The sequence below is a fragment of the Nomascus leucogenys genome, chromosome 5 (genome assembly GCF_006542625.1).
Source record: "Nomascus leucogenys isolate Asia chromosome 5, Asia_NLE_v1, whole genome shotgun sequence".
NCBI lineage: Eukaryota > Metazoa > Chordata > Mammalia > Primates > Hylobatidae > Nomascus > Nomascus leucogenys.
The window spans coordinates 44,162,074-45,107,298 of NC_044385.1; the positions used below are offsets into that span (position 1 = coordinate 44,162,074).

The window sequence follows — 945,225 nt, forward strand, 5'->3', positions numbered from 1 at the left end:
TCTTTGCAACAGCAGTCATCTCCTGATCTGTTGGCCTCACCATAGCTGAATAAAAACAAAACCATGAATACATTTTAAAGCAGTACCTGACTCATAAGTTATCACAGAATAATCAAAATAGAAAAAAAGTTATCAGGACAAACACTGATGAGAGAAATATTAGTAAATATACTACTAAAAAGGTTTTTAATACAAAACTGCAAAAAAGTTTCTTAGGAAAATGTCATGCATAAGAAAGAGTGGCGCTCATTCATTCAACATACATTTACTGAGCATGCTATGTGCCAGGGACTGAGCTAGGTACTTGGATGCCATAGTGAACAAAACAAAGATCCCAGTCCTTGTGGAGCTTATATTCTAGTGGGGGAAGACAGAAGACAGGTGGAACAAAAACCCATAAAATATATAAATACAAAAATACAGTGAGGGCTAAGGAAAAAGATTTGCAGGAACAAAGTGGTCAGCGTGGGCTTCATGGAGAAGGTGGCGTTTGATCAAAGACTTGAAGGAGATGAAGGCCATATGGGTATCTGAGGGAAGAGCCTTCCAGGCAGAAGATGCAGCTAATGAAAGGCCCTAAGATGGGATCGTGTGTGGCTGAGCTAGAACACTGTGGCTCAAACAAGGTGAAGGAGGTGGAGAGGGCTGACCAGATTAGAAAAGTGACAAGGTTGGGGAGGTAAGACTGGTTTTGGGGGAAGGGAAATTTGTGCTGGGCCTTTTGGTTCATTTTAAGCACTTTGGCTTTCACTCTGAATGAGATGGAGACCCACTGGAGGATTTTGAGCAGAGAAATGACCCAATCTTAGTGAGGTTTTTAAAGGATAATTTTGGATCCTGTGTTGAGAATATAAAATAGAGTACAAGGGTGGAAGAAAGCAGCCCTTTGGGACAACTACTGACTAATCCAGGCAAGAGGTGATGAGCTCTCAAACTGGAATGGTAGCAGTGAAGAGGGCAAGAAGTGAGCAGAGTTTAGATAATTTTGAAGGTTGAGTCAACAGAATTTCATGACACATTGGATGCAAAATGTGAAAGAGTCAAGAATAATGACAAGGTTTTGGTTAAACAAGTGGAAGGAGGAAGTGGCCATCAACAACGATGAAAATGACTGTTATGAAGAGACAATTAAATATAGATGTCTGGAGACAAGAGAGAGGTTCATGTTGATAATATAAATTTAGGAGTTGTCATCATATAGATATTTAAAGTCATGAGATGGGTGGAGAGTGACTGCAAATGGAGAAGAGAGCTGATACCTCTGCAGAACACTTTTCCTCTACCCTGCAATGTCAACTCCTCTTATCTCTTTCATGTCATTGCTCAAATGTCACCTCAGTGCAACCTGTCCCCTCTACCTGACCTCATAATTATCTGTATATCCTGCTCTTTTTAAAGCCAACCACTTATCATCTTCTAACATACTATTTAACTTACTTACCTACGTTTATTATTTATTTTCCACTTGCCCATGCTAGAATGTAAGCTCCATGAGGGCAGAGATTTGTATTTTTATTTTTGTTCACTGTTGTATTCCAGGTACCTAGAACAGTACCAGCTTATAGTAAATATTGCTGTCGAATTACCCCATTACCATAGGGTGCATTTTATTTTCTTTTCTTTTCTTTTCTTTTATTTTTTTTTTTTGAGACAGAGTCTCACTCTGTCACCCAGGCTGGTGTGCAGTGGTGCAATCTCGGCTCACTGCAACCTCAGCCCCCCGGGTTCAAGCGATTCTCCTGCCTCAGCCTCCTGATTAGCTGGGACTACAGGTGCCTGCCACCATGCCTAGCTAACTTTTGTATTTTTAGTAGAGACAGGGTTTCAGCATATTGGTCAGGGTGGTCTTGAACTCCTGACCTCAGGTGATCCACCCACCTCGGCTTCCCAAAGTGCTGGGATTACAGGCGCGACCATAGGGTGCATTTTCTATGGGCCTCTTAGCAGCCCATCAATTCAGTATTGATCCTAGTTCTTCCGGCAAACGAGAAAAGCGATGAAAACAGCTAAAGTTGATTGAGTGCTCACTCTGTGCCGGACACTGTTCTAAGGGCATCACATGTACGTATATCATTTAATTCTCACAATAACCCTCTGAGATGAGTGCTGTCATTTGCCTCATCATAGGGGAGGAAGCTGAGACACAGAAAGGTTAAGGTTTATGTCCAGCGTCACACAGCCTCGGAGAGGCAGAGTCGGCATATCAACCCAGACAGTCTGGAAGCAGTCTGTGTTCTTCCCCTCCACTCTCTATACCCCTTAGAAGCACAGGCATTCAGGGAGTAAAGCCTCAACATGACTCTAGTTGCTAGATATCATGACCAGTATTTGCTGAAGGTGCAAATGGCCTCCTCTTGGCATCATCCCCGATGACTTGAATGATTGTTGAGAATATTTTCTATTCATGGAATTTTGAAAGATCAAGTTAGTAAAGATTTGTTCCAATATTTTAACATTTCTTTGCTTTTTCTCACTGGTAGGAAAGAAAAAACTATTTTCCCCAGCATTCACCTGGAGAATATTCATATGTTTCCTTCAATAAATTACTTTCCCAAATAAAATCCTTGCTTTGATCATTTTTGCATTAATGGGAAAATACATTTTTAAGGGAAGCCCAATCCTGATATTAATGATAATACGAAATTGAATATATATTATAGGGTAACTAATTGAATATATATACCTTGGAAGTATTTTTTTGGCTATGAGAAATAAGTGGTGTAATGTGCTCAGCAGAACTTATTTCTAAAAAATGGAAATAGGTTAAATTGGTCTTTCCAGTGCTGTTTGGATGTTTTTATTGCTACACTAGTGGGAGATTTTATATAGTTCTTTCCTTCTGTGTTCATCTTCCATGATGATTAAAAATTTAAATAAGTTTGCCAGAAGGTCGATTTGGCAGCTGTCGTGCCTATTAAATAGAGTGCATCCTTAGAGCATTTCATTCACTGCTAAAAGGAAAGGATTTTAGAGAAAAATAACCTAAGTTCCTGGGGGTTGAGGAAGTTACACATGCTTCAAGTGATAGCTAAGATGCAATGGATTCGTCGTGAATAGATATCACCATAATCAGCAAGAACCTTGGGTCTAATTATAACTTTGTGATCCAAACTTCTTTGGTTGTGGTGAATCTAAGACAGCAGTTGACGTGTCTACCTTTCTCTGTGACTTCTTAAATTCTGAATTCAACAAGAGCAGGTTCAAAGTGAAAAACTCCATTACCTCAATATTTGGCACATGTGAAATATCTAGATATCACAGAGCTAGTTATTGCTTGATTGTTTTGAGAGCATGCAAGTACACTTTTTCTATTTATTTTATTTATTTATTTTTTGAGACTAGGTCTTGCTCTATTGCCCAGGCAGAGGTTGCAGTGAGCTGAGATTGTGCCACTACACTCCAGCCTGGGCAACAGAGAGAGACTCCGTCTCAAAAAAAAAAAAAAAGACATGCGATTGTGCAGTGGCACGATCACGGCTCACTGCAGGCTTTACCTCCCTGGCTCAAGCAATCCTCTTCCCCTAGCCTCCCAAGTAACTGGGATTCAGGCATGTGCCAGCACACACAGCTAATTTTTTAATTTTTTGTAGAGATGGGGGTCTCACTATGTTGCCCACCCTAGTCTCAAACTCTGGGGCTCAAGCAATCCTCCTGCCTTGGCCTCCCAAAGTGCTGAGATTATTGGCATGAGCGACCATGCCCAGCCTGCAAGTAGGATTACAAAGCCTCTTTGCAATCTATTGTCTTTTTTATTTTTTTATTTTTTATTTATTTATTTACTTTTTTTTGAGACAGAGTCTCGCTCTGTTGCCCAGGCTGGAGTGTGGTGGCACAATCTCAGCTCACTGCAACCTCTGCCTCCTAGGTTCGAGCGATTCTCCTGCCTCAGCCTCCCAAGTAGCTGGGATTACAGGTGCAAGTCACCACACCTGGCTAATTTTTTTTTTTTTTTTTTTGTGTTGTTGTGTGTGTGTGTGTGTGTGTATTTTTATTAGAGATGGGGTTTTACCATTTTGGCCAGGCTCATCTCAAACTCCTGGCCTCGGATGTAGTGCTGGGACTACAGGCGTGAGCCACCACGCCCAGACTATTGTCATATTTACCAGAGGAATAAGAAGTGCTATTCACTCTGCAGAAGGGCACTATAAGTGCACATAGGAATTGTCGAAATAGTTATCCTATATCTGAGCTCTTCAGGTATAAGTAGTATATAATTACTATTAAGAAAAATTATAACATTAGTATCATATATAACTAGTGTTTTTAATTATCACTAACATTGAAGGTATTTATACAAGGAAAGTATTTAAACTGAGGCTGAATTAGCTAGGTAAGAATTACCTAAAGAGCTTTTTTAAAATGCAGAGTACTGGGAAACATTCTCAAATATTCTGATTCAATTGGCTACAGTGGGGCCTAGGAATCTGGATTTCTAAAAGTATACCAAGCTGATTTTGATATGTACTCATGTATAAAAGCCAGAGTTCAAAGACATTCATACAGTCCTATCATAGATTCTTAGTCCCTAGCCACTGCTAAGATTGTAAGCAATTTGAGATAGATTGTCCTACATATCGTTATATCCCCCTCAATGCCCAGCACATAAAGATTTCTTGTTTGTTTGAAGTGCATTGCTTTGACATGGGAAAGTCATGCCTCGAAGTGAGTACATTGTCAATAGAAATCTTCATCCCCTTTGCACAAAGCGATCTGTTAGGTAGGTGAGTGAGTCAGTTATTTCCCACCACACTCACCCCATGGGAGAGAGTCTGGACTTGAGAGTCAGAGCTGGGTATAGGCATTGACTCTTGCCCTTGACTACTTGTAATACTTAACCTCTTTCATCCTTTTCTTCATCTGTTAAATGGGTATAATACCAACCATATAAGATCATTGTAAGGATTAAGTGAGAAAATGTGTGTTAGATTCTTGCTACAAATAATGTGCTAAATATATGTAAACTGTCTACATTATGTCTTTATATTCTTCTGTGTGGAGCTGAAAATCATGGTTCTATGATGAGAATAGGAGAACAGCCCTGGCAACATAGCAAGACCTTTTCTCTAAAAAATTTTTTTTAAAAATTAGCTGGGTGTGCTGGCACATGCCTATGGTCTCAGCTACTTGGAAGGCTGAGGTGGGAAGATTGCTTGAGCCTGGGAGGTTGAGGCTGCAGTGAGCTATGGTCATCCCATTACACTCCAATCTCTGATCATGCCATTGCACTCCAATCTGGGTGACAGAGCTGAGAACTTACACTAGAAAAAGAAAAAGAAGAAATTATCATCAGCAGTAACATTGTGACAAATGGCCACAAACTTGGTGACTTGAAATCATAGAAAGGTATTCTCTCACAGTTTTGCCGGCCAGAAGTCTGAAAGGGAGGTGTTGTCTAAGCAATGCTCCTTCTGAAGGCTCTAGCAAATAATCACTGCCTTTTCTAACTTCTGGTAGCTCTTGGTGGCTTACTGCCTTTTCTAGCTTCTGGTAGCTCCTGGTGGTCTTTGGCTTGTGGCAACATGCATTAGTCTGTTTTCATGCTGCTGATAAAAATATATCCCAGACTGTGTAGTTTATAAAGGAAAGAGGTTTAATGGACTCACAGTTCCACATAGCTGGGGAGGCCTCACAAGCATGGCAGAAGATGAAGGAAGAGCAAAGGAATGTCTTACATGGCAGCCAGCAAAGAGAGAGAACTTGTACAGGGAAACTCCCCTTTATAAAACCATCGCATCTTGTGAGACTTATTCACCAGAACAGCACAGGAAAGACCCCCCCATCCATGAAATAATTACCTCCCACTTGGTCCCTCCCACAACACGTGGGAATTGTGGGAGCTACAAGTCAAGATGAGATTTGGGTGGGACATAGCCAAACCATATCACAGCATAACTCCAATTTCTGCCTCTATCTTCACATGACCTTCTTCTCTGTATCTCTTTGTATCCTCTCCTCTTCTTACAAGGACATCAATTTTTGGATTTAGGGCCATTCGAAATCAGGGATGATTTCATCTCAAGATCTTTAACCAATTACATCTGCAAAGACCCTATTTCCAAATAAGGTCACAATCTGAGGTTTGGGGTGGACATAAATTTTGAGGAGACACTATTCAACCCACTACACTAACCATTTGTGATACAGATTGCTAAATATCCCCCCACTCCATTTATTCTTTCCTTCTTACTTAGTAATATAAACCTCAATTCTTAGTTAGACACAGGGCTATCCAAAGTAAAGATGTCATTTCCCAGCCTCACAACTAAGATTATGATCATGTGACTAAGTTCTGGCCAACAAGATGTAATCAGAAGTATAGTGTGAATCCCTAAAGAGAAGAAACATGCTCTTCTACCTTCTTACTCTTTCTTGTTTCCTGGAATGTAGATGTAGTGGCTTGACTTAAGCAGCTATTTTGGACTATAACAAACAAGGCACATGTTCAGGATGGTAGAGCCTGGGTTCCTGACAACTTTAAGAAGTTGCCCTGCCTGGCCATGGTGGCTCATGCCTGTAATCCCAACACTTTGGGAGGCCAAAGTGGGTAGAACTCTTGAGCCCAGGGGTTGGAGACCAGCCTGGGCAACATAACAAAACCCCATCTCTAGAAAAGAAAAGAAAGCCAGCAGGGCATGGTGGTCTGTGCCTGTGGTGCCAGCTACTCAGGAGGCTGTAGTGGGAGGATCGCTTGAGCCTGGTAAGGTCAAGGCTATAGTGAGCCATGATCACACCAGGCTGGGTGGCAGAGTGAGACCCTGTCTCAAAAAAAAAAAAAAAAAAAAGAAGCTGCCCTATTCTGGTCTGTCTTTTACAGAACTTTGTGTAACAAAGAAATAAATTTGCCTTATGTAAGTCTTGTTTGTATAAGTCACTGCTGTTTAGGACTTTTCTGCCACATTTCTGCTGGACCTAATCTCAACAAGTATACTGTCTTCTGTTACAAAATGGATCTCCTCAGAAGAAAACATTAGAATTGGATTGAGCTTTTTTTTTGTAGTGATCATTTTAATAAAAATCTTTGTGGTTCCAAATAATCAGCCCTCCATCTCAGGGTCCCATTTTCATTATAACCATATTAACTTAGTTAATAATTTAGTAAAACTTTATGTTATAGTTACTGGTTCTGTTTACTTTCTAACTTCCTTGTTATGAGACAAGCCAAATAAGATAATTTTCATGCTATGCCTCTAGCTCTCTACTTGGTTGGGCCGTGGCATTGCCAAAATCCAAGAATGCCATTCACAGTGTAGCATTCTCAGGGCACCATTGCAATGTGAAGAGTGTCCCTTGGAGGTGTGCAATATGGTAGCCCTGCTGCTAGGCTCCATGCATGATGGGGAAAATTTAAAAAGCAGAAGATGGGTATGATGCTATAAATTTAACCGCGTTTAGTTTTTAAACTGTATGTCAGTATCACATTCCTGAAAATAATCACTCAGGGCTCAATTGCAGACAACAAAATTCACTCCAGATAGTTTAAGAAGAAAGGAATGGCTTACTGGATTAACAGGATGGCCTGGGCTGTACTGCGGCAACCAACGGCCTCCAAATCTCATTCTATAAAAGAAATAAAGGTTTATTTCTCACATTATACTATGTGAACATTGTGGGTTGGTTGGAGATTCCATTTTGTAGCATCCTCATTCCAAGTTAAAGGAGCAACCACTTTCTGGTAAATTGCTGTTACCCATGGCAGAAAGAGAGGTGATGAATTGTGCATGTTTCTTGAAGCTTGCATCCAGAAAGCACACTTTTGTTCTCATTTCATTGGCTCAAGCAAGTCAGATAGCCAAAATCAATTCCAAAGGGGCAGATGGAGCAATCCTACCATGTGCCTAGAAAACAGAAAACCAGATATATATTTGATAAACAGCACTAATGACTTCTTTGCTTACCCAAGCCCTGGAAGGACTGGAGGAGGGACATCTAGGTTGAACTTCCACAAACAACTCTCAGAACAATACCGCAGAACTGACCCATCAAGGATGCTGCTGCCTCTGCTAAGACTGGGAAGCTACAGCCGTGACAACTGATTCTACCACCACACAGCCTCCGCCTCGTTGTTTCTGAAACATTCTCTTTCTTAGGGTTCTGAGGCACATTATCAACCTCCAAATACCCACAGGGGTAAGGACCAGATACTGGAAGCTTGGCTACCACTGCTACAGAAAAATAAATGACCTCTGGGGAAAATTGGTAGACATATGCTCTCCATTTTACAAGAGCCATTTTCATCTTCCAGTTTTTGTGTAATATACCTCTGTGGTAGAAGTGAGGCTACATATGGAAAATGAGATGTAAGGAAGTCTGAAACATGGAGCCTTGAGCTTTCCAGCCTTGACTGTTCAGTAAGGCATTGTACAGGGAGGTTGGAATGGAGACAGACATTCTTTATTACTTTTCGTGCATTCAATATTCCTTATCTTTCATAATTCTTTCATCCATCTTTTCGTTTGTTCTTTCATCTGAAACTGAATGAATTTTTACTATTTCTAGACACAGTACTAGATGGTTGGCTGGGGATGCTCAGTGAGGAGGCATGTCAGGGAAAGAGACAGAAATAATGACATGCTTTGAAATTATGTCTAAGAACATTTCCAGATCAAATTTAGCAATCCATGGACCTAAACTTGGAAACAAGTTTGAATTGGAGGTGTGGAAACACATCTTTTTTACACATACCACAGGGAGTTGTTTTTTTTTAAATCACCCAAAATTAAATACTTTAAAGTGCGTAGAAATCAAAAGGTTTACATATCCAGAGGGGAGTAATGGTTGTTGCCGCAGGAAAGTACTTGAGTGGGAGGGAGTTGGGAGACAAAAAGCACTTAGCAGATTAGTTCCTTGTAAATACTAACTGGTACCTTTAGGGTTTTTCCTATTATAAGCAATGAAATACATAACATTCAGTTTAATTAGCTGTATAAATAGCACCAGGAGAGCAAGTTAAGCTTCTTGTTCACGGCCAAGACGAGAGTAGTATTCACTTGAGAATGCAAAAATGCTTATAAAATTTTAGAACCCTATGAACATATCTACTCTGTTGAATGAAAAACCACAGCTGTCCAAGCACCATTATTCTTCACACTGAGAAAGTATTCCCGTTCTTCTTCTTCTCATCCCCCACCCCCACCCCTGTACACCTATACTAGCATCACACAGCCTACCAGCAGCTCTGCAGTGAATTGGGTTTTTTTTGTTGTTGTTTTGTTTGTTTTGAGATGGAGTCTGGCTCTATCGCCCAGGCTGGAGTGCAGTGGCGCGATCTCGGCTCACTGCAAACTCTGCCTCCTGGGTTCACGCCATTCTCCTGCCTCAGCCTCCTAAGCAGCTGGGACTACAGGCGCCCGCCACTGCACCTGGCTGATTTTTTGTATTTTTAGTAGAGACGGGGTTTCACTGTGTTAGGCAGGATGATCTTGATCTCCTGACCTCGTGATCCGCCCGCCTTGGCCTCCCAAAGTGCTGGGATTACAGGCGTGAGCCACCACGCCCGGCTGTGAATTGTAACATCAGTTATGTAAGTTAGTTTTCTTTTGAAGATGGAAAAATTACTGACTGAAAACCATTGCATCATCCATTTAAACTCTCATTCCCAACTAGCTCCTTTTTTGTTAGTACTAACACATGATCAAGGCTTTCACTGTTAAAAAAAAAAAAAAAAAAAAAAAACTTCCTCCCACTCCCACGTTCCCCTTGAGCCCCACCTTATCTCTCCCTTCCCATCACAGCCACACTGCTTGATGTGCGCTTGCAATGATGGCTGTCCGGACCCCCTCACCTCCCTCTCACTCCTCAGCCCACAGTTACATAACTCATTCCCCACCATTCTACTAAAACCATCCTTGGCAAGGCCATCACATTTTCCCTGGGATCCGGCGGACACTTTTCTGTTCTTATTTTTCTTGGGCTCTCAACAGATTTCAAACTGTTGGAATCCTTCTTTCTTTTAGAAACTCTCTCCTTGGTTCCCAAGAATCTATGTCCTCCTGATTTTCTTCCTACCTCTGGTAGTTCATCCTCAGTTCAATAAAATGCTAAATGAGACTCACCCTGATGTCTCAAATTTAAGCTGCAAACAAACGACATGGACTCCCACATTCAAAAGAGAAGCATAACTTGCTAAGAGTGGACAGATTTTGTCCTGTGCCCCTTTGCTCACTTAAGATTTCTTGAAAGAGAGCTGCTGGCCAAGTATGGAGTGCTGTGGCTTATTTCTGTTCAAAGAGAGGAGGTGAGGGGGTGTGCTACTCCACTTGAAGCCAAATGAGAGAGGCAAAAGTGAAGACTCAGAGAAGTTTAGGGTTGGTGTTTTCCACAAATAAACACTGGCCTCTTACTTTTAGTTAGATGATTGCTGAAATGCAAAAACTCCTTAGCCCACCTTCAGGCTCTTATTAGAGCCAAACATAAAATTTTGGAGACCTGGCATGGCCTTCAAAGAGTTTAGGAGTCAATGATAAAGACAGAAGCTGGCTGAAAAGGCTCTGTCAGTGGAGTGAGCAGGAAGATGAGGAGAGATGATGGGAGCAGCCCATGTTCCCAGGGTTTGGAATTTTCCCTCGAGGTCACCTGGACCATGTGGAGATATGATAGTCATCAGAGCTGTTTAAAAATATTCTAATACTTCTTTCTATCTGAGCCTGTGGATTGTACTTTCCTACCCTCCTTTCAAGTTAGCCTTGAATATGTGACCAGCTTTGGCTCATGAAATGTGAGCAGAAAAAGAGGTATCACTTCAGGGTAGGAGCTTGAAGACCCAGCGTAGGGTTCACTGTGGTTTTTTTCCACCTGCTATGGTTATCACAAAAGCATGAGTCAAGAGGCATTCTCTATCATCCTGGGGCCCTGAACGACTACAATAAGCAGAACCTTGCTGCTAACCTGAAATGTACAGGTAGCATGAATGAGAGTGAGTATCTACTGAAATTTAGGAGCAAGTGGCATAACCTAGCCCATCCTGACTAATAAAGGAAGGCAGCATGATCTTGCAAGGATCCTATCCAAGAAGTGGACCATGTAGGAGCTAGTGACTCCAGCAAGAAAAATAAAAAGGTGGAGATTGTGGGGAATGGTAAGAAGCCAGTTAGATAATGAATTTTTTGAGTCAAGGAAGAGTAGAGGTCCCCAAAAGTTTTGGGGGAAGATGAGTAACAAGCATCCTTAGAGAGCTCACAAGGTCCCCCACAAGAGGAAGGTCATTTTATCATTGGTCATGGCAGAGGGCATCTGACAGCCAACTGCAAAAGAAATGTTTTTTCCATGTTTTCTCTTATCACACCTTCCTATCTTTACCTGGAGGGAACCAAGAGCAAGAGAGGAATGGGGGAAAATACGGACCAAAAAAGAGAAAGAACAGAACATAACCCTTTCCACTCCATGATTGGGAGCCTGGATCGGGCTCAGGCTGGAGGAAGGAAGAAAGTTTGGACTGGATGTGAGACAAAAGTTTTAATTTAGATTGGTCTGAATGTTTTAGTATATGAAAATGGGACTATTTGCATACCAATACATTAACAAAAATTAATGGATTGTGCTCAAGTTATTTTCCCCAGGTATAATGGTTTTAATGCAATGATGGCAGAAAAAGAAAGCTATTTTCTAAGTATACCCTACCAAATGCAACAAATTCAATAAACAAGCTCTAATTCCTTTGAGAAAAACAGAACCTTAAATGTAGGTAATCCTCAGGGTTTTATCCTAGGCTCTCATCTCACAGGCTGCGTTCGTATATTTACATGCCTGCAAATTTCTGTGGCTATGCCTTTCCCCACACCTGTTTTTCAGGCACAGGCCACTGTCCTGCCTGAGTTACAGAGCTGATATACATAATTGCCTACAGGGCACTGATACTTGGATAGCTCATAGGAATTCATACCAACTGGACTCATTATCATCTACCTGTGGTCTCCTAAACCCGTTCCCCCTCAGAGTTCCCTTTCTCTTTTCATTACCCAAGGTGGAAATGTTGACTTTTTGCCCCTGCATGGCTCCCAATATTCAATCACCAAGTCCTAACTACCCTCCCTTCTAAGTATGTCTCAAAGCTGTTCATTTCTCCACATCCCCACTGTGACTACATTGGCCTGAGTCATCTTCATCTCTCATTTGAAGAACTGCAGTGCTCTCCATCTGGACTCTGCTTCTAGTCCCACTGAATTCCAATGTATACTTTTCATTGCAACTACCAGTGATCCTTATAAAATGAGCCATTCATTCAACAAATATGTATTTCGTACCCACTGTGTGTCAGGACCTGTGTTAAGCTTTGGGGATAGGTGCAGAGCACAAAACAGAGTCCTGGTCCTCATTTTTTTTTATTTATTTATTATTTATTTATTTATTTATTTATTTATTTATTTAATTTTCAGACCCTGTGTTCAGCAAAATGAGCAGAAGGCAACTATTAAACGAACAAAAGGACCCATAACAGGGGTCAACGAAGGATTTTAAAATCTGTAATTATGTAGTTAAGTATACTTGGAAATTTTCTGTGTATGATATGTGTGTCTGTGTTACATTAACAGAAATACTAATTAAGTTAGTGTGTTTAGAAGAATGCGTTTTGACTAATAAAGACTTAGACAAGATAAATAGATATAAAGTGTTTACATTTTACAACCACAAAATTGAGATAAACTAAGCATTTGGGAATTTGACAACATAGAGCCAGGTGTCCTCCTAAGACTCCATTGTGCCAGCAACATTCCCAGCTGCCTCGGTTACAGGCTCACATCCCCTTCCCCTCACGGGAATGATGGCACAGAGAGAAGAGCCACATGCAAGTGAAGTCAACTATCATAAGTGATGGAATGATCTCCAGAAATTTCTAGGGATTGAAGACCTGTTATAGCTCCCACAGATTTGATCATAACTAGTATAAACACACTAGATGGAGGGTTTTTTGTGGTTTTTTTTGCATGTTTGTTTGTTTTATTTTGTTTAGAGACAGAGTCTCATTCTGTCACCCAGGCTGGAGTCTAGTGGTGCAATCACAACTTATTGCAGCCTCAAACTCTTGGGCTCAAGTGAGTCTCCCTCCTCAACCTCCTGAGTAGCTGAAACTAAAGGTGTGTGCCACCACACCTGGCTAATTTTTTATTTTTGCAGAGATGGGGTCTTGCTATGTTGCCCAGGCTGGTCTTGAACTCCTGGCCTCAAGCGATCCTCCCACCTCCCAAAGTGTTGACATTACAGGCACAAGCCACCACACCTGGCCCAGATCAGATGTTTTTAAGTCTGTTTTGCCTGGCAACATCACTTCCTGGAAGGAACCTTGGATTAGGAGACAGAAAAATCTTACTTTCCTGGTGGCTTTTGTCATTAGCTTCGGTTGCGAATTGATATCTTGATGCCTGGCTGCTCTCCTACCATGCCAACCCAAGAGGGGTTAAGCTTACCCAAGGTGTAAGGAAAACAGGAGGTTGCATCAGTCATAATAGACTAGGTTTGCTACGACAATCAACAATCTACAAATTTCAGCAGCTCAGCACATAAAAGATGATTTCCTATTCATACGAAGGCTGATAAGGAAGTGCTCTGCTTCCTCTAGTCATTTAAGGGCCTACATGATAGAGGTCTGTTAACTGGGATGTTGCTGGCCACTTTGTCATGGGACGAGTGAGGGATTAGAGAACCACAGAGGGTCTTTCACTGCCTCAGCCAGGAAGTGACACACATCACTTCTGCTAACATTTTGTTAGCTAGCTACATGGCCTAGATTAATTACAAAGGAGCCAGGAAGTGTAGCTTTCCATATGCTCAGGAAGGGAAAGAGAACTGGGTATTGGTGAGCATCAGAAATGGCTACTACCTAAGCCAATAGTCACTTTGTTTAGACAGGCTTTCCTGACCAACACTCCTCAGTTTCCAAACTAGGTATGATGTTGCTTTGTCGTGCTTCCCTAGTCCCTTTACATCTGCTTCTATATTAGTTAGTATACATTATTTTACTGCTTATTTATATTCCTGCCTTATTACATCTCCTCTCTGCCCAAAACACCCTTGCTCCTATACTTCGCCTGGCTAACTTTGACTTACCCTATAGATCTCAGTTCAAATTACTTCCAATAGTCATGAGGAAAAATACAATCTGAATTCCTAGTCCCACAGTTCTTCTCTTAAAAAAAAATTATTCATTAAAGAACTAGGGCTCCTTGTAAGGCATATAGTACCAGATCTTAGGAGAGGACAAAGCAAGAAGCACCTGCTACATCTCATTGCTGTCTAACACTAAAGATGTTTTTGGAAATGCCTAATTAAGTGTTAAAAATAAGACAGTACAGCCTAGAGAGAATAGTCACTGGGCAAAAGGTAACAAATTCAGCATTAAAAATGATCACAATAATTGGAAGATATTCAATCTGTTTTTGTTTTTTTGGAGAGACAAGATCTTGCTATGTTGCCCAGACTGGTCTGAGACTCCTAGGCTCAAGCAATATTCGGTTTGTTAAAGAAGCTATGAGTTCATTGTAATTTTCAAAAGATAGAAGCTGTATAGTTTTTGTATAAATTTTGTATAAAATTGTTAAAAGGAGGGCTTGAGGTTAATAAATAGGTATTGAATAAATGAATGAATGAGTTGTATTTTGATACAAATAGAAAAATGGTAATTTACACAAAATTGTATATTATATGAAATAAATAGTTACAACTTGGGGAATATGTTTGCCCATTGTGTAAAAATACACATAATAAGAATTTTCGTCAGGGACAGTGGCTTACACCTGTAATCCCAGCACTTTGGGAGACCAAGGCAGGTGGATTACTTGAGGTCAGGAGTTCGAGACCAACCCGGCCAACATGGCGAAACCCCCTCTCTACTAAAAAAGTACAAAAATTAGCTGGCTGTGGTGGCACGTGCCTGTAATCCTAGCTACTTGGGAGGCTGAAACAGGAGAATCACTTGAACCCGGGAGGTGGAGGTTGCAGTGAGCCGAGATTCCACCACTGTACTCCAGCCTGAGCAACAGAGTGACAATCAGTCTCAAAAAAAAAAAAAAAAAAAGAAATTTAAATTTCTATATCAGACATAATAAAAATGGATTTGAGCTACAACAGAGACATTTTTATAATCAAAGAAGAAATTTCTCTCTGTACCCATAGTTAAACTCTAGGGTGAGCTTATTGACTAATTTTTCTGGGGAACCTTTTGTTCCACCTTGTTTGTGTATGCACAATTCTGCCTGAAAACAGGAGAATACAGTGGAACTGAAACTCCTTCAGGCATATGATTCTCCAAGATGGTTATTTTGAGGCAGTTATAGATATGCATATACTATGTTAGAATCAATTCAGTGGAAACCTGGGTGAGCTTTGTGAATGAACATTTTGTAGGTAAAATATAATTGCATCAATGTGCAGTTGCATCAGAGATAGGTTCTATAATCATGGGCACCTGGGAAAATTTCAACTGTATATATGGAATTAGCACTAACCTAGTTTACTGAGGTTTTCTTTATAATGCCCTATCTTGGAATCTTTTTCTGTGTTAGAAAAAAATCACCAGCTGAAAAGTATATTAAGAAAAAGATCTGTACTCATGTGAAAACTATTCTGTAACAGTACAACTTCAAAGGTTGGGTTTCTCTTACTGGGTGAATAAAAGCAAAATGCTGCCCGTAAATGGACAATTGAGTGCAAAAGCAGAAGGAGTAATGGAATATCACAACCAAAAAAGAAATGGAAGAGCTGGCAAGAGAACTGGGATACAGCAAAATGGAGAAATATAAAATTAGCTGAAAACAGAGGCAATTGTAGGAACATTCCTTTTGAGTGGGCAGCTCAAATGTTAATGATTCTACAATAAATTCATGCTTTAACTAGAGAATCCTAGGAATTTAGATCCAGCAATATATTTGGAAAGGTGTGGGGAAAATTAACTTGAAAACCCACACTTCGGTTGGCTCAGAGGGGATGTGTGAATGTAGAATCTGTGAAAAGAAGTTTAATATGTTTTTAAAAACTGTCTGCTAAATGAGACCAGATAATTTATGCATTGATGATGTGAAGCACCTGTTAGCTCAGTTTCAAAAGCAATAATTGTCCAAAGACTGTAATCTATTACTAATCAACTATAAGACTGTTGTCAGGACTGATCTAATTGGATATGGTTTTTAAAAGTATGCCTGAATGCCAGATTCCAGTGTAGATTCACAAAAACCACCTGGAAATGTGCCAGGGATGGAGCACCCAAGGGGCGAAACTGAAGGGGTAAAACTGAAGTGGATTTATCTAAGATGGCAGAAGAATAAAACAAGAATGAACACATATTGCTGTATTTTGAATGTTTGTGTTCCCACCAAATTCAAATGTTGGAATCTAAGACCCAATGCAATAGTATTAAGAGGTGAGCCTTTAGGAGGTGGTTAAGTTATGAGGACTGTGTCCTCATGAAAGGGATTAGTACCCTCATAAAAGGGCTTGAGGGAGCTAGCTAGCCCTTTGTTGCCCTTCCACCTTCTGCCATGTGAGGACACAGCAAGAAGGCGCCATCTTAGAAGCAAAGAGCAGCCCTCACCAGACACAGAATTTGCCAGCACCTTGATCTTGGGCTTCTCAGCCTCTAGAGCTGTGAGCAATAAATTTCTGTCTTTTATAAATTTCCCAGGCTCTGGTATTTTGTTATAATAGCACAAAAGAACTAATACATATATCAAAGTTTGTAGCGGATTCTACATATCAAAAGATAATTTGTCTCAGTTCAAGTCCTCCAAGAAGCAAGACACCAAGAAAGAATGAGATGGGTAGGAGATTTATTGGGGAAAATGCCTGTAAAGAATAAAGGGGAGAGGGAGCAAGAGTAGGGGGGTGTCACAAAACACAAGTCTGACTCTTGCACAAGGAGAGAAGAAAGGAAGGAGGATCTTGTAGAAAGAGCCCTAGACTGCAGTGCAGCCAGGCCAATGGCAAGTGTGCCCTAGCATGGAATGTTCATTGCAGCAGTCATGCACTGCAGAGCAATGACCCAGTGCTAGTGTCCTCACTGTGCTCTGTCATTAGCCAGGAGCACCCTGGGGACAGCATGGCTTTAGCATGAATGCTGTGCCAGGTCAGAACATGCAGCAGCTAGATGTTGTAAGCCAGCTGTGTTCTTCACAGCAGGTTCTTTGGAAGGGACATCAGAGTGGCATACCACATGGCTGCTATGGCTTAACCTTGTGTCATACAGATACATGTTCCCACACACGTTTATAGAGCAGTCCTCCATGGTTCCTTTGAGCCTCTCTTCCCGAGAGGAAACTTCCAAGAGGGAGGCTGGCAGCACAAACGACACCCCTAGAAGCTGCAGCTGATCTCAGAACTGTAACTGGTATTCATTGTCTCCCTCCTCCACTGTCCTTTCTAAATCCCTCTCACTCTCAATCACCTCTGCCTTTCCTGGTGGCTTACCTGGTGGTATGACCCAAACTCCCATGCCTGAAGGATCTGATTCCTTGGTCATCACACTTTGTCAGGCTAATATGTCCATTCATGTGTCTATTCATAATTATAATTGGGCAATGCAGCACCAAGAGGTGCCCAAGCAGATTGCACTGTGGAAATGCAGCCCTACTTCCTCCTGCTTTCCTGAGTCTATTGCCCTGGCTAAGATTATTACTTCTCTACTTTCCTGCTTGTCTCTGGACACAAGGAGTCCAAAATGCTCTGGAAGCAGCCATTGTTGTGGTTAAGTGGGACCTGTTCCATCCCTCTGGCAAGAGTGTGCTTCTTTGGGGATGAGAACCTCACCCCCTCTAAGCTCGGAGTTGTGGGGACAGGAAGCAAAAAGTTCTCCAGTAGGTCATTGAGAGTGATGATAAGTGGGTCACAACTGCTTCTACTCTCGGGTTCCTATACTCATGTATTCTTTCGTTTGCAGACTCAGTACCAAGATGGAGGTCTCTGGTTTAATGCAAATACTGCACCCTGAATAATGTCACCCCACCTGTCTTAGTCTGTTTTGTGTTTCTATAACAGAATACTTGAGGCTGGGTAATTTTTAAAGAAAAGAGGTTTATTTGACTCACGGTTCTGGTGCTGGGAGGTTGAAGATTGGGCAGCTGCATCTGGTGAGGGCCTCAGACTGCTGCAACTCATGGCAGAAAATGGAAGGGGAGTGGGCATGTTCAAAGAGATCACATGGTAAGACAGGAAGCAGGAGACAGAAACCCAGGAAGCCAGACTCCTTTAACAACCCACTCTCAGGAATTAATCCATTCCCTCAAGAGCAAGAACTCACTCACCATCAAGGGAGGGCATTAATCTATTCATAAGCTATCTGCCTCTATGTCCCAAACACCTTCTACAAGGCCCCAGCTCCCAATACTGCCACATTAGGGATCCAATTTCAACATGGGTTTTGATGGGGATCAACCACATCCAAACCACAGCACTATCCTTCAGATTATTGCCTGAGTTGGTTCTTCAGCTGTGCTTCTGTGAACTCTTCCAACACTTGATCTGGCTGGCTACTTTGAGATGGTGAAGGATCAGCGGATTCCATGGTCAAGGGCTCACTCTTGCACCTTCTTCACTTTAAAGCGGTTTCCCGGGTCAAATGGCGTGTTATGTGGAATTCTGTGCCTGTGAATCATGTATTCTATACAACATTGGATAATAATGCTGGCTGCAGCTCTTCAGGCAGAAAAGGCAAACCCAGATACAGTGTTTATCACTCTGAGCATGAACCACTGGCCCTTCTAGGACAGAAGAGCTCAATAGCACCAAATAGCTATTGGTCTTCTTGAGGAATAGTGTGATATCAGGTCTCAGTGTTGGTTTCTGTTGCTGATAGACTGCATATCCTGAGACAGAAGTAGTTAGACTGGCCTAAGTAAGCAGGGATTCATTGATAGGGCCCATCTTTGCTACTACAGCCATCCCATTAATGTGCCCATTGTTCCAAATCTGGAATGGCCATTGCTGGTGGCTAGCTAATGTCTGGCTGAGTCATTTTGACTATCTGGTTTTTCAGTGCCTTTTCCAAAATGAGTGCTTTCTAGGGGCATTCACATGTAATACAAAATAATCTTCTCATTTTATGTCCGCTCCCTATGTCTATCCACATGCTTCTGTGGCAGACTTCCTCATGTCTCATCTTCCAGTGGTAAGACTGCTTGAACTACAGCCTGAGCCTTCGGAGCTCCTTTTGGCTCCAATTTCTACCCAAAGCTGGCTGCCTTCCATATCACCCAGTTCACAGGCTGAAACTGTATTAGTTCCAATATTAAGTGTGGACAGGGTTGCCTCCAGAACTCCGAGAAGCCCAACAGGTGTTGTGTTTCCTTCTTCTTAGAAGGAGATATAAGATTCAGCAAGTTGTCTTTTACTTTGAAGGAGAAGTCTTGGGCCTGGCCCTGGTCACTTAATTCTTAAAAACTTTACTGAAGTGGCAGGTCCCGGGTTCTATAGAGGTCTTATCTCCTGCCTTCTGGATCTCATGTACCTTCTCAAGGCCTCCAGCATATAAGCCACCTCTTGCTAGTCCTGCATTGTATCACTGTTCAGCATTATATCACTGATGTATTGGATCAATGTGATGCTACAGACTCTTTAAACTAGATGATGACAGAATGCAGCATGAATATAGCCCAGAGGACAAAACTGTAAATTAATCTTGTCCAGTTCATGCCAATGTGAACTGTTTCGGATCCTCTTTTCTGATTGGAATAGATAAGAATACAATCACCAAATCAATGGCAGCATACTCTAGAGCTGAGGCCTGATAGATTTACCATCAACATCATGTCTCACACAGCAACTATGATTGGAGCTACTACTTGGTTGAGCATGTGGAAATCTATAGTCATTCTCTAGAATCCATGTGGTTTCTATAGATGTCAGATTGGAGACTTCAATGAAGTCAATGGAGGTATGATTGGGACCACCCCTATGCATCCTTTAAATCTTTAATGGTGGTTGGATTAGTCAGGGCTCTCCAGAGCAACAAAACCAATAAAGGGTGTGTGTGTGTGTGAGTGTGTGTGTGTGTGTGTATGTGTGTCTGTGGAGAGAGAAAGAAAGAGGGTTTTTTTTAACAAATTGGCCCATATGATTGTGGAAGCTTGATTAATCCAAAATCTGATGAGAGAGGCTGGCAGGCTAGTGATCCAGGAAAGAGTCCCAGTTCAAGTCTGAAGGCAGTCTGCTGGCAAGCTAGGAAGAGAAAATGTTGCAGATGAAGTCTGAACAAAGTCTATTGTCAGAATTTGCTCTTGCTCTGAAAAGGTCAGTTTTTTGTTCCACTAGGGCCTTCAACTGATTGAATGAAGCCCACTCACATTATGGATGGCAATGTGTTTTACTTAAAGTCCACTGACTTAAATATAAATCTCACCTAAAAACACTCTCACAAAGACATCTGGAATAATATTTGACCAAATATCTGTGCACTGTGGCCCAGACAATTTGACACATAAAGTTATCCACCACAGTGGTATTAATGTCTGTCATCATTTCTGGGATGCAACATTATTTTTGATTCCCTATCTTGGCTCAGGAAAGTGGTTGTTTCAAAGGCTTCCTCTTGGTCTTTCATGATATGATGGTTCTTACCCCACTGGCTAAGGATCTACATGATAAACCCCAAATCTAACAGGGGCCCCTGAGATACTTTAAGTCTTCAGGCATCAATGTCACCTCAGACAGCACGTCCAAAGCCCTCTATATGTGTTTATTCTTCTTTCTTCAGTGCATAGTCACATAAGTAAATGGGTGCAGGTCCCTTTGGGGCAAGACTGGGGAAATCACTACAGTTTATACTTACGGTGTTGCACTGTGCTTCCTTAGAAACAGTCACCTCTCCATCACTGCATTCTGGGTCTGAAAATCATCTCAGATGCAGGAACTGAAGGGTGAATTGTGAATTTTTATTGGCACAACCACCTTTGTCTTGCTGCCTTCTCTGTTCTTGCCTGTTTCTGATGATAGATGTTAAATGGGAATCTCTTTGGCTGCCCTACTATTTTTCCCCCGGAGATACCAGATTCTGTAAGTCACTTCCACAACTTCTTGTGGGTCATGCCCCTTGACAGCTATTCCAATATTGCTGGCAGTTACAACCATGGCAGCCCTCTGACTTCTGGCAGTTAAGCGCTGTTACCTGGCCTCTACCTTCTTGGGGTACTATTGTCCCTATTGCTATTAATGAACCCACCTCTGTGACAGCTTCAGCTCTGGCCCACAAGGAGAGCCACCACTAAACTTCTTACTGATGCTGGTGCCCCTCTCGCCAATGCATTCCTGATGGCCTTGGGGAATAATGTGTCATTCCGCAGCCGTGCTGCGGAACATAGTGTGGAATGCTGTGGTTTTCTGGCCTTGCATTATGAATCCACTTCCAGCAACCTTTATATTTTTCTTCCTCTACCATTTGCCATGGCAACTCCAGTATTTCCAGTTCACTCAAAATAGGCCATCACTGCCTCTAGGCTTCTGGAGAGCTACTATACAGTGAGTTTGCCCCAACTTGGGGGTAGAGATGGGGTTTTCCTTGCAGTGATGTTAAACTCCTTGACCCAAGAAAGAGCTCCAAGTTAAACAACCTCTCTGTCTCTCATACTTTGCCTTTTACTGTTTCATTATTTCTCAGTTTCTCATCCCTCTGCAGGAATCCATAGAACTTTGAGATAATCAGCCAATGATTCTTGTAGACATCATTCTCCCCATATCTCCCAAGTGCCTAAATATTTACATTAGCAAATCTGTTCCCCTCCACCAGGATGCATTCCCAAGCAGTGTTCATTTCTCACATTCCACTCGGGATCAGATCCTCCTTGCCAGCCAGACATGAGCGAGCAGTCCCCAACTCTAATTTTACTGCCTGCTTTCTCAGGCCGTTTTTTGCCAAGTGTGTCAATTGACAGCCTCTGAGTAGCAGACACCAAGCCAAAATAATATGTGAAAACAATTTTGGTGAAAACATCTGTGAACGATAAAGGGGAGAGGAGCAGGAGTAGGTGGGGAGAGATTTCAAACCACAAGGCAGGTGTGACACTTGTGAAAGAAAAGAGGCAAGGAGAAAAAATGGGGTAGGAAGAGCTCCAGGCTGCAGTGCAGCTCTGAGAAGTCTTGACCAGGTGATTGGGAAGGCCTCTCGCAAAGGCCATCCATTAGAAGAAGCTTCTGTCAGGCAGAAATGGCCCAGCAATAGTACTCCACTGTACTCAGGCATTGCCTGGGAGCAGTGTTGGGGAGAGGGGAGAGAGGCCTGAGTATGAATGCTGCAAATCTGTAGGTATAGCCATTAGCTGGAGGCTGCTGGCCAACTACACTCAGACGGCGTGTTCTCTAGAAGGAAGCTCTGAAGGGTACACCTACACAATCAAGTCTAAGTGGCAGGAGCAGTAAGAAATTAAGCCAAGGCCAGGAAGCCAGGTGGAAAATGGAATGGGAGCCTGCAAAGGGGCTCCCATTGTATGTAATAAGCAAAGGCAGGCGCAAATTCTACCTTTATTTACACGTGCATGGCTGTAGTGGGTGGGTTTAGTGTATGGGTGTATGGACTGGCTTAATGTTACAACAAGCATGAAGGAGTTCGTGTGAGTACATGGACAGCCATGAGAAATGTGCATTGATAAGGAAGGAGGCAAAAAAATCTACAGAAAGCAGACACAAGAATAAAGAAGGTATAGCTTTATGAAGCCATTTAATATAAGAAGAAATCATCCTATAATCCTCAATATACCCAGATGGCAATCACTCTATTACTGGAATCATCATGAAAGGGCAATTCAAGTTGAATGTCATCTATTTTAGGAGGTAAATATGTACACCTTAATATATGTTATTTTAAAAGAGTTTCAACAAAATGATTTTTAATGTCACATGCTTAAATGGTAAGTCCCTCCATCCTATACAAAATTTTTATAATTTAAAAAGACTTATTTCCCTGCTGGATAGCTGGGTTATACTTTATTACTTTTCAAACATTCATGCTGCCTGCTCCATGGTTTTCTGTATAATTTTATAGCTTCCATTCTGCCAGTTTTATAAATTACATTTCTGATAGTACACTACTCTCTTAGACTGCCACAATTCAGAAAGCAAGTGCCAAAAGAATCTAAACTTTAATGTCCAAGAGAACAATTCTTTTTGTGACATTTCATACAATTCAAGGTTCAAGGGAAATGTTTGTGGTTTGCATATTTATAATTTTTATAACATCTTCCATAACTGTACAAATAAAAATAAATATAAATCTGTATTAGAGTAAGGGCTTAAAATATTTTTAAGGTATGTTTAGATTATGACAAATGAAAAGTCTATGAGTGACACTCTGTGGCTAAATTTAAACTAAGAAAAGTCATTTGTATTAAGTAACATCATTTAGTTGTAAGTACTCACAGGCACTGTGTTTTATGGCATAAAGTTAGATATGAGGCCATGACTGCAGTTAAATTTTGAATAGCAGAAATTTAATTCCTCTGTTGTCATCAGCACCACCACCAATTCATCTTCCTCATCACTGTTACTATTACTATATACTTATATATAAATAATAATATTTATACTACTACTACTAGCATCACATCTATACTTTCACATTCCCTTGGTGGCTCTAAATCTGAAAGCAGTAAGAAAAGCAGAGAATGTAGGAACATACCTGGGTTTGAGTTCTAAATTCGCTTCATACTGGCTGTATGACTTCAGGCAGTTTTCTTAACTTCATTATGTCAGGAGACTTATTTGTAATGCAGGGATGATAATACCCACTCCAAACAGTGCTTGTGAGAATTAAGTATATGTAAATCACCTATGAAGACAACAAATTTTAATTTCCTGCTAAAATCTCCCCACTATCAGAGGATGATTCCTTCTGCTTCTGGAGAAAATTAGAATGTTTAAAGTTTATTGAACTATTTTTTTTAGTAGGTCACTCTCCCCTATTCTCTCCCCTTCAATAAACACGCCTGTTTATTGAAGTTGCTCTCATTCAAAGGCACCAGGAGCTTCCTAACGGCCAAATCCAGTTATAGTCATGCACTGCTTAATGACGTTTCAGTCAACAATGAACCACATGTAGGATGGTGGTCCCATAAGATTATAATGGAGCTGAAAAATTCCTACCACCTAGTGATGTCCCAGCTGTCCTACAGTCATAATACAATGCATTACGCATGTGTTTGTGGTGATGCTGGTGTAAATAAACATACTCCTCAAGAAGAGCCCCAGGCAGGTCCTTCGGGAGGTATTCCAGAAGAAGGCATTGCTGTCATAGGAGATGACAGCTCCACGCCTGTTATTGCCCTGAAGATCTTCCAATGGGACAAGATGTGGGGACAGAAGACAGTGGTATTGATAGTCCTGCTCCTGAGGAGGCCTAGGCTGTTGTGTGTGTTTGTGTTTTAAAAAACACTTAAAAAGTAGAATAAATAAATAAATTTTAAATAGAAAAAAGCTGACAGAATAAGGATAGAAAGAAATACTTTTTATACAGCTGTACCATGTGTTTGTTTTAAGCTAAGTGTGTTACAAAAGAGTAAAAAGGTTAAACAACTTTAAAGTTTATAAAGTAAAATAGTTATAGTAAGCTAAGTCTATATCAAAGAAAGAAAATTAAAAAAAATTACTGTAGCCTAAGTATACAGTAGTTATAAAGCTTACAGTGTACAGTCATGTCCTAGGCCTTCACATTCACTCACCTCCCATCACTCACTCACCCAGGGCTTCCAGTCTTGCAAGCTCTATTCATGGCAAGTGCCCTATACAGGTATGCCATTTTCTTATCCTTTTTTTCATATATTTGCTGTATTTTCTCCGTGTTTAAATATGTTTAGATACACAAATACTTACCATTGTGTTATAATAGCTTACGGTATTCAGTATGGCAACATGCTGTACAAGTTTGTAGCCTAGGAGCAATAGGCTATGCCATATAGCAGAGGTGTGGATTAGGTTACACCATCTAAGTTTGTGTATGTACGTTCTGTGACGTTTCCACAGCAATGAAATTGCCTGATGATGCATTTCTCCGAACATATCTCCCTCGTGAAGAGATGCATGATTGTATCTCCTTTATAGTCCTCATTCTATTTGTCCTCTCTGCTGCATGGATGTATTAACCACTCTCCTTGAAATCTTTTGCTTCCTTGGCTTCTCTGAAGCCACTCTTTCTTTGTTCGTTTCCTTTTTTGCCCTTTAATTTTGGGTTTTTTAAATAGTGGGTATGACAGGGATTGCAAGGTAAGTAGCAGAAAGCAGTGAATGGTAAGTTGGTTCTGCTTGTGATCCAAGAAGGAAGTCAAAGACATTCAAGGTCAATATTGTGAAGACACAGAAACCAAGGAGGTGATGTGCCAGAAGCGATCATGGGAAGCTGGGGCCAAGGATTAGGAGCTGAACACCAATAAGGTACCAGGAGACAGGAATACAGGGAACAATACCTAATGTAATCCAACTAGTTTTGCCTGACATCTCTTTCATTTTTACCTGGCTCTCATTTTGTGGGCTGGGCACATAAATAGTACAAGCAGAATCTTAACAAAAGTGCCAAATACTTTCTACTTCCTTTCCTCTCTGGCCTGTAAGTTGGTCCCTATAGTCCTATTTCTTGGACTTCTCTATCAATCTACAGACTTAGCTTGGATGATCTCATCCAGCCTCATTTTTTAACTACCATGTTCTCCTACAGTTTCTAAACTGTCTTCTGGGTCTGGCTTTTTTTTCTTTTTTTTTTTTTTTGAGATAGGGTCTCACTCTATCACCCAGGCTGGAGCACAGTGGTGTGATCATGGCTCACTGCAGCCTCGACCTCCCAGGTTCAAGCAATCCTCCTGCCTCAGCCTCCTGAGTAGCTGCGACTATACGTATGGGCCACCACACTAATCTTTTGGGGCTTTTTAATCTATATGCCCTGCAATATTTGAAGCTCAGATGCCTAAATCGAGTTTGGTAACATGACTTCCTAAATTGCTACCTCTTTCAGTTGCAGCATCACCACCCATGCAATCTCTTATATAAGAAAGCATATCATTTTCTTTGCTGACATCCGATAGGTCACCAAGAGTTTTTTTTTTTTTTTAATTTTTGTAGAGATAGAGTCTCCCTTTGTTCTAGGCTGGTCTCAAACACCTATCCTCAAGCCATCCTCCCACCTCGGCGTTCCAAAGTGCTGGGATTATAGGCATGAGCCACTGGGGCTGGCCTAAGATTTTTAAAAATACTTATTTCTTGTAATTATTAATATTTCAACATGACTGTCTTTTGTCTAGCCCTTGAGCTAAGCACTCTGCTATCCCTTTATAGATAGTACCTCATCTCAGCTGGGAGCAGTGGCTCACACCTGTAATCCTAGCATTTTGGGAGGCTGAGACAGGCAGATGGCTTGAGCTCAGGAGTTTGAGGCCAGCCTGGGCAACATGGCGAAACCCTAAGTCTACAAAAAATCAGCACATGCTTGTAGTGCCAGCTACTTAGGGAGCTGAAGCGGGAGGATCGCTTGCACCCAGGAGGTCAAGGATGCAGTGAGCTGTGATAGTGCTGCACTCCAGCCTGGGTAACAAAGTGAGACTGCCTCAAAAATAGATAGATAGATAGATAGATAGATGATAGATAGATAGATAGATAGATGATGATAGATAGATAGATAGATAGAATCTCATCTAATCTTCCTAACATCCTTTAATGATAGCCTTACAGGTTTTGTTATCATCTCTGTTTTAGAGAGAAAGAGTCTAAGGCTCAGCATATTTAAAATAGTCTTTCATGCTTTAAATATGAGGTTGGTGCACAAGTGATTGTGGTTTTTGCCATTACTTTAAATGGCAAAAACCACAATCACTTGTGCACCAACCTAATGGTTGTTCCAGTTACACAAAATTGAATTCAGGTAGTTTGACGCTAGATCCTGCTCTCTCGCCACTATATTCTGCTGCTTCTTTGCTCTCTGTGTTTTTCTCAGAAAAGTCTCACAGATCCAGCTGTTTCTCTGGCTACAGTTACAAAAGGTTACATACCTGGGCCCCAAAAGCAGATGGATTTGCATTGGAACCCTGGGGCCCCAAAAGCAGATGGATTTGCATTGGAACCCTGGGGCCCCTGCCTGCTGTGTGACTTTCAATAAGGCTCCTATCCTTCTCTGCCTTTGATTCCTCATTGGTAAATAGGTACATACTAGCAACATCACAGGTTGGTTATGAAATCACATCACAGGTTTTAAATGAAATAATATAAAGAAAAAGGGAATGAATGAAAGCTTAGCTAACCTACGTAATGCTCTATATACTTAATTGCTGTTATTATTATTCTATGCCAGTATAAGCCCTCAAATGTTTCCACTGTGTTTCAAAAGATTTTTAACTGGTCTCCCTAACATAAGAACTGACAAATTCATTGTCTTGATTGTCAGAATTACATTTTAAAAAGCTAAATCTGATCATGGCACTTCCCTGCCACAAAACCTCTACTGTTCCTATTCTCTATTTGACTGCCTTTTATGCCATACTGAAGTATTGACTTAAAATGGAATCAACTTCTTTAAACTGGAATGACATCTTCTGCCTTTCTCGTTTATTTCCTGCTACTCTCCCAAACGAAGTATAGTCTTCATAAATACCAAATTTATTCTTCCACAGACCTACCAGTCCCTTTGAGGCCTTTGGGCCTCTTTCTGTTTCCTGTTTCAGTACTTGCCCCATTTCATCTAGAAAACTCCTACTTGCCTTAAGCCCTAGCTCCTCAAAATGGCTTCCTCTAAGTCAAAATCCAACGCCTCTCTGTGCTACAAAGAGTACTTTATTCACAGCATTTATGACACGGAATTTACAATTACTGAGTTGCAATTACTTTCCCGAGGGAAAAGTCCATTTCTGAATAAAAATCAATCAAATCCGGTGTGTTGTACACCGGTGTACAGTGTCTGGTACATTATAGACATTCAATAAATACTGCTAAATGAATAATGTGTATTGCTTACAGTTTACAAGGTCTTTTCACGTACTTAACTTATTTTCATCATATTATCATAACACATAAGCATAAGAGTTTGGATACAAGAAGCTGTTGTTATTACTATTATTATTAAACTGGGACTTAGTAAACATTTCTAGCGTTTTCCCCACCTGCAGAACTTTAAAAATACACAAAAATTGCCAATATGGGACTGTAAACTAGTTCAACCATTGTGGAAGTCATTGTGGCGATTCCTCAGGGATCTAGAACTAGAAATACCATTTGACCCAGCAATCCCATTACTGGGTATATACCCAAAGGATTATAAATCATGCTGCTATAAAGACATGTGCACAGGTATGTTTATTGCGGCACTATTCACAATAGCAAAGAGTTGGAACCAATCCAAATGTCCATCAGCGGTAGACTGGATCAAGAAAATGTGGCACATATACACTATGGAATACTATGCAGCCATAAAAAATGATGAGTTCGTGTCCTTTGTAGGGACATGGATGAAGCTGGAAACCATCATTCTCAGCAAACTATCGCAAGGACAAAAAACCAAACACTGCATGTTCTCACTCATAGGTGGGAATTGAACAATGAGAACACATGGACACAGGAAGGGGAACATCACACACCGGGGCCTGTTGTGGGGTGGGGGGTGGGGGGAGGGATAGCATTAGGAGATATACCTAATGTTAAATGACGAGTTAATGGGTGCAGCACACCAACATGGCACATGTATACATATGTAACAAACCTGCACGTTGTGCACATGTACCCTAAAACTTAGAGTATAATAAAAATAAATAAATAAATAAATAAACTTAAAAAATTTACCACCAATATTTAAAAAAAAAGGCTAAAGCTAGCATAGGGCTCATATTTTAATAACACGGTCATTATATAGATCATGATAATTACCTGTGGGTATTGGTAAATACATTGCTGCTTGATAATTGTACTTCACTTCAAGTTCAGATTAGAGTGTTCCTTTAGTATGCCATGGAAGCAGCTATTTAAAGAGTCAGGCTAAACCTGGCAAGAGAGGAACTCTTTGGAATTACAGTAGCATTCCAAAGTCTTTGCAATTTCCATCCAGTTCTTTTATGTGGCAATAACAATTAATTCAGTTTAAAATTATTTTTAACCAGTAGATTCTGCCACTTCCCCTAATTCCTTGAAAACAGTTGAGCAAATGTAAAACATACTTGATTTGAAATCTAGGGCAGTGTTTATCAAAATGTGAGGGAGGACTCATTAGTGATATGCAAAATCAACTGTGTAATTTAAGCAATTTTAAAATGGAATAGAATAGAATAGGAAACACTAGAATGTGCTACATGATGAAGGGGCATGATGTTTTGTGAAATCTTCATTTTGATTGTGTATGTGTTTACTGAATTGTGATATAAAATATATTTCCCACTGTGGCATATATTTACCACTAGATTGGGTCAAAAAAGTTTGAAAGCCACTACCCTATACGACATAGCAATATTGCACAAGGAGTGGGATCAATTCCAAGTAGCCACTTAATAAAATTGGCTTAATAACTTGATAACATTGTAATCATGTCCCCACTGGGGCCAAAGCTGGAATTACACTATCATAACCCTCAAAACATAATCAACACCTGATTCATTCACCAGACTTAACCTCAAATAACATTTAATTATTTCCAAAAATTAAGCCCATCTCTAAGAGGTATTTGCTACCACAGAAACTATGCAGAATAATTTGCCATAGATTATAAAGTCAATTTCAAAAACGCACTTTGGGGCTGGGCGCGGTGGCTCACGCCTGTAATCCCAGCACTTTGGGAGGCCGAGGCGGGCAGATCATGAGGCCAGGAGATCAAGACCATCCTGGCTAACATGGTGAAAACCCATCTCTACTAAAAATGCAAAAAATTAGCTGGGCGTGGTGGCATATGCCTGTAGTCCCAGCTACTCAGGAGGCTAAGGCAGGAGAACCGCTTGAACCTGGGAGGCGGAGGTTGCAGTGAGCCAAGATCATGCCACTGCACTCCAGCCTGGGCGACAAAGCAAGACTCTGTCTTAAAAAAAAAAAAAAGCACTTTGGAAAATGTTTTGAGCAAAAGCAATCACTGAAGTTATATTCAGACCACTATCCGTTTGCATATTTATTATATTTAATTATAATCATTGCATAATTTTCTCTCAGTGAGACTTAGCCCCTATTGTACAGGAGCATTATTTTACTATTTCTGTCTTCTTAGTGCCTTTATATATATATATATATATATAATCTAGCACATAAGGGACATTTAATAAATGCTTGTCAAGGAGGTGGTACTCATTTGGATAAATATATGTTCTGAAACATAATGAATGATGCAAGGTTACAGCCTATGCTAAGGCTATTCATGCTTCTTCACTTCAAAGAATGTACTTTTCAAAGTCTCTCAGCTCTACAAAATAGGGCTTTACTGGAGTTTAAAATGTATACCTTTTAAAATCAAAGGAATACAATTTAAAAGCAAAATGATACATTCCTTTAATACTAGAATATCACGGATGCAAGCAGAGAAATAAGTGCTCTTATACAATGCTTGTGATAGGGAAAACTGAGGTAGTTTGTAAATACATACCAAAAATCTTTAAATATGCTTACTCTACATGCAGAAGGTTTGCTTCTAGTTCTTCATTCTGTGGAAAAGTAATGATCTTCAAATATGTATAGAGGGTTAAACTCAGTGCTGTTTACAATAGATAAAAATAGTAGGAAATACTAATACTAGGAAATAAGTGAATTTTCTACTTCAACAGAATAATACGTAGCCATAAAAACCATGGTATTCAAATACATTGGCATAGAAAGGGATTCAGCAGACATACTGTAAAAAGCAGAAAACAGAGCTGTAAACTACAGAATATCATTCAAAAACATTTTTATGCAGTAATAGTCACATAATAAAATTAACATTTTAAAAGTGAATAGTTCAGTGACTATTTAGTACATTCACATTATTGGGCTACTGCCCCTTCTGTCTAGTTCCAAAACTAGATTTTCATCATTCCATAAGGATGTTTGCACCCATTACCTTCTCCTCCAGCCCTTGGTAAACACCAGTCTCTGTTCCGCTCTATGAATCTACCCATTCTGATACTTTATACACATGGAATCATACAATATATGACCTTTTGTCTCGGGCTTCTTTCATTTAATGCTTTGGAGTTTCGTCCACCTTATAGGGGTCCTTAATTCCTTTTTGTGGCTAAAAATATTTCATTGCATATATATCCCACATTTTGCTTATCTGTTCATCAATAAATGGACATTTGGGTTGTTTCTACCCTCTGGTTATTAGGAATAGTGGTGGTATAAAAGGGTGTGTTGCCGAATATCATTTTAATGATACAAGTATTAGCAGCCATTATTTTTGGGTGGACGGATTACAGGTGAATTATTTTATGTTATTTAGAACACTGGGCTTTGGAATTAATCAGAACGGATCCCATTTCCTCACGTGTAAAGTGAGGAAAACAAAACCTATGTAACTGAATGATCATGAAGAGTAAATAAATATGTATGTGTAAAGCATTTAGAAATGCGTGGTTGGGGGGAGCACATAGTAAGGACTGAATTTGTAGTATTTTTAAAAAATCTTTAAAACATCTTGTTTTTATTTTTTTAAATTAGTGTTGAAGTCTTTTTTTTTCCTTTTGCTAGTGTACTTGTGTGCTACACAATTAAGATGCATGATCCCCTTCGCTGATGGTCATTTGGGCTAGTGCCAAAGGCTGCTGGATTGTTTGATCTGATGACATCCGTTTAACTAAGTATAGTTCTACACTGTAACTCTCCCTCCAAGTTTCAATTAAAATAATGTTCCAAGCAGCGTATTCTCCAGCCCCTCTGCCATAGCTCCTTTTCCATTCTAGTCTTTGTTTCAGCATCACTTTCCATGTTGCAGACCCCAACTACTCAGGTTTTACATTTTAGGAACTGCATGACAGGGACAGAGGGACAGGTGAAGGGCACAGGGGCTTTCTCATACACAGCTAGCAAAATACATTACGATCAGGTTTTACCAAATACATAAAATTGCTCCCACAATGTCCCTCTTTTCACTCCCCAGAAAATCTCATTGTAAACTCAAACTTTGCCAAATTCGCTCCTCTTGAACGCAGCAGAAGGGTTACCGTCGGGAGCCAGCCGGGCTGCAGGAGGCGCCCTCCTGCCACCACTCCAGCCCCACCCCGGGTATGGGAAGCCCGAGTTCGCGCCCGCAGCCCCCGGGCCGCCCCAGCGCGAGAGTTTCGAGGGGAGCCGAGGGAGAGCTGCGGCGTCACATGTGGAGCCACCCGGGGACAGGCGCCTGGGGCTGAGTCTCCCGGCGAAGCCACCGCGAAGGGGCCGCATCCCCCGGAGCCCGACCCTGGGCGTTCGCGAAGGCCTCGCAGAGAGGGGGAGCCCGCCCGCCCGTCCGCGCCCGCACAGGTGTCCGGGTGGTGGCGCCCGGCCCCGCCTGCGGACCCGCGAGAGGCGGGCGGAGGCGCGCCTGTGCGCCGGGGCCGGGGGCCGGCGGGGGAGGTTCCCGCGAGGTGGTTCTCGGGCTCCTCCTCGGCGCCTCAGGTTTCCTATCCCCGCCAGCAGGCTGCTGGCTGCGGCGCCGCCTCTCTCTACTCCCTCCTCTCTACTCCGTCCTCCCTCCTCCCGCTGCCCCTCTTCCCCGCGGTTGGGCCCACTCTGCGGCCTCTGCCCGCCTCGCCCTCGCCCGGGCCTCCTCCCGCTTTCTCTCTCCGCTTCCCCTGGAGCCTCCGAGGAGTCCGCAGCCGCGGGGCGCCCGGGAAGATGGCGGCGGCGGCGGGAGACGGCGGCGGCGAGGGGGACGCGGGCCTGGGCAGCGCGGCGGGGCTGGGGCCGGGGCCGGGGCCGGGACTGCGCGGGCAGGGCCCCTCAGCCGAAGCGCACGAGGGCGCCCCGGACTCGGCGCCCGCCGCGCTGCACCCTGAGGAGGTCGCCGCGCGGCTGCAGCGGATGCAGCGGGAGCTGAGCAACCGCAGGAAAATCCTGGTGAAAAACCTGCCCCAGGACAGCAACTGCCAGGTACTGGGACGGTGCTGGGGGCGACGCGTCCCGGGGGGCGGCGGGGCGGCGCTCCGTGTCCAGGCTGGGATCGGGGGCGCCTCAGAGCGGTCTTGGGGAGGGGGTCGGCGCCGAGTGGTGAGAGCGGCCCCTCGGTTTGACTGAGTTCTTGGGGTTTCCAGCCTGCAGACGCCCTGCCAGGGAGGGGGGCAGATTGGGAAACTGAGGCTCTGAGAGGCGAAGCGGCTTCTCCAAGGTGACGGGAATCAGGGGCTGCTGCCTCCAAGTTCGGCCCGCTCTTTCCTTCGCCTACGGCCGTAGAGGAGTAGGAGGTGAAGGAGAGTGGAGGTGAGTTGTGGAGCACACATTTTGCGGGGGGTAGAGGGGGCCGAAGCTTCGGGAGCACCTTGACAGGGGCGAGGGCTCCCGCGTATAGTCCCCCGTGCTCGGGAGTGCCACAGGGGGCAGGGGCACGAAGAGAGCTGGGAGTGAGTTTCGCTGCTGTTGCAGAAGCACTTGACCAAGTTTCTATGGAACAACTCTGTCTCCTCAGTTTGCTAAGGCCCCAGAATAGAGTTATTGCTGCGCCTCTTGGAGCCTTGCAGCCGCCTCCTGCTACGCCAAGTACAGTACTGGAGGATTTGTTCCTCAGTGACTTGGATGAGGTTTAAAGATAGCTACTCTGTGTCTTTAAGCCAGATTAACCGTTGCTTTTAAGATTAGAAACTCTGCACCTATTTAACTTTTTCTTTTTCCTGATTTCAAAAGCTGCATGCTCATTGTAGGAGAGCTAGGAAAGACAGAGAAGCACAAAGGGGAAACAGAAATTACCCATATTTCTGATACCTAAAGATAACCATTGTTATCCTGGGATGTTGTCCTTTTCTCTTTTCCTATGCATATATATTTTTGTTTTATCAAAAGCATGAAATCATTTCTTTGATTCTTCAGGATTTCTTAGCTGTCTGGATGTTCACACATGTTTCACATATAACCTGAATTTATATACTGCTCCGAGTGTGGTGGGCTGTCCTGGTAGTTGCGGATTTGTAGTTCCTCCTGTAACCGGTTGCATGAAATTGCAAGAGGGCTGGCTATTGACAATTGCATGGCAGTTCTTTCATGTGACTTATAAAATAATGAGACCAATGCCCCATTACTACGTAATGAGACCTTACATAGCCATTCACAATAAATATGAACATATAACCTTATAACCCGTAGGCATGAGGGGCTATTTTGTTTCAAAATGCAATGTCTGTCAATATTGTTTATCTCATCTGTCTTTCAACTCTTTCCATTCCGCCATGGTCCACTTCCCATCTGTCAGGTAATGTTTTGTGATACTACCTGTTAAGGACACCTGCAATGGACTGACTTCTTGGAAGCAGCCTCCCCTGCCCATACAAATAGAGGACTGTAAGGGAGCTCAGGAAGGAGGAGGCTTGGAAGAAGCAGATGGCATTTTAAAAAAAAACAAATTTAAAAAATAGCAGCTCTTTGTATAGACAGTCTAGGAGAAGAGAAATAGAGAAGTATCTCAGTGTCTTTGTAGAATGTCAGCTGTTTTTGTTATCACAATTCCTTGCATTAATTCTAAATATATTTGGACCCCAAATTCAAGACGTTCTGTCTATTCTTGCTTTGCTGTTGGTATCCTTCTCATTTCCCTTCGCAATAGACACGAAAAATATATCAAAGGGTCTAATAAAAGGAGCAGTTTTAATTAGTGTTAGAAGCTTTCTGAGAATTCCACTGGGATTTGTATTTCTGAGATTTCATCTACTTTTTCTTAAACTAATATTTTCATGAATATGTTCTGCATGAATTTTTTTGTATTTTTTGTTTTAACAATTTCTATTATAATGTCTGCTTTTTCTTAGTGACTATATTTTACTGTCAACTTACTGATGAAAGTTTATTTTATTTTGTGTCTTTTTGCCAGTAAGGCCTACACAAAATCACCTGTGCTAAAACTACGTATTTACCCTTATGAAATGGTTAATATGGCTTTTGTTCAATTATTAAGTAATCATATTTTTGAAATACTAAGTTCTTGTTCTTTTCTAGAAGAGTCTGTGTTTATTCATTTCTTTCTTTTTTTTTTTTTCTGAGACGGAGTCTCGCTCTGTCACCCAGGCTGGAGGGCAGTGGCGCGACCTAAGCTCACTGCAACTTCTGCCTCCCAGGTCCAAGTGATTCTCCCTGCCTCAGCCTCCCAAGTAGCTGGGATTACGTGAGCCTGCCACCACGCCTGGCTAATTTTTGTATTTTTTAGTAGAGATGCGGTTTCGCCATGTTGACCAGGTCGGTCTTGAACTCCTGACCTCAGGTGATCCGCCTGCCTCGGCCTCCCAAAGTGCTGAGATTACAGGTGTGAGCCACTGTGCCTGGCCTCATTTCTTTATTTTAGAATATCACTTTAAGGATCAAAGACATTCATAACTCTAGTTCTCAAACTGTGTATTTATGTCTCTAGAAAATACTGATTAATAACTGACTAGTAGAAACCCAATAATTTTTTCTTAACATTTGAAATATATGAATGTTTTCTTTTCTAAATGTAGTTTTCATAAATCTCAAATTTTGTTTTATTTTTGGTATAGCAGATTTATAATAGCATCGCACAACTTTATAGTTCCTATAATTAAAAGGCACACTGAAAGTATTTTTAACTGGAAGCTTTTAGAGGTATGTTTATCAAATACCTTATAGAAGTACCGGCTCTAAAAAAACTGAATACCTTTATATTAAGTTCTCAAAAGCTTTCTCACTGAATAATTACTGTGCATTCAGTCAAGCCCTGTCTGGTCTGCCTAAGCTTTCTGGAATCTTCCTGGCCCTCTTTGTTTTCACAGCCTCAGCTCTGGTTCACGTCCTTTTCATCTCTTGTTCACTGTTACAACTTTTCGGTTTGTCACCTACCTTCATTACTGTCCTGTTTCTTACATTTTAGCTCCTTCTGCTTGCTACTTCCCTTGAGGGATACTCCCGAAGCACAAATCTGATCATGTCACTCTCCTGCTCATAAAAAACCAGGCTTTGGCTGCACATCCTCTCAAACTTTTCCTCAAATTGTCCTTAACAGTAAAGAACAGTGAATCTGAATTAGACTATTGCAAGACTGAAATTGCTTTGAAGTTTTGTGTTCTGTCTGAAAATTTTATATTAATTTTATGTTCTATTAGTAACATTGGATTTAACACAAAAACAGCATTTAACTCCCAATTTTTTTTCATAAACTTGACACTTATGGAAAATGTACTATATTTAACCTTTGATTCTCCGTATTTCTGTATTACCATGGAGTACACAGATCTGAGTTTGAAAAGCATGAAATGATAGGACAGCAGTCTAAGATTCTTAGGCTTTTTGTGTGTTGGCCCCTGCCTATATTTCCAGTCTCATTCCTTTTTAATTTTTATTTATTGTTTTGAGACAGGGACTTGCTCTGTCACCTGGACTGGAGTGCAGTGGAACGATCACTACTCACTGCAGCCTTGACCTTCCAGGCTGAAGTGATTCTCTCACCTCAGCCCCTCAAGTAGCTGGGACTACAGGCATGTACCACCATGCCAGGCTAATTTTTTTTTTAAATTTTTTGTAGAGACATGGTCTCTCTATGTTGCCTAGGCTGGTCTTGACCTCCTGGACTCAAGCGATTCTCCTGCATTTGCCTCCCAAAGTGCTGGGACCACAGGTGTGAGCCACTGCACCCAGCCATCAGTCTCATTTCTGATTAGTCCCGCATTAGATTCTGTTCATTTCTGATTAGTCTTGCATTGGATTTTTTGTTTGTTTGTTTTTTGAGACGGATTCTCACTCTGTCACCCAGGCTGCAGTGCAGTGGTGTGACTTCGGCTCACTGCAACCTCCACCTCCTGGGTTCAAGCGATTCTTCTGCCTTAGCCTCCCGAGTAGCTGGGATTACGGGTGTGTACCACCACGCTTGGCTAATTTTTGTGTTTTTAGTAGAGACGGGGTTTCACCAGGTTGGCCAGGCTGGTCTCGAACGCCTTACCTCAGATGATCTGCCTGCCTCGGCCTCCCAAAGTGCTGGGATTACAGGCGTGAGCCACCGCGCCCGGCCAGTCCTGCATTGGAGTCTATTCCACCTTTATCAAACTACCTAGATCCCCAAGTACCTCATGCCACTGTGATTTGAATATTTATAGTTATATCTTTGTTAGTGTTTTGGAATGTATTTATAGTGAGTACTTTATAGTGAATAATATTTATAATTATTTTTAATGAATAATTAATAGTCAATAGTAATGTTGCGAATGCTGGTTCCTATTCATAGCCATTGTATATGTGTGTGTCTGGTCTTTTACAACTGAATTTAGAATTTTGATTGGTTAAGGTAATGTTTTAATATTTTTTCTAATATATGTGTTATTGTATTTCTATAAATTGTATTATGGTTAACCTGGCTCTGTTTCAATATTGTTGTCATTGGGGTTTCAAAATGGAGAAAACGGGCATTTGCTTCTCAGATTGTTTGTGTTCACTTAGGTTTTTTTTCTTACAGGTCTTATATGTGTGCATGTGTTTTGTTTTTGTCATATTGTTTACCCTAAAATCTTGAAGAGATTCTCTTGTGAAATTAGAAGACAATGTGAAGTGCTTAGGGCCAACATTCAGAATCAGCAGAGGAAACAAAACATTCTGTTGTCACTTTGGATATTATAAACTTACATTTCAAAGTACTCTAATATGATAGTTAATTTGAGAAGCTTGATGGTTAATTTACAGAGACCCATTTGAAACCATAATATTACCAAGTAAGCACTTTTTAGAATCACAAACAACCAAATGTAAGAAACTCTAGTTAACCTTTTGTCATAATTAAATTTTTTTCTGCTCTTTTTCTTTTCTTTTTTTTTTTTTTTAAGAGACAGTGCAAGATTGCTCTGTCTCCCAGGTTGGAGTGCAGTGGTGCGATCATAGCTCACTGCAGCCTTAACTCCTGGGCTCAAGTGATCCTCCCATCTCAGCCATCTGAGAAGTTGGGACCATAGGCATGCACCACTGTGTCCAGCTAATATTTTTTATTTTTTTGTAGAGACACGGTCTCTCTATGTTGCCCAGGCTGGTCATAATCTTATTTTTAAAAGCTACATATTCCTGTTTGTTTTTTACATCAGTATAAATACAATAGAATTATCTTACATATTTTATGTCCTTTAATTGTGGGATTTAAAAATGTACTTTGTTTTCTCTAACAATATATTCGGTAATTATTGCCTCTTTTTAAAATAGGGCTATTACTCTCTACTTTTTTCCGGACAATATTGGGGTGTTTTCTGTTTTTGAAATTATCCTTTCTTTAAAATCAAAATGCCATTGCTTACCTCCAAAAGTTACTTTTCTTAGTGTATGCTATGCAAAAATTATCTATTAAATTTTCTTTTCTAATGCAATTAAACAGAATTGAATTATGGGTTCTACTTCTTTTTCATGTGTTTTGTTATCCTATTCTCAATGTAACAAGAACACTGAAAGCTGCTAGGGAAATGTACTAATAGATTTCTGGGACACCACTGCCTCCTTAAGTTTCTAGTTTTGGAAGAAATTCTTGAAAAGTGTTTCAGAAATGCAGCTCTCTGCTATGAAAACACATTCAAGAAGAGGAGTAATACTTTGTGGTTAGCATCAAAATGCTGTGTTAACAGTGATTCCAAAGAAATCTCGTGTAATCTATAGCCCATTTCCCAGTTAATGACTGGGTTATGCTTAGAAATTCTTTTTTGAACTTGTGACATGTTTTCACATAGAAAGAATATAGTAGATGGTATTTAGTTTTCAGGTTAGCATTTTAGCCTCTATTTAAGTTATGATTGTTTATGAAGTGTAAGATTACACCAAGTAGTACAACAACATCTAACAAAGCTCCAGCTTTGTGCAGGAGCAGAAACTCTCCCAGCTTCAAATCGTCAGTAGGTACTCCTGCATCTTATGACAAAAGCTCAGGAAGAAGGGAATTTAAGGAAATTGCTCCTTGAATTAACAAGACTCAGATCAGGGAAGCATTAAATGAAGTCAACTCTGATCAAAGGCTGTTACTGCAAAAGGGGTTCCTACTACTAACTACCTGAGTTTCGTCTCTTGATTCTTCTATTTGTGCTTATTCTTCTTTCCTTGTGGACAAAAAGTTTTTGGTTTTTGTTTTTAGATACGGGATGTTGCTATGTTGCCCAGGCTGGAGTGCGGTGGCTATTCACATATTCACAGGCATAATCATAGTGCACTGCACTGTGGCCTCAAGCTCCTGGCCTCAGATCCTGTGCTACCAAGCCCAGCCTTGATTTTTTTGAAATCTTTACTTTATTTTGTAAATTTATTTTTAATTTTTAATTTAATTTAATTTTTTTTTTAAAAAAAGCCTTTTGCCTAGCTTTCCTTGCTCAGCTAAAACAGGCAAACCAAGGAATATTAAAATGTAAATAAAATTATTTGTATGTTTTTAAATCCTAAAATTGCTTATCATGTGTCTCGGCTGCTTGTATTTTGTTTGCCTAATTACACAATTGCCTGACTCTAAGGAGACAGTATGAACTGAGAGGGGTAATAAGTGAGAAGTCAGAAGATCAGATCACCTAGAACATTTGGCTATACAGTACTGTATATTTTGGCTGATGATTATGTGCAGGATAGCCCTTGGTGGTTGTGCTGAATAGCTTCCATTTGCTCTTCCAGATCTATTCTCGACCCTTCCACCCACTCCTTATTCAGGGAGGCTAATCTGTACTGTGGATTGCACCAACAAGGCTCTCTTATCCTCTGTTTTATGGTTGCACTTGGCCAGAGCCACTAGTGGGGGATCAGAGGGTTGAGGAGAGGAGCATTTATTCACCCAGCATTTATTCACAGGTGACTGTGGGTTGGTTGCTTCCTCTTTAAAAGTCAGTTTCTATCCAGTGGCTCCCTCCATACAGCCCAGCTCTCCTGATTATATAACCATTCTTCTTGTCTCCTTGGGCCCAGGAGGAGTACAGGAATGTTGCTAGCCTAGGATTTCTTCAAATCTTTGTAGATAGTCTCTTTTAAAAGTTCTCCCCAGTTAGTTTCCGAGTGTGCCTTCTGTTACTTGCTGGGGCCCTGATTCTGTTGCCTACCCAGTTGCCTTTCTTCCTCTTGAAGACCTACCTCTTTTTTAGCAACTGTATGATTTGGGTGGGTTTCATCTCTATCCCCATCTGTAGGGGTGACATAAACCAAAGAACACAGTTCTTCCCTTTTTCGAGAGGGATTGGTTAAAAGATGGGCAATAACCTGGACCGAAGCCCATCAGTACATGATAGTCCCTTGGTCATAGTGATTATTTCAGCCTGGCTTAGCAGAGAAACTTAGGACTTGTGTTTGGTTGTTAAAGTAAGTGAATCTCTTTCTCTCCACTGGATATGAATGCAGAGACATATGGCTCTGGCTGCAGCTGACAGTCATTAAGGGAGCAGACATGCAAAGGAGGACTGACGTTGTGGGGGAAATGTAGAGAAGCTGAGCTGGAGCCCTGATCGAACTATATCTGAAGCTTAACCTACCTCTGGACTTTATATATATGCAAGCCACTAAATCCCTTTTATTGTTTCACTTATTTCAAGTTGGATCTTTTGTTACTACCAACCAATAGTATCCCAAATTAACAGGCTGGAGTACAGTGGCACAATCATGCCTCACTGCAGCCTCAACCTTCCTCGCTCAAGCAATCCTTCTACCTCAGTCTCCTGAGTATCTGGGACCACAGATGCATATAACCATGCTGGCTAATATTTTGTGTTTTTTTCTAGAGAGGGGATTTTGCCATTTTGCTCAGGCTGGTCTCAAACTCCTAGGCTCAACCAGTCTGCCCTGCTTGGCCTCCCAAACTGTTGGGGTTATAGGTGTAAGCCACCATGTCTGGCTTTTTAAAAAAATATATTTTTGTTTCAAAGAAATCCCCACAAATAAGGTATCCTATTCCATCTTCAGACAGCTTTCTTTGTTATAAATGTCTTATTTATATGTAATATATACAATGTATTCACTTGAAGTCTTGATCCAATGTCTACCCTCTGGCAACGTATAGAATTTATTCTCCTTTTTTTTTTTTTTTTTTGAAACGGAGTCTCGCTCTGTTGCCCAGGCTGGGGTGATCTCGGCTCACTGCAACTGTAACCTCCGCCTCCCGGTTTCAAGTGATTCTCATGCCTCAGCCTCCTGAGTAGCTGGGATTACAGGCACCGGCCATCACGCCCGGCTAATTTTTGTATTTTTAGTAGACACGGGGTTTCACCATGTTGGTCAGGCTGGTCTCAATCTCCTAACCTTGTGATCTGCCCACCTTGGCCCCCCAAAGTGCTGGCATTACAGGCATGAGCCACCGTACCTGGCCTCTCATTTTTAACTTATAACTTAAATTACTTCAAATGACTAGTTTTTAGGACATGATTCCAAGTTTCCTCACCATCTCATTTATTTTTCCCTGAATACACATCATTACCACTTTGTCACTGTATCTTTTAAAATATGGTACCCAAAATTGAGTGTGGTAGTCTCCTTGAGATCTCCCTATAATCCCCAGCCAGAACAAATTTCTCTTTCCTCTGGATGTCTATAATAATAATAACCTTTGTTTTTTTGGGTGCCTACCATTGCCAGGCACCATACTTAAAGTTGTTTTAATATTATATTTAATCCTCATTTTAAGACTATAAGAGTGGAATTTCTTATTCCCATTTGATTGCTAGAGAAACAAAGATGCAAAATTAATGTCAAACAATTTGCCCAAGATCATTCAACTAATTGGTGGTAGAGTGGAGAACCAGTTCTGTTTGATTCCAAAGCTCATATCCTTATCTCCCATTGTATTATAATTCCTCTCTATGCAGCTATATTGTTAGTGTTTCAAAGGGCAAGGATCATTTGGTGTTTACCTTTGTATCCTCAACGTGTAACCTAGAAACTGACACATTGTTTGAAGAGAAATGTAAAAGAAGTGGACCAGCCACCTACCTTGTTCTAAAATGCTATATTTCCATTGAGACATCTGACCCCCGGCACACTCTCAGGATTGATTTGTTAATAAATTTTGCAATGTACCACTGTTAGCTTTTTTGGCAGGGAACTCTCTCCATTCACTTATAATTATTCAATCAGTCAACCGTTTATGGCTTGAGTCTGTTGAAAGCTGTAAACCCTCCAAGAAAGTGCTAATATTCATAAGCACACAAAATTTGCATATTATTTCAAGGGGGTATGGATCTCTTGTAACTTATCCCTGATTTCATTAGGGGATTGTAGACCCTAGATTGAAAAGTGCTGTTGCAGGCCAACAAAATTTTAGTCATGTCTTTGGGACTTTACCTGAGTAGGGACCATTTGGGCAGATCCAAAGCTGTTGCTTCAGGAGAGTTTTCATCAGAAACTTCTGTAGGCCACGTTTATGCATGGGGCTTTGGGTAGTGATCCTCTATCTGGGCAAGAATATAAATCAGGCTCAATAATTTTCTTTTTAAGCAAATCAGCCATGCTACTTCTTGTTTGATGCAAAAGCTTATTGCTCTCTAGTCACTCAGCAGCCCACAACTGACATTTTAGGTTCTGTGCCTGGCCCAGAGTGGATGCTCAACAAAGTAAATTTTTAAAGAGGTTTTCAAGAAGTTACAATGTAATATTTCCTCCTTAACATTTATTAAAAGTCAAACATTGATACAAAGAATGTTTCTCTTTAAAACAAATCGAGAATATTATCCATTCTGTTTAATGTTTTCACAATAAGTATTTCGTGATTTCTTAGTAAGAAAATAAGCTTCTCTTTTGTTAGATTTTAGGGATGCAACTCATTGTGAGCACCTAAACTTGTCTTCTAGGTATTTGGTGCTTAATTTTGTGTTTATTTATTACTGTTATCTTTAGGTTTGTAAACTTATTTTCCACTTCCCTATGTTAAGGCATTTTCTTTGTGTGTTTGAGGCTTACCGTTTTATTTCCATATGAATGCCAAAAATAGCATTAGATTCATTGAAATTTGTTTGACTCTGTATTTGTACATGCTTTCATTGTTTCTCTTCCTGCTACTCTCTCCTGCCCCTACCATACCCCACCCTATCTGCTCTACCCTTGGACAATTGGTTTTTATATCTTTCCTCAACCCACTGCAGTGATTATCTGCTCTTAGTTCCCGGCTTGCCTTTATTTCCTGGACTTTGGATATTCTATTACCCTACCAGTTTAACTACTTGCTTTCAATTCCAAAGTAATCTCCATTTCTCTGACTTTATGCTTCATAGTTTTTTTTTTTTTTTTTTTTTTTTTTTTTTTTTTTTGTAGCCAGAACTAGAGTAGAAAGTGATGGCAATAAGCAAGAACATGTGAATCTGGGAAGTTTTACATTTTGAAATAATCTCAGACTTACAGAAATGTTTTAAGTGTAGCGTAAAGAATGTTTTCCCCCTGAACTGTTTGAGAGTGCTGACCCAATGCCCAACCACCCTGAATACTTTATTATGTATGTCCTACAAACTAGGACAACTTCCAACATAACTACAATGCCACCCTCAAAGTCACACTGCTGCCTCCCAATCCTCAGATGCATTTAAGCTTTGGCAGTTGTCCCATCAATGTCCTTTACAGCGAAAGGATTCAGTTCAGATATATATTGCACTTAGTTTTTATAGAATGTCTTTCAATTTCGGTTTGTATGATGTTTCCTCATGATTAGAGTCAAGTTGTATGTCTTTAGCAGGAGCATCACAAGGTGGTACATGTTTTACATTTGTCCTATTGTTGATAAAGTTCACTTTGATCACTTTGATTCCCTTTGATTAAAGTGGTGTCTGCCAGGCAACTCCATGTAAAGTTTTCTGCTTGTAATCAATAAGGATTTTGAGGGGAAATGCTTTGAGACTGTTTAAATATCCTATCCCCCTTCAAGCATTCAGTTTATTCATTTATTTATAACAATATAGGCTCATGGTTTCCTATTCAGTTCAATGGGTTATGCTCCATTCCTACCACCATTACTTATTTTGATGCTTTGTTTTAGATTTGGCTTCAAGTTGGCCCCTGTGTCTTCTTATTGAATAAGCTTTTTATTTTGGGGTGATTTTAGATTAGCAGAAAAAGTTGCAAAGATAACACATGGAGTTCCCATGTATCCCTTACCCAGTTTCCCCTGATGTTACATCTTATACAACCAATGTACATCAGTCAAAACTTAGAAATCAACACTGGCATACTATTTTAACTAAATTACAGACTCTATTTTAGATTTCATTAGTTTTTTCACTTATGTTCCATGATTCGGTCCGAGATACACGATTGCATTTAGTTATGCTATCTCCTTAGTTTCCATTCTGTGACAGTTTCTCAATCTTTTCTTGTTTTCTATGACCCTGACGGTTTTGTTTGGGTATCTTTTAGAATGTCTCTTAATTTGGGTTTGTAGGAGGCTTTTCTCAAGATAAGATTGGGGTTATAGGTTTTGGGGAAGAATACCACAGAGGTGAAGTAGCTTCTGATGACATCATATCAGGGGGTACATGACATTAACATGACTTACCACTGGTGATGTTAACCTTGATCATTTGCTTAAGGGGATGTCTGCTAAGTCACTCCTCTGTAAAGATACTATTTTTCCCATTCACTATTCTTTGGAAATAATACATTAATTCCAGCATACACTTAAGGGAAGGGTCTTATGTCCTTTTGACGTGTCCCCAGCATTCACTGAGTATGTCCTTTGTTTTCAACACAACAGGACATTGCAGCTTATTTTGTAGTTTCTGTGCTCCAGCCCTAGAATCAGCCATTTCATGAAGGTGCCTATTTTAGACTGAATGTTTGTGTCTCTCTCCAAATTGATATGTTGAAGCCCCAACCCCCAGTGTTACTTATTTGGAGGTGGGGCCACTAAGGAAGTAATTAAGATGAAATGAGGTCATAAGGGTGGGTTCCTGATCTGATAGGATTAGTGTCCTTATAAGAAGAGATACCAGAGAACTTGGTCTCTCCACTCATACACCAAGGAAAGGCCATGTGAGGACATAGTGAGAACATGGCTGCCTGCAAGCCAGTCAGAAATTGAATCAGCTGGAACCTTGACTTGGACTTCTGGCTTCCAGAAATGTGAGGAAATAAATTTCTGTTGTTTAAGCCACTCAGTCTGCAGTAGTATGCTAGGGTAGCCTGAGCTGACTATTACAGTGCTTAGTTTCTTTTAGGGGGAAAACACTACCTAGAAACCAAGATCTGGAAACTAGCTATACTCATTGCCATTGGGTGCCAGTGCTCTCAGGTCCTCTTAGTAGACAAAGCTAGAGAATATATAAATGTATGTATATGTGTATATGCACACACACATACACTTATATCTCTATTGAAAGTAATGTGTTCCATTTTACGAAGCCAGCATCGTCCTGATACCAAAGTCTGGCAGAGACATAACCAAAAAAGAGAATTTCAGACCAATATCCTTGATGAACGTTGATGCAAAAATCCTCAATAAAATACTGGCAAACCGAATCCAGCAGCACATCAAAAAGCTTATCCACCATAATCAAGTGGGCTTCATCCCTGGGATGCAAGGCTGGTTCAACATATGCAAATCAATAAATGTAATCCAGCATATAAACAGAACCAAAGACAAAAACCACATGATTATCTCAATAGATGCAGAAAAGGCCTTTGACAAAATTCAACAACCCTTCATGCTAAAAACTCTCAATAAATTAGGTATTGATGGGACGTATCTCAAAATAATAAGAGCTATCTACGACAAACCCACAGCCAATATCATACTGAATGGGCAAAAACTGGAAGCATTCCCTCTGAAAACTGGCACAAGACAGGGATGCCCTCTCTCACCGCTCCTATTCAACATAGTGCTGGAAGTTCTGGCCAGAGCAATCAGGCAGGAGAAGGAAATAAAGGGTATTCAATTAGGAAAAGAGGAAGTCAAATTGTCCCTGTTTGCAGATGACATGATTGTATATCTAGAAAACCCCATTGTCTCAGCCCAAAACCTCCTTAAGGTGATTAGCAACTTCAGCAAAGTCTCAGGATACAAAATTAATGTACAAAAATCACAAGCATTCTTGTACACCAATCACAGACAAACAGAGAGCCAAATCATGAGTGAACTCCCATTCACAATTGCTTCAAAGAGAATAAAATACCTAGGAATCCAACTTACAAGGGATGTGAAGGACCTCTTCAAGGAGAAGTACAAACCACTGCTCAAGGAAATAAAAGAGGATACAAACAAATGGAAGGACATTCCATGCTCATGGGTTGGAAGAATCAATATCGTGAAAATGGCCATACTGCCCAAGGTAATTTATAGATTCAATGCCATCCCCATCAAGCTACCAATGACTTTCTTCACAGAATTGGAAAAAACTACTTTAAAGTTCATATGGAACCAAAAAAGAGCCCGCATCGCCAAGTCAATCCTAAGCCAAAAGAACAAAGCTGGAGGCATCATGCTACCTGACTTTAAACTATACTACAAGGCTACAGTAACCAAAACAGCATGGTACTGGTACCACAACAGAGACATAGATCAATGGAACAGAACAGAGCCCTCAGAAATGATGCCGCATATCTACAACTATCTGATCTTTGACAAACCTGACAAAAATAAGAAATGGGGAAAGGATTCCCTATTTAATAAATGGTGCTGAGAAAACTGGCTAGCCATATGTAGAAAGCTGAAACTGGATCCCTTCCTTACACCTTATACAAAAATTAATTCAAGATGGATTAAAGACTTATATGTTAGACCTAAAACCATTAAAATCCTACAAGAAAACCTAGGCAATACCATTCAGGACATAGGCGTGGGCAAGGACTTCATGTCTAAAACACCAAAAGCAATGGCAACAAAAGGCAAAATTGACAAATGGGATCTCATTAAACAAAGAGCTTCTGCACAGCAAAAGAAACTACCATCAGAGTGAACAGGCAACCTACAGAATGGGAGAAAATTTTTGCAACCTACTCATCTGACAAAGGGCTAATATCCAGAATCTACAATGAACTCAAACAAATTTACAAGAAAAAAGCAAACAACCCCATCAAAAAGTGGGCAAAGGACATGAACAGACATTTCTCAAAAGAAGACATTTATGCAGCCAAAAAACACATGAAGAAATGCTCATCATCACTGGCCATCAGAGAAATGCAAATGAAAACCACAGTGAGATACCATCTCACACCAGTTAGAATGGCCATCATTAAAAAATCAGGAAACAACAGGTGCTGGAGAGGATGTGGAGAAATAGGAACACTTTTACACTGTTGGTGGGACTGTAAACTAGTTCAACCATTGTGGAAGTCAGTGTGGCGATTCCTCAGGGATCTAGAACTAGAAATACCATTTGACCCAGCCATCCCATTACTGGGTATATACCCAAAGGACTATAAATCATGCTGCTATAAAGACACATGCACACGTATGTTTATTGCGGCACTATTCACAATAGCAAAGAGTTGGAACCAACCCAAATGTCCAACAACAATAGACTGGATTAAGAAAATGTGGCACATATACACCATAGAATACTATGCAGCCATAAAAAATGATGAGTTCGTGTCCTTTGTAGGGACATGGATGAAACTGGAAAACATCATTCTCAGTAAGCTATCGCAAGGACAAAAAACCAAACACCACATGTTCTCACTCATAGGTGGGAATTGAACAATGAGAACTCATGGACACAGGAAGGGGAACATCACACTCCGGGGACTGTTGTGGGGTGGGGGGAGGGGGGAGGGACAGCATTAGGAGATACACCTAATGCTAAATGACGAGTTAATGGGTGCAGGAAATCAACATGGCACATGGATACATATGTAACAAACCTGCACATTGTGCACATGTACCCTAAAACCCTAAAGTATAATAAAAAAATAAATAAAAAAAATAATAAAAAAAAGAAAGTAATGTGTTCATACCAATACATTAAATTTTAATCATTCCTGTTTTCTCCCATTCTGTATTTGTAACTCTTTTATCTGACAGTGAAAAGTTTGGTGTTCATTATCCTTATTTTATTTGCTTATTTGATCAACCCCATTTACATAGGCATCTCCCATCACCACTGCAGATGCTTGCCCCATTCCCCCCACAGATACCCACTTCACCCAATTCAGGCTCCATCCTCCTGTACTGGGTTTCTCTGGTAGCTGGAAGGCACCATCACCTTGCCTGGGTTCTGACACTCTGCTGGCTTCCTTCATGTAGAGTGCCCTCCTCACCATGTTTGAGCTTTGAAACCTAAGATACTAAGTTAAGATATTTTGTGTGAAGTACATGTAAGTTTACAGTAAATGCTATCTATTATTTGTGGAAATTGTGATAGCCACAGTTCTAAAAATGATCCCCCATATTTTCTGCCATAATCCGTGGGACTTTGACTATAATGAGGTATCACACTGTGATTATGTTAAATGGCAAAAAGGGACTTTTTTGCAGGTGTAATTAAGGTTACTAATCAGTTGACTTAGGGTTACACAAAATAGAGATTATCTAGGTGGGCCCTATCTAATCACATGTGCCCTTTAAAAGCAGAGCATTTTCTTGGGCTGGAAGCCTTAGGGGAAATTCGAGGATTGAAGCACAAGAAAGATGTGATTTGCTGTTTGTTGCTGGGTCTGAAGATGGAGTGGGCATGGGCAAGGATGTTAAGGCAGTTTCTAGGAGCTGAGAGGGTCTTCAGCTGATAGCCAGCAAGAAAATAGGGACTTCAGTCCTAATACCACAAAGAACTAAATTCTGCTAACTACCTTAGTGAGTGGAAATGGATTCTTCCTTAGGGTCTCCATATAAGAGCCTAGCTTGCCTGACACCTTGATTTGGCCTTGGGAGACCCTAAACAGAAATCCCAATGGGGCCTGCCTGGACTTATGATCTACAGAACTATGAGAGAATAATAGGTATTGTTTTAAGCAACTTAATTTGGAGTCATTTGTTGCACAATAATAGATAACTAATACAGTATATCCAGGTGATATTTGAAAGAAAAATATTTAAATATTTAATATTAAATATTTAAATATTGGAGAAGAGATTGTGATTTATGTATGGTTATTCTTTGGGATGGATGACTATCTAAATCTATCTCGGAGATTAAAGCCCTCTTTCTTGGGATGTCTGCAAGCAAAAACTGCTGAAGGAGAACCTTTTTTAGCTAGATATGTAATGTTAATTAATTTGAGCTATGTTAAGTATTTTCTTTTGAAGAAGTGAGTTATAAATTAGGTTAGTGTAAAGTAAGTATATTTTCAGGTTTTTTTATTTTTTATTTTTATTTATTTTATTTTATTTATTTATTTATTTATTTTTTAAGACGGAGTCTCGCTCTTTTGCCCAGGCTGGAGTGCAGTGGCCCGATCTTGGCTAACCGCAACCTCTGCCTCCTGGGTTCACAGCATTCTCCTGCCTCAGCCTCTGGAGTAGCTGGGACTACAGGCACCCGCCACCATGCCCAGCTAATTTTTGTATTTTTAGTAGAGATGGGGTTTCACCGTGTTAGCCAGGATGGTTTCAATCTCCTGACCTTGTAATCTGCCTGCCTCGGCCTCCCAAAGTGCTGGGATTACGGGCGTGAGCCACCGCGCCTGGCCTATTTATGTTTTTGAGACGGAGCTTCACTCTAACACCCAGGCTGGAGTGCAATGGCACGATTTCGGCTCACTGCAAGCTCCGCCTCCCGAGTTCACGCCATTTTCCTGCCTCAGCCTCCCGAGTAGCTGGGACTTCAGGCGCCCGCCACCACACCTGGCTAGTGTTTTATATTTTTAGTAGAGACGGGTTTCACTGTGTTAGCCAGGATAGTCTCGATCTCCTGACCGGGTGATCCGCCCGCCTTGGCCTCGAAAAGCGCTGGGATTAGAGGCATGAGCCACCGCGCCCGGCCTATTTTCAGGTTTTTTGAGCACTCTAAACATACTGGTTTATGTTAGTATCGTAAAATAATCTCAGAAAAAAAGATGCAGCGTTAGAGTTGATAAAGATAATCTATGGAAACAAAATGTCATGTATTTAACAAATATCAAAGGTCTACTTTCTGCTAGATATTGTGCTGGATGTTGGAGATCTGTTTATGCACAAGGCAGATATGAGATACTTGCCTACAATCTTGTGAAAATTATAAGTATATAAGCAGTTAAAATAGGGATGATAGCTGCTGTGATGTGGAAAAAAAAGATAGGCTATGGAAACATAGATATCTAATCCAGACTTGAAAGGTTCAGTGGCTGGAGTCACATGGCCACAGCCTAAGTCACATGCTGGGAGGCTACTTGCTGGGAAGGCTGAGAAATATAGTTGTTATTGGGCAGCCATGTGTTCAGCTATATGTTCTCTCACATTAGAAAGAGAGAGCAGTCTGTGCCTTTCTTTCCAAACCCTTCTCCCAAAGGAGACAACCCCAGATCAACTTCAGTGTCCAGAATCTCTGGGTGATGTATGTTTCAGGAACCTTTAGTTTAAGACAGAGAAAGTCACCTGAGTCCTGGGGAGAGAGATGGTAGCTAACGGAAAGAAGGGGAAGAAAGGGATGTAGAACATCCATGGCGTTAGTAACAAGAGGTACCAAGACCTAAAGACAAGGAAAAGCATGGCCAAAATTAGTTCGCTGTGGCGAGGCATAGAGTTTCATAGGGTTAGTGGTAGAATATAGGGCTGGCACATTTAGCATTACTAGATGATTGAAAGTGTGTAGGCCATGTTAGGGAATTTGGATTTTATTTAATGGGATATATTTAAACAAGGGAGTGATGCAATGAGATTTCTAGCTGTCAGAGAGTAAAATTATATTGTTTTTGCTTTTACCTCCAAAGAATTAGCATGGCAGACATCCCAAATGTTCTTGCCCCAATTCCCATTCTAAGATTAGGAGGCTGGTGATGCAGTGAGCTTTGGGAATGTGATGGGAATGAATATTTTATAGATTTTATTTTTGTAATGGCAATTCTTAAGGTACACCACTGTACAGTTGTGTTTGCTGTAGAGTCTGTCAACTGGGTTTGAATCACAGCTGTGTCACAAACTGTCTGTACAAGTCGCTTAGTTTTTCTAGGCCTCAATGTTCTCATCTTTAAAATCTGGACGATAAAATCCAGCTTTAAAATCCAATTCTTAAGGTTGTTAGGATTAAATGAGATAATGTTTATAAAGTGCCTGGGATAAAGTAAATAATCAGTAAATGATTGTTTTTATACTGCCGATAAAAAGCTGAAAGTTTATTAATTTATTTTAGGCCAAGTCAAAATGGCCTTCTGGCAAAACGTTGGTATTGAAATGAACTTTCCAGCTAAAACCCTGCATTGAAAGCAGTTAAAAATTTAGCCAAGTTAAAATTGATACCACGTCCACTTAGCCAACATCATATATGATAGGACTGTGTTGGGCCCCCTCAAAATGCATTATCTGGTGTGGGATATCCAAATGCAGTTTCAAAAGAGGGGGAAGGGAATATATAGGCTTGGAGCTTGGGAGAGAAGTTTGAAGTGGAAGTAAGAGTTTGGAGATTAACTGTCAGGAAGATGAGATTTAACTCATCTTAATGGGTGCAGAAAAAGCACTTTATAAAATTTAACACTCATACATCGTAATACTTACAGTAGGCAGGAATAGAAAAGAATTTCTTCAGACATGAAGATTATCTAGAAAAGCGAAAAGCAATCGTATTCAGTGGTGAAATATTGACAGCTTTCTTTCTTAGATTAGGAACAATACAGAGATCACTGCTATTCAAGACTGTATTGGAAATCCTAGCTAGCACAATACACCTAGATAAATAAAGTTTAAAGATATTAAAAAAAGATGTAAAACTGTCTATTTGCAGATAACGTGATTGTGTATATTGAAAATAAAAAAAATCTATAAATAAGCTATTAGAAATAAGCGGACCAGGCACGGTGGTTTACGCCTGTAATCCCCGGACTTGGGGAGGCCGAGGCAGGTGTATTGCTTGAGCCCAGGAGTTTGAGACCAGCCTGGGCAACATAACCAAAACCCTGTGTCTACAAAAAAGAAAAAAAAAAATTAGCCGGGCCTAGTGATGGCACACACCTGTAGTCCCAGCTACTCAGGAGGCTGAGGTGGGAAGATCACTTGAGCCTAGGAGGTTGATAATAATAATAATTAAATGAATTTACTAAGATTGATACCTGTAAGGTCAATGTACAAGTATAAATGATATTTCTGTATACTAGCAATTGCTAGAAAATTAAAAGTCAAATTTTAAAAATGGACTTCAAATAACATCAGAAATGTCAAATGCAATTTAAAAAATCTAATAAAAATATGCAAAATATCTATACTGAAGACTATAAATATTTCAGAGAAGAATTTAAGAAGACCTAAATAAATGGAAGAACATTCCACATTTGTGGATTGGAAGACTCAGTATCATTTAGATGTCAGTTGTTCCCAAACTGATCTAAAGTGTCAATGGAATCCACTCAAAATCCTAGTAGGTTTTTTTTTTTAATGGAAACTGGTTCTAAAATTTGTACAGAAATGCAAGTGACCTAGAATAGCCAAGATACTTTTGAAAAAAAAGAAAGTTGGAAGACTCACACTACTAGATTTCAAAGCTTACTATAAAGCTCAAATAATTTATTTAGTGTGATACTGGTACAGTGACTAGACAAGTACACTAGTGGAACAGAGTAGAGTCCAGAAATTAACCCACAGAATATAGCAACTCAGTAGTAGAAAGAATAGTCTTTTCAACAGATGATGCTGGGGCAGTTTGATATTCAAATAAAAAAAATTGAACCTTGACCCCTACCTAATACCACTTAGAAATATTCTATTAAGATGGCTTATAGTCTAAATGTTAAGACAATAAACATTCTGGAAGAAAAGATAGATCAGTGTCTTCATGACCTTGGGTAGGTAAAGATTTCTTAAAGTGGTCACAAAAGGCATTAACCAGAAAAGAAGATATTATATGATAGATGGGACTTCAGCAAAATTAATGTCTTCTTATCAAAAAGACATTACTAATAAGTCAGTAGGCAAACCACAGGCAAATGAGGATATTTGCAATACCAATATTTGACAAAGGAGATTGATATCCAGAACTTACAATTAAATTCTGCAAGTTGACCGGGCGCAATGGGTCACGCCTGTAATCCCAGCACTTTGGGAGGCCGAGGCAGGTGGATCATGAGGTCAGGCGATCGAGACCATCCTGGCTAACACGGTGAAACCCTGTCTCTACTAAATATATGGGCGAGGTGGCTGGCGCCTGTAGTCCCAGCTACTCAGGAGGCTGAGGCAGGAGAATGGTGTGAACCGGAGAGGTGGAGCTTGCAGTGAGCCGAGATCACGCCACTGCACTCCAGCCTGGGTGACAGAGCAAGACTCCATCTCAAAAAAAAAAAAAATTCTGCAAGTTAATAAAAAAGATAACCCATTTAAAAATAGATGAAAGATTACAACAGGCATTTCACAAAAAAGGAATATCCAAATGGCATATTAAAAGATCAGTAATATCATTATAAGTCAAAGAAATACAAATTAAGGCCATTGTTGGATACACCATTCCCACCAGAATGGCCAAAATTAAAAGACAGGCAAGACCAGGTGTTGGCTAGAAAGTAGAGCAATTGACACTCATATTCTGCCAATAAGTGCAAATTGGTTACAAATTTTTGGAAAAGTGGCAGTGTCTCTTAAGGATAAACATATACCAGCCGGACGTGGTGGCTCACACCTGTAATCCCAGCACTTTGGGCGGCTGAGACGGGCGGATCACCTGAGGTCAGGAGTTCAGGACCAGCGTGGCCAACATGGAGAAACCCTGTCTCTACTGAAAAAACAAAAATTAGCTGGGCGTGGTGATGGGCACCTGTAATCCCAGCTACTCCAGAGGCTGAGGCTGGAGAATCACTTGAGCCCAGGAGGTGGAGGTTGCAGTGAGCCGAGATCACACATTGCACTCCAGCCTGGATGACAAGAGTGAAAACTCCATCTCAAAAAGCCAAAAATACACACACACACACACACACATACACACACACACACACACACACACACACACACACACACACCCCTACCATGTAATTTAGCAGTTCTACTCTTTAGTATATGCTACTTAGCAATTATACGCCCAGCTTCATTCTTGATAGCCCCAAACTAGAAACAGTTCAAATTCCCATCAACAGGAGATGAGTTATATTGTTGTATATTCCAAAATGAATATTGTACAGCAATAAAAAAGAGGATTTGTTTTGTCAGATATCAATATTTTAAAGCTTTATTTAGGACAGTATAATATTAGCACAGAATAGGCAAAATGTCCAATAGAACCAGAAGCAGGAGACAAAAATATCCATGTATATCTTGGAACTTGATATGTGAGAGAGACGGCCCTGCAGATTGTTGAGGAAAAGATGGACAATACAATTATGGTGTCCTAATAGTTGATTACCCATATGGGAAAAAAAAAACTATTTTCCTCTATGGGAAAAGGGAAAAAAAAACTTACAGCACACAAAAATGAACTCCAAACTCACTAAAAACTGAAATGTAAATGGAAAAAATTTAGAATGATTGAAAGACAAAAGAAGATCCCTTTATGACCTTGTTTAAGAAAGGACTTCTTAAGCCACAAAAAGCCTACATTTTAAGGAAAAAGATTGATAAATTTGATATTATTAAAATGAAAAACTTCTCTTCACCCAAAATCCCACAAATAAACACAATGACTGATCACACTGTAGGAGAATACATTCATAATACAGTTAACAACAAAAGGTGAGAATCCAGAATATATTAAGGATTTGGTTCACAAGACTGTGGGGGCTGGCTAGTCCAAAATGTGTAGCGGATGCCAGCAGGCTGGAAACTCAGGCAGCTGTTGATGCTGTAGTCTTGAGGCAGAACTTCTACAGGAAACTTCACTTGTTGCTCATAAGGCCTTCAACTGATTGGATGATGTCCTCCTCTCCCCAACATTATATAAGGTAATCTCCATTACTCAAGTCAACTGATTATAGATATTAACCACATGTACAAAATACCTTCATAGCAACACCTATATTAGTGTTTGATTAAATAACTGGACACTGTAGCTGAATTGACACATAAAACTAATAATCACAATGCCCTACATTGTTTATTGATCATATAATGGAAATTAAGACCGCAATGAGACACAATTTTATATCCATTAAATTGACACAACTTAAGTCTGATAACACCAAGCATTGAAAGGAGTGGATCAGCAGGACTTTTATCTACTGTTGATGGGACTGTACACTGGTACATCATTCTGGCAAACAAGTTGGCACTTCCTTATAAAGTTGATCATTTGCATACGTACACCACAGGAATTTCTCTCCTTGAGGAGCTCTTGCACATGAATGCAAGGGGATAAGTGAAATTTACAGGAATGTTATGGTAGTTTTTAAAAAATACAAACAGTGAACAACAACCTGGAAACAAACCAAATAATCAGTCATAGTAAAATGGATACATAAATCATACTATAGTCACAGAATGGCATAGCAAACAGCAGTGAATAAATGAATGACGGCCACGTGGAATGAGTGAATTTTAGAAACATAATATTGAGTCTAAGAATCAAGGCACAGAAGTTTAAAAATAGCATAATACCAATTTTATAAAGCTCACAAATGAGTAATACAAAACAATATAATGTTTGGGACCACATGCCTACATACAGATATAGACCTGCGTGTAAGGAGGAAGGTGGAGGAATGGGATAGTGAAGGAATGCAGAGGTGGATGCAAATGTTGTCAGTGTTCCAGTCAAGTTTGGTAGTGAGTTTCTGGGTATTTATTTTGTTTATTACTACTCATAATATATGTTTGGTGTTTGGTGTTTCATCTTTTCATTTTATCAAGTTACATAAAATTTTAAAAGAAAATGAACAAAAACATGTGCTTCCATTTCCAGTCCAAAGCACTGAAATTTAAAAGTAGTGTGTTTTAATCTATGAAAACATTTCTTAAAACATTTTTCTTTTTTTTTTTTTTTTTTTTTTTTTTGAGACGGAGTCTCGCTCTGTCACCCAGGCTGGAGTGCAGTGGCGCGATCTCGGCTCACTGCAAGCTCCGCCTCCCGGGTTCATGCCATTCTCCTGCCTCAGCCTCTCCGAGTAGCTGGGACTACAGGCGCCCGCCACCACGCCCGGCTAATTTTTTGTATTTTTAGTAGAGACGGGGTTTCACCGTGGTCTCGATCTCCTGACCTCGCGATCCGCCCGCCTCAGCCTCCCAAAGTGCTGGGATTACAAGCGTGAGCCACCGCGCCCAGCCGTTCTTAAAACATTTTTTTAAAAAATGAAACTAAGTCTGTGAAGAGCTTAGAAGACAATGTAATTCAGGTTTATAACTAAGGCCATGCTTCATCGAGAAAGTATAGATCAGCTGGAACAATGGTTCACTTTTTTGTTGAGGGTGGGGTGATGAGGTCGTTGACTGACTGCTTTGCCATGGAAGCTATTGATCGTCTCTCTCCAGAAAGCATTTCGTATGTGCAAAACTTGTCACTTAACTTCAGCAGTTGATACTGAATCTGGTGTGGAAATAGGTTACTAAAGCTATCTAATACCAATTTTTATTAACTTAACTTGACATTGGTAGTCAGATGACAAAGTGTTTTCGTCAAAGGTGCTACTTTATTCCTTAAAATCAGTAAGTTAGTGGAAATGTTATAAAGCTAAGTTAGTATAGGGAGGCTCTAATTTTAGTCCTTTTAGTTCTGTGTGATGGAGCATAGAATTATTTTGGCAAATGGTTATTGGGACTCTCTTTCAGGTTTTAAGTTTTTAATTTGGCCAACTTACCAAGGCTCAAATTGAGGGATGACCCACTTTTGCCTGGGTCAAAGCAACCAGGGCATGGAGAAAAATAATTGGGTTTTTCTTTGTAGGAAGCTTTGTAAGGTTTCCCAGTTGGCAAACTCTGTATCCCATATCTGATACATAGAAGAGCTATGAGTAGAAATATAGGTGTTTTCAACATAACATTTCTAAGTTGCAAAATGCACCTTTGAATACTTAAGCTCTCTTAGGTAATTCTCTTAGCTGAATGAGTACCATAACATGTCATTTGTTTACAGATACTTGATAATGTGAAGAGCAGTATCATGTTTTCTTTATCTAGCATTTGACGGCTGTTAACCAGTGAAATGAAAGATTAGATTCTATGCAACTAAAAGCACACACTGGATCCCTTCAAAAAAAAACCGTGTCACCTTCTATATAAAGTATTAAATTCGTTAATTGGCAAGATGCGTATGTTATGCTATTGAGACAATGATGTTTTCTTAATGAAGAGTACAGTAGATGTTTTTGTAAGTTCAAGAAAATGTTGAAGCTTACAAGATAAAAATTACCATAGTAATATGTAAACTAATCTTTATAATTGAGCATAATACCATGTGATTCACCAAACGCTATTTTACAAAATTGGTAAGTGTATGTATTTTAAAAAATTTCTAATACTGGTTTGTAATAAAGAATACTAAATTATCAACTTTATCTTTAATATCATAGAGGATTATCTTTTTTCACTCAGCTTTGTTTTTATACTTTGCCTATTATATCACTCTTTTTTCCCTCTTGGGTTGGGTTAAAAGGGAGAATATTTTTCAACTTCTGTCTTCTTATTTATTATCCATTTCTATATTACTTATATGATTACTTGTTAGGGCACTTGTGGTATTGTTTTTATAACTGTTAATGATAGTGTACTGTTTTTAAAGTTAATGCTGGAACGAATAAGTCAATATGGCACAAAGGTTGAGTGTCATCCTTGGAGCCAGACAGATAGAGTGAATCTCCTCTCAGCAAGTGACTAGCTATATGTCCTGGGCAACTTTACTCTGTTTTTCCTGATTTTTAATAAAAGTGAATTCAGTGCCTGATACCTTGTGATAACTATAATAATAGCAATAATAAGATTATTATTGAATTAAGCATTTTAGGTTACATACTTAACATAGTAGCACCTGTGTATATTTAGCATATTCATTTGCAATATAGAACAGGTTGGCTGTAACTCTCCAATCTGGAGTCAAAATGTCTACCTGTGTGAGAGTCTAGTTGCTTTGAATATATTGTAACTGCATCTGTTGTGTATTATGAGTAAAATTTTTCAGGGCCACATATTGATTTAACAACGAAACAATTATAGTCACTCTAATGTATGTTTGAGTGCCTACCATATGCAAAGCAATGCAGGTAATATATAAATATGTAAAATGCAGTTTCTGTTCCTAAGTACTATCAGTTTAACAGAAAGGATTAGGGAAATAGAGGAAATCTACTCTTTTAGGCACCCAAGTGGATAGAGGTTGTGCTATCAGAAAAAAAAAGTTTAGGCTATGTTAGTAATAGAAGCAGAATGAACCATAAACCAGTTTAAGTACCTTGGGGAGCCAAGGGGAAATAAATGGAACTACATGCTATGCCTTAGTAGTTTTTTCATATCCAGGGATCTCTAAGTTCAGGTTTACAATCTATTTTATTTTTATTTTTTTACAATTTATTTTTTCTACATGTTTGTGCTCCAAGCATCTACAGGTGTATTACTTGTTAAAAGCTCTATATATAGCATGCAGAAATAGAAATAAGTATAATACTTATTTCCACAAGAGAGGCATAAATAAAGTTATGACCATTGTTAGCATAAAGGAAGGAGAGTTCACATTCTGTGGAAAATTATGAGAAGCAACTTCATGAAAGAACATTTGAGCTGAGATTTCATAAAGATGCATGTGATTTCAGGCAAAGTTTGGGAAATTTAGTGATATGTTTGCCTCCTGCTACGTCAAGGAGTAGAAAGAGAACAGTGCATGGTATACTCGTGAGATAGTGAATCTTCCATTTGAGCAGGAATGTGGGCTTTGTGTAGGATGTCTGGGGAACCTGGAAGACCTTTAATTTAAGTAAGTAATGGGGATCCATGAAATAATTTTTTTTTTTTTTTTACATGGGACATGGTGGTGGTAATGCTGGTGGTGGTGCTAGGCTAATAGAGGTAGATTTTCTAGTAACTGCATTTGTATGTTTATTGAATTCATGTTTTTTTCTCTTTCAGGAAGTTCATGATTTGTTAAAAGACTATGACTTAAAATATTGTTATGTGGACAGAAATAAACGAACAGGTAAGGTTTCTATTCTAAGTGTCTAGTTTCATTTTGATTCTCCCTGTACTCGTTATAGAGCAAAAAAGCTTAGTGTCTTTTCATGCTTAGGCTAATCATGGAATTTTTAAGCCTTAAATCATGTGAATGTACCCCACACTATCTATTTTCTGAAGGTAATATTGGTATCCTAAATATTAATTGCATAAATGAATATAGTGTTACTAGAGACTTATGAATTTTTATAATGAATGTTCTGTTACAGTGAATGTTCTTCATAGGCCCAGAGTTCCTCGATTTTAATTGTATGTTATTGGACTTAGTGAATAGACTGTATGACTTGACCTTTAGCTGGGGAAATTGAGAAACTCACTTAGGTTTTCTGGGTATTAGTTCTATATCTGTGAGATTAAAAAACTAGATTATTTCCTTTTTGTGCATGTAATATGCAGCTGTTAAAACCATCCTTTTGAGACTAAAAATAAATTATGGAGGATAATGTAATCACTATGCACACATCCACTCCCAAATTATCAAATGGTAATATTTTGTCTTTAGAAAGTATGTACGTAGCTAGAGCCCTCATGTAGACCTGTTGAATTTCTTCAGATTAAAAAAAAGTGGTAAAAAGGAACATTTACAGATAAAGATGAAATTCAGTTTCTACTACTCTGATTCCATTCCCTCCCAGCCTCCTTGTCTAGGGGCAGGCACTGATGAGTTTGGTGCATATTTTCCAATTTATGCAGTTACATTTTGATAGCCATTAAAGCTGTTCACAAATTCTTGTTCTTTTTCTTCTGAGCACAAGGTAAGATAGTACTTACCTGCGCCTCTTTGAAGTTGAGAGTGGACTTGTGATTTGCTTGTTGATGAATGAAGTGAGAGTGGAAATGACATGTATCCCTTCCAGGTGAAAGATTTCAGAGCCAGCATGTGATTTCCTGCTAAATCACATTCATTTACAGTGCTAAATGTAATTGCACTTCCCTGTGCTAAAGTAATTGGGGAAGGTAACAGAGTGACTATAATGAGCAAAACGTCCTTCCTTCCTTACCTTCAGCATGGGATATGCAGCATGAATCTGAAGAAAGCCTTTTGTTTTGTTATGCCGTCGAGATTGTGCGGAAGTTTGTTACCACAGTATCTTGACTAACCTGTAATTTTACCATATATACATATATATAATTAATGGTAGTCTCTGTTTTAAGCTTTTCATAAATGGTATTCTAATGTATATTTCATTTAGCAACTTGCTTTTTTTGGGTTAACTCAACTTTGTTTTTCAGATCTTTCCACATTGATATATATAACTCAGGTTCATTGATTTAAGCTACTACATATAATTATCATGTGAATTTATTATGATTAATGTATTTGTTACTGACTGGCATGCAGGAAGCTTTACCTTTCCCAGTAGTTCAAACAGTGATGCAATGAATAGCCTTTTAGTTGACTACTAATATGCATTTCAACTGTTTCTCCATAACTGAAGCTCTGAGTCATAGGTGTGCACAATTTCAATGATACAGATATTGACAACGGAATTAGAGGTAACAGCCTTCACAGCTCACACAGAGCCAGGAATAGTGCTATTCCCACTAGTCAGGATGATAAACCTCATAATTCATGGGGCATCAGAAGTAATAATCAGAAAGATTTTGCTCAGGAATGGGAAAAATTAACCTGAGACCAATGATGCTCTTGTCCTACCTAACAAAACTTAAAAACAAGACCAGAACGGATCAAAGTGCTTCCTCATCACTTAACCATATCCTGGAACAAAACTCAAGAATATTTGTATGCGTCCAAAACATCTGACACCCAACAAAGTGAAATTTATGATGTCAGACATCCAATGAAAAAGTAGCAGACATGATGAAGAAGCAGGAAAACCTAATGTATAACGAGGACAAAAATCAATCAAAACTGGTGTAGAATCGACACAGATGAATTAATAAAAATGGACATTAAACCAGTTTTTATAATAGTGTTCCATATGTATAATAAGTTATAGTAGAGATTGAGCATGGTAAATAGAGACTTGGAAGATATATTATCCAAATCAAACATCTGGAGATGAAAATTACAACATCTGACATGAAATACACTGGATAGGATTAATGGCAGAATAGACATTGTGGAAGAAAAAATTAGTGAACTTGAAAACAGTGATGTAAATGATCCAAAATGAAATACAGAAAAAAGACTGTAAAACATGAACAGAGTATCAGTGAACTGTGGGACAGCTTCAAGAGCAATTAGAGTCCCTGGGGGTAGGAATAGTTAAAAAAAATTAAAGAATTAGTAGCTGAAAAGTTTTAAAATTTTGATGAAAATGCTAATCCCAGAAATCCACAGAGCTCAACCAACTTCAAGTACAAAAGCATGAGGAAAACTACAGGGTACGTTGTAATCAAATTACTTACGGTTAGTGATAGAGTGTCTTAAAAGCAGCCAGAAAAAAAGTATACATCATTAATACATTTAGCAGGACAAAGATTAAGATGACCATAGATCTTGGAAACAACACAATTGAAAGGACTGTAGGGTAACATCTTTTCATTCTTTACCAAAAGAAACAAAAACACAACAGGTCCACATAGAATTCTTTACCTGTTGAAAATATCTTTCAAAAACAGTGATGAAATAGAGATGTTTTTCAGTCATACAAAAGTTAAAAGAATCATCATCATTAGACTTGCACTATAAGAAATACTTAAGGAAGTCCTACAAGCAGGAAGAAAATTATAGACGGAAATCTGGACCTAAGAAAATGATGAATACGTGATATGCTCATTATGTGGGTAAAGACTTTTTTCTTAATATTAAAATCTTTTAAAAGTATAATTGTTAAAAGCAAAAATAATAACATTACATTGTGATATTTGTAACACATATAGAAATAAAATGTGTAACAGCAATAATACAAAGGCTGGGAGAGGAGAAATGGGATTGTGCTGTTTTTTGTTTGTTTGTTTGTTTTTTTGTGCAAGACCTGAGTTTTATTATTACTCAAATCAGTCTCCATGTCTGGTGTCAGAAGTGATCTGTGTTGTGAGAGCATGGTAGGAGAAACTGCTTTCATTTTCTCCTCTATCTTGTCAGGGGCATAGGAATGGAGTACATTTTCTTTTTTTTTTTTTTTAATTTTTTTAATTTTTTTATTATTATACTTTAGGTTTTAGGGTACATGTGCACAATGTGCAGGTTTGTTACATATGTATCCATGTGCCATGTTGTTTTGCTGCACCCATTAACTGGTCATTTAGCATTACGTATATCTCCTAATGCTGTCCCTCCCCCATCCCCCCACCCCACAACAGTCCCCGGAGTGTGATGTTCCCCTTCCTATGTCCATGAGTTCTCATGGTTCAATTCCCACCTCTGAGTGAGAACTTGCAGTGTTTGGTTTTTTGTCCTTGCAATAGTTTACTGAGAACGATGTTTTCCAGTTTCATCCATGTCCCTACAAAGGACATGAACTCATCATTTTTTATGGCTGCATAGTATTCCATGGTGTATATGTGCCACATTTTCTTAATCCAGTCTGTCGTTGTTGGACATTTGGGTTGGTTCCAACTCTTTGCTATTGTGAATAGTGCCGCAATAAACATACGTGTGCATGTGTCTTTATAGCAGCATGATTTATAGTCCTTTGGGTATATACCCAGTAATGGGATGGCTGGGTCAAATGGTATTTCTAGTTCTAGATCCCTGAGGGCTAATATCCAGAATCTACAATGAACTCAAACAAATTTACAAGAAAAAAACAAACAACCCCATCAAAAAGTGGGCAAAGGACATGAACAGACACTTCTCAAAAGAAGACATTTATGCAGCCAAAAAACACATGAAAAAATGCTCATCATCACTGGCCATCAGAGAAATGCAAATCAAAACCACAGTGAGATACCATCTCACACCAGTTAGAATGGCCATCATTAAAAAGTCAGGAAACAACAGGTGCTGGAGAGGATGTGGAGAAATAGGAACACTTTTACACTGTTGGTGGGACTGTAAACTAGTTCAACCATTGTGGAAGTCAGTGTGGGATTGCACTGTTTGAAGTCTTTTATACAGTAAATGAAGTGGTGTGGTACCGTTTGACAACTGACTGTGATAAGTTAAAGATGTATACTGTAAAAGACCTTAAATCACCTGTTAAAATCACACACAGAGAAATCATTAATTGTATTAAATGATTTTGCCTTGGATTTTGGAACCTACAGTGGTATTTGTGGAAACAGATATAATTAATAACTCAATTGATAAAAGATGGTTACAATTCTAAACTATAACCTTGCAACCAGAGCTTTCTATGGTAGATATGAGGAAATTATTATCGTAAAATAGGATACATTAGGGGAAAAAGTTTTGGCACATGCTTGCCTTCAAATTAGACCCAATAATAAACTAAATAGTAGACCATGCAATGACTTTTAAAAGAATCGGGACCAATTTTGGGATATTTAAATTTCACAAGGAAAATAGTAATATAATTAATCCCAAATTCCCTTACAGCCTTTTCTCTGTAGAGTGACATCTACCATTTCCATGAGAACTAGTATGTGAATTTTTTATTTTTTATTATTTTAGAGAATTTGTGGTCTTGGAAAAACATGGAAGAAGCTATAGAACAGAAAATGTGACCTCCTTTCCCTACTGCCTGAACTTTTAAATTTGTTTCATTATGTTATTTAAATTCTTCCATAAAACCTAAGTTGATCAAATGCAGATACCTAAGAAAAGGAAAAAGAGATTTTCAGTTTTTAAATTATTAGTTGATTTATATATGCATTTATTTATTCATTCATCTGACACAAAGCTTCTACCATATATCATGCACCATGATAGTTGGTGGAATTAGGGAGCTCATGGTTTAGTAAGGTAGCAGGCATCTAAGCAAATAGATTACGATGTGATGTGATCTCTGCAATAATCCAAGCAATGTTCAAGATAGGTATAAAAAAATAAAGAATGGTTAACTCTAACTATAAGAGAGGATCAGGGAAGCTTCTTGGAGATCATGATGGAGTAATGCATGGACTGAATTTGAAAATCAGCTAAAAGGTTCTAGGTATCCTAAGGTATGGGGAGTGATCTTATAGGCAGGGGAATTAAATGTGTAATATATGGATACCTGAAATAACTGGCTCTCTACAGGGAACTACAAATATTTCAGTGTTCTTGGAGAATAAAGAGCTGTTGGGGAAGGGAGGAAGTATGGCAGTTAACGAGGCTGGAGTTAGATATAACGGGCATTGTAGAGCATGATTACCAATCTGGCACTTGGCTTTTTTTGTGAGTAATAGCAAACCTTTGCATTTAAGGCAGTAAATAGGCACAATTAAACTTCTGTTTTTTAGAGATCACTTTATTGTCACTATGGAGAAAGGATTAAAAAAAGCTAGAGGAGTGAAGAAAGGGGGATGGATTCAAGACCTATTAGACGGGTGGAATTTGAGGATTCCTTTTATATGGGAAATGAGGGAGACACAGTCTAGGTTAATTCCCAGGTTTCTGATTTGTGAGTGTTGTGTGACCAGCTAAAATAGGAAATAAAGGAAGATGAGAAGTATTAGGATTTTTTTTAAATATACTTAAAGTTCTGGGGTAAATGTGCAGAACGTGCAGGTTTGTTACATAGGTATACATGTGCCATGGTGGTTTGCTGTACCCATCAACCTGTCATCTACATTAGGTATTTCTCCTAATGCTATCCCTCCCCCACTACACTCCCCAACAGGCCCCAGTGTGTGATGTTCCCCTCCCTGTGTCCATTTGTTCTCATTGTTCAGCTCCCACTTATCAGTGAAAACATGTGGTGTTTGGTTTTCTGTTCTTTTTTTTTTTTTTTTTCATCTCCAGTGTTCCTATAGGTGGGATTTCTTTTTCTTTTTTTTTTTTTTTAATACTTTAGGTTTTAGGGTACATGTGCACAATGTGCAGGTTTGTTACATATGTATCCACGTGCCATGTTGATTTCCTGCACCCATTAACTCGTCATTTAGCATTAGGTATATCTCCTAATGCTGTCCCTCCCCCCTCCCCCAACCCCACAGCAGTCCCCGGAGTGTGATGTTCCCCTTCCTGTGTCCATGAGTTCTCATTGTTCAATTCCCACCTATGAGTGAGAACATGCAGTGTTTGGTTCTTTCTCCTTGCGATAGTTTACTGAGAATGATGTTTTCCAGTTTCATCCATGTCCCTACAAAGGACATGAACTCATCATTTTTTATGGCTGCATAGTATTCCATGGTGTATATGTGCCACATTTTCTTAATCCAGTCTATCGTTGTTGGACATTTGGGTTGGTTCCAACTCTTTGCTATTGTGAATAGTGCCGCAATAAACATACGTGTGCATGTGTCTTTATAGCAGCATGATTTATAGTCCTTTGGGTATATACCCAGTAATGGGATGGCTGGGTCAAATGGTATTTCTAGTTCTAGATCCCTGAGGAATCGCCACACTGACTTCCACAATGATTGAACTAGTTTACAGTCCCACCAACAGTGTAAAAGTGTTCCTATTTCTCCACATCCTCTCCAGCACCTGTCATTTCCTGATTTTTTAATGATGGCCATTCTAACTGGTGTGAGATGGTATCTCACTGTGGTTTTGATTTGCATTTCTCTGATGGCCAGTGATGATGAGCATTTCTTCATGTGTTTTTTGGCTGCATGAATGTCTTCTTTTGAGAAGTGTCTGTTCATGTCCTTTGCCCACTTTTTGATGGGGTTGTTTGTTTTTTTCTTGTAAATCTGTTTGAGTTCATTGTAGATTCTGGATATTAGCCCTTTGTCAGATGAGTAGGTTGCAAAAATTTTCTCCCATTCTGTAGGTTGCCTGTTCACTCTGATGGTAGTTTCATTTGCTCTGCAGAAGCTCTTTAGTTTAATTAGATCCCATTTGTCAATTTTGGCTTTCGTTGCCATTGCTTTTGGTGTTTTAGACATGAAGTCCTTGCCCACGCCTATGTCCTGAATGGTATTGCCTAGGTTTTCTTGTAGGATTTTAATGGTTTTAGGTCTAACATTTAAGTCTTTAATCCATCTTGAATTAATTTTGTATAAGGTGTAAGGAAGGGATCCAGTTTCAGCTTTCTACATATGGCTAGCCAGTTTTCCCATCACCATTTATTAAATAGGGAATCCTTTCTCCATTTCTTGTTTTTGTCAGGTTTGTCAAAGATCAGATAGTTGTAGATATGCGGCATCATTTCTGAGGGCTCTGTTCTGTTCCATTGATCTATGTCTCTGTTGTGGTACCAGTACCATGCTGTTTTGGTTACTGTAGCCTTGTAGTATAGTTTGAAGTCAGGTAGCGTGATGCCTCCAGCTTTGTTCTTTTGGCTTAGGATTGACTTGGTGATGCGGGCTCTTTTTTGGTTCCATATGAACTTTAAAGTAGTTTTTTCCAATTCTGTGAAGAAAGTCATTGGTAGCTTGATGGGGATGGCATTGAATCTATAAATTACCTTGGGCAGTATGGCCATTTTCACGATATTGATTCTTCCAACCCATGAGCATGGAATGTTCTTCCATTTGTTTGTATCCTCTTTTATTTCATTGAGCAGTGGTTTGTAGTTCTCCTTGAAGAGGTCCTTCACATCCCTTGTAAGTTGGATTCCTAGGTATTGGATTCTCTTTGAAGCAATTGTGAATGGGAGTTGACTCATGATTTGGCTCTCTGTTTGTCTGTGATTGGTGTACAAGAATGCTTGTGATTTTTGTACATTGATTTTGTATCCTGAGATTTTGCTGAAGTTGCTAATCAGCTTAAGGAGATTTTGGGCTGAGACAATGGGGTTTTCTAGATATACAATCATGTCATCTGCAAACAGGGACAATTTGACTTCCTCTTTTCCTAATTGAATACCCTTTATTTCCTTCTCCTGCCTGATTGCTCTGGCCAGAACTTCCAGCACTATGTTGAATAGGAGTGGTGAGAGAGGGCATCCCTGTCTTGTGCCGGTTTTCACAGGGAATGCTTCCAGTTTTTGCCCATTCAGTATGATATTGGCTGAGGGTTTGTCGTAGATAGCTCTTAATATTTTGAGATACGTCCCATCAATACCTAATTTATTGAGAGTTTTTAGCATGAAGGGTTGTTGAATTTTGTCAAAGGCCTTTTCTGCCTCTATTGAGATAATCATGTGGTTTTTGTCTTTGGTTCTGTTTATATGCTGGATTACATTTATTGATTTGCATATGTTGAACCAGCCTTGCATCCCAGGGATGAAGCCCACTTGATCATGGTGGATAAGCTTTTTGATGTGCTGCTGGATTCGGTTTTCCAGTATTTTATTGAGGATTTTTGCATCAATGTTCATCAAGGATATTGGTCTGAAATTCTCTTCTTTGGTTATGTCTCTGCCAGGCTTTGGTATCAGGACGATGCTGGCTTCATAAAATGTGTTAGGGAGGATTCCCTCTTTTTCTATTGATTGGAATAGTTTCAGAAGGAATGGTACCAGTTCCTCCTTGTACCTCTGGTAGAATTCAGCTGTGAATCCATCAGGCCCTGGACTCTTTTTGGTTGGTAAGCTATTGATTATTGCCACAATTTCAGAACCTGTTATTGGTCTATTCAGAGATTCAACTTCTTCCTGATTTAGTCTTGGGAGTGTGTATTTGTCGAGGAATTTATCCATTTCTTCTAGATTTTCTAGTTTATTTGCGTAGAGGTGTTTGTAGTATTCTCTGATGGTAGATTGTATTTCTGTGGGATCGGTGGTGATATCCCCTTTTTCATTTTTTATTGCGTCTATTTGATTCTTCTCTCTTTTCTTCTTTATTAGTCTTGCTAGCGGTCTATCGATTTTGTTGATCTTTTCAAAAAACCAGCTCCTGGATTCATTAATTTTTTGAAGGGTTTTTTGTGTCTCTATTTCCTTCAGTTCTGCTCTGATTTTAGTTATTTCTAGCCTTCTGCTAGCTTTTGAATGTGTTTGCTCTTGCTTTTCTAGTTCTTTTAATTGTGATGTTAGGGTGTCAATTTTGGATCTTTCCTGCTTTCTCTTGTGGGCATTTAGTGCTATAAATTTCCCTCTACACCCTGCTTTGAACGTGTCCCAGAGATTCTGGTATGTTGTGTCTTTGTTCTCGTTGGTTTCAAAGAACATCTTTATTTCTGCCTTCATTTCATTATGTACCCAATAGTCATTCAGGAGCAGGTTGTTCAGTTTCCATGTAGTTGAGCGGTTTTGAGTGAGTTTCTTAATCCTGAGTTCTAGTTTGATTGCACTGTGGTCTGAGAGACAGTTTGTTATAATTTCTGTTCTTTTACATTTGCTGAGGAGAGCTTTACTTCCAACTATGTGGTCAATTTTGGAATAGGTGTGGTGTGGTGCTGAAAAAAATGTATATTCTGTTGATTTGGGGTGGAGAGTTCTGTAGATGTCTATTAGGTCCACTTTGTGTAGAGCTGAGTTCAATTCCTGGATATCCTTGTTAACTTTCTGTCTTGTTGATCTGTCTAGTGTTGACAGTGGGGTGTTAAAATCTCCCATTATTATTGTGTGGGAGTCTAAGCCTCTTTGTAGGTCACTCAGGACTTGCTTTATGAATCTGGGTGCTCCTGTGTTGGGTGCATATATATTTAGGATAGTTAGCTCTTCTTGTTGAATTGATCCCTTTACCATTATGTAATGGCCTTCTTTGTCTCTTTTGATCTTTTTTGGTTTAAAGTCTATTTTATCAGAGACTAGGATTGCAACCCCTGCCTTTTTTTGTTTTCCATTTGCTTGATAGATCTTCCTCCATCCCTTTATTTTGAGTCTATGTGTGTCTCTGCACGTGAGATGGGTTTCCTGAATACAGCACACTGATGGGTCCTGACTCCTATCCAGTTTGCCAGTCTGTGTCTTTTAATTGGAGCATTTAGCCCATTTACATTTAACGTTAATATTGTTATGTGTGAATCTGATCCTGTCATTATGATGTTAGTTGGTTATTTTGCTCGTTAGTTGATGCAGTTTCTTCCTAGCCTCGATGGTCTTTACAATTTGGCATGTTTTTGCAGTGGCTGGTACCGGTTGTTCCTTTCCATGTTTAGTGCTTCCTTCAGGAGCTCTTTTAGGGCAGGCCTGGTGGTGACAAAATCACTCAGCATTTGCTTGTCTGTAAAGTATTTTATTTCTCCTTCACTTATGAAGCTTAGTTTGGCTGGATAGGAAATTCTGGGTTGAAAATTCTTTTCTTTAAGAATGTTGAATATCGGCCCCCACTCTCTTCTGGCTTGTAGAGTTTCTGCCAAGAGATCAGCTGTTAGTCTGATGGGCTTCCCTTTGTGGGTTACCCGACCTTTCTCTCTGGCTGCCCTTAACATTTTTTCCTTCATTTCAACTTTGGTGAATCTTGGAGTTGCTCTTCTTGAGGAGTATCTTTGCGGTGTTCTCTGTATTTCCTGAATCTGAATGTTGGCCCGCCTTGCTAGATTGGGGAAGTTCTCCTGGATAATATCTTGCAGAGTGTTTTCCAACTTGGATCCATTCTCCCCGTCATTTTCAGGTACACCAATCAGACGTAGGTTTGGTCTTTTCACATAGTCCCAAATTTCTTGGAGGCTTTGTTCATTTCTTTTTATTCTTTTTTCTCTAAATTTCCCTTCTCGCTTCATTTCATTCATTTCATCTTCCATCAGCGATACCCTTTCTTCCAGTTGATCGCATCTGCTACTGAGGCTTCTGCGATCTTCGCGTAGTTCTCGAAACTTGGCTTTCAGCTCCATCAGCTCCTTTAAGCCCTTCTCTCCATTGGTTATTCTAGTTATCCATTCTTCTAATTTTTTTTCAAAGTTTTTAACTTCTTTGCTGTTGTTTTGAATTTCCTCCCGTAGCTCAGAGTAGTTTGATCGTCTGAAGCCTTCTTCTCTCAACTCGTCAAAGTCATCCTCCACCCAGCTTTGTTCCGTTGCTGGTGAGGAACTGCGTTCCTTTGGAGGAGGAGAGGTGCTCTGCTTTTTAGAGTTTCCAGTTTTTCTGCTCTGTTTTTTCCCCATCTTTGTGGTTTTATCTACTTTTGGTCTTTGATGATGGTGATGTACAGATGGGTTTTTGGTGTGGCTGTCCTTTCTGTTTGTTAGTTTTCCTTCTACCAGACAGGACCCTCAGCTGCAGGTCTGTTGGAGTTTACCAAAGGTCCACTCCAGACCCTGTTTGGCTGGGTGTCAGCAGCGGTGGCTGCAGAACAGCGGATTTTCGTGAGACCACAAATTCAGCTGTCTGATAGTTCCTCTGGAAGTTTTGTCTCAGAGGAGTACCCGGCTGAGTGAGGTGTCAGTCTGTCCCTACTGGGGGGGTGCCTCCCAGTTAGGCTGCTCAGGGGTGAGGGACCCACTTTAGGAAGCAGTCTGTCCATTCTCAGATCTCCAGCTGCGTGCTGGGAGAACCACTACTCTCTTCAAAGCTGTCAGTCAGACAGGGACATTTAATTCTGAGGAGGTTCCTGCTGACTTTTTGTCTGTGCCCTGCCCCCAGAGGTGGAGCCTACAGAGGCAGGCAGGCCTCCTTGAGCTGTGGTGGGCTCCACCCAGTTCGAGCTTCCTGGCTGCTTTGTTTACCTAAGCAAGCCTGGGCAATGGCGGGCGCCCCTCCCCCACCCTCGCTGCTGCCTTGCAGCTTGATCTCAGACTGCTGTGCTAGCAATCAGCGAGACTCTGTGGGCATAGGACCCTCCGAGCCAGGTGCGGGACACAGTCTCCTAGTGTGCCGTTTTCCAGGCCTGTTGGAAAAGCGCAGTATTAGGATGGGACTGACCCGATATTCCAGGTGCCGTCTGTTACCCCTTTCTTTGACTAGGAAAGGGAACTCCCTGACCCCTTGCGCTTCCCGAGTGAGGCAATGCCTCGCCCTGCTTCGGCTCGCGCACAGTGCGCTTCACCGACTGTCCTGCACCCACTGTTTGGCACTCCCTAGTGAGATGAAACCGGTACCTCAAGCAGAAATGCAGAAATCACCCGTCTTCTGTGTCGCTCAGGCTGGGAGCTGGAGACCGGAGCTGTTCCTATTCGGCCATCTTGGCTCCACCCCTGGTTTTCTGTTCTTGTGTTAGTTTGCTGAGAATGATGGTTTCCAGCTTCATCCATGTCCCTGCAAAGGACATGAACTCATCCTTTTTTATGGCTGCATAGTATTCCATGGTGTATATGTGCCACATTTTCTTAATCCAGTCTATCATTGATGGACATTTGGGTTGGATCCAAGTCTTTGCTATTGTAAATAGTGCTGCAATAAACATACGTGCACATGTGTCTTTATAGTAGAATGATTTATAATCATTTGGGTATATACCCAGTAATGGGATTACTAGGTCAAATGATATTTCTAGTTCTAGATCCTTGAGGAATCACCAAACTGTCTTTCACAATGGTTGAACTAATTTACACTCCCACCAACAGTGTAAAAGCATTCTTATTTCTCCACATCCTCTCCAGCATCTGTTGTTTCCTGACTTTTTAATGATGGCCATTCTAACTGGTATGAGATGGTATCTCATTGTGGTTTTGATTTGCATTTCTCTGATGACCAGTGATGATGAGCATTTTTTCATGTGTCTGTTGGCTGCATAAATGTCTTCTTTTGAGAAGTGTCTGTTCATACCCTTTGCCCACTTTTTGATGGTGTTTTTTTTGTCTTGTAAATTTGTTTAAGTTTTTTGTAGATTCTGGATATATTAGCCCTTTGTCAGATGGATAGATTGCAAAAATTTTCTCCCATTCTGTAGGTTGACTATTCCCTCTGCTGATAATTTCTTTTGCTGTGCAGAAGCTCTTTAGTTTAATTAGATCCCATTTGTCAATTTTGGCTTTTGTTGCCATTGCTTTTGGTGTTTTAGTCATGAAGTCTTTGCCCATGCCTATGTCCTGAATGGTATTGCCTAGGTTTTCTTCTAGGGCTTTTATGGTTTTAGGTCTTATGTTTAAGTCTTTAATCCACCTTGAGTTAATTTTTGTATAAGGTGTAAGAAAGGGATCCAGTTTCAGCTTTCTGCTTATGGCTAGCCAGTTTTCCCAATCCCTTTCTTAAATAGGGAATCCTTTCCCCATCACTTGTTTTGGCAGGTTTGTCAAAGATCAGATGGTTGTAGATGTGTGGTGTTATGTCTGATGCCTCTGTTCTGTTCCATTGTTCTGTATATCTGTTTTGGTACCAGTACCATGCTGTTTTGGCTACTATGGCCTTGTAGTGTAGTTTGAAGTCAAGTAGCATGATGCCTCCAGCTTTGTTCTTTTTGCTTAGGATTATCTTGGCTATGTGGGCTCTTTTTTGGTTCCATATGAAATTTAAAGTAGTTTTTTCCAATTCTGTGAAGAAAGTCAATGGTAGTTTGATGGGGATAGCATTGAATCTATAAATTACTTTGGGCAGTATGGCCATTTTGATTCTTCCTATCCATGAGCATGGAATGTTTTTCCATTTGTTTGTGTCCTCTCTTATTTCGTTGAGCAGTGGTTTGTAGTTCTCTTTGAAGAGGTCCTTCACATCCCTTGTAAGTTGTATTCCTAGGTATTTTATTCTGTTTGTAGGAATTGTGAATGGGAGTTTCCTCATGATTTGGCTGTCTGTTTGTCTGTTATTGGTGTATAGGAATGCTTGTGATTTTCTCACATTGATTTTGTATCCTGAGACTTTGCTGAAGTTGCTTATCAGCTTAAGGAGATTGTGGGCTGAGATGATGGGATTTTCTAAATATACAATCATGTCATCTGCAAACAGAGACAGTTTGACTTCCTCTTTTCCTAATCGTTTTGTTTTTGTTTTTGTTTTTTTGGCAGAGATAGGATGAAAATTGTGAGTTATGTTTGGGAGTCATTATGAAGATATATGTGGCACTAAAGGTTAGAAAGATAGATTTGGGAGTATAATGGTATAGGAGGCCTTTTGCAAGTCCTCAGATGAGATTATTTTGCTCATTGCTTTCATAGCCCCTCATACTTCCCCTTTGGTGACACCACATTTGTAACTCTTTGTTAAATGTTTAGCTTCACCTGTTAGATTGTGAGCTCTGTGTTGAAAGGGATCTTACCTGTTCTGTCCACCAAAACATTTCCAGTGCCAAACTTGGAATCTGGCACATGATACAGAATACATGGGAATGAGCGTGATTGCCCCCAGAGGAAGAGGGTGTAGAGTGAGAAAAAAAGATATTCAGCGGCCACACATTGAGTAACACATGTGGCCACACAGCCGTTACTGTGTGTGACTCTGCCAGGAAGGTGCCCCAAGGAGTACTACCTTACAGGTGTGAGTGGAGGAGAAAGAGCTAGCAAAGGAAATAGAGGAAAGAGCTTGGACAGTTATGAAGCGAATCAAGAAAGAATACATCAAGAAAGTTAAGAAAGGCCTAGTGCAGTGGCTCAGGCCTATAATCCCAGCACTTTGGGAGGTTGAGGTTGGTGGATCACTTGAGGTCAGGAGTTCGAGACCAACATGGCACAACCCCGTCTCTACTAAAAATACAAAAATTAGCCAGGCATGGTGGCAGGCCCTGTAGTTCCAGCTACTTGAGAGGCTGAAGCAAGAGAATCACTTGAACCTGGGAGGCAGAGGTTGTGGTGAGCTGAGATTGGCACCACTGCACTCCAGCCTGGGCAACAGAGTCAGACTCTTGTCTCAAAAAAAAAAAAAAGAAAGAAAGAAAGTTAAGAAAGGGAATGATTAACAGGTTCAAATGCCCTGAGAATTCAAGTTAAATATGACCTGAGATTTTATGGGCTGATATGAGAATATAACCAGTATTTACAAACTGTTGTTGGCTCGTTTGTTTGTTTTAGGGAAACAGAATTAAATGGTATTTTATGTCAGCATAAGGAAAAAAGACATAGAATCAAAATCAAGCCTTTTAAAAAAGGTTGTTAGAAACTAAGAGATAGCCTCTTAATAAGGGCAGTAAAGCCATTTTTTCTCATTTTTTGGAAAAGAGATGTTGGAACAGTTAGCTGTTCCTTTGGCAATAGTTTTCTTGCATGTTAGCATCACACTTAGTGTGGTGAGATGCTCTTACTCTGAGAGCTGCATGGCACTAAGACCAATTGAGGGTAGGGAAGTTGAGTGAAATGACAGGCAGAATTGCCCATGCTACTTAAATTACTTCTCTGTCTCTTGCTATATCCATATTTGCTGTATACAACATATTGTCATGCAGTTCTAATTGAATTTGGGTAAATTAAATGTTCATATGGAGTAACTTCACTATATGTTTCAGAGGGAGAGGGAGAGGAACTTGTAGAGAGCAATTTATTTGTAATTTTTTTTTTTTTTTTTTTTTTTTTTTGAGATGGAGTCTCGCTCCGTCGCCCGGGCTGGAGTGCAGTGGCGCAATCTCGGCTCACTGCAAGCTCCATCTTCCGGGTTCACGCCATTCTCCTGCCTCAGCCTCTCCGAGTAGCTGGGACTACAGGCGCCCGCCACCACGCCCGGCTAATTTTTTGTATTTTTAGTAGAGACGGGGTTTCACCGTGGTCTCGATCTCCTTACCTCGTGATCCGTCCGCCTCGGCCTCCCAAAATGCTGGGATTACAAGCGTGAGCCACCGCAGTAATTTGTGGATTGCTGTGTATTTTTTTAATGGGGGCTTTAAACTTTTCCTATAAAATTGCTCAAAGCCTTTTATATTCTTTTATTACAAAAGGTAAACAAATTGATACGGTTAAAATGTAATTTTACCAGATATGAATGTACATAATATTTCATTGATTTAGAATGTTATATTTGTATTATGTTTCCAGTTATATAAACTGTCATATGCATTTGTTGCTTGATGCTGGAACAACTTCATTAGATAGACAGGACAGACTATTGTTTTATGAATATTCAACATCTTGTCTTAAGATCAGAATCCTGTAACCTTTTCATTTGATATTATTCATCAGAAGTGTACCAAATTATAAGTGTCTTTGTGTTATGTCAATCTAATCTGATATTAAGGAAATATATACATGAATTGGAGAAAGAAATGGCCTCCTTTATGCATTTTGATGTTTTTGTTGTACCTTCATTTTTTCAGGTCCTTGCTGTCAAATAGGATCTTTTAGAACTCTTTCTAGGAGGAAAGAAAGATTTTGTAACTTCATTTTTATTTTGGTGAAGTTTTATATAAAGGCTTCATAAAATTTTATATCACAGGTTTTTGGATGGGAGGAAATCAAATATGTGTCTGATTGGAAAAGATTACCAAAAACCCCCCAGAATACCGTAGGATTTTACAGTGAAACCCCTAATATAATCCCTGTGCTTTCTATTTTGGGTTACTGTTGATGACATTGTTTAATGGAGGTGTCAGCATTAAAAAACACACTGAAATAGAATAAAAAATGTCACAATGCATGCATATACTAGGGATATTAACTCATAATTTTGTTTCAGAAAAAAAGTGTATGTTTATGTGTACCAAGTCACAGAAGTAAGATGTATTTCTTACTGTGTTTTCAAACAATTTGAAAACACTGGCCTAGAAAACTCTTTAATTCATTTTGTTATCTTCCAGCTTTTGTTACCTTATTGAATGGGGAGCAAGCCCAGAATGCAATTCAGATGTTTCATCAATATTCTTTTAGAGGAAAAGACTTAATAGTCCAGCTTCAGCCAACAGATGCTTTGCTGTGTATTACCAACCTGCCCATTTCTTTTACATCAGAGGAGTTTGAAGAACTTGTTCGTGCTTATGGAAATATTGAGAGATGTTTTCTGGTCTATAGCGAAGTTACTGGCCATTCCAAAGGCTATGGATTTGTGGAATACATGAAAAAGGACTTTGCTGCAAAGGCTAGACTGGAGCTATTGGGTAAACAGTTGGGAGCATCAGCACTCTTTGCACAATGGATGGATGTTAATCTATTGGCTTCAGAGCTCATTCATTCTAAGTGCCTTTGTATTGATAAACTCCCCAGTGACTACAGGGATTCAGAAGAGCTGTTGCAAATTTTTTCCAGTGTCCATAAACCTGTGTTTTGCCAGGTATGTATTTTTAAGAGATTATTGGAAATATTTAAAAATATATACATATGTATCTAATCTACATACACTCACAAATTTATCATACCTGTGTGATTAACACAATGGAAATTTAATTCTGCATCATTCTGTAGGGAAGACTTTGATCTCGTGGGAAATTTTAAATCAGTTCCTTTGTTTATGGGCCAAAGTATATCGTTATGTAGTTAAGTATGCCTTAGCAAACCCATTGCTTACTCATTCACCTCATTCCATCCATTCGTCCCACAATTTTTCCATCGATCCATTTATCTATCCAACTTTTATTTACCATCTTCTGTGTGCCAGACACTATGCCAGGTGTCAGAAAGGCAGAGAATGGAAAGATACTCTATCTCAATACCTCACAATTTTGTAGAAGAGACGGACAAGTAAGCAAATAATTGCAAATCCTATATGAAGAGTGATATAATGGAGGATAGAAAAGTACTATGAAGTTTAAAAGGAATGTGTAGTTCTATCTTAATGTGGTCATGGTAGGTGAGACATCTAGAGAAGATCCTGAAAACTGATAACGCTGGCGAGACTTTTCAAGCACTTTATCATAGTAAAATTAAATACATTCTAATAAATATATATATACTATATATAACTCTTTTCCTTACAGAGTTTTGATAGCAACTGATCAATTATTTTTCTCATTTCTCTCCATTTCTTCCTTCTCCCTTTTCCCTTTTACCACACTCCCTTCCCATCCATGTTCCTTTTCCTCTTACCTCTATTGTTTCCTCTCACCTCTATTGTTTCCTCTCCTCCTTTGCATTTTTTCTTTAATCAGACATTTGTTGATTTCCTAGTATTGCAGTAGAAATTTTGGAGTTGGAGTACATATCTATATATGTATATAAATAAATATATTATTTAATATTATGTATATTAAAATATATATATTTATTATTTAAGTTGACAGTTAAAATTGTATTTATCATGTATAACATGTTTTGAAGTATATATACATTGTAGAATGGCTAAATCGAGCTATTTAACATATGTATTACCTCACATAGTTATCATTTTTGTGGTAAGAACACTAAACATCCACTCTCGTAGCATTTTTCAAGAGTACAATATGTTGTTATTAACTGTAGTCATCATGTTGTCCAAAAGATATTTTGAGCCTATTTCTCTTATCTAACTGAAATGTTACATCTTTTGACCAATATCTCCCCAAGCCCCCACACAAATCGCCCCAGCCCTTAGTATCCACTATTCTACACTATACTTCTATGAGATCAACTTTTTAAGCTTCCACATATGGGTGAAATTTTGCAGTAATATATATTTTTAACATTTCTTTTGAGATAGGGTCTTTCTCTATTGCCCAGGCTGGAATCATGGCCCACAGTAGTCCCACACTCCTAGGTTCAAGCAATCTTCTTGTCTCAGCCTCCCAAGTAGCTAGGACTACAAGTCCACATCACTATGCCCAACTACTTTTTATTTTTTATTTTTTGTAGAGACTGGGTCTCGCTATATTGCCAGGCTGGTCTCAAACTCCTGGGCTCAAGTGATCCTCCTGCCTTGGCCTCCCAAAGCTCTAGGATTGGCTTATTGATATGTTCTTCTTGAATACTAGGAATTATATAATGTTGTCATCCTATGGCCTTTATTTGAGGCCTTTGAAGCAGAAGTGAAGAGAAAAGCCGTTTATCATAAATTGTGTTTGAATTGTGAACCCCAGGGTTGGAAGAGCCCTTAGAGATTATCTAGTGTAGCTTTACATGTCATAGAGAATATTTGCTACCATATTTTTGAGTGACCATTTAGCTTCTGCTAAAATACTTCAAAAGAGTGGAAAATTAACTACATCACAAGTCAGACCATTGTGTCGGTGAATGGCTCTCATATTGAACTGAAATGGCCCTCTCTGAAACTACTGATGCTGTGGACTTAAAATGATTTTGTTTTTTGAAAGACTTAAAATATTATAATTTTTACAGGCATGAATATCATTATAATGAAATAGAATAGTAAAAAAACATTTTTAAAGTTTTCAAAAGATTAATAAAGCAGCTTTGGGATAGCTTTTTATCAGTGGGTCTGTTAACCTCAGGCTCTTTTGCATGGTAGGTTGGCATAGACTGTATTAAAGACACAGCCTCTTACCTTGCGGTCAAGAGACCAAAATGATTAATTAGTGGCTTTTACAAACCTGATTTTAAGACCTGGTTTGGATTATAAGAGGAATAGGGTTGTTGGAGAAATGTTTAGAAGAGGTAGATGTTCTTCCTTTTCCTGTGTGATTGGAAAAAGCCTTGTGGAGGAAAAGATATTTGTTGACAGTTTTTAAAGGAAGAAATAATGTGAAGGAAAAGATAGAAATTTGATCTAAATATACAATCTAAATATACAAGGAAGTAGAAGAAAGTTAAGCTTCAAAAACGAGAAAAGAAACTGAGAAGGACTAAGAAGTGATTTAGTTGTAATATCAGCTTATGAGATGCCAAACCCAAATAGAAGTATTGGAAATGTGTCTTCTCAAAGACATACTAAGCTGAATTTTGTGTCATTTATCACTTTATAGCATGAATGTATTTAAGATAATTCAGACGTGTTCAAAACCTAGAAACGTTTTAGTGTCTTCTCTTGTTCTTATTTTTGCTCTTTGTACCAGTCTTTTCAGATCCAGGGCTTTAGTATCTTCCTTTACACTCTTACAGGTGGGTGACTGGAAATAAATCGAGTTCTACATGGCAGGAGTTTATTTAGGGCACATTCAGAAATAAAAGTTGTGTGTTGCTTTTAATAAACCTGGGACACAGTTTTCCTAAATAAGGTTTGTGTTGGTATACTTGACTAAATTCCTGGGATCTGCCTAAAATAGTGAAAGAAAAATGAAATGTTCCTCCTACCTTCTCTTGATAATACTAACTTTATTTTCCACTGATGTGTGGTCAAATAATTTGTTCAGTATGTTTCACTGTCCATGTACCTGGTGATTTTCTTTTAAGGAAAGCTGTAATTATTGTGTCCTCCTATTTTCCTATAAATTACCAGTTTATATATTTCTTAATATGTAGAGACTATTACCATTTGGGCTTTTACTGTTAAAATAAATTAGAAAATCAAAGAATTGAATAGAAACTTGACAGACTCCTATCTTCCTGTCTTCAGGAAGAACTACATCTAAGCAATTAGTAAACATTTTCATAAAGAAAGAATATGTTATTTCCACCAGTATCATGCTCCAATGCACTTGTTCTTGAATTTGAAAATTATATATTGCAAATAAATGTTTCTAAGTAAAGATCAGAATTACTATTTAATAGAATGTATTGTATCAGCTTGCACAGGATGAAGGCAGTTACGTTGGTGGCTTTGCAGTGGTTGAATATAGCACTGCAGAGCGTGCTGAAGAGGTCCAGCAGGCAGCAGACAGTATGACCATCAAGGGCAGCAAAGTCCAGGTTTCCTTCTGTGCCCCTGGAGCGCCAGGGCGAAGTACATTAGCAGCATTGATAGCGGCTCAACGTGTGGTAAGTTTTTTCTTTCTTTCTCTTTTTTTATAGTGTAGAAAATTCTAATACTATTTTAATCTATCCAATCTAGCCAAAGTAATTGATTGTCAATTGCACCATCATTGCATTTCCATCACACTGAAGACTTTTCCTTTTTGTAAAAAAAAGTTAACTAAATGGTTTCTTTGTTAAGTCAAGCCAGAAGTCATTACCAAAAAAAGAAATTGTGTTTAGTAAAGTGTATTTATCTTGAGAAATTTTTGAAGGAATTTCATTTATTCAGCAAATATTGAGTTCCTCTTGTGTTATAAATTTTGAGTGTAACATGCCTCCTTTTTCTTTTTCTTTTCTTTTTTTTTTAAATTTTGAGATGGAGTTTCACTCTTTCACCCAGGCTGGAGTGCAGTGGTGCAATCTCAGCTCACTGCAGCCTCTGCCTGCTGGGTTCAAGCAATTCTCCCTCCTCAGTCTCCCGAGTAGCTGGGACTACAGGCACATGCCACCACGCCCTGTTAATTTTTGTATTTTTAGTAGAGACGATGTTGCCATGTTGGCCAGGCTGATCTCGAACTCCTGACCTCAGGTAATCTACCCGCCTCAGCCTCCCAAAGTGCTGGGATTACAGGCGTGAGCCACCACACCCAGCTGCCTCTTTTTTCAAGAAGTTTTCACGTGTAGAGGAAAATACATGCCTTCTTTTTGCTTATGTGGCACATCGTACTTACTTCTTTATAGTAACTGTCTACTCATTCTTCTCTACTTCTTTAACCTGGAGGATCATTGGAGATGGAGACTATACCTTCCTCACAGTTTTTACCCTAGTACTTAGCATAGTAAATATTTGTTAATTGAATGAAGGAAGGTATACATTTTTGAAGGAATTGGGAAAGACTTTATGCCGAAGGTGACATTTGAGTGTGACATTAACGAATGCTTGAGATATTGACTTGTGTTGATGAGAAGTGAATAGGATTGCCACAAAAATACAGATTTTTGCATGAGATACTTGTACTAAAACAATCATTCATTGTTTATCTGAACTTCAAATTTAACTGCACATTCTGTGTTTTTACTTGCTACATCTGGCAACCCTAAAGAGGGAGAGTGAGTAGTCACTCTAGGTGGAACAGAAACTACTCACATAGTGCTTGAGGAGTGGCAAGTGGTCTGGTTGCAGAGTGAATGTGAGGATGCTTGGATGTAGGCTAATGCCAAAGCAAGGAAGACTATTGAGTACTCAGCCAATTACATAGGTATACATGTGCCATGTTGGTTTGCTGCACCCATCAACTCGTCATTACACAGGGCATTTCTCCCAATGCTATCACTCCCCCAGCCCCCCACCCCCCGACAGGCCCTGGTGTGTGATGTTCCCCATCCTGTGTCCAAGTGTTCTCATTGTTCAGTTCCCACCTGTGAGTGAGAACATGCAGTGTTTGGTTTTCTGTCCTTGTAATAGTTTTCCGAGAATGATGGTTTCCAGCTTCATCCATGTCCCTGCAAAGGACGTGAATTCATCCTTTTTTATGGCTCCATAGTATTCCATGGTGTATATGTGCCACATTTTCTTAATCCAGTCTATCATTGATGGACATTTGGGTTGGTTCCAAGTCTTTGCTATTGTGAATAGTGCCACAATAAACATGTGTGCACGTGTCTTTATAATAGCATGATTTATAATCCTTTGGGTATATACCCAGTAATGGGATAGCTGGGTCAAATGGTATTTCTAGTTCTAGATCCTTGAGGAATCGCCACACTGTCTTCCACAATGGTTGAACTAATTTACACTCCCACCAACAGTGTAAAAGCATTCCTATTTCTCCACATCCTCTCCAGCATCTGTTGTTTCCTGACTTTTTAATGATCGCCATTCTAACTGGCATGAGATGATATCTCACTGTGGTTTTGATTTGCATTTCTCTAATGACCAGTGATGATGAGCATTTTTTCATGTGTCTGTTGGCTGCATAAATGTCTTCTTTTGAGAAGAAGACATTTGTTGTCTGTTCATACCCTTTGCCCACTTTTTGATGGGGTTGTTTTTTTCTTATAAATTTGTTTAAGTTCTTTGTAGATTCTGGGTATATTAGCCCTTTGTCAGATGGGTAGACTGCAGAAATTTTCTCCCATTCTGTAGGTTGCCTGTTCACTCTGATGGTAGTTTCTTTTAATGCCCTAGAAGAAAACCTAGGCAATACCATTCAGGACGTAGGCATGGGCAAAGACTTCATGACTAAAACACCAAAAGCAATGGCAACAAAAGCAAAATAGACAAATGGGATCTAATTAAACTAAAGAGCTTCTGCACAGCAAAAGATACTGGGCTTTATAACCATGCAACCAGAGTTGCCTGAAGAATTAGGCCTCACTTATTGTCACCATTTCTTAATTTTCCATTTCCCTCTCAAGTCTAATGCAATGTAGTTTCTGCCTCCACTATTCAAGTGAATCTGTTCTCATTAAATTAACAGGGGTTTTTAAATATTCAGATCTAGTGACTACATTTCAGTCTTTTACTGGTTGGTCCCTTTGCAACATTTAAAGCCTTCTACTGGCTGGGCACAGTGGCTCACGCCAGTAATCCAAGCACTTTGGGAGGCCAAGGTGGGAGGATTGTTTGAGCCCAGGAACTTGAGACTAGTCTGGGAAACATGGTGAAGCCCTGTCTCTACAAAAAGTTCACTAGACTTAGTGGTGTGCACCTGTTAGTCTCAGCTACTTGGGAGGCTGAGGTGGGAGAATAACCTGAGCCCAGGAGTTTGAGGCTGCAGTGAGCCGTGATTATACCACTGCACTCCAGCCTGGGTAACAAAGTAAGACCTTGTCTCAAAAACAAAGCAAAACAAAACAAAACTCCCTACTACCTTGAATTCTGCCACACCATTCATTTTCCTATCTGCCTGTGTGTTCTTTCCCTAACTTATTTTTTCCCCCTAAGAGCTGATACCAGTAGATTTCCGTATTTTGCCTTCTAATTTTCTTCCTGTTATATATGCCTATTAGTGATTACTTCCAAGCATATAATTTCAGACCAAACTGCTCTCAGTACTAAATTATGTTTCCAAGGGATTCTTAGACATTCCCACTTCATGCTATATAAATAGTTCAATTTCAGCATTTCAAAGAAGACTTTTTTTCTGGGACTGCTTTTCTATGTTCTATAATATCTATATATGGCATCAGTTCATCCAAACTAAAACTATGTGAATCAAAAGCTCAGTTAATCGTGATTGGTCTCCCTCACCCACTTTCTAATGTAAATGTCAGAAATACTATCACATCCTTTCAATTTCACCTCCTGAGATCTCTCAAATCCTTGGGACCTTGTCAGCATCTTGATTACTTCACTCAGGGTCTTATCTTGTCTCATCTCTCTGATTAGAATAATTCCCTGCGTGGTCCCATGTCATTAGTCTTTCCCCTTCTAATCCATCTTGCACAGTGCACAGGAGAGATCTTTCTCATCCTCAGATCAGCTTATGTCATTCTCTTGCTTAATATTCTTTAATGCCTGCATAAGTTCACCTTCCTTAGCATGGCATGCAGGCCCTTTACAGTCAGATAGTAGTGACAGTGAGAAATCTCAGTCTTAAAAATAAGATGTTCTAGATAATGTTTTCTATAGGTTTTTGGTACATATCCTTTGGTAGTATCAAGTTTTCTGAGTTTTTTTAATATCATAAATAGGTACTGAACTTTATCAGAATATTTCTACAACTATTGAAATAATCATGATTTCTCCTTAAGCTCTTTAGTGATGTTTGAGAGTTACACATTCTGTCTTTATCCTGCTGGTAGTTGTCCCTGTCCCTAACTTTTTTTTTTTTTTTTTTGAAATAGAATCTTGCTTTGTCGTTCAGGCTGGAGTGCAGTGGCACGATCTTGGCTCACTGCAACCTCCGCCTACCGGGTTCAAGCGATTCTCATGCCTCAGCCTCCTGAGTAGCAGAATTACAGGCATGCCCCACCACGTCCAGCTGGTTTTTGTATTTTTAGTAGAGACAGGGTTTCACCATGTTGGCCAGACTGGTCTTGAACTCCTGACCTCAAGTGATCTGCCTGCTTCAGCCTCCCAAAGTGCTGGGATTACAGGGCTGAGCCACCATGCCCGGCCAATTGTCCCTAACTTTTTAACATGCATAGGTTTATCAGAACTTCTGTCTACTCACTTAAATTCTCACCTCCATCTGCTTCCTCCTTCCTACCATACCTATCATCATATTGGTGTCTACATTTTTACATTAGGATAGTCTTAAATGTTTTTGGGGTGTTTTTATGGTTGTGGCTTTGTATACAAGATTAAAATTACAATATTGCATACCTCAATTTCGACATATTATATAATAACATCTTGCATTTATTTCTTTTCTCGCTGGATTACTTCCTCCTAGGGCATTTTGAAAGATAGTATTCTTGTGGTAAAAACTTTTGAGAACTTGTATAGTTGAGAATATTTTTATTTCTTTGTGATATTAAATAACTTAGATGAATCTAAAAATCTAGGCTCAGAGTTCTTTTCTTACAATACTTTGAAAATATTAATTCATTGTCTTCTTGAATCTAATGTTGACGCTTTGAGAAAGAAGATTATATTAATTTATTTCTTGTTCCTTTAGAGATACGTTCTTTTTAAATGGAAGTTTTTAGAAGGTTTTTTGTTGTTCTTATTGGCTTTGATGTTCTTAAATGTCACACAAATGTGACTAGGTGTGTTTTTTCTTTAGAAATCATATTTGGGAGACTGTGAACCCTTTCATTCTATGCTCTTCAATTGTTCTTTAGTAATGGGAAATTTCTCAGCCATTATTTCTTCAAAGATCTTGTTTTCTTCTCCTTCAGAGACTTCTAATATTACAAGTGTTGATGCTTCTACCTCCGTTTTCTTCGTCACCCTGCTTTTTCTTGTTTGTTGAAAGTTTCAGTTTCTTTAACTGGATCTTTAAGATCACTATTTTGGGCCAGGTGCGGTGGCTCTCGCCTGTAATCCCAGCACTTTGGGTGGCCAAGGCAGGTGGATCACCTGAGGTCAGGAGTTTGAGACCAGCCTGGCCAACATGGCAAAACCCAGTCTCTACTAAAAATACAAAAAAATTAGCCAGGCGTGGTGGCAAGCACCTGTAATCCCAACTACTTGGGAGGCTGAGACAGGAGAATTGCTTGAACCCGGGAAGCAGAGGTTGCAGTGAGCCGAGATCACACCATTGCACTCCAGCCTGGGTAACACAGCGAGACTGTCTCCAGAAAAAAAAAAATTACTATTTTGTTTTTTAGTCACATGTATTCTACTATTTAACCTATCTGTTAAAGCACAGGGTAAATGTTAATAATAATGCTTCATGAATTCCTTCAGTTTATCTATGGAATGGAGATAATACTAACCTTATAGAATTGGTTTTTTGAGGATTAAATGATCTAATTCATGTAAAGTGTTTAAAACAATGCCAAGTCTACAGTAAGTGAGGGCTGCTATTATTTTTTCTCAATACTTATGTTTTTCATAATCTAGCATTTCTCATTGGTTATTCTTTAAAAACTGCTTGTCTTTCCTTCATGCTATGAGTAAAAATCCATTTTATTTTTGTAATGTCTATTACATTTATTTGACATTCTTATTATTTTCTATTCATAATTCTGCTTTCCCTCTTATACGTGGTTCAGTTTGTTGCTTTTATTTTTTAGTGACTGCATTCTCCAAATGTCTAGCTATTTTTGTTTTGAATATATGAATATACATTTCCTGTGGGGGCTATCACCTTTCTGTATGTCACTGTTTAGAGGTTGTGGGGAAGGGAATGGACAGAGGGAAGCTAAAGCCTTGTCTTAGCTAGGGTTAAGGGAAGGCAGGCAAGGACCTCAGGGCAGAGAAGTTCTGCCTTCACCATCTAGGCTTGAGCCCAGCCCTTTTCCCACCCCAGCCAGGCAGTCCTGCACCTTAGAGAGCCTCTCTTCATTTCCACCCCTGCTCTTTTCCAAGTTCTGCCTTCCTCTGCTGTAACTCTTCTATCCTGCAGAGTGGGTGTGGGAGGACCTGAAAAGGTAGGTGAGGTGGGAAGGTTTTCAGTGACCAGCTGGTTTGCCCGCCTAGTGTTATCTTGTCCCCATTGTCTCTGCACTTGCGTGCCATCCTGCTGTTCGTTGGTCCTATGGCTGTCACTGGGGTGATGCTGCTGTTTTCCTACCTCGCTGTCCTGGCCAAGAAAGCCATGCTCTCTGAAGGCAAAGTAGTTACACAACTCAAAAGTCCTTCCCTGAATTATCCTGTGTGTGGACCCATGCACTCTCATGCTCTCTGCTGATGTTTACCTTCACATCTTCTATCTCCCGAGGGGTTTCTCACAGGCTTTATGTCAGTTTCTTGGAGGCACACCTTCTCCCTCTCAATTTCGCAGTATCTGGGTTGGGAGAAGGTTCCAGTTGTCCTTGTCAGCTCTCCATTTTCTCATAGCTAAAAGTTTTTAATTTATCTTTTATGTAATTATATATATTAATATCCTCATCCATCAAGCTGGTTTTTAAAACTGAAAATTATTTCGTATTTTTAGGAAGCTACTCAAGTGCATGTATGTAAGACCAGCTGATTTTAATCTCATATTAAGTTAATCAAGTAAAGACCTTTATAAAAAAGAAGATTTTGGGCTGGGCGTAGTGGCTCATGCCTGTAATCCCAGTACTTTGGGAGGCCGAGGTGGGTGGATCACGAGGTCAGGAGATCAAGACCATCCTGGTCAACATGGTGAAACCCTGTCTCTACTAAAAATACAAAAAATTAGCCAGGCGTGGTGGTGGGCGCCTGTAGTCCCAGCTACTTGGGAGGCTGAGGCAGGAAAATGGCGTGAACCCAGGAGGCAAAGCTTGCAGTGAGCTGAGATCGTGCCACTGCACTCCAGCCTGGGCAACAGAGTGAGACTCCATCTCAAAAAATAAAAATAAAAAACAATAATAAAGAAGATTTTGAGCTGGGCACGGTGGCTCACACCTGTAATCCCAGCAGTTTGGGAGGCTGAGGCAGTGGATCACAGGGTCAGGAGATTGAGACCATCCTGGCTAACATGGTGAAACCCTGTCTCCACTAAAAATACAAAAAAGTAGCCAGGCGAGGTAGCAGGCGCCTATAGTCCCAGCTGCTCGGGAGGGTGAGGCAGGAGAATGGTGTGAACCCGGGAGGCAGAGCTTGCAGTGAGTCGAGATCACGCCACTGCACTCCAGCCTGGGTGACAGAGCGAGACTCCGTCTCAAAAAAAAAAAAAAAAAAAAAAAAAGATTTTGAATTGTAAGGCAACCCACATTGTTAAGCTTCATTTTGTTTTTATTTGTAAAAATACAGAAACAGGGTTTCAATATGTCACCCAGGCTGATCTTGACCTCCAGGGCTCAAGTGATCCTCCTGCCTTAGCCTCCCAAAGTGCCACAATTACAGGTGTGAGCCACTTTGCCTGGCCAATTAAACTTTAAATCAACATTATAAGAAGGCTCTTCTGTAGTATCAAAGTATCCATATTGTGTCAACAAGTTATTAATAACTTCAGATTCCCTTGTCATCCTTCTATTTGTATGATATGATGAGACTCATTGTACTAAATTGTCAATCCTCTTAAAGCCAGTTGGTATTTACCTGAGACGTTCTATGAGGATTTTTTGCCATATGTATAATTGAGAACTGCGGTAGAGAGTATAAAATAGATATATAATATAAATCAAATTATGTTTATCATAAAATAGATCTTGTCAGATGAATGAGGATTTCTAGAAGAAAGACTTTGAAATTATGTCTTTGTACTTATGCTTGTTCTAATGTTTCTTATTTCTATATTCATTGCAGATGCACAGTAATCAAAAGGGCTTACTTCCAGAGCCAAATCCAGTACAAATTATGAAAAGTTTAAACAACCCTGCCATGTTGCAAGTTCTTCTACAGCCCCAGTTATGTGGACGAGCTGTTAAACCAGGTAGGGACCGTGTATGTATACTGATTAAAGAATGCTAGCATGAAGTTAATTTTTTCACATGTGAAATATGAAAAAATACATTGATTCATGAAAAATGTATTTAAATTAGTATAAAATATTTTATAGGACCTGTTAATGAATTTTAACAAGAATCTGAGGTGATATATTTTGACTATTTTTGATATATACAACCTGCTTATGTGGTATTCGTTTTACTATTAATAAATGCTAAATATCAAACCTTCTGTTTAGCTCTTAGTTGACATGAATTTATAGACCAAGGTAAAGGTTAACACACTACATTGTTATAACCTATATCAACAAAGAATTAATACTCTTCTATGTAATATTTTAGCAGAATTATTTTGTTGAAAAGTGCCAAGTGTTTGTTTCCTCTTTGTTCTCCCCCTTTTTGTTGTAAAATTCTTTTACTTTGTAGCAAATGATGAAAACATTATTTTCTAAGTATTATGCAAATCTTTATAATATCAGTATACATTAAATATCTACCTATTTAGTATTCTTTCTCTAGTAAGAGCTTACCTTCTGTGCATTCTGAAATGTACAACTTTTTATGTACAAAAATGTCTGTTTTAGCATTATGAGGAAATGAATGCCTATACAGTGGTCTCCCCTTATGTATGTTCTTGTGTTCCACAGTTTAGTTACCTGCAGTCTGAAAATATTAAGTGGAAAATTCCAAAAACAAACTACTTATAAGTTTTAAATTGCATGCTATCCTGAGTAGTGTGATGAAATGTTTTGCCATTCTGCTTCTCCTGCCTTGGCTATGAATTATCCCTCTGTCCAGTGTACCTACTCTGTATACGTTACCCACCCATTAATCACTTAGTAGCCTTCTTGGTTATCACATCACCTGTCATGATATCGTAGTGCTTATGTTCAAGTAACCCTTATTTTCCTTAATAATGGCCCCAAAGCACAAGAGTAGTGATGCTGGCAGTTTGGATATGCCAAAGAGAAGCTGTAAAGTGCATCCTTTCAGTGAAAAGGTTAAAACGTTTCCAACTTAATAGGGAAAAACAAACAGTGTGCTGAAATTGCTAAGATCTACAGTAAGAATGTATTTTCTATCCATGAAATTATGAAGAAGGAAAACGAAGTTTGAACATAGCATATATAAGTTTTGGTACTATTTATGGTTTCAGGCATCCACTGGGGGTCTTGGAACATATCGCTCGCAGATAAGGGGGAACTGATGTATTCAACATTTAAGTTTAGAGCAAATATGTGTAGGGCAAATATATTAAATACATTTATTATGTTTCAGTCCCAACTGGTCTAACACCAGCTCACCTACTGCAATTCAATTCTAGCACTAACTACCTGGAGTTAGCACGGACCCCTCAAGTTAAGAGCTCAATCTTCCATATGGCTGCCCCCACTTTAGACCTAGACACAAGTTCAGGGGATTCTCCAGGCCATGTGCACTTCTGACCAACTAACTACAAATTTGGGAGTTCCCACAATGCCCTCCGGTTCAATAGTTCAATAGAATGACTCAAAGAACTTAGGAAAGCACTATGCTTATGAGTACAGTTTTATTATAAAGGACACAGGCAAGGGAAGATGCACTTAGGGAAAAGTCTTGGAGGGTCTTGAATGCACAGCTTCTGTGTCCTCTACCCATCAAATCAGGCCACGTCACCCTCCCAACACATCAATATGTTTTCCAACTGGGGATCTCTACTGAACTTCGATGTCCAGAGTTTTTATTGGAGTTTCACTATGTTGGTGTGATTGATGGGCCCCATGATTGAACTCAGTCTCTAGTTTGCTTCCATTCCCTGAAAGTTAGAAGGTCAGGCTGATATCACATGGTACAAAGCTCCACCTCACCTTATAGAGTTGGTCTTTCTGCACAGCCAGCCCTCATCCTGAAGCTGTCTATGGGTCCATAATGAGTTACCTCAGTAGCATATCAAAGACACTCCTGTAACTCAGGAAAATCCAAGGATTTAAGAGTCTCCCTCTCAGGAACCAGGGACAAAGGCCAGTCAAATTCTTTATTATACAACAATATTCATATTCAGTACTTCATATAATTATTTGTGTGTAAGAAGCAGCTTTGGTAGTTTTCTGGCTCAGGCTATTATGCAATTAGATACCTCTTTTACAATTTTAATAATATAGAGATACTCTTTTTTGTCTTGACAACATGAAGGATTAGAAGCTCATTACTTCCCAAGGCAGCCTATTCCCTGGTTTGACAGTTTCAGTTACTGGAAAGTTTTTATATTACTAATATAAGTAATTTTTAGCCACTTATTCTGGTTCCACCTCTGAAGAAATACAGGATAAATATATTCCTTCTTGCATAATAAAAGCCTCCTAATATTTGAAGACAACTACCATGAAACCTCAGTCATTTTTTATTTTCCCTGTCTTCTTTTCTCCAGGCCAGTTCTTTTTTACACAATGCAACTTTATCAGTAAAATAAATTTTGAGCAGCACCCCAATATATACCATATATGTAAAAGATGTCAATTAAACAGATGGACCATTGTCAATCCATATATTTAGAAATGATCAAACCTAATGTTTTCCTTTTTTAAGATGCAAGTAAACATAAATAGAGATGGTATTTTTTTTGCAACTCTCTTTTTATACATCTTGTATCTCTTTGCAGATTACAGTTCTATATTTGACTTCCCATAACGTGTCACAGGACATGTGCTTTAAATCCCCCACAAGTTGTTCTCTTGTGGATATAGTCTAGGTCTTCTGGTTTGTCCCAGAATATGATCTGCACAGACACAAACATATTCTGTAGATTGGTTTTGATTAACACAGAATGCAGTGGGATTTCCTTCCTATTATCATTATATTTCTCTTAGTGCAGTCCAAGATTATGTATTAGTGTCTAAAGAAGTATACCACATTCTTAGGTCTTTTAGAAAGTATCATCTGCCTCTTTGGACTCTGGGCTATCTTTACTAATTCCTCTCAAGTATTATTTTTGTCTCTTCTTTTCATCTGAGACTAAATATTCTCCACTCTGCTGTTCTACTCAGATTAATGTATGGCCATATGGCAGTAGACTTCTTTATGCTTAACGCTTTCTCAATTTTAAGTAAGATGTTTGAATATTACACTGATGCAGAAGTTATTTCATAAGCATAGCTTTTTCTTGTGTGGGGTGGAAAGGGAAGAGGATTAAATCACTCCCTCACTTGAGCACATACATAGCTGGAAAATGTGTGGAAAGTTTCTTGATGTTGAGAAAAAAAGACAGTGTCTTGTTAATCAATAAATTCCGTTTATTTTTCTTTTACTATGTCCTTTACTATATCTTAACTATAGCCTTGCTATTTTCTGAACTCCTCACAGAGGCCTTCTCTGAGCCAACTAAATTAATGATAAAGAATTGTAATTCTTGGCTGGGCGCTGTAGTTCACGCCTGTAATCCCAGCACTTTGGGTCACTGAGGTGGGCAGATCACCTGAGGTCAGGAGTTCAAGACCAGCCTGGCCAACATGGTGAAACCCCATCTCTACTAAAAGTACAAAAATTAGCTGGGCATGGTGGCATGCCCTTGTAGTCCCAGCTACTCGGGAGCCTGAGGCAGGAGAATGACTTGAACCCTGGAGGCGGAGATTGCAGTGAGCCAAGATTGCACCACCGCATTCCGGCCTGGCAACAGGCGAGACTCTAGCTCAAAAAAAGAAAAAAAAAAAAAAAAAGAATTGTAATTCTTATACCCTTGCCCTGCTTCTTTATCATTGTATAATTTTAAAAACAACTGACATATATTATACAGGTACTTGTTTATTGTCTATTTCTACCACTAAAAGGGAAGCTCCAACTGCTATTTGATTAATTTCCCTCCCAGGTCCAATTTTGATTATGTTACTCTGACCAAGCTGATCTTTTCTCTTCAATCTAGACCTTTTAACTACCTTCAAAAATACAATAAATATAATTATTCTAGACTTCTTTCTTTATGTGTGTGGTGTTCCTAATTTAACTACTGTGTAATCACTTGATAGTATAAACTGTATTTTTTTAGGATACACTATTTTTAAACAGCTTTATTGAGGAATAGTTTATGTATATTAAACTGTAGGTATTTGAAGTGTACGAATTGATATGTTTTGATGTTATTTATATACTCATGAAATCATTACCACAATCAAATAATAGACATATAAGTTACCCCTTAGAGCTTCTTTTTGTCGATTTGTAAATCATCCCCTACCCTGTCCCCAGGAAACCACTGATCTGCTTTCTGTCACTACAGTTTGTATTTTCTAGAAATTGGTATAAGACGAATCACACAGTCTGTACTGTTTGGCTTCATTTACTTAGCTTACTGTTTTGAGATTCATTCATGTTGTTACATGGATTAGTAGTATTTTTTTCTTTTTATTACTGAGTAATATTTCATTCTATAATTTGCTTATTCATTGATTTGTTGATGGACATCTGGATTATTTCCAGTTGGAGGCCATTACAAATAAAATCTTTATGGACATTTGTGTACTAGTCTTTATGCTTTTATTTCTTATGCTTTTATTCTCTTTGATAAATAACTATCTGTGGAATGGCTGAGTCATATGGTAGATATATGTTGAAGTGGTAAGAAACTGCCCAGCTGTCTTCCAGTGTGGTTGAGCCATTTGACATACTCACCATCAGTTTCTAGGGCTCCAGTTTGCTTAGTATCCCCGCCAGTACTTGATCTGTTGGTCTTTTTAATTTTAGCCTTTCTATTGGATGTATAGTGCTCTCTTAACTGTGGTTTTAATTTGAATATTTCTTTTGACTAATGATTTTGAGCTTCTTTGATTGTGCTTATTTGTCATCTTTATATCTTCTTTGGTGATATGACTTTTCAAATATTTTGCACGTGTTAAAAACTGAGTTGTTTGTCTTCTTATCAAGTTGTGAGAGTGCTTTTTTGTTTTACATACAAGTACTCTGTTGGATATATGGTTTGCAAATATCCTTTTAACAGTGTCTTTTGAGGAGCAAAATTTTTTATTTTGCCAAAATCCAATTTATTATTTTTTCTTTTATAATTTGTACTTCCTGTGTCATATTTGAGAAATCTTTGCCAAATTCAGGTTTTCTAAGATTTCTTGTATGTTTTCTTGGAGAAAGTTTTATAATTTTATCCCTATACTTAGGTCTATGATCTATTTTGAGTTAATTTTAGTTTATAGTATGAGGTAAGAGTCCAGATTTTTTTTTACATATAGTTATACAATTATTCCAGCATCATTTGTTTAGAAAGATTATGTTTCATTGAATATTTTGACATTTGCCAAAAATCAGCTCACCATATATACACGAGCCTATAACTAAACTCTGTTCATTGATCTAAATGTCTGTCTTTTACCAGTACTGTCTTTATATCAATACTGTCTCTATACCAAAATATATGTGTTATAAATCCTGAAATCAGTTAGTGTAAGTTCTTCAACTTTATTCTTCTTTTTCAAAGTTGTTTTGGCTATTCCAGGTTCTTTGCATTGGCTTATAAATTTTAGAATCAGAGTGCCAATTTCTATGGAAAATGTCGGCTGGGATTTTGATTGAGATTGTGTTGATTTGTATGCTAATTTAGGCAGAATTCACAACAATTCTGAGGCTTCTGGTTCATAAGTATGGTATATCTTTTCAATTATTTTGAGGTCATATTCAATTTCTCCCAGCAGTGTTTTATTTTTTCAGAATACCAATCTTATACATCTTTGGTCAGATTTATTCACAGTATTTCGTATTTTTTGAAGTTATTTTAGATGGTACTGCTGTCTTAATTTCAATGTCCTGGTGCTTGTTGTTAGCATATAGAAGTATAACTGATTAAATACATATTTATCTTATATCCTACAGTCTTGCTAAACTCACTTATTATTTCTAGTAGGTTTTTGTTGGGATTTTCTATGTAGATGATTGTGTTATCTACAAATAAACACAATTTTACTTCTTCCTTTCCAACATGTATGGCTTCTATTTTTTTCCTTGCTTTTTTGCATTAGATAGAAATTCCAATGTAATTGTGCATAGAACTGGTGAGAGCAGACATGCTTGCCTCATTTCTGATCTCATGGAGAAAGCATTCATTCTTTGATTATTAAGTATTATCTTAGCTAGAGTTTTTTTCACAGATTTCTTTTATTAAGCTGGGGAATTTACCATCTATTTCTAATTGCCGAATTTTAGCATGATGATTGCTGGAACTTGTTGAATGCTTTTCTCCATCTATTGAGATGATCATATATTTTTCCTATCTGTTAACATGATACATTACATTGATGATTTTTGAATGTTATACCAACCTTTTATTCTTAGGGTAAACCTCACTTAGTCATGGTATATTATAATCTTTTTTTATATATTGTTGAATTTGATTTAATAAAAGTTAGTTTGAAATTTTTGCATCTATGTTTCTGAGGTATATTGGTCTGTAGTTTTCTTCCCTTGTAATTTATTTTCTGGTTTTGTTATGCTGCCCTCATGGAATGATTTGGAAAATATTCCCTCTCTTCAGTCATCAGGAGAGTTTATGTTCAGTGCTATTATTTCTTCTTCATATGTTTGATAGAATTTGCTAGTGAAATCAGCTGTGTTGAATTTTTTAAGGAAGATTTCTAACTACACATTTAATTTCTTTAATATATAAGAGCTATTTCAGGATCTTGTTCTTCTTAAGTGAGCTTTGCTAGTTTGTATCTTTCAAGGAAATTGTCTTTTGTGTAAGTTATCAAATTTATTGGCATAACATTGTTCATAGTATTCCCTTATTATTCTTTAATCTCTGCAGGATCTATAGTGATGGCCTCTTTCACATTCCTGATACTTTTGTCTTCTCTCTTTTTTCCTGATAAGTCTGGCAAAAGGTTTATCAGTATTACTGATTTTTCCAAAAAGCTAGCCTTTGTTTTCATTGACTTTTCTGGTTGTTGTCTGTTTTTTATTTCATTAATTTCCACTTTAATTATATCTTTCTGCTTACTTTGAGCATATTTTGTTCTTCCTTTTCTGGTTTTTTAAAGTAAAACTAGATTATTCACTTGAGACCTTTCTTCTTTTAATGTGTTTAGTATTACAAATTTCCTTCTAAGCACTGTATCTCACAAATTTTGATATGTTATATTATTTTCATTCTTTTCAAAATACTTTTTGGTTTCCATTTTGATTTATTTGGTCAATTGGTTATTTGTGTCACTTAAGTTCCAAAATTTGGAGATTTTTCTAGATTTTTTTGGTTATTGATACCTAATTTAATTCACTTGCAGTCAGAGATGATACTTTGTACAATTTAAATTTATAAATTAGAATTTAGATTTGTTTCATGGTTCAGAATACAGGCTATATTGGCAAATATTCCATGGACACTTGAGAAGAATATATATTCTGCTCTTACTGGATGTGGAGTGTTCTATACACATCAGTTAGATCAACATGGTTGATACTGTTCATGTCTCCTATATCCTTACTGATTTTTCGTCAACTTATTCTATCAGTTATACTGAGGAGACGGATGGGGCATAGTGGGAGTCCTAGCCATAGCTAAGGGTAAGAGCAGGTAGGCATGATGCCATGGACATTTTCAGACTGTTTTTATTCTGATTGTTGTTTCTGTTGTTGTTATAAACTGAAAGATACTGTATTCAGTAAAAGCTGTGAAGAAAAATTGTTTCAGTTTTTTATAATAAAATACAGTGATGATATGAAAAAGAGAAGAAGAGTTATTGAAATTTTTAATCATAATTTTGGGTTTGTCTATTTTTCCTTTTGGTTCTGTGAATTTTGCTTCATATATTTTGAAGCTTTGTTATTTGGTGCAAAAGCATTTAAGATTGTTGCATCCTCTTGATTAATTGGCCCATTTATCATTATAAAATGGTGATCTTTATCCCTGGTAATATCCTTCGATCTGGATTTTTTTATATTAAAATAGCCACCAGCTTTTAAAAATTAATATTACCATATCTATCTATATCTATATGTTTATATGTTTAATAAAATATATTTTAAGTTGCCAAGTGGGTTTGTATTTTCTATTATCTTGGAAAATCCTTTTCTGATATTTGCAGTATTACTACTGGCTACTCCATCAATAATGTGTGACTTTAAAGTAATGTAGTTTTAAAAGTGTTTTGATATCTGTTATTTGTGGTTTCCATAATAGCTTTTTTGAGGGAAGAGACTTCTATTAATCTTTCATAGATAATACATCTAGGGCTTCGTAATTTAGATGTATTGCCCCAGGTGGTCATTAATTTAACAAGAAGGGATGTGTCTTAAAAACTCTATTTTTTGTACTTCAACTACAGAATTTGAAAAACATTAACTCCTCCACTCAAGTTTTTTTCATTAAGAAAATTTTTAATTGACATGTAATAATTATACATATTTATGGGGTACAGATTGATGGTCCAATACATGTATATAATCTGTAATAATCAAATGAAGGTAATTAGCATATTAACCACCTCAAACATTCATCATATCATTGTGTTGGGAGCATTTAAAGTCCTCTCTTCTAGCTATTTGAAAATATACAATAAATGTTTGTTAACTTAGTCACCCTACAGTACTATAGAACATGAAAACTTAATTGCCCTATCTAGCTGTAATTTTGTATCCATTAACTAACCTCTCCCTATCATCCCCTTCTCCCTTCTCTTCCCAGACTCTAATAACCATGATTGTACCTTCAACTTCTATGAGCTCAACTTTTTTAGCTCCTGTATATGAGGGAGAACATGCAGTATTTATCTTTATGTGCCTGACTTGTTTCACTCAATATAATGTCCTCCAGGTTGCTGCAAATGACCAGCTTTCCTTTTTTCTTACGGCTGAATAGTATTCCATTGTGTATGTGTACCACATTTTCTTCATCCATTTATCTGTTGATGGACACTTAATCCATATCTTGGCTACTGTGAATAGTATTGCAATAAACATCAGGATGCAGATATCTCTTCAAGATATGGATTTCCTTTTCTTTGGTTTGTTGTTGTTTTTGTTGTTGTTGTTGTTGTTTGTGAGCTAGTCCCACCCTGTTGCTCAGGCTGGAATGCAGTGGCATGATCTCAGCTCACTGCAACCTCTGCCTCCTGGGTTCAAGCGATTCTCGTGCCTCAGCCTCCCGAGTAGCTAGGATTACTGGCATGCACCACTGCACCCTGCTATTTTTGTATTTTTTAGTAGAGATGGTTTCGCCATGTTGGCCAGGCTGGTCTCTAGCTCCTGACCTCCAGTGATCAACTAACCTCAGCCTCCCAAAGTGCTGGGATTATAGGTGTGAGCCACTGCACCTGGCCGTGATTTCCTTTTCTTTGGATAAATATTCATTAGTGGATTGCTGGATCCATATGGTAGTTCTATATTTGTTTTTTTTGAGAAACCATCATACTGTTTTCCATAATGGCTGTACTAATTTGCATTTCCTCCAGCAGTGTAAGAGAGTTCCCTTTTTTCTGCATCCTCACCAGCATTTATTATTTGTTTGTCTTTTTGATAATTAGAATTAGCTGTTCTAATTGGGGTGAGATGGTATCTTATTGTGGTTTTGACTTACATTCCCTTGATGATTACTGATGTTGGATATTTTTTCATATACTTGTTGGTCATTTATATGCCTTCTGAGAAATGTCTGTTCAGATCCTTTGCCCATTTTTAAATTGGATTATTTGGGGTGGTTTTTTTTGTTTGTTTGTTTTGTTTTTTGCCGTTGAAATTGCTAGAGTTCTGTGTATATTCTAGATATTAATCCTGTGTCACATGAATAATTTGCAGATATTTTCTCCCATTCTACAAGTTGTACATATTCACCCTATTGATTGTTTCCCTCATTGTGTAGAAGCTGTTTAGTTTGATAAAATCCCATTTGTCTATTTTTTATTTTGTTGCCTGTGCTTGTGAAGTGTGACCCATAACATCTTTGCCCAGATCAATGTCCTCAAGTGTTTCCCCCATGTTTTCTTCCAGTAGTTGTGCAATTTTTAGTCTTATATTTAAGTTTTTAATAGGTTTTGAGTTGGTTTTTATATATGGTAAGAGATAAGGGTCTAGTTTCATTCTTTTGCATGTGAATATTCCATTTTTCCAGCATAATTTATTGAAGGGGCTGTACTGAAGTTATTTGTCTAAGTCAAGTAATATTTTCCCTAATTTTCTACACTTAATTCCCTATTACTTGCAGAGGACTTCTTTTCCGTGTACCAGTTTTCCACTCAAAAATGCCTTTTTCCTCATTGAGGTAGATAATAGAATTCTAAATGAGTCATCTTCTATATATCCTCACATTATCATAACTTTCCTAAAATTATGCTAGAATTAAACATTCCCTCCAATCCTGTGTACTCTGGGCACTTCCTCCTTTGCTAGAGAGAATATTGAAAACTGTTTAATTAAATAGTTTCCTATTATTATCTCACTGATATCATTCTACTCTTGAAACCAAGAAGTTGGATCATTCTTGTCTTCTGAGGTGGTCCCAATGTAGACTTAGATGGATACTAAAAAATTTGGTTACAATGAGGATTTATTTCATTTATTTATTTATTTATTTATTTATTTCACCTTTCATAGTGCAGTGTTTTTTTATTTTGCTACATATATATTACAAGAAGATGTTACCAGAACCTTTTCTGGACACTAAGTTTGTATATTACATATATATATATATATATATATATATAATTTTGTATATTATTATTATTTTGAAATGGAGTCTCACTCTGTCAGCCAGGCTGGAGTGTAGTGGCGTGATCTCAGCTCACTGCAACCTCCGCCTCCCAGCCTCAAGCAGTTCTCCTGCCTCTGCCTCCCAAGTAGCTGGGATTACAGGCATGTGCCACCATGCCTGGCTAATTTTTGTATTTTTGGTAAAGATGCGGTTTCACCATGTTGACCAGGCTGGTCTCGAACTCCGGACCTGAAACAATCCGCCCACCTTGGCCTTCCAAAGTGCTGGGATTACAGGCGTGAGCCACTGCGCCCAGCCTAATTTTGTATATTATGATTATTCCGGTTATTTTACAATAATTAGATTAAATTTCTTCATATATTTTCTATCTCATGGTCCTCTTTGTGTCTCTATATTATCTATTCTAAAAGCATCCTCCTTTTTTTTTTTTTTTTTTTAAAGTCAGAGCAAGTTTATTAAGAAAGAGAATGGCTGCTCCAGGCCCGGTGCGGTGGCTCACGCCTGTAATCCCAGCACTTTGGGAGGCCGAGGCAGGTGGATCTCAAGATCAGGAGTTCAAGACCAGCCTGGCCAACATGGTGAAACCCCGTCTCTACTAAAATACAAAAATTAGCCGAGCATGGTGGTGAGCACCTGTAATCCCAACTACTTGGGAGGCTGAGGCAGGAGAATCACTTGAACCCAGGAGGCCGGAGGTTGCAGTGAGCTGAGATTGTGCCATTGCACTCCAGCCTGGGCAATAGAGTGTGACTCTGTCTCAAAAACAAACAAACAAAAAAGAATGGCTGCTCCATAGGCAGAACAGTGGCATGGGCCACTGGTTGCCCATTTTTATGGTTATTTCTTTATTATCTTGATTATATGCTAAACAAGAGGTGGATTATTCGTGAATTTTCCAGGAAAATGGTGGGCAATTCCCAGAACTGAGGGTTCCTTCCCTTTTTAGACCGTATAGGGTAACTTTCACACATTGCCGTGGCATTTGTAAACTGTCATGGTACTGGTGGGAGCGTAGCAATGAGGACCGCCAGAGGTCACTCTTGTCGCCATCTTGGTTTTGGTAGGTTTTAGCCAGCTTCTTTATTGCACCTTGTTTTATTAGCAAGGGCTTTATGACCTGTGTCTTGTGCTGACCTCCTGTCTCATCCTATGACTTAGAATGCCTAAATTACTGGGAATGCAGCTCAGCAGGTCTCAGCCTTATTTTACCTAACTTCTATTCAAGATGAGGCACTCTGGTTCAAACATCTGACACCCCCCACCCGCTCCCCTTTATAAGTTTTCCATTCTAAAAACATCCCTTTTGAAATGTACTCTGGTATTTAGACTCTTAGACTTGATTATGAGTATTGTTGCCACTTATTCTTTTTATGTCTGTGTACAGTTTTGCAGTTTCTTTTGATTTTATTATGTAAATATTTTTGTGTACATATATTGTCTTCTCAATTGGATTTTATGTAAGCTTTTCAAGGACAAGGATTTTATCCTGTCCCCTACTCCTACCCTCTGCCAAAATCCCTGAAATACCTAAAAATCACGGAATAAATAACATGGGTTCAGTGAATATTGTGCTTATTAAAGGTGGATGTGTTTTGTTCCACTAAATTCTAGAGAAGATTAAGCCTAGGTTTGGAGTTTTACAATTATGGCAGAAGGCTTTTGAATTTTAAAACAAATTCCAGGGTTGAATCTCAGGGAAAGGTACCTATCACTTTTGACCGATGACAAGGTCACTATATCATTGAACTTTCGGTGGATTTGTTAATAGTTAAAAGAAATATTCATTTACCCTTTTCGAAGCTTGGTTTTTAAAAATTTTTAATTCCGTATATAAATTAAAGTTTTTACTTTTATTTTCTCAAAGCCGTTCTTGGAACACCTCACAGCTTGCCACATCTGATGAATCCATCCATCTCTCCTGCATTTTTACATTTGAATAAAGCACATCAGGTACATAAATAACATTGAGTACTGAAGCATTAAATATTTGGAGTGAATATTTTGTTTGTTCTTAACACTTAAAGTTCTCAAGAAATTAAATGAGTATTTTGCTTTTAAACAAAATCTTTAATAGTAAGTATAGCTATGTAAAATCATAACTTAATGAGTACATCAGATTCAATTAAGCTAACCAAAGCAGTAGTTATGTACCACGATAAATATTATTGATTCCAATTTGTATGGCATTAAGAAGGAAAGTGGTATATTTTTTCTAGATAATAAATAAGTTGTTCAAACCAGGGATTCTTATGTGGTCTTAACTCAAAAAAGTATTTCTAGAAAGAAAATATAAATGAACAGTAACTTAATTCTTAAAATTGAATGAATATTATAAAAATAACTCATGTATATGGGAATAGAGTATGTTTCCTACCTTTTTTAGATAAATATTTTAAATGTGTGTTTATAGATTTAAATGTCTGTAATATTAGAGATAAGCATTACTCATTAGTTTCAGGTACTGTTTAAGAACATAGAATTCTAATTACAAATCAAACAATATATAATCGAATCTTAATATAAGTTGAATGAATGAATATCTGGTCCTAAATCCGGCTTTTATTTTTCATCCTTAGAATCTAACACAGGACTTGGTGATACATTACAGAGTTTTTATTCATTCATTTACTCAATGTATTTTATTGAGTATCTGACATATGTATTAGACATTGTGCTAATCATCGAGGCTACTGTGTGGAATGTAACATTTAAAGTCTATGTTATTATAGAATTTCAACCAGTAGAGAAAACACATTAAACAGTTAATTACAATAAGGAGTGAAGAGTAATATGAGAGGGGAAGTTCAGAGTATTGATAATATTCCCTGTGTTTTAAGAGAAAGACCAAAATGCTTTACTTTTAAGGCCCATACATTTGAGTTGGCCCCTCCTGCCTCTCAACTCACTGCACATCACTGTCCCACTACAACAGCCTGGTTTTGGTCCTCAAAGGACCTTGTTTTCTCGTCCTTCGGTCTTTTCTTCTGCTGGTCCTTCTTCCTGGAATGCTTCCCACCCCAACATCACCTAATTCCCTCCCAGACTTCAACTACAGCCTTCGGATTGCAGTACAAGAATTAGTTCCTCCAGGAATCCTTCCTTGAATCTTTCAGGCTAAATAACATTCCTCCACTATTTGTTCTCATAGCCCCCTGTATTTTTCCTTCATATGATTACCATGTGTAATCATGTTTTTTTTTTTTTATTAATTAATGGCTCCCTTCCTTAGGGGATTGTAAGGTCTATGAGGGCAGATCTTATTGTACTTCTCACTAAGTAGCACAGTGCCTAGAACATAGAAAGTGCTCAATAAATCTTTGTTGAATGATTAAACGAATAAATAAATGAATGAATAGAATGTTACTGTCATTGAAACCAAAAAGAGTTGAGAGGAGGGAATGAAGGATGAAAGAATGTAGAATTATTTCATGACTACATGGCCCCCTCTTGTGTATTATTAAAATAATTAATTAGCTTTGCCTGATAAGTTGGAGAGTGAAATATTATGTTTAGAAGCAATGACTTTTACTCAGATCGACTGGAGAATTGAACTTTAAAATGAATTGGGTTATACAACATGTAGCTTTTCAAAATTAAACTAACAACGTTTTGTCATTTTCACAGAGCTCAGTTATGGGTAATACTTCTAATTTATTCCTTCAGAATCTTTCTCATATACCACTGGCACAACAACAATTAATGAAGTTTGAGAATATTCATACTAATAATGTAAGTATGGTATCATTTTTTCTTTTAGAATCAGTTCATTTCTTTTCTAGAGTCAGGCTGTGGATCAGGTTGTTTATGAATTTTCACATGTGTAGCTTTTTTTAGGTCATATCTTATGGCCATGGATCTTACCTTTTTTTCTTCTTTTGTAGAAACCCGGCTTACTTGGAGAGCCCCCAGCTGTGGTACTTCAGACTGCACTAGGGATAGGGTCAGTGCTTCCATTGAAAAAGGAGTTGGGACATCATCATGGAGAAGCACATAAAAGTAAATGATGTGTATTTACTGAGAAGTCAGTAAACAGTCAGGTTTGAGATTTAAAGATAGCTTACCTATGTTCTAATTTTATTTACAGGGGGGTCAAATTTGAGTTTTATTTAGTCATTTAAAATTTTGAGAACCCTCTTGGCTTTTCTATTTTGGATACTGGTGAGTTACTGATGGACTTGCTTCCATGCCAAGATAAGACTTTCCCTATCGGATATGCTTTAATATTTTATGCAGGTTCACAGCAGTACAAGGTAAAGACACAGATCCATTTGAGACTGACATGCTGCCCACTGGGCTGACAGCACATATGGATCCATGTAATTGTTGCCAAGATAAGAAACCATTCACTTTTATTTTTTAAAATCTAGTATTTATAAATTTAAAGTTTGATTATTTATTTGTATTATTAAAAAAAATTTAACCTCTATATCAGTAGTCAAAGACAACTAATGTGTGTACTTTGTGCTTCTAAAAACATGGCAAACAAAATAGCTTTTTTGGCAGGAAAACAGAAGCATGGTGTTATACTAAGACTTCTTATTTGATGTGATTTTGAAGGGCATTTTCAGCTTGAAGCTTAATTGAAATTTGCTCAGAAGTGAGCATGCCGAGTAAAAACAGAAGGGCCACCAATAATTAAAAAAAAAAGTCAATTAAATATGGGTAGCTTACTTAACCTTTTGTCCAGTGATCAAATAACTTAGTTCTGACCGTTAAAATTGACTGGACAAAAGTTAAGCCAGTGAACAAATTTTGTGATATCATGGGGTCTGTCTTTCCAAAAAATTAAATTTTTTATGTCTAAAAGCTTATGCAAATATGTATTATTTGTGTTGGATTAACTAATAAATTATTTGCTTTAGTATATGCCGCTTTAAGAACACTGAAAAGTCAGTGTCCAAATAACTATATTCTAAACGTTAGGGGAACCAAAGTATCCATCTCTAAATGATTATTACTAAAAATAATTGAAGAAATTTGTTTAGTAAATTTATAAAATGGTAAATCTGACTTAGTTGTCAAAATTAGCTTTTTCCACTTAATTTTGACCTATAGATTTTTTAAAAAGTGGAACGGTTCAGAATTTTCCTATTAAAACTTTTATTTGCTAGCCTGGGCAACATGACAAAACCCTGACTTTACTAAAATACAAAAAATTAGCCAGGCATGTTGGCACACGCCTGTGGTCCCCGCTACTCAGGAGGCTGAGGTGGGAGAATCACCTAAGCCCAGGAAGTCGAGGCTGCAGTGAGCCATGATTGTGCCACTGCACTCCAGCCTTGGCGATGGGAATGAGACCCTGACTCAAAAAACAAACAAACAAAAAAGCCCTTTTATTTCTTCCAGAATTTCTTGTTATTTTCTATAAATAAAAACATAAAACTTTCATGTATTAAATTTAGTGCTTATCTATTAACAAATACTGATTTAAAAAAAGAAACCAGTGATATGCTGGTAAGTGTTTAATAACCAGCTCTCTAGGTTGAAAAAAAGGGCTTGATTTGTAGCATTTGTGCATTTCTGTTTGTGAATACTCCAGCTGTGACTGATTTCAAGTTACCAATATGAAGACACTTAACTTGATAGCTGGGAAGAGATGTGTATTAATAGCTCTCATGAGCTGATGGAAGCCAGCTAACCAAATTTATTATTGGATTCAATCAAACTTCATTAAATTTTAATTTCAGATAACTTTTTAAACTTAAAACTTAATTATTTCCTTCAGTTATGGAAACAGTCAAGTTGCAATGACTGGGCATAAAAAAAAGCACTAATACAGCTTAAATGCCAAAAAGTACATAAACTTTGCCCTCAACTTTAACAATATATAATTAACAATTATATATCAAATTTAAAAACTTAAAAATTTCTTATCATTGAGGTTACCCTGAAAGTTGCTGAAAATAAGAGCATTATTACTATTGTAGATTTTTGTTTTTTTCATAAAGGAACCGACTAATTAACCTCTAACCTTACCTTTTGCTGTTATCTAACAGGTACAAAATTGGTTTCTCTGCATTTTGCTCATAACTTAACAAAATTAAAAGGACTATTGTGAATAAATATTTTCTAACTAAAAGCTTTTTGCATTTATGGTTTGCTACAGCATCTAGCCTGATTCCAACTCAAACAACGATAACAGCTGGAATGAGCATGTTACCATTCTTTCCAAATCAGCACATTGCTGGACAGGCTGGGCCAGGGCACAGTAATACTCAGGAGAAACAGCCAGCCACGGTGGGAATGGCAGAAGGAAATTTCTCAGGGTCGCAGCCTTATCTTCAGAGCTTTCCAAACCTTGCTGCTGGAAGCTTGCTGGTGGGACACCATAAGCAGCAGCAAAGCCAGCCAAAAGGCACAGAGATAAGTTCAGGGGTAAGAAAACTGTGGGTGCACACAGATGTATATATACATGTATATGTATATATATTCCTTTTAAATTATATCTTAAATTGTCATGTCAATGAAATGACTTTTTCATAGTTTACATTTACTTTTAAAAATTGAAGAAAACATTGCACTCTTTTAAAAAATCTGTTATTATAAATAAGCAAACAAAAAATCCATTTTTTGATAAGTTATGCTAGCTAGCATTTGGGACTATCTTAATTATTTGCCAGTTTGTAAGTAAAGTAATTTTAATTTGTGTAAAATGAGTTATGTCTCTTTAAATGTGGATTCTTTATTCCTTATAAGAGAATAAGGAATTTCCAGAAAGTTTGTGATATACATGGTTTTCAAAAATACTTGCTATTTTAAATATAAGATATAAACTAGTTTAAGTTCAGAATTTTGTAGTTTGAAAAGCTTAGGAGTATCAATGCTTATTCGCTTATATAGTAATGTTATTTGTAAGGCTTTCTAAGTACATAGTAATGCTGTTCTTTCAAACATACTTTTTTCTATCTTAAATATATATTTGGTAGCTAATTAAAGTATTTTAATATTTAAAGGCAGAACCAATTTTATCTGCAAAATATCAAAACCAGCTGTTAAACTCTGGTGTGTTCAAACTAATCTGGTCTCTCTTTTAATTCTGGAAGTTTTTACCGAATCATTTTATTGGTTAAAATACCACTGATATTTATAAATATTGTAATAAGTAGGTAGACTAAAGTACATCTAATTTTTATTGTATTTGTACCCTAAAATACACTGTAGTTTGTAAGTGGTATAAAACTTAGGCTTAAGCAGTTTGTAAGGAAAAGAAATCTATGTAGATTCTTGTATTCAAATGTCAAAATAATAATACTGAATTTGTAAGAGGTTTTAGTGTTACCTAGCCATAGCAAGAGGTATGACTAGAATGCCCTACAATTGTATATTGGAAAGCTAATGCAATTCTTTTTTTTTTTTTGAGACCAAGTCTTGCTCTGTTGCCCAGGCTGGAATGCAGCAACACGATCTCAGCTCACTGCAACCTCTGCCTCCTGGGTTCAAGCGGTTCCCCTGCCTCAGCCTCCCGAGTAGCTGGGATTACATGCACGCACCACCATACCTGGCCAATTTTTGTATTTTTAGTAGAGATCGAGTTTCACCATGTTGGCCAGACTGGTCTCGAACTCCTGAGCTCAGGTGATCTTTCCGCCTCAGCCTCCCAATGTGCTGGTATTACAGGTTTGAGCCACTGCACCTGGCCATCAATTCTTTATAGAATGACTTTAAAAAATTTATCTGCAGTGTTCATTGCTTGAGTTATTGAGGGAAATTACACAAATAAAACTTGTATATGAATACTTCATATCTCCTTGCAATCTTTAATTCATTGAAAGCCTCAGAGTCTTTAGAAGAACTGTGGATTTTAGGTGATTCACATAATGGGCAAATGAGTCTATCTACAAGAGGACAGCCAAAATGGGGGCAGGTTCTGGAAAATAAGTCCTGTGAAGAAGAATTCAGGAGAAATGGATATATGGAACCTGGAAAGGGACAACCAAACATATACATTGTTAAACCTATTCAAAGAGTAGTCATACAGTATTGTGTGTACCTCCAGCGGGCAGAACTGGCTATTAAGTACAACATATAATAAAGCAGATTTAGGTTTAATATAAGGAAGAACAATTCAAGCTTTTAAGCAAAGAGAAAGTTTATTTCACAAAGATGTGAATGTCATATCACCAAAAGCAATTAAGCAGACCCCAGGCAAGCATCCATAAAGGATGTTGTGTTAATAGAAATGATCCCTCTTTCTGTCAATAGGGGTTGTACCAGGTAACCTCAGTGTTTTCTAATTGTGAAATTTTAGACTTGGCTGAAATGATTAGTTTAACTTTGCTTTAGATGTTTAGGCCTGCATCTTTAATATTGTGTTGGCCAGTAAGTCTTGAGTCTACGTTTTTGTTTCTAGAATCACCTCTAGTGCAAAAATAATAAATAATAAATAAAAGAGATTTGGACTCCAACTCCCAACCTTTGAGAATTTTATTCAGGGAGACAGGGATGATAACCAGTTTCTGTTTATTGTGGTAAAATATACATAACATACAATTTACCATTTTAACCATTTTAAGTGATGTGGCATTAAGTACATTCACATTGTTGTGCAGCATCGTTACTCTCCATCTCCAAAACTTTTTCATCATCTCATACTGAAACCTGTACCTGTTAAATAATAACTCTCCATTTTCCTCTCCCACTAGCCCAGGTAACCACTGTTTCTACTTTTGTCTTTGTGAATTTGACTATTCTAGGTACCTAGGTGACACAATATTTGCCCTTCTGTGTGTAGCTTATTTCACTTAGCATAATGTTTTCTAGGTTCATCCATGTTGTAGCATGTATCCAAATTTTCTTCTTTTCTAAGGCCGAATAATATTCCGTTGTACGTATATACCATATTTTAATTCAGCCATGTATGGACATGTGGGTTGTTTCTACCTTTTGTTTATTGTAAATAATGCTGATGTGAACATTGGTATCTGAGTCCCTGCTTTCAATTCTTTGAGGTATATACCCAGAAATGGAATTGCTGGATCATACCATAATGCATGTTTAATTTTTGTTGGAACTGTCATCCTTTTTTCCACAGCAGCTGCACCATTTTACATTCCTGCCAGCAGTGCCCAGGGATTCTAATTTTCCAACATCCTCGCCAACACTTGTTTTCTGTTTTAGCTGTCTGTAACAAAAATACCATAGACTGAGTGGTTTAAACAACAAACATTTATTTCTCACAGTTTGAGAGGCTGGGAGTTCTAAGAGAAGGTACAAGGTGCCAGCAAATCCAGTGTGTGATGAGGATACTGTTCCTGGTTTGCAGATGACCATCTTTTCATTCCATTTTCACATGGTAGAAGGCTGGAGCACGCCCTTTCATGTATCTTCTTATAAGAGCACTAATCCCACTCTTGAGGGCTCTACTTTAATGACCTGATTACCTCCCAAAGGCCCCACCTTCTAAGACCATCACATTGAGGCTTAGCATTTCAACATATGAATTATGGGGAGACTTAAACATTCAGTTCCTAGTGATAGCCATCCCAATGTGTGTGAAGTGGTATCTCATTGTGGTTTTGATTTGCATTTCCCTAATGATTAGTGATGTTGAGTATTTGTGTGTGCTTACTGGTCATCTGTATATTTTCTTTGGAGAAATGTCTATTAAAGTTTCTGCCCATTTTAAATCAGGTTCATTTTTGTTGTCATTGCTGAGTTTTTAGGAGTTTTCTACATACAGTTGACCCTAGAACAACGTGGGTTTTAACTGCACAGGTCCACTTATACTTGGATATTTTCAAAGAAATATAGTGGGAAATTTTTTGGAAGTTTGAAAAAGTTTGAAAAAACTCACAAATGAACCCCATAGCCTAGAAATATTGAAAAAATTAAGAAAAAGTTATATATGTCATGAATGCATAAAATATATGTAGATATTAGTCTAGTTTGTAATTTACTACCATAACATATACACAAACCTATTATTAAAAAGTTAAAATTTAGCAAAACTAACATACATACTTACAGACGGTACATGGCACCATTCACAGTCAAAAGAAACGTAAACCAAAATAAAGATGCAGTGTTAAGTCATAACTGCATAAAATTAACTGTAGTATATACTGTACTACTGTGATAATTTTGTAGCTACTTCCTGTTGCTATTGCGGTGAGCTCAAGTGTTGAGAGGATCCACTTAAAATGCTGTATGTTGCTAATCATCTCCATGTGAGCCATTCATCTCTCCAGTAAATTGCTTATTGCAGTAAAAAGTGATGTCTCATCATGCTTGCATATTTTTCATCATGTTTAGTGCAATACCATAAACCTTGAATAACATCCTACAATCCATAAAAATGCCACTAGTGATACTTGAAGTGCTCTCAAGAAGCAATGTCATAACATTGCAAGAAAAATTCGAATTGCTTGATGTGTACCAAAGATTGAGGTTTGTAGCTGCTGTTGTCCACCATTTCAGATAGATCCATATTGTAAACAAATGATGTAATTTATGGTATTGATAAATACTACAATACTGTAAATGTGTTTTCTCTTATGGTTTTCTTAATATTTTCTCCACTTTATTGTAAAAATACAGTATATAATACATGTAACATACAAAATATGTGTTAATTGTTGGCTGTTGGTAAGGCTTCTAGTTAACAGTAGGCTATTAGTTAAGTTTTTGGGTAGACAAGGGTTATACATAGATTTTCCACTGTGTAGGGAGTTGGCATCCCTAACCCCCATGTTGTTTCAAGGGTCAACTGTACCAGAATCCTTATACCTAATACATAAAAATATACTGATACACATTTTCAAGAAATGTGTATTTCTAGCATCATCTAAATGTGGAGTTGGAGTTTATTAAACTCATTTATTTTGTTTGACATTATTTTTAGTACCAGAGGTAAATAAGCTTTGCTTTTGTTATTTGGTCATAAAATATAAAAATCTCAATAAAAATATTGATAACAGGCCAGGCATGGTGGGTCACGCCTGTAATCTCAGCACTTTGGTGTTGAGTCAACACTTTGGCCAAGGCGGGGGGCATCATGAAGGTCAGGAGTTTGAGACCAGCCTGGCCAACATGGTGAAGCCCCATCTCTACTAAAAATGTTAAAAAATTAGCCAGGCATGGTGGTGCAGGCCTGTAATCCCAGCTACTCAGGAGGTGGAAGCAGGAGAATCGCTTGAACCCGGGAGGCAGAGGTTTCAGTGAGCCAAGATTGCACCATTGCACTCCAGCCTGGGCAATAGAGTGAGATTCCATCTCCAGAAAAAAAAAAAAAAATAGGTAAATAGATAGATAGACAGACAGACAGATAGATAACAGTATTTCTGGAAAAGATATGGAATTTGGTTTTTCTTGTGAAGATGAATTCTTTCCTGGTTCAAGTGAAAAGGTTGTATAAGATGTCCTTTCATTCTCTTTTAGTTCTAAAGTTCTATGGCTCTAGAATAGTTTTTTAAAAACCTGATTGAACAACTAATAGCAGGTGAAATGTGATAATTTTAGTCAACATCCATAAATATTTCATAAGTATACTAGATGTATTGAAAAATAAGTATTTCTGTATTCTTCATTTTTATTTTTGTGTACCTCTCATTAAGTACTCCCTCCTTTGTTTTTGTTAAATAGGTTGCCTCTAAGAATCAGACTTCACTCTTGGGAGAACCACCAAAAGAAATTCGGCTCAGTAAAAATCCATACTTGAATTTGGCAAGTGTGTTGCCCAGTGTGTGCTTATCATGTAAGTAAGGGCTCAGTATTCTCGTGGAGTTTTATTGAATACTTTTCATGATAAGTTTTACTTTAATTTTTGACATAACGGAAGCAAATAATACCTATTGACCAAATTAAGGCCTAAATTATTCTTTAAATTGAAAGAATAATTAAAACTAAGACACTCAAAATGCATGCTATTTTATTTAAGGAAAACATTACAACTCATAGAGGATCATTTTTCTTAACCGTAAGTTTAAACCTATAAGTAATCTTATATATCTTGAGTATTTGAATACTCCCAAAATGTACAAGCTACCAATAATTGGTGGAAGTGGAATTCTCATTTACTTTTTGGAGGAACCCCTCAAGCCTTCAGTTACTATAAGTCAACTATTCATTCAAGTATCGTTTTAAGAGAAAATCACAAATGTGATGTGCTCCAGGCACAAGGATGTTCACTGCAACATTGGTTGTAAATAGTGGGAAAACTGGAAAATACTTAATATTTGTCAATAGGGGAATGCTTAAATAGTTCATCATAAAATTGAATACTGTGCAACTTTTTTTTTATAATTGAGGGATATCTATGTATACTGATATGAGATGAACTCTAAAGCATATTTTGGCAAATATATGCATAAAATGATTCCATTTATGTTTATTTAAAGTTATATATCCTTACATGTATATACTTGAGTGTGCAAATGCATGAAGTAAAACCAAAAAAGTAAATTCTAAACTATTACCTCTGGGAAGAAGAATAGGATTAAATGAAAAGAGATGAAAGATGAATTTCATTTTTAATGTACAGCCTCTGTATTTTATGAAATATCCTTGAACCCAGACATTAATTTGTAATTTTTTTTGAGCTGGAAAAAAATGTAAAGGCACTTCTAGTATACCTGTTATATATTGATCTGGTCTAAAAATTGATGGTGACAATTATTACATTTATAAGAATGGTTAGTTTACATTTTGTATGCCTTGTTTTAGAGACTAGACACACACACACACACACACACATACACACATATGTTTTGTTTTTTTTGAGACATGGTCTCCCTCTGTCACCCAGGCTGGAGTGCTGTGGTGTGATCTTGGCTGCTGCAGCCTCCACATCCTGGGCTCAAGTGATATTCCTACCTCAGCCTCCCGAGTAGCTGGGACTACAGGCATGTGCCACCATGCCCAGCTAATGTGTGTGTGTGTGTGTGTGTGTGGGTGTGTGTGTGTGTGTGTGTGACAGAGTCTTGCTCTGTCACCCAGGCTGGAGTCCAGTGGCGTATCTCGGCTCACTGCAACCTCCACTTCCTGGGTTTAAGCAATTCTTATGTCTCAGCCTCCCACGTAGCTGGGATTACAGTCATGCACCACCATTCCTGGCAAATTTTTATATTTTTAGTATTTTTATAGAGATGGGGTTTCACCATGTCACCTAAGCCAGTCTCGAACTCCTGGGCTCAAGTGATCCTCCCACCTTAGCCTCTCAAAGTGCTGGAATTACAGGCATGAGCCACCATGCCCAGCCAGACATACATGTTTTTGAACCTTTCCACCAAAATTATTTACCCATGGGACAGGTGTCTATTTTGTTTCAAATGAATATGACAGTATTATATACTTCTCAGGGGAAAATTATTTAGTTGTATATTGGCAAACTAAAATTTTGTTCTATTTGATAATATGCTGAGTTACAATTTATAATTTATAATAAAATATTTGTTTATAATATAATTTATAATAAAATAATTTATTTAAAATAACCTAAATAAAATAAATTTATAATAAAATAACCTAAATAAAATAAACTTGTTGATTCTGCCTTTAGCCCCTGCAAGTAAAACCACTCTTCATAAGACTGGAATTGCAAGCAGCATTCTGGATGCAATCTCTCAGGGAAATGAATCACAACACACGTTGGAAAAGTGCATTGCTTATTCTCCACCTTTTGGTGATTATGCACAGGTAAATAATTCCCAGGTTCTGATGATACACAGAAAAATTGGTTCAACTATATATTGAGTTCACTGAATATGAAATTGCGATTCCTATGTTATTAACATAGGCAAATCAAATTGCACTGATCTATGTATTTCTTACTCATCATTTGAAATTTGGGAATGTGTTCAAGACATTATTTAGTATCATTTTGCACTAGATATTTACCTCTCATTGTTTACCTAGTGGTTGGCAAACTACAGCCCGTAGAACAAATCTAGCCCATCACCTGGTTTTGTAAATAAATTTGTATTGTAATTACAACCATGTCCATTCATTAACATATTGTCTATGGTGCTGTCATGCTATAATAGAAGAGTTGAGTGATGACAACCAAGACTATGTGGCCTGCAAGATTAAATATTTACTCTCTGGTTCTTTATAGAAAAATGCTGCTAACCTCTGGTTTGCACTAGCATAGACCTAAGAAACCCAAGGGAGTGCCTCTGTTCTTCTCCACTGTTTGTAGATGTAGAAAGATGATCATATTTACAGACACTACTGTGCTAACTTCTAAATGAGTCAATCAATAACATAAAAATATTATGTCCATAAGATGTCCTGTGTCATTACTTAAATATGTCAGTTTTGCTTTGGCCTTTCTTCAGCTTACTCTTAGCAGTATAAGCTGAATATATATCATGTTAGCCCTGTGTGAATTATGGAATCATAAGCGTCCACAAGAGTCTTATAATTATCAGTTCTGACTCTTACTTTCCTAGAACAGCCACCTTCTTCTCAGCTCTATCCTGTTTGTTGGAGCCTTGTCTCCACTTTGATTTCCTTGGAGCAGCTTTGTGTTTGCCTGACCCATCTCTAATAAACTTAGAAAAGAAAACCACTTAGAACAATTGATGCCTGATTATAAGAGTACTAGAAACAGCCCAAGTTCTGTAAAAATGGTACAGCTGGATATTGGTGAAATATTTGCCATCTCTTATATACCTGGGACAAGTCAGAAAAATATGGGTTGGGTAGATGATGTAATTAGGTGACAGTATATCTATATTTAGACAACAGTGATCACAAATTGCTGCAGTCTGAAGGCATTCTCTTATACTGATTCATAAGAGCCATCTTCAGTCCTTTATTAGATAACATTTGAAGTAATGACTTAAAGACATTAATTGTAAAATTTACAAGATATAGTCCTGTACAATTCCAATTTGTTTCTTTTCAAGAAACAAACTTTTTATAAACAGGAGAAGCACAATAAATTTTTAAAAAATTCATTAAATACATATTTAAGCTTTAAAAATTTTTTGAACTTAACTTTTATTTCTTTTTAAATTGGCCTTTTTCTTAGCAGTTTTGCTTATTAGATGACTGTGATTTATTGTGTACTTATATCCATAGAAAGACTTTCTCATTCACACATGGAGAAATTCTGTGATAATGATGCCTTTTGCATTGCCGTATGTCTTCTGCCTCCACACTTGCTTGCCCAGAGATATGGTGGGGAAATGAATCCTCCCTGCACTGTTCAGTGTCTCCTTTGACAGTCCCTGCTTCTAGCGCACGCTTGTTCATAAAATGGGATTTGTTCTCTCTCTCGTGTTCTTTCTTCCTTATAAACTTAATTAAATGTTACTAATGGAACATTAAAGTAAATGGAATTAAACTAATGGAATACTAAAGTAACTATTATAGAAAAAGGTGGTCGTGTATTAGGAATTCTTTCTACTATTTCCACTGCTGGGATGAAGGAAGAGGTCTAAGGGAAAGAAACCGAAAGTGTTTGTTTTCTTTTTAACACTTGCTATATGCTTTGTGACATAAGTGGTTACTATTTCTAAAAACCCTGTGAGATTTAGTAAACTGGCTAGCCATATGTAGAAAGCTGAAACTGGATCCCTTCCTTACACCTTATACAAAAATTAATTCAAGATGGATTAAAGACTTAAATGTTAGACCTAAAACCATAAAAACCCTAGAAGAAAACCTAGGCAATACCATTCAGGACATAGGCATGGGCAAGGACTTCATGACTAAAACACCAAAACCAATGGCAACAAAAGCCAAAATTGACAAATGGGATCTAATTAAACTAAAGAGCTTCTGCACAGCAAAAGAAACTACCATCAGAGTGAACAGGCAGCCTACAGAAGGGAGAAAATTTTTGCAATCTACTCATCTGACAAAGGGCTAATATCCAGAATCTACAAAGAACACAAACAAATTTACAAGCAGAAAACAAACAACCCCATCAGAAAGTGGGCAAAGGATATGAACAGACACTTCTCAAAAGAAGACATTTCTGTAGCCAACAGACACATGAAAAAATGCTCATCATCACTGGCCATCAGAGAAATGCAAATCAAAACCACAGTGAGATACCATCTCACACCAGTTAGAATGGCCATCATTAAAAAGTCAGGAAACAACAGGTGCTGGAGAGGATGTGGAGAAATAGGAACACTTTTACTCTGTTGGTGGGACTGTAAACTAGTTCAACCATTGTGGAAGACAGTGTGGCGATTCCTCAAGGATCTAGAACTAGAAATACCATTTGACCCAGCCATCCCATTACTGGGTATATACCCGAAGGATTATAAATCATGCTGCTATAAAGACACATGCACACTTATGTTGATTGTGGCACTATTCACAATAGCAAAGACTTGGAACCAACCCAAACGTCCATCAATGATGGACTGGATTAAGAAAATGTGGCACATATACACCATGAAATACTATGCAGCCATAAAAAAGGATGAGTTCATGTCCTTTATAGGAACATGGATGAAGCTGGAAACCATCATTCTGAGCAAACTATTGCAAGGACAGAAAACCAAACACCCCATGTTCTGACTCATAGGTGGGAATTGAACAATGAGAACACTTGGACACAGGAAGGGGAACATCACACACTGGGGCCTGTTGTGGGATGGGGGGAGGGGAAGGGATAGCATTAGGAGATATACCTAATGTAAATGATGAGATAATGGGTGCAGCACACCAGCATGGCACATGTATACCTATGTAACAAACCTGCACGTTGTGCACATGTACCCTAGAACTTAAACTATAATTAAAAAAAAACCCTGTGAGATTTAAATGACCACCTTCATAATACAAATGGAGAAGCACAAAGGGATAAATAATCTCTCCAAGTTCATACAGTTGGTAAGTGATTTCTTGATTCCAAAGGCCACATTATTTATACCATTGAGAAGTTTCTTCAGGCATGGAAGTAATATCTCAGAGAAACTATGTAGGCTGCTCTGCTTATGGATTAGGAGAGATGAATATGTCAAGGCATAGAGAGACAAAATAATCTTTATCTCCAGTAAAACGATCAGATTTAAAAACCTAATTGGCATTTCCAATATTGATGATGTTGCTTGTATCATACTATCTCCCTACAGATAACCATTATTAAAACTGGACTAGGCTGGGCGTGGTGGCTCACGCCTGTAATCCCAGCACTTTGGGAAGCCAAGATGAGCAGATCACGAGGTCAGGAGATCGAGACCATCTTGGCTAACACGGTGAAACCCCATCTCCACTAAAAATACAAAAAATTAGCTGGGCGTGGTGGTGGGCACCTGTAGTCCCAGCTACTTGGGAGGCTGAGGCAGGAGAATGGCGTGAACCCGGGAGGCGGAGGTTGCAGTGAGCCGAGATTGCGCCACTGCACTCCAGCCTGGGCGACAGAGCGAGACTCTGTCTCAAAAGAAAAACAAAACAAAACAAAACTGGACTAAATATGAATGAAAACCAACTACTTGAAAGCACTAGAGAATGAATGACCAAAAGCAGGCAGAAACAGGAGAATTATTCCTTGAAACAGGAAAACATCACTGTATGATATTTGTGTTTCTGTAGCTTTTTGCCTAATGCCACTCCCTAGATGGAGAAAGCTGCAGTCTCACTAGCTTGAGGAGTCAGAGGACAGAGTTCAGAACTGTTAGCAAGGCTGTTAAGTGAAGGGGGGAAATCATGGAAAAGAGGGGGTTGCATAGGAAGGAGTCTCAAAATCTATGTGTAAACTTAACCCAAATACAGTTGGCTGGCCCCTAAACTGTGTTTGTGTGAGGAAAACTCCAAGGGACCTGGTAGAAAACAGCTGAAAGGCTGAAAGAACTGAGAAGAGATTCAACTCCTCTCCGGCACAGAGGAGACAAAGTTTGGAATTTGAGTTCAGCAAAGTTAACTCCTTCTAGAACAAAAATCAACACTCATCAAAGGAAGATAATAGAATCTGTAGCCTCTACAATGTATTATAGTAATCAGTATGTCCAGTAGAACAAAATTACTAGATAGTTGAAGAAGCAAGAAAATGTGACCCACAATTAAGAGAAAAAGTAGAAACAACCCCAAGGTGACCCAGATGTTGGTCTTGTAGACAATAACCATAAAACAGCTATTATAAATATGTTTAGCAACTTAGAAAATAAAGTAATAATGAACAGGTATGGAATCTCTGCCAAGAGATATAAACTAAAAAATAACAATTTTGGAACTGAAAACTATAGTATCTGAAATAAATACACTAGATGGGCATAGCAGAAGATTGGAGAGGCCAGAAATAAAAAGGTTCGGTTAACATGAAGACAATTCAATCTGAAGAACACAAAGAAAAGAGATTTTTAAAAGCCCAATGAACATATCCTCAGGGACCTGAGGGAAAATATCAAGCAGTCTAAAATGCATGTAAATGGAGTCCTGGGAGAAGAAGAGAAAGATAATGGGGGCACACATTGTTTGAAAAAATAATGGTCAAACATTTTCCAAATTTGCTTCAAAAACATACAGATCTAACAGGCTCGGAGGCCCTCCTGCAAAGCAGGATAAATAAAAGGAAATTTTTACCTAGGCGCATTATAATGAGTATGCTGAAAACTATAGTTGTAAAGAGATAATCTTGAGAGCAACCAGATAAAAACAATGCACATTGTCTTAAGACAGGTTTCTCAATCTTGGTACTATTAACATGTGGGGCTGGATAATTCTCTCTTAAGTGGGAAGGGCTATTCTGTGATTGTAGGAGATTTGGCAACATCCTTGTCCTCTAACCCCTAGGTTGCCCCCACCAACACACACACCATTGAGAACCACTGTGTTAAGGCAACAGTAAACATGCAGGTGACTAAAAAGACTATATGTTTTCTCTTAATTTATTTAAAAGCAAAAATTGTAACATATAGGGTTTATAATGTGTATTGATATAGTATATTTGATAGCAATAGTGTAAAGGACAATAAGGTAAATGAAATTATGGTTTTGGGGTTATTATATTTTACATGAAGTACATCAAAAGTAACTCTAAGTAGGCTGTGATAAGTTGTGGAACGCATATTGTAATCCATACAGCAACCATTAAATTATACAAAGAGATATAGCTAAAACACGAACAGTTTAATTACAATGAAATTTTGAAAACATTTGATTAAGCCAAAATATGCCAGGAAAGACAAAAGCAACTAGGTCTAATAAAAAACAAATATCTGAGTGGTAAACCTAAATTGAACAGTAGTAATAATTATATCAAATGAAAATAGACTGTGTGCTCCATTTATAACAGATTTTCTTTTTTAATATTTAAAAATTTTTAATTTTAGGTTTGAGGGTACACGTGAAGGTTTATTACATAGGTAAACACATGTCACAGGGTTTTTTTGTGCATATTATTTCATCACCCAGGTATTAAGTGCAGTACCCAATAGTTATCTTTTCTGCTGCTCTCCCTCCTCCCACCCTCCACCCTCACGTAGACAGCAGAGTCTGTTGTTTCATTCTTTGTGTTGGTAAGTTCTTGTCATTTAGCTCCCACTTACGAGTGAGAACACACGGTATTTGGTTTTCTGTTCCTGCATTAGTTTCCTAAGGATAAAAGCTTCCAGCTCTATCCATGTTCCCACAAAAGACATGATCTCGTTCTTTTTTATGGCTGCATAGTGTTCCATAGTGTATATGTACCACATATCCAGTCTGTCATTGATGGGCATTTAGGTTGATTCTATGTCCTTGCTATTGTGGATAGTGCTGCATTGAACATTTGTGTGCATGTGTGTTTATGATAGAATAATTTATATTCCTCTGGGTATATACCCAGTAATGGGATTGCTAGGTCTAATGGTAATTCTGTTTTTAGCTCTTTGAGGTATTGCTACACTACTTGCCACAATGGTTGAACTAATTTACACTCTCACCAACAATGTATTAATGTTCCCTTTTCTCCACAACCTCACCAGCATCTGCTATTTTTTGACATTTTAATTATGGCCAATTCTGATTGGTGTGAGATGCTATCTCATTGTGGTTTTGATTTGCATTTCTCTAATATTCAGTGATATTGAGCTTTTTTTCATATACTTGTTAGCCACATAGTATGTCTTCTTTTGAGAAGTGTCTGTTCATGTCCTTTGCCCACTTTTTAATGGGGTTGTTTGTTTTTTTCTTGTAAATTTAAGTTCCTTATAAGTGCTGAATATTAGCCCTTTGTCAGATGCATAGTTTGCAAAAATTTTCTCCCATTCTGTAGATTGTCCATTTACTCTGCTGCTAGTTTCTTTTGCTTGCAGAGGCTCTTAATTAGACTCCACTTGTCAATTTTTGCTCTTCCTGAAATTGCTTCTGGTGTCTTGTCATGAAATCTTTGCCCGTTCCTGTGTCCAAGGAACCATATTGCACTAAAACCGCCAGTAAAATGTTGAATAGAAGCAGTAAAAATATATATTCACACCTTGTTGAAACTCTGTTGGAACAGGCACATAGACCAATGGAACAGAATAGAGAGCCCAGAAATAAGGCTGGACATCTGCAACCATCTGGTCTTTGACAAAGTTGACAAAAGCAATAGGGTAAAGACTCCCTATTCAATCAAAGGTGCGGGGATAACTGGCTAGCCATATGCAGAAGATTAAAGCCAGACCTCTTCCTTACACCATATACAAAAATCAACTCAAGATGGATTAAAGACTCAAATGTAAAACACAAAATTATAAAAACCCTGGAAGACAACCTAGGCAATACCATCCTGGACACAGGAACACACAAAGATTTTATGACAAAGTATGGCCCGTACACAAAGGGAAAAGTAATTAATAGAAATTGTCCATAAGGAAGTGCAAACACTTACTAGACAAAGATTTAAAATATTTTCAAAGAATTAAAGGGAGCCATGTCTCAGGAACTTTTAAAAAGTATGAGAGGCCAGGCACAGTGGCTCACGCCTGTAATCCCAGCACTTTGGGAGGCCGAGGCAGGCAGATCACGAGGTCAGGAGATCGAGACCATCCTGGCTAACATGGTGAAACCCCGTCTCTACTAAAAAAATACAAAAAATTAGCCAGGTGTGGTGGCGGGCCCCTGTAGTCCCAGCTACTCGGGAGGCTGAGGCAGGAGAATGGCGTGAACCCAGTAGGCGGAGCTTGCAGTGAGCCAAGATTGCGCCACTGCACTCCAGCCTGGGTGACAGAGCGAGACTCCGTCTCAAAAACAAACAAACAAAAAGTATGAGAACAACATCTCATCACATAGAGAATATCAATAAAGAGAGAGAAATTATTTTTAAAAATCAAATAGAAATTCTGGATTTGAAAAGTATGATAACAAATGAAAAATTTACTACAGTACAGCAGCAGATTTGTGCAGGCAGAAGAATCAACAAACTTGGAATGTAGGTCAATTGAAATTATCCAGTCTGAGAAACTGAAAGAAAAGAGAATGAAGAAAAATGAACCATAATAATGTAGGCAAGGATGTGGAGAAGTGGGAATCCTCATACAGAGCTGGGGGTTGGTGGGATGTAAAAGGGTGCAGCTGCTTTGGAAGAGTGTGGCAGTTCATCAGATGTTAAGCATAGAATTACCAGATGGCCCCAGGATTTGACTCCTAGGTATATCCAAGAGAATTGAAAACTTGTGTCTGTCCACAAATGTGTACATGCATTGGCACAGCAGCATTATTCATAATAGCCAAAAAGGAAAACAACCCAAATGTCCATCCAGCGATGAATGAATAAACAAAATGTGGTAATATTCATGTGATGGAATATTATTCACCCATAGAAAGGAATGGAGTACTGATCCATGCTACAACATTGGTGAACCTCGTGAACATTATGCTAAATGAAATAAGCCAGACAAAAAGTTCACATATGATATTCCATTTATATGAAATATCCAGAATAGGCAAATCCATAGAGAATGTAAGTAGATAGTGGTTATTGCGGGCTGGAGGAAGGAGGAGTTGGGGAGTATGAGTAACAGGATTTTTGGAGGGAGGGGAGAGTGATAAAAATACTCTAGAATTCAGTTGTGGTGATAGTTGTTCACAAGTTGGTGAACCTTGTGAATCAACAAATTTTGGACTCTTTAAAAAATAAGCTTCAACTGTACTAAACAGAGAATAGCATTTTCATTTAGTGTTTTAGAGATCCTAAAAGTAGTTAGTTATGAGCAAACGGATCAGATCAATTTTTCAAGATCTAGGTCTAATTAGAAATCAGTTTTAAATGGACTACCCCTTCCATTTCTCTAGTTAGTTGTAATAATTAACTAGAATTGCCATTGAGCTGTAGTTATGAATTTTCTCAAAAACTGCACGTCTTGAATATTTGAACTGTGATTGAGAAAACTTAAATCAGAAATAAATTATTTAAAAATTTGTAGTATACACTCTAGCAGTAATAATAGCATTATAGTCAGCTATGTAATCCTGTCAATATGAATGTACAAATTGAGTCTGAAATTTCAGATTCTGAGGTCCATCTATGTCAAATGGTTGGGAGAAGCCTACCTTAAAAGAGAAGTTTTTGAGCCAATTTATTAAATGTCTATTAAACACCTAAATCTAACATCTAATTATAATCAGTCAATTCTTCCCCCTTTAATTAAAATAGGTAAAAATGTATCTTAAGCACCTTTCCAGTTTGACATAGTCATTAGTCTCAGTAATGTAAAGAAAAATGTAAGAGGTTTTTCAGCTGTTTGATGTGACTGTGTAAGTTGTGATTTTTTGTTTTGTTTTGTTTTGAGACAGAGTCTTGCTCTGTCACCCAGGCTGGAGGGCAGTGACGCAATCTCGGCTCACTGCAACTTCCACCTCCTGGGTTCAAGTGATTCTCCTGCCTCAGCATCCCTAGTAGCTGGGATTACAGGTGCCCACCACCATGCCCATCTAATTTTTGTATATTTAGTAGAGACAGCGTTTCACCACATTGACCAGGCTGGTCTTGAACTCCTGACCTCAAGTGATCTGCCTGCCTTGGTCTCCCAAAGTGCTAGGATTATAGGTGTGTGCCACCGCGCCCAGCCTGATTTTTGTTTTTCATTTGACACTTGTCATACGTGGTAGTTGTCCAGCATGCAGCACAGCAGTGCTATCTGCTTGCACAGTGTGTTCTTGTGTTGCCCTGATTCCAGAGATCTCCCCTGCCAGGAGGCTGACTGCCTGTTCCAGGGAATCAACCACAGAATATATGATGAGATGATGTGATGAGGGGAAGAGGAAAGAAAAATGAACAAAAGACCTGGAAAATGAATGCTTGGTCCTTTCATACGGAGCCTAATGCTGCCACCCAGTGGTCAAATAATGCAGACAGACTTGCCAAAAAGTACATTATATTATGTAATGAATGCTGTGTGGATTTTTGTATGGACCGTGATAGATCCGAATCTTGTGACAAACACCCACCATACAAAATATGTTTTAAAACATAAGCCTACTTTAAACAACAATTATGGGAGCACAGGTTATCTGTATATTAACCCTAGACAATAACTTGGAAAGTACTCTTAAAAAGTGATTTTGGTTAAAAACTGGAATTAAGGAAAGCAAGCTATTGAAATGTATTTTGGCTGGGCGTGGTGGCTCATGCTTATAATCCTAGCACTTTGGGAGGCCGAGGTGGGTGGATCACCTGAGGTCAGGAGTTCGAGACCAGCTTGGCCAACAGGGCAAAACCCCGTCTCTACAGAAAATACAAAATATTAGCCGGGTGTGGTGGTGCACGCTTGTAATCCCAGATACTCAAGAGGCTGAGGCAGGGGAATCGCTTGAGCCCGGGAGGCAGAGATCCCGCCATTGCACTCCAGCCTGGGCAACAGAGCGAGACCCTGTCTCCAAAAAAAAAAAATTAGTGCTGTGCAATACCTTTTTGGGGATGAATCATTAAATCCAAAGTTAGGACTTAACCATTACTCATATGAAGAAAGACAAGTAGCTGAGAGGCAAAATATGAATATGAACATTGGAAACATTTGTTATGTATATATGAGACAGAGACATCTTATTAGTTATATCATTAATGTCACAGAATGAAACATATTGATTTTGAAACATTTTTAACAATGGGAGAAAGTTATATTTTTAAATAAAATTTAAAAAATGTTTAATGCAGAAATGATAATAAAATTAATTCATGTTTCTGTAGGTCTGAAATCTAAAAGCTGGACTTGAAGCTATAAGAAAGGGACATTAGGGGCTTGATTCAGATCTCAGGAGAACTAGTGCAATCCAATTTTGGTTCTCCATATACCTGACTCCACTGAAGAGACAAGACTTAGAAAAGGTGAAGTGGGGCTGAAGGTAAGGGTGAGACTGAGGAGTCCTTGAGGCAGAATTTTCTGAAAACAAATTTAATTTTGTATTTAAAGGGCTACCTGCTAGATGCTTATATTCTTTTCAGAAGAACAACAATAATATCTTTAATTGGACTGATAGCAGTTGAGCCTAATGGAATTCACTGTTGACATTAACATATCCCAAAGGAATCTTCTGAGGGATAGTCAAGATTCCCCTTTCCCCAATTCTTACTATAGCTTTGAAAACTAGCCACCAGTTCAGTTATTGACATGAGCTTAAAAATTGAGCTTAAGACACATTGTAAGTATTAAACTGGCAGTCAACAAATGATATTGTGACATTGTTTCTACATTCACTTGGAAATCAATGGGATAAAAGAAAGTCTACATTTACATGAAAATAAAAAGATTTGCTTTAATAAAAGAAAATTAATTTTTTAAAACCCAAGAACAAAATAGCGACTGCATAGAGAATGGGTTTCATAGTAGATGTGTGCGAAAGATTGGGATTGGTGAGCAACAGTTAAAAGAGCCAACTAATTTGAAATTCTAACGAGAGGGCAGGTGCCCAAAGCGAGAAGCACATTAATCTTTGCTTTGGTAGGCTCTGGTAGATTACGGTGTCCAGTTTTTCCATGTCAGAGTGTCAGAAACCATGGCCCATGACTATTTACTGAAGGAACTGGGAATGGATGCTTAGAAAATATTTTTTGAAAGGTAGTCATTTACTCATTCAACCAGTATATACTGAATGTCTACTATATGACAGGGCTGTTCTGGGCACTAGGGATATGGCAATGAACAAAACATCAAAATTCTTATAAGAATGGAACTTACATTTAGGGGGAAAATTAGTAAAAGAAATAGTGATCGCTGCAGAGAAAATCAGGTGGAGGCTAAAGAGTGTCTGGGAAGTCTTGGAGTTTAAATACGTGGTCAAGGAAGGGTTCATAGTAAAACTGATTCTTGGGCAAAGACCAGAACTTTAGGGAGTGTGCCACATGAATATCTATGTAAAGTACATTCCAGGGACAGGGAACAGCAAGTGCAAAGGTACTGAGGCAGAAACATGCTTGGTCTGTTAAAGGAACAGCAAGCAACCTTTAGGGCAGAAGAGGAGGAAGCAAAGTGGAGAATAGGAGATGATGTAACAGTGGGGTGGGGGAGGCAGAGGGCACAGACAATTTAGGAACTTTTAGGCCTTTGTAAGGACTTTGGCTTTTACTCTAAGATAGAAAGCCACTGGGATGCTTTGAGTAGAGGGATAATTGACTGTATTTATAGTTTAACATGTCTAGCTGCTGTGTCAAATAATGAATGTAGAACATAGCAGGGTGAGTTAGGGAGCTGCTGTGGTACAATCCAAGTAAAAATGCTGACTTGGACAAGCCTGGAAGCAGCAGAGGCAGTGATAAGTGGCTGGACTGGAGACATTTTTGGAAGGTGGAGTCAATGGGGTATACGAGGGTAAGAGAGGAGCCAAGTACCCGAGAGTTTTGGCCTAGAAAAATGAATTTGTTATTGATTGAGATAGGTAAGACTGTGTGGGTGGAGCAAGTTTTATGGGTACGTTTTAGACATAAGATCCCTAAGTGAAGATGTTCCCCTACTGGTGTTCATTATACAAGTCTGGAGGTAAGGGGAGAGTTAAGGGCAGAGGTACATATTTGAGAACCATCACATTCCTGTAAATCGCTATAATTGTGAATTGCATGAAATTGGATGAGATCACCAAGGAAGTAAGGGCAAGTAAAGAGACCAGGGGTCAGTCACTGTGCATCTTAAGATTTCTCTTTCGATTTTGTTTTCTTGGAGAAATAGAAAGCAAAGCATCAGCTGAGAGTGAAGATGAGGGTGTGTTGTTGGAGCTTCGAGAAAAGAGAAGGCTTGAAATAGTCACTTAGGGGAGTGGAGATCAGTGGGCAGGGTAGGGTGGGGATATAGTAGGATTGCCCGGGGACACGAGGGTGAGGGGCCTCCACTGAAGTTATGCCCATTCTGATAAGGAAGTATTAGACTTGGATTGTGGTTCCAAAGTACAGAATGGAACCACTGGATGCAAACTATTCATAGAGTGGTTTCAGCCAACCCTAAAAATGACCCTGCTAAAGATGAAGTCCCCTAAAATGACTATTGTGTTTGATTTCCACCTGAATATTAGACATGTAAAACTAGAATATTATAGCTTCTCTAACGGTCTTCCTTTTGTTTGGTATTCAAAGCATAAGTGCTCATCAAAATTGTTTTCAGATTTTCTAAGTATACCACTTTGTTCTGTCTCATCTGTAAGTTTCATGCTACATTTTAAATCAAGTCTTAAATCACATAATCTGTGTGTGTTTGCTCACGTGCATGTATCTAATAGGGACAAGTTCAATGGCCTCCTGGTGAGACCTAATAATGCCTGTCTCCTTCATTGCCATACTTTTTACAGAGCTGCTTATTAATCTTGCCATATTCCAAGATCAAGGGTATGGTCCTGTTTATAGTCCTTAGCCTGGTGTTCCAGCCCTCCATGACTGAGGCCAGCTTCATTTTTCAACCTCATTTGCCACTGCCCTCTTCTGCCTGCCAGCTGCTACCATCACAGGCCTGGCTTTTTTGCCATCTGCCTTTGACCCTGGAAGGGTCACCACCTATCTCTTTATGTCCATATCTGACCTCATCTCCAAATCCTAACTCAGATGCTATCTTATCCATGAAACCAGTGCCTGTACCTTTCAAACCCCCTCCCCCATTTTCCTTGTCTGGAAAAAGCTTTAGCACTTCACTTCTATTTCTCTTTTGTCAAAGTGACAGTCCCCTTTTAGAATTATGTTTTGCATTCCTCTTCCTTCCCCTCCTAGGATATGAGCTATGGGAGGGCGTAGTCCAAGTTTCATTCATCCAGGTACACCTCATAGCACACAAGCCAAGTGCCTGCAATAGACCACTTATGAAGCAATGGATGTCTAGATCCTACAAATACAAAATAGAAGGAAAAACATTTGCTAACTTTATGTTCTTTCCCTCTTTGGTGTTTTGTTGTTGTGGTGGTGGTGGTTCTTATGTAGGAATTTATATTATTTTTCCCTCTTTTGTGTTTTGTTGTTGTTGTGGTTGTGGTTCTTATGTAGGAATTTATTTCTCCCAGATCACTGAGCTTTCTTTCAAAATTTTAAATCATCATTCCCCATTCACCAGTCCTTAGACTAGAAGTTAGATATCTTTGATAGGGCGTATCAGAAGGATTGCCTTTCTCCCAGTATCACATGGGCTACAGTGAAACCCATTATCTTTTTTTTTTAAGGTTTAAATTTTTAATTGTGATGAAAACATAAAATTACTATTAAATATTTAAGTGTACAGTTTAGTAATGTTCAGTATATTTACATTATTTTGCAACAAATCTCTAGATTTTCATTTTACAAGAGTAAAATCTGATAATTAATAAACTGCACTTTTCCCCCTCTCTCCTCAGCTCCTGAAGAGAACATCATTTGACTTTCTGTTTTTATAACTGGGACTAACTTTTATATCTCACATTAGTGTAATCATACCATATCTGTCTCTTTTTGAATGTCTTATTTTACTCAACGTAATGTTTGCAGGCCTTGTCTTTATTGTAAGATGAGTGACACCCACTTTTATTTCCTGTTCTAATATTTTCCTGTGCTGCTCAGTGAAGTTTTTTGTTGATTTCATAGGTCTCAGTTGGTTCTCACTGTGAATGGTGTAGCACCATTGGGAAGCCCTTTGAATAAAAGAATGTAATAAATTTCCTATCGGGCTTCTGAAAGTGAAGATGGTATAGAAAGACAGAAACGCAGGCTGTTGCTTTGCTGCATGCCAAGACACGAAAGAATAGATAACTACATGGCAAGAAGAATTGGGGAAGGTGGGTGAGAAGAGCAGGAGCATCCCAGATCCCAGAGTGAGCCATCTGCTTCCCTCCCCCGGTCTTTGGAAAATCTCATTTGTAGAATGGACTGATGACTTATAAGAGGAGGAAAGCTGCTAAAAAGAGTTCTTTATACCTGAAGTAAGGTCTGACGGTATTAGTGGCTGGGGTCCAACGTTCAGAAAGATCACCTACCAGTGAAGGGGCCCTAATGAAGAAGGCAGCTGGAGAGAATAATGAAGAGGCTGGAGACTGGGAGGAAGGGTTTTTGGGGCAGAGGCTCCATCTAAGAGGTGAGCAAGCTGTTTGGTGCAGCAGCCCTTCTCTAGGGCTGAACCCCTTGTCACCATCAACTCAGCTTCAACAACTGTCAACTTACGGCCGGTCTCCTTTCATCTACCCTCTCACCTGCTTCCCTTCCAACATATTCCAGCACAAACCCCAGACATACTTTACTACCAGGAAAAAAACGTCGAGACGGAAATTCAAGCCAGATTCTTTGCCCATCAGCTTCACTCTGTGAAACATTCCTTTACACTGGGCTTGTGTGAAGACGCTTTGTATTGGTCTGTCCCCACAGTAAGCCACATTGAAATGAGATACCAGAGGACGCAGCGTTCTTTCAGGCTTGTCATCCCTCTTCCTAACATGGACCACTGAGAACTACTTTAGCAAAGAGTTGAAAGAGACCTATCATCTGTTCCCTCTGAGGCTGGCTCCACTTTTAAAAATTGTGATCGTTGTTGGTTCAAAAACAATTGCAGTTTTAATTGCAATGTGAGAAGGCTCCTGTGTGTTGCTGGAAGCTTTACTCATGAGTCATTTCTAAGTTCTTGCATATTAAGTCACATAATTCTGCTTTGATAAGCTTGCCGCACTTACTTTTGTCAAAGCTAAAACTAAGAGGCATTAAGCTGAGCAGTGCTACACCATCTGATTTACTGTGCTGATCACTGTGACCACTTGTGAGGACATTTGGCCCATTTTCAGGTCAGAATCTCTGGGATGGTGCCTGAAAACCTGCATTTTAATATGCTCGCCAGGCGATTATTGTGGAGACCAAAGCTCTGAGCTTCCCATTGCTCTCTAGAATGTATCATGTTGTTTTCCTTGATGTCATTTGTCAGTTTCTACACCTGCTGATTTATTCTCTCACCACTCCTCTTGTCACCAGGCACACTTAACATCTAATTCAATATGCAGCTTGATGTCTTAGCCACTCCTCCTTCAGAGGAACACTGACTTTCGGTGTCGATATTCTGATTCCGTGGGTTTAACTAGCTGAAGCAGCTGCATGCAGTACTCTAATTTTTTCTTTTCCCAAAATGTTGGGGTTGGGAGTGAAGGTGGTGAGACTGGTTTGTGTCTTGCAGAAGTTCCAAAGGTGATGTTGATACAGAAATTTAAAAGTCTTATTTAACAAAGGGGTTTGTGTATTTTTTGATAGTTTGGGTATTTATCCTGTTCTGTATTTACCAACTCAAAGTAGAATGCCTTTCTTATAAATATCTTTAATGAATAAGCCAACTTTAGATTTTAAAACTAGCTGCAATTTTATTTTCTCATAGGTGTCATCTTTAAGAAATGAAAAGCGAGGCTCATCATATCTCATCTCTGCCCCAGAAGGTGGTTCAGTGGAATGTGTTGACCAGCATTCTCAGGGCACAGGAGCATATTACATGGAAACTTACTTAAAAAAGAAGCGAGTGTACTGAGTTAAGCTCTCTCCTAATAACCCCCTAAGGTTCTCTGCAGTATCTCTGCTGTTCATCGCTGCCTTAACTTCATTCAAACTAGCCATATCCTTTAAATACGGGTTTATAATTTCCCAGAAGGAACTGTGTTGTGCAGCAGGCAGAAATGCCAAATAAAAAATAGCAATAAGAAGAGACATCAGTTGAGGACATTTTCCACTAGAGTCAGATGCATCTTAATCAGTGTGCTAACTTACAGTCCATTGGAGAAACTAACAATGTTCCAATATTCCTTGTTTTAGGACTGGGAATAATTTTGACACCATATATAAAAGTTTGAAGCAATAAATGGGAAACAGTGTTGTTTCCTGAGCCTTAGAAGAATGAGTTTCTTATAAGCCAATGTGCATTTCAATTTACTTTCCCTAGAAGTAATTGCATTTATAGATTTTTAGGACTTTTCCTAGAACTACAAGGGTGCAAGTACCAAATGTGCTGATGGTAATATTATAAAGATGCTCTACATGCACACTCAATTACGCCCACACCAGCCATGCAAAATTAAACCCGGTAAGAGAGAGTGATGTCCAAGGTATCCACTACTACCGATGCTTTAAGATGTTTACCATTTATACCTTCTGTGAAAAATAGAAGGTATTTTAAGAAAAGTAGCTTTGGTGATCTAATAAAGGGTTTGGCAAACTACACCCTGGGTCCACATTTGGTCTACCACCCACTTTTGTGGTGCCTGCAAGCTAAGACTAATGTTTACATTTTTAAATGGCTGGAGGAAAAAAGAAGAAAACTTATGAAATTTATATGAAATTCAGATTTCAGTGTCTATAAATAAAATTTTATTGGGACGTTGCCATGCTCATTCATTTACGTGTTGTCTATGGCACTCTTATGCTACAAGGGCAGAACCGATTAGCTTCAACAGAGACTGTATGGCCTGCAAAGACCATATGGCCTAAAATTTCAACTATCTGGCTGTTTATAGAGAGTTTGCCGATCCCTGATCTAATAGCAACTATCCCTTTCAATTAACCTAAAGACAGACCTTTAGCCTTTGAGACAGACTTGTAAGTGGAAAGGAACATGGGTTTCTGTGCTCATTTCATAGCATAGACTAGTAATGATCTAATGATTAGAATGGGGCCTATTTTGATCACTAAATGCCCTATTTCCACAATATAGTAAAGCAGTCAATACTGCACTTTCTGATGGAGTCTTAAGGAGTCACAGTATTTATAACCATTTTGAGCTAATAAGCTATACCTCACTCTCTGCTTTCTCTCTCACTCTTTTTGATAGTGTGTTAGGGTGAAAAATCAGTTGTTTAACCTAATTTACTTGTGAAAAGTTTTATCATCTTTATAGAATATGACTTTTGACATCACCATTTCTTGAAGACCTTGGTATTAAATGCATGAGAAACCTTTTGCCAGCCAGAAATTTCTAAGTTTGTTTATTGTTATAAGACTGTAATTAATTGATAGGGAATTTGGGATCTCGATCCGGGGCTTTTTGAAATCAGATCTTTAAATATCTCGTCACTTTGGGGACTTGTTATTTTTAACTATGATGTGGATATCCTGTTTTAATTAATTATGATGTCTAGAATTGGTACATATGTTGTATGCTTTGTAAAGAATTTCACTTGGTCTAATTTATTGCATATACTAGCTTCTGTTGGAAAATGACAACTAGAAAGTTTAAGGTAATTTCTAAGTATACTACCTATAAATAACTGATAAAAATTAGGCATCATTCAGTGATGCAGATGACTAATGGGTTTTTCACCCCCTGCACTTCTCTTTTTCTCATTTTCCTGTTGCATTCAGCCTCTTCAGTGCTTAGTCACACCTCCACTATAGTGCAAACAGAAGAAAGGAAAGATGATGGTGAATTTTGCATCAGAGCTTCAAAAAGTCAAAGCAGGAGGAGGTTGAAGGAACTAAAACAAAGGTGTCTGTCTGGACTGCAGCACAGTGGACATGCCATCCATACTGGCCTGTGCCCCGTTATCATCACTGGGCACAACAGTGAAGTGCAAATCAAGAGTTTGTTGTTTGTTAGTAGTAAGGACCATAACCCTCCCCTTCCTCCCCCGAAAACAACTATACTGTTTGTTATTATTTTTCTATGTAAGCAAATTGTTTGAAATGCTTTGAAAATGAAATCTTAATATTAAAAGGCACATGCATGTAAAGTCTTTCTTTAGTATATTTATTTGTATAAAGAGTAAACAAAGTGCATATAGAGTGGCCACAGGTTTGACACAGAGACCTTAGTGATGGTGTAGGCTATGAACAAATTTAAATGGCAACTTCACTGCTGCCACTGAACCAATCCTGAATTTGGGCTCAACAGGTGAAAAGTAACAATATCAAATGAATACTAAACAGCATAACAAAAAGATTTTCAGACTCTTGGTCGTGAAGACCTTAATTAATTAATTGTTCACATTGAATCAGTGACTAAACATTTTTGATTACCCAGCTACCTCCAAACAAACTGAAAACTGTCTAGTGGATCCTGAAGTCCATAGTGCCTCTAGCCGCGTCTTTCAAGTGTTGCACCATAGGGTGATGGTAAAAACAGGGATCAACCCTTGCAGATCGGTGGTAAGTATGGAAACACCCTAAGAACAGTGCAGCGTATGTGGTATTCAGACTGGTTGCATACAGCATTCAAAACCAATGCTGGAATAGCTTGCCCCAAAGTGGTAGAATTATAAAAGGATATACATTGACGTTTCTTAAAAGCATGTGTAATAGCATCCAGGCTCTGGGAATGAGTTCTGATTAAAGGTATACTGCTTAGGAAAGCACTGGCACAGGCTTAGTTCTCAAGAATTAACATGCAGCAAATTATCTATTCCACAGCTATCCCCCCGTGTAGAACCAGTTTTCTCAAAAATGGGTGCTAGTGGTCACCCAAAGGAGCAGGAGCTAAGCCACTGGAGAAACAAAGTTTAAGTCCTACTGGTGAGAGAATACAGTCATTTTTGTACAGAAACAATATATACTACCTGGTATCTAATATTTCAAGAATGCATGGTCTAGTACTATATAGATATTGAAATTTGAGGGCTAAGTCCATCAATCTTTATCTATGATTAATGTGCCAGCAAAACATTTCAGATCAGCTGGCAGCAGGGAAAAGCAGTCATCTTCAGGCATTATTTTGGTCAACTCCTCTTGTTTTCAAAAATCCCCTTTTGGTATGCAGTTGTGATGGTGAACTAGCCAGATGAAATGGTGGTATATTCTTTCCACAAGGAGGAGTGCTTAAGTGCTTTCAAATATTTTGGTTGTCATTATGTGTCACTAAGTTACTGGTACCAACTTTAAAGAGGAAGTCCTTACACATATTAAGCACTACAGTGTGCCTTATACATGTATATGTACTCAAGTATGAGTTCAGTGACTTTTTGGACAGAACACAAACTTCTTTCATTAGAAATTTTTAAAAAATGGCTTGGGCATTTGTTGCAGGAGGAGGACTTGATAATCTGTGGAATTTAAATGTTATTCATGCCTCTTATTTTAAAAGTGCTTCAAATCCTTCAATAAGGTTCTGAAAGGTTGTCCGACTGGATGGTTGGAATTCCCAGCATTTCCTCATAAGTTGATAAACCTGTAAAAAGAAAGAAATAACAACAGTAAAATGTTAGATTTGGGAACTTTAAAAAATAACAGAAACACCAAGAGTAAGAAAATAATTTTGGAAATGTAAATGACTTTTCCTTAAAGACCAGAAAAACAAGAGTATTTGAATAGTTTAAAACACAGAAAATGGGATACAACTCTAGTTCATAAATAGTATTTTAACATTTGAGAAGCTCAAGGGTTGACTGGCTGCAATAAAATCCAGGTCATTCCTGTAAACCAGTTAGAGGGTGAAGCAGAATCTCAGTTCAGACTTGAACTTTCCAGACTTGGCTGCCTCACTCTCTGACTCATACTGTTCAGTGTGTCTTACACAGTCTCAAGAGTTTAGTGTTAAAGGCTCAATTCACTTAGAAAACTGAATACATATTATAAATGCTACTAATAAGTGGGATAAACTTACTTACACACAAAAAATGCTATTATATGTATTTGTCACACTAAGGCTACACCAAAACCTGTCCCTCTGGGGCAAGCAAGTGGATAAAGAGGGGCTGGCTTTTGGAGGGAATCCTTGCTCTGAACCTAACTGGTGGCTATCATCTAGCTCCAAAGGCGATTTCTCAGTTATCTTATGTGAAATTCAGCTTCAGAAAACTATTTTACAAGGACTTCACTGCATCATTTCCTGGCTCTCCCCTCCACCCATTGCTGGATAACTCAAGCTGCGAAAACATAATAGAAATGGAGTGTTATTACTGTGACGTGGCCCATAGATACCTCATCTGGACAGTTAGGTGGGCATGGCAGGCGTTTTCCTTCTTTTAATGTATTCACAAGTCTTGTGACTGTCATCTGGCCATGGGTTGGGCCTATCATTTTCAGGAACAACTATATAAAAACCAAACAAAACGTTTAACTTTGCAAGTATTTACATAAATGGCAAACAGATTAAAGTGAAATTTCTATAATCAACTGGAAATTTAAGTAGCAATAAAAAGGCTTTTCTCCTTAGTAACTTTAAATAAAAATCCAAGATCCTTATTAGCTTTCAATGATCTGTCTCTAACCAATGTCTTAGACTCTACCAACCACTCCTTGTGCTTGTGCTGGTCAAGGAGTCTGTTCCCAAGAAAATGATCTGATTTAGGAATGAAGGAGGCACAGACAAGGCTGGTCCCTACCCAGTGCTACCCCACTTAACTTGCTCATTTTCCCATAAAACTGCCCTTCATCTCTACACAGATAAGATCCTTGAGAGTCAAGGTCATCCTATAGAACTCCAGGCTCGTGAAAGCAAGACTTGAGAGATTCACAAATAACTGTCAAGTAGCAAACCAAGTTAAGTGGGAAAGTGACACTTTCCATTATAATACATTGATTGGATTCCATTTAAAAACAAAAGTTAACCAAGCAGAGGGATGGACACATTTTAAATGGGTACTGGATTCAAATGAAGAGAAAAGTAGGACTTACAGCCATGGGACTAGAATCTGAATCACAGTAAGTCAGCAGCTCATGCAGAGTGACTCCAAAAGACCAGACGTCAGAGGCAATATAAAATTTAGATTGCATTAAACATTCTGGAGCATACCTTGAAAGGAAGCAGAACACAAAACTTCATTTCCTGGGAGACACACTCCAACCGACATTACAGGATAACTGAAAAATCACCTCTTCAGTTTTTCTTATAATTTAATAGAGCATCTGAGTGTGTATTATATGTTTTACACGTATCACGTATATGCTGCTGTGGTGCACATCGGACCTATAGTACGGTATCCTTTACAGGCTCTCGGTAGCACATATCTGCCCTAAAATAACACGGCAAGTCTGTGCTCTTCATTTCACTGAGAACGTGCTCTCGGTACGGGAGGAGGTGGCCATGTAATGATGAACCCCAGGTCTGATTTGCCTGCAGGCTCTAAATGAGACAGCAGTGGCCTCACTGCACAATGTGGTGTTGCTGCCAGTCCTCTTCCAGCGTTACCTATTTTGCTGAATGACACCCACTTGCCCAAGCCAAAAACGAAGGCATTCCACCGCACCCAATCTCCTTATATACTCCTTGAACCTACTCACTTCTCTCAAATCCTGTCACTATCCCAGTCACTGTCCTCGTTCATGCTGTCACTAGCTCTGGCCTGAGCTGTTGAAGCAGCCAAATCAGACTCCCTGGCTTCAGACTCCCTGGCTCCAATCTTGTTCCCTTCATTCAGTGGTGGTCTTTTTAAAACAAAGTCTCCATCCTTAAACCCTCCAGCAGCATCCCATTGTTCTTGAGATGAAGTCCCAGCTCCATGACTCAAGCTTCCTCCTGCAAACCTATTCCACGATCCGACCTCGCTGAGTTTCAGTTCCTGGGAAATCGACTGCTCGTCTCATTCTTCCTAGTCACGCATGCTGTCTTGCAACCATCTGTCTAAACCCGCATGAATCTTTCAGGTTTCATCTGAATACTCATGACTTCCAGAAAACCAAGCCCAAACCCTTCTGTATGTTTCCTGTTCCATGCCATTGGCTGCCTAGCCTGTTAAACTCTAAACTCGGCCTACTTGTTCACCATATCTCCAGTACTGGCACAAAGCAGGACCTTGATGCATTTTCTTAAATGAATGAATGAGTAAGTTTAGGCTCCATAAGTGGGAGAGGTCTATGTTTGTGTCCATGTAGGATGCACCTAGGGGAGTGCTGATTGGTCATGTGGTTATGTGGCAGGGTGTGGTAGAGATGTAAGCAGCCTCTCCCCTGGACAGTATTCCCGGCTGAGACATGGTTGTAGCCACTGTGTAGGCCTTCTAACCTGGGGGCCTCTGGTGATTCATGAGACAGCCAGGTCTCCCATAGGTTTTGCTCTGCTCTGTCCAGGAGTTCCCTGAATCTGCAATGCCCACTCTGTCCTACAGCCTCCCTCTGCACGGATGTGTTTAAGAAAGGAACTAGATCGTCTCCACCTGCTCACAGTTTTAAGAACTGCATCAGATGAATGCCCTCTCCTGGGAAGCTAGGAATGTTGAGCTGGTGGTTAGATTTCTTTCATTCCTTGGAAGACGGTATCATATGAAGCTCAGTCATTTATATAGGCTGCTTTCAATGAAACAGCCTGAAAGTTGTGTTTCTTGGAGATAAATATCAATCAATTCCAAATGTTCTAAACCTTCTCTAACCTTGAGTCAGGCCAGAGGAATGAGACACATTAATATAGCCAGAAAGGGCCTATTAAAACAGTGTAAACTCTATGAAGCACTGATAAAACCTAGTAGTTTGATTCGGTTACCAAAACACAGGGCTGTCCCGGTCATCCTTGACGGTGTAATACTCCTTATCGGTTTCAATTGCTTTGGTTAAACCGAAGTCTCCAATCTTCACTTGGTGTTCACTCTCAACAAGGACATTTCTTGCTGCCAAGTCCCGGTGAACGTATTGCCGAGAACCCAAATAGTCCATCCCCTGAGACAAGTAAAAGTCAAGCACATTGCTAAAGTCACTTTAGATTGTATTATCTATCACTTCATCAGAAAAAACAGAAATGTCATTTCATTCACATATCACTGACAATTTTTTTGGTTCTGACTTTTATGCAAGAATATTAAGAACAAACTGATTCAAAGAAATACACGTTAAAATAACCATATTTAAATCCATTTACTTTCTTAGTAGAAGCTAACTTTTCATCTAAATAATGCAGAGAAAAACAAACTTAGTATAATTATCATAAACTTACCCACTTAGAGTCAAATTACAAACCAGTTACCCAGAACAGAGTGCCTGATGTCTTAATCTGTAACATGCTGTCTTTATTTTTTACCTTACAAATCTGAACGGCATATTTTAGCTGCTGTTTGAGGTTAATTTTGTTCTTGTTCTTTGGAAGATATTCCTTAAGGCTTCCCGAAGGCAGAAATTCCATGATGAGCTTAATACCGTTTCCTCCTGTTTAGAAAAAACACCCATCAGGCTGAGGCTGCCAAATGAGGGAACCACGGGAGAGGCAAGGGCGCAGGATATGAGACAGAGGCCCTGAGGTGATGCCAGCTTCGCCCCTTCATTACAGGCATGTTACTTTGACCTCTTATGCCTCAAGATCCTCAGCAGTGAATGGAGATGGTAACAGTGGTGTACCTACCTCACAGGCATAAGCGCTCACTGAGAGAACAGTCAGAGTGCTCTGTAAACCACAGGCAAATGATCATTTTCAAAAATTACCATCAGCTCACTGTCAATTTCACTACCATGAGTAGATGCTGGCTTGCAAATAAGATACAATTATTAGTAAATAATACTTGCCACTTTGATTTAGACAACTAGAAAATGAAATACCCTGGCTAGTATTGTATCAGAACAGGGAAGTGGGTGGAGGTACAGTAGGAATCAGTTTCATAAGGCATAAGTGCAAGTGACATGGAGAGACAGTGCTGGAACCAGCCCCTGGATGGAGGGGGCCTGGGTGGCCTCCTCAGGAGCCCTGCAGCTGCTGAGGGATTTGACAGTACATATGACTTGGAAGCCTTGAGAGTGTGTGGGAACCACCAGCTAGCATGTCAGACGCCCAGATAAGGCCACGGGCTGCCTATTTTGCACTGGCCTTTATGACCCTAGACAGTCACCAAATCTTTAAACCAGACCCCAGCCTTGCACAACATACCGTCTTCTGTGCAGATTCCTTTGTACTTCACAATGTTCTCGTGATAGAGGTTCCTTAAGATCTCGATTTCCTTTTTCAGATCAGCTATGTGGTTACCTCCACTCTCAGGCTTCAGAGATTTAACAGCCACCTGCTCCCCTGTATTGTCCCCTTCGGGGTCATACCTGCAGAGCTCAACCTTCCCAAAGTGGCCCTGGAGGGAAAGATGCATGTGCTGTTGTCAGGGAAGCCCCAGCGTAGGCCACGGAACACACAGAAGTCTCGCTCCTCACAGCCGTTCCCCCGAGGGCCGGGGTTCTCGCTGTCTGGCCTTGTAGGCAGAAGCCTCTCACCCGGACTGTACCTGCTCATCACAGCCCCCTTGCTCTCTTGGCCTCACAAACTGTCCCCTCAGTTACTGAGCTAAGACAAAGTAGCAGGTGACGATGAACCAACTCATCAATCCCAATTTCTATGACCACAGGAAATGAAGGTTATTTCTGGGCCTGCAGGACAACTGCCGTTCTCTGAAAGCCCTGGGCTCACATTACAGGACAGGCCCCACAGCGTGGCTGAAAAGAGCAAATGCATGAGGAGTCTTTAGAAGACGTGAGATCAGGTTCCAGCCAAGCCACCTGACAGTGACACTGGTGGCCAAGTCCCCAAGGAGCTGGCTCCTGATGCACTCGCTGTATACAGAAACCGGCCAGGGGGATGGTGGGGGGAACTAAGGATGCCATGCTTCGGACAATGCCTGGCACAGAGACTGGCAAACAGCAGATCCTGGAGATGGATCAAGTCTGTTTCATTAACCAGACTACAGAAAATCTGTATAAAGATAGAATCTCAGTAGCTTCTCTAGTCACAATTAACTATTTGGAAACTCCCATTTAAGGTCCAAAGAAAAGCTGATATTCTATTTTGGGATTCTGTGCAATAAACCTATCCCTGCTTTAAAGAGCCTTACAGGGCTGGGTATGGTGGCTCATGCCTGTAACCCCAGCACGTTGGGAGGCCTCCTTGCTTGAGGCCAGGAGTCTGAGAGCAGCCTAGTCAACATAGCAAGACCCCATTTCTACAATAAAAAAATAAAAAATATTAGCCAGCATGGGGGCATGTGCCTGTAGTTCCAGCTACTCAGGAGGCTGAGGCAGGAAGATTGCTTGAGCCTGGGAAGTTGAGGCTGCAGTGAGCTATGATCACACCACTCACTCCAGCCTGGGACACAGAGCAAGACCCTGTCTCTCGGGGGCAAAAGAAAAAGAAAGAGAAGCTTACAGGATATATACGCCCAGGAAAGTGAGAGGCAAGGATTTTCCTATTCCACCATATCTATACCTACTCCCTCATCTCTCCCTCTTTCCATTCTCTTCTGTCCTGTAGAGAAAACTCCAAGTCTCTCAAGGGAGCTGCCCAGAGTCCCGTGTGCATACGCAGTCGTGCATGCAGGCAGGGACATGCATTCCGTCTGTGTCGCGTGTCACATGGAGAAAGACACAATCCCTTGTGATGAAAGTAGCCCCCAAATGCAGTAAGGTGCTTTTGCTCATGGACCTGGCCCCAGAATGAAAAAGAATGGAGAGCAGCTGTACGTGCAGAAAGTGGCGCTGTGGATGGCGGAGGGCTCTGCCATCAGCAGCAAGCAGCACGGGTGTAACTTACCTCTCCCAAGTCACGGATCCTCTTTAGGAAGCGCTTTTCAAAATGTGTGGGGTCCACCTCAGTTGCTGGTTTTTTTTCTGAAACAATATCTGGATCTAACAGAAGAGAAAAGAAAATAGAGTGAAAGGCAGGCGATTGCCAGGGATTGCCACCCAGGCTCCTGTTTCTCCCCAGGCTGGGTGAAAGCAGCACATGGCAGGTCTTACTCTGCTCTTCAAGCTTATTAATGTCTCTCATGATGGCTCGGAAGAAGGGCCTCTGATTGGGGTCGTAGTTCATGCAGCGGGTCATGAGGTCAGCCAGCTCCTTACATGATGGCGTCACCGGCCTGCACCGGCTTTCATAGAATCTCTCTTTCTGTAAACGAGAGGGGCACATGGAAGAAACCAAAGGAACCACCTACAAACTTCTCAGCCCCAGGTCAGGTGGAATCGCCAATGCCTCATTCGATTCTCAACATCTCCACTTACAGGTAGATTTCACAAATGTTTGTTACTGTGGCCTTATTCTTGCATGGGGAAATCACAGTCCTAACAGTGAATAGTCCAAATCCAAGGAGACTGGGCAGTATAGCCCAGTCCCAAAAAGCTTCATTCAAGTAAAGGCATTCAACCTTTCTGGAATACAATTGGGCAACATGTACAAAAATCTTCAGATTCTTCAAACCCTCTGATGCATTAACTTCAATGACTGAATGACTCAGAAATAAATCAGATATGAACAAATATTTATGTACAAGGATGTTTCCTGCAGAATTAGACAGAACACTGGAAATTTGAAAACTTAAATGCCAAATATAAAATTAGTCAAGTAAATTAAACAAAACAATTAACTCTTACATTAAATTTGTAAAAATTATGATTTAATCTCACAGGAAAGCACTCACAGTATTAAATGAAAAAACTCAGAATTTTATATAACTCTATCTAGCATGGCCCCAATTTTGTTTAAAAAAGAGAGATACAAACAGGTTGGAAGACAAAATGCCAAAGTGTTAACAGTGGTCAGGGATGACAAGAATGCAGTGATTGCTATTTTCTTTTTTTAATAGTTTCATTTTCAAAATTTTCCTCAACTGTTAATTACTTTAAATTTTAGAAACAAGAACTTATGCTACTTTTGGAAGATGAAGTGAAACCACTGCATTCCAGTTTCTACTTCGTAGCTGGACTCCAAGGGTACTAAGTTCCTCTCTGGTCCCCGTGGGCCCTCGGGTGGGGTGGGGTGGGCAGGCCCCAGAGGACAGGGAGGAGGGAGGACTGGAATTAAGGAGCTGAGAATTGCTCTTGTCCTTGAGTGTCACTCACACATCCCTGCGTCAGTGCAGCCTGCAGAAAAGCCATCTAACCCAAGGGGACTTAGGTGGAGAGAGACCCCTATCGTATTAAAGACAGGTCCTTCCTTACACCACCCTGTATGCTGTTCAGCCCAGGGTACGCAGCATGTGCTCGATAAATACTGACTGATGACAAAGGGTATGTTGTTTCATTTTCAAGGATCCAAGGAAGTTAAAAATAAAAATGAATTTCCCAAAAGCCTAGGCTGAAAATTGCAAATAGCAGATCTTCTGTAGATCTGATGGTTTCCCTGCGGGTTTAAGATCCTTTCCCAAGTGCTGCACCATCGTTAACTGGCAAGTCGTAAAGGTTCTACCTCTTCAATATCTCCCACCCTGCACTCTGGACTTCCGCTGCCATTTCCGGACATGGGGCTCCCATTGCTGAGAGCCTCGGGGCCCCTCTCTCCCTCCAGGTCTCTCCTCTGTCCATCCCAGCTACTGCATCCAGAAGAACATCTCAAGGCCAACCTCCAAGCCCCTCCCTCCTCCACCCAAATCCTTCCTTGTCCCATGCCACCCCCAGTAAAATGTAGGCTCTGCAGCCTGGAATCAGGGACTTTAAAAATCTGAACCCAAAAGGCCTTTCCCACCTGATCACTGTTATTCCTTTCCCCACTCCAGACACTCAAGGCCAGGCACACCAAACTACCCAGGCTCCCGGCACAGCACTGGAACCAGGCTCTCACAGCCAAAACTGATGCCTGCCCCCTCTAAACAACAGGAGCACATTCCAATTACAGTCACTGAGATGAAGGGACAGTGGTCTTTCATTGTGATTTTTACTACTTACCCCTTTTTCCACAGGTAGCTTTGGAGGAGGTCCACACCTCGCCTGTTTTGCATTCTAGCTGAGGAACCCAGGTGAGTGTTACCTGATCTGTCAAATGGGGGTAATGACACCATCCTACCTAATTTGCAGGGCTCTCAGGATGACACATTCAGGTATTCTTTCTGGAATTCTTACCATTGTTATTTTAGCCTAACTCCCTACCATACCCTAAGGGCCTCAAGGGAAGGCAAGGCCTGTATCTTATTTTATTGTGAACCTCCAACTTTTCCCAAGCTTGATGCCTGATACACAATAGGAACTCCATACATATTATATTTGTGTGGTAATTTTACTGAATAACATGCACTTAAAATCTCAAATAAATAATACTGTAACATCTATCAAGCTTGTACTGTATGCCTGTCACTCTATATGCATTATTTAATCTTCACAACAACCCTACAAGTAGTTACTGATTATCCCCATTTTACAGATGGTGAAACTGAGGCTCACGGAAGTTCAGTTACATTTGTGAGGTCACACACCCAGTAGGCCTGTGAAGAGATTCAAACCCACGCCCGTCTCTTCCCACAGTGCCAGGCTTCCAACAACTCCTGGGAAGCCCACGAGCACCTGAAAGCCCTCACTTGCCTCACGCCCTGGGAAACACCTGCTCACCTCAATCAGCGTCTTGTCTTTCAAGGGGATCTCGCCATTGTAGCAGATTTCCCAGAGCGTGGTTCCAAAGCTCCACTTGTCAGCAGCCACACTCAGGTTCTTGGAGTCTTCAACACACTCGGGGGCAATCCACGGGATTCGTTCAATGCACTCTGGAAGACAACAGACACGTTGACGGAGCAGTTTCTGGGATCTCCTGGGGATTCAATTACTGTCACTGCAGCCAGAACAGTGAGCCAATGAAGGAACTACTTCAAGCAGTGTGCCCAAACATGGCCCATGGCCACATGAGCCCCGTGGGGGGCCTGCAGGCGTGCAGCCCTCCAAGCCTTGCCCAGCGCCTCTGATACATCAGTCTGGGTCACAGCCAGCAGATGGGTCCCTGCCTCCAAGCTCCCCAGGAGGGTCGTGTGGAGCCAGGCTTCTGAAGCCCTGGCCTTAGGATCAGCAAAACATCCCAGGGTGGGGGCCATCACCCAGGGCAGGGGGACGAACGGGAGCTCGTTCAAGGACTTAAGAGAAGGCAGGAGATCAAGAACATCCTGGCCAACATGGTGAAACCCCGTCTCTACTAAAATACAAAAAAAAAAAATGACTCTCTAAAAGGAGACCAACCCCAGCCCAGCCCTTCTCTCTGCTGACTTGCCCCTGACTCGGGGTGGGGACACGGGGAAGAGAGGGGAGACACACCTTGCCTAGACAGCACCGTAATGGGGATGCCGGGGTCACTGAGCTTGATGAATGGGCCACACTCGCTGTCAATGCCCTCACGGGCCAGGAGGAGGTTTTTAGTACACACATTTCCATGGACCAGGTCTTTATCCTCCTGCAGAGTAAAAAGGTCAAGTTTAGCCAAGCTGCTCCTTCCCGCACTCTATTTCCAACCCTGGTCCCTCAGGTCATCTCTTCCTACCCCCAGCTACAGCCAGATCTGGACAGCCTGGCCCTGCCGACAATCATCTGTGTGACTTAGGCACATCACAGGTGCCCCTTGGCTCCAGCTCCCTCATCACTGAATGCAGCTAAATAGTGGGGCATATCTCATTGGGCTTCATGAGCATGACCCTGATTAGAATCTGTGAAACGCCTTAACAGCTGACCCATGGTGAGCATTCCACACATCAGCTACTACAGATGCTGGCAGTTCACTCATTCACTCAGCACGTACTGCACTGCTTTCAGCCTTGCCATCCATACGCTGCAGTATGCAGGCCGGCCCTCTGACGTGCTAACATCTCCCACCAAACAGAACTCATGTGAGCACAGGAACAGCCCCAAACAACCGTCTTCAGTAAGCACCAGGCACACCTTTGTTCAATCACAGAGCCCTGGCCCCATGGAACCCCAGGACAGGCCCCTCCAGCTGCTTGGCTAGCACCTCCTTCCTGCCACCCCTCCCAGGACACTCTGGTTTCTGGTGGGACCATTATGGACATCAGGACATTCTTACCAGGTAGCTCAGGGCACTGGCCAGCTGTTTGGCGACTTTGAATTTCCATGGTGTGGTGAGGACATCGCTTTTCCGGTGCATGAAGAGATCCAGAGGACCCCCTTCCACAAACTCTTCCACCATGATATCTATAGGCATAAAAAGAGCCATGTCTGGAACCTGTGGCGCACTCCTCTCCTTCATCCCCTTACAACAGCCCACTTCAGTGGACACTACTCGGCCTCAAAGTACACAGGTATCCTTGGGGGGTGCAAAGGTGCAGGGGCTTCAGAGCTGGAAAGACCAAGTTCAACCTCAAGCTCTTCTTCTAAACGGGTGGCACTGAGCAAGTGACACCTCTCTGAGCCTCAATTCCCTCATCTGTAATAACAGGTGGCGGCTAAATGTCACAAGGCCTGGAAAGCCTTGGTGGAGGGCCTGACACAGAGAACAAGGGCTCTTGGAACAACCGCCGCCACTGCTGCTGTTCTACAACGCACTGTGACGCAGAGGTCAGGCCGCCCACACGGCAAAACTTCCCTCTCAACAGGACGCCCGTGTGAGGACACGGAACAGCTCACATTGTCGGACTTCACAGGGAAGAAGGCACTTGGGGTTAAAAAAAAAAAATCACTCTTCTTCCAAACTTACATGCCAGGAACTCAGAGGCCAAGGCCACCCCTCCATCTCAGTGTGCAGCAGCAGCCCAAGGGCCCACCGGCTCAGTGGCCTGACAACTAAGAAAGGGCCAAGCCTGCCTGTGGTTAAAATGAAGGCCAGTCCATTAGAGGGGCCAGCGTCTTGCTGCTTGTGGGGTGCGCTCACCTCGCTCACCTGCCCAGAGCTCCTTGGGCCTGACTCTTGTGGCCTTGACCTCATTTCACTCACCTCAGCCTCCCAGGTCTAGCACAGTGTAGGGTTCTTGCCAGCGCTGGCAAGAAAACATTACACAAATGAATGAAAAGCAATCGGTTTTAGTTCCACCTCCACTATTAACTTAAGCAAATGACCTGCTCAGTCCCTCAATCTCCTCAACTGCAAAAAGAAAGGCAAGAAGCCTGGGCAACGTGAGGGTTGGAAGAGCCCCCACCGTCTCCACAGCACCCAGGCTCCCCAGCCAGGCCACCCACCCCTACGAAAGAGAACACACTTACTCTCCACGTCACGGACACAGACGCCGTAGAGGTACACGATGTGTTTGTGGGAGACCTGTCTCATCATGCTGGCTGCCTCGAAGAAGGCCTGTGGGCGAGCAGGACATAAGAATGTCTCAGGCCAGCCTCCAGGGGGCTGCTCCCCAGGGGCTCTGTTGAGGGGAAAGCCAGTGGACCCAGGAAAGCTCACCACTGTCGCCACCCCAGGCCCTGAACATCAATCCCCTGGCCTTGGCTGTCCAGAGGCACTGCCAAGCCTTGTTCTCTAGGACAGCCTGGCAGGGATGTGAGATTTATTTAGAAAACCTAACAGGATGCAGGGCAGGGCTGGTGGGAGAAGCTGGCTACGAATTTTCCCACTGGATACTCATGCCCACCTCTCTCTCTTCCTTTCCGCTCTGGGAAATGCTCATGTTTTGCACTATGCTGGAACAAAGGGGAAATGAAGGCAGCCGATCTCTGCTCAAGAATTGACTGTGTCACTCTAACAGTCTGTGGGACCCTGGGTGAGTCCTTTTACTCCTCTGGGCTTTCACTTTCCAGACTGTGTGGTGAGAGCCATGGACTGTATCAGGAACTTTGAACCATCTGGCCAGAGTCCTGGGGCTCCACAGCATGGCCACTTGGACCTGTGCATAGGAAAGGTGGGGGCTGCGGGTGGAAGGGAGGGCCCAGGCTGAGTGTGAGGAGCTGCTCAACCCACCTCACTTACTCTACATGCAGCGTCCACTAAGATCATATGTGGAGAAAAAAATTCTGAGTAAAAGGCAAGTTTGAAAACCACTGGGCCACAAGAAGGGCAAGAGTTCTTCTCAACCCATTGTGTTCCACTGGCTCCAGAAACGGGAGAGGGGAGGGGAGGAGTTCAGAGGAAGACACTTGCCAGGGAAATATCCCTGTGGCTGGGGTCTAAGACTTTGAGGATCACTTTTATCTTCTTCTCTTCAGAAGTTCCTTCGTCATCCTTGTAATCCATCAGGGTCCCAGAGTAGATGTGTGTTCTCGTGCCTCTCCCAAGGTGCTCACCCTGAGGGAAGAAGCAGAAGGCTGGGTGACCTGTGCCCTGAAGTGATGAACTGTCTGGGAATGGCTCCTCAATGGGAACATGGACTATCAATGGGATGGGGCAAAGGCAAGAGGGCTCCCTGCCCCAGCCCATGGTCCCCAGCGCCTTGTCCTTGTCAGGCCTCCAGAGAAAACAACAAACTATGTGGCCAAACACAGTGGTGACATTTGCTGGGCCCCAGGAGACAGTCCTCCTACTCCCTAAACGGCTCCTTGCTTTCTACCCCCAGGAACAGCCTTTGGCCAAAACACAGTCCTAACACGTCAGGACACTGCAAACAGGGCCATCAACAGCCAGCCACATGGGCCCCACCCCAGGCCTCCAGAGAAGACTCAAGAGAGGAGCCCCCAGGCAGCTCCTTTACTCACAGGCTGTGCTACCCTGTGAAGAGGCTTGCAAATCCCAGCTCTACTACCCGCTGGCCATGTGACATGGGGGCAATCTCTGCCCACTTTCTGCAAATGGAGGTAATAATGGTACTGACCTCACAGGGCTGTGGTAAGAATCAAACCAGGAAACTGGGATGGAGGCTCCTGGTACAGACTCAGGCACACGGGGGGTGGGGGTGCGTAGAAACCCATCTGGTGGGCCCATGTGTTATCTGAAGCCCTCTGGCACAGGTAGGCACAGTTTCTCACACTGGAACCATCTGTTTCCCATCCATCTATCCAGTGTGTGTGCTCAGGTGTGCGCATGCACGCTAGGATTTAAAGTTAGTGGTGCAAAGTACACCTGCATTTGCCCTGGCAACCTCACAGAGGAGATGGCAATGTGAAGATGAAGGTGGAGACTGGGGTGATGTGTCCTGGATTTCCTGACATGTGAAAGGGAACAATACCCCCAGATGAGTGGCAGGAGGACTGAATGAGATGATCCGTGCAAAGCCTGGCCATACCATGATCTATTTCTGAGGACCCTTCCAGTTCAAGTTGCAATAATTCTGATTTTAAAATTCTTAATATTTGGAAATCGAAATGGGATTCACGAAACTTAGGCAATGTCAAGTTGTTGATATTAGCCCCACAAAACTTGTAAACTGAAGGTCCATTATTCTATTATTTGAGGACCCCCTGGAAATGCAGAAAATGGACTGTGGCTGATACCTAGGGAATCAGTCTTATCCCCCATAGGAACATACACCATTGTTAATCAGGTATATTAATTTGCACAAATGCCACCATTTGTCATCTGTCAGAGCTGAATGGCGATGCATCCGCCCTGTCTGCTGTATCCTGGCAAGGTCTTTGGCTATTCATTAAAGCTGCATCTGTCATGAAGTGATCCATCAAGGTTATGGGAAGCTGTATTCCCAGAACATCCCGTAAAAGCCATATGCTTTCAGAATAATTGCTCTTCCAGTGGCCAAGTCATGACACCATGCTGTCAGGATTCTGCGGGGACCCACAAAGGCCCATATGGCCCACTTAGGCCTCCTCTGATGCTGTTCCCTCCGCTTTGCCTAACTAATTGAGCTCATCCTCCAGGAGGAGACCCTGATTTTTTTTTTTTCCCCCAGACAGGGTCTCGCTCTAACACTGGCTGGAGTGCAGTAGCACAATCATAGCTCACTGCAACCTCAAACTCCTGGCCTTATGCAATCCTTCCAACTCAGCCTCCTGAGTAGCTGGGACTACAACTGCATACCACTACACACAGCTAAATTTTTCTTTTTATTTTTAGTAGAGATGAGATCTCATTGTGTTGCCCGGGCTGGTCTTGAACTCCTGGGCTCAAGCGATCCTCCTGCCTTGGCCTCTCAAAGTGCTGGGATGACAGGTGTGAGCCACTGTGTGAGCCGCTGTGCCTGGTCCGGGACTCTGCTTTGATACTGCTTCCCCCAGGAAGCCATCTCTGTCTTCTCAAGATTAGGTCCACATCCTGCTGTACTTCCCTACCTTGGAACTTGACTCTTGCTAATGTGATTACCCCCTCAAAATAGACACGAGCCTGCTGAGGCAGCAATCGTGCCTGGCACGTGTAATGCTTGATCTCTGCTGGCTAAGTGGATGTGGAAGGCATGGAGGATGGTGGTTACCTGCTTGGAGGCTCCAGGGGAGGGAAAAGAGGCAGGTCCCACCGACTATGTCAAGTTCTACACAGAAAAGAGGCTATGAGACTGTGGCTCTGGTGACTGTAATCTCAGGACACAGCTCTGACACCACGAGAGGAACAGAGAACAATGATGGGCCTTTGGTGAAGAAATGTACCACGAGGGAAGTGAGGCAGTTTAGCTGTGGATTTCCACTCCCTCAAGCCCCACCCAATAATCTCAGGGACTCACTGAAAAAGGTAAAGTAACAAACCCCCAAGTGCCACTCTCCCCAGGCTCCTTCACAGCAGGCAGCTTCCGCCTCACCCTCTAACACCTCCAAGGCGCTGCCATCTCCCAGGTGGTGAGTGGCCCCGTGCTTGCTTCTCTCCAAGGCTGCCACACCATCTCCCTGATACCCCAACGCGTGGCTCTACGCAACAGGGCTGGGGAGCGGCAGCAGAACAGAAAGTGGGCTTTCCCTGGGCCTCACACCACCAGCAACAGCTCCAGGGCAGCCCCTGGGGAGATTCTGGGCCCCCCCCTCCGCCTGTAGATTCTGGGCAAAAAGGCCTCCAAAGGCTGGGATCTGTTTCTCAAGATAGTTCTCCTTCAGGCCCAGACTGTGCATGCCCTCTTGTTCCCTCCCTGTGTTCTCTCCTCCCCAGCTCTGCTCCTTCTGGAAGCATCATCAGAAAGTGCAGGACTGAACTCTGGAGGTACTCTGTCACACAGCCTGCTGCAGGCAGCGAGGGGTGAGGGCCATGCTCCCCCGAGGAGAGCCACCTTCTGCCCTGCCACCCCCTCAGCACTCCCTCACCACAGAAGGTCCCTGCAGTTCTAGGGAACCCCACAAAGCCTGACCAAACCACTTACCTCAAAACATGTCTCTGAGGAGCATCAGCAAGGGCGAAGAGGATGGAGGCAATGGTTGTACAGCTTTTGCCACCAAAGGAAAGTCTCCCTGTTCTTTTTCTACTAAGATTTCCCCAAACACAGCCTTCCTTCCCCCAGATCCCCAAGCTGCTCCACCGCGGGGAGGCAGGACCACAGCTGGCCCACACCCTGCAGCCTTGACTCACCTGCACCAGATCCTTCTTGAGGATCCGATCGAAACTCAGCTGGCTCATGGGGTAGACGGGCTGCCACTCCTGGGCTTTCTTAGTAGCCACCAGCAGGTTGGAGATTTCTGTGGAAGAGATTGGAGGAGTCTGAGCACAGCATCCAAGATCCGAGCTCTCAGACAGCCAACGTCTGCTGAGCCAGGGCCGTGGGACTGGTGTGCGGGTGCTTGCTGCTTCAGTCATTCGACAACTGTTTATGCAATAGGCACATGGCTCCTACCCTCCAGGAGCTCACAGGGTAACGACAGAGCCAAAACTCCCAAATAAACAACTAAATGGAAAGCTACAATTTGTTCAGCTCCTCTAAAGAACAGGTGTGTGGTGCTCCAAGGTTGGCACGGCAAGATCTGTTCTGTTAAGAAAGGTCAGAAACAGTTTCCCTAACGAAATTAAAATTCAAAATGTAAGACTGGAAACTGAAGAAGTCAGAGACTGTCTACCTTATTTTCTGCTCCACCTCCACAGCCCGGTACATAGTAGGCACTCAATTATTATTTGTTAAATGCATGAATGAATGACTGGCGTCTTTCTAAAGGATGAGCGCTGTGGAGGGAAGAAGCAGTACCCGGGCCCAGGGCATGATGGGAACCAGAGGAGGAGGTGAACAAACGCTGGTTTTGAGCCAGAATATCAGGGCAGGGACCCAGAACAGTGCCCTGTCTGAAGCTCGTGGTACCAGCAGTGCCTGACATGGAGGAGGCGCTTACCAAATGCCCCCTCAATGTGCAGGTTTAAGTAGACTATCCCCCAGAGTCTACTGATTCAAACAGCAAACCCAACACATTACAAAATCCTCGAGGCCAGGAAATCTACAGTCCACAGAAATCACCTTTCCCGCCATGGAGCTACAGCAAGGAAGGAGGTTAGCATAAGGCAAGAAGGGACCTTCCAGATTCTGACTAGCAGGGGAAAACGTCTTCCGGGAATCTCTGAAGACTTGTGTGTATTCATCAATTTTATTAACTGAAGCAGGAATATTAGCAAAATGACAACGAACATGCATTTCCCTTCACTTCCTCTTTCCTGCACTAGAAGACAATAACGAGTTAGGGGAGAAAATGTAGCCATTCAAGTCCTGATTCCTGGACTGTAACAGAAGGAAGTTCCTAAAAGAACCTCTGTAAGAACGGCCAGGCACAACCCATAGAGGCCACCACACACACCACTGGGAGGCAATGGCTGCTGAGTGCCGGGTCCCTGCACAGGGCCACGTCTCTAATCCCTGCTATCCCTCAGGACAGGGCATTCTTTTCCTTTCTAATTTTTTAAGCTCACATATTCCAACTGTTTTCTCCGTGCCAGCCGCTGTTCTATGAGCATTATACACATTAACTCCTTTGTCCTTATGACAATCCTATGGAATACACAGTATTCTTATCCCCATTTTATAGATGAGAAAACAGAGATTCTGAGAGATTAATTGGCCCAAGGCCAGGCAGTTCATAATCTTAGGATTCACACTGAAGTCAGAGATGCTGTGGTCTCTACCCTTCCCACAACATACCTGGCCCTAATCGGGAGAACAAATGTGGGTGCCAGAAACAGGGCTCAGGGAGAGGCTCCCCTTGTTCTCACATCCTGGGCACTCCTTTTTCCAGAGGCTGCTCCCCCCATACCATTTTCCTGACTCCACCCTGTTACCTGGGGAAAATCCAATTCAGAGGCAACTCAGGCTCAACTCAACTCAGGAGAAAAGGCATCAAGAAGGGGCCTCGTGGCTGGTGTCCACAGGCAAGAGGCCAGGCAGCAGAGTCACTTTGGAAATGAGAGGGGGATGGAACCGAAGCCATTTATGGACTATTCCTTGCATGGGCACTTCAGGGAACATGGCACCAGGGTCAACAATGTGAATGGGGGAAGCCACAGTGCCTCCATGAAGGTTTCCTCACTAGAAAAACGGGGGCCACAGCTGTGTTCCTCATAGGGTTACCGTGTGGATGAATGGGATGACGCAAGGGAAGGGCTGCCTTTGGTGCCTGGTATGGAGTAAAACACTCCCTGACTGGTTGCCGCCGTGATTATGACTGGCATTATATCTTAGTCACTGTCATCATCCTTCCTGTGTCATCAGGGTTCTGGAGTGGGAGATGGGCAGTGGAGCAGGACACAGGACACAGGACCAGAGACGTGGGGCCTGCTGAACCGTCACGCCCACTCTGAGTGGCCTCCTGCTTTTTCACTTTGCTTTTTATTTATCCCATGAAGAGTTTCTTAGTTGCATTTTCAAGTGAGAAACCCAGATCAGGGTCTGGCTATCAAAACCCTGTGGTTAGGAGGGCAGAGGAGCTGAAGAACCCAACACAACATTCTCATGTCTAATTTTCATGATTTCACCACTTCTCTAATTTGCACATGGCAGAGGGAAGAGAGAGAGCTTTGGGGGACCTGTGTAAGGAGGCCTCACACACAGGCCTTATTCTTACTCTCCCAAGGCCAGGAGAATCGGTCCTAGGCTGATGGATGTACCTTTCCAAAGACACTGTGACTGGGGCAGGGTGGGGGCGGTAGTACAGAAGGAATCACTGGACTTGGAGTCAGACAACGCGAGTTTAAATCCCCACTCATCCTCTACCTAAGTGATCTTGGGCATGTATAATTGGGATAACAACATATTCTGGGTTATTTTGAGGACTAAATGACTTAAAACATGAAAGATCTCCAAACAATGCCTGGCAAATTGTAAGCCCTGCTCACGTGATAGCAGCCGTTCTTATTAATTATTGCTACTGTTATACCTACTACCGATACTACTAGCTACATGGCCTTGAGCAAGTCACTTACCATCTCTTAAGTCTCAATTTCATCACCTTTGTAATATCTACGAAAAGCTACTGTGTAGATGAAATAAATGAGGTAGGTACATAAACTGCCTGGGCCACAGTAGGCACCCACCATCCAGCAGCTCCTGCTACCTGGTTCACTTGACAGGCATTATTCACACTGACTCCGTGCTGGGCACTGTCCTCCCCACGAGCCCACAGAGTGGCGAGTGAGACTCAGGTCCTGTCTTAAGAGTTCACAGTCAGGTGGGAAAGGCGACAGGAAACACATTCAGCACTGAGTTTCAGAAGCCTCACCTGGGGTTCATTCGAGTGTGTTGCTGTGAATAAATAGGGCTGTTGGGCTTTAAGGTTTTAACTCACTCTGAGGTCTCACAGCCAAATGGCAGATGTGTTTTTACCTTTGCGGAAAATCCTCAAGCATGAAAACAAAGGCTGCAGTTATTCTCTGAGCCTAGCAGGAAACCCTATCTGATCAAGAACACAAGTCCTTCCTCTTTCACCAAGTTCAGTGACAAGCCCCTTGCTGAGACCAAAAACTGATTCAAACATCAAGAACCCAGGTCCCCTTCTATCCTGGTGCCGCTTCCTCTGCCCACCCCTGGTGGTGTGAGGGTTCACGGACACGTTCGCTTGGATGAACAAGATGTGTCCCAGATAAAGACTCCTCAGAGGGTCCTCCTCTGACACTCGTGGGGCCTCAGTGGCAATCGCGCTGCTCCTTCTTTGAGGCCTTCCTCCTTCTAAGGGAAGAATCTGACGCATGCAGGGCAGCATCTTGAGGTGAGGAGCAGCAAAATAAACAGTTCTCAAGAGCTAGGGCACTCAGGTTAGGCCTGGCACTCAAGCCCCTCTTTGACGCTGACCTTTGATGAGACCCACTTCGCTCTTCTGGGCCTCAATTTTCTTATCTATAAAATGAGACAGTTGACTGTGTGATCTCTACGTGTCTTTCCAGTCCTCACATTCTAAGAGACAAATCCACCTGCAGAACATCAGTGACACTGTTCAAGAGGCTAACAAGAAACAGCTGAGTGGCTCACCCCTTGGATCCATTTCACTCCCTGATCCTCCCTGGCCCCCACGGCCTGCAGGATAAAGACCCAGCTCCATGGCACAGCACTCAAGGCCCCCACACCATAAGCTCAGCCTCACCTGTCCCTCCCTTCCACCTTCACCTTCATGGCAGCCCCCACCCGCGCCTCTGTTTGCACGTGCCGAGATGCCCTGACCGCACTGGCAACCTCCCACTCATCCTCCCACACTCAGTTCAAGAGCTGCCTCCTCCAGGCAGCCCCCTGGGCCACGGAACTCAGATTTTGAGCATCCCTTTCTGTTTGACTCCGGGGTATGATATCTATGTTGGTTAAAACACCCATCACAAACTGCAGTGGCCTCATTTACCTGTAACATCGGCATCAGACTGGAAACCCCCAGAGAGCAGGGACTGGACCTTATGCATTTCTGATTCTTGCATCTGATACAGTTCTTGGCCCACAAAAGATGTGCCAGGAATATCTCTCAGATAAATAAACAAGTGACAGGAGACCTCTCAAGGCATTTTATCTTAAGGAAGAAAGAAGTGATTTTCTGCTTCCTAATGCTGAGCATGCCTCTTTCTGCAGCCTAACGAGATGCTGAGAAAGGTATATGCCTCTTCTATAGAAAATGCTCACACTCAAGGGATTGGATGTGAGCTGGGCACAGAAGTGTAATTAAACTCAAGAAAAAACACCTAGAGGCCAGGCGCGGTGGCTCACGCTTGTAATCCCAGCACTTTGGGAGGCCGAGGTGGGCGGATCACGAGGTCAGGAGATTGAGACCACGGTGAAACCCCGTCTGTACTAAAAATACAAAAAATTAGCCGGGCGTGGTGGCGGGCGCCTGTAGTCCCAGCTACTCGGAGAGGCTGAGGCAGGAGAATGGCGTGAACCCGGGAGGCGGAGCTTGCAGTGAGCCGAGATCGCGCCACTGCACTCCAGCCTGGGTGACAGAAGCGAGACTCCGTCTCAAAAAAAAAAAAAAAACACCTAGAAACTGTGGGGAGGGTCCACTTTGTTTAAGCCAGCCAGCATGTTTTGGTCGATCTGGGTCTCAGCACATTACTGATGGGATACAGCCTGACTCTGGCACAGGGAGACGAACCTCGGGGCTTGGGCTGGCAGCAGCGTTTTAGCATGAAGCTGATGTTATCTGTGCGCAGGATCTGCTTCTTGAGGTGGCTCATGAGGTCTCCCAAGCTGGGGAAGCTGCGGTCCGAACCGTGCAGACTGTAGCGGCCCTTCTGCACCTCGATCTGAAAGTTCTTGAACTGCTTCTGGGCACCCTGCACCTGCTATTCAGGAAATGACCAGAAATTACACGTTTAAAATGGGGTCAGGCATGGGTATGTAAGGTATTAACATTAGGGGAAGCTGCATGAAGCATAAGAGAAATTTTGCAGCATCTCTGTAACATTTCTGTAAATCTAAAATTATTCAAAAATAAAGTTTATTATCAATAAATAATCCAACCAACAACTAACTAAGTAATAAAACAAGGTCCAGGAGAAGGCATTGATAAAAGGGAGTTAATACTACAGCAGACACAGTAGCTATTTCTACAAAAGCGTCACTTGGTTTTTCACCTGTAAGATCAAGTTCATGAAAATCCAACCTCATAGGATTGTTGCTACAATTATATAACATGGTGTACTGAAAAACTTAGTAAGCCCTTTATAAAGTCCAGCAAATATTATGTATGAGGTAATAATCATGATGGCAAAATTTCTCAAGAACAGCCTCCAACTGAGCCCTCCAGGCCATGTCTCTACTTGAGGAAAACCACACTGGGAGCTGGTGTTCAGCGTCTGACCCAGGTTTGGGACACTGTGGTGCCAGATAGGAGGTATAAGCAGTTTTCCCTCATGGGCTCTTTTTGTACAAACTAAACTATTTTAGTGGTAAAGAATGACGGCCAGAAAGACTTACATAAACTGTAAACTAGGAGATGATCTCAGTTACTTCATCTGTACAATGGGATAATATCACCTACCTAATATGGCTATTAAAGGCTTAAAAAAGCACAAGTAGGTACAATGCTTGGCACAGGGTCTAGTGGGCCACAGTGAGCAGTGGAAGTAATCATTTCTATGACTGCTGTTTTCCCCGGGTGATGTGACATTGTTAGGGAGTCACGGACACTCTTGGTACTGCACAGGCCAATTCCACTTCAGGAGGAGGCTGGGCTGTCTCATGCACCCCTCCATCGTAGGCTTCCTCCAATGACTGATGAATAGACGGCAAGCATTCTGGGAAGGCAATGAGCCTGACAGGCTCTGAGCCATGGAGCCCCGAGGCCCCGCTGTTCAGGAAGAGCCTGGGCAGGTGATGGTGTTCCTGCATTGCCTCACCCAAGACACTTGGCAGCGCTAGTTCCTTCTGCCGTTTCCTCCTCCCACTCTTGACTGAGTCCAGCCCCAGGGGTTCGCCAGTGAGCTTGTCCTTCCTGCATCTACCCTCCGTGCCAAAGGCCCCTCCGTGTCCCAGGTCTCCCCATGCATGTGGAGCCTAACCAGTACTGATTAAAGTGTATTGATGTAAAGTGTTTTATAAAACTCACTGTCTTTGAAAATATTCCACTTTGTAGTTTTTTTAATTACATGAATAACAAAGGCATTTGTGGTCTAGTGAGGCAAAGTCCGTAATTCTGGTGAATATCTTAGCCCTCAGACTCTATCTCACATCATCCCCAGCTTCAGCTACGCTTCAATCACTAAAAGACATCTCTATTCATTGTTCTAAGATGGGGTGGCAATTTGTTCAAGTGTCTGAAACTACCATTTGGAAAAAACTGTGTTAGGCCATGTGGATGAAGTGGCATTTGGGCGCTGGTTTGTACCAGTGAATGCTGTAGACAGGCATAGCTCTGGGTCTGAGATGATGTTGGCACTGAGTCTAAATAAACCACTCTAAATAATGACACTATACTTTCCAAGTGTTGGGTGTGAATTGGTTTTCTGGTCATGTTCTGTCTTCCAGAGCCATGGTGGACCTCCGACCATGGGTCTCATGAAGGAAGGAAAGGGCCCTACAGGGGAAGGATGTAGGGTCTGGCTGCTGGGGAGCAGTCTCCTTTTGAGAGCAGGGGCCCTTGCCTGACCTCCCAGGGATCTTCTCAGACACCCGGCTTTTCAATTCCACCCTGCCAAGGGTGGTTCTGTCTGCAGCAGCTCTTGAACCAGGCTACACTGGACACCTCATGGCTGTATGGCCTGGTCCAAGCCAGTGTCCCGACTGACCTCAGACTTCTCAAAGCAGGTGACGGTCATGAGGATGTTGTCAAAGTCGGTGCAGCTCCACCTCAGCACGTACATCCCCTCCTCGCTTCCTTCTTGCCGCAATTTATTGATGGCGTATTCTGTACTAGAGGGAGAAGTAGGCAAAGGGAGAAAGAGCTCACACCAAACAGGACATTGAACCTCTGGGCTATCCACTCTCCTGAGCTGCCTCAAGTCTTAACAGCCCCATCACACTATCTGCCCAGGATCCTAAAGTCCCCTCTGATGCCATCCATGAGCATAGCGGAAATACCTAGTGGCCTCAGGACCGATGGAGTCTCCAAGGTTGAGAAGAGGCTTCAGCCTCCTGCCCAAGGCAATGAGCCCTGCTTGTCCCCGCATTCCCCACAGACATCATCTCCAGCTCGAGACAGAAGAGCCTCTCTGGAGGCTGGTGATGAGGAGCTGCCATGCCTCCCCTCCACCCCCAGCCAGCCCAGTGGGAGCACAAACCTCATGGGGGTGGGAACTGGAGGCCATGTTGTTTATTGTTGTATCACCATGGGCTCACAGTGAGTGAATACATCAGTGAGGATTGGACAGATGTTAGTAGGAACAGGCCTGTCTTACACTTCTTTGTATCCCCAGAACCAGTGAGTCCTGGCACGTAGAGAGCAGTGAATACTGACTGAATACATCCCTGCATGAGGTGAGTGCTGCTTGCTTAGCAAAGTGCTGGTGAGAGAGGGCTGCCACGGTTCGTGTGTTTTAGAGAGACAGGGACATTACGTACTTTCTAACTGCGCCATGCCTTTGCATGTGCTGACCTCTCATCTGGGTACCCTTTCCCCACTTTAAGGCCTGGCAAGCCATCAATGATTCTTTGGTTTAATCAGATTTGAATGCCACCTACTCTGAGCAGGCTCCTTAGGCAAGGAATGTCAGCATCCCATCAAACATGAAATATCCATTCATTCAACAAATACTCACTGAGGGCCTACAATGTGTCAGACCCTGTGTGTGGTAAGAAAGCAGTAAGCAATGCAGCCCCAGGCTTTGGGAAGCTCATATTCTGGGAGGTGAGGGTAGTCAGACCAGGAACAAATGTTATGTTATGTAAATAAACAATAGTATCTCAGGAGGTAACAACTGCCACTGAAGGAAAATAAGGCAGAGTGCAGCGGCCAACATGTATGGGATGGAGAAGGGAAAGAGGTATGATTTTATATAAGTGGTCAAGGAAGACTTCACGGATAAGGTGCTATCTGACTAGCACCTGAAGGAGGTGGAGGCTGTGCAGATTCTGGAGGAAGAGCATCCTGGGCCAAGGGAACAGCGACTGCCTGGGCCCTGAAGCACAACCATGGCTGGGACATTGGCAGAAGACGCTTTTCAAATGCTCAACCCCTTGCTCTGCCATTCTTTGTGTGTCTGTTTCCCTATGAGTCTGTGAGCCTCTCAAGGCCAGGGCCATGTGACTACTAAGCTACTTGTCCACAAGATAGCTGGAAGAGGGAAGAAGGTGAGAAGCACATCGTGTGGAAGGTGGCAGAAGAGATGCTTCCCCAGATATTCTGTGGTCTGAAAAGAGAGGCTCAGAAGAAACACAGCAGCTGGCTATTTTCCTTTGCCTGAAGGGCTGTCATATGTAAGAGAAAGTCAACAGAATCCCTGTTGTCTCAAAAGGCAGATATCAAGTGAGTAGGCAGAAGTTACAGAGAAGCCAACTACAGCTCCATATCAGAAAGGTATGCACATCTCTCACAGTCAGAGCTTGAATCCATGGGCTGCCTCACACATTGCCCATCACCAGAGGTACTTCAGCACAGGCTGCCAGTTCTGAGATGCAGGTGGGACAAGGCATCCCACACAGCCCCTTCTGGCCTTAAGGCTGTATCACCCTCACGGTCCCCACTCTTCACCTGGCACCTTGGGACAAGCTGACTGACAATTCCATTTACTACACTGTCTGATGCTGAGATCTTCATCTGATCTTTTTCTTCTTTTATATATTTTAGAGATGGGATCTTGCTATGTTGCCCAGACTAGAATGGAACTCCTGGGCTCAAGTGATCCTCCCACTTCAGCCTCTCAAGGAGCTGAAACTACAGGCACATGGCAGCATGCTCAGCTGTGGTCAGTGTTTCTTGAATTGCCCACATTGTTTGACACAGCAAGAAATCAGAAAGTGTAGTACTTCTTGATCAGCTATGGAGAGGTGAGGGGGTTAAACTATGAGGGGAGATCCAAGTAAAGAAGTAGCATTGAGGGGCTGCTGCAAAGAGGATGGTAGGAGATTACAGGAAGGCCTGACAGCAGAGAGGAAAGGAGGACAGCCAACAAGTACCAGGCAGCATAGTCAACTGGCCTGACCTAAACATGCCCCATCACTAAAACATGGGCTCTCTGCACACCAAAGGCAACTGAAAAGGTTCTAGGACCAACCAGATTGGACCATGACAGCCATTCTGTATGTTGTGGACGATCAACGGGGGGGCCACGTCGGTGCAGAGGTAATGATGGGCATCTGCTGTGAGCCGGAAGTAGCCATCTACCAGGGACACAAAGGACAAGGCCTCCTCGTGGGAAGAGAGCTTCAGTTCCTGTTGAGAGAGAAGAAATTCCCATGGTTACATCATGTCTCTATCAGCTTAAGCGGCTAACTCTGTAGGGTGGTACACAGTGAGAAGATTTTTCTAATCCAGTGGGAACCCCAAAGGGAAAACCTTTTCATTGATACTAAATATACCCCTTGCATTTATTTATTTATTTATTTATTTATTTATTTATTTATTTGAGATGGAGTTTCACTCTGTCGCCCAGGCTGGAGTGCAGTGGCGAGATCTCGGCTCACTGCAACCTCTGCCTCCTGGGTCCAAGTGATTCTTCTGCCTCAGCCTCCCAAGTAGCTGGGATTACAGGCACCTGCCACCATGCCTGGCTAATTTTTGTATTTTTAGTAGATACAGGGTTTCACCATGTTGGCCAGGCTGGTCTTGAACTCCTGACCTCGAGTGATCTCCCACCTTGGTCTCCCAAAGTGCTGGGATTACAGCCGTGAGCCACTGCGCCCGATCCCCCTTGCATTTATATAGGACTTTCACTGTTCAACACATTTTCCCATCTATTAAACTATCGGATGAGGTTAGTGTGTGTGTGTGTGTGTGTGTGTGTGTGTGAAGCTGTGGCAGGCAGGGAGACATGCAGAGAAGCTGTCCCCTGGGTCTCAAACTATCAGATGAGGTTAGTGTGTGTGTGTGAAGCTGTGGCAGACAGGGAGACATGCAGAGAAGCTGTTCCCTGGGTCCAGACGGGAGAAGAGGAAGCCTGAATCAAGGTGGCAGAGGCACAAAAGTGGAGATGGGAAGGGGCAAAGCATGCACCGTGATCTTGGCACTCAACAGTGAATGGCTGAATCAGCACTATTCCTGCTTAGGAGAAAAGAAACGGAGGCAGTGGGGTTCATCTCATTGCAGACTTGCTCTGGAAGGTGAAACTCCTGGATTTTAATCTAGGAATAATCCCAGGCCCAGTGAAGAGGTTGCTAGATGAAGCCTAGGGAGCTCTGAGAGTTGGAGAGAGCAGAGCGTCTTCCTCAGAGTGGGAAGAGGCAAAGGCACCTGTGGAGAAGAGGAGGGAGGGGATTTTCATCAAGAGAGGTGTTCTGAAAGACACCTGTGTTGTAGATTTGGGGTACTTTTGTCCTGATCACTGATCCCTGAAGAGACTGCCCATTTGAAAGGAACATCAGGTCAATCAAGAACATTTCCTGGCAAGGGAAGGTATGCAAAAGCCATGATTTAGAGCTTTCACTCACAAAAAACATTAAAAAGCATCTGAGGCTTCAAAAGAGGACAAAATGACTCTTTCATAGCCCTGTAGAAAGGAGAGGCAGGTGGTAGAAACGAGAGGACAGTGAAGGGAAAAAGGAGCAGGGGAGACAAGCCACTTGGCAGGAGGGAGGTCAGGGGCCTACTGCAGCTGTAATGCTGAAGGAAGCATGCCAGAGGCTATGGGCAAGGAGGCCTGGAGAGGGCAGGGTCACCATAGGAATGGCGCCTCAGGAAAGAGAAACCAACTGAGCACACTGCCTTGCGGGTGTGACCAGGCACCCACCTGCGGATATCCCTGAAGAGCAAATTCAAGATGCTCTGGAACAAGGGGCAGGCTGGCCTGAGCAGCCCCTCACCCAGCCACGTGATAAGCAAGACCACATCTGCACTTACATTTCCTGAGAACAGGAGTCTAAACAGAAATGAAGGATGCCAAGGAGATGCAGAGAGAAGTGATACATCAAGGCCTGACTTGACAACATGCTGGTATCAGGGTTTCTTCAAAGTAGCGCCTCATTAAAGGGCTTGGAAATCCCAGGGCTGGGAGGGGACAACGAGGGCGTGAGATTCTAAACTGGCAGCATGGAGCAGTGGTCAACCCTCAGCTCAGGCTCTAGAGCCAGCTGCTCTGGGTTCAAATCGCAGCCTCTCCACCTGCTAGTAGGGTTATGCATATGGAATCATCATTTTTATAGGTCAAAATGGTCAAATATTGGCAATTTCAAATGCTTTAGCCTAACAGCTGCGTGGCCTTGGACAGGTTACTTAACTGCTTCGTGCCTCAGTTTCTCCTTATCATACCCACCCATAGGGTTGACATGAAAATTAAAAGAGGTGATATTTGTGAAGTGCTCAGTATAGCAAGTGCCTGACACATACTAAGGGCTAGCGTGGTAAAGAAAAACAAACTAATGGAGGAATCAAGTATTTCTTTCTTCCTGCCCTCCTCCTGCTCCCTCCACAGCACTGTAGCTTGGCATAGAGTCGCTGGCCCATGTGGCCAGGGTGAGCTCTGACTTAGATGATGGGTGCACCAACTTGTGTTGGTGCTAGACTTGACTGTGTCAACCAGGACAGGACAGGATGGGGCAGGCTCATAAAACGTGCACCAGGCATGCACCACGTTGAAGAGCCAGATCATGGACATGTCGGCCTCTCCCTCACTCCCTTCAGGGTCTCTGGGGGATGATAATGCCTTAGAAGCCAAAGCAACACAGGCAAAATGCACAGGCAGGAACCAGACGGAGCTGGGCAAGTGCCTGCCACTTTTTCACTGAGTGACCCTGTGCAAGATCCCATGCCTCTTGATTAGCCTCAGATTCCTCATTTCAAGTAGAGCTGATGCTCAGTCCTCTAAGGTCCTCATAAGGACTAAGACAGACCAAGATACAGGCATAGCATATCACACGGGGCCTAATATCCAGGATGCAGCATATAACACGGGCCTAATACCCAGGATGCAGCATATAACATGGGCCTAATATCCAGAATGCAGCATATAACACAGGGCCCAATATCCAGGATGCAGCATATAACACGGGGCCCAATATCCAGGATGCAGCATATAACACGGGGCCCAATATCCAGGATGCAGCATATAACACGGGGCCCAATATCCAGGATGCAGCATATAACATGGGGCCCAATATCCAGGATGCAGCATATAACACGGGGCCTAATATCCAGGATGCAGCATATAACACGGGGCCTAATATCCAGGATGCAGCATATAACACGGGGCCTAATATCCAGGATGCAGCATATAACACGGGGCCTAATATCCAGGATGCAGCATATAACACGGGCCTAATATCCAGGATGCAGCATATAACACGGGGCCCAATATCCAGGATGCAGCATATAACACGGGGCCCAATATCCAGGATGCAGCATATAACACGGGGCCCAATATCCAGGATGCAGCATATAACACGGGCCCAATATCCAGGATGCAGCATATAACACGAGGCCTAATATCCAGGATGCAGCATATAACACGAGGCCTAATATCCAGGATGCAGCATATAACACGGGCCTAATATCCAGGATGCAGCATATAACACGGGGCCCAATATCCAGGATGCAGCATATAACACGGGGCCCAATATTCAGGATGCAGCATATAACACGGGGCCCAATATCCAGGATGCAGCATATAACACGGGGCCAATATCCAGGATGCAGCATATAACACGGGGCCTAATATCCAGGATGCAGCATATAACACGGGCCTAATATCCAGGATGCAGCATATAACACGGGCCTAATATCCAGGATGCGGCATATAACACGGGGCCCAATATCCAGGATGCGGCATATAACACGGGGCCCAATATCCAGGATGCGGCATATAACAGGGGCCCAATATCCAGGATGCGGCATATAACAGGGGGCCCAATATCCAGGATGCGGCATATAACACGGGGCCTAATATCCAGGATGCAGCATATAACACGGGGCCTAATATCCAGGATGCAGCATATAACACGGGGCCTAATATCCAGGATGCAGCATATAACACGGGGCCTAATATCCAGGATGCAGCATATAACACGGGGCCTAATATCCAGGATGCAGCATATAACACGGGGCCTAATATCCAGGATGCAGCATATAACATGGGCCTAATATCCAGGATGCAGCATATAACACGGGGCCCAATATCCAGGATGCAGCATATAACACGGGGCCCAATATCCAGGATGCAGCATATAACACGGGGCCCAATATCCAGGATGCAGCATATAACACGGGGCCCAATATCCAGGATGCAGCATGTAACACGGGGCCCAATATCCAGGATGCAGCATATAACACGGGGCCTAATATCCAGGATGCAGCATATAACATGGGCCTAATATCCAGGATGCAGCATATAACACGGGGCCTAATATCCAGGATGCAGCATATAACACGGGGCCCAATATCCAGGATGCAGCATATAACACGGGGCCTAATATTCAGGATGCAGCATATAACACGGGACCCAATATCCAGGATGTGCTCCATCAACAGCACTTCTTTTCTCCCTCCATTTCGCATCTTTCCACTAACATCCATCTGAGCTCTTCTACTTCTCCCCCTTCACTTTGTTTTTACTGTATTTTTCTAATAAAATTAATGTATGTTTTTTGCTTAAAAAAAAGGAGGGGAGAATAAGAAAATTAAAACCACTCATAATGCCACCATAAATAAGTAGCTGTTAATATTTGATGATTTTTCTAAGAGCATGTGTATACACATGCATACCTATTGATATTTTGAACAAAACTGGTCCCATTCTATAGGTAAAGTTTTATATCCTGCTATTTTCCCTGACCTTTTTTCCAGGTCATTAAAAAATTCAGCAACCTGATTGTCTAATATTCTGCTACTCAGGCAAATTGTGATTTATTTTCCTATTCTCCTATTATTGTACATTTATTTTCAGAATTTTGACACTTTAAATACTACTGGAATGAACATTCTTATTTGTAAACCACAACCTGCCTCTCATATTGTTTCTGGAAGATAGATTCATTCTCTAGATTCCTGAACAGAGGGATATATAAATATTTTCAGGGCTTTTAACAGGCTGCCAAACTGTTTTCCAAAAGGTTATATATATCAGAAAGACAAGTTATTCTGAATACAAGAGAGTGACTGTCTGCCCTAAACCGTATCACCAGGCTCTTCCTCAGCACTGAGCGTTATCGTTGTGACATAGTATCTGCCACATTTTGGCAGAACGTGGCCTTTCCTGGTGTTGGCTCCACTCACCTGAAGAGTGCTAGCTGTCTCACCCGCCGCTCTCTCTGCATGTTGTTGGCTGTGACTTCCCGACACAAACAGGTTTATTTTGGCAGAGTTCCCACTTCCTGCTTGTTTAGATTATGTCCTCAAGTGATACCAAAAAAGAGGAAGTGAGATTAAACACTCCTTCCTCTGTCCGAGAGTCACTGGGGTGTGCCTGACACCACATTGATGACTGCCACTGTGGCTGAGGCTCGCCTGAGGGCAACGAGAGGCTTCCTGCTTTGCACTTCAGCTCAGCAGAGAGGCCGTGCCAGAGCCCTTGGGAGGAAACACTGACATTCGCTGGTTTTCTTTTCCTTCAAATCCACTAGCTTTGTGAATTAAATATTGACGCTGAGGTATATTTGGGAGGGAAACAAATCCTAAGGTGGATTCACATTTCTGAGACCAAAGAAAGGCACTGGAATGTATCAGTGTAACTTTAAAACACTGATAATGCCTTGGTAATAGGAACTTTTTGGCTTCAATAAGAAAATCCTATTTTCTCTTTAGGACAGGAACTCTGAAAATCATGTGCTGCAGAATGGAACTCAGCAATTCTCCCTCTCATCACCAGATCCAGACTTAGCTTCTGGGACAAACTTACCATTTTCCTGTTGTCCTGCTTGTTAATGCTGACCACAGACTCCTTTATTACAATGTGAGTGATTTCAGGGAAGTAAGAAAAATTGTTCCACTCTTCCCGGATCTTGTTTTTCTCCTCATCCTTCTTGTGTTTATTTTCCAGTTTTTTCCGCTTCAGTTTTTTTTCCTTCTCAACAGAAACAACCTGATAAGATACATAAAAGGGACAGGGTTAATTTGCTTTCTTCATGCTGCTGGCAAACCTACGCAGGGCCTAGGCCCAAGGAAGAGAAAGCCAGCTCATCAGGACCTGCAGAAGGATTGGGGGAGTTGGCACCTGCAGGGTTAGGACCAAAGAACTGGGTTATATCAGGGAATCCTGCGCTTTCCCATCTGGAGGAGACCTTAATGAGCACACTGTCTAAATGATACAATATGCAACGTGCACGGAAACTCAGAAAGGGAAATCGCTGCTCACTAGACATCCATCTACATTCAGGTCTCCTCACTTACAGACTACTACACAGGCTCTGACACAGACAGATAACATACTCTTCCCAGTTACCGCTGGGCTGAACATGACCTTTCTCCCTCTATCACCAGTCGTCTTGACTTTATAACAGTACTCAAGTCGGGATTTTCCAGAGAAGACATGAATCTCATGCTTGAAATAATCTACACACTGAATCATATACATTTGCACAAGTGAAAATATTTTGTGTCGCATGAGCCCTGGAGACCAGAGATCTAGGTTAAGTTCCTGCCTCTGCCAATTACTTAACTAGTTACATCATCTCTTTGAGCCTCATTTTCCTTATTCATGAAATAGAGAGCTTACATCTTCACAGGGTTCCCTGAGATTAGACAAGTGCTAACTAACACAGTATAATACCTACTATATAGAAAGCCTTCAGTAAGTATCAAACATTATTGTTTTAGCATGAGAATAAAACAGGAGGAGAAAATGAGTCTCATATTTTATTCATTTATTTAATTTTTTGAGACAGTGTCTTGCTGTCACCCAGGCTAGAGTGCAGTGGCAAGGTCACGGCTCACTGTAGCCTTGACCTCCCAGGCTCAGGCGATCCTCCCAACTCAGCCTCCCAAGTAGCTAGGACCACAGGCATGTGCCACCACATCCTGCTAATTTTTGTATATTTTGTAAAGACAGGGTTTCGCCATGTTGCCCAGGCTAGGCTCGAACTCGTAGGCTCAAGTGATCTGCCTGCCTCTGCCTCCCAAAGTGCTGGGGTTACAGGTGTGAGCCACTGCACCCACCCACATTTACTTTAATATTATTAATTACAGTAAATAATAATTGTAACAGCTATAATAATTTATTCAACATTTATTATATTGCCAGGCTTTGTGCTAAATGCCATTTAGTTTCTTCACAACCTTATGAGTTAGACAGTAGGTACCTCCATTTAACAGATGAGTAATTTTTAGCTGCTGATAAAGGTGAAATAACTCTCCTAAGGCCATATAAGTCATGAAACTAGGATCTGAACCATGTCTACGTGGGTCTAAAACCCCTGCTCTTAAGCCACTCTGCTCTATTTCTTCATCCAATAAATATCTCATAAAGAAGCTTCCATAAAGCAAAATCAATTAGTCAATTTCGCGGAGCCAGAGGCCTAAGTCCAATTCTTAGCACAAATGCCTATTAGTTATGACCTTTGGCAAATTTCTTAACTTCTCTGTGCCTCTTTGTATTCATCTGTAAAATGGAGATAATAGCAAGACTTCCCTCAAAGGTTTTTTTATTTTTAGAAATAAATGAGTTAATACTTGTAAAATACTTAGAAAAGTACTTGGTACATGGTAAACACTCAGGAGCTATCTGCTATTGTTATTATACTACTACGTATTATACATGTTGTTATATTTCTCTACATAACTCATTAAATACTTATTTAGACCTTGTGCTTCAGGGATGAAATAAAAGATGAATGATACATGGTCTCCTAAATAAACTCAGCCTATGGGAGTGATGGACATGCAGACAGATGACTCCAGAAGGATAAACAGCACACGCTATGTGACAAGGGAATGTTCTCTTTGATCGACTTCCAACAGCCACTTACATTTGGTTTATGCCTCCACTGGATTCCAAGATTCCCAGTCACCATCACTTCGTAGTAGAGAACGTTTCCACTGTCATTCGAATGAAACCAATTCATCTCATTTTCTGATGAAATCAGTAACATGGAAGTCTCAAATATTTCAGCACCGTAATGTTTTGTCAAAGTTTCCAAGGTAGCCAAGTATTTCACCTTCAGATCATGTGTGGACACGCTGCTGTCACAAATGGTCTTGTTGTTAAATTCCTTTAGGAAATCCTTGAAAACATTATTTATCCGCATCCTGGTGAGAAGGTTCCTCTGTCTGATGGACTTATTCAATGTTTCTGGAATATATCGCTTGTAGCTAAAAGAGAGTAGAAAAGTACATCTCTTTTTCATGTACAGGTTAGGAGAAAATGTTTAGAAACAAATCTAAGTCCATGAATCCACATGCTGCAAATGGGAAAGGGAGATCTATTCCCAGAGGACATTAGATGGAGTAAGCACTGAAGATGACCATCATAAGGAGATGCAGGTGAATAGAAACTGGGAAAGAAAAGAAAAGCACATGCTCCACAGATTTCACTGAAATGGGAATTGCTACAGGTAGTGCCCAATTTTCCGGGTCACCAAGGCAGGGCATCTACATTTTTGCTTGCTAGCTTCACCATTCTTGTGCATGTTAGTACTCACATCTACACACAGTTATTAGGATTGAGCATCAGTTAGAAAACGGTCTGCAAGGTGTTAGCAGCAATTATCTCTTCATATGATGAGAAATGCTTTGTATGTTCTATGTGCATGTCTGATTTATAACTTTTCTAAACAGATTACATTTTTTATTTTAAAAATGAGAAAGGCTGGGCGCGGTGGCTCATGCCTGTAATCCCAGCACTTTGGGAGGCCGAGGCAGGTGGGTCACCTGAGGTCGGGAGTGAGAGACCAGCTTGACCAACGTGGAGAAACCCGATCTCTACTAAAAATACAAAAGTAGCTGGGTACGGTGGCACATGCCTGTAATCCCAGCTACTCAGGAGGCTGAGGCAGGAGAATCGCTTGAACCTGGCAGGCAGAAGTTGCGGTGAGCCAAGATCACGCCATTGCACTTCAGCCTGGGCAACAAGAGCAAAACTCTGTCCCCCCACCGCCCCCGCAAAAAGAGAGAGAGAAAGGGAAAGACATACGAAAGCTAATTAATACCAAAGACTTAGTGTTTGCCATGTGAATATGAGTCAGATACATTATTTAAAAGATCAACAGGTAAGCTAAAAGATGTTACCTATCCAGGTGCTAGTGGGCGAGTATCTCTAACAAACAGAATCTAAACCAGCTGATATACTGCTAGAACAGGGGTCAATGTTAAGAAGAACGTGAGTAGCCATGAAACAAAGAACAAGTCCACCGGGGGCCAAACAAACGTGGAGACTGATTTGCTTGTTACTCCCAGGACTGAGACAGCACCTGACCCCGGGTCATCGCTGACGCATGGAGTGGCTTCAGAACAGTAGAAAATTGTTAAGTTTGGGATTTATCCTCAACAAATGTTATTTTTCTTTTAGATTAATGTAATAGAAGAACTGTCATTTTTCAATTTAGCTTATGAAAAAATAAAGAGGAAGTGCCCAAAGTGAAGGCCACAGAAAAAAGAGAAAGCAGCAGTTGAGCAGTATCGACTCGACCCCTGCATCACTGAGGAGTGAGCTGTGATCTGCTCTAGACTCTGGTCAAGCGCAAGGAGAAACAAGCAGCAACCTAATGAGAAGACGCACGCCGCCTATCACAAACAATGCAACTACGCTACGAAATCCCTTCTTCAAAATGAGACTGTCTTCATTTATGACCATCCTAATAGTCCACTGGTGAAAAAAAAACTACTGGATGTCATAGATGGACAGAACTTAAATATTCCTTCACAGAGACTTAATCTCAAACGATATTTTTAAGTAAATGCAGTTTTCTTGAGATATTTAATAGTTAGTTGATCAATTCTCACATTAGAATTAACAGCTCTGTAGTGAACTACTGTAACACGTTCAGAGTTCAGGCTTGGGATGGTAGTAGCTGCTTATAGAACTATACTGAGAAGGATTTTTAAGATGGGTCCAAAACAAAAGGAAAAAAAATGCAGTGATAGATGACAATGTCCACCATGGGCAAAGAGGGGATGGAGAAGGCCTGGGGGTCACTAATTTTATTGGCATCCTCAGCTCAGAAATTTCACCCAAGCACAAATTTCTGAGATTAGCAGTCAACATCCAAAATCAAGACACAATTATAATTATGCTACGTGTATGTAGTAAACATTCTAAATAAGATCTGGGTTTCATAGAGAGCAAAGGTCAGCCAAACCCTGGCAGTAATTAAGCTGAAACGTGTAAGAACATGTAGAAACACCACCATCCTCACAATCAATTCTTCAGCCAGTGGAAAGCTTTACCTGATGTCCTTGGGCAGTTCTGGCAACTGCATCTTCTTCATCATGGCATAGTGTGAGATGGCCAGGACAGCCATCCCCAGACACTCGTTCTCAATATCATGCCCATCCTGCTCAGTCTTGGGGTCGCGAATAGGAGCCAGGCATTTCACCAAATCATACTGTCCCTAGGAGCAAAGGGGAGAAACCATGAGAGTCCACCCGTTTTTGATCTTGAGAGGAAGGCTCACTGCACAGGGAGGTGCCGCCTAGAAATGCAGCACAGCAACGAGACGAATCAGATCGACAGTTTCTCTAGCATCAGAGCTCTTTTCAACACAGTTGGGTGTGAAGGCGCTCAGGAGATGTTCTCCCACGCTCATTCATTTAACAAACATTGACTGAGCACTATGCCAGGCGCTGGGGAACAGTACAGACATATGAAGTCCCTTCGCCATAGAAGTGATGCTGACAAACACTGTGTACTAGGCCTGGACTGTGCCAGAGCAAGGGAAGGTGATACTGGGCTGAGGTCTGATCATGCATTAATTCCACAAACGTGCTTAGATGGCCTTGTCTAGGAGCCGGGTGTACAGAGTTGATGGGGCTCTCCCTCCATTCTGGTGTAGCTCTAGAGAAAGGGGAACATTCCGCAGTGCATCATCACCAAATGTACATTTTCCCACATGTGCCGTTCGAGTTTCCCATGGTGAAATGTATCACCAAAACATACCCCCTCACTGATGGAGGTGCACAGCATTCTAAGAACTAATGGGAACTTTAAACACAAAAACTAAAACGGGGCTAACCAGCAGTGCCCAGCCTGGCTTTGTACAGAGTGAAAACGATAATTCCAGTGCCGGCTCCCACTGATTAGACCCAGCCTCAGTGCTGCCACACAGTGCTTGGTTCCTTTATTTAGTCCTCATAACACCTTACAAGGTGGATGTTAACATCATCATCTCCAACAGATGAGGAATCTAAGGCACAAAACGGTAAATAATCCCTATTCAGTCACTCCTTCATTTGGTAATTACTGAGAACTAATTATGGGCTAGATGTTATTCTAGGTGCTAGGGATACAGCAATAAACTAAACCACGTTCCTGATCTCCTGGAGATTCTACTCCAAGGAGAAAGAAAAGAATAAATGAATAAGAGTATCTAACGTCAGGTAGTTACAAAACCCCAAGTCAAGTAGAAGAACTGAGTACCCTGGGGGCCCAGGGCTTAGCAAGTGGTAGGCTGGGATTAAATCTAGACCTGACCAGGACCACTGTTCAATGCTGTGCTACAGCCACACTCGGTCTTCATCAACTGACTTAAAGTACACAGAACTCTAAAGTGTGAACTCTTTAGCCTTTCTCCAGCTTGGGGCAGGGCAGGCACAAAGCCTGGGAGAAGTGTTCCTGCATACGTGAGATGCTCTCCTTCCCTGAAGAACTTCAGATTAGTGATTTTTGGATGGAGGGCTCCCACTGCTCCCGTTTCTCTTCTTTTCACCATGGGATATCTTGTTTCTCTCAGGTGAGGAAAGGTCACTGACATTCCAAAAACTTCTGAGGAACAATGATCTATGCCAGTTACGTGTGAAGAGCAAAGCAAAATCTGAAACTGTCCTGTTGGGCTGTGGTTTTTTTGTAAACATTCACTGTACAGCTACCTCAAGTCACTTATTCCTGAGCCTCCAAAAGGTCAATCTAATGCCATGCTTATTCTTCAAATATGGCACACTCTTCCTTTACACCTCTGCTCCCGGGAAAGGTAAAGAATAAATCTCAGCGATGGATACACAAAACTGGGAAGCTGAATCCAAAAAGACCAATCTGAAAATGGCCAGTTCATTTTCTTTTTTTCCACACAGTATCTGCCTGGGGCTGTGCACCGTCCCCTTTGTCTGTTGTCTCTATGGCAGTTCTAAGGCATAGATGGAATGGAGATTATGGACAATTAGTAACTAAAGCCCTACAATGGGACGTAACTCTGACACAGATACAATGATACGTGTGTGATCTCACATATGATGGTATACTCTAAGGAAATTATAAACAGAACATGTACAGGAACATCTACGTATGCAGTTGTTCACAACAGACTATGAAGTAATAGCATAATAGGGAAAACGAGAAAAACAGAAAATGTCCAGGAACGGGTGACTAAGTTAAATAAATGGTAGCTTTTCCTCTGGACTCCAGCCTCATTACTCAATTTCCTACTTGAAATCTCCATTTGCATGCTTCACAGGCATCTCCGAAAAAGGACTCCTGATTTCTGCCCCTTCCCCACCCTCTTCCCCCAAAACCTTCCCTGTGTGGGGAATGACTCCATCATCCATCCGATATCACCCAAAACAGAAACCCAGCCATCATCTGATTCCTCAGATTCTCTCAGCTTCCACATCCAACTCAACAGCAAATCTTATCAATTCTATCTTCGAGATGAACGGCAGATCTACTCATTTTTCTCCACTGCCACTGTTGCTACACTAGGCCAAACCAGCATTTTCTCTCCCAGGATCATTGCTGCGGACTCTCAGCTTGTATGTTTGGAGTGTACTCTTGGACCCAGCACAATCTACTTTCCACATATAACAAGAATCATCATTGACTTGAAACATACATAAAATGAAGCCTTCCAAATGGCTTCCCACCACACTCAGGGTTAAAGCATAACCCCTTGCCAGCTCCTACAAGGCTCTGTGTATGCGATCTGCCCCCACCTGACTCTCCAGCCTCGTTCCCCATCACCCTCCTCTGGTCTGCAGCCACATGGCCTCTCCTCGCAGCTCTACTGGCCCTCAGGGCCTTCCCCCATTCTGTTCTCTCTACATCAGATCTTTTCAACTGAGGCTGAGGGGAGAGTCGGCAATATTGAAGACATTTTTGGTCATCATCGCTAAGGAGAGAGTGCTACTGGCATCTACTGGGTGGAGGGCAGGGATGCTGGTAAATACCCTACAACGCACAGGGCAGGCCATCACAGCAAAGAATCATCCAGCCCAAAAGTTCAGTAGTGCTGCTGCTGAGACACTCTACATGGAAGAAACACTCCCCCACCCCTCTCTTAGAATTGCAGATTCCTTTTTATTCTTCAGGATTCATTATACATGTTACCTCCTTAGAGAGACCTTCTCTGATCATATGATTTAAATTAGGTCTTCCCATTGAAACCCCCCTGTCCATATTCTCTATCGCAAGCTTCTGCTTTCACAGTAGTTTCCATAATTCCTTACGTATTATCTATGTATCATTTTATTTGCTTGTTTTCTAACTTGATGTACATCTGATGCATGCAGAGGCCATGTCTGTCTTGTTCACTCCAGCATCTCCAGCACCTTAGCAGGTACAAGTGCCTGAGGCAAATAGTACACAAACACCCAGTCAATATTTGCTGAATAAATGAATTGTTACAAAGTCATTAAAACAACGAAGATCAGTATTTTAATTGACATTTGAAGAACAAACAATTAAAAAAATCAGATGAGTAAAAAACCAGTTTATAAAACAAAATGAACCATAAAATATTTTCAAAATTTATACAGTATCTAAATTTTCGTGTTAAAATCAGGAAGCATACTACCAAAAATCTTAGCAATCTCAGAGTAAATGTAATTTCAGGTGATTCTAATTTCTCTTTTGGTTTTTTTCTAGCGTCTAATCTTTCTACCCTACCACCAGTGACAGAGTGGCCATCTCCTTCCTCCCCAAACATTACTGTGACTGCTGAGAAGTGTCTTCTTCAGCCCCATTGAATTACATCTTCTATCAAGTAGAGCTTCCCTCTGACCTCTGCACATAAGGCTATTAATACAGATGAAAAATAAAATGGTAGGAGGTGGGGGTAAAAGAAAGGAATAGGAAAGAAACGAAGCCCGAAAGCCCACAAGCTGGATAACCAGCCCCTTGGAATGCTGAAATGCTGCCTTTTTTCTCCCCACTTGGGGCAAGTCCAGGTGTGGCAAGAACTTACCCAGAACAGGCCTTAAAGCACTCTAGCACCACCAAGTTCAGCTGCACCAGGGGGTCTGAGCTCTACAATGCCTCTCCCACCCCACAGACTCCAGCTTCTCCTGGGCCCAAACTTCCTACCTGAGCAAACAGATACTCCAGTGAGCTGGCATCAAGGAGAGGGGTTGCATCTGGAACCTTTTTTTTCTCATAGCCATTTTTCTGCTTCTTTGGAGAATGACGCCACACTGACTGCTCATTGTCGTTGGTTCCATGCCAATTGGTGAAATAGAACCTGGAAGGCAGGAAAATGAATGCCAATTGTGGCAAAGGGGACCTAGATGTGGGCAGGGTGTCCTGGCTCACCAACAGTGGTCAGTGCCAGAGGCTGAAGTGCCCTGAGAAGCAGGCAGACGACCCTGCCCCTTGCAGCCCCTCACCATCTTTCCTTCTTACTAGCACTGTGTGAGAAGTGTCCCATCAGCACCTCCTCTATGACTCAGGGAGCTAAAGTGACTTCCCAAAGATCACAAAGACAGCTCCTCTGACTTCTCACTATGCTTCCAGAATAGGGAAACACCTGCTGACTGGAACTCCATGCTGACCACAGCTCCCTGCACGCTTACCATCAGCCACACTGCTAAGCCTCGAATCCAAGACTCGAATCCAAGACTGATTTGATTGACATTTTAACGTTCCTGCAATTTAGTTTCATCACGCAATCAAGATACACAGCTTATGTGGCAGTGTTTCCTACTTCCCAGATTGCTGCTATTAAACTGATGGTGTATCTTACATGCTGAATAGGATTTTAAAAGACAGCTACCCAAACACCACCACAAGCGTCATGAAACGAGTTAACAAGCACTTTATATATATTATGTTATTTAATCTTCACAGCAACTCTACAAAGTAGGTTTCATTCATTTTACAGATGAGGAAAACTGAGATTCCAAGAGGCTAGGTAACCTAAAACTACAAAAGCCTGTTCTCTTGACTACTACAGTTGACCCTTGAACAACATGGGTTTGAACCACAGAAGTCCATTCATACACAGATTTTTTTTCCAGTAAGTATATTGAAAAATTTTTTGGAGATTTGCAACAGTTTGAAAAAACTGATGAACTGTGTAGCACAGAAATATTTTTTTTAATTTCAGAAAAAGGTACATCACGAATACATAAGATATATACAGGTTACCAGTCTATTTATGTGTTAATTGTTTATGTTATTGGTAAGGCTTCCAGTCAACAGTGGGCTATTATTAGTAGCTATGCTTTGGAGGGTCAAAGTTATATATGGATTGTCAATTGCACAGGGGGTTGGTGCCCCTAACCCTACCTTGCATATGTAACTTCCTCTGTCACCTGTAAGAAAAACACAGTGAGTTCTGGAATGTGTGGAAGTGACTAAGAGAAGTGACTGAGCCAAGCCAGCCCAGGCCATCTGTAGGCTACAGACTCAGCTGGTACCTAGGTCTCTTTCCCTTGACTTGCCCATGAACTAATGAGAAAAGAACCATGTCATGGAGAAGCAATAAATACAACTCCCTCTTTCCCTGCAAAAAGCTGCTGCTACACTTCGACATCTGTCACTGTGCTATGTTTGCAGAGCCTAAGACAAGCCAGGCCCTGAGTTAGGGCCTGGGATGCGGAGGGCTCTCAGGCATGTTTCTCGCACTCTGTGAATTCCTGTCTCTGGGAGCAATCAGTCAGGTCCAGCAGCAACTATCCAGCAACATACAATGGGGCACGTATCATAAGCAGGACTACACTGTTGACTTTCATAGGCCCTAAACACTTTTCCCTTCCTCCATAAAAAATATTACACGTTATATTTCTCAACTATGTGTTCTGATTTTAAGTGAAATTATACATTTTATGGTCCCCTAACAAGTGTGTGCTCTAGGCACTGTGCTTAAAGGATAAGTTGTCCTTGGACATATGACAGTCTCTGGCGAGGTGCCAAGGAGAGAGACAGGTTGCCCTCCATTGCCAGGGGAGGTGGCAAGAGGGGAAAAAGCACCAAGGAAGGGAAGCTGGAACAGAATAATTAAATGCCAGGCTATAGAGCCTGGACCATACAAAGCAGGCAGAGCAAAGAACGAAAGCCAAGCACATATGAGGCACGCTCTCCCGGGAGGGAAGCCCCCATGGAAGATAGAAACGGAAGCAGCAGAGAGAAGCAGATGCCTGTGGCATTATTTGAGCAATGCCGTGAGCTGTGCGCGGAAGCAAAGGCTGCAGCTGTCCTGCTCACCACTGAATTCCAGTGCCTGGTCCCTAACAGCTACTGAACACATGCTTGATAGATAAACAAAAGATGAATAAACTCAGGGAGTAGCAATTAACATGAAAAGGATAAACAAAGAAGTTACTTTAAAGGTAAAAACCAACATTTTTATAATCTTCAATGATTCTATACAGCCCATCTTCCCTGTGATTTATGAAAGTGACTGAGAATTTGACTATGGGCTTTGGTGTCTCTCTCACACACAGAAAGAATCACACATCTACAGAGCCACGGGCAGCACGAGCCACGTCAGGCCCCTGAAGCTGCTGGACCATTCCCTTACCCTCCGCTGGTGACAGTGGAAAGCTACGGCTATCAGCTGGCAGGGAGGCTGCCACTCATGCTGTACCCAGGCCTGGCACTGCTCTTCAAGGGTAGAACAGAACACATGCCCAGGAGAACTTAGCCATGATCCTCTCCCTGGGACAAGCAGGAAGGAAGGAGTGAACCAGCTACAGAGGTTCAAAGAGGGGTTCTGACAGAATGGCCAACAGGAGGGGTAAATGCTGTTTGATGGCAGAGGAAGGCAGTGATAAGAGAATGTGAAGTAGGTACAATATGGAAAGTTTCCCGAGATAAGGAAAGAAAAGGGTCCCGAGGATGGAGGGTGTTGTCCAAGAGAGAAGAATCTCTGGTGAGGTGCCAAGGGGAGAGACAGCTCACCCTCCACTGCCAGGGGAGGTGGCAGGAGGGGAAAAGGCAGATGTTCCCTGAGCCAGCAGAGCCATGGCCTTCTTCTTCCACATCCTACTGAGTCTCTCTGAGAAACAGGCCTCGGACCTGGTAGAGATGAGGGCCCAACAAAATCCCTCTGGGCAGAACGCAATCTTCAATCTGGTCTGAACAAGGATATTCTTCCAGGCTGCTGAGAGCCCTGTGGGACCATCTTTGTCTTGGAAGCCTTTAGGTCAGATACTCAGACAGCACTAGGCTGAGGAGACCAAACATAATGTGTAGCTTCTCCACTGGAACAAAGGCTAAAGGTAAACAGAAGATCAGGGAGCCTAAAATAAGGCCAGCAGCTTCCTCCTTAATAAGATGTCAGAAATATTAAAAAAACTTTAAATCCGTGACTACCAGAATCAGTACCCTCCTTATCACCCATAAGACCAAGCTTCAAGACACACTGAAGACATTCCACACACCTTTTTAAAATTAATTATCAAGGTGCTCATCAAACCTAGTACACAAAAATTCCAGATACTATAGCATGCCAATGGAAAAAAAATTAAAAATGACATTAATAAATGATAGAATGATACCTGCCTATATTCCTTTTCAAAATGACGTGGAAGAACAAAGCAGGAAGAAAGGAGAAAGAAAAAAAAGATAAATAGACATCAATCAGAGCTACACATTGCAAGTTTTTGAGAAAATTATTTACAGATAACTGCATATTTTAAATTTATATGCAGATATTATACACAACAAATTCTCTTTAGGCTTCTACAAAATGTTTTAATGGACAGTGAAATTCAACTGTTTAAAAAAGCAAGAAAATATTTTTTGAAAAGGAATATGGAATATGGTTGTCTTATGCTAAGATATATTATAAAACAACAACTATCAAAAGCATTATCTAAAAACAGAAAACGATAATTGAAATACAAGAATATTTCCTAAAGTAGAGCTGGTATTCCACTGAAATAATCACCAATATTTATTTTCATTTACACCTCCTTTAGTGGTGAGAATATGAGGTTTCAAAATTTTTGTAGTTTGTCATCAGGTAAATGTTTTAGCTTAGGGTGGTATTTTTTTTTTTCCAAGTTCAAAGAGCCTGTGGTAACAAAGCAATATCCTGTTGAAGCACAGTATCGGGTACAGAGTCAAGGTGCTAAAAGTGAAGCAACCCTGCACTTCCAGGCAGCTAATAGAAAGAGGGAACAGGCAAAGACAGCCTTTAATAGCCAGGCATTCAGACAACCCAGACTAGTGCCTCAAAGAGAATTATAAAGCTAATAAGACAATTCACTAGATGTAATTTTTGGGTTAACTCTCTTCCCTTTTCTAGGTATTACTTTTTCCACTGAAAAAAATGAAAGAGTTGAATTCGGTAACTTAGGTCTTTCCCAAGTCCTAAAAGCTACCATTCTAGACTCTGAGCTGAGTACAGAAACCTAGAGGGAAAGAATTAGAACCCAGGGACATACCCCTTCCAGACTTCAAACTGCAACAACCCATTTCAATGCTGATCACACAGCCAATCCCCAGGCCACAAAAAGCAAGATTACATGTGGAAAAACAAAGCCAATAGCCAGAAGGTTCAGCTGGGACCTGAAATCTCCACGGCACACAGCTTTCCTCTCCAGGTGAGACTTTGGTTAAGCATAGAAAGAAGAGGAAAAAGTCAGCCCTAGGATGATTATCAAAGAAAGTTAGATCTGGTTCAGTGTCCACTGACAAAAACATGCCAGTCATTGTGTAATGGTGACAGGTCCATCAAATTCTCCCAAAAATAGTAGCTATGATACTGTGAAGAGTCTCTGAGATTTCAGACGGCTTTTCTAGCAAATCCTGTATTCTATTAGCATCTGAGCTAATCTACTGATTTAATACCTATGTAAGTTAACCTGCTTTTCAAAAAGGATCCACCCTATTTATAATCTCCACTGCTAAATACACATTAACTTCTGCTTAGCAAGTATGTAACTAACATATTTTCCATTCTAGTTACTGAACAAATATGTTGACAAACTCAGGAGACTGCGGCTATTGAAGTACTGACTGTCTGTGTCACCTGTGACATTTCACAAAGTCTGCAATATGGGAGAAACGGCAGGTGCCCATCAGAAGAAAAATTACAGCTCAAGGAGTAGTCAAAACATCCACTCCCAGAGAGCAAGGCCAACCTAGAATTTCTAGTTAACACTTCAGGCAATGTTTCTCAAGCTTTTTAGTTGCAACTTTTAGTAAGAAAAATATTTTATATCATGACCTTTATATATAGTGTATACATATATATATATCTCTCAAAAGTTTAAAAAATATATTCTTAGATTATATATATATGCTGATAGTATTGTCTCCTGTTTCTTTTTCTTAAATTCACTAAATTAAATTGAATTCATAACTGTGAATCCACTAAATTAAATTCATAACTATGATTACCCATTTGAAAAACTCTGCTGTAGGACACTAATTCTACTCAAAATATCCTCTGCATTACCAAGATTTCTTTTCTAAAATGTGGCAGAGGAAGGTGATCAAACTCATCTTGAATTGTATTCCAAATACTGAAGAAGTCCTTTCTCATATCAAGCAAATACAAAAGTTACCAATTACAAAAATGACTGCAATACTTCTTGGTAAGTGACTCAGGGCCCCAGGCTGACCACCGTCCCTCAGTGCAGAGGGAGCCAGGCAGGTACCAGGTCAGTACTTCCCATACCTCATCCGGTAGTGGAGCCGGAGGGACATCTTGTCATCAACGGTGATGGTGCGATTTGGAGCATACCAGAGCTTGGTGTTCTCGTCATACAGGGCAAAGAGGTTGTGACAAAGAGGAGAGATACCTGAGGAAAAGTAAAAAAACACACCAGAAAATTAAGGCAGATACATTTGGCCATCTGTTTCTAAACCCAATATATGCAAAGATAAGGAACTCTCTCATCCACAAAGAATCTGGGTCACTCATATCCTCTTAGGGCAAACAGACTTCCAACCAGGTTCGGTCAGGCTGTTTTGATCATAATCATCAAGAACTATGACTCCCCAGAAATGTGCAATGTAGCTCCTGGCAAACCAAATTTAGATCATTTAAAAATAAAACTCTGATGATATTTCTCATTACAGGTATCCGTGACAGAGTCTTATCAAATCCAGCTTTAAAAAAACCCCTATCTGAGAGGTTCACAGATCCTGCCTGATGTGCACTTTGCTAATCAGAAACACTCTGGGAGTTGGGGAAATCTTCCATCTGTTTCCTACAGAAAGCACTTAAACAATTCTAACACGCTTGTGATTACATATCAAACATGCAAACAAATTCCTGGCAGTAGTATGCAAAATGCATATTAGAATAAATAATAACCAAAGCGATTTTTGTCAGTGATTAAAATCTATTACCATTAATAATAAATATACTTCTTAAGTACTCTCTATGATTATCACAAATATTTTTTATTTAGTAGCCAACTAGCAAGAAGATATATGGCTTCACAAAGCTGGCCCAACAGTGCTCCCCTGCCTCTCCACTCCACCAGTTGCCTCCGTCAATAAGAGAATGATGGGAAAGACCAGGGAGATTATGAAGTCACTCACTTCTACGCCCATGATTAAAATTTTATGAACCTGTAACATAGGCAGGTTGGGGGGAGAATGACTGCCAATAATCAGCTATTACTGATATTTTCATAAGCAGCCAGGCCTCAAACTAAGATGAGGTAAACTTAAATGACAAAAAACCTGGGAGAATATGAGGTAATAGGCACTTGTTTCCCAAATCGGACATCTGCAGTGAGACTGACACTGACAGGGCCCCCTCCCTGGCCCAGCACACCCAGGCCGGGACTCTCTCCAACGCAGACACTGAGTTAAGAAGCTACAGATACCTTGGCAGCTATCTAGTGCTCTCCTGAACACCTCAACTTTTAGTAACACATGATTCTCAAGAAATGTGAACAGTTACCCTTCAGAAGTTACAGTCTTTCTTATTAAGCCGAGAATATGGAATTAAACTGTAAAGGGAAGTTTTCCTTGGGAACATAGGCAAATGGCTTTTGGATTCAGTATTATTAGGACAAATAATTCAAATATGCTACAGATTTTCATTCATAAAGTGGCTTTTGTGGACTGGGCTGGAAACCCAGCCTTTATGCAAATCCATATTTGAATGTGCACCAACACTTACATATCTGAAGTGCAACTTATTTTAATCATGGAACTGTCTGTAATTCTAACACAGGTCTGATTCTAACAGTATTACTACCCATAAACAGAAAGATGAAAGACATATCTCTTTACATAAAAGTATTGAGTAGTAAAACAATAATACTAACACTTACTGAGGGCTAAGTGTCAGGCATCAGGCTAACAGACTCTAAATTTATTATCTTGCCTGGGCGTGGTGGCTCAGGCCTATAATATTCTCAGCACTGTGGGAGGCCCAGGCGGGCAGATCGCTTGAAATCAGGAGTTCGAGACCAGCCTGGCCAACATGGTGAAGCCCTGTAGCCGGGCGTGGTGGTGTGCACCTGTAATCCCAGCTACTCCGGAGGCTGAGGCAGGAGAATCACTTGAACCTGGGAGGCGAAGGTAGCAGTGAGCCAAGATTGTGCCACTGCACTCCCGGGTGACAGAGAAAGACTCTGTCTCAAACAAACAAATAAATAAATAACTGAATTATTTTTTGGCTGAGTGTGGTGGCTCACACCTGTAATCCCAAAACTTCGGGAGGCTAAAGCAGGAGGATCACTTGAGGTCAAGAGTTCGACACCAGCCTGGGCAACATATCAAGACCTCCATAAATAATAAAAATGAGCCAGGCATGGTGGCACATGCCTGTAATCATAGTTACTTGGGAGGCTAAGACTGGAGGACCTTTTGAGCCCAGGAGGTCACAGTTATAGTGAGCTATGATGGAACCACTGCACTCCAGTCTAGGGGACAGAGCAAGACCCCATCTCTAAAAAATATTAAAATTTTAAAATAAAAAAAATGTATTACCCTTTAATCCTCCTGATATCTAATGAGGTAAATACTGTTTTGACCATTTTGCAGATGAAGAATCTGTGGTCTTCTGAGATTTAGTATGATTCAAGGTTACTCATCTAGTAAAATGCAGAGCTGAGAATCAAACCAAGACACAGCTACTGAGGGGGTGAAGCAATGAGAACTAAAAGAACAAAACTTTACCCCACAGAGGTGAAAAACACGAAAGAAAACAATACTGCCCTCAAACATCACTTTCTGTAGTAACAGTGAGAGCTACAAGAACCTGTGGCATTCAGTATGTATTTCTGAAATTGATGAGTTTCTGCAACATTCTGTTGAGCCAGTTACAGAAGAGACACCACTCATTTTCTATAAGGTAGGCCGGAAACCGACACCCCAAACTGGCTGACCCTAAGCCCAGAGTTATAGGAGGTCCAGCGACTGTGTCCATCCTCAGACTCACAGGCTCTCTCCTCTCATCTCTTCCCCAGCAGCTCCTTGGTCCCTCATTAACGGCAGCCCAATGACTCTGCAAAAATGACCCTTGCTTACAAACTGCGTGAGGTTTATACCTGCTGTGCTGATGGCAAGAAGCCTGACGAAGAGAATAAACAATATAAACCAAGTCTCAAGGGGAAAGGGAGAAAACAAAAAAACAAAGCCTTAAAAAAATACTTTAGAAGCACTGATTTACATCCAGGTGTTCTGATAATTACAAACACACTTGAAGCTGCTGTCTGAAGATGGTTATTTGTACACGTTGCAGCCTAGTCAAAATAACTTCATAATATTACTGGATTTTTCCCACTAATAATCTATACACCTCAGCCCATTTTATTCTGTGTCAGGTTTAGTCAGTAAGAGCCTACTACGCTCTTCCCTATACCATGAGCCTCTCCCCTTTTCCTGAAACTCTGGTGTGTGAAGATTTTAGGCAGAAAGACAAATATCAGAAAGAAGGTAGGTTTTCTAAACAAGCTGTATTACTAACAAGATAAGCAATTCTTAAAATAACCATCCTATCCCCTCAGAGTTGTTCTGAGGGTTAAAGGTGGGATGAGTAAAGTAGGGATCAGGCTGTATGGCATCATAAATGGCTACTTCATCATCATAAAACGAGTTGATCGAAACTTTTTAAAACAGCTTTGAGATACAATTTACATATTATAAAATTCACCAATTTTTAAGTATACAATTCAACAGAGTCTAGTGTATTTACTGAGTTGTACAACCATCACCACAATCCAAGTGGATTAGATCTGTGATTTAACTTTTAATTTCTATGATTTAACTTGTCATTTAAAATTAGGCAAGCAAAAACTGCCAATGCCCTCAAGTTCAAAGGATGAAAGGGACTTTGGTTTCCCACCTTCTGAGGGCAACAGGCTAACTTTAAGACAACTCTCCCTTGAAAGCAGAAAAAAAAGCTTGTGTTGTTGAGAGCCTCGTCCTTTTCACAACTTGGGAACTTGACTAAGCCACAAAGCAACACTCAGCTTCTCACTTCAATTCAGCACCATGCATGGGCGGGCAGTCATGGCAGCAGAAGGAGGGGTCAAACTTTTTAGGAGAAGTTTCGAATAATTATTAAGATATTGAGATATGCTACTTGCTGAGCAGGGACTTAGTCCCAGGTGCTTTACGTAGCACCTCATCTAGTGCTGATATTATTCCAATTGTACAGATGTGGGGAAATGAGAACTGAGCCTGGATCCACAGAAGTCTAGCGTCATCCCCTGGTATCTTATAGTTCATTAGTGACAGAGCAGAAAGAAGCCACTCTGCAGATGAAGAAAGTGAAAAGCGAAACCCTCAGAATTAGAATCGCTGGCCTAAGGTCACGTGCAAGTGGCAGTGGCAGAGGCAGGGAGGAACCTCTGACTCCAGAGTCCACAACTCTTTCTGCTCAGCAGCGCTACAAGGGGCAGAGACCCCCCAGATCTTCTTCTGAACTAGTGTGCTGGTGAAACCCCCAGCCCTGGGCAGCTGCCAGTACTCACGGCATGCCTGTGCAGCCTTGATGCACAGTTCCTCTGCTGTGTACTCTCCACTGCCCAGCTGGAGGGGCTCCCTGTCCGACAGATAGAAGATCACTTCCACCCCTGGCTCAGGGGCCTCCAGGTTCACCTCAGTCTTCTTGGAGCTCCTCATTTTAGCACAGAAAGCCATGGCATTGCAGTCCTCTTTTATATTTAGATACTGTTGTGGAAGGAAAACAAGACTATGTGGTCACTCTATGTGCTCAAAGTTCTTATGGCAAAAGGGAGTGTTCTGAAGGTAAAAAAGCAGAAACATTTGGTGTTGGTATTGGATACGTACCTCTCCCCTGCCCCTTCCCTTCCTGGAAACCAAACATGTGAGATCTTATAACAGATGAAACCATGGAAAATAATTAATTATGCATACAAATTAATGAATTGTAATTTATTAATTATGCATTTTTGAAAATATGGTCAGACCATATTTTCAAAAATCAGAATAATTTTAGACATGGCCTGAATTTATTTTCTCCATTTGCACCCAAGTTGTAATTGAAAAATGTAGCCCATTCTGGAACAAACGATGTTAAAGTACTGATTATTAGTTACTAATTCTGCTGCTGTTTCTATTGGAATCACATAAGCTTTGAACAGACTTACGGCAAGAATCAGCGTCTTAATTTCATGTCCATCTCCCGTGAAAAAGCAAGCATGCATGGTGAGGGCATGAACCATATCTTATCTCCACATCCCCACCTGAGACACTGAAAACAAAATGATGACCAACTCATGTTCATAAGTCACATGGAAGGGCCATAACAATTAATGAATGGAGCCTGGTTCCTGTCACCCCAGGAGGAGCAGCAGGACCTTGACGCAGCAGCAGGAGGGCAGGAGGAAGCCTTTCTTTGGAACAGTTAGAAAACCCTGGTGAGAAGCTTGTAAGTAAGTAATTCACATAAGCACCCTCCAAAGGGAGAGCAACTAGAGCCAAAGAACCAACCTCAGCAACTTAGCCCTGGGCAAAGCCAGAAAGGAGGAAAGACGAGGGAAAGCCCTACATATTCTTTCTTCTTCTTGCCCAGTATCAATGGGCTACAAACTAATTTGCTGACCCCACACTCCTACTACTTTCTTCCTGTCTGGCAAGCCAATCTTTACTTAAACCCCTAAAGTAATTTCTCCGTAACACATATCAGATCCTCCGAGGGCTTCCCATTAATCTACAGAGCAATTCTGAGACTCTGAAACAGAGCCCCGCACCATCATCTGGCCAGCCAGCCTTCCTCGCCTTATCTTCTGTCACTCTGAGCTTCTTGCTTCATGCTTGAAACCCACAAGGCTGTCAGTGTTACCGTATCCTCCCCTACCCAGTGCTGTTTCTCACCCTCCTGCCTTCACTCACACTGATTCCTCTACAGGAATATCTTTCTACCTTATCCCTTGCATGGCAAACTTCACCTTTCTTTAGAATTCAGCTCAGATATCGCCTCCTGCAGAAAGCCATCTCTGAACCTCCATCCCATTCCCTAAGGCCCTCGCTTCTTGCTCCTAAACTTATCCCACTGCACTAGCCACAGGAAATTTAAGCATCTTACGCACATGCTGTGAGTTCCTTAAGAACTGAGTCATTTTTCTCTATATCCGTAAGAAGCACAGAGGCTTACACATAACGGGTGCTTGCAGAATGACCCAAGGAGGCTCCTCCAAACAAGAAAAGTCATACAGGGCAGACAGCAGTCACAGTTCTCTTCACCAAATTCATTTGCTTGGTCTATTAGCTCCCCTGGTGAGGAGAGATTCTGAAAAAAGGGACATTAACCAGATATGCCCCAATGCTACAAACGGAGAGGTATTCAATTTTAACTGTTCAATTTCCAAATAAATCTGAAGACCAGAATCTTCTGGAAACCAGCCTGAAACAGTTAGTTCATAATGAACCTTGAAATTCAGATCAACAAGCAATACCACTTGAAAACCCAGCACTGAACCCCTAACCCCATTCCACATTGAAAAATTGTGATGGAAAACAGAGTAGCTAAAAGCCTGCTTCATAATGTAAGATAAACCTTTGTCCTTGAGAGTCTTTATAGACGTGACAGGGGAAGAATCCAAAGACAGTGTTGTACCCTTTAACTCTAAGGAAATAAACAGGCAAATGCATGTAATTATATATTCACAGGATGTCACATTGTTTGAAATAAGAAAAAATCGGCCAGGCGCAGCGGCTCACGCCTGTAATCCCAGCATTTTGGGAGGCTGAGGTGGGCAGATCACGAGGTCAAGAGATCGAGACCAGCCTGACCAACATGGTGAAACCCCGTCTCTACTAAAAATAGAAAAATTAGCTGGGCATGGTGGCATGCACCTGTAATCTCACCTACTCAGGAGGCTGAGGCAGGAGAATTGCTTGAACCTGGGAAAGCGGAGGTTGCAGTGTGCCGAGATCGCACCACTGCACTCCAACCTGGTGACGGAGCAAGACTCCGTCTCAAAAAAAAAAAAAGAAATAAGAAAAAATCCAAATGACAATGTCCAGTAGGAGAGGACTCACTAAACAAAACAGGCAGGACTACTATGTGGCTGTCAAAAGGATAACACAAAGCCGTATGTGAATCAACACAGAAAGATGCATAGGACATTCTGCAAAATGAAAAAAGCATAATATGGATAGTATGATCATGCATATGCACAACATGTATAATATGATTATGCACATGCATACTAAAATCTGGAAGAACATACAATAAATCCTTAACAGTGGCGAACATCTGGGAGAGATTATAAGGGAAGTTTAACTTTTACTCTGTACCTCCTATACTTTTGTACTTGAGATTTTTTTTTAACCAGCATACTCAACATTGGGAATGAATAAATACATCAATTTTAAAAAATTAAAGGCAATAGCACCAATAGCCCTACAGCCTCAAGAACACGGTCTCATCAATTTTTTTAAAGCCAGATATTTTCCTTTTTTAAAAATATGCAAATCTACATACCTGCATTTATTCAGCTGTCCAGTGTTCCCCAAGAAGCAGACTGGATTTTCTTCTCTACTTTCCAAAGATACTTCAGAGAAGCGCTAAAGACAAAAATACATAAATAAATCAGTGGCAGAGGTAATTGCATCTGAAAATAAGAGGGCATTTTCATTAAGGACGCAGCCCAAACCATAAGCAGGCAAGAAAAAGCATTTGGGAGGAAGAAGGAAAAAAAACAAAACAAACAAACAAAAATGGCCTAGGACATCAAGAGGACAGAGAGACATCTTAGGGTGCAAACATCAAAGAGGATACTAACTTCACTGCATCAAGAAAGGAAGCCAGGGATTTTTGCTTCCTGACATGGAGTGTCCTGTCCAATGTAAATGAAGACTGTGTGCTTTTTCCATCAACAGCCCCTCTCCTGATTCTGTGAACAATAGTTTAGGACATCCAAAAACGTGCACTTTAATTTCTCATTCCTTCTAGAATTACCCTCCCCCAACCTTGTCTACACACACACACACACACACACACACACACACACAGCTTTGTATTATTTTAACAGCTTTCCTTATTGCTCCTCACAAATTCCTTAACAGTAGAATCAAATTATTTTTGCAAATAATAAGCTACCAACCTTGGTGATTCAAAATTGGTTCTCAAGTTAATAGTGATTATCACCTCAGTTTTCTGTCTGGCCACTCAACACATTTTATCAGAATCCAGTTTTAGGAAGAGCACAGCCCCAGGCATTACAGGGTAGCAGCGAAGGGGGAGAGGGAGATGGGTTACCTCTCAGGCCATGAGGCCATCATCCCCACAGGGCCTTACTTACAATAGAAGGTTGGAGACAGCACAAATGGAAACACAAAAGCAACCTAAAATCGATAGTGTGAGTGCGTCAGGATGTTGTTAGCTCTGGTGACTAACACTGGCAAGGGCTGGCTTGGGAAGGCTTTCTGCAGTGGCTAAGACTTAAGTAAAAGTAATGATGGAAAGCCTGGCAGGGGAGACAAGTATGAATTTGATTGTGATGACTTTGATTTGGCTATTTTGGTATGGCCAATTTTAACAAGATTAAAATCATTGCACAAAAGTTTTTTAAAAATTAATATAATCAATTGTTTTAATTATGTGAATAAACACCCTGCCCTGCCTCAGAACAGCAATTAGAAACTAGCTACATGCTAATGCCTTGCTTCTGCTCAGAAGCAGGACTTCAGATGCTACACTTCAGAGATTCACTCTTCCAACAAGTATTTTCAAACAGCTCTGCAGAAACTAAGCTAATTCAAAGGACAAGAGCAATACGGTCCCTGCCTACATGGAGCTTACAGTCAATAGAAAGAATGGAATCAAACTAAGATGTACAGAAAGAGGTCATTACAAAGAGCTAAAATGCTATGAAGGAAAAGTAGAGAACATAAAATAGAGGGAATGTGATCTGGTCTGGGGCTCAGGAGGGAAGGGACATTGAGTTATGATGCAATGGATGTCCAGGGAGGTGGGGCATGAAGCCAACAGGGAGATAGCAGTCTCAGCAAAAGGATCAGCATGGGTGGGGAAAAGGTCCTATAGCAGAAAGGAGCTAGGCTTGTCTCTCCCGTTGCTTGAACAGGAAAACCTCACAATACTCCTTTTTACACTTGGGCACCCAACAGCACTTGCCAGTCCATAGGCAGTGCTTGCTAACTGCATGTCTGGAGCCTGTCTACCCCAGGTTTCCCCACAGCACACCGTTACCAGCTGCCAAGGATCAGTGAAAACTGACCAGAGGGGAGTACTGAAAAGCATGCCTCAAACCCGGAAAGGATCACAACTCAGAGCTTTAGGACAGGAAGAGACCTGTAAGTTCCACCAGGCCCAGGATCCATTCAGAAGGGCTACCATATAAACCTTTTTAGAACTTACGAAGGTGTTTTTCTGTTGTTGTTGTTGTTGTTTTTTGTTTGAGCCTAAGTCTCACTCTGTCACCAGGCTGGAGGGCAGTGGCATGATCTCGGCTCACTGCAACCTCTGCCTCTCAGGTTCAAGTGATTCTCATGCCTCAGCCTCCCGAGTAGCCGGGACTACAAGCATGCACCACTACGTCCAGCTAATTTTTGTATTTTTAGTAGAGATGGGGTTTCACCATGTTGGCCAGGATGGTCTCGATCTCTTGACCTCGTGATCCGCCCACCTCAGCCTCCCAAAGTGCTGGGATTACACGCGTGAGCCACTGCATCTGGCCAGAACTTAAAAAGTTTTTTAATATGCACCATCAGACCATGTGTTACTTCAACTTAGGAGTCATGGAACTTCTCTTAGCCTCATGTAAGATTCAAGGATCCGACTAAAATCACTAAGATTCTTCTAGAACTAGAATTCTACAAAAACCAATTATCAAGGAGAGTTTGGTTTTCCAATCATTCTGTCTCTTCTGCAAGCAATACTACATTGCAATCACATTATACCTAATCTTCAAACTGACCTCCAGTATTATTGAACAGGACAGTAAAATGGTATAGATTTGTGATGCTTAGCCTAGAGATTAAACTCTTTGAGAAAACAAGAGCAGCAACAGAATTTCAAGACAATATGCATTAACTATGATGCTTTTGAATGCCGATTCAATAACAACAAAATCTCTACTCTCAGGGAATTGCCATTCTGATGATAAAAATAGAAAACACCCACAAAGCACTTAGAAGACATGGGAGGCACTGTTCTAAGCACTTTAAACCTAAGGCTGCTGATCCACTTTATATGAAATGACAACTGTCCTCATTCAGGATGACAAGTGGTTTTTGTGTGTGTGTGCTACAGCATTTGTGTAATGGCTTCATCCAAATAATATTTCTTCTAAAATAAACCAGACAATGTGATCTAGCTGATTATTTTTAGAGCAGGTAGAAAAGGAGCAAGATCAGTTTATATTAATAAACACTTTGGATAATTCCAAGAAATAAATTCAAGTTTCTTGCTGCAATATACAAAAGGAAAAATCATCAATGCTACAAAGATTCACCAGGAGCAATCACAAAATACCCTTTAAAAAGAACATGATTCACTGGGTTCAATTCCCAACTCAAATGAATATAAAGACGTTTAGAAAACAGGAAGGACCAGGATGAGTAATCAGAAGGTTTTTGATGATAGCAGTGAATTCTTCCACCCTAATTTATTTATAAAATTGTCAAGGATTTGAAAGAAAATACCTTTCTTTTGGTGACAGAGGATTACTTTTGTAGCTCAAGTTTGTAGGTGCTGTTTTACATGAAAAAAAAAATCAGGGAAATTTTGTGGGTTACTCAAATTGCTTTAGTTTACCACAGTCTTATGAAAAAAGACAAGTATATCTGACACATTCTCAACGAGGGAAAAAATAAAAGAAACAAGACACAATTCTGTGGGTGGGAACAAAGCCTCACTGCAATAGATAAAATGTCACAAATTTTTCCAAGATGCAAAATTCCGGAAATCTGTCTGAAAAAATTGGAACTCTCTTAAATTTTTAAGGGCATCTTTTGAAAGACTGGTATCTGTGCAAGGGAAGAACATACATTTTGGCTAGTGGACAAAGAAATAAAAATAGACTATTTTAATGTTCATAAATATGATCATGAGAATGAGGCCGCTTTGGCCAAGGGCCACTGCCAGATTTTTTCCGTTAAAAACAGACTGGTTGACAGTGAAACTCAATGACAAGAATTAGAATACTATGGATATCTGATTATTTTCACCAAAGAAACCATCACACCTACAATGAATTACTTTGTGTTTGCCTTAAAGGAATCAAACCTTTTGATTTCTGAAGTAGAAAATGCAAATAAAATGTTTATGAATTAAGGTATGAACTCAGAAAAATTGAAAGAAAAATATGTAATTTAGAAAATGCCCTGAAATCAGCTTCTTAATATTTTACGAAATTTTAAGACTAAAAATCTTAAGCCGTAATAAACTATTTCAGCAGGCACCAGTCTTAACGTTGGTAAGGAAACCTAACACAACAATGAAAACTACAGGAAGTTTAGTGCTTTATCCTCAGCACAAATTAGGTAATCAAGAAGTATGTTCAGTAACAGCTGTAAATGAAAGATGAAGGTACAAAGTAAGCAACATTATGCAATGAAAAAAAGCGCAGTAATCCAAGGTGTGCAGGTTCCCACTGACTCTATACTAGCAAGTGTGACCATGAGCAAGTCATTTTCATCTGAGCCAGTTTCCCTACCCATTAACCTAAGAGGAAACATCCTGCCTAGATGGTTGGTGAAACGATTAAAAATATCTTTCAATGAGAAGTTGAGGCAGGAGGACTGCTTAAGCCCCAGGAGTTTGATTCCAGCCTGGGCAATATGGCAAGACATTGTCTCTTTTTAAAAACAAACAAACAAACAAAACTTACAAAAACTCTCCATCAAGTACCTACAATGCCCTTTTTGCAAGAGGCTATAGATGTCTAAGTGTACAAAAAGGTACTGACGCAATATAAAATAGTCTTTATGGCAGAGGACTAAAGTGGGCTATGAATCTGCTTCGAAGAGCAAAGTCTAAATAGGGATTCTGAGCAAAAGCCTAGTTACAAATCAAAGCCCCATTTCATAAAGCTCAGATGACACAGCAAAGCAGTTAAGAGCACGGGCTGGAGTCATTGCAACCTGGGTTTGAATTCTGACGTCTCCACCGACTAGCTGTTGTAATCTTAGGCAAGTTAGTTAATATCCCTAACCCTCAATGTTCTTGGTGTAAGTGGGGAGATAAAAATAGCATTTACCTCACTGGGCTATTAAGAGTTAAGTCAGTCAATGCATGTAAAATGCCTAACAGAGTTTAGCATGCAGTAAGCACTCATATTTTGACCATAATTTGTTAAATTGATTACAGCTTGATGAAATATACAGTTCCAGTCAAGGAAAAAAAAGAAACAATATCTACTAAGCATTTCAATATCTTGAGCCTGGAGTTAGGTACTTGCAGTTAATTCTCATAAAAAGCATGACAGGTTTTAGGCTAATCAGCAAGAGTGCCAGGAGTCAAACACGTGACTCCTGATTCTAAGGACTCTGCTCTTGCCACAGTGGGGAAGAACTGCTCTAAACTGTCCCCATCACCTACACCACTGTCTTCTCTGGTTTTTTGGTACTTTTCATAGTCTAACAACCACCCAGGAGACTGATCTTACTCCAACACTCTTCCTTCTGTAGACTGAAAGGACTGTCATTTAAAAAAATCACTGCAGGGCCCCAGCCTTCCCTGTGTTCCTGCCCACTACTAATGCTCTGCCCTGGCACCACTGCCGCAGTGTGAGAGGAAAGTCCTAGCAACACATGGACAGGAGCCTCCTAACAGCCTAACCTACACAACAGGCCAGGGAAACTGCCAGTGGCTTCACACCCATAGAGCCACGGAAAATGACTTGTATCTATTGCTACTGGGACCCCACTGCTATGCGGAGACGTGGAATAACAGTTCTGATGAAAGCATCACAAGATGCTGTAAAGCTGATGGATTCCAGCCAAAAGGACGACATCATATAAATAAAAAATCTGCTATTTTTCCTGTCAGGAAGTCAGAATTATGGCTTTTCTATATGCCACTCCTGCCACACAGAATAACTCACTTCTAACTATAGCAGCAATTCCAGGAATACCCCAGAACCGTAAGTGCTGCTTCATTTACAATAAACTAGGGATGATTAAATAATCAATGCCAGCTCAATGGTTCAGTGCTTCGCACTGCTCCCAAGGAGCCTGCATTCAGTGAGAGACAGTTTCTGATAAAAGTAAATACAGTACTTTGCTTAAAGTCAGTCAGTGTCTTCCTAAAAGCCACATTGTACCAAGAGACTTTGTTACTTTTCCTTTTCTAAAAAACTTTTTCTTCTTTTAAACTAATTACCACTAATACATCCATAACCTTATTAAAGAGCAATGAATATAAGATTTAGTGAAGCCATCCATATCCTTCCCCCAGGGTCAAAGACTTGCTGGCACAAATGGACACTCAGAACATGGCGGGGTGGGGAGAATGGCTTGTCTTCATAGTATGTGCTTTTTTTGGGGGGATGGAGGGGAATGGAGTCTCGCTCTGTCACCCAGGCTGGAATACAGTGGCACAATCATGGTTCACTGCAGCCTTGACCTCCTGGGTTCAAGTGAACCTCCTGCCTCAGCCTCCCAAGAAGGTGGGGTAACAGGTGCACACCACCACATTCAGTTAATTTTTGTTGTTGTTTTTGGAAAAGGGGTCTCACTATGGTGCCCAAGGTGGTCTCATAGTCCTGGGCTCAAGCAATCCTCCCATCTCAGCCTCCCAAATTGTTAAGATGACAGGCATGAACCACCTCACCCAGCCATAATATGTGCTTTTTAATCATTTATCCCAAAAATACTTCTGAAGCACTTGTGCCATCACAATAAACCTTGCATTTATATAGCACTTTATGGCTTAAAAAGGGCTTTCACATCTATAACCACATTCCAGTTTCACAGCCCCTTCAGATGAGAAGACTCAGCTAAGGCGTTCCCGCGGTCAACCGGCCAGTGAGAGGTGAGATAGGTCTCAAACACATTTCTCAGCTCTAGCCTCACTCCCCTTTCCGTTTACCACTCTGCCTTGGGCAAGGTGTGGGACTTCAGGGGAATCCAAAGAAGTAACACAAATACATCTGAGCATGCCAAAAATCTTACAGTCTACTGACAGCTGGCAAGACTAACATATACATGGGAACCCCAGGGAAGAGGCTGTGAGGGCATGCTGAGAGACAGACATTGAGAACCATGGGAGTCAAAAAGAGAGGGCACAAGGGCCATGCTTTGGGCTGAGAGGGAATCAAGGAGAGAGGAATCTGCTCTCAGTTTTCAGAAATGGAGAAGACTGAAAAAGAGAGAGGAAAGGTACAGCTGTTCTTTAAAAAAAAAAAAAAAAAGGCCAGGAAGAAGGAAAATCACAAGCACAATTGTGCAGGAAAGAGTATGCAGACAGGAAGAATCATGCAGGAAAAAGGCAGACAGCAAGGAAAGGAGGGGAGGGTGCAATAGGAACAGAGCTTGTGCGGGAGCTTCTTCCCACCAATCAGAAAAAGGCCCATGTTCCAGCCCAGATCCACTAGGACCTGCCTGGTCTTGAGCAAGCCTCTCAACCTCTCCAAGCTCAAACCCTGCATACTGAAAAAGTATTGGATGCCCTCCAAAGTTCCTTATAGAAGCAGTTAAAAGCCTGCTCTTGGAGTCACCCTAACCTGGGTCCAGATCCCAGCTCTAACACCCACTGTCTGAGACCTTAGGCCAGTTTCTTAACCTCTGTTGAGTTTGTTTCCTCAGAATAATAGAAGTATCTACTTTACAGGGTTGTTGTGATGATGATTCAAGATTTCCCTAAATCTCTTAATGCTAAAATAAAATGCTCACACCCATTAGGAAATCAGTTTTCTGTGAGTATACGCAAGGCTTTTTAAAAGCTTAAAACTGAAAAAAGAAACAAAACAAACCCTAACTTATAAGTTTGAAACCATTTTGTACTGCACCTAACACAGTTCATTTTTTATTAACATGTATTTCCAAAATGTCACAATGTAAAGACATAGAATCTCCTGCTGACAAGCCATCTGACAAAGCTTGAAGTTACCCATAATTTAAAGGAATACACAGGAAAACAACCCTGAATCCTTCCACCCCTTGCTAAATTTTACTATTTGTGTCTACCAAGCATTCACCTACTTCCTCTCACCTGTCACATACTAAGTTCATTTAGGGCAGACACCAATCTAACATGGTTCCTATATCCACTCAGTGTTCTTGGGTACAACCAACAGAAACCAGCTCTGCTTACCTAAGGGTAAAATGAGTTTAAGGGAAAGACAGAAGGACAGAGGAACAGGCTGATAAGGACACCACTGCTCGCACAGCCTCCCCCAGTCACCAGCCATCACCAGGACTGGACTCCCAACTCTGCTGCTTCCATGAATGATCTCAAGCCACCTCTGTATGTTTGCACCACTCCCTCCAGATTCAAAGTCCTGAGGAGGAGGAATCGAAGAGGTTGAACCTAGTTTGCCCTCAGTTATGTGTCTGCACCTCCTTCAGCTTCCATAGCAACAATGGGAGACCACTCTAGAAACAAAGGGGGTTCAGATGTTGGACAACCCCCCAAATGGCAAATGTCCATTCTAGTCTATGCACCAAAATTACTCAGCTATTGCCTCAAAATGTAAGTTAGGAGAGAAAATAAAATGAGGCCAGGCACAGTGGCTCACGCCTGTAATCTCAGCACTTTGGGACGCCAAGGCGGGCAGATCACTTGAGGTCAGGAGTTTGAAACCAGTCTGGCCAATATGGTGAAACCCTGTCTCTACTAAAAAAAACAAAAAACAAAAAACAAAAAAGTTAGCTGGGCGTGGTGGTGGGTGCCTGTAATCCCAGCTATTCAGGAGGCTGAGGCAGGGTAATCGCTTGAACCCGGGAGGCGGAGGTTGCAGAGAGCAGAGATCATGCCGCTGCACTCCAGCCTAGGCGTCAGAGCAAGACTACGTCTCAAAAAAAAAAAAAAAAAAACAGGAAATCTCAAGAAAAATCTTTCCCTATATGGCCCCCCTACACTTGGCCCCCTCAACCAAAACACCGTAACCAGTTTTTATGTTCAGCTTTGAAACTGCCCTGCCAACAAAGACTCCAATCTTAAACTGCTGGCAGAGCTCTCAGCGAACCCTACCCGCATAATGAGTAATGCACTTAGTTTTCACCAAGGCAGCAGCAGCATCAGCGCAGAGCAGGATCGGCAGGTCACCACGGCGCCTCCGGAGCCACTGTGCCACCTCTCACTCCTCCCCAGTCTGCCCCAGTTTCCCCTAGCATTCAGCCAAGAATCCAGTTAGGGTTACACATCACTGTCTGGTATCCTAGGAACCTATGCTGACAGCCATGCTTAAAACAGCTTTTCAGTCTTTTTTGACCATGATCCACCGTGAAAAATATATTTTATAGTATACATGTGTGTATATGACATACGAGTTTCACAAAAAGATATTGATCCTTACTATGTGCCACTCCCTCTACCTTCTATTCTATATTTTCTTATATTTAATACATTTTTAAATGCTAAACAAGACCCACAAAACAGATTTCACAGTCCAGTAGATTAACAGACTACAGTTTGAAAAACACTATTTTAAAGGACCCAACAAGGTTACTACTAATCAAATTTACCTTATATTTGTTTTTATTTCAGCAAATATAAGAAAGTGAATATAAAACAGTGAGACATTCCCCAGCTGAATATGAAACAGTGAGACATATTTCACCTCAACCTTCTTTGGTTACCGCGAGATTACTTCTCTTTTCTCACAATGTATAGCCTATGATGTTTCAATACAAACAGCTGGACTGAGACCCATACAATGCATATTCACAGTCTTCATTTCACAATAAGCTTCTGCTCCCAGAAAGCTCTTCAGTTGGTTACCTCCTACAGCCATATAATGGTACCACAAAGATCTAGAATATGTAGAAACTATACCCACAAAGCATGGAAGGTCTATTTTTAAAATTCTGCCAAACCACTCTTCTTATGCATGACTTATTCTCACAATCCCAGGTGTCTAAGTTCATGATCACATCTAGGGATGCTTCATACAACCTAAAGAATTCAAAATCCATTCTGTGTACCTTGCAACTGTGCAAAATTTTCAAAGTATTTCATGGAAACAATGGTTATTGTGAATGAAGAGTTCAGTGTATGCCTATCAATGGGAACTACTCAGAAACAGGGAAGCTATCCAGGTCTTGGAGATTTAGATGGTAGATGGGTATCCTGAAATAGGTTAGGAATCTTTAATTATATTTCCCTATCAATGAATTGAAAAGGGTGATCAGATGCAGTTATTCTTTCTCAAGATAAATGCTCCTTTTCCCACTCTGCACATAGGAAGGCAGTCTCAACGACACTTTTTTGCATCCTTGAAGCACAGTCCAGAGCATGCTTACATTCACAATTCTTTTACAAATAGCCCTTGTCTGACAGACAACACTTGAATTTAGCCAAACTGGCATCCATTTCAAAGTATCAAACTATTTAGTGGCAATGCCTGGTCTTTCATTCCACTTAATTTTTCTGTTGGTTTCTTTGCAGGGGATGGGATACACTACAGACGCCAGCCACGGAGCTTCTTTTGTCTTTCCTTCCCAGGAATAAAAGTGTAGAAAAAGAAGACTGAAGGATAATTTGCAAGACTACTTAGCAATTAGTGGAGGCAAATATTATGGTAGGATGTAAATGACTAATTGGGCTAAAATAACTAGGAGAAATAACTCACTTGTTCCAGGACATCATTAATTAAGTAAAATCAACAAAAATGCATTGTGTAAAGCCTGCAATGCACAGCTCAGTAAGAAGAAAAGAAAACAAGAAAAGATATATCACCAAAGAAGAATTAGCAACCCAAGCACATAGCAAGGTAATAATACATGACTGATTGCCAAACACAGGACACACCCGACCAAAGGAAAAGAGCACGTCTGGAGAAGGTCTGAGAGTGAGGCTGGTGTGGTGAGTTTGATAGGATCCAGAGGACGGCACAGAAAACCAGCATGGTGGGATTGAATATTCAGGCTCAGGAAAACCTCAGCCCTGCCACTTAGTAGCTGGCTTTGAATAATTTTTAACTTTCTATGACTGTTTTCTCATTTGCAAATAAGAATAATCGTAATTATTTTACAGGCTTATTTTAAACTCTTGGAAAAATATATACATAAACACAGTAGGAAAACTGGCTCACAGCAGGCATGCAATACTACTACTATCACTACGAAGAAGGTGGGATACAAACAGGATGAAAACAGGAGCTGAGTGAGGGCAACATTCCAAATAAGGGAAACATGAAGAAATAGCAAAAGAAGGAAGGTGGGGTAGGGCACGATGGCTCACGCCTGCAATCTCAGCACCTTGGAAGGCCGAGGCGGGTGGATCACTTGAGGTCAGGACTTTGAGACCAGCCTGGCCAACATGGTGAAACCCTGTCCCTACTAAAAATACAAAAATTAGCCAGGTGTGGTGGTGTGCACCTGTAGTCCCAGCTACTTGGGAGGCTGAGGCAGGAGAATCGCTTGAACCAGAAGGCGGAGGTTGCAGTGAGCTGCGCCACTGCACTCCAGCCTGGGCAACAGAGCAAGACTGCATCTCAAAAAAAAAAAAAAAAAAAAGAGGAGGAAGAGGAGCGGCGGAGGCGGAGGAGGAGGAGGAGGAGGAGGAGGAGGAGGAGGAGGAGGAGGAGGAGGAGGCGGAGGCGGAGGCGGAGGTGGAGGAGGCGGAGGAGGCGGAGGAGGAGGAGGAGGAGGAGGAGGAGGAAAGCCGGCGGGTAAGGCACTTGACTGAAGACTAAACAGGTTTGTGTAGAACTAAAAAAGATGAGGTAAGGAGGAAAACTGGGCCCAGGCTATAAACGCCCCCCTAAGGAGTCTGGATTTTCTTCTGAGGGGATACTACCCAAGGAGAACCCAAATCCCCAGATTCATGTGAATTCCTCAGAAAGTAGAAAGTCCCCAGTATGTGAAGGTGTGCTGCTACGTGGGGTGGAGGCTCTCGCACATAGGAAATGATGGGAAAGGCATGGGCATAGGACATCTGAAATTCAACTGTGTAAAAATAATATCCTTCTTTTTAAAGATTCTTAATGAATCAGCTATTCTTTGATGGATATATAGGCACTGTACATTGAGAAAGAACAATAAAATTTAACTGAGCCAACAGTTCAAATACTGCTACGGGTAAGAGCTAATTTGAATATTCATTTGAGGGATCCATACTTTCGTCCCACCTCGCTATACACACACACAAAAAGGAAACTTCTTTAAAAAATAAAATAAAATGAGAAGCTAGAGGTTTTCTTGTGTAAATCATGATGTTAATGAGTCAGAAAGAACTTTCCCAAAGCTTGTCTTCCTGGTTGTCGCGTCTGGCTGGGACATCCACTAATAGCACCGGGGGAGTCAACATTTTGCTGGTGATTCATCCTCCTCTGCTAGCACAGTCAGAGGGACGAGCAAGTTCATGGGGCTGCCCTTGGGAGTCACTCTGAATTATTTTTGTAACATCTTGTCCTTGGATAAAAGGGAATACAGAGTCAGAAACCAGAGGCCAGGAGGCCATCTATTACTCAGTAGAGTTGTTTACACAGCCCTGTTCCTCTATTATCTAGAATTCAGTGTTCTGGATAACTGATAAACTTAAGGCACCTATGTTTCCAGGGAGCTGAATACAGCAAATGCACAAAAGTCATGTTGGATGAAATTCTGCCTTCCCTTGATTGATTCAGAAGACCATATCAGACCTTCTCAGGCATGACTGCAGATGACAAAGAGATTATTAGAACCTGATTTTGACCAGTTTTCATCTCACAAGCCTGTGAAATGTGGACTCAAGGGTGTGGGAGAACTTCAGTTAGCAAAATTTGCATAAATAGTTTCCTTCTACTGCCATCCAGTTAAACAGTCTCCAGGAGCTTGCATGAATGCTTTATCAGCTCACAAAGCTCTCTGATGTATGTCCAGCCAGGTGTCCCCTGAACATTTCTGGGCCTGGCCAAAACTGTGCTTGTTCAGTGCATTTCAGCTGTATATATAGCTAATAATTAGCAGCAGAAATGTGGCACAAACCCAAATCTCATGGATCCCACATTGCACCAAAATAAATATTAATGAAGGCACCTCTGCCTTTTTAGTCTTTCTCCAAATGAATTTTTTAAAAAGCAAAGTTGGCTTGACTACTCATGACCATTGACTAATATAAAAATCAATAAAAAATCAATATTTATATACTTCTTACAATTTACAAAGCACTTTCAATACTTGATCTCAATCCTCACAATAATTTGAAGTATCAGTCCTCTTATTTCACTCATAAGCAAACTAAAGCTTAGAAACACTAAGTGACTTGTGAAAGATCACATGTATTTATTACCTAGAACTCAAATCCAAGTCATTAGACAGCAAAGGAAATGGAAACAACTAAAGGGAAAAGGACCTATAATCATGGTGAAAAGGTGAAATTTCAGTAAATTAAAATTGTTTATCTACCTAGTCAGTAAAGTTGGTGTTATACTTCTTTGTAAATGTAAATATAAGCCTGGATTAGGTAGAAGTATAAATTACTGTCACCTATAAACTACAGGTGACAACTCTAAAAATCATTTAGGCTCATCATAAATGCGTACATTCAACATTATAGAAAGATATCACTGAAAAGCCAAAGTTCCCTCCCTCCTCCCAGAGATAGTCACTATTCAGTTTTTGGTAAGGCTTAGCAATCCAAATCAAAAACTCTGAAGTCTGAAATGCTCCAAAATATGACTTTTTGACCACCAACATTTCTTGAAGGAAATGCTCATTGGAGGATTTTGAATTTTCAGATTTGGGATGCTCAATGGGTAAGCATAGTGCTAATATTATAAAATCCCAAAAATCTGAAATCTGAAAATTGTCTGGTCTCAAGCATTTCAGATAAGGGATACTCATCTGTAAAACTTTCCCTGAGGACAATTTAGCTCCACTTTCAATTTGGACTTGAAGATTCTCCTATGTTTTGACACACCTTACAATATGGTAATGAAAAAAATCAAATTGAAAAACAGCACGTATAGGATGATCCTAGCTATGATGCATAGACACACACAGGTAATCCTAAAGAAACGGTGACAAAATGGATGGGGAGGACATTACAAGAATAATTACCTGTGAGTATTCCAAGGTGCTTGTGACAGTGGTTACTTCATTTTGCACACTTTTAAAGATTTTCTAAGTGTTCTGCAACAAATATGTGTTACTACACTAATGAGGGGAGAAAAGTCATTCCCCCGGGTTATACAGGAAATTGGGGCTGGGAGTAGGAATTCAGGAGAGCCAATTCACCTCTCTACCTGCTGCAATGGCTCAAGATTGACTAGCAATTCAAAGCAATTAAGAGATGTGACAAGGCAAAATGTAATTATTTGTCATTGACTGATAGAGATATTAAGTGCTATGACTTCAGAGGACAAAGAGATCATTCTAGCATGGAATTATTCCAAAGGATTCATAAGTCAGAGATCTAAGAAGGTAAAGGGAACAGATGAGCTCCATTCTAGGTGAAGATAAAGGTGTAATCAAAGGTAACAGACATTAAATCACCAAGCCAGTTCTGAGGACAGTAAGCACAAGACTTAAGCATTTCATGAAGAGAAAACAAGACTTAGAAGGCAGGCTGGGGTCAGACTGACATGAAGTGAGACAGTGAAGTGGACAGAGATCTTGGAGTCCTAGGAACTGCGACCATATCCACTTGGGGAGCAAGCCCTAATCATTCTAACTCTGTTGTCTCTGTTCTAACTCTGTTGTCTCTATCCACTTATCTCTCAAATTACCGCAACAATCTCCTGAAAGTTTCTGCCTTCATTCTTATCCACTTCTATTCCAAGTCTCTACAATGCAGCCAGTCTTATTTCTAGACTGCAAATCTGGAAGGTATCATGCTCTAAAACTCTTTTATTTCTTTCTTAGGTGACATGGCTTACAAGGCTACTTGTAATCAACCTCTCATGGCTCATCCCCATTTGTGCCCTGAATTCCAAACGTACTGAGTTACCTGCAGTTCCTGTAATCCAGCACGACTTTGTCCTCCAAGTCTTTGCTGTCCCCACTCATCCTTCAGTTCCTAGCTCAGGAATCATCTCCATCAAGGTTTCCCTGACTTCTCCCATTTCCCAAGTGAGGCATTCAGAGAGTCCTGTGCTTACCTTTGGAGTAGCACTTACATCCTGCTCCCTAACAGTCTGTAGAATCATCTGTCTTCGTTGTCTTTGAGCACCCTGAGGACAGGGACTGCAGCTGTTATCTGGGTACATACAGCACCAAATAACAATGCCTAAGGCATGACAGATATTCAATAAATGCCTGTGTAAGGGGCAAATGCTTAAACATTTCCTTCTCCAGCATGCCTTCTCTGACTATCCCCACCTCCTTCTGGAAGTACTCACCTAATCCATGCAGACACCATAGACCAGGTGCATTTCTAAAACTCTTTTATAATATTAAATGTGTAGTTTACATGCCTAACTGAATTGTGAGGAATTATTTAAATTCTTATTTTGTATTCTCTCCCATCGTGGTACCCATGAATGAGCCCACATGCTTACTCTTCTTTCTAATGGAACACCATGCCCTGAGATTTCCCAGTGTGCTGAGAGTTGCGTAGGCCTGGAATGATAAAGAAAGTCTAATACAGTATGTCAAGTCAGGTCAGCCAGCAGGTGAAAAAACTCAAAAAACCAACCAGATGTTGGTTTCTGTTACAGAAGAATCATTGACAAATTGTGAACCAAAACTTAGACACAGTTTTAAAAGTATTCTCTTACTTATAATGCCCTATAATGGCATTTAAATTTTTTAATTTATTTTTTAGGTGCACAGTTCAGTGGTTTTTAGTGTAATCTCAAAAGTGTGCAACCATTATCACTATCTACTTCCAGAACATTTCATCACCCCAAAAAGAAACCCCATGTCACTCTCCATTCTCCCCTATCGCATCCCCTAGCAACTGGTCTATTAGCCTAGTCTAGACATTTCATAGAAATTGAAGCATATAATGTGTGTGTCTGGCTTCTTTCACCTACACAATGTCCTCAGGGGATCCATGCTGTAGCATGCACCAGTGCTTCATTCTTTTTGTGACCAAATAATACTCTATTGTATAGTGCATTTACATTTTTTAAAATATTATTTTAGGGAAATAAAATAGGGATGATGATACTCCTTAATCTTAAAAATCACCATAAGAAGCCAAAATATTATTATCAGGGGTGTATTCTTTACCACAGTTTTCTAATTTAATTATTGTGAGGTCAATGGAGTCTTCACTTCCTCAAATGAGGAAACTGAGGCTCACAGACATTACATAATTTGCCAAATGTCATTGTAGCTAGTAAGCAACAAAACCAGAACTGATGTGTATTTTACTCCCTTTAGTGCTCTTCTCAGCACCATCCATTTCTAGAACTACTTCATGGTCCCAAACAGCCTCCTCAGCACTAAAGGGAGTAAAATCATCAGTCCTGTCACTTTTGCCATAGATGTAAGACAGAAAGCAGCATCTCTCTGTCAATCTGAAGACAAAGGATAGAGGGAAATGTTTCAACCCCTCACTCATCCATTTGCTCTCTCAACAAAGAGTTGTTGAAAAACCCCTATGTACTATGCCCTGCACAAGGATCTGAGGATATAACATGAGCACTGGGGACACGGTGCCTTTACTCATGAATTTGTGATTGCGTGTGTGTGTGTGTGTGTGTGTGTGTGTGTGTGTTATAGCATGTTAAGATGGAAGAGACTTGAGAACATTTAAATAATAGGAGGAATGGAGTTAAAGGATGAAGGTAAGGACAGGGAAAAGGATTAGCTACTAGCCAAAAGTCACAAGAGGGGAGTGAATGGGCACCAGACCCCAATACGCAGGGGTGGAAGAGACAGCTGATTGTATGCCATTGTCCTTCCTCTCCTTCAACAGTAATTTTTAGCTGTGCACAAGAATGCTCACAATAGTGACTACAATTGCCAGCTTCCTTTGCAGCAAGATAACGATCATGTGAGTAAGTTTGGCCAACAGGATATAAGCAAAAGTATTGTGTGGCAGCTTCTATCCTGGAGACTACTGTAAGGTCTTTGCCCCATTTTCTTAATTCCTTCTCCTATCTGCAGCCTGGAATATGGATGCTGCCAACACAGTTGGTGAGGACAAAGAGAGAGAGTTTTGCTCTTATCACCCAGGCTGGAGTGCAATGGTGCAATCTCAGCTCACTGCAATCTCCACCTCCCAGGTTCAAGCGATTCTCCCACCCCAGCCTCCCAAGTAGCTGGGATTACAGGCATGCGCCACCACACCTGGCTAATTTTTGCATTTTTAGTAGAGATGGGGTTTCACCATGTTGGCCATGCTGGTCTCGAACTCCTGACCTCAGGTGATCTGCCCACCTCAGCCTCCCAAAGTGCCGGGATTACAGGTGTGAGCCACCACACCTGGCCCAAAATCTGTAAACTTTTTATTACCTGCTCCAAAACTCACCCTAGCTAGCACATCAGCTGTAAAGAAAGCAGCCCTCATGGCATGGGGACAGAGGGAGCAGAGCAGGGACACAATGAAGCCTGGAAATGTGTAATTCTTTGAGCCTGTTCAAGGTGAGCTTCTAATACAAATGAAACAATGAAAGATACTAGTATTGATGAGAGGACAGGAAGCCTAGTGGGCAAGTGCACAAGGTTTAGAATCACATACCAGGGTCCTAATTCTGGCTTTTCAGTCAGGAGGTATGTCAACTTAGACATGTGTCTAAATCTCTGAGCCTTAGCTCTTTTATCTATAAAAGTGGGAATAATACTAGCTCCAATCTCTTAGTGCTGATAACATCATAAAGTCTTTGCCAGGGATAAAATGACTATGTGGCTGCTGCAGTGACTATTACTGAAAGACACTTCTTGTCATGAAAGTTATGTTAACGTAACTCAGCTGTGTTGTAATCCACACATCTGACACAGGGTCAGAAATAATGTCCAATATATCTTTGTCCTATAGATTATCACAATCAAGCTCTAATTTGGGACCTCTCCATGGCACATTCCATGCTCTTAGGAAAGTTAATGACTTGACTACAAGTTCCTTGAGAGCAAAAACAAGATCATTCTTCTCTGCAGCCTCAAGACATAGCTAGTTCAGTGCTCTGAATCTAACAGGTATATATTCGCTCAGTAACATTTACTGAGACACTACTATGTGTCAGGCACTGTATTAGGCACTATGGTCTAGTAAGGAACAAAAAAGACAAGGTTCTTTAATATAGAAACAGATATAATTTTTAAATATTGATTTAACGAATCAGAACCAGAAAATGTCACAGTCAGGAGTGACATAGTAATTGATTAATTCATTCAACCTGCTCATACTACATATGGGAACACAAACCAACAGAAATGAAGTATCGAGCTCAATTTAAAGGTAAGAATTAAATTAGCATTCCCAAATTATGTTTTTTGGAACCTTGTACTTCTGTGCAATGATAGTAACTGTTCTACATACATATCCTTCTAAAAAGAGAGAGAAGGAAAATGAGGGTCCATAGTGAAAAAATTGGATAAACACTGGTTAAACACAGTTAAATAATATTTTTAACAGCAAGAGCTCTTAAGCCTTTCATAGTTAATAAACGCAGTGAGTGTCCAACTCCCAAAAAATCATCAGACCAAGGCACTTCTTTTTTAATGGAATACGCACTTGGAAAAGTCTGGATCAGATGTTCCCTATGCTCTCTTTCATTTCTCAAATTCGATAGATTTATCTGACAGCATCAATCTCAGAAGACCTTTCTTCCTGGGTAGATGACTTAATATACCAGATTCTCTAGAAAAGGCATTCATTCACATATATTCACATTCCCCATACACACACACACACACACACAGACACACATACACCCTATAAAATTGGATAAACACAAGCATGGGATAAAATCTAAGATTTCAATATAATAAGATTAGACTAAAACGGTGTTCATAAAAGTAGGGGAGAATGAGCCATTTTTGCAATTTTACCTTCAAGCAGATATTCTAGAAGGTAATGCCTGGAAAAAGTTATACTTACCTACTACTCAATAACCCAAACACCTGGGAATAATCCTTGCAATTCTGATAAAACAGGTAGGCACAAAGAAAATAACCCAAAGTGGGAGAGAAAATATGGTCACCTAGGGAACAGTGGAGGCCTCTTTCCTCAACTCCCTCCCAAATGATCCTCTGCCTTTATTTGCCTCGGCCTTCTTGTTTTTTCCCCTTCAACCCACTTGATCTTCCTGTTCTCATCCCACATCTTTCTGCAAGTCTTCTCTAGAAGCTGGCCACAGGGTCTTCCCAGAACACAGCCCACAGTTCAGGAAACCCTGCCTCATCTCCAGTGCGAGGACGGTGACAGAGAAGAGGCAGAGCAGAGTGAGATGAGACAAGTTCAAACAGCTTACTAAAACCTGGGAACCCAAGCAGATATCTGTTCACAAAAGCAGACAACGTCAACTGTATCCAATTCACATTTAGTATGTATACATGTTTTTATAAATGTACATAGCTCTACATATGTCAAATATCAGTGTTAAATTTTTTTAGTATGAGAATCCTGTTAAAGGTAATAGCTCCTGGATCCCACTGCTATATATATTTTTGGACTAATAAAGAAAGAAATAATCGTATTGAAAGCAGATATTGTACGGTAGGCCCCCTGTAAAATTTCCCAAATACCCTCCCTGTCTTCACTCCCTTGAATCCCAGATTTACACATCTACACATCGGGAACCTCTGCCATATAACAAATTTGCACCCACCTCACCCAATCCCATAAAACAGACTTTCAGAAGAAAAATCAAGTGAAAAAGTGATTTATCCATGTAATCTCCCTTACTCCTATATTTAGTCATGCAATTAAGCACTAAGTCGTTTTTGATGTGTGTTTACGTGTACCTATTTCACATGATCCCTACAAACAACCTAAACGAGGAAAAGAGGTCAGGTTCCAGCATTCTCATTCTCAGAGGCCAGAGGGAGCTCCCCCACTTCTCAGTCTCCGAATGTCGGTGGCCCAAGGACTCAGGCCTCAATCTTCACCTTTTCTCTATCTACTGAAGTGATCTCACCCTGTTGCATGATTTAAACGCCACGTATATGCTAACAATGTCCAAATTTCTATCTCAGAACTCTGATCTCAAATATCCAACTACTTTTGGAGGCCAAGGTGAGTGGATCACTTGAAGTCAGGAGTTCAAGACCAGCCTGACCAACACGGTGAAACCCCATCTCTACTAAAAATACAAAATTAGCTGGGCGTGGTGGCGCATGCCTGTAATCCCAGCTACTTGGGAGGCTGAGGCAGGAGAATCGTTTGAACCTGGGAGGCAGGAGCTGCAGTGAGCCAAGACTGTACCATTGCTCTCCAGCCTGGGCAACAAAAGCAAAACTCCATCTCAAAAAAGAAAAAAAAAAAATCCCAACTACCTCTTCAGCATCTCTACTTGGAAGTTAACAGGCATCTAAACCATCATCTATATAAAAAGCAACCTGGAATTCCCACACCATCAACACACACCTCCTCCCTCCTCCCCAGCATTCACTCTCTCAGTAAATGCCAGTATTCACCATGTTGTAGGAGCAAAACCCCCAGCAGTCAGTCTTGACACGTCTTTCTCTCACATCCCACATCTAAACCATCACCAATTCTATCAGCTTTAGCTTCAAAATATGTCCCATATCCCACGATTTCTCACCACCTACACTGCTACTACCCCATTCTCAGTTACTATCATTGTCTTAACGTAAGCATCAAGAAGGCAGGGCTGTGACAGTTTTATTCTCTGTTGTATCTGCAGTGTTTGACAGATAAATCTCAATAAGTGGTGAGTGAATACATAAATATTGACACAGAGAGGTGATGACTCATAGAGTAAGTAAATGGCAAAAGCCAGATCTTGAACCCAGATCTCTAGAAATCTAGGGAAGGACTGTTTCTGCTATTCCACACTACCTCTTAAACCTTTAAAGGAAAAACGGAGGAGGGTATACTACTACCTTTCACGCCGGTGCTTGTTTTTCTTTTTCCTTTTACCATTATCTACCCACTAAATGCACATACTCAAAACTCCTCGTCCAGCAGACTTCTCTTAACAGTGAGGAGAAGCACAAAAAAAAAAAAAAAAAAAAAAAACCAAAGTAATATTTATGGATCCAAAGTATAGTAAACTTTCCAGTAACGCCTTTATAACTGGGTTTGTTTTGGTAAAACTGTATTTGTAAAAAGAGAAAAGATGATAGGGAGGGGAACAATTCAGATGCTTCCATACCCTAATTCCAGTTCTGAAATGAAAATAACAGTACATGGGGTTGGAAGTGGGGGTGTTTCTAAGACATGGAGATGTATGCGTACATTCTATCTAAATATACTTACATATTCCTCCTGGCATCCTTTAGGGAGGAATAGCTATTAGAAAATGAAAAGGCTGGGTTCTGAAAGGTTTTGATTCTGAAAGAGAGAATAACATTGTTCCAGCACAATAAACTTCTGGGCTTTTCTCAGACCTACAGCAAAGTAGAATTTAGAATAAGTGCTGGACCTGTTAAAGGCTCTGCCATAATAAATCTTTTCACCTCCCTAAGTCCCAGGTTCAATAAGACATACAAATAAGATATGTTTGGACACACAGCGGGGAACATCACACACTAGGGCCAATTGGAGGGTGAAGGGTGGGACGAGGGAGAGGATCAGGAAAAATAACTAATGGGTGCTAGGCTTAATACCTGGGTGATGAAATAATCTGTACAACAAACATGCATGACGCAAGTTTACCTATATAAGAAACCTGCACATGTACCCCTGAACTTAAAGTTAAAAAAAACAAGATGTGTTATGAGTGCACCCTCAGCTCTCGCATGCCAGGATCTTTCTAATTTTATAGGTGGAGCCCCTGAAGGACACAGAAGTTACCTCCAAGTGTAATAAAACATACATACTACTAAAATGCACATGTCTCTTTACTATCAAGTAATAAGGACTACTAAAAAGCAAAGTAGACCCAGCTCACACCAAAACTGTATTCATTGATTGAAATACAATTATGACTCTTACTCTGTTATTCTCACTAGCCTAAATCCTTTTAAATCATATTTTTCCAATATGGAACTTGAGACATGCTCAAAAGTGTATAGAGCATTGTACCATCTGTCCAAAAATGAAACTGGTAAAGAAAAAAAGGTGACAAAGTAGACTACTGACCTCCTTAACAGACAGAACATTTCAGACACTTTAGGAATACCCATTTATCTCTAAGTAGTATTGGTAATATAAAGAGAAGTCAAGTCAGTACTGCTCAGGTTAGAACTTTAATGCACTAACCACAAGTAATTCTTACCAAATTCTTAAACATTAAACCTCTATTAAGCCATATATATGGCTTATCAGGCTAGTTTTTCCGGTCCTTACTCTCATGGCAGTGACCCTCTCAAAATGATGCATCTATTCAGCTCTATCCTTATTCATCTCAACATGATGTGGGGCTCTCTACGGAGCTACCATTTCCAAGTGTGCCATTTCTTTTTACATATTCTACTGTGCAGCTTTCAACATGTTCAGGCTAGTCTTCCTTCTCATTTGTTCCGATTAGTAAAAGTTTTACTACGTAGATTGAAAAATATATATATTAATTATGTTTTACTTAAATTAGTGCTTTTGGGAGAAGGTCTCAAAAACCGCAGAGCAGAAGCAGATGGTTAAGTCTCCTATCTTGCCTAGTCTTCAGGTTTTTATTCCTTTTACTAGTAAAATAGTATTGAATAATCTTAATCAGATATTCAAATTGCTGTATTTCAAGTTTGCTAAAATGGAAGCATATGCCCACAATCTTTAGAATATACTGTGTGTATGTTCATGGCAAACATACACACACACACCCCTTGTTAAAATAAAGATTCAGTGTACACTGTATTTATGAATATAACCTCTATGCATAGGAGAAACTGTATAATTAGAGGCAGTCTTTCTCCAGCCCAGAAAGCAAGCAAGTACTAAATTCCCAGGCCAGGTCCTAGGTCTCACAGAGCTCTATCATCAAAAAGCCCAGACCCAAGAAAACACTACTGGCAATGTAACAGACACAGATAAGTGGTTGCTGAGTGAGTGAATGGATGAATGAATGAACGAACGAGCTAATTACAAAAAGACAAAAGAACTGAGATTCTACTGCTACTGCTATCTAGCATTATGCTAGCTATCCGCCACATTTTTATTTCTCCTTCCTACCAAACTATCTGGATGCAATGTAAGGCATTCCAATCAAATGTGATGTTTTCTTTTGTCTCCAAATTACTGCTTGGTATTTAATGGTGTATCTCTTTTCCTAGTTTTCGGGAAGCTTGTTAGCAGCGGTTGCTGCTCACAAGAGCTGCTGACAGGGAAGCTGGCACATGCACCCCATCTGGGCCGTGGTGAAAGAGGGGCTCAGAGGCAAGCACAGCTGAAAGCAAGTGGGGGCGAAATAGCGTTTAGTAGAGGGGAGAGGATGATGTGGAAAGGAAACTAGCTTGTGATCAAAGGTTTTAGGATGGAGGGGAGAAGAGGACAAGGAAAAAAGGATAGCCGGGAAAAATGACAAAGAAACAGAAAGAGATGGAGGGAGAGCCAGTGTCACAAGAATTATTCAGAGAAAAGAAAATAGATCTCCTAGGCCAGGCACAGTGGCTTCCACTTGTAATCCCAGCACTTTGGAAGGATGAGGCAAGACGATCTCCTGAGGCCAGGAGTTCAAGACCAGCCTAGGCAACATAGTGAAACCCCATCTCTCCAAAAAAAAAAATTAGCAGGTGAGGCCGGGCGTGGTGGCTCACGCCTGTAATCCCAGCACTTTGGGAGGCCGAGGCAGGTGGATCACAAGGTCAGGAGATCGAGACCATCTTGGCTAACACAGTGAAACCCCGTCTCTACTAAAAATATGAAAAATTAGCCGGGAGCGGTGGCAGGCGCCTGTAATCCCAGCTACTCGGGAGGCTGAGGCAGGAGAATGGCATGAACTCGGGAGGCGGAGCTTGTAGTGAGCTGAGATAGCGCCACTGCAGTCTGGCCCGGGAGAAAGAGCAAGACTCCGTCTCTAAAAAAAAAAAAAAAAAAAAAAAAAAAAAAAAAAAAAAATTAGCCAGGTGTGGTGGCACATGCATGTAGTCCCAGCTAATTGGGAGACTGAAGTGGGAGGATCACCTGAGCCTGGGAGGTTGAGGCTGCAATGAGCTGTGACAGCACCTCTGCACTCCAGCCTGGGCAACAGTGAGACCATTACACAAAACAATAATACAAGGTCTCAAAAAAATAAGACAGGAGCTTGCTCTTATTCCCACCTGCATACACTGTTATCAATCATTTGTCCAAGAGCTTTAATTGGCAACATATGGAGCTAATTTGCTCTCTTTAGCCCTGTTCTGGTGGGAGGTAACCTCCTCAGTGGGATGGTAGACCAGAGTATATTCTTTATTGACTCTCAGGCAGTACAGGTCTCTGTACCACAAAAGCTTGTGCCTTCTAAATTTCGAACAATTTCATGAAAATAATGTTGAAACTATGATACCATCTTTATATTCGTTATTTATTTAATCTTTAACTTAACCCGCAAGATTCCAAGGCAGTTTATAAGAACACATTGAATAAAACAGAAATATATATTTTTAAAATCCAGGACTAAGAAGATTGTAATACGGGACAAAAAGTCAAGGCTACTGGAAAGTTATTTGTAGGCTACTGCTTGCCACATAGACAATAAGGATGGGCCACGAATTTGGCTTTGAGTTTCCTAGGAGTCAAAAAAAAGGGGAGAAACATGATCAAATGCATTGCTCTCATTGTCAAAAACGGGAAAAGAAAATGTTATTTGAGGAATGAAAAGTTTTTCTGATGGTAGTTCTTAAATTTCTCCGGGGGAAGAGGGAGCATTTGAAATTTCATCTAGAGCTTTTGTGGTCTTCCCAATTACTTTGGAGAGTTAATGATGTACTTAGAAATATCAACATATAGCCAGGCGTGGTGGCTCACGCCTGGAATCCCAGCACTTTGGGAGGCTAAGGCGCGCTGATCACTTGAGGTCAGGAGTTCGTGACCAGCCTGGCCAACATGGTGAAACCTTGTCTCTACTAAAAATACAAAAATTAGCCAGGCATGGTGGCGAGGGCCTGTAGTCCCAGCTACTGAGATTACAGTAGGAGACTGAGGCAGGAGAATAGTTTGAATCTGGGAGGCAGAGGTTGCAGTGAGTCGAGATTGCGCCACTGCATTCCAGCCTGGATGACAAAGCAAGACTCTGTCTCAAAAAAAAAAAAAAAAATCAACATAGGGCATTTAGATTCCAAAAAACCAAGTCAGAACATCAGCAAACAAACTGTACTTTTCATTTTTAGTGTTATTCCACAAAGCCATTTCCCGGTGGGCTTCCTCTGTCCTCTGCCTGCACTTCAAATTTACTTAAGACGCACCAACCGAAATGCGCAATTAGAGTGTTTAAAATGCTAATACCATGATAAACAAGAAAATTATTCAGGAGTGAAAAAACAAAAACAATTATTATCTACTGACCAATGTAGTTGGAGAGATGAAATTTACATAAAATTGAAGAAAACTACCAGAAAGCATCTAAGAAATGCTTGATTATTTGGGATTTGGGGCCACAGGAATGAGGCCAGAAAACCTTCCTACTTCAAAAGATTAACAGTAAACAATGGATGGGTATTATGAATACAGGGTGACCATACAATTTATCAGCCAAACTGGGATACCTGAGAGTGTGCTATCAATAATTATACCCAACAACAGGTGTAAACTGGGGCTGCCCCAGGCAAACAGAGACATATGGTCACTCTCTGTGTTCATCACAGCTTTACATTCTTATCACATACATGTCCTCATTACACCCCCAACAATATCATGCTGGATAGAGGCCAATAACATTGTCTCCGTTTTACAGGTAAGAAAATACATGCCAAAAAGATGAGTGAAGTAACTAACTCAGGTTTTGCAAAGAGAAGTATCTGAGCTGAGACTCCACGCAGGTCTACTGACTCCTAACCTAATGCCCTTCCATTAAATCATCTAAGTAATGACCTGGACCCAGTCAAGTATCAATGATATGCACCTAGCTAAGTTCTTTCTCTTTTCCAGTAACAGCAATAAAAGTTGAAAACATTTTCAAATGTCGGGAGAAAATATCTACCTTTCAGTTTTAAATCCAAGCATAGCTAGGTTCATATTTCGAGTATTTTACATTTCTAACAGGACTTTGTTCCTGATTTCACAATTTTCTGTTATTTCATTTCAAATGACCTAAATATAGGCAAGGATCCTAGATAACAACAACATAGATTCATGACGGGCTTAAATTCAAAACTCTCATAAAATTTAATTCCATTAATTCAGGCTCTCCAATAATCTTTCTCTGTTTTCTGACCCCTATGTCATCATCCGCCTTACATTAAATAGCAAATGATTATGAAATGCTTTACAGCATTATTAGGTAATAAATGATCACTCCATCGAGTAATTCTCAAACCCAGCTGTATATCAGAATTACCTGGGAGCTTTTTAAAAATATATGAATTCCAATCTTTACCCTACATCAATCAGGGTCTCCGAGGCTGGAACCCAGAGTAGACAATTTTTTTAACTCTCCAGGTGATTCTGAGGCCCATCTGTTCAAATGTCAATCCAAATCTGACCCACCCAAGATTTCCAAGGTAGACACAGCTAGCCCCTGACTCACCAGCAACCACAGTTATGTCATTCTACTCTCTCCTTTGCAACCCACACATGATTTCTTCTTACTGATTTTCTTTTTCCATCCTCTACAGTGCAGTAGCATCCTGCATTGACAGGCAGTTAAGGGCATATACATTGCAATCAGAAAGCTGCGGGGCAGATCCTAGTCACTCCTTTCAAGACCATAACCAACATCTTCTGAACTAGTCTATGTCAAAAGATAGTAATGGTCATGATCATAACACCAATAATAAAAGCTGATATTTGCTAAGCACTTACTATGCCACTAACAATGCTAATCACTCTACATGAATGATCTCAATTGCCACATTAACCCTGTAAAGCAGGACTATTCTCATCCCCATTTTACATTCCGGGAGAACTCTGCCAAGGTCATACTGCTGGGAAGTAGCAGAGCAACAAGGAAAGGTCCATTTCTGAAAGGTAAACCACTCCTTGTAAAAGTACTTCTAAAAGGAATCAGCAGTCCTTCTGGAAAATGAAACATTTAGGCTTTGAAGATGCATCAAAGGTAACTTTTCCAGTGTGTGATTTGGGGCTTTCTGACTGGCTGGCTGGAAAGAAATTGGATTCAATGTTTCAAATGCAACCTCACACCCCAAATATTTATTACTCTCTAGCTGTTCCACTGGATAAGGTAAAATGAGCTTCCACTTAGATCTGTTTAATTGGTAGGGTGGCCATATACATATAAAAATTATATATGAGTTTTTTTGAGACAGGTATCACTCTGTCACCAAAGCTGGAGTGCAGTGGCACAATCTTGGCTCACTGCAATCTTGGCCTCCCAGGCTCAATGCTGAATCCTCCCACCTCAACGTCCAGAATAGCTGAGACTACAGGCATGCACACCATCACGCCTGGCTAATTTTTGTATTTTTTTCTAGAGACAGGGTCTCGCCTTATTGCCCAGGCTGGGGTGTCCATATAATTTACTGTACCAACTAGGAGGTATTAAAACATCAGGAACTAGGCCAGGCGCGGTGGCTCACACTTGTAATCCCAGCACTTTGGGAGGCCGAGGCGGACGGATCACGAGGTCAGGAGATCGACACCACGGTGAAACCCCGTCTCTACTAAAAATACAAAAAAATTAGCTGGGCGTGGTGGCGGGCGCCTGTACTCCCAGCTATTCGGAGAGGCTGAGGCAGGAGAATGGCGTGAACCCGGGAGGCGGAGCTTGCAGCGAGCCGAGATCGCGCCACTGCACTCCAGCCTCAGTGAGAGAGCAAGACTCTGTCTCAAAAAAAAAAAAAAATCAGGAACTATTCATAACTGTGCTGGGAAAATAGGAATAGGCATATACTGGAATATATGATCACCCTACTGACAGCAGAATTCAAAGACAATAAATGCCAAGTGAACTGCCATGGACTCACTCAACACCATGGCTCAATTTCACTCAATAAATAATTTTTGTGTGCCTACAATGTGCCGGCCTCTGTGCTAGAAATTGGTCATACAATGATAATAATTCCTATGAACCAGACACTAACAGAACTAATCATTCAACAGTTACAACATGATAAGCTTCATATTAAGGAGAAAAATCGAACTGCAGAATAATACATATGGCAAGATTCCATTTGGGAGGGAGGAAGGGAGGGAGGAAGGAAGGGAGGGAGGAGGAGGGAGGGAGGAGGGAGGAAGGGAGGAAGGAAGGAAGGAAGGAAGGAAGGAAGGAAGGAAGGAAGGGAGAAATTGAAAGGAAGTGTGTGGGAGCAAAAATAATCCTCTAACTCCATATAAGGGTGGATCAGATGAGGTTTCACAGAGAATGTCCTGGGGCTGGGATTTGCAGAAAAATAGATATTAAATAAGAGAAACAGGTGGGACTGGAGATAGCACATTTCTGGCAGAAATAAGAGCATGTGTAAGGGCACAAGTTTGAGAGCATGTAGAGGTCCTTTCATGAAGTGCACATTGGTGCACTGGAGGGTGCGTTGGGGGGTGAGTGGCCAGACATAAGGCTACAGCAGCGGGGAGAGGCAGGCGTGGCCAACCCTCTAGACCGTGCTGAGTAGCCAAGACTCTACAATGCAGGTTAGAGGAGGCCAGTGAATGTTGATTTTGAGAAAGACCAATGTCAGGTCATTTTGAGAGCAGCTGACAGAAGGCAGAGACCAGCAGTTTGGAAGCAATTGCAATGGTCCAAATAAAAGATGATGTTGAACCAAACACTTATGAATCTCCTACCTCAGACAAGGGGCCAGGCACTAGGGATTCAAAAATAAACACAATCTACTCGCTGCCTTATGGAAAGTGAGGTTTAAATGAAGAGACAGATATGGGAACAATTTTAATATGAGAGAATAACCATAGATGCTTTAAATAAAAGGTTTAAGTTAAACAATGGAATGCTTCTGACTCTAAACACTTTGAGAATTGCTAAAGAGAAAGCTAACACAAAGTTTAGAGGTTGTAAAGTCCCAAAACAACAAAATAAACAGCTGAAGAGAAAAGAACCTTTCTGAGACAGAACTATCCAAGGCTGACCTCTTTTTATTAAGTGGTTGTAAGGATAACTGGGAAATATCTGGGCAAATACATGGTTTAGTTTTGTTTTTTTGAGACAGAGTCTCATCTGTCACCCAGGCTGGAGCGCAGTGGCGTGATCTCAGCTCACTGCAACCTCTGCCTCCGGGGTTCAAGTGATTCTCCTGCCTCAGTCTCCTGAGTAGCTGGGATTACAGGTGTGCACCACCATGCCTGGCTAATTTTTGTATTTTTAGTAGAGATGGGGTTTCACCATGTTGGCCAGGCTGGTCTTGAACTCCTGACCTCAAGTGATCTGCCCGTCTCTGCATCCCAAAGTGCTGGGATTACAGGCATGAACCACTGTGCCCAGCCAAACACATGGTATTTAAAACACAACTATAACTATAGTATTGCAACTTGGGGAATGTGTGATGGGTGGGTCTTTCCTCAGTACAAGATAAGGCACAACACTATTTAATAAAAAAAGCTCTCTGATTTTTTAAGTCTGATCCAACTTCAAATCCCACTTACTAGCTACGTGACCTTGAGTCAATTATTTTACCTGCCTCTCTTCACTATAAAATGAGAATAACCACATATATACCTTATAGGATTGTGAAGGTAAATGAGGCAGGATTCCCAGCTAAAATGGCAGACTGAACACAAATACCCAATTTCATTCCCTTCTGAAACTCCACTAAAATATAGTACATATTTTTAAAATATATAAAGTAGTATAATAAATACAGCATGGCTTTTCTGTCTAAGACCAAATTCACAAATATGTAAGGGGAAAAGAAGAGGAGAAAACTACAACTTTGGAAACTGGAAAGTAGTTGGATATGTAAAAAAAAATTGACTTCGATAATCCACAAATACTGAATCCCAAGCTGACAATGGCAAAAGCTGATAACCAAATCAACGTATACCACAGAAGTCTCCAAAGTCACAGGAACTGGAAAGAAGCACCAGTAACTGGGGTGAAGAAAGAGGGCCAGGGAAAGGTGTTTGAGAAAAAGAATCCCGTTGGCCACTCCTCTGCCCCAGCAAAAGTCTAGACTAGCACTGTCCAGTAAAACGGTCCACAATAATGGAAACGTTCTGTATCTGTGCTGTGTCCAGTATGGCAGCCAGTCACATATGGCTACCAGGCATTTAAAAGATGGCTACTGTAACTGAGAAACTGACTTCTTAATTTTATTAAATGTTAATTTAAATTTAAGTGGCTACCATGTGGCTAGTGACTATTTTATTATAAGGAAACACATGTCTAGAGGTTTACTTTCTGGAAAGGATAAGACAAAGGGTCCTGTAACTAGAGATGTCAGGCAAAGCATGGGAACCTCTGGGGACGCAGAAAGACGGCATCTGCACACATGCTGAGTGCTGGGGGCCAGGATGCTACAGCCTTCACCCTCTTCCCTGCAGCTCCAGAAATGCTGGCAGCCAGTCCCTAGCCCTCCAGGTGAGAGACTGGAATACTGTCTTCTGAGGAATGTGACCATCTCACCAGGACTGACCTAAAGACACAGAGGCTGGGAGTTTCCCAATTAATGGCTCACTCTTAGTGATGTTCAAAGTTCACCAGCCCAAGGCACATGCTCAGCCTTCCTCCAAGTTTAATCATAAACAAACAGCCAAGGTAAACAGATGTCTGAGGAAAGCCTCCAATGCAGACATGGAAACAGAAAAAAGCAACTCAGAAAACATTACACAGAGAGAAAACTTTAAAAATTAATGTCTTCAGAAAGATAAAAGAATACCCTTTATTTATGAATCAAGAATAAAATGTTTATTTTTTAAAGTAACATTTCAGAGAAAAAAGGAGCTCTCGAATATTAAAAGGATAATAACAGAAATGAAAACACAGCTGAGAAAGAGCCCTATGGAACTTCTAGGTTGATAGAAATGTTCTGTATTTTGTTTAGGGTGGTAACTGCACAAGCCTATATGATTGTCAAAACAGCCAAAGAAACACTTAGGATTGATACACTTTGTTGTAGGTAAATAATATCTTAATTTTCAAAAGCTAAAAAGGTTGGAAGATAATGTTTAGGAAAGGCCAGGCGCGGTGGCTCATGACTATAATCCCAGCACTTTGGGAGGCTGAGGCAGGGGGATCTCTTGAGGTCTGGAGTTCGAGATCACCCTGACCAACATGGTGAAACCCTGTCTCTGCTAAAAATACAAAAATTAGCCAGGCATGGTGGCATGCACCTGTAGTCCCAGCTACTGAGGAGGCTGAGGTGGGAGAATCGCTTGAACCGGGAGGCAGAGGTTGCAGCGAGCCGAGATTCTGCCACTGAACTCCATCCAGCCTGGGTGACAGAGTGAGACCCTTTCTCAAAAAAAAAAAAAAAAAAAAAAAAAGGTTAGGAAATAGGTTAGAAAAGAACAGTTTGAAAATAGGAGAAAAGAGATAAGAAAATTAAAGGGAGCAATCCAGACAGACAATCAGTCACATGTCTGAATTCCTAAAGAAAAGACAAAGAAAGTGGAGGGGAGAAAATCATCAGCAAAACCATTTGAGAAAGATTTCTCAGAACCAAAGGCTACCAGTTGCCAGGTCGGAAAGGCTCATCAAAACAATGGAGAAAAAGACCTGTTTGGGGCATTCCTGGGAAATTTCAGAACATTGGAAACAAGGGTCTACAAGCTTCCAAAAGACAATAAAATAGGCTACATTCAAAAGATCAAGGATTGAGAATATTCTCAGGCTTTTTAACAGCTGCACCAAGGAAAGAGACAGCCACCCAATGCCTGCAAATTTCTGAAGGGAAACAACTTCCAACTCAGAAGTCTATAACCAGCCAAATTCTCAACGAAGTATGAAGGAAGAATCAAGACATAGTTAGATATCAAAGATCTCAAAAAACATACTGCTATGCATCCTTCTGAAAATAACAGAAGACAGGCTCCAACACAGGAAATAAAGATTAAACAAAGAGGAAGTGAAGGGAATTCCCAGGGGCACAGAACAGAGCGGTCTCAACACAAGAGCTGTGGCCAGCCTCAGAGGATGACCAATCCCCATGTGAGCAGGGTGACTCCAGAGATACTTATGTTGAAGGCAGTCACTGGCAAGATCCCCGTAGACTGCATCGAGGGCAGAATGCCTGGGTGAGCCTGGACCAAATTCCTAATGGAATTTGGTTTTTCTTAATCATGCACTGATGAAATTCCTGTCCCCCCACTGTGTCCTGCTGCCTGAATCAGCAGAAGACTATTTCACCCCGCAGAAGTATTCCATTTGGCCTATTCCTGAGAGCTGGACATAAGCCAGGGTGGAGCAGCCCATTCCTCTTGACTCCACTCCTCCCAGGCTCCCAACAGCTGGGCCCACTGCAGTCTTCCAGGCACCCCCAACTATGAGAAGCCCTGTTTCCCACAACTCATTCATGATCTTTTCCACTGACTTTCCCAAAAGGGTCCCTGCAACCTCTCAACTCTTGATCCAGACTTGACCCACAGTTTCTGTTCAGATCCAGGGGTAATGAATTCAACAGAGACCATGAAGCTCTTCTCCTAGAACCTTCATCTAGAGATGGCATCACTGCCCTTTCCTTATACACCTAGGTTTATGCTTGCTTTGGGGACATACACACTGGTAGGAAGGGCATGATTAATACCAAAGTGGGGTTGACTGTTACCTCTGAGGGAAGTGCAGTGGAGGGGAGTACCAGGTGATTTTTAAGATACCAGTAATGTTCTCTTTCTTAACCTGAATGGTGGATACATAGGTATTTTTCTCTAACTATACACATCCTGTTTATATAGTCTTCTCTATGTTGATACATTTTTCAATTTAAAAAGTTCCCTCCATAGAAAATTAAATATACTTAGAGATCCTAAGTAGATACTCACTCATTAATTTTCAATTACCTTATTCTTAGATCTGAGTAGTATCTAAGTAGATACTAGTTAGTCAAGGGCCTGGCAGCTAAGCTAGTTCTCTCCTTTTAAGTCAGAGGCCCTTGCTGAAAACATGCTCCACCAGGTCCTTGGTCAGGCCAAGAAGGAGCTGAGTTTGATCCCCCTCTTTGTATTTAATGGAGCTAGAGGTACCAGAGCAGCACTGTATGTCTTGCATCTGGCATTTCAATCCAGATGTTAGTTGGGCCAGAAAGAATGACCCAGGGCCCTGGAATAAACTGGGTTCCAATGAGCAATACAAGTTCTACTCAGTGAATGTGGATTACAGTAAACTGAAGAAAGATGGTCCAGATTTCTAAAAATGTTTCACTATAAAGCTGCTTAGAATGAAGATCTTCCAGAAGCTAGCTGCATAATTTTCCACTTAACTAGGAAATATTTCTCCTTTAGATACATGAAATCATGTTGATCTAATGTGTTGGAGATTACATTAATAAATAACTGAAACTTGAAAAAAAAATCAATTACCTTATCCTCCCCAGTAATCAAATACTGTGCTTCTTTAAAGACCATCTTGAATGGCGGCAACTTTCCTTTTTTTTTTTTTTTTTCGAAGAAGAAAAATTTATAAGTATCTCATAAACAATTCTTATATTGATTACATGTTGAAATAGGATACTAATTTCACCTGGTTCCTTTTACCTTTTTTTTAAATTATACTTTAAGTTCTAGGGTACATGTGCACAACGTGCAGGTTACATATGTATACATGTGCCATGTTGGTGTGCTGCACCCATTAACTCGTCATTTACATTAGGTGTATCTCCTAATGGTATCCCTCCCCCCACCCCACAACAGGCCCTGGTATGTGATGTTGCTCTTCCTGTGTCCAAGTATTCTCATTGTTCAGTTCCCATCTATGAGTGAGAACATGCGGTGTTTGGTTTTTTGTCCTTGTGATAGTTTGCTGAGAGTGACGGTTTCCAGCTTCATCCATGTCCCTATAAAGGACATGAACTTATCCTTTTTTATGGCTGCACAGTATTCCATGGTGGATATGTACCACATTTTCTTAATCCAGTCTATCATTGATGGACATTTGGGTTGGTTCCAAGTCTTTGCTATTGTGAATAGTGACGCAATAAACATACCTGTGCATGTGTCTTCATAGCAGCATGATTTATAATCCTTTGGGTACATACCCAGTAATGGGATGGCTGGGTCAAATGGTATTTCTAGTTCTAGATCCTTGAGGAATCGCCACACTGTCTTCCACAATGGTTGAACTAGTTTACAGTCTCACCAACAGTGTACAAGTGTTCCTATTTCTCCACATCCTCTTTCTAAAATTCTACCTAGGCAATAATCCCCTGGACTTTCATCATTTGCCAATTTGTGCCTTTATTTACTTGTAATATATGTCTCCTTAGCTAGGTTGGAAACAGAAATGAACAAAAGCATGACTTTTCCTAATGAGTCTTTCTATTAGCTACTATAAAAATAATGGTCCTAAGTCAAATGGGGTGGGGCCTGATGGACACACTAGATCCTCTCAGGACAGAGTCGGGTTCTTGGATGAGGTCCTTCCATCACTTAGTGCCTTCTCACCTCCAGCACCTGCTAAAGAGCACAGGGCCTAGCACAGAGTAAGAACTCAAATGTTTCTTGATAAATAATAAACGACATCAAAAGAAAAAAGTGCTAAGAATCAAGTGACAAATATGACCCAAGTAATTAATGAAAAAGTAGCTCCCTATTGAAAGTTAAAAATCACTACGATCATTTCTGGTTAAATGAATCAAACAAGATTTTTAAGCATAAAGATGAGGTGTAGTATTAAGGATAATCCTTGAAAATTATTTCCAAATCTGAAATTGATGGAAACAGGGAAAAGTGGCTTACACAAAATGAACTGTAATTTAAATGGCATAAACGGGACAGGTGTGGTGGCACATGTGTCATCCTAGCACTTTGGGAAGCCAAGGCAGTTGGATCACTTGAGCCCAGGAGTTCAAGACCAGCCTGGGCAACATGGCAAGACCTCATCTCTACATAAAACAAAAATTAGCCGGGTGTGGTGGCACGTACCTGTAGTCCCAGCTACTTGGGAGGCTGAGAACTACTCGAGAATTGCTTGAGCCTAGGAAGCAGAGATTGGAACGAGCCGAGATCATGCCACTGCACTCCTGCCTTGGCGACAGAGCAAGACCCTGTCTTAAACTAATCTAAGACTAGACTAGACCAAACTAAAATTAAATTAAATTAATGCTGGCAGTGGAAAATTTCTCATCCAGCACATATACACTGGAGACAGCATGGTGTGGACTGAATGAGTTCTAACCCTGCCTCTGCCAGAATCTAACTTTGGGCCTTGGATAATTCAAGGAACCCTTCTGGCCCTCAGTTTTCCCCACTGTAAAACAGGCAGGCAGAATAAATGACCACGAAGCTCCCTGAAGGCCAATAGGGTTATAGGAGTCCATATACTCCTACTTACTGATTCACTGCCTGAGTTAAGTATCAAAGCAGTACACGGGAACAGGTCCAGTGCAAAACTGTCCCTAATATCCTACTGATAGAGAAAATAAGAGACACAGTTCCAATTCAGGTGCTTTTGTACAGTCTAAGTTCTAAAAGCTTTCTATAAATGCTATGCTTTAAGACAGTTAAATGTATCCAGTGACTTTTAACCTGAAAACTGCTAAAGCCAAGGAAATAATATAAGTTGAACTCATGCCCATTTCTATTATAATTCCATTTTTCAAAGTAACTCATAAGTGTGCATGACTCACACATCTGAATATGATGAGATGTTCCTTTATCATTTCATCTTCTATGCCAGTAATCCCACATTACAGAGTGCCAAACTCCTTTAATAAGTGTAGCATATGTTTCTACCACACTCCAAAATCCAGCACAAGACTGCTGCATTAGGGAAAAAATCTAAGTGAGGATTTCTGGGCTTTCGATCATAGGACCCCAAGTTAGTTGTCAAAAATATGACTCCCTCGCCTCTCCCTTTCTGCACAGCCGCCTAGATTACTGATAACTGAAGGCGTAACAACTATCCTTCAGGCTCATACAGACATTTAGACAGCTCTTTGAAGTGTACAAAGCACTTTCACATCTATTAACTGATTTCCAGTGATCTACTAGAGTCTATAGCAGGTCACTGGAAATCATTTTACAGATAAAGAAACAGAGATTCAGAGAATTTAAGTGACTTGCATAAGGCTATGCAGCTAGCAAGTGGCTGAACTGAACAAGCACTCAGCTCATCTAAAACCAAAAACTGAGCTCTTCTCACCAAACTGATGTGTAACCTAGGGATAAGAAAATAAGTGGTTGAAATAAAACCTTTTAGAAATTGTTGTGATTATACTTTTGGGAGTAGATCAACCTTTTATAAACACTGCAGCTTCTCTATTCCCTTCTTAGTCCCTTTGTACAATGAGCTGCTAGAGTGAGATGGCTTACCCATTTGGACTTGACTCCAGATATACCTCCTTTCCATTTCCAACCAAGAAGATAATTCTTGAACTCTGTCTTTGTAATACGAAATACCAGCTATAGCATGACTTGAGTCAACAACAGTACAGAGAGATTAAGTAACCGGCTGCAAATCACAGAGCTGCACAGGCGGAGTAGATCAGCATAGGGACTTCAATCTTCTCCCTACAGATGGACATTTAGACATTACGTCATCCTTCTTGAGACACAGGGCTTGCAGCAGTTCTTTCAGTGACAAAAATTCCCTAAGCAGCCCACAGTGCTATTAGTTTCCTCATTTGATTGTTCTTATGGAAAAAAAAAAAACACAACAACACTACCACTAAATGCCCCCCACCCCCCAGGTAGTTACTTGAGAGCAACTAATCAGACCATCCCTGTACCCTGTATAAATAAAAACAAGGTTTTTTTGCATTGACCTGATAATTTCATTGGTAGCTACAACTAACTACACAATAGTTGGAGGCAGGGAGATTCACTCTGTATCTTTACCTTTAATTATACAATAAGGGCTGGAATCCCCTGTCAGTTTATTCAGCCACGCTTACAAGAAGTCACAACGTGGGAATTTCCAAAGCCAGTCAAACATCAGGAGTATAAATGTCACGTACCTAGACTTCTCAGTTTATAAACACATTTTTTTTAAAAGCTGACTAGTAACAATATAAAAATCTTCCCTCCTGTTCACCACTTCAAACATTTAGTATGATTTAGGTTTTTGGTTAACCATGCTTGTCGAATGCTTTAAGGTGCTAAATTACTAACTGGGCTGGAACTTTCTAACCATACCTCATTTAAATTGAATCATAGATTACATATCAAAAACTTAAATCTCCAAGTCTTCGGCCAAATGAGATCTGCTTTATAATCTGAATAGAAAATGGTTGGTAAGTAAACAAGCTAATCATGATCACCATCTCTAGAGCAAAAATCTGAAAAGACCATAAGGAGTGGCTCTGACATCAGTCAAACTTGAGTTTAAATCCTGACTCTGCCACTTACAAGCTCTGTGTGGTCCTGGACACTTGAGCTTCTGAGCCTTAAATTTCTGCATCTCTAGTATCAATTCGCTCTCATCTAACTGTTGCCAAGGACCAACCACAGTAGAAATCATACATTAGGTACTAAATAAAAAATATAATTATTAGCTACTATAAATGTAAATTTGGAATACAAGCCAATGTGACTCTGTGGATGATAATAATGTGGAAAGTCGGGGTAGGAAACAATTGCAGTTTCTTTCCATTAATATTCTACTTTCTACCCTTCAAGGCCCATCCCAATCCAACCTCCTCCTCCACCACCCAGCTCCATCAACTCCAGCCTACAATGACTGACACACAACATAATTAGCACTTCATTAAACATTTTATTGTGTTTCTGGGATCACTATTTGCTGGTCCTAACACCTATCTGTTTAAGGATACCTTAAGCAGAAAGGCTCTCTGTCTCACTACCCCTTCATTATTCTCACTATCCCTTCATTATTCTAACTCATTATAAACTACACTGAGACCACGAGTGATTACACAATGCCATTTAACTAAAATTGTGAATGCTTGAAAATACAAAAGTCACCCTTGGAACAGTTAACAGATAATTTTAGCTTATTAAACACACATTTTTTAACACTCCAAAACCACTTTGGTTCAGATCACATGGGGACATTCCCATTGGTTGCTGTGGTGATTGTGTCACAAATTAGAGTCCCTCTGGCTAAGATTCTCAGGCCCAGGGTGCTGTGACTAAACCACTGTAACCACTTCACATCTACTCATATACTCCCATTTTCTAAAACTTCAAAACCACCAGCCCAAAACAACTTGATTCAAACACAGAGTTTAGAATCAAGTCCACAAATGCCATGACCTAAAACAAAATGAAGCTTGAACTCTCTCCCCAACAGACTTCTCTGCACTTTGGCAGGTCATACTGATATGGTTCCAATGCATCAGACCAATGGTTCCCAACGCCTCCCACCCCGACTCTTGCTGCTTTTTAAAACATATACGTGGTAATGCTCTCCCTTTACTACCCTGAAATGAAAATCAAAAATAATACAAACTATATACAATTTCAACATAATATAATGTCCTAACTATAAATAAAGAATTTAGAGATATCTGTAAGAATATACATTTCAAAAGTAATTGCTGTCACGAGTACATCAGAAGACATAATGAAGTAGTCTAATACAACAACAGAACAACTCCGAATGCAATAGCTATAAATGCAGTCAGATACTTGCATATTATTCTTGATGACACAAATACATGCACACCAACACTGGCAAGTGATTTATAAAAATGGTAAACAGCTTTTGGCAAAGTTACAAACAAAATAGTGTAGTACCTTATATAGTATATCATAGCAATTTACAAAGTAGTGGCATTCCTAGAAAATTAAGGATATATCAAAACAATGCAAAAAGTCCTTTACATAAAATGGAATTACAGGTTCTAGGTTCAGAAAATTACGAACAGGCTTTTTCCCTGCAAGAATGTCTGGGGAGACATTTGAAAGTCATGTAGGCTATAGAAAAATTCTTCTATCCACAGGACTATTGCCGTGCACATTATAGGATTCCTAGTATTCCTAGCCATGACCTCCTAAATGTCAAAGGTACCCAGCCTGACATCAAACAGACAAACAACAAGGGCCCACTGCCCCAGCTGTGCTCTGCTATGAGGCCAAGTAGGGTCTTGTTGTCTTTGTATGTCATGCACTGACCTTAGAACTATGTGTGGCTCCTAAGTAGGTGCTCAGTAAGTCTGAGGAAGTGGGTGGTAGTTCTTCTAAAATACCTCTGTTTGTTCTGAAGTAGCAGAAAAACAGAATCAGTATTTTCAGCAAATTGAAAGATGGCATCTACTGGACAGGAATGTAGAACTGCTGACATTCACTTAAAGCCACAAACACCTTTATAGGATGCTATTATTCCAACCCCATAATGATGATCTAAAACCAGGACAGCAAATACACATGGTGGGCAGGGGCTGAACAGGCAAAGCACAGAGGATTTTTAGGGCAGTGAAAATACTCTGTGTGATACAATGATGGTGAGTACATGTCATCATACATTTGTCCAAACCCATAAAATGTACAACTCCAAGAGTGGACCCTAATCTAAACTATGGACTTTGGGTGATAATGATGTCAGTGTAGGTTCATCAAGTGCAAAAAATGTACCATTCTGGTGGGAAATGTTGGTTATGAGGGAGGTTATGCAAGTGTGAGATCTGTACCTTCCTCTTAATTTTGCTCTAGGCTGGGCACAGTGGCTCATGCCTGTAATCCCAGCACTTTGGGAGGCTGAGGCGGGCAGATCACTTGAGGTCAAGAGTTCAAGACCAGCCTGGTTAACACAGTGAAACCCCGTCTCTACTAAAAAAAAAAAATACAAAAAGTTAGCAGGGTGTGGTGGCGCACACCTGTAATGCCAGCTACTTGGGAGTCTGAGGCAGAAGAATCGCTTGAACCCAGGAGGTGGAGGTTGCAGTGAGCCAAGATTGCACCATTGCACTCCAGCCTGGGAGACAAGAGGGAAACTCTGTCTCAAAAAAAAAAAAAAAAAAAATTTGCTCTAAATCTAAAACTGCTTTAAGAAAATAAAGCCTTAAGGAAAAATAAAACAACAAGAAGAAAACTGTGTATACATCATGGCCTGATGTCCCACAGAGCCTGGGAATGACTTTAAAATCCATCTCAATGTGGCTCCAATGAGTCCTGCCAACTGATTAGGCTTCCTAACCTCAAAAATACGGGAGAAGACAATTAGCTGGTTCAAACTTACTTCCTGTGGGTAACTGGGCCTTCCACACCATGCAATCTAGTAATTCCTACTACCATCATCTGAGCACTTACCATGCTCTTCAGGCACACAGTGTCATGCACTTATTTGACCTTTATATAACAATGAGACGTGGTATAAATCCCTACTTTACAGGGAACTAAATGAGGCCCAAACACAAGACCCAAGGTCAAATGCTGTTAAAGCCCAGACTATACAGCCCAGATCTGTCTAGCTCCACGCCTGTGCCAGTTATTTGCAATCACCTATAAAACCACCTGTCTGGAGGAGTGGGGTCATAAAGCTTCCTACTATAGTGGTACCTCTCCTCTGCATGAACCCAGGAGGTGGGCAGGCCCCTTTAGGTAGATGACAGATAGCATATCAAATAAAAGCCAAAACAAAATTCCTCTCTGCTGCTCAGCCAGAGTCACAGAAAGCTGGGAAGATACCCAAATTAGATCTTTAAACCAAGCTGTGGACCCCAGGACCACACATTCCCTGATGCATAAAGACTCAAAGCTTCGGAATGGCATCAAGCCCCAGTGAGTGCTGGCTCTAACCTACCTTCACTCCAGTTCCTGCCTCTCTCCTATGGCCAGTGCTACTGTCCCCAGACCCGACTTTCCAACTCTGAGTACACACGAGATCTTTGCTCACCTGATGGTGCAGAGGAAATGCTCCTCCCACCTGCTCAGTGTCTGTGACTCCTGCCCACTTCTCAGACTCAACAGCAGGATCCCTCCTCCCACCCCCAAGTGGCTCCACACTGCCCAGGTGGAACAAACTGACCCACTTCAGAGCCATCGCAGCAATGTTCATGCACACACTTTCCTCAGGGCCCTTAGCCCTGTCCTCCTTGCATTAACGATTGTCAGTATACACGGCCCTTCCCTAGAGGGTTAGTTCCTAATGCACCCCTGTATTCTCCTACAATGCTGACCACAACCACCACCACCACTAGATATATAGTCCACCTGATGAATGCTTGCGATATGATATGGCTGCCATTCTATACACGTTTTGTTTAATCTTCATATTAGTTCCATTTTACTGATAAAGAAACTGAGGTCTGGCATGACCCAGCCTTCACTGGCACTACAGCAGAGCAGATATAAGCACAGTCTGGAACCAGAACACGTGTTTGAATCCCAGCTCTACCACGTGCCAGCTGGGAAATCCTGGGTAAGTTATTTATCCCATCTGTGCCTCAATTTCTTCATATGTAAAACAAGGATCGTAACACATGCTCCGCAGTATTTTGGTCAGCATTAAAAGAGTTAATGTATGTGAAGGCACTCAGCACAGTGTCTGGACATAGCAGGAACTAAACATCATCACTGTTTCCAATCTTGTCTTCATTATGCCCCAAGTCCATATTTTTATGTCCTCAAATATACCAACTACTTCCCACCTTTGTCCAAGCTGACTCTTCAGCCCTGACTGCTCTCTGCAGGCCAGGTCCTCACCATTCTTTGGGTCTGCTTATGTACTCACCTCTGATGGGCATTCCCTGACAACCCTATTAAGAAAGAGCTCTGTCTCTCTGGCACGGTCTCCTGTGTCCCTTCCCCCGACTCCCCAGGTCCTATTAATTTTAGCACATCCTTGTTTCTTTTCCTCAGGGCACTTATGACAGCCTAGAATTGTTATGTGTTGATCCATGTATTTGTTTTGTGTCCACATCCTCACTAGAGATGAGGGAAAGAACTATGTCTGTCTTCCTTTTTTTTAATCTCCATCCAGCCAAGGGCAATGCTCAATAAATATTTGTAGAATAAGTGGGCAAATGAACGAATAAATGAGGCTCAGAAAGTTTAATAATTTGCCAAACATTACACAGACAGTCAACAGAAAAGACAAACTTCAAACTCAGATTTGACTCCAAAGATGGTGCTCTTTGCAGCTTGGTACCCTGTCTCCTTTTACATTATAGGTATTTAAGAAGTAGCTGTTGAATTAATAAATGACTGAATTATAGAATCCTTAAGGTAACAGGTTGCTGATGGTCGCTGCTGCTATGGGGACAGCAGGAAATAAACACCCTGCAAAGTGCCATTCTCTCTATTTGGTCAACAATGAGTATCGATCAACTCAAACGTCTATTAAGCAGCCACAATGAACACATCCATATAATGCAAAAGAATACAAAGCCCCTGTATTTGGCTGGAAGATAGCAGGTAGAATCAGGACTACAGCATATGGTTGGGCAGGTTGGGCACTGCCAAGAATACCCAACTGAGATAGAAAGTGATGGCTGAAATCCAATCTGCCTTTTACTAGCCAGGCCACACTCTCTGGTGCAGGGCTACCCCACTCAGACAAGGTGCTGTTTTCTAATTTTCACAAAGACAATATATAGACTAGCAGCAGCCCTATGGAGGGTCAGTCTTATTTCTTAAGGCTGGGTCTCTCTACCGTGGGAGTTTAATGGCACAAAAGGCACTGACTATTAAGAACACAATGCCCCTCCAAACCTGCCAGTGCCCCTGAAACAGCCACTTAGGGTGAAAGCATTCTACGCCATGAGGTGCTTATGATAATACAAAAACAGGGAGGGGTAGCTGGTTCCTTCACTGCCACCTTTTAACTCAGACTAGTCTATCATATTGACCTCTAGTACTTGTCAGAGCAGAGAAGCCTGAAAGTTGGGACCTGAATAGATTAAGTTTCCATGCAATAAAAGGTGATGAGAAAGATTCCAGAACAAAGAATACTACGACGAAATCACGCATTTCCCTTTCTCCCTGAAGCCAGCTCTCACTGTACCTAGTAGGTATACAAAAGTGCATTCATGTGCCTACACACATATGCACACACAAAACTAAAAAAAGGATGTCACTTGAGTGCGCTGCTTCCTGCCCCCTCTAGAAGTCCTAACTGCTCAGCAGAGAAAAACAGCTTAGAGGAGCATAAAGAGACCCAAGAACTCTTCCTCTTGGTTTTCCCAGTAACTTCTGGAATTACATTTGGAAAGCCACTTCACCACCAAGACCTGAATCTCATCATTTATAAAAGGACTGAGGCTGCAATATGTGAAAGATCAGGATTTTCAGGCTATGTTCTGAGCAACCAAAAGGTTCTGAGTGCTATAAAACTCTGCAAAAAAATTTATTCAATTTTGTTTTTAAGATAATATATTAATGATTTTAGAGATTATAATAAACTCCCACAGATTCAAATGTTATTGGAAATTTTAGCACACTGATGATAAATGTGTTCATATTATCTTTCTGTAGACCTCAGAATAAAGCTGCTCTTGCCAATTCTAAGCTTATATTAGTATCTTGTAAATATGTCACTGATTCTGAAGGAAACTGGAATTCTCTTTTTAAAAATTCAGGCCTGTACTTGTCTGGTGCCTTAAAATTGTTCAAGCAAGTATACTGCTATAGCACACCTGCAGTATGTTCAGTTAAATGCCAGGTAAATCTCAGGCACATCTGCTGGCTCATGCTCTTATCACAGGGGAATAGTCAGTTATGCAAAAACAAATGAATTCATAACAGGCTGCATTGTAATAAAAAGAGTGAGCACACATTATCATCTGTCTTGCAGTTTGTAATAAAGAATGAAAGTATTTGTTAAACAGTGTGATTCTCCTTGGAGACCAAAGTTCCCCCTATTCATCTTTCAAGCTTCTGGATCAATTTAATTAAAGAGTATCCTGAAATTGTAAGGTATTAGCAAACTATTCTTATCTGCAATTACTTATCCATGCAAACCAGACTTTTCTATACTGCAAACAAAATTAAATCCAGATGGAACCTGGGTAATGAAACTGGCATTTGACTGGGACTGCCACTCAGAACCCAAGTTGAAATTCAGTGCCCACTACAGCAGCTTCATTGTTCTCTTGACTTTACCATAAGTAAATGGATGATTCTTGTACCTTATGATACCTACAAGTCTGAACTTATAAAATTAATGTCTTGTAAGTCCATTTACTTACGGTAAGTAAATGGATGATTCTTGTAAGTTATGATACCTACAAGTCTGAACTTATAAGATTAATCTCTTGCAAAAAGAATAAAGCTGGAGGCATCACACCACCTGACTTCAAACTATACTACAAGGCTACAGTAACCAAAACAGCATGGTACTGGTACCAAAACAGACATATAGACCAGTGGAACAGAACAAAGTCCTCAGAAATAATACCACACATCTACAACCATCTGATCTTTGATGAATCTGACCTAAACAAGCAACAGGGAAAGGATTCCCTATTTAATAAATGGTGTTGGGAAAACTGGCTAGCCATAAGCAGAAAACTGAAACTGGACACCTTCCTTATACCTTATACAAAAATTAACTCAAGATGGATTAAAGACTTAAACATTAAGACCTAAAACCATAATCAGGACACAGGCATGGGCAAAGACTTCATGACTATAACACCAAAAGCAATGGCAACAAAAGCCAAAATTGACAAATGGGATCTAATTAAACTAAAGAGCTTTTGCACAGCAAAAGAAACTATCATCAGAGTGAACAGGCAACCTACAGAATGGGTGAAAAATTTTGCAATCTATCCATCTGACAAAGGACTAATATCCAGAATCTACAAAAAACTTAAATTTATAAGAAAAAAACAAACCCATCAAACAGAGGGCGAAGGAAATGAACAGACATTTCTCAAAAGAAGACATTTATGTGGCCAACAAACATAGCAAAAAAAGCTCATCATCACTGTTCATTAGAGAAACGGAAATCAAAACCATGATGAGATACCATCTCATGCCAGTCAGAATGTCAATCATTAAAAAGTCAGGAAACATGCTGGAGAGGATGTGAGAAATAGGAACACTTTACGCTGTTGGTGGGAGTGTAAATTAGTTCAACCATTGTGGAAGACAGTGTGGCAATTCCTCAAGGATCTAGAACCAGAAATACCATCTGACCCAGCCATCCCATTACTGGGTATATACCCAAATGATTATAAATCATTCCACTATAAAGACACATGTACACATATGTTTACTGCAGCACTGTTCACAATAGCAAATACTTGGATCCAACTCAAATGCCCATCAATGACAGATTGGATATAGAAAATGTGGCACATATCCACCATGGAATACTATGCAGCCATAAAAAAGGATGAGTTCATGTCTTTTGCAGGGACATGGATGAAGCTGGAAATCATAATTCTCAGCAAACTAACACAGGAACCGAAAACCAAACACCGCATGTTCTCACTCATAAGTGGGAGCTGAACAATGAGAACACATGGACACAGGGAGGGGAACATCACACACCAAGGCCAGTCAGGGAGTGGGGGACTAGGGGTGGGATGGCATTAGGAGAAATACCTAATGTAGATGACAGGTTGATGGGTGCAGCAAACCACCATGGCACGTGTATACCTATGTAGCAAACCTGCACGTTCTGCACATGTATCCCAGAACTTAAAGTATAATAAAAAAATAAACTCTTTAGTACACTGAGATTCCACATGGGACTTGATATGAAATAGGGTTCCTCGATTTTCAAAGAGTCAAAACCACCATGCTGGATTCCCTCAAAGTCCTCTTCACGTTCTAACATTCAGAGGAAGCAAATTCTAAGTACACCTGGATTACCTGCTCATCCTTGTTCAACCGCACTCCACACAGACTACAACTCCCATAAGAAGGGAGGGCCATTCCCACCGAAAGTAAGGTTTCATCTACTATGGGCAGGTGGTAGCTGTCCATGCCAGGTATCACTCATCCAAGTCCCACCTCCCCCAGCAACAGGGTGAAAACGTTCAGCCCTCCCCAATCATGGCAGTAGGACACCCAGCATGGTGGGTGTCCTACCATGGTGGCACAAGGCTGACTGGTTGTATCCTGAGCAATTACTACGCTCCGGGGGCATCACCCCTAAGAGCTCAGACCAGCATTCAGAGGCCTCAACCTTTGGAGTAAAGGAGGCAATCCTTTTGTGTACAGGCTACTCTCTCTCTCCTACTCTCCCATCTCTGCCTATCAAAACTCTGTCCTTTAACGGTAAATTGTTACAAAATTACAAACTATCGGGAGGCACTCTGGTAAGGGAATAAAAACAGCAAAAAAATAGGAACCCACGTGACTCTCAGAAATGTATCCTAAGAATACATAAGTACACACACAGAGATCTAGCTATACGGCTATTAATCCTATTAATCGAAGTGTTGTTCGTAACTGCAAGAAACCTAAATGTATTTTTTAAATGGATTTTGGCTCTAAAAAAGGGGGGGGGATATTCAATCAACAAAGTGCCCACAATATCTTTAACAATAATAATACCTACATTTTAGACTACTTACCATATAACTGGATCCTCTGATCAGGTTCTTTACATCTCATTTAACGCTCACACCAACACCAGGTAGACATTATGGCATTTTATAAATAAGAAATCTAGGCCGGGTGTGGTTGCTCATGCCTGTAATCCCAGAACTTTGGGGGGCCGAGGCGGGGGGATCACGAGTTCAGGAGATTGAAACCAGCCTGGCCAACACGGTGAAACCCCGTCTCTACTAAAATTACAAAAATTAGCTGGGTGTGGTGGTGCATGCCTGCAATCCCAGCTATTCGGGAGGCTGAAGCAGGAGAATCGCTTGAACCAGGGAGTCGGAGGTTGCAGTGAGCCGAGATCGCGCCACTGTACTACAGCCTGGCGACAGAGCAAGACTCTGTCTCAAAAAAATAAATAAATAAGAAATCTGAGATTCATAAAAGAAGTAATTAACTAAAGGTAATCTAGCTAATAAGTGTCAAGGTTGGGTTCAAACCTAACTCACTCACTCACTCTTGCATCCAACAAACGTTTATTAAGCATTTACTAGTGTCAGCATGGTGCTACACCCTGCTTTGTTGCTGGGGCTTTAATTTTCATTTTGAAATAATTTTAGATTTACATAAGACCTGCAAAGATAGTACAGAGAATTCCCATATACCTTCACTCAGCTACTCCTAACACTAATGCTATGGGTTTTTTTTATTGACAAACTGCAATAATCATCCATTCCACCATCAAATAATCGAGAGGGCACTAGGTAGTCCCAGCTGGCACCCGCCTCTGCCTGGGACTGCCCACAATTTCTGTTCCCCACTGACATCTGACTCTGCACTGCTCTCCCAACTCCACCATCCCAAAGGTAAGACAAGGGAATTAAGAAAATTACCACAAATCGAAAGTTTTTTCCCCCAGTTAGAATTAAGCCACTGCTAACAGGAAGTAAAGCCATGGAAAGAATTATACTTTTAAAACAAGTATAGAACCTCTGAGAAATCTCAAATAGAAAAGAACAGTAACAATGAGAAAAAATAATAAATATAATTAAACACTACACCAGTGTTAGCTATACGTGACAGGCATCATGCCAAACGCTTTAAATTCATTGAATCCTGAACATCCCATAAGGTAGGTACCACTGTTATCCCCATTTACAGATGAGCAAAGCAAGGTACAAAGAAGTTAAGTTTTACTCAAAGTTCCACAGCTCAAAAACACTTCTCTTTCCGAGGAAGAAAAAAGAACACGAGGCTCCCACCCCTGTTTTGAACTAAGCTATTTTTAACAACAATGGCCACCATCCAGACATCAGATGTGACCAATCTCCAGCTCAGCGAAACTATTCATGAGTGCAGCATTTTTCAGCCCTTGAGTAGTCTCTGCCTAAGTGACGTATACCTGTGTTGTACATGTTTCCAAGGGAAGTGACGAAATTTCTGAGGGACTTGCACAACACTGCCAAAAAGCAGGATTCCAAAAGGCCTTTCACGCATGTTTTCACAATGCCCCAAGACTATCTGCCTCTCGTCTGCACCATCCCCTTGGCAATCTCTGCCATGGGCTGACACCTGCTCTTCAACAGAAATTATTCAAAGGACACATCAGATGCTATACTACACTGACTGTCTCTACAAAATTGTGGTGCCAGAATTCACTTCAAAGGATCTGCATGTCTCTGACTACATGACAAAGATGTAGGGTATAAAAAGGGAATTGTCTATTTCTGGCACCACAAAATGCAACCTATTTGCCTCACCAAGCACGCCGCTGCTCTAAAGAAAGTTTTTGCTTTCAAAGAATCCTGGGTTTGCCTTTAAATTCACATTGTTTCATACTGAAGTGACTAACTTTGAATCATTCAAAATCGCTGTGGTCCTTAGAATTTTCAGGCACTACGGAATATACTATATAAATATGAGCATTCTCAAGCAATACACACTAAAAGACACACAGCCAATGGCCTAACCCAGGTCCACCTCTGGAATATGGGAGCTGACAGAAAGTGACCCAGAACCACTAGAAGCACAAAGCAGAAGGAAAGATAAGTGCTGACCAAAATGCAGGAGGGGACAGGGTATCTTAGGAAGCTGGAAAACATGGAGAGATGTAAAAGGACCAAAAGCAGCCCCTGTTCCTGGTCACCAATTGGGATGAGTGGAGGAGAGTTTCAGTGGGATCCCAGGAGACATCTCTCAAATGACCTCCAGCTCCAGTCCTGGGAAACTTGCTCAACAAATGATGCAATAAATAATACAAACGCACAACATATGAAGCTGCTTTTTATTTTTAAGGCTGTAAGAACCTCTTGTCACAGCTCTGAGAAGGGGAGACTGAAGGCTGGAGGCAGCCACACCAAGGAACCAGGCAGTGAAGAGCAGGGTCGTTTCCTAACTGGGAGACCTGGCATTATTGCAAGCAGAGGTTGTAGTGACTCATCAGGATGAATCCACACAGCAGTAAAGAAAAACAACAGTGAAGGGAGAGCTTGGCAGCCATTACGAAATGAGAGGGGTGAGAAGCTCAGGTTGTGGACCCACAAGAGTGCCCCCTCAACCTTGACTGTTCCCAAGGCTCTGTCTGCCTGCGTTCTTTGAAAACCTTCCATCTACTGGACCTACAGAGTTCTGGTTCATCCTCTCAAAGTCCAGGTCAGATGCCTCATCTTTCCGGTGAAGTCCTGTGGACTCCAAACGTAGTCACTCTCTTCTCCGTGCTGCCACAGTACTTTGTTAAACACATTAATTACAACCTTAGCTTACATTGTATTGTAAATGTCACCCACCAGACTATCCTGGGGGCTATGATTATATTTTACTCACAGTCAGTGCCTAGAACATAGTAGGTGCTCATCAGATGAATGATGAGGGTCCACTAGTAGGACCCTCCAGAGTTCCTAAGGCCACAGCAGTTTTCAGGAAGATTCATGATCAACTTATAAAACCAATGTACTTGAGGACCAATCTATTTCTAGCTGTGGGGATATGCACCACTACTCTCCCTGCTCCCTCTGAAATAGGAATGAGGAAGCTTCTCCCTTGATTCCATTCTAGCCATGGGAACAAGAACGCAGATGCATCAGACACCCTTGGGGATGACCCTGCCAAACAAATTATATTCCAATCTCACATCCACCAGACCAAAACCTAAACTAGATCAAAATCACTCATTCATACTGGGAGGGTATTAAAAGAAATATTTCTGACCCTTTCCCTCCTCTACCCATCAGCAGATGAAACAAGAAAGACCGATCATAACTCTTTTTTTTCTTTTTTTTGAGACAGAGTTTCGCTCTTGTTGCCCAGGCTAGAGTGCAATGGCGTGATCTCGGCTCACTGCAACCTCCGCCTCCCAGGTTCAAGCGATTCTCCTGCCTCAGCCTCCTGAGTAGCTGGGATTACAGGCGCATGCAACCATGCCCAGCTAATTTTTGTATTTTTTAAATAGAGATGGGGTTTCACCATGTTGGTCAGGCTGGTCTCGAACTCCTGACCTCGTGATCTGCCTGCCTCGGCCTCCCAAAGTGCTGAGATTACAGGCGTGAGCCACGGCACCCAGCCCATAATTCATCTTTAAACCAACTCTCCAACAACCTGTCCTCTTTCCTCCTACTCAGACTGAATGAGAAGTCTGGTCTTGGCAGTCCCTTGATGTTTATCCAGCCTTTCCTGCTGTGACAGAATACTTGATGTGTTACCACAGAATTGCTTGCAACGCTGACGGGTCATCTCTGATGCTAAGGGAGAAGAAAAGGGAAAGTCCCTGGAGAGCCACCATATTGAGTCTTTACAATTTCATCTAGTGGACTGTGGAGCCATAAATGGTGCACAATAAATCCAGGAATGCTGGAGGGCAACCTGACAGGATCCAGTAGGAACATCTTAGAACAGACCGGTGCGTGTCTCAACACCTAGGGCAGCTGCCCCAGAAACAGACGGTCCAGGGACACACCCTTGCCCCTCCCCATTTCACAAAGCTCCCATGGGGCCTTGTCTCCCAGCCTCTAGCCTTACTCCAATGTCAATATGGGATCCGGCAGGAAGAGGCCAGTGTGCAATCACTAAATAAAACTCCTTCACTGACTGAGTTGCCTCCTCTCCTTCCAGGCTCAAGATCAGAGATTAAGCAACAGAGGAGAGGTGGAAGTTTATCAGAGAATCAGGATTTCAAGGTTGGAATGGACTCTACAAAACATTCACCCTCCTCCTCCATGGCAATAACTATCCATACTTTCATTATTAGGCCAAATAAGCCTCTACATTTACCCTCAACTCCACAGGCCCATGGATGGACTCTAAGAGTATTTGGTATTTAAGATAAGAATACAAATTTGACACAGTGCACCCTCCAATGCAAGGTTAGGAATTGGTGGGCACCTTGAAAGAAGTATCCTTGTTAAACCTCTAAGACTCTTGTATTTTGGAAGAATTAATTCGTTCTTGGGGAAATCCAGTTATTTCTCCCATGAAGACAAACAGAGGTACCTTATGTCACTCACCTATCACCTGTCTAGACACCCAGGACTTTCACAAGTATGACTGGAGAGGTGAGGCCAAACACAAGAGCTGAGAAACAGCACAGCCCTGTGACCAGTAGCCAGGGTGTGAGCCCAGCTCCACCACTTACTAGCTCTGTGATCCTAAAAAGCAGGAAAACACTAGGACCTACCTACCTCATTTGCTTGTAAAAAGATTAAGTTAGTTAATTACTTAGAACACCATAAGTGCTATATTTCTTCCATGAATGAAGAGGTTGAGCCAATGTTTCTTTGCAACATGCTATCCCACGTTGGTGAGAATTTCCAGCGTGACAGCAGAAAACAGTAGGTTGCACCATATGAAACTGCCAACATTTGACCATTTTTATGTATAAAAATGGCAATTTTATATTAATAAATCAAATATATGTGAAAAAGAACACAAAGCAGTGCATTTAAAATCATCCTAAATGTCTACAGCTTAGGCCTTTTATAGAAAATATTTCAAATGACTGTTTAAAAAAAAAAAAAAAAGGATCAACTATCTGTATGGGGCTAATCCTCCCCACCCCCAGTTTGGTCTACAGGACCTCATGCAGATTGAGCAACTTTGGCTATTTGGGTAGCTGAACCACTGCCAAGCTGGCTCCCAGCCACCACCTGTTACTTTGACAACTCTAGCTTCAGGGCTAACAGGACCACTTGCAAAACTTACACCCACAGAAAACTCAAAGGCTCCAGAGGCATAAGCTCCAAAACCCCAGAGAGCTCCACAGCATTCTTCTCCTTCTAGTAGTACTTTTGGTTTCCAGGAAAATCATCTCATGCTCGGGCCACAGTCACAGGCCTGACCAGCACCACAGAAATTTCAGCCATTATTCTAGTTGTATGGAGTCATTCAAAATACTAGTTCCGAAAGAAGTTTCAGAGGCCCAATGCCGAGCACCTTTTACCTTTGCTAATTTTTCCATAAATTGAAAGCCTTTCTAGAAAGAAAGGAGCGTATCACTGTTAAAGTTCAATTACACAACACAGGCCCTCTGTTATAACTTCTTGTCAATCTATAATTATTTCAAAATAAAGTTTCTAAATAGGCATTAGTGGAACATTGATTAGTAACTGAAAACCAAAGCAGACTTAGTTGATCATAGAATGACAAAAAAAACCCTGGAAAATGTTGACCTCATTATTTCAGTTTTTCAGACATATCCTTAAAGCTAGGTCAAACTGATCCATCAACAATTCAACTGAACATTTGATATTCTACCTTGGAACAAGGAAACCCATCCATCGATCACTCCAACATTGTCTGAGATACACTAAATTACCTCATTGTAAAAGTTTCTTGAACAGAGAATGTCAAAATCTTTTTTTTTTTTTTTTTTTTTTTTGAGAGGGAGTCCCACTCTGTCGCCCAATGCAGTGGTGCGATCTCGGCTCACTGCAACATCTGCCTCCCAGGTTCACACCATTCTCCTGCCTCAGCCTCCCAAGTAGCTGGGACTACAGGTGCCCACCACCAGACCCGGCTAATTTTTTGTATTTTTTAGTAGAGACGGGGTTTCACTGTGTTAGCCAGGATGGTCTCGATTTCCTGACCTCATGATCTGCCCGCCTCGGCCTCCCAAAAGAGAATGTCAAAGTCTTTAATGCTAAGAAAGAATATAATTTCATGGCTGAAAAAAAAAAAGTTTTTTTTTTAAAGTTCAATTATACAAAGATATAAAAAAGTACTCTTTCGTAAAGAACAACTTTGATGAAACCTTTTAGATGTACTGTGTGATTTTATGTCTTCAGTCCACTATAATAGAAAGGCTCTTTTCAATGACCGACCCAGTAGATAGTAGCAGAACCTTTCTGGCCTATAAACTAAGCCTAGTTAGGAAACAAGAACCAGAAGCATTTATACTTGCCTGAACTCTTGACTACATGTTATTACATGAACTAAGTGAAGACCCAAACCAAGATCATCAGCCTTCTATTAAGGCAAACACATGATCTGATTGGCTCGGGCTTAATGGTCATGTTTCAGCTTCATTTTATTGCTCCGCTTCCCTCGACACCAGAACTATGTATCTCCTCTACTTCTCAACACCAAAACCATTTATAAATCCCAAGAACAGTATTCACTGTAAATCAAACTAGTAAGTAAACTCGTTCTCCAACACCAAACCATACACTTTTATGTTTCTCAACTAAAAGTAGAGTTCATTACAAAAGAAACTGAGAAACGCCTCCTCTTGAAGTCTCTCTTAATATTTTATGTCTACATAAAGATATGATGTGGGTAGAGGTAGATGGCAGCACCAGTGTCTCAGCATCTGTTTTCTAGTGCCCCCCAAAACAGAATCACAGGTCTCTGCCCTCCCCTAGCATTCTTAATGTTATAATAGTTAATAATTAAAATACTTAATTAACTGAACTAAACTGAAGAGCCACCTAGCATTTTTTTCTTTTCTTTTCTCTTGAGACAGGGTCTCACTTTGTTGTCCAGGCTGGAGTGCAATGGCATGACCATGGCTCACTGCTGCCTTGAACTTCTGGGCTCAAGCAATCTTTTCATAGGAATTGTTGGAGCAACTGTTTGGAGAACTACTATCTGAAAGACAATAACATATTTTTCCCTAAAGACATTCTTGCCCCCAGGGCACACTTTTCTGGCTGCCATCAACCTTGCTGCCTAGATTCAATGAAATGGGGATGTCAGATGATTGTGTGAGCAACAGATCTAGGCATGAATGTATACATATAAGCACAACTCATACCTCTAAGGGTGACCATACAGCTAGGAACAGCAAATGGCAGATTACCACACATAACACAGGACAAGGGAAGAAGTTCAAACATCTACTCAGTGCCAACTCCAATACATTCACACAAGTTCACAATAGTTTCACAGTTTGCAGAAGTTTGGAGTCACTAGTTTGCAGTAAGCGGAGAGCATGGCCTACTGGTAAAACACATGAGCTCTGAAGTCAGAAAAGACTTACTCATTTATAAAATAAGGTATTTAATTTCTCCAAATATTGGTTTCTTTATCTATAACGGGGATAATACCATCTAACACAAAAGGGTTTTCAAGGATTAAATTAGGTATATATTAGGAGCTGGGCACATAGTAGATACATAATTTATAAGGTCCTAGTCATAGATATAATTCCTATATAAGACTTAAAAAAACTCACAGAAAACCACATGATTTCATTCTGCACTCTGAAATCCAGCTGGTATTATGCCACTAGTGTATGTGTGCTATATAAGTCAATAAAAGTGGGAACCAGAGACGAAATAAGAGAATAACTACTTAGACTGTGTGTCCCCCAACTGGGCGGCTCAATACTATTCCTTTATAAATAAAGACTAGGATACAAATATACTCCTGTGTTGTAATAGTGCTAAGTTTCATTGTTTCGGAGCACACATAAAATATGAGTTCCCCAAAGTAAATGCTGCTGAATTTCATACAAATATTCACGAACATTACATATTGCCAAGGCTTCTCACTTAGATCTGTGTATAAAATACAAGTAACTAGATGTCAACAAACCTATAAATCCTACGAGAGCAGGCCCTACACACAGGCATACTGATAGCTTCAAGGAGAGAAAACCGGGAAGTTGACAGAAAAACAATAGAAAGCACAACAGGAAGTCCAAAGCTAGTTAGTGTGGAACAAATTCACCGTGTGTGTACGTGTGCATGCAAATACACATAACTCAACAGACCTGCAGGGAATCCCTATTGTAAGAGTCATCATTTACAGAAGACCTAGCTTATACCAATTTCAATTTCTTCTTTTTTTTTTTTTTTTTGAGATAGTCTCACTCTGTCGCCCAAGCTGGAGTGCAGTGGCACAATCTCCACTCACTGCAACCTCTGCCTCTCAGGTTCAACTAATTCTTTTGCCTCAGCCTCCCGATTAGCTGGGATTACAGGCATGCGCCACCACATCTGGCTAATTTTTGTATTTTTAGTAGAGATGGGGTTTCACCATGTTGGCCAGGCTGGTCTCCTACTCTGGGGCTCAAGTGATCCGTCCACCTCAGCCTCCCAAAGTGCTGGGGTTACAGGCATAAGCCACTGCACCTGGCTCAATTTCAATTTCTTAAAAAATGAAGAAAATGAGGTTAAGACGGGTTTACTGCTCATAGGCAACAGAGTCAGTAGGTGGTGAAATTTAAACCCAGGTCTTTCTACTCCAATTTATGCTATGCCCCATAAACACAGTGCTCAACACAAATGACATTTGTAACTGAACATGATTAATAAAGAGAAAATAAACTGTATTCAGTTGCCTCAGTTCAAGAACAGAAGAAATATATTTTCGGATTTTTTCATTAAAGTCGTTAAAGTTTTGGCCGGGCACAGTCAGTCACTCACGCTTGTAATCCCAGCATTTCAAGAGGCTGAGATGGGTGGACCACCTGAGGTCAGGAGTTCAAGACACACCTGACCAACATGGCGAAACCCTGTCTCTACTAAAACTACAAAATTAGCCGGGCGTGGTGGCGCATGCCTATAATCCAGCTACTTGGGAGGCTGAGGCAGGAGAATCGCCTGAACATGCAAGGCGGGGGTTGCGGTGAGCCAAAATCATGCCATTGCACTCCAGCCTGGGCAACAGACTCCATCTCAAAAAATAATAATAATAAAAATAAAATAAAGTAGTTGAAGTTTTGTGGTTATTATAATAAATTCTCACCATCTAAAAACCGGTTAACCCAAAATGATTAATCCCTAATGGTTCAAATGGGCCAAGAATTTATTGTAACTTGCAACCACATCTGGGGAAAAAAAAATTCATTCCTTAACTCTAGAGAAACACTTTTAAATATAAAATGTGGTAACATGACTCCAAATTCTTTCACTTGGGGCTTTCACTGGGACTTATCCAGTTATTCTGACAATTATCAGAAATGAAAAATAAAACAAAGATGATTTATCTTGACCAATCAAATATTTTAGGGACCAAAAAAATAAGCAAATTAAGTCAACAATTATTTCAAATTTCCCATGGTTAGAATAAAAAGAACTGGCCTTCTTTCGGAGTCCTCTGCTCTATCAGAGAAACTGGGGATGGAAAGGGAGCCTCAGAGCTGTGATGTTACATTCGAACTCCCACAAATGGCCTACATTTTGAAAATGAAGAAACCAAAGCTCGGCACATGACATAACTAAACCCGGGTCTGAAAGTCAACTACTGTCAGATTTTCAACATGAATCCAGGTACTTGACTCTCTAAGTTTAGTGGAAATATCTGAATCTAAAGACCAAAGGAAAAGGCTGAGATCAGGCCAGTATCCCCTGGGACTTTCGAGTGTTCTCCAGGAGAAGCAGGGAAGATTAGGCGGGTGTGGTTTACACTACAGATCCCCAGAGAAAGCCCTACTGACTGGAGCCCAGTCGGCCTGGAGCCACTGTGTCAGCTTGGTTGTTCCTGACAAATACAAGAACAATCCAGAATTAAATAAAAATCCAAAGAGAAAGAAACTACTCCTGGATGAACATAGTAACAATATGCAAAGATAAATTACCAAATTAGAGGAAAAGATGATGTCTTATGAGAAACATTTACATTCGAATGATGAAATTCGATATATCTTGGATGGAAGTAGGTATTTTGACATAAAAGATATAGAGGACACATGAGTCTGAATTGCCAGGGAGAAAAAGATATACGTATACTTCATGTGGGAATTTATCATCACTTCACTCTGGATGAAAAGTACTATGTAGAGGCAACCTGGCCCTTTGCTAGATAACCGGTACGGACCACTTTGATACTCAAGGACAATACATGACACTTTCGGCACAGGTAGCACAGTGGGGCTCTCTAAAGGACTAATACACTATTTGTAAAGGTAATAAACATGATAACTGATCAGAAAATCATTTTCTTTTTGTTTTTGTATTGCAGACTTGATGCTAGGTTATCTTTCCTTTGCAAGATTATTTCATCAGAATATTTTTAAAGAAACAATAAAACTGATCTTACATGGAAAAAACTGAAAATGTGTACAAATCTCTAATTATATCAAGAGTAGTGGTCTGGCGTCCCTATGTTACTTCAAGTATTCAACATTAACTCAAATATAACAATTTAGCATGTTCTATCTGGACAATATTCTTAGACTTCAAGCCAAATATCAGCAAATGCCATGCCTGCCTTAGCAAAAGGTGTAATCGTAGATAACATAATTAACCAAATACAAGATACTTTTTTCTCCTGAAATTATATTTTAAGGTGGGAAGTAGAATGAGGGAAGAACCTCTCATATTACAGGGCACACTCTCAGTTGCTTACACCATTTTCCTGTTCTAAATAAAGTAAATGTCTTAATTTTTTTAAAAAAAAGAAAAAGGCCAAATGAAGAATTTCATCATGTGAAAAGTACAGCATTACATTTGCTGTCTATATTTAATCATTAAGGAAATTAAACACTATATTTAATCCATGTCAAGATAAATAATTAAAACAGGCCCATTTTTATTATTTACAATTAGGTCCTATTTGGCTAATAGGAAATAACTCAAAAGTCAGAGAAGTTATTTTTGTAGTTTTCCTAATTCTTCCAAAAGACAATACCTAATCTTTATTATATCAAGTTTTGACCATGTATAGTTCCTCAGGAATACCTGGGCTCTCCTAATTAGTAGCATTATGAAGATTACTTCCCATCTAAAGGTTCAGAATTGATACCTGTTACCTCACCAGATGGCCGTAACACCCTGATTGGTGGTCAGGTGTGATTTCCCAGAAGAAACCAAGTCTAAGAAGAGGTTAGACCACCTCTTCAATGTCTCACTGGCATCAACTGCCTGAAAACAGTCTAGGGATAGGACCTTGTGACTCTAATGCCCTTTTTATAGAGTTTTAGTGTAAATTTTCAAATGTGTTTAAAAAAAAAAGCAATTTGTAAAAACATGGATTTCAAGTTAGTGGGGAGATGGTAATTTTTTGTGGTAGGACAACTGGATAGTCAGAGAAAATAATAAAATTAGAATCCATCTTACATCATAGACTAAAATAAACATCCTATCATTTCAAATGACAAATATACCAAATATTAAGTCTAAGAGTTAAATATTTGTAGAATTAGAGGCATCAAAAGGTTTCTCAAACATGACACCAAAAGCAGAAGCCTTTATAAAGAAATGTGTGATTGATTTGAGTTCATGAAAATATAAAACTTCTATAACAAAACGTCTTAATGTATAAGTAAACTTGAGGAAAAATATTTGTACCATATGCGACAGAAAGCTAATATCCTTAACATATGTAGCTTTAATAAATAAAAAAAAAAAGACAAACACACGAATAATAAAATGAGCGAATAATAAAATGAGCGAATCCACATCAAAAAAATTAGTTCTCAAACTTGAAAAAAAAAGTTTCGGCCAGGCATGGTGGCTCACGCCTGTAATCCCAGCACTTTGGGAGGCCGAGGTGGGCGGATCACAAGGTCAGGAGATTGAGACCATCCTGGCTAACACGGTGAAATCCCGTCTCTACTGAAAGAACAAAAAATTAGCCGGGCGTGGTGGCAGGTGCCTGTCCAGCTACTCTGGAGGCTGAGGCAGGAAAATGGCGTGAACCCAGGAGGCAGAGCTTGCAGTGAGCCAAGATCGCACCACTGCACTCCAGCCTGGGCAACAGTGCAAGACTCTGTCTCAAAAAAAAAAAAAAAAAAAAAAACAGTTTAAATGTACCAGTAATTAAATATCTACAGAGTAAAAGATAAATTTATCACTTTTTACTAATAAATTGGAAATTTTAAAAAAATTATTATTATTTTTTTTTTTTTTGAGAAGGAGTCTCGCTCTTTCACCCAGGCTGGAGTGCAGTGGCGCGATCTCGGCTCACTGCAGGCGCCGTCCCCTGGGGTTCACACCATTCTCCTGCCTCAGCCTCCCGCGTAGCTGGGACTACAGGCGCCCACCACCTCGCCCGGCTAATTTTTTTGTATTTTTTAGCAGAGACGGGGTTTCACCGTATTAGCCAGGATGGTCTCGATCTCCTGACCTCGTGATCCGCCCGCCTCGGCCTCCCAAAGTGCTGGGATTACAGGCGTGAGCCACCGTGCCCGGCCTAAAAAAATTATTATATCCACAAATTGAGTATGATGACAGTGGTACTCTCATTTAGGAATATAAATAATATGTCACTTTTGGAGAGCAATGTGTACATGTCTTTTGACCTAGAAGTTCTAATTCCTGTATGTTATTATTGCTTGCTAATTCTAGAAATGTATTCTAAACAAAAGATAATAACATACAAGATTTAGCCAGAAGGATTTTCATCGTAGGGTTGTTGACTAACAAGACAAACATAAACGTTCATCCAGGAACATAGAATCATGGTGAAGCCACCCAACAGAAATCTACACAAAACATGTGCATGTGTTGGGGGTGGGGGGATATCACTACTGAAAGATGTTACAATAGTCATAATACACTAGCAAATGGAAAAAAAGTTTATGAAACATTATGCAGTATATAATCACCATTTATGTTGGCGATACACACACGATTGAGAGGATATTTGTGAAAATATTAACAATGGTTGTGAGAGTCCAAGTGATTTTTGTCTTTTCTCTGGATTCTAAGTCTTCAATAAATAGGAATAACTTTTGTAAAAAGTTATGAAATTAAAAAAACAAAACAAAAACTTCCAAGGAAGGGAGGCAGCAGCCAATACTGCTTTAATGCACAGAGCAACTGATTCTCCCCCGAGAAGCACTTGGCACCTTGGGCTCACAACACACCCAGCCATTCCATCCTCAGGTCCTGAGATAGGAACAGGAGCACATCAGGATGGGCAGAACCCCTAGTCGCATATCACAGTACAATCTCAAACCCTGGCACCTGCTTGGAAAGCACTCCAACCAGTCCACTAGCCCTTAGGAAACACAAGAAGGAATCGCCTGCACTTGCCAGTTCTCTCCATGTTAACAAGATGGCAGTTCAAAAGAAGGTATACAGCAAGGGGTGAGAGGTGTCTGCAATGCACAAAAATATGTAAATCTCAAGGCATGGAAAAAGGTACTAACCCCATGGGGAGCAATTAAGAATATTAATAAAAATTATTAATGCAATTATCTTTTAACCCAGCAATTCCACTTCTGGGAATTTATCTGACCTTCTACATACAAAGTTACACAAATAGCACTATTTATAGCAGCAGAAGTGCAGAAGCAAACAAAATGTCCCTTACATGAGGACTGGTTAAATAAGTCATGGTCTGTTCACACGAGAAAATACTTGATGTACTAATAAGGAAAGAGAGGAGGATATAGGATAAAATGAAAAAAGCAAAGTGTGGAATAGTATATAGTATATAGAGTATTTACCTTATGTACAATAAAACAAGAATAAGAATATATACTTACATTAATAGGTCCTGGAGATGAGAAGAGCACTTAAGGAAACAGGGAACGAAGTTGACAGACAAACAAAAATGGGAGCAAGCCTTCTCAATTTGTACCCTGTTATACTGGTTTGCTTTCTTTCTTTTTTTTTTTCTTTGACACAGAGTCTTGCTCTGTCGCCCAGGCTGGAGTGCAGTGGCATGATCTCAGCTCACTACAACCTCCACCTCCAGGATTCAAGCCATCCTCTGGCCTCAGCCTCCTGAGTAGCTGGGATACTCCTGAGTACAGGCACCTGCCACCACACCCAGCTAATTTTTCTATTTTTAGTAGGGATAAGGTTTCACCATGTTGGCCAGGCTGGTCTTGAACTCCTGACCTCAAGTGATCCACCCGCCTCGGCCTTCCAATGTGCTGGGATTACAGGGATGAGCCACGGCACCCGGCCCTGGTTTGCTTTCTGAACCATGTCAATACAGTACCTATGCCAAACAAAATATCAATAACAATAATAATAAAAATAAGGAAATGTAAAGTTTAAAAATGCTTGCCAAGAAAGCCTTGTTAAGAGGGAGATCTACCACCCACAGCAGGAGGAGCATCAGAGCTGAACAATACAGGGATCCTCACATAGTGATCCTCTTCTATTCTCCTGGAAGAAGACAGGAGAGAGGAAACCACTTACTGACCACCTACCACTGGCTATGTGTTCTGCACATGTTATCTCATTTAATAGCCTAATTAACCCTAGCAGGTATAACCAACCCCCTCTCTGCAAATAAGTAAATGGTGGCTGGCAAGGCTTTAGGTAACTTCCCCAAAGTCATAGGTCTATGATCGGACCTCATGCTCTTGTCTGCTAAAACTTGCAAAGGTACATATTTATGCATCATAGGAAAAATTAAAAATCTTCTATGTCAGCCAGCTACCCAAAATCATACTTACTTCCACAGTGTTCTCTAATGTTCTTTGTTTCCTAGATTTTGAGAAGGTACTTGTTGAATAAAGCAAACATTTTGCTGTTCTAAATTTTCCACTTACTGGGCACCAAAAAGAGTTAATTATGGGCAGTTTTTAAGGAAAAAAAGATGAACGTATGAGAGTTATCCAAAAAAGTGGCAGTTCACAAAACAACTGAAAGCGGGGTCTCAAAGAGACATTTGCAAACCCATGTTCATAGAAATATCATTCGCAACAGTCAAAAGGTAGAAGCCACCCAAGCATCCAACAACAGATAGATGGATACACAAAATGTTGTATATACATACAATGGAATATTATTCGCCTTTAAAAGGAAGGAAATTCTATCATATGTAAAAACATGGATAAACCTTGAGGACATTATGCTAAGTGAAATATGCCAGTGAAAAAGGACATTATGGACAATTCCACTTATAAGATGTAGCCAGAGTAATCAAATCCATAGATAGAAAAAGTAGACTGGTGGTTGGCAGGAGCTAGCAGGAAAAACCAATGGGTAGTTATTACCTAATGGGTACAGAGTTCCAGTTTTGCAAGACGAAAAGAGTTCTGGAGATTAGCTGTAAAACAACGTGAATGTACTTAACACTACTGAACTGTAAGCTTAAAAATGGCTCACATGGTAAATTTTATGTTGTTTATTTTCTACAACTTAAAAAAAAATTTTTAACTGCCAGTTCAAGATATTACAGCTGACATCTGTTTTTCTCTCTCTAGAAACTTCTCATACCAGGCAATTCTGTTAACACTACAGTGTCCCACCCGACCCCCATCCACGCCTGCACTGTCCACCTTCCAGACCAAGGGGTGACACAAACACAGGTCTTTCAGGGAGATTTGATAAACAGACATCATCTTGGGGCAGCCAATCGTTCTCTATTCAAATTATGTGGATAAAACCTCATGTGGCAGAAAATAAGACCAATGAAGAGAAAGCAGAAATAGGCAGGATTCCTACTGAGAAGGGGAATGCCTTCATATCCTTGGAGTCCATGAACCATGGGTCCTTCCCCAACCCCCTTAAGACATAGGCCAATAAATCCTTTTTTTTTTTTTTAACGTAACCAAAAGAGAATACAGGTACCCAATAGAAAAGCAGTTTCAATGAACAACAGGTCCCTGAACAAGAATTTTCTCACTACAGGTTGTTTTGGAACTTTATCTGCAGTATCATATATCTCTACTAAAACAGTAGTACACAAGTCCAAAATTTAGGTAGTAGAATTTCAAATTTAACATAACATTTCCGGTTGGGCCAGAATACTCTTATACCTCTGAAGGGAAAAATGATTTTTTCAATTCAAATCTATACTATATGATATAGAGAGGGAAAGATATACAATTCATAGAAAGTTTATATAGAAATAAATTTAGAAATATAAATGTTTCCGAATTACCTGAGGTATAACACAGAAGAGAGTACCCAAATATTAGCCTGAAATTGAGGTTTTGGGTGAAACATTCAAACAATTAAGTCCAAGAATAGGAGGGTAATACATAGAGATCCGTTATCGGTGCCTTATTTGAAGAACTGAGATCTTTGATGCAATGCTCCATTTACTATAGGTTGCCTTGGTTTGGTTCCCACTAATCATTGGCCAGACTTAAACTTATTAAATCCAAATCTAATCAATGAGTGTTTACTGACTGCCTAGGTATACTGACTCTTGTATGAACCAAGACACACGGAGAAAGCAGCTCATATACTGAGCACGGTGCTAGGCTCTGCAGATTTTGTCTGACTTAATGTAAGCAAAGAGAATATCTAAAAAGCTATCATGCTAGGTATTAATGTCAAACCAGTTTCATATCTAGAATCTGAAAGACACAGCATAAAGTTGAACAGAGGTGCCTGAGGCAAAATCTTAAATGTGAACTGTGTTCCCCAAGGAGTGTAGCTATAAGCTTGTCACAAGTTTTTGCAAAGATAAACTAGCCTTGTTGATTTCACAGAAGCAGATCTCACCAATAAAATAACTTTCAAACACAAGCAATACTATCCATGTGAAATCATTATAACCACTAATCAGCACGAGATGCATGTTCTGAAATTGCTTTTGGGCTTCTCTCTTCATCATGAAAGATTAGCAGCCAGTAATTTCATCATAACGGAGGAAAAAAGAAGACTCTGTTCTTCGTGGAAGGCTTTTCAATGCTCACTGCAACAAACCTGGTAAAAACAAAACGACAAAGCTTATCTCTCCCACAGGATTATCTTCCAGCCATTTAACGTGGCTTTCACCTCACACCTCCAGAGTAAATCTGGGAATGTGGCAGCCCAGAATGTTAACGGTACTTGGAGGGAAATCTAACCCTTAGAAATACTGCTCAGAATTCTTGCAGTCTCTAAGGCTGTATATTCACCAAGGAATCTACAGAACTTACTGTCCTAGAAGTAAGAGACATCACAACATATTTAAGAACCAAAAACGGTCAGCAGAGCTGGAGTGCTGACTGCAAGAATGGGAATGGAAGGAAACGAAGGCTGTGACCATGAGAGGCTCTTTATACCATGCTAAGGAGTTTGGATAGACTCAATCCTAACAGCAAAGGGCAGCCAGTGAAACATTTTAAGCAAGGCAGTGATGTGTTCAGATTTGCATTATAGAATTGTTTATCCTGGCATCACAGAATATATCCCCACTAAGCAGAAAAACACCAGTCATCAAAGTAGAATACATTTCCCAACTAACAGAAAGTTAAGCAAAGGGCAATACATCACTGTCTTAGGGAAACCAGCTAACTTAGGTGATTTTAACCTGACTGATGTAAAAGTCAAAGCCCTGCCCCTACTCCTATTAGTCATGCAAAAATGTACTGCATTTACCAGGGTATTTCATCAGCCTAGAAGTGACATAAAGTTTGTTTCCTTTATTATAACTCAGTTGCACAAAAATAAAAATAAAAATCCTCACTACAACTTCACATTCAAGTGCACATTCTGCACTTAACAGAATATCATTTCCCAATGAGAAAAAGCATCAAAAGCAAATAAATTATTTTAATGTCCTTTGAAGAAAACTGTATCTGCCTATGATAAGGAATTATAATGGTCAGTATTTGACATGTTACTTGCCAGTGGGTTGCCTGTACAACAGTCAGGAAATCAGCAGCTTCCTGCCAATGTTTAAAGCCATTTGTGATTTAAGTTTCTGTTTAATTTTCCAGAATTACACACTAAAAGTCATAAAATTGGTTATAACCTTTGACATAGTAAATCTATGCATTCATCCTAATAAAGCAATTAGTAGCAGAAAAATGCTAATTGTGTTTTTAAAGGTTCCCTACAATATTATGTAAAAACAGAAATAGCTTAAATATTCTATCATAGATTACTTAAGAAAAATAAAATACAAAACACAACTAAATACTACATTCAAAAATGATTATTACAAAGACTCTACTACAATAGAATAAAAAAGTTTAAGAAGACAGGTATATATATCCAGCAATTAAAATTACCTAATACAGTACATATTTATATATTATCGATAGAGACTAGAAAAGAATAAGTAAAAACATAAAAGCTTGGTGTAGGAGTAAAAAATGTCAACATTAGGCCAGGCGCAGTGACTCACACCTGCAATCCTAGCACTTGGGAGACCACGGCGGGCAGATCACAAGGTCAGGAGATCGAGACCATCCTGGCCAACATGGTAAAACCCTGTCTCTACTAAAGATACAAAAATTAGCCGGGCGTGGTGGCATGCACCTGTAGTCCCAGCTACTCTGGAGGCTGAGGCAGTAGAATCACTTCAACCCGGAGGCAGAGGTTGCAGTGAGCCGAGATTGCGCCACTGCACTCCAGCCCGGGCGACAGAGCAAGACTCTGTCTCAAAAAAAAAAAAAAAGTCAACATTAAAGAAAGCATTCTTATTAAATGCTTACGGAATTATTATTACAATTTTAAAAACTGGAACACAGTTTTATCATTCTTAGGAACAAACTAATCGTAGGCTGATTAGTTTGAACAAACATCCACACAAGTTCAGTGCTAGCCATTCAGCCAGCTCTAGGACTGAGCACCTAGAACATCTCGCTCACCAAGTAACTTGATCTCTCTTCTCTCATAAGACACTGCCCTTCGGAATCCCCACGGTATGGGGTGGACCCTAGACAATCCTAATTGCTCTTAAATAACCTCTAAATCTTCTACCCATAGATATATCTCAACCTCCTGAGGAGTATTTGAACAAATGAGTATTTTATTTTCTAAATTCTCTATGTGACTACCTTCTGTACCATTTTATCGCTCAGTAAGAAATCCAGCATGATGATGGATTAAAAAACAATCCCTAAAGTGGTGGCCCAGACAGGTCTTAGGCAAGTCACTTAAATGCTCTGATTCCTTTATTTCCCCACTGTAAAATCAGAAGGAGGTAGTCTCAGATGACTTCAATTTCTTACACCTCTTAAAAGTATTACAAGATTTTATGATCATCATGTGCTAATAACCCTTAAACAGTATTTACTAGACAATGCCTATAAACTCAGAACCAAATATTCAGGTTCATGGTGGGCCTGTTCTCCATGACTTCTTAAAACCATTAGAGCTATCAATTCTAACCTGAGAAAAGTAAACAAAACTCCAAGCCAAGAAGAAATTCGTTTGACTGCTTTGCTTTCTTCCAATATTCAAAGCAATATGTATTCTCATAAGTATCTGGCTCCCAAATACCTTTCAGAGTCTCAATTCGACCTAGCATAAGCAGTATTTTCATCAGATTGGCAACTGTGTGGCAATATTCCTCTTTCAATGTTGCCTGATCCTTACTCCACTGATTTTTTTAAATTGAAATATATCAAGCACACAGAAAAGTATAAAGAACCATTGACCTTTAAAGAGGACTAAATAAGTCTCTTCGCAGGGTTCCTACTACGTGCCAAACACAATGGCAGTGGTTCAGTGTGCAAAGGTCAGCAACAGTGAGGACGGTTAACCAAGTAAGTGAAATAATGTATACAGTCCAGAATATGTCACTTCAGGCATGACACATAAGCCCTTAAAGCATACCAATGCAGGTAACACACTCAAATAAATACACTAGCAGCCCTTAGCTATAAACAAGTTCTGCCTTTTAAAGAATCCATTTCCAGTTGGTTGTTTGAAACTTGGCGCACATTTCCCCCAGACACACTGCAGGAAACGTGGTTAAGTTTCCAAGCCAACACACAAAAGGCCAATTTAACACATAAAGTATCTGAAACACTATATATTTGCCCTGCCAAAAGAGCAGGAAACATTACTGCAGCCAGAAAGAACCATAAGTGATTTTGCCATCTCAAAAGCAGGAGTGTGAGGGAAAGCAGAGTGTAGGTTCATAAGGGGTACAGATGGAGTCTTGAGGCGGTGCCTAGAGGCCTTATTAAGGCAAGTGAGCTTAGGGATTGTGAAACCAAGGGCCAGGTTGGCCTGGCTTTGATCAAATCTAGGTTCCTCCACTTAAAAGCTGGGTACCTTTAAATATTTTCAACCATTCTAAGCCTCAGTTTATTGATCTGAATTTCTGGCGTAAACATTCAATAAACAATTAGGCATTTTATATAGTTTTTTCATTTGCTTGAGACTGTATAGCTTTCATTTTCCTTGATATAGGAGTATCCTTAACACCTGGCTGGGTTTATGAGTCATTATTAGAAAATGTTCAGTTTCCACCCAAAACAAAAACACTTTTTCGAAGTGTCTAGGCAAGAAATGTATAGGGAAGGGATCGATGAGAATGTATTGCACACTAGAGCAAGAAAGCCTCAATCAAAATGAAGCAACTAACACGGGACCAAAGACAGAAGAAAAAGGAGTCTTCCGGTAACAGAAGATAAGACGGAGATACTAGGGAACTTCCAGGTAACTTATGGGCTGTTTACACAGGGAGGAAAAGAGAAGAGGAACAGTAAATAATAGTGGTAAACTCCAATAGGGTATTGGTACAAATATAGACAAACACACACATCCATAAACACACATTCTCATTTAATTTTCACAATCCCATAAGGTAGGGGCCATTATTATCCTATTATCCTTTTACAGATAAGGAAACTGAGGCACAAAGAGGTTGAATAACTTGCCCACGATCACTCAGCTATGATTGATCATAAGCCATGATTCAAACATACAGACTGGTTGCAGATTTGGGAGTCTAAACCACTATCTTATTACTGATGTTTCTGTAGTGGGAAGCCAACCATTTGCATAAGGAGGTTTCCTAAATCAGAGGTTCGTAACTCGAATAATATTTACCTACAAAGTTACCACTTATAAAGGTGTAAACATTACGTATTCATTTACAGATTTTCTGGCAATATTCAGTATTTGGGGTAGCAGTGGGTAACTTTCGTTAAATGCTGCTGGATCCCCGGCACTGTCTGAAGCTATTTTGTAGGTTCTACCTCATTTAAGCTTCATAAAACTTCCTTTGTGACAGGTACTAAAAAGTCCATTTACAATTGAGAAAAAATAAGGCTCAATTATGAGCCCAAAGTCACAGAGCTAGTAAGTGGCAGAGGACAGCCTCACATTGGCTCTTCCTGGTTCCAAGTCCAGCACGCTTTTCATAACACCACATCTGGTATGCTCAGACCCACACAGGTAAACACGGGACATGTTATATAACAGTCAGGTAATATAAAGCAACAGTAAATCTCGTCTGACTTAAAATGTCAAAAACAGCAATACAACTTTTAAACTAAATATTTCACAAAAATATACCAAACTTTCTTTAGGACAGCTAAATGAACCCAAATGCCCTGCCCCAAAACCTAAAAAACAAAAATTATTTTTTTATTTTTTTGAGACAGAGTCTTGCTCTGTCCCTCAGGCCGGAGTGAAGTGGCATCATCTCAGCTCACTGCAGCCTCTGCCTCCCAGGTTCATGCAATTCTCCTGCCTCAGCCTCCAGAGTAGCTGGGATTACAGGTGCATGCTGCCACGCCCAGCTAATTTCTTTTTTTATTTTTGGATTTTTAGTAGAGATGGGGTTTCACTGTGTTGGCCAGGCTGGTCTTGAACTCCTGACCTAAAGCAATCTGCCTGCCTTGGGCTCCCAAAATGCTGGGATTATAGGCATGAGCCACCGCGCCCAGCCTCAGGTCTTCTTTATATCTAACAATAACAAATACTATATTGTATAGACACATCAAGGCACATCTCCAAGGACCTAAAACTGCTTCAAAAACATTAGGTTAGAAGAAACAAGTTTCCTAGGTTCTCATTTTAAATACCAATGTAGGAGAGAAAGAGAAAGAAAAGGACAAGGGACAATCCGGGAGAAAAAAGTCTCTGAAGAGTAGAAACATGTTTTGTTGTTGTTTTCAATGCCAGAGAGAAGCAGATTTGAATTCTAGTTCTGCCATTTATTAGCTCTGCTCATCTGGAAAATGATGCCAATAAGATCCAAGTCTCTGGCTATTACAAAGATTAAACTGAATATCAAATGCGAAATACATAACCCAACAACTGACACAGTAAAAGCTTACTAATCAGTAGTCTCATGCCCTTGCCCACTCTCCTCCCCACGTGGGATGATGTGCTACAAATCCCAAAGACCTGGGAGGACATGACCTACCCCAAGCACACCTTAACCTTCAGACTACAAGATCCTTACAAGGTGCTTTGCTCGCTTTCCACCAAACCCACATCATGATTCCCATATTGTCCCAAAGCCTTTTTGCCTGTTTTATATAGGATAAGTATCTGTTTTATTATCTTGTCATCATCACAGGTTGGGGAAACCAAAGGGCAACTATTTATTATTTGTATTTCTATTACCACTCTCCAAAAAAATGAGAGTTGAGGCTACCTATATAAATATAAAAGATATATACAACAGAACCATCAATTAAAAGAAGGATTTAACACATGACAAGTAATCCGATGAGGAGACTGAGGCAGAGAGATTATTGTAAGAAAACTGGATAGCAACTAAAAACAAGCAAATAACTTATCTTTGAGCTTTCTAGCAAGGAAACATAATGAGTTACAGACCATATTTTTTCTTTTTCTTTTTCTCTTTATATAAAAGAAAACATATCAATTTTTTTCTTTGAGGAGAGAGATCAGTAACTTGCCCGAATTTATTTATCTAAGCCACTGGCAGAGTCAATGAGTCTTCCAAAATACTTGATGATCCTTTACAAAACCGTACCACCTTATACAGGAATCAAGCATGTAATTTGACCAAATTCCCTTCAGTAAAATGTTTCCACTTTGAATCTCCTGCAAATTTTGTACAATTTGAGCAAGTGTACACAGGATTTGTGTTTATTCAATGAACAGCCGTGTGCCTACTGGGAAAGGCGACATTACGATGAAAGAGATGGTTCCTGTCCTCAAGGGCCTCGTGACTGCATAGTGGAGGTGTGTCTGCAAAAGAACAGAAGCACAAAGCAGAACATGACGTGCTGGAACAGAGGATCACACACCACCAGGGAACTATGTGTATACACACCGCTTGTTGGGGTAGGGAGGGGCAGAGGAAGAGACCAGGGACATTTGAAGGGGCCTTGAAAGCTATGGAATTCTGACAGATGGAGAGCATGAAGCATGGGAAAAGTGCATTAAACGAAGAAGAAGAACACAGAAAAGCATGGGAAACATTGAAAACAAAATAATGAATAATCTATTTTGGGACAGTGTAGAAGGAGAGAAATAGAGTATGCTAGGAAGTTAAATTGAGGTTTTAGCATAAAGAACCTTACTATCAGACTAAGGTGGAGTTTGCATTGTTTTCTATAGGCAATACTGGCTTCTAAAGGCTTGTGATCAGGAGTCAGACATGGAAAGATAAACACCACATGTGATCACTTATAAGTGGGAGCTAAATAGTGGCTTTCTATAGGCAATAGTGGCTTCTAAAGGCTTGTGATCAGGAGTCAGACATGGAAAGATAAGCACCGCGTGAGCTCACTTATAAGTGGGAGCTAAATAATGTGTGCACATGGACATAGAGTGTGCAATGATAGATCACCCAGGTAAAGAAAGCCAAAGGAAGGCTGCAGCAGTGGGGACAGTGAGTGGCAAAGGTGCTGAATACGAATACCAGGGAGGGAGCCCTGAGAGGGCCTGGGGAGGATGTGGGGTGGGGCAAAAGCAAAGGGAGAGATCAGGGTTAGTCTAGGGCAGGGGGCAGCAGATCCTGGCCTGTGAGCCAAATCTGGCCTGCCCCTGCCCATTTTGAACAGCCAATAAGCTGACACATTTTTAAAGGGTTGGAAAAAAAAGAAAAATATTTTGTGACAAGTGAAAATAGAAATGTCAGTGTCCATACATGAAGTTGTATTGGAGCACAGACACACTCACTGGCTTACATATTGTCTACGTCTACATTGGTGCTACAATAGCAGATTCAGTACTTGTGACAGACTGCACTGTGCTCAAAGCTGAAAATGTTTACTGTCTTTCCCCTCAAAAAAAGTTTTCAGACTGCTGGCCTAGGGTTTTCAGGGTGGTGGATAGAGACGGTATTAACTGAAACAGAGAAATCATCCATTATTATGATGATGGGTCAGAAAGAAAGATGGTATCAATCTCGGAGTAGTTAAATGGGAGGTGTCAAAGGACACACAGCAAGGCAGCCCAGTGTGAAATGGAAAGCTCATCCCACTGCAGGGGCCCGGCACTGGCTATCCCCTCTGCCTAGTACATTTTTCTTACAGATTATTGCACTGCCTGGCTCCTACTCATTACTCATCCTTCAGGGCTGAATTTAAATGTCACTTTCTCAGACCAGGAGCCCTTCTCCCAACCCCCCAACCTAAGCATTCACTACCCATACCTTGCTAACTTTCTCTATTGCACTTATCACCTCCTGAAATTATCTTGTTTATCCATGTGTTTAACATCTTAGACTTTTGGCTACTTAAGGACAGGGACCTTTCCTCTCTTGTTCCCCAGTGTCCCCAGTGCCTTGAATAGTGTCTGAAACTGTGCAGCCAGTATTTGGGGGAGGTAAGGAGCAGAGAGGAAGGAATATAAATAAAAAGGGAAAATTGGAGCTCAGGCAAAAAGTGGGTCATCTGCACAGTTTTCGCAACATATAAATCTACCATTCACAGAACCTTTAGAAACATCCTCATTGGGGGAGGAGGAGAAGTGAGAGAAAGAGAAGATACTCAAAAAGAGAACAGAGACACACAGAGAAAGGAAGTCCTTACTGTGTCTCAGAAGCCAGGCAGCAGTAGGGTTGAGGGACATCTGCCAGGAAGGAGGTTTTCAGCAGCATGAACTGTTTTAGATAACTAGGGCAGAAAAAAGGTGTTAAAATGTGACAGCAAGAAGGTCACTGGTGACCTCAAGGAAGCAGTCTCATGAGAGTGGAGGTGGCAGTCAGTTTGCAAAGGGTTAAAGAATGAGTGGGTGGGAGGAAGTGAAGGTTTTCAAGGTATTTGGCAGCAGAATGAAGGGAAAGAGGAAAGAGAGGAGAGGTGCTCTAGGGGCAGCAGTGAGTGGGTGGGATCCTTCTTCCGTTTTATCATGGGACACAAATCTCACCATGTTACTACCCTGCTTAAAAACTTCAACTTCCCCTAATGCATTATAAGGCCCAAAAGTAATATAGCACGTAAGGCCCTGCTTGACCAGGTTCCTTCCTGCCTCACCAGCCTCCACCTTTGTTCTCTCTGCACCAGCTGCAGAGTGTTGGTCCCACCATAGGTCCTTGGCACATATTGTTGCCTCTCACTGGAAATCCTCCTCATTCTCTTAGCACAGCTCTTTCACCCTTCAGATTTCCATGTATAAAAGTGTACTGCAGAGACCTTCTTTTCTTACAGCCCACCTCTGACATCTCTCCCGGCACTCAGCATCATTGTAACAAACAGTAATACAATTGCTGAATTGTTTTTCCAACTGGCAAGGAACTTTTCTAAGGGCAGGAGCCAAGCCCTGTCTTGTTCTCACATACATGTGAGATCTACAGAGAGTTACTGAATAAAGGAACAAACATGAAAACCTAAGAGCATTTGTATTTCAGCTAGCTTGTAGATGGTAAGTGGCCTGCTTCCTAAATCACATCAGGTGGGCTTACAATTTATGTTTGGGCCAATATGACCTCCTCTGCCTTCCTCCCACTTCCAACCAACCCAAGTGAATGGTCGTTCTACCCAAGTAAAAACATGAGGTTCCTTGGAGTTACCACCATACATCAAATGATTTTCCCAAAAAGATAACCCGTATACTGTGATTCGTGGACTTGCCTTAAGTTTTACAGAAATCAGTCAGAATATTAAATTAAGACATTATGCATATTACTTTTTAGTCTATGTTATGTGAATTAGTGCTAACATGGGTTTGCAGGTACACCTGGCAAAAAGCCATTGTACCTCTTTCTTTATAATATAAATTGCATCTGTCCGCATCCCTGTGTGTGATCCACCAAACTAGTTTAATAACAAGATTTTTCTCTGGGAAGATACATATTTGGCAGATTATTTTTTCCTTGAGTTGTTTTCTGTTATCTTTTCTCTCAGTACAACATAAACATTATTTTAAATTATAATTGAAAAAAATTGTTATAAATTATATAGCCTTACTACAATCTGATCAAATTAACTGTGCAAGCAAGCCTACAGATATAATTGTGCTTAATTGAACAAACTGTTGTCAGTTCTAATACCCTTAAGTCCTTAAAACGCCATTAAAAACAAATAAGAGTTGCATTCATTACAAATGGTTCTTAGCTATTTCTACTTTATATTCAGACCAGTCCGAGTTACCAAGTGTACGTGAAAATAACAGACCTAAATTTATGTTTTAAATACCTACAGGTCAGCCTTTTCAGCTGAAGTGGACTTTCCTACCCACTCCCCCTCCATACAAATCAAATTAGGGAACTTTACTGTCTTTCTCATTCTAGAATGGGAAGACAAGGGAAGATACAGCTAACTCCTTTGCTGTCAAAGCATATGGGATGAGAATGACATCAATAGCTCTTTTCCAATCACATGGCAACAACTGTTCTTGAGTATAAATAATGCCCAGACCCAAGAAACCCGTCCAACATATATATCACCAAGAAGGAAATACATTTAAAATATTTTAAAACACACATCTATGATTAAGAGGAAGGGCCAACTCTTTGTACACTTTCACATTTTGGGTAAATCTTGCTTTAGGAAAGCAAAATATGTATATGGAAACAGAAACTGTAAAAGGGCATTCCGTAGAAACTGAATACATATTTGAGAGTCCCTTTAAACTCTTATAATTCCTTACCAGCAAAACTCCCTGGAGTATTATCTGATTTACAAGATATTTAATTTCCACACAACTCTGAAGACACCGTTTTACAAACAGGTATACATGGTGCCTCTGCCAATAGCCCACAACTTGCTAAGTAAACTGAATCAGTGAGGTCAACACAGTATCTTCACATTAACTTTCCCAGAAAGTCGAATACATTCCTACCAAATTGTATACCTTAGATGGCACTTTAAATTAAATAAAAGCACCTTTGTTAGTCATTTTTCCTTAAAAATAAAGTAAAACCTAATTTACCTAGCACCTTTGGCACTGTCTATGTAATAAACCCTTCTAGATTTGAGAAACTGCCTTTTTATTTACTCATTGCTAACTGAAATCTAACATAGAATATAGCTGTTAGTCTTTGTTTTGTATCTACTGGTGGCATCTTCCCTACTATGTTAAAACATTCTGAATATAATTTGAGGGGCTTTTTTAAATACACATCCTAGTTACCAATCATTAAAATAAAATAAGCCAGGCATGGTGGTTCATGCCTATTATCCCAAAACTTTGGGAGGCCAAGGCAGGAGGAATGCTTGAGCCCAGGAGTTCAAGACCAGCCTGAGTAACAGAATGAAACCTCTCTCAACAAAACAACTTAAAAATTAACTGGGTATAGGCCAGGCGTGGTGGCTCACGCTTGTAATCCCAGCACTTTGGGAGGCCGAGGCGGGCGGATCGCGAGGTCAGGAGATCGAGACCACGGTGAAACCCCGTCTCTACTAAAAATACAAAAAAATTAGCCGGGCGTGGTGGCGGGCGCCTGTAGTCCCAGCTACTCGGAGAGGCTGAGGCAGGAGAATGGCGTGAACCCGGGAGGCGGAGCTCGCAGTGAGCCAAGATTGCGCCACTGCACTCCAGCCTGGGCGACAGAGCGAGACTCCGTCTCAAAAAAAAAAAAAAAAAAAAAAAAAAATTAACTGGGTATTGTGGCACATGCCTGTGGTTCCTGCTACTCAGAAGGCTGAGGTGGGAGGACTGCTTGAGCCCAGAAGGTCAATGCTGCCTTGAGTTGTGACCACACCACTGCACTTCAGCCTGGGTGACAGTGCGAGACATTGTCTCAAAATAAAATAAAATTTAAAAATAGCCAGCACATTTTTAGCTCATGCTGACATCATTTCAAAATCTTAAGCATAGTCATTCAACCCTCAAAACAACCTCAGAGGTAGGTACTGTCTTTATTGTCATTCTGTGGATAAGGAAACAGGTGTAACTTGCTCACAATCTCACAGCTAGGATCAAACCACACAGTGTAGATCCAGAGCCTCCAAAAACAGACTATCAGAATCAAAAAAACAAAACAAGGCTAAAAGACAACCAATCAGTCTGTTTTCTACGCAAAGCTACCATAAATTGATGTGATTTAGTCTCCTACAGCTGGGTTCAAGTTATTACTGTCTTCTATGCAGACGGCCGCAGCTCCTCTTCCTAGGTTTCACAGTCAACCTTCTCTCGCAGATCACTCTTAAGTCACTTTCCCTGAGTTAAAGCAAAGATTCCTCACTGGTGTTTCACCCTGAAGAAAACCTCTTCTTTGAATTTGTCTACAGAAATTCTCTGAAAGCAGCTTCTTATATTGTCCTCAGATCCTCTTGCATACCTCCTAACCCCTAAATGAGACATCTGAAGTTGCCCTTTTTTGCTAGAGATGGGAACTTTCACTTCATTTATGCTCAACAACTTGACCTATTCTTCATGGCTTGATTATCATTTCCAATACCAAACATCATACTGTGCTGTGATTAACAATGCAACCTCAAATTGCTCGCATGTTGACAATGGTGTTTGCCCTCCACTAAATGCCCCAGATTGTTTCACTTTTGAGTTTTGGTTCTCCTTGTCACAAACCAGTAGAAACTCCTTATTCACTTCTAAGATAAAAATTAACACTGCTTGCCTCTGAGAACATGTCTTCCTGTATTCATCCACTTAACAACTCCTGTCTCTTAGGTTTCTTGTATTTAATTTCCTAATGGCTTAAAAACCAGTTAGATAAACTGTCAAAAAAAATTATTTATAAATTAAAAGCAAATCAAAGTGGGTTTATTCCATTGTAAGGAAAGCATGGATGAACTTCATGACATCTTGCTTGGCTCGAAGCCTTTCTTGTTTCCTAGCAGTCTTCTGGATAGCTGATAAATGGCAGATAATAAAAGGCGTTTTCTGGGATGGGGAGGAGAGAGTTGCACAATGGTCAGATGAAGCTCACCCTTCATAGAACTCTCAGTGCTTCAGGTCTTTCATTTGCTAATGATGTTATTCTTGAGCATGGAAACTTCAAATGGCTTCTCATCTTCCCCACTCATTCATTCAACAGAGGCCTCAGTCCCAGCCAGGCGCAGTGGCTCAAGCCTGTAATCCCAGCACTTTGGGAGGCTGAGGCGGGCGGACACAAGGTCAGGAGATTGAGACCATCCTGGCTAACACGGTGAAACCCCATCTCTACTAAAAACACAAAAAATTAGCCGGGCGTATTGGCGGGCGCCTGTATTCCCAGCTACTCGGGAGGCTGAGGCAGGAGAATGGCGTGAACCCAGGAGGTGGAGGTTGCGGTGAGCCGAGATCGCGCCACTGCACTCCAGCCTGGGGGACAGAGAGAGACTCCGTCTCAAAAAAAAAAAAAAAAAAAAAAAAAACAGAGGCCTCAGTCCCTAACCTAACACTGCTCACAAATTTGCGGAAAGAGTTATGGTCTTCACAATCTGGACCCAACCTGCATGTCCTGCCCTACCTCCTTCTGCTCCCTCCCAAGTAGTCTTTGCTCTAATCTAGTGGCCACTTCCAAGTCTGCCACTGACACCACGTACATGCCCACTTTTATGTCTTTGCTCACACCATATCTCTGCCTACATTTCCTTCCCACCCTAAAACAAAGGAACTTCTACTCACTCCTGAAGGCCCAATTCAAATGAAGCCTCTTCAAAAAAGCATTTGACAAGGGCTCCAAGCAGGGATTAGCTCTCTTCAGGGTCCTGGAGCTCTTAATTCGGACTGCTACTACAGCATCACCCACAATGTGTTACAGCTATGTATACCAAGTTTATTTCCATATAAACTGTGTCTTATCCTTCTGCCAGGCACTTAATAGGTACCAAAGAGATGTCTGTGCATACAAAGAATGAATTTATCTGTAACATTAAAAAAAGAAAGATAACAAATAAGGGGAAACTACTTTTTAGTCCTCAGACTTCAAAGCAGTGCCATGAAGTGTTCCAGGAAACATTCTACAATCACAAAGATTTGCTCTTTTACATGTATATAGTCTGCAACTGTAAAACTGAACATGCCCTCAGGGTCTTCCACTAGACTGTAAATTCTACCAGGACAGATTTGTACCTGTTTTGTTGTCTGTCTATTCACTCTCTGAGATTCACTGCAAGAGCTCAACAAGTATTTGCTAAATGAATAAAAGAATGTACAAAATGCTAGTGTGAATAGTACTGTTAAGTAAATTCAGTTACCACAGATTAAAAATATCCCAACAAACGCCAGCTCTATCTTCTGGCCAGAGTAGACTTAAAAGAAATTATCCTTTTGTTTCTAAAGCAGGTCTTGCCTCAGGACTGCGCAGTTTATCCACAGAGCACCAAGGAAGAATGTGTGCCCACTGCCAACTACAAAGAATCACAGATCATAAACCCTCAGAAGTGGAGGTATCACGGAAATGAGCTTAATGTTTTATGCTTTCCTGTTGCCTTAAACTGCCAAGAAGGCTGGTGCACCTCAGAGGAAAGAATACTCACAGGAATTAGTTTCCGGTCCCTGAAATCCAGTCATTTCAACATGACAGCTGTTTGAAATCCCATGTAACCAGAGGGTTTGTGAGACAGGAAGCAACAGTGGCACACCTAGCTGAGCACAGGGGAGAGTAAGAAGCAGAGAGGAAACAAGCTGAAGGAGAACGTGGCTTGGAGGCAGCAAGGAAAGTATAAAAACAATGAACCAGGCCAGGCGCGGTGGCTCACGCCTATAATCCCAGCACTTTGGGAGGTCAAGGCAGGCGGATCACTTGAGATCAGAAGTTCGAGACCAGCCTGGCCAACAAGGTGAAACCCCATCTCTACTAAAAAACAACACAAAAATTACCCAGGCATGGTGGAACGTGCCTGTAATCCCAGCTACTCGTGAGGCTGAGACACGAGAATCACTTGAACCTGGGAGGCAGAGGCTGCAGTGAGCCTAGACTGTGCCACTGCATTCCAGCCTGAGCGACAGAGTGAGACTCCATCTCGAAAAATAAAAATAATAATAAAAACAATGAACCGATGTCTCTGATGCCTACTATAATGTAATTTACCTTTACATCATAATTATTAAAAAAGAAAGAAATGAAGGGCACAGAAACAAGGAACACCTTCCTTGGTCACCAGCTACTCTCTCTCATCATTCATTCTCTGAATCCTAACTGCTCTTATACAAAAGAAATTGGCAGGGATGTGAGGGTGCTTAAATGGACAGGCGAGTAGAGCATAAATGACTTGTTTCCTCTATTTTCTACTTTCCTATATTTTCTAATTTTTCTATAGTGAATTCTCCTTATTGTTATGATGGGGAAAATAACCTTTGTTTAAAGAAATTATAGAGCTAAAAAGTACATGTTCTGACAATAAGAAAACGAAGTACACTAAAAAAAAACCTTTACCCCAAAAAATGAATAACAAAGAATTCGATAATATCAAACCAGCCCCAGGCGGCTTTTTACTCAACATATTGCCTTAACCCTGGTTCCCTCAACTACCGGTAAATCTAATGATTCACTTATGAAAAATACTCTTCATATTAGTTATGATTTGCATAGCACGTCACAGTTTCCACGCATTATTTACCTGATTTCCCCCCAAAACTCTGCGAGATGACCAGGGAGAATACTTTTAATCTCCATTTTGCAAATGAAGAAAATAGGTGCCCTGAAGTGAAAAAATTTGCCACAAGAGCCCAGATCTTCTTGCTCCTTACTCAGTATTCCAAAGCAGGACTTCTCAACCTGGGCACTACTGAGATGGATAATTCTTTGTTTGGGATGGGGGCTGTCTTGTGCGTTATAGGATGTTTAGTAGCATCCCTAGCCTCTAACCACTAGATGCCTACCAGTAGCACCGCTCCTTTCCCCCAAGTTGTAACAACCAAAAATGTCTCCGGAAACTGCAAATATCTCATTGGGTGCAAAATCGTACCCTTACTGGTCTAAAAAAATCTGCAAAGTTCCTTCCAACACTCCTGTTCAATGACAAGGTTCCATATACCACTGAGCCACAATAAATCACAGAGCATCCAATGTTGCTTCCTCAGCGAGATTCCATTAATAAGCCAATTCCCCATCCACTTAAAATAATGGTTTTAAATGTGAAAATGAACAAGAAAAATGTCTTTGTATGAATATTCACATCTCAGACAATAAATCTTCTAACAGCAGGCTATTATCTCATCAAGACATAAGGACATACAAAATGGGATGTGTGTTTGAGGGGAAAAAAACACCAGAGGAATCTGAGAATTAGAAAACACAGATCTTGGTCTTTGCTATGCAGTTATACCTTAGTGTTCTCATGTTCTCTCTATACAAATGAGTATCAACCTACACGTTCTCAATGCTTGTTTCAGTTGGAAGTATATGGCTTTAGCCAACCTCATGTTAAGATCCTAAATTACAACAACTGAAATGTAGTTATATTTTGGGAAATGTTTGAATTATTTTACCTATATCTAATTTATGCATTCTCTACAATCATTTCCCAGTGGTAGTAAATAATTAGTGTAGCATGAAATGGAGGAAACCATTTAAACTGGCTGTATTCAGTTTGGAGTATCACACTGCAAACTTAGCAGTAAAAAAAACATAGTTTTGTGTCTAGTTACAGAAACTAAGACTCGGTCAATGCGCTTAGTTAATATGATATACAGAATTAAGAAGAGGTTATGATTATTCCTATTTATAATGTCCAAAGTCATTCAAGTATGATGTCCTCACATCTTTAAATGTGATCTGGATCTATACAGGGGAGACATTTTCTCCACATTACAAAGCATATTGTACCAGAAACGTCTGGAACCCTGGTGGTCTCCACTAATCTTCACCACAAGCACAAAAGAACACATCGATCCTTCAATGAAAATAATTCCCTGGTCTCGGAAAACATCAGTCACCAAAAGCAAAATCAAGAAACAACACATAATGGGGTTTTGGAAAGGGAAGAACAAAGATTCAATCAATAGAAATTGCTCATCTTAAACAAAATCTACTGTGCCTATACCCATACGTAACTCAAATCTTTCCTTTAAAAAAAAAAAAAAAAAAGCCAAAACCAAATACGCCCTGATTACATATCTCTCTCTGCATTATTCTCATCACTTCATTACCCAAGTTTTACTCCCTGAAAGAAGTAATGGCAATTTTATACCACCATAAATTCCTGCCAGTGAGAGAAAAGCCCTATGACTTGGGGAAAAAAGTGTCAGTGACATGTATAGTGATGTACTCAACCAGGAGCAGAAGGCAGCTCACAGCCACGTAGTAAGAAGAGTGGCAGGAAGGATGGGGTCCCCTTCCCCAGGAATACACAGGAAATCACGGAGTGCAAACCCTCCAAAAAACGTGTGCTCAATCACCTGGCAAACATCACATCTTTTATCTAGAATTCCTTGGTAAACACACATCCAAGGAGCCCACATCCCACGGACCCTGGGGAGCGACTTTGGAGGAGTGTCTATTAGTCCTCCGATGCTCCCGGTCGCAGACCACGCGCAGATGGAGTTGGAGTGAGGGAGCCAGAGACCAGCCCCAGTTTCGGTTAATCAGTCCCTTTCCAGTGGGATTCGCAATTCCCCGGGTGGTTCTCTCCCACTGTTCCCCTTCCCTGGTCCTCTCGCCCAGGGTCACCTTTCCCACTTCTCGCTGGCTACCTGAGGCCTGGTTCCTAACAGAACCTAAGAGGGGAGGGGGCGTTTCCCGAGTTCGCGGACGCCCAACACCCAGCTCCAAATCCCAGAAACTTTCCCTCGCTGAGACCGCAAGGAAGGAAAAAAGCTAAGACCCTCAGCCTCCTTCCTGAGGCCGAAGAAGAAAACCTTTCTGCGCTGCCACCCCGGCCGGGAGCTGGCGGTCAAGTTCGCGGTGCAAGGAGCTAGGGACGTCAGCCCTCCGGCCCGCGCCTGTATCTCGGGGTGGTATAAACAGGATGTCAGACAGCGCGCTCCGGGCTTGTTTATGAAAACTTGCCGTGCGCGCTGGGGGAGGGGGCGGCCTGGCTTAACCGCTCTCCTCCCGGCCGGGGGCCCCCGCCCGGCGACCTCCTCACCGCCCGCCGGCTCCGCGGGGCTGGAAATCCCCGCCTTCCCCGCCCGAGCCGCGGGGTCCTGAGCTGCGCTCAGGAGCAGCCCGGGCCGCGCAGCGTGAGGACCGACCGAGAGCGGTGGCCGCGCCTCCTGCCAGTACGGGCTGCGCGACCCTCGCCTGCCGACCGCGGCCGCCCCGGCACCTCCACCTCCCCCGGTGACACTCACCACTTCCGTGTGCGCCTGGGCCGGGCGGCGCCGGGTCGCTGCGCTGGCTGGGGTCGACCGGCCGGCTCGCTAGGCGGCCAGCCCCGCGGGGCCCCAGCGTGCGCGCGCCCAGGGCTGAGGAGGGGTCGCGGCGAGAACAACCGAGACTGGGCGCAGGCCCGCGCTGTCTGCAGCTCCGGGATACTCCGCGGCCGCCGCGGCCTGAGCTCAGCGACGCACCGCCTCCCGCCCCGCCCCGCCCCGCGGCCGGCCCCACCCCCGCGGCCGCCGGGCCCACCCCCTCGCAACGTCACCAGCGGCAGCCCCGGAAAGCGGGGCGGGGCCGCGGTCCCGGCGGAGACTCTGCGCCTCCGGCCTACCCGCCCCGCCCCCATCCGGCTTCGCTCGCGAAGCCGCCCCCACTCGTCTCTGTTCACCGCGTCCTCTAGATTCTAGAATCTAGAAACTCATCTAGGAAGCGAGGTCAGCCAGCGCGGGGAGCAAAATTGCCAGGATTCTCCCGTAGATTGTCCCCTCCCAGCTCTGGAGCCCCCTCCGCCACACCTTTGTGCGCTCGATGCAGAAATGCATCCCGCCTCCTCCGTATACGCTCCGCTTCTTACCCCAGCTGAGTAGGAGGGGAGCTAGTGGAGCACTAGACTAAAAAGAACTTAATACAGCCCCCAGCTTGGACAAGCTACTGCAGATCCAACACATTCCGTATTTTAAAAGCTCTTTACGAAAAAAAAAAAGCGTATGCATAATAGGAATTAGAACTACATTCACTGATACCTAATGCATGTACAGCGCTTTTCATTTTTTACTAATAACCTCTCAAAGTAGTAGTATCATGAGGAACAAATTAAGTCTTAAGTATCTTAATCAAGGTCACACTGTAGCCAAGATTCATACTTCGTAGGCAGTCCACGGACAAATCCTAACAATTTTATTTCCTTAGGTATCTCTCCAGTCGGTTCACTTGTCTATGTTCCAGCAACACGGTCCGAGCTGCCACCACCTCTCACCTGAAGGGACCACGAACACCTCTTAATCGTCACTGCATTCACTCCAGCCCCCAATTAATTCTCTACAATGAACTTTTAAAAATTCAAATCTGTTCCACACACTCCCATGCTTAAAACACTCCAGCGACTTCCCCCTGACAATCCCTGGATGAAAATCCTCCGGGGCCGTGCACGGTCAGAATTCTGCAGCTTCAGGGCTGTGGACAGAGGCTGCCCCACCTGTGCTGACTTCACTAACCCTGCTGGACAGTTCCTGACCACTTGAGTTACTGCAACTGAAACTGAGCAAGATATTCTGGGTGTGGAATAAAGTCAAGCATCCGAATTAGACTACTGAATTTGAGGTTTGGCCTCCACCACTAACCACCTGTGTTGCCCTAAACAATTCTCAGTTGACTCAGTTCTCAGTGGAGCAGCAGGCAAAAGGATCTCCAAAGTGCCTTCCAGAAGTAGAGAAAAGAGGACCAAAGAAGACCGGAGATCAGAGCAGACAGGGAGGCAACCCGGGTTGCCTGCATTGTGGGTGTTTGTGTGCAAGTCTTGTCTCGCCTGCCACACACTGAACAACACCTCAGGGCTGTTTGCATCATTTTCTTCACCTGTTAAATAGGGATAATGCCTTCCTTAAAGGGGTTTTGCTGAAGGTGAACTATGATAATATAGCCCACATGACATGGGCTCAGGAACTGGTAGGGGTTTTTATTGAGCTGGACCCTAAAGAACAGGTGAGAGGCCGGGCGCGGTGGCTCACGCTTGTAATCCCAGCAGTTTGGGAGGCCGAGGCGGGGCGGATCACGAGGTCAGGATATCGAGACCACGGTGAAACCCCGTCTCTACTAAAAATACAAAAAAATTAGCCGGGCGTGGTGGCGGGCGCCTATAGTCCCAGCTACTCCGAGAGGCTGAGGCAGGAGAATGGCGTGAACCCGGGAGGCGGAGCTGCAGTGAGCCGAGATTGCGCCACTGCACTCCAGCCTGGGCGACAGAGCGAGACTCCGTCTCAAAAAAAAAAAAAAAAAAAAAAAAAAAAAGAACAGGTGAGAGTGACATGAAGGGAGACAGAGACGTGAAAGAACAGCATTTTAGGTGAGGGTGTAAAGAAAAAGGAAAGTCAGGAAGGCAGCAGTGAACCCATTGTGCCCACGAACGAATCTGGCTGTTCACAGGGTGGAATCAGGGGAGAGGGTCTGAATTCAGTTTAGATCTGTTCGTCTGTAACGGACATTGTGCTAGGTGATGAAGATTTCAGAGAAAAAAAAAAATAGACTAGGTTTCTGACCTCTGAATGCTCAATGCAGTCAGAGAGACAGGCAAGTAACAATTCAGTGTGATTCCTGGTCCTGTAATGGTGATCACAGAAGACAGTCACCCAGCCGAGTCTGAGGAAGTCAGAAGAAGCTTCAAGTAGCCGACAGGAGGCAGGAGTCAGGAGATAGCAGCATATTCAGGCAGTAATAGTATATGCTGGCTGGGTGTGGCGGCTCGTGCCTGTAATCTCAGCACTTTGGGAGGCTGAGGCAGGAGGACTGCTTGAGGCCAGGAGTTTGAGACCAACCTGGGCAACATAGCAAGACCCTGTCTCTAAAATAAAAACAAACAAAAAAGACCAGGCGCAGTGGCTCACGCCTGTAATCCCAGCACTTTGGGAGGCCGAGGTGGGCCAATCACTTGAGGTCAGGAGTTTGAGACCAGCCTGGCCAACATGGCGAAACCCCATCTCTACTAAAAATACAAAAATTAGCTGGGTGTGGTGGCGGGAGCCTCTAATGTCAGCTACTTGGGAGGCTGAGGCACGAGAATCACTTGAAGCTGGGAGGCAGAGTTTGCAGTGAGCTGATATTGTGCCACTGCACTCCAGCCTGGGCAACACAGCGAGACTCCCTCTCAAAAAAAAAAAAAAAAAAGGTAAACTAGTTGGGCATGGTGGCACATGCCTGTATTTCCGGCTACTTGGGAGGCTGATGCTGGAGGATCACTTGAGCCCAGGAGTTTGAGGCTGCAGTGAGCTAGGATCACACCACTGCACTTTAGCCTGGGCAACAGAGTGAGACCCCTTCTCTTAAAAAAAAAAAATAAGTATATGCTGTGTGACTGGGGTATGAGAAAAGATGAACCCCATGCAAAAACTTTTGCCTAAAAAAAAAAGTGTTTTGTTTTTTTTTTTGAGAGCGATTTAAGGTTTTTGTTTTAGAAGAATCACCCTAGGGCAAGGGCTCTCAACCTCAGCACTATTGACATTGTGGGCTGGAAAATTCTTCATTGTAGTGGGGGTGTCCTGTGCATTGTAGGATGTTTAGCAGCATTTCTGACCTCTGACTACTAGGTGCTAGTAGCAAGTCCTCTTGTTCCCCCATCACACTCCCCTGCAACTCCCCACCCTCCTTTCCCAGCTGTGACTTCCAAAAATGTCTTCAGACATTGCCAAATGTCCCCTGGGGTGCAAAATCACACCCCACTGAGAACCACTAGTCTAGGGATAATATGGAAGATGAATTGGAGGGCAAGGAAATTAATTACATGTCATTGTAAAACTGAAAGCTGTGAGAGGGATGAGAGCCTATCTAAGGCAGTGGACTGGGGAAGGATACTGGGGAAGATGCAAAAAGCCTGAGGAGATAGAATGGACAGTGCTTGGTGACTGATTAGATGTGGCTACTGAGGCAGAGAGAGGAATCTCGCTTGACTCCCAAATTTTCTGAATTGGTTAACAAGCTGACCAAGGATGCCACCGACTGGATGCCACTGACTAAACAGGATAAGAAATTCAGTTTTATGTTTGAGAATAGGAAAGTTTTAAAAAGTCACTGAGCCAGGTGTGGTGACTCAGACCTGTAATCCCAGCATTTTGGGAGTTCAGGAGTTCAAAATGGGTTCAGGAGTTCAAAATGGGTTCAGGAGTTCAAAATGAGACCAGCTTGGGCAACATGGCAAAACCCTATATCTACAAAAAAATAACTTGAGTGTGGTGGCACATGCCTGTGGTCCCAGCTACTCAGGAGTCGAGGTGGAAGGATCACTTGAGCCCAGGAGATCAAGGCTGCGGGGAGCTAGGATGGTGCCACTGCACTCAAGCCTGGGAAACAGAGTGAGATCCTGTCTCAAAAAAAAACCAAACAGGCCAGGCGCAGTGGCTCACACCTGTAATCCTAGCACTTTGGGAGGCCAAGACGGGTGGATTGCTTGAGGCCAGGAGCTCAAAACCAGCCTGGCCAACATGGTGAAACCCCGTCTCTACTAAAAATACAAAAAATTAGTTGGGCATGGTGGTGGGCACCTGTAATTCCAGCTTCTCTGGAGGCTGAGGCAGGAAAATAGCTTGAACCCAGAAGGCAGAGGTTGCAGTGAGCTAAGATGGCACCACTGCACTCCAGCCTGGGCAACAAGAGAAAAATTCCATCTCGAAAAAAACAAAACAAAAAGGGCCGGGTGCAGTGGTTCTTACCCGTAATCCTGCAATCCCAGCACTTTGGGAGGCCAAGACAGGTGGATCACCTGAGGTCAGGAGTTCAAGACCAGCCTGGCCAACATGGCAAAACTCTGTCTCTACTAAAAATACAAAAATTAGCCAGGCGTGGTGGCATGCACCTGTAGTCCCAGCTACTCAAGAGGCTGAGGCACGAGAACCACTTGAACCTGGGAGGCGGAGGTTGCAGTGAGCCGAGAGCACACCACTGCACTCCAGCCTAGGTGACACAGAGACTCTGTCTCAAAAAAAAAAAAAAAAAAACACTGAGTAGACTATATGATATATAGGAGAGACACAATAGTGTAAAACAAAAGAATACAAATATTTCCTTCTAACATGTAATCCATGACATACATCTAAATTTAATTAAACCAAATGCAGTGTAGAAGCCTCTTATTAGAAAATTAATAATAACCACCCAACCATCAATCATGCACACAGTTTCACACGTAAATCTTCATCAAAAGAACATGTCCCCATCAGTCTTCCTCTGCAAAAGCTATTGCTTAGATAACAATGGGAAAGTATGTTAGATGCAAACAGTGACGTTTTTTCAACAACACTAAACTAAACTAAAACCCCATTGTACGAATAGGCGTGAGCCACTGCTCCTGGCCTGATTATTTTCTTAACCTGTATCACTGTCTAACATTATTCTAATTATGTATTAATTTACTTGTTTTCAACAATTTTCCTGACTAGGAATTTTTTCTGTCTTATTTCACTTCTGTGTTTGCAGTACAGAATAATGCCTGGCACATAGTTGGTATACAACAAATATTTGTTGTATTCGCCTATCTAACCTTAAGGAGAGGGGATACCTTTGGAATCACAGAGAACATCACAATGCAAACAAACAAAAACCCACAACAATTCAACATATTTGAGTACAAGAAAATGGAAAACTTCTCCAAGTATAGTTTTTTAGGGCAAATAACATGCCATAAAATGCGTATCAAAAGTATGACAGATAAGGCCGAGCGCGGTGGCTTACGCCTGTAATCTCAGCACTTTGGAAGGCCGAGGTGGGTGGATCACTTGAGGTCAGGAGTTCGAGACCAGCCTGGCCAACATAGCAAAACCCCGTCTCTACCAAAAATACAAAAATTAGCTAGGCATGGTGGCACATGCCTGTAATCCCAGGTACTTGGGAGGTTGAGGCAGGAGAGTTGCTTGAACTCGGGAGGCAGAGGTTGCAGTGAGCCGAGATCACACCACTGCACTGGAGCCTGGGCAACAGAGCGAGACTCCATCTCAAAAAAAAAAAAAAAAAAAGTATGACAGAGAAACCTGGGCAACATGATGAAACTGCGTCTCTGCAAAAAGCAGCCAAGTGTGATGTCACGCACCTGTAGTCCCTGCTGCTCAGGAGGCTGAGGCAGGAGGATGGATGGAGGCTGGGAGGTTGAGGCTGCAGTGAGCCATGACCACGCCTCCGTACTGCAGCCTGGGCAACAGAACAAGACCTTGTCTCAAAAAAAAGACAAAAGTATGACAGATAAAATATTGCTATCTTTATTAAAGATCTCATTGTTACAAATTGACAGACGATACCATGACCCTAGTAGATGGTGGGCAAAGAACAAAAACAGATAATATTCCCCCTACCTACTCTTCCACATGCGCCTTGATATGTTAAAAGAAAAATAGAAACTAGTGAGAAAGCATATAGAAAATCATTAACTTCTTTAATAATTGTAAAAATTCAAATTAAAGCTACAAGATACATTTTTAAAACATTAAAGGTACAAACTATTTGAAAAATTATAATGTCCACTGTTTTAGACCCTGATAGGCTGTACATTTTTCAGGGCAGTGTAGATTTGTGGAAACTGAATAGAAAGTAACTTGCCAATATTAATCTATGAATTAATCTAAAATTATACAGTCCATTTGACTCAATCCCATTTCTGTGACTGTGTTCTAAAGCAGTTGTTTTAATATTCAGTTTAGGCTGGATGCAATGGCTCATGCCTGTAATCCCAGCACTTTGGGAGGTCAAGGCGGGTAGATCACTTGAGCTCAGGAGTTTGAGACCAGCCTGAGCAACATGACAAAACTCCATCTCTGCAAAAAATACAAAAATTAGCCGAGTGTGGTGGCTTGTGCCTGTAGTCCCAGCTACTCAGTAGGCTGAGATGGGAGGATCACTTGAGCCTGGGAGGTTGAAGCTGCTGTGAACCACGATCCCACCACTGCACTCCAGCCTGGGTGACAGAGTGAGACCCTGTCTCCAAAAGAAAAAAAACCATTTAATATTTATTGTTTAAAAATTATTTGCATAGGCTGGGTGGTGGCTCACGCCTGTAACTCCAGCACTTTTGGAGGCTAAGGTGGGAGGAATGCTTGAGGCCAGGAGTTCAAGACCAGCCTGGGCAACATAGGGAGACCCTGGTCTCTATAAAAAATTTAAAAATTAGCTGGGCGTGGTGGCATGCACCTGTAGTCCTAGCTACTGAGGAGGCTGAGGCAGGAGGATTACTTGAGCCCAGAAGGTAGAGGCCACAGTGAACCATGATTGTGCCACTGCACTCCAGTCTGGGCAACAGAACAAGATTCTGTCAAAAAAAAAAGACAGACAGACAGACAGACAGACAGACAGACAGAAAGAAAGAAAGAAGAAAGAAAGAAAGGAAGAAAGAAAGAAAGAAAAAGAAAGAAAGAAAGAAAGAGGAAGGAAGGAAAGGAAAGGAGAAAGAAAAGAAAAGAAAGATTTAAGGAATATAAAGAGTGGGGAGGAGGACATAAATATTCATTCTATTTTTTTACTCTATTATATTTTATGCAGCTAAATATTTTACACATTCAGTATTTAAACCATATAAGATTTCAATGGATGTTCTAAAGTGTCAAAATTGCTATTTTTTAAAATCAAGACTGTCATTTTCTATTGAAAATATAGTATTAAGTGAATGTTCACCTTTTGTTTAACAATCCCTACCCTCGTCTCACTTTGCAAAAAAAAAAAAAAAAAGGAAAAGGAAAATCAAATGGTGAACCTCTTACAGCTTACAGCTGAAATAAACTTTGATGCTGACTGAGCACGTCTTTCTCTACATGCTCACTAACCCATTGAATCAGCTTCCGTCTAAGGTGGGGAAGTGATTAGACTTACAGGAAGTCTAATCCTTTTCTATTGCTTAGTACCATGCAAACAGTAGGCTGTCTAAAATACTTATGCATAATGACAGAAAGTAAAAAAAAATCGGATTAAATGTAATGGGAAGGAAAGGAAATATGTGTATTTTACCTTAAAGGTATCATGCATGACATATGATAAAAGTTCAATAGATATTTGCTAAAGCTATAATTCAGTAAAGAAAAAAGATGCAAAGCAAATGAATCATGTATGTATATATAATTGTAAATGTCCACATTATCTTTTTAGACTAAAAATTTTCAGGTAATTGTCCAAAGTAGAACTTTGGTAACTCTGTCATAAGTTCAATACATAGGGATCACACATTTGGTATTGTCCTAAAATCATTGCATGAGAAAAAAACTTGATTCTGATTTGGAGAACTTCCTCCCCCGACTTCTGTAGAACATCAAGTTTATCTTCCTCAGATACTTCAACTCTCAGTCTAACTGCCCCACAGATGAGTAGTTAAGGTAACTTTGGAGTAATACCGACTTAAGTTTAAATTTCAGCTCAGCTCTGCCACTTACTAGTGTATATCCCAGGCAAGTTCCTAAATTAATCCTGTTTCCTTATACATAAAATCGGAATCATACTACCCAGCCCATTTACCTCAGTAAATGATTATGAAGGTTAGGTAAGAAGGTATCTATAAACTAACTATCCCTACCATAGTATGGCACGTGGATCTGCCTTTAACTAGCTAGCAGCTAGCTGGGGAACATACTTAATTCAGGTCCATCTGGAAACTCATCAGACAGGATTAGCTGGGCAAGAAATGTATTGAGGAAAATGCCTATGAAGGATCAAGGGAAGGGAAGCAGAAGAAAGCGAGGAAGGCCTCCAGACCATGCTGCAGCTCTGACATCTGTGGAAGAAGAGAGGGAAAAAGAGATGATGGGGATAGAGAGTCAAAGACCATAGCACAGTTCCAAAAAAGCCCTGGTTAGGCCAATCAGACCCCTTGAGCCAAAGTGGCCACTGCTCACAGGAATTAGCCAGCATTCTCTTTTCTTTCTTTCTTTTTTCTTTTTTTTTTTTTTTGAGACGGAGTTTCACCCTTGTTGCCCAGGCTGGAGTGCAATGGTGCAATCTCGGCCCACTGCAATCTCTGCCTCCCAGGTTCAAGCAATTCTCCTGCCTCAGCCTCACAAGTAGCTGGGATTACAGGCATGTGCCACCATGCCCAGCTAATTTTGTATAGCTTTTTTTTTTTTTTCTTTTAGAATCAGGGATCTCACTACATTGCCCGGGCTGGAGTGGAGTGGCTATTCACAGGAGTAATCATAGTATACTACAGCCTTGAACTCCTGGCCTCAGGTGATCAGCCTTAGTCTCCTCTGTAGCTAGGACTATAGGCATGCACCACTGCACCCCAAAAGAACTGACCAGCTTTCATATACCTGCCATGCTCAGTCATTGGTATGGAAAGCCCACCTCTGTGCAAACATGGTGGTGTGTGCACAGAGGGAAGAGCTGGGGCTGTCAGTCAGTCATGCTCCACAGCAGGAGATCTGAGCAGCGCACTTTCATGGTGGCCACATTTCACACACTGGACTGCACAGATCCACCTCTACGTGCATGCTCAGGGAGCAGCCTCTCCACAAGTCCATGGACCGCTCTTCCTGAAGGGAAGCTTAGAAGTGATAGGTTAATAGGAAAAACTATGGCCAGTTCTCAGGCCCAACCTGGTTCACATCCTGTCCCTTTTGCATGGCCCATTTCCCTCACCCTTAGCTATCACCTCAGCAAGTCCTGATGGCTTTTTGAGAGATGTTATGTGGTGACGTGACCCAAATCTTCATTCCTTGTGGATCTGAGCCCTTTGCAGTCATACCCTTCTCAGGCCAGGAGCACTATACACACCCAACCCTAATTCCAGTGAGTCAGGGGAGTACCAGGAAACGCCCAAGGAGATCTGGGTTCCACACATCTTCCTCCCTAACCCCATCCACTTCCTCGGGCTGATGAGGGCGGATTCCCACTGTCACGATGGTGACTGTTTTCTCCTGCTGGTCCCTGGAGACAAGGAATTCGAAGTGCCCTGGTGGCAGCAGTAATTTTAATTCAGTGGGACCTTTGTTATGTCCCCTGGCAAGAGTACACTGAGTTTGGGGACCAGGATCTTTACCACTTGATTAACACAGAGTTTTGGGGACTGGAAGGACAGTTCCCAGTGGGTCACTGGGAGTGATGGTAAGTGGGACCACGCCTACTTTGACCCCTTTGTTCCTAGATCCATTTATTCTTTCTATTGTTGTCACAGTGCCATAGAGAGGTCTCTGATTCAATGCATATCCTGTAGAACGTCATCCCAGCCTGTTAGAGGGTTGCCTCCTATCGCTGCAGGTGGGCTTTTCCAAGGCCATTTCCACACTCTGTGAAGTCAGCTGCTCTGGGTGCTGTTATGTATGACCTGTGGACCCACAGTCATGGACCCACGCATTTTGAGATTTTATGTAGCATCTCTTTTGGCTACATATTTGCCTCTAAAGAACACTATGCACTGTTAACCATCTTTGCAATTCCTGCAGATCAAGCCACCTTGGCTGCCCCTCTGACCTTGTTGGTTATTATGGTAATTGTGACCTCATGGCTTCTGGGAGTTACACACTTCCAATTGGTCTCCATTCCTTGGCCAGAGTCCCCATCATACCCATGGCTGTTAAGGAGCTCAGCTCTGGGATCACTCTCCCACTTTGAGCAATGCCCTGCAGAGGAGGCTACTATCATACTTCTTAGTGACGCTGATGTCTCTCTCAACAATGTATTCTTAATGGTCTAAGTGAATAGTGTGTTCTTTGGGCCTCACATGGAACATAATCCTCAGTGGGTCTTCTGGTCTTACATGATATTTCCATCCTAACATGCCCCTTCCCTCAGCCTTTTAATCCTTCCTATACCTTCTGCCAGGGCAACTTGGGCTTCTCCACTTTACCCAGGTTTAGCAACCACCTTTTCCAGGCTTCTAAGAGCCACCCCACAATAAGTTTACCCTCATTCTCTAGGGTCCTTGCTGGGGTATTAGATCGTGTGTCTTGAAAGAGTGCCCTTAAGTCTGAGCTCCAGAAATAGCTACACTTCTCTTGGGCAATGTTCCTTATCACTTACATAGCTGATTGTATTTCTCCCTTTGATCTGATTGTTAAGAAGTTCAGAATCAAATTTTAATCATACATCTGTTACATATACAGGATACAGATATATAGAAACTTATAACATGTACTTTCTATACTGTCCTCACAACAGCTTCATCTTTTTTGTTTATTTGTTTGTTTGTTTTTTGAGACAGGATCTCCCTCTGTCGCCCAAGCTGGAGTGTAGTGGCACAACCACAGCTCACTCCAGCCTTGACCTCCTGGCTCAGGCCATCCTCCCACCTCAGCCTCCCAAGTAGCTATGATTGCAAGTGCATGCCACCACACCCAGCTAAGAACCCCTGGGCTCAAGCAGTCCTCCTGTCTCAGCATCCCAAAGTACTGGGATTACAGGCATACAGGCATGAGCCACTGCACCCAGCCATCTTTTTTTTTTTTTTTTTTTTTAGATGGAGTGTTGCTCTGTGGAGCAATCTTGGCTCACTGCAAGCTCTGCCTCCTGGGTTCGCGCCATTCTCCTGCCTCAGCCTCTGGAGTAGGTAGGACTACAGGGATCCACCACCATGCCTGGCTAATTTTTTGTGTTTTTAGTAGAGATGGGGGTTTCACCGTGTTAGCCAGGATGGTCTCGATCTCCTGACCTCATGATCTACACGTCTTGGCCTCCCAAAGTGCTGGGATTACCGGCGTGAGCCACTGCGCCTGACCCTTATTTTTAACTTATTTTCACTTCATACTGAATCTCTTACTTGCATTTATTGAACACACTATCTGCCCAGCACTGTGCTAAGTACATATGTGTTATCTCATTTAATCCTGGCCTCCCTACTGTGGGATCTTGAGCAAGATACTGAATTTCCATAAGCTTTAATTTCATCATCATCGGTAACTAAGGATGATCCTAATGTCCACTTTGTAGGATTATAATGAGGATTAACGATGGTGGCTAACATCAGTAGTTATTAAAGTATACTTGGCTGGGCGCGGTGGCTCACGCCTGTAAACCCAACACTTTGGGAGGCTGAGGCGGGCAGATCATGAGGTCAAGAGATTAAGACCATCCTGGCCAACGTGGTGAAACCCCATCTCTACTAAAAATACAAACATTAGCTGGGCGTGGTGGTGCACGCCTGTAGTCCCAGCTACTCAAGAGGCTGAGGCAGGAGAATTGCTTGAACTCAGGAGGCAGAGGTTGCAGTGAGCCGAGATCATGCCACTGCACTCCAGCCTGGGCAACAGAGCAAGACTACATCTCAAAAATAAAACAAACAAACAAAAAAACACTCAAATCTTTTTGCCTAAAACAACTCAAAATATCTGATTTAATGATTGTATAGGATGTCAGTGTAGTAATGTCCAGAAAGCTAAACATTAGTTTATTATAAAAACACTTGACATACAGAGCAGAATAAGTGTTACTAATATTATTTATTATGGCTTTAATCTACTTGAAGGCTTTTGTGGTTCCTATAATTAACGTCAACATAACAGAATCAATAAAGCTTAAGACATAATGAATGTCCATATAGAACACTCTTTTATGGGGTTTTTCTTAAATAGGTAAATGAGATGATGGTCCCCTCTGAGGCCAGTGAGCCCAAGGATGGGCTCAGTTTTACAGGAGCTTCAAAATCCATTCAGTTTTACAGGAATATCAGATTGCTTTGGGCTGACTTACTAGCCATAATAACGAGACTTATTCTACTCCTGGGACTTAGTATATTGTATTAATAATTTAAAAACCTTATGAGCAAATGCTATTCTGACAACCAAGCCCAGGGTGCTAGAAAGGCTGCTAGATCAGAAAGCAGGACACTTGCGTGCTGGATGAGCTCTTTGATAGATTAAAAAAAAAAAAAACCAGGATGGTCTCGATCTCCTGACCTCGTGATCCGCCTGGCTAACACGGTGAAACCCCGTCTCTACTAAAAATACAAAAAATTAGCCGGGCGGGGTGGCGGGCGCCTGTAGTCCCAGCTACTCGGGAGGCTGAGGCAGGAGAATGGCGTGAACCCGGGAGGGGGAGCTTGCAGTGAGCCGAGATCGCGCCACTGCACTCCAGCCTGGGCGACAGAGCGAGACTCCGTCTCAAAAAAAAAAAAAAAAAAAAAAAAAACTTAGGACAGTCTTTTTAATGTCTCTGAGCTCAGGTATCTCCTTAGTTTGGATCACATTATTTTATGATACCTATCAGCATCAAAATTCTGTGCATCTTTATTTTTTTAACTTTACTGTGTCCACGTACAGGTTATTGGCCACAAAACCATGTATGCATTTGACAAATGGGATAACTGAAGTGTAAAGTTTAAATTACATTCCAAAAAGCAATAGGAAAATAGACTGTAGCTGAACAAGAATTGGCCAGGCACAGTGGCTCCTGCCGGTAATCCCAGCACTTTGGGAGGCCAAGGCAGGAGGATCACTTGAGGAGTTTAAAACCAGCCTGGGCAACATAGCGAGACCTCCTCTCTATAAAAAAAAATGAATAAAAATTAGCCACGTACAATGGTGTGCAGCTATAGCTCCAACTACTTGGAAGCTGAGGTGGGAGGATTGCTTGACTCCAGGAGTTCGAGGCTGTAGTGAGCTATGATCATGCCACTGCATCCCAGAATGGGTGACAGAGTGAGACCTCATTTCTTAAAAAAAAGAAATAACATGAAATAAAAATAGAAAAGAATTAGATATGGCTTCTTCCCAAGTTCTAATTTTCTCTTATTCTGCTAGGAGAGTGATACATAGAAATTATGTATTCTCAGAGGTCTGTGGCATCCAACACTTTAAGTCAATTCAGCAAATATTTATTCAGTACAAGTATGTGCCAAGCACTGTGTTAATTTTTTATGACATGATGCAGGATACGCATGATCAGTAACAATCAACTGATCAGCTACATGGATAGGGTACTATACTAGGCCCTTGGCAGGGGTGGCCACTCTTCCTGTAGTGTGTAGAGGAAAAGGTAAGACATCCATCTGAAAAACAGATAATCAAGCGTCAAATGGCTGATACAGACATAAATGTCATAAGATTTCAGAGACCCGAAACATTACGGAAAATCCAGATAGACTTCATGGGGCTTGTGAAATGTGAACCGAACCGTGAAGGACACTGAAAAATCAAAGAGGCACGAAAGTGTTAGGCCTATTTAATTGGCATTTATATCCTTCCCAGAATTGTTAAGATTAGGTTTATTTTTGTGTCTGAAATGCATGTGTATTGTCTTCCCTCAATTTTAGGTACCACGACAGCAGAAACCATGTATAATACAATATTTATATTTGATTCAGCATGACAGATATTTATAGAGCATCTACTATACATCAGACACTGTACTAAGTAAGCTTTGGAGGGGAGGGAAGGTCAAGAAGGAAAGAGAAAAGACTTGGAGATAAAACTCAGAAGTCAGATGAGACCCGTTTGTTGCTGAAAGATCTGGGTAAACTTGGTTTGAACTCTCAACACGTTGCCCGGACTGTGGAAGTGTAAAGCCCTTTCAAGAGCGAGGTAACTTCTGGAGGGACACTTGCACCTCCTCATTCTACTCTGTTTTGCACCATGTTACAATGAAGGCACTCACACAAAGCTCCCTGGGTTTGGCAGCCATCCCTGAAGATGTAGGTAGGTAGGAATCACAGCTCTGCTGCCCTGATGGCTGCTTTCTCCATTTTCCCTCTGCCCTCCCTCCTTTTGCCCTCGCGTTCTCCATTGCAGATTGCCCCCCAAAATTTCCAAAACCTCCCTGCAGTATGCACAGCAAGTTGACCCTCCTCTAACAGCTGGATCCTTGGTCTCAATTTTCTTTTTTGTTTTTTTAACTCTTTTTTTTTATATACTTTAAGTTTTAGGATGCATGTGCACAACGTGCAGGTTTGTTACATATGTATACATGTGCCATGTTGGTGTGCTGCACCCATTAACTAGTCATTTACATTAGGTATATCTCCTAATGCTATCCCTCCCCTCTCCCCCTACCCCACGACAGGCCCTGGTGTGTGATGTTCCCCTTCCTGTGTCCAAGTGTTCTCATTGTTCAATTCCCACCTATGGAGTGAGAACATGCGGTGTTTGGTTTTCTGTCCTTGTGATAGTTTGCTGAGAATGATGGTTTCCAGCTTCATCCATGTCCCTACAAAGGACATGAACTCATCATTTTTTATGGCTGCATAGTATTCCATGGTGTACATGTGCCACATTTTCTTAATCCAGTCTATCATTGTTGGACATCAATTTTCTACCTCAAGCATTTTCCAACCTATTTATTCGATTACACCTAATTTCCCAGCTGATTTTTTCTAAGCCTAGATGCTTCTATTTTCAGGAAGAAATCTGGCACCAGCTGTAAAACAATGGCGATATTTTCTCCACCTTGTTACACAGAGTTAAGTGCCCCAGTAACTCTAAGAGAAACCCACAGGGCTATGAAGGGACAGAAGGAGAAAGTACAGGAAATGAGTCAGGAAGGGTTTTTTGGAACTTTCTAAGTGATCTCTGTCTCTGTCCTGAATTCACACAGTATTTATTGCCTACATCACTCCTTGGAAACGTGTCCCTTAATGCCTTCTATTGCTGTTTGTCTTTCCTTCTGTTGGTGCTTTATCTCCCTGACCAGATGTTTTGCAGTTCCAGTAGGGCAGGCTTTTCCCTTCACCCCTGGAATGCTGTGGCACCTGGCCCAGTGCCTCCAGGGTAAAATGGGCCTCACTGATTGGTCTGTTGAGTCTCAACCTGTGGGAGCTTTATGATTTGCCTAGTTTCACAAGACCTTCCCTAAATTTTCCTAAAAATACCACATGGCAGGTGTTTGTTTTAATTAAAATAAATTAAAATATCTCTAAGAATGCACTGAGTATTTAATCAATTTGCTTGAGATGGCTGGAGATGTGCACTCAAATTCCAGCAATGAGGACCTGAAAAGGACTACCGTGTATTTACGCACCCTTACCTCCCAGCCATCTGCTTTCATTCTCAAAATCACCTTTGGAGGTGAGATTAGGTGATCTGCCAGTGTTTACCTATTACACAGCAGGAACTGAAGTTTTAACAGGGCACACCTAGCTTCAAAGCTCCTGTTCTTTTCACTGTCTCACACCTCCAGGATAATAATGCCCCTTTAGAGATATTCAAATTTTCATCATCACTAAGAAGAGCAGTTATCCACTGGGATGCAAACTAAACAAACCACCCCAACAGTTAGTGTCCTGGAGTTGTAAAAAGAAAATTGACTCCATGAACTTGAACAAGTGGTTTCACCTTTCCGAGCTTCCAGTTACTTATCTGTACATATACAATTCTACAGAGTTGATGTGAACACTAAGTTAAATAACACACACACACACACACACACACACACACACACACACTACCAGGGAAGCAGTCTTTCTGTTGGCTGAAAAAGAAGATCAATTATATTCTTTGAAGATTTTGAGTGTTAAGTTAAAATCCTCCTTCCTTTTACAGAGTGTAAAATGGGAGCTGACGGTCAGGTCTGACATTCAGATTAGTTGGGCAGGTGTCTTTTAATTGAGTTAACGCATTACATGATTTGGGAGGGGCATAAGCTGACTCACACAAGAGCAGATTAACCATTAACCCAAATTCACGCAGCAGCGGCCACAGTCCGGGAGGTAAATTGGCACCACCATCCATATTCTTTGAAGCCCTTCTCCACAGTAACTACCATTGCCCCTCAAACAGGCCCGTTTCAGATTATTGCAATCAGCCCAGGTAGGAGGTAAAAGGGTTGAAGGTATGACCATTATAAAATACGAGGAAGTTCTTTGGGGGAGGATTTGGGGGAATGGAACCACTCTCCCCAGTCCCTTAATGACACCAAGTCCTGTTGGCTTATGTCTCTAAGACCACGGGCTTGGCAGTGAATGACAGTTGACTTTTAGCTCTGCTTCATCCTAGTTGTGCGGCTGTGAGTAGTACATTACTACTTTAAATCTCGGTTTTTTAATCTGTAAAATGGGAGTGATAATATTTTCTGTCTTTTTTTTTCATGTGTACATTCAGAACTTTTATCTTAAAACAAAGAACCACCAGAGTAACATTAATAACAGAAAATCCATATGGAAATATTCACAATCTGGTCAGTGGGAAATGAGAAAACAACTTCCCTGCCTTACTGTCCACCCACTGTTTGAGGAGCCAGAAGTAGAGGTGAAGTTGGAAGAAGGTCACCTTTTCCAGCTAAACCCCACTGCATAGCTATGTGCATTTTTATTCAAAGCCTCAACAACCAGAGGAAACAGTGAGAACTGAGAAGCAAAATACTGTTATTGGCAAGCGTTCGGCTAAAGGGTCTGAGATGTGTAAGCACCAAGAAGGGAAAGGGAGATCGAGCAACATACAAAAAAGGGGGCTGTAGGAACAAACACAGAGGAAATAAGTCAACAATAACCTACTTCCACACAGAGCAAAGTGACGGTGCACATACATTCATCCTCTGAAGTATGGGCTACACTGCACACTGACTCATACTATCTCAAACATGGCCTATTGGAAAGATTCAATCCCCCTAAGGGCACTCGGCACAGGACCACGGTGGTCATGGTAACAGACATAGACAAGCATGCCGTGACCCTGAAGCAACAACACACGTTAGATAATAATCGTTCAGAAAAAAATCTTCTCCCAGAGCTGAGGTTACAAATTCCAAGTAAGCTATAAACATTCTTTTTGGAATTCCTTTAAAGGTATGGGTCAAAGTAAAACAAAAATCAACACCTAAAATCTCCTAAAGAACAAAATGGAAAAATAACGAACCTCTACCAAGAACCAATTATTTTAGGTTCCTCATTTGGATGGCTGTCCCACCAGACGAGTGGTGGGATTACTTAAAAAGTAACGAGTCTACTACAAGGGGAAGGAGTTGTTTGGTCCAGCGAGAAGGAACAGGCTTTCTAAAAATAACTTTCCCTGCCCTGGACTCCATCCAAAATTAGAACCCATCAACTGCCATTAACTACAATGCCCATCTTGGTTAATAATCCTGGACTTCAAGTAATACTACATATAAACTATAATTTTAAAGAAAAAAGTTCCAAAAGAAATCAGTAGCTTTATTATATAGGCATATGACTTTTCTGAGAAATTAAACTTAAGAGTTTCCATCTGAAGGACAGAAATTGTTAAGAGGTAACGTGCAGACCTCAGGCACCACATCATTTACCCTCCAATAATTAACTACATTTCTCCCTAAATTCTTCTTATTGCACCTTAACCTCTCCAGCATCAAATCTACTCTATAACCTCTTTTAAACACCTCCTTTTAACCTCAATTTCCTTATGTTTTCATTATTTGGCAAAATTACACTTAAAACATACTATTAAACCAGAAGGTAAAAATTAAACCAGAAGGTAAAAATAAATGTAATTAAACCAGAAGGTAAAAATAAAGAAAACTCAAGTTAATTTGCTGTGTACAGCTGTACGGAAGTGAGGAAGGTGTTCTTATATAAACCCTGTCTGCCTTCCACACTGTGTGTGTATCTGCTTCCTGGTAAGTCTGAGGTTGGGGGAACTGCAACTTACTTTTCCTCCCCTATATCCCCTAGAGGGCAATATTAGAACCCAAGGGAGAAGAGCTGGCAAAGTTGTCATATCCCAAGTGGCCAATCCCTCCTGAAATGAAGGTAGGTTCATTTGGTCTCTCCTACGCAAAAGAGAATGTCCAAGAAATGAAATATTTTAAAAGCCATTGAAAATCCAACAAGCTCCAGCCTTGTTGAGGGAGAAAGGAATCAAGCAGCAGCATTCAGAAGCAGCCCTGGGTTCATCCTTATGAGGTCTCTCCCTTGTTCAGGGAGAGATGGCTTTCCCTTGCTGGGAGGGAGATGGAAGGAGGCATGATTTAGACATTGGTGGTGGTCTCCTTAGCAGGCTGGATACTGTTCATCTCCATGACGTGGTCCTTCCAGATCTATTTGCATCATGTGCCTGCCCTTCAAAGGCCTGTGTGATATCCTCGAAAGTCCTGTAACACATATCAGGGACTTTGAAGAAGGTAAAGATCAAGAAGGTAATGAGGAAGTCAGTGAAGATAATAAAAATGTAGGCTCCTAAATAGTAAGTAGCAGAAGGGAAGAGCAATCTGACTAGGAAGTTGGAGGTCCAGTTGGAGCAGCCGGCCACTGTTGTCACAGCTGGGCCAGGGCCCTGGCTGAAGAGTTCAGCCACAATAAACCAGGGAATGGGGCCTGGCCCAATTTCAAAGAAGACCACAAAGACCAAGATAGCCCCAATACAGACAAAGCTTATCCCATTACACTCATCCATCAATAACAAACAAACAGTCATGAGGATGGAACAAAAAGCCATCCCTCCAAGGCCTATCATATGTAGAGTCCTTCTTACTGCCCTTTCCACCAGAAATAGGGAAACTATAGTGAAGATACTATTAACCACACCCGCACTGATGGTGACACAGATGGGCTCTTGAACACCTGCACCCTTAAAGATTCCTGTTGAGTAATAGAACACAGCATTGATTCCAGAGAGCTGCTGAGAGAGCTGGAACATGATGGAAATGATGATGGGCTGTCGGTAGCTGGATACTCTAAAGAGCTCCAGCACAGTGACTTGCTTTTCTTGTGCCATCCTTGCACTCCCATCTTTCATCTCCTGGATGTCTTGGGATACATCCTGGCTGCTCCACAAGCACTGGAGGATCTCCTTAGCATTCTCCTTTTCTTTTCTGTTAATGAGCAAGACTCTGGGACTTTCAGGGCAAAATGGAAGGGCTGCACTTTGTAGCATAGCAGAAGAGATGGGAAAGCCTAATAGCACAGGCCATAGGTCTTCAGACCCCAGGATGAATTCCAGATCAAAGATCTGGGCCACCAGAATTCCAACAACAATGCCCAGCTGGTTGAGAGTGCCAAAGACACCTCGCAGGGCAATAGGTGAGATCTCTCCCATGTATGTGGGCACAAAACTGTGCAGAGTCTGCAGAAGAAGCCAATAACCAAGTAGGCCAGGATCAGCATTTCAACCAACTCAGCTACTTTACACAATCCCATAAGGCAGCCACCAGTGACAGCCAACAGGTTGACGGTAAGCATTGACTTACGCCTGTCAAAGCTGTTGACAAAGAGTCCAACGGAAAAGGAGCCAATCATACAACCAATGGAGAATATGGCCACAGACAAGTACCAGAGGGACAAGCGCAACATCTCAGAGGGAGGGGTATTTGCCTTGTCCTTCAAAGTGTTGATAAATTCCCTTACGATCGTCTCAGGAGCATTGATGACCCCAGTGTTGTAGCCAAATTGGAAAGAGCCGATTGTAGCAATTGTGATGGCGAAGATCAGAGATGGGGTGACCTTCTGTGTCCCCCATGGCCTTAATCTAATTTTTTTTTTTTTTTTTGAGACAGAGTTTTGCTCTTGCTCAGCCTGGAGTGCAATGGTGCGATCTCAGCTCACTGCAACCTCTGCCTCCCAGGTTCAAGCGATTCTCCTGCCTCAGCCTCCCAAGTAGCTGGCATTATAGGTGTGCACCACCACACCCTGTTAATTTTTTGTGTTTTTAGTAGAGATGAGGTTTCACGATGTTGGCCAGGCTGGTCTCAAACTCCTGACTTCAGGTGACTCACCCACCTGGGCCTCCCAAAGTGCTGGGATTACAGGTGTGAGCCAGTGTGCCTGGCCCCTAATCTTTTCAAGTCTTTAAGAAAGATCTAGGAGTGTGATTCCAGAGACAGCTTTTTCAACCAGTGAAACCTTCAAAATTTCCTTCTTGGCAGCAAGTTTTCTCCAGGTCCTCAGGAACGCTCTAAAACTCTCACCATTACAGCATCTCCTATTTTCTGTCTTCTAAAGTTGTTGTGAAGAGTAAGTTAAATAATAAGCTGGGTGTAGTGGCTCATGTCTGTAATCCTAGCACTTTGGAGGGCTGAGGCAAGAAGATCACTTGAGCCCAGGTGTTATTCAAGACCAGCCTGGGAAACAGGGAGAGACCCTGTCTCTACAAAAAATAATTAGCCAGGCATGGTGTTGCATGCCTGTAGTCCCAGTTACTCGGGAGGCTGAGGTGGGAGGCTTGAGCCTAGGAGGTCAAGGCTGCAGTGAGCCATGATTGTGCCATTGCCCTCCAGCCTGGGTGACAGAGTGAGACACTGCCCAACAGCCACCCCCCTCCCCCAAAAAAAGAATATAAAGCACTTAGTACAGTATCTGGCACATTGTAAGCTCTTTATAAAGTTGGTTATTATTTTATTATTAGCAGGGACCAAGGCCTTAACGTTGTAAGATGCAGGGAAATAACAAAAGGAAAGAAAGGCTCCCTGTTGCTGAAGAAGCTAGTACCACAGTCAGGTGCACAAGGTCTAGCACAATTTGGCTCCCAGCCAATCTTACCCTACGGTTACCTGCCCGCTCTCCCTGAAAACTTCCTTAGTTCCTCAAGGTAGGAAGAACTCCTCCTTTAGTTTCCCAGAGTACTTTGCATGTACTTTTCTACTTTCCCTTATCACACTCCATTCTATTTTGCTTGCATATCTATTCACTCTACCCTACCTTATCCCAGGCTGTGAGTTTATGGACAGCAGGAACCAAGCAGTCATCCTTGTATTTGCAGCCATAGGCATTCTGCAAGTATTGGATGAGGATGGAAGGATGGATGGATAGACAGACAGATAAGGAACATGGGATAACTAGTGACTTGGTAAAGGATTAGGCCTGGGTACCCAGGAGACCAATTAAAACAGTCATTGCTTCACAAGCTTCCCTAAGACTGGATCTGAACAGAAATGCAAAGGGCATGACATTTGAAGAATTGTTTGCCTGGTGAGGGTGGTTAGGCAATCTACACGTGCCTTCAAGGGAAAAGCATGGCTAGTTGGTGACTGCTGACAGAGTTGGTATCAGGCAGAACACCTAGGCAACCAGAAGCCAAGGCAGGATGATGCCTCTAAGTCCCCCTGCAGCCTGAAAAGTCAATCAATTAGTCAATTAGGAGCAAGTCCTTTCAAGTGCGGTCAGTTTCAGGCAGACTTGTGGACAATTCTCTCTGTGATTGTGTTCACTGTAAACAATGATGCAAGATCTAAAGATAGAAAGGGGATATGAAATGTTGTTCTCACAGAAGATGGACTGTCTGGAGATAACATTCCCAAGTAACTAGAGTATAAAGTATTTTATAACATAGGGCAATATAGAGGGCGATGCTATATCTTGACTTTTCAGAAACTATTCTTATTTTATTCATTTTGTTCAAAGCAATTTAAGATGATAATATTTGTTGATTGATCACTTATTGTGTGCCTCATACTTTTTAAGAAAGGGATATGCTACAGTTGGCCTTCCCTGGCTCATGAGAGTCAATTGTGTGTGTTTTCTAAGGCTGCATTAGAAGATTTTACACTGGCATCTTAAATTCGGCCATATCAGGAATATTTACATCATGGAAATTGGCAAACACTAAAAATCAGGGTTTTCAGTCCCATCCCTTCTGAGAGCTGCTTGTCAAACATTTACTGCATACTACTGATTTTACAATAAATGATCCTAATTAGCCCTTCCCATATTCCTACTTTACAGATGAGAAATTGAAGTTTAGAGATTAAATAATTCACTTATTACAAACTTTTTGGTGGCAAAGGCAGGATTAAAATTCAGACCGTCTGTCTCCAAAGTTCATGCATTTAACCATTTAATTATTTTAAGATTTCAAACCCTACTTAGGTCAGCAACATGGCAGATTAGGCAGCCCCAAGCTCCTGTCCCCCCATAGAAACTCAAAAAACAAGCAGAATCTGTCAGAATTAACTCCTTCAGACTCTGGAAAAAAGTCAGAGGCTTACAGCAACGAAGTGGATGCTGAATTAAGAAAAATAAAAAATGGGCTCATGCCTGTAATCCCAGCATTTTGGGAGGTCAAGACAAAAGGATCTCTTGAGCCCAGGAGTTTCAGACTAGCCTGGGAAACACAGTGAGACCCTGTTTCTACAAAAAATAACAAAATAAAAATTAGCCAGGCCTGGTGGTGCATGCCTGTAGTCCCAACTACTGGGAGGCTGAAATGGGAGGATCATTTGAGCCTGGGAAGTCAAGGCTGCAGTGAACTATGATCTTGACACTGCACTGAAGCCTGGGTGACAGAGTGAGCCCCTAACTAAGATAAAATATATATATATATATGTGTATATATATATATATATGTGTATATATATATGTGTATATATATATGTGTATATATATATATATATGTGTGTGTGTGTATATATATATATATGTGTATATACATATATGTGTGTGTGTATATATATATATATATAGAGAGAGAGAGAGAGATAAGGCTGGGCATGGTGGCTCACGCCTGTAATCCCAGCACTTTGGGAGGCCAAGGTGGGCAGATCATGAGGTCAGGAGTTCAAAACCAGCCTGGCCAACATGGTCAAACCCCATCTCTACTAAAAATACAAAAATTAGCCGGGTGTGGTGGCATGTGCCTGTAATCCCAGCTACTCCGGAGGCTGAGGCAGGAGAATTGTTTGAACCTAGGAGGCAGAGGTTGCAGTGAGCCAAGATCGTGCACTCCAGTCTGGGTGACAAAGAGAGACTCCATCTCAAAAAATTAATTAATTAATTAATTAAATTCAAAAATGGTAGGAAAGTTTTGTGGCATTTTTATTTGCTCTTACTCCACACCTTACCTTGCAATGGTCCTGAAGACAGCAGCCCATACTGTCGGCATGGGAATGTGGTCTCTGGTTCTAGAGGGAGCAAAGCAGACCTTATTTGCAAATTATTGTGTAGATCGGTTTTAACCTGTCTGTACGTGAAGGACTGACACAAAATGCTCACCTCTGTTTGCCTAACTCTGAACTAACCCAGACTGGAAAAGCAGCAGGCATTGCTTGAATCATCGTAAGGTAGAAGAACAAGGCCTGAGGAAAAAGGTCACAGTTGAGACACGCAATAAACCACCTAAGTCTTGGGCAAAAAATTTGAGGACAGAGTTTCTTTGGGAAGTTAGGACAATCAGAAGCACCTGTGTATGCAGGGAATTCAGACAGCCACGCATGTGCCCAGGGCAAGATGCTTGCTCAGAAAAGATGTGATAATGGCACAGTGGAGGGTGCCAGTAGTCCCAACTACTCGGGAGGCTGAGCCAGGAGAATGATGTGAACCCGGGAGGCGGAGCTTGCAGTGAGCAGATAGACGTGCCACTGCACTCCAGCCTGGGCAACGGAGCAAGACTCCGTCTCAAAAAAATAAATAAATAAATAAATAAATAAATAAATAAATAAATAATAATTTAAAAAAAGATGTGATAAAAGCTTCAGCTTTCATCACAGCTGATTCCTAAGCTCAGTGAAAGCCTGGCTAAGTGTTGAAGGAGGGCCCTAGTACAGGCCCAATTGGCAAAAACTGAGAAAAGTATTTTTGTTTGTTTGTTTTTCTGTTTTTTAGCTCTTGACATTCAGGTAAAATTCTGTCAAAACACTCACTGAAGGCCAGGCATGGTGGCTCACGCCTATAATCCCAGTACTTTGGGAGGCTGAGGCAGGCAGATCACTTGAGGTCAGGAGTTCGAGGCGAGCCTGGTCAACGTGGTGAAACCCCATTTCTACCAAAAATACAAAATTTAGCTGGGTGTGGTGGCATGTGCCTGCAATGCTAGCTACACGGTAGGCTGAGGCAGGAGAATTGCTTGAACTTAGGAGACTGCAGTGAGCTGACATCATGCCAGTTCATTCCAGCCTGGGCAACAGAGCAAAAACTCTGTCTCAAAAACAAACAAACAAACAAATAAACAAACAAAAAAACCCCACTCACTGAATACAAGCTAAGGACAGAGACTTCATCAACCACACATGACAAAGAAAAGTCTCTGCAAAAATAGGAAAAATTACTAGAACAAGACTACTACAGGTCTCAACAATGAAAACAAAAACAACCACAAAAAAATAAAATAAAATAAAACAGTAAACCCCAAAGAAAGAGAAGAATCTTATTTTCAGAGTTGCCACAATACACTATTCAAAAGTCCAGTTTTCAAAAACAACAACAACACAAAATCACAAGAAAGTACACAAAGAAACAGGAAAGTATACTTCAATAAAAGAAAATATGGGCCAGGCACGGTCACTCACGCCTGTAATCCCAGCACTTTGGCATGCAGAGGCAGGAGGATTTCCTGAGCCCAGGAGTTCGAAACCAGCCTGGACAACACAGTAAAACCCCATCTCTATTAAAATACAAAAAATTAGCCAGGAGTGGTGGCGTGCGCCTGTAGTCCCAGCTACTTGGGAGGTTGAGGCAGGAGAATTGCTTGAACCTGGGAGGCAGGGTTGCAGTGACCTGAGATTGCACCACTGCATTCCAGCCTGGGCAACAGAGTGAGACTCCGTCTCAAAAAAAAAAAAAAGAAAGAAAGAAAAAAGGAACAAAAGAAAAGAAAAGAAGCTGACAAAAACCATGCATGAGGAAGCCCAGATATTGAACTTACTAGACAAAAACTTTAAAACAATGGTCTTAAATATGCTCAAAGAGCTAAAGGAAAATGTAGACATAAAACTAAAGAAAATCAGGAAAATAGTGTATGAACAAAATGAGAACACCAATACAAAGATAGAAATTATGAAAAGGAACCAAACAGAAGTTTTGGAGCAGAAAAGTAGTAGAATAACTGAAATGAAAAAAACCACTAGAGAGGTTTGTATTAGTTTGCAAGGGCTAACATAACAACATATAACAGAGTGAGTGGCTTGAACAACAAAAATGTATTTTCTCACAGTTCTGGAAGCTGGAAGTCCAAGATTAAGATGCTGGCAGGGTTGGTTTCCTCTGTGGCCTCTTTCCTTGGCTTGTAGATTGCTGCTCTCTTGCTACCTCTTCAAATGGTCGTACTTCTATGCATGCACACTGTGATATTTCTTCTTCTTATACAGACACCAATCATATTGGATTAAGGCCCTAACCTAGCCATTTAAATCTAATTGTCTCAAACTAAATAATTACATGTATTTTAATTTAATTAGTTTGATCACCAAGAATGCAGATGCCTGCTTTCAAAACTGCTATTCAACATCCTACTGAAAATTCTAGCCAGAGCAAGTTGACAGGAAGCAGAAAGAAAGGGCATCCAAATGGGAAAGAAAGAAGTAAAACTGTATCTCTATGACCAAAGAATCTACAAGAAACCTACTTGAGCTAATAAATGAATTCAACAAAGTTGCAGGTTATAAAATCAACACACAAAAATCAGTTGTCTATACATCAGCAGTGGATATTTGAAAAGGAAATAAAGCAATTCTATTTGTATTACAATCGCATCAAAAAGTATAAGATACTTAGGAATAAATTTATCCAAAAAAGTAAATATTATACACTGAAAACTATAAAAACATTGCTGAAAGAGATTAATGAAGATATAAATAAATGAGAAGTTACCCACATTCATAAATTGGAAGACTTAGTATTGTTAAGATGACAATACCCAAAACAATGTACAGATTCAACACAATCCCTATAAAAATCCCAATAGCTTTTTTGCACAATGGAAAAAGCCTATCCTCAAATTCATATGTGATTGTGGCCAGGCGCATTGGTTCACACCTATAATCCCAGCACTTTGGAAGGCTGAGGCGGGTGGATCACCTGAGGTCAGGAGTTCGAGATCAGCCTGGCCAACATCCTGAAACCCCGCCTCTACTAAAAATACAAGAATTAGCTGGACATGGTGGCTCACGTTTGTAGTCCAAGCTACTCAGGAGGCAGAGGCACAAGAATCACTTGAACCTGGGAGGCGGAGGCTGCAGTGAGCCGAGATCATGCCACCGCACTCCAGCCTGGGCAACAGAGTGAGAGTCGGTCTCAAAAAATAAAAAATAAAAAAATCATATGGGATTGCAAGAGACCTGAAATAGCCAAAACAATCTTGAAAAAAAAAGTCAAGGCTGGGGGACTCACGCTTCTGATTTCAAAATTGACAAAACTACAGAAATCAAAACAGTGTGATACTGGCATAACAATAGACACCGACACCAGTGGAATATAATTAGACACCCAGAAACAAACCCTGTCATTTATAGCCAATTGATTTTTGACAAGGGTGCCAAATCCACCCAATGGGGGAAAGTATAGTCTCTTCAAAAGATGGTGCTAGCACAACTGGATTTCCACATGGAAAAAAATGAAGTTGGGCCCCTACCTCACACCATATATAAAATTTAACTCAAAATGTGTCAGTGATCTAAATATAAAAGCAAAAACCATAAAACTCTTAGAGTAAAACATAGGGGTAAATCTTGGTGACCTCGGATTTGGCAATGGATTCCTAGATATGATACCAAAGTACAAGCGACAGTAAATAAATAAATAAATAAGACTTCATCAAAATTATTTAAAAACTTTAATATAAACTGAGTACAACAATAATACAAAAAGAACACTGAGTAAGAGTTCTTAACAGCATTGGTAGACCATATTTTGTCCATCAAAGGCCATTATTAATAAAGTGAGAAGGCAACTCACAAAATGAAGAAAAGATTCACAAATCACATACCTGATGAGGATTGACTACCCAAAATATGTAAGGAACTCCTACAACTAAACAACAGAAAGACAAACAATTCAATTTAAAGATAGGCAAAGGACTTGAAAAGACATTTCTCGAAAAGATATTACAAATGCCGATGAGCACATAAAAAATGCTCGACATCATTAGTCATTAGGAAAATGCAACTCAAAACTATAATTAGATAAGTACTTCACACCTACAATGATGGCTTCAAAACAAACACATATAACAAGTGATGGCAAAGATGTGGAGAAATTGGAACCCTCATACACTGCTGGTAGGAATATAAAATGCTGTGGCCCCTATGGAAAACAGTTTGGCAGTTCAAAAAGTTAAACATAGAATTACCATATGACCCAGGAAGTTCATTCTTAGATACATATTCAAAAGAATTGAAAAGAGGGATTCAAAATGCTAATGTTCATTATGGTATTATTCAACAGCCAAAAGGCAGAAGCAATCCAAGTCTATCAACAGATGAATGAACAATATGTGGCATATGGATATTATATTTCCCAGCCATAAATAGGAATGAAGTTCTGATATATGCTACAACATGGGTATATCCTGAACACTATGCTAAGTAAAAATAAGCCAGACACCAAAGGGCAAATATTGTATAATTCCACTTACATACAATATATATCTAGAATAGGTAAATTCATAGAGACAAAAAGTAGATTAGAGTTTACCAGGCACTGAAAGGAGAGGGGAATGAAGAGTTATTGCCTAATGAGTACAGAGTTTTTGTTTGAGGTGATGGAAATATTTAGAAATAGGTAATGTTGGTGGTTGCACAACATTGTGAATGTAACTAATGCCACTAAAATATACACTTAAAAGTGGTTAAGTGTATATTTACTTTGGGAGGCTGAGGCAAGCAGATCACTTGAGGTCAGGAGTTCAAGACCAGCCTGGCCAACACGGTGAAACCCCTGTCTCTACTAAAAATACAAAAAGTAGCTGGGCATGGTGGCACATGCCTGCAATCCCAGCTACTCGGGAGGCTGAGACAGGAGAATTGAATGAACCTGGGAGGTGGAGGTTGCAGTGAGCCAAGATTACACCACTGTACTCCAGCCCGGGTGACAGAGTAAGACCCTGTCTCATAAAAAAAAAAAAAGTTTAAAACAGCATATTTTATGGTATATATATTTTTTACCACAATTTTAAAACTCTGTTCATGTCTGTTAATCCCCACTAATTTTCTAGCATCTTCCTATCTACCTCTGTGAGCCTAATTTCCTCACTTCTCTCCCAATTCTCAAAGTCTTTCTCCTACATGATCCTTGGTAACAACTGTGGAGAGAGGTGCAGCAACCCACACTGTGCACTTGCCAAATGTCACCATGTTGACAAAAACTATAGAAAATAGGGCATTAGGAAAAAAGAAACCTTTAATATAAACTGAGTACAACAATATGTACAAACAGAACGTTGAATAAAAGTTTTCGAATGCACAGGCAAACCATATTTGCTAGCTTTAGAGACTTGTGCAGGGGGATGAGTGTTCTCCTGAATCACCTCCCTAAATGGTTCAAGAAACAAAGGTGTGGTATCCCAATTTCCTGAAGCTGACTATTCTTCAAGTGTCAGGCCACAAAGACTGAGTCTCTTTAAAAGATTTAGGCCAGGCGCGGTGGCTCACGCCTGTAATCCCAGCACGTTGGGAGGCCGAGGCGGGCGGATCATGAGGTCAGGATATCGAGACCATCCTGGCTAACATGGTGAAACCCCATCTCTACTAAAAATACAAAAAATTAGCCAGGCGTGGTGGCAGGCGCCTGTAGTGCCAGCTACTCGGAAGGCTGAGGCAGGAGAATGGCGTGAACCCAGGAGGTGGAGCTTGCAGTGAGCCGAGATCGCACCACTGCACTCCAGCCTGGGCGACAGAGCAAGATTCCGAGATTCTGTCTCAAAAAAAAAAAAAAAAAAGATTTAGTCCAGCCCTTATGAGCTTATCTTCTGATGTCCCCTGTACTTATATTCCCTCTTGGTGTTTTTCTTAAGTTTGGGAAAATGTTTGATTAACTAGTTGGCCTTTTCACAATTATCCTGAAGCTTAAAGGTATTATTTGTGGACCAGGACTTTCTTGTTGAAGTGAGAATACAGAACATAATCTCTTCTCCTTGTACTACTCTATAGACCTGCCCACACATCAAGGGAGAAGGGAACGCTCATTGTTCTTTTGTTTTGGGAGACTGGACACAATTTTGCATACATGTTTTAAAGTCGGCTTTTAAAATTTACTTTATAAAACCGTGTATGGTAGTGGTTAAGAGTTGGGGCACTGATGTCCTATATTCATTCTTGGCTCTGTCCTCTCCTGTGTGCCATGGACGTCTCTCCCCTTCTCTAGGTATTGATTTTCCCTGCTGTAGAGAGGATAACACCTACCTCAGAGGATTATATGAATGAGAGAAGGTATGAGAAGTACCAGTACGGTGCCCTACACAGTGTAGGTGCTCAAGAAAGTTAGCCTGTTACCTCATTTATTATAGAACATCCATGAACCCCCAAAGGTCTTCTCCATGAAATTTTCCCCAGTGAACAGTCCATGATGCTTTCTCTTTTGTCTACGGTCCCGTAATCCTTGATGAAAATACAACTCATGCTGTAGCCATTTTATTTTTATTTTCATTTATTATTTATTATTTATTTATTTTGAGAGGAGTTTCGCTCTGTCGCCCAGGTTAGAGTGCAATGGTGTGATCTCGGTTCACTGCAACCTCTGCCTCCCAGGTTCAAGCAATTCTCCTGCCTCAGCCTCCCAAGTAGCTGGGATTACAGGCACCCACCATCACGCCTGGCTAATTTTTGTATTTTTTAGTAGAGATGGGGTTTCGCCATGTTGGCCAGGCTGGTCTTGAACTCCTGGCCTCAGGTGGTCCACCCACTTCGGCCTCCCAAAGTGCTGGGATTACAGGCGTGAGCCACTGCACCTGGCACCTTATTTTTTTGAGACAAGGTCTCTCTCTGGTGCCCAGGCTGGAGTGCAGTGGTGTAATCACAATTTACTACAGCCTCAACCTCCTAGGCTCAGGTGATCCTCCCACCTCAGCCTTCCGAGTAGCTGGAACTACAAACACATACCACCACACCCAGCTAATTTTTGTATTTTTTGTAGAGACAGGTTTTGGCCATGTTGCCCATGCTGGTCTCAAACTCTTGGACTCAAGTAATCTGCCTTCCTTGGCCTTCCAAATTGCTGGGATTGCAGTCATGAGCCACTGCACCTGACCTGTAGCCATTTTATATTGTACACAAACTTTCATCAAATAAACATTAAGTCATTTGAGAGTAGTGGCAATGTTGTGCACTGTTGGGGCCCCCAGAGCCTGATGCAGCCACACATGTAATGAAGAAACATATCTTAGTTTTATGTGGCTATAAACAAAATACCTGAGACTGGATAATTTACAAAGAACAGAGATTTATTTCATACAGTTCTGGAGGCTGGGATAGCAGTGTCGAGGGCTCTTCTGCTGCATCCTACCATGACAGAAAGTGGAAGGGCAAGACAGCATGCATAAGAGATGAAAAGCACAGTCTCAGCCCTTTTACAATTAGTATTAATCTATTCTTGAGGGCGGAGCTCTCTTGACCCAAACACCTCTGATTAGGCTCCATTTCCCAACACTGCTGCATTCAGGATTACATTTTCAGCACGTGCTTTTTGGGGCACACATTCAAACCACAACAGAATACATTTTAATTGAATGGCCGAGAAGTGATTTGGAGCCCAGGATAAAGCACTGGATTTGTCATTAAAAGATTGAGTTCTAGTCTTGGTTTTCATAGGGGTGGGCTTTGTGACACTGGACAGGAAACTTGAAGGCAACTCTCATAATCACTCTTTAAATTAGGATAATAGGGCTGCCCTACCCACTTTCAGGAAGAATTACAGTAAGACGTGACACCATACATGTGAAAGTATTTGGTAATTCCTAAACTGCAAAAAAAAAAAAAAAAAAAAAAAAAACTACCCAGAATCCAGCAGGATTGTATCTTGAATCTATATAAGCAACCAAATTCTCCTAGTGTTGTCTTTATTTTAGGCTGTTGATAAATGTTCCATAATTCTGGTGCTATCAAAAGGCAGAATAAAGGAAAATAAAACCTGTTGGCTGCTAATCATTTACAATCAGATCATTGACTCAACCAATTAACCAATTACACTTAAAGTTAAAGCCCATTTGCAACCTACTGCCAGGATTAGGAGATTGATAGATTTTTAGCACAAAGGCTTATGCTCAAAACTCCCATTAGCAGTAATGGGAACTATGCCCATTAGGTCCATCGAGAGATGAGAGTTGAATGCGATCTATAATCTATCTTGCTTAATGTCATCAGTTTCCCTATAGCCCCTTCAAACAATCAGATGCCAGTGAAATGCCCTAAATGGAACTAATAGCATTGAATTAGGAGAATATTAACAGTCTATTTCAGTGAGGCTTTCCAACACAATAAGCCTATAGGTATTTCAAAATCTTGACATGCCTGTGCACGTTTTTTGTTTATTTAAGGAGGAAGGTAATCCTTTAATAATTAGAAAATACGGAAAGGATAATTTACATGACTATATCAGACAAACTATTTCCCCTAATACTTGAGCTTTTTGTTATATAAAAAGTGATCGGTTGAGCCTTATACAGATTACAAAATCATTCACATTGCCTTTAGTTTACAAGAAAATGAAGAAACCAAAGGAAAAGTGATATTGGCCTTTTGTTTTGTTTTGTTTTCGAAACAGGGGTCTCTCTCTGTCACTCCGGCTGGAGTGCAGTGGCATGATTATGGCTCACTGCAGTCTCAACCTCCCTACTCTCAGGTGATCCTCCCACCTCAGCCTCCTGAGTAGCTGAGACTACAGCTGTGCGCCACCCCACCCAGCTAATTTTTATATTTTTTGTGGAGATGAGGTTTTGCCATATCGTCTAGGCTGGCCTTGAACTCCTTGGCTCAGGCAATCCACCCACCTATTTCGGCCATTGAAAATGCTGGGATTATAGGCCTGAGCCACTGCGCCTGGCTGACATTGGGCTCTTTTTTTTTCTTTCCTTCAAAATAATCATTGAAGATACTCTTTAGACAGTCACAAAATAATGCTTGGTTAAAATTTTCCCAACCACATAAGCACAAAATATAATTTCTCCCTTATTCTTACCCCACATGCATTATCAACTCCTGTTACATCATCTTTTTTTTTTTTTTTTGAGACGGAGTCTCGCTCTGTCGCCCAGGCTGGAGTGCAGTGGCGCGATCTCGGCTCACTGCAAGCTCCGCCTCCCGGGTTCACGCCATTCTCCTGCCTCAGCCTCTCGGAGTAGCTGGGACTACAGGCGCCCGCCACCACGCCCGGCTAATTTTTTGTATTTTTAGTGGAGACGGGGTTTCATCGTGGTCTCGATCTCCTGACCCCGTGATCCGCCCGCCTCGGCCTCCCAAAGTGCTGGGATTACAAGCGTGAGCCACCGCGCCCGGCCACATCATCTTTTAAATACTTGATATCTGCCCTTTTCCTTCTAGTGCCATCATGCCCACCCTAGTTAAGGCTCCTTTAAAGCAGACTCAGACTGAGCCAATGACTTTCTAGTTGCTTTTCTTTAAATCTCTTGACACTTCAATCCAGTGTGCACATTCTGTAATGCATAGAACGTAAAATTTTTGAGAGCAGGAACTATGTCCTATATTTCCCCATATTATAGATACAGTGATATTTCCTGAATTAAAAATGTAGACACATAATCTGACAATTACATTTGTAGAGAAAAAGAAACAAACCTAAAATTGGACTTTTCCTTCCACATTTGTGGTTATTGTATCTAACAGATGCATTTTAACGAAATGCATTCTGCATCATATAAATACAATACACATGGGTTGATTGATGGGTTAATTGCTTAGTCTGTTTAGAACAGAGATTGTAAACTTATAAAGATCAAATATGGCCTGCGGTGATTTTTCCCAGCACATTAAAACATTTTTTAAACTGCCTGCCAACACTTAAAAATTGCTGATTTCACATACAAATCAGGCTACACTTGAGAAATCTGAAGAACACCAGATTTTTAGACATCAGCTCAAGTTGAAGCTCACCTAAGACGGGAAAATCTAACACAGCTGCAAATCCCAAAAGGGCTGCACTTCCAGTGCAATGATGAACAGAAAAGAAACCTGCTGCACAGAAAGGAGCGAGGAAACTTGCCCATCTGTACCTTGGCAATTGGTAGAGGAAATATGTATATTTCCTCTTTCAATAATTTATATCCAAAGTTGATACTCTCATACACATGGGTTTGCAGGTCAATTCACCCACTTCCGTAGTTAAAAACAAAAACAAACAAAAAACCAAGGAGAGAGATTAATTTGGTCCCGGGTGAGTAGTTAACCCCAGGCAACTAGTAAAAGTAAACACAAATAATCTCTGAATGAATGTAACGTCAATCTATGCCTCAAGTAATTTCTACAGATAAAATCCAAGGAATATAAACTCAGAGTCAAAATCCACAAAACATAAAAGTAAAGGACACAATGGGTAAAAACTAGAAGGAGGAGATGGTAAAAATCATACCTGCAGTCTTCAAATGTAGAATGACAAGACATAGAATATAAAATAAGAATGTTTAATATTAACGCACATGACAGATATTATTTAAACACCTTCTACTTGCCAGGTATTGTTCTAAGCTTTAAGGATAAAGTGGCTAACAAAATAAACACCCTTGCTTTAAAGAAGGTTACATTTTAAGAAGAGGAGACAAATTACTCAATAAAAGATGTAGGATGGTAGGTGGTTAAAAAAAAATCTAGAAGAGAGATATGGAGTATTATAATATAGGATATTTCACTGTTCTTAGAGCCACACAGGGATTAGCTTTGGGTATGAGAGATAACTTAGGAGTTCTGGACTTTTTGTGTGACTGACATAAACAAGGAGAACGGCATAATGGGATTATAATGGTTGCAGAGAGTGGTGGTATGAGTGCGGGAGTGTGGGAGTGTGGGGCTGTGGGGGACTGTTGTGGGGAGGAGTCTCTTCGCCAGAACATACAGAGTCCTGGGCCTCCCTCTTCATTCTTGACAATGCTTATGTGAAGGATAGAGAAGGAATGTTCTTCTCTTTTTTTTTTTTTTTTTTTTTTTTTGAGATGGAGTCTCGCTCTGTCGCCCAGGCTAGAGTGCAGTGGCGCAATCTCGGCTCACTGCAAGCTCCGCCTCCCGGGTTCAAGCCATTCTCCTGCCTCAGCCTCCCGAGTAGCTGGGACTACAGGCTCCCATCACCACGCCCGGCTAATTTTTTGTATTTTTAGTAGAGATGGGGTTTCACTGTGTTAGCTAGGATGGTCTCGATCTCCTGACCTCGTGATCCACCTGCCTCGGCCTCCCAAAGTGCTGGGATTACAGACGTGAGCCACCACGCCTGGCCAGGAATGTTCTCCAAGGCACAGGTTACCCCATGGATCCCTCTTGTTTCCTGCTGATGGAAGCCCAGAGCCACGAGAGAGCCTCTCATCTTATCTGTAAAACTTTTGTTTCAAGAAATAAAAGCCTGTAAATATGGTGAAGAAACAAATGACTATACAAACTTTTCCAAACAGATCTGAAATAGAACTTCTAGAAATAGAACAAAAAGATAGAAATTAAAAAGTCAAACAAGTTAAAAAGAAGATTGGATACAGCTAGAGAAAAAACTCATGAACTGGAAGTCAGATCCTAAAAAACTGTCCTAAATGCAGTCCAAAGAGTATGAAGAGATGTGAAATATGAAAGGCAGATTACAAGACTTGGATTATATATTAGAATGTCTAATACACATGTAATCACCATTCTCCAAAGAGATAGAGAAAATGAGGGGAGAGGAAGTAGTAAAAGAGATAACAGCTGGGAATTTCCAAGTATTGTTGAAAGTAATTACTATGCTTACCTGGTCACAGCAGGCATTTGAGTTTTTAACCCTTTGTTCAAGTTTTTCTTGAGCTACCATCCAGAAAAATGTCTTTCTTTTTTTTTTTTTGAGATGGAGTCTTGCTCTGTCGCCCAGGCTGGAGTGGCGCAATCTCGGCTCGCTGCAAGCTCCGCCTCCCAGGTTCACGCCATTCTCCTGCCTCAGCCTCTCCGAGTAGCTGGGACTACAGGCACCCACCACCACGCCCGGCTAATTTTTTGTATTTTTAGTGGAGACGGGGTTTCATCGTGGTCTCGATCTCCTGACCTCGTGATCCGCCCGCCTTGGCCTCCCAAAGTGCTGGGATTACAAGCGTGAGCCACCGCACCCGGCCGCCAGAAAAATGTCTTTCACTGAGTACTACTTTATAGTTTACAAAGGGCTTTCACATATTAAAATCTATGTAACATGGTTTAGACTCATTGAAAGTCTTGGATTTATTTTCCTATTACAACAGGAAACTGAAGTAATCTCTGGCCATAAGATTAGTATTAAAGCCATTCTCTTTTAAGTGGAAAAACAGAAGAGTATATTGATATGGTTTGGCTGTGTCCCCACCCAAATCTCATCTTGAATTCCCACGTGTCATGGGAGAAACCCAGTGGGATATAATTAAATCATGGGGGCAGGTCTTTTCCATGCTATTCTAGTGACAGTGAATAAGTTTCACAAGATCTGATGGTTTTAAAAATGGGAGTTTCCCTGCACAAGCTCTCTCTTTGCCTGCTGCCATCCATGTAAGATGTGACTTGTTCCTCCTTGCCTTCCACCATGATTGTGAGGCCTCCCCATCCATGTGGAACTTTGAGACCAACTAAAACCTCTTCCTTTTGTAAATTGCCCAGTTTCAGGTATGTCTTTATCAGCCATGTGAAAATGGACTAATACAGATGTTTAGAACCAAACGTAACTAACAATAACTACAGCACTTAAGTGTGATGAACATGGTAGTAAATTTGATTGATTTTTCTGCAGTTTTCATTTCAGTACTCTTTTGGGATATTTCCCTTGTAAATCTTCCTATCCTTTATTTTCTTTCCTCAGGAATGATTTTTGGGGTCCACAGAAGACAGTGCCCTTCATTAGGTTAAGTGATGAGATCTAATTTCATCATGAGCTTGAAGGCTCCATAAATCACTTTCTCCTGTTGCTATGTGAACAAAGTCCAAACCTTCACAGCATGACATAATACGCTGTTTCTTTGCCATATGTCACTGCCCTCCTTCTCAGCTCTACTCTCAGTGCAAACATGTAAGATAACTCACATGTGTTCATTTATATGAACACATACCCGGGCACCTTGTTTCTGTATAGGACATTCCCCTTGGCTCTCTCTTTGCCTTTCTCATCCTTCTTCAGTACTCCCCATTAACTTCCTCTCACTTCTCAATCTGTTGGTCTCAAGAAAGTCAGGCTGGGTGCAAAGGCTCATGGCTGTAATCCTAGCACTTTGGGAGGCCAAAATGGGAGGATTGCTCGAGCCCAGGAGCTCGAGACCAGCCTGGGCAACATAGGGAGACTCCATCTCTACAATAGAAAAAATTTTAAATTAACTGGGTGTGGTGGCACATGCCTGTGGTCCCAGCTTCTTGGGAGGCTGAAGCAGGAGGATCACTTAAGCCAGGGAGGTCAAGGCTGCAGTGAGCCATGATCACACCATTGCACTCCAGCCTGGGCAACAGAGTGAGACCCTCTCCTTAAAAAAAAAAAAAGGTCTACTGGTTCTTCAGGATCCTCCCCAAACTGGGTGGGCACCTGGCTGCCCGAAGCTTTCTCTAACAGTATCTATGGCACCTTGAACTACAGTGTATTTTTTTCAGGTCTGTGCTATACTGTATCCATCTCTATATTCTGGCATGTCTGGCATGTGATGGGCACTCAAGCAATTTTTGGTAAATCAACATTACAGAAAGTCTGGGAAAATACTGGGGGTTAGGGGGAGAGAATCATAAGTCTTTTTTTTTTTTTTTTGACGGAGTCTCACTCTGTCGCCAGGCTGGAGTGCAGTTGCACGATCTTGGGTCACTGCAACGTCTGACTCCCTGGTTCAAGCGATTCTCCTGCCTCAGCCGCCCGAGTAGCTGGGATTACAGGCACATGTCACCATGCCCAGCTAATTTTTGTATTTTCAGTAGAGACGGGTTTTACCATGTTGGGCAGGATGGTCTTGATCTCCTGATCTCGTGATCCGCCTGCCTCAGCCATCATAAGTCTTAAAAGATCACTGTAGGGCAATCCTTATTCCTGAACCGAGCAATACCACTTCCAGGAAACCTACCTATGCAAATAATTGAGAATGTGTTCAGGTATAGTTACAGCTGGGCAAGATGAGTCCTGCCTGTAATCCCAGATACTTGGGAGGCTGAGGTGGGAGGATCACCTGAGTCCAGGAGGTCAAGGCTGCAGTGAGCCATGATTGTGCCACTGCACTGCAGCTTGGGTGAGAGAGACCCCATCTCTTAAAAAAAAAAAAATTAACTACAAAGCTGCACACTCCAGTCCTGTTTAAATAGCAATACTTCCAGACACAATTTTTAAGTCCTTCAGTAGGGCTTTGGTTAAATAAATGTACAATGGAATACGAAGTAGTGATTTAAAAACATGTATGCAAAATATTTTTCCATGACATTTGATTCAAAGGAAAAAGGTGACAAAGCATTGTGTTTGATGTGATTACATATAATGCTATACATCAGATTGTTAACAGTGGTTTTCTGGATGGTGGCATTTCCATTTATTTGCTGATTCTGGAAAAAATCTGATTTTTCTGCAATGAATAATAATTATTTTTGTGATTTTTAAAAAGGAGGTTTTTTTTTTTGGTGGGGGGGGGCCGTTGGATTTTTGTTTTGTTTTGTTTTTGAGATGGCGTCTCACTCTGTGGCCCAGGCTGGAGTGCGGTGGCGCCATGGAAGTTTTTGTTTCTAAAGGGTCCTTTCCTTTGGAGCTCCAACTCTACTAAGAGGCCATTCATATTCCCAACATTCCAGGGTGCCCAAGGGAAAGACCTGGCCAGTTATTTCAGCCTCAGTGCACAAAATGGGGCCCTGGAAAGGGAAAAACAGCTGCTCTAGTTGGGCAGTGATTATTAAAACCCCTCCAAAAAGGGAGTGGATAATTTCCAAGATCTCATCATGTTAGAAAACTTTCACTCGCCGATTTCACTTTTCAAGTGAATCCTAAAGCCTATTTCCTTAATCTTCATAGTTTTGGACATTCCACAGCCGGACCAACGCGTTTATCTTTCACTGGGCTGCAGTGATTCCCCTTGTTACCAAAAGGGGCCCGGCCTCCGCCAGCAGAGGCCTCCTGCGGAGCTGGCCGGGGTGGGGGCGGGTGGGGGGGGGAGGGGGTACTCCGGGCTGGGTTCCCCTCTCGCTGTGCGCTGGCTGGCGGCGAGTGCAGTGACTGATTTCCTCTGCTCGCCTTCCCGGAGGTCCCCGCCCACGCCACTGCCAACGCTCGGAGGAAGTCACGTTCAGGCCCCAGAGCTGGTCTGAATCTTCCAGGAGGAAAAGAGGGGGTGCACGTGTGCGTGGGTGTGTGGTAGTGTGTGTGTTGTATGTCTAAGAGGTAGCAAGTGTGTTTGTGTGCATGATATGTGTGTTTGAGAGGCAGCAAGTGTGTGTGTTGTATGTGTGTTTGAGAGGTAGAAAGTGTGTGTGTGGGGGGGTATGTGTGTCTGAAAGGCAGCAAGTGTGTGAGTGTGTGTGGTATGTGTGTTTGAGGGGCAGCAAGTGTATGAGTGTGAGTGTGTGGTATGTGTGTTTGAGGGTAGCAGGAACCCTAGCTTGGTGTCTGTCAGTAACTAGATGGTGATGCAGGTAAGTGATTTTCCCGCTGAGTGGATTAAATTCCTAGTCTGTCAGAGAGGGTGTTGACCTAGAATGACTGCGCAGGTCTCCTGTCCAGTGTTAAGGAGCATGAGTGCCCTGATGTCCCCAGGAGTGTTGCAAAAAGAGCGAAATGGCATATATCAGGCGTCCCCGAAATGCTGGCATCTATGTTAAAACTATCTTATTTCATCTTCCAACTACTCCTTACAATAGGTGCCCCGATCCCAATACAAGATTGAAAATAGAGGCTCAGAGTCTGCGGAATGCTTTCCAATATGTATGTATACACACACACACACACGTATATATGTATGTTTGTGTGTATATATGTATGTGTATATATGCACATATGTGTGTGTGTATGTATATATTATACAGCCCATCTGGGCAAATGAGTGAGCCCCAGTCAGAAGCAAGCGTCCCCGCTGCCCCTGGGCAGTGGGCTCGGGACCGCCACGCACCCGTCCCATGTGTTACCTGGTCGCTGCTCACTGGAGTGAAAGCCATTTAGTGGCTGATCCAAGAGAAGTATGAGCTAGTGTCATGTCGAGACAAACCTGGATTTGATTCGCAGCTCTGCCTTCTGTTTGACTACAAGCAAGTAACAAGCTTTTGGAGTCTGTTTCCTCACTTCTAAGTGACGCTAATAATAGTATGTACGTCACAAGGATAGTGACATAAGTGATGACTGTGACCCAACTTGGATCACCAAGCCTGCACCCAGGGAGCGCTCAGTAACGCAGCGCTGAGGAGTAGGCCGCCCCGGAGGGCTCCAGGTTTCAGCGCAGGCTCCCGCGGAGCCAGTTGGATGCGTCACCATCCGAAAGTGCGAGCCTGGCCGGCGGCGGCGGAGGCGGGGACACCGCTCAGTTGGAAGCCCGAGCGCTCTTACCGAAAGCGCGAGCCCGGACTTCCCCGCCGCGATCGATGTGGCTAGTCTGCGCCTGCCGCAGTTCCCGCTCGCACCCCGGCCCCTCGCAGAGTCCCGGGAGAGCGCCGTGGCGGGCGGGCGGTCTCTGCCCCCGGGAGGGGACGCACGCACGCGCTGCTCCTTCCAGGTCCCGGCGGGGAAGCGATGCTTTCTTGGCCCAGGCTTGGGGCCAGCTGGAACCCGGCTGTCCGGCCGCGCCGTCGCGCCTTGCACGGCGTGAGACAGCATTGGCACCGTAGCAGCCTCCCCCGCTTCTTCCCCACTAGGACGCCCGCCTGACTCGCCCCATTGCACAATTCTTACCGTGGAACAGCCGCGTGACTCGGCAGGAGCCCAAAAGTTTCCCAGGTTTCCTCAGCCTACAAAAGCGTGGGTGGGTGTCCCGGCCTGGCTCCAGGCGCCCTTTAAGTTGTATTTCTTCGGGTAACTGGGTTGCCCTTTAAAATGTAGAGATTGCCCTTTAGAAAGAAATAAAATCTCACGAGCTCGCTGGCCCGCCAGGTCTAGGTTGGCGCCGGGTGACTGCAATGAAACGCGTTTCTTTTCCCATGCACATTTTCAGACGGTAAAAGTGTTTCGATTTGTTTGGGGGAGAAGTCAGGCACTGGAATGATGCTTAAAAGCAGAGACACAATTTGGAGCTCTCCAAGAATCATAGTGTTTATTAACAATGATTGTGCTTAGCAGACACTGCGAAAATATCGAACGAATGAATATTTGGAGGAGGGATTTAAATGGGTGTCACAGGCCAACGCTTTCATTCTGCTGATGAGAAAACCCAGAGGTTAAGTGATTTGCCCAAAGTCACCTAGCTAATTAATGTGGAAGGCAGGAATGGAATCTGTCTCGTTTTGACTCCAAATTCTTGTTATGAGATGGGTGCGTTTTCCCCTCTTTATGAAAAAAAAAATGCCTTCTGCAGTAATCTCTGTAAAGCCTTTCTCCACTCCCTCTGTCTACGCATCTAAAGCCAACATACAAAACACAAAAGAAAACAGCAATCCCCAAATGCAATCCATGCACTCAAACAGACTACATTTGGCAATGCCAAAACAATATATTAACAAGGCATTTTAGTTCTTATTCCTATAAATAACACTTTTTTGTTTTGTTTTGTTTTTTGAGACGTATTCTCGCTCTGTCGCCCAGGCTGGAGTGCAGCGGTGCGATCTCAGCTCATTGCAACCTCTGCCTCCTGGGATCAACTGACTCTCCTGCCTCAGCCTCTCGAGTAGCTGGGATTACAAGTGTGCACATCACCATGCCTGGCTAATTTTTGTATTTTATTAGAGACGGGGTTTCACCATGTTGGCCAGGCTGATTTCAAACTCCTGACTTCAGGTGATCCACCTGCCTCAGCCTCCCAAAGTGCTGGGATTACAGGCATGAGCCAACCTGCCTAGCCAATAGTACTTTCTTATTCACACAAAATATGTAAAGAAAAGGAGGAAGAGGAGGAGGAGGAAAAACAGAATAAGCAAAACAGTGCTTCTCCAAGATGGTATGGAAAATACCAAGCTCCTACTAACCTTACTTTTGTAAGTAAAGTGTTTGGTGCTCTGCATAGAAACTGCTGGACTCGTGAGTGACCATCGGGGTTGATCTAAGATTGTCAGTTATTTCACTCAGGCTTTGGCCGGATTTGTTGCTCATCTTTCAGAATAGACAGATGCAATCTGTGCAAACACAAGGGACTTCAATGACAATCTTACAAATAGCTGGACCGCTTGTTGTCTTTGACGTCTCTAGGCTGACCAACTATACCAAATGTCTGATTTAGGGACCAAAACTGCAAAACAAGTAGATATGAAGATCAAAGGAATCAAGACTATAAGTAGGGATCATGAGTAAAAATTCTTTTATGTGTTGTCTGTGATGTTTCCACAATAATAATTATAATATGGTTATAATAATATAGTCCAAGTACAAGTTCTTATCCAGGAAGAAGTTGCTTCCACTGATGAGCAGACCAGAAGACCAAATTGTGAAATGTCTCATTTCAGCCAAATACCTTCTGAAATGGAGACAATTCTCATCTTTAACTCTGCTATCTTCACTACCCTTTATTTCTGATATCGTGAAGGTGGGGATGTATACTAATGTCTAAAAATTTTTGAAATTCTAGGAGGCTAAATAGAATCTGTTAATTTTAGTTTGATAATCCACAATATTCCTGAAATCAAAGCGTCATCTCCTATATTTTTCGCATACTGTGATTTCTAGTTTGTCATTATACCAGGCTACTGAATCTGAACTCAAGAAACAAACAAACAAAAAGCATTTTATCAAACGAAAACTGTCTTTTCCAATGCCAGGCGTGTTGGCTCAGTACTGTAATCCCAGTACTTTGAGAGGCTGAGGTGGGAGGATCACTTGAGCTCAGGAGCTCAAGACCAGCCTAGGCAACATAGGGAGACCTTATCTCTACAAAAAATTACCCAGGCATGGTGGCACTCACCTGTAGTCCCTGCTACCCAAGAGGCTGAGGTGGGAAGATGGCTTAGGCCTGGGAAGTCAAGGGTGCAGTGAGCCATGATTGCACCACTGCACTCCAGCCTGGGCCACAGAGTAAGATCTTGTCTAAAAAAAAATTTAAAAACCCAAAATATATCACCTAAGGTCAGGAGTTCAAGACCAGCCTGGCCAACATGATGAAGCCCCATCTCTACTAAAAATACAAAAATTAGCAGGGCATGGTGGCACACACCTGTAATCCCAGCTACTGGTGAGGCTGAGGCAGAAGAATCACTTGAACCCAGGAGGGGGAGATTGCAGTAAGCCGAGATCATGCCATTGCTCTCTAGCCTGGGCAACAAGAGCAAAACGCCATCTCAAAAAAAAAAAAAAAAGTGAATTCTCTGTGGTTATTAGAGGCTGGGAAGGGTAGTGGGAGGGGAAGATGATGAGAGGTTACATAACAAATACAAATTTACAGCTGGATGAGAGGAATAAGTTCTAGTGTTCTATAGCACTATAGGGTGCATATGGGTAACAATAATTTAATGTATTTTTTCCAAGAAGCTAGAAGAGAGAATTTTGAATGTTCACAACACAAATAAATGATATATGTTCAAGGTGATGGATATGCTAATTACCCAGATTTGATCATTGCACATTGTACACATGTACTGAAATATCATTGTATCCAATAAATATGTACTATGTCAACTAGAAATAAAAGGGAAAATCAATTAATTCTTTAAAAATATGTGAGTTATCTCCAATTGACCTATAGATTTGATTGCAATTCCAATTAAAATCCCAGCAGACTTTTTGATGGAACTTGACAACTTAATTATAAAATGTATATGGAAGTGCAAAGGGCCAAAATTATCCAAGATGATCTTGCAGAAGAATAAGTTATAATAAGATGATCTTGCAGAAGAATAAGTTGCCATTCCAGATATTAAAATTTTTAAAGTCATAATAATTAAGATAAATATAATTTGTAAACTCTCATGCTCAGACACCAGTCACACCCATTGTAGGACATCTCACAATTAAATGTTTCACTAACCTTGATGTCCACACTAATATAGAAGTAAACAATAAATATGGGCTTTCTAAGCAAGAGAGATTTTATCTCTTCACATAAGTGTGAAGAAATAATACAGAAGTATCTGTTCCTTATAATGGAGAGTTGACTTTGGTAAACTCAAATTGTATTTGGTAAACTAATTGATGAATCTCTTAAGGTTTTTTGAATAGTTCACTATGTCATAAACTTAGCTTTCCCATCCACACAGACTGAAATGTTTTACAGGACAGTATCTGAATTTGAAAATATCCTTAGGTCTAGGTGATTTGCTTCATGGCTTTTCTTTAATTAAAATGGCTTCTATTCTTTCTTCTTTTTTATTTTTTAAAGATGTGGTCTTACTCTTTTGCCCAGGCTGGAGTGCAGTGGTACTCTTACAGCTTACTGTAACCTTGAGCTCCTGGGTTCAAGGGATCCTCCTGCCTCAGCCTCCTGAGTTGGTAGGACTACAGGTGTTTGCCACAATGCATGGCTACTTCGTTTATTTTTTGTAGAGATGGGGTCTTGCTGTGTTGCCCAGGCTGATCTTGAACACCTGGCCTCAAATAATCCTCCTGTCTCGGCCTCCCAAAGCACTGGGATTACAGGTATAAACCACCACACCCAGCCCAGTTTCCATTCTTAAAGGGGAACTCATATATCTGATTTCATATTTCCCTTTCTCAAACAGAGGTCTTATTTTGTTGTTTCAGTAGCAGGTACTTACCATATTAGCTGAACCTGTAGATTCACTGAATTATGCCTTGTATATAAAATATTTGATCTTCATAATATTTACCTTGACTCATCCAGACATTATTAAATAGTAATGCACTCAATTTAATAAGCTAAGTAAGTTTTGTAATCTGCCTTAAAAAGTTCCACTAAGATGATTAACATTTTTAAAAGGAAAAAAATGCTAATCCTTATCTTCCTTATCTACAGTTCCTGTTTGCCCAGTAATGTCAGATAATCATGATTTTGAAACAAAGTGATGAAAATGAGTAGTTTAAGTTCCAAGTGAGTGGACCTAATAGCCAAGCACACAAGTTTAGCCTGGGGCTTGGGTAGTCAAGGAAGCCTTCACAGATCAAGAGTAACTGGATAAGCGCTTAAAGGAAGACACAATCAGACTCACTTTTATGAATGTAAATAGGACAAAGACAGCTTCAGGAAGCCCGGTATCTGCCAGAACCCAAGGCAGGCCTATAGGTGGGTTCCAGAAAGGAAGAAGATCCAGGTGCCATACTGGAGAAATATCCAGACTTGGTCTCTTGTCTTCTCTCTGTAGGTCTGTCTTGTTCTTTGTCAGGCAACTTTGGTTCTGTGTCTGGATCTCATGGATCAGATAACCACCACATCACTCCTGTGGTGACCCGGGTCTGGTCACCTGGAGAGATGCTGATCCCTACGCTTATTTCTTTCTTTCTTGTTTTTTGGTTTTGTTTTGTTTTGTTTTTTGAGATGGAGTTTCACCCTCTTGTTGCCCAGGCTGGAGTGCAATGGTGCGATCTCAGCTCACCGCAACCTCCACCTCCCATGTTCAAGCAATTCTCTTGCCTCAGCCTCCCAAGTAGCTGGGACTACAGGCGCATGCCACCACGCCCAGCTAATTTTTCTGTATTTTTAGTAGAGACGTGGTTTCTCTATGTTGGTCAGGCTAGTCTCGAACTCCTGACCTCGGTGATCCGCCCACCTTGGCCTCCCAAAGTGCTGGGATTACAGGTATGATTTTTTTTTTTCTTTTTGAGACAGAGTTTTGCTCTGTCGTCCAGGCTGAAGTGCAACAGCACGATTTTGGCTCACTGCAACATCCGCCTCCTGGGTTCCAGTGATTCTCCTGCCTCAGCCTCCTGAGTAAGTGGGGCTACAGGTGCACATCACCACACTCAGCTAATTTTTGTATTTTTAGTAGAGACAGGTTTTACCATGTTGTACAGGCTGGTCTCGAACTCCTGACCTCAGGTGATCCGCCTGCCTTGGCCTCCCAAAGTGTTGAGATTACAGGTCTGAGCCACCATGCCTGGCCTCTTATTTCTTATTTCTAAATTCCCAGGGAATTTAGATTGTGATCAGCACAGCCTGAGTTTGGTGACAACCCCTGATTCAACCAATTGTGATTAGGGTGGGAATCCAGGAAGCCACCCCTATGGGATGGACAGACCACCCAATGATCACCCACTACAGAAGTGTAGGAGAGAAAAGCCCAGGGGAGGAAAGCAAGGAGAAAAGCCCAGGCTAAAGCCTGAAGGCAGAAATGTGTATGGTGTGTCCTAGTAACATTGAATAAGGCAATTTGCAGCTTGATACATATGGAGTTTATGCAAAAGTACTAAGAGATTAAATTGGAGAAATAGTTTGAGGTCACATTAGAGAAATTCCTGAATGTCAAACTAAAAGGTTTAAATTTTCTATGAACTTCTTTTTTTTTTTTTTAAGAGACAGAGTCTCACTATGTTTCTCAGGCTGGTCTTAAAATCCTGACCTCAAGTGATCCTCCGACTACGGCCTCCCAAAGTTTGAAATTACAGGCATGAGCCAGCATGCCCCGCTGACTTTTCCTTACAGCTGTACAGGTTCAAATAACAAGTTCCCTTCCCCTTCCCCTTCCCCTTCCCCTTCCCCTTCCCCTTCCCCTTCCCCTTCTCCTTCTTCTTTTTTATGACAGGATCTCACTCAGTTGCCCTGGCTGGAGTGCAGCGGCATGATCACAGCTCATTGCAGCCTCAACCTCTCTGGGCTCAAGTAATCCTCCCAACTCAACCTCTCAAGTAGCTGGGGCTACAGGTGCATGCCACATGCCTGGCTAATTTTTAAACTTTTTGTAGAGACAGGGTCTCCCTATGTTGCCCAGGCTGGTCTCGAACTCCTGGGCTCAAGCAAACCTTTTGTCTTGGCCTCCAGAAGTGCTGGGATTACAGGCGTGAGCCACTGCAACTGGACCTTGTAATAAGTCTTAATTGAAAATATATTCACAAAATCTTTGAAGGTTAGGAAATGTATTTAAATGCTTATGTTCACTACACAGTTGTTTATAATAAAATGTTAGAAACAACCTGAATGTCCACCAATAGAAGAATGGTTAAAGCATCTATGGTATAGCCATCTTACAGAATTTAATATAGTCATTAAAAGGAATGATGTAAAGCTATAATCATTAAGATGAAAAGATCTGTTAATTACAGAAAAAAAATCAAGTAGAATGATATGCATAGTTTGATTCCATTTATGTTAAAATATTTCAAAAATGCATAGCTTTTAAATAGGCAGAAACATTTCTAAAAGAACATTCATGAAACTGTTAAAGTGGTTTCCTCTGGGGAAGGAAGTGGAATTGATGAGCAGGTGGGGGTGGAGGTAAAGAGTGACATTTACATTTTATGACAGATGTTATATGCTTAAAAAGAAAAAAGTACAAATGTATCATTAAAAATTAAATTACACTGGGAAACTTACTGGAAATGAAAAATAATTAAATTAGGAAGAAAGTTAATTCCATTTTCAATATGAGAGGGAAAAGGACATGTACCTAGTTTCAAAATTAGAATAATAATACTGCCATTTCTGAAGCGGCTTGCAGTTTACAATTGCTAACTAACACCTGCTATGATCCAGACACATGTTTAGCCTTTTACATATGCTAACTCATTTAATTCTCACAAAGACCCTATCAGATAAATACTGTTATTCTCCCATCTTACTGATGAGGAAACTGAGGTACAGAGAAGAGTTACTGGCCCATGGTCACATTGCCAGTAAGTGGCAGAGCTGGGATTCTGGCTCTTACATCTCAGGTCTTGATCCCCTTTGCTAAGTTACACTTATGCAAAAGCATTTTTGTATTGACTCATGTGCCAACAAGCACCTACTGTCCCCCATGTCACATGAGAGAAAACTAGGACCTCTATCTTAGTGTACTGCAATGGATTATTTTCATGTTCATGTACCCACTAGACTTTCGACTCCATCATGAAAGGAATCCCCATTTTGTTGCTGATATACCCTAGTTTTGTACTTTTGCACACAGGAGGTGGGCAATTTTGAATGCTGTGGTGGTTTAAATTGTCCATAGATTTTTTGGCACTCCCTTTAGGAGGTAGAGTCTAATTGCCCTCCCCTTGGGTATGGACTGGATTTAGTGACTTACTTCTAATGGATAGAATAAAGCAAAAGTGACATGGTGTGACTTCAGAGACTAGGACATACAAGGCCCTGTGGCTTCCTGCTCTCTCTTGCGCTTGTGCTCTCTCTCGCACGCTCATTCTCTCTCTCTCCCCCTTCCTCCATCCATCCTCCTGCCCTCAGAACACTTGCTCTGAGGGAAACCAGCTGCCACGTCATGGGGAGAGGCCTATGTGTTGAGAAACTGAGGCCTCCAGCCAACAGCCAGCAAGAAACTAAAGCCTCCTGCGAATAGCCATGTGGGTGAGCTTGGAAGTTGATCCTCCGGCTTCAGTCATGCCTCTGATGACTGCAGCCCAGCTTTCCTCTGGACTGTATCGTCCAGTTAAGCTCCTACCAAATGTATAACCTTTAGAAAGTATAAAATAATAACTGTTCATTGTTCGAAGTCACTAAACATTGGGGCAATTTGTTACACGGCAATAGATAACTAATACAAATATTCTTTATTTAAAAAAATAGGTGGCCAGGCATGGCGGCTCACACCTGTAATCCGAACATTCTGGGAGCCAAAGCTTGAGGTTGGCAGTTTGAGACCAGCTGGGCAATATAGTGAGACCCTGTCTCTTAAAAAAAATTGGTAAATAAACTAGCCAGCCATGGTGGCATGCCTGTAGTCCTAGCTACTTGGGAGGCTGAGGTGGGAGGAAGCTATTCTCCCACTTCGAGGCCATCCAGCCACTTTGAGGCTGTAGTGAGCTATAATTGCACCATTGCACTCCAACCTGGGTAACAGAGACAGACCCTGTCTCTAAAATAATAATAATGTGTATGTTTATATTCACAACTTGAATATTTATGAAACATATTAATGTGCTTTTTTCTTTTTCATTTTCATATATATGATCTTTAGTAGACCAAAAGCATTCATTTGCCTGGGGGCAGTGTGTGGAGGGTGGGATTAGAACTGTCAAAGCAAAAATTTTAAAAGGAAGAGTTAAAAATGAGCTTCTGGCTGGACACAGTGGCTTATGTCTATAATCTCAGCACTTTGGCAGGCTGAGGTGGGAGGACTGCTTGAGCTCAGGAGTTTGAGACCAGCCTGAGCAACATCATGAGACTTCATCTCTACAAAAAATGGAAAAGTAAGCTGGGTGTGGTGGTGCATGCCAATAGTCCCAGCTACTTGGGAGGCTGAGGCAGGAGGATCACTTGAGCCCAGGAGATCGAAGCTGTAGCAGCTTGGGTGGCAGAGCAACACCCTGTCTCAAAAAACAAACAAACAACAACCAACAAAAAACAAAAAACCAGCTTCCAATATCCAAAATAGGATTTTTCATTGAAATAGTTACTTAGAAAGCCAGAAGAAAGGTGAGAAAATATATTTTCCAGGTTCCTTTTACTACCACTGACATATTGAAGGTTATACCTGGTAAGCTAGATCATAGTTTCTTTTATAGTATAAGGAGACACATTTTTTCACCTGTGATGACTAGACCATTGAGCTTGCTGTCCCAGGATGGAGCAAGGACAGGACGTTGAGGAAGTGGAATGTCTGAACCTCTTCCTGTTCTAGTGGATGGCAGAGAGAAGAAAGGGAGTGGAGTTAGGAAAACTAGGTAATGAAAAGTTCTCTTGATCCCAGGAGTAAATCCCAGGGAAGGAAGGTGTTTTAGACTGACTGAGGGGAGAGCTAAGGCCTGAGGGGTTTCTCTTCTATTTTCCATTTGGGATTCCAGAAGGAAATCACTAGTTAAGGTGAGTCAGCAGTACAATTGGGTAGGCCCAGAAGAGGAAAGAGAGCAAAATAGAGTAGTCAGGAAAAGAGGGCCCAGTTTGGGCACCTGTTAGCTCCTGTGTGGTGTGAAAGGCACTCAGATGTTACTGCATCTCTGGTGGAGAACACAGAACCTGGCTCAGCTGAGAGATAACAGCTCTGTCATGGGGAGGTTGAAGTGACCCCACAGCGAAGTGGAGAGGAAGTTGTTGAACAGAAGCTGTGGCAGAGACTCAAAGAGGCCTATAATGCTGGTGAGAACCATGGTGGCCTGAGTCATCTGAGGTCTGAGGTCTGAGGTCCTGACCAAGTAGAGAAAAAGGACCATCCTAGGAAATACCCCAGCTACTGAGAACAGTGCGGCTACCAACAGAAGACCATAAACAGCACCTGTGACGCCTTAGTGGACACCAGTCCAGGAGCCAGCCCAGGGCAGCTCACCTCAGTCACCTGACTACAGAAACTGACAAACCAAGAATGTTAGATTGAAGATAGAGTATCAAATATTAAAATAATTATTAGAAATGATTAGAAGTATCAAATAAGTAAACTAATAAGACAGTAAGGAATTAGCAGGACAAAATCTAAGGTATACCGAATACTGAAGCCACTTTTGCCCTGAGGACATTTGCCAATACAGCCAATTTGAGCCTCTATCTCCTAAGGAGGAAAGTACAAAAGAAAATTCACCAAATTAGCTAGGCATGATGGTGTGCACCTGCGGCCCCCAGCTACTGGGGAGACTGAGGCAGGAGAATCACTTGAGCCCAGTAGTTCAAGGCTGCACTGAGCCATGTTTGCACCACACCACTGCACTCCAGCCTGAGTGACAGAGTAAGACCCTGTCTCAAAAAAAAAAAAAAAAACATGAAGTCCTTGCCCACGCCTATGTCCTGAATGGTATTGCCTAGGTTTTCTTGTAGGATTTTAATGGTTTTAGGTCTAACATATAAGTCTTTAATCCATCTTGAATTAATTTTTGTATAAGGTGTAAGGAAGGGATCCAGTTGCAGCTTTCTACATATGGCTAGCCAGTTTTCCCAGCACCATTTATTAAATAGGGAATCCTTTCCCCATTTCTTGTTTTTGTCAGGTTTGTCAAAGATCAGATAGTTGTAGCTATGCGGCATCATTTCTGAGGGCTCTGTTCTGTTCCATTGATCTATGTCTCTGTTGTGGTACCAGTACCATGCTGTTTTGGTTACTGTAGCCTTGTAGTATAGTTTAAAGTCAGGTAGCGTGATGCCTCCAGCTTTGTTCTTTTGGCTTAGGATTGACTTGGCGATGCGGGCTCTTTTTTGGTTCCATATGAACTTTAAAGTAGTTTTTTCCAATTCTGTGAAGAAAGTCATTGGTAGCTTGATGGGGATGGCATTGAATCTATAAATTACCTTGGGCAGTATGGCCATTTTCACGATATTGATTCTTCCAACCCATGAGCATGGAATGTTCTTCCATTTGTTTGTATCCTCTTTTATTTCATTGAGCAGTGGTTTGTAGTTCTCCTTGAAGAGGTCCTTCACATCCCTTGTAAGTTGGATTCCTAGGTATTTTATTCTCTTTGAAGCAATTGTGAATGGGAGTTCACTCATGATTTGGCTCTCTGTTTGTCTGTTATTGGTGTACAAGAATGCTTGTGATTTTTGTACATTAATTTTGTATCCTGAGACTTCGCTGAAGTTGCTAATCAGCTTAAGGAGATTTTGGGCTGAGACAATGGGGTTTTCTAGATATGCAATCATGTCATCTGCAAACAGGGACAATTTGACTTCCTCTTTTCCTAATTGAATACCTTTTATTTCCTTCTCCTGCCTGATTGCTCTGGCCAGAACTTCCAGCACTATGTTGAACAGGAGCGGTGAGAGAGGGCATCCCTGTCTTGTGCCAGTTTTCAGAGGGAATGCTTCCAGTTTTTGCCCATTCAGTATGATATTGGCTGTGGGTTTGTCGTAGATAGCTCTTATTATTTTGAGATACGTCCCATCAATACCTAATTTATTGAGAGTTTTTAGCATGAAGCGTTGTTGAATTTTGTCGAAGGCCTTTTCTGCATCTATTGAGATAATCATGTGGTTTTTGTCTTTGGTTCTGTTTATATGTTGGATTACATTTATTGATTTGCGTATGTTGAACCAGCCTTGCATCCCAGGGATGAAGCCCACTTGATCATCAGGACATAGGCGTGGGCAAGGACTTCATGTCTAAAACACCAAAAGCAATGGCAACAAAAGCCAAAATCGACAAATGGGATCTCATTAAACTAAAGAGCTTCTGCACAGCAAAAGAAACTATCATCAGAATGAACAGGCAACCTACAAAATGGGAGAAAATTTTTGCAACCTACTCATCTGACAAAGGGCTAATATCCAGAATCTATAATGAACTCAAACAAATTTACAAGAAAAAAACAAACAACCCCATCAAAAAGTGGGCAGAGGACATGAACAGACACTTCTCAAAAGAAGACATTTATGCAGCCAGAAAACACATGAAGAAATGCTCATCATCACTGGCCATCAGAGAAATGCAAATCAAAACCACAGTGAGATACCATCTCACACCAGTTAGAATGGCCATCATTAAAAAATCAGGAAACAACAGGTGCTGGAGAGGATGTGGAGAAATAGGAACACTTTTACACTGTTGGTGGGACTGTAAACTAGTTCAACCATTGTGGAAGTCAGTGTGGCGATTCCTCAGGGATCTCGAACTAGAAATACCATTTGACCCAGCCATCCCATTACTGGGTATATACCCAAAGGACTATAAATCATGCTGCTATAAAGACACATGCACACGTATGTTTATTGCGGCACTATTCACAATAGCAAAGAGTTGGAACCAACCCAAATGTCCAACAACGATAGACTGGATTAAGAAAATGTGGCACATATACACCATGGAATACTATGCAGCCATAAAAAATGATGAGTTCGTGTCCTTTGTAGGGACATGGATGAAACTGGAAAACATCATTCTCAGTAAACTATCGCAAGGACAAAAAACCAAACACCGCATGTTCTCTCTCATAGGTGGGAATTGAACAATGAGAACTCATGGACACAGGAAGGGGAACATCACACTCCGGGGACTGTTGTGGGGTGGGGGGAGGGGGGAGGGACAGCATTAGGAGATACACCTAATGCTAAATAACGAGTTAATGGGTGCAGGAAATCAACATGGCACATGGATACATATGTAACAAACCTGCACATTGTGCACATGTACCCTAAAACCCTAAAGTATAATAAAAAAATAAATTAAAAAAAAAAAAAAAAAAAAAAAAAAGGCTGGGCGCAGCGGCTCACGCTTGTAATCCCAGCACTTGGGGAGGCTGAGGCGGGCAGATCACGAGGTCAGGAGATCAAGACCATCCTGGCTAACACGGGTGAAACCCTGTCTCTTCTAAAAATACAAAACCGGTTCAGCCGGGAGTGGTGGCGGGCACCTATAGTCCCAGCTACTCGGGAGGCTGAGGCAGGAGAATGGCATAAACCCAGGAGGCAGAGCTTGCAGTGAGCCGAGATCGCGCCACTGCACTCCAGCCTGGGTGACAGTGCGAGATTCCGTCTCAGAAAAAAAAAAAAAGGCTGGCATGGTGGCTCACGACTGTAATCCCAGCACTTTGGGAGGCTGAGGTGGGCTGGGAGGCTGAGGTGGGCAGATCACTTGAAGTCAGGAGTTTGAGACCAGCCTGGCCAACATGATGAATCCCCGTCTCTACTAAAAATACAAAAAATTAGCTGGGAGTGCTGGCGTGCACCTGTAATCCCAGCTACTTGGGAAGCTGAGGCAGGAGAATCACTTGAATCGGGAGGCGGAGGTTGCGGTGAGCTGAGATCATGCCACTGTATTCCAGCCTGGGCAACAGAACGAGACTCTGTCTAAAAAAAAAAAAAAAAAAAAAAAACTGAAACAAAAAAAGAAAATCCATCAATAGAACTGGAATTCAAAGGCTACTTTTTCCCCAAATTTCTACCCTAAAGGGACTGCTGCTGGCCAGTACAATGAGGAAACAATTTCATCCCTGAAAATTTGTAATCACTTGCTGGCATTATTAAAGTTATAACCACAGGGTGGTCCAAAACAATTCAAGCCACAAATTTCATTTAATTTGGTGCCATATTGGTGAAGTCCCTAGGAGTCAAAGGAACAAATACAAATCCATTTTGAGAAGTTACCCTCATCCTGGGCATCAGTGTATTTACACAAATAATTTTTCAAGGTTAATAAGCAGTACTGGTTAAAAAACAACTAAGCATACATAATAAGCACCATGTATGAGAGCTAGAAGAAATGAAAGAGTAGAAACAGAGTCAAAAAGATTTCAGACACCAGAATTATCAGACACAGATTATAAAATTATGCCTACTATTGTTAAAGAAATAAAAGATGAGCTCGAAAATATCTTCAAGATACTGAAAACTACAAAAAGTGACCAACACATTTTTAAGAACAATAAAATTAAACTTCTAGAAACAAAATTTATCATTACTGAGATTGAGAGGAAAACAAAAACCAGCAGCTTAACAGCATATTAGATACAACTGAAAAGAGAATTAGAGAACAAGAAGGTTGGGTCACAAGATTTTACAGAATGAAGCACAGGAATTTAAAGAAATACAATATATGAAAGAGAAATTAAAATTCATAGAAGATAGAGTGAGAAAGTCTAACATATATTTAATTAGAGCACTAGAAGAAGACAGATTATATGGCAGAAACAGTATTCGAAGAAATACTGACCTAAACTTTTCCAGAACCTATGAATGAAATTAATTCACATACTCAAGAGGCCAAACAAATCCAAGGCAGGGAGGTGGGCAGGAGAAAAGGAGAAGAAGAAAAAGAAGAAAGGAGGGAGGGAAAGGGAAAAAAGAAGGAAAAGGAAAGAAGGAAGAAAGAAAAGAAAGAAAGAATGGGAGGGAGGGAAAGGAAAGGAAAGAAAAGAGAAAAAGAAAGAAAAATTCACACTCAAATTAATCACAATAAAACTAATGAACACCAAAGGAAAAAATTTGAGGTCAGGGAAAGTGTGGAGATCATTATCAAAGGAATGGCAGTGAGATGGACCACTGACTTCTCAGTAGCTGCAATGGAAGCCAAATGACAATACAATAACACACTCCATGGGTTGAAAGAAAATAATCGATAATCTATTATTCTATTCTTAGTGAAAAAAAATCATTCAAGAATGAGGGCATAGTATTAATATGTACATTTCCAAAAACAAGTAGAAACACAGAGACTTTGCTATTATCCAGACCTTTGTAAGAAGGAATTCAGAAGGGTGTCATTCTGGAAGAAAGAATGTGATCCTAGATGGATGCTTTGAGGTACAAGAAAGAATGAAGAGTAAAGAGAGTGGTAAATATGTGAATAAATCTAAACAATGCAAAATTGTGCATAACACAACATTAACAATGTCATATGAGATGAAAAAGTAAGATAAATACACAAAAATAAAAGCATGCAAATTAAGAAGAGAGTCAATGAAGTTAGTGTTTAGTTTTTGTGGTATTTAGCACAAGAACAACATTAGTGACAACTTTTTACTTAATAGGTGATATATACATATAAACATGTTAGGCTAAACTCTAAAAAATAATAAAGACAGAATGTAGCCTTAAACCATTAGAGTTAAAGAAAGGAATAAAAATAATACAAAAAAGAAGAGAAAAAGAAGTATATAAAAGTGAAGCAAAGAGAAAGCAAAATGTAAAGTGATAGATTTAAAATATTAGTTACTAATATCAGTTAATTAAAATAAATTAAATGTAAATGGATTAAATACTTCATTCAAAAGACAAAGCTTCTCAGACTGGAGAAAACTTATAGATATTCAAACAGGTTGAAATTTTAAAATGGAAATAGATCTACCTTGCAAATATAACTCCAAAAGAATTGGCATTCTTATGTTAATAGTACACAAAATAGACTTTAAGCCAAAAGTCATTATTGAAAACAATTTGGCACTTCCTCAAAAAGCTAAAAATAGCATTACCATATGGCCCAGTAATGCCACTTCTAAGTATTATATATATATATCCCAAAGAATTGAAAGCGGGTACTCAAACAGGTACTTGTATACCAATGTTCATTGTTGCATTATTTACAATGGTCAAAAGGTGGAAACAATCCATGTACCAAACAGATGTATGAACAAAATGTGGTATAAACATACAATGGAATATTATTCAGATATAAAGAGGAGTGAAGTTCTGATAGATGCCCCAACATAGATAAACCTTGAAGACATATGCTAAGTGAAATAAGCTAGATGCAAAAGGACAAATATTGTATAACTACACTGACATGAAATATCTCAAATAGGAAAATCTGTAGAAATGTAAAGTAGATTCAAGTTTGTCAGGGGCTGGGGAGAAGGGACCTGGGGAGTTTTTACTTACTAGTTGCTGAGTTTCAGTTTGGGGTGATGAAAAAGTTTTGGAAATAGATAGCGATGGTAGTTGTATAACATTGTGGACCTAAGTAATGCCACTAAACTGTACCCTTAAAAATGGCTTAAATGGGCCAAGCATGGTGCTTATGCCTGTAATCCTAGCCCTTTGGGAGGCCAAGGAGAGCAGATCACTTGAGCACCAGAGTTTGAGACCAGCTTGGGCAACATAGTGAAACCCTGTCTCTACAAAAAATACAAAAATTAGCTGAGCATGATAGCATGCGCCTGTAGTCCCAACTACTCCGGAGGCTAAGGTAGGAGGATCACTTCAACCTAGGAGGTTGACTGCACCACTGCACTCCAGCCTGGCAACAAAATAGGACCCTGTCTCAAAATACATAAATAGGCTGGGTGCAGTGGCTCACGCCTGTAATCCCAACACTTTGGGAGGCTGAGGCGGGTGCATCACTTGAGGTGAGGAGTTAGAGACCAGCCTGGCCGAATAGTGAAACCCTGTCTCTACTAAAAATACAAAAATTAGCCATGTGTGGTGGCAGGCGCCTGTAATCCCAGCTACCTGGGAGGCTGAGGCAGGAGAATTGCTTGAACCCGAGAGGTGGAGGTTGCAGTGAGCCGAGATCACGCCACTGCACTCCAGCCTGGGCAACAGAGCAAGACTCCATCTCAAAAAAATAAGTAAATAAATAAAAACTTAAATTGGCAAATTTTGCTATATACATTTTATCAGTAAATCAGTATCATTCTGTAATTTAAAATTACAAAAATAAAGATAATCACTTAACAATACAATTTCGGCTTACTAGGAAAATATAAAAATTTTAAATTTATAAGTACCTAGTAGCACAGCCACAAATTATGTAAGAGAAAAATCAGAAGATCCATATGGAGAAATAGAAAAATCTACAATTATATGGGAAATTAAAAAATACATCTCTCGATAATTGATAGAACAAGAAGAAAAATCATTAAATAGGCCAGGAGTGGTGGCTGATACCCGTAATCCCAGCACTTTAGGAGGCCTCCAAGGCAGGCGAATCACCTGAGCTCAGGAGTTCGAGACCAGCCTGGCCAACATGGCAAAACCCTGTCTCTACTAAAAATATAAAAATTAGCTGGGCCTGGTGGCACGGCCTGTAGTCCCAGCTACTCAGGAGGCTGAGGCATAACAATTGCTTGAACCCAGGAGGCGGAGGTTGTAGTGAGCTGAAATTGCACCACTGCACTCCAGCCTGGGCAACAGAGAGAGACTCTGTCTCAAAAAAATAAAAATAAAAATAAAGCATTAGAGGATTCAAACAATAATGATTAATAAAACTGATCTAATAGAGATTACATATATTTCATTCAACAACTGCAGAAAAAAATTTTGAAGTCCACACAGAATATTTCAAAAATGGACCCATACATAGTCATTAAAGCAAGCCTCAACAGCTATTAAAGGATTACAATAATACAGAGGATGTTTTCTGACCTAATGTGATCTAATAATCAATAATAAAAATCAATAATAAAAAGGTAAACAGAGCATCTCCATGTTTGGAACCTTAAAACCACGCTTCTAAATAACTCATGGGTCAAAGAAAAAATCATAGTGGAAAAAACTTTTAATTGTGAACTGTGCCTTTTTTTTTTCTTTGATGGACTCTCACTCTTGTCACCCAGGCTGGAGTTCAGTGGTGGGATCTCACTGCAACCTCCGCCTCCCGGATTCAAGCGATTCTCCTGCCAGCCTCTAGAGTAGCTGGGATTACAGGTGTCTGCCACCATGCCTGACTAATTTTTGTATTTTTAGTAGAGATGGGGTTTCACCATGTTGGCCAGGCTGGTCTCGAACTCCTGGCCTCGGGTGATCCTCCTGCCTCAGTCTCCCAAAGTGCTGGGATTACAGGTGTGAGCCACCATGCCTGGCCGTGAACTGTGCCTTTTTAAAATGTGTGAGTGACTTAAACATTACTTCATATCAAAAACTTGTAGGGTAATAGCTAAAAAGTGTTTACAGAGCTGACTTATAGCCTTACATTTTATATTAGAAAAGAAAAAAGGCTAAAAGTAAATGAGCCAAGCATCTGCCTCAGGATATTAGAAATAAACTGCAAGATAAACAGAAATAAAGAAGCAGGAAAGAGATAACAAATAAGAACAAAAATGTATAAAATAGAAAAACTATGTAACAGGAACAATAAAGCCAATAGTTGATTCTTTGAGAAGACTAAAAAAGGTGTAAAATATTTGGTGAGACTAATGAGAGACACACATACACACAGAGGGAGAGAGAGAGAACACACACACACACACATACTATCAGGAGTGAAAAAGGGGATATTACTTCAGATGTTGTACACACTGGAAAGATAAGGTTTTTTTTGTTTTTTTTTTTTTTTTTGAGACGGAGTCTCGCTCTGTCGCCCAGGCTGGAGTGCAGGGGCGCCATCTCGGCTCACTGCAAGCTCCGCCTCCTGGGTTCACGCCATTCTCCTGTCTCAGCCTCTCTGAGTAGCTGGGACTACAGGCGCCCGCCACCACACCTGGCTAATTTTTTGTATTTTTAGTAGAGATGGGGTTTCACCGTGGTCTCGATCTCCTGACCTCGTGATCCGCCCGCCTCGGCCTCCCAAAGTGCTGGGATTACAAGCGTGAGCCACCGCGCCCGGCCCACACACTGGAAAGATAATAAGAGGATATAATGAATGACTTAATGATAATCCATTTGACAAAGTACACTATATGACCTAATTTCCTCAGGGAAAAATCAACAAACCTTATAACGATATTTAAAAAACACGAACATGGTTCTGCTAAGAGAGCATTTGAAAAAATAAAGGCCAGGCGCGGTGGCTCACGCCTGTAATCCCAGCACTTTGGGAGGCCAAGGCGGTTGGATCTTGAGGTCAGGAGATCGAGACCACCCTGGCTAACATGATGAAACCCCGTCTCTACTAAAAATACAAAAAAAAATTAGCCAGGCTTGGTGGCAGGCGCCTGTAGTCCCAGCTACTTGGGAGGCTGAGGCAGGAGAATGGCATGAACCCAGGAGGAGGAGCTTGCAGTGAGACAAGATCATGCCACTGCCCTCCAGCCTGGGCGACAGAGTGAGATTCTATCTCAAAAAATAAAAATAATAATAATAATACAAAAAACAAAAGCAAAAATCGCGAACAATCCTATGATCATTAAATAAGTTGAATCGTTTACAGAAAATCCGCAAAGAAAATTCCAGGACCAGAAGCCTTTCATGTGAGTTCCACCAATCTTTTAAGGAACAAAGTATTTTAATATCACATAAACACATACAAGAGGGAACAACTCTCAAACTCATAAGACACTAAAATTCATTTGAAGACTATGGCAAAATAAAATTACAATCTAATTTGACCTATGGATATATGTTGAAAAAAATCTGAAACAATGTATTAGCAAACTGAATCCAGCAATACAAAAAGATAATATAGAAAAGCAATTTAAGTGTATCCTAGGAATACAAAATTGGTTTAATATTTGAAAATGAAACAACGTAATTTGTCATATTGATAGAATAAAGGAGAAAACCCCTATGACCCCCCAATATATTTAGGAAAAGTGAATGGTAAAAAAAAAAGTCAGTATGTATTCTTAATTTTAAAAATCAGCAAACTTGAAATAAAAGGAAACTTTTAAGTCAAATAAGATACCTACAGAAAATCTATAGCAAACATCATGCAAAATAGCAAAGTTTCTATGTCAGAAGATGCAAGACGGGGCACGGTGGCTCACGCCTGTAATCCTAACACTTTGGGAGGCCAAGGTGGGTGGATCACCTGAGACCAGGAGTTCAAGACCAGCCTGGCCAACGTGACGAAACCCCATCTCTACTAAAAATTCAAAAATTGGCAGGGTGTGGTGACAGGCGCCTGTAATCCCATCTATTTGGGACACTAAGGCAGGAGAGGCGCTTGAACCCGGAAGGCAGAGTTTGCAGTGAGCCGAGATCACGCCACTGCCCTCCAGCATGGGTGACAGAGCGAGACTCCATCTCAAAACAAAAGAAGAAGAAGAGGAAGAGGAAGAAGACGAAGACGAAGAAGAGAAGAAGAAGAAGAAGAAGAAGAAGAAGGAGGAGGAGGAGGAGGAGGAGGAGGAGGAGGAGGAGGAGGAGGAGGCAGGGTGTGGTGGCTCGCGCCTGTAATCCCAGCACTTTTAGGCCAGGAGTTCAAGACCAGCCTGGCCAACATGGTGAAAACCCGTCTCTACTAAAAGCATAAAATTAGCCAGTTGTGGTGGTGCGTGCCTGTAATCCCAGCTACATGGGAAGCAGGAGAATCACTTGAACCCGGGAGGCGGAGGTTGCAGTGAGCCGAGATCGCGCCATTGCACTCCAGCTTGGGCAAAAAGAGCAAAACTCCATCTCAAAAAAAAAAAAAAAGGTGTATATAACTGTATCACCAATCCACATTACCACCAAAAGACTGTGAACCACTGTCCTAGAGAAACTCTTGCAATGTTTACTACAGACAAGTACAATAATTTTCTTAGCATCATTGTTCTGAGTAGCTTGAAACTGGAAATGATTCACTGTGCTTCTGGGGAGGCAGCAATAGTTTATATCTGGATCACAGTACTGGTTATATAGATGTTCATTTTATAATTCAAACCGCACATATATGCTATATGCATTTTTCTATTATGTATTGCATATGTTTCATTTGAACTTCTACAAAAGCATATTCTTCAAAGAAACTTCACACACATTTTAATAAATCTTATCTGATTTTACAATTACTGCTTGTGGTTCCTATAAGAAACTTGTCCACATTAGTTAGGGCTCCACTAGAAAAGAAATTATTTATTTGTACAAATTTGGTAATTTAAGGAGAGTTTAATTTAAAAGGACCATCTACGAAGGTGTGGGCAAGGTTTAAGGAACTCAAAAGTGGTAACAAAATACTCTAGAACTAGTAACTTGGGGTGCCTTTCCCACCCTTTGGGGCAGGGAAAGAAAGGCTTTAATAGAACCAGGGGATAGAGCTATGTGGAGAGAGCTGCTCAACTTGAGCTATGACCTCTAGTGGAAAGACAGAGCCAGTCCACAGCACAGTGACTTCATACAAAGAAGACGAATATCCTGATCTTGCTCTTCTCCCTTCCCTCTCCCAGTCTTCTGTCTGTGCTCCTTGTTGCTGAACTCAACCAGAAACCAGAAGACAAGAGAATCTGTGTATATAATGCATTTAGGTCAACCACCCAGGGAACCCAGCAGAATGGAGCTAGGCAAAGAGTAGATCCAGAGTGATGAGAAGTTGCTCACATGTCTGCCTGAATCTAAAATGGTAGCCGCTTCCAGTGTTTTTCATTTTTTTTAATTTTTATTTTATTATTATTATTTTTGAGACGGAGTCTCTCTCTGTCTCCCAGGCTGGAGTGCAGTGGCGCAATCTCGGCTCACTGCAAGCTCCGCCTCCCGGGTTCACGCCATTCTCCTGCCTCAGCCTCTCGGAGTAGCTGGGACTACAGGCGCCCGCCACCACGCCCGGCTAATTTTGTGTATTTTTAGTAGACACGGGGTTTCACCGTGGTCTCGATCTCCTGACCTCGTGATCCGCCCGCCTCGGCCTCCCAAAGTGCTGGGATTACAGGCGTGAGCCACCGCGCCCGGCTTGTTTTTCTTTTAAAATACAAGGTTTGGGGAGAAGGAGAAATGACCAAGGGATTTAAATTATAGCTGGTATAATCCCTGCTTCTGCAGCTGGTGACAAGGCGTACATTGGTACTCAAGGCTACCTTATTCCACCTCCCACTTTTGTTCTTTCCTTCCATCGGCACTTCAGCAGGTGGCTGCACTTTTCCGTTGACCAGAACACTGGGCCTGGGAATGCTAAGAAGTAGTTCATTGAATCCCTGAGTTCTAAACATAGCTCTCCCTGTCTATCCCCACTAGGTAGCAGCAATCTAATTACTGCTGTTAAGGATATATCACCCCTTTTCTATATATTGGTTCTATGACCTGAGGAACCCCTAATGCCTGGGGGTAAGACTTAGCTTCCATTTCATTGGAACCATGTCTATTATGCTTCCCATTTTTTTAGGAGAGGACACTAAAACCAAGAGAATTTGCAATATTTGCCCAAGAGTGCATAGTTAGTGCAACAATGGAACTAGAAGCTCAGCCTCCTGACTTCCAGACTCATTTGCTTCCCACACACTGGAGGAGTACAGCTGTGTCTTATCACTGTAACAGGTGGACATGGGAAACAGCAATAACACAATGTTAGACTGTGATAAAGGTGACTCGAGGGAGGGAGAAATACACAGTAGCAGATGTCCTGTAAATATTAAGGCACAGTAGAGAATAAGACATTTGTCATCCTGCCATCTCATTGTGCCAAGCTACAGGAGTAATGTTTTTGCCCTGTGTTTTTCCAAAGCAGGGCCTTTTCCAAAACAATTTGGGGTGATGACTACTTGAGTGCATTTTAATGTGTTTGCTAATGAATTTTCTTGATATTGGAAAATAACATTTTTCTTGTGTAATGTCCCCTCTCCTTTCTCTCAAAGGAGCCCACATTGCCATTTATTTTTTATTTTTTCTTGGTCACAGAGAAGTCCATGCTAGTGAAGCAATTAAGGGCTCTTTCTAACCCATAAATCACCAACAAAATGGATATTCCAGCGCACCCATAGGGACTGGAGGGCTCATGTGAGGGAAGTTCGTAAATGACTCTGCATTTTAGGATTTCCATAGCCTTTCTGAGGCCCATTAAACTGATCAGTAGGTAGTAAGTGATGAGGCATAAGGCTGGGAGGTGGGGTGATGTAAAGAAAACATTAAGAAATGAGACTGAGTCAGCCAAAGTGAAAATTTAGTTTGTAAGGGTTGGTGCCTCTTCGGACTTCTAAGCAACTTGAAGAAGGTAATCACCATTTTATTACTTTTATTATCTTCTTTATTTTTAGACTTTAACATAGTCAATAGTGGGTTGCAGTACCTTGCCAAGAGGAAGGAGAACCAACTTCATACATTATTCATTAGGGAAAACTAATATAGCATTTTGTTTAGGGCTTTCAATGTGTATGTCAAAGGAGAAACTAATCAGGGGAAATTCAGTCTATTCTTAAGTTGGTGGGGAATGATATTTTTTGATAGGGAGTTTTTCACACCTGTTAGATCATATAAATTCAGTGGATGCTTTTTTTCTCATGAAAAGTGAGGAAGCAGTAAACATTTAAAACATAGAATTATTTTTTTCCTGTCATCCTTACATAGGGGCCGTGCTAATCTTCTCTGTATCATTTCAATTATTAATTATTTTTAAGTGAAGTATTTAATATGCTGATCTGAAGTTTCAGTTCAATGACTTTTTTTTTATTTTAGAGGCAGGGTCTCATTCTGTCACCCAGGCTGAAGTACAGTGGAGTGATCATGGCTCACTGCAACCTCAATCCCCTGGGCTTAAGTGATTCTCCCACCTCAGCCTCCCGAGTATCTGGAGACACAGGCATACATAGCCATACTGGGCTAATTTTTATTTTTTATTTTTGACAAGCTATGTTGCCCAGGCTGGTCTTGAATTCCTGGCCTCAAGCAATCCTCCCACCTCAGCCTCCTGAGGCACTCGTATTACAAGCCTGAGCCACCATGCTTGGCCAATAGATTTTGATAATTGTACACATTCCTGTAACTACCATCTAAAGTTCCAGAAAGTTGTCTCATCCTCTTGTCCCTTTGTAGTCAAACCCCCTTTCCTTCTCACTGAGGGAACCACTTTCTTTTTTTGAGGCTGGACTGCAGTGGCACGATCTCGGCTCACTGCAAGCTCTGCTTCCTGGGTTCACGCCATTCTCCTGCCTCAGCCTCCCGAGTAGCTGGGACTACAGGTGCCCGCCACCACGCTGGTCTAATTGTTTGTATTTTTAGTAGAGACGGGGTTTCACCGTGTTAGCCAGGATGGTCTCAATCTCCTGACCTCGTGATCCGCCTGCCTCGGCCTCCCAAAGAGCTGGGATTACAGGCGTGAGCCACCACACCCAGCCGAGGGAACCACTTTCTTTTTTTTTTTTTTTTTTTTTTTGAGATGGAGTCTCGCTCTGTTGCCCAGGCTGGGTGCAGTGGCACAATCTCGGCTCACTGCAAGCTCTGCCTCCTGGGTTCACACCATTCTCCTGCCTCAGCCTCCCATGTAGCTGGGACTACAGGCGCCCGCCACCACACCCAGCTAATTTTTTGTATTTTTAGTAGAGATGGGGTTTCACCGTGTTAGCCAGGATGGTCTCGATCTCCTGACCTCGTGATCTGCCCGCCTCGGCCTCCCAAAGTGTTGGGATTACAGGCGTGAGCCACCGCGCCCAGCCGGGAACCACTTTCTAATCCTATCACCATAGATTAGTTTGCCTGCTCTGGGACTGCATATAAATGGAGTCATACCATATTTATTATTTTGTGTCTGGTGTCTTTCACTCACCATGGTTCTAGATTCATCCTTTTTTTTTTTTTTTGCATGTATCAGTGGCTCGTTCCTTTTATTGCTGAGTAGTATTCCTTTGTATGAATATATCACAGTGTGTTTATCCAATCTCCTATTGCTGGACATTTGAGTTGTTTTCCATTTTCGGCTGTTATGAATACAAGTACTATGATCATTCTTGTACAAAACTTTTTGTGGCCATATATTTTCATTTTTGGGGGGTATATACCTAGGAGTAGAATAGCTGGTAACTCTATGTTTAATCATTTGAGGACCAGCCAGACTGTTTTCCAAAGTGGCTGTACCACCTACATTCCTACCAGCAAGGTACAAGCGTTCTAATTTCTCCATATCCTTGCCAACACTTGTTGTTCATATTTTTTATTACAGCCTTCCTAGGGGGTGTAAAGTTATATCTCATTGTGGTTTTGATTTGCATTTTCCTAATGATTAATGATGTTGAACATCTTTTCAAGAGTTTATTGGCTACTTGTACATCTTCTTTGGGGAAATGTCTATTCATATCATTTGCTCATTTTAAATTGGGTCGTTTGTCTTTTTATTGTTGAATCCTAATTGATTATTAACTTGGGTGAAATTGAATTGAGAAAGTCTGTTGTAACAGGTAAGCCTCTTGCAGTTGAAAGTAACAGAAAACCCAACCTACATTATTAGCTTAAGCATTAATGGAACTTGTTGTATCACAGAACTGAAAGTTCTTGGAGGTAGTTCTGGCTTCAAGAATAGCCTGGTCCAAAGCAAAAAAAAAAAAAAAAAAAAAAAGGCTAAGGGTAGTGGCTCACACCTGTAACCCCAGCACTTTGGGAGGCTAAGGTGGGCAGATCACATGAGGTCAGGAGTTTGAGACCAGTCTGGCCAACATGGTGAGACCCCATCTCTACTAAAAATACAAAAATTAGCCGGGCGTGGTAGCAGGCACCTGTAAGCTCAGCTACTCAGGAGGCTGAGGCACGAGAATCATTTGAACCCAGGAGGCGGAGGTTGCAGTGAGCCGAGATCGTGCCATTGCACTCTAGCCTGGGCAACAAGAGCGAAACTCTGTCTCAAAAAAAAAAAAAAAAAGTAACACCAGGACCTGATTTCTTCCTCCTCCCCTCTTAGCTCTGTTTTCACTGTGTGAGCTCCATTCTTGGACAGGCCTCACCAATTAGAACAGCAAGATGGCTATAGCAGCCCCAGCCACACATTCTTCCAGGTTCAGGCCAACAGGAGAAGAGTGCTTGCTCACAGAAGCACTGGCAAAGAGACTTACGGGTCCTGACTGATTACAGACCAATCTGAACTGCAGTGGCCAAAAGGAATAGGTACACTGATTTAGGGGGATCCGCAGATCCCATTCCCGAAGCAAGGGTTAGAGCCCACCCGAAACATGGATTCCAAGTCAGGGAAGAGGGGGTTATCCAGAAAGAAATTAGAATACATTTACCAAAAGAGGAGGAAAAGGGGTGTCAGGGATGTCGAAAACTAGCAAATGTCCACTACGGTGCTTCCCAACCACGGCCTCACTAAAAATCAACATGATTTTTATCTAAGCAACTAAGCAAAGAGGTGAGGCCACAGGGTAAAATACTATTATTGACACAGGAATATGGATAAAGGCAAGAGAATAGTTAGCCAGCAGTAAAATCATTAAAAATTCACTAAATTTAGCATCTGAAGACCTGCCTCGAATCCTAGGTTTGCTACTTGCTAGCACTATGACCTTGGAAAAAATCACTTAACTTTCCAAATCACATTTTTTTTCTTTCTTTCTTTTTTCTTTCCTTTTTTGGGACACCCAGGCTAGAGTGCACTGGCATGATCACAGCTCACTGTAGCCTCGACCTCCTAGGCTCAAGAAATGCTTCCAGCTCAGCCTCCCGAGTAGCTGTGACTACAGGTGCATACCACCATGCCTGGCTAATTTTTTATATTTTTTGTAGAGATGGGGTTTTGCCATGTTGCCCAGGCTACTCTTGCACTCCTGGACTCAAGTGATCCTCCCACCTTGACCTCCCATAATGCTGGGATTACAGGCATGAGCCACCACACCCAGCCAAACCACATTTTTCTAAGCCATAAAGTAGGGATTACCTCAAATTATCATTCCAGCATCATAGGTTGGTTCTAGAAATATAAACCTGCAAAAATTCCCGGCACATAGAGGATATTCACTCTGAAATCCTGGGTCATAACTTTGTCTACCTGCCTTCCATGTGATCCCACCCCAAGGCTACTTCCTATCCATCCAGTGTTTGCTTTCCAATGGGATTGCAGAGATTTCCACAGAAAATCTTTTGAACCATTACCTTATTGAGCCCCAAACTGTAATTTCAGCTATGTGATTACAGCATTGTTCTATCAACACCGAGAATGGTTTCTGGCTGGAATGTCAGTGGAGCATGGTGAGCCAGACACAGGCAGTCCTTTGAACACAGCCTGGGGAGAAGACAGGATGATCATCACAGTTGGAGATCTAGAAAATGTCCCTGGAGACCTCAGAATCCCACGGTTTGGCTTCCAGGAGTGGAAATGAGTGTCAGCTTCCCCTCTCAAAGCACGCTGCCCCTCTGGATTCTAGTTTGTTAACTAATCCCTTCCTCCTCTAGAACAGAAAAGAAGGAAGGAAGGGTTTGGAACTGTTCCATTGGTAGCCCCAGAATTTCTACGTAAGAAAAGCTTAGGGGCAACCATCTGGCTGCTATGAGCTTCTAGAGGATTTGCTTTAGAAATTGTTTGCATTTTAAATAAGAAGGTTTGGCCAGGTGCAGTGGCTCACACCTGTAATCCCAGCACTTTGGGAGGCAGAGGCGGGCAGATCACCTGAGGCCAGGAGTTTGAGACCAACCTGGCCAACATGGTGAAACCTCATCTCTACTAAAAAATACAAAAATTAGCCAGGCATGGCGGAGTGCACCTCTGGAGCCAGAGGTAGGAGAATTGCTTGAACCTAGGGGGTGGAGGCTGCAGTGAGCTGAGATCGCGCCACCGCTCTCTAGCCTGGGCAACAGAGTTAGGCAGTCTCAAAAAAATAAAAACCATTTTTTTTAAATAAGCAGGTTTCGTTCAGATTGTATACTATGTGGGATGGCCTGGGTAGAGCTGGTTATCTGGAAACTTTGGGTTTTTTTTTTTTTTTTTAGGCGGAGTATCACTCTGTCGCCCAGGCTGGAGTGCAGTGGTGCGATCTCAACTCACTGCAACCTCTGCCTCCTGGGTTCAAGCTATTCTCCTGGCTCAGTCTCTTGAGTAACTGAGACTACAGGCGCACACCACCACACCCGGCTAATTTACCACACCCGGCTAATTTTTTTTTTTCTTTTAGTAGAGAATGGGTTTCACCATGTTGGCCAGGCTGGCCTCAAGTGATCCACCCATCTCAGCCTCCCAAAGTGCTGGGATTACAGGTGTGAGCCACTGCGCCCGGCCAATTATCTCGAAACTTTGATCATCCTTGACATCACTGCCGACTGCCCTCCTCCAATTCCCTTGGTCTATCTCTGATGCCGGCAGAAGAAGCAGAGCAAAATCTCCTTACATGTATTTTTGCTCCACTTCGTGTCAATTTGGGTTCTCTAGGAAGCAGACAGACACCAGGATGGGTTTATAAGTGAAAGCACTGGGTTGTAATAACTGTGAAAGGCAAAAGGAAGAGGGAGCTGGAGAGGGCAGGGAAAGCCTTAAAACCATGTTGCAGGTCTGAGACTTGTAAAAGGAAAAGGGTAAGGAAGGATGATCGTGTGGGTGAATACAGTCTCAGATTGTGGTGCAGCTCTGGAAATGTCCTGGTCAGCCTAATAGGGAGCTCTGGCACAAGTACTGCCCTCAAAAAAGTCCCACGTTGTACGGCAGTGGTCATGCCCTAGTACCCCTGCCGTGCTCAGTCACTGGCAGAGGGCTGCCTGGGAGAAAGTGCTGCACCCTGGATGCTGGGGTGGATCCAGACTAGAAGCTGTCAGCATTCTGCATTCCTTGCAGCAGGTTCTTTCTGGAAGGGAAGTCTGTGTGGCACACTGCCACAGCTGGCACAACCCCAACAGCTGTCCAGCCATTCTGCTCTTACCTATAATCAAGCTCACAGAAGGGAAGTAGAGTGCTTTTGTGCTCCACAGAACTGCCTGACCTCTTTTTATGATTCCTTTGGGTGAACCCTCAGTAAGTCAATCTATGCCTTAGGTTTCTTGTCTGAAATATTTCCTTTGCCTGGAACGCCTTTCCCTCAGCTACACTAATAACTCAATGCCTCATCTCCTTGAGGTCTCTGCTCATGTGCTGTCTCATCAGTGAGTCCTTCCCTGACTAATTAAAATAGCAATCCCCTCACAATTCTTATTCTCCTTCCCAGTGTTATTTTTCTCCATAGCACTTACCCTATCTAATTTTAAAAGTTTATTTATGTATTTATCATCTGTCTCCTTTGATTAGAATATAATGGATGTCATGTCAGGAGATTTTGTCTGCTGTTCTATCCCTAGCACCCAGAATAGTGACTAGCATATAGCAAATGCCATTAGCTATGTGGCAAATGGAAGGAAGGAAGGGAGGGAGGGAGGGAAGGAGGGACTGGTATAACCACACAAATCATGTAAAAGTTGATAGATGCCACTAATCCTTTCTCTTTCTGATGCAAACTTCATATCTAAGAAGATCATCTAGCCCCTCGAAGAGAGCAATGAAGTCATTGAAACTTACAAAAATGTGTCACTAAAAATTGGAACTTTAAGTTAAAGACAGAAAACTTATTTACTAATTGTATTCTTTTTATCAGACACCATGTCACATGTTTTTATATACATTATCTGATTTAATCCTCCCAGTAGCACTGAGATAACGGTTATCATCCCTATTTTGTGGGCAAGGAGGGTGAGGCCCAAATAACATGGCCAATGTCACACACGACTGGAAGTATGGAATTTAAATTCAGATTTATCTGATAGCAACAAATAAGAAACAGACTTCAGTGCCAAATAAGAGGAGAGGAGCCAAATTAGCTCACCATTTGATAGTAAAAATATGAACAAAGTAAAAGAATCATTACAAAGGACAAAGGAAGGAATTACTTTTACTATGCAGGGGTTCAAGGCTCAATATCAGTTACCCAATCCAATGAGGGTACCATCTTCTTACAACAGGGGGTATTTATTTTTCCTTTTTTTTTCTCCCGAGACAGGGTCTCACTCTGTCACCCAGGCTAGAGGGCAGTGGCATGATCATAGCTCACTGCAGCCTCGAACTCCAGGGCTCAGGTGATACTCCCATCTCAGCCTCTCAAGTAGCTGGGAATACAGACACGCGCCACTGTGCCCGGCTAATTTTTTTTGTATTTTTTATAGAGATGGGGTTGCCCTATGTTGCCCAGGCTGGTCTTAAACTACTGAACTCAAGTGATCTGCCTGCCTCAGCCTCCCAAAGTGCTGGGATTACAGGCGTGAGCCAACACGCCCAGCCTATTTTTCCTTTTAAAAGTCTGTTATGCAGAAATACCATTTGACCCAGCAATCCCATTACTGGGTATATACCCAAAGGAATATAAATCGTTCTATCATAAAGATACATTCACATGTATGTTCACTGTAGCACTACTCGCCATAGCAAATACTTGGAATCAACCTAAGTGCCCATCATTGGAATTTGAAAATAAAATGTGGTACATATACACCATGGAGTACTATGCAGCCATAAAAAAGAATGAGATCATGTCCTTTGCAGGAACATGGATGGAGCTGGAGGCTATTATCCTTAACAAACTAACGCAGGAACAGAAAACCAAATACCACATGTTCTCACTTATAAGTGTGAGCTAAATGATGAGAATGCATGGACACATAGAGGGGAACAACAGACACTGGGGCCTATTGGAGGGTAGAGAAAGAGGATCAGGAAGAATAATGAATGGGTACTGGGCTTAATAGTGGGTAATGAAATAATCTGTACAACAAACCCCACGACACAAGTTTACCTACATAAGAAACTTGTACATGTACTTCTGAACTTAAAACTTAAAAAGTTGGCCGGGCACGGTGGCTCACACTTGTAATCCCAGCACTTTGGGAGGCCGAGGCGGGCGGATCACAAGGTTAGGAGATCGAGATCACGGTGAAACCCCGTCTCTACTAAAAATACAAAAAATTAGCTGGGCGTGGTGGCAGGCGCCTGTAGTCCCAGCTACTCGGGAGGCTGAGGCAGGAGAATGGCGTGAACCCAGACAGGGCGGAGCTTGCAGTGAGCCGAGATCGTGCCACTGCACTCCAGCCTGGGCGACAGAACGAGACTCCGTCTCAAAAAAAAAAAAAACTTAAAAATTTAAAAAAAAAAAAAAAAAGTCTGTTATGGACTGTGTGTTCCCCCACACCAAAATCCGTATTTGGAAGCCCTAACCCCAGTGTGATGGTGTTAAGAGGTGGGGCTTTGGGGAAGTAATTAGGTTTAGCAAGATCATGAGGATGGAGCCCATGGTGGGATTAGTGCCCTTATTAAAAGAGGAAGAGCCGGGCGCGGTGGCTCAAGCCTGTAATCCCAGCACTTTGGGAAGCCGAGGCGGGCGGATCACGAGGTCGGGAGATCGAGACCATCCTGGCTAACATGGTGAAACCCCGTCTCCACTAAAAATACAAAAAATTAGCCGGGCGTGGTGGCGGGTGCCTGTAGTCCCAGCTGCTCGGGAGGCTGAGGCAGGAGAATGGCGTGAACCCGGGAGGCGGAGCTTGCAGTGAGCCGAGATCGCGCCTGGGGGATAGAGATCCAGCCTGGGGGTTAGAGCAAGACTCCGTCTCGGGGGGAAAAAAAAAAAAAAAAGAGGAAGAGATACCAGCACTCTCTCTGCAATGTGTGAGGGCACAGCAAGAAGGTGGCCATCTGCAAACCAGGAAGAGAGCTCTCACAAGGAACTGAACCAGCTGGCATCTTGATCTTGGATTTCCTAGCCTCCAGAACTGTGAGAAATAAATTTCTGTTGTTTAAGCCACCTAGTCTACAATATTTTGTTATGGCAGCCCAAATAAACTGAGACAAAGTCTCAGAAGCTCATAGACATGTTGTATCAGAAACCATCCCTTAGAAGAGAAAGTTTCTCATTCTTCCAGTAAAAAGCCAATTAATAGGGGCGTGGTGGCTCACGCTGTAATCCAGCACTTGGGAGGCGAGGGGCGCATCACGAGGTCAGGAGATGAGACATCCTGGCTAACACGGTGAACCCGTCTCTACTAAAAAAAAATAGCTGGGGGGGGGGGCTGTAGTCCAGCTCGGGGGGGAGGAGAATGCGGAACTGGGAGGGAGCTTGCAGTGAGCAGATCGCCACTGCACTCTGGCTGGAGAAGAGCAAGACTCCGTCTCAAAAAAAAAAAAAAAAAAAAAAAAAAAAAAAAAAAAAAAAAAGCCAATTAATAAATGGGAGGATGGAATTTGAAAATCATCAGTGAATGCTAAAACTAGTGGGTGAGTGTTTGATGAGGAACAGAATATTTACATAGTCCCCAAAACCTCCTGACAATTTTTTTTTTTGAGACAGAGTCTCACCCTGTCACCCAGGCTGGAGTGCAGTGGTGCCATCTCTGCTCACTGCAACCTCCACCTCCCAGGTTCAAGTGATTCTCCTGCCTCAGCCTCCCAACTAGCTGGGATTACAGGTGCACATACCAGGCCCAGCTAATTTTTGTATTTTTAGTAGAGATGGGGTTTCACCATGTTGGCCAGGCTGGTCTTGAACTCCTGACCTCAGGTGATCCACCCGCCTCTGCCTCCCAAAGTGCTGGGATTACAGGCGTGAGCCACTGCACCTGGCCTCAGTGACCAATTGTTTTTTAATTATAAAAGAAAAAACGGTGGCCGGTGCAGTGGCTCATGCATGTGGTCCCAGGACTTTGGGGGGCAGAGGTGGGTGGAATGCTTAAGCCCAGGAGTTTAAGACCACCCTAGACAACATGGCAACACCCCATCTCTACAAAAAATACAACAACTAGCTGGGTGTGGGGCGCACACCTGTAGTCCCAGCTACTCAGTAGGCTGAGGTGGGAGGATCAGTTGAGCGAGGGAGGGTGAGACTGAAGTGAGCCGAGATTGAGTCACTGCACTCCAGCCTGGGCGATAGAGTGAGAGACCCTGTCTCAAAAAAAAAAAAAAAAAAAAAAGGAAAAATAGTAACTTTACAGTGGGGAAATATGGTGGATACCGCCTTAACCAGAGATCAAAGTACCTGATGTTCTAAGATAAAGCAGCATCACGTAGTATCTCATATAAAGCGCTGAGAAGGACAAAACACTACTTCTATAGTATTTCTGCTCAAAATATACAACCTGGATGTGATCATTAGGCAAGTCAGAACACTTGTAGATTTATTTTGAGAACATTCTTTTTTTAATTAAATTTTGTTGTTGTTGTTGTTTGAGACGGAGTCTCGCTCTTGCCCAGTCTGGAGTGCAGTGGCGTGATCTCGGCTCACTGCAAGCTCCACCTCCCGGGTTCACGCCATTCTCCTGCCTCAGCCTCCCGAGTAGCTGGGATTACAGGCACCTGCCACCACGCCTGGCTAATTTTTTTGTATTTTTAGTAGAGATGGGGTTTCACCATGTTAGCCAGGATGGTCTCGATCTCCTGACCTCGTGATCCGCCCGCCTCAGCCTCCCAAAGTGCTGGGATTACAGGCGTGAGCCACCGCGCCCGGCTGAGAACATTCTACAAAATAACTGCCCTGTACTTTTTAAAAAATTTCAAGTAAGAGAAAGTTAATGAAAAGCTGAGGAACTCTTCCAGATTAAAGAAGATTAGAGATGAGGCAACCAAATGCATTGCATGGTCTAAGACTGGATTTGACCTGGGAAAGTCAAACAACTACAAAAAGACATTATTAGGGCAATTAATGGAATTTGTCCATGGACCCTGGATTAGATAACAGTATTGTATCAAAGTTAAGTTTCTTGTTTTAATCATTTTGCTATGGTTATATAAGAGAATGTACTTTTTTCCAGCAAATAATCTGAAGTGTTTAGGGGTCTCCTAACATCTCATGTCTCCAATTTACTCTAAAATTTTTTCAGAAAAAAATCATACACACATGCCAGAGAAAGAGAGAGAGAGAATGATGAAGGAAATGAGCTAAAACAATTGATGATTCTGGGTTAAGGGCACACAGAATTTGAGATTGTATCAAAATTAAAAATTAAAGAAATGTGCTTTGTATCTCAAAGACCCTCTCTTGATGTTAACCTAGGGGCTGGAGAAACATTTCAGGTAATTACCCCAGATTTTTCTTTTTTTTTTTTTTTTTTCCTGTGAGATGGGGTCTTGCTTTGCTGCCCAGACTTGAGTGCAGTGGTGCGATCTCAGCTCACTGCAACCTCTGCCTCCTGGGTTCAAGCAATTCTTCTGCCTCAGTTTCCCGAGTCGCTGGGACTACCGGCATGCACCACCACGCCCAGCTAATTTTTGTATTTTTAGTAGAGATGGGGTTTTGCCATGTTGGCCAGGCTGGTCTCAAACTCTTGACCTCAGGTGATCCACCCACCTCAGCCTCCCAGAGTGCTGGGATTACAGGCGTGAGCCACCACGCCCAGCCTAGATTTTTCTTTAAAGCTTTGAATTATTTTGCAAATCAAGATAAGAAACTCAGGAGAGTTCCAGAATGCACAGTGCTAATTTCTATTGGAAATGTAATTTACTGTTTTGTTCTAAGTGCTCATCAGATACTGTCTGAGTACTGGTCATTCTGTCTGAAGTGGTTGTTTACAGCGAGCCCTTCTGCAAAATGGAACATTTTCTAATGCCAATTTCGTAAATGGAAACACAATATATGCAAAAAAAAAAAAAAAAGGCTAAAGGAAATACAATGAATCCACTCAAAATAATAATTTCAAATGACCTGGCTTTATTTTCTTAACCTTGACGTTACTGTTATAATCCTTCCATACATGAAACCTGAGTGACAGCAGGATTGTTTAGGGAGAAATCAGTGGGTGTCAGGCCTCTGAGCCCAAGCCAAGCCATTGCATCCCCTGTGACTTGCACGTATACATCCAGATGGCCTGAAGTAACTGAAGATCCACAAAAGAAGTAAAAATAGCCTTAACTGATGACATTCCACCATTGTGATTTGTTTCTGCCCCACTCTAACTGATCAATGTACTTTGTAATCTCCCCCACCCTTAAGAAGGTACTTCGTAATCTCCCCCACCCTTAGGAAGGTTCTTTGTAATTCTCCCCACCCTTGAGAATGTACTTTGTGAGATCCACCCCGCTCTTAACTTCACCGCCTATCCCAAAACCTATAAGAACTAATGATAATCCACCACCCTTTGCTGACTCTCTTTTCGGACTCAGCCCGCCTGCACCCAGGTGATTAAAAGCTTTATTGCTCACACAAAGCCTGTTTGGTGGTCTCTTCACACGGACGCACATGAAAGTGGGTATCTATTTTCTTATAAAGTACTTATAAATTAGAAACTACATATGGCGATCTTCTCAGTTTCTTCATGCATCCATTTTTTAAATTACCTTTGCTACTGTCTATTTCTCTATGTTAGACTGCCCACCAGTGTTATGGGACACCTATTAGGTGCTATGAAAATGTAAAAGACTGAGACATGGGTCTCTGTGGCAGAGACCACTACTTAATAGCCATTCTTTCTTGGAAACAAAAAACCTTTATTGTTGGGTATGTCAGTGTACGTGGCTATAAAATATTTCCCAGCCTTCCTTGCAAATTTGGTGGCCAATGAGCTATTAGTGAGACTTCTAGAAAAAGTCTTTTTAAAATTTGGCAGGGAAGCCTACCCTTTACCCTTAATCCTTTGCTCCTTCTTGCCTGGAACAGAAACATGAAGGCTGGACTTGAGCAGCCATCTGATTAACACAAGGAAAAGGCCCCCACCCTGGGGATGGCAGAGGAAATAGCAAAAAGAGGCTATGTTACTGTTTTTGGATTTTAGAGACAGACTCTTGTGCTGTCACTCTTGCGCTCTCACTGCAGCCTCTAACTCCTGGGGTCAAGCGATCATCCCCGGGAGCTAGAATGACAGGTGTTGTGCCCAACATAATAATAAAATAATAAAAATTTTTAAATAATAAAATTTTAAAATTTTTTTATTTTTGTAGAAATGGAGTCTCAGTATGTTGCCCAGGATGGTTTCAAACTCCCAGCCTCAAGCAATCCTCCCACCTTGGCCTCTCAAGGGGCTGGAATTACAGGTATGAGCCACCACACCTGGCCTCAACTCTTGTATCTCCAGAACTAGTGACTGAATACAACTCTTAAATTATATAGTATCTGATTTCATGAACAAATTCAGGAGAGACTAATGCACACAAAACAATTAGAAAACACTGCCCATTTGGGTGCAGTGGCTCATGCCTGTAATCCCAGTGCTTTGGGAGGCTGAGGCAGGAGGACTGCTTGAGGCCAGGAGTTTGAGATCAGCCTAGGTAACATTGTGAGACTCCCATAGTACCAAAAAAAAAAAAAAAAAGGAAACACTTCCGTATAGTATGTAGCGTAAGAGAAAGTATAGGTAGACAGAGTTAAGAGCTTTCGAATCCATCACTCCTGCAGTTCACTCCTCAGCTTAGCAATTTAGAGTGTGCGATTTTGGGCAAATTATATAACGTTTCTAAACTTCTGTTTCCCTTTTCATGAAATGAAGATGATAATAATTACCTTGTGTAATTGTAATAAGGAGTAGAGATAATGTGCCTGGCACTCAATATATGCTTAATAAATGATAATAGTAATTTATAAGCTATACAAACTCACAGAAATAAGAAATTGATATGGATCAAAAGCCTTAGAGAATAAGTAGGATTTTACTATTCAGAATGGGTAAAGGGGAAAGGTATTCCACATGGATAAAAGGAAAGGCAAGTACAACGTGGGTAGAGACATAGAGATTGGCTGAATATAACGTATTTGATAACTACAAGGAAATTAACATAACTGGTATTGAAGAGCTGAGGAAAATGGGATGGCATATAAATAGGGTGAGATCAGGATGGCACAGATGGGGTGGGATCAGGCTGAAAGCCAAAGAGAAGATACACGACTTGATATGGAAGAGCAAGGAGAATTCATAAATTTTGTACAAAAGGAAGGATCAGGACAGACATAATAAAAGCTCATCACCCTAAGGTCTTCAGTTTTCCTAAGTAATTCTCTTTTGGAACAAGTGACAAGGAAATGACTTTGAGTGCCAAATAGAAGGTGAGTGTCTAATCCGAAAAGGTAGCCATTAATTTAATGGAAAGATTTTCTAATGGCAAACATTAATCTAGTTGTTACATACTATGGGGTAGCTTGAGTTCACACAAGCTTTCTTCCTGTGGTTTCTCTATAAAATGAAGAATTATGGCAAAGGTGTTTTTCACTTAAAAAAAAGTAATCAAGCCAATCAGACAAAATATGTTTCTCCATACAAACCATGAAACACTGGCTGAAATTCACCGTTTTGTTTCTCATAGTATCTTTTTTTTCTCTATCTCATTTAAAAATTCTCTTAGTGTCTGGGTGCGGTGGCTCATGCCTGTAATCCCAGCACTTTGGGAGGCCGAGGCAGGCGGATCACTTGAGGTCAGGAGTTCAAGACCAGCCTGGCTAACATGGTGAAACCCTGTTTCTACTAAAAATACAAAAAATTAGCCAGGCATGGTGGTGTGCGCCTGTAATCCCAGCTACTCGGGAGGCTGAGGCAAGAGAATCGCTTGAACCTGGGAGGCGGAGGTTGCAGTGAGCTGAGATCCCACCATTGCACTCCAGCTTGGGCAACAAGAGTGAAACTCCATCTCAAAATAAATAAATAAATAAATAAATAAATTTCTCTTAGTAATTTTTTTCCAGAAAATACTTTAGGATTTTCTCGAGGTAAAGATTAAGAGGTCATTAACCCAACCTTTCACGTGGTTTCGCAGAATCATCACATTGTACATACAATAGAGTTCATTATTGCCTTTCCTACATACAAGGATAGAAACTGGCAAGCTAAACCAGCTTCTTGTGACCTGTAGTTTCTAGACACAACCCATCCATGAGTTCTAGTCAGAGAATTCTTCTCTTCCTTCTCATCATCTGATATAGAATGTGTAGTAGGAACTATAAGCAAGTGAGTATAAAGTTTAGCTGAGGAAACACATCCGTGAGATGTCATGGAAATGGTAAGAACTTGGAGTTAAGGAGACTTGACCTTCAGTGCTGACTCTAGAAGTAAACTGGGAAACGCTGAGCAAATCAGATTTCCTCAACTTCATTCTACTCTCCTGTAAAATAAGGATAACCACTTCCTACTTCAGCAAGTCCTTCCTTGAGATGTCTGCATAAAATAATGTATGAGAGTGTTCTCTAAAGTTTAAAGAATTGTAGAACTGTGATTTTTCTATAGACACTTGGAGTGCCTACCCACTCTGTTCCCTTCTTTAGGGAGTGTCCCTATCACACATGCCAAAGGATGGACCCAGGAAGCACATCTGAAATAATCATAGCAACATAACTAAAAGAAAAGAGCTGGCCGGGCGCAGTGGCTCACGCCTGTAATCCCAGCACTTTGGGAGGCCGAGGCCGGCGGATCACAAGGTCAGGAGTTCGAGACCAGCCTGGCCAACATGGTGAAACCCCGTCTCTACTAAAAATACAAAAAATTATCCAGGTGTGGTGGCGCATGCCTGTAGTCCCAGCTACTCAGGAGGCTGAGGCAGAAGAATCACTTGAACCCGGGAGGTAGAGGTTGCAGTGAGCCGAGATTGTGCCACTGTACTCCAGCCTGGGTGACACAGACTCTGTCTCAAAAAAAAGAAAAGAAAAGAAAAGAAAAGAAAAGAGAAAAGAAAAGAAAAGAAAAGAGTGACAGTTTGGGATGATGAAAAAGTTATTGGGATGGATAGCATGATGGTCGCACAACAACATGTATGTATTTAATGCCACTGAATTGTACACGTGAAAGTAGTGTACCTTGACTAAGGTGGGAAGATTGCTTGAGTCCAGGAGTTTGAGACCAGCCTGGGCAACATAGTGAAACCCCATCCCTACAAAAAAAAATTAAAATTTATCCAGGAATAGTGGTACACGTCTGTAGTCCTAGCTGCTTGAGAGGCTAAGGTGGGAGAGTCACTTGCACCCAGGAGTTTGAGGCTGCAGTGAACTATGATAAAGCCACTGCACTCCAGCCTGGGCAACAGAGTGAAAGTCCCCATGCAGGCCAAAGTTACAAGGGAGCAGGGAACAAGGTATGGGCAGCGAAAGTCTAAAGGAAATAAGAGGCCAGAGAAGGGTGAGGGGGATTGTCTGGCAACTTTCCAGTTTCTATGTGTCTTGCACATCGTATCTTCGTGACTGCCCTATGTGCTTATTAACATAACTGCTTTCACTTAGGCTACTCCAGTGAGCTTTGCAATTTGCAACCAAATGAGTTCTAATTATTCTACAAAGTATTTCAAGAGTAAAGAAGAGCTGTGTATGCAAAAATATCTGGAGCATTGCTCTTTATAATAATGAAACTTTGGAAAGAACTGAGTTGCCCAATAACTAGGGAATAATAAATTGTACTATGCCCATTCAGTGGACTATTATGTAATCATTACAGTACATGGACATAAAAACTGTGCATAACTAGAGTAATTACAATAGCCTTAAAAAATAAATACATGCTTGTAAGGATTGAGAAAAGCTGGGTGTGGTGGTTCATGCCTATAATCCCAACACTTTGAGAGGCTGAGGCAGGTGGATCACTTGAGACCAGCAGTTCGAGACAGCCTGGTTAACATAGCAAGACCCCATCTCTACAAAAAAATTTAATAATTAGCAGGGTGTGGTAGCACATGCCTGTAGTCCCAGCTATGCAGGAGGCTGAGGTGGGAGGATCACTTAAGCCTACGAGTTCGAGGCTGGGGTGATCTGTAATTATGCCACTGCACTCCAGCCTGGGTGACAGAGCAAGACCTCATCTCAAAAAGAAAAAAAAAAAAGATTGAGAAAAAAGCTATGCAAATAGATCAAAAGCAGTGATGGTAGGAAAAAGGGGTGTGTGTGTGTTTTCTATATTGTTCAAAATCGTATGAAGTTTTTTTGTTTGTTTGTTTTTAGAGATGGGGGGGGTCTCATTATTTTGCCAAGGCTGGCCTCAAACTCCTGGGCTCAACTCCTCCTGCCTCAGCCTCCCAAGTAGCTGGGACTACAGGCGTGCACCACTGTGCCCAGCTTGTATTAAATTCTTGAGAAAAATTTGAGAGCTCTTAAAAATCCCCTTTATTAAAATATTTGATAGAATTTTCAAGTTTCAGAACTTAAAATAATTTTAGAAGTCAATAAGCATAGTTTTTCATTTCTTCAGACTGTACATTTCTAGTGATAACAAGCTCTGTGCTCTCTAATATAAAGTAATTGTACCCAGGTAGGAAGATCGCTTGAGCCCAGGAGCTGGTGACCAGCCTGCACAACATAGAAAGACCCCATCTCTACAAAGAATTTTAAAAATTTAGCTAGGAGTGGTGGCATGTGCCTATAGTCTTAGCTACTCAGGAGGCTGAGGCAAGAGGATCGCTCCTCTTGCCAGGAGGTCAAGGCTGCAGTGAGCTGTGATGACACCATTGTACTCCAGCCTGGACAACGGAGTGAGACCGTGTTTCTGAAGAAGAAAATAATAAATAAAACAAATAAATCAATAAAGTCGCTATAAAGTGGCTGCCCACCCTCTGCTTAAACAACTTTGGGGACATAAGTGCCCAAGTTGTCCCATGATTGGCTTGTTACAAAGTTCTGCCTTATATTATGTCTGTAGTTTCTTCCCCTTAGCTCTAGTTTTCTCTGTTGAGGTCAAGTCTATCCCTTCTTATGTGGGAATGTTTGGGGCCCTCTGGGTGCACAACCTGTGCAACAGGGCACTGTGTCCAGAAGGGCCCCAAGCTTGGTTTAATGCTCTTATGTTGCCATTTTGAAATTCTTTTTCTTTTTTTCTTTTTCTCTTGTTTTTGCTCAAGAGTTTTGCTCTTGTTGCCCAGGCTGGAGTACAATGGCAAGATCTCGGCTCACTGCAACCTCTGCCTCCCGGGTTCAAGCGATTCTCCTGCCTCAGCTTCCTGAGTAGCTGGGATTACAGGCATGTGCCACCACGCCCAGCTAATTTTTGCATTTTTAGTAGAGACGGGGCTTCCCCATGTTGGTCAGGCTGGTCTGGAGCTCCCGCCCTCAGGTGATCTGCCCGCCTAGGCCTCCCAAAGTGCTAGAATTACAGGCATGAGCCACCACGCCCGGCCATTCCATTTTGAAATTCTTAATACTTTTTTGAAGAAGGGGACCCACTTTTTCAGTTTGCACTGGGCCCCACAAATTATGTAGCCAGTCCTGAAAATATTTCAAATAACTTTTATGTCAAACCTCCCCATTCCTTTAGACATCTTTGTTTGTTTGTTTTGAGACAAGGTCTCACCCTGTAACCCAGGCTGGAGTGCATTGGCATGATCTTGGCTCACTGCAACCTCTGCCTCCCAGGTTCAAGCAATTCTCATGCCTCAGCCTCCTGAGTAGCTGGGATTACAGGTGCCCACCACCACACCCAGCTAATTTTTGTACTTTTAGTAGAGACGGGTTTCGCCATGTTGGCCACGCTGATCTCAAATTCCTGGCCTCAAGTGATCTGCCCACCTCAGCCTCCCAAAGTCCTGGAATTACAGGCGTGAGCCACCGCACCCAGCCTTGTGTGTGTGTGTGTGTATGTAGAGACAGGATCTCGCTATGTTGCCTAGGTTGGTCTCAAACTCCTGGCCTCAAGCAATCCTCCTGCCTCAGCCTCCCAAAGTGCTGGGATTACAGGCGTGAGCCGCCACACCCAGCCAGTACACACACACATATACCTATTAACCTTATCTGGTAGTTTGAGATAATAGATGGGAAAGTGTTTTGAACAGTAAAGGTCCTATGAAAATGCAAGGGGGCCAGGTGTGCCACCACTGCTGACCTAGACATCCTTTTGACCATCCCGGTTGCTCTCTTTGTTCCCACAACTCACTACAGACTCTAGATATGATTGAGTCAGTGTGGAGTGTAGAGATAACTCAAACAACCTCCTTATAAAAGTTCCTAGTATACATGTTTTTAGTAATAGATAATATTTATCCAATGTTTACTATATGGCAGGCATTATGTCAAATACATTATATGTGTTATTTAATCCTCACCACAATCTTTCTAGTTAAGAAACAGATTTATCTTCAGTTTACAGAGAAGTAAACTGTGGCTTCGAGAGGTTACATAATTTGTAAGCTAGTACAGTCAATAGGTGGCAGAAAGAAACTCAAACCCAGCTTTGACTGACTCTTTTACACTATGTTCTACTATGGCTTCTCTCAAATATTAGAGGTATTCACACTATTTGGGGAGGCTAAAGGCAACACACGTTGAGCTGCGTACCAGTGGTGATCTTACTGTCAATGACTTTTGATCTAGGGTGATTCAGCAGGACAGGTATTTGTGGATGCTGACTGAGCTCTTCCAACACAACCATTGCCTTTTCCAGGGTTATGTGCTCTATTCGGTTCCTTCCTGAGGATTCCCCCCATTCCCCTAGGCTTAGCCTCCGTATTAGTTTCCAATAGCTGCTGTAAGAAACTACCACAAACTTAGTGTCTTAAAAACAACACAAGTTTATTATCTTATAGTTCTGCAGGTCAAAAGTCTGAAATGCGAAGAGGCACAGTGGCTTACACCTATAATCCCAGCACTTTGGGAAGCTGCAGTGGGTGGATCACCTGAGGTCAGGAGTTCAAGACCAGCCTGGCCAACATGGCAAAACTCTGTCTCTACAAAAAATACAAAAAAATAGCCAGGTGTGGTGGTGGGCACCTATAATCCCAGCTACTCGGGGGGCTGAGGCAGGAGAATCCCTTGAAATTAGGAGGTGGAGGTTGTAGTGAGCCAAGATTGCCCCACCACACTCCAGCCTGGGCAACTAGAGCGAGACCCTGTCTCCAAAAAAAAAAAAAAAAGAGTCTGAAACGGGCCTCAAAGGGCTAACGTCAAGGTGCTAGCACAGATGCTTTCCTTCTGGAGGCTCTGGAAAGAATCTGTTCCTTGATCTTTCTACCTTCTAGAGGCCACCTGCCTTCTGTGGCTCGAGGCCACTTCACTCCAGCCTGTGCTTCTGTCATCACATCTTCTCTGACTCTCCTGCTTCCCACTTGTAAGAACCCTGTGATTACCTGGACCCACCTGGGTAATCCACAGTAATCTCTCGGCCTCACAATCAGGGGATGAGCAACCTTCATTCCATCTGCAACCAGAATTCCCTCTTGTGTTTAACATAACATGTTCTCAGGTTCCAGGGATCAGAATGTGGACCTTTATTCTACAGACCATTATTCTGTCCACAACAATCTCCCTACCTAGCCCTCACATGCACACACATGCCCAGTTCCTCCTGTGCTCTGGATTTCAGGGCCTTCCCCATCCCACTCGCCTACCCATGGTGGCGCTCTGGTTTTTCTGTATTCATTCAACAAACATTTATAGAGCACCTATTATGTCCTAGGCATTTTGCGAGGGGCAAGAGATACCAAGAAAAGGCCGGGCGCGGTGGCTCAAGCCTGTAATCCTAGCACTTTGGGAGGCCGAGGTGGGTGGATCATGAGGTCAGGAGTTCGAGACTATCCTGGCCAACATAGTGAAACCCTGTCTCTACTAAAAATATTAAAAAATTAGCAGGGCATGGTGGCGGGCACCTGTAGTCCCAGCTACTCGGGAGGCTGAGGCAGGAGAATGGCGTGAACCCGGGAGGTGGAGCTTGCAGTGAGCCGAGATGGTGCCACTGCACTCCAGCCTGGGGGACAGAGCCAGACTCTGACTCAAAAAAAAAAAAAAGAGATACCAAGAAAAAAACATAGTCCTGCTTTGAAGGACCTCACATTTCAGAGGAGCTGACAGAAAAATCACGAAACACAAGAAAACATGGCAAATATTGGGGTGGGGTAAAGGAAGCCCAGGAAGTGAAGGGGCACTGAGGACTTGGGGTCTAGGGAGGGCAGGGATATACAAAGATGTATATCATCGCTCCTGTTGCTATCACAGATCCACCATTCCAATGTAGTGGGTATCATCATGGAAAAAGAGGGCCTGCAATCTGGGCTCAGGATTTCCTGAAATGTCAAGTGCCCGAAGTGATGGCAGGCAGGGCTGGACTGCTCAGAGACCACAAAGTGCAGGGACACACAGATCTCCTGAAGGCCTGGCGGTCGCACAGGTCGGGGCAGCCAGCAAGAGCTCCTTGTTACCGTGGCAAGGAGACCCCTGCCAAGTGGAAAAAGCTATTTACAGTGTTGAAGGGGGAAGGGCTCATCCCAGTGGGTGATTTTCTCATTTCCCCAGGCTGAACCTGACCTAAAACAAACTTTCATTTTCAAAGCTGAAAGGGGAAAACTTGCTACATACACAAAGATGGAGTTTTAGTTCCTCTGCGTCTCAAATGTGGAGTCTGAGGAAAGAGCCAGTACCCCATAAGCATTGGATGCTTTCTATTTCAGATACTGTATCAGCCCAGGACCCTGGATATGCCTAGCGACCCACCTGTGCTCCAGCCTGTGCTCTCTGTGTCATCTCCTACCTGATGGCCTCCGTGTAACCCTTATCATAGCAAACACAGAAGCGATCATCTGATTCTGTATGTTCCTGGACACAGACATTTCACAGGAACCATGGGGCGCTAGTTTCCAGCTCTGTACTGAACTCTACTGTCTCCTTTCAGAAACACAAGCAAATACATACACCATATATATATACAGTTGGTCCTCCCATCTGAAGATTCAACCAACCATGGATCAAAAATATCTGGGTCAGGCACAGTGGCTCACACCTGTAATCCCAGCACTTTGGGAGGTTGAGGTGGGTGGATCACCTGAGTTCAGGAGTTCTAGACCAGCCTGGCCAACATGTGAAACCCCGTCTCTACTAAAAATACAAAAAATTAGCCAGGCATGTTGGCAGACGCCTGTAATCCCATCTACTACTTGGAAGGCTGAGGCAGGAGAATCACTTGAACCTGGGAAGTGGAGGTTGCAGTGAGCAGAGATCTCACCACTGCACTCCAGCCTGGGCGAGAAGGGCAAAACTCTGTCTCAAAACAAAACGAAACAAAAAGATCTGGAAAAGAAAAACAAAACAAAAAACCCCCAAACAGAAAACACTGCAACAATAAAAAATAACAAATTTTAAAGCAGTACAGTATAACAACTATTTACATAGCATTTACATTGTATTAGGTATTACAGGCAGTCTAGAGATGATTGAAAGTATACGAGAGGATGTGCATGGGATAAATGCAAATACTATCCCATTTATTATCAGGAACTTCAGCTTCCATAGATTTTGCTACCTGAGGGAATCCTGAACAAATCTCCCTCAGATACTGAAGGACAACCGTATATACTTTTCATTTTCTTAGTTTCCTTAGTTATGAAAAACCAGGTACTCTTATTTAAAAAACACATACACACACATACACAAACACACCCCAGAAATTTCTTCTTACAGTGGCTCATACACAAAAAGCGTAGAGAAGACTGAATTCACGTTAAATCAGGTGACTTGGTGAAATAACTGGTGTTTTATATAGGGCTTTAGAGTTGGCCGAAGGTTGTCCTGGCCATTGACTTTTGCTCCTTATAACAACCTTGCAGAATAGCTGCCTTTGATGGGGGTCCAATAGGCGCTGGGTACCTGTCAAATCCAGAGTCGTCTTCTGAGAACACTGACTGAATGGAGACTTTTCATTTTTTACTATGTTTGATAAAATCACTTCTGTTCTTGGTCTACAGAGAACTAAACTGAGGATAAGTTTAACTCTCTGCTTTTCTGCTTTTAGTCCCTATCTGCTAGGTGGTCATCAGCCTCAGCCAGAACACCTCTGTGACATGGGCATCACCTCCAAGGCAACCTCCATCTTCAGTTGGTTCTGACTGATGGCCAGACAGAGAAGTGTAAAGATTCTCCTAGAGCTTCTGCAAGAGAACCACAGAGAGGAAAACACCTTTCAAGGGGTTTGGTGTGGGCCCATTACAGGTTCTCTATGTTGGAAATGACAAACCAACCCAATCAGATCCTTTCTGCAGGACAGTATGAATGACAGGCGGTCTCAGAAAAAGTAGATAATGGAATCTAATGTTTTTCACTCAAAATAGTGCATGAGACCTGCTGTTTATCACAGTCACAGAAATGTGAGGACTTGGAGTTACTCTGTGACTAAAGAAGACATGGTATTGCATCTTTGTAATTAGCCTCCATTAATAAGGGGAATATAATATAAAGTCCTAATTTTTTTTTTTTTTTTTTTTTGAGACGGAGTCTCGCTCTGTCGCCCAGGCTGGAGTGCAGTGGCACAATCTCGGCTCACTGCAAGCTCCGCCTCCCGGGTTCACGCCATTCTCCTGCCTCAGCCTCTCCGAGTAGCTGGGACTACAGGCGCCCGCCACCACGCCTGGCTAATTTTTTGTATTTTTAGTAGAGATGAGGTTTCACCGTGGTCTCGATCTCCTGACCTCGTGATCCGCCCGCCTCGGCCTCCCAAAGTGCTGGGATTACAAGCGTGAGCCACCGCGCCCAGCCAAAGTCCTAATTTTGATGCCTATTCTAAAGGTGAGGAGATGGGGTCTCAGAGATATGAAGTAATCCACAAGATCTCCTAGCTAGGAAGTGGCACCTACTTTCAATAACCTTGGTTACAGATTTTCATTAATAATTAAAAAACTAAATAGAAAAATTTTTTTAAATGTATAGACTTCAGATAATAAAAACAAAAACCTATACCACAATTTGGATGAATCTCTAGGGAGTTATTCTACATTGAAAAAAAGCCAATTCCAAAATGTTACATAGCATATGATATATATATGATATATATATCTCATATATATGATATATATATCATATATATTTAGAGTTTGTTTTTGTTTTTGAGACAAAGTCTTTCTCTGTTGCCCAGGCTGGACTGGAGTGGCGTAATCTTGGCTCACTGCAACCTCTGCCTCCCAGACTCAAGTGATTCTCCCAGCTCAGCCTCCTGAGTAGCTGGGACTATAGGCATGCACCACTACACCTGGCTAATTTTTTTTTTTTTTTTTTTTTTTTTTGCTTGTTTGTTTGTTTCTTTAGATGGAGTCTCCCTCTGTTGCCCAGGCTGGAGTACAGTGGCACAATCTCAGCTCACTGCAACCTCCGCCTCCTGGGGTCAACAATTCTCCTGCCTCAGCCTCCCAAGTAGCTGGGATTACATGGGCCCACCACCACACCTGGATAATTTTGTATTTTTAGTAAAGATAGGGTTTCTCCATGTTGGCCAGGCTGGTCTCGAACTCCTGACCTCAAGTGATCCACCCGCCTCAGCCTCCAAAAATGCTGGGATTACAGACATGAGTCACTGCACCTGGCTGTATTTTTGTATTTTTTAAGAGATGAGGTTACACCGTGTTGGCTAGGCTGGTCTCAAACTCCTGACTCCAGGTAATCCGCCTGCCTTGGCCTCCCAAAATGCTGGGGTTACAGGTGTGAGCCACTGGCCCAGCCCTATGTACATAACTTTTTTTTTTTTTTTTTTTTTTGAGACGGAGTCTCGCTCTGTCGCCCAGGCTGGAGTGCAGTGGCGCAATCTCGGCTCACTGCAAGCTCCGCCTCCCGGGTTCACGCCATTCTCCTGCCTCAGCCTCTCCGAGTAGCCGGGACTACAGGCGCCCGCCACCACGCCCGGCTAATTTTTTTTTGTATTTTTAGTAGAGACGGGGTTTCACCGTGGTCTCGATCTCCTGACCTTGTGATCCGCCCGCCTCGGCCTCCCAAAGTGCTGGGATTACAAGCATGAGCCACCGCGCCCAGCCATACATAACATTTTTGAAAGGACATAATTTTAGAAAGCAAGATAGGCTAGTGGTTGGCAAGTGTGAGAGATACGGATGGGGCTGGGTTTGGAGGCTCAGCAGGCTGGGACTCTGAACTGGTGGTGTGGAGATGGTTGCTTCTGCTTTTCGGCAAAGTGCAGAGTGGGCTTTAGGTCAGATGCTTTTCAGTGAGCCCATCACAGGAAATCCTTGGCTTTCAGGACAATTTCTGAGCTTATTGTCTACCTCAGAGAAAGTAAATGAAGTTGCAAGTTTTTTAAATGGGTTAGTGTGACATTAGGATTAATATCTAGGTACCTGCCTGTAGAAAAAGAATGCTTATGGCAGCTTGGTGCTGTAGAGTCAACATGACTTTTAAGTGAAGGTGAAGACTGATGACAATCTGCAAACCACTGCACCTGTGTAGTGGAAAGTCAGGGTGACCAGATGGCTCGGGAAGTGGAGCCTGAAAGAGTAGTTCCAATTTACTCTCATTGTTTTTGCTGAGCTGGTGGCTGTTTGTAGCCAGTAGGCCAATGGCAAGGGGAGAGATGTACACGCAGTTTGGGGGGCAGTATAAGAGAGGAGTGAGGCGAAAGAGGACGACTGAGTGCAACAGCAAGATTCATAGCTCCAGCAGCCTGTGTCCTACTCTCAGCCTTGGAGACTGCGATGCTCTGGGCAAGTCTTTTCTCTGAGTTTGATTCTCTGTTTGTAAAACATAACAATGAACTGTTGCCCAGCCTACATTACCAGGTTGTTGGAACAAATGGAATGATGCAGGTAAAAAATATTGTGTGATTATAGACTAGTAATGGGATTTGGTAGGATTCCAAATCTAGTGGTCCCTAAATAAATAATTTCTTTTCTTTTTTTTTTTTTTTTTGAGACGGAGTCTCGCTCTGTCGCCCAGGCTGGAGTGCAGTGGCGCGATCTCGGCTCACTGCAAGCTCCGCCTCCTGGGTTCACGCCGTTCTCCTGCCTCAGCCTCTCCGAGTAGCTGGGACTACAGGCGCCCGCCACCACGCCCGGCTAATTTTTTGTATTTTTAGTAGAGACGGGGTTTCACCGTGGTCTCGATCTCCTGACCTCGTGATCCGCCCGCCTCGGCCTCCCAAAGTGCTGAGATTACAGGCGTGAGCCACTGCGCCTGGCTTAAATAATTTCTGTACCCATGTTTTAGAAAGTAAGTCAACTCAGTCTGAAGACTGGTGGGTCCACGGTCCTCGGTCAGCACCGCTAAATGATTGGGTCTTGGCAGTGCCTGTCGCACTCACCACGAGTTCTTGTATTGGGTCATACAACTGGGGAGGAAGAAGGCATGACGGCCACATCAAAGCTGAGCTCTAATAACTGCAGCAGACTTCTTACTTTGCTCCCATGTCTGATCTCTGGCCCAAAGCCAAGCATATAGCAAGTCTTATGAATGAATGAATGCTTATCTAATTTAGTGAAGGGTTTTCTTTCTCCTTTTCTGCTTAGGTAATTTGTTCAGTTACTAAGATTGGAAGTGACAGACAGGAGAAGAGAGACTATCACAGTGGGTAAGGGTCTAGCTAGAGACCCTCTGGGAGAGTGGCAGAGTTCAAAAACCTTCTCTGTGATGTGGCATTTGTGTGGTGGGATGCATGAAATCATGGTGGCTCTGGAGTCGGGGGTTGTGTGAGTGACCTAGCTTTATCCTCTGTGAGCCACAGTTTCTGCATCTGTGCAATGGTGATGATGACAGTGCCCTCCTCACAGAACTGTCATGAGGACTAAATGAGATCAACAGATATAGAACAGCTGGCACAAGCAGGAACACAGTAATATGGGCCCTTTCCTTTCTCTTTCCCCTCTTCAAATGATAGGAAGAAGATGCCATCACTCCTTTAAAATATCTCTCTTGCAAGTTTTTGAGAGAGAATGAAAATGGGAGCCTCAAATAGCTAAGCTTTTCCTCTTTATAGCTCCTGGAAGTAAATCTTATCAAGCTTGGGATTTGGAGTCAGGCAAACATAGCTTCAGATCCAAGCTCCACCAATTACAAGCTATGTGATCTTAAACACATCAGTTAATCTCTCCTAATCTGTCTTCTCAAGAGCTAAATCATATCTAAGAATATGGTTGTTTAGAAAGTTAAACGGGTGGTGTATGTAAAGTGTCTAAGACAGTATCTTATACACAGTCAGAACTCAGTAAGTGGTCACTCTTTTAAGAACTGTCTTGGGTGTGGCAGAGGGAGTGCACAGAAAAATGGAGAGCAGAGTGTCCACAGACATCACTATTAGTTTTCATAATCATCAGCAATCCTTGGTTCCACCTGTGCAGTACTTTCTTCCCACTAGAGTTCAACAATAGTTTACTTTGAAAAAGACTTGGGGGATAAGAATGAGCAACATGGTGGTATGATGTATTCCCAATACCTCACCTGCAGGCCCGTATGAGGCCCTTAAGTCAGACACGGACAAGCTGGAGGCCATGCCAAAGGGAGCCCACAGGATGGAAAACGGCTGGAAAGATGCCACCCAGGAGTGTCTGAGGGACTGGGACAAGAGACACCCACGGGGGAGTATAAGTAAACCAAGATGATATTTTCCTTTATTTTGTCATTCCTAAAGGGGAGGACTCAGACCAACGGGTGGAAGTTACCTGGAGATAAAATTCAGCTCGATACAAAGAATTTTCCAACAATGCAGCCATTCAATGACAGTGTAGCTGTCCATCAGTGGAACAGGCCATTTGGTTGAAGGAGACCTGAGTCCCAGAATCTGGCACTGGGGATGGGGCTGAAGGGGGTAGGTAGGCTGGCTCAAATAGCTCCCAGGTCTCTCACAGCTCTGAAATTCTGTTTTTTTGTGTTTTTAGTAGAGATGGGGTTTCACCATGTTGGTCAGGCTGGTCTCGAACTCCTGGCCTCAAGTGATCCACTCGCCTCGGTCTCCCAAAGTGCTGGGATTACAGGTGTGAGCCACCACATCCAGCCCCAACCTCTTTTTTTTTTTTTTTTTTTTTTTTTGGTTAACTTTTTCATTTCAGTGTCAGGCACAATGATCTACACCTGTAATCCCAGCACTTTGACAGTCTGAGGGAGGATCACTTGAGGCCTGGAGTTCAAGACCAGCCTAGGCAACACAGTGAGAACTCATTGCTATAGGAAAAAAAAAATTAGCTAGGCATCTTGGCACATACCGGTAGTCCTAGTTACTTGGAGGCTGAGGCAAGAGGATAGCTTGAGCCCAGGAGTTGGAGTTAACAGTGACCTATGATTATGCCATTGAACTCTAGCCTGGGTAAAAGGCTGTCTCCAAAAAAATTTTTTGTTTCATTCTAACAATACAGTGGGGAAAGGAAGCTACTATTATCATGAATACTTAAAAACTGATGTTGAAGTTAAAAATAACTACTTCCACTTTGAAACATATTATTTAATCCCATGAACCTCAGTTTTCATATCTGTAAATGGGGATGATATTTACCTATATAGATTGTTCATTAATTCAAAAACATTTGAACCTGGTCCTACTTGGTAGGGACTTATCCCATAACTAAAAAGTCATACAAGGCCGGGCGCGATGGCTCATGCCTGTAATCCCAGCACTTTGGGAGGCCGAGGCGGGCGGATCACAAGGTCAGGAGATCAAGACCATCCTGGCTAACACGGTGAAACCCCGCCTCTACTAAAAATACAAAACAATTAGCCAGGCGTGGTGGTGGGCACCTGTAGTCCCAGCTACTCAGGAGGCTGAGGCAGGAGAATGGCGTGAACCCGGGAGGCAGAGCTTGCAGTGAGCCGAGATCACACCACTGCACTCCAGCCTGGGCAACAGAGCGAGGCTCCATCTCAAAAAAAAAAAAAAGTCATACAGATCGCACAGAGCTTACATTCTAGTGGAGTCAGGCAGCGTTAAACACAGTAAGCATGCTGAAGTACATTAGTGTGGACGTACTGTGTGCAAGTATTAATGCTATGAACAAAAAAGGCAGAAAAAGGGACAGGAGGGGGATGTGGCTTCTGTGAAAGAATTGAGATAATACAGGTAAAAAAAATCAGTTGTGGACAGTTCAATAGAAAGTCCTCAAACAATGTTAGCTATTACTACCACGGGGAATTCTGAGCTCACAGACCTACAGTTAAGTGCATCATTCCACTTCTGAATTATTAAATAGGTGATGTATATTCAAAGAAAAAAAACAAAAAGGAGTAGATCCTGATGTTGTTTGCAGGTGGAAGAAAGGAATCAATGAAAATGTCATGATTTGGGGGTTCTGGCATAGCCTCATTTGTCAAGGATGCTGATAAGAATCTGTGGAAAATTTAGAAATGCAGAAACCTGGGCTTGAACTGAGTGACATCAGGTAAGTGACCTAGTTTTTCTAAGTCTTCATTTTCCCCGCATTTGACCAGGGCTGTTGTGACACTCAGTCATAACATGTAAAATACCAGACGCACAGCAGGTATCGCTAGCATATATTATTATTACCATCGTCCAAACAAGCTCATCTGCATTTTCAGAGATTTTCAATGTGCTCAGGATGAAAAAATAAGGCAGTATTTCTCAGGCGGGCACATTCCACAATCATGTGTTACTAGGAGTTGGACTAAGGTCGCTTGTTATGAGAACACACGAGGAAAACATAAGGAAGTATTCAACTGATTAAATGCTCAATCCATTTCTCAGCCTTACTAGCTCCTTGGCTGCAGTCTTCAGAATCCCAGAAGATGCAAACAAAGACACACTGATTCACTTAAAATAGTTCTTCGTATAAATCTGAGGGTTTAGCCAAAAAACAGTCCAAAAGGATTTATGAGGTGTGCTTTCCTTCACGGAGCCTGCAAGTCAAGGAGGCTACTTTTAATCAGCCTGAGTTTCCCAGACTCCTCTGTAGTGTCATCCCTTTGCTTCTTACCACTCTGATTGAGAGTCTTGAGAAATGGGCATTTAATATGTTTTCTGTTGAACTTTTTCTCACAGGAGCAGCTGTACGAGGAAGGTTTCTGCTTTCCCAGGGGAAAAATCAGAAATCACTTCACTCCCATTTCTGCAAGTTCAAAAGCAAATGAAATCTTTGAGGCATTTATTGGTGTTAGTACCTTGTCCACTATCCACCCCTAAGGCAAGGGGATCTATTTCTAGAATTGGAAGTCCCTCATTCACTGTCAATAGCCTTTTTATGCTGTTAGGGGGCTTGCATCCACAATCTGCCCCTTCCAGGGGCAGCTGTAACCACCTGGACATCAAAAGGAGTAAGGGCGGGGCCTGACATGGTGGCTCATGCCTGTAATCCCAGTACTTTGGGAGGCTGAGGCGGGAATATCTCCTGGAGGCAGGTGTTAGAGACCAGCCTGAGCAACAAAGAGAGATCCCGTCTCTACAGAAAAATTTAAAAGTTAGTTGGCCGGGCGCGGTGGCTCACGCTTGTAATCCCAGCACTTTGGGAGGCCTAGGCGGGCGGATCACGAGGTCAGGAGATCGAGACCACGGTGAAACCCCGTCTCTACTAAAAATATAAAAAAATCAGCCGGGCGTGGTGGCGGGCGCCTGTAGTCCCAGCTACTCGGAGAGGCTGAGGCAGGAGAATGGCGTGAACCCGGGAGGCGGAGCTTGCAGTGAGCCGAGATCGCGCCACTGCACTCCAGCCTGGGCGGCAGAGCGAGACTCCGCCTCAAAAAAAAAAAAAAAAAAAAAAAAAAGTTAGCCGGCCAGGTAGTGCACACCTGTAGTCCCAGATACTCAGGAGGCTGAGGCAGGAGGATCCTTTGAGCCCGGAAGTTTGAGGCTGCAGTGAGCCATGGTCATGGCCCTGCACTCCAGCCTGGGTGACAGAGTGAGATCCTGTCTCAAACAACAACAAAAACACAACCCAAACAACAACAAAAAGACTACACAAAAACTCACTTCTTCATGAACTTCAGGAGGTTGGTCCCTAGAAGAACCACCCACCTTGGTGGGCATGAGCTTTCTGACTGGCCACGGGTCCTTCCTTTGGGATACCATCCATATTCTAACTCGCTCCTTGGGGCACATGTTTGTTGAGAGGCACTGCTGTGGTCCACTGATGGGTTGCGGAGGGTACTTTTTTGTGGGGCACTAGCAAAAAAGCTTAAGTCCCAAGCCATCGTCCACATATTCACTGGAGGCCATGATGTCCAAGGAACCTCATATCCTCACCCCACCAAATGTAGTGTCACTCCCTGTCTCTCTCCTCCCTCCTTCTCTTAGCATTGCAAGCCCTGGGCACGGGGAGCTCTTTCTGGGATAGTGGCTTACCAATTTTCAGACAAATCATGACGTCAAATTTGCATGCTCCCCTTCGCTGAGAGAAGTTCCCACAAAAGGTGACATCTCCCCCTCCTCCAGTCATCTTTTTATGGGGGGTGAAGGGTGGGGGCAATGTGAGAATTGGTTCTGCTGAAATGACACCTTTTGAAAAAGCTCTGTGGGAAAATGCCGCAGAGATGCAGATCTCTGACCACAGAAAGTGAGGATTTTGAACACCTTGTTTTTAGCTGTGAGTTCTTCTCACCCATACTTAGCAAACAGGAAACATTCCACTCACATCTCATACTACATTAGTTTTCTACTGTGAACTGCATGCCAGGCTTATGCCAGACACTGCAAACACAACAATGGGTAGAGCCATGGTTCTTGTTTCACAGAATTCGCCATCTAATGAGACATTAAGAATATGCACCCACAACACACGTGATTCAACTGTGACAAGTGCTCTGAAGGAAAAGCACAAAGTGCCATGAGATCAGACCTAGGCAGGATGTCAGGAAAAGGTCTCTGAGGAATCAGTACTTAGCCAGAAACTGAAGGATAAGAGATAAGGTGAACTGAATGGTAAGGGTGTCCCAGGCAGAACGAAATGCACCTGACACAGAAAGGACTTGATTCCCTGACAAAGGCCAGGCCAGTCAACTGGGTACAAGAGATGGGACCTGAGGAGTAGGTGGGACCACATTGCCCAGGGCCTCATGGGGCAGCTGAAGAGGAGGAGCCACCAGAGGGTTTTAAACCAGAGGTTTTTTTTTTTTTTTTTTTTTTTTTTTTTTTTTTTTTTTTTTTTTTTTTTTTTTGAGACGGAGTCTGGCTCTGTCGCCCAGGCTGGAGTGCAGTGGCGCGATCTTGGCTCACTGCAAGTTCCGCCTCCCGGGTTCACGCCATTCACCTGCCTCAGCCTTCGGAGTAGCTGGGACTACAGGCGCCCGCCACTGCGCCCGGCTAATTTTTTTTTTTTTTTTGTATTTTTTTAGTAGAGATGGGGTTTCACCGTGGTCTCGATCTCCTGACCTCGTGATCCACCCGCCTTGGCCTCCCAAAGTGCTGGGATTACAGGCGTGAGCCACCACGCCTGGCCAACGAGAGGGTTTTTAAGTGATGGCATGATCAAACTTTCATTTTACAGAGGTAACTCCAGCTGAAGAGTGGAGAAGGCATCAGAAAAAGGCAACAGTGGACAGGGGAGGCAGTGTATAGTGCAAATTTTTAAGCAATTTTACACATGCTGGGTCTAACTCTGTTTCGAAGCCTCACCTACTAATCAACATAATATTAACTTCTTACATTGCTTCTGGACTCAAATGCCTGCTTCATCACTGACTAGCTGTGTGGCTTAGGGACCCACTGGGAGCCTGAGAGCCTCCTCAGGTTCTTCAATTATGAAATGTGGAGAACTCTTCTACTCTGAGGATTTCAATGAGGATGAAATGAGTGCTTTGGTACACAGGCGCTCAACAAATATTGACTCATCTCAAGTAAACAATCCTGTCAATTAAGGAAATAAAAGGAGAAACGGAAGGCCTCTTCTAGCTATTTGATCCAATAACTTAAAATTCTACCTGTAAATTATGCAGGGGATAAGCATTTATTTAACAGTCGCAAATTTTATGCTATTAGACTAGTGCTATTAGAATAGCTTGAGACCTGATAGGTATGTCAGGTTTTTATTTTTTTTAACAAAAATTAGTGAATGATCATAAGTGGAAAGATTCATGTCTCAATATACACTATATATTACACTACAGTAGACTTTTAAAATTAAAAATCCATAATTCTCTCTCCATAAAAAAAGGGTGTCTATATTCCCAGTGATGTAGTTTTCCAGAAATCTAGTCCCTATCAATATAAATCTGGGAATTTCTGCCATTCCAGAGGATCTAAGCTTCTACACTACAAATATTGCATACTAAGGTATCAGCAAACGTAGCACTCCTCCTGTCTGATGTCCACAGCACACCCGGGTTGATCACAGGGAGATCCAGAAAGGTGGTTACAGCACTCCTTCCTGCAGAGCCCAGATGTGGTCTCAGAAGTCTTCCCAGCCAAGTGCCCTAGACAGCTACCCCGCAATGGACCCCGAGATATTCCTGGTTCAAAGACATTCATTTTCAAATTGAAAAAAATCAATGGGAGTCTAAGTAATTTTTCTGGAATTTCATTTACAAAGATAGTAGCAAAAAAGTGAAAATACATTTTCTACAGACTAAATCGAAATGGTTCTCTATTTCTTCTTACTTTTTAACATCAATCTCCTCATAATCTCATGGAAAATAAAATACAGTAATAGTCCAAATGCACAAAGCAAGGTATAATCAGCTGACTTTACTCCATTTCAATTATGTGCATTTTAACATATTTACATTAGAAGCATGTATTACAACCCGAAACCTTGTCAGACAGCTTAAAGAACCCAGCTGAGAATGTTCCATGCCTGCTTATTTATTTATTAAGACAGGGTCTGGCTGTTACCCAGACTGGAGTGCAGTGGCACCATCCTAGCTCACTGCAGCATCAAACTCCTGGGCTTACGCGATCCTGCCTCAGCATCCGGAAGAGCTGGGACTACAAGTATGCACCAACACGCCTGGGTTTTTTGTTTGTTTGTTTGTTTTGGTAGAGACAGTCTCACTTTGCTGCTCAGGGTGGTCTTGACCACTTTGGTCTCCCAGAGTACTGGGATCACAGGTGTGAGCCACCACACCCAGCTCAGGCACACATTCTCGTACTTGGCAATCTCCTCCAGTGGGAATCCTTACACTCATCATGTCTTAAATATGAAAGAAAAACACAAAATGGACTTTTGGTGCCTCCCTTACCTAACTTGTTCATGCTTAATGAAGAATTCTTGTGGTTAAAAATGATGACTAGGTTGGGCGTGGTCACGGCTCACACCTGTAATCCCAGCACTTTGGGAGGCTGAGGCAGGTGGATCACCTGAGGTCGGGAGTTCAAGACCAGCCTGACCAACATGGTGAAACCCTGTCCCTACTAAAAACACAAAATTAGGCTGGGCACGGTGGCTCACGCCTGTAATCCCAGCACTTTGGGAGGCCGAGGTGGGCGGATCACGAGGTCAGGAGATCGAGACCATCCTGGCTAACACTGTGAAATCCCATCTCTACTAAAAATACAAAAAACTTAGCCAGGTGGGTGCCTGTAGGTCCAGCTACTTGGGAGGCTGAGGCAGGAGAATGGCATGGACCCGGGAAGCAGAGCTTGCAGTGAGCTGAGATCATGCCACTGTACTCCAGCTTGGGCGACAGAGCAAGACTCCGTCTTAAAAAAAAAAAAAAAAAAAAAAAAAAAAAAAAAAATAGCCAAGCATGGCAGCGCATGCCTGCAATCCCAGCTACTCCGGAGGCTGAGGCAAGAGAATCGCTTGGACCCGGGAGGCAGAGGTTGCAGTGAGCCGAGATCACACCATTGCACTCCAGCCTGGTGACAGAGGAAGACCCTGTCTCAAAAAAAAAAAAAAAAAGACTAGAGGCCAGGCACAGTGGCTCATGCCTGTAATCTCAGCACTTTGGGAGGCTGAGGTAGGCAGATCACCTGAGGTCAGGAGTTTGAGACCAGCCTGGTCAACATGGGGAAACCCCATCTCTAAAAAAAATATAAAAATTAGCCGGGCATGGTGGCGCATGCCTGTAGTCCCAGCTACTCGGGAGGCTGAGGCAGGAAAATCGCTTGACCCGGGAGGCGGAGGTTGCAGTGAGGCAAGATTGTGCCACTGCACTCCAACTGGGTGACAGAGCAAGACTCCGTCTCAAAAAAACAAAAACAAACAATGATGACTGGTAATGGTGAAGATGCACCTGTAAATATGAATGCAGAGTTTTAAAGAAGCAAAAGGAAAAAATTCCCTGAAGTGTAAAAACATAAGAGGTTTGTCTCAAAGAGCAACTGATCTGAAAGAAAGAACTCACTTAAGAATGGGATAGACAAGCCAATGTGGTGGCGTAGGCCTGTAATCCCAGCACTTTGGGAGGCCAAAGCAGGATTGCTTGAGCCCAGGAGTTCAAGATCAGCCTGAGAAACATGGTGAAAACCTGTCCGTATAAAAATTTTTTTTTTTTTTTTTTTTGAGATGGAGTCTCACTCTGTGGCCCAGGCTGGAGTGCAGTGGCACAATCTGGGCTCACTGCAAGCTCCGCCTCCCGGGTTCACTCCATTCTCTCACCTCAGCCTCTCCGAGTAGCTGGGACTACAGGCGCCCACCACCACGCCTGGCTAATTTTTTTTTATTTTTAGTAGAGACGGGGTTTCACCGTTTTAGCCAGGATGGTCTCGATCTCCTGACCTCGTGATCCACCCGCCTCAGCCTCCCAAAGTGCTGGGATTACAGGCGTGACCCACCGCGCCCGGCAAAAAATTTTTGAAAAATTAACCGGGCATGGTGGTGCACACCCATAGTCTCAGCTAATCAGGAGGCTGAGGCCGCAGTGAGCAGTGATGGCACCACTGCACTCTATGGAAGACCCTGTCTCCCCAGGGCCCCCCAAAACAGGATAAGGCAAGTTTGTGGCACACTTAAAATTGGGTGGTTATTCAGAGAAGCTAGAAATGTACTAGGCATAGCAAAATATTTGAAATTAGCGTGGCAGGCAGGAACAAGAGCTAGCTGTCTGCTCCAACTCTGTGTGGTATGATCAAGGTAGACTACTGTGCAGGATCTGGTGGAGGTAGTCCAATGTTCCTAAAGCTAAAATCTGATTTCCAAAGCATGACCCTAAGTGAGGACTTTGTGATGAAACAGATACGGTCCACAAATGAATGCTTTTTATCCACAGCTAATAAAACATGTGATCCCTTAGGGAAGGTTACTGCTATTTCCAGCCTCAATGGTTGTATTCTTATTATCAAATTTAAGCATATAACAACAAATAGGAAAACCATCCGTAACAGCAAGCTGTAGAATGCTCCTTTAATGAAGCTGCTAATACTTGACTTGTAAGACTAACCAGGATACTTTTTAAAACTATACTTAATACTATTATTTCATACATTGTATGTATATATTTTAAGAAATAACATGCCACATTAAAATGCTGCTTTAGTCTCTTATATATATGATTTTATATATATGACTTCCCTAAGAAGGGAAAGGTCTGGGACTGGTGAATCCTTAAGTAATTTGAAACACTAAACATTAGGAGTATTTTAAATTACCTAAGGATTCACCAATCCCAGACCATTCCCTTCTTATGAGTTCTTCCATAGTTTGTCAGAAATTTCTTTTCTGTTTAAAAAAACTGCAAAGAATTTCAGGAGTGGTAGCATAACTCCAAAGAGGTGGGCAGTTGAGGCAACTGGAACAGGGAGAGGACGAGTGAGTTGCCCAATCTCACCAGAAAAGACATAAAGCCAGCAAGAGATGCCACATCAGGTGACTTCTTGTCCACGCCTTTTTCTCATTGTTTTTAATATTCATTGCTACTATATTGAGTTTTCTTTACATTTTACACAATTCTAAAGCTATGCTATGTTGGAAACCCTGGAAACATGTGTAAAGAACTTCAGATTAGAGAACTTGAAATGCATAAAGACATGGCAATTACATTTTAATTGCTTACTTGAAACAGCAGTTATCTTCACACGGAAAACTAAGGGAGAGCAGAGAAATCAACTAAATCCTGTTTTTGGCTTCAAGAGGGTTATTATCCTGAATCTCTTTTATTGTGGTAAAATACACATAAAATTTTCCATTTTTAGGTGTACATTGTGGCATTAAGCACATTCATGTTATTGTGCAACTGCCACCATCCATCTCCAGAATTTTTTCATCTTCCCCAAATACAACTCCATTAAACACTAACTCTCCATTTCCCCCTCTCCCCCAGCTCCTAGCAACCAACAGTTCCTGGCTGTATGAATTTAACGACTCTAGGAGCCTCATATGAGTGGAATCACACAGTATACGTCCTTTTGTGTCTGGCTTATTTCACTTAGCATGGTATCTTCAAGGTTCATCCATGTTGTAGCATATGTCAGAATTTCCTTCAAGGCTGAATCATAGTCCAGTGTAGGTATACACTACATTTCATTTATCTACTTATCCATCAATGGACACTTGGGTTGCTCCTTTTAGTTATTGTGAATCATGTTGCTATAAACACGGGTGTACAGTATCTGTCAGAGTGCCGCCTTTCACATCTTTGGGGTATGTATCCATACGGTATTTCTAGGTTTAATTACAATCTTACCATTCTCACATACTTCACCTAAACTGAAAAATGCAATGAATATACCAACCACACACATACTGTGCCTTAAGCAAGGCAGTGGAAAAATCCCACTGGATCTGTCTTACATCACTTCTCCCTTAACCTGTTGGAACACCTTCCATCTACGAAATGCCTTGAAGATGCCAAAGACCTCCAGGTCCAGGCAAGCTTCTGGGGCTCCTGCTGCAGACTGAGCCTCAGCCTTGTTTAGAGGAAAGGGGACCTAGCACGACTCTGTCCGTAGTGCAGGGTGACTGCAAATGGCACCCAACACTCAGTTCTTCAACACCCCACAGGCCTGGTTGTAGATTTTGAGGTCAAGGTCGGGTAAGTATAAAATCCAATGAATTTTTATAAAACTAGTAACGGGGAAAACAGGAAGATCAGGGAAGGTGGTGAAATCTTCACCAAGGCCAATGATTGCACAACACATAACTTCTTGAAGCACTTTTTTCCACCTGCTAAAACACTAAACATTAGGAGTGTTTCAAATTACTTGAGGATACACCAATCCCTAACTTTCCCTTCCTAAAAGTTCTTCCAGAGTTTCTGTCAGAAATTCCTTTTAAGAAAACTCCAAGGAATTTCAGGAGTGGTAGCACAATAACTGGGGAGAGCCCTCTAATTAATCCAAAACATAATGTAGCTTATATAGCTTAGAGAAACTGTGGATCTACGAGGACATGTGAAGGTACTGGGCTATAATGTGGTCAATGTGTCTGAAAAGTAACAGTTCTGGGCCAAGTGTGGCTCAAGGGGTCACTACTAAGAATGGTTCCTCTTTGGGTAGAGCAGAGGGAAGAGACACTAAAGGGAACTGCAATCACCAGCAAAGGAACACAGTGACCATCAATGTCTGAGGACTGGCATAACGAAGGATAAGACAGAACCTCTCTGTACGAGGACTACTCCCTTCCAGTTCCCTTTCTTCCCCATTGTGTCCCAGTGGAGGACCTGATAATACACCTGACCCGTATCTAAGACATGGAGTTGGTAGTGCTGATAGTAGGTAAGGTTCACAGTATGTTAAAAAGTCACACGAGGCCGGGTGCAGTGGCTTATGCCTGTAATCTCAGCACTTTGGGAGGCTGAGGGTAGGAGAATCACTTGAGGACAGGAGTTTGAAACCAGCTTGGGCAACATGGTGAAACCTCGTCTCTACTAAAAATACAAAATTACCTGGGCATGGTGGCACACACCTGTAATCCCAGCTACTCGGCAGGCTGAGGCACAAGGATCACCTGACCCCGGGAGGCAGGGGTTGCAGTGAACCAAGACTGAGCTACTGCACTCCAGCCTGATGACAGACTGAGACTCTGTCTTAAAAAAAAAAAAGTCACATATGGTTTTCCCCTCCCTGGCCCTCTTCTCTCTGTGGTAGGTAGGTTCAAATTACAGCCTAACTTCGGCCATCTCTGTTCTCTTTGCTTAAGCATATGAGTCACTGTTTTGGGTTCCTACGCCAGTCAGACATTCATAGGCTCCCAGATACAGACACGAGCCTAGGAAGAGGTAACATACCCGATTAGGCTCTGAGCCTAAAACACGTTCCATGAAATTACCTGAGCCTTGCACAGTACTGCCATCTAACACATAATCATGTACTTTGTTTCTTGTTTGCTATTGTTACACGTGTACAGTGTCCTTAGGAGACTAGAGAGAAGAGGGATGATTGGCAGAGATTGGCATTGGCAGAATCCTGGGTTCCTCAATAACCACCTTTCACCCCCAGCAGTACTCTCTAGAGTAAGATGGAGGTTGAAGATGTGTGCTGTTAAATTTCCTAATCATGGCTGGGTATAGTGGCTCATGCCTGTAATCCCAGCACTTTGGGAGGCTGAGGTGGGAGAATCAGTTAAGCTCAGGAGGTCAAGACCAGCCTTGGCAACATAGTGAACTGTCTCTACTAAAACTTTGCAGGTGGGTGGCCTGAGCCTGTAGTCTCAGACTCGGGAGGTTGAGGTGGGAGGATTGCTTGAGCCTGGGAGATCAAGGTTGCAGTAAGCTATGATCATGCCACTGCACTCCCGTGTGGGCAACAACAACAAAAAATTTCCTAGTCTTTCATGCACATGTGATGCTGGCTTGGTGTTTACAGCTTCGTATTCCTGAAATCGATATGTGCCAGATATCACTGCAGACTAGTCCTTGATAGAAATAATTTACATTTTATTTTCATGTAAAGGTGACAGCACCAGCAATAACATAGGCATTCAGTAAATATTCTTTTGAATTAGGCCAGATCCTAAATATCCTGAAAGAAACATGACATGTCACTATCTACTCCTTCAAGACAAAGATATACTTTTTTTCTTTTTTCACTTCAGTAAGCTGGTCTACAATGATGGACTTTTATTTATGCAACAATTTCAATACTGTTCAACATATTGGGCTTTTTTTTCTCCCTGTAAGTAGAATCTGATTTTGAAATCTAGTAGTGTACCGACAAGTGCCAAGCTGTTCTAATTAGGTTACCTTTCACATTTATAAAAATGGTACAAAGTTCTCTGAATCCCATTCCAGAAATACTAATTCATACTTACCTATTTTCAGTCTCCTAAAGGTTCCAAAGATCTTAATATATGTTCACTCGGCACAACACGGCTGCACCAACAACCACCCCATGTTACAAAACAAGGCAAAGAGAAGCAGAATAACTCTCCCTATGCCCCGGGAGAAGTACAACAGAGGTGCAGGGTAAGAGGGTTTCTGGGTCCCGGCCACCTGTTTCACATTCCTCTTTCACTTTCCTTCTTCCTGGGTACGGTGAGGCTCCTCTGATGGAAGGCAAGATGGCTGCCATCCTTCAGTTATCACAGTACTGTACCTTTAGAATGGACAGCATCAGCACTGTGATAACTGAGCCAGGGCAGCCTGTCAGTCACTGTGTCAGTCAACGGCATCCTTTCTGGTGGCTCCATTACTCTCTCTGAAGGGTCCCCATGAAGTGAAGGACTAAAAGATCCCCTTCTGGTTGGAGACGTGAGGAGGCAGAAGAAAAAGAAGGATCAGAGCCCAGCAAGTGGTGAGGCTGAAATATTAAAAGGCCCGGTTGAATTAAATTAGAATGAAAGATGAACACATGACTTATCCATATTAATGAGGATGAACAACTGCATGATTAGGTTTTCACTCTGATAATACATCAAATATGCAGTAAGCTTCCAGCATATTTCACAGCCTATCTCTTCCATGCATGGATTCACTGACTGTGCCTCCCTGACCTCATCATTGATTTTATACATATACTGAGGAACTACTACGTTCTAAGCCCTCTTCTAGATGTTCAGGAAATAAAGATAAGACATGATTCCTGTCTTCCAAAGTGCTCATAACCAAACATGACAATAATACTTCATACCTGCCGAACATTCAAAAATGCTCTATATGTTTTCTCATTTGGTTTTCACAAGAACCCTACCGGGCCGGCAATGAATTATTCATTAATTCATCAAAAAAGGATTCTGGAAATAGATATTATTACCCCATTTTATAGGCAGAAAAAAAAAAAAAACTTAGGTTAGGTGATTTGCCAGAGACCATGTATTGCTAAGTTATGGTGAACCCATGCCTAGAACCATGTCAGATGGGTGAACCCAGTGCTTTGTTCTCTCTACCCTACCCTAGCTGTCCAACTCCATCAACTGGATATTCAGTGTACACAACTTACACAAAAGGATTTCTAAAAACATTTACTTTTTGTTTATTTTTAGTTTTCTCAGTAACTGAGATCATGAAGCAGAAACTAGTGGGGCTTTATAATTAAGAAGAAAAATGCACATTAGCAAAAATGACTTTCATTCCTCTTGCTCTGAGTGCTAAGCATGTACTCAAATTAGTAACATTGATATTTTTCACTATAGTTTATGTCAATTCTATACCTATGGTGATACTGACAACCTTCAGAATACCTTTTTAAAAAGTAATAATAACATATACACATCACTTGCTTTTAAATTATCTGTACCTTTGAGATGTACTCTGAAGTCATTTTAGGGATGATTCTTACTTTTAATAAAAAGTACAAAAGATTCTGAAATTGGAATTCAGGCATCAGAATATCAACTTATTAAAACCATGATTCACTTGGGTTTTTTCCATGTCATAAGGTTTCAAGTTATTTCAGTATGAGTGGAACTTGACAGATATTTGAAAAATAATTATGTTTTCATTAGGCATTTGCTCAATTTCAAAGACTCATTATATGCATATTAGATATTAGCACTGTACTTCAAATAAGTCAGATAGATGAATCAATTCTTTAGATCAGTGGAAGTCAGAAAATAAGAGTACAGTGAATCTAACTCAACTATTAATCTTATGTAGTATGAAAATGACCTTATCTTCAGAAAAGTAATATCCAATGTAACAATCTACCTACACATAAATTAAAAACAACATTGTCTAAAATGCAAAAATACCTAAAAATTAAGGAGTTCATCATCTAGGTCTTAGCCAACTGTAATACAGAGTTGAAACACGAGAGGGCAACGAAGATTAAAAAAAAAAAAAAATCACAGTTGGATCCCATAACCTAAGGTTCTTGGAAATAGTTGCACATTTTTACCCAAATTATAAACATCTGCTACGTGAACAAAGATACTGTGATCATTTCAGAGTAAAATTTTAGATAGCTGTTCCACTAAAAAGGATAAGAAGATTACCAACTAATATTTCTTGACCACAAATTCTGTCAGCTTTGGAAAACTGAATACTTACCCTGAAATACTGAAGGCTGGGTAAGTATGGAGACAAATAAATAATCCTGACATATTCAGTAGTTATTAGACTGTTCTTCACCAAAATATTAGTGTGATTCAATGTCTAAATATGAAGTATAAAGATGAAGTAAGTGTACTGCAAAGTTGAAATTCACTCTATTAGCCATCACCAAAACCCATGCAACAACTAAACATTTTTGGTAAAGTAAAAGATACTTCATTTTTCTCCTTATTTTTCTCTCATTTCATTTTTTTTACCTAAATTAGAAAAAAAAGAAGCCAAGCATCCCTAATAACAAGCAGCAAATTGTCATTATTCTGTGAATAGTTACTTAAATTAACATTCTCTCAGATTCTAAAGCAGTTTCAAGGAAGAAAAATATGGGTTTTCAAAATGGTATTTTTAAAATAAATGTTTCAAAAATGTGTCTTGCTTTTTTCTTGAAAATGTTTATAAATGTGCATTTTTGAAAAATTTAAATCCATCAGAAATATTTCTTCTTCAACATGTTTCTTCTAAGAACTGAACTGTCTAAATTTATAAACAAGTGACTACAGGTACTCATGCTACAGTAAGAAAAAATAACTGCATACTAAGAGAGGAAGAGAGAAAACAGTGATGTAAAATGCTTTCTTCCAGGACCCAAACTGATTTTAAACTACTTCTTCTATGTTAAAAATGATACAACTAGGAACAATTTCTTCATAACGCATATACCAAATTTATCTACAAAACCAGGCACTTACAGAAAACTGGCATACCAAACAACTTTTAAAATAACGTGGAGTACAAGGCCAGGCATGGTGGCTCACACCTGTAATCTCAGCGCCTTAGGAGGCTGAGGCAGGAGGATTGCTTGAATCCAGGAGTTCAAGACCAGCCTGGGCAACATAGTGGAAGCCTGTCTCTACAAAAAATAGTATGAGCAGGGCCGGCAGTCCCAGCTACTTCGGAGGCTGAGGTGGGAGGATTGCTTGAACATGAAAGGCTGAGGCTGCCATGACTGCACCACTACACTCCAGCCTGGGTGACAAAGACCTTTTCTCAAGCAATCAATCAACATGGAGTACAAATAAAAGCACAAAAAACATGCTACATCCCTCCTATTTATAAACTAAAATGAAAATACTGTTTTAAACCTTTGAATATCTGATTATATATTAAATAACTGAAGGCACCATAAGTTGTTGGCCAAGCAAAATATTTGAAAATACTTTTATAGTTTAGTGTATTTAAATCTACTGGTCTTTTAACGAGTGTGATTTGTTTTCCAATTTGAAAATTATCATCTAATTCAGTGATACTATATAAAATGGCCAAATTTGGCCACACTGAGATGTTATAAACATGTCAGCAAAAGTTGCTCAAATGTCCACTGCTGCTTTGTCACAAGTACACAGAACGTATACTTGCATTTTATTGCAAAACTTTGCTATACTGAGTTTTTAAAAACTAATTCGTGCCAAAGATTGATGAGGTGGCAGGTTACAGAATTTTTTTCTTTTATGGAAAAAGAAATAGGCAGAAAGGCAAGAAAATGTCAAGGACCACTGCCCTATACAAAGTTAGCCCCGATTCTCGAAGAGAAGCATTAACTGAGAGTGATTAAAGAAGAGGTGTCATCATTTTACTGACTTTGAGCACTGGCCCCTAATTAATCCCATGCTATGTAACTTTAGCAGGTCCCTGTGGACGAAAAAAAAAACCCTACGGACACAGTAACAAAGAGAAGAATGAGCTTTCTTCCTCATGTTGACCAAGAGTTTAGTCCGAAAAGGCTCCAGGAGATTAAAATTTATAAATACAGGACTGGCCCATATATTACATTATATGGGCCTCTCCCCTTCAAACATGTACTCAGCACAAATATTTTTAGTCCAACTATATACTCCACAGTTAATTTACTTTTTGATTTTGCTCTACATCACATTTCACCACTCTCGCGCCCCCTGGATTTTAGATTTTATGGTTTGCTCACAAGTCAGTTTTATATGCCAGCTAACTTCAGAATGATCCACCCCTAGCTAAACATCTCTAAAAACCCTGATGGTCTCCAATTAATCTATGATTGCCTTATTACTGCAGCACTGCCATTTGAAAATGCTGGGTCTCAGATTTTCAAATTCCCTTAATGGACAGCTAGAGGGGCCAATACCAAAGACTTGCAATGACCTCCAATTCTACAGCCTTGGGCTGTTCCAGGAACACAATTACACTCCACTTCCCTGCAGCTTCCACCCTTCTCGAAGCTTCTATTCCTACATCTGTAAAATGAACACATTTCTACTAGTAACACATGCCACAGTGGCAATGCACTCATTAAGTGCTGTGTTGCATACTGCAATTTAATTTGGTGCTGTTTATATCTTATTTCCTCAAGTCAGCAGGACTCTTTCTAAAAAAGTCAGAAACTGTTTTACTCATGTCTCTTCACAATACTTAGTGGTCATTTCCACAAAATGCTAGCTCAATAAATACTTGATTGATTAATTGATGAGCCTCTCCATTTCTCCGGGAGCCTCTAAACAGTTATCAACAAGAGTATGTTTAATTCCAGTCTCTGTCTATATGGTCTTAGGTGAGGTGTTTGGCAGTTTGTCATCTATAAAATAAAGGGATAGCACCGAATAGCCCCCAAGTTCCTTCCAGTGCGATTTCTGAATCTCATTAGACAAAACAAAACCCAAAGACAGCACTACCTCTATTCATGTTAACATTGTACTTTTTTTTGGAGGAAAGGAGTCAGCAACCTTGTGGGCCCAAATGCCACCAGTGGAGCCGTGATTTGGTGGGGAGGGGGACAGAAAGTAGATGAAGCAAAGAAAAAATAAATGGAAGTGAGTGATAGATTAGTAGAATCACTAAAATGCCACCAGGTGTCACAATTGTTACTTTGCCACACATTGTTTTCCGGTATCTTTTGCTATGCCCAGGATCCTTTTACAAAAGCAGCAATAGCCGGATATGTGGGTATCCAAATTTTCCCATGACACCCCTGCTACCCGTTCTAGAACCCTGGACTTTTACACTGATCTCCCTAATGTAACAGTAATAATGTAATACTCGGGGTCCCCAATCATCACATGGAACACAGCAGTGGAAAGTAGAAACACAAACATGAAATAACAATATTTCATACAGTCACCACTTCTGAAATTAATCCATGGGGCTAGGCACAGTAGCTCATGCCTGTAATCCCAGCACTTTGGGAGGCCAAGGCCGGCGGATCACCCGAGCTTAGGAGTTCAAGACCAGCCTGGCCAACGTGGGGAAACCCCATCTCTACTAAAAATACAAAAAATCTGCCGGGCATAGTGGCGCACACCCGGCGCACACTGGGCATAGTGGCGCACACCCAGCTACTCTGGAGGCTGAGACAGGAGAATCGCTTGAACCTGGGAGGTACAAGCTGCAGTGAGCCAAGATCGCGTCACTGCACTCCAGCCTGGAAGACAGAGAGAGACTTATCTCAAAAAAAAAAAAAAGAAAAAAAGAAATTAATCCATAGATGAAAAGGAGTGATGCAGGCCTGAGCTGTCCAATGAAGTATAATGCAAGCTACACATGTAATTTTTAATTCTCTAGTAGCCACATTAATAAACAGGTGGAATTAATAGCATATTCATTTAACGAGGAATCAACATAAAATTAATGGGCTATTCTACTTTTCTTGCACTGTTTGAAATCTGAAGAGTACTTTGCACTTACATATCCCAATTCTAAATTTTCATCAAAATACTTAATTTGCTTTTGGATTTCAAAACACTTAGTTTCAAAAGTAGATGCGTAAGCTCAAGTATGTTTCCAAACATAAATAAGCTTTCCAATAACTAAATCAAGTTATCAATATTTAAAATTAAATAAAATTTAAAATTGAGCTCTTCCTCACCCTAGCCATATTTCGGGTGGTTAACAGCCACGTGGCTAGGGCAGGTATCCTGTCTCTGTCACCTGGATTCTTTTAAACCTGAACTAGAGTAAAAGATGTTACCCCATCAACCAGCAAGTCATCTTACAGCACCCACCAAGTGCTCAAATTATACCAAGTATTTTCTGCTCCACTTCCAATCCTTACGTTGTCAACACTTCAGTGATTATAGTTTATTAGGCAGCCCTTCCAAAAGACTGAGTATTTTAGCTCAGAGAGGAAAGCGTATCTCAATTCAGGGACTGAACGGAGACACTGAGATTCAAAGACAAGGAGTTAATTTCCAAGGTAAAGGTGGAAAATCCTGACATCCTTACTTCTTTGTCCAGGGTATCAGTCACCCACAAAAGTTACAATTATTGTTTATGAGCCTCTCAACTTACATACTCACAGCAGCTGTCACTGCATCCTCAGGTTCTCTGTCTTCCTCAAGTGCCCTCCTAGCTTCCTGAAACAACCTTCTCTATCTACAGCAGATTCTGCAGAGAGGCCCCTCTTTAATTCATATTCTGAAATGTGCTTGTTATTGTTGACATACAAAAACTTATGAATAATTCAATAAATGAATCTTGAACCATCCTATTTATCATTCAGTGGTCTAGGTACCCAACTCTAGAGGAAAGCTTTTCTGAAATACATGGGAAGTATCCCCCAACCCTCCCACAAAGGAACCAATTATGAACACTATACAGTCTTCTCTCCCTTCTCACTCCCCATGTCAAAGTTCATTGTGTTCCTCCTGCAGCTGATTTAAAAGTTGATCTTTTCAAGGAGCTGGATTCCTAAGGTAGTTCTATTTTGAGCCTTCTTCCTGTTCTGAAGCTAAAGTTGGAAGGGCTTAGGTGGTGATGTCATGGAAGGGAGACTGTTGGTTTTCACAGGAGGGTCTTCTCTGGCAACTCTGGGGATGCTCAAATGGGGAAAACTCAGAGTGTTACTTTTGATCTTTTCCCCCCTCCTTCCCTTTATAGAATATCAGCTATTCCTTAGCCAGCAAAAAAACAAGTTCAATAAGCCTGCAAACAGATTTACATATTTTACATGCTAAACATCTAATAAATGAAAAGACTAAGAAAAAGAAAAATGCCTCACTGTAAGGAAGAGAAGGTGACAACCTCTTTCTCCACCCCTCTCCCCAAATATCTATCATAGGACAAGGGGCAAAGAGGAGGGGAGGGTCGACTGGTAAGAATAATAAAGGGATTATAAAGCTAGGAGGCTTTTAGAGGGAAACGCTGTTGGAATATTCAGGACAGAAGGAGACCCTTGGGTCCCTGCTCTTCTGTGTTCTCCTCCCTTTTGGAATGGTTAGACTTGGGCTGGGTGTGTCTTCTGCTTGGGAGGCGTTTTTTTGGCGCTGGAAAAGCATAAGGGGCCAGGGTGGGGCCTGGGGAAAGAAAGCCAGAGACAGGCTGCTTAGGCCTGGCTCTGTGCTAAGCTTAAGGGGAAAATAAAGGGGGCTATGGGAGGACAGGAGATTCCATTAGAAGACCCAGAGAGGAATAAGAAACAGCGCACGGGCCAAAGGGGGTCACTTCTCTCTCTCCCTCAACCTAGGCCCAGGAGCTATTTGCTGGTTGGTGGGGGACAGATCCAGAGGGAAGAGAAAATCCCAAAACATCTGCAGACCACAACTTGCCGGGGGAAAGGCGGGCTGGCGACAGACATGCCAAATGAAGTCAGCAGGTGAAAGCAGCAATTTTTGGCCAATGCTGGGATTGCGGAGGGGAATAACTAAGGACCCTGGAGAGCAGGGGATTCCCTGGTTTCTCAGCTCACCTCTCCTCCAACGCAAGCATAAGCACAGGTGTGGTCTTTCTCCAGGAAGGTGGCAGCTGGCGTGCGGGTAGCAGAGTGAGGGAAAGAATTCCTCGCACAGGAAGGCAGGGAGAAGCCCTGGGGTCAGCTGCGGCCAGGAGCCGGCGTCTCCGCCAAGTCCCCTCCCCCTTCCTGAAAACCGACCTGGACCAGCACAAATTACAGCAAAGCACCCCTCTCCCCAATAATGTTTCTAATAAAAGAAACAGACTCTCATGCCTATATAAAAAAACCACGAGCTCTAGCTGACGAAAATAAACAGGTGAGCCCGGGGAGAAGCGGGAAAACACTGGGAATGGGAGAATGAAGGGGGAGAAGGCGTTCCCGAACGTGCAGAGAAACCGAGGCTTCCCCGCCCTCCCTCCACCCTCCTCCGCTCCGGCCAGGGAGAATCTGCGTGGCAGGGTGCAAGCTAAAAATGCCACTGACGGACCCCTCTTCCCGCCCCGTGCCCGTTCTCCCTCCTACCCCAGACTCCAGCGTCCCGGCCTCGTGGTAGCGCCCGGTCCCCCGCGCCGCGCGGGGCTCGCCCTCTCTCCGGACCGCCGCCGCCGCGGGGACTCCGGTCCTCCTCTCTCCTTCTCCCTCCTCCTCCTCCTCCTGCACCGCCGCCTCCTCTTAGACTCCTCCCGCCGGATCCTTCATGTAAACAACATCCAGGCTCTATTTACAGTCACCGCCGGACGGCGAGGGACCCACGCCAGCACCCTGGACGCGGGCGGGGGCGGGGGCGGGGGAAAAGCGAGTGCGCAACATTTACACACACCCCGCCCCTCCGCGCCGCTCCCCTCCGGGGGCCGAGCCGGGCGCCCAGTGCTCCCCGCGTCGCCACTGACACCCCAGCGAGGGCCGCACAAAACCGCGGAAATGCCCATGGGCGAGGTCGCCCCGCTACCCCTCGGGAAAAACACACGCGCGCGCTAACAACAACAAACCCAGCCCGGCAACACCCTCGGAGTCGGTCCCGGAGTGCGGAGGCCCGGCCCGGCCCGCCCCGCCGCCCCCGCGCCCCGCCGCCTACCCCGAGGTGGCGAACTGCGTGCGGTCCCCCGAGGAGGCTGAAGGCAAGCGCTAGGCGCTGGGCAGTGGCGCGCCCTCGGCCCCCGGCCCCCGGCGCCGCCTGGCCCGCCCCCAGACCCCAATGCGGATGCCGAGCGGGCCGAGCCCCACGGCTGCGTGTGCGTGTGCGTGTGCGCCGCGACCAGCCTCGCCGGAGCCGTTCTGTGCGCCCCACGGCTTCCCGCGCCCCCAGGCCGGCTCCGACGCGCCGCGAGACGGGGCCGGGAGCGCAGCGCCAGCGCTCCACGGCGGCGCACGGGCGCGCACTCGGACGTCCACACTCCGCGCCCCGAGCACCGCACGCCCCACGCAGCACGCCTCACGCCTCCCGCGGGCGCTCGGCCCCGCGCGCCCCGCCGCCCCCGCGCCCGGCCGCCGCCCCCACACCCACCTGCGCCCCCGGGGGTCCCGGGCCCCCCTTCCTTTGTTCTTCCCGCTATTTGCATGAGGATTATCTAATGACGCAGCAAGGCTCGCCACAACGTGACCGTCGCCATTTTTCTGTTTTTATTCTATCTCTGCCATGTGATAGATGGCGGGGGGGTTGGAAAAGGGAGAGAGACGGGATTAAAAAAAAAAAAAAAACTTCCGGGTCTCATGACCGGGAAGGGAGAAAAACAAAAGGGAGACGAGACACAACTCTAGGGGAAGGATGTGTGTGCGTGCGTGTGTGTGTGTGAGAGTGTGTACGTGCGCGCGCCCTCCCACCCTCTGCTGCGAGAAGGGAGGCTCCGGCAGCGGACAGGCAGCATCCATTCTCCCACCGTGAAAACCAGTGACCCCGGTGGGTCCAGCTCGCACCCTCTGGTTGTGGCGGTCGCCCGTCCCGGCCCCGCACGCGCCGCGGAAGCTGGGGGAGCTGTCAGCCTGCTCCCCTCCTCTGGCTGCCTTCAATCGCCCGTCCGCCCCAGAGCTCGCTCTCCTTCTCGGGCGGCTGTACCGTTGTGGGCTACGTTCAGAGAAGTCCCACTATTGCCATGAGCAGGGACATAATAGAGTTTAAAGGCCCCCGTATTTCCTAAGTTTTAAAACAGTTTGCTTCGACGCTGTTGTTTATTACAACCGCGTGGCAACACCAGGCACAATCTAATGTTGGTTCCAATCCTTCCCTTCTTTCTCTACCCCCGTTTCCCCTCTTTTCCCAAAGTGGGGCACACCTTGGTGTGGTCTTCAATGGGGATTGGTTTTGTGGGGATGGACCGTTTATTTAAATAAGTGGTTGTTCAGGGTCAGAGAGGATTGGTTCAGAAGACAGATGCATAGAGCAAGGTGGATTCGTGTTACACTAATCTTATTCACATTCAGAGGGAGTGATAGACATTTCATTCCTTCCGAAGTTCACAGCTGCTGAAAAAAAATATTTGGGAACTCTGCCACGTTTTCCGGTGAGATATAGAATTTTGAACTCTTGTTTACTACTGGGTTCCCTTCAGGCACTTTCACTTTTGTTTTTCGTGAGTTTCCTTTCTGGTTTTGTTTTGTTTTGTCTCTATTTCATAATTCAGAGCAGAAATGGACTTTATAGTTGAGCAGGGTTCCTGGCTTTTACAGGGAGAGAAACGGAGGCTCTGAGTAGTGCTAGGAGTTGCTCTAGGGCACACATTTAATTAGAGCCCAGCTTGGATTGCGCCCTGCTCACCTGTCGTTTCTCTTAGGGGTTGGCTATAGAGGATGGGGTGGGGACGGGACTCACGGAACATCGTTATGTGATTGTTGTGAATTATCTTTATTAGACTCACACACAGAGTTGACCACTCTCCCCTTTGTGCACTCAGTGTGTGGTTTTTACATTTATTTTCTGGTGCCTTTCACAGATCAGCGTACGGCAAAGTTGCTGTATCTCCCTCTAAGGGTAAGCTTTGAGGCCAGGGCCATGCTATACTCATTTCATATCTCCCATATTGAGCACCATGACTAGCAATGAATGAGCAAATGAAGGCCTGAAGAGGATCTTTTCCTTAATTCCATCCTAGGAAATTCCTTACATGTTTCTGGTGAAGGTAGAACACTGGAGATGCTTTTTGATTCTTACACCTTTGCAGACCATTCTTGGCAGTCTTCTTTAATTACAAAGCCAGGCAAAACATGTTTTGCTTTTCTCAATTTTTTAAATCAACTGCTTCTCCCCCCGCCCCGCCCCGCCCCGCCCCTCCCCTCGTTTTACCATATTTGGTTCCTCTTCTTTAAATTCTTTCTAATTCATATGAATAAATTAGTTATGCCAACCTTTGCACTTTGTGAGTTGCTTTTGCTTTTAGACTCCCAAAAGTTTGGTAAAGTTCAAGCTGTGATTTAACCTGGTGCAGACTGGAAGCAAATCATCATGGGCAGACAAGACTCTGATTCTTCCTGGGATCAGTGAACTGGGAGGCTGGCGGCTGAGCAGGCAAAAGAGGGCTGTTGAAAAGATGTTAGCATCAGGCAAAAAGTACACGTTTACCAAAAACAACGACAACAAAACAAACAAACAAAAAACAGAATAACTGCCGTATATAATTACAGCTCAGAGAAGGATCTGGATTGTCACAGATAAGTTCTTATACATCTGGACTGATAAGGTTCCATTGCGTATCTGAACATGATCTGCATGTATTCTTCTGGATGGGGTAAATGAAACTGGTATGAATGATTGTAACGTCTACAACCCATATGTTTAATCCTTGATAACAACAGTGTGATAGTAATTTAAGTGTATCATCAGTTTGCAGTCAAGGTGGAGATGAAGTCTAATTATATATGTAAAGTCATTTGTTCTTTTAAATACAAAACTGAACAGAAAAAAAAGAACATGGCTCAAAACATATAGTTATAAGAAATACCTCCATACCTCTTGTCTTACACACATGTGAACTCACGCATTTTTAAAAAATCAAACTTTAGTCTTCTGAGGTACCATGTAGTGGCTGATTAAAGGAAGTTCTTATAAGCACCTCACCAGTCTTCCTCTCTCCAATATGTACTTGAAAATGACAATTCCTGGAGTCATGGTGAGAGCATAGACTTTGGAGTCTGGTACTAATCTCAGCTCTGCCAATTTGTTAACTGTGTCAGTCTGGGCAAGTTACTTATCAGTTGCGATTCTTAGTTTATTTACCCGTAACATGAGCATTATAACAGCTAGCTCAAAGAAGAGTTTTTAGAATTGAAGTGTAATCAAAATGTATTAAGACATATGTAAAGCACCTAGCATGATACTTGGAACATAATCTTCGATAAAGGGTCATTATAATAATTTTTAAACTGCATTTTATTTACCCCATGCACTTCCCAGAATTACTCTTTCCCTTTTGGCTGCCTGACCTTGGAAATTCAATAAACCTAGTATTAATGAAAGTTCTGTGACTATGAAGATAAATCAGAATAGTTCCTGCCCTCAAAAAGTTCACATTTCAGCTTTGGAAGAGACACAGATACAAGGAACTAGACTGATACTGGTAACTGAAAGAGAAGACCACTTTGTACCAGTTTATGATGATCTACCTGAGATGTATTTAGTTAAGATTGGGTTTTTTTTTTAAGATTTACTAATATCTACACAATGATAAAGCTTGTGGAAGCAGGAAAATTCAAGAAAAAAATCTCACATTTTCACATAAATGAAGAATACTATCATTAAAACTCCTTCTAGTCAGTATAATTCCTCAGCTTTAAAAAACAATTTTCTGATCCATTATAAGAGGCAAGCTTCTTTTGCATTCATGTGAAAAATATGCCAGGTTGTACCTTTGAAGTAATGTTGGAGAAATGTAGTTAATAGGAAGCACTTCTGGTTGTTAATTAATTAAACCACTTTAATCAAGAACTATTTTCTGAGAAACTTATTCCCAGCCCTGGGTGGGGTGCTAAAGAAACAAAGAAGATGAAGATACAGACTTTGCCCTTACGGAACTCATAATCTAAGAATCAAATGTTTATTGATTACCTATAGGGGATGCAATAGTGAAAGAAATACTGAGCTTAGTCTATTGAGAGATTGATATATACACATATCTTTCTAGCTTCCTCAAGAAGTATGTGATTGACACAGGATTTGGGCAAGACACTAAATATATATATATGTGTATGTATATATATATATATATATATTTTTTTTTTTTCGAGATGGAGTCTCGCTCTGTCACCCAGGGTGGAGTGCAGTGGCGTGATCTCGGCTCACTGCAAGCTCTGCCTCCTGGGTTCACGCCTTTCTCCTGCCTCAGCTTCCCGAGTAGCTGGGACTATAGGTGTCCGCCACCATGCCCGGCTAATTGTTTGTATTTTTAGTAGAGACGGAGTTTCACCATGTTAGCCAGGATAGTCTCGATCTCCTGACCTCATGATCTGCCTGCCTCGGCCTCCCAAAGTGCTGGGATTACAGGCATGAGCCACCGCACCCGACCTGACACTATATTATGTATATATAAATACATTCTACGCTCCACCAGAGCTTTTTCTTTTTGTTCCTTAAAACAAAGAGTAGGCTGGGCGCAGTGGCTCACGCCTGTAATCCCAGCACTTTTGGGAGGCCGAGGCGGGCAGATCATGAGGTCAGGAGACCATCCTGGCCAACATGGTGAAACCCCGTCTCTACTAAAAAAAAAAAAAAAAAAAAATTAGCCGGGCATGGTGGCATGTGCCTGTAGTCCCAGCTACTCAGGAGGCTGAGGCAGGATAATCGCTTGAACCCAGGAGGTGGAGGTTGCAGTGAGCCGAGATCATGCCACTGCAATCCAGCCTGGCGACAGAGCGAGACTCCGTCTCAAACAAAACAAAAACAAAGAGTAGCTCTTGAAAGAATAGTTTGGTCTCTACAGCCCAAGTGAAACTGGGAACCTGGGAGCCTTGCTAGCTTTAGGCAGAACTGTGAAGTGGGTTAAGTTATTTTCAATTTCCCTCAAATCTGAACTATTGAAATAGCTTCCTGGTCTCTCAGTTCCTGTCCTTCTGAACTCTGTTTTGTTTTCCACAGGCTAGTACAGTGATTCTAAAATGCAAACCCTGTTATACTGTTCCCCCGCTTAAAAAACTTTCCTGGCTCCCCATTATCTGCCAAGCATGACACACAAGACCCTTTGTGATCTTGCTCTGCTAAGCCTTCCAGCCTCATCCTCCATCACACCCACAGGAAGAGTTGCCAGATTTATTAAATAAAAATATGAGATGCATAGTTAAATATAAATTGCAGATAAACAATAACTTTTTGGCATAAACACGTCCCAAATATTGCATGACACATACTTAATACTAGAACATTTCCATTGTTTATCTGAAATCCAAATTTCAGTAGGCATCCTGTATTTTATCTGGCAACCCTACTCATGCCAGGCTGATTGATTAACTTTCCAATTCCTACAGCCTCTTCTTTCCTTTGCAGGTGCCTGATAACCTCTACACCATGTCCCTTATCCACATGATATTCTTTGCTACTTCTTCAAAGCCAGGCATGGAGTTCTGAAACTCTGCGGGTGTGAGCTTGGAATCCAATGTGCCCGAGGATGGGCCTCGCCACCTGTGTGCTTTGTTTACTATCTGGGCTTCTGCCCCAGTTCCTGTTCACCCTTTCCATTCTCCCTCCTGGAACTGGATTTCTGCCCTGAACCCCAGTTTACTTGGCTGGAGCCCACGTATAGTTTTTCATCCTTGCCAGCTCTTTCTCTGGGACTGTGGGTAAGAGCCTTCCTCCCAGCTGCTGGCTAGGCTTGTGATCTAAACTGGATGGATCATTGAAACCTGCCACAGATGCTGCTACCCTTTTTTGTCTTGCTTGCTACAAAGGATGGACAAGAAACTCAAATGAAATCAACTTTGTGAAGTAGTTTGTAAAGTGTAACATCTCTATTATGGTAGTTTAACTTACAAAGTTCAAGCTCTTACTGGTATTGCACATGAAAGCCCCACTCTAAAGTGCCCCAGATTCCTCTTGTTTCTGCTCGTGCCTAGTGATATATGATGCTGAAAATGATGTGGAAAATGTCCAAATGTTCTCGAATTTTGATTAGTACATTCTGCCACACTGGTTATTGCATTATGGATGGAGACGGAGAATTGCTTGAACCCGGGAGACAGTGGTTGCAGTGAGCCGAGATCGCACCACTGCACTCCAGTCTGGGTGGCTGAGCGAGAGTCTGTCTCAAAAAAATAAATAAATAAATAAATAAAAAATAAAAAAATTTTAATCTTATGAACCAGAAAATACCTCTTCACAAATGAAACCAAAGTCTCACGAACTATGTCTTATCCTAAGTATGTGTAATGCACTCTGATATTTTCTATTTTATTTCATTTTTTTAAGAATTGGTCAACCCATCAAATTAATTTTATAATTCATGAATGGATTGTTACTTGCATTTTCCCAGACACTGATATGCACTATCTAATGAGATTCCCTGTATTAACCAACTGGTTGGGACAATTGTTAAATGTAATTGTTAAATGTTTACCTCATTTGGTGCTAGGTCCATAGGAATCACCCTGCCCACTAAAGGAGTGAGGCCACCTCACTGAGGTAAGTCACAGTTGTTCCCACTGATAAGATCAGAAAGCACAGTACTGCAGCCAGACTTTCAAAGCTACCTGAGGTTAATATATATACTTCCTGGCTGGGCCATTTTTAAAAAGGGATAGCTGCAAAGTTACCACAACTACATTTATCTTAGAATAGAGGGATATTGTTTGGGGACAACTCTTTCTTAGACTGTTTAAATCATTCCTGGTTGGGTTAAAGAGACTTTTCGGTTTCTGAGGTTTCACGTCAATTTCAGAGGTAAGAAAACATAAAATAAAAGCTCTCTCACTGCTATGATTTTGTTTTACTCTCCTTTTCCCTAAATGGTGAGCAGATTAGTCTAATATTCAGATTTCACTCTAATAGCCTGCTTTGAGAATCTGGGAAACACTAGATTCCAAAGAAAATACGGAAATATATATATATATATATATATATATATGTATGTATGTATGTATATATAATTATGGTCCAAATGGAGTGGAAAGAATACAACACATATAAGGAATTCTTCTTTTGGTACAGGTACTCAATCTAGTCCTCTTCTGCCCATCTCCTTCCCCTAACATGTCTTCCCTAACTTACAGCTGCCTCATTCTTTTTTTCCTTCTGATAGAGTTTTGTTGGTTTTGATCTTGGAAAGATCAGTTTCAGCTCAGTGGTGCACAAAAGCTGGATTGGAGAGAATTTAAGAGAGAATAATAGGAGAAGAGGAATTACAGACAGCTAGTATAGACAACTGGCTACAAGGGTTACAGAGAAATAAGAAGGTAACCAATAAGGGAAGTGCAGTCAAGAAGAGATTTTTGTTTTTGAAATGGTTGACATAACAGCATGGTTGTATACTGATAGAAATGATACAGTAGAGGAAAAATTGATGATGTAGGGTAGACAGGGAGGATTTGCTGGTCTAGTGTTCTTTATTCTGCGAGAGGGGTGAGATCTGATGCACAAGTGGAGGCTTTTGCATGGCTGCACCAAGAGAGCTTCCTTACTGACAGGGAGAAAGGCAGGGCCTAAAGCCGTACCCCTGCATGGATAAGTGGGCATGGTAAGAGTGAATGGAAGTTCTCTTCTGATTCTTCAGTTTTGTCAGTGAGGAAAGAAGCACAGTCGACAGCTGAGAGTGAGGATGGGGGAGAAGAGAAGAACAGAGATGAAAATGTCCATGAATAGAGTAGGAGAGTGAAAGGACCAGGGAAATACAGGACATTTGCTGGGAAAATAGCAAGGGCCTACTTAAGTTCCTAGTGATACCTTTAAAGTAAGACCAAACAGCTTGGTGTGTGTGTGGGTGGGTGTGTTTGTCTATCTGTCTGTCTGTTTTCCATCTATGACCAGCTCATGGGTACAGAAACAGTATGGGTGGAAAGTTGGATTTAACTGGAGTTGCAGTTTTGCCCACCAGCATGGCAGAATTAAACTGGTCAGGGAGTTCAGGGAGTGATTATACAGATCGACTCTGAAATTTAAGCTGGTTAAAGGTGGAATAGAGGGCTTCAAATGGCTATGGCGGTTAAGACAGAAATGGTGCCTCTGATGTGCCTCCCTTTGGTCTTTGCATGACTGGCTCCCTCTTGTGGTTCAGTCATTCTGTGCTCTCACCCTTTTAACTGCAGAAGACTTAACGTTGTTTTCTTATTACTTTCTTTTATTTATCCACCCAGCTATGTATGCTCTGTGTTCTGCTTTACACTATTAGAATATAAGCTTCATGAGAGCAAGCACCTTGTCAGTAATGTTCATTGTTTTATAGCCACAGCACTTATTTGACTTATTTGGCAGAGTGAAGACAACAAGTATTTGATGGAAGTATGAAGAATGACTAGGACGTGATTATAAGACCTTTGCCATCCTGCACATGGTCTTCTACATGTGCTCCTGTTTGTCAGTTTTCTGTTTCTAACCTCCACCAAGAGAAAGAAGATGCTTCCCCAGGGTTAGGGCTACTTGCTAATCAATCCACTCCAGGTCTCCCACAAGGCCTTCGAAGGCTCTGGGGAGGAGAACTCAAGGAGAAATTTACCCTAGAGTTACTGAGGCACCAGATGTTTCAGAGGCCAGCCAAAGAGGAAGGAGGTATCATAAAGGCATAATTGCTTTCCATTTTGTGTTGAATTTTTTTTTTTTTTTTTTTCGAGACAGGGTCTTGCTTTGTCACCCAGGCTGGAGTGCTGTGGCACAATCACGGCTCAATGCAGCCTCAATCTCCTGGGCACAAGTGATCCTCCCACCTCATTCCCCCAAGTAGCTGGGACTACAGGCCCATGCCACCCTACTCAGCTAATTTTTGTATTTGTTTGTATTATTTTGTTCCACCATGTCACCCAGGCTGGTCTTGAATTCCTGGGCTCAAGCAGTCCTCTGGCCTCGGCCTCCCAAAGTGCTGGAATTACAGACGTAAGCAACTGTGCGTGGTCTATTTTGCTCATTTCCTACTGGGTTGTTTATTTTCTTATTGCCGAATTTTAGAAGTTTTTAATATATTATGGATGTAAGTCCTTCATCAGATGTATGTTTTGCAAATATTTTCATTTCTCAGTGGTGTCTTTTGAAGAGCAGAAGTTTTAATTTTTATAAAGTTTTAGCTTGTCAGCTGTGTCTTAGATCGTTCATGCTTTTTCTGTCATGTGCAAGAAATCTGCCTAATCGAAGGTTGCAAAGATTTTGTCCTGTTTTATTGAAGTTGTTGTATATAATGTGAAGTTAAGGTCAAATTTCATCTTTTTGCATGTGGTTATTCAGCTGTTCCAGCACCTTCTGTTGAAAAGACTATTCTTTCCCCACTGAATTACTGGGCACGTTTCTTGAAAATCAATTGAACCGAAGTGTGGACTGCACAGTGGCTCATGCCTGTAATCCCAGCACTTTGGGAGGACGAGGAGGCCAGATCACCTGAGGTCCAGAGTTCAAGACCAGCATGGCCAACATGGCAAAGCCCCGTCTCTACTAAAAAAAAAAAATACAAAAATTAGCCAGGTGTGGTGGCACGCATCTGTAATCCCAGCTACTCAGGAGGCTGAAGCAGGAGTATTGCTTGAACCCAGGAGGCAGAGGTTGCAGTGAGCCGAGATTATGCCACCAAACTCCAGCCTAGGTGAGAGTGAGACTCTGTCTCAAAAACAACAACAACAACAACAACAACAAAAGTGTGAAGGTCTGCTACTGGACTTTCTAGTCTTCCATTTATCTAAATATCTATTGTTCTGTCTTTATAACACTTTCTTGATTACCGTAGCATTGTAGTAAGTTTTAGAATCAGGTAAATCCTTCAACTTTTTCTTTTATCAAAATTGTTTCGCTATTCTGGATTCTTTGCACTTTCATATAAACTTTTTTGCCACATGAAAGTTATTAGCTTATTAATCTTCTTTTGAAAAGTCCACACAGTGGCTGCAGGTAATGTCATTGCAGCATCTTTATTCCTTTGGCTCTTCGCCAGCACCACCATTGGCCTTTGCAGTCCTCCTGACTTTCTTGGTTCTGTTCTTGTGTTCTTTTTGAGGTCTTTTCCTTCTCATCCAAGCCATGTCTTGCAAGTCTATGTTTGGCTTCATTTTTCTTTGCATAATCCAAGGAATCATAAATCATGTCAAAGCCAGTTGTCTTGCCACCACCAAAATGAGTTCTGAATCCAAATACATTCCCACCAGCAATATATAAGTTTCTCCATATGCTGGTCAACACTTGTTCACTCGGTCAATCTTTTTTGTCTTAGCCATTCTAGTAAGTGTGTAGTGGTATCTCATTTTGGTTTTAATTTGCATTTTTCTGATGACTTATGATGTTCAGCATCTTTTTTATTTTGAGACAGAGTCTCACTCTGTCGCCCAGGCTGGAGTGCAGTGGTGTGATCTTGGCTTACTGCAACCTCCACCTCCTGGGTTCAAGTGATTCCCATGCCTCAGCCTCCCAAGTAACTGACATCCAGTGTGGTCTTGTACATTTTGGATAGTTTTTCCCAAATTTCTGTGTTGGGTACTGATAACTTTCCAGGGTGAAGGACATCAATGACCATTTGTTCATTTCCCAAATTTCTGTGTTGGGTACTGATAACTTTCCAGGGTGAAGGACATCAATGACGATTTGTTCATCTCAAGGAGTTGGCTGGTCATAAACTTCCTGCTTCAAGTAGTTACTGTGTCATTCATGATGGCGATCAATCCTTAGGCAGCCACTTCCATATAAAATTTAGGAATAGCTTGTCAATTTAAAGAAAAAAAGGCTGGACATAGTGGCTCATGCCTGTAATCTCAGCTCTTTGGGAGGCCAAGGCAGGAAGATTGCTTGAGCCCAGTAGTTCAAGACCAGCCTGGGCAATATAGTGAGACCCCTTCTCTAAAAAAAAAATTTTTTTTTTTTTATTAGCCAGGCATGGTGGTACACACCTGTAGTCTCAGCTGCTTGGGGGCTCTGAGGTGGGAGGCTTGCTTGAGCCTGGTAGTTTGAGACTGGCCTGGGCAATATAGTAAGACCCCTTCTCAAAAAAAAATTTTTTTTTAATTAGCCAGTCATGGTGGTGCACACCTGTAGTCTCAGGTAGTGGGGGTGCTGAGGTGGGAGGATTGCTTGAGCCCAGGAGTTTGAAACCAGCCTGGAAAATATAGTGAGACCCCTTCTCTAAAAAAAAATGTTTTTTAATTAGCCAGTCATGGTGGTGCACAACTGTAATATCAGGTAGTTGGGGGGCTGAGGTGGGAGGATTGCTTGAGCCCAGGAGGTTGAGGCTGCAGTGAGCCATGATTGCACCACTGCACAGAGCAAGACTCTGTCTCAACAACAACAAAAATAGCCTACTAGGATTTTGACAGATATTACATTGAATTTATTTTATTTAGTTTTATTTATTTTTTTTTTTAGAGAGAGAGTCTTGCTCTGTCACCCAGGCTGAAGTGCAGTGGCATGATCATATAATATCTCACTGCTACCTCAAACTCCTGGGCTCAAGGGATCCTCCCGCCTCAGCCTCTGGAGTAGCTAGGACTACAGGCACATGCCACTATACCCAGCTAATTTTTTTTTTGGTAGAGACGGGATCTTGCTATGTTGCCCAGGATGGCCTCAAGTGACCTCCAGCCTTGGCCTCCGAAAGTGTTGGGATTACAGGCTTGAGCCACTGCATTCAGCCTACACTGAATTTATACATCGATATTGGGAAATTGTCATCTTAACAATATTGAATCTTCCAACCCATGACATCATATCTCTCCCATTTTATATAAGTCCTTTTAAATTTATCTTAGCAGTGTTTTGTACAAGTTTGCCTTTCTCTTGTCTAATTTAGTCCTAAGTATCTTATTCTTTTGATGCTCATTAAACAGACTTACTAGTTATGATACGTTTTTGTAGATTCTTTGCAATTTCCTAACATACAAGAAAATGTTGCCTGAGAATCACAATAGCTTTTAAACTCTTTGCTCACTACATCTCAATTAACCCTCTCACTCCCTCTAGTACACAAGATCATAGCCCCAAAATATCCAAATGCTTCTCTTCTAAGGATAGAGTCAGGTGTCCTTAAATTTCTCCTAAAGATTGGAATGTTCCACCAACAGTAGTGTTGATCTTCTACTATGGTAGTGTGCTATGTCCATCTCTAGTACAAAGATAAACATGCCACAAGAACCATGCATTCATGCACTCAGGATTCTTTTTCCCTTTGCCCCTGTGACTTGTGTGTATCTTTGCTTCACTTATTGACCAACCATCCTACAGATGGCTATACTCTTTTAGATAAGTTTTAGATAAGTGTTCTGTCTGTAGTAATTTTGTCTTTGCTCAAATCTCAGACAGTTCTCTCATAGTTATATCTTGACCACTGGGATATTTTTGGATCCTGATTCTGCCATTCAGCATATTAGTTATCCCAACAAAATTCATGCTTTCTCATATTTGGGCAGTAGATCATAGTCTTTAGCCAAGTAAATTTTGAACAAAAATCTTATAGCAGAGACAGACCACTGGGGCATGGCATTGGAGACCTTCTCTCTGGTCGCCTTTGATCAGCAATTAGTACTCTTTAGGAATGATTGCTCTGCTAATTACATGTGAACTTACCTATGCTTCCTTTCTTCAACTGTAAAATGAGGATAATAATAGTACCCTCCTCACAAGACTGTTGCAAGGATTAGATGACTAAACATATGTAATGAAGTCACAGTGGTACCTACCGCAGAGAAGTGCGCAAGAAAGTGAATCATGTTGGGCATTGTGGCTCATAGCTGTAATCCCAGCACTTTGGGAGGTCGAGGTGGGAGGATCGCTTGAGCACAGGAGTTCAAGACCAGCCTGGCAACATAGGGAGAATTCATCTCTAAAAAAAAAAAAAAAAAAAGAAAGAAAGAAAATAAGTCATTATTATTTGGGGAAGAAAGAAAAGACTCTACAGTCAATAGTTTGGCCTTTATCCTTGCCTTTTCATTTCCTACCTGTGCGTCTCCTTAGACAAGTTATTTAACTCTTGTCAGTTTCTTCATCTTAAAATAATTGTAAAAGCAGTGCCTTATTCATAAGGTTTTTGTGAGAATTAAATGAAATAATGCAGATAGAGTAACACCATGCATGACACTCAATCAGTATTTGTTGCAATGATAATTACTGACATTCAACTTGTACACATTTTTATCTCCCCTCCACTGCAATCCTCCTGTCAAATTATTTCCAAAAGCTTGAGGATATTTGGACACATTACATTTATAGCACTTCCGTGATCAACCTACTTGAGAACTTAGTAGCCAGTTTAGAGCATTATGGTTAATTTAAGTCATCTTTTATTTATTTATTTATTTATTTATTTATTTATTTATTTATTTTTTTTGAGATGGAGTCTTGCTCTATCGCCCAGGCTGGAGTGCAATGGTGCAATCTTGGCTCACTGCAACCTCTGCCTCCCAGGCTCAAGCGATTCTCCTGCCTCAGCCTCCTGAGCAGCTGGGATTACAGGAGCCCTCCACCACGCCCAGCTAATTTTTGTATTTTTAATAGAGATGGGGTTTCACTATGTTGGCCAGGCTGGTCTTGAACTCCTGACCTCGTGATCTGCCCACAGATCACGGCCTCCCAAAGTGCTGGACTACAGGTGTGAGCCACTGCACCCGGCTAAGTTATCTTTTAAAATTCTTCTAAAATTCTAAAATGCAAGCAAAATTCTTATTTATATCTATATATACACACATATATGTGTATATATATATATATATATAATGGCTAGAATGTTAATTTTTGGCTCATTTTATGAGACTATAGACTTGTATGTTGTATATGCTATATGTAGTGTTTATAAGAGTACTCTGGGGACCAGCCCTTGAAAAATTGTGTTCATTTTATAGGCTGTGAGGCAGTTTGATTATTCGAAATTATTATGAAGGTGTATGTTTGTTTTTATCACTGCTTCTTCCTTTGATTTATTTGGTGCTGAGAACGTAGCTCAGGAATGCAACCACCAATGACAAAGCTGTTTCTATGAGAAAATAGTCTGCCCCTCAATGATCAATTGTGATACAGAATCTAGGACTCACGGTGGCGGAAGCATATGCTGCTTGCCAAATCACAACACTCGCTTCGTATTAGGAAAAGACATCCCAAATCTTAAAGGTAGGATTTCCACAAAACAAACAATTCAGAAGTTAATGCCTCGTAGCAACTAAGAATTAAAACTTGATTTTTTGGTGTAGTGTTTTTCAAAGTACTATATGTCAAATTTTCTAAAAGTATCTGTATGTGCAATAAAATGTTGCAAGTCAAAACCAGTTGGATTTTATTTTCTATCCTGTGCACTGTTAAAAAGAATTGGGCCACATTACCTATCAATTTTATTTCTTTTTTTCCCCAAAATGCAGATAATAATTACAAAAGATTAAATGATAAAGTACAGAACATAGTACCCGGCACATGGTAGGTGCTCAATAAATGTTTCCTTCCTTTTTCATTGTCATTGATGGCCCATTACAAAATATATATTAAAGGAAAAGATGCTGAAAGCCTGGTAGATTTGGGTATTTCTATGTCAAATATACCATTCATGCCCTTTTACAAGTGATTCAAAAAATTAACATGCGCCTCAACTTCTACCTTGCTGTGAACTCCCGAAAGGTGGCAACAAATCCTTTTAGAGTTTCTCAGGACAGAGAAAATCCAACTGTGATGCTAGAGAATATTGGCTCATCTGTTGTGTTTTTGGATTTCCTCTCAACAGTTGCTTGCTGTGGTTTCTTAGGTTACAGGTACAATTAGTGAACTAAGGATTTAAGGTATGAGGCTTATTATTATTATTGGCTTTAATGTAACTATGGCTTATGCCTTATTATTTCTGGACTTCAGTTGTCACTGTCATTATCAGATCTGCTGATCATCAGTCATTTCGGGGCCAAAAAATAACAAAAGCACCAGAAACTGAAATACTGAGGACAATATAATCAACTCTGTTATTCAGGGACTCATTATTTCAATTTAGAATTTGTTCAATTCCGATTCAGAATTTGTTAGAATTTCCCAACTGGATGTGCATTCAAGTGTAACTTTGTTGTGTGAGTAGCAAAATACTTTGCAAAGCAAAATAATGAACAAGATTGCAGGAGGAATTTTCAACCCGCTAAAGAAAACAGCAGGATGAGAACATTGAGAACTCATAGAGGTTTCCGTTTACTTAAAGAATTAGAAGCATGCATGTATACACTAAGATACCACAATATATTTGGCTGATCTATTTTCTTCTCTGTCTCCCTCATTAGACTTGGCTTTTTTGAGAATAGGAACAAAGTTCCTGTAAGAGTAGGTTTTTGTACATGTTAGCTAAATTAGTAGGTCCTTTAGTGCTGCGTGGATGGCTTAGGTGTTAATCATATCATGAGTCTTTACCAAACACTGACACACACACACACGCATGCAGGTGCAAAATTCTGTCAGTAGGATCCACTGAGCTGGAGTTAGGATTGCAAGAGGTTTGTTGGGGATAATTATGCCTATAAAAGATAAAAGTGGGGAAGAAGCAGGATTGTGCAGGAAAAGTCTCAGACCATGATGTGGATCTGAGAATGTCTTGATGACCCTCTGGAAAGTTCTGGAACAAAGATTACTCATTAGAAAAGCCCCACATTAGGCAAAAACAGCCAGGCCCTAGTATCCCTACCATGCTTAGTCATTGGCTGGGGGATGCCCAAGAAGAGCATGACCTCAGCTCAATAGCTAACAACTGGAGGCTATCGGCTAACTGCACTGCTTGCAGCTGAGCAGCAACTTCTTTCTTAAAGGAAGATCTGAGTGATGCACCTCTGTGGTTGCCGCAAGTCCCAAGATAATGAACCTCCCTCATAACACAAATTCAGATATGAGGTGATTGACTGTAATTGCCACTTCCAAAAACATCTGCCCACCTCTTCTCTGAGGAAGCATGAACAGAAAGTCTTAGGTGGACAAAAGACAGAGAGCTATATTACGCCGAGAGTCCCCAGGGTCTGGAAACTTGGTTGACAATAAGAGAATCAGCCAATTGGAAGATTCTGTGAATTGCTACTGTTGAAACCCAGCCAGGGCCAGATGTAGTGGCTCAAGCCTGTAATCCCAGCACTTTGGGAGGCCGAGGCAGAAGGATTGCTTGAGCCCGGGAGTTCAAGACCAGTCTGTGCAACATAGCGAGACCTCTACGAATAATTTTTAAAATTAGCCAGACGTGGTGATACACACCTGTGTCCCCAGCTACTTGGGAGGCTGAGGTGGGTAGATTGCTTTAGCCTGGGTGGTCAAGGCTGCGGTGAGCCATGATCACACCACTGTACTCCAGCCTGGATGACAGAACAAGACCTCATATCAAAAAAAAAGAAAAAGAAAGGAAAGAAGGAAGGAAGGAAGGAAGGAAGGAAGGAAAGAAGGAAGGAAGGAAAAGGAAAGGGAAAAGGAAAAGGAAATCCAGCCAGCCACAGTTCCCAGAATCATTTTCATGAATATTTAAAGTAGAGAGGACAGTCACTAATAGGAAGTGCTAAACCACAGGCAGGGGAGGGATGGCACCAACTGACTCCCCTCCCGAGTCTTCCCCAGCCAGCTGCTCAGGTTTTTCCTGGTTGTTTCAGTAATCTCATAATATCAAGGCCCCACATTTCTTTTTTCTTTCTTTCTTTCTTTTCTTTGAGACAGGGACTCTGTCACCCAGACTGGAGTGCAGTGGGGCAATTATGGCTCCCTGGGTGATCCTCGCACCTCAGCCTCCCAAGTAGCTAGGACTACAGGCACGCACCATCACACCCAGCTAATTTTTGTATATTTTGTAGAGATAGGATGTTGCCATGTTGCACAGGCTGTTCTTGAATTCCTGGGCTCAAGTGATCTACCCGCCTCAACCTCCCAAAATGCTGAGAATACAGGTGTAATCCACCATGCCTGGCTTTCTTTTCTTTTTTTGAGACAGAGTCTCACTCTGTTGCCCAGGCTGGAGTGCAGTGTTGCAAACTCGGCTCACTGCAACCTCTGCCTCCAGGGTTCAAGCAATTCTCGTGCCTCAGCCTCACAACTAGCTGGGACTACAGGTGCACGCCACCACGCCCAGCTAATTTTTGCATTTTTTGGTAGAGATGGGGTTTTGACATGTTGATCAGGCTGGTCTTGAACCTGACCTCAAGTGATCCGCCCACCTTGGCCTCCCAAAGTGCTGGGATTACAGGCGTAAGCCCCCATGCCCTTGTCTTTATTTTCAATTATACAAGTCAAACATTCTCTTCATAGAAAATTTAGACAGTACAACTTATTCTGCAGAATAAAGTCACTCATAATATCACATCCCAGAAATAATTATTCCCAATTTTGTTTTCCAGTCACATTCATAGCAAAATATACCCCCTCCTCCCTCCACTAATTTAATGTCATACACATTTTCCAAAGACAGGTCATTCTTGCAGCCTGCCCGGACTGAGAAGCTGGCAGTGCTAGGGTCAGATGGCAGAGTGCTGAGAGGAAGAAGAGTGGATGGGGGACATAGGGTAATCACCTTCCAGAGTTCTTTTTTGATTGGGCACTCTTTGAGGGTATATCTGAGCATCCTGGGGACTCATGATGAAATGACCTCTGTCCTCTTTTTGGCCTGGAGTCAGGCAGAGCAAGTAGATGTTCTTGGGTGTGGGAAAACATGGGGCTAAGGCAAATCCACTCCCTGCGCCCATCCATGTGTATGACCACCACCCAAGCCACCGTGCAGAATTGCAGACAGACTCCTCTAGTTAATACTAAGTCCTTATTGTGTAACAGAATATTTTTTCTTGCCCTCAAGAAGTTTAAAGTCTAGTGAGAGAGACAGGAAAACTGACCTTTAAAATACATCATGCTGCGGCCAGGTGTGGTGGTGCATGCCTGTAATCGTAGCACTTAAGAAGGCCAAGACAGGTGGATCACTCAAGTTCAGGAGTTCCAGACCAGTCTGGGCAACATGGTGAAACTCTGTCTCTATTTTAAAAATTAATTTAAAAAGATTAAAATACATTATGCTTTGGATGTGGTGGCTCACATCTGTAATCCCAGCACTTTGGGAGGCCAAGGCAGGAGGATCATTTGATTCCAGGAGTTCGAGACCAGCCTGGGCAACATAGTGAGACCCAATCTCTACAAAAAAATTACAAAATTAGCCAGATGTGGTGACCCATACCTATGGTCCAAGATACTTGAGAGGATGAGTTGGGAGGATTGCTTGAGCCCAGGAGGTCGAAGCTGTAGTGACCTGTGATTGTGCCACTGCACTCCAGCCTGGGTGACAGAGTGAGACCCTGCCTCAAAAATTTTTTAAAAATTAAAAAACAAAATAAAATACATCATGCTATTTGCTAAATAGCAAGATGTATATGATACTATGAGAGATAGCAGGGAGTAAACACTGTATCATATAAATCAGAACATGATGAATAAGTCGGCATTCAAGGGAAAAGGGCATTCAAGGATGACAGAAAAGCTTAAGACACGAGAGAGTGAGAGATAGGCTTGGGGATGAGAATGAGGCTCAGTGAAACCAAAAAGCAGGTATGGAAGGGGCAGGGTTTTGGGGTGATGGATTTCACTGTATCAAGTGAATGCCTTTCAGGTATTAGGCTAAGGGTGTATTTTTTTTTTTTTTTTGAGATGGAGTCTCACTCTGTTGCCCAGGCTGGGGTGCAGTGGCAAGATCTCGGCTCACTGCAACCTCCATCTCCCAGGTTCAAGTGATTCTCCTACCTCAGCCTCCTAAGTAGCTGGGATTATAGGCACCCGCCACCACGCCCAGCTAATTTTTGTATTTTTAGTAGAAATGGAGTTTCACTATGTTAGCCAGGCTGGTCTCTAACTCCTGACCTCAAGTGATCCGCCCACCTTAGCCTCCCAAAGTGCTGGCATTACAGGCATGAGCCACCATGCCTGGCCCTAACATTTAATGAGATGGAATCTTTGCTTCCAATCAGGCCACAGTCTGATTGAGAAGGCCCTGAAGTGATGTTTAAGACCCAGCAGCATCACTAATTCTGAGAGTTTCACTATAGCAGTTCTCAATGTCCACCTCAAGCCAGTTAAACATTTAGTAACACCAAATTATTGGACTTTTCTTCTAAGAGAATTTACATCTGATATACAACAATTAGCCAACTAATTTAATTTTTAATAACTCTTTGATAAACTCTAGGCTCATAGTTTTAAAATGTACTTAATGCACACATATTGCATCCTCTCCAAAATTCATATGTTGAAGTCCTAATCCCCAGTACTACAGAATGTGACTATATTTGGAGATAGGGTCTTTGAAAAGGTGATTAAGTTAAATGAGAGCATTAGGGTCAGCTCTAATCCAATCTGACTTTATAAAAGGAAATTTATACACACACAGAGACACCAATGGTGTGTGTGCACAGAGGAAGGACCATGTGAGGACACAGGGAGAAGATGGCCATCTGCAAGTCAAGATGAAATGTCTTCAAAAGAAACCAATCCTGCTGACACTTTGATGTTGGACTTCTAGCCTCCAGAACTGTGAGAATATAAATTTAGTTTAAGCCAACTAGTTGGTGGTACTTTGTTATGGCAGCCCTTGCAAACTAATAGATATATGATCCTGCCAGTAAAATGCATACGTACATGCATTTTAAAATGCACTCATGTTTTCCCTGTGTTAAAAAGTCTGTACCTCATCTTATAGAAATCAGGAACCATTGAGATAGCTTTTGAGCAGAGGAGTGACAGGACCAGATCTGTGTTCTAGAAAGAGAATTCTGATGTCAACCAGGAGAATGAGTTGGAAAGGCGGTTATATGGTTTGGCTGTGTTTCCACCCAAATCTCATCTTGAATTCCCACGTGTTGTGGGAGGGATCTGGTGGGAGGTAATTGAATCATGAGGGCAAGTCTTTCCTGTGCTGTTCTTGTGATAATTAATAAGTCTCATGAGATCTGGTGGTTTTAAAAATAGGAGTTCCCCTGCACAAGCTCTCTTCCTCTTTGCCTCCTGCCATCCATGTAAGACATGACTTGCTCCTCCTTGCCTTCCACTATGACTGTGAGTTTTCCCCAGCCACATGGAACTGTAAGTCCGGTTAAACGTCTTTCTTTTGTAAATTTCCCAGTCTTGGGTATGTCTTTATCAGCAGTGTGAAAACCAACTAATACTGAGACTGAGGGTAGGAAATCTAACAAGGAGGCTGCTGCCATCAAGTGGAGTCACCAATCCCTTGACCAAAGGCCCTGAAACATCTAGAGGGTTTGCTGAGAGCAGGGGTGCATAAGTGAGTTTACCCTGGGGAAATAAATGCATTTTGCACAATATTACCCATTGGCCTGAATTTAAACTTTCATCATGGACTAGACTAGCCTTGGTGACAAAGCATTTGAGGGAAGCTGACTTTGCTTGTGCAAGAGATCCCTAAGTGTTGGACACCAGTCTCTTAGAAAAAGCTGTGTGTTTCTTTTTCAGATATTTGCTGGTTGTGGCCAGGCCTGATGGCTCATGCCTATAACCTCAATACTGTGGGAGGCTAAAGCAGGAGGATTGCTTGAAGCCAGGAGTTCGAGGCTATAGTGAGCCAAGAAGCTGCCACTGCACTCCAGCCTGGACAACAGAGCAAGGCCCTGCCTAAAAATAAATAAATAAATAAAAATAAATAAATTTGCTGTTCTTCACTTGGCTTGCCAACTGAGATATCTGCTTGTAGCCTAGGAAAAATTATTTCTTAGGTAGATAGTTAAGAGATTTTATAAATTTACCATATGGGAAAAATAAATAGTTTGGGGCTTGACATTAAGATACCAGATTCAAACTCTAGGTGTTTTCCAGACTAGTGGTTTGATATTGTTTAGATCTTTTTACTTCTCTGGGCCTTAAGCTGCTGATTGGTAAAATGAAGAGAGGAAGAAAACAAACAATTCTTCAGTCTTCTTATATCCAAGGCACTGCATACTGAAGATGTTCCTGATTAGAGGGTGTTTATACTATTTAATACTAAGGAAAATTGTGAAATATTACTATCCCCATTTGACAGATGACAAAACCGAGGTTTGTCCAAGAAGCCAGGATTCAAACTCATGTGTCAAGCTCTAAACCCCGTAATTTCTAAGGCTCCTTCTAATTCCAAAATGCTGTAATTCGTGTGCATCCCTGGAACGTTTTAGGCTGAATAAACACTAATGTCTAATCAAGCCACAATAGTAAAAACAATAGGTTTTCCAGTGATTACTAAGTGGCTGCGGAAGAAGCACTCGTCCAGCAGGGAAATACAGTTTCTCACTGGCAGAGAATGTAACAGGCAAAGGGAGGCCCACAATAAATCAGCAGTTTTTCAGGAGCAAATGACATTTTCTCAAGTTGAAATTGTAGAACTCTGTAGTATGGAATTTGACTCAAACTTTGGGACAAGTGCTCTAGGAATGGTGAAAATAAATGCCCTAAATCGTGTTAGACCCAGATTAAGGAGCATCTTCTGATACTGCTGCTAAAAGGCTCTCTTCCTTTATTTATTTATTTTTTTTTTTTTTTGAGACAGAGTCTCGCTGTGTCGCCCAGGCACCCAGGCTGGAGTGCAGTGGCACGATCTCGGCTCACTGCAAGCTCCGCCTCCCGGAGTCACGCCATTCTCCTGCCTCAGCCTCTCCGAGTAGCTGGGACTACAGGCGCCCGCCACCACGCCCGGCTAAATTTTTTTGTATTTTTAGTAGAGACGGGGTTTCACTGTGGTCTCGATCTCCTGACCTCGTGATCCACCCGCCTCGGCCTCCCAAAGTGCTGGGATTACAAGCGTGAGCCACCGCGCCCGGCATAAAAAGGCTCTCTTCCAATACTAACATGAAGCAGAGAAGAATAATCCAGGTCCCCTAATTTCAAGTCTAGTGTCCTTTCATTGTCCTCAAGTAGCTTATACCTGGGTTGAGGAAACATACAACTCATATGTCTTCTTTATTCACTCATCCACTCAACAAGCCCTTATCAAGCACTGTCTATATGTTAACACAGAGTTGTGTATGGGGACATAAAAGCAAGGTCCCACTGGGTGCGGTGGCTCACGCCTGTAATCCCAGCACTTTGGGAGGCCAAGGCATCAGGAGTTTGAGACAAGCCTGGCCAACATGGTGAAACTGTGTCTCTACTAAAAATACAAAAAATTAGCCAGGCATGGTGGCGGGTGCCTGTAATCTCAGCTACTTGGGAGGCTGAGGCAGGAGAATCGCTTGAACCCAGGAGGCAGAGGTTGCAGTGAGCCGAGATCACGCCACTGCACTCCAGCCTGGGCAACAAGAGCAAAACTCTGTCTCAAAAAAAAAAAAAAAAAAAAAGGCAAGGTCCCCTTGCTGCTGGGCATGGTGGCTCACACCTGTAATCTCAGCCCTTTGGGAGGCTGAGGCAGGAGGATCACTTGAGCCCAGGAGTTCAAGACCAACCTGGGCAACAGAATGAAAACTCATCTCTACTAAAAATACAAAAATTAGCTGGGCATGGTGGTGCGTGCCTGTAATCCCAGCTATTCGGGAGACCGAGGCAGGAGACTCGCTTGAACCCGGGAGGCAGAGGTTGCAGTGAGCAGAGATTCTGCCACTGCACTCCAGCCTGGGCAACAAAGGGAGACCCTATGTCAAAAAAAATAGTAAGAAAGAAAGAGAGAGAGAGAGAGAGAGAGAAAGAAAAAAGAAAAGAAAAGAAAAGAAAAGAGGAAAGAAAGAAAGAAAGAAAATAAAAGAAAAGCAGGGTCCCCTGCTTAGCAGGAGTTTACGGTTTTGATGGGGGAAACGAGGAAAGCAACAAGCAGTAGAGGGGAGCCCAGGGAATCATGGGTACACAGAGGTGGGACATTCTACTTAGACTGCAGAGGGAGGTAACCAGGAAAGAATTCCTGAAAGTGTCACTCCAGTAGAGTCCTGAAAGATGAGCAGGAGGTAACTTGGAGAAAACCCAAGCAGAGACGGAGAGAAAAGCTCCTGCCTAGACATGGAGACAAGAAAAAACACGGCACCTGCAGGAAGTGCGAGTCGTTTGAAATACAGTGGTGGGAGAAAATGTTAGTGCTGTTTTGTGGTCTTTACACATGTACATTAGGAGTTCAGAGAAAGGAGACATTTTTAACCCCAGTAATGATAATATCTTACATTTTTTATAGCACTTTACAGTCTGACAAAATATTCTCTACCTTATCTTAAGGTTTAACCATTTCATAGATAAGGCAAATGAGGGTCAGGAGGTCAAATGCCTTGGGCATAGCCTTACAGGAAGTGAGTGGCAAGGCTGAATCAAAAGCTCAGGGATTTTCCTTCCCAATTCACAATGGGATGGAGTGTCAGAGGGCTCTTGCCGAGATCAGCTGTGTTTTGTCCTAACTCTGTATTCACAGAGCCACACAGTGGGCTGCCTAGGGACGGGAGTGGCTCAGTTTGCGGGGTTCTACCAGACAGGAAGGAGCTAAAGAGTAGAGACCCATGACAAGACCACAACATCTATCCAGGACATAACACCTTCTGGAGCCGTGAAAAGAGTTCTGGCCTCTGCGGAATTGCTTATCTTCTAATTCATTCTGTTTCTATGTATTTATTTTATTTTTAGAGACAGGGTTTCACTCTGTCATCCAGGCTGGAGTACAGTGGCATGATCCTAGCTCTCTCTAGCCTTGAACCCCTGGGCTCAAGTGATCCTCCCACCTCAGCCTCCTGAGCAGCTGGGACTACAGGTATGCACCAATACCTCCAGCTAAGTTTTTAAAATTTTTTGTAGAGAAAGGGGCTTGCTATGTTGCCGAGGCTGGTCTTGAACTCCTGGCCTCAAGTGATCCTCCCAACTCAGCTTCTCAAACTGTTGAGATTACAGGCATGATCCACCATGCCTGGCCCTATTCTGTTTCTAATAAAAGGGCATTAATTGTCTCTATGCACCATTTTCTTCATTTGCCAAATAGAGACAATAGCAAGACTGTTTCTGCCCTCCCTGTCTCTCAGGAAGGACATTTCATTACTCTGAGGAGCCCCATTCTGGGATGGCCACTGGTGCTCATTGCAGGGGTATCACCTCAGGGTTATAAAGGTGAGAGATAGGTTTTTAAAGTGCAGGTGTTTCACAAATGCAAGATAATACTTTTATCTGTTTGGAATGGGCTGTGTTTAGAAGCAGGGGAAGAGGAAAAGGGAAAGGTTTCAAGCAGCTCTATTAGGTTGGTGCAAAAGTAATTGCGGTTTTTGCAATTACTTTAATGGCAAAAGCTGAAATTACCTTTGCACCAATACTTCACTCCTCACCTTTATCCCCGTAGCAGGTGCTGCAGGTGGGGCCCCTTTATCCCTTGGCCTTAACTGCTTCCATGGTCTCCGGCCTGAATACTAATTGCCAGCACCTGGGTCTCTTTGCCTAGGGGTGTTCTCTGGATGCCAGTGATCACTATGCCTTCACCTGCTGCAGGCTGGAAGCACCTGGGGCTAGTTCTCTCTGAAAGTGGCTCTCAATCATTGCCAAATGGGATTTGGTGGATAAGTACCCCAGCTCCTTCCTCTTTTTTTGTTGTTTGTTTGTTTGTTTAGACTTTCAAAAAAATTTTTATTGTAGTAAAATGTAAAATCTACCATCTTAACCATTTAAATGTACAGTTCAGTGGCATTAAGTACATTCACCTTTTTGTGTAACCACCACCACCATCCATCATCCATCTCCTGAACATTTTCATCTTCTCAAACTGAAACTCTGTACTCGTGAAACAATAACTCCTCATTGCCTCCTCCTCCAGCCCCTGGCAAACACCATTCTACTCCTAGACTACTTTCAGACTCAGTTTCTTCTTTCACTTAATAAAAGAGAGGATCCACTGCTGACTAATGGGATTGTTTCTACATGTGGAGGCCTTCTTGCAGACATGTAATTGAGTTTATTGTAGAGAACGGTAACAGGAAATGGGATTGTAGAAAGAAAAAAGATAGAGACAAAACTGGATGAGGGTTTCATACTGGGTGTCGCATCCACAGGCCTCAGCAGCCCTGCACAGATCTGCCCAATTCTTGCTCATCAAAAGTGGATCTTGTGAGCCATTTCCATGCCGTAGATCTGCCAGCACTTTTCATAGCTTTCCCTCTGTCGCTGGTGGCATGGCTTCTCATAGTACCGCCGAGGCTTAATGCCCTCAATCAGCCTATTCATGCTTAGGGTCCTGTATGCACCTTCCATGTTCCCTTCCTGTACCATCACAGTCCTGGCGATGAACTTCAGATGTTTTGCCATGACCTTGGATTTAACTCTCCGCTCTGCAGGACCTGGTGCATTCAGTACCTAGCTGACCCAAAGGCTTCTCCTCTTTCCTCTTTTGTGGGGGTAACTACGCTGGTTCCTGGAGTTCTCCAGCAGAATTAAGCTCTGGTTGCCTCTAGTGATGACTTGCTTGGTAACACAATTTTTACTGGTATCTGTTCCTTCCCTACCTTACTTCTCCACTGCTCTACCAGCATTTCCTGGGGTCACTTCCCAAATAAACAACTTGCGCTCCATTGCTTGTCTTATGGTTTGCTTCTGGGGAAACCCAAACCAGGATGACGCCTCCCTGAGTTATATGCTGCTTTCAACATTGTGGAAGGAGCTGGAGAGGAAAACTGGGGGGAGATTCAGAAATATAATTTATTTATTCATTCATACTTTCTACACCCAGCAAATACTTATTAAGCATCTATTTCATGCCAAGCACTGTGCTAGGCACTGGCTAGAAACCCCATCTCTTAGGACTTTAAGGAATCCCCCATCACTTGAATCCTAGCTCACATACCCTAACTCCATCTCTGTGGATTGTAGATGGGAGTGTTAGAGGAGGCTTCATGTGAAGGAGGTGGGGCCCCGAAAAAAGGAGGAGAAAATAGAAGTTCTGGGAATGTGTGGAAGGGAAATAGACAAGAGGAAATAATGGCCAGTGGGGAGAATGAAATTCACAAATGAAAGGAGCACAGGCATACCTGTGTTCTTGGGGAGCCCCTGAGTCTTGGGGAATCAACTGTCAAAGCAGAAAAGAGCCTTAAAGGCCACAAGTAACTCCCCTTCATTTTACTTCTGGAAAACTGAGGACCAAAGACAAAATAATTTCCTTGAACCCTTGTGCAGTGAGTGCTCTTTCTTTTGAGGGAAATAAGGTTGTATCAGTCTTTCTTAAACTTTTTCATTATTGCCGCCTGTCCAGGAACCTTTTTAGACATTTTTCCTAATCACTCCCTCTAATGAAATCTTAATACCACAGATACATTGCATCTCTGTTGTGTAGTATAGATAGATTTGTTTGTGTGCTGTATCTATTAAAAAGTAAGATTTTTTTCCAACCCCTGAGAACCATTTGCCCCCTTGGGTGTGATATTACCCCTGTTGAGAATGTGTGAACTAGAGAGGCCAAATGTGGCCAGGTTACTGAGGCCTTAATAGTTAGACAGAGAAACTGAATTTAGTGGAGTAAGCAATAGGGAGCCATAATAAGCTCCTCAGCAAGAGCATGTGGTGAGGAAAAAGGTGAAAAGCCTACTCCACATAATAGTATCTACTGAGTTGTTTGAATTCCTTATATATTCTGGATATTACTCCCCATCAGATGAATAATTTGCAAATATTTTTTTCCATTCAACAAGATGTCTCTTCACTCTGTTGATTATTTATTTTGCTGTGCAGAAGCCTTTTTATTTAATTAAGTCCCATTGGTGTATTTTTGTTTTTGTTGACTGCTTTTTAAGTCTTAATCATAAATCCTTTGCCCAGACCAAAGTGCAGTAGAGTTTTCCCTGGGTTTTCTTTCTTGTGTCTTTATAGTTTTGGGTCTTAAAATTTTAACCTTTTAATCCATTTTTGACTTGATTTTTTTCTAGATGGTGAAGGGTAAGGGTCTAGTTTTATTTTTTTTGCATGGGGCTATCCAATTATCTCAGCATCACTTATTGAAGCAGGTATCCTTTCCCCACTGTAAGTTTGTGTCAACTTTGCTGAAGATCAGTTGGTTGTAAGTATGTGGCCTTATTTTCAGATTCTGTATTCTGTCCCATTGGTCTATGTGTCTATATTTAGCCATACCATGCTGTTTTGGTGACTATAGCCTTGTAATATATTTTGAAATCAGAAAATGTGTTTTCAGATCATGTTCTTTTTGCACAGGATTGCTTTGGTTATTTGGGATATTTTTGGGTTTCATGTGATTTTTAGGATTTTTTTTCTACTTCTGTGAAGAATAATGTTGGCATTTTTCTAGGGATTGATTTGAATCTGTAGATTGCTTTGGACAATATGAATATTATAACAAGATTAACTCTCCAATCCATAAGCATGGGATGGTTTTCCATTTATTTGTGTCATTTTTACTTTCTTTCATCAGTGTTTTACTTTCTTTACATCTACATTTCCTTGTAGATGTTTCACCTCCTTGTTTAAATTTATTCCTAGACATTTTAATTTTTTGGTAGCTATTATACTATAAATAGGATTGCCTTCTTGATTTCTTTTCTGGCTAGATCATTATTGGTATATAGAAATGGTAGTAATTTTTTATACATTAATTTTGTATCCTGCAACTTTACTGAATTTATTTATCAAATCTAAGAGTTTTTGGTGGGATCTTTAGATTTTCCTACAAATAAGATAATGTCATCAGCAAAGAGGGACCATTTGAATTCCTCTTTTCCAAACTGGACACCTTTTGTTTCTTTCTCTTGCCTGATGGCTCTGGCTGGGACTTCCAGTATTATATTGAATGAGAGTGGTAAAAGTGGGCATCCTTGTCTTGTTCTGGTTCTTAGAGGAAAGGCTTTCAATTTTTCCCCACTCAGTATAATGTTAGCTGTAGCTTTGTCATATATGGCCTTTATTATTTTGAGATATGTTCCTTCTATGCCTAGTTTGTTGAGAGATTTTATCATGAAGGGATGTTGAATTTTAGCAGATGCTTTTTCTCTATCTATTGAGATGATCATATGGTTTTTGTCTTTCATTCAGTTGATGTGATGTATCATGTTTATTAATTTGCGTATGTTGAACCATTATTGCATCCCTGGTATAAATCTCACCTAATTGTTGTATACTGTTTTTTTAAAAAAAATTAATTAATAGATTTTTTTTAAACATGGGGTCTTGCTTGGTTGCCCAGGCTGAGGAGCAGTAGAGTGGCGATCTTGGTACACTGCAGCCATGACCTCCTGGGTTCAAGTAATCCTCCTACCTCAGCTTCCTGAGTAGCTAAGACTACAGATGGTTCCCACCACCATGCCTGCCTAATTTTTGTATTTTTTGTGGAGGCAGGGGCTTGCTTGATTGCCCAAGCTGATCTCAAACTTCTGCCCTCAAGCAATCCTGCCTTGGCCTCCTGTATTATCTTTGTAACGTGTTGTTGGACTTGGTTTCCTAGTATTTTTTTGGAGATTTTTATATCTATGTTCATCAGAGATGTCGGCCTGTAGTTTTGTTTCGTAATGTCCTTGCCTGGTTTTGGTATCAGGGTGATACTGGTCTTGAAGAACGATTTAGGGAGTATTCGCCTTAATTTTTTTTGGAATAGTTTCAGGAAGATTGTTATTAGTTCTTCTTTGTACATTCAGTAGAATTCACCTGTGAATCCGTCTGGTCCTGGGCTTTTCTTTTTATCTTTTTTCTTTTTTTTTTTTTTTTTTTTGAGACGGAGTCTTGCTCTGTCACCCAGGCTGGAATGCAGTGGCACGATCTCGGCTCACTGCAAGCTCCGCCTCCCAGGTTCGCCATTCTCCTGCCTCAGCCTCCCAAGTAGCTGGGACTACAGGTGCCCACCACTGTGCCCGGCTAATTTTTTTTTTTTTTTTTTTTTTTTGTATTTTTAGTAGAGACGGGGTTTCACTGTGTTAGCCAGGATGGTCTCTATCTCCTGACTTCGTGAACCACCCACCTTGGCCTCCCAAAGTGCTGGGATTACAGGCATGAGCCACCGCACCTGGCCGGTCCTGGGCTTTTGTTTGTTGGGAGACTTTTTATTACAGGTTCAATCTCTCTACTCACTATCAGTCTCTTCAGGTTTTTATTTCTTCCTGATTAAATCTTGGTAGGTTGTGTGTTTCCAGGAATTTATCCATTTCCTCTAGGTTTTCCAGTTTGTCAGTGTCTATTCGTTCACAATAGTCTCCGATGAGCTTTTGTATTTCTGTGGCATCAGTTGCAATAACTCCTTTTTCATTTCTGATTTTGTTTTTCAGTTCTTCTCTTCTTGGTTAGTCTAGCTAGTGATTTATCAATTTTGTTTATCTTTTTCGAGACAGGGTCTTACTCTGTCACCCATGCTGGAGTACAGTGGTGTGATCACAGATTACTGCAACCTCAACCTCCTGGGATCAAATGACCATTCTGCCTCAACCTCCTGAGTAGCTAGGACTACAGGCACATGCTACCATGACTACCTTATTTCTTTTCTTCTGATAATTTCGGGTTTGGTTGGTACTTGCTTTTCTTATTCCTTGAAATGCCTTGTTAGATTGTTAATTTGTAATTTTTCTACTTTTTTGGCTAGATGCGGTAGCTCATGCCTGTAATCCCAGAACTTTGGGAGGCCGAGGCAGGAGGATCACTTGAGGCCAGGAGTTCAAGACCAGCCTGGCCAACATGGTGAAACCCCGTCTGTATTAAAAATACAAAAATTATCCAGGCATGGTAGTGTGTGCCTGTAGTCTCAACTATTCAGGAGGCTGAGGCAGAAGAATCACTTGAACCCGGGAGGTCGAGGTGCAGTGAGCCAAGATCTTGCCATTGTACTTCAGCCTGGGTGACAGAGCCAGGCTCTATCTCAAAAAAAAAAAAAAAAAAAAAAAAAAAGTCCCCTCTTAGTGCAGCTTTTGCTTTTGCTGTATCCTGCAGGTTTAGGTATGTTGTAACTCCATTTACACTTATTTTAAGAAAGTTGTTTATTTCCTTCCTGATTTCTTCATTGACCCACTCATCATTCAGGAGCTTATTGCTTAATCTCCATGTTTTTGTACAGTTTTCAAAGTTCCTCTTGGTATTGATTTCTTATTTTATTCCACTGTGGCCTGAGAGGATACTTGATATTATTTTGATTTTTAGAAAATTGGTTGAGAGGCTGGGCATGGTGGCTCACGCCTGTAATCCCAGCACTTTGGGAGGCTGAGGTAGGCAGACCACCTGAGGTCAGGAGTTTGAGATCAGCCTGGCCAACATAGTGAAACCCTATCTCTACTAAAAATACAAAAATTAGCTGGGTGTGGTGGCACATACCTGTAGTCCCAGCTCCTCAGGAGGCTGAGGCAGGAGAATCACTTGAACCCAGGAGGCAGAGGTTGCAGTGAGCCAAGATGTTGCCACTGCACTCCAGCCTGGGCAACAGAGTGAGACTCTGTCTCAAAAAAAAAAAAAGAAAATTGGTTGAGACTTGTTTTGTGGCCTAACATATGATCTATCCTGGAGAATCTTCCATGTACTGAGGAAAAGAATGTACATTCTGGCCAGGCATGGTGGCTCACACCTATAATCCAGCACTTTGGGAGGCCAGGGCAGGTGGATCACTTGAGGTCAGGAGTTCGAGACCAGCATGGCCAACATAGTGAAACCCCATCTGTACAAAAAATACAAAAATTAGCTGGGTGTGGTGGTGTGCACCTGTAATTCCAGCTACCTGGGAGGCTGAAGCATGAGAATTGCTTGAACCCAGGAGTTGGAGGTTGAAGTAAGCCAAGATCATGTCACTGCACTCCAGCCTGGGTGACAAAGTGAGACTCTGTCTCAAAAAACGAATCTAAACTAAAATAATAATGTATATTATGCGGTTGTTGGAATGTTCTGTAAATTTCTGTTAGGTCCATTTGGTCTAAAGTCCAGTTTCCATCCAATGTTTCTTTGTTCCTTTTCTGTCTAGATGACCTGTCAAATGCTGAGAGTGAGGTCTTAAAGTTCCTCTCTATTATTGTATTGCAGTCTATCTCTCTCTTTAGATCTAGTATTATTTGCTTCATAGTTGGGAGCATATATATTTAGAATTGTTATATCCTCTTCCTGGATTGATCCCTTAATCATTATGTAATGACCTTCTTTGTCTTTTTTTTTTTTTTTTAACTACTTTTGACTTAGTCTGTTTTGTTTTGTGTTTTGTTTTTTGAGACACGGTCTTACTCTGTCACCCAGGCTAAAGTGCTGCGGCACAATCTCCATCTCTAGGGCTCAATCTTCCCACCTACACCTCCCAAATAGCTGGGACAACAGATGTGTGCCACCACGCCTGGCTAATTTTTAAATTTTTTGTAGAGGCAAGGTCTTACTGTGTTGCCTAGGTTGGTCTTGAACTTCTGGGCTCAAGTGATCCTCTCGCCTTGGCCTCCCAAAGTGGTGGGGTTAAAGGTGTAAGCCACCATGTCTGGCCTAAAGTCTGTTTTGTCTGATATAAGTATAGCTATTCCTGCTCACTTTTGGTTTTCATTTGCATGGAATATCTTTTTCCATCCCATTACTTTCAGTCTGTATGTGCCTTTACTGACAAAGTGAGTTTCTCTTTTTTTTTTTTTTTAATAGTCTTGCTCTGTCACTCAGGCTGGAGTGCAGCGGTGCGATCTTGGCTCACTGCAACCTCTGCCTCCTGAGTTCAAGTGATTCTCGCGCCTCGGCCTCCTGAGTAGATGGGATTACAGAAGCATGCTACCATGCTGGGCTAATTTTTGTATTCTTAGTAGATATGGGGTTTTGCCAAGTTGGCCAGGCTAATCTTGAACTCTTTACCTCAGGTGATGCACCCACCATGGCCTCCGAAGTGCTGGGATTACAAAATGAGTTTCTTGTAAGCAGCATATAGTTAAATTATGTTTTTTTATTATTATTATTATTATTTTAATCCATTTAGCTATTCTGTATCTTTTAAGTGGAGAATTTCATCTGTTTATGTTTAAGGTTATTATTGATATATGAGGCTTTGTTCTTGTCATATTATTAATTGTTTTCTGGCTATTTTATATATTCTTTGTTCCTTTCTTTCTCTCTTATTGTTTCTTGTGTGCTTTGGTGGATATCTGTATGGGTACCATTTGAGCTTTTTCTCTTCCTCCTTTGTGTGATTGCTTTACCAGTGAGTTTTATACTTTTGTATGTTTTCATGATGGTAAATATCATCCTTTTACTTTCAGGTTTGGGACTCCCTTGAGCATTTCTTATGGGGCCAGTGAATATCCTTAGACCAGGTGCAGTGGCTCATGCCTGTAATCCCAACACTTTCAGAGGCCAAGATGGGAGGATTCCTTGAGCTCAGGAGTTTGAGACTAGCCTGGGCAACAAAGCCAAACCCCATCTCTACAAAACACTTAAAACTTAACTGGACTTGGTATGTATCTGTGGTCCCAGTTACTTGAGAGGCTGAGGCAGAAGGATCACTTGAGCCTGGGAGGTTGAGGCTACAGTGAGCTACAATCATGCCACTGTACTCCAACCTGGGCAACAGAGTGAAACAAACAAACAAACAAACAAACAACAACCAAAACCCTCAGCATTTGCTTGTTTGAGAAAGACTTTATTTCTCCTTCATTAATGAAAAATAATTTTTCTGGATATAGTATCCTTGGCTGACAGGCTTTTTTTTACTTTCAGCGCTTTGAATATATCATCTCATTCTCTTCAGGCCTATAAGGTTTCTGCTCAGAAACCTACTGTTAAGCAGCCTGGGCAACATAATGAGGCCTACTCTACTAAAAATTAAAAAATTAGCCAGGTGTGGTGGCACATGCCTGTAGTTCTAGTTACTTGGGAGGATCACTTGAGCCTGGCAGGCCAAGGCTGCAGTAAGCAGTGATCATGCCACCACTGCACTACAGCCTGAGCAACAGAGAGACACCCTGTCTCAAAAAAAAAGAAAAGAAAGAAAGAAAGCAATCCACTGTTAGTCTGATGTAGTTTCCTTTATAGGTGACTAGATGCTTTTTTTCTTGCAGTTTCTAATATTTTCTCTTTGTCTTTTATTATAGACAGTCTGACCATAATGTGCCATGGAGAATACATCTTTGCATTGTATCTTCCTGGGGATCATTGAGCCTCTTTTACCTGGATGTCTAAATTTCTTGCTAAACTTGGGAAGTTTTCATTTATTATTTAGTTAAATAGGTTTTCTAATTTTTTTACTCTGTCTTAGCCCTCAGGGACACCAATAATTAGAATATTCAGTAGCTTTATGTTTTCTCAAATATCGTGAATGCTTTGCTTATTTTTTTTTCTTTTTTTTTTTTTTCAAGATAGGGTCTTGTTCTTGCCTTGTCTAGGCTAGAGGGCAGTGGCACAATCATACTTCACTGCAGCCTTGACATCCCAGGCTCAAGCAGTCCTCCCACTTCAGCCTCCTGAGTAGGTAGGACTACAGGTGTGTGCCATCATGCCAGCCTATTTTTGTTTTTGAGACGGAGTTTCTCTCTTGTTGCCCAGGCTGGAGTGCAATGGCACAATCTTGGCTCACCACAACCTCCGCCTCTCGGGTTCAAGTGATTCTCCTGCCTCAGCCTCTGGAGTAGCTGGGATTACAGGCACACGCCACTGTACCTGGCAAATTTTGTATTTTTTTTTAGAGACGGGGCCTCTCCATGTTGGTCAGGCTGGTCTCAAACTCCCAACCTCAGGTGATCCGCCCACCTTGGCCTCCCAAAGTGCTGGGATTACAGGAGTGAGCCACCACACCTGGCCAAGCCAGCCTATTTTTAAAAAATTATTAGTAGTAAAGATGAGGTCTTACTATGTTGCTCAGGCTGGTCTCAAACTCCTGAACTCAAGCAATCTTTCTGCCTTGGCCTTCCAGTGTTGGGTTTACTGACCTGAGCCACTGTGGCTGGCCTCATTCTTTTTTTCCTTATTCTTATCCTACTGAATTATTTCAAAAGACTTGTCCTGAAGTTTTGAAATTCTTTTTCTGTTTGATCTAGTATTTTTTTTTTTTTAGACAGAGTGTCACTCTTGTTGCCCAGGCTGGAATGCAATGGCACTATCTCGGCTCACTGCAACCTCTGCCTCCCGGGTCAAGTGATTCTCCTACCTCAGCCTCCCGAGTAGCTGGGATTACAGGTACGTGCCACCATGCCCAGCTAATGTTTGTATTTTTAGTAGAGATGGGGTTTCACCATGTTGGACAGGATGGTCTCAATCTCTTGACCTCATGATCCACACGCCTCGGCCTCCCAAAGTACTGGGATTACAGGCATAAGCCACTGTACTCAGCAATCTAGTCTATTGTTGAAGCTTTCTTTCCTTCTTTTTTCTTTTCTTTTTTTTTTTTTTTGAGACACTACAGTTTTACTCTGTCACCCAGGCTGCAGTGGCATGATCTGCACTCACTGCAACCTCCACCTCCTGGGTTCAAGCGATTCTTGTGCCTCAGCTTCCTGTGTAGCTGGGATTACAGGTGTGTGCCACCACCCCCAGTTAATTGTTTGTATTTTTAGTAGAGACAGAGTTTTGCCATTTTTGACCAGGCTAGTCTCAAACTCCTGAGCTCAGGCTATCTACCTGCCTTGACCTCCCAAATTGCTAGGATTATAGGTATGAGCTGTTGTTGAAGCTTTCAAGTGTATTTTGTATTTCCTTAAATTAATGAATTATTCACTTCTAAGCTTTCTGTTTGGTTCTTTTTTTTCTTTTTTTTTTTTTTTTTCGAGATAGAGTCTCACTCTGTTGCCCAGGCTCTAGTGCAGTGGCGCGATCTCTGCTCACTGCAAGCTCCACCTCCCAGGTTCATGCCATTCTCCTGCCTCAGCCCCCCAAGTAGCTGGGACTATAGGCGCCCGCCACCGCACCCGGCTAATTTTTTGTATATTTAGTAGAGATGGGGTTTCACCGTGTTAGCCAGTATGGTCTTGATCTCCTGACCTTGTGATCCACCCACCTCAGCCTCCCAAAGTGCTGGGATTGCAGGCATGAGCCACCACGCCTGGCCTGTTTGGTTCTTTTAAAAAATACCTCTGGTAAATTTCTCATTCATATCCTGAGTTGTTTTTCTGATATCTCTGTATTCTTTTTCAGAATTCTCTTGTAGCTCACTAATGTTCTTTAAAATCAGTATTTTGTGAATTTCTTTTTTATTGGGATCTGCTGCTGGAGAGTTATTGTTTTCCTTTGGCAGTGTTATATTTTCTTGCTTTTTCATGTTTCCTGTGTCCTTGCATTGACATCTGCATATGTAGCATAATTGTCACTTCTTCTAATTTTTTGAACTTGCTTTGTAGGGGAAGACTTTTCCCTGAAGATGTGTATATGTTGTTGGTTAGATAGGATGTCATTGGTTGGCCTTGATTTGGGGTGCATGCAATAGCATGTGGGCTATGTGATTTCTTTTTTTTTTTTTTTTTTTTGAGATGGAATCTCACTCTGTCACCCAGGCTGGAGTACAGTGGTGCAATCTTGGCTCACTGCAACCTCCGCCTCCCAGGGGTTCAAGCAATTCTCCTGTCTCAGCCTCCTGAGTAGCTGGAACTACAGGCACAGGCCACCATGCCCAGCTAATTTTTGTAATTTTAGTAGAGATGAGGTTTCACCATATGGGTTGGACTGGTCTCGAACTCCTGACTTCAGGTGATCCACCCACCTTGGCCTCCCAAAGTGCTGGGATTACAGGTATGAGCCACCGCACCCAGCCTGACTGTGTTTCTTCAGCTGTAAATGGCATCAGTGGCATCCATGCTTTTTTGGTGGCTTCAGGTGTGGTTATTACTGGAGTCTGTGGTTAGGTTTTGCTGGAACTAGGGTGCCAAGTGGGCCGTTTGAGCCCCAGTGGTGGTAGTGGTGGGCCGAGCATGCCTGTTTGTGGGCCTCAGGGGACCTATGTTGGCACCAATGTCAGTGGGTCCTGGAGTGCTGATTCTTAGCCTTCTAGATGGCTTGCTTAAATGCTGGTTGTGGCAACAGTGTGCTGGGCGTATGTGCAAGTTCTCAGGCCCCTTGGCAGCTGGTATGATGTGGGCCATGGCAGTAGCAGTGGTGGAACAAGCCCTCTGGAGTCCAGGAGGTCCATGGTGGTGTTGGTAGTGGCTGTGACAGGTTGTGCAGGCTAGTCCCTCTGGTGATATATGCAGTTGGGTAATAGCTATGGTGGTACATGCAGTTGGGTGATAGCTGTGATATCTGGTCTCTGGTGATACATGCAGTTGGGTGATAGCTGTGGTGGTATTGGCAGGTTGGGTTGACCCAACCTCCGGATAGCATACTTGAGTACTGGTGGAAGGAGACCAGGCCGGTAAACATGTCCTCAGGCCCCCTTGGTAGTGCATTCAGGTGCTGGCTGCAATAGGAAGGGGCAGCGTGGCTCAGATGTGGGCAATGGTGACTATACTGTGGGCCTGCCACCATTGAAGGTGGAGCCTGTCTCTGCTGGAGCAGCCAAGGCAGGTAACTGTGGGCAGTGTAATTTGCTCGTGCCTTGGTCCCACAGCATTCTGCTGCAGCAGCAGTGGGAATTTTCCATGGGGTACATGGGACTGCCTGGCCTCCCCTCTTCCGCCTTAGCCCAGTGATGACAGCAACAGCCCAGACCCTAGGGCAGGATGCAGACCTTTGAGAGCTTGGTTCTCAGAATAGCACCAAGCTGCAGCTGCTTAGGACATGGATGCCAGTGGGACTTTGTGTGTGTTCCCTCTCTGGAGCAGTGCCTCTGTGCCTTTTTTCTTTTTTTTTTTTTTTTTTTGAGTCAGAGTTTTGCTCTTTCGCCCAGGCTGGAATGCAGTGGCATAATCTCAGCTCACTGCAACCTCTGCCTCCCGGGTTCAAGCAATTCTCCTGTCTCAGCCTCCCAAGTAGCTGGGATTACAGGCACCTGCCACCGTGCATGGCTATTTTTGTATTTTTAGTAGAGACAGGGTTTCACCATGTTGGCCAGGCTGGTCTTGAACTCCTGACCTCAGGTGATCCACCCACCTTGACCTCCCAAAGTGTTAGGATTACAGGCATGAGCCACCACGCCTGGCCTCTGTGTAGTCTTTAGGCAGCTCCCTATGTTAGTCTCAAGGCCCATGTGGGTTGGTTCTTCTACAGCTAAGACTATAAAAGGCTGTGGTGGGAATGTGGAGCCTTGGGGCTCTTTCTTCCCCTTTTCCCATATCAAGGGGCTTTTCCTGGCTCCCAGCTGATCCCAGCCAAACAGACTGTCTTGCTTCCGTCTCCTTACTTGCTTTCAGTGCTTCTCATCACTTCTCTGTTGAATCTCAGTATTCTCTCTTAGATGATCTAGTTGAAGTCTATTTATTTATTTATTTATTTAGTTAGTTAGTTAGTTAGTTTTTTGAGACGGAGTCTCGCTCTGTCACCCAGGCTGGAGTGCAGTGGCGCAATCTCGGCTCACTGCAAGCTCCGCCTCCTGGGTTCACGCCATTCTCCTGCCTCAGCCTCTCCGAGTAGCTGGGACTACAGGCGCCCACCACTACGCCCGGCTAATTTTTTGTATTTTTTAGTAGAGACGGGGTTTCACCGTGGTCTCGATCTCCTGACCTCGTGATCCGCCCGCCTCGGCCTCCCAAAGTGCTGGGATTACAAGCGTGAGCCACTGCGCCCGGCCTATTTATTTATTTTAGAGATGGGATCCATTGTGTCACCCAGGCTGGCCTCAAATTCCTGGACTCAAGTGATTCTCCCACCTCAGCCTCCCAAGTAGCTAGGACTACAAGTATGCACCACCATGCCTGGCTTATTTTTTATTTGTTTTGTTTAGCTAGCATTTATATAGTGCCTATTATAGTCCAGATGCTATGGTAAAAAGTATATAAGTATTAGCTCATGTAATCCTGTGAAATAAGTATAGTTATCCCTGTTTTACAGATGAGAAAACAGGCACAGAAAGTGCCTTGCTTAAAGGCACACAACTAGTACTGGTAGAGCTGAGATTCAACTCAGGCTGCATGGCTCTAGAGTCAGTGTTCTAAGCCACTTGTGGCTTGAAAAATAGAACCTATTTGTGCAAGACATAACCTTTATTCAGCCTGAACCCAATGCTAAATGCCTACATAGATTTGTGGACTTTTTGCAATAATGCTAATGGAGCCAAGAGGTGCAAGTTGGAGACTGGCAGACTAGAGGACTTTTAATCTCTGTTTGACTCTAAATTTCATAATCCCAATAGAATTTTTGTAAAGGAGATGGGAGTTAAGGCTCTCTCAACTTCAGCTCATGTAACCAGGACAAACCAGCTGAACTTGGGCTCCTTTCTCAGAAATCAGCGTAAGAGGCACTCACCCTTGTGCTATAGACAAAAGAAATGTAGCACAAGGGCTGTAACTAAGTCACATGTGTCTCCAGGGAAATACGTGCATGCCTTTGGAGTTGAAACTGGAGCGGCAGTAAAACCAAAAACATATGCTCACTCTTCACTATTCAGCCACCTCTGAACTTCTTCCTCCTCACCTTTTTTACTGTTACCAATGAAATATATTTTTAAAAGGATAGCCTACAGAGCACCCATAAACCTACCCATCATTTGTGATTTCTTCCTTTAATTGAAAAAACTTGTTTTTTCTTAGTGGTCTTATCCTACTGCTCTAGAAGAAAGCTCAAGATACTCAGGATACCAGTTTGATGGACAATGAACTAAGCCCAGAAGAAATCCCTCTCCAAACCTGTCTTCTTGTTGCTGTCCTATCTGTGTACTTGTTGGACACCTACTCTATGCCTGACACTATGCCAGGTATCGGAAATACAAAGATCAACAGGACACAGTTCCTGCTCTTAAGGAACTCACGGATGAGTAAGGAAGACAAATATGTACATAAATCATTGCAGTGGAGGCTGGGGGTGGTGCCTCACACCGGTAGCCCCAGCACTTTGGGAGGCTGAGGCAGGCGGATCACCTGAGATCAAGAGTTCGAGATTAGCCTGGCCAACATGGTGAAACTCCATCTCTACTAAAAATACAAAAATTAGCCAGACACAGCTGGTGCATGCCTGTAATCCCAGCTACTCGGGAGGCTGAGGCAGGAGAATCACTTGAACCTGGGAGGCAGAGATTGCAGCGAGCTGAGATCACGCCACTGCACTCCAGCCTGAGTGACAGAGTGAGACTCCGTCTCAAAAAAAAAAAAAAAAAAAATCATTGCAATGGAGGGGATAGATTAATTCATATACCACATGCTGTAGGATATTTTTAGCCTGTAGACTTTTGCACATGTGGGTCCCAAGGCCAGGAATGAGTTTCCTTGGTTCTACGGCAGGCTGATTCCTGTGGGATGGAGCATAGCATAGGAGCCCTTAACTTACTACAGGGACATCAAAGAAAGATTCCTGGAGGAGGAATGTTAATCTTGTCAAAATGCAGAATTCCAGGTCTGGAGTGGGGCATCACACACTGCATTTCTAACACGCACCCAGGTGGTACTGCTGCTGCTGGCCCTCACACCAAAGTCTGAGTATCAAGGATGCATGGGAAGTATGGGGATAGGGATGAAGAAGGGGAGAAAGAAAGATGATCCAAGCAGATGCGTCTGCTGTGAGCTGTGCTGGCTCAGCCATAGTGCCTGCAGGGACCTCAGCGGTGCAGACTAGGAATGAAAAGGAGAAAGGATGGCATGGGAATGGTGGACACATAGGAGAATGTCTGTGAAGGAACGGCAGACTCAGGCTTTCATGGCAAGTGAAGGAGGCCTGAAGTAATGGACATAGCACCAGGAGCTGAGATTTGTAAATATAGGGATGAAAAACTAATGTTTCTTGAATATCTGCATCCGTCTATCCATATCCTTATCTGTATCTATACCAATGTCTGTCTGTCTTTGGCACTTCATTTTGTCCTTGCAACAGCCTAAGAAGTAGGAAATGGAGATTCAGAAAGATTAGGTGAGTTGCTGCAAGTCACACAACTAGAAAGAGGTGGATTCCAGCAAGAACTAAGTAGAAGCTGGGCTCAAAGGGCCTATAATCCCAGCACTTTGGGAGGCTAAGAAGAGAGGATTTCTTGAGGCCAGAAGTTCGAGGCGGCCGGGCGCGGTGGCTCACGCTTGTAATCCCAGCACTTTGGGAGGCCGAGGCGGGTGGATCACGAGGTCAGGAGATCGAGACCACAGCGAAACCCCGTCTCTACTAAAAATACAAAAAATTAGCCGGGCCTGGTGGCGGGCGCCTGTAGTCCCAGCTACTCGGAGAGGCTGAGGCAGGAGAATGGCGTGAACCCGGGAGGCGGAGCTTGCAGCGAGCTGAGATTGCGCCACTGCACTCCAGCCTGGGTGACAGAGCGAGTCTCCGTCTCAAAAAAAAAAAGAAGTTCAAGATCAGCCTTGGCAACATAAGGAAACCCTATCTATCTCTAAAAAAAAAAAAAAAAAAAAATTGTTTTTAAATTAACCAGGCATGATGGTGTGTGCCTGTAGTCTCAGCTACTCCAGAGGCTAAGGCGGGAGAATTGCTTAAGCCTGGGAGTTCAAAGATACAGTAAGCGGTGCTCATGCTACCGCCCTCCAGCCTGGGAGGCAGAGTGAGACCCTGTTTCTTACCAAAAAAGAACAAAAGAACTAAGTAGGGTGTCAGGACTCAAATAAGTAGATGGCGATTCAGAGAAGAGCTTTTAATCCAGTGGGCAATTCAAATATAAATGGAAACTTGGGGCCCTGGTATAGTTGCCCTGCCTGGGTCAGTAGATCAGGATTTTGGAAGGCTGGAATCTGAGGGTGGCTATGGCAAGAGACTAGGGCTCCTGACAGATTCAGGGAGCAGCCCAATCTCAGACTCCCAGACTCCAGCAAAACTCAGGCGGAAGTTAGAGGGGCTGTCCCTGTCAACATGGCTAGATGACTCCATGGTGAAACGCTGGAGAAGAATTCCATGATGGTAAATGGAAGGGCTGTTGAAGACAGGAAGAGAGTGCAGAGGAATATTTTATTCACTGGGTAAACACAAGGATGGGAGAATCTAGAAATGAAGACAAAGCCTCATTTACATTTTAACAGATTTTCTCTCTTGCCATGATAGAATCATAACCTTCTTGAAACATATACAGTCTTATTTATTTATTTATTTATTTATTTATTCATTTAGAGAGAGGGTCTCATTCTGTTGCTGAGTCTGGGGTGCAGTGGTGCAATCATGGCTCACTGCAGCCTTGACCTCCTGGGTTCAACTGGTGACAGAAACAATAGGATAGTTACATTTATCTTACTTAGCAGGCAGATTGTTATCATTATTATTCATGCATTATTCTGAATACTTTTACAAACATGAAGCCACTTAATCCTGTGAGTAGGTTTTATTACTATCCTCATTATACAGAGAAGGAATCTCAGGCACAGAGACCTTAAGTCACGGCCCAAACCTTAAGAAACATACAGTTCAGTGGGGACACCAATTCTCAAATAGGTTAAAATATTTGTGTAAAACCAAAGAGAAGCAGGAAGAGATGAGAATTCCCATCTCCAGAGTCTCAAGTCTTGCTTTTTAAGCTAAAATGTAAGATTTTAGAAACAAGAGCATCATTTCTTTGATATATTCTCCAGTCCTTTGTGCCTTCGCTATACTCCGCACATACCATTTGTGTACTTACACCACTGCCTTGTGAATATTTATGTTCTTTTCTTCCCTACTAGACTGTGAGCTGCTTGAGGGCAGCAACTGTGTGTCTTTTCTTTTCTGTATGGGCAGCAGCTAAGCACAGTACCTGGAATATACTAGGTGCTCCATATGCTTATTGAAGTTTGGGTGTTTTTTGTTTTCGTTTTTGTTTTTGTTTTGAGACAGCATTTCACTCTGTCATCCAGGCTGGAATACAGTGGTGCAATCACAGCTCACTGCAGCCTCAACCTCCTGGGCTCATGTGATCCTTTCACCTAAAGCCCCCTGACTAGTTGGGACTACAAGAACGTGCCAACATGCCAGGCTAATTTTTTGTAATTTTTGTAGAGACAAGGTTTTGCCATGTTGCCCAGGCTGGTCTTGAACTCCTGGGCTCAAGCAATCTACCCGCCTTGGCCTCCCAAAGAGCTAGGATTACAGGCGTGAACCACTGAGCCCAGCCATTTATTGAATAATTGAATGGATTAAACTCTTGATTCTTTCCTGACTTCCGACGCCAATGAAGCCTGGCCTTGAGGCGTAGGATGGCACCTGGGTTACCCGATGGCTCTCTGTGCCATGAATGTTTCATAACCGCAGGCTGTGTGTTGCTTGTTCTGAGCTTGGTACTATGCCAGAGAGATGTCTGACTGAGTGGTCTTTTGCAAAGTGGACTTGATCTTCTATTTTTCCAGTTGTTTTAGTTCTTGTAGATTTTGTTTTCTTCATATACGCACCAGGGAGTTTCATACATTCTTTTTTTGTCTCTGCTTGTCAGACTGTATACAGTGTCCTTCAGTACTTAAGCTGCATACGTAGTCTAAGAACTTAGGATACTAGTAAGTTTTTATTTAGGTAAATTAACAATTTGTTCAGCACTTCTTATGTGTTAGGTACCTTACATTCATTATTTCTTTTAATCCTCAAAATATCCCTGTGAGACATTTTGTATAGTACCCACCTGCCTCCCGACAGCCTTTTTTTTTTTTGTGAGACGGAGTCTTGCTCTCTCCCCCAGGCTGGAGTGCAGTGACGCAGTCTCGGCTCACTGCAACCTCCACATCCTGGGTTCAAACGATTCTCCTGCCTCAGCCTCCCGAGTAGCTGGGACTGCAGGTGCCCACCACCACGCTGGGCTAAAATTTTTTGTGTTTTTAGTAGAGATGGGGTTTCACAGTGTTAGCCAGGATGGTCTCAATCTCCTGACCTTGTGATCTGCCTGCCTCAGCCTCCCAAAGTGCTGGGATTACAGGTGTGAGCCACTGTGCCCAGCCCAGTACCCCATTTTATGATGCTGAAAATGAAGGCTCAGAGAGGCTAAGTGATTGATCCAAGGTTATGCAGCCATTGAAGGCAAAGCCAAGATTCTTACCCAGGTGTATATGTGGCTGTGTTAGGCCACTTTTGTGTTGCTATAAATAAATACCTGAGGCTGAATAATTTATAAAGAAAAGCAGTTTATGAGGACTGAATCAGAAGGAAACAAAAAAAAAAGAAAGAAAGAAAAGAAAAGAGGCTTAATTGGCTCAGGGTCTGCAGGCTGTGCAAGCATGGCTCCGGCAGCTACTCCTGATGAAGGGCTCAGAATGCTTCCAATCATGGTGGAAGGTGAAGAGGGAGCAGGCATGTCACATGGTGAGAGAAGAAGCAAGAAGGTGGTGGTGGGGGAAGGTCCCAGACTGTTAAACAACCAGATCTCATGTGAATTAACTGACCAAGAACTCACTTATCACCAAGGAGATGGGCCTAAACCATTTATGAGGAATCTGCCCCTATGATCCAATCACCTCCCACAGGCCCCACCTCCAACACTGAGAATCATATTTCAACATGAGATTTGGAGGGGACAAACATCCAAACCATATCATTCTGCCCTTGGCCCCCAAATCTCATGTCCTTCTCACGTTTCAAAATACAATCATGCCTTTGCAATAATCCCCCAGAGTCTTAACTCATTCCTACACTAACTCAAAAGTCCCAAGTCCCATGTCTCATCTGGAAATGAGTTCCTTCCATCAATGAGCCTGTGAGATAAAAAATAATTTACTTCCAAGATACAATGGCAGTATAGGTATTGGGTAACATTCTTGTTCCAAAAAAGAGAAATTGGCCAAAAGAAAGGAGTAATAGGCCCCATGCAAGTCTGAAATCCAGCAGGGCAGGCATTAAATCTTAAAGTTCCAACACAAGCCTTGACTCCATGTCCCACATCCTGGGTGCACTGGTGTGAGAGGTGGGCTCCCAAGGCTTTGGGCAGCCCCACCTCCATGGCTTACCTGTCTGCTCTCACAGGTTGGAATTGAGTGCTTGTGGCTTTTCCAGGCTCAGGATGCAAGCTGTCAGTGGTTCTACCATTCAGGGGTCTGGAGGGCAGTGGCCCCCTTTCCATAGCTCCACTGAGCAGTGCCCCAGTGGGAACTGTGTGCAGGCTCCAACCTCACATTTCCCCTTGGCATTATCTAGTATCTTTGTGGGGGCTCCACCCCTGCAGCAGGCTTCTGCCTGGGCACCCAGATTTTCCATACATTTTCTGACATCTAGGTAGAGGCTGCCAAGCCTCCTTCATTCTTGCATTCTGTGCACCTGCAAGCTTAACACCACATGGAAGCCACCAAGGCTTATGGCTTGTGCCCTCCAGAGCCATGGCCCAAGCTGCACCTGGGGCCCTTTGAGCCTTGGCTGTAGCTGGAGCAGCTGGGATGTGGGGAGCAGCGTCCTGAGGCTGAGCAGGGTTACACAACCATTTAACCAGTGTCTAAGAAGTTCCAAACTTTCCCTCATCTTCCTGTCTTCTTCTGAACTCCCAAACTCTTCCAACCTCTGCCCCTTACCTAATTCCAAAGCTGCTTCCACATCTTTGGTTATCTTTAAGGCAATGCCCCACTTCTCAGTCCCAGTTTTCTGTGTTGGTTCGTTCTTTCAGTGCTCTAAAGTCGTACCTGAGGCTGGGTAATTTATAAAGAAAAGAGGTGTAATTGGCTTATGGTTCTTCAGGCTGTACAAGCATGGCTCCAGTATCTGCTCCTGGTGAGGGCCTCAGGAAGCTTCCAATCATGGCAGAAGGTGAAGGAAGAGCAAGTGTGTCACATGGTGAGAGCAGGAACAAGGGGGTGGGGGAGGTCTCAGACTCTTAAACAACCAGATCTCATGTGAACTAACTGACTGAGAACTCACTCATTACCAAGGGGATGGTGTTAAATCATTCATGAGGTATCTGTCCCCAGGATCCAATCACCTCCTACCAGGCCCCACCTCAGGGGACAAACATCCAAACCATATCAATGGCGAAAGAGTATGCTCTTTCCACTACAGCACACTGCTATAAAGTATGGCCCAAAGTTAAAATAACAACAACAACAACAACCATCAAATAGGATGGGAAAGTCCTGCCTGGCTATGTGCTGGTAGTTTTTACAAAGTCTTAGCAATTTGAGTGATAAGAAACTGGGTAAGTTGTCAGTGTTGGCCAGGGTAAGGGTGGGCTGCCAATTAGGCAAGCAGTGAGCTAGACTACCTTCATCAACCCAGGAAACATCCAGAATGAGGAGGGGAGAGTCCTGCTCTATTCTGTACTGAAGCTTCCACATCTAGAAGAGTCATTCATTCATTCAGCAAATATATTGAGTGCCTACTTTATGCCAGGGCACCTGCTAAGAACTAGATAAAGAAGACAGATACATTCTCCGCCATTGTGGAGTTTACTTTTGGGTAATTGTTGTTTTCAGTCCTGGACATGACAATTAAGTTTGGATGTTACTGGACAAACTAGTGAGTGTATTGAGAAGTAGGACCAGGTGGTGAAAACAGAGGAGGGAACAGTTGAAAGAACTAAGAGCAGACAGCAGAGGTGACCGAGGGATGAGGTATCTTTGGCTCTTAAAGGTCTAAACATGACGAATGGTTATGCTGGCTGTTTTCTGTACGGCCAGCGCCAAAAAAGAATTTCCTCATAAGTAACGAAAAGGCTGCCCCTAAAAATTGTAAGCTCCTCATTACTGGAAGTGTCCAAGCAGAGACTGGTAACTTTTCAGTGACGTCATAAAGAAAGGCAGTGTACCTGAGGCAAAAAGCATGGAATCTGGGGATTAATTGCCTGGACACTATAAATATTATTTGTGTGACTTTGGCACACAATGACAAAGCCCATAGCCTTCAGGAAATGGTGTCAAGTATTATTAGTATATAGGTAGAGGTGGGAGCAGATGGCCATTAAGTCTCTTCCAAGTACATGATTCGGTAGTTCTGTACTTAACCTCTTCACTCCCAAGTGAAATTTTTACAAAAATGTTTTCTGAATATCCATGACTACTATCTAAGTACCCTGGTTGGGGAAGGGCAGAAGAAGGGGTAAAGAAAAGATTCCTCTTGTGGGCTCTCAAGTCTTCCCAAAAGTTGCTGATGACATTGTTTTTGTAAGATAAAAGAGAGAGATGTCTGATTCTTCTGAAAAATGTGGTTTTCCTTGCCGAACCAACAGTTCTTCACGTTTGTTTTGCCCTGACTTCCTTTTGCAGTTAATCTAATAATGGCCATGCATGGCATGGCACTTCTCTAGGGTGTTCGCATTTTAGGGAGAAACACATCCAAATATGAAGGCGAAAAAGAAAAAAAAAGAAAAAAAATAGAGGGCGGGGTGTGGTGACTAACACCTGTAATTTCAGCACTTTGGTAGGTTGAGACAAAAGGATCGATTAAGCCCAGTTCAAGACCAGCCTGAGCAACACAGTAAGACTTCGTCTCTACAAAAAATTTTAAACATTTGCCAAGCGAGGCCGGGCGCAGTGGCTCACACCTGTAATCTCAACACTTTAGGAGGCCGAGGTGGGTGGATCACAAGGTCAGCGGTTGTTTTTTTTTTTTTTTTTTTTTAATTTTTTTTTGCACACAAAAACAATAAACATTTTCTAAAAATACATACAAACAAAAAGATGCGTATCAAACATATTAGGAAGGTTACACATGGGCAGTCGGGGAATAGAAATGGGGGGTGGGAGTTAAAATAAGGTAGAGAGGGACTTTATGTGGATCAGTGATAATAACTCAATCCTCTATTTGACAAAGAAGAGGGAGAAGGAAGAGGAAGAAAAAGAAAGTGGGACAAAGGATCAGAAAGGGAGGAAAATAGAAAAAATTAGAGTATGACTCCAGGGTAGACCTGTTTTGTTGTCACTGAGTTGGTTGGTTGGTTTGTCTGTTGTATTTTTCATGTTTCGCCAAGTTGGCCAGACTGGTCTCGAACTCCTAGCCCGAAGTGATCAACCCGCCTCGCCCCCCAGAGTGCCGGGACCACAGGTGTGAGCCACCACGTCCAGCCCCCACATTGCTTCTGGCCTCCATGGTAGACCTCCCAGACGGAGCGGCCGGGCAGAGGCGCTCCTCACTTCTTCCCAGACACGGGGCGGCCGGGCAGAGGCGCTCCTCACTTCCCAGATGGGGCGGCCAGGCAGAGACGCTCCTCACTTCTTCCCAGATGATGGGTGGCCGGGCAGAGGTGCTCCTCACTTCCCATACGGGGCGGCCGGGCCGAGGCGCTCCTCACTTCCCAGATGGGGCGGCCGGGCCGAGGCGCTCCTCACTTCCCAGACGGGGCGGCCGGGCAGAGGCGCTCCTCACTTCCCAGACGATGGGTGGCTGGGCAGAGGCTCTCCTCATTTCCCAGATGGGGCGGCCGGGCAGAGGCGCTCCTCACTTCTTCCCGGACGGGGTGGCCAGGCAGAGGCGCTCCTCACTTCCCAGACGGGGCGGCCGGGCAGAGGCGCTCCTCACTTCTTCCCAGACGGGGCGGCCGGGCAGAGGCGCTCCTCACTTCTTCCCGGATGGGGCGGCCGGGCAGAGGCGCTCCTCACTTCTTCCCGGACGGGGCGGCCGGGCAGAGGCGCTCCTCACCTCCCAGACGATAGGTGGCCGGGCAGAGGCGCTCCTCATTTCACAGATGGGGCGGCCGGGCAGAGGCGCTCCTCACTTCCCAGACGGGGTGGCCGGGCAGAGGCGCTCCTCACTTCCCTGAAGGTCAGCAGTTTGAGACCAGCCTGACCAACATGGTGAAACCCTGTCTCTACTAAAAATACAAAAATTAGCTGGGCGTGGTGGGGCACACCTGTAATCCCAGCTACTCAGGAGGCTGAGGCAGGAGAATCACTTGAACCCGGGAGGTGGAGGTTGCAGTGAGCCAAGATCGTGCCACTGCACTCCAGCCTGGGTAACAGAGCTAGACTCCATCTCAAAAAGAAAAAAAAAATTCGCCAAGTGTGGTGGCACACACCTGCAGTCCCAGCTACACAGGAGGCTGAGGTGGGAAGGATTGCTTGAGCCCAGCAAGTGGAGGTTGCAGTGAGCTGAGATCACACCACTATACTCCAGCCTGGGCAACAGAGCGAGGACTCTGTCTCAAAAAAAAAAAAAAGAAGAAAAGAAAAGAAAAAGAGATTTCTAATGGTGAAAATTAAGGCACGACCTGGTAAATACACTTCTGTTACGAACAGCAAGGGCCCCAAGATCTTCCTGAATAAATAGGCCCTGGCAGTGGGAAATGTGATCTGATTTTTCCTCTTCCTCTGCCACGGAAAAATTCCACTCCCACCACTCGCAGCAACTATGGCTAAGAGCCAAGAGGCAATCAGGCTGCCTTTTTCTACTTTTCTCCTTCCTGAGAACACAGAGGTCCAATGGGCCATTCCAGAGCGTGGGCTTCTATGGCCCCACTGCTATCACTCAGCAGGCTAGTCAGTTTCAGAAAAGATTTCTGCAGCCCAGCCAGAGAGTTTTTGCTTCCTTTTTCCCCTCATTTTTCCCCAGATGTACTATTATAACAAGCTAAGCAGGGGATCCCTTAGGAGGAGTCAAAGGAATCCTGCTTGTTAGAATGATTTTTAGACTTAAAGCACTAGTTGAGGGCTTTTATCTTCAAAAAGTGTGTGTTGGGGGGATTTTTTTTTAATTTGGGTTTTCCTTTCAAAGTGCAAAAGCAATGCCAGCTTGAGGGAACAAACTAAACAATACTATTGTGTAAAACAGTCAACAATATCCCTTTCTGCTCAATTCCCTCCTCCCCGCAACCAATGTGAACTTTTGATATGTATCTTTTCATACCTATGTATATCTGTGTGTGTGTATATATATAAACACACACATACATATGTATACATTCAGATGTCTGGAGATTTTTGTCATAATCTTTTTCAAATGGGACTATATAAACCTCCAAAAATAATTTGCTTTTTTCATCTATATTTCATTCAAATTCCTCCAGGTTAATACACATAGATCTAACTTGCTATTATTATTTCTTTTGTTAGAGATAGGGTCATTGTTCTGTTGCCCCGGCTAGAATGCAGTAGTGTGATCTTAACTCACTGTACCCTCCAACTCCTGGGCTCAAGGGATCCTCCCACTCAGCCTCCTGATTGGTTAGGACTACTGGCGTGCACCATCACACCCAGCTAAGTTTTACTTTATTTTTAAATTATCTGTAGAGACAGGGTCTTGCTACATTGCCCAGGCTGGTCTTGAGCTCCAGGTCTCAAGCAGTCCTCCCCCATCAGCCTCCCAAAGCACTGAGATTATAGGTGTAAACCACCTCACAAGGGCCTTATTGTTTTTAATAATTGCATAATATCTATAGTTTGAATATCCCATATTTTATTTTTATATTCCTCTATAATAAATATTCAAGTGGTTTCTGATGTTGTCTTTTGCCACTTGAAATAATATTGCATAAAATATTCATGTATCTATGTTATTTATTCATACTTTTAATTTAGTAGATGAGATTTCCAAAACTAGAACTTCTGGGTTCACCTGAGGATTTTAGATTTTACCAGAGGGAAAGATTCAGTGCCTTAGCAAAACACATAGGTCTTTGGAGACAGCTTTTTCCTCTTTGTTGGGAAGGAGGCCTGGAAAAATAATGTCCCTTTCTATAATGTCCCTTTCTCTTCCTTCCGCACACCATTATTCTCCTGCAGTAGAATGGGCAGGGATAATATATCCTTTGTAATTCAGCAAAGAATAAGAATTACCAGTTTGCTTGGTTGTTAGAGGATACAAGAGAAGTCCACATTAAACAACCACATATTCCTCCAGTAAGTCTTTTGTTGCTGTATTTTTTTCCTTCATGAAAAGCTAGAAAATAAGGAAGAGGAGGCGAAAAGGATGGGTTGCACATTGCTGGGTTTTAATAGGCAAATAATTAAATGATGGCATCTGCAAAGTCATCAGCTTATCCTACATTTAGGGTACGAATATATCTTTCTCTGCAGACCAGAGAAGAGAGGAAGTCAGATGAATGAGAGATGAGATCACAATAAAAGTCTCCCTTCATTATTCATTTTGAGTTTTCCTGCCCCAGGAACTCATCAAAGCTGAAGGTTGGAAGGGGTCAGATGTCATCTGGACTGTTTCCCCATTTATGTCTGCTCTTATCTTATTCCTGGATTCTACATACCTCCTTAACACAGTTGTGTTGGATTATTTCTTTCCTTCCATCCTTCAAAAGAACATTTATTGAATGCTTCCTATGTGCTATACACTAAGCTAGGCTCTGGGACAAGGAGGAAAGAAGCAGACACTGGCTTCAAAGAATTTATAAATAGGTCGGGTGCGGTGGCTCACGCCTGTAATCCCAGCACTTTGGGAGGCCGAAGAGGGCGGATCATGAGGTCACGAGTTCAAGACCATCCTGGCCAACACAGTGAAATCCCATCTTTACTGAAAATACAAAACTTAGCCGGGTGTGGTGGCACACGCCTATAGTCCCAGATACTTGGGAGGCTGAGACAGGAGAATCGCTTGAACCCGGGAGGTGGAGGTTGCAGTGTGTCGAGACCGCACCATTGCACTCCAGCCTGGGTAACAGAGTGAGACTCCGTCTCAGGGGGGAAAAAAAATTATAAATAAAGAGGAAGAAAAGTAAGTAGACTTAACATGTATAAGGAAATGACAGGAACGTATAGTGCTCCTAAGGCAACAGACCACAGAGATGCCCCTAACGTAGCCACAGCCTAGGTGTATGGGCACTGAGACAAGGCTGGAAAGATTAAGCTGTGACTTTAAGATTGAAGAGAATTTTGCCAGCCCTGAATTTTCAGAAGGTACAGCACATACAAAGGCATGGAGATCAGTAAGGATATGACATAATAAAGTTTTGATTGAAATTAATTTGGAGGCTGGTAATCCCAGTACCTTAGGAGGCCAAGGCTGGAGGATCACTTGCCCCAAGTCAAGTGATCGTGCCACTGCACTCCAGCCTGGGCAACATAGCAAGACCCCATCCCTACAAAAAATTAAAAATAAATTAAAAAAAATTTTAAATGTATTTGGAGTAGCAGAAATATAGGGTGCCTGTGTGGAGTAATGAACTATGAGGCTGGAGAAGTCAGCAGTGGCCAGATCTTAAAAGACCATATGGTGGCGGGCGCCTGTAGTCCCAGCTACTCGGAGAGGCTGAGGCAGGAGAATGGCGTGAACCCGGGAGGCGGAGCCGAGATCGCACCACTGCACTCCAGCCTGGGTGACAGACCAAGACGCCGTCTCAAAAAAAAGACCATATGTTCCTTGCTAAGAAGTTTGGGTTTTATCCTAATGAAAATTGAGACTTTTTTTTTTTTTTTTTGAGATGGAGTCTCACTCTGTCACCCAGGCTGGAGTGCAGTGCCACAATCTTCGTTCACCCCAACCTCCGCCTCCCTGGTTCAAGCGATTCTCATACCTCAGTCTCCTGAGTAGCTAGCATTACAAGCACGTGCCACCATGCCCAGCTAATTTTTTAGTAGAGACAGGGTTTCGCCATGATGCCCAGGCTGGTCTTGAACTCTTGGGCTCAAGCAATTCACCTGCCTCAGCCTCCCAAAGTGCTGGGATTACAGGCAAGAGCCACTGCACCTGGCCAGAAAGAGATAATTTTAAGTATAAAGTGATGGCCAGTTGTGACAGCTCACGCCTGTAATCCCAACACTCTGGGAGGCTGAGGCAGGAGGATTGCTTGAGGCCAGGAGTTTGAGACTAGTCTGGGCAACATAGTGAGACCCCATCTGTAAAAAAAAAAAAAGAAATCGAAGTGACACAATCAGATACACATTTCATAAAAGTCATTCTAGGGTTAGTGCAGAAGGTAAGGTCAGGGGTAAGAGACTGGAAGCAGGAAAACCAGTTGGGAAGCTGGCAAGCTGGCAAGAAATGGTGGGAAAGGCAGTGGCAATGGACAGAGATTGAGATACTAGATAAAATAAACTGGTCCTGTGACTCTTCCAAGAGGGAGGGAAAGAAAGTGGGAAGAATCTTACGGACATTTAGGGTTCTAGCTTAGGCAGCGAGGTGGTCCCACCAATTTAAATATGGACTATTATACAAGAAGTTGATTTAGGAGGAAAGATGATGAGCTTATCTTTAGATATGTTGAGTTTGAAGTTTCCAGGATATATCCAAGAAGAGGTGTGCAAAATGATTGGATATGTGAGTGTGGAGTTCAGAAGAGACGTGTGGGTTAGAAATATAAACTTTGGCTTCATCAACATGTGAGTGGTAGTTGAAGCCAAAACCACCACTGAGATCACTCAGTAAGAGAATACAGAGTGATAGAAAAACAGATCAGAAGCCCAGGCATGGTGGCACATGCCTGTAATCCCAGCACTTCGGGGGGCTAAGGCAGGTGGATTGCTTGAGCTCAGGAGTTCAAGACCAGCCTGGGCAACGTTGTGAAACACTGTCTCTATAATATATGCAGAAATTAGCTGGGTGTGGTGGTGCGTGACTATGGTCCCAGCTACCTGGGAGGCTGAGGTAGGAAAATTGCTTGAGCCCAGGAGGTTGAAGGTTTCAGTGAGCTGTGATTGGGCCACTGTACTCCAGCCTGGGCAACATAGTGAGACCCAATCTTTACAAAAAATAAAATTAGCTGGACATGGTGGCACATGCCTGTAGTGAGAGCTACTCAGGAGGCTGAGGTGGGAGGATTGTTCAAGCCCGAGAGTGCGAGGCTGCAATGAGCCATGGTTACAGCACTGCCCTGCAGCCTGAGTAACAGAGCAAGACCTTGTCTCAAAAAAAAAAAAAGTCTGGGCACGGTGGCTCACACCTGTAATCCCAGTGCTTTGGGAGGCCGAAGTGGGAGGATCACCTGAAGTCAAGAGTTTGAGGTCAGCCTGGCCAACATGGTGAAACCTCGTCTCTACTAAGAATACAAAAATTAGGCCAAGCGTGGTGGCTCAAGTCTGTAATCCCAGCACTTTGGGAGGCTGAGGCGGGCAGATCACATGGTCAGGAGATTGAGCCCATCCTGGCTAACACGATGAAACCCCGTCTCTACTAAAAATACACAAAATTAGCCGGACGTGGTACACGTGCTTGTAGTCCCAGCTACTCAGAGGAAGGCTGAGGCAGGAGAATCGCTTGAACCCAGGAGGTGGAGCTTGCAGTGAGCCCAGATCGTGCCACTGCACTCCAGCCTGGGCGACAAGAGCCAGACTCTGTATCAAAAAAAAAGAATACAAAAATTAGCCAGGTGTGGTGGTAGCCACCTGTAGTCCCAGCTACTCGAGAGGCTGAGGCAGTAGAATCACTTGAATCTGGGAGGTGGAGGTTGCAGTGAGCTGAGATCATGCCATTATACTCCAGCCTGGGCAACAAGAGCGAAACTCCGTCTCACCAAAGAAAAAAAAAAGGCTGGGCACAGTGACTCACGCCTATAATCCCAGCACTTTGGGAGGCTGAGGCGGGCAGATAATGAATTCAGGAGTTCAAGACTAGCCTGGCCAACATAGTGAAACCCCATCTCTATTTAACAAAAAATACAAAAAGTTAGCTGGGTGTGGTGGCACACGCCTATAGACTACTTGAGAGGCTGAGGCAGGAGAATCGCTTGAACCCGGGAGGCAGAGGTTGGAGGTTGCAGTGAGCCGAATTGTGACTCCAGCCTAGGTGACAGTGGAAGACTGTCTCAAAAAAAAAAAAAAAAAAAAAAAAAGAATAGGGTTGAGGATGAGGGGCTCAAGAATAAAAGTGAGATGGGATGGACAGAGAAAAAGCAGGAAAACTAGAGAATGGTATGGTAGAAGCCAATAGAGAAAGGACTTTCAAGGTGGAGGGAGAGAAGTTAAGAGTTGGTAAGTGTTGCAGAGAGTCTAACAAGGTTAATATTGACAAAAGTCTTGTTATTGGATTTAAGAAACAGAAGGCCATTCTCCCTTCTCACGTGACTATTTGTCTCAAGATCCTTGCACTTTCTGTTCTCCCTTTATAAACTCCTCTTCACCCCAACTCTCCAGATATCTGCATGTCTTACACCACAACTTTGGTGAGATCTCTGCTTAAATGCCACCTTTGCAAAGAGGCCTTCTTTGACTATTTTATATAAAATAACACTCTATTTTCTTGCCAGCCCCTTATCCAGATGAACTTCTTATCACAGTACCTATCTCTACTTGACATTACAATAATTATTTATTTGTTAATTGTTTGTAATCCCTACTAGACTGGAAAGCCCATAACAGCAGGGATTTGTTTTGCTTATGGCTGTATTCCCAGAGCCTGACACAGAGTAGGTCTTCAATAAATATGGTTAAAAGAATAGTGACTGAATGGTCATCTTGGTAAGAATAATTTCAATGGAATGGTTAGGACAGAAGTCATATTGCACAAGGCCAAGGCATGAACGGCAGATAAAGGAGAGGAGACACTCGGTGAACAAAATTCTTTCTGGAATGGAAGGAGAAAGAGCCAGAGAAGACAAGAGAGCTCAAGACGTGAGAGAATCAAGCTGTCGTGTATAATCAGAATGGGAAAGCAGTAGAGAGGAAAAAGTGGAAGAAACAAAAGAGGACATAAGTGAGAGGGGAGGATTCAAAGCAGTGGTGGATCCATTCTTCTCTTCCAGCAGGGACTTCTCTTCCAGCAAGAAGAAGAATGGCATAAGAGGGACTGTGATGTAGGTAAGTTTGGGAGATGTGGGTAGTTCAGTAGTTTCCTATTTAAGTGGCTACCACTTACTGAGTACTTATTACACGCCAGGCACTATGTCACCATCGTGTTTAATCCAGACTATAACTATGCAAGACTACCATTTGATCTTCAAGAAAACTGGGCTGGCCGGGTGCAGTGGCTCACTCCTGTAATCCCAGCACTTTGGGATGCTGAGGCGGGAAGATCACCTGAGGCCAGGAGTTCAAGACCAGCCTGGCCAACATGGTGAAACCTCGTCTCTTCTAAAAATACAAAAATTAGCTGGGCGTGGTGGCGGGCACCTGTAATCCCAGTTACTCAGGAGGCTGAGGCGGAAGAATCGCCTGAACCCGGGAAGTGAAGGTTGCAGTGATCCGAAATAGCACCACTGTACTCCTGCCTGGGCAACAGAGGAAGACTCTGTCTCACAAAAACAAACAAACAAACAAACAAACAAAACTGAGCTGAGGAGACAATTCAACAATTCATGCAGTCAATAAGTAGGTTGCAGAGGTGAGGCTCAAACTGCATTCTTCTGATTCAGAAGTTATGTAACTTGCCTTGTGCCCTTTGGTAGACCTCTCCATAGTTGGTTACCACCACTGTTGAGTTTTGTTCTTTATTATCTTCTTACCTGGTGGGTAGAACGTCTGCCTCAGTCCTAAGATCTTTCGCCTGATTCTGTTTTGTCTTAGTCCTTTTTTTTTTCAGTCCTTGGGGACACTGTTTTGACGGCCAGACCAAGTTTCTTCTATCTGAATGTGCATTTGTGTCATTCCACAAGGCTTGGTCATCCCTGTCGGATAGATCTAGTCCCAGCTTCGGATTCCTTACTACTCTAAGTAACTAGATTAGTAGAAAATTAAAAGTCATGATAACTGGATGTTATAATGTGTGTGCTTTATGCACGAAACATCTATTATTTCTCTCTCTCTCTTTTTTTTTTGGTGGGTGGGGGATGGTGTCCCGCTCTGTCGCCCAGGCTGGAGTGCAATGGTGCGATTTTGGCTCACTGCAACTTCTGCCTCCTGGGTTCAAGTGATTCTCCTGCCTCAGCCTCCGGAGTAACTGGGATTACAGGTGTCTGCCACCACACCTGGCTAATTTCTGTGTTTTTAGTAGAGACAGAGTCTCACCATGTTGGCCAGGCTGGTCTCGAACTCTTGACCTTAGGTGATCCACCCACCTCGGCCTCCCAGAGTTCCGGGATTACAGGCGTAAGCCACCATGCCCGGCCAACATCTATTATTTCTAATCCTGACAACTCCAGATAGGACATAAAGAGACAACAGCCTTCAAACGGGGATATGTGTACACCCTCCTCTGAGTCAGGAAGACTTCCAAGAGGGATACAGGTAAGCATAATACTATGGTCTGAATGTTCATGCCCCGTTAAAGGATATATTGAAATCTTAACTTCCAAGATGATAATATTAAAACATGGGGGCCTTTGGGAGGCGATTAGGTTATGAGGGCAGAGCCCTTTTGGGTGGGATTAGTGCCCTTGTAAAAGATGCCTGAGGAAGCTCGTTCACATCTTCCACCACAGGAAGACACAGCTAGAAGGTGCTATCTATGAACCAGGAAACGCATTCACAGACAGCAATTCTGCTGGGGCTGTGATCTCGGACTTCCAAAACTTCAGAACTATGAAAAGTACATTTCTGTTGTGTATAAGCCACCCAGTCTAGGGTACTTTGTTATAGCAGCGCTAATGGACTAAGACAAATAGTTTTAAAGAAATCAATTTTCAGATCCTGAGCTTCCATATGTGCTGGTCCTAAATTGATCTGCCTGAGAAAGTGGACTGAGGGAGATGGAGATGCAGGTCCTTTGTTCCTACCTTCCTACCCATCTACTACTTCAAGCAAAGAAAGATGTGCACTCCATCCATCTCAAGCTTACTTTGGTGCATTGCTCTGGGGTAAAATTATCCAAACAAAGAGGCAGTTAGAAATATTGATGATGTTGTTGACAACTGAGTAACTCTAATAACTGGGTATCAATGCCTTTTTGTAAGCCAGGTGGTTTCGAATATTTTGTTTTCAACAAAACTGAAGGAAATCTTAATTAAGGTTGACAGTAGATAGATCATTAAAATTATTTTTGATGACATATCACTATGAGATTCTTTTTTTTTTTTTTTGAGACGAGTCTCACTCTGTCACCTGGCTGGAGTGCAGTGGCGTGATCTCGACTCACTGCAATCTCCACCTCCAGGGTTCAAGCAATTCTTCTGCCTCAGCCTCCCAAGTAGCTGGGACTACAGGCACATACCACCACTCCCAGCTAATTTTTGTATTTTTAGTAGAGATAGAGTTTCACGGCCGGGTGCGGTGGCTCACGCTTGTAATCCCAGCACTTTGGGAGGCCGAGGCGGGTGGATCACGAGGTCAGGAGATCAAGACCACGGTGAAACCCCGTCTCTACTAAAAAATACAAAAAATTAGCCGGGCACGGTGGCGGGCACCTGTAGTCCCAGCTACTCGGAGAGGCTGAGGCAGGAGAATGGCGTGAACCCGGGAGGCGGAGCTTGCAGTGAGCCGAGATTGCACCACTGCACTCCAGCCTGGGCGACAGAGCAAGACTCCGTCTCAAAAAAAAAAAAAAAAAAAAAAAAACAGATGGAGTTTCACCATGTTGGCCAGGATGGTCTCGATCTCTTGACCTCGTGATCTGCCATACCTCGGCCTCCCAAAGTGCTGGGACTACAGGCGTGAGCCACTGTGCCCGGCCAACTATGTGACTCTTTTATTTATTTATTTATTTATTTAATTATTATTATACTTTAAGTTCCAGGGTACATGTGCACAACGTGCAGCTTTGTTACATATGTATACATGGGCCATGTTGGTTTGCTGTACCCATTAACTCGTCATTTACATTAGACATTTCTACTAATGCTATCCCTCCGCCAATCCCCCACTGCACGACAGGCCCTGGTGTGTGATGTTCCCTGCTCTGTGTCCAAGTGTTCTCATTGTTCAGTTCCCACCTATGAGTGAGAACATGCAGCGTTTGGTTTTCTGTCCTTGCGATAGTTTGTTCAGAATGATGGTTTCCAGCATCATCCATGTCCCTACAAAGGACATGAACTCATCCTTTTTTATGGCTGCATAGTATTCCATGGTGGATATGTGCCACATTTTCTTAATCCAGTCTATCATTGATGGACATTTGGGTTGGTTCCAAGTCTTTGCTATTGTGAATAGTGCCACAATAAACATATGTGTGCATGTGTCTTTATAGTAGCATGATTTATAATCCTCTGGGTATATACCCAGTAATGGCATCACTGAGTCACATGGTAATTCTAGTTCTAGATCCTTGAGGAATCACCACATTGTCTTCCACAATGGTTGAACTAGTTTACACTCCCACCAACAGTGTAAAAGTATTCCCATTTCTCCACATCCTCTCCAGAACCTGTTGTTTCCTTGTTAATGATGGCCATTCTAACTGGTGTGAGATGGTATCTCATTGTGGTTTTGATTTGCATTTCTCTGATGACCAGTGATGAAGAGCATTTTATCATAGGTCTGTTGGCTGCATAAATGTCTTCTTTTGAGAAGTGTCTGTTCATATCCTTTGACACTTTTTGATGGGGTTGTTTGATTTTTTTTCTTGTAAATTTGTGTAAGTTCTTTGTAGATTCTGGGTATTAGCCCTTTGTAAGATGGGTAGATTGCAAAAATTTTCTCCCATTCTGTAGGTTGCCTGTCCACTCTGATGGTGGTTTCTTTTTTTTTTTTTTTTTTTTTGAGACGGAGTCTTGCGCTGTTGCCCAGGCTACAGTGCAGTGGTGCAATCTCAGCTCACTGCAAGCTCCGCCTCCTGGGTTAACGCCATTCTCCTGCCTCAGCCTCCCAAGTGGCTGGGACTACAGGCGCCCGCCACCACGCCTGGCTAATTTTTTGTATTTTTAGTAGAGATGGGGTTTCACCATGTCAGCCAAGATGGTCTCGATCTCCTGACCTCGTGATCCGCCTGCCTTGGCCTCCCAAAGTGCTGGGATTACAGGCGTGAGCCACTGTGCCCAGCCTGATGATGGTTTCTTTTGTTGTGCAGAAGCTCTGTAGTTTAATTAGATCCCATTTTTCAATTTTGGCTTTTGTTACCATTGTTTTTGGTGTTTTAGTCATGAGGTCTTTGCCCATGCCTATGTCCTGAATGGTATTGCCTAGGTTTTCTTCTCGGGATTTTAGGATTTTAGGTCTAAGATTTAAGTCTTTAATCCATCTTTTTTTTTTTTATTTTTTTTGAGATGGAGTCTCGCTCTGTCGCCCAGGCTGGAGTGCAGTGGCGCGATCTCGGCTCACTGCAAGCTCCGCCTCCCAGGTTCACGGCGTTCTCCTGCCTCAGCCTCTCCGAGTAGCTGGGACTACAGGCGCCCGCCACCACGCCCGGCTAATTTTTTGTATTTTTAGTAGAGACGGGGTTTCACCGTGGCCTCGATCTCCTGACCTCGTGATCCACCCGCCTCAGCCTCCCAAAGTGCTGGGATTACAAGCATGAGCCACCGCGCCCGGCCAATCCATCTTGAATTAATTTTTGTATAAGGTGTAAGGAAGGGATCCAGTTTCAGCTTTCTACATATAGCTAGACAGTTTTCCCAGCACCATTTATTAAATAGGGAATCCTTTCCCCATTTCTTGTTTTTGTCAGGTTTGTAAAAAATCAGATGGTTGTAGATGTGTGGTGTTATTTCTGAGGCCTCTGTTCTGTTCCATTGGTCTATATCTCTGTTTTGGTACCAGTACCATGCTGTTTTGGTTACTGTAGCCTTGTAGTATACTTTGAAGTCAGGTAGTGTGATGTCTCCAGCTTTGTTCTTTTTGCTTAGGATTGTCTTGGCAATGCGGGTTGTTTTTTGGTTCCATATGAACTTTAAAGTAGTTTTTTCCAATTCTGAAGAAAGTCATTGATAGCTTGATGGGGATGGCATTGAATCTATAAATTACTTTGGGCAGTATGGCCATTTTCATGATATTAATTCTTCCCATCCATGCTCATGATTTGGCTCTGTTTGTCTGTCATTGGTGTATAATAATGCTTGTGATTTTTGCACATTGATTTTGTATCCTGAGACTTTGCTGAAGCTGCTTATCAGCTTAAGGAGATTTTGGGCTGAGACAATGGGGTTTTCTAAGTATACAATTATGTCATCTTCAAACAGGGACAATTTGACTTCCTCTTTTCCTAATTGAATATCCTTTATTTCTTTCTCTTGCCTGATTGTCCTGGCCAGAACTTCCAACACTATGTTGAATAGGAGTGGTGAGAGAGGGCATCACTGTCTTGTGCCGGTTTTCAAAGGGAATGCTTACAATTTTTGCCCATTCAGTATGATATTGGCTGTGGGTTTGTCGTAAGTAGCTCTTATTATTTTGAGATATGTTCCATCAATACCTAGTTTATTGAGAGTTTTTAGCATGAATGGCTGTTGAATTTTGTCTAAGGCCTTTTCTGCATCTATTGAGACAATCATACAGTTTTTGTCTTTGGTTCTGTTTATGTGATGGATTACGTTTATTGATTTGCATATGTTGAACCAGCCTTGCGTCCCAGGGGTGAAGCTGACTTGATCTTGGTGGATAAGCTTTTTGATGTACTGTTGGATTCAGTTTACCAGTATTTTATTGAGGATTTTCGCATCAATGTTCATCAGGGATGTTAGTCTAAAATTCTCTTTTCTTGTTGTGTCTGTGTCAGGCTTTGGTATCAGGATGATGCTGGCCTCATAAAATGAGTTAGGGAGGATTCCCTCTTTTTCTATCGATTGGAATAGTTTCAGAAGGAACAGTACCAGCTCCCCTTTGTACCTCTGGTAGAATTCAGCTGTGAATCCGTCTGGTCCTGGACTTTTTTTGGTTGGTAGGCTGTTAATTATTGCCTCAATTTCAGAGCCTGTTATTGGTCTATTCAGCAATTCAACTTCTTCCTGGTTTAGTCTTGGGAGGGTGTATGTGTCCAGGAATTTATCCATTTCTTCTAGATTTTCTAGTTTATTTGCGTAGAGGTGTTTAAAGTATTCTCTGATGGTAGTTTGTATTTCTGTGGGATCGGTGGTGATATCCCCTTTATCATTTTTTATTGTGTCTATTTGATTCTTCTCTCTTTTCTTCTTTATTGGTCTTGCTAGTGGTCTATCAATTTAGCTGATCTTTTCAAAAAACCAGCTCCTGGGCCGGGCGTGGTGGCTCACGTCTGTAATCCCAGCACTTTGGGAGGCCGAGGCAGGTGGATCACGAGGTCAGGAGATCAAGACCATCCTGGCTAACATGGTGAAACCTCGTCTCCACTAAAAAAATACAAAAAAATTAGCAGGGCGTGGTGGCAGGCGCCTGTAGTCCCAGCTACTCGGGGAGGTTGAGGCAGGAGAATGGCATGAACCCGGGAGGCAGAGCTTGCAGTGAGCCGAGATTGCTCCACTGCACTCCAGCCTGGGCCACAGAGCGAGACTCCGAGTCAAAAAAAAAAAAAAATCAGCTCCTGGATTCATCGATTTTTTTTTTCTTTCTTTTTTTTTTTTTTTTTTTTGAGACGGAGTCTTGCTCTGTCACCCAGGCTGGAGTGCAGTGGCATGATCTCGGCTCACTGCAAGCTCCGCCTCCCGGGTTCATGCCATTCCCCTGCCTCAGCCTCTCTGAGTAGCTGGGACTACAGGCGCCCGCCACCACGCCCGGCTAATTTTTTTGTATTTTTAGTAGAAACGGGGTTTCACCGTGATCTCGATCTCCTGACCTCGTGATCCGCGCGCCTTGGCCTCCCAAAGTGCTGGGATTACAAGCGTGAGCCACCGCGCCCGGCCTCATTGATTTTTTTGAAGGGTTTTTTTGTGTCTCTATCTCCTTCAGTTCTGCTCTGATCTTAGTTATTTCTTGCCTCCTGCTAGTTTTTAAATTTGTTTGCTCTTGCTTCTCTAGGGTGATGTTAGGGCGTGTCGATTTTACATCTTTCCTGCTTTCTCTTTTGGGCATTTAGGGCTATAAATTTCCGTCTACACACTGCTTTAAATGTGTCCCAGAGATTCTGGTATGTTGTGTCTTTGTTCTCATTGGTTTCAAAGAACATCTTTATTTCTGCCTTCATTTCGTTATTTATCCAGTAGTCATTCAGGAGCAGGTTGTTCAGTTTCCATGTAGTTGTGCTGTTTTGAGTGAGTTTCTTAATCCTGAGTTCTAGTTTGATTGCACTGTGGTCTGAGAGACAGTTTGTTATAATTTCTGTTCTTTTACATTTGCCTAGGAGTGCTTTACTTCCAACTATCTGGTCAATTTTGGAATAAGTGCAATGTGATGCTGAGAATACTGTATATTCTGTTGATTTGGGGTGGACAGTTCTGTAGATGTCTATTAGGTCCACTGGGTGCAGAGCTGAGTTCAAAAATTAACAGGGTGTGGTGGCACATGCCTGTAATCCCAGCTACTCAGGAAGCTGAGGCAGGAGAATCACTTGAACCCAGGAGGCAGAGGTTGCAGTAAGCTGAGATCACGTGACTGCACTTCAGCCCGGGTGACAGAATGAGACCGTTTAAAAAAAAAAAAAATTAATGCAATCTAGTGTCAATTAGATGTACATTGCTGAGGTCTTTTATCTGTTGTAGATTTTTCCCCCTTTTTATTGCATCAGGCATATTGCCCTGTAAATTGTGGTAGTGATGGCAGGAATAAAAAATTAAGTAATTTTATTGGGAGCAGAGGACTGTCAAGTTGACTGAGGAGGGGTAAACTGGCCCAGGTTGGAAACAGAGCAGGTCAAAATTCTCAGGCTGATCAGTCGTGGAGTCACACCTGTGAGTAGCCACTGCACTTTGTCCTGGGCAGCAAGAGAGACCCTGTCTCTAAAAAGAGCAAGGAATTTAAAACTTTAAAAAAAAATTGATGCAATGGTTTTAAAAGGTCAATATTTATAATACTCTGGAAACTACAGCCTTTGTAATTACTTAAAATAATGATTAAAATTCAAGATATCAACATAAAAATGTGCAAAGAGGTGTATATTATACAACATTATTTTAGGGGTATGTGAATAAAAACACATGAAGACCACAGTCATAGAGAAAAGAATATAGGCTTTGGAGTTTGGAGGCTTAGAGGCTGTTTCCTAGCTGTGTGTCCTAAGGCAAGTTACTCTGCCTCTTTAGTTTCAGCCTCTGTGCTATTATTAAAATGGATTTAATAGTATGGAGGATTAAGCCAAATAATACACATAAAAGAGGCTGAAATATGGTAGATAATAAATATTTCTTCCTTCATCCTTACAATGCAGTAAGAAGGTATTGATTCATCCACCCAACAGTAATTTTTAGCACCCATGTGTCAGTCACTAATTAAACTAAAGAGCTTCTAGGAGCTAGGGATCCAAGGTGAATGAAGCAAGCAGGGTCCCTGGAAGATGGATAAGAGTGGGCACATGGGGCTGGGTGAGGTGGCTCACGCCTGTAATCCCAGCACTTTGGGAGGCCGAGTCAGGTGGATCACGAGGTCAGGGGTTCAAGACCAGCCTGGCCAAGATGGTGAAACCCCATCTCTACTAAAAATATAAAAATTAGCCGGGCTTGGTGGTGGGCACCTGTAATCCCAGCTGCTTAGGAGGCTGAGGCAGAGGATTGCTTGGGAGGTGGAGGTGGCAGTGAGCCAAGATAGTGCCACTGCACTCCAGCCTGGGCGACAGAGTGAGACTCTGTGTCAAAAAAAAAAAAAAAAAAAGAATGGGCACATGGAACCAGATTGCCTGGCTGGAATCCCCTCTTTACTAGCTGTATAATCATTGACAACTCACTCAGCGTGTCTCAATGTTGTGGTCTGTATGACAGGGATAATAATAGCACCTTGAAGAGTTTGTGTGTTGAGTTGTTAAGGAGTCAGCACAGTGCCTGACACATGGTGTGCACCCGGCACATGTGAGCTATTCATGTTATTCTTCACGAAGCTTACATCTGAGGTGGGGAGAAGGGCGTGAGAATATTTGTCTGCATCTTACCTGTAAAGAAACTGAGGTTCAGAGAGGTTAAGTAAACTGCCTCCCAAGTCAAATAAATAGGAAGGGTGGAGGTGACACTTTGTCCTCTGTTCCATTGGACTTCAAGGCCTGCACTATTTCTGCCATGCTGAGCAGGCTATTTCATGACAGTTCTTCTCTCTTTTTTTTTTTTTCAAATTGAGACGGAGTCTCACTCTGTCGCCCAGGCTGGAGTGCAGTGGCACGATCTCAGCTAACTGCAATCTCTGCCGCTTGGGTTCAAAAAATTCTTGTGACTCAGCCTCCCAAGTAACTGGGATTACAGGCGCCCACCACCACACCCAGCTATTTTTTTTGTCTTTTTAGTAGAGACAGGGTTTCGCCACATTGGCCAGGCTGTTCTTGAACTCCTGATCTCAGGTGATCTGCCTGCCTCGGCCTCCCAAAGTGCTGGGATTACATGTGTAAGCCACCACACCAGGCCAACAGTTATTCTCTAGGACATTTCCCGCTGCAACATTCTATTGGTGGGAGAAGGAGTTTTTTTATAAAAAGGTTTTCGGCCAGGCGTGGTGGCTCACGCCTGTAATCCCAGCACTTTGGGAGGCCAAGGTGGGCGGATCACCAGGTCAGGAGATCGAGACCATCCTGGCTAATATGGTGAAACCCCGTCTCTACTAAAAATACAAAAAATTAGCCGGGCGCGGTGGCGGGTGCCTGTAGTCCCAGCTACTCAAGAGGCTGAGGCAGGAGAATGGCGTGAACCCGGGAGGCGGAGCTTGCAGTGAGCCCAGATAGCGCCACTGCAGTCTGGCCTGGGCGAAAGAGCAAGACTCCGTCTCAAAAAAAAAAAAAAAAAAAAAGTTTTCAATGGCGGACTTACAAAAATCCAAAAACACAATTTATAAGCCCCCAGAGCTCTTCATGATCTCAGATCTGTCTTTCCTTTTGGGTAAAACAGAGCATCTGTCAGACTGTCACAAGTCATCTGGAAGAATTCAGAATTTCAAAATTAGACCCAGGAAACATGTAATGCATGGAGATGGTGATTGCCTTACATTCAATATAATATAAACTGGTCTTTGCTTTAAGTTTTGAGGCTATGCCATGCTCCAGACACTTTCCTAAGTGATGAGGTTATCAGGTCAAATACAACAGTCTCTGCCTTTTTGCAGTTAGTACAGAGTTCCACACAGGAGACAAGAAACCTCAGCATAATCCTAGACAGTGACAAGATGAGAAACCAGCAGGAGGAATCCTGGGAAGGAAGTGATTAACTTAGCCGTAAGCCAGGTGGGACCTCAGAGGAGTGACCTGTAAGCTGGACCATGAGGTATGAGCAGGCCCTCTTTAGGCTGATGTATTAGTCCATTCTCATGCTGCTAATAAAGACATACCAGAGACTGGGTAATTTATGAAGGAAAGAGGTTTAATTGACTCATAGTTCAGCATGGCTAGGGAGGCCTCAGGAAACTTACAATCATGGCAGAAGGAGAAGCAAACACCCCTTCTTCACATGGTGGCAGCAAGGAGAATTGCAGAGCAAAGTCAGGAGGAAAGCCCCTTATAAAACCATCAGATTTTGTGAGAACACATCCACTGTCACAAGAACAGCAGCATGGGTGTAGCTACCCCCATGATTCAATTACCTCCCATATGCCTTCCATGTCCCTTCCATGACACTTGGGGATTATGGGAACTCCAATCAAGATGAGATCTGGGGCTGGGCGTGGTGGCTTATGCCTGTAATCCTAACACTTTGGGAGGCTGAAGTGGGTGGATCACCTGAGGTCAGGAGTTCAAAACCAGCCTGGCCAACATTGTGAAATCTCATCTTTACTAAAAATACAAAAATTAGCTGAGTATGATGGCAGGTGCCTGTAATACCAGCTACTCAGGAGGCTGAGGCAAGAGAATTGCTTGATCCCGGGGGATGGAGGTTGCAGAGAGCCGAGATCACACCACTTCACTCCATCCTGGGTGAAGGAGCAAAACTCCGTCCAAAAAGGATGATATTTGGGTAGGAACACAACCAAACCATATCACCAGAGAAGAGGAAGAAGAGGATCCTGGGCCTGATCAAATATCTGGAGGTTTAAGAAGGAAAGAGAGGCAGGAGGGGCTGAGACACTCTGTGGGGGAGGGAACACTGTGGTGAGGCAAGAGGGTGAAGCTCCATGAAGGCAGGGATCCTTACTCACCCGGATGCCTAAAATGGTGCCCGGGTTGTTGTTGTTGGCTAATTGGTAAAATCTTACCACTTCCCCCAGAGATTCTGTCTCAGTTGGTCTGGGATAGGGCTGTGGCAATGGTGTATTTTAAAAGCTCTCTGGGTTATTCTGATGTACTTCCAGGTTCGGTACCACTGGACTAAATGAATGACCTGAACCCGTGGAGATGAGAAAAAAAAAATTTTTTTTTGAGATAGGGTTTTGCTCTGTCACCCAGGCTGAGTGCAGTGATACGATCTCAGCTCACTGCAACCTTGGCCTCAGGTCTCAAGTGATTCTCCTGTCTTAGCCTCCTGAATAGCTGAGATAACAGGCATGTGCCACCATACTTGGCTAATTTTTGTATTTTTTTTTTTTTGATGGGGTTTCACCATGTTGCCCAGGATGGTCTCAAACTCCTGGGCTCGAGCAATCTGCCTGACTTAGCCTCCCAAAGTGCTGTGATTATAGGTGACAGCCACCGTGCCCAGCCGAGAAATTTTCTTTATAGTTTTCTGTGGGTCAGAAGCCCTACTCCTTGAAAAGACCTCAGATGATGGTATGTGGTATTTTCCTCTTTTATGGAGCTTGGGGGTGGGAATGTAAACTGCCAAGGATTTGTTTGCTCTTGCCTTTAATCCCAGCATTTTGGAAGGCCAAGGCAGGAGGCTCGCCTGAGGCAAGCAGTTTGAGACCAGCCTGGGCAACATGAAGAGACCTCTATCTCTACCAAAAAAAAATTAGCCAGGTATAATGGTGCATGCCTGTGGTCCCAGCTACTTGGGAGGCTGAGGTGGGAGGATTTGCTTGAACCTGGGAGGATGAGGCTGCAGTAAACAATGATCATGCTACTGCCCTCCAGCCTGGGCAACAGAGCAAGACCCTGTCTTGAAAAAGCAATCTGGCAAGTATAGTTAAAATATTAATGGTAGAATCTAGCTAATGGGTATACAGTTGAGTATATAAATATTTTTCAACTGAGATGTATTTTTATTTTTATTTTTTATTTTTTTTTATTTTTATTTATTTTTTTTTTTTTGAGACGGAGTCTTGCTCTGTCACCCAGGCACCCAGGCTGGAGTGCAGTGGCGCAATCTCGGCTCACTGCGAGCTCCACCTGCCAGGTTCATGCCATTCTCCTGCCTCAGCCTCTCCAAGTAGCTGGGACTACAGGCGCCCGCCACCACGCCCGGCTAATTTTTTGTATTTTTAGTAGAGACGGGGTTTCACCGTGGTCTCGATCTCCTGACCTCGTGATCTGCCCGCCTCAGCCTCCCAAAGTGCTGGGATTACAAGCGTGAGCCACCGCGCCCGGCTGAGATGTATTTTTAAATTTTTTCTTTGTCTTTTCGTTTTTGAAACAGGGTCTCACTCTGTAGCCCAGGCTGGAGTGCAATGGTACCGTTGAACTCCTGGGCTCAAACCCTCCTCCTACCTCAGCCTCCCAAGTAGCTGGGACTACAGGAGCCTGCCACCACTCTTGGCTAATTTTTTAAATTTTTTATAGAAATCGGGTCTTGCTATATTGCCCAGGCTGGTCTTGAAATCCTGCCCTCAAGCAATCCTCCCACCTCTGCCTCCCAATCATTGGGGTTATAGGTATCAACTATCACTCCTGGCAGAAATTTTTCTTAATAAAATGGGAAAAACAATTAGCTTGAGCCAAGGATAAAACACACTAACTGAGTCTAAATGAGAAATTGATAGAAACCTGAGTGTCATTTAGACCAGCATTCTACAAGGAGGCAGAGGGAAGGAGGAGAGCCTTTCCAGGTAGAAAGGCCAGTGGTGCTGGGAGCTGTATATTGGTCTGCTTAGCTAGAGCAGAACTGGGGGACTTTGCTGACAGAGGCCAAGATACTGATTCAGCTGGGTTCAAGTGATCTTGGATAATTGGACTGATGTCTCTGCACCTTAGTTTCTTCATTTCTTAAATAGGAGTCACATTAACAGTCATTGTAAGTACCAAACTCAAAGAGCTGTTGTGGGGATCAAATGATATATCAAATAGTTTTTGAAGACAGATAGAGGGATTTTCCAAGAGATATGATGACACAGATGATTTGAAGGGAGTCAGTTTCTGGATTTCCATTTCCGTATGTAATTCTGCTAGAAAGAATTAATCTGAGAAATTGCTGAGTGTTGAGGTGTTACGCCAGTTGTCCTTTTCAGCTCACCTTTCCTAATCACTCATACCCCATTTGGTAAAATAAAAAGGCATACTTGTCCCTGTCTTGTTATGGTACCTTGCATTAGGTGTAAAAACTTCCAGGCTGGGCGCAGTGGCTCACACCTGTAATCCCAGCACTTTGGGAGGCCGAGGAGGGTGGATCACCTGAGGTCGGGAGTTTGAGACCAGCCTGACCAACATGGAGAAACCCTGTCTCTGCTAAAAATACAAAATTAGCCAGGCATGGTGGCGCATGCCTGTAATCCCAGCTACTCAGGAGGCTGAGGCAGGAGAAACGCTTGACCCTGGGAGGCAGAGGTTGCGGTGAGCCGAGATCGCGGCATTGCACTCCAGCCTGGGCAACAAGAGTGAAACTCCATCTCAAACAAACAAACAAACAAACACAAAAACTTCCAGGGCTCTAAAGAGATTATTCAAGATACTAGAGGAGGTGAAAGCTCTTTGAATGTGGGCAACGTGCACTCAAAGCAGGGCTGGCATTTTTTTTCTGATTTAACACATGCCCTGTGAAGGAAGAAGTATGGCCTCTGGAATGGACTATTTTGGCCTCTGTTGGAATGTTCTAAATTCAGTTACACTGTAGAGTGGGCTAGGGATAGGATGACAATTTTTGTTTAACAAACTCAGCCTTTTTATCCCATGACTATTGTCAAAGAATCTATCACTTCTGATAGGGGGCTTTTTGACAGCCAAAAAAAAAAGGTGGGGGGGTGGGAAAGATAGGTAAAAAATATTGAAGAGAATAACAATTTCATTTAGGAGCAAATTCTTGGCAGGGCTCTGTCTCTCCTATCTCTCTCTCTCTTTTTCTCTCTCTCTCTCTCTCTCAATTCAGAAGTGAAATGGTTGTCATGGGGATGTGTCTTTTTTTTTTTTTTGACACAGACTCTTGCTCTGTCGCCCAGGCTGGAGTGCCGTGGTGCAATCTCAGCTCACTGCAACCTCCACCTCCTAGGTTCAAGCGATTTCCAGCTAATTTTTGTATTTTTAGTAGAGACAGGGCTTCACCATGTTGGCCAGTTGGTCTCGAACTCCTGATCTCACATGATCCGCCTGCCTCGGCCTCCCAAAGTACTAGAATTACAGGTGCGAGTCACTGTGCTCCTCGGTGGAGACGTGTCTTTATTTTACTTTATTTTTTTTGAGACGGAGTCTCGCTCTGTCGCCCAGGCTGGAGTGCAGTGGCGCGATCTTGGCTCACTGCAGGCTCCGCCTCCCAGATTCACGCCATTCTCCTCCTCAGCCTCCTGATTAGCTGGGACTACGGGCGCCTGCCACCACGCCCAGCTAATTTTTTGTATTTTTTTAGTAGAGACGGGGTTTCACTGTGTTAGCCAGGATGGTCTCGATCTCCTGACCTCGTGATCCGCCCACCTTGGCCTCCCAAAGGGAGATGTGTCTCAATCTGTTTATTTGAATAGAAAAAGGTAGTCACATCTTTACTGACGAAAAAAAGTTTTACTTGGCCCCTTGGTTTGACAGTGAAGGCTGACTTTGCTAGTTAGGTAATAGGTGGACATTTTTCATAAATCAAATGAGCTAAAAATATAGCACTGAGATTTTGAATAAAATATATTTAAATCACATGATGAGAGAGAAATGCTTTGTCAAAATTTTTATTACACAAGGTATTTTGAAATTAATATTTTCGGCCTGGCACAGTGGCTCATGCCTGTAATCGCAGCACTTTGGGAGGCCAAGGCAGGCGGATCATCTGAGGTCGGGAGTTCGAGACCAGCCTGACCAACATGGAGAATCCCCGTAGCTACTAAAAATACAAAAAATTAGCCAGGCATGGTGGTATATGCCTGTAATCCCAGTTACTCAGGAAGGCTGAGGCAGGAGAATCGCTTGAATCCGGGAGGTGGAGGTTGCAGTGAGCCGAGATTGCGCCACTGCACTCCAGCCTGGGCAACATGAGTGAAACTCAGTCTCAAAAAAAAAAAAAGAAAGAAAGAAATTAATATTTTCATTTCCTAACCCTTTCTGAATATATCAGGTTAATCAAAATGTTTCTAGGTAGAAAAATAAGAGGTGTAGGCCGGGCGCAGTGGCTCACGCTTGTAATCCCAGCACTTTGGGAGGCTGAGGCGGGCGGATCACGAGGTCAAGAGATCGAGACCACGGTGAAACCCCGTCTCTACTAAAAATACAAAAAATTAGCCGGGCGTGGTGGCGGGCGCCTGTAGTCCCAGCTACTCGGAGAGGCTGAGGCAGGAGAATGGCATGAACCCGGGAGGCGGAGCTTGCAGTGAGCCAAGATTGCGCCACTGCACTCCAGCCCGGGCGACAGAGCGAGACTCCATCTCAAAAAAAAAAAAAAAAAAAGAAGAAAAAGAAGAGGTGTAATTTAATAATCATTTGATAATTCTGGAGAGAGTCTTTTTGGCAAATGTTTCAGAAACTGAGAAAGTGAATGACTCTCATGACTGAACAGCAAACCCTTTTCTAAGTCAGGTGCTTTCTAATTCTTTGCTGGCAACAGAATTTTGGGAAGAATCGAGTTTTAGCCAATAGATCACTAAACAATGCATTTATTTATTTATTTAGAGACGAAGTTTCACTCTTGTTGCCCAGGCTGGAGTACAATGGTTCAATCTCAGCTCACCACAACCTCTGCCTCCCTGGTTCAAGCAATTCTCCTGCCTCAGCCTCCCGAGTAGCTGGGACTACAGGCGTGCACCACCATGCCTGGCTAATTTTGTATTTTTAGTAGAGATGGGGTTTCTCCATGTTGGTCAGGCTGGTCTCGAACTCCCAACCTCAGGTGATTCGTACTCCTCAGCCTCCTAAAGTGCTGGGATTACGGGAGTGAACCACTGCAGCCGGCCTAAACAATGCATTTCAATGATAGATCACTCTGCAATTTTTGGAATACAATTTGGAAGGACTTCAAAGTTTAATGACATTACTGTAAGAAATCTTCTATTCGCATCCTCTGCCTTACATGAATGAGATTTCTCAACACTTTTATCTATGAAAATGGAACATAGAGTGGAATTAATGTTGAATGCTATCTCAGTTGAGCAATCATATTCACATGTAATATGCATATGAACTAATTTCTTAAAATTATAATTTATCTTAGAGGCATTTATTATAAAGCATTAATTTTTATTTAACGATTTTGATCAAAATTAGTAATACATTGGTCATTTTGATCATTAGTGTATTACTAGTAATTATAATGATAACTTAATTCTGAAGACTTGAGTTCTTAAAAAAGAAGAACTTAGGATCACAGGAGATTAGCAAAATTAATTTCCATCTATATGCATATTTTTCTTGCTGAGTACATTAGAGTGATGAAGAAAAGTCTTCTAAGAATAAAAATATGTTATATCACAGTAAAATGGAGGGAAAGTGGAGTGGAAATTTTGGTTCAAGGTGAAAAAGAATTCATGTAAAAATTTGGCTTTCATAAAAGAGCTTGTTCATGTAATTTCCTTTTTTTCTTTTTAGAGACAGTCTCACTCTGTCTACCAGGCTGAAGAGCAGTGGCAGTGGCACGATCATAGGTTACCACAGCATTGAACTCCTGGGATCAAGCCATCCTCCCACCTTGGCCTCCCAGGTAGCTGGGACTACAGGCACATGCCATCATGCCTGGCTAATTTTTTAAAATTGTTTTTTTGTACAGATAGAGCCTTGCTATGTTGCCCTGGCTGGTCTCAAACTCCTGGCCTCAAGCAATCCTCCTGCCTTGGTCTCCCAAAGTGCTGGGATTCCAGGCATAAGCCACCATGCCTGGCTTCGTAATTTTCAAGAGGATGCTAACGGCTATCAATTTGCTATGGTATTTAGATTTCATTACACACATTAAAGGAGTGATGTGGCTGGGCACAGTAGTTTAGATCTGTAATCCCAATACTTTGGGAGGCCAAGGCAGGAGGATTGCTTGAGCTCAGGAGTTCAAGACTAGCCTGGGCAACAGAGTGAGACCTCGTTTCTACGAAAAGTAAAGAAAATTAGCCAGGCGTGGTGGTGTGTGCCTGTAGTCTCAGTGATTCAGGAGGCCTAGGTGGGAGAATGGCTTGAGCCTGGGAGGTTGAGGCTTCAGTGAGCTGAAACTGTGTCACTGCACTCCAGCCTGGGTGACAGAGTGAGATCCTGTCTCTCAAATAAAAATAATTAAATAAATTTTTTGTAAAAGGAGTGATACAAGTTTTATTTTAAAATGTCAGTATTTGGCCGGGCACAGTGGCTCACGCTTGTAATCCCAGCACTTTGGAAGGCCGAGGCGGGTGGATCACGAGGTCAGGAGATCGAGACCACGGTGAAACCCCATCTCTACTAAAAATACAAAAAAATTAGCTGGCCGTGGTGGCGGGCGCCTGTAGTCCCAGCTACTCAAGAGGCTGAGGCAGGAGAATGGCGTGAACCCAGGAGGCGGAGTTTGCAGTGACCCGAGATCGCGCCATTGCACTCCAGCCTGGGTGACAGAGAGAGACTCCGTCTCAAAAAAAAAAAAAAAAAAAAAAAAGTCAGTATTTATAGGATGGCTGGAAATTTCACCCCTTCCAACATTTCACATTTATGACGTACAATTTTAACAATGTCAAAATGTGTGTGGGTTACATGTTTCAAAATAATTTTGGGAAGTACTAGGATACAAAAGTTCAAAGGCTCCTGATACAGTATATGTGAAAAAAATCATCCCCTCATCTATTTCTCTCCTTCTTGTGTATTCCAGCTCAGTGTGAGGGGCCATTTTCCCATAAAAGCCAGAATCCTGAGCACCATCCATGCTTCTTTCTATTCCTCTACATCTAACCAATTGATGCTATATCTAGGCAAAGCTTGTGTTCATCTCTTCTTTTCCATTTCCCCTGCCACTGTCTTATTTGAAGATCCTGCGATCTTTCTCCTAGAATATTGTTAACATCTTCTTAATTAGTTTGTCTGACATCAGATTCAACTCCTTCTACTGAGGTATCTGTAAGGAAAAGAAATTTATCTTTTTTGTTTTTGTTTTTGCTCTTTTTTTTTTTTTGGAGATGTCATCTTGCTTTGTCAAAAGTGGTCTCAAATTCATGGCCTCAAGCTATCCTCATGCCCCAACTTCCCAAGTAGCTGGGAATATGGGAGTGCACCAGTGGGCCAGCTCCAGATTTATCTTTCTAAAATATCAAGTCAGTCATATCACTCTTGTACTTGTATAACTCAATGATTATCCATTCCTTTAAAATAAAATCTAAATGGTTAGGATGGGCTGGGCATGGTGACGCATGCCTGTAATCCCAGCACTTTGAGAGGCCAAGGCAGTTGGACCACTTGAGGTCAGGAATTTGAGACAATCCTGGCCAACATGGTGAAACCCCGTTTCTGTCAAAAAATACAAAAATTAGCCAGGTATGATGGTGCATACCTGTAATCCCAGCTACTCAGGAGGCCAAGGCATGAGAATCAGTTGAATGCCGGAGTTGGAGGTTGCAGTGAGTGGAGACTGCATCACTGCACTCCAGCCTGGGCTACAGAGCAAGACTCCATCTCAAAAAAAAAAAAAAAAAAAAATGGGCATGGTGGTGTGTGCCTGCAGTTCCAGCTACTCCAGAGGGTGGGGGCCGGGGGTGGTTACTTGATCCCAGGAGTTTGAGGCTGCAGTGAGCCCTGAACACATCACTACACTCCAGCTTGGGCAACAGAATGAGACCTCCATCTCTTACAAATAAAACAAAACGACACATTCAATAATTACCAGTTTTGCTGGAAAGGCTTCTTGTGTCCTCAGACAGACTTGAGTGCTTTCCCCCTTTCTTTTTCTTTTGTTCTTATTTATTTATTTATTTGAGACAAAGTCTCACTCTGTCATCCAGGCTGGAGTACAATGGCATGATCTCGGCTCGATGCAACCTCCGCCTCCTAGGTTCAAGCGATTCTCCTGCCTCAGTGTCAGGCCTCTGCGCCCAAGCTAAGCCTGTGACCTGCATGTATACATCCAGATGGCCTAAAGCAACTGAAGATCCACAGAAGAAGTGAAAATAGCCTTAACTGATGACATTCCATCATTGTGATTTGTTTCTGCCCCACCCTAACTGATCAATGTACTTTGTAATCTTCCCCACTCTTAAGAAGGTTCTTTATAATTCTCCCCACCCTTAAGAATGTACTTTGTGAGATCCACCCCCTGCCCGAGAAACATTGCTCCAAACTCCACCACCTATCCCAAAACCTATAAGAACTGATGATAATCCACCACACTTTGCTGACTCTTTTCAGACTCAGCCCTCCTGCACCCAGGTGAAATAAACAGCCATGTTGCTCACACAAACCCTGTTTGGTGGTCTCTTCACATGGACACGTGAGACACTCAGTTTTCCGAGTAGCTGGGATTACAGGTTCCCCCCAATCACGCCCGGCTAATTTTTGTATTTTTAGTAGAGATGGGGTTGCACCATGTTGGCCAGGCTGGTCTCGAACTCCTGACCTCGTGATCTGCCCACCTTAGCCTCCCAAAGTGCTGGGATTACAGGTGTGAGCCACCGTGCCCGGCCTTGTTCCTTATTTTACGTATTTATTCAGAGCCTGTCACATGCCTGGCACTCAGCGAGCACAGCAGAGCTGTTGGTTCCTTACCCATATCCCCTCAGCCCTCTCATCAGATCTTCTGCAGAAAATTCTTGTGCATAGGAATGGCTTTCTGGGTCTTTCTGCTGGAGGGGTGCCTCAGGAGCAACCTTCTACCAATGAAAAACAAGTTGGGGGACAGATATCCTAGGACACTTCTGAAGTGTGTTCTACACAGCCATTCAGAGGGTCTCTGTGAGGTTGAGTTCCATTTGCACATAGAGGTAACTCACTAATTCAGTATATTGTGTTGGCCTTTCTCCCTTTCCTGTTTGACTTTTTCTGTCCTTTACTGTGCTATCTAGGACCACCTCTCAAAGAAGTGACTTGACCCAATTCATTTTCTCAGGAACTGGGGCAATCCCAAGTCAAGACAACTAGACTCTGGGGATAAAATTGTTACCGGTGTGAGGATGTCCAGGTTCTTGGCGTCTTGAACAAAGAATTGGACATCACGCACAAGAAAAGCAAGGAAAGAATGAAGCGACAAAAGCAGAGATTTATTGAAAATGAAAGTATGCTCCACAGGGTAGGAGCGGGCCCAAGCATAGGGGCTCGAGAGACCCATTACAGAATTTTTTTGGTTTAAATACCCTCTAGAGGTTTCCATTGATTACTTGGTGTGCACCCTATGTAAATGAAGAGGATGATGTAAAACTACAAAGTCATTTACTTGGTGTACACCCTGTGTAAGGGGAAGGGATATTACCTGTTATAGCTGAAGTGTTTCCATTTGATTTAGTTCTAGGAAGTCCTTAGGTTCCCTGCCTCCAGACCCTATTCTCCTGCCTCAAAATGATGAGCGTTCATACTTTACCACATTGCATGGAAATATTAATAGTAATGTAAGCTGCACAAGGACAGAGATATTTCTGTTTTATTCATTGATGTGTTGCCAACATCTAGAACCGTGCTTGAAATATAGTGTTGAATGAATAGTAGCAATAGCTAATATTTATTGAGTGCTTATGATGTGTTTGATGTGATTTTTCAGAGATAATTTAATCCTCAAAAACCTTATGAAAATAGACATTAGTATTATTAGTGGTAATTATTCCCCTTTGGATATAGGAGAATTAAGGTTAAACAATAGGTTTAAATCACCCAGCTTGTAAGTGATCGTTGGAGCTCAGAAATTAATACCCCAAAATATGGGGCTTTGACTTGCTGAATTGAAGAAGCCTCAAGATCTCTCTGACCTCCCACCTCCACCGTCTCTCCCAAAGCACAGGATGAAGTTGAAGTTCCTTTATCTGCCTAAGATCCAGACCTACCAAGAACAATTGTTTTTAATTATCCTCCTTTTAAGACCAAAAATGTAACCACAGCTGAATAGACCCTTTCATGAAGCAACGTGTTCGCCTCTCTGTCTCATTCAAATTCCAAAGAGAATGATTTACAAGTTAATCTCTGTTCCCATTCGCTTATCTATTCATTGTTCCTCTTCTCCCCGCCAAAAATCTATTTTTCCACCATAACCTGTTTTGCTAAGATGATATATAACTTTCTGAACCCTACTGGGAGGGTAAGTAATCACTGTGTGATCCTGCCCGTGTGCACGTTAATAAAATATGTAGGCATTTTCTCCAATTAATTTGTCTTTTGTGAATTGATTTTTCAGGGAACCTTAGGAGAGCAAAGAAGTATTTCCCTTGGCCCCTAGAATAACATTTGAAAATAATCTCTAAATATTTTCTTTTTTTTTTTTTTTTTTTTTTTTTTTGTTGAGATGGAGTCTCGCTCTGTTGCCCAGGCTGGAGTGCAGTGGCGCGATCTTGGCTCACTGCAGGCTCTGCCCCCCGGGGTTCACGCCATTCTCCTGCCTCAGCCTCCTGCGTAGCTGGGACTACAGGCGCCCGCCACCTCGCCCGGCTAATTTTTTTTGTATTTTTTAATAGAGACGGGGTTTCACCGAGTTAGCCAGGATGGTCTCGATCTCCTGACCTCGTGATCCGCCCGTCTCGGCCTCCCAAAGTGCTGGGATTACAGGCGTGAGCCACCGCGCCCGGCCTATAATCTCTAAATATTTTCATAATTAAGCGGGATGCAGTGGCTCATGCCTGTAATCCCAACACTTTGGGAGGCCAAGGTGGGTGGATCACCTGAGGTCAGGAATTCGGGACCAGCCTGACCAATATGGTAAAACCCCGTCTCTACTAAAAATACAAAAATTAGGCCCGGCACGGTGACTCACGCCTGTAATCCCTGCACTTTCGGAGGCAGAGGCAGGTGGATCATTTGAGGTCAGGAATTCGAGACCAGTCTGGCCAACATGGTGAAACCCCATCTCTAAAAATGATACAAAAAATTAGCCAGGCGTGATGGCAGGCTCCTGTAATCCCAGCTACTTGGGTGGCTGAGACAGGAGAATTGCTTGAATCCAGGAGGTGGAGGTTGCAGTGAGCCGAGACTGTGCCACCGTACTCCAGATGGGGTGACAGAGCAAGGCTCTGTCTCAAATATAAGTAAATAAACAAAATAAAAAATAAAAATACAAAAATTGGCCAGGTGTGGTGGCAGGCACCTGTATTGTATTCCCAGCTACTTGGGAGGCTGAGACAGGAGAACTGCTTGAACCTGGGAGGTGGAGGTTGCAGTGAGCCGAGATTGCGCCACTGCACTCCAGCCTGGGCAACAGAGCAAGACTCCATGTCAAAAAAAAAATTTTTTTTTAAATTATTATATCTCTATTTATCTATCTATATCTTAGAGTTTCCCCGGCACATAGTAATTACTCAATACACGCTAATTATCATCTTCTGCTCTTAACGGAAGCCCAAACTTAGAAGTCTCTCCTAAGTGGGATCCCCTTTCCTTACCCAGCCTTGAGGAGCTAGGCTTGGACAGAATAAACCTAGTATTCAGTTTCAGCCCCTTCATCCAGCTGGAGCAGGAAGAAAGCTGTACTTCCTCTGGCAGTTAACTTTGCACAGAGGAAAGACACGCCCAAACACATCTGATCTCCAGGCATGCCTACAAATCCCAAGGCAGCTTCTAGAAGGAATTCTCCTATTGACTGTGGTTGGGAACGTGGAGTGAAGAATGTGAATGACACAGTCCTGTCCATCCCTGCTACCAGACGTACAAATCGGAGCAAAGTTTTGAGCAAGACATCATCATTATATCATTATGTTTGAGGGAAGAGCATAAGAGATTGTTAAACTGCTTTCTAGTGTTTCAAGGTGAAAAGACCAAGGGTGGGAGTTCCACATCTTCCTGAGAGCCTGCCTCTATCATATACTGTTATTCTAGGAATGATTTGTAAAGTCTGTTGCTCATGGAGAATAGTGGGCCATACCAGGTAAACTTAGAAGAATGTTGATTTCTTTCCTTCTAGTTTTCTTTTGTGAACAGCTTGGGAGCTTTTTTCTTTTCATCTGAGAGGGCAGGGCTGTAAAATAAGTGCTGCTGCCTTTTCAAATCCTGTTGAGATGTTACAGGTTAATAACCATGTGGGCTGGTAAAATTGGGGCTAAGATGATTCTTTCACTTGTAAGAATGTATTAGGTCACACATAATACCATGTTAGTCCCTTATACGCCATTTATTCTTCTTTCAACACAATCTTTTGGCTTTTTGAGTATTTATTGAGTGCCTACAGAGAGAAAAGAACAGCACATGCTGGGACAGATATCTTATTACTCCTTCCCATTAATTTCCATTATTTTCTTTCCTGAAACTTTGCATGTATAAGCCACTAGCCTTTCTGTTGTCTTTCCAGAGAAGCTTCACAGAAGGCAAAGAGAGACATAACTCTATCCACTCATTCATGCAGCAGTCCATCTTTTAACAATGTTTGCTTAATATTCTCCATGTGCTGCATTTTTACTAAGCTGTGTGGAAACCATGGTAAAAAAGATGAAGCCACTATGTTAAAGGAGCATACAGTCTTCATCAAATACAACAGAAATAAACATGAAATTATGATACATGACAATGATGGAGAGATGTGGTAGCTGTTAATAATGGGGGTTTGAATTTAGAGGTGAGGTCAGTGTTGTGCCTGTGAACTGTGGTTCGGGTGATATTTTTAATCATAGCATTACAAAAATCTGGTGAGTCATATTAAATTAAGTTTCAAAGGTATACTTTGAGGTACATTAGATTATGTGCAATGTATTACCGATAGTGGAGGAGATAGTTTGATGTGGTACTAGAAATGATTCAAAGTGGTACGTGGTCTGAGGCCCAGCATGGTGGCTCACACCTCTAATCACAGCCCTTTGGGAGTCCAAGGCAGGTGGAGTAGCTTGCACTCAGGAGTTCCAGGCCAGTCTGGGCAACACGGCAAGACCCCCATCTCTACTAAAAATACAAACACACAAAAAAGATTGCTGGGTGTGGTGGCACATGCTTGTAGTCCCAGGTACTTGAGAGACTGAGGTGGGAGGACTGCTTGAGCCTGGGAGGCAGATGCTGCAGTGAGCCAAAATCATCCCACCGCACTCCAGCCTGAGTGACAGAGCAAGACTCCATATATAAAAAAAATTAAACTGAATATTAGAAAGTACTCCGTGACTTATTTTGAGCCATGTGATTTCAGTTAAGCAGAGTCTCATTTAGATGCTGTATGTCTTAAACACCTTTTAACACTTGGTAAACAAACTCTCCAACACTCATCCCACCCTGCTTGGCTCTGTTATTTTTTTTGTTTTTTGTTTTTGTTGTTTTTTATTTAGACAAAGATTAAGCTCAGAAAATCAATAGGTGGTAGATTCCAGCTGGTATTTGGTACCTTATTTGATTTTTCTTGTATTTATTTCAGTGTATCCTTTTACTTATGGTTAGTGAGTTATTATTATATACAATTTCTTTCTCAAATTTATTTATTTATTTATTTATTTTTGAGACAGAGTCTCACTTTGCCACCCAGGCTAGAGTGTAGTGGCGCGATCTTGGCTCACTGCAACCTCCGCCTCTTGGGTTTAAGGGATTCTCCTGCCTCAGCCTCCTGAGCAGCTGGGATTACAGGCGTGCGCCACCATGCCCAGCTAATTTTTGTATTTTTAATAGAGATAGGGTTTCACCATGTTGGCCAGGCTGGTTTTAAACCCTGGACCTCCGTCTGCCTCGGCCTCTCAAAATGCTGGGATTACAGGCATGAACCATTGCACTCAGCCTCAAATCAATTATTTAAACAAACTCAGTCAATATAAAAAATGTATTTAAAAAATGATAAACAAATAACAGCCAAGGTGGTACAAGGTTATGGCAAAACTGGAAAAATAGTGTGGAAATAACTGAAGTTTAGAAGAACAAGAGCACTGTGCTCAGAATGAGGAAATCTGATTTGAGGTCTGGCTCCCTTTGTACTGTCATCCCAGGCAGGCAATGCTGCATGATACTGAGTGCGTTACGAGGGATAGAGACTTGCCAACATTAATGCATTATTACAAAGCGTATATGTTTGAGTACAGAAACCTCAGACTTCATAGTGTTAGAGGGGAGACAAAAACATAAATAGTTGTGTAATAACTCAAAGACTGTGATAAGTATTACGAATGGGTTAAAAACCCTAGACAAAGGAAATGGGAAGAAGTTACCTGAGTGTACGTATATGATAAGAATGGCTATCATTAGGCTGGGCGCGGTGGCTCACGCCTGTAATCCCAGCACTTTGGGAGGCCGAGGCGGGCAGATCACGAGGTTAGGAGATCGAGACCATCCTAGCTAACACGGTGAAACCCCGTCTCTACTAAAAAAATACAAAAAATTAGCCGGGCGTGGTGGCGGGCGCCTGTAGTCCCAGCTACTCAAGAGGCTGAGGCAGGAGAATGGCGTGAACCCAGGAGGCGGAGCTTGCAGTGAGCCGAGATTGTGCCACTGTACTCCAGCCTGGGCGACAGAGCAAGACTCTGTCTCAAAAAAAAAAAAAAAAAAAAAGAATGGCTATCATTTACTGAGTCTCTTTCAAGCGCCAGGGAACTGACTAGGTGCTTTGCTGTATTATCTGATTTATTTCTCACAACTCAGGAACTGAGTTTAGAGAGGCTAAATAATCGACCCATGATTAATACTGGTGATGATGATGTTTACGACTGAATACTTACTGCATGCCCAGCCCTGTACTCAGTCCTTTATATACAGGATCTCCATTTAAGCTTCACCACAAGACTTTGAGGTATTATTTTCTTTTTGCAGATAAACTAAGGCTCACAGAGATCATGAAATTTGCAGTTAGTGAATGGTGCTTTTGCAATTTGATCTCAGGTGTGTTGGACTCCAAAGTCTGTTTCTTCATCTTCTGCTTCACTTCCAAATCAGCAGCAGCTGAGCTGAGGGACCTTGAGATGGCCGTGCACTGGGATGGTCCATTGAGGGCTCTTTTGTGAAATGTGAGGTTCCAATCTTGGTTTCTCTAATGTGTGTGATAACTCTTTGTTTCATAATTCATACTCCTAAAAGCATAAAGTCCTAGAATCATGTGGGTGGTTAGCACTGTTCCATGACACTATAAGGTGATGTTGGTAAAGACATTTCAAAAGTAGGCAAAAGAACTAGGTGGTAGGGTAAGGTAGGGCTATAGGATAGCTAGTCCGTGTGGGCTAAAAGCCATACTTCCTGTGGAAAGTTACAGTCAATTCTTTTTTTTTTTTTTGAGACGGAGTCTCGCTCTGTCGCCCAGGCTGGAGTGCAGTAGCACAATCTCGGCTCACTGCAAGCTCCGCCTCCCGGGTTCACGTCATTCTCCTGCCTCAGCCTCTCGGAGTAGCTGGGACTACAGGCGCCCGCCACCACGCCCGGCTAATTTTTTTTTGTATTTTTAATAGAGACGGGGTTTCACCATGGTCTCGATCTCCTGACCTTGTGATCCGCCAGCCTCGGCCTCCCAAAGTGCTGGGATTACAAGCGTGAGCCACCGTGCCCGGCCAGTTACAGTCAATTCTTAATAGATATGAAGGAATCTTCAGGTTGTACTAAATCCAACCTCCTCATTTTACAAAGTAAAGAGGTTAAGGGCCAAAGGTCATACATTGGCAGAGGAATCAGGACACCACACATCTTGTGTCTCAATGCTCTGTTCACTATGGCAGTGGTTTTCTTTTTTTTTTTTTTTTTTTTTTTGAGACTGAGTCTCGCTCTGTCCCCTAGGCTGGAGTGCAGTGGCACGATCTCGGCTCACTGCAAGCTCCGCCTCCCGGGTTCACGCCATTCTCCTGCCTCAGCCTCTCCAAGTAGCTGGGACTACAGGCGCCCGCCACCACGCCCGGCTAATTTTTTGTATTTTTTAGTAGAGACAGGGTTTCACCGTGGTCTCGATCTCCTGACCTTGTGATCCGCCCGCCTCGGCCTCCCAAAGCGCTGGGATTACAAGCGTGAGCCACGGCGCCCGGCCAATGGCAGTGGTTTTCAAGGTGTGGTCTCCAGATCAGCAAACTCAGCATCACCTGGGAACTTGATGGAAATGCCCACCTTCCATCCACTGAATCAGATTCTGTGTGTCAGGCCTCTAGCCCAAGCTAAGCCATCATATCCCCTGTGACCTGCATGTATACATCCAGACGGCCTGAAGCAACTGAAGATCCACAGAAGTGAAAATAGCCTTAACTGATGACATTCCACCACCGTGATTTGTTTCTGCCCCACCCTAACTGATCAATGTACTTTGTAATTCTCCTTACCCTTGAGAATGTACTTTGTGAGATCCACCCCCTGCCCACAAAACACTGCTCCTAACTCCACCGCCTATCCGAAAATCTATAAGAACTAATGATAATCCCACCACCCTTTCCTGACTCTCTTTTCGGATTCAGCCCGCCTGCACCCAGGAGAAATGAACAGCCTTATTGCTCACACAAAGCTTCTTTGGTGGTCTCTTCACACGGACGCGTGTGGCACTGTGCAGGGGGAGCTCAGCAATATGTTTCAACATGCCTTCCAGGTGATTCTGATGCATGCTCACTTCTCAGAGCCACTCCAAAGAAGTATCTGCTACATATTATACACATATGCCCCCACCCCCAGACCCCCAAGTTTTTCTTCCCCTTTGTTCCCAGAAAAGGTTTGAAGGGGTTCAGTATCAGGTCTACAGCACACTGAGATTTATTTATTGATTTATTTATCATTTATTTGAGACAGAGTCTCGCCCTGTTGCCCAGGCTGGAGTGCAGTGGCGTGATCCCAGCTCACTGCAACCTCCACCTCCCAGGTTCAAGTGATTCTCTTGCCTCAGCCTCTGGAGTAGTTGGGATTACAGGCGTGCACCACCACACCTGGCTAATCATTCTATTTTTGGTAGAGACGGAGTTTCACCATGTTACACAGGCTGGTCTCATACTCCTGGCCTCAAGTGATCCATCTGCCTCGGCCTCCCAAAGTGCTGGGATTACGGGTGTGAGCCACAGCGCCCGGCCACACTGAGACATTTCAGAGGGAGATCAGTCTATGGAACAAACGCTGGCCTGGGGTTGGTGGCCTGGGTGTGCTGTCTGGCCAATTTTGTGCGTGGAGTAAGCAGTGGGGAGAGGCGCTGGGTGTCAGGAAACTATGCCAGGCCCTGCCCTCCACCAACCCCAATCAAAGAGCAGTCAGGAACTGAGAGGGGGTTCTTCTCCACACCATCCCACTACTTGTGTCCCTCACCTTCTCTGAGCCCTGGGTATTGGCGCTGGGAACTCTGCAACAGATTTCCTGAAAGGCAGGTGGCCTATGGAAGGAAGGCAAAGGAGGGGGCCTGCAGAATGCAAAGGTGTACGGAAGGCATCTCTGCGCCCCTGCTGAAGATTTTTCACTTTATCCTGAAGGGAAGACAATATCTGAGGCCGGGAAATAATAGAAATTGATTTTCACTTTATCAATATTCCTGGCAACTGCACAGAAAATGGAGTGGCACAGAAACTGGAGTCTTATGGGCAGTTATCCCACTAGTTGGGGTGGGAAATTAAAGGCTGTGTGTAAGGTGGGCACACATCTAACAGAATGTGGATTGGGATATGCAGGCGAGGTGGAGTGGGGGAAGACAGACTCCACTAGGACTTGGTGAGTTATAGGCGCAGCACCAACATAATGCGCATGGAAGTCCTGGAATCATTTACCAAGAAGGTCCTGAGCACAGGTGAGGGACATCCCCTTCTTCCCTGTTCCCCAAGGCGCCTAGGCTTTGGAGTCAGTCAGTCTTGGGTTCCAGCCTCCCGCTAGGACGCAATTTCTTGAGAGCAGGATTTGATCTGTTGTTCACGGCTAGTTCCTAAGCGCCTAGAATAGTTTCTGGCACACAGTAGGCACTCAATAAACATTTGCTGAATGAATCATGAATGAATGGTCACACTCCATTCCTCGGCTGTAAACACAATGAAATCACCTAGCCGCGAACTTGGCGCACAGTAGGCGCTCAACAAGTTGTATTTTTCCCTTCCCTTGCAGTATAGACCGCGGTCCCCAGGCGACCGCGAAAGAAAAAAAGGGGTTTCTCTACCTCGCGTGGTCTGCACCTCGCTTCGCCCCCGCAGCCCTCGCTGGGTCGCAGGGAGCACGTGGGCCAGGCAGGCTGGGTGGGAGTGAAGTGGAGGGAAGGGGAGGGGAGGGGGCGGCGGCCAGCGGCTCGCGGAGCCGGTCTCCCGAGCTTACGTAAGGCGCGAGTCCCGCGCGGCCGGCCGGGGCTCCGCGACTGGGCGGGCGGAGGCGGCGCCGCCCTGCAGGATCCGGGCTGGAAGCCTCTCGGAGTGCTGCCTCCAGCCAAGGTGTGTGTTTATTTGATTGCTTTTGGTGGCGAGGCGCGGGGCTCGGGCTCGTCGCGCGCCCCACGGCCGGGGAGCGCATCCGCCAACCCCGGGCGGAGGTGGGCCCCTCCGAGCGCGCGCGGGCGGCGGGCAGCGGCGGCAGCTGAGACTCCGGGGGATGTGACAGCCGCCGGGGAGGGGGCGAGACGCAGACCACACGTTGCCCACGTGCGAGGACCCGGCAGGGGCTCAGCCCCTAGGCCGCCCGGTGCGTGGGGCGGCGGGGGCTGGCTTTGAGTCATCCCCCTTGTGCCAGCTTCCCCGGCTCGGCGGAGACTGGCTTGGGGATGTCCGGCCGCCCGGCCCACTTCTCGGACGCGGCGTGGGGAGCGAGCTGGAGGAAAGGATGAAGGTGGGACTGGCCGGGCCGACCTCTGACCCCTGGAGGCCGAGTCGGCAGGGCGGGGCACGGCGCGCTCCAGCAGCTCTGCGTGGGGGCGAGGAGGTGGAGGAGGGCGAGGAGGTGGAGGAGGGCGGGGAGGTGTAGCGTGGCGCTCACTCCGCCTGCGACTCGGTCCCGGCGCTGGGCTGAGGGGAGGGGTTGTCTTAAAAGTCTCTCCTTCCCCCTGTAGGGGCGGCCGGCGAGTCCCAGTGAGAGCGGAGGGTGCCAGAGGTAGGGGGCCGAGAAACAAAGTTCCCGGGGCTCCCTCCGGGGCCGCGGTCGGGGCTGCGCGTTTGACCGTCCCCCTCCTCTCGAAGGCAATGGCTTCCAAACTCCTGCGCGCGGTCATCCTCGGGCCGCCCGGCTCGGGCAAGGGCACCGTGTGTCAGAGGATCGCCGAGAACTTTGGCCTCCAGCATCTCTCCAGCGGCCACTTCTTGCGGGAGAACATCAAGGCCAACACCGGTGAGGGGCTGCGGGGACGAGGGCCGGGGGCGAGCCGCGCTGGGCTGGGGTGAGGCCCTGGAGGGACTGGGGCTCCCCGATCGCGGCGCCCTTCCCCCGCCCGCGTGTGGTCTTGCAGGCTCGTACGTGCCGGGGCGCATGCAGCTGGCGGCCGCGCGGCTTAACCGCGCCCGGGGAGGAGGCCGAGGCTCCAGGGGCGGCCGGTGGGAGGTGCCCGCGGCTCCTCTCTCCACCGCTCCTCTTGCCGCGAGGAAAAGCCCGAGCCACCCGGCCAAGGGAACGAGAACTAGGCAGGGAAAACCCGGAGCTTCCGTCTCACGCTGCCCTCCTTAAGGCAGAGCCGCCCTCGTACCCCTTAGCCCCGGCCCCCTCCCCCGAGTCCCTAGAGAGCCGCGCGCCCCCTCCCGCGGGAGCCCAGAGGCGGAGCGCCGCCCACCTGTGGCAGTCGGGCGGGGCCGCGCGCCGGGGAACCTGTGGCGCCGGGGGGCTCGCAGCCTCGCGCCTCTCCAGCCCCTCCACGCAGCCTCGGGCCTCGGGGCAGAGCCCTCGGTGGCTTTGAAAGGCCTGTCTGTTCGCTGTCGCCTTCTAAGGTAAACCCTTCCCCAGCAACTCCCCCTCCTCCCAAAGCCGCCGGGCCTGGCCGTCAGGAGACTCGGAGGAGACTCGTTGTGATAAATTACATTTTGAATGCAGCTTTCCTGGAAATGGTTTCTTGAGCAGCCTCCCTTGGCATGAGGTGCCTCCTTTGGCTGGCGTGGTGAACTTGGGGATCTGTAGATCGCCTGATTTCTTAGTCTGACGGGGTTGAGTGCGTCCCTTTCCCCTTCTCCTCCCACTCCACGTTCACACCAGTTCCAAAAGAATTGGCGTTAAAAGGCGAGAGGTAGCGGTTGTGCTGCTGCGAAGCTCTTAACCCTTCTGGGATGGAGATGCTGGTAATTAGCAACTCCTTTATGAAAAGTTGTTCTTCCCAGCAGGGGTCCTTTACTGTCGCTGTACTTCTCAAGGGTGTCCGGGCTGGTTATTGCCCATCATGGACTAATTATCCGGGGATCTGCATTTCAGAAGCACAGAGTGGTTTGAAAAGGAAGGTGGAGGACAGTACCGGAAAACAAAAGGAAAGCTTAAAAGCAAGGAATTAAGAAGTATCTCCGGAGTTTTATTCCTTATCTCTTAAGCAGGTTGAAAAAGCGGACTTTTACAGGAAACTCTTCCCCCATCCCCATATCTCAAAAGGAAGAATTATGTGTACCAGATTGCACTTGAGTTTTCTGTTGTGGGTATTGTTACCTCAAGTGCGCCTATTTTGATTTTAATACATTCAAATGCATTTTATTCTTGGAATGCTGGGGTTTCAGGAGAGAGTGGCCTGAGAGGGAAGGCTGGCACTCATCCTAAGGGTTTGGTGTTTAGGTTGGGCTTCTTCATGGTAGGAGCATGGAGTCAGTGAAGGAAGACAGTGAGAAGAGATGAGCCCGTTCCATAATTCTCTGTACCTGACTAGGTGACTTGTTTCCTTCTATGAGCCCGTTCCATAATTCTCTGTACCTGACTAGGTGACTTGTTTCCTTCTATGAGCCCGTTCCATAATTCTCTGTACCTGACTAGGTGACTTGTTTCCTTCTATGAGCCCGTTCCATAATTCTCTGTACCTGACTAGGTGACTTGTCTCCTTCTGGAATGAAGGGCTTCACACTGTCCATCCTGGGACTGGACTCATAACCCTTTCCATTTTTAAAGAGAGTGTGATGGGAATAGCTTATTTCTGCACTTTCTTAGGGGCTTTGAAAATTTTCCATTTGCTCTTTTCCTTTGTTCTCTCTCTCTCTCTTTTTTATTTCAACTTTCCTGTGTTCTAAATTTTAGTTTTCATTCTCTTTCGAATGCGTTCATTTCCTCCCCAGTGATCCTCCCTGGAGTGAGAAGTGACTGAAATGTTTAGATTTTCTTTTTTCTGTTGGGAATCAAGCAGCTTTTTGCATGAGCCAATGAAAAAAAAAACTTTATCAAAGAAATAAGAAAAATAAAGGACAGCAATTTGTTTTGAAAGTGGCTTGTTTCTAGTGAACTTTCGGGTTATCGGATTATTTTTCCCTCTCAGAAGGTCTGAGAATCTTATAGGCTTACTGCCTGGTAAATAAAACATTCCATTCCACGGTATTTATTTTTCTGTCTGTTACCTGCTGTTTGCTTTTAGCTGATTTCCTGGTGGGAAGCACAACCACTTCTTCTGTATGTACCCTTTATAATGGAAGGTTTGAAGGAGACGATGAAGCACAACAAAAACCCAGGAAATAGAACCGTGTAGGAATTTGAATTGGAAAGTAGCTCCGGCCATCTGCTCCAGCCTGGATTTGGGCACACTCTTGTCTGCATGGCTTTCCTCCTCCTGCAGCCTGGTGAAAAGCTGCTCTTTCAGGAAAGGGCCATTCTGATGTCATTGCTTCTTGGAAGTCTTCCCTTACCTGCTCTGGCAGAATTCATCTCTTTCCTCTGCACATAACTTTTTTTTTTTTTTGAGACGAGTCTGTTCTGTCACCCAGGCCGGAGTGCAGTGGCGCTATCTCGGCTCGCTGCAACCTCCGCCTCCCGGGTTCAAGCGATTCTCTTGCTTCAGCTTCCCAAGTAGCTGGGATTACAGGCGTCTGCCACCAGGCCCGGCTAATTTTTGTATTTTTCGTAGAGATAGGGTTTCACCATCCCTACGAAGGTTTGAGGCCAGGCTGGTCGCGAACTCGGGACCTTAGATGATCCACCCGTCTTGGCCTCCCAAAGTGCTGGGATTACAAATGTGAGCCACTGCACCTGGCCTCCTCTGCACATGTCTTATTGATTCTAACGTTGCAGTCACATATCATGCAGTGTAAAAATGCCTGTCTCACACCCAGTAAGATATCTGCTGAGTGGCTGCTGTGCGTCAATGTTCTAGGTGCTGGGGGCAATAGCATTATTTAAGATAATCTTGTGCCTCTTTTATTTTATCATTATTTATAGATATGGGGTTTTGCTTTAGTGCCCAGGCTGGTCTCAAACTCTTGGCTCAGTCTCCCAAAATGTTGGGATTACAGGTGTGAGCCACTGCACCTGACCCATTCTTGGGCCTTTTGTTCTTTCTGCCTGTACCATTGTACAATTTCCACTCTGAAACTTGGAGGACAGGGATCAGGCGAAGTACCTAATGTATAAAAGGAGCTTACCAAGTCTGTGTTAAAGGCCTGGGTCGCAAATTCTAGACAGTATATCTTAGTCCAGAAGTCAAGCAACCTATAGCATAGAGTCCATTTTGTTTAATTAGCTCTGATTTATGGTAAAAGTTTGTACTTAATATGGATCTGAGATTAGCTTCATGATAGCTGTCACCCATTGGCCCTTTCTACACTGCCTAGAGTGGTACAGGCTGAGGCTTATCAGATACCTCATTTGAAGAGTCACCCCCATATCTTTGGCTCAGATTTTCTTTAGCACACTGCAAGAGTAAATAGAAGGGAGAGTTCTCTTAGATTGCCAGGAGTTGGGTCTTACCCTCTGTTATAAGGAATATTAGCTTTTCTCTGTGTGTGTATGGGTATGCACATGTACGTATGAGTATACACACGCACACACACACAGGGACTGGCACTCTATTGAGTGAGTCCTATTACAAATTCTGATCAAATTCTGATATTTAATGATAGATTCTTTTATTGGGTCATATCTAAAGGATATGCAAATCCTGTTTTAAAGGTTGGAGATAGTGGTATTTTTTAAAACCACATTATACTGGATCTACTATCTCAGGTGCAGGAAAACTGGCACATCTCCATTTGGAAGCATCTTGGACTTAATTGAGATAAAAGATGTTAAGGAACAAACCTGTTTCTGCGCGCTCTCTCTCTCTCTCTCTATATATATATTTTTTTTTTTGTTGTTTTTTTTTTTTTTTTTTTTTTTTTTGAGACGGAGTCTCACACTGTCACCCAGGCTGGAGCGCAGTGGCACAGTCTTGGCTCACTGCAAACTCCGCCTCCCAGGTTCAAGCGATTCTTCTGCCTCAGCCTCCAGAGTAGCTGGGACTACAGGCACACACCACCATGCGTGGCTATTTTTGTATTTTTAGTGGAGATGGGTTTCACCATATTGGCCAGGCTGGTCTTGAACTCCTGACCTCGTGATCTGCCTGCCTCGGCCTCCCAAAGTGCTGGGATTACAGGCGTGAGCCACCACACCTGGCCTCTGCTCTCAGTATTAACTGCGGCTCTTGCTGGAGTTTTGCTGATGGGGCTAGCATTTCAAGTTAGTCTATGGGCCCAGCCTCTTTTTGAAAAGATGGCCTAGTTCAGAGGGCTCAGGGTTTTTTTTGGTGCTCATTAAGTATAAATGTGTGTCTTATGTAAGAGGGAAAACTTCCGAGAACTGGAAGATAGAAACATTGTATTGGAGAGACTTGGGAGCCAGAGTTCAACAATGTATCTAAAACAGGTTTCAATAGTTATCCTTTTTATAGATCATACAGAGTCTTGGCTTATTACAGGGTTTCTAGAGTATATTCTATTCCATGTCCCCCCCAGCTTGGTGAGACTCAGGATGTAGCACAGGTCAAGCAAGAGTCTGACTGGTTTTGAGACCTCTCCAGTCCAAAGGTCCACTCCATATCCACTTATTATTATTGCTTTTTTGGTTTCTTTGAGGATTTTCACACATATTTGAAGAACACTATTTGTGACTTGAATAAGGCATTCCATGACAGTATGTCTGCCTTAGCCACATGTACATCTGAATCTTTGCACATTCTTCCAGTGGGATTTTTTTTTCTTCTTCTTTTTGAGACATAGTTTCACTCTGTGACCTAGGCTAGAGTGCAGTGGCATGAACATGGCTCACTGTGGCCTTGACTTCCCGGGCTCAAGTGATTGTCTTACCTTAGCCCCTTAAGTAGCTGGGGCTACAGGCATGCGCCACCATGCCCGGATAATTTCATATTTTTTTGTAGAGATAGGGTTTCTATGTGTTGCCCAGGCTGGTCTTGAACCCCTTAGTTCAGGCAATCTGCCTGCCTCGGCCTCCCAAAATGGTGAGATTACAGGTGTGAGCCACCATGCCTGGCCAGGATCATTTTTTAGAAGTAGTTTTTTTCTGATCAAAATCATGCCTTGTACAAAATTTAGAGAATGTAAAATGGTAGAAGAAATGAAAGCAGCAAGTAAAAGTTACCTTAATTCCTTAAGGGTAATTTAAATAAATTAAAGGTGACTGTCTTAGGTTGTGTGATTAGGGAAGGCCTCTCCAGGAGGTGAATGTCCTTATTCATACCGTAAACAATGAGCTTGTGATGATTAGGAACAGAGTGTTCCAGGAAGAAGGAACAGCAAGTGCAAAGGCCCTAAGGTGGGAATTAGCATAGCGTGTCTGAAGAACACAAAGAAGTGGCAGTATGTTTGGAGCCTAGCAAGTAGAAGGGATGTGGAAATAGGTCAGGTCAGAGAGACGAGCAGGTGCCAGATCAGGTAGAGCCTGGGGGATCCTGGTAAGGATTGGATTTTATTCCAAGGGCACTGGAAAGTCAAGGAAGGGTTTTACATAGGACAATGACATGAAAAGATTTACTTTCTAAAAGTTGATCTTTTGCCTGCTGTGTGGAGAGGTGACTCAGGTGAGCAAGAGGGAGACCAGTATGGATGAGGAGAGTGGCCTGTGGTTTGAACTTGTTGGTGGCAAAGGAGGAGAGAAATAAAGGAGGATATGTATGAAGGCAGAGCTGACTGGACATAATGAATTGGTTGTGAGAGGTGATGGAGAGAAAGAAGTCTACAATGAATCCTAGGATTTTGCCCCGAGTGCCTGCCTGGGTGAATGTGCTATAGAGTTGAATGAACTAGAATGTGTCTAACCAATCTTTTGTGGAACATTTGGGTTATTTGCATACTTTGCTGATTAGGAATGCCCTTGGAAGAGCACATGCGTGGGCTAGCTCCTTCCTTTTACCTTGTTGCACTCCTGAGAGCAAGATGGGTCACCAGCAGCTGTACTGGAGCCACTTTTGAAAATTCAGCCAGGGTTCTCGCTCTTGTCGCGTCTGTTCAAACTGGCGCTGTCTGATCCAGAAATATGGCCTCAATACGTGCTGCCAGTGTTTCCATCAGTACACGAACGATATCAGTTTTATTAAGTTGGACTAAATGATCTTCCTTCAAAGGATTATCCATGGCATCTACCCAATAAAAAACCATGATAGTTCTTTGTACGTAAAATAAACATTTAAACAAACGAAGAATGTTCTTACAAATGTCATTGTGTACAAATCACTGGACAAATGTACTTTCTTTGGGATAGGTTTCTAGGAATAAAACTACTGGCCAAAATAGAACTTAAATCATAGAGGGAATTTTTTTTTTTTTTTAAGACGTCTTGCTCTTGTCACCCAGGCTGGAGTGCAGTGGCGCGATTTTGGCTCACTGCAACCTCTGCCTCCTGGGTTCAAGCAATTCTCCTGACTCAGCCTCCCAAGTAGCTGGGATTACAGGCACCCACCACCATGCCCAGCTAATTTTTGTATTTTTAGCAGAGGCAGGGCTTCACCATGTTGGCCAGGCTGGTCTTGAACTCCTGGCCTAGGTGATCCACCTGCCTCGGCCTCCCGAAGTGCTGGGATTACAGGTGTGAGCCACCACACCCGGCTGACATAGGGAGAGTTTTAAACATAGCTTACAAATATTCGCTCCAGTTCTTGGTAGTTTATAGGTGCTACTTTATTTGTGTACTTTTTGGCTTAATAAATGTTTAATTTAGGCCAGGAGTTTGAGACCAGCCTGGCCAACATGGTGAAACTCTGTCTCTACTAAAAATACAAAAATTAGCTGGGCTTGGTGGCGTGTGCCTATAGTCCCAGCTACTTGAGAGGCTGAGGCAGGACAATCGCTTGAATCCAGGAGGCGGAGGTTGCAGTGAGCTGAGATTGCGCCACTGTACTCCAGCCTGGGTGGCAGAGCAAGACTCTGTCTCAAAAAGTAAATAAAAAAATAAAATGAAAAATATTTTATTTAGGTATGGATATATGTAGCATATATATAAACTGATTTTCTGATTATAGAAATAATATGTATAAGTTAGCAAAAGTTTAGAAAGATGAAAACAATCACTTGTAACTTACCAACTGGAAGGAAAAGTTATTGCTAATACTTTTTTTTTTTTTTAGATGGAGTCTCGCTCTGTCGCCTAGGCCAGAGTGCAGTGGCATGTTCTCAGCTCTTGGCTCACTGCAACCTCCACCTCCCGAGTTCAAGTGATTCTTCTGCCTCAGCCTCCCAAGTAGCTGGGATTATAGGCACTTGCTACCATGCCTGGCTTAATTTTTTGTATTTTTAGTAGAAACGGGGTTTCACCATATTGCCAGGCTGGTCTCGAACTCCTGACCTCAAGTGATCTGCCCGCCTTGGCTTCCCAAAGTGCTGGGATTACAGGCATGAGCCACCATCCACAGTGCTAATACTTTTATATACAGCGTATCCTTCTAGACTTTTTCAGGAACACACACACACACACACACACACACACACACACACACACACACACACACATTTTGAGTTACATTATTATTGCATCGTATTATAGTATTACTGTTTTGAAAATTGCTTGCTTTAACAATCTATCATCTAATATTTTCCAATTCTGTTAAATACTGTTTTTTAATGTGAGTTAAATACTCATGTACAATTCCAGTGTTCAAATATAATTTGTTATTCCATTTTTAATTTTGAAAAGGTAATACAGGTACATGCAGATGGTAAAATTTTCAAATAATACACTGGGAATAGAGTGGAAAGTTTCATGCCTATCCCTGACTCTTGGTTCCCCAGTTTCTCTCCACAGGGGCATCTGCTTTTAACTTTTTTTGGATGTGCATCCAAAGATTTTGTCATATATCTATAGCATTTATGTGTGTATAGCAGTGCCTCTTTTTTTTTAATGTACACATTTGTTCTTTGTATTGAACTTAAGAAAAACTTAGCAGTAAAGCTTAGATAGTGGTTTCCATCAGCATGTATCAGTTTACTTTATTCTTTTAAAAAGATGTCTGCATTATCTTTTATTGTACAGATATAGCATAGTGTATTTAGCCTTTCTCTTACGTTTTGGCCTCAGGTCCTTTTTAACACATTTGAAAATCGAGAACCAAAGAAGCTTTGTTTATGTGGGTTATACATATAGATGTTAAATGGATTTGAAATTAAAATTGAGAAAATTTGCCGGGCGCGATGGCTCATGCCTGTAATCCCAGCACTTTGGGAGGCCGAGGCAGGCGGATCATGAGGTCAGGAGTTTGAGAACAGCCTGACCAACATGGTGAAACCCTGTCTCTACTAAAAATACAAAAATTAGCTGGGCGTGGTGGCGCGTGCCTGTGATCCCAGCTACTCCTGAGGCTGAGATTTGCTTGAGAATTGCTTGAACCCAGGAGGCGGAGGTTGCAGGGAGCCAAGATTGCGCCACCGCACTCCAGCCTGGATGACAGGGCGAGACTGTGTCTCAAAAAAAAAAAAAAATTGAGAAAATTTAAAAATATTAATTCATCAAAAATAACAATAATCCACTGTATGTTAACAGATTTCTATGAAAATTAACTATTTTCCAAAATGAAATCTAATGAGAAAAGTACTGTTGCTTTTGCACATTTGCAAATCTTTCTGGCCTAATAGAAGAAAACTATTCTCATATCTGGTTCTTCATTCAGTCTTTGGTGCTATGTTGTTTTGGTTAAAGTATTTGAAGAACATCTGGCTTTATACACATGTAATTAAAGGGGAACTCATGGACCCTTGAAAAGTTCTCATGGACTCACAGGAGTCCTGGGACCACAATTTAATCAGTCCCCTGTTGATTGGAATTTAGGTTATTTATAGTCATTCGATATACAGAGCATGCTGCACTGAATGTCCTGGTAAATGTGTCTTTCAACAAATGTTTGAGTGCCAGGCAATCTTGGCTTGTGGGATGCAAAGAGGTGAAACAAGGTCTGTTCCTGAAGGAGCTGCTGTTTTTTGGTGGAGGCAGGCAGTCAGACAGGCAAGCAAACAAGAAGAAAATAACACAGTTGTGCTGGGTGTGGTGGTTCACGTTTGTAATCTCAGCACTTTGGGAGGATGAGGCTGGAGGATTTCCAGAGACCAAGTGTCCAAGACCAGCTTGGATAACATAGCAAGACCTCATCTTTACTAAAAATAATGTAAGAAAATTAGCTGGGTGTGGTTGTGCACACCTGTAGTCTCAGCTACTCAGGAGGCGGGAGGATCACTTGAGCCCAGGAGGTTGAGGTTGAAGTGATCTGTGATCATGCCACTGCACTCCAGCCTGGGCAACAGAGCACGACCCTGTGTCCGAGAAAAAAAAATTAATTGAGGCTGCAAGATGTGCATGCTTACAGAAGAGGCAGCTAACCCAGCATTTAGGAGGGGGTGAGATTTGGGAAGGCTTTTTAGAGGAGGCGATTCCTGAGCTGAGTTTTGACAAATGAGTACAGCTACAAAAAGATGGCATGGTCATTGTCACAGCATACCTGAAACTCCTCTTCTAGGGTTTGTTTATGGTCCACAAGAGGTCCTTGCTTTTATGGCTTGGCCTTACCTTTTCTATTACTATTTTAGTCCACATCCATCTCTAATGACATTGTCAAAGGAAAGGGTTATCATGCCTGCAGCATATCACCTTTCCAGCCCTCATTACTTGTGCTTGCCTTTAAGATATACATAAACATAGTGGCATTGTAGTATATGCATGTAAACTTCGGCTTTTAACTTCTGGAACTGAAGGATGGCAAACAATCCTAAAACTAGTAAATTGGGCTTCACACTGTTAACTATAAATTCACCCATTCTGAAAGGCATGTCGAATTACCTGTTCCCTTCAAAATCTACCAAGTAAATTGTTAAATGGTATTATATTATGCTAGTCTGCGCTTTAACAATCTGTATTGGTGCACATTGTGAGAAGGTTTGAGGACTTGGACATTTCGTAAGTTTTTTAGATGATGTACTTTCACAGTGGACAATGGATCAGATATCTCAACCATGTATTCTCCTTTAGCAAACTAGATTTTTTTTTCTTTGAGACGGAGCCTCACTCTGTTGCCCACTCTGTTGCCTCACTCTGTTGCCCAGGCTAGTCGTGTGATCTTGGCTCACTGCAACTTCTGCCTCCTGGGTTCAAGCGATTCTTGTGCCTCACCCTCCTGAGTAGCTGGGACTACAGGCTCCTGCCCCCATGACCTGCTAAGTTTTTTTTTTTTTTTTTTGCGTTTTTAATAAAGACAGGGTTTCACCATGTTCGCCAGGCTGGTCTTGAACTCCTGACCTCAGGTGATCCGCCTGCCTCGGCCTCCCAAAGTGCTGGGATTACAGGTGTGAGCCACTGCACCCGGCCCAAACTAGATTTTTTTTAAAAAGCGTGAGTAGATAATAGAGGCTTTTGGATTACTCTGCATATTTTACCTCCTCCACTTGATGTTTAAGCTCTCAGGTTGGCCTTTAAGACATAGTACAAAAGGTCTTGTTTGTACAGCTTCATGTAGTTGAATTTAAATGGCTGATGTTATATTTTAACAGTCTCACCTCTAAGTTCTGAGAGTTTTTGTACTAGTTAAACAACAGATCCAGCAGCAAGCATCCCTTACTTAGCCAGATAGATAATACTGAAATAATGCAGAGTCATTCTTGTTTATCATCTAGCTTCCAAGAAGCTAGAAATCAACTATTTTCTGATCTTCAGCACCTTCTGTCTGGGCAGCAGTAACCTGTGACCCTGGCATTTTATAATTCTTGTGACTTGGTCATAACCAACATTTGCAGTGGGCGAAACAACTGCCAGGCCCTGGACTGACTAATGAATGCATATTATCTCTAATTCCCTCACAGATCTCCAGAGCAGTTTTTGTTATATCATTTGCTTTACAAATAAATAAACGGCCTCAGAAAGGTTGAGTAACTAACTTGGTCAGGTGCAGTGGCTCACGCCTGTAATCCCAGCATTTTGGGAGGCCAAGGCGGATGGATCACTTGAGCCCAGGAGTTTGAGACCAGCCTGGGCAACATGGCAAGACCCTGTCTCTACAAAAAATAAACAGAGTTAACCAGTATGGTGGCACATGCCTGTAGTCCCAGCTAGTTGGGAGACTGAGGTGGGAGGATTGCCTGAGCCCGGGAGGCTACAGTGAGTCTATAGTGAGGCTACAGCGAGCTGTGTTTGAGCCACTGCACCCCAGTCTGGGCAACAGAGCAAAACCCTGTCTCAAAAAAGAAAAAAAAAAGTTGGCCGGGCGTGTTGCTCACACCTGTAATCCCAACAGTTTGGGAGGCCCAGGCAGGTGGATCACAAGGTCAGGAATTCAAAACCAGCCTGGCCAATATGATGAAACCCCATCTCTACTAAAAATATAAAAATTAGCTGGGCATGGTGGTGTGCGTCTGTAGTCCCAGCTACTCAAGAGGCTGAGGTACAAGAATCGCTTGAACCCAGGAGGTGGAGGTTGCAGTGAGCCAAGATCGTACCACTGCACTCCAGCCTGGGCAACAGAGTGAGACTATGTCTCAAAAAAAAAAAAAAAAAAAAAAAAAAGTTGAGTGACAAATATGTGGCCTCAGAAAGGTTCAGTAACTTGTCCTAAGTCAAGCAGCTAGTTAAAGAGAAACTAGCATTCAAACCTAGGGCTCCATAGCTAGGATTAAACTTCTTCCCATTATGTCGTGCTGACATCTGAGTACTCTAGAAACTAGTGAAATACTCATGTCTTATAAGTGCCATGTAGGGACAGTGTGTCTTAGTCTGTTTGTGTGGCTATAACCTGAGACTGAGTAATTATAAACAACAGAAATGTATTTCTCACATTTCTGGAGGCTGGGAATTCCAAGATGAAGGTGCTGGCAGGTTTGGTGTCCAGTAAGGCCTGTTGACTGCTTCCAAGGTTGCACCTTGAACTTTGTATTCTCACATGGCAGAAAGGATGGAAGGGGAAAAGGGCTAAAGGCCACATTAAGCTTCTTTGATTTTATTTTTTCTAATTTTTAAAATTTTCCACTAGAGACAGGGTCTCACTTTGTTGACCAGGCTGGTTTTGAGCTCCTATACTCAGGCAGTTCTCCTGCCTCAGACTCCCAAGGTGATGAAGCCTCTTTTATAAGACACAAGACTTATGGCCGGGCGCGGTGGCTCACGCTTGTAATCCCAGCACTTTGGGAGGCCGAGGCGGGTGGATCACGAGGTCAGGAGATCGAGACCGCGGTGAAACCCCGTCTCTACTAAAAAATACAAAAAATTAGCCGGGCGTGGTGGCGGGCGCCTGTAGTCCCAGCTACTCGGAGAGGCTGAGGCAGGAGAATGGCGTGAACCCGGGAGGCGGAGCTTGCAGTGAGCCGAGATTGCGCCACTGCACTCCAGCCTGGGTGACAGAGCGAGACTCCGTCTCAAAAAAAAAAAAAAAAAAAAAAAAAAAAAGGGACACAAGACTTAATTTATTGTTTTTGTGGTTTTTTTTTGTTTGTTTTTGTTTTTGTTTTTGGAGGTGAAGTCTTGCTCTGTTGCCCAGGCTAGAGTGGAGTGGTGCAATATTGGCTCACTGCAGCCTGGAACTCCTGGGCTCAAGCAGTACTCCTGTCTCAGCCTCCAGAATAGCAGGGGCTACAGGTGCATGCCACCACACCTGGCTAATTTTTAAATTTTTGGTAGAGACAAGGTCTCACTATATTGCCCAGGCTGGTCTTGAATTTCTGGCCTCAGGTGATCTGCCTGCATCAGCTTCTCAAAATGCTAGAATTACAGGCATGAGCCACCACACTACAGGGGAGGAGCCCTTATGACCACTTAAAGGCCCCACCTCTTAATACTATCACATTGGTTATTAAGTTTCAGCATATGAATCTGGGGGGCACGTTCAGACCATAGCACCATGGATAGCAGGGAACAAGTATGCTGAGGCTCAGAAGGCCCTTTAAGGGTAGGACAGAGGGATGTACTTTTTGTTGTTGTTGTTCTGTCCCTAAAACATTTTTTTAAAAAAACCTAAAAAAGGAAGCACTGACTTCCTCCTCCCATGATCAAAAGGACCAAAGGAGGTCAAAAATAGAAGCCATTTGGTTGTGAGGAGGTAGAAATTGCTTTTCATCATAATGGTAAGAGTTCAGGAATAATGCCTGAACTTGGTGTTATTTTATTATTCATTTGTCCCATTCGTCACATGTCCCAGCATTAGGTATGGGGAGGCGTGCAAAAAAGTAAAACTTGTTCTCTGTCTTTGAGGTACTGACAGTCTAGGGTTTGAGCTCTAAGTTCTACATTACGTTCCCAGGAGGCATGGCGGTGCACATGGGGGTCATAGACAAGGCAGCAAGGAGTGCTTTGTTCACATGCACCTTTTGCCTGTAATGCCTTTCACACTTCTTTAATCTCAAGTCCATTTCTACTCTCATTGCTTCCATGAAGCCTTTCCACACCTGTTGTAGCTACTGGTCATTTTCTTCTCTAAAATTCTCTTATACCCATTGGTACCTTTAATTTGTTATTCATTATCTCTTGTAAGATGTTCTATTTCATAATTTCAGTTATTGTCTGTTGCCATTTGAATAGTAAATTTTTTCATGACGGTTCAGTTCAACTAATGTTTTAATAGGCTATGATGAGAAGAGATGAGACAAAAAATAAGATACCTCATATACCTTATGCCTTGTACCTGATATCTTCTGGAAGTACTCTAAAGAAAATGAGATAGTACAGTGAGGAAGAGTGGGAAGACTACTTGAGATTGTGAAGTTAGAGGCCTCTTTGAGGAGGTAATATTTAAGCTGAGCTCTGAATAAGGGTAGGAGTCAGGCATGTGAAGATTTGGTAGCAGGCCGGGCACAGTGGTTCACACCTGTAATCCCAGCACTTTGAGAGGCCAAGGCAGAAGGATTGCTGAGGCTAGGAGTTTGAGACCAGCCTGGGTAACAAAGCGAGACCCCGTCTCTATGGAAAATAAAAATAAAGTTAGCTGGACGTGGCGGTGCAGGCCTGTAGTCCCAGCTACTGGGAGGCTGAGGTGGATCACTTGTGCCCAGGAGGTGGAGGCTGCAGTGAGCTATGGTCACACCACTGCCCTCTAGCCTGGGCGATAGAGTGAGAAGTGTCTTAAACAAGATTTGAGGCGGAGGAAACAGTATGTGGAAAGAGCCTAATATAGGAGTGAACTCTCAGTAAGTGGAGAGGATGGGGGAGGAGGCTGGTGTCTTGAGCATTGTAAGTGGGGAGGAGATGGTAGAAGTGGAGGCTGGAAAGGTAGGTATAGGGCGTTGAGGCATGGCCAGGAGTTTGGGCTTCATTGTAACTGGATGCGAATCCATGGAAGGCTTTCAGGTTGTTACTTTCATTTATACGTAACAGCTATACTGAATATAAAATTTGCATACAGTAAAATTTATTCTTTAAAAGTGTACAACTCAGGGTCGGGCACGGTGGCACACGCCTGTAATCCCAGCACTTTGGGAGGCCGAGGCGGGCAGATCACAAGGTCAGGAGATTGAGACCATCCCGGCTAACACAGTGAAACCCCGACTCTACAAAAAAAAAAAAAAGTGTAAAAATCAGAGGTTTTCCTATATTTTACAGAGTTGTAAAACTGTCACCACTATCTAATTTCAGAACATTTTCATTTCTCCAGAAAGAAACCCTATACCCATTAGCAGTCACTCCCCATTTCCCCCTTGCCCCAGCCCCAGGCAATTACTACTCTAGTTCTGTTTGTATGGATTTGCCTATTCTGGATAGTTGTATGTTAATATATGTGACTTTTTGTGTCTGGCTGCTTAGCATGTTTTCAAGGTTTATCTATATTGTAGTATGTATCAGTACTTTATTCATTTTTATTGCCAAATAATTTATTGAATGGGTATACCACATTTTGTTTATCCATTCATTCGTTAATGGACACTTGGGTTGTTTCCTGCTATGGGACATTTGTATATGTTTTTGTGTGGATGTAAATGTTCATTTCTCTTGGGTATATACCTAAGAATAGAAATACAGGTTCATTTGGTAACTCGACGTTTAATAGTTTGTGGAAGGGCCAAACTGTTATCCAAAGCAGCTGCATCATTTTACCTCCCCACCAGCAATGAGCGAAGGTTTCAATTTCTTCTCATCATTGTCAACTTTTACCTTCTGATAAAAGAAAAACTTCAGCCAAGTTTAATTGAGCAATGAATGATTCACGAATCGGGCAGCCCTCAGAATCACAGCAGATTCACAGAGACTCCAGTACAGCCACATGGTGGAAGAAGATTTATAGACCAAAAAAGAGAAATGACTACAGAAATCAGAAGTGAGATACAGAATGGCTGGATTGGTTACAGCCCGGCGTTTGCCTTATTTGAACACAGTTTGAACACACAGCAGTGTATGAGTGGTTGAAGTATGGCCACTGGGATTGGCCAAGACTCAGCTATTGTTATAGTCGCATACTCCTAAATTAGGTTTTTAGTCTTATCTACCTAAGCCAGGTTGCAGTTTGTCCACAAGTGTAACCTCCCGATGGGCTCACCTTGCCTGCTGCCTAGACAGAGCTGATTTATCAAGACAGGAATTGCAGTGGAGAAAGAGTAATTCATGTAGAGCTGGCTGTACGGGAGACCGGCGTTTTATTATTACTCAAATCCATCTCCCTGAGCATTCAAGGATCAGAGTTTTTAAAGATAATTTGGCGGGTGGGGCCTGGGAAGTGGGGAGTGCTGATTAGTCAGGTTGGAGATGGAATCATAGGGGGCTGAAGTGAGGTTTTCTTGCTGTCTTCTGTTCTTGGGTGGGATGGCAGAACTTGTTGAGCCAGATTATGGGTCTGGGTGGTGTCAGCTGATCCAGTGAGTGCAGGATCTGCAAAATATCTCAAGAACTGATCTTAGATTTTACAGAGTGATGTTATCCCCAGGAGCAATTTGGGGAGGTTTGGACTCTTGGAGCCAGAGGCTGCATGGCCCCTAAACTGTAATTTTTATCTTGTAGCTAATTTGTTAGTCCTGCAAAGGCAGACTGGTCCCCAGGCAAGAAGGGGTCTTTTCGGGAAAGGGCTGTTAATCAATTTTGTTTCAGAGTCAAACCCATGTACTGAATTCCTTCCCAAAGTTAGTTTGGCCTACACCCGGGAATGAACAAGGGCAGCTTAAAGGTTAGAAGCAAGATGGAGTCGGTTAGGTCTGATTTCTTTCACTGTCATAATTTCCTCAGTTATAATTTTGCAAAGGTGGTTTCACAAGGACCCAAATACAGAAGTATGGAGTCCTTCTCAGGTCATATTTAGTTTGCTTTAACCACCCCTCCCTCCCTCCCTTTCTCTCTCTTTCAATTTTAGCTACCCTATTGAGTATAAAGTGGTATTTCATTGTGGCTTTGATTTGTATTTTTCTGAGGACTAATAATGCTGAACTTCTTTTCATATGCTTACCATTTGCATATCTTCTTTGGAGAAATTCCATTCAAATCCTTTGCCCATTTTAAAATTGGCTCATTTGTCTTCTTGTTGAATTCTTTATATATTCTGGATACAAGTCACTTATCAGATATATGATTTATAAATATTTTCTCCTATCCTGTTTCACTTTCTTGATGGCTCCCTTGGAAGCACAAGTTTTTGATTTTGATGAAGTCCAGATGATCTATTCTTTCTTTTGTTGCTTATGCTTTTGGTGTCATAGCTAAGACACCATTGCCTAATCCACAGTGTAGCCATTGTTTTTAAACATGGGACTGACATCTGGCTCACATTTTGAATAGCTCACTCAGGCTATTTGGAAACTGGGGTTGAAGGTTCTAGAGTGAAACTAGGGAGAACAGTTAAGAGGCTGTCAGTATTGGCAGACAAATGGGTAGACTTTAAACTTATTAAGTACTTGTAAAATCAGTCTATTCCAAAAGCATTTTGTTAATCAGAGTAAGAAATGGTCTCTACCTTCAACAATTTACAAGATAAAAGTACACTCAATTATTTTATAAAGCAAATTATATTGAGTGCTATAAAAATAGGAATGAAAACACTTTTTTAAGAACAGTAGAGAGAAGAGTTACTTGTATGAACTTTTATTAAGTTCATTTAAAAAACCTCTAGTGTCTAACATACCTTGCTTAATAGTTGTTTGTTACACCTCTGGACAAAAGAGTTAGAGAGCTTTGGGAAAGATGGCATTAGAACCGAGCCTTGAAGGATGAGTAGCAGGTGGAAACATGTGAAAGCAGGGTATTTTTGATGTAGGTATCATGTCTGTGAGTAGACAATTAAAATTAAGGGAACTTTGTGAGGTGAGATGACACACACCACACCTGTTGTCCCAGCTACTTGGGAGGCTGAGGCAGGAGGATCACTTGAGCTCAGGAGTTCAAGGCTGTAGTGCATGATGATCCTGCCTGTGAATAGCCACTGCGTTCCAGTCTAGGCAACAGGCAGATCCCATGTCTGGAAAAAAAAAAAAAAAAAAAAAGGAACCTTCATTGAAATCTAGAGTTGGAGGAATTATATGTAGAGTTGGGGCTTACATGTAATTCCAGATTGAGTTCCTCAAACCCCTTTTGGTGGCTGTTTCTCGTAGCAGAGTATGAAGTGGATTGTAGTGGGGGGAAACTGGAGCACAGCCAAGACGGTGCCACAACAGTTTAGATGCAGTCTAGGGTAACAGTAATGGATAAAAGCGGATGTGAGAGGAGTGGGGGTAGTGATGGCAGTGTCTGTAGGACTGTAGGAGAATGGTGGGCGGGGCAGAGCCAGGTGCTGCCCTTTGAAGGGGTGAACTTGAATGACTGTGCCAGGAAAGTAGTCCCATTTAACACAAGGAGGGCAGTCCAGGTGTGAAGAGGATAATGAGCTTAACATACCTGTGAGAAGTTTCAGGTGGAGGTATCTGGTGGCCTTCGGCACAGCAAGTGGTAGGCACAGGGAGTTGGCTATATGCTGTAGAGAAAATATAGGTGGGCTTTAGAGGCAGGCATAACTCTGGCTCCACCTTTTACTGGCTTTGTAAACTTTGGGGCAAGTTAATTAAACTTGATTCCTGAGGGTCAGATAGGGTCGTCTGTGTAAAATGCCTGGCAAGTAGGAGGCTTTTCTCTATTGTTTGTTCTTTCTTTTCTGCAGTCCTAATGCTTTGATTTCATTTATAATCTTCCTTAGTGAATGCGGTGCTTTGAATGGAAGCACTAGCACAATCCAGTGGGATTTAAGCTGTGTGTGTGTGTGTGTGTGTGTGTGTGTTTGTGTGTACCACCCAGCAGAGGCTACACTTGCTCACTATTAGTTGTGCTGTCTGTTTTCCCTCGGACTTCTCTTATGTTCGGTCTTGTCCAAACAAAAATATTTGCATTAAAGTAATGTGTGTTCCTCATTTGGAAGACTCCTTGAATCCATAATTGCTTTTTAAAATTTTTTTGAAATAGTCTTGCTTTATCTCCCAGGCTGGAGGAGTACAGTGGTGTGATCAAGGCTCACCGCAGCTTCAGCCTCCCAGACTCTAGCAATCCTCCCACCTCAGTTTCCCATGTAGCCGGGACTACAGGTGCTCAACACCACACTGCCAATTTTAAAGTTCTTTTGAAGACGGGGGTCTCACTGTGTTGCCCAGGCTGGTCTTGAACTCCTGGACTCAAGCAGTTCTCCCACTTTGGCCTCCCACAGTGTTGGGATTACAGGTGTGAGCCACTGGGGCTGGTCCTACTTGCTTTTTAAAAGTTGTGTCATCTTGGCTGGTGCAGTGGCTCACTCCTGTAATCCCAGCACTTTGGGAGGCCAAGGTGGGCGGATCACTTGAGGTCAGGAGTTTGAGACCAGCCTGGCCAACATGGTGAAACCCTGTCTCTACTAAAAATACAAAAATTAGCCAGGTGTGGTGGCTTGTGCCTGTAGTCTCAGCTACTCAGGGGGCTGAGGCAGGAACATCACTTGAACCTGAAAGGCGGAAGTTGTAGTGAGCCAAGATCACACCACTGCACCTCCAGCCTGGGTGACAGAGCAAGACTGTCTCAAAAAACAAAAATAGAAACAAATTATGTCATCGTTAAGAGGGGCAGTTTTCTAAGTTTTCCTGTAGGTCTAATCGGATGGATTTTTTTCCAGGATCTTTTAATATGCTAGGCTGCTGATATATCTGATTCAACTTCTGGTCTGCTTTGTTTTTTGAACTCAGCTGCTTCTTTATTTTTTCTTCTGCATAGCTGTGGTAGAACAGCCAATGTAGTTTACAAGAGAGCTATAAAATATTGATTGTATATATGAGTACAGTTTCCCAGTTTTCTTAAATGGTAGCTATAAATACTGTCTCAGGACATAATTTAGTTTTTCCAAAAGGGAGATAGACTTTTTTTTTTTTTTAAACTTGTATTACTTTGGTGGCTTAGTTTTAAAAAAAAAAAAAGATCAAGGATCTAGCTTGGAGCATGAAAAAAATGCAAGATCTCCTTTCCGTGGAGCTCAGTTCTGTTTTGGTTTTCTAGGGTTCTTAGAGACTAAACACTATGCATAACAATGAATGTGTTAATTTTAATAATTTGTTCCATTTCTTAATGTCTTAGAATTGGAAGGGATTTTAAGTCATTCTATCCAAGTGGCCATTCTGTGCTGGATCCATTCTATAGCAGCTGACAGCTAACTCGCCTTCTCTGGAAACAGGCTCTTTCATTGCTGGACAGGTCTAATTGTTGGAAGATTTTTTTTTCCCTTATACTGAGATGAAAGCCAGCTCCTTGAAACTGTCATCCATAAACTGTCATCCATTTGTCCAACTTCAGTCTTTTGTTGTCACATAAATTAAATCCACTAGCTCTTCAGATAATTGAAAATAGTTGCTAGGCAGCACTTCTCTGACTTAAGTTGTCTTTTTTTCCCCCAGGAAAAATAGCCCCAGTTCTCTCTACCATTCTTCCCATATCATTTCTAATTCTTTTTCAGCCTCTCACCATGACCCTTTTAAACTGCAATGACCACCACTAACAACTGGTTAAGTGTGGTAGAACCACTGTAGCTTTAGTAGGTTATTCTGCATATTCTTTTTTTTTTTGAGAGTTTTGCTCTTGTTGCCCAGGCTGGAGTGCAATGGCACGATCTCAGCTTACTGCAAGCTCCGCCTCCCAGGTTCAAGCTATTCTCTTGGCTCAACCTCCCAAGTAGCTGGGCTTGCAAGCATGTGCCACCATGCCCAGCTAATTTTGTATTTTCAGTAGAGACGAGGTTTCACCATGTTGGTAAGTCTGGTCTTGAACTCCTGACCTCAGGTGATTCACCTGCCTCGGCCTCCCAAAGTGCTGGGATTACAGGTGTGAGCCACTGTGCCTGGCCCTGCATATTCTTTTTGTTTGTTTTTGTAAAGATGAGGGTCTCTGTTATGTTATCTAGGTGGGTCTTGAACTCCTGGCCTCAGGTGATCCTCCCCCGTCAGGCTCCCAAAGTGCTGGGATTATAGGCATGAGCCACCACACCTGTCCTGCTCTCCATATTCTATTCTCTTTCTAAATAAACACATTATTTGGAAAGTATTTCTGAACATTGTCCTGCAGAGCACTGTAGCTGAGCACACTGTAGCTCAGCCTCATAAAAGCCTACCTACCATATTTGAGGGTGCATACCAGGGCCGTCTCAGAACCTACCAGCTACTTCAGATTACTCAAATCTGTAGTCCTGTCCTTTGAGTCGGGCCAGAGATTTTCTCCCTTGGCGTATGCTGAACAATATGATGGCTATCTAAAATATTGGCAGGACAAAAATGCTGGGAGCATGGTGGAAATAACACTTAGCCTAGGCCAGGTGTAGTGGCCCATGGCTGTAATCCCAGCTCTTTGGCAGGCTGAGGTGGGAGGACCACTTGAGGCCAGGACTTCTGAGACCAGCCTGGGCAATGTAGCAAGCAGACCCTGTGTCTACAAAAATAAAAACAATTAGCCAGCTGTGGTGGTGTACCCCTGTAGTCCCAGCTACTAGGGCAGATAAGATAGGAGGATTGCTTGAACCCAGGAGTACAAGGATACAGTGACCTATGATTGCACCGCTGCACTCCAGCCTGGTTGGCAGAATGAGACCCTGTCTCAAAAAAAAAAAGAAAATAAAAAAACACACTTAGCCTAAATATTGCAGGATATTCAGCAGCGAACAACTCATGACTGAATTTCCCCAAATTATCTTTATTTAGAGTTTATTTGGATTGTTTCCACATATCTGGATTTTTTAAAATCCAGAACTGTATTGATTTATGCCAAATGACTTAGTGATGCAAAGCTCAGAGAGGTATTGTGGTTGTATTTAAGAGTGTAGGCTGTGGATTTGGATCCTGATTTGACCACCCTAGCTCTGTGACTTTGGGCAGAGTAGCCAATGTTTTGTGTTTACTCATTTGTAAATGAGAGTAATGGTAGAGCGAACACGCAGGGTTTTCTAGTATTACACAGATTCATATATATTGACAGCCTGGCCAGGGCGAGGGGAGTGAAGCTGAGGCACTCTCCGCCACTGAAAAGTTTAAGGGGGCAACAAAAACACTCAGTAATCAAGATAAATAATAGTTTAATGTGATAAAATGAACAACATACCAAAATTTCAAATAAATTCCAGATCTGGCCTGGTCAGGATGAGGGTGAAGTAAGACTAAGTCAGGCATACGTAGGATCAGGTCCTATTTTATTTAAACTTTCTGCAGTTTTTTTATCACGGATTTTTTGGGCACGTTTAAAAGCATTGCGTTAAAGTATTGTTTTTTCTTGGTCATTGGTTGTTCGGTTTTGTGTGTGTGTGGCCCCTCTTCAATTTTTTGCTCACAGTCCCTCACTCCCTCACTCTAGGTGGTGTGAGTCCAGTGTATTGGTATTTGTTGTTCGTAGTGATTACTCTAGGGTTAGTTTTGTAGAGGAAATGAATTTTAGTGCGTCATGCAAAGTCCCCCCCACCTCCAGGATATTTTCTGTTAAGTTGTCTCAGAGTCCCAATCCAAATCTCATAACTAAGATCAGTTTTGGCCGGGCGCAGTGGCTCACGCCTGTAATCCCAGCATTTTGGGAGGCCGAGGCGGGCAGATCACGAGATCAGGAGACTGAGACCACGGTGAAACCCCGTCTCTACTAAAAATACAAAAAAAAAATTAGCCGGTTGCAGTGGCGGGCGCCTGTAGTCCCAGCTACTCGGGAGGCTGAGGCAGGAGAATGGTGTGAACCCGGGAGACAGAGCTTGCAGTGAGCTGAGATTGCGCCACTGCACTTCAGCCTAGGTGACAGAGCGAGACTCCGTCTCACCAAAAAAAAAAAAAAAAAAGGATCAGTTTTAAGGTATTAGAGGATGTCGTTCTTTCTTGTCTTCTGTTAAATGGTGCTTTGAATGTCATGTTTCAAACACTGCTGGAGCTCAGATCCCAGAAAATGAAAAATGCGTGCACTTAGCTTATGTGTAGAGGAGCCTAGCCAAACCAAACAGCACGTTTGAAACATTGCTTTTCCTTTATGGCTGAGATTGTGAAAGACAGCCACAGATGGTGGCTGAGCTCTAGCTGGAACTGCTGTTAGTCGGCGCGAGATGTTCTAAGTGACGGGAGCCAGGAACTCACTGTGGTGTTTCTAGAAGTTAAATTATGATGGTAGGATCTTCCTGTAATACTGGTTCTGTTCCTTGCCTTTAGTTATATGTTGGAAATCTGTCACATGGTTAGTGACCAGTGAAAGGCCAAAAAAATTTGCAGAATCAACTATTTAAAGCTTTGTTTTTGATAGTTCAAGTGTTATACAAGGCAAAGCAGCCCTCTGTTAAGGGTTTCAGGCTAGGCGTCTCCTTGTTAGGGTGTCATTCCTGTTTTAATTATTGGTCTGTCTTTTCTTCTTCTTCCTTTTTTTTTTTTTTGAGACAAGGTCTTGCTTTGCCATCCAGGCTGGAGTGCAGTGGCACGATCATGGCTTACCGTTGCCTCTGCCTATCACTCAAGAGATCCTCCAACCTCAGCCTCCTGAGTAGCTCGGACTACAGGCACATGCCACCATGCTTGGCTAATTTTTGTTTTTGTTTTCTTTTGTACAGATAGAGTCTCACTATATTGCCCAGGCTGGTCTGGAAGTCCTGGGCTCAAGCAATCTGCTTGCCTCAACCTCCCAAAGTGCTAGGATTACAGGCGTAATTATAGGCCTTTTTTTTTTTTGATATATACTTATTCTGTGTCAGAAATAGTTGCTTTTTGAGATGGAGTCTCCCTCTGTTGCCTAGGCTGGAGTGCAGTGGCACAATCTCCGCACTGCAACCCTCACCTCCCTGGTCAAGCGATTCTCCTGCCTTAGCCTCCCTAGTAGCTGGGACTACAGGCGCCCGCCATCACGCCTGGCTAATTTTGTTTTTTCAGTAGAGACGGGGTTTCACTAAATTGGCCAGGCTGGTCTCAAACCCCTGACCTCGTGATCCACCCGCCTTGGCCTCCCGAAGTGATGGGATTACAGGCATGAACCACTGCGCCCAGCCAATAGTTGCTCTTAAAAGGTCAGGTAAAACGAATGTTGTTGATGCTTTGCCTAAAATATATAGGGCTGAATAGACTGATAATCACCATAGCAGCTATCATTGGATTTTATTAGGTTTAAATTTATCTGAAGATTGTCATGTCTTTAAGTCACAAAGAAGTGGAATCTAATTATATACTTAGGGCCAGGCATGGTGGCTCACACCTGTAATCCCAGCACTTTGGGAGGCTGAAGTGGGTGGATCACTTGAGGTCAGGAGTTTGAGACCAGCCTGGCCAATATGGTGAAACCCTATCTCTACTAAAAATAAAAAATTAGCATGGTGGCACATGCCTATAATCCCAGCTTCTCGGGAGGCTGAGGCTTGAGAATTGCTTGAACCCAGGCGCAGAGGTTAAAGTAAGCCAAGATCATGCCACTGCACTCCAACCTGAGCAACAGAGAGAGACTCCATCTCAAATATATATATATATATGTATATATATATATATATATATATTTAAACTCAATTACACTTCCCAAATATATATATATATTTGGAACGAGTTTAAAACGTAAACTTTACGTTTTTTAAAATGTAACTTTTGTTTGTTGATTGATGCCAGACATTGCTGCCTTGGTGAAGTAGCTCTACTGCACCAGTGTTGATCATCTTTAAAGACTGTAGGTATTTTCTGGTTTAGTGTTAAATAAAAAGAAAAAAGGGAGGGGAGATTCTTGTCTCGAATATGTCACCTTCTTTGTACCAGTTTTTAGAGAGCAGCTGTGGCAGCTGCTGAATTATATATGCCTGCTTTGTTTTGCTCCTTTTATTTGGCGATGGAGAAAGTGACAATTTTAAAGTGACTCTAAAATTAGTATATCTGGTGGAGCATTCAATTTCATGAATGTGCTATTTGGAATAGCAATATGGAATCAAATAAGATGCAGAGACTTGGGTATAGAATAAGCTTACAGATGGAAATCAAGGGCCTGATGCACTATAGGCAGTTTGATTTATGACGGAAACACCCTCAGATATCCAGGAACTCATATTGGAATAGAGACAACTGTGGGAATAGATTGTCCTACCCAGAAAGCAAAATCTGGCAGAGTTTGAGGTTTCCTATTGGGTATTTTATCAGCTCGTTGTTAGGTTAATTAGTAGAATAAGACTTCCAGAGTTGCAAGATGGAAATGCAATGCTTTCTTCTCTTCCTCTTCACTATTTCTACTTCTGGGCCATCTTGGCCAGCAAGAGATTTTTTTTTTTTTTTTTTGATATGAACTCTCACTCTGTTGCCCAGGCTGGAGTGCAATGGCATGATCTGTGCTCACTGCAACCTCCACCTTCCGAGTTCAAGCGATTCTCCTGTCTCAGCCTCTCAGGTAGCTGGGATTGCAGGCGTGTGCCACCAAGCCTGGCTAATTTTCTGCATTTTTAGTAGAGACAGGGTTTCACCATGTTGGCTAGGCTGGTCTCGAATGCCTGACCTCAAGTGATCCACCTGTCTTGGCCTCCCAAAGTGCTGTGATTACAGGCGTGAGTCACCGCGCCCAGCCTAGCAAGAGATTTTTGAACCACAAGTCTTGGTCGTCAGTATTGAATCATTATGGTGTGTGGCATGGTAGTGGCTGCACCATGTGGGAGTAAATGTGTTCTCATGGTGGGGGATATCAGTGACCCTGGGTAACAGTCCGTGGCACTTGGCTTGCACCACAGAGTTAACATACAGGAGATCAGCTGTCCTTGTCCTCCAGCTTTATATACTGAATTAGAAAGACTTGGGCCCTCATCCTTTATTCAGTGGCTTCACAGCACTCCACACCACATCTCTAATACTGGGTATTCTCTCTGGTCACCTCTTCCTTAGATTGCATGCTTCTCTGTAATTTTTCACTTCTGCGTTTCAGTCTTTCCTTGGAAAGGCTGCCCTTTCTGTATGACTTCATCACATGTTGGACCCGACCCTCCTTCTTTCCTTCTCCCAAAGCACTACTCATATCTGTAATCCCAGCACTGTGGGAGGCCAAGGTGGGCAGATCGCTTGTGCTCAGGAGTTGGAGCCTGGGCAGCATGGTTGAACCTCATCTCTACAAAATACAAAAAAAATTAGCCAGGCGTGGTGGCGCACGCCTGTAGCCCCAGCTACTTAGGAGACTGAGGTGGCAGGATCCCCTAAACCCGGGAGGTTGAGGATGCAGTGAGGCGTAATTGCGCCACTGTACTCCAGTCTGGGTGACAAAGGGAGACCCTGTCTCAAAAAAAAAAAAAAAAAAAAATAGACTACTTAGGTAAGGTGGTTGTATTAAGGTTTGGGGTAATGGGGATTAGAGTCTGGCACAAGGAACTTGACATGGCATGTTAGACACCAGTGTCCTAAAAACCTGTCAGCCATTCCCCACACACCCCTTCAGCCACTGCCTGCCCCTCCCCTGGCTTAGGTTCAGCTCATTGATTTCTTGCTCTTTTCCCTTCTGGAGACTCTGCTCTTTTTCTATCTCTCAGCTTTCAATCCTCTAATACCAGAAGGATTTGCCTTTCTAATCCAGAATAGTTTCCCTCTTCACCCTCAACCCCCCAAATAAACCCTAGCCTTACCTTTATTGATCCAAAAACTCATTAGTTTTTCCTGAATGAAGGGCCCAGAACAAAGCATAGGCAGATGTTTTGACACTCTAGTTGTTTTTTTTTTTTAACCTGATTAAAAATTTTTAGATGAAGTGTATTTTCCCCCAAGTCTCTCTAAGAATGCTAGGAACTCGTTTTCTTAATTCAGAGACTGAGTTTTCTTAATTTTCTTTCTTAAATTCAGAGACCAAATTTCCCTTTGGCAAAGACAGACCCTCGAGTGTCAGGACTTATTATTATTTTTTTCTTGGCTACAATTTGCCTTCTTTTTTCTTTTAACATTCTTCATTTACTCACTTAATTTAAAAAATACTGATGGGATCCTTTGCTCCGTGAGCCTTTAAGTCACTCAGCTCAACAAGACCTGCCCTTGAGGTGTTCTCAGTTCACAAGGGGAAAGGGACAGATGGTTGAACAAAGAATTACGGTGTGAGAGCAATTGCTTGAGGAAGTGAGCGAAGGCTTTGGACACAGGGTCTAGGAGCTACTTGCTGTAGGGCATGTGTTAAGAGTTCAGGCTTTGGAACCACATTGACTGGGAAGCCAGCCAGGCAAGTTACTCAAACACTTTCTATTTCTTCAACCACAAACCAAGAATAACAATGGTACTACTTCATACGGTTGTTGCCAGAATTAATTGAGATAATACATACAAGGGAATATAAAAAGACTTGACCCGATATTTGCTTATTTATTTTTTCTTTTTAAAAATTTTATGGATATCTATTTTTAATGTGCTCCATGGTAGGAATTAGCTTAATCCTGCAATTAAGTGAAACACATTTTAAGAATTTATAATATTTTCTCTTTTTGTGTGCCAAACACTTTTTATTTTAAACAACCAAAATAGTAGTCATGACCTTCATTTGACAACCCCCGGTCCAGTACTTCCTAAGTGTTTCATTACTGTTGCCACTGGTATCGTTGTTCTTGTTGGCTGTTGAAGGATGATTGCGTGTTGGCCCGCTCAGTGGACTGCTTGTCCTTGCTGAGAGCTGAGGAGGTCCTGTCAGAAGAGTGTCCGCATCAGCTCTCTCCCTGTTCCTGTTTCCCTTCCGGAGGTTGCTGAGCAGCACACATTTTTGGAGCCCTTGCTGTAGTCCTCCAACAGGGCATTGCCAGAGTTACTACAGAGAGAGAGAGGGAAGACTCTCATGGGCAGCAGTAGCAATCCATCCTGTGTGAGCAGATGGCACTGGAGAATAGCAGCCTTGCTTCTGCTGAGCTGCAGCCAAGATCCTGCTCAGGGAGGCAGCCAACAAGGTGCGCGGCACAGCCGGATAGATTCACACTCTGGGCCTTGTGCAATGGCAAGGAATTACTATTTGTGTTGCTTTGAAAGTGACATTCCTCCTTATCCTCTGAATGCAGCTAGTACTTGGGCTGTGCTCAGGTTACAGGGAGGCTGTTCTGTGGTTTTTACAGAGTAAGAAAATCCAGAGGGCCCCTGAGATTTCCAATGTAATCCTACTCCATAGGGCTGAAAGTGCCTGCTATGGTGGATACCAAGGCAGATTTGCAGAACATGAGCTTGAGGAGACGGTTAAACATTCTGGGTTTAAAACTCTTCTGTGATTTTGGCAAATCTTTCACATTACTTGCCGTTTTCCTATTTGCTCTCTTGCCCAACTTCTGTTGCATTCATCCCAATCTGCTTTTCTCCTCTGCTGCTTATATAAAGCTGCATGTGGTATGACACCAGATGTTCATGGTGTGTTTATGAATGCATGTGTTCCTATCCCAGGCCAAGAAAATACACTTGACATAGGACGTCCAAAATTTTTTGGCTTATGAAGCTCCAGTATCTTTTACTTTCACGACTTATTTAGTTTTAAAAGAAGGTTACTGTACTGTTTTATTCTTTGAATAAATATGAAGGGTGAAATAATAATTGATCTGCTGGCAGAATGAGAAAGCCTAAGGAGGAAGAATTGGCTGGATATCCTTTGTGCTTAGAGATTGGATCACCTTCTTTTTCAGTAATGCCAGCCCCTCCCCTACCCAAAGTCATGGCTGTTGTCCATGCATCTTTTTATCTTGGCTATTATAGAAGCATACCCACTGCCAACACATTTCTGGACCCTGGGTACAAAATTAGACTAAGTGAATATAAATATCCAGTCTGGCTAGAGAGAAAAGAGTGAAGAGGCCTCACGAAGCATTGGCCCTTATTCTCAGGAAGCGTTTTAGGGAAGGGATGGTAGAAAGAACACTAACTGATGATTCGGGCCTGAGTTCCTGTCCCAGCTCCACCTCTCACGTTTAGAATGGGCATAATGAGCAGTTGACTTTGCTGCCCGTGAATGCCGGGAGACTGTCCTTAGTCTGTGAAGTCCCCTCCTCACCACAGAGATGGAACCTCTGTGGTTTAAGGGAAGCTAGTGTGGGGAGGCTAGTCCTCTACCCTTCACACAAGGCCCCAGATGCAGGGAATTGAAGTGCCACCACAGAGATAGCAGAGGTGGAACGGTCTACCGCTGTCTTGCAGGTGAGGAAACTTGAGGCCACAGTAAGTGAAATACATTGCTGTGTTCAGACTCCTGTGGGCAGTGAGCTGAAAGCAGAACAAAGAGCTGGGACTCCTGATTCCCAGCCTGGCAGTAGTAGTTCCTGGTGTCATATTGGCCATTGCCTCAGTATGAAGCCATTCCGGTATTTCAGTGTTTTTAAAAAGGTATTGTCCCTTGATAAAATGCAGATGTCAGGAAATAAATCACATTACAAATTCTTTTATTTTTAATCTCACAATTAGTGATTAAGAGATGCACATTTGTACTTTTGAGCTCAAATCTAGGTTAAATAATTTTTCATTTTACTATTAATCTGCTTTTGACTTAGGTGATAATCGATTGTGCACATCACAGATTTGAGTAATGTTGGCTACAACTTCCTTTGGTTGAAGACCAACAATAATTGCCCCTGTCATGAGCTAAATATTGCAGACTAAATGGCAAAGGAAAGGTATTGAAGACAGGTGTGTTCCATGTGAGGTCTCTTTTTCCCTCAGAGACCAGTGATTGGTGACTTGATGCCACGAGCATATTAGTCTAATATCCAAAGGAACGAAAATGAGTGGGGTTATAGTCTTTACAGTTTCAAAGTTTTAAAAATTATATTAAATAAGTTATAAACCTGTCTTTGTTGTCTTCTTTAGAAATAGCTTACAAATCCCTGCTGGCTTGGGATTTATTAGGACACTTTCAGGGTAAAGTTTATCTGTGTCACACAGACACCCAGAAGAGATGGCTCAAAGAGAAGCAGTTGGGTTTTGTTGGTGAAGCCTTGTACAACCTCCCTTGAGGTGACTTCTGTGTACCTATATGTTAAAAACGGTAAATTGTTTCCTTAATGCTAAACTTTCTGCTGCTTCTGTCAGAGAATACTTCGGAATCCTAATCTCAGAAATCTTTCAGAGTTGACTCATGCATTTTGTGGGTGTTTAAGAATGTCAGATAGCTTCAGGAGGAGCAAGCATCCACTTGTGGGAACAGATCCTTCCTTGTTAAGAGATCAGGCTTGGGATCCAAACACAACCTGTGGTAATGATCTTTCTGCACCAACTTGTGTAGACTGAAGCAACAGTTGTGAGAACCAAGGGCAACATGCACCAAATGTCCACTTATGTAGTCCAATCAGATAAAAGAATGCTTTGCTTACTTCAGCAATTTTCCTCAGTTATTCAAGGCTTGCCAAAGAATCAGACTATAAGATAGCATTAAAAAAAAAAAACATTGCTGCACATGATGTTTCATTTGTTGAGAAGGCTTTTCTGAGTCTTAATTGCCTAAAAGTCATGACCGTGGCTGTCAGGGGTGAACGATACGAAAAGTAAGGTATGGTAAAGGGTGTAGTGAGAAGTTCATCTAATAATTTGTAGGGTCCTGTGGATAGGAAGGTGGAAGAGTTTAAAGGTATGATAATTCTTCTCAAGTAGAGTGGCTCTTGCTTGACTGTTAAGATAGCCTCTGGCCTCAAGGGGATTGTAATCTGCTCTGGAGGATTTGTAAACAATGTTTGTTCCACTGGAGGAGTGAAATGTCAGGTAAAGGTACAAGGCCACTGCATATGCTTGTACAAATCGTGATCTGTCGGGGGGAACCTGGCTAAGGGGTGTGTGGGGCCTGCTGTCCAACCCTGGTTCTGCCCACCGAGCTGTGTTCTCCAGCACACGGCTGAGTCTGCCTGGAGAAATGAGCATCTTGAAATGTGTGCATAGCCACAATGTGTTTACTCAGCTGGGGGCCCACAGGGCTGCCTTTTCCCAAAGGGAACACCTCTGTAGTACAGACACCGAATGGACTAGCTTTGGCCCATGTGCTGGTAGATTACAGAAGGGGGGATTAACTCTCAAAGTAAGATAGGAGAAAAACGATCAGGGAAAGCTTCTTAGAGGAACACACAGACTGAAGGGTGTTTCTTCCAGCCAACTTTTGCTAGCCCTTCAGAAGCCCAGCTCCAGTGTGGGAAGCTTCTTTTGGACCTGAGGTCAGATTGGGGTGTCCACCTCTGTGTTCTGTCCCGTCTTTCCTCCATGAGTCTGTAGATTGCGGGAGGGTAGGAACCACAGTCACACTTGACTCTGTGCCTGGCACAGACAAGGGGTCAAAGGATGAATGATAAGGAAATGAGGGTGGGAGGTGAGGTTGAGAAGTAGTTTCCGGCCAGATCAGAGAGACCTTGAGTGCTATCCTAAGGAGTATTCATCCGTGCCATCCTACAAGCCAAGGAACACACTGTGGTGTCAGCAAGGGAGCGACTTGTGCCACCTTGTGTTTTTGAAAGGTCTATCTCGGAGTTGTGTCTAGGATGGATTAGGGGAGGGAGAAGGTCTGGGAGAGAGGAAAGGAAGCTGACTGGTGAGGAGGTATGGAATTAAAGGATGCTTATGGTTTGGTACGAAACAGCCACATAGAAACTAAGTTTTTAGTTAGTTAGAGATACAGTACCTAAAGGAAGCACTGGTGATACAGAGCAGGACCAGGTATTTCCTTACAGTCAGCAGCTCAGTTCTTTAGTGAGAACCTGTCCCTTTTATTTTTTATTTTATTTTATTTTTTTTTTTTGAGACGGAGTCTCGCTCTGTCGCCCAGACTGGAGTGCAGTGGCGCAATCTCAGCTCGCTGAAAGCTCCGCCTCCCGGGTTCACGCCATTCTCCTGCCTCAGCCTCTCCGAGTAGCAGGGACTACAGGCGCCTGCCACCACGCCCGGCTAATTTTTTGTATTTTTAGTAGAGACAGGGTTTCACCGTGGTCTCGATCTCCTGACCTCGTGATCCGCCCACCTCGGCCTCCCAAAGTGCTGAGATTACAAGCGTGAGCCACCGTGCCCGGCCGAACCTGTCCCTTTTATACAGGTGCTAGTGTCATATTTCAGCAGCACGTATGCTAACATGCAGAGTTGTTTCTGTTCAAGGAAATGCTCACAAACATTGAGAGGCAGTGTGTAGTGGTTAAGAAAATGGACTGGGGCCAGCTTGCTTGAAGTTGAGTCTAGGCTGTATGACTTTTTAACTCAGTTACTTTGGGCAAGTTACTTAATCTCTCTTGTGTTTCAATTTCCTTATCTAAGAAATAGGGAATATTATACCCTAGACTTCATAGATATTTGTGAGCATTTGATGAGTTCTTGTATGTAAACTTTCTAGAATCGGCCAGGTGCAGTGGCTCATGCCTGTAATCCCAGCACTTTGGGAGGCCCCGGGCAGGAGGATCCCTTGAACTCAAGAGTTTGTGACCAACCTGGGTAACATGATGAGACCCCCATCTCTACAAAAAAAAAATTAGCCAGGCATGGTGGCATGTGCCTGTAGTCTCAGCTACTCTGGAGGCTGAGGCGAGAGAATCGCTTGAGTCTGGGAGGTCAAGGCTGCAGTGAGCTGTGATCACACCACTGCACTTCAGCCTCGGTGACAGAGTGAGACCCTGTCTCCAAAACAAAAACAAAAAAGAAATGGTCTAGAACAACCCTTGGCACATAGACACAAATACTTAGTATCTCCATGTTCTTGAATGAAATTTGCAAAGCAGCATCATTCCAAGTCCTTTATACATATATTAATCACATACAACTTTCAAAACAACCCTAAGTGATATTATTCCCATTTTATTGATGAGGAAACGGAGGCACAAACTTGACTGAGGCAAAAACATATGTGACAAAAGTCTTATGGCCTTTAAGTAGTGGTGCCAGGATTTGAACTCAGGCAGTCTGGCTCTAAAGCGTATGTACTTGACCAATTATACTGGATTCAGAATTTTCTTTGGGCCAGGCGCTGGGGCTCATGTCTGTAATCCCACCACTTTGGGAGGCTGAGGAAGGAGGATCACTTGAGGTCAGAAGTTTGAGACCAGCCTGGGCAACATGGTAAAACCCCGTGTCTACTAAAAATACAACAATTAGCTGGGCATGGTGGCATGCACCTGTGGTCCCAGCTACTCAGGAGGCTGAGGTGTTTTCTTCATAGTTACCCATAGCAAGTGTCAGGGAGCGATTTAAAACCGTATTTGTGGTATGAAGGAAAAGAAAGTCAAGCTTTGAACAAATACCAATTGGAAAGTGGATACTAGATGTCTGAAATGAGTCACTTAAGTGCCAAAATGCCTTAAATTTAAGAGTTTCTTCCATAATTTCTGCCTCTAAAGGACTTTGACATCTATTTTTTAATCAAGGTTTTTTATTTTTTAAAGCTTATTTTCTTACTGGAAGAGATTCATCAAAGCGATGTTAGGGATAACTTATAGAATGAAGTCTTTCTTCAGTGTATTTTTTTTCCCCCAAAGTAGTTATTTCTACTTCAGTGCCAAAATATTCTTACAAGTGGTGAGATAAAGAACTTGCAGCTTGAAGAATTATAAAGCTCTACAGTTCATCTTTGACCAGGCCCCTTGAGATGTGTGTATGTGTGTGCGCAGGTGCGCGCACACGTGTGCACTGCCATTATTAGTGATGTTTTGGCGAAGGGATGATACCAGGGTGAGCAAGGCTTCTCCTACTTCTGTCCCATACACGCAGTCTGATACTTCAGGGTAGAGCGGTCTTACAAGGGAATTGAGCTCATTTACAGGCATCTTACTCTCAGCATTTTCTGTAGAACAATGAAAAGAACATTGAGTAATTATCTATTTCTGGTGACTTAGCCAGGCATCTTGGGAATTTGCTGTTTTGTGAACATTCGTTCAGCTCTGTCTTGTGTATCTAGTTTGCCTTCACTTTATAGACAGTCACAACAAAAAGAGGATACAGATGTGTGGGTGTGTGGGTGCTACAAAGGATAACAATTTTGTATCTCCCACCCAGCCTGAGAAACAGAATGTTATCAGTACCCCCATAGCTCCTTTTTCCATCTCTCTCCTCCAGCACTATCCTGCATCTTGTAATGATTCTGTTGCTTTACCATATACTTTTGTATATGCATGTAGCCCTCAACATTATATTGTATAATTGTGTCTGTGTTAGACTTTTTAGGGATAATCTCTTCAATAGTGAAAGGTGGATTGGCTGGCAGATTCAGTGTTTGACTAAATGCTTTCATTTAGCTTGTGACCTATAGCCTATTCCTCTTTCATAATGTATTTATGTAGAACTTTATTGGCAGTGTAAGAGCCTCTATATCTTAATTGTGATAACTCCTGACTGTTTAATTTTTCTGCCTAACACAGTAAAATTCCATAAACTTTTGCTATTGAAAGCTTTTGGTGGATTAGTACCCAATCCCGGTGTTTAAGACTCTGAGCTCTGGAACAGGCCTCATGCTAGATTGATATAGGGCCTGGCACATAGATGCTTAATAAATATCAGCTGAACGAGTATTTAGTGGATTTAAAGAGTATTCAAACCACAAAATTAACCATACCCTGTATTGTTACGCAGAGGGAACAGTGTACCTTTTTTTTTCTTCCCATTTCAGGACCAAAATCAGCCTTTTGTATTTTGGATCTTTACATATTTATTTATTTTTTCTTTCCTTTGTTTTCTTTTGTTTTGAGTCAGAGTCTTGCTCTATCGCCCAAGCTGGAGTGAAGTGGCGTTATCTTGGCTCATTGCAACCTCTGCCTCCTGGGTTCAGGCGATTCTCGTGCCTCAGCCTCCAGAGTAGCTGGGACTGCAGGTGCACACCATCACGCCCAGCTAATTTTTTGTATTTTTGGGGGTTTTGCCATGTTGGCCAGTCTGGTCTTGAACTCCTGAGCTCAGGCAACCCACCCAACCTTGGCCTCCCAAAGCGCTGGGATTACAGGCGTGAGCCACCATTCCCTGCCAATATTGCTTTCTTTTTGAGAGTCATTCAGTCCCTGCAATGTTTATGCTGACTGTCCTGCACATTTAGGGTTGCTGTAGAATGGATTTTGTGCTATATAAATATCCGTGTGTGTGTGTGTGTGTGTGTGTGTGTGTGTGTGTGTGTGTGTGTTCTCATGGTTTTTCTAAAGAAGTGTCATCTGCTTATTGGCTCTTCTACTTAGAGGTATTTTCTTTTTAACCAGCCTTAAGATGATGCAGAATGTAAGTCCAACATCCTACTCCTTCAGCAGTTGACAGTGTTTTGGCATATGTGCTGCCCTGAATACAGTGATCTATTTCAGTGTGTTGATGTAAATGTGGACAGCTTTAATGTGTAGAAATTGAGGCTAACAAAATATCTTTCCATATCCTGGAAGCATGAATTTTGGAGAGATGACCAACTTAACAGATAGTCTTAAGTTTTGTGTTATCGTATAATTTTAAATGCGGTATTATCTTAATGCACAGTTTAATAGTCTTAAATCCTGAAAATTTGTGTATTATCTGATCTAGTTAGAAATTGAAAATGTATATTTCTCAAGGTTACCAAGATTATATCTATTTGAATTTAGTAGTGATTGAATGGAATAGGTTGTTAAGGTGAATTGCCACAAAATTTATATTGTTGTAAGATAGGTAGAACATTGATTTTCTTCTAATATAATTAACATTGTGGATGAAACCATCCATCTATCTTTCTCTCTGTATGGACACATAATTTTGTTATATATAATGTTTGTAATCTGACACTTCATCTTTCTTTTTCTGAAGAAAGATTTTTTATATGTCACCTTAATCATTGGTGTTTTGTTTAATCTCATAAACACATGATGGATTTATTTGTTGGTTTTGTTGTGAAACTTAAGAAAAAGGCAAAGAGGCATCCTATATTTATTACATTTATTTGAAACCTTCCTAGTGCTTTCTGAACTATTTGTGTGTGTGCTGTGTGTGTGTGAACACACTCAGGATTCAGAAGCTGTGTGGGACTATATATGTGTGTCCACAGCCTTTCTTTGGAATACTACTTGAGAAATTAGAGCAGGTTTGTCCATGCATGCTATCATCAGCATTTAATGATGCTGCTTTCTCTTCCAAGCAAACTGACAAGGGCAGATGAAGGTCCAGTTTTCCGAAATGGGCCTCAGTCTTCTGACAGGATGTTTTATTGTAGTTTGCTGTTGTCATGAGGTCTTCATTCAGATACAGATATGTTAAGGTCATTTTGCTTTGTCTGAGGATCTTTCTGGTTTTTCATGGTAGAGATTGAGATATGTGGGACAAATTTGATCTTGTATCAGGTTAGAGGACATGTTGCTTGCGCTGCTTCAGAGAAGAGCCAAAGCTGGCAGGAATAGCTGCAAAAGTATGCTGCACTTAGATCTTTCAATTAGTAAATTGGAGTAAGATGCCTCTGGAAGTCTTCCACAGAGTTATTTTAAACTTGGGGTCGTACTGCTTTTGTTGAATTAACTCAAGGTTCTCTCTCAAGGGGCATATGAAGGTCTTCCTCCACTGCTTCTGCTTTAGTTCAGGCCTTCATCTTGTGCTTGGATTATTATCGCAGCCTCCTTTGCTTCCACCATGCCACATCCAAATGTCACATTTCCATGGGCCTGCGACCCATGTAGGCACGTAAGGCCCTGTGCGTAGTTTAGTGCTCTGCTGTTGTCATCTTGAAATTCTTCATTTTCCAACAAGAGGAACATCTTCAATTTGTACTAGTCCCTACGATTTCAGTAGCTGGTCTTGGCTCTAGGAATAGCACTTCTAAAACTATTTAAAATTCCTCAAAGTTCACACTCTGTATCCTGCCCATCCAGCACCATCTCTTAGTGGTGGGCTTTTCATTGACTGTCAGTGCTTGAATAAGTTCTTCCGGGTATACCAAATGGCCCCACACCTCCGCAACATTTGCTGTTGCTGTTTCCTTCTTCTCATTTCCCCTACCCAACCTAGTTCACTTCTATTCGTGTTTTGAAATGCTGAAGAAATAAGATTGGGCTGTGAAACCTAATATGACCATCTTTTTTTTTTTTTTTTTTTTTTTTTTTGAGATGGAGTCTTGCTCTGTCACCCAGGCTGGCATGATCTTGGCTCACTGTAACCTCCGCCTCTTGGGCTCAAGCTCTTCTGTCTCAGCTTCCCGAGTGGCTGGGATTACAGATAGGCACATGGCACCACACCTGGTGAATTTTTATATTTTTAGTAGAGATGGGGTTTAGTAGAGGCTGGTCTCAAACTCCTGACCTGAGGTGATCTGCCCAACTCAGCCTCCCAAAGTGCTGGAATTACAGGCGTGAGCTACTGTGTCTGGCCTCATACGACTATCTTAACTCATGATCACACGTTGCTTGTATCATACCTCTTTTCAAAAGGTTGCTATCTGGTGAGGTTGGGCCATATTTGATTTTGGGATAATGGTTCTATAATAACTCTCCAAGATGATCATATTGATTTTTGCAAGGTAAAAGAAAATTCTCTTCAAGGTGTTCATTCATGCAACATATTTTTTAAATGTTTAAATTTTAATTTAATTTAACTTAATTTTTTGAGACAGAGTCTCCACTCTGTCACCCAGGCTGTAGTGCAGTGGTGCAATCTCGGCTCACTGCAACCTCTGCCTCTTGGGTTTAAACTATTCTTGTGCCTTAGCCTCCCAAGTAGCTGGGATTACAGGCATGCATCACCATACCAAGCTAATTTTTTTGTATTTTTAGTAGGGCAACGAGTTGCCCAGGCTGGTCTCAAACTCCTGGCCATAAGTGATCCGCCCACCTTGGCCTCCCAAAGCACTGGGATTACAGGCATGAGCCATCAGCCTGGCCCATGCAACACATTTTTATGGGGCATCTAATATACGCCAGACTATATTTTAAGCACTGAGGATGTGGCGTTGAACAAACTGTTTTAACGTTTCCTTCTCTGAGCTAATAATTTCTAGTAGAGGGGGCAGAAAGTGAATGAACAAATACCTCAATATATAATTAGATCCAGAGTTCTAGAAAACAATGCAAAATACACATTTTGGTCTTTCACCTTAGAAGATGTGTATTTGTTGTTTATCTACCTTAAAGTTTGGTGGATGAGACTAAGAATGGCGCTCTGGGCCTGGTGTGACTATTGCAGAGTGGGACAGCACCCAAGTTGTCAGTTGCTCCATGCATCTTTTCTGGTAGTGATTGTTTAGGCATAGAACATAGATACCACACAGGTATTACCCAAGAGAACTGAGAACATACATTCACACAATGTATATGAACATTTACTACAGCATTATTCATGATAGCCAAAAAGTAGAAACAACCCAAATATCCATTATATGTATGAGTAAAATGTGGTATAACCATACAATGAAATGTTATTTAGCCATAAATAGGAGTGAAATATGGATACGTGGTACATTGAAAACATCATGCTAAGTGAAAGAAAACAGTCACAGAAAACTGTGATTGCATTTATAAGAAGTGTCCAGGGTAGGCAAATCTACAGAGACAGAAAGATTGGTAGTTGCCAGGGGCGAGAGGGAGATGAGAAGAAGGAGTGACTGCTAATGGGTCAGGGTTTCTTTCTGAAGTAGTGAAAGTGTTCTGAAATTAGGGAGTGGTGATGGTTGTACAACACTGAGAATATACTGAAAGCTGCTGAGTCCTGCATTTAAAAATGGCAGATGTTATAGTGTGTGAATTATCACAACAAAGCTGTCACAAAAAATGCTAGGATTACCTTCTATCTGAAGGTGAGGATCTTATGAAATGAAATAACATAAAGCACTTAAAGCCCAGTGCCTGGGACATAGTATGCACTTAATTAACGGTGGTTGTTGTCGCTCTTAAAGTAATATGGTTTAAATATCTGTAAGCTGGAACTTTTATTTATTCACTGCTACATCTCCAGAATATGCCCTGTTATGGAGTATGTAGCCAATAAATATAATACTAGTCAAATGAATGTGGCTTGTTCACATTCATGTTCAGTCACATTCACCAATGTGGCTGTCTTTCTTGTTCTGCCTCTTGCAGCATGTTAGTGAATCTGCATCAGCTGGGCCTGTATTTTGAGCTTCTTGTCTGGTGGTAGTACTCAAGAGATATGGAGCCCTTCACAGCCCATCTTTCAGTGCTTAAGTTGGGGTTGGGGGGTACATACTCAGTCTGGGGAGGCAAGGGCTTTACCTAAATTAAAGGTGAAAGTGGGGAGGCCAGGCATGGTGGCTCATGCCTGTAATCCCAGCACTCTAGCAGGCAGATGTGGGCGGATCGCTTGAGGTCAGGAATTGGTGACCAGCCTGGCCAACATGGTGAAACCCTATCTCTACTAAAAATAGAGAAATTAGTTGGACGTGGTGGTGCACATCTATAATCCCAGCTACTTGGGAGGCTGGGGCAGGAGAATCGCTTGAAGCCGGGAGGCAGAGGTTGCGATGAGCAGAGATCACACCACTGCACTCCAGCCTGGGTGACAGAGTGAGACTCCATAGCAAAAAAAAAAAAAAAAAAGAAAGTGGAGTCAAATGATTCTTTAGCCTTTTTCTAGTAATATAATTCTGCTTTGTGTTTTTATTTTTACTTTTTTTTTTTTTTTGAGACGGAGTCTCGCCCTGTCACCCAGGTTGGAGTGCAGTGGCGCGATCTTGGCTCACTGCAAGCTCCGCCTCCCGGGTTCACACCATTCTCCTGCCTCAGCCTCCCAAGTAGCTGGGACTACAGGCGCCTGCCACCACGCCTGGCTAATTTTTTGTATTTTTAGTAAAGACAGGGTTTTACCGTGTTAGCCAGGATGGTCTTGATTTCCTGACCTCGTGATCCACCTGCCTCAGGCTCCCAAAGTGCTGGGATTACAGGCGTGAGCCACCGCGCCCGGCCTACTTATATATTTTTTTGAGATGGAGTTTTGCTGTCACCTGGGCTGAAATGCAGTGGCACGATCTTGGCTCACTGCAACCTTCGCCTCCCAGGTTCAAGTGATTCTCCTGCCCCAGCCTCCTGAGTAGCTGGGATTATAGGTGCCCGCCACCTAATTTTTTTTTTTTTTTTTCTTTGAGATGGAGTCTTACTCTGTCACCCAGTGCAGTGGCACAGTCTTGGCTCACTGCAACCTCTGCCTACTGGATTCAAGTGATTCTCCTGTCTCAGCCTCCCAAGTAGCTGGGATTAGAGGCACCTACCACCACACTCAGCTAATTTTTTGTATTTTTTAGTAGAGATAGGATTTCACCATGTTAGCCAGGTTGGTCTCGAACTCCTGACCTCAGGTGATCCTCCTGCCTCGACCTCCCAAAGTGCTGGGATTACAGACATGAGCCACCACACCTGGCTCTTTGTGTTTTAAAAAAGCTGAATTGGTCTGTTGAGAATGTGATTCTTTTTTTTTTTTTTTTTTTTTTTTGAAATGGAGTTGTTGCCCAGACTGGAGTGCAATGGCGCAATCTCAGCTCACTGTAACCTGCGCTTCCTGGGTTCAAGCGATTCTCATGCCTCAGCCTCCCGAGTAGCTGGGATTACAGGCATGCACCACCACACCTGGCTAATTTTGTATGTTTAGTAGAGACAGGGTTTCTCCATGTTGGTCAGGCTGGTCTCATACTCCCGACCTCAGGTGATCTGCCTGCCTCAGCCTCCCAAAGTGTTGGGATTACAGGCGTGAGCCACTGCGCCCAGCTGAGAATGTGATTCTTAGCATTCATTATAAGTTCCCCAGAGAGCAGAGGAGGATTTCATTTGTGGTAAAACACACACACACACACACACACACACATTTAGTTTTTAGAAATGTACAGATTCAAACTGATAGTTTGTTCTGCTGAACCTAACTCACAGTTTCTACATATAGGAAATTAATGTTTTAAATGAAGATAGAAGCAGTTTTCCCCTGAAAGTATTTATGTGGTTTTGTTAAAACTTCACATCCTTTTATGAACTTGGCATTCCACTAATAACACTGAGTTGCTTTTACAGCTGTGTCAGCAAGGTGCCATCTGCTTATATTGAGGTTGATGAAAAGAAGTAAAGCTGTCGTTGTTTGTATTGTGTGGCATTCTTTTTAGACCACTGGAACTTTGTTCCTTTGGTCTCTGTAAGGAATGGTCGTGCTTCTCATCTCCCTTTAGTCTTCTGTACATTGTGTAGTTGATCACGTTCCTTTTTACCATAAACTGGTGAGAGGCTCAGTGCCCAATTTGAGGCCTACCTCTAGGAATTATCCAGGGCTTCTCTTTATCAGCCTTTTTATGTACCATACTGCTTCTTGACTTTATTTTCTACTCTTATTTTTTTCTTGCCCAATTTATCTTTCTTTCTTTCCTGCTTTCTTGGTTTCTTGCTTTCTTTCTTTTTTTTGAGACAGGGTCTCCTCCTATTGCCCAGGCTGGCATTCAGTAATGCAGTCAATGGGCTTCAGCTCACTGCAAGTGCAAACTCCTGGGCTCAAGTGATCCTCCCACCTCATCCTCCCAAAGTACTGGAAGTACAAGCATGAGCCACCACACCTGGCCACTCTTTCTTCCTTTTTTGGGGTGGGGGCTATGGTATCTCAAAGAGCTGCTTTTATAATTTTTTGGGAGATAAATGTGTTAAATAAGCAACAGTCCCACCTTATTGATGTGAATATTTTAAAAACTTAAAACGTACCTACAACTTCCTAGAAATTTCTTCCCACATCAGGAAGGATGGAGAGAAGGCAAAACTAAGAGTTGGTAAGCTTTGTGTTTGGGAAGTTTTCTTGAATACCTCTTTTTTTCTTGTCTTTTTAATAGAAGTTGGTGAGATGGCAAAGCAGTATATAGAGAAAAGTCTTTTGGTTCCAGACCATGTGATCACACGCTTAATGATGTCCGAGTTGGAGAATAGGCGTGGCCAGCACTGGCTGCTCGATGGTGAGTTGAAACTGTGGGTAAACCGAATTTCTGGGAATAGTCAGTTAAGGTCTTGCACACTCCCTTAACTTCTTACCAAATGGAAAATGCCTTATTTTCTAAACTTTCTGTCATTTATTTAATATTGCAATTTGGCAACATGATAGGAACCCATTGTGGTGAAGCCTCTTATTTCTTCTGTCTCCAGATCACCATCATGAGAACCACTGACTTGAAGCAAATATTCACTAAATTTCTGTTTTTGCTTCAGCCCTTTTGTTTCCGTAAGTCATCCTGAGTATAACTCCTCTTCAGTCAGAGGTTCTTTCATTCACCACAGGACACACAAAATACAATTATGAGTTATTATTTTTCACCTGTCAGATTAGCAGAGATAGAAGATTGGAAAATCCTTTATTGAGTATGTGGGAAACAGATACTGTTGAAAGTATAAAATGAGCAACCTTTGTAGAGCAGTTAGCTTTATATATACTTTCTGATCCAGCAGTTCCATTCTGGATTTCTGCCTAAAGATGCAAGGAGGTTTATTTCAAGATTGTTGGTAAATAAGAAGACACTGTTACTGACACTATAAAAGAATCATTATATATGTGGTATTCTGAGAACACAAAGAAGAAAATTATTCTGTTGGTGGGAGGAGGGGTTGGAACAACTGTATGGAAAGTGATGAACAGATAGATGAGTGGGGATAGGGAAGGTAGGTTTTTTTTTTTTCAGCAGAGGGACAATGTGAACAGGGTGAAAGGGGAATGAGTTATCTTAGTATTTTTTCTGAGCCTACTAGCAGAGGTTGGCAGAGGAAATCCTGGGGTGGATAGCCTTTGATTTTGTATAAAGATGGTGGAACTGGATTTTGTTGGCTTTAGGGAGCACTGAAGAGTTGTTAAGTAGGGGTGTGATATGATCATATTTCTCTCAGAAAGACTATTCTATTAGCAGCACAGGAGAGATGAAGTGCTGGGGCACGGAGGAGAGTTGTGACTACAAACCAGAGATCATTGGAATAACTGGACTAAGGGATGTCGAAGGCCTGAATTTAAGCAATAATAGTGGGATGGAAAGTAGGCACCATTCATAAGAGAGTGGATTGAGGAAAAAGAATTGATAGGAGTTGTAGCTGATGTTAGGTACTACAGCCCCAGGGTTTTCTTTTATTGCCTTTCAGGCTTTTTGAGTTTCTTAGCTTTCATCACCATCTCTACACTTACCTAGGCATGTTAATTTCTCTAGACTCTACTTTTAACTCACAAAAGTTAGCCCTTTTCTTAGTCTGTTTTCTGCTGCTACAACAGAGTACTTTGTACTGGGCAATTTATAAAGAAAAGAAATTTATTTCTCGTGGTTCTAGAGGCTGGAAAGTCCAAGAGCATGGTGTCAGCATCTGATGAGGGCCTTCTTGCTGCATCATCCCATGGCAGAAGGCATCAAATGGGGAAGAAGTGCATGCCTCTGAGAGGGAATGGGAGCCGAACTTATCCTTTTATCAGGAGCCTGTTGTTTTATCTAGAACCCACTTCTGTGATAAGAGCATTAATTCATTCATGAGGGCAGAGCCCTTATGACCTAATTACCTCTTAAAGGCTCCATCTCCCATAACATTACATTGCCAATTAAATTTCAACATGAGTTTTGGAGGGGACATTCAAACCTTAGCATTCTGCCCCTACCCACCTCCCCGCCCCCAAACAATTCATGGCCTTCTCACATACAAAATATATTCATTCTATCCCAGTAGCCTCCAAAGTCTTAACTTAGCATCAACTCAAAAGTCCAAGCTAAATCAGACATGGGTGAGACTTATAAAGTACAATTTATCCTGAGACAAATTCCCTTCAGCTGTGAGCCTGTGAAATCAAAGCAAGTCATCTACTTCCAAAATGCTATGGTAGGAAGGTATATGATGGACATTCCCATTCCAAAGGAAGAAATAGACAAGAAGAAAGGGGCAGGTGGTCCCTGATAAGTCCAAAATCCAACAGGGGAGACATTAAGTCTTAAAGATGGGGAATAATCTCTATGGACTCCATATTCTGTCTCCTGGGCACACTGGGATGGGAGTTGGGCTCCCAGGGCCTCAGAAGCCCCACCCTCTGTGGCTTTGCTGGGTTCAATCCACTCAGCAGCTCTCATGGGTTGGAATTGTATACTGGTGGATTTACAGTTCTGGGGTGTTGACAGTGGCCCACTCCCATGGCTCCATTAGGCATTGCCCTAGTGGGGACTCTGTGGCAGCCTTGACCCTACAGTTCCACTGGGCATTGTCCTAATGGGGGCTGTCTGCAGTGGCTCTGTTCTGCAATAGGTTTCTGCCTGGGCCTACCAGGGGCATTCTTTGAAATCTAGGTGGAGGAAGCCATGCCCTGTAGGTCTTGCATTCTGTGAGATGCCACCAAGGCTTATCCCTTTCTGAGCAGGTGGAGCCACGCCTGAAGCTGTTTGAGTTATGGTTGAGGAGGCCAAGGAATGCTATCCATCTCCTGAAACAATTCTACCCTCCTAGAGCTCTGGGTCTGTGATGGGAGGGGCAGCCTGGAAGATCTCTGAAATGCCTTTTAGGTCTGTTGTCCATTGTCTTGATTGATAGCACCTGGCTTCCTTCTAGCCATGCTAATCTCTTTAGCAATAGGTTGTTTGACCACACACTTAATATTCCCTCTGGAACATGCTTTTCCACTCTTTACATGGCCATGCCGAGAATTTTCCAAATTCTTCTGTTTTGCTTCTCTTTTAACTATATGGTTATCCCTCAGTATCTGCTGAGGGTAAGGGGTGTGGGAAGGGACTGGTTCCAGGACCACTCCCTCATAACCAGAATCCATGCTTACTCAAGCCCCATGGTCGGCCCTGTGGAACCCAAGGGTACGAAAAGTCAGTCCTCCATGTGCAAGGGTTTTGCATCCAGCAAATACTGTATGCATTTGGTTGCGAATGTGGAACCCAGTGATATGGAGGCCCGACTGTATTTATTGAAAAAATCCTTGGCCGATGTTGTGGCTCACACCTGTAATCCCAACACTTTGGGAAGCTGAGGTGGGCAGATCACTTGAGGCCAGGAGACCAGCCTGGGCAACACTGCAAAACCTCATCTCTACAAAAATTAGCCGGATGTGGTGGCATGTGCTTATAATCCCAGCTACTTGGGAGCTGAGGTGAGAGGATCACTTTAGCCTGAGAGGTTGAGGCAGCAGTGAGGCATGATCACACCATTGCACTCCAGCCTGGATGACAGAGAGAGACCCTGTTTCAAAAGAAAAGAAAAAAATATTGTATAAAGTGTGCCCTCAGAGTTCAAACCCGTATGGTCAACTGTATTTGATTGTCTCTTTGCTCTCACATCTCATTTTATGCAATTAAAAGTAACCACACAGCAGCTTGAAAGCTTTACTGCTTAGATATTTCTTCCACCACATATCCTAGTTCATTGCTCTTAAGTTTTGCAGTCCATAAAGCCCTAGGGCACAGACAAAATTTGCCAAGGTCTTTGCAACCATATAACAAGAATAACCTTTACTCCAGTTTCTAATACCTTCTTTTCCATTTCTGTCTGAGATCTCATCAGAATGGACTTTACTGTCCAATTGCTGCTAATATTCTGGTCATGACTACTTAAGTAATTTCTTTTTTTTTTTTTTGAGATGAAGTCTCTGTCGCCCAGGCCAGAGTGCCATGGCCTGATCTCAGCTCACTGCAACCTCCACCTCCCAGGTTCAAGCAATTCTCTTGCCTCAGCCTCCCAAGTAGCTGGGACTATAGGCATGTGCCACCATGCCCAGCTAATTTTTGTATTTTTAGAAGAGACAGGGTTTCGCCATGTTGGCCAGGCTGGTCTTGAACTCATGACCTAGGTGATCCGCCCACCTCAGCCTCCCAAAGTGCTGGGATTACAGGCGTGAGCCACACTGTGCCTGGCCCACTGAGTAATTTCTAAGAAGATTCAGACCTTCCATACAGCTCCCCTCTTCTTTTGAGTCTTCACCAGAATTGCCCTTGATGCATCATTCATGGCAATCTAGGGTGTTACTAGCCGCTTCCTCCAAATTCTTCCAGCCTCTATCCATTACTTGGTTCCAAAGCTATGACCACATTTTTAGGTATTTGTTATGGAAACAGCCGCACTCCTTGGTATCCATTTTCTGTCTTAGTCTGTTTTGTGCTGCTATAACAGAATACCTCAGGTTGGGTAATGTATAAAGAAAGGAAATTTATTTCTCACAGTTCTGGAGGCAGGGAAGAGTAAGACCATGGTTCTCACATTTGTTGAGAGGCTTCTTGCTGTGTGTTGGAAGGCAACACATGATGAGAAGGCTCACATAAGAGAGGGAATAAAGGGTTAAACTTATGCTTTTATCAGGAGCCCACTCCTGAGATAACCAACCCATTAATTCATTCATGAGGGCAGAGCTCCCATGACCTGATAATCTCTTAAAGGCCCCACCTCCCAATACCTTTAAATTGGCAATTAAATTTCAACATGAGTTTTGGAGGGAACATTCAAACTATAGCACCCCCAATGCTTTTTGTGTGGGTATTCATCATGACTGATAAACTTTGGCTTTGCCACCACCTAACAGTAATTTCTCTAGTTTACATTTTTAAATTGTGAGTCTTCTCACCTTGCAAAATGAATTTGTGTAGTGTTAGGGAACTTAAAAATCTGCGTTTAGAAAGGATCATCTGTGTTAAACTCCCCTGGAAAGAGGGTTAGTGTGATAATTGAGAGCGTAGACCCTGGTGCTGCCAGACTGCCTGACTTGAATCCCCGCTCTGCCACTTTCTGGCAGTCTGTGTGACCTTGGGCCTCTGGTTGCTCATGAAACACAAATTAGCAAAGAGGGGCAAAGTGAGCAAATATATGTAAAGTGCTTAAAAGAGTACTTGCCCTATATAAGTGCTATATGAGTGTTTGTCACTATTTTGTGACTAGTGTACAGGTCCTGAAGTTTTTTGGGTGGGGGGTGACTATTTGAAGTGTTCAGTTCAAAAATAGCTCTAAAAGTATTTAGCCAGGCAGAATAAAAGTCAGTTTCAGTTATGGAATGTTTTCTGTATCTTTTCAGTGCTTGCTTTTGCCATGACTTCCTCTCAGGGTTGAATAACTGAAGTTCTTTGACATCATAGGCCTGTTTTAGTAAAGTACGTCAGCCTCCCAAGTGATTTGGTTAGTACTTTTCTCCTTGAAAACCCATCTGGTCACTTTTTCAGTTGCGATTTTTCTTTAAAGCTCTGGAATAAATCCATTTGGCAAGGTGTGGAGTGCGAGGGATGCCTGGTTCCTATGTTCAGCTTTAGACTCCTTATGTTACACAGGCACGTGCTCTGTGGAGGACGTGCCTGTTGAGCGTGCTAAAGGTGATTGAATGTGGAAAGGTTGAGAAAGGCATTCTGATGACAGATGACTCATCATCTTGGTCCATATGGCTGTAGAGAGGCATCCTGCAAATGGTGGGTGGAAATGAGTAGAGTGGATCCAAGCCAAGGGAACCCCAAGTGGGGATGTGGGGAGGGGAGGGAGGATGAGTGCTCTGTGGTTTGGTCAGCTTTGCTCTTGCTAAAAAAAAACGTTCAGCACTACCTTCCCTTCACCGTGCTTTCCAGTTGGGTAAGAAATATTGTCGTTTTGTTTTGTTTTTTTTTGAGATGGAGTCTCTCTCTGTCACCCAGGCTGGAGTGCAGTGGCATATCTTGGTTCACTGCAACATCTGCCTCCTGGGTTCAAGCGATTCTCCTTCCTCAGCCTCCCGAGTAGCTGGGATTACAGGTGCACACCACCATGCCTGGCTAATGTTTTGTATTTTTAGTAGAGATGGGGTTGCACCATGTTTGCCAGGCTTGTCTTGAACTACTGGCCTCAAGTGATCTGCCTGTCTCGGCCGCCCAAAGTGCTGGGATTACAGGTGTGAGCCACCGCACCTGGCTAATTTTTCACTTTTTAAAAAAAGGGTCACATATGAGTCCGTTTTCATACTGCTGATAAAGACATACCCGAGACTGGGTAATTTATACAAGAAAAAGGGTTTAATGGACTTAAGTTCCATGTGGCTTGGGAGGCCTCAGAATCGTGGCAGAAGGCAAGGAGGAGCAAATCACATCATACATGGATGGCAGCAGGCAAAGAGAGACAGCTTGGCAGGGAAACTCCCGTTTTTAAAACTATCAGATCTCATGAAACTTACTCACTATCATGAGAACAGCACGGAAAAGACCTGCCCCCATAATTCAGTTACCTCCTACCAGGTTCATCCCATGACACGTGGGAATTGTGGGAGCTACAGTCCAAGATGAGACTTGGGTGGGGACACAGCCAAACCACATCAGGCCAGCAGTGAGGTATAGCCATAGAGACAGATGTATTAGTAACTTTTTTTTTCATTTCTAAACTTGCCTGCTTACCTGTGCCTTGAAATAGTAATCTAGAAGTTCCACAAATCAGTTCTAATTTATCTTTATGTACCAAGATGTGGTAGAATTATCTGCCGTATGATTTTAGGGGTAACTATCAAAATATTTTAAATTGGTATTTCGAAGTTTGGTTTTGTAGAAAACAACCTTAAATTTTGGAATTGTAAATGAAATGTAATTTAATCCTTTTCATTGGTAATAATGATAACCTTTAGCACAAGAGTCATCATTTGGTCCATGGTTGTATTTGGAACCTGGTTTGTTTGTTTCATTCTGTGCAATGTTGAACACTAACAAGCGCTTTCTGAAGGTAATTCTGTTTTTAGCATAAGTCAGAGTTGTTTGAATGTGTACAGTGTTTGAGTGTGTATGTGTGTGTGTGTGTGTGTCTATTTCCCCTGAGAGCTAAATGATTTCAGACTTGAGATGTTCCTGGCTACGCACTCACTCGGAGCCCTTGGTGTAGGTGTATGTTCAGAAACTAAACTATAGATGCTGGAGCCAGAGTATTTTGCCCTGATTTTGCAGATGTGTTTTACCATACGAGGCTAGTACATAACAGCTCTGACCTATCCTCTCCACATTTTTCCTTCTGATTCAGACCTCTGAGGAGTGTCACATCCCACTGGGCAACATATGTCTATAGGAAAAAGCCAACAGTATCTTCTGAATCACATCTTTTAGGAAATGCCAAGCGTAATTTTTTTTTTTCTGTTGCCCTTGTGAGTCTAGGGTATGTTTGAAGAATAAAGTGTGTAATAGATTTGTTTAGAAGGTTACTGAAGAATTCTGCTTTAATAATTAAAAAAACAGCTTTTTCTTCCTGTGTGTATGTGTTTATGTGTAGGAGGGCAATAGTTTATCTTAGTCATTTATCTTTAAATATTTAGCCCTGAAAAATCATAGCCACATGACCCTTCTATCTCAGGTTATTACTGAGGCAGTGATGTATATTCTGGTATCTTGAATGGAAAGTTTAAAGCAATTGTGGTGATTTCTAAAGAATGAAGAGCGGTTGTAAAATTTGTGGAACTCTACTAGGGTGATGTGGCCATCTATGCCTGCCAAATGTGGATTGCACAATTAAAATGTTTTGTTCCTCACCAGGATTGTCCTTCTTGACATAACCATGACTTGCCCCTCTCATTGTAGCTCTGTTCATTCAGTAAGCATTATTATATCTAATAGGTCCTGGATATTTCTAAAGTGAATAAAGTGCAAGTATGACTAACTTTGCACTAGGCTGGTGACAGTGAAGAAGAATGTGTGGAAAAGAGGGATTAGAGGTAGACTAAGCTTGTCAAGGAGCGCCTGACATAGGAGGGTTCAGAGACATATATTCAGCCACACATGGTACAGGTGAAGTGTTCCGAGAGGTACAGGTGAAGTGTTCCGAGAGGTACGTGGAATGATTTTTGCAAGTAAGGAGTGGCATTTTTGGTCAAAATGATTGCATGAAAAAAGATGGGTGTGTGTTTAGATTAGTCTTAGTGCTACATTTCTGGAAACTATATCCATGCCCCAAGACAATGTAAATATGCCTGACAGTTTTTTTTTTTCATCATCCAAAATTCTGATTTGAGGAGACAATTGGGTGTGGTGGCTCATGCTTGTAATCCCAGCAGTTTGGGAGACAGAGGCAGGAGGGTCACTTGAGCCCAGGAGTTTGAGACCAGCCTGGGCAACAGGATGAAAGCCCCTCTCTACAAAAATATAGAAAAATTACCTGGGCGTGGTGGTGCATGCCTATCTATACTCACAGCTAGTCAGAGGCTGAGGTGGGAGGATCACCGGAGCCTGAGCCTGGGGAGGTCAAAGCTGCAGTGAGCTGAGATCGTGCCAGTGCACTCCAGCCTGGGCGACAGAGTGAGACTCCGCCTCAAAAAAAAGAGAGAATTTGGGCAGTGACCCTTAGATGAATGTTATTTTCTTTGTTGGCATTTTCCCCCCTGGACTTTGAAGGTAGAGTTTGATCAAGGCATTTCTTTACTGTGTGTTTGGTTTGCATGAAGGATCAGCAGTTATTTGTTGAGTTTGGTTTGCATAAAAAAATTATTTTTGGGCAGGGTGCGGTGGCTCACGCCTGTAATCCCAGCACTTTGGGAGGCCGATGTGGGCGAATCACGAGGTCAGGAGTTCAAGACCAGCCTGGCCAACATGGTGAAATCCCATCTTTACTAAAAATTAAAAAAATTAGCTGTGCGTGGTGGTGGGCGCCTGTAGTCCCAGCTACTCAGGAGGCTAAGGCAGGAGAATCGCTTGAACCCGGGAGGTGGAGGTTGCAGTGAGCAGAGATCGTGCTACTGCACTTTAGCCCAGGTGACAGTGCAGTAGCCCAGGCGACTCCATCTCAAAAAAGAAAAAAAAAAATCTGTAGCCAGGTAACTGTAGCAGTGTTCCCCAGAATGCTGTGTCTTTAAGTTTGTGTTGTAAAGCAGGTTTGACAATTTTTTTTTTTTTTTTTTTGAGACGGAATCTCGCTCTGTCGCCCAGGCTGGAGTGCAGTGGCGCGATCTCGGCTCACTGCAAGCTTCGCCTCCCGGGTTCACGCCATTCTCCTGCCTCAGCCTCCCAAGTAGCTGGGACTACAGGCGCCCGCCAACACGCCCGGCTAATTTTTTGTATTTTTAGTAGAGACGGGGTTTCAGCGTGTTAGCCAGGATGGTCTCGATCTCCCGACCTCGTGATCCGCCCGCCTCGGCCTCCCAAAGTGCTGGGATTACAGGCTTGAGCCACCGCGCCTGGCCGGTTTGACAATTTTTACCATGTTAGAAGAAGGAATTGTAAAACCCAAGACCTATGTTTGATTATATAGCTTGAGTATTTCTTATCCAAAATGCTTGGGACCAGAAGTATTTTGGATTTCAGATTTTTTGGATTTTAGAATATCTGCCTTGTACTTACTGGTTGGGTATCTCTAATCCAGAAAAATGCAAAATCTGAGATGCTTCAATAGGCATTTTCTTTGAGGATCATATTGGCACTCAAAATTTTGGATTTTGGAGCATTTCAGATTTCAGATTTTCCTATTAGGGATACTCGTACTTTCTAACATGATAAGTATTTGGATATTCTGAAATAAAATAATTTGTAGACATATAATTAATTTCAAGTTAAATAGTGCACTAAGAGAGACCAAATGACTTTGCTAGAAGAAGATGGGCAATAAGAAGAAAGAGTGTATCTACTTCACATAAGACTAGGTAACAGGTTTTTGTTTTGTTTTGTTTTTTGATGGAATTTTGTTTTTGCTGCCCAGGCTGGAGTGCAATGGTGCGATCCTGGCTCACTGCAACCTCTGCATCATGGGCTCAAGTGATTCTCCTGCTTCAGCCTCCTGAGTAGCTGGGATTATAGGTGCCTGCCACTATGCCTGGCGAATTTTTTGTATTTTTAGTAGAGACGGGATTTCACTATGTTGGCCAGGCTGGTCTCAAACTCCTGACCTCAGGTGATCTGCCCACCTCGGCCTCCCAAAGTGCTGTGATTACAGGCCTGAGCCACCATGCCCGGTCTAGGTAACAGTTTTCTAAACAGAGTAATACTGGTTGAATTACACAGGAAATACCGCTATTCGGTGGGGTTAAGTTATGAAGAGACATTTGGGTGACACGTGACCTGAAATTTTAGCACACTGCCATCTTCTTACACACTTTATCTAAAGTACACAGCCTGATCAGACTTTGTATCTAGCTGCTGATTCCACTGAAGCTATTGCAACTCCTTTGTTAATGCTCCCAGGTGATCGCATGAATTTCTTCTGGTGCTAAGCATTCATAATTTTCAGTAAGTATTTATTGATCAGCAGCTGTGTGCCAGACACCACAGTAGAGCAACAAAGAGACTAGGTGGGGCCTGGCTCTCCTGATACTCAGAATCCAGTGGTGTTTTCAGCTGGGTTTTTTTTTTTTTTTTTTTTACGCCAGGCTGAGTGCAGTGGCACGATCTCGGCTCACTGCAACCTCCACCTCTTGGGTTCAAGCGATTCTCCTGCCTCAGCCTCCCAAGTGGCTGGGACTACAGGCAGTGCCACCATGCCCAGCTAATTTTTGTGTGTTTAGTAGAGACGGGGTTTCGCCATGTTGGCCAGGATAGTCTCCATCTCTTGACCTCGTGATCTGCCCGCCTCGGCCTCCCAAAGTGCTGGGATTGCAGGTGTGAGCCACCATGCCCAGCCAGTTTTCAGCTTTTTTGCTACCCTAGGCAGTGAGGGTTATCTTTAATTTCTTTAATTTAAACCAAAACCCTGATAACTCACTTTTTCTCTTAGTGACTTTTCCTACGTTCTGCACCCTTGCTGTCAATACGAGCTCAGAGTAGCTGACTGAAAAAATGATAAAGCCTTGGATCTCTTCTCTTTGTCATTTGATATAGATTCTGTCCTGCGTTCCTGTCTTCTATGTCCATTTCCAGTGTTTTTCTTCTGATTGATCTGACTGCTGCTTTGGGGTGACGAACAGTCGTACCATAGTATAGTAGACAATGGTGGCTTATTTTATGTGTGTCTCAGAGACTGACTAGATTTTAACATTAAAGAACATTAAGGGGACGGTATGGAAAACATATTTATACACATATTTGACTAGACTCTAGCAAAGCTTGGTTCATGGATCAATAAACAAATTGCGTATACATTTTTTGTGTCTTGATAAGCTAGGCATCCATCATTCCCAAGAGGGAGTAGCATGCTTCCTGACCCCATAGTCCAGGACTGCCACACAAATGGTTGCAGAATAGGTAGGGTCTTGGGAGCACCAGTGAAGAGGGAGTGAAAGGTGACAGAGAGGGAAGTAACTGACCCTCTTTTGAAGGTGAGGGAGGCAGGTATTAGGAAGGATTCCTGGAGAAGCTGACACCCAGAACCATAATTGGAAGGTGGGAATGAAGCACATTTTAGAGGGAGGGAAGATCACATGGAAAAGCTCTAGAGTTATGAAACAACATGCTGTATTCTGGAAACCACAAGTAGTTGGGTAACCCTGGAGCTAAAAATATGAGCAGATGAGGCTGGACAAGTGGACAGGGGCAAAAGTTAAACCTTTCATGAAATTTAGAAACAGGGAGTTGAGTAAGCATCAAAGTTAATATTAAAAATGAGTTAGGGGAAGTTAAAAGTAAAATTTAAAACTTTGAGTTTAAAAGTGTGAACAACATGTTTTTTAACTCTATTTCCAACATTTAAAAATTAACTGGATTGGCCAGGCGTGGTGGCTCACGCCAGTAATCCCAGCAATTTAGGAGGCTGAGACGGGCAGATCACAAGGTCAGGAGATCGAGATGGTCCTGGCTAACACGGTGAAACCCCATCTCTTCTAAAAATACAAAAAATTAGCCGGACGTGGTTGCAGGCGCCTGTAGTTCCAGCTACTCGGGAGACTGAGGCAGGAGAATAGCATGAACCCAGGAGGCCGAGATCGCGCCACTGCATTCCAGCCTGGGCAACTGAGTGAGACTCCGTCTCAAAAATAAAATAAAATAAAATAAAAATTAACTGGATTATTAACCTTTTAAATTTAGATCTACATTCGATGTTAAACTGTGGTTTCTCTGTATTTGGGTGTGTCTTGACTTGTATGTTCAGATGCTCCTAGCCCATTTGCCATTGCTGCTTAATTAGAAGTTGATAAAGTAAGGTACAGGATGAAATACTTCAACTCGTAAGTTTAGTTGTTAGGAGAACCTGCTTCCCTAATTTATGAAACAGGTAATTCATCCAATTCCTGGGAATTGGATGAATTAAGAAAATTCATTACAAAGCATCATTCAAGGCATTTGAGGGCATACTTTGCTAATTGCTAATTTAATAATAATTATTGTGCACTTACAATGCACAAACCATGATGCTGAGAAGACATTAACATGGTAGAAAAAGCATGGGTTTATGAATCAGACCTGAACATCAGTCTGTAACTTACAAGCTGCTGCGTAGTCTTTTTTTTTTTTTTTTTTTTTTTTTTAAGATGAGGTCGTGCTCTGTCACCCAGACTGGAGTGTAGTGGCACCATCATAGCTCACTGCAGCCTCAAACTGGGTTCAAGTGATTGATCCTCCCATCTCAGCTTCCCGAGTAGCTGAGACTACAGATGCAGGCCATCACGCCTGCCAATTCTAAAACTTCTTGTAGAAATGGGATGATTTTGCTATGTTGCCCAGGCTAGTCTTGAACTCCTATCCTCAAGCAATCCTCCTGTCTCAGCCCCTCAGAGTGCTGAGATTACAGTCATGAGCCACTGTGCCAAGTTGTATAGTCTTGAGCAAGCAAAGTTTTCTTTCTTGGATTCTTTTTCTTCATCCATAAAATTAGCATGTTCATGGCATAGGTTTGTGAGGATTGACTAACAAATGTAAAACTCTTAGTGGACTTCTGGAAAATAGGTCATCAAATGGTAGACATTTGATATTATTATTTATTATAATTGATTTTAAGCTGCAATAGAAATACCTTGATACTTACATAGATGTTAGGACTTAACATTTCAATAATAACTTACTGAGAAACTTTACAAAAAATACTGTCATTCTAATGAATAAGGATCAGTATATTCACCCCTCATAAAGCACATTTGGGCAAAGCATAAAATCACCCCTCTTGGCCCGGCGCGATGGCTCACATCTGTAATCCCAGCACTTTTGGAGGACAAGGTGGGTGGATCACTTGAGGTCAGGAGTTCAAGACCAGCCTGACCAATATGGTGAAACTCCATCTCTACTAAAAATACAAAAATTAGCCAGGCGTGGTGGTGTGTGCCTGTAATCCCAGCTACTTGGGAGGGCTGAGGCAGGAGAATTGCTTGAACCTGGGAGGCAGAGGTTGCGGTGAGCTGAGACCGTGCCATTGCACTCCAGCCTGGGCAATAAGAGCGAAACTCTGTCTCAAAGAAAAAAAAAATCACCCCTCCTCCGTTAAACCTTGTGTAGTAATGTAAACCAAACAATATAAAACTCTTGATTGTCCTGTCACCAATAAGAGAACCCAGATTTTGGAGAGATGGGCAGGTTGATTAGGGCTAAAGGGAGAATGAGATGTGGAAAACTGCAGAGAATTTAATTTTATCTTTTTCTGTAATACATGATCACTATAAAACATCCAGGTCATATGGAAAAATGCAACGGAAAGCAACAAATCACCTGAAATTCCACCAGCCAGAAACAGCCAGGGTGAACAGTTGAAAAGCATCATTCTAGATACCTCCCTGTGCACATATGTAGATAGAAATGTGTAAGAAGGCATCAGACTTTATATGCTTTAAAAAAGTATTTAATCTTACTGAATTTTTTTTTTTTGAGATGGAGTCTCGTTGTGTCGCCCAGGCTGGAGTACAGTGGCACAATCTCGGCTCACTGCAACCTCCACCTCCTGGGTTCAAGCTATTCTCCTGCCTCAGCCTCCCAAGTAGTTGGGATTACAGGCACGCACCACTGTCACTGGCTAATTTTTCACATTTTTGATAGAGACAGGGTTTCACCGTATTGGGCAGGCTGGTCTCAAAACTACTGACCTCAAGTGACCCACCCACTTTGGCCTCCCAAAGTGCTGGAATTCCAGGTGTGAGCCACCGTAACTAGCCTTAATTTTACTCAAATTTAACAATAACAAAACTAAAGTGAACCTGAAGGAGTTATTACTGAGCTTCAGATAAATCTTTGTTCATCACCAAGGATATTAATTCCTGTGAGAGCTCTTCAACATTATGAAAGCCACTAGGAGACTGACATATTTGTTTTCTTTTGTTTAAAATTCACATTTCAAATTTAGACAGGAGGCATTGTCTCCACAGTGAACCCTGAGGGAACTTATACTTCCTTTAACCTCCTCTTACCCTTCGTCTCCCCCAATTTTTGTTGGCTTTTGTCATTAAAAATTTATTACAATTTTCTTCTGCGAATGTAATTCCTCAGTTTTTTTCTTACATTAAAAAAATTTAGATGAATTCTGTGCACTGGTTCTTTTACCCACCTCTATTCATTTTATTTTGATTAATCTCTTGGTTATATCTCTGTGAATATACTAGAAATCATTGCAATGTACACTTCAAGTGAATTAATTGTATGGTATGTGAATTATATCTGAGTAAAGGTGCACTGCTGTTTAACACAACTTTTTCATTCAACACTGGGTTGACTGGATTTTGCTGGATATTTGTTTCATCCCTCCCTCCTCTCCCCTCTCTGCAGAAGAGCTCATAATATGTTTGAGAATGTGTAATTTTTCTACAATTAGCTAACTGTGATATTTCTGAGTTGTTCTTGTGTCTTTCAAAACATTGCAACCATTGTTACATTTTCTTCTGGCCTGGTTCCCCATTTTATTTTATTTTTATTTGTTAAATATTTCTTCTGGCCTGGTTCCCCAGGCAAGAGTGCTTGCTGCACTCTCAAACTCCTGGATCCTCCCGCCTCAGCCTCCCAAGTAGCTAGGACTACAGGTGTACACTGCCATGCCCAGCTAGTTTTTTATTTTTTGTTCAGACAGGATCTTGCTATGTTGCCCAGGCTGGTCTCGAACTCTTGGGCTCAAGCAATCTTCCTGCCTCAGCTCTCCAAAGTACTTGGATTTACAGGCGTGAGCCACTATGCACAGCCCTTTTCCACCTGTTTCAAGGTGATTTTTTTCGCCCCGTATAGACTTTCTAAAGAGTTATTTCTTCATACTTGAAGTCAATAGAATAACTGGATGTTGTTTTTATTTATTTATGTATGTCCTATATAGAGTGTATCCTCCTGATCTGCAATTCAGTTCTTTCCTTTCAGGGAAGTTTTCCTGTATTATATCCTTTTTGTCATTTGTTCAGATTTCTATTTCAATAATACTAGTTATATTGGATATTCTATTGACTATTTTTTGTCTTTATACTTTAAATTTTTCTTGCTTCTGTGTTTCCTTCTACTTTCAGGCACACTCATATCTTTCATTTTGAGGGCAGGAGAGAATGAAACTTTGTTTATATTCCATAACTGTTTGATTATTTTTCAACCTGTATGTGCCATGCACCTGTGCTGTGGGCCCTTGCACTTACTGTTCCCTCTACCGGCAGTGCCCTGTCTCCAGATATCCGTGTGGATTGCTGGATACAGATCCCTACACAGATAACCCTTCCTCAGAAGGTCTGTCTTGTACCATTCTGTCTACCTACGTCACCCTTCTTACATTATTATAATGTGACATTATATATTTATAAGCATATTTGATTTTCCTTTCTTCCCCTATCCCTCCACCCCCAGTGCAGGCCCCAGAAAGCACAGGTTATGTCCCTTTTGTTGATGGCTATATTGCCAGTACCTATAATAGTGCTTGGCATATAGTAAAGAGTTATACGTCCAGTTGTAGACAGGTCATGCCTGCAATCTGTAGCCGAGGCTTTAGAAGGTATACTTGAATTCTGTTACTTTTCTGGGGATAAAAATATGGGCCTATGGTGAAATCATTTACAAATTTCTTTAGTCTTTTTTTTTTTTTGAGACAGTGTCTCGCTCTGTCGCCCAGGCTGGAGTTCAGTGGCGCGATCTTGGCTCATTGCAAGCTCCGCCTCCCGGGTTCACGCCATTCTCCTGCCTCAGCCTCTCCGAGTAGCTGGGACTACAGGCACCTGCCACCACGCCCGGCTAATTTTTTATATTTTTTAGTAGAGACGGGGTTTCACCGTGGTCTCGATCTCCTGACCTCGTGATTCGCCTGCCTCGGCCTCCCAAAGTGCTGGGATTACAAGCGTGAGCCACCGTGCCCGGCCAAATTTCTTTAGTCTTAATTGAGATACAGTGGGACCAGTTTTCCCCTAATTTGTGTATGGGGACTTATATTCAAAGAACAAGCAAGCAGGCCGGACGCGGTGGCTCATGCCTATAATCCCAGCACTCTGGGAGGCCAAAGAGGAGAATTGCTTGAGTCCAGCCTGGTTAACAAAGCCAGACCCCATCTGCCTGTGCATGTGTGCATGCGCACACACACACACACACAAAACCAATGTCCAGGTGTGGTGATGTTCGCTTGTAGTCCACCTACCTGGGTGGGGGGTGGCTGAGGCAAGAGGAACCCTTAAGCCCTGGAGTTAGAGGTTGCAGTGAGCTATGATCGCATCACTGCCCTCCATCCTGGGTGACAGCGAGACCCTGTCTCAAACAAAACTAAAGAAAAAACCAAGCAGAATTCTTAAACAGAAGAGCCTTTAAGCAAGGGGTATGCAGATGACAGCTCCTTCCTCGATGGAATATGCATTTTGCCTTATGGGAAAAGGGCTCAGTGATTTTAGTATAACTTATTTAAGAACAAGGGTTATAAGGTAACAGTTTTATCTGTGTCTTTATTCAGGAAAAATCATTGCGATGATCCCAGAGGATCTCAGTGAAGCCATTTGGAAATTTCCCCAAGAATTCCTACCTGAAAGGAATTCATCTTTTATTTCCCTAAGCCTCTTTGAAGATGCACACTTGTGGTTTAAAACCAGATTTTCTGGAGTACTTATCTTCTGCTTATCAGTGGATCACCAAGTAGTGATTGTAGCATATCTAGGTTTTTAAAGTCTTTTTCTTTTTCTTTCTTTTCTTTCCTCCTCCCTTCCTCCCTACCTCCCTTCCTGCCTCTATCTTGCCCTGTCACCCAGGCTGGAGTGCAGTGGCACGATCACAGCTCACTGCATCCTCAGTCCCTTAGGCTCAAGAAATCCTCGCACCTCAGCTTTGGGGTCTTTTTCTATTAACCTATAAGCTTCCTGAGGGCAGGACCCACTTATTTCAAATCTCTTAAACCCTGGGATCTATAACTAGTGTCCCGGGAAGCTGCCATGAGCAGGAAGTGGGTTCTAGAGCTCTCAGCACGGTGGGGAGTGTGGGGCTCACAGAGTGGTAGGAGGGAGCATAAACTTCAGTTGCCAACATCTGGAGCACAGCTGCTGTTTTTTTTTTTTTCTTCTTTCATTTTAGGTTTAGGGGATACATGTGCAGGTTTGTTCCAAGGGTAAATTTCATGTACAGATGATCCTGTCACCAAGGTAGCATAGTACCGTATAGGTAGCCTTCCAACCTGCACCCTGGTCCTGGTTCAAGCAGTCCCTGTTGTCTGTTGTGCCCATCTTTGTGCCCATGTGTATTCAATGATTATCTACCCCTTATAAGTGAGAACACATGGTATTTGGTTTTCTGGTCCTGTGTTAGTTCTCTTAGGCTAATGGCCTCCAGCTGCAACCATGTTGCTACAAAGGACATGATCTCATTCTTATTATGGCTGCATAGTATTCCATGGTATATGGAATATATACCACATTTCTTTATCCAGTCCACCACTGATGGGCATCTTGGTTGATTCCATGTTTTTGCTATGGTGAATAGTACTGTAATGAACATACAAGTACATGTGTCTTTTTGGTAGAACAATTCATTTTCCTTTGGGTATATACCCAATAATAGTTTTGCTGGTAGTCCTAAGTTCTTTGGGAAATCTCCAGACTGCTTTCCACAGTGGCTGCACTAATTTACATTCCCACTAGCGGTGTGTAAGTGTTCCTGTTTCTCTACAACCTTGCTGGCATTTGTTGTTTTTTGACTTTTTCATAGTAGGACAGCTGCTGCTTCTTTTCACCATCTTTTAATAATAACTGGATGACATGGAATATGGAGGTCTTTGATACATGTACAAATAAACATTGTGTAAACAGATAAGGAAAGTATAAGATAGGAGAGAGAAAAGGCCTTTATGAAGCAGGTTTTGGTGGTAATTAATTTGCTACTAAGGCTTCCAGTTGGTGGTGTGAATGATTTGAACTCCTGGGCTAGGGAAGGCTGTGGAAGAATAACCAACCACCTGCTTTCAACTTTAAGCTAATCATTCAGTGATTGTCATGAACAATGGCTTGCATTTGTAACTTGGTTCTTACTTATTCAACAACTGGGAAGAGATGGGCGGTCCGAATCAACTATGTTAGCTCCAGATCTTAATGGAGGTAGGAAGGGGGCTGATGTCGCACAGCCTTTTCACAAGCTGCCAACCCCAGGCGGATGTTCGAAGTTGCCCTTCCGAACTGCCCTTTCATTTCCAGCAGGCGGAGGGCTTGCTTTGCTGCCTGGGAACGTGGTGGTGGACTCTGGCTCTGCACCCTTCCTGCAGAGTGAATGCGCTCCAAATTAGAAAAACAGAAGTGTCCTACTTTCTATTCCCCAGCACTGCCTCAGCTTGTTGCTGCGGCACCTCCTGCTTCAGCTGCCCTTTCTTGGGCTGTTGGCATGGCTGGGAGGAGCAGGTGCCAAGGCCCAGTGGCCAGCACTGCTGGGAACACAATACCAGTCAGGAATTTAATGATATCTCACTGCACTTAGTAAATATTTTGGGGGGGGGTCTTAAAAAAAAACAACCCGTAGATGTCATAATTAGTGATATAATAAGACAGATTCTGGAAGAAATTTAAAAATATAAAATTTCAGCTTCCAATCTGGATTGGCTGTTTGAATGAAAAGAGTGAGCAGCTTTTCTAGGCTTGGTTAGGGGATGAGGGATAGGGATAGTCTGGTGTGGAAGCATGATAAAGCATGCGGTGGAACAGACCCTCTGAGGAGCTAAAGGGAGGAAAGCAAGCAGTCCATGCTTAAACATGATCTTTATTTTACGTTAGCTCTTGGCATTTCTACTTCTTCAACAATTAATGGAATATATTCACATTTGGAATAGGCTAATTAAGGAACCTAGAATAACACTAGTCAGTCATTTAGAAAGCCTTTCTTGGAGTGTTACTTTTAGTAAATGTAAAAGCGTACTTCAACTTGTAATTCTGTCTAAATGGAAAAATTATAAATGCTGCCACCTGTTGACAAAATTTGAGTATGCATTCTACTCCACTTGGTCAGTGATCCCTGCCCACAGGGGATCTTACTGGCTGGATAATGACCCTCAGCTAAAAATGCTTTAAAATGTGCTGGTCTGACTGCACCTTATCTGACATTCTGTTCTTGGCAGCTGATTGGTGTGAGAAGTACACCTGAATTGCCTTGATTTGTTTAGCCCAACTTGAGACACGGATGTAGATCAATTTAAAGAATGCTGAAGCTCCCATGCTACCTTATAGAATCCATCATTTAAGACACCATTTCGTATTGTATGCCCTGAAGCCTTAAAGTGGATCTGTGGCTGAAAAGTATGTTTTTCTTTTTTTTTTTGAGATAGAGTCTTGCTCTGTCACCTAGGCTGGAGTGCAGTGTCATGAACATGGCTCACTGCAGCCTTGGCCTCCTGGACTCCTGCCTCAGCCTTCTGAGTAGCTGGGACTAAAGGCATACACCACCATGCCTGGCTAATTTTAAATTATTTTGTAGAGACAGGGTCTCACTTTGTTGCCCAGGCTGGTCTCAAAATCCTGGGCTCAAGTGAAATCCTCCCAAAATGCTGGGACTGTAGGTGTTAGCCATTCTTCTCGGCTGAGTATCCATATTTGAAAAGTCTAGTAGATGAATAAATACTACTACTCACTTGGTAGAGCCCTTGCCCTTATGTCTAACCAGAGTGAGAGAGAGCCCCTCTTCAGGACCTGTGACACAGCACCCCAAACTTTGGAGGCAGCCTTAGCCTATCCCCAGGGCCTCTGTGGCCACTGCTGGGTCTAGGACACCACACTTGCCCTGAAAATGGCACTCTTTGAGGCCAGTGACTTCCAACTCTGCCTTTCATTTCTGCGAGGAAGGTAAGCCATCCTGTTCTCCTTTCTTTTATATCCGCTTCGGTTTCTTTATTATTGATTCCCCTCCTCACCGTACCCTCTGGAATCCTTTTTCCTTGTTTCCCCCACCCTCCTCGCCACATACACATGCTATTTGCAGAAGTCTCCACTTTTCTGTATTAAAGAAAACCTAGATTTCCCCTTAGGATGCTACTTTGTCTTTTCTGTTACTGAGGACTTTCTCCTATGTGAAAATCTCATGTTGGGTGATGGTGGTGTTGGTATTATTATTCTGTCCCCTAGTGTGTCTTTCATCCTTTTCTAAAAGCTCAAATCTATCTTTATCCTTCATATCTTTCTTCTTCTCAAACATGCTGTTTGTCTTTTTACCTCCAGTCCCACATTGCCTTCATTTTTTCCCGGTACTGCCGGCCCCCTGCCATGCAATTTATCCTGATCCAGCCACTATTCTGGAATTTACATATAGTAATTTGCTTATTTCTCACAATGACCTTATGAATTAGGTATTATTATTTTCATAGGCACAGAGAGGTTAAGTAACCAGGGTCACAAGTAAGTGGCTTAGCTGGACCTCAAACACAGGCAGCTTACCTCTGGATCTATATTCTTTTTTTTTTTTTTTTTTTTTTTTTGAGACAGAGTCTCGCTCTGTGGCCCAGGCTGGAGTGCAGTGGCGCAATCTCGGCTCACTGCAAGCTCCGCCTCCCGGGTTCACGCCATTCTCCTGCCTCAGCCTCTCCGAGTAGCTGGGACTACAGGCGCCCGCCACCATGCCCGGCTAATTTTTTGTATTTTTAGTAGAGACGGGGTTTCACCGCGGTCTCGATCTCCTGACCTCGTGATCCGCCCGCTTTGGCCTCCCAAAGTGCTGGGATTACAAGCGTGAGCCACCACGCCCGGCCTTGGATCTATGTTCTTAACTGTGAATCAACTTTTCCTTAGTCATGTGTTTCAGGTCATGTGCAAAGATGCTTATTGCAGTATGACTGGAAACAACTTGGATGTCCATCATTAGGGGATTGGTTAAATTATGCTGTATCCAAACCATGCTGTACTCTGCAGTTATTAAAGAGAATGATTCCCAGCACTTTGGGAAGCTGAGGCCACAGGATTGCTTGAGGCCAGCAGTTCAAGACCAGCCTAGGGAACAAACTAAGACCCTGTCTCTGCAGAAGAGAATGAGACAGTAATAGGTAATATGCAGAAAAAAATCTCCAAAGAGAAAAAGCAAGGTGCAGAACATTTGTTGTGTGTATGTGGGGAGAAAATCTGGTCTGTGCGTGTAGCACTGGATCAGGCGGTTCCTGAAGCCGTACAAGATTTAGATTTCTCAAGTCGCTTTGTAAGCTGCCTGTCAGAGACATCAGGATCAGGCATTTCTCCCTGTCTGAGAATTTGCTTCTCACAGTCTGCAGTTTTCTGTTCAGGAGGAAGACAGCATGGTGTGGTACATGGCGTGTGATTGTAGAGACAAATAGCACTTGATTTAAATCCAGATTCGTCACTTATCATGTGATCTTGAGCAAGTCACTTCACTTTTCCCGCCTTGGTTTTTACAGTTTTAAAATGGGGATAAGGCCTACCTGACAGAATTATTGTGACTTTTGAGATAATATTTACTCATTCAACAAATGTTTTTATTCGGCACTTACTGTGTGCAAAGCACGCTTACAGCACTAAGGTTATACCAGTAAACAAGAACTTAAAATGTTCTACTCTAGTTTACTTCTGGTAGGAATAGAAACACTTAAAAAATAAGGTAAATCATATATGGCAAATGATGATGAATATTCTGAAGGAAAACAAAAAGAAAATAAAGAGTGAATAGGAGTGTTGGCGTGTGGCAGAGGTGCAGTTTAACAGGACAGTTAGAGAAGTCTTAACAAGGCACCACTGGAGCCAAGATTTGGAGGAGCTGAGGATACACATGGGTATCTGGAGCAAAAGTGGAGGGAATATGAACTGTGAATGTCCAAGGTGGGCACATGCTTGCCTGCTTGAGAGTTGCAAGGATGCCGGTATGGCTGGCACGGAGACATGGACAGAGAAATGAGGTGAGAGAGGTGGCAGGGCAGGGACCCAGATGGGTAGGCCTTTGCAAGCCTGTACAATTTTGGCTTTTCCTCTGCATGTAATATATCTGGCACATAAGGGATGCTCTACAAATGGTAACTGTGATATGAGGATGCCACCATGATGCTCTGCTTTTTAGGTAGGTAGAAGAAAGACAAATAGGGTAACATTTTAGGATTCTTTTTTTTTTTGAGACAGGGTTTCCCTGTGTCTCCCAGGCTGGAAATGCAGTGGCGCGATCTCAGTGCACTGCAACCTCTGCCTCCTGGGCTCAAGTGATCTTCCCACCTTAGCCTCCCAAAGTGCTGGGATGAGCCACTGTGCTCCACCTAGGATCCACCCATGCTCCCCCCGCCACTTTTTTTTCTTTTTGAGACAGGATCTTGGTCTGTCACCTAGGCTGTAGTGCAGTGGCATGATCACAGCTCACTGCAGCCTCAACCTGCTGGGCTTAAGCAATCCTTCTCCCTCAGCCTCCCAAGTAGCTGCGACTACAGATGGGCACCACCACGCCCACCTAATTTTTGTACTTTTTGTAGAGATGAGGTCTCAACTATGTTGCCCAGGCTGGAGTATTCTTTTTAACAATTACTTTTTATATGCCTGATACAGCAGCATCGTTGGATAGAAAGAGAGAGCACTTTAGCAGAAATCTAAGGACCTGATGTCATATGCATTGTGCTGTTGGCTTCTGTTGAATCCAAGCTTAATTAAACTAAGGCTAATAACGTCTCTGTCCACCTCGTGGGGTTAATGAGAAGAATAAGAGATAAGTAAATTTATAGAAATGCTTTGTGAACAGTTTAGTATATGTGAAGCATAAAGGCTATGTTTGCTGAGTTGCAGACTTGGAAGCCATGTAGTCCAGCTCCTTCCAAGGCATAGCTGTCTTGTCTTTGTGAATGCTTCTAGAAAAGGGCACTCACTACGAAAAATACCACAAAGCTGCCACTTTTCTTGATTTGGATCCTTAGTTACAGTTAACACAGCCTGGAAGTTATGCCATGTTGCTGCCTCAAGGTACACTTGTACTATCAACAGCTTAAGAGTGAGTCTTTGTGTTGAATTTATCCATCTGTAACCCAAATGAAACCTCACCGTGATAAGGTATTGAACCAGATCAGGAAAATAGATTAAGGAGCTTTACTATTGAAGAGTCAGGTAAGTGATGAAAGGGGCAAACTGAAAACCAAGGGAAGGAGGCTTATGGAAGTAGTGGCTGTGTCGTGCCCAGGTTCTGTGCTGTGCTGGGGTCGAGCTCCCTGTGACTAATGACTACCTGTGCTGAGCTGTAACTGCCACAGAAAGCACCAGGGACTCCCCAAGCTCTTAGAAAAAACCCAGAAAAGGAATTAAATGTGGGAAATTAAATGTGGGTGGATGAGGGCCTTTCTTTCCTGCTGCTGCGTTTTTATTGAATTGGGAAATGAGCTGAGCTCCTAGGTGAGCTCTACCAAGAGCAGCAGCGACAGTTTATTAATCAGCACACTCTCCGTGTGCCCAGCACTTTGCATCTTATACATTTGACAGGGATTGTCACTTTTAATCCTCAAACCTTCCTGTGCAGTAGGCATTACCCTTTGTCATGGGCTGAGTTGTGGGTGTGTCCTCTGACCCCAAATTCCTGTGTTGAAGCCCTAACTGCCCCCCAGTACCTCAGATTGTGACTATATTTAGAGAGAAGGTCTGTAAAGAGGTGATTAAGTTAAAATGAGGTCACTAGGGTGGGCCCCAATCCAATCTGACTGGTGTCCTTATAAGAAAAGGACATTTGGACATGGATACATAGAGTGAAGACCATGTGAAGGCAGCAGGAGAGATGGCCATCTATGAATCAATTAGAGGCCTCTGAAAGAACAAACCCTGCTGATACCTTGGTCTTGGACTTGTAGCCTCCCGGATTGTTTAAGCCACCCAGTCTGTGGCAGCCCTAGCGAACTAATGTGCCCTTGTTGTTGTTGTTTTTGTTTTGTTGTTTGTTTGTTTGTTTGTTTGTTTTGAGATGGAGTCTCTCTCTGTTGCCCAGGCTGGAGTGTAGTGGCACGATCTCAGCTCACTACAACCTCCACCTCCCGGGTTCAAGTGATTCTCCTGCCTCAGCCTCCTGAGTAGCTGGGACTAAAGGCGTGGGCCACCATGCTTGGCTTACTTTTGTATTTTTAGTAGAGATGGGGTTTGCCGTGTTGGCCAGGCTGGTCTTGAACTCCTGACCTCAAGTGATCCACCCGTCTTGGCCTCCCAGAGTGCTAGGATTACAGGCGTGAGCCACTGTGCCCAGCCCCTTGTTTCATATCTGATGAAACTAAGTATCTGAGAGTACATGAAACTTGCCAAAGTTCTCACAGTTACGGCTAAAGTCTCAGGATTAAATCCAGGTGTGTCTGATTCCAGGTAGAGCTCAATCTAGGGATTAAATCCAGGTGTGTCTGATTCCAGGTAGCGCTAAAGCTAGGGATTAAATCCAGGTGTGTCTGATTCCAGGTAGAGCTCAATCTAGGGATTAAATCCAGGTGTGTCTGATTCCAGGTAGCGCTAAAGCTAGGGATTAAATCCAGGTGTGTCTGATTCCAGGTAGAGCTAAATCTAGGGATTAAATCCAGGTGTGTCTGTTTCCAAAGCGTGTACTTATACCTAATGTGTTACTGAGTCCTCAGCGTGTCTACCTTAAGGCTGTTTCTCCTCACTTTTGAAATAGTGAGTGGCACCCAGATCTTTGACTTATGTCTGGTCCATTGTTCTTACCAATATACCATGTTTGCCTCCCCTGCCACCACTTTCCTTAGAGGTAAGATATTGGACAAGTACATGAGCACCTCTGGAGAAGAATGTCACAAACAAGTGACTAAGTTAGGGACTTTGTAAATCTGGAAAGATTTGCATGTGTTTGGGACTTTCCTTCCCAGCTTTCTTCTGATGAAGTGAGATAGAGGCGACTTGTTCTTCAAAGTGGTTTGTTACCTGCTTAGAAGTAGAGTTAAGCCTGACAGAAAAATGGGGCAGATGAGTGTTTAGTATCATACTTGCACTGTTGCTGTCACTGAGAAGTTTGGTGGTTTGTCATGAATCAGGGTAAATATTAGAAATACCCAAGTCCTGCTCTCACTCCTAGATGTTCTCCTCTAGGAAGTCTGGGACAGGATCTGAGCATCCATCATCATTGATTTTTTTTCTTTTCTTTTCTTTTCTTTCTTTTTTTTTTTTTGGTTTGAGGCGGAGTCTTGCTCTGTCACCAGGCTGGAGTGCAGTGACACCTCTCAGCTCACTGCAACCTCCGCCTCCCAGGTTTCATTGATCTCCTGCCTTAGCCTCCTGATTAGCTGGGATTACAGGCGCCGGCCACCACACCCGGCTAATTTTTATATTTTTAGTAGAGACAGGGTTTCACCAAGTTGGCCAGGATGGTCTTGATCTCTTGATCTCAGGTCATCCACCCGCCTCGGCCTCCCAAAGTGCTGGGATTACAGGCATGAGCCACCACGTCCGACCCTGATTTTTTCTTTTGAGTCTTCCTTGGTGACTTTGATGTGCTCATCAAATGGAGAACCCCTTGAAGTTGCAGAATGGTTTATTTCTATAGTTGTTCCTTCTAAACCAGCTTCAGGTACCTGTTGCTTGTAGTCTAAACCACTGGAATTAATTATCATCTGTGGTCATTAGCAGGTCTGAATGTGAGAGTCCAGTAGGTAGCAGGTGCTATCCGACATGTTTTTGAAATTTGTCTTGCTGAGTTCAGCCTATTATGTACACTTTGCATTTTACTCCTCCAGAGGGCTCTAGAGCTCAGCTGAGCAGACTGGCTTGTTACCCTCATTAGACAAAGAAACTAGCCAATAAGATTTGAGCTTTTATTTGTTGGAGGAACTAATGTTATATTATCTTTTAGAGCTTCCTGTTCTTTTCTTTTCTAGTGCTTCCCCCGCTCCCAGCTCTCAACCTCTATCCGAAGGATATAAAGACTGTTTTCTTGTCAAGGTCACAGTTAGTGATGCTAGAACACAAGGCAGAGATTTCAGGTCTTTAGAAGAGGGATCTCTAAAATTCTTTGTTCACATTTATCAGTGAGAAGGTTGAATTTACATCTTCAATTTATGGATAATTATGTATAAGTTATTTATTTACCCATGCAATTTCACTAATGTGATTGTGATACATTTTTTTTTTAAGACAGTCTTACTCTGTCACCCAGGCAGGAGTGCAGTGGTACAATCTCAGCTCACTGTAACCTCTGCCTCCCAGGTTCAAGCAATTCTTGTACCTGAGCCTCCCTAGTGGCTGGGATTACAGGCATGCGCCACCAGGCCCAGCTAATTTTTGTATATTTAGTAGACATGGAGTTTTGCCAGGCTGGTCTTGAACTCCTGGCCTCACCAGCCTGGGCTTCCCAAAGTGCTGGGATTACAGGCATGAGCCATCATGCCCTGCCACTAATATGACATTCTTTTAAAAGAATGAGCCAAGCCCTCCCTGCCTCCCCCTTCCCCAAAGTTCAAATATTTTCTTTCTGTACTTCAATGAAGATAACTTTGGAAGCCACTGCTTTAAAAAATGCTTTTCATTGATGTGGCAGAGGTTTGCGGGGAAAGAGTTTATAGATGATCTTGAGGTTGTTTGGGCTGTAGGTACCTTTCTTTTTTTTTCTTTTTTCTTTCTTTCTCTTTCTCTCTGTCTCTCTGTCCTCCTTTTCTTATTTTTTTTTTCTTTTCTTTTTTGAGACAGGAGCTCACTATCTCACTCTGTCACCCAGGCTGGAGTGCAGTAGTGTGATTGTAGCTCACTGCAGCCTTGAACTCCTTGGGCTCAAATGATCCTCCTACCTCAGCATGCATCACCAGTAAAAGCTAATTTTTTAGTTTTTATTTTTGGTAGATATGGGTTCTCTCTACATTGCCCAGGCTGGCCTGGAATTCCTGGCCTCAAGTGATCCCACTGCCTCGGCCTCCAAAAGTGTTGAGATTACAGGCGTGAGCGACTATGCCTGGCCTTGCAGGCAACTTTTTATTCCAATTGTCATCTTCACATTTTAGTGAAGAGTGGGTTGTCCAGGGAAAGACAGAACCTGACAGTCATTGAGAGGGGACTTTATGTGGATGGCTCACAGGCAGTAAGGAAGGCTTTGGAGGGAGCATTGGAGAGTTTGCAAGCAATAGGTATCTGAAGCAGTAGCGTGGGTGGACTCTGTCACATTCAACTCAGTGAGCACTCAGAAATCAGCTTGGCATTCACACAGACTTGGGAGTTTCAATGCAGTGCTGCACATTCATGTTTGAGCCACCAACTTCCTGCAGTAAGGAAAGGAATTCTTTGAATTGTAAGTGCTGCAGGGCCATGAATACCCATTTTTAAGTTGTCATCTTGATACTTCCATTTTGAAAGGGTAGAGATGGGCTGGTATCCTTATCTGAATGGATTTGAAGTTTCTCTTCTGGATGTTGCATCTTTTATTATACTTTCAGCTCTTCATCCACCTGGTTCTTAACTAGGATATAAAGACATTTTTTAAAAAGCGATATTAGATCCAGCAAGATTTTTGTCAGAGCGGATAAACTGGAGTGATTTATTTAGGAAAAAGTTACCACTATGTAGCCCCACCAGAGCCAAACCTAGAGTTACATTTAAACAGGTCAATCTCTGAAGAAAAGTGTAATTTGAGGTCATATGACCTAACTCCTGAGGTCACCCAGAGCTTATACTTAAATCAGAAAAGGAAGAGATGCCCATGAGCCCAAATTTTAATTTTGTTATTTCCACACATTTAGAAAAGTAGGAAGAATAAGTTTTGCATTATCCCAATAGATTTAAAAGCTCTAGTTCCTTTTAAAATCTTTAAATAGACTTAAAACAATTTAAAATTTTTTCCAGCTTTATCACGGTATACTTGACAAGTAGGTGTATATATTTAAGGTGTACAGTGTGATGCTCTGATACGTACAGTGTGAAATGATTACCACAGTCAGGTTTAATAATTAACATATCCATCACCTCACATAGGTATGATTTCTTATGTGTGTGGCGAGAATCCTGAAAATCAACTCTGAGCACATTTCAAGTGCACAATACAGTATGATAGTCACCATGCTGTTAATCAGATTGCCTACCTTGGTTAAAGTGCAGACTCAGGTGAAGGTCTGGGTGGAGGATCATACTTTAATTGATTTAGACTCTAAAATAAATGTATATAGTTATTTTTGCTAACCTAAGAACCTACTCATAAACGGCTAGTGTTAAAAGGATGTAAGATATAATGCTTTCCCTTCACTTCTTTAACAGAAGTGGAAATGGAGGTGATGTAACTTGCCTGAGATCACACAGGTAGTTAAGAGCAGAGAAAGGACTAGAGCCAGGACTGTTAGTTTGGCGCATTTTAAATTTTTATCATGTGATTCCTTAATCTTTGAGTCTTCCAAATGCAGAAGCTAGGTTTTAGAATAGCATATTTTATTTTAATATTACGTTTATGGAGGTGGATATTTTTGGTTAAATCTCTTTTTTAAAAAATAATTTCAACTTTTAGATTCAGAGGATACATGTGCAGGTTTGTGACATGGGTTTATTATGTGATGCTAAGGTTTGGATGCAAATGATCCCATCACCCAGATAGTGTAAAGCTCCTTTTAGAATGGTATATGCAGATTTAATTTTGTCACTGAAAATGTTTCAAGAACTAATTGGAATTGGGCAATGTCTTGCATTTGACTTGTTTTGTTTTTGGCATTTAGGTTTTCCTAGGACACTAGGACAAGCCGAAGCCCTGGACAAAATCTGTGAAGTGGATCTAGTGATCAGTTTGAATATTCCATTTGAAACACTTAAAGATCGTCTCAGCCGCCGTTGGATTCACCCTCCTAGCGGAAGGGTATATAACCTGGACTTCAATCCACCTCATGTACATGTAAGCATATACAAAGTGCTTTCACAACCTGACAAGAAAAAGACAAACAATTTCCATCGAAAAGTGGAGAAAGTAGTGAGTAGACCATTCAAAAAAGAACAAATCTACATGACCAAAAAACATTTTTTAAATGTTCAAATGTAGTTGTCAGGGAAGGGACATTTAAGTATTTAAATAGGATATCACTTTGGATCCATTGGACTGGCAAAATCAAAATATAAAAATTTTAATTTTATATTTATTACTGATAAATTTATGTATACATTGTATATAATTATATATTTATTTTATTTAAAAAATAAAACTAAAAGTATTGCTGGTGGGATCTGGGGAAAATAATACTCCCTTTTTTTGTTAGCTAAAGTATTACTAGCCTCTTTTTAAAGCGACACAACAATGTACATTAAGAATTTTAAGTAAATATTTAATTCAGGCTTCTTTTAAGAGAACAGCTGTGGAAATGGAAGCATTAGCAGGTTAGGTCATGTATACGTTGATGCTTGTTTCAATGTTGCTGTAGTGGGCAAAAAACAAAACCAAAAAATCTCAAAAAAGCAAATGAATGTTCATCTATAGTGGAATGGTTAAATAAATTGGAGAATATTTACACCATCTTGGAATATAATATAGTCAGTAAAAAGAATGAATTAGCACTACTTAAAAATTAATATACTTGATTTTTAGATAAGCTTTAGGTTTACATAAAAATTAAATGGAAAATCCCCTCCCTCACCCTAGCTTCTCCATTGTTAGCATTTTGCATTAGTGTGGTACATTTGTTACAGTTAATAAACTAATATAGCAGAGTTATTAACTAAAATTCATAGTTTGCATTGGCGTTTTCATTTTCTCTTTTATAGTCTGGATTTTGACAAATGTACAATGACATGACATTTTTCCATTATTACTGCATTATACAGAGTAGTTTCATGGTCTTATAATATTTCCTGTGCTCTACCTATTAATTCCTCCCTGATTTTCCCCAAACATCTGAAAACTACAGATCTTTTTACTGTCCTTATAATTTTGCCTTCTATAGAATGTCATATCGTTGGAATCATATAATATGTCTGCTTGTCAGACTTGGCTCCTTTCACTTAGTGATATGCGCTACACATTCTGTTTTTTGGAGGCTTGGTAGCTCATTTATTTTTGTAAGTGAATAATGTTCCATTGTATGGATGTACCACAGTTTATTTGTTTTGAAGAACATCTTGGTTCCATGTCTTGGCATTTATGAATAAAGCTGCTCCAAACATTCATGTGCGGAGTTTTGTGCAAATGTAAGTTTTCAGCTATTTTGGGTAAAGACCAAGGAGTGTAATTGCTGGATTGTAAGTGTATATTTTAGCTTTGTGAGTAACTGGCAAATTGTCTTCCAAACTGGTTATTTGATTTTGCATTTCCACCAGCAATAAATGTTTCTATTTCTCCACATCATCACCAGTATTTAGTGTAGTAAGTGTTTTAGATTTCAGCCATTGTACTAGGTGAGCATTATAGTTTTTTGACATGGAGAAATCTTCTGAAAATGCTTTTCATTTTTCTTTTCTTTTTTGAGATGGAGTCTTGCTCCATCACCCAGGCTGGAGTGCAGTGGCGTGATCTCGGCTCACTGCAACAACCTCCGCCTCCCGGGTTCAAGTGATTTTTCTGCCTCAGCCTCCTGAGTAGCTGGGATTACAGGCATATGCCACCATACCTGGCTAGTTTTTGTATTTTTAGTAGAGACAGGGTTTCACTATACTAGCCAGGCTGGTCTCGAACCCCTGACCTCAAGTGATCCACCTGCCTCGGCCTCCCAAAATGCTGGGATGACAGGTATGAGCCACTGCGCACGGCCCTGAAAGTATTTTTCAATGAGAAGTGCAAACAGCAGAATGATCCTGTTTTTGTAAAACAGGGACTACACCTCTTTATGTGTATCTGTTTGTGTGTGTGAGTGTGTGATCTCTAGCTTTATAAGGTCAGGGAGAAAGTCATGAAGGCTGTATCCTGGGCTGGAACTGGATGAGGGAAAGGAATCATAGTTGATGTGCAGAGTGGGTAGTTAAGTGACTAGGGAAGGCTAGAGGAATAAAAAGATTACCCTTAAAAAGTTCAAAGCATAACATTGATACAGTTACCTAAAATTAGACGTGTAAAGGTATATGTGTAAAGATATTTTAACAAATTTTCTTAAAGAATTGTTTTTTTGATAAAGACTATTTGGTTTATGATAAAGACTATCTGATAAAGACAGATTGAGCTGTCTTCATCATATAATAATGAACTCCAGTTTTGGGTGGTAGATAGTATTACTTGTTATTCAAATGTGGAATACATACCTTACTAGGTTAGTCTTTATGGAAACATTACACTTGGATATAGATGGAGTCAGTAATTACAATAGAAAATGTCTTCAAGGGGCTAAGAATGGCTTCCCAACTCCTGGGTGCCATTGTGTCAGTAAAGTCCCAATGAGACCTTTTCACTTGAGTTAAGCACTCCTTTTGAAGTCTTCTTTTAACAATGTAAAAGCAGGCCAGGCCTGTTGGCCCGGGAGGTCAAGGCTGTAGTGAGGTGTGATTGTGCCATTGCACTTCAGCCTGGGCGACAGAGTAAGACCTGGCCTCCCTACCACCTCCAAAAAATGTAAAAATTCTGTAATTCTTTTATTAGATCCCTTCCTGATAGCTATCTCAGGAAGCTACGATGGGGGAAAAATGGGTGGTAAAATGGGGGAAAAATGGGGAGTAAAAAAACTCCTTTTTTACTCTGACAATACAGATGGGAACGCTGAAGTCCAACACAGACGCTTTACATTTTGCATTTGTCCAGACCTGCTGACGCAGAGATTCTTTTTTTTTTTTTGAGATGGAGTCTCGCTCTGTCGCCCAGGCTGGAGTGCAGTGGCGCGATCTCGGCTCACTGCAAGCTCCGCCTCCCGGGTTCACGCCATTCTCCTGCCTCAGCCTCTCCGAGTAGCTGGGACTACAGGCGCCCACCACCACGCCCGGCTAATTTTTTTTTGTGTGTATTTTTAGTAGAGACGGGGTTTCACCGTGGTCTCGATCTCCTGACCTCGTGATCCGCCCGCCTCGGCCTCCCAAAGTGCTGGGATTACAAGCGTGAGCCACCGCGCCCGGCCCAGAGATTCTTATAACATTTGAAAAGCCTTACCTCTGAGTTGCTTTTCAAAGCCTGGGTTTCCCTCAAAGAACATCTGCAATTACCATGTTGCTTTTGAAGACCATAGTGAAAGTGCTAACCTAGATCAACTCTACCAGCTGTGGTGAAGTGGCTGTGTTGTCTGGGATATATACCCTGAGGTTTGTCATCTCGTGCCAGGAAAATTTAGGACACGGATGCAAGGAGTTTAGGAGCAGAGGTTTAATAGGCAGAGGAGAAGAGAAAGAGAAAACAGCTCTCTCTATAGAGATAGAGGGGGCTCCAAGTGGAAAAGACCAGCTGGTGGTTGATGCCCTGGATTTTATAGTCCAGGGTGAGGAGATGGTGTCTGATTTACATAGGGGTCAGACTGTTTGGATCAGGCATGACGTTTACATAGTGCTGGAGAAAGGCTGGTGGCCCCACCCTAACCTTATTATGCAAATGAACTCTCCCTGCCCTGCTCCTCCTTGTAAAAGTGGCTGACAAAGAGAAGGGAAGATGGAGCCGCCATCTTGAACATGTGTAGTCCCTACTTCCTACCAACATTCCCCCGTGCAAGCTCCCAGCTTGCTTGTCTATGTCTGCAGCTCGACTTTACAGGCTGCTCTTTGTTAGAAAATGATTTGGGGCTGCTTTTCATTAAAGAGAAAAGCCTTACTGAGGACTCCCATCGTATGGGGATGGGAAAAATCACTGCCTAAGTGATTTCTTCTTAACTCCTATGTCAGTGGTGGCTAGATTCCCTGGGAAGGAGGGATGCTGTTGCTCTAGCATCATTCTGCTTTCTGGAAATAGGGTTGTATTTGCTGATGCTGTGAAATTCTGAAAATGACTTTCTGAGCCTTTGAGCCTTGTGGCTGTAAGTAAAATAAAGAAGGTGGCAACAGAGGCAATATATAGCCTTCTCCCATCCCCATCTCTCTTGTCATGTTGGGTTAACAACCGTGGAATACACATGTGATAATTGCATGGCTCACTCATAAATCATAAGAATAAGTCATATACCTGAGGCCCTGAGCTGTAATGGAATTTTAGTGCGTTTCAAATTTATAGCCAGTTTCTGATTATCCAGTTGAGTTGCCTGTGCCTTTCAGTTCTGTTCTGGCCTACCTTTTGACAGACTTATTTCTTGTGACTATCTCCCCTGGTGAGTAATAGTCATGGACGTGGGAGGCAAAATTCAAAACGTGTCCATTTTGCTATTCATAAGGAGGTATGATTCCTGGAGAGATTAAAACAAATTGAAAATCAAGATTTTTTTTTTTCTAATTATAATTTTTCAGTTCTCAAGAATGTTTGTCCCTGATTGTCATGGGTAATTTATTCCTATTTTAATACACCTTTAAATATGTCATTTTTTAAATACTCTAATTCATGCCTTCTATTTCTCTTTTCCTTAATATTAGTGGTTAAGAGTTTCACTAAATGTTATTTTTTATTTTTTATTATTTTTATTAAAAAAATTTTTTTTGAGACAGTGTCTCGCTCTGTCACCCAGGCTGGAGTGCAGTGACATGATTTCACTGCAACCTCCGCCCCTGGGTTCAAGTGATTTTCCTGCCTCAGACTTTCGAGTAGCTGAGAATACAGGCACCTGCCACCACGCCCGGCTAATTTTTGTATTTTTAGTAGAGATGGGGTTTCGCCCTGTTGGCCAGGCTGGTCTCAAACTCCTGACCTTAAGTGATCTGCCCACCTTGGCCTCCCAAAGTGCTGAGATTATAGTCGTGAGCCACTGTGCCCCAACCAACTGATAAATGTTATTACATATGATGAGAGTGGGGGGTTCTTGCCTTTTTCCCCAAACTTATAGTAAGTGTATTTAATATTTAACCCTATATATGATATCAGCTATAACTTTATTATAATGTCCTTCATGAGATTTTTTGGGGAGGGGAATAGAAAGCTAGCAAAATAATTAGACAAACATACTGCAGAAAATCATATACATTTTCAAATCAAATACATAAAACCAGCCAGGCACAGTGGCTTATGCCTGTAATACCAGCACTTTGGGAGGCTGAGGCAGGTGGATCACCTCAGGTCAGGAGTTCGAGACCAGCCTGACCAACATGGTAAAACACCGTCTCTACTAAAAATACAAAAATTAGCTGGGCATGGTGGCAGGCACCTGTAATCCCACCTATTTGGCTGAGGCAGGAGAATCACTTGAACCCGGGAGGCGGAGGTTGCAGTGAGCCAAGATCCAGCCGTTGCACTCCAGCCTGGGCAACAGAGTGAGACTCCATCTTAAAAATAAATAAATAAAATAAAACCTATATTAATCAGAACTAGCAGTTAAGGTATATTTTTTGTTTATTTTACATTGAGAAAGAAGCAACACATAAGAAAAGCTAAAATAAAGGATTTAACAAATCCAACACCAGCTTCCCTTTTGAGTAATATAATTTAGGTGAGGACGCAGTCACTTTAGTTTTTTTTTCCCTTCTATATGTTCCTACAGTGTATGTCATTATTTGATCTAGTAAAATAACCTGAATAAGAGAAATTTCATAGAAGCTCCAGGATAGAATTGGAAAGCTGGCAGAGATGGTACTGAACTGTATTCTCCTAGATTAGTATTTTTCCTAAGTAAGCCAAGTTGTTTTTTTGAGATTTCGTTTTCCACATTAAGAACTCAGGCTTTATTTTAGAAGACAAGGTAGTTTTAGGGATATTTAGAGAACCAAGATGACAAGGTTTGTTGTTGGGGGAGGTTGCATGGAATTTTAGGCTGAATTGAAAGTACCATTTATCAACAGCACTGGAACATGTTTGAAAAGATCTGAACTGTTAATAAAGATTTAATGTCAGCTCCCAGGAAATAAGGTTAACATACTGTTAAGTGTGCTATTTCTTTTTCTACTACTCTTAAATTACCACTGTCACCAAGGCCTAATTCCTCATGTGGTAGGAGTCAAAGGTGAATACATGGTTTTGCACAGAAAAGTTTTTAACCTATGAAATGGCCCAACTGTTGTCTATATTAATTGGTTTATTTGGTATTTGTAGGGTATTGATGACGTCACTGGTGAACCATTAGTCCAGCAGGAGGATGATAAACCCGAAGCAGTTGCTGCCAGGCTAAGACAGTACAAAGACGTGGCAAAGCCAGTCATTGAATTATACAAGTGAGTGTGCTTCAATATTTTCATGATAAAGGACAGACTGGAAAGGTGTGGAGCCTGCTGGGAGGAACACGGGGCTGAGGCAGAGTAGTGTTTCTTTAAGACAGATAAACACTAGCGACCCAAAACCTTCCCAGAAGTCAGATGAAATGCTGGATCTGTGCATGAAAGATAAGGTTCCATACTGCTGTTAGAACATAAGGACCCAAACCTGATCATCTCTATCTGTTCTGGATGTAAAACAACATTGAGATTTATTTTCATTTTCTTAAAATTTTAAGGGACTGAGATAGTGGTCCCACATATGTTGATACTCCCACATATAAATATCTGGTTTGGATAGAAGATTAGAAGAGACTTTTGGTGTGTCCCTTCTTGAAGTGCCTGTAAGGAGTTTAACAAAGAAAGGCTAAAACCATAAACCAGAGATTAAAAATCCAAATGGCTGCAGGGGCTAGGGCAGGTATTGGAAATGAGTCTCAAACATGGTGGGGGATGTGTCAAGCTAGACAGTTGAGTGACAGTTGAACTGGACAGGTCTTGGGCTGCTCCAGCCAGTTGTCATTCTAGGGCACACAGGCCAATGATTCCCATTTTTCAAGAATAGCAGAAATCTGGCTTTCTGTGTGTGTGTGTGTGTGTGAGGGGGAATCTCAGTTTTCATATTGGCAACATATTTAATTTTTTTAAATAACATGCAAGTCAAACAAAACTTTACGCTGTGTGCATTCAAAATAGTGGTTTATACTCTCTGTTACAATCACTTTCTGGCCTTGTAGTCTCCCCAAAATTTAGCAAACCTTTAGATCAGAGTTTTATGATCATATTATTATGATACATCAATTATGTGTTCCATGATTGACTAAGTAATAAGGGTTTTAGTAAAGCTTTTCAGTGGTTCGCTTTTGAAAATTATATATTGGGGCACATTTGGAATGGCCCCTATAATGCTATTCTTTGATATGTTTTAAAGGGGAGAAAAAAGGTGGCATCATGACAAGCATACCAGAATTGCAAAAGCTATGACCTTATTTAGGTACACCCAGTGGAGGTGTTGATACCTTTGAAAGGGGCTGTTTTAGCACTTAGTGTGATATATGATATAGACCATGAGATCATGCTTGTTTTATATCTAGGATCTTCTGCACTAATATGTGGAAAAGAAGGCTAAAAAGCCATTGTATGTTGGACTTTGTTTTTCAGGAGCCGAGGAGTGCTCCACCAGTTTTCCGGAACGGAGACGAACAAAATCTGGCCCTACGTTTATACACTTTTCTCAAACAAGATCACACCTATTCAGTCCAAAGAAGCATATTGACCCTGCCCAATGGAAGAACCAGGAAGATGTGGTCATTCATTCAATTGCGTGTGTAGTATTGGTGCTGTGTCCAAATTAGAAGCTAGCTGAGGTAGCTTGCAGCATCTTTTCTAGTTGAAATGGTGAACTGATAGGAAAACAAATGAGTAGAAAGAGTTCATGAAGAGGCCCTCCTCTGCCTTTCAAAAGGGTGGTCACCTACCCATGTTTAAGGTGTCTCTGCACATGTCTCAAGCCCATCACAAGAAAGCAAGTACAGTGTGGATTTCAAACAGTGTGTAACTTCAGCTGCAGCTGGTTTTTGACAGCTGTTGCCGTGGTATTCTTTTTTACATGTGATGGTGATAGTATCTGGTTCTCCCCATCCCCACAAAGGCTATTGAACCACAGCACCGGGAAGCCTGAGAATGAATCCTAAGGGCTCTAGCCCGAGCTTTGTCCCAGCCTTTCCGGTGTGTGCCCTCCTGGTAACAGTGAAACAGTGAAATACTTACTCATAGTGGTTGTTTCTCTGGTCTTGAGTGACTGTGTCCACAGTTCATTTTGTTCCAGTAGGAATAACTCCTTTTCTGCATCCATACTCCATAGAGTCTCTCCTTTTCAGACATCCTGGGATGAAAGAACTTGGCTTCTTTTTTTTTGTTTTGTTTTGTTTTTTTTTGAGATCTGTTTTCACTCTTAGGCTGTTAAACAATAATTATTGCTCTTGTCCCTCTCAGATTCTAAGAACTGAGAGTGATGGGGCTGTATTGAATCTCTGTATGCACTGGGAACTGAGCTATGAAGAGCATCTTATTAAACTGCTGGTCTGACTCTATGGATTGACACTGTTGCTTTCTTTTATTGTGAAAAAAAATTAACCCTCTGAAAGTCTTGGGAACCCCCTAAAGTCTTTTGGGAATCCTCAAAAAGCATGGGAAGTTAAGTATTTAGCTACATAACTGTTGTAAGATCATATCTTATGTATATTAGTAATGAGACCGTTTGGAATTACTGGACTAATTGAATAGTTAAGGTTTCTATTCAGGACAATAAAATGTGTTTTGAAAGTGCTGCTAACTATTGACGCCGACAGTGTTTACTCCTATGAGTGACCCAAACATATTATAAATATGTGGTAAAGGGAATGGAGCCTGTGGGGTTGAGCAGAATGTTGTACTAGCTGTGCTTGGACTTAGTATAACAGCTTTATGATTATGAGAAAACAAAATCTTTATTTTTTTCTGTTCCAAAGATTCATCCTATGGGGTGGCCATAAAGTCTAGAATTAGATACTAATATTTTGTCATTCATTATAACATATCAATAAACCATTTGTTGAAAGATTTGCCTGGTTTCCAGACTTGGTGGCCACCTTGAATAATTCTTGCTGTCCTCTGGGAAGGATGATGAAATTTATTCCTGCTGCCTTAAAAATATGTATCCCTTCTTCATGCATCATGACTGTCCCCAGCGAGTGTCCTTTACTATTCCTGGGAGTGACTCCTGTCTAACTTTTCATACTGGTGAAAAGAAGCCTGTTTTAACACTTCAGTGGTGTTGAAACACATTACCTACTTTCGGAAGATGTCCCAGTGAATCCTCTGTCAATTTACCGCCATATGTAATCTATATGATAACGAATGCATCTTCCTTCTAAGTACTGCCCAAACTCTTGCCAGCTCCTCTCCCATTGTCCCTTCATGTGAATATTTTTTGGCTACCTTAGTGGAAATATAGACCAGTTTCCTCCCTATCTATCCTCTCAAACATAATGAGATGGTTTACTTTTTAGATTTATGCAGTGAAAATGCCCAATCAGGTCTATGAATCGTCAGTGCATTATATTGACTCTGAGCACTTTAGAATTTAGAGTTGCAATTGAATGCCAGCTGTGGAGATGGGGTGCATATCAGATATATAGATAAAGCTCAGGTTTGCTAGGGAACCAGGTATAGAGAAAAATAAGTCTGATATGAGGAAAATTGCACAATTTAGAGTAGTTCTGCCATAGAGAAAATTTCCACAAACTAGGAAACGTAGAGAGTTATTCTATAGAATACTCAAAGGAGGAAAGTCCGTGCTTTTTTGGAAACAGGAAAATCTTCGCACTTCTTTCTTCACTTCCCTTTGTGTTTAGCTGACCCTGCAATGTAATCATTGCCTTTGGAGTTTGGGAGAGGTACGGGAAGTGGCCTGATCCCTGCTTCCATAGTTCACTCCTCCATCCATCCTTCCCTCCCTCTTCCCCTCCAACTAAATGGACAATTCTAGCCAACGTTGAGTCACTCAATAAGTCTCAACAGTGGGTGTGTTTGCTGAGATTGTCCAGCAGTTGAGCAGTTTGGTCTCACCTCCTTTGCTAGTTGAGACCAAAAAGAGACAAATACCTTTTTCATGGTCTTTGAAACATAATGCTTATTTTGTGGTCAATGGCTTTAAAAAAATCTATTTCTGGTTTTCTTCAACAACTCACTAGTTTTCCCTTAAATGATTTTGTAAAAATTAAAGTTATCTTGAAAATGTTTTGACAAAAGTAAAATTAAAGGGACATCTTTTCTTGTTCTTTTTATTTTTCTATTGCCGCACATGACCGTTCTTCACCTTTAAGCAAAGAGAGTGGTTCGGATGGTTTCTAAGATGCCGACCTGACCTCGCATTCTGTCATTCTACCCAGCTCTTAATTCAGTTTGCTTCCATTATCCTAACAGGCTTCTTACTTACTTAGAACTTGGAAACGCTGCCTCCAACACTAACACAGACTTAAGATAGGTACTGTTTATTGAAAACCTACTGAGTGAAATGTGCGGTTTTAGGACCTTCATAAACATCTCATTTAATCTTTCTAGCATCCTTTGAAAAGCCATGATTTCATGTTGATAAAGAAGACAGGGGTCCCAAGGATGTGAAGCATCTTGCCCAGGCTTCTGCTGCTGGTGACCAGTGTAGCTGGGACTGCAGCCTAGGTTTTCCAGACTCAGAAGACTGAGCTTGTTCCTGGATGTTATTAATAGCTACTAGTGTCCAAGCAACCAAGGGCCTTGAGTCTGCTTGGTTCTGCTTATGGCCTCACACCAAGAATAATGGAGCTAGTCCATGCCTGTAGTCCCAATGCTTTGGGAAGCCATGATGGGAAGATTGTCAGAGGCCAAAAGTTCAAGACCAGGCTGGGCAATATCACAAGACTCCATCTCTACAGAAAAATGAAAAATTAGCCAGGCATGGTGGTGTACACTTGTGGTCCTAGTTACTCAGGAGACTGAGGCAGGAGGATTGCTTGATCCTAGGAGTTCGAGGCTGCACTGAGCTATGATTGCACCTCTGCACCCAAGCCTGGGTGACACAGCAAGACCCTGTCTCTTAAAAAAAAAAAAAAATAGAGCTCACCAAAGTGATGTTCACCTTTTTATGACGTTCCTTTTTTTTTTTTCTTTTTCCTTTGCTTAAGCAAAGAAAGCTTCTAGAGGAGAGTCTTAGTTTTCCTGCATAAGACCTCCTTTATGAATAGGATAAAAGACTGTCAGAGTAGGCTGGGCTTGGGCCCAGGCTAATCTATGAAGGAAGCAAGCTCATGTTCCTTACCTACCCTTTCGGTGTCCATTGGGTTGTGCCCCTGAAGTGACCTTTACCCTTGAGCCATCCCCAGCCATGGTGCTCACACATAGGCTTTTGAGCTCCTTGGAGCTATCCAGACCCTGCTCACTTTTCCTTCCTGAGATCAGAACAAATCAACCCCTTACTCCCAGTCCAAACAAGGTCTTGATGTTAAACTAATCCTTAAAATGCTGGTAGGTAAACAAGCGATGATGAAGCATTGAACACAGGTTAACTCCTGACTTTTGTATCATTGTCTCTCTATTCCATTACACATTAACATGACTCTGAATGCCAAATCCAAACCTTTGCCCACCATCTGCTTGTCGTGCAACAGTTGAGGCAGTAACCAGGGGAGATTCACTTCCTGTCTTGTCCTTCTCCAGGGATCAATTCCCCTGCTGCCCTCCAGCAGCCAAGCTCAGATGAGCTCCATGGTTACCCTAGGTGTGCCCATCTCTTTGGTACGGAAGGAGAAAGGTAAGAATAGCCATCAATGAGGAAAGATTCTTGGAGCGAGGGGCCGCCGTGGTTTTTCCTGCTATTTAAGATGTTGAGACCTGATAACTTTAGAAAGATGCCTGCACAAACCCATAAATAGTGCTTTTATAAAGTTTAGTTCACTGGAACCTGAGTTCAGTATTTGACATTAGCTTTTTGTCCAAAGAGTTGAAGCCTGCTGGAGGTCTTTGCTCAAATAATAAATACCGCATATTTCCAAATGTGTTCAGGTATAGGCACTAGGTACTGTCTGTTTACTCCGTTAGGCACATCACATGTATTGGCTAATCAAATCCTCATCAATTACTTATGTAATAATCTAAACTCGCCTCCTTGTATTATAAATGGAAATAATCCTGTTTATTTAAACGGGTTTTCATGTACCTGTAGGGATTAGGAAATTCAAAGGGCTTTTTTTATACCTTTCCCTAGTTTGAGCTCCCTGTTCTCTTTAACAGATAAAGCAACATATTTGCTTCAGCCTGGAATCTGTTTTTGGTGCTTTGGTGCAGAGACAGGAAACGGGCACTCAGTCACACTGGTAGTTGCACACTGTATCTACAGAGGGCATGTCTCATCTGTACTCTGCTGGGTTACAGGATTTCAGGAGGTATTTGTGTCCACCTGAGAATTCCGTTTATTACCTTTCATTTAACAGACAGTGTCTTTCCTTTCTGCAGTTGATTTTGCTAGAGAGGCAATTCATAAGGTGAGGTCCTGTTCATAGTATGACTTGCTTTCTCACTATCTCCTTCAATTTTTAGTAACTCCTGGTCTATTTGGTGTCTTTAAAAAAAATAACCTGGTAATGGAGACTTCTTTTAATATGGAAATGTGGTCTGGTAGTAAGTTGTTTCTTTCCACATGTAACTGACCCAGTCTGGTTTCCAAATGAGAAGTGTGCAAGCCCCGGAGGTTGAGAAGCTGTATTTCAACTGTGAAAAAAATCTGCTTCCTGCATCTATTGAAATATAATTGTTCATACTTGCCATCCCTTGTCTTTCTTGTAACAATTTGCACAGTTCTTGCCAGAATAAACGCCATTATCTGTATGCTTCAGGGAGTTCCCTAATTTGATCATTTTGTGTGTGTGTGTGTGTGTGTGTGTGTGTGTGACAGAGAGAGAGAGATACTGCAGTAAAACATTTCTAAAGGATGAAAGCTCTTGTATGGCATAGATATGAATTCCTTCCTCTGGTAATAATTAGGTTATTCCCAGAAGCACAGTGTCATTCTTTAAATAAAAGCTTTCCTGTTTAAAGCTTTTCAAAGGAGCAGACCACCTTGAAGATTCCCCCTAGGATTGATATGTGTCTAATTCATTTTATAAAATTATTATTGTCTTCATTTTAAAGCTTTGGCTGTACAGTCAGAAATGTCCTAAATAACAAACTATTTTGTATTTAATTTAGAGAAGAGTAAAGGGAAGAAAAATGAAAACTCAGTCTTTATGTAAGCTCCAAGGATATTAGGGCTTAGAGGGCTTTTCTAGTTTTATGAGAATTTGTACTACTGATTTTTATATATTCCTGTTTTCAAGATGAACAGATCTCTGGGGAAATTGTTGAGTTACAATGGCATTTCACTGTGATCCCTCTCAAGCTCAGATCAGTTCTATAACCCAATGACGACCTGTCTCTTTGGTTTACTGTCCTGTGAAATGTCAGCTCAAGTTTCCCAGAAGTCGTGTGTTTATGATGAGTCAGAGTGCTTTTCCTCGGTGGGACAGTTGCTGGCCCTCTTCATTTCGGTGTATGTGCTTCAAAGTTAAACCTCCAGTCTGATCTGTATATGCTACCCTAACTGTTAATTGTATTATTGATTATTTTGATTATCTTGCTTGAAGGTTCATACTTTTCAATTTGATAGAAATAAAGTTTTTTCTGCTTATAACTAGTGAATTCATTTAATGTTTGTATAGCTTTTTATGTTTGATAATATAAAGTTTCACAAATACTTTCATTGATGCCTCTCTGCAACAACTATATTTTCAACAATGTTGTCTCCAATTTGCAGAAAAGCAAGATCTTGAACCAAGAATTATTATCCCCAGTCCTGTTTTCTTTTCTGCTACACCATATTGCCTTATTCGTATACCCTTAAATTCCTTATTTGTCCAGCACTTTATTGTTTACAATTTTAATGTACATTCTTTGTTTTTTTCCCTCTAACCACTAGACAACCAGGGATTCTTCTGTTTCTTGAAACATAATGTGAGCAGATTCTCTCCCTGTTTTACACGTTAGGAAACTAGATCAGGTTATATGACTCTAAGGTTGTAGCATCTGGGATTACTCAGCAGAAGCAGAAACTATAGCAGGTCTATCACATGGGAGCTAGAACCACAAAGAAAATAGAGCTGCTGTAGGAGAAGCTCCCTGAGATAGTGAGGGATGGGGAAAAACACTCTGGCGTTTCCCAGCCTCACACTCTCCTATCTCTGGGGCGGCTTCCCTTAGCTGAACCCAGCCAGAAGCCAGCTGACACAGGAGCCTGAGAAACATGTTCTAAAGGCTTGTCCATGCCGCTGAAAAGGCAGAGGAAAGGGGAACTGAAGAGGATGGCAATGTGGTAGATTGTATTAAATTTAATGACATCCAGTCCCCTCCTTTTTTTTTTTTTTTTTTTTGAGACAGGGTCTTGCTTTGTCACCCAGGCTGGAGTGTAGTGATGCAATCATGGCTCACTGTGCAGCTTCAACCTCCTGGTTTCATGTGATCCTTCTGCCTCAGCCTCATTAGTAGCTGAGACTACAGGTGCATGCCACAATGGGCTAATTTTTTTTTCTGATTTTTTTGTAGAGACGGGGTCTCACTATGTTGCCCAGGCTGGTCTCAAACTCCTGGGCTCAAGCAGTCCTTCCACTTTGGCCTCCCAAAGTGCTGGAATGACAGGAGTGAGCCACTGTGCCTGGCCACTTTCCCTTCTTTTGGGAGGATTTTACACCTCGGCCCCATTGGCTTCATGCTTGGACATACGGTTTGCTTTGACCAGTGAAATGTGGCCAGAAATGACGTGTGCCACTTCTAAGCAGAAGTTTTAGGAGCTAGGGCATGGTCACCATTCTTTTTCCTTTGCACTGAGACTGGCGACCTCACAGAGCTCTTTCAACCTGGATCCTAAAATGAAGACGTGGACCAGAGATGTAGCCAATCCATCATAGATGAGTAGTATGCATTAAAAATAAACCTTTGCTTTATAAGCCACTGAGATTTGGATAGAGTTTATTTTCACAGCATAACTTAGCCCAAGCTGACTGACAAAACCGGGCCTAAGACTAATATATCTTGTCATCCAGTTATAACTTTGATTCTTTTATTATGCATTTTTACTCTCTTGGGATGCAAAGATGAATCAGACCCAGTTTTTGCCCGAGACCTCTTCACAATGTAGTGGAGGAGATGGACATATTATTAGATTACTCTATACATGACTGTTGGAGTTGATCACTGCACTACAAAGGAAACAACAGAAGTAGTAACTGTCTTGGCTGGCCAAGTAGAGCCCATGGAAGAGCTAATATTTGAGCTGAGTGATGCATGCAAAAGGGAACCCAAGCAGAGGAAATAGTAGGCACAAGGAAGTCTGAGCATGCATGGCAGGTGGGGGCCACAGCAGTGTGAGGCAGGACCGGGGAGATAATGATAAGATTGAATTATATTGGGAAGGGCCTGGCCTTCATTTGGTTGGTGGTAGGCAGTATATTACCAAAAAATGACACCATCAGATTTGCACGATAACGTTGTAACTGTACCATGGTCTGAACTAAGATGTGGTAGCAGAGTTCAACAAAAAAGGATGGTTGGATAATAGCAGAAGAGAAAAACTTAAGTGACTCTAGGGAACAAAAATGAGTGAAATCGTGGTGAATGTGAGGCAGTGAGTGGTGGGGCTGTGAGGACTGGCGGGCACTGCCCTATCATAGGGGAGCCATTGCTCAGTTCTGGACAGTTGTTACCATCTTACGGATGGTGGCTCAGTGCTGCCACCATCATTCAATTTGCCAAAAGAAGCCAAAAATTTTTGTTGCATGTGAAGTTTTATTGTTAAATATTTGCAGTTTTAATTTTAAAAAATTAGGGGAGGGCTTTCCAGCCTTAACAACAACAAAATGCAGAGTTATCGAGAATTCTGTTTGTATAAGAGAGCACTACCCATTTAAATCACTTGAGTTTCTCCCCTGCTCCATAATTCAACTGATGTGATGTTTTCCCATATTAATTTCAGCCAGTGAATATGTGTATGTATATCCAGTGATTCTCTCTCTCTTTCTCTACCAGGGGGACCACAGTCAAGGCACCACCTTTTGCCTTGCTCAGGACCACAAGGAGTTGGGGACAGGGAACCCTACTATTTGAAAGTGACTAGGAGCTGAGCAGTGCTGAGTCTTTCCTGTGGCCAGTTTTTCTCCTGCCAGGATCCTGGGGTCAGTCCCTTTAACAAGCCTAGAAGGCCTCCCATGAAGAAATTCTATCTCATACCCCATTAGTAGTTGACACTTTGCATCCCTGCCAATCTAGTGCCATATAACCTGAGAGAGGGATGCCATTTCCTGACAAGGAGGAATCAGAAACACAAAAATGAATAGTCCATAACTAGATCAGTTAGGACAGACCAGCCACTCTCTTCGAAGTAGTGGCTCACATACACTGACCCCTCCAGATCCACTGACTATGTCAACCATCGTGGGGGCACTGACCATCTCAGACAGGCTACTCTGGACATACTGAACACCATGACATCCCGACTATTCTGGATGCATTGATCATATACACCACCACAATATGAAAACCTTCTATTAGTCCAACAGGGTCAAGGAGAAGGGAGGCAGACTAAAATTGCTTAGAGACCTGGGTGAACCATCTTTTATATTTTATCTTTGTTAAAAAAAAAACTTTGGTATGTTTCCCCAGTATAAAGGTAATTTAAAGGAGGTGAATTATTTAGGGTACACATGAAAGTCTTACCTAAATATTTATAGATATTGCATTTATAAGTTGAGGCTAGATAGTAAGGATTCTAAGATAATGACAGATGCCTAGTTCTGAATCTTTCTACACATCTTCAAAAAACCATACATGCTGGGCATGGTGGCTCACACCTGTAATCCCAGCACTTTGGGAGGCTGAGATGGGAGTATTGCTTGTGCCCAGTAGTTCAAGGCTGCAGTGAGCCAAGATCATGCTACTGCACTCCAGCCTGGGCAGCAGAGAAAGACCCTGTCATTCGTAAATAAATAAATACATATATACAGACACACACACATACACACATACATACAGCTCAACAAGAACAGCAAATAAAATTACAACTCATATCTACTACATACTAGGAAATTTAATACAAATTCTCATTTTATTTAAGAGGGGAAATCATAGTCCCAGCTATTAAACTCAAGTAGAAGGAAAAGAAAAACAGGAATTATTTGAAAAAAAATATAATGCAGTCGGATCCCAGAGAGTCTCACACTAAGTGGAGAAATACTAAGAATAGCCATACTGCATTACAGCACTTGCTACTGGGGAATTGAAGGGGCTTGAAAGTGCATGGGCCCAAACATTTAAGTCTTCAGAGGGTACTGCTTCTGGGAGAGAACAAAGGAACTAAGAAAGAAAAGGTATCTGTTGGAAATTTGGTGATGAAGAGGGAAGAAAAAGTTGGAAGTTAAGAATCCTACAGAAAGAAAAGTTTCATAAAAACGATGACATATTAAACTCCCCTAACACTCCACTCCATGCAGAGAAGGAAAAAAAAAGAGAGAGAGAGAAAAGAAAAAAGATGCTGTTCATTAAGGAAATTGCATTTTACTGTACTAACTGAAGAGGTCAGTCTTGAGCTAAGAAACCTAGTAAACTACTCAACTCCTTCAACCTCATTTGTAGAAATACCTGGCCCAAGAAAATCCAACAGTCTTGAAAATGAACAGAAAATCCAGCAGTCTTGAAAACGAACATCCAAAATTATTTTTTAAGAAAAGAAAATGAGAATCAAAATTCTTCAGCTGATGAAAATATTCAAGACCCAACTTCAAGGCAGAGAAAACCACAGTACAACACTTCAACATAAATCAAATAGTATCAATGACATGTAAAAAACACACAAAACAGAAACTCACAAATGCAAAATAGAAGTGGGTACAAAACAAGAATTTGTGAAATGAGTTGACTGAGCACAGAAACGAAAATGAAGGAACACACTAATCCTAAAAATTAGAGCTAAATTATAAGGTATGCAAGAAGGTACAAATTCAAAAAAGTATACAAAGAACACATGAAAAATTGGAATGAAAATTTCCAAGAGAATTGAAACAAAATGATAAGCCCCAAAAGAAAAGAATAGCTATGGAAGACAAAGAAGATCTAACACACTTATAATTGAGTTTTCTAAAGAAGAAAAACAAAGCAGTGAATCGAGACTAAGATTCAAAGCTATAATCCAATAAAACTTACCAAAAGATTAAGTTGAAAAATCCTGAATCTATTTACTGAAAGGATGCTTTGTGTGAAAATTAACCCCAAGTGGTCAAGTGTAAGATATTTTCTTGTATGCCCAGGAAAATACCTCTAAACCTCCAGGCAAAAAGACCACGTGATTCAATACACAAATCAAAACTACAGTGGAGCAGTGCTTTTCGAGGACAGAAAGTGTGAACCAGGGATTTTTGTATCCAGTTAAGCTGATCTTCAGTTATCAAGATTGATAAATAGTTTTAAAATGCAAATTCAAGTTATATTTTCTTCTCTCTTTCCTTTCTTCCTTTCCTTTCTTTTCTTCCTTTTCTTCCTTCCTTTCTTTTCTTTGTCTCATATTGTCCTCCAGGCTGGAGTGCAGTGGCGTGATCATAGCTCACTACAGCCTCAAATTTCTGAGCCCAAGTGCCTCAGCCTCCAGAGTAGCTGGGACTTTAGGTGTGTGGCACCATACCTGGCTAATTTTTAATTTTTTGGAGAGATGGGATCTCACTATGTTGCCCAGGCTGGTCTTGAACTCATGGCCTCAAGCAATCCTTCCACCTTGACATCTCAAAGTATTGGGATTGCAGGAATGAGGCACCATGCCTGTATATTTTAATGTTCCTTATTAGGAATCTTTCTTTTCTTTTCTTTTGAGACGGAGTCTCACTCTGTTGCCCAGGCTGGAGTGCAATGGCACGATCTCAGTTCACTGCAACCTCCACCTCCTGGGTTCAAGAGATTCTCCTGCCTCAGTCTCCTGAGTAGCTGGGACTACAGGTGCACAGCACCACACCCAGCTAATTTTGTATTTCTTTTTACTAGAGATGGGGTTTCACCATGTTAGCCTGGCTGGTCTTGAGCTCCTGACCTCAAGTGATCCGCCCACCTCGGCTACCCAAAGTGCTGGGATTACAGGCATGAGCCACTGTGACTGGCCCTTATTAGGACTCTGTTAACGCTAGATAACAAGCCTCATTAAACCAAGAGATAACTGGAGAAAATACAGCAGCTAACTGTGGTGAACATGTCCTTTATTTAATTGAAGAGACTAAAATGAAGGCAGAGACAAAGGCGTGAGGATAATATGTAAATATTGTATGTCCAACAGTAGAAATAACAGAACTAAAGAAATAAAAATATAGAAGAACAGAGGGAGACAGAGGAGAGCAGAATATGCTACTCGATTGCCATATATGTAATAGGTAGAAACCGGAGGGTATCTGTATTAGTCCATTGTCACGCTGTTAATAAAGACATACCTGGGACTGGGACTGGGTAATTTATAAAGGGAAGAGGTTTAATTGACTCGCAGTTCAGCATGGCTGGGGAGGCCTTAGAACACTTACAATAATGGCGGAAGGGGACGCAAACATGTCTTCTTCACATGGCGGTAGTAAGAAGAAGTGCCCAGCAAAAATGGGGAAAAGCCCCTTATAAAACCATCAGATCACATGAGAACTCACTATCACGAGAACAGCATGAGGGTAACCGCCCCCATGATTAAATTATCTTCCACAGGGTCCTTCCTACGACACATGGGGATTATGGGAACTATAAGATGAGATTTGGGTGGGAACACAGCCAAACCATATCAGTATCATTTAAAGCTGACAAACCAAGTAGTAGAAGACTAAGTAAAGAAAAAGTTGTGGCAGCATTATACAGCATATTAATAGAAAATAAAAACTTTTCTAAATACCAAAATAAATTGAAAAAGGACAAAGAGAAAAGAATACATAAATGTGGTAAATTTAATACTTAAAATAAATACGAAATAATATGATGAGCTAAGACCAAACACGTCAGCCCTATCCATAAATGCAAATGGGTTTAGTCATTTACTTTAAAAAAAAGTTTTCTCAGAGAAGCTCACAAAACAAAATCCAAGTCTATGGTATACAATGGGCATATCTAAAATAAAATTATTCCGAAAGAGCATATACAAAGAAAATGCAAAGAGTAAGAAAACAGAAGTTGTGATTGTGATATAAAAGAAACTAGAATTCAGACCCAAAAGTGCTAAATGAGATAAAGAAGCACACTTCACACAATTCACACAATCCACACTGAAAATATAATAGATATGAAATGCACCAAATAGTACGAAAATCTGTCCAGAAAAATCTGGGCAAACCCAGAAGTATATAGGCTTTTTATTTTTAACAAATTTATGCATTATATTTATCTAGATACAGAAATTATAAATACGTTTCTAGGAGGGTAACAAATTCAAAATAAACAATCAATACTTATTAAACATTTCCCCCAACTTCTTATTTAGAATTTTCCCATCTACAGTAAAGTTAAAGGAATTCTGAACCTGGGCTCTTTACCCAGCGTCAGCAACTAAAATTTTTTACATTTGCTTTCTCTCTCCACTGCCCTCCCACTTTCTTTTATTTCTTTTTTGCCAAAACTTTCTAAAGAAAGTTATAGACAACATGACACTTCATCTAGGGTAACCCATCATCTTGGTTTTGGCCAAGACTGCCCAGTTTTAGCAACGAAAGCCCTGAGTTCAAGGAAATCCCCCAGTCCCAGGCAAACCAAGACTGTTGGCCAACCTATCCCTAAATATTTTAGTATCCATTTCTTTAAACATTTCCTACACAATCACAATGCCATTTTCATAAGAAAATAAACATTAAAATAATTATATATTCTCATCTAATCAAGTCATTTATATTTGCCTAATTATCCCAAAATAAGTTCTCTGGTTACCCTTATACATGCACATGACTGCCCTAAAAGTAGGTTTCCCTTTGTAATTAGTAAGTGATCTGTGGGGTCATGCTCTGAGAAGTTATACATATCCTATTCCTCTAATAGCCTTCATTTAATGGTTTTCATATCCACTGATAATACTTTCCTGAATAAATTATTACCTTGAGAGTTACAAAATGGTCATTTTCTATTTTTCTTTTCTTTCTTCTTTTTTTTTTTTTTATTTGAGATGGAGCTTCACTCTTAATGCCCAGGCTGTAGTGCAATGGCACGATCTTGGCTCACTGGAACCTCCGCCTCCCGGTTTCAAGTGATTCTCCTACCTCAGCCTCCCAAGTAGCTGGGTGTGTGCCACCACACCCGGCTAATTTTGTATTTTTAGTAGAGATGGGGTTTCACCATGTTGGTCAGGCTGGTCTTGAACTCCTGACCTCAGGTGATCCGCCCGCCTTGGTCTCCCAAAGTGCTGAGATTACAGGAGTGAGCCACCACGCCTGGCCTAAAATGGTCATTTTCTAATCGTATCATTTCTTCTATATTCATTAGATTATATTCTTCTATTAAAAAGAAGAGCTTTCCCCTTTTGCCTTTGTCTCTCTCTCTTTCTCTCTGTCTTTGTAGCAGGGTGGAGGATTGGTATCACTATCCAATTTGGTATCACTATCCAATTCTTTTTTCAACTTTTATTTTAGAATCGGGGGTACACGTGCAGGTTTGTTACCTGGGTATATTGTGTGATGCTGAGGATTGACTGGGGTATGAATGATTTTGTCACCCAGGTACAGAGCGTAGTACCCAACAGTTTTTCAACCCTTATCCCTCTTTCTTCCTTGCCCTCTAATAGTCCCCAGTTTCTGTTGTTGCCATCTTATGTCCCTGAGTACTCAATGTTTAGTTGCCACTTATAAGTGAGAACATGCAGTATTTGTTTTCTGTTCCTGAGTTATTTGCTTAGGACAATGGCCCCCAGCTGCATCCATTTTGCTGTGGAGGACATGACTTTGTTCTCTTTTATAGCTGCATAGTATTCCATGATGTATATGTGCCACATTTTCTTTATCCAATCCACTATTGATGGGCACCTAGGTTGATTCCATGTCTTTGCTATGTGAATAGTGCTGCAATGACCATGCGAATGCATGTGTCTTTTTGGTAGAACAATTTGTTTTCTTTTGGATATAGACCCAGTAATGGGATTGCTGCGTCAAATGGTAGTTCTGTTTTAAGTTCTTTGAGAAATCTCCACACTGCTTTCCATGGTGTCTGAACTAATTTAGATTCCCTATTCTGTGGGTTGTCTTTTTACTTTTAGATAGTGCCCCTTGACACACAAAAGTTTAAATTTGTGTGTCATCTAATTTACCTATTTTTTTCTTTTGTTTAAGTACCTATTATGTAATACATGGTCACAAAGATTTACCCCTATGTTTTCTTCTAAGGTTTTATAGGTCTTTGATCCTTTTTTTTTTTTTTTTTTGAGACAGAGTCTCTCACTCTGTAGCCCAGGCTGGAGTGCAGTGGCACAATCTCAGCTCACTGCAACCCCCGCCTCCAGGGTTCAAGTGATTTTCATACGTCAGCAACCCAAGTAGCTGGAATTACAGGTGTGCACCACCATGCCCAGCTAATTTTTGTATTTTTAGTAGAGATGTGGTTTCACCATGTTGGCCAGGCTGGTCTCAAATACCAGACCTCAAGTGATCCACCTGCCTTGGCCTCCCAAAGTGCTAGGATTACAGGCATGAGCCGCTGCACCCGGCCCATTTTGCATTAATTTTTGCTTATGATGTGAGGTAGAGCTCCAACAATTCTTTTACATGTGAACGTGCAGTCGTCCCAGCACCATTTGCTAGAATGGCCTTTCTTTCCTTATTGAATTGTCTTCCCACCCGTATTGAAAAAATTGACCATAAGTGTATGATTTTATTTCTGGACTCTCAATTCTATTCCATTGATCTATGTCTGTCTTTATGCTAGTACCACACAGTCTTTATGGCTGTAGCTTTGTAGTACATTTTTTTTCTTTTTCTTTTTTTTTTTTTTTTTTTTTGGGAGACGGAGTCTTGCTCTGTAGCCCAGGCTGGAGTGCAGTGGCGTGATCTTGGCTCACTGCAAGCTCCGCCTCGCGGGTTCACGCCATTCTCCTGCCTCAGCCTCCTGAGTAGCTGGGACTACAGGCGCCCGCCACCACGCCCGGCTAAATTTTTTTTGTATTTTTAGTAGAGACGGGGTTTCACCGTATTAGCCAGGATGGTCTCAATCTCCTGACCTCGTGATCTGCCCGTCTCGGCCTCCCAAAGTGCTGGGATTACAGGCGTGAGCCGTCGCGCCCGGCCGCTTTGTAGTACATTTTAAGACAGAAAGTGCGAGCTCTCTAACTTCGTTGTTTTCTTTTAAGAATGTTTTGACTCTTCCGGATCCCTTACATTTCTATACGAATTTTAGGATCAGATTGTTGATTTCAAAAAAATAGCTAGGATTTTGATAGGGATTTGTTAAATCTGTAGATCCATCTGGGAGTACTGCCATCTTAACAATATTAAGTCTTCCAATATATGAATTTGTGATGTCTTTCCATTCATTTAGCTCTTTGATTTATTTCAATGATGTTTTATAATTTTCAGTGTACAAGTCTTAAAATTTATTTTGAAAACGTTTATTCTTAAGTACTTTATTTTTTTGATGCAGTTGTAAATGGAATTTTCATACTCATTTTGAGATTATTTATTGCTCGTATGTAGAAATACAATTGATTTTTGTATATTGATCTTATATTCTGACACCTTGTCAAACTCCTTTATTAGCTCTAATTATTATTTCTTCTCTTACTCAAATTGTCCCGAATTTGGTGAGACCCTCTTCAAATTGTTCTTGTTTCTTTTTAATGTGGTACCATCAGTGTTTGAGTGCTTCTGTGAGTTTTGGCATAAGATCTCACAGTCATCCAATACTTTCCCTTTCAAGACCTGGAATTAACTATTTTTCCAAAGAGCCTTGGTTTCTTTTAGTGGTGAAGGGTATTTTCCACTTCTTAATTTTAATTGTTTTATCTTGTCCAATTACACTAGTTAATATTTCCAATACACTGTTAAATAGTGATGGAGATAATGTCATCTTTGACTTGTTCCTGACCTTAGAAGAAACATCTGTCATGTTTCTCCATTAAATAAGAATTCTTAAACTTCCTGTTTTAAAAGTTTGCCACACCCCTTTTATTGATTTTTTCCTGAAGTTTTAATTATGGGTATATGTTACAATCTGTTTAATTTATGCTTTTATCTTTTAAAATCCCCTTCCTGGTGCTTTCTTTTAGTTCAGTTTGTTGTTTTTCTAGCCCTTGATAATTTAATTAATTTATATTTGTTATTTTTTATATGTATTTAAAGTTGTGGATTTTTTTCTGATATTTGTTATAATAGCTCACAAATTCAGAAATGTAACATTTTTCATTATAATATTTTTCCAGAAATTCTCCGATGTTGTTTTGTATATTCTCTTTCACACAGTGGTTGCTCAATAGTTTTTCTTTTAGATTTCTAGGTAGAAGGGCTTTTTAGTTTTGATATTAATTTCTAGCTTTATTGCATCGTGACCAAATAATTTTTTTTGTATTATGCCTACTTGATGGAACTTTTGAAGATTTTTTTTGGTCAAATTTTGTGACTCTCCATGAGTGCTTAAAAAGAAGCTATGTTCCTCTCTCACTGCATATCAGCATTTAAGTCAGGGACTGTGAAAAAGTTCAATTATTAGTTTCATTAAGTGTTGCACTGGGACCCAACCAATCAGCACTCCCGACTCAAAGGCCCCCCCACCCCCCACCAAATTATTCTTAAAAACTCTGATCCCTGAATGCTCTGAGAGAATTATTTGAGTAATAATAAAACTCTGGTCTCCCACACAGCTGGCTCTGCATGAATTACTCTTTCTCTATTTCAATTCCCCTCTCTTGATACATTGGTTCTGTCTAGGCAGTGGGCAAGGTGAACCTGTTGGGCAGTTACAAATTTGGGGGCTTGTCTGGGATTGCCCTTGTTGGCAATGGTTCTGTAGCTTCCCTCTGGTGACAGATCCTGAGGCCAGCCCAAGTGGTCATCTAGTTCTCTTAAACAGGGGGCTGACTCCGGCACCCATCTGTAGTGGCGAGGCACTGCCAACCCAATGAACTGACATTTGTGAACCCATTGATATGACTCAACACACTCCAAACTAGAGATTCGGCAGCAAAAGAAGAGGTGACATGTACAAGGGATACCCCGGTTTCTCCTTCTTGTTTGCTGATTCTTTACAAACAGGTTGGTTGTGTTTCATTTCCTCCTGACTGGGGATATACTCATGACTAATGGATTCCTCAAATGAGTTTCTGATCTTATTTAACTTCCAACTGGGCTCTTCAGTAGAACCCCAAATCCTATTTTATCTCTATTGTTTCAAACTCCTCTCATGTTGAGTTTTGATTTTGTCACCAAAGCTGTTAGGGAGAAGGAAAGTAGGCTATACATTCCCTCCTTCACCACGCTTGACTATCTTTATCTCACGTCTCATCAGGGAGACCTAAAATGGGAGAGGAGGAAAATCAGAGGGACAGGATCCAGTAGTCCTAGAGCAAGACTCCTGCAAAGATCAGTGGGAGCGGAAGTAGATCCATGTATTTAAAGCAAGGTCACACCTGTTTCATCATGTACAAGGCTTCCTTCTTAGCCTTGGATGGTTCAGTGACTTAGATGCAAGTAAAATCATGCTGATTAGATTTACAGCTGTGAGAGATCACTATCTGGATAAAAAATAAAGATTTCAAAAGGCCTTGAGTCTAGGTCAAAACAACAAAATGCAATTAAATGCTAAGTTCTATATGTTTTAAAATTCAGTTACAAAAATATATAGGATAGGAGAAGCTTGGTTTGATAACAATTTATATGAAAAAAATTCTAAGATTTTAGATGACTCTAAATGAGCTCAACCTAATGTTAAAAAATCTTCCACACCCTCAAAAACATCTGATAAAATCTTGGTTCCTATAATAGAAATGTAGTATTGTATTCAGATTCATGAAAGTGATCATATAATTGAACTCAGCACTGGAAATATTTCCAGATATATTTATTGTAAATAAAAAATATGAACAATGTGTACATTATGACACTATTTGTGTAAATAATATCATATATGTGTGTGTATGTGCTTGTCTTGTGGAATAGATATGAACAACGTTCTACATTTAGGTTTCAACATTCAGTTGCAGAAGTATAACCTTCATAAAATTTTTAAAATGCTTTAAATCCTTTCTCATGGCCATGCATCTTGGTAGACACTGAACATAGAAGTTGGGCAATATACGAAGAACTTAGGAGGGCTCTAGGTTCTATTTTTTAGAAAGATATTGTGAAAGGAGAAAATATTCAAAGGAGAGCAAAAGGATATAGAAGGAGCAGAAGGAGGGTGTGACAGGGGAGGGGACAACTGTTTGTATTCTTCAGCTGTAATGAGTAGCCCAAGGCAGAACAAAGACCAGCAACAAAACGCCATAAGAAGACAGTTCTGTGTTCAATTCAAGGAAGGCCTGCAATGCTCAAATTATCCTGTTACAGATAAGACTGAGTTTCCTTTCCTTTGTGTCCCCTGCCAACTGGGATGATGATGATGTTATGAACAATAATGCTTACCATTTATTGAGTGTTTACTGAGTGTTTTTCACTATCTTGTTTAATCCTCCCTACAATGCTATGAAGGTCAGAGAGATTAAATAACTTGCCCAAGGGTTGAGTGTCCACCCACAACCCCACAAAAGAGGGTATGTTGGTCTGTTTGGGCTACTGTAACAAAATACTATAAATTGAGTTGGGTAGTTACAAAGAACAGAAATCTCTTTCTTTCTTTTTCTTTTCTTTCTTTACACCTTTGACTTCTTAGGCTCAAGTGATCTTCCCACCTCAGCCTCCCAAAGTGTTGTTATTACGGGCATGAGCCACCATGTCCAGCCCAGAAATTTCCTTTTCGTAGTTGTAAAGGCTGGGAAGTCCAAGATAAAGACAGATGTGGTCTCTGGTGAAGGCATGCTTTCTGGCTCATAGATAATGTCTTCTTGCTGTGTCCTCACATGGTGGAAGGGGCAAGGCAGCTCTCTGGGCCTCTTTTATAAGGTCACTAATCCATTCATAAGGGCCCCACCCTCATGACCTAATTACCTCTCAAAGGCCCAGTCTCCTAATACCATCACCCTAGTGATTAGGTTTTAATGTACACATTTTGAGAGACAGAAACATTCAGACCATTGCAAAGGGGATAGTCCAGTATGTCTATATTTCATGAACTTTTTGCAAAATGAGAGTACAGCCTGTTTGACAATCCATCATAAGGTTTGATACACAGTGGATGTTCAGTGTACATCAGTTGAAGGAGAAACAATAATCTATGGCCAGGTGTGGTGGCTCACACCTGTAATCTCAGCACTTTGGGAGGCCGAGGTGGGCAGATTGCTTGAGGTCAGGAGTTCGAGACCACCCTGGCCAACATGATGAAACCCCATCTCTACTAAAAATACAAAAATTAGCCAGGCATGGTGGTAAGTGCTTGTAATCCAAGCTACTCTGGAGGCTGAGGCAGGAGAATCTCTTGAACCCAGGAGGTGGAGGTTGCAATAAGCCAAGATCTCACCACTGCACTCCAGCCTGGGCAACAGAGCGAGACTCCATCCCCTGCTCCAAAACAAATAATAATAATAATAATCTCTGAAAAGGAGTAAGCCATAGTGAAATAAGAAGGACTTTGGAATAAAATGCTCTGCTTGTGCAGATCTTGAAATGAGCCCAAGGTACGTGAATCACGTTTCTAGAGCAGCCCTTGTCCAATAGAACATTCTGTAATGACAGAAATGTTCCATGACTGTGACATACAATAGATAGCCACTAGCCACATGTAGGTCTCACTCTTTTTTTTTTTTGAGACGGAGTCTCACTCTGTCACCAGGCTGGAGTACAGTGGCACAATCTTGGCTCACTGCAACCTCCACCTCCCGGGTTCAAGTGATTCTCCTCCCTCAGCCTCCTGAGTAGCTGGGATTACAGGCACGCATCACCACGCCCGGCTAATTTTTTTTTGTATTTTTTAATAGAGACGGGGTTTCATCGTGTTGGTTAGGCTGGTGTCAAACTCCTGACCTCGTGATCCGCCCACCTCGGCCTCCCAAAGTGCTGGGATTACAGGCGTGAGCCACCGCGCCCGGCCAGGTCTCACTCTTTAATCTTGTGAAATTTTTAGCAAAATGAGAGTGCAGCCTGTTTGACAATCCACTGTAAGGTTTGATATATGTGGATGTTCAGTGTACACTAGTCGAAGGAGAAAGGAATAGGAGTAAACCATAGTGAAATAAGAAGGGCTTTGGAATAAAATGCTTTGCTTGTAGATATAGATCTTGAAACAAGCCCAAAGTACATGAAGCATGTTTCTAGAGCAGTGACTGTCCAATAGAATATTCTGGAATGATAGAAATGTTTCATGACTATGACATACAATAGATAGCTACTAGCCACACGTAGGTATCACTCTTTAATTATGTAAACTTTAGATTAAAAAATAAATTTAAAGTGGAGACTACCCTTAATTGTTTTCTGCACTAACGACAGTCCTACTGTCATTGCCATTGGGGAAACAGAAACATGAAACAACACTGTTGGTTCCAGTGGCTCCAGAAGCATCTGGGTTCGGTTATATAGTTTAGCTTATATTCTGGAATGTAAGTTTATATTAGGTTATGTAGTTTAGCTTATATTCTGGAACTTTCTGTAAAAGAGGACGGGCAACAGCGTTCCTCAAGCATAATAAAAGAAAGACATTTGAATAATGAAGTTTCAAGGATGTGATCTCCAAAAACCAAGACCTTCTTATTTCTCTCTCTTTAGCCACACACATGCATATACCACACATTTATTTATTCATTGCAAAAAAAAAATGCCATTCTGTCAGGTATGGTGGCTCACGCCTGTAATCCCAGCACTTTGGGAGGCTGAGGTGGTAGAATCGCTTGAGCCCAGGAATTCAAACCAGCCTGGGCAATAGAGTGAGACCCTGTCTCTACAGAAAATAAAACAATTAGCTGGATGTGATGGTGTGTGCCTATAGTCCCAGCTACTCTGGAGGCTGAGGTGGGAGGAATGTCTGAGCCTGGGAGGTTGAGGCTACAGTGAGCTGAGATCACGTCACTGTACTCCAGCCTGGCTGACAGAGTGAAACCCTGTCTCAAAAAAAAAAAAAAAAGCCATCCTTTTTGTCTGTCACTGTCTCTCTCAATGGACAAAGTATTATAGTAAGCTACCATTTACTGACACTTTTTCATCATTTACATGTAACAGCAAAACCTATCACAACTGTGAATTAGGTGCTAGGTATTATTTCCATTTTACGGATTGGGAAACAGAGACTTAGAGAAGTTAGGCAAGTTGGCCAAGGCTGTAAAGTCAGTCAGTGGCCGAGCCAGGATTCACACAGTTGCGCTTAGCTGGGAAGTCTAGGTCCTTTCTGCCAGCTCCCCTCCACTCACACCACACACATGTGTGCATATACATGCATGTACACCCACGAATCTTGTATCCTGTTGACCTTGAGTACTGTCATAATCATATTTCTGGACCTAGCTTTGTAAACACAGTGACATGCATGGAATTCAGGATTTTTTTTTTCCCATTTTGTTTTTCTCCACGCCCAGTGAGCCAGATGCACAAATAAGTGGGCTTACTTGGTTTGCATTTTTGACATTTGAAAAGAAATTCCATGTTGCTCGTGCTCATGAATGTGCCTAAGGCACTTGGGTGTTTCCACATGGTGGAAGATCTTCTCTGAGACCACATTCTTTTCCCATGGGCTCCAGGGACTGTGGCAAAAGTCTGCCACTGGATCTGCCTGGAGCAAGCGGTGACTGTGGGAGTCAGAGGCTTCTGGTCTTTTTTCAGCTCCAGCTGGAAGAGTGCCATAAAACCATGTGATGTTTGGACTAAAAGGGCAAGCCAAAGAATGTCCCTTGCATCTTCCTCTGACCAGTGAAGTCTAAGCAGTGAGCAAGGGAGCCTCTCAAAGGAGCTCTTTCAATCCACTGGATGTGCCAGGACTCACCAGGAATAAAAGGTGAGTCTCTAAGCCAGGCCCAATGGGGCTATTAACACTTAGCACTATTTCAGACCAGCCAATGAGAGTCGGGATGCACAGGGAAGGATAGTGGGAGGCCCTGGAAGGGAACTTCTAGGTCATCTGGTTAAGTTTCCTCCACTAATGGGAGTGAGTAGTGGTGTTGGTGGTGAAGTAGTAAGCTAGGAGGAGAAGGGACGTAACTAGTCTTTCACAGATGGTTTGGTTAACCAGGACTAGATTTCTAGGTGTCTTAACCCTGAGGCCAGGTAAAAGGTCCCAGGACAGAGGGCAACGCTAATTGGTGGCACGTGGTCACCATTCCTGAGTAGCTTTGCTAATTAGATCACTTTTTTTTTTTTTTTTTTTTTTTTGAGATAGGGTCTCCCTCTGTCACCCAGGCTGGAGTGCAATGGCATGACCTTGGCTCACTGCAACCTCTGCCTTCAAGTGATTCTCCTGCCTCAGACTCCTGAGTAGCTGGGATTACAGGCACGTACCACCACACCTGGCAATTTTTGTATTTTTAGTAGAGAGGAGGTTTCATCATTTTGGCCAGGCTGGTCTTGAACTCCTGACCTCAAATGATCCACCTGCCTCAGCCTCTCAAAGTGTTGGGATGACAGGTGTGAGCCACTGCGCCCAGCCAAGATCACTCTTCTAAAGGCCTATTTCTTCAGTCTGGATGCCAGGGAGAGTGAGCTGCTGTAGAAGAAAGCAGCTTATTGCTAATAGAGAGAGAACATCTCTCAGTTCCTACCTTCTTCCCAGTTTCCTTCTTCATTGCATATTTAGAGCTTCCTATTCTTCTTCTTTTTTTGAGACAGAATCTTGCTCTGTCACCCAGGCTGGAGTGCAGTGGCACAATCTGGGCTCACTGCAACCTCCCCCTCCCAGGATCAAGTGATTCTCCTGTCTCAGCTACCCAAGTAGCCGGGACTACAGACACGTGCCACCGTGGCCAGCTAATATATATATATATTTTAGTAGAAATGGGGTTTCACCATGCTGACTAGGCTGGTCTCAAACTCCTCACCTCAAGCAATCTGCTGGCCTTGGCCTCCCAAAGTGCTGGGATTATAGTCATGAGCCACTGTGTCTAAAATTTATTATAGAGTGTTACTTATCTAGACCACTAAGGGCCTCACTCTGAACTGGGAGAGTAATTTATCTCTTCCTGACAGACCTGGGCCTCCATGCTACTGTAACCTCTTTGAGTCCTCCATACCTCCACCTTGAGACTTAGCAAATGGTCTTTGGCCTTCTTGAGTGAGCAAGGGGTAGTGAGGAAGTCCAGTGCAGTCACGAAGTCATGAGCCTAGGTTGAATTGTGATTCAGCTGAATTTTTTCCTTTTTTGAGACAGAGTCTTGCTCTGTCGCCAGGCTGGAGTGCAGTGGCTCGACCTCGGATCACTGCGACCTCTGCTTCCTGGGTTCAAGTGATTCTCTGGCTTCATCCTCCCCAGTAGCTGGGATTACAGGTGTGCGCCACCATGCCCGGCTAATTTTTGTATTTTTAGTAGAGACGGGGTTTAACCATGTTGGCCAGGATTGCCTCGATCTCCTGACATCGTGATCCACCCGTCTTGGCATCCCAAAGTGCTAGGATTACAGGCATGAGCCACTGCGCCTGGCCGACTCAGCTGAATTTTAAGTATTGAAGTGAACTATACGAAATTGTTGATATGCAACCTAAAAAAATCAAAATGTTTTGTTTTGAGATAACTGTAGATTGATACGTAGTTGTAAGGAATAATACAGAGAGACCCCATGTACTCTTTTACCCATTTTCTCCTAATAGTAACATTCTGCAAAACTATAATCTAATATAGTAACCAATAAGTTGATATTGATACAGTAAAGGTACATACAGAACAGTTTCATCACCACAGAACAGTTTCATCACCACAGAATCCCTTCTGTAGCCACATCCACCCTGCTCCTCCCTGGCATCTACGATTTTGTCCTCCATTTGTATAATTTTACCATTTTAAGAATGTTATATAAATGAAAATGTATAGTATGTAACCTTTTGGGATTAGTTTTTTTCACTTATTGTAATTCCTTGGAGATTCACTGAGCTTGTTGTATGTGTCAATAGTTTGTTACTTTTTATTGCTCACTAGTATTCCATGGTATGCATGTACCACAGCTTGTTTAACCATTGACCCATTAAAAGATGCCTGGGTTGTTTCCAGTTTTGGGCTGTTACAAAGTAAAGCCACTGAACATTCCTTTTATAGGTTTTTGTGTGTTTTCATTTTTTCTGGGATAAGTACCCAAGAGTGCAACTGCTGGGTTGTAGGGTAGTTCTGTGTTTAGTTTTATAAGAAACTGCTAAACTCTTCCAGGGTGGCTGTACCAGTTTACATTCCTGCCAGTGATGTAGGAGTGATTCAGTTTCCCGGCTACATCCTCATTCTGTCAGGTGTGTAGTGATATCTCATTGTGGTTTTAATTTGTATTTCCCTAATGGATAACAATGTTGAATTTCTTTTCATATGCTTGTTATCTATGTATCTGCTTCAGGGAAATATATGTTCATGCCTTTTGCACATTTTAAATTTTTTTTTTTTTTTTTGAGACAGAATCTCACTATATTGCCTACATTGGAGTGCAATGGCGTGATCTTGGCTTACTGCAACCTCCACCTCCTGGATTCAAACAGTTCTCTTGCCTCAGCCTCCCAAGTACCTGGGATTACAGGCATGCACCACCATGCCCGGCTAATGTTGTATTTTTAGTAGAGACAGGGTTTCACCATGTTGGTCAGCCTGGTCTTGAAATCCTGACCTCAGGTGATCCACCTGCCTCGGCCTCCCAAAGTACTGAGATTACAGGTGTGAGCCACTGCACCTGCCAGTTTGTTTGTTTTTTAATGCTGAGTTTTGAGAATTCTTTACATATTCTAAATACTCCTTTGCTGGCTATGTGGTTTCAAGTATTTTCCCCAGTTGGTAGTAGGTCTTTTCATCTTCTTAACAGGGTCTTTCACAGAGCAAAAATAATCTTGATAAGGTCCAACATCAATTTTTCCTCTTATTGTGCTTTTGGTAACAAGCCACAGAACTCTTTGTATAGCTTTGGGTACTAGAAAATTTTCTCCTATTTCTTTCTAAGTTTTATAGTTTTACATATAAGTCTAGAATCCATTTTGACTTGATTTTTGTATAAGGTATGAAGTTTGGGTCCTGGATCTTCTCTCTTTTTTTTTTTTTTCCTACGGATGTCCAATTGCTCCGACATCATTTGTTGAAAAAGCACATTTCTTCCACTGAATTGCTTTTGATCCTTTGTCAAAAATTAGTTGGACAGATTTATGTGGGTCTATTCTATTTCTGGGTCTTTATTCTGTTCCATTGATGTATGTGTCTATTTTTCTGCCAACACTGCACTCTTTTTGAAATTGTACCTTTATAGTGGGCTTCAAGTTTGGGTGGAGTGATTCCTCCAATTTTATTTTATATACACACACACCTTTCCCCCCCAACCCCCAATCACTTGAAGGCATGTTAAATGCATCATGGTTGTTTATTCCTAAATGGCTTTGTGTGTATTTTCTTTTTAAATTTTTTTTTATATTTTTCAATTTTTAATAAGAGAGACAAAAGTTTTCACCACATTGCCCAGGCTGGTCTTGAACTCCTGAGGTCAAGCCACCTGCCCATTTCAGCCTCCCAAAGTGCTGGGATTACAGGCGAAGCCATTGTGTGGGGCTTCAGTGTGTATTTTCTTAAAATAGGGATATTTTCTTACATAACCACAGTGTAGTTATTAATGTCAGCAAGTTTTTTATTGATAAACATTTTTCTCTAATCTACTACCGATATATATATATATATATTTTTTTTTTTTGTAAAATTAACTCAGTAATGTGCTTTAGAGCCTTAAAAAACAAAAACAAAAAACTGCAAAACAGGGTCCAGTCTAGAGTCAGGTAGTATTGTATTTAGCTGCAATGTCTCTTTGTTCACCTTTTTTTTTTTTTTTTTTGAGATGGAGTCTTGCTCTGTCTCCCAGGCTGGAGTGCAATGGCGCAATCTTGGCTCACTGCAACCTCCGCCTCCCAGGTCCGAGTGATTCTCCTGCCTCAGCCTCCCAAGTAGCTGGGATTACAGGTGCACGCCACCGTGCCCAGCTAATTTTTGTATTTTTAGTAGAGACAGGGTTTCGCCACGTCGGCCAGGCTGGTCTGGAACTCCTGACCTCAGATGATTCATCTGCCTCGGCCTTCCAAAGTGCTGGGATTACAGGCGTGAGCCACTGCACCCAGCTCAGTCACCTTGAATCTAGAACATCTCCATAGCTTTTCTTCTTATTTTATGACATTGATACTTTTGAAGAATACAGCACTTCCCTGCTCCTTTTAATAGTGGATTCCTCATTTTGGGTTTATCTGATGTTTCCCCATCATTAGCTTCATGCTGTGCATGTTTGGCCAGAATACTCCATAGATGATGTGTCTTTGTCAGCATATCACATCTGCAGGCATTTGATTTTCACCTGTCTCCACTGGTGATTTTTTTTTTTTTTTTTTTTTTTTTTTTTTTTTTTAGATAATGTGACTCTGTCAGCCAGGCTGGAGTGCAGTGGCACCATCTCGGCTCACTTCAGCCTCTAACTCGCTGGGCACAGGTGATTTTCCCACCTCAGCCCCCTGAGTAGCTGGGACTGAAGGTGTGTGCCACCATGCCTGGCTAATTGTGTGTGTGTGTGTGTGTGTGTGTGTGTGTGTGTGTATCTATCTATATATATATGCATTTTTGGTAGAGACGGGTTTTTTGTTGTGCAGGCTGCGTTGTGCAGGCTGCTCTTGAACTCCTGGGCTCACGTGATCCGACTGCCTCAGCCGCCTGAAGTGCTGGGATTATAGGCGTGAGCCACCGTGCCTGATCTCCATTGGTGATTTTAATTTTGGTCACCTATAGAAGCTCTTGTCTGATATTATTTGGGCCTACAAAAATGGCAATTTCATAATCTGACCTAACATAAAACCTTTATGAAGGTTTTAGATATCTAACCTGTACTCTCTGATGCTCAGTTTCCCTATCTGTTGAATTTGGAAATTGTTTCTGCCCCACGAGTATTACTGGAGGGTGAAATAAGATGATGTATGTAAAATCTGCCACATTAAAAAGCATTCTATAAATAGTAGCTATTATTATTGCAGCCAGGTCGTGTTCAAGGGCGTTGGTTTTTATCTTCCTCTCAGTCTCTCCCAATTCCAAGCAAAATCTCAACAGAGACTAGTGGTGGCACGGGGATGGGGTGAGGGAGCCTCACTTCTGCCATTTCAGTTTCCTCATCTGGAAAATGGGAAATGCCTCCCACACCATGGGGTTGCAATGAGGTTTCATGAAATGTGTGTAAAAGTAGCTGGACATAGAACAAGTTCTCAAAAAATCATGTGGGTGACTAGTAATCCCTTGTATTAGGAAAACAGGAATATCTGTCAGAATTAAAAGCACTTTCTAACGTGATGTTTCATTTTGAGGCGGTAGCACGGTGTGAGTAAACATCGTCAGAGTTTAGGGCTCTGGAATTTCTTTAGTGCTGGTAATTGTGGGCAGATGCCTTACCCTCTCGGAGCGTGGAGTGTATGGTTTGTAACAGGGAGATAAAATGGGTGAGCGCCCCCCAGGACTCCTGTGTTAATTAAGGGCGCTAAAGGTGCCTCCCGAGCGAGGGGCGCGGACCCGCGCTCCGTCGCACGCCTCGGGCGCCAGGCGCCGCCGTGTGGGCCGGGCCGGGCCGGCCCGGGCAGCCTCCCCAGTCCGCGCCAGCCACGGCTCCCGGCCCGAAGCTCCGCCCCCGGCGCGCGTCTCCCAGCAGCGGCCCGGCACCTGGCAGACGCCCGGCGGCAGCGGCGAGCGGTGGCGCTCGGCTCCGGCGGCGGCGGCGGCGGGGGAGGGCGCGGCGCACCGATGGGCGCCACTGAGAAGGGAGGCCAGAAGAGCCGGAAGCTGTTTTCCTTGCGGCGGCCGTGGAAGGCAACCCGGCGGCTGTGGAGGCCGCGCTCAGCTCGCCAGGCGGCGCAGGGTGAGTGTGGGCGCGGCGGGTCGGGACCTGTTACCCCGAGGCAGGGGCGCCGCGGCGGCGGGGCGGTCCCCGGCGGTCTCTCGGGTCGCGTTCCTGGCCCTGGGAGCCTGGATGCCTAGGCGACCCCCGAACCCGACCCTCGGCCGCAACTACGGGGACCGCTGGGGAAGCGCAGGGGCTGGTCTCGGCACAGTCTCCTTTCCCCTAGCCCCTGCTCGTTGCTTTGGTTCTGGACACAGGGAAGCCACGGTGGCGCGGCGACACAGCCTTACTGAGATTAGCTTGTCCCCGGCCCCCAGCACCTGGCCTGGCGCCTGCAATGCAGTGCCCGTTGGGGGAATGAATCCGAACCCGAGGCTCCCTTCAAGGTCCTCCCGCCCTGTACCCACCTCCTTTCTGCCTGCCTGCGGTGATCTCGAAGCTCTCGCCACGATAAACTGTTTCCAAGCACACTCAGTCCTGTCCTCGCCAGGGCCTCAACTCACAGCCAATCACTGACTCACCCCATTCATTCATTCCACAATTTTTATCGAGTTCCTCCATCTGCCTTGGCCGGAGGAGAACACGATGGGCAAAGCCTGGCTCGTGGAACTACTTCTAGAGAGGAAGACAGACATTACACACGCAAAACAGAGAAAGCCCGGCACACATTGCTATGTGTGCTTAGAGGGAATCAGATAGTCTGCTGAGAGGGGAAAAAACGCAGGGGGCCGAGCTTCCATGGCAGGCGGACTGGGAAGGCCTCTCCGAGGCATTGCAAGTCAGCGGAGACCCGAGGACTGACTAGGAGTTACTCTAGCGTGAAGCCGAGTAATAGAGAATGGCAAGTGGAAAGGTTCCCAGAGGGCCTGAATTGAGCAAGGGGAAAGTGAGGGATGCAGGGCCCGGATCGAGGTCTGGGCAGGACATAAGGAGGAGTTCGGATTTTATTCTACGTGAGCTGGGAAAACACTGAAGTGTGCTAAGCAGGGAAGTGACCTGATCTGGGGGCTCCCGGCTTTTCTCTGTCTGCAGTGTCCATGCTTGCATCTCAGCCTGCCGGATTCCTACCCTCCTGCCAAGACTAGCACAAATGCAGTCTCCTCCCTGAAATCTCTGGGGTTCCTGCCACCTGTAAGCCCTCCTTTAGCATTTCGTCACCTGTAGAGCGTTTGTCACTGTTCATCTGGTATTAAAGATTCCACATTCTCATCCATTTCATCTTTGCATCCTCCACCAGGCAAAGTGCAGGGCTTGGTACTGTGTAGATACTGCTTATGAATGTGTCTTGTCTTGTTCTTTTTGTCTGTTTCCATCATCTGAGGATCCCCACTCTGGGGGGTTGGCATGCCTTATTTCTAAAATGGCCGACCGGATGCAGGGCAGAGCCAGATTGCACCAGGACTTTGCCATTGATATAGTCCCCCTCACCCACCCCCGGTGTTAAGAGGATTAAATAAATTAATGAATTAAACGAGTTAGTAGTTATAAAGTGTTAGCACCTAGTAAGCATTATAAAAATAAATTTGAAAATGACCAGCAATAATTATCTTTCAAATATTTATTTATTGCATTAGAAACAAGCTTTTCTATTGGTGGTTGTTAGGGAGACTCTGCAGCTTGTCATTGTCATCTTGCCGGCTTCTAAGTATGTGTTCCTACTTTTTAAGAGTCAGTGCACCAACAAAATTTGTTCCGTACTGTCATCAAGAACTATTGCTGAGGCCGGGCGCAGTGGCTCACTCCTGTAATCCCAGCACTTTGGGAGGCCAGGCGGACGGATCACTTAAGGTCAGGAGTTTGAGACCAGCCTGGCCAAGGTGGTGAAACCCCGTCTCTACTAAAAATACAAAAATTAGCTGGGCATGGTGGCACACACCTGTAGTTCCAGCTACCTGGGAGGCTGAGGCAGGAGAATCGCTTGAACCCAAGAGGCAGTGGCTGCAGTGAGCTGAGATTGCACCACTGCACTCCAGCCTGGGCCACAGAGTGAGATTCTGTCTCAAACAAACAAAAAGAACTATTGCTGAAACTTAATAGGGCCGAAGGCTGACCACTTCTTATCACGAGCTTGAGTGAGATCGATGATTGCAACAAGTATTCCTTGAGTGATAATTACATGCATAGTGTTATTCCAGATGTGGTGTGAATGCTTACAAAAGAGGAATAAATGAATATTGCCACTGTAGTAACTTGGGTTAGAATAAGTGTTCTAGTTTTATAATTTTTATTTTAATTTTTAAAATCTTTAAAGTTCTGGGATACACATGCAGGATGTTCAGGTTTGTTACATAGGTAAAGGTGTGCCATAGTGGTTTGCTGCACCTATCAGCCCATCACTTAGGTATTAAGCCCAGCATGCATTAGCTATTCTTCCTGATGCTCTCCCTCCCCTGCCCTCACCGCTACGGGCCCCATTGTGTGTTGGTTCCCTCCCTGTGTCCATGTGTTCTCATTGTTCAGCTCCCACTTATAAGTGAGAACAACTGGTGTTTGGTTTTCTGTTCCTGCATTAGTTTTATAATTTTTAAAACCAGATCTATAGTGCCTGTGCAACCATCTCTGCTTCTGTGTTCCTGACCTAGCGTTTACTCACAGCTTCCCAGGGCTCATTGCCATCCCACACCTCTCTTTTCTTAGATAGGATCTTGGCTGCTCACTACATTCCTCTACTATCTATTTTCCCTTTCCCCCATAAGCCCTGGGGATAAAGCCATTATAATATCTAATGTTACATGATACTTGACATCTTATAGAGTAGTTCAACTACAGGATTTTGTTTAGATCTTGACAATACCCCTGGAAGGAGAGAGGGCAGATGTTATGTATTTCCCCCATTTTATATATAAGGGAAGGTGAAGCAGGAGATACTAAGTGATATGCTGGAGGTCATGTGACTGGTGAGTGGTGGACTCAGGCCTGCCTACCTATACAACATCCTTTCTGCCACATCTCCCTCCACACAAGAAAAAACATGTTTCAATAGCTATACTCATGGAAGAGGGAAGTAAAATAAATAAATATTATGCAATAAATCTATATCTCAATTTTATTTGATTTTTAAAAGTTAACCTGAATTTCTTATGATGATGTTAACATCACTTTGAGCATCTAGAATCATACGCTTTGATGTCAGCCAGGCTATGATTTGAATCTGCCACTAATAAATGGCACATTAATAAGCTGTGTGATATTAGAGAGCATCCTTAGTCTTTCAAAAATGGAGTTATATATTATCTGAAAAATGAGGATGACAATTCCTATGTCATGTAACTGTGATGTTTAAATGCATTTCTGGTACATAGAGGTTCACAAAGGGCTGGTTATTTTTTATTAATATTAGGTTTACTATTATATGTATTAATATTAATAAAACAAAACCTAATATTAATATGGTTGAAAATCTAGACTATTCTTAGAAAATAGTCTAGAAAACCTAGAAAAGTCTAGAAATTATTAGAAAACCATAATATTAATATGGCTGAAAATCTAGACTACTATTAGTTTACTGTTGTTAGTATAGACTAATAATAGTCTAGATTTTCATAATAGTCCAGACTACCATTAGTCTAGATTAATGCTTAGTCTAGATTTTCAACCATATGATCACACTCAAAATATGGTGAAAAGTTCAGTGTGCGCTGGGAAGCAACCACAGCTGGAGGCTTCTTTGGGGCAGTTAACCCTTCTGGGTCAACCAGAAGGTCTTCTGCAGCAGCATCCTTCTTTCTACCACCTTCTTCTTTTTCATCAGGAGGCTGCAGGGGAGAAGGAACATAGGCTTCTAGGGACTCCTGTCATCTTTTCATCCTAACACTGTGCCCTGAACATAGCAGACATTGAATAAATATGTCTGGAATGAAAGATTCCTTTCATTTATATATATTTCCAAAGAGGATGACTCTGAAATTTACACTGTAAACATTTGTCAGTAAAAGTATAGCATAAATATCTAAAAGGACAATTACTGCATCAAAGTATATATATATATATTTTTGATTTTGAGAGATATTACCAAGTTGACCTTTGTACATTTGTGCTAATTCAGTTTCTGCCAACAGTGTGTAAACTCCCTGATTCCTTACTGAATATGGTCAGACTTTTAAATGCTTGCTAATTTGATGGGTATGAAATGATATTCCATGTTGTTTTATATTGAATTTTCTTGACGAATAATGAAGCTGAGTATCTTTTCACATGAATATTGTCCATTCTTGTGTGAACCTTTGTGAAAGGCCTATTGATGTCTTTCTCATTTCTTTAACTTGGTGTTTTTTTTTTTCTATCCATTTTAGGAACTCTTTAAATATTCTGGATATGACTTATTTGTTGGTTTAGAGGTCTAAACAACTTTTAAAAATGTACTTAATCATGCCAGTAGTTCTAAATGGGAATACAAACAAGCTGTGCTGAGTTGAAATTAACCCACCAAATGCTTCCGTCCATTCCAGAGAACCATATTTTAATCAAATATCAAAGTTTGTAGGTTACAGAAAAGGGAGCAAATGACGAAAGCATTTTATGAGCAGTAGACTTCTCTAGCCCTTGAATTATGGTAGATAACTGGCCTTGAGTTCCTCCCACCAGAAATTCCCTCCTCTAAACCCTGTGGCGGGTGAGGAGCCCTTTCATGAGCTATGGTATTCTCTGGGAAGACATAGGTTGGAACTAGAGTCAGTTTCCATCAGTAGATAGTATTTTCCAGAACAATTTACTTGGAGAAGAGGACAGAATTTCTGTCACATTGATCAGTGGTTTATTCTCTCACTGCCATTGTCTAGCCATATGTCCCTAAAAATAAGCCACATTGAATGGAGGTAATGATCCCTACCTAGCCTATTCCTAAGGATATTAGAGAGATCAAATGAGACCATAAAAATGAAAGGGCTGTGTAAATACATGGTTTGTTAGTCAGGCTCTGGGAAGTAACCAACACTTCGTCAGAGTGGGAAAACCTCACTGACCCACAATCTTTGGGTCTGTGGCTCTGGCCCTTCTCCTACCACCTGTTCTGCATACAGGTGCATGATGGTAGAGAGCTGTGCTTCTCCAAGGTTGGTCTCCAGACGAGCAGCATGAGACCAGCAGCATCAACATCACTCAGGACCTTGTTAGAAATGCAAATTCTAGGCCCCCATCTCAGAGCTACCAAATCACAAACTGAGGGGTGGGAGGATGGGGAGGGATAGGAGGCTGGAACCTGGGAATGTGTTTTAATAAACTCTGCAGTAATTCTGACACATGCTAAAGGTTGAGAACCACTGACTTAGTAGGATGAGCAAGGGTTTTACAGCCAGCAAATGTGGGTTTAAATCTCAACTCTCCTACTTGCCAACTTGTGACGTGTAAATTACTAGACCGTCTTGGGTTTCCAACCTTTCACCAATAAAAGGAAAACTGAGTGTGGTGTAGCAGGTGAAGCCACTCTCCTTCCTTCCCATTTCCCTCACAGGACTGTGTGAGAAATAAATGACATGACGATTCTGGACTCTGCTATGTTTAGCTATGGGTCTCCTTTGGCAAGTCTCCTTGCCTCTCTGCCTCATTTTTCTCATCTGACAAAACGAATGGCAAGAGTTAACATGTGCATTGCTTTCGTCACACTATGTGCCAGCCACTGTCTTAAAGAGTGTGTGATTTTGTTTTATTCTTACAATAACACTGTTTTACAGCTTTCATTTTACACATAAGAAAAACTGAAGCAGAGAGAGGTTAAGTAACATTTCCAAAGTTATACAACTAGTAAGTTGGGATTCAAACCCGGGAGGTCTGCTGTGAGTCCTTGCATTAAAGACAGTGCTTGCCAAATAATAAGTTCTCAAAAAATGGATGATGATGATAAGAAAATCGCCTGGCATATAGTAGGTACTCCACGTAAGCCACGCTGCCCTCTTCTGTGCCTAGCCCTAGTCCTAAACATCTATCCCCTCCCCACAGTAAGCACATTTTCTTTTTCCTTCTCACCTCTTTTCTGGCCATTTGGGTGATCTGAGCAAGCCAGACAGAGGCTTGGCTGGATGCAGGAAGACCAAGTGTGGTGTTGCAGGTGAAGCCACTCTTTGGGAATGAATGACTAAGCTAGCAGAAGCTCTAGACAAGTCATTGAAAGATCATTTCATCTGCCTAATTTGGAACATATGTTCTGGGTCTCTGCTTACTTATCAACTAATCAAGAATTAAAATGCCTCAAAAGTTCCAAGGTGTAAAAGCTTTTTTTTTTTTTTTTTTTTTTTTTTGGTGCCCAGTTTTTCCTCAGAGTAAAATTTGCAGCTGGGAAAGTTTAATCCACAGTATGACAGCAGTGTTTTTTTTCCTTTCATTTTTGTTTTGCTTGGACAATAAAAAGCCTTATTCCCTTTCAGTTCAGGGTTTCACTCGTTGGTCTTGAAAATTCCCTTCAGTTTAGCTCTAAAGATGGCCTCACTTGCTGAGCATGAGTCACTGGTTTAGTGACTCAGAGTGGCATCTAACAAGACAAGGATGTGCAGGGTTGTCAAGGGACTTAGTGGCCAGTGGAGCCTGCCTAAAGCTTTTCCTAAACCCAGTTTTTGAGATAGAGCATCTTTTCCATTAGCGGTTGTTTCTAATCATCCTCAGTACCAGTTTATCTGAAGCTTGGGGTCTGACAGAGACATTGCCTTGTTGTGGAAAGCTCTAGACTCCATCCTTGTCCTTAACTGGGTGTGGCCTTGAGATTTACTGTGTGACAGGACAAGACTTCTGAGAGTTCACCCAGCTCTGCTTGGAATGGCCACAGAATCAGGAGGCCTGTGCTTCTGGAAATACTGCGTCAGGAGGGAAAATAAAGGCTCTTTTTATTTGATGAGGCCTTCAAACCTCTTTCAACTTAAGGAGAAAAAAGATCAATTAAAGTTGGATAGAGAAACAGACATATGTGATGAAGCAAATATACCCAAATGTACTTGGATATAGGGCCCACTGTACAATTCTTTCAACTTTTTGGTATGTTTGAAACTTTTCAAAATACAGTGTTGGGTACAATGCAGATACCCCTAGAAATGACTACATTTTTGAAAACATTATTACTTCCTTTTGCAATATAAATGGGTGTCTTCCTTCCCTTCTCCCACTTCTTTTCTACTCCTAGCATTGGTCTTTTAAAAATTTTGGTCTGGGGAGCCTTCTTGATTAAAAAGGGCCTGGAATAGTTAGAAAGAATGAATAAGACCTAGTACTTGATAGCACAACAAGGTGACTAGAGTCAATAATAATTTAATTGTACATGTTAAAATAACTGAAAGAGTATAATTGGATTGTTTGTAACACAAAGGATAAATGCTTGAGGGGATGGATACTCCATATTCCATGATGTGATTATTACACATTGCATGCCTGTATCAACATTTCTCATGTACCTCATAAATATATACACCTACTATGTACCCACAAAAATTAAAAATAAAAAAATTTTAAAAAGGGCCGGAATGAGGGTGGTTGGTGATTGGCTATTCCTTTATGCCAAGGACTTCATATTCTTCTTCATATATGTAATTCTCACAATAGTCCTACAAACTAGTTATTATTTTCTGTATTTTATGAGGAAACTGAAGCTTAGGGGAATAAACTTGACCCAGTTACAAGGTAATACTACTCATCTTACAGCATTTAGGGAGCCCTTACTTGATGTGTCAGGCTTTGTGCTATGAACCTTAAACCTATTAACTTGTTTGAGCCTCACCCAGCTGTGGAAGGTGGTACCATTATTACCTCCATCCTGCAGATCAGGAAATGGAAACTTAAGAGAGGTGCAGCAACTTGTGTCAGCTTATATTCCAGGGGCTGGTACATGGCAGGGCCCATGTTTGAATCCATTCTCTTTATTTTCTGAGACAGGGTCTTGGTCTGTCACCCAGGGTCTTTCTTGCTCTATTGCCCATGGCTCACTGCAGCCTTGACCTACCAGACTCAAGCATCCTCCCATCTCAGCCTCCCAAGTAGCTGGACCACAGGCTCATGCCACCATGCCCAGCTAATTAAAAAAAAAATTTTCATAGAGACAGGGTCTCACTATGTTGACTGGGCTGGTTTTGAACTCCTGGCCTCAAGCGATCCTACCACCTTGGCCTCCTAAAGTGCTGGGATTACAGGCGTCAGCCACCTCTCCTAGTCCTCTTCTGCTTTAGAGCTCTTGCCCTGCTATTCAAACCCACGCTTTGGCATTTCTTTGCCTACTTTGGTAAATTGGTATATCTAGTGGAAGCCTCTTGACCTGAGACCACAGGCTTCTGAGGACAGAGAATGTTTTTGTTCAGCACCGTGTCATTCCTAGTGTTCACAGCAGTGCCTGGCACCATGAATATTATTGAATAAAAGAGTGCGTGAATGATGGCTTGTCACCACCTACTCCCTCACCTTCTCAGCCCCCCAAGTGCTCCTCTTGGGCACATTTTGGCTATCCTGGACTTGGTCCTTGGAGATAAAGATGCCGGTTTCTCTGATGTGGTTTAGCCAATGTCGCATTCGGTGGCCAGTAGGGAGTTGTAATAAAGGCAGATTTTCCTTATTGGTCTTAAGCTGTCAAAGACAGCAGAAAGATATTATCCACTGCCAAGGAAAGATGGGAACCAAAAACAAATACTTAAAGTTCCCCAAAGCTTTCAAGGAGTCTTCCAGCTGTGGCAACGAGAAGTCAGCTCAAGGCGCCTTAGTAGCCATGAAAGCTCTCACATTATAGCTATATTTGACTCTCGGGTTGCAGTAATGAACAGGTGAACACTGACAATTAGTCCTCTTAAATGTGCCCAAGCAGTTGGTAATTATACCCTACATTTATTTAGTGTTTTGTTTACAAAATTCTGATCTCCCTTTTGATGATATGAACAGCCTAGTACATATATAGGACAGCTATGATTATTCCCACTTTACAAATGTGAAAACTGATGCCAGAGAGGTACTGTCATTTGCCCTACACTACGCAGTTAATAAAAGGTAGAGACGGTAGAGAGAGGTCTTCAACCCTTTTAATGCCTAGTCCAGCAAATTTTTAATGTCAATGTTGCATTTAACTCTGTAATTTCTGAGGATGAGAGTAACAGGAAGATGTATTCCTTTCTGTTGCTCTTCTTCCAATTTAGTTAGGTTATGTATTTGAGTCAGTTGGTCTTTCTGGATACCAGTTTACTAATCTGTATCATGGGGAATAAACACCATCCATCAGTGAGTACGCATGAAGCAGAGGAGACTGGGAGGGTTCAGAACTTCAAAAACAATTTCTGAGTGAAGCTGTTTGGAAGAGACTGTGATAACTCTTACCCATTGTCCATAAAACAAGTTAAATGGCACCTCCCTTGGCCACCCTACCTAAAATGGCACCCTTGTTACCTCATTACCATGTTTCATTTTTCTTCACAGCATTTATTGCCATTTATTATATGTCTATATTACCTGTCCGAATCCTCCCACCAGAGTGCAATAGCCAAGAAGGCAGGGACCTGAAACCCTCACAGGAGAAATAGTGCCTGGCACAAATAACCACGTGTTGAATAAATGATTGAAGGAATTAATGAATGAATCTGAGCTGTGGAATGATTCAAAGTAAGTTTGAATTGAATGACAAAGATTTACTTGAATCCTCCTTGCTCTCCAACAGAGGGGTGTTATGGTTTGGCATCCTCATACCTATTCCTAGTCTGCCACTCAATGGCTTACAACCAGTTACTAAAGCCTCTTTGAGTATCAACTTAGGCCTGGGTGAAATGGGTTCAATAACCTGTGTCCGTGCAGCAGATACAGGCCATTATATTGCCCTGTATGCCTCTGTACTGTAACAGCCTGTGAGCAGCTTGAGGACCGAGGGCTGGTCCTGTGCACTGTTGTATCCCCAGTACTTAGCAGACAGCCGGGTCCACAGAGAGGTAAAATAAATGTTGAATGAATGAACGAAAGTACAGGGCTGTTAATCTTCCTTCAAAGCTGACCTACCATTTGAAAATAAACCTGGTGCATGGCACAGACATTCCCCTTTCAATTCAGAGATGAGGAGGCGCTAAACAGTTGGTTCCGTATCCTGAGGGAAGGAAAGGCAAGCCTCGGCTCCAGATCCAATTCCATGCCATGTTTTGGAATTTGTGTTTACGTCTGCCTTCATCCCCATCCTTTCCGCTCCAGCATAAGCAAAATTATAACCCCGCACACCGACTTGCATGCAATTATCATAGCCCGAGTGCTCCTCCGTTGAGACTTCGCCCCCGAGACCGCTGACTGTGAATGACAAATCAAAAGTCAGGGTTGCAGAATCAGCCGGACTTTCCTGCTCATTTGCAGCAGAGGGAGGAAGCAGAGAATGAAAGATTCTGAAAATAAAGGTAAGGGGCGGACTGCAGAAAGATGGCTAAGAGAGGGCTAAAGGCTAAAAGATGCTAGGGATGCGATGTCACTCCACAGATATATTTAGTTTGTATTAATGGCTAGTTTAAAATTACCGTGCCTATATTAACATTCTAGTTATATAATAAACATGATGACTTTAAAAAATGACTAGCTTCTAGTTTCCAAATATTGTGTCATTCAGCTTTCCATTTTTATAGTCCTAAATATAACTCTATTTTTGCATTCTTCATTTAATCTTGGCTGAGTAACACAGCTTTCACAGATTTCCTTAGACTAGCTCCCAGATTTTTGATAATTTTATTTTGGGGGTGTTCACAATAGTTAATAATGAATACACAGGTTTTCAATGCATTATTAGAATTGGAATATCTGAAATACTTGGGACTTAAAACAGTTTGGGTTCTGAAGGCAAACGCTGACGGAGAATCCTTTAATGAACATTAATCTTTTTAGAAGCGCTCCATGGGGAGCCGTCGCTGACCTTCAGAACTGTTTATCTTGCAGAGAAAGGTTGGGATGTAAACTACCCCCACTCCATCAGCCTCCACACCTTACCTCCCCCTCACCTCCCAACACTCTAATTCTGTTGGAGGGATGGGGGAAGACAGAAACGGATTTAAATAAAAACTCAAAAAAGGAAAGGGCTAACCGAAAAATGAGCCAACCAAATTTTAAGTTCAACAACAAGCATTCTGGAGGATTCTGAGGTTTTAAATTCTGAGGCTTCTTAAGTGTTCTGCCGCAGTTGGGGGAGGAGCGATGGACCCCTAGGTCTCCGGAGGCTACACGTGTTCCCCGATCCCGTTTCCTGGGGGAGCCCTTCCTTCTTATTGCGCTGGTCGTGCTCCTGGCCCGCGTGCCCAGGAAGGGCGCAGAGGGGCCGCGCGCCCGGGGGAGAGCGCTCGTGCGGCCGTCCGGGCGGAGGACGCCGTTTCCGCGCGGCGGCGCCGAACCCCTGCTTCCGGAACGCTAATTTTAGGGTTCGCCGGTGCCCCCTTTCTTTTCACCCGCTTTCCGTGACAGCCGCTGCGCAGCAGTCTGCGCTTCGAGTGCCCTGTGTTTTAAGGAGGCCCCAGCGCTTTCCCCTTGGGCTTGGGGGCTTGGGTGCGCAGGTGGGGGCTGGCACGCAGCCCGTTGGGCAGGTTTCGCGCAGCGACCCTCCCCGCGCCGGAGCTAAGTTCTTTGCGTGAGACGTGCAACAACGCAGGCCCCAAAGCTCTCTGCGCGCAGCGCCGCGAGGCTTGGCCTTCTCCAGTCTTCGGGAGGCTGCCACCCTCTCTGGCTTGTTATAGGATTCCCACCTCGTGGTGGGCAATGATGTATACATATTCAACATTAGAAAAAGAAGGAAGAAAAAAAACCCCACTCACAACCTAATGCCAATGGAGAGAATGGTATTCTAATCTACGAAACTGTAATGAAGGCTCTTAAACAATCCCACTTTCCATAACTGAGGCTTTCAAAAGGGCCAGGTAGTTGGTGGTGTTTGTATTAACATCTCATAGGCTGTGGATCATTCACAGCCACTTATTGATCTATGTGGTTTTGACGTTTAAATTTTAATGAAGCAGCCTTAGTGGGGAAGAAAACAGCTTGCATGGGCCTAGTAAGTGGGAAGAGGACCTGTTCACTCCTGTTTCTAAGCCAGCATCTTAAGAGTAGGTATTACCTGTGTGTGAAATCAAAGTATTTTAAAATTAACTCTAGGAAGAATGTTGGTTGGTTTTTCCTGTGTTGTTTTCAGTGGTTGGAGAAAGGGTTTCTGGAGAGAAAAAAAAAATTGCTTATTTGCCAAGTCATGCTAGGCCATGGACATGATTTAGAAAAAAGATTAAAGCTGCCTGAATTGGAGGCTCAGGTTAAGGTTAATATTCAACATTGTTTGAAATGGAAACACTCGTGGTTTCTCAGTATATCAGTGTGTTTTAAGCCCAGATCCCCAGCCTTTTTTTAAGGAGAGTTGGTATTTAGAATTTTTTTTTTTTTTGAGATGGAGTCACGCCCTGTCGCCCAGGTTGGAGTGCAATGGTGCGATCTCGGCCCACTGCAACCTCTGCCTCCCAGGTTCAAGGGATTCTCCTGCCTCAGCCTCCCGAGTAGCTGGGATTACAGGCGCATGCCACCACGCCTGGTTAATTTTTGTATTTTTAGTAGAGACGGGGTTTCACCATGTTGGCCAGGCTGATCTCGAACTCCTGACCTCAGGTGATCCACCGGCCTCGGCCTCCCAAAGTGCTGGAATTACAGGTGTGAGCCACCGTGCCTGGCCGGTATTTAGAATTTTTGTTTTACTTTATACTGGAAAGAGCCTTGGGTTGGGAGTCAAGATTGGTAGACTCTGGCTTGTTCAGTTATAACTCATTTGTGACCTAGGACAGGACTCTTTATTTCTTTGGGTCTCAGTTTCTTTATTGCTAAAATGGAGAGCTATTAGACTAGATTCCTGTTTTTCAGATTGTGAGTGGTGAGAAAGCAACTTAGTGAGTCTTAGGCAACATTTTAGATCGATGAAATAGAACAGAAACTGTCAGAAATCATTGCACATAGCAGAGGTAACTACTGTTTCCTGAAACTTTTGTTGTAGATATTTATCTTTATGCATGTGGGTATAGGCCGTATTCTGACATCACATCGGTTTTTTTTTTCCTGTGAGTTTCAGTCAAAGAAGTTTGAGGAACACTGAAATAAATCATAGCTCAGTAATAGTTTTCAAGGAGTCTGTGAAATGCGGCTTTATATGCATATATATACAGAGAGAGACAGAGAGAGAGAAAGGCCATAGTTTTCCTCAGATTTTTAAAGGATTCTAAGACTCCAAATAGGTTATGAATTACTGTATTTCTAAGGTCCCCCAGGCCTTTTCCAAGCCTATTTCTTTGAGAGCAAAGTATCCCTTTAGGGCTGCTGGGAGATGAGTATGTGTTGACAGAGACCAGATAAGTGTGTGGTGTGAGGTGGTGTGTGTGTGTGTGTGTGTGTAGGTGTGACCATAGCAACCAGACCGTGAGAGCCATTCCTGGGTCCCAAAGTACCAGTTGGTGTCCTGAATATGAGACATAAAAACACTAAAAATTAGAGTCTCCGTGTTGAAAAGGACCACAGCAAAACTATTAAAATATTATGAATTGTTTGGAAGTCAATTCTTTTTGTAAAGACTAAAAAAGAGAATCAGGTAAAATTATAAGAGGTTGATGGGGCAAAGAAACCACCAGGATGTTGCAAGTTCAGAAAGTGAATTTTTGTAAGCTACCATCATATGAGTGGTTCAGTAAATGTTGACTTGTGGCTTAAGAACTGCCTGCCTGCCTTTTCCATCTTTTTAGTTCATCTGAGGACAATTCAGTGAGGCTTTTAAACACAAAAGACATTGTGTAACATTGATCTAGCATATCTCAAAATGTTTTGCAAGCCAGGAAAAAGAAATTAAGTATAAGGGAACTAAAAAGAAAATAGTTGAGTGAGTTAATAAGTAGATATTGGCAAACATGACAGCCACTTATAACAATAACAACCATAGCTCCTATTTAATGAACAACTGTTATGTGAAAAGCTCTTGGGGAGGTGCTTTACATATTGCCACACACTGCAAGGTAGGTGGTATTTTATTTTGAAGAAATAGATTAAGAATTTTGTACAGGGATACATAGCTAGTTAACGGCAGAGCCATGATTCAAAACCTCGTCTTTTTTTATCTCCAAAACCATTCACATGGTAGGCAAGTACTTGAAAATAGCCCTGTACTCTGTAAAATTACAGTTTTTAATAAAATTGTCAAGATTTTTAGAATTAACTTACCGATATAAAAAGTGAGATGTGAATCTTAGAAAATGATGGCTTTTGACTAATTTTTTAGGTTGTTTTTATTTGGAAAACTATATTTTAACTCTTCAAATTCAGCTCCAAATTTTCTTTTTACTAAGTTCTCTGAGTATGTTATGCAGCAAGGTCTTAGAAACAGAGGCACAAAATAATAAGAATGAAGACTGAAAATTTGGGTGAATTTTTTTTTGGTCTATAAGAGGTCATAGAAAATAGTTCTCATTCCAATTTTTCTGTTATTTTTCTAGATTTTATTTTAAAATGGCAAACATGGCATTTGTTTAGCAAACAAAGTTACACACAACATTTTAATAGTAGGATTTAAAAGTTGTCATGGCTGGGCGTGGTGGCTCAACCTGTAATCCCAACACTTTGAGAGGCTGAGGTGGCAGATCACTTGAGGTCAGGAGTTCAAGACCAGCCTGGCCAACATGGTGAAACCCCCCTCTCTACTAAAAATACAAAAATGAGCCGGGCGTGGTGGCATGCACCTGTAATCCCAGCTACTCGGGAGACTGAGACAAGAGAATCGCTTGAACCTGGGAGGTGGAGGTTTCAGTGAGCCGAAATAGCAAGACTGCACTCCAGCCTGGGTGACAGAGTGAGACCCTGTCTCAAAAAAAAAAAAAAAAAAAAAAAAAAGTTGTCTATGCCAATGGTTCCTGAGACAACTTTTCACTGGAAGTTATTACAAAATCTAATTGGGTTTGAGTGGGGTCAGATTCAGACTTTTAAGCTCTAAATATTAAAAAATAGTGTGGTGTTCATCCTCCAATCTGTAATTCAAAATAAGTGTAAATAAATTTTTAAAAAGTTGTGATTTTTCTTAAACATCGTGACTACTTTGATACTTTTAGAGAAAACTCAAATTCTTTCAAGGATTTTTGTCACTGCTGCTTGTGACTGGGTGGGTTGGTGAAATGATACTTTAGCTGGGGTGACCTATAAATGACTGAGTGACTTCTCAGAACTTGAGGGGTAGCATGTGGTTAAGCTGGGATTAGAGACTGGTCTATGCCAGTGGTAATCAATGGGTGTGGTATTGCTTTTGGGCTACACACCGGAAATCTGCAGGTATGTTATTTGATGGTCATATGATTGAGGGGCGCTACCATTGGCAGAAACTAGAAATGATAGTGCCCTCCAGTGTTCTGGACTGTTCCATTCAATGATGAATTAGCTCATGTCCTGTGCAGTTTTCAAATGTTTTGCTGAAGGTGTAGTAAAATCTTCTATACTTTTCTGGGCTTAGAACATAAATTGTTTTCACTGTACACTGAAACTTCCAGGATTAAAAATGCTATGTAAATCTAAGGAAGATTATACTGAATTTTGTTCAGGAAATCACTTACCCAAAGCAATGCCACTTGTGCTTTAGACACCAGTACAACACACCTGAATCATAAAATCTATATACAAGTGCAAATAGCTACCTACTTAATGTTTTCTGATATAGTCTTGTCTGAGCATTTGCATATTGAAATACATGTTGCTTTATTGTAAATAACTTATTTCACTTCTCTTTTACATGACAGTTGAAACATATATGAATATATATATATATATACATATACATAGTTTAATTTTGTGTTAGGTTATTTCATCTTTAAATTTCATTTTGAGATATAAACAAGAAAATACAAAATATTTTTATATGTATTTGTGTTACTCAGAGTGTACAAAAGACTTGATTTTTACCCCTGAATGTTTTAAAATAATTTGAACCAACATTAACACTTTTGGAGACTATAGGTTCAATAAGGTATTTATGGCGTCTTTAATAAAGATTAGAGCAGTCTGCAACGAGCTGAGTGTAAACTACCCTCTTTAAAGTGCAGATATACTGGGTTATAAGGGTTATAAATCTTCTAAAAGTGATGTCACTGGTCATTGATTATTTTTATGCTATTGTTACTGCCACTTACATTTTTATTTTTTATTTTACTATTATTATTTTTGGGATGGAGTCTTGCTCTGTCACTCAGGCAGGAGTGCAGTGGTGCGATCTTGGCTCACTGCAATGTCCACCTTCCAGGTTTAAGCAATTCTCCTGCCTCAGCCTCCCTAGTAGCTGGGATTACAGGTGCACACCATCACACCCAGCTAATTTTTGTATTTTTAGTAGAGACAGGGTTTCATCATGTTGGCCAGGCTGGTCACCAACTCCTGACCTCAAGTGATCCGCCACCTTTGGCCTCCCAAAGTGCTAGGATTACAGGTGTAAGCCACTTCACCCGGTAAATTTTTTTTAAACATTTTATTTATATTTTCTCAGCAGGACAATCTTCCTAGCATAACTATTGAGGGCACTGTCAGTCTCAAGTTTTGACCTTGTTTTTCATTTTTTTTTATCAACTTAAAAAACATGATTTTTTTTCATTTTTATTTTTGACTTGACAATAACTGTATATATTTATGGGGTACAATGTGATGTTTTAATAGAGATCTACATTTTGGAATGATCAAATCAGGCCGATTAGCATATTTATCACCTCAAATATTTATCATTTCTTTGTGATGAGAACATTTAAAATCCTCTTTTAGTAATTTTGAAATATACAACACATTATTATTAACCCTAGTCACAGTGCTGTGCAATAGGGCAGCAAAACTTACTCTTTTGTCTAACTGTAACTTTGTGCCTATTGATCAGCATTGCCCCTTTCCCTGCCCATGCCCCCACCTCCCAGCCTCTGGTAACCACCTTTTGATTCTCTAATTCTGTAAGTTTGGCTTTTTTAGATTCCACACACAAGAGAGATCATATGATATTTGACTCTCTGTGGCACTTTAGAATTTCATTTTCTAATTGTTTATTCCTGGGATGTAGAAATAGAATTGATTAGGCCAGGTGTGGTGGCTTATGACTGTAATCCTAGCACTTTCGGAGGTGGAGGCAGGCGGAACACCTGGGGTCAGGAGTTGGAGACCAGCCTGGCCAACATGGTGAAACCCTGTCTCTACTAAAAGTACAAAAAAATTTAGCTGGGTGTGGTGGTGTGTGCCTGTAATCCCAGCTACTCGGGAGGCTGGGGTGGGAGGATTTCTTGAACCAGGAGGCGGAGATTGCATTGAGCCAAGATCACACCACTGCACACTCCAGCCTGGGCAACAGAGCAAGACTCCATCTCAAAAAAAAAAAAAAAAGAAAGAAAGAAAGAAATAGAATTGATTTTATATGTTGATCTTATTTCAGTGACCTTGCAAAATTCACTTATTAATTTCAATAGTTTTTAGATTTTAGGGGGCTTACTATGTAGACCATTTATTTATCTGTAAATAATGACAGATTTTATGTCTTCTTTCTGATCCTTATACTTTTTCCCCTTTGTCTTATTGCACTAGCTAGGATCTCTCTTATAATGTTGAATAGAAGCTGTGATGGTGAGTATTCTTATCTTGTTACGGATCTTAGGGGAAAAGCTATCGCATTTTCACCATTAAGTATAACATTTGATGTGGGATTTATATGGACACTTAAAAAATTAGATTAAGGAAGTTACCTTCTATTCCTACTGTGCTAAGTTTGTATCATGAATCAGTTCTGAGTTTTAACAAATATTTTTCTGTATTATGTGGATCATATGATTACTCTGTTAATATGGTGAACTTCAGTGATTCTTGAATGTTAAACCAACTTTGCATTTTTGGAACAAACAACTTGGTTGTGATATCTTTTTATATATTGCTGTATTTGACTTGCTAATATTTTGTTGAGGATTATCTTTGTCCATGAGAGAGATTAACCTGTGATTTCCTTTTGTTGTGGTGCTCTTGCCACGTTTTGGCATCAAGGATATGTTGACCTTATAAAATGAGTTAGGAAGTATTTCCTATTTCTCTATTCCCTGGAAGATTTTTGTGAGGTTAGAATTATTCTTTAAATGTCTGGAAGAATTCACTGGTGAAGCCATTTGGGCCTGGAAATTTTGTTCTTGGAAGGTTTTAAAATATGTTTGTTTGTTTGTTTATTTATTTATTTTACTTTTGTAAAGATGAGGTCTCACTATGTTGCCCAGGCTGATCTTGAACTCCTGGCCTCAAGTGATCCTGCCACCTCGGCCTCCCAAAGTGTTGGGCTTACAGGCATGAGCCACTCTGCCTGGCTTCAGTTGTTTTACTAGTGTATGTTTTTCAGATTTCCTATTTTTGTGTGTGTTTTAATAAATTGTTTTTTTAGGAATTTGTCCATTTCATCTTAATTTCCACCTAAGGTTTTGTTTGTATTCTCTTATGATCTTTAAAATGTTTTTAGGTGGCGTGGTCTTGTCCCTGTTTTTTATTTCTGATAGTGGCATTTCTATTTATTGTCCTGGTAATTTTCACTTATTTTGATGCAATATTGTCAAGGTCTTATAAATTTGAGTAGTCTCTGTAATCTTTTACTTGGCTAATTTTTTGTATTATACATTTATTTTTCATCTCATGAGTTCCTGCTTTTGTCTTTATTATTTCCTCTTACATTCTTTGGCTATAACTTATGACTTCTTTTTTAGTTTTTTGAGATAGAAGTTTGTATCTTTGATTTTCAGCTTTTCTTTTAAAAAATATTTTCATTTAAGGCTACACATTAATATCCTTTAAGCCAGCCAGGCGTGGTGGCTCACGCCTGTAATCCCAGCACTTTGGGAGGCCGGGGCAGGTGGATCACAAGGTCAGGAGTTTGAGACCAGCTTGGCCAATGTGGTGAAACCCCGTCTCTACTAAAAAATTACAAGTATTAGTTGGGCATGGTGGCGTGTGCCTGTAATCCCAGCTACTTGGGAGGCTGAGGCAGGAGAATTGCTTGAACCCGGGAGGCAGAGGTTGCAGTGAGCCAAGATCGCGCCACTGCACTCCAGCCTGGATGACACAGCAAGACCCTGTCTCAATGAAAAAAAAAAAAATCCTTAAGCTATACATATAATATCCTTTAAGCATAGCTTTTGTGTCCACCTGCAAGTATTGTTATGTCATATTTTCATTATTTAGTTTAAAATATTTTATACTTTTTTATTTTTTTGACCCATAAGGTAATGTAACAACATACTTTTTAATTTTTAAACAGTTGGGGAGTTTCTGGTTCTCTTTTTGCCATTGATTTCTAGCTTGCTTTCACTGTAGTCAGAGAATATATTTTGGATGACTTGGAAATGTTTTACACTTGCTTTGTGACCCTTCATATGATCAATTTTTATATTTATATGTTGTACTTAAAAGAATGTGCATACTAAGATAGTTTGGTTCCATGTTCTATATATGTTAATTATTTCAATTTGTTAATCCTGAGGTGTGGATCTTCTGTATCCTCACTGATTTTTTTTCTCATTCTGTTGGTTCCCAAGAGACGGCAAACTCTTCCATTATAATTTTAGATTTGCCTATTTTTCCTTTTATATTTGCCAATTTTTGCTTTACTTTGTGGCTCTGTTATTAGGTGCATACCATATACAGTTATAGTTGTCATATCTTCTTTATGAAATGTCTTTCCTTATCTTGAGCAATACTCCCTTATAATCTACCTTTTTGATATTAATGTAGCTATACCAACTTTCTTTGTGTTAGTAGATACATGGTAGATCTTTTCCCATTTGTATACTTTTTCTTTTTTATTATTATTATATATTTTTTTGAGATGGAGTCTCGCTCTGTCATCCGGGCTGGAGTGCAGTGGTATGATCTTGGCTCACTGCATCCTCCGCTTCCTGGGTTCAAGTGATTCTCCTGCCTCAGCCTCCCAAGTAGCTGGGACTACAGGCGCGTGCCAGCACACCCAGCTAATTTTTGTATTTTTAGTAGAGATGTGGTTTTGCCATGTTGGCCAGGCTGGTCTTGAACTCCTGACCTCAGGTGATCTACTCACCATGGCCTCCCAAAGTGCTGGGATTACAGGCATGAGCCACCGTGCCCAGCCTATACTTTACTTTTTTCTATACCCCTATATGTAATCTGTCTCTTTTATAAGCAACCATAAGTGAATTTTTAAAAATCTAGTCTGACAATATGGTCTTTAGTTTGAATATTTAAACCATTTAATATAATTATTGATATGTTAAGTGCTATAGCTACCATGTTACTCCTTGTTTCTTATTTGTGTCCTGTCTGTTTTATATACCACTTTCTTTTGGATTAATCAAGTATTATTTTTAACTTTCCCACATATTCATTACACATTTGTTTTCATTTTACTTTTCTTGGTGTGTATGTGCATGTGTGTGCCTGTGCATGTGCGCAAGTGATTACCCCAGTGCTCCTTATACTTAATCATGTTTCAGACAATGTTAGGCTCTTAGAAGGCTTTAACTCCATTTACCCTATCTTCTCCTCACCTCACTTTCTGCCTTTTGTATTATTATTGTATTTTGTTTTAATTATACATTTATTAAAACCCCATAGGACACTATAATGATTGTTTTATGGAATAAATATTCATTTAAATTTACCCACATATTAATCCTATTCATTGCTTTTCATTTCTTTCTGATTTTTTGTGTATTCCCTCTGGGATCTTTTCCTTTTGCATGAAAAAAACTCCCTTTAGGATTTCTTGTAGTGCATATATGCTAGAAACAAATATTCTCAGTTTTTATGATCTGGAAATGAGTTGATTTTGTCTTTGGTTTTGAAGGACAATTTTACTAGGTGTATAGAATTCTGGGGAAGCAGATGTTCCCCCAGCACTTTAAAACATGTTATCCCATTGTCTTCTGGTTTTCATCCTTTCTTGGAAAAGCAGGCTGTCATGTCAGTCAGTCTTATGTTGTTATTTGGTGTTGCATCTTTTTTCTTTGGCCGTTGTTAAGACTTTTCTCAACTGATTTGGTTTTCAACACTTGTCCCAGGTGTGGTTTTCCTTGTATTTATCCTGCTGTGGGTTTTCAGTCCTTCTTTAATCTGTGCGGCTTGAGGTTTTTTGTAATTCTCATAATTCCCTGCCATTATCTCTCCAAACAGCGTTTTGTTCCTTTCTCTCTTTCTGGGATTCCAGGTACCTTTATGTTAGAACTTTTTACCCTGTCCCATATATTCCTTCATTTTCTATATACTTAGCCCTTTTCTTTCTTTTTTAGTTTTGTTATTTTTTTGCTGGCCTATCTTAGAGCTTACTGGTTCTCTCTGCTATGTTTAACTTGTTGTTACAGAACCACTAATCTCTTAATTTTGTTTTGTATTTTTCAGTTCTAGAGTTACTATTAGATTTTTTTTTTTTTTTTTTTTGAGACAGAGTCTCCCTCTGTTGCCCAGGCTGCAGTACAATCCTGGCTCACTGCAACTTTCACCTCCTGGGTTCAAGCGATCCTCAGCCTCCTGAGTAGCTGGGATTACAGGCATGTACCACCATGCCTGGCCAATTTGTGTATTTTTAGTAGAGGTGGGGTTTTGCCATGTTGGCCAGGCTGGTCTTGAACTCCTGGCCTGAAGTGATCCACTCACCTTGGCCTCTCAAAGTGCTGGGATTACAGGCGTGAGCCACCGCGCCCAGCCTCTATTAGGTTCTTTGCCAAAATAGATTCTTCACCTTGTCATCTGTTTTCTCAAATATATACATCACAGTCATCTTAAAAAACTTTGCTCAGTAACTTCAATGTGTGGGCCACTTGTGAGTCTTTTTATCTCTTCTGTTTTTCTTCTTGGTTGTCTTTCTTCATATGCCTGGCAATTTTTTATTATATGTCCAGTATTGTGTATGAAGATGCTCTGAATGATGTCATCTACCTGTTGAGAGTATTTGTCCTATTCTTTGTCAGAAGTAGAACAGAGATCACTTCAATCCAATCAGGCACTCAGTCCAATTAAGGCCGTTTTACAGACTTTTAAGGTTTAGTCTACTTCTGGTTCTCCTAATCCCAGGCCCCTAGGGAGACTGACTGAGAGTCTGAGATGTTTCTCACCACCCCTTCCCCTCGACAGACCCTAAACTCTAATTTTTGTCTCTCTAATGCTGTGAACTTGCTGAAAACTCTACTCAGCAAAATGTTCATTGTGCTTTTCATTTGCTTTCTCTTTGGCTTCTTAACCTCTGCTCTGGGCAGCTGAGTCAGGAATATCTGAAGGAGAAAACTCCTGTCAGGCTGTGAGTTACTCTAGGATATGCCTTTTCAGTCCTAAACTCCACTTTTTGTATCTGCAGCCCTTGAAATTGTCTCAAATTCTGCAGGCTTCTCTGTGTCTTAACAGCTGTCTGTTGCCTGGCTTTTCAGCTTCTTACCCCATGCTAAGAATTGGCATATACCCTAAATAGGAAAATGGGCTTGCAGAAAGTCAGGCTCACCTCAGTGAGCCTCCCCTCTCTCCAAGATCTGCTTCCTCAAATCGTGGCTGATTAGTAGCTTTCCTATTACTTCACATAGATGTTTAAAAATTTTATCTGGCTTTTCTAATTTCCCTCATCAGAACCAGTCTGCTACAACCTACTCTATTAAAGCTGGAAGTTAAACATGTCTGTTTTTTTTTGTTTGTTTTAAGTGGACCATGTTAAAAAATAAAAATTGCAGGCCAAAAACCAAGGTAACAATGTCATTTTAAACATGTAAATTTAATAAAGGATATATGTGGATTTTCAGTTACTCTTTCTCACTTATTAAAAGCTTGTCAGTACCTTTTTTCATATGTACTCGGAAATTCTTACAAATGTATGTCGCTTTGTTCCAGAGAATATGTGTACTAAAAGACTATAATTTTTCCGAGTCTGGTTCTCCATTCAAATGTTTTAATACTTTTGTGATTTTATGATTTGTAATTGTTGACTCTCACCTCCCAATTCAACATGATCCTAAAATGTACAAAATAATTTGAATGATAGAGTTTCAAAAAGTTTTAGAAAACTTGACCTTGTAACTTTTATTCCAAAGCTTAGTTGAGGGGGAGAAGTACAGGCTTCTGCCTTTAAGGGTACTGCTTCACTTTTGGGGCAAAACAAGGGTTTTCAAATGGGGACTTGACATGGCGTGCAGGGGAGGGGGTGAGCCAGTGGGGGTCTCAATGACTTGCCTTGGTGCTTTATCTACCAGGTGATTGAGCTGGCGCCCTCGCGGGCAGAACTAGGTTGTAAGGTGGCCAGAGTCTTGAGATACTCTCCAAGTGGGAGTGAGTTTCATCATGGGCATACTTTAGGTTATAATTTGTTATCTCTCGAGGCAGTCTCCTGGTCGAAGAGACGTCTGGCTCTGGAGCTTCTAAGTAAGCACACAGATAAGCTTGCCCTATAGGGAGTGTCTGGTGAAGGAAAGGTAAATGTTATAATTGCATTTCTAAAGAGCTAAGTAGGAAGTGGGGAACAAGGGAAAAGGAGGAAACAGAAAAGAAGAAAAAAGTATTTTTTAAAAAAGTAATTCTTTCTCATAAAAAAGGGGGGTACTTGGTTACAGTCTAAATCATTTTCCGTGGCTGAGTAGGTATTTTCTCAGCGTCTTTCCCAGGTTGCGCGCTGCGTTTAGTGCTGTCATTCTCATGTGCTTCATGTCACTGCCAATGTGTTCAGCCTCTCAAATGCAAGCTCCATTCATTTAGTCATTCATCTCATATGTTTTTGATCACTTATGTGCTCAGGTCTCCTTTTTCAAATCAATATTATGGCAATTCTAGTAAATGATCAGGGAAATTAAATAGGTCAATTCATGTGACATAGCTCTGAAAGGCAACAAAGTGATGGGTGGAATTGTGGAAATGTTTTTCACATTTCTCCAAATTTTCTTTTAAAATCAGACAAACAAACTGACACTTATTTTTCAGTCTTTTCAGATATGTTCCCCGACTCTGACTCTAGTACTTGAAAATGTACTAAGTAAGAGGGCTTTGGGATGCCAGAAATAGTCTGTTACTTAATCTGGCTGCTAGTTTTTAAACCAGTGTGTGAAAATTCCTGGAGCTCAGCACATGGTTTGTTCATGTTTCAATATGTCTGTTATACTTTAATAAAGAAAATGAAGTTTTTACTGATAGATTAACAAAAAAAGTGCCAAAGAGAAAGAAAGCTTGAGAACCTCTGATCAAGTTCAGCCTCTGCATGCTATGGATGAGGGAATTGAAGCTTGGGAAGGAAAAATTACCTGGGGATTGGGTGAATGTCTCATAACCAGGAGTTGTACTCATGCCTTCTGACTCCTACTTCATCTGACTTTCCTAACTCGTTGATCAGGAAAGGGGTGAGGAAGAATCTAGCATGTGCTAACATTGGATCTGGGTGACATTTTCAGAATACCAGATGCATCCTGCGAGTCAGCACTTCACTTCCTACTCTTTCTGCCCTCCTCCATCCCCTTCCCCATGGCGGTTTAAAAACAGAAAAACAGGCACTTTTATCTCCTACAAACCTGGAGATACTTATTTCATCACCTAAGAATCATTTGACTGCATATGCTGAGAAAAAAGGGAAATTTGTGCCTGTGAAACCTAACAAGAGCCCAGCATAAGGTATGTTTGATCTCTTTTAAAGCCATCTTTAGTTTGGTGCTGTGTGGTTTAAATTTAGAATAACGTTTCTACAACTTTGGGGGAGGGGCGGTGATGGTGGAGTGCAGAGATTGAACCCAGCTGTGACTCCTGCTGCTGTGAGAGAAATGGGAAAATCTGGGAACCAGTGTTAAAAGGAGAGGGCGCTTTAGAGAGGTAGCTGCAGGCAAGGGGATGTGCCTTAACTGGGATGGGGTTGGAGGTAAGGCCAAGAAACAGTGAGAGGTGTCTCTTCCCCCTTCTGCCCTGTGGGATCTGACCGACTGAAAACAGAGTGAAGACTATTTCTGATCTGGTTTGGAAATCCAGAATTTAATATTAAAATACACGTTAAATATTTCAATAAATATTAATATGTTAATATTAATGTTAAGTCAGAATGTTAAAATATACATCTAATATATACACACATACATGCACGTGCGTGCACACACACACAGCTTGGAATTGGTAGTGTCATCCTGGCTTCATTTTACATTCTCAAAGGCTAGATGTTGGGTTTCCAGAGTGCTGTTTCTTCTCCCTGGAATACATTTTCTCTCCTGTTTGCCTGGCTCAGTTCTACTCCTCTTTCCAGTAGTAGCTTCCTCTGACTCTAGGTCTCCTTCCCACTCCCTGCCCGTAACGTTTCCAGAGCATCCTGTGTTTTCCCTTTTCTGTCACTTCCCATATTTTTAATTATTAGATGAAATTTGGGCACGGCATATGTCCTTAATACATAGAGGAAAGAAGAGAAGGCAAGGAGTCAGGGAAGATAAAAGAAAGCTACCCTTGGATGCTTCTCTTAAACTTAGCAAGGTAGACACGTTCCTTAACTTCTCTGAGCCTCAGTTTCCTCACTTTCAAAGTGAAAATAGTAATACCTAACTCATAAGGTTGTTGCGAGAATAGAAATAATATATTAAAGGCACCTAGCATAATATCTAACACGTAGTAGGTACTCAGTGTAACATAATTTAAAATGTATATATACTCTCAAAAGGAAATTATGAAAATTCAGAAAAGCACAGAGAAAGCCTGTGAAAACATTCATTATCCCCTCTCTTAGAGATAATTGCTGTTAAATTGAGTGGATTCCTTTTCTGTGCGTTATCTTTATATATCTATATAATGTACTTAGTTCAGATTATTCATATTTTCTTTTTTTTCACTTAATATGATGGTCCAAACACTCTCCACATTTTTAGTGTCTGTAAAATACTGCCGTATTATATTTTGTAATAATAACTGGGCCTTCAGTTATTAAAAGAAGATTTAGAAACTGACACTTGATCCATTCAAACTCTACTTTTACCAGGACAGTATGTTTATGTGTTAGGAGGATAATTCATATTCCTGGGTAAACAAATGATGTAGTGGACAAGGTACAAAAGGACTCTTCCCTTCATTCCTTCTTCTCTCTCTCTTTCAGCCTTTCTTGCTTATTTCCATGGATAGGAGGGTTATTTTGATTTTTAAAGTAATGAGGCAACTAGGTGAAATGAAGAAATCCATTGGCCTGGAAGTTAGGAGGCCAGAAATTTTCCTTCTTACAGTGCAGTCACTGACTCTCTTTGAGGCAGTCATTTCATTTTTTGGTCTAATTTTTTTCATTTGTAAACATGGGGGAAGTGGGTTTTATTAGAGAGATTTTCAGACTGGGCTTTTCTGAGTGAGTGTTAGAGTTCTGTGGAGTTGTTTTTTCATATTAGGTAGATTTCCTCTCAAGGGAAAATTACATGGCTAAAAAAAATTAAGTTTCGCGTTTCAAATTTTATTTTATTTTTTAGACAGGGTCATGCTCCGTCACCCAGGCTGGAGTGCAGTGGTGTAATCTTGGCTCACTGCAACCTCTGCTTCCTGGGTTCAAGCAGTTCTTGTGCCTCAGCCTCCTGGGTAGGTGGGACTATAGGTGCTTGCCACTACACTGGCTAATTTTTGTATTTTTAGTAGAGACGGGGTTTCACCATGTTGGCCAGGGTGGTCTCGAACTCCTGACCTCAAGTGATCTGCCCACCTTGGCCTCCCAAAGTGACAGGATTACAAGCCTTAGCCACTGTGCCCGGCTCAAGTTTCAAATTTTAAATGAAATCTCAGTGTACTTTTTGCTTTTTTAAAATTGAGATATAATTCACATACCATACAATTCACCTTTTAAAAGTGTACAACTCAGTGGTTTTTAGTATATTCGTAAGGTTGTACAGTCATCACTACTATCTAATTCCATAATGCTTTCATGGAACCCATTAATAGTCGCTCCCCTTTTCCTCCTCCCCCTAGCCCCTGGCAACCACTAATCTATTTGTCCCTGCGGATTTGCCTATTCTGGACATTTCATGTAAATGGAATTATAGTATGTGGTCTGGCTGCCTTCACTTAGCGTAATGGTTATAAAGTTGATGCATGTTGTACCCTAAGTACTTCATTTCTTTTTTTCCATTCCTTTTAATTTTTTTTTTTTTTTTGGAGATGGAGTCTCACTGTGTCACCCAGGCTGGAGTGCAGTGGGGCAATCTCGGCTCACTGCAAGCTCTGCCTCTCGGGTTCACACCATTCTCCTGCCTCAGCCTCCTGAGTAGCTGGGACTACAGGCGCCCGCCACCACGCCTGGCTAATTTTTTGTATTTTTAGTAGAAATGGGGTTTCACTGTGTTAGCCAGGATGGTCTCGATCTCCTGACCTCATGATCCACCCACGTCGGCCTCCCAAAGTTCTGGGACCACAGGCGTGAGCCACCATGCCCAGCCCTTTTTAAAATATTAATTTTACTTATTTATTTATTTTGACACAGAACCTGGCCCAGTCACCAAGGCTGGAGTGCAGTGGCACGAACATGGCTCACTGCAACCTTGACCTTCTGGGCTCAAGCTGTCATTCTGCCTCAGGCACCCGTGAAGCTGGGACCACAGGTGCATGCCACCATGCCACCATGCCCGGCTAATTTTTTCATTTTTTTGTAGAGACAAAGTCTCACTTTTGCCCAGGCTCAAGTGAACTCTTGGGCTCAACTGATCCTCCTGTGTTGGCCCCGCAAAGTGCTGGGATTACAGGCATGAGCCTTCACATCTGGCACCATTCCTTTTTTTCAGCATTTTAGAAAAAATTTTTTTCAAGTTTGGAAAAAAAAAGTTTTGTCAGATTATTAGAATTCCCGTAGCAGTAGAATGCGTTATCTGCAGTGTTTGTTGAGATGCAAAAACCATTTCAGTACTTCGGACTTTTAAATAAAAGGCTCTATTTAGTGCATGTGAAAACTTTTAAAGCTCTCCCCTTCCCCCTTAAAGCTAAGAGACTGATATACTGATTGCCAGTCTTGTTTTCCTCCTCTGGGTTTAGGGGAGGGGATTAGGGCCAGACTTTCATTGGATAAAGGTAGTTGAGGCTGGGGTTAGGCTCTTTTCAGAGGAAAAATCAAGATATTAACATGTCACCAGAAAGAGGAGGGATGGATGGTGGGTGGGTTAAAACAACAGATGTCAGGTGTACATAACTGGGATGGACTTTATCTGCTGCACTATTGGTGCAAAATCCTTTCCTCTTATGTGTCTCCTGGTGTTCCTAAGAAAGTATAAGGAAGTAACCTGCAGTTTGTAGGGAATTAGCTGTTTACTCATGCATGAACTGTGTTCTCTAGTTAAAAAGAGATTGAAAAGAAGGACAATATCAGAGTCCCTATCCAAATTATGAACTCCTTGAGGTCAGAGATTGTGTCTTGTCACAATTATACCTCCAGTGTCTGATACGGAACCTGGCAAACATGAGTCATTCAGTGAATATTTGTGAGATTACTTGGTTTGTTGCCTTGTTGACTTAAGAAAACTTTTTATTTTGAAATAATCATAGATTTGTCCGAGAGATTCCAAAGAAATGTACAATGATATCCTATGCATCCTTCATCCTCTAGCCTCCCTGAATGTTCACATCTTATAACACTATAGTACAATATAAAAGCCAAGACATTGACATTTGCGCAATCCATAGAACTTAAGGTTTCACCAGTCACACATGCACTAGTTTATGTGTGTGTGTTTATGTTTGTAGCTCTATGCTATGTACTGTGTGAATACACGTAACCTTAACTAACGACCACGGTGATCAAGATGCTCAAATATCACCACACACTCTCTTGCATTACCCCTTTATGGCCACCTGCATTTCCCGGTCCTTAACCCTTGGAAATTTAGTCTGTTCTCCATCTTTATAATTATGTTATTTCGTGATTTTTTCCAGAAATGAAACCATGAGGGTATCCCCAAGATTGCCTTTTTTTACTCAGCATAATTTCCCTGAGTTGCATCCAAGTCGTTGGATGTACAACATGCACCAACAGTGCATTCCTTTTTACTGCTGAGTAGTATTCCCTAAAATGGATATAGCATAATTTGTTAAAATATTTATCCACTGAAAGACATTTGGGAGGTTTCCAATTCTTAGCTACTAGGAATAGAGCTGCTGTAAACATCTGTGTACAAGTTCCTGTGTGAAAGTAAGTCTTCATTTCTTTGGGATAAATGCCCAAGAGTGCGATTTCTGGATTGTATGATAAGTCCATTTTCAATTTTGAAAGCACTGCCAAACTATTTTCCGAGAGGATATACCATTTTAAATTCCAACCATTATTGTATGAGTGATCCAGTTTCTCCACATCCTTGCCAGCAATTGGTATAGTCACTATTTTTCTTTTTAGCATTTATGATGGGTGTGTAGTGATACATTGACTTTTTGCCCCTCCTCCTGCTAAATAAACATGTTAAGTTTTGAACTCAGCTTCCCAACTCTCAGTGGCCTGGTCTGTGATTTCCGTAGGCCTCTATACTTCTGACTTCCTCCTACCTCCATGACCTTGACCTGACTTCTCTTTCCTCTCTCCCCAGCCTGGGTCCCAGGGTCCCCTTTTTACCTCAGAATCCCTTTATCTCAATCCTGCCATCTTCCCAATGCCTGGAGAAAGTCACAAAAGTGCTCTCCACTGCTGCCAGGCCTCTGATGTCACAGCTCCTGGGCAGTCCTTTCCTTTACCTCAGTGACGTCACCCTCCCATTTCTGACAGGGCACTGCTCCATACAGTGAGGTCTGCTCTCAGCGAGGACCTTAGCACCTCTCAACAAGAGTGAGGCTGTCCAGCCTGAAGCCCCTCAGCATCTCCTTTCTCCATCTCTGCCTTTCTGTTTCTTGCAAAAGCCAACTCCTCATGTGTGCTTATGTTCCCAGAGAGCCTCCAGCCCCCCAGGGTAGGGATTTATGAGAGGAGTCTATTTTCAGACTTCCCTTCATACGTTCTCCTTTTCCTCAGAGTGTCCTTAATGGAACACCCACACCTCTCCTCTAGTACTGAGTCTGTTGAATCAGGATCTCTGGAGGTTTGCAGGGTGGAGAGTCTGTTTTTATCAGTCTCCTCAAGGCCTCCAGTGGGGAGTCAGATTCAGAGACGGCTGCCTCAGGGACTCTCTGGGCCCCTCTTCTTCACACTACCCCTCAGCAGTGTTTTCCCCTAACTTTGGAGAACCAAATTATTTGTTCTGGACTCACTGTTTTTTTTTTTTTTGAGACGGAGTCTCGCTCTGTCGCCCGGGCTGGAGTGCAGTGGCGCAATCTCGGCTCACTGCAAGCTCTGCCTCCTGGGTTCACGCCATTCTCCTGCCTCAGCCTCTCCGAGTAGCTGGGACTACAGGCGCCCGCCACCACGCCCAGCTAATTTTTTTGTATTTTTAGTAGAGACGGGGTTTCACCGTGGTCTCGATCTCCTGACCTCGTGATCTGCCCGCCTCGGCCTCCCAAAGTGCTGGATTACAAGCGTGAGCCACCGCGCCCGGCCCCTCACTGTTTTTTTTTTTTTAGATGGAGTTTCACTCTTTGTCCAGGCTGGAGTGCAATGGTGCGATCTCGGCTCACTGCAACCTCTGCCTCCCAGGTTCAAGCGATTCTCCTGCCTCAGCCTCCCAAGTAGCTGGAATTACAGGCACCCACCACCACGCCTGGCTAATTTTGTGTTTTCAGTAGAGATGGGGTTTCACCATGTTGGCCAGGCTGGTCTTGAACTCCTGACCTCAGGTGATCCGCCCACCTCGGCCTCCCAAAGTGCTGAGATTACAGGCATGAGCCACTGCGCCTGGCCAACTCACTCGTTTTAATTCTGTGGTTTTCTATCTGGTTCCTGCATTTCTGCCCAGCTCCTTTAAATTTATTATAATAATTGTAATTATCATGTTGCTTTGGTTTTGTAGTCTTATTGGCTCCTGCTTTGCAGTGTCATCAGTTTCATCTTTACAAACTCTGATGCTCTAACTTTCTTGCATAAACAGCAGCAATTGCTCTTCTTTCCTTGCACAGAGGTAGGAGTGTTCTCAATATGACCACCATCTGGTTTCCCAGCCTAGGTTTTCACAAATCTCCTATATGTGATTTATGTGGCCCCTGAAATGCCTGGTGTACAATTGCTCAGACCATGTTCTTTTTGGATTTTGTTATTTGGCCTTATCTTATTGCCCTTGCCTTAGAAGTACACCTCCCAATTCAGTCTTTGGTCAACTGAAATTTATTCTTTGTCAAAGACCCTTTCCAACAGTTTATTCCCTGCAACGTTTTATGAATTGTTGCCTGAACTAGATGTTTGTTCCTAACAATATATATTGCACATGATGCCAAGCACTGTTCTGAGTCATGGTCATATAAGGTGACTGGGAAATGATCCTCACCCCCCCACCAATGTTCCCAACCATTTTTCCCTTCTCTACTCTTCCACAGATTTCTCTCCCCCGACTATGATTTTTTTTTCATTTTCAGCTGTATTTTAGGTTTTTTGTTTTGTTTTGTTTTTTGAGAAAGAGTCTCATTCCATCACCCAGGCTGGAGTGCAGTGGTGTGATCTCTGTTCACTGTAGCCTCTGCCTCCTGGATTCAAGTGATTCTCATGCCTCAGCCTCCCACGTAGCTGCAATTACAGGCATGTACCACCACACCGGCTAATTTTTGTATTTTTGATAGAGATGGGGTTTCATCATGTTGGTAGGCTGGTCTTCAACTCCTGGCCTCGAGTGATCTGCCCGCCTCGGCCTTCCAAAGTGCTGGGATTAAAGGCATGAGCCACCATGCCCCACTTTAAGGTTTTTGAGAGGAGATAATTTGTCAAACCCAGCACTCTGCCTACCACAAAAGTTGATGTGCAGGATATATTTATGGAATAATTTAACATATCCCTCTACCTCCCTGCCCCAGCAACTCGGAAGATCAATGAACATGTGCTGAATTCACCCCACTCTTACTGTGTGTGTATTCTTCTCTCATACAACCAAAACCTAACTTTTGTTAATTAGGGTTCAGCATCAGCCATTTGAATAGCAGAATTCTAAGTTATGTAGAACAGTAGTTATCCTTTTTTTTTGTTTTTTTCTTTTTGAGATAGGGTTTTGCTCTGTCATCCAGGCTGAAGTGTAGTGGTGTGATCATGGCTCACTGCAACCTCAACCACTGTGGCACAATCCATCCTCCCACCTCAGCCTCCCGAGTAGCTGGGACTACAGGTATGCACTACCACACCTGGTTAATTTTTAAATTTTTTGTAGAGACAGGGTCTCACTTTGTTGCCCAGGTTGGTCTTGAACTCCTGGGCTCAAGCAGTCCTCCTGCTTCAGCCTCCCAAAGTGTTGGAACTACAGGTATGAGTCACTGCGCCTGGCCAGTTATCCTTTTTGTTTGTTCGTTTTCTGTTCTCCTACAGGTCATTTTTAGGGTTGAAAAGCCTATGTGCAGAAAACTACAACAGAAAAGATGGTAGGAGTGTGTTGGTTTTGGTGTAACTCTAGTGAGGTGATGAATATAAATTTAAAATCTTAAGTATACGAAACAGGTTACTAATACATTTGAGAAATAATAAAGGTGCTGCTTATTTATCTTTTACCATGTGCTAGAATTGTGCTAAGTGCTTAGCATATATTAGCTCATTTAAACCTAGTACTAATCCTGAGAGGTATGTTCATTTTATTGATGAAGGCCTTGAGGATCAGAATTGTGAAATAACCTGCTAAAATCAGAGAGCTAATAGATAGTGTATCCAGGATTCCCATATAGGTTTCTTTGATTCCACAACCCATGTTTTCTATGCTGTTTTGCCTCTCTAGATAAAAGCAGAAACTGTCACATTGTAAGAGTTAATGCTTACCTAAAATGTATATTTTGAAAGTTATTAAACTTTTACTGGCCCATGTGAAAATGCCTAAGTCAGTGAGTGAGTGAAGGAATGAATGAGTGAAAGAGTGAATGAAAGAATAGGGTAGATTGGAAGTACCATATGTATTAGTCTGCCAGATATTCTAATACACTGAAAACAGATATTTATGGTGGTGTATTTGTGGGAAAATTATCTTAAAAGGATTAAAAGTCCATTAAAAATGCAAACAAATGAAGTAGTGACAACGTAAAAACATTGAGGGGATAATGAGCTTATATAGAAGATTTTTTAAAACGGATACTTAAAAGTTCATCAGTCAGTGGAGTAATAAGATGCTGTTGTAGTTCATTTTGGCCTCACTTCCTTACCTCCTTCTTTAAAAGTCCTTCCTCAGTACCTCTTGAGTAGTGGTTATTTATTCCTATTACAATGTATTTCCTTTCATTTATTTTATCTTTTTAGACTTTGGAGACTAGGTCCATTTTATTAAGCTTCAAGAGATTGAATGAAGGACAATCACTCCCCCATCTACCTACCTCCATTTACTTTGCCATTTAATATCTTTCATTTATTTATTTTTTTGAGGCATGGTCTTAGCCTGTTGCCCAGGATGGAGTGCAGTGGTGCACAATCAGGGCTCACTGCAGCCGTGACCTCCTGGGCTCCAGTGATCCTGCCTCATCCTCCCAAGTAGCTGGGACCATAGGTACATGCTACCATACCTGGCTGATTTTTGTATTTTTTGTAGAGACGGGGTTTCACCATGTTGCCCAGGCTGGTCTCGAACTCCTGGGCTCCAACAGTCTGCTTGCCTCGGCCTCCCAAAGTGTTGAGATTACAGGCATGAGCCACTGTGCCTGGCCTAATTTCTTTTAAATGGGTGCCATTACATCACATGAAGTGCTGGGAAGAACACTGGGGGTCTTAGCATTGAGAATGTAAATGCTTATTTGAATGCTGTTTTCAGTGCAGTACTCAGCCTTATACTCTGCCTGGTGTTCCCTTGTCCATTGAACCTCTTGTTGCCCTCTCCAGAGAATAAATCGCTAGTCTTCTGTTGGGGTTGGGGAATGGCAACTGCCCATCTGTATTGTCCGAGGAAGGGGATCTGGTGGTCTGTCTTAGTATTGCCTTCACCTGTCTACATTGCCGTCAAATCCTGAGTCCTTAGGGGATTCTATACTGTAACTCAGCTTGCCAGGTTAGGATTTAGCTTAATTCATTCTGTTTTTATTTTCTAAAATTTGTTGCTGTTTTCTCTGAATTCATAAGAAAGTTTTAAAAGGTTTGAAAGAAAAGCAATACAGAGAAGCTTAACTCTTAACATGAAAAATTTATAACTAATGGCAACATTGGGAAAAAGCAGATTGGCAGCATATGAAAGTAAGAACATTGCACAAATGGGCATATTTAGTCAGAATTCTTAGGAGATGAACTGCTAAACATCGGTTTCAGAATCCTACATAATGTTTTGTGAGTGTGCATATGCCCAAAGAACACTGAATTTGTAGGCAAAATTTTAAGTACACAGAAAAGTACTTTATAAAGCATTTATAAAGTGAATACACCGTGTAATTAGCATCCAAATCAAGTAATAGGAGGTTACTAGCAACCCAGAAGCCCCTTTCTAGTTCCTGCCAACCCTCCAACCTCTACTAAGAATAACTAATGACCCAATGTTTTACACTGTAGATTCGTTTTGTTCATTTCTGAATTTCGTATAAATGGAATCATTTAGTATATGATCTTTTGCTCTCATTTATTTTGCCCAAATTTATGTTTGCGAGACCTATTGTGTGGTAGTTGTAGTTCATTCTTTCTCATTCCTATATAGTATTCCATTGAGTGAATATACTAATTTAGTTTTTTCATTTTGGCAGATATTTCCAGTTTGGGTCTGCTATGAAAAGTACTACTATGAATATTCCCATATGTGTCTTTTGATGCCCATGTGAACATATTTCTGTTGGTTATATACATATTTCTGTTGGTTATATATGTTGAAAATTACTGGGTCACATGGCATTTGCATATTGAGCTTTAATAGATACTGCCAAGCAGTTTTACTAAGTGGTTGTACCAAGTTTTACTCCTCTCAGCAGGGTGTGAGATTTCTAGTTATTCCATATCTTTACCAACATTTGATACTGTCAGTCATTTAAATTTTGTTTTTTTTCCCCGAGACGGAGTCTCGCTCTGTCACCTAGGCTGGAGTGCAGTGGCACGATCTTGGCTCACTGCAACCTCCACTTTCCAGGTTCAAGCGATTCTCCTGCCTCAGCCTCCCAAGTAGCTGGGTCTACAGGCGCGTGCCACCATGCCTGGTTAATCTTTTGTATTTTTAGTAGAGACGGGGTTTCGCCGTGTTGGCCAGGCTGGTCTTGATCTCCTGACCTCTGATCCACCCGCCTTGGCCACCCAAAGTGCTGAGATTACAGATGTGAGCCACCGCACCAGGCCAGTCATTTAAATTTTAGCCATTCTAGTTAGTGTATCTGTCACTGTGGTTTGCATTTGAATTTTTATGATGACTATGAGGTTAAGCACCTAGTCATAAGTTTATTGGGTATTTGTATGTAGTCTTTTGTGAGAGGCCTCATTATGACCAGCACCTTTATCTTGACTTTCCCAGCCACCAGAACCATAAAATACAAATATGTATTGTTTAAGCTATCCGGTCTATGCTGTTTTGTTACAGCAGCCTGAGCTTACTAAGGCAGAGGGGAAGTGCTATTGTACCAGTACCAAACATAGGCCCAAAAGCATTGTGTTGTTGTTGTTTTTTTTTTTTTTTTTTGAGACAGAGTTTCACTCTGTTGCCCAGGCTGAGGTGCAGTGGCATGATCTGGGCTCACTCTAACCTCCACCTTTTGGGTTCAAGCAAATCTCCTGCCTCAGGCTCCTGAGTAGCTGGGATTATAGGCTCCCACTGCCACATCCAGCTAATTTTTGTAGTTTTAGTAGAGATGGGGTTTCACCATGTTGGCTAGGCTGGTCTCCAACTCCTGACCTCAAGTGATCCACCCGCCTCGGCCTCCTAAAGTGCTGGGATTACTGGCAGTGAGCCACTGCTTCTGTTTGAGCATTGTATGTTGAAACAACACACATATATCTTACAGTTATGGTGGCTGGGAAAGTCAAGATAAAGGTGCCGGCAGATTGCCAAATTTTCAGTTGGGTTGTCTGCCTTTTTCATACTGATTTGTAGATTTTCTTATAGATTTATGTTGAGTCCTTTGAATGTATGTATTGCAAAAATCTTCTGTCAATGCAGTTTATATTTTCACTTTCTTAATGATGTCTTTGGATGAACCAAAATTCTTTAATGCAGTCTACTTTATTGATTTGCTTCACAGTTCCTACTTTTTGAGTACTGTTTAAGAATTCTGTTTGCATCAATATTGTGATGATATTACTTTATGTAGGTTTTCTTCTGAAAGCTTTATTGTTTTAGAGTATATTGATTTTTAAAAAATTTAAATGCATTTGTTCACATATCAGCCTGATCTATTGAAAAACATTTAAACACTTAAATAAACTTAAATAATAACTTTTCCACAAACTATCTATGTGATCTTTGGCAAGGCAGTTAGCATTTTTTGTTGTTGTTTATTTTTAAATTATTACCTTTCCTATGGTGCTGCAGGGCAGTTAGCATTTGAACTTAATTTCTTTAACTATAGTATGATAATAATAATATCCACCTTAGAGTATTGTTGTAAGCATCATGACTATCTAAATGTTAGCTATTATTAAAAAGTCAGCTATTGGCAAAGACATTTTCGGAGACAATTGGAGATACTTAGACATAGATTGGATATTAGATGACAGTAAGGAATTATTAATTTTGTGTTGTGTAGGAAAACGTCCCTATTAGGGAATGCATCATGAAAAATTAAGAGGTGAAGTAAAATATCTCAATTCGTTCTTTAAAAGTTCAGCAAAAACAATAAAATCCCAAATATCTAGATAAAGCAAACTTGCAAAATGTTTCAAATTATTGAAATTTTTTTTTTTTTTTGAGATGGAGTCTTACTTCGTCACCCAGGCTGGAGCACAGGGCAGTATCTTGGCTCACAGCAACCTCTGCCTCCTGGGTTCAAGCGATTCTCTTGCCTCAGCCTCATGAGTAGCTGGAATTACAGGCATATGCCACCACACCTGGCTAATTTTTGTATTTTTATTAGAGATGGGGTTTCACTATGTTGACCAGGCTGGTCTCGAACTCCTGACCTCAAGTGATCCACCCACCTTGGCCTCCCAAACTGCTGGGAATACAGATGTGAACCATCGTGCCTAGCCAAATTATTGAATTTATACATTAGATATGTAGATATTCATCATGTGAAATTCTTTCAGCTTTTTTGGTATGTTTGAAATTTTCATAATAAAATATTCAAGGAAAAGTTAGTAATGAATCCATAGCATTCCTATTATTTAACATTTTCTCCAAAGCTAAAGGTGCAGAAGGACCTAATTCAATGGATTTTGAGTCACTTAGCCTGTTCTGCCTGGGAAAGGAGATTAAAATGAATTTAAAATGTGAACTATATCCCTGCATACTTGAGTGGGATAAAGCTGAGCCATAAAAATCCAGGTTTTGCTGGGTGTAGAAAAAAGGAGAAGGTGAGGAAGGGGTATGAGATGTACTGAGTGGCTGTTAAGGGTCAGATACTCTGCTGGGTGCTGTAAAATATCACCTTTCATTCATAAAGCAATTATACGAGGTAAGCAATATTAGAAAAGTTTGATATGAAAAGTTTGATAGAAAAGCTTTGGATAACTTGACTAACACAACTAGTGGATGGTGGAGTGAGGATTTGTACCCAGATCTGTGTTTTTGCACCCAGATCTGTTTTTGCGTTTCTTCTTTTGTTCCTACTTTCCTCTCTCCCTCCCACCATTGTCACTTTTTTCCCGCCTTCACTCCCTTTCCTTCGTTCTTCCTTTCTTTCTGACTCCTTTACAAAGATTTTTATTTTTTATTTACTTTTTATTTTTTGAGATGGAGTTTCACTCTTGTTGCCCAGGCTGGAGTGCAATGGCGCAATCTCAATTCACTGCAACCTCTGCCTCCCAGGTTCAAGGAATTTTCCTGCCTCAGCCTCTCGAGTAGCTGGGATTACAGGTACCTGCCACCACGCTTGGCTAATTATTTGTATTTTTAGTAGAGACGGGGTTTCACCATGTTGGCCAGGCTGGTCTTGAACGCTTGACCTCAGATGATCCACCCACCTTGGCCTCCCAAAGTGCTGGGATTACAGGCATGAGCTACCGCACCCGGCCTGGTTTTTTTTGTTTGTTGTTTTTTTTTTAATGAATGTTATTATGCTTTTCATTGTAGAAACTCTGGAAAACACATATGTATTAATTTAGGTTTTGCTACATAATAAGCCACCCCAAACTTTTTTTTTTTTCCTGAGACAGTGTCTTGGTGTATTGCCTAGGCTGGGGTGCAGTGGCATGAACATGGCTCATTACAGCTTCAACTTCCTGGGCTCAAGCAATCCTCCTGCCTCAGTTTCCTGAGTGGCTGGGACCACAGGCGCACACCATCATGCCTGGCTATTTTCTTTAATTTTTTTGTAGAGATGGGGTCTCATCATGTTGCCTAGCCTAGTCTCAAACTCCTGGGCTCAAGTGATCCTCCTGCCTTGGCTTCCCAAAGTACTGGGAATATAGGTGTGAGCCATTAGACCCAGCCAGTTTTTTTATTTTTATTTTTTTATTACTTTACACTGTGTTGAGATAACCACCCCCAAAATTAGTGGCTTAAGACAGCATACATTCAGGTCACAATTCTGCTGGCAGTAATTTAAATGGGCTCAGAGGGCAGTTCTTCCAGTCTGGGCCAACCTCAGCTATTGTCACTGGGGCACACTCAAATGTATGAGGCATCAGCTGGGATGTCAGGATCAGCTCCTCCATGTGGCCTCCCATGCTACAGCAGACTAGCTTGGGCTTGTTCTCCTGGAGAAGGAGAAGAGGAGCCAAGAGAGCAAGCAGAAATCTGCAGTGCTCTTGGGCCTGTGTCTGGAGCTGGTAAAACAGTACTTCCCCTCTGCCTCAGTCAGCTCAGGCTGCTGTAACAGAACATCATAGACTGGATAGCGTAAACAACACACACTTATATCTCACCGTTCTGGTGGCTGGGAAGGTCAAGATAAAGGTGCTGGAAGATTCAGTTGCTAGTGAGGACCCTTATCCTGGCTTGCAGAAGGCTGCTGGCTACCTTCTCATTGAGTCCACACATGGGGGTAGATGGGGTGTGTGAGAGAGAGAGCGAGAGAGACAGTGAGCACATGCTCTGGTGTTTCTTCTTTTCCTTATAAGGACACTAATCCCATGATGGGGTCCCTACCCACATAGCCTCATTTAAACGTAATCATCTTCCAAAGACCCCCATCTCCAAATACTACCACATTGGGAGTTAGGCCTTCAACATAGGAATTTTGGAGGGACACAGACACTCACTCCCCAACACCCTCTATTGTACAAAGCAAGTCACAAGGCCAGCCCAGATTCAAGGAGTGAAGAAGTGTACTCTACCTCTTGGTGAGAAGAAATATAAAATAATATTGCATTGTGATATGGATGGCAGCAAGTGAGGGTGAGTGGGATGAATGTTTGCACCCATTTTTGCAAACATTTTTTCATAACATACAAAAATAAACATCTACTTTAAGTCATTTCTAATACCATTATCAAGAGCTAATTATTGTTAATATGTTGTTCTGTGCACATATAGGAGCAGATATGCACGTACAGAGGCATTGTTTTGTCTGTGCACATACAGAGGCAGATTGTTTTTAAGAATATAATTTTCATTTAGAATCAAACTTGTGTTCTATTAGTGTATTTTCCTAGGTATTAAATTTTCCTTGAAAACATGTTTACCCTATGATGCAAAGGAAATCAACATAAATTGCTATGTTCCAGGCATTGTGCTAAGCACTTTCACTCAGTTATCTTAACTAAAAAACAAGTTTCTTGTTAATTTGCATGGTTAATTTGCATCAAAACAAGGAATTCATTTGTTGCTACAAAGAAAAAGCAATGAAAGGACTTTGTGAAAAGGTTCAGAGAAAATGATAATGGTTAAGACATATCAGCAATACCCATTTTTCTCTTGAAACCTGATTTGTGAACTATAACAGAAAATATAGACGATAAATCCTTGTACCTATTGCCCACCAATCCAGTCTTTTCATTTTATAGGTGAAGTCATGTCATTATTTATGTATTTGTTTGATTTGGCTGTATTTCAGTATCATGTTGAACATCAGTTTTTATTGTGTGGGTAACATAAATAAGAACCAGAAAATGTAGAGGGCAAAGGCCAAGGTTTGCTCCTGGGCTTGGCACTGATCAGTTGTTGACTATGAAAAAGAAAGTCACTTAATTTTTTTGAGTTCAATTTTATCATCTGTAATTACAAAAGCTTCAATCTTCTTAAAATTGTTGTGAAGATTGACTACAGCATTTTATATCTGTACTGTCTGATGTAGTAGCCACTGGCTATAAGTGGCTATTGAGCATTTGAAATGTGGCTAGTCCAACTGAGATGTGCTGTAAGTATAAAACACACAGTAGATTTTGAACACTTAGGTGGAAAAATATATAAAATATCTTATTGATTACATGTTGAAATGGCAATACATTGTACCCATTGAGTTAAATAAAGTGTTATTAAAATTAATTCACTTGTTTATTTTTTAAATTCACTTGTAAAAATTTATTTTGGCTGCTGGAAATTAAAATATTACATATATGGCTCACATTATATTTCTACTGGACAATGTTTTGCTTAAAAAATGTTCTCTGTACAATATAGAATACAGCATAAATGTTAGTTATAGCCAGAAAAAAAGTATAGGAGGTTTAGTTGAATATGTAAGGATTCTAAGTGGTAGCATGATGCTTATTATTTTTGCTACATTTATAATGTAAGCTTTTATTTAGGCATCTTAAGTTTTTGTGTGTTATAGAGAAGTAGGGATGGAAGTGCTAATCCAATTATGTGAGGAAATCATAATAACTGTAGTGTATTGAGCTACAGTGATGCAGGCATTGTGTTAAGTACTGTATTAGGCAGGATTCCTTTGATTACAAGTGACAGAGATGCAATCTGAATTAACTAAATTGAAAAAGGCAGATCTTGTAATTGTACAAAGGGTGGGAGTGCATCTGGGTCTCCTGAATTTCTAGAGTATAAACACTATTTTTCCTATATACCTATCTTCCTCTCTCAAATTTACTTCTCCCTCGTCAGCAGCATTGTTCTCTCAGATCACTTATCTCCACATGTCAGAAAGAATGGCTCCTTCAACCTCTGTGTGTCATCTTTGCTCTAGAGAAGGACGGACTCAGACTTGCTGTTTCTGGTTTTAAATGGAAAAGTCCTGTGAAAAAGCCGTGGTTGATCTAGCTTGGTTACAGGTACCCTGGGCTATGGCAGCTTTAACCCAACCACAGGAGAGAATTTCCCAGAAAAAGGGACCACTCTTCTTGGTTGATAAAAGAATAAATGTACACTATAGCTACTCTAGCTAATTTAATATGTACAGCCAATCAGTAGGGTAGTACCTCAATGAACGAATGAGAAACTGAGACTCAGAAAAGTTATGTATTTCGCTCAAATTCAAATATCCAGGCTGGAAGTCTGGGTCTGTCCATCTCCAAAGCCCATGTTCTTAACTACCACACTGAGAAAGTTCTAGTAAATGGGGTTTGTGTTGACTTAAGTTTTACTGAATTATTTAATAGGTCTTTGCTATTTTTTTCCTCCTATCATTGCTTCCCATTGAAAGTTAAGATAGATTGAGGACAAGGGAACTGGCCTCATGGTAATACTCAGTAAATCCTTATGGAATTGAAAACCAACACCACTATGCTCTCCAATCTTGTGACCACGGCTGTAAAGGCGTTAGAAAAGCACTGCTATCATTATCTTCGTACCATGAGCTTAAGACATACTTACCACCACTTGGACATTTCCTTTTTGTAATTTGCAATCTTCTGCCTTCTTTTGAAAACTTCTTATTTTTCACCAACACATGGTTCCCTATAGTCTGTACCACATGGGCATAGAGATTTCAGAGGCAAAGATGAAACAGTCATACTCTGTTATTCATAAATAAAATATGGCCCAAAGGGAATTTTAAAAAATGATGATCTGTAAGTCTTTCAGAAAAATGGTCTGGAGTTTGTCAGTCTCCTACTCGGATCAAAAATAAAGTCAAAGTTTTCAACTAAAATAATTTCAATAGGCTACAAATCTGTTTGTCTACTTTAATACAGTAGAAATGGAAAGTAGCAGTAAGTGACAACTTCATTGGCTGAATTCATATTAAGCAGTGTAATGGAATGCTGAGAACTCTGACCCAGACTGGTCAGAAAACCAGTCTCCTATATGTAGCTCTGTGACCTTAATCAGTAATAAGTACAAAGGCTAACTAACCTTCACTGGGTGCTAAACAGCGTAGAACATCTTTTCATAGGTTGTTGACTGACTCTGCCCAGTGGCAGTAGTTATTCATTCATTCGACACATCTTTTTTTTGTTTTGTTTTGTTTTTTGAGACGGAGTCTAGCTCTGTCACCCAGGCTGGAGTGCAGTGGTGCAATCTTAGTTCACTGCAACCTCTGCCTTCCAGGTTCAATCAATTCTCTGCCTTAGCCTCCTGAGTAGCTGGGATTACAGGCGCCTGCCACCACGCCCGGCTAATTATTTGTATTTTATTAGAGATGGGGTTTCACCATGTTGGCCAGGCTGGTCTTCAACTCCTGACCTCGTGATCCACCTGCCTTGGCCTCCCAAAGTGCTGAGATTACAGGAGTGAGCCACCATGCCCAGCCTCATTGGGCACATCTTTATCAGGCATCTACCCTGTATCAGGCATGGAGTTAGGTACCAAATATGGCTCTGCCATCATGGAGCTTACAGTCTGGTGTGGGAAGTCGTACATGTAAACAGGCAATTTCAGTGTAGCATGTTGTAAGTGCTATGTTAGAAGATGTAGACTGTTCTACGGGACCTCATAAAATGATATCAAACGTGGTTTTGAGAAATTAGATGGTTTCCTGGGACGTGCTATCCATTTAGGGATCTGAAGGGCAGGCTGGGATTGGCCAGGTGGGGGATCACAACAAACCTCTTTGTCTGGACTTAGAAAGAGGTTGGGAAGGGGGAAGTGGTGAAGGCTGAGGGCTGAGTCTTGAGGGAAATTAGTTGGTCCTAGAATGCAGAGTCCATTATGCTGACTACCTTTGACTGAGGGTGACAGGAAACCCTTGAATAGTTTTAAGCAACTGAGTCACATAATTAGATCTGCATTTTAGAAAGCTGAAATGTGAATCAATTTTTTCATTTTTCTGTCTTGATTTTCTTATCTTTAAATTGAAAGGGATAGTCTACCCTTTATAACTCCCTCCAGCTTTAGTAGTCCATACATTTCTCCTATTTTGGCAAAACTTAATGAAACTGCCTTTGCAAAAATTATAACAGTGAGAAAATTATGACAGTGACAAATCTGAGTTAATGACTCCATTTTGCTTCTAACCTTCAAGCTGCCCTTGTTCATTGTTGGGCACAGGCTGAACTAAGTTTGGGAGGAACTTAGTTTAACCTTGAAACAAAGATGATAACAGCCCTTCTTGCCTGAAACCAGACTGCCCATGTAGGACTAATAAATTAGCTGCAAGGTTGGAAATGTAGGTTTAGGAGTCCTGTAGCCGGAGGCTGCAAGTTCTGAACCTCCCCGGTTGCTCCTTGGGGTAACATCATTATTGTAAAACCTAAGATTGGTCTGAGATGTTTTTCAGACCTTGCATTCTGAGGCACCAGCTGGCGCCACCCAGACTGGTAATCTGGCGCAACCAGTTCTGCAGTGCCTCCCAGGAACAGAAGACAGCAAGAAGAACCCACTTTGACCCCCTATGATTCCATCTCTGACCCAATCAATCAGCACTCCCCACTCCCTGGCCCTGCTACGTGCCAAATCATCCTTTAAAAAAACCCTAGTGTCTGAAATTTCCAGGGAGACTGAATCGAGTAATAAAACTCTGATCTCCCGTTCAGCTGGCTCTGTGTGAATTACACTCTTTCTCTATTGCAATTCCCCTGTCTTGATAAATCGGCTCTTATCTGGGCAGTGGGCAAGGTGAACTAGTTGGATGATTACATTACTTCCATGCTGATTTTGAGACCTGTTGGGCAGCAAGGCCTAAGATTACAACTAGTACTTGAAAATGAGGCAAGTTTTGTGGGTCTAGGGTGGGTGAAGGTGGGAGGTGAGGTGAGGACAAGAAGCTGAATGAATGATGTATTGTTTTTACTGGGAAAAAAGGAAATGGGAAGGTATGCAGTTTCCTTTGACAGTCTCCTGAAGAGAAACTGGTTAGGGAATAGCTTTGGCCTCTCAGCAAGCAGGTGGAATGGTACTTTGCCCCGATTCTAGTACAGATGAAATCTCACAGTTAACTCCCCCCAAATTATGAAGTCTGGAATTTGCTTAATGGCAGTAGTTAGGGGTCTATACATATGGAAAAAGACTGACCGTGACTTTTTTTTTTTTAACCGTTCAAAGTGTTTGTTAATTATTTATTAAGATAAACAATTTCTTAGCCCGCATATTCATGATTCACAGATAGTTCAGGAACACAGGTATAGTGACAAACTTCTATGTAATTCAACCCAAAGAAATGCTTTATGTTCCAAAATCACTTTGTACTCTGAGAGATATTAGCTTTCCTCATCTCAAATTCTTTAATGGAATTATAATTTCTGTAGAAATCTGCATATGCCTTCTTTCTTGGTCAGGCCACAGCAAACTTACAGAGAGCTGCAACCCCAGGGTTATAACGAATGCTCCAACAATATGAAATCACAGATGCCTGGCCAGAAGGCCACACATCCCAGGTTACACCAAGGCACTGAGAGCCATGGTAGTTGTTGTCCTTGATAGGGATGTCAGCATCAACACCAATGTCTTTCCCGGATGATGGAGAAATGGACCAACTTGGTAAGTATTGATGCTGAGTGATACATACAAAGAAGTCCGTTATATGATTTTCCCTTACTTTTGAATATGTTTGAAAATTTCCCTAATAGAAAGTAAAAAGATAGAATAATAAAATAAAAATACCCCCACTTATTACCTAAGTTTACTTTTAGCACAAATGGAAAATAAGTCAGACTCTCTCATTTGGCCATATTGAAGCTAATAGTCTCAGAACCACTGTGTCATAACACTGACATTATGCTTTAAGCTCTGTATCACCTTTAATGGCTTAAAATATTCTAGACTGTATTGAGATCATGCAAGTAGATCAAAGAAAGAGAATTACACCCAAATGAAGGGATAGCTGTACTAGGGAGTTCACTGGTAACAGAGTCAGGGGTCCACAGCTCTGGGCTGGGTCTGTCCTGAAAGGCAGTCTCTGGATAGCAGGATGAGATGGAGTGATCACTGACTTTGGAGTCAGACACAATAGACTGAGCTATGTTGAAGGACAATGACAACAAATAACAATAGATAACATTCATTGAACCCTCACTATATGCCAGGCATTATGCTAAGCTCTTTATGTACTTTATTTTATGCAATTTTAATAACTACCCTGTTTTTATTAGTATTTTATGGATCAGAAAACACAGGTTTAGAGAAGTTATCAAATTTGTCCATGACCACAAGAACATGTAATTCCCAGTAAATATTTTTGTAAATAAATATCTGAAAGTGTCCGGGCACGGTGGCTCATGCGTATAATCCCAGCACTTTGGGAGGCCGAGGCAGGCGGATCACCTGAGGTCAAGAGTTTGAGACCAGCCTGGCCAACATGCTGAAACCCCGTCTCTACTAAAAACACAAAAGAATTAGCTGGGCATGGTGGTGTGTGCTTGTAATCCCAGCCACTTGGGAGGCTGAGGCAGGAGAATTGCTTGAACCCGGGAGGCGAGCCGAGATTGCGCCACTACACTCCAGCCTGGGCAACAAGAGTGTGAAAACTCCGTCTCAAAAAAAAAAAAGAAAAAAAGAAAAAGAAAAGAAAAAATGTCTGAAATCCAGTGGTTAATGGTGGTAGGTTGTACCCCAGTTAGTTTGGATGCACGTAACAGAAAAAAGCAAAATAACAGTGGCAAAATAATAACTAAGTAGTTTGTTTTTCTCTCACCTCTAAGTAATCTAGAGATAATCAGTCTAGGGTTGCTAGGGCACTCTGGAGCTCAGGGTTCTTCTATTTTACTGCTTCATTGTGAATGTCTTCCACCCTCAAGGTTAACTCATGGTCCAAGTACCTGCTGGAGCTCCATATTCCAACTAGAAGAAAGGGAAAAGGATTGGAAGGACATACCACCTACCCTCTCTTTTAAGGATCCATACCAGAAATTGCACATATTATTTTTGCTTATAATTACAATGGCTACAACTTAGTCCTATGTATGCACCTAGTAGATTATAGAAAACTTGGATGTGGCAGGTCCAAGACATGAAAGAGACTGAAAAATATTTATACTATGTGGCCACATGCCCAGCTAAAGGGCATAGAAGCATAGAAGATGGAGAGCAATATTGAGGATCACTGGCAATCACTGCTTAGCCCACACTCAGCTGCATTCCAGAGTTTTATCTCTTTGGGTATGGTAATCCTTCTCATGAAACCTTTCACATTCAAATGGATAAATACATGAAAAACCCATGCACTTAGTTTAGTATTCAGAAAATGCTAGTTCCTTACCTTTAATTAGATGTTGTCAAGTGAGCAGCAGTGATTTGGTGCTCTGGAGACTCAGCACCCGAAGAATTTGTTCCACCTGTGTCTGGGGTGGTGACTGCCTTCTGCATCACCATCACAGAGGATTTGCCCCAAGTTCTACATGCTGTATGGCCCAGCACCCTGTTAGGTACAATGGAGTTACAAAAAGAAGCATCCAGATTTTAAGGATCTTGAACATAAAATCACACTTAATGGGCTCAGGGCCAAACATGGGACTATCCAGGATTTAGGAAGACTTTCACTTCAGTGTTGGTTTGCAGCTGACTTTGGGGAACTATTTAGCACATAAAAATTTTCAGTGTTTTCTTCAAGACTGAGAGAAGTCGATCACAGAACCAGCCCATCATAGTCTTCAGCCCACTTGAGAAGCTGAACTTTTCCTACTTGTAAAATGACAGATGAAAAGGACTGATGCTTCCATGAGTTACTCTTGACACGGTAATGTAGGTGTATCTGTGTGTGGAAAAACACACTCAAAGTGCTTTTTCTTATTTTCTCACAACAGTCAACACAAATTAAAGGATTCTGTGATCAAATGGGCACTTTTCCCCCCACAAACAAACAATCAATTCTGCAGTGGACACCAGCTGCATGTCCTCCAGTTCTGAAACTATCTACCAGGAGATAGTGTCAGATACCACTGACATAGTTCCCAAAACTGCTCCCCCAACCTACCACCTCCACTTGACGACACCAGTTGCAAGTCTGGGCCTCTAAAACTTCTGATCGACCAGCTTCAAGTTTGGGTTCCCACGATCCCCTCTTTGGGTTGATTAATTTGCTGGAGTGGCTCACAGAACTCAGGGAAACAGATTTATTGGGTTGTAATAAAGGATATTACAAAGATACAAGGAAAGGGATGCCAAGCTGCCATGCCCTTTCTGGGTGCACCATCCTCCAGGAACCTCCACCTACTCAGCTATCTGGAAGGTCCCCAAGCCCTGTCCTCTTGGGCCTTGTATGAAGACTTCATTGGGTAGGCATGATTGAAGCATGGACAACTATGTTAAAATGTGATTCATGGACAAAAAGTATATGATCTAAACCCAATAAGGCCTGTTTAGACTCTATTTGTCTTCTCTGTGCAGCATTTCATCCCCCAGGGATGGGGCAGGACACCCTGTGGGATGAGGGTCTTATGACCCACAATCAGATAAGAGTCCTGCCTTGGACAGGTGAAAGTAGGGAGGTAGAACATCAGAGAGAGAGAGAGACAGAGAGAGAAAGAGAAAGAGATTTTGTTTACTATGTCGAGGGCTATGGGAGTTATTATACAGGAACTGTGGATTGTGTTATATATATTTTATATATATAATACAATATTATATATATTTTATATATATAACATATATGTCACAGTATAACATTGCTATGGTTTGAATATCCCCTCCACAACTCATGTTGAACTTTAATTGCCATTCTGACAGTAATAAGAGGTGGTACCATTAACAGGTGATTAGGCCATAAGGGGTCCACCCCGATGAACGGATTAATGCCATTACTATGGGAGTGCACTCTTGATGAAAGTGAGTTTGCCTCCCCCTCAACCCCCTTGCTCTCTCTTCCTTTCTTATCCTCTCTTGCCCTCCTGCCTTATTGCATGGGATGGTGCAGCACGAAGGCCCTCACCACATGTAGGCTCCTTGATCTTGGACTTCCTGGCCCCAGAAACTGTAAGAAATAAATCTCTGCTCTTTGTAAATTACCCAGTCTCCTGTATTCTATTATAGCAGCACAAAATGAACTAAGGCAAATGTTGTTATACTATGAGCATGTCCTTGAAAAGCCAAGGATAAGTTAAATGTTAGCAAATGGAAATGTGTTTTTTAAGTGAGCTCATTAAAGAAACCAGAGCAATTTTTTCTGTAAACTAAAGATGGCTTCCAAAATAAAGTTTTTTGGTATTTTCATTCAATTAGCAGATACTTACTGAGCACCTATTACTTGGCAGGCACTGTGCTAGACCTCGTAAAACATGATGGGTATTGTCTTCACCTGCCAGAGTTGCTCAAAATATGTGAATAATAAATTGACAAATATATTCTCAGACTAATATACCATCAAATAATAACATTTGTTACATCAATTATAAAAGTTTTTTAACATATTAACATTTAAGAAATCTTGGAGTATCTTAAGATTGATAGTATGTCATACTTTGTTTAGTAGCATATTTTTCTTATGTTGTGACTTAAAATGGATGGTTTCTTAGATTTGATAAAATGCAGTCTTTAAGTAGGGCTTTAGTGTTTATTATGTGCTTCCATGTGCCTCATTTGATTCTTTCTTCTTTTTTTTCTTGAGACGGAGTCTCGCTCTGTCACCCAGGCTGGAGTGCAGTGGCATGATCTCGGCTCACTGCAACCTCTGCCTCCCAGGTTCAAGTGATTCTCCTGCTTCAGCCTCCTGAGTAGCTGGAGCTACAGGCACGTGCCACCACGCCCGGCTAATTTTTTGTTTGTTTGTTTTTTAGTAGAGACGGAGTTTCACCATGTTGGCCAGGCTGGTCTCCAACTCCTGACCTCAGGTGATCTGCCTGCCTCAGCCTCCCAAAGTGCAATTTCCATAAGTTGCCCAAACCATTTTCCACTGACCACACTTAGTAAGGCAGGTCAGATCTAAGGAATGACCTAAATATCCTTCAGCTTTCACTTTGATCAGTGGAATTGCCTCTTTAGGCTGCCACAGTGGCCAAAGCATGATCAGAAAGATGGAGGTTTGAATCCTAACTGATGGTTGTGTAACCCTGGGCCAGTTACTTAACCTCTCCAAGTCTGCCTCAAAATAAGAACAAAATATTTAGATTTAAGGTAGGTAAGGCACCTGGCAAATGATAAATAATCAATGGCAGTTATTTTGTTACTATTAGAGCATCAAGGAAACACAGGTTTCATGATATTGGGTTATCTTAAAAAAAAAAAAATGCCCTACCTGGGAAATTTGTCCTATTTTCTGGAAGACCCGGAACCCCATCAAGCACCAAGAACAGATATCCCAACTCCTAAGAAACATTGTAGGAATAGTTCAGATTTTCTTCTGTTAAATGTCATCCATCAGCTCACCCGATTTTTTCCAGCATACCTCCTTTTCTGTCTTGTGTGTTGCTTTATATGTCGCTCTTGACAGCTGCTACTATTTATGCATGCATTTCTACAGCAAAACCTTGATTAACTGGGACACAGCAAACTGTAGCACTTAAATGACTATGGTTTTCCCCTATGGACATCATTTGGAGGAGAGAGGGAAGTGACAACTAAAGTTTTGAGAACTGAAGAGAATCATGTAATTCAACATCTTCGATTTTACTGCTGAGAGGAGAATGGATCAAGGCCGCCCTGCTGATTAAGAGCAGAGTCAGGAGAGGATTCTCAGTCTATTCTGCTTTCTTCTGGACTGTGGCCTAAAGACGTGTCTTTTGGCATCTCTCTTGGGGGCATTTCTCCTTAAGGTTTTGCCACTACACTGCAGGTCTCAAACTCAAATGCCTGCAAGGGCTAACTGGTAGTAGGAATGAGTGGAGGAGGCTGAGTATTCTACATTGGGAAGTAGTAGTGAACTATGGCCCTCAGACTGGAGCCTCTGTAAAGGCATCTAAACTAAAATGTTTTTCATTTTAAGAAGTACAGGACAGACAAAACATGTCTGGGAGTCAGAGATGGCTTGATGGTTCCCCAGTTGGAGTGCCTTGCACTATGTATATCTATAGGCGTTATTCAGTAAGGAGATAATCTGGATTATGGCCCTCAGGCACATTGCCAAAGTAAGTTTCAATACTGTGCACTGATTTATGTTTGTTAAAACAGAAAATTGAAGAGATGCATTTTAGAAACCTGATCATAATATATTTTGTAACAGAGAGAACAGAGTAGAAGCTCTGGCTTCATTTACTGTCTGCTTAGCCAAAACTCTTTGCAGTCCAATTAGCCAAATGAATTCAGATGTCACAGTGTATAGGACATTCATAATTGGGAACACCAGGACCTCTTAGTATCAGAGATTGTCCCATAACATAGACATTCAAACATTTATAATCAGGACACACAGTGAGAAATACATTTATATCATTAGTGAGCAGAAACATACACACACTCATACATATCACACAAACCCAAAACAATATTTTAAGAAACAATATCTTACTGTGTTCCAAACTCTTATGTTTTCCAACCTATTTCATTTTTATGAAAATACTTTATAATTTACTCATCGGCTACAGCATATAGTTTAAATCACTGGACTAGGTAATGCCATGACAGTTTTGTTTATTCATTAATTCAGTAGATATTTACTCAATATCTAATGAGAGTGAGGTGCTCTTTGGAGTGTCCTGGGGGACACAAACATGAACAAAACATGGATTTTTGCCCTCAAAGAGTCCAAATCCAATAGGAAATACATACATGTGAATATTTAAAAACTCAGGGAAAACAATCAGTTCACATTTTACAAACTGCTTCTATGTTATCATATGTCATAATAACAACAAATTTCTTAGGTAAGCTGGGCAGATTTTAGCTTAATTTTACAGATGGGAAGTTGCATTTTTGAAAAAGTGGCATTTTAAAAGGAAGTGGAATGATAGTAATAATAGCATATGTTAAGCACTTATTATATGTTAGGAACTAATTTACTTCTTACTATAACCTTATTATGATGGCATTACTATAATCCTCACTTTACAGAGGAGAAAAGTGAGGCAGAGAGGTTAAGTAACTTGCCCAAAGTCATAGAGCCAAGAGTCATTGGAACTAAGAATCAATCATAGGCAACTTCAATTTTTTTTTTTTTTGAGATGGAGTCTCGCTTTGTTGGCTTACTGCTAGCTCCACCTCCCGGGTTCAAGCGATTCTCCTGCCTCAGCCTCCTGGGTAGCTGGGACTACAGGGGCCTGCCACCACGCCTGCCTATTTTTTTTGTATTTTTAGTAGATACAGGGTTTCACCGTGTTCGCCAGGATGGTCTCAATATCCTGACCTCGTGATCCGCCCACCTCAGCCTCCCAAAGTGCCAGGACCACAGGTGTGAGCCACCGCACCTGGTTGGCAACTTCAATCTTAATCAATGTATTATATTCCCTGGAAATGAAAATCACAGATCAAAATCCTACATAGGTCATGGCATACTTACCTTGATCTCTTAGCCCACCCCAAAAGTGATGTGGCATCTGCTGTGATAGGACAGCATTTGGAATGGGGTGTGTATGAAGGGGATGGGGTGGAATAGAGCCTGGTTCCTCAATATTCCTCAGTGTCACTAATCTTCATCAAGTTAATAAAGCACCTGAAGGCAGCAAGAGAAAAGACAAAGGGAATGATTGCTCTCCCCAAAAGAGGGCATCTTATCCTTTGCTGTTGTCTCATGTATGATGTAGTATTTTTGAGATAAGTTATGAAGTAGTCTTGAGTTTGGAAAACCAAGAGTTAGGCTGTAAATGTTCACCTTGTGTTTGACCAGTGCCACCTCCCTTAAGCCCAAATTCTCACTCAAAGTTACAAAGACAATTTTCCATTAGGATATCCCTGGAAAAAATAATATTTAGCCTTTATTGAGCTTTTCCCATGGGAAAAACTAGACTGTCAGGCACTGAGCATAGAGCTGCACCCAAGACAGACCAATAATAGTAATAGAGAACAATTAAGTACTACTCTCTCAATCTCTCTCTCTCTCTCTCTCTCTCTCTCTATATATATATATATATATATATATATGTTAGGTACTAATCTAATTCTTCTATATAATGATGGTACTCATATTATGCTTGTTTTATAGAGTAGAACAGTGAGATATTCATTGATAAGTATATGAATTTGATCTTTAGCACAGTAAAGAAAATTTTAATGTTGAAATTGGTGCATATCCAAATTTAGGCCCAAGCCCTAGTTTTTAGGCTGTTGTAAATTAACCTAGTTATTGTATTTTCCTGCCTTAATATGCTCCTTATATCTTCAATTTTATAGGATTATTAATAGTTATCCTGATTGACTTTATTTATATTAAGTATAAAGATAAAATTCTTATAGCCCATTCAGATTTTTCTTTACACTTGCAAACTCCAGAGATAGATATTGAAAAATACAAAGGCATATGTCTCATTTATAATTTCTTTCAGCAATATGTCTGCAAGTTGAAATTGAGCAAAAATAACTGAAAGTGCTCTTTTTGAAAATAATAATTTTCACTTTTCAAAAATGATCCTCTATTTATTTATTTATTTTTTTGAGACAGGGTCTCAGTCTGTCACTGAGGCTGGTTCTAAATTCTATTAATCCAATGATTATAGTCCATCGTTTGTCAGGGCACATGATGAACACTAGGTATTTACTGTCGCTGTGTGTCGGTAATGAATTAAAAGAAAAAGTACAGAGAAAGATTATTTAAGATGTTATGGGAAAAGGTTTATTAGACTTTACAGAATTATTACTTTAGTCAAGTAACTAAAATAGTTCAGTCTGACAGATTTGGAAAATTGAAAGTATAAAAATTTGTTTTAAAATTTTTACTGCAGTTTTTCCTGCCACCATTCAGATTGATCTTGTTATAAATGAGCATTAACTCTGATTTGCAATTCAGGTCACACCATACCTTCATCAAAGAATGCAGTTGGGAAAGCAACTGGCCAGGAAGTTTAGGTTTCCCCAGAAGGACTGGAAGGATTTAGAAAACATTTCTTTGGACTTCTTCTGATTGATGCTCTTCCTACAAGAATCTGTGTTTGGGTGATCCTTGTACAGGAAAATGTCTCTTAGTCCAATTTATTTTATGTAGACCTGTGTAGAGCTAGAGCTTCCTGGAAACTTTCTGAGACCCAAATGACCTGGACTGAAGTCTCTTAGATGCTATTGTTTGATTTTGTGTCCTTAGGTGATTGAAATAAGGACAGCAAGAGAAAACCACGTAAGATGAGAAGAAAGCAAGGCTGGCTTTGTGTATGGGCTCAAGTACATTTTACATGCATGTACTTTTTTCTCGTTTTGGTGAGGAAACTCTGTCAAATGACTCTTGACGGGCGCCTCACTTATTCCCTCCAAGTTTTAGTAGAGAAAATGATAATTTTTAACCAAGACTTATTTGATCTTGACCTAAGATGATGAGAATGAGCAATCCTTCTGAAATCTTATTATTTTAGGTGAAAATAAACATTTGATAATTACATTTTAAGACTTACTAGAGTTTATCCAGGTTTTGTTAAGGTCCACAACTTAAACAATGTCGGAGTCTTCTTTTAAGAATACACGATGACAAATACAAAATTAGGTACACAGCTTAATTAACTTAATGATAAATTCTCTTCTGATTATGAGTGACTGCTTTCTTTGGCCAGAATTATGAAAGAAAAATAAGGGGTGAGGCTAGAGGATGGGGAAAAAAAAATCCTTTTCTATCTTGCTTCCCAAGCAGGCCTTCAAGCTAGCTAACTGATACAGGCTTTCCTCCAGGTCCTAAGGTAAATGGTGGCAGATCTGAAAATGCGTCGGACTTAACCTTGCCCTTCTCCCCAGTTTATTCGCTCAACAAAGAGTTCTAAACAGTCACATCTGCTCTCTAGGCAGAACGGACGCTGCCTCCTAGTATTAGAATATCCAACTCTTTGATATCTCCCTTAGGGATCATCCCTATTCTGGAGAATGTGCAAAATATTGCTCTTCCTTTATATCCTAGCATAGATATATTCTGGCACTTAACATGCATTCTTTTTCTGTTGAATTGAGTTACAAGTCAGTTCTCTAGGACGGTTACCGTCCTGGTGGCTTTGGCGGAATCTTCCGGTGAAAATAGGCTAAGTTGCATGAAATGGGTGTGTCTGGATTTTACCACAAGACCCCTGGTCCTCAAAGCTTCGCAGGCCGAGATACCTCGCCCCTTTCTTCTCTGCCACACGCGTGCGAACACACCCTCCCAACCCTCGTCGTAGTAGTCCCCTCCCCCGACCACCCCGCCCTGTTTCCCGCCTTCAACCCCCCTCCTCACGAACCTCCTCTCCCCTCCTACCTCCCTTTCCTTCCCTCCCCGCGGGCCAGCGGCTTTGGCGCTGCCCTGCTGCGCGGCGGGGCGACGCGGCGACACCTATAGGATTGCTTCCGGGCACTCCTCAGCCAGGAGGTGCTGGCCTGGGGCCCGGAGCTCGGCAGGGCCGGGCGGCTCCGCGGCGTTGGCCCAGAGGACGCGCGCCCCCACCCGCCCGCGTCTCCTTTCCTCCCTCCCTCCTCCCGGCGCCCCGAGCTGAGCTCTGCCCAGGGCGGCGGCTTCGCCTCGCCCGGCGAAGCTTCTCTCCGGTGGCCGCTCCTTCTTTTCCCTCCTCTTTGCGTCATGTCGGGCACTTGATTTTTTTTTTTAATTCCTTCTTCAGCCCTTTCCACCTTCCATCTCCCCCTTCGCTTCCCAGGTTGATTATTTTCTCTTTTCTCCGGGCTTGCCCATGAGCCTCCTCGGGAGCTACCGGAAAAAGACCAGCAACGATGGTTATGAATCTTTGCAGCTGGTGGACAGTAACGGGGACTTAAGTGCGGGAAGCGGCGGGGTTGGCGGCAAGCAGAGAGTGAACGCCGGGGCAGCGGCGCGGAGTCCCGCCCGACAGCCTCCGGACCGCGCCAGCACCATGGACAGCTCAGGTAGCGCTGCCCGCGGGGAGCGCAGTGCTGAGCCCCGCGCGGCCTCCGGAGCCTCCCAGTCGCCCAGCCCGAGGCCCCCCGTGGTCCCCCAGCCCCGGTTTGCGAGAGAGCCGGGCTGGAGGCGAAGGCTTCTAATGCCACCTGGGTGTCGAGTCTCTAATTTCTCTCATCCAGGGAGCTAGGAAACGTTAGATAAGTCCTGAGGCCCAGAGACTGTAGTGAGCGCCTCCTAATCTCTCTAGACTGCTGAATACGGCAGCTGGGGGCGGGGAGGGGGAGGGAAGGAGGAGGGGAGGGGTGGAGAAGAGAGGGGAGCGGGTGGGGCGAAGAACGGCTTGGGAGGAGGGCTGGGAGAGGCAGCTGCTTTCACTGCCCAGCTGGATGAGGGGGAGAGGTGAAGGAGCATGTGCGTTTATTGTTTTTGCAGCATGCAGACGGTATTTATTCCAATTATTATTCTTGCAATGCTGATGCTATTTGCAATTCTGTAAAGCTCTGCCACATCTTAACTCAGCCGTCTGCTAAGGTTAATGTTACCTTTCTCCTGCAGTTTTTAACCTGGGATCTAGAGCTCTTTTACACAGCTTTTACTGTTTGCACAATGAAATTTATTTCATGCGTTGGCTTTGATCTTGTTTATCCTTTTGCATTGAGTGTACAGATTTCATAAACCTTTACATGTAGAGACAATGGAAATTCCTCTAAACTTTGTATCTGGGCTTGCAACTGTCTTTTATAAAACGTTTTGGCAAGTTAGAGTCCTCTCTTGGAACTACTGTTGGCATTTGCGATTTCAATAGCAAAACAGTCATTTAATATATCCATGTTGGACTAGGAGTATTATTATAGCTATTTGCTTACTTCTGCAGGGAACCAGGTTCGGAGAATTGTTTACAAAGATATTTATAATTGAAGTCTCAGTGGTTGGTTCTACATTGGTAACTTTAATACTGGACAACTGAGGATTCCAGAGGAAAGATTCATATGGGGTCGTTTGAACAGTAATGAAATCAAACTGAATTTAAATGCCCTGCTTTGCAAACAAATGCTTGTTTATTTTAATTGTGTAATGGCTCTCCTTGGGCTATTATTTTCTATTTTCCTTGTCCCAAAGTGGGATGAAATATTGTCCACAGATGGTCAAATGTCCTGGGCTGAAAGCAAATTCTACTCATTCAAGCTCTTATTGAAGTTAACCAAGATATTGATGGGACATTCTCTTAGACCATTTTAAATAAAACTAAAATGATCCCCAAGGGATTGATGGTTTCAGGACTTTTTTTTTTTTTTTTTTTTTTTTTTTTTTTTTTTTTTTTTGAGGCGGAGTCTCGCTCTGTTGCCCAGGCTGGAGTGCAGGGACATGAACTCGGCAGACTGCAAACTCTGCTTCCCGGGTTCAAGCGATTCTCCTGCCTCAGCCTCCTGAGTAGCTGGGATTACAGGCGCCTGTCACCATGCCTGGCTAATTTTTGTACTTTTAGTAGAAACGGGGTTTCGCCATGTTGACCAGGCTGGTCTTGAACTCCTGACCTCAGGTGATCCGCCCGCCTCGGCCTCCCAAAGTGCTGGGATTACAGGCATGAGCCACTGCGCCCAGGCAGGACTTTTTTTTATTGATGTTGTATGTGGTTATTCAATTTATGTTTTTTCAAATCTATGATATATCAAAGTGTAATCCATCTTTTGACTGGATGTAAACTCCTTTAAATCTTAAAAAGATTCATGTTCTCTGAATGATGCCACCATAATAATGTTTACATGTAGTGAGCATGTAAACAATTGAAATGAAAACAAACACATTCCAAATGAGTGTGAAGGAGCCTCACTTCAGGAAAATGAAAGAAATATGAAATACATATGTTTTCCTTTTTCATAGGGATTATTATTTTAAGAGTTGAAATTGGTTTTTGAAATATGTTACATTGTAGAATAAGTTCAACATAACATTTTCTGAGCCCAGCTATGTGCCAAGCACTGTGAGGGAACACAGTAGTGAATGAGATCCTTCTGGCCTCTAGGGGACTCTCAGTGGGGGCAGTAACTATAACACAGAGCAGCCTATGGTAAGTCCTGGATTTTTGAGGATTGTCTTTTTCACTAAATCAGACTTTTTTAATAGGTGGAGAGAAGAATAATGGATTGCTTTAATAAACTGTTGTGATGGGAAAGTGTTTCATTAAGAATATTGTTATCTCTAAAGTGCTATTGCCAGGAGTTGATTCTTAAACTTGATGAAAGTGGTGTGGTGTGAAGAGGCTGCAGGGATTCCTTTTCTCCTCCCCTTATCCTCCGTTCACTCCTATATTTTGTTAGGGGGATGTTGTGGCTTTGTTGTAGAAGTACAGGGTATCTTACGATGATTTTGATGCATATTTTCAACTGAGAATGATTTGTTTGGTTTGAATGAAGGATTGGACTCTGAGAGTAGGATTCTTTTACTAGTACAACTATATCTGTCTTGCCTAATTATAGTTCTTTCTTCTAAGATGCTCAAAGTGTGGCCTGTGCAGTGTAAATGTATCCATTTGTTTACTATATCTAATTAAGTTCATGGATCATTTCTAAAGTGGCAGTAATCTGCCCATTTATTCAACTGATTGTACTGTGACATGCTGGATAGGATCAGTGGTTTATGAGACTTTTGCTCTGATAGAAATGTTAATGAGTGGAAAAAATATGTTGATATCTCACTACATAATTTAAAGCTTAGTCTTAATAATACGTTAAACTTGTAAGACTGTTTATAATAGAACACTTGGACAATTCTCTTATTTCATTTCCCCAGAATTTTATTAAATAGGTTGGGGAAGCAGCATGTGTCTGTGCTTGGAGACTTGGGATCAAACCTCTGCATTATTGTTACTCGCTGAAAAACCTAGTAACCTTTTTCTTTTCTTTTCTAGACGGATAGCTCTGTCACCCAGGCTGGAGTGCAGTGGTGCGATCTCAGCTCACTGCAACCTCCACCTCCTGGGTTCAGACAATTCTTGTGCTTCAGCCTCTCAAGTAGCTGGGATTACAGGCGTGCACCACCACACCCAGCTAATTTTTGTATTTTTAGTAGAGACGGGCTCTTGCCATGTTGGCCAGGCTGGTCTCGAACTCCTGGTCTCAAGTGATCTGCCCGCCTTGGCATCCCAAAGTGCTGTGATTACAGGGTCTTGCTCTATTGCCCAGGCTGGAGTGCAGTGGTGCGATCATGGCTCACTGCAGTCTGGACCTCCTGGGCTCAAATGACCCTCCTGCCTCAGCCTCCTGAGTAGCTGGGACTACAGGTATGAACCACCACGCCTGGCTAATTTTTTTTTTTTTTCTTTGTAGAGATGGGGTTTTTCACCATGTTGCCCAGGCTGGTCTCAAACTCCTGGGCTCAAGCAATCTGCCCACCTCAGCCTCCCTCCCAAAGTGCTCAGACTACAGACATGAACCACCATGCTTGGCCTGTTCCCATTTATAAAAGTGGAATGATAAGAGCTGTTCTTACTGCAGAGCTTTAGTTGAGGCTGAAAACAATATAAAAATACATTTTCAGTTTTTCTTTACTTTGTATCTTGCCCTTTCAATTTATCATATGAAGAAACTTACTCTCAGAGGTGGTAGTAGACCTGTCAAGGTAGAATAGATAATGACAGCCAGACTTAGGTCTTCTTCTGACTCAAAGGTTTGAGTTTTTCCCCGTTGAACTAAACTTTTGGGTAGACACAATATCAACTGATTGTTGAAATGGAAACAATTTTATCTACTTTGATTTCCCCCATTTTTAGATAAAAGAGGCACACATGTTCAGAGGAATGTAATGGCTTTCTAAGTCAACAGCCTCTCAAGTGGTAGATACCAGAGCAGTCTCCTAGCCAGATGTGACTTCCAGAGCTCTCTGCCTTCCCTGGCTCACTTTCTCTTCATTCAAATTATTCTCTAGACAAGGTTGTCATTTAAAGGTCATCCTGTCATATCTCAAAGGCAAGGCACACTGCACTATCCCAATGTTGAAAACCCTCCGTTTCTCTTGTGTGCACCCCACTTTTCAGGGAAAGTAGAACCACAAAAGTAGAACTTCCAGTATTGAGCTGCTAAAGTGTTCCAATATTGGGCTTAATTTACCAAGTTCATAATGACAAACTGAAAAAGAGTAGTCCAATTAAAATCTGGAAACAGATATTAATACTTTTTAAAGAATAAGGATAATGATAGGTAAGGATTTCTCTCTTGATTCTCACTTTTTAGGCTTTTTTCTATATATTTAAATATATAGAAATTCACATATGTAAATAAACAAAAATATTGTATAAATTAAAAAAAAGAATAAGGATAATGAACAATGCTAAAATACCATGTAGTGTGAATCTGGTTGGAAAGAAAAATTACCTTTAACAAATTCTATTTAGTTAGTGTTTAAACACAGCATCCACATTTTGAACTGGGTTTCAACATTATGAGATATGTGTTTGGATGACTGTATACTTCATGGAAGTATAATAAACATATATGTACTAATAATCCTTTCTTAAGAATACCTGCCCATTGAATGGTCTTGTAGGTTGGAGGCAAAGTTGATTTATATAACTTATTTTTAATTTTTTTTTTTTATTTTTTGAGACGGAGTCTCACTTTGTTGCCCAGGCTAGAGTGCAGTGGCGTGATCCTGGCTCACTGCAACCTCTGCCTCCTAGTTCAAGCAATTCCCCTGCCTCAGCCTCCTGAATAACTGGGATTACAGGCACCCACCACCAGCCAGGCTAGTTTTTGTATTTTTAGTAGAGACGGAGTTTCGCCATGTTGGCCAGTTTGGTTTTGGACTCCTGACCTCAGGTGATCCGCCCGCCTCAGCCTCCCAGAGTGGTGGGATTACAGGCGTGAACCACTGTGCCCAGCCAATTTATATAACTTATTTAATGTGTGATTATAGTTTGGATGTTTCTGGATAATCATTTAAAGATGCACCAGTTACTGGATTACAGAGTGAGATACGTCAATCTGAGTTTCAAATTTCAAATGCTTGGAGACTGCCAGATTTCATAGATTTGAAAGGGGAATCCCTGGAACCAAATCTTAGAAAGTTGGCCAGGTAGCCAATGGTGGACACTTTCTGTGGTAGAGCTTTTGCTACTGGGGCAGTATCTTTGAACTGTTCTCATCAGTGCAGAGTTCTTTTTATTTGGGCAAAATCAGCCTTTCTGTTCTCTAGATACAAATTATATCTAATCCTTCTTTCACATGGCAGCCCTTAGACAACAGATTTTTGAGAACAGATACTAATTTTCTCTTAGACTTAATTTTCCTCTTTTCTAGGCCAATCAAGCCTAAGTTCCACACCCTTTTTTCTCTATATAAAATGATTTCCATATAATTCTCCTAAGCTTTGAGAATAATGTTTTTTTTTTATTTTGCACAACAGGGGTTTTCACCAATTTTTATTATAAAAGGTTAAAAAAGAATTAAAGATTACAGAAAGGAATAAAATGAGAAAAGTTAAGTATTCTCTCCCCTCCCTAATCATTTAGGTCCTTGCCTCAGAGATAACTTCTACTAAAAGTTTCTGGAAAGACTTTCAACATACAACATAAGTGTGTGTAAATATATATGCTTTACACATATATGTATATGTATGTGTATACCATTAGAATTATAATAAAGTACAAATTCAAAGTTTAACCATGTACATACATGTACATTGTTCAATAATGCTTAATGACAAAAATAGCTACAATTTAATTATAATTCAGGGATTATGCTAAACACTGTGCATATGGTGTCGTATTTAACCCTCATAAGAATCCTATAAGGTAAATGATAGTAACTGTCGTCTTATAGTTGAATAAACTAAGGCACAGAGAGGTTAAGCAAGTTGCGTGAGGTTACACAGGCTCTACTTATTCTATATTGAGTAAAATGCCATAGAGAAGTGCCCATATGATTGCAAATGAAGAATTTAGTGGTGAATTTTTTTTATTTGCTTCTTTCTCTGAGGCAAGGAAAAATAGGAGTGACTGAGAGAACCAAAATTAGTTCAGTTGTTTTTTAATCCCATGAAAGTACAAATATGTTTTCTTTACTTAAATATAAAGAATTTAAAAACACTGGAAATGAAGACAGAGCAAAAACAGCATTGAATAAAGCTGATTAAGACTTGATATGGCACTGAGAGAACAATATAATTGATGAAGCATTATACATTTTTGGAAAAATATCTTGCAAATGAAAATGGATCCCCACTGCTCTTAGGATAAAATCCAAGGTATTCTTAACAGGACATCAGAAGCCTTTGTGGCACCTCTGAAAGCTGGCCCAACAAAACTTGTTGTCTCTCCACTGGTAGATCCCCTCCCCAGCCTGCACCTCCATCTTTATGTTTTTGCATACACTGTTCTCTCAACTCAGGCCAACTTATCGCATAGACCCCTGGACACCCACTTTTCCAGGTTATCTCCTATTCATTCTTCAGGGTTTAACTTAGATATTCCTTAATCCCAGGCTGCATGCAATGGTCATTCTCCATGCTCCTCAGCAGCCTTTACTTCCGTATCACAGCTCTCATCACATTGAGTTGTGACATGCTGCCTGGCCTGTCTCTCCCTCTAGTCTGTAAGTAAAGTTCAGAGCAAGGCTGGGTCTTATTTGCCTTTGTAGTCTTGTCATTGCTTGGCATTTATTAGGAGCCTGATAAATAGTTGTTGGATGCACAAAAGCATGAACGGATTTTGAATTTTTAAAAGGGCATTTATAATGCCCATCCAAATGAAATATGCCCATCCAAATCTAAAAATAAGCATACAGCTAGGTTTTAACAGACATGAGGCCAGGTTTGAGAGAAATGTAACTGTTGGTCGAAAGCTAGACCAATTCAGTAATGAGCATTTTTTCATATGTAAAGACACTGGAAGTGAAAGAAAGATGGTTAATGTATAGCCTAGACCCTTAACAGTTTTCTAATATAGACATGTCAAGAAAGAATTAGCTTACCAAAAGATTGTGCTTTTTTGACCAACAAATACAATCTACTGTATGATTCATCATAAAGGTCACTTTTTTTTTTTTTTTAGCCAAAAAAGGGAACTCAAAGTGTATACATTTTTTTTAATGAACTGACAATAGATGACTTTTATCTATAGATCTGTGTATTTCTTAATCGGTGTCATTAAGTTTTAATCTTAGCCATTTTCAGGTTTAATATTAAAAGTTCTTTGTATCATCTTTGGCCGTCTGCAGTTGTATATAAGCTTTGTGCTAACTTACTGCTTTTTTAAATCTGTGCTCACCATCTTGAACTCATTTTGGAAAAAAGCTATGTTGGAGATGGATGAAGAATCCTGGAGTTTAGATTGTGCATTTCCTTGTTGCGAAAGGTGTAACTCTGAAAAAACTAAATTATAGTTATTGTATATTAAACAGCTATTCCTGAAATTTACTTGGAAGCTTTTGACTGAGTAGCTCAGTATCTGAGGAGAAGTTCTTCACGGTCCAAGAAATTAGGAAGTTCCATAACATGTGCCAAGGGATCTGGCAATTTCTACTACCTTTAGTTGCTTTATCCCACATATCACAGGCCGTAGCCTAGATGCAAAAAATATCTTTTTATTTCAATAATACATCAGAACATAGTTTTAAAAGTGCTGGAGATAGAAACTTTAAATTAAAATTGAAATGTGTGTGGTATTAACAGTGCAAATGTCACCACCAAGGAAGCAACCAGATGAGCCAATGCCTCCTGTGCAGTGTTAAGTTTGCATGTGCAGAAAATTACTGTTGTATTGTGGTGTAGTAGTCTACCTGGTAGCTGGCAAGTGTGTTTGGCATACATTGTAAGCCACTTCCTGATTTTAGAAGTGTTATGCTGTGAAAAAAGTACAATTAGAACTGGAGATATTTGACAAAAGGCAGGGTGAATAAATAGTATAATAATAGTTATATAAAGTGCAATAGGGGCGCAGAAGAAGGAGCCATAATTTTAACCAGGAAGACTAAAGAAGGCCACAGTGGAAGTTGATATTTGAGCCGGAAATCTGTAGGGAAAGAAGGAAAGAAAACTTGTTTTGGGCTTTGGGCTAATGCACAGTGGCATCATAGTGCATGGTATGTTGAGAGAATTGCATTTAGGCTTGAAGCTGGAACCTAGATGGGTGGGAGGTGCTATAGCAGATGGTGCTAGGAAGATAAGACCCAGGTCAGGGTGAGTCTGCTTGAGGAGGTTGGACTTTATTCTGCAGGCAGTGGGAGGCCACTGAAGATTTGGAGACAGGGGTGAGATAGGGCTGACTTACCTAGTAGGCACAGTGTCCAGGAACCACAATAATTTTAGGGTCCACAAAAATGTTTACATTTTAATTGCCTTTAAAAATCAGAATAAAATAAATAAGTATAACAATAATGAATTCATCTTTATTCAAATGCAGTCATTAAAATATTTTTTTTTTTTTTCTGTTAATAGAGGAATAGGTCCATGAAGGTAAAAATGCCTACGGCCTACAAAAGTCATACTGCAGCCCCAGAGAAAAGAGGGCAAAATGTGAATCCTGGAGATAATTTACAGCTGTGTGAAGGATGAATCCCACAGGTGGTTCCTAACTGTGTTCTGGCTGCATCAGATTTACTTGAGTAAACACAGATTCCCTACTATGCAGCCATAAAAAGGAATGAGATCATGTCCTTTGCAGGGACATGGATGGAGCTGGAAGCTGTTATCCTCAGCAAACTAATGCAGGAACAGAAAACCAAACACTGCATGTTCTCACTTACAAGTGGGAGCTGAAGATGAGAACACATGGACACATGGCAGGGAACAACACACACTGGAGCTTGTCAGGGCATGGGTGGCGCAGGGGGAGGGAGAGCATCAGGAAGAATAGCTAATGGATGCTGGGCTGAATACCTAGGTGATGGGTTGATCCGTGCAGCAAACCATCATGGCACACGTTTATCTATGTAACAAACCTGCACATCCTGCACATGTACCCCAGAACTTAAAAGTTGAAGGAAAAAAAGGAAAAGAAAACACAGATTTCTGGGCCCCAAGCATGTTTGATTTAGGAGGAAGGGGAGGGGTGTGCTGGAAGACAGAGCATGCCAGTGGAGGACCAGGAGAACAATCAAATGGCAGTTTAGCTGATGACCTGAGAAACAACGGAGGCCCTAGCCAGGGCAGTGTCAGTGAGACTGGGAAAAAGGCAGCCTGGGGAAGCATTGCACAGGTGAATGACAGACTGACAACCAACCAGTGGTGGGGTCTGAGGTACAGGAGATGCCTGGATGGCAGCAGAAAGTAGTATTTCTAGTCTCAGCCAGAAGTGGAAAATGTGATCAACTGTTTTTCTCTGCTGCAAGTTCACCATGAACATACTTGTGGAAGGGCTGAGAATACTGTTAGCTTGGCACAAGCTTTCACCAGGCTTTCAGCTTTTTGGTAGGCTGCCCATTAGGCTGTGCAGATGCCCAGGGGAATGCTGTGGAGGGGTGAGTGGTAGGAGCAGGCCCTGTGTTTGCCTGGAGGAAGAGTGAGATATGGGTAGAAATGCTAGAACTGAAGCTCTGTGGCTCTGGGCTGAGTCCAGGCCTAAGGCCCGAGGCCAGGACAGCGTCGGTGTCGGTGTTGGTGTCAGTGTCGGGTGGCCCCTTCTCACTGGGAGAGCCCTAGGCTCTGGTTCCTTGCTTGGTGATGGAGGCACAGCAAGAATAATCACTTGAGAAACTTGGAAGATGATTATTGAAACCAGAATTTTTTTTTCAGAATTCTCTGGAAAAAACAAAACAAACAAAAAACCAAAACAACCCTGACCCCAGAAATTCTCAAGGACTTTCTTGTACCAGCATTTGGCCACTTGAGCATTGCAGCAAAAAATCTTAGCAGATAATAGTCTTCATTTTTCCCTGATCCTTATTCTTATTTTAGTTTCTTCCTCTTCTGCAGTCTTTCCCTCTTCTTCTCTTCTTTTGTCCTTCTCTTTCTCTTTCCCACCCATCTTCAACTTCCTTATCCCTCTCTTCTCCTTTGCCTCTTCTACTCATCTGCTCCCCTCTTCTCTTTTCTCCTCCCCTTCTCTCTAGTCAGTGAGTCAGCATGCCTGGGAGACGTGGAGCCTCATGCCATGTGTGGATGACTGTAGTTTTGGGGTATGTGTACGCATGTGACTTAGCTTTCAGTCTGCTGCATGTGGCTCAAAAGGTGTGAAGACTGGTGTCACTTTCCAATTTAGGCAATTGCATCTGGCTTACCTAAAATTTCACTTGCTGCTTCAATCAGCAAAGTGTTTCTTCCATACTGTGCCTTGATGATGAGAGGTTTCATGAGCTGCAGTACCAGAGGCAGCTGCATTTCATTCAGATGAAGGCATGAATTTTACTAATCCACAGCCCGAGAGTATAAGATAATAGCTCACCATTTCTTCCCCTCCATCTCTCTTACTTTACCTCTGCAGGAAAGCAGATCTTTCTCTTCTTCTTCCCTGTTGCTGAAGCCTAGATATGTTGCTCTATTTTCAACCCTTCCATGTCTAAATTAGTTGAGGCTGTTGAGCAGTGGGAGTACTAGGGAATTATGAGTCAGGAACTCCAAATGTAAGCTCTGACTTTGTCATTTACAAGCTGTGACCTTGGGCAAGTCATTCAAATGAGAAAAATCATACTGACCCTGTCTTTTTCATAGGCATGGTGGAATGTGAGAATGTAAATGAATGCATTTGCAGTTGATACTCTTCATTCATTCATTGCATAAATGTCTCCTGGCTGCCTACTATGTGCTGCCACTCTTCTAGCCATGGGGCATACGGTAGACAATAAGATAGATAAGACCTTGGCACTTATGAGTTTAGATTATAGTGCATGAGCAGTGAACAAAGATAAATGGTTCTGTGGTATGCTAAATGCTATGGAGGGCTAGAGCAAGCAGAGAATAGCTCAGGATGGTAGTAGGATGGGGAGACCTATCCTCCAGGGAGTGGTCAGGAAAGGCCCTTCTGAGGAGATAATGTTTGAGCTGACACCTGAAGAAACAGAAACAAGCAGGAAAAAGAAAGAGCAGAGTGTAGGGCATTTCAAGTTCTAGGTACAGCAAATGCAAAGACCTGGAGAAGGGGGATAGCTTTGTAGAAAGGAGTGTGTACCTGATATAACTGGTGCTTAGTGAACTAGGAGGGCATGGCCACAAATGAGGTTTTAGTTGTGTTTTTAAGAGACCGTTTGGCTGCTTGCATAGAGAGAGTTTGAGGTGGCTTCCTAGGTATTCCACATTGTAGGCAGGATTTCTACATCATAGACAAGGTCAGCAATTATACTGTTCAACACTAAGTATCAGTCTTTTAAAAATTTATTTATTTATTTGAGATAGGGTCTTGCTCTGTTGCCCAAGCTGGCTGGAATGCAGTGGTGCAATCATAGCTCACTGCTGCCTCGAATTCCTGGGCTCAAGCGAGGCTCCTGCCTCAGCTTTCCAAGTAGCTAGGACTACAGGCATGCACCCCACCATGCACGGCTAATTTTTAAATTTTTCGTAGACCAGAGTCTTGCTATGTTGCCCAGGATGGTCTTGAACTCTTGGTCTCAAGGAATCCTCCTGCTTTGGCCTCCCAATATACAGGGATTACAGATGTGAACCACCACATCCAGCCTAAATTTAATTTTTTAAAGACGATTTTTTTTTTAAAGAGCAGTTTTAGGTTCACAGGAAAATTGAGAGGAAGGTACAAAGATTTCCCATATATCCCCTGCCCCTACATAGGCATCACCTCTCCCGTTATCAACATCCCCCACCAGCAACATACTTTGTTATGCTTTATCATATGCAGAACTTACAATGATCCAGTGAAGTAGGTGGTATTAACAAAATGTTTTTGAGAGAAGGTTCAATTAGGTTCAATGAGCTTATACACAGTGAAACTAGCAGCAGAACTCAGGTCTTCTGCCATATTGGGACATGAGAGAGATTTTCAGAAGAGGAATTGACATCTTGGGCACCCTGTAGCCAAGATATATCAGCTACTTTAGGAAGAGACAAGCTAGAGGGATAGGACAGGAAAAGCTGGGTTTTAATTGCTAGGGAAATTCGTTTAGGTTGCCTTGAAAGTATAGCAGGATTTTACTGTAATTATTGGACTTAAAATTCAGCCATTAAAATCTCCTAACAGGAGATAGGAGCCTGGCTTTGTCTCTTGATGTGCCAGGAGAGAACTGTCTCCATTATGCCTCTCATTGGCACACAGAGGCTGGGAAACTTTCACACACTGTCTCGTTTTGTGAGCATTTGCAGTTGTAACAGAAGACAGCTCTATTTTATGTCTTGCTTTGTTTTCAAGCCATTGCATGAAAGCCAGGCCTCTTGGCTCTCAAAAATGAACCCCCCCCCAAACCTATTTTAGTTTATAGCAGTGATACAGGTTAATGAAAAGAATATTTAAAACAATTCAGAGAGTAGTATAAAAATGAAAATAAAAATCCGTTTTTTTCTATCTTCTCACACAGACATGGATTCTTGCATATTCACATCTACATACATCCAATCATATATATAATGTACACTTGAATTCCTGGAATCCATCTATACATGCTATTATGTAATGTGATGTTTTATTTAACACTGTCATAGATAACTTTCTATATTAGTACCTAAAGATGTACCTTATTTTCTCTAATGATTGTTTTAAATTCCACTGTCCCAATTCCTCTATTGATAGGGGGTAAATATCTTTGAGCATACATTTTTATATATTGTATATGCAGTATACCTGTGGGAAAAATTCCTAGAAGTGGAATTAGAGAAAGAACATATGCAGTTCACATTATGATAGATCCTGCATTGTTGCTAAGAACCTTGCACTAAATTAAGTTTCTAACAGTATATGAAACTACCTGTTTTCCCACATTCTTGTCAAAGCTGAGTACTGACAAACTTCTTAATCTTTGATAGACTCATACATGAGAAATGATGATAATGGTTTACTTGAAACTGGCATTAAAGGTTGATATTTCTGTGAATTATTTTTGTTTTCAGAAATTAATTTGAATAGCTTTTCATTAGGTAGGCAATACATATTCAAGGCAAAACAATTTGGAAAATCCAGAAAACACAAAGAAAAAATAAAAATAACTGATAAACTTGTCTTCCATGAATAACCATTGTTAACATTTAGGATATACCTTTTTGTCTAATGCATAAAATATGAATGAGAAAATTTTATTACAGCAGTGGAGAAAGCACTGGAGTTGGAGCCAGTGTTTGTTCCAGATTAAAGTTTTTAACATTGCTGACTAGCTTTGTGATCTTGGGCAAGTCATTTAAATCCTCTGAGCCTCAGTTTCCTCCTTTGTAAAACAGATAATGCCTTTTAATATGATTTGGCTTTGTGTCCTCACTCAAATCTCATCTCGAATTGTAATCCCCATTTGTCGGAGGAGGGGCCTGGTGGGAGATGATTGAATCATTGGGGCAGCTTTCTCCCTTGCTGTTCTCATGATAGTGAGTGAGAACTGATGGTTTTAAAATGTGGACTTCTTTTTTCACTTTCTCTTTCTCCTGCCACCATGTAAGACGTGTCTTGCTTCCCCTTTGCCTTCTGCCATGATTGTAAGTTTCCTGAGGCCTCCTAGTCATGCTTCCTGTTAAGCCTGTAGAACTGAGTCAATTAAACTTCTTTTCTTCATAAATTACCCAGGCTCAGGTAGTTCCTTATTGCAATGTGAAACTAGATTAATACACTTTCCTTTCTTTCTTTTTTTTTTTTTTTTTTTTCTGAGGCAGGGTCTTACCCTGTCACCCAGGCTGGAGTGCAGTGACATGATCAAAGCTCACTGCAACCTCCACCTCCTTGGGTCAAGCAGTCTTCCCACCTCAGCCTCCAAGTAGCTGGGATTACAAGACTGCGACACCATGCCCAGCTAATTTTTAAATTTAAAAAAAATTTAAATTTTTAAATTTTACCATGTTGCCCAGGTTGGTCTCAACCTCCTGGGCTCAAATGAGCCTCCTGCCTTGGCCTCCCAAAGTGCTGGGATTACAGACATTATTGTTCAGGCACAGTGAGCCACCATGCCCAGCCAATAATGACTTTCTTTTCAGATTGTTAGGAAGAACAAATGGAATAAGGTATAGAAAACTGCTCACTGTATTCCTTGCCCTATAGTAGATAACTTGATAAGTGTTGGCTGTGCTGAAGTTCAAGTGAAGTAAGGCAGTGTTGAGAATATTTTTATTATCCTGAGGTTTCTTCAAGGTGGAGAATTTTCTCTCTTCAGTTTACAAGGCACTGAGCCTTGTCTTTGTTATATTCATTCTGGGATTGTTCATAAGTTTTTTCTCTTTCTTTATTTTGTTTTTATTTTTTTGAGACAGGGTCTTGCTCTGTCACCCAGGCTGGAGTGCAAATAGCGTGATCTCAACTCACTGCAGCCTCTATTTCCCAAGCTCAAGCGATCCTCCTGCCTTACCCTCCCTCATAGCTGGGACTACAGGTGCACACCACTGTGCCTAGCTAAGGTTTTTTTTTTTTTTTTTTTTTTTTTTTTAAGATGGAGTCTTGCTCTGTTGCCCAGGCTGGAGTGCAGTGGTGTGATCTCCACTCACTGCAACCTCCACCTCCTGGGTTCAAGCAATTCTCTGCCTCAGCCTCCTGAGTAGCTGGGATTATAGGCACTCACCACCATGGTTGGCTAATTTTTGTATTTTTAGTAGAGATGGGGTTTCACTATCTCGGCCAGGCATGTCTCAAACTCCTGAGGTCAAGCAATGCTCCCACTTCAGCCTCCTAAAGAGCTGGGATTACAGGCGTGAGCCACTGCACCCAACCTCTTTTTCTTGTTTTCCCAGTGTTTGTATAAAAGCTAGTTCATGTAAGGCAGTGGTTGTCAATGAAGGGCTATTTCATGCCCTCCTCCTGGGACATTTGGTAATGTCTGGAGACATTTTTAGTTGTCACAATAGTGGGGGGAACCATTACTGGCCTCTAGTGTGTAGAGGCCAGGGTGTTGCCAAACATGCTACAGTGTACAAAACAGCTCCTCACAACAAAGAACTTTCCTGCCCAAAATATCAATAGTGCCGAGGTAGGGGAACCCTGATATAGGGAATATATTGAATGTAAATTGTAGAGAATGAGCCTGGCGAAGTATGCATCTATGGACTCATCAAGCTAATGGTACTTAGTGGTCAGCCCTATAAATTAAACGATACCCTACAGGAATTTCTACCAGGCTGCAGGAGGTTCTTTGCTTTTCAGGAAGGTGGTGTGGAAAGCATCTAAGTTATAAAAGGGCTGTTTGGCTAGGGCTATCACCTGGAGGCAGCCGAGGTCCTAGAAGTTTGTGTCTCAGTTTTCATGGAATACAAGGTAGACTTCCTTTGTTCCTTCAAGCATCTATTCATTCAGCAAACACTGTTAAGTGACCAGAAGGCCAAGTACTGTGCTGTGTCAGATAAAAAAGGAAAAGAAACAAAAGCTAAGATATCTCCCCTTAAAGGAGCATAGAAGACAGTATATTATTGTGGTTAAGAACTCAGATGTGGATCTCTGTTGCGTGGGCTCAAAGCCTGGCTTTGCCACTTCTAGTTTATGTGATTTAGCTTCTTGCTTTAGGATGGAGTTGAGAATACCTAAGTCATATGATTGTGTGATGATTAAAATGTTGATGAACACAGTGTTTAGGAGAGTGTCTAGCTCAATGAGATTTGTGTTCTTGTTTTTGTTATTTGTACTGTACTACTCCTACTGCTATGGAATCTTGGAGCCTTATGGATTTTCTAGTTTAGTAGTTTCAAGTTTGATTAGTACTGGATTCCTTTTCTCAATATAGCCTTAGCCAGACTCTGAGTATATAAAATACAGATATGCATAGCTTAATATAGCCATATGTTCTGAGAAATGCATCTGTGGGTGATTTTGTTGTGCAAACATCTTAGAGTATGCTTACACAAACCTGCATCGTATAGCCTGCTATGCACTTAGGCTGTAGGCTATAGCCTATTGCTCCCAGGCTACAAGTCTGTATAGCATGTTACTGTACTGAATACTGTAGGCAATTATAACACAATGGTAAGTATATATCAAAACATATCTAAATATAGAAAAGGTAATGCATTGCACTAAGATGTTATGATGGCTGCAACATCACTAGGTGATAGGAATTTTTCAGCTGTTATAATCCTATGGGATGACTGTCATATATTCAGTGTCATTCACCTAAACATCATTATGTGCACATGACTGTATATGAGAACAGCGGCTCTTGTTAAAGTAATGGTGGGAGTCTGGACACTGCTTTCTGGGACCACTCCCCTCTCTCCCCACAATGGTGTTGTCTGGGAGAGAACCTGGGTCTATGTAGAACCCTGTTTGCCACCCAGCAATCTCATCCAGTCCACTCACTTTGAGTGAGGAAACTGAGGCCTAGAGAGAGGAAGTGATTTAAAAGGAGGCTAAGGCAAGACAGGAGTAGCTCTAATGTACATGTGCCAAGCACGGACAGGATGCTGTATGAGGGAGTTCAGAGAAGGTAGAGACGGGCCCCTTCTTGGTTAGGTTGAGATCTTGAAGGTTGGGTAGGATTTGAACATTTCAGATAAAGTAGGAAAGAGTATTTTCACAGGAAGAAATAGAATGATAAAGGGATGGAGGAAAAAGCATTGTAGTCTTTACCCAAAGTCTATTTAAAACATATTACTTAAAAACCAAAGGAAGGGAGTTGTCATAAAGTCACAGAGTAATTCCTGGGGCCCAGGGGCAGTGGAGCCAGCCCATATGCACCTGGTACCCCAGAAATGAGCACCTCCTGGAAGCCCCCTCTCCAGTGCCCCATAGTTCTTGTTTCCCTTCCTGTGCATTTGCTCTGCCCTTCACTCTCTCTGAAGACCAGCTTTATTGTCTTCTCTGTGTACATGGCTTCCTCAAAGGTCCTGAGTTTCTATGCCACTGCTTAAAGCAACCGGTTCTCAATGATCATCTGTCTCTGAATCCCAAATTCTAAATTCCAGGAGGAAAGAATCCAATTACACATATAGGTATTATTTGTTTGCCTCTCATCTAAAGCTTTAGACAGACTGGGGCATGTGAGGAACCTGTCTCATGTTGAGATGGATGGCAAAGCCCTACTCAAAGATGAAAAAGGAGGAAAACTGGCCCTCAAGTCGCTCTTTTACCAGCAGTAGAAAGAAGGGTCTATATAACTATAACAAAGTATGAGATAGACAGTACAGGCAAAAGGTAAGTGGGTTGATGAAGGCTTCTTGAATGGGGACATTAGTGCTGGCTTTGCAGTGTAGGCAAGATTTCTTGGTGGAGAGGGAGGTGGGGGAGGACATTCCAAACTAGAAGCTTGGAAGAACTTTGCATGTTTGAGTAACGTGAGCAGTTGAGTACATGCATATGCCAGTACTTCATTCATTCATTTAGACAGGAAATATTTACTGAGGACCTAGTAAGGAGGAGGATATGCTTATGGATAAAGAAACAAAATTAAAATAGTTAAACAGCTTCCCCAAGGTCATAGAGAATATGAATATGAACCATATCTATCATGTTTCAAACTCTTAATTGTTTTCTCTAGAGCTTCCTCCATTTATACTTTTTCTACTTGATTCTACAAGGTCAAAAGTGACTTACAGCAAGGTTGGTGGCTCATGCTTTTTTTCTGTTTTAAATAGAGAACTTTTGAAATTGTGCATTGTCCTTACATCCTAAAGTGAGAATAGGCCATAATTTCCGTAACTATAAAATGATTTATGTGTGGGTGTATGTTTGTTTTAGGGGAATTCTTTGGTCAGGTGATTTCTACCATCCATTGTAACTCAACATTTCGTGTCTGGGTAATATTGGCAACCAGTTTGATTTAATTTATTACAGAATTATTTATAATAGAAAAAAACTTGAAACTGCCTAAAATGTCCCAAAATAGAGGATTGATTTAGAAAATTATGATATGCCTGTATAGTATTACCAAATAGAATATTAAAGATATGCCTATGTAGAATTACCAAATAGAAAACTAAGATATGCCTATATAGTATTACCAACTCAAAAAAGTTGCTTTTTTTTTCTTTATGGTAGAGATGGTGTCTCACCATGTTGCCCAGTCTGGTTGTGAACTCCTGGGCACAAGCAATTCTCCCACCTCGGCCTCCCAAAGTGTTGGGATTACAGGCGTGAGCCACCATGCCCAGCTCAATAAATTTTTAATATGATGGGAAGATCTTCAAAATATAAAATTAGTAGTATAAACAAGAAACAGTCTTTATATATTGAATTAAACTACATAAACATGTACACACATATATTTGTATTTACATAGGAAAATTATTGTAAACATGTGTATTAGCCTAAAAACGAAGGAACTATCAGAATATTACAAAACAATATTTGGGTAGTAGATATCAGTAATTAACAAATTTTAAATGTGTTTTGCTAAAATCTCAATGATGAATTTATATTTCATAACTATAATTTTATGTAACTATGTTCTTTATCTGCATCTACTTTTGTAACTGAAATTTTTATTGAAATAATTATAGATTCACATGCAGTTGTGAGAAATAGTACAGAGAGATAGCTGTAAACTTTGCCCATTTCTCCCAGTGGTATATTTTGCAAAACTCTAGTGTAGTATCACAGCCAGGATGTTGACATTGATTCGTTCCACCTCAGATTCCCCTAGTTTCTTGTACTCATTTGCATGTGTACTCGTGTGTATGTTAAGTTCTACACTATTTTCTCAACTGTGTGGGTTCCTGAATCACAGTCAAGGTACCAAACAGTTCCAACACCATAAGGAACCCCCATGTTGCCATCCACACCTGCCACTATTCTTTTAAAAAAGTACTTGACCCCAATGGGTAGGGTATTTATTTTATTTTGCTTTTGCATCTGAGGCCATAATGGTGGAACCTTAGAGTTGGGAAGGACTTAGCAGTCTTCTTGGTTCCTCAGAATATAGAAGTTTTAGAGGAGGAGTGGGAGACGTTTTATGATTCTCCACCCTCCTCCAAACACATCATCAGCTTGAGCTGTCTTCCCACCCTTTGCCCCCAAACACCTTTGCCTTGGTAATGCAGGTCTCAAGTTAGATATCATGTCCACTGGAAACTCTTGTCTGACCTTCTAAGTCTGGGTCAGGTGCTTCTTTATGCCCTGATTATGTTCTGTATTTTCCTCTTCGTGGCACTTTTCTCATTTTATAATTGCGCATAGATAATAAATAAATAGTGAATGGGTAAATGGAGGTCTGGATGAGAGTCCTTTCCCAGCGTCTGATGATCCTGCAATGGCCGCTTCTCCTTCCTTTCCCACCTTGTGAGTGGCTTTTGATCCTGCCTGCACTTCAGCCACAGCACTTATGTGTCAAGCCCTTGTTTATGTTGATTGTGCCCAATTCCAGCCTTCTACCTGCTGATGGTTCCACCAGGATGACTAACTTCATCTTCTGAGCTCGTCACATTTTTCTTTTCCTCCATTTATAAAGTCAATAAGATGATTACTTTAAGTAGCTGTGAGCCTATATTGTGCTATGTGCTTGATATATATTATAATAGCTTCAGCTCTATCCAAAAGAGGAAATGGCTACAGCTGACCCAGAGAGCATCTGGGGATAAAATGGGGATAGTAGAACATAACTTGAAGTATATTTTATTAAAATATGTACAGGAATATTTTTAATATTTTATTCAATATAATAAATATAAATATTGTATTAATACAATATTCCCACTCACAAGGTGGGAAAGGAAGGAGAAGCGGCCATTGCAGGATCATCAGACACTGGGAAAGGACTCTCATCCAGACCTCCATCTACCCATTCACTATTTATTTATTATCTATGAGCAATTATAAAATGAGAAAAGTGCCACGAAGAGGAAAATACAGAATATAATCAGGGCACAAAGAAGCACCTGACCCATATTTTATTAAAATATGTATAGGAATATTTTTAATATTTTATTCAATATAATAAATATAAATATTGTAATAAAATATACTTCAAGTTATGTTTTACTATGCCCATTTAAAAAATGAGGAAACCAAGGCTCAAAAAAGGTTAATAAGTTGTTCAGGATCATGTAACCAGATTAGTGGCAGAAATAGATTCAAATCCGAAACTGTTACAAAGTTCACCTTTTTTGCTCTGTCTGCAAGAAGGAACTGCATCTCTAGGGAGCTGTTTTAACTTCCTGATTCTTCCAAGACTTAGAACGTCCTCTAGGGACCTGTATCCAGGTCTAGTTCTTGACTGAACCCTCTAGTTAGGTAGCTCTGGACTTTGGAAGGCAGCCATTCTATTGCTGGACAAGAAACATTGCTGGGATGTTTATTGATGTTCAGTGGAAATCTGCCCTTCACTCTCTCAGTTCTGTATCTAGGTGGCTTGTAGTTCTGTCCCTTGGTGCAACATAGATTCTTTTGAATTTATAGGTCCCTCATGCTGTACCTAAAAGGGATTTTTCTTGGTGTACCTCTTTATTTTACAGATGAAGAAACTTGAGTCCAAAGAGAGAAGCCCTGTTTAACTTACTGCCCTTGAGTTACTTGAAACCTAATCTTGCCTTTCTGGCTTACCTTTCCCTTTCTAGCTCTTTCAGTCTTTCCTCATGAGAAGGGTTTTCTTTACTTTTTATTACCCTAATCATTCTCCTTATGGACACTCTCCAGCTGGCCTGTGTGCCTCCTGTTTTTGAAGCTGACCTCAATATTCCAAATTCGGGTTGATTGCATGTAGTTCAACAGAGGATGTTTAATTCTGCAAACAATGATGAGATGCCACTATGTACCAGGAACATGTTGCAACCCTCTACCATATTCTGCCTTTCTTTTTCTTTGTCCACATTGTCTACAGTATTTATGAGGCTAGAGGTTTGGCTGCATATGTCACAAAGGCCATCATAACAGTGGCTTAAGCAGATGAAACCCTATTTCTTTTGTTTTGTTTTGTTTTTCGAGACGGACTCTTGCTCTGTTGCCCAGGCTGGAGTACAGTGGCCCAATTTTGGCTCACTGCAAGCTCCGCCTCCTGGGTTCAAGCCATTCTCCTGCCTCAGCCTCCCAAGTAGCTGGGACTACAGGTGCCTGCCACCACACCTAGCTAATTTTGTGTATTTTTAGTAGAGATGGGGTTTCACCGTGTTAGCCAGGATGGTCTCAATCTCCTGACCTCGTGATCCACCAGTCTCAGCCTCCCAAAGTGTTGGGATTACAGGCGTGAGCCACCGCGCCCAGCCTTGAAAGCTTATTTCTTGCTCATATAAAAGTCCAATCTGGAATGGATGCTGTATAAAGTAGTTAGGGTGCCAAGCTGCTTCTATCATGCAGCTTTTTTAATCGTTAGGGTATTACTCTCTTCCTCGTCATCTAAGATGGCCAACTAAACATTCGTTTTCCAGCCAATGTGAAGGTGAGGGAAGGGCTTACTTTTTCTAAGAAACAGCGTGTAAGTTGCAGTCTTAATTCCACTCTCATCCCATTGGCCAGAACTTAATCACATGGTTGTACCTGGCTGAAGGGAAGCCTGGGAAATGTAGTCTTTTATTCTGGTAGTCCACGTGACCAGCTAAAAATACTCCTAAGAAGAACAAGGAGGGGAAAATGGATTTTGGTTGGCAAATAGCAGTCTCTACCATACCCCTCTTTCTGTTTCAGCTCCAGGAAAACAAGTCCTGGTTGGTTCTTTATAGTCATTGGCTTCCCAGGTTTATGAAATTCCATTTCTAGGAAAAGTGGCAAAGCAGGATCTCTCAGAAATTCTCAGGATTCTGTGAAAGACTGAAAATCAGAATCTTTGGTGTGGAGGTCACAATGATAAAAATACCTGTCATTTATTTGGGGCTTACTATTTGTTTGCTAGGCATATGTTAACATGCATTCTCTTATTTAATTTTCAGATGAATCCTAGGGGGCAGGTATGATTATTAATTCTAAATTTACAAACCAAGTTTTCCAAAGAGATGAAATAACTTCCCAAGGTTGTACAGCGATTACAGGGTGAAGCTGCCACCTATTATCTTAGTGCACTGGAGCCTGAGGTCATTGCCCACTCACTTTGATGTCAGACAGACCAGAGTTGCTCATTAACACTTCATAAAGCCCTCTCATGTTCCTCATAATAACCAGACATTTTCAATTATAACTTGAGCAGCAAATGTTGTTTAGGATAGATTATGAGCCCCAAGTTGAAGGGATGGCTTTTATACCATGTTTGCTGAGTATGAGCTCAGGTCAGACAAAATATTGCGTGAGCAAATTGGCAAAGACCATTGTCCCTGTATTCTATTTTGCTGTCAGCAGTGCTCTTGGTTTATTTTCTTTTCCGTGAGGAAACTGAGGCACAGAGCTATCACAGGACTGATTCCATGTGGTAATGTTGGGATTTGCTCCACATTGTTCTGATACCAAGCTGGAAATCTTAATTCTCTTGCTGCCGCATGTTCATTACTCTGGGGGGGCCTGGACTTCTATTTCCTCATGTGCTGGAGTCTCTCAGCGTGTCCTGGGACCTGGGACCTGGTTCCAGGCCTGAGTTTGCCAGCCTTGCTGTGTCTGGTTAGAGATCACAGGCTTTTCTGGACTCTTTTTTGCTTATAGCTTTGCTTTTTAAATTTTTTTTTCTCCTATAAATATGGCAGATGGATTACGAATACAAATGTTAACATTGGGGCACTCAATGAGGAAAGGATGTCTCTATGGTTAACTCTCTTTTCCAACTCCAAATCAGGATATGTGGACTACAGGAAGGGGCAATGGAAACCTTGATATTTAAGAATAACAAACATTTGGTGAATTGGGCGGTGGGGCACCTTTCTGGAGGATGAAAAGGAATCAATTATGCAAAGAGCCAGGTAGAGGTTTCTTAGCAGGAGGACAGCAAAAGCAAATGCCTTACGTGCAGAAATGAAAAAGAGGCAAGAAATAAACTAATACCATGTTTGAGCCTTACATATTTTGGAATTTATTTATTACGGAAGGGGAGACAGAAGCTCATTATCAGCAATGGCTCCCCTCCCCTGAATCAACGGCAGTTTTTGGACAGGCCTCAATAATGCTAGGAGTAAGTGCTGTCACGCTTGTCAAATCTACTTTGCTTAGGTATGTTTGGAAAAATGATCAGTGTCCTTGGTGAAGTGTTATTCTCTTTTGCTTCATTAAACTCACCTTAGGAAGTGGTTAAATTGACAGTGGGTTTTTGTTTTTTTTTTCCAGAATTCTCTTGACATCTCCCAGAGGCTTTGAACATAAGATACCAGTGCTGTTTTTGATATTAGCAGTGGTTTATAAAAACATTTAAGACACTCCTTCCTCTTAACATACATTCAAATACTTAGAGGGTTAGAAAATAGAAGATTATATCAGAATTTCAAACCTGGGATTTATAGAAAATTGGAGGGTGCTCAAAGGATGTTCTGTTGGCAGAGGAGTTGAGTTGCTCTGAGAACAATGGCGGATTCTTTTATTTACAGTGGTTACAGACTGACAGATGTGCTTCCACTGGCCACAATCCATCCATCACTAGCAGATTTGTACATTGTTCCAGTTTGGGCATTTGGGTTCTCAGTCTAATGTTAATTCACCTGCTCATATTAAGAATTTTAACATACCAAGAAATGTTTTTTTTAAAACAAACAAAAACAACACTATCCCCCCAATTAATAGTGGGAATTGAGTAGTACATTTTGGCCTTATTACTCATCTGGGCTCAGCAAAGATCTTTGGATATGTTTCCAATAACAATAAAAATAACAGCTTGGTGAAATAAGTGGACTCGTAGGTGGAGAACTGAAGTACTGAGAGGAGTTTTATCTTCTGATTGCATTGCTCTTTGGCATTGACCATGGATAAAAACCATCACTGCTTTATTTTTAGTTTATAAAGTACTTCTATGGATATCATTTTACTTCATCTTTACAACTACCTTATAAACTGGGTATAATTGTCTTCATTTTACAGCTGAAGAGACTGAGGCTTAAAGGGGTTAAGTGACTTGCCCAAGGTCACAGCATAGCAAGCAGGTGACAGAATCGGGATTCCAACCCATATGTTATTATATAAATTGTCATAACTCCTGAAAACATAATAGCTTTAAAACCTTAAAAAGCATCAGTGCCATCTTTAGAACAATGACTTAGGATTTTTTTTCCTCCATGGATATTGCTTTAAATGTTTGAGGAAATAACTGCAAATTTTGTTTCATCCTAACCCTAATAATGCTCTCTACGATGTCCCTCAGCCCAGAATTCCTTGTGACTATTTGAAGCTTCAGTCTTTAATATTGCGTGTTTGATTATATCATGCCAAAGGCAGAGCCTGGAGAATCATTATTAAGGATTTGTAGGTTGTTTGCATGACCTTTTAAAGTAAACAAGGTGACTCTCAGATATGAATAGAAATAAATAAAATTATTTTGCAAAGTAACCATAAGGCTTCAGCCATGCCTGTATCTAATTTATTCACTATAAAAAGTTCTACTGAAGATACATTTTGACTTAGATCACATAATTGAGAAAAAGATGGCAAATTTATCGTTAGGTTAATGTAACTATCCCTTCTTTGGAGAGGATGATAACAAAACTGTCAAAAGAAAAAGATGCCCAGATGAGATTATACTTGCAAAATTTTGTAGGCAGATACACAAACTGCAAGCATAACATGTAACCATGTTTGACAGGAGAAGTAGGAGAACATGGGTTACAAAATCCTTAAGCTTGACAGCCTCTGGCAAGGTGGTGAATAATGTGAGGTCTTCTAAAATGGCTTTCTTGAGATAAAGCACATAATGTAATGCATGCGACTTTCAGAATTGTTGCTGGAGACAGCAAAAATACTCTTAAGACAGTGCAGGTTACCGAGGAAAATACGTGCAGTAATCCAGAAGAAAGTGAGAGCACGGGCTGTTGGGAGAACTGCAAAGAGTTTCCCTGGGACTGGGGCAAAGATGGGTGAAGGAGGAATGCAGGAGGTGAGAATGGGAAGGAAAGCAGTTCCCAGGTCATTCAAGGCTTTGTAAACCATGTAACCCCTGTGCCTAGATAAAATTTGTATTTTAACAACGTGCCTCATCCCTCTGGAGAGGATTGGAGGGGTCCAAAGCTGTTAGGAGGCTAGAGATAGAAATGGCCTGAACCGAGTAAGATACTAAGTAAGGAGTAGTGGGTGTGTAGAAAGGTGGGTTGGATTTGGGTTTTGCCTATAGGAACAGTGGGAGGAAACAAGGTGACTCTCAGATTTCTTTGTATCTACCCATGCTTACTCCATAACCTCCCATGCTGTAAAATGATGGTGGTGGTAACAATGACTGTAAAATTTGAAGGCCTATTATATTATAGGCATGAAACTTCTCAGCACCTACAAGATAAAATTCAAGTCTTAAAGGGGCATACAGGCATTCCATAATGCGCTTGTTGCCTATCCTACCACCCTTTGGTAAACACCCTGTGCAGTATTGCTGACCACTTTATAGTTCAGAATCTAAGGTCAGAATTAACAATATGTATTGAGCCAGATACTCTGGCACAAATAACAGTGATCAAATCAACTATGTCTGTCTTTTTTTTTTTTTTCTTTAGACAGAGTCTCACTCTGTCGCCAGGCTGGAGTGCAGTGGCACGACCTTGGCTCACTGCAACCTCCACCTCGCGGGTTCAAGATATTCTCCTGCCTCAGCCTCCTGAGTAGCTGGGACTACAGGCGCACACCACCCACGCCCAGCTAATTTTTTTTTTTTTTGTATTTTTAGTAAGACAGGATTTCACCACGTTAGCCACAATGGTCTTGATCTCCTGACTTTGTGATCCGCCCACCTCGACATCCCAAAGTGCTGGGATTACAGACATGAGCCACCCGGCCCCACCTATGTCTGTCCTTTCATGGAGCTTCTTTTGTAGTAGATGGAGACAGAAAAAATAAAAACCCTCAAGATAAAAAGAGCCATGAAGAAAAAATAGTAGACTAAGGAGAGTTTATATAGGGTGATGAGGAAAGCATCTCTGGAAAAGAAACATTTAAGGAGAAACGTATAGGAAGTGAGGAAGGAAGCCGCGTGGCTCACTGGGGGAATAGTGGAACTGTAAATGCAAAGGCCCTGAGGGAAGTACATGTTGAATAGAAGAGTAGTGCGGCTGCAGCAAAGACACAGGGAGAAAGGTAGGAGATAAGGCAAGAGGGGTACAGAGGCCCGTTCTTATAGAGCCTTGTAGGCCATTGTACGAGCTTTGATTTTATTCTAAGTGAGATGGGAAATGATTGGAAAATTTTCAGCAGAAGAGTAACATTTGCCTTATTTCTTAAAAGAACACCTTTGTTTCTCTTTATGAACCACACCTTAGGGAGGCAAGGGTGGAGGCAGAGACAGCAGTGAAGAGGATATTGCAATAATTCAGAGGAGAAGTGATTGGCTTAGACAAGGTTGGTGGCACTATAGGCAGTGAGAAAAAGTTGATTATACCTCTTTATATGTGGGTATATAAAAATATTATATGCATTTGTATTAGTCTGTTCTCATGCTACTAATAAAGACATATCCAAGACTGGGTAATTTATTAAAGGAAAGAGGTTTAATTGACTCACAGTTCAGCATGGCTAGGGAGGCTTCAGGAAACTTACAATCATGGCAGAAGGGGAAGCAAACATGTCCTTCTTCACGCAGCAGCAGCAAGGAGAAGTGCCGAGCAAAAGGAGGAAAAGTCCCCTGTGAAACCATTGTATCTTGTGAGAACTCACCACTATCACAAGAACAGGAGCATGGGGGTAACTGCCCCCATGATTCAATTACCTCCCACTGGGTCCCTCCCACAACACATGGGGATTATCGGAACCACAATTCAAGATGAGATTTGGGTGAGGACACTGCCAAACCATGTCAACATTGTACATAATATATGTAGTACCTAAATATATATAGTTTTCTAAATTCAAATATACAAAAAGGTAAAAAGGGGAAACACAGGTAGAAACCAGAAACCCATGTCCCCATTACTCAGCTTTGACAATTATCCACTAAGGAGCAATTTCATTTTTTCTAAAGCTGTTCTTGCCCCTCTGGATTATTGTGAAGTAGATCCCAGCCATAATATCATTAAATATTTGAATATGCCTCTAACATGTAAGGGCCTAGCTGGGCATGATAGCATGCACTTGTAGTCCTAGTTACAGGGGAGACTGAGGCCTGGAGTGAGAACCTGCTCAATCAGTCAATAAAAGGCTCCTTTTAAAAAACATTGTCACAATATTCTCATCTCATCTAGAATCTTAATAGTCCTTACTATCCTCAAATATCCAATCTGTTCAGATTTTCCTGATTCTTTTAAGTGGGAATCTTATTTTTGCCTTTTTATAGTTTGTTTGAATGAGGATCCAAATAATGTTTATGCATTGAAGTTGCTTGGTTTTAAAGTTTCTTCTCTACGTCTCTTTTGTTCCTGTGTAATTTTTTTGTTGTTATTGTTGGAAAAAAAAAAACCAGGCCATTTGTACTGTAGATTTTCCCAAAGTCTAGATTTTGCTGACTGCATCCCTGTGGTGTCACTTAACCTGTTCCTTTGTCCCCTGTGTTCCTGGTAGATTAGAGGCTTGATCAGACTTACATTCAGATTAGCTTTTTGCAAGACCATCTCATAGGTTGTGTTTTGTATTTCCATCGGGGATATATAATGTGTGGTTGTTTCTGTTTTTTGTCATCACTGTCTAGTGCCATTGTTTTATTAGGGGCTGCAAATGTAATTCTTACTTTTTTTTTGTTTGCTGGACTATTTCTGTGAGGAAAAACTCTTCCTCATCAGATATTTGGTTACCCTGGAGTAAAGTTCATATAGCAAACAAAGGAAAAAGGCTTGATTCTTACCCTTTATTTACCAGTTTTCAAAAATGAAAAGTAGATTCCCTGTCCTTCTCTAAGGGTGACTTATGAAGCTTCTCTCTTTCTCTTTTTCTCATTTTATTATTATGAACTCATATTTTTAAACACACATTCATGTTTCAATCCACTGCAGTTATTACAGTTGGCCCTCTGGGGGTTCCACATCTGTGGATTCAACCAACCCTGAATCAAAAATACTTGGAAAAAGACCAAGACAACAACAACAAAAAAGCAGTACAGTATAAAACAATGATTTGTCTAGCATTTACATTGCAATAGGTATTGTATGTAATCTAGAGATGATTTAAAGTATATGGGAGGATGTGTGTAGGTTATATGCAAATACTACATGATTTTATATAAGGACTTGAGCATCCTTGGATTTTGGTATCCTTGAAGGGCCCTGGATCCAATCTCTTGAGTATATAGAGGGAATCAGTATTCTTACTAATGCCTAAGTGGACCGTCTTTGGCCATGGGAGCCTCTGAAGCTGGCTCCTCAATGCTTCTAACACACTCAAGTAGTCTTTGATGCTTTCCTTGCTTTCTGGTATCACCAGATGTTCCAGGCCCATCTTGTGCATTTTCTGCCCCAATCTTAGAATCAGCCACTTTTTCAAAGGGCTCTAGTTCCTTTTAGAGGGAAATGGTGCATAAAGACCACTGTCTGGATGTGAGGGGTGCTCACTGCTCCTGAGCTGGTCTTTGTGTCTAGGCCTTCTCAGTGGACAGAGCTAGGAGCACGTTTTTTAAAAGATGAAATACATTATGGATTCACAATGGTGTTTCTTTCTCCTATGCCAAAATTCTGGTTCTCAGTTGCACCAATGTAATTACTTATTTGCTTTGTGCCATGATACACAGCCACAGAATCACAATACCAACACTATCACCAAAGCAGGTTAAGGTAGTTTTGTTTTTCTTTTGGTGGTGGTGGAGGGGGCGGGTACTGGTTGTATATATTTTACTTTAAGACAGTTACTTTGTATCTTAAAGTTACTTGAGATAGTTTCTCTCTGTGTTGTTATATCATCAATTTCATACTAAACTGGGTTTGTTTGCTTCATTTTGCTATCACTTTTGAGGGGTTGCTTTAAAATTTATGTTTGTAATTATATAGAATATTTACATAGTTTCAAATTCAAATCTTTAAAGCAGGTTGTATTCAAAGAAACAGCTACTGTCCCTGCCCCCTCTACCCTGTTCCCTCCCTCACAGGTAACTCTCTTTCAAGTTTTGGGTTTATCTTTTCACTTTGTAAATATGTGTGTGTATCTATCCACTCTCTCTTGGATAAGTGGGAGCTCTATACATACCTTAAATTTTGGATAAAATTTGGAGGTAGTACAGACACTATTTTCTGAAAGACTGGATGTGAGGTATGAGAATAGAGTTGAAGCTAATGCCCAGGTATGGCATGATTGACTGATAGAATTGAACCACTTGGCCCCAAGTGCCCTTCTTTCCATGTGGCCTGGTTAGCCTCATTCATCTTTGCGAACTCCAGCTTTCTTTGCTCTCAGGTGCTCTCCTCTGTGCTCCATTGATGCCCTCTGCATCACATTATCCTTCCCATATGGTCTTATATACTGTTTTCATTTGTGTTTGGCTGTCAGTAGACTGTGAGCAGCTTGATGTCAGACATTATGCTTTCTTATTCTGTTTTCCCACCACCTATCACAGAACCTTTCACACAGTAGAAGCTCAATAGATACCTGAGTAAATAAATAGGCCAGGTGTAATGTTGGGTTCTTAAGAAAAAAACAATGAGGTGGATGTTGTTATCCTATTTCACAGATGAAGGAACAGGCACTGAAAGGTTTAAGCTGCTTATCTAAAGAAACAGCTAATAAATTGCTGGAGTAGGAACCCAAGTCTGTCTGATGCCAAGGCCACACAGCTCCAACTCTGTGTTCTCATTCAGCAATGGCATGTGAGACTGTCCACAGTTAGCCTATTAATTGTGTGACCTCAGCAAGAAAGTGAGCCTCTATATCTGTTTCTACATCTACAAATGCAAGATAGTAATGGCACATACATTAGAGGGCTGTAAAGCATTTAGAATAATGCCTGGTACATAGTAGGGACTCAGATCTTAGCTGATTTTAGGTACGATTTGTTATTTTTAATAGCGGAATATTAGCATACTACTACTACCACTATGTACAAAGCCCTGTGCTTGGCACTGTGTATGGAGTCTTCTTTGACTCACCCCATCTTGCCTTCTAGGAGTTTGCAGGCAATGTGCATATGCTTAAAGATTTCAAGAAGGGCAACTGGGGAGTGGTCAGTCAACAGGCAGTCACTTGAGATTAGTGCCAAATGCAGGGAAAGAGGAAAGAAGGCACTTGCAGGTGGCCAACTTGTTAGATAATAGTCCCTCACCCCTGGGCTTCTGGGGCAAAAATAAAAAACAGAAGCCATGGTGGAGATTTGAATGCTTCTTTTCCACCAATGCCACCATTAGTGGCAGCCAAATATTTCAACTCCTTGTCCAGTTTGGTGAGACTCCTAACAGTCCTTGCTTTGTAGTATTAATAAGTTGCACAAATCACAATTTAATATGCACATTATATAGACTCTGTGAGTCATGGAGTCACCTAGAGTTCATGGGACCTTGGAGAGCAGCAAATTCCACTTCCACATTTTATAGAAAGAGACTTTGTCCAGAGAAGGAAAGCCATATGCTTAAGGGCACACTGGTATTTGGAACTTGAACTCTGTTGGTTAACTTTATGGGTCAGATCATGCAGACTCCCAAATGCCTGGACCCTTGCCTGGGAGGGAGTGGACTCTCAATATGCAAGAGTGCTGAGAGGAGGGATGATGGCTCCACTGTTGTGCTGCCCACATTGTGTTTGGTGAGTCCAGGCTCCTGCTTTTATGAGAAGAACAGCAATGATAGCTGCTGGAGGAATAGTTGGCCTCCCTCAGGATGTAGCCATTTCTGCTGTCTGATTCATATTGGGCAAGGTCTTCTTTGGGCCCTTCCATAGCTACAGCCATCTACGTGCTATTGGCGATTGCACTGAGACCTCTACTCTCTGTCAAAAAGTGGTAAGGAAGAATGTGATAGTGAAAGGGCATGAGATTTAGAGCCACACAGATCTGGTTTGTGTTCTGACCCCAGTGTTTCTTAGAGGTGTGACCTTTATCCAGTCATTTAACTTCACTGAGCCTCAATTTCCTCCTCAATAAAATGGGCATGATAATATCTACCTCAGCAGGTTGTTGCAATGAGTAAGTGTGATAATCTATATGAAGCATTTGGCAGATAAAAAGTGTCCAATGAATGGTAGCTCCTCTGCCTCTCTCCCTGACCCTGCCTGACCTTCATTTAGGGCTGTCTGTCCTCTGTCACACAGTGTGGCATAGGGCTGTGGCTGTGTTATTACACTTTCTGTTTATCAGAAGCTACTGAGGGGTGTTGAAAGATGTAGACTTTAGGCTCCACTCTCAGAGATTCTGATTTGAAAGAAATCTGAAAATCTGCATTTTTTAGAACAGGCACCCCAGGCTATTTTGATGCGTAGCCTGGTACCTAGGCTGATATTTAACCTTGGGAACCTCTTGCACCACTGTTTGCCAGACCTCTTAGCTTGGGCAGGTTATGCAACCTCTCTGAGCCTCATTTCTGCACCTATTAACTGGGACTGATAGCCTGTTTAGTAAGGTCCTTTTCAGGGTGAAATGAAACAGTGTGTGTGAAGCATCTTGCATGAACCTAGCACACAGCGGGAGCCTGGTGAAGATGTGAAGACTGATACCAGATTCCAAAGGGCTGCATTGCCCTCTTCCAATCTATAAGCTAGCCGTGGCCCTAGTTCCTTCTTTGGAAACCAAACCCTTGCAATGTATCTGTCCACCTATTCTTACCATTCTGTGGATTTTGCAGAGCACACATTGTTCATGATGGAAAGCCACCTGCTTGCCTGTCACCTGCATTTTTTGGAGACCCTTTTTATGGTTATTAGTGCCTGTCTTTGAAATTTCAGCACCTGTGAGCTCTGATTGTGTTACCTGGGATCTAAAAGGCAGCAGAGGAGAACAGATGCTGCTAATGACTTATCAGCTCTTTTGGCCATAGTCTTCTCAAAGAAAAAAGGCTGTGACCCTGGGTTTGTCAGCACTGATAGCTTTCACACCACAAAGGGACTTGACAATGGGCAGGTTTCCAAGTCTGTAGAGTGGTTCTTTGGGGAAGATGGATAGCATATTTAGTTTGGTTCTTTGGGCTCATGCTCTTTCCCCACCTTCTGTGCTCTGCTGCCACTACCCCTGGAATGCTTGTACATGTGGCTGTTGAACATGAGAGTCAAAGACAGCAGCTATTGACCCTAAAGGCTGTGTGTGCCTGTGAGGTGGGTGGGATTGGGTAGCAAGAAGAAGCTGAATTAGGAAAAAGCATCTTGAGCCACTGTCATCATCCCTTTCTGGGACCAAGTCCGTATGAAGGACCACGATCATAACTGGACTGTAGTTTTCCACTCCTGCCTGTTCAAGCCTTAGAAACTAGTTTTCATTAATTTCATTGCTACGCAATGAATGCGTAGCAGTTTTCCACTCCTGGGTGTCTGTTCTTGAAAATATCCTTAGATTAATGCCGAGCAGACATCAGGCCAAGGTCTGGCTTTTTTGTTCTCCAGCAGTGCTTTTGGGTTTGACTGTTTGCTTTTATGTTTTAAGCTTTTAACAAACATAATAGGAGGCAGCAAAATGTAGTCAGTGGAACACAGGCTTTGGAGTGAGACAGACCTAGGGAAGAGCCTGGCTGTATGACCTAAATTTTTGTGTTGGGTCCTGCTGTGGGGTGAATATTTGTGTCCCCTCCTTTCCCAGATTCATTTGCTGAAAACTAATCCTTAATGTGGTAATATTTGGAGATAATCAACTCCTTTGGGAGTTGATTAAGTTATGATGGCAGAGCCGTCATGAATGGGATTAGTGCCTTTATAAAAGAGGGCCCCAGAGAACTTGCTTGTCTCTTTTACCGTGGGAGGATACAGGGAGAAGATGGCCTTCTGTTAATAAAGAAGTAGGCCCTCACTAAGTACCAAATCTGCAGGCACCTTGATCTTGGACTTTCAGGCCTCCAGAACTGTGAGGAATACATTTCTGTTGCTAAAAAGCCACTCAATTTATAGTCTCTTGATACAGCAGCCCAAATGGTCTAAGACAAGTTCTGTCTGCTCCTCTGTAAAAAGGGGATAATCAAACTTACCTGGCAAGATAATTGTGAAGATTAAGTAAGATAATGGACATAAAGCTTGTAGTCTAATTCCCAGGGATCAGAGGGTGCTTAATAAGTGATGGCTATTGCTGTTATCATCTTGCTATACTTCAATGCAATTGAAGTTGGTTTAAAAGTGAATAGAAACTGTTGGTTTCTTGACAGATTCAATTCAGTTCAATTAAGTGTCCTTTTTTAGATGGCTTACCCTGGTAAGTGTCATGCTGAGTACTTGATACAGATAGAAATTAAGCACCATCTTCTCGCTAAGCTCTTCTTGCGCATTCTCAATTTTGTGTTGCAGCTTTCAACAAAAGCATCCCCTCACCCTTCCCAGTGATTCTAAATTTCTTTATCTACTCCTTTCAAGCCTTTGGGGATCTGAGCATCATTCACCTTTGCGGTCTCACCTCTCACCCCTCTCTAATATACCCTCTATGTCCACCCAGTTCTGTGAGGAAACACCATAATATCTTGACTCTAGTATGTACCATCGCCGCTGCCTGATACACAGAGTCTTCCTCCTTCCTCCTGTGTAGTGAAGACTGCAATACTCATCTGTCAGTGTTGGATGAGGATTTATGTATGTAATTTTTTTGTCCGAAGAGCAGATGGAACCACACAGACCAGACTGCAGGAAAGAGAAGAGACAAACAGTAGACTACCTTACCCGTGGTTTCACTTTCCAAGGTTTCAGTTATCTGCTGCCAACTGCGATCTGAAAGTATTATGAAAATTCCAGAAATAATCCATTAAGTTTTAAATTGTGTGCCATTCTGAGTAGTGTGATGAAATCTTGCACCGTCTTGCTTGGTCCTGCCTGGGATATGCATCATCCGTTTGTCCATTACTGCCTATTAGTCACTTAGTAGTTGTGCAAGTGATGAGATTGACTATCTCGGTTATTGCAGTGCTTGTGTTCAAGTGACCCCTATTTTACTTCATAATGGCCCCAAATCACAAGAGTAGTGATGCCAGCAACTTGGATATGCCAAAGAAAAGCTGTAGAGTGCTTCCTTTAGTGAAAGGGCAAAAGTTCCTGACTTAATGAAAAAAAGGAAAAAAATAACATTCCGAGGTTGTGTAGATCTGTGGTAAGAGTGAAACTTTTATCTGTGAAATTGTGAAGAAGGAAAAAGGGAATTCATGCTAGTTTTGCCATTACATCTCAGATGGCAAATGTTACGGCCACAGTGTGTAAGTGCTGTATTAAGATGGAAAAGGCTTCAATTTGTGAGTGGAAGACGTGAACAGAAATGCGATCGAATTGATGGCAGTTGGGTTTGGTATTATCTGTGGTTTCAGACATCGACTGCAGGTCTTGGACTGTATCCTCTATGGAAAACAGTGGACTACTGTACTAACATCTGCATTGGCCAGATGCTAAGTAGAAACAGAAGCTGCCTTGAACTTAGGGAGGCCCTGGGTGTACAGTGATTTTTCTATGCCATTTATGGTGCCATTTCTGCAGCCCACCAGGGTGCAGCCTGCAGAAGGAAAGCCACACAGCTCTTTCCTCCCTCCAGGGGTCCTTATAATAATGAATGATGGCAAAGAGTCAAAGATAGGATGATGATAATGGCTACTTTTTATTGAGCACTTCTTGTAGATACATGCGCATGTATGTATTTCATTCTTAACAAGTATTATTGCAAAACCAAGGTTCAGAGAGGTTGCATCACACCCTTGAGCGTGAAGAAGACAGGGAGGGTGGCTGTAATAACAGAGACAGTCCTCCAAAGCATGACATCAGACTCTTTTGATGGTTGGGCAGCTAGTGTGCTAGGGAAATAATTATCTGTCTCCTTAGCAACCCCCAATATTTGGCTTAGTTATCATTGGTGCATTTCAGTTATCTTCATGTCGGTAAAGAAATAGGTCTCAGGAAATTTAATCCAGCTAGCAGTGCTATGCCTAGAATTCAATTAACTCCATGATTTGCAGTTAATGAGCCCTCATGCCACGATTGAGGTCATAGCATTAATCTTACTTTTATTTTAGGATTTCCACTGTCATGATTTACAGCAAAATCCAGCCAATCTTGTCAGGATTATTGGAGCGTAATTAAGCCAGAAAGACAGGCAGAACAGCTAGTTAACATGGGAGCCAGGGTGGGACTGCTTACCTTTGCTTGGTAAGCCTACCTCAGGCAGGATGGGGCTACATACGAGGATTTCCATCTAAGGACTGCTTCCCAGATGCCTGATCTCTATACATTTCAAATCCCCATCTAATCTCCAAAGAAAATATTTCTGAGTCCCAATTGGTAAGCCCTTGTGAGTTATGTTGTTGTTAATTCAATGCTACCACATCCACCTCCACCTCAAGTTGCCATTTACTAAGTTGTAAATGTAACAGACAGTGAGTGGGCTTTTACAGATGATGGATTTAATATTTGTGATGATTCTGTGAGGAATGTATCATAGGCCTTTTCTCTGTATAAGGTTATACAGCAATTAAGTGGCCTTTCCACTGAACTGATGGAATGACATGGCAGTTCCTAGCTGCAGACCATTTTTGTGCTTCTCTCCCTTTCATGTGTGTGTGTGTGAGTGTGTGTGTGTGTGTGTGTGTGTGTATGTGTGTATTTTGCCCATTAGGATCTCCTCCACTTTCCCATATAGGAATAAGAAGGTAGGCATGCATAGGCAAATATTGTTTATGATTGCCTTCTAGGTGACAAATTGCTCATCCATCGTTATTTCATTTAATCATCGTATGCATGGGAGGAGGATATTATCTACCCCCATTTTACAGTTGAGAAAACTGAGGCTTAGAGAGATTGACTAGTTTGCCTGCCGTTACACAGATAGCAAGGAAGGAGAGTCAGTGTTGTGAATCCAGGTATGCTTGTTTGCAAATCCTAGGTTCTTTTAATCACAACACGCTAGTACTAAATAAATGCTTTTTCTCTTTTCCTGGTTCTCCAGGAGTGATTATTATTGAGTCGAGAATTTTTGGGAAAAGTAACACGTGGAGAGTCAATTTTTGAGTGGAAGGAGTCTGAAGAGAGGGTAGGAACCAACCTCCTACTACCCACCAGGTAAGGGTGTACTTTTGGCCTTTGGGATTTAGCCCATGTCTTCTGTATGTGGAGTGCAGATCCAGGTAGGCTACCATGTCTGGCCAACCAAGCACAGAAGCCAACCCCTCCCATTGACTTTACTTTTGCTCAGTGTCTGGTTTTTCCACATGGGAGGGTAGTGGCCAGATGTTTATGAGAAGGTCTCCATAAGCCAAGTCCACACCAGAAGCTGAGCCCACAGCTAGCAGTAGCTTTCTTTGCCCTAGAGACCAGTGAAACAGAGGAGTAGCAGGTTCTCTTTGTACTTAGGTAGCAGATTTTCCTCCAAATGCTTGCTGTGGGTTTTTTTGGGTTTTCTCCTAGGATTCACCTTCAGACTGTATCTGCCTCCCTGTGTAGTTAGCATTTAGAAGTGTCCTCACTGGGTTTGCTTAGCCTCATTGAACATTTTTATGCCTGGCATGGCTTACTAGAGACTACCTATTGGAGGGTCCTACTAATACAATTATCTGATAATTTAGATGCTGAAGTACTGCCTTGAAATTTTCTTTGGCTGGCTTGGGATAGAATACTTGCTTTTGAAATGTGCCCTAAAGAGTGTGCTATCCCTGGGGAAATCCACTTGTCTCAGGCAATATTAATCTGCTCTGCGAACAGCTTGTTGGAAATTCGCTGATAATCCATTTTTTTTTTGTCATTCCATATCTCAGTGTGAGAGAGTAAGAGAATTTGGTAAAAGTTCTTACTTTTTAGCTTGACCTTCTGAGGTCTGAGGAGCACTCACCTTCCCAGTCTCATCTTCCATCCGTCTCTAACACACCCTCGAGTTCCCTGAGGCAACAGCATTATATCCTGGTTCCAGTATCTATTATAGTCGGTGCCTTAGGCAAATTACTTTCTTTTTCAGAGACCCCCTGCCCCACCCTTCCTCATCTGCTTAGGGGAGACCGTAATACTCATCTTTCAGTGCCAGGTGAGCCTAGCATGTTCCCTAGTACGCTTATAATCAGAGCTCAGTTATGATCCTTTCACTTTTATGTCTGTCCTTGATATGATGGTCTCTTAACCTCTGCTTGCTCTCCAACATTATTTTGTACTAAATAATGGACTAAAATGCCCTTCAGCCCATTTCCATCCAAACTGCAATTCAGACATCACCTCTGCCATAAGCCATCCTCTTTCCTATTTCCGACAACCTTCAACACCGCCCCCGCTCCGCCACCCCTGCCTGCCACACACACACAGACATACACAGGCTGGAAATAAGCTCCTCAGAATGCTTATCTACTTTATATGCAACTTTATAATAATTCTTGGTGTGTCTAAACAGTAGAAAATCAACTAATAATTATAATGCAGCACTGTAAGAGATATGAGAGAAAAAATACTAATGACTCAGAAGACTACATTTCATTGCTAAGTGGAAATATGGCAGGTCCAAATCTATACACAGTATCATCTTTATTTCTATGTATGTGTACACACAACACAAAATGTGTATGTGTACGTATACACAAAAACAGAACTAAGAATGTAAGGATATATAGTCTCCAAAATGTTAACAGTGGTACCCTTGTTTATTTTCTTCTCTGTCTTAATTTCATCTTCTTTGGTTTCAGTAGACCTCAGGGGCAGAGAAGTGAGTTAATTATACTGCTTTGCCGTCTTTATATGGCACAAGGCCCCGTCTGGTTTTGTTGTAGATTTTCTCTTTTTTTTTTACTTCGTCAGCCTCAATTCCATCCTCCTCACCCAGCCATTTGGTTTCTTTCTAATGCTCTTTATACATGTCCTTAAGTGTGCCCAAATTTTCCACATTGATTATGAATGTCTTCTATATTATAGATATATGATATTATTGTGTAACACACACACACACACACACAAATGAAGATTTTCTTGACCAGTTGTACTTCCAGTTCCAAAATCTCAGGATTCCTTGTTGCATATATTGGTTGATTCCCTCCCTTGAGCTCTCTGATATATGGTTTTGTATGAAGTTTTTAACATGATTTTTCTCAAGTAATTGAGCTTCTAGTTTTTAGCATAGTACAGCAGAGTTTGAACAGAGAATGACCAGTGGCAATGCAGACAGCCTTATTGGACTAAGGATGGCATTTTCTGGTGATTCGTATGTTTGCCTTATCTTCCCCAGTCTAGGCTCTATTCAAGCATATGGCAAAAGGGACACACCATTTGCAGTTAGAGCAATATTTGTTTCCTTGCCCTGCCACCTACTAGCAAGCTAAGTGACTTGAGCCTTGATTTCATCACTATGCCTTAAAGCATTTCAATGAATCTTAATTGACACCCAGAAATACGCGTTTTTTAACCTTTTGAAATTTGTCGATACTTATTTTATGCCCCAGCATATGTAAACACTTGATAAGAAGGTATATTCTTCAGTTGTTGGTTCCACTATTCTATAAATGTCAATTAGGGCAATGTAGTATTGTTGTTCAAATGTTTTCTTCCCATACCAATGTTTTGTCTACTTGTTCTTAAAAAGTCTGCGTTTGTGATTATGGGTTTGTCCCTTTATTTCTATTTTTCTGTTCATTTTTGCTTCATATACTTAGAAGCTGTGCATACATTTAGAATGATATGGAATAATTGACCCTTTATTATAATGAAACATTATTCCTTAACTCTGTAATATTGTCTTGAAATTAATTTGTATCATGTTAATATATAGGCCTATGTTAATATAGGCCTACCTGCTTTCTTTTGCTTACTGTATGATTAATATTTTCACATCCTTTACTATTAACCTATCTGTAACTTTGTAATTAAAGTACATCTCTTGTAGACAGCATATAATTTGTGGGTTTTTTTTATGCAGTCTGATAATCTCTGTCTTTTAATGATAGTATCTGGCCTATTTAGATTTATTATAATTATTAATATAATTGGGATTAAGTCTACTCTCTTGTTATTTGTTTCTAACTATTGCTTCTGTTTTTAGTTTCTCTATTCTTTTCAGCTTTGTTAAGATTAAGCATATATTTTAATACGAAATTTTAATTCTGGCTTTTTGGCTATATATATATGTGGTATGTATATTTGTGTGTGTGCATGTGTGTATATATATATAAATATATATGTAAATATATAAAAATATGTAAATACATATATAAAATATATATGTAAATATATATGTGTGTGTATATATGTGTGTGTGTATATATATATATATATATGGTATGTGGTTTCTCCAGAGATTGCAATATTTATTCTTCACTTATCACTGTATACTTAAAATAAAATAAGAGAATGTTATAGCAGTAAAATTTCACTTACTTCCCACCCATCTTTTGTGCTATTTTGTCATATATTTTTCATCTGTGTAATAACACCACAATACAATGTTGTTGTTTTTGCTTGTAACAGTGATCTTTCAGATGCATTAAGAGAAGAAAACCATAATCTTTTATATTCACCTAGACATTGACCATTTCTGGTACACTTCATCCTTTCCTACAGATCTGAGTTTTCATCTGGTAACATTGCCCTTAAGACTGAAGAACTCCCTTTAGCACTTCTTGTAATGCAGGTCAATTAGCAACACATTTTCTAGTGTTTTTAATATAAAATTTTGTTTTGAAAGGATTTTTTGCTGTCTATAAAGTTCTTGGTTGATAGTTTTTTTCTATCAGCATGCTAAAAAAAATTCATTTCATTGTTTTCTGACCTCCATTGTTTCTGATGAATGTTAGCCATTATTGACATTTTTGTTTCTCTGTATGTAATGTATCTTTTTCTCTATCAGCTACTAAGATTTTGTTTTCCTTTTTCTCATTGGCAGTCTTATTCTGATGTGTCTAAGGTGATTCTTTGTATATTTATCCTGTTTTGGGTTTGCTGAGTTACTTGGATCTGCAGCAATAGTTTTTAACCAGGGGCAATGTTGGTTCTCTAGGAAACGTTTGGCAATGTTTGAGGTATTTTTGGTTGTCTTTGCTTAGAGTTCAGATAGGAGAGGATATTACTTGAAATTAGTTAATAGAGGATAGGGATGCTGCTAAAAGTTCTCCAATGTCCACGACAGGCCCCCACAACAAAGAATTATCCAATTTACAATTCAATAGTGCTAAGTGCCGAGGTTGAGACATTTTGATTTTGAGTTGAATTTTTTCCACCAAATGTTGGAAATAAAATAGTTTTTTCTGCTCCATTTTCTTCCTGCGTCCCTTCTTAGACTCTGCTTACATGATGGTAAACTGCCTGCGTGATGTTGTCTCATAGGTCACTGAGACTCTGTTTTTAATTTCTGTCGACCTGCCTTCAAGTTCATAACATTTTCTTTTGCAGTTTCCGATCTTCTGTTAAGCTCATTTAGCAAAATTTTCATTTCAGATATTATACTTTTTAATTCTGCAATTTTCTTCTTCTTTTTTAAAATATTCTTTGCTGTTAGCTCATTAAGACTACCTCTTTGTTTAAGCCTTTGAACATACTAATAAGCTTAAAGTTCTTGTTTACTAATTCCAATATCTGAAGCATTTCAGGTTCTATTTCTATTTACTGCTCTTTTGTTGTTCAATTTTTACTGCTCCTTTACATCTGTAGTTTTATTTTTATTGTACGATAAACATCGTGATGATACTTTGTTGGAAGTCTGGATTACCATTTTCTTTGAAAACACGTTAAATTTTATTCTGGAAGACAGTTAAATTACTGACATATCCTTCTGGTCATTAGGCTTGATTTTATTCTTTGTTAAAATGGGTCTATTGTGGTTTTCAACTTAGTCCTAGGAATGCAGCCTTTACTCTAGGATGTAGTCCTTATTCCTAGCATGGATGTGGCCTTTCTGATACAGAAACACTGAATATCCAGCTAACTGCCTGAGGTGCTCAGCAAGAGCTTTCCATTTTGGCTATGCTAGAGCTCCAACATATGCCAGCATTTATAACCTCTGGTATATAGTGCTGGTTTAGTTCTCAACCCTGCATCAGGCAGTCTCTGCTGGGCCTTGTGAAGTCTTACTCTGTGTATTCACAGCCCAGACCTCAGCTAAGGACTCAGGGTGAATTTCCATGCAATCTTTTCCCTCCCATCCCTCCAGCACCCCTAATCCCTATGTCCACACTGTGCCTCTCCCTATTTTCTTTTATATTGTGCCACATATTCCAGCTTCTTAGTAGTTTTTGTATTTTGATCCCTGCCTTCACAGCTCAGGGGACCACTATTCTACTTGAGCTCTAGATCATTTTATGGTAATAGGAAAGTGCCTCCAGGCAAAAAGCTGGAGCAGTTGTGAGGCTCACCTTGTGTGGTTTCTTTCTTTCAAATATCTCAGTCGTTTTTAGACTGTTGTTTAATGCCTAAAAATCAGACGTTTTATATAACTTATCTAGTTTATCACAGGAGCTCAAGTCCAATACCCTTATCATGGTTGGAAGTGGAAATCAGGAATATGCATTTTAAGTAAAGACCCCAGATAATTCTGAAACTGATGGTTGTGGGATCATATTTTAGAACTGCTGATGTAAATTATTTACAGTAAAGTGTTCAAAGTAGCCCCGGCTTTCTGAGGAATTGTCAGAGGATCTCTACTCTCCAGGAGGTCTAGGTATTTTATATTTAGCAAAGTATAAAGGACTTTTATCTGAAATGTTTCTTGGTGTGAGATCCCTTTGAGTGTGGTGTATGTGTATGCATATATGCTACAGTGCTGAGTTGTACTCTGTGTTTTCACCATCTTGTGTATAGACAATGCACAATAGAATACCACACCACAGCAGAATCATTGATCAAATATACTGCAAGAATGAATCATCCATACATGTGTGTATACACACACAGTTATATATATATATTTTTTTCTCAAGATGGAGTTTCGCTCTTGTTGCCCAGGCTGGAGTGCAGTGGCACGATCTTGGCTCACTGCAACCTCTGCCTTCGGGTTCAAGCAATTCTCCTGCTTCAGCCTCCCAAGTAGCTGGGATTACAGGCGTCTACCACCACGCCCAGCTAATTTTTTGTATTTTTAGTAGAGATGGGGTTTCACCATGTTGGCCAGGCTGGTCTTGAACTTCCTAACTTCAGGTGATCCACCCGCCTCAGCCTCCCGAAGTGCTGGGATTACAGGTGTGGGCAACTGCACCCGGCCTTATAAACATTTTCAATATGTAGTTTTATATGTAAATTTCATGTGTCAATAAAGCTGTTTTTTCAAAAAGTTAAGTCATGGCAATGATTTGGGGAAATCATTTTATTTTCCTGGTGCATCCATTTGAGGCATAGGGATACATTGCTAATATTCCATTGAGTATTAAAGTGTTATGAGTCTGGGTTCTTTCCTCTCATTGTCTAAGGGGGGATTCCAGCTCTCTGACTGTTATGTTCCTGACTGTGCCTGATGAAATGAAAAAAACATGGGTCTTGTCTTCACACCGACATTTGGATATATCCTAAGTAACCTGGTGAATGAATTGACCTCTTTGACTCTCTTTTGATTTAGGCTAGAAGCCCAATGCGCTATCCGTTGTGCCACAGAGCCTGCCTGCTTGCACGAATTGACCTCTTTGAGACACAGTTTCCTTATCTGAAAAACAAGAGCAAAAATATATTTCAGTTTTAATGTGTGGGATACTGTATATTCCTAGCATGGTGCCTAACATATAGTAAGGCCACTTTGGTATATGTGTAGCACATGTGTGTGTTGTATGTAGCACATAGCATATATACACTTACCATGATCTTGTAAACAACAAACAATATTCATCCACAACCACTGCTACTTTTCTGCAGAACAATAATTTGATCTTTCTTTCAGAAGTTGGCTTGCAATGGCAGCTCCAGAATTTCTGCCTTGGAGCTAAGAGAAGACAATCTTGATGGAAGGGGAGGAGCTTGAGAAAACGCTTCTTAGAGCTGCATATGCATAACAAGCACACTGGTTTTCTAAAATTCTGCCTGTATATGGGGGGTTGTTTGGGAAGACTGATAGAGTTCTCTCAGTTGCCCTTTGGTGCCTGTATTGTCTCCCGTCTCTCTTAAATGGAACTGAAATGTCGAACAGAAAATTTTTGCCTTATTTTTCTCTCTGCAGTTTTCTTTAAGCAGACCATCACTCCTCTGCTATCTCTGTTTTCTATCATAGACAAGGTCAGATAACAGCAAGGACATTTTCCCTGTTCCAGGGTGGTAATTAAGAGGGAAATGTCATAGTCCGTTTTATGCAATTTAAGCCCTGATCTTTTGATTAGAGAAGGGAGAAAAAAAACAATTGATGGCCCCTCACTTTCTGGAGTTGAGGTTCCATGTGGTGCGCAGAACCCTTTCTATTTCTTCAGGTTTCTATTGAGGATTCTGATCTCATTGAATAGATTTGATTATTATTATTTCATAATGCAGAACCTTTTTATTTGGTCCACGTATTGAAGAGGAAAGATTCCTTATTTAGACCCCTTTTCCCTGGCACATCGTAAGTACTTACTTTGTCTGTTGAATCAAATTAAGCAATATCCATGTAAAAAAAAGTTTTATATGAGAGTTTATTGAGTAGAATTTGGATTGGCACCTATAGCCTGATTTCTTTGATCCTTGAAGAAACAAAATATGTTACAGACATTTGGCTGGAGTTCCCCTAGCACCAACAGCCTGGTTGTGAACACTGTGCCCTATCTTTATTATATGCAGAGTCCATTTCGGTTTCAATGTAGTCATTACTTTGTATTTCTCATTTTTTCTACTCTTATCAATCTTTTTTCATGCTGTCGATCCTTTTGGGAAAGAGGAGCTAGTATTGGTTTCTTAATTAGCTCCTCTTATCTCTTTGAAGATAAACATTTCCCATCAAATATTAGCCTTCTTTACAATAAAGCTCATGTTGTATTTCATGAAATCTCCATCTTTTAGGCAGGGTTTCTCAGTGGGTACAGTGTTGCAATCAGAAATTCTGAAAAGCTTGAGGAGACAGTGAAACAGTGAAAGCATCTGGTCATATTTGCTACCTACAGTTAAGCAAAGACCAGGTCACTGCCAAAGTTGATCTGTTTGGTCGTCCTTGCCATCTCTGCCATCTTCTCTTTGATTATTGCATTCCATAGCAGCTCAGTTTCACATGCTTTTATTGAGTGCTTATTGTGTGCCATATATTGTACTTAGGGGACTGTGAAGAGGCATGAAACATGCTTCTTGCTATTGAAGACTCAATAGCAAGTAATTGAGTTGAGGGGAGGTAGACTCATTCACAAGTAATTATAATGCAAGCTGACTGCTCTGAGTCCTAGGATGGAGGGACAGAATGAGGTGGGAGAATGGAGGTATGAGAGACAAAAAGTACCTCTTGAAAGAGACAGGATGGGGAGGTGAAAAAGAGCAGAGGCTTTGGGTCCAGCCAAACCCAGCTTCATCTCATTCTGTTGTGACTGTTACTAAACTTCACCAAAACCTCAGTGTCCTCAGTGGGACTCCCACCTGCCACTGTGCTTAGTGCAAGGGTCCAATTTTGTTGTTTATGGAAACTGCTTAGCTGAGTGTCTAGCCTAGAGTACATGTTTAGTAGATGGCCTTTGTATGAGGATGATGATAGTGTTAAAGAATTTTAAAAGTGGAGGGGACTTAGAAAATCACTTAAGTCATTCTCCTGTTTATATTCTTTGAGACCCTGAGTTTGTGATTCTCCCATAGCTTGGGAAATAGCTGAGTCATCATAGTCTAGTACTCTTCCCATTAAGGTCCTGAAAAGTGAGTGTGGAAATAGTGCACATACAGATTTCATGGTGTCTGTAGTGATGACAAAAGCTTTAATAACTGGCACACTAGCATAATATAGAAATCAATATATATCAATGTAAAATATAACCCCCTTTTATTCTGTAAATAAATACACACAAGCACATGTATATTATCACTCTTTATAGCACAAATTATCACTCTAATTTCCAATTTTTTAATTGATTTTTGGGCATTCTGAAGAGTATTCTTGTTACTAGCTAAATGATCTCCATTTCTGGGCCATGGTTTGACATAGGGAATGACAGCCAAACCTTCCAGCAACTTCCCCATTAAATTGATTATTCTGGTTGGGCGTAGTGGCTGACACATGTAATCCCAGCGCTTTGGGAGGCCAAGGCAGGCAGATCACTTGAGCTCGGGAGTTTGAGAACATGGCGAAACCCCATTGCTGCAGAAAATAAAAAAATTAGCCAGGCATGGGTGCACCCCTGTAGTCCCAGCTACTCAGGAGGTAGAGTTGGGAGGATCGCTTGAGCCTGGGAGGCGGAGGTTGCAGTGAGCCAAGATTGGGCCACTGCACTGCACAGCCTGGGCAACAGAGCCACACCCTATCTCAATAAAAAAAAAAAAAAAAAAAAAAAAAAAAAAAAAAAAAAAAAAAGATTATCCTAAGGGCCCTGGCACTTTATTGCAGTACAAAGAGGGCTGGGTGTTGCCTCGTAAGAGCTGTGATGCTCTTGGATGCCTGTGCTTCCTATGTGGATTGAAACCAGAAAGCCTGACTCATTGGCACTACCTGCTCTGTGGCCTCTGCCTGCCAGTGCTTAGCTCCCCTGGAGCCTTCCATGGATGCTACACATGCCCCTGCTTCTGCCCTCTTGGTCTGTTGAGCAGCTGTGTCCAGGGCCACAGCTGTAGCTTGTACTACGTGCCACCTAGTACCGAGGTATTGTGATATATCAAAAACCAGTACCACTGAATCTTAGTGAACCTTGTATATTAGTCCTGCAAATGGCTCACAATAAGTCCTCCCACCAGGCACCAGGTCACGTCAAGATGAGAAGCAGAAACTTCAGAGTGATAAAGAGGTTCACTTCTGTTAAACATTTGTTCTTCTGAACTATCAAAAGTGAAGAGTTTCCATGGGCCATAGCTTGGATGCACCAATAGGAGATTCTTACCCTAGGGAGGCTTGCTAGACACATCTCCAGTCTGGCTTTGTTAACCCTGAAATGGAGCAGCATGGCTTTTTTTTTTTTTTTTTTTTTTTTTTTGCCAAGGCTGCATGACTTTGCTAGAGGCAGCATTTTTTTGTGGCTTTATCTTCTATGTGCCATTCTATTAATATTTCTATCCTACAGATAAGGAAATCAAGACTTCTCTAGACTATATATCCAGCTAATAGCAGAGGTGGGATCCAGATCAGTTCTGGCTGAACTGAAGCTGACATAAAGCCTGTATTTTAACGCAGGTTGCCTTCTGTAATGCCTAACCTCTTGTTTGGCATAGGGGGTATTGATTTGTTATTTTGCTAAATGTTATCTTTTTTCTCTGAAATTTTAATTTCTAGTTGGATTCCCAGCCATTTGTGGGAGGCATTCCTTGGAATCGTGTACTATGAGTGCTGAATTTCTAAGAATTAAAATAAAAATTCTGCTGGGCATGGTGGCTCATAACTGTAATTCCAGCACTTTGGGAGGCTAAGGCCGGCCAATCACCTGAGGTTAGGAGTTTGAGACCAGCCTGGGAAACATGGTGAAACCCTGTCTCTACAAAAAATATAAAAATTAACTGGGTGTGATGGTGCATGCCTGTAATCCCAGCTACTCGGGAGGCTGAGGTGGGAGACTCACTTGAGCCCAGGAGGTGGAGGTTGCAGTGAGCCGAGACTGCACCACTGCACTGCAGCCTGGACAACAGAATGATACTCTGTCTCTAAATAAATAAATAATAAATAAAATAAATTTAAAAAAATAAAAATTTCTGGTCATTTTAGAAGATCTCATTACATAAAAATCACAATGTCATGCATGGTCTTATTTGATCCTGTTGATGACACGAGGCATGTAGAAAAGTTTTTGTTCTTAGTTTGTTTATAGGGTGGGGAGTTGGTGGGGGGAAGGAGGCCTAGAGGAGTAAAATGACATACTCAAAGTCACACAGCTTTTAAGCAGAAAAATCAAGTCTCAAGTCTGAGACCTCTCTTCTCAAAGTCTATTACGTTTCCTCAAAGCTTCCCTGGAGTGAGATGAATGGGGAATGAGACGTAAGCAGCCATTGGAGCCAAAGCAGTGGCTTTTTCCATGGTATATCTACTTGTTACGCCCATACGATCCATTTCTCTAACTGCTGGGAGCCAAGAGCTGAAAAATCTGTTATAAAGAAGGATGACGAAGCCCTTTGTGATAATGACACTAGTTCCTTCCTTGCCCTTTGCCAAGCACTGTGAAGGAATGGCCTTTCCCTAAAGTGGGGCATCTCTACAGAGTCACTTTAGTTTCAGGGATTTCTATCCCACAGTTGTCAATTTTCTAGAAGCCAGGACAAGACATTTTTAACATTGTGACTCTTAACCACTGAGAAAAATGCCCACTGGTGAATGGGAACATGAATATGACATGATTCTAATGCCAAGTTCACTTTATCAGTCATCTCTCCAAAAGGCTGATCCTGAACACTATGGGATACTAACTCACTTTACTAGACCTGGATGATGAAAACATTCTGGAAAGAGGAAAAGTGATGTTCTGTGGAAGCATTTTTGTGGAGTCCCAGAGGACTCACTGAAGAAGGCGGATGTCCCAAGAACTGCAGTTGGTGCCAAGTGTTGGTTGAGTTCTTGAGAGCAAGAACTGCAGTTGGTGCCAAGTTGCTGCCCATCTCCTCCCTGTCCCCAGCATATTAGATCATCTTGTGTATTGATGCTGGAGCTGAGACAGTTACAGTGTGATGAAGCTGGGTCTGAAGTCTTAGAATAAGTCAAGTGTAGAAGGATGTTCCTTCCTGGCAAGCCCCTAGCCTGCTTGGAGTGAGGGGGGCACACAGGCTCTTGGAGGGCTGTTGGCAGCCTTTGCCTGCCTCTCCCAGGCCAGCTGAGAAACTTGTGTGGCTGTGAACTGTGATGAATCATGCAAGAGGAAGGAGGTCTCTACAGCTGTTGAGGAAGGACATATCACACTTGAATAGCATAGCACTTGGCTCTTTATTTTACATAACATATTTTTAATTGTAAAACTAATGAATGTGGCCGGGCGCGGTGGCTCATGCCTGTAATCCCAGCATATTGGGAGGCTGAGGCCGGCAGATCACTTTAGGTCAGGAGTTCGAGATCAGCCTCACCAACATGGCGAAACCCCATCTCTACTAAAAATACAAAAATTAGCTGGGCATGGTGGCGGGCACCTGTAATCCCAGCTTATCAGGAGGCCGACGCAGGAGAATCACTTGAACCTGGGAGGCAGAGGTTGCAGTGAGCTGAGATTGTGCCACTATGGCCTGGGCGATAGAGCGAGACTCAGTCTCAAAAAAAAAAAAAAAAAAAGCCTAATGAATATAAATTGCAGAAAATTTAGAAAATATAATCATACAAACAAAAATCACTCATCATTCTCCCAGATAGAATTAAATATAATTACTATAACTGTTTTGAAAATGTAGTGGATAAAAGCCTGGACTCTAGAATAGCCTGCATGGGTACAAATCCTGGCTTACTAACTGTAGGACCTGGAGTGAATCACTGATGTGTCTTTGCTTCAGTTTCCTTGTGTATAAGATGAAGATAGCAATGGTATTGACTTCATAGGGTATTTGTGAAGATTAAATGTGTTACTACATATAAAGAATTTAGATCAGTGGCCTAGTATATGGTAGGCATTCAGTAGGTTTGAGTTGTTATTATTTTATGTTTATTATATCCTCTGAATTCTTTCTCTAAACTGAGATAGTTTTCTTTTACAAAAGTAAGATTATACAGTGGATTATGTGTTGTAGCCCGCTTATTTTTCATTTAGCCTTTGCCATGCCCATCTGTACTTTTCTGCAAAATGATTTTAGTAGCTAACCATATGGTGTTATTAGAGATATTTAACAAATTCCCTTACTATTGAAAAAAATACATCACTTATAGCCTCTTGCCATGGTGAACACTATCTTGATGAACGTCTCTTTTTGGTAAGTGTTTGCATACCATCCTTCTTTTGATGACAGTATTTTGTGGGGGAGCGTTTCTTCTTAGGAGACCAGATGGAATTATCCACAGCCCAGGATGCCACAGGCATATACTGAATAGGCATATGAGGGGATGATCACTATGCATTATGGACACTCCTTCTCCTACTATACCACTTCTCACAGTGTTTTGTCCATGGCTAAGAAATCAATAAAATGTTTATGAAAAGCAGCCACACTTACTTTTTTATATTTTCAGTTGCATTAAGGCAGTTAAGACTAGCCCTAGCATTTGTGTTTATCTTCTTCATACAATTTCTAAATGACTACTGAATCATCTCAAATCTCTTTTGGAATGAAGCTCGATACAAATAAATGATCAAACAGCTAACTAGCAATCTAGTGGGAGACAGAAATTCTCTCCCAGGAAACACAAATTTTGTGTCACTCTTGACAGCAAGAACTGGTCAGGTTCCTACAACTTGGAAGGAATAGGATACTGCTTCTAGTTTCCCAAACATTAGGAATCCCAAGGAAAACTTATTTCTTACACCCTTAAAGTGACTCAGAGGTAAAAGTGCAATTCTCTAATGTTTGTCTTTGGTGGGCTCAGATTTTCACACCACAGACATCATTGAAACAAGAATCTACTTGGAGCCTTAGCGGCAGTCCTGGACCTTTCTCTTTGGATGGCACTCACATGCTCTCTCAACTCTGATGTCCTCACCTCCACTCTCTTACACCCTCAAATCCCTGAGGACCCTTAGTAAGCACAGAGTGTTCTTTCCACTGGGTGCCATTTTAGCCAAAGTATTTAGAAAGGTGTTGGAGGTAGCAAGCTCTGCATTCCTAAGAACGCAAGTAGTGTTAACCATCTGATGCAAGGGTTGGAAAACTTTTTCTGTAAAGGGCCAGAGAGTAAATGCTTTAGACTTTGTGGGCCGTAAGATCTGTGTCACAACTATTCAACTCTGCATTGTAGCATGAAAGCAACCATAGGCAAGATGTAAACACATAAGGGTACTTTACTTCTGGACATTGAAATTTGACCCTCGTATCAGTTTCATGTTATGAAGCATCATTCCTCTTTCTACTTTTTTCAATCATTTAAAAATGTAAAAGCCATTGTTATTTCACAGACTGTACAAAAACAGGCCGTGGACTGGATCTGGCCCATGGGATCCAGTCTGTTACCCCTTGATCTACTGTGGTCATTGTTTATCTTCTGCATTTCTTTCTCATTGCACCATTTTCTTCTTCGTTGTGCCATATTTTGAAACCTCTCTGCCCTTTCTCTTAACTAGCTGAGGCTAAAATGTTTGCAGAATCTGCACTTTTGGCACTTATGTGGCTCATCAGGGAAAGCCAGAATATCTACCGAAAAGAACCAGTAGAGCACCGTCAAATAATGCCCCTCTTCTTTTTTTGTGTGTCCTGGCCAGTTCAACGTATAATTTGAATATATGAAGGTTACAGACGGACTCTGGCAAGTTGTTCTGATTTCTGCAGCATTCCAAAGCTCTAATGAGCAGAGCATGCAGCCTGAGGGATGGTAAGAGTCTGATTTTTAGATCATCAAGGATATTTATATCTTTTAATAGGCCGGTGCCTTGTAGTTCTATTCCAGCATAAAATTGAGAGTTGAAGAGACATCCAATCAATTTGGTGTCATCTCTTAAACAGTTATATATCAAAGGGGTGTTCAGGCTGAACACATGGAAATGTTACAGGGATGGAAATGGGAGAATTATAAACATTTTATGCTGCTCTAGCCTCACTATATTTAAAAAAAAAACACGATACAGATTTTTACATGGTGGGGTGTGTTTACAGGGAAATAATGTGCTCTATTTCATATGAAACAGGACATGAGAGCATTCTCAGATTTGTAACACTAGCCGTAGTCTGTGGAGCTGCCCATTAGACCTGTTCCTGGCCTTTTATTCAGGGCTGTGAAGCAGTGGGGGCGACAGAGGCTCGGCTGCCTGCGTAATGAGATTGACTTGGTTTGCCTGGCATGCAGTGATTTATGAGGGTGTTTTTGTGGGGACATCTGCCGTTGAGAGCAGCCAGATGAAAGGTGTGTGGGTGGGAGGTGGAGGAGAGCAGGGAATAGGAGAGAGGAAGTTGTATATAGGCAGGTAAGGCTCATCTTGATTATAGTTGTTGGAATCCTGAGCTGAGTGGAGATGTAGAATAGTGTGAAATGGTAGATTAGCAAGGCTTTGGAATTGCACAGATCTGGGTTTGAATCGCTGACTCTTCCACTTATTAACTGGACTCTTTGGTGAGTTACTTTCCTTCGAGCTTCCATTGCTTCATCTGTAAACTGGGGATAATAACCACTTCCACTCTCCCACTATATGAAACTGTACTATCATAAAGGTCTGAGCACAGTTCCTGTTGCATTGGAGAGCTCAGTTAGTGGTAGAGATGATTAATGTTTGTCCATATGTCCATTCATTGTTTGTTTACCAGTATTCAATGTTCTTTGCAATTTCTAACAGAGCCTCATTTTCTAATAGATGTCTAATGGTGACTTAGACATCTGTTAGGTATCAATAGCTCTTAAGGTCAGGATGGAAGAACATGACAGTCAACATGTATTTATAGATATATGTGTGAACATCTAAATGGCATGTAGGAGTGTACTGGTACCTGAAATATGATTGAAAGAACAGCCACCTGACCAGTAAGCACAGTAAGAGATACTTTACCTCACTAGTAATCAGGGAAATTACCAAAATAGGACCAAAGTGAGATACTTATTTATACTTGACAAAGTGGTAAAAATGTAAATGTCTGACAATACTAAGTGTTAAGGAGAATATAGAGTGAAGGAACACATATGTACTAGTTATGGGAATTTAAACTGCTGTGACTGCTTTGGAGAATGATTTGTCAATATCTAGATATATGAAGATGTACATACCTTATTTACTGGCAAATTCTGCTTGTAGGTATAATCTAGAGAGAGTTATATATGTTATCAAAGTCATGCGTTCCTCACTGTGTTGCTTATTATAACAAATAGACTACGTGTCCATCAGTGGGGTAATTGATACACATATTAATTGAGCTAAAGCTGCATTTGGTACCAGCATAGATGAATTTTAAACAAAAGTAAGTGAAAAAAAATAAAGTTGCAAAATTATGCAAATAGAAAACCATTTATGTACAGCTTGAAATCTTGGAAAATAATATTAATACTTTTTTTGTGGATACAAACATATGTAATACAAGCTTGAAGAAATTAATTGGAATGATAAATGTAAAATTCAGGCTGATATTAGGAGAAGAAAGTGGAATGTGATCGGAAGGGTTGCCTGGGGCTCAATCTCAATTCTGCTAGTAAATAAATATTCACTAGCTTGTATGCCCTTAGACAAGTTTCTTAACGTCTGTGCCTCAGTTTTCTGATCTATAACATAGGAATAATAATATTATCTATTTCATTGGGGTGCTATGAGGATTAAATGAGTGAATATAGATAAAATGCTTAGAAAAATACCTACCAGATAGTAGTGTTATATATAAGTTAGCAATTATAGTGCCATTACATGAATATTTTTATTATTCTTTATTTTGAAAATCTTATATATTGCAATTTTTGAAAAAGAATAGATGCCATTCTTGTCTTTTGTCATCATATAGTTGGACAGTGAACAAAGATTAAAAATACCATCAATACAGGAATTTCAGGATGCGGCATAATAGAGTTTAGCTACGTTCTCTTGACCCCTAGATTTATTAGGTACTATGCCAACAGCTTTATATGCATTTATTTAATCTTTCCCTGTGGAGTAGGCACGATTTTTATCCTATTTTACAGATGGGAAGAAAGAGACTTAGAAAGACTGACTTCCAGGGTCACACAGCTAGGGGTAGCAAAGCTGGGCAGGAACCCAGGTGAGAATGACTCACGCTCTTGACTGCTAGGCCTTAAAGCCCAACCTGGCCACTGTTCACATTAACCACCTCCTCTACACAGATTCCTGCTTCCTTCCTGTATCAGCCTGCATAGGTTAGGTTGTGCTTTGGTTATGAACATTTCCAAAAGATCGGTGGCTTCTATTAACAAACAGGTGTTTCTTACTGTATTAGTCTGTTTTCTTTATTTTTTATTTTTTATCTTTTTTTTTTATTACTATACTTTAGGTTTTAGGGTACATGTGCACAATGTGCAGGTTTGTTACATATGTATCCATGTGCCGTGTTGGTTTGCTGCACCCATTAACTCGTCATTTAGCATTATGTATTAGTCTGTTTTCACGCTGCTTTAAAGAACTACCTGAGACTCAGTAATTTATAAAGAAAAGAAGTTTAATTGATTGACAGTTCCACATGGCTGTAGAGGCCTCAGGAAACTTACAACCATGACAGAAGGTGAAGGGGAAGCAAGTCACAACTTACATGATGGCAGGAGAGAGAAAGAGAGCAAGGGCGGAAGTGCCACATTTTAAAACCATCAGATCTCTCACTGTCATGAGAACAGCATGGGGAAAATCCATCTCCATGATCCAATCACTTCCCACCAGGTCCCTCCCCTGACACTTGGAGATTACAACTTGAGATGAGATTTGAGTGGGGACACAGAACCAAACCATATTACTTACTCATGCCAAATATTCATCAAAGGTCACCTGGGTCACCCAAGGTCATCTGCCACATAGCTCCTTTCTCTGGGACCCAGAAGTCCTGGACAGAGCAGCCACAGTCTCCAACCTTGCTGGTTGCTATGGCAAAGGGAGAGAGATACAGAGAGAGAGAGAGAGAGAGAGGGAGAGAGAGAGAGAGAGAGAGAGAGAGAGAGAGAGAGAAATCTACGGAGAATATCACATTAACAGTTAAAGGTACCCTGGAAGTGTTGCACAACATACACTGTGATACACAGCACTTCCCCTCACACACGTAGGCTGGAGCAGTGGTTTTCAGCCAGGGGTAATTTTGCCCCCACTAGGGGATATTTGCCAATCTCTGGAGACATTTTGTATTGTCACAACTCAGAGGTGGAGTGGGGCTTGGGGCAGGTGCTACTGGCATCTAGTGAATAGAGGCCAGGAATGCCACTCAACACCTTGCAGTGCACAGGGACAGCCCCCTCAAAACACACACAACAAAGAAGTATTTAGCCTAAAATGTCAATAGTGCTGAGACTGAGAAACCCCGGACTGGAGCTAAGCACAAGGTGCCAAAAAGCACAATTTTAAGAAGCTATAAGGGAAGAGAACCTGAAATATTTGACAGATAGCACTAATGGCCACCATGCATCCTAAGGCCTAAAAGCTGTACTAAAGCCCCTTCAGAAGGTGTTTTTCATGATAGAAGTGAACCAGTGCTTTAAGGGACAGCCATGGAATGGGGCTTCTAATATAGTCAGCTTCATCAAAGGGCCAAGGAGTGCCCTGGACTCACTGAAGTTGATGACTGCTCTTCCTCAGCAGTCTCTCTGGAGCAGCACTGTCCAAATGTAGTACAATAAAGGCCACATATGTAGTTTAAAAATTTCCAGTATCTACACTAAACAGGTAAAAAGGAGCCGGCGAAATTGATTTTAAAGGTATAATTTCTTTAATTCAATATATTTAAATTATTATTTCAACATGTAATCAGTATTAAAATATTGAGATACTTTACATTCTTTTTTTTTTTTGCACCAAGTCTTTGAAATGTGTTGTGTGTTTTATATTTACTGCACATTTCAGTTGAGACTAGCCATATTTCAGGCACTCAATTGTCACACCTGGCTAGTGGTGGCAATACTGGAGATTTCTGTTCCTGGGACTCATTGAGGGACTGACCTGGGTCTCCCCTGAGGACCAGTAGCAATGCCATAACTCAGAGTCTATAAGTTCTGAGAGTGGGACACAATTTCCAGGAATATCTGTCCCAGACTCTTAAAGACAGTCTGTGTATGTTTTAAGAATGAAGAGGGGTTGGTTTTCTGTGGATTCTCTGCCATCACGATTTTTGTTTGTTTTTTTTTTGGCAGGTGCCTCATCTCCAGACATGGAGCCCAGCTATGGGGGAGGTCTCTTTGACATGGTAAAAGGAGGTGCAGGGAGGCTCTTTAGTAACCTAAAGGACAACTTGAAAGACACCCTCAAAGACACATCTTCTAGAGTGATACAATCTGTGACCAGGTACGCACATTCTTCCCGGTTAATTTAGTGGATCCCCATGCTCTCAAAGGATCTGGTTACCTGCTGGCTGCTTGTCTGGCTCAAAGAGTGTCAATTTTGGGATATAATTTTATGGGATGTGATCAACTGAGAAATGTCATTGAAGACATAAAGTTAAGTCCTTTAGAAGCTGTAAGCACGAGCTGGGAGAACTCAGTTCATTGCCACATTAGAGTATAATGGTTGCCCTCCCTGTTTTTAGAATCAAACATCTTGGGTTCTAATGCAATATCTGCTCTTGTTAACTAAGAGCCCTCAGGCAAGTTAATTAACCTCTCAGAGCTTTTTTTGAGCTTTTTTTTAATACCCTGACAGGATTTGTGTCTTTGAGTTGTTTAGGGATTAAATGAGATTAAAATATGCATGCAATCTGAATAAGCTTTACCTATGGATTGTAATCAAATCAGAACTTTGTTTTTGTTTCCCACTAGCCCTATACATTTATTCAGTGAGAGAAGTTTTCCACTCTTCCACTGTATGAAAATTCTATAAGCAGGTCATAGGAGTTATTTTTTATTATTTAGTATTAGAAAATTCTAGGGTCACTTCAAGTTACAATATGCAGTTCTAAATCAGAAATTCAAATGTCAAGTCCAATGTATTAATCAAAATTTTAATCTTTGTTCAAAGATAAAACTATTCTTACCTCTGATTCTCAACCAGGGCCTGGTAGGCAGAAAAATGGTGTCATTTATTTTTTCTCAACCACTTCTTCCCCTACCCCTTAGCCACTTACAATTATGGAAGATATTTCCAGGTAGGCAAAGAAGCTAGAACAATTGGTGTTGATAAATAAGCAGAGTTTTCTATTCTGAGATTGATTCAGATCATGAAGTGGCACCTACAAGGGCATTAGAATGCACCAGTTGGAGTGGCATATTTATACCCCGGAGGTCACGGGCTTTCTTTTGTCAGTGATTCTTCCTTGTTAGAGAGAAGGGCTGGAGGGGAGTCAAAACATGCCCCCTGGACAGCAGTGTCCCAGTTCATATGCGCAAGTGATTGAGAGAGAGAGATCTTGGCATATTTGGATCATTTTAATGAGTGCCCATGTTTGTCTTGCTTTTAGCTACACAAAGGGAGATTTAGACTTCACTTATGTTACCTCCAGAATTATTGGTAAGTTTCTCATGTTTATTAACAGTGCTTTGGCTCAGCTTCCAGTTGCTGCCCATCGTTATAGCAGACCTAAACATTTAACCTGTTTTCTTTCTGTGTGATCTCTCTCCTAGTGATGTCCTTTCCTCTGGACAATGTTGACATAGGATTCAGGAATCAGGTTGATGACATTCGAAGCTTTTTGGATTCCAGACATCTTGACCACTACACAGTATACAATCTGTCACCTAAGTCTTATCGAACTGCCAAGTTTCACAGCCGGGTAAGGATTTTTAGCCCTGAGATCGTACTGTTGAAGATGTGCTGGTGCTTTTCCTCCTCAGAGATACCCTTAAAGCATATGCCCTTAGGCATCTGAAGCTGGAAAAACTATACACTCCGGACACTTCTGTCCACAAAATATTTATTAGGCTGCTATGAGGTATCCTAAGATTTTCCTTGGGTGAGGATACTTGCAGGAAAGTGTATTTGTCAATGAAATACCATCGAAGTTGGGGTCTCAAGTCTGTTGGTGCCTGGTTGTTCCATGGCACATTGTTCATGAGGCTTAAGTTGGAGATTGAACTGCTCCTAGGGCAGTTGGCTGCCTTCATGCTGTTACACTAATTATGCCTTTGACCCTTCTTTATTGCTACTTGGTATCAAGATGAGGCAGTGTGGATAGACCAGTACCGACAAGTATTAATGGGAACGTCTTTCCATTAATATATTTTAAGAAGTTTTTTGAACTAGGGAGAGAAATATTCCTAGTTTCAGCCTGGTTAAGGAACTGAGAGTTGGCTTAGGTTTGAATCTGATATCGAGACTGGTATTTCTGGCCACTGAATTCTGACTTACTCACTAAAAAAAGGCATTTTTTTCCCCTCTCAAGAACATCTCTAAATATTTTTGACTTAGCCTCTAGATATGATTGGTTCTGCAACTTCATTTGGGTCTATTAATAAATAGAATGGACTTTCTACGCATGGATCCTTTAAAAGTGAAACTTGATGTCAAATGTGTAAAATGATAGCTGGTTGACAATGCTGTGTATCTAGGATCTTAGCTTTGATGCTGGAACACACTTCGTTCCAAATTCCAGTTACCGTTGGTAATCTCTGGGCCTCAGTTTCCAGATCTGTAAAATACACAAGAAAATTGGTGTACATGCTTTGTAAGGCTCCTTCCTGCCCTAATATTCAATAAGATATGGGAGAGTTTTAAGGACCTCTTTTTCAGCGTATTCTGAGAACAGTCTCAAATTTTGGTGTGCATCAGAATCACTTGGAGGGCTTGTTAAACACAGACTTCTGATTCAGAAGGACAAGGGAGGCATAAGAATCTGCATTTCTAACAGCTTCCTGGGGGCTGCTCCTGATGTTGCTGCGGGGACCACTCTTTGATAAAGCACTGATAACGCCATTCTGAAGTGGTTTGATCTAAATTGCCATTCTATAATGAAGATTTTAAATGCATCTCTTTAAAATCTTCTGTAATAAAATAACCTTCCAACTCTTATTCCATCTATTAGCTAATTCAGAACAAGTGAATTAACATCAAACAAAAATGTGGATAGATGTTTTGTTCTTAATGTAAAGGCAAATCTTTTGAATTATTTTTCTCGATTGGAGGCTAAGTCAGTGCCATTATTTTCATAATTTAAGGACTGTGGAACATCCTACACAATACTTCATAGAAATTTTATTTGACCTTGAAAGATCTGTGATAATCTGGAGCATTTTCCCTCTGAAAGTAAATAAAGATATCATTATGGAAGCATTTATACATATAAAGATGTCTCTTTGTATAATATTTATAAAAGGCAATCTCTATAAAGATGTTTTTAATGAAAGGCATCTATCAGTGTAACTGAAGATTTTGTGACTGGACTTAAGGGTTTACCAAAGAAATCAGAGATTACATATTAAACACCTACCCTGGGCTGCTCTTACTTGCCCTGGAAGAGGAGGGAGCATTTTTTTTTTTTTGGATACCTAGAACAGTTCCTGTCATAGATAATCAATGTTTTTAAAAAGCATGAATATGGAAAGAATTGTTAAACACTATAGATATAAAATAAATATTTGGTTTGTGTTCTCAAGACACCTAAGCCTAGTTGGCGAGAGAACCCAGGACGTTCTAAAGATAAGTACAAATAATATTTACAATACCTGCCAAGGGAGATTAGTAAAGGGAGACACCAGTGACAGCTAGACCTTAGAGCAGGAGAAAGGCTTATATAGGTCAGCAGAGTGGGGTTATTTCTTGCCTATGCAAATTATAAAATATCTTGTGAGTCTCTTGATGATCTAGCCTCTATCTGCTTCTCTAACTTCATCTTTTACCACTCTTCATTGCCCAAAAACCATATGCTCCAACTAGGGATATGCATGTGCTCATGTGCACACAGACACACGCAATCTTCTTTCATGAGCTACTCCTTCTCCCTTAAAAGCTACCCATGTCACACACCCTTCGTCTCCTTCCTTCCTTCCTTCCTTCCTCCCTTCATTCCTTCCTTCTTCTTCTTCCTCTTCTTCTTCCTCCTCCTCCTCCTCTTCTGCTTCTGCTGCTTCTGTTTCTGCTTCTCCTCCTCCTCCTCCTTCTTCTCCCTTCCTCCTTCCTTCCTTCCTTCCTTCCTCCCTCCCTCCCCTCCTCCTCCCCTCCTCCTCCTCTTCCTCCTTCTTCTCCCTTCCTCCTTCCTTCCTCCATCCCTCCCCTCCCCCTCCCCCTCCCCCCCCCTCCCCTCCTCCTTCTTCTTCTTCTTCTTCTTCTTCTTCTTCTTCTTCTTCTTCTTCTTCTTCTTCTTCTCCTTCTCCTCCTCCTCCTCCTCCTCCTCCTTCTCCTCCTTCTTCTTCTTCCCCCACCCCTCCCGTCCCTCCCCTCCCCTTCCCTTCCGTTTCCTTCCAAAAGTGCCTCACTCAGTTGTCCAGGCTGGAGTACAGTGGCATGATCTTAGCTCACTGCAACCTTCGCCTCCTGGGTTCTGATTCTTGTACCTCAGTCACTCAAGTAGCTGGGATTACAGATGTGTGCCACTATGCCCAGCTAATTTTTGTATATTTAGTAGAGATGATTTTGCCATGTTGGCCAGGCTGGTCTTGAATTCCTGGCCTTAAGTGATCCACCTGCCTCAGCCTCCCAAAGTGCTGGGATTATAGGTGTGAGCCACCACCCCCAGCCCATCTTCTTCTTTATTTGCCTAATTTTGCTAAGGAGAAGATTTCCACATGCCACGAGGCTTTTCCAATTCTTTCTCCTAAAACACAGGATTGCACTACATCTTTAGCTCTTCCTAGATAGTCCTAGAATTTGGCAGAATGCAAGTGGATCCTCTGACCTGTCTCCTTTACCCTTAGTTGCATCTCAGGGAGGCAGTCCCAAAGCCATAGTATTTCCATCTTACCGTTGTTTTTGATTTGCCTACATCTCTTTTCAAACTCCTAGAGCTTTCTTTCCCCAGCACTAACACTGTGAATGGATTTGCATCTCATTGTTGCATGACTTAGAAAAGTTTTCTTTGTTTTTACCTTTCAGTTCATGAGGACTAGAAGCATTTCTTACTCCTTCCAGTTCTGTGGAGTGCTACGTCTGAAATTAAACCTTATTTCATAAATGTTGACGGTAGAGTCTACCATAAATACTAAACATTGGAACTGGTTTTATTTATAGATTCATAAGGGTGTATAAAGTCATAGGAATTTTTTATTTATAAACTCTTGGGAGTCTGGATCTGCCCACGTCATATACCTCTGTGCCTTGAAACCTGAATTCAGTCATTTTACATGATGATTCTGTGATTGTTTGTGTATGTTCAAACCTGCATTTGAGGATGTAGGTAGTGATGTTGGCAAAGACAGGCTGTTTCCAGGAAGATTTTACTTTGCTGAAGGTTGTCATTCTGTATTTTGATTCACTTTTTTTCTTAGAAGCCACACTGGTTGACAGGAATTGTATGAAATAATCAATACTGTTTTCCTCATTTTTCCATTACGTATTTGCATATGTCACAGAATGTTAAAATAGGACTTTGTTTCGTCTCAGTTAGCAGAGGCTACAACTCAAAACAACGCATAGCACATAGCCCAGCATTCAAAAGCGAAGTACTAGAATACCTATTCAAGGACTGCAAAGGATGTGTTGAACCTCAGGTGTTTTTATTTTTTTCAATTTTTTTTTGACTCTTTATAGCCAATATCCACCTTGAGGAAATAAGAGTACTGATGCTGACAATGAAGTCCTGGAGACCAACAAAATGCATCAGTTAAACCAGATGTTCATAATGACTCCTCTGTGTATGTAGATCTATTGGTAGGCTTCAGAGAGCATAACCATCTGTTTCCACTCCTTTAAAAAAATTATTGTGGTAAAATATACATAATATAAACTTATTGTAACCATTTGTAGCATACAATTTCAGTGGCATTAATTATATTCCCAATGTTGTATAACCAACACCACTATTTATACTTAAACCTTTCTCATCATCCCCAACATAAACACTGTTCCCATCCACTCCATGCATATGTGTGTGTATGCATGTATACACTGATTTGGTTTCTGCATAGAAGGTTTATAGCTGTGCCCCAGAATATCAGGAACCTTTACACATTTCTTGGCATTACTGTTGGCAATAAATGGAAAGCTGGATGAATGGACACCAAGTCTAACCTGACTCCAAAGTTCTTAAGTTCTGATTAATGCTATTCTAGGGCCACTTTGTCTCTCCTCCTTCCACTGTTCACCCAGGAAGGACGGTATGGTGACAGAGTCCTTCTAGGAGCAAAGAAATCTGCAGCCCAGCTGGTTCTTTTAGACTCTACCCTCTTAACTATTTCTAGATGACATAATCTTCTAGGATTTCTTTCCCTTTGGGAGCAATTTGATTTTTGGAAAATGTATTATCAACTTGGCTGTCTTAAAGGACTCATGATTGAAGGTCAATGTTTTTACCCCTTTTTCTTCCTGAGCACACCAGAGAGGTCGCTATAGCTCCCAGTTGTTTCTGCATTGGTGGGAGGTTGGTAGGAGATTGGCTGGTGTGGGGCAAGTTTATAGCTCATACTTCATCTCTCACTTTGCCACCATGCCTCAGTGTCAGGACAGGAAATAACTGGAGTGAAAAAAGCAATCCCTGGCCTGGGGGCCAGAGGACCAGAGACTCCCACATTCTAGTTATGAAGCCTTCCATGAATTGAGTGTCTTAACCCTGTTAAAATACAGCCATCACTTGAAGCTGTAATCACTCTACAAATGCAAGATGGAGTTATTGTTATAAGTCATCAGACAATATAGTATAATGGAGAGTGCACAAATTTTATTTTTTTAAACTGAGATGAAGCCATATAGTGTATACAAACTTTAGACTTTAAAAATTACCCTAGGTTCACATCTCAGCTGTTCTTCTTCCTGGGCAAGTCACTTTTACCTCTCCTTGGACTCGTTTTTCTCCTGTGTAAAATGGATATGCCAATAAGAGAGTGCCTATCTCACAAGCACTCTTAAAATTTTTTTTGTAGGTTTGTTGTAAGGAATAAATTTGATAGCAGTGTCTTGCTTAGAGTCATCATTCAGTAAGTAGTAGCTATGATTAACATTGGTAATAATAAAATGGTACAATAAATGATTGACTGAATTATCCCCATCCTCCAAAAATGGTGCGTGATTCATAAAACACTAGATATGGCAATTAAGTCATACCCTCTGTAGAAGCTTTCATTCCTATGCTTAGTGAATGGCTGCTTCTGCCCATCCTATCTTGGGCAAGGGATGATGGAGAGATGAAAATCGAATGGCATCCAGCCCTAGCGATGATTTGGCCTCTTTTTCCCACCGGGTGGTATCATAGCAGCCATGTAATCTGTATGGTGTCCTCTGATGCTAAGCAAGCCCAGGAGGTGTTCAAGGTGTTCAGGAAAACTGGAGACAGCATTGAGAAGTGTCAGTTACTGCATGAAGCTGTGAACCCCAGAGAGCTACAAAAATAGCTTGCAGTGATTGAATTCCTTTTTTATTTTGTTGGTTTTGTTTATGCCTTAATGTTTTCCCCTTTTAGACAGAGCACACGCTTTTAAAAAATTCTAATTGTATGTTTGCTTAATGGTGTATAATTATATATCAAGTAAATATATAATTATGGAGTACTTTAAATTAATATTATTTGCTTGATTGAGTTAATGATTCTGGAGCTATTAGCCTATTGTGCTAAGAATAATTTAGCCAACTTTTAGCTGAGACTCATTACAGATATTGACATTTGGTGTGTGTGTGTGTGTGTGTGTGTGTGTGTGTGTGATAGCTAGTTTTTAAAACCTTCAGAAATATTGCTGGGGAAATAAATTTTCTATACTTTCATTCTGTTACAGTCTAAAAAAACCCAATAAAATTGGTTCACCTGTTCCCTCCTCAAGATATGGTACATGTGGACAAATCTTATTATAAAAATAGATTGCCAAATGGGGTTCATTCCTTTATTCTTTCACTCATTCATTCACTCAGCAAATACCTGCTGAATACCTACCACATGAGCAACACATGCACAGTGGACACTGGGGTTACAAAAATGAGTAAGTTATGGTCTCTCTTCTCATGGAGCTCGGTGTCTAGAAGGGGAGACAGGTATAAGCAGTTTATTCAGTACAGCTTGACCACAAGCTAGCATTTACTGTGTTTATGTTGTGCTACTTAATTCTGACAACAATCCTATAATGCTCGTTTATACTTTACACACTAGATAATTCAGGCCTGGAGAGGTTAGTAAGTTACCTAAGGTTAATCAAGTAGTAAATGGTAAATCCAGAGTGAAAATCCAGCCTGTGGATTTAACCATGTTGCTCTATTGAAAAAAGCTGTAATAGATGAAAATAAACAGGGGCATGAGTATAAAGATGACTAAGCATTTCTGTCTGTGAGTATTCGATAAACAGAGCCAATAGAACACTTGAACTTTTTTTCTTTTTTTAACATTTGAGTTAAAATATGCATATATAATGTACCATTTTTACCATTTTAAGTGTACAGTTTAATTACATTTATATTATTTTTTCCTCCTTCAAACCCCCTCCCACTCCTCTTCCTGGCCTCTGGTAACTACTAATCTACTCTTTATCTTCATGAGCTCCACATTTTTAGTTTCTGCATATGAGTAAAAAACATGCAATATTTCTCTTTCTGTGCTTGGGTTATTTCACTTATAATGGCCTCCAGTTCCATCCATGTTGCTGCAAATGGCAGGATTTCATTCTTTTTTATGTGAATGATATTTCATTGTGTATGTATACCACATTTTATTTATTCATTCATCCATTGGTAGGCACTTAGGTTGATTCCATATTTTGGCTATTGTGAATAGTGCTGCAATAAACATGGGAGTGCAGCTTTATATTCGATATATTGATTTCCTTTCTTTTGGATATATACCCAGTTGTAGAATTGCTGGATCATATGGAACCTTCATACTGTTCTCCATAGTGATTGTACTAATTTACATTCCCACCAACAGTGTGTAAGAGTTCCCTTTTTCACATTTTCACCAGCATCTTGTATTACCTGCCTTTTTGATACAAACTATTTTAACTGAAGTGAGATGGCACTATATTGTGATTTTGATTTGCATTTCTCTAATTAGTGATGTTGGACATTTTTTCATATAACTGTATGCCATTTCTGTCTCTTCTTTTGAAGATCTGTTACTTCTGTTCAACTCTTTTGCCCAGTTTTTAATTTGTTTTTTTACTGTTGAGTTGTTTGAGCTCCTTATATATTCTGGTTATTAATTTCTTGTCAAATGAATAGTTCACAAGTATTTCCTGCCGTTCAGTGGGTTGTCTCTTCACTTCGTTGATCGTTTTCTTTGCTTTGCAGAAGCTTTTTAGCTTCATATACTGCCAGTTGTGTATTTTTGCTTTGGTTGTGTGTGCTTTTGAGGTCTTCCACAAGAAATTTTTGTCCAGCTCAATGTCCTGGAACATTTCTCTAATGTTTTCTTCTAGTTGTTTTATATTTTTGGGTTTTGGATTCAAGTTTTTAATCCATTTTGATTTGATTTTTGTATATAGTGAGAGATATAGGTCTATTTTCATTTTTCCGCATATAGTTACCCACTTTTCCCAGCACCATCTATGTAAAAGACTGTCCTCTCCCACTGTAAGTTCTTGGCATCTTTGTCAAAGATGAATTGGTGGTAAATGCGTGGACTTATATCTGGGTTCTCTATTTTGTTCCATTAGTCCATGTGCCTGTTTTTATGCCAGTACCATGCTGTTTTGGTTACGGTAGCTTTATAATAAACTTTGAAGTCAGATAATGTGATGCCTCTAACTTTGTTCTTTTTGCTCAGGGTGGCTTTGGCTATTTGGAGTCTTTTGTGGTTCCACATACATTTTAGGGTTTTTTTTTTTAATTTCTGTGAAGAATGTCATTGGTATTTTGATAGAGATTGCATTGAATCTGTACATTGCTTTGGGTAGTATTGCCATTTTAACAATATTATTTCTTCTAATCCATGAGCATGGAATACCTTTCCTTTTTTTGTGTCCTCTTCTATTTTTTTCATCAGTTTTATAGTTCTTCTTGTGTAGATCTTTCACTTCTTTGGTTAGATTGATTCCCAGGTATTTTATATTTTTTGTAGCTATTGGAAATGGCATTGGTTTCTTGATTTCTTTTTCAGATTGTTGGCTGTTAGTACATATGAATGCTGTTGATTTATGCATGTTGGTTGTGTATTCTGCAACTTTACTGAATTCGTTTGTCAGTTTTAACAGTTTTTTTGGTGGAGTGTTTAGGTTTTTCTAGCCATAAGATCATGTTGAGTTCGAACAAGGGTAATTTGACTTCTTCCTTTCCAATTTAGATGTCCTTTATTTCTTTTTTTGCCTAATTGCTCTGGCCAGGACTTCCAGTATTATGTTGAATAATAGTGGCGAAAGTGGGTATCGTTGTTGTGTTCCATTCTTTAGAGGAAAGGCCTTCAATTTTCCTCCATTCAGTACGATGTTAGCCATGGATTTGTCATAGATGGCCATTATTATTTTGAGGTATGTTCCTTCTATATCTATTTTCATGAAGTTTTTTTTTTTTTTTTTTTTTTTTTTGAGATGGAGTTTTGCTGTCACCCAGGCTGGAGTGCAGTGGCGTGATCTTGACTCACTGCAATCTCCGCCTCCTGGATTCAAGCAGTTCTCCTGCCTCAGCCTCCCAAGTAGCTGGGAATACAGGCACCTGCCACCATGCCCGGCTAATTTTTGTATTTTTGGTAGAGATGGGGTTTCACCATGTTGGCCATGGCTGGTCTCAAACTCATGACCTCAAGTCATCTGCCTGTCTCAGCCTCCCAAAGTGCTGGGATTATAGGTGTGAGCTGCCGAGCCCGGCCTCATGAGGATTTTTATCATAAAGGGATGTTGAATTTTATCACATACTTTTTCAGCATCTATTGAAATAATCATGTATTTTTTGTTCTTGATTCTATTAATGTGGTATATAACATTTATTGATTTGCATATATTGAGCCATCCCTGAGGTAAAACTTTTTTTTTGTTTTTTGGAGATGGAGTCTCACTCTGTTACCCAGGCTGGAGTGCAGTCATGTGATCGGCTCACTGCAAGCTCTGCCTCCCGAGTTCACGCCATTCTTCTGCCTCAGCCTCCCGAGTAGCTGGGACTACGGGTGCCCACCACCACGCCCAGCTATTTTTTTTGTATTTTTAGTAGAGACGGGATTTCACTGTGTTAGCCAGGATGGTCTCGATCTCCTGACCTTGTGATCCGCCCACCTCAGCCTCCTGAAGTGCTGGGATTACAGCTGTGAGCCACCACGCCTGGCCATGAAGTGAATCTTTATTGATAATGGTGAATGATCTAGTTAATGTGTTGTTGCATTTGTTTTGCAAGTATTTGGTTGAGGATTTTTGTATCTGTGTTCTTCAGTGATACTGGCCTGTAGTTTTCCTTCTTTGTTGTATCCTTCTCTAGTTTTAGTATCAGGTAATGCTGGCTTTGTAGAATGAGTTCGAAAGTATTTCCTCTTCTTCCATTTTTTAAAAAATAGTTTGAGTAGGATTAATATTAGTTCTTTTTTAAATATTTGGTAGAATACAGCAGTGAATCCGTGAGGACCTGGGCCTTTCTTTGATAGGAGAATTTTTATTACAGCCTCAATCTCATTACTTGTTACTGGTTTGTTGAGGTTTCCTATTTCTTCATGGTTCGATCTTGGTAGGTTTTATGTGTCCAGGCATTTATCCATTTCTTCTAAGTTTTCTGATTTATTGGTATATAATTGTTCATAGTAGCCGTCTCTTATGAGTCTTTGTATTTCTGAGGTCTCAGTTGTTAGGTCTCCTTTTTCATTCCTGGTTTTATTTATTTGGGTCTTCTCTCTCTTTTTCTTAGCTTACCTAGAGGTTTATTGATTTTGTATATTGTTTCAAAAAAACAACCTTTTATTTTGTCAATCTTTTTTTCTTTTTAGTTTTACTTTTCTTAATTTTTGCTCTGGTCTTTATTATTTCTTTCCTTCTAGTAATTTTGGCTTTAGTTTGTTCTTGCTTTTCTAGTTCCTTGAGGTGTATTGTTAGGTTGTTAATTTGAAGTCTTTCTACTTTTTCGATATAGGTGTTTATTGCTATAAACTTTCCTCTTAGTACTTCTTTTGCTGTATCCCATATGTTTTTGTATATTTGCATTTTAATTTGTTTCAAGAAATTTTTAAATTTCCTTCCTAATTTCTTCATTGACTCATTGGTTGTTTAATTTCCATGTGTTCATGTATTTTCCAAGGTTCCTTTTGTTATTTAGTTGTAAAGTTTTATTCCATTGTGGTCAGAGAAGATGCTTGGTATGAGTTCTATTTTATTTATTTATTTTATGTATTTATTTTTTTGAGATGAAGTCTTGCACTGTTGCCTGGGCTGGAGTGCAGTGGCGTGATCTCAGTTCACTGCAACCTCCACCTCCCAGGTTCAAGTGATTCTCCTGCCTCAGCCTCCTGAGTAGCTGGGATTACTGGCGCCTGGTACCACGCCCAGCTAATTTTTTGTATTTTTAGTAGAGTTTCACTGTGTTGGCCAGGCTGGTCTTGAACTCCTGACCTCGTGATCTGCCTGCCTTGGCCTCCCAAAGTGTTGAGATTACAGGTGTGAGCCACCACACCTGGCCAATTTCTGTGTTTTTGAATTTGTACAGACTCGTTTTGTGGACCATGGTCTATTCTAGAAAATGTTACATGTGCTAATGAAAAGAATATAAATTCTGCAGCAGTTGGGTAAAATATTCAGTAAATGTCAATAAGTACTATTAGATCTTGAACCTGGATTTTAAAAGATGAATTGAAGTTTACCAAGAGAAGAAAATACATTGCAGACAGAAAGGAGCTTGTACAAATGTACATTTTATGATTCCTTTGACAGCAAAATGTATCTTCCCAGTTATTCTGTATTTTTAGTCAGTAAGTCATTTCCATTCCTTGAAAACAAACACATCAATGGGGAATATATATGTGGGTAAAGATTAGACCAGAAACAGTCCTGAATCGTGTTGGGTAAAAGGGGCAAGCCATCATAAAGTTTAAATTGACAGAGGCCAATACTAGATCACCCTGGACTGTTTGGGAGCTATGCCAAACATTTAAAATACTTTGTTTAATAAACCATACTTGTCCCTCCCAAAAGTATATGAAAGTGGGTAACCTGGAAGGTCTTCTGCCATTTGCCCCACAGTCATCTTGTAGAAAAATGTTACAAATTAACAAAAAAGAATGGGCTTTCTTGGCAGCCCCAGAGAGAGAAACTCAATGTGTTTGCTTTTAGATGTCAGCTCTACCAAGAGCACAGATAATTTTCCAGTCATATTTTGATTATTTATTATCTGGTTACCAGAAAAGGGCTAATCAAACAAATTCCTCTTGCCTCCCTTTCCCATGGTCAAATAGAAGGAATTGAGACATTTGGGATTGCAGAGCACATTCTGACATCATCTGTATGAAGCCTCTTCTTTCTCCAGAATTCTGTATCTCAGGAAATAGCACTTCTTGTATCCTTCTATTCAGCCATTCAAGCTGGAAACCTGGAGTTCAGGCTTGACTCTTTCCTCTCTCTCCCCTGACACACTCTTCAGTACACCCCTGCACATGCACACACTGCCACCATGTATCTATCACCTGTCTTATGTCCAGGTGTCCCACCACCTCTCTATCTGCTGAGTCCCTCAAGTGTGTTTGTAGCCCACTGCTACTCAGCTAGCCTTAGCCACCATCATCCCTTACTGACACTCCTCACCAACCTCCTGACTGGTCTCCCTACCTTTAGGATCTTGTTATCCATTTCTATTCTCCATACTGGAGCCTGAAAGATTTTTGGAAATGTAGATCTGAGAGTCATTCTCCTTCTTAAATATTCTCCCAGCTCCTTAACAAGACTGTATGATCTGGCCCTTCAGTCTACACTCTCACCATGAAGGACTTCATTTTTTTCAAACATGGCCAGTCCTGACTGCAGGGCTTTGCTCTGGCAGTTACCTGATAAAATGATAACTGCCAACATTTATTATCACTCTGGGTGTGTCAGATACTGAGCTAAGCTCTTGAAGTACCTGTTCATGTAGTATCCTGTGAGTTATGTAAGAGGTACTGTTCACCACATTTTATGAAGAAAGAGAGGCTTAAAGTCGTTATGAAGTTTGTCCAAATTAAGCTTCTCATTGTTGTTTCTTAGCTAAATTAGTAAATATGTAATCAACTAGGGATCATGCCGTAACAGTATTTTGAGGCAAATGATAATGTCAGCCAGTGTGCTGTTGTAACATGATGATTTATATTCAGAAGATCTGGGCTGCAGTGCTGGCGCTGAGCAGCAGTGTGACTCTGGATAACCTCTGAGAGTCAGTTTTCTCATCTGCAAAATGGGGATTATATTAATACCTGTCTTAGATTATTGTTGCATGGATCAGAGCCAAGCAATATTCCTAGAACTTAGTTGATAATCCATAATATGTGAAAAGAATATGCATGTTAAATGAATGAAAATGCCAAGGGTTTCCCCTGTAAGTTGTGTCCTTTGATTAAAAGAGAAAAAAAAATAGATTCATGCACAAGCCTGCCTTTGGCTCACTCTGTAGCACTTTTCATGTTATCACGAGAGCTGGGATAAATTAGAGATGGTGCAGGACTTCTAACCCTATAATTAAACATTTGAGGGGAGGTCAAAACATTTTATGCTTAATGGAAATGAAATTCTATATAACCTCACAGAATAGAAAAAATCCAAGGATGTACTTGAAATGGTCTAGTTTAATTTAAAATGTGCTGTAAAATGTGTTTTCATACTTTTACTGAAAGAGAATTCTTTAATTAAAAAAATTGCTGTGTTAAACACCCTCTTCTTCATGCATTTCGACCCTGTTCCTGCCTATATTAAAAGAGGATGTGGTATCACTTCCAGAAGATGTTGTTTGGTGTGATAACCTGCTTATGAAGAGGAAGTTGCTGGAGGAATTCATTTCCTTTTGCTGTGTTCCCTTAGGTCTCAGAATGCAGTTGGCCCATTAGGCAGGCTCCCAGTCTGCACAACCTTTTTGCTGTGTGTCGGAATATGTATAACTGGCTACTGCAGAATCCCAAAAATGTCTGTGTTGTCCACTGCTTGGTGAGTAACCTTTTGTTGTTGGTGGTGATGGTTTGGTTTGGTCAAATATGGATGAGCCTGTACACAGTGGTAGACAGGTAACATTTGAGTTCAGTAGGATTTACTGAGCCCATATTTAGGAATTGGGTAATGTGAGAGTTGTAAAAATAAGAAAGGGATTTATTATTCTTGACTTAAAGCCTGACTACTAGTGGGAAAGGCAGATGTATACGCAACTCGCATAGTGTGGGGACTCTAGAATGTGCTAAGTATTATAAAGGAGGTAGAAACAGGAGTGGTGTGTGTACAGCTAAAAATGCCATTGACTTTTGTGTGAATAAAGTTAACATTAACATATTGGCGTATTTATTTTTTCTTCCTGTTTGTGTTTGAATAAAAATAAAAGAAAAAAGATGCCTATGTCCTTGTAAGAAGTCACATAGATTGACTGTATTTTAGAGCATTCCCAGTGGGACTAATGGTTTTTCTGACCATCGACTTCCTAGAGTTCCTTTCCCTAACTCTTCTCAGAACTCTTTCCTGTCCTTTACAACTCAACTTTCAGGAAAATCCTTCTGACTCTTGAGTATTTTCACAATACAGACATTCCCATTACATCTAAATGTCTTCTGTGGCTTTTAATACTCTGTGTCATAGTAAGCTCTTCTCCTGCATATTTTCCCACTAGACTATTGTAATCTTGCAGGAAAGAACCATGCCTGTTTTTAAACTTTCATACTCCAGGCATAAAAGGCTTCAATAAGTGATTGAATACACAAATGGAATCTGAGCATTAATGCTGGAAATTTCAAAGCTTCTATAAATTTTAAAGCTTCTATAAACTTTAATGTATATATTTTTGCTATAGTATTACTTGATGATTCCCAACCCCCTGTCCTTTCTTGAGAGCCAGTTGGCTGAAACAGGAAAGAAAGTTGAAGAACATTTTTTCTTTCCTTTTACTTCACATCTCCAAACTCTTGGCAATAAAGGGAAAACACTTGGTGTTTGTAAGAACTTAATGTTAAAGACCAAAGGATTTTCCTTTCCAAGGCACAGCAGATGGTGTAACAGAACGGATTACTTTTAGGGAATAAGCAACCTTAAGCACCTTGGTGATTTTCTCTTCACTCAAGAATTTTCTGTAAGTTCAGAGAGTCTACATCTTACAACTTGATGGAGGAAAGATGGCTCAGCGGAGACCAGAAACTCCCAGTTCCAGTGATTCTTCATAAAGAGTAAAAACCCAATGAAGAAGAAAAAAGAAGAGGCAAACAAAAGATTATGGTTCTACAGGGTGCTCGATAAGCTTGCTCAAAAAGGACATGCATATGTTGGAAATCAATACCATGTCTTTGGGAAATGGAATTGAAGCTGGGGGAGGGAGTTTTTTTTTTTTTCTTTTTTGAGACGAAGTCTTGCTCTGTTGCCAGGCTGGAGTGCAGTGGCACAGTCTCGGCTCACTGCAACCTCCGCCTCCCAGGTTCAAGTGATTCTACTGCCTCAGCCTCCCAAGTAGCTTGGGACTACAGGCATGCACCACCACGCCCAGCTAATTTTTGTATTTTTAGTAGAGACAGGGTTTCACCATGTTGGCCAGGATGGTCTCGATCTCTTGACCTCGTGATCTGCCCGCCTCGGCCTCCCAAAGTGCTGGGATTACAGGCGTGACCCCACCAGGCCTCTTATTTTTTATCTTAATATACTACTGGTTATTATATTAAAAATAATAAGCATAGCTGGGCATGGTGGCTCACGCCTATAATTCCAGCACTTTGGGAGACCGAGGTGGGTGGATCACTTGAGGTCAGGAGTTCGAGACCAGCCTGGCCAACATGGTGAAACCCCATCTCTACCAAAAATGTAAAAAGTTAGCCAGGTGTGGTGCTATGCGCCTGTAATCCCAGCTACTCGGGAGGCTGAGGCAGGAGAATTGCTTGAACCTGGGAGGCGGAGGTTGCAGTGGGCCGAGATCCTGCCACTGCACTCCAGTCTGGGCAACAGAGTAGGATTCCCTCTCAAAATAATAATAATAATGATGATGATGATAATAATAATAATAATAATAGGCTATACTAGTCTTTTAATAAAAAACCAAAAGTTTTTAAAAGACCTGCATCACAGGTAAAAAGAGAGGCTACATATCCAAGAGCCATGGATCTGTGAAAAGAGTGTCAGGAAGGCTAAATTCTGAAAATAAATCAGATTAAGAAAAATATCCTTTTTTTAAAACTGTGTTTGGAATAAGAACAACAACAAATTCTTGAAGCATGTGGTATGATCTTAACTCCTTTATTCTGTTTTCTTTATCAGAGGGAACAAATGTCAAACTAGGAAGAACGTAACAATGATGTTTAAGACAAAGCTGGTAGGTAGCAAGATAGTAGGAGAGCCTCACAATCCTTCAGATTAATTCACTCTCAAGGCTTAAATTATGTGACACAATACCGAAAGCACTTGGAGAAGCAATTATGGATTTCATTTGTAATATGAAGAAACAGGAAGGAGAGGTGCCAGGCAAATGAAGAGGAGATTTTTTCCCAAAATATGGAAGGAGGTTGATCCTGGAAAGTTGTAGGCTTGTGAACCTGATGGTAATTCCAGGCACAATTCTGAGAAAGTTTTGCACAGATGATTTTAAACTCTTAGCAAAAAAGGAGTCTCCATTGGTTTGTTATGAGCACATATCAAACCAACAGAACATTTCACATGACTAACAGACTAGTTGAGATAGTTTATTGGAGTCCTGCAAGGTATTTCTTAGTTTTTTCTAGTCAGGATGGAGAAATGTGGCTAGGTTGTTATGTATTTAGTTGAGTTGGGGTTGAATATCTGCTTCCAAAGGTAGGTGATTAATGGATCACCTTTCTCCTGGGAGGAGGTTGTATTTAGTTATTCATTTTAATCAACAACTTTGATGAAGATGTGGAAATTCAGCTTATCAATTTTCTTAGAATTTTAAGGGTCACATAATGAATTTGGATTTTAAAAGTTCTTGTAGGTTGGTCACTTAACAAAAACTAACGATATGAAATTAAATACAAGATAAATGTAAAGTCCTGAATTCTGGTTTTAAAAGATTAAACATATTTGCACATTATCTTAACATGTCATCTGGAAAAAATCTAGGGGTTTTAGTGGATAGAGAGAATAATAAAAGCTTATGTTGTTACTTAGCTTGCATTTATACTAGTTTGGGCTGGGGTTATGTTAATAAAAGCATAGTGTCCAGAATAAAGAAGATGATATTTCTTCTCTAGTTTGGTCAGAACATATCTGATATCTTTCATTTCACATCTGGGCAGCACATTTAAGGTTGTCATTTTAAAACTTGAATTTGTTTAGAAGAAATGTGCTAAATGATTATGTCTCTTTTTTTTTTTTTTCTTGAGATGGAGTCTCGCTCTGTCGCCCAGGCTGGAGTGCAGTGGCGCAGTCTCGGCTCACTGCAAGCTCCGCCTCCCGGGTTCACGCCATTCTCCTGCCTCAGCCTCTCTGAGTAGCTGGGACTACAGGCGCCTGCCACCACGCCCGGCTAATTTTTTGTATTTTTAGTAGAGACGGGGTTTCACCGTGGTCTCGATCTCCTGACCTTGTGATCCGCCCACCTCGGCCTCCCAAAGTGCTGGGATTACAAGCGTGAGCCACCGCGCCCGGCCGATTATGTCTCTTAAAATGGAATATCAAATAAGGAAGAATAGAAGGGATTGAGTTTGTTTTAAAAGGGAATAGAAGCATTGATAGAAAGGGTATTTCAGATATGTGAAGGACTGCCATAGGGAGAAAGGAGTAGGTTTATTGTTTGTTCTCACGAAAGGATGAGGGTCATTGAGTGGAAGCTATGGAGGAATGAAATTCAACTCAACATATTCAGTATAAGGAAGGGCTCTGTAAACTGGAATCGGCTACTTCAAGTGGAAGTAATCTCCCTGTCACTTAAAGTATTCTAGAAGAAGCTAGGTCACATGTGTCAGGGATGTTACTGAATTTTGTCTTAATTAGCTTGAGCTGCTATAACAAATATACCATAGACCGGGTGGCTTAAACAACAGGAATGTAGTTCTGGAGGCTGGAAAGTCCAAGATCAAGGTGACTGCAGTTCTTTTCTTTCTTTTTTTCTTTTTGAAGACATGGGGTTTCACCATGTTGCCCAGGCTGGTCTCGACCTCCTGAGCTCAGGCAATCTGCTCACCTTGGCCTCCCAAAGTGCTGGGATTACAGACATGAGCCACTATGCCCAGCCAAGGTGTCTGCACTTGTAATGTCTGATGAGGGCCTGCTTCTGGGGTAGCAGATGGCTGTCTTCTTGTATCTTCACATGGCCAAGAGCAGAGGGAGATGACAGCAAGCTCTTTTGTCTGTTCTTATAAGGGCACAATTCCCATTCATGAGATCTCCACTCTCCCTACCTCATTACCTCCCCAAAGCTCCACCTCCTAATACCATCACATTAGGATTTCAGCATATGAATTCTGGGGCATACAAACATTCAGTCCACAACAGATTTATTTCTACATTGAATGAAGTTGAATCTGGTGAAGGTTCTTTATTTTATATGAATCTAGGAACATACTTTGCATGAGATACATATATGCCATATCCCAACAAGCAGCATTTACCTAACCTGTGAGCTCTTTACTTCCAATCCTAAACGAAGAGACTTCAACTTTTAATTCAACAAGTCCAAAATTAGTTTGAAGATTATATTATTTTTCAGTAAATATATACAAATCAAATTGGGCTTCTCAGATTAGAATCAATTTTATTCTAAGGATAAGTCTTTCCTTGCTGCCTTTGATTTAAAAAGCTGAAACAAATTTTGGTTTTCAAGTGAATAATTTTTAAACGAAAAGCACCCACAGTTAAGAGGATTTCTCCTCTCTCTCAATTGCAAATTCTGCCATTTTCAATGGAGAATGGCTAATTTGATCATGTTCATAATGATTTTTCTTTGACAGGATGGACGGGCGGCATCATCAATTCTGGTTGGTGCTATGTTCATTTTCTGTAATCTCTACTCTACTCCTGGCCCAGCCATTCGATTGCTATATGCAAAGCGACCAGGAATTGGACTTTCACCATCCCATAGGAGGTAAAATAAGCTAGATGCAGGGTAGGCACAGATGTAGTCTGACTGGTATCATGTACTGTTTTAAATATGCCTTATAAATTCTTTCATAAGTTTCTTTTACTTTATCTCTGTGTTAGTCCATTTTAATATTGCTATGAAGAACTACTTGAGACTGGGTAATTTATAAAGAAAAAGAGGTTCAATGGATTCACAGTTCCACATGGCTGGGGAAGCCTCACAATCATGGTGGAAGGCGAAGGAGGAGCAAAGGCACATCTTACATGGTGGCAGGCAAGAGAGCATGTGCGGGGAAACTGCCCTTTATGAAACTATCAGATCTCATGAGACTTATTCACTATCATGAGAACAGCATGGGAAAATCCACCCCCATGATTCAATTACCTCCCACTGGATCCCTCCCACAACATGTGGGGATTATGGGAGCTACAATTCAAGATGAGATTTGGGTGGGGACACAGCCAAACCACATCAATCTGGCATTATCCTGAACTATGGAAAAACTGAATTGGATTGGGATATTAGATTGTCATTCAGTTTGTAAGCCCCCACATGAAAATTTATGATGTTAAAACTAGAAGCAAACTTTAAAGAATACTTACATCCAACTTCCCTCATTTTACAGGTGAGGAAACTGGGACTCAAGACAGGTTGTGATTTGCCTCAGGTCTAATGCCCAGTGGACATAGCCAGAACAGCATTCTTGATCCCAGGCTCTAAGACCAGTCCCTTTTTGTTTTATTATACAGGTCTTTATTGAAAAACAGCAGTAGCTGGTTATACTTATCACTGGTGATCCTCCTGTGGGAAACCTGATTTAACAAAGGGAAATGCAAAAATACATAGAGAATAAAGTGTTTTAAAATTCATTTTTTCTTGTAACTCTGATATAGAAATAAAATAGATTACAAAAGATAATCTGAAAAATGGAATAAAAAAACTTTTCAGATAACATTCATTTTTCTTTTATCACAATTTCTTCATTTTTTTTAAAAACTACATCTCCTTAATTTTTTGGATTAAAAGTGCTTCTGATGATAAAATTCTAAAATTTATCCAAAGCCAAATTTTAGCTGATAAATTGGATCTGCTAGATAAAATAGGAATAGATGTTCAAATATTGAAGTACTATAAAATTCCCATAAGCTTTTTGATTTAATAAATACCCCATTATCAGTTCATTGGGGAAGTACAGCAATCTCAGTAGATAAAATCTTTCCTAAATTATTGGTTGCATTGTCTTTTGCTAGTTAATATTTAAGAAATTGATAGAATAAGTTTTTATTATAACAGTAATTTGCAAGAAGAATCTTCATAGCAAATATTGATTGCTTGCTTCTCCTGGTGTGATGGGCCCCAAGAGAGTGCCAACCTTCTGTTTCAGATACCTGGGCTATATGTGTGACCTACTGGCAGACAAGCCCTACCGCCCTCACTTCAAGCCTCTCACAATTAAGTCGATCACTGTCAGTCCAATACCCTTTTTCAACAAACAGAGGAATGGATGTCGCCCTTACTGTGATGTACTCATTGGAGAAACCAAAATATATTCGACTTGCACAGATTTTGAACGAATGAAGTAAGTCATGTTACTTTACTTCTTCCTGTATACTTCTCAATTCTCGTGTAAATGAGCAGGAATGAGTTGAATATATTCTTCCTGCAAGACTATATCATTGTGAAATAGCTGATATATAAAAAATGTTCAACATATGTGGTAATCATAGAAAAGTACAAGTAAATCAGGGGATGTTATGGCCCTTTTTCAAATCAAACCGTGATATAGGCTAAGGGACTAGCATAAGCTGTATAGAGGATTAAGACAGTGGAGGGGAACATAGGACACCTGGTCATTGAAGAAGGAGATGGCCTTGATGGGATTAGGTGAGGGTAATGGAAGAATCACTGATGAATGAGGTTTCTAAGTGAGCAACTAGGTAGACGGTGATGTAATTAAAGAAATTACAGAATCCATAATAAAGAGCAGGTGCCAGTGGGTGGTCATAGGGGATGTGGAGAGAAGGAAGTGGGTGGTAACATAACATGAAATTAGTTTGGAATAGATTGAATTTGAGGACTGGCATCCAAGACTTTCACGGAGCAAGACATTTCTGTTTGTATCCTGATCTCCAGTGGATTTTTTGTTCCCTTTATCTCTGCTTTTACTATTAATTTAAAGTTAAGAGAAGGCAAATACATAGGGGCTAGATGCATTTGAGGAAAATGAGATCTGCAAAGCAGGCATGGGCAATTGCAGTCCAGATGGGATGCAGAGAGGGGGCCTGGCATTAGACCAGCACCATCCCACTGCACAACCAGTTGGCACTGGCTGCACTCCTGTTTTTGCTCAAGATAGGAAATAGTTTCTGGGTCCAGGCCTGGGCAAACAGGCTTCTGAGCCAGAGCCACAGAGGACTATACCTGTGTCTGTGTGGTTGTACCAGATTGGACTCTCTTTCAATGTACATTTTGGTCTGTGTTTACAGAGAATATCGTGTCCAAGATGGAAAAATCTTCATTCCCTTGAACATCACTGTGCAAGGAGACGTGGTCGTTTCCATGTATCACTTGAGGTCAACCATTGGGAGCCGGCTACAGGCTAAGGTATGGTTTTTGGAAGAATCATGGCATAAGCTCATCTGAGTCTTCAATAGGAGTATTTCTGAATCTTTTCTCCCCGTCACTTTGGGCTTGAGTGACTTGTAGTTTTAGAATGAAAAAGAGCCTTTAAAGATTGCTTAGCTCATCTCCTTCATCTTACAGGGGAGGAACTGAGACTCAAAGAGGTTGTGACTTGCCCAAAGTCCTTGGCATGATGTCTGTGCCAGAGGGTGGCGGCTCTGGAACTCTTAGCAAACCATGCTCTTTAGAAGCCTGTAAGCTTTTCTTATAAGAAAATACACTTATAAGAAATACACCTGTAAGCCTATAAGCTTTTCTTATAGTGCCCCATTTGGATCAGTGTAAGGGAAGAGATTTCTACTGAGGATGTGGAATTAAGGGATTGTATTTTTTCAATTTTAAAAAATTGAGATAAAACCACATAACATAAAAGTCACCCTTTTAAAGTGTACAATGCAGTTGTTTTTAGTCTATTCAAAAGGTTGTGCAAACATCACCACTATCTAATTCCAGAACATTTTCATCACTCACAAAAGATACCCTGTACCTATAGCAGTCACTTCCTATCCCCTCTCCTCCATCACCTGGCAGCCACTGATCTACATTCTGTCTCTATGGGTTTGTCTATTTGGGACATTTTATTTAATGGAATCATACAATATGTGGCCATTTGAGGCTTCCTTCTCTCACTTAGAATAATGTTTTTGAAGCTTATTATGTTATAGCATGTGTCAGTACTTCATTATCTTATATGGCCAAATATTATTCCATTGTAATGTCACAATGTATTAATCTCTGTTGATAATCTCAGTTAATCATCAGTGGGTGAACATTTGGGATATTGCCATTTTTTTTGCTATTAGGAATAATGTGGCAAGTAACTGTGTTTTGAGTCATCACATATTGGCTAAGTGAGTGCTTTGTGCCAGCCATTGCTGAGGTTTTTAGGATTGACAAGAGTAAGACTATGTCTCTGCCTTTAAGGGACTCAATTTCACAAGGGAAATCCATATAAGTACAAATATGCATGATACCATATTAGAGGGAGGATGAGGTGTTATAATGGGAGCAGTTTGTTTTAGCCAGCAGTGGCCTAGAAAGGCTACAGAGAGAATATGAACTTTCAAGACATGCCCTAAAGGATGAGTTCATTGAGTTGGAACAGGGCATCCTGGGTAGAAGGAATGCAGTGAGTCAAAGTATGCCTGTGTGCAAGAACGTAGTACTTAGCGGACGAGAAAATGGTTTGCCAAGGCAGAGTTCAAGTAGAGGAGAGGCTGGAAATGAAGCTGAGCCTATTCTAACTGGGGAGGTCATTTAATATCCATAGTAAACACAAATTCAGATATTGAAACAGTTGAAGGTGCATGTCTCCCAAAAATCTAATCTTTTGATCAGATTCCCTTTTTGCTGATTGATTGTAATGTGCTTCTCTCATGTATTTTTAGGTGACCAACACACAGATATTCCAGCTTCAGTTTCACACTGGATTCATACCACTGGACACAACAGTTTTGAAGTTCACCAAGTAAGTACTGGTTGGGCCAAAAGTCTGTTTGGATCAAATTAGCTGTGAACTGCTGAGGCTCAATGGCACTAGGCTGTAGCATCCCCGGGAATCCTGTGCTGCTGGACTACTGAGTGTCGCTCAGTAGCACAGAGAGGCTGTGGGCATTCTAAAGCTTTCAGTTGAATATGATTTATCTTCAGAAGTACAAAGGGACCAAAGACTTCAAATAGAAAGTTCTAAAATTCTATGTGAGGGAATAAGGGTAAACAAAGCGGAACAAAGTATCACTACTTTTGATCCTTTGCATCTGTGTATCCCCTTGTGTTTTCCAGTGGGGATGGCAGTTTAATCAGTGGTATGGTATCAGCAATGATGCATCAGAATAGATGCCCCGCTATAGCACTGAAGCAGGCTTCTGGAGGACCTTTCTGCACCGATATTATCCTATCTCATAGTGTGGTCTAGGTGAACGCAGGTGTGGGGGTGGCTAAAGCCAGGATGGAGTTGCTGGGGCCAGGATAGGAGTAGATGTTCAAGGGCTCAGGACAGTGGCTGTGGGCCTATTGCACTATTTTAATAACGGATTTTGCCGTGCCAGTCACATCAGCCGTGCTTTCCAGAATGCTTTTACATGCAGTAGCATTCAAATTTGTTGAGCAGGCATTATTCTCCTCTTTTCTCTAGATTAGGAAACTGAAGCTCAGAAAAGTAAAGTAACTTATCTGGTTATGACTGAGTCTTTTTTAGAAATGAGACTTAGATTTAACCTAAGAGTCAACATAAGACGACTTCTGTGCCAAACATCATACCAGTTCCATTGTTTTTCACTGAATTTATCTTTTTTAAATCCCTATTTAGGCCTGAGTTAGATGCATGTGATGTACCAGAAAAATATCCTCAGCTATTTCAGGTGACACTGGATGTAGAACTACAGCCCCATGACAAAGTAATAGACTTAACTCCACCATGGGAACATTACTGCACAAAAGATGTCAATCCCAGCATCCTCTTCTCTTCTCACCAGGAACATCAAGATACGCTGGCCTTAGGAGGTATGAGTCACCTGATGGTTTTGTTTTTCAGGATGAAGCCTCTCTGTTATTTATTTCCTGTGTCTCATTGATGCTACATGGTCTTTTTGTCTTGCAGGACAGGCTCCAGTAGATATCCCTCCAGACAACCCCAGGCATTATGGACAAAGTGGTTTCTTTGCCTCTCTCTGTTGGCAAGGTATTTACAAGTGTTTCTTTAAGTCACATGGTTTGATGATTATGTATTTCTTCTGTAAAGATGTTGGCCCTAGAAGCAGACTACATTAAAGCAGCACTTAGAGGTCATTCAATCCAGGCACACGGACTCCCACCTGTAAGCCCAGCACTTTGGAAGGCCACGATAGGAAGGCCAGGAGTTCAAGACCAGCTCAGGCAATATAGCGAGACCCTATCTCTACCAAAAATTTAAAAAATTAGGTGGGAGTGGTGGCAAATGGCTGTAGTCCTAGCTATATCAGAGGCTGAGGCAGGAAGACTGCTTGAGTCCAGGAGTTCAAGGTTGCAGTGAGCTATGATTGCGCCAGAAGGGTGACAGAGCAAGACTCCATCTCTAAAAAAATTTTTTTAATTAAAAAGTTTTTTAAAAGACATCATTCAAGTTTTCATCCTTCCAATTCCTTCCCTTTTCAAATCAGGCAACTTCCCTACTTTCAACTCAATAGATGCTCTTAGCCTGATGCAAAAGGCCATTTTAAACTGAATTCTCCCTTCTCTATGCTGTGTTTTTGGTCACATCTTTCCTGGACTGACAAATAAGTGTGATTTGTTTATGATCTCCCTTTAGACTGCTGCCTCTGTAATGAGATTAACACAGGATTCTATCTTCTGCTGTCAACTAAATATTATAAAAATATAAAACCAGCATTCCCCCCAGGGAGCCTTAACCACTAGCAGGGCAGAACTGAGCTTACCCTGCTGCAGAGAAAGCAAACACTCGGCCTGTATATCTCTGCTCTTGCTTTAACAGCCATACCAGATAAGGGCTTGATTACTAGGTTCTTTTCTCTTAAACCTGGAGATATTTTCAGAATCCTTCCCAATGTAACACTTCCAACTGCTGCCAGCAGTAGCCTGACATCGGCATCCTAATCAATACCCATTGGCTGTCCTTGCTTTAGAGCTGGCTGAGGTTAACTGTGAGATTCAGTGTAGACGTGGGTAGTCAGGGTTTGGGTATGAAAGGCGTGGGAAACTGGCTGTGGCGATGGTCTATCTGAAATTATCCTGATTGACCTTCCTCTGTTGTGTGAATGTAAGACAATATTCCCATCGCCTTTAGGCTTCAGTTTGATGAAAAAGTTGTTCATAAAATTCCTTTGAATTGAAAGACTCACTTTCAGAATTTTCTTTTGAGAAATGGAACTAGCAAATCCTCAAATTTGGGAAACCCAGTGGTATCTGGACAGTAGGTAGATTTCTTATCCCCTGTTGGCCTTTCTTACCTCTTATTTTCCTCGCAGCAAGGGCTTTTAATACAATTTCACTTCTACCTCTCCACTGTCATTTTAGTAAATAATTTAGAGATAATTCCTGTAGACTCTGAAATAGGTTTTAGTATAGATGTACAGTCTCTTGTCTGAACCTCTCAGAGCCAGGTATGTTTAGGAATGCAGAACTTTTTGGATTTTAGAAGGGTGATATGCTACATAAACTGATGTAACTTGATATCCCAAGTGATATCTCAGATAATAACCTATAATCAAATATATTAATATTTCTACAGTAGAACATATAAATAATAGCCCTAAGTGAGATAAATGAAGACTATAAGCATCTTCATATTCACGTCTGTCAGTTTTCCACCGACTGAATTCATGCCAAACTTAGGAAAACTTTTCCTTTTCATAGCTTATTACATTTTATAATTTGGAATAAAGGATGTGGATCCATACTTGACTTGGAATGTGGGTCTTTCTGGCATTAAATATCAAATTTTTGTGGGAAGATCTATCTCAGGGAGGGCTTGGAAAGTCACTCCTTCCCCAGAGGAGGCCTCTTTCCTGCTGCTCATTTTGTGCTGAAAGTACCCATTTCAAGCTGGTATAAGGACCTTTCACAGCAGAGCCCTTCTTTTCACTTTTTAAATGTGTGGTTCACTTCTGCTCCAGACTGTTAGAGAAAGGATTTGCTTTTGGCTACAGGACACATGGAGAAGTAAAGACAGTGAGAAGTGTCAGCAAATGACTAACAGATAATGGTTTGTACTACCCTCCCCGGCCAAAGCACCTAGCATAGTGCCTGAAAAAAAAATCAACACTTAGGTACTACTTACTATTGATTGGAGTGATTTATAATATCATCTCACGTATTTCTCACAGTAGCCTGTGAGTTAGGTACTATTTATTTATTTAGACACAGTTTCACTCTGTAGCCCAGGCTGGAGTACAATGGCATGATCTTGGCTTATTGCAACCTCTACCTCCTGGGTTCAAGCGATTCTCATGCCTCAGCTTCCCGAGTAGCTGGGATTACAGGCACACGCCACCATATGCAGCTAATTTTTGTATTATTAGTAGAGACGGGGTTCTCACCATGTTGGCCAAGCTGGTTTCAAACTCCTTACCTCAAGTGATCCTATCTCAACCTCCTAAAGTGCTGGGATTACAGGTGTGAGCCACCACGCCCGGCCGTTAGGTACAATTTGTTATCCCCACTTTGCTGAGGAGGAAACCAAGGCACAGACAAGTAAAGTAACTTGCCCAGTGTCATAGAGCCAGTGAGTAGTGAAGCTGAGGTTCAGTCCTAGGCTGGCTCCAGAGTTCCTGCTCCTTACCCCTACACTCTACTGCCTCTCAGATGCTCAACAAGTGGCAGTTGAATGTAATGTGAAATACATCAAGTGTTCCACTGATTAGGGTCTAAAAACACTGTTTGCTCAGGGCTGAATCCTTCTGTCTTTCTGGAATTATATACATATATTATAACGAAAACCAACAATGCTGTGGTCAACAACTAATCTCTTACGGTATACTGGCCTTCCTCAGATCAGAAATCGGAGAAGTCATTCTGTGAGGAGGACCACGCTGCTCTAGTGAATCAGGAAAGTGAGCAATCGGATGATGAACTTCTGACACTTTCCAGTCCGCATGGCAATGCCAATGGTGACAAGCCTCATGGAGTCAAGAAGCCCAGCAAAAAGCAGCAGGAGCCAGCAGCCCCTCCACCCCCTGAGGATGTGGACCTTTTGGGCCTGGAAGGGTCTGTAGTGAGTAACAGCTTCTCTCCGCCAGCAGCTCCTCCCACCAATTCTGAACTACTGAGTGACCTGTTTGGGGGTGGAGGTGCAGCTGGTCCCACTCAGGCTGGACAGTCAGGAGTGGAAGATGTGTTTCATCCTAGTGGACCTGCGTCTACCCAGTCAACACCACGCCGCTCTGCCACCTCCACCTCCGCGTCTCCAACCCTAAGAGTGGGAGAAGGTAATGTTGCACTGTGCCTCTCAGATTTGAATTCTAACCTTTGGGCCAGATAGGTGGAATTGACCTTTCCTAATAAGCTGGACTTTTCTGATTTCACTGTAAGTCCTTTAGAGGAGGTCTGTATCTTTATTTAAATTGAGAGCATAAGAGAAAATAGAAATATTGTCCATTTGGGTAGCACACTAAGGTAGTGTAAGAGTGGACGTTTGAGCTTCACACTCTTCTAATTTTCTTTGTTTAGCACTTCAACCCCTGAGCTGCATTAGTTTGCTTAAACATACTGATTGATGAATTATTATTGATAAAAATAGCTAATATTTATGAGATATTTACTATTTGCCAGACATGGAATTTAATACTAAACATTATTTAATTCTCATAGAAACTCAATAAATAAGTGCTGTTTTTATCCCCATTTTATAGTTGAGGAAATGGAAGCGTAGAATTAAATCAGTAGCATAGGTTTATATGACTAGTGATTGATAAGGCCAGTGTCCAAACCTAGGTTATTTGACTCTAGAGCCTTCCCTCTACTTTCCTATAATGCCTTCCTGAAGTTATAGTTTTCTGAATATATGTTGGCTATCCAGGGAATTGTTTGGTTATTTGAAAATATGTTTAAGTGACTCATGCCAGAAGCACAGCTTCCTAGAACAGAGTAGTTGGTACTAGGTAAGGAGTTTGAGCCCCTTGAGGCTCTGTTAGTTTCACTGTCTCATTGCCAGAGACTCAAACCTACTATGGGTCATCTAGGATTTTTTGACATTTATAAGACAGTGTAGCTGGATAAGCAGAGATCCAGTACAACTCCTGAAGAACCCACTCAAATTAGCTGCCCCTTGGTCCTGTCAACATTAACCAAGATAACTTCATATTAGGAAGGGTAAAGAGAAATGTCTCAACTCTTCAGGCCTATAGTTTCCTATAGGAACATTTTTTTTTCCCCAAGCGTATCCTTCCCAGAAGGCTCTGGGCTGGTCTTGACTTGTGATGGTTCAGCTGGAGGCATCCTTCATGAGTGTGGGTCTCAGAATTACAGAGTATTGGTGTTGAGGCTCAAGCTCTGATGTTAGCTATTGATGGAGCCAGGATGTGAAGTCAGGTGCCCTGAATCCTATGCCAGTGCTATTTCTTCTGTACTTCACTTCCTTCCATATAGTTTTAACTTGCCAAAGTGAAAAGAAGCTCTGTCAGGAAAACAGTTTCCAAGATCCAAGATAGCACAGTACTCGATAATTGCATTTTAAGACTATGCACCTGGTGTGACTCTCATGATTTCATTCATCATAGTTTCAGGCAGCTAGTGGCATTCCAGTGCCAGAAGGGGCCTTAGACATCAGTTAATTCTGTGTCTCATGTTATAGACAATGAAACTGAGGCTTAGATGTACTGATAGACCTGTCTGAGGATACCCACTGGATTAGTGGCATACCCAGGTCTAGAATGCAAGTATTCTATCCCCCCAAGAGGAAGTAGAAAGAACACCCAAGTCTAGAGTTAAAGACCTGGATTTGAATCCCAGGACTTAACTGTCTATGTAACATTATTGAAAAATCTTCTCAGTTGTAAAATGGGGATGATACATATTAGCATTGTTGCAAAGACTAAATTTTGAGCTCTTGTCTTGTGGTGTTGGGCAGTTGTAGTTATTGGAGAATGTCCCTAGTTTAACATAAATTGATATTTTAAATGTACTAAGTATGGTAAGAAGGGATAAGACTAGATAACAAATAAATCCTGCTCTTAAAACCGAGGTGGGATATATGGCTTAATACGTTTTCAGCTAAGACGTCCTTGGCACAATGCTCTCCTAACATCTGCTGGGCAGATTAGCCTTGTGTAGCAGCAATGGTATCGACTGTGGTTCAACAGATAAATCCAGACTACTCCTTTGTCCACAAAGATAGGAAATTCTTGGAGTCCACTGTTAGCCCTGCAGGAAGTGACAATTCTTTGACATTTAGTGAACCAACTCATGGGACAAATAAATATATTTCCCTATTGTTTTCTAGGTGCCACCTTTGACCCATTTGGAGCACCTTCTAAACCATCAGGTCAGGATTTGCTGGGTTCTTTTCTGAACACATCCAGCGCTTCCAGTGACCCCTTTCTCCAGCCCACAAGAAGTCCTTCGCCCACAGTACATGGTAAGGAAATATTTTATATTGTGTTCAGTGGAACATAGTTTTCTGCAAGATATCAGTAAGTGCTCATATATAAAAGCACCCTGTGGGTGCTTTTTGGTGAAAGCTTCCTCACACATCTCTGTTTTTGAAATTAACAACTCACCTTAACATATCAAAAGCTCTGGGTTGTCTTACAGGACAGAAACCTGCTTAACTTTGTTTTGCTCTGCTTTCCTATTTGACTATGGTATCCTTTTTTGCGTTAGAGCTACATGGACAGAATCATAAATGACCCTTGATTGTAGGACATACAATTATTTTATGTACCAATAAGAAAGAAAAAAACACTGCCACTATGAAATGACTGGAAGATACTTCTTGGTTAGAGAAATCTTTGAAATGTGGAAAAATATGTCTTAAATAAAAAAAATATGTTAGTAGTCCACAAAATTGGTATTCCAAAGAACAAAGTTTGGGATATGATAGCCACTAGTTACGTGTGGCTGTTGATGACTCTAAATGTGGCTAGTCTGATTTGAGATACACTCCAAGTATAAAATACATACCAGATTTCAAAACTTAGTACAAAAAAGGCATGTGAAACATCTCATCAATATTTTTATATTGATCATTTATTAACATAATATTTTGAACATACTGGGTTAAATAAACTATATTATTAAAAATAATTTCAATAGTGTCTTTTTACTTTTTAAAATGTGACTGCTAGGAAATATAAAATTACATATGTGGCCCAAATTATATTTCTATGTTAGAGACTTAGGTTGTATAGAGAGTAATAATCACATTCATTTATAAAAGTGTGTCACTTAGGTAACATTGATTAAAACCGGAGCTCTGCAGTGAGGGATAAATAAATTTGAGCCAGAGAGTTGTAGCTCATTCCTGATGTTGAAGTCTATTGAACATTATTGGCCACAACCTAGAAGGTGATGTATGGTTGAAGGCATCCTGAGCTTGCTTGGAGAATGCAGTCCAGTCATCAGTTGACTTTGGGAAACCATGCCAATGCAAAAGGAAGATGACTTTTGCAACACTGGTGAAACTGAAAAAGAGTCCGGGACTAAAAAAGAGTCCAGGAACAACTTTTATTGTTCATTTCCAACTAGTCTTTAATCTCAGACTATTTGAAGTGCATCCTCAGGACAATATACAAGAAATTCCCGTCTTACCTATGAGTCATGCTCACTTGAGAGAGTCTCCTGATTGGATGTTGACTGCTTGTAGGAGAAAAGATGCAGGAATGTAGAGTAGAGTTGGTTTTCTCACTCATTTAAAATGTTAAGTCATGTCATTGCTCTGCTCAAAATGCCTCCCCATTTCACTCAGCGTGAAAACCAAAGTCCTTGAAATGGCCTATGTAGGCTCTGTATGCTCTAGCATCCCAGTGCCCGTGACCTCATTTCCCATTCTCTCCCACTTTACTCTCTGCATTCCAGCTGTACTGGCCTCTTTGCTGTTGCACTGGCTGTTTCCTCTGCCTCATACTCTTCCCCAGGCATCTGTGTGGCTAAGTCCTTCACCTCCTTCAAGTCTTTGCTCAAATGTCACCTTCTCAGTGGAGTCTACTCTGATTCCTCCATTTCAAATCGCAACTCATCTCCCTGCCCTACTCTGCATTCCCCTTTCTGTTGTGCTTAGTAACTTCCAGTATATGCAATAATAACTTATGTGTTACATTTTTTTGTCATCTATCTCTCTCTGTTAGAACATGAATTCCACAAAGGCAGGGCATTTTCGATTTTGTTCATTAATGCATCCGTAGTGCCTAAAAGAATTACTGGCACATGCTAGGTGCTATCTATCTTTCCAATATTAAATATAAAATGAATTAACTCATTTTTCCCATCAAAGTTTCTTTGATGCACAGTGATAGTGTCATAAGGCTATATGTTTTCCTGATTTTAATACTTTGAAATTATTGTTTTAATAAGAGTACTACCCTTTGTGTCCCATGGACGTGGGTGTTCATACTTGGCAGCTTGTCAGTTTTGGATCCAGTTTTCTGTTTCTGATGAGCTGATTAGAACATGATGTTTATCACCCAGTTTAGGCCAGTTAGTGCTCCTTTGTTTTGTGGTTACGTTTCTCATTTTGGCCTGTATTGTGCTAGCGAGTGGAAAGAATTTTCTCCTCTCCTTGTTGGGAAAGCAATGATCATTTCACTGTTACTGAATCAACTCACCGTCTTTATATAGGACAGAATATAGGTGACACTCAGATGTCTGCTTTGGGAGGTCAGATTGCCCACCTCCAAATCCTCAGGGTACTTCCCCCGGGTTTCTGCAAGGCATTGCCAATCTCTTGTGAAAATAAAAAAAATACTGCCTTTGGGCTCAACAAATATTTATTGAACATCTATTCTGAAGAGAACAATCACTTGGGACATGATGTTGGAAGAACAAATAAATAATCATAATAAAAGGCAAAATAGAGACTAAAATATTAGGTAATTACCTTTCTGAAAAAATGTATTCCTGTTTCTCTAACAGACCTTAAGTTTCTTGAGGATAGATAATGCATCTTTTAGTCTCTGTCCCCCTGGTGTGGTGCCTTGCATGTGGTAGGTAGTCATAAGGGTTTGTGGGTTTTATTAGCAATAAGGTTGAAGTTCTGATACCTACTTCTACGTCTTAATTGGATGTAAGACTAAGATCAGAGCTTAAAGGAAATCAGATAGAACATATTAGCAAAACCGTCTAACTTCCACCTCAGTGGAATGGGTTACTATGTAAAAAGAGAAGGGAGACATAGAAAAGAAAGAATTATTATTGCTGATAATGGCATATCCTTTTTAACTTAATGATGGGAAGGTACTAGATGACTTGGTTGGTACTAAGTAAACAAAACAAGGAAATAAAAGATTTGGAATGCTAATCTTGATGCCTTCTGGTGGTGATGTGTGTGCGTGTGTGTGTGTGTGTGTGTGTTTTAAATCCCAGTTGCAATGTCAGTTTAGTATTTACATTTTAATCATTAATTTGTGTGGGCAAAACCTAGAGCTGCCTCAGAAAGAAATTCTTCATCATGGCGTCCTGTTTCCTATATAGATTTTATAGATGTATAAAAAACTTACTACGCACATGTATTCCTCTAGTACACCTGATTCCTTTTAGCCAAATATTTCTTTTAAATTATATGTTTGGAACTTTGAGGGGGGGGGTCAGAATGATTTATTTTGAAGCTGTAATGAGTTTATTTTGAGTACTATAGACACATCCCTGACAACCAGCATAGTGATGGTGTATAGCCAGTGCCCAATACATGTTCTGCATGACTCATGATTCTCAACTCATGTCACAGCAGAGGAGAAAACAAAATGTCAGTTTTAAGTGGATTATGCCCCTATACTTAATGCTTAGCAAAGGTAAACTGAGTTTAAGGTGTTTTCCCCCTTTTCTTATTGCACACTGACTTTGTGTTAAATTTAGAGGTGGGACACACACACATAAGATAGTTCTTTCTTGCCTTCGAGGGACTCACAACTGAATGGAGACAGACACTTGCTCAGTGATAACTCAAAGTGTGTGGATATGGAGGTAAAACCAAAGTGAGACAAAGAAGGAGCAGAGACAAATAATATGTATTTTCTGTCAAGCCTCGTGTGAACAACCATAGGTGAAGGCAGAACATATCGAGTATTGCAGAGTGTGGCAAGAACTCAGAAGGAGGAGTGGATATCTTGGGATCTTGCTGGGGCCATGCAGGCTTCAGGGATGGAATGGCATTATCCTGTGTGAACTCAGAAAAGTGGGTTCTGAGCTCTCTTGTTCTCATTCTTTTTCTTTTCCCCATTTGTAGCTTCTAGTACGCCTGCTGTGAACATTCAGCCAGATGTTTCTGGAGGTTGGGACTGGCATGCTAAACCAGGTAAAAGCAAGTTATTTTCTGTACACATTTATACAATTGCAAAAGCATAATCCTTACCCAAGATGAAGTGAGTACTCACGGAGTATTGTGGCCTACCTGTGTAATTTGTGTCACTTTTTCCTAAAGATTCATATTCTAGAAGAGCTTTTCCCAATGCACTTGGTGACATGATAGTGCTACTTACCATACACCATTTAACTTTTCTAAATTTCATTTGCTGAATGTCTTGACAGTAGAATCAGATGGATATAAATATATATCAAACTCTATCACTTAGAAACTCTTGGGTTTTTTTGGCAAGTCTGAGCCTCAGTTTTCTTATCTGAACAATGGGGATAATAATTTTGGTCCCACACAGTTGTGTAAGTTTAAATAAAAAAAACTTATATAAGAATTTCTGGCATAGTATATATAGATGCTGACAAATGTGAATATTCTTCCTTCTTTACAAAGTACTTATTTCAGGGTGGGATTTGTCTGTCATCAGTAAGGTCTCCTCCTCATGACCACTATGGCATTTATGGAGCTGTCTCGTGTGACTGCTCCTGACAGTGAGCAAGTTAAGTTCACGCGTGCACATACAAACACATACACAATGGGCTTATCACAACAACTTTCTGAAGCAGTTGCTGTTTCCTTTTTTTATTGTAGCAACCCCCTCCCCACAACATAACATTTACCCTGCCAATAATTTCCAAGTGTACAATACAGTATTATCAGCTACATGCACTTTGTTGTGCAACAGATCCCCAGAACGAACCCACCTCCCCACTGACCTTCTCACATAACTGAAACTCTACACTCACTAAATAACTCCCTACCTCTGCCTCCACCAGCCCCTGGCCACCACCCTTCTACATGAGTTTGACTACTTTAGATACCTCCCATAAGGAGAATCATACAGCATTTGACTTTTGTGGCTGGCTTGTTTCACTTAGTATAATATCCTCAAGGTTCATCTGTGTTGTAACATGTGACAAGATTTCCTTCTGTTTTTAATTAAAAAAATTTTTTTGGCTGGGGCGTAGTGGCTCACGCTTATAATCCCAGCACTTTGGGAGGCTGAGGTAGAAGGATCCCTTGAGGCCAGGAGTTCATGACCAGTCTGGGCAACATGGCAAAACCCCATCTCTACAAAAATACAAAAATTAGCCAAGTATGGTGGTGTGTGCCTGTAGTCCCAGCTACTTGGGAGGCTGAGATGGGAGAATTACTTAGGCCCAGGAGGTTGAGGCTGCAGTGAGCCAAGATCACACCACTGCACTCCAGCCTGGGTGACAGAGTGAGAATCCTGTCTCAAAAAAAAGATTTTTCTTTAAATTGGCACATAAAATTGTATGTATTCGTCGTGTGCAATATGATGTTTTGAAGTACATATACACTGTGATATGGTTAAATGTAACTAATTAACAAATGCATTACCTCACATGGTTATCATTTTTGTGGTGAGAACATTTAACATCCATTCTCTTTGAATTTTTCAAGAATGTAGTAGATCATCATTAACTAGAGTCACTACACTGTACAATGGATCTCTTGACTTATTTCTCCTTTCTAGCCGTAATAATATATCCTTTAACCAATGCCTCCTCATCCCCGCCCTACCTCCAACCACCCCAGCACCTGGTAACCACCATTCTCTACTCTTTATTTCTATGAGACCAACTTTTTTAGCTTCCACATATGAATGAGAACATGCAGTATTTGTCTTTCTGTGCCTGGCTTATTTCACGTAACATGATGCTGTCTAGGTTTATCCGTGTCATCTCAAATGACAGGAATTCCTCCTTTTTATGGCTCAATAGTATTCTATTGTGTATATACACCATATTTTATTTATCCATTCATCCATTAATGGACACTTAGGTTGATTCCATATCTTGGCTGTTGTGAATAGTGCTGCAATAAGCATGGGAGTGCAGATATCTCTTTGACATACTGACTTGATTTCCTTTGGATATATACCCAGTAGCAGGATTGATAAATCATGTAGGAGTTCTATTTTTAATATTTTAAGGAACCTCCAAATTGTTTCCCATAATGGCTGTACTAATTTACATTCCCACCAACTGTGTCCTTTTTTCTCTACATCCTTGCCAACATGTTTTTTTTTGTTTGTTTTTTTTAAATAGCAATTCTGACAGGAGTGAGGTGATATGTCATTTTGGTTTTGATTTGCATTTCTATGATGATTAGTATTTTTTTATACATCTGTTGGTTTTATACGTCTGTTGGTTTTCTTCTGGTATTCATCTGTATGTTTTCTTCTGGTAATTTCATAGTTTTGGGTCTTACATTTAAATCTCTAATGGATTTTGAGCTGATTTTTTTATATGGTGAGAGATGAGTCTTTTTACCCTGTTGCCCTCTTATTCTGTTGATTGTTACCTTCTCTCACTGCAGTTTTTAGCTTGACAATTGTTCCATTTGTTTTTCTTTTGTTGCCTGTGATGTTGGTTTCATATTATTTCTCTTTTGTAAAACTAATGGTAAAATGCTGAAGCTCAAAGATGTTAAGCAAGATTCCCAAGGTCACTCAGGAATTGGCAAAGCCAGAATCCAGATCCAGACCTAACTTCAAATCCTATAGGAAAGAGTGACATGAGGACCTGGAAATAAAACAAACACTGGAAATAATAGTTCACACTTGTGGCCTGGAAACAGCATTTGTCTTTTCTGTGTTCTGTCCTTGTTCAAGGCCACCATTCACCCAGGTCAGGGAAACATGGTCTAGCAACTTCTTAGACGTTTTCAAACCCTGTCCTAATTTGCCTAGGAGACAAATAAACAGTAACTCTGGAATTCTGAATTTCAGAATTCAGCCTCAAACAGCTAACTCATTTTCAATGACCTTATTTCCTTTTCAGGAGGCTTTGGAATGGGAAGCAAGTCAGCTGCCACCAGCCCAACCGGATCCTCGCATGGTACTCCCACCCATCAAAACAAACCGCAGACTTTGGATCCTTTTGCCGACCTTGGGACACTAGGTACAAACTCAGAAGATCAAGATACAAATAACATTTATTTATAGCTATAAAGCCTCAAATCTCAGTCTTCGGTGTTACAGCAAGCTGGTATTGTCACCTGGAACCTCAAATAGTGTGTATTCTTAAGCTATCCTCTGAAACCTGAGATTGGCTTTTTAAAAAAGGAAAGCGAGAATCAGATATGGGGTTAGAAATCATCTTTATTGATTCATTTCTCCAGTGCCTAATTCTGGATGTGTAGCATGAATAAAGTTAGAGCTTTCAGGGGCTCATGGCAACAGAGTTTGGCTGCGCAAAAGTAATGCGTAGGGAAACAGTATGAGACAGGGCTGGTCAGATGGATTTGTGCCACATGATGCCAACCTTGCAGAACACTTACTGTGATACGGTGATGTTACCTGTGAGATCTTCACACCATTCCCCTTCTCTCCATTAACTGTGGTGCTCTCCGGTCAATTTGTAAAATTCTGTACAGAAAATAACTCAAGTATCGTATTGCCAGAATATTTTCACCATATGTTAATAGATGTTACAGGATAAGTGTTCTGAGAGCAAGTGAGATTGGGAAGCACTTGTTTCCGTGGATTTTGATTACCACTAAGAGGGACACAGTGTCCAGAGTTCTCAAACTGATTTCACCAAGGAACCTGTTTTCAAGGAGGGGTTCATTGGACTAATGTGTTCTGAAACATTTTCTTCCTCCTTTTTCCTTCGTCCTCTAAGGCAGTGCAGATTTGTTAAGTAAGGGTGGTGTAGCCCTGACACAAAGGTTTATCTTGGCCATGTTGATAGTCTGTGATCTCAGAAAGCCCTCCTGAGGCATTTAGAGCCAGATGGAGGGAATGTGAGCCTGGCTACCGTTGTTGTCTGTAACTTGTGTCAGCGTCTTTATCTTCCATTTTGTACTATTTAGATGTTTTTCCCTTTTAAGAACTCTCAAAATTATTTTATGCAGTCATTTTCTTCTCCACCTTTCTTTGTATCTTACTGAAAATTTCAAATTTTAAAGTAATATATCAGATGAAATTTTACTTCAATAAAATCTCATTTATTATTTATTTTTAATGCATTTATTCATCCAACAAATATTTATGAAAGTGCCTTCTAGGTGCTAGGACTGTTTTAGTAAAAAAAAAAAAAAACCAAAACAAAACAAAACTCCTGCCTTAATAAAACTTATATTATAAAAGGGGAATCAAATAATAAATTAATAAATATATAATGTCAAATAATGAAAACAATAAAAATAACAGTTAATAGTTATTGGGGCCTTACTGTGTGCCAGACACTACTTGAAGTGCTTTACATATATATATCATTTCATTTAATCTTCCTCATAATCTTTTGAAGTAGTGACTGTTATAATCCTCGTTTTACAGATGAGGAAACAGGGACACAAGAGGTTAAGTAACATGCACAAATCACAAGCTTTCAACACCAAGAAGTCTAGCTCTGGAGCTTGCACTCATAAAAGGTTTAGAGGTTGATGTAGCTGAGTGTGGGAAGGGGTATCAGTTCAGTTCATCCAGTCAATGGTTTTCTACCCTTGAGCATTAATTCCCTCATTTCACAGGTATTTTTGAGTACTTACTATGTGGTAGGCATTCAGGATGTAATAAAGAATCAAAGCAGATGACATTCCTGTTCTTTGAAACTTGCACTACAGTAGGAGGAAGAAACTTTAATCAAATGTAAAATATCCACTACTGTAGGGGCTACACAAGATGGAGCATTTTTTAAAAAGCTCCCCAGGTAATTCTAATGCACAATCAAGGTTGAGAACTACTGCTTTGCTTTTAATGAGGATTGCAGTGGTCTCTGGATTTAGCTACCACTTTGTATTTCTGTCAGTTCTCTGCTTCAATAGTATTAACAATTAGACTTGCTGAGCATAGGGAGAAAATATTCTAGAAGGGTAGACATCAGAGAGTCCTGCAATGTTGATGAGCCCCATGAGTGCGGGGTCAGCGTCTGCTTTTTCATCGCTGTATCTGCAGCCTGGCATCTAGAGGACGCTCAATAGTGCTTCCTAAACGAATGAATAACTGACAGTATGGTAGGCATATGGCAAGGTTTTCTTAGTTCTTTTGGCTTTTCCATATTTACCAAAATTTAAAATAAAAAAACACATATGTTCAGAACAGAGTAAGCTTCCTTAAATATAAAATGAAACCCCAGTATAGAATGAATACCAAGTCTTGGGTGTTCCCCTGCTATTGGCAGGAGGGCTCAGGGACATAGGAAGAAGGACTTCATGCTGCTAGTTATGGAATGAGTGGGGCAATGCCAAGCTTGAAGACGAGCCCTGTCATTACAGTTTCCTATCACCAAGTGTTCACTGAGCCCTGAAGATGTACCAGGCATGTGCTTATTAGCATATGAGCTTACGTTATTTTATAATATATAATGTCTCTTTGTTTGCTTAATTGTGAAATACTTTCATATAGTTGTTGTCTTTACAGTATAGTTGTCTTTCCTATAGTTGTCTTTACAGTATACCTGTGATATAGACATAGTTTTGATTAAACAGATGAAGAAACTGAGGCTCAAAGGAGTGAGATTTTTTTACCCAGCTTTAGAAGAGCAAAGATTCTCTATATCCTGTTTTCAGCTATATTCTTAGTGCCCAGCATAGTACATGACACTTGGTAATGCTCGTCAAATAGTGGTGAATTAGTGTATATATGTATGAATGAATGAAGAATGAATGCAAGAATGAATGATAGAGCTGAGACTCAAACTCAGATTGATGGTAAGTCCAGTGATCATGATGCATTTCCAGTAGGGAAGGAAAGTGGAGCCTCAGGATCAGAATAGGGAAAGTATCTATAGAAAGAAGAGATAGTAAGGGATGAGTTATAGTGAAAGGCTTAGCAATTAGGAGAGGAATTAAGGATTACTGAGTGTAGTAAATGAACATGACATTTGGAGGTAGGATGCACATAGTCTAATCCCAGCTCCATTAATTAGCTGTGTGATCATGAGCATATCAGGAAACCTCTCTGAGCCTTAATTTCCTTATCTTTAAAGTGGAGCCAGTGATACTACTTACCTCCTAAGTAGTTGTGTAGATCTGAGCAGTAATGTATATAAACACATTTTGTTAACTCTAAAGAGCTATATAAATATTAGTTATTTTATTATTGTTACTTTAGACTTATTACATGAAAGGGTCTTTGGAGATCAGCACATTTCAGTTTCTCATTTTACCTCTTTAAATGCAAGCCACAGCTGTTTTTCATATTTTGGACACAGCCCAGCTTGTATGCAGTGAGTGCTTAAAAGTTTGGAGATTATGGAATCAAGATTCTCCTTAAATTCCTGGCACAAAATAACATCATTTTTAAAGCTTGAATAAGATCCTTTGTCCTGTTTAAAGTTATCAAATGTTGACTGCTTTTGCTCTCCTTCAGTGAAATGCGAGTAGTATGAAGTTAAAACCTACTCGTGAAATTTCAGAACATCTTTATTTACTCTTGGGCACTAACCATGCTTTATAACAAAAAATGATTAATCCTAATAATTGAAGTTTAAGTAGCACCTTAATGAGTGGACTTACTGTTTTATTCCCCATTCTTGTCATTTGGTAGTTTTTTTTAAAATTTTATTCTAGTGAAGAAACAGAATCTGCTTAGAAGATGGAAGGGTGGGGAAGGATGGCACAGTGAGAAGAGCCAGGGTTCTTTTGACCTGGAGGCAAAGATCCAGAATCAAGTCTCAGCTCAGCCACTTGCTGTGGGCCTCTGAGAAAAATCACTTAACTGCTCTGACTTGCAGTTTGTTCATCTGAAGGAAAAATGAGGCCATTAAAACATACCTAAAAATGTTATTGTGAGGATTAGGGAAATAATATGTATGCCTGCTATTCCTTTATCTATATTAGGAAGATTACTTATGCTATCAGTCAAGGGAATGGCTATTAAAGCCACCGCAGTGTCTTAAGACACAAGAGTTAGAGGCCACTCAAAATAGTTTTACCTTCTTTATCTTTTTCTTTAGGTACTTCTTCATTTGCCAGCAAACCCACCACACCAACTGGATTGGGTGGAGGATTCCCGCCTCTCAGCTCGCCACAGAAGGCATCTCCCCAGCCTATGGGTGGCGGGTGGCAGCAGGGAGGTGCCTACAACTGGCAGCAGCCACAGCCTAAGCCTCAGCCTAGCATGCCCCACTCTTCTCCCCAGAACCGACCCAACTACAACGTGAGCTTCTCAGCCATGCCTGGGGGCCAGAACGAACGTGGGAAAGGATCAAGTAATTTGGGTAAGGATAATGGTATGGGACCTAGCTATAGGGCAGCCTGTCTGTGTTGTCACACTGCCTGAATGTGTCTGTCTGAAGGTGACAGTAGTTTCTGGGTAGTTTCAATTCAGTAGTTTCTGAGGGAATCTTATAGTTGTAGAGACACAACATGATCCCTACCCCCAACGCTGTACCTGGAGCCTCCTGGGTTGACTATGCTCCTGACTTTTATACCATTTTGTGACTGTGGGCTCACTTGTCTGTTTATCTCCAGACTGGAACCAGATGGGGGGCAGGGACTGTGTCTTAGCTGCCATGGTATCTTTAGCACCTAGCATAGTGCTTGGCATAGGGTAGGCAGTAAATGAATGTTGAAGGGATATGAGTGGAGAGGTAGATGGATCTTAAAGCTGTTATTCCTTTGGAAGAGGAAGTGGAAGAAAAAGTTGGGGAATCTTTCAAGCACGTTGGTCATATTTGCCCTTTGGTCCCAGTTGGAGGACTGTATGTGTCTTGGAAAACTTGGTCTTTCTTATGCTCTGTTTGGTGGATTTCTGAGATCGGCGGGGTACCTATGATGGTGCCAATGCCTGAGGCTGGAGGATACTCTTAGTAGGATCTTGACAATGAGTGAAAAGTAATATTTTTGCATAGGAAGGATGGTTAGATTTGAGTTTATTAAAAGCCTATTTTGGTACATTTTATATTTCAGTTGATTTTGTCAGACCCTGCAATGAAGTACATAGGAACATGGTGAGGGAAGAGGCCTTTCTCCCTATGGAACATGGAAAGGCAATTCTTCTGCTCTTCTGAGTAGCTGTAGCTAACATTTATTGAGTACTTACTGTATGCCAGGTGCTATCCTAAGCATTTTTCATGTACAGTCATCCCCCTTTATTTGTGGTTTTATCTTTTGCAGTTTCAGTTACCTGAGGTCAACTGCAGTCTGAAAATATTAAATGGAAAATTCCAGGAATAAGCAATTCGTACATTTCAAATTGTGCACTGTTATGAGTAGCGTGATGAAACCTCGCACCATCTTACTCCATCCTGCCTAGGATGTGAAGCATCCCTCTGTCTAGCACATCTATGTTGTATTCTCTACCCACCCATTACTTACTTAGTAGCCATCTCGGTTACCAGATCAAAAAAAAAAGTGCTGTATATATAGGGTCTGGTACTACCTGCAGTTCTAGGTGTCAACTGGGGGTCTTGGAACATACCTCCTGTGAATAAGTGGGGGGACTCCTGTATTATTTCTTATAATCTTCAAAACCAACCGCATATCATAGGTGGGGAACCTGTGACACAGATGGATGAAGTAATTCCCTAAGTTTATACAGCTTATAAGTGACAGAGCCAGGATTCGAACCCTGGCAATCTGGCTCCAGAACCCCTGCCCTTTATTGCTACACTCTACTGGCTAGAACACAGGTGCTTCTTACAACACCAGCATGTTAGGAATTCAGTTGTTGTGGATATGTAACATCATGTTTGTTCTTGACTAGCAGGGATATTTCCTGGACAATTCCATAGAGTCATGCCAATTCCCCTCCATTTTTGAGTAGATAGATGTGGGGCAAGTGACTTCAATCAGCAAATACTTATGGAGCATCTTCAGTGTAGAAAACATTGAGGATGCAGCAGTGAACAAGAAACAAAATCCCTAGTTTCATAGCACTTACATTTCAGTGTGTGCAAGTACAGGTATGTGTATGTCTTACAGTATAGAGATAGCAAATGGTTTTCAACTCAAAAACTGATTTTGGTTGATTTGAATTGACTGTGTGGACTGTTATGTTTTGGTTCTATTTTGTTTTAACAAGCATTTAGATAGCCAGGCACTGTTCTAAGCATTTTAAATGTTAACTAATTCATTTTCAAAACAACTCCATAAGGTGAGTAATATTCCTAACACCATCCCAATTTTATGGATGAGGAAATTGAGGAATAGAGATAATAAGTAACTTGCCTAGGTTACATCACTAATAAGTGGCAGAGCTGGAATTCAAACCCAGGGAGTTGGGGTCCAAAGTCTTTGTTCCTAGCCACCATGCTCAGCTGCCTCTCCAAACAAATTGAGAAAGATTATGAGGCTACAACCAGACTTGTAGAGAAAGAGCAAAGTGATTGACTAAAATATCAACAGAATATGGGCAGAGAAGTGGTAGCATGCATGAATTTCAAGTACCAAAACCCAGATCCCAGTGCCAACACTGATATGAGTTAGTTATAATCTGGAGGGATAATGAGTATCCTCATGTAAAGAGAAGGTACAGTGGAAATGGAATTGGATTTGGCTTCATGATCCATCCTCCAGTTTTAATCTTGCCACATATATGATTCTGGACAGATTGATTTTCATCATCTGTAGAATGGATGCAAGAGTCTCTTACCCTACTCACAGGGTAAGCAAGCATGAGGGTTAAGGGACTGAATGCATATTAAAAACACCTTGAAGACTCCAGATGCTGTGAGATAATGATACAGCATTATGTTTAAGAATGAAAACTATAATGATTTTCAAAAATTATATTGCAGAAGGGAAACAAAAAGCAGCTGATTTTGAAGACCTACTCTCTGGTCAAGGTTTCAATGCTCACAAAGACAAAAAGGGGCCTCGGACAATAGCTGAGATGAGAAAGGAGGAAATGGCTAAGGAAATGGATCCTGAGAAATTAAAGGTGAGTGAGGTCCCTGACGCAGCTTGATTATCTTATATGACAAAGTCATGTGATAAAGTCATGTGTATGGAGCTATCAGCATGAGACTAACCTATTGTCTTAGTCCATTCAGGCTGCTATAACAAAATACCATAAACTAGGTGGCTTATAAACAACAGGATTTTTTTTTTTCTCATAGTTATGAAGGCTGGGAAGTCCAAGATCAAGGTGCCAGCCATTTTGGTGTCTGGTGAGGGCCATCTTCCTGGTTCATGGATGGTGGTGTTTTCCCTGTGTCCTCATAGGCAGAAGAAAGAGGTCTTGCTCAGGCCTCTTTCATAAGGGCACTAATCCCATTTATAAGAAGTCTGTTTCATGAACTAATCACCTCCCAATAGGAAGCCCTAACCTCCTAATACCATCACCTCAGGAGTTAGAATTTCAACATAGGAATTTTGGGGGGACACATATATTCAGACCATATCACCTATAAAAGGCATGATAGTAGATTTCTGGTGGCCACTCTATTTCATTTGGTCTTTGCAGCTGTGATTTGAGTACAGCTGTGCCCTTTAATAGCAAAGTAGCTTTGAGGAGGTTGCACACACTGTTTACTTTCTTTAATAAAATAAATGTTATTCCATGATATGACAATATAGATTTCTTTTGTTTGCCTGTTCAAATGAGCAGTGGCACTTTCTAAGAGGTGATTTTGTTATTTAGATGGCATTCACATTCTAAAGATGAGTCATTAGAATTTGCTGGTAAGAAGAATGCATTATTTATGTTTTCTCTTTCTGCCTTGAGAGCTTTTTTATTAAACCAGATTGACTGAAGCCCCCAGGATCTTTTCTCTACCAATAGAGAAATATTTATGTACCTGAGACTTACCAATTCCTGCAACATTAGACCTGGAGCTTTGGAAAGTAGAGGAGAGAAAGGCTGAGGGAAGTGTGGCTCCTGTCTTCCCCATTGTCTTCCTCTACTTTTAACCAAAGCAGTTCCACTTTTCTCTCTTTCTGATTCTGGAGTTTTAGGTAAAATTAGATTTGAGGTTTTTCCCCAAATCAAATCAACATACTTTTTTCCTCAAATCAACATACTGTTTTAGTATGTTTCAGCATTGTTTTTTTTTTTTTTTAAGTTTGCAAATCAGCGAATCTAACCCCTTTGTTTCACAGCTGAAAAAAACCACATAACTTCATAGATGAAGATGTTGTATGGACAGGCGGATGCAGATTAGCTGGGAAACAGGGTGGTTATGTTGATGAGTGGTATGAGGTCTGGAAGAGTTTGTAAAGATCAGGAGAATTGGAATGCTCTTCACAGATGAAGAGGTTGAGTTCCTATGTGACAAAATACTAAATATGCTGATACTACAACAAACTGAAAGAGGAGGATGTAATCTGTCTCTGTATTAAAGCATTCGCAAAACCAGTACTTGAATGGCAAGTCAATCTTAACACATTCTGAAAACATATACCACTGTTCTGTATAATTTCCTGACAGATTTGTTGCAGATGTATATAATATACATCTAATATAACTTAGATTCTTTGATACATTTTTTAGTACAATGTAGGGTCTTTCATTTGCACGTTTTTCACTCTACCCAATGCCACAGAGGCTTAATATTTCTTCAAAAAACTTTGTGCTTCATCTCAATAACTTTTGTTCATTAGGCAAACTCGGACAGTTTCCTGTAAAAGAAAGCTGTTTATTTCATTTAAGCCATGTTTGATTATTTAATTGGTACAGGGTATGTAATTGTTTGGGAGGGTAGCTGTCATTAATGTGACTAAACCATTCATCCAGCAACACTCACTTAGCTGAACTCCTGTTAGGTACTCAATGCTGATACAGTTTTAGGATCCCTCTGACTTAATCGCCTCGTTTGTTCAAACTGTGAATGTTCATAGTTCAAATAAATGGCTAAATGGGTCAATTCATGTAACAAGCCTTTTTGAGCTCTGTTCTGCACCAGGTTTATTATTTGGTTCTGAGATACAGTGATATATAAGAAATAATACTTTTCCTCAAACAGCTCTGCCTAATGGCAGGCAAAGAGAAACACACAATTACAATAAAGTGTGGTACATATTATGGTAGAAATATGTTTAAGGTAGAGTAGCCTAGAGAAGTTTGGCCCTTTTTTAAGGGTTACTTATTTAGTGCAGTATCTACCCTCATGGAGTTTATATTGAGTATAACTCTGGGGGTGGGGATGGGAGAGAAAGGAATTCAAACTCGCGAAGTCTAACAATGTGAAATTCCTCAGCAGGCTTTTGAAGGATGATAGGGTTAACCAGGGAGACAAGGTAGGAGGTTGAGGAGGAGAAGCATTCCAGGTGGAGGAAACAGCCTGGATTACACAGGTTGCCCTAAGTGTTTTGATGTTGCTGGAGCAGAAGGGGTTTCTAGAGTCCTAGTGGAAACCTTCTGAACTAGTAAGTAAGCATTTGAATTTCTTAATCCCCTTTGTGTTTACAGATTCTGGAATGGATTGAAGGCAAAGAAAGAAATATCAGAGCCCTTCTCTCCACGATGCATACTGTGCTGTGGGCTGGGGAGACCAAGTGGAAACCAGTTGGCATGGCAGATCTGGTAACACCAGAGCAGGTGAAGAAGGTGTACAGGAAGGCTGTCCTGGTGGTGCACCCAGATAAAGTGGGTATAACCTGCCCTGTTGTGTAACTTGTCAGGTCCTTGTTTCATTATCTTATGTGTTTTACTTTAAATGTGCTGGGTGATATGACCTATTTTTAATAAAATTAAGTCGATGAGCTAAAATCAGATATTTAAACAAATAGTTACACTTTATGAAATGAGAAAGAAGATATCAAACTATATATTACAGGGACTTATTTAGAGAGAGTAAGATTTACCCAGTGATTAATTTTTAGGGCTCAGAAGTAAATTGTGTCTGGGTACGGTGGCTCATGCCTGTAATCCCAGTACTTTTGGGGGCCGGGGTAGGTGAATTGCTTGAGCCCTCAAGTTTGAGACCAGCCTGGGCAACATGACAAAACCCCATCCCTACAAAAAAAATACAAAAATTAGCTGGTGTGGTGGCATGAGCCTGTAGTCTTAGCCACTCGGGAGGCTGAGGTAGGAGTATCACTTGAGCCTGGGTGATCAAGGCTGCAGTGAGCTGAGATGGCTCCACTGTACTCCAGCCAGGGCAACAGAGTGAGACCCTGTCTCCAAAAAAAGAAAAGAAGAGAAAAAGTAAATTGTGTCCTGGCTTACAATAGTAAGGACAGGCTAAGAGCTGGACAGAAGAAAACTCCTTTCCTTTAGAGATACAACAGTATAGTTAGCTAGGATGGTAATGAAAAAGCTTCAGAATGTAGTTAGTAAAATTTGTGAGAATCAATAAAATATTCAAAATGGAATTAAATTTGCCACTCTCTTGATTATCACTATATTGATTATGTCAGTTTATGTTTTCATTGAAGTATATATACATCTAAGGGCTCTACCTTGTCAGAAACTTCAACTAACTCATGGCCAAATGAAATCATCATATAATACATGGAAACATGCAGCAAGAAGTGAGTCATCTTGCTGTCACATAGACTATACCAGTCATATGACATGAAGCTATGATCGAAGTGCCACTTGGGAACACAGGCTTGAATTTGATGCATTTGATTTTCATCTCTCCACATTTTTTTTGTACTAGTCTGAAAAGAAGAATTAATGAGAAGCAGTGGTAGTGCTTGAATTTTGATGAATCAAAAGAGAAGGAGAAATGAGCCCAGAAAAATCCACAAACTGTATGCCCCATTATGACTCTCAAAGAACTTTTTAGAAATGGGAAAATGGGAGTTAAAAACAGTCAATGGAGATGGGCTGTCATGAACCTTTGTCATTTGGCAGATACTTCTGGAGAACAGAGATACATCTTGTGCTGCCTGACAAGCTCTCTGTTGTCTGCTTCTTGATGGATTACTACTACCCTTGTGCATTTCTAGGGGGAGGGCATTATGGGGAGGTTATAGTAATTTGGGTCAGATATAGTAGATTAAGCTGAAAAGGAGAAATGGCCAAATAGAAAAACATTTCCATTACTTAGAGCCCATATATTGGCAGTGAAAAATTTAATATTAATAAAATTTTGGTTTGTGGTATCTAATGTGTGTTTTTGTTTTCTCTACAGGCTACTGGGCAACCCTATGAACAATATGCAAAGATGATTTTCATGGAGCTCAATGATGCCTGGTCTGAATTTGAAAACCAAGGCCAAAAGCCCTTATATTAATTTATGAGCTTTTCCATCTCTGCAGCAGACCTGTGCTAATGCTTAGTGTGCGTCACAATTCTGAGGTTTTCGCAGATGAACCAAAAACTCCAGTAACACGTTTTCAGTACTAAACCGTTAAGTTACTCATGAATTAATTTCTCATTGATAAGGAATGTGGATGTTTGGTTTCTCAAAGTTCCCACCATAAAAGATCCAAAGCATGAGAGGAACTTCCAGTGAGAGGACCTTGCAGAACCACCGCATTCCACCCTGCCCTTTGGGAGCCTACTGAGCATTCTACCTAGGGAAATGGAAAACAGAGGCCACCACCCATGAAGGCATAACACCCATCACATTGTCTGAGAATAGGATTAATGAGCAAAAGTTATGATAATAGAGTTATATGATGGTTTAATGGTTTCTAGATTTTTCTTGGAAAGATATAATTTGAGCGTGGCTTTATGCAGACTCCAAGAACAAAACCACCAGGTATTTTTTTTTAAGTAAAAATTTACTAAGGCTTTTAGGATAATACTGTAAATGTCTTTTGGTCAAGAGGACTAACAAATATAAAGGAACTTGAATTGTGGGGAGTGATAATAGTCCAGTGATTAAACTACAGTCCAGTGATTACCACCAACTTTCTGACTAAGCTAAAAATGAATGAAAATGCTGGCTAAAGAAAATAGGGACTCTGAAGATGTCGAAATCTTTATTCCTGGTTAGGAAGGTGGGCTGCTACCCTTCTTTCCCTTTAGAAAACTGTGATTAATTAAATAAAAAGTCTTACTACTACAACAACTCTAAACCTGGTTTAAATGAAACATCTAATTTTGCTGTAAGGCTTAATGCTCTTCTTTTGTTTAGCCAAGAAAACATTCTTAGCTGGAAACAGGTGGTAAAGTAGTTCGGCCTGTTCACAATTTATCAGGACCAATATCTAGTATGGACTCAGTGTTCTCTAGGTTTGTGAGTGGTTGTGGTAAGAGAATAGAAGGCAACACTGAATAGGAGTTAAGAGAATGGCATGATCACAGTGAGAGAGCGGCACTCACCTGCAGACCCAGTCAGATGGCTTGTCAGTATCTGCTCTGAGGAACCAGGTCCCACCTCCCCACAAGGCAAATCTAGACCCATTGGATTATTACAGTGGGCTTTATTGTTTAAAAGTAGTTGGGGATCCACAGGAACAACATTCATACAGGGACATTTGTGAAAGCAAAGCAAGAATGAAAGCCTTCCAGATCTCAGACTGGCTGGATTCAGATCAGTGTGTTGGCTGGTTCTCATTTTAAGGGGTGAGTAAATCTCTTTTGTGTGCACATATACAATGTGCATTATACATACAATATATATGCACAAAGCAGACGGGCAAAAAGATTTTCATGCTAATCTTCAAAGGTTCATGCTCAATATTGTGAAAAGCTTTTAAAAGTTGTTTTGAAAAGACAATCATTTTTTGTTTTTGTTTTAACTTTCTTGTGGCAAGCTATACCAGAAAAGCGGCATGTCAAAAATACTTTAGGTTCTACATAGATCGCTTTCTCTCTTTTGTTTTGTTTTTTTGTTTGTTTGTTTGTTAAAGTTCATTATTTATTTTACCTTTTACTGACAATGTGAAACTCGAAGAAAATGTCCTCTTTTTAAATATACAGTTATAAACTGCTCAAAGTAACCATAACAAACTAGGTGTTATTTATTAATGTATTATAAAATAATGTTTGATCCAGTATGTGCTTGTCTTATTTAAAATTGGAATGTGAGACATGTTGCTGTGACCTGTTTTTTTCCTCATTCACATTTGTAGATATTGTGTGAACTACAGTATATAATGATAACAATTAAAAGGATATTCTGTGGATGTCACGTATTTTGAAATGATAGAACTACATTAGCTTTGTATCATGTTTGGATAATTCATCAATGTTCACAGTTTAAAACATCATTAAACATTATGTAATTAGCAATGAGAAAGAATCTTACTTAACTGAAATTTGGGGATTTCCCCCCACATGTTTTCCGGATATATTATAATTCTGGACCCCTATTTATCTCAAAACTCTTAATATATGCAGACCAGCAGGTTTTTGCATTCCTTTTAAATAACTGGTTGTGACAAAGCTTGTTGTTGATCAGATTCACTGTTTCATCATATTTATTGTAATATATTTTTTGTTTTGTAAATATGTTACAACAAAATGTGATTGGTCTAAAATATTTGTAATGTATATTAAAAGGTTCAAAAATATTCGTAGAAATCTAAGTTATTTGGGTACTTGTAGGAATACGATGACGAGCTTGAATGCCACCTTCTGACATGATTTACTTTTAAGGAAAGTTATGAGGAGAGAATACAAAAAGCATGCACCAAAATGTAATCTGACAGGATTTCTGCATTTATACTTAATCACTCCTGCCCCAGCACACACACACACACACACATACACACACGCATGCACGCACACATGATTTTGATTATGCTACACGATATATGTTTCAAAAAGAATTAGCATAGAAATCCTGGTCTCCTAGCCAGAAAATCAAAAGATTTTCAAAAAAATGAATCTGTATGTTGAGGCAAAAGGATTGAACCTGGAAGTCTGGGACTTTATCATAGGAACAAAGTCTCAGATATTTTAGTTCTTTGGAAATAAATGCTGTAATTCAAAAGCATTTGACCCATCACTGTGCTATCTACGTGTGGAAGAATGTTCAAGTTGAATTTTAATGCCGTGAGTGAAACACAATCTGTGTAGGGAATGAGCAAAAAAGTTGAATTCCAATTGCTTTTTGGCCTTTTGGCTAAAATAAATGTAGCATCTAATTTTATCAGTTTAACATCTGATATGTCTTCTATCCATGTACAATATTTTAAATGGATTTTTTGGAGCGGGGAGATGGAACAGGAGTTTCCCCCACCCATTCCACACATCAGCCTGGTAATGCAGTAACTGCAGGAATAGTTCACCTCTGCCTCACTAAAACAACAACAACAACAACAAAAGAAAAAAGCTGAATTCCAGAAATAGTTATTGCAGCAACAGTCTCCCTGCTGGAAACATCTATCAGGGAAGCTGGCTCAAGTAGCAGATTTTGATTATTCTAAAGATAAATCATGGTTTTTGGGAGTAGTGATACATGTTGGTTTGAGATTAAAAGACTGGGTTGAAATCCTAGTTTTTCCATTTATAGACTTTTTTTTTTTTTTTTTTAAGAGAGTCTTGCTCTGTCACCTAGGCTGAAATGCAGTGGGTCTGTCACAGCTCTCTGCAACCTCTAACTCCTGAGCTCAAGTGATCCTCTCGCCTCAGCCCTCTTGAGTAGCTAGGACTGCAGGTGAGAGCCACCATGCCTGTTTTTTTGTTTTTTTTTCTGAGACGGGGTCTTGCTGTGTTGCCCAGGATGGTCTTGAACTGTTGGCCTCAAGTGATCCTCCAGCCTCAGCCTCCCAAAGTGCTGGGATTACAGGCGTGAGCCACTGTGCCGAGCCTTACAGACTCTTATATTGGACAAGTTTCTTGAACTCTCTGAGTCTTAATTTTATTACCTGTAAAATAGAATTCTAACAACCCTGCAATGGAGGAATGGAGAACTGTGTATATACACTCTTAACAAGTGGGTACTCACTAAATAGTAATTATTGTTATTGTTACTGATAGTAAATAAGACAAAGTATATCACTGTAAGTGGATATTGGAGCTGGAATTACATGGAAACCTCATATTCTAGGGAGTGACACAAGTAGGAGAAGGCAACCCAAAATTACTTTTACCTTGGTCCTTATTCCTTATCTCCTGGGGTTTACAGAGATCTGTGTACATAAAATGGCAAAGAGGTTTGCATTGTAGTTTCTGTAAAGGAAATAGCTATGTAAAGAGAAGTAGTGACTGAGCATTAAGAAGGAAAACCAACATTTACGGATTTCAATTAGTGTTGCATCATTCTTGCATTTAACTTATGCACTGACTTGCAAGCCTGCCCCAGTGTAGATATAACATCCTGGCATTTATCTTGTGTGCACTGCCCTAGGTGTTACTATATAGATATATGTGTTTTATATATATTTTTTTCTCACTTAATTCTCCCAAAGATTCAGAGAGACAGGGTTTTGTAAATCTTACCTCAGGAAGCTAAAGCATGGAGGAATTTACCGAGCGCTGGAGCTTGAGGCTACATTTTTTTTTTTCTGAGGGTAGGGAGAGATGATAATGTGTATGGTCAACTTCTTAATATTTGTTAATTCAGCCAACATTTGGTGTATACTGTATGCAAGACGCTAATAGATATGTTGGAGAAAATTCAGTCAGTGAATGGATTTGATGCCCTGTGAAGCATAAGGGGTTACTGTTACTTCTAATTACTACAAGAATTCTTGCTTCTTGGTGTATAAGATCTACTGTGGGGAACAGCGCAAGTGCTGACCATCTGACTTTAGAGTTGAACAGTTTGGGACTTGATCTCAGCTTCCCTATTCACTGGTTACTGGGAGCTTGTTTTCCTATCTGTAAGATAGAGACAATAAAACCTAGCTCATCATGCGAGATTACTGAATGCAAGGAGAGAATATTAAAATTCATCCCAGTAAGTCCACTGTAGTCCTAGGCAGCATGACAGAGGTCACACATCTTACAAGTAACATATCAATGGCAAGTTGGGGATAAGGATTTGGTTTTTAGGGTTTTACTTTCTGTTTTTGATGATTCTTTTATTCTTGAGAAAATGTGGAAGGAGTAAGTAGAAGAACAGTTTTTTTCAGTGCAACATCAGGCAAAAGAAAAGCAGATTTTTTTCAGATGGTTAAAGCCTATGGCAAAATAGCTAACTTTCTCTTTAAGGTGATTGGTAACCTGGAAAGGACAGCTGGCGTGGGCAGAAAACTTGTTCAAGACAAACACTGTCCCAGCGTTTTTTAAATTCCAGACATTACCCTGGGGCAAACACCTCAACTTTTTCCTTCATACCACCTCCCAGTATCTTACTCCTGAGCTTAGGGTGCTCAAACCAAATTCTGCCTCTGACGTGTTATCAGTTTTCTCTAAAATCACTTATCTTCTGTGGGACTGGAGTCAGGCTGACGTGGAAGGCTCCCGCAAACCCTATTTAGGCTCTCTGGAGACAGAGTGGGTGGTTGGAAATGGAAGGGGGAATGAGGGAAATTTAACCTCATAGAATATCTTCCCCATGAGAGTAGCTTAGCACTACAGGAAGAGAGCTAAAAACCACAGACTTCCAGGGCTTGTCTGATACGCAGGTTCCCTTGAGTGCTCTAACAGGTATTAGAAATAATATGATAGGGAACCAAGCTCTTGTAGGGGTGGAAGAATCTTTTTCCTCTACCTATCTTAGGTTCTCCAGCTGGGGCCTTGTGCATTAGACCAGCCAAAGACGGATGAACAAAAGTAAAGCAAGTTTATCAACACGTGCGTTGTTCATATAGGTAACATATGGGAATACTCAGAGATGAGCAACTCAAAGGTTTGGTTAGAACTTGGGCTTATATAGCATATTAGCCAAGGAACAATAAATTTTTAAAGAAATGACAAGATAAAGGACCTTGAGTCTCTAGGGGCAGCAAATTGTCTGAAGACAAATATATGGGAGACTAGTTGCAGATAAAGGCTAAATACTAAAGTCTATCACGTAGATTTTTCTTGTGTTGTCTCCAGGCTGACAGGGGTCTAAAATTGTCTCTGGTGATTAATCTTTGTCCTTCCTGGTAGAGCAGGCAGGAGATACACCTTCGTAAATTTATATCCTGCTTTTTGGCAAATGGAGGGCAGAGTGCTTTTCTAGTAGCTTGTACCTATTTACTTCTTCCTAATTGCCTTCAGCTCAAAATATTCCTTAAACCAAAGTGGCATACACTGCCAATGCTCTTGAGTAGATTGAAGGCTCCAAAGTAAAAAGTGCTGTGTAGTATTGGATCTCCAAGCATCTGCAGTGAGTCAGGCATTACAATGCTGTTTTCAGTGAGTGTGCCATCCATCTATGAGGAGAAATGAGAGGAGCTAGAAAAATAAACTGACAGCTAGAAAAATACTCCACTGAATCAACAACTAGACATTTCTTGAAACAATAACACGCTCAATGTGCGATTTTGAAAAAGTAAACTGAGCAAGGATCTTAAAACGTGATGCTGGTGAGAATTTATACTTCTCAGGTAGCCAGGGGAAGCTAGGTTTCCACAGATTCCTTTGTCTTTCAGTCCTTTTGAAAACTGAGAAAAAGCAAGAGAAGAGGGACCGCACCGTCAGGTAGAGTGGATCTCAGCTAGAATGAGGGGAAGTGGCCCAGAATCCAACCTCCTCCAAAGAGCTGTGTGACAGGCAAGTCCTATCCTTTCTGCACCTCTTTCCTTAAATGTAAGATGAAGCATTTGGACCAGACTGTTTCAATAACCTTCTAGATTGCTTTTGCCAAAACAGAACTCTCCATTCCTGTGAATAAGATAAGTACACAATGGCTCTCAGAGATCTCAAAACTGGCCTCGGTTACCTGCAAACTTTGAGGTCCCAAGGCACAAAAATAATAGCTTTTTTTTTTTTTTAAGGTTCATGAAAACTTCGGACACAAAAGCTTATATGGTCTTCGTCTCTACAAATAAACCAGGGAGTAAAGAAAAACCCCGCTAGTTTCAGTAAAGCGTTGCTATTAAGCAAAGCAAACCTATGCAAATATCAAGTTCTTAAAGAGGTGTGTTTCCTAAGGGGCCTGTCCTCTGGTACCCCGCCCCTCCTCTGCCACAGTCACGTGAAGGCAGACAGGCACACACTCGCACACTAGCACGCACCTGGGAGCTCAGGGAACACTAACACTGGTTAGTGAGTCGGTGTCCCTCTCCCATCGATTGCAACTTTTCCCCTCCTTCCCTCTCCTCCCTCTCCCCACTTTCTACATCTCTTCTCAGGAAGGCTCAGGGAGGATCCCCCGCTGCGTGCACTGCGTTCTGAGCGGCCCAGGAGAGACTCTGGGCCCGCGGTCGGGGCGGAGCCAAGGTCCCAGCCCACATTGAACGGGCTTGAGGATTACCCGGAGGGCTCAGGATCTAGAAGGAGGGCCCAGGGCACTGAGTTGGGGTTACTCTGGGAAAGCTTTGTGGGGCCAGGTGGGAGCTTAGGGCTGGAGCTGGACTCTGCGAGCTGGGGGCGGAGTTCTAGACTGGCAGGGGCGGAGTTCTAGACTGGCAGGAGCGGAGTTCTGGGTGGCGGGGGCGGGGTCGGGACCGGCAGGGGCGGCCTCTGAGAGTTGGGGGCGGAATTCTGGGCCGGTGAGGGCTTGGGCGGGACCAGCAGGGGCGGCCTCCGCGAGCTAGGGGAGGAGCTCTGCACTGTCAGGGGCGGGGCTCTGAGTAGCGGTAGCGAAGTCTGGAGCCGCAGGCGCTGCCTCCGCGAGCTAGGGGAGGAGCTCCGTACCGTCAGGGGCGGGGCTCTGAGTAGCGAGGCGGGGTCTGAACTAGCAGGCGCGGCCTCTGCGAGCTGGGGGCGGGGTTCTGCACCGGCGGGGGCGGGGCTCTGAGTGGTGCGGGCGGGGTCTGGACCAGCAGGCGCGGCGTATTTTGCGAGCTAAGGTCGGAGTTCTGCACCGGCGGGGGCGGGGCTCTGCGTAGCCGGGGCGGGCTCGGGATCCGCGGGGCGACTCCCGGTCTGGCTTGGGCAGGCTGCCCGGGCCGTGTCAGGAAGCCGGAAGCAGCCGCGGCCCCAGCTCGGGAGACATGGCGGGCGTTAAAGGTACATCGCGGTCCCCGGCTCGCTCGTCGTGCGGTGGGGTTGCCACCTCCGTTCTGGTCTAGCCAGGGGCTGCGCCTTCCGCGCGCCGCTGAGGAACGGTCTCACCACCCTTCCCGCCTCTCCGGGTCGGGAGGCGATCGCCCGCTCCCTTCGTCCCTTGGGGTGTGGGTGGACCGGCGTTTCGGGGGAGCCTCGGCCCTTTTTGCAAGGCCGCTGGCCTTCCTGCTCTCCAGTGGCGGCACCAGACCCCTCCCCAGGCGGAGCCCTCGGCGAGAGCGGCGCCCTCCACCCCTCCTGAGTTTTTAAACAAGGTTTCCACTTCTTGACGTGTCCACCCTAACGCCTTTCTTCTGGTTTTCTGCCCCTCCGCAGTTTCCTATTTGCTACAAAGGACCGTTTGTCTCCAGCGTTCTTAGCATTGGGAAACTTAGTCCTCTTTTTCCTAATGATTTTTCCAACTGGGCAGAGTTGACCGCGGGCAGGTGTCGATGGAAAGCACCCAGAAAGACGGTGTTTCTCGCAGTCGTGGAGAGTAGATTACGTGTAATTTTAATAGTGTTTTCTTCGGTGTTTTCTCTGTTCGTCTATGGACAGAGAAGCAAGTAGTGTTTGTGTAGTATGTATTTTTTGCATGGGGCAGTTGGTAAAAACACCGCGTCCCTTATCTGTATGGCTTCAGAGCAATGTGAGACGGAAAAGGTTTTTTGCAAGGCTTCCTGTATTTTGGTAGGAAAACATTCCATTTCTAGTCTGTCGGATAGAGTAGCATGACTTGTTTTTATATTGGCGTTTATATCATCCTTGAAGTTTGCACCCAAAGATGTCCCCAGTTAACATCTGCTATAAACATGTAGATAGTATATATGAGTACGCCTCTGTTCACTATGAATTTATCCGAGTGTGTGAGCTGTTAGCAGCAGACATTTTATCATTATTTCTGGCTGACTTTTATACTTAATATCAGTTTAGTAAACATGGTTTACTTGGAGAGTGTCGACTGTGTTATATATCCATTTGAAGCCAATGCCAAAAACAGATGAAAAGTAGTGTCTCAGTACCACACATGATCAGAAACTACCAAACCGTGATCACGTTTATGTGTGAATGTGTTAGAAAATTGTGATGTAGTGAAAAAAAAGGAAGTCTGAAATGGAAAAGGACTAAGGGAAGGAAGCATTTTACAGATTCTTCAACTTTTATTGAGGAACTACTGTATGCCAGTGACTTAGGATACAAAGATAAATGAGAAGTTATTGGTGGATGACAGAGCTGGAAATAATTATATTACTATGTCAGTGTTTATGGTGTGCTCAGATGCGGTGGGAGAACAGATGGTGGGTTGGATTTTGTCCTCCAAAAAGATATGTTCAAGCTCTAATTCCCTAGTACCTGTGAATGTGATCTTATTTGGAAGTGGTGTCTTTGCAAATATAATCAAGTTAAAATGATACTGGTTTAAGGTGGGCCCTAATCCAATGACTGGTGTCCTTATAAGAAGAGGGGAATTTAGACATAGAGACATACAGGGAGAATACCATGTGAAGACGGAGACAGAAATTGGAGTGATGCAGCTACAAAGCCAGGAGCACCAAAGATTGTTGGCAACCATGCTGGCAACCGCTGAATGTTAGGAAGAGGCAAGGAAGGGTGCTTCCCTACAGCCTTTAGAGGGAGTGTGGTGGCGCTGCTGACACCTTGATTTCAGAAGTCCAAGCCTCCAGAACTGTCAGAAGATAAATTTCTATTGTTCTCAGCCATCCAGTTTGTGGTACTTTGTAACGGCAGCCCTAGGAAACTGATACAGGTGGGATTAATTTCCCCTGCTGCAGAGAGAGGACTGTTTTCACAGAAGAGGCGATGCTTGAACCGAATCTGAAGGGATCAATACGGCGTCACTTGGCAAGGCATGGAGTGAAGGTGGAGTATATCCCAAGTGGGGAGGACAGCACGTGACATGGGGCAGGGCTCATGAAACAAACATGCCTTCTTCTCTTCAGGTACTTAAGCTACATTAGTAAGTCCAGAAGTTAGTGGTGAGGGTTGAAACTGGACAGGCAGTTAGGAGTGAGTCAGGCCATGGTGAGCCTCCATGCCAGAACAACTTGTAGGCTGTGGAAGCAACTGCAAAGGGATAGCAGCAGTGATATATATAGTTGAAAGATCACTGTCTGCTGTGTAGAGGATGGATTAGAAGAGTCACAGAGGCAGGAATGAGAGGTTAAGGGCCTGCACCAGGGCTGTAGCAGAGAGTTTAAGAAGTCTGGGAGATTGAGTCACCTTGACTTACTGATTCATTGGAAGGTGGAATGCAATCATGGTGTCAGTCCTCTAAGATAGGACCTTTAAAGCGTAGGGATAGTGATTCGGTTTTACACGTGTTACACACGTTGAATTTGAGGTTCTTGTTGGCGGTCAAGGCAGAGAAGTCCAGACTAGAGGTGGAAGTACAGGCCGAGTTCTTTAGGACCTACTCTGGGCTGGAGCATCAGTTGCGGCTGGGCCCTTGTGGTGCTAGGAGCTTTGGGTTGAACATAAGTTTTCAGCAGGAGTGTGTGGAGTGAAAAGAGAGATGGGGTTGGATTTTTGGTCAACTCCAACTTTAAGAGATGCAGAGGATGTGATTCCTGAAAAAAGAGGGAAAAAAAAGACCAGAAAGAATCAAACAGAAAGATGATTGTGAACCTTGAGAAACTGGTATCAAAACAGAAGGAAGAGGTCTGCAGTTCCTAGCTTTGACAGGCCTCATGGAGGAGGGGGTACTGCCCATGGTCAGGCACAGAGCAGAGGAGCAAAGCCCGCTAGGAAAAGATCATCTGTAATGAAAAAGTATGTGGTATTTGCTTTCCATCCACACCTGGGCATTTTCCATTAAAGAGTGGAAATGTAAAAAGATATGTTAAAATTGACAGTGTTACTTTGTCCCTTAACATCTGTATACTTTCAGATGTTTTTTAAAAAGCACTTTGGCACCTTCCTATTAAAGAGTCTCTCTAAATCTTCTCTCAAGTAAAAGGAAGTAATCAAAAATGTTCATTAGCTTAATTAATTAGTTTAATACTAATTATGAGTATTATGGACTTTTTTCAGAAGAAAATTTGGATAAGATAGTCTCCTATGCTTTTGATTTCTACCTTTATCAAAGAACATTGCTAAAATGAGTAGATACCTGAGTCAGTCAGCATTTATTTGACTACCTCCTTTTGCCAAGCACTTTACATAGATTATCTCATTTAATTCCCATAAGCTCAATAAAATGGCACCATTATTTCCATTTTATAGGTGAGAAGTCAGGTTCAGAGGTTTAGCCTCTACCCAAGGTCATAAGACCAGATGGTGGCAGTATGTTTATTGCGGCACTATTCACAATAGCAAAGAGTTGGAACCAACCCAAATGTCCAACAACGATAGACTGGATTAAGAAAATGTGGCACATATACACCATGGAATACTATGCAGCCATAAAAAATGATGAGTTCGTGTCCTTTGTAGGGACATGGATGAAACTGGAAAACATCATTCTCAGTAAACTATCACAAGGACAAAAAACCAAACACCGCATGTTCTCTCTCATAGGTGGGAATTGAACAATGAGAACTCATGGACACAGGAAGGGGAACATCACACTCCGGGGACTGTTGTGGGGTGGGGGGAGGGGGGAGGGACAGCATTAGGAGATACACCTAATGCTAAATGACGAGTTAATGGGTGCAGGAAATCAACATGGCACATGGATACATATGTAACAAACCTGCACATTGTGCACATGTACCCTAAAACCCTAAAGTATAATAAAAAAAAAAAAAAAAAAAAAAAAAAGATTTGACTCCTATTTGTGACTCAGAGCTCAAGATTTTTTAACAACCTTGATACTCTGTTTCTCACTCAGCAGCACAAGGGCAAATACGTTCCTACTCCCGCAGAGACTAGTGTCCCATAGATACAGGGAATAAATATTTTATTCAGTGGACACTAGTTGGGAATTGTTTCCTACAAAGACATGAAAACAATCTTCAAATACTTGAAGTACTGTGTTTGGGGAGGCAAAATGATCAAAGGTGTATATTACAGGGAGGCAGTTCTGGATATAATTTAAAGAAGGAGGGCTTTCAACATTTAGAAGCTGTTGGAATTCAATGACCTGTCTTGGGTGGTAGTGAGTTTTCCTTCACTGGAGTTGTGTGGACCGACTGGCTGCTGTCTGGTGACAAATATAGAGGGAATTCATACATTGGATAGGGGTTAGGTACTGGAATTACTTGAGACCTTTGTATACCTTATGATTTTAAGGTGGCAGACATGGGTCATTGTCTTAATCAGTTTGGGCTACTATAAGAAATATATTGTAGACTGAGTGGCTTAAACAACAAACATTTAGTTTCCACAGTTCTGAAGACTGAGAAGTCCAAAATTGTGGTGCGGTCAGATCTGGTGTCTGGTGAGAGCCGGCTTCCTGGTTTGCAGGCCTGCTTTCTGCTCTCACATTGGAGAACAGAGAGAGAGAAAGACAGAGAGAGCATGTGCTCTACTTTCTCTTTTCTTATAAGGGCACTCATCCCATCGTGAAGACCCCACCCTCATGACCTCATCTGAACCTAATTATCTCCCAAAGGCCCACCTCCTAATAGCATCTTATGGTGAGAGGGATGGAGCCGGGAAGGTTTCAACATACGAATTTGAAAGGGACACACATAATGCAGTCTGTAACAGGGGTCAAATGTAACCTCAATAAAATGAGTAAATTGCTACATTTGCTTGCATTTGGGACCTTTTTTTCTTTCTTTTTTATTTTAGTAAATGGTTTTATTGATAAATGATTCACATACCATAAAATTAACATTTTTAAAGTGTAAGATTTCATGGTTTTTAGTATATTCAGAAGGTTATGCAGCCATCACTACTATCTAATTCCAGAAAATTTAATCATCCCCCCAAAGAAACTCTGGACCTATTAGAAGTCACTCCCCGTTTCCCCAAACCCTCTAGTGCCTGACAACCTCTACTGTGGGAACTTTAACTCTCGGCTTTATTTTTCACAGCTCTTGTGGCATTATCCTTCAGTGGGGCTATTGGGCTGACTTTTCTTATGCTGGGATGTGCCTTAGAGGATTATGGGTAAGTTATCATTTCAAAAAGAACTATTCCTCTTTCTGTGTCTTTGTCACTGTTAGTATGGGTGTTAGAGAGTTTGGTCCATTTAGCACGAAGTTCTAACCAGTGAGTTAGTGGAGCCCGGATTATGAACACAGTCCCTTTGTGGGTCAGGTATACTTTTGCAGAGGGCTCTGTTAAAAATTGATGTATTCATTCCATAAGCATTTGTTTAACACCTACTCTGGACTAGCTGGGGACACACAAATGAAGAGACACAGTCCTGTCCTCAAAGAGGTAAAGTTCTAGTTGTGAGTGAGAGACAAACAGTCTAGTCAGTAGGATGGCAGCTGCAGTGGAGATGCCAGCCAAGTATGCTGGAGCTCAGATAAAGTGCACCTGAGTTTCAGTGGGACAGTCAGGGAAGGCTGCATGGCAGAGGTTGTATCTAAGCCAAGACTTGGTAGATAAATAAGAGTTTCTCAGGGTGATGAGTCAGGGGAGGACATTCCAGGCAGAGGGAACATTCTACACATTTTTTTATTCAACCATTGTTGGTTGAATGCTTCCCATGTGCTAGCCACTGTTATGGGAACTAGGGATTAAGACATAAGAAAACAAAGGTCTTGCTCTCTCAGAGTTTGTGTTTCGGTGGGGGAGACGGACAGTAAACAACAAAAGTATGCATACTGTCAGAGGTAGAAGTGGTACAAAAGATGAAGAGCATAGAAGCTGGGAAGACAGTGGTCAGGGAGGGCCTCTCAGAGGAAGTACAAAGTGAGAAGAAATGTCAAGAAAATCAGGAAGCAGGTCATACAGATCTCTAGGGAAAAAGCACTTTAGGCACCAGGAAAGCTGCATGCCAAGGCCCAGAAACATGAAAGCGTATATAGCCTTTTCAGGAAACCACACATGGTACATTATGGTACAGCATAAATTGTAGTTGGAGTGGCAAAAGAAGAGTTAGTCAAGAGTGTAAAAGTCAGCACTTAGGGCTCTATATGCCTGCCGTGTAGAGGAGGTTCCATTTTACACATCAGACAATAGGAGCTGGGAAAATATCTTGAGAATGGGTTTGGAGGAGGGTGTTATGTTATAATGTCATTCTGGCCATAATGTGAAACTAGATAGGAAAGTGCTGAGACTGCAGTCAGGGAGAATAGTAAGGGACTTCTGTCATAAATCAAGCAAAATTGAGGGCTGGGTCAGTACGAATGGAAAGAAAAGGAGAGTGAGTTAGGAAACCAAACCAACCAACAGGTTTTTGTTCGTCGATGTCAAGATTCAACAAGGAGAGAGAGTTCTTAGATGTCTCGCACGTGATTGGCTTGAACAACCAGATAGAAGACGATGTGATTAGGTCGGGCGCTGTGGCTCATGCCTGAAATCCCAGCACTTTGGGAGGCTGAGGCAGGCAGATCACGAGGTCAAGAGATCGAGACCATCCTAGGCAACATGGTGAAACCCCGTCTCTACTAAAAATACAAAAAATTAGCTGGGCGTGGTGGCACACGCCTGTAGTCCCAGCTACTTAGAAGGCTGAGGCAGGAGAATTGCTTGAACCTAGGAGGTGGAGGTTGTAGGGAGCCGAGATGGTGCCACTGCACTCCAGCCTGGCGACAGAATGAGACTTTGTCTCCAAAACAAAGAAGATGATGATGTGGTTAAGTGAGACCAATTGAAGTGAGTTGTTATGACAGTGATGAATTCAAATCCATCCAAATATAAGGAGTCACTTATGTTTGTGTAGAGCCTTCACAGCAATTACTTTATTCTAGCTTTAGGAAGGTAATAAGGTATTATTATCCTCATTTCTTGCTGGGAAACCAAAGCCCAGAGTAGTTACTTACCCAGATTGCACAGCAATAAGTGACAGAGGCCGGGCGTGGTGGCTCATGCCTATAATCCCAGCACTTTGGAAGACAGCGGTAGGAGGATTGCTTGAAGCCAGGAGTTTGAGACCAGTCTGGGCAACAAAGTGAGACCCCATTCTACAAAAAACTAAAATAAAATTAGCCAGGCATGATGCCTGTAGCAGGGTTGGGAGGCTGAGGTGGGAAGGTTGGTTGGGCCCAGGGGTTGGAGGCTGCAGTGAGCTGTGATCACACCACGCAGTCCAGCCTGGGCGACAGAGCGAGACTCCGTCTCTTAAATAAAAAAGTAGAAAAAAAATTAAAATGGGAGACATGGAAATGGAGCTCATGTTCTGACGCTCTTGGCCAAACGTTTTTCCACTATTCCACAACCAACTGTCAATCTAGGAGTTTGAATTCTCTGTGATACGCTGTGTCTTTGTAAGGTAAGAAAATGACTCATTACCGCTACTACAAATAAGTTTGTTTTCTATCTTTATTTTAATTTTTTTGTTTTTTAGAGATGCCACAACACCCAGCTGATTTTTTTAAAAAGTTTTTGTAGAGACGGAGTCTCTCTGTGTTGCTCAGGCTGGTCTTGAACTCCTGGCCTCAAGTCATCCTCCCGCCTTGGCCTCCCAAAGCTGTATCTTGATAGTGAACCAGGATTATCATCTATATTGGAAGTCAGCAAACTGCCACATATAACCTGCTACCTGTTTTTGTAATAAAGATTTTATTGAAATACAGCCATGCTCATTTGTTTATGAATTATCTTTGGCTGCTTTTGCATTGCTCTGCCAATGATCTTTGGCAGAGTTAAGTAGTTGAGATAGTCTTTATGGCTGGCAGATCCTCATTATTTACTCTTTGGCCCTTTACAGGAAAAGTTGGCCAACCCCGGTCTACGCGTTTCCTGAATTGTATATATTTAATATTTACATTTTATATATAAACAAGGTTTCTTGTACATTAATATTTCTCTTAGTTGGATATTGGTGGCTTACTATGAATGGAAACATAGAATCAGATTGTTTTTCACAAAACTGTCACTGTATTCCAGGAAAAATTAAGAGTTCTTGGCTGTGGATATGTCAGGTGACAGCTATTTCTATTCCAAACCCCTTCCTTTCTCTGTGTCTCCTTTCTCACTGTTCAAAGAAGGGCTTTGAAGTAGAGAATGTCTAAGGGCTACTTCCCACAATATTGTTTGGTGATTCCTGAAACATACTATCATCCCTCTAGTTTAAAATCAGAGGTCCAAATCCACTGTTTCCATCCTGAGTCCTCTTGAAGGACACATTCCCTTCTTGCCTTTTGGTTACCTAGATCTGTGGCTGGAATGGGAGGCTTTCATTAGTGTGGCTTCATCCTAACACCTGCGTGTAGGTGCTGTCTGGGTGTATCTGTGTGATCACAGTATTGTGGTGATATGAATTATTGTAGTGTATATATAAAAGTGAGCAGAGACTTTTTTTTTCTTAAGAAATGAAGCATAACAAATGTCTGATGGAGAAAAAAAGATGATTTTTGAAGTATTGATAGAGAAAATACTGTTGGAAACCAGATGGCAATTTTTTTTTATAATTACAAAATGTTGAAATTTGGGAGGAAAACAGTTTTGTTTTGTTTTTACATTACATTGTTAATTGTGACCTCTTATAATGAAGATTAGAGTACATCTAAGGTTTTCACTAGTGAGCATACTTATTTTCATGCCTTCCGTACTTAAAATTTATTTATTATTTTATTCATTTAACAAGTATAAATGGAGTACATCATTTTAGGCCCTGGAGATAAATGGCTTTTGACCAAGACTAATGTATCAGATGGGAAGAAGTGCTGTGCAGAAAGTTCAAAGAGGGTAGTATGTTCGAGGGTGACCTGGGGTACTTTAGAATAGATGGCCAGGGAAAGTTCCGCTTTTAGAAAGGAATCTGTCAGTTTAGATCACATGGTATGAAGGAGTCAGCCAATGAGAAGATCATGGGGAAGGACATTGCAAGCAGCGGGCACAGGTAGCGCAAAGGCCCCAGGATAACAGCTATGAGCTCAGAGTGTTCAGGGAACAGAAAGAAGGCTGGTGTGGCTACAGATTAAGCAAATGAAGGGAAAAGAGTACAAAATGAGTGGAAGAAGTGGATAATACCAGACCATAAAGGCTTTGTAGTCTAGGGCAAGGAATTTGGGATTTATTCTAAGCTCTTAAAAGGTTTCAAGCATGCGTGCACTCAAAAGATCTTTACCGAGCTAAGCTTTTGCAAGACACTCTACTATGTTCTGTAAGGAAGGCAGAAATGACCAAGTTAAAATTTTGTCTCTAAAGAAATTGTGGCTCAGTGGTACAGAAAACAGTAAAGTTTCTAGGGTATGTATTATATAGTGATTTCTTAACACAATATAAGCTACCTACATAGTAATTTTAAAATTGTCACTACTTATCTATCCCTGGTAGAAATCATCTTATGTTCTAATATACACAATTAATTTTTTGACCTAAACATTTAAAATAGCAATGATTTTGAAATAGTAGTATGTCTGTCATTTAAAATGTAACTGTTATTTTTCTTTTTGGATTTTGCCTGGGTCCAACTGACAGCGTTTACTGGCCCTTATTCGTCCTGATTTTCCACGCCATCTCCCCCATCCCCCATTTCATTGCCAAAAGAGTCACCTATGACTCAGATGCAACCAGTAGTGCCTGTCGGGAACTGGCATATTTCTTCACTACTGGAATTGTTGTTTCTGCCTTTGGATTTCCTGTTATTCTTGCTCGTGTGGCTGTGGTAAGTTTTATTTTCTATTGTTTTGCCCAACTGTTGCTGAGTTTACTTCAGAGGCCTGTGTCTGGGACCTCCATTTCATGTTCATTACTTAGGCTTTATACTCAAGGCCGTGTATTTTTAGTTGCTCTGTTCCTCTACTTTAGACCTGCCTATCAGTAGCTCGGCCATGCTTTCAGAGTGCTTTCTTTATTTCTCTTACAACTTTTAGCCAGACGATATGATTTCTTGCTTTTTCTACTTTAAGCTATTCTCTGGAATTGTTCTTAAATTCCTGCCTCTTAAATCTTACAGTGATCCGTAGATACTATGCTAGCAGGACTTTTCTAGTTGCAAGATGAAGATATTTCAAATTCTTCTGCAAATGGGATCATGGACTCAACTCTCAACTCAGTATAATAGGTATATGTTGAGGGACAACTATGTAGCTTCCAGAAAATGCAGTGAATAAGTTGACATCTTCACTTCCAAGACAAAAGCTTTCTTTTTGTCTTCAAAGTATGCATTGTAGGTATAATTTATTCAATTATTTGATGTTCACTGTCTTTCCTACTATTTGATTTTATTCCCTCCAATTATATTCTATTTTAATTTTATGAAACTCTTATTTGAGGCATTGAATATCAGATAAGCCCACATCTTGTTTATTCAATAAATATCTTTGGAACAACTACTATTTGTAAAACACCAGAAATAAGAAATAGGTACTGTCTCTGCTCCTAAGGAACACAGAAACTAGCTTGCTGCGTAAGTATACTGTAAGTGTACTATGTGAGACGGTTGAAGCATGATCAGAATGCCATAGGGGCACCAAGAAGAGAGAAATTCCAGCTGGCATTTGATATGGGCCTCTAACGATAAATAGCATTTGTATTAAGGTAGGATGGCTGTTGTATGGAATGACATTCAAGTGTAAGAATGCAATATATGGAATAAGGAAGAGTCCAGTGTGGTAGAGCTAAAAGAAGGTTGTTGAGATTAAGGCTGGAAGGGTTGTGAAACCTGATTAGCAATGGTCTTGAACCCCATGCCACTTTGATCTTTGTCTAGATCATGGGGAAAGATTGAAGGGTTTTGAATACAACAAGATTGTCATGACTTTATTCTTCTTGTGCTTTACACCAGCCTTCTTAAGCGCTGCAGTAAATATTTGTATTTTTTCCTTTCAATGCTGCCATCATGTTTTGTGAAGAAACTTTCATTGACGTTTCTATTGGTTAAAGTAAAACAAAAAATGCCCACTAGAGGGTACTCTCATCCCCAAATGTGCTTCTGTAAAACCATCTACAAACCATCTACCAAGCTGGAAAGCAGTTTTCAGTTGTATGAAGACTATTATTTAAAGTCTTTTCTTGCCTAGAAAAGAAACAAACAAATTCATAACTCTACAATTTTTATTTTCCATGAAAGAAGTCGATGTGTGCAGAACTTTCAGTACCCAATATTGTAATTGCACTATTTATAATCTTACCACTTGAGTTTTACTTAAGGCAATCATTGTCAATTAAAAACAAGTAGAGAAATATGTCTAATTGGGAACATATTAAGGATGATACTAGACTTAATTAACAAGCATCACAGAAGTAATTAGACTCATTTCTGAACAGTTCGTTGTCTCCTGTTAACATTATTAAGCCTTTTAGCAGCTTTGTGTAATATTTCATTGGATGTTTCTAATGCGGAAAATAATAGGGATTGCAAAGAGTACAATATGAAGGAAGTAAGGATTTAATCCTTCTTTTCTTGTCTTTCAGATCAAATGGGGAGCCTGTGGCCTTGTGTTGGCAGGCAATGCAGTCATTTTCCTTACAATTCAAGGGTTTTTCCTTATATTTGGAAGAGGAGATGATTTTAGCTGGGAGCAGTGGTAGCACTTTATTCTGATTACAGTGCATTGAATTTCTTAGAACTCATACTGTCTGTATACATGTGCACATGTGGCATTTTACTATGAAATTTAATATGCTGGGTTTTTTAATACCTTTATATCATGTTCACTTTAAGGAAGACTTCATAAGTAAAAGATGAGTTTTATTCTCAGCAAATAGACCTGTCAAATTTAGATTATGTTACTCAAATTATGTTACTTGTTTGGCTGTTCATGTAGTCATGGTGCTCTCAGAAAATATATTAACCCAGTCTTGTAGACAGCTGCCACCTTATGCAGTGCATCTAAACCTTTTGCTTGGGGATGTGCTTGGAGAGGCAGATAACACTGAAGCAGGTCTCTCATGGCCCAGGAAGGCCGGGGTGGATCCCTCTTTGTGTTGTAGTCCATGCTATTCAAAGTGTGGCCCACAGACCAAGAGCCTCAACATTTCCTAGGGCCTTATTAGAAATGCAGAATCTGAAGCCCCACTCTGGACCCAGGGCATTTTGATGAGATCCAAAGGAGTTGTATGCACATGAAAGTTTGAGAAGCATCGTCATAGAGAAGTAAACATCACACCCAACTTCCTTATCTTTCCAGTGGCTAAACCACTTAACCTCTGTGGGTGTTACCTGCTTATTTTGTTAAAAAAAAAAAAAAAAGTCTCACCTGCTTTCATGCTGAGGACAAGTTCAGATGTTCAAGCCTATAATATTCAGGCTGTTCCTCAAATTCATGGAAAGTGTTCTCAGAATTGGGAGACAGTCAAAGGGTACAAAGCCTCAGTTAGGAGGAATAAGTGTGATTTTTTTTAAAGATCACTTGCACAGCATACTAAATATAGGAATAATTGAATGTGTATTTCAATATTGCTAAGAGTAGATTTCTAATGTCCTCATAAAAAAGTTAAATATTTGAGGTAATATGTTAGTGTAATCATTCCACCTTATATTCAAAAATCATAACACTGTATTGTACCCTATAAATATATACAATAATTTGTCAACATATAATCAAAATAAAAAACAAAACGTACTCCCTCCCCCCAAAAAAACTTCTCAGTGGGGAACAGGTGTATCTTTTCATCTGAAAGACAATGCTGGGGGAGGAGGTCCACAGAGATGCGGGCAGGGAGGCTGGGCTGGAGCCAGCCCCTGCGTTAGCAGGAGGGGGAGAATAGATAGGTAACTCTTTTACGTTTCCTTTATAATCTGGCACTTCTCCCCAGCTCCTTCCCTCTGCCCTCCACCCCTACTCCTCAACAGTTCTGGTTTGTCCTGACTTCTCTACAGCTCTGGCTTCTTCCTGAAGAGATAGAGGAGCCATGTAAGCACGCAGTGGGTGAACTGCTTAATTTCCCTACACGTTGATGTACTTACTGTCTTCCGTCCTGTAGGTCTTTTCTATGTAACTTTATGCCACCCTTAAATAAATCACTGGGTATACATGTCATGTTGGATCCTGTAATCACAGTTTTCCCTGCTCACCTTTTTGTCTAAGATCTATTGAGAAAGGGAAATATGGGAAGGAGAACCATTTGATCAGAATACAACCAATAGTCTTTAAGTATTGTTTAAGTATGAAACTGAAATACATTCAAAAGGCTTGTGATCTGAGTAATTAGTGGGTATGATGCTGGGACTGGAAAATAGAAAGTCATAACTAAAGGGTTAATGTGCAACATTATTTTTTGGCCTTGTGCATGATTTTATGTTTTCAGTGTCCTGTGTACATATAGAATTGTTAAAGTTGTTATTTCCAATATTTATATTAGAAAAATTATTTAGATACTTTATAATTTTAACCAGCATTTTTAATAATGACACTTGCATTTATTGTATTATAATAAATTTCACTTTTAACTTTAAAAGTTTTTATTGTGATGTTGCCTTGCCTGAAAAGATAACAAAAATGAGAGAATTTCTTGATGTTTTAAAATGGGCAGTTTTGAGCAATTATCTGTCCTAACAGAACAATAGCAATAAGTTTTAGGATACCATCTTAAATGTCTAGTTGGTGTGCAATAGCTTTTCTTTCTAAGATGGCAATAATGATTTGTTTCTACTACATTTTGCAAAAGTGTTTTTGTTGCTTATACACATTTTCAATAACCAAGGTAGCCTTCATATGTAGCCTTAAAGCATTACCTCTTGATTGTATCTTTAGATTGATATAAAGTACTTGCATATAGAGTATTTGAAGTGATAGGTTATTAGATTTGCTCTATGTCAGAAAGAGCTATTCTGCAATGCCTAAATATCATTTAAACAGTAAATATTAATAGGAAATATTCCTATATCTGAATATATAATATAAAAGTTTGGTCATGGTGACACAAATGTTGGGCATTTTTTTCCTTATAAAAGGCTCTTTTTTTTTTTTAATATTGTACAATATATTTGGAGATTCAGAGCATAGTGACTATAGTCTAAAACTGAGATTGCACTTCCAAAATTGCCCACAGGTAAATAATCTTATGAAGGGATTCTTTATCATGTTTCAAACAAGTGGCTTACAAGCAGACTTTGAGACACTTTTCCACAGAAACAATACCATGAATTGGTGATTGAGTTCCCAGGCCAAGCCTCCCTCAACAGGTTCAACTCTGATACACCTAACCTGTGATACTGAAGGTGCCTGCCTGAGTTTTGGGTCTCTGAGACAGGGTAGTGTGAGCAGTTTGGAGGAAGGACAGTGCAACTTTCCACCCCTTTTCCTAAGAACAAGGTCTTTCTCCTTTTAATTTTTCCACTCATTTTCACCTCCTAATGCCCTTGAGATCCAGGTACACTCCTGGGAGTTTTGTTCACCTCTCCCAACTGCGAGCCTTCCCACTGGGCTCCATCCTCCCTCCTGAGGTTCTTATATTCCAGAGTCACCCACCCTTCTCCTCCCATTAGTCAGTTCTCTAAGTACAGCTGATGTCATGTGGTGCTGAGAAGAAAGCAGATCACACTTCATCACAGAAACAATGCCTTGTGATTTTCTTCTCCACATCTGAAATTCCTTTTACACCTGCATTGGGCCGACTGCCATTCCCACGACTGCTGCACCTGCATTTTTAGAGAATGCCTCATAACCCACTGATTCTCATTCACAGAGAAGGGGAGAATGGCAAGAAGAAACATTCCAGCAGCTTATAGAAGGATAGCAATATTTTGGGACAGGGACAATCCTGTCATACCTCATCTCGTCCTCAGGAGGAGTTCTGAGCTGGTCCTGCTTTCGTAGTTGTTTCTTTTCTTCCACTTAAGAACTCATAGATTTTTCTTACTGTCCTAAGGAAGTCCTTACCTCTGAGGTATCTCCTCAGTGAATACTGTTTTCAAGGCTGAAATGGTTCATTATGTTAATAACCTTCTTTATGTTCTCAGGGAAATGCTTAGGTGGTGTCACAAAATGTGCCTTTTCTTTTCTTTTCTTTTCTTTTTTTTTTTCGAGACAGGGTCTCGCTCTGTTGCCCAGGCTGGAGTGCAGTGGCGCGGTCTCGGCTCACTGCAAGCTCCGCCTCCCAGGTTCACGCCATTGTCCTGCCTCAGCCTCCCAAGGAGCTGGGACTACAGGCTCCTGCCACCACGCCTGGCTAATTTTTTTGTATTTTTAGTAAAGATGGGTTTCATCGTGTTAGCCAGGATGGTCTCGATCTCCTGACCTCATGATCCGCCCGCCTTGGCCTCCCAAAGTGCTGGGATTACAGGCCTGAGCCACTGTGCCCGGCCAAAATGGGCCTTTTCAAAGTTTGTGAAATCAGATTTTGTATCCCAACAGAACCAAAATATTTATGAGCATGCTAGCATTTTTCCAAGCATGGTAATTAGTTCACAACTGAGAAATATTATGTCTGTAGTAGATAAATATTAGTCGTGCATTTTAATTTAATTCTCCTTTTTCCATTTTGTCTCATTAAGTACCTTATTGCAAAAATCCCACTGAGTAATAGTGGGATCATAAATTATAATCTTTCAAATAGCCATGCTACCAGCGTACAACAGTGATGTGATACATGTAACCCCAAATGTGATGTGATAGGACGATTACTTTGTAAATAAAACTTGTTATTGACATTTTAACAAAGGCTTTTATGTACATTATTAAATGAAAAAGTGTATATTTTACTTTGCGGTACGTTACATTTGGAAAGGAGATCAGCAAGTTAATTTTCCCATTGTTTTTCTCTGCATAATCTTAATGTGAATCTGACCAGTTTGAAGCCTGTACTTGCTGTAGTTGAAGAGAAGCAGTCCGGGAATGTTGTGCTGACTGGAAGGAATCCAGGCCTTAATTTCTGTGGCTGACGCTCCCCATGGTGGACATGGAAGATTGGAAAAGAAAAAAACCTGACACCTTAAGAAAAGTGCTCTACATATTTTGAGGAGTCTTTTTGCACACTACAGAAAAGAATGCACTAATAGAAAGTAGTCTTTAAGGAATATTATGTCCTCCTTATGCACAAAACATTTGGGAAAGATCTGATGTTTTACTAATGGATTTAGGCAGCCAGATTGTAAAGAAATCAAGCTAGTTATTTCTTTGCATTGCCAAGCTAAGTGTAAAGTTAAACTTTTAATAGAAATGGAAATGAAAATTTGGTAATACCAACATAACTATAAAATGGCCATAAGAAAAATCAGTTCCCAAGGAAAATTAATAGATGACCATTTTGAAACAGTTATTTGTGGTCAATACGAGGCACGTAGGCAAAGTGGTCTTAATCCTAAGATTGCTCATTTGGTGAAGAGCACACTTGGAGACTGTACAATCTCTCTTGACTTTTGATTATATCTTTATCAAATTTGCATAATTACAACTGTTTACACATTTCCGAATGAATAGATATTAACTTAAGTGTGTGCATTCATTTTTCCCCTCAGAATAATTAAATAATAAAACCATCAGTTCAACTTTAGCTGGATAATCATTGCACTTATTAATTTAAAGCATAAATGCCTCTGCCTCAACACTTTCATTTCCTCTGTGGTTGAGAAACAAATTATATCACTACACTCTGTAAAGTTTCATGATTCTTACAGCCTTCTCCTCAAAACTGTATTCTTGTTCATCTGACAAACCCAGAGTTCTCCAGTGCTTCCAACCCTCACTGCTGCAGCCTTGCCACTTGTGGTTCCTTGACAGTGCTTCTGCTAAAATCCACTTAACCACTGATGGAAATGAGTTACATGAGTTCTGAACACACGTTTTAATCGGATTCCTGATTAAATTAATGGCAGTGAGTCTTAGGCTTGATTTATTCAAGATTCCATGGTGTGGAACTGATAGTTGCTCAGCTCTTTAATAAAATCACTGGAAAAATATATATATATATATTTTTTTTTGAGATGGCATCTCAGTGTGTTGCCCAGGCTCCCTGGGCTCAAGCTATCCTCCTGCCTCAACCTCCTAAGTAGCTAGTACTTCTGCTGAAAACATGCAAATGTCCATTAACTGATGAATGGATAATGTGATATATCCATGCAATGGAATGTTTTTCAGACATAAAAAGGAATGAAGTACTGAAACATTGCTACAGCATGGATGAATCTTGAACACATTATGTGAAGTGAAAAGAGCCAGTCACAAAAGGCCATAAAAGGTCACAAAAGGCTGAGGCAGGAGAATCCTGAACCTGGAAGGCGGAGGTTGCAGTGAGCCGAGATCGCGCCACTGCACTGTAGCCTAGGCGACAGAGGGAGACCCCCGTCTCCAAAAAAAGTTTATATTTCAGTGTAAGTAGAAAAAAAACTAGGTAAATAAAGTATATGATATGGTAGGCGCTACTGGAAAAAATATAGTGGGGAAGGACGATAAGTAGTATTTGGGGCACTGTGGTTTTAGATAGGGTGGCCATGAAAGCCTCACCCAAAAGAGGCAAAGAAAAGAGCCATGTGGATTTCAGGGTCTCCTGTTGCCCAGGCTAAAGTGCAGTGGCAAGATATGGCTCACTGCAACCTTAACCTGAGCGCAAGCGTTCCTCCGACTTCTACCTCCTGAGTAGCTGGGACTACAGTCATGGGCCACCGCACCTGGCTAAGTTATTTATTTTTTGTAGAGATGAAGTTTCCCTACGTTGACCAGGCTGCTCTCCAACCCTGGCCTCAAGCGATCTTCTTGCCTGCCTCAGCCTCCCAAAATGCTGGGATCACTGGTATAGGCCACGGCTCCTAGCCTTCTTTTTTTTTTTTTTTTTTCAAAAAATATTCCAACTAAGCTTTGGCATTTATTGCTTGAGAAATAAATAATATAAATAAAATAGCTTGATTGAGGAAATAAAGTTATGTGCTAGCTGGAACACTGGCCAGGTTATGGCCACGATAAAGAAGAGACCAGCAGGGCACGGTGGCTCACGCCTGTAATCCCAGCACTTTGGGAGGCCAAGGTGGGCAGATCACGAGGTCAAGAGATCAAGACCATCCTGGCCAACATGGTGAAACCCCGTCTCTACTAAAAATACAACAATTAGCTGGGCGTGGTGGCTCATGCCTGTAGTCCCAGCTACTCAGGAGGCTGAGGCAGGAGAATTGCTTGATGCACTGAACCTGGTAGGCGGAGGTTGCAGTGAGCCAAGATTGCACCACTGCATTCCAACCTGGCGACACAGCCAGACTGTCTCAAAAAAAAAAAAGACAGTTGAGCTAGAGAGTAAATAAAGTGGCCCCTAATACGATAGGTATAGATTCATGAAGTGGCAGTAGCTGAACTGTAGCTACTGTTAACTTTGAGGACTAATTAAGACAATGTCAGGAAAATTTTCTTTCTTTTTCTTTTTTCTACTCTGTGTTTCTTCATTATCTGAATTTATCCTCATGCAGGTTGGAAACTGCTGAAAGCAGTCCATTCTTATGAGCTCTTTTATTCTAAGCCAAATCAGTCAGATTACAAACCCCGTTGTATTTTAGATAACCCAAGTGATTATTCAGGTGCTCAAAAGCTTTTAGAGAACTGCTAAACCTCAGGTACTTCTGGGCAGTATCAGCAATTAAAAGAGTTTAATTTTCTAGGTGAAACTGATTCTGGTTTGGATTTCTTTATTTGGACTGAGAGATATTTTAACCAGGTTAAAATATTGGTGCAAAACCATCTCTGATGAGACTTAAAATCATAAAGCTACTTCCCCATTCAGTTCTTGTCACCATTTCAGGGTACTGCTGGGCAATAGGACATGAGTTCCCATTGCTTATGGGATCTTCAGATGTATATCCCTCCAATGGATTGGACTCAGTATTGTTGAGACATCAATTTTCTTCAACGTGATTTATAGATTGAAAGCAATCCCAGTAAAAATCCCGGTAAGATTTTTAGGAGAAATTAATATATTCCCTGTTCTACATTAGACAATGCGATATTGGAGAAAGGACACCCATATCAATCAATGGAATAGAATCAAGAATTCAGAAATAGGCCCAAAAACATATGGTCAAATGATTTTTGATGATTAGGAAAAAATAAAAACATTTTAAGATGAGGAGATACAGGACAAATTATTTGCCCTCATGGAGCTTAACTTCAAATGGGCAAGACAAATAATTTTTAAAGTAAAAAATAATTCAGTAGTGAAATTTGGGCTGGGTGCAATGGCTCATGCCTGTAATCCCAGCACTTTGGGAGGCTGAGGCAGGTGGATCATCTGAGGTCAGGAGTTCAAGACCAGCCTGGCCAACCTGGTGAAACCCTGTGTCTACTAAAAATACAAAAAATTAGCTGGGTGTGGTGGCAGACGCCTGTAATCCCAGCTACTCAGGAGGCTGAGGCAGGAGAATCACTTGAACACAGGAATCACTTGAAAGCAGAGGTTGCAGTGAGCCGAGATCATGCCATTGCACTCCAGCCTGGGCAACAAGAGTGAAACTCCATCTCAAAAAAAAAAAAAAAAAAAAAAAGCTGGGCGCAGTGGTGTGCACCTGTAATCCCAACTCCCAGCTACTCAGGAGGCTGAGGTAGGAGACTAACTTGAACCCAGAGGCAGAGGTTGCAGTGAGCCGAGATCGCACCACTGCACTCCAGCCTGGGCGAGGAAGAGAGATTCTGTCTCAAAAAAAAAAAAAGAAAAGAAAATTGACAGTAATGAATGCTATGAAGAAATAAATCAGGATAAAGGCATAGGGAATGACTTGAAGTAGTGCTATTTAAATAGGGTGGATAGAGATGATTGGTGGCTGAACAGAGCTATGAATAATGAGAAGGAATCAACACGATGGGACCTATTTTTAGGTCTACTCTTTCAATTCTTTTTCATATTCACTTATTCTTTCAAGAAATATTTGTTGAGCACCTATTATGTGCCAGATATTATTCTAGGTGCTGGAGACAGAACAGCAAATAAAATAGACAAAACCCCCAGCCCCCATGGTGCTTACTTTTTTTTTTTTTTGGTAGGGAAGCAAAAAATAAACTTCACAAATAAGTCAAATGGATGGTATGTTAGTGGAAATGCTAAGGCAAAAAAAGGAAGGAAGAAAGGGATATAGAATATGTGTGAGGGTGCATGTGGGCGTGAACGGGTGACGGTGGCTTCTGTTTAAGATACAGTGCCCAAAAAAGGCTTACCTAGAAGATGACGTTTGAAGGAAGTGGAGGCAGTTATGGAGGCGGCAATGGGCAAGATGGTCCGAAAAGAGGGATAAGCAAGTGCAGCGGCCCTGAGCTGGAGCATACCTGTGAGCTGGCATGAAGCCTTCAGGGAGAGTGGAAGGAGATAAGATAATGTGTGTGTAGGGGCGGATGGATCCTATGGGGCCTAGCAGGTCATCGTAAGGCATCGGCATTCATTTAGAGATGAAATGCCACCAGAGATGTGAGCGGGAGTGGCATGACTATGTTTTATTGGGGTTGCTCTAGCTGTGTTTTAATTAAAACTATTTTATAAAGAGAGGAAAAAACCATTTTGCTTTTTCAAATCAATCATGTTTATGTCTTTGAAAGAGGAGAACAACAAATCACAGAAAACATAAATAAATGCATTTTGTTCAGGGACAGATGGCTGAAGCAACGAGAGTGAATCACAGAGTCACAGAGTCACGGTTATGTGCAAAGCACTCAGGAAATAGCTTGGTCCCTAATTAATCATTCCATGTTGTTAAACTCTGTGGAGATAAATTTAGCCAGCAGTAGGTAGAATGAGATGAATTCTCATGAAAACATGTTTTCAATGAAGTTGGCAAAGAATGCTGTGTAAACCCCAAATAGCTGAAACTATGTCCTAATAGCATTGAGCTTGGTGTGCCACATCCTTAGCAATAACCACTTGGGTGTCTGTCCCTGGGGCCTGCAGATGAGGATGTTAACATCTGATTTAGCAGAAGGGGTGGGGAGAGTGGTAGGGGACAAGGGAGAGAGTCCTGAAACATACAGGTGCTGTGGGGCTACTTCCCACTCGTGGTGACCCTAGGAGCTGACTTTGGTGCCATTTAGGCATATTTGCTGTCAGGACTCACACTTCCTTAGGTTTAAGCTATCAATAAAAGGAAAGTGGTTTCTAAGTCCTACCCTTTGGACTGTATTCCTTTAATTCATATAGTGGAGCAGGGGGAAAGTTATCATTTTAATGGCTGGTAGCACAATTCCGAGGAGAAAACTTTTTTTGTTTATTTAATCTTAGATAAGTCATTTGAGTGTTAAGAGCTACAGCCCACGGACAGGGAAGGGATTTGAAATGTTTTAAATAATAAAGTGAGGAGAATTTGGGATTTGCATCAGAATGATGAAGGGGAAGTGGGGGAGGGGTGATACACTAACACCAGTGGAGAAGAAATCCAGGGAAAAGGTGACAGAAATCCTGGCCACTGAAGGGCTGGAGCCTGAGGCTAAAATAGCTCCAGGGAGACCCTTTGGGGTGACAGCCTAAGAATATTTGAGAACAAGGATATTGGCAGAGCAGTGGTGAAACCCTCTCCCCCTTTCCTATTGCTTCTCCCTCCCTTGCCCCAGATTCCCACTCAAAGCCTGTGATACATACTGTTGTTCACTGTGGTGTTCAGGTATATTGAAAGGGGTAGGAGAGTGAAGAAAAGGAGAATGGTTGCATGTGGGGCTAATGTGGGTGAGAGAGGACAGAAAAGAGGCGTGAGACACAAGGTAAAGAAAGTATTCAGAGTAAAATGGACCAAGAGGTGAGTAGGAGAATAAGTTACCCCAAATGCCTCAGAAATATTTGTTGGGAGGACTCTGCTATATGTGGGTTGAGACTTAAGCCCTTTTTAAAAAAATAAAATAAAATAAAAAGGTGATTCCCAAAAGGTTGGTGCTTTATGAGGCTTCATCTACATAAGATCCCTGGTTTCACAACTCCTTATCTTGACCAGACTTTCTACTGATTCCATGTCTTTAGACAATAACGTAATTCTTTCAACCAACTGTCAATCAGAAAATCTTTGAATCCACCTATGACCTATCACCCCTCCCCTACTCCACCCCGCTGATTTGAGTTTGTCCCGCCTTTTCCAACTAAACTAGTATATATCCCACATGTATTGATTAATATCTTTTGTCTCCCTAAATGTATAAAAACCAAGCTATAACCCAACGACCTCGGGCACATGTTCTCAGGATCTCTTGAGACTGTACCTTGGGCCTTGGTCATTTATATTTGGCTCAGAATAAACCTCTTTAAATATTTTACAGAGTCTGACTCTTCATCAACAGCTGGAATATTTGTTTCTTGATCTAACGATGGTTACACAGCAGTTTCAAGTTTGTGCAAGTTTATTTGGTTGTATACTTACAATATATACACTCAATAAAATATGATATACCTCCATAAAAATAAAGCAATGCCTTCCCTGCCTCCAAAAACAAAACCAACCTGGGAATACAAAGATCAAGTAACAGTGCCTGCAGAAGCTTAGACAATCGGCACAGACGTGACATTTGACTCAGTTCCGCACACATTATGGAGGGTTACTATACAAGGGAGATGCACACAGAGACCATACTCAGGAGCCTGAGGATCCTGAATCACTGACCTAGGGGGGAGGTACCAGCCCCTATCTTGAGGACCTCATATTATAAGGCAGGAATAGACATGCAAAAATTAATAGCAACAGTCTGATTCTGGCAATGTGGCTGATATGCCAACTCTTACCACTTTTCAACATTGTGCTAGAGATGTAAGTGGCAGAAAGACTGAAAAGGAATAAACGTTATTATTTGCATTGTATACTCTTATTTACTTAGAAAATCCAGGAGAATCTATACACTATTAGAAAAAAATTACACTTATAAAACTTTTTTTTTGTTTTTGGAGACGGAGTTTCGCTCTTGTTGCCCAGGCTGGAGTGCAATGGTGCGATCTCGGCTCACCGCAACCTCCGCCTCCCAGGTTCAAGCAATTCTCCTACCTCAGCTTCCCGAGTAGCTGGGATTACAGGCATGCACCACCACGCCCGGCTAATTTTGTATTTTTAGTAGAGACGGGGTTTCTCCATGTTGAGGCTGGTCTCGAACTCCTGACCTCAGCTGATCCGCCCACCTCGGCCTCCCAAAGTGCTGGGATTACAGGCGTGAGCCACCGCGCCCAGCCCTACACTTATTTTTATTTTTATTTTATTTTTTTGAGATGGAGTCTCGCTCTGTCGCCCAGGCTGGAGTGCAGTGGCGCAATCTTGGCTCACCGCAAGCTCCACCTCCCAGGTTCACGCTATTCTCCTGCCTCAGCCTCCTGAGTAGCTGGGACTACAGGTGCCCACCACCATGCCCAGCTAATTTTTTTTTTTGTATTTTTAGTAGAGATGGGGTTTCACCATGTTAGCCAGGATGGTCTCGATCTCCTGACCTCGTGATCCACCCGCCTTGGCCTCCCAGAGTGCTGGGATTACAAGCGTGAGCCACCGCGCCCGGCCGCCCGGCCCTACACTTATAAAACTTACTAGATAAAAGATCAGTATCAAAAAAATCAATTGCTTTCCTAAACACCAGTACTAACTAATTAGAAAAGGCACTGGGCACAGTGGCTCAAGCCAATAATCCCAGCACTTTGGGAGGCTGAGGTGGGAGGATCACTTGAGCCCAGGAGTTCAAGACCAGCTGAGCAACACAGCAAGACCCTGTCTCTGAAAATGCAATTTTCCAAATTTTCAATAGGAACAATTACATAAATGATTATAATATATATATAATTTTATATAATTTTACATATACACACCTATATCTGATGTTACAAAGATGTGCAATACTTGGAGAAAAATTTCAAAAATTTATTGCAGGGTATATAAGCTCTAAATATATAAAAAGATATACTATATTTAAATACTAAGGGATAAAGTATTAAGCATTCAATGAATACTGGAAAAATGATTGGATGAGTTCGTATTGGAAAGAGCCACATCTCGGTCTTCTTTTGGAATCCTTTCTTCATATAGTACCTAGAATAGTGCCTGACACTGTGGGAAACCAAAATATGCCACCTCAAAATATACTTATTTGGCATATTTTCAGTTGGTTATTCAGAGAAGTAGCAGACAGGAATAGTTCTGAAAAGCTGTTCTTTTTGGGGTAGATTTGCATCTGTAGAGGAAATCTGCATTGGTGAGGTAAAGAACAGACACAGAGGCTTTCTCTGAGGTCCACCTATCTGGATCAGGAAAAAGGAACTCACAAGAAAAGGAGACTAAAGACCTGATATTTTAAAAGTTTGGACAGTAAAACTTTTGCTGCATCTCTTCCTTCTGAGGGCTGCTCCCGGAGAGACTTCATCTGCATCCAAGACAGCCTTTGCTCACCATGCCTTTCCTCCCCACACCCTCTCATAATGTGTTGCTACCTCCCTGCAGGAGCCTTTAGGACCCTATTTCTTTCTGTAGCTCAAAATGCTATTGAAGCTTCAACTATCTGGCCCTTCTTTGATTCTTCGAGTCTCGTAGTTTGTGTGGCTCCTGTGCACAGGTGCATGTGATAAATATGTATAGTTTGTCTCCCATGAATCTGGCTATGGTCAGTTTGTTTTATAGACTCAGATTAACAAACTTTCAGAAGGGTGGAGGCAGGCAGGGGGTGGGGTGGGGAGGGAAATCCCTTTGCTCCTACAGCATGTAGTAGGGACTCAAAAAATATCGAAGGGAAGAAAACAACGGAGAGGAAAGGAGGAAGGGATGAATAACTTTATTTAAATGAGAAAAGTGGCACTGAGTTAAAAATTATTAAATATTTTGAATTCTTTATGTTATTACAATTTTTACTTTTGCTAACATCCTCTTACTTTATTGCTGTAATAATGTGTGCTCATATAGTCATTAAGAGTTTACAAAACTGTGTCAATTAGGTCCATATAACACTGAAAAAGCAGCAGCATCACTGGAAAATCTCGAGGCTCTCCAAGGTTAAGGGGCTTGCCTTAGATGACAAATAACCTGACTGTTACTCAGACCCAAGTTTTTTGACTTCAAGGGCAGAGACTTTGTACTCTACAGATGCCAATCTAAATGGGCTGCAAGCTAGATGTGTAGGCTATGGATTGCCATCCTAACTGGGACACTTTTGAGAGCAGAAGTAGGTGTTATCCCTTATGTTGGGACAATAGGTGTAAATTGGGACCATCTCGGGTACATCCAAGGTACAGTTTACCTTATCTGTGGCTGAAAACTGAGTTTAAATTAATTCTTCTTATGGGCAGCACAAGCCAAAAAGCCCTTTACCAAGCTACACAGATTGTAAATGCTGCTCCTGGCTGTGTTCAATGTATTTTTGGACAAAGTCAATAATAAATAAATAAAGGTCAACTATGAATTAAGGTAGGTTTGTTGGTTTGTTTTTTGGTAAAAGGAATGTCACTTGCTTAGAGAGGTTAATATACTGCACATGGGGCAAAGTTGCTGGTAAGTATCATTCTTCCTTCTGTCCTTCGAACCCCAAATGACACATCTTGTTCACATATCCACTATGGTGTAAGACATCACTGGGTGCTGGCTGTAATTTTATCTTCCTTCTTGAAGTCTTTGTAACGTGAAGGTAATGAGTGGATCTGCGCGAAACTCACTACGAGGATCAGCCAATACTTGTTTTTCTGTGGAGCTTTTGGTGATTACATTAACTGAATAGAGTTTTTTTTTTTTTTTAAACGGCAAATCTTTCAATATATTAGCAATTTTAAGTAAGAATCTCTAACTTGTAACACATACTGAACTTAGAGTTTTGTTTTTTTTCTACATATGCCATTTCTGCAAGTGAACTTAAGAAATTTCAACTTAAAATAGAAGACTTAATCAATTCTCAATTACATGCTGTAAATTAACCTGCTAACAGGAACAGGTGAAACTCTCTTAACATTTTAAGGACAAAGTAATCAAATATGCAGATTTAACACGAAACCATTAATATTATGGGGTTGATTCTCTTCAATATTTCTATGCTTAATTTCAAATCTTTTTTAGGATAAAATTGTTTTCCAACTAAGAAAAATATTGTCATCCTATTTTGTGAGATACCACTAAGTCAAATGAGATTGCATAATGACCAGAGATATTATTAGTTGAGGTGCTGACTGTATTTTTATCTGAGATACCAATGAGTCTTTTCACTTTGGGTAAATATGTAGGAGCTGGATATCTGAGTTGAATGGTAAGTCTGTTTTTTAACTTTGTACTAAACTGGGATTTTGTTTTCCAAAGTGGCTGTACAATTTTGCATTCCAACCAGCAATGTATGAGAGTCCTAGTTCTGCATCCTCATCAGTAAATAGAATTGTCAGGTGTTAAATTTTAGTCATTCTAATAGTTCCTACCCTTTTTTAGACCATATAGGGTAATGACATTGCCATGGCATCTGTAAACTGTCGTGGCGCTAGTGGGAGTGTCTTTTAGCATGCTAATGCATCATAATTAGTGTATAGTGAGCAATGATATCGACCGGAGGTCACTTTCATTGCCATGTGGGTTTGGGTGGGTTTTGGCCAGCTTCTTTACTGCAACCTGTTTTATCAGCGAGGTCCCTTCTGACTAATGATGTTAAGAATCTTTTAATGTACTTATTTATAATCTTTATATCTTCAGTAAAATGTCTATACAAATTATTGGTCCATTTCTTTATTGAGCTGTGTGATTTCTTAATACTGAGTTTTGAAAGATCTTGATATATTCTAAACTCAAGGCTTTATTGTATATCTCATTTGCAAATATTTATCCAGTCCATAGCTGGTCTTTCAATTTTCTTTTTCTTTTTTCTTTTTCCTAACTGCTAGATGATGTGGGAGTCTTTTCACATCCTTAGCATCTTTGGAAGAGCAGAAGTTTAAAGTTTTGATGAAATCTAATTTATCTTTTTTGAGACAGAGTCTCACTCTGTCACCCAGGCTGGAGTGCAGTGGCACAATCAGGGCTCACTGCAGCCTCAATCTTCAGGGCTCAGGTGATCCTCCCACCTCAGTCTCCTGAGTAGCTGGGACTACAGGTGCCCACCACCATGCCTGGCTAATCTTTGTATTGTGTGTAGAGACAGGATTTCGCCATGTTGCCCAGGCTGGTCTCAAACTCCTGGCTCATGTGATCCACCTGCCTCAGCCTCCCAAAGTGCTAGGATTAAATTTATCATCTTTTGTTTTTTCTTGGTTGGGTCATACTTTTGGCATCTTCTTAGAAATCTTTGCCTAAGGTCATGATGATTTTCTCCTATGTTTTCTTCAAAGTTTTATAGTTTAAAATTTTAGATTTAGGTCTGTAATCCATTTGAGTTAATGTTTTGTAAAGGATATGAGTGATCAGTCAAGGCCCTCCCTCCCTCCTCTCCTTCCTTCCTTATATATTGAAATCCAATTATTCCAGCACCATCTGCTGAGTCTTCCTATTCATGAACAGGGACTGTCTCTCCATTTATTTAGTTTTTATTTGATTTCTTTCATTAGAGTTCTACAGTTTTCCTCATATAGATCTTGTATGTAATTTGTTGGATTTATACCGAAGTAGTTTGGTTTTGGAGGTGCTGGTATAAATGGTATTGTGATTTTTTTTTTTCTTTTTTTCTTTTTGATACAGGGTCTCACCCTGTCACCCAGGCTGGAGTGCAATGGTGCAATCTTGGCTCACTTGTAACTTTGGCCTCCTGGGCTCAGGTGATCTTCCCACCTCAGCCCCTTGAGTAGCTGGGACTGCAGGTGTGCACCACCATACCTGGCTAATTTTTTTGTATTTTTGTTTTGCAGATAGGGGTTTTTACCATGTTGCCCAGACTGGTCTCAAGCTCCTGGGCCCCAAGTGATTTCATTCACCTCAGCCTCCTAAAGTGCTGTATTGTGTTTTCAATTTCAAATTCCACTTGTTCATTGCTTATACATAGGAAAGTGATTGACTTTTGTATATTAATCTTGCTCTAGTTGCTTATTAGTTCCAGGAGTCTGTTGTTTATTCTTTTGGATTTTCTACATGAACAATTATGTCTTCTGTGAACAAAGACAGTAATATATATTCCTTCCGGGTCCGTGTACCTTTCATTTCATCTTCTTGTCCCAGTATTATCTAGGATTTCCAATATGATGTTGAAAAGGAGTGGTGAGAGGGAACATCCTTATCTTGCTCTTGATCTTGGTGAGAAAGCTTCATGCTTCTTATCGTTAAATATGATGTTAGCGCAGGTTTTTTGTAGACATTCTTTATCAAGTTGAGGAAGATCCACTCCATTCCCAGTTTACTGACAGCTTTTATCATGAATGTGTGTTGGAGTTTGTCAAAAGCTCTTTCTGTGTATATTAATATGATTATGTGATTTTTTTCCTTTAGCCTGTTGATGTAGTGAATTTTACATTAATTGATTTTTGAATGTTAAACCAGCTTTGCATATCTGGGATGAATTCCACTTGCTCATGGTGTATAATTCTTTTTATATATTGTTAGATTCAATTTGCTAATATCTTGTTGAGGATTTTGCATCCGTGTTCATGAAAGATATTGGATCTGTAGTCTTTTTATGTAATGTCTTTGTCTGGTTTTGGTAATAAGGTAATGCTGGCCTCATAGAATGAGTGGGGAAGTATTCCCTCTGCTTCTGTCTTCTATAAGAGATTGTAGAGAGTTGGTATAATTTCTTCCTTAAATGTTTGGCAGATATTACCAGTGAAACTATCTAGGCCTCGTGCTTTCTGTTTTGGAAGGTTATTATTTATTAATTCAATTTCTTTAATAAATATTGGCCTACTCAGATTATTTATTGATTCTTGTGTGAGTTTTGGCAGATTATGTCTTTCAAAAAATTGGTCCATTTCATCTAGGTTATCAAATTAAATTTGTAGTCATAGAGTTGTTCATAGTTGTCCACTATTATCCTGTTAGTGTCCACGGGATCTGTAATGATGTTCCCTCTATCACTTCTTGCTTTGTTGTTTTTGAGATGGAGTCTAGCTCTGTCGCCCAGGCTGGAGTGCAGTGGTGCTATCTTGGCTCACTGCAACCTCCACCTCCCAGGTTCAAACGATTGTCTTGCCTCAACCTCCCCAGTAGCTAGGATTACAAGTGCCCACCACCAAGCCCAGCTAATTTTTGTATTTTTAGTAGCGATAGGGTTTCACTATATTGGTCAGGCTGGTCTCGAACTCCTAACCTCAAGTGATCCACCTGCTTTGGCCTCCCAAAGGTGTGAGCCACTGCACCTGGCCTCATTTCTGATATTAGTAATTTGTGTCATCTTTTTGTTTTTCTTGGTTATCCTAGCTAGAGGGTTAGTGGTTTTATTTCTTTTCTTTTTTTTTTTTTGCTGAGGTTTTATTTTGGAAAAAAAGAGCACTTGAATTGTTTTGTAGCCGGAGGGTGCCTCAGGCAGTGAACTCCTCCCGGGGATGGGCTGAGGGCAAGGGCTAAGCCTCAGGTGGGTCTCCCGTTCCCTGTGCTCCCCTGCACAGCTGTCTCCCTCTTGGGCTCTGGGGCAGCCGCAAGAAGGGTAGGCTGGGAGGGGTTGCCATGGCTGTTCACTTGGGTGGGACATCAGAGGCCTCGAACACCAGCCTCCCATTGCCTCCGGAATTGGTGGGTTCTTGGTCTCAGTGACTTCAAGAACGAAGCCGCGGACCCTCACGGTGAGTGTTACAGTTCTTAAAGGCACCGTGTCCAGAGTTTGTTCCTTCTGATGTTCGGATATGTTGGGAGTTTCTTCCTTCTGGTGGGTTCATGGTCGCGCTGTCTCAGGAGTGAAGCTGCAGACCCTCACAGTGAGTGTTACAGCTCATAAAAGCAGTGTGGACCCAAAGAGTGAGCAGTAGCAAGAGTTATTGCAAAGAGCGAAAGAACAAAGCTTCCACAGCGTGGAAGGGGACCTGAGCGGGTTGCCGCTGCTGGCTCGGGCGCCTGCTTTTATTCTCTTATTTGGCCCCACCCACGTCCTGCTGATTGGTAGAGCCCAGTGGTCTGTTTTGACAGGGTGCTGATTGGTGCATTTACAATCCCTGAGCTAGACACAAAGGTTTCCACGTCCCCACCAGATTAGTTAAATATAGAGTATGGACACAAAGGTTCTCCAAGGCCCCACCAGAGTAGCTAGATACAGAGTGTCAATTGGTGCATTCACAAACCCTGAGCTAGACACAGGGTGCTGATTGGTGTGTTTACAAACTTGAGCTAGATACAGAGTGCCCATTGGTGTATTTACAATCCCTGAGCTAGACATAAAGGTTCTCCACATCTCCACCAGACTCAGGAGCCCAGCTGGCTTCGCCCAGTGGATCCTGCACCGGGGCTACAGGTGGAGCTGCCTGCCAGTCACGCGCTGCGCCCTCCCACTCCTCAGCCCTTGGGTGGTAGATGGGACTAGGCGCCGTGGAGCAGGGGGTGGTGCTCGTCGGGGAGGCTCGGGCGCACAGGAGCCCGTGAAGGGTGTGGGAGGCTCAGGCATGGCGGGCTGCAGGTCCCGAGCCCTGCCCCGCGGGAAGGCAGCTAAGGCCCGGTGAGAAATCGAGCGCAGCGCCGGTGGGCTGGCACTGCTGGGGGACCCAGTACACCCTCCGCAGCCGCTGGCCCAGGTGCTAAGCCCCTCATTGCCTGCGGCCGGCAGGGCCGACCGGCTGCTCCAAGTGCAGGGCCCGCCAAGCCCACGCCCACCCGGAACTCCAGCTGGCCCGCAAGCGCCGTGCGCAGCCCCGGTTCCCGCTGGCGCCTCTGCCTCCACACCTCCCTGCAAGCTGAGGGAGCCGGCTCTGGCCTTGGCCAGCCGAGAAAGGGGCTCCCACAGTGCCGCAGTGGGCTGAAGGGCTCCTCAAGTGCCGCCAAAGTGGGAGCCCAGGCAGAGGAGACACGGAGAGCGAGCGAAGGCTGTGAGGACTCCCAGCATGCTGTCACCTCTCACCATCACAGGTCTTTATTTTCTTCACAACCATAGCCCTGGTGGAGCTGCTGCAGCTGAAGGAGCTGGAGCCTAGCTCCCCACCAGCAGCTTCCTGTAGGTGGCAATCTCCATGTCCAGGGCCTATTTATCTTTTTTTTTTTTTTTTTAATAGCTTTTAGTTTCATTGATTTTTTTCTATTGATTTTCTGTTTTCAATTTCATTCATCTCTGCTTTCATTTTTATTATTTCTTCTTACTTTAGAATTCATTTGTTCCTCTTTTTTCTAGTTTTTTAAGGTGAAAGCCAAATTATTGATTTCATATCTTTCTTTCTTTCTAATATATACATTTAATGGCATAAATGTTCATCTAAGCACTGTTTTTACTGTATCCCACAAATTTTGAAAAGTCGTGCTTTTATTTTCATTTAGTTAAAAATAATTTTAAATTTCTCTGAGATTTCTTTTTTGACCCATGAGTGTGTTGTTTAATCTCCATGTATTTTGGAATTGTCCAGTTGTCTTTCTGTTATTAAATTTTTAGTTTAATTCTATTGTGGTTTGAGAGCAGATGTTGTTTTAAATTTGCTAAGGTGTGTTTTATGGCCCAGAATGTGGTCTATCTTGGTAAATGTTCCATGTGAACTGGAGAAGAAAATGTTTTCTGCAAAAGTTGGATGAAGTAGTCTATAGATATTAATTATGTCCAATTAATTGATGGTGTTGTTGAGTTCAGCTATGTCCTTACTGGTTTTAGGCCTGCTGGATCTGTCCATTTCTGACAGAGGAGTATTCAGGTCTCCAACTACAATCATGGATTCATCTATTTCTCTTTGCAGTTCTGATGTTTTTGCCTCTCATTTTAATGTATGTGGTTAGGCACATACATATTAAGGACTGTATATCTTCTTAGAGAACAGACCTCTTTATTGCTATGTAATACCCCTCTTTGTCCCTGACAACTATTTTTGCTTTGAAGTCTGCTCTTACTGAAATTAATATAGCTACTCTTGTTTTCTTTTGGTTAGTGTTAGTATGATATATCTTTATCCACTTGTTTTTAATCTATACTGTCTATTTTTAAAGCTGGTTAATTGTAGACAACATATACTTGGGTCTGGTTTCTTCATCCACTCCAACAGTCTCTGTCTTTGATTGGTGCATTAGACCATTGACATGCAAAGTGATTATTGATATAGTGGGATTAATATCTACTCTATTTGTTAGATTTTTATTTGTTGCCCTTGTTCGTTGACCCTGTTTTTGTCTTCCACTCTTTTTCTGTCTTTTGTATTTTTAAGTAAATACTTTACATGGTTCCATTTCCTCTGTTATACTTTTTTCCATATCTATTGTATCTGAGTATTTAAACATTTTTTAGTGTTTGCCCTAAAATATGCAGTATACATTTACAAGAATCCAATCCTTCAAATAACACTATACTGCTTCATGGGTAGTGTTTTTAATAACAAAATAACCCAATTCTTTCCTCCTATCCCTTGTATCAATGCTGCTATTCATTTTACTTATATATAAGCATACATAAGCATATAGATACACATAAGGTATATACATAAGCATATATAAACTAATACGTTATTGCTATTACTATTTTGAAAACTGTTACGTCTTAGATCAGTTAAGAAGAAAAATAGAAGTTTTTAATTTTTCCTTCACTTTCTTCTCCTTCTGTATTCATATTATGCATATGTTTATATTTTGTAGTTGTTTCACAGTTCTTGAATATGCTGTCCTGCTTTTTCCAGTCTTTGTTCTCTTTGCTTTTCAGTTTTGGAGGTTTCTACTGATAGATCCCCAGTCTCAGAAATTCTTTCCTCAGCCACGTTCAGTCTACTAATAAGCCATCAAAGCCATTCTTCATGTCTATTACATGGTTCAAAAAAATTGTTTATATAAATGTATGGGGTACAGGTGCAATTTTGTTACATGCATACTGGTCAAGTCAGGGCTTTTAGGGTATTTATCACCAGAATAACATACATTGTACCTGTTAAGTAATTTCTCCTCACCTGCCCTCTCACCTCTTTCCCCTTTCTGAGTCTTCATTGTCTATAATTCCACTCTTTAGCTCCATGTGTCCACCTTTGTTCTCAGCATCCACTTACAGTGTTTACAGAGTTCTCATGTTTCTTTTCTTTTTAAATTTCGAGACAGGCTACAACAGAATCCAAATCCATAGGTGAAGCAAACTACTCCTGTAATTTCAAAGCTGAAGTTGATAGTTTATTTGTACCCAATCTGAGTGGTTCACCTGCATGAGTTTTGAGTTCTCAAAGGCCAGTAGCTTCCTTTCCCTTCTATGCATCTTAAGTACACTTGAGTTAGCCTATGATACATGAATATCTATAGAGTTGAGGCCTATAAAACTTGTATGGCAAGCAATTTGAAATGTGCCAACAATGAGATACTGGAGCAACCACAGTGCTGAGAACAGCTTTGACTACTGCAGGAAATCCACAAACCTCAAATTTATATGGAAACATTTTTGAGCTTAATTCATACTGAGGGACAAATTATGGTAATAGTGGAGGGAAAGTCTTTTTATGTGAGATACAGGAGGCTCCTTTAGCTCTTTCACCTCCTAGAGTCACCATAGTGGTACCTTCATTTATTCCTTCTCAAATATTCCTCCCATCTTTATTTGGATCTGAGTTTCAGGCCTAGATTATTTTCCCTCTTTCTGAAGAACTCTTGACATTTCTTTCAAGGCGTATGTACTGACAACAAAGTCCCTCAATTTTCATTCGAGAAAATCTTCATGTTTCCCTTTTGAATGAAAATTTTGCTGGATACGGAATTCTAAATTGGTGATTTATTTCTTTCAACACTTTATTTTACTCCACCTTCTTCTTGTTTGAGTCGTTTTTGAAGAGAATTCCTATGTAATTCTTATCCTTGTTCCTCCAGTAGGTAAGGGGTTTTTGTTTTGTTTTTGTTTTTTTGCCCTCCTATAGCTTGAGGAAGCTTAAGCTAAAAAATCAAAGGAAGCTTTGATTTTCTGCAGTTTATGTATGATATTCCCGGGTGTAGATATTTCTTGGTATTTTTCCTGCTTGGCGTTGTGTGAGCTTCCTGAATCTTTGGTTTGGTGTCTGTTATTAATTTTGGAAAATTCTCAGCCAATGTTTCTTTACATATTTTTTCTGTTCCTTTTTTTCTTCTCCTTTTGTTAGTCCCATTATACCTTTATTATCTTTCTGTAAGTGTTCCACAGTTCTTGGATATTTGCACCATTTCTTTTCAGTCTTTATTCTCTTTGCTTTGCAATTTAGGAAGTTTCTATTAACATATTTGCAAACTCAACAATTCTTATCTCAGCCATATCCAGTCTACTGCTGAGTCCATCAAAGGCACTCTTCGTTTCTGTCAGACAGACATAATCTGTAGGTGAAAGGAACTGATGTAAATACACCTTTAGCGTGAGATTTTATGCTTATCTGGCTAAGAGCTCTGCATGTATTCCTGTCTGTCTCCCAAAGTGTAGAGAGATTTTTTTGTTGTTCAGTTTCTCTCAGGACAACAGGTCGTTGTCCACAGTATGTGACTCAGCACCCCTGGATGATGAAGTTGGCTAAGATGTTGGCAGGCAGAGAATCACCCATGTTGTTGCTAGTGGTACTTACCGAGAAGTCAGCTGGGGTGCTACTGAAATCTCTGGGGAAATGACCTCTGAGAGTTGCCCTTCAGGGTGCTGGAAAGACTGGCTGGGAAGCCACCTGTGAGGACATTCCTGAAACTCACTTGGAAGCTGCCCTGTGGTATGCTGGCCAAACTCACTAGAAAGCCACCCTTTGGAGTGCCAGCAAAACTCACTGGGGAGGCACCTTCTACCTATCTCACATGCCACTGGCAGCTATGTGCGGCAAGAACAAACCAAAAAAGCACTCAAATCAGGAAGTGGAGCTCCTTCTTCCTTCAGCGTCTTTCTAATGCCCTGTACTGACAAAGCTTACCATTCATTGTCCGACTAACAAAGGGAAAAGTTCACAGGATCCAGCTCTGCCATCCCAACCCAGGACAAAGAAGCGTGAATTTGTAACTCAAATGTAATAAATTAATAACTGGCAGAACTGCCCATTACACATAGGATATATTGCAATTCTTTGCCAGCACCTATAATGATTTACTCTCTACCTATTTCTTCAATATTATTGGAGGGCTACCCTGCCTACTTTCCACCATTTTAGCCATTCTCTGTTATTTGCACACTCCAAGCTCATCTTACCTCAGAACCTTTGCCCTTGCTATACCCCATGCTTGGAACAAGTTTCCCCTATATCTTTATATAACTAGCTCTCTATTAATATTTGGGTCTTTGTTAAATGTGACCATTTGAATTTCCCTTACCACATAATCTAAAGTGAGCCCATGTGCCTATAATAACTTCTGTTGTTTTGCTGTTTAGTTTTCTTCATGGTACTTATCACTAAATTATCCTTTTTTTTAACTGTGTTTTTATCCACATAATAATAAGCCAAGTAAGAGCCAGACCATAATCTATATTACATGTCAGCAATAAGAAGAGTACCTGGCATGTAGTAAGTGCTCATAAAAAATACTATATAGTTGTTGAATGAATGAATGATCTCCATTTTATAGCTGAGGACTGAAGCTCAGAGAGAGAAAGTAACTTTCCCAAAGGACACAGCTAACAAGTGCCAGAGTCAGGAGTCACCTCAGGTCCTCCTGATCCCAGTGTTCTGATTGTCATTGCTCTGTACCACCACCTCCCTGAGTGCTGGAAAGAGTGTATCCGAGGTACATGTTACAGTGGAGTTTCTAAAATAATTGAGCTTTTGTTACCTCTTTACCCATTTTTTTCTTTCTATGGATCTGGCTGTCTACTGTGTGTGCATAGATACAGATCCATGTACTCCCGCCCCCTACTCAGAATAATAATGTGTTAAATATCTTTCAAAGAAAGAATTATTAGATAAAGTCATGGAACTCTTCACCAAAAAGATGACCTTTGAGAGGGGCCATGCGCGATGGCTCACACTTGTAATCGTGGCAGTTTGGGAGGCCGTTCGAAACCAGCCTGGCCAACATGGTGAAACCCCATCTCTACTAAAAAGACAAAAATTAGCTGGGCTTGGTGGCATGCACCTGTAGTCCCAACTACAGGAGAATCGCTTCCACCCGGGAGACTGAAGTTGCAGTGAGCCAAGACTGTGCCACTGCACCCTGGTCTGGGCGACAGAGTGACACTCTGTCTCGAAAAAAAAAAAAAAACCTTTGAAATACTTTGTAAAATTAGAAATTGGGTATTGAGAGAAATAAAAATATATAAAATGGAAAACAAGCACCTAGATCCCATTTTCTTTCTTTTCTTTTTTTTTTTGATGGAGTCTAACTCTGTTGCCTAGGCCAGAGTTCAATGGTGTGATCTTGACTCACTGCAACCTCCGTCTCCTGGGTTCAAGCAATTCTCCTGTCTCAGCCTCCCAAGTAACTGGTATTACAGGCGCCCGCCACCACGACTGGATAATTTTGTATTTTTAGTAGAGATGGGGTTTTACCATGTTGGTCAGGCCGGTCTCGAACTCCGGGCCTCAAGATATCCGCCTCCCTCGGCCTCCCAAAGTGCTGGGATTACAGGCATGAGCCACCACACCTGGCCGCAGATCCAGTTTTCTAATACCATTCTTCAGTAAAATAAACCAGGGCTCTTAGGAGAAGTGGTCAATTCTAGCACTGGGGCAGGAAATACAAGCATAGGCCTAAGGTACCAGGGCATAAGGAAGTGTTCAGAAAACTCAAAAAAATCACACAACAATGGGGATATGTTAAAAGGAACTGTAGCCAGAGAAAAGAGTTCCTAATGGCTGAAGACAGAAAAATTTGAGCAACAAAGTCAACAAAATAGTATTGGATTATAAAGTACAAATAAATATCCATGAGTCTGTCCATACTGATACAAATAAATGATTGAATAAATAAACAAATAGTGGAGAATAGGTGGATCTCCCATACAGAAGAATCCCAAATAATTTATGTAGATACTCTGTCCTCAAGGAGGTAGAGCATAATTCCACATTCAAGTGTGGGTTGCGCATACTGACTTCCTTCAAAATAATACAGTTATGGAGAGAGGAAAAACTAACTTCATAGTGGAGAAATCTGACAAACCCCACCTCAGCCAGGGGATCAAGGTCAGCATCAATGGTATATGTTTTTGATATGATGTGATAAGAATGGCATATTATTTCTGTAGTCTTCCTCAGCAAACCCCAAACCTCAGCCTAATTGTGAAAAAATCATCAGGCATCTCCCAGTTGAAGGGCCTTCTATAAAATACCTGGCCAATACTCCCCAAATCTGTTAAGGTCTTACAAACTCTTTTTTAAAATTATCATTATACATTAAGTTCTAGGGTACATGTGCACAATGTGCAGGTTTGTTAGGTAGGTATACATGTGCCATGTTGGTGTGCTGCACCCATCAACTCGTCATTTACATTAGGCATTTCTCCTAATGCTATCCATCCCCCATCCCCCCACCCCCTAACAGGCCCCAATGTGTGATGTTCCCTGGCCTGTGTCCATGTGTTCTTGTTGCTCAACTCCCACCTATGAGTGAGAACATGCGGTGTTTGGTTTTCTGTCCTTATGATTGTTTGCTTAAAATGATGGTTTCCAGCTTCATCCGTGTCCCTGCAAAGGACATGAACTCATCCTTTTTATGGCTGCATAGTATTCTATGATGTGTATATGTGCTAAATTTTCTTAATCTGGTCTATCATTGATAGACATTTGGGTTGGTTCCAAGTCTTTGCTATTGTGAATAGTGCTGCAATAAACATACGTGTGCATGTGTCTTTATAGTAGCATGATTTATAATCCTTTGGGTATATACCCAGTAATGGGACCACTGGGTCAAATGGTATTTCTAGTTCTAGATCCTTGAGGAATCGCCACACTGTCTTCCACAATGGTTGAACTAATCTACCCTCCCACCAACAGTGTAAAAGTGTTCCTATTTCTCCACATCCTCTCCAGCATCTGTTGTTTCCTGACTTTTTAATGATCACCATTCTAACTGGCATGAGATGGTATCTCATTGTGGTTTTGATTTGCATTTCTCTGATGATCAGTGATGATGAGCATTTTTTCATATGTCTGTTGGCTGCATAAATGTTTTCTTTTGAGAAGTGTCTGTTTATATCCTTCACCCACTTTTTGATGGGGTTGTTTGTTTTTTTCTTGTAAATTTGTTTAAGTTCTTTGTAGATTCTGGATATTAGCCCTTTGTCAGATGGGCAGATTGCAAAAATTTTCTCCCATTCTGTAGGTTGCCTGTTCACTCTGATGATAGTTTCTTTTGCTGTGCAGAAGCTCTTTAGTTTAATTAGATCCCATTTGTCAATTTTGGCTTTTGTTGCCATTGCTTTTGGTGTTTTAGTCATGAAGCCTTTGCCCATGCCTATGTCCTGAATGGTATTGCCTAGGTTTTCTTCCAGGGTTTTTATGGTGTTAAGTCTTACATTTAAGTCTTTAATCCATCTTGAGTTAATTTTTGTATACAGTGTAAGGAAGGGATCTAGTTTCAGCTTTCTACATATGGCTAGCCAGTTTTCCCTGCACCATTTATTAAATAGGGAATCCTTTCCCCATTTCTTGTGTCAGGTTTGTCAAAGATCAGATGGTTGTAGACACGTGGTATTATTTCTGAGGCCTCTGTTCTGTTCCATTGATCTATATATCTGGTTTGGTACCAGTACCATGCTGTTTTGGTTAGTGTAGCCTTGTAGTATAGTTTGAAGTCAGGTAGCATGATGCCTCCAGCTTTGTTCTTTTTGCTTAGGATTGTCTTGGCTATGTGGGCTCTTTTTTGGTTCCATATGAACTTTACAGTAGTTTTTTCCAATTTTGTGAAGAAAGTCAGTGGTAGCTTGATGGGGATAGCACTGAATCCATAAATTACCTTGGGCAGTACAGCCATTTTCATGATATTGATTCTTCCTATCCATGAGCATGGAATGTTCTTCCATTTGTTTGTGTCCTCTTTTATTTCATTGAGCAGTGATTTGTAGTTCTCCTTGAAGAGGTCCTTCATATCCCTTGTAAGTTGGATTCCTAGGTATTTTATTCTCTTTGTATTAATTGTGAATGGGAGTTCACTCATGATTTGGTTCTGTCTCTCTTTGTCTATTATTGGTGTATAGGAATGCTTGTGATTTTTTTGCACGTTGATTTTGTATCCTGAGACTTTGTTGAAGTTGCTTATCAGCTTAAGGAGATTTTGGGCTGAGACGATGGGGTTTTCTAAATATACAATCATGTCATCTGCAAACAGAGACAATTTGACTTCCTCTTTCCCTAATTCAATATCTTTTATTTCTTTCTCTTGCTTGATTGCCCTAGCCAGAACTTCCAACACTATGTTGAATAGGAGTGGTGAGAGAGGGCATCCTTGTCTTGTGCTGGTTTTCAGAGGGAATGCTTCTAGTTTTTGGCCACTCAGTATGATATTGGCTGTGGGTTTGTCATAAATAGCTCTTGTTATTTTTAGATATGTTCCATCAATACCTAGTTTATTGCGAGCTTTTAGCATGAAGGGCAGTTGAATTTTGTCGAAGGCCTTTTCTGCATCTATTGAGATAATCATATGGATTTTGTCTTTGGTTCTGTTTATGTGATGGATTATGTTTATTGATTTGCGTATGTTGAACCAGCCTTGCATCCCAGGGATGAAGCCAACTTGATCGTGGTGTATAAGCTTTTTGATGTGCTGCTGGATGCAGTTTGCCAGTATTTTATTGAGGATTTTTGCCTTGAGTTCATCAGGGATATTGGCCTAAAATTCTCTTTTTTTATTGTGTCTCTACCAGGCTTTGCCATCAGGATAATGCTAGCCTCATGAAATGAGTTAGGGAGGATATCTCTTTTTCTATTGATTGAAATAGTTTCAGAAGGAATGGTACCAGCTCCTTTTTTCTCCTCTGGTAGAATTTGGCTGTGAATCCATCTGGTCCTGGACTTTTTATGGTTGGTAGGCTATTAATTATTGCCTCAATTTCAGAACCTGTTATTGGTCTATTCAGAGATTCAACTTCTTCCACTGGTTTAGTCTTGGGAGGGTGTATGTGTCCAGGAATTAATCCATTTCTTCTAGATTTTCCAGTTTATTTGCATAGGGGTGTTTATCATATTCTCTGATGGTAGTTTGTATTTATGTGGGATCGGTGGTGATATCCCCTTTATCGTTTTTTATTGCGTCAATTTGATTCTTCTCTCTTTTCTTCTTTATTAGTCTTGCCAGTGATCTATTTTGTTGATCTTTTCAAAAATCCAACTCCTGAATTCATTGATTTTTTGAAGGGTTTTTTGTGTCTCTATCTCCTTCAGTTCTGCTCTGATCTTAGTTATTTCTTGCCTTCTGCTAGTTTTTGAATTTGTTTGCTCTTGTTTCTCTAGTTGTTTTAATTGTGATGATAGGGTGTTGATTTTAGATCTTTCCTGCTTTCTCTTGTGGGCATTTAGTGCTATAAATTTCCCTCTACACACTGCTTTAAAAGTGTCCCAGAGATTCTGGTACTTTGTGTCTTTGTTCTCATTGGTTTCAAAGAACATCTTTATTTCTGCCTTTATTTTGTAATTTACCCTGTAGTCATTCAGGAGCAAGTTGTTCAGTTTCCATGTAATTGTGTGGTTTTGAGTGAGTTTCTTAATCCTGAGTTCTAATTTGATTGCACTGTGGTCTGAGAGACAGTTTGTTGTGATTTCTGTTCTTTTGCATTTGCTGAGAAGTGTTTTACTACCAATTATGTGGTCAGTTTTAGAATAAGTGTGATGTAGTGCTGGGAGGAATGTATATTCTGTTGATTTGGAGTGGAGAATTCTGTAGATTTCTATTAGGTTCCCTTGGTCCAGAGCTGAGTTCAAGTCCTGGTTATCCTTGGTAACCTTCTTTCTCGTTGATCTGTCTAATATTGACAGTGGGATGTTAAAGTCTCCCATCATTATTGTGTGGAAGTCTAAGTCTGTTTGTAGGTCTCTAAGGACTTGCTTTACGAATCTGGGTGCTCCTGTATTGGCTACATACATATTTAGGATAGTTAGCTCTTCTTGTTGAATTCATCCCTTTACCATTACATAGTGGCCTTCTTTGCCTCTTTTGTTCTTTGTTGGTTTAAAGTCTGTTTTATCAGAGACTAGGATTGCAACCCCTGCTTTTTATTGCTTTCCATTTGCTTGGTAGATCTTCCTCCATGCCTTTATTTTGAGCCTATGTGTGCCTTTGCACATGAGATAGGTCTCCTGAATACCACACTGATGGGTCTTGACTCTTTATCCAATTTGCCAGCCTGTGTCTTTTAATTGGGGCATTTAGCCCATTTACATTTAAGGTTAATATTGTTACGTTTGAATTTGATCCTATCATTATGATGTTAGCTGGTTATTTTGCCCATTAACTGATGCAGTTTCTTCATAGTGTCCTTGGTCTTTACCATTTGGCATGTTTTTGCAGTGGCTGGTACTGGTTGTTCCTTTCCATGTTTAGTGCTTCCTTCAAGAGCTCTTGTAAGGCAGGCCTGGCGTGACACAATCTCTCAGCATTTGCTTGTCTGTAAAGGATTTTATTTCTCCTTCACTTATGAAGCTTAGTTTGGCTGGATACGAGATTCTGGGTTGAAAATTCTTTTCTTTAAGAATGCTGAATATTGGCCCCCACTCTTTTCTGGCTTGTAGGGTTTCTGCTGAGAGATCTGCTGTTAGTCTGATGGGCTTCCCTTTGTGGGTAGCCTGACTTTTCTCTCTGGCTGCCCTTAACATTTTTTCCTTCATTTCAACCTTGGTGAATCTGACAATTAATATGTCTTGGGGTTGCTCTTGTTGAGGAGTATCTTTGTGGTGTTCCCTGTATTTCCCGAATTTGAATATTGGCCTGCCTTGCTAGGTTGGGGAAGTTCTCCTAGATAATATCCTGAAGAGTGTTTAACAACTTGGTTCCATTCTCCCCGTCACTTTTGGTACACCAATCAGACGTACATTTGGTCTTTTCACATAGTCCCATATTTCTTGGAGGCTTTGTTCATTTCTTTTTACTCTTTTTTCTCTAATCTTGTCTTCTTGCTTTATTTCATTAATTTGATCTTCAATCACTGATATCCTTTCCTCCACTTGATCGAGATGGCTGTTGAACCTTGTGCATGCATCACGAAGTTCTTGTGCTGTGGTTTTCAGCTCCATCAGGTCATTTAAGGCCTTCTCTACACTGTTTATTCTAGTTAGCCGTTCATTCATCTAACCTTTTTTCAAGGTTTTTAGCTTCCTTGTGATGAGTTAGAACATGCTCCTTTAGCTCGGGGAAGTTTGTTATTACCAACCTTCTGAAGCCTACTTCTGTCAATTGGTCAAACTCATTCTCCATCCAGTTTTGTTCCCTTGCTGGCAAGGAGTTGTGTTCCTTTGGAGGAGAAGAGGCACTCTGTTTTTTGCAATTTTGAGCTTTTCTGCTGTCATTTCTCCCCATCTTTGTGGTTTATCTACCTTTGGTCTTTGATGTTGTTGATGTTGATGCTATTCCTTTCTGTTTTTTGCTTCTAACAGTCAGACCCCTCAGCTGCAGGTCTGTTGGAGTTTGCCGGAGGTCCACTCCAGATCCTGTTTGCCTGGGTATCACCAGTGGAGGCTGCAGAACAGCAAATATTGTTGCCTGATACTTCCTCTGGAAGCTTCGTCCCAGAGGGGCACCTGCCTGTTTGAGGTGTCTGTTGGCCCCTACTGGAAGGTGTTTCCCAGTCAGGCTACACGGGGGTCAGGGACCCACTTGAGGAGGCAGTCTGTCCGTTCTTGGAGCTTGAACACCATGATGAGAGAACCACTGCTCACTTCAGAGCTGTCAGATAGGGACGTTTAAGTCTGCAGAAGCTGTCTGCTGCCTTTTGTTCTACTATGCCCTGCCCCCAGAGGTGGAATCTATAGAGGCAGTGGGCCTTGCTGTGCTGCGGTGGGCTCTACCCAGTTTGTGCTTCTTGGCCTCTTTGTTTACACTGTGAGCTACTCAAGCCTCAGCAATGGCAGATGCCCCTCCCCCAGTCAGGCTGCAGTGTCACAGGTTAGACTGCTGCACTAGCAGTGAGCAAGGTTCCATGGGTGTGGGACCCACCGAATCAGGCACAGGAGGGAATCTCTTGGTCTACTGGTTGCTAAGACTGTGGGAAAAGCACAGTATTTGGTCAGGAGTGTACCGTTTCTCCAGGTACAGACTGTCATGGTTTCCCTTGGCTAGGAAAGGGAAATCCCCTGACCCCTTGCGCTTCCTGGGTGAGGCGATGCCCCGCCCTGCTTCAGCTCACCCTCTGTGGGCTGCACCCACTGTCCAACCAGTCCCAATGAGATGAACCAGGTACCTCAGTTGGAAATGCACAAATCACCTGTCTTCTGCATTGATCTCACTGAAGCTGCAGACTGGAGCTGTTCCTATTCGGCCGTCTTGGAAGCAACTGCCCGTCTTAGAAAATCTTCTTTTTTATTTTTTTATTTTTTATTTTTTATTATTATACTTTAGGTTTTAGGGTACATGTGCACAATGCGCAGGTTTGTTACATATGTATCCATGTGCCATGTTGTTTTGCTGCACCCATTAACTCGTCATTTAGCATTAGGTATATCTCCTAATGCTGTCCCTCCCCCATTCCCCCACCCCACAACAGTCCCCGGAGTGTGATGTTCCCCTTCCTGTGTCCATGAGTTCTCATTGTTCAATTCCCACCTATGAGTGAGAACATGGGGTGTTTGGTTTTTTGTCCTTGCGATAGTTTACTGAGAATGATGATTTCCAGTTTCATCCATGTCCCTACAAAGGACATGAACTCATCATTTTTTATGGCTGTATAGTATTCCATGGTGTATATGTGCCACATTTTCTTAATCTAGCCTATCGTTGTTGGACATTTGGGTTGGTTCCAACTCTTTGCTATTGTGAATAGTGCCGCAATAAACATACATGTGCGTGTGTCTTTATAGCAGCATGATTTATAGTCCTTTGGCTATATACCCAGTAATGGGATGGCTGGGTCAAATGGTATTTCTAGTTCTAGATCCCTGAGGAATCACCACACTGACTTCCACAATGGTTGAACTAGTTTACAGTCCCACCAACAGTGTAAAAGTGTTCCTATTTCTCCACATCCTCTCCAGCACCTGTTGTTTCCTGACTTTTTAATGATGGCCATTCTAACTGGTGTGAGATGGTATCTCACTGTGGTTTTGATTTGCATTTCTCTGATGCCCAGTGATGATGAGCATTTTTGCATGTGTTTTTTGGCTGCATAAATGTCTTCCTTTGAGAAGTGTCTGTTCATGTCCTTCGCCCACTTTTTGATGGGATTGTTTGTTTTTTTCTTGTAAATTTGTTTGAGTTCATTGTAGATTCTGGATATTAGCCCTTTGTCAGATGAGTAGGTTGCAAATATTTTCTCCCATTCTGTAGGTTGCCTGTTCACTCTGATGGTAGTTTCTTTTGCTGTGCAGAAGCTCTTTAGTTTAATTAGATCCCATTTGTCAATTTTGGCTTTTGTTGCCATTGCTTTTGGTGTTTTAGACATGAAGTCCTTGCCCATGCCTATGTCCTGAATGGTATTGCCTAGGTTTTCTTGTAGGATTTTAATGGTTTTAGGTCTAACATGTAAGTCTTTAATCCATCTTGAATTAATTTTTGTATAAGGTGTAAGGAAGGGATCCAGTTTCAGCTTTCTACGTATGGCTAGCCAGTTTTCCCAGCACCATTTATTAAATAGGGAATCCTTTCCCCATTTCTTGTTTTTGTCAGGTTTGTCAAAGATCAGATAGTTGTAGATATGCGGCATCATTTCTGAGGTCTCTGTTCTGTTGCATTGATCTATGTCTCTGTTGTGGTACCAGTACCATGCTGTTTTGGTTACTGTAGCCTTGTAGTATAGTTTGAAGTCAGGTAGTGTGATGCCTCCAGCTTTGTTCTTTTGGCTTAGGATTGACTTGGCGATGCGGGCTCTTTTTTGGTTCCATATGAACTTTAAAGTAGTTTTTTCCAATTCTGTGAAGAAAGTTATTGGTAGCTTGATGGGGATGGCATTGAATCTATAAATTACCTTGGGCAGTATGGCCATTTTCATGATATTGATTCTTCCAACCCATGAGCGTGGAATGTTCTTCCATTTGTTTGTATCCTCTTTTATTTCCTTGAGCAGTGGTTTGTAGTTCTCCTTGAAGAGGTCCTTCACATCCCTTGTAAATTGGATTCCTAGGTATTTGATTCTCTTTGAAGCAATTGTGAATGGGAGTTCACTCATGATTTGGCTCTCTGTTTGTCTGTGATTGGTGTACAAGAATGCTTGTGATTTTTGTACATTGATTTTGTATCCTGAGACTTTGCTGATGTTGCCTATCAGCTTAAGGAGATTTTGGGCTGAGACAATGGGGTTTTCTAGATATACAATCATGTCATCTGCAAACAGGGACAATTTGACTTCCTCTTTTCCTAATTGAATACCCTTTATTTCCTTCTCCTGCCTGATTGCTCTGGCCAGAACTTCCAGCACTATGTTGAATAGGAGTGGTGAGAGAGGGCATCCCTGTCTTGTGCCAGTTTTCAGAGGGAATGCTTCCAGTTTTTGCCCATTCAGTATGATATTGGCTGTGGGTTTGTCATAGATAGCTCTTATTATTTTGAGATATGTCCCATCAATACCTAATTTATTGAGAGATTTTAGCATGAAGGGTTGTTGAATTTTGTCAAAGGCCTTTTCTGCATCTATTGAGATAATCATGTGGTTTTTGTCTTTGGTTCTGTTTATATGCTGGATTACATTTATTGATTTGCGTATGTTGAACCAGCCTTGCATCCCAGGGATGAAGCCCACTTGATCATGGTGGATAAGCTTTTTGATGTGCTGCTGGATTCGGTTTGCCAGTATTTTATTGAGGATTTTTGCATCAATGTTCATCAAGGATATTGGTCTGAAATTCTCTTTTTTGGTTATGTCTCTGCCAGGCTTTGGTATCAGGATGATGCTGGCTTCATAAAATGTGTTAGGGAGGATTCCCTCTTTTTCTATTGATTGGAACAGTTTCAGAAGGAATGGTACCAGTTCCTCCTTGTACCTCTGGTAGAATTCAGCTGTGAATCCATCAGGTCCTGGACTCTTTTTGGTTGGTAAGCTATTGATTATTGCCACAATTTCAGAACCTGTTATTGGTCTATTCAGAGATTCAACTTCTTCCTGATTTAGTCTTGGGATAGTGTATTTGTCGAGGAATTTATCCATTTCTTCTAGATTTTCTAGTTTATTTGCATAGAGGTGTTTGTAGTATTCTCTGATGGTAGATTGTATTTCTGTGGGATCGGTGGTGATATCCCCTTTTTCATTTTTTATTGCATCTATTTGATTCTTCTCTCTTTTCTTCTTTATTAGTCTTGCTAGCGGTCTATCAATTTTGTTGATCTTTTCAAAAAGCAGCTCCTGGATTCATTAATTTTTTGAAGGGTTTTTTGTGTCTCTATTTCCTTCAGTTCTGCTCTGATTTTAGTTATTTCTAGCCTTCTGCAAGCCTTTGAATGTGTTTGCTCTTGCTTTTCTAGTTCTTTTAATTGTGATGTTAGGGTGTCAATTTTGGATCTTTCCTGCTTTCTCTTGTGGGCATTTAGTGCTATAAATTTCCCTTTACATGCTGCTTTGAATGTGTCCCAGAGATTCTGGTATGTTGTGTCTTTGTTCTCATTGGTTTCAAAGAACATCTTTATTTCTGCCTTCATTTCATTATGTACCCAGTAGTCATTCAGGAGCAGGTTGTTCAGTTTCCATGTAGTTGAGCGGTTTTGAGTGAGTTTCTTAATCCTGAGTTCTAGTTTGATTGCACTGTGGTCTGAGAGACAGTTTGTTATAATTTCTGTTCTTCTACATTTGCTGAGGAGAGCTTTACTTCCAACTATGTGGTCAATTTTGGAATAGGTGTGGTGTGGTGCTGAAAAAAATGTATATTCTGTTGATTTGGGGTGGAGAGTTTAGATGTCTATTAGGTCCACTTTGTGCAGAGCTGAGTTCAATTCCTGGGTATCCTTGTTAACTTTCTGTCTCGTTGATCTGTCTAATGTTGACAGTGGAGTGTTAAAATCTCCCATTATTATTGTGTGGGAGTTTAAGTCCCTTTGTAGGTCACTCAGGACTTGCTTTATGAATCTGGGTGCTCCTGTGTTGGGTGCATATATATTTAGGATAGTTAGCTCTTCTTGTTGAATTGATCCCTTTACCATTATGTAATGGCCTTCTTTGTCTCTTCTGATCTTTGTTGGTTTAAAGTCTATTTTATCAAAGACTAGGATTGCAACCCCTGCCTTTTTTTGTTTTCCATTTGCTTGATAGATCTTCCTCCATCCCTTTATTTTGAGTCCATGTGTGTCTCTGCACGTGAGATGGGTTTCCTGAATACAGCACACTGATGGGTCCTGACTCCTTATCCAGTTTGCCAGTCTGTGTCTTTTAATTGGAGCATTTAGCCCATTTACATTTAATGTTAATATTGTTATGTGTGAATCTGATCCTGTCATTATGATGTTAGTTGGTTATTTTGCTCGTTAGTTGATGCAGTTTCTTCCTAGCCTTGATGGTCTTTACAATTTGGCATGTTTTTGCAGGGGCTGGTACCGGTTGTTCCTTTCCATGTTTAGTGCTTCCTTCAGGAGCTCTTTCTGGGCAGGCCTGGTGGTGAAAAAATCACTCAGCGTCTGCTTGTCTGTAAAAGATTTTATTTCTCCTTCACTTATGAAGCTTAGTTTGGCTGGATATGAAATTCTGGGTTGAAAATTCTTTTCTTTAAGAATGTTGAATATCGGCCCCCCACTCTCTTCTGGCTTGTAGAGTTTCTGCCGAGAGATCAGCTGTTAGTCTGATGGGCTTCCCTTTGTGGGTAACCCGACCTTTCTCTCTGGCTGCCCTTAACATTTTTTCCTTCATTTCAACTTTGGTGAATCTGACAATTATGTGTCTTGGAGTTGCTCTTCTTGAGGAGTATCTTTGTGGCGTTCTCTGTATTTCCTGAATCTGAATGTTGGCCTGCCTTGCTAGATTGGGGAAGTTCTCCTGGATAATATCTTGCAGAGTGTTTTCCAACTTGGTTCCATTCTCCCCGTCATTTTCAGGTATACCAATCAGACGTAGGTTTGGTCTTTTCACATAGTCCCAAATTTCTTGGAGGCTTTGTTCATTTCTTTTTATTCTTTTTTCTCGAAACTTCCCTTCTCGCTTCATTTCATTCATTTCATCTTCCATCACTGATACCCTTTCTTCCAGTTGATTGCATCTGCTACCGAGGCTTCTGCAATCTTTGCATAATTCTCGATACTTGGCTTTCAGCTCCATCAGCTCCTTTAAGCCCTTCTCTCCATTGGTTATTCTGGTTATCCATTCATCTAATTTTTTTTCAAAGTTTTTAACTTCTTTGCTATTGTTTTGAATTTCCTCCCATAGCTTGGAGTAGTTTGATCGTCTGAAGCCTTCTTCTCTCAGCTTGTCAAAGTCATCCTCTGTCCAGCTTTGTTCCGTTGCTGGTGAGGAACTGTGTTCCTTTGGAGGAGGAGAGGTGCTCTGCTTTTTAGAGTTTCCAGTTTTTCTGCTCTGTTTTTTCCCCATCTTTGTGGTTTTATCTACTTTTGGTCTTTGATGATGGTGATGTACAGATGGGTTTTTGGTGTGGATGTCCTTTCTGTTTGTTAGTTTTCCTTCTACCAGACAGGACCCTCAGCTGCAGGTCTGTTGGAGTTTACTAGAGGTCCACTCCAGACCCTGTTTGGCTGAGTGTCAGCAGCGGTGGCTGCAGAACAGTGGATTTTCATGAGACCACAAATTCAGCTGTCAGATAGTTCCTCTGGAAGTTTTGTCTCAGAGGAGTACCCAGCTGAGTGAGGTGTCAGTCTGTCCCTACTGGGGGGTGCCTCCCAGTTAGGCTGCTCGGGGGTGAGGGACCCACTTTAGGAAGCAGTCTGTCTGTTCTCAAATCTCCAGCTGCGTGCTGGGAGAACCACAACTCTCTTCAAAGCTGTCAGTCAGACAGGGACATTGAAGTCTGCAGATGTTCCTGCTGAATTTTTGTTTGTCTGTGCCCCACCCCTAGAGGTGGAGCCTACAGAGGCAGGCAGGCCTCCTTGAGCTGTGGTGGGCTTCACTCAGTTCGAGCTTCCTGGCTGCTTTGTTTACCTAAGCAAGCCTGGGCAATGGCGGGCGCCCCTCCCCCAGCCTCACTGCCGCCTTGCAGCTTGATCTCAGACTGCTGTGCTAGCAATCAGCGAGACTCCGTGGGCATAGGACCCTCCGAGCCAGGTGCGGGATACAATCTCCTATTGTGCCATTTTCCAGGCCCGTTGGAAAAGCACAGTATTAGGGTGGGACTGACCCGATTTTCCAGGTGCCATCTGTTACCCCTTTCTTTGACTAGGAAAGGGAACTCCCTAACCCCTTGCGCTCCGCAAGTGAGGCAATGCCTCGCCCTGCTTTGGCTCGTGCCCAGTGTGCTTCACCGACTGTCCTGCACCCGCTGTTTGGCACTCCCTAGTGAGATGAAACCGGTACCTCAAACAGAAATGCAGAAATCACCCGTCTTCTGTGTCACTCAGGCTGGGAGCTGTAGACCCGAGCTGTTCCTATTCGGCCATCTTGGCTCCACAACCCCGTCTTAGAAACTCTTACAGCCAAGAGGAGACTAAGGAGACATGCTGATTCAATGTAATTTGGTGTCCTGGATGGATCTTAGGAAGAGAAATAGGATATTTGGCTAGGAAACTCTGAACAACTAAATAAATCTGAGTAAAGTATGGATGTTAGTTAATATTCACGTATTAGAATTGGTTTACGGTGGTTAACAAATTATAGAGGACAGTGGGTATGGGGTATAGTTATATGAGAACAATCTGTACTCTCTTAGCAACTCTTCTGTGAGTCTAAAACCATTCTAAAATAAAAAGCTTCCTTAAAAATTTGATGGCAGAGGAGGAGTAAATATTTTTGTTTCGTAACCTTGGAAAAAAGAGAGTTGAGGCAAAATCCACAGAGGACTAGAACCTGTATTCCTACCTGGTGTGGGAGGAGAGAGATGACATTTGGTTGGGAGAAGGCTGGAGCCAAGTTACGGTGTTCAGTTTGTTTCTGCTCTGCTGTCATGGGGCTCTTCCTGGGAGGAGCTATAGCTCTATGGAACTGTATGAATTGGAGAGTGAGGTTCAACAGTTTGTTGGTGTGACGTGGGTGTATGTGCACATGTGGGTGCATTGTGTACCTGCAAACTCAAATCCCCATAGCATCCAGCTAGGAAGTCTAAATGAGTAAAGCAAGTTGGGTATAAGAAATAAGAAAGTGCTGGGAGCTATACCTAATAGGAGACACAAGCCTCAAATGGAAGAACAGCTGCTGCTCTGTTCAGTGCTGGGTGATTTTTGCTGTGCAGGAAGGTGAACTGAGATGCATTTTCTGGTATTTCAAAAGAAGCTGAAAATCTAGATTTTTTTTTTTTAATGTGGAAAATTCTGCTTTTTAAATGTTGGCAACTATTTCAGAAAGTTTTTATTAATCATCATGTATGCCCAATCTGTGTCGAAGGAAATGTGTCTGTGGACTGCACACGGTCCAACCACCGGGTTGCAATTATTTCTGTAAACCTGAGCTATGCTGAGTCCAGTGGGCTAATACAGATGAGGCACGGCTGTGTCTGTGTGGTGTAGAGCATGGAGTTTGTTTGTGTCCTGAGCTGTGACGAGATCATTCTGTGAGAGTAAATAACTGAGCTTGTACTTGAAAGTTGAGGACAATGTGGAGAAGAAAGAGCTAAGAGCACAAGGAAAGGTCCAGAACTAGAACATCACAGGGCGTGTTTTGGAGACGGGATGATTTGAGTAAAGAGTCATGAAGAGCAGAAGTAGTTATCAGGCTAGAAAGTTAGGCTGGAGCCAGATTAGGATGGGCCTGAGTATTTGGAATATATACTGTTGGCAACAGATGACTAAATACTCAGGTTCTCTTGAAGGAGCACAGGCAGAAATCAGAAGTTATAATGAGAAATTTGACATTTACACCAGGACTTTCCAGCTAGAAAGAGCAAGGTAGAGTCAATTAATACACTGAGTCTAGTTAGAATGATTGGGTTAAGGTGAGAGTGGCCATTCCTAACACTTAGCGAAACAGTGTATATGCATATGCCTGTGTGCAGTTATTTGATTATACACTTTTCAGCTGGGCTAGGCTGGCCCATCTGGGCCCATTCAGCTACTGTGGACACTGAGCTTTAACACCAATAAGTGTATGCTGTATTCATCCTCATTCTCATTTCTTTCTCAGTGCCTCTTGACCCTCCAAGGATTATTGCACTGATCCAGAAATGCTAAAATGGAGAAAGCCATGCCTGACCTGTGCGCACAGCACACAGCATTGATATTTGATGTGAGATTAGGTCAGAGTCAGCCGGGGAGCCTTCTAAAGCGTGGCATACAGCCAACAAAATGAAAAGGGGGGAAATGTTTCCCTCTCTGCCTGGCTTGCTTTCCTTATCCTCCCTTAGGCATCCTTTCCCCTAAATTCTAGTCCATTATTTTCATTTGAAACTCTCAAATTCCACTGGGCCACTAGCTGACCACATTCCTCCCTAAACCATAGCATTCTATTTTAAACACTTATTGTGCCAATGTTGACATTTTAATAGCCCAAGAGGGGCTGAAATAACTACTCCTACCTCACCACCATCACCAAGGAGATCAAATATCATTTCTAGGATTTATGGTAAGCCCCTCACGGTGAAAGCACAAAAATCAGAGGCCAGGAAATTGGCAGCTACGTATTTTAAATAGGATTTTGGTAATCATTGGCTGGTCTTTCCTAACGATGTTGAAGTTGATATTTTGTAACTTAACATTGGTTCTAGTTCTGCCTGGTGAGTAGCTCTAATCTCATTTTCATTATGTGAAAAACACTTATTAATTAGTAGAAACTATTGGCAACCTTGATAAAGTTGTGAATGAATAATGTAAATCCCTAGTGGGGCCCCTCCCAATCCCTTGTTCCCCTTCCTAAATAAGCAAACAGAGGGAAATTTCTGATTTTAGTGGGATGATGTACCACCACTAATTACCCAATGTTGCTTATGACTTTACCATTAAGATTTATAATGAAAACTCTTTTATCTATATGTAACAGGAATTAAACTTTATGCAACAAGCTAAACAACAAACATTCTCGATATCCAAATGAGTGCTTTCTTTATCCAAGTTAATCAGTGTAGGGGAAAGTCCTAACCTTATTTCAAAAATGTGCAAAATATTTTGTAATAATAGATAATTCTGAAAACATATAAGGAATTATCTGAAGTTAAGAGTGGTGAGTGAAGTGGATGATTGATAGTCATTTGGGGGCAGTAAAGTGGGTAAGAGTAAAAATTAATGAGACAGTCTTCTTCACGTGGTTCAAAAAACAGCTTCTGAAGGCAGTTCCCCCGGAAGAGCTCCAAAAGTGTTCTTGTATGTGGCAGTAAAGAAAGACAATACTCCTGATGACTGGTAACCAAGTAATGCTGGATTAAACAGTTATTTATTTGATAATCAAACTTCCCTTGCTGATATCAAAGTTTTTATGTATTCTTGGTTTGATCACTCCTAATTTGTCTCCACGCAAGGAGAACCAGACTTAAGGTAGGATCCACTCATTTACTGAATGATTGCTTATTGAGTGCCTTCTCTGTGCTGTGCAGTAGGAGTAAGATGAGGAGCACTGTGAACTTTGTCCCTGCCCTCATACATTTATGATAAGGGGTTGTGGGGTCAGGGCATGGAAAAAACAAAAGGCAAATCTTTAAGACAAACTGATGGAAACTACTGCTATTGGTTAAATATGCCCACATGTTGAGATAATTTGTACTTTCCCAAAGCATTATCTTGATAACATTATAGTCCCAGAAAGTGTTAGGGAATGTAGTAATGAAACTTTGGCAGGTCTTGTGCCTCTACAATGTTTGTGTTGCTCATGAACTTTGTACACGAATGCTTTTGTCCATGTGGCCAGTCAAAAAATGACCTGGTTGACCTGTTTTTCCAAAAGACCTTTGACCAAATCTTTGATGGACAAACAGAGAATCATGTTTTCAAGAAGGATCTACTTGCAAGCAAAGTTCTATAGTGTAGTCAGGGAAGGCTCTATGAAGTAATGAACTCTTCTGGCAAAGATCTGAAGGATGAGTAGAAAATAGTCTGGTCATGAGCTAGGGGAAGAGATTTACAGGCCGGAGTAGCATGTGGAATACAGAATCATTTAACTTTAATAAATTTCAAATGGTAAAAATTTTCCAAAGTTCAAAATAGAAACATAACATCCCGTGATATTAGAAAATCTCATTACTTTACTTTAGTCTGGCCAGAAATGTGTCAAGGGGAAGACTTGAAAGAGGCAGATTTCATCTCTCTGGCCTGTAAACAAAATGCCCAAAACACTTCCCCAAGGCTTAAAGTCAGTTTGTAATTACTCTTTTCATCACCTCAGAAGAATTTCCAAACTTTAGTAACATAGTAAACTTTTTTTTGGCCTTTGTGAATAAATACTACGAAATTTGTTTCAAAAGATAAAGCAAAGAGCAACTGAGGTCTTCAAAACATCATGTATCTAGAAGGTATTACCAAACATCCGTTTTTTTTAAAAAGCATAAGGCATAAAATCAATTCACTAATGTCATGCTAGAGTGAGGTAGTAAAATGAGGCAACTCAGACCAGATGGTGTAATTCATAAACAGGGCTGTCATTTGGGAAAAGGGGTGGAGTGGATGGAGAAATTAACTTGCAGTCTTTCCCCTTCCATTTCTTCCCAATCCAACTAACCTTACTCCTCTGGGTCATTTAGCTGTGGCTAACACACACACACACACACACACACACACACATATATGTGTATATATATAATATACTTTTTACTTATAGCCATAGCTAAATGGTGAATGAAGTAGATGATTGACCTGTGTGCATAGCACACAGCATTGATATTTGATGTTTGATGAAATATCAATGCTCTCAGAGTAAATAATTAAATAAGTATATATATGTACACACACACACACAGACACACATATATATATTTCTTTTTTAAAAGAGTGTAATTGATGCCAAAGTCACTTTGTCTTCAGAGCTGCTTAACTACATGAAGAGTGTGCACCAACCTGGGGTTGCAAATAGTTCTCTACCTTGTCCGGCTTCTGGAAAGGATGTGCCTTTGCTCAATGGGGAATGAATAAGATGAGGATGTCCTGCTGCTGGTTGGTTAGTATATTTTTGTAGATGAAGCCAAGCACATCTGTTCTTATACAGAATCTCATCTTTAAAAGGGACCTCAGATAGCATCTAATTCAAAAACTCATCTAATGCACTGCAGTATTCCTCTAAGGTACATATATAAATGCTGGCTAAATGCCCCCAGGGATGGAAGTTTACTATCTCACAAGGCAGCCAATTATCTTTCTGACAGGTGCCGTTCTTCCTAATATTGAGGTAAAGTCCATTGTTCTTTAGCTTCCACAAAAAGCAGTGATAATACTCTTGATGGCTTGCCCTGTGCCAGGGTCTGTGCCAAGGGGCTTCATATGCATTGTTTGTAACACTTGCAACATTAGTGGCAGGCAGGGATCATCCAGCACATTTTACAGGTGAGGGAACTGGCACAAGGTCACACAGCTAAGAGAGAAGGATTTAGTCTGGCTAAATCCAATGCCTAGGACAACTTCTTGGCACCATGCATAATTTGTGTTTCAAATTTCTATATTTGAAGGCACCTTTTAGATTCTTCTGTTTTCTCATTGGTATCTCATATGGCATGCTTTCCAATGCTTTCAGAATATGCTATGACAGTATCTCTATAAAAATATAAATCAATACAAAAGTTATTGACTCCTAGAAAATGACAATCACAGTACTTTAATTAAAATGAGTATTACAAAGAGACTTCCTTGAATCTTTTAATAATGGCATTTATTTTTACATAATAACAGCAGCATATTGGTTAAGACATGGATTTAGGTAGATTTGACACCTAGTTTCAACATTCATTAGCTGTCAGATTCGGGGCATTTTATCGAACTTCTCAAATTATCAGTTTCTCACTGAACAATGTGGGGATGATGATGATGCCTATGTTTTAGAATTGTGAGACTTGACATAGTACATATAAAGCACTTAGCATGATGCTGGCACTATATTCAATAAATGGTATTATTATTTCTTTATTTGCAGCAAACCTAAACCCGTATGATTGTTCTCAAGTAAGACTTCCCCTACACCATGTTTGTAAATTAGAATGTTAGTTATAAATATAAGAAATTGAAAAATTCATGTTGTCTAATCAAGATTACATTTTAGCCAATAGTTTCAGCCAGGATCTTGGTTCTCTCATTAAATATACTGGTAATCTTTTTCAATTTTGTGTCACCTGCAGTTGTTAAACATATTTTCAGTATCTTCATCCAAGTTGTTGTTAAAAGTGATCGAACAGGGAAATCAATGTTTGTTCCCATTTGTGGGTGCTGTTAACAGCTTCGTATGTGTGTTTTACAGCCACGTATGTAATTTTCCCTGTGCTTTTCTGTCTATATCATACACTTGTTGTATCCCCTAGTGATCTCTGAAGTTTTAAGCTGTCTTTGACCTATGATTCTGTACATCTCCTGATATTGACATAGCTGAATCTATTAACTAACTTCTAAAATGGAAACCAGGACACCTGGGGCTCAGCACTAGCCTTTCCCCAGTGTACTTAAGCCCTCTGTGGCTCCATTTTTCATACTTTTAAAACTGAGCAAATATTTGCCCTCTCCTTCCTTTCAATGATATGGTGAAAATGAATTTAAAGCAATTATAAAAAGGACATGGTGTTCTTATAATTGGTAGCATATCATTTACAGAGAAATTCCTCATCTGGTCACTATCTAAGTAGCTAAACAACTAAACATTAGCAAGAGAAGTCTCTGAGCAGTCAATGTAAATGACTCCAAGTCTATGCATTTATCATGTGCTTTACTCATAGACTCATACTTATTCACAGTCTCATTACATACACACATGTAACAAGCTTGTTTATTTCATTTCCCAGTCCACAGCCAAATAGAGGAAGAAAATGAATGGAGACTACCCAAAGTGGGTAAACTGAAAGTAGCAAGAAAAGGCCAGGTGCAGTGGCTCACGTCTGTAATCCCAGCACTTTGGGAGGCCGAGGCAGGCAGATCACGAGGTCAGGAGTTTGAGACCAGCCTGCCCAACATAGTGAAACCCCATCTCTACTAAAAATACAAAAAATTAGACAGGCGTGGTGGTGTGCACCTGTAATCCCAGCTACTTGGGAGGCTGAGGCAGGAGAACTGCTTGAACCTGGGAGGTGGAGGTTGAACTGAGCCAAGATCGCACCATTGTACTCCAGTCTGGGTGACAGTGTGAGACTCCCTCTCACCAAAAAAAAAAAAAAAAAAAGTAGCAAGAAAATAATCATTTTGAAAGGTGAAAAAAAAAAAAGAGAATTATAAAAATTAGAAACTCAAAAAGTAAAGAAGTCTGAGACCACTAATTAAAGGGGAAAAGTAGCCTTAAACATCAGTTTTCAAGAACATTACTGAATTATAAGTTAATGCTATAATTGATGTTCAAAATGATCATTCATTCTTGTGTTGGACTTCTGTATTTTCACATGCTCAGCATTCATTCTGCTCTCCTCTGGAGGCAGCACTATGATTTTTCTTCAGAAAATTACCCTTCCCAATTTGTATTCTGTTCCAAAGGAACCATCATGTAAGGAGCTTTCCCATCTCCTGGACAAGGCTGAGCTTATGGTCCAAGACAAATCAGTCGCCTTCTTGCAAGAATTTGGATGTTGAGCAGAGCAACACAAAGCTATTGGGCTGACTCATCCTTATGGTGGTACCCTGAATTCTTCCCTTCCACGTAGAACCCTGGAGCTGCATGGTCCCTGACCTTTTCAAGACTGGTTGTCCAATTTTCTTTTAATTTGGAAGACTACTTTAAAACATCCTAATAAAATATGTTAGTCAAAGGTGGTTTTTGGCTGCTCACAGCTTGTGTTTCATAACTGACACAGATTCATTAAAAGGATCAGTTTTATTCTATATGCAGTGTTCAAAAAGCCACAGCTATTTGTAATAAAAATTAAAAATAGGCCAGGCATGGTGGCTCACACCTGTAATCCCAGCACTTTGGGAGACAGAGGCAGGAGGATCACTTGAGCCCAGGAGTATGAAACCAGCTTAGACAACCCAGGGAAACCCCATCTATACAAAAATACAAACATTTAGCTGGGCATGGTGGTGTGTGCCTGTAATCCCTGCTGCTCGGGAGACTTGAGGTGGGAGGATTGCCTGAGCCCAGGAGGTTGAGTCTTCCGTGAGCCATGATCACGCCACTGCACTCCAGCCTGGGTGACAGAACGAGACCCTGTGTCAAAACAAACCAAACAAAAAACCCCCAAATTAAAAATATTTCCATCCAACTTGGTTAAAATAGAATTGAAAACCTTTAGCATTAAAGGGATGTTTCCATTCTAAATAAGTTACTAATTTCCTAACCATACTAGATAAATGAGTTGTTACTGCATACAAATCCAAAAATTATTACATTTTATTGTTGTAGCTTGAATATATCTTGGTGAACTCATTTTCTTAGAGTGGCTCTGGTTAGCTCTTTATTAAAATGACAACTGATGTCACAGAAGCTGCCTGAGGACACATCTAAAATGAACATGCTTTTAGTGGTGGTTAAAATACTTTGAACAGTCAACAAATATTTACAGCTGTTTTTGTGTAACGTGCTGTACTAAGTGCTGGGATAACACAGTGAACGGGGTGGACATAGCCTCGGAAGTCTGGAGCTTGTTGTCCAATAGCTCAGTAAATGTCCACTGAATGAAAGGGAGACTTGCCTTTGCTCACGATGAGGTCATTCCTCATGTTTTTGCCAATATATTTTTCCTGCCTAGATAATCCACCCTCTGACCTTTATCCACATCCTTTACCCATTTCTTTTTCAAGGTCCAGCTCAAACAGCAAGTTCTCCACTAAGCCTCTCACAATAATAACACTGATGGCAGCTAAACATTTGTTGAGCATGATGCTAACCTCTTTACATGGATTACATAACTCATTTCTCACAATGCACTATGAGCTATTTACATATAACTCTTTAGTAACCCAACTGAGGGGAATTTCAGGGCAAGTAAAAAATACATATAACTTAAAATGTTGAACTCAGCATGCCCAGAACTACTAGAATCTTTTTGAGCATAGAACTTAAAATGTAAGGTGCGAAGAAAACAATTTTATATTTTATTGTGCCTCAGAATTGCTTGGTGGGGTCTTTTAAGAAATAAAGATGCCAGAGTACATTGTCAAAATTTCCAACTAATTAAAAACACACAAGCACACATATGCAGAACATGGTACACAGAAAATTACCGCAAATATCTTCTAAAGATAACCACAAATTGCACTTTATGCGTTTCCATTCAGTTCATCTTCTTTTTTTGTAGCTATAATCTTTTAAACATAATTTTAGGATAAATATCACCTTATCAATGAGATCTTTCCTTACCACGTTACTTAAAATTATAACCCACCTCCATTCCCTGTCCTCATTACTGCTTAAGTTTTCTCCATAGAATTTCTCTTCTTCTATTTATTAATTACCTTTTAATTTATTTTGCTTCCTCAGGGTAACTTATCTCCCCACCTCCCCGTGGCCCCGCTTCCACATACACACTAGAATGCCAGCTCCATAAGGGCAGAGATTTTTGTCTACTTTGCTGACTTCAGTATCTACAGTCCTTAACAGAGTGCCTGGCATGGAGAGGTAGCTTAGTATCTCTTTGTCCAATGATGGATACCTGAATGAATACAAGTGTCAAAATGCCCTTCAGAAATGCTGTACTATTTCCACTTCTACAAGAAGGGTAAGGCAGTGCCATGTGAAAGGCATATTTTTAATGGTGGGACCTTGAGTCATCACTTGAATGCTGCCTGGGATCTCTGTGGCAGACACTGGGAATCAGATCCTTGCAACACCAAAGGAGTGTACACTGTGCCTGGGGCCAAGTGCAGGTGCCATACACAAGTGCAAGGCCATACTGAAGAGGCCACCTGCCCTCAAATGGGTTCAACAGGAATGCTTTTTAAAGCAATGCCCCAAAATTGGTTTTAGCACTTGATTGTATAACCTGACCACATTACGAGTTCTGGAATTTGTTCAGGGCTGTGTCCTGTTTCCTTTACATCACATCTTTCTCTCACCCAGATTGCCTAATTTTTGAACTTTTAAAGAGCAGAGTACTGCTTTCAGTGCTATTTAGTCATTTCCCACAGCTCTTCATCCCTTTAGAGTAGCTTTTATAGTTACTTGGGCCATTTTGGGTAGTGGACATTGGATTACTATTTTTGTTCAACCAAATAAATGGAAGGCTTCTTGGCATTATTAATGCTCAAAACATGCAATCCATACTCCTATTATGCAATTGAATATTGTTTTGAAGTCATCCTGTAATTACAAGATTTCCTGCCAAATCAGACAATAGGTCTGAAAGTAGTAATTTTGATCTAAATATGTGCAAGAGCTTGAAGGGCTTCTTATAAAAACTAAGAGGAAGACCAAGTTTAGTGGAAAAGCACCCAGGCTAGGATTTGGGAGACCTGGGTCCCAGTGACATCTCTGCCAGTTATTGGCTCTCCAAGTCCCCCTTTGGTTGGGTAATGGGGCCGTCCATCCTAACTCACTCTATTATGTGGAATATAAATATGAGAATCACAATGAAAACTGTAAAATTATGTTAAATCTAAAAGGCTGCCATGTTTTCTTAAACACTGGAGAATTATGGTAGGTTGGTATAAAGAGGTCTTTTGAAGGCTTTTAGAGCTCATTTTCCTAAATTGTTTTGTGTGGACCTCTGCTTCAGGGAGATGTATTTAGTCAGCTTTTCCTGCATGCCAACTTCAGTATCTAAGTGGCTCATATTCCATACACATTCCTGTGCTTGCTCGTCTGCAGTTCAGTTAGAGTTCAGTCCTGAAATTTAAGTTGAAAGGAAGAAACTTGATCTTAGTGGGTACTTAATCTGTTCAGCTCACTAAAAACAAAAACAAAAACAAAAACAGCTCAGTTGTATGGAAGAAGCATGTTAACCACAAAAAGTAGGGGTAGACCAGAAAGAAGTAAGTTAGAAGGTGGGTTTTGGAATGAGATCAGCGCCAGTGAATCTACCCTTTAGTTCTAGATTTGAGAAAAGTAGTCAACCACCATACCAATGGACAACAAGTAGGACCAATGGAAACTGTACTCACCCCACCTATTGAAAACCTACAAGCAATGGGGAAAGGATTCCCTATTTAATAAATGGTGCTGGGAAAACTGGCTAACCATATGTAGAAAGCTGAAACTGGATCCCTTCCTTACACTGTATACAAAAATTAATTCAAGATGGATTAAAGACTTACATGTTAGACCTAAAACCATAAAAACCCTAGAAGAAAACCTAGGCATTACCATTCAGGACATAGGCATGGGCAAGGACTTCATGTCTAAAACACCAAAAACAATGGCAACAAAAGCCAAAATTGACAAATGGGATCTAATTAAACTAAAGAGCTTCTGCACAGCAAAAGAAACTACCATCAGAGTGAACAGGCAACCTACAAAATGGGAGAAAATTTTTGCAACCTACTCATCTGACAAAGGGCTAATATCCAGAATCTACAATGAACTCAAACAAATTTACAAGAAAAAAAGAAACAACCCCATCAAAAAGTGGGCAAAGGACATGAACAGACACTTCTCAAAAGAAGACATTTATGCAGCCAAAAAAACACATGCAAAAATGCTCATCATCACTGGCCATCAGAGAAATGCAAATCAAGACCACAATGAGATACCATCTCACACCAGTTAGAATGGCCATCATAAAAAGTCAGGAAACAACAGGTGCTGGAGAGGATGTGGAGAAATAGGAACACTTTTACACTGTTGGTGGGACTGTAAACTAGTTCAACCATTGTGGAAGTCAGTGTGGCGATTCCTCAGGGATCTAGAACTAGAAATACCATTTGACCCAGCCATCCCATTACTGGATATATACCCAAAGGACTATAAATCATGCTGCTATAAAGACACATGCACACGTATGTTTATTGCGGCACTCTTCACAATAGCAAAGAGTTGGAACCAACCCAAATGTCCAACAACGATAGACTGGATTAAGAAAATGTGGCACATATACACCATGGAATACTATGCGGCCATAAAAAATGATGAGTTCATGTCCTTTGTAGGGACATGGATGAAACTGGAAATCATCATTCTCAGTAAACTATCGCAAGGACAAAAAACCAAACACCGCATGTTCTCACTCATAGGTGGTAATTGAACAGTGAGAACACATGGACACAGGAAAGGGAACATCACACTCTGGGGACTGTTGTGGGGTGGGGGGATGGGGGAGGGACAGCATTAGGAGATATACCTAATGCTAAATGAGGAGTTAATGGGTGCAGCACACCAACATGGCACGTGGATACATATGTAACAAACCTGCACATTGTGCGCATGTACCCTAAAACTTAAAGTATAATAATAATAATAAAAAAAAAGAAAACCTGGAGTTTGAGTAGGTCTTGCCTTGTGTAAGAAAGAGTGGAGAAGAAAAAAATCACACCCTACATTTGGTCAGGGCCAAACAGGATTGAGGACAAACTGAACTTTGTGTTAAAGTACTTGTCCCAGCTCCAGTTTTGTTTTGCAGGATTCAGAAAGAGTTGTGTTTGTTTAATACAGCCTTATAAAGAATTTCCAATCCCAGAGGATTCATGAAGCAAAGTGATGCTACAGCTTCCACGGTATGTACGTCAGAGCAGGCAGGATTTTGGAGATTATATATCCCAACACTATAATTTTACAAATGGAAAAACGCACAGGGAGGAAAATAAAGCTCAGGATTATTCAGTTGGAGGAGACAGAAATGCACCTAAGTCTCATAGCTCTTACTACAGGACATTTTTTTTTTTTACAATAGCAATAGCAGCATTATTAAATAACGATAATGGAACATTTATGAATCCAGGCATAGTTCTAAGTATTCTATATGGATTATTACTTTTATGCCTCATAATAGCCCATAGAGGTATACTTCCCCTTTGTACAGGGGAGGAAACTGAGAGAGGCAGAGAGGTTAATAAACTCGTCCCCAGAGTTACATGTAAGAAAATGATAGAGGTAGGACATATCATGAAGCAATTTCCAAAGTGTATCTGGCATATACCAGCTTCACTTCCAGAGACATCTACCTGACCAGAGGTAGAGCAGTAGTTTACACTTCTTCACTTGTTCAGACAATAAAGAAAATGGGTTTTGAGGAAGCCCTCTATGCCTTTTTAAAAGTGCTTTCTAAGACAGAGTACATATTTCCTGATCTTCTGTATATCCATCATCAAACTCAACTGTCATCTTCTTAATGCCAGGTAGATACTAAACCACAAATCCTCCAAAACAACTGGGCAGAAACTAGAAGACAATCAGCAGCATTCACTGCTTTCTAAGAAGGCAATTCCCAGGAATACAGTCCTGAAGGTTTAAGTTGAAAAAGAAACTTGATCTTAGTAGGTATGTAATCAGTTTAGCTCACTAAAAACAAACACAAACAAACAAACAAACACAACTCTGTTAGGTGGAAGGAACATGGAACATGTTAACCCATGAAAAATAGAAGCAGGCCAGAAGGAAGCCAGCTAGAATCTAGGGTTTAGAATGAGAGCAGTGCCTGTCAATCTACCCTTCAGTTCCAGATGTGAGAAAAGTAGTCAACCACCACACCAATGGACAATGAGCAGGACCAACAGAAACTCCATCCACCCTACCTATTGAAAACCTGGAGCTTTAATAGGTCTTGCTTTGTTCAAGAAGTAGAGAAGAAAAATAAAACAGTTCCTATGGTAGAAAAAAAAAGATACTGTGCAACAAAGAAAAGAAACCGTATTGAGATGGTTTTTGAGGAAGAATACACATGTGAAAACCAGCTAGTCTGGGATCCAGAAAAATATTTAAGAAATAGTTTGGCATCCTCAGAAAAGTACAAGAAGATATGGTGTCTATGAACCAGGAGCTGCGTGGAGACAGATGTATCCAGTAAGGACTAGAGTGAAGCTAAAATATAATGGAAGGGAGACAAAAGACTCCCTATCTCTGGAAACAAAATAAAATGGAATACAGGGTGCCAGTTTACCCTTTGCAGTAAATGGTAATTTAAAAGGAAAATACAGAATACCTACAGGCTAATGATAACGAAAGCATCTCATATCAAAATTTACTGGAAGTCGCTAAGGCAGAGGAAATTTATAGGTTTGAGTAGATTTTCTGTTTTTCCTATTTATTTATTTATATATTAAAGATATATAGATGAGGATATTTATCCCCCATTTTACAAAAGAGGAAAAAGAAGCTAAGAGAAGTTGAGTAGCTTGTCAAAGTTCACATTACCAGTAATAGCAGGGCCAGGATCTGAACCAGGAGGTCTGGTTCACTCTTAATATGACAGAAAAATCTCTAGCAAGGCTAAGAAAAAAAGAAAAGATATGAATAAGCAAAATACATGATAAAAAGAGAAAGAAAAAATGTTTTGAACAACTAGCTTACACTGCAATAAATATGTATATATTAGTTTGCTAGAGCTGTTATAACAAAATACCGTAGACTGAGTGGCTTAAGCAACAGAAATTCATTTTCTCTCAGCTTTGGAGGCTAGAAGTCTAAGATCAAGGTGTTGGCTGGTTTGGTTTCCCCGAAGCCTCTCTCCTTGGCTTGCAGATGACTGACTGCCTTCCCACTGTATCCTCACGTGGTCTTCTGTGTGTAGGCATGCCTGCTGTCACATGTATCTCCTTATAACAACAGTAGGCAGGTTAGATTTGGGCCCACCCTAACAGCCTCATTTTAACATAATCACCTCTCTGAAGGCCCTATCTCTAAATACAGTCACAGTTCAAGATATTGAGGATTAAGGCTTTATATGAATTTTCTAGGAATATGATTCAGCCCGTAACAGTCTAGAAAAGTGGGTTTCGGGGAAAAAAACCCCACAACCTCCCAGCATAAATGTGAAATAGAAAATTAAATACATCAATAATATAATATGATTATTAACCCTTTCCTTTTACTACCACATTCCTTAGTAGATAGAGACTGTGGTGGTTTTACAGGTGAGTCCAAACACACTTTCCAAGGAACAGAAAATCCCTATATTACTTTAGTCATATCAGAAAATAAAAGATAAGAAAAAGTTGCCCAACTCATTTCATTCTAAAAGTGGATTGAATAGGTATAATAAAGTAAATTGTAGACCAATGTTTAAGACATAGGTACAAAAATCCCAGACTTTATATTATTTAAAAGTAATTCCAGCAATATGTATAGGAATTAATACATCATTATCAAGTTGAATTTATTCCAGGTATGTAAATATACTTCAACTTTGGTACTAGTTTGGTACAACTTCAGACACATTGTCTTTCAGGTAATTTGCTAATGTTACTAAAAAAAAAACACCCCAGAAGAAAAGTTAAAACCCTAAACAAAAACAAGAAAAAGAAGAGTATAAGAATTAGAAGAAAAAAGGAAATTAGCATTATTAGAAATTTTGTATGATGATTTAATATGGAACACCTACAGCAAGCTACAGATACATTACTAAAATTGATTAAAAAGTTTAGATAAGTTGTTGGATAAAAATCAATATACAAATACATTGTATTCCTATACAACAGCAACAAAGCTCTAAAAGAGCTGAAATTAAAAGTTACAATTTAATTTACAATAGCAATTTTACACATACACACACACACACACACACACACAACCAGGGAATGATCTGAAAAAATAAAGACCTTAATGGAAACAATTATTAAATTTATTAAAATATATTAAAAATACCAGAATTAATAGAAGATATACCATATGTATGAGTTTGTAGACAAAATATTTTGAGATGCTGTATCTACTGAAATGGAACAATATATTCAATGGGATTAAAATATGTATCTGAAGGCAATCTGTGTTGTACTAAAAAGCTTGAAATGACAAAGCTTGAAAGCTGGTTCTAAAATTTATATAGATGACTTGAGGGTCCGAGAATGACCCAAATTGTCCCGAAAAAGGTGAAGCAAATTTTATTATCAAGCTTATTAAATAAGAAGTGAGTGACTGGTATGAGAACTAAGGGACCAAGGGAGCAATGGAACATAACAAACTTGGTGTGTGACAGAGATGGCATTGCTGAAAACCAGTGAAATGAGGGAACTGGTCAACACATGGGGTTGAAATAATTGGTTACTTAACGGAAAAAGTGGGACTGGATGTTCACTTTACCATGAACATAGATATCAATTCCATGTCTATTAAAAATGTAAATGTGAGGCCGGGTGCGATGGCTCAAGCCTGTAATTCCAGCACTTTGGGAGGCCGAGGTGGGTGGATCACAAGGTCAGGAGTTCGAGACCAGCTTGGCCAATATGGTCAAACCCTGTCTCTACTAAAGATATGAAAAAATTAGCCAGGCATGGTGGCACACACCTGTAATCCCAGCTACTTGGGAGGCTGAGGCAGGAGAATTACTTGAACCTGGAAGGTGGAGTTTGCAGTGAGCTGAGATTGTGCCACTGCACTCCACCCTGGGTGACAGAGTGAGACTCTGTCTCAAAAAAAAAAAAAAAAAAAAAGTAAATGTGGAAGGTAAAAGTCTACAAAGGGGGTATCTGTGACTTGGGGGAGGGAAATATTGCTTAAAAAAAAACACAAAGAGCACAAACCATAAAGAGAAAGATTGGTAAATTTGAGTACATTAAGAAGCTCTGTTCATCAGGAGACACTGTAAGGACAGCAGAAAGCAGACTTGGAGAACGTTGTGTGTGTGTGTGTGTGTGTGTGTGTGCGCGCGCGTGCGTGTGTATCTAGCAAATAATTAGTATTCAGATATAGAAATCAATAAGAAAAAGACAATACCATGAAAATGTTCTCAAACTCATTAGTGATCTTGGAAATGAAAATTAAAACCACAAAGTATCACCATTTCCAACCTATCAGATTGGAAAAATACAACCTGATATTACAAAAAACTGGTGATGTTGTAGGACAATGAGAACCCTTAGACAATGATAGATTCAACATGGAATTAACCTAAAGGAATAAGGCCTGTCTCCTAAATTTTTGAGAGAGTTATGATATCACAACAAGCTTAGGCTTGTGTGGCATCAGCCTGTGAATATTAACTTATATCAAGGCCACCTGCTATAACATCAAAGTTCTTAAAATGCCTTACCAGGACTTGGTATGTATGATCTGGGTCTCCCTTGCTTGTCTAACCTCACCTCTTACTACTTTCCCATCACTCTTGCTATCCTCAGTCCTTGGAAGTATTTCTCAATTATTCCTTTATATTTGCCATACCCTCTTACTGGAATATCCATCCTCCAGATATCCATATGGCTCTGTCTCTCCATGCATTCTAGTGCCTGCTGAAAGGTCATCTTTTTAAGATGATTTCTCTGATAATTTTATCTGAAAAGTGACCACCCATCCTACTTGTCACTATCTTCTTCCTTGTTTTAGTTCTGTTTATAACCTTCATGATGACTTTACATTTTAAATTTTTAATTTTTTCCTCTCTCTCCTTTTTTTTTTTTTTTGAGATAAAGTCTTGCTCTGTCGTCTAGGCTGGAGTGCAGTGGCACAGTCATAGATCACTGCAGGGTAATTTTAAATTTTTTGTAGAGGTAGGGTCTTGCTACATTGCCCAGGCTGGTCTCGAACCCCTAGCTTCAAGAGATCCTCTTGCCTCGGCCTTCCAAAGTGCTGTGATTAAAGGCACCAGTCACTGTGCCTGGCCTTTACACTTTTTTATTGTGTGTTTGTATCCATCCACTAGACTACTATTGCGATACCCCTAGTTCCCAGATTACTTGGCCCATAGTAGGAGCTTAATATTTGTGTAATCAAGGGATGTGAAATTCCTTATAAGCTCTTATTTAATATAATTGACAAAATATTTTACTTCTAGATTTTAAAATCTAATTTACTAACATAATTTGGGAATTTTGTTACATATACATGCCTCCCACACTTTTTTTTTAAAAAAGAATTTGTTTATCACACACTTGTTTTTTAAACTAATGATTTGCTTTCAAGTCAGTGTTGTCACACGTCCAAGGTTTTCCTACATTCTGGTCAATATTTATTCTATTGTGGACTGTACAAAGAGAGCGTCATCAGTTGTTCTTTTAACACTGAGACTTGTCAATATGAACTAGGAAAGAATGATGATAAAGAACACCGAAGGTACAGGAGGACTCTGGGTGAGGCATAGTGCCATTAGATCAGAATCTTGAGTATTCCATGCAATTGAAAAGCCTCTGGCTTCAATAATAACTCATGGGGAAGGAAGGTTGTTCCACACCCAAAGAGATCATATTTTGTAACAAGCCAATGAGATCAAGATTTGTTTAGGTCAATTTCAGAGCAAACATAGGTTATCAGATGCATCCTTCAATATGGTTTACTAGAATCTGAAAATTGCATGCTTCTTTTGAAGAAAAGGATGGTTAAAGGATACTGCTATGATTTTTATTCTGAAATTCATCACAATACTATATATGTTTATAAGGAAATCTGCTATCTGGTCAGTGAGAGGAACTATTTTTCGGACAACTAAATTCATGTTCGTTTCATGTGACCAAAAATGCAGACAGAAGCCGGATAGTAAAGATGCCAGGCAGAGAGAATACACTTGAAGTATTTGGAAACTACTTGGGTTTAAATTATTGGTTGAAATCTACTTGGGTTCAAATTCCATCCATGCCACTCACTGTTTGATATTGATCAATTTAGCTAACTCTTCTAAGTCTCAATCTTTTCATCCATAAAGCATTTCTTCATCTATAAAACAGGGAAGAGTAATGAGAAAATTCAGATAAAGCAGTCAACACACATTCATATTTATGTTAATTTACAACTAACATATCTTGAATGCTCACCATGGGCCAGGCACTGAATGGGCTAAGTGCCTTATGTATATTTTTTTCTTTTTTAATCGTTATGTGCAGTAGGTGTTGTGATTGTATCCTTTTTACAAATGAAATAAAAGGCGAAGATGAGGGAGCCAGGACCCAAACCGTCTGCCCTGTGGTGGGCCCCAAAGTCTGCATTTGAAATTCTTGGCTTTCTTGCATCTTTCTGTTGCCATAGAGAGCAGCACCATCACCTTTTAGATAGGAGGTGGGGTTCAATCTTCAAGGTTGCTTACATAAATCTTTTCTTGTTGTCACATGCAGACACACAAACTCTCTCTCTCTCTCTCTCTCTCTCTGAGAGGTCGGCCCATTTTCCTGTCTGCTACAAGTTGTGCCATTTTCAGTATTGTTCTAAAATCAGATTAGTCACAATAGATCCTATAGTGCTTCCATTACCAATTTGTACAGTCAGTCTACAATATTGCTTATAAAAATGTTCTTTTGGAGCCATTGTGGGTCTCTTTGAACATTTCTGCAATGTTGTCTGTACAGACAGTACATCCAAGAAGAATGAGGATGGGGAATGACGTAATTAAGCCTGTTGGGAAGCTCTCTCTCTAAGGTGAACTGGAGTGTCAGATGGAGTTACTGTGCTTCTGAACACCATTCCCCGAAGCTCCATTTTGGAATCTTAGATTTAAAAGGCACTTTAGCAAATACTGTAAACCTTTTCTCTCATGCTGAATTACTTTGATAATATTCCTCATAGTCATTTCCACTTGCTGTAGTTGGAGAGGGAAGCGCAATCTTCTGGGAATTTTAACTTTATTTCTGGAATCTACTAACAGATAGTTCATTCAGCTGTTTTTCTTTATGTGACTTTCATTCTCTGATGTGAGTTCTGCCTTTGAAAGCAGAACAGAATAGATATATATTTTATTCATGAAAAACTTTAAAATTTGAAGGTAACAGTCAAATTTCACTCATGAGGCAGGGATTGGGTCTCATTTTGTGCTCCGTTACAACCATAGCATCTAGCACTGTGTAGGAAATATAGTTGGTACTCATTAAATTTCTTGATGAATGACTAAATGAGTTCTCTTTTCTCCACTAGAGTGACTGAAACAAAGTATTATATTTCTTTGACATGTGAAGCATAAAATGTGACCATTAACTCTTCTCAAATGTGAGCTCCATGTGGTGAAGGACCACATATTATAGGTAAGCAGGTAAATTCATGATTGAGTGAATAAATCCTGAATGCTGCTCTAGTAGTGGTTGTAACGTTTTACCATGCCACACTTGGCCATGACTTGTTGGAGAAAAGGTAAATAATCTGATTTAATCTGGGCCAATCAAATTCCTCTCCTGGGTATTTGGAATTAAGACCTATCTCTGGGGAGATGAGCTGAAAGTTCCAACACTAAGGCTGAAAGTGAGGACTAGTTAAAGCCTCATGGAGGCTGAAGTTTCTAGGAGAACCAAGAGTAACACAGATGAGAGACACATGACCCCAGGGAGAACATGAGGTGGGCCATATGGCTGTCCAGATACCTGATGGCTTTCCAGCCCATGGCTCCAGTTTCCATGACGGTCAGCTGTTCTTCATTTCTTTGAGATCTCTGAATCCTTACAATAATCACCATCGCACCCTGACAGAAAAACAGAGAAACACACACATGTGCCTTTATTGAAGGTTGCCTGTGTTAGTTCTCTGTTCCTATCACTCTATAAAACAGTTTATTCAATCTAATATAACACTAATTCTTGACTCATATTCTGCACACAGATAACTAAAACACCCAGATCTTTTCACACAAACTGCAGTTTAATCAATTGTGTAACAGAATTTTTGGAAAGTTTGCTCATTCACCCATTCATTCAACAACAATATATTAAGCAACTACTGTATGTGAATGGACTTTTTACAGTTTTTACTATTTGTCTGTCAGTTGTCACTTTTTGCTGCTGCTAAGGATGTTGTCTTTTCTTTCTATTTACTTATTAGCAGTGGAATTGAATAATGATGAGTAAAATAAAAGCTCGTAAGCTTTGAATGTGGGCACTACATGATGTTTGTCATATCTATTTTGAGTGTGGAAAGAACATTTTGCCTACTGTCTATTTCCCTCTCAGATTCTGGGTTGTTGTAGGTATAGTAAATAAATAATGGATACTTGAATTGTTTTGTGTGGTTTTATATATACATTTATATGCATGTATCTTATATAAATTTAATCTAAATATATATACATAGCTAGGAAAAAACAAAGTAAGGTTTTACCAGAGTAAAGAAAAGTTGACCATATTTAAATAAATAAATGATTACATTTACAGACCAGCAGATAGACTTGGGACTGTCACCTCTGTGTATCTTGAATAAAACTGAAGGTTAAACTTGTCCCTTCATTGGGCTTTAAATTAAAATTTTTTTAAAAAAATTATCTGAGGTACATAATAGGTATATATATTTATGGGCACATGTGATGTTTTGATACAGGCTACAATGTATAATCACCTCAGGGTAATTGGGGTATGCATCACTTCAAGCATTTATTATTTCTTTGTGTTAGGAACATTCCAGTTCCACTCTTTCACTCTTTTAGTTTTTCTTTCTTTCTTTCTTTCTTTCTTTCTTTCTTTCTTTCTTTCTTTCTTTCTTTCTTTCTTTCCTTCTTTCTTTCTTTCTTTCCTTCTTTCTTCTTTCTTTCTCTTTCTTTTTTCTCTTTTTGTCTTTCTTTTCTCTTTTTCTTTCTCTCTCCTTCCTTCCTTTCTCTCTCTTTCCTACTCTCATTCTTTCATCTTTCTTTCGTCTCCTTCCTTCCTTCCTTTCTCTTTCTCTCCTTCTTTCTTTCTCTTTCTTTCTTTCTTTCTTTCTTTCTTTCTTTCTTTCTTTTCTTTTCTTTTTTCTTTTCTTTCCCTCCCTCCCTCCCTCTCTCTGTCTCTCCCCCTGCTCTCTTTCTTTCTTTCTCTTTCTGTTTTCTTTCTTTCTTTCTTCTTTTTTTTTTTTAACAGGCTCTCACTCACTCCATCACCCAGGCTGGAGTACAGTGGCATGATTATGGCTCACTACAGCATTGAATCAACCTCCTGGGCTGGAGCAATCCTCCCATCTCAGCCTCCCAAGTAGCTGGGACTACAGGTGCACACCACTATACCTGGCTAATTTTTGTATTTTTTGAGACAGGGTTTTCTTATGTTGCCCAGGTTGGTCTCAAACTCCTGAGCTCTAGCAGTCTGCTTGTCTCAGCCTCCCAAAGTGCTAGGATTACAGGTGTGAGCCACCATGCCCAGCCTAGTTATTAAAAAATATACAATTAATTATTGTTGACTATAGTCACCCTGTTGTGCTACCAAATACTAGATCTTACTCATTCTATCTAAGTTTATTTTTGCACCTGTTACTCGTTTCCCCACCCCCCCTACCACTCCCACCCTGCTATCCTTCCCAGCCTCTGCTAATCATCCTTCTACTCTCTATCTCAGTGGGTTCAATTGCTTTAACTTTTAGCTCCCACACGTGAGCGAGAACATGAGAAGTTTGTCTTTCTGTGCCTGGCTTATTTCACTGAATATAATGTCTTCCAGTTCCATCTATGTTGTTGCAAATGACAGGATTTTGTTCTTTTTTATTGCTGAATAATACTTCATTGTGTATATGTACCACATTTTCTTTATTCGTTCATCTGTTGATGGACACTTAGGTTGATACCAAATCTTGGCTACTATGAATGGTGCTGCAATAAGCATGTGAGTGCAGATATCTCTTCAACATACTGATTTCCTTTCTTTTGGATATTTACCTAGCAGTAGGATTGCTAGATCATGTAGTAGGTCTATAGTTTTCCAAGGAACTTTCATATTGTTTGCCATAGTGGCTGTACTAATTTACATTCCCATCAACAGTGTATAGGGACTCCTCTTTTGCCACATCCTCACCAGCATTTGTTACTGTCTGTCTTTTGGATAAAAACCTTTTTAACTACAATGGAATGGTATCTTATTGCAGTTTTGATTTGCATTACTCTGATGATCAGTGTTGTTATTTTTTTATATACATGTTGGCCATCTGTATGTCTTCATTTGGGAAATTTTTATTACAGATGTTTTGCCCATTTTTAAATTGGATTATTTGATTTTCCTCCTATAGAGTTGTTTGAGTTACTTATATATTTGGGTATTAATCCCTTGTCAGATGGATACTTTGCAAATATTTTCTCCCATTCTGTGGGTTGTCACTTCACTTTGCTGTTTCCCTTGCCACATAGAAGCTTTTTAGCTTGATGTGATCTCATTTTTCCATTTTTGCTTTGGTTGACTGATCTTTTGAGGTATTACTCAAGAAATAGTTGCCAAGACCAATGTCCTGGAGAATTTCCCCACATTCATTGGGCTTTTAGTTAATCTCCTCCATCCCACTCTTTACTTCAACCAAATCAACCAACATTTAAACACCCATTTTCAAGCTGCTTTTCTGTAATTCCAATTTGTTGGGATTTCCCTGGCCCCTGTCACTTGTGAGTTCAGTTTTATGGGTGAGAGGGGACTTGATGAAGAAGGCACAATTTTTTTTTCATACCCCAAATGCCAGGGCAATAAGCCAAGTTTATACTTGATGCATCCTCCATTTTCATCAGCAATAGAAACAGTATAGTGCTACTAAGGTCAGGGGTTTGAACCCTGGCTCTGCTACCTTTCAGGTATGCAATCTTTTGGAAATTCTCTAAATTTCTTTGAGCTTCAGTTTCTTATTTCTAAAAGATAATTAATACTACCAGATTATAGTGATTACTGTGAGGGCTAAAAGACTTAATGACTATAAAATACTCAGCACAGTCCCTGGCACCTAGTAAATACCCAATAGGTCATCGCTTCCAGTGTTATTTTTATTACTGGGGGATGCTGCTGTCCACGTACCAAAAGAGAACTGTAAAAAACAGCTTGCAAAGTAAGAGAATGAAGGGAAGTGTTTTAATGTGTAATGGCACATTACATTTTCTGGTAATCCCAATGTTACTTTAAAAAATCTTAAAAATTTGACAGTGGTAACACAGTTTATTTAGAGCCTTGTCTTGGGGATAATATGAATTTTTCTAGGAGGATTATGCATACCAGGCTTCTTTTCCTGTGAGAGCAAATTCCCTTGCACTTCTTAAATTTCTGTTTTCTTGGTGTAGAGTCTGTTTTCTCTAATTCACTGTGGGTTTTCTGAACTTTTCCCCTTTCAATCCTAGTGGTTTCAATCTGGGCTGTTGTAAGAATGGCTTTTAGAGGAAAGAGATATTAGAAATGGCAGCTCTTCAAGATGAAAAAGGTGCCTTAAGACTCCAAATAATTCTGTTATCATTTTTCATTTCTTCTTAAGCATTTTACAGAAAATGGCCCATCTTGAGTATTTTTATCCTTGGGCCTAAAAACAAGTTCTTGTTAGCCAGCGGCTAGGCCTTTGAAGCTGCAGTGCTTGTATTTTGGTCTCCACCCTCTTGGATGACTTGCAGAAGTATCTTCCAAGCTCCTTCCTGATTGTGTTTCCCCAGTTTCAGCTGAGAAGGAGAAAGAACTGTGACTATATAGATGATTTCAGAAGTGTAAACAACTTATCATGTTTGTGGAACACTGGATAACCCTCACAGGGGATGCTGAGGAATCTAGATGCCCACGGATTTTTAATAATGGGAGAGAATGCTATTTGGAAATCAGAGGATTGAATGGATCTTGGATTGGATCTTGAACACAAGACTCCAACTCCAAAATAAAAACTGTGGGCTGAACAATATGCAATTATATATGTGGTTATATAATGTGCTTCCATTTCCTTCCTACACCCTCACGAAGTCTTTGTTGCTGGCAGGGAGATCAGCCTGGCCTTAAGAATCTGCTTCTGCTAGTTCAGATGGGAAGTGATTAATGTTTGTCATATACTTAAAATCTCTTTATGATAAATGGCACAGGCAGTTATTTTCCTATGTACACAGAATATATCACGAAGATCGAAGAACTCTAACCAGAGGCCCCATTTCCAGCTAACAGGTTTGAGTCTATTTGGGTTTAGATTGTAAAACTTCAGGACAATCTAATGCGCTTATGTTACCCTGAAGAAGAAATGAGATTTCTTAGTAATACCCACTATTGCTAAGTGACTATTAAGGTAGCCAAATATCATCCTTTACCTATGCTTTAGTTTAAAATTTCAAAGAGAGGTATGGTCAGATTTATCAATGTGTTCAATATCTAAGATTTTGTCTTTTAAGGGAAAGCGCTTTCTCCTCTGATTTTCTGCCTAGGGGAACCTCAAGGTATCTATGGCGTAAAAGCCAAACATCTGTTTTAGCAAATAGCCAGACATTACAGTAGGGAGTATGTAGATCATCTTGATTATTTTACCAACCATCAGGGCAGAGATGGAAACATTGTGAGCTGGGAACATTGAGTTTCATTTTTACCAGTATCCTTGCCTTTTAGAAGGTATCTGTTAGGAGTACTTAAAGTAAAATGGATTGTTTCTAAAATTGTGAGATGAGCTATAGGGCAGCTTTTCTACTTAATTAGCTTTTTTCGTTTTGCGCTTCTGTTGAGAAAAGCTGAGTGGGACCCAAGCTATCCATTCACTGCAGCATCCAAGTTGCTTAGAATCCTTTTAGAATTTAGCTAAGAATACTGTTTCTACCCATTCCAAAAAGTATAGCTAGATAATTTGTAAATTCAATTTCATGTTAATTATAATCAATTTCTTGTGCTCCTTTATATACTGTGGGTATTTACCGAGTTCAACCATAGCTTATATCTCATACGAGAAAGATTAACAATTAAAAATCTTTTCTATGCACAAGTGGGGGTAAAAGACTCATTATCTTCTCTACTTTACCCCCAGTGCACCCAGGCTTCATACTCCAGAATCATATATTCTTTGTTCACTTCCAATCTAATATTAAATCATGTTGATTTTTATCTCAACAATATTTTTTCTGTCTGTTTTTTATTTTTCATTACCATTGTCATTATCTTAGCTTAGGCTCTCTTCTTTCATTAATTATGCATGAAGTTATTAATTCAACAAACATTTATTATTCACCTACTAGGTACTAGGTATTAGTAGGTGGGAATAACAGCAATAATCAAGATAAAACCTTATGTTGGGTACAATCTTCTTATTCAAGTCACTGAAAAGCCTTTAAATAGGTCCTTTATGTATTTCCTGTCTCTACTCCAAAACATTAAAAACATAATTGCAAAACTAGTTTTATTTAATGCTTCATTATGGCCTGAGATATCCTAATAGTGTGGCCATAGTCTTCTTTCTAGGGTTACTTCATATTATTTTCTTAATTTTCCCACATTTTAGATAAATGCATGTGTTAGGTATACATTACCATGATTCCTGGCCTTTCACATAGCTTCAGTGGTTATGTTGTTCTTGTTGTATGGAAATGCTTTCCTCTCCATCTCATATGTTAAAATTCATCCATCTTTTTTTTTTTTTTTTCTAAAAAGTGAATATTTATTTATTTTAAATTTAATTTAATTTTAAGTTCTGGGATACATGTGCAGGACGTGCAGTTTTGTTATATAGGTAAATATGTGCCCCGGTGGTTTGCTGCCCCTATCAACCCATCAGCTAGGTATTAATCGTCCGTCTTTTAAAGCTCACTTTAACTTCCACTTTTCCATGAAGCTTTTCCTGATCTTCCTCCTCCTTCCATCCTGGAAAATCCTTGCAGTTTGTCCTGCAGCATCACACCTAGTGTCTAGCCATCCCTACTTTGTCCCTACACTTTTTGAATTGCTTGCCAACAACTTAGAGAGGGAGCTAGAGATTGTTGCTGGCCATTGTTCCTTGTTTTTTCTCTTATTTCAGGTACGTTTTTGTATTTTGTCGATTCTTCCCGACAGACAAAAAAACTGACGCTGCCAGTTTTTTTGCCCATCTCTGTGCTATTTTTACTGCAACTCCACACCAATTCTGGTTCTTTGGTTTTCCTACTTGTTCTCTTAGCATTTGATAATTGATTCTCCACAATAGATTTTGAAATAACTTCTCGGCTTTTTTCTAAATTAGGTATTACAGGGTAAGGGCTTGCTTTTGCTCCATACTCCAGAATCCAATCTTGCCTGGGGCCAAACCCATGCCAGCCTTTCCCTCTTTTTTCTCCCAAGGGGATGGGGTGGTCAGTCAATTATCTTTATTGAGATTTTTTTCATTAAAATTAAAAAATTCTTAATTGTGGCAAAAGACCCATAACATAAAATTTACCATCTTAACCATATAGTTTAATAGTGTTAAGTATATTCACATTGTTGTACAATCAATCTCCAGAACTCTTTTCATCTTGAGATCTTTCTTTACATTTTTAAGCAGTCATTTTTTTACTTGTTTTCTCTTGTACATCGGACCAAAATTTTCTTGAGGACAAGGCTGTATTACTGACTTTTGTATCTTTTAATCAAATTACCTGGTATAATCAATTAATAATTGTTTCATGAATTTGAATTGACCCTGGCTTCCCTGATGTTCTAATCTAATGTGCACTCCACAGGAACCCTAGTCTGTCAACAGACCTGGATTCTGATATCAATGAAATAGTGCACATCTTGAAAACATTTCCACTTACGTAAACAAGAAAGATGAAAGTCAACAGAGTAAGAAGTTGGCACAAGGAGTTGATTCCGTCTGCTTTGGAGGTTTTGCTTTTTGGCTTAACTGTTACATGGTGCTATTGTTTTTGTTCTGGGAGGTGGGACAGTGCTGCTTTATTTATTTTAAGAGGGCAGCAAGCCAGGAACACATAATTGAAAGGAAATTTCTGTACTGGCATATTATTTTTTCAACTAAGATGGCAATAAATAACTTGCAACTTCCTTTTGTTTGAAGTGGTTGATATGAACTAGAGTTTAATCTTGTACACTCATAAAATTGCACATGGCAAATACTTTCACAATTCCTATTTAAAAATAGGCCTATATACTTACACACTACTAGTAATGTGTCCCTTTACATCATAGCCTTACAGCGTTAGGGGAAGGTCATTATCTCCCCTCCTCCTATATCTCCAAATGTTCTCTGAGGGCTTATGTCTCTTATAGTCACCTCTTGTTCTGACTTCTGGATTCTCAAAGTTATTTTCCTTACCTGCATTTTCTTCTTTTGGCTGTTCTCTGTCCTCCACTAGCATGTACCCCAAAGCATCAATTTTTCCTTGGTTTCTCAAAATATCACTTAAGGCAGCTGTCTGTATGAGATATTTAACGGAGAAAAAGCCATCACAAAGGTTTACTTTATATCATAATGCTACAGAAAAATTTAAACTGGACTTAGGCACAAGTTCGTAAACTTTCTCAGCCGCTGGAAATATTTTACAGACTGACTTCTCTCTTCAATTTCTAGGGTCTCCTGCCATATCACTGATTTCTTTCCATTCCCTTATTGCTCATCTTTGGCTCCTAATCTCCTGCTAGGTGGTTCTGGAAATATCACAATCCTTCCAAACTTAATATTTCTCTAGTCTCTATCTATCATGACCTGGGGCTATGATTCCATAATCATAATGGCATTTTTTTTCACTAAAAAGATACTTATCTCAAAATGAGTCAAAGACTTAAATGTAAGATCAGAAACTATGGAGCTATGAGAAGAAAACATAAGAGAAATGCTTTAAGATGTTGGTCTGGGCAAAGATTTTATGAATAAGACCTTAAAAAAACAAGCAATAAAAGCAAAAACAGACAAATTAGAGGATTATATCAAGTCAAAAAGTTTCTGTACAGCAAAGGAAACAATCAACACAGTGAAGAAACAATCTACAGAATAGGAGAAAATGTTTGCAACCTATACATCTGATAAGGGGTCAATATCCAAAATATACAAGGAGCTGAAACAACTCAATAGCAAAAAAAGCCGATAACCCAAAAGACCTAAATAGACGTTTCTCAAAAGAAGATGTACAGATGGCCAACAGATGGAAGAAAAACGCTAATATCTCTAATCATCAGGGAAGTGCAAATCAAAACCACGATAACATATTACCTCACTCCTGTTAGAATGACTATTGTCAAAAAGACAAAAGGCAACAAGGTTTGGTGACTATGTGAAGAAAAGGGAACCCTTAACACACTGTTGGCAGGAATTTAAATTAGTGCAGCCATTATAGAAAACAGTAGGGAGGTGTCTTAAAATATTAAAAGTGGAACTACCGTATGATCCAGCAATCTCACTACTGGGTATTTATCCAAAGGAAAGGAAATTAGTATGTTGAAAATATATCTGCACTCCCATGTTTATTGCAGTGTTATTCACAATAGATAACATATGGAATCAACCTAAGTGTCCATCAACAGATGAATTGATAAAGAAAATGTGGTATGTGTATACATGAGGGACTATTATTCAACCACAAAAAAGAAAGGAATCATGTCATTTGTGGCAACATGAATGAGCTTGGAGGATATATGTTAAGTGGAATAAGCCAAGCACAGAACGACACACACCACAAGATCTCACTCATATGTGGTAGCTAAAAAAGTTGATCTCATAGAATTAGAGAGTAGAATAGTGGTTATCAGAGCTTGGGATGGGTAGGGGAGTGAAGGATAGGGAGACATTGGTTAACAAGTACAGAATTATGGTTAATTAGGAAGAATAAGTTCAAGTGTTCTATAGCACCGTATGAAGACTATGGTTAACAACAATTTATCGTGTATTTCCAAACAGCTAGAAGAGAGAATTTTGAATGTTCCAAATATAAAGAAATGATAAATGAGATGATGGATATCACAATTACCCTGATATGATCATTACACATTGTATATAGTTGTATCAAAATATCAGATGTATCTCATAAATATATACAATTATTATGTGTCAATCAATTTTTTTAAAAAGCCACAATAAAGAAAATACTTTACTCCAAAGATAATTATCTCCTTAAGAGAAAATTTGTTTTAATAAAAACTTTTATTTTAGGGCCAGGTACAGTGGCACATGCTTATAATCCCAGGACTTTGGGAGGCCAAGGCGGTGGGATGGCTTGAGCTGAGGAGTTCGAGACCAGCCTGGGCAAGCTGGTGAAACCGTCTCTACAAAAGAAAACCAAAAACAATAGCCAGGTGTGGTTGCACGTGCCTGTAGTCCCTGCCAGTTGGGAGCCTGAGGTTGGAGGATGGCTTGAGCTTGGGAGGTTGAGGCTGCAGTGATCACACCACTGCATTCCAGCCTTGGCCACAGAGTGAGACCCTCTCTCAGAAAACAAAAACAAAAACAAAAAAGAGGCCAGGCGCGGTGGCTCACGCTTGTAAATCCCAGCACTTTGGGAGGCCGAGGCGGGCGGATCACGAGGTCAGGAGATCGAGACCACGGTGAAACCCCGTCTCTACTAAAAATACAAAAAATTAGCCGGGCATGGTGGTGGGCGCCTGTAGTCCCAGCTGCTCGGAGAGGCTGAGGCAGGAGAATGGCGTGAACCCGGGAGGCGGAGCTTGCAGTGAGCCGAGATCGCGCCACTGCACTCCAGCCTGGGCGACAGAGTGAGACTCCGTCTCAAAAAAAAAAAAAAAAACAAAAAAAAAACCAAAACACTTTTACTTTAGAATTGTTTTAGATCTAAAGAAAAATTACAAAGATTACAAGAAAGTTCATGTGTACTGTACACTCAGTTTTCCCTATTATTAACAATCTTATATCCTTTCTATCACATTCCTGACAAATAGTAACATCTGCTTAAATACTTCCAGTGACTGGCAACCCAGTATGTCTTAATGAGCCCCATTGCCAGGTACCTCTAGAGCAGTGTGACTTGAGATGTAGTCCTAGGACCAGCAGCATCATCCGTACAACCTGGGAGCTGGTTAGAAATGGAGATCGTCTCAGACCTCATTCCAGACCTGAATTAGAATCTACATTCAACAGGATCTCCAGGTGATTCATGTGCACATCCAGATTTGAAAAGTATTGCTCTAGTGTTCATATACATATATATATACACACACATATATATGTATTTTTCCCAAAAGATGGCAACCAAGGTCTTGCAATCACATTGCCCCATTCATTAATTCATCTGTGTATTCACAAAACATTTCTTAAGAGCATATTATGTGATTTCATTTGAATTTTTTTTAGAAAAAATTATCCCTACCCTAAAAATTTTCACATTCCAATCCTGTCATGCAAAAGGTAGTTGAATGAACAGGGTAATTTTTGTTCAGAAAAGAGAGGACTAAGTTTGAAGAGCTGACCCTGAGAGAACAGCAAATTCATAAAAATTCAAGAAAAAGCTTATTCTTTATAATATCCATTCTTTGGTCTCAATTGGGTTTCTTTTAACTTTGTGTACATCTAGTCTGTTTCTTACTCCACATGACAGCTGTTCAGATAATCGAAGGCAGAATCCAAGTTTTTACTTGGCTGGACTCTTCCTAGATTGTTCAAGGCTAGACACCCTTCCTGTCTTGAGCTGTCCAATAGTAACTTTGTCCTGCAGGATTGCTTTTACATGAATGTCAGGGTCTGCAACTGAAGGATTTATGAAAGGGAAGGCAGGCTACCTCATCCCTTTGCCCTAATTGTAGGTGGAATGGGAATGAGAGAGAAAGAACATTATGAGTGGGTTGTTTATACACTCAAGCCTCAGGACATATAAACAGGATGAAACCACTTATCTCACCCTTACTGACTGTTTTCTACAGATTGGGGCATTTTCCTGTATTTGCTCTTCTCTCAGGGACAGCTCTTCAAACTTAGTCTTCTCTTTTCTGAACAAAAATGACCCTGTTCATTCAACTGCCTTTTGCATGGCAGGACTGGAATGTGAAATTTTTGAGAGTAGGGATAAAGTCTTATTTAAAAAAATTCAAGTTAAGTCAGTGCTTAGCACATTATATGTTCTTAAGAAATGTTTTGTGAATACACAGATGAATAAATGAATGAGGCAATGTGATTGCAAGGCCTTGCTTGCCATCTTTTGAAAACATGTTAGTGTGTTACTGTCTCTGATAAAATGTGGCATCATGAATTGAGCAGAATACTCCATATGGTGTATGAATATTGTAGGATAGTGGTATTATTAATTTCCCTAATTTAGAATTTACTTTTTGATGAGTTCAGCCTAATAAAGATGAAAGAGAATATGACCCCCATCATTATGGCTGTCTGTGTTTAGAAGGCTAAAATAGACCCCTACGACGTTGACTTAGCTTATCAATAAGGTAGAATTTGCTTTAAATGGCATTTTTGAGATTTTTCTTGAGGAGCTGAAAGGCTTTACAAGATTAGGAAGGTCCCCCACTGGCTAAATAACTGCTGAGGGCTTTCCCCCTTTTCTTTCCATCGTTCTTTGCTTCCTTCTTTCTCTAACTGCATTGGAAGCCACTTCCCTCACCTGAAATCAAATTTTTTTCTGTAAATACTATTACAAAAAAAACTGTAAAGGAGAGTGGTAAATGCAGAGTAGATGGATAAACATAATGACCCAAGAATGACGATGGCGAAATATGACATTTTCTGGTGTTGGATATAATAATGGGTAGAGACAGAGGAATGGAAAAAATAGACTAGCTCTTTGCCATGGCAACAATAAGTGCATTTATTATATAAACAGAAGAAGGAAAGGCATTTATTTGGTCCTTGTTCCTTTTCCCTCCTAATTCTCAGTTTCTCCTGTTTTTAGTTTAGTTTAGATTCTCAAAAGCTGGAAGCCAGTTACCTTGCAAAGACATTGATCATTTCTTTAAATACCCAGGTATATGCTTGACTCCATAATATTTTACTGTTTAAAAATAAATAAATGAATGTTTTCTTTAAAAGCTGATTGAAGAAGAGCTCGAGTCCTCTTTTATCAAACACAGAAGAATGCTCTCTTTAAAAGTTTGCATCTTTATCTTGAGTCAATAACCTTACAAGCAGGAATCAAGGCACAGTTTTCTTTCCAATTCAGTATCATTAGAACATTGTCTGGTTCATTCATGTATGTCTCGAGGGTAAATGGCCATCAGTGAGTCTCTGACAGAGAAATACTAAGTGATCGTAGTCTAAAAGGAAAGCCAATGTGCACTTGAGTAGCAGCATTCACTTTACAGAGAGTTCAAAGGGCACTTTTCTTTACTATGTCAAAATGCCCTTTATGTTCTCTGGTGCCAGTAGGAAAAGAAAGCTATTAAATGCTTATAAGAGTGAGACACTGTATTTTAGGAGATAGGAAAGATGGGGGGAAATAGATGGCAAACTAATTGTAAGTCAAGAATATAGCGAGTTTCCCAAAGAGAATTCCTGCATTTTCAAAATATTCTTCTTTTTTAGGGGTGTGTGGGGTGGGTGGCGTAAAATGGAAAAATATGCAAGGCCTCATTTAATATGTTTTCTGAATAATCCAAAATTTTCAACATGAGCTGTAGGTTGGGTTGGGTTGGGGCAAATTGATGAGGCAGGAGCCTAAAATTATACCAAATTTCTGGATATAAATATCAGCCCCACCATGATTAGATATGTGAATTCTGGTAAGATACTTAATGTCTTTGAGTCCCAGCCTTCACGAGTATACAATTAGGAGGATGAATTCCACCACGGAGAAATGTTGTCAGGTTTAGAGTAATAACATACATAATGCAGTCAGTAGGGGGCCTGGCATGTGTTAGGGCTTCAAAAATAAGAACCACATTTCCATTCCCACTGTCACTTAGGATCAAGTCTGCAGACATCTTCTTTAGGCATTTAATACCTCCCAGTCTTCCTTGTCTACAGCTCATCAATGTTTGTTTACCCCCAGTATTTGGATAAAATTTTACACACAACCTTCCTAACTTACATTTAAGACTGTGCCATTTCTGATTTTCTAGAAAAGAGTTCAGATTCCTTATCATAGCATTTAAGGACATCCATGATCTGACCCTGACCTAGTTTGGCTGTGTCCCCCCACAACTCTCACGTTAAATTGTAATCCCCACATGTCAGGGGAGGGAGCTTGTGGGAAGTGATTGGGTCATGGGGGTGGATTTCCTGCATGCTGTTCTCACAATAGTGAGTGAGTTCTCGTGAGATCTGATGGCTTAAAAGTATGGCACTTCCTCCATTGCTCTCCCTTTCCTGCTGCCATGTAAGACGCACCTTGCTTCCCCTTCACCTTCTGCCATGATTGTAAGTTTCCTGAGGCCTCCTCAGCCACGTGGAACTGTGAGTCAATTACACCTCTTTTCTTTATAAATAACCCAGTCTCAGATAGTTATTTATAGCAGTGTGAAAACAGACTAATACAGACCGCCCCCCCCCCCCCCCAAATAACATCTCCTTTATAAAGACCCTATGTTATATTGGCCATTTCCTCAATATGTTCTGAAATATTTTTCCTCCATAATTTCATTCACTTTTCCCCCTCTGACTATAATACAGTTGACCCTTAAACAACATGAGTTTGAACAGTGCAGTTTCACTTATACACAGATTTTCCTCTGCCTCTGTCACCCTGAGAAGGTAAGATTAAGCCCACCTTTTCCTTTTCTCTCTCAGCCTACTCATCATGAAGGCAATGAGGATAAGACCTTTATGATGATCCATTTCCACTTAATGAATAGTAAATATATTTTCTCTAACTCATGATTTTCTGAATAACATTTTCTTTTCTCTAGTTTAACTTACTGTAAGAATATAGTATATAATACATATAGCATAAAATATGTGTTAATTGACTACATTATTGGTAAGGCTTTTGGTTAACAGTGGGTAATTAGTAATTAAGTGCTGGGGGAGTCAAAAGTTATATGCAACTTTCTACTGCACGAAGTATTGGCACCCCAACCCCCACGTTGTTCAACTATACCTTCCATTTCTGCACTTTGAAACGTTATTCTTTAAATTCCGGCATCAATGTCATGCCCTTTATGAAGTCTTCCTGAATACTTTGGACAGAAGTGATTTCTATTCTTCTGGAATTGCCTAATAATTCCTCATAATATTAATAATAAACTTCTATACATTCGTATAATGCTCAAATCAGTGAACACTTCCTGATTTTGATATGATTTAACCTGCGTAGAGTAGTTGACAATACAAGAGACTTTCCATCCATTTTCCTCCTCTGACTTCTGAAACATTCTGGTTTTCTTACTACCTATATGGCTTCTCTTTCTCAGTCTTCTCAGTGAATGTATTCATTTCCTAGGACTGCCTTTAAAACATACTACAAACTAGGTGGCTTAAAACAACATGAATTTATTATCTCAGAATTCTGGAGGCTAGAAGTTCAAAATCAAGGTGTTGGGAGGGCCATACTCCCTCTGAAGCCTTTAGGGGAGAATATCCCTTGCCTCTTTTAGCTTTTGATAGCCTCAGGCATTCCTTGTTCTGTGGCAGCATAACTCTAATCTCTGCCTCCATTTTCATGTGGCTGTCTTCCCTCTGTCACTGGTGTCCTTATAAGAAGAGAAACAGACACAAAGAGGAAAACCTTGTGTCTGTTTCTCTTCTCATAAGGACACTGGTCATATTGGATTAGGTCTCATCCTAATCAACAATGATCTCTCATCCTAATTTGATTACATCTGCATAGAGCCTATTTTCAGATAAGGTCACATTCACAGGTACTAGGGGTTAGGATTTGAACATGTCTTTTGGGGGGATACAATTCAACCCAAAACAGTAGCGTTCCCATTTCTTGCCTCTCCCTTGAATATTAGGTTTCTTCAGAGTGATTTCTTAGGCTCCTTTCTCTCAGCAATTATTTAAATAACGAGGAAAACTAAAATTTGGCAGTGTCAAATACGTGAATCATAAAACAGGTGTAACACAAGGGTCCAAGGAGGATATTCGAGATACAGTGTTCTGATGTGTCCTCCTTGAATGTGACTATTTTCCCTTAGCTTTTCCTTTAGAACCGCACTTGAGGTGGTGGAGCCTTTAAAAATATTTAACAAATGTTACTTTTGAAGAAGAGAGTAAGAGTATTTAATAAGCTAACATTGACAATGTGAAAGTTATATGAGATACATAATCAGTGGTCCTCACCTTTGTCTCCTTCTTAAAGAAAACAAGAGGAAATGATTGACCACTGGAAGGGTAATTTTTGTGGGCTGAATTGTACATTCCCCAAATTGCTATGTTGAAACCCCAACCCCCAGTACATCAGAATGTAACTGTATTTGGGGGTAGGGCCTTGAAAAAGACAATTAAATTGAAATGAGGCTATTAAGGTGAACCCTAATGTAATATGTCTTATGAAGTCATCATAAGACAGGGAAATTTGGACATACCAAGAGACTCCAGGTATGTGTGCACCCAGAGGAAAGACCATTTGAGAAAATGACCATCTGTCAACCAAGGAGAGAGGTTTTAGGAGAAACCAAGTCTGCTGGCACCTTGATCTTGGACTTTCAGCCCAGAACTGTGAAAAAACACATTTCTGAAGTTTAAGCCACCCAGACTGTGGCATTTTTTTTAATGGCAGCTTGGCAAACGAATACAGCAATTTTTAGTTACTGATTTAGTGACTAGTGTGGTCCAGATGCTATTCTGGGTGCTGAGGATATAGCTTCCCTGTGGAGCTGATGTTCTTGCGGATGGAGAAAGGGAATAATAGTAAATAAGTAAAATATATGTCAGATCAGACTAAGTGCTACAGAGAAAAAAAGTCAGAGAAATCATCATATAGAAAGCTGCAATTTTATAGTTATGAAGGCTTCACTGTGAGGCTGAAATTTTAACAAATATCTGAATAAGATGAGGAAGATGCGGAGGATCCCAGGTTGAGGAAGCAGCAAGTTCAAAGACCCTGATTTGGGATTGTGCCTGACATGTTCAAGAGACAACATCAAAAAGCCAGTGGGGCTGAAATGTATAGAGCCTGCGGGGAGAGTAACATGTCAGAGAGAATGGGGGTGGGGGAGCTATGGAGCTACTGGGGACTAACTGGTAGAGAAAGCCAGTCCCCAGAATGAAGTTAATTCAAAAAGATGGGTGAGCAGGCAAAATGGGGGAGGGTATGGATGAGGGAGGGAGAGAGAAAGAGACAGAGAGACAGAAAGAAGCCAGTCTGAAAAGGCTACACACTGTGTGATTTCATTATTTATAGGACATTCTGGAAAGGCAAAACTATGGAGGCAACAAATAAATCAGACATTACTGCGGTTTGGGGAGAGAGGAAGGTTGAACAGGTGAAGCACAAAGGATATTCTTTGTAAGTGATGAAACCATTCTGCATGATACCATAATGTGGGTACTCAACGCCATGCATTTATCAAAACCCATAGAACTTTACAGTACAGAGTGAACCTTAATGTATGAAAATTGTAAAAAAAAATCATTTGTGAGGTCAGAGGGTCACAGGGTAGAATATAGAACATGACTAAACAATTAACAATGTTACAAATGTATGATAAAACCTCACTGAAGGGAGTGGCAGAAAAAGTTGCTAGCCTGAATAACTTTGGAAATGAGCAGAGATTGTAAGACTAAAGGGAAAAATAATTGTATGTAAGCACAGTAATCTAGTTGATAAGGTCTCCCGTGGGGGAACAGGTTAACAATTCTGAAAGCATCATACATCTAATCTGGAACTGAAGAATTAAGTAAATGGAATGTGGATAGTAGGAAGCAGGAGCCAGGTTTCTCACTGTTGAAGTGGGAGCTTACAGGAAAGCATGGGGAGAAGGCAAGAATAATTCATATGGTTATGGATTAGAGTTAGAGACATCAGTATGAACTCGTGCTCACATTATTATAGGTGCAGACGTTTACATATAGAAATATTTATAGATACGTATATATACAGAAGTTAGCTACACACACACACGCGCACACACACACACATTTTGCTCTGTCAGCTGAAGAGGTCAAGATACAAGGATACACCTAACAAGTCAGATCTTTGTTTCTAATACTATTTGTTCCAATAAAAGGAACCAGGGATCCTTGGAGAGATTGCTGATTCTCAGGAAGCATACAGTATGAGTCCGGAGCATGTTGTAGTTTCTTAAAAGGAAGAAGTACTTAATACCCACAATGATGGAGCACATCAAAGGGAGACTAGAGCCAATGTAAGCAGTTCCTAATGGCCTACGCTGGGATGATTTGAGCAGTAAGATAAATAAGGTAGCAATGGATTATAATTCAGGTATATATACAATAAATATTCCTGTCTACACTGACATAAATAAACAGTTGAGTAAGTAAACAAATAGGGAAGAAGATACATCTCCTGTTCAGGAGAATTTCAAATAATTTGTGAAGCTCTTCCATCCTCAAGGAGGTAGAACATAACTCCTGCTCCGTAAGCGTGGACTATGGGTAGTGATTTCCTTCCAAAGAGTACCGTATGGAAAGCGGAGAAAAGAGTAACTTTAAAGGGTGAAACCTGATACACACTACTTCAGCCAGGTGATCAAGGTCAATATTAAAGTGGTAAGTCGGCCGGGCGCGGTGGCTCACGCCTGTAATCCCAGCACTTTGGAGGCCGAGGCGGGCAGATCACGAGGTCAGGAGATCGAGACCATCCTGGCTAACACGGTGAAACCCCGTCTCTACTAAAAATACAAAAAATTAGCCGGGCGAGGTGGCGGGCGCCTGTAGTCCCAGCTACGCGGGAGGCTGAGGCAGGAGAATGGCGTGAACCCCGGGGGGTGGAGCTTGCAGTGAGCCGAGATTGCGCCACTGCACTCCAGCCTGGGTGAAAGAGCGAGACTCCTTCTCAAAAAGAAAAAAAAAAAAAAAAAAAAAAAAAAATTAGGTGGTAAGTCATGTTGATAGTATGATGCAATGGAGATGCAATGGAAATGACACTTAACTTCTGTGGTCTTCCTCTGCATGTAACAAACATCACACTGCAATTCTGAGAAAAGCATTAAGCAAATCACAATTGAGGGGCACTGTACAAAATATCAGTACTTCTTAAAACTGTCGAGACCATCAAAAACAAGTCTGAGAAGTTGTCATAGCCAAGAGCAGTCTAAGGGGGTATGTGACTGCAAGTAACGCAGCACCCTGGTTGGGATACTGGAACAGAAAAATAGTATGAGGTTAATAACTAATAAAATATGAATAAAGTATGGACATTAATTAAAAATTATGTACCAATATTGGTTCATTGGTTATGACCAATGCACCTCACTTACATAGGATAGAAATAATAGGGGAGACTGGGTGTGAAGTATATGGGAACTCTACTATCTTTATCACTTTTCTGAACATCTAAATCTTTTAAAATAAATAAAAAGCTTATTTAAAAAAATCCCATTCCAAGTTTTACCCCATTCCAATTAAATCAGAATTTCTAGGGTGTGAGAAGGGATCAGTATTTTTTAAACATCTCAAGTGCTGTCAACGTGCAGCATTGGAAACCTCTGTAGTAGAAGTCCCTGAGCTGTGGTAGCTGTTATATTTTGGTACTCCTTAATTCATACAAAATGTCCTGAGCTAAATGAAAATGTTGTGTGTTGCCTCCATTTTGTACCTATGTGAAGTCAAAATTTTAATTATGAGCATGATAAAAATAAAGTACTGGAACATGTTGCCCATTTGAGCACCACTTGATGTTACACTATTGGATATTGAGCTCCTAACTGACAAATGTAACAAGCATATAATTACAAGCAATATTACATCTTAAAATGTCTCTTGTAATTTTCCTCCATTTGAAATGAAAAAAAGAAAAAAGGATATGACATGCATACCCTTTCCTCTGTCTGATCCCTACGCTCTCTGACCCCACATTAATATGCTTTGGTGGATTCCACCACGATTCCATTTTTCTGCCATTTTTTGACCTTGTTTGTGCTCCAGGAGGCTGACTCTATGGACTGCAATCCTCAGGCCTCCTTACTCTCTGATTTCCAGTTAGGTTTAGGCAAGATGGAGGAGACAGGTATCACAGTTTTAACCCAAGTCTTTCCCTTCTTCATCATGGTTCTGGCAGTGGCTGCGTTTGTTGCAACTCCAGCTCCCATCCCCTCTGGCTCACACTTGGCTCCGGAAACACAGTTGCCTTTTCTCACCCCTTCAAACTAAGAGGGAGTAATGGTTTCCTGCTGTTGCTAGTCTCTAGGTAACTCACCATCCCTTCTTTTTTTTTTTTAACTTTACTCATATCTCTGCAAATTGTCTCTTTACTGAAATATTTTAACTTTTTGAGGATGTCATCTGTTTCCTGATAGACTTTCTGACTGATGCGATTAGTCTATCATTGTCAATTCTCTGGAAATGATGACTCTTTCTCCCCCACCTCTTTTTAAGCCAAGATAACGTCTTGCCTACTTTTTTGGCCTTAAAAATGTTCTTTGTTTTGTGAAACAATGTTGATAATGGCGAAAATTATTTTCCCTAAGTCCTTATTTGGCAAAAGTAAGAGCTGGCAAACATGCTGGTTCCCCACATATTTTTGAAATTTCATTTTCAAAACTGGAGTCTGGGAACCATTGACCTAAGTGAGAATTCAACTTTGAAACATTAAGGGAATTCAGCTATCATTCACTTTACCACAAGAATCTTACAAATCTGATGAAAGTTGCCAATGGCTGTCACAGTAGACACTCAAGTTACCGGGGTTCAGTTGTTTGCATAACATATTGTCCCACTCCTGGTAAAGAGGGAAGTAATATCTGGGGAAAAATAGGAGGATCGATAAAAATTGAAGTGGTAATTTTTGTATCCACTGACAAAGAAGGAGATTTTACAGCACACTATGTTTTGAGTCTCAAAAACACGCCTATTGCATTTCACTGGAGATCTGATGGGGGAAGGGATGGAAAAGAGGAAAAGAGTGCATCTGAAAGTTTTAGCAAGAAGTTGAAAGGACTCTTCAATTAAGTATGGATGCAGTGTGACAGTGACTTAGAATTTCCATGTTCACAAATCCAGCACTGTTAACATTTATACTAGTCTAAGTCTTTTTTTCTTATAAATAATTACAAAAGCTCATTAAGCAACACAGACTGGGCACTTTTTTTTTCCTCCAAATTCTAGTTTATTTTTAATTGACAAATAGTAATTGTATAAATTTATGGGGCTACAATATGATATTCTGATACATGTATACTCTGTGGAATGATCAAATCAGGCTAATTAGCATTATCAGTCATTTCAAATATTTATCATTTCTTTGTGGTGAGAACACTTAAAATCCTGTCTTAGAGATTTTGAAATATACAATACATTATTATTACAGTCAGTATGCTGTCCAATAGAACACAAGAACTTATTCCTAACTGAAACTTTGTATCAGCTGAACAATATCTCTCCTTTCCCTGTCCACACTCTCACCCACTGCCAGCCTTTGGTAACCACCTTTTCACTCTCTTTCTATGAGTTTGACTTTTTAAGATTCCACATAAAAGTGGGGTATTTGTCTAGCCATGCCTGGCTTATTTCATTTTTTTTGAGACCAAGTCTTGCTCTGTCGCCCAGGCTGGAGTGCAGTGGCGCAATCTCGGCTCACTGCAACCTCTGCCTCCTGGGTTCAAACGATCCTCCTGCTTCAGCCTCCCAAGTAGCTGGGATTACAGGCGCCCACCACCACGCCTGGTTAATTTTTGTATTTTTAGTAGAGACGGGATTTCACCATCTTGGCCAGGCTAGTCTCGAACTCCTGACGTCAAGTGATCTGTCCGCCTCAGCCTCCCAAAGTGCTGGGATTATAGGTGTGAGCCACCATGCCCAACTGCTTATTTCACTTAACATAATGCCCTCTAGGTTCATTCATATTGTCCCAGAGTTTTTTTTGAATGCTGAATAGTATTCCATTGTGTGTGTGTGTGTGTGTGTATATATATATATATACGTGTGTGTGTGTGTATATATATATATATATATATATATATATATATATACACAACATTAAAAAAAATCCATTCATTTGTTGGTGAACACTTAGGCTGTTTCCATATCTTGGCTACTGTGAATAATGTTGCAATGAGCATAGGAGTGCAGACATCTCTTTAACATATGATTTCAATTCTTTTGCATATACCCAGAGGTAGAATTGCTAGATCATATGGTAAATCTATTTTTAGTTTTTATATTTTTAAAACTTCATACTGTTTTTCAAAATTGCTGCACTTAATTGTAATACCACCAACAGTGTACAAGGGTTCCTTATCCACATACTTGCTAATACTTAATCTTTCATATTTTTGATAATAGCTGATCTAACAGGCATGAGGTGATATCCCATTGTAGTTTTAATATGCATTTCTCTGATAATTAGAAATGCTGAGCATTTTGGTAAATGTATGTCTTGGCCATTTGTATGTCTTCTCCTGAGAAATGTCTGTGGAAATTATTTGCCAGTTTTTTCATTGGGTTATTTGTTTTCTTGTTATTGAGTAGTTTGAGTTTCTTGTATATTTTAGATATTAGCCTCTTATCCAATGTATGACTTACAAATACTTTTTCCCAGTTTATGGGTTGTTTCTTTACTCTTTTGAGATTTTCCTTTATTGTGCAGAGCTTTTTAGTTTGATGCAATCCCATCTGTCTATTTTTGCTTTTATTGCCTGTGGTTTTGGGATCATAGCCAAGAAATCATTCCCCAGACCAATGTCATGAAACTTTCCCCTAGGTATTCTTCTAGTAGTTTTATAATTTCAGGTCCTATGTTTAAGTCTTTAATCCACTTTGAGTTGAATCTTCTATAAGGGATAAGGTAATGGTACATTTTGATTATTCTTCATGTGGATATCCAGTTTTCACAATATGATTTATTGAAGAGATGTCCTTTCCCTATTGTGTGTTCTTGGTATCTTTGTCAAAAATCAATTGACTGTAGATGTATAGGTTTATTCCTGAGCTCTCTGTCCTATTCTGTTGGTCTATGTGTCTGTATGCCAGTACCATGTTGTTTTGATTACTATAATTTTGTAATATATTTTGAAATCTGGTAGTGTGATGACCCTGGCTTTGATTTTTCTTTCTGGTCAAGATTGCTTTGGCTATTTGGGGTCTTTTGGACTTCATACAAATTTTAGAATTTTTAAAAATTTCTGTGAAGAATGACATTAGCATTTTGGTAGGGATTGCAATGACTGTAGATTGCTTTGAGTAATATGGATGTTTAAAAAATATAAATTCTTCCACTCCATGAACACACAATATTTTTCCATTTATTTGTATAATTTTCAATTTATTTCATCAATGTTTTATAGTTTTTGATATATAGATCTTCCACTTCCTCGGTTAAATTACTCCGAAGTATTTTATTTTATTTTTGATACTAATGTAAATGGGATTGTTTTCCTAGTTTCTTTTTCAGTTAGTTGATGGTTTGTCTGTAGGAATGCTACTGATTTTTGTAGGTTAATTTTGTATCCTGCAACTTTACTGAGTTAGTTTATGAGTTTTATTAAGTTTTTTGGTTAGGTCTTTAGGATTTTCCATCTATAAGATCATGTCATTAGCAAAAAGAGATAATTTTACTTTCTTTCCAATTTGGATGCCTTTTACTTCTTTCTCTTGCCTAATTGCTCTGGCTAGGACTTCCCGTACTATGTTGCATAGGAGTGGTGAGAGTGGATATCCTTGCCCTGTTTCTGATCTTAGAGAAAATCTTCAATGTTCACAATTGATTGTGACATTAGCTGTGGGTTTGGTGTGTATGGCTTTTATTGTGTTGAGGAACATTCTTTCTACTCTGAATTTGTGGAGTGTTTTTATCATGAAAGGATGTTTAATTCTGTCAAACCCTTTTCTGCATCTATTATGATGATCATATGTTTTTTGTCCTTCATTCTGTGGGCATTTTTGTTTATTGATGTTTTCAATTGAATGTGTTTTATAATGTCAAGGACATCAAATTTAGAACTGAAAGAAAATTTTTACAGTATCTTATGCTTGGACAGGGTACAAGAAACAGGGCGTATGTTTATCACAGTTTAGTCTCCTTGACTTTAAAATTCTTCTGTGTTGGGAATATGAGATCCTTCTTTGTTATGTTATGTTATGTTATATTTAATATTGAGTGAAAAGGAATTAACACATGATTGTTTTTTAAGTTTTTATCTGTTTAAAAACTTTCTTTGTTTTTATTCTCATTACTTTCTGTTTTCTGACTTTAGCTTAAGAAAAACACAGAGCAATCTTTTCAAATTCATTTTTTCCTTTGTATACATTTAAAAAGGAGTTTTAAAAGGGCTGGATAGCTTGGTCATAAAGAGGAGTTTTTCTTTACCATTACAATCCAAACACAAGCTGTCGTCCACATGGCATGGAATAATTAGAGAACTCAAGAATTTTCTTTCTCCTGACATTTCTACTACTTAGACAAAATAATAGAAACCGATTTATTTCTTCCTTTATCTGGTGATGGAAACCACACTATGGAAAACCTGGGAATGGTCAGCACTATGTTTTCCACTGTGTGGAGAGAGTTGGTCAGTAGCAGGAAATGAAACTGACTCATGGAGAAGCAGAGACAAGAGATGGAGAAGATTACGGGTGATTTTAGGGTTCCCAAAGACCATCTACATGTCTCCCATTCCTGTTGCCTGACTGTTGAAATTTTTCTGATTCCATGAAATAAAAATTCTCCTTTTTGGCTAAGCTATTATTTTGGGTGGGATTCTATAGGGTGCAAGTGGCAAAAATGTAGCTACAGTTAGCTTAAGTAAAAAGAGGGAATTGAGGAGAGATCCTTAGGTAACTCACAGAATTAAAGGAAGAGTGGATCAATTGAGCTTTAGCAAGGCAGAAGCAAGCACTTTAGAAGGGACTCAGAACCTAGGGCCAAGACTTAGGTACCGCAGCAGCACACTTCCCTCACGTGGCCTTTGCTCCTTCTTTCTGGACACTGTGCCCTCTGCGGAGGAATACTTTGATTACCTTATGTGTTTCCACCAGTACTTTATTTACCCCATAACCTTCATCTACTCATTGACATTTTTATGTGCATTGCCACAGAAGGAGATGTTACAGCACACTGTGTTTTTGAATCTCAAAAGCGCAGACTAGGATTGAATTCAGGCTCTGAAGATTAAGAGAGCTATCCCACGTTAGTGGGAAAAGGAAAGCCAAAAGGGAAAGAAAGACAGCTGAGTTGGTACCTCTGGGAAAGGGGCCCTGCACCTAGTAGATGATACTAGCACTAGGCAACACACGGGGCATTTGTGTTTATTGTTTTAAATTGAATATGTTTTATAATGTCAAGTACAGCCAACCTGTAATTGAAACAAAAACTTTGAGGTACTCTGTGAAATTCATATCCGAGGACTGAACCCTTTGCGGGAGGAGCAATAGACACTCCCACTGCACTGCACCCTGGGTGACAGAGTGAGACCCTGTCTCACAAAATAACAAAACAAAACACTTATTTTAGAATTGTTTTAGACCTAAAGAAAAATTGCAAAGATAGTACAGAAAGTTCTCGTGTACTGTACACCCAGTTTCCCCTATTACTAACAATCTTACATTCTTTCTGTCACATTTTTGATGAATAGTAACATCTGCTTAAATACTTCCAGAGACTGGCAACCCAGTGTGTCCTAAACAGCCCCATTGTCAGATGATTCTAGAGCAGTGTGATTTGAGATGTGGTTCTAAGACCACCAACATCCACACAACCTGGAATCTGGTTAGAAATGAAGAGACCTGAATCAGAATCTACATTCAACAGGATCTCCAGGTAATTCATGTGCACATCCAAATTTGAAAAGTATTGCTCTAGTGTTCATATATATATAGTATACACACACACACACACACACACACGCACGTGTATTTTTCCCAAAAGATGGCAACCAAGGTCTTGCAATCACATTGCCCCATTCATTAATTCATCTGTGTATTCACAAAACATTTCTTAAGAGCATATGTGCTAAGCACTGATTTAACTTGAAACTTTTTTTAAAAGTAAGATCTTATTCCTACCCTAAAAAATTTCACATTCCAATTCTGCCATGCAAGAGGTAGTTGAATTAACAGGGTAATTTTTGTTCAGAAAAGAGAGGACTAAGTTTGAAGAGTTGTCCCTGAGAGATTAGCAAATGCAGGAAAATGCCAGAATCTGTAGAAAACTATCACAACGGCTGAGAGAGTAACAGAGTAGAAAGAGCTAATCCCCTTTATTCCAGATAGAGCTAGGAGTGGAGAGAAAACCCCTCTGCAACTCGGGTTACTGTATTAGTCTGCTCTCTCATTGCTGTAAAGAAATACCTGAGACTGGGTAATTTATAGAGAAAAGACGTTAAATTGGCTCATGGTTCTGCAGACTGTACAGGAAGCACAGTGACTTCTGCTTCTAGGGACGCCTCAGGAAGCTTCCAATCATGGCGGAAGGCAGACGGGGAGCAACTGTTTCACATGATGGGAGCAGGAGCAAGAGAGTGAAGGGGGAGATGCTACACACTTTTAAACCAGCAGATGTTGTGAGAACTCATTACAGCAAGGACAGCAAAGAGCCATGAGAGATTTGCCCCCATGACCCAAACACCTCCCACTCACTACTACAAGAACAGCACCAAGGGGATTGTGCTAAACCATTCAATAGAAACTGCCCCATGATCCAATCACCTCCCTCCAGGCCCCACCTCCAACACTGGGGATTACAACTGGACATGAGATTTGGGCAGGGACACAAATCTAAACCCTATCAGGTAGCATGGGGCAGTATGTAGGAATAGCTGCGTGATGAAGGTCCTCAGATCTGAAGCAGCCTCATGGAGTTCCAACTTGCCTCAGCAAGGTGTAGGAGCAGTAGACTAATTCCTGAGCCTAGCATAGTCATGTTGCTGGGCCTTCACCCAGATGCCCAGAGCCCAGAGTGGTGCTGGAGAACACTTTTCTTTTTTTTTCTTCTTTTTTTTTTGAGATGGAGTCTGGCTCTGTCGCCTAGTCTGGAGTGAAGTGGCGCGATCTAGGCTCACTGCAAGCTCCGCCTCCTGGGTTCACGCCATTCTCCTACCTCAGTCTCCCGAGTAGCTGGGACTACAGGCGCCTGCCACCTCACCTGGCTAATTTTTTGTATTTTTAGTAGAGACGGGGTTTCACTGAGTTAGCCAGGATGGTCTCGATCTCCTGACCTCGTGATCCACCCGCCTCGGCCTCCCAAAGTGCTGAGATTACAGGCGTGAGCCACCGTGCCCAGCCGTGGAGAACACTTTTCAATGCACTTCAGCAGGGCATCAGGGGCCAGGAAGGAGAGTCATTGATCCCGAAGTGACCTTTGGCATGGATCCATGTAGATCAACACTTGAAAAACAGACAGGATGAGGAGGGAGATGCCAAATTCAACAAATGACCAAGTATCAGAACGTTTGCTTATTCTGGCCCTGCCTTCCTTCTGTCCCATGTCCCTTGCTTAAAATTAGATGTAAACTGAAGGAAAAGAAATGGGAGCCTGAATTCATTGAGGCTGAGTTTCTGTCATCTAGTAAAACAGGATCTCATTGAAGAAATTAAGTTCAGTTGCATGAAAAAATTAAGCCACACTTTCTGATCATTTGCTTATGTGACCTGAAATTTAAATTTTGTCTTCTACTTCAGACTGTGTTCTTATATGTGGCAGAGAACCTGGCTACTAGGAGCTGCAGCTTGCAACTGCATATATTCACCATCTGGAAGGAAAAAGCTCTTCACCTCCTTGACTCTTACAGCATGGTGCCCTCATCCAAGCTCCTGTTTGAAAAGCTTCAGAGAAGAATCTTGACTGGCCTTTCTCTAATCATGTTCTCACACTATTTACCAATTACAGAGTGAGGAATATGAGATACTATGATGGGTCCAGCTTGGAGCTCTTGCTATGTAGCCTCTGAAGCCACCATGCTGTAACTGGTAGCTCCGCCTAGATCCATGTGCTTGGTGTCAGGGAAGGAACAGTTTCTTTGCCAAAAGGGAATAAGTACTTTGATTAGAGGTAGGGGAGGAGGGGAGCAGGCTGATAAAAACACTGAATTGCATTATCTACCTTGTGTGCCTATACTAATAAAGGTTTCCTTAATGTCACATTGATATGATCAAAGCAAGAAACTAAAATTATGAACAAGATACTATGTCTTTTATGACTCAGTTTAGAATTAGAACCTGGGCTCTGGAAAAAAAAATAACACAGCCATTTCACTGTAAATTTGTAAACTTTGCAGCAGTTTAACCATGAGAGTTGGCATATAGGTCAGAGAATAGGCCTGGTGGGTTTTGCTGTCAAATCCCATTATACTCCTGCAGAGAATCAAGTGCTTTGTGCTTCCTGAAAATTGGTTTGTAGTATGTGTGTACCAATTATCAGGATTGTCAGAAATGTTGGCCACTTTCCTTTCAGGTTCATAGGGACTTAAATCTGAAATACTTCTCTACAAAAACTTTACTTAGCTGCATAATTCTGAAATAGTTTTATTCTGGCCAACTGCTTATTTGTAACAGCCTTTTCAGGTAATATTCTAGGAGTTATTTCCCAAGATTTATTCTCTTTACTTTATTTTTCATGATATTCTTTCAGGTGCAAAGAAATAATAATTAATTTGGCTTATGTATACAATTTGGATAATTTTGTAGTTTTTCTTACACTGCGTTGCTCATTTATGAGAAATAGGCAAATCGATAAAAAAAATTCGGATACTGCATGAAGTACTGAAAAAACGTAAAAAAAATTCCTTGGGGAAGTCATATTTTAGTCCACGTTGTGTTGTTAATTTTAATCTTGGGGTTAAGTAATTTTTGCTCTTGGTATGAAATTATAAACAAACAATCCAATTGACTTGCCTTTCAACTCTAAACAGCTTCTTGATCACAGTGTAAATAGCTGCTTGAATTTCACTGCTGTTACATAGCTTTTCAGATAGTCAAGGAAATATGATTCTGCCATATTCATGCCAGCAGATTCTAAAGGGCAAGGAAAGTTGTTTCAACAGATCAGGAGTCTAAATGAGTTACAGGTTGAGCAACTGGCCAGTGAAGAGCCACCAACAGTAACTGGGCAGCCCCAGGCCTGTAGAAGCATCTGAATGGTTCCAGTTCCCAGGAAGAGCATCCAAAGGACACATGGTCTTACATAGATATTTTCAAATACTTTTCCTCCCAATTATTTTAGCAAACAGATGATTTTTGTAGATAAATTAGAAAAGTAAACATAAACAGGAAAATAAACTTATCCATTATTCCATAATCTGAAGACAGCCTTTGATAACATTTTGGTGCATAGCTCATCATTTTTTCTTATGCATATATATTTTAAAATCCATTGAGATTATGCTGAATATATAATTCCTATAATATATGTTCTGTGGTAATTTAGAATAAAAATCTCTTTGGTATGTGAATTTAAAACGAATTATAGGCATATAATCATTGTGAAGTATCCATTCTTCAAATCACTTTTTTGTTCTTTTTAGTTATACAAATGGGAAGCAGTAAAATTTGTCTTTTATACTTGAGTCCAATATATATTATTTGAGCAATTTCTAAATCTAAGATACTGTCATAAATACTTTAGGAAATAGTGAAACAAACAACATTAATAAGACATAACATTTGCCCTCAGGACATTTATATAAGGATATGCATAAGCAATCATTAGATGAATCAGATAATGTTTCATGATAAAATGGAAACCAAATAAATTTATAAATGATCATAGACCATAGATAGCATAGTCCCAATTTGGGAGATTACAAGGAATATTTTGTTGGATCTTGACATATTGGCTAGGATCTCTGCCAGCAGATAATGGTGGTGGGTGATGGTTGAGGGAGGGATGCTGTGGAATGAAGGAATAACATTCAGGATGGCATAGCATGAACAAAATCAGGAAGTGAAAATAAATGCAAAGATGCTTTTAAGTAGCTGTGAGTTCTCTCCTGAAGTGGAAGAAAACACTGGTAAATTAAGTTGACAACACACTGAGAACAAATTTCAGTTTGTTTAAACTTTATCCTGTAGGCAGTGCAGAGACACAGATGCTTTTGAGCAAGTCCATAAAATGGTCAAGGCTGTACCTTAAGAATATTTTATGGAACCTTAAATTCCTAGAAGGAATGACAAAGCCATTTTGTTGTGTAGGTAAGTGTTCATATAACTGTTCTCTAAACATCTCGTATTTATTTTTTAATATAAATTATAGTTACAGTTTTATTTTTACTTTTGTACCCCAAGAATACCTTCTTAGAACTTCTTAGAAAAGCATAAAGATATGCTGAAGTATTTTAATGTCTAAACTTTCTTGTTATTAGTATTTGTTTTTCTCAATTTATGGCTTGACAATAGAGTGTTCGTTTGTTCTGTATGTATTTGTTCCTCTTGTCTTTCTTTCATAAAATGCCCCTTTCATTCAAAAAGCATTAATGGAGCAACTATATGAGTAGAATATTGTATTGTATAATGAGCACGATAAAAACTGTGTGTCCTGGAGATTTTGGGTTAAATTATCTGGTTGGGCCTGGAAATAGCACTTTAGTAAGATACATTTTGAATATCATGAAATTTAAAGAAAAAATTGCTAGTACTTAAGATAGTCAACTTGGTTAGCTGATATTAATAATCCTGTTAATTAAGGATTTTGAAACTCAGATTTTCCTGATTTGTTCTTCAATTTCCTTTCTAAAATTTTAAAGTACTTTTCTTTTATTGCTTATTAGCTATTTGGTTTAGCTTTAAATTGCTAAAACTTTTTGAAGAATGAAATGTATTTTATGGTTGCCATTTGCATTTAATGTGTAAAATTGATTTTAGGCTTTCATTAAGTCAACTTTTATACTCGAGGTTTAAAACTTTCCATTGCTGGCTGGGCGTGGTGGCTCACACCTGTAATCTCAGCACTTTGGGAGGCCGAGGTGGGCAGATCATGAGGTCAGGAGATTGAGACCATCCTGGCTAACATGGTGAAACCCTGTCTCTACTAAAAATACAAAAAAGTTAGCCAGGCATGGTGGCACACAGCTGTAATCCCAGCTACTTGGGAGGCTGAGGCAGGAGAATCACTTGAACCCAGGAAGTGGAGGTTGCAGTGAGCCGAGATCGCTCCACTGCACTCCAGCCTGGGTGAAAGAGCGAGACTCCGTCTCAAAAAAACAAAACAAAACCAAAAAAAACTACTTTCCATTGCTAAATGTGTTTCCGGCTCAGGCAGAGATACTGGTTGCCATTTACTCAAATAAGCAGGCCTACTAATTATCTGCAAATGGCATGTCAAGTGACCCCCAAAATTAAACATCTTTATGTAAAAGGTTTTCTTTTCTAATGTTTACTTTGGTCTCAGAGTCCATTATTTAATTAAACAGTTATATTATTTATCCAGCTAATGCAACTCAGTATGTAAGAAGGCATTTACTTAAATCTAAGAATATACTTGAATTTTTATTGCTATTAATTGTATTGGTGAATTCTTTTGTACCATAGCACCTTTCAAGTTTGCAAATGCAGCTCTTTTGCTGTTAGATGTAAGTGCCTCTGTACCCATTTCATAAAGACTCATCACCTATTCTGAGACCTTGATTTTGCCACCCCATCACCCTTTTCGCTTCCAAAGGCAAGGAAAAACCAGAGCAATTGTAGCAACACAAAATTGCAAAAGAAAGACAAAGCTTCATGGTTCTCTTTAGACCATGATAACCAGGTAGTCTCAAATCTCTCTCATGAAATTTTAATGTTTTGAGTAATCTCCCATGGTTTTTAGATGGTAATAGTAATGTCCTTTTACCTCAACCAGTTTGTTCCAGACTTCTTTGATATTACAAATGGGATACGGTGTATAAAGCTGGTCAAAGTCAAGAAAACTTTGGTAAATACTCCTGTAACTATAGATACTAGTGGTTCCTGCAGGGTATTGGTATTCCAGACCTGAAAGATTCATACACAATCAATCTGAAAGTCAGAGCAGAGCAAATGCACCATAAGCTGTGAAGTTACTTAGTGGTTCTTTGACTGCTTAATTGAGCTGGTGAAAGTCAGGGCCTGTGTATATATGTTTAAGTGATAATCTGCATCAGTTAATTTTCCTGTTTCAGATTTGCCAGTTCACCCTGACCATCTTGAAAATAAGTTATCTCTGATCTCTGTCTGTATGTTACTTATCTCCCCTCACCAATGGAGAACAAATATGGGCTAAGTAAGTAAAGCAATCACCACCTTTGGAGGGAAAAATTGGTCATGTTCTATGGATGGTGGATCAACTCTATTGCAGATAGTCAGTAACATTTTTTCTCTCTAACTCATCATTTACACCTCAAATCTTTTTTATTTAAATGCTCTGAAGTTGTAGCTTTGAATAATAGTCTTCGATGTGGTGGGGGTCTCAATCACCATCATTCTAGTCTAACTCGTCTCCCATCAAATCCCATTCTATGACATTCCTGATAAAATTATGTTATTTAGCCTCTATTTAAAAATATCTATGATGAAGAGTGCATTGTCTTACCAGAAAGCCCATTCCACTTCCAATTGTTGTGAGAGTTAGAAAGTTATTTCTGAGATTTGGTTTAAACCTGGCTCCCTATTCATTCCACACATTGACATTAGTTCAGTTTACAGGAGCTACATAGAATAGTCTACCAATTTTCCTCATGACTGTCTTTCCAATATGTGAAGTGAACTATAATTCTCGCCTTCCTCCTAAATGTGGTTTTCTCCAATTTCATTTGGTATGCCTATTAAAATGCAGAATCCTGTTTCCTCACCTCCAGAGGTTTTTTTTGATTAGGTTTCTGGTAGGCCTAGGATTTCTGTCTGTTTTGTAGTGTGATCTGTGTTTACATCTGAGGAGTTTTATCAGCCTGTTTCTTCTCTGTGGAATTTTGGAGGTCCAATAGCTTTCTTTTGTCTTGTACTCTATCCTTTAAATTTCAAAGTGGCAGTGTTTCCACTGGTATAAAATTCCTGTGTATATTAGAGAAATTCACTCCCAAAGAAAAGAAGCTTGTTTATAGATTTTTCCTAGATAATCTTGTCTCTATTTTGGGAGTCTGCTGAGAAGGCCAAGGGGGTCCCTGAGTCACTGTTTAATCTCTTTAAAGAGCCTTTTGTGTGACTGAATACTGATTTTTATGCTTCTGAGGTAATAGCAAAAGTGTTACCAGCCACACTTTTGGCTTTTTCTCTACAATGCACTTTTCTGGCAGTGAATCCTTAATTTTTGCTGATAACATTTTAAGTCATCAAGTCCTGGCCACTTTTGGTTTCACCGTTCTTTCCCTAATTTTTATCTTTCCTTTTACATCTTACTATAAGCAGCGAGAAACCAAAATGTGCCTTCAACACTGCTTGAAAATCTCAGCTATATGCCCAATTTCATTGTTTACAAATTCTGCTTTCCACATAACTGCCTGATACAATTCTGCCAAGCTTTTTATCACTATATAACAAGTATCACCCTTCCTCCAGTTTCCAATAACACATTTCTCATTTCCACCTGAGTCCTCACTAGCAGCCAGCTCTTCTCTTTTCTTTTCCTTTCCTTTCCTTTTCTTTCTTTTTCTTTCTTCTTTTTTTCTTTTCTTTTCTTTCTTTCTCCTTCCTTCTTTCCTTCCTTCCTTCATTCTCTCCTTCCTTCCATTCTCTGTCTCTCTCTCCCTCCCTCCCTCCCTCCCTCCCTTCCTTCCTTCCTCCCACCCTCCCTCCCTTCCTTCCTTCCTTCCTTCCAGGTCTCATTTTGTCACCCAGGCTGGAGTGCAGTGGTGTGATCTCAGCCTACTGCAACCTCCACCTCCCAGGCTCAAGCAATTCCCCCCGCTGAGTCTCCCAAGTAGCTGGGACTACAGGTGCACACCACCATACCCTGCTAATTTTTGTATTTTCAGTAGAGGCTGGGTTTTGCCATGTTGCCCATGCTGGTCTCAAACCCCTGGGCTCAAGTGATCCACCCGCCTGAGCTTCCTAAAATGCTGGGATCACAGGTGTGAGCCACTGTGCCTGGTCTCCAGCAGCCACTTTCACGTCCATATTTCTATCAATAGCCTGTTAATAATGATTTAGGTATTCTCTAGGGTAATATATATTTTTCTGTACCTTGCTTCTCACTTCCTTCTGAAGAAGCAGAGTTGTTAACATCCATATTTCTATTAAAAGTCTGTTTAAGATAGCCTTCTATCTATCTAAGCAGATGTTTAATAGAAATATGGATTCTAACAACTCTACTTCCTCAGAAGGAAGTGAGAAGGTCTTGATCTGTTGCCCAGGTTGGAAGTACAGTGGTGTGATCACAGCTCACTGCAGCCTTGACTTTTGAGTTTGAGCAATCCTCCCATCTCAGCCTCCCAAATAGCTAAAATTACAGGTCTGCCCCACCAAGCCTGGCTAATTTACAAAAAAAGAATATTTTTTTGTTTGTTTTGTTTTTTGAGATGGAGTCTCACTCTGTTGCCCAGGCTGGAGTGAGTGGCACAATCTCAGCTCACTGCAACCTCCACCTCCTGGGATAACGCCATTCTCCTGCCTCAGCCTCCCAAGTAGCTGGGACTACAGGGGCCTGCCACCACACCCGGCTAATTTTGTTTTGTATTTTTAGTAGAGACAGGGTTTCACCGTGTTAGCCAGAATGGTCTCGATCTCCTGAGCTCGTGATCTGCCTGCCTTGGCCTCCCAAAGTGCTGAGATTACAGGCATGAGCCACAGCACCTGGCCAAAAAAATGTTTTTTAAATATAGGGTCTTGCTATGATGCCCAGGCTGGTCTTGAACTCCTGGCCTTAAGTGATGCTCCTGCCTTGGACTCCCAAAGTGTTGGGATTACAGGAGTGAGCCACCATGCCTGGACTTAACCAGTTTGCCCAGAGAATATCCACCAGTGGCGTCTGTAGCTGTAGCATTTACCCCAAGATAACTTTGCCAAGAAATATGCTTTTATTATTATTTTCGCATCACTCTGGTATATTGGCTTCAGAAACAAAAGACATCATTCTATTGATCACATTCTGTTTTTAGTAGTGATATTTCCATTTACAAAATATAGTAATTCTCAATCCCTGAAAATGTCAAATCCTAGAAAATGTGGCATTCCTATGAATGATGTTAACATCATTATTGAAGAGTTGTTTGCCAAGACCAGCTCGGTTGGGGAGACCCTAACCCAGCAGCGCTAGAGGAATTAAAGACACACACACAGAAATATCACGTGTGGAGTGGAAAATCAGGGGTCTCACAGCCTTCAGAGCTGAGAACCTCGAACAGAGATTTACCCACATATTTATTGACAGCAAGCCAGTGATAAGCATTGTTTCTATAGATTATAGATTAACTAAAAGTATTTCTTATGGGAAATAAAGGGATTGGCTGAAGTAAAGGGATGGGTTGGGCTAGTTATCTGCAGCATGAATATGTCCTTAAGGCACAGATCGCTCATGCTATTGCTTGTGGTTTAAGAACGCCTTTCACAATAGCAAAGAGTTGGAACCAACCCAAATGTCCAACAACGATAGACTGGATTAAGAAAACGTGGCACATATACACCATGGAATACTATGCAGCCATAAAAAATGATGAGATCATGTCCTTTGTAGGGACGTGGATGAAACTGGAAAACATCATTCTCAGTAAACTATCACAAGGACAAAAAACCAAACACCGCATGTTCTCACTCATAGGTGGGAATTGAACAATGAGAACTCATGGACACAGGAAGGGGAACATCACACTCCGGGGACTGTTGTGGGGTGGGGGGAGGGGGGAGGGACAGCATTAGGAGATATACCTAATGCTAAATGACGAGTTAATGGGTGCAGCAAAACAACATGGCACATGGATGCATATGCAACAAACCTGCGCATTGTGGACATGTACCCTAAAACCTAAAAAAAAAAAAAAAAAAAAAGAAAAAAGAACGCCTTTAAGTGGTTTTCAGCCCTGGGTGGGCCAGGTGTTCCTTGCCCTCATTCTGGTAAACCCACAGCCTTCAGCGTGGGTGTCATGGCTATCACGAACATGTCACAGTGCTGCAGAGATTTTGCTTATGGCCAGTTTTGGGACCAGTTTATGGCCAGATTTGGGGGCCTGTTCCCAACAGTTGTTGGCCGAAGATTCATTTGATTAACCTGATTTTTCCGTAACAGACGATTCTGATGATTCAGATGATCCTGGTGTTAGGTCTGTTTAGAAATAACTCCAAGAACAGTTTTTACATTTTATTTTCACATTGAAAATCAGTCAGATTTGCTTCAGCCTCAAAGAATGTGTCTAATGTAAAATTAAATGAGCGCTGGCAGCGAGCTGCACTTTTTTTTTCCTAAATGGAAAAAGGGTTAAGGCCTTTTGTCTGATCGAAAACTCTTAAAACAGCCATCTGACTGAAAGGCCTGACAGAACCAGGCCCACCATGATTATCTAGGATAATCTCTTGCATGTACAGTCAACTGATTATGGACTTTAATGACATCTAGCAACTCCTGGATTAGTGTTTGATTATGTAATTGGGGACTGCAGCCTAGCTATATTGATACATCAAAAAGACTGTCACAGTGTCTTCTATCACTTACTCCATTAACCAAAGCTGCCACCTCACATAACACAATAATTTATTTTCACTTGGACATTTAGGTTTTAAAGGGATTTATTCTTAGAGATATGTTAGGAATCAAAGTAGAAATAGTTCTGTATCATTGGCTCATTGAACACAATAGTTCTTGAATTAGCAGTTACAACTTACAAGTTGTAAATTGTTTTTCCATGAGGACTTAAAAGTTTCATGTACATTAAATATAAATTTCTTTTGGCTGGAAATGGCATTGGTACTATTTAAATAGTCTGTTGCTGGCTGGGCACGGTGGCTCACACCTGTAATCCCAGCACTTTGGGAGGCTGAGGCGGGTGGATCAATTGACGTCAGGAGTTTGAGACCAGCCTGGTCAACATTGTGAAACCCCGTCTCTACTACAAATACAAAAATTACGTGGGGGTGGGGGTGGACACCTGTAATCCCAGCTACTCAGAAGGCTTTTATATGCATTTTTGAATGCAAATTTTTAAGATTTGTGTGGTAATTAGATGTAAAATCATAGTTACAATTATTATTTTATTCTGAAAACCTTTCCAAAAGACATTTAGGGTATCATGGCCAAAGTGAGTCACTGTTTTATTTAAAACTACGGTCAGTTCAACCACAAGCTTTTCTGAGTGTCTATTGTAGTGGATATATGTGCTTTTCTTTGTCAACTTCCCCATCAGTAAAAGCACTCTAATTTTATTTTGGGGTTCCACTTTCTCCCTGCCCTCAGTAATTTGGTTAGGTTAAGACTCACCCTCCTCATATCCTCCATTTTCTAGGTTTACTTGGAAAATGGTTTCCAAGTTTACCATTTTCCCATTTACTTGGGCAGTCATCATATTCCAACTCACTGGCCACACGACTGGTACGGGGATGGGCCTGTAACCCACGTAAGCCAATGAATGAGACCCAGTTTGGTAGTTATTAAGATATAGGTTGATTGCTTAAAATTGTAAGAGTGGAAGAGTAAGAAGGAAAGTCAAAGAGAAAAGAGTTGAGCCGGGAAGAAAACGGAGTCATTCAAATCATTATTCGTAAAGAGTTTCAAGAAGTGGCATATCAACGTTCTCAACTTAATAGTTGGGCAATATTTATGTTTTTGAAACTAACAACTAAAATACTTAGATAAAATATTTCTCCTGATTTAAGTGACTATAATTTCAGTCATGATTCGTTGTTCCCAGCAGGATCTGTGTCTGTGTAAGTGGGCATAGTATTGATTTGTTTCAAAAGAGAAGATAGGTGATCTCATTAATTTCTTTTTCACATCAAAGCTTTCCTTTTAGGTTTTTTTTTTTCCTTCTCTCAAGAAAATACTGAATGAGTCAGGGTGCTAATCTGCTTTGCTCTAGTAAATTCTATCTTCTTATTGTAGAGATGTTTTTCACCGTAGTAATAATTTGCTTAGCTGCTTTGTATTTACTCATGTATTCATTCACAGTTCTTTATCAGGCTTCAGGTATGTACCCAATATTGTGCCAGATGAAATGAGATTCAAAGGTGTGTCCTAGCCTAGAATGTAAATTCTATAAGGACCTTCTCACTCAGAGCACAGTATTGGCACATTATCAGAAATCTATACAGATGCATTTAGGATGCATTTCTGTAACAATGGTCACTTGTGAGGTGCCATGCTTGACCTTCAAGTATTGCCTGCAACTTAAACACAAGTTGAGGGTTTGAGCCTTTGTACTTGTTTCCTACAGGGCAGTTATTCTTCAAAATGCCCAGGTTTAATGATACTTTTTTTTATTTTTTATTATTTATTTACTTTTTTGAGACGGAGTCTCACTGTCACCAAGGCTGGAGTGCAGTGGTGCGATCTCGGTTCAGTGCAACCTCTGCCTCCCGGATTCAACTGATTGTCCTGCCTCAGGCCCCCAAGTAGCTGAGATTACAGGTGTGCACCACCACACCCAGCTAATTTTTGTATTTTTAATGGAGATGGGGTTTCACCATGTTGGTCAGGCTGGTCTTGAACTCCTGGGCTCAAGTAGTCTGCCTGCTTCAGTCTCCCAAAGTGCTGGGATTACAGGCATGAGCCACCATGCCCGGCGATACTTATTTTTAGTAGTTCACAATGAAATAATTAATTATATTTAGTGCCAATACAATTTCAAATAATGATGCAGGAAGGACACCCGATACCACAGTAGACAATGATTTTGATCTCTATTAGTTTACTAGTTATAGTGGGTTAAATAGTGACTTCCTACCAAAAATGTCCACATCCTAATTCCTGTAACCTGTGAACGTGACCTTATTTGGAAAAAGGGTCTTTGCAGATGTAACTACGTTAAGAATCTTGAGATGAGACCATCCTGAATTATCTGGTTGGTCCCTAAATACAAAGACAAATGTCCTTTACAACAAAAAGAAGAGAAGAAGGCACAGACACAGAGGAGAAAGCATGTGAAGATGAAGGCAGAGACTGGAGTTATGTGGCCACAAGCCAAGGAATTCCTGAAGCCACCAGGGGCAAGAAAGGATTTTCCCTTAGAGCCTTGGGAGCCAGTACAGACCTGCTGACACCTTGATTTTGGAATTTTAGTCTCCGGAGGAATGAGAGAATACATCTCTGTTTGAGCATCAAGTTTGTGGTAATTTGTTACAGCAGACCTAGGAAACTAATATGTTAGTTCGTACTGATTATTTAATTAAAGACTCTTTTTGTATTGTTTTATTTTCTAAATAGTCTGCAGAAACCTACCTCAATTTTTGTCTCCATCCAATAGAGACACCTGTCTGTTTGTTGAGATTTGGTGGAAATCCAAGGGTTAGTGTTTCTGGGTTATTTTTCGCCTACCACAGATAGCGCTGAAAGCCCATTTAGTACACAAATATGACATTTCTGAATAAAGTGGCTTCAACAACTGGTCTGGAGATCCAAGTGCTATTCAAAAAAGTGACACTCGTTCTGAGAGGCGATTCCTATGAAGGAGAAGCTCCATTTGCGAAGTTATAGCAAGGTTCCTTCCATAATGCACAGCAGTGGGCCAGGGAGCCGGGAGTCCATGCTTCTGGCCTGCCCATCTCTGGGCTACTTCCCGCAACTCACTTTCCCTGTGTGCCTCGAATGCTTCTTCCTATGAGGCCGTTAGTCAAATTAAGTAGAGGTCTTTACAAATTAGCCATCCATCCAATCTAGAGAATGTCCACTACGCTTCATTCTTTCTCCCTTACCCTGTTGATTTCCTTCATATCACCCAGCGCTGATGGTAATTGTATGAATACATGCTTATCTGTCTGTCCTCCCACCCCTAACTCTAAATTCAAGGAACTCTATAACTGCACCTAACATATTGTCTGGCACTCCTCAATAAAGACGTATTTAATACATAGACAAATAATGAGTGAACATTTTGAGTGGAGGGCCGGAAAATGTCTATTTACTTTGGAGTTGGAATCAGACTGTTCAAGAGCACTTTCAAAAAAAATGTTGCTACGTCAAACATCATTGAATTTCAGGATTGAAGGAGTGGTGGTCATATAGCTCAATCCCCTCCAAACACTCCCACCCACAAGATGCGCGAATGCCCTCTTTAGCTTTCCTGACAAGCATGACGAAGATGCTGGCGGAAGCATCCCTGGTTATCAGGAAACTCATGACCTCACTAGTTTTGATCTCTTCCATTTAGCTTTCTTTACCCACTCCTCCCAGTTATTGCAACCTTAATTGTAGCATTTTACACAACTGCTGCTGCAGAGTTCTGGAAGTCTGGGGGTGGGAGGGACGGGGGAACCCCAGTGCCTATCTCAAGCCTGCAGCCACCGACGCGGGTGGGGGGGTGACTGCCAGGGAACTGGCGGCACCGCGTGCTTGCTGGGTTCGCCTGGGCTCTCGGCCTCCCGGCCTCCCTGCGGGCAGGGGTCCTCCCTCCCCAGCGCCGGTTCTCTCCTCCCGCAGGCCCGCGGCCACCCGCAGCGGCATTCCCCGCCGCCGCCCCTCGCCACCTGCGCGGCCGCCCCAGCAGCTCGAGTCCGCTCCTCCCGCTCAGGGGCGGCTGCGGAGGGCGCGGGGCGCACGCGGGCGGCCACCCGACTCTCCCCTCCCTTCTCCCCACCCCGGCCTGCTCCTGCTCAGCCCCACCTCCCCACGCACTCGGCTGCCCTCCTCTCTCCTGAGAGTTGCCCCGCACCTTGGGCGAAGAGTTCGGAGCGGCCCCATCGCAGAGCCCACGGCCGGCCGAGCGCGCGCGACGCAGGTGCCCGAGCCCCGGCGCCGCCGCCATCTCTGCCTTCGGTCGAGTTGGACCCCCGGATCGAGGTGGGACCCGCTTTCCTCTCCGACACCCCCTATTGCCACCTCTTCCCGCTCCGGGTAACTCGAGAATGGGGCTTTGGGACGCGCGTGGCAGACGCGGAGCCCCGCGGGCCGCTTAGGGACTGGGAGTCCGGGGCAGCTTAGCGGGACCACCGGAGGGGCCAGCGCCCGGCCGGCGGCGGGGGTGGGGTGGGTGCGACGCCGGGCGACTCTCGGCTCCCGCGGGGCGAGGGAGCTCTGGGCACACGGCTGACAGCAGCCGGCAGCGCCTGGAGCGAACCTGCCCGGGACCACCGACAGAGCATGCCACCCGGCCAACTTCTTTTCCAGGCTTCCTGCCTACTTTGGAAACTGAAGGGACTGCCACCTAAAACAGTAAACCCTGGGGCCCTGAGGAGAATTTGCTGGTTCCAATGACAAGAGAAAAAATAATTGTGCTATAGGGATGGTTTAGACCTCAGCTTTTGTTTCCCACCTCCCCGCTTTCCTGCAAGCAAATTAAACAACAGTAGCAGCATCAGCAGCAAAACCCCAAACCCAATCCCAACCAAATCACTTACTGAAAGGGATTTTGTAATGGTGAGAAAAAGAGACCCAACTGAGGAATCATTTGGGAACCCCAGGTATGGTGCCATTTAAAAACTGGTTACTTCTGGTGTTATTTCTAGAACTTGTGTTTGCAAACAGATTAGAATTCTGGGCTCTTGTCAGCCTAATGGAGTTCTTTATACTGAAGGGTTGCCTGGTATCCTATGTTAACATTTATTTCTGTAAGTATTAAAGTATATTGAAACAAATACCCTTTCACGGCTCTGGAATTGGAATCAGAAAATCTGAGATTTGGTATGATTTCCTGTTTATTATCTATGACACTGTGGTTAGTTTAACCTCAGTGGGCCTCAGTTTCCTCATTTTTTCAAGTTAGAGGGTTGGATTAAGATAATTTCTGAGGGCCTTTTGAGAATATCTAAGGTATGCCCCAGAATAAAAAAGTATAGTTCCTTAACTCTTTAACTTGTTACAAACATTGCTAGTTTCATAATTTCATGAAATAAAAACAATCCGTATTAATCTTGGCATTAGTTTATATGCATTTATGACTTAGGCTTTTAGGATTTTCCTACCAAAAGGTGTAGAGGAAAACATGTATAAAGAGCTCAGAAACATATAGATTTATATGAATATTTACACCTCTCATATTACCTTAAATAATCTTTAAGCCAGTATTTGCAACACTGCAACAAAAATACATGGCTTTAGCATAGCACGTATTCTCTTTAAGTATTGTACATCTGGAGGAAATAAAAATGTGTTTGGAGGAAAACAAACATTGCACCTTTCCTATCAATTATTTTTCTTGAACAGTGCTTGCTACTTTTTAGCATAAAGTTGTGGGCAGAATGTTAAAAAATTGGTTTCAGGTCACTTCTGAGCCGCTGTGAAATTAAGCACAATAGCAGAGATGCCAATTTTAGTAATGCAGTTAGTTGCCTTGGAATGAATCCCAGAAAATAGCAGAGATTAACTAAACAGATAAACCAGAAATTAGGAATGGACACACACACAAAAGTTGTACAGTGAGTATGTACTGTGAAGGGTTAGTGTACTTCGTACTTTCTTTTTGATTAAAAGAAAATGTCGGGTTGTTTTAGCAGACAGAGAATGTTAGAGTAGCTTTTGTTGCTACTTCTAATGTTTTATCAGTAGCATTTTCAAGATTATTTGAAACTTAGTTATCACTAGTAAGAATATTTCTGCCTCTTTTCGGTGGCTTGGATTCAAAATAATAAAACGATCTTTTCTCACCCACATGTGCTTTGTATGCAATTTGGGAGAGTGAAATGGATTTGAAGTACTCTTTTATGAGCACATTTTAATTTATTTTCAGTGTCTTTTTGCCTTTGGGCTGGAAATGTCGTAAGTTATTCAGGCATTTATCTTCCCTCATATTCTCTGGTGAAGTGGAGATAGTCATCTCCGTTGAAACAGATGCTCAGAGATTTAAGTAAATTGCTCGTTGAGTGAACAGGGAATCGTAGAACTCAAATATACCCTGGTTGCTAGTCATTTGGAAAACAACTGAAACTGGATGGATCCGACAGCTCACGGTCCACAGCCAACTCATTCATGGCTTGGGAGTGTCATCATGGTTGGCAGAGGCTCTGTTCCTCCTTTGTAATGTGGGGACTTACTCTCTCAGCAATTTACTGAGAAAAAAGTAATCTCTTCACACTTAGATCACTATTATAGGAACAAATGGTGTGTATTTGTGAAGTGCAATATTTCTGGGAGGTCTTGGAAATAAATACTAAAAGTATCCAGAAAAAAAAAAAAAGAACTCTCTTGGCAGATATTGTACTGCATTTTTCATACTGAGAGCCAAACACACCCACTTAAAGAGTATGTCCTGTGGAGTTAAAAATGAAGAAAAAGGCTTATAGTCTGCTCTAATTCTTAAGACTTTATGTGATTTACAAATTCCAGTTTTAATTAAATTAGAAAGTTGCAAATGTTCACTGCTGGCCACATTCAGTACGTACAACCTTTTGGAGTTGCTCTTCAAATACGATCTGCCTATAGTTTGGAATATTCCTTCTCAAACATGTTTTTTGGAGTCTTGCTATGTTGCCCAGGCTGATTTAATACTTTTTGTGACTTAATAGTGATATTACCTGTTATCGTCACACATAATCTTATTAATATTTAAAATATTTTAAACTACAAATCTTATATAAACATAAATAAAATCTTTAAAACATTTGAACTGTAGTGAATATAGAGAGAAGCATATAAAACAAATTTAATGGTTAACAGATAATATGATAAATCATTATAATAGGTAATTGTAAGGCAAATTTCTCACTACTCACCACCCCAAAAAAAGAACATTGCAAATATCCCAAAACTTCTTGTTTGTTCCTTCTTCATCACAAATCTAATTTACCTTTTTTTAAAAAAAGAAAGTTATTTATTTATTTTTTTTTGAGACGGAGTCTTGCTCTGTCGCCCAGGTTGGAGTGCAATGGCACGATCCCAGCTCACTGCAACCTCCGCCTCCCAGGTTCAAGTGATTCTCCTGCCTCAGCCTCCCAAGTATCTGAGGTTACAGGCGTGTGCCTCCACACCTGGCTACTTTGTTGTTGTTGTTGTTGTTTTTTTAGTAGAGATGGGGTTTCACCATGTTAGCCAGGATGGTCTCAATCTCCTGACCTCATGATCTGCCCACTTCGGCCTCCCAAAGTGCTGGGATTACAGGTGTGAGCCATCATGCCTGGCCCCAAAAAAGGTTTTATATGATTATAGTAGGCATTAATTCATAGATTATTTTGCTTAACATTATGTTTATGAGATTAAGGGAGTTCTTCTCTCTCCTTTAAAACAATATTTTTTGAAAGAGTTATCTCGGCTGGGCATGGTGCCTCATGCCTGTAATCCTAGCACTTTCGGAGGCTGAGATGGGTGGATCACAAGGTCAGGAGTTCAAGACCAGCTTGGCCAAGATGGTGAAATCCCATCTCTACTAAAAATATATAAAAAAATTATCCAGACCTGGTGGCAGTCGCCTGTAATCCCAGCTACTCAGGAGGCTGAGGCAGAGAATTGCTTGAACCTGGGAGATGGAGCTTGCAGTGAGCCAAGATCGCACCACTGCACTCCAGCCTGGGAGATGAGTGAGACTCTGTCTAAAAAAAAAAAAAAAAAAAAGGAAGAAAGAAAGAAAGAGTTGTCTCTATTCCCTGTCTCCAATTATTCTCTTCACACTGTTAAAAAAAACTCATTCCTATTAATCTTGTTTTCAATATTCTGCTAAAACTACGTCAAGGTCTACTACTGTCAAGTTCACCAGTGATACTGCCTTTGCTCATTCAATAGTCAGTTGTCAGTGTTCATTTTACTTCACTGCTGGTAGCATTGTCACAGTTACTACTCTGCTCCTTGAAACAATCCCTTACTGACTTCCAGGACACCATGCATTCTTGATTTTCCTCCTTCACTGGCTGCTCCTTTCTGTCTCCTGTGCTAGCCTCTCCTCTTCTCTTAGAGGTTTTAACCTTGGAATACTTTAAGGTTTAGCTCTTTTTTCTCCGTGCTTTTTGATGATTTCAGGCAATCTTTCTATGTGTGTGTGCTGATGATTCCAAAAGTGATAGCTCAAGCCTTGGCTGCTCCCTCTGGACTTCAGATCTCTATATTCCAGCTGTCTACTGAGCATTTCCATTTGGATGTCTAGTTGCCATCTCCAGTTCAAATTCTCCAAATGGAATCTTCATCTTTCCCAAACCTGCACTATCTGCAGTCTTCCTCATCTCCATCTTTCAAGTTAGTTAGGCCCCAAACCTTGGAGTCATCTTTGATTCCTCCTATTCTCTCATACCTCATTTGTAATGTGTTGGGGAATTCTCTCTGCTCTATCTTCAAAACATATCCAGAATATAATGACTTCTCATTACTTCCATGGCTCTGTTACAGGAAAGGGGTCCCAATCCAGACCCCAAGAGAGGGTTCTTGGATCTCATGCAAGAAAGAATTCAGGGCAATTAGGTAGAGTAAAGTGAAAACAAGTTTATTTGGAAAGTGAAGGAATAAAAGAATGGCTACTCCATAGACAGAGCAGCCCCAAGGTCTGCTGGTTGCCCATTTTTATGGCTATTTTTTTGATGATATGCTGAACAAGGGGTGGATTATTCATGCCTCCCCATATTGGATAACTTCCTGACATTGCCATGGCATTTGTAAACTGTCATGGCGCTGGTGGGAGTGTAGCAGTGGGGATGACCAGAGGTCACTCTCATCGTCATCTTGATTTTGGTGGGTTTTGGCTATCTTTTTTACTGCAACCTGTTTTATCAGCAAGATCTTTATGACCTGTATCTTGTCCTGACCTCCTGTTTCATCTTGTGACTTAGAATGCTTTAACTGTTTGGGAATGCAGCCCAGTAGGTCTCAGCCTCATTTTACCCAGCCCCTACTCAAGATGGAGTTGCTCTGGTTCAAACGCCTCTGACAGCTCCCACCCTAGTACAAGGTGCCATCAACTCTCATGTGAGTTATGGCAAGGACCTCCAAACTGGTCTCCCTGCTTTTATTTTTTGCCCTCTTCAATACATTCTCAAAATAGCAATCAGAGCACTCCTTTTATAATGTATGTCGGATCATGTCACTTTTCTCCTCCAAACTCTCCATGGATTTCTGGTTCACACAGAGTAAAAACCAAAGTCCTTAGGATAACCTCCAAGGCCTTACCTGATCATTCTGCCTGCCACTTTACCTATCTGGTCTCATTTCCTACTGTTCTTCCTTTCACTTTACTCAGTTCCAGTCACACTGGGCTCCTTGCTATTTCTTGACTATATTAGAAACCATCTTTTCGTTTTAGCTTTCCCTGCCTTGAATGCTTGTCCTCCAGATTCCCACATGGTTTGCCTTGTTACTGTCACTCCTTTTAAGTCTTTGTTCAGATGTCTCCTTTTCGATGAGGCCTACTCTGATTACAGTATTTAAAATGCATATCTTCTTACCTTGTATTATATTCTTTTTCCTTTCTTTCGTCTCCTTTTGTTTCGTTTCGTTTCCTCTCCTCTCCTCTCGTGTCTCCCTATAGCATTTTTTTACCTTATAAAATACTGTGTGACTTCTTAATTATCATTGTTTTTTTTTCTGTCCCATTTCCACTAGGATGTAAACTCCACAAGGGCAGAATTTTGTCCTGTTTTGCTCACTGTTATGTCCCTAGTGTATGAAATAGGGCCTAACATGTAAGAGGTGCTCAATACTTTTTTTGGTGATGGAATGCTATTGTTTGTTCATTTTTATTTCTGGATATATTCAATTCTATAAATATAACACATTAATTTAAAAAATGAATTCTGATTATGCATATTTAGTTTCCTTCCTTTCTTCTTCCCTCACCCATCACTTCTTCCTTCCTGCCTTCCTCCCTTCCTTCTTTTTTGCCACTATAAATAAAGCAGCTATGATCCATCTACAAGTGTGCTGGTATACAGGAGTTTCTTTAGAGCATAAAACTAATAGACAAATTATGGGCTAGCAGGACTTGCAGACTTCAACTTTATTAGATAATGAATGCCACACATTTTTAGTGTGGATTCACCAATTTGCATTCCTGTTTTTATTACTGTACACCAGATGGACAAACTTCGTATTGCCAGAACATTTAATTTTTCACCATCTGATGGATATTATCTCATTAATATTTACTACTTTAATTACTGGTGAGATTGAGCCTGGTGTCTGTGAGGATAGGTTAGGTTATGCTGCAGTAACAAATAATCTTCAAATCTCATGGGCTTAATGCAATTCTTCATTGATGCAAAGTCTCCTATGGACTAAGGCAACTCTCTGGGGCAACTTCTCCATGTAATAACTTGGAGGTCTAGGTTCAGAGAAACTCCATCATTCTGTAACTGTAACAATCTGGAACATGGAACTTTCCCATTTGGTGTGGTAGGGGAAAAGAGAGCAGGGATGGATACTCGTGAGCCATCTTCAAATGCTTCCATCTGAAAGTGACATGAATTATTTTCAAATGCTAAACGTAAGTGTTTAATATAGTCACATGGTAATAAGACCCAGTAATTCTATTCCTAGGTATATACCTAAGACGAATGAAAATATACATCCACACAAAAAGTTGTACAGAAGTGTTAGTAGCAATATTCTTCATAATAACCAAAAAATAGAAACTACCCAAATGCCCATACAATGATGAATGGATAAACAAACTGAGGTATATCCATACAATGGAATATTATTAGGCAATAAAAGGGAATGAAGTGCTGATAAATGCTACAACATGGATGATCCTTGAAAACATTATGCTAAGAGAAGGAAGCCAGTTACTAAAGACCCCAGGATTTTATTTATATGAACTGTCCAGAATAGGCAAGTCCATAAACACAGAAAGTAGATCAGTGGTTGCCAGGGATGGAGGAAGCTGGCAAAAGGGGAGTGACTGCTAATGAGGAAGAGGTGCATTTTGGGGTGATGATAATATTTTGAAATTAGACAGTGGTGATGATTGCTCTGTTAGCATACATTCACTCTGTTAATGTACTAAACCTAGTGAATTGTATGCTATAAAAGAGTGAACTTTATGATATATGAATAATAGACCAATAAAACTGATATTTTTAAAAAATACTTTAAAAATCAAGTATATTTCTATATGCCATCAAGAAACAGAAAATGAAATATTTTAGAAATGCATCATTTAAAATAATTTCAAAAACATGAAGGTCCTGTGAAAAACATCTAACAAGATGTTCAGGGACTTTTATGGAAAAAATTAGATAAAGTTTACATCTCATATTAGAGAAGAACTCAGTATATAGAGACAGTCATAAATTTTAGGACTGAATGATTAAAGGATATCAATTTCCTTTTCATTGTTATAGACTCAAAACAGTCTCAATAGGATCCCTATTAAATTCCTAACGATTTTTTTAGAACTTGACAAGCTGATTCTAAAATGCATATGGAAAGTCAAAACCCAAAGAATGCTAAAGCACTCCTGAAAAAGATGCAAAATGGGAGAATTTGTGCTATCAGGTAGCAAGACTCGTTTTAAATCTGTAGTAATCAAGACAATGTTTCTTTATTATTTCTTTTTCCCTTCTACTTTCTTTAATTTTTTCTGTTCTAACTGCTTAAGTGAATGTTCTGTTAAATGTTTTATTCTAACAGATTATAAAGGAATGATAGCACATTAATTTTCAGCCTTTTTTCTTTTTGAAAAGTATTATTTATGGCTTTGAGCTGCCTTCTACATACTTCTTTATCTGCGTGAAATAAATTTTGAGATACTGTTTTCACCAAGATCAGTTTAAAATGTGTTCTGATTTTCATATTTCTTTTTGCCCAGTTATTAACTTAAAAGTATTTTTCTGGTTAGTTGAAACTTTAATCAATTTGGAGTAAGCTTCTTGATTTCTAATGTTTCTTTTTGCATTAAAGCCTATTTTGTATGATATTGATATGACTCCACCAGCTTTCTTTTGTTCAGTATGTGCATGTTAATTACTTTTTTCCATCCTTTGCTTTCAGATTTCTACATACTTATTTTAATGTGTCTCTGTGTCCTATATCATTTTTCTGTCATTCTGCATTCAACCTTTCTATATTCTTATGTTTTAGATGTGTCTGTAGTAAACAGCATTTATTTCTTAAGGTATTTTAAATTCAGTGTCTTTCCACTGGAGAATTTTGTCAGTTTACGTTTAATACAATTACTGATATATTTAGACTTGTATTTACTTTCTGCTTTCTTTATTTGCCCATAATTCTGGTTATTTTCTTTTTTATTTCCACATTTTAGGTTGATTATTTTTATCACTTCAAATTTTCTTTCATTACTTTAAGAGTTAGATACTCTATTTCTATTGTTCAGTAACTACTGTAGAAGTTACCATATGAATCCTTAAGTTATCAAAATTGAAAATGAATACACTTTGAGCAGTAATGAATACAGGAAAATACAGCGGCCTTAGCTTACTTTAACTTTATTTAATACTCTCTTGCCATATATTATGAGCATCTTGAATTCCATTTATTTATTTAAATATTTATTGAGAGCTTACTCGGGGCTAAGCATTATTCTAGATACTGAACAAAATAGATGAGCATCCCTGTGCTTGTAAGACATAACAGAGTGCAAACAATAAACTTAATAGGGTAAATTATACTACCATATACTAGAACGTAATCAGTATATGGAAAAAAAACTAGAGCAAGGCAAAAGAGATTAGGAGTGCCGAGAGAGGGAGAAAGAGAATGAATGAGAGTGAGTGCACATAAGTACAAGTGAAAGTGAGTGAGTGTGCCCTAGCTTTGGACCAATGCTGTCTATAAAGTTTGTGGGGAATATGAATGTTTTATCTGTTTTCACTAGATAACAGCTAAAAGGTTTGAGCCAGATAGAGAGTCTCGGGTGCTTCTATAATGGTAGTATGATAGGCTTTAAAAACGTGAAAAACTCATGTTTAAGAACAGCTGTTACCAACTATCTGTTTAGTTTTTCTCAGAATTAATTATATTTTCTTATTGTAACTTTAACTAGCCACTGTTATTTGGGCATCTAAACCTATACAAATTAAGAAGCTATGAACATGAGAGAATCAAACAATTAGATTTCTGTGCACACCAACAGAATTTCTGAACCAAAGTGGTTTGTGTTTAGGAGAGGAAAGAGATGATAAATCATACACACACACATAGATAAACACACATATTATACGCATGTGTGTGCGTGTGTGTGTGTATATAAACACAGAGAGAAAACATACTGGCATACACATAAGCACCTGTTAGTTGTAGTTGCTGTTATAGTAGTCAGATGTTATCTCTTAGAATTATGGTATACTTATCATATTAGACCTATGCAGGAGGTAGCTGAGTATTTCTCTAGTGTGGTGTCTTGAAACAACGCTGCTAGTCATAGGTCTGATTTGGGGGAGAAAATATTTTTTTAAGACAGTGTCTCGCTCTATCACCCAGGCCAAAGTGCAGTGGCATGATCATAGCTCATTGCAGCCTCAGTCTCTGGGTTCAAGCTACCCTCCTGCCTCAGTGTCCCCACTGCATGCGACCACATCTGGCTAATTTTTTCAAATTTTTAGCAGGGACAAAGTCTTGCTATGTTACGCAGGGTGGTCTCAAACTCCTGAACTCAAGTGATCCTCCCGCTTTGGCCTCCCAAAGCACAGGGATTACAGGTGCGAACCATCGTGCCAGGCCAGGAGAAAAGTTTTGTTGACAGAACGAACAGGATGCAAAGAAACAATCTATAAAAACAGTAATTTAGGCAAGTGGCTTCTTGGTCTTTTGACTAATAGGATTCTAAACTTGCAAATCAATTCTTATACAGGAGTTCTTATTGGCATTTACCGATGCCCTTCGGCTGATGTTTGTTTTTATTGACCAGAGGTTCTGTGGGAATCTCATTTATTAATACCTACAATGTGCTTCATATTCCTCTGCATCTTTGAGGGACAATTAAATGCCCACTCTATGGAATTTTTATAATTTCCCAATCATAAGTAATTACTCTGATTTCTCACAATTACCCTTCTTTCTAGGTAGTTGTAATTCTTCAAGTCTAAGACAACATGGATTTTTAAGCTACACCACTGATACAGTTTGGATAATTGTCCCCTCCAAATCTCATGTTGAAACTTGATTCCCAGTGTTAGAGGTGAGTCCTGAAGAGGGAGGTGTTGAGGTCATGGAGCAGATCCCCAAAGAGTGGCTTGGTGACATCATCAGAGTAATGAGCGTGTTCTTACTCTATTAGTTCCTGTGGGCACTGATTTTTAAAAAGAGCTTGGCTCCTCCCTCCTCTCTCTTGCTTCCATGCTGTCACTATGTGATCTCTGCATGCTGGCTTCCTTTCCCCTCTCCTTTGCCTGCACGATGAGTGGAGGCAACTCGAGGCCCTCACCAGATGCAGTACAGGTGCCGGTGCCATGCTTTTTCTTGTATCGCTGTGGAACCATGAGCCAAGAAACCTTTTTTCTTCATAAATTACCCAGTCTCTGGTTTTCCTTTATTGCAACATGAATGAATTAAGATAACCATCATTTTTTATCAGTAAAAAGAAAAAGCTCTGCGTATTTAACTATTTTACAGTATTTTTTATCATTTAAAAATTTATACTTATTCAGATAGCTCACTAAGAATTATATACATAAACATTTTGATTTAAGTCATTCTCATAAGGAAAGTATAAATCAAAGATTTTGGTTAAGGGATTCTTATTCATATTCAAAGTCTGTTTTTTTCAAGTTGCTTTTCATCTCAGAACTGTTGATGTAAATATTTTCCCAAACAGTATCATACTCTGGGCTATCAAGAATATTCGTGATACAGAAATTCAAAAAAGAATGCCTCGCTATTGTTTCTGGGATTTTCTTCCAAGCTGGTTCATTTTGCTAATTTTGATGCTGGCTTTTAACTGATCTTGTAAGATGTCAATATAGGGTTTTTTGGAGTTCATATTCTTTCCTCAAATGGTTTTTAAATAGTTTGTTGACCAAAATATTGATGGGTTAAAATTGTCCAGTTGGTCATTAAGAAAGTGCCCAGTTTGGATGTATGCAGTCAATAACAACCAGATCACAGCTGCTACCAGGCCATTGGGAATTGTAAGATGCTGTAAATTTAAACAATGATCCTGATGCCAGAGGTGTTAAAATATTGTGAATCTTAAAATAGAAGACATACAATACTACTCTCTTCCTTTGTATTTCTTGTAGTTCAACTAAAAATCTCACCTTTCGTTGGCCCCTAGGACTTTGTTAGTAGCTATTTTCTCTGAAATCCCGTAGTACTTTATTTAATGAAAGGAACTAAATAATAATTTGGGGTGAAAATAATCCATGTACATGGTTAAAAAAACTTATTTAAGTATAAAGCAGTAGCCCTCTGCCCTACTACCTACACTAAAGGGTATAACCTGACCCTAGGAACAACTAGTTTGAACCATTTCTGGTTTTAGTCCTTCTTCCTCTAGGGCTAAATTGTATGTTTATACTGTCTGCTTTTTTTTTTCATTTATCATTTAAGCAGATACCATAGTAGAAGATAATTTAGCCTACTCATTTCACCTCCTTTTCTTTTTTGCTCCTCCACATATATTAATTTTATGAGCTCCTTTATTGGTTACATTTGTCATTTCCACCACGATATTTGTTGCATTAACTACAGACAGTTTCTCTTGAACCCCTGCTTCATGAGTTTGGGATATTTCACCCTTTCTCCTCTCACCATCTCTCCTTGTATACTGTAACACCTAAATCTGACAACTGTATGGTGAGAGTATTGATAATATTTTAGGTTTAGTATTTGTTATTAAATTTTGTATTTTTGTCTATTGGTTGACCCTAAAAGTTGAAAAATTAATAAATAGCATTAAAGTTATTATGACCCTGTAAATGTTGTTTACTGCAGAATCAAGAAGTATTCTACAGTTGCATTTCATTCAGTATGGCTCCTGAACCACCCAAGGAATGTTCCTGGAACCAAAGTTAAGGGGATTCCTTCTTTCAAATGGATTATTTAATTCTAGCATTTGCTAAAAATTTGCCATATTTTCTCTTCATTCATATTTACATTGTGAATTTCTGTGACGCTTTTTCAAATTACCTTTATTTTTTCTTATTGGGAAAGCATATGTGGGCCTTCCTGGTTTCATCCTTAATAATTTTCAACTTTTTACTTTATTTTTTTGAATGCATTTTCTTCCTTTTTTTTTTGAAGTCCACTGACTCATATTCTAGTGGCTTCAATTTTGAATTATGACTTCCTTTTTCCCTGGTGTTTATTCTGTGTTTTTATTTTATTTTCAAGTTTTTTTCTGGCTTCAGGATTATATTATGTGTCAGGTTGCCTTTCATCTCCACCTTCCTCCCTGCCATCTCCTTTTGGGGGCCATCTATACTACAGCTGCTATCTGGACTAGTCATTTGAAAGTTTGCAGAGCCAGCAAACTTGTTTGTAACCACGATTTCCTGAATGTGTGTTTTTGTCCTTTTTGGTTTTCTCCTCATTTTGCTGGAATACTTTATAAAGTTACTTCTGGCAAATAAATATATACTATATAAATTTGTAAGCCATTACATTACTAAAAGTATATTTATTTCTCTTGGATACTTCTTTGACGGGACATAAAATTCTAAACTGAAAAGAATTTTCTATTAGTCAATTGCTGGATTATTTTCTAGTATTTGGTGTTTTGGGATGAAACATTTGTTTTCCATTCTGTTTCTTACTCCTTTAGTGATTTTTTTCTTCTCTGGAATCTTTTCTTATATTCTTTTTTTCTTTGTTGTTTGGTAATTTCTTAATTATATGTTTAGGAATGAATCTGTTTCCATTCTTCCTTCTTGGAGCCTGGTAGCCATATTTTTCACTTTGAACACTTGTGCCTTTTATCTCTGGGAAGTGTGCCTTTTATCTCTGGAAACACTTGTGCCTTTTATCTCCGGGAAATTTTCTTGTATTTTTTTTTGTGTGATTATTTTCTCCTTTCTATTCTTTTTTTCTGGAAGTACTGTTGGTTGGATTTGGGTCTCTTGGATTTATTTTTAAGTGACTTCTTTTTCTTAAACATTTATTTCCTGTGATTTTTTTTGCCTTTGGGGGGATGGGGGGGATATGTTAATTATGCATTTTTTTTTAAACCATTGAAATTTAAAAAAAAATTGAAATTTTTTTTGCACTATGCATGTAATTTTCAAAAGCTCTTTCTTGCTCTCATTATTCCTTTGTTATTTTATGGATTCAAAACTTTCTGAAATGTCTCTACCGATACTCATTAAAGATTTGTTAAAGCTTTTTTTTTTCTTTAATTTATCCCTGTGTCCCTGGTGGATAGTTTCCTTTTTACTTTCTTTTTATAAAAGAAAAATTTAACACAGTGCTAAAGACTTTCTTCATGTCTTTATGTCTCCATTCAGCATGGCTGTTAAATGAAGAATGTGACTTCTCTGCATATGGGCAGTGTTTATCAACTGACAGGCTTCATGTTAGGCACTCAATCAAAGAGCTGCCATTTATGCTAAAGGCCTGTCGCCTAAATGTCAGGGCTTTACCATACCGGTGCCAAGCTTACATGAAAAGCTCAAGTTGTTCTCAAATAACTTGTACTTTTTCCTCCTTTAACATATAAGAGTATACAGTATAATTTTTAAATTGTCTTTGGCCATTTGACACCTTTGAATACTTTGCTCGTGTTTGAGGAATTTCCACTTAATAAGCCCCTGTTTTCCCAAGCTTCCTGGCAGTCTGCATGTAGAGTGTGAAGTAGGCTCCATCAGTTAGAGGCATTTGTGCCAGATTTTAGATCAGAAGTGTGGGACATGAAAGAGCAGATGAGCTCCCAGGAGCTCAGAGGTAGTAGGCATTGAGGTTTCAGTCATAACATGCAGTATCCTGGTATGGTGCAGGGCTGTCTTCTCTAGAGCAATTCTGCATGGGATTTTGGGTGTGGTCTTGGCTGTGTGCTTTTCCAGCTTGGTTCTCTGGCACTCACTGAGGTTCGGAGAGCTACCTAGTAAACTTTAATAAATTTCTTTCCTGCTTAGACTAGTCAAAGTTCATTTCAGTTGTTTGTAAGTCACTCTCCTGACAGTTACACGGAGCTAGTTTAGCTGCTGTGCGTTGTTTGTGAGGAGGTGAATTACATACGCAGATACTACACATGCAGACCAAAACGGCCTCTCCTTTTAGCTCCACCTCACCCTCCTGCCCTTATCATTTAGAACATCTGCAGGTTTGTTTTCTCATTGTTGACAGCCTATTCTCCAAATATCCTATGTCGTTACTTCCTTTGTTACACTTCATTAGTCTTTGCTAATTGATATGGTTTGGATATTTGTCCCCTCCAGATCTCATGTTGAAATGTAATCCCTAGTATTGGCGGTGGGGCCTGGTGGGAGATATTTGGGTTATGGGGTGGATCCCTCACGAATGGCTTGGTGCCCTCCCCGTGGTAATGAGTGAGTTCTTGCTCTGAGTTCATGCAAGATCTGCTTGTTAAAGGAGCCTGGCATCTTCTCCCACCCTCTCTTGCTCCCCCTTGCCATGTGATGCACCTGCTCCCCATTCACTTTCCACCATGACTGTAAGCTTCTTGATGCCCTCACCAGAAGCAGATGCTGGTCCCATGCTTCCTTTATAGCCTACAGGACCATGAACCAAAATAAACCACTTTTCTTTATAAATTACCCAGTCTCAGGTATTCCTTTTTAACAATGCAAGAATGGACTAGCACACTAATGTTTTGGAAATTTGTTTTTCTCTTTTGCTGCTGGTCTCTCTCTTATTCTCTCATAGAGGGTTGATATTATTTACTTTACTCTAATTTTCAAGGTATCTCAGGAGGGAAAGATCAGTTTGTTCAGTTTACCATCTTTTTTTTTTTTTTTTTGAGACAGCATCTCACTCTGTCACCCAGGCTAGAGTACAATGGTACAATTTTGGCTCACCGCGATCTCTGCCTTTCAGGCTCAAGCAATTCTCATGCCTCAGCCTCTTGAGTAGCTGGGATTACAGGCATACGCCACCATGCATGGCTGATTTTTATATTTTTAGTAGAGATGGGGTTTTTCCAGGCTGGTCTCAAACTCCTGGCCTCAAGTGATCCACCTGCCTTGGCGTTCCAGAGTGCTGGGATTACAAGCATGAGCCACTATGCCTGGTCCCAGTTTACCATCTTGAACCTGAAGTCCCATTGGTATTATAGTGCTTTGACGTGTTAAAAAATTAATAAAATGTTATTTCTTAAAGTAAATAAATTTTAATTAATTTCTACATTTCTAGCATCACATGTGGTAGCTTGCATTTTATTGAATATCCAGTTAATATTTAAATGAATAATTTATGTATAGATTTTAGATTACACCGTAGGTAAGATGCCTGCTCTGACTCAACTTTGTTGACTTTATGGTACCTACATCTGTGAATCATAGCTTATCCTTATGCATTTTTAGGAATTAATATGTGACAAGATCACACAGAGTAATATCAGGAATTAAAGTACTTGAAATTATGTTTTCAAAGTGACAAATACTTATGCCAGGATGTTGGAAGATTTTTTTTAATTAAAAAATAATTTAAGTCTTTAACAGCTACTTGATGGGAATCACATGACCAATTTATATTCCAAGTGAGTAAATAAAAGTTAACATACTTAAAATGACAAGGCTACTAGAAATAGATCAGGCTATATTTATTTTGTTAAATTTTTGATACTTGAAGAAATAGTGTTTTTCAGTTGCATTTAAATTAAATGTTTAAATGCTTATTTAAGTGAGAGATAGATAGATGCTTCTCTAACAAAAAGTAAAAGCAAAAATTAGTGGCATTTGGAGCTCATTGAGTTAACTCATCAAAGCAACATTATTGTCAGAATGGCTTTTCTTACTCATAAACTTTCCCACACACTCAGAGATTTTTTGAGAGCGATGGAGCAAGTTGTAAATAATTTTATTTCTGCTCAAACACTGATTGAGACTGTTCTGTTTTATATTTAAGTAGAATTTGATAGGTAAAAATAACACAAATAATCCTTTACAATAGAAATTAAATAGTCTGATCTTCCTTTGAAAGCCCAAATTATGCTTATTCAGTAGTATATAGATTCGGATTTTTTCTTCATAGTAATAACTGAAGAGTAAGCATGATTAATATGCTTACTGTGCTGGGCATATTACCCAAATTGAATTACTGCTTGCATACCCATACATCATGGATGTATCATTTAGATCAGACGGTGGATTTGTCTTTGTATACTTTATACAGATTTCTTCAAATATTTGTATATTTCAACATAGGCTTTTTTTTTTCATTTCTTTCTAAATTCCTAAGGGCTGTTTTTCTTTTTAAACGTGAGAATAAATATCTACACTAATTATTTATTATATACTTTAATTGATTCAACAACTATTTATGAGTACTTATGATGTTCCAGAGAATATATTAAAATACTTGTTTTTCAAAAGTCTAATATGGATGAGAAACATTGTGCCTGTTTTTTTTTTTAAATTATACTTTAAGTTCTGTGATACATGTGCAGAATGTGCAGGTTTGTTACATAGGTACACACGTGCCATGGTGGTTTGCTGCACCCATCAACCCGTCACCTACATTATATATTTCTCCTAGTGCTATCCCTCCCCTAGCCAGCCAACCCCCAACAGGCCCTGGTGTGTGATGTTCCCCTCCCTGTGTCCATGTGTTCTCATTGTTCAACTCCCACTTATGAGTAAGAATATGTGGTGTTTGGTTTTCTGTTCCTGTATTAGTTTGCTGAGAATGATGGTTTCCAGCTTCATTCATGTCCCTGCAAAAGACATGAACTCATCCTTTTTTATGGCTGCATAGTATTCCATGGTGTGTATGTGCCACATTTTATTTATCCAGTCTATCATTGATGGCCATTTGGGTTGGTTCCAAGTCTTTGCTGTTGTGAACAGTGCTGCAATAAACATATGTGTGCATGTGTCTTTATAGTAGAATGATTTATAATCCTTTGGGTATATACCCAGTAATGGGATTGCTGAGTCAAATGGTATTTCTGGTTCTAGATCCTTGAAGAATTGTCACACCATCTTCCACAATGGTTGAACTAATTTACACTCCCACTAACAATGTAAAAGTGTTCCTATTTCTCCATATCCTCTCCAGCATCTGTTGTTTCTTGAATTTTTAATGATCGCCATTCTAACTGACATTAATGGTATCTCATTGTCGTTTTGATTTGCATTTCTCTAATGACCAGTGATGATGAGCTTTTTTTTCACATGTTTGTTGGACACATAAATGTCTTCTTTTGAGTAGTGTCTGTTCATATCCTTTGCCCACTTTTTGATGGGGTTGTTTTTTTTTTTCTTATAAATTTGTTTAAATTCTTTGTAGATTCTGGATATTAGCCCTTTGTCAGATGGTTAGATTGCAAAAATTTTCTCCCATTCCGTAGGTTGCCTGTTCACTCTGATGATGTTTCTTTTGCTGTGCAGAAGCTGAGCTGTTTAGGTTAATTATATCCCATTTGTCAATTTTGGCTTTTCTTGCCACTGCTTTTGGTGTTTTAGTCATGAAGTCTTTGCCCATGCCTATGTCCTGAATGGTATTGCCTAGGTTTTCTTCTAGGGTTTTTATGGGTTTAGGTCTCATGTTTAAGTCTTTATTCCATCTTGAGTTAATTTTTGTATAAGGTGTAAAGAAGGGGTCCAGTCTCAGTTTTCTGCATATGGCTAGCCAGCTTTCCCAACACCATTTATTAAATAGGGAATCCTTTCCCCATTGCTTGTTTTTGTCAGGATTGTCAAATATCAGATGGTTGTAGATGTGTGGCATTATTTATGAGGCCTCTTTTGGTTCTGTTGGCCTATATATCTGTTTTGGTACAGTACCATGCTGTCTTGGTTACTGTAGCCTTGTAGTATAGTTTGAAGTCAGTTAGTGTGATGCCTCCAGCTTTGTTCTTTTTGCTTAGGATTGTCTTGGCTATGCAGGCTCTATTTTGGTTCCATATGAAATTTAAAGTAGTTTTTTAAATTCTTTAAAGAAAGTCAATGGTGGCTTGATAGGGATAGCATTGAATCTATAAATTACTTTGGGCAGTATGGCTGTTTTCACAATATTGATTCTTCCTATCCATGAGCATGGAATGTTTTTCCATTTGTTTGTGTCCTCTCTTATTTCCTTGAGCAGTGGTTTGTAGTTCTCCTTGAAGACGTCCTTAGGTATTTTATTCTCTTTGTAGCAATTGTGAATGGGAGTTCACTCATGATTTGGTGCTCTGTTTGCCTATTATTGGTGTACAGGAATGCTTCTGATTTTTGCACATTGATTTTGTATCCTGAGACTTTGCTGAAGTTGCTTATCAGCTTAAGGAGATTTTGGGCTGAGACGATGGGGTTTTCTAAATATGCAATGATGTCATCTGCAAACAGAGACAATTTGATTTCCTCTCTTCCTATTTGAATATCCTTAATTTCTTTCTCTTGCCTGATTTCCCTGGCCAGAACTTCCAATACTATGTTGAATAGGAGTGGTAAGAGAGGGCATTCTTGTCTCATGCCAGTTTTCAAAGGGAATGCTTCCAGCTTTTGCCCATTCAGTATGATATCGGCTATGGGTCATAAATAGCTCTTATTATTTTTAGATATGTTCCATCAATACCTAGTTTATTGAGAGTTTTTAGCATGAAGCGGTGTTGAATATTATCAAAGGCCTTTTCTGCATCTATTGAGATAATCATGTGGTTTTTGTCATTGGGTCTGTTTATGTGATGGATTACGTTTATTGATTTGCATATGTTGAAGCAGCCTTGCATCCTAGAGATGAAGCCAACTTCGTCGTGGTGGATGAGCTTTTTGATGTGCTGCTGGATTCTTTTTGCCAGTATTTTATTGAGGATCTTTGCATCAATGTTCATCAGGAATATTGGCCTGAAATTTTCTTTTTTTGTTGTGTCTATGCCAGGTTTTGGTATCAGGATGATGCGGGCCTCATAAATGAGTTGTGGAGGATTCCCTCTTTTTCTATTGTTTAGAATAATTTCAGAAGGAATGGTACCAGCTCCTCTTTGTACCTCTGGTAGAATTCGGCTGTGAATCTGTCTGGTCCTGGGCCTTTTTTGGTTGGTAGGCTATTAATTACTGGCTCAATTTCAGACCCTGTTTTTGGTCTATTCAGGGATTTGACTTCTTCTTAGTCTTGGGAGATGTATGGGTCTGGGAATTTATCCATTTCTTCTAGATTTTCTAGTTTATTTGCATAGAGGTGTTTATAGTATTTTCTGGTGGTAGTTTGTATTTCTGTGGGATCAGTGGTGATATCCCCTTTATCATTTCTTATTGTGTCTATTTGATTCTTCTCTGTTTTCTTCTTTATTAGTCTGGCTAGCGGTCTATTTTGTTGATCTTTTCAAAAATCCAACTCCTGGATTCATTGAGTTTTTGAAGGGTTTTTCATGTCTCTATCTCCTTCAGTTCTGCCCTGATCTTAGTTATTTCTTGTCTTCTGCTAGCTTTTGAATTTGTCTGCTCTTGCTTCTCTAGTTCTTTTAATTGTGATGATAGGGTGTCAATTTAAGATCTTTCCTGCTTTCTCTTGTGTGCATTTAGTGCTACAAATTTCTCTCTAAACACTGCTTTATATGTGTCCCAGAGATTCTGGTACGTTGTGTCTTTGTTCTCATTGGTTTCAAAGAACATCTTTATTTCTGCCTTAATTTCATTATTTACCCAGTAGTCATTCAGGAGCAGGTTGTTCAGTTTCCATGTAGTTGTGCAGTTTTCAGTGAGTTTCTTAATCCTCAGTTCTAATTTGATTGCACTGTGGTCTGAGAGATGGTTTGTTATGGTTTCTGTTCTTTTGCATTTGCTGAGGAGTGTTTTACTTCCAATTACATGGTCAATTTTAGAATAAGTGTGATGTGGTGCTGAGAAGAATGTATATTCTGTTGATTTGGGGTGGAGAGTTCTGTAGATGCCTATTAGATCTGCTTGATCCAGAACTGAGTTCAAGTCCTGAATATCCTTGTTAATTTTCTTTCTTGTTGGTCTGTCTAATATTGACAATGGGGTGCTAAAGTCTCCCACTATTATCGCGTGGGAGTCTAAGTGTCTTTGTAGGTCTTTAAGAACTTGCTTTATGAGTCTGGGTGCTCCTGTATTGGGTGCATATATTTAGGATAGTTAGCTCTTCTTGTTGCATTGATCCCTTTACCATTATGTAATGCCCTTCTTTGTCTTTTTTGGTCTTTGTTGGTTTAAAGTCTGTTTTATCAGAGACTAGGATTGCAACCCCTGCTTTTTTTTTGCTTTCCATTTGCTTGGTAAATATTCCTCCATCCCTTTATTTTGAGCCTATGTGTCTTTGCATGTGAGACTGGTCTCCTGAATACAGCACACTGATGGGTCGTGACTCTTTTTCCAATTTGGCAGTCTGTGTCTTGTAATTGGGGCATTTAGCCCATTTACATTTAAGGTTAATATTGTTATGTGTGAATTTGATCCTGTCATTATGATGCTAGCTGGTTGTTTTGCCCATTAGTTGATGCAGTTTCTTCATAGTGTTGATGGTCTTTACAATTTGGTATGCTTTTGCAGTGGCTGGTACTGGTTTTTCCTTTCCATATTTAGTGCTTCCTTCAGGAGCTCTTTTAAGGCAGGCATGGTGGTGACAAAATCTCTCAGCATTTGCTTGTCTGTAAAAGATTTTATTTCTCCTTCACTTATGAAGCTTAGTTTGGCTGGATATGAAATCCTGAGTTGAAAATTCTTTTCTTTAAGAATGTTGAATATTGGCCCCCACTCTCTTCTGGCTTGTAGGGTTTCTGCAGACAGATCCACTGTTAGTCTCATGGGCTTCCCTTTGTGGGTAACTCGACCTTTCTCTCTGGCTGCACTTAACATTTTTTCCTTCATTTCAACCTTGGTGAATTTAATGATTATGTGTCTTCAGGTTGCTCTTCTCGAGGAGTATCTTTGTGGTGTTCTCATATTTCTTGAATTTGAATGTTGGCCTGTCTTGCTAGGTTGGGGAAGTTCTCTTGGATAATATCCTGAAGAGTGTTTTCCAACTCGGTTCTGTTCTCCCCGTCACTTTCAGGTACACCAATCAAACATAGGTTTGGTCTTTTCACATAGTCCCATATTTCCTGGAGGCTTTGTTCATTTCTTTGCATTCTTTTTTTTAAATCTTGTCTTCATGCTTTATTTCATTAAGCTGATCTTCAATCTCTGATATCCTTTCTTCCGCTTGATCAATTTGGCTATCGATACTTGTGTATGCTTTACAAAGTTCTCATGCTGTGTTTTTTAGCTCCGTCAGGTCATTTATGTTCTTCTATATACTAGTTTTTCTAGTTCGCAATTCCTCTAACCTTTTTTCAACATTCTTAGCTTCCTTGCATTGGGTTAGAACATGCTCCTTTAGCTCAGAGGAGTTTGTTATTACCCATCTTCTGAAGCCTACTTCTATCAATTCATCAAACTCATTCTGTGTCCAGTTTTGTTCCCGTCCTGGCGAGGAGTTGTGATCCTTAAAATGAGAAGCGGCATTCTGGTTTTTGGAATTTTAAGTGTCTTTGTGCTGGTTTTTCCTCATCTTCATGGATTTATCTACCTTTGGTCTTTGATGTTGGTGACCTTTGAATGGGGTTTTTCTGTGGAATCCTTTTTGCTGATGTTGATGCTATTCCTTTCTGTTTGGTAGTTTTCCTTCTACCAGTCAGGCCCTTCTGCTGCAGGTCTGATGGAGTTTGCTTGAGGTCCACTCCAGACCCTGTTTGCCTGGGTATCACCAGCGGAGGCTGCAGAGCAGCAAAGATTCTTGCCTGTTCCTTTCTCGGGAAGCTTCGTCCCAGAGGGGTACCCACCAGATGCCAGCTGGAGCTCTCCTGTATGAGGTGTCTGTTGACCCTGCTGGGAGGTGTCTCTCAATCAAGAGGCAGGGTGGTTAGGGACCCATTTGAGGAGGCAGTCTGTCCTTTAGTAAAGCTGGAGTGCTGTGCTGGGGGATCCACTGCTCTCTTCAGAGCCATCAGGCAGGAATGTTTAAGTCTGCTGAAGCTGTGCCCACAGCCACATTCTTCCCCCAGGGAGAATGCTGTGTCCCAGGGAGATGGGAGTTTTATCTGTAAGCCCCTGACTGGGGCTGCTGCCTTTCTTTCAGAGATGTCCTGCCCAGAGAGGAGGAATCTAGAGAGGCAGTCTGGCTACAGAGGCTTTGCGTGCAGCAGTGGGCTCCACCCAGTTCACACTTCCTGGAGACCTTGTTTACACTGTGAGGGGAAAACTGCCTATTCAAGCCTCAGTAATGACAGACACTCCTCCCTGCACCAAGCTTGAGTGTCCCAGGTCGATTTCTCTTGTGCTGGCAGGGAGAATTTCAAGCCAGTGGATCTTAGCTTGCTGGGCTCCGTGGGGGTGGGATCCACTGAGCTAGACCACTTGGCTCCCTGGCTTCAGCCTCCTTTCCAGGGAAGTGAACGGTTCTGTCTTGCTGGCATTCCAGGCACTGCTGGGGTATGAAAAAAAAAATTCCTGCAACTAGTTTGGTGTCTGCCCAAATGGCTGCCCACTTTTGTGCTTGAAACCCAGGGCCCTGGTGGTGTAGGCACCCGAGGGAATCTCCTGGTCTGTGGGTTGGGAAGGCCATGGGAAAAGCATATCTGGGCCAGAGTGCACTGTCCCTCACGGCACAGTCCCCCATGGCTTCCCTTGGCTAGGGGAGGGAGTTTCTTGATCCCTTGCACTTCCTGGATGAGCCGACGCCCCATCCTGCTTCAGCTCACCCTTCGTGGGCTGCACCCACTGTCTAACCAGTAGGAATGAGATGAGCCAGGTACCTCAGTTGGAAATGCAGAAATCACCTGCCTCCTGCGTTGATCTCCCTGGGAGCTGCAGACCGGAGCTGTTCCTATTCGGCCATCTTGCCAGCCACCCCCACCTGTTCTTTTCTTGTGTTCTTCTTGCTAAATTTATTTTATTGAGCACAGCAATAGCATGTTCTCACATAAGAAGCTGACTAACAGAATGCACAGCATATAAAAAATGTGCTATTTGTATAGAAATAATTTGCCAACTTCAGCAATCAGTTTGAGACCCACATATCACCTGGATGAACGGTTCTCCTGCAGAATCTGATTCAAAGAGTCATGTGGTGTGGTGACTTGAAAGAGCTGTGGTGAATAATTGAATTCTAAGAATGGCCACAGTAGACTTCCCTGTTAATATTTCTGAAAAGTAGGGTTATGGAGCACATATTATTAAACTGTTATTTTTAATAGACATCTTATACTTGTATCTGGTCTGTAAGACCAGTTATATTAGTGTACATTTTTCAGTTAGTTTACTTTGGAAGTGGGCACAGGGGCCTACACTGCTCAACTCTGTAATTATAATTACCTTATGATAATTTATTATGGCTATGATGGGAATTTGCTTATTTTTCTTTGAAAAATGTTTTCAAGCTATACTTGTTTCTGCCATGATAGTTAGAGTAACTTTTGCAACATTCATTTTTGTTGTGAGAGCAGAGCCACAATGATTTTCTAATGAGAATTGATTAAGCCCTTTCCTTACCCTAGCCCAGTTCTAAGTATTGTCAGTGGTGATTTGGGTAGAGGGTAGTCTGTTTGGCATGTTTCTATGGCATGTGAGGATGTCAACCCTACCGTCTTTTTGAATGACTGCTAAGACACATTACTCCTTTTAACTGTCAACAGAGAATGACTACTACTGTGGTCTGAATGTTTGTGCCACCACAAAATTCACATGTTGAAACCTAATCACCAATGCAATAGCATTAAGAGGTGGGGCCTTTAGGAGGTTATTAGGTCATGAGGGTGGAGCCCTCATGAATGGGATTAGTCCCCTTATAAAAGAGGCTGCAGGGGAGCTTGTTCACCCCTTCTGCCATGTGAAGACATGGCAAGAAGGCACCATCTATGAGAAGTAGTCCTTCACCAGAGATTGAATCTGCTGGCATGTTGATCTTGGACTTTCCAGCCTCCAGAATTGTGAGCAATACATTTCCGTTGTTTATAAGCCACTGAATTTGTGGCATTTTGTTATAGCAGCCCAAATGAATGAAGAAAACTGCATTCCAGGGGAATGTTAGGCAGTATTATCTCAACTCTTCATAGTGTGATGTCTGTGACTGGCTCAGTTCATGCAGCTCTACTTGTGGAGTGTGCATTACCTTTATTTATCTATATCAGGAATTCTTAATCCTTGGATGAGTTTCAAGGGATTGTTAACCCCTTGAAATTATAGCCCTAATTTTAGTTGTATGTGCTTCCTTGTGGTGTTGATACGCTTCTTTCACCAAATTCTCAGTGAGGTCCATGTTCCAAAAAATGGTTAAGAATCACCATTTTGAAACTCTTCTTGCTATTATGCCAGATTCTCAAAGAGCTGTATCTGGAAGATAGGAGAGTGCCTCTTGAAGATTGCATGGGGGAGGTGCTAAAATTTCAGATGGGATGGCCAGGGCAGGCTCCTTTAGAAGGTGAGTTGAGTGGTGGGGAGAGCAGTGGATGATGAGTGGGATCCGGGACCTTGTAGTCCTGCTCAGGACTTGGACTTTTACTCCAAGTGACAGGAGAGGATTGTAGTGCTTTGAGAAAGAGAGACACGATCTGGTCAATGTGTTAATAAGATCACCATGACTACTGCGTTAGAGAGACATGATCTGATCTGTGTTAAGAAGATCACTTTAACTGCTATGTTGATAACTGACTGAATTGGGGAGCAAGGACAGAAGTAGAGTGCCTCTTCTGACAGTTCTGGGAAGAGATAATTGTGGCTTAGAACAGGGTATTGGTAGTGGAGAGGGTGACAAAATTATTAAAGTTTGAAATTGCTTTGAAACTCTGGTATTATTAGGATGTTCATGAGGATGTTAGCTGTTATCTTATAAAATTAATCAATAAAAATTTTGTACTGTTCTTAGTGTTAGGATTATTTGTACCCTTCTCCTAAACCGTTCATTTCATTTTAACTACTCAGAATTTATGATTGAACAATACGACCATAAGAAAAGTTAGAACAAATTAATGGTTCATCCTTAGGAAGTGTCTTCATATTAATGGTGTTTGGTCTATTAGGCTTATTTTGGTCATCCTATCTTTAATTTTCCCTTTGCTTCATTCTTTTTTCACCAATTTAAAAAATTTCTGTCACTTTTTCTGTCTTTTATTTAGACAGAGTCTCACTTTGTCATCCAGGCTGGAGTGCAGTGGTGCAATCTCAGCTTACTGCAACCTTCACCTCCCGGGTTCAAGCAATTCTCTTGCTTCAGCCTCCAAAGTAGCTGGGATTACAGGCACACGCCACCACACCCAGCTACTTTTTGTATTTTTAGTAGAGACAGTGTTTCACTATGTTGGCCAGGCTGGTCTTGAACTCCCGACCTCAAGTGATCCATCCTCCTTGGCCTCCCAAAGTGCTGGGATTGCAGGTGTGAGCCACTGCTCCCAGCCTCTTTTTCTGTATTATTTGTGTTTTAAAAAACTTCTTTATGTTCCTTTTTATACAGTTTAGGGTGCATATGTTTCTCTCATCGAATCTATGTCAGATACCACCTTTCACTGTCTCTTCAAGGTTGCGTCTATGTCCTTTTTACACTAGTGATTGTTTCTCTGTTATTTAAGAATGAAACCTGATTGCAAGAATCCAAACCATCAGAATAGTTTGTGTTTTGCATGGAACATTAAATAAAGAAGTGGTTGTTTTATGTAAGGAAAACTGCTGATCTATTTGACCACTTAACTGAGGAGACCAGGTGAGTTAAAAGTGAGCCAAATCAATTGTTGAACTAAATTACTAGTCACTAGTAAGTTTCATCAAAGCAATCCAGTGATATGTTGTATCTGTGACACATCTTGACTATAAAACTTGCCCTTGAGTTTATTTTATGAGAATGTTTTATATCAAGAACAGGTAGCACAAAAAGCAGGGAGGAATTTGTACTCATTTAATATAATTAAATCATGAGGGTTCCAAACAGTGGACTGATTGCTGGAAACCCTAAAGAACCATGGTGATATCAGTGTATGAAGAACAGAAATTCTGATGACAGACTTGTAGTCTGAAAAACAAATTCACTGGACTAACCACTGTTTATACTCATTTATTTTCTTCCTGATAGTAAGTTGTAAAATAAATAAACACTTTTTCCATTTACTTATCATGTGGTGCCAATTCTCACTTATCATATGGTGCCAATTCTCAGATATGAGTCATGAGACCTGTTTCTCACTTAATGTTTTACACTATTCTTTGTGGTAAAGTGTGATTTCCATTTTAAATTACATCTCTCAGAATAATAGGCAGCTCTGAAAGGAGGTGTAGAGACCATCTAACAGTCTGATTTGTAGATGAGGAACCTGAGGTCTAGAGTGTTGAAACCCCAAGTCCCACAGCTGATTACCAGAAGAGCTTAGCCTGGCACCCATCACTCCCGACACCTATTTCAGGTAGGTTTTCATCCAAAGTCCAAGCCAAATATATTAAAATTATACTACCATTTGGATTTATGACATAGTAGTACAAATAATCATATTTGTGATACTCCAAATTGAGTAGAACTCATGGGAAATCTTGTCTCTGAAGTCAGACTTCATTTGGGTATATTAAGCCACCAGACTTTTAATTATTCTAACTCTCCAATATTACCTCATCTGCAAATGAACAATAGGTTTCCAAAGGTCTACTGGTAAAATTGCTCCTCTTTATTGGAAATAAATAGGCAGTTGTTACCTATGCAATAATTATTTGGCCTTACAATATCATAGTAAAGATAAAGACTTTAGAAAACAGGGAAATTTTAAGACCTGAGCATGAAAAAAATCGAAGACGGTGATATTAGTGATGTTAAATTAGCTGTTACATATTTAATCAACATTGTGAGCACTTGCATTTAGTTAAAATTTCAGTCTTATCCTGTGATACCTGTCCTGGTTTGTTATGGCATAAAGGAACATTCAGTTTAAATTTTTTCGTCTTGTATTTTTAATGATGTAAGATAGGATGCGTAAAGGAATAAATCTATAGCATAATTTTATGTGAGATATTTCTCAGATATTGATCTAGAGTATCACGTTATTAAAATTTAGAGACTTATCTATAATCCCTTTCCTTTTATGTTTTCCACAGACAACTTATATATATATGTGTTTTTGTTTGTGTGTGTGTTTTAATTTTAGATTTACTCTTTTCCAGGTGTACTTCTCTGAAGTAAGATGATTTGTCAAAAATTCTGTGTGGTTTTGTTACATTGGGGTGAGTTATTTGCTCATTTGCTGTTTTAATGCCCTTAAATGCGGTAGAGATTTTGCCTTTAGAGATGCTGTTTTATTTATTAACTGACAGAATTTCCTATTTCTAGTTAGGAATTCTCATACATGCTTATGATTTAAAATGCAAACCATAGTATAAGTGTATAAGTGTGAAAATGAAAACCCTTCCCAACCTCCTAAAGACAACCTGATGGTGTATCCTTTCAGAATTCACACACACACACACACACACACACACTCACACACACACACGTATACAGACACACTCATATCTATGGCTGCAAAAATAGCACTGGTCTATACATGTTGTTCTAGATGTTTATTTTTCCATTTAACAGGTTTCCAATTTATCGTGATGGCTTTTTATCTTTATCAGTATTTACTGGGATACTTATTAGTTTAATGGTTGCATGACAATGCACTGTATGAATATATATAAAATTATTAGTCTATTTGACCAATTCCTGATTGATAGACATTTATTTTTCTGTAACAAATAATACTGCATTGAAACTTCATGTGTCTTTGTATATTTAGAAAAATATTTCTGTAGATTAATTCTTTTTTTTTTTTTTGAGACGCAGTCTTGCTCTGCCGCCAGACTGGAATGCAGTGGCATGATCTCAGCTCACTGCAACCTCTGCCTCCTGGGTTCAAGCGATTCTCCTGCCTCAGCCTCTCGAGTAGCTGGGACTACAGGCACGCACCACCATGCCCAGATAATTTTTGTATTTTTAGTAGAGATGGGGTTTCATCATGTTGGCCAGATGGTCTCAATCTCTTGACCTCATGATCTGCCCGCCTAGGCTTCCCAAAGTGCTGGGATTACAGGCGTGAGCCACCGTGCCCAGCCGATACATTGCCAATAACTTTTGAGCATACCGTTCTCACGTGTTTCTTACCACATTCTGGTGACATTCTGATTTTCTTAAATCAAATCATCTAAGTTAGATTGTGTTCCAAGTTTTTGAAATTAAAGTTAGAGTATCTTTAACAAAACTTACGTGATTTGGCAATTGTTTATCTAGCTTTCTTTAACAAAACTTATGTTGTGGCAACTTTATCTGGCAGCTGTTACCTGTGTGTCAGCTGGTTCTGAGCATCTCCTCAACTACCCCAATCTAAAGGGGCTCTTCTAAGCTTCCCTGCAGGTCTTCCTTGTTGTACATACTTCTCTTTCATTGCAGCCATCTGTATACTTCCAGAAAATAACCTGGATAGCTCCACTGTTACAGATTTCCAAAATATTATGCCACAAGGGACTATCAAAGAGAAATAACTCATTCTCTTTTTATATTCTCTAATTTTATTAGATATATTTAAGGGAACTATTCATTCTCTTTTATAATTCTCTATTAATTTTTGTTAGACTCTAGTGTTTTACATTGACTTTCTGGAAGGTTTGTGGTTTGATCAAGTTTGTGAATCAAGAGAATTCCTGGGATATTGTTACCTAATAAGATATGCCTTCAGATGAAAATTGTAGACCGTCTTTAGAGTTTAGGATTCATTTGGAGGGAAAGAAATATCATTTGCAAAGTTGCATGTGGATGAAATAGGCTCATCTTTTAATTTAACTGCGTCAATAGTTGCTATGTTTTTAAAGTTCATCATTACATTTTACATTTAAATACTTCTGTGAGGATTTTAGGCTAATTCATTTCAAGCAACTGAATCCTCTATGTAGACCTAGAATAGATAATGCTGTAAATTAGTAATATTACATATTCTTGGTTTTGTAAACCTCCTCCCTCAAAAACTATTTTATTTTCTTTGAGGTGTTCTGATTTTAGAAACATAAGTTAGGAGGAGTGAAGTCCAACGGAACACAATTGTAATACGGATTTACTTTTGGTAATGTTGTGATACCTAATTGTTATCAGTATGGCCATAGTCACATTTGTCACATTAATCACTTTGGCCTCAATTTTTGCATCTATACGTATTTATATTAATTTATATTTATAGAAATCTTTAGAAACCAAACTATTAACAGTCATTACCTATGTATCGTTTGAATATTTTCACTGATAATTGCTTTTGAATGAAAAAATACATTTGTGAATTGATTAAAAATTTTATTTTCTTACATTTTTGAAAAGCCTTTAATTTTTAGAGCAGTTTTAGGTTCACAGCAAAACTGAGAGGAAGGTACAGAGATTTTCCATAGACTCCCTGCCCCACACGTTTATAACCCCCCATTATCAACTATCCCCACTCAGAGTGGTACATTTGTCGCAATTGATGAACGCATATTGACATATCATTGTCACTCAAAGTCCATAGTTTACATTATGGTTCACTCTTGGTGTTGTATATTGTATGAATGTTGACAGATGTATGTATGGTGACCTTTATCTGCAGCTGTAGAGTCATACAGAAGAATTTCACTGCCCTACCCATCTTTGTGGCCTTCCTATTCCTCCCTCCTTCTTACCTAACTCCTGGGAACCGCCAATCTTTTTACTGTTTCCATAGTTGTGCCTTTTACAGAATGTCGTAATGTCATATAGTTGGAATAACATAGTATGTAGTCTTTTCATGTTGGTTTCTTTCACTTAGTAATATGCATTTATGTTTCCCCCATGTCTTTTTTTTCCTCTTTAAATTTTTGTATTTTTAGATTCAGAGGTTACAAGTATGGTTTTGTTACAAGGATATGTTTCGTAGTGTGTACATCACCTGAATAGTGAACATTGTGCACAATATTACTTATAAGTGAGAACATGTGGTATTGGATTTTCTGTTTCTGAGTTATTTCGCTTAGGATAATGGCCTTTAGCTCCATCCACGTTGTTGCAAAGTACATGATTTTATTCTTTTTTATGGCTAAATAATATTCCATGGTGTGTGTGTGTGTGTGTGTGTGTGTGCGTGCATGTGCATGTGTGTGAATATGCCACATTTTTTTAATGCAGTCATTCATTGAGGGACACTTAAGTTGATTCCATGACTTTGCTATTGTGAATAGTGCTTTGACAAACATATGAGCACAGGTGTTTTTTTGTTATAATGATTTCTTTTCCTTTGAGTAGATACTTAGTAGTGGGATTGCTGCATTGAATGATAGTTCTACTTTTTGTTCTTTGAGAAATCTACACATCGTTTTCCACAGAGGTTGTACTAATTTACATTGTCACCAACAGTGAATAACCATTTCCTTTTCTCTGCATCCTCACCAACATCTATTATTTTTGACTTTTTAATAATGGCCATTCTTACTGGTATAAGACGGTATCTGATTGTAGTTTTAATTTGCATTTTTCTGATGATTATTGATATGGGCATTTTTTTCATGTTCATTGGCTGCTTGTATGTCTTCTTTTGAGAAATGTCTGTTCATTTCTTTTGCCTTCTTTTTAATGGGATTATTTGTTCTTTTCTTGTTGAGTTGTTTGAGTTCCTTCTAAATTCCTGATATTAGTCCTTTGTTGGATGCATAGTTCTGGAAGAGTGCTGGAACTTCCGTGTCTTTTCGTGACTTGATGTCTCATTTCTTTTTAGCCCTGAATAATATTTAATTGTCTGGATGTACCACAATTTACCCATTCACCTACTGATGAACATCATGATTACTTCTATTTCCTTACATTATTACATTTACCATAACTCTTCAAAATTCTCATTTCATACAAATCCATACAAGATTCTCAGAATTCCTATTCTGCATTAATGTCTATATAAGCCAACACAACTGTTGGATCATTTGGGTAACTTATTGAAAAAAAAATTATGGAGAATTATTTTATTTTCAAACAAATATTTAAAAATAAGTTTGGCTGGGCGCAGTGGCTCATGCCTGTAATCCCAGCACTTTGGGAGGCCAAGGCGGGCGGATCACCTGAAGTTAGGAGTTCGAGACCAGCCTGGCCAACATGGCAAAACCCCATCTCTACTAAAAGTACAAAAATTAACCGGGTGTGGTGGCAGGCGCCTGTAATCCCAGCTACTCAGGAGGCTGAGGCAGGAGAATCACTTGAACCCGGGAAGCGGAGGTTGCAGTGAGTCGACATCATGCCACTGCACTCCAGCTTGAGCAACAAGAATGAAACTCCATCTTAAAAAAAAAAAAAGTTTAATTTTTGCACATTTTTAGGTACTGGATTATATAATTGTTCTTAATTTTTATGTTTAAAAAGTGATAACTTAATCAGCAGTGGGCATTTCCCATAAGAAGTCTATTCTTTTGCATCATTTTTTGTGTAATGTGCTAAGGGCATGTCTTATATGATGATGTTTTGTATTTGGAGGATCATGGGAAAATTCAGGAGATCATCAAGCTGTCATCATGTTGAAGACAAGTTCTTTCTAAAAGTGCTCAGCGAAAGCAGTGTTAATATTTTGGTGTTACTCTCTTAAATACATATTAAAATAGCACTTTAATGTTTGTTTATATAATTGCACATCCAGATATTTATTTATCATTTATACTGGATATTATATTTATCATTTATAATGGAAGCTAGAATAATATGCTTTAGAAAGGAAAAATAAAATATTCAGTGTTTGTTTCCTTTTATTAAACATAAATATAAAATGTCAGCTTAAAGAGAAAACATGAAGTGTGAGTTTTCAAAAAGAAAAGAGATGTCAGAAAGTGGAGTAATTTCTACAAATGAATGCATCCTCTTGAATACAACACATTGTACAATGGAAGCACGAAGTTATTCATTAGGCACTCACTGAGGACTTAGAAAGTTAAATAATTATTGAGCACTACATGGTTTAATCTCGGATACTTTCTATTCATGTCTTAGTCAAAAATGATTACTTTTTTCTATGTGTCTTTTTAATATCCTAACAGAATTTATTTATGTGATAACTGCATTTAACTTGTCATATCCAATTACTCCTTGGAGATTTAAGTTGTCTTGCATGCCACCAAATTCAACCTATGACTACTTCCTTTTGCCTGCTGGACTCTCAAAGAATACTTCAAATTCGAATGGACATTATGAGACAGCTGTTGAACCTAAGTTTAATTCAAGTGGTACTCACTTTTCTAACTTATCCAAAACAACTTTCCACTGTTGCTTTCGGAGTGAGCAAGATAGAAACTGCTCCTTATGTGCAGACAACATTGAAGGAAAGACATTTGTTTCAACAGTAAATTCTTTAGTTTTTCAACAAATAGGTAAGCATTAGCTATTTTTTTAATGTATTGAACAATGTGTTTTAATTCTTTGATACCTGTATGAAATAGATGTCTTATGGCTATGATTTTAACATACATAATCATTTTTACATTGATAATAAAATTAGGATTCATTATGTGAACAAACTAATAAATAATTCCCGAATTATCTTGTATCCCATAAAAATATAATGAGGGAACTATTTTACTTTTAAGTACATTCCTTGTAGTCTTCTAAATTTGCTTTGAAATAGAAAAACACACCTTATTTTTGTTAAATATATAAAATATCAAATGACTGATAATATTGTTGAGTTGGTTAAATTTTAAAATATTCATGAATAATAATATTTCTTCAGGCAAGGAATATCTCTGAAAGAATATAAGTTTTAAACATGGGTTTTTCAGAAGGAATAGCTAATGGATGCTGGGCTTAACACCTAGGTGATATGATGATCTGTGTAGCAAATTGCTATGGTACACATTTACCTATTTAACTAACCTGCACATCCTGCACATGTACCCCTGAACTAAAAATAAAAGTTGGAAAAACAAAAAAAGAAAAGAAAAAAATTCTTTTTTTTTAAGTATAATGCATGCTGATTGTAGCTAGTGTAGTTAAAAATTCTGCATCTGGAAATATAAACGACAGAATTATCCCAAGTCTTTTGGAAAAGCTAGGAAGAGTGGAGTCAATTGACTCATCCATGTAGAGAGACCTCCAGTATGAAAATATAGGCATATCTTTTCCTCCCTCAAAAGCGTGATGACCGGGTTTTCACATGCATGAGTGAGATGTGCCTCCCTCGGACCTTGTTATGATGTTGGCACATTACCTGTCTAATGTTTAAAAAAAAAAAAAAGGCTGGGCACAGTGGCTTAAATGCCTGTAATCCTAGCATTTAGGAGGCCTAGGCGGGCGGATCACTTGAGCTCAGGAGTTAGAGACCAGCCTGGGCAATATAATGAAGCCCCATCTCTACTGAAAATACAAAAAAAAAAAAAAAAAAAAAAAAATTAGCTGGGCATGGTGGTGCGTGCCTCTAGTCCCATCTACTTAGGAGACTGAGGTGGGAAGATTGCTTGAGAGATGGAGGCTGCAGTGACCCATGATCACATGATCATACCACTGCACTCCAGCCTGGGTGACAGAGTGAGACCCCATCTCAAAAAAAAAAAAAAAAAAAAGGAAAGAAAAAGAAAAGTGAGCACTGAGCTAGATGAGTTTTGAGCTCTTTTGTCCTATTTAAGTGGTTTGAAATTAAAGAAAATTTGAGAAGCAATAACTGAATTTAATTCTATTACTTTAGAAAAAAGGAAACTGAGGGCCAAAGGGACTAAGTGATTGGCAAACGCATGCCCCTAGTTAAAGCTTGTTCTTTTTCTCTCAGAATAGGCAATGGAAGTTGTATCAGAACACTGGTAAATTTGATTTAGCTCTTCTCTTTCACTGAGTTGTTCAGATGGTTTTTGAGATTTCATGTAGTTGTTTTTTTTTTTTTTTATTCAGGTGCAAACTGGAACATACAGTGCTGGCTAAAAGGAGATTTGAAATTATTCATCTGTTATGTGGAGTCATTATTTAAGAATCCATTCAAGAATTATAACTATAAGGTCCATCTTTTATATGTTCTGTAAGTACCAAATAATTAATTTGGACATTTCTACTACACAATTTTTTTAAAAGAGCTTTCCTATACGGAAGTAGATTATAAACCTCTTGCATCCCTACATTTCCTTTTATATGTTTTATTTTTTAATATGGCATTCTGCTTTATTAGGTTTCCTCTTTTCTCCTCCTGTTAATTGAGGTAGCAAGACAGTCAGGTTTAGGGTCACGATTGTCAGGTCCACAAGTATACCAAATGTTAGGTTGAAGTTCAGGTTCCAGCTCATGCTGAGGTCCGAAGGGAATGGGTGGATGGGCAATAGCTGAAAGAACACTCTGGGGGCCTTAAGCAGGTGAAATGTAGTTTTATTCAGCAGCTCTCTATCAGCAGCTTACTCAAACTAGGTCTCTCATTAGCAGCTCTCTTATCAGCAGCTTTCTCTCACTGTCTGCTCTGTTTTGACTGCTTGGGCCAGCTGCTCCTATGCACAGCTGCATGGCTGGCTCTCTCTTTCCTTCAGCATCAGCAGCTTAACTCTTTCTCTCTCTGGGCGTGAACGTGAGCCATGCTGTGCCATGTTGTGCCATGCTGAGCCATGCCCTGGCTCTCCTTGTCAGAGCAAGACTGACAGCTCTGGTACTCCCTCTCTCTCTGGGTGCAAGAGTGCCTGTACAAGAGTATCTGTACAGTGTCAGCAGGGCAATTATTCCTCTTACAGACAATAGTGGCATACGGCCAAGGGATGGCCTTCCCATGTTATGGCTACATGGCTGTGATAACAGGTGGAGTTATATGCCTGCGCTCTACTCGCTGAGTCATGCAGGCCTGGATGTCTGCCTTGGCCTAATTCTTGACCGAAGCACATCCATGTACCTTACAAAGATATTGCAGATATAGGTGGGCATGTAGTCTGAAAGAAGAGTGAACTCAGTTCAGGAGTCCTAGATATTTGAGTGGAAAAGGAAAAAAGATGTGTTTTATATTTCTTCTTCAGATGATTTTTCGTTTTTGATCTCTTTAGAAACTTAAAAATATGGGTGGCTGATATTTATTTGTGCTAGAAAGAGAACAAAGATATTGTTTTCAAACAGCCATATACTTATAACTCAAACAGCGAATATGTCATTAAGTTTTCTAATTACTTCAGTGATGATATACACCATTTCTATGTCAATTTTAACTCTTTAAAATTCTTTCTCATTAATTCCTCTATGTGATGCTTAAAGTCTCGCCTCCTTCAGTTCTGCAGTTATTGAGACAATGCCATTGAGGAGCAATGTGCTAGAAACCATCCCTATACAAATGAACAGAGACAGAAAGTAGAATGGGGCTGAGAGGAGGGGGAACTGGGGAGTTACTGTTTAACGGATATAAAGTTTCAATTTGGGAGAATGAAAAATGTTCTGGAGTTGGGGGGTGGTGATGGTTGTATAATAATGTGAATGTGTTTCATGTCATTGCACTGTACACAACATGGTTGAAATGTTAAATTTTATATATATTTTATCACAGTAAAAATTTAAAAAAGAAACTTAAAGACATGTAAAAGAGGATGAATGGTTATGATCGCTGTCCTTGAGGTGCTCAAAGGCTAGCAGTTGGGACCTATACGTACAGAGTTTCAGTTTTAGTGGTTGCCGATATGTGTGTCATGGGAGCCCATGATTGTTGTGAGATCTTAGATGGGGGTTATCTAGTTAAGCTGCTGAGAGAAGAGAGGAGCAAAGGTTTCCTAAGGAAGCAGATAGCTGAGTTGAGTCATTAGAGATGAATAAGAGCTAATGAGAAAATATGTGGGCCACTAGTGTAGTGTTGGGAAGGAGATCAGTATCACCTGGAACCTTGTTAGAAATTTAAATTTGCTAGCTCACCCCTGTGAATAAAAAATTAGGGGGGGTGGGGCTCATTAATCTGTTTTACCAAGTCCTTTAGGTGATTCTGATGGAACTCAAGTTTGAAAATTCCTGGTGTAGAGGTTCATATGACAGATTTTAGAGTCAGACTACCTGGCTGTACCACTTACTAAATGCACACAAAAAGCACTTACTATGTTTAACAATTGTTCTGCCTCTAGAAATTAACACAGTGGAAATATTTACACAATGCTTAAAAATTATTTATTGAATGAATACATATTGCCAAAATGCTTTCTACAATATTTTCCAATTTACCCTCCAGAAATGTCTTAATGAGCCAAAAAATTATTAATAAAGAAATAATATTGTCTGAAGGTGGGAGAAGTGAGTGGTCAATGGTCAGATATAGCAGGAAGATATAGTAAGGTCTGAATAATATGTGCAGATTTAGCAGTGTGAAAGTAATGGGTCTTTAGGCAGAGCTCATTCAGGGGAGTGGAAGGAGAGGTTGCCAGAACAAAGGGAAACTTGGAGAAAGGACCTTGAAGAGCTGATCTTTATGCTAGTTCCTCAGTCAGTTGATGGGGGAACACTGCAGAGCTGGAATTCGTATATCCAAGGCATGCTATGGCTGGGGCTGAGAATATGAAAAAAACCTGGTTACTGGGATGAACTGCTGCTGCCCAGGTGAGGAACCTTTGGCTAGAGTGATATTTCAAGAATGGTAGGCAAAACAGGAAGGATCAACTCCCTTGTCACTCGATTATTCTAGTCTCTTTCTAGCTCCCCCACAGGTAGAATTTAACAAGAATTTAGGTAGTAGAGGAGAACTATGGTTTGCAGAGTTCCAGCGCCAGCATGGTGAAACAGAGCATAGGGTGCATTTGAAGATGGCTTAACCACCAGCAAAATTCACTTCATTGGCTCATTGGCTACTTAGAACATTCACACACACCTTTCTATGCATACCTACCTTTCACTACAACTTCCTTATAACTTCATGCTTTCACTTAATTAAGTGCAACTATACTTTAATAAAAATCAAAAGAATCCTTTATTTCACGTTTATGTAGTATCATAATTCATCAAAATAATTTATAATGGTTAACTGCTTCTCAAATATTGTCTTATAAATGATGCCTTCTGAAGTTAAACATAATGTAGATACATTTTTTAAAAATTGTTTAGAACATACGAAACAAATGATAAGAAAAAAATATAACTGTCTCCTGTGAAGTCTTCTAAGAAAATCATAACAAGTTCCTGATCAGATAAAAACCATTCCATCATTAAAGGGTATTAAAAAGAGGCATAAATAAATTTGAATAGAAACATCTGTTTGCCGAGTTTTGTCGTTGTGTACAAATGAAACTCTAGAGTTAAAATTATATTCTGATTTCCCTCTATAAGCAAGAAATTCCTTAATAGAAGCTCAGAAATGACCTCAGTGTCTTGGTGAAACATACTTCCTCACCTGCGGAAACTCAGTGCTCCCATCTCTATCAGATCTGCTGTGTTACCTCTGTTAACATTCCCAGGCATCTCCAGGAAGATGGGAGATGTCATCCTCTCCAAGATGGCTCTACCAAACCAAGGCTTTCCTGGCACCAACAACGTTCTTTCTAAAGCCCTACGCTTCACAGAGGAGGCAAAGCCCGATGAAGCACCATTTTTGCCACAGTGTCCACCTTAACCTTCCAACTGCCACTATTGTGAGGAGGAGCCATCACAGATTGCCATAGCCACAGAGTCTTCCTGACCCTGTGGAGCCACTGCTCTTGGGCACTGTCCAGCTGACATCTGGTGTAGCCAACTATTTTCCCCAAAGGTCCATATCTGCCTGACCCATGGCACTCCATGAGTCGTGGTGGGTCTGATGAGCTAGTTTCTGTCATACCTAGACAAAGAAGATGGTTTAAAACCAATTCATGCTCTTCATTATCAATCCAGATCTGATTTGGGTCCCCATGCTCACAGGCCTTAAGCACTGGTAGGCCTCCTTTCTGACTTGGGCATCCCTGAGCCACCAGACATTTGTTGGTATGGAGGTGATACAGCCTTCCAAGTTGAAGGACTGGGGCATTTTGGCCCTCTAATGATAAAAGTGGGTTGCTCGGATTTGGCATGGGTCCCAGATATCTGCGTCTCTGGGTAAATATTATCCAAATACCATTTAAATGATTTGCATCCTAACTTCTTTCTCAATTCCACTTGTTCACTGATAGTTCCATAGCTTTTCCTCTTCAGATTAAGTCTTAAGGAAAAATACTGCCACTTTATTCATCCAGCCAGACATGTGCCAGCCTCAAAGAGTTGTGTTCATGGTGTCCTGGCCTTCAGGAGATCCATATGGTCACCTTTTTTGGAAAATGTGTCCTACTGTAGAGCAAGGCATGATGAAGAACTTACCTCCACACACCCAGATCTGAAATGATCTTTCCAAATTTTCTCCTCTCCAGATATCCATGCCAGTATCATATTGTCCAAGTTCATGGAAATACTGTCTGTTCCTGGCAAGCAATCCTCCGGTCATTATTGGTGACTTTGTTGGTGCTGTGGCTTTTTCTGCTCATCCTAGCTCAGAAAGGGAAACAAGCTCCTATTTGAAGTGCAGCCCTCAGTTGAATCCTCCACGGACCAGAGGATGAGCTGTAGGCTAGCGTGTTGGTACTAATGATGTCAATCACTGAGAACATCATGGTCTGCCAGTCCACACAGATGACAGCCAGCAAGGGCTGCAGCCATGTCACATTCACTTCACGTGGCTGTCTAGGAACACAAGGACTTCTGTTGTGTGGACTGCTACACTCATTCTTCCTTGAAATCAATCCCTCACACTTTATATTTCTTATACCTTAATTTTTCCAGGGAGGTATTTTTGGACATATTCATCTTGTTCTCCTTTCAAATCATCAAGGTCACTAACAACATCCATGAGGATGATTTCATGAAGCAGGTTTGCTGGCATGCAATTTATGACAATGTGCAGCGTCTGGAGACAGGCAGAAAAAGCTTCATTGTGGAAACAGATAACAATGTTAGCAACTGGCAGGTCAGGTGGTAGGACTTTAAATGCTGGATTCTTTGTCCCTGGCACATCTCTGTGGTAGCCTGCAATTACTGATAAGCATATTAAAAGCATGTTTTTGATAGCGCAAGTCTCTCAACTCCTGAGCACCTTCATTAAAAATCATGCCTAGTTCAGAGGACAATTTCAAGTGGCCTTTTTCTGGATCTTCAATATGACTATCACATCATCGATTTTGTTTGCTTCGAACTGTGGCTCTAGTAATAGACTTGGACCTTGAGTGAAACAAGAATAGAATTGTTTTGGAAATGGTCCATGGGGTCCAGACCCCTTGAGCACATTCTTTTCTTTATATAGTTTAAGTTCTGGGATACATGTGCAGAAAGTGCAGGTTTGTTACATAGGTATACGTGTGCCATGGTGGTTTGCTGCACCCATCAACCCGTCATCTACATTAGGTATTTCTCCTAATGCTATCCCTCCCCTAGCCTCCCATCCCCCGACAGGCCCCAGTGTGTGATATTCCCCTCCCTGTGTACATGTGTTCTCATTGTTCAACTCCCACTTATGAGTGAGAACATGTGGTGTTTGTTTTTCGGTTCCTGTGTTAGTCTGCTGAGAATGATGCTTTCAGCTTTATCCATGTCCCTGCAAAGGACATGAACTCATCCTTTTTTATGGATGCATAGTATTCCATGGTGTATGTGTGCCACATTTTCCTTATCCAGTCTGTCACTGAGGGGGATTTGGGTTGGTTCCAACTCTTTGCTATTGTGAATAGTGGATGAGCACATTCTTAAGTGGCTGAGTCACTTCACCGAAGTTGAAGTGAACAAAAATCAAAACTGCACAGGTCACAGATGTAAAAATGCACCCATAACAGAAATATTGAACTGTGGCACTTCCCATAACAGACTTAGCATAACTAATGGGCCATTTTCAATTTCTGCAACACTGGCAATGGCCTTCCAGGACTCAGGCTGTGGCATCTTTCCTCCTGCCACAGCCCCTGTCTGAGCCACAGGAGCTGCCCAGGGGGTGGGCAGTGGTGGGCTACACTTTGAACAAGAGGAGACAGTCTTATTCTCTCTCCCAAATGGCATGATGCTATGTTGCAATTGTCATTATGTTTTCTGTGCAGCATGTACAATGTTGCTCTCTGGGCAGTATTAATTGCTCCTCACATTCAATCACTGTTCCACCTGAATGAATATTGTGGAAGCTAAATATAAAATTGCAAATTTAATAATAGCAGGAATCCTTATATAAAATAATACGGGGAAGAAAAAGATTGAGAAGAAATTAGTGAATATATAGAAACACACACACACAAGCATACTGTAAGGGAGGAAATACGCACAACCGCCACGGCTCTCCTTTCTGTATTGATTACCAGGCTGTAGTTAATACTTATTACTAGTGTTAGACCACTGAACTAATTCTTGAAGTCACCCAGAGGAGGAACCCAGATATAGTGCCACTGCCGTCATATCTGGACATTGAATGTCCCTGTGATCATCATTTCCACATGCAGGTCACCTGATGCCGTGACTGATGAACCTACAAGCCCCTGCGTCCTTATGCAATCATCTTGAGGGCCAGTGTCTCAGATGTAGGTATCTAGTTGGTGAGAAGGTGCTCTAGCTGCCGGTGTTTCAGCCTTGTATGACGGTAGATTCTTCAGTCAGATGTTGGGCAACCAGAAAGTAGACAAATGTCCTTAACAAAAGTGACCGAGTTATAAATCTCTAGAGGCCTGAGAATCCTGGCTGGGGTTGGAAAGTGGAGGTGGAAGACTAATGGATAATGAATGTCCCAGGGTGGATAATTAAAGGATGAAATCATGAGTTTGTTTCTAGTCTATAGAAAGTGACCCAGCAGGGAGAGAAAAGTTGATAATAGAAGGGGAGCCATTGAAGATATTTTATAGAGTGAATAATGGAATGGGCCAATTCCATGAAAAGAGCGCAGGGTTGGTCTTAAAGAAGGTTTACCTCAACTTTTGAGTATTGAGAGAAGAAAGGAAGCCCTATGGTGGATGAAGATATATTTGAAGTTCAGGGCAGTTTCCTGCTTTATTGAGCAAAATAGGTTTTAGCTCAGAGAAAAGTATTCTTTTGCATAGTAGTACCTTCTTGCGATGACCTAAATGCTTTGGATGTGATTAAAAATTCTCACTTGGGTGCCTATTCTAGACAATTTCTGATCTTATCAGCAGGTTAGGGCAAAGTGCTCAGTTTTAAAGCCCTGTGAATATGTGTAAGGGCTTAAATTCTATTATGTATATATTATAATTATGACAAGGTATTTTTCTGAAAAAGATAAGTATATATGTAATATATAGATAGATATATATATATAATTTCAGAGCATTATAAATTTGAATAGTTACTTAGCTATAGCTGAGAATTTTAGCTTCAGTTTAGTCAGCTGAACAGTCATTGGTCTATTCCTCTAAACAATAGGACCCAGAAGAATGAGAAAATTAGGTAAATTAGGTAGATTTTCAAACTTTCTTACAAGATGATTTTTAATTTGGTCTTCTTTTACTTGGAACCTAGGTTTCTAAAAATATTAGCACAGTAAAACCTGTCACAATTCCAAGGAATTTGAGAAACAGTCTCCCATTTTTTTCCTGCCACATTATACCTCTATGATTTGGTTAATATGTTCATTATACCAACTATCACATGCTGTTTCTGCCTTTAATTCTATTTTTGTTTGGCTCTAAAGGCAATGTATCTCCAAATAATTAAATAGGACTCTAATTCAATAGGAAGAGCTGGTCAATATAGGAAGAGCTGGTCAATATAACCAATGAGAACTCCATGGAAGAGAAAATCCATAATGGTGATCACTATAGAAAAGCTTTGAATCAGACTCACCTATTTTGGACATCGGAGTCACAAGAGAAATTTTCAAATGCTTCCATGTGTAAAAAAGTATATTTTAAAAGGGATAAAATCTAATGTTTGTAAGAGATTTAAAACCATATAAATATGTCTCTTAAGGGAAAGCTTTGTTTGGGCTCAGATATTAATGTTTGTCAGAGAGTCTGAAGGACAGATACTCTAGAAATGTAATATTTTGAAACTGCTCTGAGATTTCCTCTTAGATATAGGAAGGAAATTCTCTTTCTTTATTAGGTGCCTACTGTGTGTTCCAGGCACAGACCTGAGCATGGGGAACAAGGTTCTACAACACAGACTCAGCCCTTGCCCTCCTGGAGCTAACATTTTGTGGTAAAAACAGAAGACATACCAGCAAAGTTTGGAAAGGCTGTGATGTAGTAAATACAGTGCCTTGTGGAAACAAGTACTAGGGATACCCAGCCAAGATGAGGAGGGGGCAGAGGAGAATGAGCCAGAGAGTGAAGAACATTTGCAAAGGCCCAGAGGCACAGATACCACATGGGAGGACTTGAAAAGTTGAGTGTGGTGGGACTGGGAAGCTGGGGAATGAAGAGAAATCAAGATGGAGGGATACACAGGGGTCAGATTATGAAGGGCCCTCCAGGTCATACTTGGAGTTTGGGCTTCTATAACTACTAACACCTACTTTACTTTGTCTTCACAATTACCCCTGCCAGCATTCTTGATGATTTCAGCATCCACGTGACTAATCTTCAGTTTCTTGAGTGCTTATTTTCAATATTCTTGCTTTTTCACACCACTTCGTTCACCCCTTGTCACGGACCTGCTCGAGACTTTGTCATCACCAATAAGCATGCTTTTTCTGTAATCTCCATGTCAAGAATCCTGCTCTTTGAGCATCTCCCCTTGCACCCTTCATGTTAGTTTATTCTCTCTACTACCCAACTTCAGGAATAATTCTCCATGGTTCTTGGCTCCCCTTTCTGGGTGCCAGAACCTGGCCTGAGTAACCCTCTCTTCTTCATGAAAAGCAGCCCATATGCACATCTAAGTTGTTTTCACAGCCTGCTTTCCTATCAGCACAATTTGTAATGGTCCAAAGGCTTTTTTTTTTTCATTTTGTTCTGTGTCTGTCTCTTTCTGTCTCTATATTAGCAGTATTTCTGCTGATACACTTCTCTCACAAAACTACCTGGACCTCCAGTGGATCTCTCTGGTGTTCACTTCATTAGATATGATAAAAGCCTGCAAATCTCCTAGAGATCTTTTCTCTATCTTCTCTTTGATCTTTGCTCAGAAGGCATTTCTTAATTTTAACAGTATTTGCTATCTGGAGAGGCTGGACACTTCAAGACTATGGAGTCCTCTTTTCTTTTGTTTAATGGCCCTTTCTTCAATGTATATCTCTCCTCTTACAGCAAGAAGAAACCAAGAGACATCCTCAACACTTGCTGGAAATCTCCTTAAATATATCATTCAGTTCAGTAGGCACATTCTATACTTTCCACATAACTACAGATGGTAATGTTAATGAGCTCTCTGCTACTACACAAGAAAGACCACTTTTCTCCAGTTTCCAGTAAATTATCTCTCACTTCCTTTTGTGCCCTCACTGGCAGAGTCTTTGAAGTCCACCACATTTCTACTAACAGTCTGTTCGAGGCAATTTAGGCTTTCTTCACCGTGCTTCTCCATATCCTTCTAGCTTCTGTCTGTCCCCTGGTTCCAAAGCCACTCATACATTTTTAGGTTTTCATTATGGCAGCACCCCACTTTCAAGTTCCAATATCTGCATTAGTGATCTAATGTCATATAATAAATTAACCCAAAATGTAGTGGCTTAAAACAATAATCATTTATTATCTCACAATTTCTGTTTTTAAGGAATTCAGCTGCAGCTTAGTGTGGGGTGGAATGGAAAGGGAGTATCTGCTTCAGGGTCTCTTACAAATACTGCACTGAAGGTTTCAGCCACCAGGACTGTAGTCATTTCAAGGCTCAACTTCAGGAGAAGCTAGTTTTGAGATCAATTCTTGGGGTTCCAAGTTCTTTATGGGATGTTGGACTGAGGGCCTCAGTTCCTCCCTGGCTGTCGGCTGGAGACCTCCTTCTGTTCCTTGTTATGTGGATCTCCCCATAGGACAGCCTGCACCATTGCAGCTGGCTTTCCTGAGAGTGAGCCAGAGAGACTCACTGATGATCTTGCTGCTGAGACAACAGAAGCAGGTGGAGTTTCTCTAATGATTGCTTTTCTCACCCAAACCTACCAGGCTGCCTATATCAGTGTCCATGCAATTTTCCTCTCTTCTAATAAATTCTTTGAGTTCTGATCTAAGGTGAACCCTTTGTCTCGTGTTCTGAGTCCCATCTCTTATTGTCAGCTCAAGGACTTTCTTGCCATTATCCTCTATTTTCTGCACCATCATGTTTCTCTCTCAGCTAATAGACATGATATAATAACTCCCCTTTAAAAAATAAATTTTCCCTATTACACATTTCTGTCAAGTAACCACCCCATTTCACTACTTCTTTTAAAGAAAACAAAGTTTTGAACTGTATGAATACATTATATCTTCAAAAGTTAATAAAAAGTCAGCAAGTGACTCTGGCCATGAGGGAATAAGAGGGTCTGGGATTACTCTCCGGTCATAAACAACTAGAAAACCGGAAAAAAATGTAGGAAATAATTATCTTCAGACATTGGACAAAGACAGACAGAACTGCGATTCCTAAGAGAAGGAAACAAAATGAGTCCTACTAGTACTTAGGCTTTCTGAACTGTAGAAAATTCCCAGAACATGGCACAGGGCCGAGGAACTCAAGCTGAGCCCAACAATCTTGCAGGGATAAGAGTTCAGAGAGTGTAAGGGGCCCAAGTTCATGGGGTACAGTACTTTGAAAGCAGGGGCATACACAAAAACTTACAGTGGGGCCACTTAAACTCTTTGGCTGAATATCAATCTGGCCATAATGTTGGGTAAGAAAAACTTCTAGTAAGAGAACAGTTATCAGGGAGCTGTAAGCTAAACAATTCACGGAATTCATAGAGGTCTGGGAATTGTTCAAGTTCCCACAAACGAGATTGGAGAGACCTTGATGAGTGTCAGTGACATTTCGTAGGAACCCCACAAGAGCTATACTTTAAAGGTGGGGCCAAATTAGCCTTAGAGTCAAGGCTACACTATACTATTCCCCAAAATGCTTAAAGGATGCCCTAAAAGATTCAAATTAGTGCTCAAGTAACTTAACTGACTTTCAGAACAAAATCCAACACTCTTCAAGGCAAAGCAAAACAGTATAATATTCAAAAATGAAATATTCACAATGTCTGGCAGCCAGTAAACAAATGCTAGATATATGAAAAGATAAGAAAATGTGACCCATAACCAAGAGAAAAAGAAAAAATAGTCAATAGAAACAGACCCAGAAAGGACAGAGATGATAGAATTGGTAGACAAAGACAGCTATCATTAATATGCTGTACATTCTCAAGAATATAAAGGAAAATATGAATATAATGAGAAAAGAAATTGAAGAAGTAAAAAAGAACCCAGTGACATTTTTAAAGATGCAAAATGCATTTTTTTGTAAGCAAAAATGCTAAATATTAATTTGGGCATTTAGAATAATGTTATTCAATAAAATAGTATGTAGTGTGTGCAGCCCATAGTGCTAGGCTCTGTAAGGGACGCACTTTTCATCCTCCTTCCCTTCTTTCTATCAGGATGGACTCATGGATTCTTATTTTAGTTTGTGGGCTATAAATGTTACATCATTTATTTTATTACTGAAATCATCCCATATTTGGCCAGTGAGAGCGCATTCAAGCTGTCTCCTGTGCACTTTTGATATATCCCCTATCATTTTTGTTTTTTGAGGACTTTCTTTCTACAGTGTAAGATGTACCAGGTTGATCTTATACTTTTCCTGATATAACACTGGAATCAGATATTTCTTCAAGGAGCCATGGTTCCTTTTGTTGAAGAATGGCATTTACAAACTAGTGTCTGGAGGATAGTTGTTAATTGTTATTGTTTCTAGCCCTCTCTGTGTGCAGAGCTAGTTAGTGCACACAATATATACACAATGTGTGTACATAATATACACAAATCTATATATCTATATCTCTCTGTATGTACATATATTAAAGGGTGTGTGTTCCTACTAATGTGTCCCATTCTAGGCCAAAACCGCAGGGTCCATTCTAAACTTCTTTTCTTTCTTTCTTTCTGTTTTGTAACTTTCTTCTCCAGCAGTGAGAAACCTGGCTTCCCTTTCCCACAATGTATCACTTATTTGCTCGGTGCTAGAATACACACAAAGCAGTTTTAGCATTGCTAACCCATACTGCTGTGAAAAACGAAAACAAACTTACTAACTGAAGTACAATATTGTTTACACTCATTTTGCCTTTACTAAGGCTAATGGGTACATGGTCAAATACTGTGTTCCAAAGTTAAATAGGATAGGTCTTCCCTCTCCATTCAGGTGGTTATAGTATTACCTTGATAGACATTAAGGTCTGTTTGTTTCAGTTTGCATTCTTCTTTTTTTCCCACTTTCTCTTCTTTTTGTTGATTTTCCATTTATTTGGTGATATCTTACATCTGAATAGTACTTTGCATTTTACAAAATGCTTCTTAAACTTTCCTCCTTGATAAGATTTATCCAGGTCAGCACTTCTTACTTAGCGTTCAATAGGTCTGGGTGGAACTAGATTGCTTGCATTTATTCAGAACATAGATTGCTTAGCTCTGGACCTTCTGAATTCCTCATGGGGTCTAGGAATCTATTTTTTCACAAGTTGTCCAGGTGACTTTTATGATGAGTCTAGCCTGGGACAACAGCTCAGTCTCAAATTATTTGGGATTGGCAAAGGAAAATTTTGAGGTAATGTTTTTATAGATTACCAATCTGAAATTTAAAATAAGCGACTTGATTAAATGATTTACAAAGCTAATACTAAATTTTCTAATTCCACTTCATTGGTTTGTTCACTGTTTTGCTGTCAGTTTACATTACAATCAGGAAATCAGGCGGTACCAATTTGGTGTTATTCGTGTAATAATTTAGCATAGAATTTGCTTGGAGAAGCTTTAATATGTTCACATTTTCTGGGAAGAAAAATTGGACCAAAAGTCAGAGGACAGAATGTGCTTTCTTTCTATACCATGTATGGCTACCAAAAATGAAATTTCAATACTAAAGAATTATATCTCTACCTTTTGAGTAAAAATATTACCAAAAAGGCAAAAATGATAGAGACAAAATTTTAAATTCATTTGACAACTGTTTTCATACTATTTTCACTTTCAAGTAAAGTTTATTTACATGTAGAGGTATTAAATAAATAGTGGCACTGAGTTTGTATATGCATAAGTATGCTGGTAAGGCATAAAACATTTTGTTGCATATAAAATTTTCAAGAATTCCAGGAATTCTTAATGTTTGCTTGTTTTAAGCCAAGTATATCTCCTGTTACTTTTAAAATTTGATGATCCTTTTATCCTCATACTTTAAAATTATCAAATTTGTTAGAGTATCTTTTGATAGTGATAAAAACAGAGTTCTTAAATTATTATACTGACTTTGGCATGTAACAAGGTTGGTGGATTCCAGGTCTCACACAAACTTGGGAAACTCCTCTTACAAATACAGGAAATAGCTAATGTTTTTCCTTAAAGAAAAGAATCATTTGAAGTAATTATATAATTCTCTAATATTTCCATTGATAAAAGCATTAACATGATTCAGGTTGTAATTATTTTTTAGTCATGGTTACTATGGTCTTTATTAATCTCTAAATAAAATGGCGATGATAACAGCAAAATTTATCTTGTGATAATAAGGCATGTTGGGTGTAATGAAATGAACATTGAACATGATGCACAAGACTTCAGTTGAGTTCCAGGTCTGCATTCTCTTCAAATCTCAGGTTTCTTACCTATAAAGTAGATGATGTTAGTTTCCTCAAAGGATGCTTTGAAAAATTGGATTAGATAATATTACTAAAGGTGTTTCATATAAATTGTAATAATGAAATTTGATGATATATTTAATGTGCTTTCTCTATTTTTGTGTCCTTTGCCCATCAAATACCTACTGGTAGGGAGTACAAAATACTTTTGGCTTATAACTGGGGAGGCAAAGTTTTCTTTTTTCTTAAAGGGCCAAATAGTAAACATTTTGGGGTTTGTGGACCATCCTGTCTCAGTCACAGCTATTCAACTCTGTGCTTGTACAAAAGCAATTATAGTTAGTATGTAAATTGAATTAATGTTACTACATTCATGGGCACTGAAATTTGAATTTCATATGATTTTCATGTATCATGAAACAGTCTTTTTTTTTAATTGAAAATGTAAGTAACCATTCTTAGCTCATGGGCTGTACAAAAACAGGCAGATGGCTGGATTTGGCCTGTGGGCCAGAGTTTGCTGATCCCAAGCTTAGAACATTTTGAAATTAGTTTCAGATTGATGCTGATAGTGTCACGATGGGGTTAGCTGTTGGCGTGGTTATGGAAAGCTTTTTTAAAAACCAACCAACAAACAATGAATTACTATAGTGCATATTTTATCATGTAGATACTATATAGTCATTATTAAGGATATATACTCTATATGATGTTTTGCATGTATATTACAATTATTAACAAAATGAAAAAGAGATTGAATAAATAGGAAATACATCAGTGAAGTAATGAAGAAACCATAGAGTTAATCTGATTTTAAATTCGCCCTTTTTTTACAAATATTCAGTGTATTTAGAAAAGGATGACATTGGCAAGACCATCTAAAGTAAGCTGATGTAATTCTAACTTTTCTTTTTGTCTTAAAATATGACTAAAATTTTCTATCGTTTAAAACATTAGCAGAGAATATATGTGTTGTTTTGTACTCAACTTAGGCAAATATTCTTGCTTTAAAATTCTGAAGTTTTTCAGCCAAAGCATAATTCCTTGCAAGAATGTTTCTGACATAAAACACCATAGTCTGTTCAATTTTTTCACAGCCTTTTTGTAAAAGCTTTTATTTTAATATTTGAAAAACACATAAAAGGTCTGGCTTGGTATTTTTAAAAATTACATTTTATTTGCTTTGCTTAAAGATTTAGATAAAATCAAAAGTGCTAAATCAGGCTATCTCTAATGCAAAACAATATTTTATGGGTGGATAGCATTTTACAGTTTTCAAAAATACTTTTAGGTAATTATTATCTTTGATATTGACATCCTTGTAAACATAGATGGTTCAGGGATTATCTTGGTTTTTTGATTAAGGAAACTGAGGCTCACAAATATAAACTTACTTGTCCATGATCTTATGGCTAATAAGCAAACAGAAGTACTTGATTTTAGATCTCAATGTTAATTTAGTGTGCTTTTGACACTAATATCCCCTATACAGTTCCCAGTAGATTCCTTGGCGCATTAAAGCCCTGCAAATGTTGTTTCAGGGTTGATTTTTTTTAGCAGTAAAGTAATAATAAATTCTATTACTTGAAAATATATCATAATTCAAAACATTTAGTATTAGTGGGGTATGCATAGAAAGATTAGGGTCTATTTTTCATGTTTTTTATATCTGGATGCTCATGTATATGCTTATTATAGCTTCTAAAGCAACACTTTTCCTTTTTATTGTACTGATTTTTAAAGTATTATATTCGTTAATTACAGTGTTTTCCCTCTACAAGGACTGCAAGATTTCTGAAGGCAGTGATCATGCACTATCTCCTATCCCCAGGTTCTTTGAAAAACAGAGTGTGGTTTTGATATGAGGTAGCAGATATTAATGGATAGAATGGGGCAGCACAGGTGAGATGGGTATTCAGAGGCACTGTTACTCCTCACTCTTCTCCCCACTGCTCTTATTCTATAGTCATTTCATTTACACCAATACTTAGACTCCCTAAAGGATGAGGAAGATTTATAAAAAATCTAACAAGAAACAACAACTGTCTGTTCTTGGTTGCATGCTATTATTTTTTATGCCGTGGATTTGGTAACCCTACCTAGCTAATTATAATTATTTTTTTAAGACTAACCTACTTATTTGAAGGTTTAAAATGATAAGCAAAGTATTGCTTACAAAAATTTTCCTAGATTTTCTTTCTTTTTCTAAATAGTTTTATTGAGGTATGGTTGATATATAATAAGCTTTACATATTTAAATTATAAATTTGACAAATATTGATGTGAGAAATCACTCATAAAACCATCAGTGTGATAAAGAAAATGAATATATCATCAATTAGAAAATTTCTTCCTGCTCCTTTGTAATCCCACCCTCATGCTCCTACCCATGGTACTTCCTCCTCCCACCCCACCTCTGTCCCTAGGGAATGACTGATCTGATTTCTAGCACATAGCCTACTATCACTCTAGCATTTTTTAGAACTTTATATAAATGCAATCATACAGTACTTTGTTGTGCTTTCATATACATGATTATCTTGAGATTCATTAATGTTGTTTATGTCAGTATTTCATTCATTTTGATTGCTGAATAGCATTCCACTAAATGGTTATATTGCAGTTTGTTCATCCATTCACCTGTTGATAGGCATTTAAATTGTTTATAGTTTTTGACTGTTACAAATGAAGTTGTCACAAGTGTTAGATTTGAAATATGTTTTCATGTCTTTTGGATAAAGGCCTGGGCATGGAATGGGTACATCATATGGTAGGTGTATGTTTAACAACTTAAGAGAGTGCCAAACTATTTTCCAAAATTGTATCATTTTGCATTCCCACCAGCAGTGTAAGAGTTCCAGTTCCTCCACATCTTCACCAATACTTGGTATAGTTGGTCTTTTTTTAAAATTTTAACCATTCTACTATGTGGCTAGCGATATCTCATTGTGATTTTAGTTTGTGTTTCTTGAGTGACTAATGATGTTGAGCATCTTTTCATGTGCTTATTTGCCATAACTGTGATTTATATGGTGAAGTGACTGTGCCTATCTTTTTAACTGGGCTGTTGGTATTATTATTATTTAGTTTTGAGTGTCATATATACCTTATGGATACAAATCTTTTATCAGATAGATAGATGATTGGCAAATATGTTCTCTGTGTATGGTTTGTCTTTTTGTTATCTTTCATAGTGCTTCACAAAAAACAAGTTTTCAATTTTGATAGAGTCTAATTTATCAATTTGTTCTTTTATGGATCATGCTTTTTGTGTCATATGTAAGAAATTTTTAATTAACCCACGGTCACAAAATTGTTTACTTACGTTTTCTTCTAGAAGTTTCATAGCTTTAGGTTTTACATTTAGATTTATGATCCATTTGGAATTAATTTTTGTATCTGATGTGAGGTATGGATTAAAGTTCTTTTCTTTTATTGTATATAGATATTCCATTGTTCCAGCACAATTTATCAGAAAGATTATCCTTTTTCCACAGAATTGCTTTTGTGCCTTTGTAGAAAATCAGTTGTCCATGTAAGTGTTAGTCTATTCTAGATTCTATTCTGGTCCATTCATTTACTTTTTTTGTTTTTACATGAATACTTCATTGGCCTGATTATTGCAGCTTTATGATACATGTTGAAGTTAGGTATTGTTATTCTTCAAAATATGTTCTTCAGTTTCAAAGTTGTTTTGGCTCTTCTAGATTCTTTGCATTTCCATATGAATTTTTAGATTCATCTTGTCAATTTGTATAAAATAACCTGCTGAGATTGTGAGTAACATTGCATTAAATCTGTAGATAAATTTGAGGAGAGCTGGCATATTAACCATATTGAGTCTTCTGACCCATAAGCACAGTACATCTCTCATTTTAGTTAGGTCTTAATAATTTCTGTCAACAGCATTTCATAGTTTTCAATGTACAGATCCTAAACATCTTTTGTCAAATGCATTCCAAAGTATTTCTATTTTTGATGTTATTGTAAATGATATTTTAAAATAATTTCTGTTTCATCAGTTATCCAATATAAATTCAATATGATAAAATTATTCATATTTCCTTATGATCCTTTTAATATCTGTAGGCTGTGTAGCAATATTGTGCTTTCAGTTTTTATATTGTTAATTTGTGACTTCTATGGTTTTTCCTGCTCAGTCTGTGATATGGTTTAGCCATGTTCCCACCCAAATCTCATCTTGTAGTTCCCATAATCCCCGTGTGTCATGGGAGGAATCCAGTGGGAGGTAATCATGGGGGTGGTTACCTCCATGCTGTTCTTCACTATTATGGCGGTTACCTCCATGATAATGAGTGAGTTCTCATGAGAGCTGATGGTTTTATAAGGGGCTTTTCCCCACCTTCACTCTGTACTTCTCCTTGCTGCCACCATGTTTGCATGTCCTTCCACCATGATTGTAAGTTTCCTGAGGCCTCCTCAGCCCTGCGGAACTGTGACTCAATTAATCCTCTTCCCTTTATAAATTACCCAGTCTTGGGTATTTCTTCATAGCAGCATAAGAATGACTAATACAGTCTGGTTAAAGCTTCTTTCATGTTTTAAAATCTTTTAACCAGCTTTTGGTTTTCTTGATCTTTGTGTATTATTTTTCTGTATTTTATTTCATTATATTGTGATTTGATATTTATGATTTCTCATCTATTTTAAATTTTGGTTTAATTTGGTCTTTTTTTCTCCTAGTTTGTTAACACGGAAGCTGAGGTCATTGATTTGAGACTTTTCTTTTTTTCTCATATAGGCAGTTAGTGCCTATATTTAGTGTTAAACACATTTCCCTGGAATTATTGCTGTAAGCAATATCATACCTTAAAGAATATGTTGTATTTTAATTTTCATGTACTTAAACATCCTTTTAATTTTTTTTGATATGTTTTTTGACTCGGGAATTATTTAGAAGTGTGTTCAGTTTCCAACTATTTAGGGCCTTTCTAAATATCTTTCTGTTATTGATTTCTGTTATTAATCCTATTTTTGTGTGACTGGAATCCTTTAAAATTTATTGAGACTTGTTTTATGGCCCAGAATATGGTCTTCCTTGGTAACTGCTTTTGAAAAGAATGTGTATTCTGCTATTGTTGCATGGAGTGTTCTCGAAATGTCTAGTAGGTCAAGTCAGTTGATGCGTTGTTCACGTTGTTATCCTTACTAATTTCTGTCTACTTGTTATATCAATGGAGAAGAATGTTACATCAATGATGAATTGAAATTAATTAATAATTATGGATTAGTCTATTTCTCCTTAAGGTTCTCTCAATCTTTTGCTTCATGTATTTTGAAACTCTGTTATTGGATACATAAATGTTTTGGATTGTGATGTCCTCTTGGTGAATTGATCCCTTTTTCATTATGAAATGATCATCTTTATCCCGTGGAATATTCACTGCTTTGAAATCTACTTTCTCTGACATTAATATAACCATTACAACTTTCTTTTGACTAATCTTGTGATGGTATATCTTTTCCCATTCATTTCCTTTTATTTGTGTTTATAGTTAAAATTGATTTCTTATAGGTTGTTTATAATTGGGTCTTCTTAATCCAGCATGATAATCTTTGCCTTCTAAATGGGATGTTAAGGCTGTTTGCATTTAGTGTGATAATTGATATGTTTAGGTTTAAATCTTTTTATTTCTTTTCTTATCCTATTTTATTCTTTGTTCCCCTTTTCTTCTTTTTATGCCTTCTTTTTGGTTTTTTAAATGATTCTACTTAATATCCTTTGTTGCTTATTAATTATATTTTCTTGTTTTATTATTTTAGTGGTTACTTTAGCATTTATAATGTTTGCCTTCAATTTATTATAGTCCAAGAGATAGTATACCTTTAAGTGATATCATACCACTTCGTGTAAGAACATTACAAATTTCTCCCCTCCCAAGCTTGGTACTAATGCCATACATTTTACTTTTACCTATGTCGTAAACTCCACACCACGGAGCTATTATTTTTGCTTTAAACAATCAATAAATATTTATCATTTTAGTTAAATTTCATGTATTTGTGTGAAACCACATTTCTATCTGCTATCATTTTTTTTTTTTTTTTTTGCTTGATGGATTTCTTTTAGCATTTTTTGTAGTGCAAGTCTGGTGGTGATGAATTCTTTTTGCTTTGGTATGTCTGAAAAAAAAAGCCTTTATTTCATCATTATTTTGAAAGCTGTTTTCACTGGGTGTAGGATTTTAGGATTGCAGTTTTTCTTTTATTTTAGTACTTCACTTTTGTTTCACTATCTTTTTGCTTATGTTATTCCTGATGATTAACCTGCTATAATCTTTATCTTTGTTTTTCTAATGTAGGGTATCTTTTTTTTTTTTTCAGATAACCTTTAAGCTGGGTGTCCCAAATAGTTTACTTCAATTTGTATTTAGTATCCTGCTTTAAAAGCCTATCCAGTGTTTTCATATCTGTTTTAATATTTAGCTCTTATTTTTCAATATAGGCCTGAAGTGTTAGAAGATTCACCTCTGGTTCCCCAAAAAGGCAGTTTTCAGATGGCTCACTGCAATTGCAGTGTTCATGAATGTTGTGAATGTCTTGTGCCTGTGCCAGCAGCCAAACTCAATGACACTCTCCTTATGTGTTTGAAAATCACATCTGGTGGAGTAATTTTCCAGTCACCTCTAATGTCAGTTCAGCCCATAAATATGGGTAAGTTATGCACTAAAATGATGATAATAGGTCTAAACATCAGTCATATATAAAGGTTAAAAATTGCTTACAGAAATATTTGCTAGCTTGTCTCACTTTGCTTAACACTTTAATGATGGTAGATGTAGTACTGGGGGTATTAAGAGTAGCTTCTAGAATGATTTAACAATAGTATGTATATCTCTGCCATTGTCACTTAAATTCTGTTTTGAAAACTTTTCTTTAAATCCTGGATCTGTGTAATGGATGTGTATTGATTGGACATCACTTTTTCACATCTCAGATAACTATTTTTGAAAATAATTAGAAGCATGTTTCTTACCTGAATTTATTCCTTCAATAAATATTTCTTAGAGGCTCGTGTTTGTCAGAGACTGTTCTAGGAGCTGGAAAAAGAGTGGGAAATTAGACATAGTTCCTACCTCAGAGAGCAGGGACAAACAATAGCAGGCAGAGACAATGATAAAAGAGTAAATGAGTAATTTACTGTACAAACATGATTACAAAAAACTTCAAATAATAGACAACACTCTGTTTTCTTTGTGCAAAGATTCCCCAAGTCTCTTTTTATCAATTTAAATATACAATTACAAATGTGAATAATACAGGCAAATGTTAGCACTATGTATTTAATTTATTAATTTCATTTAATTATATGTAATTTAGCAGTTTTTCTCCACTTATATTTCCTGAAACAATTATATGCAAACTCTTTTATGTCTGATTTTGCATCATTGGTTTTGACATCACTACAGCCACTTTTCCAAGTATCTGATACAATTTTCCATACAACTCAAGCTTTACTTCTAAGTTAATCGAGATACAGCACTTTTTGAAACTGTGTATGACATCATATTTTAACATTAAGACTTTCAAATAATTTGTCCTGTAGGGATATAGTTGTGATCTCCACAACATAATTACAATGGCATACAAGCAATTCAATCGTGAAGTTATACCATAGAGAAAAAAGTTACAAAATCTTTATTCAATGTCATTTTCTTTTCTTTTCAAAACTAATTCTACGTGATGATTTTTTAGAAGCATTTAGAGTCAACACTGAGTGCATTGTTTTTCAAAATGAAGTAGTTAAGGGAAAGTGCTATGGAATTTTTAAGAACTTGAAAACTTTCTTAATTTTGTCTTCATGCAGAGATAATTTTGGAGAAAGTATTTCCTTCTATTTGAATAGATATGATAATATCCCCAAATTATATGTTCCATGAAAAAAATAAAACTGGTGTGATGGAGTGTCAGGGACTATTGTTTCTACTATGTAGATCAAAGAAGATCTCCTTTAGGACATAGCATTTGAGCTGAATGAAGAAGAGACATCCATGCAAAAATCCAGAGCAAAAGGTGCTCCAAGCAGGAAGAACAATATTCACAAAATCCCTAAGATACAATGAACTTGGTAATTTGAGGAACAAAACAGAAGACCTTTGTGCTAGGAGTGAATGAGATATGAGAGTATTAAGGGATGAGTTCAGAGTTACCTGGTGCAGAGCATACTGCAGGCCAGGGTGGAGAAGTAAAGAACTGTTTTGGTTTGGATCTGTTTGTGAGATGGTGCTGACTGGACTGTCTAGTGGATGGAGTTGTAGAGTGTGAAGGACAGAGGGGTATCAAGGATAACCCTTAAATTTAGACCTGAGCATCTAGGTGAAGAGAGACACCAGATACTGAGATACGGAAACTCAGGGAAGACTAGGTGTGTGTACAGAAATCAAGAGCTCTATTTTGGACACATTATATTTGAGATGTCTATTGGAAACCTAAGAGACGTTGAATAAGAAGTTGGACATATGAGTCTAAAGTTTAGGGGAGATAGATATATTTGGGAGTTGTTAGCATATCAAGGTTTATAGTATTGTATGAGATCACCTGTTTAGAGTTCAGGAAGAGAAAGACTGAGGGGTTATCAGTAAGAATGAAGGAGTAAAAGAGTATGTTGTTGTAGAAGCCAAGTGAAAAAAATATTTCAAGAAGGAGGGAATAAGCATCTGTGGAGTGCTGCTGAGAGGCAGAGTAAGATGAACAGGAAATTGACTTTGGGTTTATTTTTGTATTTCTAATAATGCATATTAATATTGTCAACCTAAAATTTATGACAGATACCAACTCTATAAAGCAAAAAGTTTATTTGGGAATAGTAGGGGATTGCAGTTCTAGACATGCATGCTATGGAATGACTATGACACATCCACAGGGGATTGGAGTAAAGGGGAAGCTTGAAAAGACATATAGGAGACCTCCATGTAAGCTGTTTTGAACAAAGATTATTGGTTACAAGACCTTGCTGCAGGGGTTGGCATTAGCTCATTGGTGGAGACAGCTGTTGCTAGGCAAGTGTCTCTGTGCAAGCGGTTTTTATGGAATACTGTGGTTTTGAGGAATTCTTTACGTCGTTCCAATGTAGGCATACATACATAAGGGGACTCCTTCATGGCCTCCCAACTCCATTGTGTTAGGGTTTCACATTAATAACTCCAGTTTGATACTGATAACTTTTACAATATGCAGATAGGAAATGTACAATAGCTTGTAATATTGTGTTTTTACTTTTCTTTGGCATATATTGTTTTCTCTTTGGTCATGGGAACACAGTAAATTTCACCTGTTGTTTCCCGACTTTTGTGTTTAGCTGTCTCTGCTTTAAAGTAACTGAAATTTATAATATGTCACATAAAGTAAGACCTCATTGATTTTGACTAAAAGAGGAAAATTGTGACCATATTCTTGAAAATATAGAATGTGAAAATTATCTTATGCTCTTTAGTTATTGAAAATAAAATTCAAATCAGTAAGTGTTTCAGTTTAGTGATAATTTCTATATACAGGAATAATTCCTGTTAATTGTAAAAACCTTGCTAATATAGAGATGAACAAACAAGAAAATGCATCGATTTTCTATCACTTTGGCAATCTTTCTGTTTTAAATATATCAGGAATCCAAGTACAAATGTGTGTTAAACTTTCAAAATTTAAACATTAAACATTTTTAATATTCTGAGAAACTTCATCCCTACTTCTGATGACAAGCCAGGGACTGCCGATGCTGCATTTATTGCATGGGAATATTCATGCTGTCAGTTATTTGAGTAGGTTTATCTGGATTATAGTGATCTAAAGTTAATAGACAAGCTGAATTTTGGATAGTTTTATGTATTTCCAAATAGTGTTCTGCAAAATACTTTTTTCCTTTTTAACCACTAAAATAATTGAAGTGGGTGAGGTTCGGGGGAGACTTCAGATAAGTTTGAGGATGCTGGGTTTAATAAAGTTAAGTGGGAAAGGATTACTATTCTAACAACTACGCATAAAGCTGTGAAAAGGCAACAGTTATACTAGTCTGTAGGAACAGTACTCTAAAAATTACAATAGGGAGGTATACTTCTTTTTTTTTTTTTTTTTTGAGACAAGATCTTATTCTGTCACCCACACTGGAGCGCAGTGGCATGATCACGGCTCACTGCAGTCTCAACCTCCTGGGCTCAACCTATCCTCTCACCTCAGTTTCCTGAGTAGCTGGGACTACAGGCGCATGCCACCACACCAATATGTACTATTATATTTCAGACCATAAGCCCATTTTAATTATCGTTAATTTTTACTTAATATTTACTATATTTGCTCTTTTCTAAATAGTAATTAGTACATTAAATAAGATTTGTACATAACCAATATTTCACTGTAACATTATTTCCAAGCTTTTGGGAATAGTGCTTATTGATTCAATGAAATGTAAGAACTGTCCTATAAATAGTTGAGTAAAACTGACATTTTAAACCAAAAAAAAAAAAAATAAAGTGGGATTCTTATAAGGGGAAATCACATTTAGCAAAATAATCTCATTTACTGATTCATAGTCTTTACCACTTAAGGGGAGGGAAATGAATATACATGGATTGCTATGAGCAGGTACAAGGGCGAGACCCAGTATTCAAGCTTGTTTCGGTTCTATAATTAGTCCTTGGATAAAGTCACCTTATAAGTACTTGAAAGACAAGATATGATGAAAATTTATTTTGACTTTATTTTATTCAGCTATAATTGTCATGAAAATTACTTGACTTAAAAGTATTCTCTTTTTTTCTTAAGTGAAGCCCGATCCACCATTAGGTTTGCATATGGAAATCACAGATGATGGTAATTTAAAGATTTCTTGGTCCAGCCCACCATTGGTACCATTTCCACTTCAGTATCAAGTGAAATATTCAGAGAATTCTACAACAGTTATCAGAGAAGTAAGTATATTTTAGTAAGTAAAATGAAAAGTTGAGAAGTAAATAAAGACCCTCTTAACTCCCATAGCAATTACCCTCTGCGTACTAAATATATACATTTCTTCTAAATCAGAATGAATTATAATTCAATATTTCATATTATATATCACATATAGATAGATATACGTATGTATATATATGGCTATAGGAAATCTAGTACAGAAACTTGAATTCATAATTACAATTATTTTCCACCAACAGACCACTGATTTCTTCTTTTTTTTAATTGCTCAATCTATTTGAATGTTTTTCTGAATGTGGCAACAGAAAGATTTTTGCTTGGCTAATCATTAGTTGAGCTTCTGAATCTTCTGCTAGCCCCATCTGTGCACATTCCTGTAAAATCCAGTTTTAGCAAAGAACTCTGCTAGGTCATTTTAGCAGGAAACCCCCCACCCTGGATATCTGATGAATATTTGATCAGATTTATCATCCTCCACCATTCCCCAAATGATGTTTGATCACCATGGCCTGTCTTCAGCAAGAATTCTGTTAGGTCAGTTTAGCCAGAATCCCTCTTACCATGATGTTTTTGATTAGTAATTTTCTATCTACTCCCTGCTTCTTGGCTATAACTTCCCTGTTGTCCATGCTGTATTTGGACTTAGCCCACATACCCCAACCCACCACAAGACCCCATTGCAGTGCTCCATATACCTATTGTGATGATTCCAAATAAAGTCTTCCTTACTTCCTTTCTCTTTTTCTTTAACAGTTCATTCCGTAAGTATTTATTGAACACCTGCTACATGCCTGGAACTGTTCTGCTTGCATCAGGATACACTGAGATAGCAGGACAGGATAAGAGGAATCTGGGGGTGCTGGTAGGGAATGGAAGGTTGCAATAATAAATGGAGTTTGGGGAGGGTGACATTTGAGCAAGGATGTGAAGGAGATGGTGGTGTAGATATCTGGGTAGTTGAGTTCTAAACAGGGAGAACAGCAATGCAAAGGATGTTGTGGCTGAGGGCAGTGAAGGTGACAGCAGTAGTGATTGAAGTCAGAGGCCAGTAGGGGAGGAGAACGTGGAGCCAAATGAATGGCCTCTTGGGCCATGTGAATACTTTTGGCACTTTACTTTGTGAAACTAAGTTTCATATAATTCAGAAGTAAAAATCAGTCTTTTTAGAACTGGCAAAAAAATTTAAAACATTTTATTTTCACAAAGAGAACGATGGGAATCCTCAGTGTCACGTATGGAGAAAACAGAGTTAAGGCTTCTGTGGGTTTCAGCTTTCTCATGTGTAAACTGGTGATAATCTGTAAACTTGAGGATTTTAAATAGGAGTTATTAATATCTGATATTGTTTTATGCATTCCTGATGCTTTTCATAATTTTTAGTCTGTGACATGCTCCCCCTACCCCAAGAGCAGTCATTACAGCCAGAGAGTTTATTAACTTTGGAGTACATTTTTGGGAAGCTGAATTTTGATCTCCCAGGCTCAAGTGATCCTCCTGCCTCTTTTTTTTTTTTTTTTAAGAGATGAGGTATCACTATGTTGCCCAGGCTGGTCTTGAACTCCTGGGATCAAGTGGTCTACCCATTTCAGTCTCCCAAAGTGTTGGGATTACAGGCATGAGCCACTATGCCTGAGCAGGCTCAGGTTCTTAAGACTTTTCACGCCCTTCTGTACAGGGACACTTGTAGTTCTTTGTCTACCCCTGCACAGCATTTTCTACCAGGTGTGTGTTATAGGTGTCAATAGTGGCTTAAAGCTTTCCACAGATTTTAGCTGCATTTCTTAAAATTCTAAAGTTCATTTATTCATCATGATTCAGTTAACAGTATTTGCTAATTATCATTATGATTTTTTTCTTGCACCCATGGGCTATTTAAAATTTTATTGACTAATGTGCAAACATTTTTTTGGTTATTGATGTTTGTTTTAATTCCACTGTGGCCAGATAACTACTGTGTAAGATAGTAATTCTTTGAAATTTGATGAGATTAGCTTATCATCACTTTTAGTGAAGGTTCCACATCAACTTGATGTTCTGATATTTTAATATAATATTTAACAGGCTGACAAGATTGTCTCAGCTACATCCGTGCTGGTAGACAGTATACTTCCTGGGTCTTCGTATGAGGTTCAGGTGAGGGGCAAGAGACTGGATGGCCCAGGAATCTGGAGTGACTGGAGTACTCCTCATGTCTTTACCACACAAGGTAGGTTATCTAATAGCCACTTCTACTGGAAGGGAAATATATTTCTTGAACTTGTCTTTGTATATTATAAGCATCTTACATTTTGAGGCCTTAAAATGAAAGGAGGAACACAATATCAACTTCCTTGTTTAAACTTTGAACAGGCCAATTTGTGAATTAAAATTCTGTTAGAGCCTCTAGGCTTGTGTGTTTCTATTGCAGTATATTGTAAGATCGCTTTTCTTATTAAAAAGAAAAAATTAATATAACAGCTCCAAATTAACAAACTCAGAAAGCCATTTGTATTGATAATTCCTTAATTTACATTTTAAAACCAAGCACATTTATTTGACATAAAATTCAAATATTAACGTTTTACTTTATATTATATAATAAATGAATTATTTTTACTCCAGATGCTTGCTTTTGAGAGTTTTCAGTGCCAATGTTCATATTTTAAAGGTTATCTTTAGCATCGGAACATCTACAGTTTATTCACAACTTGTTCATGCAGCTGATGCGCAAAGTTTTGCATAGAGGCTCCAGAGGCTTGGAATAGTCCTAGACCTGTTACATGCAAAGTTATGACTATAGAAAGACAATAGTCCTTTGGCTGGTTGTCCCATCTGTCAAAAGGGCAAAATTTTTCTTGTTCAGACTTACTGAGATTGATTATGGCCTGTGCAGAGATAACACGTACCATGCAAATATCAATCCATTTAACAAGTTTACTTATTGATTGCTTACTATTTTAAAAGCATTGATTCGTCAAAAGGCAAGTAGCAATAGTAGTTTAAGACATTGACTTTGGAGTCCAACAGAAGTTTATAGAAGTTCTGGCCCCACCACTTATTTGGAAAGTTTCTTAACCGTTCTATGCCTTAATTTCCTTATCTGTAAAATAGGGATGTTTTACATGGATATGAAATATCCGTATAAAATTAAATAATGAAATGAAATAATTAACATTGGTCATGTGAAGAAAGTCATTATTGTTTTCTTATTCTGCAAATTAAAAATTGCATAGTATGTCATATGCAGATAAATTGTGTATCTGTATTATTAATGTTTTGCAAATTAAATATTCAATATCTCATCTCAATTTCAATAAATTTATCCAGTGTAAATTTCACAAATTGTCAGGTTTTTATTAACTTAGTTTTCTTATTTTTAAGCTAATAGTTTAGCATCTAATCATGTAAAAATACTATGACTTTAATCTTATTTTTCAATTAAGCCTTACTATATATATTTGATTTCAGAGTGAAATGCTTTGAATTTTCTTATCATCTTTAAAATGAAAAACTTCAGCTTAATCCATGAAAACTCAATTATACTTTTTATTTTTAAATAAGAATTATTCTGAGACTTTTGAGGCAGTTGAGTAAGGAGGTTGTGGCGCATACTGAAGGTAGGTTAAGATAGGTTAATGTACTAGGTACTTGTCCACAGTCAGTAATGTACAAGTGAAGCTTGAGTGCCACCCCGGCTAGGATTATACTCAGTCATGCTCATAAATGTAATGGCCTGGCTTCTGTGCAGTAATTTTATGCTACTAAGTTTTTTCCTGTTTCTATTTGATTATGGACATACAAAACACAAATGTTTTGTATGAATTGTAAGTATATAGACATTGACGTTTACCATGCTGTTACAGAATAAAGAAAACTGAATAAAAACCAATTAGCGTATTTTTGTTTCTGTTTTTAAGGGTAATCCCAAGATATGTGTGAAAACAAATTTTCATAGTCTATCAGCAGAAAATGGTTTACCTTAACTTTACAACTGAAATGTACTGATGTTTTTGCAGTGCACTGTGGTGGAAATAATTTCTTCCTATGTAAACCATCATTTACTTGTATCTTGTGTGTCTTTGAATATGATAGGCAAATGAAGTTTACAACAATAGAGGACTTTAAAAATAGTATAGAATCATGTGTAGGCATTAAAAAAATCATGTTTTAGGAAAATATTGCTTCCTTTGCCCTCATCCATAGGATATTGGCATTAAATAACTCAAAATGATAGTACAAACCAGTACTTACCATTTTCTCTGCTTTGTATATTGCTGCATTATCATTCATATGACATTCCTATTTTTTTATTTATATCTCATATCTTTACCTACTTACTTGAAATTTTTATGTATCCAAACAAGACAATAGCGGCAATCATTTTTACTTCAGAATTTTGCTTCATAGTGATTTGTTTTAAGAATTTGTCCTAGGTTTCACTGATTCCCAAAGCAGGGTCTGGTGGAAAATATGTCATTGTAGAATTAAACTATGTTTTGTTTTAGTTACTTTCCTGCCTATCAGTTAGCAAGTGACAGTTACTGGCTAAAACATATTTTATGATGAATAAGCTTCTGTGTTTAGAAGATAGTGAGGACATCCATGGAAGCTCAGCTCACTTTAGAATGAGAGCACTCGGGACACTAAGTAACTGTACACAAACAGGCAATTTCAGCATTATCCAGTGTTTTAGTACACTTATTTTATTTTTGGCAGTGTAACTCTGGAATGTGTTGTGAATATTTTTCGATGTGGTACAAATTACTTACAGAATGTTTTGTCTTCATCTGATATCCTTTCTTCCCTCATTACAGATGTCATATACTTTCCACCTAAAATTCTGACAAGTGTTGGGTCTAATGTTTCTTTTCACTGCATCTATAAGAATGAAAACAAGATTGTTTCCTCAAAAAAGATTGTTTGGTGGATGAATTTAGCTGAGAAAATTCCTCAAAGCCAGTATGATGTTGTGAATGATCATGTTAGCAAAGTTACTTTTTTCAATCTGAATGAAACCAAACCTCGAGGAAAGTTTACCTATGATGCCGTGTACTGCTGCAATGAACATGAATGCCATCATCGCTATGCTGAATTATATGCGATTGGTAAGAAATGGAAGTTTTGCTCATTTTGTTCCACATTTAAATTTTCATTATGGACCCTCCTTATATTAGAGTCCTGTTAAAGATGTAAGAAAATTTTTTTTTCATTGAATTTTTTGGAGTTTTTGCTTTATATTAATATTTTAATGTGTTTCAAATAGATGTCAATATCAATATCTCATGTGAAACTGATGGGTACTTAACTAAAATGACTTGCAGATGGTCAACCAATACAATCCAGTCACTTGTGGGAAGTACTTTGCAACTGAGGTATCATAGGTGCGTATTATTTTTGCTGTTTTGTTTTTCTATGGGCATGGTGAGATAAAAATTTTCTGTAGAAATATTACAACAGTAGTCTTACAGATTATTTGCTTCCCAAAAGAGGAAAGTATAATATAATTAATCAGGAAATTTTTGAGGGATTATGTAAATTGGTGATTCTTGAAAAAATATTCACACCTGAGGTTAAAAAATGGTAATTTGTTTTTACTTCAAATGATCTTTTCTGAAAATCAATCAATTCTGAAAAATTTGTATTTTAACTCTTGAATGAAATGCAAGAAAATGTAGTTTATATATATTTTAATTTGACTTAGTTGACTAGAGGAGAATGTGAAAGATTATAAAAGTTTCATATCATTTGGCTAAAGATTAATGTTTTGGAAAAAAGAGGTAGAAACAGATTATAAGAGATAATATGAATGGTTTTTAGGACTAAGTGAGATTATTTAGGAAATAAATACTTACGGTTAATAAAGGGTAATGTGTTCTAATGAGAAGTAATTTGTGCTTGTTTATTTTTACTCTTCTATGTTTTAAAAAGAATTCAAGGCATCATTTTATAGTGGTCCCTTTCTCTCTAAAATCATTTTATCTAAAATGATAACCACCCTTGATTAGATGATAGATTTTTATTTTTAAAAATATCCCATAGTAGTATTCAAGTGAATATACTGCTGTTAAACACTGTGTCCCAATTTGTATTTTTATTTGTAGTGGAGACTTTCAATTTGTATAACATGCTCATTTATTCTTAAAATATAAATTTTCAACTAGAAAAATAAATCCCTTCTCTCAAATACTGTGATCTGAAGTGCATTCCTAATGCTGCCAGTCTATTCTTATGTAGTATTAGGAAAAAAATGTGGCAATTCATACATTTCTCAAATAGCTGCCTTCATCCTACCTAATGTGAGTATTTTAAAATCAGTAGAATGTTCATGATATGAAATTTTACTTTTATAATCTGTCTTTACGTTCTTTTCATGGTATTTTCACATTAGAAAAGGTGTTTGTGGAAAACTATTATATTAAGCCCCGTGCCTCGTTTCTCTTATTAACATTTACAGAATAACTATGAAACTACATTTACTTGGGTGAGTTTCTTAACTTCCCTAAGCCTCAATTTCCTTTTCTGTAAAACAGAGAGAATAATATGACTTACAGTGTTTCTGTGAGAGTTAATGACATATTTCACCTAATTATAATCACATGATATAATTTCTCCTTGTAAATTTTCAATATATGGTTTTTGCTGTCATGATAATGATGCCAACTTTTCGATTCCAAGTGTACTAGTACTGTGCTTCTACTTTGTTCTTATTTTCTACCCCCAGATGACCCCTCACTCCTCATTTTCATTTTTGCCCACGCACCACCGTTTATTCACACACACACACACACACACACACACACATTCATGATTGTAATTTTGAGAAGACAAGAAAAAGAAGTGGTATAGAAAATAGAAAATGACAGAAGAACATAGATTTTTTAGCTTCTTCTAACTTCCTCACTCCCATCTCTTTGGAAAGAGTAATTGCTACTTTAGCCATTTAAATATAGTATTCAGAGCAAGCATTGGCCCAAGAGGTTATTTCAAGGAAGAGGAAAAAGACTTTATGGCAAGTTTGTCCAACCCATGGCCTGGGGCCCCATGTGGACTAGGATAGCTTTGAATGCGGTCCAACACAAATTCATAAACTGTCTAAAAACATTATGAGATTTTTTTTTGCAACTTTTTTTTTTTTTTTTTGGTTCATCTGCTGTCGTTAGTATATTTTATGTGTGGCCCAAGACAGTTCTTCTTCCAGTGTGGCCTAGGGAAGCCAAAAGATTGGACACCCCTGCTTTATGGGTTCTGAGGTGGAGTGTTGGCTAGGACTCACTTATAAAATTTTTTAAAAAATTTTCTTCTCTGAGAAAAGGAGGAATATACATGGCTATATAATTCACATACATATCTGAAATTGATATTATATTAATTTCTATTAATTTAAACTAGAAAATTATATTCACCACTCATTTGTGGTGAAATTTAATTCTTTCTTCGAAGTGTGAGGAATTTGCCTGCCTTGCCATCTCAGGAATGCTCCGTGACTACTTTCATCTATATTTTAAATATTCTATCACTAATATATAATGTTTGTTTAATTTTCAAATTATTGTAGGTTCTGTCTCTAACTGGATCATTTTCTTCTTTTTAGAGTATTTATTTCATTTGCATCCCTGCTTAGTGTCTAATGAAATATTTAATAAGAGTTACTGTCAGTTTCTGTGGAAAGACAATATAGAATTGGGAAAAATTAAAAAAATTCCTTTCTAATAAGAACGTCTTTTTTTTAGATGGAGTGAAATTGTCTGTACTTATTTAATTTAATTTAATTTAATTTAATTTAATTTAATTTAATTTAATTTTTGAGACAGTCTCCCTCTGTCGCCCAGGCTGCAGTGCAGCGGTACCATCTCCATTCACTGCAACCTCCGCCTCCCGGGTTCAAGCGATTCTCCTGCCTCAGCCTCCCTAGTAGCCAGGACTACAGATGTGCATTTGTAGAGACAGGGTTTCACCATGTTGCCCAGGCTGGTCTGGAACTCCTGGGCTCAAGTGATCAGCCCGCCTCGGCCTCCCAAAGTGCTGGGATTACAGGCATGAGCCACCGCACTGGGCCTCCTGCCTGTCTTTTAAACTTGGGGTCCCCAGTCCCCGGGCCACAGACCAGTACGTGTCTGTGGCCTCTTAGGAATCCGGCCACAAAGCAGGAGGTGAGAGAGCAGCATTACCACATGCGCTCCACCTCCTGTCAGATCAGCAGCGGCATTAGATTCTTAGAGCAGCAGAACCCTATTGTGAACTGGGCATGTGCTCCTTATGAGAATCTAATGCCTGGTGATCTGAAGTGGAACAGTTTCATCCCGAAATCCTGAACCGTCTCCTATCCCCCATTTGTGGAAAAATTGTCTTCCATGAAACCAGTCCCTGGTGCCAAAAAGGTTGGGGACTGCTGTTTTAAATAACAAATCAGAATTCTCAGATATCTTCTTGTTGCTTTTATTAATGTACACTAATTGACTATTTTTGTATCTTTTAAAGGAGCAGCCTTTACTGTTCTGACATTCCATCTATTCATCCCATATCTGAGCCCAAAGATTGCTATTTGCAGAGGGATGGTTTCTATGAATGCATTTTCCAGCCAATCTTCCTATTATCTGGCTATACAATGTGGATTAGGATCAATCACTCTCTAGGTTCACTTGACTCTCCACCAACATGTGTCCTTCCTGATTCTGTGGGTATGTCAAGCTGTGTTGTGTCTTCATTTGTGTTAGCAGATTTGTATGCAGATTGATGCAGATTTAATGTTATATTTTGCCATTTTCTGATCACATTAGATTTTGAAAAAAAATTGTTCCTGTTTACAGTGGTATTGAGAAAATCAGCCTTAGGAAGTTTTACAGTTTTGAATTAGTTTCAAATTATTTATAGCAGACAATTTTTAGCAATAGGAATATTTTCTGCACACTATTAGATGAAATACATGGGTCCTTATGAATGACTTTTAGTAATGTTTTTCTAAATAAGGCATTATTTTATGTTTTTGTTCCAATGTAGTTATGAAAACATGCAATATTTTTAATCCAAAGGTTTAATTTGAATATCCTGAGGGTCTCGATAATCTGAGTACTCATAACTCAAGCCTTTAATTTGTGAGGCTATATAGGGCACAGAAGCATTTAAAATAGCTAAATTGAAGTGGAGGAAATAGACAACAATGACATACATTATATTTTAAACATTCTTTTCAAAAAAGCTTTTGATTTCAAAGATATTACGAGAGCCCTTGGAAAATGTGATATATTCTTTCCTGTTCATTGTAAAATCTCTGAGAAATGATTGTGCAACAGGAATGCAAAAATATCTTTTGGTGCTGTTACATATGTATAACTAAGGAAGCTTTTGTAAATATTTTCTAAATGCTTGTTTTCAATATAAGATGTCTAAAAAGAAAAACAAAAATGGGATTTTCAGTGAATTTTCACCTCAAATAAAATATTCCTTAGTAGGAAACATGTTAGAATAATGTTCCATAAAAATATTAATATACATTATTTTGTTGGGGGATTGTCAAAAATCAATATTTGAGTCATTATTTTTCAATTAATTAATACACATTTGAATGAAAACCTATATCCAAAAAATACAGGATAAGATTGTCTTAATTATAAGATTTCTTTTTCAATGTAAATTCCCAATGAATTCTCTCCCCACTGTTTAATTCCATTTTAAGTAATTTTTACTGCAGTGATACTTAATGTCCTAGGATATAGCAAGGAACCCTCCTACACTCCCCCAAACATGCACGGATAATAACACAGTCACTTATAAGATATGACAAATGAAGCCTGGATTCAGTAACATATGTTACATGAATAACCTATGGTGTTATCCTTTTCAAAACTAAAATAACGAGTTTAGGTTGGGCTTATATTGCCTACTTAGTACTAGAAAGTAACTCAACGTTGGGATCCAAATGCCATCTCCACTTATTACTAGCCTTTAAATCCGGACTAGCCACATAGGCACGCTGTGTCTGTTTTGTCATCCATAAAATGTAGACAGCTCCTCATACCTTCCCAGCATGGGTATTGAGGGAATCGTGTAAACTATTGAACTTCAAGCATATCCTTTCTGCAGACTGGATATTCACTGCCAGTCTGCAGAAAGGATGTGATTCATGTGATTCAGTTAATTGCAAACACAGATTTAACCTCTTACAGTCTCTTGAATATTGATACTTCCTTTCCTGACAAGAAATTATCAAGAGGTGAAATACAGTATATATCATCTTCCTGGGTTGGTGGAGAATGCCTTTTTGTTCTATGAAGAATTGAATAATCATGATAAACTTCACATGAAGGAAAAAGTTTAGGTATTTTTGTTATCAACAGTCAAAAGTATTATTGTTGATTGCTTAAAAATGATTTTAAAATACCGTATGAAAGGGAGACTGTACCTTTACACAGTGTTGGTTTTTGGCAAGTGAGACTTGGAGCAAGAGAATAATAAACACCCATATTGTGCCAATCCAGGTATTAAGTTTTCCCTGTGAATCATAACAGTAGTATGATTTATAAGACATGGGGAAATAAATCAAGAAGGTAAACCCTGGAACTCTATCGTCACTTCTCTCTTAATTTTTCTTACACAGAGTGTCTACATTTGGCCTTAGTTATGGTTTGGGTTATTTAGGTTTCTTTTTGTTGGTGGTGGTTGGTTGGTTGGATGGTTTCATATATTAGCCCTTCAGCTTCCCTTTTTGCTACTGCAGTTATTTCCTGCATACTCTAGCCAAGGGCCATCTCTCACTTTAGATTGTCCACTGGCAGGGGTGGCTGTCAAAATAATGACCAAGAGGAGGGCCTTTCCAGCTGCAATCCCAGAGGCCTCTGCTCTACCAGGCATTGACCTTTTAGGTTCTGGGCCATGGGCAGGTGTGGAGGGCATCCAACCTGAGCAGTTCTGGAGGAGGTATCCCTCAGGAGAGCAGCTCTTTACCAGTTGGCGTGGATGTACTTAACATTTTTAACAACTGTTTTGGCATACCAACTGAATATATGTCCTCTAAATGGAATCTTCCAGTCTTAGTGCAGATAATCAAGGCATGACTATGTAAATGTGGTACGCATCATAAAGTTGATGCTTGGAGTCATAACAGAGTTAGGGCTTCAGAGACGCACTGTTATGCTTGGGCTTTCAGGCTTTTAGTTTAAAATATGCCACATTTCCACATTGCCTTTTATTGTCAGGAAGAGTGGCCCTCAAAGTTAAAAATTAAGAACTTGGGGAAAACTTATGTAGTGAATCTAAGCCTAAGGTAAAGTTTTTACTTTAGCTCTGAAAGCAGCATCATAAAAAGGTGATAGGAAAACAGGGAAGATAACTTTTTTCTTTGCATTTCTGTGATTTTTACATTATGCCTTTAAACATGACTTGTTATGTATATATACGAATCTATTTTAAACATCGCTTGCTATTCAGATCATCTTTGCCTCTATTACTGCCTATTAAAGGCCTGTTTTCCTCAGATTATAGAAAACCAAGGCTTTGCTCTGAGAGACTATCTCTGACCTTGACCTGGAAATATTTAATGATACACAGCAGCATAAGAGTTTCACATTCACACATGTGGAAATTGATGCAGTCCATGGGTTTTTTTTTTTTTTTGCCTTTAATTAAAGTTCAATGGAGAACAGTTTGTTACTGATATTTAGCATGTGTTCAGCATGGTATCTATATCTATCTATATATAGATATATATATAGTTTTTTTTTTTTTTTTTTTTTTTTTTTTTTTTTTTGAGATGGAGTCTGGCTCTGTCGCCCAGGCTGGAGTGCAGTGGCGCAATCTCGGCTCACTGCAAGCTTCACCTCCCGGGTTCACGCCATTCTCCTGCCTCAGCCTCCTGAGTAGCTGGCACTACAGGCGCCCGCCACCACGCCCAGCTAATTTTTTATATTTTCTAGTACAGACGGGGTTTCATTGTGTTAGCCAGGATCAGTATATTATCTTTTGCTTGCAGAGCCAATGGTTCAATTTCTATTCAGGTACTACTACTAGCTTTCAGAGTAACATGAATAATGTATTGACTTTTTTCAGTCAAGTCTACATTTGCAAAAGAGAGATAAATCCCTCTTTTAATATGTCACATAAAGTAATAGGGAAACAAATGAGATAATGAGTGAGAAAGTTATGAAGAAGATATTACTTGGTGAATACAGATGTATGAAAATATAACACAATGTTTTTAGGCATTATTACTATTTAAATTACCATCAGTTAATACTGTTGTAAAAATTTCTAGTGAAGCCACTGCCTCCATCCAGTGTGAAAGCAGAAATTACTATAAACATTGGATTATTGAAAATATCTTGGGAAAAGCCAGTCTTTCCAGAGAATAACCTTCAATTCCAGATTCGCTATGCTTTAAGTGGAAAAGAAGTACAATGGAAGGTACCTTTTACTTAGAACTTCAGCTTTCCTCATTAAATGCTATTTTTATAATATTTAAGAGTTTAATTGCATTAAATTAATTTTATTGGCATAAAAGTACATTCTCCTGTATTCTGTAGCTATTTTCATTAAATAGACTTATCTAAGTCTAACTTTTTTAAAGAACAAAGTTTCCTGAAATCCATCACTCCCTGAAGTGTGTTTTACAGAACATCGGTTGCATATTATGTTCCTTGGAAAAAGATTAAATGGCTAAATCAGTTTAGGCAACCCTGTATCACTGTATCTTCCTTGTGTAGTCACGGTATACATATTACATATTCAAGGTTTGGTGAGGTCCTTCATTAAAGAAAAATTTGTGACCTTATTTCATCTCATGTTCCCCAAACTAATTTTTCCAAGGAACTGTTGTTTCTCTAACATCTGTTAATATCTTTTAGTACACACGTTTAATGGAATGCATTTTGGAAGAAGCTGCTTTTCAAACAAACAGAGTCATTCCCGTAGTGGCAAGCGTGCCTATGATGGCATTCCACATCAGCTTTGTGATGGCATCCTGCAAAGACCTAGAAATATCAGAAACACTTATTTTATCATTAGATCACAATGAGATCAACTAAAACAAATGTGACAGTTTAGCTGCTGTTGAAGGATACTGAATATCAGCGAGTTGCTACAGTAGGTCCTATCTAACCAATACGTTTAAATTCTTTTTAAATTCTTAAAACGTCTTTGTGGGTAGAGGATTAGTGGACAGGGATTAGTAGTAGGGTAAGAGAGTGTTTGAGAAACAAGGTTGCAAGTAAACCAGTCCAAAATCTTGTCATCATCAGCAAGGGAGTGACAAGATAAATAAGAAAATCCTTGACTTGAAGGAGTTTACAATCCAAGCCTAATTGTGACTATTTCTGAAGGCAGGAAACACAGACTCAGTTCTCTTAATTTTGGAATAGTGTTAAGGTTTAAAATAAAATGTACTTCAGGGCCCTTTAGATACATGTGTGTTGGTAATGATCAATCTAATGCTTTGACTTATTTTACAGATGTATGAAGTTTATGATGCAAAATCAAAATCTGTCAGTCTCCCAGTTCCAGATTTGTGTGCAGTCTATGCTGTTCAGGTGCGCTGTAAGAGGCTAGATGGACTGGGATATTGGAGTAATTGGAGCAATCCAGCCTACACAGTTGTCATGGATATAAAAGGTCTGCAGAGATTTTGTAAATGTGTTTTGAAAGTGCGTAAGTGTGTGCTTCAAATACGGCTGAAAAATATTCCTTCAAAAACATATACACAATTTGTCATTTTGCAGTTCCTATGAGAGGACCTGAATTTTGGGGAATAATTAATGGAGATACTATGAAAAAGGAGAAAAATGTCACTTTACTTTGGAAGGTATTCCCAATTTTAATGTTATTCTTAATTGTATTTTTGTACTCTTAAAAAATTTACTTCATGGTCCATAATCCTGTTATTAATCTTTGGAAAGCTCAACAATCCTGTATTTTCATTTTATTTATGAGATGTATTTAAAGAGAGCTAAGATGTACAGTGGCTGAAGCACTGGCACAGTGTTAGGAGACTTTCATTCTCTTCTCAGCTTCACATATTGTAGTTACGTCAGTACTATTTTGGCAAAGTTACTTAGACTCTTTGGGCCTCAGTTTTCTCATCTGTGTAAATGTGATATTGAACTAGATGACAGGCAGTGTTTCTTGGAGTCTAAAAATTGTATTCATATTTAATCCTGAACAATGTAAATGTCACCTTCCTCACATACCACAAGGGCATCAAACACATGACAGAGTTTTCCATTTAGTGATGGCATATAAACAATGGATATTCCCATATATGACGGCTGTTTAGCCTAGTAATTTTCAAAGCATCCTCTCCCAAATGAACTGATTTCTATTTCAAGTGAATAGTTTATTTGGTTAGTAAATGCCAAATTTAAGATTGACTTGGAATACAACACATGAAGTCAAATAGTATTTCTGTCACTCCAAATGTGAATTGTAAGTTTAATACCCAAGGTTGAATGAGCACATGTTTGAAAATGGTTTCCTGATATAAGAACAAAGCCTATGTAAAAGTTGTGGCATATAAGAATTTATGTTCATTTGGTTTCTAAATCCAGTTACTCTATAATTTCATTTGGTTAATAATCAATGCAATTTCTTAACTCTTCCATTTCAATATTTCTTAAAAAAATTTTTTATTCTTTTATCTTATTTCATTTCTTTTATTATTGCTCTCTTTAACAAATTTAGTTTCTTTTGTTATTGCTCTCTTTTCTTTTTCTAGCAAACAATTCCTTCAACACATTTTAATATTTCCAACTTAAAGTTAGCATTAGAACTGACAGACATTTATGAGCCATTTATTGTATTCTGAACACTTCATACATATCTCCACCTCCCAGGGAATTCCGGACCTGTCTTCTCAGAGATTGAGTGGGTGGTTGAACCCACCGCGGAAGGGGGCACTGCTGAATAAGAAACAACAGTCTTGCCTGACAGATTATTTTTCTCATATTTTTGGTTTTATCTCCATGGGCACTGTTCCAGATACCTGCAAACTTCTACAGTGAGGGACAGGCAGTGATGTTCCTATGTTTGTGGTAGGGCCAGCCATGAGCAGAATTTAAGTAGCTTTTCTTTTTCTTTGATTTGTCCTCTCAGAGCTGTAGTCAACAGCCCTTTGGCCTAGGCTACAGCTACCCTCTCCCATTGCAACATACTCTAGAACAAAACAGTTGTCTTTCTCCAGACAGTTCTTATGTTTTCCTCATATCATGGATTCCACATTTCCTCAGCAATGCTGCCAATAGAAGTTTCTGTAATGATGAAAATGGTTTATATCTGCATTGTCCAATATGGTAGCAACTAGCCACACCTGGTTATTAAGCACTTGAAATGTGCCTACTGTGACTCAGCAACTGAATTTTAAATTGTATTTAATTTTGATTAATTTAAATTTAAATGGCTGCAAGTGGCCAGTGGCTGTCTTTTTGGACAACAAAGCTCTATGGGTTCTTTAGGGATGATTTGTGGGAGGGAGACAGGACCCTTGCTAATCTACCATCTTTGCAGAAACTTGAATGCCTTTTATTAGTCAAATTGCCTTTCATTAATTTTGTTTTGTGCTGTTTTGTTGTGGTTTCCTAAACTGAGATAATAGTTCAATGATTACGGTTCTCCAAGCCTATGCCTCTTAAACTGGGATAAGATTTGCTTAAGGAGTAAGCCACGAGGCCACAGGATAAGTATGGCACTTTTAAAAAAACATCATTTCTCTGGCATTTTTAAAATAATAAACTTTATGTTAAGGCAGTTTTAGAGTTACAAAAAGACGGCAAAGATAGTACAGAGAATTCTTATGTATTCCCACACCAAGTTTTCTCTAGTATTAACATCTTAGGCTAGTATGATACATTTGTTACAATTGATTAAACAATATTGATATGTCATCATTAACTCATCTGTAATTTATTTCAAATCCAAATTTCCTTAGCTTTTACCGAATGTTCTTTTTCTGGTTCAGGATTCCATCCAGGATAGCAGATTTCATTTAGCAGTCATACCTCCTTATGCTTCTCTTGGTTGTAAAATTTCTTAGATCTTCTTTGTTTTTGGAATGTTCTTCCATTTGTTTGTATCCTCTTTTATTTCATTGAGCAGTGGTTTGCAGTTCTCCTTGAAGAGGTCCTTCACATCCCTTGTAAGTTGGATTCCTAGGTATTTTATTCTCTTTGAAGCAATTGTGAATGGGAGTTCACTCATGATTTGGCTCTCTGTCTGTGATTGGTGTACAAGAATGCTTGTGATTTTTCTACATTGATTTTGTATCCTGAGACTTTGCTGAAGTTGCTAATCAGCTTAAGGAGATTTTGGGCTGAGACAGTGGGGTTTTCTAGATATACAATCATGTCATCTGCAAACAGGGACAATTTGACTTCTTCTTTTCCTAATTGAATACCCTTTATTTCCTTCTCCTGCCTGATTGCCTTGGCCAGAACTTCCAGCACTATGTTGAATAGGAGTGGTGAGAGAGGGCATCCCTGTCTTGTGCCAGTTTTCAAAGGGAATGCTTCCAGTTTTTGCCCATTCAGTATGATATTGGCTGTGGGCTTGTCATAGATAGCTCTTATTATTTTGAGATACGTCCCATCAATACCTAATTTATTGAGAGTTTTTAGTATGAAGGTTGTTGAATTTTGTCAAAGGCCTTTTCTGCATCTATTGAGATAATCATGTGGTTTTTGTCTTTGGTTCTGTTTATATGCTGGATTACATTTATTGATTTGCGTATGTTGAACCAGCCTTGCATCCCAGCGATGAAGCCCACTTGATCATGGTGTATAAGCTTTTTGATGTGCTGCTGGATTCGGTTTGCCAGTATTTTATTGAGGATTTTTGCATGCTCATGGGTTGGAAGAATCAATATCGTGAAAATGGCCATACTGCCCAAGGTAATTTATAGATTCAATGCCATCCCCATCAAGCTACCAATGACTTTCTTCACAGAATTGGAAAAAACTACTTTAAAGTTCATACGGAACCAAAAAAGAGCCTGCATCGCCAAGTCAATCCTAAGCCAAAAGAACAAAGCTGGAGGCATCACACTACCTGACTTCAAACTATACTACAAGGCTACAGTGGTACTGTAGCATGGTACTGGTACCACAACAGAGACATAGATCAATGGAACAGAACAGAGCCCTCAGAAATAATGCTGCCTATCTACAACTATCTGATCTTTGACAAACCTGAGAAAAACAAGCAATGGGGAAAGGATTCCCTATTTAATAAATGGTGCTGGGAAAACTGGCTAGCCATATGTAGAAAGCTGAAACTGGATCCCTTCCTTACACCTTATACAAAAATTAATTCAAGATGGATTAAAGACTTAAATGTTAGACCTAAAACCATTAAAATCCTACAAGAAAACCTAGGCAATACCATTCAGGACATAGGCATGGGCAAGGACTTCATGTCTAAAACACCAAAAGCAATGGCAACAAAAGCCAAAATTGACAAATGGGATCTAATTAAAGAGCTTCTGCACAGCAAAAGAAACTACCATCAGAGTGAACAGACAACCTACAGAATGGGAGAAAATTTTTGCAATCTAACCATCTGACAAAGGACTAATATCCAGAATCCACAATGAACTCAAACAAATTTACAAGAAAAAAACAAACGACCCCATCAAAAAGTGGGCAAAGGACATGAACAGACACTTCTCTAAAGAAGACATTTATGCAGCCAAAAAACATATGAAAAAATGCTCATCATCACTGGCCATCGGAGAAATGCAAATCAAAACCACAGTGAGATACCATCTCACACCAGTTAGAATGGCCATCATTAAAAAGTCAGGAAACAACAGGTGCTGGAGAGGATGTGGAGAAATAGGAACACTTTTACACTGTTGGTGGGACTGTAAACTAGTTCAACCATTGTGGAAATCAGTGTGGCAATTCCTCAGGGATCTAGAACTAGAAATACCATTTGACCCAGCCATCCCATTACTGGGTATATACCCAAAGGACTATAAATCATGCTGCTACGAAGACACATGCACACGTATGTTTATTGCGGCACTATTCACAATAGCAAAGAGTTGGAACCAGCCCAAATGTCCAACAACGATAGACTGGATTAAGAAAATGTGGCACATATACACCATGGAATACTATGCAGCCATACAAAATGATGAGTTCATGTCCTTTGTAGGGACATGGATGAAGCTGGAAACCATCATTCTCAGTAAACTATCGCAAGGACAAAAAACCAAACACCGCATGTTCTCACTCATAGGTGGGGACTGAACAATGAGAACTCATGGACACAGGAAGGGGAACATCACACTCCGGGGACTGTTGTGGGGTTGGGGGAGGGGGGAGGGACAGCATTAGGAGATATACCTAATGCTAAGTGACGAGTTAATGGGTGCAGCAAAACAACATGGCACATGGATACATATGTAACAAACCTGTACATTGTGTACATGTACCCTAAAACCTAAAGTATAATAAAAAAAAATGAAAGAAAAAAAAAGATCTTCTTTGTTTTTATGAACTTGACACAATTGAGAAGTATTGGTTGGGTATTTTGTAGAATCTCCATCAAATGGGTTTTGTCTAATGTTTTCTCATGATTAGATTAGGGTTATGGGTTTGGGGGAGGAAGATCACAGATGTAAAATGCTATTCCATCACATCATATTAAGGATACATTCTACCAATGTGACTTACCATAGTTGATGTTAACCTTGCTCGTCTGGCTGAGGTAGTGTTGTCTGGCTTCCACTGGAACGTTACTCTTTTTTTCTTCTTTCTCCATTTTAGTTTTAAAAATGAAGTCCCCATGCTTAAGGAGTAGGAGTCATGTTCCACCTACTTGAAGGTAGAGGACCTACATATATTATTTGGTGTTCTTTTGCATGGGAGATTTATCTGTTCTCCCACATTTATTTGTTTATTTATTCAATCATTTATTTATATGAGTATGGACAATGAATGTTTATTTTAGACTTGGGTCGTAATCCAATACTACTTTATTTTGTTGCTGAAAATATTCCTGCTTCAGTCATTGGGAGCTCTTTTAACTGACTCATGTTCCTTTGACATGCCCCTGTCATTGTGGGGTTTTTTATTTTAATTTTTGAGTACTGGTAAGTTTGACTTTATTAAAATTAAAAACTTCTGATCTGGGAAATACTGTCGAGAGGATGAAAAGTTAAGGCACAGACTGGGTGAAAATATTTGCAAAAACACACATCTGATAAAGGACTTAGAACCAAATTACACAAAGAAATCTTTAAGATTCAACAGGCAAACAACCCAATTAAAATGAAAAAAAAAAAAAAAACAGCAAATATCTGAACAAAAACCTAGCCAAAGTAGATATACAGATGACAAATATGAATACTAAAAGATGTTCAACATCATTCATCACTAAAGAGTTGCAAATTAAAACAAGATACCACCCCACACCTATTAGAATGGCTAAAATCCAAAAAAAAAAACCCTACAATACAAATTGCTGGTGAGGATGCAGGGCAGCAAGAACTTTTATTCATTGCTGGTGGAAATGCAAAATGGTACAGCCACTTTGGAAGACAGTTTGGTAATTTCTTACAAATTTAAATATAGGCTTACCAACCATATGATGCAACATTTCATCCTAGGTATTTAATCAGCTGATTTGAAAACTTAAGTCTACATAGAAACTTGCATATGAATGTTTAAGCAGCTTTAGTTATATTCACCCCAAACTAGAGGCAACTAAGATATCCTTCAAAAATGAAACAATTCTGTATACTTCTGAAATGGTGGGTATATAGCACTATGCATCTGCCAAAACTCCTCGAACTTCATAGCACAAAGAGTGAATCTTAATGCATGTAGATTAAAAAGAAAATCATTTAGGAGGTTGAAGGATCCCAGGATTGACTGTAATCTGTCACAAAGGAATCTACCTGTATTACAAGTGTATGAAGCAACTTCACTGAAGGTGGTGGGAGAAAAGGCCACTTTGGAACTTGAGTGGAGTTGTTGGAAATGTGTGGACTCTTCAGACTAAAGGCAAAAGAAACTGTACATAAGCACTGTACTCTAGTTGATACAGTTCTCACAGGGCTATGGGCTAACAACTATGGTACTGCTCTACATGTACACTGGAAGGGGACAAGCAAGTAAATGGATGGTGGATGGTGGGACCCAGATTTCTCACTGTGGGATTGGGAGTTTACACACAAGCACAGGATGATCCATGTGGCAATGAATTAGAGTTGGGATATAGGTATGAACTTATATCTAGCTTAATATAGATGTAGATAGATTCTGGTTTAGGATACATGTACATTTTCTTGATTTGTAAGGTAAGAGGGCCTAAAAGTAATGACATCCAGTAGTAAGGCATGTGCCCAGACTTGTTTCTAATTACCATCGTTCAATAACAGAAACAAGGGCTATTGGGAGAAATGGCTAATTTTAGGGTTGGGGCAGAAAATATACGAGATTAGCCTGGAGGATCTTGTAGTACCAGAAAGTAAGGAAGTTTAATATTCTCTTACTTGATGGTTACCAAAAAAGTATTCATTAAAACTGACATGTTTTTTTCAAATAAAATGCAAAATTCGCATGACTTTGAGACATTTCTTTCTTGCGGTGGCTGCTAAAATCTTACTTCCACCCTATCCAGATGATTCCAAGTTTTGCAGGGATACATGTATATGTGTTTATTTTTCTCTGCCAATTCTAACTTAGAGGCATCTCACTGGCAAGAAATTGAGATGTACTGTTCTAGTCTATGATATACAGTCCAGCCTTCTCTGTCTTTAAAAGGGATTGCCAGCATTTAATCTTACCTGCCATAGGTGAAGTTGATTGGGGAAATGGGGTACATTGTTAACCTCTGTGGAATATAAGAATAGAATTGAACTAGATTTTACATTGGAATCTTTAATGACCTGATATTATTATTTTTAATTATATGACAGAAATTCTGGGGTGCCATAGACACTGTTTTGATAGCCTCTGTTATTCGTTAACCTTTGCAGACATTCTTACATTCTAGATAATCTTCCAAGAGTATCAGAGGAAAGGAAAATGAATGACAAATCTTACTATGATCAATATATGATGATTAACACCTTCACAGCTCTTCTTTTTGTTGCTCTTCATTATCTGAGGGTTATTCCTTGTTTGCTTTTTAGATGAGGAAACTCTCTACTCCTTAGCAGTCTTTCATTTCTCTAAAATTAGAGTGAAACTTCTTGGTAGAAAAGTGTCTTGAACATATCCCTACTTTATTATCTTCAAGTGATTTATTCTCTGGGCCTTAAGAAAAAAACCTCAAAAAGGGGAAAATAAGTTTGCTATGCTCCATAACAATCCAGACACCTTCATGGAGACTGTGGCAGAGGCAAACTCTATCCCACCCATCTCCCCAGCCTCTCAGCCTTGTAATGGTACCTGCCCTGATCTGGCCCCTGCCTCCTAATAAGAAATGTAGAATGAGAGTTATGTGAGCTCAGTTAGTATAAAAAGCACTGCAGCCCTTAAACTAATCAATTTCTGTATTTACTACAGCCCCTGATGAAAAATGACTCATTGTGCAGTGTTCAGAGATACGTGATAAACCATCATACTTCCTGCAATGGAACATGGTCAGAAGATGTGGGAAATCACACGAAATTCACTTTCCTGTGGACGGAGCAAGCACATACTGTTACAGTTCTGGCCATCAATTCAATTGGTGCTTCTGCTGCAAATTTTAATTTAACCTTTTCATGGCCTATGAGCAAAGGTAAGAAGAGGTACAGAGTAGTAATCCATTGCCTCTTTTGATATTTAACTTTTGCAAACTCTTCTATTTTAAATTATCTTTCAAGCAGCCTGCAATTATCTGCATCTGAAAGTCTCTCTTTCACCTTTCATCTCTTCTTTGTCTGGAAAAATAACAAAGTACATTGTACAATGATCACGTAATACAGTCCTTGAGCTTTCATGTGGGAGAACATTGTTGTAATGGTATTATAATATATGAGAATGTTTTAGTGAATCTAATATGTAAATCTTTTGGACCAATGGAGATCTTTAGGTCAATAATTTTCTCTCCCTATATACATATACATGTATATATTTATATTCATACATACATGCATATAAATATGTAAAAATAAGTATATATCATATTAAATATATATTTAACACTATGTAAAATAGTAATAGCATGACATGTTATATGGATGCAGGTTAACTGCTGAGACTTAAAATTACTATGGACTTCATTGAATGTGAGTAGCAAACCTTCTTGCATTAATTTTGATATATCTGATTAATTGGAGAATTAAGACCCACTTTCAATAGGAGTTTCTAGTCTAGATTACATATTCAAAGTGTAAATTTTTAATGGAAAATACAAATTTTCTGTGTCTCTACCAATCTATAAAGGCCTTTCCAACTGTTACCTCCTTTATGAAATCTTTGCTTATTGCTTTAATTGAATATGCCCTATCTCTTCTTTAAATCTCAGAGTGCTTCCTGTCTTTCTTATTTTATGTCCTGTTTACATTATGATTACGTTCGTATTTATAGTGTTAAGCATCGAGTTCCGTAGCACCCAGCTCAATGTTTTATGCTTAACATTTTCTAAGTATTTATATTCTAGAAATATCTGTAGAATGCCTCAGTGGAGTAGGCAGTGGGAATTGTAATGTGAGAAAACCTATAATGGTTGGAGTGTCCAGAGCCTAATAGGTAAGACAGGTATTAATGAAATAATCATACAAGTGAATGTCTATTTGCAAACTGAGAGATAAGGGCCTGCAGGAAAGGAATATAATTTTATGAAAGGAAAGAAAAAAAGGAACCTGACCTGGCATTGAGATTCAGAGAAGCCACCTTGAGGAAGTGGTACTGAACTGAAATCTGAAATGTGAGTAGGAATTAAACTTCCCCAGAAGATGTAGGGGAGGGCAGGAAAAGCATTGGATCCTCACAAGAGCAGCCAGATCAAAAGTCTATGGCACAGGATAGAAAACGAAGAAAGACCAGGGTGGCTTTGGTGTGGGAAATCATGGAAGGCAGAGAGGTAGGTTGAGACTTGGCCCTCAGGGCCTTGTAGGCATGATAGGAATTTTACCCTCAAATGTAGAAATCCGCTGGAGGGTTTTAAGTGGGATGCTGTGTAGATGGTGTTAAAATGAACAGATTTGTGCTTTGAGAGTATCACTCCATCAGTGGGAGAGGATGGTTAATAAGCTTGTGCAGTATTCCGTATGAGAATGCGTTTTTGAATATATCAAAAAATTGCTTTTTAAGGTTTTAGGGAGTATCATTTTTCTCTTCAATGTCGTATATTCCCATATCTCTCTGTTTAAATGACTCTCATGATGCAAAAGTAATTGTCATGTATTATATTTATTTGTGTAAATTGTCTGTCTTCTCTTTCTTATCCCCTTTAGTAGGTTATAAGTTCCTCAAGAGTATTAGTAGATTTTTATTAATTTTTAATTTAAAACTTAATTTCCTTCTTTTCCCCTCAGTAAATATCGTGCAGTCACTCAGTGCTTATCCTTTAAACAGCAGTTGTGTGATTCTTTCCTGGATGCTATCACCCAGTGATTACAAGCTAATGTATTTTATTATTGAGTGGAAAAATCTTAATGAAGATGGTGAAATAAAATGGCTTAGAATCTCTTCATCTGTTAAGAAGTATTATATCCATGGTAAGTTTACTATACTTTAGTAAGTTGCTGTCATGGATTAATATGACACTACAGATTATTAATTCAATTAATATAGCCAGTTAATGAAAACTTCAAAAATATAGAGGATACTACCATCCTAATACATATTATCAAAACATTTAATTCTCTCTTTTCTTTTCTCTCTTCTCTTCTTTCTCTTTTCTCTTCTTTCTCTTTTCTCTTTTCTTTTTTAGATCCCTGATTTTCTTTTCTTTTCTTTTCTTTTTTTTTGACAGGGTCTCTCTGTGTTGCCCAGGCTGGAGTGCAGGGGAGCAAACATGGCTCACTGCAGCCTCAACCTTCTGGGCTCAAGCTATCTTCCCACCTCAGCTTCCTGAGTAGCTGGGACTATAGACACACACCATCACACCCAGCTAATTAAAAAAAATTTGTTTTTTGGTAGAGACAAGATCTCACTATTGTTGCTCAGGCTGGTCTTGAACTCCTAAGCTCAAGTGATTCTCCTGTCTCGGCCTCCCAAAGTGTTGGGATTACAGGCGTGAGCCACCACACCCAGCCTAATTCTGTTTCCTTTGACATTTTCTCATTTTAACATTTTATACGGGGGATATCATATATCATATCATATCATATCATATCATATCATATTTTCTCCTCAATTCTTTCTACCATTATTTTTAATGATATAGCATTTTATTCCAAAGTCTACTTAAACTGTTGGAGATTATTTATGTTACTTCCAGCTTTATCTTTTCTTAAATCACTTTTTATCAGCTTCTGATATCTTCTGCCAAATTGTTTCCTCAAACTGTGTACCAACTTGTAATGCCACTAACAATGAGTGGGAATGCTAGCCTGAAGGTCTGAGGAGCTAGGACTGGGTGACCCAGACCAGGGTATTCTCCCAAAGCTAGACCAGTTATCCCAGGAGGTGAGTCAAGTACAAAGTATAAGTGCACAAGACAGCATTTCTAAGTCTGAGTAAGGATTGAGGGAAGTTAACTAGGGAAGCTAAGGATTGCTATGATCTTATTATACAATGTCATTCTAAGGACTCATACCATTATTTTATTCCAGGGATCTAGAATTTAGCATCAGGGTAAATTTATTTACAAATTGTTGAACTGAATTTAGTTCATCACCACTGCTGCCCAGGTAGTTACTCTCTGTGCTTTTCTTTAAACCATGAGGATATAAAATATAGGCTTCACAGAGATCTCTCTTCTTCTGGATATATTCTTCTAGAAGAATATTTATATATTATTAGCATTTGTGAAAATCATGGATGGATCCATCTGGAGCTTTGCTATAGGGCTGGTCATTTTCCATGGATCAAAATCCCAGATATTGCAAGTGGTCTCGTGGTCTCCACCACCATTTTGTTTGCATAGGATTTTACAAGACTTTAGTCTCCCAGCTACCTTGAATGGAATGGGGAAACTAAGTAAGCTGAATTCCTATTAAAAAAAGGAGTATTGCCCACTTTGGGGGTAAGGGAGAGGTAGTAGAAGATATTGCTCTGGAAAAGGAAATGAAGGAAAGAAAAAGCTCATACACCCTGCACTTGAACAAATTGGCTATCACTGGAACACGCCTTTGAAAAATTGCAATCTTCTGTCTCTGGGTAAGACTTTTTAGAAAAATATTTGGAAAACTGTTGTCATTACTAGATAATTAGAAGTGCTTAAGTTTGTTTTGAAACTCCCTTGATAATTTAATCCATAAATAATAAGTAATTTCTATGTTTGGAAATATAGGATAGTCACTTTAATTCTTTTTTAAAATGTATTTTCCGCTCATTACTATTAATTATGTATAAATGAGCCTTTTACGTATCTTTCTCCTCAGATCATTTTATCCCCATTGAGAAGTACCAGTTCAGTCTTTACCCAATATTTATAGAAGGAGTGGGAAAACCAAAGATAATTAATAGTTTCACTCAAGGTAAAAATTATAATTTTAGTTTCCTTTTACACCAATGTGTGTGCCTAATTTGTTCGCAGTAATATTGCCATTGGATTATTCTTTTTCTGATAGAATCATGGAAGAGTTCAGAGTCTTCTGTAGGTTTTTCATGGTGAGGTTCCAAAGGAAATATTTTTTTCCTTTAAAAATAAAACTGGAGCTATAGAAATAAAGTCACTGGGCCTCTTATATTTCTGATTCATCTTACTGTACTTGGAATACCAACATTTTGATTTTGTTATTACTTTTTAAATTGTCTTCAAATCTAAGCAACCTAGCAATGATATTTCAAGAGATAAACATTTCATCTGTTGTTAGAATAAAAATCATTAAAAAATTCATACATGTATTATTCAACAGATATTAATTGAGCATTGTTCTAAGCACTGTGGATTGAATAGTGAACATAAGTATCTGCCCTTATGGATCTTTTTTTTTTTTTTTTTTGAGATGGAGTCTTGCTCTGTCGCCCAGGCTGGAGTGCAGTGGTGCGATCTCGGCTCACTGCAAGCTCCGCCTCCCAGGTTCATGCCATTCTCCTGCCTCAGCCTCTCCGAGTAGCTGGGACTACAGGCGCCCGCCACCACGCCTGGCTAATTTTTTGTATTTTTAGTAGAGACGGGGTTTCACCGTGGTCTCGATCTCCTGACCTCGTGATCTGCCCGCCTCGGCCTCCCAAAGTGCTGGGATTACAAGCGTGAGCCACCGCACCCGGCCAGTATCTGCCCTTATGGATCTTAAATGTCAGTGCTCTAATTGAGAGTGATGGGCAATAAATAATTATATAATGTCAGATAGAAATGAGTGCCATGAAGGAAAATAAAAGCAAGATAAAGGGATGGCATTAAATGTGGCATTTTAGTTGATAGTCAGAAATGGTCTTTCTATGGAGGTGGATGATATTCAAGTAAAACCTTGCAAGGACAGTAAGACCCTACTTGATATTGTCAATAGATTCTTGGAAACTGCAACTTTATGCAACATGACGTACAGGAGGTCCTTGAATAACATCATTTTGTTCAAGGTAGTTTCATTATAATGTTGATGAGGAAAAAAAGGTTTTGTTATACATTGCCATTTCACTTAACATTGCAGTTTCCAAGAGCCTATCAATGATGTTCAGTGAAGACATAACTGTACAAATAGCAAAAGCATTCCAGGCAAAGGGACAGTGTGTGAAGAGTCCCTAAAGAGTGAGGATGCTTGGTGGTTCAAGAAACAGCAAGGAAATCAGTGTGTGTGGAGTGAACAAGATAGAGATTGGCAGGTGTGGAAGGTTGGGTCGTCCAGGAGTAGATACTGAGACAGTCATCATAACAACTTTGACACTTTGACCCATTATAATGTAAAAATGATCAGATGGAGAGGAATGGCAAATACATAAATTTGAAAAAATATTTTACTAATTTACAGTAGATATGATGCTGAACAAAATAATTATTTTATTAATGTGATCACAACATATTTTTATCTTTGTTTTTTATTTTTATATTTTTGAAGGTAATAAGAGATTTATGATGAATTCAGAAAATGTCTACTATAATTTTTGATACAGAAAGAAATTAATATTTCCTCAAGTTTCTGAGTTGTGTAAATTGTATTTCTTTTTCAGGTGATACTGAAAAACACCAGAATGATGCAGGTTTATATGTAATTGTGCCAGTAATTATTTCCTCTTCCATCTTACTGCTTGGAACATTATTAATATCACACCAAAGGTATTGTACTTGAGGTTAAGAATCTTTATGGCAAAAGTCCTTAAGCATATTCAAACCCTGATTTAAAACCTTCTAAATCAGGAATATTAAAGTCTTCTAAGTGCTTTTATATGTAGTCTGTATACAGTTAAGACAGCATAAAAAGGAAAGGCCTGTTGTCAGGAAATGGCATTCCGTTTTGCTAGGACTGTAAGAGTTAAAGAATGAGGAAAGAAATACCAAACACAGCTTAACAGTTAAAGACAGGTTTTCTTTAGATAAAACCTGAGAGGGGCTTCTGGCCAATTTTTGTTCAGGAGCCCTTTCTCTTACACACTAAGAGTGTATATTGGTTTTAGGGTGAGGGGGCTTATCACAAGCTTGGAATGTTTATGTGTGAGGGAGAAGTTTATGGTGGGGTTGGAATGTCTCTGGGAGGAGGGGAGGTTATCTTGGGGCTGACATCTTTTCGGCTGGAGGGGGGTTATCTTGGGGCTGGCATGTCTCTGGTCAGGGAGGATGGAATGTTTCTGGTTGGAGATGTTATTTGTGGCTTATGGTAATGCTGACCTTAGCCATTAGGCTGATGCCCTTTTGGATTTAGGTGGTTTTTGATTAAGGTGAATTTTAAAATGAGGTGCTTGTCCATGATGGTGATGCTCCTGCTCTGTCAAGGACAACATAGCTTCAAGGAAGAATTTAGTTTTTTTAAAGCAAATGTATGTACATTCAGGAAGCAACAAGCTTATAACAGGAAATCCTAAGCAGTATGTTCTTGGAGGTGGCAAAAATGGCTTTCAGAGTTCTGCAGTTTGGGTTAAGGACATTTTGTGGTGAAGTGGGTGGTAAAAGTAGCCTTTTAGTGGTGACCTGGAGCAGTCAGTTCATTTATGATCAGCAAGCACTCTGCTTTTTAGAGATCAGCACTGTGTGGCTCCAGTCTGCTTGGCTTGTCAGGCAAATGGCTGAGTTCCGTGGATGGTGGCATGGGTGCCATGATACTCTCTGTGCTGGGAAGTCCAGTGTGGTTATTTTACACATGCCAAATCTCTGTAGAAACCATTGTCTTCAGGCAAAAAAGAGAGAGAGGAGATTTTAGAATCCGAATTTATCTTTTAGTTAAGTGAATTGATGGGGCCACATCAAGTGGAATTTTTTCTGGTACCCACTTTGTGGCCATTTTTAGTATTTCAATTTCTTTGAGAGAAATCTATGCAGTGTTTAGCATGGTGCTTGGCACACAGCTTTCAATAAGTATTGACTATTTCTATTACTACAGTGATTTTCAACTGTGGTCTAGATAAAAGTTTGGTAGAAATCTTCATGGGCTAGCATGTGAAAATGCATCTGACCCTGCGGAGGCGTAGTTGATCTGGTGGACTAATTTCTAGCTTGTCTATTCACTAACTGTTCACATTTCAATATGAATGTTTTTCTCTAATTTTGATGCCCTATTTATCCTTTGTAGAATGAAAAAGCTGTTTTGGGAAGATGTTCCGAACCCCAAGAATTGTTCCTGGGCACAAGGACTTAATTTTCAGAAGGTTACTTTTTCAATTTTTTTTAACCCATAATATATAAGATTGCAAACTAGATGCCATATGACTTACAGAGCATTAAGCGTTTTTAAGATTTAAAAGTTCATATTTTATTCAATTCATCTTAATATGTCTGCTATTATATATTTTCAAGAATAGCAAGATGCAGGGATTTGAAATCAGGAAGAAATAAATTTCAGTGCATAGTTTATCGTGTGAGAGTTCACAATATATGTATGTTGCTTCTGTGTCATAGTACATAATAAAATAAATATTAGAAAGTTAAGGGTCAGTCTGATGGAGAACAGATATTTGGATGCACTTTTTTTGGTATAAACTGTGTTTAGGCAAAAGGCTGGAATAAATATTTTTAATGTCTATAATTATCTCCATAATTATTTAAGTAAATTAGAAAATTATATAATCCTCAAACATTATAATCTGAAAAATGCAATGATCATAATAAAACTTATATTTATGCAGAAGTTCCATTCAAGTACAAGTACTTTATGAGAGTTAGTCAATTATAATAAAATAATTTGCATTTGCTTCTATAGTAGGATTTTTCAGAAAGCTCTAAAGTTTAGTGAATGTTTTATTAATTTTCATAATGTCCCTTGAAGCAAGGCTAGCTTCCCACTCATAAAACTGGAAAAACAGAATTCAGTCAAGTCAAAATACACAGATTTTTAAACAATACTTATTTGGAGGTTATTATCCAGGTTCGGTGATTGCATCTTTATCATTAGTCACTTGTTAAAAGTTTTCAATGGTTTCCTTTTGAATATAAGAGATAAACTAAAGCCCCCTGAAGCTATTAATAGTACTCGACGACCTCTTTCTATGATCTGTTATCAACCTACCTATATGACTTTTTCTGTCCCTGGGCCTTGATGATACCTTTACTGTTCCCATCCACCTACACAGAGCCTTCCTTGTACGTGAAGATCTGCTCTAGACCCTTCTTTCCTGAAGCCTTCCTTTAACCAGTGTAATTCAAAAGAATTTCTACCCCCTTTAAGTTCCTAAAGCATTGTATTGTTTTATTTATTGTGGATAGTTCTCTGAATTCAAAGACTGTATTTTATCCATCACAAATATTTGTGGTACTCATCCTGCTGTTCTTCATGTGCAAAGCACTGAGATACATACTCTTACATTTATTAAGATTTTTACTTACATTCTCAATGTTTCAGTTTCCTCTTCTGTGAAACAGGCTGCTTACCTTATTAGGTTGTTTGGGGGACTAAAGAAGATGGTACTTGTGACATAGTAAGGTCTCAACAAATATTAGTTATTATTTTACGTATTTATGTATTTTATATTACTATTATTATTCTTTCAGTTACCCTGTGGGACAAGTGTTATTCTCTCTATTCTGCAGAAGGGAAGAGAAAGCTGAAGCTCATAGTGGTTCGGTAACTCGTTTTAGAGGCAAGATTAGCTTACCAGTTTGTCTGGCTTTGGAGCCTGTTCCAACAGCAGCTGTTCTCTATAGCAGTGGCTTCTTTTTCTTTCTTTCTTCTTCGCCATGACCCACAGTGAAAAAAACTTAGGTTGGTGCAAAAGTAATTGCAGTTTTGGCTTTTTTAATGTATAAATACATTTTACCTTCCAACCTAGTACACCATAGATACAGATATGCAAGACCGAAATGAAAGATTTCTTGCTTGAAATAGAATGTTTTAAAATTCTATTTTATTTGTTAAAAATGCTGGTTGCAAGACACTAAATCGATTTCACAACATTCGAATGGCTATGATTTGCAGTTAGAAAAACACTGTTCTACAGCTTATCAATGAATAAGTAAACAACTAATATTGTAGACGTGATGAAGAAAGAAAAAGATTGAATTGTAATTTTTCAGCAGGAGAAAGAATGCCCTGTCTTCAGAAGCAGCAGTAGTGTTGTTTTACATATGAACAATTCTTTTTATAGAAACTTCACTTTGCCCGAGTCTAATCAGCCACACTCCTGTACACTCCTCACCTGTGCTGTTGCCCACTAAGCCAGAGTCTCCTTTCATTAAAACAGTGTTGCCGAGTTTTTCAAGTAAATCTTTTTCCTCTCATTTATCTTTTACTATGAATTTATACAGTAACATTTTGTGTAGTTGTGATGATATCTCAGTCGTATGTATATATATCATTCATTCATTTATTCAACAAGCACATGGTGAGTATTTATATGTAAGGCTTGGCTGTTGCTAGGGTCTAGGAGAACAGATTTTTCTTACCATAGAGAAATAAGACAGTGAGGTCAGAGAAGAGTGGCTGGGTTGAAAGTAGAACAGGAAGAGCTTGTCTCCTTTTGCCTCTCTAAAATAGTTCTTTTCTATTCATTTCATCCATATATTCAATATGATTGAATACTTATCCTATACCAGTCACTATAGTATGCCCTGGCATTATAAGGATAAGAAAAACACTATATGCTCCTGAGTATACAGTTTAGTGGGGAAGATAATCATTAATATATTTATCATGGAAATAGCATTACCATTTTTTGTACAAATTTATGGGGCACATGAGAAATTTTGTTACATGTATATAACACATAATGATCCAATCACAACCTTATAGTTGTAAACTACATGTTGTGAAAGAAGGGGTCCCATTGTGCTGAGCGCTTATAATGTGGGAACCTGGCTTAGTGTATCCATGGGGGTGAGTGGATAAAGTTAAGCAAATTACATCTGGGCCAAGATCTGGTAGATGAACAATCATTAACTAGGTTTTGAGGCAGAGATGTGGTGTCCAGCTAAGCACCTGCAAACACTAAGTCATGTGGACGGCAGTACCTAGCATATTCACCAACTGGAAATAGGAAGACTATAAGACTTGTTCTTAAATATGAGGGTTTTATATCAAAAAACCTATATACTTATCTAAATAAAATTGCTACAGTTTCACTATATAGGTATATATTAATTCAGAGAATGATCATCTTACTTTTTAATGCCACTTAAAAAGAGGCTGAAACACTCGCTCTTCAGCATTTAAGCTCTGAAATCTTACCTATGGACCACCATGAAGTGGTTTCTCAGTGTTCAGGAGGGCCATGAAATGATCAGGCCCACATCAGCAAAATGCAGTTTAAACCTGCACCAAATTATTTTTCCCTTTTCCAGAAATTGCCTGGCACAAAGGAACTGCTGGGTGGAGGTAGGTTGAATTAGGAAATGCTTGTAGACTACATCCTACCCCGCTGCCACCCCTTCTCTCCCTGAGGTGTGCACATTGCTGCCACAGGTCATCTGAAATATTGCCACATTTTTTCAAGTTGTGGTAAATTAAAGAAATGTGAAGAATTTTTAAAATACCGCGGGTGTGAATGTTCTTATTTGTAGGATTGATTTTTTAAAAATCTCTGGAAATATTTGACTTTCTAATCTTATAAATCATTTTTTAAGCACAGCTAACCCACAGGATGCTTAGTTTATTACTAGGGCTGACCAGGTGCATAAATAACACTATTAGGAATAAATCAGGTTTTGGAATATAATAGAACATTTAAAGAGTGAAGGAGAATATAACTTCAAGATTTTATTAATGATAAAAATTTTCTAAAATTCATTAACTTTTCTCTTTAGCCTGTCGTTTTAATCTCCTAAATAATTAAAATGTACCTTTTTCTGTTTGAGACAGGGTCTTGCTCTGTCACCCAGGCTGGAGTGCAGCGGTGCGATCTCAGCTCACTGCAGCCTTGACGTCCTTGGGCTCAATTGATCCTCCCACCTCATCCCCTGTAGTAGCTGGGACCACAGGCGCGTGCCACCACGCCCGGCTAATTTTTGTATTTTTTTGTAGATACGGGGTTTTGTCATGTTGCCCAGGCTGGTCTTGAACTCCCAGGCTCAAGTGATCCACCCACCTCGGCCTCCCAAAGTGCTGGACTTACAGGTGTGAGCCACCACACCCTGCCTAAAATATGCTTTTTAAAGGAAAAATAATATAGTGTAACTCACTTTATATTACTAAACAGGTTACCATCCACCCTATGTTTCATATTCATGTTATTTATTTAATTATTTCATAGGGCTAATAGCCTTATATTTTCTGATGATAAAACTGAGGCCCAGAGTGGTTCAGTAGCTTGTCTTGATCACCCAGCCTGTCCATGTAACATCTGTGGTTCAAATCCAGATCTATTTGACTCAAATTGATGCCCGTGCCATCAGTTCCATATTAACAATGTATTTCTTAATATGCTTAATGCCACTAAATTATGCACTTAAAAATAGTTCAAATGGCAAATATTGTTATGTATATTTCAGCACCATAAAAATGGGCAAATGATGTGAATAGGCATTTCTCCAAAGAAGATATAGAAATAGCCAAGAAGCACAAATGAAAATATGCTCAGTGTCATTAGATAATAGGGAAACACAAATAAAAACCACAAGATGCCCAGTAGGATGGCTATAATAAGAGACAGATAATAAGTGTTGGTGAGAATGCAGAGAAATTAGAATTATCATATACTGACAGTGGGAATGGAGTAGCAACTCTTTTGGTAAATAGTCTGACAATTCTTCAAAAGGTTAAACATAGAATTATTATATGACCCAGTAATTCCATTCCTAGGTATATACTAAATAGAAATGAAATAGCAAATCCACATGGGAACTTTTATATGAATACTCATAGCAGTATTATTCATAATAGCCAAAATGTGAAAGTAACCCAAATCATGAATAAATAAGCAAACAAACAAAAAACTCACACTATATTGCAAAGAAAGCAGATCAGAGGAGCCTATTGTTTTTAAAAATAATTCAAATACAAATACAGTATTTTTTAAGGGAAGTAATAATTTCTATATCAAGTATTTCCTTTAATTTGTTCTCCAAATTCAGATATTTTGAATATTGATTGTTATGAAAGTGCTCTTAACCTGTAATTTCTAGACATCTAACATGATTTTCAAAATCTTCCCTAAAATTAATCTATTCCACTTTTGAAGCTGTCATTCTCCTTCCCCTTGGTTTATATTAAATCTAAATCCTGAACCCATAAATATGTTAATCAAATGTGTTTTTAAAAATTCAATAGTTTGAATCTATTTCTAAAAGAAAAATAAAAAGAAAACATTTATTTAAAACCACTATATGCCAGGCATTGCTAACAATAGGATAATACCATATGTGATTAAAAATAATTTTGCCAATATAATTTCCTGCCAGATCTTCTTTCTTTTGTTATGTTCCACTTCCTTTTCTCTTTTAAAATTAGTTTTTCCAGATAATATAAATATAAAAATATAGGACAATATGAAAACAGCTCTACATTAACACAATATTTTAAAACTTTCTGCATTTTCTTCATTTTTAAAATAAATAAAAACTACAGGTAAAGTTTGTCCTGCTTGTTCCACTATTTCCGGTCCCTCCTTCTCTTCCTGGATGAATCCATGATTTCAAGAATGTAGCCTGTGTTTGTCTAGCTTGTGCATTTATACTTTCCTACATTCATGTGTGTATCCATGACCAATGAACAGTAATCCTTTGAAGTACTAAAAATGTTAATATACCTTTCATATTATTCCAAAAATATCTCTGAACATTGTGTTTTGAGGTCTCTCCAAGTTGACGTAGTTAATTTAGTTCACACATTTGGACTGGTCTGTAGTATTCCATTATACAAACATAGCACAATTCATTTATTCCTCTACTGGTGGATGTTTAAGGTGTTTGAACACTTTTTTATATTTATTACAAAAAGTGCTGCAGGAAGCATGGTTGTATATGTCTCTTTGTTCTCTCGTGTATATGATATTTCTCAATATTTAAAATTTTTTGAAAAAATATATGTGAATGATTTAATAATGAAATGTTACAGTTAAACATTTGAGTTTGGAAGACCACTTCTTGAAAAGGACAGTCCCCTTTTCCACCCCTCCCTACTCTTAGTCTTGCTCTCCAAATGCCTCTTTAGTTAACTGTCTGACTTTTGGTTTTTCTGGTATGTCACCTTTTTATTTCTAAAAACCATATGCTTATGCCACTATGAAATGTAGACGGTATCTATTGATTTCTGGCTATAACGAGGATTTACTCCCACATATTCTTCCCTCCTTGTGCTTCTACCCATATTGTCTTGTCACTTTTTTCAATTCCTTAAGTAATCATTTCTCCAACCTCAGAAAAATCTACTTAAACTTCCATTTCTTGTTCTTTTAAACAGAAGACTATTTCTTGGAGCTCCCCTACTTTTTTTTTTTTTTGAAAAATAAAAACATTAGCACTATTACGCTTCCCTCCATTTCTCCCTCTACTTTCCAATCTCTAAATCTAACTTTATGTTTTTCGTTAAGTCAGGGTTGATATGATGTTCTGTGCTGTAATTTGTCTGTGATTTATTTTTAAAAATAGAAAAACTAATAAACTGAATTTGCATTGTTATGATTATGTAAATATTGTGACTTACTGAACCAAGTGTTTAATAATAGGTGATTACACTTCTCAGTGGTTCCGATGTCAAAGGGGAATTTTTTAAAAAATAGATATATTCCACCTGTTGATCAAAATTGTGCCGAATTTTAGTTAGCTTCATTTTTAGTTTTTATCTTTTTTCTTTTCCTTAAGTTTCTAATTGTCCCTTCCTTCCTCTTTCTCCCTCCATTCTTTCATCCATTCATCCCTCTCTCCCTCCTTTCTTTCTTTTCATGCTTTCTTTCTCTCCTTTCTTTCCTTCCTTTCTTTTTTCCTTCCTTCCTTCCTTCCTTCCTTCCTTCCTTCCTTCCTTCCTTCCTTCCTTCCTTCTTTTCATGCTCTTTCTTTCTTTTCATGCTGTCTTTCTTTCTCCTTCCCCTCCTCTTCCCTCCCTTCCCTTTATATAATCTATGCTGTTATGTTACCTATTTTAGCCACTACCCCATCTTTACTGGAGGCGTTGTTCTAGTGCACTCTTTAGGAACTCTTCTATCCTCCTACTTCAGTCAGGACTAGGCTTTCTCTAAAATTACTGTAAGCCACCACTCTAAACTTTCCCTTAACTGGTTTCTGGTTAGTACTGTTTCCTGGATTCCTTTCCTTCATTTTTCTTAACTACACCCTTAAGTAACCTCCTAAGAAGTATGTGATAAGTCTCCATCTCTCCATGCCTGAACTTCCTTTTATTCTGCCCTCCTTGATTATTAGTTTGGTGGAGTATCAATTCTTAGAAAAAGCCTTTCCAAGAGAACATTGAAATAATTCCTGCCTTAACATAAATTATCCAGTGCTGCTTCTGAGCAGTCAGATACTATTGTGATTTTTACTCCTCACTGTTTACTTTTAATTTCCTTTTTAAAAAATATTCTCCTCATTTTTGTTGTTTTGAATTTTCAATGATGAATCTGGAGTGGTTCTTTTTTTATTTAATGTGGTTATTTTTTGAAAAGATTTTCAATTCCATGTCTCCTGTCAATTCTAAGAAATTATATTATTTCTTTGATAATTTCCTTTCCTCTTGTTTCTTTGTTTCTCTTTCTAGAATCTGTATGTTGGATGATGGACCCTCCGCATAGATCTTCCACATTTCTTACCTTTTATCTCATATTTTCTGTTTCTTTGTTTTGTGTGTGTGTGTGTGTGTGTGTGTGTGTGTGTGTGTGTGTGTGTTACATTCTGAGGCCTTGCCATACCCTCTTCTTCCAGTGCTTCTGTTGGATTTTTATATACTGTTATTTTTGTAAATTTCCAAGTATTCTTTCTCAGAGTATTCTGTTCTGGTTTTATGCATATTTTCTTAAATGTTGCTAGAAATACCAATTCAAGGATTTTTGTTCTTTTATTTTAAAAATTCTTTTTTCTTCTATTCCCTGAATTCTCTGTGTTCCTTCTAGGTCATGTGTTCCTGTTGTTTATCTTGGTCTTTCTTTTATTATCTCAGACTTTCCTCCTAATATCTGGTAATCCTTTGTTTTCCTTTCATGTTTAGGAATGAAACAGTAGACAGGCTGACTGGGAGCCCAGTGTATATACGCAGGGATTGTTGCCCTGGGTGAGTAGGCAGGGTTCTGGCCAGATGAGGAAAGATGTGCTCTCAGCTAGCAATATTCCATGGCTGCTGTCTTCCTCCCCAGACAGTTCCTTAGCTGCTTTTGAGAACAAACCCTCAGTCTGGTTGTGAAGGGCAGTTCTTACATGAAGGCTCTTCCATGTTCAGCAGAGGAGTAGAAGAGCCCCATTCCATATACAGAACTTCCATTAGGCCCCAGTTTCCAGCCACAGTTCTCTTGTCTTCATTTGCGTGCCATTTCTTCACACACTGTCTCCACTGTATACTGCAGGGCTAACTTTCTTTCTCCTCAGCTGCAGCTGGATATATTCTGGTCTTCAGCTTTCTTTGCCCACCTTCTTTGATCTACACTCTTCCAATTGTTTTCTATCTTTTAGCAATGAATGAAAATTACTCATTTCTCATTAGCCCTCTCAGATCATCTTCTTTGTGGTGGGTCTGTATTTGACTTATTTACATACTGCCATTCCAACAGAATCTCTATAGAGACAAGAGAGAAACCTGTTCAGTCAGCCATCTTGAATCAGAATACCATTTCTGTTTATACCTTAAAAATCAGAATCTTAAACATAGATTGAATTTTTGTTGTAAGAAAATGTATTATGATAACTCATTAGCCTTGCTTTTCTTCCAATTCAAATTTTAGAGTGTAAAAGAACTATTACCTTTCTTACTTTGTTTTGCACCTTTTTACCTTAGCATTTCTGCCTAATTTGTTAAATGTCTTCTAAATCCAAATCACCTGGGTTTTTCCCTTAAAGATATTTTAAGCTCCTTTAATTCATTTTCAATTTGTTCCACTCCTTTTTATTCTTTAATTATTTTACAATATTTTTCTCATTCTCTGTTTTTTGTTTGTTTGCTTTTATCCAGCCATGCTCCTGTGTCTACATTTATGCCAACTTTCACAAGAGTTTACTCCATTTAACAACTTCCTTTTGGGGGGCTAAAGCTAGAAACAAATAGATTTTTCCTTGGGATCTAAAAACTCTCTTAGATTCCCCAGTCAGCCCTAGGCCTCCAAATAAAGCAGCTCAACAACCCGTGGCCTCCCAGAACACCATCCTCACAGATCTGAATCAGAAGCATCCCTAAAATTGCTAGATGGCCTTCCAAATGTGTGGAAGAGCTGGTGCATTTTCAAGTTAGAAGTTCTGTTTAGAAGTAGCCATCTCCCCTATGCCCGGAAATGCACATTACTGGGCTTAGAAGTGTGTATTTCACTCCCCTAAAAATGTAACCTCAGTTTTGTTTATTTTCTTGTTCCTTATAGCCCTCAGGTTATGAGGAACCAGGAGAGAGTATAAATTAATTAGCTGAACTTTATCACAGCCAGTAGTAAAAGGGAAACAAAGAACATGTTCTTCTGCCTATTTGTGTTTGGGACAACCTTCTTCATCTTCCGTTGTGTTATAGAAAGATTGTTGGACTAGAAAAAAAAGAACTAAGTCAGGGTCCTCCCTCTACTCTAATTAGCCATGTAACCTTTAGCAAATAATCTTGGCAGCCTCAATCGCTTTGTCAGAAAAACGGGAGACACTTGGACCATATGATTTCTCAGATCTTATTTCTAGATTTTAAAAACCCATGGTAATGAATGGTTCTGTGATTCTATTCTTTACCATTTTTAGCACTTCTTTCTCTCTTTTTTTTATTATTTTTCTTTTCACTGCTCTCCTCTTTTATTCTTTCTTGTTTCAAACTATCCTATATTGCTGTTGGTTCTCCCTCTTTTAATTTTTCCAGCTCATTGTTCTTCTCTCCTTTCACCTATTCTGTTATTTCCCCATAGTTTTTCCCTTCCTGGGGTAATTAAAGCTGCCCTTAGAGTGTGATATTAAAACATTCATTAAGAAAAGGGGAGAAGCCACCTTAGTTCAAAATTTTGCCCTTTCCCAAAAGGATGCATTATTGTAACCTAACACAAAAATTTATAGTCCAGAATCCGTGCTTGACAATGTTTTTTGAAATCTTTTATCTTTTTCTTTGTGAGTGATTTTTTATTTTGCTTTCTTATTTTGTTTTATTTTATCTAAACAGAGAACGGACATTCTTTGAAGTCTAATCATGATCACTACAGATGAACCCAATGTGCCAACTTCCCAACAGTCTATAGAGTATTAGAAGATTTTTACATTTTGAAGAAGGGGAGCAAATCTAAAAAAAATTCAGTTGAACTTCTGAGAGTTAACATATGGTGGATTATGTTGATTGAGTACTTAAAATAGATGTGTAAATTTGGGTTCAAAATATAGATTTGAGTCCAGTTCAGTTTGGATGTGTGATTAATTTTCAAATCATCTAAAGTTTAAAAGTAGTATTCATGATTTCTGGCTTTTGATTTGTCATATTCCTGGTCATAAAACATTAAGAAAATTATGGCTATTGCTGTCATTACATATCTATTAAATGCCATCAAATATGTAGTAGACAATGCTGTAATTAGGTGAACTCTAAAACTGCAACATCTGACAAATAGCTTTAAAAATACAATGATTATAAGTATGGAATCAGGGAAAATATTTAGTTTGTGTTTTTATGTCCAGACTTTTCCATTTTAGATTCTTTTATAGACACATCAGCCTAAAAATCAGCCTGTTCGGGTGTTCTTTTGATTATCTCCTGGCGTTTTTGTATCTAACTTTGGTTCAATCTGGGAATTTCAGTTTTCAATATCCTTGAAAATGGCTTAAGTGATAACTTCCGTTTCAGTTAAAAGAAAGCCCAAAGTTGTGTTTGTGCTGGCCACAGGACAGTGGGAGTTACAGTTCATATCAGGATGACCCTACATACCCAGGTCAGATTGACTGGATCAGAAGGGACTTCGGATCGACTTCTAATCCAGCTTTCTTGTTTAATTATGACTTAAATCTAATTTACTTCCACTGAACCATCCAAGACCTCCGGCAGGCAGGGAAATGGGCAGTGATGCAAGAAAGGGAGACTCTTTGGAGCTTTTATGAATAGGTCATGGTGAGGACAGAACTTTTCTACTTTCAAACAGACTGCTTGCTAGTTTTATGAATTCAGCACATGAATTATGTTGTGTTGCTCACATTCAAACCAAACCAAAGACTATGTTTAATGAACTCAGTATTCAAATTTATTATGTATACGTATCTATATGTATATATGGATCCCTTATATTTAGATTTTACTCGTAGTTTTATTTGAAAGTAGAAAATAACTCTACAAAAACCGGAAGAATGTGTCTTTCTTCCCTTCTTGACTTCTAATAGGTGTCATTGAAATGTAAAATCTAAGTGTGGAATTATGAAAGGATATTCTTTAATTGCTGCCCACTGAACACATATTTAATATGTGCCCAGATTATTCTAAAATCTTAAAAAAGGATGCATATAGTGAAATTTTTTAAATGGATATACTTTTAATAAAGTTTTATAACTCACTGACAAAACATATTTTAATAGTGTATGAGTATGAGACTTCTTATCAATTATAAGTGAAATATTCTGTCTGAATGCATTTGAAGGCATTTACAGTATTTGATTTCAACAGTTACTGATTATGACATTTTAGCATGAAATATATCAAACACATCATTTGAAGGACATATGTAATCTTGACTATGGTTATGGGTTTTTTTTGTATGTATTCCTTGTTTTCATATTGATAGCATCTAATTCTTTTGACAATATGTAGATTCATTTAAATTTTAAGACAGTTCAGTGCATATATAGTAGAAGCCTTAAGAAAAAAGAAAATGAGCAAGCAAATATTTGAAGAAATTTATAAAACTATAGATTTCTTTCAGGAAAAAAAACAGGCATAGGAACAGTTTTCTCTTCATATATTATGATTGTGAATAATAGGAAAGTTGTATTAATTCAGTATTTGTCATTATGCAGTATTTTAATACTACATAAGTCTATTCCATTATTATATTTTGCGCTTGGTATATTTATTCCTTTATGCTTTTAATCACTAACATATTTTACTTGAGTATAAAACTATGCTAAATAAATTGTATTGTATATGGAATATGCTTGCCATTATGAAGAACAGCTGGGTATACCATTATTTTAAGCAATAAATCTGAATTCTATTAGTTTAAAAATTGTAAAATTCAAGTTAAATGACATGTATGATATATAAGCTGAACACATTTTCTATAGCCCTTAATTTAGTTGTGTTAATTTTTCAAGGTGATGTATCAACAGTTTTTTTTATTTTGCATTTGTTTTTTCAGTATGTTTACATTGTATGAATTGAGCTTTTTGCCCACAGATTCTTGATTTGTAGTTGCTTGGCAGGATTTTTCTTTGTGATATGATCACTTATATAAAAAATATGATGTACATTTGTCTTGTGTATTTGTCTTCATTTCACATGTCCATAGTAAATATTTTTACGTGAAGTTATTTATAAGGAATAGTAATTTACCAGTTCATGATCATCTCTTTCATCATCATTGTTCTCAACATACGATATTATTAGCTCTTATTTTCAGATAGTCTCAAGCAGATTCTCAGTACACAGCAGATAAATTTTTAATAGTCAACACAATTATTTTACTTTCATACCATATCTTATTTCACAACATAGTTATTTTAACTGTTTTTAGACGAGTTATTTTGGTCATTTTATTTTATTTCAATCCATTTTTTTCTATTTTGGGCTAAAATTTTTAGTTTGTCGGAATGTCATTTGCTACAACATATTAGGAAGAAAATATCTTCAGAAGATAGCATTTTCCAATGACAGTAACCAGTCTTTCCTGAGAGCTAAGCACTTGCAGACACTAATTTATTTCTAGCCACAATACCATGAAGCACATTTTTGGAGATGATGAAATTGAAAGGCAGAGAGGTTAGTGTACTTGTTCATGGTTGTGGAATTGGAAGAACTCAAGTCTAAGTCTGTCTTGTCCCACTTTCAAATGCTATCTTAAATGGGCTCTTCCTTATGCTTTTTGATATGTGTATTTTAGTCAAAAACTAGTTAATTTGTGGTTGACTTATGTTCTTTATTATTAACACACTTCCATTTCTGCCAGTATGACATAATGAAGCAAAATTTTTTTAACATAATTGAGCCTTAAAATGTGTCTTTTCTTTTAGCCAGAAACGTTTGAGCATCTTTTTATCAAGCATACAGCATCAGTGACATGTGGTCCTCTTCTTTTGGAGCCTGAAACAATTTCAGAAGATATCAGTGTTGATACATCATGGAAAAATAAAGATGAGATGGTGCCAACAACTGTGGTCTCTCTACTTTCAACAACAGATCTTGAAAAGGGTTCTGTTTGTATTAGTGACCAGTTCAACAGTGTTAACTTCTCTGAGGCTGAGGGTACCGAGGTAACCTATGAGGATGAAAGCCAGAGACAACCCTTTGTTAAATATGCCACGCTGATCAGCAACTCTAAACCAAGTGAAACTGGTGAAGAACAAGGGCTTATAAATAGTTCAGTCACCAAGTGCTTCTCTAGCAAAAATTCTCCATTGAAGGATTCTTTCTCTAATAGCTCATGGGAGATAGAGGCCGAGGCAGTTTTTATATTATCAGATCAGCGTCCCAACATAATTTCACCACACCTCACATTCTCAGAAGGATTGGATGAACTTTTGAAATTGGAGGGAAATTTCCCTGAAGAAAATAATGATGAAAAGTCTATCTATTATTTAGGGGTCACCTCAATCAAAAAGAGAGAGAGTGGTGTGCTTTTGACTGACAAGTCAAGGGTATTGTGCCCATTCCCAGCCCCCTGTTTATTCACGGACATCAGAGTTCTCCAGGACAGTTGCTCACACTTTGTAGAAAATAATTTCAACTTAGGAACTTCTAGTAAGAAGACTTTTGCATCTTACATGCCTCAATTCCAAACTTGTTCTACTCAGACTCATAAGATCATGGAAAACAAGATGTGTGACCTAACTGTGTAATTTCACTGAAGAAACCTTCAGATTTGTGTTATAATGGGTCATATAAAGTGTAATAGATTACTTTATAGTTTGGATGGGAGAGAGAAAAGAAACCAGAGTCAAATTTGAAAATAATTGTCCCAAATGAATGTTGTCTGTTTGTCCTCTCTTAGTAATATAGACAAAAAACTTGAGAAAGCCTTCATAAGCCTACCAATGTAGACACGCTCTTCTATTTTATTCCCAAGCTCTAGTGGGAAGGTGCCTTGTTTCCAGCTAGAAATAAGCCCAACAGACACCATCTTTTGTGAGATGTAATTGTTTTTCAGAGGGCGTGTTGTTTTACCTCAAGTTTTTGTTTTGTACCAACACACACACACACACACACACATTCTTAACACGTGTCCTTGTGTGTTTTGAGAGTATGTTTTGTATTTATATTTTGTGCTATCAGACTGTAGGATTTGAAGTAGGACTTCCCTAAATGTTTAAGATAAACAGAATTCAGCCCTGGCCTAAGGGGTTATACTTGTGAAGGCTAATGAGCCAATTGTTATGTACCAAATCTAAGATATGTACCATAGAATGAAATAACCTGCAAGAATGGTGATGCCCACAATCAGTATTTTGATGAAAACACAAGCACTTTTGAAAACATAATGTCAGTTTTAATTCTTCTCTCTGAAAGATGTTGAAGTGGTCACTTTCTGATGAAGTTAGATTGCCAAATGTCACTGTATATCTCTCCGGAATAATTGTCTTCCCCCATCCTCACCTGGACATATGCTATTTTTTCCCCTCACTGAGTGTTCTGTCTACGTAAACCAACCACTGTGTAGTACTTTACATACCTTAACCCAGTTAATTATTGCAATAATTGTATGAGACATCTGTTACTATGATACTCCTTAAAGATAAAGATAGTAAATAATTTGCCCAAGGTTACAGTCAGTGGGTGATGGAATCAGAATT

The 945,225-nt window shown here is 40.8% G+C and overlaps 6 protein-coding genes, 3 non-coding genes and 5 pseudogenes across 25 annotated transcripts; 9 read left to right on the forward strand and 5 right to left on the reverse strand.

The window, feature by feature from the left end:
- Nucleotides 1–32,362: 32,362 nt before the first annotated feature.
- On the forward strand, nt 32,363–130,125 carry RAVER2 (ribonucleoprotein, PTB binding 2). 4 transcript variants are annotated; one of them, XM_030812955.1, is made up of 12 exons: nt 32,363–32,952; nt 59,003–59,069; nt 75,542–76,011; nt 79,317–79,523; nt 87,328–87,454; nt 100,007–100,092; nt 101,767–101,871; nt 102,024–102,138; nt 104,249–104,517; nt 109,723–109,834; nt 111,638–111,774; nt 127,788–130,125. In XM_030812955.1, exons 1-12 carry the CDS (start codon nt 32,698–32,700, stop codon nt 127,932–127,934), a joined length of 2,097 nt encoding a protein of 698 aa, XP_030668815.1. In that variant the 5' UTR covers nt 32,363–32,697; the 3' UTR covers nt 127,935–130,125. The 4 variants fall into 4 exon arrangements, with proteins under 4 accessions (XP_030668815.1, XP_030668817.1, XP_030668816.1 ...); XM_030812957.1 differs by having other exon boundaries at nt 101,806–101,871; XM_030812956.1 differs by having other exon boundaries at nt 79,332–79,523; nt 127,788–128,780.
- On the reverse strand, nt 130,122–375,417 carry JAK1 (Janus kinase 1). Of its 3 annotated transcripts, none has more exons than XM_030812953.1 (25): nt 375,252–375,417; nt 183,982–184,064; nt 181,004–181,202; nt 176,740–176,863; nt 171,198–171,351; nt 167,135–167,298; nt 164,719–165,061; nt 162,654–162,836; nt 156,885–157,042; nt 154,461–154,584; nt 152,327–152,516; nt 147,360–147,466; nt 144,066–144,209; nt 143,183–143,270; nt 142,050–142,177; nt 141,290–141,425; nt 140,600–140,751; nt 138,020–138,170; nt 137,814–137,908; nt 136,173–136,365; nt 135,336–135,460; nt 134,805–134,977; nt 133,004–133,121; nt 132,308–132,418; nt 130,122–131,555 (listed from the first exon to the last, which is right to left on the reverse strand). In XM_030812953.1, exons 2-25 carry the CDS (start codon nt 183,985–183,987, stop codon nt 131,460–131,462), a joined length of 3,462 nt encoding a protein of 1,153 aa, XP_030668813.1. In that variant the 5' UTR covers nt 183,988–184,064; nt 375,252–375,417; the 3' UTR covers nt 130,122–131,459. The 3 variants fall into 3 exon arrangements, with proteins under 3 accessions (XP_030668813.1, XP_030668812.1, XP_030668814.1); XM_030812952.1 differs by lacking the exon at nt 375,252–375,417 and adding an exon at nt 264,777–264,992; XM_030812954.1 differs by lacking the exon at nt 375,252–375,417 and adding an exon at nt 264,777–264,993 and having other exon boundaries at nt 130,131–131,555; nt 152,327–152,513.
- On the forward strand, nt 216,761–217,021 carry LOC115835156 (annotated as a pseudogene).
- On the reverse strand, nt 283,342–284,677 carry LOC100588501 (annotated as a pseudogene).
- On the reverse strand, nt 327,770–327,871 carry LOC115835274. Its single transcript, XR_004030265.1, has one exon. It is a non-coding gene; the product is annotated as a U6 spliceosomal RNA (small nuclear RNA).
- A 10,328-nt stretch (nt 375,418–385,745) lies between the features above and the next one.
- On the reverse strand, nt 385,746–386,477 carry LOC100600944 (annotated as a pseudogene).
- A 73,197-nt stretch (nt 386,478–459,674) lies between these two features.
- On the forward strand, nt 459,675–544,474 carry AK4 (adenylate kinase 4). Of its 4 annotated transcripts, none has more exons than XM_030812959.1 (6): nt 459,675–459,785; nt 460,397–460,671; nt 501,766–501,885; nt 530,732–530,904; nt 537,070–537,188; nt 538,389–544,474. In XM_030812959.1, exons 2-6 carry the CDS (start codon nt 460,527–460,529, stop codon nt 538,501–538,503), a joined length of 672 nt encoding a protein of 223 aa, XP_030668819.1. In that variant the 5' UTR covers nt 459,675–459,785; nt 460,397–460,526; the 3' UTR covers nt 538,504–544,474. The 4 variants fall into 4 exon arrangements, with proteins under 4 accessions (XP_030668819.1, XP_030668821.1, XP_030668820.1 ...); XM_030812960.1 differs by lacking the exon at nt 459,675–459,785 and adding an exon at nt 459,790–460,176; XM_030812961.1 differs by lacking the exon at nt 460,397–460,671 and having other exon boundaries at nt 459,687–459,785.
- On the forward strand, nt 466,656–466,999 carry LOC115835157 (annotated as a pseudogene).
- Nucleotides 544,475–566,710: 22,236 nt separating the features above from the next.
- On the forward strand, nt 566,711–728,523 carry DNAJC6 (DnaJ heat shock protein family (Hsp40) member C6). Of its 6 annotated transcripts, none has more exons than XM_030812964.1 (20): nt 566,827–566,913; nt 657,987–658,099; nt 676,929–677,079; nt 678,188–678,237; nt 678,351–678,499; nt 691,737–691,859; nt 696,797–696,930; nt 698,312–698,506; nt 699,414–699,531; nt 700,998–701,077; nt 701,918–702,111; nt 702,209–702,289; nt 705,096–705,530; nt 707,543–707,677; nt 711,479–711,547; nt 714,415–714,534; nt 718,534–718,797; nt 721,318–721,460; nt 723,930–724,106; nt 725,602–726,205. In XM_030812964.1, exons 3-20 carry the CDS (start codon nt 676,946–676,948, stop codon nt 725,701–725,703), a joined length of 2,703 nt encoding a protein of 900 aa, XP_030668824.1. In that variant the 5' UTR covers nt 566,827–566,913; nt 657,987–658,099; nt 676,929–676,945; the 3' UTR covers nt 725,704–726,205. The 6 variants fall into 6 exon arrangements, with proteins under 6 accessions (XP_030668823.1, XP_030668824.1, XP_012362035.1 ...); XM_003265187.4 differs by lacking the exon at nt 566,827–566,913 and adding an exon at nt 576,981–577,217 and having other exon boundaries at nt 725,602–727,933; XM_030812963.1 differs by lacking the exon at nt 657,987–658,099 and having other exon boundaries at nt 566,711–566,913.
- On the forward strand, nt 728,468–728,658 carry LOC115835350. Its single transcript, XR_004030332.1, has one exon. It is a non-coding gene; the product is annotated as a U2 spliceosomal RNA (small nuclear RNA).
- Nucleotides 728,659–733,116: 4,458 nt separating this feature from the next.
- On the forward strand, nt 733,117–749,076 carry LEPROT. 2 transcript variants are annotated; one of them, XM_012506582.2, is made up of 4 exons: nt 733,242–733,412; nt 738,449–738,524; nt 742,953–743,139; nt 744,891–749,076. In XM_012506582.2, the coding sequence occupies exons 1-4, from the start codon at nt 733,397–733,399 to the stop codon at nt 745,005–745,007; spliced, it is 396 nt and encodes a 131-aa protein (XP_012362036.1). In that variant the 5' UTR covers nt 733,242–733,396; the 3' UTR covers nt 745,008–749,076. The 2 variants fall into 2 exon arrangements, with proteins under 2 accessions (XP_003265241.1, XP_012362036.1); XM_003265193.1 differs by lacking the exons at nt 742,953–743,139; nt 744,891–749,076 and adding an exon at nt 740,875–741,102 and having other exon boundaries at nt 733,117–733,412.
- On the forward strand, nt 733,324–944,759 carry LEPR (leptin receptor). 3 transcript variants are annotated; one of them, XM_003265191.3, is made up of 20 exons: nt 733,324–733,412; nt 738,449–738,524; nt 870,152–870,211; nt 875,033–875,362; nt 876,873–876,996; nt 897,113–897,321; nt 901,423–901,568; nt 903,631–903,775; nt 906,363–906,653; nt 906,812–906,929; nt 910,027–910,226; nt 913,796–913,944; nt 914,988–915,147; nt 915,255–915,337; nt 923,043–923,259; nt 925,001–925,183; nt 927,014–927,109; nt 928,743–928,848; nt 930,296–930,371; nt 943,450–944,759. In XM_003265191.3, exons 3-20 carry the CDS (start codon nt 870,172–870,174, stop codon nt 944,272–944,274), a joined length of 3,498 nt encoding a protein of 1,165 aa, XP_003265239.2. In that variant the 5' UTR covers nt 733,324–733,412; nt 738,449–738,524; nt 870,152–870,171; the 3' UTR covers nt 944,275–944,759. The 3 variants fall into 3 exon arrangements, with proteins under 3 accessions (XP_003265239.2, XP_003265237.1, XP_003265240.1); XM_003265189.3 differs by lacking the exons at nt 733,324–733,412; nt 738,449–738,524; nt 943,450–944,759 and adding exons at nt 842,760–842,897; nt 940,409–942,689; XM_003265192.3 differs by lacking the exons at nt 733,324–733,412; nt 738,449–738,524; nt 943,450–944,759 and adding exons at nt 842,760–842,897; nt 933,496–933,607.
- LOC115835328 lies at nt 876,105–876,208 on the forward strand. The gene has a single exon (XR_004030315.1). It is a non-coding gene; the product is annotated as a small nucleolar RNA U13 (small nucleolar RNA).
- LOC101175748 lies at nt 881,677–882,765 on the reverse strand (annotated as a pseudogene).
- Nucleotides 944,760–945,225: the final 466 nt, after the last annotated feature.

What these genes read in the sequence shown, in the direction of transcription:
- RAVER2 (XM_030812955.1), top strand. Translation starts at nt 32,698, where the DNA reads ATGGCGGCGGCGGCGGGAGACGGCGGCGGCGAGGGGGACGCGGGCCTG. An exon ending in ATAAACCTGTGTTTTGCCAG is followed by an intron (nt 76,012 to 79,316) that starts GTATGTATTTTT and finishes ACTATTTAATAG; the next exon opens with AATGTATTGTATCAGCTTGC. An exon ending in GCACAGAGATAAGTTCAGGG is followed by an intron (nt 104,518 to 109,722) that starts GTAAGAAAACTG and finishes TTTGTTAAATAG; the next exon opens with GTTGCCTCTAAGAATCAGAC.
- LEPR (XM_003265191.3), top strand. Translation starts at nt 870,172, where the DNA reads ATGATTTGTCAAAAATTCTGTGTGGTTTTGTTACATTGGG. An exon ending in TGCTGAATTATATGCGATTG is followed by an intron (nt 906,654 to 906,811) that starts GTAAGAAATGGA and finishes TGTTTCAAATAG; the next exon opens with ATGTCAATATCAATATCTCA. An exon ending in AGTTGTCATGGATATAAAAG is followed by an intron (nt 915,148 to 915,254) that starts GTCTGCAGAGAT and finishes GTCATTTTGCAG; the next exon opens with TTCCTATGAGAGGACCTGAA.
- LEPROT (XM_012506582.2), top strand. An exon ending in TGTGCCTTAGAGGATTATGG is followed by an intron (nt 738,525 to 742,952) that starts GTAAGTTATCAT and finishes TCCAACTGACAG; the next exon opens with CGTTTACTGGCCCTTATTCG. An exon ending in TTCTTGCTCGTGTGGCTGTG is followed by an intron (nt 743,140 to 744,890) that starts GTAAGTTTTATT and finishes CTTGTCTTTCAG; the next exon opens with ATCAAATGGGGAGCCTGTGG.
- JAK1 (XM_030812953.1), bottom strand. An exon ending in GGCTGTCATGGTCCAATCTG is followed by an intron (nt 154,585 to 156,884) that starts GTTGGTCCTAGA and finishes TTCTCCCTCTAG; the next exon opens with TACAGAATACGCCATCAATA. An exon ending in TCAAGAAGGATCTGGTGCAG is followed by an intron (nt 144,210 to 147,359) that starts GTGAGTCAAGGC and finishes TTCTTCCCTCAG; the next exon opens with GGTGAGCACCTTGGGAGAGG.
- AK4 (XM_030812959.1), top strand. Translation starts at nt 460,527, where the DNA reads ATGGCTTCCAAACTCCTGCGCGCGGTCATCCTCGGGCCGCCCGGCTCG. An exon ending in GAACATCAAGGCCAACACCG is followed by an intron (nt 460,672 to 501,765) that starts GTGAGGGGCTGC and finishes TCTTTTTAATAG; the next exon opens with AAGTTGGTGAGATGGCAAAG. An exon ending in CCAGTCATTGAATTATACAA is followed by an intron (nt 537,189 to 538,388) that starts GTGAGTGTGCTT and finishes TTTGTTTTTCAG; the next exon opens with GAGCCGAGGAGTGCTCCACC.
- DNAJC6 (XM_003265188.4), top strand. Translation starts at nt 621,833, where the DNA reads ATGAGCCTCCTCGGGAGCTACCGGAAAAAGACCAGCAACGATGGTTAT. An exon ending in AGATACGCTGGCCTTAGGAG is followed by an intron (nt 702,112 to 702,208) that starts GTATGAGTCACC and finishes TTTGTCTTGCAG; the next exon opens with GACAGGCTCCAGTAGATATC. An exon ending in AACCCTAAGAGTGGGAGAAG is followed by an intron (nt 705,531 to 707,542) that starts GTAATGTTGCAC and finishes ATTGTTTTCTAG; the next exon opens with GTGCCACCTTTGACCCATTT.